At 42.8% G+C, this 1153433-nt stretch overlaps 1 protein-coding gene across 1 annotated transcript; it reads right to left on the minus strand.

The window, feature by feature from the left end:
- Window positions 1-154539: 154539 nt before the first annotated feature.
- On the minus strand, window positions 154540-915660 carry LOC126188388 (hemicentin-2-like). The gene is made up of 15 exons (XM_049929988.1): window positions 915192-915660; window positions 712094-712226; window positions 655509-655717; window positions 549647-549757; window positions 544581-544784; window positions 426614-426765; window positions 413162-413306; window positions 383243-383373; window positions 377707-377866; window positions 299590-299883; window positions 289657-289968; window positions 271813-272175; window positions 256414-256616; window positions 154810-154995; window positions 154540-154686 (listed from the first exon to the last, which is right to left on the minus strand). The coding sequence occupies exons 1-15, from the start codon at window positions 915301-915303 to the stop codon at window positions 154540-154542; spliced, it is 2862 nt and encodes a 953-aa protein (XP_049785945.1). The 5' UTR covers window positions 915304-915660.
- Window positions 915661-1153433: the final 237773 nt, after the last annotated feature.

The following is a 1153433-nucleotide window of genomic DNA, read 5'->3' on the forward strand; positions in this document are numbered from 1 at the left end:
GAGGAACTCCTGGCGGGCCGCATGAAACCTGTCATAAGACTGACGACTCAAAAAAAAAAAGTTCAAGTTATTCCATTAGGAATGTGGAATGCACCCAGAAACTATGATATGACTTTCAAAATGATGGAGCACAGCAATCAGTCGTCCTTGCGTTACAGACTTTATTCAGGAAAATCTGGATTTCGGCTAGTAACTAGCCATGATCAATGGAGTATGTCACAGTTTTAATACATGTCCTTGTACGTAGTTGTCTCTTGGTTGGGCTCCTGTCACAGTTCATTCAAGAATGGTCTTACTATCCGAAATCTAGATATGCTTTAATAAAGCCCGAAAGGAAAGGCGACTGATTGCTAAGCTCCATCATTTTGAAAGCGGGATATTCCTTTTCTACACGTTGACTGCGTATCCATCACTCACCGCACTATTATTAAATCTGAAGATAATTTAATGGTGGAGCAGTTATTTGGTTATGCTGACATTCCATCGTAATATTCTCACTGAAGTTATACAGTGTGTGAAGTACGAGGCTATCTTTCGCATACCGCTGGAGTATTTTTCCATAGTGCTTTAGTTAAATTCTACCTAGTTGTTGTAATAAATTGGGGTTGAGTAACGGTTTCTTCGAGAGTACTCTTTTCCTAGTAGCACAAAAATGCAAGCCACTAATTCGAAAGATTTATTTATTATACCTGCAAGGTACTGTGATACTTAACTGCTTTCTTGGGGTCCCTCAAAGTAGACTGTCATTAAACCTAATACGCTGGTGTGCAAGAATTAATGGCAAATGTAAGTGTCGGATGATATGTCATTTCCAATTAACATAGCTGGAGGCAAGTTTCAACACGCGTACAAAGAAATGCTACGATATAGTATATGAGGCAACTGAAAGAAATACTTTTATACAAACGCATTTATTCACCGCGATTTATGATGGTCCAATCGATATTACAAAAGGTGGGAAATAGTCCTCAATAGAGTGTGTGATCACACAGATGGCAATGCAAGCTCTGACACGTGCTCTGCTCTCATGCTGGCAACATCTACATCTACATCTACATTTATACTCCGCAAGCCACCCAACGGTGTGTGGCGGAGGGCACTTTACGTGCCACTGTCATTACCTCCCTTTCCTGTTCCAGTCGCGTATGGTTCGCGGGAAGAACGACTGTCTGAAAGCCTCCGTGCGCGCTCTAATCTCTCTAATTTTACAATCGTCATCTCCTCGGGAAGTATAAGTAGGGGGAAGCAATATATTCGATACCTCATCCAGAAACGCACCCTCTCGAAACCTGGCGAGCAAGCTACACCGCGATGCAGACCGCCTCTCTTGCAGAGTCTGTCACTTGAGTTTGTTAAACATCTCCGTAACGCTATCACGGTTACCAAATAACCCTGTGACGAAACGCGCCGCTCTTCTTTGGATCTTCTCTATCTCCTCCGTCAACCCGATCTGGTACGGATCCCACACTGATGAGCAATACTTAAGGATAGGTCGAACGAGTGTTTTGTAAGCCACCTCCTTTGTTGATGGACTACATTTTCTAAGGACTCTCCCAATGAATCTCAACCTGGTACCCGCCTTACCAACAATTAATTTTATATGCTCATTCCACTTCAAATCGTTCCGCACGCATACTCCCAGATATTTTACAGAAGTAACTGCTACCAGTGTTTGTTCCGCTATCATATAATCATACAAGGGTGGCAAGGAGTTCTTGTGTTGGGGCATTCCAATTCTCTACCAGTGAAGCTGCCAGTTGGTAAAAGAGGACGTGCTTCTGCAAGTCTTTCCAAAGCTTACCATACGTGTCATACGGGATTTAAGTCGGGATAACGGATAGGCCAGTTCATTCGCTCCAAGAGCACGACCCCTGAGCTGTTCGATATGGTCGCGCATTGTCTTAAAAATGAAATCAGACCCGTGTGCACATCGGGAGGGGGGGAGGGGGCAGTGTAGTGTCACTATAACGTTGACCGATGATTTTTTTTGAGTGGGAGGGGAGAGGGGGAGGAAGGGTCTTCCGGCTTGAATGATGCTGCCAGCCACAATTATCGCTGCTGTGACAACCTCTTCAGCTCAGAGTAGCACTTGAAACCTCCGTTCTCAATTATTTATTGAATGTATTCGAATCTCCTCCGTCTTCAAAAGGTTTTACCCTCCACAGCTCCCTTTAGCACCGTGGAAGTCATTGCCTGCTGTCTTCACACACCTCCTATCGTGCCGCAACTTTTCTTGTCAGTATTTTCAATATACACCTTTCTTCGCCGATACTACGGAAATTCCGCAGTACTTATTTCATCAGTCCACCTAATTTTTAACATCCTTCTGTATCATCACATCTGAGATTCTTAGATTTTCTTCACTTCCAGTTTTCCCTCAGCCCATATTTCACTACCATACAATGCTGTGCTCCAAACGACCTTTCTCAGCAATGTCTTCCTCAAATCCTCTGTTTGATTATAGTAGGCTTTTGAGCAAGAATGCTTATGCTAGTTTACTATTTATGTCTTTCTTGCTTCGTCTCTCAAGGATTATTTTGCTTCTAAGATATTAGAATTCCATAACTTCTTCTATGTAGTGATCGCCGATTTTAATGTGAGGATTTTCACTATTCTCATTTCTGCAACTTCCGGTACTTTTGTATATATTTTGTTTGTCCTCAGTCTATATTCCTTACGCATGAGACTGTTCATTCCACTCAACTGATCGTCTAAATCTTCTTCACTTTCACAGACGTTGTGGTGATATACAGATCTCACGTTTATTTTGATGCCTATGTAGCAGAATTCCTTACTTCATCTACTTCGAGACCACCAGTTTAGATGTTAAGTTTCTCGCTGTTCTCATTTCCGCTCCTTCTCTTTACCTTCGCCTTTCTTCGATTGGCTTTGAATCCATAACCCGTACTCAATAGACTGTTCAGTCCATTAAACAAATTCTGTAATTCTTCTTCAATTTCACACATTGCTATTCTCAGCGAATCGTATCATTGATATCCTTTGACGTTGAATTATAATTCCACTCGTGAACCTTTCTTTTATTTCTGTCATTGCTCCCTCGATATATAGGTTGAAAATTAGCGGCAAGAGACTGCATGACTGTCTTACACGATTTTCAAACCGGGCCCTCGTTCTTGGTCTTCCATTCTTATTAGTGCCTCCTGGCTCCTGTACATATCGCAATTTACCCGTCTTTCTCTACCGCTTACCCCTGTTTTTCTAAGAATGTAGAATATCTTGCACCATTTGACACTGCGAACGCCTTTTCCAGGTAGGCAAATCGTATGAACGTGTCTCGATTTTGCTTTCGTCTTGCTCCCATTATCAACCACACCGTCAAAAATGTCTCTGGGGTGCCTTTATCTTGCCTAAAGGCAAACTGATTGTCATCCAACTGATTCTCAATTTTCTTTTCAGGTCTTCTGTATATTACTCTTGGCAGCAACTTGGATGCATGAGCTGTTTAGTGGATTGTGTGATAATTCTCACCCTTTTTGGATCTTGAATTCTTCTGAATTGTATGCATGATGGTCTTCCATATGTTCGATGGTGTATGCCAACGTCATGAATGTCACAACTCCAACGTGAATAGTCGTTTTGTTGCCACTTGCACCAATGATTTTGGAAATTACGTTTAAATTTTATTTATCCTTTCTAAGTCATTCTATCTTCCAGAGCCCTTTCTACTTCTGATTGTAATACTCTGTCCACTATATCTTCACTATCGACTCGTGTTTCTTCCTCTTTGCCATCAGACAAGTTTTCCCCCTCATAGAGGCCTCCAATGTGCGCTTTACACCTACCCGCTCTCTCCTCTGCATTTAACAATGGAATTATCAGCGCTCTTAATGTTAGCAAGCTTAATTTTAATTTCACCGAAGGCTGTTTTGATTTTTCTATAGGCTGAGCCAGTCCTTTCGTATGAATGTAATGTATGCATGTAATGTGTCTAGAGAATTCAGAATGATGTGAACTGCACACCTCAGATCTAAATTACATGTTCGTTTTTGTCTAGAGTGCTACAGCACACGGCAAATCGTTCAAACCTTCGTGTCGTCTGTTTAAAAGCTACCGGATTCGATGTTCATGAACGTTGTCCTAGCACGGCTCATGTAAGATAAAATGACCTAATCATGGTTTATCGAGCGAAGACATCACAATAACGTAATGTACGGTAAGGATTTTCACAAGATGGAAAAGAGCAGAGTGTAGCAGAAATATGATTCAAAATACTGTATAAGAATCTGCATTAAAAAACTTTCATGGTATTGCTTGTAAGCGACCTTTTTATTTCTGTTTTGTTTCACTGTATGATAACTTATTAATTCTCTTCAAACCTAAGGCTATTCACCGATATTAAAAGAAGTTTCTCCACTGATCAGTCGTTCCCATGATACGCACGTGCCTATGAACTTACTCCAACCGAATGCTCCAGTCACCTCATGCACTATAGCGCAAACAACAAGGAGAGACGGGCTGGTGAGCCAGTTTCATATGGCTGGGAGAGGCTCGTAATTTAACAGTGACAGCGACACCGGAGATTTTGTCATCCAAGGAAGAATAACTGCCGACCTAGGGCCCCTGGACACCCTTAATTAGATTCTGCTGGGGTAAGCTTCTGCAATCCTAGGGGCAGTATGAAGCCAGCACGTTGTTCTGCTAAGAGCGCTCAGTGCGACTGGGAAGAGAGGGATGGGAAAGTTGACACTTTGATTATTGATGACACAGGTAACCTCGAAGCTATTTACACCAGTCTGCAGTTCATTACTGAAAATGAATAATATTTATGATTTTTTTTCAGCGAATGAGATGTAAAGACAAGACATAATAATTTCCGGTCTCCGTTCACGTAAAGCCTATAGTGGTGACGATTGGGAACAATCATTCGTGGTATTTGAAGGAGTCATTCATCATTCATACATTGTTCGGCGCACCTCTTTACAGCCTACTCCTGATTTTATACCGTAAGTAAATTGCAGAGCAGTGCTTAAGGGATTTCACCGATAATCCTGCAAGAGAATCTTCAGAAGAAGAGCTGATTATAATACGATGTACTGAGTTTATTGTAAACCAGTAACTGCAGATGATGGTTCAGAATCTTGAAGGACTATAGCTGTTCTTCCCTATGTATACAAGAAATGCAATACATCATCGAAGAAACTAATAGGTAGGTCGGCTGTTGTTTTCTATCTACATAAATGATCTTTTGGATAGGGTGGATAGCAATGTGTGGCTGTTTGCTGATGATTCTGTGGTTTAAGGGAAAGTGTCGTCGTTGAGTGACTCTAGGAGGATACAAGATGACTTGGACAGGATTTGTGATTGGTGTAAGGAATGGCAGCTAACTCTAAATATAGATAAATGTAAATTAATGCAGATGAATAGGAAAAAGAATCCCGTAATGTTTGATTACTCCATTAGTAGTACAGCGCTTGACACAGTCACGTCGATTAAATATTTGGGCGTAACACTGCAGAGCGATATGAAGGGGTACAAGCATGTAATGGCAGTTGTGGGGAAGGCGGATAGTCGTATTCGGTTCATTGGTAGAATTTTGGGAAGAGGTGGTTCATCTGTGAAGTAGACCGCTTATAAAACACTAATACGACCTATTCTTGAGTACTGCTCGAGCGTTTGGGATCCCTATCATGTCGGATTGAGGGAGGACATAGAAGAAAATCAGAGGCGGGCTGCTAGATTTGTTACTGGTAGGTTCGATCATCACGCGAGTGTTACGGAAATGCTTCAGGAACTTGGGTGGGAGTCTCTAGAGGAAAGGAGGCGTTCTTTTCGTGAATCGCTACTGAGGCTGACTGCAGTACAATTTTACTGCCACCAACTTATATTTCGCGGAAGTACCACAAAGATAAGAGCGATTAGGGCTCGTACAGAGGCATAAAGGCAGTCATTTTTCCCTCGTTCTGTTTGAGAGTGGAACAGGGAAAGAAGATGCTAGTTGTGGTACTAGGTACCCTCCACCACGCACCGTATGGTGGATTGCGGAGTATGTATGTAGATGTAGATGTAATAGAAACCTAGATCATTAATAAGCATAAACACTATCGCCCCAGTTAAGTAAACGAAAGAATTAAAATACCTGGTGTGTTTGTGATTATACAAGGTTTGCGAAGCTGAGTTTCCAGTCTGTCCTAAACTAAAAGTGTACGACCAGCGCTTTCGGTCATTGTTCCTGTTGCTGAGACGTCGACTTTTAATGCTAAAATGTTCCAAAAAATATTGAGTTCTCACAGAGTAATTGAGGATTGAATAATGGAGTTAGGAGAAGAGAGAATAATACAAGAAAATGGACCAGCGAACAGAATATAGCAGTGAATATTGTTATGACTGTAGCGAAAATAATATTCAGTTGGGCAGTCATGTAGCTATTCGAATGGAACAAGGATATTCTGTGTTGGATTCCAAGAAGTGGGAAATGGCTGATCCGAAGGACTATAGAAAGAACAAGGACGTTGGCTGTTGGATTCCTAGATATGGGAAACGACTGAACTAATGGACAGCAGAAAAATGGCGTTAAAAAAAACAAGCAGGAGGTACATGGATGCGAACAGCTGACTGCGGCAATGTATGGGTGTAGAATGGCTAATGAGATGGAGTAAGCTACTCGCACGTACTTTGGCATCACAACTTCCCCTTTTTGTTATGTTAGGACCTCAATCAGCCAACGGCCTGGCCGCAGTGTAGCATCAGTTGCCGCCAGATCACTGAAGTTAAGCGTTGTAGGTCTTGTCTAGCACTTGGATATAGCACTGTCCGGGTCTGACAAGTGCTGTTGGCATGTGGGGTGCACTCAACCCTTGTGAGGCCAATTTAGGAGTTACTTGATTCAGAGGTAGAGGCACCGGTCATGGAAACTGAAAATAGCTGGGAGAGTGGTGTGCCGAGCACATGCCCTTCCGTTTTGTAACGACTGTTCCTGATCCACCTGTTTACTATTAGTTACACTCTGCTGGAGTGTTTCGGAAACGAATCCTAGTTTGATTGTTCTGTTTCCATTAGGTTATCTCACGGTCAACTTTTCAAAAATTCCTCGCAGAGGTATAACGTTTGCATCGACTGTCGTTTAAGGTGGTCGGTGCCACCGTTACAATACCCGCATCTGGTGATGGCTAATGGCTGAGGATGACACAGTGACAGGTCGTTACCATACGGCCTTCAAGGCCTGTTTCGAGCAGTATTTCTTTGTTTTTTGTTTTTAGGAAGTGAATCGATAAAAGGAGGGTAAGCAACAGAAATCCCTGAGATCAAAGGACAAATTTCACACACACTATAAGCCCACAACAGAAATCCTCTGCTACTCATACCGATGTCCTCTAGGCATGTGGACTGTTTTCACCCATATGTAAGAACCTTCTCGTACATTGAAGAAAAAATATAACCTAGTTTATAAAATCCGTGTTCCATGTCGATAAATAACCACACATTAAAACCGGTATAGAGTTAACTGCAGAAAAATCATAGAAATAATGTGAGATTCAAGTGCCCTTTCGGGCCACTTCCGCATTCTACTCACCAGTTCATCAGAGAAGGAATACAGATGTATACATCCTGGAAGGCAACGTGAACCAAATCCTCCACACTGCCTGAATGATTTACAGGCTCCACCATTCAGTGCATTCTGGATATAGTTTGAGGAACCGAATAGGTTACGAAATGAGTGATGTACCACATCGCTGTTTTCGTTTGTGCAGCATTCTGCGTGGACGATGACCTGAAGAAGCTAGAGTGCGATAGAAAAATCTCTTGTCTTACATGTAGCGCATATCATTCTAATTAATAGATGCGCATTGTATCATTATTATGTTGCGCCACAATCACGTCTGGCATAGCGGCAAAATCATGTGAGTGTCCCATCAAAACGATCTGTTTTCAACAGGCTCACATTGCAGAAATTGCCACTTGCAGCTTCGGAAGTAGCCACGCTACTACCAGACAGCTAGGATTATGAAGTTTCTGAAATGACAGAGAAACTCGAGTAATTAAGTCACCTACCGAACTCCGCCGTTTCAAAAATAGTAGCAGACCAGGCTACACAATGAGGGCTATGAAGTTTCTGAAACGACGGAAAAACCAGAGTAGTTCAGTGATGTACTGAAACTCCACCGTTTCTGAAATAGTGGTAGACCTGGCTGGTACATATACCTCCAAATTGAGAGAAGCTTCATTTTTCCAGGCGACGTTGTAACTGTTAGGGCGTGCCATCTTACTATTTTATGCAGGCCTTAGTGTTCCCCATAGACTTCTCAGCCAGTATCCATGGGACACAACGCGCAGCAGAACTGTGCTACGCCCTTGAGATTATGGGCATTGTTGTCCACGCAGCGCCATGTGGAGTTCTTTTGTGTGCTCTTTTGTGTTATCTTTTAATTACTTTCAGCAAGTACACAATTTTTTTAAAGAGAAATACAGGAATTTGGGAGTAGGACATTATAAATTTATGTTATAATTTAAGAAGAGAGTAAAATAAGACAGGAAAGAGTAGATATAGATATCCCATCACCAACATCACCGGGGGAAGGGGACTTGGTATTAAATATCAAGTACAGCGTGTTACCCATTTTAGTAACTGTCCTCCTTGTTTTTGAGCGAAAAGTGCTTCGGAAGATCTTCGGTCCGGTGCTGAATGCAGATACAGGGGAATGGAGGATCAGATACAACCGAGAGCTTGAGGAACTATACCAGCAGCCCAACATAGCAGGAACTGTCAAAGCCAAACGAATGCAGTGGGCCGGCCATGTGTCCCGGATGGAGAATCACAGATGGCCTCGGAAGCTCCTGGATTTCATACCTATAGGAAAGAGACCGCCAGGGAGACCCAAGAAGCGTTGGACGGATTGACTCCATGAAGATTTAAACCAAGTGTCAATAGATGTGGACGGATGGCGGATACCAGCAATGGACAGGTTACAGTGGAGGAGGAAACTTGTAGATGCGTACGGTCCACTGGGCCTGATCACGTAGTAGTAGTAGTAGTAGTTGTTGTTGTGGTAGTAATCCTCATGAACATCCCTCTCTGGGAAAACTTGATTTGTTTAGCCCATATCGATCTAATCTATGTCAGTGTCGTCAAATTTAGGCAGGCATGATCAGTCACTGCCAGACACTGACTATAAGGCGTGTTTCACGATGGTCTCCGATTACAGATAAGTCTACAAGATGCCACAGCTGGACTCTGTCGTCGCAGACCGGTGTGCTAAATGTAAATGTCGTGTATCTACGGCCTCCCGTCGGGTACACCGTTCGCCGGGTGCAAGTCTTTGGATTTGACGCCGCTTCGGCGATGAGGATGAATTGATGATGATTAGGACAAAACAACACCCAGTCCATGAGCGCAGAAAATCTCCGACCCAGCCGGGTATCGAACCCGCGCCCTTAGTATTGACATGCTGTCGCAGTGATCACACAGCTACTGGGGGCGGACACCGGTGTGATGTCGCCTGCAGTACACCTAGTGACTTAGTGCCTTCCGACTCGCGGGCCACCTGCCTACCTTGGTGTGCTAGGTTTCGAGCCTGGGCCATCTACCTGTGCAGCCGCCCCCACCTCAGCGGGCAAACGCTGTTGCTATTCACCATCATCTGCACTGCCATCGTTCATATTGCGGACTGCGGTCCGTTTCCGCCTGCCCTGTCGAGCTCCACACTCAGCAGCATGAAGAAGCAAGCCGCCAAGAGCACTGTGTGCTGTCCATCTGTGCCACCCAGCCCTACACGTGCCACATGCTGTGGCTGACATGCTGACCACTTTGTTTCGCTGGTCACTGCTGCCCGAGCGAGACTGCATGCAATGTCCGTAACAACAGGCTGCTGCTAACATAAGCACGCTTCCATCAGCCAAGAGAGCCTGCATCTTGGAGGGCACTGACCATCACCCAGTATCGTCATCACTATTGTACTTTGTTATGGATTGCTTAAAAATACTGTTTCATGACGGAATGGTGGACAATCATATGACATATACAGCACTTCAGGCACGCTGTTGGTGGTGCACTTGTAACAATAATGTACCTATAATAATTTTTTTCTTTATGAATTTAGATAAATTTTTCTTTTTCTTTTCGTGTCATGTTAAAGAAACTGTACACAACTTTTGAAATGAATGTTATTACTTATGTTAGATTTCAAGCAATTTGATAACCAAAGGAAAGTGTATTTAATGTTAAAACTATTGTATAATGTGAAAATTGTAATTTAAACACTTGGTCCATACGTAGGTAATGCATTAGAATATGTGTAATAGAAAACCTGTGGTGAATACCCTACCTGTAGGGGCGCGGGAAAAGGTGGATGCAGGCGAGCGCGGGAAAACGCACACTGGCGCGGTTCGGCACAACGGGCTCAGTATAACAGTCGGAGTTGGGCATCGGTCAGAGGAACATGTACTGTACCGAGGAGGCTATCTAGGAAGAGTGGATTCCATTGAGCCTCGGATGGGTCGATTCCGACGATTACTTGGCATGGCTATATTCTCAGGCACAAAATTGGAAAGATTACGACGCTAAGAAGAATGGAAGTGCCGATACTGTGAGAGCCTTAGCCGTGCTTGTATGTGTGCTGTGCTGCCCGCTATCTCGCTGCCCGCCATCCGCCGCAACGACGTGCACAGGTCAAACATTTATTTCATCTTTAGAAGTGTATCTGTGTGGACCAGTGTTGAAACTGTTCTTACTGTTCAATAATAACGTGACTTTTACCCGAATTGCCTTAGCCATCACTTATCCTTATCATTGACCTAGACAGGGTCCTTACCACATATTGTGCAACCCGAGTATCCCGAATTGAAAGTTTACAGTTAGTAATAAATCATCTGCAGACTAATCTATGCTATAAAGACGTTTAAATTCATGTTGTTAACGCAGATGTTAGTAAAGAACAACAGTGTGATCAAATTGAAAGATAAATTTTGAATGGAGCTAGTAATGTTATTTAATTAATTTGAGACAGAAAGAAGGATAACTAATTAATTCAAAATTAAGATAAAAGTATAGTTATCCACAGATTGATAATTTTGAGTGTTAATTTACCTCCAGGACTTACTAGTTTCAGTATAACGACCATAACAGTTTCAGGCCCCCCCCTTCTCTTGCCTATTCTTGCACATTTTGAAGTGTACTGATCAGAATTGAACAGTAAAATTAATTTCTATATTAAACCTAAGTGTATCAGTGTTTTTTCCAATTTTAATAGTGACATTGTATGTGTGTTTTCAAAATTGCTGAGTCTAGGGTAATCTATGCCCGATTTCAGTCTGATCAATATACAAAGAGCAGCTCGTAGTAATCATTACTGTGTGGTGTTGTGTAAATTTAGCTCGTACAAATTAGTACAAAAGAAGAAAACCTTAGTTCAGTAGATTCTTTCTGGTTCTAAATTTTGCTATAAAACGCAACATTACTACGTGTCATTATGCTTGTACATGCTACCACTTGTACAGGGAAAAACTCACTCAATGCCTAATTAGGCTGGCGACCGTAATATTAATCATTAGTAGTATCTACTGTGTGTACTTCTTGTCCATGCGAACGCGTAATTGTACTTTACATTTGCTTGACGCATCACTGTAGTTACTGACTGAATATAGGTCCGATCTTGCTTCCATTAGGTACACGCGGTCAATTTATGTACTAAATCCTTGTTTACAAGGTGAAGCCCGTGAACTTATTACAGTACAGGCTTTATTGAGCTACCGCACGTCCGACAGGGCGGTAGTGTTACACACTACACATGTACTGACCACTGGCAGCCAAACTCAATAACTCACGATAGAGGCCCTCTACAGTTGAATAGTAATGCTCGATGCATCCATGGCATTCTATTGGCCAAACGTGGCTACTGTCTCGTGTTATATAGCGAGAAAATCGTGTTTCCTGAGCTGGGAACGGGTGAGTGTCGCCACTCCACTGTAAGCTCTGGTTCTGATTATGTGAGCACCGGTCTCCGTTTAACATGTAGTCTAGCCGTACTAGGGCAGAAAGCGAAAGCTCTTGGGGGATACCCAATTGTTACCAAATTACAGGAAATTCTTGCTCCTAAAAATGGTCCTGTAATGTCTAGAACATAGATGTAAATGAACTGAATGAGAAATGAGAGGAGTTCGGTGTGACAAACGTCAGAAACCAAATTAAGTGAGCGAATATCGAATTAGAGCGACTGCTGCATTTTTTTCGATCAGTTACTTGAGGAAATCACTGCCGGATTCAGCCACCTAGTAGCGAAACCATTTGTCCCTAATCCAACGCTCTGTTTAAAGTGCCAGCACTACTGATACACCACCACAATATGTAATGGACGTGGAACTTCAGGTATCTTTGGCCAAGCTGCACGCGAACGAATGAACCCTTCTGCAGCTCTCGTTTTCTACCTGAACTGCAAAGACAATCGTACTGTTTCGAGCTGTGACTGTCATGTAATCTTTAACGTAGGATAAAGTCAGAAACTGAAAGTCATGATGACAATAGCCTACTTGTTGCAAACACAAATTCAGTTGCTTTGGTGGAGAAAAGTAACGTATTATTTTGCAAAGGTGGAGTTGCTATAAAGGATTGTATATCCTCGTCTAAAATCAACCAGATACGTCCAGTGACAAACTAACTACACTATTGGCCTTTACAATTGCTACAACAAGAAGAAATGCAGACGATAAACGCGTATTCACAGGACAAATATATTATACTAGAACTGACATGTGATTACATTGCCACGCAGTTTGGGTGCATTGATCCTGAGACATCTGTGCCCAGAACAACCACCTCTGGCCGTAATAACGAGCTTGATACGCCTGGGCATTGAGTCAAACAAAGCTTGGATGGCGTGTACAGGTACAGCTGCCCATGCAGCTTCAACACTATACCACAGTTCATCAAGAGTGGTGACTGGCGTATTGTGACGAGCCAATTGCTCGGCCACCATTGACCACACGTTTTCAATTGCTGAGAGATCTGGAGCATGTTCTGGCGAGGGTAGCAGTCGAACATTTTCTGTATCCAGAAAGGCCCGTACAGGACCTGCAACATGCGGTCGTGCATTATCCTGCTGAAATGTAGGGTTTCGCAGGGTTCGAATGACGGATAGAGGCACGGGTCGTAACAAATCTGAAATGTAATGTCCACTGTTCAAAATGCCGTCAATGCGAACAAGAGGTGACCGAGACGTGTAACCAATGGCACCCCATACCACCACGCCGGGTGATACGTTAGTTTGGCGATGACGAATACACGCTTCCAATGTGCGTTCACCGCGATGTCGCCAAACACGGATGCGACCATCGTGATGCTGTAAGGAGATCCTGGATTCATCCGAAAAAATGAGATTTTGCCATTCGTGCACCCAGGATCGTCGTTGAGTACACCACCGCAGGCGCCTCCTGTCTGTGATGCTGCGTGAAGTGTAGCCGCAGCCATGGTCTCCGAGCTGATAGTCCATGTTGCTGCAAACTTCGTCGAACTGTCCATGCAGATGGTTGTTGTCTTGCATCTGTTGACTCAGGGATAAAGAGGTGGCTGCAGATCCGTTGCAGCCATGCGGATGAGATGCGTGTCATCTCGACTGCTAGTGATACGAGGCCGTTGGGATCCAGCACGGCGTTCCGTATTACCCACCTGAACCCACCGATTCCATATTCTGGTAACAGTCATTGGATCTGGACCAACGCGAGCAGCAATGTCGCGATACGATAAACCGCAATCGCGATAGGCTACAATCCGACCTTTATCAAAGTCGGAAACGTGGTGGTACGCTTTTCTCCTCCTTACACGAGGCATCACAACAACGTTTCAGCAGGCAACGCCAGTCAACTGCTGTTTGTGTATGAGAAATCGGTTGGAAACTTTCCTCATGTCAGCACGTTGTAGGTGTCGCCAATGGCGCCAAGATTGTGTGAATGCTCTGAAAAGCTAATCATTTGCAGATCACAGCATTTGCTTCCTGTCGGTTAAATTTCGCGTCTGTAGCACGTCATCTTCGTGGTGTAGCAGTATTAATGGCCAGTATATTTAAAACACAAAATCTCCTCTTCAAACTGATTAGGCGATTCTAAGCAGTACGGTCACAGTGACAGCGACACCACCCTACAAATCTTGAGAGAAAAGCAAGATAAATGATATGCTTCAAGGTAACATTCTAAGGGTAACTCACTTTTTAATGACTGTCAATGGCATTTCGATCATATTGAAGTACTCTATACAATCTCCCTTTTTTATATACGATTTTTTTATTTTCTGTCATTCATCTCGCTTCTCAGTAATCCCACTACTCTTGCAACTAACTATTAAGTGGTTGAAGACGTGAGTGGGCAGTACAAGTCTAATTTTTCTGCAGGTAAATCTTTGTGTACTCATTTCAGCCGCTGTAGAAGTGTTAATTATTTACTAGATACTGGAGTAAATGCAATATAGCAGTACCAATGGGTTTACAGATAAAAATCTTACTCGAAGGTCACGCCCACGTTTCTCGTAAATCACACTTCCCCCCTTTCCCCATCCCCCTCAACTCAACCCACTACCCCACTTTTCCTTTTACAGCTGGAGCAATTGTGCGAACCTCGTCATTTGTGTTTTGTGTACTGTAATAAGAAGATCATCAGCGGTAGAGTTATTCTACTAGAAAAGGGGCTTGTAAATATTACCATAATTTATGATGTAAGAAAGTTTGACATAGCGGTGTGTAACTATGATGTGACTCAATCACTAGAATTTATAACATCCCTGGGTGTTCCTCGATAATTCTGTAAATATGTACATGATTTATTATGTAAAAAATTTTGACATTACATTGTGTGACTGCGGTGCTGCTGCACTAATACAATTTAATGACAACGTGATATTACTTAGGAGAAGAAGAACTTCTTAGCCAAGATTCCTATAAAAACTTTATTGTAGACTACCGGTTTCAGTAAAGCTAAGTTACCATCTTAAGATCTTCATAAAGATTAATACAACAATCTAATATCAGCTACACACAAAACCTTTCGATTGAATTTCCAGGTACATAAACATGAAATGAGCACTGCACTGGTACGCCAAAAAACAAAAAATCAAAAAAATTAGTTATCACTATGAAAATCACAATTCGCGAAAACATCGGTCCCATAACATAAGACGTCATGCCTACCAGGGTGCCGTAAGACTAACTGATTGTTCACTTACTTACAGGCAGTGTACGCCCTCACATTGTTTACATTTCACCACTTCCACTATAAATACGATGCTCCAATAATCGATAATCGATTATCGAATTCTGTGACAATACTGTCCCAGAACTGTACACATAATGCTGAATTAAGAGTAGAATTCTATTAAGAGACAGTAATAGAACCTTTCATGCAAACATACATTATGTAAACTATACTTGTTCACATAGTACCATCGTGTCACGAAAACGACTAACAGTTTTTTGCGTATTATATGAATATAATGTATATACATTCATCAAAGAAGCAAGAAGAGCTACAAGATCTTTTTACATTTATATACTTAAATGGTAGATCTCAGCCATTATGTCGTACATGCATGTTAAAAATATGGTCTCCTATAGTCCAGGTATAATTAGTTTGCGATTGGCCATCAAGTTCTTCCTCGAGCGTCGCATGTTCACTATGTTGCCAGTTTTGTAGGTTAAGTGACTGGTTGGACAACGAACACACTTCCCGCAGCCGATGCAATCATTCAATCACAAAGTAATTTTAATCGGAGTTTAGACATGGGTATTATATGATTATATGCTATATCAACTTTAAAAAGAATTTTAGCTGGCTTCAAACATTTTTAAATGAGTGACTACTTTCTATCACTCTGATTCATCTTCAGGTCTACGAGTTATAGCTGCCTTAGTAACCCGTCATGTCGGTGTCAGAAAATCATATCAGAGTATTTTAGAAAAACTTATTCATCAGCTTTTCATTACTGCTTTTTAAAACATCATTACGTGTAAAATTGTTCAAAACTCTTTCGAATTGTATAAAAACTATTCTGAACTAACAGTGATAGAGTATAAAGCTGTAAAACATTTGCAAAAGAAATAGAGCATAAACAAACATTTACTGATTTCCACATTACACGGAGCCGAAAAGAGATCCAGTATCCTAACCAGTGACTACTAACTACAACATTCGATGGATCACATTAGATTAAATGCACACACAAACGCACGCACGTCGCTGGTTGTATGTATTTGTAGCGCAAATTCTGAAGGAAGTTCTTGTGACTGACACTGCTACTTCGGTTGAATACATGTTCAACCAAAATGAAACATACAAGAGCGTGTGAAAAATGACTAGACAGAGTGACGTTAACTCACCATATTCCGATGTCAGCTGGCTGCTCAGTTGGCTGCCAAATCCTTGATCTCGAGTCATTGAGACCACACAATAAATAATTATTAACTGGTGTTCATTCCACAATAAACTAACCGTCATACTGGACATGTGTTGCGAAACAAGATTTACCACAACTGACAAAATACACTCCTGGAAATTGAAATAAGAACACCGTGAATTCATTGTCCCAGGAAGGGGAAACTTTATTGACACATTCCTGGGGTCAGATACATCACATGATCACACTGACAGAACCACAGGCACATAGACACAGGCAACAGAGCATGCACAATGTCGGCACTAGTACAGTGTATATCCACCTTTCGCAGCAATGCAGGCTGCTATTCTCCCATGGAGACGATCGTAGAGATGCTGGATGTAGTCCTGTGGAACGGCTTGCCATGCCATTTCCACCTGGCGCCTCAGTTGGACCAGCGTTCGTGCTGGACGTGCAGACCGCGTGAGACGACGCTTCATCCAGTCCCAAACATGCTCAATGGGGGACAGATCCGGAGATCTTACTGGCCAGGGTAGTTGACTTACACCTTCTAGAGCACGTTGGGTGGCACGGGATACATGCGGACATGCATTGTCCCGTTGGAACAGCAAGTTCCCTTGCCGGTCTAGGAATGGTAGAACGATGGGTTCGATGACGGTTTGGATGTACCGTGCACTATTCAGTGTCCCCTCGACGATCACCAGTGGTGTACGGCCAGTGTAGGAGATCGCTCCCCACACCATGATGCCGGGTGTTGGCCCTGTGTGCCTCGGTCGTATGCAGTCCTGATTGTGGCGCTCACCTGCACGGCGCCAAACACGCATACGACAATCATTGGCACCAAGGCAGAAGCGACTCTCATCGCTGAAGACGACACGTCTCCATTCGTCCCTCCATTCAAGCCTGTTGCGACACCACTGGAGGCGGGCTGCACGATGTTGGGGCGTGAGCGGAAGACGGCCTAACGGTGTGCGGGACCGTAGCCCAGCTTCATGGAGACGGTTGCGAATGGTCCTCGCCGATACCCCAGGAGCAACAGTGTCCCTAATTTGCTGGGAAGTGGCGGTGCGGTCCCCTACGGCACTGCGTAGGATCCTACGGTCTTGGCGTGCATCCGTGCGTCGCTGCGGTCCGGTCCCAGGTCGACGGGCACGTGCACCTTCCGCCGACCACTGGCGACAACATCGATGTACTGTGGAGACCTCACGCCCCACGTGTTGAGCAATTCGGCGGTACGTCCACCCGGCCTCCCGCATGCCCACTATACGCCCTCGCTCAAAGTCCGTCAACTGCACATACGGTTCACGTCTACGCTGTCGCGGCATGCTACCAGTGTTAAAGACTGCGATGGAGCTCCGTATGCCACGGCAAACTGGCTGACACTGACGGCGGCGGTGCACAAATGCTGCGCAGCTAGCGCCATTCGACGGCCAACACCGCGGTTCCTGGTGTGTCCGCTGTGCCGTGCGTGTGATCATTGCTTGTACAGCCCTCTCGCAGTGTCCGGAGCAAGTATGGTGGGTCTGACACACCGGTGTCAATGTGTTCTTTTTTCCATTTCCAGGAGTGTATATTGCTACACTCCAGGTGTCAACATTCGATGTCAACAAATTTCTCTTCTTCAGAAATGCTTTTATTGCATTGCCAGTCTGCATTTTACATCCTCCCTTCTTTGGTCATCCACATCTATTTTGGTGCACAAACAGCAAAACTCATCTACTACTTTAAGTGTATCGTTACCTAATCTAATTCCCTTGGAATCACTTGCTTAATTTCGACTATATACCGTTATCCTTGATCTGATTTACTTTGTAACTGCTTTTATAGACACTGTACGTTCCGTTCAACCATCTTCCAAGTCCTCTGCTGTCTCTGACAGAATTACAATGTCATCGGCAGACTTCAAAGTAATTATTGCCTCCCGAACTTCAGTTTCTACTTCACATTTTCCTTTGATTTCCTGCTTGTTCATTGTACAGATTGAATAACATGGGAGGTATGCTACAACCCTGTCTCATTCCCTTCTCAACGACTGTTTCCCTTTCATGCCCCCAAATTTTTAAACAGCCGTCTGGTTTCTGTACACGTTGCGAATAGCCTTTCGATCCCTGTATTGCATCCCTTCTACTTTCAGAATTTCTGAGAGAGTATTTCAGTCAACATTTTTAAAAGATTTCTTTAAGTCTCCAAATGCTATGAACGTAGGTTTGCCTTTCCTGAATTTATCTTCTGAGATAAGTTTCAGGGTTAGTACACCCCCTACGTGTGTCCACATTTCTCCGGAATCCAAATTCCCGCGGTCGTCTTCTACCAGTTTTTCAATTTTTTCATTTTTTTACAAGGATTTCGTGTTGGTGTTTTGCAACCATGACTAATTAAACTGATGGTTCGGTAATATTCACAACTGTCAGCATCTGCTTTCCTTGGAGCGGAATTGCTACATTATTTCTGAAGTCTGAAGGTATTGCACAGCAGATGGAAGAGTTTTGTCATGGTTGGCTCTCGCAAAGCTATCAGCAGGTCTTACAGAATGTCGTCGACTCCCGGGGCCGTGTTTCGACTTTGGTCTCCCAGTGGTTTGTCGAATTTTTCTCGCAGTATCATATCTGCCATCTCCTTCTGCGTCCTCTAATATTTCCAACTTCATATCCCTTGTGTAGACTTTTTATATACGCCTTCCACCATTCAGCTGTCTTTTCCTTGCTTGGGAGTGGTTTCCCACCTGAGCTATTGATAGTCATATGGCTGCTTCTATTATTTTCCGAGACCTCTATTATTTTCCTGTGTTTCTATCTTTACCCTAGTGATATATTCTTCTGTATACTTACATTTCTACTGTAGCCACTTCTGCTTAGCCATATTGTACTTCCTGTCAGACTCATTTTGTAGACGTTTCTATTCAAGTTTGTCTACTTCATTTGATGAGTTTTTATATTCTCTCCATTCATCAATTAAATTCAGCACCTGCTGTATCATCCAGTAATTACTACTAGGTCTTGCCGTTTTACCTGTTTGCTTGTCTGCTGCCTTCACTATTTCATCTCTTGAATCTACCCATTCGTATTTTATGCATATTACTGATTCCTTGCATTCCTTTAATATATGATACTTATCTCTACAATATCATTACAGCCTGAGAAATGCATAAGAGTGTTCTCACTTAAAACAAGAAGCTCTGAGAACAGCTGTGTTCAGTATTAACAGTGATGCATGGTACAGGGTTCGAACTAATCCTGTCGACGAGTGCTGCTTAATGTCCAAGTTACACCTTTAGTGGCAATATGTGAGCTATATGTATCTTTTTTACTGCTATAGAAAAATTAAGTTTCTAGCAGTAGCACTACATGTGTGTTTTATACAGGAAATACTATGTATTTTGATAGATAATGCAGACAATTATAATTTTAAGATTAACGGTTCTTTATATCAGAGATCTATAACGATACTTTCTTTTTACAGGAAGCTACAGGCATGTGTTTTGTGCATTCACTGTGTTACTCGATACATCAAAACACCTAATTCGGAGGAAATATCTAACATATGATCACTTTTCATTGGTATTTACAGTAAATCTTGTATTCCCCTGTTGCACCTAAATGTGTCCGTACACTGTGTTTATAGTAATTTGTTAGCCATGCTTGCACATCTGTGCTGGCCTGCTCTTTTTATAGTAGCAGTTTATATTCTCCTCTAATGACAACAGTTTGTGCTATATACTCCAGTTTACCGTCCGGAGGGACCGAGCGGTTCTAGGCACTACAGTCTGGTTCCGCGCGACCGCTACGGTCGCAGGTTCGAATCCTGCCTCGGGCATGGATGTGTGTGATGTCCTTAGGTTAGTTAGGTTTAAGTAGTTCTAAGTTCTAGGGGACTGATGACCTCAGCAGTTAAGTCCCATAGGGCTCAGAGCCATGTATTCCAGTTTTCATTCTTTGACTTCGATCTCTTCCATTTCTAGTTTCTTTTTCTTACAAATAACACATTAACTGTTCATAAAGGACTTTTTTTAAATGGAGGATGGATTAAGTTTTTCTTAAGACCTGTGGACTAACATTATTTTGGGAAACCAATCTGAAATCCTCAATATCTACATTTGACGGTATTCTGGAGAACAACGTCGTGGATTGAGAAACACATGTTCCTCCAACTTAAATATGACACTTCTGTATAATACTTAAAAAACTTTTGTTGGAGAGTCTGTTAACAAAGAGTTACAGGTAAGTAAGTAACACTTGGGCTGCAGAACATAGCTTATATCTTTTCTTGCTATTACTTGTCTCGAAGTCTTACTTGTCAGCTGGCAAACTTTCCATATGTTAAAACTGTGTGCCCTACCGAGACTCGAACTCCGGACCTTTGCCTTTCGCGGGCAAGTGCTCTACCAACTGAGCTACCGAAGCACGACTCACGCCCGGTACTCACAGCTTCACTTCTGCCAGTACCTCGTCTCCTACCTTCCAAACTTTACATTCATGGCTGTGTGCTCCGCCTTAGAGGTGGGTGACCTTGAACGAGTTTCCGCTCGTCGCCACCAGGCCGCGGCGGATCGCCTAGAGTTTTAACTAAAGGCGATCCGCGCTACTGCTCAGTTTTAATCTCCCAGGAAGTTTCATATCAGCGCACACTCCGCTGCAGAGTGAAAATCTCATTCTGGTTTCCATATGTTCTTACTGCCCCAGTAGCCAAAGCGCAGAACACTGGTAAATAAAACACAACAGCTGTTTCGTAAGATACTGGAGAGCACACTGTAGATTCCGTTTTTTGGCATTTAATACACTTGGACATTCCTACACAGCATCAAAAACATATTCAATTCGTTTGTTATAAACATAGTCTGGTAATACCTTTTCTTTAAGCAAGGAAGATGTAAAAGTTTCTCTCAAATGCATATCTGGGCATTTTATGAAATTGATAACATGGTTACTAATAAGTTTGCTCACTCCTGGGAATGTAATTTGACATAGTGATTTTTTATACACTGATCAGCCAGAACATAACAACAACTGACCTGCTATCGATACAAACGCGTCCAGGCGATGGCAAAGTCACCTGGCGAGGAATGGCTGCCAGTAAGCTAGTCATACACAGGCACGGTGCATGTAGTAACAGTGAGTGTGCTGTCAGTGTGTAGAAGGAGGGCGAGCGATCTGTCTGAATCTGAGCGAGGGCAGATGTGATGGCCCGAAGGCTCGGCACGAGCGTTTGGAAAACTTCACGACCCAATGGGTGTTTGAGGAGTGCTGTGGTGACAGTCTTCAACACGTGGCGAAACCATGGTGAAACCACGCGCAAATGTCGTGGGGTTGGGCGGCCACACCTCGTTACAGATGCCTAACGTCGTACGCTGGGCAGATTGAGAAAACTGGACAGACTGCGAACTGTGGTGGAACTGATGTCAGACTTTAAAGCGGGGCAGATCACACGAGTGCCTGAACATGCAATGCAGCTAACACTCCTAACGATGCTCCTCATGCTGTTGCCGTCCGCAGCTCGTGGTCGTGCGGTAGCGTTCTCGCTTCCCACGCCCGGGTTCCTGGGTTCGATTCCCGGCGGGGTCAGGGATTTTCTCTGCCTCGTGATGACTGGGTGTTGTGTGATGTCCTTAGGTTAGTTAGGTTTAAGTAGTTCTAAGTTCTAGGGGACTGATGACCATAGCTGTTAAGTCCCATAGTGCTCAGAGCCATTTGAACCATTTCATGCTGTTGCCAATGTCAACACAACATCGACAACATCGGCAACTACAACAAAAGTGGGCGCGTCATAAGATCCTTGACACCTGTACTGTGGGAAGGAGATAAGCTGGCGGCGGCTCCATTATGCTATGAGGGACATTCATGTGGGCATCCATGGTTCCAGTGGATCACCATGATGGTTGCAGATACATGCCGATCACGTTTCAAGATGGCAGTGTCATATTTCAACAAGATGATGCCATGTCACAAGGCCACGAGTGTGATGGAATGGTTCAAGGAACACAATGGCTGCTTCCAGCTGATGCGCGAGCCCCCTACTCCCCGGATATGAACTCAATCGAACGCTTCTGGGATGTGACTGAATGTGGCGTCAGAACTCATGGCCTTTCCTCCCCAGAATTTAGGAGAATTAGGTGACTTGTGTGTGAAGACGTGGTTTCAACTCCCTTCAGCGACCTGCCAATGCCTCAGTGCTTCCATGCCATGACTTGTCGCCGCTGTTATCCTCGCCAAACGTGTTTAGTCTACAGGCAGTCGTACATCTCTATTTAGTTAAAAAGTAAGCAAACTCTTGTGTTATATGCAGATACGTTAGGTTCTAGCCATCTATGTGAAGTTGTTGATATTAGGTTGGTGTTTAAATGGTTCAAATGGCTCTGAGCACTACGGAACTTAACATCTGAGGTCATCAGTCCCCAAGTACTTAGAACTACTTAAACCCAACTAACCTAAGGACATCACACACATCCATGCCCGAGGCAGGATTCGAACCTGCGACCGTAGCGGTCACGCGGTTCCAGACTGAAGCCCCTAGAACCGCTCGTTCACAGCGGCCGGCAGATAGGTGTTCATAAAGTTTTGGCTGATCAGCGTATATCTTTATTCTGCAGTTAGAGCTCCCTCACATTAAGCAATCTGTTTAAGATGACATGTTGTTGTTTGCAATAACATTGCCATTTCCTTGGTAGTCTTCTTCCATGAAAAGATCGTGGTTTGACAGTAGGTAGACGCACATATCTATTTTGTTAACAGTATCATCTAAATATTATGTTATAAGGGGATGAATAAAGTATTAGACATCTACATGAAGCAATTTCTCAGGAAGCTGTTCCCTTAGCACAGTCATTTTAATATCGACCAGTATCACTTCATCTGGTACAGCCATAGGATTTCTAACTTCCCTCGAAATGGTTTCCAGAGCTTAATTACCAATTATTTTCCCAATATTTCTCTTGTTGCCACTTTATTGCTCCTGTGTAAGTGAAATGATAGTTTTGTCTTGATACAAAGCCTCTAGAATATTTCGTCTTTTCGCTATTAAAGTACGCATTTGTGGCATCATCTCTCTCTTCCATTCAATGTTTACATTAAAAGCCCTACAGCTGCAGTCAAAAATTTAGATAACTTCCCCTGTTCATTTTTTTTTGTAAGTGCATCTATAAATCAGTGTTGTATTACTAAGTGTGAAGTATAAAGGATTCTGAAACACAAGTGTAGGCAATGAATTAAAATTATTGTGTTACTGAGGCTTTCTGTATAACAGAATTGGATAATTTCTATGTTATACGTCTCAATCCAGCCTTGAGACATTAGGGGTTAGCGAAGTGTACAAGTATCTCCATCTGCTAAGCTTTACTTGGTTTCTTAATAGTGTACTATCTCAAAAATTCAAAGTTCTTGTTGGCAGATGATACGGAACATTGCAGCAAAGCCGGACTGTCCTAACGATAGTACTCTGCTGTGGAATGAAACTGTGCTTCTGACGTTGAGGAGCCGGCCAGTGTGGCCGAGATGTTCAAGGCCCTTCAGTCTGGAACTTCGCGACTGCTACCGTCGCAGGTTCGAATCCTGCCTCGGCCATGAATGATTGTGATGTCCTTAGGTTATTTAGGTTTAAGTAGTTCTAAGTTCTAGGGGACTGATGACCTCAGATATTAAGTCCCATAGTGCTCAGAGCCATTTGAACCATTTTGACGTTGTGGAGGTCCGTCCACGTCGACAAACAGCTGTAATGTGCGGACTCGTGTTCAACAGATCTACAGGGTGTTTCAAAAATGACCGGTATATTTGAAACGGCAATACAAACTAAACGAGCAGCGATAGAAATACACCGTTTGTTGCAATATGCTTGGGATAACAGTACATTTTCAGGCAGTCAAACTTTCGAAATTACAGTAGTTACAATTTTCAACAACAGATGGCGCTGCGGTCTGGGAAACTCTATAGTACGATATTTTCCACATATCCACCATGCGTAGCAATAATATGGCATAGTCTCTGAATGAAATTACCCGAAACCTTTGACAACGTGTCTGGCGGAATGGCTTCACATGCAGATGAGATGTACTGCTTCAGCTGTTCAATTGTTTCTGGATTCTGGCGGTACACCTGGTCTTTCAAGTGTCCCCACAGAAAGAAGTCCCAGGGGTTCATGTCTGGCGAATAGGGAGGCCAATCCACGCCGCCTCCTGTATGTTTCGGATAGCCCAAAGCAATCACACGATCATCGAAATATTCATTCAGGAAATTAAAGACGTCGGGCGTGCGATGTGGCCGCGCACCATCTTGCATAAACCACGAGGTGTTCGCAGTGTCGTCTAAGGCAGTTTGTACCGCCACAAATTCACGAAGAATGTCCAGATAGCGTGATGCAGTAATCGTTTCGGATCTGAGAAATTGGCCAATGATTCCTTTGGAAGAAATGGCGGCCCAGACAAGTACTTTTTGAGGATGCACGGACGATGGGCCTGCAACATGGGGCTTTTCGGTTCCCCATATGCGCCAGTTCTGTTTATTGACGAAGCCGTCCAGGTAAAAATAAGCTTCGTCAGTAAACCAAATGCTGCTCACATGCATATCGCCGTCATCAATCCTGTGCACTATATCGTTAGCGAATGTCTCTCGTGCAGCAATGGTAGCGGCGCTGAGGGGTTGCCGCGTTCGAATTTTGTATGGATAGAGGTGTAAACTCTGGCGCATGAGACGATACGTGGACGTTGGCGTCATTTGGACCGCAGCTGCAACACGTCGAACGGAAACCCGAGGCCGCTGTTGGATCACCTGCTGCACTAGCTGCACATTGCCCTCTGTGGTTGCCGTACGCAGTCGCCCTACCTTTCCAGCACGTTCATCCGTCACGTTCCCAGTCCGTTGAATTTTTTAAAGAGATCCTTTATTGTATCGCTTTTCGGTCCTTTGGTTACATTAAACCCCCGTTGAAAACTTCGTCTTGTTGCAACAACACTGTGTTCTAGGCGGTGGAATTCCAACACCAGAAAAATCCTCTTTTTCTAGGGAATAAACCATGTTGTCCACAGCACACTTGCACGTTGTGAACAGCACACGCTTACAGCAGAAAGACGACGTACAGAATGGCGCACCCACAGACTGCGTTGTCTTCTATATCTTTCACATCACTTGCAGCGCCATCTGTTGTTGAAAATTCTAACTACTGTAATTTCGAAAGTTTGTCCGCCTGAAAATGTACTGTTGTCCCAGGCATATTGCAACAAACGGTGTATTTCTATCGCTGCTCGTTTAGTTTTTATTGCCGTTTCAAACATACCGGTCATTTTTGAAACACCCTGTACATTTTGGTCCTAAAATCATGGTTCGACAATGTTGACCATGTTTTTTAAAGGAAGTGTTAAGATCATGAAATAATCATTGCTATCACATTAACAGTTGATCAATGTCGGTATTACCTGTCTCAATATAGCATGGTTATGTGCAGTACCTCAGGTTTTTTTTTTTTTAAATGGAGCTATATACAGAATCTTTTGTTAACTAAACTGTGGTAAATGTGACTGTGTACATCCAATACAATGTAAACTATGACCTTGTCTGGCAACTGCTATAGACTATAATCAGTTTAGATAATGTATAGACATTGAAAGTATTCTCTTTGTACATACGCACATTACAATAAGATTACACTGCAATTCACGAGCAGCTTTTCAGGCTAAAGCAACTGTACAATATTATCCGATGAAGCAGGTTGTCTAGGCTCCTCCATTCACATATGGATTCAAAAATTGTTCCACCCACTGGTGAAGGGTGCAGGATTGAGGTCAGGAGGTAAGGTAGACGAGGTGCTGCTCATGTCTAGTAGCACATAAACATGGCAACAATCGGGAGCACTGCAGAAACTGGCAGCAGACACTGGCTCACATGAACACTGAGGCTGTGTGCTGCGTCCTAGACCAGTGCAAAGTGTCGCCTACCCTGTGGAAATCTCATGTCATGCTGCATGACATGGTACTTATTTGTATAGGTAAACATTCATGTCCAGTGATGTCTTCGGCTGGTGTGGAGCTGTGTCTCGTGGTTTATTACAAGATACACCTTCACACCTGCAGAAGACATCAATTTCTGGCCAACCACTTCCCCTCCTCCCCTAATACCTCAGCCACCCCACCAGAGACGAAGAGTAAACAAAAAAGTCCCATGTTAACTAAGCTTAAGACATTTTACATTTATGTAACTACACTCATACTCATAAATTAAAGATAACTGCAGAATGTGGTGCCACACAACGTGGCACTACACAAAACTGGCGCTAATAGCATAGGCACATAGGGAAGACACACGACATAGATCTGTAAGTCCACGGTATTGATGATAAGTTCGAAAACCGTTCCGAAACACATGTGTTACAAAACGGCACTGTTTCCTGCGCATGTAGCCCGACATCAATATGGGATATGATCACCATGCACACGTGCACAGGTCCCACAGCGGGTTGTCAGACTCTGGATCAGGTAGTCGAGCAGCTGCTGGGGTATAGCCTCCCATTCTTGCAGCAGTGCGTGTCGGAGATCCTGAAATGTCCTAGGAGTTTGACGACGTGCAGCGATACGTCGACCGAGAGCTTCCCAGACGTGCTCGATGGGGTTTAGGTCTGTAGAACAGGCAGGCCACTCCATTCGCCTGGTATCTTCTGTTTCAAGGTACTCCTCCACTATGGCAGCTCGGTGGGGTCGTGCGTTATCATACATCAGGAGGAAGGAGGGACCCACTGCACCCATGAAAAGGTGGACGTACTGGTGGTAAACGACGTCCCGATACACCTGATCTGCTACAGTTCCTCTGTCAAAGACTTGCAGGTGTGTACGTGCACCAATCTTAATCCCACCCCACACCATCAAACCACTACCTCTATACAGGTCCCTTTCAAGGCCACTAAGGGGTTGGTATCTGATTCCTTGTTCACGTCAGATGAAAACCCGGGGTGAATCACTGTTCAGATTATACCTGCACTCGTCCGTGAACATAACGTGTGACAATGTACTGTGTTCTTGACAAGCTTTACGATCTCTCCTGTGACCAGGGGTTAATGGAATGCATCATGAAGGTCTCCGGGCTATTAAACCATGTCTGTTCAGTCTTCTGTAGACTGTGTGTCTGGAGACAACTGTTCCTGTGGCTGCAGTAAGGTCCCGACCGAGGCTACCTGCAGTTCTCCGTGGCCGTCTGCCGGCACTGATGGTGAGATATCGGTCTTGTGTAGTGTTGTACACTGAGGACGTCCAGTACTCTAGCGTCTGGAGACGTTTCCTGTCTGATGGAATCGTTGTCATAATCTTGAGTTCACACTTCGTGGCACACGGAGGGCCTGTGCTACGACCTGCTGTGTTTGACCAATCTCCAGTCGCCCTAGTATTCTACCCCTCAGAACGTCTTCAATAAGCGTTCTTTAAGCCATTTTCGACACACAGCTACCATTTGCAAGTCTGAAAACGTTTAGACGTCTGCACCCGTACTCGCTGCACCGTACTGTGACATGCACCAACACACCTCTGCGTATGTGGACTGCTGCCAGCGCCACCGTGCAACGACAGCAGGTCAAATGCACCGCATGGTCATACCCCGAGGTGGTGGTTCAAATGGCTCTGAGCACTATGGGACTTAACATCTGAGGTCATCAGTGAACTTAGAACTACTTAAACCTAACTAACCTAAGGACATCACACACATCCATGCCCGAGGCAGGATTCGAACCTGCGACCGTAACGGTCGTGCGGGTCCAGACTGTAGCGCCTAGAACCGCTCGGCCAACCCCGACCGGCTCCCGAGGTGATTTAAACCCGCAAACCGCCCACTAGAGCGTTATTTCACCATGTATCTGCATTATCCTTAATTTATGAGCATGAGTGTATTTTCTGCATGTATAAACACCTGGAGATGTGCACATGATGCTCGAAACGCTTTGCATAGTTTTAAATTAAACACAAAACAAACAGAAGTGGTTGGTAGAGGAAATAGAAATAATTAATAAGAAATTAATAGGAACGTAACCTACAGCTGTTGTTGGCAGCACAGCGCAGAACATGGTCTCATAGATTTCCTTCCGTCAGAGCCTCATCTCTTGCACGGATAAGCCGCAGATGAGATAATCCGCATTCTGGTAATCGTGGAATTCTGTATTTTACGCCTACTTAACTGCAACGCACCATTTAATTGTGTTGGCAGGAACAGCGGCAGTCAACACCGTCCAGCCGCTCGTGTCGCCTGCGGACGGGCGTCGCCGACGAGGCGCGGCGCGAGGTGGGACAGAGTTGCGCAGCCGGCGCGCCGGCCCCCCTGCGGCGCTGTTTTGTTTCACGGCTGTTTAAGTTGTGCGCAGTTGGCGACCGCGCCGTGTTTACCCTGGCTGGCTGCCGCGCCAAGCCGCGGCCTAACGCGTTAATTATTCGCCAGCCTAAGAGCCGCCGCCGCCGCCATCGCCGCCGCCAGCCACCGCCGCCCCCGTCGGCGGCGGCGGGCCAGCCGCCAGCCGCACCCCGCCTGACACAGCGGCTACAGCGTCCGCTGCGCAGCCCCCGGCTCACGAGTGATGCTAATGGCAGTATGTCTTGCAGTTAAGCTTCACGAACGAACAACAACCGACTTGACTGGAGCTGGTTACTATCCTTGGCCCGTGGACTAATCACGAGTGAGCAACCACGGAACATTACAGTTTGCGTGTAATGTGCCGTCTGCTGCTCAGTTCTTTACCCGTCGTATAATATGAAGGGAGTGAAATTTGGATTCGACGACCTGTCGACGATGAGGTTGGGTTGGGTTGTTTGGGGGAGGAGACCAGACAGCGAGGTCATAGGTCCCATCGGATTAGGGAAGGACGGGGAAGGAAGTCGGCCGTGCCCTTTCAAAGGAACCATCCCGGCATTTGCTTGGAGCGATTTAGGGAAATCACGGAAAACCTAAATCAGGATGGCCGGACGCGGGATTAAACCGTCGTCTTCCCGAATGCGAGCCCCGTGTGCTAGCCACTGCGCCACCTCGTTCGGTGGCGATGAGGTCATTAGAAATGAAGCAGGACTGGGGAAAAGGCTTTGAACCATCCCGAAATTCATCTTAAGCATTCGTCTTCAGGTTTTCATCCTCCTAAGTCAGACCATAAAAAAATGTTTCCATTAGGTGAGGTTCAAATGCTGTAAAATATTCTATAAAATGCGTTTTAATAATCAGTAGTTTATTTTTCCCATTTGTCATCTAACGGGCTCCAGTGTTGAGCATCATCATGGATGTGGGGCACAAAAGATGAGTTACATAAATGTAAATGTCGTGTGACCAAAGCCTCCCGTCGGGTAGACCGTTCGCCGAGTGCAAGTGTTTCGATTTAACGCCACTTCGGCGACTTGCGCGTCGATGGGGATGAAATGATGATGATGCGGACAACACAATGCCCAGTCTCTGAGAGGAGAAAGTCTCCGACGCAGCCGGGAATCGAACCCGGGCCCTTAGAATTTACACACTGCCGCGCTGACCATTCACCTACCAGGGGCGGAGAAAATATTAGTTAATCTGTTGTACCCTACCTCCCGGACGATGGTAAATAACCGAAACCGGTAGATCACTAATAGGACAAAAAAACATGTGCTAATTGAAATGCGTTTTATAAAATATAAAAACGGAATTTATACGATTCTTTTGGAAATATTAGTAAAGCAATGAACGTAAATCTTTTTGCACGTTATTTACTGATTCTTGGAAAACATTTTTTTAGATCAGTAATCATTAAGCATCCCCCTCCCCCCCGCCACCCCCAACATTCTGAGGACTTAGAGTTGCATTGTCCAAAACGAGGTGCGTCCGTGACGGAAGTTCTGCAGTTCGCAAATCTTATCTGGAATCACAATTCAAGTAATTTTATTAATCACGGAATTGTGCACATAGTTACAAAAAATGGTTCAAATGGCTCTGAGCACTGTGGGACTTAACATCTTTGGTCATCAGTCCCCTAGAACTTAGAACTACTTAAACCTAACTAACCTAAGGACATCACACACATCCATGCCCACGGCAGGATTCGAACCTGCGACCGTAGCGGTCGCGCGGTTCCGGACTGAGCGCCTAGAACCGCTAGACCACCGCGGCCGGCGCACATAGTTACAGCACAGTGTTTTGAAATTTAAGACAATGATAAAATTGCGGAAATTTGAAACAAATATATTGTTTTGTGCATGTTTTCGACCGCGTTTTTCTGCGATAACTAACGTATACATTAAAATAAAAAAGTAGCCCAGTACACTTTTTTACATGCCTGACGAGTAATTATGCCAAATTTGAGGAAGATATTTTTATTAGTGTTACTGCAATCCTCTACGCAAAATTTAGATACAGTGCACTTCATGAAAGCACCTCATTTTGGAAAGGGCAACCTTAACTCCTCGGATGTGGGACTTGATGATGACTGATTCTCTTTAAAAATTCAGATACAGATGGCTAAGAATCAATAAATAATGTGGAAAAAGATTTGTGTTGACTGCTTGATTAATTTTTCCAAAAAGAAATTAAAATTCGCTAATTTTATGGGCTGACCTAGGAGAATGGCCCTTTAATGGGGAACAGCTTGGGCAGGGCAACCACGAATTCAAGACGGGCATAAAGTCTCGGTCCATTTCTAAGGAATAATGGATGCATTTACACAATACCCATGTACGTTTATCATTAGTCCATGTATACATTTGTAAAACATTTCATATCGTAGCACAGTACGTTGGGGAGTAGGCCTGAAAACATTCTAAACCGTACCTTGCGGAGCAAGCGATGCTGCATCTCGGTTTCGAGCTCTTAGATCCTGGTGATGCCTTAACTTTGTTTTGTTCATACTTGACTTTATGCATTCCCAGCCATAGAAATCTAAGGGTGTCAGATCACATGAACGCGATTGCCACAGTCTTGTTGAATCCGTCATCGAATCTTCCAGTTAGGTACATACATACCTACTCACCTTGTACGAGAGAAAACTGAGAGGGTCTTCCATCCTGTAGAAACAAAACAGTGTCAATCATGCCTGGTTGCAGAACGTGTGGTTCCAGAAATTGGTCCAGCGTATAAAAGTAGATACACTGATTAAAACAAAACCGCAACATTAAGGAGGAGTTCTGTGGGATAAACGAAAGTTTGTAGGCGTAGTACACACCTGGAAGATGATGACTGTTCAAATTTCGCGCCAGTCGTGCGAGAGTGGAACTAATAGTGCCGTTGTGAGGTTGCAGATCAGGTTTACCTTAGATACAGGCTGTAACGGTTGTGATCGTTAAATACCTTTCAGACTGGATGGTTGATTTTAGCAAAAACGCCTTTAAGGCGACAAATACGCCGTTATCAACATCTCATTGAATTTGAAATGAGGACCTGTAATTAGGCCACCACAAGCTTGATTTTCATTCTACGATACTACAGAAAGGCTTGGGAGGAATATAGCAACTGCACATGATTGCTGGCAGTGGTGGTCATCAGAATGTACGGTTGCAAGAGGATGGGGCTCCAGATGGCCAAGTGGCACCACGAAGAGGGAAGAGCACAGTTTTTTGTGTACAGCTCCAGCAAATCGTACTACATCGGCAGCAGCAACGGCAACTACGGTGACAACTACGAACTGTTAGAATACGATCAATTGAAGGCTCAAAAAATAAAATTGTTCAAATGGCTCTGAGCACTATGGGACTTAACATCTATGGTCATCAGTCCCCTAGAACTTAGAACTACTTAAACCTAACTAATCTAAGGACATCTCACAACACCCAGTCATCACGAGGCAGAGAAAATCCCTGCCCCGCCGGGAATCGAACCCAGGAACCCGGGCGCGGGAAGTGAGAACGCTACCGCACGACCACGAGCTGCGGACAATTGAAGGCCAAATCCAAGTCAGACTCACCATAGCGTGAATTCCACTGACCCAAAACCGACGCCATTTGGACTTCAAGGCGGTTGATGGAGCCCCTCAGGGAGATAGCAGGCAATGCGGGAAAGAATGCGAGCGTGTACTCGGTTTGTCTGTCATGTGGTCTCGTCCGTGGTGTGGAAGAGACCCCGCCGGCAGCTATCGAGCGCACAAGGTGCAACCGGCTGCACGTAGTAACACTTTTCGGCACGAATGACGCTTGGGTTCTGAGGGCATCCTAGGCTCCTTTCGACAGATGGCTGATTTGGCGAAGGTAACTGGCAGCGCATGATGGGGGCAGGCTAAGCTGTCTATTTGCAGCATCGTTTTCAGAGTTGATGGGGTTCCTCTGGTTTGGAGTACAGTGAAAGGTCTAAACCAGAGGCCCAGACGACTCTGCGACTGTATCGGATGCGAATTTCTCGACCTCCGCTATCGTGTACAGAATTGTAGGGTTCCCCTTAACAGGTCAGGCGTGCACTACACGCACTACTGCTACTGGAGTAAAGGATTACGTGTGGCTTGCACATGGGGCTTTTTTAGGTTAGAGAAACCCTCCCTTGCGATCAAAGACAATTTGCCTGTTAAATTACCCACAACGTTCGTCATTGAAGATCAGAGATATAAAAGGCTAAAGTTATCTAACATTCTGCGTGGTGTCTGTTGTTTTATGTCGTGTCTCCCTACCACTTTCGCGCAACGACGCTCTGAGCGTGTTTTTTAGGGAATTGACTAGTTTGAACCTGGGACCTGTTGATGGTAAGGAGACGCCAGACCACACATGACATGTAGAGTTCAGAAGAGTTCAATGGGACTAGCAATAATATAACCAAATACTTAATGATTTCAGCGTCAGCTCCACTGCACTCCTTGTAAAAGAATCTTAATACTAACTAAACTTAGTGGAAGGGGTTGAAGGCTTTCCTATTTTTAGTTAGCTGGTAAAATAACGTCGAAAAAGCAGTTAAGTTTAACATTGGAAATTTTATTTTACTCACAAAACATTGTTTATAAATTGCACTATTGATAAAATGAAATATTTTAATACAGGATGATAAAAATCAACTGCGTTCAACAAAAATGTGAACGAATATGCCCTGAATGGGTTTCCAAGTTCTATAATGGATCGAAGGATGACTTATGCCATTTCACATCTATAATCTAGGTTTAAATTAAGTTTCATAAAAGAGAAAACTATCAAAATGGTCTACAGTGACCCTCAATTACCTTTAATTACTTATCTAACTTGTCGTAAATTACAGTGGCTGATGTGGCTTCTCAATAACTATATAACAGAAAAACCATCGCGTTTCAGATTTTAACTTATGTAGCAAATGTGAATACCATGAGCTTTAATTGACGATCGACACTAGTATTACGCAAAACGGGGATGTAACAGATGAGACTTCTGCAGTTCTGAGTGAAGCCTTATGCGCTCAAAAATGCGGCATTGCGTGCGATCATTACCTTGTCGGTGTTCGGCAGGGGGCGGCGGCCGGCGCAGCTCCATACAGCTCGCCGTCTCGGAAGCAACTCTCTCCTGACTTCTCCTTACTACAGTTTACCGAAGTTGGTTTAAAAATAACTATCTGGCTGTGTTTTCATCTGCCCAATCAGGGTCTCAATGTTAACCTTAAGCTCCACCTACAAAAATTCTGTCTATTCAATGAGAAACGTTATACTTTTCGTGGTGGGGCAATGTTTTTAAAGTTTGCAACGTAACAGACACGTGAAAAAGTCTCACGCTAAAACTTGCAGCTGGTGTGGCCCTTTTAGTGTTATCGTAAGATATATCCCCCCCCCCTGAGCCACGGACCTTGCCGTTGGTGGGGAGGCTTGCGTGTCTCAACGATATAGATAGCTGTACAGTAGGTGCAAGCACAACAGAGGGGTATCTGTTGAGAGTCGAGACAAACGTATGGTTCCTGATGAGGGGCAGCAGCCTTTTCAGTAGTTGCAGGGGCAACAGTCTGGATGATTGACTGATCTGGCCTTGTAACACTAGCCAAAATAGCCTTGCTGTTCTGGTATTGCGAACGGCTGAAAGCAAGGAGAAACAACAGCTGTAATTTTTCCCGAGGGCATGCAGCTTTAAAGGATGGTGGCGTCCTCTTGGGTAAAATATTCCGGAGGTAAAGTAGTCCCCCATTCGGATCTCCGGGCTGGGACTACTCAGCAGGACGTTGTTATCAGGAGACAGAAAACTGGCGTTCTACGGATCGGAGCGTGGAATGTCAGATCCCTTAATCGGGCAGGAAAGTTAGAAAATTTAAAGAGGGAAATGGACAGGTTACAGTTAGATATAGTGGGAATTAGTGAAGTTCGATGGCAGAAAGAACAAGACTTTTGGTCAGGTGAATACAGGGTTATAAATACAAAATCAAATAGGGGTAATGCAGTTGAAGGTTTGATAATGAATAAAAAATAGGAGTACGGGTAAGCTACTACAAACAACATAGTGAATGCATTATTGTGGCCAAGATAGATACGAAGCCCACGCCTACTACAGTAGTACAAGTTTATATGCCAACTAGCTCTGCAGATGACGAAGAAATTGAAGAAATATATGATGAGATAAAAGAAATTATTCAGGTAGTGAAGGGAGACGTAAATTTAATAGTGATGGGTGACTGGAATTCAAGTGTAGGAAAAGGGAGAGAAGGAAACATAGTAGGTGAATATGGATTGGGACTATGAAATGAAAGAGAACCCTGGAGATACTTAAAGGTATCAGATAGATTATATAATGGTAAGACAGAGATTTAGGAACCAGGTTTTAAATTGTAAGACATTTCCAGGGGCAGATGTGGACTCTGACCACAATCTATTGGTTATGAACTGTAGATTAAAACTGAAGAAACTGCAAAAAGGTGGGAATTAAAGGAGATGGGAACTGGATAAACTGACTAAACCAGAGGTTGTACAGAGTTTCAGGGAGAGCATAAGGGAACAATTGACAGGCATGGGGGAAAGAAATACAGTAGTAGAAGAATGGGTAACTTTGAGGGATGGAATAGTGAAGGCAGCAGAGGATCAAATAGGTAAAAAGACGAGGGCTAGTAGAAATCCTTGGGTAACAGAAGGAATATTGAATTTAATTGATGAAAGGAGAAAATATAAAAATGCAGTAAATGAAGGAGGCAAAAAGGAATACAAACGTCTCAAAAATGAGATCGACAGGAAATGCAAAATGGCTAAGCAGCGATGGCTAGAACACAAATTTAAGGATGTAGAGGCTTATCTCACTAGGAGTGCGATAGATACTGCGTACAGGAAAATTAAAGAGACCTCTGGAGAAAGGAGAACCACTTGCATGAATGTCAAGAGCTTTGATGGAAACCCAGTTCTAAGCAAGGAAGGGAAAGCAGAAAGGTGGAAGGAGAATATAGAGCGTCTATACAAGGGCGATGTACTTGAGGACAATATTATGGAAATGGAAGAGGATGCAGATGAAGATTAATTGGGAGATATGATACTGCGTGAAGAGTTTGACAGAGCACTGAAAGACCTGAGTCGAAACGAGGCCCCGGGAGTAGACAACATTCCATTACAACTACTGACGGCCTTGGGAGAGCCAGACATGACAAAGCTCTACCATCTGGTGAGCAAGATGTATGAGACAGACGAAATACCCTCAGACTTCAAGAAGAATATAATAATTCCAATCCCAAAGAAAGCAGGTGTAGACAGATGTGAAAATTACCGAACTACCAGTTTAATAAGTCACAGCTGCAAAATACTAATGTGAATTCTTTACAAACGATTGGAAAAACATATAGAAGCCGACCTCAGGGATGATCAGTTTGGATTCCGTAAAAATGTTGGAACACGTGAGGCAATACTGACCCTACGACTTATCTTAGAAGAAAGATTAAGGAAAGGCAAACCTACGTTTCTAGCATTTGTAGACTTAGAGGAAGCTTTTGACAGTGTTGATTGGAATACTCTCTTTCAAATTCTGAAGGTGGCAGGGGTAAAATACAGAGAGCGAAAGGCTATTTGCAATTTGTACAGAAAGCAGATGGCAGTTATAAGAGTCGAGGGGTATGAAAGGGAAGCAGTGGTTGGGAAGGGAGTGAGACAGGGTTTTAGCCTATCCCCGATGTTATTCAATCAGTATATTGAGCAAGCAATAAAGGAAACAAAAGAAAAGTTCGGAGTAGGTATCAAAATCCATGGAGAAGAAATAAAAACTATGAGGTTCGCCGATGACATTGTAATTCTATCAGAGACAGCAAACGACTTGGAAGAGCAGTTGAACGGGATGGATAGTGTCTTGAAAGGAGGGTATAAGATGAAGATCAACAAAAGCAAAACGAGGATAATGGAATGTAATCGAATGAAGTCGGGTGATGCTGAGGGAATTAGATTAGGAAATGAGACACTTAAAGTAATAAAGGAGTTTTGCTATTTGGGGAGAAATATAACTGATGATGGCCGAAGTAGAGAGGATATAAAATGTAGACTGGCAATGGCAAGGAAAGCGTTTCTGAAGAAGAGAAATTTGTTAACATCGAGTATAGATTTAAGTGTCAGGAAGTCATTTCTGAAAGTATTTGTATGGAGTGTAGCCATGTACGGAAGTGAAACGTGGACGATAAATAGTTTATACAAGAAGAGAATAGAAGCTTTTGAAATGTGGTGCTACAGAAGAATGCTGAAGATTAGATGGGCAGATCACATAACTAATGAGGAGGTACAGAATAGAATTGGGGAGAAGAGGAGATTGTGGCATTACTTGACTAGAAGAAGGGATCATTTGGTAGGGCATGTTCTGAGACATCCAGGGATCACCAATTTAGTATTGGAGGGCAGCGTGGAGGGTAAAAATCGTAGAGGGAGACCAAGAGATGAAGACACTAAGCAGATTCAGAAGGATGTAGGCTGCAGTAGGTACTGGGAGATGAAGAAGCTTGCACAGGATAGAATAGCATGGAGAGCTGCATCAAACCAGTTTCAGGACTGAAGACCACAACAACAACAAGATCTATACTGTTCTTCTGGAGGGCTCTATCTTTTAACATGGGCTGGGCGGTGGTCCTGGCGATTACTGTTCGTGGTGTTGCAATGTTTTTAACGTTTTCAACGTAACAGAGACGCGAAAAAGTCTCACGTTAAAACTTGCGGCTGGTATGGCCCTTTTAGTGTTATCGTAAGATTTATAGTGTTCTTCTGGAGGGCTCTGGCTTTTAAAATGGGCTTGTGGGTGGTCCTGGTAGTTAGCTGGTGACGTGGGTGTCCGTCCGTTATCGTAGGGCCTTCTAGCTTAACACGGTTCTGCTCTCGGCTTCTCTTCTCGTTTCTCCCCTCGGAACTGCGTCTGTCTCACGGTGGGAAGGTATGACGTGCATTTAGGCATTCTTGTGTTAGTCTGTGGTATTTCATTTGCTCAATCGTTACTCGTATTACTTTGGTTAATTTAATGTCACGATTTATTCGGAGCTATGTGACATACTACTGGATTTGCTTATCATGTCAGGGTTTTCATGGAAGGTGTTGGATTTGCCTGACACCTTACAGTTATTTCAGTAAACTGCCGGAGCATCCAAAGGAAGGTCCCGGTGTTAGTATCGTTTATTGAAGGTTATAAAGCACAGATAGTATAAGGAACAGAAAGTCGGTTGAAACCGGACGTTAATGACAACGAAATGTTAAATTCAGAGTGGAGTATTTATTGTAAGGATAGGATATTCGATAATGGTGGCGTAAAAAATTCGACAAAATCTAGCAAGGTTATCACGGATTCCGATTGTGGATTAATCTTGGTGAAAGTAAGTATTAAAGATTGGGCATAAATGGTACTCGGGTGCTTTAATAGACCGCCTGAGTCAGGAGCTGAGTAGAGCGCTGCAGACAGAACTTGCAGAATATCGTTAGTAATTCTCGTGATCATGCCGTTGTAATAGGGGATGACTTCAACTTCGCAGGTGTAGAGTGGGAGTGTAATGTTATCAAAACTGGTGCCAAAGACCACTTTGAGCTGATAGAGAACCAACTCGTGAGGGTAAGGTCTTAGACCTCCAGGCAACAAACAGACCTGAACTTTTCGAAACAGTTAACGTAGAGGATGGTATCAGTGATCATAAGGCTGTGATAGCATCTATGACAATGGGGCTTACAAATAATTTTAAGAAAGGGAGGAAGATATTTTTGCTTAACTATAGTGACGGGATACCAATATTAGAGTATGTGAGCAGTCAGCATCGAACATTTGGTGATAAGGACAAAGATGCGGAAAACAAATGGAAAAAATTCAAAGAAGTCGTGCAATATGCCCTAGACAAATATGTTCCTAGTAAGGTCTTTAGGGATGGGAAAGACCCTCCATGATATAATGGCAAATTTAGGAAACTGCTACGTAAACGAAGAGAACTTTACCTGAGATTGATGAGAAATACAAGCCTAGCTGACTAGCAAATGCTGAACGAAGCGAAAATGAGCATAAGGACTGCAATGACAGAAGCGTTCAATGACTTTGAAGGTAAAACTCTGTCAGCCGATCTGAGTAAAAGATCTAAAAGGTTCTACTTCAATGTAAAATCCGTAAGTGGCTCAAAATCATCTATTCATTCACTCAGTGACTACACTGGCATCGAAACGGAAGATACCAAGCGGTTAAAGGCGCTACAGTCTGGAACCGTGCGGCCGCTACGGTCGCAGGTTCGAATCCTGCCTCGGGCATGGATGTGTGTGGTGTCCTTAGGTTAGTTAGGTTTAAGTAGTTCTAAATTCTAGGGGACTGATGACCTTAGAAGTTTAGTCCCATAGTGCTCAGAGCCATTTGAACCAAACGGAAGATAAAAAATAGAAGGCCGAACTCGGTCTATCAAAATTGTTTCACCGCGGAAGATCGTAACACTGTCCCTCCTTTCAATCGTCGTACGAACATCAGAAGAGCCAAGGCCTTGTCAAAGAGGACAGAGAAACGGACAGAGGTTCAGGACATTCTCTTGTCCTTGGGGCTGGGAAACTGCCCTAAAGGCGAAAGAATCAGCAATGATCATCGGCGCGAGGATGCAGAAGGCAATGGAAACCACAGCATTAAAAACACATAACGTGTATCCACAGGACATGTGACCTGTAACTGGAAAAATAAGCGTCATGATTATCTCTCCATTGGCAAAAGATTCTGGTATAGTCCCCCATTCGGGTCTCCGGGAGGGGATCGCCAAGGAGGAGGTGACCACGAGAAAAAGATTGAATAATCAACGAAAGGATATCGTTCTATGTGTCGGGGCGTGGAACGTCGGAAACATGGATGTGGTAGGGAAACTAGAAAACCTGAAAAGAAAATGCAAAAGCTGAATCTAGATGTAGTAGGGGACAGTGAAGTGAAATGGAAAGAAGACAAGGATTTCTGATCAGATGAGTATAGAGTAATATCAACAGCAGCATAAGATAGTATAACCGGAGTGCGAGATATTACGAATAGAAAGGTAGGGCAAAGATGTTACACTAACCAGTCCAGTGGTAGTGTTTTTCTTATCAGAACCGATAGCAACCAACACCGACAACCATATTTCAGGTATAGATGCCGACATCTCAAGCTGAAGATGAAGAGAAAGAGAAATAATATGAGGATATTGAAATGGTAATACAGTACATAAAGGGAGATGAAAATCTAAGTCATGGGAAACTGGACTGCAGTTGTAGGGGAAGGTTAAAGGAGGTTGTCGGCTTGGGACAAGGAATGAGAGAGGGGAAAGACTAATTGAATCCTGTAATAAATTTCAGCTAGTAATAGCGAATATTCTGTTCAAGAATCACAAGTGGAGGCGGTATACTTGGAAAGGGAAAGGGTGATACGGGAAGATTTAGCTAGATTACATCATGGTCAGACTGAGATTCCGAAATCAATAATGGATTGTAAGACATACCCAGGTGCGGATATACACTCAGATCACAATATAGTACCGATGAAGAGTAGACTGAAGTTCAAGAATACTTAAAGAAGAGGGATACAAAGTACTAAGAGATGACGAACACGCTTGAAGTTCTCTAAGACTATAGATACAGTTCATACACTCAGCATTAAGGAATAGCTCAGTAGGCATTATCGTTAAAAAAGAATGGAGATCTCTAAAAAGGACAATCACAGAAATTGGGAAGAAAAACGTAGGTATAAAGAAGTTAATTGTGAAGAAACCATGGGTAACTGAAGAAATACTACAATTGATCGATGAAAGAAACAAGTACACAAATATTGAGAGAAATTCAGGAGCGCAGAAATACAAGTCGCTGAGGAACGATATAAATAGGAAGTGCAGGGAAGCTAAGACGATATGGCAGCATGAAAAATGTGAAGAAATCGACATAAAAATTATTGTCGGAAGAGCTGACTCAGCATATAGGAAAGTCAAAATAACCTTCCGTGAGATTAGAAGCAAGGGTGGTAGATTACAGAGTGCAACGGACAACCACTGTTAAATGCAGAGGAGAGGGCAGATAGGTGGAAGGGATACACTGAAAGCCTTTAAGAGGGAGAAGGTCTGTCTGATGCGGTAGAAGAAGAAACTGTAGTCGATTTAGAAGAGATAGGCGATCAAATATTAGAATCAGAATTTAAAAAAGCTTTGGAGGATTTTAGATCAAATAAGGCAGAAGGGATAGATAACATTCCATCACAATTTCTAAAATCATTGAGGGAAGTAGCTACGAAACGACTCTTCAAGTTGGTGTGTAGAATGTATGAATGTGGCGACGTGCTACCTGACTTTTGGAAAAATATCATCCACACAGTTCCGGAGACTGCCACGGCAGACACGTGCGAGAGTTATCGCACAGTCAGCTTAACAGCTCATGCATCCAAGTTGCTAACAAGGATAATATACATAAGAATGGAAAAGAAAATCATGGATGTGCTAAATGAAGATCAGTTTGGCTTTAGAGAAGACAAAGGCGCCCGAGAGGCCATTCTGACGTTTTGGTTGATAATGAAAACAAGACTAAATAAAAATCAAGAAACTTTCATAGGATTTGTCGACCTCAAAATAACTTCAGCAATGTAAAATAGGGGTTAACTATGAGGAGAGACGGGGAATATACAATACGTACAGGAGCCAATAGGGAATAATAAGAGTGGACGACCAAGATGAAGCGCTCGGATTAAGAAGGATGTAAGAGAAGGCCCCCTTCTGTTCAATCTGTAAGTCGAAGAAGAAATGTTGGAAATAAAAGAAAGCTTCAGGAGTGTAATTAAAATTCCAAGTGAAAGGATATCAATAATACGATTCACTAATGACATTTCTTTCCTGAGCGAAAGTGAAGAAGATTTGGGTTGGGTTGATTTGGGGGAGGAGACCAAACTGTGAGGTCATCTGTCTCATTGGATTAGGGAAGGATGGGGACCGAAATCGGGTGTGCCCTTTCAAAAGAACCATCCCGGCATTTGCCGGAAGCGATTTAGGGAAATCATGGAAAAACTTAATTAGGTTCGCTGGACACGGGATTGAACCGTCGTCCTCCCGAATGCGAGTCCCGTGTGCTAGCCACTGCGGCACCTCGTTCGATAAGTGAAGAAGAAGTACATGATCTGCTGAACGGAATGAAAAGTCTAGTGAGTCCAGGCAACAGACTGAGAGTAAATCGAAGAAAGAGGAAAGTAATAAGAAGTAGTAGGAATGAGTACAGTGAGAAACTTAACATCAGGACTGATCGTCACGAAGTAGATGAAGTTAAGGAATGACGGACGGAGCATGAAAGACATAAGAAGCAGACTAGCACTGGCGAAAAAGGCATTCCAGGCCAAGGGAAATCTACTAGTATCAAAAATAGGCCGTAATTTGAGGAAGAAATTTGTGGGAATGCACGTCTGGAGCACGGACAGTGGGAAAACCGGAACAGAAGACAGTATCGGACTTAATATTGAACACTTGGGGACGTGTTTTAGAGCCAGTCTCCATCGCGACTTGGTTGTCCAGTTTCATTTTATCACAATCCCAGATTAGGCTGCTAAGTTTGACAACTAAAATTTCAACGGCAAAAGCCAAAGGCATTGCTAAAATCTGAAAATCACGTCACAGTCACCTCTCGTCTGTCCATGGCTATATGTAGAGTGTCTGTTACTTTTATTAAAGCGGTCTTTGTGATACGATATTTGATATTTTTCAAATAGTGTTGCCTGCTGCTAAGTTTATACTAAACTGGTCGTGGACCGCATCCACTAAAGCCTAGGACAGTTCCTGAGCAATACGAACAGGCAGCGTCTGGTCTTTTTCGGTTATAGCTGGAATCCTGTTTTCAGACCACAAGGAAACTGCTTGCAGTCGTGGAATGACTGAAGTTATACGTTATTTTGCGGAATGGTAGGTCAGTGATACGCTTGATCATTTGAACTGTGATACCACGTTCAGTAATTGGCGATCTAATACACATAGTACTTGTTCGAACAAGTAACAGGAATGCAGTCAGAGGATGTCTGCGACAACCGCTGACAGGTAGTTTTGGCCACCTGTTATCGCCAGTTAGCTTATCACGATTTTGAGGAGGGTGTCTTGGAGACATTGGTGACATTGGTGTCTTGGCGACATTCAAACTTTTGCGTTTTTTTCAGATATGTAGACAACACTCCCGTTAGATCTCATGTAAATGAGACTTTAAAGGTATTGCTGCCTTCCCTTCCTTGATGTGTTGGTGAGCAGGAAGTTTGATAGTACCATGTGACATGTCGTTTATTGGAAGCTAACTGGTACCGATTCGTATTTTCATTTCGACGATTGTCACCATCCTGCTCAAAGTTAGAGGCTATTTCGGACCTCGGTCCATGCGGCTCACATCATTTCAGACGCTGAAACTTTCTCTGCTGAGTTACTCCACCTAAAAGTCACCTTTATCCTGAATAGTTAAAGGAAAAGTTACCCATTGCTCTATCTAAAAAATGTGAATCAACAGAGCGTTGAAAATGGCGAGGTGGCACCGAAGTCTATGGCCGTTTTGTTTTATGCATGTAACTATTCCAACAATTTTGGTCGTATTCTGTACAGATATGATGTGAAGTGCACTTACCGACCACCATCTAAGAGAAGAGATCTTTTAGGATCTGTAAAAGATTACCTTGGTTTGCGTAACGTGTGTACCGTATCCCCTGCAGTTATTGCATGTCATACATATATGTCACACCATACGATGGAGGATCTGCTTTTTGAGGGTGTCAGACACGTTTACAACAACAGAGTAAGTTTGCTATTGCAGAAAATTGCCTTTGTACTGTCACTTACGCGATATAAACAACACTGTGCCTCTGGCATGCGCTTGCGTGTGTTGGGATAGTGTTACTAAGGAAGTCGTAGAGGTACAATAGCAGGTGAACTTATACATAAAGATTGAGGTCTTTCCTTAAATTCTGCTAATGATTCTGCTTGTTCATAGTGAAATGAAAGAGACAACAAGTTACTGCTACATAAAACGTTTGTTATTGCTATTCACTATAAATAACGTCGGAGCTATGAAACTTCCTGGCAGATTAAAAGTGTGTGCCCGACCGAGACTCGAACTCGGGACCTTTGCCTTTCGCGGGCAAGTGCTCTACCATCTGAGCTACCGAAGCACAACTCTCGCCCGGTACTCACAGCTTTACTTCTGCCAGTATCTGGTCTCCTACCTTCCAAACTTTACAGAAGCTCTCCTGCGAACCTTCCAGAACTAGCACTCCTGAAAGAAAGGATACCGCGGAGACATGGCTTAGCCACAGCCTGGGGGATGTTTCCAGAGTGAGATTTTCACTCTGAAGCGGAGTGTGCGCTGATATGAAACTTCTTGGCAGATTAAAACTGTGTGCCCGACCGAGACTCGAACTCGGACCTTTGCCTTTCGCGGAGAAGTGCTCTACCATCTGAGCTACCGAAGCACGACTCACGCCCGGTACTCACAGCTTTACTTCTGCCAGTATCTGGTCTCCTACCTTCCAAACTTTACAGAAGCTCTCCTGCGAACCTTGCAGAACTAGCACTCCTGAAAGAAAGGATACCGCGGAGACATGGCTTAGCCACAGCCTGGGGGATGTTTCCAGAGTGAGATTTTCCCTCTGAAGCGGAGTGTGCGCTGATATGAAACTTCTTGGCAGATTAAAACTGTGTGCCCGACCGAGACTCGAACTCGGACCTTTGCCTTTCGCGGAGAAGTGCTCTACCATCTGAGCTACCGAAGCACGACTCACGCCCGGTACTCACAGCTTTACTTCTGCCAGTATCTGGTCTCCTACCTTCCAAACTTTACAGAAGCTCTCCTGCGAACCTTCCAGAACTAGCACTCCTGAAAGAAAGGTTCCTGCGGAGACAAGGCTTAGCCACAGCCTGAGGGATGTTTCCAGAATGAGGTTTTCACTCTGCAGCGGAGTGTGCGCTGATATGAAACTTCCTGGCAGATTAAAACTGTGTGCCCGACCGAGACTCGAACTCGGACCTTTGCCTTTCGCGGAGAAGTGCTCTACCATCTGAGCTACCGAAGCACGACTCACGTCCGGTACTCACAGCTTTACTTCTGCCAGTATCTGGTCTCCTACCTTCCAAACTTTACAGAAGCTCTCCTGCGAACCTTGCAGAACTAGCACTCCTGAAAGAAAGGATACCGCGGAGACATGGCTTAGCCACAGCCTGGGGGATGTTTCCAGAGTGAGATTTTCCCTCTGAAGCGGAGTGTGCGCTGATATGAAACTTCTTGGCAGATTAAAACTGTGTGCCCGACCGAGACTCGAACTCGGACCTTTGCCTTTCGCGGAGAAGTGCTCTACCATCTGAGCTACCGAAGCACGACTCACGTCCGGTACTCACAGCTTTACTTCTGCCAGTATCTGGTCTCCTACCTTCCAAACTTTACAGAAGCTCTCCTGCGAACCTTCCAGAACTAGCACTCCTGAAAGAAAGGATACCGCGGAGACATGGCTTAGCCACAGCCTGGGGGATGTTTCCAGAGTGAGATTTTCCCTCTGAAGCGGAGTGTGCGCTGATATGAAACTTCTTGGCAGATTAAAACTGTGTGCCCGACCGAGACTCGAACTCGGACCTTTGCCTTTCGCGGAGAAGTGCTCTACCATCTGAGCTACCGAAGCACGACTCACGTCCGGTACTCACAGCTTTACTTCTGCCAGTATCTGGTCTCCTACCTTCCAAACTTTACAGAAGCTCTCCTGCGAACCTTCCAGAACTAGCACTCCTGAAAGAAAGGATACCGCGGAGACATGGCTTAGCCACAGCCTGGGGGATGTTTCCAGAGTGAGATTTTCCCTCTGAAGCGGAGTGTGCGCTGATATGAAACTTCTTGGCAGATTAAAACTGTGTGCCCGACCGAGACTCGAACTCGGACTTTTGCCTTTCGCGGAGAAGTGCTCTACTATCTGAGCTACCGAAGCACGACTCACGTCCGGTACTCACAGCTTTACTTCTGCCAGTATCTGGTCTCCTACCTTCCAAACTTTACAGAAGCTCTCCTGCGACCCTTCCAGAACTAGCACTCCTGAAAGAAAGGATACCGCGGAGACATGGCTTAGCCACAGCCTGGGGGATGTTTCCAGAGTGAGATTTTCCCTCTGAAGCGGAGTGTGCGCTGATATGAAACTTCTTGGCAGATTAAAACTGTGTGCCCGACCGAGACTCGAACTCGGACCTTTGCCTTTCGCGGAGAAGTGCTCTACCATCTGAGCTACCGAAGCACGACTCACGTCCGGTACTCACAGCTTTACTTCTGCCAGTATCTGGTCTCCTACCTTCCAAACTTTACAGAAGCTCTCCTGCGAACCTTGCAGAACTAGCACTCCTGAAAGAAAGGATACCGCGGAGACATGGCTTAGCCACAGCCTGGGGGATGTTTCCAGAGTGAGATTTTCCCTCTGAAGCGGAGTGTGCGCTGATATGAAACTTCTTGGCAGATTAAAACTGTGTGCCCGACCGAGACTCGAACTCGGACCTTTGCCTTTCGCGGAGAAGTGCTCTACCATCTGAGCTACCGAAGCACGACTCACGCCCGGTACTCACAGCTTTACTTCTGCCAGTATCTGGTCTCCTACCTTCCAAACTTTACAGAAGCTCTCCTGCGAACCTTCCAGAACTAGCACTCCTGAAAGAAAGGATACCGCGGAGACATGGCTTAGCCACAGCCTGGGGGATGTTTCCAGAGTGAGATTTTCCCTCTGAAGCGGAGTGTGCGCTGATATGAAACTTCTTGGCAGATTAAAACTGTGTGCCCGACCGAGACTCGAACTCGGACCTTTGCCTTTCGCGGAGAAGTGCTCTACCATCTGAGCTACCGAAGCACGACTCACGTCCGGTACTCACAGCTTTATTTCTGCCAGTGTCTAGTCTCCTACCTTCCAAACTTTACAGAAGCTCTCCTGCGAACCTTGCAGAACTAGCACTCCTGAAAGAAAGGTTCCTGCGGAGACAAGGCTTAGCCACAGCCTGGGGGATGTTTCCAGAATGAGGTTTTCACTCTGCAGCGGAGTGTGCGCTGATATGAAACTTCCTGGCAGATTAAAACTGTGTGCCCGACCGAGACTCGAACTCGGTCCTTTGCCTTTCGCGGAGAAGTGCTCTACCATCTGAGCTACCGAAGCACGACTCACGTCCGGTACTCACAGCTTTACTTCTGCCAGTATCTGGTCTCCTACCTTCCAAACTTTACAGAAGCTCTCCTGCGAACCTTGCAGAACTAGCACTCCTGAAAGAAAGAATACCGCGGAGACATGGCTTAGCCACAGCCTGGGGGATGTTTCCAGAGTGAGATTTTCCCTCTGAAGCGGAGTGTGCGCTGTTATGAAACTTCTTGGCAGATTAAAACTGTGTGCCCGACCGAGACTCGAACTCGGACCTTTGCCTTTCGCGGAGAAGTGCTCTACCATCTGAGCTACCGAAGCACGACTCACGTCCGGTACTCACAGCTTTACTTCTGCCAGTATCTGGTCTCCTACCTTCCAAACTTTACAGAAGCTCTCCTGCGAACCTTCCAGAACTAGCACTCCTGAAAGAAAGGATACCGCGGAGACATGGCTTAGCCACAGCCTGGGGGATGTTTCCAGAGTGAGATTTTCCCTCTGAAGCGGAGTGTGCGCTGATATGAAACTTCTTGGCAGATTAAAATTGTGTGCCCGACCGAGACTCGAACTCGGACCTTTGCCTTTCGCGGAGAAGTGCTCTACTATCTGAGCTACCGAAGCACGACTCACGTCCGGTACTCACAGCTTTACTTCTGCCAGTATCTGGTCTCCTACCTTCCAAACTTTACAGAAGCTCTCCTGCGAACCTTCCAGAACTAGCACTCCTGAAAGAAAGGATACCGCGGAGACATGGCTTAGCCACAGCCTGGGGGATGTTTCCAGAGTGAGATTTTCCCTCTGAAGCGGAGTGTGCGCTGATATGAAACTTCTTGGCAGATTAAAACTGTGTGCCCGACCGAGACTCGAACTCGGACCTTTGCCTTTCGCGGAGAAGTGCTCTACCATCTGAGCTACCGAAGCACGACTCACGTCCGGTACTCACAGCTTTACTTCTGCCAGTATCTGGTCTCCTACCTTCCAAACTTTACAGAAGCTCTCCTGCGAACCTTGCAGAACTAGCACTCCTGAAAGAAAGGATACCGCGGAGACATGGCTTAGCCACAGCCTGGGGGATGTTTCCAGAGTGAGATTTTCCCTCAGAAGCGGAGTGTGCGCTGATGTGAAACTTCTTGGCAGATTAAAACTGTGTGCCCGACCGAGACTCGAACTCGGACCTTTGCCTTTCGCGGAGAAGTGCTCTACCATCTGAGCTACCGAAGCACGACTCACGCCCGGTACTCACAGCTTTACTTCTGCCAGTATCTGGTCTCCTACCTTCCAAACTTTACAGAAGCTCTCCTGCGAACCTTGCAGAACTAGCACTCCTGAAAGAAAGGATACCGCGGAGACATGGCTTAGCCACAGCCTGGGGGATGTTTCCAGAGTGAGATTTTCCCTCTGAAGCGGAGTGTGCGCTGATATGAAACTTCTTGGCAGATTAAAACTGTGTGCCCGACCGAGACTCGAACTCGGACCTTTGCCTTTCGCGGAGAAGTGCTCTACCATCTGAGCTACCGAAGCACGACTCACGCCCGGTACTCACAGCTTTACTTCTGCCAGTATCTGGTCTCCTACCTTCCAAACTTTACAGAAGCTCTCCTGCGAACCTTGCAGAACTAGCACTCCTGAAAGAAAGGATACCGCGGAGACATGGCTTAGCCACAGCCTGGGGGATGTTTCCAGAGTGAGATTTTCCCTCTGAAGCGGAGTGTGCGCTGATATGAAACTTCTTGGCAGATTAAAACTGTGTGCCCGACCGAGACTCGAACTCGGACCTTTGCCTTTCGCGGAGAAGTGCTCTACCATCTGAGCTACCGAAGCACGACTCACGTCCGGTACTCACAGCTTTACTTCTGCCAGTATCTGGTCTCCTACCTTCCAAACTTTACAGAAGCTCTCCTGCGAACCTTGCAGAACTAGCACTCCTGAAAGAAAGGATACCGCGGAGACATGGCTTAGCCACAGCCTGGGGGATGTTTCCAGAGTGAGATTTTCCCTCAGAAGCGGAGTGTGCGCTGATGTGAAACTTCTTGGCAGATTAAAACTGTGTGCCCGACCGAGACTCGAACTCGGACCTTTGCCTTTCGCGGAGAAGTGCTCTACCATCTGAGCTACCGAAGCACGACTCACGTCCGGTACTCACAGCTTTACTTCTGCCAGTATCTGGTCTCCTACCTTCCAAACTTTACAGAAGCTCTCCTGCGAACCTTGCAGAACTAGCACTCCTGAAAGAAAGGATACCGCGGAGACATGGCTTAGCCACAGCCTGGGGGATGTTTCCAGAGTGAGATTTTCCCTCTGAAGCGGAGTGTGCGCTGATATGAAACTTCTTGGCAGATTAAAATTGTGTGCCCGACCGAGACTCGAACTCGGACCTTTGCCTTTCGCGGAGAAGTGCTCTACTATCTGAGCTACCGAAGCACGACTCACGTCCGGTACTCACAGCTTTACTTCTGCCAGTATCTGGTCTCCTACCTTCCAAACTTTACAGAAGCTCTCCTGCGAACCTTCCAGAACTAGCACTCCTGAAAGAAAGGATACCGCGGAGACATGGCTTAGCCACAGCCTGGGGGATGTTTCCAGAGTGAGATTTTCCCTCTGAAGCGGAGTGTGCGCTGATATGAAACTTCTTGGCAGATTAAAACTGTGTGCCCGACCGAGACTCGAACTCGGACCTTTGCCTTTCGCGGAGAAGTGCTCTACCATCTGAGCTACCGAAGCACGACTCACGTCCGGTACTCACAGCTTTACTTCTGCCAGTATCTGGTCTCCTACCTTCCAAACTTTACAGAAGCTCTCCTGCGAACCTTGCAGAACTAGCACTCCTGAAAGAAAGGATACCGCGGAGACATGGCTTAGCCACAGCCTGGGGGATGTTTCCAGAGTGAGATTTTCCCTCAGAAGCGGAGTGTGCGCTGATGTGAAACTTCTTGGCAGATTAAAACTGTGTGCCCGACCGAGACTCGAACTCGGACCTTTGCCTTTCGCGGAGAAGTGCTCTACCATCTGAGCTACCGAAGCACGACTCACGCCCGGTACTCACAGCTTTACTTCTGCCAGTATCTGGTCTCCTACCTTCCAAACTTTACAGAAGCTCTCCTGCGAACCTTGCAGAACTAGCACTCCTGAAAGAAAGGATACCGCGGAGACATGGCTTAGCCACAGCCTGGGGGATGTTTCCAGAGTGAGATTTTCCCTCTGAAGCGGAGTGTGCGCTGATATGAAACTTCTTGGCAGATTAAAACTGTGTGCCCGACCGAGACTCGAACTCGGACCTTTGCCTTTCGCGGAGAAGTGCTCTACCATCTGAGCTACCGAAGCACGACTCACGTCCGGTACTCACAGCTTTACTTCTGCCAGTATCTGGTCTCCTACCTTCCAAACTTTACAGAAGCTCTCCTGCGAACCTTGCAGAACTAGCACTCCTGAAAGAAAGGATACCGCGGAGACATGGCTTAGCCACAGCCTGGGGGATGTTTCCAGAGTGAGATTTTCCCTCAGAAGCGGAGTGTGCGCTGATGTGAAACTTCTTGGCAGATTAAAACTGTGTGCCCGACCGAGACTCGAACTCGGACCTTTGCCTTTCGCGGAGAAGTGCTCTACCATCTGAGCTACCGAAGCACGACTCACGCCCGGTACTCACAGCTTTACTTCTGCCAGTATCTGGTCTCCTACCTTCCAAACTTTACAGAAGCTCTCCTGCGAACCTTCCAGAACTAGCACTCCTGAAAGAAAGGATACCGCGGAGACATGGCTTAGCCACAGCCTGGGGGATGTTTCCAGAGTGAGATTTTCCCTCTGAAGCGGAGTGTGCGCTGATATGAAACTTCTTGGCAGATTAAAACTGTGTGCCCGACCGAGACTCGAACTCGGACCTTTGCCTTTCGCGGAGAAGTGCTCTACCATCTGAGCTACCGAAGCACGACTCACGCCCGGTACTCACAGCTTTACTTCTGCCAGTATCTGGTCTCCTACCTTCCAAACTTTACAGAAGCTCTCCTGCGAACCTTGCAGAACTAGCACTCCTGAAAGAAAGGATACCGCGGAGACATGGCTTAGCCACAGCCTGGGGGATGTTTCCAGAGTGAGATTTTCCCTCTGAAGCGGAGTGTGCGCTGATATGAAACTTCTTGGCAGATTAAAACTGTGTGCCCGACCGAGACTCGAACTCGGACCTTTGCCTTTCGCGGAGAAGTGCTCTACCATCTGAGCTACCGAAGCACGACTCACGCCCGGTACTCACAGCTTTACTTCTGCCAGTATCTGGTCTCCTACCTTCCAAACTTTACAGAAGCTCTCCTGCGAACCTTGCAGAACTAGCACTCCTGAAAGAAAGGATACCGCGGAGACATGGCTTAGCCACAGCCTGGGGGATGTTTCCAGAGTGAGATTTTCCCTCTGAAGCGGAGTGTGCGCTGATGTGAAACTTCTTGGCAGATTAAAACTGTGTGCCCGACCGAGACTCGAACTCGGACCTTTGCCTTTCGCGGAGAAGTGCTCTACCATCTGAGCTACCGAAGCACGACTCACGCCCGGTACTCACAGCTTTACTTCTGCCAGTATCTGGTCTCCTACCTTCCAAACTTTACAGAAGCTCTCCTGCGAACCTTGCAGAACTAGCACTCCTGAAAGAAAGGATACCGCGGAGACATGGCTTAGCCACAGCCTGGGGGATGTTTCCAGAGTGAGATTTTCCCTCTGAAGCGGAGTGTGCGCTGATATGAAACTTCTTGGCAGATTAAAACTGTGTGCCCGACCGAGACTCGAACTCGGACCTTTGCCTTTCGCGGAGAAGTGCTCTACCATCTGAGCTACCGAAGCACGACTCACGCCCGGTACTCACAGCTTTACTTCTGCCAGTATCTGGTCTCCTACCTTCCAAACTTTACAGAAGCTCTCCTGCGAACCTTGCAGAACTAGCACTCCTGAAAGAAAGGATACCGCGGAGACATGGCTTAGCCACAGCCTGGGGGATGTTTCCAGAGTGAGATTTTCCCTCTGAAGCGGAGTGTGCGCTGATATGAAACTTCTTGGCAGATTAAAACTGTGTGCCCGACCGAGACTCGAACTCGGACCTTTGCCTTTCGCGGAGAAGTGCTCTACCATCTGAGCTACCGAAGCACGACTCACGTCCGGTACTCATAGCTTTATTTCTGCCAGTGTCTAGTCTCCTACCTTCCAAATTTTACAGAAGCTCTCCTGCGAACCTTGCAGAACTAGCATTCCTGAAAGGAGTTCTGCAAGGTTCGCAGCAGAGCTTCTGTAAAGTTTGGAAGGTAGGAGACGAGATACTGGCAGAAGTAAAGCTGTGAGTACCGGGCGAGAGTCGTGCTTCGGTAGCTCAGATGGTGCCGGTACGGTAGCTCAGCGTGTTCGGTCAGAGGGTTAGCAGCCCTCTGTAATAAAACAAACTGAGCTAATCAATCAACAACGAACTTAAACGGATGTCTTACGACGTCCGCCCCGAGCAGATGCAACGAACAAATGCTAACAAAATGAGAGAAAAAAATGGTAGAGCACTTGCCCGCGAAGGGCAAAGGTCACGATTTCGAGTCCTGGTCGGGCACACAGTTTTAATCTGCCAGGAAGTTTCATCTCAGCGCACACTCCGCTGCAGAGTAAAGATCTCATTTTGAGCACGTCGGAGCTGTTTCAACATTTTAAGACCTGGGAGAAAATCAGGTTCCATATCGTATAGTGCATAATTTGAAAGTACTGACACTAATAGGTTTAAAACGGAATCTTCCACGACTCTAGTCATTTACCGACAAGAAATAGTCTGTGTACTGGCTCGGTGGTGGGTACTGGTAAAATGAAATAGTGACTTATGACCTTGAGACCGACATTAGACGGATTTTACCTAGATAATGTCGGTTTTCTCCTTGGACATCTAGTATGTTTCTGTTTTCATTTATTGTGTGGGCATGTCTGAGTTTAGCATTTCTGTCAGACTGATTTTTCAGATGATTGTTTTATCGCCCTTGTGACTTTCTAGATGGTTCAGCTGAGCCTCTTCCGGACGCGAGGGTGTGCCCCAGAAAGTTGGTACCCTCCACCTGCGTAAAGTTGCCTGGGAGTGGAAGGACCGGGCAAAATAAGAACTGAACATCAATCGTATCAACGTTTACATTAACGCCCTCCAAGAAAAACAACTTTACCAATTAGGTCAACAGGACTTTGACATACTAAGACTAAATTATGAAATCAGGTTAAACAGTTGAAGAACAATCACTAATAATCGATCAACAATGCTATAAAATATTTAAGTGATGTCAGATAACAGAAAAGTTAGTGTCCACGCAAATATTTGCTCTCAATTCTCCAAATGTCTTTCATGAGATCATAAAGCATGAAAGTTTAAATATACAACCAATGTTATTCTCTTTCCCAAAATATACAAATTTTGTGTGTCACTGTTTACTTTGGTTCAAATATTTACATCAAATTTCAATAATAGAAGTATGATTATATTTCACCAATTGAAGTCACATAACAATGTGTTCAAAAGTTATATGAAAACAGTCTTCAAAACAGGCAAGCCACAATCTTTACAATGTGTTTGACTAAAATACAACATATAACTCAGGTTTACCTAAAAAGGAGCATCAAAAGAAAATAAACAATAAAACTGCTTGATATGAAATCATCACGTGTCGGGCAGTGTGGTCTTGACGCACGGACCGGAAATTACTTCGGCACACCAGATATGCTGCCCACCACACTCCTCCTTTACTAACAAGGGTACCTCCCCATCGTACCCCCCTCAGATTTAGATATAAGTTGGCACAGTGGATAGGCCTTGAAAAACTGAACACAGATCAATCGAGAAAACAGGAAGAAGTTGCGTGGAACTATGAAAAAAATAAGCAAAATGTACAAACTGAGTAGTCCATGTGCAAGATAGGGAACATCAAGGATAGTGTGAGTTCAAGAGCACCGTGGTCCCGTGGTTAGCGTGAGCAGTTGCGGAACGAGAGGTCCTTGATTCAAGTCTTCCCTCGAGTGAAAAGTTTAACTTATTATATAGTCAACTTCGCTCTCCAAAATTCCAGGACATGTTCAGATTTGCTTGGACATATGCAGGATTTGACGGTCTACGCACGGAAAAAATTGAAAACGTTAAAAACATATGTTTTGACAGAGCACGGGGAAAACTGTGCGACTGTGAAACTGTGGCATTCACTTGTTGCAGTTTATGTGACAAAATCTTTATGTTTTCATCACTTTTTTGGCAGTGATTATCACATTCACAAGAAAACCTAAATCGGGCAAGGTAAAGAATCTTTTTACCCATTTACCAAGTGTACAAGTTAGGTGGGTCAACATATTCCTGTCAATACAATGAAATGAACAACCTTAGCTGCTTACAGGCGTTGACATACGTGAACGGGAACAGATGAAAACATATTCCTGTCATGTGAAGCACATGCCGTCACCAGTGCCGTATAGAATATATCAGACGTGTTTTCCTGTGGAGGAATCGGTTGATCTATGACCTTGCGATCAAATATTTTCGGTTCCCATTGGACAGGCAAGTCGTTTCGTCCACTAATCGCACAGTTTTGCGGTGCGGTCGCAAAACACAGACACTAAACTTATTATAGTGAACAGAGACATCAATGAACGAACGGACAGATCATAACTTTGCGAAAATAAAGAAAATAAACTTTTCACTCGCGGGAAGACTTGAACCAAAGACCTCTCATTCCACAGCTGCTCACGCAAACCACGGGACCACGGCGCTCCTGAGCTCAGACTATCCTTGATGTTGCGTATCTTGCGCATGGACTACTCAATTTGTATATTTTGCTTATTTTTTTCATAGTTTCACACAACTTCTTCCTGTTTTCTCGATTGATCTGTGTTCAGTTTTTCAAGGCCTATCCACTGTGCCAACTTATAACTAAATCTGAGGGGGGTGCGATGGGGAGGTTCCCTCGTAAGCAACCAGTAGGAATACGCCCCGAGGCATAAACATACAATGAACAGAGAATTGTTTATGTGAAACGAGTGAAAAATTAAGTTATCAGAATACAATCTGCCAGTATAGACAAAAGAGTTGTGAAAAGTAATGAGATAATAAGGACACTGGCCAGAAAGCAAACCACGAACACCTGACAGTAAGTTTAGCGGCCAACCAAGATTCCACTTCAAATCAGACCACGAGGGGGAAACGGTAGATACTTAACCGTCGCGTGGGGCGGAAGACGCAAACGGTTGGCTGATGAGTGTCACCTACACACTCATCAACATACACGTAACAAGATTTGGCCCAGTACGGCGCATAAGCTTGCGGGCTTCAAGTATCTAAAGAAAGCGACTTGGCGATTTAGGTCACAACGTAACAGGCAAAAAATTAATTTTCGACGTCTTGAATAATAACACGTTGAACATAAAAGAAAAGTACAAGACCGCAATAATTTAAAACACACAATCAAATCAAAACTCTATGACAATTACCAAACGGATGCTATTAAGTTTAATATGAATGACACGCACCTCAAATCGCCTGGCCAGACATAGGAACAAGGAATAACAACAACAGGAGGCTGAAACGAACCCGGTATAGAACCAGCAAGAAACAAACACGAGGAGTCACAATTGTCAAGCTCGCAGCGGGGAAGTACACTGAAGCGCCAAACAAACTAGTATATGCATGCGTGTTCAAATACAGACATACGTAAACAGGCAGGACACGGTGTTGTGGTCGGCAAAGCATATATAAGGCAACAAGTGTCCTGCGCTGTTGTTAGCTCGGTTACTGCTGCTAGAATGGCAGGTTATCGCTAATTATGTGACTTTGAACGTGGTGTTATAGTCGGCCCTCGAGCATCTCCGAGGTAGGGATGAAGTAGGGATTTTCCCGAACGACCATTTCACGAGTGTGCAGGTAATATCAGGAATCCGGTAAAACATCAAATCTCCGACATCGCTACGGCTGGGAAAACATCCTGAAAGAACGGGGACCAACGAAGACTGAAGAGAATCGTTCAACGTGACGGAAGTGCAACCCTTCTGCAAATTTCTGCAGAATTTTTGTTGCGACATCCAACCCCCTTCAAGTGTCAGCGTGCGAACCATTCGCCGAAACATCATCGATACGGGCTTTCGGAGCATCTCTGAGGTAGGGATGAAGTGGGGATTTTCCCGAACGACCATTTCAGGAGTGTACCGTGAATATTAGGAATCCGGTAAAACATCAAATCTCCGACATCGCTACGGCTGGGAAAACATCCTGAAAGAACGGGGACCAAAGAAGACTGAAGAGAATCGTTCAACGTGACGGAAGTGCACCCCTTCTGCAAACTGATGCAGAATTTTTGTTACGACATCCAACCCCCTTCAAGTGTCAGCGTGCGAACCATTCGCCGAAACATCATCGATACGGGCTTTCGGATCCAGTAACACTCTTCATAGTTTAAACACTTCCGGTGGCCACCACACTCCCCAGATATGAACATTACTGAGCGTATGTGGGATGCCTTGCAACGTGCTGTTCAGAAGAGATCTCAACTCCTCGTACTCTTACGGATTTATTGACAGCCTTGCAGGACTGATGGTGTCGATTCCTTCCAGCATTACTTTAGATATTAGTTGAGTCCACGCCACGTCGTTCAGCGGGACTTCAGCGTACTAGCAGGGGCCCTAAATGGTGTTAGGCAGGTGTACCAGTTTCTTTGGTTCTTCATTGTAGATCAGTCATTACGAATGCCGTGTGGTCTCGGCAACGAAGCAACGATGTAAAAGAAGCTCACCGAACATACGTAGAAAGCCGCTGTGTGGTGACGAACAGTGGAAAAGTGGAGTCGCCAGGAGATTCGTGGATGAGGACAGCCCACCGCCCTCTTCCAAACGTGATTGTTGATTGAATAATGTGTCCACTCCCGTTTCTGGTGCACGCTCTCGTGTCCGAAAAAGGCTCAGGCGGACCAGCTTTAAAGTCACACGGGCGGCAGAAAAATCAGCCAGCCCGTTGCCCCACAGACCTTTGCTGACTGTGCTGCATCACTGACTGCCACTCCCTGCAAACGACCTCAACATCACACATGGTAAACGTGCCAAGTCCACTTGACGCAAAAGATTGTGTTCCGCGAGACGCGTGCAATGAAAAAGGCCTGAAATCCGAAGTTGTCTCCTTTTACTTTTACAACGATTTTTGCTGTTCTTTTAAAACGTTAAATGTTTGTTGGGAACAACATACCTATGTAATTGGGAAGAAGAACGGAAAGGACGATTAGTGTTTAAACTATCTATCGGCAATGAGGTCATTACAGACGGAGTACAAGCTTTCATTGTTTATTGAAGGACGAGGAAGGAAATCGACCGTCTCCTTTCATAGTAATCATGCTGGCATTTGCCTAGAGCGACAAGAGAAATCACGGTAAGCTTAAATCTGGAGAGCTGAAGGCGCAATATTTTAGGTTCAGCAGTTAATTTAAGAAAATTAGTAGAAATTAAACACACTGTTTACAGTAATAATTTAATTATTATTTCGCTATAATTAATATGATAATTTGTTGCAGCAGAACTTTACAGAATAACCCACCTCCTCGAACTCTCCATTTATCACGTTCACAGGGACTAGGGAAAGTAGCACTAATTTGCCGCATTTCTACAGCATCCACGTCTTACAAATCGATCCCTTATTAGCTGCAGCAGTCCGTTTTTTTTTTTACCGTTGCACACTCTTTTTTTAGATGGAACGAATCTTTAAAATTCCACTTTTTTGTGGCGAAGACTTATCGGCGAAAAACGCAGTAAGCTATGATTCTAAAATATTAATTAATAATATGCCAACGCCAAAAAGGAAGTGGGCTTTTAATAGTAACTTACGAAAGAAATAGCCATGAAACAAAAAAATAAAAAAATTAAAAAAATCTCACTCAGATGTTCTATGTAAGCCACGGTGGGCGATTGAATTTATTCAACATTTAAATTGCGAAAAGCAGAAAAGAGTGGTGCATGCAAGTGATTTTTCAAGCGTTGTATAGACTCTTTCTTTTATTGAAAGTTTGGATGGTAAAGACATGAAATTAGCAGCTGTAGAAGGAGCATTCGTTCACCATACTGTCCACTACAACCAATCATTAAGATCGATGGACTGTACTGCTAATCTTATACAGTGGGCATTTGAACCGAAATTTGATTGTTGAGCCGGCCGCGGTGGTGTCGCGGTTCTAGGCGCGCAGTCCGGAACCGCGCGACTGCTACGGTCGCAGGTTCGAATCCTGCCTCGGGCATGGATGTGTGTGATGTCCTTAGGTTAGTTAGGTTTAAGTAGTTCTAAGTTCTAGGGGACTGATGACCACAGCTGTTAAGTCCCATAGTGCTCAGAGCCAGCCATTTACTTGTTGACGTATCAGAACCAAGGAAGTTATATGAAATATTGTAATCCCCTTTTGCTATTTCTCGACTAGAATCTGATTTGTAGAAACCTAATTTTATTGCAATAATGACGGAACCTCAAACTGTAAGGACATAAAAATATAGCTCTTCGTTAGGTACCAGTATTTCAAGCCTATTGAGGAGATGTATATTGAAATATTTGATCTGAAATCCTTACCTGGAGAAATCACTGCTACAAATTTTGAGCGAGGGTTTGAAAAATAATAGCTTAAAAAAACAAATAGCGCAGGTCACGGTACTTTTGGAGTTTAATGTTGTGTTCATGGCAACATGGCACAACTTTTGCATTGCTGACAAATGTATTTGCATTGCTGGCATATTTATTCAGGGTGGCGCCAGTAGTGTAGCAATGTCACACTGACGACATCATCTGATGGCATTACCGGATGGCATAATGTGTTCCTCTCCTCCCTCTCCCTGTCTCTCTCCCTCCCACTATCCCTCTCCCTCTCACTCTAACTCTCACTCTCTCACTCTCCCTCTCACTCTCCCTTCCCTTCTCCCTCTCCCTCTCCTTCCACTTCCACATCCCAACCTCCTCCCATATCCACCTCCCGCTCTCACCTTCCCTTTCCCCTCCTTCCCCACCTGGAAAAATTGCAGTAAATGCTCATTCTGGGCTGAGCTGTTGGTGTGGAAGGACATAAGGTGGTTTTTTGTTTATCTCATATTTTTGGAATGTTATCCTGCTGGAAAATGCTTCCTTAATTTTTTTCTTGCATGTGTGTGTTGACCTTCATGTGGAGAATGACTGACGTGGGTGACAAATCACCACCAGAAGGTGGCAAACGCAATCTAAAAATGGCTCTGAGCACTATGGGACTCAACTTCTGAGGTCATTAGTCCCCTAGAACTCAGAACTAGTTAAACCTAACTACTCTAAGAACATCACAAACATCCACGCCCGAGGCAGGATTCGAACCTACGACCGTAGCGGTCTTGCGGTTCCAGACTGCAGCGCCTTTAACCGCATGGCCACTTCGGCCGGCAAACGCAATCTGGCAACATCATATCCAATCACATGGTCGTGATATTATGGGTAAAAAATTGGCAGGGAACACTATGTGTCTCTTCACTTTGACATGTGGGAGCTGATGTGCTCTACTTCACAAATCCGCCACCAAAGGGTGCTTGAAATTGTGACATTATAGATTTTGGCCCAGGAAACTGGCAGTAACCAGTGGCAGTACTACAGGTGATAACAGGACAGCAGACTATCACTTACGTACAGAGGAGTAACCTGCTGCCGATATATAAGTAAACAGCTGCTGCCAAGGACATAAGGACTTTTGATGAAGTGCAGAGGACTAGCCTTCAAATGATCTACAACTAAATAGTGGCTGAGAAGGATGTAAAGATAAATGATAAGGAAAGGAACCCATTATCCCAGTGTTTCTATTTTTTTCTTTATTGATGCCGCTCTGCAGCCTACAGAAGACTTAAAAACATAGTCAGGAGATAACGAAACAATAAAAACAGGCGATTAAACGGTGACTGTTTAAAACTGTAACATGGCTAAAAGTTCCTGAAGTGAAAATACAAAAGGAAAGGGTTGGTGATGCTGATTAAAACACATAGGAAATAGACATGCACATTTAAAAACACGACGACAGTCTGGTTTCTGTTTGCAAGAGTTAAAAAGCACAGCTAACGACAGTATAATGTCTGTTTGCAACACTCAAAAAGGGGACGCACAACACAGAACAATCACATAAACACTGCAGTATAGAGTAGAGACGAAGGCAGTTGGCCGGCCACGGTGGCCGTGCGGTTCTGGCGCTGCAGTCCGGAACCGCGGGACTACTACGGTCGCAGGTTCGAATCCTGCCTCGGGCATGGGTGTGTGTGATGTCCTTAGGTTAGTTAGGTTTAAATAGTTCTAAGTTCTAGGGAACTTATGACCTAAGATGTTGAGTCCCATAGTGCTCAGAGCCATTTGAACCATTTGATGGCAGTTGGGGGGGGGGGGGACCCGGACATATGAGGATGGAGTGCTTCTACTTTTTTTTCTTTATTGAGTTTCGGTTCCCCCGAAGGGGGGCGGGCTGGCTGCAGCTTATTTCGCAGCTCTTCAGCCTGCTGATCTTTTTTTTTTGTGTGAAGATAATAAAAAATAAAAGCAGGAGTTAAAATCGGTGACTTAAACGGTAAAATGGCGGAAAATTGTGGAACTTAAAACATTAAACAAAGGGTTGGTGGTGATAATAAAATACTCTGGAAGCGGACAGGTAAAATAATAGGCAATTTAAAAAAACATGGCCACAGTCTGATTTCTGTTCGCAAGAGATATAAAAATCACACCCAGCGACAGCAAGATTTCTGTTCGCAACACTTTGGGAAGACGCGCAACACTGATCACGCACTTGAACACTGCACTAAAAAGTTGGCACAAATATGACACACCACAGTTGACGGCAGACGGGGGGAACCTGGACAGATGATGGGAAAGAAATGGGGGGGGGGGGTAAGGAGAGGAAAGACGAAGATGGGAGCTATATAGTAACAGCATATGGGAAGGAAACCAACTTATATCTGTTTATGGGTCACAAGTGAACATCCTAACCAACAGAAATGTGAGAAATATAATGTACCACACTTTTTATGAAGGTAATGGGTGGTATACGACCCGGAAACTAGCTATCTATGCGAAAGACTGTATGCGCTACCTGGAACGTCCGCTAGCGCACCCTAAAGCCGTCGGCACACGGACCGTGCATCCGAACGTTTAGCGTTGAGCGTGCCGAGTTTCTGACGTCATAGCGTGGAATAGCACGCTCGGGAGTCTTTCCGAATGTGCAGAGCAATATCTAGCATGTCAGATATTCTGAGCGTGCGTGTGAGCGTTGACCAATGAGATGACACAACGCCACCTACGTCACAAGCACTCCGTCTCCCTTCAGTACAGAGTTGTGAGGCGCCATCATGGCATTCATTTCAAGCCTATTTGTATGTATGCCGTTTCTGAGCACCAGCAAATTGAGAATCACAGGAAAACCCGTAGTTAACTGTGTAATTCGTTACAATAAAATAATGAGAAACATCATATTCGTGGTAAAAGAATTATTGTAACTTGCGTCTTGTGAGAGTAGGCCATTTGAAGGCAGCGACACATTGAAGATCGACTCAAAACGTATTTTTCTTGGTACAATTTGTTATAATTAAATTTCAGTTAGTAACATATCTACGATTAAGTATTTCAGCTGCGGGTAACATAACCTGATTAGGTGATAACGGTGTGATATTTGTTTAGCGTAATGAGTAGAGTCTCTGACCACTAAGGACTTTTATAACAAGGCCGTAGTTCGCGTCTTCACTCTTCCACAATTTTTTTCCTAACATTCGTGTTTTTATTAAGTTCTGATACTTTATTATTAGTTTAATATAAGCATATATTATATTATTTGATGTTATGTAAATATAAGTTCACCTTGTTTTTTAGGGGTGACTTTGTTGGATTGGCTTAATCTACAGGACAGCTTGCGCTACTTCTATGAAGATATTTTGTTCCTTTTTCTTTTACGCCTCGTAGTTCACATGTTGCAAAGTTCCTGCTACTGCGTAGGAACAGTGAACAAGTAAGACTGACCTTGGGGTTTTTACTAAAATGTGGGAATGACGAATTCTTATGCGGAGAAGTATTCCAAATTTGTAATGCACTGTTTGTAATGGAACTTCCATAAGCCTGTGTCCTTATTAATTGGACTTGGTACTTTCCTTTTCGTGGACGATGGAGGAAATGTGCGTTTTAATAGAGCTAGCGTGGGAATTTTACGCGCTCCCGTTGAGTAAACAGTGTGATTACGAACTAGAAGCATCCCTCAACTGCCGCTGGAGTGCGTTGCGATCGCGTATACCACGTTGGGGCCCACGTACCGTATGCACAAGTCGCATCGTTTCTGAGCGTTGAGCAGCACGTTGAACTTGCCACGCTCCACGTTAACGTTCAACAGCACGGTACGTGTGCCGACGGCTTAAGAGTCATCGCGTGTACTACTGCATCACGTAGCACATCGAATGGCCACATATGTGCTCGATCAAGTGACGACTGGTGGAACTACTGGCGGTAGTGTTTTCGTGACTATATGTCTTGGCATGCGAGGCCGCTCATCTCGCGATCCCTGCGGTCCTAGGGCTAGTCATAGTCGCCGCATCAGACTGCATGCTCGACAGATGTCCCCAGGTGCCCAACGCAAGTGAGCAGTTGAACTCGTCATCTCAGATTCCAAGTCACAGACAACATTTCTGAAATCAGTGCTGACATGCATTTTAAGCCACTCCACAAATAGGACCATAAGTCCATAACACAGTTGCTCTGAGAACTGTTGGTACTGTAAAACCTCTCTCTCTAGCAAACAGAACTTGCTACAAAGAGAGAGAGAGAAAGTGTGTGTGTGTGTGTGAGAGAGAGAGGTAATATCTGTCTCAGCTTGTCGAAACCAAACAGTTCATGTCCCCTGTAAGATATTTTCCTTTGTAAACAGATCTCCTGCCTAGTCTGTCTCGCGAAGACCTGCAAACTATTGAGTCTCCTGGCTTGTAGTGATGGCTTCAAAAACATTTCCATAACACCTGCACGCTAAGAGAAATGCCTTTTGCAAACTGAAACATACCACAAATGCTGACCTTGTGAACCACCACATTCCAAACTTGTCTGTACTTGCAGACCTGTAGTTTCACATGTTACCACTACGTACAAGCTTTCCTATTGGCTCCCATCAAATCTGTCACTGAACTCCAGAACTGGAAAATCCCCAGCCCTGCGATTATACCTGTCGTGCTGCACATGTTGAATTATGGGAGCATTTGCAACATGAATATGTCCACTTCCGAAGACATATGACAAACAAGTCTAAATTTTTTTGTTCTTGAAGAAAACCACAGATGCCGTGTCTGACCAAAACTGCCTGTTACGTAGCCATTAGTGAATCAAAGAGGGAGCAGGCTGAAATCAGTAAAAAGTACACATTTTTTGAGATAAAGATTCATTTATTTTTCCTCGAACTTAGAAGTAATTTTACATTTCCAGAAGCAAACAGAACACTATTTTTTTCAGGTCCACACATCTTCTTGAGCTGATGGATGGCAGAGCAACTGTAGAATTCCTGGTCCTGACCAGCTGCATGGCATAGGTTCCACGTATCCTTATGATCTACTCCTTGCTTTTCACCCAAGATGTTGGTATTTGTGTAGTCAAATAATCTTAGCAATGCCACCATATCTTCAAAGGGATGCCAGGATCATACCAGTGTATTCCATGGCAGAAACGTGTTTTAGCACACTTCACATCCTTGAAAGGTGATGCAATGCTCCAGCAATCAGAAAAGCTTCAAATGCTCCTCATTTGCTACAGTGATGTGAAGTATTTTCTGTATTACAGTGGTTAGTCAAAAGTATGTTAACACCGAAATGAACATAATACATACAAGGCACAAATATGATGTGACATGTATTACATTGTAATTATAGTTGCTTCACAGCTGGTCATTGCAATATCTTATGTCTCTTCTGTTTTTAATTGAGGCAATGGCTGAACGATTAACGCTGGAGCAAAGAAGATTTTCAGCGAGTCTGATTGAATTGTATTGCTCGCTGACTCTCTTCCATGTAAAGTTTAGACAGTGAATTGCACATGAGACACCAAGCCGTTTAACAGCATATCACATCTACATGAAGTTTGTGGATACTGGGTCGGTAGCTAATAACTATCGAGGCAATGCAATACGTCCAAGATCAGGAAGATGTGAACAAAACATTGTTGTTGTACAAGAAGCCGTGTTGCACAGTTCTTCAAAATCAAACATACAATGCTGTATGGAAACAGTGATTCCTCAAAAAACATATGACGCGTCATGGAACACGACCTTGGGGTAATACTATACCACATACAAATCGCTCAAGCTTGTAACATTGACACAAAAACATAAGCAGGTGGAATTCCGTCAAATTTTAGCTGAAACGACGAATCTCCCATAAGATATTCTGAATGTAGTGGCATTCAGCTATGAAGCTACTGCCGAACGGGGTGGGCGAGCGGTTCTAGGAGCCACAGTCTGGAATCGCGTGACCGCTATGGTCGCAGGTTCGAATCCCGTCTCGGGCATGGATGTGTGTGATGTCTTTAGGTTACGTAGTTTTAAGTAGTTCTAAGTTCTAGGGTTAAGTCCCATAGTGCTCAGAGTCGTTTGAACCATTTTTGATGAAGCTACTTTTCGTACAGTGAATTTGCGAACTAACATAACTCAATTTTCTCGCCCACCTAAATCCCATGAATCGTTTGGGAGCAAGAACATGACTTCCTCAAAGTGAATGTTTGGTGCACCGTGACTGCTGCTGAAGTAACTGGACCTACTTTTTTGATAAACGAACAGTTGCCTCTGACATCTACTTACAGATGTTGCAGCAGCACACAATTGATGAACTGCCACTAGAAATCCACGCTGCAAGGTTTTTCCAACAAGATGGCGGCCCACTGAACTGGGCTAGTACATATGAGACTCACTTGACTCGAAGTTTCCTGGTCGATGGACTGGTCGTTAAGGACCATCATGCTGGCCTCCACAACACCATGTGATTTCTGGTTATGGGAAATAGTAAAGGAGCTCGTTTTAGCAGTCAAGTTCGCGACATCGGTGATCTAAAGCGCCGTATATGAGATGTGATCTTATCCATTCCCAGTGAAATGTTTCAACTGCCTTTAAATTCTGCTGTTAGTCGTATGTTTTATTTTTTGGAAGTGATGGCGATCAGGCGGAGTTGGTAAATATTTAGCACATTCGATGTATTTCGTTTCTAGATGTATGTAAAGTTAATAAACAGTTTCTGCAATGTGAGTGTTAACATAATTTTGACTAACAGTGTATTTTATTGGTGATAATCTCGTTCTCTTGGGTTCCTTGAATGTACGGGTTGTTATCTGTCAATCTGTACAAGAATAAATTCCTGATTAGCATTCACAATAATTCGCCAAATGCTTTAGAGGTATGCATGCAGTAAATCGCTTGAACACTTCAAACTGTTCTATTCACTGGCACATCTATGAACCATCCTGCATTTTCTAAACTTCTCAAATCCGAGGTCAATGCAGAGATATACATGTTAACGGTTGATGCTATGCTTACATTATATGCACTTTTCAGTCTCAACCCCACTAAGTTTATGACGTATCTCCCTAAACAAGAATGCTAAACCATTATGTGTAAGCTTCTAACCCTGTGTCACAGAACCATCCTTTTTCCTAAATTCTCCATCCAAATGTATGAAACTCTGCAATGGAAGGGTTAAAGCGTCTTGGTGCTGCATGACACTCCTAATTTCATCGTTCTTGTTAAACATGTCTGAACCATAAGGGTTATGTGAGAAGTGCTCCTGGTACATATTTCGCTCAACATTCTCTACTGGTATTGTTATACTAAGCGATGCCATTGCAGGATATCAGGCCTACTGATCTAAAAAACGTATAGTTCTCATGTGTTATCAAAATGGTTCAAATGGCTCTGAGCACTATGGAACTTAACATCTGAAGTCATCAGTCCCCTAGAACTTAGACCTACTTAAACCTAACTAACCTAGGGACATCACACACATCCATGCCCGAGGCAGGATTCGAACCTGCGACCGTAGCACATGTGTTATCAGCTTTCAGCTCTGCTGTGAAGTGCTGTGCTGTGGGATGTGTACACTTGTTTTATGCCTTACGCCCACCCTTTCTTAGAAGTAGTCGTACTATGATTTTCCACAGTGAAAGTCAGCAGGTTGATTATTCTGGTCTACAATACGCAGCTCCAAATAGCCCAATGTCTGAACTGGCGCTGGAAGATAAATAGTGTTAGTGGGGTCTCCGCAATCTCATACTCCTATCCAGATGTTGAAAGAAATGCTAAAATCTTATGACTAACTCCCTTGCTCAGATAGTAGTTAACTGCGGTGTTACACTCGACTCAGATTCTACTGACGGGGATATACCCACAGTCAGTTCAGACGTGAGAAATTTACTACAGTCTTTCTTCGAAACCTGTTCCTTTGTGAAACTCAGTAGTCGTCCAACTGAGTTTTTTGCTACAAGTCAGTTGTCATATTCACCACCTTTATTCCTGAGTTAAATGTGTTGATGATTGCACATTGTTCCTCCCATTTAGCTCGCTGATTTAAAACTATCCAATGCACTGGGTTCTGTTTCAACAATTTCTTTTTTACCGTTAATTTCCAGATGCAGGCTGTTGTTATACTCTGTGGTATTTCGGGTTCTATTGTAAGTCTCCAGTAAAGTCAGCGCAATACTCCAATTTCCAATGCTTAAAGCAACTGGTGCGGAATAATTCGCGTGTAAGACTGACGATCGTTCTGTTAAAGTCGCTGAACCTTAACTGCTGATTGTATGCTTAAGCACCTCCTTATATAATCATCCTCGTAAATTTCAGGAGGAAGATGATGAACAGATGACCACTCAGATACGTGTTAAAGTCTTTACAGCATTGAAAATTGCAAAACACACGTCATCTGCTGGTGAAGTATCGTTGTAATTCCTCCGGAGGTTACAGATCTAGAAAGAGTTTTTGAATCTTTGTTCCGTGTCCACGGTAGTTACATCCACTAAAATGTAATTCAACCGCTAGTTTGTCGAGAATACCATCACCTCCTCTAATGCGTCGCCTATCACGCATGTTGTACTACTGTGGTGGTTGCGGCCTATGCACTCCATTATATAACAAATCGTTGGTATTGATCCAACTGTTTTGTATTGTAGGAAAACCAAGCCATTTAACTAGTGCTCTTTTTCCTCAACGTCTTATGACTCTATTTATGAGAAATCCTTACTGTTCCGAGCTCCTCTACGTTTCCCCTATGTAAAAGCATCCTTCAGATGCAGTACCACCGCTATCCTTCAAGATGTACTGTAGGTTCTAGAATTTATTCTCTGCACTTTGAAAACTGTACATATCTCACTCGACCTGTCTGGTAGGTGCGACTTCTTAAATGCCGTCTTGTGTTTTGAAATACGTACCAAATCACCTACATTAGATTTCTGTTTCCATGGATCCACCATTTTAATATGATTGTAAACTGTATCTCCGTTACACAGTCATCGATTGGCTGATTTACGTTATGCGATGCTTGGTTTGATTATAATGTGCAATTATTTGCGAGAGGATATCTAATCATTTGTACACGCAAAGTGGTAGAGAGCTGATGTTGAGTGGAAGGATACTGGCCAACATGTAAATTAACACATTTAATGAAAACACAAACCATTTTATTAAAACACAGAAAATGATGCAAGACATTCTGAACTTCTACCCCCAGAATTAATTAAATTAATTTCCAACAACACAACTGTTGGTAGATATTACATAATTTTCCCAAATGACCAATTGAAATTTAAAAAAAAAATTGGGAACAACACTAAGTTAAAATTTTTTTGGTAAGTTCTTATCACAGGGGTCTACTCAGATCATAGTTCAATAGAGTTGATTTGCCTATTCCGCATTACAAGATTAAAAAACCGCTGTTAAAATAGCTAACCGGTCATTAATATCAGTCATCCATTATCCCGTAACTGTTCGCAGATAATTAGGAGTAAGACCATTTGTCCCAAGCAAGAGGAATAACCTGACAACATGAAATTACAAGTATGATACAAGTGGGAGTTTCAGAGCCAAACAATTTCCCTTTCTTCATTTAACTGTGGATGGCGATCGCCACTAGGGATAATATTTGGTTTGTGGGGCGCTCAACTGCGCGGTCATCAGCGCCTGTACAAAGTCCCAATTTTCACACAGTCCAATTTGTTACACATAGTCAAATCCAGCCACTGTCACGACTGGTGATGATGACGATGAGATGATGAGGACAGCAAAGAAAACCAGTCCCCGGGCAGAGAAAAACCCCAACCTGTCCGGAAATCGAACCTGGGACCCCGTGATCTAAAGGCAGCAACGCTAACCCCTAGACCACGAGCTTCGGACAAATCGCCACTACAGAGACAGACACAGTAAACACATGTATCCGCATCCAGGCATCTGTAACTGGACCCACAATATAAATAACAGACACATCAAGCTATCGTGTAACATACGAACCACTAATTAACAATTTGCATTTACAACACCAATGGACACTGTAAATACTCCTGAAAAAGGCGAACGTTGCGCATGAAGCATGCGAATCCAAAATAAACAACAAATTTTAATTATATACGCTGCCAAACTGTCAAACAGCTTGAACACCACTAGTTTAGACACAAATTAACACAACGTAACTTGAATGAGATCATTTAGGGTATTTATGAATGACGATGTTTACATGTCACAATGGATAACCAGGACGGCGAGTTAAGACAGCCACTGCCTGACACAACCTAATCATGCACACAGTAATCGGGCAGTCACCATAATTTCTTACAGATCGAAGTGTAAGTTGAGAGCCGCTCGACCAAGGGGTGCCATCACGTAGGTGTTATGATGAGTTTACTTGGAATCAGGAACCAATAGATGCTATTCATCAGATGCCCCCGCATCCGGTTCTTGAAACTGGCAGACAGGAATCCAGTTTGGTAACACAGTTGGCACAGGCTTGTTGAAAATTCAGATACTGAAAACAAGTCAGGTTCCATGCATCGCGCAGCGATAGCTTTTTCAGCGAGCAATCTTCACAGCGCCACCCGCCCAACACGCAACCCCACCAATCTTCCAGTGACCAAAAACGCAACTTTTGGCTGCGGGCCAAGGATACTGTTGACGACGATGTCTCGGCGTTCTCTCCGGCGCTTGCATGCTGGCCGACCGACCTGCTCTCTTCAGGCGACAAACCGAATAACGAGTGGGAACTATCGAAATCAAAACATGCCGGCACAACGCAGCAGAACTGTGAACATTAAAGCGCATCCGCGTTTTAGCTTTCATCTGTTCAGACGTTCCACAGTACGCCTTTTGGTGGGCGAATGTAGAGCAGTGGTGTATTGCATACCGCTCCATCACAGTCCTGAAATATCTGTTTTAAGACTCTTCACCGTGGTCTATTTCGACTTTGTCTGGACATCGATTCGTCCCCGTCTACAGCATTCACTCAAAAGAATGGTTCAAATGGCTCTGAGCACTATGGGACTTGACTTCTGAGGTCATCAGTCCCCTGGAACTTAGAAATACTTAAACCTAACTAACCTAAGGACATCACACACATCCATGCCCGAGGCAGGATTGGAACCTGCGACCGTAGCGGTCGCGTTGTTCCAGACTGAAGCGCCTAGAACCGCTCGGCCACACCAGCCGGCAGCATTCACTCAAACACGTGTGCAGCATACATCCTCGTTTTTTTTATTTTACCATTAATGCCTAGGCAAATTTGTTTATCAATAACCATTAAAATATATTTGAAAACATTATACACTACTCTCTCATATCTAAAAGATTCGCCTGCCGTAAGTCATCCAAGCCTTTCGTTATACCTTGACTGCAAGGGTATGTTTTGCATGCTGATCTGTGTAGTCCTCCAACTACAGCCTCCACATAATTGCGTACCCAGAAAACTTTTATGTCTTACTGTCTCCATACTTATTAGATGGTCTCTCTCTCTCTATCTCTCTAAGCTCGGAAAATACTTAAACTACGTATTTCAAATGAGCTGTATTAGCAATGGATGGTGATTCAATGAGAATTCGTAATTGATCTGTTAGCTCATGTGATCGTCATAATACATATACTGAGGGAATCCACTGTTCACTCTTCTACGCGAAATGTCAATACTGTCACCGCTGCTGTGTTCTGTATCTTATATTGGCGTTATAATGGTTTTGCATTTCACATTGATTTGGATTTTTGGTAGTCAGTTTTCTTTCTTATGTACATCTTTTCATTGCAGTATTTCACCCTACATTTTCAGATCTTTCGATGAAAAATTTACGCTTCTTGCTGGTCTTAGGAAAATTAGATTCAGTAGACAGTGTTCTTTGAAATTGCCAGTCAAGAACATACATTGTGCACTCGGTTAAACTTACAGGCTGCGTGTATGTTTGGTTTTACCATACTAACGTCATACATTCTGTGTGATCTAGCATCGTTGTGACGCGTAATGAAATTGACAATGGCGTCGTGTCATCATGTAATTTCACCGAGCCTTGCCCGAGAGATTCAGTAACTGGTTTAAAGATTTCTCTTAGTGTAAGTACTGCTCCAAAGTTCCTTATCTCCGCAGCCGAAGTTTCTCTCGAATAACTTTCTTTGCCTCGATGACTTTATGCTTAGTTGACATCTTGCTATCCACTAATCAGAGTATTTTGCCGGATGCACCTTTACATATTATTCTCGCTTACTTTTCAGTAGCATTAGTCTTGACTGTTAAGTGTTTACTTTCTTTTCACTTACATTAATTCCATGGATAAGACAAGAAATACTTCAGTAGATCGATTAAAGAGGGAAGTACAAAAATGTTCAGGGAAATTTAGCAATACGGAAATACAAGTCACTAAGGAATGAAGTAACTTGGAAGGGAATTGTGGCAAACCTAAGGCTGTATGGCTGCACAAAAAATTTGAAGAAATCGAAAAAGAAATGTTTGTCGGAAGGGCTGACTCAGCATATATGAAAGTCAAAACAACTTTCGAAGGAATTAAAAGCAAGGGCTGTAACGTTAAGAGTGCAATGGTAATTCCGTTGTTAACTACAAAGGAGACAGCAGCTAGGTGAACAGAGTACATTGAAGGCCTCCATGAGGGGGGAGGACTTATTCGATGACGTAATAGAACAAGAAACAGGAGGCGATGTAGAAAAAATGGGGGATTCAATGTTAGAATCAGAGTTTAAAACAGCCTTGGGAGATTAAATATCAAGTAAGGCTGAAGGAATAGATAACATTCGAAAGGAATTTCTAGTCATTGGGGTAAGTGGCAGCAAACCAATTATTCGCGTTGGTGGTTAGAATGTATGAGGCTGGTAGCGATGTACCGTCTGACTTTCGGGAAAACATCATCCACACATTGGCGAAGATTGGAAGAGTTGACAAGTGCTAGAATTACTGCACAAATAGCTTAACAGCTCATGCATCAAAGATGTTGACGAGAATAATTTACAGAAGAACGCGAAATATAACTGACGATTTGTTAGATGACGATCAGTTTGACTTTGGGAACGGTAAAGGGACCAGAGAGGCAGTTCTGACGTTGTGGTTGATAATGGAAGAAAAACTGAAGAAAAATCAATACACGTTCACAGGATTTTTCGACCTGGAAGGAGCTACCGATATGTAAAATGGTGGAAGGTGTTCTAAATGCTGAGAAAAATTGAGTAAGCTATAGGGAAAGAAGGGTAATGTGAAGTATGTACAAGAACCAAAAGGGAAAAATGTATCACTCAAAACATTAAAAAAATGGAGTGTGGAAAAAGCATCACCTAACAAGTGTTGGGTAGAAGATATTTCACACTGCAATGTGAACAATGTGTATTTTACGAATTTCTTTAAATATTATAATTTCTTTTTTGTTTACCTGCAACTAATGCCCACATTCAGCGAATAGTTTCTCATGTGGATGGTTTGTGGATAAGTAGCAAGAACACTTACTCAGCACAGATTCTGAAAGCTATGATGGTTGGTGACGTGAACTTTGGCCATACTTGTCAAATTAAGAAAAAAAATGTTAAGTGGTAAACTGCAAATATTGAAGAAGGTCCATACAACAGTAGAATATTAATGAAGAATGAGTCCCACACTAACAATTCAAGAGGACTGTTCGGATGGAGTGAATTTAAAGCTATTTTATACGTAAATTACACATTATTTATTTGTTATTAGTCTCTGAACGATCGTATTTATGACGAAACAATTTTACCCTTTCTCTTTTCCGTTGTTTCGTTTAGAAAAATTTTAAATTTCTGTTTTCTTGTCTGAAAAATATGGTCACCTCAGTCTTAACTTCCAGGTGACACTTACTCATATGTTTTTGTTTGTATATTCAGTTTTGAGTGACTCTCAAAAAGGGAATGACTTTGCTCGTCGTTTCAACTCATTACCAAGCTGGCCGAGCCCTATGCGCAGCGGAAACCGGCGGCAACAGTTTTACAGACTGGGTGAGCCATCTAGCGGCCAGGCCTGCAATCAATTACGCTTCGCTGCAGCGCTGCCTCATTTAATATGTGGCAACTAGAGAAGTGCGCTGCCGGCTGATATTGCCTCCGGAGCACTGTAACCAGTACCAAACAAAGAAACGCCCAACTGTGTTGCAGGGAAACTGCTTTGAGTTTATTAAAATGAAGATTACGACGCAGGAATTTCTTATCTCTTCAATATGCGATACATGACGAATCAGCTATACATATTGTATGTATATCGTACATTAGAAAATGAAAGTGAAAAATCTCTGAATATATGCTCTCGTTTTTTTTTAAACGACAAGGAGAATGTACCTGGCAACCCTGACATAGTAGATATGTCGCGAAAAAATATGATGTCTGAGAATGAACATGCAGTTCCAGTTCTAATGTGCTCTCACAATGAAAGCTAGCCAGGAGATTCTATATTGGACACGAAAATACATCATCTTTCTTACTAATAGATATGGCGCCAATATCGTGAATCAAATTCCACACTTTCCCGTAGCGATCCATGGAGACGTGTGAAGTTAGCACGCCTTTTTCGAGATATTTACATTTTTTTCACAGTTCGTGTTTTATGTGCCATAGTTCTGGAGTTCTTTGTACAAAATTTCAATAGTTCTGCAGAATTTAACGAAGAAAACAACAATACTCGAAAGAATTTGCGTATCGAAAACATTCTTTGTGAATTTCCGCAAATTGTAAATAACTACAACAGATCTGAGCACAGTTCTGAACAACTCAAAGAGTTCTATCAAAAATCCAAGTAATATTTTTTTGTGAAGCTAATAGTTAAAGAGATAATTGCAATTTAAGGAGAAAATTTTTTCTCTTATTGTGAAGGTGGCGCCCTTTTCTTCAAAAATGTATTTTATTTCAGAGTTTTTGATCGATATGCCATAGTTCTAGAGTTCTTTGTACAAAATTTGAATAGTTCTGCAGAACATAGCGAAGAAAACAACAATGTACAACAGCTGATTCAGGAACCCTTTCCTTCTGATACAATTCTTAATGTTTCCACAATAAATCACTTGTCCATAGATTCCAACCATACTGATAATTACAAAAATATAACCATTGACCAACGGCGCACATTTCTTGCAGCGTTGTACAAAGCACTCAGCTTATCCGCTGTGAAAATACCACGGTTGACGCTATTGTAAAATTTGCAATGGATGACTTCTGTTTATCTACAGTGTCAGAATCTATCGAATTATCTTCATGCAAACGTGATGCCAGGATCACACACTTCCCCTTTTTAGGTACGGAGGAAACTAGAGTTCAGTCTTGTGGAAGCCAAAAAAGGAACTGTGGGCAGCCCTTCTCTTACTGATAGCAAACTCTAGAGAAATCTCACGCTTGTTTTTCTTCTTCGTGCCAACAAAAGAAAAATGCTCCCTTCGTAGCTCTATTATCATTCCAATACTAGTGAACCAGTTGTCCGCTTTCACATTTAGACCTGACTGATATATAGGTTTACACAGTCACTGAACAACATCAAAATGTTTATTGCTCAGTTGGTAAATCCTTCTGGTTGCAACACAGCGTATATTTCCAGACTGTACAGTTAAAATACTTAAGAATCCACAAATGCATAGATTTTAAATCCATATTTGTTTGTTTTGATAGATACATATTGGCGAAAACTGCACCTTCCACAGAATTCTTCCAGCTTCTTGTCGACTGGAACATTGTCTCCGAGGGTATAAGATTTCTGGTAGTTGCGTACAAACACAGTAAATATTTCCCGAATTGCTGTTTGTCTCCGTTCATCACGAATAGCGCGACTGTAAAATCTAAGGCACCCCACAATAAATTTGAAACTTCTTATGCTCATTTGCGAGGTGAAATTTTTCAATGCCATCCCCATCAGTTCCACACAGATCTTCCAGGCTTTATCTGTTACTTTTTTTAACAACAATTAAAAACAAGAGACTAATGAAGGCTTTCAATTCAATAACGTCTATTGATTTTACCCCTCTCTCACGCTGAAATGAAGCTCTGACGCTCTCAAAATGCTGATTGGAATACAAAACCACAGTAGACAAATACCGTCATCTATGAGGCAATTACAGCATCATAAAGGCTGCTTTGGCTGCGCCTATTGGTCCAGGTAAATTTCGAATAATACTATCCTCTTCGAAAAATATGCTTTGGATCTCTTCAACCTGATCTAGTACATCCCACTTAAAATAATAAAATTCCTATAAAATAACGCAACCAGGCGCAGTGTATTAATTTGATATTTGACGTTCAGACAGGGGATACTAACGATTAAACAGTTCAAACAGAATTTAAGTGCATTTTACCTTCTGGATTAGCTTTGTACTACTTACTACGTTGATAAACAAATAAATTATTTGCTAAAATGATATACGAAAGGGCACAGCGGATAAAAACGAGCAGTCGGCTCATATCTCATCAAGAGAGCATTAGCGTCGATACTGAATCATACAAGCAATGAAAGGCATACAGAGAAAGGAAGCTATAAGGAGAAGGCGCCATTGCTGCTAATTGTTGACAAGTAATTTACAGAATTACACAACAATGAAAAGCATACGGAGAAGGGAAGCTATTAACGAGAAGGCGCCAATACTGCAAATTGTTGAAAAGTAATTTACAGAAAATTTCGACATGTATCAGTCTGAACAGTTGCGCTCGATGGAAGGAAAATAAAAAATATGATACATCCCTGAGACCTCTCAAGACCAAAACATAATAAACAAAGCACAGCAACAATGCAAAAGCCGTGGCACTACATCTGGAAACAATGAACACGTGAACTGCGTCTTTTAAACAATCGGCAAGTGACGTCAGCGTTGCAGTTACTATAGAGGTAGCATCAAAGCTTCTCGCGGTAGTATCCAAACTAACGACAACAACAGCTGCACTTTTTGGGTGGCGCGCGCCGCGTCGTGTGAAGGCGCTGCCAGCACTGCATTTCGCTCCTTGATCTGCCCCTTATGACTAAACATAACAATACTACTCACACTCATGCGAATAATCATTATGCTCGTTCAGTCAGAGTTCTTGTGCAGTCGATTATGTTGTGTAAGTGATATTTATGAACCGTAATACCCATAAAAATGTACAGTCTACCAGAACTGAAACGTCTTCTTAGCATGGAGGAATTTAAAGTAATCGTTGATAGAGGTATTCAATTCACTCCGTCTCATCCGGTCTTCGACAAAATGTCCGATGCCATGGCCAACATCGGCTCGAAAATGTCTTCAAAACATATTTACACAACAATTAAATAAGATCGTCATGATCTGCTTCCTTTTGTTAGGAACACCTTCAGGCTGGAATGTTTCGTTGAAGAAAAAGACGACGAAATCAAAGATGAGTCGTGGAATGTTTTTGATTCTTCGTGCAACAAGGACATGACAAAGCAATTTGACTAACTACTGTCAGCAAAAAAATGTTCTACCATAAAACCAACAAAGAGGAAACTTGGAAAGCCTGGAAATAGGGAAAAGGACCGATTTGATGGCTGATAAAATTTATGAACATCACAAAATTCCATGCGCCTTTTCTTTCAAATACGCGAAAGTGTGTGAAAGTTCAAGTTCAAAGTACTTCTTGAAGATCAAAGGAAGATGTCCAGAATGCGGAGCCACCTTCGAAGGGATTGCTCTGAAGAAGCCAAAAAAGGACAACGATATTATTCTAAACTGCAGACTTTCAAACTTTTCAGACGATAGTAATCACCTGAAAAGAAGACAACTTCGTGGCACGAGAAGACAACAGGTAGCTGCTAAATTGGTTGATAACAGGATGCCTGCAGGTCTTTGGCGAAATGATGAAGCGAAAAATATGTCTTTTGGAGACATGATTCCTCCAAATTTACCAAATGCTGATGTCTTGAGAAAGGATAAAGAAGAGGAAAAGCACAAACGATTTGGTATAACAACTAGTAAGCCTGTTGAAAACATGCAAATCGCAAAACATACAACCACCGGAACAAAATTCACGCAATGGAATTGGACCTATTCTTCTGTATATATTGGCTGAAAGATCAAAGTCAGTTGCACAAATATTGTCATCAAATCAGTAGCAGTGTGTACGATTTAGTAGATGCTTCAGGTGGCATTGCATTTCGAGTTCAAAAAATGGTTCAAATGGCTCTGTGCACTATGGGACTCAACTGCTGAGGTCATTAGTCCCCTAGAACTTAGAACTAGTTAAACCTAACTAACCTAAGAACGTCACAAACATCCATGCCCGAGGCAGGATTCGAACCTGCGACCGTAGCGGTCTTGCTGTTCCAGAGTGCAGCGTCTTTAACCGCACGGCCACTTCGGCCGGCGCATTTCGAGTTATTTCACGATTTGGGGATCTGTCAAACAGGGCTGACTGTGTGGAAATTAAGTCAAAGTACAAATCCCTGTATCAGTACATGTGCATTTGCGAAGCAAACGTCACTAGTAAATATCCAAACATCATCAATCGATCATCAATGAGTTGCCCAACGTATCAGATGACATCCTCTAGGCATGACGCATCATTCTTGCCATTTTTCTTTATTGAAATCGTCAGATCTGGAGCTCCCAAACCAAAAATCATGGTAACTGATTTTGGTAAGGCTTTGTTGGTTGCCATTTCTAGAGCAATAGCCTATTGCTCGGACTTTACAGATTACTTGAATAGGTGTTATAGCCATATTGTTTTGCATGAAAGAGTAATTCTACCCTCGAGTTCTTTGAGAATAGATTTGAACCATTTTATGGTCATGATTTCGAGGTGGAAATGCTTCTCAAAAGGTAAATCACAAGTCAAACAACTTTGCCTTCGAGTTTTGACCCATATTTACATGATGACAGACTTTCGTGATATTGAAAGTGTTTTGAGCTCCCTTTTGGTTGTTGTGTTTAGTGAACGTCTTGGTATTGATGAGTGCCATCAAGAATATTCATCAATGGAACATCAGCGTCATCTTGATAACATTATCGGAGGTGGTCCACGTCATTCATATATTGACGAAAAGAATGATGATGACAAGAAAACAGATGATGTTGAAAACAATGATGACTGTCTTTTGGAATCAATTTTGGACTCTAAGGAATCTACTGCAAACACGTGGATTGATTGGGCAAAACGTATCTACAATGAAGTTGAAGTCATCACGAATTAGACTAAAGATGACAATCTCTTTGATGTGAATCCGTACAACATTCCTAATGCTGCAAAGATGCTGAAAGAGCTGATGTACAATATTCAACTGTGGACAGCTGTGATGTATCCTTCTTTCCATATTCCTTTATCTTATCCTCATCGTCAGCAGCGACTGAAGGACAATTTTCAAAATTAAAGACAATGGGCTTTGACAAGCTGCCTTTACGAGTAGACAAATTCATTTTTCAACATCTGAAGTGGCTGCGTGAGGAAACAAAACTTTTAGCGCCACTTATGATGGAAAAACAAGATTCAACTTATTCTGTGAAGCACAAACCAACTGAAGCATCATTGCCTTACCGCGAAGAAGAAAACTGGAGAGGAGAACATAAGAATCTGAAGATAACAAACCCTAAAAGCAATCATATACTCGATAATTCTGAGAGCACACTAAACAATACCTTACGAAGTGAGACAAAACACGAAGACGGCAATGAGATAGAGTGAAGCAGAATTTTTAATAGTTCTGAATACAGATTTTCTCCTACTTCTAGGTCACTTGTTATGGATGCGGCGAGATAGTGTGTGTTTTCAGCGCTCTTCAGATAAACATTTACTGCCGAATTTGGACTCTAAAGAGAGATTTCATTCCACAAAAGACTATCGAGAATCATACTTCACCAGGGATGTCACTGAAATTTCATCCTGTGGTTCGAAAACAAGAAAACCGAGAGACATGTAACAATGAAATGGAGGAGAGTGCAATGCTTAAAAAGCTTCAAAATGAAATCATTATCACATCGACCATGCAAACTAAGTGCAAAAAAAACTACTTAGATGATTGCCCAAACTGGAATTCGACTAAGAAATTCATAGACATTAATTTGCCACTTTTCCCAAATGGGTCCTCAAGCAAATTCAAATCTGCTACCTACAACTTGAAGGGAACGTGCGGTTTCGAGTCTTTGATGACCTTATTCATGCAAGCAATATCAATCAGTGATGATTTCAAAAGTACCATTCAAATGGTGATCCATCCATTTTTCGATCTGGCTTTGGATGTTTTGGACAAAAAATTATAAACTCCCAGCATTTTGAGCAGAGATTTGATATTTTATATGCGATACCGTTCGTAGAAAAAGGAGTAATCTCTCTAAAAATATTGTGTCTGAATGCAGAGTCGAATGTTGGGGAATTATACGAGACAATATTAAAAGATATCCCGATCTGCAACAAAAAGATATCGTGTGTGACGTGCCTAAATTCACGCCATGTGAAACTACATTATATTTCCGTTTATACGTATGTGCTTTTCAGACTTGGTTATAATTTCATGCAAGAGGCTGTAGATGCAACAAATCGGGGTCTAAAGACTATCATAAAATGCAAGAAATGTAAAGGAGAAGCAGTCAAAGAAGAGAAATTCGGATGCTACTTCATGATGGATACTAGTAAAACAACTTCTCCACTAACTGAAGATCAGTTTCCTCCGAATCAAAGGAAGAAATGTGTGTTGCAAACGATCACGAAAGAAATCGTAGTCAACAATCAAGAGTACATTCTGGTTGTTGCCATTAATTATAATAGCTCCATAAAACACTACACGGCATATGTCTTCGATGGAACCTACTGGAAGCAGTACGATGACCTGTATAAAGATGTACAGAGAGCTTCAAAAGAAACGGTAGTTTCTCCATACCTGTTCATGTATGTCAAGACAGGAAAATTTTCAAATGGCAGCTACAAGATCGACGAGACGAAACAAGTAGTTCCTACATGGGAACTTTGCCTTATGAGGCAAGCAATTGCTAAAACTTCATAACTAAATATTACAAATACAGCTCTTATGCTAATTCTTAGTATCTTTGTTTCTGGAACCACAGCCTTCCTGTTTTAGTTACTAGAATAAGAGCATTTTATGCCCTAAATTTCACGTATATATATTTTGTACTTATTTCTCGTAGTTGTTTCACACCTCATAAAGTCTATACTTATTTATTACTGAAGTCCCTACATATGTATTTCCTTCTGGGTGTAAGTGTATCCTGAAGAAAAGCTGTTAAGGGGACCTGTACATCATGGCCTGTAGTTTTTACTGGTACTTTGAAATTTAATAATGCAAGACTGACAATAGTTTCAGGAATGAAACTTTTATCAAAGAATTGGTATATTGTGAGCTCTAGGTGAAAAAACATTGTAAATCTGTGGAATACATTGGGCAGTGAATATTGATGTTTTTCTTACATACTCAGTTACACGTAATTATTATTTTAGGTTCAATGTACTTATACACTATCCCAAATAAAAGATAAAAAAACAAATTTTATTCTTTGAATTATTACCTTGTTGAAACAGCAAACCAGTAACATTTACCAGTTCCATGTTTCGACTATTTACAAAAATTTTTTTAAGACTCAATTTTTTCTCCTAATAATTTAAGAACATAATATGATATACTGCTGCTTAAAATATTTAATCCATTGTTGAATAATGTGGTTCAGTATGTACGCAAGCGCTTTATTATTATTCATCCATTGCTTTGTTTATGTAGCTTTAATAGTGGATGAGATACCGGTAACAGTATCTTTGTATGCAAACACGCTGATTACAGAAAATTGAATCTAAAGATTTGTATGTCGTTTTCTTCTCAATAACGACATTGCAAACAATTCCTGCTCCATAATCTTGCTGATACCTTTCGCGTCCTTTTCATTTTCTTTAGTTTTACTTCTTTTCTTTGTTATTCTGGCCTCCTTTTTCATGCATTCAGCAGCTTTTTCAGTTTGTGTGACATGTTGCCTGTCTGCCCACACCAGCACAATTATCATGTTGTTTCGAGTTTTGATGCCTGGTCTGCTCATTGTTTTTAATCTTTACTCCATCATTAAAACATATTGTAACTGTTGAAACGCATTCTGATTTTGTTTTATACCATGTAAACTTTTTTCCTGCACATACGACAGTCGACGTTCTTCAAAGACATTACATAAACGAGGTTCTACGGAAAGTGCGGCGCCCAAATTCATCTCCATCTACATCTACATGATTACTCTGCAATTCACATTTAAGTGCTTGGCAGAGGGTTCATCGAATCACAATCGTACTATCTCCCTACCATTCCACTCCCGAACAGAGCGCGGGAAAAACGAACACCTAAACCTTTCTGTTCGAGCTCTGATTTCTCTTATTTTATTTTGATGATAATTCCATCTATGTAGGTTGGGCTCAACAAAATATTTTCGCATTCGGAAGAGAAAGCTGGTGACTGAAATTTCGCAAATAGATCTCACCTCGACGAAAAAGTCTTTGCTTTAATGACTTCCATCCCAACTCGCGTATCATATCTGCCACACTCTCTCCCCTATTACGTGATAATACAAAACGAGCTGCCCTTTTTTGCACCCTTTCGATGTCCTCCGTCAATCCCACCTGGTAAGGATCCCACACCGCGCAGCAATATTCTAACAGAGGACGAACGAGTGTAAGCTGTCTCTTTAGTGGACTTGTTGCATCTTCTAAGTGTCCTGCCAATGAAACGCAACCTTTGGCTCGCCTTCCCCACAGTATTATCTGTGTGGTCTTTCCAACTGAAGTCGTAATTTTTACACCCAGATACTTAGTTGAATTGGCAGCCTTGAGAATTGTACTATTTATCGAGTAATCGAATTCCAACGGATTTCTTTTGGAACTGATGTGGATCACCTCACACTTTTCGTTATTTAGCGTCAACTTCCACCTGCCACACCATACAGCAATCGTTTCTAAATCACTTTGCTACTGATACTAGTCTTCGGATGACCTTACTAGACAGTAAATTACAGCATCATCTGCGAACAACCTAAGAGAACTGCTCAGATTGTCACCCGCGTCATTTATATAGATCAGGAACAGCAGAGGTCCCAGGACGCTTCCCTGGGGAACACCTGATATTACTTCAGTTTTACTCGATGATTTGCCGTCTATTACTACGAACTGCGACCTTCCTGACAGGAAATCTTGAATCCAGTCGCACAACTGAGACGATACACCATAGGTCCGCAGCTTGATTAGAAGTCGCTTGTGAGGAACGGTGTCAAAAGCTTTCCGGAAATCTAGAAATACGGAATCAACTTGAGATCCCGTGTCGATTGCGGCCATTACTTCGTGCGAATAAAGAGCTAGCTGCGTTGCACAAGAACGATGTTTTCTGAAACCATGCTGATTACCTATCAATAGATCTTTTCCTTCGATATGATTCATAATGTTTGAATACAGTATATGTTCCAAAACCCTACTGCAAACCGACGTCAATGATACAGGTCTGTAGTTAGATGGATTACTCCTACTACCCTTCTTAAACACTGGTGCGACCTGCGCAATTTTCCAATCTGTAGGTACAGATCTAACGGTGAGCGAGCGGTTGTATATGATTGCTAAGTAGGAAGCTATTGTATCAACGTAATCTGAAAGGAACCGAATCGGTATACAATCTGGACCTGAAGACTTGCCCGTATCAAGCGATTTGAATTGCTTCGCAACCCCTAAGGTATCTACCTCTAAGAAACTCGTGCTAGCAGCTGTTTGTATTTCAAATTCTGGTGTATTCCATTCGTCTTCCCTGGTGATGGAATTTCGGAAAACTTCGTTCAAAAACTCCGCTTTAGCGGCACAGTCGTCGGTAACAGCACCATCGGCACTGCGCAGCGAAGGTATTGACTGTGTCTTGCCGCTTGTGTACTTTACATACGACCATTAAACACAATGACATTTAAGCACGAGAATGACAAGGTACTGTAAATGAAGTGTATATTTTTAGAATCAGGAAGAACCAGAAGAATTTTATTACGTAAAACAGTAATTGTTTTGAGCTCTCATGACATCCAGGACCCACTAACACCTAAAAATATGCCCAGGACCCTTATGGATGAAAGCTATGTGGCAACATCACCAGACGCTGGGATGCATAAAAACATGTGCTGTGTGTAATGAATAAATTTGAAATTGCTATCCTTAATATTGTTGCAAACATTTGTTCTAGTTAGAAAGAAAGTGTGTAAGTTCGATGAGTTACACCACAGCGAGAGTCAAAAGTCTTTACAATGTATAGAAATGTAAGTATATTTAAATGAATATATTGTACAAACGAACTAAGTAGTATGTCAAAATCATAATACAGTATATGACTGATGGTCCTCACTAATCCGGATTTCCGGTTTATCCGGATTCATATTTTGTGTCCCTTGGTATTGTTCTCTTTTTTTCTTTTAACACGAAGATATGTAGTCGGTGAGGTACATAGGCTGCCAATCACTAGGCCTTTAATTTAGTCTAGTACAGAGTGATTAAAGAGTTCAGAGTGAGCGAATGACATTGTTTCTCAAGTACTGTACATTAATATAACGGTGTATTGGTGCCCATCAAGTAAGTTGCTTAGTAACCACGCCAACAGCACTCCACCACAGCTCATTGTACCTCTGGTGCGCTTCTCGACAGGTGTGACACCATCTGGTTAGTGGCACGTATGAATCTATCTGCTCTCTCAGCCATCTGTTTGTTTTGAACTGACGAGCCTTCTCTCTTTGAATCATCTAAGCGTGCACATCCCACGCTTCCACCTACAGTTACTACAGTCAGTCTTAAGAAGGGGTACCGGCATTTTTACATTGCTGAACATTTACACTTTTTGTATTTAGTAGAATATATATCCGGATTTTCGTTTATCTGGATTACAACCGTTTCCACTTCGTCTGGATAAAAGAGCTTCTTGTGTACTGCACTGCACATTGTAACATTGTTTATGACTCACATAATTCCAAAATAAAAGTGAGATTTTACGATCCGTCCTCATAGCTGTACTTCCAGCAGTACCTCATCTTTTGCGTTCCCAGTTTCGCAGAAGTTGTCCTACGAAAATTGCAGAAGTAGCACTCCTGGAAGAAAGGAAATTGTGACGATATAGCTTCGTCACAGCCTGGGGTTAGAGACCCGGTCCGGCACACAGTTTTTATCTGCCAGCAACTTTCACATCGGTGCACACCCACCGCAGAGTGAACACACAATCTATTTCATAATCTATTGGCACTATCAAAATGTTATGAGGGTTTTTAAAAGAACTCTTTCGGTGCTATCCAGAACTGTCAGCAAAAGGGTTGTGCCCATTTATTATAATGTAGGCCAAGTGGGTCTCTCGTAAATGATATTATCTCATTAACTGTTATCCCCACAAAAAATGTTATCACAGTATTCTGTAGAACTCTTAGGGTCCTATTAAGAAATGCCGTCAGACATTTTGTACGAATTTATTACTTTTACATGACAAAAGTGAGTCCCATATTAATTATCTCATATAATGTCATCGTCAATAAATGTTATTATAGTTTTCGGTAGAACTCTATGGGTGCTATTCAGAGCTGTCATCAGAACTATTATACGAATTTTGTTTTCGTAGAGAAAGATCAAAGCAACTGTCGCATAAACTATTTTAGACACAAAAATTTTCTAATCATTTTCAGTACATCTCTTTGGGTGCTATCAGAACTGCCAACACAACTGTTATATAAATTTATTTTTTTTCAAACTGACAAATAATTTTTTACTATACCAAAATTTTGCCGAGTTATTGTTTTCTTCCCGAAATTCTGCAGAACTGTTCGTGTTTTGAGCAGGGAACTCTAGAACTATTGCATACATATCAAGAACTATGAAAAAAATGTATATTTCTCGTAAAAGGGGTGCAAACTTCACGGAAAATGCTCATAAGCATTCCTTATTAAATGCAGTTAATACGTAAACAATTACCTGCACAGAATATGTTACTAGTATTTCCGATAGAACTCTTACAATGCTATCCAAAGCTGTCATCAGAACGTACGAATAGACATAATTTTTTTGTAGAGTAAATGAGCCCCACAATTAATCAATTATTTTACAAACTATTATAACCACTAAAAATGTTAGTATGATTATCGATAAAAGTCTTGGGATGTTATCCAGGACTGTTCATCGAAACTGTAGTATGAATTTATTTTTTTCCTGTGGAGACAGTGGGTCTAACATCAAAGCAGTTACCGTATAAACTATCATCACCACAAAAAGATGTTATTAGGATATTCGGTAGAACTGTTGGGGTTCTGTTCAGAACTGTCCTCTGAACTGTTGTATGAATTTACTTTTTGCGGAAATTAACAAAGAATGTTTGCTATACGAAAAATTTTTCGAGCATTGTTGTTTTCTTCGCTATATTCTGCAGAACTATTTAAATTTTGTACAAAGAACTCTAGAACTATGGCACATCTATCAAGAACTATGAAAAAAATGTATATTTTTCGTGAAAGAGGTGCTAACTTCACACGAATGATCCATGGGGTCGAGGAAGGACGATAGGCAACACTGTTGACAATGATGTGCTAGTTGGATGGAAACAAGTTCGGTGCCTACGTTGTCTCAATTGAAATGCGTCCGCAATGGGTTTGATGTATTGGTCTGGTCGTCGAAGAAGGAGCAATACTAGTTACAGTAATTTGTCATCACCAATCTTCGTAACGTTCGAGCGAGACACTTAGGGTATTTATGAACAGTTTGCTTCCATTGTGCAATATTTTGGTATATTTCTTGTCTTGATAATGTTTTCCAGTTTTCTCCTCAAGTTTTCTGACCTTTTTTAATCTAGTCCAGCCATCTTTTTTCTGTCCGTGCACAGTTTGGCAGCCTGCTATCCTTCATCTTCTTCACATGTTCCACGCATTGGAGACGTGCAGTAGTGGCTGAGAGGTCGACTTGCATCTCTCCTCTGATGTCTTCCATCCTAATTTTACCTGTTATAGTCTTCTTCAAGTCTGATCTCAGAAACTTCATTTCACATGCCTGTAACTTGCACAGATCTGCCTTGTTCATTGCACAGATCTCCAAGCCTTATGTCATAATAGGCGTGAGATGTGCTTTAAACATAGTCTGTCCGGCTCTCGTAGAAACTCCCTTGTGCGACGAAGGTTACATGGATTTAGATACCTTCCTTACTCTGTTCTGTACCTGTAGTTTGGCAGTTTCATTTCTTGATATTGCACTTCCCAAGTTACTGAAATCTTCCACACGTTCAGTTTTCAGCCCAATTGGCATCAGAATGCCTTGAGTAAGTGTGCTGCTCGTAATCATTGCTTCAGTTTTGCTCTTCCTTGCTGTCAGCTGGCACTCTGGGAACTTGGTCTTCTATTCACCTAACTGTACTTGCGCTTCTGGTTTTGTTTCTTCTCAAAGAGCTACACCATCAGCAAGGACTAAAGCATTTGAATCACTATTTCCTATCTCCTTGATATCCTTTATAATCACGTCCGTAAATGCAACACAAAGTAAAGGGAAAGTACAATGCAGTGTTGCATTCCTCTCTATTCTGAACCAGTCCGATTTGCCACAACCCTCTTGCAAACAACATTTTTAGCCTTCATAACTGCATTTCCACCTTTCATGTAGGCTTGTAGACATGCATGTAGTGTATCTTGCAGCATAATGTACCGCCAGAATGGAAGTACATCGAAAATGTCGGATAACACGTCATTCTCGTAAGAAATGTGTATTGCTGTCATTAGAATCTTACGGGATATTTGGTCTTTCGAAGTCATACACAGTTCTCACAAAATAATTTTCCGTGCCGTAGAATGTGAGAAGTTGAATTTCAGTCCTGAGGATGCAAAATCATCACAAGAGCCGCACACTTCAAAAACACAGCGTAATGAGTTTCCACCTATAGCAGACAATGTCCGCCTGTAACTGCGTCAAATTATTTTCTGTACAGATTCCCGTACGTCAGTGAGTTGCCAAGCGCAGTATTGCAGAGCCAACGTTATGCAGTTTATATGCATCAACGTTCATACGTAGCGGCTTCCGCAATTACAGAAATAGCCGTCTGTGATGTGATGAAATCCTTGAGTCACGCTCTTCTTAGTTTAACAATAGTTCACTGCCAACCCAGTGACTGGAACCTCACCACGGCTTTTTGTTGTTCTTGTTGTGGTCTCCAGTCTGATGCAGCTCTCCATGCTACTCTATCCTGCGCGAGCTTCTTCGTCTCCATGTAACTACTAAAACCTACAACCTTCTGAATCAGCTTACTCTATTCATCTCTCGGTCTCTCTCAACGATTTTTACCCCCACACTTTCCCCCAGTACTGAGTTGGTTATCACTTGATGTCTCAGAAAGCGTCCTATAAGCCGACCCCTTCTTCTGGTCAGGCTGTACAACGAATTTCTTTCCTCCCCATTTCTGTTAAGTACCTACGCGATCCATCCATCTAATCTTCAGCATCCTTCTGTAGCAAGGCACTTCAAAAACTTTTATTCTCCTCTTGTGCAAACAGTTTTTCGTCGGTGTTTCACTTCGATACATGGCCAAACTTCCATATAAATGCTTTCAGAGAAGACATCCAACAGTGCAATCTATGTTCAGTGTTACCAAATTTCTCTTCTTCAGAAACGCTTTCTTGCGATTGCAGTCCACATTTTATATCCTCTCTATTTCCGTCATCATCAGCTACTTTACTGCCCAAATAGTAAATCAATCTACTACTTTAATAGTCTAGTCTCCTAATCTAATTCCCACAGCATCACGTTATTTAATTCAATTACATTCCATTATTCGTATTTTGCTTCTGTTGATATTCGTTTTATATCCTCCCTTCAAGACACTGTCCATTCCGTCCAAATACTCTTCCAAATCCTTTGCTGTCTCGGAGAAAATTACAATGTCATCGGCAAACTTCGAAACTTTTATTTCATCTCCATGAACTTTAATTTCTATCGCAGATTTTTCTTGGGTTTCCTTTACTGCTTGATCAGTATACGTATTGATTAATATCTGGGGCGAGCTACAACCTTCTCTCACTCCCATCTCAACCACTGCTTGCTTTTTCTGCACCTCTTCTCTTCTAACTGCCTTCTAGTTTCTGTACAAATTGGAACTAGTCTTTCACTCCCATTTTACTCCTTCTACCTTCAAAATATCAAAGAAGGTATTCCAGTCAACATCTCCAAAAGCTTTTTCTAAGTCTACAAATACTATAATCCAACGTATACCTTTTCCTTAACTTATCTCCTAAGATAATACTACCTCACATGTTCCCACATTTGTCCGGAGTTCACACTTCTAGCAGTTTTTTCATTCTTCTGCTCTAAAGAAAACGTATTAATATTTTGCTACCATGTCGTATAAAACTCATAGACACAGAATGGTGTGAGTCGCTCATTTAAAGCTTCTAACTCGACTGCAGCTGATCACGAGCGGTTAACGGAACAATGCTGCAAGATTCTAGCTCTGTTTCCACACAGCTCGCGAGTCTGTTTTTGCCAAAGCAGCGAGCCCTCTGTAGGAACCGAGGGTGGCCTCTGAATCCAAGTAGCAGGTATCATTCATACCATCATGAGAGACGATATGCAGTCGGCTGCCATCAGTGTCATTGCCGACAGAACCTCCTCCACACCTCGGACGTGACTCTCGGGAAACCAGAGCGCACATCCGCCTTGCGTCCCTATATGCCCGCTATTTCGTCAAGGGGCTCCATCACCCACCTCCCTACGACAAGCACTTGTCCGATGTTTTCAGGAAGATGGTTTACACTCCTACCAAGCGAAGCGTCCCGTGCTGGTTCAGATATATTTTCAGAGGTGGAAAATACTCCAAACTTGTTTATGGGGCATAATGGGACATCCGTGCCGCCAGTATACACTTCTGTCCTCCGCCCAAAGATTCGCGACCCTGCTACAGTTCATCATTCGCCGCTGTTTATCGGTTGGCCAGGATAAGCGAATAGGAAGGAGCTGCAGAATTAAGGATCACACTGAAGATTTCGTCTCAGATGGCACAAGGGTACCACAGTCCAGGGCAGCAGCTTGAATCCCGTTGACCACAACTAATACAGCTTCCAGCTGTTTAGCACAGAGACGAATTAGTCCTCCGCCTATCCTCCGCCTACACACTAAAGATACAGTCCTTTTGTATCTGTAATTAATGATTGTCTGTATCGTAAGAAATGTAACACTAACCCAAGCATTCGCAGGATGCAATATAAGAACCACTACTAAGCAACTTCGGGCTTTCCTACACACCAGATTCAGCTCACACGATGCAGATAACACTATTCTGGTGTGTTGCTCCGATACGGACATGATGAGTTGTTGCTGCAACTATATACTCGTATATCTGGAGGTGATACAGGGACATCGAAACTAATCATACTGTACACAAAAATGTGCAACTGGGACTAAGAAATAATCCATATACTAAATTCACTTTAAATGCAAAAATTTTGCCTAGAAACATAGAATAAATTACTGAAAACTTCTAGAACAACTTACGGGAATATCAGCGGGCTGACATGTTGGAAACCATCGATATTTGGTCAGGTACTGTAACATCCACGCCTGGAATGTGACTGAACTTTGGTCCTATTCTCATAATACTAATAAAAAGGACTTCATCGTTAATAAAATAATAAATAATTTATGTCAAAGACATTATTTAATTCTTCGTAAAAATTGTATCTCAGACAATATCCGCCTAAAGCTATAACGAAAATCTTAATCTTTTGTTATCTGTGATTCTGTAGAAAAATCCTTCTTCTTCTTGTTCGAACTATTTTACTCATAGCATGTGACTGAAGTCTCGTAACACAGAGTCTGTAAAAAGACTGTACTAAAATACTGTTATGTTGGCAACCGATATTTTAAATCAGAGTTTATGTGTTATTGAAATGAATGTTCTTTGTTTTGAGTTTTATTTCATTTAATTCTCGTCCTATATAAATATTAAGTTTTTTGCTCAGCTACCAAAGAGCGCAGCCATTAGCACTATTGATCTACAGCACAGTTTCATGGTAAATGATGAATATTAATGTGTCTTGTATAATTAGAAAAGTTTTTTCAAATGTTAATGCATATAGTGAAGGTGCAGAAAGATTTAATTATATCATTTATTACGAGTGAAACACAGCCTGAAGCAGACTCGATAAGTGATTTTTTATGTTAGCCGCCATCTTAGAGAAATATTGCAGCAGCAGTTTTCAACTGATTTTTTATGCAGCCTTAAATGTTCATGGTTATAGCTGCAATAATAATTGTGTACTAGTGGCCGAGGATCAACCCTGAGGTAACAAATTCCAGTTAGACTGTGAATACATAGAACCTCTATGAATGCAAACAGCATCTTACGTGATATAAATTGTTATCTGCTGATGTGTGAAGACTGGTAATTTCGTAACAACTTTTATGAAATATTTTGACAGGACAGTACATTAGTGTTGTATACGTGTGGTATTGTGTGACAATACTGTTGATTTTGCTTAAAGAAAAGTGTTGCCAACTCGATATAACAGTAGCGCCCATTTTGATAAACGATGTGTAACTGGCAAAGAGTCTTTTAAATAACAGCACTGAAATTATTAAAAATTATAAATCTTGTTTTGTCAGATTGATTTTGCATTTAGTTTGTTTGTTGGCTATAAATGATTACTTTTGTGAATGAACTTAGTGCTATTTGCGCTGCTTGACAGACAACATTGCTACACGTTCACTCATGGAGATTTCTTTAACCAAATAACGTTCATTAGCCGGGAGAAGCAGTGATTAAATAAAACCTCGTGTTACATTAACAATAATTAGCTAATTTTATTGTAATCTGGCTGAACTTGTAGAACAACACAACACACGCACAATTCCACCATACGTCACAGTGCACACCCTGTTATTTCCAAGGCACAAACGCGACGAGAGCGCTGTGCGAAAAAGAAAAACTCGCTTCGCTGGTCATATGCAGAGAGACAACACACACACACACACACACACACACACACACACACACAACACACACCACACACACGCACACATACACATATACATCTTAAAAATAATGTTGAGCATTGCATTCCACTGCCTTGGCACTGGTCATTCTATGAAACAAGCAAGACGAGATTCTGGCATGCACTTCTGGTTATTGGGCTAATGTTATTAAGGAGGTGGTTGACATTAAGCTAGTAAATGATCTTACAAATGGAGATGTTTGCTTAAATTCTGCCAGGAATACTGCTCTCTCCTTTGTCAAAAAACAGTGAGAGAGAGAATTAATTCTAGCTCATGCGGTTTGGTAATTCATATTCACTATCGATAACTTCTGTTGTTGGTCAACTTTGTTTGTGTGGTGGCGCTAGTGTTGCTGATACACAAAGCGTACGCTTGTGGAAACACTGTTCATGAGATAAGCACTCTGGCGGTCGACTTGACTCTGGCCCAAGAGACTCATTGACGGGTATTCGATTTGATAACTTCACAGTGGTCAGATGCTTGTTTATTTATTTTACGTCGTTAATAAATATTGTTCTCCAGAGTATTCTGAACGTGTGGTTCGTCGTAATCGTCTCCTATACCCTATGGATCTACACGCTACCAAACACAGGATAATGCAGAGATACTACTCGCTGCCTCGCTGAGTCAAGTGAGATCAACCGCTAAGCTAAGTCTTTCTATAAAAAGAAACATCTGCAGTCGCTGGAGCGTCAGCTGGCCTTCCCAGCTGCGGCCACAGTGGCTATGCAAGAACTGTTTCAACGGTCGCGAGATTCAAACTAAATGAGGTGACACTAGCGCTTATGGCAGCTGAGAAAGTCAGTTTTCCTCTCCTGTTTGGCGGATAATATAATGTCTTTAAGTCCGCTTAGTCTTTAGCATATTATTGTAAGGCCTCCATTTTCATCTTTCTCGGTTTTCTCTCAGGCCATGATTCAGTGATTCAGTGTCGCACAATGCTGAACTCCGGACGCACATTCTCAGAAACTGCTTCCTTAAGATAAGGGATATGTTTGATGTCGGCAGACTTCTTTCGATAAGGAATATAATTATGGAATGTGTTTCGTATATGCAAATTGTTTCGTCCTTTATGCATTATTTCACTGCCAAGGCTTCGGAATTTCCTCGATTCCTCTATTCCTTGGCCCCAATTTTTCAGTTCGTACCACGTGCTCAGTTACTTTTCATTTTACTCAGCAGGTCCTGTATTCTTTCTCGGTTCCACAGAGCATAGAAACGTCATCAGTGAAGCTTATCATTGATATTCTTTTGTCATAATCTTATCAAACATTCACTTAGTAAATTATAATGAAACGGATGTATGGAGCAAAACGCTGAATATGTTTAAATCTGTGATTATGGTTAAAGACTAAAAGAAACTATCGGCCAGTTAGATACCTTACCTTGTAATTAGAACTCTTGTTAGAGAATCTTTTTACTGTTGGAATATTCAATGATAAACGGATAAAGCAAGTATTTCGTTGATCTTTTCTGAAGTAGTTCGCTAATTTTTCCATAGAAAATAAGAGTATTTATGTTTTTTATCCAGGATGTTAATTTTTGACACAGAAAACCTCGTTGTAAGTGATCTCTGAAGGAAAATACACCGCGGAACACAATTAAAGGATCGCTGTTTATGGGATGTGGAGCAGATTTGGTTGATTTGGTGGAAGAGACCAAACAGCGAGGTCATCGTTGTCACCGGGCTATGGAAGGAAGTGGGACGTGCCCTTTCAAAGGAACCATCCCGGCATTTGCCTCGACCGATTTGGGGAAATCACGGATAACCTAAATCAGTATGGCCGGACGCGGGATTGAATCGTCGTCCTCCCGAATGCGAGTCCAGTGTGCTAGCCACTGCGCCACCTCGCTCGGTCGCGGACGGAGCCCTCAATGTCCCTAGACAAGGGTTGAAACGATCGAGACTCTCAGACGTGTCAAAGGATGTTGTAATATTACTCGGTTTCGGATGCTCTGCATATAAAATATTTGTCATAAAAGAGAAGAACAACCGTCGAACTGTAGTTGGTAAAATGTTATATATTTTGGTAATGTGCGTCTGCACAAAGACGCGCGTCCGGCATTAACTGCTTCAAACAAACACTATGACCCGCTGGGCATAGATATTTATTGTCGCAGTGCTCAATCCTAATAAGATGCGAAACATATGAACGATAAAAATCTATCTTTTGTAATGTATAGTTCTAGAGATTTGATTACTTTTTACTGTTTCATGCTGACATGTGAGGAAGTGCAGTGTAGCACTGCTACAAGTTATACTACATTTTGTGTACTTAAAAATGTAAATCTTCTATGAAACATTTCGAAATACCGTCTGACGTAGGCTAATGAAATACTCACGCGCACGCAAGGACATCTAATTTCAAGAAAATATTGGACAGACAAACAGCACATTGTTGTAGCACGCAATATGTGAAAGAAATAGCAGATGTAAGTTTTATGTTTCTTAGATATTTCTTCATGTTCAGTGGTATGGATTCTTTTAGAATATATTGATGAGTTATAATGAAATCCTTTTCTTTCTATTATTTCCCTTAAGTAACCTCAGTGTTCTTTTGATGTATGCCAACTGTGTTACATCGGTATCTCGGTTGTTTTCGGGAGGCTAATAGTGTATTCAATCTGAGATTTGATAAACATTACCATAACCCACATTAGTGTATCCATTTCCTCTTTTCTATGTTCAGTTAGGCCCAATTAGGTATTTGTCTCGAAGAATAAGACTGCGTGAAGGCAATCCGGGTTAAGTGTCAGGCTGAAGCTACCTTTTCGTAATCAGACATTATTCATCCTGAACACAATAGTGAACCGACGCAATACAATTCAAAACTCTGCTCCCTCTATCTCTTTCTCTATCCGGCCTGCACCAAAAATCTGCAAATAAATTGGCGTGAGTGCAGAATCTAGTATAAATTGCATTATCATTATTATTTGTTCAAATGGTTCAACTGGCTCTGAGCACTATGAGACTTAACTTCTGAGGTCATCAGTCCCCTAGAAATTAGAACTACTTAAACCTAACTAACCTAAGGACATCACACACATACATGCCCGAGGCAGCATTCGAACCTGCGACCGTAGCGGTCGCACATTTCCAGACTGTAGCGCCTAGAACCGCTCGGCCACTCTGGCCGGCTATTATTTATAATATTATCTATACCACATTACTGTTAATATGTCACGTTACCGCTATTTGACGTCTTTTTTGCGCGATTTATGCTAGAATGTCAAGAACATCTTCCTGACAAACATCGCAGTGCGAACTATTGTTTTCGACGGCGAAATGTGTGTATCAACGCCCCAGGCGAGGGGTGGTTTCAGTAACACCCTTTATGCCACCCGCTGTGGCCTTTTAGCGCCGGTTTTGAGCGGCGGTGTGTCTCGGATATTTTCCTCGCCCACTCATCATAAAATCGAGTAATCTTATTGCTGGGCATTGCGGTTCTGACGTCCTTGGCAGAGGTGTGAAATGATGGTAGGAGATGTCGGAAACAGGGGCTGTGACGACCTACGCATTGAGTGACACGTCCACAGTGGAGCTGGCAGTTATGGTGAAATTTGGTGCCACTGTGTTATTAAGTCACCTTGCATGTCACATGAACTTCTAAGCAGTGGCCTTTCTTCACACATGTGTCGACACATTGCTGTTTGAAGCGTCGGTAAGCCCGAGTCTGCCGACTCGACCATGCTTTTGCACCATTACAGAGAAAGTATTTATGCGCGACTGAGCCAAATTTCTAAGGTGTGTACTGCAACTGGATGAAATTACAGGGTTTCGAAATAGGGATTAGAGGGGAAGTACGCCTTATATCTGACAACTTTGTTCTTTTGTTGTCACCCAAACATGTTTCAGCACTTTTTGGGCTAAATTCACAGAGTTTAGTTTTTTTCCGTCTGTAAAATTGTTTTATTTTAACCTTTAAACAAGCTTTTGGTACAAAATATTTACATTTGTGAAATGAACGATTACTGTCAATTTTTTTTATCGGTTTGCATACAATACAGAACTGAGATTTGTATCACTGAGTTGAGGCAATCTACGTAGTTTATTTACGATACATCAACAGTTTCAAGTTATGTAGTACATTTGGAAACAAACTGGATGTATGCATTTTTTTACATTCCTCACAGGGGGGCAGTGGATAATTAAGCTACTAATGTTAAGACAACTACGCAGTCTACAGCCTAACGTAATTTTATTTTTCTGTTTATTATGCATTTCCAACTGAGAATCACCATGTATCATGTTGTTTGGCATGTTACTTACAGCTTTATTGATAATGTGGTATTTTTACTTTTTTCTGTCGAGATAACATGCTTATTGATTTCGTTTTTGTCGTCACACATGCACTTTAAACTGTTTCTTTCCAAGCACAGAGTTTTCGGCGCCATTACGTATTGTTGTGACTCTGTAGCGCTCATCTGTTTCGTGCCATGTTTGTTTTGGATGTGGCACGCGTATTTGTTGTTGACGTTTGTGGAGTTAAGTTCTTGTGCGCGTGTCCATGTGTGTGTGTGTGTGTGTGTGTGTGTGTGTGTGTGTTTCTCCATGATCGGTAGAAAAAGAGGAAGAGAGACAGAGACAGAGAGAGAGATTCAAATGGTTCAAATGGCTCTTAGCACTATGGGACTCAACTGCTGAGATCATTAGTCCCCTAGAACTTAGAACTAGTTAAACCTAACTAACCTAAGGACATCACAAACATCCATGCCCGAGGCAGGATTCGAACCTGCGACCGTAGCGGTCTTGCGGTTCCAGACTGCAGCGTCTTTAACCGCACGGCCACTTCGGCCGGCAGAGAGAGAGAGAGAGAGAGAGAGAGAGAGTTGTGGATAGACATGTAGAATAAATAGTGTGCAGTGTAGGAATACAGGAATTTAATTTTAGAAGCTATCCATCTGATCATATGCAGATTTTGGTAGCTGTTATGTGTATGGCTCACGTGTTGTGGCAAAAAGAGTTTTACTGCACTGTGACGTGTATTCATTTAGTACTTTACTTCATTGGGCTATTGATTTTGAATGTGATGGTTTTCTTCAATTTTTAATCTTTTATTTAGGCTGTTACTGATTTCTAGGGTTTTTGAGTCGGTTTCTGTGTTGGTTGGTTGGTGGTACCGTGCTGTTAGGTGATCTGGAAATGTGAGCTGATGCTTTTCAGGGCTCTGAGATGTCCTGAACGCCTGGTCTAATAATCCTGCCTGTTTGACCCATATATACAGATTGACAGCAGTTGCCATTAGTAGACTTTTTGTGTTTGTCACTGCTGTTGGTACTTATTCCAAAGTCAAATGTTCAAATGTGTGTGAAATCTTATGGGACTTAACTGCTAAGGTCATGAGTCCCTAAGCTTACACACTACTTAACCTAAATTATCCTATGGACATACACACACACACCCATGCCAGAGGGAGGACTCGAACCTCCGCCGAGACCAGCCGCACAGTCCATGACTGCAGCGCCCGAGACCGCTCTGCTACTCCCGCGCGGCACTTCTTCCAAACCTATTCTGTACTGTGTTGTTGATCCCTTAGGCTATGTTGAGCCCTTGTCTCTTTAGTATATTTCCCACCCAGTGAGTGATTTTGTTGTTGTAGGTCATTATGTGTCATTTGTTGATTACGTCTTCTGATTTGTTGTGGGTTGTAATGTGACTGTGTGTGTGAATGTTTCATGATTATGTGTTACCTGTTTTTGTATTTTCTTGTTTATTCTGTCTACAGTTTTTGTATCATACCCATTCTTTTGTGCAGTTTGTTTTATTCTCTTCAGTACTTCGGTATATTCATGTTTGTTGATGAGTGTTTTGTCAGTCTGTGTAGTAAATATTAGAAAGTGGCTTCTTTTTTGGTTATGGGGTGATTTAATTGGTTGTGAATGATGTTACTGGTGGCTGTAGGGTTCCTACAGATTGTGTTTCTCCCGTATATGGTGACATCTGAGATTTTCATATATGTTTCAATGGTGAACTGTATTGGTGGATGGATGGTGTTTATGACATCATGAAGTTGTTTTATACGAGACTGAGGTTCATCTATTAGAGAATTATATGGTCTACACGTCTGTACCAATATTATATTTTGTAATGCTTTGGTTTTACTATTTTGTCAAACATTTCATATTCTATCCGACTGATGAAAATGTCAGCTCGCAGGCTACTGATTCCATAGGTAGCCCTTCTTGTTGGGAGTAAAATTTGTTGTTAAATATGATGTAGCTTTCCTCTGTGATGAGCCTGAGTGCAGCTAATATTTTTTCTATGTTTGTTGTGCTCATGTTTCCTTGTTGTTGGAGATTTCTTACTGTGGTGTTGATGGTTTCTTCTTTTGGAATGTGCAAGCGCATGGAAATTATGTCAAATAAAATAAAAGTTACTGTGTTTGGTAGGTTTTCAGTGTTAATCTTTTCTGTTGTCACTTGAGTCCTTCAGACATCTGTTTTTGCTGAGTTTGTGTATTGTCTGCAGCAGTGTGTGTGTGTGTGTGTGTGTGTGTGTGTGTGTGTGTGTGTGTGTGTGTGTGTGTGTGGTTGGGTAAGTAGTATGTTGGTGATTTGATAAAGATGATCAATATGTGTATAGGGGTGCCTGGTTTGTAAACTTCAGGCAATGCTTTGGTGTATTTTCAGTGATTATTTTTTTTTATTCTCAATTGAGTTCTTCAGACATCTGTTTTTGCTGAGTTTCTGTATTGTCTGTAGTGGTGTGTGTGTTTGAATGGGTAAGTAGTATGTGGGTGATTTGGTAAAGGCGATCAATATGAGTGTAGTGGTGCCTGGTTTGTGAACTTCAGGCAATACTTTTAGAGTGGGGGCCTTGGAATTTTTCTGTATCATTCTTTTAATCTCTATGTCTGTGTAAATTGGATCTATGTTTCTCAAGGTTTTCCGTAAGTTTCTTTGGTATCGGTTTGTTAGAACACTTGTTAATTCTGTACTATTGCCACTTTTTATGAATTCTAATGTTTTACCAGTGTATTCCTTTTCTTTCATGAGTACAATCGAATTGCCCTGGTCAGATTTTATGATTGTGGCATTTCCTTTTGTTAATATCTTCTGTAGCTTTCTCAAGGTCTTTTCTTCAGCTGTCACTGTGTTTTGTCATTTGGTGCTTTTTTCTCTTTGATTGTATGTTTTATATCCTCAGCGACTAGTTCTCTTACTAAGTTTGCACTGAATTCAGGTGTGTTCCATTCTTCTTGTTGCTTTATAATGTGTTCAGTTTGTGTTACGATATTCTTTTTTTTCCAGTATGAGACTATTGTGTTTAAATTATGTCTGGGATCCTTTCAAGCAGGCTGTTTTCTTATGCAGATAAATGTATGTCTGTTAGACTAATCACTCTTTTGTGAAAGGTGTGTTTCCTGTATTTACGTTGTGATTGATGGATATTTCGTGATTTTTCACTTTTTTGAGTTTCTCTCTTTGAATTGTCTGTTTTATTTTTATCGTGGTATCGTTATATGTTGTCACTCTCTTTACTAATTCATCAAAAAATGGTTTGCTAGTTCTGTCTGCAGGTATAGTTCAATGTTCAGTCTTTGTTTAACTGAAATACTGAGACCGGATTTCTTGCTATACAAATAACATTTGTCCAAAACTGCATATACTCAGATGGTCAGCATCGAAAATTAAATTCTTGTCTTCCCACACTGCACACCATTCACTGTACATGCCTCTCCACAGTCCTTCACTCCTCCCCCATTCTCTCTCTCTCTCTCTCTCTCTCTCTCTCTCTCTCTCTATCTCTGTCTCTTTCTTCTACCCAACGTGGGAAAACACACGTACACACACACATTGACAAGCCAACACCACACACGTCAACAAAACTTCAAATCCACGCGCCACCTACAAAATAAATATGCCACGAAACAAATGAACACTACACTATCACAATAACAAGCAATGACCATGAAAACCCTGTGCTTTCAAGAAATCGTTTCAAATACATGTGTAACGATAGACGAAATAAAATAACCCTGTTATCTCAGCAAAAACAGTAAAAACACCACAGCATACAGGACTGCAAGGAACATGACAAACCACATTATACATAGTGATTTTCAGTTGGAAATGCATAATAAACACAAAAATAAAATTACGTTCTGCGGTTCGCAGGTAACAAGCTGTAGATTGCGTAGTAGGCCTAAGTCTAGTAGAATAATTATCAACTTTCTCCTTATGAGCTATGTATATAAATACATAAATCCACGTTATTTCCAAATGTAGTGCAAAACTTGAAGCTACAGACACATCGTAAATAAACAACATAGACTGCCTCAACTCAGAGATACATGTCTACAATTTTTACTGAATGCAAAAACAATGTAAAACATTTGACAATAATCAGTCATTTAAAAAAAGAACATAATTTGTACCAAAAGTTAATTTAAAGGTTGACGTGTAAAAATTTTGCGGGAGGAAAATTAACAAACTCACTGAATTTAAGAAAAAAAAAAGAAACTGAGACATGTCTGGGTGAAAACAAAAGTGTAAAGGTGTCTTGCATGAGGAAGATTTCGTCTACAATTTTCTTAGTGATCATGAAGGTAAGAAGTGAATCATTCACAAGAATATTAGTGATCCTTTAATACCGTTTAGCAGCGAAGGTACTTCAAACAGTATTACAACATCTTAAATCCAGGTAAACGTCTGCGACGTACCTCCTCTGCGTTCTGATTTTCTTCTGAATTTTCTGTATTTTCGGAGATGATTAAGGGACATCAAATTGTTTTAGGAAGGTAAACCATGTTTCTGGCTGAAAAGGAGCATATCAGTATGCTATACAGTTTATGGTTGCGAACTATATTGTGAACTTGATTGTGTGCCGTACATAAAGATGTAAGATTCTTTGCTTCATTAGCTCATCAAAATTTTATAGCTTACTAACAGAAGGGGGTAAGCGAATACAGGGAGCAAGATCACCTGCAGAAACTGTCAACGGTTGGTGAGTGCTGCTGGAGGAACTACCTCCACCCTGACGATTATCCTGCTTGCTCCTTGCTGGGACCTCGCAGCTCGCTGTTGGCACATCGCACCTCGCTGCTAGCCGGTAATGTCGTTGCAGTTACGATGCCACCTCGCTTATCGCTGTCCGCAGGGAGTAATTCCCCTGCTGGAGTGACACTAAAGCATCCAATTACAGCTCAAGTTTCAGGACGTAGGGCTTTAGCCATAGCCCGAAATACAACCTGATTGTTATGTATGGTGAAGGTAGTAGCGAGTTAACGGACGAGCAGCGGTGATGCAGATTAAATTCAAGAACCATTTCTCAGGCATCCACACTAGGAGCGAAAGGTCAAGCAACCACCAATTCTTTGATGTAGGCCAACAGACCAAATCGCAACCAAGGCTATCTGTTCCTTGGCCGATATTTGATTAGCGTGCACATGCGGCAAATAGGAACCAAAGAAGCGGTCGGCTGTCATTCTTTGGTCTTCGTTGGCCTAGTGTGTACGTGCCTGTACATGTATTTTGTTCTTCAAACAGCCAAATCATGTCGGCGAACAGCGAGCAGCTAGGTGGCAGCATAAACGCTGCCTTACGTACTGGGGCGCATACGCACTTGGTCAAGAAAGCCCGCAAATGCCACACACTGGATTGGTCCAACGTTGGTCACCAAAGCGTTTGAGTTCGACTTCTCATCCTCACCATACTACGGGCTTGGGGCCAAAGGGGTCGATCATGTGGAATTGCAGTTGGCTCTGATAACTTGTCAACTTTGCTTCTGATTCGTTATTGTTGTAAAGCAGTGTTTTAATCACAAATTCACCAACCGATTATGAAGTAAGAAGAGGATTGAGCAGTCGTCGTATGTGCAGCATATATTTTACTGCAAGGAGCTGTTAACTGGAAAAAGAAGAAGAGAAACGACACTGATGGACGACATCCGTTTTAAAAAGTAGGGAGCAGTATGATGGGACAGAATTAATGTCTAACTTGAAGCCGAATTGGCGTAAGGATACCTCATAACTTTTGTCTGAATGAAAGCTACATATTTCAAATGGCTATTGAATTGCGTAAACCCTAAAATTTATTATATTTGCAACTGAGAGATTAATGATCACTCCTAATTATGATTGCTTCTCTCTGTCGTTCTAGGCAAAAAGATATCGATAAAGTCTTCGTTTTGTTATTCACATAGCCGGCCGGGGTGACTTTTTTCAAGTCAGCTCAGAGTGGTCACATGGGAAAGTCCGTCGCCTATGAACTACCACCTCATTTTGGGTCAGAGATCTGACGAACGAATTCGCATGCGCAAAGCAGTACGGTTATATTTGTTCGTGTTGTGATGAAACAAAGCAATCGTCATTACACTGACAGCTATTTTTCACCGAGCAAGATCGCGCAGTGGTTATCACACTGGACTGGCATTCCGGAGGACAACGGTTCAAACGCGCGCCAGACCATCCTGATTTAGTCTTTCCGTGATTTCCCTAAACCGTTTCAGACAAATGACGGGAAGGTTCCTTTGAGAGGGCACGGCCGGCTTCCATCTTCGTCCTTCCGTGTTCCGGTGGGACCGATGACCTAACTCATTGGTCCCCTTTCCCAAATCAACCAACCAACCAACCAATATTTTTTGTATAAAATACTTTTCCCGTCAAATATACTTTCCTCCTTTGTAAACGTAACGGCGTACCAGGAGGTGATTTGGTGTGTTTGAGCACTAAGTCATTCTGAGTACTTTTTACTGTAGCATTTCCGAGTATGTTGTTGTTGTTGTGGTCTTCAGTCCTGAGACTGGTTTGATGCAGCTCTCCATGCTACTCTATCCTGTGCAAGCTTCTTCATGTCCCAGTACCTACTGCAACCTACATCCCTCTGAATCTGCTTAAGGTATTCATCTCTTGGTCTCCCCCTACGATTTTTACCCTCCACGCTGCCCTCCAATACTAAATTGGTGATCCCTTGATGCCTTAGAACATGTCCTACCAACCGATCCCTTCTTCTGGTCAAGTTGTGCCACAAACTTCTCTTCTCCCCAATCCTATTTAATACTTCCTCATTAGTTATGTGATTTACCCATCTAATCTTCAGCATTCTTCTGTAGCACCACATTTCGAAAGCTTCTATTCTCTTCTTGTCCAAACTATTTACCGTCCATGTTTCACTTCCATACATGGCTACACTCCATACAAATACTTTCAGAAATGACTTCCTGACACTTAAATCTATACTCGATGTTAACAAATTTCTCTTCTTCAGACACGCTTTCCTTGCCATTGCCAGTCTACATTTTATATCCTCTCTACTTCGACCATCATCAGTTATTTTGCTCCCCAAATAGCAAAACTCCTTTACTACTTTAAGTGTCTCATTTCCTAATCTAATACCCTCAACATCACCCGACTTAATTCCACTACATTCCATTATCCTCGTTTTGCTTTTGTTGATGTTCATCTTATATCCTCCCTTCAAGACACCATCCATTCCATTCAACTGCTCTTCCAAGTCCTTTGCTGTCTCTGACAGACTTACAATGTCATCAGCGAACCTAAAAGTTTTTATTTCTTCTCCATGGATTTTAATACCCACTCCGAATTTTTCTTTCGTTTCCTTTACTGCTTGCTCAATATACTGATTGAATAACATCGGGGAGAGGCTACAACCCTGTCTTACTCCCTTCCCAACCACTGCTTCCCTTTCATGTCCCTCGACTCTTATAAGTGCCATCTGGTTTCTGTACAAATTGTAAATAGCCTTTCGCTCCCTGTATTTTACCCCTGCCACCTTTAGAATTTGAAAGAGAGTATTCCAGTCAACATTGTCAAAAGCTTTCTCTAAGTCTACAAATGCTAGAAACGTAGGTTTCCGAGTATAGGGTGAGGCCAACAAAAGTGGCCTGGAGAACTGAGTGTCAGGGTACAGAGAAACATAGCAGAGGAAAGGAAATACAGTAATTAACTGACTATAGCAAATGTTGACCATGACCACCATTAATCTCTTAGTACTTTTGAGCCCAGATCAGTGAGTTGTTGAAGACGAATCGAAGCTGGACTGCTGGAATTGCTGTAATCTCATCCGAAATGTTCTGCCACTGTTCTTGAAGACTATGAGGGTTGGTGCAGGGAAGCCTAGGCTTCAGGACTCCCACACAAAGTAATCGCACACTGACGGCCCCGGTGGCCTGGGCGGCTAGGTAAGGCCGCTACCACATTGACGTCTGCTAACAACAGTCAGGCGTGAAGATTGTGTGAATGTGCTCCAAGATTCGTCCTGCTGTATGGACAGTTGCTCACTTACGATGGAAGTAACTGTAGGTCTTTCCCTCCTATGTTAATGCTTCCACAAATGGTTTCAAAATTATGGCAATGTATCGCGCCGAAGTCAGCGTCTGAAGAAAGAAGATGAGGTGCGCAGACAATGGACTCAAAACGCCAACCTTTTGATCATGCTTCGCGCTAATCGTGCTAATTCCCCGATGCCAGAACCTGTGTTTCTGTAATGACTCAGGTGAAACCAGGCTTCATCAAATATTAAGAACAGTCCGTGTCGAAGCGTTTCATTGTTACCTCAGTGAACAGCCACTCAAAAAACAGGAGACGCTGCGGAGCATCTGCTGGTTTTAACCCATGAACAACAGCCACTCGGTAGGGATGCATGTGGTGGTCAGGTGGAGTAGTGGTCCACATGATCGTCGTGATATGCTGGTTTCATGAGCTATGCATTGGGAAATTTGGTAGGAATCTAATGAATTTTGTGGTGAACTGTAGCCACTTTTTGTGGCGTGTGAGCACGTTTTGGAACGTTTTTTTGACTTGTTGAAAACAGATACTATCTGACGTCATTTTCTTACTAAGCGTTGCATGGCACTCTTTGCTCACTCTTTGACACCTTTAAATTTCTCAGAAAGCAGATGAACACACCGCTTCCACGATTTTGTTGACACGTAACTTCCCACAACGAACACTCGCTGCTCCACTGTGAGTACTGTTAAGACGTCGTGGTCTCCTGACCTTCAATGCCTACATATTCTGCCCTCACAATCATATACCTCATATCAAGACGCTTTATTTGAACTCAAACTGGTTAAGATAAAGTCAATGTTGTATGAATTCATATAAACGATATGCAAATAACAAGTAAGCGCACCGTGGTTGAAATACTCGAGGCTGGCGTACACACACAGCTATTGTGAGCCCCATATTTCCTCCACAACAGTACCCTTTACTGCATTTCACACACGACGGCCTCGACCGTACCTAGCAACATTCTAACGGATAATTATTCAGGATCGGTAGGTGCGGCTCTCAGCCCTTCTGTCAAGTCAATAACAATCTTAAACTTCGTATAGAAATTTCATTAGGCAATCCTATCCTTGAGAGGTAACTTCACATTCCGAAAAGAACCAGGATATATTGTTCAATTCATAACTAAAAGTGCCTTTGTAATTTCTCAGAATTTTTGTAAAATAAATAATAATTTTCGTTAGTTTCATGTTTATCTTACACTAACTAGCACTACTCCAGTACCGAAGTACCCCACTAGTTACGTAAGAAATTTTGTGAATTTTTGTGTCATTTCCTTACAGCGGACGACTCCAGAAGACATTTGTTGGTGAAAATTTTTCAGGTATTTCTCTTTAGAACGTTAGGAGCATCTGTCTGACTTCTGTAGTAGTGTGGGGGTGGAAACTGCATCTTGCAGGAGCTACAGGGTAAAGGGTACATCTCAGATTAATGCGTTGCGCAGAATGACAGATTAGAAACCCCACGCTCACAGTACCATCGTACCATTTGCACTTCTCCCTTCACCCTGACGCAGTCCGAACTATACTTCGAACCGATGTGGATCACTTGGCTGGCTAACACGTGGTGTGCTCGTCGCGGGATCACGGGATGTGTTTATATGCATACCTTCACGTCCAGTCGAATCCACTCTTCAGGGCCACTTTTATTTGACCCACCCTGTACGATCAACGACACGCTGCACAAGTTATAGACGTATGCAGTAGGCATTATGCCTATGAATGACTGTTCACGTCACGTAATTTTGTTCCCCGTGAAAATGCACTGGCTTCCTGACGTGTTGCACCACAACCTCGTTATGCGAAATTTTCACTACTGCATTTCCAGATACAATCAACGTCATTCTGCACAAGTAATCAGCGTATGAAGAAGACTTCGTATTGAGTGCTATTAGATTTAACCAAATTAATGCATTTTTGAGCACTAAATTTGTTCAGTTTACTATTTACTTATTCGCTCCTACTGCCCCAATGTATTCTAATGGACTCAGTCAAACAATAGATCAATAAAACGATACAAAGAGTAAAGTCAATAGTGGAGACACCGTGCTACGTATCTAAGTAGAATAACATAAGAGTATATCGCCTACAAAATATTTCAGTCCTGAAGAGACAGTGTGATAGGCGTTTCCTTTGGCGCAATATACTTTTCATGGCGCACATTCTTTCCTGCCGCGATAGTTACTTGTCTGTCCCAGATGACTGTAGTCACCTATCTGCTGGAGCAGTGCATCTCTACACGGAAACAGTAAGGTTTGTATCGGCTCATGCGAGCTTCGAAAAGCCGGACAATTGGACTGCGAGGTGGCAGAAATTCTTTTCAGAAGGCTCTGCTTCCTGCAACTGTGATCCCTGTACGTGCTCATTCATTTGACTTTGTTGTGGATTACGGTGAGACTGTTGCGGGCGTTGAACACTTGTGCTAAATTTACATCGTTGTAAATTATGTAGCTTTTCAGATCAGGGAGGATTAGAGTTCCCTCCGTGATACATTTTGCCGTCTGATCTAACTAGGGCAATGTTCGACTCTTTTTCCCATTTTAAACTCATTTAGAATACGTGCGTATCCAAATCAATTTTTTATTCAGTCCACCAAAATTTGAAATGACTTATCCCAAGTTTGTTTCCGTTGGAATCCACAGCCTCTAAGTGTTTAATGAAACAATACATTCTCCGTTGTACGCTGTATTGTGCTTTATTAAAACAGTGCTATTAGCTCATTTCGGCCGTGAGCCACTATCAAGTACACTTGCAATGCCATGTACTGCATATCGTGCTCATTAACATTCTTTCATGTTACATACATAAAACCAGAAGTCGTACTCCATCTTAACTTGCTATAAGTGTTGCAGCCTGACAGCTTAGACTCCAGCAGTCAGAGAATGTTACGATGGAGATGATAGAAGAAAGCACATAAATGTTGAGGGAAATTAGGGAATACACAAATTCAAGTCGCTGAGGGATGGAATAAACAGGAAGTGCGGTGAGGCTAAGACAAAATGGTTGCATGTGAAACGAAAAGAAACTGAAAAAGAAATGATGATCGAAAGGACTGACAGTATATAGAAAAGTTAAAAGGAAGCATGGTAACATTAGGAGTGAAACGGCAAGTCCGCTGTTCAAAGCACAAGAGAGAGCGTCTAGGTGGAAAGAGTACATTGCAAGCCTCTATAAGATGTAAGATTTGGCTGATGTGATAGAAGAAGAGACAGGAGTAGATTTAGAGGGATAGGAGATCCAATATTAGGATCAGAGTTTAAAAGAGCCCTGGATGACTTAAGATCGAATAATGCAGAAGGGAAAGACAGCATTCCATCCGAATTTCTGAAATCATTGGGGCAAGTGGCAACAAAATTACTGTTCACGTTGGTGTGTATAATGTATGATTCTGGCGATGTACCACATGACTTCCAGAAAAATATCATCCTCACAATTCCGAATACTGTGAGAGCCGACAACGGGAGAATTATCACAAAGTCGTCTTAACAGCTCTCACATCCATGTTGCTGATAAGAATAATACACAGAAGAATGGAAAAGAAAATTGAAATATGTTGGATGACCATCAATTTGGGTTTAGGTAATAACTGCACCAGAGAGGTAGTTTTGATTTTGCGGCTGATAATGGAATCAAGACTACAGAAAAATCAAGACACTGTGATAGGATTTGTAGACTAGGAAAGATGGTGTCAGATGTTTTAAATTCTGAGGTAAACAGTGATAAGCTGTGGTGAGAGACTGGTACAATACAACATGTACAAGAGCCAAGTGGGAATAATGTGAGTGGAAGACCAGGAGCGAAGTACTCAGACTAAAAAGGCAGTAGACAGAGATGTAGTCTTTCGCCCTCACTGTTCAATCTATACTTAGAAGAAGCTATAAAAGTAAGATTCCTGAGTGGAATTAGAATTCAAGGTGAAAGGTTATCAATGATGCGACTTGACGATAACATTGCTGTCCTTAGTGAAAGGTAAGAAGAGTTACATGACCTGCAGAATGGAATGAATAGTCTACAGAGTATAGAGTAAGGACTGAGAGTAAACAGGTGAAAGACGAAACTATTGAGAAGTAGTATGGAAACTAACATATGGACAGATGGTCACGAAGTACATAAAATTAAGAAATTATAGGACGGTAGGCGAAAGGGAACAGAAGTGAATCGAAGGATTTGAGACAAGGTGCTAGAGTCGAATGTTGACAATTAGGTGAGCTGATAAGGTAAGGAATGAGGAAGGTCTGCACAGAATCGGAGAGGAAAGGAATATATGGAAAACACACAAGAAAAAGGGACAGGATGGTACTACATCTCTTAAGACCTCTGAGAATAAGTTCCATGGTACTAGAGGGAGCTATAGAGCGTAAAAATTGTTGAGGAAGACACAGACTGGAATACATCCAGCAACTACCGAGTATTTGAGGAAGCAGGAAGCAAGTGCTACTCTGAGATGAAGACTTTAGCACAGGAGAGGAATTTGTGGCGGGCTGTATTAAGCCAACCAGAAGACTGATGACTCAAAAAAAAAAAAATAATCAGTAAACACGGATCGCTTATAGGATTTGTTGCTCGTCTGTTTGTCTCTCTGTCCGGCTGTTAAATATTCTTTTCCTCAGGATCGAGTGGACATGTAACACCGAAACAGCAGATAAAATACCTCTTGAACCATCCTAAATTTTCACCGTTTAATATCTGTTGATAACTTGCACTGTAATTTTGGTTCTGAAGTTGTAAGCTGTATTACAGAAACTATATTTAATACGTAATGGATCTACTAGTGTATTTGTTTTTGACTGTATATAATTGATTGTAATTATAATGATAAAATTGTAAATTCCTGGGTAATACCTAAGGGAACTTTAGTGAAACGTATCGATAGCAACTACGAAATGGCGGTAGCTGTGCCGCTGTTTATCTTTGCATATGGAGAGTCTGTGTCGCGTTGCGAGCAGAGAAGAAGGAGAGCAGCTTGAGTCACGAAAGATTGCGGAAGTCTTCCTTGGGCGCTCCCACCGCCGCGGTGTGCAGCTATGCTCGTGCCAATGTAGACGCGCCTGATTTTTTAACGCTCGAATATTGAGTGCACGGTAGGAGTGGATAGTCCGAGGAAGCCCAATTCCAACTATTGCCTGTCTCATAATCATCCGTGGCCCTGCAAACGACTCAGGGTTCTCGAACAGCAGCAGCGGCAACAACGGCAGCTCAGCATTGTCGTCACCTACATTCTTCGTTGTCCGCACAGCTACATCGTAAGACTATCAAGTGACAGATACAACAATACAGAAACTTTGGCCAGTTGATTTTCTTTCACAAAGTATCAATAACTTGAATAAAAAGTTGCAGTAGTTAAAACTTGTAGAGCACCTGTGTTGTCACTGTCCTCAGACATTATTACCAAGCAGGATCCCTATCCTTTCCATGCAATCACCGAGTGTCGTAAGAATATGAAAATTGATTAACTATTTACTACTAGTTTTGTGTGTTTGCTAATGACCTGCCTCGGTGACTGTTCGTTCTTGTATTGCATGACACAGGCTACTTAAAGCAAAGTAAAATTTCATCGCCACAACTAAATAACTAAATATACAGCTCTAATTAAGTGTGTGTAGTTTCATTTGTTCTGTATTTAGCTTAACGAGTGACTTCTGCTGCCTTGGTATACATTTTATTTTTGTTATTTTAAAAGTAAAACCAATTGCTCATTTGCTTGAAGTAAATTGAGTTCAGTCTTTCAATAATCAAAAATACGAGTAAATAACTTGCCATTTTCTAAATGTTTGCATTACGTTACACTGAGGTTACTGTTTTTCTTTTTTATACATAACAAAGTTCAAGTTAGGCCAATCATTCATTTAACGAGTAATTTCATTTCATGTTACTTTCAAAACTTAGTATTTCAGAATAAGTAACTGCATACTCAGTGCTTTCTGATTCATTCATTTTCTCGTGAAATGTTGTGCTGTGGAAAAGCATGACAAACTTCTTTTGCCACGCCAGTAATTATTTTCTTCAACTTCTTTGCCATTACCTTCCTCAAGATTCTAGAGATTCATTTCCCTAGAGGGCTGGCGACCATTTAATTTACCTTTTTTTGCTAATAATTGTTTTCTGTATTTTATCAGTGGTTTTTATTGTAAATCTTACGTGGTACACTCCCTCCCCCCCCCCCCCCCCGCCCCACAGTGCGGTTATTGAGCAATTGCGCTATACTCCACCCGTTTCAAAATTATCATCGAAATTTAGCTTAAATTTAGAATAGATTCTTCCTTCAGAAGAGTCTATTGTAAACTTTCCTCCAAGTAACGGATGTTATTTTCCTTCGGTAACCATGGTCTTATTCACTGCAAAATTTCATTAGGCATACGCGATCGCTGTCAGTTAAGTCGCAAACCAGTAGGCCGACCGGAAAAGGAGGAGATTACAGACATATCCATTTGAAATTTATATCACATACTTAAATTAATAGTCCCTTGCCGGTGTCTAAGCTTCTACTTCAATGCAGTCAAAAGATACTCTTATTATGTCACATATTTTGATATCTTGTCAGTATCGATATTGATAACAGGCAAATATCGACGAAATCCCTGTTCTCAGGATGGCTGCACCATCTATATACACAACTAAGCTTGTACGTAACTCTCAGTGCACGATTCCTAGTTGCACTTTCCCGGAATTTTTTTTATTCTGTTGGGCTTTGCCAAAGGCCTTATCGCTCTGAAACTTAAATAATACAGCAAAATTCTGTTACTTTACAAATGCGTCATGTTTGATATTGAAGGAGTAATACTTCAGGGCATAAACCCATTTTCATAGTTAATTAGAAGCTTCCAGGTTAAAGTAAGCAACAGGAAGGCGGAATTACAAGTGTTTGTATCTACAAATGATTCCTTTATTAGATTAAAATCTTTTATAACTTCTAATTTTAGCTTATTCCCATAGAAAGAAGTATTGCTGTTGCTTGAATAACGTAAATAGTAAGGCATTGCTTTTGAATGGCTGATACGTCTTTCCAAACCTTGTCTAGCGATGTAAAAAGAATGTGAAAGACTTATACCCCAGGTCGTTGGAAATTTTCCATTAAATCATGACTGCTATCGCCTTTAAGCCCTCAAGAATATCTCGTCAAAATAATTTGCTTTTTATCCAACTTTTCTTTCCTTCGACAAGTATATAAATAGATGGTAATTTAAGTGATATAGGACGAAGAATATGGCTGATGTAGAATCTCTCCCACTGAGTGCCATTCACAGTATCTCTGCCCTGCACAGCAGTATTATAATCATTTTGCAATTGTGAGCAAGAACAACAAAATGCGATGTAAAATAGTTCCTAAACTAAACATGATGTACCATATTGACACAGGCTGCAGAAGTGAACTAAAATTTGTGCCACAGCCGCTACTTCAACCCAGGTATTTTTGCTTTCTATGCACGTTTGCTAGCCATTACACTACCATAACAATATAACTAATACAGTTGGATGGACCTCCCTAGTCCAAGCCCTTCCTAACACAAACTTCACTTCGCGTCTTCAGCTTATTTGCCTCTTCTTAAATCATCACCTCTGCTGAGGCTCTCCTGTATTGTAATAGCACCCCAATGAGGCTGCCACAACTGTGGTGAAACATGTTTGGATGTTAAAGTGAGACAATAATCTGTGTACTTGCAAGAAGGCTGACCCAGCCTTAACTGATTATCAGCGTAACGGCAGGCGTCGCGCCCATGCTGCACTACTGCTCCATAGCTAACTCAGAACAGCGATATGACAGACATAGCGTTGCTAAGATGGTCGATCGTACATACTTGTTTCGTCCTCTTTCTCCTAAATTCTCATTACACATTCCCTCGGCTATAGGCTTGCAAGACACCAACGTTAGTACAAACGAACAAAATAATCACTCGCATTGAGCGCTCGTGTTCTAAAATAAATGAAGCTAACTTTCGCTGTTAGTGCAGCATCAGATAGAGTTTCGTGTGAATAGTAGGCCGAGTTATCCAATGTGAAAACGGCAGGATAATCTTCAATTAAGGTGACACATTTGAAAACGTATGGCTGTTGGATACGTTGTAAACGACGTTAATCTCAGCTGCTTACTTTCAAGTTACACAGGATGTCTGAAACAAAGAATGTTTCATTGCTTTCCATTTTTGTCATATAAATTGCTTCGCTCTAGGTGTTTTATTATATATCTGAAAACCATCCATTAACCGAGAGTGATGAAATAAATACCCCCAAGATCGCAAACAGCTCGTCTGGGAAATTTTAGAACGTGTTGTGACAATGCTGGTAAGTAGTTGGCGCCGAATAACATAAAGAATACTGCTCTCATCGTCTTGACATTTAGTAAACAGTAAGCATGAAGCAATGGAACATCGTGCAGCGTGGCTTTGTGGTAACAGCTCATTATATGGAGGTGTGGAGGCCACGCGTAGAGGAGTTCGGCGTCATTTCAACATCGGATGCCATGGCCGTGTTCCCTCAGCGAACGCAATTAACGCCTGCGTCCGCACTTTGAAGCAATAGGTTCTGTATTAAAGAAGCTGTCTGCAAGGAAGAATCAAAACTGCTGGTACAGGAGAAAATATCGCGCCTGTGCGAATTGATATCGTGAGAATCCCACAGTGCTCCGTTCGACGTCAAGCAGAGTCATCGTTCGTGTGTTAGACAGATACTGAAAACGAATTTAAAAGATTTTATCCTTACAAGCTGCAGATCGTTCACCAACTCCAACCTAAAGATCTGCCAAAACCTAGACAGTATACTGAACACATGTTAGCAAACGTACAAGACGCCACCATTTCATTAACTACCTGTGGATGTCGGGTGAAGCTCACCTCCTTCAATGGCTTTGTCACTAGACACAATTTCCGCTACTGGTCGCAGCAGAATCCACGTCAGTTGCACGAGTGTCCTTTGTTCAGCAGAAAGGTTACAGTATTGTGCGCCATATCATAAAGTGACATTATAGGCTCCCACTTTTTTGAAGATGATGGGTGTGCAACCGCTGTAACGCTTGTTCGGTATGTTGCCATGATGGAAAGTTTTGTTGCGCATGAACTGCCCCATTCTTCTGCCAACATTTTTAACAGTTTCATTGAAACGTACGGTGATGTTGCGTGGCCCGTAACATCGCCTGACTGGCGGTGTGTGATTTTTTTTTCTCTTGGGGCCACCTTAAGAGCATTGTTTACCGTACTCGATCTACTACCACCGAAGAGCTAAAAACAAGACTACGAAAGGAAACCTCCAGGATTGCTATTGAAATGTTAGGTAGAGATATGCATAAGGTTTCTATCAGGCTGTAGGAATGTGTGCACCGAGGGGAAGCTCATCTATCGGATGTGATATTCAAGAAACAAAAATTCTTATGACGTTCAATAATGACATTCCCTGTACTATACAGTAACGTAAGTAAAATGTGTAAAGTAGTTGTGGTTATGCATCAACATCCATTCCAAAATTTTCCGTAGCTTTGAGTCTCCCTGTATAATAAATCTTCATTTCACAACCGATCACAAATACACTTCACTTTTCAGGAAAGCCGTAGATTTATATGAGGAACATTGATTAAGTATAAAGTTCTGAAATAGTAACTGCTAACTGGTCGCTTTCGCATAGTTTCTAGAGCATTATTCTTAAATATCTTGTTTCAGTGAGTGACGTTTTGGGGAGCGACATAATTTCCAGATACACGAAAGGATGATATTCACTTTCAGAGCCGCGTTTTTAAACGCAAATTGAGTTGTGTTTTCTGTTGTCATGTACCACACGTAAGTTGCTGTTGTCAGCAGTGTAAGCATGGTGCGTTGGTATTCTGATGTTGAAAATAGGTTATCCATCAGATTACTTCATTTTGGCAATGTTGTATGTTTTTTCGTGATATGAAGACCAATATGGAAGCGGTCTTTGGCAACTTAAAGTGTTGCGGACCTAGGTCCACCAATTAAGGACTGATTATAAGTCCATCACAGTAGAAATTACGACTGTCATTTGTTCCTGACGAATTTGATGGAGATTACTGCCAAAAGTTTGATATTTTGATTTAGTTTGACATATCAATAAGACCGAGAATATCTTATACATTTAATGGGAATGCAGAAGTAATTCCTTCCATATTTTAATAAAGAGAGCTTTATCCCCATAATAAGAAGGGCATGTTAAAGAATTTGAAAATTCAAATGTGACATAGACAAGCAATAGTAGACTCAAACAAAGCACTTCTATGAAAAGCAACAATCAGTTCTTAAATCAAACATTAGAATAGGTGAATACCACCTGCCACATGTTCGAGAACATGTAAACACGTTACATTAATTCAGAGTGATGTGAGATAGCATCATAATGATAAAGAGAGTTTTAATTGAAATTACTCAGTCCCATTAGGACTGTATAGACTTTGTAATATTTTATTTAAATTTAAACAAAGCAAATTAAATTATCATTTACATTAACCTCACGAAATGTCACATGCTAAAATATTAAAGTATAAAATTGCATACTAATTCTCATTAAATGTTGCCTCCGTTGACAAATGTAAAAAAAAAAAAAACAACCAAAGAGAATCAACTAATTAATGAAAAGTTACATAGTCCCAACGTACGAGTATATTACATTTTGCTACTGTGCGCGCTACTTTAAAAATAAATCGGAGCAGATTTCATTTAAGGAGTGATCTTACCATGGACCTAGAACTTTCAAGGGCAGCTTTCTTTTAACATTCAAGGCGTTTCAGCTACGAGGAACACTTCATATTCCTACTTGAGAAATTTTTGTTAATTTAAAGAATGTATTCGTACATACAATGAAATATGAGATGTTCTTCGTAAGGGTTGAAGTGCAGAATAGCGTGGCGTGGACATGATACACAAATATGCTGAAAAACACCGGGAAACTGAATACGAGTATATTCCATGTACCTCACAACAGAATTACCTCAGCAATGAAACTACCACTCCCAATAATGCAATAAGACCTATTATTCTTATTTAGTGAAGAAACATGTTGTTAACACCAGCACAATTCTAAAAGGGTTCAGCTCTTGACATCAGTTCATCTCATATCAGTCCCGATAAAATATGAACAAACTGATCTTTGTGTAAGCCATTTGAAACCGTAAATGCTATAAATGATCTGGTGCAAGAGTGGGTGCCCAAATATTTGTACTAAATCATACGACATGCTTTACTTAATGGATATAATTTTATATAAAATCAATAAATCATTCTTGATTTCTGTTGTCAATGAATGAAATCAAGGCCTCTCAAATTCCATTACCTAACTCAAAAAGTTTCATTAGCGCTAGTGTACATAGATATTTGTTGATTGTGTTCAAGTTCAAGTTACATTGTTTCAAGAATAGAGAACTATCGTTTCCTTTAATCCCATTTAGCGAATGTGTGAAGGCTTAAGGGTATTATTTGCCTTACTCTAACACGTTAATTGCTACGTCACTCACAATTTGATAGCATCTATCATCCTCACTTTTCTCACTAGTTATGCTCACGATGGTGTATTCATTTACTTGGAGTACGTGTAACCTTGGCTGACTAATGTTCAAGATAACGCCATGGCTACTGAAGTCAGGGAGAGGTTCAGACCAAGTCACAATCATAGAGATGTAGACTGTTCATGGTTACCTTGCAACTTTGAAGACCAAGCTCGGAATACTTTCATTGAGAAGGACATTGCCGATTTCATCCTACATACTTTACAATTCGTGATTTCTCTCCTTCTGTATAAGATCTCGTCGTCAACTGAATATTGCAACCTAAGTTTCCTTACCCTCTTTTGAAATTGCATTCATTTTTGTTCCATTCTTTGGGAAAGTATTTCGGTGGGAGAGGAGTCTGGCTGGAAGACGTAGAAGCGTGAACTCCTTGTCATCTGTTATTTAATTTTATTGATAGTATGAAACATACACATACCAGAAATGAAAAAAAAACAATGAAATGATTGTATGACATTGTTGGCAGGGAGGCCCGATGCGGGGGACTTTGGAGCGCTTCACAAGACAAAACACACCAAAACTTATTTTCGAAATGACTTAACAAATGGTACACGAGGGGCGTTCAAGACGTAAAGCAAAACATTTTTTTCTCCTTCAGTTTCGGTTGAAACATGCGGAATATGTTGTGGGACGTCGTGGAATATTTCCGCTTCAGCAGATGTACGTAGCTTCATAAACCGCCGATAGATGGCGGCGCTAATCGTTGCGTTCAAAATGGCGTCTGTAACGGGGTGCGACCCGAGCATGGAGCTGTCATTGAGTTCTTGTGGCGGAAAACCAGAGCGTCCAGGTTTTCGTAGAAATTTGCAGAAAGTCTATGGCGATTTGGCAGTGAACAAAACACAGTGAGTTGGTGAGTGAGGTATCTGTCATCATCCCAATAACGTGGACCAAATCTTTCCGATCTCCCGCGTCGCCACCAATCGCACGCAGCTGTGACTCCTGTAATGTTGGAACGTGCGGACAGTCTCGTTCGAGGTAATCGATGGATCACAGTCAAACACCTCACTGCTCAACTGTAGGTCTCTGGTGGTACTGCTGACACACTCGTCCACTAGTTGGGGTGCTCAAAATAATGTGCCCGTAGGGTTCCTCGCCACCTAACCAAGAACCACAATGAGTAACGAAGGACCTTCTGTGAGGGATTGCTTGCGCGTTACGAGGCTGATGGTAACAATTTTTGTCGAACATCGTCAAAGGTGATGAAACATAGGTTCATCAGTTCAAACTGGAAAGAATCGGCAATCAATGGACTAACGTCACGTCACCTCTGCTCCGAATAATGAATTCAAAGCCGCTATCTGAGCCGGTTGAGTCATTGCAGCTGTCTTCTGGGACTCTGAAGTAGTTATAGTATTTGATGTCTCCCCTTATGCTGCGATGATAAATTGTGAAGTGTGTTGTGCTACTCTCAGGAAACTGAAGAAACAAGTTCAGCGTTCGTCATCACAAAAATTCAAACGAACTTTTCCCACTCCATGACAACACAAGGCCTGGCATAAGTCAGATCACCCGAGAGGAGCTCACGAATCTTCATGGTGCAGCAAGACTTAGGCTCCGGCGTCGACCAGTAGAGTGGTACAATGCGGCATGCAGCCCCACCAAGCAAGGTGGTGTAAGGCCTTCGCATTTAACGGAGAAAACGTTGAAAAACAGTCAAATGAAGGGAAATAATATGGTATATTGAAATCCTTAATAAAGCCAACCAGCATACAAGAAAAAATGTATCGCATTACTTATTGAACGCCTCTCGTAATAAGATAAAATTCTGGAACAAGTGCTGTCACTCGTCAATAATAAAAAAAGTCTTAACGAGGAACAAATGAATATACATATTTCATCAACTTAATACTTCACCTCACTGAGATTAATAGTACGCCATATAGCCTACAGCATCATACACTTGTCAATGATGTAGCTCAAGGGTACACCACAACGACCAATACCCTAAGTAATCATGGACAGACAACAAACAGTATCTACATTGGCAATATAAGCAGACGTAAATCCATTACAGTTGCGGGCTAGGGCAGTTCCGCCTCTGCTATCGCAGCGCTTGGTCACAGAGTGCTTTGCAGCCAGTGTTTACGAGTTAAGAGCTGTTCGTACCGTTTGGATGATCGATTATGCCTTAACTTTGTTACATGTTAATTGATATTCTTTACACTATTCTGAGTAAGTGAAACAGTATACACAATGATGGAAACCTAGCCACAGAAAGATGATGTGACAATGTGATCCACCAAGTACAAAGGGCAGCCAACAACTTTCGAAAGTAAGGAAACGATGGCTATCTACAACAAACTAACATGAGATCTAGTCGGCGGTGTGCAACTTAATACTAACAAGTCCACCTATAGTTCCAAACTTCGCTCTAATTTTCTATACTAGCGAATAATGCTTGAGTATAGTGGTACGTTTGAGTTATCATTAGTAACAGACCCTAGCTACAAATTTACAGTTGGTCCAATAGAATGCAAGTTAACAAATATGTGAGTCTCTCACATCAATATGTGAGTCTCTCACATCATGGACGTTCCCAACGAAATAACAAAACAAAAATCGTAGACTTATGGAATAGTTTGTGCGATTCGAAGAATTTTTTATCCATTCAAATTCCATCAGGACAATGCAACCTCTACTAACATAAGAAAATGGCAGGAAGATAGGTCATTGGCTACCTCCACTAACATAAGTCATCTGATCGCTACCTCCTCCTAGGGATTGGAGAGAAATTTGAAATTAGGTGGTAAAGAAAGGCCACTTGGGCTACCTCTACTAATATAAGAAAATGGCGGGAAAAAAGGGCACTTGGGCTACCTCCACTAACCTAAGTCATCCGACTGCCACCTCTTCCTAGGAAATGGTGGAAGAGATCTCAATGTGCGCGGGACATTAGTCTTTAATTCGCATGCAGCATTTATTTAAACAATTAGACGCAGTTTTTCTCTTTCTCCAGACGAGACTTTCAGCCACAAAAAACTATTTTATACAGACAGCTATATTGCACCCACTATTAAACCTTGCAAAGCACCCTACAGATCGTCAAATATGGAAAGACTCTTATTCAATCACACTGCTCTCCCTTGAGAACCGGAGCTTGAATATTAGAGCTTGAAACAGATCTCCAACTAAGCAATATATCACCATGTACTGTGTCGACGTAGTAAACATACAATTCCTATCCTGCACCATACAAAAACAGCCCTTTTACATCACTCATACAGAACTGAGTAGAAGTTGGAGAAAGCTACATCTACCACCTTCTGAAACCTGTGCTGAAACAGGCAAACCTGAGTTTTTGAGACAGAACTGTGTTTTGACCAATCGACTGAATTGACATGATTTGTAGGTAATGCCATACATGGATTTATGAAGTAGGTATAGCTTTTAACATGGGTACTTGCTTGCACATGTAGAACCAAGACCACTTGTGGCAGTAACATACAGTAGTTGTTGGGATCAGGCTTTTTAACATCTGGCTGATTGTAAGACGATTAAACATCTCTTTCTAAGAAATGGTGGTGGCACTTGCCAGATAAACTTATGAGGCATGTGCAACCATAGTTGATTTTCAGTCAGTATTATTCCGAATCGCCAGCGATCGGTTATTGACAAAGTATTATATTTAGTAGTAGCGGGTGTGTGATAGGTTCATCTTGAGCTTCAGGCTAATAGAATATGCGTTTGTGTTCCAACATATGCAAAGGAAATGACTATGTCCATTCGTAAGGTAGGTACGAATTTCACTTCGAGTACTGTGACAGCAAAGGAAAGAGTATGTCAAGTTATAAGAATAGTACTGATATTTCTATTTCCAGAGCTACAGCCATCAACAGCATGTATTTCCGATACCTTGCTCATTGCCGATTGTCGAATGTCATTCAACTGAGACTGCAATCGTAACATTTAGTTGTAAGTACAGGGATAAAATATGTATGTGACCTATTTCTTAGGATGATGATTCTACATTTGCGTGCTCGGCATGATGCGCCGGCGACCTGAGCAGGGATGATTCAGTTTCTCATTAACTGTGGGAGCTGTCCTAATGTAGAGCCCTGTTGGAGTGTAGGAGCGTAGATGACTTAACCGTATTGTCCTCTAGACGACCAAATAGCGAACTAATATTTAGCGTGTGTTGGATAACTTTCGCCATTGTGTGAAAATTTCAGAAGGTTGAATATGGAGGTGTGTTTGTGCTGGACCGTTATTGCCTCCAAAGTAAATTGTCCAGTTGACTGCTTCTGCACATTCGCGCCTTTATTTAGTTGAGAGAAGATCAATTGTTGTGTGTGCATCTAGCATTTGCCGGTTCTATAGACATGAGAAAGACCTTGTAAATTATATGGATGATTTGAAATCTGCTACATCACTGACATTGGTATCTGCAATTGGAAAAATCTGTTTTCTCAATTTTTCCCCAGTTTCCATATGAACATCTTTGCAGGCGTGATAAGTTTCTACTTATTCAGTGGTTTACACCACACCCCACCTAGCTACAGTTTCGGGTTTGGAGAGAAATAATTTCCATTGTATATCTTCATAATTAAGTTGTGTGAGTACTTTGTAGGATACTGCTCTGTGCTTGATATCATGATGCACCGCAAAAATGGTGTAATATTGTGGCAGACCATGCGCAAATACATGTGTTCCTGTAATCGCAGAGTCTGGAGATGGGTGCAGAAAAGCAAGGAAGCGAGCAAGTCCGGACCAGAAACAGTAATGCGCTTGTGCCGAGGGGGAACGAGCCCACATTTTTAGAACGGTTCTGAGAGGGACTTCGGTCCACTGAGTGTGCTCTGGTCACCCATCGGGGGCAGATGACCACTGACCTCGCAGGGAAATACCTAGTGCTGTGAGGAGTGTATACGGTGCTGTCTGTCTTCGAGGTAAATGTACAAATGATACAAAAAGGCTATTTTGTATGGCGCAAGATGCGAATTGTGTGTTTACTACATCGACACGGTACACATTGATATATTGCTGGGTTGGAGATCTGTTTTGAGCTGTAATTTGCAAGCTGCTGTCCACAGTGGGAGAGCAGTGTGACTGAATAAGAATCTTTCTGTATGTGGCGATATGTAGGGTACTTTGCAAGGTTTAATTGTGGGTGCAATATGGCTAGACGTATAAAATAGTTTATTGCGCCTGAAAATCTCGTCTACAGATAGAAAAAAAATCGGTGGACAGTGCCTCCACACCGGCAGCATCAGTAACTTGGTGGGTATATTTGATAAAGCTAATCGTAATGCTCCATTCATTTCACAAGACACCATTTGTGCTGGGATATGGGAGTCTCTATGTAGCAGTTAGAACGTTTGTGTATGTTAAAAGCAGGAAGGGTAACACTGTTTTGGACGGGGTGTCACGTTAAGACCATCAGGAGGAATGCATTCAGCTTTATTCCCCTCTATTTTCGTAAACACGTTCTGTTAGGACAAGAATTTCGTTGCGGACAAGCTGGGACATCACGAAAGCTTCTACAAAATTCTTTCTTGGACAATATACAATTTCCAAGAGGTCGACTTGACTTTATTTTACATAGCCATGTGAAATCAGTAGAACATTAAGAACTTTTTAGGTGTTAAGTCGCCACGCAGACATTTCGTGGCGAAGTGTCAGTCACGCTGGGGTAGGTAAGCATGGCTGGACACAACTCATATGTCCCACTAGGACAGCGATGGCCTATCTGGAACTATCTGTGCTATTCTGGAACAGATCTCTGTAGCACGATTTGTGACGTCAGTTTCCACAGGTATAGAGTCGGCAACGGTAAACACACGCGCTGCCCAGAGGCGTTTTGCGTATGGGTTCAGTGTGAGTGCGCTTTCTAGTCCCAATGACGAGGTGGACAGGGGTGTGTGCTGTACCTCACTTGATCGGCGAGGACTTGATGGCAGAGGAGAGAGAAGACGTTGCGGAAACTGGCCGCTGCTAGCAGCCTGGTTGCTACAGACCTAAACCGGTAGCCTGATGAAGGCGGGCCATGGACGCCAGAGCGATGCTGTGGCTGCTGCGGATGGGGTATGGCCATGGCTGGGGGCAGTGGCGGTGGCGTCGGCGGGTTCAGGAGTGGCGTCGGCCGTGGATTGGTGGGATATGTTTTTTACTAGCAATCTTTTGTTTGAATTGTATTCCATCGTTTTCACCGGCCAATTATGCTACAAATTTAAAAACTACCCCATACATGTGAAAAATTTAGATTTAATTAATTTGCATGCATTTTTTATATCAATGTGCTGTTAGCAGTACAATAGTTAAAGGGAAGGTGTACTAGAGTGGGTGACATGGAGCAGAACAGCAGATTAAGTGCAGAAAACTACGTTAATTAGCATTATTTTTATGTAAAACGCAGTACAGTAGTTCTAGGAGGGTGTGTGACAAAGAAGAATGCGCTAGAAATGGTGTTAAAAAGCATTTGAAAATCGAAAATTGTACCAGAAAATAGGGAGGACATAACTAATTACTTAATTTGGTATCAAAGGCGGTAGAATAGTTTAAGGAAATGAGGGTGCCATAGTAAACCATGTAACAGAACAATAGGTTAACACTTTCGTGGGCAAAATTATTGAGCAGTTCTTTTTAATGAATGGAGAGCAGATAGTAGTTAACAGATAGGTATATTTATCACAAAGAATATCAAATTTGCTCCAACTGTGAAAGTGAGGTCACACAGCAAGGTGGGAAGTATTCTTCCTACTCCCCTTCCTTGGAGTCAAATGACAAAAACAACTTTTTCAATATATGTCATATTTATTTGATAAATTTACTTCTCTTGTTACAATGATTGTTCACAATTACTTGCCATGAAATTTTCTGAAACACGGGTCTACGCAAAGTAGTATTTGACAATATGTTTAAACACAGCGAGTTTTCTTTCCCGCAGATTTGGTACTACAATGACGGCACGTCAAGTAGGTATCTCCTAAGATGGGTTGATGCTCCCCTACAGCCACATGGCAATTGCCAGAAAGACAGGTTTTTGTCCACGCCTTTTTTGGGATGAGAAGCCAGCGATCAATTGTCTGGCTAGATGGATCCTGTATGTGAGTTGATCATGCTGTCCATTTTCTCTTTTACTTATTTTCCACAGGATAAAACTGTTCACTGCAGCAACATCCACCAGGAAATAAAATATTCTGTGCCACCATTTTGCAGAACGTCTGCCAATAGCATACTTTTCTCGTAATTGATCAAACTTATCGACACCACCCATTATTTTGTTGCATTCTGCCATAACATCCGGACAAGAAATCTTTGTACTAATACCATCCTTGTTTTTCCTTTTCATTGTGGTTGTTTCTCATGGGCCATGAATTGAGGACAGGAAAGTGACTGGATGGTTATCCATCCATTTTACTGCAAAAATGGCTCCTTTTGTTTCAAACTGGAATTCTCCTCATTCCAATTTTATGTGCTCCTTCATAAATTTCGGTACATCAAAAGTATTTACCTTATGCTATAGCTTTGAGGAAAAAATCAAAAAATGTCATTCAAACAGCACTGAAAGGCAACTCTACAGAGCAACACTCAGCTATACAATGCCTCTGCGCAAAGGTACGGCAAAAACGGCGGGAAGTTCCGATTGGAAGTAGAACCCTATACTGTTCACTAGATGGTAACATCGTGAAGAGGTGGGAACTGTGAATCCCATGGGACTAGGAGCGAGTTCATTGTAGTGGGAAGCATGTTTCCCACAGCTCACGAAAGGGTTAAGTGCTGACAAGGGCCAAACATTACTTTAAGACACCCTGAGTACAGTGCCAAACATCTAATTATGCAACATGTTTGATCCATGTCATTACTTCTTATAAGACCTACATGTTTCCAAACAGCAGAGAATGATGAACAAGAGAATTCCAACCCTCACAAACTGATTTTTTTTATAAATAAAGAATATAAACTTGAATTTCCTACTATGAGACCCTTCCTCTCCACCACCAGACCTCCATCTTGGATTACGTCATGGAAGGGATGACTGTGCCGTCTGGTGGCAGTACTGTGTACTAGGACAGTTGGACTGCGGACCTCATGGTTAACACACTAGATGGAGGTACTGCATCTAATTGTTTAAATAAATAGTGAATTCAGAGCAAAGACTTATGTCCAGCACAGCTCCTGTCCTCAGTGGGACAGATGTGTGATTCAGTAAGAGTCTTTCCATATTTGATGATATGTAGGGTACTTTGCAAGGTTTAATAGTGGGTGCAACATAACCATGTGTATAAAATAGTTTTCTGTGTCTGAAAGTCTAGTCTGCAGAAAGAAAAATACTGCCTCTATTTATTTAAATAAATACTGCATGCAAATTAAAGACCTATGTCCAGCACAGGTCCCACCATTTCCTAGGAAGAGATGGTGGTCGGATGACTTAAGTTAGTGGAGGTAGCCTAAGTGCCCTTTCTTTCCAGCCATTTTCTTAGGTTAGTAGAGATAGCCCAAGTGGCCTTTCTTTCCCACCAAATTTCAAATCTGTCTCGAATACCTAGGAGGAGGAGGTGGTCAGATGACTTACGTTAGTGGAGGTAACCAAAATGACCTATCTTCCCACCATTTTCTGAGGTTAGTAGAGGTAGCATTGTCCTGATGGAATTTGAACTTCCCCCCAGGGAGAAATGGCGGAGGGGTGGGGCACTTCCCTACCAGAGACGTTAATTAATTGATATATTTTATTAAGTAGTCAATAAAATTGATAAGATTGAGAGGGGGGCCTATTCCAATAACTCAGACTTGAAAGTGAACCTTTAGCAGCGATGGTGAGGTGTTGGAGGAGGGGGAGGGTGGAGGGAACAATAGGTTATGTGCATGTCAGTCAAACGGATGGGGGTGACATGGAAAAGCACTTAAAACGATAGGTTAAGTATCTGTCAATCAGAGCAGAGAAATAAGTTAAGAATCTGTCAATCAAAGGAGAACAATAGGTTTGCCACTGAGTGCATACCTGCCCCTCATGTAGCCAACCCACACTAACAAATTGACCTGCTCCTGCTTTGTCTCCCTACTCACTATCAGTTCATAAGGATGTCATTTGGATTAAAATATACACCTGCAGTGTTTCAGAGATTGTTGGATGGAGTATTAAAAGATCAAAATCATGGCAATACATGGTGAATCTCGATGGCATAATCGTCTGTGTGAATGATTCGAAACAGCATATGCAGTGTTTAAGGGAAGTATTCCTAAGGCTGAAAGCGCAAAGTTAACACTGAGTATAGAAATATATAACTTTGTGATGGGAAAAGGCAGCACACCTAGGTCGTACGCTAAGGTAAACATGGGGTTGAGACAGACCCAAGCCTAATTACAACTCTATGTGAACTTCCTGTACCAGAATTAGAAACAGATTTATAATCGTTCTTAGGAGTCGTGATAATATACACAATAGTTTTAAAGAAAGGTCTACATTGTTTTTTTTTATATATTTCTGGTACGTTTTTATGGGACCAAACAGCTTACCTCATCGGTCCCTAAGTGCGTGTTCAGAAGAGTGCCAGCATACTTTTGAGGAGCTAAAAGAAGATTTCACATCAAGTCCGATATTGGTATTTCCGGGTTTTGATAGAGAATTTGTTTTATTGTATGATGTACCAAATCATGCATTTGGTTGTGTGTTGGCACGAGAGTTAGAAAGTATCAAACATCCAGTAACTGACGCATCAACATAACTAAATACTGCGGAAAGAAATTGTTCCACATCAGAGAAAGAGACGTTAACCCTTATTTATGAAATCTCTTATATCAAATGTTACCTGTGCGGTAAAAAATATAGACTAATAACGGATCATGCTGGTTGTTGAGGCTAAAGCATGCTTCTAGTACGTTGACGCGATGGGCTGTAAGACTGAGTGAATTTGATTTGCAAGTCACAGAAAAACTTGGGAAGAAGCGTGGAAATGCGGACGTCTTAAGAAAAGAAGTAGCGGTTCTATGTACTGGGGCTAATCACCAAAAGAAATGCCAAGGTGCACAGAGAGCGAATGATGAATGTAAGCAGTATTTTAAGCAGTCACAGTTTTGTAGGTGGGACGGGTTGTTACGCAGAGAAACCAAGAAGGGACCGAGGGTAGTGGCACCAGCGAAGCCGAGGAATAAAGTGCTACAGAAAGCAAAAGATAACGTATTAGCGAGTCATGGGGGTTGCAGATCTACCAACAGATGAGTAGCAGAAAGGTATTGGTGGAAGTATATGTGGACGGGCGTAAACCAGTACGTGCGGAATTGTGCAGTGCGCACAGACAGCAGAACTGTGTCGAATAAGACTAGCATTGTAAAGGTTACCTGAAGCATTAGCACCGCTCGAATTTCTGGGGATTGATGTTTTAGATCCATGCGGTAAAACAGCTGCAGTGACTAAGTACGCACTCGCAATCATAGAGCCGGCTGTGTTGGCCGAGCGGTTCTAGGCGCTTTAGTCCAGAACCACTTGACTGCTACGGTCGCAGGTTCAAATCCTGCCTCACGCATGGATGTCTGTGATGTCCTTCGTTTAGTTAGGTTTAAGTAGTTCTAAGTTCTAGGGGACTTACGACCTCAGATGTTAAGTCCCATGGTGCTCAGAGCCATTTGAACCGTTTTTGACCAATCATATATCATTTTTCGAGATACGTAGATATCGTCATGGTGGCAAACCAGTAGGTAGAAACAGTGGCACAAACACTTGTGAATAATGGATAATGAAGTTCGGAGCGCCTGTAACAACAGTAACAGACCAAAGAACGAACTTCATGCCAGATCTATTCAAGGAATTGTGTAAGTTAAGGACGAGTCCTCTCCATGCACATGCCAATGGCAGACTTGAAAGAGTGCTCATGACGATCGGGAAGACACTTGGGTACTATGTTGACTCATATCACACTAACTAGGATGTCTACAGCATACAACAAATACAGAATGACTGTCACATGACGTAGTATGTGGTCATAAAATGAATTCACCGTGCGCCATATTGAAAACGAAACAATGAAAGACTGGAGAGTCTGTAAAGGATTTTGGAGAGTGATAGAGTAAATTTGGAATAGAGTACAGTTGACAAATACAGGAGCACTGGAGAAACAGGAAGAAACAGTGGCCTGTGGCGCAAATATTCCAGAGTGTAAGGTCGGACATTGGGTGATGCTGTCAACTTCGTTTACGTCAACGGCAAAGACAAAGAAGTTTCTGCAAACGTTTAGGTTCCATACGTCGCCAGTAAATGACAAGATTTAGTTGTCGATGGGAACGAGAATTGTGCATGTAGGGTGATTGAATCCTTTTCAAGGGAGTCTGGTAGCCATTCCAGGGATAGGAAATGTGGATCGCAAAAAGGGAGAGTGAGGTGAAAGCTATCGGAAGATAAACGAGAGGTTGTGAATGAAATGGTGACGAGAAATCAGTATGGCTTAAGACTCAGGAGATATTAATATTTTATTAGATTAGGTACAGATTTGGTATAATTATTATAAGCAGCTGCGGGGCAGCAATGAATTTAAGGGGGAGGAAAGTAATAGGATTCCTGCGCATAGGTGAGGTGCAGAGAAGGCGAGAGGGTGCGGTTCATAGCGGGACTACTGATCTATATCGGGAACCAGCATCAGGAAGGTGGTGTGCTGTTCACCAAGCAGGAACATGTAGTGATCACCAGTCAACGCTGGGTAAATTACAGGTGGTATTTAATGCATGGAAATATGTAGCGAGATGATGAGACTGGAAGAAACATTCCACAAATTCCGACAGGGAACGGTATACTCAAAGCAAATGCTGGAGTATATGAGAGAGTACGTGGAGCACAGAATTGTATGATAGTGATATGTGGACATTTGGAAGACCAGAACGAAGCGAAACGTAGCATTTAAGATGTGGTGCTGCAGACGAATGTTGAAAATTAGATCGACTTATCCAATAGAGAATTAGGAGATTCTGCACAGAATACAAGAGGGAAGGAATTTATGGGGGAGCTGAAGAGGGTATAAGCTGTAGAAGTAGAAGCATACTGGAATACATTCAGCAAGTAATGAAGGACACAGGGTGCAAGTGTTACTCTGAAATAAATAACGGCTCAGAAAGGAAAAACTTGAATCACTAAAAACTTATCACTAAATTACAATTGCTGATAAAGTTCATTGTTTTAGAAGAATCAGAGGCCCATAGGGCCTCAGCATGTTTCATCAGCACGCATTGTATCTTGTATCTCTAAGTTCCAGTATATCTTTGGCAGAAGAACAGCTATCAGAAATAGTGCAGATAATAATGCCAATGAAATGATGAAATGCTTGGGCAGTACAGTTTTTTACGGAATTATTCCACAGCCTATCCAGACCGAAAAAGAATGGGCGAAGCGATGGAGAATTTAATAATCCAAGTATAATATTCCTAAATTAGTATTAGCAATTTGATATTCACTGTTGGAATTCTTGGTGGCCGAGCTGTTCTAAGCGCTTCAGTTCGGAACCACAAGGCTGCTTCGGTCGCAGGATCGAATCGTGCCTCGGGCATGGATGTGTGTGATGTCCTCAGGTTAGTTAGGTTTAAGTAGTTCTAAGTCCACGGGACTGATGACCTCAGATGTTAAGTCCCACTGTGCTTAGAGCCATTTGAACCATTTGAATTTTTTGGAATTCTACGGGCATTTTTCAGTAAATACGTCCATGTAGTACCTACTTATTTTACATTGTCATCTATCCACTTTAGATCAAGTCATTGTCTTAATCTGCGATTCAGTCACCCAGCTGCATGTCCCAATTACCTACATTACATTTTAATTGTGTTTGGTATTACTGCAGTTTTTTTACATAATCGGTTAGTAGTTTTCAATTTTCCTGTGTCCTCTATAAATACCCAAAATATATTTCTTCATTATTTTATTTTCATGTCTGAGAGACAGACGTTATTAACGACTCAAAACTGTATATACTAATTCGAAATTTAGTCTCTGCCAGTGAATTCTCGGGCATCAGTTGTACTAGGTATCGATATATTACATTTCAGTGACATGTGAAGATTTACGCTTGATCGGGACTCAAACCCAGATTTCCGAGTTGCCCACTTCGGCTGTCCGTGCTGCTCCCCCGAATGTACCAAACGTCACTTTACATTAGCTACATTCTTATGCGATAGTTCCTTACAGCCCTCATCTAAATTTCGCCAACATTCCACTGAGGCGACAAAAGTCGTTGAGGGTTGTTTTGGCGGAAGAGACCAAACTGCGAAGTTATCGGTCCACAAAAGCCGTGGGATAACTCTTAATATCGTGTCGGACCTCTATTTACCCAGCGTAGAGCAGAAGCTCCACGTGGCGTGAACTCAGGAGGTCGTTGGACGTCCCCTACAGAAATACTGAGCCACACAGTCTCTATAGCCGTCAATAATTGTGAAAATTCTGCCGGTTCAAGGTTTTGTGCACGACATGAGCTCTTGATTGTGTCCCATAAATGCCCCATGGGATGCATGACGGACGATCTGGGTGGCCAAATCACTCGCTCTATTTGTCCAGAATGTTTTTACGTGGCACACTGTCATTAAAAGATCCAATGGTTGTGTGGGAACACGAAGTCCACGAATGGTTGCCAATTGTTTCCAAGTAGACACACATAACCGTTTCACCGTCATTTTTCGGTTCAGGTGAACCAGAGGACCCAGTCCATTCCATGTAAACACAGTTCGCACCATCGTGGAACCGCCACCAGCTAGCACTGTGCCTTGTTGACAACTTGGGTCCATGGCTTAGTAGGGTCTGCGCCAAACTCGAATCCTACTATCAGCTCTTATTAACTGCAATCTGGACTCATCTGACCAGGCCATGGTTTTCCAGTCGTATAGCGTGCATCCGATATTGTGGCGAGCTCAGTAGAGGCGCTACAGGGGATGTTGAGCTTTTAGCAAGGGCACTTGCGTCGATCGTCTGCTGCCACAGCCCATTGACCTCAAATAGCCGCACTGTCCTAACGTTCTTCGTAAGTCCCACAGTCATTTCTGCGGTTATTTCAAGTATTGTTGCTTGTCTGTTAGCAGTGATAACTATGCACACATGCCACTGCACTCGGTCTTTAGTTGAAGCCTGTCGACCACAGCATTATCTGTGGTGAGAAGTAATGCCTGAAATCGGTCATTCCCGTCACTCTCTTGCTACTGTGGAACTCTGAATAATGAATTCCCGAACGATTTACGAAACTAAATGTCCCTTGTGTCTAGCTCCATCTACAACTCAGTGTTCAAAGGCTGTCAGTTCCCTTCTTGTGACCATACTCACGTTGGGAACCTTTTCAAGTGAATCTTTTCAGGACAAAACGACAGCTCTACGAAATATGACATTCCCGTGACTTTCGTCATTTCGTTGTATTAACCGGATTCCTGCAGATGAAAAATGAGACTTCAAGGAATGGAAACCGTTAGTATTACATTCGTTTGCCTGTATAGACTCCTAATATTGTACTTGTATGTCCGAAAGAAGAGAGATTACTGACGACGAATACCTGTACGAAATAATTCGAAATTTATTCGCTGACTTTTGTTACCATTTTTTTCTTTAATGATGAAAAGAAGACTCACATAGACATAAATGCAGAAAGATGTTTCTTTCACTAACAGTCCTTGTACACACATAGTTCTTACACTTACATCGTACATACATATTTACACATCGATACTACTTTTTATGATAATCCTAGAAAAGGAAAATTGTATACACTATGTTTTCCACAGAAATCCTTACAACACTTTAATCATCTTTTTCTTATAGGTGTTTCACATAACAGATTTTCTTTATTCAGGCAAATATTCACTGTAATCATTTTTTCGGATACAGTATCAGCGAAATTTTTTATACCAAAATCTCAATATGTAGAATTTTTTTGTATTTAGTTGGCAAATGAGACAATAATAATACTGCCTACTGTGATTAGCAGTAGCAGCAGGAGGAAACAACCAGCCCTCCCCCCCCCCCCCCCCACACACACACACACAAAACTCGGACATTTGTACAGTATATATATAGCGTTCAGCCAGTCAACTTAGGCACGAATATGCGCACACACCTACTCACGCTACGACAAACAGTCCATACTACTATTCCACATACACTCAAACACCAGCACACTATTTACAAACCAATACCAATCCACTCACAAACACAAAAGTGAAGAGTGTGGTAACAGAAAGGCCTCGATTCCATCTTCACAGAGGAATTGATGGTCATCTTGATGCAACACACCGCCTTTCGGTTGCGATACGGTATGTACCACGTGTTCTCAGGATCAAATGATTATTTGGCACACCATATGTGAAGGTTTAGAAGGATGACTGCTAATTATCGAACAAGCATTCCTTCTAATTATCTGTCATGGGAACCATTGAAGCTGTACAAAATGCATCCTCTGCTAACATTTGGGTGGCATCTGTGAGTGTACAGTATGTGTACATTTTTGATCTGAGATCCACATACTCCACAATACGCAACCCATTCCCCTGGTATTTCATGACGCTGATTATCTATTTGTTCTCAGAAGCCATGCCATAAGGGTTATTGGCAACATACCCGTACATATCGAATTTGTTGGAGTTGCACTCTATTACTCCATATACAGCCATTCATCCAGTAAATGAGATTGTCTATATCCATGAAATGGGGTCACACAAACTCAAAATATTGTTGGTACAAGTATATTTCGGTATGGTATAATTTACATATACCGACATAAACTGTTTTTGTGAATGCTGCTTAAACCTTAGCCGTCTCCAGGGAGACTAATCCTTGACTAAAGACAGTGGCCTGTTTGAAATTCGTCCTGACAATATTATTCTTTGCGTCAAAACTGACATCTCAGAGGTACGACAAGTAAATCTTCCGATCGTTTCCCAAATTCTCCATGGTTTCGCCAAATACTGAATTGCTCATTACGTTCAAAATATCTTTATCAAAATCACCCATCGTGAGGTTCCTCTTTTGAGTGTTGACATCTACATACTCTTTGAGCCAGCATTACTCATCGAATGAGATAGTGTGAACTAAGTTTTATCTCCAAACTGAGACGCTGACAGAAGTTTCTAAAGTGCATTACACATCTCGTTTTACCTCCAGCGTAGGCTTCAGCTTGGAGATGGAACCATTGAATGGAACTATTTGCAACAGACCAGGTGGCAAGTTTCTGTGTGTGTGTGTGGGGGGGGGGGGGGGGGTGGATGGGTGGGTGGGTGGCTTGGTGGGTGTGAGGGTGTGGGTGTGTGCGTGTGTGATGCAAACTACTAGGATATGTCTGTTCTGCCTTCACAAAATAATCCACATAGGGACCCACACTCACATATTAGAAGTTACACCATTTGACAACTCCCTCCGGTCGGCAGAGCTTGTTACAGAGTGTGCCTGTTTAAGTTGTTTACTCAAATCGACAGAAATGATGCTCAACGAGTGAGATTAAAGCATTGATGTTGATATGTACAAAAAAATGAGTCGTTTAGTCAAACTCGTGCTACTAGATATATTATTTTTTAGTGGCCGCCAGGTTTTAAATAGAAATTAACCTATGGAACAGAAGGCGTCGTCCAGGAGAAAGAAGGTTTTTCTTATGTTATTGAGCACATTTTTTTGCTGCATACTTATATCCTTTCTGAGCCACTGACAGTGTTATGAATGAGCGATGATGGTTATTTGATTAGAGAATATATATATATATATATATATATATATATATATATATATATATATATATCCAAAATATGTAATGAGGGTGATTCGTTTGTGTCCAAGATTAGCAGTTATGTGAAGAGCGAAAGTAGATGGAGTCAATAGTTCGAGAATTGTTGGGAATCTTTCTTACAGTTGAAGTGTTCATCAATTTCAAGCATTCTACCCCAATTTCTAATTCCTGCTTGTGTATCTCAGCACCTGTTGAGGCGATTCCATTTGCTGGACAGAACTGAAACAATGTTTTTCTTTTTAAATTGCGACTGCTTCATTTTCTGAGAACCATTTTGTAATTTAATATATGGAATTTTGTGAGTAATATTTTAGGAATGCAAATTTCAAATATTAACTCAAATTTACTATGGGATAAACTGAATTTCACACTAGCATCTTTTGCATATATACCACATCCCTTACCATTTCTTTTAATTTGCTCTTAGAACGTTCCATCCTGTTCTCATTAACAAATCTCACTTTTTGAGTGAACTTTCCTTAAACCTGTAAGGTGTCATCTTGCTTATTTTCATTGTGCATCATGATCAGTTAATGCAGTAACAATCAGGTACACACTAACTGTTCCATCCTCAGCACTGTCTGTAGAGGTTATCTATCAGTGTCACAATATCTTGCTGCTCATGAGTTGGAAATCTGAATACTAAAATTAAAATTGAAACATCCTAATAATGATGCTTGTTCATTTTTCCCATCCTTATATTTTCATAAATCTACACTACAGTCTCAACAAACTGATAAGTATTTCTTCTTTTCTGATACGAAGATCATAAACAGGTGAAAGTTTGCTAGAAGAGATGTACTCTTACAACTGTCAGAGTAGTATTCTGGCACTAAAACTCAAAAGCCATGTTTCTATTTTCTGCTCAACACAAAAGCTATTGTCTCAATATTAATGACTTGGTGCCTACTATTGTATATGTTGAAAATCCTCCTCTTCCCATTTTAGCGCGACACGAAAATGATGCTCACATGTATCTTTTTTAACAACACGTTCTACGAAAGTCCTTGTGAGGTGTTTTAGAAGGCAGGATTCTGAATGTGTATGTCCATGCATACACTCCAGAATGTGTAAAAAAAATATCCTTTTTGCATACTCCCCACATCGAAGATTTTTAATTTCTGCACAATTTTCACCACATGCCCACACTCGACATCCATTTTGGCATTGCCTGTCAGTTTACTGGTAACTGCTATACTGGGCAATATGGTTCGGTCGATTCTTTCCATCGAATCCAGGTATTCGTATGAGAATACCCCATTATTCGTCACACGGTGAAACTTTGGATTACTGGGATGTCTTTGTCCTCCTGAGACATAGTTCCAGCAATTTTCTCTAGCAATGCATGCATAAATCTAAGAGAGTCCAGAAGGAAGGGCCTTTTTATCAGCGAGATACATTTTGAGAAAGAAGTATATTTGAGATAAAACTGTATGTTTCGATACTCACAGTCATGATGCTGCCCTTACAATTACTCAAGCCTAATCACTCAGCTGTTCAATGATAAAGCGAGCACCCCTCCTGCTCAGAGTGTCGAAAAAAAACGTGTATGTATCACGGCAGTTGGTTCTCGAAGTTGCTCCCACCATATGCTGTGCTTTGGAACTCCCCATTAGATGACATGGGACTGTATGTGGAGTTTCAGCTTTTCTTTCCAATGGCAGCCCATAAATATTACCGTCAACTGTATTCTCATATAATGGTGCATTATCTTGAATTTTTGTCATGGGGGGAGGGGTTGGTTTGATAAATAACATACACAAGCCTGGCAAGATGTTGGAGCCCAAAATGAAATATTTCGTAGGATTATCATCGACTTAAGAATGGAAATCGTTAATAGCGCCGTATGAGCATAACACTTCGTAAGTTTCCACATATGGTAAATGTCATTCTGTGAAGATACTATGTGAGGTGGTGGTGTCCCTTGTTCAAACTGTCACATGAGCTAGGGGGCAATTGAAATTTGTGTTAACTACGAAGGTGCATAATTCCTACCGGTTAGCCAATGTTAAATTTTAAGAACCTGTTTGCCTTGGTATTTTCAAACATGCAGGATTACAGAAATATAGTAGCTTGCTGTAAATGAGTAAAGGCGTCTGTGACAAAAAGGTCATTTATGTAATTTTTTTCCCTTTTTGGGGAATTTGGCAGGGCATGTTTGTGATCCAGACATAGCGTACTTTCTGAAACTCAGAGAATTACAACGGATCAGCCTGTCTGATATGCTGACTGACTGATTCTGAAGAGTAGAAGAGACTGACGGCTGTAGCTTTAGGTAGTTCCTGTTCTGCACATTATGCTCTTCTTCTTCTTCTTCTCACTAGCTTTCATCTTCCTCCTCCTTTCTAGTTTTAGGAATGTCCTGGAGCTTGATGGAGTATGTGACGCCACTGAAGTCGTAATGGTCACAGGCAGTAGATGTTTGGTGTATAGTGTCATACAAAGGTATGATAAGAAGTAGTGCCAACGAATTTTCATTTGAAAATTTATAAGGTTTCTTTTAAATAAAGTAAAAGCTGTCTAAGTTCTACGTCTTTATTCTTCATGGCTAGACATTTACAGCCTTCCACCACTGCAGTCATTTTGTTTCAAGTAGCAAGGGTTTTCCCACACTTGGAACACCCTCCCCTTCAGTATCGCAATGCCAGACCCCACATTAGCGAGAACATGATGCTTTCGGTTCACTGTCATCGATCATCCTCCATACACTCAGGACTTGGTCGCATCCAGTTTTCATTTGTTTCTAAAACTTAAGGAACACCTTCGGAGGCTTCGCTTTGACAGTGCAAGCAGAGAACAGGTTGTGGCCCCGTTAATAAAGTTAAAAAGTCTGCAGTGACGATGTGAATAAACTATTCTCTCAAGGGAAGAAATGTGTTCATCGCCAGTGTTCATTACCAGAGTGATTATATTGTGAAATAAATATGTGGACATGCTGAATAAATGTGTATGATGTTAATTGAGCATGATTTATTTAAAAACCTTTGAGTGTATTAACATGGAATTACGGAGGTATTATTTTCCAGCATATTGTCATGTATTCAAGACAAATACTACAATTCTCTCGAAAGCCAAAAACAGCAATACAAAACCAGATCCATCCTCTTCTACATTATCCACCTTAAAAAAGTGTTCAGCAGCAATTTCATCTGCAAGAGTGATAACACTGAAGCACTCCTTTCAATGGTTCAAAGGCAGATGAGTATATGTCGAGGTAGGGTATATGGCTGCGTGGCTTATCAGGCTCTCTTTCCTGCAAATTGGTGAACTTATACTAGGGAAAGGCATCGTAGCCTGCGATGGATAAATCCTAGCATCAATACAAGAGCTTTATGCAGTTGTGAAATGTTAGTGATCATGTCATCCCTACAACATATCTCTGTAATATTATCCAAGTCTCCTACAAACAACAACATTTCATAAACGTCTTATGCTTGCTTAAGTGCCACAATATTCTTAAGTGAATTACCAATACTACATACGCATTCAACTGTCTATAGTTTGAGTGAGGTCATGGGAGCCAACAGTATCTACACAAGGGACCCAGTTAACTCATGATGATTCCATAAAAGCACAACATATGGTGTTTATTTAAATATGATGCATAAATATTCACACAGAGATATGGATCATTAATATTTCTAACCCTCACTGTAGGGAAAAATCCATAGACTGTATGAATTAACCTGTCGTTGAGATATGAACTTGATGCGATATTACGCTCAACATGAATCATATCAACTTGTAGTATATCCACTGGTTGTTGTGGTTGTTTAATCAGTACCATACATCAAAACATGATTTTTTGAGAAACACAGTAATAGTCCTGTAGAACTCTCCTTCATAAAGGCCACACCCAGTTTCATCGGTCTTATCTCAATTTTAAACATTTCAGTATTTGCAAATAACTTAAACCATTTAAAGACTGTTTAGTAGTTTCGCAAAAAAATCCATTATCGTATGAGCTAGAGGGTATTTCCGCAATTTTTGGACTTCCTTGATGTAGCTTTTTGTTTTTCTGAGTCATATTAAGAACGCTGTTGATGTTTTACAAGCCAATCAGTGCCTTATTCCGTTCCATATTGCTTGGATCTGTTGACAGAAAGCAATTTGCGTAAAATACGTGACATCTCATCTAAACATCAAGTGACATATCAATGTGCATGCTGTTTGTTTTAATGTTGTGGTTACGAGGAACATTAGGCAGAAATGTCGACAGGGATATGAATCGATGACTGGGTAGCGTCGAACACTGTGGAACACACGTTTGTTAGTGAAATGATGATTTAATCTTACTGATGTGTGTAAACTGCTATATGAGTAAAAGCAGTATATGTTATTTTGTTCTGTTTTTAACATATGGAATGCAGAGGGATAGAGTTCCTCCTGCAACATCTAAACACACAGTCCGACATTCTTCAGATTTCCAAATAGTTTTTGGAATCATGTTTGACATTCACACGCAACAAAATCTTCGCCTGTTGAATGTTTTAATGGACCTAAGTACTCCTGTATTTGTATGAGGGCTGTGGGTAATATGACAAGGAGGTTTTTTTATGAACAGCTCAATTTCAGTCTTTAATGGTTCTGAATACGGCGCTATCCCGATAGTGACATTTTCTATCAGCCTAATATGCCTTTCCACCGCCTACAGTTGTTCCACTGTACAATGTGCATTCTTCCCTGTTCAGGGAATGGCTTCAGGTTATAGACCCCTGATAAAAAAATCAACAGCTAATAGTCCTGCGAGCACAGAAATTAGAAACTGGGTTACTGTAGCAGATATATTACGTACTGGAAGAACCTTAGACATTTAAACTAGCTTCTTCTTTCCGTTTTGAGGCACTTTTAGTTGCTGACACCCTGCTAGGAGACAATTTTTCCTATATCCAAGTTTTCTCTTCTAATTGTTTAGTGTTGCCAATGATGTATCTCACAATCCAGTGTAATTTTGCCATGAATTGGATTATGAATTTTGATTGCATCAATATGTTGCCCTACACCTACATCTCTTCTTTACATAACTGCTTGGCTTCAACAGCTAAAATTCAATCTGCAACATGATGCTCTGCCAATCTTTCGTTTGTAGCATATGGTAAATCATGTCTTTGCAGGTGTCACCTGGAATTTAACTTTCCTTGTCACCAAGAGTTACACACTTTCTCAGCTTTGTTGTGGGTCCTCAGCAATTGTATCTAAGTATGTGGAATTCTACAGTCAGCTTGCCGAGAATACCACCAACACCTCTGATGTGCTTTGTAGTATTCATGTTATGCTACTGCATTCTCTGTGGTTTGTGCATCACCTTATGTACTAAATGATGAACTTCCACCCAACTGTTGTGCAGTGACCGGAAAGCCAAGCCATTTAACTAAATCCTTATTCTCTTGATATCTTATGATATGCTCCATGAGAGACATGTCCGGTTCTGAGCTTTTCTGTAAGCTTCCGTTCAAGATGTAAATGCTTTGGTTCTTTGTTATGCTTTGGCACATTTGCCAGTTCAGTGGATAAGGTTTGTAACATGCAGTCTTTTATTTTGGTACCAACAATGAATTTGTACTTGAATGGATCGACCGTTTTTGTATGACTGTATACCACATTTTTGTTTATCATGTGCATTAATTTAACTCATTCCTATTGTAAGATCTTTAGTTTTGTTATACTGCTCAGTTATTCATGGGAGAATTTCTAGCCATTAGCATGGTCCTAAAAATAAAAGTGTATCCACATGTGACACTTAACCATTGTGATCAAAATTCCAAAGTACTAGTACCCCTATGGGAAAATGTTAAGTGGTAGTGTATTCAGTATGGCTCTACCACTATCTGTAAATACCTATTATAAAATTGGCTTACGTGCTCTATCTGATAAACAATTCATTCCCATCTTCAGCAATAACTTAAACAGCTATGCAACTTCCTAACTAGCCTCTTCCTTCACAGTTAGGGTCCAGGCGAATTTGGAATACATATGAATAACCATTAAAAACGCTGTCGAATTGACAGCGTTTATATATGTGTGATCGTGTAGTCGAAATTCAGTGGATTTCTTTTTGTAATCATGTGCATGACCTCGCACTTTTCTCAATTCAGAGAAAAATGCTAATTTTCCCACCATTCACATGTTGTGACTAATTCATTTGGCAATTCGTTTTGATCTTTTGCTGACTTTACTAGACGGTAAATGACAGCACCATCTGAAAACAATCTAAGAAAACTGCTCAGATTATCTCCTAAATCTTTTATTTCTACCAGAAACAGCGAAGGGCCTACAACACTTACTTGTGAAACACAAAACTTCACTTATGTCGATTACTACTTGCTGTAACCTTTCTAAGGAGAAATTACGGACCCAGTCGCACAACTGAAGCGATATTCCAAAGGCACGCAATTAGGTCTCTGTAAAGGAACGATTTAATAAGCCTTCTCTAAATCTGAATATGTGGAATTACTTTGAGATCCCCTGTGGAGAGCACTCATTATTTCGTGTAAGGAAGAGCTAATTGTGTTTCACAAGAACGACATCTTCTGAATAGGTGCTGATTGTGTGTCAAATGACCGTTTCCTTCTATGTAATACATAATGTTGAGACATTATTTATGTTCCAAAATCCTACTGCAAATCGAGGTCAGTTATATGGATTAATAATTCAGTGAATTACTCCTATTTCCTTTCTTGACTAATGGTGTGACCTGTGTAACTTTCAAGTCTTTTGGTACTGAGTGAGCTGTAGCGTAAGATTACTAAGTACGAGGCTATTGCATCAACATAATCTGAAAGTAACCTTATTGGTATGCAATCCAGACTAGAAGTCTTTTCTTTATTAATTGTTTTAAGCTGGTTCGCTTCATCCAGGATACCTGCTTCTGAGATACTCATATTGTCAGTTGTTATCGATTCAAATTCTGGAATATCTGCTTCATTTTCCTTGCTGAAGGAATTTTTGAAAGCTGTGTCCAATACCTCCGCTGTCATCGGTCATATTACCATTAGTACTGCACAGTGAAGGTATTGATTGTGTCATGTTGCTGATGTATTTACTCACGACGGGAACTTCTTTCAGATTTTCTGACAGATTTCAGACAGATTTTACTGTGTAAGCTGTTAAAAGCATTGAAGTTTCTGCACATCGTTTCATTGTGCTATTGAATATACGTCTGCGTAATCAACAAATAGTGAGGAATTACGTATCAAACACACCGAATATTATATACGCATTGTATTCGTTACTTTAAACAGTATCATACAACACATGTCAACCGATAAAAGCATATCCACTAGTAACTGATTGATGACTAGGCGCAGTTTTTCGTTTTCAGGCATTTAATGTGAAGTACCGCCGTTTGTATCGACAATTGAATTGCTAAAAGCTTTTGTTTGTTTGTTTGTTTGTTTTGGCTGGAACAGTTCAGCGTCGGTTAGATGGTTTGTGAGTCAGCTCCTTCCCTTCCTACAGCGAAATAGGCGAGTACATCGTTCGTTTGTGTATTACTTACGGTGTCGAAATAGGAGCAATTTATTGTGTTATCTGAGTGGTTAGTCGATTAATTTTTAAATTATTTGCTTGTTTGGATGGTTACTAGGCACAGTCCTTCTTTTTAATATCAGTGTAGTGTAAAGTACAGATATTTGTATCGACATTTGTAAGGCTACATGCTTTTGTTAGCTTCTTTTGGTTAGAACAGTTCAGTGTCGCTTCAATCGTCAGTCAGTCAGGTCTTTCTGTTCCTCCAGCACATTAGGCGAACACAGTGTTCATTTGAGTTAGTTAGTTAATTAGTTAGTTTCCTTCATGTTCCATGGGCGTTGCACGATAAATGGTCATGATGTGGAACGAGTCATTTTACATTCATATTTCAAATTAATTTGTACATCTATTTCTACTTTAAACATCACCATATTATTATTATTGCTACTATTTTCCCCGAAATGAAAACAAGATATACAGATTGAGTTAGCAATTCCTACTCACCACCTTTTACACATTACAAACGTAGAAATTCTTTTACGGAATAGAAGGAGTTGTCAAGGAGAAACTTTATCAATTTATTTTCAAATTTTACCTTGCTGTCTGTTAGACATTAAATATCACTGGGTAAGTGGTCAAAATTTTTTGTGGCAGCGTTGTGTATCCCTTTCCGTGCTAGAGACCACCTTAATGTTGAGTAACAAATGTCATTTTTTCTTCTAGTGTTGTAATTACGTACCTCATTGTCCCATTTGAACTGTAGTGGATTATTTACAACAAACTTCATGAGGGAATAAATATACTGTGAAGCAGTAATCAGAATGCCCAACTCTTTAAACAGATGTCTACAAGACGATCTTGGGTTAGTACCACATATTATTCTTACAGCACGCTTTAGGGCACTAGAGACCTTCTTTCCTAAAGGCGAATTACCCCAGAACATTATTCCATATGGCATTACTGAATCAAAATGGAAAATATGTCAACTTACTGGTTTCTCTCTCCCCAAAATTTGTTATGATTCTAAGTGCAAATGTGGGTGAACTAATTTGTTTTAGGAGTTCCAAAATATGTTTTTTTTTCATTTTAAATTCTCGTCAATATGAAAATCTAAAAATTTGGAGTTTCCACCCTATGTATTATTTTATCACCATGTGTTACACTTATCACTTGTGCAGTACCCGTAGATGTGCAGAGCGGAATATGATGTGTCTTAGTGAAATTTTGGGTGAGGTCATTTGCAGAAAACTAGCCAGTGATACTTCTCAGAACTCTGTTCACCATTTCTTCCATTTCTGTATGTATACTGGGAGTGATTACAATACTGGTGTCTTCTGCAAAAAGAACTGATTCTGCTTGTTGTAAATTATACGGTAGATCATTTATATATATGAGAAACAGCAGTGTACCTAAGATTTAGCCTTGGGGAACCCCATATGTGATTGATATGTTGGTAGACATGTGATAGAACTATGTTCTGACTGTTTAATGTCCCTTATGCGGAAAGCTTATTTAAATAGGGATATGACTTTATCATGGAATATATTAAATTTTATTTTGGCATTTGGTTCTTTATAAATTTCATCAAAGGTTGTTTCTTGTAAACTACTATTAAAAACATTTTCCCTGCAGTCATTAATGATTGTAACTGACTTCCACTGAGGTGTTCCACACTGTCAGGCACTATGTCATTTATCCTGACTAACTGTGCATCATGATCAGAGACAGCATTTGTTACTGGGCAAACAGTTATTTTCTTGCTTTGTGCCTCATCAAAGAAAACATTAGCAATTAGGGACCTACTGTCTTTACCCATCTGTGCAGGAAAGGTACCTACTGAGAGCAAATTGTAGGATCCCAATAAGATTTCCAGATCATTTTTCCTATCAGAACCCTTTAGAAAATTTACATTGAAGTCACCACAGACTATTAACCGCTTACTGATGCCTGACAGACAGCACAGTAAGGACTCCTGGTTCCTCATAAATAATTCAAAATTTCCCTGTGGGGATCTATATACAGTTACAATTGAGAGTGAACTCTTTTTCAGCATTAATAAACAATCACACACTTCTGTGTAGTGATCGCTACAAAATCTACTTGTGTCAATGCTTTTGAACTTGTGTTCTGTCTTAATTTATGCAACAATTCCTCCTTTTCCCATATTAGTTCTGCATGAGTAAGCTGCTAGACTGTTTTTTTTTTATATGTACCTTTTCTAACCCTGTGGTTAGGTTGTGCTCAGATGGCATGGATGTCGATCTTTTCCTCTAAATTTGGCAAACAGGCAAGAAGCTCTTCTGCCTTATTGCTCAGTCCTCTAATATTTTGATGGAATAAACTAAACTTACTTGTCTGTGCATTCTTGTGGGGTTCTTCTGTTATAGTGACTTATTTCAAAACAGAATGGCTGAGACTTGATTCTAATCTAAAAAAAAGGTGGCTCTCTGACACCAGTAACCACAGGGATCTTACATTGTGTGATGGTGGACCACAGTACATTTCCCGCAAGGAGGTCAGCCAACCTATCTTTCCCTCTCCTATCCCGGTGCAGGCCATGTCTAGTATAACCCCATCTCCCAATTGTAGCAACGGGCACTGCACTCATATGAGAATTCATTTCAGTCAGCAGTAACCTGCTCAACTCAGAGTTAGCGCAAATCACAACAGTGTTAACCCGGGGCTGGCCAAGGCGCTCCAGGACCTCCATGAAACTTACATTTGTGTGTGTAGTTGCTACTCCTATTTTATTCAGGTCACCCCTAATGCTGTAATTAGTGGTCTTAGCCAGACTGTTTCTGCTCCACATACTATAATGACCTGATCCTCTTTGTCAAAACCTTTGCACATTTTTCCTATGTCTACTGTCACCTACCTAAACACACGTTAGTCTTACAGTAATTGTGACGTGGCACCCTGCTCCTAACTTTACCTGTACCATGTGGCCTACACCCCTCCCATGGTTACTACCTAGCAGCAAGACTCTTTCATTCCTACTCCCTTTTGGTACCGACCTGGAGTAGGTTTAGTGTTCCTTTATATATAAGTCCTGTGAAATTGTTATTTTGCATTTCCTGCTGTTAGGTGCTTGAAACATTTCTGCCTTCATTAACCTGTAACATCACTTAAAGAGTTAAACATTGTAATGTATGTGATATTCTGCGAGAGAGGCGAACTTTGAAATATTCTGAGAAGTCTCTATGTGAGACGGTAAAAAAGGAGTCTATAGAAAAGTGTAGGAAGACTGCTCCTTGTCGTGAGTGAGTGAGAGAAACAGCTGTTTTCTGTGTTTGTCGTAAATTACCATCTCACAAAGTAACTTGAAAATTATTATAACTTACTTGCTATGTTGACTATTTTCGGTTATTAGAAGGGCACTGAACATAGTGGATGTATAGTTCAAAGTGATTCTCATTATAAACTTTTGTACCAGAGTATAATAATGTGAAAGCTACAAAATCGGAGCACTAAAGAGAAAGGTTCACCAAGTTGACTGATTGCAATGCACAACGCGGACTGTGAAGTTTAGTTACACATATTCCTCTTGTCATGGACTAATATTTTACACTATAATAAATCTAAAAGCTACGATGCTTGAACAGTGAACTGTTTTCGATACATAGCGTGAATTTAGAAATATAAATGTACTAAATTGTTTCTCACTAAAAAAAAATCCGAGAAAGGAATTTGGAAAATTAGGTGTTTGAACAGTGGTGAGAAACGTTTAATAATTATCCGATGTCAGTAAACATCACGTGTTTTCCAGGTGAAGCCCTTTTGGTCGCGACGCCCATTAGAGATAAGTAAATCAACAGACGGTTTGTAAATAACGCAGTTTGTACTGCGTCTATGTACAAGCGGTCATGTTCAAAGGAACCATTACAGCACCATTTCTTAGTAAATGCTTTTACTTTTTGTTTATGGGCCGTCAACGTGAAATAACGGCACGCCACTTTCCACAGCTATGTGTTTCTTTATCGGACGTTATGACTGTTAGGAACCTCTCCTCGGGTAGATTTGTTTCAAGAGCACTCCTGTAGTAAACATATAACATTTTTTTTCAAACTACATTTATTACTCTCCGTTTTAGCAATTTGATTGATAACTTAAATCCAAAGCACTCTAAATCATACTTACTATAACTTAAAATGGATAAAGTAAAACTGATTTCTTTATTATATGCATGTTCATAGCTAGATATATATTTGCGAATACCTGTTCTTCTGATAACGCTATGAATCTTGTAACCTTTACGGGGGACCGCATTCTTCTGAAACGATACAGAATTTTTCATTTTATGTTCTCTTTATGTTTTCAGTACATATTGTGTTGGTGAATAAGTTCTTAGCGCTTTTCCATAAGTTTGATAGAAACAGCAGATATACATAACGGAGACTCTCGTTATCAACAATATATTTTGCTGCACTGTTTACAAGCCAACGGCCTTGCCGCAGTGGTAACACCGGTTCCCCTGAGATCACAGAAGTTAAGCGCTGTCAAGCTGGGCTAGCACTTGGATAGGTGACCATCCGGTCTGCCGAGTGCTGTTGACTAGTGGGGTGCACTCAGCCCTTGTGAGGCAAACTGAGGAGCTACTTAACTGACGATGGCCGGAAGAGCGGTGTGCTGACCACATCCCCCTTCGTATCCTCACCCAGTGACGCAACTGGGCTGAGTGGATGATAGGGCTGCTGGTTGGTACCGTTGGGCCTTCCAAGGCTTGTTCGGACGCAGTTTAGTTTAGTTCACTGCTTACACCAGTCTGCGAACGCTAGAGTAAGTTTTTGATTCCGCGACTGTAGAAATCATGTGGTTTTCAGCTGAGGAACTCGTCAAGCTATGTCCGGAGCGCCTTTTCACCCGGAAAGGAAATTCATTTCAAGGTTTTTCGGTAGAGGGGGGAAAAGGTGAAAATCTGTGGGCGCAATTCGGGCGGATAAGATGGCTGTATGGAATGGCCTCCCAACCCAGCTCCTGTCTAGCGGTTTTTGTTAGTCTGGCAGAATGGGAGCGGACGTTATCATGGAGTAGCATCACTTCACGCAGCCTTCCTGGTCGTTCTTCTCAGACTGGGTCTGAAAGACGTCTCAGTTGCTGAAAACAAATGTCAGCAGTGATGGTTACATCTCGGAAAAGTAATTCGCTATACCACCACTATACAACATTGTCTTTCGTGGATGCGCCCAGGTCTCTGTATGAGTTGCTGAATGGTTTGGGTTCATAGATTCCTTTCTTTTCCTTACACACACATCAAAAACAGTTTTTCATCACCTTGGCTCCGAGAGTTCCGGAACCTGTACAGAAAATTGCAATAGAGATCAACATAAACATCATTTCCGCCCTTTTTATTGCTCATGAAAACTACATATTGCATGTTGTACTAACATAGAGCGAGACCTTCAGAGATGGTCGACCAGAGTGCTGTACACACCGACACCTCTGATACCCACTAGCACGTCCTCTTGCATTGATGCATGCCTGTATTCGTCGTTTCATACTATCCTCAAGTTCATCGAGGCACTGTTGATCCAGATTGTCCCACTCCTCAACGGCGATTCGTCGTAGATCGCTCAGAGTGGTTGGTGGGTCACGTCGTCCAAAAACAGCCCTTTTCAGTCTATCCTAGACATGTTTGATAGGGTTCATGTCTGGAGAATATGAGGGCCACTCTAGTCGAGCGATGTCGCTATCCTGAAGGAAGTCATTCACAAGATGCGCACGATGGAGACGCGATTTGTCGTCCGTGAAGACTAATGCCTCACCATTATGCTGCCGATATGGTTGCACTATCGGTCGACGGGTGGCAGTCACGTATCGTCCAGGCATTTCGACGCCTTCCATGACCACCAGCGGCGTACGTCGGCCCCACAGTGTTAAGGCGTTCAGCCTGACTGGGTTGCCTCCAAACACGTATCCAACGACTGTGTGGTTTAAGGTATATGCGACACTCATCGGTGAAGAGAACGTCGTGCCAATCTTGAGCGGACCGTTGGGCATGTTGTTGGGCCCCCCTGTACCGCACTGCATGGTGTCGTGGTTGTAAATATGGACCTTGCCTTGACATCGGGAGTGAAGCTGTGCATCATGCAGCCTATTGCATACAGTTTCAGTCGTAACACGACGTCCTGAGGCTGCACTAAAAGCATTATTCAACAAGGTGTTGTTGCTGTCAGGCTTCCTCCGAGCCATTATCAGTAGCTAGCGGTCATCCACTGCAGTAGTAGCCCTTGGGCGGCCTGAGCGAGGCGTGTCGTTGACGGTTACTGTCTCTCTGTATCTCCTCCATGTCCAAACAACATCGCTTTGGTTCGCTTGTTGCGAGCCCTTCCTGGCACAAAGTAACAATACGGACGCGATCGAACCGCGATATTAACCGTCCAGGCATGGTTGAATTACAGACAACACGAGCCGTGTACCTCATTCCTGGTGGAATGAATGGAAGTGATCGGCTGTCGGACTCCCTCCGTCTAATATGCGCTGCTCGTGCATTGTTGTTTACATCTTTGGTGGGGAGGGGGGGGGGGGGGTTTAGTGACATGTCTGAACAATCAAAGGGACTGTGTCTGTGATACTAAATCCACAGTTAACGTCTGTCTTCAGGAGTTGTGGGCACCGGGGTGATGCAAAACATTTTTTGATGTATGTATTAACAGACATACACCATTTCCCATCACCAGTGATGACACAGAATCGGAATGGTCGGTGTTCTTCAGTTTATGACGAGCAGGCAGAGATGTACATATAGTCACCCACCGATTTATGTGATTTTGGCTTAGAGCGTGCGGTACCCACAAACCCGGTTTTTTAACCTTCTCCATTGCACCCAAATGTCGCACTGTGGTAGAAAGATCACAGTTCATCACATGTGCCACTTACCGAGTACAGTGATTTTGATAATCGCTTATTAATGCGCTTAAACGATTTTTATCAAACCACGAAGGTCTTCCTGGACGTGGAGAGCCACTGAAGTCAAAACTATACTTCTTACAACGAGATGTTCAAATGTGTGTCCATGTTCCTGAATGCACAATGCAATGCGTCTTCTAAAGGATCTGCGGACGAGATGTAACATCGCCGGTGTCACGGAGCAACATGCATCTTCGATGCGCTGCTTTTGATCATCTAGGGATGTGGGCTCAGTGACATAAACACTGTCCTTTAGATATCCCCGCAAAAAGAAACCTAATGGCGTTAAATCGGGCGACCTTGCTGGCCATGAATGAGGACCATGGCGCCCCAACCGCCTTCCTGCACACCTGTTTAGTTCTTCCACAACAGCACACGCAGAATGGGCTGGGTGACCGTCGTGCTGCATCCACATATGGACTCTCGCGTGTAGACACACATGTTCAAGAAGACCATCCAAACTGTCGACTATATACGCGCGATATAACTCACCTGTCAGTGTACCTGGGAAGTAGTGTGGACCGATGATTTCATCCCCAAAGACACTAAACTTTAAGAGACCACCTACGTCGAAGGTCGACAGTTCGTACCCACCGAGGACTATCTGCGGCCCAGTAGTGCACGTTATGGCGATTCACTGGACCATAGGTTGTGGACGTGTACTCATCGGAGAACATAACACCTTGTAAAGACTCCAGCGTGAAATTACACATGACCCATTCACAGAATGTAACTCTCGCACGGAAATCGTTCCCATGAAGCTCCTGGGTCAATGACAGGCGGCATGGTTTAAACCTGTGGCCGTGTACTACACGCCACACAGATGTGAGATTGACACCACTGACTTCAGCAACGGCAGTAAGCTGACATAAGGATCTTGGTGTACTGCAGCTAAAACAAACACTTCCGCCTCCTCACTTCTCGTAGTTCTTCGTCTTTTACTGCAGCGCATTACCAAGCTGCCTGTTTCCCGAAGTCGTTGTGCGTCACGTAAGAATGCAATGGCTGGCGGAAGTCTTCGCCTAGGATATCTCACAGCGTACGCCATGGCTGCTTCAGTGGCATCATGTCGGAACTCGCCGAGCATCAGCAACATGTCAACGTACTCTCTGTTCGTGTATGCCATCCGATGCCAGTAACTGTGGTATATTGGGTTCCGTTTGTTTGTGTGGCTCGAACTGTCGGGTACACAGCCGGGCGCGGCGACAGTCAGCAGTCTAACAGCGCATCGAGGCAGCTTCTCGCTCCGTGACACCGGCAACGTTACAACTCGGCCGCACCACATTTAGAAGGCGCATTGGGTTACGCCCAGCGTGTGTGGTATCTGCCCCAGAAACTTTTGAAGGGTTGTAGCTTCCGAACTAAAAGTGATGGGAATGTAATGTAAATTGATGTATGCGCAGCTGGTGTTACTGATTCCAGTGCATTATAGAAACAACTATTGTTCCATTTAAGAAATTGCATCTTTTTGCTATAACTCTTTGGATAATAACACAATAAATTACGTTCATATCTCCGCAGACAGTGTAACGTTTCTTATGGCGAGCTACCGCAATAAATATTTCCGTCACCTATTACGTCGTAACTTACAGAGGCAAACACATTTAGTGAAACACACTATATATGTATTTGTTGTTTTCTGTGTGTTTTACTCCTTTACAAAACTGATTCGCATTTTGCGAATCTAGATTTACGTCAGATGTCGTTGAAAGATGGAAATTTGTGCCGAACCGGGACTCGAACACACATTTGCCGCATGTTGTGAGCAGCCGTCTGAAGCACTTCGGCTACCCGAGCACGCCTTCAGGACCTACACTAGCTTCCACCTGTCACAGAGTCCATAAGTCTTCCGTTTCCACGTTTCGTGATTACTGCGCAGCGAGAGACAAATGTTTTATCGTCATTTTGTCCCGTCGAAGCATTGATACATTATTGGCGATTAAAATTACTGTTTATACAGTGTCTGTACATTCACACTTCATATTTTTTTTGTAATGTGTGGATACAGACACTCTGTAAATACAGATACTGTACTCACCAATAATGTTATTCCTTTCTTTTGCATGCATATAGCATGTCGAATTACGTATTGTTTAATGCAATTTGTTATTAAATAGTATGCTTAGCATAATGTCCGCTGCTAAGCCAATTGGCAGAAAATAGTAGGTGGATTTTCATTGGTGAAGCATTTAGACAGGGTGAAACAGATGGATTCATGTTGGCTGGCGTTTGTTTGCATCTCCGAACTAGTCATATTGTAGTAATCCAGAGCCATTTTGGGGCCTTCCTTAACTGTTTTGATGAATATCACTAATTCCAGAATGAGATTTTCACTCTGCAGAGGAGTGTGCGCTGATATGAAACTTCCTTGCAGATTAAAACTGTGTGCCGGACCGAGACTCGAACTCGGGACCTTTGCCTTTCGCGGGCAAGTGCTCTACCAAATGAACTGCCCAAGCACGACTCACGCCCCGTCCTCACAGCTTTACTTCTGCCAGTACCTCGTCTCCTACCTTCCAAACTTTACAGAAGCTCTTCTGCGAACCCTGCAGAACTAGCACTCCTGAAAGAAAGGAGTCTCGGTCCGGCTCACAGTTTTAATCTGACAGGAAGTTTCATATGAGCGCACACTCCGCTGCAGAGTGAAAATCCCATTCTGGAAACATCCCCCAGGCTGCGGCTAAGCCATGTCTCCGCAGTATCCTTTCTCTCAGGAGTGCTAGTTCTGCAGGGTTCGCAGGAGAGCTTCTGTAAAGGTAGGAAGCTAGATACTGGCAGAAGTAAAGCTGTGAGGAGGGGGCGTGAGTCGTGCTTGGGTAGCTCAGTTGGTAGAGCACTTGCCCGCGAAAGGCGAAGGTCCCGAGCGCGAGTCTCGGTCCGGCACACAGTTTTAATTTGCCAGGAAGTTTTGATATCACTAATTGTTTGAGTTTGAATGGCTGTAATACTGTGTCCATAATGTGATGTAGTGTTTGTGACAACAGAATGGAAAGAGCAAATGTGTAGCCAATTCACAACCTATTCATCTTGAGAATCTCCAAGTCAGTCGCAAGCCACGTCACATTGTCTCAATCACTACGCTTACTTATACAAAAAAAAAAAGGTTTCCTCATCTTGTCAACGAGGCACTGGCGAAATTTTTTTCCTCTGCCGCAATCATGTTGCGAACGAACTACTTTCGAGTAGAGGACCAGCTAACAATCCTGTATTGATATGCTCATTTGCAGAAGTAGAAATATAATAAGAAAGTTTCAGACTAATTACACAATTTTTATGATCCTTGTTCTTACCTGATCAGAGCGGCGGTCTGTCACGCCAAGGGGCCGGGGTTCGATTCCCGGCTGGGTCGAAGATTTTCTCCGCTCAAGGACTGGGTGCTGTGTTATCCTCATTATCATTTCATCATCATCGGTGGAAGGCAATGGTAAACCACCATCTGAATCACTTCCCTAGACTCTCATGCGGTGGACCTCTCTGACGAGGCTTCCCCGATGACACGACCTGCCCTAAGGGAGAACACAAAGTTTTCTTACCTAGTATATAGTTGGCCGCTACATCTTCACCTAACAAGGGCGTACAGCTGGTACCAGAACATAAATATCTCTCCATGTCTCGAAGGTGGTTTGCAGCAACACGGAATGTATTCATAGATAGCTTCTAAAGATTTAGAGAATGATTTTGATTCGTTTTCAATTAACCCTGAATAGCTTTTGGGAAACAAAGTTTAAAATGTTATCCCACTCCAATAGCGATAAATTATAAACTGATGGAAGGGGTCACATAAAGAAATTACATATTACCGAAACTATTCTCTGCATTCATACTCGAAGTTCTTAGATTCTTAAACTTGGGTGAGAAAGAAGGGAATTTCTTAATGAAACGTATCTGAACTACCTCAGTCAACCTGATGACGTTACACTGTTTAATCACGCGATGATGAACTCAGTAAACGGATACAAAAATTTAATGTACCATATTTTACAGCAGGATTGAAAGTAAACTGTGAGCGACAAGAAGATGAACAAAGCATTCATCTAAAACAAAATAGTAAAGTTCATTAAGGCATAGAGACGTTAGTGGTTTTTGTATTTTGGACAGTTGGATAGAGCGACTTATAAATGGCTTGGAATCTTTATAGATAACTGAACAATGATTTCTAACAAAAGCTACCGATATTTCAGGAACCAAAAGTTTATAATCAGTAGTTGTGTCTATTTCCTATGTAATAAACAAAGTTTTAATGTGAAGTTAATTATAATTCGATATTTGCTCAAGGGTCTATTGAGAGATGTACTTTGTAACTAAGTAAACGAAATATCAAAGAAAAAAAGATGGATAGAATGAGTAGTTGACGTAATTATGGCAGTAAAGATAACAGGATATTATGTAGAGCATGTTTGGGAAACACCTACGAAATACTGGAATTACATTTAAATAACTTGAAATTAAATAAATATTCCTATGGCTGGACTAGAAACACGTTCTAACACATATTATAAAATACATAAACAAATCAAATAAACATATATCAAAGGAACAGTAGTAACAGTAGGCCAGTAGCCTAATGTCTGGATGCTTTCTGAAAAACAGTAAATATTTAACCAATTTCTTCATGAATAGTATATATCTGATATAAAAAAGACATAGACGAATAAATATATTTCAAGCATGCTGCTACCGTTTTTTCGTGTAACTGTGGAGTACTTACGGCCTGACGCGATCAGTAATAATCGGCCACTTTGACCTCCAATAACTCTTGTAATATTCAAGTTACATGTCTGTAACTCGTACCAATTTAGGTTTACACTAACAGCTTTCTAAAGACACGTCGATCGTCTAAATCGAATGAACCGTTTAGATTTTGGAAATTCGTTGCTGGGTGTTACTTGTATGATTTACAGTCAGATACTAAACTTTAAGCTAATAAAGATATTGAAAATTTGATTGCACCATCAGAATTACCATGCAAATAATGGTGATGTATGAGTATATGTTCCTTTTTAAGATATCGTGACTCCTCTGGCTATTATTAATTTCTACATAACTGTGAAATATCTGCCATTATGGTTTCACGTAGTCCACCCGGCGTACAAATCTCCTTCATCGACACAAAGCCCATTCCTCAACACAGCGTCAACATGGAATTTCCAGCCACGTGGTCGGCCCCGGCCACGCGCTGGGGCCGGCTAGTGTTCGGCACCACGTGGTTGCTGACGAGCCCCGGTTAGCCGAACGACCCGTGCGGCCACGCCAACTCCGAACTTGGAATATTTTCAGGGCGCCACAAGTCGCCTGTTACCTCACACCATACAAGTAAAAGATTTTGTGACGAAACCTAGCACATCTCTTCGTGAAGAGAGTATCGCAGTATACTCCGGAATAGGAACCTAATGTGCTCATGTTTTCGCTTGTTAGCAGTTAATTTCGTTTCTGACAGTACACGTAAGCACTGAAGTTGTATTGGTAGACCTAACGAAATTTCCAGAGGTAGGACACGAAGTCAAGAAATGGGTTCATCATGTAGAACATTTCTCGTTTTCCTCAAGGTCACTGAAGCAGACTGCTGAGGATGAATTAATACAATGATGCAAGACTTCATAATACATCCTTAGGAATAAGTACATTTGAAACTGTTATCAAATACCACTTCAGTTTGAATCTCGTAACTGAATCAAAAATCAAAGTGGTTGTTTGTTTTTCTGAAATATTCAATTCTGAAATTAATTTCCAGTATGCACCTTTAATCAATTGCAGGCACAGTTCCAGAATTATTTTAGATCAGCTACTACGTTGCTCCTCACTAGACTCAGCATTGGTAGACCTATGTTGTTTACAAATGCAAAGAAATTGTGAAATTTATTAACAGTGACTGTAGCCTTCTGCCGATACTCTCTCATCCTGGCGTTCTGCTCTCATCAGCAGTCTGTGATTAAATATTTCACTGGTTTTGATTTTCAGCGTCAGATTAAATCAAGCGACATTTGATGTGTTGGCAAATGTGCCAACACCTTGTAGATAGAGGAGGCTGAAATGCACGCTATCTAAAGCAGACGGGCGTGAAGTCTGGAACAGTATACGTTATGAATGCACTAAAGAAAAGTACGTAGCATCTTTAATACTTAACTTTAATTCCATCATTGTGGTACATCGCTCTTGACTATACAAATGAGACTCTCTCCAGATATGGTTAATGGCGCCTTGCTAGGTCGTAGTCATGGACTTAGCTGAAGGCTGTTCTAACTGTCTCTCGGCAAATGAGAGAAAGGCTTCGTCAGTGTAGTCGCTAGCAAAGTCGTCGTACAACTGGGGCGAGTGCTAGTACGTCTTTCTGGACCTGCCATGTGGTGGCGCTAGGTCTGCAAATACTGACTGTGGCGACACGCGGGTCCGACTTGTACTAATGGACCGCGGCCGATTTAAAGCTACCACCTAGCAAGTGTGGTGTCTGGCGGTGACACCACAACATTTCTCAAAGTTATTTAGATTTTCATGTAAAATTGAAGTTCATTAATGTGAACAAGAGAGCTGCCAAAATGATATTCACTTCATATGGCTACTGGCGAAAGCTGAACATGTGTTCCTGTTACATGCATTTCTGCCTCCTCGTGGTACGAATAATAATTTTCAGTGTAAAAGGTAACAGACAAAATTTTTCAGTTACTGTCTTCATATTACGTCACATATTGGACAGCTCGATTAACATACACTCTTCCGTTTATGTACAGATACCCAGTTTTAAAATAAAATAATTTAACTGCAAAAACTGTTGACATGGGAGAAATACTTCCTCCAAAGTAATCCTTGTTTTAGGCAGATCATTGTTATTGCTTAATTATATTGCTATGGAATGCTTCCTTTCTACATCTTCATCTAGTTTTCTTATGTAACTTATACATGAAGTCTATGGAGAGAAGTGATAACTATCGCTGATGGTGCAACAAAATTCTTCTAGGATGTACTTTGGTAATGAAGCTTATCACTATCTCACATGACCGTTCAGTCCTCACCCGATTCTTAATAATACTGTTAGCCCACTGTGATGCATCTTACCTTACTACTCTTATGTATATGATTTCGGTAGTTGCACAACGGCTATGGCTTACTTTTGAGACTGATTCTGAATAAAAGTACATTGTTATAACAATGCCACTGTAATTTTAGACTTTGTTTGTCACATAATACGCTCCTTATGATTTAAATGCACTTCTTCCTTTTCTCAGCACACGACGACATCTGTCACGACGATCGTAAAGTGATTTTAACAATTTTACTGTGACCAATGGTCTTTAGTTTTGACGTTTTTTGAGTTTAGCACCAAAGTTTAACCAATGCATCTTTCAGTTTACGAAGCGTTTCGTCTGAATAACGTTTAAAGTAACACCATAAGAATCGATCGACCAACGAAATGACGTGCGAATAACTGCTGTGAGAATGAAAAATAAAGGCACGTAGAGGAAAGTTGCTGCGGATATATTACATTTTACTTTTCTCCCTTTACTATGTATATTATCTGTGTATGAGAATAAGGCAGTTCCAGTGCAGTTTTTGAACTTACAAGCAATTTTCCCCTCTGTTCAAAACGTCTCTGAAAGTGTCATAAACTGAACGTTACATCATTGGTCAACACATAACAGTAGCTACGTTAAGAGGATACTTCAAAATTGAATCGGAAAAGTTTGTTAAGAAAACTGCTTAAGAAAATAGAAAACAGTTCTTAAGAAAGTACATCACAACGCTAGAACGCATTCATAATTTCTATAATCCTCATACTTTAATAAAATAATAATAAATGACCAGACAGAGATTCAAATAAAAATTAGATTCTCATTCAGTCTCTTTTCATGGATTTTCTGATCTAAATTGTTTACAGCTTTTGTCATTATAGTATAAAAATCACTATATACCTACTATCATTTATAGACATACCTGTACAAACCTTCTACAAGCTGATTATGACACAAAGAATGAATAAGTTTGGGAATGTTGTAAAATAATTTATTTGAAATCACTGACATTGGAACCACCTTTAGTGTGAGTTACAATTACAATTCACTTGACAAAGTCTCTCCATTATAAGACAAAATGTTGTTAATCCAATGCATATGCGGGTAACAAAAATATGTACAATATCCGTTAGAGCTCATATTTGTACAGTTCATTAGTTCACATGAAGTTATATTCGTTGAGAAGTCTTGAAAAAATTGATTCAATGTATTACTGGACTCTGAGCATTTTGTTGGTGTCTGTCTGGGGGACTTAGCCAATGTTTTTCACAATCAAACAATTGGTGGCAGAAACCTATACACTCGGAATACACGAACAAAGGACACTTGTTTTATACGGAATATTTCAATTCCAAACGGTGCAGTGCCACTGCGGAAAACTATCCTCGATGACTTGCACGCACATGTGTTGAATGTAACTCCAGTTATTAGGCTTACCTGATTTGCATTATAACGTGCTAAAATCTGCTTTAATTTTTTTATACTTTCCACATTCGTAGTTATTAGCGTAAGTCTCATGAAAACATTCCTTTTATCTCGATTCCGATGATTTGATCAATGAACAAATGGTAGCAAATTATGTTGTTGTTCCCTATTTGTCCCTTATAAATCATAAATCCCTATGTTCGAAAATGTTATTACGACAGCTCTATGATACCCTTCTAGTGTGAGACCACAAGCAATGCTGTTCATGAAAAGAAACGTGTTTTAACGTATTTAATTACATACCATGTACGTAATGAGAAAATGCATTATAATTATGGCCTTGAATTACTACTCACATTAATAATTGGATGTAGGCGGTTTACAACATTAATTATAAAAAGTCGACACTGTTTGATACACCTAATGCACATTTGCTCGGTGCTGGTACTGATGACCTGACTAGTGACAGAACCAAGTAATCAGACAGAATATTTCTGGTAACGAGAACGCTTGCTTTTTGATTGCTGTGCGATAAGACCTTTCCAAAATCATAAAAAATTTAATGATTGACGTGTGACAATCTGACATTAATCAAATTTCAACTGACTGAATGTCATGCTCTGGCCCGAAATGGCCAGCTCAACGATGGGAGCACAGTCACCCTCAAAGGTGTGCTAACTATCTGTCATCAAAGCTTGTAGTTACCAGGGCTTCATTATCACATGCCGCTGCTTTGTAATTTACATTCTTCATGGTTTCCACTCATTCTCCGTACCGACATGACCTAAGTAATAAACATTTTTGGGAAGTCCAGCGATTCTTAACATTATCACATGATTTCCTACTTAAATTTATCAGCATCCGTTTTCGACTGAGGACCAAGCACTATGACATAAGTAAAATTTCAGACCAGTAGTCGAGATCGTCAGGTGACTTTAGGGACAGGATCCTTCGTCGAGAATTGCGAAGCACCATCGGCGAAATCGACGTAACGTCCGATAACCTTAGCAATATTTGATACTTGGGTAAAGTCTTGTCCAGAACAGCTTCTGCGCTTACAGTGGGCTGTAATGATAAGTCCTCGACTACAGTGGATGTCAGAGGCGATGCCGCACCCGCCAGAAGGACAGCGTGTGGGGCGGAATGTGAGGCCAGCCTGTGCCTCACATCTCGGCCTCTAGTCAGACGGTGCTCTCACGCTTGTTGGTGACCAGCGGCGACGACTCGGTGTTGGTCTGCTCGTCGACGCCGGTCGAGCCAGTGCTGGAGGCACCCGGTGGGGTCTGGGGGTGCGACTGGTGGGACATGGGCAGCGGCTGCGAATGGTGCTGGTGCAGGCCGAGCAGCATGTGCTGCAGCGGGTGCTGGTGCTGGTGCTGGTGCTGCTGCTGCTGCTGGTGGTGATGGTGGTGGTGCTGGTGGTGGTGCAGCGGTGGCAGGCCCGGTCCGACCGCCGCTCCGGGCATCGGGCCGTAGAGCGTGTGGTGCAGCGCGCCCGCGGCGCTGTAGCCCACGGAGGCGGCGGCGGCGGCGGCGGAGGCGGCGGAGGCGGGCCCCGGCCAGTGGCGAGGCAGCGTCGCCATCCCGCCAGCAGCGGCCCCCGGCAGCGCGCACGCCCGCAGTTCGCCCCCGTGCTTCTGGTAACAAAGCACTTGCTGCACTGAAAGTACCCAAATGCTCCACACAGTGTAAAGCTAAAGTGTTCACCAACAGGAAGGTGGCTGTGACCGTCACACTGTTCCACTAGGAATGAAGGTATTAAAGAGAGAGAGCCCTTCCCTTCTTACGAGGGAAACTCCTCATCGCCCCCCCCCCCCTCAGATTTAGTTATAAATTAGCACAGTGGATAGTCCTTGAAACACTGAACACAGATCACTCGAGAAAACAGGAAGAAGTTGTATGGAACTATGAAAAAAATAAGCAAAATATACAAACTCACTAGTCCATCCGCAAGATAGGCAACAGCAAGGAGAGGTGAGCTCAGGATCGCCGTGGTCCCGTGGTTAGCGTGGGCAGCTGCGGTACGAAAGGTTGTTGGTTCAAGTGTTCCCTCGAGGGAAAATTTTATTTTCGCAGAGCTATGATCTGTCCGTTCGTTCATTGACGTCTCTGTTCACTACAATAAGTTTAGTGTCTGTGTTTTGCGACCGCACCGCAAAACCGTGCGATTAGTAGACGAACGGACGTGCCCATCCAATGGGAACCGAAAACATTTGATCGCAGGGTCATAGGTCAACCGATTCCTCCACAGGAAAACACGTCTTATATATTCTATACGACACTGGTGACGGCATGTGCGTCACATGATAGGAATATGTTGTCGACCCACCTAACTTGTACACTTGGCGAATGGGTAAAAAGATTCTTCTACCTTGCCCGATTTAGGTTTTCTTGTGGATGTGATAATCACTCCCAAAAAAGTGATGAAAACATAAGAGTTTGTCACATGAACTGCAACAAATGAATGCAACAGTTTCACAGTAGCTCAGTTTTCCCTGTGCTCTGTCAAAACATATGTTTTTAACGTTTTCAAATTTTTCCGTGTGTAGACCGTCAAATCATGCATATGTCCAAGCAAATCTGAACATGTCCTGGGATTTTGGAGAGTGAAGTTGATTTTCTGTGAGTGCCTGCACTTTGATAATTGTCTGAAAATAAGAACTTAAAATTTTTCACTCTAGGGAAGACTTAAACCAAGGACCTCTCGTTCCGCAGCTGCTCACGCTAACTACGGGACCACAGCTCTCCTGAGCTCACACTGTCGTTTATGCTGCTTACCTTGCACATGGACTACTCAATTTGTATATTATGCTTATTTTTTTCCTAGTTCCACACAACTTCTTCCTGTTTTCTCTATTGATTTGTGTTCAGTTTTTCAAGGCCTATCCACTGTGCCAACATATAACTAAATCTGACGGGGGTGCGATGGGGAGGTTCCCTCGTTAGGATCTCCGAAGTGACTTACTCAACTATTTGTAGAAAACTTACAGTGTAGTTAGTGCGATCCAACTGTGATGTTTCTGGCTGTGGCCGGCAGTATTTTATCTTGCGAGAAGCTCGCCTTAATGCAACTTGGTGCACATGAAGTAGCATATGGTACAAAAGTGTGATGAGGTACAAGCAACAGATGCCGGCCAGTGTGGCCGAGTGGTTCTAGGCGCTTCAGTCTGCAACCGCGCGACCGCTACGGTCGCAGGTTCGAATCCTTTCTCGGGCATGGATGTGTGTGATGTCCTTAGGTTAGCTAGGTTTATGTAATTCTAAATTCTAGGGCGCTGATGACCTTAGATGTTAAGTCCCATAGTGCTCAGAGCCATTTTTTTGAGCTACAGATGGTACAGTATGTACTATTCCCATGAAAGAGTCGGCCAATTGTACTGAACTTGCTTCTGATTGGTCGGAACATTCGGTTGCTAGGCCCCAAAACGCCTAACTTCTCTTATTAATTATTTATATACTTTCCATTGTATTTAACTCAGTTTTCAGTATGACAATCTCTCATGGTTACCCTACGAGCCTACGATTTTGGTTTATAAAATTTCACTAGTATTGAAAAACATAAGAGTAATGACTTTACAACCGAAGTGCTTCGGGTCACTTTGGCGTGCATAGGAGACAAAGTACTTCGGCTGCGCTGGTGAATCTGTTTCGGGTGTTCTACAGAGCCGGACTTGTATCTCTGTTTCGGACGGACATGTCGTACTGTGTACAGGAAGTTATCAGAAAAGTTACTGTACTAGTAAGAAAGCTATGTCTAATGTTGTAGAAAACAGTGTAAAAAGTGATATTTTAAATTATAAACAAACAAGAGGCATTAATGAGAGGTTTCGCCTACCATCAATGTTAGTACTACAGATCTTGCGCTCTGTAGATACAGAGACTAACCTGGACATATGGGATCCCACAAAGAAAAGCACAAACACAGGTTCAAGTTCGAGGTGACAGCATAGCAGCCTCCGCGAAGAAGGCCCCACGACCGACGAGCTGTCATCTGCTTCAGAAGACGACAGTTGGGTGGAAAGAACGGTTAGGGACTCTTAATCTCTACAGACCCCTCCAGCTTCCAGATCTGACTTACAACACGACAACGTATAATTGGTGCAACTCTGCTCTTTTTACATTCACAAACATTGCCAGAGGTGTCACATAGCAATCCTGAGATTGTGCATCGAACTCCAGACCTTCGTGTCGGCGCATAAGCGGTAAGTCGCCAAGCTATTCGTACACAGTTTATGATACACAAAAAATGTGATGCTTCTTTCTTGTGGTATATATGGGAGAGTCAGGCGAACGATACCAATGAATCAAAATCATTATATGAATGCGTAGTGTCTATTCTTTCCGATTTGTAAGACAGAAAAGACACCGCGCATTCATACAATTGATTCGCCCCCATGGGAAATGGATCCTCGTTCTTCAGTGCGGATGCACAAGTACGCCCAACCTCCCGCGGGAATCTCAGAGAAGAGAGCATGGATAAAATGTAGAGGGACTGTACATAGGTGGCGCGTGGTCGAAATTTGGGTTGGGTGTGAGGCGTGCCGATATAGTGCGCGCAGTTGCGATAGTACTATGCCCCGGATGGCGCAGGAGTTAAGGTGCATGTCTGTAGTAGGAAATCCTGGGTTCGAATCCTTGCCCGGCACACATTACCTCTCTTCGCTGCCTATTCCGCATAATGCCCCGCTGCGGCTGATGCCAGTAATCCCCTTCGTTTTCCTCTCATATCCTTTCCTTTCTCTCCCCCCCCTCTACCTCCAATTTATATATCACAGCTCCGAATTCCACGTGGTGTCTCCTCTTTCGGGTGTGTCCAAAAGAACAGGCACCACGCAATCATGTTACTGAATTGTATCCATGGATGAAGGATCCCCCTTCTTCAGTGCTGATACTCCAGTGCGTCCGACCTCCTGTGCGAATCTCAAAGTAGCGCGCCTGAAGGAAATGGCCAGAAACTGCGGATAGGTAGCGCTAGGTGGGACTGAGGTGCGCCAAGGTAGTCCGCGCAGTTGCGATAACACTGTGTTTTGGATGGTGCAGTGATTAACGCACCTGCTTAGTAAACAGGATATCCCCGTCCGGCATACATTTTCACTCATCGCCGCTGATTCAGCTTAATGTCCCGATGCAGCTGACACCAGTAATCCCTTTCCTTTCCTTTCCTTTCCTTTCACCGCCTCCACCCTCAATTTACATGGGATAATATAAGTAAACTTTTTATTATTGCAATACTAACCGCCATAAGTGTTAATACATTTATCCTATTGTGAGACAAGACGGTCAGAGCCAAATCAAAGAATGTCGGTATGTAGCAGGATTTTGGAACATATATTGTGTTCGAACATTAGGATTAGAAAACATCGTTTCTGTGAAACGCAACTAGCTCTTTATTCACATGAAGTGTTGAGTGCTATTGACAAGGGATTTCAGATCGGTTCCGTATTTATGGATTTCCGGAAGGCTTTCGACACTGTATCACAAAAGCGGCTCGTAGTGAAATTGCGTTCTTATTAAATATCGGATCAATTATGTGACTGGATTTGTGATTTCCTGTCAGAGAGGTCACAGTTCGCCGTAATTGTCTGAAAGTCATCGAGTGCAACAGAAGTTATTTCTAGCGTTCCCCAAGGTAGTGTTACAGGCCTTTTGCTGTTCCTTATCTATATAAACGATTCTGGAGACAATCTGAGCAGCCATCTTCGGTTGTTTGCAGATGACGCTGTCGTTTGTCGACTAATAAAGTCACCATAAGATCAAAACAAAGTGCAAAACGATTTAGAAAAGACATCTGAATGGTGCGAAAAGTGGCAGTTGACCCTAAATAACGAAAAGTGTGAGGTCATCCACATGAGTGCTACAAGGAACTCGTCAAACTTCGGTTACACGATAAATCAGTCTAATCTAAAAGCCGTAAATCCAACTAAATACCTAGGTATTACAATTACGAACAACTTAAATTGGAAGGAACACATAGAAAATGTTGTGGGGAAGCCTAACCAAAGACTCCGTTTTATTGGCAGGACACTTAGAAAATGTAACAGAGCTACTAAGAACACTGCCTACACTACGCTTGTTCGCCCTCTTTTAGAATACTGCTGCGCGGTGTGGTATTCTTACCAGATAGGACTGACGGAGTACATCGAAAAAGTTCTAAGAAAGGCAACACGTGTTATCGCGAAATATGGGAGAGTGTGTCACAGAAATGATACAGGATTTGGGCTGGAAATCATTAAAAGAAAGGCGTTTTTCGTTTGACGGAATCTTCTCACGAAATTCCAATCACCGACTTTCTCCTCCGAGTGCGAAAATATTTTGTTGACACCGAGCTACATAGGGAGGAACGATTACCACGATAAAATAAGGGAAAGCAGGTCTCGTACGGAAAGATATAGGTGTTCATTCTTTCCGCGCGCTATACGAGATTGGAATAATAGAGAATTGTGAATGTGGTTCGATCAACCCTCTGGCAGGCACTTGAATGTTATTTGCAGGGTATCCATGTGGATGTAGATGGTTGACTAAAGAACTTTGATTGTACCCAGGCGTGTGCCTCTCCGTCCGAAGCATGTCGACGGTCACCATCGTCTTTCTTCAGCGCCCCAAAAATATTGCAATCTCACTGGCAGTGATCGAGGTTGTATGGAGGATGTGTAAGGGCTTCCCAGCGAAACATATAAGCAGGTCCACATGTGCAAAGTTTGTTGCAAGTGTGCTGCGTAAGTTTCACTGAGAAGCCCTGATACATACTCCAATAGTCGCGATCTCTCCTCATGCGATTTCAATATGTTTTGAGCCGTGATGAAAGGCATTGGTGGCCGTCGATTTGGTTCTGCCGAACGAATGGACGCCTGGGTTGAATCATTGTTCCGTAGGAAACCGCATTTTTTCGTTAACGTATTGACCGCCTTGTGTCACATTAGGGTAAGTGTATTAGGAGTTATGGCGATTACTTCTGAAATAATAAACATTTTCGGAATGAAATTTTGATTCTGAAGTGGAGTAAGCACTGATACAGAATTTTCTTGCAAAGTAAAACTGTGTGCCAGACGGAGACTTGAACTCGAATAATAAACATTTTACTTACGCTTTACTACGTTTTCTTTTCATTTGCCTGCACCTTGTATGTACTGCACAGCAGATGTGTGCTTCATCCTGGTATTGACGTACCGATTACTATTATTATTATTATTATAAATTGAAATGATAATAACTGTAAAACTAGTAAATTCATAATATTGCAGAAATATTAACGGAAGCAAAGGCCTCTCTCCGAACACTATATCATCAGTTGCTATAGCAACACAGCACGCAATCTACCACATCAGGACATTGTTTTAAGATATCTGAACGACAAAACCACACCTACCGCGACCTTTTATAATCGGTTTGGGGCGTTAAATAAAACTAATGACTTGTACAGTGCAGTAAGTAAGTGGATCACCTCATATTTAAAACCGCGCTGGGCAGGCGTGCGGTCAAGGACGCCTTGCCACGGTTCGCGCGGCTCCCCCCGTCGGAGTTTCGAGTCCTCCCTCGGGCATGGGCGGTGGTGTTGCCTTTAACGTAATTTAGATTGTTAGACTAAGCAGTGTGTAAGCTTAGGGACCGATTAAAAAAAGGTTTAAATGACTCTGAGCACCATGGGACTTAACAGAGCAGACACATCCATGCCCGAGGCAGGATTTGAACCCGCGACCGTAGGGGCCTCGCGGTTCCAGACTGAAGCGCCTAGAACCTCTCGGCCACTCAGGCCGGCAGGGACCGATTACATCTGCAGTTTGGTTCCATAGGAACCATCATACTTAAATTGTAGGAACCAAGGCGGCTTGTTACATACCTCATGAAGTTTTCCTGATGAATCATCTTCTGAGGCAGAACAAATTACCACTGATCTACCACAAGATTCAGTACTGCTACTGTTTCCTAATGACCCTTAGTCTTTCACTGCCAAACTGTAGTAGTGCTTAGTGATGTAGTTAGTGAGATACAAGTGCGACAACAGATAGAACAATAAACGAAATATTGTAATAAAAAATGAATGGGTCTTGTTAAATGACGTATCACTTTACCTAGGAAACTGTCTGTTTGGTGCACGAGACAATACATAGAGTTACCAATTAAGAAAAACTGGAGGAATTTAATTCGTAAAACTGATTTTTCAATATTCATGGGTTGTCGTCTTCATCACAAGTTCAGTTGCAGATAAAATCGTATCCATACTCCGAAATCCTTGAGATGTACCAATACTTACTTGGACTTACCAGTCCGAGCACCTATTCTCCTTCCATACAGTGTCCAATAGCGGCGTTCGTTCTACTATGGAAACGTCTACGTCCCATGATGCTTAATGGTAGGAACTGTTGTTTTAAGGTGACGTTGGCATATCTGAGTGGGAAGATGGCTCTCGATGATGTGAGTAATAGACTTCAGTTCTTTGTCCCTCAGGATTGAACTGAACTTTGATTTTAATAGGTATCCGCCTATGCTCTAATGAAAAATTAGCTAACTTTTTGACATCAGCATCTCCTTAACGTGGCTGACAATATAAAATGAGTCTGGTGTCAATACTTCTACCTATATTATCCGTCTTGAATAACCTTGTCGTCGGCTACCAGTAAATACCTTTTTTTGAAACCTGAATCGATATAATGACAGTGTAAACATGATAGGATGGTCACTGACAATCCAGGTACTTTCATCACCTTATATAAGCGTGTCTAGCTGACACGGGTAGCGATTCAGTGATCTGCTATATCGACACTTGTAAGTTTATGTGCGGCTCCTATTCCACTGGTCGGCAGAACGTCACGTTGCGTTCAAGTGGTACGCTAAACTATGCCTCTCATACGTTTGATGCAAGCGATTCCCTTCCAGAATCAAGTTCATCTGCGAATACGTGCCAACGAAATGGGTAGGACAGCAATTTATTCTTAGACGTAGAGTTCTCGGTAGGGGAATTACTGCTTACTCCAAACCTTTAAGGCATGAACTATGCACCTCTAGCGATATAGGCCTCTACCATATAGCCCCGGAAGAATCCTTTTTTAAATTACCTACGGCGAAAAGCAGAGAAACTACTGAACATCACCGAGTTATCTCAGCGTACAACATGATTACTAGTAGTATCGTATAGTATGCACACTAATGATATTTAAATGAGTTATGCCAGGACGATATCGATCTGCAGACGAGTGCAATAAGAAACGTGCCGGAAGCAATCCAAATGTTTCACTAGCATTTCAGATGGGAGATCATCCAGGACACAGTATGCATTAAATTTCCGACTAACGAAAATATTCTTCCCCAGGAAAAGCCTTTTGGGTCATGTCTGTACTTCAAGTACAGACAGTGCTTCAGTCGTTCTTTGATTTTATCTATATACAACAACGAAGAATTTACTACATTAGGGCGTTTTCCTGCAAAGGAATTTTTACGGTTTGTTGAGTATTGCTACTAGTTTAGTCCCCCCCCCCCCCCTACCGCCTCCGCCCACCGCCGCTCTCTCTCCATCTCTCCGTATGGAAACGTATGTGCTAATATTCTGCACGCAAACCTGTCACTTCCCTACAAAGAAAACATCTCTGTATTGGTATGTAATACAGTTCAGTGTTTCCATGCCTGCTGCGAAAGCATAACGTTGAGCTGGCAGGTAAGTGGTGCATACTTAACTGGTCATCTTGTAGACAAGATCTTGGTAAGGCGAGCAGCACGTTCTATGATGGACACATTTTTTGCTCCACATATTTATATTATGGTTTATGAGGTACGCTAAGCAGATTAGATGTGCCAGATATCATCGTATCGAGAGCAGCAATGCTCCCTAGGTCCATTCAAGACAATGGGACAGTTTGATTCTTGTGGGCAAAGCGTCTACATTGCGCGTATATTCAACGTGAAATAATGGCTGTATGATGATCGGGAAGGAACGGAGATCTTTCACCTTGCGATTTTCGTCATTTCAGATAACTGGAAGAATATCTTGGTGGTTGGAGGGGGGGGGGGAGAAGAGAGATTGAGAGAGAGAGATTCTGCGACGGAAAGGACATTCACACAGCAGTTTTCTAATGGTTCCGTGAACAAGGAGTGGACAGATTTCTATTGTCGGGAAACTGAGCAACTGGTACAGAGTTCAAATGGTTCAAATGGCTCTGAGCACTATGGGACTCAACTGCTGAGGTCATTAGTCCCCTAGAACTTAGAACTAGTTAAACCTAACTACGAGGCAGGATTCGAACCTGCGACCGTAGCGGTCTCGCGGTTCCAGACTGCAGCGCCAGAACCGCGCGGCCACTTCGGCCGGCTGGTACAGAGTTCCGACCGTTGTTTACAGGTTTTCTTGATACAATAATTTACCAACCTCCGTATGTGTTGTACAAATGGTTCAAATGGCTCTGAGCACTATGGGACTTAACATCTATGGTCATCAGTCCCCTAGAACTACTTAAACCTAACTAACCTAAGGACAGCACACAACACCCAGCCATCACGAGGCAGAGAAAATCCCTGACCCCGCCGGGAATCGAACCCGGGAACCCGGGCGTGGGGAGCGAGAACGCTACCGCACGACCACGAGATGCGGGCGTAGTGTGTTGTACAAATTTATTTTATGACCTTCTTATATGCAACCAGTTTCGGCATTACATTGATGCCATCTTCTGGCCCCATACGTCATAGTCGTAAGTTCATAAAATAAATTTCAACAATACATACGGCTATTGGTAGATTATTGTATCAAGAAATACATGTCACCTGTTGTCCCACAGTCCATAATGGATTAACAAAGGTTGTTTACAGTGGCATGGTGACAATGTCAAATAATAGTGTCGTGTGTCTGTGACAGTTTGAAGTGTAGTGCAGTATTCAGTAAATTTGACTTCGCCTGCCACAATAATGTGTATATTAGTGTTTGATGGCCCCCTCGAATCTGTAGGTTAAATTACTTGTTTGTTGACTCATGTCGACGACGATGTGGCCCAGCGGACGGGCAAAGGCTAGCTATAGAATTTAAGACTCAGTGGAAGATTCTTGGATGCTTTCCAACATAACATTTTTTGTCAAGTATGTGTTTCTAATATAGGAGAAATGAGTGTTACTCAACTTGCGCTTTTTCCAAATGACGTTCTGAAAGCCACAAATAAGAGTAGTCTGACTGAAGCATTATTTGGAAATTCTGGAAATTTGTGGTACGGTCTTATGGGATCAAACTGTTGAGGTCATCCGTCCTTAAGCTTACGCCCTACTTAATCGAACTCAAACTAACTTACGGTAAGGACGACACACACACCCCTGCCAGAGGGAGGACTCGAACCTCCGACGGGGGCAGCCCCACGGACCGTCACAGACGCCTTAGACCGCGCGGCGAGCAAGCAAGCAATATTTCTTGACTTCCGTAAAGCGCTGTACTCAGTAACACACCTACGATTATCGCCGAAAGTATGATCTTATAGACAATATTAATAGCAACCTCACACTTTTCGAAGATTGTGCAACCATGTATAATGAAATGCTCTCAGAGAGAATCTCCACAAAGATTGTTAACTTCATTTCAGAAATGTAAAATTTAGGACTTCATAAAGAGAGAAGCAGTAGTTTACATTCGTTACAATGCCTGTGAGTCACGAAAGCCGTCAAAACGTACAAATACCTAGGTGTACCAATTGTAGGGATACGAAATGGTAGAATCACGTAGTCTCAGACGCAAGTCAAGGAGGTGGTAGACTACGGCCCATTGTAGAATACTTGGAAAATATCAGTCTGCAAAAGAGATAGCTTACAATACATTTAACTAACCATACTAGACTACGCCTGAAGTATGTGGGATCTGTACTAAACACGACTATCAAAGAACATTGAACGTGTGCGAAGAATGGTGCACGAATGGTCACAGGTTCTTCTGATAGGTGGGAGAGCGTCACGCAAATTCTGAAAGTACCGAACTCTCAAATGCCATAAGATAGATGCAAGTTATCCCGCAAAAGTCTGCACATTAACTTCAAGAACCAATTTTAACTGTTAACTTCCTTTCAGAAATCTAAAATTTAGGACTGCATAAAATGAGAAGCCGTAGTTTACATACATTACAATACTAGTGAGTACACATACGCTCAAATCGTACAAATACCTAGGTGTACCAATTTACCAGGATACGAATCATGTAGACACAGGCGTAGGTCAACAAGGTGGTACCGAGCGAGGTGGCGCAGTGGTTAGCACACTGGACTCGCATTCGGGAGGACGATGGTTCAATCCCGTCTCCGGCCATCCTGATTTAGGTTTCCCGTGATTTCCCTAAATCGCTTCAGGCAAATGCCTGGATGGTTCCTTTGAAAGGGCACGGCCGATTTCCTTCCCTATCCTTCCCTTACCCGAGCTTGCGATCCGTCTCTAATGACCTCGTTGTCGACGGGACGTTAAACACTTATCTCCTCCTCCTCCTACAAGGTGGTAGACTACGGTTCATTGGTAGAATACTAGTAAAATCTAGTAACATTCTTCAATCTTCTTCGTATCACTGCCATAAGGAGCGCCAAGGGAAGATTAATTATACTGCTGACAGAAGCATTTAAGCAATCATTCATTCCGCATTCCATACCCCAATAGGACGGGATGTGCATGTAGGTCAAAGAGAAAGTTTGAAAGGTATAATTCTACTGGAATGTATATGTTGAAGAAACTAAGCTCCCGATTCAAAAGTACAAAAGTAGGGACGAGGTCGAATTTTCCAGAATGCATCAGGACAATCATATTATACGCTACTACAGCTTGTTTGGATGATTTCTTCTGCTGGAGGATCCCTCGTCTTGAGTCAAGAGTGTAAATGACAATAGAATCACCGCTGCTAAATGCCTGGATCATTCAACATATGTCGCAGCCACGTACGCATCCGTCACCGTCCACAGTCTCGCAGGTGCAGCGTAATAGTCATGAGTCGATTTATGTGGGTATAAATGTGCTACCAGTAATCATTTTAGGATTTCCGACGTGATTAATGGAACAATTAACTAGTTTTCGAGCCACTGCAGACTCGTCATCAGCTGAAGTGTTACAGGAACATTATTTCGTGTAGCAGGCACAGCTAGAAGCTGTGTGGTGGTGCTGGTGACAACGACGGAAATTTAGTAATTCATAACGAACCTTTTATGACATGGAAGTGTTGTTACGTTCTGGGTACTTACACTACACTGTATCGTGGTATCCATAGCAAATCGGTCCCCATAATGAACTTTATCAGGAAATACACACAGATATACACAGTATTTAGCTATACTTGGTTCCAAACTTATTCACAGAATGTAAGCACTGGATATAATTATACAGCATATGACTGTGGGAGAGATCACACTTTGTAACATAATGACGTTTGGCCTGATATACATTGTATTACATACTATGTGTTTACAAAATGTTCAAATGTGTGTGAAATCTTATGGGACTATACTGCTAAAGTCATCAGTCAAAAATGGTTCGAATGGCTCTGAGCACTATGGGACTCAACTGCTGTGGTCATAAGTCCGCTAGAACTTATAACTATTTAAACCTAACTAACCTAAGGACAGCACACAACACCCAGCCATCACGAGGCAGAGAAAATCCCTGACCCCGCCGCGAATCGAACCCGGGAACCCGGGCGTGAAAGTCATCAGTCCCTAAGCTTACACACTACTTAACGTAAAGTTGCCTAAGGACAAACACACACCCATTCCCGACGGAGGACTCGAACCTCCGCCGGGACCAGCCGCACAGTCTATGACTGCAGCGCCTAAGACCGCTGGGCTAATCCCGCGCGGCATGTGTTTACAAGTACAGATAATATACTTAAGTGAATTTTGACAGCTGCCAGTGTGTTCTTATCTTGGCAGTATACACGTAATATGGATTAAGAAGTTACACGAAGTATGAACAAATCGAGTGAAATATTTAGTGTGTAATTAAAGTGCGAATGATGTGCAGCATCCCATAGTTGGTACATGACTAGCACAGTGAAATCTTTGCTATGTAATTAATCAGTGAATGAGTTACAGAATGCTGTAGTTTTTACATGACTAAGAGAATAAAATTTATGCACTAGGGTGAATTAAAGTAACATGTCTTATTATTGACTATTGGTGTTTTGTTACCAGGATGTCTTGAAAATTCTGGAAGAAAATGTTTTGCATTGATTCAGGACTTTTTGGTTATTTTAGCTTGTGAATGTATGTGTCTAATTGGCCAAGGAGATATATTTGTAACCCGTTGTCAGCAATGTGGAGAACAGAGCGATTGATGTTGATATCATCAAAAGAATGGTCAAACAACGAGATATTTTGCAAACCACTGCAAAGAATGTATGGATGTCCTTCGATTCAAAAACTTAAATACGTATAGCTGTGCATCACATATTGCTCACGATGATGGCTCTTTTGATGAAATCAGTGACGATCATTCTCTTTTACCCACTGCTAACCAAGAGCTACAAACTGAATAAATACAGAATTACTTCTTCCAGAAATTCCAAGACAGCCTGGCACCAAAACACCAAAAATGACAATAATAAGACATATTCATCCTCATTCACCATCCTGTATAAATGAGTCACTTAAAAGCTATGGCATTCTGTAACTCGTTCACTCTTTAATTACATAGTAAGTACATTAGTCTCTTAGTCATGTAACAGTTGTGGCACGCTATTACTCATTCACTCTTTGTCTACGTAATAAATATCTTCATCTTCTTGTGCTAATCCAGGATCATGCCTTATAGCCTATTAGGGCCTCGCCATCTCTCGTCGCCCTCCACACACTCCTTCTTCTAATGGGATTGTATTCCATTGCTTGTCGAGGGATTCTCTGAGGTGGCAAACGCAATACACACACTTTCACATTCTGCTTTCGTTGGTTTACTTTTTGAGTTAATGGATGTACCACTAGTTCTTTCCTTATTTCCTCATTTCATATTCTGTCTTCTCTGGTGCAGCTTTCCACTGATCTAAGGAACTTAATTTCTGATCCTGTATTCCAAAACTGAAGGTTTCATAAAACCTAGATCTTGCGAATGAACTGTGTTTCTTTAATGTTGTAATAATTACTATTTTGATCTTAATATCCAACTTTCCGCCACGTATAGTCCCATAGGAAGTGCCATGACCTTAGAATCATTTAGGTTTCTGTTCATTTACTCTTCACTGCTCGACGTATCACACACTGATCGGCCAGAACATTATGACCACCGACGTACTATCGATATAAACCCTTCTCAACAATAGCAGTGTCTCCAGGCGGGACATGACCGCTAGTCAGACGCACCCAAGGGGATCGTAGCACCAGTGAGCGCGTTGTCCGTGTATACAAGGAGTCCGATCGATTTGAGTTTGTGCTAGCTCTGAGGCTCGGCAGGGCCATTTTGAAAACCGCACGACTTCTCGGGTGTTGAAGCAGTGCTGTGGTGAGTGTCCTCAACACGTGGCGAAACCAAGACGAAACCACGTCTAGACGTCTTGGGTTTAGGCGGCCATCCCTCATTAAATACACTCCTGGAAATTGAAATAAGAACACCGTGAATTCATTGTCCCAGGAAGGGGAAACTTTATTGACACATTCCTGGGGTCAGATACATCACATGATCACACTGACAGAACCACAGGCACATAGACACAGGCAACAGAGCATGCACAATGTCGACACTAGTACAGTGTATATCCACCTTTCGCAGCAATGCAGGCGGCTATTCTCCCATGGAGGCGATCGTAGAGATGCTGGATGTAGTCCTGTTGAACGGCTTGCCATGCCATTTCCACCTGGCGCCTCACTTGGACCAGCGTTCGTGCTGGACGTGCAGACCGCGTGAGACGACGCTTCATCCAGTCCCAAACATGCTCAATGGGGGACAGATCCGGAGATCTTGCTGGCCAGGGTAGTTGACTTACACCTTCTAGAGCACGTTGGGTGGCACGGGATACATGCGGACGTGCATTGTCCTGTTGGAACAGCAAGTTCCCTTGCCGGTCTAGGAATGGTAGAACGATGGGTTCGATGACGGTTTGGATGTACCGTGCACTATTCAGTGTCCCCTCGACGATCACCAGTGGTGTACGGCCAGTGTAGAGATCGCTCCCCACACCATGATGCCGGGTGTTGGCCCTGTGTGCCTCGGTCGTATGCAGTCCTGATTGTGGCGCTCACCTGCACGGCGCCAAACACGCATACGACCATTATTGGCACCAAGGCAGAAGCGACTCTCATCGCTGAAGACGACACGTCTCCATTCGTCCCTCCATTCACGCCTGTCGAGACACCACTAGAGGCGGGCTGCACGATGTTGGGGCGTGAGCGGAAGACGGCCTAACGGTGTGTGGGACCGTAGACCAGCTTCATGGAGACGGTTGCGAATGGTCCTCGCCGATACCCCAGGAGCAACAGTGTCCCTAATTTGCTGGGAAGTGGCGGTGCGGTCCCCTACGGCACTGCGTAGGATCCTACGGTCTTGGCGTGCATCCGTGCGTCGCTGCGGTCTGGTCCCAGGTCGACGGGCACGTGCACCTTCCGCCGACCACTGGCGACAACATCGATGTACTGTGGAGACCTCACGCCCCACGTGTTGAGCAATTCGGCGGTACGTCCACCCGGCCTCCCGCATGCCCACTATACGCCCTCGCTCAAAGTCCGTCAACTGCACATACGGTTCACGTCCACGCTGTCGCGGCATGCTACCAGTGTTAAAGACTGCGATGGAGCTCCGTATGCCACGGCAAACTGGCTGACACTGACGGCGGCGGTGCACAAATGCTGCGCAGCTAGCGCCATTCGACGGCCAACACCGCGGTTCCTGGTGTGTCCGCTGTGCCGTGCGTGTGATCATTGCTTGTACAGCCCTCTCGCAGTGTCCGGAGCAAGTATGGTGGGTCTGACACACCGGTGTCAATGTGTTCTTTTTTCCATTTCCAGGAGTGTATGTCAAACGTCGTTTGCTGGGCGCTCTGGAAAAAAGGACAGGCGACGAACTGTGACGGAACTAACATCAGACTTTAATGCTGGGCAGAGTACAAGTATGTCTGAACACACAGTGCACCGAACACAACTAACGATGGACCTCCGTAACCGACGACCCTCGCATGTGGCGATGTAAACACCACGACATCGGCAACTACAACTGAAGTAGGCAAGTGACCATCGGCACTGGATGTCGGTGCAATGGCAGAGCGTTGCATGGTCTGATGAATCCTGATACCTGCTTCATCATGCCGATGGGAGAGCGCGAATCCGTCGTGTTCCAGGGGGAACAGGTCCTTACGGAGACAAGGTGTCGGCGGCTCCATTATGCTCAGGGGAACATTCACGTGAGCATCCATGGGTCCAGTGGAGCTCGTGAAAGGCACCATAACGGCCAAGGAGTTTCGTATACAGGTTTCAGACCACGTACACCTCTTCATGGCGATCATATCTCCGGACGACAGTGCCAGTTTTCAAGAAGATAATGCGCCATGTCACAAAGTCAGGAATGTGATGGAATCGGTTTGAGAAACACAGTGGCGAGTTCCAGTTCATGTGCTGGCCCGTCAACTCCCCAACTCTGAACCCGATCGAACACATTTAGGATGTGACTGGACGTAATGTCCGAGCTGATCGCCCCGCTCCCAGGAATTTTCAGCAATTAGGAGACTTGCGTGTGCAGATGTGGTGCCAACTCCCTCCAGCGATCTTCCAAGGCATCGCTGCTTCCATGCCACGACGCCTCGCTGCTGTCATCCGTACTGCAGGTGGACATTACGGCTGTTAGGTTGGTGGTCGTAATGCTCTGACTGATCAGTGTATGTGTTGGTAAGAGTTCATTTTCTTATTTATGTCTTCCTCTGCTTCAAAAGCAATCTCAAATTCTGCATACTAGACAAGGGACACCTGTTTTATTATTAAGTTATTGATGTTCTTATTCCCTGTCGGGTGCTTTCCTAAAAAAGCCATTGTTTCTGTTTTTGTTGCAGAAATGTTTAGTTAACAATTTTGGCGTATACTTTTTTATCTATGACCCGCTATTTGTTATTTGCTTCACTGTACTGTGTGATTACCTGGTCGTCGGCAAAAATCATTGTATTTAAAAATTTGCTTTCCCTAATACCTGGAGATATGCAGTCCACCATCCACTCTCTCAGCACATCGTCGATGTAGACGTTGAACAATTTTGGTGACGTACTGCAACCTTGCGTTACTCCCAGGTTTATCTCTATTTCTGGTGTCACATCTCTGTCAGTATCTATTCTTATTTATGATTTTTTTTGTAAATCTTGGCATGCTTTCACCATATGTCTGGGGAAACCTCATATCTTCATTATTGACCAGAGATCATCTTTTGTGTAACTTTTCATCCATATTACATGTCTACTGAGAATATGAGAACACACCAGCAGGTAGCAACATGTTATCTGTACTTGTAATAGTTTATGCTGTAATACAATGCGTCTCAGATCAAAGTTTATATTCCGGCAAGGTGCGAGATCTATGACATTAATATATTTATAATTACATTCTGTGATACGTGTAACGCCAAGAGTAAATAAATGCTGCGTAAAATTGTGTGTATTGCCTAATAATGTATATTACAGGGAACGGATTTCTACGGATACTATGATGCTGTGCACTGTAAGTACTCAAACATAACATCTCCAGCCGGCCGATGTGACCGAGCGGTTCTAGGCGCTTCAGTCTGGAACCGCGCGACTGCTACAGTCACAGGTTAGAACCCTGCCTTAGGCATGGATGTGTGTGATGTCCTCAGGTTAATTAGGTTTAAGTAGTTCTACGTTCTAGGGGACTGATGATCTTAGAAGTTAAGTCCCATAACGCTCAGAGCCATTTGAACCATAACATTTCCGGTTTGTAAACGTTTCGTTACCGATTACTGTATTTCCATTATTAACCCCAGCCCCACCACTGCAGCCTCTAGCTACCCTTGGGCTACCATATAATGTTCTGATGATGGGCCAGCAGTGGTTCGAAAACTAGTTTATTGTAAAATAAATCGTATAAAAATGCAAAAAAAAGCGTCAGGCTGCATATATATATAACAAAATAATTTGCCAGTTTAAATCTCACTTGCAGTTCGTATTCCGTAATGGAGATAACTGTGTGGCTTTCGACAGAACCCTGACATTTAGGAAACTTCTGCAACTAACATAAAAGAGGCTTAAATCGAGAAATCAATTATTTAGGAAACTGGCTTGTGCAAGCTGGAGATCTAATGTAAACATCTGAAGATAAACTGAAGAAGCACTTGTGTACCCTGCCGGCCAGGGTGGCCTTGTGGGTCTAGCCGCTACAGTCTGGAAACGCGTGACCGCTACGGTCGCAGGTTCGAATCCTGCCTCGGGCATGGATGTGTGTGATGTCCTTAGGTTTAAGTAGTTCTAAGTTCTAGGGGACTGATGACCTTAGAAGTTAAGTCCCACAGGGCTCAAAGCCATTTGAAACATTTTTTGTGTACCCTGTCGCAGAATGTCGCAGAATACGTTTCCCGCCGGCTGGAGTTGCCGTGCGGTTCTAGGCGCTACAGTCTGGAACCGAACGACCGCTACGGTCGCAGGTTCGAATCCTGCCTCGGGCATGGGTGTGTGTGATGTCCTTAGGTTAGTTAGGTTTAATTAGTTCTAAGTTCTAGGCGACTAATGACCTCAGAAGTTAAGTCGCATAGTGCACAGAGCCATTTTGAACCAATACGTTTTCCTGTTTGGAGTAGAAGCATCCATGTCAACAAAACCGATGTACATCCAAACGATGCAATGAGGATCGTGACAGGAACTCTTAAATTTACATCAACACCATGGCCGTTATTACTCGAGAATACTCCCTGTCCCATTCTCTGGTACATGAAAAACAAGCAGAAATACATGAATGGCTGCCACTCAGTAGATCCATAGACTTACCTATACATGAAACATCGATCACCTTACCACGCACTCGATTAAATTCCAGAGAACCAATCTGGGTAAGCACTGGCCAACTTCCACCAGAAATCTATAATCTAGGAGATGAATGGAAAAATCAGTGCATGTCCTTCCATCGACATCAGAAGTTAGGCAACACAGGTCCAACGATCCAACTCCCAGATGCGAGACTACAAAGAAAAGTATGTAGCTCCCTCTATCGTATAAGAACCGAACACGCAGTGATATAAGAAACGCTACACAAACAGAGAATTGCCGATGAGGAGCAGAGTGACTGCGGCACATCTGAATAAACTCTGGAGCAGATTTTGCATGTCTGCCAAAAAAGAAAATCCATGCGTTCCTGAAAAGAATTTGTAGACGTAACACCTGCAGCAATAAACTGGTTTGAGTCTTAGGACATCCGACTCTGATGAAAAATGGTCTCTTTCGTCTGCTACCAGTGCCCCAGATTTCTTTACTACATGTAGGGATGTAAACAGTGATCAGCCAAAACATTATGACCAACGACCTACATCGATATAAACCTGTCCAGGCGATATCAGCGTCACCTGGCGAGGAATGATGCTAGTCAGACATAAGGACAGTGCATGCAGTATTAGTGAGCGTGCTGTCCATGTGCAGAATGGGGACGGCGCGCTGTCTATCTGAGTATGGCCGAGTCTAGATTGTGATGGCCGGGAGAATGGGCATGAGCGTTTCGGAAACTGCACGACTTGTAGGTGCGTGTTCAACACGTGCCGTAACCGAGCTGAAACTACGACAGGACGTCGTGGGGTTGCACGCCCCTCCACCCCCCCCCCCTCGTAACAGATGTCGGATGTTGTAGGCTGGGCTGACTGATAAAACAGTATGGACAACGAACTGTGGCGTAACTAAAATCACACTTTAATACTGAGCAAAGTAGAGGTATGTCTGAACACCTACTGCACCGAACAGTCCTAATGATGGTCCTGCACAGCCGATGAACTTCGAACCTGCCAATTTTAACACCACGACGTCGGCAACTACAGCGAAAAACTGGGCTCATTCCCATCGCCACTGGACGTTGGCACAGTGGCAGAGCACTGCATGGTCTGATGAATCCCGATACCTCCTTCATCATGCCGAACGGAGGGCGTGCAGAACGGAGATAAGCTAGTGGCGGCTTCATTATGATCTAGCGAACATTCACGTGGGCATTCATGGTTCCAGTGAAGGTCGTAAAGGCACCATGACGGCCAAGGAGCATCGTACACTGGTTGGAGAACACGTACACCCCTTCATGACGATCATGTTTCCCTGTAGCAGCGGCATTATTCAGCAAGGTAGTACGCCATTTCACAAGCTCGGATGTGTGATGGAATTTTTCGTGGAACACAGGGGCGGTTACCAGTCGATGTGTTGGCCTCCAACTCGCCAGATCCAAGCCCGATCGAACGTGTTTGGGATGTGCTTCAATGTGGCGTAGGTGTTCATCGCCTCCCTCCCCAGAATTTACGGGAATTAGGTGACTCACTTGCGCAGATGTGGTACCAATACCCTACAGCGACCTGTCAAGGCCTCATTGCTTCCATTCCATGTCGCATCGCCGTTAGAGATGGGGGATCCACTCCTGAACTGATTCATGGAGTTGAATCTTTCAAAGGAGTGAACAATCAGTGATTCAGAAAAAAAGAACGGTAGCTCCAAACGTTTCCCCACAGCAGAGAGAGAGAGAGAGAGAGAGAGAGAGAGAGAGACGGAGCATATCAACGGGGCCTCTGCTGGTCAGAGCACACTACAAGCCACACAACACAACGCCGGCCTCTGCCCTGCTTCTACCTAGGCTGCCTGCATTGTGCAGTGCCCCAATGGATTTTGTGTTTCACATATGCCGTGCTGTCTCTGTGCTTCCTCTGCCGCGTGCATTGTCTGGCGCAGCGTAACTTAGCATCTCACTCCATCGGCGATCGTTTCAGTCGCACGTCCTGCCCTCTGGGCAGTTGATGCGAGCAATAGGACAGATAGCCTCCTAGCGGAGAACATAAGAACTACTTGCAGCAACCAGCTCGCAAGAGAACGGACGATTTGTCTCGGAGCAGTGTGACTGGTGGCTGTTCACCACTCCCCCCACCCTCACAACTCGCCCGCTCAACGCTCATCCCACCATTCTCGACTCTAGCCAGAGCATTGAGCAAAGCAACTTAGGTGTCACTCTGGTCTTTGCGGTCTTAGCTCATGCAGTTATACAGCTCGCGGCTCTACCTGCTTGACTCAGCGCCTCTGCATCGGAGTTCGTCTCTACTGGATATTGTTCTTCATAGTAATACCTCTATGTATATTACATTATTATTTTATGTATACATAATTTGTTTTTATTTTATTTTTATTTGTTTAAACTGATCAGTTTAGGTTCCTGACAACTCCTCTTACTATAGGATTTTTAATATGGACATTCGAATTTACACTTTAATTACGAGTGAACCGATAAACGTATCGCAAAATGTGGTACACCAATATTTTCCTTGTTTTATTTTGCGTAAGGCTATATGCAACACTTTAGTCTTACAGTCATTTTTATATATATATTTTTTCTTATTCTGGTACGGATTTTGCGATTTTAGGCGTCTTCGGAAGGAAACGTTCACTTTAAAAATATATGGCTTGCGATGTATTTGTACGAGGTTAATGAAATTTTTATACATTATAGCCAAATATATTGTTAATGTAAATCTCAAGTTACAACATTTTCCGATCACCCAAAAACCATGATAGTGCAAAATAAATCAATAATCAAAAAGTTTGTCATATCGTGGAAATTTCAATAAACAATACAAAATTCTTAGTCATTATCTGTGTTACTTCAAAATATGATAAAATAAGGTCAAAATACAGGTATATTACTGGAATAAACCAAGTTTAAAGGGCAATGTGCCTTCCATTTATTTTCTATTGTGAATGAGTGGTGAGTCACGAAAAAGAGCTAGTTCATTTCAGGGAGTGAACAGTTCTGATCTGATCTCTGAAAAGAACAGTTGTGCCCATCTCTAATCGCCGTTGTTATCCGTGCCAAAGGTGAACATACCGGCTGTTATATATATGGTCTTAATGTTCTTGCTGTTCACTATATATAGTGTCCGCCCCTCGTAGGTGAATGGTCAGTGCGACGGAAAGTCATGCCTACCAGTCTGGATCTGATTCCCGGCTGGGTCGAAGATTTTCTCCGCTCATGGTCTGGGTGTTTTGTTGTCCTTATCATCATCATTTCAACCCCATCGACACGCAAGTCGCCACAGTGGCGTCAACTCGAAAGACTTGCACCAGGCGAACAGTCTACACGACGGGAGGCCCTAGCCACACGGCATTTACATTTAGTCAATATAGTTGTATCCGCTTGTACTGGTTCTTATCATCATGTAACATTTTAATTTTACATACCTTTAAAATATACGAGGGTTATTAAATAATTAAAGAGACCATTTGGTCTGACGAAAAAACTGTTAGTAGGACAAGTTTGACACTTTAAGTTGGCATCACTGGGATAAGCCCTGATCAGCTAACGTATCAACATTGTTTTATTTATAACCTCAAAAATACCTTTCAAACAGATGCGTCAGCTTGAAACGTCCACATTAGTTGAACAACCCTCTGTTATTCGTTTTTTACTTGCTGAAGGCGAGAAACCACTGAATATATAATGAAGAATGTCTGAAGTTTATGGTGAAGGTTGTATGAATCGTTAAAATTTTTACAAGTGGGTACAGTAGTTATAAAATTGTAGCGACTCAGTGACTGAAGAACACCGTTGTGGCAGACCAGTTGCAGTTTCAACTCCCTCACATGAAAGTCGAATTGATGACATTGTTCGTGCTGACAGCCGTGTGACTGTGGAAATGATAGTTGATAAGATTCAAGTTAGTAGTGGTAGAGTCCATAAAATTACCTGTAACAAGCTGAAATACCGGAAAACATGTGAAAGATGGGTCCTGAAGTAGTTGACGCTGTTACACAAGGCCGGCCGCTGTGGCCGAGTGGTTCTAGCCCCTTCAGTCTCGAACCACGAGCCCGTTACGGTGGCAGGTTCGAATCCTGCCTCGGGCACTGATGTGTGTGATGTCCTTAGGTTAGTTAGGTTTAAGTAGTTCTAAGTTCTAGTGGACTGATGACCTCAGAAGTTAAGTCCCATAGTGCTCAGAGCCATTTGAACCATTTGAACCATACCAACTCAACTGTCAAGAAAAAGTTCAGAACTCAGCAGAAAGGTTATGTCGACGGTGTTTCAGGATGCCGAACGTCCAGTTTCTTGTGATTATTTCTAAGAGAAGCGTACAATGAATAGCCAATACTACTCGGATTTGCTTTTATATAGGGTGAAGCCAACCATGAGAGAGAGAGAGAGACGTCGTGGATCTCAGAGGAGAGGTGTGATTCTCCAGCAAGACAACGAACGTGCACTTATTGCTCAACTAACGCGAAAAACCATCGACAAAAATGGGCTGGGAAGTGCTGCCTCATCCCCCTTACAGTCCTGATTTATCAGCTAGTGATCTCCATTTGTTTGGTGCACTGAGGGCAACGGCCTTGCCGCAGTGGATACACCTGTTCCCGTGAGATCACCGAAGTTAAGCGACGTCGGGCGTGGTCGGCACTTGGATGGGTGACCATGCAGCCCGCAATGCGCTGTTGCCATTTTTCGGGGTGCCCTGAGCCTCGTGATGCCAATTGAGAAGCTACTCGACCGGACAGTAGCGGCTCCAGTCAAGAGTACCATTATAACGAGTGGGAGGGCGGTGTGCTGACACCACACCCCTAATATCCGCATTTTCCACTGAGGATGACACGGCGGTCGGATGGTCACGGTAGGCCACTCGTGGACTGGAGACGGAGTGCTTTATGGTGCGCTGAAGGAGGCATTACGTACGGACAGGATCCAGGACAACGACGACGTTAAAAAGTTTGTGGGAAATTGGTTCGAACATCAAGAGTTCTTTGCAGCCGGAATAAGAAAGCTTAAAGCCCGTTGGAACAAATGCATAAATGATCAATCGGATTAGGCTGAAAAGTGATCCTCGTACCTTCAAAATATAACACTGTAAGCTATTTGCAAGAAGTATTATAAATAAACTGATATATCGGAAAGATCGTGAATCGCTGACTTACCTTAGAGAATAGATTAAGGAAAGGCAAACTTACGTTTCTAGCATTTGTAGACTTAAAGAAAGCTTTTAACAATGTTGACTGGAATACTCTCTTTCAAATTCTGAAGGTGGCAGGGTTAAAATACAGGGAGCGAAAGGCTATTTACAATTTGCACAGAAACCAGATGGCAGTTATAAGAGTCGAGGGGCATGAAAGGGAAGCAGTGGTTGGGAAGGGAGTGAGTCAGGGTTGTAGCCTCTCCCCGATGTTATTCAATCTGTTTATGGAGCAAGCAGTAAAGGAAACAAAAGAAAAATTCGGAGTAGGTTATTAAAATCCATGGAGAAGAAACTTTGTGGTTTGCCGATGACATTGTAATCCTGTCAGAGACAGCTAAGAACTTGGAAGAGCAGTTGAACGGGATCGACAGTGTCTTCAAAGGAGGGTATAAGATGAACATCAACAAAAGCAAAACGAGGATAATGGAATGTAGTCGAATTAAGTCGGGTGATACTGAGGGAATTAGGTTAGGAAATGAGACACTTAAAGTAGTAAAGGAGTTTTGTTATTTGGGGAGCAAACTAACTGATGATGGTCGAAGTAGAGTGGATATAAAATGTAGACTGGCAATGGCAAGGAAAGCGTTTCTGAAGATGATAAATTTGTTAACATCGAGTATAGCTGTTGTGGCTGAGCACCTGAAGGATAATTTGGACAATATTTCGATTTCCCCACCATGTTATAGTTCTAGGTGGGGATTTTAATTTGCCGGATATAGACTGGGAGACTCAAACGTTCATAACGGGTGGCAGGGACAAAGAATCCAGTGAAATTTTTTTAAGTGCTTTATCTGAAAACTACCTTGAGCAGTTAAACAGAGAACCGACTCGTGGAGATAACATATTAGACCTTCTGGTGACAAACACGCCCGAACTATATGAAACAGTTAACGCAGAACAGGGAATCAGCGATCATAAAGCGCTTACGGCATCGATGATTTCAGCCGTAAATAGAAATATCAAAAAAGGTAGGATGATTTGTCTGTTTAGCAAAAGTGACAAAAAGCAGATTACAGAGTACCTGACGGATCAACACAAAAGTTTTGTCTCAAGTACACACAGTGTTGAGGATCAGTGGACGAAGTTCAAAACCATCGTACAATATGCGTTAGATGATTATGTGCCAAGCAAGATCGTAAGAGATGGAGAAGAGCCACTGGGGTACAACAACCGAGTTAGAAAACTGCTGTGGAAGCAAAGGGAACTTCACAGCAAACATAAACATAGCCAAAGCCTTGCTGACAAACAAAAATTACGCGAAGCGAAATGTAGTGTGAGGAGGGCTACGCGAGAGACGTTCAATGTATTCGAAAGTAAAGTTCTATGTACTGACTTGGCAGAAAATCCTAAGAAATTTTGGTCTTATGTCAAAGCAGTAGGTGGATCAAAACAAAATGTCCAGACACTCAATGACCAAAATGTTACTGAAACAGAGGATGACAGACTAAAGGCCGAAATACGAAATGCCTTTTTCCAAAGCTGTTTCACAGAGGAAGACTGCACTGTAGTTCTTTCTCTAGATCGTCGTACAGATGACAAAATGGTAGATATACAAATAGACGACAGAGGGATAGAGAAACAATTAAAATCGCACAAAAGAGGAAAGGCCGCTGGACCTGATGGGATACCAGTTCGATTTTACACAGAGTACGCGAAGGAACTTGCCCCCCTTCTTGCAGCGGTGTAGCGTAGGTCTCTAGAAGAGCGTAGCGTTCCAAAGGATTGGAAAAGGGCACAGGTCATCCCCACTTTCAAGAAGGGACGTCGAACAGATGTGCAGAACTATAGACCTATATCTCGAACGTCGATCAGTTGTAGAATTTTGGAACACGTATTATGTTGGAGTATAATGACTTTTCTGGAGACTAGAAATCTACTCTGTAGGAATCAGCATGGGTTTCGAAAAAGACGGTCGTGTGAGACCCAGCTCGCGCTATTCGTCCACGAGACTCAGAAGGCCATAGACACGGGTTCACAGGTAGATGCCATGTTCCTTTACTTCCGCAAGGCGTTCGATACAGTTCCCCACAGTCGTTTAATGAACAAAGTAAGAGCATATGGACTATCAGACCAATTGTGTGATTGGATTGAAGAGTTCCTAGATAACAGAACGCAGCATGTCATTCTCAATGGAGAGAAGTCTTCCGAAGTGAGAGTGATTTCAGGTGTGCCGCAGAGGAGTGTCGTTGGACCGTTGCTATTCACAATATACATAAATGACCTTGTGGATGACATCGGTAGTTCACTGAGGCTTTTTGCAGATGATGCTGTGGTGTATCGAGAGGTTGTAACAATGGAAAATTGTACTGAAATGCAGGAGGATCTGCAGTGAATTCACGCATGGTGCAGGGAATGGCAATTGAATCTCAATGTAGACAAGTGTAATGTGCTGCGAATACATAGAAAGATAGATCCTTTATCATTTAGCTACAAAATAGCAGGTCAGCAACTGGAGGCAGTTAATTCCATAAATTATCTGGGAAAACGCATTAGGAGTGATTTAAAATGGAATGATCATATAAAGTTGATCGTCGGTAGAGCAGATGCCAGACTGAGATTGATTGGAAGAAACCTAAGGAAATGCAATCCGAAAACAAAGGAAGTAGGTTACAGTACGCTTGTCCGCGCACTGCTTGAATACTGCTCAGCAGTGTGGGATCCGTACCAGATAGGGTTGATAGAAGAGATAGAGAAGATCCAACAGAGAGCAGCGCGCTTCGTTACAGGATCATTTAGTAATCGCGAAAGCATTACTGAGATGATAGATAAACTCCAGTGGAAGACTCTGCAGGAGAGACGCTCAGTAGCTCGGTACGGGCTTTTGTTAAAGTTTCGAGAACATACCTTCACCGAAGAGTCAAGCAGTATATTGCTCCCTCCTACGTATATCTCGCGAAGAGACCATGAGGATAAAATTAGAGAGATTAGAGCCCACACAGAAGCATACCGACAATCCTTCTTTCCACGAACAATACGCGACTGGAATAGAAGGGAAAACCGATAGAGGTACTCAGGGTACCCTCCGCCACACACCGTCAGGTGGCTTGCGGAGTATGGATGTAGATGTAGATGTAGAAGTGTCAGGAAGTCGTTTCTGAAAGTATTTGTTTGGAGTGTAGCCATGTATGGAAGTGAAATATGGACGATAAATAGTTTGGACAAGAAGAGAATAGAAGCTTTCGAAATATGGTGCTGCAGAAGAATGCTGAAGATTAGACGGGTAGATCAGATAAATAATGAGGAGTTATTGAACAGAATTTGGGAGAAGAGGAGTTTGTCGCACAACTTGACAAGAAGGAGGGACCGGTTGGTTGGACATGTTCTGAGGCATCAATGGATCACAAATTTAGCATTGGACGGGCGCGTGGAGGGTAAAACTCGTAGAGGGAGACCAAGAGATGAAGACACTAGGCAGATGTAGTTTGCTGTAAGTACTGGGAGATGAAGAAGCTTGCACAGGATAGAGAAGCATGGAGAGCTGCATCAAACCAGTCTCAGGACTGAAGACCACAACAACAACAACAAGTGATTCGTGATACGTTGTTTGACTCGCTTGTTAAATTCTACTTGTTTTCTTGGTCAGTGTCTCGTCGCCAACTTGCTCGTCTGTCTCCCGTCCGCATTTGTTACGCAGTTTTCCCCATTTACGGAGTGCTACAAGTGACTGGGCGTTAATGCGGCCGCCTACCGGGATCGTGAATTCATTCTCGTGTTCCCGTAGCCACGCGCGGAAGGGTCCGAGGGACGTTACCGACTGGGAGCTGCAGTCCCGCGGGCTCAGCCGGGCGACAATTACAGCGGCGCTGCGCTCCTCCACCCGGCGGTGCGGCCGGCTGCCGCCGGGGCCGGCGCCGCGGTCGGCTGTAGTGCCGCTGATGCTGCCTCTGCCGCTGCGCGCTGCGCTATTGATTTTTACTGCGCGGCCCGAGGGCGGCGCCGGGGCAGGCAGGGGCGCGTTTGGCAAGTGCGCGCCGCGGGCCGCGGGCCGCGGGCCGCACCGCCTGTTTGTTCCGGCCTCCATAATTCTCGCTCGTCCGCCCCCCGTGTCACCGGCTACTTCCGCCCCGTGCAGTTTGCACGCGCACTCACCGCACCGCTGCGCCACCGAAAATAAGCACTTTTCGTTCACCGGCAAATTTCCCCTGGGAACGGGCACGTTGCCCTCTGTACTTTCACAGTCGCACTATTGTGTAAAATGCGCCGTCGTGAAGCAAACATTAATTCACGAGAGAGGTAATTTAATGTCATCAACACCTGACTTCCTTCCGAACATGGTCTTTTTGTTGTTATTGTTGTTGTCGTCTTAGACCCAAAGAATGATTTGATGCAGTTCTCAATGTTACTCTTTCCTGTGTGACCCTCTTCATCTCCGAATACCTACTGCAACCTACATCTGTTGAATCAGCTACTGTATTCATCTGTTCATCCCCTCTACGATTGTCACCCACCACAGCAGGACGTTGGCTCAGATGTCAACCGGAGGTGGTACTATGCTGGCATACAGGCTCTCCCAGTATGGTGGTATAAGGCCGTCGGATTGAACTGAGACTGTGTTGACAAATAGGATTTTTCTGGGGAATAATACTGTGCACTGAAGTCCTTTATAAAATCAACCTGCTTTCAGAAAAACTGTTGCATATCTTAGTGAACCACCCTCCTACATTACTGTACATTTAAGTCACGTTACCAGTCATTGCATCACCATGGCATCTTGTCAACATCTGACTGAAAATCTATGCATTTTTTTGTGCAGTCAGAGGCAGTTCACACAAAAATGGCACCGAGTCCAAATTTCCGCAATACCAGTTCGAACATCGTATGGGAAAACGTCTCGCTGCATTTTTTATCACCAGAAGTGGAAACACTCCATGTTCAACCCACCGTTATTGAGTAGTGAATTATGGCCTAACAGTTATGTTAGGCCATAACAGTCTGACCGTGTGCAACTGACAAAGGCTGATCGGTTAATATTTGCACGGGAGATGTTTCGTATCAAATCCAACTAAGTTAATTCGGATGTCAGGTAGCAATAATCCGTACATACCTCGTTGTTAATGTCCTATATTTGTCTAAACAGCACGAATGAAGCAGTTACTCCCTTCGTCCGACAAAGTAATAACGATTAACTCATCACACGTGGCCTATTAATGTTGTCACACGCCAATATTGATGTCTCAGAATGTGTCCTATCAACAGATCGCCGGCCGTTGTGGCCGAGCGGTTTTAGGCGCTTCAGTCTGGAACCGTGCGAAGGCTACGGTCGCAGGTTCGAATCCTGCCCCGCGGCATGGATGTGTGTGAAGTCCTTAGGTTAGTTAGTTTTAAGTAGTTCTAAGTTCTAGGGGACTGATGACCACAGATGTTGAGTTCCATAGTGCTCAGAGTCATTTGAACCATCTTATATAGACGTTGCCGACCGCAGGGTCGTATTCTGCTTATTTACATAGCTCCGTATTTGAATATGCATGCCTATACCAGTTTGAGTATAAAAGCAACAGACTTACCTGAAGGGGAGGAATAGTATAGCATTTGTTGCTGGTCGTAAAACTCTATCGACGCTTGAAGCAAGTACACGCTTAGATGCTTTGACTGATAAATATGTTATCTTATTATAACAACCATTTGATTTATTTTAAAATACTTATTACCGGGATAACTTGTGTACAGCATTGTCATAGATAATAATCGTGGAAAGACGACAATTCATTATCCCTACCGGACGTACTAGTTGACTTTTCTGAACGAATATACTTTCCGTAACGACAAACGTATTTGTCATTGTCGCCTTCAATTGTGATGTACGTATTGCTACTATGACGTAACGTGGTTAGTGCAGCTGAAAATGTTTGTCGAGTTGCAGTAATAGGTTAGGGATGTATCATAAATTCATGATTTTAATTCCCGTCGTTCGGTTCATTTTTAAAGGTGTTATCTCTTCATTCCTCAAAACTACCATCATCCCAACGACTACACTTATTCCGGATACTGTTATTATTTAAAACTATAAAAGTGCGAAAGTTTTGAGCGTGTCCACTGGTCCTAATAAACATAGGTCCAGAAAGCAATGGTTCCCCTATACGGTTATACTGCCTATTTGGCCGATGTATTGCCTGCACCCAAGTTAATTGACATCTACAATGGTTTTCCTTATGCAGAAAGAATGTGTATGTCGTACATGCATATTGCTCCGACGGTACATTTTACACGACTTTTCGCAAATACGTAGGATGACTCATAGACAGCACATGTTTCGATCGTAGCTCTCCAATACCATGGCCTTCCATGCCCCCGACTGGAACACGTTGACATTATATATGTGTTACGTTCGTTGTACGGTCATACAGTAGTCATACATAGTGACATACATAATGGCAATGAACTCTGGGAACGCACTGCGGATATTTGCTAATCCATTCGGATTCTTCGAAAATGTACGGAAATCAGCGATTAAAGGATCTAGCATTCCACTCTTCGATTCGTAGAATGCCAGTTTTGATTCTTCTGCTGATACCATTCTCAGTAGTCCCCACCCAGAGACCAGAATTAGAGTCTACTGTATCTCCGGCATACTTACCCAAGAAGATTACCTCGTCATTTAACCATAGAGAAGAGCTTCACGTCCTCGTGAAAAGTGACCGACGTAGTTTTCCCTTGTTTCCAGCCGTTTGCAGTACCAGCACAGCAATGTAAGGTGAGATAATCATCCACGCTGCAGCCCTGTCACGAGCTGAGAAGGCTACTGCAGTACCTCAGGAACCACATGCTTTTCTGGCCTACTCACGTATACCGCTCCCTTGTCGTTGCGCCTACTGGACAGGTATCTATAGCACTAAGGTTTTCAAGCCATCCCACATAGGCATTGTGTGTAGTCTATGGGGTGACCATCAGATATACTGGAAGTTTACTTTCCTTTCATCCGGTAAATTGCGAGGGACTGTACTTAAAGAAAGGGAAAAGCTCTGGTAGTTGAGTGAATAACGCTACAAGGCGATCTGCAATCGCCTGAATACGCCAGTGTTAGGAGGAAATCTGACTTTAAGAAATGGATTTCACGTGAAAATTGCGGCATTCAGGGCATTAGTTACGGAAACAGATTATAATGTTTAGTTGGGAGGTGCTCTATGGTACTGCTGGAGTGTCTGGGGATCGTTATAATGTCGACAGGATGTAAGACGCCAAAGAAAATTAGAGAGTCGCTGCTTCGATCGAAATGACATCATGCTGCACATCCGAAAATAGAGCAGCGGGGTTAGATATTATCAATAGAAATATAAAGGGCGATCAGAAACTTTATGTTCCGTCCGTTATATTTGGAAGAAAGATTGCTCTCGCTAGATCCTGTGGACTGAATTTAGTAAACTGATATATGAAGAGACTGTTAAATACTGCTACTGCATCTGTTGTACAGCCTGATAGAGAAGTCGCACGTATCAGCCTCAGGGAGGGAGATAATTTGTGTAATGGTATCTTGGTACACAACAGTGCTTCCAGTAGTTACAAAGAAATTTGGGCCCTCTGTTCGACAACAAGGAACGGCACCCAAATTTTATGAGAGAGGTAGGCGTATTCGTGAAAGACATGCACATTTTCGGTTGACCAAATTCTTGAATTTGAGTATTCACGTATCCACTAAGATCAATTCATGCACAGTACGAAGATGAGGTTCACGAAATTTTTAAGTTATGCGTCGCTGGCTGAGCACTACCATACGAAATCTGAGACTGGGAAAACAGTGTCTCCAGTCTTTTTGAAGGCGAGCGCATCACTGAACTCAAATGGTTCAAATGGCTCTGAGCACTATGGGACTTAACATCTGAGGTCAGCAGCCCCTAGAACTTAGAACTACTTAAACCAAACTAACCTAACGACATCGCACACATCCATGCCCGAGGCTGGATACGGACCTGCGACCGTAGCAGTTGCGCGGTTCCGGACTGATGCGCCTATAACCGCTTGGTCACAGAGGCCGGCACTGAACCTATTTCGGCCGGTTCATTAAAATGACCTGCCTCCTCGTTTACTCCTTGCCTGTAGCTGACCCGCATTCCCAGAAATGGGCGCTTAATATCGACATTATTCAATTTTTCAGCACTGTGGTATTTTGATACTGCCACAAAACGCGTCTATGGCCAATGCATACGAACAGCTGGCCAAATACTGTTGAAAAATGAAATTTCGTTGCGCTTTGAGAAACGATATGTTTACCACGTAAGGAAATGATTAATAATACAGACCTCATGTGGCCTCTATACGTTACATTGGCGTCTTCGTTTGTTATTGATAATACCTGTTGCAGTCGTCTTATGAATATTAGAGTTGTTCTCATTTTCGTGCTTGTGAAGAAAATTGAAGAGAATCCATCTCCAAATACCTGTATTGTTATCTCACGTTGGATGATCGGAAGTCTGTAGTACAGTTCCCATTTAGAGACACATTTTTGTTTCATGTGCACAACTTCCAATCACACTATGTATTTCTCTTAGGAAATACATGGGTCGAATTAGAGAGTCTAGGACGCAAACAGCCAAACAATTTTCTCTCGCGCAGTTCGATGTCTTCTAGCAAGTAATTAATACATTCCTTGGCTACGCTATAAATTTCTGACAGTGACACAAGAAGTACTCAGAAAATGAATTAATAAATAAATAGCTGCTTGATTTAGGTTTTGTTAGTTAATTTCAGGCAGTAACTCACTGAAATTTTTATACTGCAGACATTTTTAATCGCTAAGTGCCTTTATTGTTACTAGGGACTATATCTTTTCGTTAGTCATTACAATGAAAATATGGCTTGGAATAATCACCCCTACTACATCCATGTTTCTAAGAGGTAGCACACAAATAATTTGCTTACGAAACCATCGCGAAAGGGTTGTGAGTGTGTAAACAAAATAAACAGTGGCTCTCATGAAAATTTAATCTCGTTATCTAGAGTAAGTTCACAGAAATTACTCCTGAACATTTCACGACTGACGGATGTTATTTCATTAACCAGCTTTATTGTATTCGGACACAAGGTTTGGTGCTGCTTGCAGAAAATAATAACGGAAAATGTTTTTGCTCGATTCCTCATCAAACGGCGATGCTCATCCTCCAGTGGCGCAAAGATAACAAGCACGTGTTGGCACAGACATTTATCTGGCTTCCGCGTACATTTACCCAGGCTTTCCGGGAGATGGAGTTTTCAATTAGCGATGTTTGCGAGTGACGTGTTTTTGTGTAAACTTTGCTTGGGCTGGCCTCGGAGCTCGTTTTTATTCCAGATATTCGATCTGAAGTGAACGGAAACGGAGGAATCGTAAACAACTCACGTCCTTCTGAAAACTCTCTTTTGCAAGTGGTTTATTTTTATTCCATGCGATATTTATTTACTGTTTTTGTTAATACGACTAATGACACTACAAAATTATAAATAATGTTAGACAGTAACCATCAAGAATTCGTGTCTCTAGGCTACTATGGAGTTGTCATTGTTGAAACGGTCTGAGTTGTCAGAACGTGCTATGTTCCTCTTCGAAGTCCTTCACTATTAGTCGTTTATATTCCTCTGCTGAAAGTTTCTCTAGCAATCTACAGGTGTCACTGGACAGTAGTGGTTTTCATCCATCGAAGGGCACCAGAAGAATCCTGAAGAAGATTTCAGCAGAGGAGAAGAAAAGTCGAACACTGAAGAAGTTTGAAGAAAAAAAACGAGAAGATTTTACCACCTAACTTTATATGTGTGAGGAAGTCTCTTGAGAGTTTAAAAAAAGTATTAGTTATTACAATTCCGAATAACACAAGACCTTTTGAAATGTTTGACAGTTGTCTATATGCTCTTTATTACCACTAGCGATTCCGGTTAATCATCGTCACAGTACAAAAGTATCTACATACCATGTCACGTCACAACTCTGCAGTTATAACTGTGCTTTGATATGCGACACATCACATCTCGAGTACAGAAACCTGGTCGTTCTCTTTATCTTCAGCAGTTTTGATGGCTCTGTATTAATGACACTGCTATACTAACATCAGATGATTCCCAAATAATATACGAACTTTTACACTGCGAAGATAGTTACTTAAAGAAATCGGCAGTGATAAAACCACATATAGACAGCTGCGTGTCATACATTTAATAAAATGCTTTACAGTTGTACGTAACCAATTTCAAATTAATTTATAAAACAAGAGCATACAGATACGAAAATTATCTCATAACCAGTCAATCACATGCATAGAAAATACGCAGAGGTGTGCTTTATCAGACAATGGAAGGGAAAATTAAAAGTATATTAGGAGACGGTCAGTTTATTTTTAGGAAAAGAACCAGCACTCCAGAAGCAATTTTATCACTGCGGATTTTAACAGGGCAAGTACTTACGAAAGTAAGGAAACTAATAATTTCACTTGTTGATTTAGGGAATGATTTTGGGTTATGTGGAACGGATTATAGTGTTTTCCATTCTTCGGCTCTGTGACACAGAATGGACTAAAATCTAGTTCATTCATGAGAAGCAGAAAAGAATAATGAAAATGACAAACTAATGCAAGAGATCCACATCAGGAAATATGTAAAGCACACTTGCTCATTGCCACCGCTGATATTTAATTTGTATACAGATCATGCAATGAGAGAAGTAAAAATGTCGTTACGGGAATTGTTTGTAAGCGACAGAAGATCACCAGATTATGCTTCATTGGTTTAGCAGTGATTACGAAAGCGAGTCGGAACTGATTCCGAAAAGTAATGCTATGGTCTAGGGGTAGCGACAAAGATTAATAATCAAGACGTTCTCGGTCCCGGGTTCGAACACCGCCTCCGCTTAAATTCTGAATAAAAATCATCAATTATAGTGCAGAGAGTGTGTTACTGCGAACAGTTCAGTGATAGGGATGTTCTCATCAGAAACAACAGCAAACCAACATCGACAGCTACAGGTCAGTTATATATGCCGAAGCTGAAGATGGAGAGAAAAGTATATGAGGGTACTGACTGCAGAATTTGTTGCGTAAAATGAGATGAAAATGTAATCCTCCTGGTGGATTGGAATGCGGAAGGAGTAGGAGAAATGGTTACGGGATAATATGGTCTTGGTACTAGGAATAATAGAGACTAACTGCGTTCTGCAATAGAATTTAGCTAGTAGTAACCACCTTCTTCAACAGTAATAAGAGAAAGAGGAAGGGAGATACACGAAAATCGTGGTCAGCCAGAGGTTTCGGAATCAGATAATGGATTGTAAAGCGTACGCACGAGGAGATGCAGATTCAGACCACAATATAGTAGTAATGAAGAGAAGCCTGAAGGCTAATCGAATAATCAGCAAGAATCAATACGCAAAGAAGTGGAATGCGAAAAACTAAGGAAAGAAGTGATATGCCTGAAGTTCCCCAAGGCTGCAGATGCTACGATAAGGTTCTAATGGCTCTGAGCGCTATGGGACTTAACTTCTGAGGTCATCAGTCCCGTAGAACTTAGAGCTACTTAAACCTAACCAACCTAAGGACATCACACACATCCATGCCCGAGGCAGGATCCGAACCTCCGACCGTAGCGGTCGCTCGGTTCCAGACTGTAGCGCCTAGAACCGCTCGGTCACCCCGGCTGGCAGATGCTACGATAAGGAATAGCTGACTAGGCACGTCTTTGAAGTGGAATGGACATCTCTAAAAAGGGCAGCCACAGAAATTGGAATGGAAAATATTGGTACAAAGAAGGTAATTGCAAAGAGATAATGGGTAATAGATGAAATACTTCAGTTGACCGACGAAAGAAGGAAGCACAAAAATGATCCAGCAAATTCAGAATACAGAAATGCAAGTCACAGTGGTGTGTAGCGAACCTAAGGCGAAATGTCTTCATGAAAAATGTGAAGGAATCGAAAATGAAATGATTGTCGAAAGGAGCAACTCAGCACATAGGGATGTCAGAACAACATTCGGTGAAATTAGAAGCATAGTGGTAGCATAAAGAATACAGCAGGAATGCCACCGTTAAATGGAGACGAGAGCCCGGCTAAGTGGAAATAGTACATTGAAGGCCTCCATAATGTGGAATACATGACTGATGTATTGAAGAGGAAACAGGAGTCAATAGGGAAAAGCAGGAGACCCATTATTAGAATCAGAATTTAAAAGGCCCGTGGAAGACTGAAGACCAAATAAGGCAGAAGGGATGGGTAACATTCCATCATAATTTTTAAAATCGTTGGGGGAAGTGGCAACAAAACGGATATTCACGTTGTTGTGTACAATGTATGAGTTACACAATAAAATCCATCTGGCTATCGAAAAAACATCATCCACACAATTCCGAAGACTTCAAAAGCTCACAAGAGCGAGAATTATCGCACAATCAGCTTAACAGCTCATACAACCAAGATGCTGATAAGAATAATATATAGAAAACTGAAAGACTAAGTTGAGGATGTGTCAGACGTCGCTCAGTTTGGCGTTAGAAAGGGTAAAGGCAACAGGGCGCAGTTCTGACGCTGCGTTTGACAGTGGCATCAAGACACATTGATAGGATTTGTCGACCTGGAAAAGGAGTTCTACACTTTTCAAACGGTGCAAGATTGCAATATGTTAGAAACTCTGAGCAAAATTGGTGTAAGCTGTAGGAGAAACGGGTAAATAATAGAAGTGGAAGACCATGAAGGATGTGCTCAGACTGATGACTCGTAAAAATAAAAAATTCTGTGCAGCTACACATAATGAATGTCTAAGTGTCCGATATCAGATTCTCGTACAGAGGAAAAAATTTAGCAATATAGAAACTAGAATGGACAAAGAAAGAAAATCCACAGGAGATGCAGTAGAAAGAATTGCCGAAGGAAAAAGAGGCTTTTTATTAAAAGAAGCAGATACTAACATTCAAAATTATAATTCTTGAGATCTGTGATAGTGCTCAGCTGGAAATGAGAGTGAAAGTCTTAAATCTTCGAAATGTTGTGTAACAGGTAGTTTGTTAAGCTAGATGAAGAGATCAAGAAATGAAGAAGTAGTGATACGAATCAACTAAAAAATTTCCCATACAGAACATAACGAAAACTAATGAGAGAAATTTCCTCAAGAGAAATCACCAAACAACCGTTTTCAGAAGTAGTTGTTTTATTTACTCGAACAGTTTCGACATCTCATTAATGCCACTTTCAGCTCCGTCCATGTTAAAAGAACGATTATACATGTGGTATATGTCATAATATACCAAATTTTACGTCATGATGATTTTGGCACTCGAGATTTTTTGGCTACATTTTTTACACTGATATGGGGAACTTTAGTGTTTTGACAATTTGTGTCATTTACGAGTTTTATTTTGGTTTGTTTTATACTATCTTACAATATTTTATTGTATTTCCTTTGCTCGTAGGTGTTATCTCGGTTTCCCCATATTTGTGTACTTTTTTAACAACTCAAGTTCTTATGTATTTGCCCACTGAGTTTCCGTTCTTCTCCACTATCTTTATCTGCAGCCTTTTTGTCTTCGATTCTTAGTATGCATGTGCTATGTCACCATTATGGCAGTGCGTTGGTCTCTCTGGCTACGACGTATTGTAGGTTTCCAAATTTCGATTTGTAACGCTCCTTATTATTGGTATGTCGTACGTTTTGGTTACTGACCATTTCTTTTGTCTTTTGCAAGCTTGTACACATCTAGGTTGGGATTTACCTTATGATAGTAATCACTCCTTGACGGTGAGGTTCTTGCTACTACCCTATGGTTTAATTTGTTGTTGCAAGCAATTTGTTTGTGTACCATTTATAGCCTGTCGCAATTTTTAGACTAAAAGTGATAAATTCTCCGGGTCACATGAGGGGCATTCGGTGTTTCTTGATTGCGTTGCATGATCTGGATTTTGGTTGGTATAGTTTAGTTGTAGCTTTGTGACCTTTACTTCACCGTACACCTTAAGGGGAATTTTATGATGATGTTCCCACCTTATTCTTGGAAAACGGAACAAAATAACAATAGGATCCTTTTACCGATCTTCCGAGTCCCATGATACAATTCCTGAAAGGGTCAAAGAAAACTTGAGTTTGATTTCGAACACGTACCCGGCTCATACAATTATAGTTGGTGGTTACTATTTTACCCTCGATATGTCAGCAAAAATACATGTTTAATTCGGGAGGTAAGCACAAAACATCATCCGAAATTTAGATAAATGTATTCTCTGAAAATTTTTAGAGCAGTTAGCTCGTGAGCCCACACGAATAATAAACGATTTAGAAAACACACTTGACCTTTTAACAACTAATGATCCTTAGCTAACAACGAGCATCATAACTGTTACAGGGAATTGTGAACACAGTGTTGTCGTAGAGAGATTGAATATTGTGACCTCCATACCCTCCCAAAATAAACGATAAACATACCTATTCAAAAAATCAGATAAAAATTCTCTTGACGCCTTCCCCACAGACAATCTCCACAAAACTAACAATATAAGTGTAGACCAGATGTGGCTTGAATTCAAAGAAACAGTATGGCCATCAATTAAGAGATATGTACAAAATAAATTAAGAAACAACGGAGGTGAGCCTCCCTGGTACACTAAGCGGGTCAGAAAATTGTTGCAGAAACAACGAAAAAAACATGCTAAATTCAAATGGACGCAAAATCTCCAAGATTGGCGATCTTTTACGGAAGCTCAAAATTTATTGCGGTCTTCAATGTAGGTTGACTATAATAGTTTCCACAACTAAACTTTTACTCGATACCGATCAGAAAATCCAAAGAGACTCTCGTCGTCTGTGAAGTATGCTAGCGGCAAGACACAAACAATGCTTTCTCTGCACGACAGCAATGGAGATACTATCGAAGAGAGTGTAGCCAAAGCAGAGTTACTAAATCAACAACAGCTGCCAACACGAGTAACGTAAAAATAGATATCCTCGGCGTAAGGGAAGCAATCTAATTACTTAACAAAAGGAAGTCTTCTGGTCCAGGTTTTGTACGAATTAGGTTCCGTTTAGAGTACATTTATGCAATAGCTCCATACTTAAAAATCACATACAACCGTTCGCTCGACGAAAGATCCGAACCCAAAGACAAGAATGTTGCACAGATCTTACCAATATTCAAGAAAGGTAGTAGGAATAATTCACTAAATTCCAGACCCATATTATTAACGTCGATATGCAGCAGGATTTTGTAACATGTGTTGTATTCGAACATTATGAATTACCTCGAAGAAAATGGTCTATTTACAAACAGTCAACAAGGATGTAGAAAACATTGTTCGTGTGAAACACAACTATCACTTTACTCGCACGAAGTGTTAAGTGCTGTTGACAAGGGATTTCATATTGATTCAGTATTTCTGGTTATCCGGAAGGCTTTCGACACTGTACCACACAAGCAGTTTCTAGTGAAATTGCGTGCTTATGAAATATCGTCTTCGTTAAGTGACTGGATTCGTGATTTCCTGTCTCAGAGGTCACCGTTCATAGTAACTGACGGAAAGTCGTCGAGTAAAACAAAAGTGATTTGTGTCGTTCCCCAAAGTAGTGTTATAGGCCCTTTGCTGTTCCTTATCTATATAGAGGATTTGGGAGACAATCTGAGCAGCCACCGTAGGTTGTTTGCAAATAACGCTGTCGTTTATCGACTAGTAAAGACGTCAGAAGATAAAAAGAAATTATAATACGGCATAGAAAAAATATTTGTATGACGCGAAAATTGGCATTTAAAAGTGTGAGGTCATCCATATGAGTGCTAAAAGGAAACAGTTACACGAGAAAAGAACCAAAGCTAAGGGCCGTAAATTCAACTACATACCCAGGTATTACAATTACGTACAACTTAAATTGGAAGGAACACAAAGAAAATGTAGTGGGGGAGGCTAATCAAAGACTGTATTTTATTGGCAGGACACTTAGAAAATGTAACAGAGTTACGAAGGAGACTGCCTACACTACGCTTGTCCGTCCTCTTTTAGAATTCTGCTGCCCGTGTGGCATCCTTGCCAGATAGGTCTGACGAAGTACATAGAAAAAGTTCAAACAAGGGCAGCACGTTTTGTACTAACGCGAAACATGGGAAAGAGTGTCACTGAAATGATACAGGATTTGGGGTGGACATCATTAGAGAAAAGGCGTTTTTCGTTGCGGCAGAATCTCCTCACGAAATTTCAATCACCAACATTCTCCTCCGAGTGCTAAAATATTTTGTTGGCGTCGACCTACATAGGGAGAAACGATCACTATAATAAAATAAGATAAATCAGAGCTCGCAAGGGAAGATATAGGTGACCGTTTTTTCCGCGCGCTATACGAAATTGGAATAATAGAGAATTGTGCAGGTGGTTCGATGAACCCCCTGCCAGGCACTTAAATGAAGTTTTGCAGAGTATCGATGTAGATGTAGATGCACGCGAACTAATTAGTTTTAAGGATTTTTGGTCGACGGCGACCAGATGATAGCTGTGTGTTTTGAATATTATATGTGATACTGTTGTGGGTCACAAGTTATATTGTGTGGCTCGAGATTATTGGCATATGTAGGGTTGGCTACATTGATTCTTGCATCGACTTGGTTTACCTCATTATTTAAAGGGCTTTAATTTTGTATAGTTCCGTTCCATGATTGATTAATAGAATGTCAGTTAACAACTTCTTTTTCCTTCCTAAATATTGTTTCTTTTTGCCCCAGTAAGTCCCTTAAGTAGTGGGTTTGTACTTTGTGGTCTTGTTGGTTTCCACACACTCGGTATACTTTTAACATTTTCCGTTCCAACACTACCTTTTGCTATATAGCTTGCTATGTGGGAGTTTATATTTGGATGAATTTCGTCCTTCTATAAATAGGCCGAAAGTATGATATTTTACATTCCAAAAGGAAAAATACGTACCTGGGCAAATGAGATTGTTGAAACTCCTTTTGATTGGTATGGTATTTGGGGTCGCTGTTTGTTCCGCCCTAGTATTTTACCGCCGATTTATTGATATTTATTGACTTCGTATCTATCATTATGCCCTCTACGCATTTCATGAGTTCCTCGTAAGTTCCTTCACTTAGTAATTCTGTCGGTCGTTGGGTTTCGCATTTGCTTGCGCTTTGTGTATATATATATATATATGTGTGTATATATATATATATATATATATATATATATATATATATATATATATATATATATATATATATATATAGTGTCAACTAATTCTGATATAACAGTAGCGCCGATAATACTCAGGCGATAGATTTGCACCCCATTGTGAACTCTTTAGGTTATTTCACATTGTTTTAATTTGAATAAGGATAGTTTTTCCTAATAACTAGGGTCTAGGTTGTTTTTCATCTTTATGAATGTTTCTTATATTACAAAAAGATACAAGTTTTTTCGGTTGGGCTTCTAATTTTGTGCGTCGTGTTGTTTTTGCTTCTTTTCAATATCTGCCATGTTATGTTATAGCTCTCATGTCAAAAAAAAGTTTTGATGCTAATCAGTGTCTGAACATACAAAGATCAGCCAAAATATTATGATCAATATCCACCACGACGTTGGATGCAGCCTGACAACACAAATATGTAAGCAGAGCAGACACGGACGGGAGAACACCCTAGCGAAGGTATGGGCTGCATATGGGGAAATCCTCTGAACGGGCCACGGACATAGGCTGGTGCGAGCAGTACTATGCTACGGGAGACATTCTCCTGCTCTTGCATGGGGGCAGTAAACGAAGACACGATGACATCTGCGAACCACTTGCATTCCTTGATACATGATGTCTTCCCCGACGGTGATGTCATCTTTTAGCATTGTAATTGTCCTTGTCTCGGAGCCATAGCCGTGCCACAATGGTTTGCGGAGCATTATACAAGGTGCATTCAAGTTCTAAGGCCTCCGACTTTTTTTCTAATTAACTAGTCACCCGAAATCGATTAAACTGGCGTTACTACTCGACGTAATCGCCCTGCAGACGCACACATTTTTCACAACGCTGACGCCATGATTCTATGACAGCGGCGAAGGCTTCTTTAGGAGTCTGCTTTGACCACTGGAAAATCGCTGAGGCAATAGCAGCACGGCTGGTGAATGTGCGGCCACGGAGAGTGTCTTTCATTGTTGGAAAAAGCCAAAAGTCACTAGGAGCCAGGTCAGGTGAGCAGGGAGCATGAGGAATCACTTCAAAGTTGTTATCACGAAGAAACTGTTGCGTAACGTTAGCTCGATGTGCGGGTGCGTTGACTTGGTGAAACAGCACACGCGCAGCCCTTCCCGGACGTTTTTGTTGCAGTGCAGGATGGAACTTGTTCTTCAAAACATTTTCGTAGGATGCACCTGTTACCGTAGTGCCATTTGGAACGCAATGGGTAAGGATTACGCCCTCACTGTCCCAGAACATGGACACCATCATTTTTTGAGCACTGGCGATTACCCGAAATTTTTTTGGTGGTGGTGAATCTGTGTGCTTCCATTGAGCTGACTGGCGCTTTATTTCTGGATTGAAAAATGGCATCCACGTCTCATCCATTGTCACAACCGACGAAAAGAAAGTCCCATTCATGCTGTCGTTCCACGGCAACATTGCTTGGCAACATGCCACACGGGCAGCCGTGTGGTCGTCCGTCAGTAATCGTGGCACCCACCTGGATGACACTTTCGCATTTTCAGGTCGTCATGCAGGATTGTGTGCACAGAACCTACAGAAATGTCAACTCTGGAGGCGATCTGTTCAACAGTCATTCGGCGATCTCCCAAAACAATTCTCTCCTCTTTCTCGATCATGTCGTCAGACCGGCTTGTGCGAGCCCGAGGTTGTTTCGGTTTGTTATCACACGATGTTCTGCCTTCATTAAACTGTTGCACCCACGAACGCACATCCATAGCTCCATCACCACATGTCTCCTCCAACTGTCGATGAATTTCAATTGGTTTCACACCACGCAAATTCAGAAAACGAATGATTGTACGCTTTTCAAGTAAGGAAAACGTCGCCATTTTAAGTATTTAAAACAGTTCTCATTCTCGCCGCTGGAGGTAAAATTCCATCTGCCGTATGGTGCTGCCATCTCTGGGACGTATTGACAATGAACGCGGCCTCATTTTAAAACGATGCGCATGTTTCTATATCTTTCCAGTCCGGAGAAAAAAAATCGGAGGCCTTAGAACTTGAATGCACGTCGTAGAGTACTCAGGTTTATGTCTCGGCGACCAAATTCCCATGATGTAAGTTGCTATTGGACGCCATCGCCGCGTACACATATATCAGTCGCTCATTATTTACACGAATTTCATGACCTGTGCGATATAATGCCACTACGTCCACAAGGCTCCCGACAAACTGTCTGATCCCATATGTACATAATCAGTTATGTGTTTCGCTCCAAAGACCAACAAACAAGCTATGAAGTAGGTGATCATAATGTTTTGGCTCATCACTGTATTCTGCGTTCTTGTGCTTTGTGTCCACAGCTATTCTTCTTAACGCTGTACGGTTTGTTCAAAACGTCTTTCCGCAGTGCCGTATGATTGTTAGCCGCGCGTGCCGTATGCCGCAGTGAATATAATGAAATGAAACTCGGTGAAATACAAGTTAATAATTTATAGAATATTCATTTTTACTTACAAATTTTCACATTAAATGTTGAAAGTGTCCCTCCTGTTGTTGAATACACTATTCAATTCGTCTAATCGTGTTTCCAAACACAAGCTGTAACATGTCTTCTGTAACAGAAGTTGTGAAAGTTAATATTGCAGTTTTCAATTCATCGATGGATTTTTCACGGTTTTTATATACAGTTGCATTCGCTGCACCCAAGAAGAAAAAATCTGGTGGTTTTAGGTCAAAAGCGTTCGTGGTGGCCATAGTCCCTCTGAAATTATGCTATCACTTAAAACATCAGCAAGCAGTGACATTGAAACGCGAGCTGTATGTGCGATTGCACCATGTCTTTGAAAATAATCGTTCAGTATTTTACATAGCAAAATATGAATGGGTATAGAATATCACTGCAGTATCGTTGTGCGTTTTTTGTTTCGTTGAGACATATGGGACCCACAAACCGACGTCTAGAAATTGCTACCCAAACTCCTATTTTAACAGAATGAAGTGGTTCCTAATGAATACACAATGGATGTGCAGTAGTCCATGTAGGAAAATTTTGCTAGTTCATGTACCCGGATAAATTAAACCATGCCTCGTAAGTCAAAAAAGTTTAATTAAGAATATCCCTTCCATTTTGTTGAACGAAATTTTTGAACAATTAACAATAATGCAATCTCTTGCCACGATGAGTATTTTTCAGTTCTTGCGCGACTGTCACTTTGTATGGGGGTTGTTCTAATTTTTTCCTTACAGCTGTGTAGGCCGTTCCGACACTAACATTGATTTGCTGAGCGAGTTTTCTTACTGACTTGTTCGGACTCATGGACATTTTATCGGAAATATGAAGTAGTTTATTCTCAGACAAAACGCTAGGGCAACCATTTGTCGGTGCACCTGTCACTGAACCCGTACTTCGAAACTTGTTAACCAAACCTCGCACAGTATCGCGATGTGGGAGTGTTATCTCCGGGAAAACTGAATTAAACGTTTGACGAACTGAAACTGTGTATTTAGCGCCAGCTTTGAAGACCTGTTCGACTAAATACACACGTTCATCAATGGTTAGCACTTTAACAGTGACAAAAACGAACAAAGGAACTAAACTTAAACGTTCACGTCAACACTTAACGACACACACCAACGATACTACTGACGCTGGCTGAGATAAACTAAACAGTGGAATGTTGGAAGATTCCACTTGAAGGGAAGTAACCCAGGCAGGCGAACAGTCATACGGCAAGCGCAGTTAACAATCATACGGAACTGCGGAGAGACTTTTCGAACAATCCGTTTATTACATTTTGTAGGTTTTAAGGACTTAATTGTTACGCTTTATTTTCCGTAACGTGAAATTTGATATAGGGCTCTGAGCACTATGGGACTTAACATCTGTGGTCATCAGTCCCCTAGAACTTAGAACTCTTTAAAACTAACTAACCTAAGGACATCACACACATCCATGCCCGAGGGAACTTTGATATACCTTGATATATATACTACATGAATAGCCGTTGTTTTTAACATACACGGAATGAAGGTGGTATAAATGAGATGCCGAAACTGGTCGTGTAAATAAAATAACTTCCGGAAACATACGGCTGCCTGGCAATTTTTCTTTGGTAAATATCAGACCGGCAGTTGTCCTGAATCCTCGATGGATTAACAAAGATTAAAGCCAGAGAAGTTGGGCAGATATTATGAAGTGAATCGGTGCAACAATGAGTGAAGGAACGTTTCAGGGAAGGAATGACAGAGGTACATTTAGAAATATGACAGACCATCTGTGATGTACGTAATGGGTTGAGTAAGTAGTACACGACATTTTTTCCTGAAATTCTAGTGCACCATAGTTTTCTCCACTCCTTTTGGCTAAGAAATCTTATTTTCCAACATAATCTCCGTTCACTGCGACGGTCTTAAGCCCTTAAGCCATCTCTGTGGCATTGCGTGCATGTCCACATAGTATCACTCTAGTGGTCGACGTTGGAGCCAATGTCTTGCTGCTCAGTAACTTCCACATCATCCATGAACTGCTTATCGCGGAGTGCATTTCTCATTGGGCCAAACAGCTGGAAGTCGGAAGGCGCACGATCCGGGATACAGTGTGGAAAAGAGGGGACATGGCAGTGAAGGTTTGTGAGCTGCTCTCGGGTGCACAGATTTGTGTGAGGCATTGTGTTGTTATTGTGAAGCAAAAGTTCGTTTGCATTTTTGTTACGACGAACACTCCGTAGTTGTTTCTTCAGTTTCTTGAGGATAGCACAATACACTTCAGAGTTTATCGTTGCACCATGAGGGAGAACGTAAAGTAGAATAAGCTGTTCTGAGTCCCGGAAGACTACCGCAATGACTTTACTGGCTGATGGTTCGGCTTTTAACGTTTACTTCGGAGGAGAGGTGGTGAGGCGCCACTATATAAATTGACGTTTCGTTTCCGGTTCCATATGATGACCTCATGTTTCATCGCTTGTAACGGTGATCTACAAAAGAAGTGTCACGAGCAGTCCCGTAATGCTCAAGCAACTCCACACAGGTGGTTCTCCTTTATTCTTGACACTCTTCTGTTAGGTTTCAAGGACCCCAGCGGTCACACATGTTTGAGAACTCCAACAGTGAAAACTGTGTCAGCCTTACCAACAGAGATGTCCAGTTGTACAATGAGATGTTCGACTGTTATCCGTTGATCACCTCGAATGACAGTGTCCAGCTCGTTCCAACAGCGCCCGAGTGACAGCTGTGTACAGCCAGTCGACTTGCGAGAGATCGAATACTTCAGTGCGACCTTGTTGCGGTGATGGCAGACGCCCCGCCCAAGGACTCGTCATGCTTTTGTTCACTAAAACGTCTCCGTAGACATTGAGGAAACGTCTACATATTTCTACAGTGCTCTGGTTTTCCGTCAAAAGGAACTCAGTGACACCTCTGTTCCTGGAACGCATCTCTGTAACAGATGCCACTTTCAAGGCTACGTATAGAGGCATCACCTATCGGAACTTCGTGGAACAACAGAGGATATAGCGGGAAATACTCCGCGATGTCACACAAAAATTCCGCATTTTTGCACCCGAAATTGGGCGAAGAAAATGTGTTTCATTATTTATTGAACGCCCCTCCTACGACTGGAGCAATTACGCTGAAATGAAAGTGATACCTGGAAAATAACGTTAATGGAAAAATGCATCAGTCATCACGTAAGGTGATTGCTAAATCAGAAACACGTTATGCTGTGATAGTAATTAAATAAACTAGAATAAAATCAAATGGTGGTGAATTAGTCGTTTCTCCTCTACTCTGTTGGTAACTGATGATTATTTGAAGGAATTTTTATGTTGCTGACATTGTTTTCTTTAAATCGTTAGGTACTGCTCGCTTGGCGTTTGTGTTGAAATGTACCTTAAAAAAGGAACACAGAGGATCCGGCAGATTTTCTGGTCCTTTACACGTCTGGGGTGCCTAGCTGTTCCTAAAGAGATGGTGATTATCCGAGTTCAGAACTCGGAGAGTCAGCAGGAAATTACGACTCCTGCAACAAACACAGAACGTACCAGAGCAAAGTGGTTCATTTCCGTCGAGACTCCGTGGGCTACCCAGAGGTAAAACACTTCAGACGACTCCAACCAGTAGGATTCAGACTTTAGGTTATGTAAACTGTAGAACGTTGAATGCAGCTGATTTCATGAAAGTAAACCTACAATATTAGTGTTTTGGAGTTGGAGGCAACGTAAAAATGAACAGCACGAAACGGGTTGAATAACTCCTCCTGTTGAGGAACAATGTAGTGAAATGATAAGTGGGTTTCTGTCATCACCGTCCGGATTAACTACGGCACCCTCAGAGAATGACACAACATATGTCGGATAGGTATGTATCACTGCATATGCGCAGAAACGGAGCAGTGAACACATAGGCCTATAATGTAAAGCCTATATGTAAAAATAATAACGTAAAACAATAAATTGAATTGGTGAGACGTCAAGCTAAATATGAAGTCGCAATAGACCGATTTAACGCAAAATTTTAACTGGGAGAATGAAACGAGAGAGGGAAACGAGTTCTGTGACTCGGCAATAGATTTTTATTTGTCTCAGATTGCGCTGGTCTGCTCAGCAGGCCTCATGAGAACAGCAAAGAGTTTAGTTTCAGCAAGTCAAGAGAGAAAGAGGGAGGGCAAAGACGACTCACTTGGGTAGACAAATGTGAAGAGAACTCGTTCACCTCGCGCGGAAAACAGGAGCTGGTGCAAAAAAAAGAAAAAAAAAAGAAAATGGTAATGATAGAATACAGTAAACAAGGTTCAAAACAGAGCTTGAACTGGTACGAGATACCAGTTGTCATTTGCCCTAATGAAGTAGATTTCAGAGTTCACGTACCTTGGAACCAATATACTGACTAAGCAGGATGGGGCGACTTTGAAATATTCAGAGATTATGACCAATGCGGTGTGAATGCCCATGGAGGTTCACATCAAGTAGAGGCAATAATTAAATCAGATTCCAAAAATCAAATAACAACAATATCCATCACTTTTTCAGATCTGTTATCTGTTAGCAAACGGTTTCGGCGCTTCCCTCAGATCATCTACAGGATTTCCCCCCCCCCCCCTTCCCCAATTATGGCTACTAGTGGAGGAAGACGGAGGGATATCTTTATAAGCAGGATCTCGGATCTCGCCACCAGCAGCCATAATGGCAGGGAAGAGCCTGAAGATGGTCTGAGAAAAAGAAGAAAAGGCAGAAACCAGTTGCTAATAAATAAAAAAAAAATGGAAATGAGCGTAGGGCATCTTTGGCCGAACTGCAAGTCTTATTTCAGTCGACGTCACATTGGCCAACTTGCGCGCCAGTGATGAGGATGAAATGATGAAGATAACACAACTCCCAGCCCCCGAGCGGAGAAAATCTCCAACTCGGCCGGGAATCGAACCCGAGCCCGCTTGCATGGGAGGCGAGCACGTTACCACCTAACCAGGCAGGTGGACGCTAATTAACAAAGAATCTGAAAAAGTGATGACTATTTTTATTTGAGTCTTAGCATTTTACACCCATCGCTACGGTCCAACTACAGAATACTTTCAGAAATTTTTAAAAACAGATTATCTGCTAAAAGTGCATGTCTGGTCTCCTAGTCCCTGAACTCTAACCACATTGCGAATAACCTCAATGGTTATTTTCTTTGCAACACTGTTGGAAAGCTAGACCAGACTAGTAGAAGTTACTACAACGATTTCAACGGACCTACACATTATTTGAACAGTTTTAACCCCTGTAACAACTATGAAGACCGGTGTTTCAACTCTACACAGGCTGACGGTAAAATGTTCCGGTACGGATACATAGTAAATCACGAACTAGGAGCAATTTACTAACATTTTATATCGAAACCCCTAGCCGTGCAGGGTAGTCGTGCGGTCTGGGAAGCCTTGTCACGGTTCGCGGGGCTCCCCCCGTCGGTGGTTCGAGTCCTCCCTCGCTCGGGCATGGGTGTGTGTGTGGTCCTTATCGTAAGTAAGTTTAAGTTAGACTAACTAATGTGTTAGCCTAGGGACCGTGACCTCAGCAGTATCGTCCCATAGTCCTTACCGCAAATTTCCAATTTCTAAAGCCTTTCTCACCTGCCAAAGAACACTTTCAGTGTCTGTTAATATTACTTTATTGTGTAGTTTGTGTATGTGGATGAATTTCTTACTCTTGATATAATTCCATCCTTATTTTAAGAAAAATAGAGACATGCTGATTAAAAGTGGAAAACATACTCAACAGCGAAACGAGCTTTCGCATGGAATGTCATTGCTACGTAACACAGCTCGATGAAGCGTGGAACCTAATATAAGGAACTGCTGCAGTATAGAAATAGTACGGTGGACAACTGAAACAACTGCGGAATGAGACTTAGAGAACTGACACTTTTGTTGAAAGACAAGAAAACCACAATCGTAACTTATTTATATCATAAGATGGCATTGTCTTGTATATGTGTACAATCATTTTAAAGAAAACTTTCTTATACTTCGCTTGTGACTTCACTATTTTTTATTACGGTAAAAGTAAAGGTAGCTCAAGATATCTTTGGCTCCCCCTCCTTCAGGTTTTTCTGTATCCGCCACTGGTTTCATATCGAGGAAAGGCTCCATTACGTGCAGTCTGCAGCATCTATGTCGCCGCTGCCAGCGACCACGAGCTGGCCGCTATTACCCTCCGCTATTACCCTCGGGAGAGAGAAGATCCTGTCGGCGCGTGTTGTTGCCTGCGACTTAAATTAATGAATGAAGGTAATTGATGAAATAGTTTTTAATAATAGAGAGCTACGTTGGAAACAGAAAAATGCTATGTTTAAAATCCTATCTTGCTTAGACTTGATACTAAGGACATCTGTGTTAATGTGTAACTTCTGATGTGAAAAAACGCACCAATAACTCCGAAGTTGATGTGTTTCTCAATCAAGAGCACTGATGTATTGGCATATGATGAAGATGTGTAGGAATTCTTTTAGTTTGTCGTTGCCATGTGGTAACTGATTTGAGGATCGAATTTCGTTGATACATTTTTGGAAGGTCATTAAATGTTAAAGTGAAGTACTTAATGTGAGGCACCGATCGATATATTGAGAACTGCCAGCGGAGCTATTAGACAACTGTAGCAATTTGGAAATAGCCAGGAAGTTTTATCAAATTTTGATGTGCACGAAACTGAAACTTCGTCTCTCTCAACCTCCCGTCTTCAGAAGGTTAATCAAAACAATCCTTTGAGTTAATTCAGTTTTGTTTGTGGCGTCCCTCTGTAAAAGTAGGTCAAGATTCAGTACGATCGAAAGTGTTCATTACTGTAGCATATACTGGTGTTGTAACTAAGACGCGGTGTGGCGCAGCATGGGACAGCCCTTATGGTGAATTTCCTTTCGCAACAGGAGCTAGTGCACCTGCCTGGTCAATGCGGTCACGCATTGCCACCGACGAAATTAAGTCAGGGTCGTATGAATCCCTGTAACGACGTACATGGAGGAAGCTCTATAGAAGCTCTATACCAGTACAAATACGTTTACCGGTGTGAGCACAGTGTTAAAAGATTTTGTGGTCAGTAGTCCCATGCTGCGTGAACAACAAAATGGCCAACAGAGAACTACAAGTCTATCTAGATGCCAAATTACTAAATCACAACAAACACCCAAAGTACCTTGGGGTTACCCTAGATAGGACACTAACATTCAAAGAACACCTGACGAAAACTGCAGCGAAACTTAAAACACGCAACAACATATTGCAGAAGCTCTGTGGCACCACTTGGGGCTCCACAGCATCTACCTTAAGAACATCAGCACTTGGCTTGGTGTATCCAGTGGCAGAATACTGTGCCCCAGTGTGGCTCAACAGCAAACACACACACATGGTAGATAGCCAACTTAATGCAACAATGCGCATTATATCAGGCCAACTCCTACAGTGTGGCTGCCCGTTCTCAGTAACATAGCCCCTCCTAACCTGCGCCGTGAACACGCTCTGGTTAGAGAATTTCAAAAAATCATGACCAACCCTCAATTACAAATCCATGAAGATACTCACGACATCCAAGGAAACCGACTCCGGTCCAGGCATCCTCCACTAAAGACCGCACAGGCTCTGCACCAAACCAACTTTAAAATAAATGACCGATGGAAAGATGAATGGGAGAGCAGAACAGCAGTAAACTGCCACAGTATGCCATGCATCTTTAGTAAACCAAAAGGATTTGACTGCCCTCGCAAAGTTTGGTCAACTCTTAATCGCATCAGAACCAACTGTGGGAGATGCGCCGACTCCTTACACAGATGGGGTAAACTTCCTTCGGCCGCTTGCGACTGTGGCGCTGAGAGACAGTCAAACACATCATGCAGGAATGCCCACTAAGGGCATACGATGGTGACTCACAGGATTTCCTAATGGCGACCCACGAGGCAATCGACTATTTATTATCTAAGCTGGAAGTCTGCTTGTGATTGCTCTTCTGTGAGTGTAAATTTACAATTGGCGGTGTCCTTATACACAAACTGTTATTTATTGCTCTGTTTATACATATGTGATTTTTTTAAATCGTGTTGTTTCTGTAATTTTTACTGTGATGTTATGAGCCATACGCTAAATAAATAAATAAATATCCCTATTCTGTAATACCTGAACCACCGAAACCATCATCTTTGAGGTTCTGAGCACTATGGGACTTAACATCGGAGGTCTTGAGTCAATTATCTTTGTCGCTGTTCCAGGACGCATCACGTTTTCCCACCTCTCGTCATATGTGCGAACGTCCAGCATTGTCGAATGTGTTTGTCTTGATGGTCCGGATATTGCGGTCTGCAGGGGCGTAATGTTTCATGGTCGTATTGACTTCCAAATCTCAGAAAACGTTACACTCATTGGTGAAAGTTATTGTGGCACTGCAGTCAGTATGCATGTGCGTCGTCCCAGGGCTGCACTCAGCGCTGATGTCACTTCTATGGACGAGAAAAAGCAAGCGCGTCGAACAGTGGAGGTGGAGGAACTATAGGATTGATGCGGTATTCGTCGCATGCACTGGTCTGCCCGCTGCGCCCGACTGAAATCCCATCCAGCGTGAAACAGATGCGTTGGGGAGATCTACTGCAGCACATATACAAGCACTTACGACCATCTAATAATTGTCAACCGCTCTGCAGGAAGAATCGGAAACTATACCACAAGAACTCCTTACTAAACTTGTGACAAGCATTGGACCGCGTTTCACAGCATTCATTGCCCGTCCATCGTTATTACACACCCTGTTAAGAAGCACGTCCTACTTTCTGTAACGTCCACAGGACCATCATAATTTTGTCTGAGTTCAGTACAATTATTTTCGTTGAATTAAATCGTCATTTCTGGTCGTCTCACGGTGTATTTCCCTCAGTTCCCTGTCGTACTGTGCTGTAGCAGTTCTTTGCGTGTACTAAATGTGATCAAAAGTACCCTCAAAACATACGTTGTTCATATTAGGTGCATTTTGATGCCACCTAATGCCACGTACTCCAAATCAGCGAGCTCAGTAGTCATTAGACTTCGTGAGAAAGCAGAATGGACGCTCCGCGCAACTCACGGACTTCAAACGTGGTCAGATGATTGGGTTTCAAATGGTTCAAATGGCTCTGAGCACTATGGGATTTAACATCTGAGGTCATCACTCCCCTAGAACATAGAACTACTCAAACCTAACTAACTTAAGGACATCACACACATCCATGCCCGAGGTAGGATTCGTACCTGCGACCGTAGAGCGGTCGCGCTGTTCCAGACTGAAGCGCTTAGAACCGCTCGGCCACACCGGCGGACGATTGGGTTTCACTTGAGTCATACGTTTGTACGCGAGATTTCCACACTCCTAAACATTCCTAGGTTCACTGTTTCCGATGTGATAATGATGTGGAAACGTGAAGGGACACGTACAGCACAGAAGCGTACAGGCCGACTTGTCGTTGACTGACAGAGACTCCCGACAGTTGAAGAGGTTCGTAATATGTAATAGGCAGACATCTGTCCAGACCATCACACGGGAATTCCAAACTGCATCAGCATCCACTGCAAGTACTATGAAAGTAGGGCGGGAGTTGATAAAAACTGGATTTCATGGTCAAGCGGCTGCTCATAAGCCACACATCACTCGGGTAAATGTCAAACGATGCCTCGCTTGGTGTAAGGAGCGTAAACACTGGACGACTGAACAGTGGGAAAACGTTGTGTGGACTGACCAATCACGGTACACAATGTGGCGATCCGATGGCAGGGTGTAGGTATGGCGAATGCCCAGTGAACGTCATCTGCCAGCGTGTGTAGTGGCAACAATAAAATTCGGAGGCGGTGGTGTTACGGTGTGGTCGTGTTTTCAATGGAGGTGGCTTGCACCCCTTGTTGTTTTTCGTGGTACTATCGGAGCACCGGCCTACATTGATGGTTTAAGAACCTTCTTGCTTATCACTGTTGAAGAGCAATTAGGGGATGGCGATTACATCTTTCAACACGATCGAGCACCTGTACATAGTGCACTGCCTGTGACGGACTGGTTACACTACAGTAATGTACCTGTAATGGACTGTCCTGCACAGAGTCCTGACCTGAATCCTATAGAACACCTTTGGGATGTTTGGGAAAGCCGACTTCGTGCCAGGCCTCATCGACCGACATCGATACGTCTACTTAGTGCAGCACTCCGTGAAGAACGGGATGCCTTTCTCCAAGAAACTTTCCAGCACCTGATTGAACGTATGACTGCGAGAGAGGAAGCTGGCATCAGGGCTAAGGGTGGGCGAACACTATACTGAATTCCAGCATTAACGATGGTGGGCGTCACGAACTTGTAAATTATTTTCAGTCAGATGTCCAGATACTATTGATCACATAGTGTAAGTTACAAACTTCATCGAACTGTGTTACTTGAGAGTGACACGTATGCGGAAGTTACATCCGTCCGTAATTTTTGCACTCCGGTGTACGATCAGTCTACCTGCCTTCGTCAAATTTCGTCTGTGTTTTCCACTGCCGATCTCCACTACACACATATAAAGATATACATACACTACAAACAACCGGCAATTTAACTGTGTACATCCAACACAACACAAAACAATGTCGACAAAAGAACGCACTGCTGCGATTGGAATCACCAATGAAATTATATTGAGCTGAACAATGTAAAGTGGAAAAAAAATATGCAGCAGGTCACTGACAGTACTTAAAAAGGAAGTGTTACGCTTATGACCCCTAAATCAGAGATACTTTTATTTAATCACGGGGACGGACAACAGATACTAAAAACAATATTCATAATTAATTTTGCACGTTTGTCCGTCACGCATTCTTTATGACACGATACAAAAGTATTTTGTTGACATATATTTGATGTTTATGTTAATAATGGAGACCTCCGTAGCCTTCACAGCACATGATTCACTACAATCTCCTGCGATGTTGTTATATATCACTGTCGAACGTGCCTACAGGCCCGTTTACGTTTTATATATATTCGGTAAAAGACTGCAATTAATTCGATAATTACAATTCTTTTCTGTGTATCATAATCTATCTGTCATGCAGCTCAAGCGTAATAAATTGTAGTAATAATGAACATCAAAAGAACAGATAATAATGTAGCAGAGGCAGTATGGCCGGCCGCAGTGGCCGAGCGGTTCTAGGCGCTCCAGTCCGGAGCCGCGCTGCTGCTACGGTCGCAGGTTCGAATCCTACCTCGGGCATCGATGTGTGTGATGTCCTTAGGTTAGTTAGGTTTAAGTAGTTCTAAGTTCTAGGGGACTGATGACCACAGCAGTTAAGTCCCATAGTGCTCAGAGCCATTTGAACCATTTTGAGCCAGTATGTTATTCGTACTGAAATGCTCAGATATTTGTCTTTCTCCTCGCCATCCTCTCCTTTTCCCAAAGACATTCTGTGTTCGTCGTTGGTATTCTCTTTCTCCCAAATAGATCAGTTTGCGTTTTCTTCGATGGACACAACGAATGCATTGCAACTTTTGGATTTTAAATTTATTTCTCGAAATTAAAACGACATTGTCATTGCCTGCTAGACCACATACATTGCAGGCGCTGAAGTACTCAACTCGCTATAGATGGAGGTACAAGCACTTAAAAGCAATACAGAGCGTGAGTATTTAAATCTGATACATTAATCTCTGGCGGGAATAAATTTAATCGTGTTTTGGTAAATCCCTTCTCTTTCTGTTTGTAAATTATGAAACATTTAACTTCTATCGTTTTTTCTTACGTTTAGTATTACACACTACATCAACCACACCGTTGGAGTTTTAGACAGGAGGAGCCCATGTTAAACGATCGACTTAGGCAGATTTTCAGTCATAGTTAAAGGGAAATTGGTATGACTTAGCTTAGATTCCAGTTTTGAGTCCCTGTCCCGTCACCTATTTTCAAGTGCAGCTGCTGAATGGAAGGAGGAGATTAGTGTTTAACGTCCCGTCGACAACGAGGTCATTAGAGACGGAGCGCAAGCTCGGGTGAGGGAAGGATGGGGAAGGAAAACGGCCGTGCCCTTGCAAAGGAACCATCCCGGCATTTGCCTGAAGTGATTTAGGGAAATCACGGAAAACCTAAATCAGGATGGCCGGAGACGGGATTGAACCGTCGTCCTCCCGAATGCGAGTCCAGTGTGCTAACCACTGCGCCACCTCGCTCGGTAGCTGCTGAATTATTTCACTATAATTAACATTACTTTTGCCATAAATTGTGCCGTCAGTCCTTTCAGCTCTTTGTAGCTCATAATTCTGTTTTCAAAAATATGCCGCATGGTGTAGCCGAGCGGTCTCAGGCGCCTTGTCACGGTCCGTGCGGCTCACCCCCGTCGGAGGCTCGAATCCTCCCTCGGGCATGGGTTTGTGTATTGTCCTTAGTGTACGTTAGATTAAGTAGTGTGTAAGCTTAGGGACCGACGACCCCAGCAGCTTAGTCCCATAAGACCTTACCACAAATTTCCAAATTTTTTTCAAAACTATAACCGAACTTATATCAATGTAGTATGACGTAACGCTAAGAGCAAATATGTTTTATCTTAGTGTTGTAGGAGTTCTTTCCTGCTGGATATAAAGATGCAACTTGACATGAAACACTACGGGTCGTGTGAACACATTATTATGCGATTCCCAAAACTTTAGCTATCAAAATTAGCAAAAGTCTCGAATACTTTTACGGACAGTTTCTACGCCACCATTAACTGGCGTCGTATTCTTCTGTTTTTCTTTGTCATAGTCTTTGAAAACAGATAAAGAAGTATATCTTCACTATTTTATTTTATTGTATTTATTTTTTTTAATATACACTCATCTGTCAGAACACTATGACCACCGACCTACTATTGATACAAGCCCGTCCATGAGGTAGCAGCGTCATCTGACGAGTTGACGCAATGTGCATTTTTATCAGTGAGCGTGCTGTCCGTATATACAATGGGGAAGGCGTGTGATCTGTTTTGTTTGAGTTTGACCGAGGACAGTATGTGATGACCCGGAGGTTCGGCACGAGCATTTGGAAAACTGCACGACTTATCTGGTGTTCGAGGAGTCTTCAACATATGGCGAGACCGAGGGGAAACCACGTCCACATGTCATGACAGGCCTCCGCAGTCGATGAACGACGCATGTGACAATGCTAACACCACGACGTCGGAAACTACGACTGGAATGCTCACGTGACTATCGGAAGTGGTCGTCGGGGATGTGGCAGAGAGCTGCTTGGTCTGATGAAACCCGATTCCTTCATCATCATGCCGTTTGGACGGCGCGAATCCGCCGTCTTCCAGGGAACAGCTCCTTGACACCTGTACTACAAGACGGAGACAAACTGGCGGCGGGTTCATTGTGCTCCGGGCAACATTCACGCGGGCATCCCTGGGCCCAGTGGACTCGTGCAAGGCAGAATGACGGCCAAGGAGTATCATACGCTCGTTACAGACCACACACACCCTTTCATGACGGTCATGTTTCCGCGGTATGGCGCAAGGCCAGGAGTGTGATGGAATGCTTCGAGGAACACAGCGGCGAGTTCCAGTTGATGTGCTGACCAGGCAGATTTGTGCCCGTTCGACTACAGCTAGGATGCGACTGGACTTGACGTCAGAATCATCACCCCCTCCCCGGAATTTAGGTAACTTGTGTGTGCATATGGGTTGCCAGTTCCCTCCAGCGACATAGAAAGGCCTCATTCTTTCCATGCAACGACGGGTCTCTGCTGATATCCGTGTCAGAGCTGGGCATACCGGCTATTAGGTACGTGGTCATAATTTTCTGAGTGATCAGTGTACTTACTTCAGTATCCTGTTGACATGACGGTTAATAGTAGGTGTGTAAAATTAAAATTACGTGTCCTTCTACGTACTATCATTTGCCGAAAATCTCAGTTTCATATCTTGAATAGTTCAAAAAAGAAAGGGAGTTGTATGCCCTCCGTTACTCTCCCAGTGTATCTAGAATAAAAGAAAATTCATCTAAAAAGCAGGCTTAAGCAGGAAAGTGTATTAATTCAAGAAATTTATGGGGACTGTGGAACCATGCATAAGAAAGCTCTTCTGATTTATATACTGAGTGAAAAGAAAATTGTATAATTTGCAAAGAGTGGAAATGTCAATACTGTAAGCTTCAAACCCAAATTTAACATAAGAAACAAAAAGAAACAAAGTACCTCTTTTGTACACAACATATTTGAATATAAAAAGCTGAGAAAGTATCACGAAACCACAGAATTAATGAATTAATCTCATCACTGTTTGTAATGAGAAAAATTAAAAAAATCAATAATTTAGTAATATCAAATTTGGAACTAGCGAAATGACTGGTTCTAAGTGCTAGTAAGAAAGTTTTTCTTTAAATTACCACAAATACTGAGGTACTACTTTATATTTGTGGTTATACAAGTACAGAAATACAACGTCATTATTTTAGTTAGGAGAAATGTAGACAACAAAAAACATTGCTCTTATATTTTAAAAAGTTTACAAGTGAATGACAAAATTCAGTTCAACGAAAAAAATCTCCCAGTGTTGACCTCTATTTCTTACTCTATGCCATTTATGGGATCAGATGTTTAAATCTTTACCGTAGAGCTCCCTGCGGTGTGGAGGAATAAATGGAAATATTATCAACTTATCCTCCGGTTTTGCGACTGAAAACCGTAGTTGGTCTTTCAGATGAGGTACGGCATGGCATACTTATGCCACCGTCTTTCGCCTTTTGAATACGCCAACATTTTTCCATTCTACTGTTTCAGAATAAAATAGAATTTTATAGCTGTTTGAGATGAATGTGTGTAAGGCACATTGATCATACTGTATTTGCAGATGTTGAACGCATGCATTGAAAGCATCGTTTCAGCAGCACGTTTAAAATCTAAGACTTCAGCTGTACGCATTGACATTACGTGTAATGTGTTCATAGCTTTAGTTGACTCAAGAATACTGTGAAAATCGTGCGGAATAAAGGTCTTGGTTACCTTCTTACCTTTCTCTTTAACTGAAAAATCTCTTTTGAATCAATGTAAGCTCTGACTACTCACGAACCTGTGAACCTGCCAGACTCGGCCTGACGTTAGTGGACAGTAATAGCGCAGTCGTAGATCGGCACGAGCACAACAGTTATTAGTGATCCCTGTCCATTGCTTGTTTGGACTTTGTTTATAGTGAAGAACTTTACTCTCTGCATGTCGCCCATCGCTTGCGACACCTATGTAATTCCAAAGTATTGTCAATCTGTTTTATTGAAATAAAACTATTAGTGTTATTTGCTTCAATTGTTGTACAGCGTTCCGCGAACGCAGCATTCTTTAGGCATCCTAAACGAATAAATTTTTCCACTTCAGGAAGCCCCAGGCCAAATGGAGGTCTTGACACGTGCCACTTGGAGCTCCACATGAAAGACCTTTGTCCACAAAGATCATGCATCATCTAGTAATGAAGATTTGAAACGTTATCTCTATGATTTGGCGCATGAAACAAATCTTGGGTCATGCAACACAGTACCGAGAACACAAGAACAGCATGAAATTATTTTGTGCAAAATGGCTCTTACAATGCTTAACATTTCCGCTCTTCATACGCCACTACACATGCTCTGATCACCGTATTCTAACGACCCACATGTGGTGGAGGCAGCAGGATCACCGCTCAGCCGTTCACGGACACCAATACTCTACATTTACGCGACACTGTTTCGTGAGAGAATAATGTGGCTTGTTCTCCAAAGATTTCTGTTTGAGTTTGCTGAAGGCCTTTGAGATACTTTCGTATCGGCCTTACCGGCATATTATGATCCCAGCAGAATGTCTTTGAATTCAGTCAATGTCTGCTGTTGAGATTAACTGCTGTTCAGTCTAACTGCTGTTCATCGGGAATTGCATTTATAACGAAGGTCTCAAATCAACTACTCCGATGGGTATAATTCTTTTGTGGTGGTTGTTCATACATGGTTTCAGATTCACAGGTCCGTCGCTATGTTTGAAGTGATCTAGGTTTTATAACGAACAAACAACTAATTCGCGTAATCTTCAGTACGTCATAAACAACAGGAATGTGATGTACTGACTAACCGCGTAGTATCAGTGCTCTTAGACACACACTAGGCCATAACAGTAGAACCTGTGGTGTCACCGCCAGACACCACACTTGCTAGGTGGTAGCTTTAAATCGACCCGCGTGTCGCCACTGTCAGTAAGTGCAGACCGAGCGCCACCACACGGCAGGTCTAGAGAGACGTACTAGCACTCGCCCCAGTTGTACGACGACTTTGCTAGTGACTACACTGACGAAGCCTTTCTCTCATTTGCTGAGAGATAGTTAGAATAGCCTTCAGCTAAGTCCATGGCTACGACCTAGCAAGGCGCCATTAACCATTTCTATAGAGAGTCTCACTTGTATCATCAAGAATGCTGTATACAAATGATGGATTAAAAGTTAAGTATCCCAGCAGCTACGTACTTTTCTTTATAGCATTCATTACGTATCCTGTTCCAGACGTCACGCCCGTCTGCGTTTGATTATAGCGTGCATTTCGGCCTCCTCTATCTACAAGGTGTTGGCACATTTGCCAACACATCAGAACCCAACACTGAAAACAAGTACATACTTATCAGTCAAAGCATCTAAGCGTGTACTTGCTTCACGCGTCGATATGGTTTTAAGACCACCAACAAATGCTACTATTCCTCAACTTCCGGTAAGTCTGTTGCTTTTATACTCAAAATGGTATAGGCATGCGTTTTCAAATACAGAGCTATGTAAATAGGCAGAATACGACGCTGCGGTCGGCAACGCCGACATAAGATGGTTCAGATGGCTCTGAGCACTATGAGACTTAACATCTGACTAACCTAAGGACATCACACACATCCATGCCCGAGGCAGGATTCGAACCTGCGACCGTAGCAGTCGCGCGGTTCCAGACTGAAGTACCTAGAACCGCTCGGCCACACCGGCCGGCGCCTATATAAGACAATATGTGTCTGGCGCAGTTGTTAGATCGTTACTGTTGCTACAACGGCAGTTTATGAAGATTTAAGTGAGTTTGAACGTGGTGTTATAGTCGGCGCACGGGCAATGGACACATCATCTCCGAGGTTGCGATGAAGTGGGGGTTTTGCCATACGACCATTTCACGAGTTTACAGTGAATATCAAGAATCCGGTAAAACATCATATCTCCGACATCGCTGCTGCCGGACCAAGAGCCTTCAAAATCGGGGCTAACGACTGAAGAGAATCTTTCAGCGTGACAGAAGGGCAACCCTTCCTCAAATTGCTGCAGATTTCAATACTGGGCCACCAACAATTGTGAGCGTGCGAACCATTCAACGAAACATCATCGATATCGACTTCCGGGAACCGAAGGTCCACTCGTATACCCTTGATAACTGCACGACGCAAAGCTTTACGCCTCGCCTGGCCCCGTCAATATCGACGCTGGACTGTTGATGATTGGAAACATGTTGCCTGGTCGGACGAGTCTCGTTTCCAAATGTATTGAGCGGATGGACGTGTACGGGTATGGAGACAAGTTCATGAATCCATGGACCTGCATGTCAGCAGGGGACTGTTCAAGCTGGTTGAGGCTCTGTTACGGTGTGAGGCGTGTGCAGTTGGAGTCATATGGGACCCCTGAAACGTCCAAATACGACTCTGACAGGTGGCACGTACGTACGCTTCCTGTCTGATCACCTGCACCCATTCATGTCCACTGTGCATTCCGAAGGGCTTGGGGAATTCCAACAGGAAAATACGACAGCCTACACGCTACGAATAGCTACAGAGCGGCTCTCCTCTGAGTTTAATCACTTTACCTGGCCACCAAACTCCTCAGACGTGAACGTTTTTGAGAAAATCTGGGATGCCTTGCAACGTGCTGTTCAGCTTACATCTCCACCCCTTCCCAATCTTACGGATTTATGGATAGCCCTGAAGGACTCACGGCGTCAGGCCCCTCCAGCACTACTTCAGACATTAGTCCAGTCCGTGCCAGTTCGTGTTGCTGCACTTCTGCGTGCTTGCGGAGGCCCTAAACGATATTTGACAGGTACACCAGTTTCTTTGGCATTCAGTGTAATTTAGTAGATTGTGGGTTTCATATTGAGTTAAAGTAGTCGTACGCCAGAATTACGACGTATCTCATGACCCGAACTACCCTGGTGCAAAATACTTAACCATGAAAGTAACTTCCACTTGATGTTTCACTTCCAAGTAACACAGCTCAATGATACTCGGAACATACATGGAAAGAACTGCCACAGTATCGTACACAAGGTAACTGAAAGAAATATATAATGGCAGGAGCAGGAAGGACACTTTTATTCACAAACAAAAATCTCTTGCGGCTCTTTGTGATGGTCTCCTAGACGCTGTAAAAGGCGGGACATAGTTATTTTTAAGGTGTGTGATCACTATGAACGGCAATTCATGCTTCACAACGTGCTTCCACGTTGGCCACACAGGGTTGGTAAGGAGTTCTTGTGGCAGAGCGTTTCATTCCTCCACCAGCGCTCTTCACAGCTACTGGATGCCGACGTGCCATCGTGATGTGGTACAATACATCTCCACGACGCAGCCTACACGTGCTAGAGGGGATCAAAATCAGGGCAATGGGCGGGCCGGACCATTCGCCGAATATCGTTTCCTGGTGCATTAAGTGTTCCCACCTCGCGTGATATGAGGGTACGTCCAGCACTGTAGGACATGATCGTTTTAGTGGTTCAGGTCTTATGGCGTGGGTAGGCATGGTCTTGATGAGCTAAAAGATCTTTGTGCACGGTAAAATCACCGGTTAAGGTAATTGAGATACCGTTCTCTGGTCCCATGCGCGGTTTTTCAAAGGTGCATTTGGAAATAAGGAAGATTGGATTTAACGTACCATCGACATCGAGGTCATTAGAGACGGAGCACAAGCTCGGATTGTTTCAAGGATGGGTAAGGAGATCGGCCGTACCCTTCCAAAGAAGACTACCTAGCATTTGCCTGGAGCGATTTAGGGAAATCACGGAAAACCTAAATCAGGGCGGCAGGACATGGGTTTGAACAGTCTTCCTCCCAAAGGAAAGTCCACTGTGCTAACAACAGTGCCACCTCGCTCGATAGTGCATTCGGCCCTTCCTTCACGTTTATGGACGGCAATGAGCGACCGCAGTGAGCAGTAAAAGTGGAGGAGCTCTTGGAAAGAGACGATATTTGCCAATGGCCTGCCCTGTCCATTCCTTCGAAGAAAATCCCATCTAACAGGTGTGGGATGGATTCTGAATACGTACCGCAGTACGTCCACATACACCTATAATCAGCCAGCTGTAGTCAAGGGCGGTGGAGGACGCATGAAACGCCCTACCGTAAGAACTCTTCAGTAACCTTGTGGCCAGCATGGGAGCACATTTCAGAGCGTGCATTTCTGTTCGTCACATAACTTATTAAGAACCAGTTACCGACCTTTGTACAGTTCAGGGGACCATCATAAATCGATGTGACTTAAGTATAATTACTGTCTTCGAATAAAAGTGTAATTCCTGTTCGTGTCATTGGGTGTTTCTTTCAGGCACTTTCTGTTTACTGTAGCAGTTCCTTCCATATGTGGTCCACGTTTCATAGAGCTATGTTATTTGCCAGACACGTCGTGCTAAAGTTACTTTCTTCCTTAAGTTTTGCACCCCGATGTGGGTTTCATTTAATTTTAAGCTATGCTATTGGTCAGTTGTAAAGATTATTCAGTGTATACTTATGACACTGACCATCCCGCACAAATTATCCTGTTCGCATGCGAATCGTATTTATTCCATACTGTTTCAAACGGATACAAGGAGGTGGTAGGGCTAAAAGGACACAAAAACGAAAACCACTAAAATATACCAAAATAGAAATCAGAGAGAATATTATTGTGGTGTACGGATAAGAATAGACGAGGTTCTGCAAAAAACAAGCAAAGAGCGGAACGTGCGGGAAACACCGACAAGAAGAAGTACAGGACATGTGTTATGACATCATGTACCGTGGAAGTGATAATTAATTGTGGCCATACTGGCTGCGTTTGGAAACCACAATTATGTGGAGTTCTTATTTATTTATATTTTCTGCTAGCAATCACTTTCATTTCTTTTATGTTTAATGTAACATAACGCAACTTGTATCGAGTATTTACTGCCCGTCTTTAGGGTTTTGGCATCCAGATAATTGTTATAAAATCAAATTGATATACACTGGATTAACATATAAATTTTTGTTAACTAATCGCTGTTAGAGGGACTGTTGGGGTATTTGGAGGAAAGGGGCAGTGGATGGCCGGGAATTGATCTCCAGTGATGTCTTTGGCTTGTGTGGAGCTACGTTTCGTTTACAATGATCAACACCACAGCGCATGTGCAATGCAGATGGTTTTGTAACAATTATTATATCGTGAAATTCATGTGATACACTTCTCTATATGATGGTTGTTCTCTTACGATTTTCGCCGGCCGCAGTGGTCTAGCGGTTCTGGCGCTGCAGTCCGGAACCGCGGGACTGCTACAGTCGCAGGTTCGAATCCTGCCTCGGGCATGGGTGTGTGTGATGTCCTTAGGTTAGTTAGGTTTAAGTAGTTCTAAGTTCTAGGGGACTTATGACCTAAGATGTTGAGTCCCATAGTGCTCAGAGCCATTTGAACCATTTTTTTCTTACGATTTCGGTGTCCCAGATTTTGTTATATTCTTGGTGCGCTGGTGGAGCTGCTTTGTAACATTAAAGTATGTACTGGTTACTTTGTCACTCATTTCGACGTAATTCACTACACAATTTTTTTCTACATACACGTAAACACTGTAAAATTAATACAATATGCCGGCCTCTGGCATGGATGAGTAGCGATAATCGCATTTTGCACCTTTATTCATGATATTGAGAGTCTGGTATTCGTTTGTATACAGCTGCACTTCTTAAACCTATTGCATTAAAACTGGTTAAGATTACTGAAAAATTTAGAATCCTTGAGATCGGTTATCTCATTAAGAAGATTATCTCTGTATTTTGGATTCTGAATGAATATTCCCATTTTTTCTAAAAATCCATTCTTTACTTTTTCCGATTTTGTGAAAAATATTAATGTTAAAAAGGCTGTCTGTATCTTTAACGTGAGTTTCTACTGCTGATTTGTTACATTTGTCTTGCCAGCAACGGTCTACATGTTATTTAAATCGGGTTCGGAAATTTCTGCATATTCAGCCTATAAATTTTTGTTACATTGGATGTAGGTAATTTGGTAAATGCCAGACGCATTAAAATCTGTACCTGGCGGTTTTATAACTTCCATACTTGGATTGTTGTTAGTGATGAAGCTGATTTTTACATCTCTGATCGTGAAAAACCTTGTTTATTTTTCAGACATTATACCATGCTACGGCATATTTACGCATTTAACTGCTGGAGTGCTGTCAGTTTTGAGTGGAGTTCGTTGATCTTTGTTAAATTTATTTGCAGTCTCTTGTGACGTTATATTAATAATTGTAGGACATTATGCGCTGCTTATTGCAGTACATTTTATGGTTTCTAGTTCGTGTTGGAGTTCTATATGTTGACGTGGAAATTTGTGGGCTCTGTATGGCAGTTATCTGTATGCGCTTTTTTGCGGGAGGCAGAATGTGAAGAGGACTTTTGGTATACTGTTTCTGTACCAATTCGTTTTCTGTAAATACTGACGGACACCTTTTGGTTCTTTTTCGACATCTTCATGTCAAGAAATGGTATGGTGTTGTTTTCTTCACAGCAAGGACGAACTGGATATTTTTATGAAAGCTACTGAATTTATTAAAAAGATTTGTTACCTCATCATCTGTACCGTCAAACAGAATGTGGGTGTCATCTGCATACCTCTTACAGAATTTAATTTCGCTTGTGACGCCGTAGTACGGGATAATATCGGACAGAATTTTAATATTCTTGAAGGCAGTACGGCAAAGAATATTAAATTCACACGACAAAAAACACGAATAATTTCGGATGACGTAGAAGAATAACGTGATCAAAGAACATGAAACAAAAATCTTACTAGATTAATCACATCCTAAATACTAAAACTGTCCGATGTTGCCCAGAATGATAGGCTAATTTTTGGCGCTCATTGAATTTCCATCCAAAGTTCCTTATTTCCCATTAATGAAGTAATTTCAGACGCAAACTATCTTTTTAAAATTTAGGCATGCCTGGAGATTCTTTCTACATGCTTAGAATATATTTTACGCATTATTACAAAATACTTAACACGTGTTCATAAAACGTTTGACACGTGTTAAAAAATTCTGGGAATATGATTTCCTTGCCTCATAATTCAGTTCAGCACACCTACTAATAGATATAACTCACTAATTAAAAAGTCCTTGAAGCAATCTGTTTTCATATATGACGAGAATGATATCAACAGTTGTATTGTTATGTATCGTAGAGCACCCACTCTTAGAGCACAGCCTCAATTAAGAAAAATAACCAGAACTATTCAGTTATTAACGGCTAATTTCTGAGCAAGACGGTGAATTCTATAATTACAGAGTTTTATACTTTTGGAAGTAGTCACGACCATTTATAGTTTCTACTGATCCATTCAACACCATTAATGATATAAGGATCCTGGTTAATGGTAGGTTTGTTTCATTCGACATCGAAAACCTGCGCACCAGCGTCCCATTAGCTGAGACAGTTGAAATTGTCTATGATAATTTTTGTGAGTTTAAGAAAGTTAGTAGGGAGAATCAGATGAAGTAATAGCGTTACTAGGATTAATATTGTCATTCAGTTACATTATCTTCAAAGGAAACGTTTATTCACAGCCTGATGGCCCTGCAGTAGGTAGTTCCTTCTCTGGTACACTATCGGATATTTTAGTAAATTATGCTAAGAACCAGTCTTTTTGAGAAACATAAACAAAGAGAATACATATTACAAACGCTTTGCCGATGACACGCTGGCTTCCCATGGCTCTCTTGAAGAAGTGAATACGATGTTAACACAAGTCAATAACTTGTATCCAAAAATCAGATTCACCTTCAAATTAGACTTACGAATTGTGGAAAGGGATCATGGACACCATTTAAGCTCGTAACATAAACTAAAACCAACAGTCACTCTGATCCATAAAAATTTGTGCTACCCGGAATCACATAGAAAGACCTTCTTCAAATCAAATGGCTCTCAGAACTATAGGACTTAACATCTGAGGTCATCGGTCCCCTAGAACTTAGAATTACTTAAACGTAACTAACCTAAGGACATCACACACATGTATGCCCGAGGCAAGATTCGAACCTGCGACCGTAGCGGTCGTGCGGTTCCGGACTGTAGCGCCAAGAAGCGCTCGGCCAAACCGGCCGGCAGGCCTTCTTCCACTCAATGTCAAACAGACTAGTAAAATGCGTATGACTGAAAAGAAAAAGATGAAGAAAAAAAAATGGTTCAAATAGCTCTGAGCACTATGCGACTTAACTGCTGAGGTCATCAGTCCCCTAGAACTTAGAACTACTTAAACCTAGCTAACCTAAGGACATCACACACATCCATGCCCGAGGCAGGATACGAACCTGCGACCGTAGCGGTCGCGCAGTTCCAGACTGTAGCGCCTAGAACCGCTCGGCCACTCTCGCCGGCGAAGATGAAGAACTATCAGTAATAGAAGAAACAGCAAAAACAACGGATACGATACTGAAATGGTTAGCGAGCTATACGTTAGTAAACGAAAACAAAGTTATACAATTTCGGATGAAATTACAATAGAGAAAGAAGATTTAAACGAGAAATCTGGATATGCAGTGTTACCATATGTAGAGACAATACGAGTATATGAAGACCAGCGAAAATATTCAGGAACACAAGCACTAGATAAGCTTTAGGACCTATAATAATATGTAGAAAATCATCCAGCATACTGGTAACACATTCCCACAAGTCACACAATCAGGAATATATAAAATCAATGGCAGTAACTCCAATAAGTTCTTCATAGGACAAACGGGATGGAACTTCAAGGTACGGTATAAGGAACACACTTTGCCTAGTGAGAAGAACGCACCTGCCTTTAGCGCTCATTTACGCACTGAAAATCATACTTATAGGAGTAGTGGAAGCACACTTGAGGTTCTACGCAAGGTCAGTAAGGGCAGAGTACTGAATATACTTGAAGAAATGAAAATAGAGAGTCATTTACTTAAGCATCGTGAAATGATACTCAATGAACAAACAGAACTAAAAACAGTAGATTTTTAGTAAACATAGAACAAGTTCCCTGAATTCGAGCCATTGGTCATGGACTGTATTTCATATTTACACTATGGTGCCACATGTGATGAGGGCATAATGTTTTATTTTGATCCATCACGCCCTATACTACTGACATGTTCAGAGCCAATATGTGTAACTTGCGTTAATTTATGTCTTCTAAGTTTTGTCCTGCCGCCGTGTTTCATTTTATGCTTTGATTTTATTGATATTATTATTCTGGCACAGTATGTCACTTTATTCTTTCATTTTTATACCAGTACAATTTTGTAACACTGATAGATACGAATTTCACTTTTTTCATATAAAATGTATTCAACAGATGGGTGGATTCCGTACAAAATGTATAAGTTTATGCCATTGTAAGGATTATCTCTGTGAACTAAGTCTTTTGTCTGATTTTTCAAATAATGGTTGTGGTGTACCACCAACAAGCATGAATACTTACACACAAGCCCATAGACACACACTGTCTACTAAAAGATTTATCTCGTGTACAACATCGTATACAGACTGACCTCTTAATGTTATTTTTTTGCACTTTAAGTCAACAAATTACTATTTTATATTAATTATTCTCCCTAAGGGCACAGTTATTTATGATATCTGACTAGTTTTCTTTCCCCACAGTTGATTGTTAACGTCATTTCTCCTTGTTTGTCATATGCTGTAGTTGGTGAACACTTTGTTTTGTATTATAGACGTGGAAATTTTCTTTACTTTATTGTTATTTCATCCCACTCGCCCCATATCGGCGACACTTATTAAGATCGTTTTCTGAACTTTGCTCTTATGTACAAAACATGTTTTTGTACAAAGAGAAAAGTTCAGAATACGTTCTTAAAAGGTGTCACTGTTGTGTGGATGCTTTCGTAGAATCACGGAATATGACAACTTTCACTCATAATTAAGAGTGATTTGAAAGTGACATGAAATACAGATGTTACAAATGTGCTTGACTATGATGCTTAATCAAAATTAGGTAACTGCACAGTTACATCGCATTGCAGCCTACTACGGACCATGTTTATCTTCTAAGCATCTCGAGGCTGTGGATCACACGAACACAAATTTTGTTTTTGAATTTTGTTGGTATTCAGGCACTGCAATATTGGCGTGCATGCACAGTGCTGTGATTGCAGAAAATACTTTGCTATAACGCTGGTCAGCTGTCATGTAGCTTTCTCCTGTATTGTGTAACAGATTGAAATATTGCAGCAGACAGATAAGAATGTGTGAAGCAGCAGAGTAATGTTGTTGGTGTTTGCTTCACAGCAGTGTTGTGTTTTATATTCGATTCTCTTTTGGAAGAATGGTGAGGGTCATTTGTACCAATAAACAATAACATGAACAGCAATCCACAGAAGAAGAGAATACTTAAGTTATTTCCGTACATTATTATTTTTCAGGTAGAATTCCCGAATCTACAACTAAAGAAGGAACAGGAAAGAAGACAGCATACGTTTTTCAAACCCAAATTTTGAATTATTTGAGACGCAATGAGTAGCTAAGGATGACGATATCCTTTTAGGCTTCAGCTGGAAACCATGAACTTGTAGCTCAGGCTGTGGCATGAAACTCTTTGGATGAAGCACAATCTAGCGGTGACGATGACGACGACGGCGATGATGATGATGACGATGATGACGATGGTGCTGATGATGACTATAGAAACGATGTAGTTGATAATCCCTCTCGACAAATAAACAGTGCTAATGTGAACATGTATATTGCTCCAATTGGTGTACTTAGGAATAAAAGCCCCCAGTGCAAAATAAACTGCCTGCATAAAATTTGGTGTAATCTATACCAGGACCAGCAATGGGTATTATTACTCCGAAGGTGTTTGGGATTTATTTATTCCTCTAGCCAATGTTGATGAAACAGTGAGATACACGAATCTAGATGCAAAAAAATTTTGTGTGTCAAGAAAAATAGACTGGAATGATGTAACTAAAGAACAAATGTTAGCCTTCTGTGGAATTTTGCTTCATACTGAAGCAGTTGGAGGATGGGACGTTCCAGTCAGGGTACTTCTTCTGGAGAATTTTTCCAATCTATTATGTACAGCTGCAATGTCTGTGAGTCGGTTTGAAGCAGTAAGAAGATTCATATTTGATGAAAAAAGAACCAGAGAGTTTGGGTTAGAAAGTGATAAGCTTGCTGTTATATCCGACACGTGGAAAATATTAATGGGGCAGTGCAGGAAAGTAATGTTACCTAAAATTAATATTATTGTGGATGAATAACTAGCTTCAATAGTGTCCATTGTGGATCCTTGCAATACTGATGTATGTCAAATAGGCCTGGAAGGAATGTAATGAAAATATTCTGGATGTGTGAAGCTGAGTCTGAGTATGACACCAATGCAACTAACTACTCAGGAAGAGACATAGGTGGGTGAGCCACCCCAGAAAAATTTGGGCCTCGACACAGTAAAGAATGAGGACGAACAAAAAATAAATTCTGAAAGAGAGGAAGCCAAACAGTAACAAACAAGTAAGTTCAAGTCTATTTGTATTTACAAAGTATGTGACACTGGTTAGTTTTTCACCAAAGAAATAAGTGTGTATTCCTCCTAAGAACCACGCATCCTGATAACTCTGTAGATGAGTAACATCCAAAACACGAAGCCTGCGATTGTGATATTTTATAACCAAACGTAGTGAGGTGCGGATGTCATGTTCAGCTATTGCGGATTTCTACATGCAATAGGTAGGTTAAACGCTGGTCCATGGCCCTTTGGTGGAGCACGATGGACATATGCACTCTAAATGCGTTTATCCTTTTATTCTTTACACATATAAAAAGGGCTTTTGCGCTACAGGGCACCTGTCATCAAGGAAATTTCTATGGAGTAGATCTAACTGTTTATGATTAGAAGTTTTCTAACCACTTTCAACAGAAATCCACATACCTAGATACAGATAAGTTAATTAATAGTCCTCAAACACAAAACAGCAGTAGCAACAGCAGCAGTACAGTGGTCGTCAGAAGAGAGCGTGTCCATTGTGTCCTGCTTCAAACGACAGAAAAACAAAGGTATTGTGGTATAAGTGTACAAACCACGTGTGTCGTGACCATAGCAGTGTTGAGTATAAAAATTGTAAAAATTGGTGTTATGCTTTTTTGTTTAGTAATATGTTCTTTGTCAATACCATAATCAGCGATTTGTTAACATTTGGCGATAAATAATAGCTATGGCTTACGTTTGAGTTTTCATAGTGTAATTTTTTCAAAGGAAGTTATTCACGATTACAAACTTAAATAAAACGGTTAAAAAGGATCTCACCTGTCTTACATCATACCGATAAACCTTAAAACAACATGTTCAGGCAGGATAACATCCACAAATTAAATTTTTGCATTTAAAATATCGTATTGGACACAATGTGTCCAGTGGACCGAGGGTATGCGTATCTGGAAACGATATAGGTCATGCTAGAAGCGTTAACTGGGTAGGACGGTTGTAAATGATATAGCAGACATCATGCAGGCAGAAGGTCCAGAAGGTTTGTGCTATAAATATTGCCTGTATTTTGGAGTAGTTCATGTTGAGGAGCAATTGATTGCACCACGAAGTAAACTGATTGAGGTGGATTTGGAGGGAACGTTAGATGTTCTGTAATATAGGGTAAGGGGTGAGGAAAGCAGTGTCATCAGCTTACTGAACGAGGTGGACTAGTGGAGGTGACTTTCACATATAAGGAGTATAGAGGAGATAAAGTTGAAGAGAGTGGACAGATCCTTGGGGCACTCCTCCAGTGTGACAGTAACTACAGAAAAAATAGTGACAAACAATGGGCGAATAGATAGAAGTGATGCAATAAAGCAAACCATAATTAATTGGAGGGGTATATTTCTAGTGTTTGAAAAGGAGATCAGAATGCCACACATGGTTGTAGGTTTCTTCTAGGTCGAGTGAGACAAAGATATGCACACATTTTCACATATTTTTCTACTGTGCGTACTAAGATACTACATTTGGAATTCGACATTACATTACACCATTTAACAATATTACACTGAATAAGTAAGAGGTAAATAGTTTCTGTTCCGTCTATGAAATACGTTTCAGCATACAAAGTATGTACCAAATATCCTGTTATGGTTGTTGTGTGTGACATGGATTTATTTCTATAATATGATTTTCTCATAACTCATACTAAGAGACAGAGACATTTTTGAAATCGTATAGACAATTGTAAGAGCCTTGTGTTTTTATTCTCTAACAGACACTTTAAGTTTCCCACTCAAACTGCACCTGTGACAGTTCTTTGAGTGGATGTATACAGCGTGTTTCATAGGAATTACTACAAGATTCGTTTTCTTAGTGCTTTTAACTGGATGTGCCATTTAAATAAGTGGCGATACTTCCACGTCATGAACATTCACATTTTAGATGAGGACGTTTGACGATTGCGCTTTGCACAGTTGTCCACGGCACACGGTTTTTAAATTAATGACGACGATGTGGACACATTTGTTGCTAGAGGTAAACATTTTGTGTACTGGTACGTCCAATGTAGTTAAAATATTTGCATTTTGCTGTGTTTTGCTATGCGGTGCTCCTATAGTTTCAGACATACTTGAGAAATGTTGTACTCAGTCTTGTGGAATAATGCTGTTATTGAAATTAGCATCAGATAGTCTGTTGCTTAATATATCTAAGTGACGCTGTATTAATGAATACAACCACTGTATTCCTAGCATGTTACAAGAAAAACGTTTTTCTCTTTGTTCACACTTATTGGGATATCTTTTCACTACGTACCATACTTCGTCAGACATAAAAGGAAAAACTCAAAACACAGCCCTTAAAATATCACGGACAAGCTTCTTCTCTTCAATGGTTCTAAAGATAGAAGGTCTTCCAATTTTTCCAGGTTTGTATTTTTAACTTTAGTCTCAATGGTTTAGCGTGGCATGTTAAATTTGTTTAATGCCTTTCTGTGCCACAGTTTTGATGATCATACGGCTGCAGTCGGCTTTTCAAGTTTTCGTGCATCATATTTGCACTTTAGTAGCGGACTAGGCGTTATTTATAAGTCTGCAGCGTTGACTAATATTCCTCTAATATTCGCAGGTATCTGTCAATAGTGTCCCTAGGCATTAGTGCAAGTGTCTTACACGGACAAATGACATTTATATTTCCTCGTTAACATTAAAATAAATAAGTTATAAGGAAATTATGCTTGCCACATTTTCCTCTTCTGGTTGTTGTTGTTGTGGTCTTTAGTCCTGAGACTGGTTTGATGCAGCTCTCCATGCTACTCTATCCCGTGGAAGCTTCTTCATCTCCCGGTACGTACCGCAACCTACATCTTTTACCCTCCACGCTGCCCTCCAATACTAAAATGGTAATCCCTTGATGCCTCAGAACATGTCCTACCAACCGATCCCTTCTTCTAGTCAAGTTGTGCCACAAACTTCTCTTCTCCCCAATCCTATTCAATACTTCCTCATTAGTTATGTGATCTACCCACCTAATCTTCAGCATTCTTCTGTAGCACCAAACTTCTATAGCTTCTATTCTCTTCTTGTCCAAACTATTTATCGTCCATGTTTCACTTCCATACATGGCTACACTCCATGCAAATACTCTCAAAAATCACTTCATGACACTTAAATCTATACTCGATGTTAACAAATTTCTCTTCTTCAGAAACGCTTTCTTTGCCATTGCCAGTCTACATTCTATATCCTCCCTACTTCGACCATGATCAGTTATTTTGCTCCCCAAATAGCAAAACTCCTTTACTACTTTAAGTGTCTCATTTCCTAATCTAATTCCCTCTGCATCACCCGACTTAATTCGACTACATTCCATTATCCTCGTTTTACTTTTGTTGATGTTCATCTTATATCCTCCTTTCAAGACACTATCCATTCCGTTCAACTGCTCTTCCAAGTCCTTTGCTGTCTCTGACAGAATTACAATGTCATAGGCGAACCTCAAAGTTTTTATTTCTTCTCCATGGATTTTAATGCCTACTCCGAATTTTTCTTTTGTTTCCTTCACTGCTTGCTCAATATACAGATTGAATATCATCGGGGAGAGACTACAACCCTGTCTCACTCCCTTCCCAACCACTGCTTCCCTTTCATGTCCCTCGACTCTTATAACTGCCATCTGGTTTCTGTACAAATTGTAAATAGCCTTTCACTCTCTGTATTTTACCCCTGCCACCTTCAGAATTTGAAAGAGAGTATTCCAGTCAACATTGTCAAAAGCTTTCTCTTAGTCTACAAATGCTAGAAACGTAGGTTTGCCCTTCCTTAATCTAGCTTCTAAGATAAGTCGTAGGGTCAGTATTGCCTCACGTCTTCCTGCATTTCTACGGAATCCAAACTGATCTTCCCCAAGGTCGGCTTCTACTAGTTTTTCCATACGCCTGTAAATAGTTCGCGTTAGTATTTTGCAGCTGTGACTTATTAAAGTGATAGTTCGGTAATATTCAACACCTGCTTTCTTTGGGATTGGAATAATTGTATTCTTCTTGAAGTCTGAGGGTATTTCGCCTGTTTCATACATCTTGCTCACCAGATGGTAGAGTTTTGTCGGGACTGGCTCTCCCAAGGCCGTCAGTAGTTCTAATGGAATGTTGTCTACTCCCGGGGCCTTGTTTCGACTAAGGTCTTTCAGTGCTCTGTCAAACTCTTCACGCAGTATTGTATCTCCCATGTCATCTTCATCTACATCCTCTTCCATATCCATAATATTGTCCTCAAGTACATAGCCCTTGTATAGACCCTCTACATACTCCTTCCACCTTTCTGCTTTCCCTTCTTTGCTTATAATTGGGTTTTCATCTGAGCTCTTGATGTTCATGCAAGTGGCTCTCTTTCCTCCAAAGGTCTCTTTAATTTTCCTGTATCTTACCCCTAGTGATACTCGGTTCTACCTCCTTACATTTGTCCTCTAGCCATCCCTGCTTAGCAATTTTGCACTTTCTGTCGATCTCATTTTTGAGACGTTTGTATTCCTTTTTGCCTGCTTCATTTACTGCATTTTTATATTTTCTCCTTTCATCAACTAAATTCAATTTTTCTTCTCTTACCCAAGGATTTCTACTAGCCCTCGTCTTTTTACCTATTTGATCCTCTATTGCCTTCACTACTTCATCCATCAGAGCTACCCATTCTTCTTCTACTGTATTTGTTTCTCCAATTCCTGTCAATTGTGCCCTTATGCCCTCTTCTGGTACAGTGACGAAAGTATTCTCATAATGATAACCAACAATAAATGTACACTGCACTGAAAACTTCCAGTTGCAACTCTGTATGTTCGAATCTTCTTAACAATACTTAAGGTGTAAACAGCAAAACATGAACATGAAAGAACAGCTTGCATCCAGTGATACGAACGTAAGACGAGAAATAACCATTTTCTACCTTAATTTACCCTGTGTCGAATACTTCTTCATATTACGTTCTATCTTTTGGTGTCAGTATTTCGTTTTCAGCATGGTTGATAAATATTTCTTTGAGTAGCCCACTTATCATTGCTGGCCGTAGGTCATGCCTGTAAATTTTGGTGTTGAAAGAAAAGTACTTATGTGATAGTACTAAATTACATTCATCTGTAAGCTGTATTAGGTTCGGTTTGCTCATTGTTTCTCAAAAGGTTCTTTATTATTGTTTCAACTGTTTTCTCTACTGGTATACCGCTGCACAGATATGCAATGTCTATCGATAAAACTTAGTTTGAAGTGATGCAGTCAGGTCATTTACACTGTTAATAGGTTCATAGCTCTTCTTTATGGAATATGATTTTCAAGCGCGTATTTTTCGAGAAGTAAGCCATTTAGTTCTTTTATTAATTTGAAATCTGAGGTATAACTGAGTCCACAATAGGCGTTATTGAAGTGTTGATCTTATGTATTTTTTCCATAATTTGAGTGTAGGAGCTGTAGAATTCTTTACAATAAGGTCTTATATCTCATTCTTCGTGAAGAGGAAGTGACTTTTTTTGAGGTATTTTCTTATTATAGCTCATACGTTTGGTGTTGGATCAATGTGAACTTCATGTAGGTGATTGTTTGTAAAGAATTCAACTGTTTCTGTATATAGTTTTCCTTAAACATACTAACTATTGAGGAACCTTTATCTGGTTTTACTGCCAGAGGGTTATGGTTTTGCAGTTTGTTATTAATTTATTTAAGTAGTTGCTTTAGCAGCTATGTGTTTTTGTAAAATTTTATTACCCGTGTGGCCTAGAATAGTTTGTTCAGTGTTGTTAAATTTTGCAAAATTAGAAACTATCTTTAATGAGCATATGTTGTATTTTACGATATTGTGATTGTCGTTTGGACTTAAATTATGCTTCGTGTCCTTATTGAACAGTACCATTTCAGTCTGATTGAGTCGGATGCCAGACGCCAAAATCGTAAATGGACAACTGTCATACAGAACGGTTTATTACGCTGTTTTCGTAATATGATAACTGATCCAAAACTGTCTGCATCTTACATAGGCTGTGGTGCAAGTCATAACAAACAACAAGACACAGTTCCTTAAAAGAGAAAGACATCACTGGGCATCACTATCTGGCCATCCACTGCCCCTCTTCCCCCACCCTCCAGTACTCCATCAGCCACTCCAGCAGCGAACAATAATCAAAAAGTTCTATGTCAATATATTTTAAGAGAATTTATTTTTAAGTAGGAATTTTCTGTGTGCATAAATGCTTTATGACAATCCGCTCGAAACAAGTTGCACTACTTCGATGAAACGTAAAACAAATAATTGTGACTGGTGGCAGAAAATACAAATAACCATGGAACTTATTGCTTAATCTCTTAATACATGTCCTGTCATCCTGTTACTTATTGTTCTCAAAGTTTTTCTTACGCTCTTCTGCACCGTAAATCGTCGGAGAACCTCCTCATTTTGTACCGCTCTGTCTAATTTTCCACATTCAGCTACAGCATCACATCTCAAACACTTTGATACTCCTATACATTCACAAATGATTTAGAGATAATCATTTTTTAAAAACTGCAAACCAGGGAAACTCCAGAATCGGTCGCATCAATTTGAAGCCGTGTTTTACTATTGCATAGTGATCTGAATCACAAAGTGATCATCTTCAAAATACGCATGGTCGTATGAGTCCACTGAACTAATTCTTGCACTGAAGATGATCACTCAGTGACTGAAATCGATGTGCAAAAATAAAAAAAAAATACGATTTCGAATTTATATGACCATTGTTGAAGTTTCCCCTTATTTGCAAGACTTGTTGTGCGGTCGTGGTGTACAAATTTCCTAATGGAGTCCAGTCTCAGTTTCGAAAGCCCGAAGAAGGTAGCCCTTCAGATTGTATCTTACTTCCTGATCCGCTTAACACCCAACTTTTCTTCAAGATATGGTACCTTTCCGTTATCCCACTCGGATGCAGTTGAGTCTCAATCGCCAGCGACAGTCAGATCGAATCCTGCTATCTTCTTGGTTTGCTTTTGAATGAGGTAGCCTCTCTGGAGTCATTGTTCATTCCAGCGCACTTTCCACTTCATGGGGTCGTCGACTTGCAGACTATTCCAATGTTTCTTTCCTCATTTAAGGTGTATAACTGATGGATTGTGGAAAGCGGTATCTAGAGCTGAATTCGTTTTGGACTCTGTCTTCGTACGAACTTTCGCACAAGCATTCTGGCAGTCATTATCCTCAGATCCGGAGGAGCAATACTGGACAAAACAGGCAGTCACTAATTGGGAGCTGATCTGACAGTTTTAGCTATGATCTTCATAACTTCATTCGGACGAAAACTTACTTAATTTGAATATAGTATAGGGCATAATATCCAGCAGCTGAATAAACAGGTGAAATTGCAGAGGTGCGTAGCACATCACGATTTCGTTCTCAGTTGTTTCCCGCTATTTTTAGAGTATATTTACGCTCTACCTAAGCTTTGTGTAGTGATGCTTACATGACAGCATCCATTCGTGTGTAACAACGAAATGATTACAGAAACAGTACTCAGGTACGAGGTTCTGAATGGACAGGATCCTGACGCTACTACCTAGATCTAAGAACGATCCAGAGTGATATAACCGTGTCATTTAATTTAAAAAATGTGCAGCTGAGACTGAACAATAATTGAGAGTTATTTTAAGTTATGGGTAACTTCGATCCCATACAACAGCACATATAAAATCCTGCACTCCTCTTTATTGTGGAGATAAAATGCTATGATCTCTGTTTTACTGTGCTTTGACTGTAGTGTCGATTTGCAAAAGGACTCATTCATTGTGGTACATTCACTTCAGTGTATACTTTAATAACACTGAGGGATCATTTGCTGACATATACACGGTGAAGCCAACCTCGACTCAAGAAGTTTCGGAATAACATGTACTATGAAAAACGTGCAACCCATTTGTAGTGTTTGCTACTCTACCGGTATACATACATTGAGATAGATCAGCACCTGTATTGAACTGATAGTGAAGCCAAATTAAGTAACAAATAATAATGGAATAAAGTTTTTATTTCTAATAATAGCAAACAAGAGCCCAATGTCAAGATTTGTCTTAACGCATTCTAAACATTTTGATACAAGAAACCCGTGCTTTCCAGTTGCTCATTACAAAATAATACCATAATTATGATTTACTCTTATGATATATTCCGTTTGTTGCCCAGCTACCCTCATATCTGTGAAAATAAATTCTGAACAACGAAACAAACCTGTAATATGCAATTACGAAAAAATACAACATAAAACACAGATTAATACAACAACCCTAAAACAAAAGACTCGTAATTTAATTACATTGCATCAAAGTTTACAAGCCGAGTTGGCTTGACCTGGGATAATTATGCTGGATTAAGTATGACAGTGGCTGAGTGTTGAGGAGTATCGGCGGGCGGCTACAGGCAAAGGAATACTTGGTGCTTCAGCGAAGGATAGATGCATGCCTGAGCTGTCAAAGTGTCGCTTTGTAGCTATGAAATGTTATTCACAAATATTAAGGGGAAAATACTAAAACAGCATCGAATGGGCCTACATCTTAAATTAAGATTTAAAATCGTGTCTGTCTTGACGTCACGAGTTGAACAAAGCAATGCACGACGCTGTGCAAACACAACTTCTCGATTGACGCTGATCTCTATAGCAGTGATCGATGAATCACTTTAAATGGTACAATTGGCTTACCAATTCTGTAACTCTCATTAACGGTATATCAAATTGGAGCTGAAGTAACAGTAAATAAATACTAAATTAGTTTATCTACAATATAACTAGATGTAGATTAGTGGGCTTTTGGATTGGCAATACTTAAATAACCCATAACCGATACGGTGAGATCGTGGGGACCCCAAGAAACTTCGTGATTTGTTTAGTTTGATGTTTTCGGCACTGTTACGCTATAGGTTCAGCAACGTTCAGATATTTGTGCTCTGAGCAGTTGAAGGCAGTGGTTGTATTTACATCAGCTTACGTTGTGACCATAGACCAGTATTTCTTTCAGTTAGGAACTGACTGCGCCATACCGAATACGAGATTTCATCTGATTATGTACTTTCTGCAATCCTATGTAAATGATGTTACCTTCTCGTGCTGAAATGTAAGTAAATTATCTTAAATTCTCTCAAACCTCAGTCAATCTTTAATGACGTAGAGAGTGAGCCCAGCTGCAACATTAGCTCAGATATTGATCAGTATTACATAATATCATAATAAAGTACTAATCCAGCCTTTTGTGTTCGTTTTGATATATTAAAAATTACTACATTGATAATAAGAATTTCTTTTCAGAATGAGATTTTCACACTGCAGCGGAGTGTGCGCTGATATGAAAGTTCCTGGCAGATTGAAACTGTGTGCCGGACCGAGACTCGAACTCGGGACCGAGTTTGAGTCTCGATTCGGCACACAGTTTTAATCTGCCAGAAAGTTCCAGAATTTGCATTATTTTCATTCCTCTAATAGTGGAATAAAATAGCTTGGCTCGTGACAGCACTACCACACCAGCAAAGAGACAAAAATTTCATCATACTGTTTACAGGTAAAATTGACCAGAGCTCAATTTACCCCATAATTATATGTATCGTGAACGAAGCCTGTGTTATTCTATACTTTTACTCTTTTCCTAGATGCGTTCGTGTTTAAATGTGTAACATATTAAAGAGCAAAAAACATATTATCTCATTTCTTTCACTCTGCTCATCAACTAAATGAGTAGCGATTCAAATTTGATGAGTTCTTCTTGAAAACTAAGAGCACCACTTAAAAGAGCTGGAAATTGCGCACTGTGTATATATATATAGGTACATTAATGTTCACTAGAACTTTATTTTGTTTGAAGTTATGCATCATGGCATCGTGTAAGCTGTAAGATGATCAATGCATATTCAGGGATGGTCATTTTAAAGATATTTTAGCACGTCATCAATATGACTACCGTGGTATGCTTTTCGTGGTGTTAAAATAGGCTACGGTATTGAGCCTCGTGGTCTTTTGGCGCCCTGTAGAAGTATCTGGTGAGACCTGTATAGTTCAAATGTTGAAATGTGTGTGAATACCTAAGGGGCCAAACTGCTAAGATCATCGGTCCCTAGACATATATACTAGTTAAACTAACTTGTGCTAAGAACAGCACACACACCCATGCCCGAGGGAGGACACCAACCTCCGCCGGAAGGGGCCGCGTAATCTGTGACATGGCGCCTCTAACCGCGTGATCGCAGCGGGCGGCCTGCGTCGTGTTCGGGCGAGAACTGAGATTGTCTTCTGGGTGGCATCCACGCAGGGCCGATACAACACTTTGAAATTTTTCGGATGGTAGAGTCTGTGCAATACCAGTGGAAGATTTCACGCTGCTTTCGAATCATGTATGCAAGTAGAGAACTATATCGTGGGATGAGTTTTTATTTCGTGATGAGCTTTGGCGGACGGTAAGTCTGCGTTTTACAGCAAAAAGTAGGCAGAACTTGGGCTTAGGTTTCACTATCGAAAGAAGTGAAGGAACGAAGATTAGGGTTTAACGTCCCATCGACAATGAGGTCATTAGCTCGGACTGGTTCGAGGATGGAGAAGGAGTTCGGCTGCACCCTTTCAAAGGAACCACCTAGGCAATTGCCTGGAGTGATTTAGGAAAATTATGGAAAACCTAAATCAGGATAGCGGGACGCGGATTTGAATTTTCGTCCTCCCGTATGCGAGCCCAGTGTGCTATCCACTGCTTCCCATCTCTCTGTCCATTACCTCCTTCTTCTTCTATGTGTTCGCCTCTTCCCCTTCCCTTTCTCTGTCCATCTCCTCCTCTCCTCTCTCTGTCCATCTCCACCTCTTCCATGTCTCTGTTTATTTCCTCCTCTGCCTTTGTCTGTTCTTCTCCTCCTTCCCCACCACTCTGTCCATCTCATCCTCCCCTTCTCTCTGTCAATCGCCTCCTCTTTTCCCTCTTAATACATCTCCTTCTTTCCTCTCTGTGTGTTAATTTCCCCCTCCCCTGCCTCTCTCCATCTCCTCCTCGTCCAGTCTTTGCCTATCTCCTCATTCCCCCTCTCTGTCTACCATCTTTTTTTCCCCATTATCTCTCCAGGTTCTCACACTCACTCCAATAGGAAGCTAACCGTTCTTACCCTTACAGTATTTCTTTCCTGATTGTAACTAATATGTGTACCAAATATTACTGACATTTTTTTTTTCTTCTAATAATTTCCGGGTATGCAGCCGGATCCCGTCGACATTCTGCCACGATATTTCGGCCCAGAGACGTCCGGCCATCATCAGGTGAGTACACAACTACTGAAGAGCCCAGGTGCAGTCGCGGTATTTATGCCGAATCTCGGCATAAATACCGCGACTGCACCTGGGCTCTTCAGTAGTTGTGTACTCACCTGATGATGGCCGGACGTCTCTGGGCCGAAATATCGTGGCAGAATGTCGACGGGATCCGGCTGCATACCCGGAAATTATTAGAAGAAGAAATACGCCGGGAAAATTTCAGAAGTCACATTACTGACATTGTTCCAAAGGCTTAGAATGACAAATTTAACATACTTCACGTGTATTTGTACACATATTTCACCTGGATATCTAGCGAATTTCCTCCTTAAGTTTTCATTTTTATGCAACTCAATGTTTTTGACGTATGTTCTCAACTACCTGCTATACAGTGACAAAATTTTGAGGGTATGTCCATTGGTACATGTGCCTAATTTCTGCGTAATGTTTTGTAAATAGAGTTAGTAGTAAAGAAGAATAAATTAAAACGTCATGCGTGATACAGCACTTTCAGACACATCTGAGTGCTTATCACGTCGCATCTCCGAACTATTGTCGTATAATGATATATTTTTGTAGGTACAGTCAGCAGCAAATGTGGTTACTGCCTGCGAAACATGTCGCGAACTGAGGTAGTTGGAAAGAGGCAATAAAACGTAACGCCCTGCATGATTCGGTACTTTTTCACTCCTTAATTGTTTATGACGTCATGTCTCCTGAACTAAGAGTCTTACAATGATGTAATCTTTATAGCACACTCAGTTCTGTATGTGAATATTGTCTGCAAAATATGTCACGAATGCTATTAGGTGTAAAGAAGTAATTAATTAAAACATCACGCTTCATGTGACAGCGAAAATGTAGTAAGTGACTAACATATTTCCTTACGTCATTTCCTTCGGATTGGTAGCGAGGAAAAGCTTAGTAAAGATTTGACATTATGTATAAAGTCAGTTGCCAGTCTGTAAGTGCTCTCGTTCTCAAATACTAGATGAGTAAAACATTGGGATTCTCGCGTCGTGGGCTACACTGCCTTTTCACCTCCACTCCTACTACTTTGATGGGTAGTTGGTTATAACCCTCACAGAGGATCTATACAAACAGTAAATGACATGATCACCAAACTAAACTAAACTACGTTCGAACAGGCCTCGGAAGGCCCAGAGGTGTCGACTAACAACCGTGTTATCCTCAGCCGATACGCAGCACTGGACACGGCTATGGAGGGGCATGTGGTCAGTACACCGCTCTCCTGGGCGTTGTCACTTTTCGTGACCGGAGCAGCTTCTTCTCATCAGGAAGCTCCTCGCTTTGCCTCACAGGGACCGAGTCCACCCCTCTTGCCAACAGCGCTCGGAACACACGGGTGGTCACCCGCCGGCCGGAATGACCGAGCGGTTCTAGGCGCTTCAGTCTGAAACCGCGCGACCACTATGGTCGCAGGTTCGATTCCTGCCTCGGGCGTGAATGTGTGTGATGTCCTTAGGTTAGTTAGGTTTAAGTAGTTCTAAGTTCTAGGGGGCTGATGACCTCAGATGTTAAGTGCCATAGTGCTCAGAGCCATTTGAGCCATTTTGATTTGATGGTCACTCATCCAAACGCTAGCCAAGCCCGACAACTCTTATCTTCGGTGATCGAACGGGAACTGGTGGTGCCTCTGCAGCAAGGCCGTCGGTGATATGAGTACCAATTTTGTTTGGAATTGCTCCATTGGTTTTGGAGCAGATATGTAAGATACATTCCTACATACACACTTACGTACACCCATTTTCATAATTTGTATGGATTTAATAGTGTTTAATCGATCCTCGCCTGGAGAAGCCTATCATAGACAGCTGGGGACGTTGTTAGGGCAGAAGCACGGCGGTGGACGAACACCACTGGGATTGTTGAGCCTCTTTCACTGGTCTGGAGTCCTAAAATCCTAGTACTCACTTCATAACACATACGAAAATGGCGGCTCTTTTGTCAAATAGGGGATGATGACTTACACTGTTCTGTTTGTGTTCAATAAAACGTAATAAATTCAAAACTGTGACCTTACAGGTATTGTTCAAAATGTCAACCACTATGATCACGGCAGTTTATACAGAGATGCACAATCGAATATGTTATACGCTCAAGTATCCACGACATTTTTGCCCTCTACAGTAAGGTAAAAACAATAGAGGAAAACAGAGACAGAAATACAACCACCAAATAATTGAGGAAGTAATTTGCAGCAGCTACTCTGAGACGAAAAGGTTGACACACGAGAGGAATTCGTGACGGGCAGCATCAAATCAGTCAGAAGACTGATTACTGACAAAATTCCCAAGAAATTAATGGAATTAATTCCGTATTTCCTCTAGGCCCGTAATATCCATAGCAATAAGCTCCAACAGAATATGAAATGGCAACTAGCTACAAGAGTGTATCAATCTATAGTAACCTGATTAGCCACTTCAAATGTTCCCAGAGGGAACCGTCCATTTGTGCCATGTCTGATGACCAAAATGGCCTTATAAGAGGACCTCCGCGAGCTATCCTCTGCTGTCCAAACTGTACATCTATGTCATTCGTAATAGCGGGTGCAATACGTATCAGGACCCTACTGTCTGACTGTCACCTTAGGAACTCGTGTAGGAACTGTAGAAAGGCATGTTGAAGGAATGTTTATTACACGACTTCACTCATTTTATCGGGATGTACGTAAGATTCCATCTCATAATGGTTAATAAAACAGCCTTATATGATCAGATCAAACGTGTATCGACAGGATGGACGTAACAGCGCGTGGGTTTTCTTTATCACAAACACGACTATTCTTACTGCAGAAAGTTCCTTTTCTACTAAACACCGCCGTTTCGTGTACAACACAACTACAGCCATATTGTGGTCATTTGAAAAGTGCTGTGGAAGGCATTCCACTGAACACGGGCTGTTCGTTCGTTGCACAATGTGTCGATGATACGGGCGCAAGTGTTGTGCAAGTTCATGTTTCTCAAAACAGAGGCTACTCTTGTATCAAAGCCCGAGAAATGTGTTGGCTACTAGTTCCACGACTGTCACCAATCATATGCTACTACATTCAGATGACAAAAGTCATGGGATACATCCTTTCCCTGGCGTAGTTCAGCAGCTCGATGTGTCATGGACTCAACAAGTCATTGTAAGTCCTCTGCTGAAATACTGAGCCAAGCTGCCCCTATAACCGTCCATTACGGTGAAAGTTTTACCGCTGTATGTTTTTTTGCACGAACTGACCTCTCTAGTGTGTCCCACATATGGTAGATGAGATTCATTTCGGGTGATCTAGGAGGCTACATCATTCGTTCTAACTGTTCAAAATTCTGTTCAAACCAGTTGCGAGGAATTGTGGCCCGGTAATATGGCGAATTGTCATCTCCAAGAATTCCATAATTATTTCGGAACAGGAAGTCCATGAATGGTGCCAAATGGTCTCCAGGTAGTCGAACATTACAATTTCCTATTATCATTTAATTTCGCCATCAGCCCTGTAATGGAGATGTTATTCTATTTTCACTACCAGATTCGGCATTCCACTATGCCAACTAAGACCCCTGCATAATAAAAAAGTATACATGTGGTGTATATCGGGGTGTCAAAACAAACTCTACAGAAAGTGACAGGTAATCATAAAAGCAGTTAAAGCTACAAAATTAAAGTACTCCCTTAAAACAAATCTCTGTGTACATCCAGCACAATAGAATAAAACGTATGTACATATCTGTTAGTCATGAGAATATTTAACATCACAGATTTACAAGAGAAATTGCAAAAACCCGGAAATGATCAGTACTATGCAGTGTACAATCAGGAGCTCCACCGAAAAAACTTTGTAATTTTTTTTCTTTTATCTCTTTTTTTTATTTTTTCACTTTTTTCATCCTGTATTATACCTATAGATGAGGAAACCCCTAGTTCATGCTCTATGGTGGTTATTGATATGACTAATTGGACAGAGAGGTTACTTTATTAGCTTTGTGCCAACGTTGCCTCACAGGGGTATTATGGTTAGCATGAGATGTCGTGCTTATTTTATTGCTGTATACGTATTAACGCAGAGAGGCTTGCTTCATGAAGCGTAACTTGACATAGCTTTTTGTAGAATGGTTGCTGTATTTTTATTGTCTCAGTTCCCTACCGATTTTATTATATGTGACATAGTAGTTACGTTACGATCACGCATTCTCTTTTGTCTCAGGTCAACACTAGTTCAGCACAGGAAATCCAATATTAACTTTAGATGTGTTACGTGTTAATACGGTTGTCTTAGCTTCTGTTAAATGGAATTGGGTGACAGTTGAGGAGTTAATGTTAGTAGTTATTGGTCCTCATTTACATTTCTCGGTATTAACCGAAGGTGTTGCCATAGTCTGATGATTGTTTACTTTTCATGGATCGATTTCAGTAATGGTGGAGCACTTTTGTGTTTCCTTTATTGCATAATTGACTAATACATTTGGATTAGATTAGAAATATAGGATTTCCTTTGTTGAACTAGTGTTGACCTGAGCTTGAATAGGTTACTGTATTGCATTTTAGTTTATTGGTGAACAGATGACGTCCTCTTTAAGCACACACCTGTTTTTCCTTCACATGATAGTCGTTGTCAGTGGGTGTTCCTATCATTAGTCCAGCGAGACTGTTTTGTGTAAGTGGTTTACATATAAGCTTAAACCGAACCCATCAAAGACCCAAGTGTGTGCTTTTCATTTGAGAAACAAGGACGCCACTCGCAATTTCAAAATGTTATAGTTGGGGGTTGAACTAGAACACTACCAGACTCCAAAATACCTAGAAGTGACACTCGAAAGATCCCTCACTTTCAAAGGGCACTGCATGAAATTCAAGTCGAAAGGTTCCACCAGGAACAATGTCCTACGGAAACTGGTCAGATCACAGTGGAGGTAGTCGACCTGAAACAATCTGAACATCTGCAATGGCTCTATGCTATTCTGCGGCAGAGTATGCCTGTCCTGTATGGTATGATTCAACTCATGCCAAACAGGTGGATGCAGCTCTTAACGAAATCTGTAGAACTATAACAGGTTGCTTTAAATCCACTCCTGTCAAATGGCTTTCGCACCTCGCAGAAATAGCATCACCACCGGTTTGAAGAGAGGTAGCTCCGGACAAGGAAAGAAAGGCAGTGGAACAGGAAACTACCCATCCTCTGCATGTGCATGAACCGCATCAGCAACGATGAAGTCAAGGAGGAGTTTCTTTCGGACATCAAAGTAACTTAGAACCACTGTTGAAAAAGCTAGGTTACAATTATGAAGGGCTACGACCTACCTTCCCCCCGGTTGGAAAAGAGTTGTTGAAGCTTTACCTCCAGATCATGACGAAGAGTGGACAACTCAGAAGTCCCTGAATTCACTGAGATCCGGAGTTGGAAGATCGGAACTTAACTTAACTGATCCAAATGATATTCGGGGTGACTGTGTAGAAGAACAGACAGTTTGGCACAGGCTTCGGTGTCGATTGTACAGAAGATGACCTTCAACAAGCAACAGAAAATGCACTGGAAGTGACCAAGTATTGGTCAAAAGTAATTTAATCAGAACTGTGTAAAATGTATGTACATCTACCTGCATGTTTCTGACACGAGAATAATAATCAAATAAGAGATCGATTTGAACTTTAATTAGGCGCGGTGGTTTTACGATTTTGGTTGCAAATACCTAGCTTCATTTCTTTGACGCTGCATATTTGCAGGCGTTATAGCAGTTTCACCGTGGTACAGTCGGTTCTGTGAGCAAGCTACGTAGTTTGTTAGCTACTCATTACATTATGTATTCCCCTTTGGCGTTCTCTGACATAACAATATTACCGATTTCACTTACCTAAAATAACCTAGTGATGAATTTGTCACATTAGTTTCCAGACATATGTCATTTCTGTGACTTATTTTAAATTTTTTGTCATTTTGGTGTTTTCTTTGGCTTATAGGTGTTACTTTTGTTGACATATATTTATGTAGCTGTGTATTAATTTAAGTTTTTATGTGTTTGAACTTTTTATTTCCGACAATCAACAGTTTTCACCTAAAATTTTATTGTCTACTATTCTTAGTGTGAATATTCTTTTTTTTACTTTTATTGTAACCCACGGACTTGATTGACTGTGGAATGTGAGCTCATACTCCTTGGGTGTTTCTGTCACTCTTTGTATCTCGCTATATAGCAGTCTACGCTGTTCGTATACAGCATGTTTTCATTATTGACCACAGTTTCGGTTTTTTGTTATCTTGCATGTTACTTTTATACTTAAGACAATGAAGTTTTCTGTTGGTTCCTTATGGTATGATTTGGTTTTATCTATTGTCAGCTACCACCTTTTAGCCACTTTAGTTTTTACACCCAAATTGGCACATTCCCCAGTTCACTTGTAGGAAATTCGGTGAATGCGTATGAGTAGGAGTCCGATAGTTTATCAGCCTTCCAGCGTTGTTCTTACTTCTCCTTACAGCTTATGAGAAATACTATGATGTTCTTGCCAGATAAGCGTTTTGGTGTTCGTGGAGTTTTATGTTGACCTGACGTTACTAATGAATTTTTGAGTTTATGGGCTACCATCGTCGGACATAATCGGCTTGTGACTCTATACATTTTTGGACTTGCATTAACACTTTCTTTCATTGCCTTCGGCTAGTCCATTACTGACCATGCTTTGAGTAGTATTGATCACTCTATGAAAACTTTATAATATAATTCTAGTTAATAGACTCTTTTTCGCACACAATTGGTGTCCGTTTGGTGCGCAAATACGCTACTCATTCGGTGGACTTGAACTTGGGTGATATGTTGGTCTTCTCACATTAACCTACCTTTTATCTTTTTCCATACCCACATTATCTATCGTGACACAACATGCTGTGGGTCTGTTATTATTTAGATGGATGCGTCATTTTATAGATAGGTCGTTATATCGCAGGGATATAGTATGACATTGTCGGTTGAGAACTTGGAGGTCTTCCCTTGGATAAGTAGGATTTGACATCCACGTTGATTTGTTGCACTGTTATAGTGGCGAACTGTTACCAGGATACCACATCATATCTTTTTATTTCGATTTGTTGTATATTTAGTGTACTCTTCACATTCTGTTTTTGTCTTAATATGTCGTATGCCGCTGGGTTTTGCGTCAAGTTGCATTTTGGATGCCGTGACAACTAATTATATTATGAGTTCTGATAGCACCTAGACCGCAAATATGCATATTATTGTAATTAACAGATTTCAGTGTGACTTTTTACTTAAAATGAGGATAGGTCCACTTATATGCTGGAGGTTTCCTCATCTATAAGATTTATGTAGGACTTTGTATTAAATAATAAATAAATAGAAAAAGGTAGAGGAGGAAAATGACAAGCGTTTTTCGGCGGAGCTCCTAATTGTGTAGTGTATAGTTCTCATCTATTGAATGTTTTTGTATGTTCTCTTGTTAATCCGGGATGTTAAATAGTTTCATGACTAACAAATATGTACGTATGTTTTATCCTATTGTGCTGGATGTACACAAAGATTTCTTTTAAGGCCACTACTTTCATTTTGTAGCTTTAAGTACTTTTATGATGACGCGTCACTTTCTGTAAAGCGTGCTTTGTACACCCTGATATACACTACAAATATAATTTTTTTTTATTATGCGTGGGCCTGAAGACGGAATAGTTGAATGCCGAAACCGGTAATCAAAATAAAATAACATCCCAATTACATGGCTCTTGGCGAATTTCTTTGATAATTACTTAGCCAGGTGATGTCCCCTGTTCATGATGGATCAACAGCGATTACCATTTCCCATCACTTCAGTTGATCCAGACGACCCAGTCTATTCCGTGTGAACATGACCCACGCCATTATGGAGCAACCACCAGCTTGCACAATGCCATGTGGACAATTTGAACCCATAGCTTCGTGGAGACTGCACTACACTGAAATCTACCATCAGCTCTTACCAACTGAAGTATGGACTCATTCGACCACGCCACCGTTTCCCAATCGTCTACGATTAAACCCACGTGGTGACGAGCCTTGGAGAGACGCTGCATGCGATGTCTTGACGTCTGCTGCTCTAGGCCATTAATTCCAAATTTCGCCGCACTATCTGAAAGGATACGTTCGAGGAACGTCTCACTTCGGTTTCTGCGGTTACTTTACACTCCAAACTAACGCCGCTGTTAACGGTTAAATGAAGGCCGTCGGCCACTACGTTCCCGTGGTGAGAGGTAACGCTTGACGTTTGGTATCCTTGACACATTCTTGATGTTATGGCTCTAGGAATATTGAATTCTCTAACAATTTCCTAAATGTAATCTTCCATGCATCTAGCTGCATTTACTATTCCGCATCCAAAGTCTGTAAATTCTCGTCGTGCGGCCGTAACCATGTCGGAAACCTTTTCACATGAATCACCTGAATACAATTGACAGCTCCACCAATGCACTACCCTTTCATACTATATGTACGCGATACAAGCGCCATGTGTATATGTCACCTCACTGTAATACTGAAAATGTACTGTGGCGTGCATTGCACAGCCTGTATCTTGCATTCGTACTCGGAAGGGCACGAGTGTATACTTGCAAACGTACTGTGGTGTGGTTCCCGTCGTAGAGAGAACAGTTGTGCATGGCGTCATTCTGTCGCCCTTCCACTGTATTCAATGAGATCAAACACGAAGTGCTTACCGGTCAACTCTTCGCCAGCACACTTATCCACACTACTGTGCATCACTGTTAACGTACAACCAAACAACCAATACCGCCGAAAAACACAGAAGAAGGACCGAAAAGAACTGAACGCAGGCTTGAGTGCGTACTGTGCACTATTGCTGTCAACGGCTAGCAAACACCAGGAGTGAATGGAGCAAGTTAGTTTCCAAACACGGCACATCGTATAATGACGACATTTTCACAGCTGTGCAAATAGGTGCAGGTACAAAGAGAACTGGTTGGCGGGCCGAGAGAGGGAGACGGGTGTTAGGAAAGCAAAGGGGTGGAGGGGGGGGCTACGAAAGCAAACGAAACGCAATTATTCGGTAACGAGCCACCGGAGAAGACAGGTCCCTTGTACCAAAATTGATTATTTGCACTAAGTTTGAATTCTTACTCTGGTTTGCCTTATAAGGGACACCATTGACCTCCCAATGCTCGGAACGGCACGAAACCTTGCTTAGACTAACACTCGATTATAAAAACAACAGTGGCCTGTGTCACTTCCACGCAAAACTTGGCACTTGTCTGATAGGGCCATTAGACGGTAGCATGTTGTTGCTGCACTAACAAGTGCTCGAGCTGCGTGAAAGGTATAGCTGTAGTAGGAATGTGTCTCTTGGAAAGTTCGAATGCGGATTACTGTGTTAACTGTGTACAGTGATAACACCAAGAGAATTATTCCTATTAACGTGGTCCGAGTATTAAGGGTAAAGTTGCGACATGTTGAATATGGAAATGTATTTTAGATCGATCATAGATAGTTCACGGTTATGTTATATAACACAATAATTGAGAAATATAATAGGGTTGACACAGAGATACATGATGGTGTGCTGGGCAGATATACTGATTTAAGAGAACAGGAAGAACCTGAACCTTAAGTTGGCTGTCAGAACAGTACACAACGATCTACTCCAGAGAAACGGAAACTGTCCGGTCAAAGTACTACAAACAATATCCACACAAACAGTCTAGGCCCAGTGTATTAGAAGATATTGGTGACAGCATACTAGAGAACATTTATAAAGACTATTACAATCATGGCTTCATTTCCTATAGCAAAATAATGAGGCTCTATAAGTGAATTAAAAGTACATCACATTGCAGAGTAATTCCTCATTATGTGTTTAACAAAAGGTGGACAGGAGGCCGTTACAGAGGAAACAAAATATCACATTTACAAACTATCAAAGAGCATGTAGTATCGTAATTTTATAGGGCAAGGAGCTACATTTCAATATTGGCACTTGTTAATGTTGGCAGTAGGAGCGTCTAAAATTGTTAGCTTGGATAATTTCAAAGTTTCGATTGCGTTTGTAGACAGTTTTTATGCTGAATACGGCATTTCATCCAGGCATATTACTACATTTGTCATGCATAAAGCCAGAGAAGATGATAACAGATACATCAGGAGGCACAAGAGTTTGTGAAAGCAGCGAACTTGTTTACGACTAAGCGTGGTGTGGAGGAAGGAAATGTTTGTAGCAGTGACCAGAGTCACTTCCAGTATGAAATGTCTTCGTCATCAACACTCTCTCGCAGAGGAGATAAAACTGCACATAGTGTGTTGGAGTTTGTAAAGAGCTCTACTACACAATTGATATGGCTTTATCAATGACAGGCAGACTAGTAAACAAGTTTTACTTATATTTTCAAGAGGCACAAGACACAAGGCACTTTCAGCGCCAATATTGCAAAGAGACGTGTAACAACCTGCCCACGAAACATTCATGTGGAGGCAAGCCAAAGTGGAAAATTGACTAAAGTACACGTGACACATTTTCTAAATTTAGTGCTTGGCGAACAGGTAAGAAGTGAAAAGGTCCTGTTGCTAATTGATTCCTGGTCAGGTCATACAGTTTGAACTCTTCTTGATGCAAGTTTTCTAAACAAAGATATTGTCATTGAAAACAACAAATTATTGCCAACCCCTTAATGTTTACTTCTCTTAGCGATCTAACCTCTGTTTGAGAAGGATTGTAGATTTTTGCAAGACTGCAATGTGTGAAAAGCACAAGTGAAGGTAAATGATCATTATTCATCATCACACTTCACTCTGTAATTTACAGTCAGATTCCTGGACCACAGTACACCGCCATGTAGCAATATGCTTGGCGGGTTATGACACTGACATACCCATATCATGATTTGAAACTGTAATTAGAGTGGTTTTTGATATTGGTATGCGAAAGTGATTTTAAATGTCAAAACGTGGCTTTAGTAACGTGTACATATTGTTCTCTTCCATTTTGTTTTAAGCACTTAGTCAAAATCCCGCATCTGCGCTCTGACGAGTAGTACAAGCGCTAAGAAGTGTGTAGGACATTTGTATTCTCCGCCGGCCGGTGCGACCGAGCGGTTCTAGGCGCTACAGTCTGGAACCGCGCGACCGCTGCGGTCGCAGGTTCGAATACTGCCTCGGGCATGGATGTGTGTGATGTCTTTAGGTTAGTTAGGTTTAAGTAGTTCTAAGTTCTAGGGGACTGATGACCTCAGAAGTTAAATCAAATAGTGCTCAGAGCCTTTTGCACCATTTGTATTCTCCGCTATTACACTGCTGGCCATTGAAATTGCTACACCAAGAAGAAATGCAGATGGTAAACGGGTATTCATTGGACAAATATATTATACTACAACTGACACGTGATTACATTTTCACGCAATTTGAGTGCATTCATCCTGAGAAATCAGTACCCAGAACAACCATCTCTGACCGTAATAACGTCCTTGATACGCCTGGGCAATTAGTCGGACAGAACTAGAATGGCGTTTACAGATACAGCTGCCTATGCAGCTTCAACACGATACCACAGTTCATCAAGAGTAGTGACTGGCGTATTGTGGCGAGCTAGTTGCTCGACCATCATTGACCAGACGTTTTCAGTTCGTGAGAGATCTGGAGAATGTGCTGGCCAGGGCAGCAGTCGAACATTTTCTGTGTCCAGAAAAGCCTCTACAGGACCTGCAACATGCGGTCGTGCATTATCCTGCTGAAATGTAGGGTTTCGCAGGGATCGATGAAGGGTAGAGCCACGGGTCGTAACACATCTGAAATGTAACGTCCACTGTTCAAAGTGCCGTCAATACGAACAAGAGGTGACCGAGACGTGTAACCAATGGCACCCCATACCGTCACGCCGGGTGATACGCCAGCATGGCGGTGACGAATAAAAGTTTCCTATGTGCGTTCACCGCGATGCCGCCAAACACGGAGACGACCAGCATGATGCTGTAAACAGAATCTGGATTCATCCGAAAAAATGACGTTTTGCCATTCGTGCACCCAGGTTCGTCGATGAGTACTCCATCGCTGGCGCTCCTGTCTGTGATGCAGCGTCCAGGATAACCGCAGTCATGGTCTCCGAGCTGATAGTCCATGCAGTTGCTAACGTCGTCCAGCTGTTCGTGCAGATCGTTGTTGTCTTCAAAACGTCCCCATCTGTTAGTCAGGGATCGAGACATGGCTGCACGATCCGTTACAGCCATGCGGATTAGATGCCTGTCATATCGACTGCTAGTGATACGAGGCCGTTGAGATCCAGCACGGCGTTCCGTGTTACCCTCCTCAACCTACCGATTCCATATTCTGCTAACAGTCATTGGATATCGACCAACGCGAGCAGCAATGTCGCGATACGATAAACCGCAATCGCGATAGGCTGCAATCAGACCTTTATCAAAGTCGGAAGCGTGATGGTACTCATTTCCCCTCCTTACACGAGGCATCACAACAACGTTTCACCAGGCAACGCCGGTCAACTGCTGTTTGTGTATGAGAAATCGGTTGGAAACTTTCCTCATGTTAGCACGTTATAGGTGTCACCATCGGCGCCAACCTTGTGTGAATGCTCTGAAAAGCTAATCATTTGCATATCACAGCATCCTCTTCCTGTCTGTTAAATTTCGCGTCTGTAGCACGTCACCTTCGTGGTGTAGCAATTTTAATGGCCAGTAGTGTATAATTAGTTGAAACGGAGGGTTTTTGGCGCTGTTAGTAGACAGTGTAATTATACATAGATTTTGAATCCTGTATAATTTCCCTCCTATCCCAGTGATATCTGGTTACTTTGTTTATCTTTGTTAAACTATCATTTGTTGTTGAACGCAGCATTTTGAATGGAAATGACCCACACCACACTTTTTTATGTTTGAGTGTTATTGTAAGCATTATTCTGGGAGTTCGAGGTCAAATGTATCCGTTCTTAGCACCCTCATTTCATTTAAAATTTCAACGTAGCGTCAATGTTGACAGTATCTTTTTCTACTAAATAAACTTGCTTCATTCACTCACGGTACTCTCTATTGACAACCTTAGTCCCCAATTTACACTTCCGCCTCAGCTTTGCATAACACTACTCGGATGTGTGTCGCGTTTATTTTTCAGCGATAGTAGTTGTACTTTAATGGTGATACACAGCAGTGTGGGTGAATGTGACGATGAAGGCACCCTGAATGTATCTCGTGTATGTATTTACTTGAAGCAATCGAGAAACGGCACACGCGCGCCGACATCACGCTATTTGGCCTATGTCCCAGGGTTTGTGCATTAATCTCTGTTTCGAGTTGCACGTCTGCGTGGTTACGTATTAAAGGACTGGAAATTTTGTGGTAAGTTTCTTTGGGAAAAAACTGCTGAGATCATCGGTACCTAGGGTTACAAACTACTTAATCTTACTTAAACTAACTTACGCTAAGGACAACACACACACCCATGTCTGAGTGAGGACTCGAACCTCCGACGGGGACAGCCACGCGAACCGTGGCAAGGCGCCCTAGACCTCATGGCTATCCCGCACGGCTGTTCTCTAAAGATATTTTCGCATAAAGAAAGGAAATATGAAAAAAGGAATAATTGTTATTTGCTTTACTAGCTGATCAAGTCGGCGTTTCCCGGCGTTTATTTATCTACATCTACAGCTACATCCATACTCCGCAAGCCACCTGACGGTGTGTGGCGGAGGGTACCTTCAGTACCTCTATCGGTTCTCCCTTCTATTCCAGTCTCGTATTGTTCGTGGAAAGAAGGATTGTCGGTATGCCTCTGTGTGGGCTCTAATCTCTCCGATTTTATCCTCATGGTCTCTTCGCGAGATATACGTAGGAGGGAGCAATATACTGCTTGACTCTTCGGTGAAGGTATGTTCTCGAAACTTTGACAAAAGCCTGTACCGAGCTACTGAGCGTCTCTCCTGCAGAGTCTTCCACTGGAGTTTATCTATCATCTCCGTAACGCTTTCGCGATTACTAAATGATCCTGTAACGAAGCGCGCTGCTCTCCGTTGGATCTTCTCTATGTCTTGTATCAACCCTATCTGGTACGGATCCCACACTGCTGAGCAGTATTCAAGCAGTGGGCGAACAAGCGTACTGTAACCTACTTCCTTTGTTTTCGGATTGCATTTCCTTAGGATTCTTCCAATGAATCTCAGTGTGGCATCTGCTTTACCGACAATCAACATTATATGATCATTCCATTTTAAATCACTCCTAATGCGTACTCCCAGATAATTTATGGTATTAACTGCTTCCAGTTACTGACCTGCTATTTTGTAGGTCTCACATTAGTTCATTTCTCTCTCCCTCCCCTGTCTGGCCATCTCCTTCTCTCTCCGCCAACTGTCCTTCGCCCATCACCTCACAGAATTCATTTTCACATAGTAAGTTATATGTGTACCAAGTTTGATTTAAATTATCCAGGGGCGCAGGAGTAGATGCTGAACAAATGCATATGTCTTGACAGGAAGACATGGTCCAAATAGGCCGTAATCTGTTTATTATCCGTACAAATGGCCAATTTCAACAGTGAGTATGCTACATAATTAAATGGCTCACATATACGTTGGGTTCTTTGCTATTTTAAACCAAACGACTCCAGAGATATGTTAAATGTCCCTGCAGCATTCAGCTGCGTATCTTGATCTTAGATCCCGGAAAAAATTCTGGCTCGCTGTAGGGCTAATTCTCACTATCTGGTTGACACAAGGAACAGCTGAAATACGAAATAAATTTCAGTCGAAATTTTCAAAAGGGTTCCAAGTCAAATAAAAACGGAAAATGGATACCAACGGGTCGTTTTCTAACTTTTTAATGTCACCACTTCTCATCCATGCTTCCTCCCCTGGTGATAATGAAGAATCTCACTCCAACAGTATTTTTTATACGAATAATAAGTCATCTGCCAAACAAATTTGGGTGAAACTGCTGAAGATGTTCCGCAGTTAGGCTTCGGTGTCGTCATCTTTCTATTCCCACGCATATGAAATATAGGGATTCTTAACCCCATGGTGTCCATTTCCAGTAGTAAACGTAAGTCAAACACCCGGTTCTTCAAAGAATCGACCTCTGCTGTATCAGACTGCTTCAAATTTATGAACATTTTACAACTGGGTTAATGTGTTATAATACGTTAGGCATGTAAGTGAGAAATAGTCTATTAAAGGTTTGAAATTACTCAATAAATGTAGTCCAGCTATTTGCGCGAAGTGCGTTACGCTGTTTTGTCACTCACACATGTTTTGAGAGTTAGGTGGTTCTTACCCCACAGTGCTTCTGAAAAAAACTAAACTCCGTCCGCACAGGCCTTGGAAGGTCCACCTTACCGACCGGCCGCCTTGTCATCCTCAGCCCACAGGGGTCCCCGGATGCAGATATGGCGGGGCATGTGGTCAGCAGACCGCTCTCCCGGCCGTATGTCAGTTTCCGACCCCGGAGCCGCTACTTCTCAATCAAGCAGCTCCTCAGTTTGCCTCACAAGGGCTGGCTGAGTGCTTCCCGCTTACCAACAGCACTCGGCAGACCGGATGGCCACCCATCGAAGTGCTAGCCCAGCCGGACAGCGCTTAACGTCGGTGGTCTGACGGGAACCGGCGTTACCATTGCGGCATGGATACTAGCCCACAGTGCTTCTAAATAGCGAGTAATCTGTGTACCACGTTTGTTTGAAATCGATTCACTAGCTTAAGAGGTGGTGTTGACCGTAAATACATTTATTTAAGAAACAGAGACCAACGGAAACCAACTCCTATCGGAGCACAAAAAAATGCGAATATTGTACTTCTGCATGCCAAAATTTTTTGGAAATAATTTTAAAGGTGCCGAGGAAGATAGAATGAGGCAGCTGGTACCCCACTTTCAAGAAACAAGAAGATATTCGCATTTTCTGTGCTCCGACAAGAGTATTCTTCTACTGGTTCCCTTATTTTTCCTGCTGCAGCAGGGCAGGTAAACTCATATGAAAAGAAGTGTATTCGTCAGTAAAACTTACAAGGGAAGGCCACGACGTTGGTATCATGGATTTACTTCAAACTTTGCACACATTTAGTAGGCCATTAAAACAACGCAATATGCAAGTAGTAAGGTGCACTACCATGAAAATTCCGAGAAATTTGCAAGGGACGTTTTACGCGTGCATTATGTAGCAGATTTACCTGTGCGCAGGTGCTGTATGTTACAGTTAATACTGGTCAAGTGGTTAGCATTCGAGCAACTTAAAACGAAAGTGTACGAGGAACGACTCGACTCCCCTTCAAGCTTTCATTTTTGTGGTACATGTGTAAATTCTATGATACTAATACTGGTCAAGTGGTTAGCATTCGACCTACTTAAAACGAAACTGTACGAGGGACGACTCGACACCCCTTCAAGCTTTCATTTTTGTGGTACATGTGTAAATTCTATGATACTAAAAAAATTTGCACCTAATACTAAAAAAATTTGCACCTATACTATTTTTTCATACCACATTAGCAATGTCTCACCGGTACGCAGTTTAACTGCCAAATGCGGCCTGCCTCTGCGTCTGCAGCTCTTAACGTCGAGGTGCAAAGTAGTTCCGGGTACCTTACCAGATTGTATGTATAAGGGACTTCGTAAATCATGTCAGGTATACACTTTCACGAAAAGTCTATGTATTTCTTCACCTACTTCCCGATAGTTATAAATATGCATCTCCTAATAATTAAATCTCGCTAAAAATAATAAATAGTCAAATAACATGACATACACTAAAACTTCATGTACATACACGTGGCCTTTTTAATTATATTACCTCTCAAATATCATACGAATTAATTAATATGACCACTGATGGGAAAATATAGATTAAAAATCATGTGAGGGCAGGAGTCGAGCCATGGCCTCAGAGACGTTAGTTTTTTGAAGCTCGATAGCTAACCACTTCTACACATGAACTCTCACAGCCAGCACCTACGCACAGATACACCCACTACATAATAGACGCTTAAAGCGTCTCCTGCGATTTTCTCGGAACTGCCAGAGTAATGCACCGTACTACTTCACCATTATGTTGTTTTAATGGCCTACTAAATATGTACAACGTTTGAAGTAAATCTGCGATCCCAATGTTGTGGACTCCCCTTGTTAGACAGTTTACTTTCTGAAACTGTAATAACGTAAAATTAATTTTGCACCTCAGACCGGATTTTACGTGCAAAATAATCCTACATGTGATTCAGTACTTCAACGTGGGGTTCCCCGTTAATGACCGATACATTTTACAGCATATTTCTCCCTGCTACGTCGCTTTATAATCTATATTTCCGCTTCACACAGGATTTAACGGGCGTACTTTGCAAGAGGGATAAGCTTTGTATCTCGGAAAATAAGAAAGATATGAAAAATATTACTAAGGTTATTCGAGATCAGGATCTTAGAAATACACTCCTGGAAATGGAAAAAAGAACGCATTGACACCGGTGTGTCAGACCCACCATACTTGCTCCGGACACTGCGAGAGGGCTGTACAAGCAATAATCACACGCACGGCACAGCGGACACACCAGGAACCGCGGTGTTGGCCGTCGAATGGCGCTAGCTGCGCAGCATTTGTGCACCGCCGCCGTCAGTGTCAGCCAGTTTGCCGTGGCATACGGAGCTCCATCGCAGTCTTTAACACTGGTAGCATGCCGCGACAGCGTGGACGTGAACCGTATGTGCAGTTGACGTACTTTGAGCGAGGGCGTATAGTGGGCATGCGGGAGGCCGGGTGGACGTACAACCGAATTACTCAACACGTGGGGCGTGAGGTCTCCACAGTACATCGATGTTGTCGCCAGTGGAAGGTGTACGTGCCCGTCGACCTGGGACCGGACCGCAGCGACGCACGGATGCATGCCAAGACCGTAGGATCCTACGCAGTGCCGTAGGGGACCGCACCGCCACTTCCCAGCAAATTAGGGACACTGTTGCTCCTGGGGTATCGGCGAGGACCATTCGCAACCGTCTCCATGAAGCTGGGCTACGGTCCCGCACACCGTTAGGCCGTCTTCCGCTCACGCCCCAACATCGTGCAGCCCGCCTCCAGTGGTGTCGCGACAGGCGTGAATGGAGGGACGAATGGAGACGTGTCGTCTTCAGCGATGAGAGTCGCTTCTGCCTTGGTGCCAATGATGGTCGTATGCGTGTTTGGCGCCGTGCAGGTGAGCGCCACAATCAGGACTGCATACGTCCGAGGCACACAGGGCCAACACCCGGCATCATGGTGTGGGGAGCGATCTCCTACACTGGCCGTACACCACTGGTGATCGTCGAGGGGACACTGAATAGTGCACGGTACATCCAAACCGTCATCGAACCCATCGTTCTACTATTCCTAGACCGGCAAGGGAACTTGCTGTTCCAACAGGACAATGCACGTCCGCATGTATCCCGTGCCACCCAGCGTGCTCTAGAAGGTGTAAGTCACATACCCTGGCCAGCAAGATCTCTGGATCTGTCACCCATTGAGCATGTTTGGGACTGGATGAAGCGTCGTCTCACGCGGTCTGCACGTCCAGCACGAACGCTGGTCCAACTGAGGCGCCAGGTGGAAATGGCATGGCAAGCCGTTCCACAGGACTACATCCAGCATCTCTACGATCGTCTCCATGGGAGAATAGCAGCCTGCATTGCTGCGAAAGGTGGATATACACTGTACTAGTGCCGACATTGTGCATGCTCTGTTGCCTGTGTCTATGTGCCTGTGGTTCTGTCAGTGTGATCATGTGATGTATGTGACCCCAGGAATGTGTCAATAAAGTTTCCCCTTCCTGGGACAATGAATTCACGGTGTTCTTACTTCAATTTCCAGGAGTGTACATGGTAAGAATTTCATCTGCTGTGAATAACTGTCTCGGAAACCGTGTATGGGTTTTGGCACCCAAAATCCAAGTTTTTGGTTGTTTCTTGATAACAAATGAAGATTTCTGAAAATAGGAAAAAGTCTTTTCTTGATAATAGCGTGGAGAATATTATCTTAAAAAGCAATACTCTGGCATTATTTATTATTTACGAGGGTTATTCGGAAATTAAAAAACGATCGGTCGCGATATGGTAACCACAGTGAAAATCCGATGACGTTTTGCACAGGTGTGTTTGGCTGGGACACTAATATTCCCCTCGGTCGCGTTGCGTTGTTCATTTTAGTTCTGAGCAAACAGAGAGCACATAAAGATACCTACAACAATGATACCTCACGCCAAGTACGAGGGCACGGTGAGATATTTCGTCTGAAGCAATGCGTATCTGTCGTGCCCTTTCTTCTTCAAGACAACTCTCAGCCACATTCTGCAGTGGCACTGAAGATGCCCCTGCATCGTTGTCAGTTGGAAATGTTTGATTACCCACAATACAACCCGAATTTTCTCCCTCTGAGTCTCATCTCTGATCACGTGAACCGCTGGCTATGAAGACAACATTTTGGCACAGACAAGTAGCTGTAGGCCAGCGCAGAGTATTTGCTGAAATCACTGGCGGCTGCCTTCTGTAACGAGGGTTCAAATTCAAATGGCTCTGAGCTCTATGGGACTTAATGTCTGATGTCATCAGTCCCATAGAACTTAGAACTACTTAAACCCAACTAACCTAAGGACATTACACACATCCATGCCCGAGGCAGGATTGGAACCTGCGACCGTAGTGGTCGCGCGGTTCGTGATTAAATCACCTACAACCGCTTGGCCACCCAGGCCGTCTATAACGTGGATATTGAAAAGTCGGTATAACGCTACGACGAACGTCTAAGTCGGATAGGCAAATAAAACAGTTTTGATTTTCACTGTGGTTTCCATTCCGCGACCTATCGTTCCTTACTTTGCGAATAGCCCTCGCAGATTACTCTTCATATCGGATTTTACGTCTAGGAATAGTGTAATTTGAACCTCTGTATCTTGGAAACGGATAATGACGTCTGGGTAATTCGAGATCAGGATCTTAGGGTTATGTCACCCATATGCTAGGCATAGCCGTCTTGTAATCCTCGGCTGCGTGGTGGTTCGCTAGTGACTGAAAAATACTGTGAAAAACTCTTCTTTTGAGTTTCCCCTAGGAACCGTGCATGAACTAATGGTGCCTATATACGGCACTGAAGCCCACCGTACAACACACCAAATTGCAAAACGAACCATCCGATTTGCTTCATTTATCTAAGCAGGAGGGGAGGATACTAACACTAATACCATCCTTCTGTTAGGTCTACCAATGGCACCTCGCCACAGAGCTATTCCAAACACTGTACCCCACCAGTTTGTCACCATCGGAACCCGAGGTATGAGCATCGGGAAATTCCACTTTTATACGCTGCGTTTTTGAATATATTGGGTATCCATGCTGTCGCATGCATACCGATTAGTCTGCAACGAACTTCCGTAGGCCAGGTGCCCCATTAACCCGAATTACTCAGAAAGTGTCCCGGAGCGACCTCCGCAGCTGGGGTGGTGGCCGTGCAGCTCTGACTCACCATGGCGAGGTCCCGCAGCGGCAGGCCGTTGCGCAGCGTGCAGAAGCCGGAGAAGGCGGCGGCGTCGGCGGCCGCGCAGTGCAGCGCCGGCTGTTGCAGCAGGCCGCACGGCGCCGCCCCCACCGCCGCCGGCGGCCCCGCGTCGATCGTCGACACGTGCTGCCGCCGCCGCGACGCCTCCTCCGCCCGCGCGTCGCACTCGGCTGTTGGCAAAGGCACACCTGTTGTCACAGCTCGCTCCCCGGTGGCGTCCAGTTGGGGATAGAGGGCAACCGGTCAACTGAACAGCAACGAAGGAGGGACGGAAGACCTGAAACTTGCTGGGAGATAAAAACTATCTGCCTAATCAGTATTCGAATCCGGTACCTTGCTTTTCGCCCTCTGTCCCATCTTCCAAACGTCACATATGTTCTTTTGCATACATTACCAGGTGCATTCAAGTTCTAAGGCCTCCGATTTTTTTTCTTATTAACTACTCACCTGAAATCGATGAAACTGGCGTTACTTCTCGACGTAATCGCCCTGCAGACGTACACATTTTTCACAACGATGACGCCATGATTCCATGGCAGCGGCGAAGGCTTCTTTATGAGTCTGTTTTGACCACTGGAAAATCGCTGAGGCAATAGCGGCACGGCTGATGAATGTGCGGCCACGGAAAAAAGCCAAAAGTCACTATGAGCCAGATCAGGTGAATAGGGAGCATGAGGAATCACTTCAAAGTTGTTATCACGAAGAAACTGTTGCGTAATGTTACCCCGATGTGCGGGTGCGTTGTCTTGGTGAAACAACACACGCGCAGCCCTTCCCGGACGTTTTTGTTGCAGTGCAGGAAGGAATTTGTTCTTCAAAACATTTTCGTAGGATGCACCTGTTACCGTAGTGCCATTTGGAACGCAATGGGTAAGGATTACGCCCTCGCTGTCCCAGAGCACGGACACCATCATTTTTTCAGCACTGGCGGTTACCCGAAATTTTTTTGGTGCCTGTGAAGCTGTGTGCTTCCATTGAGTTGACTGGCGCTTTGTTTCTGGATTGAAAAATGGCATCCACGTCTCATCCATTGTCACAACCGAGGAAAAGAAAGTCCGATTCATGGTGTCGTTGCGCGTCAACATTGCTCGGCAACATGCCACACGGGCAGCCATGTGGTCGTCCGTCAGCATTCGTGGCACCCACCTGGATGACTCTTTTCGCATTTTCAGGTCGTCATGCAGGATTGTGTGCACAGAACCCACAGAAATGCCAACTCTGGAGGCGATGTGTTCAAAAGTCATTCGGCGATCCCCCAAAACAATTCTCTCCACTTTCTCGATCATGACGTCAGACTGGCTTGTGCGAGCCCAAGGTTGTTTCGGTTTGTTGTCACACGATGTTCTGCCTTCATTAAACTGTCGCACCCCCGAACGCACTTTCGACACATTCATAATTCCATCACCACATGTCTCCTTCAACTGTCGATGAATTTCAATTGGTTTCACACCACGCAAATTCAGAAAACGAATGATTGCATGCTGTTCAAGTAAGGAAAACGTCGCCATTTTAAGTATTTAAAACAGTTCCCATTCTCGACGCTGGCGGTAAAATTCCATCTGCCGTACGGTGCTGCCATCTCTGGGACGTATTGACAATGATCGCGGCCTCATTTTAAAACCATGCGCATGTTTCTATCTCTTTCCAGTCCGGAGAAAAAAAGTCGGAGGCCTTAGAACTTGAATGCACCTCGTACAGGGGAAACACTTCTGCGAAGATGTTTCAGAACAACGACACTCCATAACAGACTCGAAGTGATACTGGGAACAGTCCCCGAGACCGTGGCTAAGCCATTTCTATGTGGTATTCTGGGTTGCTACACTCACAAATTATGCGGGACAACTTCTTTGAATTGAGATGCGAGAGGTAATGATCAATAAGTGATTTAACTTTTTACTTAGTTATGTAGAAACAAAGCCTCGTGGGATTAGCCGAGCGGTCTGAGGCGCTGCAGTCATGGACTATGCGGCTGATCCCGGTGGAGGTTCGAGTCCTCCCTCGGGCATGGGTGTGTGTGTTTGTCCTTAATATAATTTAGGTTAAGTAGTATGTAAGCTTAGAGACTGATGACCTTAGCAGTTAAGTCCCATAAGATTTCACACACATTTGAACAATTTTTGGAGAAACAAATCCAAAAGATATTGAAATAATTAGTACCGCACTAGGCAGTTTAGCTAATGGACGGCTCTAGAAAGATCCGCCATAGAAGTCAGACAAGCATTGGCAGAAGGAGGGTAACTGCGAAGAAAAAATGTATTACCGAAGTAATACCAGACAATCGAAAGTTGGAATACTTAAATAGTAGCAAAAGATAAGAGTGCTGCTAAATAAGTAACTTAGGTATGAAGTAGATATAAAGTGGAAGAACTTTCTGGAAATGTTTGTTCGGAGCACAGCATTATATAGAAGTAGATCACGCACTGTGGGAAAACAGGAACAGAAAAGCATCGAAGCATTCGAGATGTGGTGCTGTGAAAGGATATTGAAAATTAAATGGACTGATAAGGCAAGAACTGAGGTCGTCCTTCGCAAAAGCGACGTGTATATAAATACGTCGAAAATGCTGACAAGAAGGAAGTGTACGTGGTAGGACTCGTGTTACAATATCATGGCATTATTGCCTCTATGTAGGGGATGACCGAGATTGGAATATTTCCAACAAATAATTGAGTACAGTGCTAGCAAGTGCTAAACTGAGACAAAGAGGTTCATATAAAAGCAGAATTCATGGCGGACCGCCTCAAGTTAGTCAAGAGACTGATGATCTCCAGCTCTCCACGAATAGCCACTTGTAATATGCACATTACCAAAGTCATAACTGCATTAAGTATGAATTACTTAGAGTTGAAGTAACCTTGCGTACGCCACATGACCTGAAATTTTTTTGATGCTTTCAGAACGTTATTCGATTATTCGTTTCAAAGCAAAGATGTGTTTGCAACTCTTTTATTCGCCGTTTTATTTTACAGTCTAATTCTACGTAAATATATAAACTACTATCAACAGGAACGATATTATTGAGAAACGTGAACATAATTATAGTGGAATATGGAATACAGTGTGTGTGTCCTGGGCTCCCGTAATAAAATCAGTGACACATTTATTACGTGAAAGAGGAGATACACATAGACCGGGTTGAAGAATGACAGAAATAAATGAGAAAACAAGTACCAAACAGATTACATAAGGTCAGACAACGAAATGGTAACCAGTTAAGCATGAGCTACCCAGCGAATCTGTGATTGTAATCTCATATTAATAAGAACTCAGATTAAGAAAAGGAGAAGAAAAAGACACCCAACGTTATTGAGACCAAGAACAACTGATGTATCATAGCCGTCAATACGTTGAAAGCAGAAAAAAAATTAAGTTGAGGTATAGAAAATAATAGGACGAAGTCCTCAAGCGATATTTTTAAAGGAATAAGTTTGAAAAAAAAAGTGTTCAAATATTTAACGATGGGTTTTGTAAGCAATAAAAAGTTATATAAATACCACGAATAGCAGAACTCAATTTATTTAATGCCAGAATGCAGAGTAGTAACCATAAACTAGACGAATACAAGAGATTTAAAGAAGTATGAGTAGCGAAAAGTTACGAACGTAAAGGAGGGCTGGATCGAAAACTAGTGCCAATGAATAAATAAATATGTAGTCAATAGCAGTAATTACAATACTTAATTAGAAGTCCTTTAACGTTTTGAGGGCAACGGCCATATAATAATGAGCATCGATGAAACAGCTACAACTGAAGAAAATATACCTGCTCTCATATTACATTATGTACAGAAGAACCACATGTAATACCAACTCACAACTGAATTCACAAATGTGAAAGTACAGTCGCAGAAAATATAATACGAACATCTTCATCAAGAGGGATTTTCATAGGGCCCTGAAACAAATTTAATATCAGGTGCAAATTTAATTACAAGAAACATATTACAATCATTACACCATGAGGCAAGAAACATCCGTACACAGAACAGTAAACCGTGTCCAAATACGTAAAAAACTACCAAAGAACATTAGATTACATTAACAGCAAACGCTAGAAAGAGAGGTGTAAAGAGATGCAAAGACTACGGAACGCTGAAACTGATAGGTACAGTTTTTAAAACATTTACGAGAATAGTGTATAATGGTCAGTGAAAGGAAAACGCGACAGAAGCAAAAAAAGTAAGTAAACTGTTTAGTATTCAAAATTAATCGCCACATCTGCTGTTACACTATCCCCCATGTGAGGCTAGAGAGTCATGGAAAAATGTTAGTGGTTGCCTACTGAACAATGATTTTACTCATGCCGGCCACAACATGACAGTGTTGTTTCGAATAAGCTGTAGAAGGTCCGCTGGAAAGACCTTTCACATCTTCCATATCACTGTATTACTCAATTTTAAAACCCTGTAGAAATACATTCTTGGTCACCGCTTTGTTTCGGACGAAGAGATGCACGGACGCCTAGGTACAATCATGGCTCCGACGGCATCCGCAAGCATTTTTCCATGATGGCTCTGGCTGTTTTGTCTCACAGTAGGATAAATGTATTAACTGCTATGGCGTCCGCTTTTTAAACAATAAATGATTTACTTAATTTTTTCCAAGTGTCTAGATTTAATTTCACTGTCTCTCGTATAACAAATAACAAAAAGCACAGGCAAGTAGCAGAGTTCGACCAGTATTTTCTAATTCAGTCGGTAGAAACAGGAAATTAAGTTGACAACCTCAGAAGGAAAGTAGACTACACGGACAGGAAAATTATTTACCACTGTACGACAGAAAATAAGCTTTAGCAAGAGAAAAATACCAAGTAAGACTATCTAAAGAAGTAAAACAAAAGGTTCCGACTTATCACCACTGACGATTTATTTCTTTTTTGTTTTTGCGTCGTCAATCTTCTGATTGGCTTGATGCGGCCCGCAATAATTTTCTCTCCTGTTGAAGTGGGACTTCAGGTTGCAATAACAAGAAATAGTTATCTCAACCTGAAGAACAAATTATCTACTCAATTCTTCCTTTAATTACTCTTATTTTCTCAGTGATATGTAATTCAACTAAATAATCTGAAATAGTTTGTAGATACACTCCACTTGAGCGTGAGGACGCCAGAGAAAACCATTCTGTGACGGATTAAGAACGAGTTACGAGTAGTCTTTGCATAAGATAGGTATACATCTCATCTGACCTCTTCTTGTTGTTGTTGTTCAGTCCAGGGACACTTCGCGGACTGTCAGTTGTGAGTTGTTTGTTAGCTGGGCCGTAAAAATATGGGGAGGGGAAATGTTGTCTTGTATTACGTGTAATCGCAACTATGCATTCTGTTCTGACGTCATTGTTAAAAGTGTGTACTTCCATCAAATGGAACAATAAGTATTTACAGAAAAGAAAAATGCGTAGCAGAAATTATTTCTACTTGTTTCCCGAAAGAACCTTACTGACGAAGAATTCAGCAACAAGGGAATGAAGTCCATATAATTGCATTGCGACGGACCTTCTAGACAGGATCCGACGAACAGTTCATACGTTATTACCTTTTAGACCATATAAGCCATACAAGGTACTGTCATATCTGATTAGCAAAACTTATAACAATAGTGAAGAGTTCTGAATAAAAAAAGTACCCTGTAGGAAGCCGGTTTAATTACGCAGCGATTGGGAACTAGATGATAGTATTGTACAACTGTATCCACAAATATTACCATTTCCAATTCAACAACTGTTAATTGCACATGTATACCCTCATCTATATAAATGAATAGCATCTAATTTTTATATTAATTACATTTTTTTTATTAGATCCTGCTACACTACGCAAACCTTTTCATCTCAGAGTAAGCCATACATAAGTTTCTGAGTTATATGTTAGAATTTTGCCAACCTCTGTCATACACACAGTTTTTTTCCCTGTACAAGTCCCTCTAGTGCCATGGATGTTATTCTCTGACGTCTTAATACTTGGCCTATAATCATCATCCAACATTTAGTAAATAATTTCTACGCATTTTTTTCCTCACCCGTACTATGGGAACAGCGTATCTCATCATTTCGTTTAATTTTCAGCATCTTTTTGTGGCGCCACATCTCAATAAAGTTTTCGTTCTGTCTCGTTTTCCTATAGCCATGACTTAACTTGTATAGGGTGATGATGCCAGATGTTCATTCTCACATATCTATCTAACATACTTAGTCTTGTATTTGATACAAGTAGACCTCTTTTGGTATAGCCTACTTTCCCATGGTACTTCACATAATATAAGGTGCTATAATAAAGTAATGAGAATGATTTCCTTTGATACCCTGCAGGCTTGTGTAGGCACAATATCTTTGACCTTGGTCCATAAGCTGCTTCTAGTCCAAGCGGCACATCGATACTCAGTCGTGAGTTGTGCTGTAATAAGTTAACACATGTTTGTGTCTCTTGTCATGGAAATCAACCGCATAATATTGCGCAACGGTATGCCATTTCTTTTTGCGTTAAGCTGGGTAAAAACGTGACGACAACTTACGGTAAGCTTCAGAAGGCTTTTGGAGAGGAGGTTATGTCAAGAGCTCAAGTTTTTCGTAGGCATAAAATGTTTAGTAAAGGCAGAACGAATGTTGAAGACAGCAGTGGACGTCCATCAACCTCACGGACGGATGTCAACTTGGCAAGGGTGCGTGAACTCGTATATTACTCGAATATTACTACAAAGAAATTTTAGAAAGACTTCGAAAAAGAGTTCTTCGTGTCCGTGCCAAAATTGCTGATAATTGGATTCTGCATCACGATAATACGCCATCCCATACTGCTCTGTCAGTACAGCAATTTTTAAGCTCAAAACAAAGTTCAGTACTACCACAGCCACCTTATTCACCAGATATTGCTCCGTGCGAATTTTTTCTATTTCCAAGAATCAAAACGGCGGTCAGGGGACACCATTTTCAAACAACACAAGATGTCCAAAAAGTTGTGACGAGGGTCTTGGAGGATATTACAGAAGATGAGTTCCAGAAATGTTACCATCAACGGCAGAAGCGCTGGAAAAAGTGTGTGCAACTAGAAGGTAACTACTCTGAAGGAGACAACACTAAACTTGACTAAAACGGTAAGAAATATTTTTTTTTTCACTTCAGTCTCATTAATTTATTCTATGTCGTTGTTGCTTCGCCTGGCATGTGTTATTTTGCTTCGAAGATTGCAAAACAGTCTTACTGGGAAGCTTTTCACTTGTCAAATTTGTGCTACTACTTATTACTTTCGTCTTCTTTTGATTTACTGGAAGTCTGTATTGAACACTAACTACGCTGCTCATTCTATTCAATAGTTCCTTTACGTTTTCCTTATTTTCCCTAAGGATGGCAATGTCGACAGGGTTTCTTATTGTTATTATCCTTTAAATCTGAACTTTGAATTTTAATACGATCCATGGATCTTTCCTTTGCTTTCTTAATCGTGTTTCTTCAGTATACAGACTGAACGATAGAGAAGGAAGAATAAATCTCTGGCGTGCATCCTTTCAAGTCCGACTACTTCTCTCTTGCTCTTTCAATCCTGTTTCCTCTTGTTTTCCGTGCATGTGTTATGAGTGTCTCACACATCTCTCTCTACAGTGTATACCCATGTTCCTACACATTTCGAATATCTTGCACTGTGTGATTTTGTTGAAAACATATTCTAATTAGAAGAATCCTATGGAAGTAAATATTTAAAATTGTACTTCCGCTACCAATTTGCCTTACTCAGGCCTTTTTCCATTGATAGAGGCAAACTGAGAATCAATTAACAGTCGATGAATCTTTTACTTGCATCTTCTGTACGTAATTTTGGTTGCCGTGTTGGAGACATGAGCTATGGCCCTAACAAAGCGATACTACTGCATTTGTATGCTTTTGATGGGTTCTGGATTGTGTATAGAAAAATTTTTAGATCTCATACATCCTACACATTAATTTGAATAACCTTTCTGTGGCCTCATCCTCAACGACTTCAGAAATTTGAAAGGATTGTTATCTATCCCTTGTAGCTAGTCTGACCTCCCGTCTTTCCAAACTCCTCTCAAACTCCAACATGAAATCCCATATGCCCCTCAAATCAACAGCATATCACGCTATATGAATAGTTACTCTATTTCGTAGAGGCCACCAATGTCCTCCTCTCTTCCTCCTGTACTTAATAGCGGCATTTCTTCCGTATCTCAATGCTGACGCCTTTGCGTTTATTTCACCGTTATTTTGATTTTCCATATGTTTAATATGTCTTTCAGACGATAATATCCTTTTCGATTTCACCACAGTTTCTCTGTGGCTTCAGTGACTACCTACTGATTTATTTCCTAACTGGTTTCTATTCTTGTATCCCTTTCTTTTATTGATCACGTACGTAGGCTATGTCCATAGTTTGTAAATAATTTAATTGCATCCCCCGTTTGATGTGTTTTCTTAGAAGTTGCCATTTTATATGGGAGTATTTGTAAGTTCAAAATCTGGGTTTACCTTTCTTACGGATGTCCATTCAAACGTAAATGAACTACCTACTGCCTACTCACTACCGCAGTATGTACAGCCTCCGAGATCTTCGAATGCACCACCATATTGCATTTTATTTCATTTTGTATCAGTACCTTGTAGGCTAATAGCATCCCACGATTTTCTTAAGCTCCTAGATATTCTTCATCACTACAGCAAGCTACGCATTTGAGATCAATTCCTAATTTTCGTATCTCTGTCTTACAGTGATATAGTCCTCTTGGTTCCTTCCAGTGCCCCCTGGCCATTTACAAGCGTAACTATTCCTCTTATAATTATGAACAGTGTATTTGCAAAGAGTTTAGTCCGATGACATGTGGAAATATTGGCGACTGAGTGAATATAAATATGCAAATAGTCGCTGTTCCGAATTTTTAATACGATTTATTTTCCATACTTGTAACTAGTTTAAGGCTACATCAATAATCTATGCATATAAATATAAATTCTGTAATACAAAGCATCTAACGCCAGAGATAATGATCTGGTAAAGTTTAATATCTATCAGATTAATATTTTTTGAACTTCAGTATTTAGATGCTGTGAGTAAATATATAGCCAAATGCAGCTAAGTTCAATGTAGGTGTGTATATAAATTGTCAAATATACATTATTGTAACAGATTTGTCATGGATACTAGGAGCACTGTAAGTACCCAAACTATAAAAACCTTTTCGTTTCATAAATTATTCTATCTGAGATGAGCCTACAGTTGTTTGAAAACTAGTTAATTGTACGGAATATAAATGGTATCAAACATTTAAAATGCGACTCGTTGCCTATTTAAACCCACATAAATCGTAAATTTCAATAGCAGTTTATCATCCATGAAGGATATACTTAACTGTAGAAAGATCTCAATATAGTAACGAATTATTTCGTGGAAATTGTTAGGAGAGTGGTAATGAAAAGATCAGAAACCTACACCTCACTGAGGAAGAATAAGAAGTATATAGATGCAGAACACATTTCTTTCTGTACACTAGCTTCGGCAAATTTTCATCCCTCATCCATTCTGTATGAGATCTCCAATTGTGACGGAATTCTAAGGTTCTGTCATTTAAGCTGTAAGTGTTGAGTCTCTGCCATATGTCTTGATTTCTCTTCACGTCCCTTTTTTGGGACCCCTGGAAGCGATCAAACGAATCTAATTTCATACCATGGAACTCTAGCTTAGTCTTTACTAATGCAGACCCACGCTACAAGCCTGAATAACCAGCAAATAGAAGGGGAAAGGAAAGATTATCTGAGTAACTGGTAGAAAGTGTAAAAAGGGCCAAAAACACGCAAGCCACAATACTTCTGATTACTAGCGTCAAAGGGGCAACATTTTTTTAGGTTGGAGTCAGCTTGAAGGAAACTACAGCCAAACAGGACATAACAAATGTAACAGTTTCCATAAAAATCAAACTAATTTGTTTCAGCAAAACATTTGAGTGTTGAAAAACTAGATAGATGGGATTTTTACACATCTAGATGATTTGGGAAATCCTGAACTGACAGATATTCTGTGCCTCTCTGAAAACCACATAACTAAAGGGATGGGGAATTTATGTACAAGGGTTAAAGATTGGCGTTATTTTCACGTACAGTGAACTAGAAAATAGGAGGAGTTGCAACATATGTGAAAACTAGACACAAAGTCAAAAATATTGACAAATAGGTTTTGTGTTGATCAGAACCTAGAAGCATATACTTGTGAGCTATTACTGAAGAACACTTCGCTATTTCTGAGAATTCTAAATGCATAATTGAGCTACCTGTCAGACAAGAAGAAACAATAGTTTGTGGATTTTTCAGTGTAGCTTTCCTGAAACATAAAAATAGCAAAAATTAACTACTGTCTTTATTTTGACGTTGCAGTTCAGTTTTAGTAGTTGCTTTCCCAACTCACGAGCAGCAAGATAATAGGTCACCTACTAATAACATTTTTATAGACAGTGCCTAGGCTGAAACAATCAATGTGTAGCCATTTGTTGACGGGCTATCTGATCCTGATGCACGGTTAATGCAATAAACAATATGGCCTTAGAGTCCTGATAGTGTTCATACATAGCAGTTACCCTTATTAATGAGAACAGAATATAATGTTTTAAGAATAAGTTAAAAGATGTGGTTTTGGTTGAGATACACATTGAAGGAGATGCCAGCGTAAAAGTCTTTTTTTCCATAGTAAATTTGTATCAGTATTTCAAGCTTACTTTAGAAAAAGGAGATGATTCACTAGAAAGACAAGTGGCATCGATAACTAAGGCAGTTAAAATCTTACATAACAGGAAGAGGGAAATTTACATAAGCCCAGTAAGGCAAGATACGACATTACATGCATACTACAAAAACTACTGCAGCAGTTTAAGGAAAGACATTAAAATTTCCGTAAGTATGCACAAGTATACGTAGACAAAAACGTATAAAAAAAGATTAAAACTCAATGGGGTATTGTCATATTGGAGACAAGACAGGCTGTCAGTGTACAAGATACCATAAATGTTAAACTAAGAGACAATGTTTAGGCAAATAATTTAGAGGATTCCAAGTATTTTCAACAATCACCTTCTAAATTGCTAAAATTGGATTAAATGGTTCAGTTAAAGAAGCAAGAGAATATAATAAAAACGTAATTGAATGAAACTTTAAGCAAGTAGAAGTAGCTCCAACATCCTTCAGAGAAATTAATAGAATTCTAAAAGTTCTAAATCGCAGTAGCAGACATGGCGTTGATGGAATTCCAAATAGAATTCTGAAAAGTGGTTGCAACTTAATGAGTAGGGCCCTTGGATATATATATCATGCAGCGCTGGAAAGCTCATTTCTCCAAACAAGTTAAAATAAGCAGTTGTTAAGCCTCACCATAAAAAGAGACGACATGAAAGACTGTAACAGTTTTTTCCAGCTTCCTTAATCATACCATTTACAAAAATTTCGAGAAAGCAATGTACTCAAGAGTAGTCTCAAACTTAACTAGAAGCAATTTTAATAGCATATTAAATTTTGGATTTCAGAAAGGTTGCTCGACTAAGAATGCTATTTATACGATCATTCACACAATAGTAGAAGCCTTAAATGATATATCTCCAGCTGGTATTTTTGGTGACCTTTCCAAGATGTTTAATTGTGTAGAACGTGTTATTCCATTAAGAAACTCTGGTTTTATGGAACTGATGGGCTTATGCACAGCTGTTTTAAGTAATAAAGAAAGCAGAAAAGTCGTGATGAGTATGTAGGAATGATAGGAATCTTTACTGACTGGGCAGAAATCACAAATTCTACAAGCCATGAACTTATGTCATGAACTGCACTATTGGAAACAGAGTCAATGTTGCACACAACATCCTTTCCTACCAAGCTAGTGTCATCATCAAACAGAAATATTTTAGAATTACCCGTTATACTGAAGGGCATTTCATTTATATAACTTAGGATCACGAGTGGCCCCCACACTGATCCCTGGGGCACCTCCCATTTGACCATACCCCACTCAGATCCCACTTCATAGCCATTCTCATCACTGTGAATAATGATCTTTTGCTGTGTATTGTTAAAGTACGAGGTGAACCAATTGTGAGCTCCTCCCTGTATTCAGTAATGGTCAAACTTTTCCCGCAATATTTTGGGATCAACACAATCAAACGCCTTAGTTTAATCAAAAAAGGAGCCTAGCATTAGAAATATTTTGTTTAACCCATCCAGTACCTCATAGAGAAAAGAGAATATAGCATTTTCATCTGTTAAACGACTTCTAAATCCGAACTGTACATTTGATAGCAAATCGTGTGTTATGAAACGCTGTTATCCTTGTATACACAGCCTTATATATAACTTTAGCAAACACTGATGGCGTAGAAATAGGTGTAAAATTGTCTACATTATCTCTTTCTCCCTTTTGTAAAGTGGCCTTACTACTGAGTGCTTTAATCTTTCAGGAAACTGACAATTCTTAAAGAAAAAATTACGAATATGGGTAAGTACATGCCTGAGATGTGCAGCACAGTACTTTAATATTCTGCTAGACACTCCATGATATCCATGAGAGTCCTTAGCTTCCTGTGATTTAATTATTGACTCCCCCTTGTCAGTATCACAGAGGAGTACTTCAGACATCAGTCTCGGAAAGGCATTTTCCAAGAGAGTTATATGATTCCCCACAGAAGCTAAATTTTTATTTAATTCACCATACATACTCAGAAAATGATTGTTAAATACTGTATATATATCTTACTTATCAGCAACAAAAATTTTTTTACTACGAGCTGGCTTTATATCGTCGACCTCGTGCCACTGACCAGACTCTTCCTTCATAACTGACCATATGGTTTTAATTTTATCCTGTGAATTTACTATTCAAGCAGCCTTCAATATTGTTTGTAATGTGCTACTGTAGCCTCATTGTGACTACTTCTAAAATTTTAATATTACTCCCGCTTTGTTCTACATGAAATCCTTATCCCCTTTGTCAGCCACCCAGGCTGCCTTTTATTGCTAGTACCCCGTTTAGAACGTTCTAATGAAACTCCAAAAAGAGCATGAGAAATGTGTTAAGGAAAGCATTATATTTATCATGTATGTCACCGGCACTATAAATGATTGTGCTAGTAGCGCCGGAGGGGACTTTGGCATCAATTGGGATTTTTGGTAATTTGCGTTTTTTGTTGCACGTAGTTGTTGCTTGCTTGCGCACTGGAGGGATCTTGTGAGATCGGCTTATGCTTACAATGAGAGTAACATTGGTACGTTTGTTGTGCCAAGAGACGTCATTATTGATTATAGACACTGTGGTGTAATTAAAGAAGTTGATAATCATACTTCACAGCCATTCTCATCACTGTGAATAATGAACTTTCGCTGTGTATTGTTAAAGCCTGTGTGAAGTTTCTCAGTACTTAAATCATCTATTTTTTGGATTAGTAGATTAAAGTTTTTACTGGTTTCTTTCATTTTTACATCAAGGCTTGTTGAACAAACCCCTCTTGATCATCCAATTTCTGCATAATAATAAGAGAGTACACTACTGGCCATTAAAATTTGTACACCACGAAGAAATGCAGATGATAAATTGGACAAATATATTATACTAGAAATGACACGTGATTATATTTTCACGCAATTTGGGTGGATAGATCCTGAGAAATCAGTACCCTGAACAAACACCTCTGGCCGTAATAACGGCCTTGATACGCCTAGGCATTGAGTTAAACAGAGCTTGGATGGCGTGTACCGGTACAGCTGCCCATGCAGCTTCAACACGATACTACAGTTCATCAAGAGTAGTGACTGGCGTATTGTGACGTGCCAGTGGCTCGGCCACCATTGAACAGACGTTTTCACTTGGAGAGAGATCTGGAGAATGTGCTGCCTAGGGCAGCAGTCGAACATTTTTTGTATACAGAAAGGCCCGTACAGGACCTGCAACATGCGGTCGTGCATTATCCTGCTGAAATATAGAGTTTCGCAGGGCTCGAATGAAGGATTGAGCCACGGGTCGTAACACATCTGAAATGTAACGTCTACTGTTCAGTGTCGTCAATGCGAACAAGAGGTGACCGAGACGTGTAATCAGTGGCACCCCATACCATGACGCCGGGTCATACGCCATTTTGGCGATGACGAATACACGCTTCCAATGTGCGTTCATCGCGATGTCGGCAAACACGGATGCGACCATCATGATGCTGTAAACAGAACCTGGATTCATCCAAAAAAATGACGTTTTGCCATTCGTGCACTCAGGTTCATCGTTGAGTACACCATCGCAGGTGCTCCTGTCTGTGATGCAGCGTGAAGGGTAACCGCAGCCATGGTCTCCGAGCTGCTAGTCCATCCTGCTGCAAACGTCGAATCGAACTGTTCGTGGAGATGGTTGCTGTCTCACAAACGTCCCCATCTGTTGACTCAGGGATCGAGACGTGGCTGCACGGTTCGTTACAGCCATGCGGATGAGATGCCTGTCATCTCGATTGCTTTGATACGAGGCCGTTTTGATCCAGCAAGGCGTTCCGTATTACCCTCCAAACCCCACCGATTCCATATTCTGCTAACAGTCATTGGGTCTCGACCAACGCGAGCAGCAATGCCATGATACGATAGACCGCAATCGCCATAGGCTACAATCCGACCTTTATCAAAGTCGGAAACGTGATGGTACGCATTTCTCCTCCTTACACGAGGCATCACAACAACGTTTCACCAAGCAACGCCGGTCAACTGCTGTTTGTGTATGAGAAATCGGTTGGAAACTTTCCTCATGTCAGCACGTTGTATTTGCCGCCACCGGCGCCAAGCTTGTCTGAATGCTCTGAAAAGCTAATTATTTGCGTATCACAGCATCTTCTTCCTGTCGGTTAAATTTCGCGTCTGTAGCACGTCATTTTCGTGGTGTACGAATTTTAATGGCCAGTAGTGTAGTTGTTTCAGTAATTGTGACCGCGCATTGTAGTCTGCATGGATTGCAGTATTTTAGCATGTTGCAGATCACATAGTTGCCGGGGCAAGATGAGGTAGGTTGCCTGTTGCGCACAGGAACATTGAAGTAAAGGTGTAAGGAGACGTTAGAGAATATCTTAAAACTCTCACTCAGATAGCAGACAATTGTTTTCCGTTTGTAAGAAGTGTAATAAATTTCTTTTTTTGAATATAATATTACTAACGTGAGAGAAGGAACATCAAACATTTCCGTACGTCTCTCAGTAGAACAGGCAATAATTACTAATACTGATGTTAAAACCTACAACTTTGAACCTCTGGTACCTATATAGCCTTCTCAGTAAAATTTATTATGTAGTCCTTTCAGCATCGCAGTGTGTATTGTTTTCAGTGAAGAAGTCGTGGATTTCAGCGAGTGGAACGAGAGCGGTTCCGGAGTTACCCTTCTGTGACTGCGGTATGACGTCCGGGTTCTTCTCGTCGCTGTCGGCGCTGTCGACGGTGGCGAGCGTTCCCTTGCTGGAAGGGCTTCCGCAGCCCTTGTAGGGGCCGGAGGCGGCGCCGGCGGAGGCGGCGGGCGCGACGGGGCTGGCGGCCTTGCTGCCGCCCCCCAGCCCCAGGCCGAGGCCCAGGCCCAGGTCGGCGTCGCGCTTGCGGCGCGGCGCGTGCGGCCGGGGGCGGCGCTGCGAGCAGTAGAGGCGCATCAGCAGCGCGATGCCGCCCCCCAGCACCAGCATGGCGGCCAGCACGCCCACCACCAGGCCCAGCGCCGGCGTCAGCACGCTGGCCGGCGCGCGAGGGCGCTCTGCGGGCACCACCCACACACTCTGGTCACCCCTTCAGAGGAGCACTGACAGCACACTGCGAAGACTACCGGACTGACGTTACATTGCACAAGGATGGATAGACTATATATGAAGACCCGTTGGAGTTATTGGTCGTTCGAAATAGATATATGAGAGATACAGGGAAAGATGGGTAGTAAGCAATAATACTGACTACCCAAAGCATAATTACCATCTGCTTCACACCGCATGCTTCTGGTTTTGGAACTCGGCACAGCAACGATTCAGCGTTTCATGGATTCGACAGATTTCCAGAGGAGTGTGGCACAACCTGCCATTTTTTATAGTCGCGTATGTCAGTGGATTTCAACATCCGCGGCCGCATCTTCGCTTGCATTATTCCTATTCGTTTCTGATAAACTTACATCCTTTCCCTAAGGCCAGATGTAAGGCAAAATTTTGAAAAAAATCTAAGTTTTTTATTGCATAATTTATTAGACTGGTTCTTTAAGAATAACATAGCAAACCATACAATGACTGCTTTCACGACCGGATGTTTCAGCTGCCGAGAATTCTTACGGGTTGTATGGCCGTGGTCCATGGAACTCTTCTATCCCTGACGTTTCGTCCAAAGCTACGTTGGACATCTTCGGAGATGCTCCTGGTTGTGCTGAGTCTTGCCAACTGACGAGTCGGACGTCGAAGAACGGTCTAAATAACGTGGAAAGTGGGCGTGGTCTGGATTTCATATGATAGCAGAGATAAACCTTGTAAAGGATAAAATATAACTATCGATCATAGTGCGTCAAAGACAAAAACTTCTGATTCTGTAGCGCCACTGTCCACATATTGATGAGTGTCATGGCTTCCTCTTTTCTGTTAAAATTATCTCCATGTTTATATATTTCGACGGGTTCTCTATAAAAAATGTTCAAATGTGTGTGAAATCTTATGGGACTTAACTGCTAAGATCATCAGTCCCTAAGCTTACAGACTACGTAACCTAAATTGTCCTAAGGACAAACACACACACCCATATCCGAGGGAGGGCTCGAACCTCCGCTGGGACCAGCTTCTCTCTATAGCCGTGGATAATAGTTCGTCATAGTACATAAAACTTCAGTTTCCGAAAACTTCACTACATTGTCACCCGACTGCAGAGTAAGTTCCGCCACAGCTTATGTTTCTGCTTTCCCTGGTTGGCAAAGACTTCTATGTTCCTCCAACCGTGTCCTCACACTTCTCTTTGTAGTTCCAATGTAGACCCTACTACATTTACACGGAATCTTGTATACACCACTTTTAGACAGAGGGGGACGTTCATCCTTCGCGGAACGAAGTGCTTGGCCTATTTTCTTAGTTCGTCTGAAAATCGTTCGAACGTTATGTTTCCTTAAAATATTGCCGATTTTATCCGTTACTTTTTTGATAAATGGTAGGGAAACCGTGTTTTTCCATCGCTGAGTCCTATCGTTGTCCTTAGGCCTTGTGTTATTCGGTCGCAAAACTCTATTTATTTCATAACTAGAGTACCCATTCTTCTCAAAAGCCTGCTTTAGATGTTTTATAAACATGGGGATAATTGAAACAGAAAAGAAGAAGCCATGAAACTCAGCGATACATGGACAGTGGCGCTACAGAATCGATGAGAAATTTTTATCTTACATGTACTATGATCGATAGTTATATTTTATCCTCGACAAGGTTTATCTCTGCTATCATATGAAATCCAGACCACGCCCACTTTCTACGGCATTTAGGCCGTTCTTCGACGTCCGACTCGCCCGTTGGCAAGACTCAGCACAACCAGGAGCACCTCCGAAGATGTCCAACGTAGCTTTGGAAGAAACTTGAGGGATAGAAGAGTTCCATGGACCATGGCCATACAACCCGAAAGAATTCTCGGCAGCTGGAACATCGCAAAGCCGCATAATCGAATTGTGGCTCGACATATGTTTTAAAAAGTTTGCTTGGGCGTTTTTCTATGCTGTGCTCGACACCTTCCCTGCACTAGAAAGATTTTGTGTGTAAATTTTTCGTTCACACAATGAAAACAAGCTGCAGATGAGATTAGAAGGCTGTGAGAAAGATTTTCTTTGCTTGTTCCTTTGTTTACAACGTGTGTGTGTGTTTTTTAATAGCATGTGCTAAAACTTATTTCAGTTTTAGTTCTGCATATATCAACAATTTTGCTCGAAACGGGTAGTAATAGCGGAGAACCTATCAGGCATAAGACACACAGTATGAACCAAATCAGCAAGCCGTGTGGGAAATATTCTTTCACAAACTTTTTACAGATGATAATCCTCAACATTCCTCTTATGATAAGTAGTGGTACAAATATCTTCAGGCAGAAGGCAGCGGAAAACCAAACACCCACAAACATGGTTTGTCACATGCTGTCTTAGATGTTGTAAAACCAACTTTCAGGTATCTAGCCAATCCTGAACTTCCGAAAAAATTTGTACAGGGGAAAATACTGAATACAAATGAGAGCTGTAATCACCTAATATGGATGCGTTGTCCAAAAGGAGGATTTGTGTCCACCGTTGTTGTGAAGATAGCTGCATGTGATGCCTGTCTAGAGTTCAACAGTGGAAATGTAGGTAGGATTAAGTGCTTGCAGAGACTAGGCTACCGTCCAGGTGCATTCACACTGAAGATACTCAGATGCTTCTGTGAAGTGCGACTGGACAAAGCTCAGGCAGCAAAAGAAAAAATGCAAAAATTGGCTTGACGAAGGAGGCAGGGAAGAGATTATTCCACGAAAACGAGAAAGTGAATAAAAATTATGTATATGGACGGTTGTAGTCATTAGAGTTATGGCAATTTTATCAAAAACTTAAATAAAACATTAAATTGGGACTTGCCATAAACTGACTTTTTTGAGCTATAATATACCTTTTCTCACGAGCTACAAAAGCTAACATCGTGAAATTTGGCGTAGTTGTTAGAAATATTAATAATCCTGTTCAGCACTTTTCCGTTATATTTTCTCTGAGAAAAGTTCTCCTTTACAATTTTAGGAAAAAGAGCAGTCTCAGGTAGCACAAAACTGAAAAATTAATTTAAATGCAACTATGAACTTCAACAAAAATCTGTTCCACACGTTTTATTAGCCTCTTATGCTGATGTAAACTGTGAAATTCTACTTTTCTTGCATGATTAGTTTACGAGAAAAGATACACAATAGAAACAATGGTAATTTAAAAATTCACATCCTTAAAAAATATATGTCAATGTGCATTTTCAAACAAGAACTGCTCATAATATCAAGCATTACATCATACACAATAGTCTCAAGTTTTACGTTTAACTGTAACATTTTTGGAAATATATATGTTTAAGTAGAAGAATACATTTTGCCCTAAGTCTGTTCTCAATGTCTCGTGCTCGCAACGCCGTCTGGTGGCAGTCAGTTTTGCTGTCAGAAGCATTCGTAAAGTTTCGATTAATTAGTTTGTACGAAAACCAAGAGAGAACAACAACAAAGGAGGAACAGAGGAGAACCGCTTGGATTAAACTGCGCGTAAGCCAAGGAAAGTGCCTTGCACCACTGTAATCCTAACTGTACCTCGAAAAACCAGTAAAGGAAATAAAAGGTTCAGGAGTGGAATTACAATCCTTTTAGAAGGGATATCTATTATGAGATTCGCTGATGACATTGCTGCTATCTGTGAAAATGAAGAAGGTCCTGTTGAATGGAATTAACAGTACAAATATCTGGAAGTATGGGTTGAGACTAAACCATGTCTTCGTTTGCAATGCGTATGCTGTCAGATCTAGGTGCTACAAATGTAAATACGCTAGCTTAATTTGCTTATTTTCTTTCCATAGTGTTATACAGGAACACGTATTTCGGTAGATCAGTAAACCAAGAGAAAGTTTTTCCGAGTCCAGAAGTATGCTATGAGATTTATTTGTGATGTGAAGACAAGAGTGTTCTGCAGATACCTGTTCAAGTTATTAGATATACTAATTACTGCTTTCCAATAAATTTATTCCTTCGTGAAATTTGTCATAAATAATATTTATTTTTCAAACCGTAACTCGGAACTATGTAATGGATACTAGAAATAAGAAAAATTTTCAAGAAGATTTAAAGTAATTTATTTACCACCTGGAGGGTGTCCAGGATATAAATTTTGAACAACGTGTCAGTAACGGTAAAAACTAGTAAAAATTTCAGAAGAGACTTCAGAATTTCTCACCATCTCTTTGTATTCTATTTACGAATTTCTTAGTAGAATCGCCGGCCGCGGTGGCCAAGCGGTTAAAGGCGCTACAGTCTGGACCCGCGCGGCCGCTACGGTCGCAGGTTCGAATCCTGCCTCGGGCATGGATGTGTGTGATGTCCTTAGGTTAGTTAGGTTTAAGTAGTTCTAAGTTCTAGGGGACTGATGACCTTAGAAGTTAAGTCCCATAGTGCTCAGAGCCATTTGAACCATCTTAGTAGAATCGATTTGTGTACAGGGGCTATCCGGGAAGTAGAATTCTATCGGTCTCGAAATGGAAACTACAGCGCAAATAAAAATTGTTTTGCTTAAACCAGTTAGGTATGCCTTCCAACTACATCTCTACATAGTCAGTGCTCCGACTTAGACATATGTCGTAGCGCTGCACCCTCGTCATAGAATGCAGCCGCTCGTGCTTTTCACCAGTTCTCTGCGCTGGACTAAAGCTCGTCGTCTGGGCCAAAATGTCTCGATAGCCAGAGGTTCACGTGAACGAAGATGAAACTCAGAGGCAGGCACTTTTAGAGCGTATTGCGGGTGATCAAACACTCGTTTTCGAAAAGGCTCCAGGATCATCTTCGGTGCCTCTGCAGAGTACGGCTGAGAATTGTCATGAAGAAGGAATCGCATGACATGATTTAAATAATGAATGACATCTTTGCAGACTTTCTTGAAACATCTAATATGATGGTGGGCTGCATTAAATTAAGCAAAATCTCTCATCAGGACCTCGTAAATGACGGGAGATGTTATTCTTAGGCTCTTTGAGTGATCACTGCAGGATGAGATCTGGGAAGAGCGAAGTGATGCTGTCGATGGGCATGCTAGAGTCGCCGCCCAACACATTTGTGAAAAGCTTCATCAGATTCTCACTGTAGTTTCCATTTCGCAGCCGACTGGACACTCCTTTCCGAATAGCCCTCGTATATATTATTACTAATACAAAATAATGTGATTGTTACGTGTACTCCGAGTTTTGTCCATCTTCAGTGCGACAAAAGATCACTGTAAATAATTATTGTAAACATATTTTCCCTTTCATGAACCTCACCTACAGTAGGCTGAGAATTATCATATGCTCTAAAATGTGGTGTAGATTTACATGATTTTTCGATCCCTCCCAAACGAAAATTTGTGTAAGGTTTATTGACCTATACACATCCAATGGAACGACTTTACTGTTCAAGAGACAGTATCACGTCTATTCTCTCTTGTAAGCATGTTTTATTGATTCTTGTTTTACGATATTTTCTACTACATATTATGGATCAACGAACAAGAATCGTGTTTAATATTATCTAATGGAGTCCAAGCTAATTCAGAGGCTTACGTAATTACGCGTAGAAGAAATAATATGAGCGTTAAACAGCAAAACTAGGGAGCACAAAGTACATGAAGGCAAACAATGTTGATACCGTAGAAGGACAACAGCGCATGACGGACTAAGCAAGTGGTATGCAAGAAGGCGATTGCGAAAGGGCAAGAGGATCTCTCTCGCTAAGAGAAATTCACTAGTACGAAACAGAGGACTTAATTTGACGAACAGAATTCTGAGAATATACGCCTGTAACAAGGCAGTGTGTGGAAGTAGATCATGGAATATTAAAAAGCAGGAAAAGAAAGGAGGTGTTTGAGGTGTGGTACTACACTCCTGGAAATTGAAATAAGAACACCGTGAATTCATTGTCCCAGGAAGGGGAAACTTTATTGACACATTCCTGGGGTCAGATACATCACATGATCACACTGACAGAACCACAGGCACATAGACACAGGCAACAGAGCATGCACAATGTCGGCACTAGTACAGTGTATATCCACCTTTCGCAGCAATGCAGGCTGCTATTCTCCCATGGAGACGATCGTAGAGATGCTGGATGTAGTCCCGTGGAACGGCTTGCCATGCCATTTCCACCTGGCGCCTCAGTTGGACCAGCGTTCGTGCTGGACGTGCAGACCGCGTGAGACGACGCTTCATCCAGTCCCAAACATGCTCAATGGGGGACAGATCCGGAGATCTTGCTGGCCAGGGTAGTTGACTTACACCTTCTAGAGCACGTTGGGTGGCACGGGATACATGCGGACGTGCATTGTCCTGTTGGAACGGCAAGTTCCCTTGCCGGTCTAGGAATGGTAGAACGATGGGTTCGATGACGGTTTGGATGTACCGTGCACTATTCAGTGTCCCCTCGACGATCACCAGTGGTGTACGGCCAGTGTAGGAGATCGCTCCCCACACCATGATGCCGGGTGTTGGCCCTGTGTGCCTCGGTCGTATGCAGTCCTGATTGTGGCGCTCACCTGCACGGCGCCAAACACGCATACGACCATCATTGGCACCAAGGCAGAAGCGACTCTCATCGCTGAAGACGACACGTCTCCATTCGTCCCTTCATTCACGCCTGTCGCGACACCACTGGAGGCGGGCTGCACGATGTTGGGGCGTGAGCGGAAGACGGCCTAACGGTGTGCGGGACCGTAGCCCAGCTTCATGGAGACGGTTGCGAATGGTCCTCGCCGATACCCCAGGAGCAACAGTGTCCCTAATTTGCTGGGAAGTGTCGGTGCGGTCCCCTACGGCACTGCGTAGGATCCTACGGTCTTGGCGTGCATCCGTGCGTCGCTGTGGTCCGGTCCCAGGTCGACGGGCACGTGCACCTTCCGCCGACCACTGGCGACAACATCGATGTACTGTGGAGACCTCACGCCCCACGTGTTGAGCAATTCGGCGGTACGTCCACCCGGCCTCCCGCATGCCCACTATACGCCCTCGCTCAAAGTCCGTCAACTGCACATACGGTTCACGTCCACGCTGTCGCGGCATGCTACCAGTGTTAAAGACTGCGATGGAGCTCCGTATGCCACGGCAAACTGGCTGACACTGACGGCGGCGGTGCACAAATGCTGCGCAGCTAGCGCCATTCGACGGCCAACACCGCGGTTCCTGGCGAGTCCGCTGTGCCGTGCGTGTGATCATTGCTTGTACAGCCCTCTCGCAGTGTCCGGAGCAAGTATGGTGGGTCTGACACACCGGTGTCAATGTGTTCTTTTTTCCATTTCCACGCTCTCAACTCTGACTTCGTGTTAATACGCACAGTATAAAATTCAAGTGTGCATTCATTGACTTCGCTATTTCCCGTAGCACTACGACTGTGGACACACGTTTGCAAACTACGGCTATGGAAGCATGTAAGGCAGGGGACCACTGTTTCTTTCAGTTATTTCCGTTCATATCCGAGAAGTCAGATTTATAGCGTGTTTCCTTATCTGGATTTTCTTTCCTTTCTATTGCTTTACTCAACATCCATCGGCTTCCTGTCTGTTAACACGAGGAACAGCTAACTTGCAAATGAACTCCTGTTTTGGCTTGGATATTCTCTACGAGCCTTAAGGCTGCACACCAATCGACGTGGCCTAGGCCTTACGCAAGCAACTGGAAAGTATTCTTTGTTACCTCTTGTAATGTCTAGGATTTCTTGCCACTTTTCACACACTTAGTTATAATATGAGTGTCATTTGTATTGCTTGTGCATCTGGGGTAAATAAATGGTGAGACGACGTTCTGTTAAGGCTGTAGTGCTGGTATGGCCCACAGAGGACTGCCCTACTTTGCATCGTCTGTGTGGTTGGCGTGGCGGAAGCAGAGCATTGTTCGGTATGTTCCCGCCCTCTGGCTGTTTATGTGGGGTACATAGGATGACTAGCAGAGTCCACTGGAAAATAAATAAGCGAGTCTACTTCCGAAACCAACGTCCGGTAAACTGATGTACGGTGGAGGGGGAGTCATGAATCCCAGACAGGTCCCCCCCCTTGCATCCACGCCTGCATGAACATGACCATCGAAGAGAATGACTCAAAAATGCTACTTCAGGTGTACTTCCTCTTCTTTTGTGTATCTGTCTTATGAGAGATTTCAGCAGGCGGTTATCCACTGCGTCGTGATATAAGCGTCGTCGTGTTTGTATGTTTGTCCCCCTAAAATGAAGTCCATTATTCCAATTCTCATCCTACCTCTTCTTCTTATTCCTTCCATTTTTCCCTCTATAATTTTATGTTGCAGGTATTTTCTACGCAGTATATATCTCACACAATATTTTTTTTCCTCTCTCTGATCACTTCCCAAAATCTTTCTCTTACTCCGTTTTCTTCTTCACTCTTAAGTCTGTCAGTCCACTTCAGTCTGTTCACTTCACATTAAGCTTTGTCCTCCGTAGCCACATTTTAAAAATTTCTTATTATTTTTCTTCTTGCTTTTTAACTGTCCACAAAACTGTAACACAAAACTCATAACATAAGATTTAGCAAATCTTTTCCTCTGCTGCATTGGAATTCTTGTAGACGTTTGTAACTGCTTCAGCCCTTCAAATGCTCCCTTTCCACATACATCTGTGTCATGAAACTTCCCACGTACTGAAAGGATTTTACTTGTGCTGTCTTTTTCCGTCTCAGAATATGTGAAGTGGAGCTTCCTCCTTGCTTATTCTCTTATTTCTGTCCTATATTTATCTTCATTCATCTACATCTACGTCTACGTCTAAATCTACATAGATACACCGCAATCCACCGTACGGCTCATGGCTGAGGGCACCCTTGTTCCCTCGCAAAGAGAGCTAGGGAAAAATGACCTTCTAAACTACTCCGTGTAACTTCTAACACCTCGTATCTTCGTGTTTTTTACGGGCAATGTACGTTGGCGGCCGTGGAATCGTTCTGCAGTCAGCTTCAAACAGCGGTTCTCTAAATTTTCTCAGTGGTTTTCCTCGAAAAGAAAGTCGGCTTCCCTCCACAGATTCCGAGTTCCCAAAGCATGTCCGTAACACTAGCGAGTTGTTCGAACCCGCCAGTAACAAATTTAGCAGCCCGCGTCTGAATTGTGTGGTGTCACAGCCAAACACCACACTTGCTAGGTGGTAGCCTTTACATCGGCCGCGGTCCGTTAGTATACGTCGGACCCGCGTGTCGCCACTATCTGTGATTGCAGACCGAGCGCCGCCACACGGCAGTTCTAGAGAGACTTCCCAGCACTCGCCCCAGTGGTACAACCGACTTTGCTAGCGATGGTTCACTGACAAAAAACGCTCTCATTTGCCGAGACGATAGTTAGCATAGCCTTCAGCTATGTCATTTGCTACGACCTATCAAGGCGCCATTACCAGTTATTATTGATACTGTAAAACATGTACCGTCAAGAGCGATGTTCACCATTTATGGATTAAAGTTAAGTATTCTAGCAGCTACGTACGTTTTTTGCTAAAGTCTAATTTCCTTGTCCTGTTCCAGACCTCACGCCAGCCTGCGTGAGCTAAAACGCGTGCCTTTCGGCTTCCTCTCGTGCCGGTGTTGGCTCTCCTGCCAACCCACAACAAATTGTTTCCATGTTTTCCTTTAATCCGACCTGGTAGGATCCCAAATAATCGAGCAATTCACAAGGATATGTCGCACTAGCGTGCTATGTGCGGTCTCTTTTATAGGCGAACCACACTTTCCTAGTGTCCTCCCAACAAGCTGAAGTCGACCATTCGCCTTCCCTACCGAAATCCTCACATGCTCGTTTGATTTAACATAGGTTTGCAACATTACGCCCAGATATTTAAATGATGAGAATGTGAGAAGCAAGACACTACTAATGCTTTATCCGAACAACACAGGTTTGATCTTCCTACTCATCCGCATAAACTTTCTTCTACGTTTATAGCTAATTGCCATTCATCACACCAACTAAAAATTTGGTCTAACAAGTAAGTCGTGTCGTCCTACGGACACCCAACTTCTACACCTAACGTCTCTCCACTGCAGCATCCGCCAATAATCGCAGGTTGCTGCCCACCGTGTCCGCCAAATCACTTTCGAATATAAAGAATAATTGCACTCCTGACGATACCCTTGTTCTCATTCCTTGCTCCTTCAGCAGTACTCTTCCACATATTCTGTACCTTCTTTTCTGATTCCGCCAGCAGTGCTCGAGCATCCTCATACTTACAATGCTTCTTGCTTTGTCGACAGTCTTAACTATCATTTCTTCTCAATATATAATGAATCGGAATTCAAAAGAGCTTTGAAGGACTTACGGTCAAATAAGGCAGAAGGGATAGATAACATTCCAACAGAATTTCAAAAATCATTGGGGGAAGTGGCAACAAAACGACTATTCACGTTGGTGTATAGAATATCTGAGTCTGGCGATATACCATCTGACTTTCGGAAAAGCATCATCCACACAATTCCGAAGACGGCAAGAGCTGACAAGTGCGAGAATTATCGCACAATCAGCTTAACAGCTCATGCATCGAAGCTGCTTACAAGAATAATATACAGAAGAATGGAAAGGAAATTGAGAATGCGCTAGGTGACGATCAGTTTGGCTTTAGGAAAAGTAAAAGGACGAGAGAGGCAATTCTGACGTTACGGTTAATACTGGAAGCAAGGCTAAAGAAAAATCAAGACACTTTCATAGGATTTGTCGACCTGGAAAAAGCGTTCGACAATATAAAATGGTGCAAGCTGTTCGAGATTCTGAAAGAAGTAGGGGTAAGCTATAGGGAGAGACGGGTCATACACAATATGTACAACAACCAAGAGGGAATAATAAGAGTGGACGATCAAGAACGAAGTGCCTTTATTAAGAAGGGTGTAAGATAAGGCTGTAGCCTTTCGCCCCTACTCTTCAATCTGTACATCGAGGAAGCAATGATGGAAAGAAAAGAAACGTTCAGGAGTGGAATTAAAATACAAGGTGAAAGGATACCAATGATACGATTCGCTAATGACATTGCTATCCTGAGTGGAAGTGAAGAAGAATTAAATGATCTGCTGAACGCAATGAACAGTCTAATGAGTACACAGTATGGTTTGAGAGTAAATCGGAGAAAGACGAAGGTAATGAGAAATAGTAGAAATGGGAACAGCGAGAAACTTAACATCAGGATTGATGGTCACGAAGTCAATGAAGTTAAGGAATTCTGCTACCTAGGCAGTAAAATAACCAATGACGGACGGAGCAAGGAGGACATCAAAAGCAGGCTCGCTATGGCAAAAAAAGGCATTTCTGGCCAAGAGAAGTCTACTAATATCAAATACCGGCCTTAGTTTGAGGAAGAAATTTCTGAGGATGTACGTCTGGAGTACAGCATTGTATGGTAGTGAAACATGGGCTGTGGGAAAACCGGAACAGAAGAGAATCGAAGCATTTGAGATGTGTGCTATAGACGAATGTTGACAATTAGGTGGACTGATAAGGTAAGGAATGAAGAGGTTCTACGCAGAATCGGAGAGGAAAGGAATATGTGGAAAACACCGATAAGGAGAAGGGACAGAATGATAGGAAATCTGCTAAGACATGAGGGAATGACTTCCATGGTACTAGAGGGAGCTGTAGAGGGCAAAAACTGTAGAGGAAGACAGAGATTGGAATACGTCAAGCAAATAATTGAGCACGTAGGTTGCAAGTGCTACTGTGAGATGAAGAGGTTAGCACAGGAAAGGAATTTGTGGCGGGCCGCATCAAACCAGTCAGTAGACCGAAGACAAAAAAAAAAAAAAAACAGCTACGGTGTCAGTGAGCATGCTTGCCATACACCCCTTCGTATGCTCATCTCCTCTGTGTCCTTATTCCCTACTGTGTCACGTTTTGCTTTGAGTACACATCCTTTATTAACCATCTGTCTAATCTATACCAACATACTGTAAAATTTTCTGCCGTATTCTCCACTTAACTCTATCGAAAACCTTTCTTCTAGTCGATAAAACAAATATATAGACCCTTGTTCCATAATGGTTTCTGTTGTCGTCCTGAGACAACCGATAGCATCTCTTGTTTCTTTACCCTTTCTGAACCCAAATTGGTATTCCCCAATACTTTCCTTGATTTTCTGATCAACTCTCCTTACAAGGGAAACTCCCCATTGCTTTACTGGTAAGAGGACCCAGGGGATAGCTCGTCAAAAACTGAACACAGATCAAGCATGAAAACAGGAAGCAGGTGTACTGAACTGTGAAAAAGAAAGAAGCAAAATAGGAACAGTGATCGATCCAAGCTTAAAAAGTGCAACATTGAGCGAAAAGAGAAGCCACGGCGTCGTGGTTAAATGGTCATGGAGTTGGAACGCAAAGCAAGCGAGCCCTTTTCAATGCTGACTCGTATTATTTTACTTTATTTCGCTTTTTTAAAAATTTTATTTCCCTGTTCGCGGTATTCAGATTTGTGTCTGTGTTGTGATGTAACGCCCTTCTGCAGCAGCGAGTTGTAAGGAAGGAACCGATAATGAAAGTTGATTCTGTACAACTTATATACTAATACGCGAAAGGGAGTGACTTTCAGATGGGAACCGCAAACTTTTGATGACAAGGCGACAAATGAACCGAATGCTCCGCAAAATTCATCTGGTGTGTCATACGTGGTATTAGTGACAGTACTCGTGTCATACGACGTAATTTGCACGCCTGGTGAGTGCGTGAGATATGCCACTTTTCCCGGGCCGGCCGCGGTGGCCGAGCGGTTCTAGGCGCCTAGTCCAGAACCGCGTGAGTGCTACGGTCGTAGGTTCGAATCCTGCCTCGGGCATGGATGTGAGTGATGTCCTTAGGTTAGTTAGGTTTAAGTAGTTCTAAGTTCTAGGGGACTGATGACCACAGATGTTAAGTCCCATAGTGCTCAGAGCCATTTGAACTTTGCCCGGCTTCGGTGTTCGTACGAATGTGAATGTGATCACTCCCAAGGAAATGATGAAAACATAATAGTCCGTCACATAACCCGAACAAACTGGGTTGTCACATACGCTACAATAAATCAATGCAACAGTTACAGAATCTGTGAAAACATATGCTTTTAAAGTTTTCGAAGTTGCGTTCCGTTTTGGAAGATTTGAATCTTGAAGTCCTTTGTTGTACCATAGTTCACATCCGTTTATTTGTTTTTTTCATTTCTGTGAGACGTCAGTGTGGTATCTCGACTGCTTTCACTATTCATCACATTTACTTGCGACGGTAACGTATTCTTAACACATGACTTACGAGGGTAAGCCCAAAAGTAAGGTCTTCTATTTTTTTATAAGTACATAGACCTGTTTATTTCTACAAAGGTTTACATCAGTTTACAGCTTGAACATTTAGCTATTTTGTGACATAATCACCATATCTGTCCATGCGTTTTTGTAGACGCTGTGGCAGTCTTTGTATCCCCATGTCATACCAGCTCGCCGCCATGCTGTTCAGAAAGTTATGAACCTCTTCTTTCACGACGTCGTCGGAGCTGAACCGCTTTCCGGCCAAATGTTTTTTAACCTAGGGAACAGATGATAGTTACTGGCACCAAGTCAGGACTGTAGGGTGGCTGGGTGATAATGTTCCACTGAAACGGTTGCTGGAGAGCAACGGTTTGCCGAGCGATGTGTAGGTGAGTGTTGTCATGGAGAATGTGTACGCCCTTGCTCAACATTCCTCTTCTCCGGTTCTGAATTGCCCGTTTGGGTTTTTTCAGAATCTCACAGTATCTGTCAGCGTTAATTGTGGTCCCAGCGATTCAGCTCCGACGACGACGTGGAAGAAGAGTTTCACTACTTTCTGAACAGCATGGCGATGTGTTGGTATGACATGGGCATACAAAAACTGCCACAGCATCTACGAAAATGCATCGACAGAAATGGTGAGTCGAAAAGTAGCTAATTTTTAAGCTGTAAACTGATGTAAGCCCTTGTAGAAATAAACAGGTCTATGTAGTTATAAAAAATAGGAGACCTTACTTTAGGGATTACCCTCGTAAATTCTGTAACCAAGGTACAATATGACAACTGCCAAGACTGCAGAAAGAGGACGAACATTTCAATGACCAGACGGACAGTTCATAAAGTTGTGAAAGTAAACGTATATATAGGGTGTTACAAAAAGGTACGGCCAAACTTTCAGGAAACATTCCTCACACACAAATAAAGAAAAGATGTTATGTGGACATGTGTCCGGAAACGGTTAATTTCCATGTTAGAGCTCATTTTAGTATCGTCAGTATGTACTGTACTTCCTCGATTCACCGCCAGTTGGCCCAATTGAAGGAAGGTAATGTTGACTTCGGTGCTTGTGCGACTCATCGCTCTACAGTACTACCATCAAGCGCATCAGTACGTAGCATCAACAGGTTAATGTTCATCACTAACGTGGTTTTGCAGTCAGTGCAATGTTTGGAAATGCGGAGTTGGCAGATGCCCATTTGATGTATGGATTAGCACGGGGCAATAGCCGTGGCGCGGTACGTTTGTATCGAGACAGATTTCCAGAACGAAGGTGTCCAGCCAGGAAGACGTTCGAAGCAATTGATCGGCGTCTTAGGGAGCACGGAACATTCCAGCTTATAACTCGTGACTGGGGAAGACCACCTAGAACGACGAGGACACCTGCAATGGACGAGGGAATTCTTCGTGCAGTTGACGATAACCCTAATGTCAGAGTCAGAGAACTTGCTGCTGCACAAGGTAACGATGACCACGTCACTTTATGGAGAGTGCTACGGCAGAACCAGTTGTTTCCGTACTAGGTACAGCGTGTGCAGGCACTATCAGCAGCTGATTGGCCTCCACAGGTACACTTCTGCGAATGGTTCATCCAACAATGGGTCAATCCTCATTTCAGTGCAAATGTTCTCTTTACGGATGAGGCTTCATTGCAACGTGATCAAATTGTACATTTTCACAATCAACATGTGTGGGCTAAAGAGAATCCGCACGCAATTGTGCAATCACGTCATCAACACAGATTTTCTGTGAACGCTTGGGCAGGCATTGTTGGTGATGTCTCGATTGGGCCCTACGTCCTTCCACCTACGCTCAATGGAACACGTTATCATGATTTCATACGGGATACTCTACCTGTGCTGCTAGAACATGTGCCTTTAGAAGTACGACACAACGTGTGGTTCATGCACGATGGAGCTCGTGCATATTTCAGTCGAAGTGTTCGTACGCTTGTCAACAACAGATTCGGTGCCCGATGGATTGGTAGAGGCGGACCAATTCCATGGCCTCCACGCTCTCCTGACCTCAACCCTCTTGACTTTCATTTATGGGGGCATTTGAAAGCTCTTGTCTACGCAACCCCGGTACCAAATGTAGAGACTCTTCGTGCTCGTGTTGTGGACGGCTGTGATACAATACGCCATTCTCCAGGGCTGCAAAAGCCCATCAGGGATTCCATGCGACGGAGGGTTGATACATTTATCCTCGCTAACGGAGGACATTTTGAACATTTCCTGTAACAAAGTGTTTAAAGTCACGCTGGTACGTTCTGTTGCTGTGTGTTTCCATTCCATGATTAATGTGATTTGAAGAGAAGTAATAAAATGAGCTCTAACATGGAAAGTAAGCGTTTCCGGACACATGTCCACATAACATATTTTCTTTCTTTGTGTGTGAGGAATGTTTCCTGAATCTTTGGCCGTACCTTTTTGTAACACCCTGTATGTGGCACGAGGGCTTTAGAACCCGGCTCGCCCGCTTTTTAGTCCAATACCATGACCACTTAACCACAGCACCATAGTTACCACACTGTGCTCAATATTGTACCTGTTAATCTTGGATCATTCACAGCTTCTACTCTACATTTTTTCTAGTTCAGTACGCCTTCTTCTTGCTTGATCTGTTTTCAGTTTTTGACGGATTATCCCCTTGGCCATCTTACCAGTAGATCTGAGTGGCGGGGGAGGGGGGAGGGCGGTCGATGGGGAGGCTCCCTTGCTAGTATGACCCTTATTACAGGCTTTGTACCATGAGTGATAAGACCAACTGTCCTACAGTCTTCACGTACGAGGTGCATTCAAGTTCTAAGGCCTCCGATTTTTTTATCTCCGGACTGGAAAGAGATAGAAACATGCGCATTGTTTTAAAATGAGGCCGCGTTCATTGTCAATACGTCCCAGAGATGGGAGCACCGTTCGGCAGATGGAATTTTACCGCCAGAGGCGAGAATGAGAACTGTTTTAAATACTTAAAATGGCGACGTTTTCCTTACTAGAACAGCGTGCAATCATTCGTTTTCTGAATTTGCGTGGTGTGAAACCAATTGAAATTCATCGACAGTTGAAGGAGACATGTGGTGATGGAGTTATGGCTGTGTCGAAAGTGCGTTCGTGGGTGCGACAGTTTAATGAAGGCAGAACATCGTGTGACAACAAACCGAAACTACCTCGGGCTCGCGCAAGCTGGTCTGACGACATGATCGAGAAAGTGGAGAGAATTGTTTTGGGGGATCGCCGAATGACTGTTGAACAGATCACCTCCAGAGTTGGCATTTCTGTGGGTTCTGTGCACACAATCCTGCATGACGACCTGAAAATGCGAAAAGTGTCATCCAGGTGAGTGCTACGAATCCTGACAGACGACCACATGGCTGCCCGTGTGGCATGTTGCCAAGCAATGTTGACGCGCAACGACAGCATGAATGGGACTTTCTTTTCTCAGTTGTGACAATGGATGAGACTTGGATGCCATTTTTCAATCCAGAAACAAAGCGCCAGTCAGCTCAATGGAAGCACACAGATTCACCGCCACCAAAAAAATTTCGGATAACTGCCAGTGCTGAAAAAATGATGGTGTCCATGTTCTGGGACAGCGAGGACGTAATCCTTACCCATTGCGTTCCAAAGGGCACTACGGTAACAGGTGCATCCTACGAAAATGTTTTGAAGAACAAATTCCTTCCTGCACTGCAACAAAAACGTCCGGGAAGGGCTGCGCATGTGCTGTTTCACCAATACAACGCACCCGCACATCGAGCTAACGTTATGTAACAGTTTCTTCGTTGATAACAACTTTTAAGTGATTCCTCATGCTCCCTACTCACCTGACCTGGCTCCTAGTGACTTTTGGCTTTTTCCAGCAATGAAAGACAGTCTCCGTGGCCGCACATTCACCAGCCGTGCTGCTATTGCCTCAGCGATTTTCCAGTGGTCAAAACAGACTCCTAAAGAAGCCTTTGCCGCTGCCATGGAATCATGGCGTCAGCGTTGTGAAAAATGTGTACGTCTGCAGGGCGATTACGTCGAGAAGTAACGCCAGTTTCATCGATTTCGGGTGAGTAGTTAATTAGAAAAGAAATCGGAAGCCTTAGAACTTGAATGCACCTCGTATTTGCGCTGCACATTTTAAGGTGAAAGTCCCAAGAATGGTCTTACGTGTACTGTGGTCTTCATTACACACTCTACTGAAGAACCAATGCAGCGGAAGGAAATGAATAATTTACGAGACACTTGTCTGGTCTGCCGTGTGACGTCAGAGAGTGGATCACCTTGCACGCTGGCGGTGAGCTGCCGCTCGGGCAGGCGGATGGTGGCGGCGGTGAGGACGACGGGCTCGCTGCGGCCCTTCAGGTTGTACGAGTAGACGCAGGCGTGGTAGCGCTCGCCCGGGCTCAGGCTGGACACGGCGAAGGCGGCGACGGGCGCCGACAGGTTGGCGCGCAGCGCCTGCGACTCGGCCTCGCGCACCTCCAGCAGGAAGGACTGCGGCAGGCCGCCGTTGAAGCCCTCCGAGCAGCGCACCGCCAGCGAGTCCGTGGACACGTTCAGCACCGAGCAGTTGTGCACCTGGTCCGGCCGCCCTGCGCACCAAACCGGCAAGTTCAAAGATCACTGAATGCGCAATGGCTATCGTCTGGACCTGGCAACCTTTCATTTTCTCCACAAACTTTAATGACGGATGCTAAAGAAATGAATCAATATTCGTACCACGGCTGGCAATTGAATCCGGGTCTCCTTGCTTGCGAGGGAGGAATGCTAACAATTACACTACCGCAGCAATATAACGAACATTATTTTCCCCTTTGTAATGGTTCTCTATTTACGTGATCATTACGGCACTCCAACCACAGTTCTCGATACCAGTAATATCGTACCACTTTCCTGCGAAGTAACAGACATATTTTTGTGACAATATTCACATTTGGTTTCATTAATGTATAGGTACTCAGATGTATCGATATATTATAGTGATACGGTTCTTTTGTGTATTCAATCACTGTGAGACTGTCATAATCTTTGACTCATTGTAACCGTTTTGGCGCGAATGCGCAGAGAGAAGTCTTGGTAACACTTTGCAGAAGTTAAGTTGTCAAACTTCCTGGCAGATTAAAACTGTGTGCCCGACCGAGACTCAAACTCGGGACCTTTGCCTTTCGCGGGCAAGTACTCTACCATCTGAGCTACCGAAGCACGACTCACGCCTGGTCCTCACAGCTTTACTTCTGCCAGTATCTCGTCTCTTACTTTCCGAGTTCGAGTCTCGGTCGGGCACACAGTTTTAATCTGCCAGGAAGTTTCATATCAGCGCACACTCCGCTGCAGAGTGAAAATCTCATTCAGTTAAGTTGTTATTTCGCTTTCTAAAAGAACAGTCAAGTCTTGTGTTTGGTTAAAGTAGAAATTAAATATATGAAGATTGAGACAAAACTGTTTTCTTGATTACGTGACAATTAAGAAGAAGCATATGTGAATTTACAAGAAGTTTAACAAAAATGTGGATCGTGAATACCAAGTAAAAAATTATTTCTACCGTACCATTGTTCTGATCTGGGATTGTTTGATCATTAAGAACTTCCTGAAAGACGCATTTGTTAGGTCTTCAAATATTGCTAAAATACCGATCTGGGCCTTCTAGCAGTCAAAGTTGAATCACCCTAGAATCAACAAGAGCCATAACAACTTCGACGAAATCTACGTGGGAATCCATTCAAGATAAGTGCCAAAATTAATGACTTTTTTACAGTGACTTCATTATTTCCATTCTAACGATACCATCCACAGTCAATAACTTTGTTCTTGCCCGATAAAGGGAACAAATGCTGCGTGAGCAACATTATTAATCTGACTTATAACCTACTTTCCAAGTGGTGGTACTGTTAGACCTTCCAATGTCTCGAGGAAAATTCTATAAGATCACCTACGCGTAAGGTACAGGATTTCCCCATTACGTCCAAAGCTGGGGTGCTGTTCCAATGCCATAAAGCATCGGCAATAGTGAGCATCTACCTAGGGGAAAGTAAGTTGAAGATATGAGCTGAACTTTGTGTAAGATAGGCCACTGGACTTGGGTAGTCAGTGCAGCAATTTTAGTAATACTGGCGCGGGATTGCAATGCTTAATACTCCTGCGTAATAAGCAGAGAACCCGTATTCAAGTTCCCGACCGTGACACCAATTTTAATTCACTTCTTTAGCTTCCATCCTTATCTCAGATAAAGATGAGACTCAAATGTCTAGACGAAAATTTTATTATGTGATCCCTAAACAGTGCTAAATTTGACCCTCCAGGTCAGCCGAGAGCGCTAATGCGCTGCTTCCTGGACTCTGGTAGGCGCGCCGGCAGCGGATTGTATCCGCCCGGTGGCGTAACGATGGAGGCCGGTGTGCTGGCCAGCCTGGATGTGGTTTTTAGGCGGTTTTCCACATCCCGCTAGGTGAATACCGGGCTGGTCCCCACGTCCCCCATCAGTTACATGGCTCGCAGACATCTGAACATATTCGCACTATTCCATGGATTACACTGGATGCAGACAGTTGGGGGACACTATTTCCGTCCTGGGGAGATACGGGGCGGTGGCAGGAAGGGCATCTGGCCACCCTTTCCATTAGCCTTGCCAAATCCGATTAACCATGCCGACCCTGCGTCATTACAGGAAAAAGGCACTAGCGAAAGAAGAAAAAAAGAAAAGAAACAGTGTTAAAATTATGAGGGTGATTCTAATGATAATGATTTTGACAGTGTGTTTTCGGTATCACGATAATTACAAAATAAATTGTCTCTCCCTGTGCAGGTATCACAAACGGCGAGCATACAGGATAAGAACAATCGACACATGGAAGTTTCGTTCGGTCTGGGAGGCACGCACTGATAGCCGAAGCAGTTAAGACGACCGTTCGCGGTAAGTGGCAAATCCGAGTTCAAGAGCCGCGATCCGGCACAAATTTCCGTGAGATGCTGATGAAATGTACAGCTGATAACAAATCACATTCCCAGATTGTGAATCCATGTGGTAGTCTAATGGTAATGTTAAAAGTGTAATAAAACTCATAAAAGTTGTACTCTCTGTTAAGCAGCTGTGTCTGTGTTTGCACAAATTACAAAAATTTGATAGTCTGCTGTTCCGCCACAGTTCAAAGATGGCTGCCCTACTGTCGACTTACACTAGGGACATGTGACCTTTTTTTCGTGGGGAGAGGGGTGGCGGGTGGGAACGGACGCCAGGACAGAATGTAAGCACGTTACTCGTACTGTAATTTGAGCGTGTCCTTGTAGAAATGGTACTAGCGGCGCACAAATCTGAAATCAGTCGTGATTTCTGTAGAAAACCTATAGCGTCCAGACCAGGCACTCCACGTAGGGACGAACGAAAACATTCACTCAATGGAAGAGCTTATGAAGGTAAACTGGCATGTTTCTGTAAACGATTTAACCATTATTTCGGAATATTTGGTGGTTCAGCACAAAACATTCTCCATGATGAACTGTGATTCCACAAAGAATCCGCAAGATGGCTTCCGCTTTAGTTGAGTGTATAATTGAGAGATCGTCGTGTCGAAGGCTATGCGGGACTTCAGCATCTTTTCCAGTGCAAAGGTAATGGATTTTAAGATGAAATGTTACAGGAGACGAAATCTTGGTGCCCTATCACCAACACGAAACAAAGAGATATAGCAAGTAAAGGTGTTCGTGAAATCCAAATAAATATTATATTCAACCATCAGCAGCAAAAATTATATATTCCTTCGTGATACAAAAGTTTCATAAATCCTACTTCTTTGGTCACATTTCTAGTCAATAGATTTTAAAACGTACGTAAAGCCTTGAGGTTCTATGATAGAAGGACCAAAGGGGATGGAGGCAACATTGGTAATTCGGCATCATTTCACTGCATTTTTGAAACGTAGTAGGAAGCTTCCGACAAGAGACGCAGAGCCACGGAAGTGGTGAACAATGTATTCCATTCAGAGGACGTTGCTACTTTAATTAGTAAATTCCCTGAAAGAGAGGGCAATACAGGGTCAAAATATTTTGTAACCTGCTGGCAGATTAAAACTTTGTGCTGGACAGACTCGATCTACAAGTAGGTCCCTAGCTGGCGTGTTGGTCCGGCACACAGTTTTTACTCTGCCAGGAAGTTTCGCATGAGTACACACTCAGCTGCAGAGTGAAAATTTCAGTTTGTAAATATCTTGGCTTTTTGGTTCTGCAGGGTCATACACCACAGATGCTCAATTTATGAAGTCAAATTTCGTGATCGAACAACGTAAACTAGTGTTCATTCTACTGTCGTATATTAAATACCCCAACAAAGACAATGGGAAGAACTGGAACAAATATGGTTTGACAAATGCTCCTTCGTTCGAAAGCTATTGCAGAATAAGGTTACGTCAGTGGTAATACCGAAACTAAAGAAAAAAAAAGTAAATTCTACGAGAAACGAAGGCTTAGAAGTCCACAGACGTTTAATCATTTGCTTTCATAGACAATTTGATAACTGTAAGTTATATGCCGTGAAAGGAAAAAAATCTTACGTCTGGAGTCTCAGCAGAACAGTGCCGCAGTAGATCAACGACATAAGAGAAATCCCGGAAATATTTTAATTTTCAGTGAAACTAAACCAGGAGCTGATTCTGTTGACTAGATGGCCCTCACACAGTCTTGCAAGGGGAAATCAATAAAACCTTCTATCTTATGAATAAAAGAAGCGGATATAGCAAATATTAGCGTTCTGTCCTTATTTCGCAGCAACCAAATAACTACTAGAAATGCAGATCAGTAAAGAAAAAAATTCCACGATGCAATAAATGGTTCGTCCTCACATAGAATGAGAGTGAACAAAACTATACCTTCAAAGGTACATTTTAAAACCATGGCACGTTGTTTAGTTAATCGCCAGTAGTTGAAGATTATGGAAACTGCAAGATCACCAAGAAGGAGACTCAAAGGAACACCTTACAAAGCATGGCACGTTGTCTGATTACTCGCCAATTGAGGAGACGCTTCACATACCCACGTTTCTCAGACGGAATAACTTATAAACCATGCTGAAATCAGCAAAAAATATTTTACAGACACAAAGTGTAATTACCTGTTAAGTTTGTTATGTAAGTTTGTACTTTAATCTCGGGAAAACTAAACAGAAATATATGATATTATCTTTTATATGCTACTGCAATAAAGTGATTCATGATGTGGGTTCCTGTAGTCATGTCCTAGTTCATGAAGCACAGGCAACGTACGAGTGGCCAAGTAAGTGGTCCCGACAGTCGGGATACCAGTTACTTTGGAATAAGGCTGGGCACCTCGGACATATTCTGAGTCGTGGTCACCTTTGTGCTCATACGGCAAAGACTACCAAATCCAACGGTTAGTCCCTCAACCGTTAGGGGTAAACCCCAATGGGACTCGGGGCAAGTAAGGCTAGGAACCTGCTTCCCTGGGACTTTAAATACGATGCTGGCAACAATCAGAGCAAAATGCCTCGGACCTTTGGAGGTGACGGAGTCCCACCTATAACTGACAAACCAGGGACCCCTAAGATACGACTTGGCAAACAAATAATAATGAGATGGCGAGCTGTAATATCAATGGGGGCTACTCTGGGAAGAGGGTAGAGCTGGCAGAGGCTGCAAGTAAGATGGGACTGGACGTTTTAGCTGTTAGTGACATTCGGGTAAGGGGTGAGAAAGAAGAGGAAGTGGGAGAATACTAGGTCTACCTGTCAGGAGTCAAAGCAGGAATAGCACAATGGGGTGTAGGGCTTTACATCAGGAAAGAAATGGAACCCAGCGTAGTTGCAATAAGGTATGTAATCGAACGACTGATGTGGATAGATTTGACAGTGTCTAGCAAGAAAATTAGGATTGTGTCAGTATATTCGCATTGTGAAGGGACAGATCAAGATAAGATGGATGGTTTTTATAAGGCACTCAGTGATGCAGTTGTTAAAGGACAAGGACAGTGGTCTGCACATGGGTGATTTTAACGCCAGGATTGGAAATCGAACGGAAGGGTATGAAAAGGTTACGGGTAAATTTGGAGAGGATATGGAGGCCAGCAGGAACGGGAAACAACTCTTGGATTTCTGTGCCAGTATGGGCTCAGTAATCACAAACTCCTTTTTTAAACATAAGAACATTCACCAGTATACTTGGGAAGGCAGGGGAACCAGATCTGTCATTGACTATATAATAACAGATCAGGAATTCAGGAAGGCTGTGAGGGACACACGTGTATTCAGGGGATTCTTTGATGACACTGGTCATTATCTAATCTGCAGTGAAATTGGGATTGTGAGGCCGAAAGTACAGGAGGTCAGGTCCATATGTAGGAGGATAAGAGTGGAGAAACTTCAGGATAAGGCACAAGTACATAACAGCGATCTCAGAAAGGTACCAGTTAGTTGAATGTAGTCAATTACAGTCATTGGAAAAGGAATGGACAAGGTACAGGGACACAGTACTAGAAGTGACTAAAGAATGTCTTGGAACAAGTAGTGTGTAAAAGTAGGATGAAGCAAACAGCTTGGTGGAATGACACAGTCAAGGCAGCGTGTAAAAGGAAAAAGAAGGCGTATCAAAAATGGCTACATACTAGAACTCAGGTAGACAGAGAAAGTTATGTTGAAGAAAGAAACAAAGCCAAACAGATAATTGCAGCATCCAAGAAGAAATCTTGGGAAGACTTTGGAAACAGGTTGGAGACTATGGGTCAAGCTGCTGGAAAACCATTCTGGAGTGTAATTAGCAGTCTTCGAAAGGGAGGTAAGAAGGAAATGACAAGTATTTTGGACAGGTCAGGAAAACTGCTGGTGAATCCTGTGGATGCCTTGGGCAGATGGAGGGAATATTTTCAAGAGTTGCTCAATGTAGGTGAAAATACGATCAGTAATGTTTCAGATTTCGAGATAGAATGGGATAGGAATGATGATGGAAATAGCATCACATTTGAGGAAGTGGAGAAAATGGTCAATAGATTTCAGTGCGATAAAGTAACTGGGGTGGATGAAATTAAGTCGGAACTAATCAAATACAGTGGAATGTCAGGTCTTAAATGGCTACACAGGATAATTGAAATGGCCTGGGAGTCGGGACAGGTTCCATCAGACTGGACAAAAGCTGTAATCACACCAATATTTAAACATGGAAACAGAAAAGATTGTAACAACTACAGAGGTATCTCTTTAATCAGCGTTGTGGGTAAAATCTTCTCAGGTATTGTTGAAAGGAAAGTGCGAGTATTGGTTAAGGACCAATTGGATGAAAATCAGTGTGGGTTTAGGCCTCTTAGAGGTTGTCAGGACCAGATATTTAGCTACCAGATATTTAGCTTGCGGAAAATAATGGAGAATTGTTACGAGTGGAACAGGGAATTGTATCTATGCTTTATAGATCTAGAAAAGGCATATGACCGGTTTCCTAGGACGAAGTTATTGTCTGTTCTACGAGATTATGGAATAGGAGGCAAACTTTTGCAAGCAATTAAAGGTCTTTACATGGATAGTCAGGCAGCAGTTAGAGTTGACGGTAAATTGAGTTCATGGTTCAGAGTAGTTTCAGGAGTAAGACAAGGCTGCAACCTGTCTCCACTGTTGTTCATATTATTTATGGATCATATGTAGAAAACTGTAGACTGGCTGGGTGAGATTAAGATATGTGAACACAAAATAAGCAGTCTTGCCTATGCGGATGACTTAGTTGTGATGGCAGATTCGATTGAAAGTTTGCAAAGTAATATGTCTGAGCTAGATCAGAAATGTAAGGAATATGGTATGAAGACTAGCATCTCCAAAACGAAAGTAAAGTCAGTGGGAAAGAAATATAAACGGATTGGGTGCCAAATAGGAGGAAGAAGGTTAGAACAGGTGGACGGTTTCAAGTACTTAGGATGCATATTCTCACAGGATGGCAACATAGTGAAAGAACTGGAAGCGAGGTGTAGCAAAGCTAATGCAGTGAGCGCTCAGCTACGATCTACTCTCTTCTGCAAGAAGGAAGTCAGTACCAAGACTACGTTATCTGTGCACCGTTCAATCTTTCGACCAACTTTGTTGTATGGGAGCGAAAGCTGGGTGGATTCAGGTTACCTTATCAACAAGGTTGAGGTTACGGATATGAAAGTATCTAGGATGATTGCAGGTACTAGTAGATGGGAACAATGGCAGGAGGGTGTCCACAATGAGGAGATCAAAGAAAACCTGGGAATGAACTCTATAGATTTGTGCCCAAGACAAACCTTATTTTATTTTATTTCGTAGTGCTTCAGAGACAAAGTTCACTATTAATTTCAGTCACTAAATTAACTTTCAGTTTTCCGGTTTAATTAATTCTTTTGCTAAATTAAGTCAGAGTGTAGCGAAATTTATTACTTCTGAGTAATATTAAGTTTTCACACAACACGTGTCAACCTTCAGTTGCCACGCTTTTAGTGCTAATTATATGTACATTAACCTTTCTTTTTCAGTTATTATAGTAGTTGTCCATAAGACTGGCGACCTTAATTTTCCCCAAATCTCAAATATCTAATTAACGCCAGGTAATTGTTAACGTAAAGACCGCACATCTACTTTCTTTATTAATTTCACTCTTTTTCAAAATTAATTTCCACCAATTTCATTTGAATTTTCCTTTCATTTACATGTAACCGTTCCTCCCTCTTTACCGACAGATTAACTTCGGTGACGATTGCTTTTCCCAAATTTCCATTAGGTACACGCGATTTAATTTTTCACTGTCATTAACGTCGATAAGTGAGGGGGAGGTTACAAACTGTAGTTTGGAGTTCTCTCTCTCTGTCTGTCGCTCTCTCTCTCTCTCTCTCTCTCTCTCTCTCTCGCTCTCTCTCTCTCTAGCTCTCACTGTCACCCCCTTCTCCCTGGGCGGACAGACAAATCTCTGACACTAACAAGGGAACCTCCCCATCGCACCCCCCTCAGATTTAGTTATAAGTTGGCACAGTGGATAGGCCTTGAAAAACTGAACACAGATCAATCGAGAAAACAGGAAGAAGTTGTGTGGAAGTATGAAAAAAAAGCAAAATATACAAACTGAGTAGTCCATGCGAACATAGGAAACATCAAGGACAGCTTGAGCTCAGGTGCGCCGTGGTTCCGTGGTTAGCGTCAGCAGCTGCGGAAGAAGAGGTCCTTGGTTCAAGTCTTCCTTCGAGCGTAGAATTTAATTTTTTATTTTCAGACAATTATCAATGTTCAGGAACTCAGACATATTCAACTCCGCTCTCCAAAATTCCAGGACATGTTCAGATTTGCTTGGACAAATGCAGGATTTGATGGTTTACACACGGAAAAATTTGAAAACGTTAAAAACATATGTTTTGACAGAGCACAGGGTAATGTGTGCGACTGTGAAACTGTTGGATTCATTTGTTGCAGTTTATGTGGCAAACTCTTATGTTTTCATCACTTTTTTGGGAGTAATTCTCACATCCACAAGAAAACCTAAATCGGGCAATGCAGAATGTTTTTACCCATTCGCCAAGTGTACAAGTTAGGTGGGTCGACAACATATTCCTGTCATGTGACGCACATGCCCTCACCAGTGTCGTATAGAATATATCAGACGTGTTTTCCTGTAGAGGAATCGGTTGACCTATGACCTTGCGATCAAATGTTTTCGGTTCCCATTGGAGAGGCACGTCCTTTCGTCTACTAATCGCACGGTTTTGCGGTGCGGTCGCAAAACACAGACACTAAACTTATTACAGTGAACAGAGACGTCAATGAACGAATGGACAGATCATAACTTTGCGAAAATAAAGAAAAACTTTTCACTTGAGGAGAGATTTGAACCGGGGAACCTCGTTCCACAGCTGCTCACGCTAACCACAGGACCACGGCGCTCCTGAGTTCAGATTATCCTTGATGTTGCCTATCTTCGCATGAACTACTCAGTTTGTATATTTTGCTTATTTTTTCATAGTTCCACATAACTTCTTCCTGTTTTCTCGATTGATTTGTGTTCAGTTTTTCAAGGCCTATCCACTGTGCCAACTTATAACTAAATCTGAGGGGGCTGCGATGGGGAGGTTCCCTTGTAAGTAGCGTAAGGTCTTGCTACAGGGGTTAACGAATGGTTTGGTCACGCGCGTGTGACGTGGATAAGCCCCTTGAGTGCACCAGATTGACAGGCAGGTACTTTCGGCTCGGAGCCTGAGACACGTGGCGCCTGCACACAGGTCCGTACCGGCGGCGATGATGTGGAAGACGCAGGGCGCGCGCTGGCTGCCGATGTGGTTGCTGGCCCAGCAGAGCAGCGTGCCGTAGTCGAGCTCCGTGGCCGGCGTGTAGGCCACGTAGCTGACGGGCCCCGCCCTGGCGACGCGCGACGGCGCCACGTCCAGGCTCTCCGCCGAGTTGTTGAACGTCCAGCGGAAGGTCACGTCCGCCGGGTTTGCCTCCACCTCGCACGAGATGTTGGCGCGCTCGTTCTTCGCCACGCCGATCACCCGGCTCTGGTTCGGCTTACACGTCGGGGCATCTGCGCACAATGAAAACGTACCTTATTTTATGAAAAACAACAGTCTTGATCACGTTTCATCATTTTTCATCATACACTATTGGCCATTAAAATTGCTACACCAAGAACAAACGCAGATGATAAACGGGTGTTCATTGGACAAATATATTACACTAGAACTGACATGTGATTACACTTTCACGCAATTTGTGTGCATATTATATATATTATGCAACTGTGTATCTGCAGTAATGGTGTGTATATTCTTTGTCATTTAAAGCCATTGATTTGTGACAAGAAAATTAAGAGTTTTGTAATTTATATGTGAAACAAGCACAATGATCTGTTAAAATTATAAATTATTATAAGAAGTGTATGTTCATAAAAAAGACAATGTTTATTGAAAGCTGGTTCATGCTTAGGGCGATTGTATTGGTTATATTAAAGACATAGGGAAGTCCCTCCGCAGCGGAAGTGGCATGGCGCGATGTAGAAGGTGGTTTTGGCTGTCGAACTGGGCGGTTCCTTGGTCTGAACGGTATGTAGTATGTGTCTAGTAATAGCACGGTACACTTCGACTGTGCCAAGAGAGACAATTGGAAGCTGCTGTGTAAAGGAATTTTAGCTCGGATGTGGATCTGGCTATTATTTGATATTCTCGGTAGCAAATGAGTGACTCTAATATGTCGAAAATCCGACGCCAAGAAGAGATTTTATAGAGCATTAGAACATCAAGAGCCGTGAGTACAGTTAGCCGCCATGTCGCTTGCCACCAAAACCTCGCCACTGCTTTGCTAAATTTCATACCCGCAGCTTTGCATGTGGGCATGGAGCAGTTAATTTGTGTATGTGGTTTTAATAATAATCCAAATGATATGTTTCTGTATCCGGAACCATATTTTCTACCCTGATCACGAACCTATGCAGTGTCTTCACCTAAGTGGGTATCCTGTTTCAAATGAACAATTATTGCAGTCAAGTGTTTCAAAGTGATTTTTTTGTCAAATGTAAAAAGCATAGTAAAACTTAAAGTTAAAACCACAAAAGTGAAGTTAGATAGGATTTTGCTAGAGTACTGTTAGTTTATTGCATAGTTTTGCAGGAATATAGTACCAGATTGGGTAAATGTTACAGTCCGAAATACCTGCTTCACAGGTGATAAAAAAGGCAATTAAGTTAAACTCATTTTAAAAACAGTGTGGTTTTCATTTCAATCATGAATGATTCCTCTTTCGAAGTTAATTAAGCTCAGTGTTGATTTTTCTTTTGTGTTGGTAAGTGAATTATAAACTACTCCATGTGAAGTGAAGGATTAAAATGGTTCAAATGGCTCTGAGCACTATGGGACTTAACATCTGAGGTCATCAGTCCCCTAGAACTTAGAACTACTTAAACCTAACTAACCTAAGGACATCACACATATCCATGCCCGAGGCAGGATTCGAACCTGCGACCGTAGAGATCGCGCGGTTCCAGACTGAAGCGCCTAAAACTGATCGGCCACACCGGCCGGTTGTAGAGGAGTACAAGCAGTGTATTTATGATATTATTTATTAATATTTGTGTTTACTTCTTCCATGTCAGTTAAGATAGAAGCCCCTTGTGTCCAAATTTAGTTCTGCACTTCATGGAGTAACATTTCAGTATCGATTTAAGTAATGATCTTGAGCGTAGCTGTTGTTAGTATGAGTTTGGTGCAAATTTGCTTTCCATAATTACTGGTGTGTGCGTTGTTGATAACTCCTGCTACACACAGCTCAGAGTGCCCTGAGTCAGTTTGTATCCTGTGCGCTATTCAAAGGGAAATATCAACGAAAGTAACTTTAATAACCAATGCTCAACTTTCTTAAACATATATTTCCAAATTAATGTGCCTAACTGGGCTGGTGAGCGTTAATTTTTTATGCACATCTGATTTTTATCACTTTCATTAACTCTCAAGTTTAAAGTCCGCTTAGATTTTCTACTAATTCCACCATATTGTAGTTCGCTACCTTTACCCATGAGACACACACAAGAGCGGTCAAAATCTGAATTCCTCTCAGAGGGTAACGTTAGTTTGTTTCACAGTACGCTTGTGCAACATACATGGCAAGCTAGTGTCGTACGTTGCTTTTCCCGTGACCGGATTGAAGGTTTGGTTGTTAGGGAAGAGTGACATAAACACTCTAGTGTTGTAAGGTCTGTGACTAAGGAGCGGATCTCTGTCATTGAGGAACTGAACTTTTCATAGAATGTTTCGATCGTTGCTTCCAGTGACTTGAAGACAGTTTTAGAAATAGTGTATCTTATCAGTGTCGCTTTGACGTGTAGTGCATCGTCCAAGAAAAGTTACATGGCCGCCATCACGATAGCGTCTTATTTTTGATGTCCCTTCGTACAATACGAGACTGGAATAGAAGGGAGAACCGATAGAGTTACTCAAGATACCCTCCGCCACACACCGTCAGGTGGCTTGCGGAGTATCGATGTAGATGTAGATGTAGATGTAAATGTAGATGTAGATGTGTCGACGGTCTCTGACAAACTACATACTTTTCCTTGTCCTGTACCTAAAAAAATTCCTCGAGTCAAGCAGACTGCCTTTGAAAGAGATTTCCTTAACAACCAGGTAACATCCTGCAAGCTCACAGCACGAAATTCAACTGTGGTTCATGGGACTTACAACTATATATTGCCTTACACATCTTGTTGATAATACATGTGAGCCAACTAGGGACTCCTAGCCCGTTAGGCTAATGACCGATCTTCTTGCCATGTCCCGACTAGCGGTGTGGGAATGTGTATTGGTCAATGAGACCTCCAACCTCATGCACGTACACTCTAAGAAAGAAGAAACAAAGGCGTACCTCGAAGCAGTTATCCGATTAGGGCCGACATCGGAGACGTGATGTACACGTACACTTACCTGAGGGAAACCGTGCCAAATTTTGTCAGACGGTGCCTTACATAGTCAAACTCCCGAGAGGGTTGCAGGGCCCTGCCCATAATGGTTCAAACGTTCTCAATATTGGAGAAATCCAGTGACCTTGCTGCAGAAGGTAGAGTTTGGCAAGTACGAAGAAAGCGGAATAAACCCTTGAGATGTGCGGTCGGGCTGAAATGTAAACCAATGACGGATTGCCATGAAGGGTAACAAAACGGGGCGTAGAATATCGTTGACGACCGATGTACCACAAGGGTGCCGCAGATGACATCCTAAGGGGGTCGTGCTATAAACAGAAATGTCACCCCTGATCATCACTCCTGGTTGTGAGGCGGTTATTGGAGATGACAATCAGGATGACAGTCCCACCACAGCCTATGGCATCCCAACAAGTCTTCGCTGATCATCGTGGCTCATTTGGCAGCGGGACTCACCACTGAAGACAACTCTACTCTAGTCAATGAGGTTCAAGGCCGAAGACATTTCTGGGGACACTCTGGATAGCGATGTGATACCAACATAACTGTCGCCGCCATATAGCCCGACAGCTAGGAGAGATGGTCTCGGGTGTCGTTTCACTTCAAATCTGGAGCTCTTTGTTTGGCATCCGCAGCACCCTTACAGGACAGCAGTCCGTCCACGATATTCTACGCTCCGGTTTGTTGCCTTTCATAACAATCCATTATTGGTTTACATTTAATCAGGACAACGTCCTCTCGCACACAGTCAGAATTTCTGGTGTTTGTCTTCGTGCGTGCCTAACGCTACCTTGGCCAGCAAGGTCGCCAGATCTCTCCCCATCTGAGAAAATCTCAGAATATTGACAATGTAACGTGCCATTGGACATGATTTGGCACCATGTGTCAAAGGAAGGCTTTCAAAAACTCTATGAAACAATGACAAGCCAAATAATTGCTTGCATAAGGGCCAGAGGTGGACCAACGCGTTACTATGTTGTTCAGTTTGTGAGTCATTGCGATTTAACACCAATTTTAGAAAGTTGCTATGATAGTGTTTCATCAAACGTATATGCAAATCTATAGCATATCTGGGAAACAACAGCTGCAAGTAGACAAAATGAGAGCAATGAGAACAATGTGATAGTAATTGAATGAATATGAGAAATACAGCATACAGTTTACCTACGTTTCAACGTTAGTATTAACGTCTTCTTCGGAACCTGCAAAACGTTAGTATTATAATCTGCTATAAAATTATATTAGATATGGTCATCCTACAGGATGCAACGTGTAGTACTTCCATAAAATATTATTTAAATGTTTGCCTAAAATATCTGCCGTACGGTGCTGCCATCTCTGGGACGTATAAATAGAAGTGACAAAACCTTATGGTTATGCATCAGTTTTATAAAGTTGACTTGGGACATGGCTTGTTTTAGGCAAACATTTAAACAATATTTTATGGAAGTACGAGGTGCATTCAGGTTCTAAGGCCTCCGATTTTTTTCTAATTAACTACTCACCCGAAATCGATGAAACTGGCGTTACTTCTCGACGTAATCGCCCTGCAGACGTACACATTTTTCACAACGCTGACGCCATGATTCCATGGCAGCGGCGAAGGCTTCTTTAAGAGTCAGTTTTGACCACTGGAAAATCGCTGTGAGTAGGGAGCATGAGGAATCACTTCAAAGTTGTTATCACGAAGAAACTGTTGCATAACGTTAGCTCGATGTGCGGGTGCGTTGTCTTGGCGAAACAGCACACGCGCAGCCCTTCCCGGACGTTTTTGTTGCAGTGCAGGAAGCAATTTGTTCTTCAAAACATTTTCGTAGGATGCACCTGTTACCGTAGTGCCCTTTGGAACGCAATAGGTAAGGATTACGCCCTCACTGTCCCAGAACATGGACACCATCATTTTTTCAGCACTGGCAGTTACCCGAAATTTTTTTGGTGGCGGTGAATCTGTGTGCTTCCATTTCTGGATTGAAAAATGGCATCCACGTCTCATCCATTGTCACAACCAACGAAAAGAAAGTCCCATTCATGCTATCATAGCGCGTCAACATTGTTTGGCAACATGCCATACGGGCAGCCATGTGGTTGTCCGTCAGCATTCGTGGCACCCACCTGGATGAAACTTCTCGCATTTTCAGGTCGTCATGCAGGATTGTGTCCACAGAATCCACAGAAATGCCAACTCTGGAGGCGATCTGTTCAACAGTCACTCGGCGATCCGTGAAAACAATTCTCTTTACTTTCTCGATCATGTCGTCAGACCGGCTTGTGCGAGCCCGAGGTAGTTTCGGTTTGTTGTCACATGATGTTCTGCCTTCATTAAACTGTCGCACCCACTAACGGACTTTCGACACATCCATAACTCCATCACGACATGTCTCCTTCAACTGTCGATGAATTTCAATTGGTTTCACACCACGCAAATTCAGAAAACGAATGATTGCACGCTGTTCAAGTAAGGAAAACATCGCCATTTTAAGTATTTAAAAGAGTTCTCATTCTCGCCACTGGCGGTAAAATTCCATCTGCCTTACGGTGCTGCCATCTCTGGGACGTATTGACAATGAACGCGGCCTCATTTTAAAACAATGCGCATGTTTATATCTCTTTCCAGACCGGAGAAAAAAAATCGGAGGCCTTAGAACTTGAATGCACCTCGTAATACACGTTGCATCCTGTAGGATGACCATATCTAAAATAATTTAATAGCACATTATAATAATAACTTTTTGCAGTTTCCGGAAAAGACGTTAATACTAACTTTGAAACCTAGGTAAACGATAAAGTTAACCTGCAACTGTAGGCTATATATTCTCATATAAACAATATCAGTTGCTGTCGCTGCATAAAAGTGTTAAAAAATATGTAACTGAATGAAGTCGAAAGCATAGCTTTGCCTACCGATCTAGCTTAAAATACTAAGAGGTGTGGGTATCAACTTTGGTACGGAGCCTTCTATTCGGTCACTGAGTGGTCTTAACTAGGTCACGCATGGAAGACGACAGAGAGTACACTGGTGTACTAAATTCTACTTCCGTGATTGATTTACTGTAGAATATTATAATACAGACTGTACTTCCTACCAACTTACGAACGTCTAGCTGGCGCTAAGCACTACGGGACTTAACATCTTGAGGTCATCAGTCCTCTAGACTTAGAACTACTAAAATGTAACTAATATAAGGACATCACACACATCCATGCCCGAGACCGGATTTAAACCTGCGACCGTCGCAGCAGCGCGGTTTCGGACTGAAGCGCCTAGAACCGCTCGTCCACATCGGCCGGCGCCTAGCTGGTAGATAGATGACTTCGCAAATCTAACACCAGTCAGCATCTCGTTCGGATGAAATCTCTTGGAGATTCTTCATAGGTTACCCACAAGAGCTTATTCCCCTTCTAACTGCAAGTTATCGTTAAGTCGCTGGAGCACCGAAGGGTACTAAGCTGATGAAAAAGATAAGCATTTACCCCCCATTTCAAGTACGGTATCCGTCATATGCAAATAATTACAGGCTTATATCGGGGACAGTCTGTTGTACAATTATGGAATATGTTTAAACTCCCTTATTATGATGTAATCTCCTCTATAAAAACGAAGAGATGTTTCAAATCTCTGATCACACTGATCGACCATTAAATCCCAGAACCAGTATACAAAAGATCTCTGGTTGATGGTATGTTCCCCAAATTTCGGTAGCCATTCCGCATGGTCGTATAGTACACAAAGTACAAGTTCATAAAGTATAGGACCACATTTGTGTCAGGTCTTCCCCGCAGGCAGAATTCAAAGCTATTTTCTTAAAAGGAGGATATCCGCAGATATAAAGTAACTTCGGGAGTATTCCGCGGATAACGTTAGAAGCTCAGTGAGGTTGTTGGTATACGATGCCATTGTCTATATTATGACTGCCCCGCCATAAAAATGCTGGAATACCTGCCAGTTGAGTATGCAACTAAGTAAATGTACAACAATGTGCTTTAATTAGGCCACCAGAAGGAGCAACTTGCATGGAGTAACCTTCTGAGACGACATAAAACGGAATAATCAGATTAAAGGAATTGTAGGAAAAGCAGATGCCACGCAGAAAGACGACTTCCGACCTACAGCGACAATATCGTACGGTACTGCTAACTTATCGCATCGAAACAGTATTCGCCTCGTTGTTGCGCACTTACGTTGTGTACTGCAATTACATATAATTAGTGTCACTTTTAGACTTGTGTTACTCAACGTGGCTGGTTTGGCAAAAAGACAAAAAGCACAGGACAAGTGGAACACAGATTTTCAACTTTGGTGGACTGAGAAATATGGTATGATTAACAATGACAGTAAGGCGGAGTGTGTTTTCCATAGCGATGATGATGATGATGATGATGATTGGTGTTTGGCACTCAACTGTGTGGTCATCAGCACCCGTACAAAGGCCCATTTTAACACAGTCCAATTTATTTTACACAGTCCAGTCTAGCCACAGTCACGAATGAGTGAGACGAAAACACAAACACCCTGTCCCCGGGGAGAGAAAATCCTCAACTCGGCCGGAAATCGAACCCGGGACCCCGTGATCCAGAGGCAGCAACGCTAGTCACTAGACCACGAGCTGAAGGCATTTTACAGAGTGAGATAGCGGTATGAAGAACATCGTCTGTAAAGCGGCACTATGAAACAAATCACAAATCTCTTTGTCAATAAAACGAACCAGAGCCAAATGAATTCACTGAATGTGCTATTAACGACAGGAATAGACGGTGACATCATGCTTAAGTACGTTGGCAAAGATTGTCGTACCAATGCCGCAAGTTTCTCGGCTGCAGATGTCATTGTTCGACATTATAAACGTTTCATAACAGAGAACAGTATCGAAGCATATGGCCAATGCTTTTCTCAAAAATTTTTAAGGATACTAGTTTATCTAGAAACACAATAAAACGGAGAATCCTAAACTGACGAAAGTGTACAAGAACAAAAAAATAATGAGATCAAGCCCAATCCTTACACTTAGCTGTGCCCCGGTAAAAGTACAGACATAACTAAATCTCCCAGTTTAGCTGTGTTTTCTCGATGTTGTGTTCTAAATGACAAGAAAGGAAGAATTTATTGCGATAATATCGATGCCAGCAATTACTAAGGGCATATTATTTGTACAGGTGTAAAAAATTCGCTGACTGAAAAAAAAATACAGATTGAAGCAAAGTTGTTTCAATAGCCGCTGATGGTGCTCCCAATATGGTGGATAAAAAAATTATTTTTATTTGAAACATACATTGTACATTCTATTCTTTAATTCCACTCCATCTTCCCTTGATAATTTAATGGCCGTAGTCACAAAAATAGTGACCCCTACGTGTAAAGTCAGTTAGGAGTACAATGGCTTAGTGATGTATAACAATGATCGCTGGTTGAGCCGCGGCAATGTAGGTCAAAGATCTATTGAATGGAATCAGACAGTTTATTTTTAAGAAAAGTGGGGAACTCGGTGTAAATTTCACAGATAATGGATGTTACGGTGCTTACAAAACAGATCTTTTTAGGGTCATCTGCCAGCATTTCAATGATTGGACGTAAGGGTTCTAGGAACAAACAAGACGGTTATTGATATAATAGACTTTATTCGCGCTTTTGGTGCTAACTGGAAGTTTTTAACAACGATATTGTTTGCAAAAACTACAAGTATTGCTCAAATTTGTAAAAATCTATCAGTGGTTTCGATTTCCATGATAATTCCGACAAAGAAAATGTCACTGAGGAATTTTCTTCGATAATACACTCATCAGTTCAAGAATTTTCATCGAGATTTTCTCAGTTGGAAGAGTTGTAGGAAACACTAAAATTTATTATGTGACTTATATGTATAAATAAAACTTGGGTGAATTTGATTAGCTGGAAACTAAAGAAATTGAAATTCACCTGTTTAATTTGCGATCTGGTTCAACATTGACCCAAAAATTCATCGAAACAAGAAAGGAAACAGAAGTAAACGAATTAGAAAGACTATACGGCAATTAGAGAAAAAATGCCAACATTATAAGTATGGAAATGTGGAATTCAATTCCAGACAAATATAGCTGTCTAAGAAGCAGGCGTTTTATATCTTGACAATATTTTCATCTGTTTACGCCCGTGACTCATTATATTCTGAAATGAATGAAATAAAGACATACTAAGGAACCGAGTGTCAGACGATACAGCTCGCAGCTCGGCTTACTTCTGTAAATGTTACTAAGTATGCACCTAAATTTAATCATTTGACATGTTTCAGCAGCAGAATTGACGTTAATTTTACTCTTATTATATCAGATAAATTGTTTATTTTATGGTTGCTGCATAAGAGGTGTGTTTCTGGTTGCAAATAAAGGGTATTAATACGAATATCTGTCTCTATATCTGGCAGAAAATCCAAATAAATTCTGGTCGTATGTAAAATACACTGACAAGACTCAATCAATACCTTCACTGTTCGATAACAATGGTGATAATATTGATGACTGTGTCACTAAAGCAGAGTTACCAAATACGGTCTTCGAAAATTCCTTCACAAAAGAAGACGAAGTAAATTCGAACCAAGAGCAATAGCTGAGTGACTTAGAAGTAGACAACCTCGATGTAGAGAAGCAGCTTAAAGAAAGAAAGGCAATGCCTCCGGTTCAAATAGTATACAACTCAGGTTCGTTTTGAGTGTACGCTGATACGATAGATCCATACATAGAAATCGTACACAACAGCTCCCTTTTCGACGTACCGATCAACAAAGACTGGAAAATTGCACAAATCGCACCAGGACCGAAGAAAGGGAATAGGAGTAATATCCTGAATTACAGACAGATGTAACTAACGTCGATTTACAGTGGGATTTTGGAACATATTCTGTGTTCAAACATTATGAATTACCTCGAAGAAAATGATTTGTTGACAAATAGCAAACTCAGCTTTAAAAATATCGTTCTTGTGACATACAATTAGATATTTCTTCTCACGAAGTAATGAGCGCCATCGATAGGGGAATTCAAACTGATTCCTTATTTTTATATTTCCAGAAGGTCTTTGACACCATTCCTCTCAAGTGACTTCTAATTAAACTGCACGCTTGTGGAGTGTCGTCCCAGCTGTGTGACTAGATCCGTAATTTTCTGTCATAAGATCTGACGGAAGGTCATTGAGTAAAACAGAAGTAATATCTGGCGTTCCCCGAGGAAGTATTTTAGACAATCTACACTCCTGGAAATGGAAAAAAGAACACATTGACACCGGTGTGTCAGACCCACCATACTTGCTCCGGACACTGCGAGAGGGCTGTACAAGCAATGATCACACGCACGGCACAGCGGACACACCAGGAACCGCGGCGTTGGCCGTCGAATGGCGCTAGCTGCGCAGCATTTGTGCACCGCCGCCGTCAGTGTCAGCCAGTTTGCCGTGGCATACGGAGCTCCATCGCAGTCTTTAACACTGGTAGCATGCCGCGACAGCGTGGACGTGAACCGTATGTGCAGTTGACGGACTATGAGCGAGGGCGTATAGTGGGCATGTGGGAGGCCGGGTGGACGTACCGCCGAATTGCTCAACACGTGGGGCGTGAGGTCTCCACAGTACATCGATGTTGTCGCCAGTGGTCGGCGGAAGGTGCACATGCCCGTCGACATGGGACCGGACCGCAGCGACGCACGGATGCACGTCAAGACCGTAGGATCCTACGCAGTGCCGTAGGGGACCGCACCGCCACTTCCCAGCAAATTAGGGACACTGTGGCTCCTGGGGTATCGGCGAGGACCATTCGCAACCGTCTCCATGAAGCTGGGCTACGGTCCCGCACACCGTTAGGCCGTCTTCCGCTCACGCCCCAACATCGTTCAGCCCGCCTCCAGTGGTGTCGCGACAGGCGTGAATGGAGGGACGAATGGAGACGTATCGTCTTCAGCGATGAGAGTCGCTTCTGCCTTGGTGCCAATGATGGTCGTATGCGTGTTTGGCGCCGTGCAGGTGAGCGCCACAATCAGGACTGCATACGACCGAGGCACACAGGGCCAACACCCGGCATCATGGTGTGGGGAGCGATCTCCTACACTGGCCGTACACCACTGGTGATCGTCGAGGGGACACTGAATAGTGCACGGTACATCCAAACCGTCATCGAACCCATCGTTCTACCATTCCTAGACCGGCAAGGGAACTTGCTGTTCCAACAGGACAATGCACGTCCACATGTATCCCGTGCCACCCAATGTGCTCTAGAAGGTGTAAGTCAACTACCCTGGCCAGCAAGATCTCCGGATCTGTCCCCCATTGAGCATGTTTGGGACTGGATGAAGCGTCGTCTCACGCGGTCTGCACGTCCAGCACGAACGCTGGTCCAACTGAGGCGCCAGGTGGAAATGGCATGGCAAGCCGTTCCACGGGACTACATCCAGCATCTCTACGATTGTCTCCATGGGAGAATAGCAGCCTGCATTGCTGCAAAAGGTGGATATACACTGTACTAGTGCCGACATTGTGCATGCTCTGTTGCCTGTGTCTATGTGCCTGTGGTTCTGTCAGTGTGATCATGTGATGTATCTGACCCCAGGAATGTGTCAATAAAGTTTCCCCTTCCTGGGACAATGAATTCACGGTGTTCTTATTTCAATTTCCAGGAGTGTATTATTCCTGATCTACATAAACGATTGAAGAGACAAGCTGAGAAGACCTCGTAGAGTTGTCACCGATGATGCTATCATTTACCTTCTTGTAATGTCATCAGATGATTAAAATCAATTGCAAAATGATTTAGACAAGGTATGTGTGTAGTGTAAAAGTGGCAATTGACTCTATATCAAGAAAAGTTTGAAGTCATCCACATGAGTGCTAAAAGGAACCCGCTAAATCTTAGTTACACGATAAATCACACAAAGCTAAAGGCTATAAACGCAACAAAATATTTAGGGATTACAATTACAAATAACTTAAACTGGAACGATCCCGTAGATAATGTTGCGCGGAACGCAAACCAAAGATTGCGATTTATTGCCAGGACGCTTAGTTTATGTAATAAGTCTACTAGAAAGACTGCTTACACTATGGTTGGGGATTGAAGAAGGACATTGAAAAAGTTCAAAGAAGGGCAGCTCGTTCTGTATCATCGTGAAATGAGGGAGCGACTGCCACTTATATTGGGGTGGCAGTCATTAAACCGAAGATGTTTCACGCCGCTGCGGGAGCTTCTCAGGAAATTTCAATCACCGAATTTCTCCTCAGAATGTGAATAATTTTTCTAGCGCCCCCCTCCCCCTTAACAGGGAGAAATGGTCATTACCATAAAATAAGAGAAATCAGAGTTCGCTCGGAAAAATTTTAGTGTTAGTTTTTCCTGCCCGCTGTTTGAGAGTAGAACACAAGAGAAGTAGCTTAAACGTGGTTCGTTGAATCCTTGTACCAGGCACTTAATTGCGCATTGAAGAGTAATCATGTAGATGTAGAGGTAGAGGTAGAAAGATTTAGTAATTTTTGAGAACATTTCCCGTGGAGAAAAGCGGAAGTTCTTCTTAATAGCTTAAAATGAACATAAACAGTCTCGACCGCAAGAAACCTTACATTTGTGGTTGCCGGTTTCGATCAGTTACTGTACATCTTTAGACTTCATACCATGTTGGTAGACGGCGACGGTGGACTGAGCAGGTGTTACGAACTCGACGAGTTGACGTGCGTGGAGTTCGTAACTCCTCCTCCGTTCACCGTCACGGCCTACCAACATGGTAACCTCTTAGATGAAGAGGTATCGCACAGGATATGAGGATGTATTGAGCCACATCTAATCAGTTGGATAACTGACGACCACAAAAACAGTAACATGTTCGTGATGAGCATATGGCATCGTTGGCCGGGAGGCCCCATCCGGTGAAGATCGGTCGCCAAATGCAAGTCTTATTTCAATCGACGCCACATTGGGCGACTTGAGCGCCAGCGATGTGGGTGAAATGATATGAGGACAACACAACACCCAGTCCCAGAGCGGAGAAAATCTCCAATCCTGCCGGGAATCGAACCCGGCCTCGCTTGCATGAGAGGCGAGAACGGTACCACCCAGCTAAGCAGGCGGACAATAACATGTTCAGTCCTATGAAGTAAAAAGGGGAAACTTTTAATAGCCAGGATCGCATTTAATACTATTTCTTCCAGATGATCTGATTCAACAATTAATCTTCCGATCTTCAAAAGAATTTGTTTTTCTACTTACTGTTCCAGTATGACAGTAAGAACAAAACTTTTTTTGAAGATAAGGAATAACAGTCTTAACAGCTGAAGCCGGTAGGAGTAAATAGTAATGAATGCGATCTTGGTATTTAAATGTTTCTTCAAACGAAATACAGGTCGTCCTTCCCATCTCTAATTATGAAAAATTACGATCGAAGTATAATTAATTTATCATTCCTGTACAAAGTTCATTATTGTTATACGTAAAGGTTACGTGGTCATTTTACATTCTTATATAAATGATTAAACATACATAAAAGTGCATAGTAAAAAAACAGACATAATGGAGAAAACTTTATAGCTGATTACCTAGGTCTCTGAACCATTCCACAGATCTACGTGTTACCAAACGCAGTTCATTGAGCCCACGAGGAAATTTTCGTAATAGACACTTTTAACTCAGGTGGAACGTAGTTTCCACAAAGATCCCACAGTCGCGTGTCAGGGCATCCTCGACCTCCCAGTCATACACGAAGGCATCAAACATTCCATGTCCTGCACGGAATCTATTCAGAGCTGTCCACAGTTTCCTGAAAAACCATATCCATTTACATGTTTTGTACGATCAGTAATTCACGAGAATTTCGCGGAGGAAACTTCTGGCAAATATGTCTATTCTTGGCACTTCCAGGGCCGGTTCGAATATGTTTCCACCTAATCGCCCTCCCTCTCTCTCCTTCACCGTGGTACACTTTCTTCCGTGACATTTTTCGTTACTAATTGTCAAACGCTCTGTATAAAAACCTTGCACTAGGGAGCTCCTGGCACCCCTCTAACCTTGGTGCCCCAAGCGACCGCTGTTAATTGCGGTATGCCCTGTACAGAATTTTTACAGTTGTGGATCATCTGCCACTCCTCTTAGTTTGTCGCCGCTAGCGGAGGCTGGCGTTGTTTGTGCCTTAAACCGGCCCTGCATACGTCATACACTGAGGCGACAAAAGTCGCTGGATAGCTACATGCACTTATACCGATGGCAGTAGTATCAAGTACGTGAAGTATAAAAGGGCACTGCATTCGTGGAACTGCCACGAGTACTCAGCTAATGCATGCGCAAAGATTACGACGTGATTTGGTCTGCACGTCAGGAATTAACAGGTTCTGGATACGTATTGCTAGTTGGAGCTACACGCGTGGGACATTCCATTTCGGAAACCGTTAGGAAATTCAGTATTCCGAGATCCGCAGAGGCAAGAGCAGGCTGAGATTATCACGTTCCAAGCTTTACTTCTCACAACAGGCAGTGCAGTAGCAGAGAGCCTACTCTTAACGATCGAGAGCAGTGACGTTTGCGTACAGTTGTCAGCGATGTTGTTGTTGTTGTGGTCTTCAGTCCAGAGACTGGTTTGATGCAGCTCTCCATGCTAATCTATCCTGTGCAAACTTCTTCATCTCCCTGTACCTTCTGCAACCTACATCCTTCTGAATCTCTTTAGCGTATTCATGTATTGGTCTCCGTCTACGATTTTTACCCTCCACGTTGCCCTCCAATACTAAATTGGTGATCCATTGATGCCCCAGAATATGTCCTACCAAGCGATCCCTTCTTCTAGTCATGTTGCTCCACAAATTTACTTCTCCCCAATTCTCATCATTAGTTATGTGATCTGCCCATCTAATCTACAGCATCCTTCTGTAGCGCCACATTTCGAAAGCTTCTATTCTCTTCTTGTCTAATCCTCATTAGTTATGTGATCTACCCATATAATCTTCAGCATTCTTCTGTAGCACCACATTTCGAAAGCTTCTATTCTCTTCTTGTCTGAACTATTTATCGTCCACGTTTCACTTCCACACACGGCTACACTCCATACAAATACTTTCAGAAACGAGTTCCTGACACTTAAATCTATACTCGACGTTAAGAAATTTCTCTTCTTCAAAAATGCTTTCTTTGCCATTGCCAGTCTACATTTTATATCCTCTCTACTTCGACCATCATCAGTTATTTTGCTCCCCAAATAGCAAAACCCATTTACTACTTTAAGCGTCTCATTTCCTAATCTAATTCCATCAGTATCACCCGATTTAATTCGACTACATTCCATTATCCTCGTTTTGCTTTTGTTGATGTTCATGATATATCCTCCTTTCAAGACACTGTCCATTCCGTTCAGCTGCTCTTCTACGGCCTTTGCTGTCTCTGACAGAATTAATGTCAACGGCGAACCTAAAAATTTTTATTTCTTCTCCATGGATTTTAATTCCTACTCCGAATTTTTCCTTTTTTTCCTTTACTGCTTGCTCAATATACAGATTGAGTAACATCGGGGATAGGCTACAACCCTGTCTCACTCCCTTCCCAACCACTGCTTCCGTTTCATGCCCCTCGACTCTTCTAACTGCCATCTGGTTTCTGTACAAATTGTAAACACGTTTTCGCTCCCTGTATTTTACCCCTGCCACCTTCAGAATTTGGAAGAGAGTATTCCAGTCAACATTGTCAAATGTTTTCTCCAAGTCTACAAATGCTAGAAAAGTAGGTTTGCCTTTCCTTAATCTATTTTCTAAGATAAGTCATAGGGTCAGTATTTCCCTCCGTGTTCCAACATTTCTACGGAATCCAAACTGATCTTCCCCGAAGTCGGCTTCTACCAGTTTTTCCATTCGCCCAGTCATAAGAGGCAAAAAACGCTGCGTAAAGAACGCTGCAGAAATCAACGAGGGACGTATGACAAACGTACTAAATTTGGCGTTAATGAGCTATGGCAGCAGAAGCCCACGCGAGTGCCCTTGCTAACAGCACGATATCGCATGCTGCACCCTTCTTCGACTCGTGACCACATCGGTTGGACCCTAAACGACTGGCAAACCGTGGCTTGGTCAGCTGAGCCACGATTTCAGTTTGTAAGAGCTGGTGGTAGGGCTCGAACACGGCGCAGGTGCAAATGGCTCTGAGCACTATGCGACTTAACTTCTGAGGTCATCAGTCGCCTAGAACTTAGAACTAATTAAACCTAACTAACCTAAGGACATCACACACATCCATGCCCGAGGCAGGATTCGAACCTGCGACCGTAGTGGTCGCTCGGCTCGAGACTGTAGCGCCTAGAACCGCACGGCCACTCTAGCTGGCACACGGCGCAGGTGTCACGAATCCATGGACCCAGGTTCTCAAGAAGGCACTGTGCAAGCTGGTGCTGGCTCCGTAAACAAGTGGATGTGTTTACATGGGATGGGTTCCATGGTTGTCCGCCTACTTGGAGACCATTAGCAGCCATTCATGGATGTCGAGTTGCTAATCAATTTTGGAATTTTTAAGGATGACAGTGCACCATGTCACCGGGCCACAATTATTCGTGAGTGGTTTGATAATCATTCTGGACGTTTCGAGGGAATGGTTTGTCCACACAGATCACCCGACGTAAATCCCATCGAACATTTATGAGACATAACCGAGAAGTCAGTTCGTGCACAAAATCCTGTACCGGCAACACTTCCGCTATTATGGGCGACTGCAAGGCTCAGCATGTATGCAGGGGACTTCCCAGGACTTTTTGAGCCCAAGCCACGTAGAGTTGCCAAATGCCGGGCTACACGATTTTAGGAGGAGTCCCATGACTTTTGTCATCTCAGAATACATAGCAGGCGTATCTTGCGTTGGCCACCCTGGTTCTCTGGATTTAAGTCTGCTGGCAGATATATTCTGTAGCTGGTAATGCAGATTAATATAAGCAGTCAGACGCTCCCTGGGCAACAGTGAATCACTGGCGGGCTAAATCTTGCAAATGGTGCAGCCAAATAGCAAACATGGTCACACAGTTCATTGTTGAACGAACGTATAACTAACAATTGTGAGAAAGCGTAAGCGTCCGCAAAGGAGGTAACATGGGGTATTTAGCACCAGTTGAAATATAGGATACAGACTTTTTACTGAATACGGAAACCTGACACATTTCTAGAAATGATTGTGTGTGATTCCACTACACCACGGTATAAAATGTTATGGATTTTGTAAGAGCCGCATAATTCACAGAATTTTATGCGCTTTCCATGATGCGGTGGTGATTTTGATGCTGTCCTTAGACGAGGCAGGTGTGTACCTGAACAGAAAAACACCATTACAAACTTTCTAATCTTCTGCGTACTGTCTGCTCATCGAGCCCGTGTAGAACTGAAAAACTGGACCAGATCGACAGCCTAGCTAGCAGAGGTCGTCGACAATTCTTTGGACATCTGCGCCATTCCTCGTAGGTCTAACATAACGATGACTGTACTATACCTGACGAACACGAATCGCTAAATCTCATCAACACCCCGCACCTCATATTCTGCTACTTAACATTTTTGATTTTCAGTCTCATCTTGATAGCATTAGAGGATGAATAAAAATATTTTTCAAGAATATTTTCTCATTGGATAGTTACTGTATTTAATCATACAAGGATGTAATTTCAGATTATTAGCCGAAAAAGATAGTAAGATTATTAACAGGAAGACAAATAATAATAATGGAAGGATACACACGGTATATATTAATGGAATATTAGGAATTAGCCTTCCAATGGTAGTGACAGAATACAGTAAGTTTTGTGCATTTCACATGTAGCCACGCTTTGACGGTCTTAAGCTGTAATTTTAATAAAAATGAATTTTAATTAGCTTAAATGAAATATTTAAGTATTTACTATAAACATGGAGTACAGTATAACCCTTTGAGAGTAAAGGAGTAAGAATTCTCTAGGTTAGAATTTGTTTGGAACTTCCTGGCAGGTTAAAGCTGTGTGCCGGACCGAGACTCGAACTCGGGACCTTTGCTTTTCGCGGGCAAGTGCTCTACCATCTGAGCTTCCCAAGCACGACTCACGCCCCGTCCTCACTGCCTTACTTCTGCCAGCACCTCGTCTCCAACCTTCCAAACTTGACAGATCTCCTGCGAACCTTGCAGAACTACCACTCCTGAAGGAAAGGAGTCTCGGTCCGGTACACAGTTTTAACCTTCCAGGAAGTTTCATATCAGCGCACACTCCGCTGCAGAGTGAAAATCTCATTCTGGAAACATCCCCCAGGCTGTGGCTAAGCCATGTCTCCGCAATATCCTTTCTTTTAGAGTGATAGTTCTGCAGGGTTCGCAGGAGAGCTTCTGTAAAGTTTGGAAGGTAGGAGACGAGGTGCTGGCAGAAGTACAGCTGTGAGGACGGGGCGTGAGTTGATCAGTTGGTAGAGCACTTGCCCGCGAAAGGCAAAGGTCCCGAGTTCGAGTCTCGGTACGGCACACAGTTTTAACCTGCCAGGAAGTTTCATATCAGCGCACACTCCGCTGCAGAGTGAAAAATCTCATTCTAGAATTCGTTTGTTTGTATTAATTTATATGTAATAGAGACGATATTGTCTCGCTCTCATCATGTTCAGTTCTATTCTGTGAGAACTTCATCTGATAGCACTAATCGCTTTGATGTGATGTGTAATTATTAACTCGAAGTGGAAATAATATAACTGTATTACTAAAACTGTATTTTACCCGATCTGTTAGGAAAAGTCAATTTGCCGTATGGTCATCATTGATTCTGTAGATCGCGAGATTTTCTCACGTGTGATAAATCAGTTAAAGAAAGAGAAAGTCTTATATTCGGACGTAACTAAACAGACTGAAATTATTAACTGATAAAGAATATGGACAGGGCACAGCAGTGAAGTGGTAATACCTGATACTCGTATTGGAAAATTTTAACATAGCGAACATTACGTCAACCGATAGTCCATTATTCGGTAATCGGCCAATATCAACTATCAGCCTAGCATCTCTGGACTGTAGAAAGCAAGCATTGAAATCATTTGTGCTACGAAAAAGTAGTTCGAAAATATAACAGAAGTACATTTCGTTTACTAGGCCCAAGAATATTAAACCAGATAATTAAAGAAACTTTTAATATGTGATTAATTTCTATCAGAGAAGTAAATAGACAACGTTTAGTTCACGATAAAAGTTAACTGTATTTAATCTGCATCCTGTATAGTTTTGTCTCCTTCTTCGTCTCTGAGATACATCGATGTGTGCTTCACAATAAAATCTACTAACTGAACTTAACGAGAAAGAAGCCACGTAAGCACATGGAACTTTTAGTATGAACATTAATAAAAAAAAAGTAGCCAGTAGAACACCAGATTAAATACACATGTCAGATTTAGTTCTGGAGCTTCAGACATCATCACACTCATCTAATCATACAGAATTTTATCTTTCCATGGACTAATTTCTGAGAATACTCATTTGAGAAAGCAAAAACAATTTCTTATTGCATTTTAATGTATGTGCGCTTGTTTGTACTTAAAACAACACAAAAAATGTAACAACCTATGGCGTCACTGCATAGAGGCAATGGCCAGTTCTCTGTATAAATCGATAAATGGTAATTGAAATCCGTGTCCGAGTACCAAACGCCGACATACACCGACGCAGCTATAATATGGCGACGGGTCACTCTGAAAAGTTCTTTTACGTATGTATGTATGTTTATGTTTTGAAGTGTTTTGATTTTATGGTAGTTAGCCACGTCGCAACTATACGTTTCATTAATGAACAGGAGTTTTGGAACGGCTTGTTTAATTAACTGATGCGCTAGAATCCACATCCGACCCTTATCCAGGGTGACAGAGTAATTAGAATGGGACCCAGCGAAGTCCTGTTCAGCTATTCAGTAATCGCAATCTGAGGGTGTGTTGACTTTCGCAGGCGCTCCATTTCATTAGTTTGGCTCTTGCAGTGCCAGTGGTAAAAACCTCTTTCCACTCGAGGTTAGTACGGAACCGTCTTTGGTGTGTGCAGACAATAATGAGATCGTTTGAGACTAATATTCTCGGTAATTGGGGTTGCCCTTTCTGCCTTTGTCTTTACTGTAAGTGGACTGTGGTAATGAAATTGCGAAAGGGAAGTTCGAGTAAATGCTTCTGATGACACTCATTCCCCTAGCAAGCCCCCTTTAGCGGCATGACAAGTTACGTGTATACGAAACTCCAGACGAAGCCCGTAAGAGCCTACGCACTAAGGGTATTAAAATCCTGACTGCGGAACTCACGGCAACGATAGCATCAAATTATGTCTTATTTTCATCCGCCGTACTCGTGCTTGTTATGAATATTTTCGGAGAACATTTTCAACAGTTGGTCTAAATTTTACATCGCTTCCACTTGTTAGGGCAGCACTTATTTTGTTAATAATCGGTATGTTCTGTAAAGAGAACTTTGATGTGTTCCGGAATAAATTTGTTGTGCTCAGAATTAGATTTTCACTCTGCAGCGGAGTGTGCGCTGATATGAAACTTCCTGGCAGATTAAAACTGTGTGCCCGACCGAGACTCGAACTAGGGACCTTTGCCTTTCGCGGGCAAGTGCTCTACCATCTGAGCTACCGAAGCACAACTCACGCCCGGTACTCACAGTCTTACTTCTGCCAGTATCTCGTCTCCTACCTTCCAAACTTTACAGAAGCTCTCCTGCGAACCTTGCAGAACTAGCACTCCTGAAAGAAAGGATATAGCGGAGACATGGCTTAGCCACAGCGTGGGGGATGTTGCCAGAATGATGTTTCCATTCGTCAGTCCACATCGCGTTATTTGTAGAATGTTCGTTATATCCACTCCATGCAAAAGCCTTTCGCAAAACGGTAGTCGTAGAACGTAGCGTTCCAAGCCTTTGAGATATCTGGAACATCCGTGTAATATCACGGCTACTTAACCGAGGTATATGCTGAACGGTTTTATGAATCGCGTTCCCTTTTTGTAGAATATGTCCTCGGACGACTGTACATTACTTGTGGAGGACGATTGCCGGTTTCCCAAGGCGTTGCTTCATGCGACGTAAAACTTCCACGTCGGGATGGCGCGTTTGAGGATACCGTGCATCATACAGTCGAACAGCAGTAGAAGCTTGGTAACTGTATGCATGGAAGGCCAGTAGTATTCATCGTTTCTGTCCTCCATCGAGAAGCCACCCTACATGAACTTGAGAGGATCAGTTATGATTGTGCACTGTGCGGTCAGCAGACACATGCATGCAGTTTAATAGATCTCATAGTCATGTGCCAAAATGATTTCCTGCTCGCCTGCAAGAATAGGAAAGGAACGTGACGAGGATTCGAATCATAGGTGCTTGGTGGATGGAGGTTTGATTTCCCAGCAGACTTGTCAGTGACCTATGACGGTCGGCAGAGGATTTTGGATCTGTCTCCCATAAGTCCAACCCCTCGTCCAAGTCGTGGGAGATGGGCAACGGCACAAAGTAGGGGACTGCCTATAGGGGCGATGTACAGCGGGGACTTCGTGTGCCCCAGGACCGCTACGGTAGCTGAGAAGGCTCTATGGGAACCCTGAAACGTGACGGCTAACGGGGCTCTGGTGAAGCTGCGATAGGCCTAGCAAGCCAGTAGTGGATAAATCAACTGCTTTTAAAAAGGGAACATGCCTCGGATCACGGAACGGATTTAAAGGAAACCGACCAAGCAATGGAAAAGGATTACGAGATGGTTTACGACTGGGCACCTTAAACGTAAGGACTCTAACTGGGAAGTTAGAAGAAATTGTAGAAATGATGGAAAGGAGGAAATTGGACATCTTGGGACTTGCTGAGACTAGGTGGAGAGGAGTTGGTGAAAAACCACTAAGTAAAGGATGTAAACTGTACTGGATAGGGAATGAGAGGGGAAGAAATGGAGTGGCAATAGTGGTCAGAGAGGGTCTGCAGGAGGAGGTGGAAGGTATCAATGATCGAATGATAAAAGCCAGAGTACGAGTGAAAGGAAAAAGCATTGAAATCATCCAAGCATATGCCCCACAGGTGGGGTGTACAAAAAAGGAGAAGGAGGAATTTGAAGATGACATGCAAAAGCAGCTAAATGGAGGTAATCAGATTATAATAGGAGACCTCAATGCACATGTTGGCACAGACAGGAAAGGATTCGAGGAGATAATGGGACCAGAGGGCTGGGGGAACCGAAATAGAGAAGGAAAATTGTTGCTGGAATTCTGCAAGAGGAATGGGCTGACGATCGCAAATTCCTGGTACAAGAAGAGAAGTAGTCACAAAATAACTTGGTACAGTGGGGACTGGTCCCAAACTTCAGTAGTAGACTATGTACTAGTGGATAGGCAGATGATGAGCAGCCTCACAGATGTTAAGGTCGTTCCATCTGAGGCCTTAGACAGTGACCATCGGCTGTTGGTAGCCACCCTGAGAGAGAAAAAAGATAGGAGGGCAACGGATATACAGGAGAAAAGGTTGAAGACATGGATGCTGAAAGAGGATGAACGGAGGACCCAGTACCAGACACTGATCAGGAAGAAGCTGCCAAAGGAAGATCAGAGAACAGTGGAAGAAGAATGGGGAGATTTTAAGAGGGCCCTAGTTGAGGCAGCTGAGATTGTGTGCGGAAGAACTAGCACAAAGAGGAGAAGTAAGGAAACCCCATGGTGGAACAACATATGTAAAGAGGCAGTACTTCGAAAGAACAAAGCCTTCAGAGAATGGTTCCAGACCCGAACAGAGGAAGCTAGGGTAAAATATAAGGAAAGCAAGAAAGCGGCACAGACCATAGTAAGGGCGGAGAAGAAGAAGTGGATGGAAAAATGGACAAGAATGTTAGAAGAGGACAGTGAAGGGAACAAAAAAGTACTTTACACCATGGTAAGAAATAAGAGGAAGGACAGAAGCGAGTGCCTGAGGATCATGGATAATAATGGAAGAGTTGTGGAGGAAATGCATGAGCTCAAAAAGATTTGGAAGGAGTACTTTGAAGATCTGTTGAATGCCGCCAAGCGGGTAACTAACAGCGATGGAGAGCCTAAGGCAGCAGACGATGATAATAGTGGGGAAATTGATGATCTAACTTGGAATGAAGTGGAAGAAGCCATAAAGAGGACGAAAGGGGGCAAGGCACCAGGTTGGGACGAAGTAACAGTGGATATGATACGAGCAGCAGGAGAAGTAGGAACCCAGTGGCTATACAGAGTGCTGAGGGTGGTGTGGAAGGAGAACAGAATTCCTGAGGATTGGAAGAAAGGAATTATAGTCCCGATCTTCAAGAAAGGGGATAAAAGGAGATGTGAGAACTACAGAGGAATCACCCTGCTATGCCACTGTGGAAAAATCTATGAAAAGATCCTGGAGAAGAGAATAAGAAGCAGTATTGAAAGTAGACTGCAAGAGGAGCAGTATGGTTTCAGACCGGGAAGATCAACAAAGGACCTCATATTTGCGGTAAGGCAACTGCAGGAAAGGCACTATGAGTACGGGAAGGACTTAATCATGGCCTTTTTAGATATTGAGAAGGCGTATGACAGTATCTGTAGGGACAAGCTCTGGGATGTGCTGAACGCAAAAGGGATAGATGAAGAGATAACACGAAAAGTCAGAAAAATGTATGAGGGAAGTGAGAGTTGTGTGAAAGTGGGGAGGGAATGTACTGCATGGTTCAAGCTGGAAAATGGGCTGCGACAGGGAAGTGCACTTTCGCCTTTATTGTTTATTATTGTTATGGATGAAATCCTACAGCAAGTGTCAGATGCAATTGGAGATCATAAAATGAAAGCAGTGCTTTTTGCCGATGACCTGATGTTATGGGGAAATTGCGAGAAGGAGGTGCAAGAGCAGTTAGATGCATGGGAGGCAACGGCAGCACAATATGGAATGCATTTCTCTGCAAAGAAAAGTGAAATAATTGTCACAACAAGGAAGACGAATAGGCCAAATGTGGATATAACTTGTGGAGGGGAAAAACTACAAGTGGTAGAGAACTTCAAGTACCTGGGAAGCGTGATTGAAAGTAAGGGGGGAAACGCAATGGAAATAAATGAAAGGTGCAGAAAAGCAGGGCAGTTCTACAAATGCATTAGGGGGCTTATTTGGAGCAAGGAGGTGCCACAAAAATCCAAGGGAATTATATACCGAACCTACTTTGTCCCCATATTGGCATACGGAAGTGAGACATGGGTAATGCACAAAAGCGACAAAAGTAGAATACAGGCTAGCGAAATGAAGTTCCAGAGGAGCAGGTTGGGTGTAACAAGACGAGACAGATTGCAAAATGTGTATGTGAGGGAAAGACTAAAGGAGGAACCAGTACAGGACAGGATAGAAAAATCAAGACTGCAGTGGTATGGACACATGAAGAGAATGGATGAGGGAAGAATTCCAAAGAGGATGTTTGATCTGCAACTGGAGGGGAAGAGGCCCAGAGGAAGACCAAGAGATAGATGGGTGAAGGGAGTGAAGGAATGTGTGACGAGAAGAGGAGAGAACTGGACGAAGGTGGAAGAGGGGGAATGGTGGAAAGACAGAACACGATGGAGAGGCTTGTGTTCCCGACAGACCCAGCCAGTGGCTGGAAACTGTCCAAGATGATGATGATGATGATGATGATGATGATACGTTCATCTGTGCACTCCGATGCGCTGTATAATGTGAGAGTCGTGCCAGCTCATCGCTTTTGTGCATGTTTTTCCAAAATGCCACCGATCTCATTTTGATAGATCAAGTTTTATCTTGAATCTCGGTGACGGATAGCACGCCTACCTGCAATTGCGGTATTTTTTCTTCATGACGTATATGTACCTTGGTCGTCATGGATAACTGATTTATCACTTGAAGGAAGATACGTAACGGGGCATGCAAGCATTATTGTGTAGGGTTTAGAGATAGTTGCAGTTGTAAATAATACAGACACAGCTAGATGTGTTTCCTTAAAATTCTCCACTGCGACATCACTGTAATTGTTAACTCGTAAACAGCCTCCGTAGGAGATGGCTGGAGGCTAAATACGACAGAATCTCTTATTAGCTTTTGATATCTACTGGGAACTTAAGAAAATAAATTACTACGCTAAGACCATTGCTAGAAGACAGTACATGTTCCGGTTGTCCCGCAGAAGTAGTACTGCTGCCGTTCGCATAAGAGGTAGAAGATAGTGTGTGACGGACACGACGGGGCAACTGGGAACGTACTCCAAAGTTTGAGTATGCGGGACATTACGATTACTGTAGGCAGAACGTCTAATTTGCACACAGGTTCACGTGAATTCTGATGGTATGTGGACGAAATGCAGCGTGGCGTCCTGCAAAAATCTTGTGTCCGATTCCACTTGTCGACTTTGAGCAGTGACGTCATACCTTAGGCAAAGAGACTACATATAGGCTATCTATGAAAGCAACTGATCATACCCGTACACAAACGAATGAAGCATACGATAAAAGTAGCATCATATTCACGCAGTTATTTACTTAGTCATGAATTACACGGAAACAAACTGAAGATAACGAAAACAAGAACAAGAATTAAAAACAAATTTTCATGTCTGGTAAGAAGTATTCTCGTAATTTATGCGACTAGAAAAGCACAGAGAACCTTGAAACTGCATTACAGCAAAGCGTATGGTGAAGTCTTTCTGGTATGAAATAACGTTATTGATTCTAACAAGAGAAGCGCAGGAAAGTGGGAGTTTTGGGCAGGGAGAAACTAAAATCTATCAGAAAAACGGGAAAATTAAATGAATGACAACAAATACAAAACAGCAGCAAAAAATGCGGAGAAACCGATACACTTAATTCTGCAAGAAAAGCCAGTACATGACAAACAAATATCTATAAAAGATAAAGAATATTGCAATCGATAATTACAATTAATCTACGTAGGAAAATTCCAGGTACAGATTCCAACCGCCCAGTGATTCATAGGTAAATTATTTTTGAGTTGTATGCACTGAAACGGAGCAGCATTTCTACATTTTATATTGCTTTCTAAAACTACTGCGGTGTACAACAAAAATTGGAATCGGTAACTAGAACTGACCTACATAGGTCAATTCTAGTTACGGTTCCATTAATAGTTACTTTTTGCAGTAGTTTAGAGAGCCCTTATAAGTGCAGAAATCATATTAGCCAACATTTTAGTGCACACACATGCTGAAAAACGATCTAATAAATGAATCATCGAATGGCTGGAATCGGTAACTAGAATTGACCTATATAGGAGTAAATCTTTGGAGTAGGTTTTTGTAGGATATTTCTTATTGATCTCAGAACTTCTACGAATATTGTCGGTACAGCTTCCAAATTTTTCTCTTTTTCATAGTAATGAAGACAGTAATACCATATGTAGAAATCCTGCAGTAGTGGAATGGTTGGAATCGTTAACTAGAATAACCTACATAGGTCAGTTCCAGTTACCGATTCCAATATTCGTTAGACCTTCCTTTTTGTCAGTTTTCGTTACTTGTGTACTAGCCCGTTAGATTTAACCATTAGTATTAAAAATTAACGTTGATTCAGAATATCATGACTTCACCATGCGCTATACTGTACTGGATTTAAAGGTTCTCTGTTCTTTTATTACTTGCAATAAATTACGATAATAGTTTACTTCAGACATGTATAATTCTCTTTATATGTAATTTTTTTATTTCCATTACCTTTAATTCTTGTCGGTATAATTTATGGCTAAATAATTAATCACGTTAACTGTGTTTGTAATTTTATCATATGCTACATACGTTTGTTTACAAATATGAACAGTTGCTTTCAAAGATTGCCTGTATTTGCAAACAATTACACCAAATCCGCGCAGACGTGGGTCACACTGATCGGGAATTCCACATGTTCACCATGCAATTCCAGTCAATTGGGCAAGCTGGAGAAAACATCGTAGCGTTTTGCAACGAGGAGGACTTTAGCGCAAGGGAATCTCAAACTTCTCAGTGAACAAGGACCGATTCTCTATCGTCAACGAAATGAACGATTGGTGGAACGTGCAGACGGTTATTTACAGATCTCTGGTGACGATGCCGAAAACAGTGTCATGTATTTGGGCCACTCTGAGGTGTAGTGCGGCGTTCAATTAATGTGGCTTGGCTAGCCGTAATAACGTGTAAATTACTTTCTGAAGTACCCTAATAACTTACTCTTTCTTTCTACAAGGGTAGCTAACACTTCAAGTATTATAAGGATACTATCACCAGTTGATGCATCTCGGTCGAAATTATTAAGAAACTTTTGATGAAATGTAACGCAATCATTCTCATCTGCGAGAGTCGATATTATTTATTATTAACCAGCTGAGTCCCACGGTGTTACCCGCGCTTAAACAATTAATTTTAAAGAAATTTTAATACCGATTCTCACTATCCACGCACATGCACCAACACCAAAGTCATCTTTTGGAGGTACTGAAGCGCGAGCCACTTGAGGTCCAACAAACCGCGCTACATCGGAAAAATTCTGAGACGATGGGAGATGCGGATAGAATATATGTCACGCACAACTCACTCGTTTACTTATGGAAAAAAACGTTAAGCGATCGAGTAGTGAATTACAGAATTTGGCAATAAAGTGAGTACGACTGTTTGCGACATGCCTAGCACGGAAAAGATCATAATATTCTTGGTGTGTACGGAGAGCCAGAAATCTTCTGTAACACGCCTCTGTAAACAAAGTTCGGTTAGTGCTTATCCCCTGTGTGTATGTACAGATTTATGGCTCTCGATACACGCGAACGGCCAGCATAGAGCTTGTAAGCAGGCTATGTAAGTAGGCTGTTTATGTTTTCCTATTGGCAACGTTACGTAGCGCTCTGTATGAAATTCACTGGCTGTGCTGTGTGCAGTCTGTGGCCAGTTTGCATTGTTGTCAGCCATTGTAGTATTGGGCAGCTGGATGTGAGCAGCGCGTAGCCTTGCGCAGTTGGAGGTGAGCCGCCAGCAGTGGTGGATGTGGGGAGAGAAATGGCGGAGTTTTGAAATTTGTAAGACTGGATGGCATATATATTATGATTATTAAGGTAAATACATTGTTTGTTCTCTATTAAAATCTTTCATTTGCTAACTATGCCTATCAGTAGTTAGTGCCTTCAGTAGTTTGAATCTTTTATTTAGCTGGCAGTAGTGGCGCTCGCTGTATTGCAGTAGTTCGAGTAACGAAGATTTTAGGTGAGGTAAGTGATTTGTGAAAGGTACAGGTTAATGTTAGTCAGGGCCATTCCTTTGTAGGGATTTCTCAGAGTCAGATTGCGTTGCGCTAAAAAATATTGTGTGTCAGTTTAAGGACAGTCATGTACAATTGTTCTAAGGGGACGTTTGAAGCTGTCCGTGCGAAAAACATGTCGTGCCCAGATAAATACCTGCTACTTTTAACGTTTGTCCCTGGTTATTATTTATAGTGATCAGAAAGGCGACTTTGAAAGGGAACTGGTAGAGCATGGACTGGAAACGTAATTTTCTTGGAATGATACGAATTTACGGTATCAATAACTTCATTTGTAAAAATAGTTAAAAATTCATATCTACGCAAACGTAATGTGTAGATTTCATAGTTAACACTCGTAGATGACTTTTTAGTTACGCTACCCATCACACGGACACAGTAGCCACGTTGACCAAACCACGGAAACAGCGACTTTTTTCTGAATGAAAGTTAGCCTATGTTTTATTTCAGCGTATAGGTTACTTTAATTCCAAACTTCTGCCAAATCTGTCCAGCCGCTTCAGCGTCAGGGAGTAACAAACGTACTAACTCGTCGAAGAAAGAAAATAATTTCTGGTTTAGTGTAGCCAACATTTTATAAAGTTTGTACATGCAACAATTTCATGTGTCCTCACATGTGTGCCTGTTACCAGCGGATACGCTCGCACATCATAACCAAATCCAGCCTCACGAAAAGCCTACCATGTTCTACATGTGAAAGAACGACCTCTCTGTGTTGTCAAGTATTTAAATTACACCGTGGCTGTGAGACTTCAAGCGTCTTAGAAGCTATAAGATACTCTGCAGCTCGACGGCTAAAGTGCAACGGGCTTGTGTGGAAATATGGATTAAACAGTTTGAGTACTGTATTAATTACTTTGAATAGTTCTATGTAGGACATATTCGACAATAAAGAAATTTACAAAAATACGATACATTTCAAAAGTAAAAGAGTAAAAAGCTTTTTCTAAAAGTAATTACTGTTCCACATTTTGCTTTATATTCTACAAGTCAGTAAATATCTTGTTCTACACACTCCTGAAAGTAGTCTATATGGTAATTCAGGATATAAGCTAATACTATTTCGAAGTTCTTTCAAACCCGTGCAGCCGTTTGAGCGTGATGGAGTAACCAACATACACAAAATTTTCGCATTTATAATATATATGGGATAATGTACACTCCTGGAAATTGAAATAAGAACACCGTGAATTCATTGTCCCAGGAAGGGGAAACTTTATTGACACATTCCTGGGGTCAGATACATCACATGATCACACTGACAGAACCACAGGCACATAGACACAGGCAACAGATCATGCACAATGTCGGCACTAGTACAGTGTATATCCACCTTTCGCAGCAATGCAGGCTGCTATTCTCCCATGGAGACGATCGTAGAGATGCTGGATGTAGTCCTGTGGAACGGCTTGCCATGCCATTTCCACCTGGCGCCTCAGTTGGACCAGCGTTCGTGCTGGACGTGCATACCGCGTGAGACGACGCTTCATCCAGTCCCAAACATGCTCAATGGGGGACAGATCCGGAGATCTTGCTGGCCAGGGTAGTTGACTTACACCTTCTAGAGCACGTTGGGTGGCACGGGATACATGCGGACGTGCATTGTCCTGTTGGAACAGCAAGTTCCCTTGCCGGTTTGGAATGGTAGAACGATGGGTTCGATGACGGTTTGGATGTACCGTGCACTATTCAGTGTCCCCTCGACGATCACCAGTGGTGTACGGCCAGTGTAGGAGATCGCTCCCCACACCATGATGCCGGGTGTTGGCCCTGTGTGCCTCGGTCGTATGCAGTCCTGATGGTGGCGCTCACCTGCACGGCGCCAAACACGCATACGACCATCATTGGCACCACGGCAGAAGCGACTCTCATCGCTGAAGACGACACGTCTCAATTCGTCCCTCCATTCACGCCTGTCGCGACACCACTGGAGGCGGGCTGCACGATGTTGGGGCGTGAGCGGAAGACGGCCTAACGCTGTGCGGGACCGTAGCCCAGCTTCATGGAGACGGTTGCGAATGGTCCTCGCCGATACCCCAGGAGCAATAGTGTCCCTAATTTGCTGGGAAGTGGCGGTGCGGTCCCCTACGGCACTGCGTAGGATCCTACGGTCTTGGCGTGCATCCGTGCGTCGCTGCGGTCCGGTCCCAGGTCGACGGGCACGTGCACCTTCCGCCGACCACTGGCGACAACATCGATGTACTGTGGAGACCTCACGCCCCACGTGTTGAGCAATTCGGCGGTACGTCCACCCGGCCTCCCGCATGCCCACTATACGCCCTCGCTCAAAGTCCGTCAACTGCACATACGGTTCACGTCCACGCTGTCGCGGCATGCTACCAGTGTTAAAGACTGCGATGGAGCTCCGTATGCCACGGCAAACTGGCTGACACTGACGGCGGCGGTGCACAAATGCTGCGCAGCTAGCGCCATTCGACGGCCAACACCGCGGTTCCTGGTGTGTCCGCTGTGCCGTGCGTGTGATCATTGCTTGTACAGCCCTGTCGCAGTGTCCGGAGCAAGTATGGTGGGTCTGATACACCGGTGTCAATGTGTTCTTCTTTCCATTTCCAGGAGTGAATTTGCTTCAATTTTTGTAGCATAGGCCAACGGCTGGGAAGTTTCCCCAGTGGCCACACATCTTAATGTGACTGCTGGTCATAAGCTAAACACTGAAATTATTCTTTTATTCTGAACTTACAGACGAGGTCTGTTCAAACAAATTCCGAACTTTGTCCACGTCCACAAAATTTTTCTACGCTTGCCTGTTACTTATTATGCATGGTCTCCTTCGACAAACTCTGCTCCACAATAGATACACCGCTCCCAGCATCGTTTCCACTTCCGGGAGCAGTCTGGGTACGCCTCTTGCAGAATCGTGGGAAGCGCCGTCTGCGAATTTTATTTTATCTCGGCTATCGTAGCAAATCATCGTAGTTTCAACGGTGTTTCCAAATTTGGGAGTGAAAGAAAAGTCCTCAGCGACCAGGTCTGAAGAGTACGGAGGATGAGGCGGCACACAGATTTATTTTTTTGTGCAATAGTTACACACCAACAGGGATGAAAAGGGGGTGCATTATTGTGATGCAAGAACCATAAATGATCTCGCCATATTTTACACCATTTCCTTCCCACATTTTCTCGTACGTGTCGTAACACGTTGCTGTAGTACGATCGTTTAACAGTTTGTCTCTGTCGCACGAATTCGTGATGAACTAATCCTTCAAAATCAAAGAAAACTATCAGAATGTCTTTGATGTTTCACCTGACCTGAACAGTGTTTCATTTATTTATATATATTTCTATCTTGGAGAAATTTTCCTCACCCATTTTGAAGATGTAACCTTGGTCGCTACATCATAGCCGTAGATCCACGTCTCACCACCAGTTACGATTCTCTTGAGGAACATCTCTTTGTCATTTGAGCGATCCGAAGCGCTTCACAGATTGCGAGGCGCAGGTCTTTCAGCTCTTGACTCATGAGCTGTGGGGCGAACTAGGCGGCAAAACGATACATTCCAAGACGCTGCGTTAGGATTTAATGACATGATCCAACTGAAATGTTCTACATCTACATCTACATTTATACTCCGCAAGCCACCCAACGGTGTGTGGCGGAGGGCACTTTACGTGCCTCTGTCATTACCTCCCTTTCCTGTTCCATTCGCGTATGGTTCGCGGGAAGAACGACTGCCGGAAAGCCTCCGTGCGCGCTCGAATCTCTCTAATTTTACACTCGTGATCTCCTCGAGAGGTATAAGTAGGGGGGAGCAATATATTCGATACCTCATCCAGAAACGCACCCTCTCGAAACCTGGACAGCAAGCTACACCGCGTTGCAGAGCACCTCTCTTGCAGAGTCTGCCACTTGAGTTTGTTAAACACCTCCGTAACGCTATCACGCTTACCAAAAAACTCTGTGAGGAAACGCGCCGCTCTTCTTTGGATCTTCTCTATCTCCTACGTCAACCCGACCTGGTGCGGATCCCACACTGATGAGCAATAGTCAAGTATAAGTCAGAAGAGTGTTTTGTAAGCCACCTCCTTTGTTGATGGACTACATTTTCTAAGGACTCTCCCAATGAATCTCAACCTGGTACCTGCCTAACCAACAATTAATTTTATATGATCATTCCACTTCAAATCGTTCCGCACGCATACTCCCAGATATTTTACAGAAGTAACTACTACCAGTGTTTGTTCAGCTATCATATAATCATACAGCCTATCCGCTGCAGATCTTCCTGCATTTCGCTGCAATTTTCTAATGCTGCAACTTCTCTGTATACTACAGCATCATCCGCGAAAAGCCGCATGGAACTTCCGACACTATCTACTAGGTCATTTATATATATTGTAAAAAGCAATGGTCCCATAACACTCCCCTGTGGCACGCCAGAGGTTACTTAAAGTCTGTAGACGTCTCTCCATTTAGAATAACATGCTGTGTTCTGGTTGCTAAAAACTCTTCAATCCAGCCACATAGCTGGTCTGATATTCCGTAGGCTCTTACTTTGTGTATCAGGCGACAGTGCGGAACTGTATCGAACGCCTTCCGGAAGTCAAGGAAAATGGAATCTACCTGGGAGCCTGTATCTAATATTTTCTGGGTCTCATGAACAAATAAAGCGAGTTGGGTCTCACACGATCGCTGTTTCCGGAATCCATGTTGATTCCTACAGAGTAGATTCTGGGTTTCCAGAAACGACATGATACGCGGGCAAAAAACATGTTCTAAAATTCTACAACAGATCGACGTCAGAGATATAGGTCTATAGTTTCCAATTTTCTGCAATCTCTCGGACAGTCCGTCTTCGATTGTGACGCATAATTTAGTTGACATTCCTGACATAAGCGTTGTGTGTAAACGTCAATAGGTGTCCTGAACGAGAATCTTCCTTATCTTCCGTCCGGCAATTTTTAAACCGTGTGAATCATTCGTAGCACCGAGTTCCGCTTAAGCACTCATCACTGTAGGCTTCCTGCATCCTTTGGTGTGTATTTGTAAGGATTTTCTTCAGTTCCACGTAAAATTATTGCAGACACGCTGCTCCTTTGACTCGGCCATCACGAAATTCGCAAACTGGGCGACACAACGTTCTACTCAATACAGCACTGAACAATAACTGACAGACATAGATCAGTGAAACTGACAGGTGTAGAATGACATCACATTTATATGTATTTGACGATGGTGGTCCTGATTCCGTATTTAACATTTGACGATGCCACTATGGCTGCAGTACATTAGTACTTTGTTTTTATGAAACAGATCTGATGATGGCCATTAAAGATCGAAACCGGTAATCTGTTAACAAAAAGTTTGTGACCGTAGACGTAAATTAAAGGAAACACTCTTTTAATTTTCTGTCACCTTGAGCTCCACAACGTAAGTTTGTCATAGACTAGTGAGAAAAAACTCCAATGTCAAATTACATGGTCCTCCAGGTGAGGGATTGTGGCAATAGGTTTGGGCACCATGGAAGACGTATCGTGCTGCGAAAAACGGTCGGTATTAACCTCAGATTTAGGACAGTCAGGTACATGAGAAATCCCAAGCTTCACGAACAAGGGAAACTGAAGTATACCATGAAATTGAAGAGGTGGATCAGGATATAATTGTACTCAGTGAAAAGAGAAGAAAAGGGAGTATGTAAAGAAATACTATATAATTGTATCAAATTTTAGTGTGATGCACCAAAACACCTTAGAGCAAAAAGTGGGCTCTCAGCACTGATAAAATTCGAAACGGGCCAAGTAAGTGACTGCAATTGAATATAGAAATGACCGATTTCTGAAGGTTGACAACAAGTTTAATGGACAATCTACAATTTTAATAGGGGTATGTGTGCTTAATTTATTCCTTACTTTAACTTGAAATTTCCATCCTTATTTAATTTTAGTAATTTTATCTTACTTTGTCTTCAATCAGTTGGCTATGCGCCAAAATAGTATTGAACCACACTGATAACTTTGCAGAGATGTATGTATACGATTTCCTCCACAGTTGTACCGTACTTTCCGAGAATCCTTCTAACAATTCTGTCTTTCATTAGCGCTCCAAAATACAGACACTACTGGGCCTCTGATTCCAGCATGAGCCTAAAGCAATTTTGACAGTAACTCCCAGAGTGCCGCTCTTTCCTAAGCTATGTGGAGCGTTGCTCAACGTAATTTAACCTCGGTGAACGCTAATCTTCAAGGATAGAGTAGGGGTAATAACATGTTGCAATTAAAATTAATTGGTTGATTCGAGATCATCGGCCCCATCGGATTAGGTAAGGATTTGGGAGGAAGTCAGTTTCAAAGAAACAATCCTGGCCTGAAGCGATTTGGGGAAATGACGGAAAACCTAAATATGGATGGCCGGATACGTGTTTGAACTGTCGTCCTCCCGAACGAGTGTCCAGTTTGCTAACCACTGTGCCACCTCGCTAGGTCAAATTAAGGGCTATTTCATGAAAAGACCTCGATAATGACACATTCTGGTCAACATACAAAAAACAGCAAATATGAGGAATGAAGTCTATCAATAATAGCTGAATTTTTGATAATAAGTCATTAGGAAATTGAAGCTGGCCTCAACTTGAATGGCCGGCCGCCGTGGCCGAGCGGTTCTAGGCTGTTCCGTCTGGAACCGCGCGACCGTTACGGTCGCAGGTTCGAATCCTGCCTCGGGCATGGATGTGTGTCATGCCATTAGGTTAGGTAGGTTTAAGTAGTTCTAAGTTCTAGGGGACTGATGACCTCAGCAGATAAGTCCCATAGCGCTCAGAGCCTTTTGAACCATCAACTTGAATGGTGGTTTGAACATCTCTTTGCGTTATGATATTGCAATTGCTATGCCCTTCACTCCTCCATTTTTTAAGTGAGTTACTCAGCCAGTTATAGAGCGACCTAGTTTCAGTGGACCTCGAACAACTGTGCACCGTCCCATTGTTCCGTAAGCTCATTGTTGCCATAGATGAAAGAAGCGACAGCTGTTCGAAAATATTCTAGGACTGACTAAGGGTTTAACACTAAATTTGTGCATTTGAAGTCTAACACTTACCTTCTGAGTCTTGTCTTAACCATAAAAAATCTGAATAGCCCTAAAGACAAGTTGCTTAAGGAACAGAAGAGTTCTTATGTTGTGGTTAAAGAGCGAAGCCACGGTAGAAGTCCTCGGAGAATATGCTAGGAATTCTCTTCATGAAACCAGGAAAGGCATTTTGCCAATACCTTGAATTTAATAAGAACAAGAAAGCGGAGGAAAAACAGGTCGTGGAGGACGAGGAGGGGGCATGTCGAATCAGTCGCACTTATCACTGAAGTGTGACAATATGATACAGACTTGCTACCTAACGTTTATTGTATCATATACTTCTTTCATTCCGCAAACTTTTAGATACTCTGTGTTAATTAGGAACGTGATGTGTGCTGCTGCCTGTACGAATTATTTTGTGTCATACCGTATTCATTCAGGTTAATGCTGTTAGGAAAAGTTAGGAAAAGCAGTATCGTTGGCATAGAGTAAAGACTTGTGTATGAGTGCTGTCTCTAGACGCAAGTGTGACGTCAGGGCAAAGTGAGCCTGAGACGCACTTCGTTGTCAGACGGAAGTGTGGTGTCACCGCCAGACACCACACTTGCTAGGTGGTAGCTTTAAATCGGCTGCGGTCCGCAAGTATACGACGGACCCGCGTGTCGCCACTGTCAGTAATTGCAGACCGAGCGCCACCACACGGCAGGTCTAGAGAGACATACTAGCACTCGCCCCAGTTGTACAGCCGACGTTGCTAGCCATAGTTCACTGAGAATTACGCTCTCATTTGCCGAGACGATAGTTAGCATAGCCTTCAACTACAGTTGCTACGACCTAGCAAGGCGCCGTATTCAATTGCTATAATATTTCTGTATCATCAAGAGCAATGTTCTACAAATGTGGATTAAAGTTAAGTATTCCAGAAGCTACGTACTTTTCTTTATAGCATTCATTACGTATCCTGTTTCAGACCTCACGCCAGCCTGCGTGAGCTTATAGCGTGCATTTCGGCCTACTCTAAAAACAGTGTTGGCAATTCTGCCGACACTTCAGGAAGAGTGAACGCCCGTAAGTGGCGGGTACTGTCGGGCCTACGGCAGGCGCAGTTGCTATGAGCGAGGCACCATGAGCATGAAGACTGTATACAGATGTAATACACTCCTGGAAATTGAAATAAGAACACCGTGAATTCATTGTCCCAGGAAGGGGAAACTTTATTGACACATTCCTGGGGTCAGATACATCACATGATCACACTGACAGAACCACAGGCACATAGACACAGCCAACAGAGCATGCACAATGTCGGCACTAGTACAGTGTATATCCACCTTTCGCAGCAATGCAGGCTGCTATTCTCCCATGGAGACGATCGTAGAGATGCTGGATGTAGTCCTGTGGAACGGCTTGCCATGCCATTTCCACCTGGCGCCTCAGTTGGACCAGCGTTCGTGCTGGACGTGCAGACCGCGTGAGACGACGCTTCATCCAGTCCCAAACATGCTCAATGGGGGACAGATCCGGAGATCTTGCTGGCCAGGGTAGTTGACTTACACCTTCTAGAGCACGTTGGGTGGCACGGGATACATGCGGACGTGCATTGTCCTGTTGGAACAGCAAGTTCCCTTGCCGGTTTGGAATGGTAGAACGATGGGTTCGATGACGGTTTGGATGTACCGTGCACTATTCAGTGTCCCCTCGACGATCACCAGTGGTGTACGGCCAGTGTAGGAGATCGCTCCCCACACCATGATGCCGGGTGTTGGCCCTGTGTGCCTCGGTCGTATGCAGTCCTGATTGTGGCGCTCACCTGCACGGCGCCAAACACGCATACGACCATCATTGGCACCAAGGCAGAAGCGACTCTCATCGCTGAAGACGACACGTCTCCATTCGTCCCTCCATTCACGCCTGTCGCGACACCACTGGAGGCGGGCTGCACGATGTTGGGGCGTGAGCGGAAGACGGCCTAACGGTGTGCGGGACCGTAGCCCAGCTTCATGGAGACGGTTGCGAATGGTCCTCGCCGATACCCCAGGAGCAACAGTGTCCCTAATTTGCTGGGAAGTGGCGGTGCGGTCCCCTACGGCACTGCGTAGGATCCTACGGTCTTGGCGTGCATCCGTGCGTCGCTGCGGTCCGGTCCCAGGTCGACGGGCACGTGCAGCTTCCGCCGACCGCTGGCGACAACATCGATGTACTGTGGAGACCTCACTCCCCACGTGTTGAGCAATTCGGCGGTACGTCCACCCGGCCTCCCGCGTGCCCACTATACGCCCTCGCTCAAAGTCCGTCAACTGCACATACGGTTCACGTCCACGCTCTCGCGGCATGCTACCAGTGTTAAAGACGGCGATGGAGCTCCGTATGCCACGGCAAACTGGCTGACACTGACGGCGGCGGTGCACAAATGCTGCGCAGCTAGCGCCATTCGACGGCCAACACCGCGGTTCCTGGTGTGTCCGCTGTGCCGTGCGTGTGATCATTGCTTGTACAGCCCTCTCGCAGTGTCCGGAGCAAGTATGGTGGGTCTGACATACCGGTGTCAATGTGTTCTTTTTTCCATTTCCAGGAGTGTAGATTCCAATAACATCAAGATCGTGCCCCCAATAATTGATCACCGCGATTCAGTGGGTGCCCGCACTATGACATGGAGCAATGGGAGCATTGTAGATGACAACAAAGGCTGAACAGCTGCAGCGAACTGTAAGACTGTTTTATATTTCGATCACTTTAAAAACTTCGTGAGGGATTACCCAATGACATTCACAGTGAAATTTATAGTAGTTAATAAGGATTCTACGCAAATCTCTACGATTAGGTACCTGAATTTGCCATTTTCCTTACTCATTGTCACATACCTAGGGTCTTATTCCATTCCAGTTACTGAATACACGGATATCTTTTTTCTAAATAACTGCAAGAAAAGTATTTAAAATTATTCCCAGTTTTGTTTATTTACTAAAGAATAGTTGAAAGTGAATAATGATACCCCAATAAATTAATAGTGTTGTTCAATTCTTGATAATCGTTCATTCTTGCTATTTGACAGAAGACAAAGTACGATAAAGTAAGTAAAAGAAAGTAGTTATGGAAGACTCAAATTAAAGTACGGAATACGTTAAGTACACGTATTTAAAATCTATGTCTACTGTAATAATGCTGTTGTGTACTGGCGTGGTTCGTATTTTGGTGTTTTACGTAAATTGTTATCGTCACAGAAGAGCTACTTCCTGCCAGTCGTTTACTTATCAATAAAGAGATTAAATACCTTTTTTCCAAATTAACAAAGTTAATTATTAACGATATAAGGCAATTGCCTTCCTCATTCATTATCATCTCGTAACATATCATACTGTCAGAAACGTTTGTCAGCCTTCTGCTGCCATACATACAGTCAAACGGTTACGTATTCACTGCTGCCCGCGTTTTTGATCAGACAGTGGGCAGAAAGTGACCAATTAGATTGGCGACCATATTAATTAATTTTTGCATTATGTCAATTAGTTCTGTTGTGAGTTCTTTGAATCATGCGGTACCCCATTTCGTTTTGTATCTTATTTGAATGATGACACTGTTTTACGTATTAAACAAAACACATGTAAGTAGAAAAAGCTGGAGTAGAATACGTTGCTCGTTACAACGATTTTTTGTACACTTCCCTCCTGTAACCGGTCAATTTTTTTTTCAGATACGATAGCCACATTCGTAATGGAATTCATTAGGCATACGGGATCACGGTCATATTAATAGATTAACCGATTAGTAATTGTGGGAGGAAGGGGGGGGTGGGGTTAGCGAGGTTACAGAAGTTCGAAGCAGTAAAGGAAGAAGTTTGCTAAATATTAATTTCCTTGCGGCCGGGAAGAAGGCAGGAACAGTAACATCCATGACAGAAAGAAATGCTTGTAACTTTGGTTTTTTACTGTAACTGATCAGCAATTATTTTGTTTCTGCAGTGACGTTCCAAACATTTGAGGTGAAGAAGTAGGGATGCGATAGAAATTCTGAAATAATTAAATGTAATATTCTTTGTTACAAAGTAGAACATTACTGAAAATGTAGAGATTAAGAGAACTCGATTTAATTAATATGTTTCGCAATTTAGTTGTATTTAAGACACAACAGTAACTTTGCGGAAATAGTACACAGGATCAGTCCAATCACTCATGCACCGACAAACTATAGCTGTTGAAATATCCATAGTGTGCCGTCAGTATATCGTTCGTTGTAATTCTGAGAACGTTTCTCTTGGAGAAAATCAGCGGTATGGCTAAAATGCTTTAAAAGTCTTGACAACAATAGAATATTTATATGGAATGATTAATGGTTTCAGTCAGAATGTGACTATCATCGGACTATTTATACGATGATGGTAGAGTTAACACGAAATCACTGGTCTGAAGATCGTCCATTTCTGGCCAAAATCTGTAACCACTGGAAAAGGAAATCTGCTGGAGTTATTACTAAAGGTGAACGAATTGAACAGAAAACATGTCCGCATCTTATCCATTCTAGGGGGAAGTCTGAGATATTCGCGATTGTTGTAATAGGCGACCTCATAAAATACATTTTTTCTATGTTCCGCTTAACGCGGTAAGTATTTAGGAAGAAGAGTATCATTTTACTAAATGAACAATTTGATATATTAACCTGATACTTCAATTGATCAAGTTGATGATTCCTTACACAGCAATTTGTGACTCTTTGCTATCGAATTGGTGAGTTCCTTGAAATTTTCCCGACTGATCGAATATTCCATCATTGTACTGGTATTTCGGTTGACAACCTTTCAGCCATTTACATAATGATTCGCCTGCAAGATTTTTAAAGAACTTTACACTGTGGAGCAAACGGATACTCGTCAGACATAATACTGTGGGAATCAAGAGCGCCAGTCATAGATAGAACTCCATACCTCTAAGATGATAACAAAGCAAGTGCAGAGTTAACGAATCCACAGTGCTTACGAAATATTTGGTTGATCATTATGGAAGGAATATGTTGGAACGCCTGTCAGTGAAGAATTAGATCAATATCTCCCTTGAGAGCGCAGACTACAAAAGAGGGTTTTCCATGATTTGCCGACATGAAGCCATCGTCTCGGTTGAGGAAGCTGTTTGCTGATTGAACATCCACGGGTTCCTTGACCACTAAATCCCAGCAGGATGAGGCTGTAGCCATTATCTTAATTTTTCCCGTAATCCACGGAAAGGCCAGAGGAAATACAACAATCACTGCAGGTTTGTTGGGCTCAAGTAACCGGGTGTATTGCTTTTGTTCAACACAAAGTTCTTTTACAGTGCGTGTTGTTTGTCCTGTGTGCCTTCTGCCACACTCACAAGGAATTTCTCTTACACCTGTCTCTCGTAAAGTCAGGTCATTCATGTCAAATTCCAGGAAAGCTGCTATTTTGGCCAGTGGATATTGTTTCTTCATTATTCTTGCCATTTTTGAATAAATGTTTCTCATTTACAGTAGAAAGGCGGTAGACTTTTCATCTCTTTCTTTTCCCCCTCTTTTCGTTGGACTTGTGTTTTCTCTTGGGGAGTTCTCTTCATTTGATGTTTCATATATCCATTCTTAAAAATTATGTCATTCAAGTGTACCAGTTTACTCAGTAAGCTCTCTTCATTCGATGTTTCGTATCTCCATTCTTACAGAATATTTCTTTCAATGTACCTTGTGTACTAATCATGGTGTCGGAAATGACTTAGTTGTAGAATTAGCTACTATCAGGTTATATCATCATTAGATATTAGTTTTCTTTTTCTCTTCCTATGTAATGTAATCCAGTTCAGATTTTGTAATGCATCTGATTAATTCCTTCTTAATTGCAAAAGGTAAAACATGCACTAAAATGTACTTATTTAGTATCCTGGAATGTAGTGGCTTCGTGATAAATATCGTTTCAGTAACATCAGTAATTCTATTCTAAATCCTCGTGGCCTGTTGGATCTCATTGTGGGCTCCACTTCATATACCAGGTGCGTTCAAGTTCTAATGCCTCCAATTTCTTTTTCTCCTGACTGGCCAGAGATAGAAACCTGCGCATTGTTTTAAAATGAGGCCACGTTCATTGTCAATACGTCCCAGAGATGGCAGCACCGTACTGCAGATGGAATTTTAACGCCAGTGGCGAGAATGAGAACTGTTTTAAATACTTAAAATTGCGACGTTTTCCTTACTTGAACAGCGTGCAATCATTCGTTTTCTGAATTTGCGTGGTGTGAAACCAACTGAAATTCATCGACAGTTGAAAGAGACATGTGGTGATGGAGTTATGGATATCTCGAAAGTGCGTTCGTGGGTGCGACAGTTTAATGAAGGCAGAACGTCATGTGACAACAAACCGAAACTACCTCGGGCTCGCACAAGCCGGTCTGACGACATGATCGAGAAAGTGGAGAGAATTGCTTTGGGGGATCGCCGAATGACTGTTGAACAGATCGCCTCCAGAGTTGGCATTTCTGTGGGTTCTGTGCACACAATCCTGCATGACGACCTGAAAATGCGAAAAGTGTCATCCAGGTGGGTGCCACAAATGCTGACGGACGACCACATGGCTGCCCGTGTGGCATGTTGCCAAGCAATGTTGACACGCAACGACAGCATGAATGGGACTTTCTTTTCGTCGGTTGTGACAATGGATGAGACGTGGATGCCATTTTTCAATCCAGAAACAAAGCGCCAGTCAGCTGAATGGAAGCACATAGATTCACCGCCACCAAAAAAATTTCGGGTAACCGCCAGTGCTGAAAAAAAGATGGTGTCCATGTTCTGGGACAGCGAGGGCGTAATCCTTACCCATTGCGTTCCAAAGGGCACTACGGTAATAGGTGCATCCTACGAAAATGTTTTGAAGAAGAAATTCCTTCCTGCACTGCAACAAAAACGTCCGGGAAGGGCTGCGCGTGTTCTGTTTCACCAAGACAACGCACCCGCATATCGAGCTAACGTTACGCAACAGTTTCTTCGTGATAACAACTTTGAAGTGATTCCTCATGCTCCCTACTCACCTGACCTGGCTCCTAGTGACTTTTGGCTTTTTCCAACAATGAAAGACACTCTCCGTGGCCGCACATTCACCAGCCGTGCTGCTATTGCCTCAGCGATTTTCCAGTGGTCAAAACAGATTCCTAAAGAAGCCTTCGCCGCTGCCATGGAATCATGGCGTCAGCGTTGTGAAAAATGTGTACGTCTGCAGCGCGATTACGTCGAGAAGTAACGCCAGTTTCATCGATTTCGGGTGAGTAGTTTATTAGAAAAAAAAATCAGAGGCCTTAGAATTTGAATGCACCTCGTACAGTTCGTAGCCACTTAACAGGAATGTCATAATGCTACTGGTAAGAAAAGTAGTTTGCCAACATTTTTGAACGCGAAACGTGTTAATTATCAGAGCACTCTTACTTGTTACACATCAGAACCATGTTTTCGTTCGTAGCACATAATACTGCATTTAATTATTCCACAATTTCTATGACAAACTTTCTTCTTCAAACCAATTGGTTGCAACGTTTTACGATCGTTATCTTCTAACAAATAAATTATAACCACATATGGCAAGATTAAACAGAGTTTCAGGATAGTGGTTTCGAAATTCTGCACAGTTTGTTACATCAACACATTCAGCTAGTGTAATGATGTCTATGTGTTAAAATAGTCTGTGTCTTTTATTTATAAAAATATGTGACAGTCGTCACAGTTTTAGTTATACCAGTATCTGACGGTGTAATTGAATGACTGGAGAGTATAAGCGAATATCTACTTCCTAAATCATGCCCAGAACGACCCCTCACATTTGTGAGGAAACTGATCTACGTAGCTCCTTCCTGATGTTGCTCTACGCTCCTCTTAAACACGAAATAGCTGAGCGTGCCTTCACGGGGGAGAAGGGCAGGGTGTAGGGCATTGTTAATTCATGGGCAAGCCATGAGGACAAAGATACGGAAATTGCTTACGGAATATTCAGCGAGCTTACAAGTTATTAATTTACACGTGTTTGCGTTCCTCCGTTTGCTGAATCGAAAGGTAAAGCGTATCGCTGTGTGTATGTCTAAGCTCGCAAACAGAGCCTTGAGCAAATACACAGAAACTACTCCAACAGTGATGCGTAATGGAACCTGTTAAATTATTGAATCCGTATGGCGAGATCCTCTCCCGGAAGGAAAAACGTGTGTACTCATTCTTTGCGACTACATTCCACGAAATAACAAGATTAGTGCCTTGAAGGCGTTTCTTTTAAATCGTATCGAAGTTTCGCATTTTAGAAATTGGTTCTGAAAGCAGGATCCCTCTGATACGTACTAAGATGCATAATGTATCACTCAAGAAGCTAATTTCCCATTTAGGCAGGAAAGTTACATTTGACAAAGATAAGGCGAATATGAAAGGAATCGAATAACTTGTGCAGAAAAATTGTCGTCACAGAAAGTGAGAGGAAGACTTAAGATTTTATGCACATATACAGGGTGGTTCATTAATAGTGACCGGGACAAATATCACACAAATTAAGCATCAAACCAAAAAACTACAAAGAACGAAACTCATTTAGCTTGAAGGGGGAAACCACATGGCGCTATTGGTGGCCCTCTAGATGGCGCCGCCATAGGTCAAACGGATATCAGCTGCGTTTTTTTTTTTTTTGAAAAGGGGCCCCCATTTTTAATTACATATTCATGTAGAACGTAAAGAAATATGAATGTTTTAGTTCGACAACCTTTTACGCTTTGTGATAGATGATGCTGTAATAGTCACAAACGTATAAGTACGTGGTATCACGTAACATCCCGCCAGTGCGGACGGTATTTGCATCCTGATATATTACCCGTGTTAAAGTGGACCGTTTACCAATTGCGGAAAAGGTCGATATCGTGTTGATGTATGGCTATTGTGGTCAAAATGCCCAACGGGCGTGTGCTATGTATGCTGCTCGGTATCCTGGACGACATCATCCAAGTGACCGGACCGTTCGCCGGATAGTTACGTTATTTAAGGTAACAGGAAGTGTTCAGCCACATTTGAAACGTCAACCACGACCTGCAACAAATGATGATGCCCAAGTAGGTGCTTCAGCTGCTGTCGCGGCTAATCCGCACATCAGTAGCAGACAAATTGTGCGAGAATCGGAAATCACAAAAACGTCGGTGTTGAGAATGTTACATGAACATCGATGGCATCCGTACTATATTTCTATGCACCAGGAACTGCAAGGCGACGACTTTGAATGTCGTGTACAGTTCTGCCACTGGGCACAAGAGAAATTACGGGACGAGGACAGATTTTTTTACACGCGTTCTATTTAGTGACGAAGCGTCATTCATCAACAGCGGTAACGTAAACTGGCATAATATGGACTATTTGGCAACGGAAAATCCATGATGGGTGTGACAAGTGGAACATCAGCGACCTTGGCTGGATAATGTATGGAGCGGCATTATGGGAGGAAGAACAATTGGCCCTCATTTTATCGATGGCCATCTAAATGGTGCAATGTATGCTCATTTACTACGTAATGTTCTGCCGATGCTATTACAAGATGTTTCACTGCATGACAGAATGGTGATGTACTTCCAACTTGATGCATGTCCGGCACATAACTCGTGTGCGGTTGAAGGGGTACTGAATAGCGTATTTCATGACAGGTGGATTGGTCGTTGAAGCACCGTACCATGGCCCGCACGTTCACCGAATCTGACGTCCCCGGATTTCTTTCTGTGGGGAAAGTTGAAGAATATTTGCTATCGTGATCCCCCGATAACGCCTGACAACATGTGTCAGCGCATGTGCGAACATTACGGAAGGCTAACTACTCGTTGTTGAGAGGAATGTCGTTACACTTTTTGCTAAATGCATTGAGGTTGACGGACGTAATTTTGAGAATTTATTGCATTAATGTGGTATTTACAGGTAATCACGCTTTAACAGCATGCGTTCTCAGGAAATGATAAGTTGACAAAGGTACATGAATCACATTGGAACAAACGAAATAAAATGTTCAAACGTACCTACGTTCTGTATTTTAATTTAAATTACCTATCTTTTACCAACTGTTCGTCTAAAACTGTGAGCCGTATGTTTGTGACCATTACAGCGCCATCTATCACAAAGCGAAGAAAGTGGTCCAGCTAAAACGTTCATATTTCTTTACGTACGACACTAATATGTAATAAAAAAAGGGGGTTCCTATTTAAAAATATTCAGTTGATATCCGTTTGACCTACGGCAGTGCCATCTAGCGGGCCAACCATAGCCCAATCTGGTATCCCCCTTTAAGCTTTCTTTGTAGTTTTTTCGTTTGACGCTTATTTCGTGAGATATTTGGCCCTGCCACTATCAATGGATCAACTTGTATAGATCAGGTAATTCGGTTCATATTCGTAGTTTAAAAATAAATAAAAGATTTATTTGTTTTATTTGACATCAGTATATTACATAGATGTAGAAAATCATTGTCATTTCCAAAAAAATAATCAGCTGCGACGAGTAAAATTGAGGGCCGGACTGGGATCTTCTGCTTATCAGGCAGTTGTTTTAGCCACTCTGTTACTCGGACACAGTGTTTATCGTAATTGTACGGACTACCTTGGCAAGCCACCAGGCCAAACCACATTCACACCTAGCGCCACGCTCGCTACTTTGAAATTTCCCCGTAATTGTGCATTCGCGCTGAAAGTGGTGTCTTCACTGCCCAGCGAAGCGAATTTATTATACTACACTCCTGGAAATTGAAATAAGAACACCGTGAATTCATTGTCCCAGAAAGGGGAAACTTTATTGACACATTCCTGGGGTCAGATACATCACATGATCACACTGACAGAACCACAGGCACATAGACACAGCCAACAACGTATGCACAATGTCAGCACTAGTACAGTGTATATCCACCTTTCGCAGCAATGCAGGCTGCTATTCTCCCATGGAGACGATCGTAGAGATGCTGGATGTAGTCCTGTGGAACGGCTTGCCATGCCATTTCCACCTGGCGCCTCAGTTGGACCAGCGTTCGTGCTGGACGTGCAGACCGCGTGAGACGACGCTTCATCCAGTCCCAAACATGCTCAATGGGGGACAGACCCGCAGATCTTGCTGGCCAGGGTAGTTGACTTACACCTTCTAGAGCACGTTGGGTGGCACGGGATACATGCGGACGTGCATTGTCCTGCTGGAACAGCAAGTTCCCTTGCCGGTCTAGGAATGGTAGAACGATGGGTTCGATGACGGTTTGGATGTACCGTGCACTATTCAGTGTCCCCTCGACGATCACCAGCGGTGTACGGCCAGTGTAGGAGATCGCTCCCCACACCATGATGCCGGGTGTTGGCCCTGTGTGCCTCGGTCGTATGCAGTCCTGATTGTGGCGCTCACCTGCACGGCGCCAAACACGCATACGACCATCATTGGCACCAAGGCAGATGCGACTCTCATCGCTGAAGACGACACGTCTCAATTCGTCCCTCCATTCACGCCTGTCGCGACACCACTGGAGGCGGGCTGCACGATGTTGGGGCGTGAGCGGAAGACGGCCTAACGCTGTGCGGGACCGTAGCCCAGCTTCATGGAGACGGTTGCGAATGGTCCTTGCCGATACCCCAGGAGCAACAGTGTCCCTAATTTGCTGGGAAGTGGCGGTGCGGTCCCCTACGGCACTGCGTAGGATCCTACGGTCTTGGCGTGCATCCGTGCGTCGCTGCGGTTCGGTCCCAGGTCGACGGGCACGTGCACCTTCCGCCGACCATTGGCGACAACATCGATGTACTGTGGAGACCTCACGCCCCACGTGTTGAGCAATTAGGCGGTACGTCCACCCGGCCTCCCGCATGCCCACTATACGCCCTCGCTCAAAGTCCGTCAACTGCACATACGGTTCACGTCCACGCTGTCGCGGCATGCTACCAGTGTTAAAGACTGCGATGGAGCTCCGTATGCCACGGCAAACTGGCTGACACTGACGGCCGCGGTGCACAAATGCTGCGCAGCTAGCGCCATTCGACGGCCAACACCGCGGTTCCTGGTGTGTCCGCTGTGCCGTGCGTGTGATCATTGCTTGTACAGCCCTCTCGCAGTGTCCGGAGCAAGTATGGTGGGTCTGACACACCGGTGTCAATGTGTTCTTTTTTCCATTTCCAGGAGTGTAGTTGGTGTCAGTTCTTTCGTACATATCCGAAAGAACAGATATCACGCGCGATTCACAAGTCTGATAACTATTATAGATTGTCGATATTGTGGATATGGACTGGTACTGCGGATAGGTGGCGCTAGATGGGAGTGTGGCTAGGCTGATGGGCGTTCCGAGATAGTCCTCGCAATTACGATAGACAGTGTGTGCGGGTTTCAGAGTAGGAACGCAAGTTCTTCGTCATCAGAAGGTGCCGGGTTTGAATCCGGTTCGGCAAGCATTTTCAATCGTCGACCATGATTTTATGTGAAGTCGGACATGTCTGAACGACCAGACAACACACATTCATACAAACATGCCATAAGCTTTACGTAGGTATGAAGTGTGATGTTCATTATCCTTAAATTTTCCTTTGTTTCCGCCCAGCTTCTTCGGTTAGTGATTCCTTGATCGAGTGATAATTTGGGCGATTTCTGACTAATTTTCTTGTCACTCAACAAATGGTCGACGTTTCTTGTAGCTACTTGTGGGACAACTTTCTGAGCTACTGACAACACTAGTGCAGAGAAATAAATGTCATTTTTTTCTACTGTTGGATTTGTGGACATTATTCTGTTCAAATAGAAGTGAGCATTTACGAAGGATTTTACTAGGAAATTTCTACTTGGCAAGAGGTGTAAGATGTAGAACAGCATCTGTTTTATAAACCGTTGAAAGTTATCAGAACCAGGTTTTCCGCAAATAATACCCAACAGAGGGGCACGTACTTTAACTTGAGGTTAATACACTTAACTTTTGATATTGAAGTGTTTTTTTACACTGAATGAGATACTTTTTATAACAGAGTCTGAAAGGCCTTGAAAACACAGTCACAGAGATAACACTCTTTTTAAAGTTGTCATCGGAAATTTTTCACAAACATATTTGAGAAATGTGTTAAAAATGTTAGTACGGCCGTAAGTATCTATTGTGGTGTAATCACCCTTAAGCGGGAATCTCATACCATCCATCGTGACATCCAAATCCGCGTGCGACCAACCTGATTCAGGTTTTCCTTGATTCAGCTAATCACTCCAGACAAACGCAGTATTGTTCCCTTCAAAGGGCACAACAGATTTCCTTCCCCATCCTTAGAAGCTTCCGAGCTCCGGCTCCGTCGCCAATGACCTCGATGTCGACGAGACATTAGACCTTAAACTTATTTCCTTTCTTCATTATAACATCATTTCTTGCGGCCTTCCGTAACGGTCACAAAAAGTTGATAGTGGAAAATATTTTGTAACATTTGCAGACGTTGTGCACTATGGCGCCAAGGGACCAAAGATGAAGCTTTAACAGTTTTTGCGTTGAGAAACAAGATAAGGGAGAGAAGAGTGGGTCCTTACGTTGTTAAATGTAAGACCAAAGAAGAGGAAATTGGTAAATATAGATTGATTCTAACGAATAGTACTGGTGATGTGGTATAATCATTAGGATGGAAAATCCTATTTGAAAAACATTTTTTGTTCCTACTGTATCATGACATTCCAACAGCAGTTATAATAAAGATGTGGGCCTAGTTTGAAATAGCTTAAGTCCCTGAACCATCAGAGGAGCAAATCATTATTGCGCTAAAGGTACCAGGAGCTGAGATGCTCCGCTTTGGAGGTGAAAGATTGATGAATGCCTTGAAGATGTTAATGTCTATCATTTTAACTGCAGAAATAATTGCTGAAGTACGGAAAGGAGCAATTACATATGGGGAGATCAAAAATTTCCGTCTGATTGCGTTACTTCAGCGTATATGCAACCTAGATTGATTCAGGTGAGGGTATATAAACACCGTATAGCAAATGTCGTAACGCAGAAGTTGCCCCAACTCAAGTGAGAAACACTCGAGCGCTCATTTTTTTTTCACTATGGGACTTAACATCTGAGGTCATCAGTCCCCTAGACTTAGAACTACGTAAACATCACACACACCCATGCCCGAGGCAGGATTCGAACCTGCGACCGTCGCAGCAGCGCGGTTCCGGACTGAAGCGCCTAGAACCGCACGGCCACAACGGCCGGCGTCCTCATCTATAGGATTACTCGGAAATTCGCTATTAAGTGCCTGGAACAGGGTTAATCGAACCACTTACACGCTATTTCTCTGCCGTTCCACTCTGTAAAAGCGCGCAGGAAGAACGAAAATGAATTTATTTATTTGCTCCAGTCCGTTCTAGCCTGTCACCTAATATTTAAACTTGGGCTGCATTGATTTTTACACAAGTTATGCAACTTAATTGAATACGTAATTTTGTCCACAGTACTAAGCCCCCTCATTACCATAATGATAATAGTAGTAATATGAGAAGAACTGTTTCTAGTATGAATTAAAGCTATACCTGTTGTCAACTATGTGTCTACTACCATTGTAATAACTTCCGATTTTTGTCTGTAACGTTCCACGATGCACTCCACCACTCAGCTGTCCACAGGCATGTCCTGCCAGTTCGCTGGGTTTTGTGAAGGACATTGTGGCTCTATTTGCCTCTTCCATTGTCTGCTGGCTCCGCGCCTGAGCTTGAGGATTCCCCTTTTCCAAAGGAGCAACTTTGCCAGTAACGAGCGCAACCACACTTCGGACCACGTAACCCTGGTTCTGGTTCTCTGGTCGGCGAGACACGGGTCAGGCTGTTTTCTCTCTGGTATTGTTACGATGGCTGTGCATATGGTGCTGGCATTCTTCGCTACTGTTGGCCTCAGCTGCCTTCACTGCTTTACTTCTATATCTTCTGTCGCAACATCTCGTAGCGAAGTCTGATTGATAAGACAAAGCGTCACCCAGGCACTTCTTGAAATTGCGTCAGCAATGTTGTCCAAGATCTGTAATTCTATTTTGCAACGAAGTATCTTTTTGACATCGAGTCTGCCATTCCGATTCAATTGCTACCGATCAGTATCAGCAACATCGGCATACAGGGACATCCCCAGATACACTACTGGCCATTAAAATTGCTACACCAAGGAAAAATGCAGATGATTAACGGGTATTCATTGGGCAAATATATTATACTACAACTGACATGTGATTACATTTTCACGCAATTTGGGTGCATAGATACTGAGAAATCAGTACCCAGAACAACCTCCTCTGGCCATAATAACGGCCTTGATACGCCTGGGCATTGAGTCAAACAGAGCTTGGATGGCGTGTACAGGTACTGCCCATCAGCTTCAACACGATACCACAGTTCATCAAGAGTAGTGACTGGCGTATTGTGACGAGCCAATTGCTCGGCCACCATTGACCAGACGTTTTCAGTTGGTGAGATATCTGGAGAATGTGCTGGCTAGGGCAGCAGTCGAACATTTTCTGTAACCAGAGAGGCCCGTACAGGACCTGCAACATGCGGCCGTGCATTATCCTGCTGAAATGTAGGGTTTCGCAGGGATCGAATGAAGGGTAGAGCCACGGGTCGTAACACATCTGAAATGTAACGTCCACTATTCAAAGTGCCTTCAATGCGAATAAGAGGTGACCGAGACGTATAACCAATGGCACCCCCTACCATCACGCTGGGCGATACGCCAGTATGGCGATGACGAATATACGCTTCCAATGTGCGTTCACCAAGATGTCCCCAAACACGGATGCGACCATCATGATGCTGTAAACAGAACCTGGATTCATCCGAAAAATGACGTTTTGCCATTCGTGCACCCAGGTTCGTCGTTGAGTACACCATCGCATGCACTCCTGTCTGTGATGCAGCGTCAATGGTAACCGCAGGCATGGTCTCATAGCTGATAGTCCATGCTGCTGCAAACGTCGTCGAACTGTTCGTGCAGATGGTTGTTGTCTTGCAAACGTCCCCATCTGTTGACTCAGGGATCGAGACTTGGTTGCACGATCCGTTACAGCCATGCGGATGAGATGCCTGTCATCTCGACTGCTTTGATACGAGGCCGTTTTGATCCAGTAAAGCTTTCCGTATTTTCCTTCAAACCCCACCGATTCCATATTCTGCTAACAGTCATTGGACCTCGACCAACGCGAGCAGCAATGTCGCGATACGATAAACCGCAATCGCGATAGTCTACAAACAGACCTTTATCAAAGTCGGTAACGTGATGATACGCATTTCTCCTCCTTACACGAAGCATCACAACAACGTTTCACCAGGCAACGCCGGTCAGCTGCTGTTTGTGTTTGAGAAATCAGTTGGAAACTTTCCTCATTTCAGTACGTTGTTGGTGTCGCCACCGGCGCCAACCTTGTGTGAATGCCCTGAGAAGCTAATCATTTACATATCACAGGATCTTCTTTCTGTCAGTTAAATTTGGCGTCTGTAGCACGTCATCTTCATGGTGTAGCAATTTTAATGGCCTGTAGTGTAGTATGTTCTGGCATACCTTCTTCGCCACAGGCACACTCGGAGGCCCGTCTTCTACTAATAGCATGCCAGCAGGCGACAGAGAGCCCACCATCAGGCAAGACGTGTGTCAGACCTCGAATACTTACATCTTTGTTTGGATGGCTGGTTCATTCAGGGGAGGGCACAAACCATCGAGGTCATCGGGGCATTTCGGAAGGATGGGGAAGGAAGTCGGCACTGCCGTTTCAATGGAACCATCCCGGCATTTGCCTGAAGCGATTTAGGGAAATCACTGAAAACCAAAATCAGGAAGGCCGGTGGTAGGTGTGGACCGTAATCCTCCCGAATGCGAATTCAGTGTGCTAACCGCTTCACTCGGTTTAAATATTCCGGTGCGAGCTCTGATTTATTTTAATATGTGTATCATTTCTCCCGACATAGTCTTGGTCTCTCCCCACGCGATTATCACACCTTCGGTCCGTAACGAAATCCTTGAAGGGTGCCGGCCGGTGTGGCCGAGCGGTTCTAGGCGCTACAGTCGGGAACCGCGTGACAGCTACGGTCGCAGGTTCGAATCCTGCCTCGGGCATGGATGTGTGTGATGTCCTTAGGTCTGTTAGGTTTAAATAGTTCTAAGTTCTAGGGGACTGATGTCCTCAGAGGTAAAGTCCCATAGTGCTCAGAGCCATTTTTGAACCTTGAAGGGTCGACGTTTCCTGTCGAACGAGGTTGTGCAGCAGGCGCTACGGACTTCACGCAGCTGGACAACGTATTTTACCAAACAACTATCATCGACCTGGTGCGTAAGTGGATATATTGCCTCAATGTTTATGCCGATTTTACCAAATGCCGTACATATTCTGCATCATATGATATTCGAACGGAAGCTCTTTGATAATCTCTTATATTACATTTTAATTAGGGTAAAGATACACAAGTATCGATCTACTCACGCACTTCATTACTTGGAATTGGTTATATGGTCCTTACAACTCTGCTGTTAAAGGCGTGAAACCATTGGCAGAAGGATTTCTTGGCCCCTTTCAATGTGGGTTTTTGCCTGGTCGGTCGACTCTCGTCCGTATATTTCTCTCTTGAAAGAAATCTTTTACTGGTTCGATTGGGAAATACACATCATCGTCATTGATTTTCGACAAGCTTATGATAGCACTCGTTCTCGTAAATTGGCATATAGCCGGAAGAAAGGTATGCTGACCACTTGCCCTCCATATCCACATCTAGTGTCGCCTGAGGATTTAGGATGACGCGGCGGCCGGTCGGTACCGTTGGGCCTTCATGGCCCGTTCGGACGAAATTTAGTTTCTATGAGAGCACTGACTGCTCCATGTTATGGAAAACATCCCGAAGATGCCAGACAAGTGAACGCTATCAGTGCCTACCACCGTAATCATAGTCGTTCGCTTAAACAGCTACATTTCTGTTGTGTGCTGGAGCCACCATTACTCTAAGTAGTATTTTTATTAGCAATAATTGTAGTGGTATGTTGAGTAACAGTTATTATAAATTTTAGGTCATTATGATAAGACACAGTCGCCCGCCGCGGTGGCCGTGCGGTTCTAGGCGCTGCAGTCCGGAACCGCGGGACTGTTACGGTCGCAGGTTCGAATCCTGCGTCGGGCATGGATGTGTGTGATGTCCTTAGGTTAGTTAGGTTTGGTTCAAAATGGTTCAAATGGCTCTGAGCACTGTGGGACTCAACTGCTGAGGTCATTAGTCCCCTAGAACTTAGAACTAGTTAAACCTAACTAACCTAAGGACATCACAAACATCCATGCCCGAGGCAGGATTCGAACCTGCGACCGTAGCGATCTTGTGGTTCCAGACTGCAGCGCCTTTAACCGGACGGCCACTTCGGCCGGCTTAGTTAGGTTTAAGTAGTTCTATGTTCTAGGGGACTGATGGCCCAAGAAGTTAAGTCCCATAGTGCTCAGAGCCATTTGAACCATTTGATAAGAGTCAAATGAACACGAGACAGATGCGAGGAAAAATTAAAGTCATAACAACCATAGAACCATTTAAATTAAAAAGTTCTCATTCAACAAAAACTCTATAATCAATTATTAAATTGTTTATTACAGGGTGCGGTAGAACCGACTAAGCAGTTTTAAGGAGCAATAAAAAGTAAATCTGGATGTATAGAGAAAAAATGCTGCATGCCTAGAGAGCTGCATCAAACCAGTCTCAGGACTGAAGATCACAACAACAACAACAGAGAAAAAATGTTCTTGTTTTCTAAATTAGTACAATATACCACTATACATGCATTTAGTTTTAAAATTAATGTCCCCAAGATGGCGGCCGTTAGCATCAATACATTCTTGTAGATAATCCCTGACGTTTCGAGCTGCCCTTGCGCACATATAACGGGGTATGGCATTCACTTCGTCAATAATCCTCTCTTTCAACGCTGGTACGGTGTGAGGGCAGCTTTTGGAAACCTTTTCGTTCAGATATCCCCGAAGAAAGTAGACACAAATGCTTAAATCTGGTGACCACACAGGCTACCCGACATCACCCCTTAAAGAGACGAGGCGTCCCGGAAACATTTCTCTCAAAACATCAATTCGAGCTGTGTGAGCAGTAGCTCCATCCTGTTCGAACCACAAGTCCCCCCAGGCCATGTTCTTCAACAATCTCGTCCATTCTGGGTTGCAGAAAATTTTGCAACATTGAAACATAACGTGTGGAATTCACTGTCACGGTCACATCTCCCTCACAAAAGTAAGGGCCTACCACGCCAGATCGTGATATGGCACACCACACTGTCACTTTAAGAGAATGTTGCGGTCTTTCATGTATAATTTGGAGTTTATTTTCTGCCCAGTAGCGAAAATGTTTCTTATTCACGCACCCACTGAGATGAAAATGTGCCTCGTCACTAAAGAAGAAAGCTGCATTCGGAGGGATGTGAGCAGGCATTTGCTCACACAGATTTTGACGGTTGGCGTAGTCTGCTGAGCGTAATTCTTGATCAATAATTATTTTGAAAGGATGGAACTTCAATTCGCATTGCAGCATCCTTCTCAAACTGCGGTCTGAAATCCCCAATGCAACAGCATGTCTTCGAGCAGAACATTGCGCCGATTGTTGAACTGCTGTTCTCACTCGCCGCACATTTTCTGGCGTTCTCGTGGATCTGCGTCGGCCATGTGTATCTATTCTTAGTGTGCTACCAGTTTCCTCCAACCGCCGAACCCAGGACAGAATTGTGTTTGCATTAGGAACGGCATTGTTGTGCGAAATGTCGAACTGTCGCCGAAAAGCTCGTTGTGTAGCGATCACAGATCTGTTGTTTTCATAACAAGCGCGAACAGCAAAACCACGATGTGCACCGCTCCAGACCATGTTGGACACTGAAAGGGGGTCAACGACTGAACAAAGGCAGACCACGTGCAACTGCCTACCTCCACCACAACCCCAGCGGTAATCGATAGAAACTGCTTAGTCGGTTCTGATTCACCCTGTATTTCAAAATTAATTGCCATACCTGTTACACCATTAGCTTATTAAGCCGACTCACAGCCGGACGGTGGTTTCAAGTCCGTTTTATACATTGGCTGCTGTGAGACAAGCCGGGAAGCTACAGCTCTCTCTTAGTGTTTCTTCTTCTGTCAGTAGATGGCATGACATGTTATACACCATTGGAAACGATCTATTTAGTGGTCTGTAACACACTCGAGTTCCTTCAATATTGCAAGAAACCGTTTTCAGGTGATGTGAGACTTATCCCCCTCAACCCGACCAAGAAAACAACCTCCCGAAATTGCGTAGTGTGCAAGGTAAGAAAGAGGAAATGTGATTCACGGCAAGAGTGTGAGAAATGTCTACTGACATTGCACTTGCATGTATTTTTGCGGCTCAACAAATAGTAAGGATGGATTTATAAAGAATTCCTGTCAACGAATTATGCAGTTTTGTGAAAAGTGTGTAACAGAAAATATGATGATTTCCGTAAATTTAAATAGTAAATATAGGATCGACCATGGGGTAAAATACTGGTGAGTCAGCGAGTTAATATATATATATATATATATATATATATATCGCCTTGTGCGACAAGACGCTCAGTTCCTTCATAGAAAAAGGTTGCGTTTGGCTGCGGAGCCATGCTGGTACCTAGGCATGCACCTCTTCGTCCGAAGCAAATCTACAACCACGAATACTTCCCTTCAGGGCTCCAAAAATATGTGCGTCGCGATCGGGAATGTATGGAGGATATGTAACGACTTCGCAAAGATATTTGTAGCGTATTCGAAACTACGTTGGCAACAGGTAAGCGGACATTATCCCAAAACAGAATGATGGCTACCGTCAACATTCCTGGGCGTTTGGACCTAGTGGTGCGCTTCAGCGCTGTGCGTTAATTGTGGCGCCGTTTTCCAGAAAGTCAATGAGCAGCGGGCGTTTGTACTCAAAGAGAAAGTTCATCACGACGTTCTCGGAGCTACCGCGAACGGCTTTGAATTTTTCCGGTGGCTATAAATACTTTTCCTTGCAGGTAAGATTTCTTTTATATATTCTGACAGTTATGAGTTTAAGAGGACAGTAGGTAAATTTTTCATACTTTAACGTAAAAATTACCACCAAAGTACTTACAGATGTCCGCGTACTTCTCATGATGGTCATACAGTTTACTAAAGTTAAGCTAATATAACTTCAAGGAAGGAGCAAACTGAAAACCATGTGGACTAAACCATTAGGATGCGCTGGATTAATGGCATACGCTTCATTTTTTGGTTCACATCTTCATTTTCGTCGTTACATTGTATAAAAGAATTTCGTCAGTAAACATTTCATGGATGTCGCTTTACAATGTTTTGCATAAAGACATTTTTTTTACAAAATGATGCGTAACAGATTTTTTCAGTTGTCAAAAATAATACTCTGGAAGCCGGACACTGTGGCTGAGCGGTTCTAGGCGCTTCGTTCTGGAACCGCGCGACCGCTACGGTCGCAGGTTCGAATCCTGCCTCGGGGCGTGGATGTGTGTTATGTCCTTAGGTTAGATAGGTTGAAGTAGTTCTAAGTTCTAGGGAACTGATGACCTCAGATGTTAAGTCCCATAGTGCTCAGAGCCATTTGAACCATTTTTTGAATACTCAGGAAGAGTATAGTGACAAACAATTTTCGACGATTTCTTTTATTATTTTATTTTTTTATATCATCCTGTCATTTCTGCTTGTAAATGTTTCCCACATATCCCTTTCCTCTCCGATTCCGTGCGGAACCTCCTCATTCCTTTTCTTACCATTACAATAAAACTAAACTTAGTCCGAACAGGCTTTGGAAGGCCCATCGGTACCGACCGGCCGCCATGTTATTCCCAGCCCACAGGCGTCCCTGGATGCAGATATGGAGGTGCCTGTGGTCAGCACACTGCTCTCCCGGCCGTATGTCAGCTTACGAGACCGGAGCTGCTACTTCTCAATCAAGTAGCTCCTCAGTTTGCTTCACAAGGGCTGTGTGCACGCTGCTTGCCAACAGCGCTCGGCAAACCGGATGGTCACCCATCCAAGTGCTAACGCAGTCTGACAGCACTTACCACTGCCACAAGGCCGTTGGCTATCATTTCAATACCGAGCAAAAATTAGAACAGAGTTTGGTAACAAACTTTTTCCTCTATACATTACACATACATTTAAATATTTCATGTATTAGAAGAATATATAGCATATGTCGTACCAAATGTTCATAACTATATCGTGTAAGAAATTGAAGTAAATCGGTGAGGTAGTTCGCAAGATTTTGGATAACGTTTTCCGTTCCTATTTTAAATATTCCATATTTGACAACTTACAGATTATGAATTATTAGCATCAGTAGACTTTCATAAATGCCATTTTATTAAACTTTGCAAAGTATAAAACTGCCAGTAGAGGCATTTCCAAAAATGAGAGAAAACGCTATGCATGTTTGTCAGCAGGCTGTTTGTCTCATGTACCTCAGCGGCTTCTAACAATGTATTATTTTCGACAAATGTTCAAATGTGTATGAATTCCTATGGGGCCAAACTGCTGAGGTCATCGGTCCCTAGACTTACACACTATTTAAACTAACTTAACGCTAAGTCAGTGACATGGCGCCTCTAACCGCGCGGCCACTCCGCGCGGCTATTTTCGAGAATTCAAAAGATCTGTTACGCATTGCTTTATATATATATATATATATATATATATATATATATATATATATATATATATATATATATATATATATATAATAACTTTCTGCGAAACATCGTAAAGTGAGTTCCAGCGTGTACCACGTATTCAGCAATGTGTAGCGGTTTAGTTCACTTTGTTTCCAATTTGTCCCGTTGGGAGCAGTTTGCACTTGTCAGTGGGAATGCTCAGGAGGTACACTGTACTTGTATGATTGACATAACGTTGGTAACCTAGGGAACCATATTCTTCTCGTTAAGCAACGCCTCAAATCAGTGGTCAAATGTAACATACTTTCATATCTTTTGATACCAGTTTTGTTTTGTATTTTTGAGCCTTTGAAAATGATGGAATGTCGAAATGCGCAAGGCGATTTTGGACATTAAAAAAAAGTGTAGTCAAGACATCCAAATGGACACTGCGTCTCAAACGATTTTCATCCAAGTTGCCGCTGACGTAAGGCTATATGTGCATACGTTACCTAATATACTTACCTGTCACTCTTACCTGTTGTTTGAAATGGTAAGGATATTTCTGACAAATGCGATGTAAAGATGACTAATATTTTATTGTGCAATGTTGGTGTAGTCATTGGTGTCTTCCCAGCATGTCTGCAGGTAGATCGGTGTATTAATTTTGGATATGTGGAAGCTTAATAATGGGATGATCCAGCCTCTGACAACGTTTTGTTACAGACAGAAATACGAATTTCAATTCTTTTTCGTATTTTACACTACTGGCCGTTAAAATTGCTACACCAAGAAGAAATACAGACGATAAACGGGTATTCATTGGGCAAATATATCATACTAGAATTGACATGTGATTACATTTTCAAGCAATTTGGGTGCATAGATCCTGAGAAATCAGTACCCAGCTACCCATGCAGCTTCAACGCGATACCACAGTTCATCAAGAGTAGTGACTGGCGTATTGTGACGAGCCAGTTGCCCGGCCACCATTGACCAGACGTTTTCAATTGGTGAGAGATCTGGAGAATGTGCTGGCCAGGGCACCAGTGGAACATTTTTCTGTATCCAGACAGGCCCGTACAGGACGTGCAACATGCGGTCGTGCGTTATCATGCTGAAATGTAGGGTTTCGCAGGGATCGAATAAAGGATAGACCCACGGGTCGTAACATATCTGGAATGTATCGTCCACTGCTCAAAGTGCCGTCAATGTGAACAAGAGGTGACCGAGACGTGTAACCAATGGCACCCCATACCAGCACGCCGGGTGATACGCCAGTATGGCGATGACGAATACACCCTTCCAATGTTCTTTCACCGCGATGTCGCCAAACACGGATGTGACCATCATGATGCTGTAAACGTAACCTGGATTCATCCGAAAAAATTACGTTTTGCCATTCGTGCACCCAGGTTCGTCGTTCAGTACACCATCGCAGGCGCTCCTGCCTGTGATGCAGCGTAAAGGGTAACCGCGGGCATGGTCTCCGAGCTGATAGCCCATGCTGCTGCAAACGTTGTCGAACTGTTCGTGCAGATGGTTGTTGTCTTGCAAATGTCCCCATCTGTTGACTCAGGGATCGAGACGTCGCTGCACGATCCGTTACAGCCATACGGATAAGATGCCTGTCATCTCGACTGCTAGTGATACGAGGCCGTTGGGATCCGGCACGGCGTTCCGTATTACCCTCCTGAAGCCTCCGATTCCATATTCTTTTAACAGTCATTGGATCTCGACCAACGCTAGCAGCAATGTCGCGATACTATAAACCGCAATCGCGATAGGCTACAATTCCGACCTTTATCAAAGTCGGAAACGTGATGGTACGCATTACACGAGGCATCACAACGTTTCACCAGGCAACGCCGGTCCACTGCTTTTTGTGTATGAGAAATTGGTTGGAAACATTCCTCATGACAGCATGTTGTAAGTGTCGCCACCGGCGCCAACCTTGTGTGAATGCTCTGAAAAGCTAATCATTTGCATATCACAGCATCTTCTTCCTGTCTGTTAAATTTGGCGTCAGTAGCACGTCATCTTCGTGATGTAGCAATTTTAATGGCCAGTAGTGTACATCGAAACTTTTCAGAGTACTTATACAGTTTAGGACAGCAATTTTTATCTACGACTCGTAAATATATTCAGGTACTTGAATGTTAGTGAATTAAGTTGTTCAGCTTATCACCTGAAGGTATCTGTCACAATGCAGTTCTTGTGTAACTAGAGGCTGGTTGGTGAAAGATACGAGACACAGATCCCCAAAAACCTATCGCCAGTCATCACCCACAAAAACATACACACACGCACATACACACACACACACACACATATACACTCCTGGAAATAGAAATAAGAACACCGTGAATTCATTGTCCCAGGAAGGGGAAACTTTATTGACACATTCCTGGGGTCTGATACATCACATGATCACACTGACAGAACCACAGGCACATAGACACACGCAACAGAGCATGCACAATGTCGGCACTAGTACAGTGTATATCCACCTTTCGCAGCAATGCAGGCTGCTATTCTCCCATGGAGACGATCGTAGAGATGCTGGATGTAGTCCTGTGGAACGGCTTGCCATGCCATTTCCACCTGGCGCCTCAGTTGGACCAGCGTTCGTGCTGGACGTGCAGACCGCGTGAGACGCCGCTTCATCCAGTCCCAAACATGCTCAATGGGGGACAGATCCGGAGATCTTGCTGGCCAGGGTAGTTGACTTACACCTTCTAGAGCATGTTGGGTGGCACGGGATACATGCGGACGTGCATTGTCCTGTTGGAACAGCAAGTTCCCTTGCCGGTCTAGGAATGGTAGAACGATGGGTTCGATGACGGTTTGGATGTACCGTGCACTAATCAGTGTCCCCTCGACGATCACCAGTGGTGTACGGCCAGTGTAGGAGATCGCTCCCCACACCATCATGCTGGGTGTTTGCCCTGTGTGCCTCGGTCGTATGCAGTCCTGATTGTGATGCTCACCTGCACGGCGCCAAACACGCATACGACCATCATTGGCACCAAGGCAGAAGCGACTCTCATCGCTGAAGACGACACGTCTCCATTCGTCCCTCCATTCACGCCTGTCGCGACACCACTGGAGGCGGGCTGCACGATGTTGGGGCGTGAGCGGAAGACGGCCTAACGGTGTGCGGGACCGTAGCCCAGCTTCATGGAGACGGTTGCGAATGGTCCTCGCCGATACCCCAGGAGCAACAGTGTCCCTAATTTGCTGGGAAGTGGCGGTGCGGTCCCCTACGGCACTGCGTAGGATCCTACGGTCTTGGCGTGCATCCGTGCGTCGCTGCGGTCCGGTCCCAGGTCGACGGGCACGTGCACCTTCCGCTGACCACTGGCGACAACATCGATGTACTGTGGAGACCTCACGCCCCACGTGTTGAGCAATTCGTCGGTACGTCCACCCGGCCTCCCGCATGCCCACTATACGCCCTCGCTCAAAGTCCGTCAACTGCACATACGGTTCACGTCCACGCTGTCGCGGCATGCTACCAGTGTTAAAGACTGCGTTGGAGCTCCGTATGCCACGGCAAACTGGCTGACACTGACGGCGGCGGTGCACAAATGCTGCGCAGCTAGCGCCATTCGACGGCCAACACCGCGGTTCCTGGTGTGTCCGCTGTGCCGTGCGTGTGATCATTGCTTGTACAGCCCTCTCGCAGTGTCCGGAGCAAGTATGGTGGGTCTGACACACCGGTGTCAATGTGTTCTTTTTTCCATTTCCAGGAGTGTATATATATAGTAGAAACAACCAGAACTGTCTCTTGTCATCTCTTGGAATACATTTCGTACCTTGTGACCGGAAACAAGCATAGCAATCTTTGAAGCACTCGTAATTCCTTTGTTTAGAAGACACGGTTTATGCAGGTACCACATACAGACGAAAGTAAGAAATATTTCCAAAATATCAGTGTGGAACAGTTTCACAATCTGGAACGCAAGGGATGTGTTTAACGAGCTTTCGTACTTGCGTCGCACGAAAGGCTCTTGTGTACCCCAGAGTGTATGCAGCAGGAAACAAGATTCACGGGAATGGCTGTTCCTCAAACGAAGCTCACCATGCGTAATTAAAGCCTACACGTGGCTCTGTTTTCCATTACGTCAAGCATAGAGCTGTTTCATTATACGAGAGTGCTTTTTAAATCGGATTAGAGTTGCTTGTACTACATTTGCTTTTATGCTCTTAGAGTGTAAACATTAGAAATTTGTGGAAAGTGTAATTGCATTATTTTACAGCTGAGCTAGCGCTCGTTTTAATGAAAAATTAGTACATCATTTATACAGACGCACTTTAGATACAAGCGCTCATTTGTATGTTTTTTTTGCTGCATTACTCTCGGCTAAGGCGGAAAAATATTAATTTTACTAGAGCTGGTGAGATTACGGGGCAAAGAAGAAGTTCTAAAACACAGTTTAGCGTACTCGATAACTGGTTGACATTCTCCTAGTTACTCTGATTGACGAGTCGAGTGCTGTCAGTACCTTCCTGTAAACACTGCGTTCGCTTCGACAACACTCTAAAGCTAAGAGAACGTACTAAAAGATCACTCTCTTGGGCCGAAAAGGGATGGCTCATTCTTTAGAATAAAACGGTTCTATTTAATTATATATCAGCCTGTAAGAGCCGGAGGTCATGGTAAAATTAATCAACCTGCTGTCATTTCTCACCATTTGAATTCAAGTACTAACAATGCATTCTTTGCCTTCTAAGCGGCTAACTGGTAGCTACCACTGGCATATTCGTCTGATGGCACTTCACTAATCGAACCGTTCATAATATCAATGTGTTCGGATCGTAATGTAGAGGCTGCTACCGAGCGAATACTTTTCCCTCTACAGTCTTAATACCTTACTGCTAGTACACTGTTCTACATTTACTCAGAAAATACGTTCAGTGGTGCCATGCTTTCTGAGTAAAAACATCCACGAATGCTAGTGTCGCATTTTTACTAGAAGCGTATGTTAACTGTCAGAGGATTTGGTTTACAAAGAAATGGTTCTAATGTCTCTGAGCACTATGTGTCTTAACTTCTGAGGTCATCAACTTAGAACTAATTAAACCTGACTAACCTAAGGACATCACACACATCCATGCCCGAGACAGGATTCGAACCTGCGACCGTAGCGATCGCTCGGTTCCAGACTGTAGCTCCTAGAACCGCACTGCCACTCCTGCCGGCCTTGCCTTACAAGCTGAAGCATTACTTGAAGACAGTCATCTTTTCTTTAAATGTAAAAAAAAAAAAATTCAAAGTGATTTCATTGCCCGAGTATGCGTTCTTTTGTTAAGGAAATGTTTCATGTAGTCTATGAAAAATGTAAAGAAAAGCTTGTATTAACTGCGAATTTTGATCAACGATACCAGCCTATGGCTGAAACGAATTGGAGGAACTGTATTTTCAAATGTTTCATAACAAAATGTAAAACTGGAGTGAAGTTCCTCTCAGCGAGCTGTACCCTTTTCTCTTGTCTCCATCGAAGGGAGCAGACGTATTTTATGTAATACGAAGACGGTATTGGTGACCATGCAGCGCTCTAGAATGAAATAATTAAATCAAGAAACTTAGCTGCCGACAGGCATTGATATACATCATCGGGGACAGTTGAAATTGTGTGCCCCGACCGGGACTCAAACCCGTGATCTTGTGCTTACATGGCAGACGCTCTAGCCATCTGAGCCACCGAGAGTACAGAGGAGAATATGATTGCAGGGACTTATCCCATGCACGTTCCCAGTGACACCCACATTCACAACTTAACGTCCACACGCTACATTCGTAGTGCCCCTGTCCATAGCTGCCGGCATGGTAGCTCAGCGTGCTCGGTCAGAGGGTTAGCTACACCCTGTAATAAAAAACTGAGAGAACGGATCAACGAAGAACCTGAACGGGAGTCATCGGACGTCCGCCACGAACAAATGCAACGAACAATATAGAACAAAACGAGATCTAAAAAAAAAAAAAAACGAAAGATGGATACAGCGTTTGCCATATAAGCAGCAGATCCCGGGTTCCAGTCACGGTTGTGGCAAATATTTTCAACTTTCCCCGTACAAGCAATGATCACACGCACGGCACAGCGGACACACCAGGAACCGCGGTGTTGGCCGTCGAATGGCGCTAGCTGCGCAGCATTTGTGCACCGCCGCCGTCAGTGTCAGCCAGTTTGCCGTGGCATACGGAGCTCCATCGCAGTCTTTAACACTGGTAGCATGCCGCGACAGCGTGGACGTGAACCGTATGTGCAGTTGACGGACTTTGAGCGAGGGCGTATAGTGGGCATGCGGGAGGCCGGGTGGACGTACCGCCGAATTGCTCAACACGTGGGGCGTGAGGTCTCCACAGTACATCGGTGTTGTCGCCAGTGGTCGGCGGAAGGTGCACGTGCCCGTCGACCTGGGACCGGACCGCAGCGACGCACGGATGCACGCCAAGACCGTAGGATCCTACGCAGTGCCGTAGGGGACCGCACCGCCACTTCCCAGCAAATTAGGGACACTGTTGCTCCTGGGGTATCGGCGAGGACCATTCGCAACCGTGTCCATGAAGCTGGGCTACGGTCCCGCACACCGTTAGGCCGTCTTCCGCTCACGCCCCAACATCGTGCAGCCCGCCTCCAGTGGTGTCGCGACAGGCGTGAATGGAGGGACGAATGGAGACGTGTCGTCTTTAGCGATGAGAGTCGCTTCTGCCTTGGTGCCAATGATGGTCGTATGCGTGTTTGGCGCCGTGCAGGTGAGCGCCACAATCAGGGTGTAAGTCAACTACCCTGGCCAGCAAGATCTCCGGATCTGTCCCCCATTGAGCATGTTTGGGACTGGATGAAGCGTCGTCTCACGCGGTCTGCACGTCCAGCACGAACGCTGGTCCAACTGAGGCGCCAGGTGGAAATGGCATGGCAAGCCGTTCCACAGGACTACATCCAGCATCTCTACGATCGTCTCCATGGGAGAATAGCAGCCTGCATTGCTGCGAAAGGTGGATATACACTGTACTAGTGCCGACATTGTGCATGCTCAGTTGCCTGTGTCTATGTGCCTGTGGATCTGTCAGTGTGATCATGTGATGTATCTGACCCCAGGAATGTGTCAATAAAGTTTCCCCTTCCTGGGACAATGAATTCACGGTGTTCTTATTTCAATTTCCAGGAGTGTATATCAACGCCTGTCGGCAGCTTAGGGTCTTGATTTAAATATCATTTCATTTTACTTTACGTAAGTCTGTCAGCAGCAGAACTACTTTTGATTTATTATTAAACGTGTTAAAAACGGATTACATTTATGTTTTATTTAAAAGGAAATCTTATTATTAAGTGTTACATGACTTACGCCTTTTTGTTTTGTTTGTTTCAGATAAGTTAGCTGGAACTGCGAGCTCAGCAGATCATGGCAAAGAGACGCATTTTGCCGAATGCAACTCGCGTTCCGTCACTGACTTCATTCTGCTGTACGCATAGCCCGTCCCTAAGATTATTTGCGGGTCGTTTAACAGTGACTTGCGATCATTTCGAGCGAGCACAAATTACATGTGATCTGGCCACTGCAACCGAACTGTGAATCTGCTGTTCTCGCTTCTGTCCGATAGAGGCCCCACAGGACTGATGGTTGTGTTAAATTAGAGCGTCTCTTAATTGGTAAAAACTTCAGAAGCGAATTTTATTTTGAAATCGATGCATTCTTTTCAGATGCATATCAGGCGCTAAAGGAAGAATGCGTACCGCCATCAACAATGACCGTTGCACCAATACTCAGTTAAAAGCAAATAATACTACTTTGCTAACTTGATTTTCAGAAAATCTGTCTTTTTATTCAAATACCAGAGCCAATAACGCGTCGAAGCACAATGCTAGCCAATGTTATTGGAACACCATGAAGAGGACACGCATCGAACGTCAAATTAGCATTATTGTACAACCTTGGATGAGTAAATGATTAAATTTTCAGCTGGGTGCAACATCTGCATTTCGTTAATAGTGATAGATTACGCACCGTGTTTCGTATTCAGAAGCCTCAAATGAACGTCGGTTATTTGTAAGAAGATTCTTTTGTGCGTGAAGTAACTGCACTGCATCATTCATAGTGATAGATTACGCACCGTGTTTCGTATTCAGAAGCCTCAAATGAACGTCGGTTATTTGTAAGAAGATCCTATTGTGCATGAAGTAACTGCACTGCATCATTCTACTGGACAGTTGTTCGTCGTGCTCGGCATCCCACAATAGTCATGAGAACACGGTATCTATGGGTTCAGCAGCACCATGCTCATCGCCATACAGGATCTCAGCGCCCGAGAGGAGGACACATCATTTGCCATCGCGTGAAGGATCGATAGTCCAGCCATTCCGACAACACTGGACACGAGTGGTGCTACTTCATTTCTTCAGACGAGTCCTATGAGTCCTGGTTCTCTGGACAGATCGATATATCCTTGGGTGGAGGCACATACGACAACACACAGCGCTTGCAGTGACAGTACAGGGTACCACTGGGTGTTACAATTGATCACCTGTAACTCTGCAGGGAGATGGGTATATCTGTACGTGAAGGCGTGGACGACAACCCACAGAGCCTGCAGTAATGGTATGGGGTACCACTGGACATTACAGCACGGTCGCCTCTAGTTATGCGTATATTCAGGGTGAGTCTCCTAACATTACCGCTGGATATATTTCGTAAACCACATCAAATACTGACGAATCGATTCCACAGACCGAACGTGAGGAGAGGAGCTAGTGTAACTGGTTAAAACAAACCATAAAGAAATGCACGGAAGTATGTTTTTTAACACAATCCTACGTTTTTTTAAAATGGAACCCCGTTAGTTTTGTTAGCACATCTGAACATATAAACAAATACGTAATCAGTGCCGTTTGTTGCATTGTAAAATGTTAATTACATCCGGAGATATTGTAACCTAAAGTTGACGCTTGAGTACCACTCCTGCGCTGTTCGATCGTGTGTATCGGAGAGCACCGAATTACGTAGGGATCCAAAGGGAACGGTGATGGACCTTAGGTACAGAAGAGACTGGAAGAGCACATTACGTCCACATGCTAACACCTCGTTATTGGTCTTTTTCACTGACGCACATGTACATTACCATGAGGGGTGAGGTACACGTACACACGTGGTTTGCGTTTTCAATTACGGAGTGGAATAGAGTGTGTCCCGACATGTCAGGCCAATAGATGTTCAATGTAGTGGCCATCATTTGCTGCACACAACTGCAATCTCTGGCGTAATGAATGTCGTACACGCCGCAGTACATCTGGTGTAATGTCGCCGCAGGCTGCCACAATACGTTGTTTCATATCCTCTGGTGTTGTAGGCACATCACGGTACACATTCTCCTTTCACGTACCCCACAGAAAGAAGTCCCTGCAGATGCTGCTCGCCGACCGTGGCCCGTGTTTGTTACAACACGCAACTGAATGTCGGAGGTTTCAAGCGTCAACTTTAGGTTACAATATCTCCGGATGTAATTAACATTTTACAATGCAACAAACGGCACTGATTACGTATTTGTTGATATGTTCAGATGTGCTAACAAAACTAACGTGATTCCGTTTAAGAAAATGTAGGTTTGTGTTAAAAAACATACTTCCGTGCATTTTCTTATGGTTTGTATTAAACAATTACACTAGCCGCTCTCCTCACGTTCGGTCTGTGGAATCGGTTCGTCAGTATTTGATGCGGTTTACGAAATATATCCAGCGGTAACGTTAGGTGACTCACCCTGTATATGGATATATTTATAGGTGGGAGCACATAGGAGAACACGAAGCACCCGCAGTGATGATATGGGGTACCATTGGATATAGAAACAAACACCGTTCGAAGACGCCTTGAAGGCCCAATGGTACTGGCTGCCCGCGGTGTCATGCAGAGCCCTTTGGCATCACTGGATGCGTCAGCACATCGTACTCCCAGCCGTTGTCAGTTTTCGTGACTGGTGCCTCTACTCAGTCAAGCAGCTCGTCAATTGGTCCCACAAGGGCTGAGTGCACCCTTCTGGCCAACAGCACACGACAGACCAGGACGGTAAGCCATCAAAGTGCTAGCCAAGCCCAACAGTGCTTAACACCATTGTCTATACGACTGGATATTACACCATGATCACCTCTAGTTCTGTAGGCAGATGGGTATATTCGTCAGTGGAGGCATGGAGGAAAACGCACAGCACCTGGAGTAATGGTAGGGGTACCACTCTGGATATTACAGCACTATTGTCTCTAGTTCGCGTAGATGGTGGTTTGGTCTGTGGCCGTCACTATTCGGACGTGTTATGGCCGGCAGCTGTGACTTACCTTCGAGGTCTCCGTGTCATTACCACTCAAGAAGACAGCACAAGGCAATATGTTACCCGTGCTTTTATGGCGTAAAGAGTGTGCTGAAAAGTTATCCAACCCAGCACGTTTTCAAAACTTAAAAATTTGGTTATAATTTGTCGAGGCCACGCCGCCATTCTATTGACGAACTCTTGCAACGTTGAAGCAGCACGGAATGGTGGCTCTATCCTTATCCATTCGACGGTCGCCTTGATGGCCAGCTGTATTATCCCGTGTACTAAATTTTTGTGGACAAGAAAAACACGCTCGAAATGAATCATGTGTTCTACCTAATGTACGGCGTGGTTATAATTACATTTCCACTTCCAAAACGGTGGTAAAAAAGAACCACTGCTCAGTATGACGTCAAATTTGAACGGAATGTTACCGAAGAAGAGCGAAACTTTTGGAAATAAAAACAGTTTAAAGAACACTTTACCAGTACATGAAGCTGTAAGCAAAATAGAAAACGCCTGGCGCACGGCTGAAACTCGGTTTGTGTCTGAGATATCCGGCATGGCTTTCGCAATGCAGGAACGCACGCTGCTGGTAAAGCTCTTTTACAAGAACGGAGCCTGTATTCCAGTAGCTCTACAGAAGTACGAGACACTCAAAAGTAAGAAAAAAGTTTTTGGCCCGACGTCTGCCACGGGCCTGGAGGAAAATTAAGAAATTCTACATCTACATCTACATACATACTCCGCAATCCACCATACGGTGCGTGGCGGAGGGTACCTCGTACAGCAACTAGCACCTTCTCTCCCTGTTCCACCCCCAAACAGAACGAGGGAAAAATGACTGCCTATATGCCTCTGTACGAGCCCTAATCTCTCTTATCATATCTTTGTGGTCTTTCCGCGAAATGTAAGTTGGCGGCAATAAAATTGTACTGCAGTCAGCCTCAAATGTTGGTTCTCTAAATTTCCTCGGTAGCGATTCACGAAAAGAACGCCTCCTTTCCTCTAGAGACTCCCACCCGACTTCCTCAAGCATTTCCGTAACACTCGCGTGATGATCAAACCTACCAGTAACAAATCTAGCAGCCCGCCTCTGAATTGCTTCTATGTCCTCCCTCAATCCGACCTGATAGGGATCCAAAACGCTCGAGCAGTATTCAAGAACAGATCGTATTAGTGTTTTATAAGCGGTCTCCTTTACAGATGAACCACATCTTCCCAAAATTCTACCAATGAACCGAAGACGACTATCCCCCTGCCCCACAATTGCCGTTACATGCTTGTCCCACGTCATATCGCTCTGCAGTGTTACGCCCAAATATTTAATCGACCTGACTGTGTCAAGCGCTACACTACTAATGGAGTATTCAGACATTACAGGATTCTTTTTCTTATTCATCTGCATTAATTTACATTTATCTTTATTTAGAGTTAGCTGCCATTCTTTACACCAATCAGAAATCCTGTCCAAGTCGTCTTGTATCTTCCTACTCAACGACGACACCTTCCCGTACACCACAGTATCATCAGCAAACAGCCACACATTGCTATCCACCCTATCGAAAAGATCATTTATGTAGATAGAAGACAACAGAGGACCTATCACACTTCCCTGGGGCACTCCAGATGATACGCTCACCTCCGATGAACACTCACCGTCGAGGACAACGTACTGGGTTCTATTACTTAAGAAGTCTTCGAGTCTCTCACATACTTGGGAACCAATCCCATATGCTCGTACCTTCGCTAGGAGTCTACAGTGGGGCACCGAGTCAAACGCTTTCCGGAAGTCAAGGAAAATGGCATCCGTCTGATACCCTTCATCCATGGTTCGCAAGATATCATGTGAATAAAAGGGCGAGTTGCCTTTCTCAGGAGCGATGCTTTCTAAAGCCGTGCTGATGCATGGACAGCAACTTCTCTGTCTCAAGGAAATTCAGTATATTCGAACTGAGAATATGTTTCAGAATCCTGCAACAAACCGATGTTAAGGATAAATTCGAAGTGCGATGTGGCGGAGGCAGGAAAACAACTGATTCTATGTCAGCAGAATAGGTAGCCATAGCATTGCGGGAGCGATAGAGCTGTGATGTGCAAACATGCATTGCATGGAGAATTGCCTGAACGTGGGACATGCTTGTGAGCACAATTTATAGATTTCTACAAAACATTCTGCATTGGTACCCACACAAAATTAAGCATGTGCAGTAAGTTATTTCACGCTGACCTACTAGTGAGATAATTTTTTGCTGCATAATTTCTTCGGCGCGTGGAAATAGACAGTGCAAGTCCATGGAAAATTATGTCGGCAGATGAAGTCCGGTTTCATTTCCACGGACGTAGGGATATGACAGAATTGCAGAATATGGCTAACGGAAAATCCAAACGCATATCAACCAGTACCACTTCATTCTGCAAACGTGACTGTGTGTTGCGGCTTGACGGCATCGTTCATCATAGGCCGTTTGTTTTCGAGGAGACGAGTCTTGCGGGTTCTGTTATCTGTACCTTCACCGGTAACCTCTATGAGACTGTTTTGCGCACCAACGTCATTCCACCCCTTCAACAGCGTAAATGCGTCTGTGAGACCATTTGTATGCAAAGGCGGTGGAGCAGCTGCTGTAGAGGCGTTTTCGAAATGCTCTAATTATCATCCATCATTTTCCCACAGCCTTGCTATCCAGAACATCTGTCCTTAACCCGAGTGATTTTTAGCTGTAGTGTTATCTGAAATATGCTGTATCCAGTGTTGCAATTACAATAGCAGCTGAATTGAAAGCACGCATTGTGCAATGCATTACGTGTATCACCTCTGAGACACTCGGAACTGTTGTGGAACATGCTGTTCCTTGATTTCAGATTGAGGCAGAAAACTGTGAATAGCGTACTGAACTGTCTTCCGCCAATCTCCCCAAATTAAAAAAAAAAAAGCTGGACAGTTAAAAACCCATTTCATTGCTGCTTTTTATACGATTTTTGAACTCAGGACAAACGATTTCTTCCATCCGATGTGGTAAGATCTTTCCATGGAGGATGGGATTTACACAACTAGCAGTGCCACAACTGTCGAATGTAAGACTAGTACGGTTAGGCACATTCCACAACATAGTTAGTTTAATCTGCAACTTACACCATAGACATCGTATTGCATTGCATTTCATTTGTCATTTCTAGCCGACCCACTTACATTATGACACTGTTAGCAACATCTATCACTATTTCTTGGAACATGTTTCTAATTATTCCACAATTTTGTATTCAAATTTTAAATGATTGTAAGTAGCGGTTTCTTACGCGTTTTGCAAGTAGAATTTCAGTCATAATCACCCTGTCCTATTTGCAAAGAATAAATAGAGATTCATTGCTTATGTTCTTTTGGCAGTTTGAGTGACTGTTAGCATGTATCATACATTTGAAACGAATACTTTAATTTTTTTTTCAGTTCCGTAACGTCTTAAATGCAGTGATTCAAATTCATAAGCATTTTCCTTTTTGGGTTAGAACACTACCATTATGCAACCTACAGCAGCCTTACAAATCAGTTTCAATGTTTTGTTGGCAGAGCTGAGAAAAAACGGAAGGAAGGGAAATGTCGAAAATATACACTGAAGATCCAAAGAAACTGGTACACCTGCCTAATATCGTGTAGGGCCACCGCGAGCACGCTGAAGTGCTGAAACATGACGTGGCATTGACTCAACTATTGCCTGAAGTAGTACTGGAGGGAATGTAAGCCATGAATCCTACAGGGCTGTTCATAAATCCCTAAGAGTGTGTGAAGGTGGAGATCCCTCCTGAGTAGCACGTTGCAAGGTATCCCACATACGCTCAATAATGTTCTTGTCTGGGTGTTTGGTGGTCATCGGAAGTGTTTAAACTCACAATAGTATTCCTGGAGCAACTCTGAAGCAATTCTGGACGTGTGACGTGTGGCATTGTCTTGCTGGAATGAACAATGGACACGGATGGATTTAGGTGAAGAGGAGGAGATTAGTGTTTAACGTCCCGTCGACAACGAGGTCATTAGAGACGGAGCACAAGCTCGGGTGGGGGAAGGATGGGGAAGGAAATCAGCCGTGCCCTTTCAAAGGAACCATCCCGGCATTTGCCTGAAGCGATTTATGGATTTAGGTGATCAGAATGGATGCTTACGTATGTGTCACCTAACCGAGTCGTATCTAGAAGTACAGAAGTCCCATACCACTCCAACTGCACACGCCCCACACCATTACAGAGCCCCTAGCAGCTTGAACAGTTCCCTGCTGACATGCAGGTTCCATCGATTCATGAGATTTCCTCCGTACTCGTACACGACCATCCGCTCGATACAATCGATACAATTTGAAACGAGATTCGTCCGACCAGGCAACGTGTTTCCATTCATCAACAGTCCAATGTCGGTGTTGACGGGGCCAGGCTAGGTGCAAAGCTTGGTATCGTGCAGTCAAAAGGGTACATGAAAGGGCCTTCGGCTCCGAGAGTCCATATTGTTGATATTTCGTGACTGGTTCGCACGCTAAGAGTTATTGATGGCCCAACTCTGAAATCTACAGCAATTTGCGTAAGGATTGCACTTCATCTACATCTACATCTACATCTATACTCCGCGAGCCACCTTACGGTGTGTGGCGGAGGGTACTTATTGTACCACTATCTGATCCCCCCTTCCCTGTTCCATTCACGAATTGTGCGTGGGAAGAACGACTGCTTGTAAGTCTCCGTATTTGCTCTAATTTCTCGGATCTTTTCGTTGTGATCATTACGCGAGATATATGTGGGCGGTAGTAATATGTTGCCCATCTCTTCCCGGAATGTGCTCTCTCGTAATTTCGATAATAAACCTCTCCGTATTGCGTAACGCCTTTCTTGAAGTGTCCGCCACTGGAGCTTGTTCAGCATCTCCGTAACGCTCTCGCGCTGACTAAATGTCCCCATGACGAATCGCGCTGCTTTTCGCTGGATCATGTCTATCTCTTCTATTAATCCAACCTGGTAAGGGTCCCATACTGATGAGCAATACTCAAGAATCGGACGAACAAGCGTTTTGTAAGCTATTTCTTTCGTCGATGAGTCACATTTTCTTAGAATTCTTCCTATGAATCTCAATCTGGCGCCTGCTTTTCCCACTATTTGTTTTATGTGATCATTCCACTTCAGATCGCTCCGGATAGTAACTCCTAAGTATTTTACGGTCGTTACCGCTTCCAATGATTTACCACCTATGGCATAATCGTACTGGAATGGATTTCTGCCCCTATGTATGCGCATTATATTACATTTATCTACGTTTAGGGAAAGCTGCCAGCTGTCGCACCATGCATTAATCCTCTGCAGGTCTTCCTGGAGTACGTACGAGTCTTCTGATGTTGCTACTTTCTTGTAGACAACCGTGTCATCTGCAAATAGCCTCACGGAGCTACCGATGTTGTCAACTAAGTCATTTATGTATATTGTAAACAATAAAGGTCCTATCACGCTTCCTTGCGGTACTCCCGAAATTACCTCTACATCTGCAGATTTTGAACCGTTAAGAATGACATGTTGTGTTCTTTCTTCTAGGAAATCCTGAATCCAATCACAAACCTGGTCCGATATTCCGTAAGCTCGTATTTTTTTCATTAAACGTAAGTGCGGAACCGTATCAAATGCCTTCCTGAAGTCCAGGAATACGGCATCAATCTGCTCGCCAGTGTCTACGGCACTGTGAATTTCTTGGGCAAATAGGGCGAGCTGAGTTTCACATGATCTCTGTTTGCGGAATCCATGTTGGTTATGATGAAGGAGATTTGTATTATCTAAGAACGTCATAATACGAGAACACAAAACATGTTCCATTATTCTACAACAGATTGACGTAAGCGAAATAGGCCTATAATTATTCGCATCTGATTTATGACCCTTCTTGAAAATGGGAACGACCTGCGCTTTCTTCCAGTCGCTAGGTACTTTACGTTCTTCCAGCGATCTACGATAAATTGCTGATAGAAAGGGGGCAAGTTCTTTAGCATAATCACTGTAGAATCTTAAGGGTATCTCGTCTGGTCCGGATGCTTTTCCGCTACTAAGTGATAGCAGTTGTTTTTCAATTCCGATGTCGTTTATTTCAATATTTTCCATTTTGGCGTCCGTGCGACGGCTGAAGTCAGGGACCGTGTTACGATTTTCCGCAGTGAAACAGTTTCGGAACACTGAATTCAGTATTTCTGCCTTTCTTCGGTCGTCCTCTGTTTCGGTGCCATCGTTGAACGACTCTGTTAAGTCGTCGTTGGCCTCGTTCTTACAGGATCTTTTCCAGCTACAGCCATGTCGGAGATTTGATGTTTTAGCGGATTCGTGATATTCACGGTACGCTCGTGAAACAGTGATACGAGAAAATCGTCATTTCATCACTACGCCGAAGATGCTGTGTCCCATCGCTCGTGCGCCAACTATAACACCACATTCAAACTAACTCAGATCTTGATAACCTGCCATTGTAGTAGCAGTAAACGATCTAACAACTGCGTCAGACACTGTCTTATATAGGCGCTGTCGACCGCAGCGCAGTATTATGCCTGTTCACAATTCTCTATAATTGAATACACGCACCTATACCAGTTTTTTTGGTGCTTCAATATAGAAACCCGAATGGTAAAGAAGAAGGAAGACATTACGTGACTGTTGGCCATTGAAATAAAGCTTTAGCTCTAAGTACTTCAGCTTTATTATCTCGTGACCAGGTGAAATATCTACTGTCAGTCCTCAACTGTGAGTACTTTGATCTGTCTGGGAGAAGGCTCATGAAACTAGAATTCATAAAGTATTAGTTTACTTCGTTACATAAACGAATAAAATATTTGCTTATCTTTGACACACTTCTTTCCCACAGGAGACATTGATTATTTACAGCTGTCATGGACTAGCAAAGTGTCACTTGATGCTCTAATTAACAAAGTTTTCTTTTGACACACATTGTTCAACATTAACATGAGTACAAGTGCTACTGAAGCTTTAACTACTCCTTCGTCCCAGGCGATGATGTTGACTGCTGTATCTGAGGTCTCGAAAGGGCGAATAAGAAAAGGCAGATGAAACAAAAAAATATGGAAAAATCGATGCAGTAGGCTGTCTATTAAATGAGCTAAGACACAATGGCCCTAAAACAAGTTTCTCAATAAGAGATATCAAAAAGAAGACAGCTGCATATAGAGTTACCAACATCCCTACATTGACCTGTGGCTGCGAATTTTAGATATTGAGTAAAAGAGGTAAAACTGAAAAAGCAAGCAACGGAGTGAGATTTTCCCCGAAAAATAGAAACTGCAGTGAGAGCGGTAGAATAGCCATTAATAAAAGTTAGCCATTCAGAAAAAGTAATGGATAGCCTCCAGGGAAGACTATCTGAGAGCAAAACCTATAGCGCTCTCTAAACGTCCAGCGAATATCGGAAGATCGCCTGCCAAGGTTCCTGAGGAAAGTGTAGCTAGATGCAAGAAACGATGAGAACGGCTAAGAAAGACACGAGAAAATGCATCAGAAGGGACACTACCAAGAAGTGGACTGTCCGTGACATATATAGCAGCCAACAGCATCGACAGATATAGTTTAAGATAGCTTGTAATCTCGTAAATGTGAGGTAGAACAATACTAGATTAAGCAAGCAAGGAACGGTATCATTAGTTTGAGTAATAAGTGGTTATAGTAGTTCAAAAATCTTAAATATAATATAATAATTAAAGAATTTTATATGAGCTTAACACTTGATGTGTGTAGCTGGGTATTCGCAGCAATCAGTAATATGTAAGGTAAAAATAGTTGTGTGATGTAGATTTTATTAAAAATTTTATTTGACCAAGATCGCAATGTAGAAAGCTGTGATCACCAGTCGCAGTTTGGAGAGACGAAATTGCAGTTACTGGTCTCCATAGACCAGTAATGTTGGCCACTGATGTATCATGTATACTGTTACGTCTGCCACAGGCGGACCCTGCCAAGCAGACTACACTCAAGACACCCCTGTGTACCATATAACATACACAAGCACTTGCAGGCGCAACCAAGAGGAAAACAATTCTTCAAAACAAACAGAACTTGCGAGAGACTAATGCTAACCTTTTCCTGCAGAGGTCACCTCACAGATACAGGGAAGGTTGGAGTACTCCGCCGGCCTCCGCCGGCTTTATAAGGCCAGTGCAGCAGCAGTACAGCGACCGTCACCTCACCTGGATCCCTCATCTCCGCTCCATCCAATCCAAAGCCCACAACTGCCTCCGACTCCTCAAACTCCTCTCTGGCCGGACGTGGGGGTTGCACCCCTCTACCATCCTCCACACCTACAAATCCTTAATCCGTCCCATCCTCTGTTATGCTAGTCCTGCCTGGATATCTGCCCCCCCCCCAAATTCTATAAGTCCCTCCAAATCCTTGAGCGTCATGCACTCCGCCTCGCCTTCCATATACGCCTCCCGTCCCCCACGCGGATCCTCTATGATCTCATTCCTTTCCCCCATCTGCTCCTATTCCTCGAACATATCTGCATCCTCTACACCTCCCGCCGTCTTGATCCCCCTCACCCCCTGGTTGCTCCTCTCCTCTCCCATCCCCGCCCCCTGCCACGTCTTCACCGTTGTGTCCCCCCTACCCTCCATCTCTACACCCTACATCTCCTTTCCCAAGGTGGCTTCCATCAGCTCCTTCTCCCGGATGATGCCCTCTCTCCCTCCATTTATCCTTCCTATCAACTCTGATCCTCAACCCCCTCTCCTTTCCTCCGTCCTTTCCCTGGGCTCCCTCTTCCTCCCCCGTTCCATCCTGTGTTTTCTCCCCACCTATCATCTCCTTTCTCTCCCCCTCCTCCCCGAGTCCTTTTGTACTCCCCTCCTCTGCCTTCCCCAATCCCTGGCCCGTCTGCTCAGCACCCCCCACCCCTCTTATGGATCTTCTTCTTCCATTGGCTCATTTCCCCCCTCCCCCTTCAATTTTTCTCTCCTTCCCCCCTTTTTTCCCGTCATCTGACCAGTTTCCCCCACCTGCTCTCGGGTGTGGTATGTCGTATTTGTGCCAACTTTTAGCGCAGTGTTTAAGTGAGTGTTCGGTGTTGTGCGTCCTTCCACAGTGTTGCGAACAGAAATCATGCTGTCGCTGGGTGTGCTTTTTATATCTCTTGCGAACAGAACCCAGACTGTCGCCGTGTTTTTTTAATTGTCTGTCTATTGTTTTTCTGCTTCCTGTGTGTTTTATTAGCTTCATCGACCCCGTGTTTTATGTTTTACGCTCCAGAATTTTCTGCCATTTTTACCTTTAAGTCACCGACTTTATCGCGAACTGTTATTATTTTTTATTATCTTCCTCTTTTTAAAAAATTCTGTAGGCTGAAGAGCGGCGTAAGAAGCTGCTGCCAGCCTGCCCCCTTTAGGGGGAATCGGTAAACCCAATAAAGGGGGGAAAAAAAGCAGTACAGCCGGCTCCTCACCGAGCTAGGACCAGCTCCGACAGACCTCACTGACGCTCTACAAGTTATTTGTTTTTGTGTGTATATGGTGATTGTTCGAGAAGTGTAGTTTAGTTTCAATAAACGACATTATACTGAGTGTTCTACAATACTGAGTATTCTCCATATATAGATGGTGTTAAGCCCTTCAGCATCAACTAAGGCCCGAAGATGGCGCATTGAAGCGCCGAAACTGTTAGCCACGCAATAAATAACACCATAAGAACGGCAGTAGATGTTTCATTTTCTTACAATAAAATATGTCTGAGGCATCTTGAGGTACAGAGGCTGAACAGCAGGTTGAGGCGTTGGTGTAGCCTAGAGCTGGTACTCACAGAGCACGTTGAGGTGGAAGGGCTTGCTCTCGCCGGCGCCCTCAGCGTTGACGCCGACGCAGGAGTAGTTGCCGCCGCTGGCGCGGCCCACCGACTGCAGCACCAGGCTCTGGTTGCTAACGATGAGGCCTCGGCCCGCTCCAGGGCCCAGCACCCTGCCCTGCAACAGTCGACGCTAACAGCCTCCGCACTTGCACGGTGGTTGCGTAGCAACGCCTGCAGTACGAGAAAGCGTGCATGCTGTGTGTTGCAGGTGGCAGTGAAGTACTGTACATTTCCTGTAGCTGGACGTATTGAGTAGTTATTTTGGTACATGATATTAAAGGCAGTCTATTTATCTGATGTCCTTACATCAGCTCACACACCCTTTCAGTTCATAAGTAAATGGCAGTAATAGAGTGATACTGTTCTCGTCTCTGAGCTTCGGTCTGACAGTGCCACGCGGTGGTGTAGTAATCGTTGGCGGTCGCTTCCCCCTGCAAAACTGTAAACTGAACGTGTGGCGGTCCTTGTATTCCAGTATCTAGCAGAATCACATCGCACAACGGGCCGAGTCACTGAGTGTGTTGGGGATGGCAAGTATCGTGCAGAGAGCTGATGTTCCTTGTCAATTACTCGTACATTTTTTCGAATGGTTTTGCCGAGATATCAGACACATTAAGAGGAAATTCGTAGTTTCTTCAGTCGAACGACCAGACAAATGTAGGTAGGTTAACTTGGGAACGATTAGGTTCCACTGTTAGAGACGGGGAATCAAGGTGCCTGAATGAATCTTCCACACCGCAATGGATTGCGCGCTGTTTTTAAACTTGCCGGCGTGTGACACAGTAGACAGAATTACCGGCGAAAATTAATCTCCGAAAGTGGATCGTGAATAGTGCCTCGATAGCTCAAAGGGTACGAGTAATGTCCATACCCCGCGAAACAAAGATTCCGTGATCGACTTCCACAATGGTGTAGAATCAATGTGTTTCAGTGTTTTCTATGCCTTATACCTCTCCTGAACATACATCCCGATTTATTTATGTGTAACATAGGCTCTTAAACCATTTTTGCAACATACGTAAGCACCAAATTCAGAATAACTGCTGAAGTATAGTACAGAAGGTAACTAAAAGAAATGGCCATGGAACGAATGGAAATGAAAATTTTATTAAAAGACAATAATTACAGTGAGATCAGCGCAATTTGTGACAGTCCCCTGAACAGTACAATATGCGGGACATGGTTCTTAACAGGGTGTGTGATCACCATGGTCTGCAACAAGCATTCTGCAACGTGCTCCATTGTTGGCCACTACGCTGGTGAGGAGTTCTGCTGGTATGACATTCCATTCCTCCACCAGCATGACTGACAACTGCTGGATGGCCTTTGGTGCATGTGGCCATACTCCAGTACGTCTCCTGAATGCATCTCACTCGGGTTCCATGGGATTTAAGCCAAGATTCGGGCAGGTCACTCCATTCGGCGAACAGTCTACTGCTCCAAGAACTCCTCAACCGGCGCTGTTCGAAGCAGGAGCGCATTATCATTCATAAAAATGAAGTCATAGTCGTATGCTCCCCTGAAACAAGAAGAAGTAGAGTGGCGGTGACCGATGAGTTACCGTGTTCCAAGATTTGGAGGTTGGTACGACCAAGACTGCAATACTCTCTTTCAAATTATGAAGGTGGCAGGGGTAAAATATAGGGGGCGAAAGGCTATTTACAATTTGTACAGAAACCAGATGGCAGTTATAAGAGTCGAGGGCCATGAAAGGGAAGAAGTGGTTGAGAAGGGAGTAAGACAGGGTTGTAGCCTATCTCCGATGTTATTCAATCTGTATATTGAGCTAGTAATAAAGGAAACAAAAGAAAAATTTACAGTAGGAATTAAAATAGATGGAGAAGAAATAAAAACTTTGAGGTTTGCCGTTGACATGGTTATTCTGTCAGAGACAGCAAAGGACCTAGAAGAGCATTTGAACGGAATGGACAGTGTCTTGAAAGGAGTATATAAGAAAACTTCAATAAAAGCAAAACGAGGGTAACGGAATGTAGTCGAATTAAATCAGGGGATGCTGAGGGAATTAGATTAGGATATGAGACACTTGAAGTAGTAAATGAGTTTTGCTATTTTGGGAGTAGAATAACGGATGGTGGTCCAAATAGAGAGGATATAAAATGTAGGCTTGCAATGGCAAGGAAAGCGTATCTGAAGAAGAGAAATTTGTTAACATCGGGTATAGATTTAAGTTAGGTTAGGTTAGTGTGTTTTAACGTCCCGTCGACAACGAGGTCATTAGAGACGGAGCGCAAGCTCAGATTAGGGAAGGATGGGGAAGGAAATAGGCCATGCCCTTTCAAAGGAACCATCCCGGCATTTGCCTGAAACGATTTAGGGAAATCACGGAAAACCTAAATCAGGATGGCTGGAGACGGAATTGAACTAGATTTCAGTGTCAGGAAGTCTTTTTCTGAAAGTATTTGTGTGGAAGTTAGATACGGACGATAAATAGTTTATACTGGTAGAGAATAGAAGTTTTCTAAATGCGATGCTACAAAAGAATGGTGAAGATTAGATGGGTCGATCATGTAACTAATGAGGAGGTACTGGATAGAATTGGGGAGAAGAGGACTTTGTTGCACAAGTTGTCTAGAAGACGGCGTCGGTTGGTATGACACGTTCTGAGGCATCAAGGGATCACCAATTTAGTACTGGAGGGAAGCGTGGAGGGTAAAAATCATAGAGGAAGACCAAGAGATGAGTGCACTAAGCAGATTCAGAAGGATGTAGGTTGTATTAGTTACTCGGAGATGAAGGTGCTTGCACAGGATACGGCAGCATGGAGAGCTGCATCAAACCAGTCTCTTGACGGAAGACCACAACAACAACTACAACGCACATGAAACGTAATGTTGCAAAAATGGCTGCGAAGCCTATTCTCTACGTTTAAGGGGTAGACAAATGAAAACGAGACATATGGAAAATGTAAGCAATCTCTTTATTATTGAAAATATAATAGCCACAACTGTTTGTACACTTATGTCATTGTGACACAAGACGGTCAACACCTTCATGGAAAAATGCTTACAGTTGCCTACGGAACCATGATTGTACCCAGACGTGCACATATCCTTCGGAATGTAAACGATGGACACGAATGTCTCTTTTCGCCGGCCGCGGTGACCGAACGGTTCTAGATGCTTTAGTCCGGAGCCACGAGACTGTTACGGTCGCAGGTTCGAATCCTCCCTCGGGCATGGATGTGTGTGATGTCCTTAGGTTAGTTAGGTTTAAGTAGTTCTAAGTTCTAGGGGACTGATGACCCAGATGTTAAGTCCCATAGTGCTCAGAGCCATTTGAACCTTTTTTGCCTCTCTTCAGAGCTCCAAAATTATGATAATCGCGTGGGGAGTCATCGGGACCATATTGAGGATTGTATGTGCTTATCAGCCAAACTTTTCCAGCGTACTCGAAACAGGTTCCGAACAAAATGCCCAGCCTCATGTTGCCAACGTTGTTTAACTACTCTGTAGAAGTATCGCTGGGAAGTCCTCGCACAACCTTCATAAAGTCTTGAACTGTCCCCAAGCGATTTCCATATTTTTGGAGCCCTGGAGAGACATTCGTAACCCTCGAGTTGAAGCGGGCGAAGAGGTGAAGACCTGGGTACAATCGTGCTTCCGAGCCCAGCCACAAACGTTTTGTCCAAGACGGTATTGACCGTCTTCTCTCAAAATGGGAGACATTTACAGCGATTACTTTCGAAATAATAAATCAGTTTGCTGGTTTTTTTCATTTGATTGCCCTTTATACACATACCTCGAGATATGACCACAAGTCACCTTAGGCCACAGGAAAACCCGAAATACATGGATTCTTCACTTTCGTGGTACCTTAAAGCTGTATGCTGAAATGTTTTATGACCCTACAGTTCTAATTAATCAAATCACACTAAAATCAATATTACTTGAATGTAATGGCAAGGTTCGATTATTTGCCACAATTTGCTATAGAAACCCATTGCTTGCACAATTAGAGTCATTTACAGGGGAAAATTGTGGGTGCTTCTCGTGGGTATGTACCAATTACGTTTTACGTTTTGAATTTTAGGTGTAATAAGAGAAACGAACAGTAACATCATTAAGACAAAGGCGTTTTTCGTTGCGGCTGGATCTTCTCATGAAATTTCAATCGCCAACTTGTCCTCAGACTGCGAAAATATTTTGTTGGCGGCTACCTACACAGCGAGGAAAGATTATCACAATAAAATAAGACAAATAACAGTCCCCACTGTAAGATTTAAGTTTTTTAACTTTTTCTTTCGCGCTGTTCGAAAGTGCGGTGGTAGAGAAATAGTTTTAAGGTGGTTTCATAAACCCTCTTCCACGCGCTTCATCATGAACTTCAGAGTAAATATGTAGATGTAGAAGTAAATGCATACCGCGGTCACTGTAACATTTTATAGTAATGTGATTGAATTTATATAAACCTGAATGGGCTCACCCATTTCAATTTTCGGCACATGTTCTAACGTCCATCTCTTAACTGTATCTCTATCTTCCTCGACGCATACGTTAAGGTTACAAAATTGCAACTAAATTTTGAATCATATGTATTCGATACTTCAAAGAATTTAACTTTTTTGTTTGAAATATTTATTGAACGTTTACTTCGTAAGCAGTACTGATTTTTCGAGTCGCGTGGGGACGAGAGAATAGGATGTAGATGAAAATGACATAAACCTATAGACTCGACCTGAGTCACACGCGAAGGGAAATATGCGGCCAACTAACAGCGAACTGTATAGGTACTGAGATAGATACCCTTACTATGTGTTGAATTTTACCTCTGCCTATTTCTTCTGGACCCGAGGTCACAGGTGGTGCGGGTATATCATGTGACCTAACGATTAGGGGGAGTTTTCGGCGCCTGCTAAAGTGGCCCATGGAGTGAAAGAGTAGGAGATTGGCTTCGTTGGCGCTAGTAGGGAAAAGAAATAGTATATTTTCTTTACGTGAAAATGCCAATAGTAGTCTGGGTGATTATGATATCGGCGTAGGGACATTTTCTAGAGCTGCACTTATGTCTAATTTCATAATTAATTTTTTATCGTAATATGTTCACTGAGTCAGCCATATTGAAGAATGACAGTAACGAATTGAGAAGAAACTTGTGACATTGGCACACGGTTTTGGAAGCTTTTGCTGTGGTAATACCCTGGGAGAATATTGTCCGTAAATACTGTCTACAAAAAGTCGCATAGCGAGTCATGCAACAGGTGAAGCGAATGAACAGTCAATAACATAAAAACGACTCGGCAGCTTATAGTATCAGATTGGTGCTAGAATACACACACACACACACACACACACACACACACACACACACACACACAGACAGAGACACACACACACACACAGGCGTGTGCACGTACGCACAGAGGGAATGTACTGCATAAGAGCTGTAGAGCACAAATGATTGACAACACATGAAGAACTCCACCACACTTATGTGTGGCCAGCTTCCAAGTAAGTCTGGCGATGTGACTCACGTTATGGCGCCACTCGACACGAAAGACGGGTGGCACGGCGATGATGATGCAGTCGAAGTACACGTCGGCGCCTTCCCTGATGTTGTCTGGGTTCAGCGACGTGCCTAGCTGGATTGTCGCCTCGGGAATATCTGTATCGTGGAAAAGCATTTATCGTCAAATGGTAAATTAAAAACAGCAGTTTAACAGGTTTTATTCCCACTGAACTACACAACAGCTACCTCTTCTTATTCAAATAAATTGTACCTTATAAAATAATTTAAAGTTTCATGGTCGAACACTGTAGTTATCACATAAGAAAACATACTTTTCACTATGGTTCACAATTATATGTTTTACATTATCCGAGAATGGGTTGCAAGACCCATTTCTACCGTTATTATTTTGCATTCTTTAGAGCACTTTGCGACAAGGTATCTGTAACTGCTACAGAAACTGATAAAAATTAATACGTCAAAGCCTCGTAATATGAATCTGATAACAAACAGTTAAGTAACGACATGAAGCATTGATGGTGTAATAGGTTACGTGTTAACTATATTTTCTCCACCCAAGTACGAGGGCTGTACAATAAAGAATGATCATAATTCTTTTACTGTCGTAATTTATGTGTTTTACATTATCCGAGAATGGTTTGCAAGACCCATTTCTACCGTTATTATTTTGCATTCTTTAGAGCACTTTGCGACAAGGTATCTGTAACTGCTACAGAAACTGATAAAAATTAATACGTCAAAGCCTCGTAATATGAATCTGATAACAAACAGTTAAGTAACGACATGAGGCATTGATGGTGTAATAGGTTACGTGTTAACTATATTTTCTCCACCCAAGTACGAGGGCTGTACAATAAAGAATGATCATAATTCTTTTACTGTCGTAATTTATACACGATGTACGTATCTCATTGTTGGCACTTGTGGTTTCCGCCCGTGAGAGGCGAGAAAGCAGAGAAATGTTCAGCATCGCCTAACGTAACAATGTATGTGACACGCGATGAACGATTTGAGGCTCTGAAATTCTGCTTTCGTCTCAAAAGATCATCAGCTGAGACCTATGTAATGACGTAGGATGCCTATGGAGACTCTGTCCTTCCCTAAAGCACGCCTCAAAACTATGTAAATTGTTGAAATAAGGGAGACAATTTCAAGGGAAGATTGACCGGCGGCTCTATATACTGCAATTACGGAAGAAAAAAATTCAACACCGCTGCCGTTATTGTGAGAGAGAATCTACGAATAACCTTATGAACATTTTCTGAAATTTTCCGTGAAGTTACGAGATTGCAGCCGGATGACATCGACTTCTTGCCGCGATATTTGACTTCTTGCCATGATACTTCGGCTGACAGCCATTCATCCATCTTTAGGTGAGTCTTTTTCAATGGACATTGCTAGTTTACGTCGCTAACTTTATACCAAAACTTGTCGTGGGCAAGCGCAGTCTCTACATGAGCAACGTCTGTCACGCTTCGCGCCCTCTTCGAATATTGCTCCATATATGAAGCACTGGCGTATGCGCAATGGTGATACTATATTCGCGTTCTCTGTCGGAATCCGGCTCGCACAGATAAAATGTAGATGCCAGATTAATAAAATTAGCTGTTGCTGTACGTGTCATTAGAAATAAAATGTTTTATTTCATAAGTTATTAAAGAAATCACTCGTGACATATGTTGTCCAGTTGAACACCGCCATCACGGTTAATAAGACTTTCTGCCAAACGTATTTCCACCGATCCCATAGTAACTGAACACTAGAAGGGTCTCGTCGAGGCCACGATTTCCGTAGCAGAGTAAACCATGGAATGTATTGTGGAGATACATTGCTGTCGCTGAACTAGAAATTTTTCATTGCAAAACATTCACTTTAAGATGTCTGAATGTTTGTCAGTCTAAATGTTATGGCAAGAAGTCGACGTCATCCGTTTGCAATCCTTGAAACTTCATGGAATACTCTTCACGCTGGGAAAATTTCTAGAATTACTTTCTGAAATATTTCATTGCATGCCATCCACGTGTGACACGCCGCGGTGACACGTGCTTGTGCGTGGTGGATTACAAGGCTGGTGATACCCGAACAAAATGACATCGGCGTTTAGATCCGCATGCAGTTGATATTGGAGAAATGTCTGGAGTTCCTTTCAAAGATAATCACAGCTGATGAAACGTAACAACATCATTTTGATCCTGGGAGCAGACAACACTGTGGAAATCTCCTTCGTCCTCAATTACCAAAAAAGTAAAACTGGTTGTTTTTTTTAGGAAAGATATGGTAATCTGATATTCTTTACACAGTTTATCAGCATGTTGTACTAATAGACACGAAAGTACCTGGACAATGTTACAGGGATGTCCTGAAAACTTTGCAAGTCCATATCAGGCGGAAAAGGCCACTATCCGTGAAACAGGTGGATGGTGCACCATAATGATATCCAGTCGCATATTGCAGATATTAATACTCATTATCCTGCAGAAATCTATGTGAAGTGGATTCGTCATCCTCTCTACAGTCAGGATTAAGCCCCGTGTGATTTTTTTGTATTCCCTAAACTGAAGAAAAACCTTCGTGGGAGGCATTTTCCCAGCATCAGAAGCTGTAGTGAAACCTGCGTCGGTGATTCTGAAGAACCATTGAAAATATGATTTCCAGTATGTCTTTGCAGAATGGCAGGAACACCGGGACAAGCGTATCGCGTCCAAAGGAGAATATTTTGAGAAGTGCCATCGAAATTATGGGGAGGAGTACGTACATTTTGTCAAAAAAAGTATGATAATTCTTTGCTGAACAGCCCTCGTGTATATGAGTTACGGGTTTGCTTACATTTGGTGCAGCAGAGCAGACGTTTTGTGGGACATCGTCTCCTGACGGACGGGCGGTAGTTTTAGGCACCGGTATCTTGTCACTATTTGAACAAGTTAAACACATGTACTTGAAATCATCTTCAAAGGCTCATTCCGGTGCCACAAAGGAAAGTACATAAATCCGTTTTCAACAATCGATGTTATAATTTCGGCAGTCATAAAACTTACTGAAAACCGTTTCTTGATATATTCACTCCCTCTGCATGATCTTAGTACATGCTGAATTAGTCTCCTCTCTGTGTACAGTTAGAATTTTGAGAATGAGTTAATGATACTGAAACAGAAAACTCCTAATATCTGTACAAACATTGGTCAAAGTCTGACAAAGAATTTCTAGTTTGTATGTAGCAGAAGGTGACGGGGTTGCTTCAAGCACATACTAATTATTGTCAGTAGAGAAAGATACGATTTGAGATTTAAAAAAAAAATCCAGAAAGTATCCAGTACTGAATTCCGAATGGTCCAATTTCATCAAGTCATCGCATCGTTTGAACACCAGAAGAAATACTCCGGCGCGTGCCGCCGGAGAAACAAGTATACAGGGTGGTCGATTGATCGCGACCGGGCCAAATATCTCAGGCAAGAAGCGTCAAACGAAAAAACTACAAACAACGATACTCGTCTAGCTTGAAGAGGGAAATCAGATGGCGCTATGGTTGGCCCGCTAGATGGAGCTGTCATACGTCAAACGGATATCAACTGCATTTTTTTGAAATAGGAACCCTCATTTTTATTACGTATTCGTGTAGTACGTAAAGAAATATGAACGTTTTAGTTGGATCCCTATTTCGCTTTGTGATAGATTGCGCTGTAATAGTCACAAACATATGGCTCACAATTTTAGACAAAAAGTTGGTAATAGGTAGGTTTTTTAAATGAAAATAAAGAACTTAGGCTCTGAGCACTATGGGACTCAACATCTTAGTTCATAAGTCCCCTTGAACTTAGAACTACTTAAACCTAACTAACCTAAGGACATCACACACACCCATGCCCGAGGCAGGATTCGAACCTGCGACCGTAGCAGTCCCGCGGTTCCGGACTGCAGCGCCAGAACCGCTAGACCACCGCGGCCGCCCAAAGAACTTAGGTACGTTTGGACGTTTTAATTTGGTTGTTCCAATGTGATACATGTTGTTTTGTGAACTTATCATTTCTGAGAACGCATGCTGTTACAGCGTGATTACCTGTAAATACCACATTAATGCCATAAATGCTGAAAATTATGTCCGTCAGTCTCAATGCATGTGGCAATACGTGTAACGACATTATTCTAAACATGGAGTAGTTCGCCTTCCGTAATGTTCGCACAAGCATCGACAATGCGCTGACGCGTGTTGTCAGGCGTTGTCGATGGATCACGATAGCAAATATCCTTCAACTTTCCCCAGAGAAAGAAATCCGGGGACGTCAGATCTGGTGAACGTGCGGGCCATGGTATGGTGCTTCGACGACCAATCCACCTGTCATGAAATGTGCTATTCAATACCTCTTCAACTGCACGCGAACTATGTGCCGAGCACCCATCATGTTGAAAGTACATCGCCTTACTGTCTAGTAGTAACATCGGTATAACATTACGTAGGAAATTGGCATACATTGCACTATTTAGATTGTCATCGATAAAATGAGGGCCAATTATCCTTCCTCTCATAATGCCGCACCATACATTAAGCCGCCAAGGTCGCTGATGTTCCCCTTGTCGCAGCCATCATGGATTTTTCGTTGCCCAATAGTGCATATTATGCCGGTTTACGTTACCGCTGTTGGTGAATGAGGCTTCGTCGCTAAATAGAACGCGTGCAAAAAATCTGTCATCGTCCCGTAATTTCTCTTGTGCCCAGTGGCAGAACAGTACATGACGTTCAAAGTCGTCGCCATGATATTCCTGGTGCATAGAAATATGGTACGGGTACAAACGATGTTGATGAAGCATTCTCAACACCGACGTTTTGTAGATTCCCGATTCTCGCGGAATTTGTCAGCTGCTGATGTGCGGATTAGCCGCGATAGCAGCTAAAACACCTAGTTGGGCATCATAATTTGTTGCAGGTCGTGGTTGACGTTTCACATATGGTTGAACACTTCCTGTTTTTCCGCAATTCGTAAACGGTCCATTTTAACTCGGGTAATGTATCACGAAGCAAATACCGTACGCACTGGCGGAATGTTACGTGATGCCACCTACATACACTTTTGTGACTATTACAGCGCCACCGATCACAAAGCGAAAAACAGTGGTCCAAATAAAACATTCATATTTCTTTACCTACTACACGAATACGTAATAAGAAATGGGAGTTCCTATGTAAAAAAATGCAGTTGATATCCGTTTGGCCTATGGCAGCGCCATCTAGCGGGCCAACCATAGCGCCATCTGTTTCCCCCTTCAAGCTAGATGAGTTTCGTTCTTTGTAATTTTTTCGTTTGATGCTTATTTCGTGTGATATTTGGCCCGGTCACTATCAATGGACCACCCTGTATATGCTGGCCTCAACTAGCGGGACGGTCCGAGGGTCGCTTTAGGTGACGCGGTTTCCAACCGTTGTCTACCCTCTCGAGGCATCAGAAAGAAAACCTCGTCTACCATCGTACCCATGGTGCGTTGAATTTAGTACCACGTGTCTTAACCTAGCAAGAAATTGGACTAGCCAACTGGATTCGCCGCCGTCATATTATCTCGCTTCGGTAACTGCTCAGTTCAGCTTGTATGAAATGGAGATCAATATTATATCAAATGAGCTGTTGTACTATTGGTTCGCTAGGAACCTGGAGAATTAGGTTACAGTCGTCCAATACAGTTTGTTAAAAGCCGTATTCTGATCTGGCCAATGATGCATCCTTGCGCAAGTGCTATTGTCAAACACAAATGTATTTCTCTTTGTTTAATCTGTACAATGTTTTTCTGTTCATAATTGACTAATAGTCATATCCTCAATGTTACTTGACGTTTACGACTGAACGGCAGTTCCTGCGGCTTTCAGCAAGTGCATCTATGGCAATGGGTGGCCGTCTATGCTGCTAATATTTTGGCTATTGCATGTTTCGTAAGGCCCCATTTAGACTAAACAGTATTTTCTCAGAGCTCTCGTGATTACAGTTTGGGGTTGCAGTTTTGAACGATCGTTGTGGAGCTTTACATTCATAACGGTCTGAGTGCTTAGAGTAACAAAAATTGCATTGTGTTATTAATAGCTGCAGCCATTTTCCTCAGATGCTTCAAATAGGTTTTATCATAAAAATGAGAAAACTTCCATCTTTTCCAAATGAAATTTGTTTTTGAATACCACTCACATTTCGCGTATTCATGTCAGGCATCTGCAGTTGTCTATAAAACGCAAAAAATTATTTTTTATATACGTATATTGCTACAAGACTCGTAGTGATTCTTTGGCAGTTTGTTTAGATGACGCTATTTCTGTTTGCAACTAGCTGGGGTACCCAGCTTCGCTCAGGGACTTGATATGATAGTGTGTGGTAGTTCGAATATTATTGAAAACATATTCACACTCCTTACAATACTTTTTTATAAGCAACGTATTCATTTTGTAATCCGGGATGTATATAGGACGGCCGCGGTGGTCTAGCGGTTCAGGCACTCAGTCCGGAACCGCGCGACTACTACGGTCGCAGGTTCGAATCCTGTCTCGGGCATGGATGTGTGTGATGTCCTTAGGTTAGTTAGGTTTAAGTAGTTCTAAGTTCTAGGGGACTGCTGACCACAGATGTTAAGTCCCATAGTGCTCAGAGCCATTTGAACCGGGATGTATATATACAAAAGTTTCGAATTTCTTACTCGAGAGCAAGCTATGTATAGTGATTGTGAAAAAAGCAGAAGTCTTTGAGGTTGGTGCTGCAATATTTTAAAGTTGGACCTTGCGCTTTGTTAACTGTAAAACTGTGGGCTAATTTGATTGGAAATTACAGTCTTTGAAATTGGAGTGGCAGTTCAGTAGAGTTCAGTGGAATTCTGGGGATAAATTGTATGGGTCCTTTGTACTTTTACAGTCATAAGATCGGCTTCGATGATGTTATTGGCTAGCTGTTTGACGATCACTCTTCTTCCATTACATAGTTTTGGTGAGTTGAGGTTTCTTAGTAGTACGATTGGAGATCCAGTTTTAAGTTGAAAGCAGTGTAGTGGCATTCCTGGTACTTGCAAAGGGCTTAGAAATTCTATAGCGAAGTTCACAATTTCTTCAACGTTTAACATCGTGTTGATCGATTTCTAAACACTCTCTTCACCGGGAATTTTCATTTGAATGTTATAGCTGATATCATCCACAACATTATTTTTTGTTGCCACTCCGGATTGATATAACTGTGAGCAATGTTTGGATCAATTTAGTCGATGAGTTCGTTTTCAGCAGTAGCTATGTTGCAGAAATCACTGTTCAATTTAATGAGGCCGATCATCTAGTCAATAGGGTTTGTGCCTTCGCCTTTTTGTAAAAGTTTTTTGAACAAAATGTGCTGTTGTTTCGTCTTTCGATAGTTCAAGATTCATATTTTTTGTTAGTCGTAGTATTTGCATGTGTGACGAGAGATCTGGTTTTCTAAAGCACGCATTGATATCGTCTGCTGGTGTCGGCCTGGAGGTAACTGGATGTGTTTGTCGAAAATCTCCTTCGAATATGAATAGAGTTTCTGCCATCACTTCAGCGTTTCCGCGCAAGTCTTGTAATTTTCTGTTCAAGGCTTCGAGTGATTTCTTATGTGCCATTGTGCATTCGTCCCAGAAGATAATTCCAGCTTCCTTTAGAAGTTCACCCCGTCCGAATGATCTTGAGAGTTTACGTACCGAGAATTGTACTTCGGCTGTATTCAACGGTAGTTATAGGGCGGAATCGGTAGTTTGTCCACTTTCCACAAGGGTGGCTGCAATGCTGGACGATACCAGTACAAGTGCGATGTTTTGTTCAGCACGTATTTCCGTCAGGAATAGATTTACTAGAAACGTTTTACCGGTGTTCCCTGGTACGTCAACGTGAATAATTGGCTGTGAGCACTATGGGACTTAACATCTGAGGTCATCAGTCCCCTACAACTTAGAACTACTTAAACCTAACTAACCAAAAGACATCACACACATCCATGCCCGAGGCAGGATTTGAACCTGCAACCGTAGCGGACGCGCGGTTCCAGACTGAAGCGCCTAGAGCCGCTCGGACACACCGGCCTGCAGTAAATAATTCCGTCAGTGTTGTTGTCGATCCGGCCCATGATAACGTTGCACATTTCCTTTTGATTGTCACTGAGGAATGGTTTGTTGTGAGAATGTATTGGACTTCTTTGTCTATATAATAAATCATATCAACGTTTTGTTAACAAATACACTAAGTACACTATACAAGCTTTTAAAACCTAATTTTCGACTTGTATTCAGCAGTTGTATTACTTCTACTTCTAACGCTTCACATTTTTTTCTTTATTCACTCACTGCACTACTTTATCTGTTCCTCCCTTCGTCACTGATAAGAAACTGACGTTCGAACCCACGACTAGTCTTGCTTCATATACCGTTACCAATGGGTATCCCCACCAGTGGCGGATTCCAGAGCACACGATAAAGGCTTCGAATGATCCACAATATCTTCCAGAACATTCCACAACATTCGAGATAGTTCTGGAATGTTCCACAATGATCTTGGCTGTTGCAGGATGTTATCGAACATTCTAAGAAAGGAGACGTACACAGCTGACAGTCGCAGTCCCATTACTTTTATTATGCCTGCAGATTTAGATTTCGGCTATAAATAGACATCTTTGGTGCATTTTTGTTACAATTCAACAGACTTGTGGCGTGGCAGTTCACGTCAACGTATGTTTTCCCAGGTGTATAGGGAGAATGACAGTGTGTCCTGTAAGAACATATGGTGACGTGAACTGCCGCGAGTGTGTTGAATTGTAACGAAAATGCACTTAAGATGACTATTTATAGTCGAAATCTAGATTTACAAGAAAAAAAAGCTAATGGAATTGCGACTGACTGCTTTATGTCTCCCCTTTCTTTCAATCTATGGTCGCTGTGCACAACGATTCCTCATGGAATCGAAGTACGCTCGACCATTCTGAAATCTCACTGAATTTTCCAGACTATTAACGAACATTCCAGAACATCCCGGATCATTGTGGAACATTTAGGGACATTCTGGAGCGTTCTAGTATGCTCTAGAACACTCACGAATGTTCTGTAACGTGATACAATACTCTCGAATATGTTGGAATGTTCTACCAATTTCTGTAGGGCTAAACTTCCCAGTCCCTATACCAGCAAAAGCACATCCTTCAGCTGAAAACGGGAACCTTCTTCAAGGGTGGGGGATAATGGGCTCTTCACCTTGTAACTCTGTTGATTGTATTGGGACTCGTTCCTGATTTTTAGCGGCACACATTGTACGCTTACATTTATTATATGTTCCTTACTTACGTTCATTTTTGTGTCTATTTCATGCTGCCATTTGTTGTTCTATACCTGTTAAACGCACATGGTATAGGTTTCAGCCAGTAAATATTTCCTAGCGCACAATATATAGTGTAAGTAATTGCATATACTCGCATTGCTCTTGGTCACATGCTCTAGAGCTGCTCTGCTCTGTAACCCATAACTGAAAGAGATCACAGTACAGTGTAGAGGGTTGTTACGGTAGGGACGGAGGAAGGTTGGGTGAATGGGGTGACGGTGTGTGTGTGTTTGTGAATTTTTATATATTTATTTATTTTTATTTTTAAATATATTTGTATATTGTAGCTGCAACGCTAAGCATATTGGGACGACTCCAAGAATTTTAACATGAAGTACAAAGAACATATACAACCACTAAAGAATGAATCTATACACCCCACATATGCTGATCATTTACTAAAAAGAAACCAGCATCACATTGGGATGAAAAAAACATACAAATCGTAACCCGTAACAACGAAAGAAAGGAGATTCTTATTCTACAGAAAGAATATTTCATACATAAGACCATATATAAAAATTAAAATACCTTCAGTAACCCAAAGAGCAACAACAGAATGTCAATTTTCAAACTAGAAGTCTACTACAAAAATATAATTAAAAAATTAAAAAAGTGTACACCATATACACACAGTGCCCCACCATCCCAACTTCCTCCTTCCTCACTCCAACACCCTCTCCATTGTCCCAGGATCCCTCAGTCAGTTCTCATGATTCCTCAATCAGCTCTAAAGCAAGTGATCAAGAACAATGCACACATGTACAATTCTCTACAGCGTAGGTTATGTGCAAGATACATATATATATATATATATATATATATATATATATATATATATATATACTGGAAGAAACCTATACATATGCGTTTAGCATAAATAGAACCACAAATGGATGTAAGCAAAAGAAGTGCAAACATACAATTGTAATGAGAGATAGTCAGATTCAAACAATATACCAAAGAATTACTACGAATCACACATCGAAACATGTATAATTATATAACTGTACAGGGTGATGTTTCCCACTGAGTACAAACTCTAGTGACTGATCGATGTGAGGATACGGAACAAAAAAATTCCAATGTACTTATGTCCATAAATGCATGGTTTCCATGATAGACACCATTTATTCAACCATACTTTGTTACAGAGACTGCGGTCTCATATGCGCTGTACCAGGCAGCCACACTTACAGTAGGCATGGTTTCCTCCTTGAAGGTGATACCGGTCCTCATATGTCATGTCCTAGCGCCGTCTCCTGCCATAGTAATTGGTAACGTGTCCGATTCACTTCTTTTGCTGACTGACCTTGTATTTGACGTGATACAGCCTTCGTGATATTCGAATCAAGAGCTTGCCGACATGGTGTTTACTTACGGAAAGGCAAACAGCAACGGGCGGCGGGCAGCACGGTTGTTATCAGGAGGTCTATCCCTGCCGACAACGACCACAGCGTTCACTGTTTACATCATTGTTTCGCCGTTTACCTGAGAGAGGGTCGTTTCAGGAAGCATAAAGTCGTTAAGGACACACCGAAAATGTTCAGACACCAGACTAGCAGGAAAATGTGATCAACACTCAGGAAGGCGACCGCCGTGTCAGTACCAGGCTGTTGGCCCCCCGGTATAGCCTGACAACAGCGTGGAACATGCTCCACGACAATTTTTACTACCCTTCTCAATTACAGCGCGTAGGGGCTTACCAGGGACAGACTTTCCGTATCGGGAGCAGTTTTGTCACTGGTTTCTTCACCAGGCTGCCGCGATTCCGGGATTTGTGTCATCCATCCAATTCGCAGATGAGACCACCTCTACGTCGAGTGTTATCTTCAGCTTTCATAACAGTCATCTTTGGGATAGCATGCAGAACCCCCATGGTATGGTGACAGCGGATCATCAGCTGGAATGTGTACGACGGGATAATTGGCGACCGGATTTTGGGACCAGGCTTCCTTCCACGTCTCCTAACAGGGCGGAACTATCGGCGTCCTTGCGGGGGACTTTGCCTCCTCTGCTGATTCACTGGGTCCCGGGTTCGATTCCCTGCCGGGTTGGGGATTTTCTCTGCCCGGGGACTGGGTGTTTGTGTTGCCCTCATCATTTCATCGTCATAATTCGTGACAGTGGCTGCACTGGACTGTGAAAAAATTGGGACTTCATATGGGCACTGATGACCGCGCAGTTGAGCGCCCCACAAACCAAACATCATAATTCCCTGCTGAAAGAAGTGCCACTGATGATTCAAAGGTTTATGTGACTGCTACATAATGGTGCTCCAGCCCACATTGCCGTTAACGTCTAGATACGTCTCAATCGTGTTCGCCCTGGTCGATGGATCGTACGAGGGGGTCCGTTTGCATGGTCTGTTCGTTCACCGGATCTCGACCTGTGCGATTTCTGGTGAGGGGAAAATCTCAAAAGTAGCGTGTATTCAGAGCCCATTCCATATGTCGAGACAATGGAGCAGCCTTTGACACTGTTCGGATCCAGAGTGGCCGATGTGAGCGTGTGCGGCAGAACATGCTACGGCGCGTACACGCATGCGTTTCGGCACATGGAAACCATTTTCAGCACATACTGTAACTGTGGCTGCATGGTACAGCGCGTATTAGACCGCTTACTCCATAACAAAGTATGATTGAATAAATGGTGTCTACCATGGAAACCAAGCTTTTGCCGATATAAGTTCATGAGACCTCTTTCGTTCCTTATCCTCTCACCGATCAGTCCCTAGAACTTGTACACGGTATAAATAATGACCCTGTATGTGTATAATACACCACTGAAGATGCCTTACATAAATAAGCGAAACATGTCTGGTACCAAAGAATAAATTTAACTTGTAAAAGACGGAGGTTTTCTTTCTTTTTTCATGAAACATAAGTGACGTTACTGCATTCTACACTAACAACTGTTGGTAGTTAGCTAACGTACGTACACAAACGTGTGTTACGTGCCTGTTTTAAAGGAAACGTAAATGGAAGCAGAGACCTGAGCTCTACGGATTTTTCTTTTATTCGTGGCATTTGGAGCCCGGTAATGTAAGAGTTAAATTTTGTAAATTTCTGTAGATGTGTTGGTGTCCTGCATTTTATTTCTTTAGTGGTCATACATATAGGTTGTTATTAGTTGTGTTACTGAATTGTAGATGTGAATTGAGGTCCACCTCTTTATTTTGATCTTTAAGATGAAATTTTTTAGTTGTTCAGACTTCATGCTCAAAAATTGGTACAATCAGGCCCGCGTGGCGAACTAAGCTAACAGAGTTAGAGATTCGCAAGATCAGAACGACACATATGAGTCGGAAACAGGTTCAGCAACAATCTGACGAACTCTCGGTAGAATGCAGAGATTAATCAGATGTTCCACTGAATCCGTGGCAGAGGAGGCAGCTTTATCTATGTAACCACTGCGTAGTGTGTGTAGTAACCAGGAATTATGTGGGGGATTTTTCTGGATTTTTTACCACATTGTGTAACCCTCCACCAGGATATCCGTGGGGAGCACTGTCTCTCACGTGTTGTAAGGAGCTTGAACGGTCACTTTGATTTCTCTTGGATTTACAGGATCATGGTGAAGTGGTTGGTCTGATTGACAAGCGGTTTTACCGACTTTTGTTTCTGTTAAGCATTAGGAACTATCTTTGAAGGAGGCGCTACAGAATAAGTTCTTCTTTTTGGAATTTAGGTGATCAGTATGTAGGGATATCTTGTACACGCAGATTTGCCATCAACTGATGGAAAAGGGTTACATTCGTGTTCTGTGACACAGTTAGCCACTGGAGAGGTATGCAAAAGGAGTGAAAGACACTTTTAGATATATGAGCTTAGATTTTAAGGAGCATGAGATTTTTTGTACGAGTAATAATATGAAAGGAATGTGCCGTAGCAATCAGTTTAGAGTCGCTTTTATTGAGTAACGTAGGAGCTTCCAACAACTGTAAAGATAGGTTTTGGCGGCGCAGGCAATGCACCACACCGACGGTCCATGTGTAGAGAGCGAGTTAAGGAGTCGGTAGCCATATGTGAATGGGATGTCAGGTAATGATTATCAGATATGAGCTGTTATGGGCGGCAGGTTAAGGGTCACCTTCACGAGAGACTGCCCCCAGCAAAGAAACCGGTCCTGACTGTGAGAAGAGGTATATGATGTATGGCCTTGATTCCTATTCTGGAGACGGATCTTGATGACGTCCTGTTGAAGGATCCCAATCGTGTGGGAGCATCAATGAAGAGCCCATGTGCACTTGTTTGAGTCGTGGAAGTAATCTCTGCCCTCCCAATAAGGACTGGTATCTGCTACAACGTGCTCTCGCTGGTGGGATAGAAATTTGTACGGAAGCAAATTCTTTGGAGATTCAGCTGGCATGAGGGTGTTTCCATTAATGTGCAGAGCCAACATTACCTCGGTGGTTAAAACCTAGATGGCTTGGAATTTGTCTGTTCTCGCTGTTTTGGGTGCTGATTTTATCCGACATGTGGGCCTCATTATGGATTTGAGGACAGGCAAGTTTTCTTTTGGCTTTGGTAGAGTGCACACATAGACTTCTGTAAGCACTCGTCGTGAAAATGGACGAGAAACCAAACGAGAGTGGTCACGATGAATGCTGCTAAAGCAGACAATTGCAACTTTAGTAATTTATCTCCTGAATTTCGTTGTCGACATATCCAGCCTGCAGACATTTTAGGGATGTCTTGGCTGACAGTTTGATAAACTGGGAGGAGAAGAATACAAAAGCTTACAGACAATATAATTGTAAAGCGCCCAGCATATCCATTGCCGCCACCTCAGATTAAGCAGATTAAGGCTGCTATACGTGATAAGTTGAAAGAGGAAGTTATTAAGCTGTCAAAATCACCCTTTTCCTCCCCCATTGTTGTCGTATCTCAGGGGCTGGAAATAGTGAGTTCAGTTGTAGATTATCGAGCCTTAAACAAAACAAAAATGTTCCTCAGCCATTCCACACAATTTTATCCTGATTTCAGAAGGCAAATATTTTTATTTCTCTCGAACTTAAGCATACATATTGAAGATTCAAATCTTGTTTTGGCTTTTGCCATGAATTGAAATCCTTATCAGTACAACAGAGTCCCATTTGGGATGTCTATTACTGCCATCATCCCTTCTAGAATTTTCAAAGAATTGTGTTTGCATATTACTTTAATGGAATGGTAGCTTTTAACAAACGTCTTAGCACACGTCTTGAGTATATGAGCGTATTAGGAAAGTCCTTCACCATCTCCGCAGTTCTCTGTTCATCCATCAAATCTGATCTCCATGCAACCCGAAAGATCCTCTTCAGGTTACGTAGTCTCTGCTCGGGTGTCAGACTGTACCAAAGCTGCACTGAGGACATCCAGTGATGTCCACCTCAAAATATTACTAAAGGAGTAACGCACTTTATTGGCGTCAGTATTTTCCAGAAATGTAATCCCTACTTTGCTCTGTTCACAGACCCTCTTTACTTCAACAGCGCTGGTTTTTCATGCTGGTTTAGTTAATTTAATTTACTTAACACAATGACGGAAAAGACTGGAAGTTGGATAGATATCAATACCAGCGATAATGGATAGAAACTCGGCTCGCAGAAAAGAAAGCAATGGGAGCACGAACAAACGATATGAATTTAGCTTAGAAATTAACTATGAACATCCACCGTAAGAAGAATATTTCAGTCAATGCAGAATGAGGTATTAGCATAAAGTGGTTCGCCCTGAAGCCTTATACACAGCATAAGTTCTTAACGTAGTAAGAACAGGAGTACTTAAGAAACTAGAACTGGTGGAACGAAATATTCCCAAAAGGATATTGCGTCCTCGAAGAAGAAATGGTGGTCACTTTAGAAGACGAGTGAACGAAGATCTGTAAATCAACATGGAGATAATGTCGGGAATCATCAGGAAAAGAAGGAGTTGGTTCTGCGGACACATCCTTCGAATGGACCAGCGAAGTTTAACACAGAAAACAATAAAATTTCTTATGAACAATAGAACCAAAAGTACGCTGGATCCTGGTGTTACAAAGGGATCTGCAGAAACAGGAATACTGGAGTTGGAGATAAACAACAGGGTGAATTTTTAATCACAAATTTCGGCTTTCACAGATTTCAAGGAGAGATATAGACCCAGAACCAAATCATCATCAAGAGAAGAGAGAAGAAATATGTAAAGTATAAGGATGAAAGAATATTAGACAAGACGAATGACAAGAAAGGAAACGAACGCGAATTAAGGTGGTCCTCACATGGCCAAAAAAAAGAAGAAGGAGGAGGAGAAGAAGTAAGCTGACTCATTTGATGCTGCCCTCCAGAATTCCTCTTCTGGGCTTACCTCTTCATCTACCATCGTAAGTTGTGTTACTGAGACAAGCTCTTGGTTTTGATGTGGCAGGTGAGTTATTTAAGTTATTAGTAAAGACGTGACCTCAGTAGTGTTTCACACCTCTCAATAAAGCACCGCCATTCCTAACTGCTGTCACACACATATCACAAACAGAGAAAAAGAACTCCAGATGATTAGTGTACGAATAAAACTAGCATTTGTAACAGCAGTTAGTAACAACGGCGGAGCCAGTCGAGTTAATGGAAATAGTCCCCGCAGTGAGAGTTTGTTCATTTAAATGCTAATGAGACCGCGTAAGAAGTAAATGGAGACAGGTCACGATAAGTTGTAACTAAATGAGAGTTAAGGTGAACACTCTTCGCAGCATTTTTATCACTCCATTTCCTTTTATATTTTCTATTATGTTGAAATGCGACTAAATACTGTTTTAATTTACTTTGGAGTAGTCCGCCGAAAAACCTAAAGAAATGTAATTTATCCCCGAAAGAACGGGCTCTTAAAACACTTGTCCGTTACTTCGGTAACGATCGTATGTTCGGTACCCTTATGAGGTACAGAGGATCACGAGAGGACTGACAGAAGACCGGTGTGAATCGTCACGGGATAGTTTTGTAAGCTCAAGATAGTCATGGAAATAAACTTCATTGGTAATCCCTAAAAGACAAGCGTTGTGCATCAATGGAAGACTGGTGTCTTAAATAAAGAAGACGTTCGTTTCAGGCAGCGACAGGTAATATATAACTTCTTCCGACATGCCTCTCACGAAATGATAGCCATAATGAAATCAGGGAAACAATAATTCACGTGTATGCGTACCGACAGTCATTCTACCCATGATTCGCAATTGGTAGAACAAGAAACAAGGCATTTGTAGCGGGGGGTTTGCGGGTGACGATAGGGAGTAGTGAGACAAAAAGTTTCCTCTGCCATACAGTGGCTTATGAAGATCAGATATAACCGTAAACTATGGAGAATGAAAACCTACCATTCCCAATACCTTTTCTGAAAATACATTTTTCTTCTGCCGAGAACGACATACGGTGAATGCAGTAACACCTATAGCAAAAAACTGTGTTGTCTTCTTTCAATGTTCGTGGGTTAAAGATTGCGACATCTAATAGACAGTGAGTAAAGATTTTTCTTCAGGTTATTATAAACACGCACTCTGTCGGTATTCCATTACGACAAATCATCCTACTGGCCATTAAAATTGCTACGCCACGAAGATGACGTGCTACAGACGCGAAATTTAACCGACAGGAAGAAGATGCTGTCATATGCAAATGATTATCTTTTCAGAGTATTCACACAAGGTTGGCGCCGGTGGCGACACCTACAACGCGCTGAAATGAGGAAAGGTTCCAACCGTTTTCTCATACACTAACAGCAATTGGCCGGCGTTGCCTGGTGAAACGTTGTTGTGATGCCTCGTGAAAGGAGGAGAAATGCGTACCATCACGTTTCCGACTTTGATGGATTCTCGCGTTGGTCGAGATCCAATAACTGTTGGCAGAATATGGAGGGTAATACGAAACGCCGTGCTGGATCCCAACGGCCTCGTATCACAGGCATCTTATCGTTTGGCTGTAACGGATCGTGCAGCCACGTCTCGATCCATGAGTCAACAGATGGGGACGTTGGCAAGACAACAACCATCTGCACGAACAGTCGACGACGTTTGCAGCAGCAGGGACTATCAGCTCGGAGACCATGGCTGCGAATACCCTTGACGCTGCATCACAGACAGGAGCGCCTGCAATGGTGTACTCAACGACGAACCCGGGTGTACGAATGGGAAAACTGTCATTTTTTCGGATGAATCCAGGTTCGCTATACAGCATCTTGATAGCCGCATCCGTGTTTGGCGACATCGTGGGGAACGCACATTGGAAGCGTGTATTCGTCATCGCCATATTGGCGTATCACCTGGCGTGATGGTACGAGGTGCCATTGGTTACCCGTCTCGGTCACCTCTTGTTCGCATTGACGGCACTTTGAACAGTGGACGTTATATTCCAGATGTGTTACAACCGGCGGCTCTACACTTCATTCGATCCCAGCGAAACCCTACATTTCAGCAGTATAATGCATGATCGCATGTTGCAAGTCCTGTACGGAGCTTTCTGGATACAGAAAATGTTCGGCTGCTGCCCTGGCCAGCACATTCTCCAGATCTCTCAGCAATTGAAATCGTATGGTCAATAGTGGCCGAGCAACTGGCTCGTCACAATACGCCAGTCACTACTCTTGATGAACTGTGGCATCGCGTTGAAGCTGCATGGGCTGCTGTACCTGTACACGCCATCCAAGCTCTGTTTGACTCAAAGCCAAGGCGCATCAAGGCCGTTATTACGGCCAGAGATGGTTGTTCTGTGTACTGACTTCTCAGGATCTATGCACCCAAATTGCGTGAAAATGTAATCACATGCCAATTCTAATTTAATATATTTGCCCAATTAATACCCTTTTATCAACTGCATTTCTTCTTGGTGTAGCAATTTTAATGGCCAGTAGTGTATTTAGCACTGTTGTAACAAAAGACTTGATTCATATCAGTAATTAAGAAGCAAATGATATCGCCGGACAAAGGGACTGATTGCAGAGGTACCATCTGATGAACGGTGGTGTAGGCATGTACCACACAGATTGAAGCGTAATTAAAATTCACACAGGGCCGATTACGAGGAACACGACGGGAAATTAGAAAATTAGATATCGTATGAATGACGACCGATAATCAATCTCCCCATGCACTTTTCTGTGTTAAAAGGAAGTGTGAAATAATAGTGGAGCCAGCCAGGGACTTGCAAAGTATCCAGCCTTCGGTATATGTCGGGGTACCCTTGAGTAATGTGGATTCGACCCACAGATTTCACGAGAGGCGAAACTGCTAGTATAAACTCCAAGTGGAGGTATTGCGTTACCAGTGCAGACGTACTAAAAGCAGAACGAGTGGGTCGGGAGAGCTGTCTTCGAACGTAGACAAGTCATTGGGTGTCACCTGAGTAACAGACCAATGAGACACATTTCATCCCTTCTAAAGCTGCCTAAGAGCAGTGCTGCAGATGTGATTCTGACGTGGAATCGCGAAGGAAGGACTAAAGTTGCATCAAGACCAGTCAGACCTCGTATACTGACGGACAGGGACCGTCGTGCACTGCCAACGACGATTGCAAAAAATCGCAATAAATCAGCGGACAGAATCAGACGTCAGATTGAGTTAAAATGAATAGGGTACAATGGCCGATGTGTACTGAAGATGTGGTGTTATGGCACAGGGTATTTTTCGGGGTTCCTGTGTGGTCTCCTTATTGGGCTTAAGTAAACAGTAAATGCGGAAGAATTGGAACACATGTACAGCACGGCGTGCTACGTACAGCCGCGGAAAACAGCGAGAAAAATAGTTGTTTGTATCAGAATAACAATGCAACCGGTCAAAGCAGTATCAATGAGGCGATGGTCTGTCGACATTCCTGAAATGGATTGGGCTGCCCAGAGTCCCGACCTCAACCCAACTGAAAACCTTTGAAATGAGTTTTTACGCCAGTTCCCCTCCAGAGCCCATCGTCTCTAATCACTGCTTTCTGTGGATACAGTTCTTGAGTGAGAACGGGATGCCACTACTCTACATACATTTATACACCTCACTGAAAGTGTTGTAGGGCAGCCGGATTGAAAGGGAGTGGGCGTGAAAGAACCATTAGGAAGATCTTAACTAATAAGTCATTTATTGGCCACTTTTGCCTTCTAAAGGGTCACATAGTCAGGCCTAGGGAGACTACAGTGAGCCAGAGCGTAGTCAGGGGCGAACCGTAGTTCACATAGTTAAGGAAAAGCGGTGTCTGGAAAGACGAAGTCCGCGGTTCCGCAGCACCAGGAAAGGCAAGAGATGTTGACTGCTACAGGGTGCGCGATCGAGAGAGCGAGGCAAGGTGGCGGGCAGCCGGGTACATCCAACACTTCCACGTGGCTTCCTCCGCCCTGATTGGTCAGAAGCCGAGAAACCCGCGGGGGCGGCATTGAAATTTCCAGAGCGTGGCCTGATCAGCGTCGTATAGGCAGCATTACTTCGTCAGTGCATGAGGGAAGCACTTGATCGAGATGCATGCTGACTTGCTGTTGCCAGACCGTGGGATGGAAAAATTAAAGGCAGCCGACGCTGCCAGCTACGGCTTGAGAAGAAGGTGACTTTTGAATGTGAATATAAAGTAAAATAAAAACCCCCACTATCGGGCTACTTTCTGGCTCATCCTTACAGTGTCACTAGAAGAGTTCAAGCAACCATAAACACTGAGGGTGTTCACACCTCATTTTAATGTCCACTGATAGGTGTCTGTATATTTTTCGACCAAATAGTGTAAATAACAAACTACTTAAAGGTATTAAAGTCAGTTAATTTCGTCTTAAAAGATGTTCACTATCCAGGACCTAATATTTTTAGTAATTTACCAACAGCTACAAAAGTTTTGCTACTAACAAAATTTAGTTAAAGAGGAGCCTAAATTTTTTTATTGATTGTCAGTTCCTTCTGCTGTTTTGATGAAATTGTTATTAATATACTAAATAATGTGTCACTTAGAGTCCGACTTCTGCATATCTTCCGTGAAGTAATATGTTCAATTTAAGTAAGTGTTGTAAAAAGCTTACCGTTTGATGATACGTGACTGTTAATAAGACTTACCTCACTTAGCTTATGCACCTTGATCCTTATACGTTCACATGTTGGCGACAAATTTTTTGTTGATTCTTAAATGAGAATACATTACATATTTTTAAACTTACTCTGTATCAATGAGGGCCACTTCCCTTAAGGTCTGTGGAAGGAAATATGGAACATTATTCTTTTTCTTTAATAATGTAATGCATATTCTTAATTTTAACATGTGCTGCATCGTAGACGAATTTCACTACATGGACCAAGGAAAAAGAAAGTACATCTGATCTCATCTAATTTATTCCTGATCAAAAATCTATCTTTTACTATGGATTGTTGTAGTTGTAGGTGTTTGTGATATAAAATAGTTGTGTAAGAATTTTTCTTCATATAAGTATGTCGCTTTTCCATTTGTTTTAGATGTAATTCCAGTCCAAATACATCAGTTTCTAAACCATTTTCGGTATAGCAAAAAAGTACCCTCTTACATAATTAGTTAAAACGAAATAACATCGTTGCACAAAGCTACTGACTACCGCACTAACCTCTAATTAACACTGGTGTCTAAATGCACGTTCAGCCTGTTCCATCATCTTTTAGCTTTTATCCAGGGGAGCAGTACTTAAAAACTGACAATATTCTAGAGGTAGATTGATGACACATTCATAGTTGGGCTTCACGGCACCGATAAATTAAATCATTTATAAAAAATATGAAGTTTACGACGTAACATAAGTTGAATAATTGCTTACCTTTTTTGGATGTATTACTTACTCTTAGACTCAGAAGGGTGGTTTCTTAGGGCACGCATGTAAGCTCATTCATACCGAATGTGGGACATGTTTTGTCAAAAGTTGCCAGAGTAATGAAGAATTAAAAGTGGATGTGACCTTTAGACCACTGACCAAGACTGCTACTGTTCAGGGAGAATTGGTATTTGTAACGTTTCTATGCAGTGCGGTAAAAATTACATAGGAATAACAGTACGAACCGTACAGAAAAATGAAACTAACACGAGAGACACACCAGCGTTCTGGAGCGCGACGGATCTCCAGTGGATAATCCTTACATTACTATTGGACATTCCATAGATTGCAGGAAACTCAAGATACTGGCCATAACGTAATCCAGTTGGTATTCCGTCGTCAAGGAATCTACAGCATTACAAGCAGTAGACAACCCATTTAACACAGAGGAAAGATTCCAGTTCGATGAATCATGAAAAACACTCCTCTCACGTCTGCCCTCTCTGAGTAATTAGTGTTCTGAGTCTTTACTGGCTGACATCCTAACTTCTACAACGCCTGGCGAAGAAATTTAGCAACCCAAAAGACATGGTCTGATGTCAGTATATAAGGGACAGGCAAAGGGTTTATTATTTCGAAGCCAACAGCCTTGCCGCAGTGGTCCCACCGCTTCCCGCCAGAGCAGCGAAGTGTGAAATGTGAAATGATTTGGGTGAAGGTCGCGGTTAAAGCAGGTTCAGACATGGTAATTGGATGTCTCTATAGGTCCCCTGGCTCAGCAGCTGTTGTGGCTGAGCACCTGAAGGATAATTTGGAAAATATTTCGAGTAGATTTCCCCACCATGTTATAGTTCTGGGTGGAGATTTTAATTTGCCGGATATAGACTGGGAGACACAAATGTTCATAACGACGGGACAAAGAATCCAGTGAAATTTATTTAAGTGCTTTATCTGAAAACTACCTTGAGCAGTTAAACAGAGAACCGACTCGTGGCGATAACATATTAGACCTTCTGGTGACAAACAGACCCGAACTATTTGAAAAAGTTAACGCAGAACAGGGAATCAGCGATCATAAAGCGGTTACGGCATCGATGATTTCAGCCGTAAATAGGAATATTAAAAAGGGTAGGAAGATTTTTCTGTTTAGAAAAAGTGACAAAAAGCAGATTTCAGAGTACCTGTTGGCTCAACACAAAAGTTTTGTCTCAAGTACAGATAGTGTTGAGGATCAGTGGACAAAGTTCAAAACCGTCGTACATTATGCGTTAGATGAGTATGTGCCAAGCAAGATCGTAAGAGATGGAAAAGAGCCACCGTGGTACAACAACCGAGTTAGAAAACTGCTGCGGAAGCAAAGGGAACTTCACAGCAAACATAAACATAGCCAAAGTCTTGCAGACAAACAAAAATTACGCGAAGCGAAATGTAGTGTGAGGAGGGCTATGCGAGAGGCGTTCAATGAATTCGAAAGTAAAGTTCTATGTACTGACTTGGCAGAAAATCCTAAGAAATTTTGGTCTTATGTCAAAGCGGTAGGTGGATCAAAACAAAATGTCCAGACACTCTGTGACCGAGATGGTACTGAAACAGAGGATGACGGACTAAAGGCCGAAATACTAAATGTCTTTTTCCAAAGTTGTTTCACAGAGGAAGATTGCACTGTAGTTCCTTCTCTAGATTGTCGCACAGATGACAAAATGGTAGATATCGAAATAGACGACAGAGGGATAGAGAAACAATTAAAATCGCTCAAAAGAGGAAAGGTCTCTGGACCTGATGGGATACCAGATCAATCTTACACAGAGTACGCGAAGGAACTTGCCCCCCTTCTTGCAGCGGTGTACCGTAGGTCTCTAGAAGAGCGTAGCGTTCCAAAGGATTGGAAAAGGGCACAGGTCATCCCCGTTTTCAAGAAGGGACGTCGAACAGATGTGCAGAACTATAGACCTATATTTCTAACGTCGATCAGTTGTAGAATTTTGGAACACGTATTGTGTTCGAGTATAATGACTTTTCTGGAGACGAGAAATCTCCTCTGTAGGAATCAGCATGGGTTTCGAAAAAGACGGTCATGTGAAACGCAGCTCGCGCTATTCGTCCACGAGACTCACAGGGCCATAGACACGGGTTCACAGGTAGATGCCGTGTTTCTTGACTTCCGCAAGGCGTTCGATACAGTTCCCCACAGTCGTTTAATGAACAAAGTAAGAGCATATGGACTATCAGACCAATTGTGTGATTGGATTGAAGAGTTCCTAGATAACAGGACGCAGAATGTTATTCTCAATGGAGAGAAGTCTTCCGAAGTAAGAGTGATTTCAGGTGTGCCGCAGGGGAGTGTCATAGGACCGTTGCTATTCACAATATACATAAATGACCTGGTGGATGACATCGGAAGTTCACTGAGGCTTTTTGCAGATGATGCTGTGGTGTATCGAGAGGTTGTAACAATGGAAAATTGTACTGAAATGCAGGAGGATCTGCAGCGAATTGACGCATGGTGCAGGGAATGGCAATTGAATCTCAATGTAGACAAGTGTAATGTGCTGCGAATACACAGAAAGATAGATACTTTATCATTTAGCTACAAAATAGCAGGTCAGCAACTGGAAGCAGTTAATACCATAAATTATCTGGGAGTACGCATTAGGAGTGATTTAAAATGGAATGGCCACATAAAATTAATCGTCGGTAAAGCAGATGCCAGACTGAGATTCATTGGAAGAATCCTAAGGAAATGCAATCCGAAAACAAAGGAAGTAGGTTACAGTACGCTTGTTCGCCCACTGCTTGAATACTGCTCAGCAGTGTGGGATCCATACCAGATAGGGTTGATACAAGACATAGAGAAGATCCAACGGAGAGCAGCGCGCTTCGTTACAGGATCATTTAGTAATCGCGAAAGCGTTACGGAGATGATAGATAAACTCCAGTGGAAGACTCTGCAGGAGAGACGCTCAGTAGCTCGGTACGGGCTTTTGTCAAAGTTTCGAGAACATACCTTCACCGAAGAGTCAAGCAGTATATTGCTCCCTCCTACGTATATCTCGCGAAGAGACCATGAGTATAAAATCAGAGAGATTAGAGACCACACAGAGGCATACCGACAATCCTTCTTTCCACGAACAATACGAGACTGGAATAGAAGGGAGAACCGATAGAGGTACTGAAGGTACCCTCCGCCACACACCGTCAGGTGGCTTGCGGAGTATGGATGTAGACGTAGATGTAGATGTTCTTTAGGCTGGGCTAACACTTGGATGGGTGACAATCCGGTCTTCCGAGCGGTGTTGGCAAACGGGGTGCTCTCAGCCCTTGTGAGGCAAACTGAGGAACTGCTTGATTGAGAAGCAGCGGCATCCGCCTCGTAAACTGACATACGGCTGCCAGAGCGGTGTGCTGACCACATGCCCCTTCCATATCCGCATCCAGTGACGCCTGTGGTCTGAGGATGACACGGCGGCCGGTCGGTACCGTTGGAACTTTCAAGGCCTGTTCAGACGGAATTATTATTTCAAAAGTAATTGCCATAACATTTATCCCACTATGAGGTAAGACCGTCAGTGCCATCACTGAACCACTGCCTACGGAACCATGATTATGACCAGGCGTGCACCTCATCGTCCGACGCAAATCAAGGGCCACGAATGACTTCCTTCAGGGCTTTAAAAATATGGAAATTAAATGGGGAAGAAAGAGGGAGTGTATGGAAGATTGTAAGGGCTTGCCAGCGAAACTTCTGCACCCTATTCGAAACAACCTTAGCAAAATGTGGGGTCGGACGAAAAGGTGTACGTCTGAGTAAGATCATGGTTCCGTGGACAACCGAAAACATTTCTGTGCGAAGGCAATGACCATTTTGTCTCACAGTGGGATAATTGTATTAAGAGCTATGGCAATTACTTTTGAAATAATCAGCAGTTTACTTACTTTTTTCTGTAACTCTTGTTATCTTTCGACTTCCCCTTATAGCTGCGTACACTTACACTCCATCGGCGAATATGCAAATTATAAATGTTGAAATTCTCTGCGATAATTGAAATGGCCACCAGTATTAATAAGTGTTTTTACCAGGCCTGGTAGTGATATTTGTGTAGTGAAAGGGATCGTATGCCGACTGCTCACTTTGAACGACACACAGATGACTCGTATTCGTGTGAGACAGCGTTATCAACCTCTGAGAAAGTTTGAAAGCGACCTTATTGAAGTCTCCTTTTCACCAAATGTTCGGATCGTGCAGAATCCAGATTTGTTGGGCATTCGGATGTGATTGTGGCCCATCGTTAGTCTGCAGGCACACTTTTCGTCAAGGTTCCGGCCGACCAAGTCTCACAACCATAACAGAGGGTCGCTATATTGTGCAACAACCACATCGTGACCCATTCGCATCTGCGCCTGCCATCCGAGGACGAGTAATGGATTCCTTGCAACAGTCTGCGTCATTGGTCGGAGACTAGAAGCGATGAATTATGGTCCCTCGCATAGGCAGCCGTTAACACCACGATAGGAACGGTGCGTTTGGAGTGGTGACTGGGAAGTACGGACTACTGACAAACAGCGTCGCATTGTGCACCATTGGCAAATATGAGAGCGACCTGGTTGCCATCTCTGAATGGTTTGGAAAGGAATAGCGGTATTACTCCTGGCATCGTGGTGTGGGGCGGCATCTGGTATGCCTTCAGGTCACGGCTGGTAGTGATTGAGGAAAGTATGACAGAAAAATGGTACGTCACAGACATGTTACGTCATCACAACATACAATTCTTTCGAGAGTATCGTGGTGGCGTTTTTCAACAGGACAATGGTAGACGACACGTACCACATACACTCCTGGAAATTGAAATAAGAACACCGTGAATTCATTGTCCCAGGAAGGGGAAACTTTATTGACACATTCCTGGGGTCAGATACATCACATGATCACACTGACAGAACCACAGGCACATAGACACAGGCAACAGAGCATGCACAATGTCGACACTAGTACAGTGTATATCCACCTTTCGCAGCAATGCAGGCTGCTATTTTCCCATGGAGACGATCGTAGAGATGCTGGATGTAGTCCTGTGGAACGGCTTGCCATGCCATTTCCACCTGGCTCCTCAGTTGGACCAGCGTTCGTGCTGGACGTGCAGACCGCGTGAGACGACGCTTCATCCAGTCCCAAACATGCTCAATGGGGGACAGATCCGGAGATCTTGCTGGCCAGGGTAGTTGACTTACACCTTCTAGAGCACATTGGGTGGCACGGGATACATGCGGACGTGCATTGTCCTGTTGGAACAGCAAGTTCCCTTGCCGGTCTAGGAATGGTAGAACGATGGGTTCGATGACGGTTTGGATGTACCGTGCACTATTCAGTGTCCCCTCGACGATCACCAGTGGTGTACGGCCAGTGTAGGAGATCGCTCCCCACACCATGATGCCGGGTGTTGGCCCTGTGTGCCTCGGTCGTATGCAGTCTTGATTGTGGCGCTCACCTGCACGGCGCCAAACATGCATACGACCATCATTGGCACCAAGGCAGAAGCGACTCTCATCGCTGAAGACGACACGTCTCCATTCGTCCCTCCATTCACGCCTGTCGCGACACCACTGGAGGCGGGCTGCACGATGTTGGGGCGTGAGCGGAAGACGGCCTAACGGTGTGCGGGACCGTAGCCCAGCTTCATGGAGACGGTTGCGAATGGTCCTCGCCGATACCCCAGGAGCAACAGTGTCCCTAATTTGCTGGGAAGTGGCGGTGCGGTCCCCTACGGCACTGCGTAAGATCCTACGGTCTTTGCGTGCATCCGTGCGTCGCTGCGGTCCGGTCCCAGGTTGACGGGCACGTGCACCTTCCGCCGACCACTGGCGACAACATCGATGTACTGTGGAGACCCCACGTGTTGAGCAATTCGGCGGTACGTCCACCCGGCCTTTCGCATGCCCACTATACGCCCTCGCTCAAAGTCCGTCAACTGCACATACGGTTCACGTCCACGCTGTCGCGGCATGCTACCAGTGTTAAAGACTGCGATGGAGCTCCGTATGCCACGGCAAACTGGCTGACACTGACGGCGGCGGTGCACAAATGCTGCGCAGCTAGCGCCATTCGAAGGCCAACACCGCGGTTCCTGGTGTGTCCGCTGTGCCGTGCGTGTGATCATTGCTTGTACAGCCCTCTCGCAGTGTCCGGTGCAAGTATGGTGGGACTGACACACCGGTGTCAATGTGTTCTTTTTTCCATTTCCAGGAGTGTATCTGTATGAAGTATCGGCATGGTGGTCAAGTAGTGTCGTCCTAGATTCAAGCCCAGAAGATGATGAACATGTTGAATATGTTTAGGCGCTCATGTTCATTAGAGGTTAGCACAGTAATAAGTCTCTTTGCGCAGCGATATTATTTCGTTTTAATTAATAAGATACGAGGCTACATTTCGGCTACACCGAAAATGTTTTTATACAGATGCATATGGACTGGAATTAGAGGTAAAACCAATTGGAAATCGACAAATTATGTGAAGAGAAATGTGTACACAGCGATTTTATATCACAAACGGCCACCTACAGACATAAAAAAATCTATGGTAAAAGAGAGAAGTCTGGCCAGAAATAAATTAGACGAGATCAGATGTACATTTTGTACACCTGCGACGAGAACCCCAAATTTCTCCACGACAGAATATGTGTAGGACCGGCTCGAACGCTAACTCTGTCCCAGTGCCAGTATTCATGATGTCAATGAAGCCGCTACAACAATTTTGGGACAGCTTTAATGAGAAGAAAATTCAACGGCCTTATGTGATGCTTCCCAATCAAATCTGTACATTGCAGACCAGTGGGCCGTGGAACATAATTCTGCTAAATGGACTCACACTTCCAAGTCCTCTGTAAATTTAATGCGTCATTATGAACACTGAAATAACACCATATATCCACTCAACCCAAGACGTTTCATTCTGTTTCCTCGTGCCTTTCAGGCAATGCGCTTAAATAATTAAGGGCGTAGTACAAAGGCAATGTAAATACCCTGCATCGATGCTTCCTATATTTTACTCTCGGAAGCATCAAGTTTACCTACGACTGACTCTCTTGTCCCGTCTGAATTGTTTTTCGTACATGCGCATTTACTCATGTACCATTCCATCAATTGGAAATAAGTCACAAATTAACTATCGAAATGGGAGTACGATTACGAGCCGAAATATCGAAAGAGACGATTAAGCAGTCTCGAACGCGCCCAGAAAGAGATGGAACGTTTCCAAGTCCTCTGCAAATTTTATGCGTCATTATGATCACAGAAATAACACCAAATATCCACTCAACCGAAGACGTTTCATTCTGTTTCGTCATGCCCTTCAGGCAATGCGCTTAAATAATTAAGGGCGTAGTACAAAGGCAATGTAAATCCCCTGCGTCGGTGCTTCCTATATTTTACTCTCGGAAGCATCAAGTTGACCTACGACTGACTCTCTTGTCCCGTCTGAATAGTTTTTCGTACATGCGCATTTACTCATGTATCATTCCATCAATTGGAAATGAGTCACAAATTAACTATCGAAATGGGAGTACGATTACGAGCCGAAATATCGAAAGAAACGATTAAGCAGTCTCGAACGCGCCCAGAAAGTGATGGAACGTTTCCAAGTCCTCTGCAAATTTAATGCGTCATTATGAACACTGAAATAACACCATATATCCACTCAACCGAAGACGTTTCATTCTGTTTCGTCATGCCCTTCAGGCGATGCGCTTAAATAATTAAGGGCGTAGTACAAAGGCAATGTAAATCCCCTGCGTCGATGCTTCCTATATTTTACTCTCGGAAGCATCAAGTTGACCTACGACTGACTCTCTTGTCCCGTCTGAATTGTTTTTCGTACATGCGCATTTACTCATGTATCATTCCATCAATTGGAAATGAGTCACAAATTAACTATCGAAATGGGAGTACGATTACGAGCCGAAATATCGAAAGAAACGATTAAGCAGTCTCGAACGCGCCCAGAAAGTGATGGAACGTTTCCAAGTGCTCTGCAAATTTTATGCGTCATTATGAACACTGAAATAACACCATATATCCACTCAACCGAAGACGTATCATTCTGTTTCCTCATGCCCTTCAGGCAATGCGCTTAAATAATTAAGGGCGTAGTACAAAGGCAATGTAAATCCCCTGCGTCGGTGCTTCCTATATTTTACTCTCGGAAGCATCAAGTTTACCTACGACTGACTCTCTTGTCCCGTCTGAATAGTTTTTCGTACATGCGCATTTACTCATGTATCATTCCATCAATTGGAAATAAGTCACAAATTAACTATCGAAATGGGAGTACGATTACGAGCCGAAATATCGAAAGAGACGATTAAGCAGTCTCGAACGCGCCCAGAAAGTGATGGAACGTTTCCAAGTCCTCTGCAAATTTTATGCGTCATTATGAACACTGAAATAACACCAAATATCCACTCAACCCAAGACGTTTCATTCTGTTTCCTCATGCCCTTCAGGCAATGCGCTTAAATAATTAAGGGCGTAGTACAAAGGCAATGTAAATCCCCTGCGTCGGTGCTTCCTATATTTTACTCTCGGAAGCATCAAGTTTACCTACGACTGACTCTCTTGTCCCGTCTGAATTGTTTTTCGTACATGCGCATTTACTCATGTATCATTCCATCAATTGGAAATGAGTCACAAATTAACTATCGAAATGGGAGTACGATTACGAGCCGAAATATCGAAAGAAACGATTAAGCAGTCTCGAACGGCGCTCAGAAAGTGGTGGAACGTTCTGTACGCCGGGAAACGCACGCAGAGCAGCTGGAGCGTGGTCGGGGCGCGCACAGTGCCGGCGCCGGCCGCTTACAGTGTATCCGCAGCTGCGCGCCGTCCTCGAGCGCGTCTCCGCCCACGGCGGTGTTCTCGGCGCGGCACGACAGGTGGCGGCCATCGTCCTCCTTGCTCGCCACCCACGACAGCGTGCTCGTCGTCGTGTTGCCGTCGTTCGACGTCTGCAGCACACACACACACAATGCAGTATCAGCTGGTAGCAGGTAGTAAAGCGCGTGTTTAGCAGTGCAAAGGTAGCGTCACTTACCGAGGCAACCAGACACCATAGCTACAAAGGGATACGTATGTAGGCGATGTGTTGTATCTAGAGCATACTGTACATAGAAAAACTTTATTTTTTTATGCTTGTGCGGAATTTCTACACTACTGGCCATTAAAATTGCTACACCAAGAAGAAATGCAGATCATAAACTGGTATTCATTGGACAAACATATTATACTACAACTGACATGTCATTACATTTCACGCAGTTTGGGTGCATAGATCCTGAGAAATCAGTACCCAGAACAAATACCTCTGGCCGTAATAGCGGCCTTGATACACCTCGGCCGTAAGTCAAACAGAGCTTGGATGGCGCGTACAAGGACAGCTGCCGATGCAACTTCAACACGATACCACAGTTCATCAAGAGTAGTGACTGGCGTATTGTGACGAGCCAGTTTCAATTGGTGAGAGGTCTGGAGAATGTGCTGACCAGGGCAGCAGTCGAACATTTCCTGTATCCAGAAAGGCCCGTACAGGACCTGCAACATGCGGTTGTGCATTATCCTGCTGAAATGTAGGGTTTCGCAGGGATCGAATGAAGGGTACAACCACGCGTCGTAACACATCTGAAATGTAAAGTCCACTATTCAAAGCGCCTTCAATTCGAACAAGAGGTGACCGAGACGTGTAACCAATGGCACCCCATACCATTACGCCGGGTGATACGCCAGTATGGCGATGACGAATACACGCTTCCTATGTGCGTTCACCGCCATGTCGCCAAACACGGATGCGACCATCATGATACTGTAAACAGAACCTGGATTCATCCGAAAAAATGACGTTTTGCGATTCGTGCACCCAGGTTCGTCGTTGAGTACACCATCGCAGGCGCTCCTATCTGTGATGCAGCGCCAAGGGTAACCGCAGCCATGGTCTCCGAGCTGATAGTCCATGATGCTGCAAACGTCGTCGAACTGTTCGTGCAGAAGGTTGTTGTCTTGCAAACGTCCCCATCTGTTGACTCAGGGATCGAGACGTGGCTGCACGAACCGTTACAGCCATGCGGATAAGATGCCTGTCATCTCGACTGATAGTGATACGAGACCGTTGGGATCCAGCACGGAGTTACGTATTGCCCTCCTGAACTCAGCAATTCCATATTCTGCTAACAGTCATTGCATCTCGACCAACGCGAGCAGCAATGTCGCGAAACGATAAACCTGAATCGCGATTGGCTACAATCCCACTTTTATCAAAGTCGTAAACGTGATGGTACGCATTTCTCCTCCTTACACGAGGCATCCCAACAACGTTTCACTAGCCCACGCCGGTAAACTGCTGTTTGTGTATGAGAAATCGGTTTGAAACTTTCCTCATGTCAGCACGTTGCAGGTTTGAATGCTCTGAAAAGCTAATCATTTGCATAACATCATCTTCTTCCTGTCGGTTAAATTTCGCGTCTGTAGCACGTCATCGTCGTGGTGTAGCAATTTTAAGGCCAGTAGTGTATGTACAATATGAGGAAATTATATTTTTTGTTCAAATGGTTCAAATGGCTCTGAGCACTATGGAACTCAACATCTGTGGTCATCAGTCCCCTAGAACTTAGAACTACTTAAACCTAACTAACCTAAGGACATCACACACATTCATGCCCGAGGCAGGATTCGAACCTGTGACCGTAGCAGTCGTGCGGTTCCGGACTGAGCGCCTAGAACCGCTAGAACACCGCGGCCGGCCTATATTTTGTTTTCTTGTTTTTCTCATATAATTTCTTTGGATATTTTTAAAATTGAATATTTTTATTTAAATAATTTTGTGCAGAACTGCCAATATGTGCAAACGATATGTTTTCTTTAAAGTGATTCTTTGCCGTAATGACCTGCATTTAGTTTTCTTAGGTATTTTGTATGTAAAAGGTGGTGTGGTTCCCCTCGGGAACTGAACTTCGTAGCGCGCGCAAAATGTGGTTCGCATGAATGGAAAGGTGGAAGGGAGAGTCAGTCGCGAATGAGCTACTGAACCACCAACAGCTCACGAAAAGGTTGTGAATTGTGCTTTCCAATGTGCCGAAGCCTCAGATGGATGCAGTAACTAGGTGGAGTTACACTGGAATTGATATCTATCATCGCCACCAAGACATTACAGAGTCCAGTAATTCTACCTGCAAATCCACCTACCAACATGCACTCGCCACCAAATTGCGCAATCACTGTAATGGAACAAAAGAGCTATAGTAATGTACAGTGAAGGATTAGCTCATAGGATGTTTTAGTGTACTCAAATATTAGGTAAATTGTTATTGAACTCTTGTACCTACCGTGATATATCCTCAGTCACATATCCACTTAGGGTCCCTCCAACGCTGAAGTGCTTACCGAGTGTCCTTTATTGAAATCACATTAAAATTAATATGGCAATAGAATGTGCTAAAATTAATATTGTTTGTTGAAAGGATCTTACAAATATCTCAATTTTGTGTCTCACTACAGTAAAAGTTCAGAACTGCCACTGTGGATAGTTACATGTTCATGCTTGCTAAGTACCTCTTTCACAAATGTATTGAAAGTGCTTATTAATAGTGTAACAGGACCTACAGTTTGTCTATTGTGCTAAGCTAAATAACTATTGATAGATAGACCACTGTCTATGATAACAGTAACTTCTTTTATTGAAAGGTCACTGATAAATTTTTTGTTAGTGAAATACATTTAACTTTCATTCTAAATAGAAAAGTATTTAGCTGAGAGAAACTTAACCTGTGCCCAGTTCATAAATTTACCATTTTTTGTCAATAGGAAAATGTTTGAAAAGTAATACTGAACCTATGTCCAATTTATGATTCTATAGTGAATATTAACAGTAATGTTACTGAGACCATTCAGTTTGTATAAGCCCTGAAGGTATTAGTGTGTATCACTATCTTTTATATTTATGCACATAGTTTCTTCTGCTCTGTCAGCTCCAACCTTAATGTGAACATATAAATGTGCCAGAGTTCATTGCAATCTCGTGAGACAAAAGTATAGGCTGTGTTCGCCCATTTAAGTTACTTATTTTCAGTTTCTTGAACAAGAATGTTACTCATTCTTATGCCTAATTAGGCTGGCGACCGTTTTGTTATCGTTTGGTCGCTGTGGATAGGTAAATTATTGTTTGTTACTGTTTAAATATTTACGTAATTCCGCCTTTCACTTCCTATAAGCCACCCCATTAGGTTTATCACGGTCAGCACAACTAAATTCCTTTCACAGGGTAACACAGCACAGTTGCTTTCTATCATAATTGCTTTAACAACATAGTACGTTATACGATCCGCCTCCTAGTTTTAGGTCATGGTATAGTAGCAGTGGAAGTGTTATAACGTAACGAGGCAATCAGACACCATAACTGCAAAGAGATGTGTATGTAGACAACGTGTTGTACCTAGAGGATGCTGTACCTAGGAAAACGTGATTGTTTCACGTTTGTGCGGAATTTGTAATTATTTCGCGTTCTCCACTTTTAAATGCAATGTCATATACTATACTAAAGCTATATTGTGGATATTGTTAATTTTTAAGTTAATAATTTTAGAGAATGTCAAATCAATCACCTTTCAGCCGTCTTATTTCCAAACGATTATTTATTGGGCTACCAGTTTCGGCGATACGTTACGCCATCTTCAGCCCCCCTAACGGACTTGTAGGAAAATTCCGACCTCGATTCAGGTCAAAATAGAGGCCGGAACCGAGGTCGGAATCTTCCTACAAGTCCGTTAGGGGGGCTGAAGAGTCCGCTCTGAGAATCAACACGTAAAATTTCGATTTAAAAATCATTTTGTTTGTAGCGGGAAACGGACCGACGCTTTACGACGACACCGGATGCCGCATGAAAGACATGGCGAAAAGAATTTATTTGTGCTGATTCCAGCAGCACATTGAAAGCACGACAACGCAAATACGTATATGCGGAAACAGCAGAGAAAACGCACCTGACGACTCAGAGACACCCGTTGTAGCTTTAGAATTGTTTGTATGAAATGTGGACAGTTAAACGTACTTCGTTGGTCGCGCATCGTCTTGTACCTAGCAGAAGACGGAGGTCTTTTACCAGTGAACATGTTGAACTTGCAAATCAACTGCGTTTATTTAATATCTTGATAATTTTACCTGTCTTGATAATGGAAATTCGTTGCAGTTTTCACAGCTTCTGATTCAAAGTATATTCAACTTACCAGTTGGTTTTGAAAAAGCTCCTGCTTAAATTCATTTCATTTATTGTATAGTGGAATGTAGGTCAGTGATAAAGTAATGAAGAGTCCATTAAATACGTAACTGACAAGACTGCAACGCTTTTAATTTCAATAGAATAATTTTTCCGAGGTAAATGATCGTGTTGTAGCTTGGAACATGTTCTCATTTATGGGAAAACCTTACTTCTGCGGGGTAATTTTTGTAATTTTAGAAAAAGGCTGTGGCACACGAATAGCGGAAGCCGTCATTTAAAAATGGAATAAGAAAGCATATTAAACTCCTATGGGTAGACGCGAAAGTCTGAAAAGTGTAACAAGGTACAACGCTCTCAACTGCTGAGAAAAACAACGCACAGCTCCTAGGCACGCTCATGGATCCTGGAAATGCAAACAAAAATAAATTAGGAAATGCATTTCCCGGTCCCAAAATCATTCCACTCTCCTCTCATTCCAAGGATCCCTCCAAATCGATCTCAACAAATTCAGCACCCTGTGCTGCCAGTGGGACATTTTTATGAATCATGCAAAATCCCTGACAATAACTCTAGGAAAAGGTGCTCGATCGTTCCGTCCCAGCACTCTTTCCTGGCAGTCTGCAGTTGTCTAATCCACATAACTGAAACATGACGTGAGTAGCGGGTGAAACTCGTCACCGGCCAATCTACCTTTCTTGCTGAACTGTTGTATAAAATACGAAACGCTTGTGGCCAAGATTAGCAACTTCAGAAGTTGTAAGGGAGAGTTTCCAAAAAATGGTTCAAATGGTTCTGAGCACTATGGGACGCAACATCTGAGGTCATCAGTCACTTAGAACTACTAAAACCTAACTAACCTAAGGACATCACACACATCCATGCCCGAGGCAAGATTCGAACCTGCGACCGTAGCGGTCGCGTGGTTCCAGAGTGAAGTGCCTAGAACCGCTCGGCCACTCTGGCCGGGCGAGAGTTTCCAACAATGTACCCATTCCTAGTTCGTAGCACAGCTGCAGAATTCTTACTTTGTAAGTAACCTAGATTTAGTGATGTAATAAAATGAAACCTGCAACTGTCCTTTCGATGTTGTTTATTATATAGCAACCAGTGTTGGTGGTTTACTATATGATCTTCAGCCCTTAACTGATGCTGAAGGGGGTGAACTCCAATAGTATACACGATCCCATCAGTGGTCACCATCTACGAGCTTGCTTCCGTAGACTTCTGTAACAGTGATGTGTCTACAGCCATCAACTATCAACTCACCGCTGTTGCAGTAGTCTATGGAGGCCAGCTCGTACATGTTGACCACTGATGCGATCGTGTGTACTATTGGAGTTCACCCGCTTCAGTGTCAGTTAAGGGCTGAAGTTCGTGTACTGATTCGCTGAAACTGGCTGCTACACAAGAAGTAACGTCGGAAGGACAGCTGCAGGTGTTTCATTTTACTACATAGGTGAACGGCTAAGTTCCACAAACATTCATTCAGGATGCACGTACAAAAATTTAGTGAGGTCAGCGAGAGGTACGTGCCTAATGGAGCCATACTCTCACATATGAGAGCTCTGCGTTGAGGTACAGATCATCTGAAGACAGGCTTGATTTTGTTGTAAGTTTGTAGGACGTGTATATTTCTATTGTCTATTGTCAAATCACAATTTATCACAATTTATGAAGGATGTTTATATTTTATTAATAGGATTAAGTAGGAATTATTAATATTTGTCATGTTGGAAATAATTGTGGTAGCAGGGAATGTCTGCACCAAAGTATTGTTGACAAGAGAGACCGAGTATGGATACATTTTAAGAAAAGAGCGGGAAAGACCGCGCATTGATACTTTTTGTAATGGTAGCAGGGATTGTCTGCACCAGAAAGCATTGTTGGCAGGAGAGACCGCACTTACGCGTTCGTAGGAGTCAGTAGTAAGCGAGATGTGAAGCGAGTTGGTAGCAGGTCTGAAGCGACAGGTTGAGAGGAGTAGTGTGCCTGCCAGCCACCAGCTATGATTTACAAGAGATTATAAACGGATGTACAGAGACATCAACTAACTATTATCATATGAGGAACTAATAATATTGAATTATTTTCTTTGCGAAACTCAAGACAACTGAAGTTATGTTTCCGCAATGCTAGTTGTAAGATTATTGTAAAATGTAAGTCCCATTTGAACGTTTGTAAAATCATTTCATCACCAACAGTAAATATTTTAAGCGCTTTCAGAATATAATAAATTTTTGCCAGCAATGTTGCATTACTGATTACAATCCATCCCAAAAACCATCAACATAAAACTTTGCAAAATTTTAATTTTTGTCAAGAAAAAGTGTAACTATGAATTACGTAACCTCAGTCAAATTAATTAAAGAATAACGTCAGCTTTGCTAATAAAGAATAACGTCAGCTTTGGTGATAAATACAGCCACTTATTATGACAGCCCACCATGAGTTAATAGAGTATAGTAAACCAGCGTAAGTATATTCATGTCGCAGTACGATGTAGCAGTCAGATGGCGTTCCAGCAACAGTAAAAAAAGGTAACGAACAGTTTTGGGTTATTGCAGATAACGACTGAGGGCCACGACGACGACACCATTCCATGTTTCGTCAACATAGTCAGAAAATCACTTTTAATAAGCAGCAATTAAATTTGTATACTAAGATTGAGAAAGAGAATAAATTTCAAAAGGAAGATTTCATTTGTTATTATTAAGCAAGAGATAGAAATCCTAAGGGAAGGTTATCATTAACAAAACTGGTACAGAGGAGACGGGAAGGTTTCAAGTTTTCACCTAACTTTTTGTGTACGTGGCGACGAGAATTACCATTATAAGGTAAGCGGCAAAATAAATTTTTATTTATGTGTAAACATACATATAATAATCATAACTGTCAGATATTCATGTATCTACATTTGTTGTGATTTCTTTGTAGAAAACTGATAGACAGAACATCGCGACGTTGTCCCGCTACAAGTTTCCGATTTTGTACCATTACAATCACATGCAAAGAAAAATATCCTGCAGTTGAGGATGGCCTTACTTAAATCATTTTGTAATTTAGTCTTAGACTATAATAAATATAAACCCCAAATTGGTACAACTTAAACATCTGTCCCTTAAAACATAATGAAAGTGTGTATTAAAGAAGATCTTAGCAGTAAAATGGGTACCGGCGTTAAAATGATTGATATCATTTTACCTAAGACCTAATTATATTGTTGTTGTTGTTGTTATGGTCTTCAGTCCTGAGACTGGTTTGATGCAGCTCTCCATGCTACTCTATCCTGTGCAAGCTTCTTCATCTCCCAGTACCTACTGCAACCTACATCCTTCTGAATCTGCTTAGAGTATTCATATCTTGGTCTCCTCCTACGATTTTTACCCTCCACGCTGCCCTCCAATACTAAATTGGTGATCCCTTGATGCCTCAGAACATGTCCTACCAACCGATCCCTTCTTCTGGTCAAGTTGTGCCACAAACTTCTCTTCTCCCCAATCCAATTCAATACTTCCTCATTAGTTATGTGATCTACCCATCTAATCTTCAGCATTCTTCTGTAGCACCACATTTCGAAAGCTTCTATTCTCTTCTTGTCCAAACTATTTACCGTCCATGTTTCACTTCCATACATGGCTACACTCCATACAAATACTTTCAGAAATGACTTCCTGACACTTATATTGTACCAGATCTATTTTAATAATTTTATCAACTCATTTATGTACGAAGGGTTGTACTATCCTGTCATTGCTTTTGTACTAAGCAGCTCTAAACTGTGACTCCCAAGCCGCTTCAGTTGCTTGCGCTGCAGCTGCAAGCATAGTAAGCTAACGGCAGCCTCACACGGCAGGTCATTGTGTTTCTCATAGTTTTCTTGTGTTTTTACATATTTTGACGGCGGCGACATAGGCTATAATTTTTTTGTGATTTCTATTCAAGTTTAACAAGAAAGTAATGTTGTCCTAGTGCAACTATTAGTACAAAGTGTGAAAATACAATAAATTAAGCAAGTGAAAGATAATACAGAATGAGACTGGCAGGAAGTGGAAAATGGCTAAGCGGGAACAGCTAGAAGATAAATACAAAACCGTAGGGACATGCATGACAAGGGAAAACAGATACCTTCATCAGCGCCATAATAATCTATCTGTTAAATTCTTATTCTACTACATACCAATAACCAGTAAAAGAAAAATTAAGCAAAAGTATTATGAAAAGACTGTTACAAGTTAAATAAATTCTGAAACAGAAGCTATTGGAAACTATAACGAATTTCCCTTTTCAAGGCAGGTCAAATCATTACGATATCAAAAAAACACAGTTTATTTGCAAGTATAAAATGATCCATTACCTCCTCCTGTTTCTGAATACAAGATGTTGCATGATAATGACTTAAGTGTTCACAATATTCTAAAAAATTATAGCATTTTGTTCACCATTAAACTGTAGACGTATAGCTTTAATATATCATACAGCACTTGAATGTGCGGAACGTGTTATATTTAAAAATGCTACGCAAAGCACCAAATTATGTCTAATAACAACAGAAACTGTATAAAATGGGGAAAGATCATGCGGCGGTCTGTAGTACGCTTTCCTTCCTCTGTTTCTAAAATCAGTCACTGGACTGAAGTATCGATCAAAAAACACCCTGGACACAAAAGTTACAACACTCTAGGGGGGATATTCACGAAAAGACGGACCTTTGCCTACAACATACTTACTGCTTGTTGCACTGCATTTTAAGCGTTGACACCATCAAAAAAAAATGGTTCAAATGGCTCTGAGCACTATGGGACTCCACATCTTAGGTCATAAGTCCCCTAGAACTTAGAACTACTTAAACCTAACTAACCTAAGGACATCACACACACCCATGCCCGAGGCAGGATTCGAACCAGCGACCGTAGCAGTCCCGCGGTTCCGGACTGCAGCGCCAGAACCGCACGGCCACCGCGGCCGGCGTTGACACCATCAAACCTGTCCACTGGAAATACACCGCTCTCATCGTTTCATCTATCTCTAGAAAGAACTGTCCTGAATCTCCCCCATGGTATGTCATGGTATGTTAACTTCATTTTTTCGACGTGTTTTTATCTTTAGGCAAGGGAAAACTTGTCTGCTGGGACTAGGTCCGGGAAACAGGGTGGATGGAGAACGACGGGAGTCTGATATTTTGGCAGGCAGTGCGGCCGAGGAGCAGTTCATGGCCGGCGCATTCACACGACGCAACATTCAAGTCTAGTTTTTGCACAATTCAGCTCTCCTTCTGGCGCGCTATCCCTCATACGCGTTATAATTCACTGGTAGGTTTTCTTGCTTACGATCTTATCAGGAGGTGAAAACTCCTGATGGAAAGTGCGTTTGCAGTCGAGATAATACGTACACAACACACTGACATCACTTTTATGGACAAGGACATGCTTTGCCCAACCACTGCGACAATTTTTCCCAGATATGTAGAAAATTTCACACACACGCACACATTGTTTTTGAAGCTCTCTCATTAACACTCTGTCTCTAATCTGAGTAACAGCTTTTGCAAGTGCTCCCTTGTGCGACAGTGGCTCGCCAGTGAAACGGGGCTAACGGTAGTTTATTGCCTAAACTTACCGCTGGGATTGCCGTTTAAGGCCCTATTTCAAAAGTTTGGTATCTTTTAAACACCACTCGTACATCTACTTCATCGGCTTCTCTGTGCTCATGCCACCAGGTACTTCACATCAGAGATCAAGCAATTCTCATCGTAACCGCAACTCACGGTCTCGGTTATTTAGTGTCCTGGCTGTGCCTATCGTACAAAATACTCCCAAACTCGTTTTCTGTTGCTTCTCTTTTCCTCTGAAAAAAGCTATCCCACACTCTGACAAGAATTCACTGCCTTGTGGTGTACGAGAAAAAGCTGCAGCGCTTCAGTCAGCCAACTTCGTAACTTCTCTTTACAATATTTAATCAAACAGTAAAGCAAATGCTCCCATCATTTCCAGTTGCCGTACTTTCTCTTTTCGTTTCTCAGTCAGTCAGTACATTTCCTCTGCCTCTCTCTTCAGCACTCGTGTTGTACCACGTACCTCTTTTTTTCTCTTTCAACCCATACTCATAGGCCCATTTCTACCTTTTTTTCATTTTTCTACCTTGTCATAATATCCCTTAACTCGCGAGGTGACTTTTCTGTAACGTATTCCACGATGTGGGGTGTCTGGGACTCCCATGTTTAAATCGATATTTAAGGCAAAAATCATTTGAAATTTTTAATTTGTGCTATACAACACTTATTTTTACAATTTTTTAAGTGTTAAATGTTTCTAGTTTATTTTATTGTACTAAACAAAGCCTGCAGCATTTTACTATTTATCACACCGAAGCACATAATTTTGTGTGGTTCTCGTAAACAGTAGACATAAATTGACTGTTACAGCATTCTACATTCTGAAAATTATACAATCTCTGTAGCAAATAAAGTTCCAAATAAAAACAAAATTCCAGGGTGTAAATTTACGCATAAGATTTCCACCCGGTAGGTACAGAAAGAAAGACTGCCAAACTGACGCTCATTGCTGGCAACTACATTTTTCTTATCAACACCAAGAACAAATTCGATTTTAACAGGCACTTTAACTATTTCTTTGAAGAAATAGACAGATCCCCATCACACTTTTCAAGTTCTTCCTCTGAATGACACTCTTGTTCGACAGCAGAACTGTGACCACTGGCTAATGTAAACTCGTCGTCTTTTTTTTTTGTTTATTTCTTGATCTATATGACTGACACCTTCCTCCGTAGGCCGACTAACAATTTCATCTAACTCGGGAAAGTTGAAACTGACACATTCGTGCGAACACATTTTGATCTATACGGTACCGTAGTGAAGGAAACGGGTACGTTGTTCAGGAGGCGCAGCCTATAAGACTCCAACACCCATCAATAACACGAGTCAACAATAAACACAGAAGGTGATAACGCAACCGACAAAAAACATAGCAGGCTTGACAATTTAAGGAGGGTAGGGAGAGTATAGAAGTATTCTACCGCAACTGGCATTGGAGAGCGAGTTAGAAAATTTTCGCGCCGTCTAAGAGACCACACCTCGGAAGTTGAAGGATGTAAGTCTTTCTTGTTTACTTTTCATTATGTAAATTGTTTCCTTTTATCCGACATGAACTACTGTTATTCACTATTTGTGCTACAATTTTTCAAACTGTTGTATCACATATTAAATGTAAGACTTCTCAAGACATACACTTAATAATTAACGTAACTTACGGGGGCGTGCTGGAAAGTAATGCATCTGAATTACTCATGTGACCACTCGCAAGGCTATTTAAATAAAACAAACGTTATTAACAATTAACATCTTCATTCTTCATGTCTGTGCACTTATTTTTCAACATAGTCACACTGGCGACGAACAACTTTGTCTGAACGAGATAACAGTTTCTTGATAGTGTCACAGTAGAACGTTTGTCTTTGTTGACGAGGCCGCGGGCCGGGCGGAGTGGCCGTGCGGTTCTAGGCGCTACAGTCTGGAACCGAGCGACCGCTACGGTCGCAGGTTCGAATCCTGCCTCCTTAGGTTAGTTAGGTTTTATTAGTTCTAAGTTCTAGGCGACTGATGACCTCGGAAGTTAAGTCGCATAGTGCTCAGAGCCACTTGAACCATTTTTTGACGAAGCCGCAACTTCACCTCTGCTTTCACCGCTTTATCGCTAAGAGAAGCAAGTGCTCGAAGGTGTTCTTTAACTTTTCCCAACAGCTGAAAATCGGATGAAGTCAAGTCGGGACTATATGGAGTATATCGATGACATAAACCCAATGCGTCGGATTGTTGCAAAAAATGTTCAAATGTACGCCAGACTGCTGAGGTCTTCGGTCCCTAGACTTACACACTACTTAAAATAACTTAAGCTAAGAAAAACACAGACACCCACGCCCGAGGGAGGACTCGAACCTCCGGCAGGAGGGGCCGCGCAATCCATGACAGGGCGTCTTAGGCCGCGCGGCGACTCTGCGCGGCAGTTGTTGCACATGCTGCAGTGCTGCAGTTCCCGTATGTGGTTAGAGAGGGTGCTACATGTGTGGACGAACTCTTCGAATTCGAAACTCAACATGCTGTTTCTCATGCACGGTTACACACCTCCCCTACACACTACGGATCGAAGCCCTCTATCGGCAGACACATGCAAACATGTAGGTACAAACAATAAAGACGTACAATGTTAACAACGCTTGTTTCATTTAAAAACCTTTGAGTATTCACATAAAATGTTCGGAGGCTTAGCTTGTCAGGACGCCCTCGTAAAATTTGTAGAATTTTTTGTTAGATGAATGAGACGGCGTGACGGCCCTTCTCTACCCTCGGTAAATAGATCAATGGGTTTAGCTCGAGTGTCGCAAACACAGAACTATTGTGGTTAAGACTGAAGGACATTTTAAACCGCCAAAATGTACTAAATAAATTAGGGAAGACTTTACCTAGACAATAGTGTACCTAGAAGTATGTTTTAAGGGACAGATGTTTAAGTTGTACCAATTTGGGGTTTATATTTATTATAGTCTAAGACTAAATTACAAAATGATTTAAGTAAGGCTATCCTCAACTGCAGGATATTTTTCTTTGCATTTGATTGTAATGGTACAAAATCGGAAACATATAGCGGGACAACGTCGCGATTTTCTGTCTATCAGTTTTCTACAAAGAAATCACAACAAATGTAGATACATGAATATCTGACAATTAAGATTATTATATGTATGTTTACCCATAAATAAAAATTTATTTTGCCACTTACCTTATAATGGTAATTCTCGTCGCCACGTACACAAAAAGTTAGGTGAAAACTTGAAACCTTCCCGTCTCCTCTGTACCAGTTTTGTTAATGATAACCTTCCCTTTTACAATAACCTATGTAACCTTCCCTTAGGATTTCTATCTCTTGCTTAATAATAACAAATGAAACTGGGAATATCAGCCTGGACCAATAGTTGTTCCTACAGAGGTCACTCCTACATTTATACTACTATTTATGCTAGTTGCGGTTTGGCGCTTACCGTCTCTTTGGAGTGTTGGGACCTCTGCCCATTGAACCACCAGGTGATGCGCGCCGGAGGTCTAGAGCCGGAAGACTGGCAGAGCAGGTCGTAGCGGCGGCCCGCAGACAGCGGCTGACTCACCCCCAGCAGCCGCACGTCCAAGGGTTGCACTGCGAACAGAGGGTGTAGTCAACAGTCGTAATTATCTGTGCCAAAGTTTCTCAGCGCTGAACGAAGTGTGTGTGTGTGTGTGTGTGTGTGTGTGTGTGTGTGTGTGTGTCCTGAGTGAGAGTGAAAGTACAGGGCTTAACAACTGGCCGGTTTTGAGCACGAGTACTCGCGTCTGCTCAGGCACGTGCTCGCGAGCAGGTGCAAGGTCGTGGAGTAGGGAGGGAGGGGAGGGATGGGAAATGCGCGCGCACGTTTGAATGTGATTTCGCGTTCTTAGCAGATTTAACTAGCCATCTGAATGCTTTGAACATTTTACTACAAGGTAAAGATCTGCTAATTACTCATTTCATAGATCGAATACGAGCTTTTAAAATGAAATTGACACTTTGGGTGAGTCAGCTGGAAACAGGAAACCTAGCTCATTTTCCTAAATTATCATCCATGCAAGATGTTCACAAAGACTGTGAACGTTATTCACATAGTTTAGTTGATCAGCGCTTTCAAGATCTGACAGCACTAGACAGTGATTTTGATCTGTTCTCTCCATATTCAGCGAATATTTAAGAGATTCGTCCTGAGCAGCAGCAAGAAATTATTGACCTGCAGTGTGACAGAGAATACGGAGACAAATTTCAGAACAAGAAAAACATTTTGGAATTCTGCAGACACTTCCCTCAGGATAGATTTCCTCGTTTGCACAAACTGGCAGCTACAATAATATCAATGTTCGGTTCCACGTATGATTGTGAACAACTGTTCTCTGCAATGAAATGTAACAAGACGCGCCTGAGAAACGCATTGTCTGGTCGAAATTTAAACTGCACGCTGCGCCTAAAATGCACAAGAACAATTACTCCAAACATAGACGCAATTGTAAAGGGCAATAAGTACAAGATAACCGAGAATCCCACACTTCAGTGACACCTTTTATTGTGTAACAGTTCACAAATTAATGCGAATCTAGAGGCATACACTAAGCTAATAAAATTATGTGGCATGTGTACATTCTCCTTTATTTGTTTCATTTGTCGCAGCAATAATTCGTGAGTGATATCCCTGCAGGTGGCCGCGGAATTACATTGACTGGCGGCAGCTGTTGTGTGCCCCACGTGACTTTCCCCACTCTCCGCTCTGGTCTGGTAGTGGGGGTAGCGTGCTCGCGCTGCTCCGTGCTCGCGCCTTGCCGCTCACAGCTCGCTCCGCGAGCACGTATGTTGTGAAGCCCAGTGATAGCAGAAGCAAAATGTTCCGGTGAAGCGCAGCGAGCCATTCGCGTGATAGTTATCATGTACTGTGAATGTATGGCTACAAGCCGCCACTGACTTCAGCGTAAAACATTGTTCTACTTACTACAAATACGTTACAAGTTTCCTTTTTCAGATTAATTACTTATCTAACTCGGCTAAAATATCACCCATTGTCTATCTCACGCTAAAATACAATACCACGTGATATGCTGCAATTTACGCTCGCACCTGTTGAAAGACGGCCGCTTACGCAAGAGCGTTCGTTATGTCGCTCGGTCGCGCGCCACGCTATGTCATTTGTCGACTCTAAGACGAGCCGTCTGTTAGCGAGTTGTATCTTTGCAAGACACTGAGAGGTGTATCTTAATAGGAAGCACAACCTCTGACCGGTGCCGGCCAATATGAGCGCTGGCGGCGCAAATATCGTTTTTGACGCCTCGGGCAGCTATGCACAAAGCACTCTTGTCCCTGGCGGTTCATCAGATGGACGTGTTTTAGACGCTTATCTTTCTCTTTAGTGATATGCTAATTCAGCCAACATCTTACAGGATTACGACAAGGTCGAGATACGGTGAAGTCGCTGACAGCGACGAGTATAACATACATAGATACATACTCCCCGCAAGCCACGTACAGTGCTTGGCAGAGGGTACACTGTACTACTACTAGTCGTGTACTTTGCTATTGCACTTGCAAACAAACTGAAGGGAAAAGACTGCTGTATACATGACTCTGAGCCATAATTCCTCGTTTTTTTGTGGTTTTATGGCTCACAACTACAGTGGTCATTAGCGCCCAGACTAAATTATGAATGCGCTGCGAGGCACAATGTTAAAACAGCAACTAAGAAGGACAACACTATAAAAGGCACATTAACAGGCAAGGGATTAAATGAAAGCAGCATAATGAAATGTCCTTAGACAGGTTTGTCAAGTGGATAAAACGAAGAACGCGAGCAGCTGCTCCTGGGTCATCCGCTAAAATGTCATCCAGATACATGGCAGGCCAAGATCAATGCGCAGTGTATTAAAATTCCGACAGGACGTTAAAATGTGGCGTACCGTCAGCAATTGCACACATGGGCAGAACGGCGCCGGCGCAGCCGTCAGCAGATGGCGGTGGCTGAACCGGCAGTGTCCAATCCGTAACCGGGCCAAAACGACCTCCTCGCACCGAGAAGGGCGTGAAGAGGTCGTCCCAGCCGTGGGGAGCGGTTTCAAGGCCCGAAGCTTGTTTTCAGTAAGTGTAGACCAATCGGCATAATTTCTCGTATCCTATCTTCGTGGTCCCTAGGCGAAATGTATGTTGGCGTCAGCAGAATCGTTCTGCAGTCATCTTCAAATACCGGTTCCCTAAATTTTCTCAACAGTGTTGCTCGAAAGAATGTTGCCTTTTGCCAGGGATACTTATTGAGTTCCCGAATCATCGCCACAACACTTGCATGCTGTTAGAATCTACCTTTAACAAGTGTAGCAATCCGAATATGAACTGCTTCGATGTCATCCCTTAACCCGACCTTTTGAGGATCCCAAACACTCGATCAGTACTCAAGAGTAGGTTACATCGCTGAATTGACGTCTGCTTTCAGGTTCTGCAGAATTATGTTAATTTTCACGTTGCATTTGCATACGAATGGATAACGTCATGTTTTTATTCTCTCTTTCGACCTTATCACCAATTGGCGATCAGTAACCGTCCGTGGCTTAGCCGTGCGATAATGGAAGTGGTTCAAATGCCTCTGAGCACTATGGGACTTAACTTCTGATGTCATCAGTCCCCTAGAACTTAGAATTACTTAAACCTAACTAACCTAAGGACATCACACACATCCATGCCCGAGGCAGGATTCAAACCTGCGACCGTAGCGGTCGCGCGGTTCCAGACTGTAGCGCCTAGAACCGCTCGGCCATCTCTGACGGCAGACTGGAAGTGATTTGCAAACAATTTCTCTCACTTGTAATATCATGTTTTGGAAGCATTAATTTTAATTTTTCTCTTTGTTATGTGGTTCTGTGGGGATGTTAAACAGAGTGATCTGTACTTTTTATTTATCCATGACGGACAACATCAAGCACTGATCAGCCAGAACATTATGACTACCCCCTTAATACCCAATTTGGCAATGCTAACGGCGGCGACACGGCTTAGCATGAAAGCAATGGGGCATTGGTAGGCAGCTGTAGGAGTTGGCACCACATCTGCACACACAAGTCACCTCATTCCCGTAAATTCCGCGGAGGGGCCGAAGAACTCTGACGCTAAGTTAAATCTCATCCCTAATGTGTTCGACCGCGTTGAGATCTGGCGAGTTTGGGGGCCGGCACATCAATTGGAGCTCGCCACTGTGCTCCTCGAACTGCCCCGTCACTCTTCTGGCCTTGTGACATTGCCTTGTTGAAAAATGTCAGTGCCGTCGGTTAACATCATGGTCATGAAGGGATTTCTGTGGCTTGCAACCAGTGTACAATACTCTTTGGCCGTCATGGTGCCTTGCACAAGCTCCACTGCACCCATGGATGCCCATGTGAATGTTCCCCGAAGCCGCCACAAGATTGTCTCCGTGCTGCAGTACAGGCGTCAAGGCGCCGTTCCCCTGGAAGACGACGGATTCACGCCCTCTCATCGGCATGATGGAATGATGGAGAAGATACAGGAATTCATCAGACGCTCTGCTGCTCCACCAACGTCCAGTGCCGATGGTCACATGCCCATTTCAGTCGCTGTTGACGGCAACGAAGTATTAACATTGGCACATGGATGGCTTGTCGGCTGGCGACGCCCATGGTTAGGAGTGTTTGGTGCACTGTGTGCTCAGACACACTTGTATTCTAACTAGCATTAAAGTCTGATGTTAGTTCCACCACAGTTCGTCGTCTGTCCTGTCTTACGAGTCTGCCCAACTTATGACGTTCACATGTGTAATGACTGCTAGCCGCCCAACCCAACGGCGTCTGGACGTTGTTTCATCTTGGCTTCACCACGTCATGAAGAGACTCATCACAGCACTCCTCGAACACCCGACAAGTCGTGCGCTTTCTAAAATGCTCGGGCTGAGCTTCCGTACTATCGCAGTTTGCCCTCGGTCGAACTCGCTCGCATTCTCTGTTCTACACACTGGCAGCACCCTCACATCGACCTAAAAACGACACAAATCTGTCCAGACGATGACATGCTGTAAGTGATAAGGGTAGTAAGAATTGCCATGGAGAACGTTCCACACGGTCGTCTGGGTTACCCTGTACTGGCGGGCCAACTGCCTGGTACTGACACGTCGTTTCACCTTAAACAATGTTAATCGCATTTTCCTCCAACTCTGGTGTCCGAACATTTCGGGTACGTCCTTCACGTTTTCCTGCCTCCTGGAACGACCCTGTCTCAGCTAAATGGCGAAATATTGTTGCAGACACTGAATGTTGTGGTTGTTGTCGGCGGGGATAGGTCTCTTGATACAACGTTGCTTCTCGCCGAAGGTTGCCATTTGCCTTTCCGTACGTAACCACCATGGCAGCAAGCTTTTGATTCGAATATGTGTACAACGCTGTATCACACTTTACAAGATGAGTCAGCAAGAGAAGTGAATCTGACGCAACATTACCTGTTACTATGGCAGGAGAGGGCTTTGGGGCATGATGTATGAGGAACAGTACTACCTTGTAGGAGGAAACTATGCATACTGAACAGAGGCTGCATGGTATAGCACAAATTAGACCGAAGTCTCTGTAACAAAGAATGTTCTCAATCATTGACTGACTAAAACGCCGTATCAGAAAAGCGCCCACTGCATGCAGACGCAGAAACTGAAGCTCTCTACGAAATCTGGAAAGAGCTTTCACGACACCGTATATTAAAGGCGAAAGGGTTCTCATACTGTTCGGGTTCTGTTAAAGTATTAGCGCCGGCCGGTGTGGCTGAGCGGTTCTAGGCGCTTCAGTCCGGAACCGCGCTGCTGCTACAGTGGCAGGTTCGAATCCTGCCTCGGGCGTGGATGTGTGTGGTGTCCTTAGGTTAGTTCGGTTTAAGTAGTCCTAATATCTAGGCGACTGATGACCTCAGATATTAAGTCCCACAGCCATTTGAACCATTATTAGTCAGCCTCGAAAAAATTTGTGTCTCAGTCTCGAACAAGATTTGGAAAGGCCACTATATGTGGTTTGGACCGATCGTATATTCATGTAAGAGTGATTTAGTGGTTAAACGTTCCTCGTTTATATGTGGTTTTATCTCTGTATGACTTCGAATGGTCATTAAACTCTTGTAGATGTAATTTTATGTTCTTGCAGTTGTGCTCGATAAGTGAGTACTAGACTCCGCTGCCTTCGATTCAAGTATTGCAGCCTTCTTTTACTTAATTAATTCTTTTTTTTTCGAGACTTTCATTGAAGTAACGTTCAGTTTCCCCACTTGCCATTTCATCATTCACAGTTGATTGTATGCCCGCTGCAGTCTGCTACCGGCGGAAAATAAAACCAATAGGGACATCAAGATAGGTTTACAAGCTACGAGATAAGGGAACATCCATGTGTTAAGCTAGCGAAATTGCAACAAACTTGCTGGATCTTCTCGCTACGAAATGGTTAACGTAGCCCCCCACGTGCAACAGTTCGTAAGGAAGTATCTGCGCTGTTGTCATGTCCGACACAGTAATCTGTCACTCTAGGATAATTCTTGATTACCCAAGCCAATTTGTTAATTAGTTAGACAGTGGTGTAAGAGAGGACTCGCTTCACATTACTGTGCGTCCATATTTGAAGCGTTTGTAAAACTTCTTTATGGTTTAGTTGCTCATGGCGTCTTCGCCGAAAGCCTGTTGAATCTAACGGATCGTTTCCACTCGGATACAGCAAAGTTTTAACAATATTTTATGCGTTGTGGCTAATCACTTTGTTCCTATATTCTACAACTTACTGGAATCCGACGAGTTCATCGGCCGTCTGCCGGCGACTGATGCTTACCACTGGCGGGAAAAAGACACTACAGCACACTACTGACCCTCACTACATCTCAACTGAGGAAAGTCTCCCTCCATCCATTAGTTTATGAGGGAAAGAATTCGATACTCTTTGAACACACTTCATAGCGTTTCCTTACCTTGTCATGTACACGAAACGCAATCGTGTGGTGCTCTGCCTTGGGATGGCAGTGGACATAACGTCTATGCTCATCATTGCCGGCATCAATGAGCAGATAGGCCAAATGCATTATACTGGCGAACATTTACGTCAATGCTAAAAGATAATTTAGACGTCATCACGTAACTGGTAAATTCAGAACTGAAAGAAGATAAACTAATTAAGATTTGAATGACCTGGCATCCGATGTGTTTAAAAATGGACTTTTAGGACCAGTGTGTATCTCCAGTTTTATTTATAACGGTGACAAATAGACTTTTAATGTGAAAACCATTAAAAAATGAGCGCAGCTCAGTGTAAAATGGAGAAACATGTGCTGTGTATTATTAACATAGGTGAAGCAACAGACTGGTACGGGAGACATGACTATGACAGTAATGAAAAAGAAATTGATGTGGGGAAGACATATATCCATGCGGTAAGTGCTAGGTAGACAGAGAGAGGCAGAGGTGATGGTGGAAACTGTGTACATGAAACCATGACCCGGAGTGACCCGGATGCGAATAGTCGAAGTCTCCTCCCTTGTGCCAACCTCATGATCTCAGAGTTGCACTTTTATGTCTGTACTGAACGGAAAACTCTAAAGGCGGCAGTGAATGCCACATGACATAATGACAATAAATACAGTGTTTTTAAAATCAAACTTTCGCTATTTAAGCCAATGTAGACGATAAACTATGTACCATGTCGGTAACCAACTTTACAGCTGTAATGTTCAGACTGTACGCTGCGAAACTTTCCTTGTTAGTTAGTAGTGTGGTTCGGACCCAGCTGTTCCCATTCACGATGGAGTTCACCTAGCATTGCTCCGTAGCTCACTCGGAACCTCCGTAACAAATATGGAGAGAAACGAATGACTGAACGATCATTCTACCCTGCGTGACAACCAAGAACACTAGATCTGAAACCGTGTGATTTCAGGCTGTGGGGTTACATAAAATTCACGGTTTATCAACGGGACACAAATGGACATTTGAGGCTGAAGATGAGGACAGCCTGAGATGTTTCGGTCCTCCCAAGCTTTCGCGAATGCACATGGTTGTTATGTTGAGATACACTTGTAACATGGAACGTAAACATTTTACGCAAATGTTAATAACAGTAATATCCAAGACATTAATAAAGGTTCAAGAGTGAGATTAAAATCCATCCTCGAAGGATGTCAATTATCAGATTCGCTGATGACCTTACTATCCTCAGAGAAAAAGGTAAAAGTAATGAGAAGTAGTAGAAATGAGAACAGAGAAAAACTTAACATCAAAAAAATGATCACGACCTAGACGAAATTAAGGAATTCTGCTACATTGGAAACAAAATAACCCGTGGCGGCCAAAGCGAGGAAGATATACAGGGTTATTACAAATGATTGAAGCGATTTCACAGCTCTACAATAACTTTATTATTTGAGATATTTTCACAATGCTTTGCACATACATACAAAAACTCAAAAAGTTTTTTTAGGCATTCACAAATGTTCGATATGTGCCCCTTTAGTGATTCGGCAGACATCAAGCCGATAATCTAGTTCCTCCCACACTCGGCGCAGCATGTCTCCATCAATGAGTTCGAAAGCATCGTTGATGCGAGCTCGCAGTTCTGGCACATTTCTTGGTAGAGGAGGTTTAAACACTGAATCTTTCACATAACCCCACAGAAATAAATCACATGGGGTTAAGTCGGGAGAGCATGGAGCTCATGACATGAATTGCTGATCATGATCTCCACCACGACCGATCCATCGGTTTTCCAATCTCCTGTTTAAGAAATGCCGAACATCATGATGGAAGTGCGGTGGAGCACCATCCTGTTGAAAGATGAAGTCGGCGCTGTCGGTCTCCAGTTGTGGCATGAGCCAATTTTCCAGCATGTCCAGATACACGTGTCCTGTAACGTTTTTTTCGCAGAAGAAAAAGGGGCCGTAAACTGTAAACCGTGAGATTGCACAAAACACGTTAACTTTTAGTGAATTGCGAATTTGCTGCACGAATGCGTGAGGATTGTCTACCGCCCAGATTCGCACATTGTGTCTGTTCACTTCACCATTAAGAAAAAATGTTGCTTCATCACTGAAAACAAGTTTCCCACTGAACGCATCCTCTTCCATGAGCTGTTGCAACCGCGCCGAAAATTCAAAGCGTTTGACTTTGTCATCGGGTGTCAGGGGTTGTAGCAATTGTAAACGGTAAGGCTTCTGCTTTAGCCTTTTCCGTAAGATTTTCCAAACCGTCGGCTGTGGTACGTTTAGCTCCCTGCTTGCTTCATTCCTCGACTTCCGCGGGCTACGCGTGAAACTTGCCCGCACGCGTTCAACCGTTTCTTCGCTCACTGCAGGCCGACCCGTTGATTTCCCCTCACAGAGGCATCCAGAAGCTTTAAACTGCGCATACCATCGCCGAATGGAGTTAGCAGTTGGTGGATCTTTGTTGAACTTCGTCCTGAAGTGTCGTTGCACTGTTATGACTGACTGATGTGAGTGCATTTCAAGCACGACATACACTTTCTCGGCTCCTGTCGCCATTTTGTCTCACTGCGCTCTCGAGCGCTCTGGCGGCAGAAACCTGAAGTGGTTTATGAGTTTTTCTACGTATCTGTCGTGTGTCGTGACCATATGTCAATGACTGGAGCTACAGTGAATTTATGAAATCGCTTCAATCATTTGTAATAGCCCTGTATAAAGCAAACTAGTGCAGGAAAAGGGGGCATTCCCGGCAAAGAGAAGTGTACTGGTGTCAAACATAGGCCTTAATTTCAGGAAGAAATTTCTGTGAGGTTACTTTTGGAGCACAGCACTGTATGGTAGCGCATGGACAGAGGGAAAACCGGAACAGATGCGAATCAAAACGTTTAAGATGTGGTGCTGGTGTAGAAGAAGTGCACTGGTAAGCTAAGAAACGAGGAGGTTCTCCGCACAATCGACCAAGAAAGAAACGTATGAGAAACACTGACAAGAAGAAGGGACAGAATGGTAGGACACGTGTTAAAGCATCGGGGATTAACCTCCATGGACCTAAAAGGAAGTGTAGAGGGTAAACACTGTAGGGGCAAGCAAAGATTGGAGTACATCTAGCATATAATTAAGGACGTAGGGTGCGAGTGCTATCCTAAAATGAAGAGGATGGCACAGGAGAAGATCGTCGTGGGCCATATCAGACCAAAGGCAGTCAGTAGACGACTGATTAAACAAAAGAACCCAAAAAATGGTTCAAATGGCTCTGAGCACTATGGGACTTAACATCTATGGTCATCAGTCCCCTAGAACGTAGAACTACTTAAACCAAACTAACCTAAGGACATCACACAACACCCAGTCATCAAGAGGCAGAGAAAATCCCTGACCCCGCCGGGAATCGAACCCGGGAACCCGGGCGTGGGGAGCGAGAACGCTACCGCACGACCACGAGCTGCGGACAAAAGAACCCAATCAGGTGGAAATTAAAATGTTTGTTTCAATGGTTTATTCTTTATTTCTCTCCCAAATGCCCTTACCCAGGTTTCCACAAAGTTTCATCGTCCTGTGACCGCTCATTTTTCTTGAGGACCCTGTGGGGTAGTGGAACCTAAATTGTAAACACGTTGTAGATCAGTCGAAGTACAGGAGTGACATTACACGAATTGTGTGCCGACAGCACTAATGTGTCGGAGTTGTATCCCTACAGGACGTATTAACTCCAGCGCAGACTGTCCAACAAAAAGAGGCCTTTTCGAAATTTGCCGTTGATGACGTTGTCCACGCACGGTGCCTCGACCACTGTATTTACAAACAATATCTGCCCATGCTAGCGGGCCCGTCGCATCGAATCGAGTTCGCTATTGTGCCTCAGGAAATTGAAGCATTAGCCCGAAGGGCAGATCACTTCCATTTATGCAACGGAATGATCGCATGCGGCTTTTCCCACAGGAGTTAAATTTCCATTATAACGGAGGCGATAGACCGAAATTCATGTTGATGATAATGGCGTCGTGCACGCGCGCGCTCAAAGCAACGTGTGATCATGAATATTGCATACAACAATACTTACGGCAGGAGTAATTGCGTTACCACGCCCTGTGGCTCGCGAGCTGCGGGGACTATTAGCTGCACGTGACGGCCACTTAAGGGGAGTATCTGGTCAAAGCAAGGCACGTCAAGCGTCACAGCCGCGTCGCCCCACGACCGATCCATCGATCACGGCCTCGAGAAGCGGTTCTTACATCGATGTTAATAGGAGCGAACCACTTTGGCCAGACAATCTTCTTTCGAAATAAGGACTTAGAGCAATAATTACACTATGCTGCATTCTTTTAAAAAACCTTGGAACGACGTTTTATGACTACAAGATGATGTTTAAAGTATTTTTCGCTCTAATTTAAAATCTGATTTGGGTTTTTCTGCATCACGTCAGATTTTTGTACAGATCATGTCTGAAATTTTAGCTGGAATCAAATCTTCTCCAGGTAGAGAATATTTTAATGACATTACAAATAAATTATTTATTTTGTAACCTTGTATATAATCACTTCTCATTAGCCGAGACAATGGTGCATGTTCGATTAAAATGTTAATAATTGTTACAAAAACGCAACACATGTATAAAAACTTAATTTCCCGTCGGTGATTTCACTGAATTAAGTTCTTTGTGACATGGGACGAAACTTCAGTTCCTTGATTGCCTCCGTATAGCTTAAACCAGTAGTTAGTTATCATTTTTGCGCACCACTTTTTCTGGTATCTCTTTCTCACCGACTTGATGTACTGGTGTAACGGTTCTTCTTGTTCCACACAGACATAGCCAGAAGTTCGCAGGGATAAACTCGATGTGTGAATGTTACGTCCTAAGATCATGAAGCACGAGAACTGCGAAATGCATTGCTTTCATCTTTCCAATTTTCACGTTTTCAATTCCTCAACACATACCTGCCGTACCATGTGTGGTGCCCAGCTATTGTCTTCAGAATGAGATTTTCACTCTGCAGCGGAGTGTGCGCTGATATGAAACTTCCTGGCACATTAAAACTGTGTGCCCGACCGAGACTCGAACTCGGGACCTTTGCCTTTCGCGGGCAAGTGCTCTACCACTGAGCTACCGAAGCCCGACTCACGACCGGTCCGCACAGCTCTACTTCTGCCAGTATCTCGTCTCATACCTTCCACACTTCACAGAAGCTCAGATGGTAGAGCACTTGCCCGCGAAAGGCAAAGGTCCCGAGTTCGAGTCTCGGTCGGGCACACAGTTTTAATCTGCCGGGAAGTTTCTGCTCTTGTCTTGACCGCCAAGCCTTATACCAAAGTATGCGTAGCAGACAGTTTTCACGAAACTGTTAATGCCCTGTATTTATTTAGCAATAACGTAGCTACCACAAACGCAACACGATGCATTTGCGTTATTCAAATGCTCCTGGAAATTAATTTCTAAGAAACTGCAGAACTGCATTTAACAGCACAAATATAACCTCGTAACATTATAGAGCATGTCAACAACAACACCAAACCGGATAGGTGTGAGAATTGGTGACAAGTATGGACAAGTACCCCATGTATCTTTAAACAAAGTTTCTCTTACTTGCAAAAATAAGCAATAAAAGTGAAAATTAGATTTAAATGAGAAACGAGTTTACTCTGTTTGTCGAAAAGCTATTGGTAAGAGAAAGAAGTTAACAATAGATCTGAAATCAGCTCAGAAACGTACTTCAGGAACAGTGACAATTACGCAAATACAGGGTGTTTCAAAAATGACCGGTATATTTGAAACGGCAATAAAAACTAAACGAGCAGCGATAGAAATACACCGTTTGTTGCAATATGCTTGGGCAACAGTACATTTTCAGGCGGACAAACTTTCGAAATTACAGTAGTTACAATTTTCAACAACAGATGGCGCTGCAAGTGATGTGAAAGATATAGAAGACAATGCAGTCTGTGGGTGCGCCATTCTGTACGTCGTCTTTCTGCTGTAAGCGTGTGCTGTTCACAACATGCAAGTGTGCTGTAGACAACATAGTTTATTCCTTAGAACAGAGGATTTTTCTGGTGTTGGAATTCCACCGCCTAGAACACAGTGTCGTTGCAACAAGACGAAGTTTTCAACGGAGGTTTAATGTAGCCAAAGGACCGAAAAGCGATACAATAAAGGATCTGTTTGAAAAATTTCAACGGACTGGGAACGTGACGGATGAACGTGCTGGAAAGGTAGGGCGACCGCGTACGGCAACCACAGAGGGCAACGCGCAGCTAGTGCAGCAGGTGATCCAACAGCGGCCTCGGGTTTCCGTTCGCCGTGTTGCAGCTGCGGTCTAAATGACGCCAACGTCCACGTATCGTCTCATGCGCCAGAGTTTACACCTCTATCCATACAAAATTCAAACGCGGCAACCCCTCAGCGTCGCTACCATTGCTGCACGAGAGACATTCGCTAACGATATAGTGCACAGGATTGATGATGGCGATATGCATGTGGGCAGCATTTGATTTAATGACGAAGTTTATTTTTACCTGGACAGCTTCGTCAATAAACAGAACTGGCGCATATGGGGAACCGAAAAGCCCCATGTTGCAGTTCCATCGTCCCTGCATCCTCAAAAAGTACTGGTCTGGGCTGCCATTTCTTCCAAAGGAATCATTGGCCCATTTTTCAGATCCGAAACGATTACTGCAGCACGCTATCTGGACATTCTTCGTGAATTTTTGGCGGTACAAACTGCCTTAGACGACACTGCGAACACCTCGTGGTTTATGCAAGATGGTGCCCGGCCACATCGCACGGCCGACGTCTTTAATTTCCTGAATGAATATTTCGATGATCGTGTGATTGCTTTGGGCTATCCGAAACATACAGGAGGCGGCGTGGATTGGCCTCCCTATTCGCCAGACATGAACCCCTGTGATTTCTTTCTGTGGGGACACTTGAAAGACCAGGTGTACCGCCAGAATCCAGAAACAATTTAACAGCTGAAGCAGTACATCTCATCTGCATGTGAAGCCATTCCGCCAGACACGTTGTCAAAGGTTTCGGATAATTTCATTCAGAGACTACGCCATATTATTGCTACGCATGGTGGATATGTGGAAAATATCGTACTATAGAGTTTCCCAGACCGCAGCGCCATCTGTTGTTGAAAATTGTAACTACTGTAATTTCGAAAGTTTGTCTGCCTGAAAATGTACTGTTGTCCCAAGCATATTGCAACAAACGGTGTATTTCTATCGCTGCTAGTTTAGTTTTTATTGCCGTTTCAAATATACTGGTCATTTTTGAAACACCCTGTATTAAAAGTCATGTTACATAGTGTTATATTCAATACGGATAGTACCGACCTAATCTTGAGCTATAGTTTCTTGGGTACATAATTATTACTCTCAATTGACGTAGCGCACCTGTAAAATCAATTCTCCGCGTCATTGTAGTGTTGTGACTGCCAGTACTGATTATTTAATCATTTCTGCTGGTATCTGAGCCAATGGCCTTGCCACAGTGGTGACACCGGTTGCCGTCAGGTCACCGAAGTTAAGCGCTGTCGGGCTGGTGTAACATTTGGATGGGTGGCCATCCGGTCTGCCGAGCGCTGTTGGCAAGCGGGGTGCACTCAGCCCTTGTGTGGCAAACTGAAGATCTACTTGATTGAGAAGTAGCGGCTCCGGCCTCATAACCCGACATACGGCCGGGAGAGCGGTGTGTTGACCACATGCCCCTCCATATCCGCATCCAGTGACGCCTGTGGCCTGAGGGTGACACGGCAGCCGGTCGGTACCGTTGGGCCTTCCAAGGCCGGACGGAGATTTTTTTTTTTTTAAGCTGATGTCTGAAGGAAACAGCGATCCTAAATAGAATGCGTAACTTACATAAAGTACGATGAACTTACGGTTAATAAACAACAAAAGCAGAGCCGGCCCACTATTTACCACTAATAATACAACAAAGTCGAGATCTAACAAAAAGCCGCAGAAGAATGAGATACATTTTCTCTTTGGGATCTTGGAGGGAGTAACAACAGACATCCGCTTTAAATGGACGGAGAAATAACCAAATTTTAAAATCTCCGTATCACATCGTCATTGCAAAAGCGTGGGAACAGAGACTGAAACATACATCATGCGCAAAGGTTAAAATATTTGATGGAAACATCATCTTATAAATAAACAAGAGAAATATATGAATTGGCAATAGATGCAAACATCGGACATTCGCTGTTTGATAAATTAAAACTTCATCCCAAAGGGGCTCTAATACGCACTATCGAAGACAATACTTTTATCAATTTAGCTGTGTAACTATGATTCAAATGTTCAACATTCTAGTACCTGTATCTTACACTTTAAGATTCCCACAGGAGTGCTGCAGTGGAATTTAATCTAGCTCGGAGTCTGACATCGAAGAATAGAATGCTTTTATTCAAAGCTATTTCTTCCGTATAGGAAAAAAAATATCATTCTTTCAGATATTACTCTTAGGAAATAAGTTTGTGGAACGGAACCATAATGACATTCAGCATTCAGGACCAGGGAATATGAAGCTCAACCTTGAAAGGGAAAAGAATAGGAATGGAGAATCACCGACTGTTCGCAAAGGAGCCGTTGTTCTAGCCGCGTTAGTTGACTAAGGAAATCACGGCAGTACAAATGAAGATTGACAGAATGCGATTTGAATCCCACTCAGTCTGAAAGTGATTCCTGTGCCTTAACCGCTGTGCCAGCTAACTCTGTTAGCTGTTACAATACTGTAATTTTGTAAAGTGGAGTGTAACTGTGAAACAGATACTATTCAGTTTCATAAAAAGAAATTATTCGTACTCCAGGGGCAGCGCCTTTGAACAGTAATCAAAATTCATTGGTCCAGGGTTCAAACCTAGCCGCTAATTCAGTTTTCAATAAAAACATTTAGCAATGGCGCTTAGGACTTCGTCATACGGAGTCACACTCGTTCTGCGAACGGCCTTGTCGAACAGGATGGTGGCGTAGACAGCGGTTTCAGGCATCCACTTGTCAGCGGTATGGGAAACTGGCCCTAAAGCAGAAGAATAAGCAATGATCAGCAGCTCTAGAATGCAGAAGACAAATGAAACAGCTGCAGTAAAGACACGGATTTCGTATCCACAGGGTATGTGGCATGTGGCTGAAGAAGTGTCGTGATGATCTCTCCATTGCCGAAAGATTCCGGATTATTCATCCATGCTCCTCATGACAGGGGACAGCCAGGGGGGATGTGACCATGGCCAAAGGACTGAAAAACCAGTCACAGCATGACTTATACGTGTTGGAGCATGGAATATCAGAAGTGTGAATGTAATGGGGAAACTAGAAGTCCTGAGAAGGAAACACAGAGTGATAATCGAGGTACACTGCGCGTCACTGAAGTGAAATGGAAAGAAAATAAGTGTTTGTTGTCAGAAAAAAGCGAGGTAATATTAGCTGCTGAAGAAAGTGTTCTAACGGTAGCAGGATTCTTTATGAACAGGAATGTAGGCCTGGTAGTAAGTTGCTGTGTTCAGTGATACGGTTTCTTTCATCAGAATCGGTTGCAGACCAACGACAATAACAATAGCTTAGGTACGAACGCCGACCTCAAAAGTAGAATATGAAGAGGTAGAGATAGTTCATGAGGTAACTAGATGAGTAATTCAGTGTCTAATAATAAAGTGTGATTTGAAAACAGTAGTGAGGGAAGAAAAGAAAGACTGGAGAATATCGGCTTCGTAGGAAGCAACGAAAGGGGAAAGACTGCAGTATATTTCAGCTGGTAATAGTAAATACACTGTTCTGAATTCAAAAGAGAAGGTGGTGTACTGGAAAAGGGCCGGACACACTGAAAGACTGCATTTGCATTACATCGTGGTTAGACAGAGATACTGGATTGTATGTCATATGTTGGAGCAGATAGAGCCTCAGCACACAATTAATAATAGTGAAGACTACACTGGAGTTAAAGAAAATAGTCAAAAAGAATCAATGTAGAATGAAGAAAAATAATGAAGCCTTTATTTGTGATTATAGGCAGATCCGGTAACAAAATTTAACAAAAAAAAAATGGTTCGAATGGCTCTGAGCACTATGGGACTCAACATCTTAGGTCATACGTCCCCTAGAACTTAGAACTACTTAAACCTAACTAACCTAAGGACATCACACACACCCATGCCCGAGGCAGGATTCGAACCTGCGACCGTAGCAGTCCCGCGGTTCCGGACTGCAGCGCCAGAACCGCTAGACCACCGCGGCCGGCCAAAAATTAACATACCTGAAAAAAATCAAATGGCTCTGAGCACTCTGGGACTTAACATCTGTGGTCATCAGTCCCCTAGAACTTAGAACTACTTAAACCTAACTAACCTAAGGACATCACACACATCCATGCCCGAGGCAGGATTCAAACCTGCGACCGTACCGGTCACGCGGTTCCAAACTGAAGCGCCTAGAACCGCATGGCGACACCGGTCGGCCATACCTGAAAAGGGCAATCTCAGGAATTGGGCATATAAACATAGGTAAAAGGGAGGTAAAGACAAAGAAATCATGGGTAGCAGAAGCAATTTTTAAGTTTATCAGCTAAAGGAGGAATTGCAAATATGTATGTTCAGAGGAAGACAGGAATACAGAAATACAAGTCACTCAGGACTAAAATAAATCGGTTGGCGAGATAGTTTCAGAAAAAAATGTGAAGAGTTAGAGAGAGAAATTGTGGTCGGAAGGACATACTCAGCGCACAGGAAATTCAGAACAACCTTCAGTTAAAAGTGAAAGAGTCAATATTTAGAATACAAGATGGATTTCAACCTTAACAATGGAGCAGAGAGTGAATACGTTGAAAAAGTTGATTGAATTCCCGATGTAACTGAAGAAAATTGGGAGCCGATTGGATCAGTACTTTAGGAGGTCCTGTAAGGATGAAACAGCTAGTACAGTACTACAGTCAGTGTTTTACAGAGGTTTAGAAGGCTTGCGATCAAATGAAAGGTAGGAGTAGATGAAATTCTTCAGAATTTTTGAAATTACTGGGGCCCATTCAAGTACTTCATCGAAAAACGTGTGTAAACGAAACAAATACCTGTATGAGGTCAGATCGGTGCTGTTCTTGCAGCAATTTCCACTCGCCAGCTGTTGAAGTGTGAGATGAGGCGAAGCAAATATCCACAGGACTACGACGATACCCTCTCCTGATAATCCTAATCGGTGTGCCATCCCCCAATATTGTGAAGTATATCTTCTCAGGCGGACTGCAACCGAATCTGTCAGTTCGGGTCTTTTCCAAAGACGGCTGATGCTCTGAAATTTATATTACTGCCATCGAGTATATAGCAAATGTCGTTATTATTCTCCTGTAATATGAGGGATTCATGTGGGTGGTATAAAATGAATACTTATGTTCCTTCCTAACCCTTATATTCCTTCATAACATACCAACAGTTTCAGCATATAAATCCAACATATAGGGGCGTGAATTCGATAGTACGTTTCAAATGGTTCAAATGGCTCTGAGCACTATGGGACTCAACTACTGTGGTCGTAAGTCCCCTAGAACTTAGAACTACTTAAACCTAACTAACCTAAGTACATCACACACATCCATGCCCGAGGCAGGATTCGAACCTGCGACCGTAGCGGTCGTGCGGTTCCAGACTGTAGCGCCTTTAACCGCTCGGCCACTCCGGCCAGCGATAGTACGTTTCATCGCGTTAGGGATTCCCTAGTACCCGTCATATAATAATTCCGAAGTACAAATACGCAGTGGCTCAGTCGATCACAGTCAAGTCTCTGTTGTAACAGAGATTCAAATATCTCGTGTGTATAGTGCGATCAATAAACGTAGAGCAACGTAAACAAAGAAAATAAAGCACACGTTCCTCGAAAGTATTCGTCCAGTCGTCTTACCAACTACGGATGGAAAATATATAGCGAAACATACCATATTACTGTACTACTCTACCTTCACCCTGAAAGAAAATCACAGGTTAGATCCTCGAGTAGACTTGTCAAAGTATCTTAAATAGTGTAGAATTTATTTCGATGGATCCATAACAGCTTCAAGTGACATACAGAGCCAATGATATATAAAAGTATGACAATAGTCACTTTGCGGTTTTCTAGGCTTTTATATCTGATACGTATTTTTGAACGAAAACTTCATGTTTGCATGGTCCAAAATCCTCTTGAGGTCTTTGATCATGACTTGGCGAAGTAGTCGAATATTTCTAGAAATATTCTCGTCCAAGTCAAGATTCCTCATAGTTTTCTTTTATTTTTATGTCTGCTCATAAATCGCCAATAAATTCAAATATGAAAATATTGGAAAGAAACATTTATTTTCACTGGTTTCATACTTCAATTTGTTAACGATACATGTTAAATGAAGAACAACGATTAATAATTTAGCCATTGATCACCAGTGAAGCAGATTCTCGCTATAAGGGGATACGTTTGCTCCACCAGTTCATGACAAAAGACGTAAAGCTAATTTAGTAGGCCTTAGCCACGGAGCATTAAGTTAGAAATATGTGTAGAAAATAAAATCTTAAAACCGAGATACAGTCGACACACAACGCAAGGTGTCCTATAATAATGTATACTCTCTTCTAACTGACTATTGTTAATTAAAGCACAGAGAAATGAGAAGCTTTTGGTATCGTATACAGGAAGGTATAATTTAAGACTGTTTTCCATCGCAGTGCATTATCGACAATGACTCTGAACTGGACGTCACACCAACTGTGTTCTTTATAATGGGCTAGAATCGCAAATATCCTCAGCTTGCTGTCTTAGTTCATCCAGTGTCTAAGGATCTGTGGCGTACATTGATCTTTTGACACTGCGCCAAAGATTGAACTCTAAAAGTACTAAAACCAACGATGGAGCTGTATACTCCACAGCACTTAATATTTGTCCCACTCGGCTCGAACGGAATGTGGGATTCAGGAATTCCGTCACAAGTTGAAAGTGAGGCGGCGTCTCACCCTGCTGAAATAAATAATATTCAATGTCAAAAATTTTAAGACATGAGCTGTCATGCGCAGGGAGGAATCACCTGTGACGGTGAGCTCAAAGAAGCAGTGCCCGATTAACAGGCCACACCAACTACTCCTCGTAATTGCCATGCCGTTCTTCAGTTAAGTATGGATTTTTGTTCGCGCTGTACACGCAGGTATAGCAGTTAATGCTTTCGTTAAGTTTAAAGGTAACTTCACTTGACCAATGAATTTGATTCCGGATACGTACGTATTCTCAAATGTTGATGAGTCATTTATAAATTTTGGTTCGCCTTTCCAGTATATCCTATTTCAAAGCATGGAGAAGAGGTGAAAAAAAAAAGACTTCCTTATCTGAGTCCGTAAAATTCTGTGAAAACTGGTTTTGCTTGTCCCAGAGTCACGAGAGCATTATCTCAGAGACGGTTTCGGGGACTCTACGTAGGCCATAATCACTGCGTCAAAACACTTGCGTTGTCTGTCAAAAGTCTCTTTCTCCTGCTAAGGATGAGTGGGTGTCGTGTGATGTCCTTAGGTTAGTTAAGTTTAAGTAGTTCTAAGTTCTAGGGGACTGATGACCATAGATGTTAAGTCCCATAGTGCTCAGAGCCATTTGAACCATTTTTTCTCCTGCTAAGTCCCGCTTCACAGCATACACTATTCCTTCAAATTCAAACTTGTGTCGAATTCTTGTAATGGTTCATGCTGAAGGTGGTGGTGTCCTAAATTCAACCCTCCCATGTCGTAGAAGCTCACGAACATTCTCTGCTTTCCTGTTGAAATTTGGCATCCACTTCCGTGCTTCACACGATAACACCATGTTTATTTCCATTCCTGAAAGAAATGTAATAATTCCTAACTATTCATTGCATTCTGAATTGTTACCCCCAAAATATACTTCTGTCTGCGTTAATTAGAGAGAGACTCAGTTTCAAAAAATGCATACATTGTTTTAGAACTCTGTAATTTATATGAACATGATTGTCTTATGTATTTGTAATGGACACATTATTCAACAGTCTAAGAAACTACACTGTGTCAGATGGCTGTAATATGAGGGTGATATGAAAAGTAACGCCTCCACATTTTTACATGAAAACACCTTCAGATTTTTTAAATAAAATAGATGTTATTAAAAGTCTACATCTTTCTTCATGTGTACGTATTTTCAGCACTCTACCTCTAGAGGGCTCCGAACTGCAGCGCGTAATATGGCGGTGTGTAACTTTGTTGGTGTGTGAGAAATTAATCGAGTTCCTAGTTCGAAGAGTTCGTTCACACATGGAACACCCGGCCCTTTATCATGACAACACCAAACCACACACTGAATGCTGCGACATCTGCAACAAAGCGAAGCCTTGGGTTCACTGTCATCGACCATCCTCCGTAGAGCACCGAAATGGCCACATCTGACTTTTATCTGTTTCGAAAATTTGATGAACATCTTCGAGGACTTCAGTTTGATGCTGTTGAGGTGAGGTGACGGCTCCGTCAACAAAGTCGAACATCCTACAATGACTGTATGAATAAGTTGGTCTCTCATTGCGAGGAATGTGTTCATCGCCAGAGAGACTGTATTTACAAATATGTATATAACCATGAAGAATAAAGATGTAGAATGACAATAACATTTGTTTTATCTAAAAAAACTTTAATAGTTTTAACATAAAAAATTCAGATTCTTTACTTCTCCCGTGAGATCACCGAAGTTAAGCGCTGTTGGGCGTGGTCGGCACTTGGATGGGTGACCATCCAGGCCGCCATCCGCTGTTGCTATTTTGCGTCGTGGGCTCAGCCCCGTGATGCCAATTGAGGAACTACTCGACCGAATAGTAGCGGCTTCGGTGAAAAATACCATCATAACGACCGGGAGAGCGGTGTGCTGACCCAACTCCCCTCCTATCCGCATCCTCCTCTGAGGATGACACGGCGGTCGGATGGTCGCGATGGGCCACTTGTGGCCTGCAGACGAAGTGGTTAATTTTCAGGATGCAGTCGCAATTTTCTCCACTAACGATCGGTCACTGTAGAATGTTTAACTTTGTTAACAGTGTCACAACCTCACCACTGTTTGCACTCCTTCAACACTACGAGCGCAGTGGTTAGACACTGGACTCGCATTCGCGAGGACGACGGTTCAATCCCGCGTCCGGCCATCCTGATTTAGGTTTTCCGTAATTTCCCTAAATCACTCCAGGCAAATGCCGTGATGGTTCCTCTGAAAGGGCACGGCCGACTTCCTTCCCCATTCTTCCCTAATTCGATGAGACCGATGACCACAATGTCTGGTCTCCTTCCCCAAACAACCAACCCACCAATCAACACTACGAATGTATACTCCTTGACGGTGTTCTTTTATGTTTTGAAAAAAAGATGAAAATCGTCTGGTTCCAAGTCGAGACTGAATGGAGGATACTCGATGACAGGAAGCCAAGGCGTCGGATTGTTTCAGATGTCGCAGCCGTCGTGTGTGGTCTGGCATTGTCATACTGAAGGAGGGGATGGTCCATGTGCGGACGAACTCTTCAAATTCGAAACTGAATTACAGCTCGCTGTTTCTCACGCACCTACATAGTTAAGTGACACACCACCACGATACACTCTACAGTTTGGAAGCCTGTAGAGGCAAAGAGCTGCAGATATGTAGATATTTAGTTTAACGACGTTAACTGAATGTTAATGAAGTTTGTGTCTATTTTAAGAAATCTAGGACTCCATCCAAAACTAATTAAAATAATACAACTCACTCTAACCAACAACAAATCAAAAGTGAAGTTTAGAGGAGAAATTTCGGAACCATTCCTCATAAAAACAGGCTTAATACAAGGTGACTGCCTATCACCATTACTGTTCAACTGTGCACTGAACTACATAATGGGAGAATGGTACAAGGACAATCCAAAGATGATAAGAATTGGAAGGGCAAAAGATGAAATTAACTTAAACTGCTTGGGATTCGCTGATGATCTTGCTCTCCTGGTCAACGCCGTTTAAGAAGCCAAGCAACAAGTGAAATCACTACAAGAAATAGCAGAGAAAGTAGGCCTTAGAATATCATTTGAAAGAACGGAGATTATGCTAACTGACCCACCACTCGCAAACAAAATTACAATAGGAGAATAGGAAATCAAAATTGTTGATAAATTTAAATATTTAGGCGAAGTAATAACATACAATCTAATTGACAAGCCATCATGGCAGAATAGAATTAAAAACTGAACTACGCAAATTACATTACTAAAACTACATACAACAAAAAAAGCCTATCTATAGATGCAAAATTAAAACACTATAAGACAGTTACACAACCAGAAATAACGTATGCAGCTGAAACTATCTTCAGAACAACTAATACAGCAGAAATTGACAGAATACTAAAAATAGAAGGAAGAATAATTAATATAGGTATAAATAAACAGTATAAAATAAATGAACATTGGAGAATAGCATCAAATGAAACAGTATATAAGAAAATAGAACCTGTAATGAGCATGATCAGGAAGAAACGCATCTCATTCTTTGGACATCTGATGAGAACTCCAGAAAACAGAATTAGTAAAAAAATAATACAAAAATTGTGGAATAGCAAGAGGGACATTAAACGGATAACAGAAATTACGGAAGATATAAAAGAACTCCAAATTAAAGTAGATGACCTAAAAAGACAAGACAGAGAAAACCAGAATACTGCAAGACCCGCAAACCAGACTACAAATGAAAATCAATAAAAGGAGTACAGGAAGAGTGGTCTCAGATGAAGAAAGAAAGAAAATATCTGAAAGAATGAAGAAATATTGGGCAGACAAAAGAGCAAATCCCCTTTCATATAAGAATAGACTCTAATAATTATAGAACTTAAATATCATATTAAGTTATTGTTGAGCCAAATTGTATCCCTGTGTAACAACTTGTTTACAACTTTGTATTTTTGACTAGAGTGGTCCAATGAAAGTCATAAAATAAATAATGATAATAATAATCATAATAATAATAATAATAAAAGAATTTAGTGTCATTTAAAAAGCATAAAGAGTTTTCACATAAAAAATTCAAAGGCATTACTTTTCAACATGTCCTCGTACTTGCTCGACACCTGAACGTAGTTGACAGAAGTTGCTCATTTTGCACTATGCGGGATTGCTGCATAAGGAATTCCTTCCTCCTAAACTATAGTGCTTTGGTGGTTGTTAAGATTTTCTGTTCAGTATTTGAAGTGTGTAATGGTTCTTTATTTACATGACCATTAGGGCACTCCAACCCCAGGTCTCGATACCAGTAACATCGTACTGCTTTTCTGCGAAGTAACAGACATATTTTTGTGACAATATTCACATTCGGTTTTATTAATGTACAGGTACTCTGATGTATCGATATATTATAGTGATATGGTTCTTGTGTGTATTCGTTTCTGTGAGACTGTCATAATCTTTGACTTACTTGTAACCGTTTTGGCGCGAATGTACACAGAGCAGTCTCTGTTTCACTTTGCAGAAGTTGTTATTTCGCTTTGTAAAAGAACAGTCAAGTCTTGTGTGTGGTTCAAATGCTTCAAATGGCTCTGAGCACTATGCGACTTAACTTCTGAGGTCATCAGTCGCCTAGAACTTAGAACTAATTAAGTCTAAGGACATCACACACATCCATCCACGAGGCAGGATTCGAACCTGCGACCGGAGCGGTCGCCCGGTTCCAGACTATAGCGCCTAGAACCACACGGCCATTCCGGCCGGATGTGTTTGGTTAAAGTGGAAATTAAATATACGAAGATTGATACAAAGCTGTGTTTTTGATCATGTGACAATAAAAAAGAAGTATAAGTGAATTTACAGGAAGTTTTATAAAAATGTGGATCGTGAACACCAAGTCAAAAATTATTTCCACCATACCATTGTTCTGATCTGGAATTGTTTCATCATTAAGAATTTCCTGAAAAACGCATTTGTTAGGTCTTCATATATTGCTAAAATACCGATCTGGACCTTCTAGCAGTCAAAGTGGAATAACCCTACAATCAACAACATGAGCCATAACAACTTCGACGAAATCTATGTGGGAATCCATTCAAGATAAGTGCCAAAGTTAATGACTTTTTGACAGTGGCTTCATTATTTCCATTCTGACGATACCACTCACTGTCAATAACTTTGTTGTTGCCCGATAAAGCGAACATATGCTGCGTGAGTAACATTATTAATCTGATTTCTAAGGTACTTTGCAAGTGGTGGTATTGTTAGAAGTGGAAGACCGTTTTGCTCCGAGAGGCGTTTATTACGATTCTGCCTACCGTAAACTGGGCAATGTCGATACTGTCTGAACAACGGAAACAACTGGTAGGGATGCTTACGCACGTGTTGCAAAAGTGTGAGCTACCGCACTGGTCACAGCATATTTTGTTACGACTTGACTTAAAGGATGATCAAACTGCTAACAGGTAAATTGAGCTAAATGCACAAGCGGAGTAGAGACGAGTGGGGATCATTCTAGCGAAGATAAGTACCATAAACGGGAAGTCTACTGACGTAAGAAACATTGGCAAAGGCAGGTTGTAATGGCTCGTCGCCAAGGAACGGGTATCTCACAAACGGGGAAGCTAGCTGGGCGATCTCGTGCTACTGTCGTTACCATCTCTGGTAAGTGGCTGAAGGAAGGTGAAAGCACGAGTAGGTGGCAAGATTGTAAGCGGTTCACCACCCTGCTGGAGCAAATGTAATCTCGATGTATTGCTCACTTGTTAGAACGACAATTTACAGGCGCTGCCTGAGACATAAATATCTTTACCTCCTGTTAAATGAGAGCTGCAACAGAATCGCAGGTCAGAGCAGTTTCAGCAGCAGTTGCAGTTGCTCGCTGCTACAGTGTAGTTGTATGTCGCTGGTACAGCGCAGTTTACAGTTAGTAGTTGTTAAAGTCACAGTGCAGAACAAATTGTAAAATTTTAATATATGGAACTAAATAGTAATTATGATCAGCCGCAGAGCTAAATGATACCAAGGAATGAGATGATGATGAACAAATGGCTAATTGTTAATATAATGAAAACTCAACAGTGTAATTAAGTCAACCATCTTTTGTAAGGTAAATCTTATTAATTTTCAGAATGAGATTTTCACTCTGCAGCGGAGTGTGCGCTGATATGAAACTTTCTGGCAGATTAAAACTGTGTGCCCGATCGAGACTCGAACTCGGGACCTTTGCCTTTCACGGGCAAGTGCTCTACCGTCTGAGCTACCGAAGCACGACTCACGCCCGCTACTCACAGCTGTACTTCTGCCAGTATACGTCTCCTACCTTCCAAACTTTACAGAAGCTCTCCTGCGAACCTTGCAGAACTAGCACTCCTGAAACAAAGGATACTGCGGAGACATGGCTTAGCCACAGCCTGGGGGATGTTTCCAGAATGAGATTTTCACTCTGCAGCGGAGTGTGCGCTGATATGAAACTTCCTGGCAGATTAAAACTGTGTGCCCGACCGAGACTCGAACTCGGGACCTTTGCCTTTCGCGGGCAAGTGCTCTACCATCTGAGCTACCGAAGCACGACTCACGCCCGGTACTCACAGCTTTACTTCTACCAGTATCCGTCTCCTACCTTCCAAACTTTACAGAAGCTCTCCTGCGAACCTTGCAGGACTATGCGTAGTTAAGTCACTTGTCTGAGATGTTAATATGGATTTGTTTCAATATTTTCTTTTGTGATTCGTCAGCACCTATTGACCCAGATTTGTAATATATTCAATTTTTCAGTGTAATGGTTTGTAGATCTTTATCAATAACGTAAAAAATTTTCATAATATAATTCTTTTTACCAGTCAACTATAAAAGTATAATTCCCCCGTAAATCATTTCCAGTCCCGATCTAGGCATTTATCTAAATTAAAATATTCCATAATTTTTGTCAGATCATAGTCACGTGCTCTTTAGTAATCCGACGACCAGCTGTGCTTCTGTGCCACTAAGTAAAGTCAGTTTTTCTAGTAATTCAGATCTCAGACATATGTTATCCAGTTTTAATAGATAGGCCGTAATTGCACTAAGCTGTGCCATTTACGAGCAGATATATGGACAGCACCATCACGAGGTAAGAATTTTTCACTTTGTGTCTCACGGACAGATTCACATTGATTTCACAGGGCCGTGGCGTACCGCTGCTTACGTCAAGATTTATCAGGTTTTCATGAGTCAAGATTTATCAGTTTTTATGTGTCAGAATTTAATTATCCTAATTTAATTATTTTTATTTTCTGTTCGGGAAGGTTACACACAATTATTATATATTTTTTTCTTTATTCAGGAAGGTTACAAGATGGTGGGCGTTCACGCCTCATCACATTATGTGGTGCAATGGAGGCGTGTCTGTTCTTTAACGTCGGTCTTGTTTCAGTATTCCGTCCTTTCACCCACTCAGCCCTCAGATCCGAATGCAGGGAATGTTTTAACAAATTCCTGCTGCTTCGAATAACACTATACTACAAAGTGCTGGTTCCTGCTAAGTACTGGAAAATAGCTTTCTTCATGAGAAATTCAACAGCCCACAAACCAGCCTTGAATGTTTAGCTCAGTAGGAGTTTAGAGGTATCATGGAGAGACAGATCCATTTTCTCCAGACAGGACAAATCCCCTTCTTTGAACATACTGGGACACAGTTCTGGAGTTCATAACAGCCAAGACAGCGAGGCAACAGTTTCGGCCCTGAGTGGTGAACTCTTCCATTTTGTGTAGCACTAGGACACTATTACAGACAAATTCATGCTTTATTGTTCCCAGTATGAGGGGCGTTCGATAAGCAATGCAACACTTTCTTTCTGAAAGCATGTTGGTTTTATTTGGGATTCTTCCCACTTTTGGCTACAAAGCCCCTTTTTTCAATATTATCTCTGTTCAATGCGACGGCCGCAAGCCGCCTTAACTGACAGGGTCTCTTTGCCCGCATGCTGCCACTCTACTTGACAACATCGGAGCCAACGTCTTACTGCATCAATAACCTCCCGATCGTCCACGTACCGCTTCTCCCGTAGTGCATCTTCCATTTGCCGAAACACAAGGTGTGACATCCGGGATGCAGGGTGGATGAGGAAGAACAGTCCAATGAAGTGTTGTGAGCTGCTCTCGGATGCGCAGACTTGTGTGAGGCCTTTCGTTTTCATGCAGAAGAAGTGGTTTCTTGAGTTTCCTGTGGGTAGCACAATGCACTTCAGAGTTGACTATTGCACCAAGACTGATATCAAACAGAACAACCTCTCAGAGTCCCTGAAGGCCGTCGCCATAACTTTACCGGCTAAGGGTGCTATTTTGAACTTTTTCTTCGGAGTAGAGGTGGAATGGCGCCACTCCATTGATTGTCGTTTTGTTTCTGGTTCGAAATGGTGGACCCATGTTTCATCGCCTGTGACGCTGTTCGACAAAAAAGTCACGATCAGCCTCTTAACCCGCAAGCAAACCCGCACTGGTGGTTCATCGTTGCTCTTTATGGTCTCCTGTTAGGCGGCGGGGAAACCAGCGGGCACACACCTTTGAGTAGCTCAACTGGTGGGCAAGCGTGTCAGCGCTACAAAGTTCTTCAGGGAGGTGTTTAACCCTAACAATACCCAGTGGGGGTGGAGGGGAGAGTGACTTTATGCCGACCCTAAAAACGTATTCAGCAACACATTTTTAAGGACATAATGATGTGTAAGTAGTATCCACAACCCGGAAATACTTTTAGCACGCTCGTTACAATATCAACAAAGCTTCAGTAACATATATTGCCTACAGGGAGGGAGGGGTAGGGTACCTTATGCCCACCGTTACAAAACTTATATCACTTTGTAAAGATATAATGATGAGTAAGTAGGGTCCAGAACCCGAAAATATCTTTTAGCACACTCGTAACAATATCAACAAATTTTCAGTAACATATACTGCCAATGGGAGAGAGAGAGAGAGAGAGAGAGAGAGAGAGAGAGAGACAGAGGGGGCGGGGGGGGGGGGTGTACTTCAGGTCCAACTAAAAAAATTAATAAACCCAAATTTCGTTAATTATTGTTGACTAATACTCACACTATACCATTTAAAGGGATACTGAAGTGTAAGTGAGGTCCTGAGCCTGAATATATTGAATATGACATTCGTCAAGGAAGTGACATCTACAATTAAGAATTAAATTTTTGGGTTAACTTGAGCTGAAAATTGTTAAAACACTTATGTCATCTGGTAGAGAAATACGTTAAAAATAAATATTTTTTCAACAGTTTAAAATAAAGTAACTGACTACATTACAATGTTTGAAAAAGGTGGGCATAAAGTACCCCCACCGGTCATTGGTATTGTGAGAGTTACTGGTGATCCTTCGATCGTCAATGAGAGTGGTGCAGGCTTCAACTTTGCAGGAGTCACACTTTTGTGCGGCGGACTGGCCGCTGGAGATCGGACAAGTTTGCGTGATATTGGTGCAATGATTACAGACGCATCGCCCAACGATTCACCGTGCTCCTTTTCACTGCCAGGTCTCTGTAGACATTCTGCAAGCGCCTATGAATGTATACGATGCTCTGGTTTTCCGCCAAAACAGACTCAATGATAGCTCTCCTCTTGGAACGCACCTACGTCACAGACGCCATCTTGAAGATTACGTGTAGTGCTGCCACCTATCGGAATTTCCGTGGAACTATAGGAGCTGAAGCCAGTATATTTCACAATGTCCTAAGTGTATTCTACATTTTTTTCAAGGGGAAACTTACTGAACATAGTGAACATCCCTCGTATGTCCACAAGACTGTCACTCGGAATGAGTTACTATCAGAACAAAAATGAGGTGCACAAAAATAATGTGCACCCGACAGAGACTTGATACACTGAGCTAACACTTCTAAAGCATACCTGACCATTTAAAGTTCCTATGGATGAATATCTTAGGCTGAGAGTTGTAAAGTACTGTGAGCGAATGATCCTGTCAATACGCATCAACATTGGAAAAAAGAAACCGTCATCTGTCCACTCCTAACCGACAGGCAAACGCGGAGTTCGACTTCTGAGATAAACTAGCAGTTCGTTAGTCATAAACCGTTGTTATTGCGATAGACTTCAAGAATTTCGTATGTTTTTTGAGGCCACTGACAAACATTTCTAACTTTCTTCGGATCTAAGAGACTCCGTAATGGAGCGAATGCTAATATCTGAGTCGAATAGGTATTTCAAACCAAAGTTTTAAGACCGTATGGAATTATGAGCATATCTTAGAAGTAACCAGTAAATAATCTTGATAACTGAGACAATTTGAGTTGTTGGTATACAGGCAGGCACTGTACATGAGGCCAATACCTCTGAAAACAGCAGAACGTACTCCTTAGTTATGTTATTCTGGTGGATAACTTTGTTTTACAGCAATTGGAATGGTAAGAATATCTAGCTAATGCCTTAAGGGGAGCCGGAGGTGGTCAAATCCTAAAAATTACGATTTTTTTTGCTACCGAAAATTAATTGGAACATTCCTCTTTAATATATACACTCCAGGAAATGGAAAAAAGAACACATTGACACCGGTGTGTCTGACCCACCATACTTGCTCCGGACACTGCGAGAGGGCTGTACAAGCAATGATCACACGCACGGCACAGCGGACACACCAGGAACCGCGGTGTTGGCCGTCGAATGGCGCTAGCTGCGCAGCATTTGTGCACCGCCGCCGTCAGTGTCAGCCAGTTTGCCGCGGCATACGGAGCTCCATCGCAGTCTTTAACACTGGTAGCATGCCGCGACAGCGTGGACGTGAACCGTATGTGCAGTTGACGGACTTTGAGCGAGGGCGTATAGTGGGCATGCGGGAGGCCGGGTGGACGTACCGCCGAATTGCTCAACACGTGGGGCGTGAGGTCTCCACAGTACATCGATGTTGTCGCCAGTGGTCGGCGGAAGGTGCACGTGCCCGTCGACCTGGGACCGGACCGCAGCGACGCACGGATGCACGCCAAGACCGTAGGATCCTACGCAGTGCCGTAGGGGACCGCACCGCCACTTCCCAGCAAATTAGGGACACTGTTGCTCCTGGGGTATCGGCGAGGGCCATTCGCAACCGTCTCCATGAAGCTGGGCTACGGTCCCGCACACCGTTAGGCCACCTTCCGCTCACGCCACAACATCGTGCAGCCCGCCTCCAGTGGTGTCGCGACAGGCGTGAATGGAGGGACGAATGGAGACGTGTTGTCTTCAGCGATGAGAGTCGCTTCTGCCTTGGTGCCAATGATGGTCGTATGCGTGTTTGGCGCCGTGCATACGACCGAGGCACACAGGGCCAACACCCGGCATCATCGTGTGGGGAGCGATCTCCTACACTGGCCGTACACCACTGGTGATCGTCGAGGGGACACTGAATAGTGCACGGTACATCCAAACCGTCATCGAACCCATCGTTCTACCATTCCTAGACCGGCAAGGGAACTTGCTGTTCCAACAGGACAATGCACGTCCGCATGTATCCCGTGCCACCCAACGTGCTCTAGAAGGTGTAAGTCAACTACCCTGGCCAGCAAGATCTCCGGATCTGTCCCCCATTGAGCATGTTTGGGACTGGATGAAGCGTCGTCTCACGCGGTCTGCACGTCCAGCACGAACGCTGGTCCAACTGAGGCGCCAGGTGGAAATGGCATGGCAAGCCGTTCCACAGGACTACATCCAGCATCTCTACGATCGTCTCCATGGGAGAATAGCAGCCTGCATTGCTGCGAAAGGTGGATATACACTGTACTAGTGCCGACATTTTACATGCTCTGTTGCCTGTGTCTATGTGCCTGTGGTTCTGTCAGTGTGATCGTGTGATGTATCTGACCCCAGGAATGTGTCAATAAAGTTTCCCCTTCCTGGGACAATGAATTCACGGTGTTCTTATTTCAATTTCCAGGAGTGTAGATATAGACTGGGACACTCAGATGTTTAGGACGGGTGGTAGGGACAGAGCATCGAGTGACATTATACTGAGTGCACTATACGAAAATTACCTCGAGCAATTAAACAGAGAACCGACTCGTGGAGATAACATCTTGGACCTACTGATAACAAACAGACCCGAACTTTTCGACTCTGTATGTGCAGAACAGGGAATCAGTGATCATAAGGCCGTTGCAGCATCCCTGAATATGGAAGTTAATAGGAATATAAAAAAGGGAGGAAGATTTATCTGTTTAGCAAGAGTAATAGAAGGCAGATTTCAGACTATCTAACAGATCAAAGCGAAAATTTCTGCTCCGACACTGACAATGTTGAGTGTTTATGGAAAAAGTTCAAGGCAATCGTAAAATGCGTTTTAGACAGGTACGTGCCGAGTAAAACTGTGAGGGACGGGAAAAACCCACCGTGGTATAACAACAAAGTTAGGAAACTACTGCGAAAGCAAAGAGAGCTTCACTCCAAGTTTAAACGCAACCAAAACCTCTCAGACAAACAGAAGCTAAACGATGTCAAAGTTAGCGTAAGGAGGGCTATGCGTGAAGCGTTCAGTAAATTCGAAAGTAAAATTCTATGTACCGACTTGACAGAAAATCCTAGGAATTTCTGGTCTTACGTTAAATCAGTAAGTGGCTCGAAACAGCATATCCAGACACTCCAGGATGATGAAGGCATTGAAACAGAGGATGACACGCGTAAAGCTGAAATACTAAACACCTTTTTCCAAGGCTGTTTCACAGAGGAAGACTGCACTGCAGTTCCTTCTCTAAATCCTCGCACAAACGAAAAAATGGCTGACATCGAAATAAGTGTCCAAGGTATAGAAAAGCAACTGGAATCACTCAACAGAGGAAAGTCCACTGGACCTGACGGGAAACCAATTCGATTCTACACAGAGTACGCGAAAGAACTTGCCCACCTTCTAACAGCCGTGTACCGCAAGTCTCTAGAGGAACGGAAGGTTCCAAATGATTAGAAAAGAGCACAGGTAGTCCCAGTCTTCAAGAAGGGTCGTCGATCAGATGCGCAGAACTATAGACCCATATCTCTGACGTCGATCTGTTGTAGAATTTTAGAACATGTTTTTTGCTCGAGTATCATGTACTTTTTGGAAACCCAGAATCTACTATGTAGGAATCAACATGGATTCCGGAAACAGCGATCGTGTGAGACCCAACTCGCTTTATTTGTTCATGAGACCCAGAAAATGTTAAATACAGGCTCCCAGGTAGATGCTATTTTTCTTGACTTCCGGAAGGCGTTCGATACAGTTCCGCACTTTCGCCTGATAAACAAAATAAGAGCCTACGGAATATCAGACCATCTGTGTGGCTGGATTGAAGAGATTTTAGCAAACAGAACACAGCATGTTGTTATTAATGGAGAGACGTCTACAGACGTTAAAGTAAGCTCTGGCGTGCCACAGGGGAGTGTTATGGGACCATTACTTTTCACAATATATATAAAAGACCTAGTAGATAGTGTCGGAAGTTCCATGCGGCTTTTCGCGGATGATGCTGTAGTATACAGAGAAGTTGCAGCATTAGAAAATTGTAGCGAAATGCAGGAAGATCTGCAGCGGATAGGCACTTGGTGCAGGGAGTGGCATCTTACCCTTAACATAGACAAATGTAATGTATTGAGAATACATAGAAAGAAGGATCCTTTATTGTATGATTATATGATAGCGGAACAAACACTGGTAGCAGTTACTTCTGTAAAATATCTGGGAGTATGCGTGCGGAACGATTTGAAGTGGAATGATCATATAAAATTAATTGTTGGTAAGGCGGGTACCAGGTTGAGATTTATTGGGAGAGTCCTTAGAAAATGTAGTCCATCAACAAAGGAGGTGGCTTACAAAACACTCGTTCGACCTATACTTGAGTATTGCTCATCAATGTGGGATCCCTACCAGATCGGGTTGACGGAGAAGATAGAGAAGATCCAAAAAAGAGCGGCGCGTTTCGTCACAGGGTTATTTGGTAACCGTGATAGCGTTAAGGAGATGTTTAACAAACTCAAGTGGCATACTCTGCAAGAGAGGCGCTCTGCATCGCGGTGTAGCTTGCTCGTCAGGTTTCGAGAGGGTGCGTTTCTGGATGAGGTATCGAATATATTGCTTCCCCCTACTTATACCTCCCGAGGAGATCACGAATGTAAAATTAGAGAGATTAGAGCGCGCACGGAGGCTTTCAGACAGTCGTTCTTCCCGCGAACCATACGCGACTGGAACAGGAAAGGGAGGTAATGACAGTGGCACGTAAAGTGCCCTCCGCCACACACCGTTGGGTGGCTTGCGGAGTATAAATGTAGATGTAGATGTAAATGTAAACTTTGAATTATTGTTCTACTCGCCCTAGAAGTGTAGTTATTACCGTTTTACCCCACGCCAGCAGAGGAAATGGGCGGCCGCTGAATGCATCTAACACTCTCTCGTGACTTCCTGGCGAACTGCTTGGGATTTTCTCGGCCTGTTACGCATACAGCGCCTTATGTTACGCATACAGCGAGTGTGAAAGGGTTGGCTACATTGTTTTCTGTTACAAATGAAGTGCTCACAGCGCGGAACATCGTCTCTTTGCTGTTTACCGTTTCGAATTAGCTCAGTGTTGCGCCTGTTGTTGGTAGTATTATACTTCTTGTGTAAAGCGTTGTTCTGGTTACGATGCCACGTTTTAGTAACCGTGTATATAAGAAGAGGAAGTACGTAGGGAAAAGAAAATTAACACTATTGCCAAGTTGCAATACCACAATTACTGAAACAGTGCGTTCTTCTGCTAAGCAACACATGGCCGGCCATAGCCCGGTGACATCTTATAGCAAGAAGCTGACTGGTGAAAGTGACAGATTTCGTGAATATGTTAGTGACAGTGATGATATTAACGAAGTACTGAATATTGGATTATTATCTTCTGTGCTAAAAGAAAGTGTTCTGTGCAAAATATGTTCAAGTGTAGGAGTGGGACTAGAGATAACAAAGCACTTTGGTTTAGCTTGTGAGATGAAGATAATCTGTGCATGTTGCAAGTATCAAGTGACTTTCTACAATTCACATGCCAGTCTCTTTGATGATAATGGATAATCTAGAGTGTTTGATGTGAATGTTAGACTTGTGTATGGTCTTTGATCCATTGGAAAAGGGTCTGCTGCTGGTAAACTGTTTTGTGGTATTATGAACTTGCCGTCGCCTCCAAGCAAATTTGGGTACTACTGTGAACTGGTAGGATCCTCTGTTGAAGATGTGGCTTTGAAAACCATGAAGGAAGCAGTGGATAAATCTGTAGAAATGAACGGTGGTTCTAGGGATTTGGTAGTGGCATTAGACGGTTCCTGGCAAAAGAGGGGTCATAAATCCCTGAATGGGGTTGTAACTGCTATTTGTGTTGGTTGGTTGTTGGTTGGTTTGGGGAAGGAGACCAGACAGCGTGGTCATCGGTCTCATCGGATTAGGGAAGGATTGGGAAGGAAGTCGGCCGTGCCCTTTCAGAGGAACCATCCCGGCATTTGCCTGGAGCGATTTAGGGAAATCACGGAAAACCTAAATCAGGATGGCCGGACGCGGGATTGAACCGTCGTCCTCCCGAATGCGAGTCCAGTGTCTAACCACTGCGCCACCCCGCTCGGTCTGCTATTTGTGGTGATAATGCAAAAGTGATAGATGTTGTAATATTATCAAAACATTGTAGGTGCAAAAATAAATTCAAAGGAGAGCACAGTGGAACCTGTGAGGCAAATTTTAGTGGATCAAGTGGAGCAATGGAAGTGGATGGAGTGAAACAAACTTTTGAACGTTCAGTTCCCAGATACTACGTTAGGTACAAATACTACCGTGGGGATGGTGACTCCAAAGGTTTAAAGACTATAGAAGAACTGAAACCATATGGAAATGAATTTGTAGTTGAAAAGTTGGGATGCATTGGGCATGTGCAAAAGCGTATGGGTGCACGGCTTCGAAGGCTCAAACAAACTTTGGGTTCAAGTAAGCTCAGTGATGGAACGACAATAGGAGGGGGAGGCAGGCTTACTGATTGAATGTCTACAGAGATACTATGGGTATGCTATAAGGCAAAATACTAGTAATGTTAGCGACATGCGAAAAGCAGTGTGGGCATTGTTCCTTCATACTGCCTCTTCCAATGAATACCCTCAACACAGCCTGTGCCCAAAAGATTGCTGGTGCAAATATAATGCAAAAAAGGACTATGATCACAAATATGGTTTGCCAGCAGCTGTGATAAATGCTATAAAACCAATTTTTCATGACTTAGCACAGCCAGAATTGTTACACAAATGTCTACACGGAAAGACGCAGAATCCTAATGAGAGCGTAAACAATTTGATTTGGAAAGTGATTCCTAAAAGGGTGTTTGTAAGCATAAAAACACTGCACTTTGGCATTTATGATGCAATAGCAACGTACAACCAAGGGAACAGTGTGAAATGTGAAGTTCTGAAGGCATTAGGATTTACAGCTGGGGTGAACACTGTACGAGCACTAAGAAATATTGACAGAGAAAGGATAATAGGAGCAGAAAGAAGAGAAAGGCATATGAAGTATGATGGAACAACAGGCCAGAAAAGAAGACAGAAGAGGAAGCTTTTGGATGATGAAGAACAAGACCCTGATAATCCATCCTATAGTGCAGGAATGTATTAAGAAACTTTGATAGCCATTTCCCGTAAATTAGAATTTTTCGAATATAAGGAACATTTTCTGAAAATCCACTCAAGCTAGAGAGATGAAATTTTTATGCAGCACTCCTAGTGGTCAAACTTACATTGTAACACAGCCATTTGGCAATATGTTCAGTAGTTTCATTTCAGTATAATTATAAAGCAATTATTTGTAAAGAAAAATTTGGGTCATTAATAAAAAAATAATTGGAAGGAAACTAGAAAAGATACTCCAAAATCCCTCTGTCATAACTGCAATACTAAACCACTATATATGTAAAAAAAATTCAAATTTTTCTATTTGGTAGTTTATTCATAAATGTTCCTCAAACTTAGTGATTTTAACATGGGCAGCATAGGCACCTCCGGCTCCCCTTAACAGCCATTTTGTGTCACATAACATAATATTGAACGACTGCAATGCCAGAAAGCCAGGTGAGCGTAACCAAATGTAGGAGGATCTGCAAAGAATTGACTGTCGCTTCAGGGACTGGCAGTTGGCCCTGAACGTAATTAATGTAAAGTATTGCACAAGTATAGTGTTCTACTACATTATTGGCACGAATCACTGGAAATATAAACTGTTATAAAATACCTACGAGTAACGAGTCAGAGCTACCTAAATTCGGCTGATCTCCTAAAACAAAAGGAAAGGCACACTGAGATTCATTAGGAGACTGTTAAAGAAATTTATTCATCGACGAGAGACCTGAAGAGACTCATTCGCCCGATTCTTGACTTTGTTCATCTGGGACCCTTGCAAAGTAGTATAAATAGGATAGACAGAAAGAGAGAGAGAGAGAGAGAGAGAGAGAGAAACAGAGAGAGAGAGAGAGAGGTGTCCAATAAAGAGCAGCGCTTTTGTTTATCGATCGTTTACTCAGTGGGAGAGCTTTGTTGATAGATTCCAGTGGCAGACGTTTGAAGAGAGTCGTTGCGAATCGGAGTCATGTTTTCTGTTCAGATTCCAATAGCGTGGTTTCTAAAAAGAGTCGGGCAACATATTACTTCCTCCTTAACAGGTATCGCGAAATGATCACGACAGGAAAATCAGAGAACTGAGCTTTACTGACAATCATTCTTCCCACGTGCCGTCCATGAATGTAATAGGAATGGGGGAAGGGAGGGGGTGTAGAATAATAGTGGTATGTGACGTACACTCCTCCACAAATAGTAAGGGGGCTTGCGCAGTGTAATTGTGCAAGGTTTCACTTTTACTGTACAGACGTAAGCCTGTCTATATAGGCATTGACAGCATGTATTAAGCATATTTAAGGTTTAGTTCGTTTTGCTTCATTACGTTTTCGGCTTGTTGAACACGACGTGCAATTAATAGATCGAGACAATAAAGTGCCAGCGACGTTACCGCAGCAATACGTAGTAATATCAAAACACTTTGAAATATGAGGTCATTAGCGAATAGCTAGAACAAGCTGAAGCCTCCGCCGTAATGTGCTTCACGTTATTGAACAATGACAGTAAAAGCCGCTTAACTATTTGACAAACGACCATTAACGTGGGTAATTATTTCACAGTCTCTCTCTGCCCGCCTATTTGTCTCTGTCTCTCGCTCGCTGTCTGTGTGGGTGTCTGTGTGTGTGTGTGTGTGTGTGTGTATGAGGACAGAATATTCATGAGGACGTTGTATTAAGTGTGTTTCAGGACATATGCAACAAACTTTAAGGGACGTTGTATCTAAATACAGAGGATCTCTTTTTTGCTGAGGAACATTTCGTTTCACACTTATTGAAATATTCGGGGTTATTATGCGATGGCGAATGTATTTCTTGAAAATATGCATGTTTAGTTCAATTTGCGCACAATGATGGATTTTCCTTGGTTTCCATGGAAACCTAGTCACATCCGATATACAGATCCAGTGTACACCTAGGAGAAAGTAATTATTATAAAAATGACAGGTCATGACAGCAACGATGTTACGTGTAATAGCACCTCAGCCGGCCGTTGTGGCTGAGCGGTTCTAGGCGCTTCAGTCTGGAACCACGCGACCGCTACGGTCGCAGGTTCGATTCCTGCCTCGGGCATGGATGTGTTTAAGTAGTTCTAAGTTCTAGGGGACTGATGACCTCAGATTTCAACTCCCATAGTGCTCAGAGCCATTTCAGCCAAGAGTACCTGACGATGGCAGTATGCCGAAATGAGCTTGTCGTGAATGATGTAAAATATAAACAATTTACATAGCAGTGTAGCTGGCTATTATTCATAATAAGTACACTATATTGTTGATATGCACTCAAAGAAAAACAAATCCTGAGGAATAACGTGACTGACAGCTCTAAAGCGTTGAAGCTCCATTTTACTTGACGTAACACAGAACCAGTTAACACCTTAAGTGAGGTAAGACTTTCTCCAATAGCGCAATGAATACATGTCTGTATGTCCTCTTCGGGAATAGCAATAAATAAACCTGCACAATTTATCACGTATTTTTTGTGTATCTTCCTTGAGGTGTGGATTGGTGAATATTAATGTTAATGAATCAAAAGGAAAAACAAACACACATGGTAATTGTATTCGTTTGTGAGTGTTACTTATATTTACAAACGTTACTTCAACGGTTCAGCTTGCTGTCCAAATCATAGGTCCCAGATAACGATTACCAATTTTTTCCAGCCGAAAATATTTACGAGAAACCTTTTCTGGTAAAATCTTAAGTCAACAGCACTTGCATTTTCAAAGACTAGGAAGGGACGATTTTCGCGACACTACAGAAGTGGGCCTCGTCTGTGAATGAGCTGATAAAGGAACTACAGAGCAAATTCATTACAGGGCGGAGTACATGCATAGGTGTCCACGGCCAGCGTCAATTTAAATAAAATGCTCTAGGGTGTTGGGCCGCTTTACGATGAAGCACTAAAACAACTGAAAAACCGACGTTTTGACCGTTTTTGCAGCAGTCCCCTTCTGGGCAACAGAAATGTCAAAGAAAGCAGAGCGAGATGTACCGTATAGAGCAGACATGTACGGTAGAACTCGAATTAATGGTGGTTCATTAATACTGATATATGGCCAGCAAGCTTTGTTGAAACGTCTTTTTTTTAATGTTTCACAATGACGATGCACAACACACAAAAAGTTTTACTCATATCAGTAGGAAGTCACTTCCTAGTCAATGCGAAGCTTGAATTGGGTACAATTTTCCCCAAACAACTACATGACCCGAGTCCGATGGAAACGCAACACATTTTTTTCAGAACCACTTCGCGTTAGTTTAATTTTTTTTGCTGGTCCTTGAGCTCATCCGTTATTCTAACATGCCAATACTTTGTGTCATAGAAATGAGAATAATGTGTAGCTTTTCCTGGCCTTTCAGCTTGTCCAATATTTTTACAGCATTGAACATTTGAGAACCACATTACTTCGTGTTAGCTTAACTCGTCCAGTACTCTGACATCCAGTACCTTGTGTCATAGAGAAGACCAAGGTTAAAGGTTTATTACTGAACCACACTTTCTTACGGTAATCTCAACATCGAGTGTTTTCAAGCTCATTTCATTGACTACATGCTCAGGATAAAACTTCATTGTTCCACAAATGCGTACTCAAAGAGCAGTGAAGATAATGAGGAGTGTGTGTCTTCTATTCAAAATTGATCTTCACATATCATTAGTACGTCCTGTTTCGTAGTTGGAAGCAGACAGCATGTACTGCAATCATTCCTTGTGAACCATCGAGGTCAACGTTCCTGGACGGAAATCAACTTTTTGTGAGTGTGGTGTACTTGCCAAGGTTCTGACGTCAGTCGGAGTAAGTAAATGGCGGGCAGTGTTATTACAATCAAATGTCAATAGTGGTTTACCTCACGTCTGATCTGCTGATGGGCCTCGATGTTCAAAGAATTTCACGGGAATTGTGAAATCTCGGTGTCGATCGGTAACACTCTCGTGTGGAGAGGGAGCCATAGGCTATCGAAGGAAAATTATAAATTAACAATGTTTCGGGCTCTGAGGTCATAAATTATACCGACAAAGTTCCTCCACCCGAAGGGGATGATTAGAAAAATTCTTTCCTTCTCTTACGCCGTTATGGAACTGTAATTCCCTATAACTTGTGCACGCAATAACCCAGTGCAGGACTCATATGAGATCGCGGAGCTATTAGTTCCCTGCAGGCCGACATGACTGAATAGGCGGACATGACGAGTTTTACAGTTAATAATTATGATCTAGTGTATAGCATTGGAGGATATGTGAGTACAGACATTCACAACGCTTTCACCTATAAGAAGGTGACAACTCTGGCAGACTGTAGCTAAATGCAGGACTGCTGATGCAGAGAAAAAAACGTCAACAAACGTAACGTATTGCGCATAAAAAGGCGAAGACATGTACAGTTTATCCATACATATTACAAAAATATTTATATGTATGTGTGTAAGTGTGTATGTATGTTGCACAGCCACTCCTAAATTGTTGTTGTTGTTGTTGTTGTGGTCTTCAGTCCTGAGACTGGTTTGATGCAGCTCTCCATGCTACTCTATCCTATGCAAGCTTCTTCATCTCCCAGTAACTACTGCAACCTACATCCTTCAGTCCTGAGACTGGTTTGATGCAGCTCTCCATGCTACTCTATGCTATGCAAGCTTCGTCATCTCCCAGTAACTACTGCAACCTACATCCTTCTGAATCTGCTTAGTGTATCCATCTCTTGGTCTCCTTCTACGATTTTTACCTTCCACGCTGCCTTCCAATACTAAATTGGTGAACCCTCGATGCCTCAGAACATGTCCTACCAACCGATCCCTTCTTCTAGTCACGTTGTGCCACAAACTTCTCTTCTCCCCAATCCTATTCAATACCTCTTCATTAGTTATGTGATCCACGCATCTAATCTTCAGCATTCTTCTGTACGACCGCATTTCAAAAGTTCTATTCTTTTCTTATCCAAACTATTTATCCTCCATGTTTCACTTCCATACATGGCTACGCTTCATACAAATACTTTCAGAAACGACTTCCTGAAACTTAAATCTATACTCGATCTTAACAAATTTCTCTTCTTCAGACACACTTTCCTTGCCATTGCCAGACTACATTTTACTTCCTCTCTACTTCGAACATCATCAGTTATTTTGCTCCCCAAATAGCAAAACTCCTTTACTGGTTTAAGTGTCTCATTTCCTAATCTAATTCTCTCGGAATCACCCGACTTAATTCGACTACATTCTATTATCCTCGTTTTGCTTTTGTTGATGTTCATTTTATATCATCCCTTCAAGGCACTATCTATTCCGTTCAACCGTTCTTCCAAGTCCTTTGCTGTCTGTGACAGAATTACAATGTCATCGGCGAACCTCCAAGTTTTTACTTCTTCTCCATGGATTTTAATACCTACTCCCAATTTTTCTTTTCTTTCCTTCACTGCTTTCTCAATATACAGATTGAATAACATTGGGGAGAGGCTACAACCATGTCTCACTCCCTTCCCTTTCGTGTCCCGCGACTCTTATAACTGCCATCTGGTTTCTGTACAAATTGTAAATAGCCCTTCGATCCCTGTATTTTACCCCTGCCACCTTCAGAAATTGAAAGAGAGTATGCCAGTCAACATTGTCAAAAGCTTTCTCTAAGTCTACAAATGCTAGAAACGTAGGTTTGCCTTTCCTTAATCTTTCTTCTAAGATAAGTCGTAAGGTCAGTATTGCTTCTCGTGTTCCAACATTTCTACCCAATCCTAACTGATCTTCCCCGAGATCGGCTTCTACTAGTTTTTCCATTCGTCTGTAAAGAATTCGCGTTAGTATTTTGCAGCTGTGACTTATTAAACTGATAGTTCTGTAATTTTCAAATCTGTCAACACATGCTTTCTTTGGGATTGGAGTTATTATATTCCTCGTGAAGTCTGAGGGTATTTCGCCTGTCTCATACACCTTGCTCACCAGATGGTAGAATTTTGTCAGGACTGGCTCTCCCAAGGCTGCCAGTAGTTCTAATGGGATGTTGTCAACTCCGGGGGCCTTGTTTCGACTCAGGTCTTTCAGTGCTCTGTCAAACTCTTCACGCAGTATCGTATCTCCCATTTCATCTTCACCTACATCCTCTTCCATTTCCATAATATTGCCCTCAAATACATCGCCCTTGTATAGATCCTCTAGATACTCCTTCCACCTTTCTGCTTTCTCTTCTTTCTTATAACTGGTTTCCATCTGAGCTCTTGATATTCGTACAAGTGGTTCTCTTTTCTCCAAAGGTCTCTTTAATTTTCCTGTGAGCAATATCTATCTTGTCCCTGGTGAGATAAGCCTCTACATCCTTACATTTGTCCTAAAGTACTAAATCGATCACAGCCAAACCTGGAACATGTATCCCATATCGTCAGGCAACAATCGCTCGAGGAGTAACAACCACCTACCTGTCATAGTTCAAGATATATGACGTGATAAACACTGAGATGGGCAAATAACTGTCGCATTGTGCATGATGTTTGAAATTATTTCTTCTTCGATACTAAGTGTATTAGCAACACATATTGTAGAGAGTATCCATGAACCCCACTGACTGTACTTCCAAAATTTTATTATTTTATGACCCATACATGAGGAGCAAACTGCTGCATCATGAAGGACTTTTAAATTTATTACTTCTTTACTATTAACTCTATTTGCAGCATACTTCGCATACAATATCCATTATGATGTTGAACATACTTACACAAATGTATTAAAACACAACACAGACTTCAGAGAACACTGAGCTGCGTGAAAATATGCCATGTCATGCATGAAGTTCTAATACATTAATTCTGTACTACTAAGAAACACCTAGTAGAGTCAGGAAAATCTCTAATACCTGGCAGCGCTTTTGACAGCTTTCAACTACGAAGCGCAAACTGCTGTAGGCGGAAACAGAAGCCGTCTATAGAACTATGAAGACGCGTTGCGACAGAGAAGGTCACAAAATCGCGTCGCAAACACGCGAAGCAGCTGCGCCCAGTATAATGAAATTTTTTCGATATTAGACTACGAAGACAGTTAATTTTTTTTGTTTTGTTTGTAACAGAATATTGGCAAAATGAATACCGAGGCAATGCCGATTTTGACAGCTAGTTTGTATAGCCAATGACCAGGGAGCTTGTTTTTTAATTTTTTTTTTAATTTAGCGGGTCGGTACCGAGCTTCTGCTCATCAACATCGGTCCTACAGGAGATACGTGAAAATAGTATATAATAAATGCTGTTGGAATGTGTTTATAATTACAAGTACTATGTACTTAATTCCTCAGTATGTAATTTATTCAATATATATTTTTACATATCTCCTGCAGGGCAGCTGGTGATGAGAATGTGCTCGATACCAGTTCGGTAAATTAGATAATATAAAAAACAGCCTTGTCATTTGTTGTGTACATAGTTCTGCGTAGTCAGTGCGTACACAACTTTCCCACTAGAGCACGACCCGCTAAGCACAACAGCGCAGGCGCAGCGCTCGTCCGTCTCCGCACTAGGAGATGGCACTGTCTTAGAGACGGACCAAATTCTGCTTCCGCCGGTCCGCGTATTAATATGTAACGCAGCCAATGAGATTGTTGTTAACGTACAACCTTCTCTCTTCGCGGATCACACTCACGCAGTGATACCTGAACGCTCGAGGTATTATAACGAGTGTACAGACCTCCGATTAGTCAGTCTGCATCAGTCTGCATTTGTCTGTACCAGTCTATAGTCAAGTTTCAGTCTGCGCCTAATAAGATTATCATATTCCTGTACATAGCCATGAAGAGAAATGTATAGACACTCTGTCAAGTATCAGAGAATGTGAGAATAAGATTAACGTACCAAGACCAAAGGAACCTCAGACTGTCAATTGTAAACACCATCCAGAATCAAGTTACGTAGTGTCTATGTTATTTATTATTTTAATAAATGTGTGTGAAAATTAATCAAGTTCTGTTTAAAGTTGGTCACCGTCAATTTGCTACTCTATGCGTGCAAGTGGCATTTCTATCATCTGACATAACGGCAGAAGATAAACACGCCAAAATAAGACCACGAGACATATTGCTGACACTCGCCTATGTCGTTAGAGCGACCAGTCAATAATCTGATGGTGTGTGTACCGAAGGTCTTACAGTACGCACAACACATCATTATATATAAAAATAAAAATGTTCGGTAAGGATATAAGCTGAAGTTATGAATTAAAATTTGTGGCATGGCCAGGACTGGAACACAAGTCAATTCACGCCCTTAGCACATGCTGTGCTGAAGGTGTGAATTGAAGTTGGTGTTATGTAGGGCACAGGATCAGGGTAGTCCATGTCTCTCTGGCAGGCACACTGCTGGCGTAGTGGTTACTTCATCTGCCCAGTAAACAGGAGAACTGGATTCAACTTCCGGCCTTGGTACAAATTTTAATTCATTCCTTCAACTTATATCCTTATCGAAGATAAAGTTGAGACTCATATATCTGCAGGAAAATATAATTCCAAATAAAAATGTCTTTCACTAACTATATGAAGGCTGCATGACACCTTGAATAAAAAATTCCTAGGAGTAACCCATGCGGTGCGACATACAGTAGGATGAGCACATAACATATACAGTAGGAAAAGCAGATAGTAGGCTTTATGGGAAGAATCTTAAGGAAATGTAATTCATGCACGAAGCGGCTTACAAACTACTCGTTTGACCAATTCTTGAGTATTGTTCATTGGTCTAGTACCCAAGTAGGTCTAACAGCAGAGATTGACAATTTCTAACGAAGAACGAGGAGTTTTGTTACGTGATCATCTACTCGGCGCCAGAGCGTTCCGGGCTGTTCCACAGAGTCTAGTGGCAGGGAACACAAAAGAGGCGTGTTGAATCACGGAAAGATATACTTTGAAAGATCGAGAGCGTTCGTTCGAAGTCGTGGGAGGACATATTACTTCCTCCAACATACATCTCGCGAAATCAGCATTTCGAGAAAATTGAAGAAAATAGAGGTCGTACGAACGTGTACCGAAAATCGTTCTTCCTATGCGCCATTGCAGTATGGTGCAGAGTAGAGGGGAAAACATAGTGGTTCAAGAAGTGCCCGCCGTATCGCGTCTTCAAGTATTTTGCGGAGCATATACGTGAATGTTAACTTTCAGCTTATATACGGCATTTGTCCTTATGGAAACAAGACGTGTTTGTGTTTTGGTGGCGCTCTTGCTTATGTAGCTTAAAACTGTCGCTGGAAATTTCTGCGGACGTTGTAGGCAACCAATTGCATACATTTTACTTACCGTTGCTACGAAAAATCCCAAGGCCATGCAATAGCGGTGACTAATTTACTCCGAAGGAGAGAGAGCGTGAGAAGATGGCGCCCCATATGAATCCATTATCTCCCAGTGATATATTTTTAGACTCTATTATTTCTTTATTTTATTACAGACAGTGCGGTAACTCCTACTGAATTCCAGTTGTTACATTATAAAACTACATTAATGGCATTAATTGTAACTTTTTATTAGTGACCGTACAAAAAATTGGATTTTTCTTTTCTTTTGCAATGAAACCACAATCGCCGTAAATGCAGAACGTTACTTTGTATATTCTCTGTATATCAACTACTTCGTAGTGTCTGTCGACCCTGGTTGTGTAGGAAAAGTTTCATACAATAACACTGCATGTAAATAATTTGTTATTATTGGTCTACATTGCTGTTTAGCAAGTGTAAAAACAAACGATACCTTTTTAGGTCAATGGGACGTAACAGAATCGTCTGCTAATGCATCTGTAATAAAAGCAAAGCAGTAGTAGCATTCAGTTCATGTGGAGTTGATGAGTGAAGTTTACTGTATTCAACGTAATACAATAGCATATAGAAAATGGGAGCAAACTGTGACGCCTAGTTCAAAGTCGTTACAATGGATAGATTATAAAGAAATGATAGTTTTGATGTGCTAATAGATGAAGACAATGAAAATGTTGACGTGGTTGTTGTTCCTCCGGATACTGATGATTTTATAGAGGAGGATGAGGCCGATGATGGTGCAACAGGTACTGTGAATCTCCTCGATGATCCTGGATCGGTGGAAGTTCATTTTGAAAATATTGAAAGTACGCGTTTGGGGACAGTGGCTGATGAAGTAATGGGTACTGAAGATAGAGTACAATCAATAAAACGGAAGAAACTTCGCGGCAAAGTGCCGATCTACGTATTATAAAAATATATTCTGCAGTTCCTAAAAATGAGATTTCAGCTGAGGCAGTTCTGAAAGAAATGAAACAAACAAAATGAGGGATTACACACAATTTAAGGGCGGAGAAAAAAAAACTTGAATTTCAATAACGGAACTGATTATGCCGTTGGAGGATACGAGCGATTTGCAAGTTGTTCTAGAAACGTCTACACTTATCTTCCGACGCGGAAAACCTGTGAGTATTCCTAGGTTTACTACTTATCTCAGAGTACCACAGACTTCCATCACAAACACGATATTGGTCTGAAGGGGGTGACTTAGGAATGGATATAGTCAAGAAAGCTACGTCGCGAAATTGATATCAGAAGGTAAAATCTCTAATTCACTTCAATGATAATGATCAGGCTCATGACAACAATCATGATGGAGGCTCAAGGTTAGACAACTATTTACAAAGATGAGCGGGTCATTCCAGCAGTTTGATATATTTTCGGAAAACCTGGGTGTCGATGAAATGATTATGAAAAATTAAGGCCATCACACACTAAAAAACACAAAGTAATCATAAAAATTGCCTCTCGGCAAATAAGGTTCGTTGGTTGATTTGTGGGAGTGGACCAAACAGCAAGATGATTAGTCCCAGAAGATTGGGGGAGAATGGGGAAGAAGTCGGCAGTGTCCTTCCAAAGGAACCATTCCGGCATTTGTCTGAAGTGATTTAGGGAAATCACGGAAAACCTAAATCAGGATAACCACGCGCGGAGTTTGGACCATAGTCGTCCAGAATGCGAGTCCAGTGGGCTAACCACTGCGCCACCCCTCTCGGTACGGCACATGAGACTTTGTCTTTGATACAAGTGGTGAAATCCTGTTTATCAGATTGAATGATAATAAATCCATCTGTATTAACACCAATTTTGATACTGTGGGGCCACTCACTTCTGCAAGTAGGTTAAACAGAATAGCTACGCAGAAAAACCAACATTCGACAACCACAATTTGTAAAAAATTGCAATATAAATATAAAAGGAGTAGACTGTCATGACTGGCTTGTTGGGAAATATGCCACTTCTTAAGGTGGCAAAAAACCGTACTGGAGTCTCTTTACAATGATAATTGATATGATTGTAGTGAACATTTGCATCATATACCACATGGTTCATGGAGCAAGATCTCTGGATTTATTGGATGCCGTCTTGTCCTGTATCTGAATGGCTGCCAGTCACAGAGAGGGACGCCTCCTATCTACACCAAGAAGAGCATTCCTTTAAGTGAGATACGATGAAAAGGACAACTTTATGTCAACACGTAATCCGCAAAGACCCTGTCAGTTTGCTCGTTGGAAAGGCAGAGCAATGATATTTTGTAAGAAATGTAACATTACCCTTCGTTGCAACTGCTTTGAGCCTTACCACACAAAATACGATGTAATAATGTACAAGCAAAAATAGGTGGTTAGAACTTAAAAGTAATTGATTTTTACAATGGTGGATGTATGTAAAGTAAATTTTAAAAGTAATAAAGGTTTTTCTTCTAAAACTGAAAATTGTAATACAAAAGTATAATAACAGCGAATAATGTGATGCACGTATATAATTCTGTTTAGCACTTGTTGAGAGGGGTCTACTGGGACAAATTTGTATGTGAAACCCGAATATGATTTTATAAACGATGTATGTCTTCGATAGGCATTATATCGCTGATTGTGTAAGATCGCAGACCCAGAGATACAGCTTCTGATCTGAGATTATTATAGCGTTGGAGTAAAAGAGCGTTTGGCACTCATTTGTAAGTAGCTGTCCGTTAGCGACAGACGATGGAGTAGGCAGTTTTTGTGGTGTACTGTGTGAAGGTCCGCCCCGGTAACTGAGTATCTTGAGCTAAGTTATCTCAGCAAAAAGATTTTAAACTCCAAAAACGTTACAGGAAAGGCGATTTTAGCTGAAAGACGGAAACATGAAAGGAAAAATAACATAGAAACCAAATATGCTGGAATAGCATGGGATGTGGTCTGGAAAAACATCAGTAGTGATGTTCTTTCGTCTGACGTGAGAACAGCGTGGTACAAGGTAGTCAATAACATCATCAACACTAATGAGCGTCTCTTTGCCATCGGTTTAAGTGACACAAACCTCTGCAGCAAATGCAACCTCGTTGATAGTGTGCCTCATCGTTACACTTGTGGAGATCGGATTATCAACTGGAGGTGGACCAGGGAAAAAATTGCTCAAATAACAAGAACATCAGCAAACAATGTAACGACTAACATTTTCTTCAGACCAGAGGAAAGTTACTACCCTCAGGCAAAAAATAACGCAGTGATTTGAATAATGGGCAAATATACAAGTTATGTTTTTAACAATATTGGGAGCGATGATCATATTGAATACAAGATGTATATGGAAAATGAATTCGAGAAAATACTCAAATATCAGAATCACAATAAGAAATATGGTAACATGCTCCGAATTGTCTTCAACCGAATGGGTATAGGATAGGAACTGTATCCTTAGTAGAGAGGGAATGGACTGGGGCACGTTCCCGACCCTATCCTCACCTGCAAGTCACACATGAAAAATAAATCAGCAGTACAGCAGATACAAGAATATGGCGAGAAACATCTGGTGTCTGATATAAAGGAAGACCTTGAACTCCCTATAGATGCGTTTAGAAGGCCGGAACTGACAAAAATAACAAAGCAGTGAAATATTTTGCGATGTCGCTGTTCGAGACTTATCTTCTGTCCAAGTAATTTACCCTGGAAGGAACACGCATCAAGGATTTACTGAATGATTAATTTCGGTCGGGGAAATGATGATGCTGATCTGCCACCTGTTGAAGGTGACAGTGAAGGTGCTAAATTGTGCTACTGCTAAAGACTCATTTTTTGAATGCTGTAATTTATGACTGCAATTATCTGTCACCATATTTATGTCATTTCATTTTAGCCATTTTTGTTACTGTTTTTGGTGGTCTGTCACGCCAAGGGGCCCGGGTTCGATTCCCGGCTGATTCGGAGATTTTCTCCGCTCAGGGACTGGGTGTTGTGTTGTCCTCACTATCACTTCATCATCACCAGTGGAAGGCAACAGGAACCCACCACTGGAATCACTTCCCTAGACGCTCATGCAGTGGACCTCTCTGATGAGGTTTCCCCCATGACGAGACCTGCCGTAAGGCAGAACACAAATTCAAGTTAGTTTTCCTGGGTGAAGCCACCAAGTGTTAGATTAATGTACGTATGTAAGTATTGTTGAACATGGAAGCAGCAGTCTTCACCCAAGCAAGGTAAAGATGTTAAATATTTATCATTTCTTTTGTTTTTGCCACATCGTTAGTACAGACGAGTTGGCTCATGATTTGTAATTGTTGAGTAACCCCAGAATGTACGTAAACGGTTTTTGTAAAGAGGCTAGTTAGATATTTCCCTTTTGTAATGTTTTTAAGATTTGTTAACAGAGCTATAAGTAATTTATTGGCAGTTATGTAGGATTAGTGAAGTTAGATAATACTTGCTGATTAAATCTCATTGTTTAACACAGATTAAGCACGCCACTTGCAGTTACAACACGCTACAAGACAATTAGATTCTGTACCCATTTCACAGACCGACATTCTTTCAACGTAATCGTAAAGTTTTCTTTCTAAGGAACGTTACCATGTAATTTACATTAATAAATAATAAAGCTATAATAACTGACTTATGAAAATGAACATTCAACATAAATACGAGAATCTAAATATTTGTATAAATATCAGATAGTCCCAGTGATACATAGATCAGGCAATTCTGTTCATCTGAGTACTTTAGAAATAAATAAAAGATTTATTTGTGTTATTTGAAATCAGTATATTATATAAATGTAGAAAAACATTGTCATTTCCAAAAAAAAAAAAAGTCTGCCGATATTATGGCTCTGCAAGTTCATACACACCAGATTTATCATTTTTTCATGGGACACACAGTCACACGAATTTAATTACGATTGTTCTCATCGTCATGGTTCTGGTAAAGCTTCCCAGTGGGTGTCCCTTATTTGTGAAGCATCTTCCGCAACTGGAACTTCCGAATGTATTTGTCCCAATACAACTCGCCTGGTATTTGGCCTGAAAGCCCCTCATTTGTCGTTACTCTATCAGCCGATCTACCTAGTTAATGAAAAGAAAAGGGAAATGTGTAGTAATTCCGCGGGATCCGCAGGATATCTTCTTCTTGCTAACCGGTGATGCAATTCGTGGCGAAATTAACCTCGTATGGCTCAAAAAATGGCTCTGAGCACCATGGGACTTAACATCGGAGGTCATCAGTCCCCTAGAGCTTAGAACTTCTTAAACCTACCTATTCCAAGGACATCACACACATCCATGCCCAAGGCAGGATTCGAACCTGCGACCGTAGTGGTCGCGCGGTTCCAGACTGAAGCGCGTAGGGCTCACATCGCTTATTTTGGTTCCGGACGCGCATGAGTTATGACGGGATGCAAAGTCATAATGGACTATAAGATCGAGGAACGTTTCAGTATGTGCTCGATATGTGCCAAAAGAATGTTATTGACAGAACAGGCTTAACGTTCTCTTTAATGAAAGCTGTCCAATGCTTTTGATTTAAATAATTGAAACACAGGACATTTTTATTCGCTGTAATTTAGGCGGTGTAGTGGAGGTGTGATTCAAGCTATTAACGCTATCACCGTTACGATTTCTCATTGTTGAAGATATTACAATAGCTGTTTACTATTAATACTCAACAGTGAACAGCTTTTCGAAAAAGAGGAGCACGTCACACAACTGTTTTCAAATTATGCTATGCAGGTGTCACCTTTGAATGGAGAGGATGTAACATAATTTAACGTAGCCTCTGCCTCGTTCACGTTACAGAGATGACATACCTTTACCCTTTAGTTTGTATGACGCGAATAGCGGGTCACTGCGCTCGTAAAACTATGATGTGGATTGATGTTCGAGTCAACACCTTCAAGTCTTCAGCATTGTTCACTGTCAGGCACAGTATGTTAAAGATTCAAACCGTGCCATCTCATTAATGAAAATATTACGGAGAGCGGAAATATCCTTCGCATGAATAAACATCGTTTGCGTACAGAACGATGTTTTGAAACTCAACTCGAAGAACGAGAGGGGAAAATATAACAGCTCTTATTCTGATAACGTGCTCCTTGCTTTTTAAGACACATGTAGTTCCACACTCTTGACTAGCGAATAAAATACTTGCTTAGGAGTACTGGGAAATTTATTTTACTAGCTTCAGGATTTTCTAGGAAATAAAAATTCAAATCTTGTCCTTGACGGGGGAAAGCCGTTGTATCAGAAGTTTCGCGTCACTGTTGCTCGCAAATTTTATAAACGGATGGTTGGATAACATTGTTGAACGTAAGGTGTCTGTTGCACCAAGGAAAATAGAAACGCCAGGAAATAGTAGCTAAATGTCTGAGAGTAACTTTACAGAGCGATAACGTAACATTAGCTGTAGGAAAAGCAACTGGTTGACAAATAAAATGGAAGAATGTTAAGGAAATTATTATGAATAAAAACAAAGACAACACTGGTACAATATTCTATAATATTTATTATTAATTTCACAAACCAGTTTTCGGCTGTTACGCCATCGTCAGGTACAACGATAAGTACGTGGTGCAGTGAAATTTTGTTGGATCAAAGGTTTCAAACCAGTGCATCTGCGTAATATCTCCGAGATGAAAAATGTTAATGCTATATCTAGGAATGAAGAAGGGTCGTGTGACTAGGGCCTCCCGTGGGGTAGACCGTTCGCAGGGTACAAGTGTTCACGTTTGACGCCACTTGGGCGATTTGCGCGTCGATGGGAATCTACATCTACATCTACATATATACTCCGCTAGCCACGAAGCGGATCGCACGAGGGAAAAAGGACTTTCTGAACGCCTCAGTACGAGCTCTTATTTCCCTTATCTTTGAATGATGATCATTACGCGATTTCAAAGTTGGTTGTAATAATATATGCTCTACATCCTCTATGAAGATTGGATTTGGGAATTTAGTGAGCAGCCTTCTGTTTAGCGCGTCGTCTATCTGCAAGTGTGTCCCACTTCAAACTTTCTATGAGATTTGTAACGCTCTCGCGATGGCTAAATGTACCAGTCACGAATCTCGCCGTTCTTCTTTGGACCTTCTCAATTTCTTGAATCAGACCCAACTGGTAAGGGTCCCATCCAGACGAACAATACTCTAAGACTGAATGAACTAACGTATTCTAAGCTATTTCCTTTGTTGAAGGACTGCATCGCTTCAGGATTCTACCAATAAACCGCAATCTAGAGTTCGCCTTACCCGTTATTTGTGTAATCTGATCATTCCATTTTAGATCATTTCGAATAGTCACACCCAGATACTTGACTGATGTTACCGCTTCCAAAGAGTGACCATCTAATTTTGTACTCATACATTAATGGGGATTTTCGCCGTTATGCGCAGTAGGTTAAACTTACTAATATTGAGAGATAACTGCCAGTCATTACACCACACATTTATTTTCTGCAAATCCTCATCGATCTGTTCACAACTTTCGTGTCATTCTACTTTCCCGTAAACTACAACATCATCGGCAAACAGCCTAAGGCCGCTGTCAATACCATCAACCAGATCGTTCGTGGTTAAGTTGGACCAGAGGAGACAGTCCATTACAGATAAACACAGTCCACACCAGTATGGAGTGTGTAAATCGTAAAATGCAGTGGACCTATTACGCTGCCCTGGGGCACACCTGAAGTTACTCTTGTTTCTGTTGAAGTTACCCCGTTCAGGACGACATACTGCTCCCTGTCTGTTAGAAAACTTTCTATGCAACCGCATATGTCACTGGATAGACCGTAAACGCGCACTTTTTGTAGCAAGCGACAGTGCGGAACTGAGTCGAACGCCATTCGAAAGTCGAGAAAGATAGCATTGACCTCGGAGCCGGTATTTAGAGCCTGTTGTATATCATGCACAAAGAGGGCCAGCTGTGTTTCGCATGACCGCTGTTTCCTAAAACCGTGCTGGTTTCTGCAGGTGAGCTTCTTAGAGTCTGGAAAGGTCATTATATCTGAACACAAAATATGTTCCATGATTCCACAACGAATCGCTGTCACTGAAACTGGTCGGTAATTATGTGCATCCGATTTTCTACCCTTTTTGTAGATTGCTATGACCTAGGCCTTCTTCCAGTCTCGTGGAACTTTCCGAAGTTCCAGTGACGTCTGATAGATGACGGATAAGAATGGTGCTATATTTGTAGCATAGTCAACATAAAATCTTACGGGGATACCGTCTGGGCCAGATGCCTTTCTGGTGTCTAAGGATCTTAACTGTTTTACAATCCCACTAAACACTATGTCAGCCATCCTCTCGTTTGTTCGATAGTTGAAAGGGGGAATGGTGCTGCAGTCCTCTATCATAAACGAGTTTTTGAAAACTAGGTTTTGGATTTCGGCCTTCTGTTTATCATCATCAGTTACATTACCCGTACTGTCAGCAAGAGAAGGTATTGAATTATTCGTAGCGTTCATAGATTTTACGTAAGACCAAAATGATGATGATTAGGACAACGCAACACCCAGTCCCTGAGCGGAGAAAATTTTCGACCCAGCCTTAGGATTGACATTCTGTCGCGCTGACCACTCAGCTACCGGGGGCGGTCTATCTAGGAATAAAACAAGAGGGATTATTTCCATTTTCCGCGCTGCAGCTTTAAGTGATACTGTGAGCAGTACCGAATGGAGCGGTACCCTAATCAAAAAGTTCATTGCACTCAGATCACTCGCAAAGTATGCTTTAGTAGTGGTTGAAACGGACCTGCCTTCATGGGCTGCAACAATTTCTATCGGCTTCGATATTGATTGTTGCTGACCGTGCGTGACACTTATATGGCTGCGAGTGGTACGCAGTTCCTCGCGAACACGCTGGACACTTCGCCTCGATGCCCCAATAAATCGAGTTGACATGGGCGCCTCCAAATACGTTGGCTCCTTTGTGGAAATCTGTAACGTTTCCACCTCGGACCCATCCTACCTGACTATCTGATGAAAATTACATTTATACCTATCAGCGCATATTGATATGGGAGATGCCCACCCTTCGCCTCTAAGACAGCAAGAATTCTGCTGGGGAAACTGTCGATGAGGTGTCTGATTGTTTGTGGAGGAATGGCTGCCCATTCTTCCTACACGACCGAAACCGGACAAGGTAGTTATCCAGGATCCAGGTGTCTGAAGCGAAGATGACGTACTAGCTATTACTGTTTTTTCTATGACAAACCATCGTCTCACAGATGCTGCTATACGATGTGGTGCATGCTTACAATCACTGTCTCCGAGCTGTTCCTCCACTGTGTGCCGTACACAGCGCTGTAAAATGACGTCAACTTCCGCATTTGGTCAACTTCCGCATGGAGTATTACCTAAAAGTTTTTTATGAAGTTTGTGTGTCTCAGTGACCGACAGAGTAGTGCTGGCGGGAGCTATATTCGAGGTATCATGACCCACGCCAGAATGGTCTGCTGGTGAGAGATCAGATAAAGAGTTGTCCCCCTAGTAGATTATCGGCCTCCCTTGGTCACCTCCTTTTTCAACATCGATGTGTTAGGTTTCGAGGCCCGAGGGTGTTTCTCACTTTCCTCTTCATTTTCTACTTCTCCGCGTTGTACTGGGAAAGAATCCCTTGCCCAGCGTCAAGGGTGAAATCTTAACGATATGCGAAGTACGACTGAGCGACCACTTCTGCGGCTTAAGGACCGGAAATAGCAGCCCTTCGCATAGCGTTTTATACATGGGAGGAGAAGGAAACTCCGGAAATAGCCCGGGAAGACGGCTTCCGTACGCCCGAAGAAGGCAGCACACAACTACATAACCATTTCGTTGACGTCTATCTGTTATAGACTTGTGGATATGCACTATGCTCAACAGCTGTGAGGTTTTATGAGAACGTAAATCTCCTCCGTAAAAATCAGTATGGTTCTTCCAAACAGAGAACCTACGAACCTGCGAAACTAAGCTCGGTGTGTGCCTGCATGAGATCCACAGTGGCGTAGAGAACGGCGCACAGGTTGATTCTGAGATCCTTGACCTGAGGAAGGCATCTGACACCGCCCCTCACAGCTTCTTAGTGAAAAAACAAAACACGAGCTTACCGAGATTTGGAGCAGGTTTGTGACTGGTTTCAAGAACTCATTGCAGATAGAACTCAACAGGTCGCTCTTAACAGAACAAAATCGACAAACGTAATTTCCGGAATACCTCGAGGAAGTGTAACAGGACGGTTACAAAAGACTCGAACTCGGGATCTTTGCCTTGCGCGACCAAGTGCTCTACCATCTAAGCTACCCAAGCACGACTCACGACCCGTCTTCATAACTTCAATTCTGCCAGTACCTCGTCTCCTACCTTCCAAATGTCAGAGAAGCTATTCTGCGAACCTTACAGAACTAGCACTCCAGGAAGAAAGGATATTGCAGAGACATGGCTTAGTCACAGTGTGGGGGATGTTTCCTGAATGAGAATTTCACTCTGGAGCGGAGTGTGCACTGTTATGAAACTTCCTGGCGGATTAAAACTGTTGGAAGAGTACTTGCCGCGAAAGGCAAAGGTCCCGAGTTCGAGTCTCGGTCCGGCACAAAGATTTAATCCACCAGGAAGTTTCGTGTCAGAGCACACTCCACTGCAGAGTGTAAATCTCATTCTAGAACCGTTACAGTTTACCATATACACTCAAGAACCAAAGAAACTGGTACATCTGCCTAATATCGTGTAGGGCCCCTGCGAGCACATAGAAGGTCGCATCAAGACATGGCATCGACTCGAATAATGTTTGAAGCAGTGCTGGAGGGAACTGACACCATGAATCCTACATGGCTGTCCTACATCCGTAAGAGTACAGTGGGTGGAGATCTCTTCTGATCAGCACGTTGCAAAGCATCCCACATATGCTCAGTGATACTCATGTCTGGGGAATTAGGAACTTTTTATGCAGAGGAAAGTGATCCTGGAGCCACGCTGTGACAATTTTCGATGTTTGGGGTGTCGCATAATCCTGCTGGAATTGCCGAAGTCCGCCGGAATGCACAATTCACATGAATGGATGCAGTTTATCAAATAGCAGGCTTAGGTCCGTGTCAGCTTTCACAGGCGTATCTAGACATATCAGGGGTCTCATATCACCCCAACTGCACACTCCTCACGCCATTACAGAGCCTCTACCAGCTTGAGGAGTCCACTGATTCATGAGGTTGTCTCCAAACCAGTACACGTCCATCAACTCGATTCAATTTGAAACGAGATTCGCCCGACCAGGTCACAAGCTTCCAGTCATCAACAGTCATACGGGACCAGACGAGGCGTAAAGCTCTGTGTCGGGCAGTCATCAAGGGTACAGGAGTGGGCCTTCGGCTCCGAAAGCCCATATCGATGATGTTTCGTTGAATGGTTCGCTCGCTGGCTCTTGTTGATGGTCCAGCATTGAAATCTGCAGCAATCTGCGGGTGGGCTGCACTTCTGTCACGTTGAACGATTCTCTTCAGTCGTCGTTGGTCCCATTCTTACAGGACCTTTTTCCGGTCGCATCGATGTCAGCGATTTGATGTTTTATCGGATTCCTGATATTCACGGTATGCTCGTGAAATGGTTGTACGGTAAAATCCCCATTTCATCGCTACCTCGGAGGTTTTGTGTTGCATCGCTCGAGGGCCGACTGGAACACTGAGTCCAAACTCACTTGAACGTTGATAATCTGCCGTTGTAGCAGCAGTAACCGATCCAACAACTGCGCCAGACACTTGTGTCTTATATAGGCGTTGCCGACGGCAGCGCCGTATTCTGCCCGTTTACGTATCTCTAAATTTGAATACGCAGGCGTATACCAGTTTCTTTGGCGCTTCACTGTACATATATGTGATGTAGTAGAAAGCGCTGGATGCTTTTTAAGGCTGTTCGCAGATGATGCAGTTGTCTATAACAAAGTAGCAACGCTAGAAGATAGTAACGATTTGCAGAATTGGTGAATGGTACAGGCTCTGGCAGTTGACCGTGAACGGTAATAAATGTAATATATTGCGCATACGTAGGACAAGAAGTCAACCAGCATACAGCTACACTGTTGGTGACAAACGGCTTGAAACAGTACGCCGTAAAGGAGAAGCTACCGAAAGCGACCTCGAGTGGTGGCTCTGAGCACTATGGGACTTCACTTCTGAGGTCATCAGTCCCCTAGAACTTAGAACTACTTAAACCTAACTAACCTAAGGACATCACATACATCCATGCCCGAGGCAGGATTCTAATCTGCGATCGTAGCGGTCACGCGGTTCCATACTGTAGCCCCTAGAACCGCTCGGCCACCCCGGCCGGCCGACCTCGAGTGGAATGACCACATAAAACAAAGAGTGGGAAAAGAGGATGCCAGACTCAGATTCATAGGATGAATCCTAAGGAAATGTAACTCATCCACGAAAGATGTGGCTTATAAGGTGCTTGTTCGATCGATGTAAAGTATTATTCATCTATGTGTGTTTCCCACCACATAGAACCAATAGAAATAGAGAAGATCCAACGAAGAGTTGCGTGTTTCGTCACAGGATTGTTTAGCCGGCGCGATTTCGTTACCGAGGTGCTCAACAAGCTCCATAGTCAGACGTTAGAAGAGGGTCGTTGAGCATCCTGGGGAGATTTACTGCTGAAATTTCGAGAGAGCTTTCCGGGAAGAGTCGGACAACATATTGCTTTGCCCAGCACATATGTCTCACGTAATGACCATCACCACTCCGTGTACAGGCCACAAGTGGCTCATCGGGACCATCCGACCGCCGTGTCATTCTCAGGGGAGGATGCGGATAGGAAGGGCATGCGGTGAGCTCACCGCTCTCCCGGTCGTTATGATGGTATTCTTGACCGAAGCCGCTACTATTCGGTCGAGTAGCTCCTCAATTGGCATCACGAGGCGGAGTGCACCCCGCAGAATTGCAACAGCACATGGCGGCCTGGAAGGTCACCCATCAAAGTGCCGACCACGACCGACAGCGCTTAACTTCGGTGATCTCACGGGAACCGGTGTATCCACTGCGACAAGGCCGTTGCCTTCACGTAATGACCACGAGAAGAAAATTCGAGACATTAGAGCCAATACGGTGGATTACCGAAAATTATTCTTCCCACGCGATATTCGCTAGTGGAAGAAGGTTGGAAGGCTCAGTTAGTGGTGCAAAAGTACCCTCCGCCAGAGACCATTAGGCGGCTTGCAGAGTATGATGTAGAAGTATGCAGTGATCATACAGTGTGGGCTTTCACGGCCGGTGTTGTCTTCAGTTGAAACATCCGGGCTGAGAGGCTGTGGTCGATGTATAAAATTTCCACCTAACGTTTCGTCTCCATCTGCGGGAGACACCTTCATAGGTCGTCCGGCTACTGCCACTGAGGCTCCAGGTACTCTAGCATTTATAGAGCGCATAGAGGGCAACACCATTCGTCACGTGATGCTGACGGTGTGCCTATCTTTGGAAGGCGTCATCATTCTCGATTAAGAGTAATGGATTGTCATTCTGATGGCGCAACGTCGACATCCATATATTGTCCAATTTCAAAACTTCCTCTTTTCTATTGAAATTGTTGTGGTGTTTGTGAATTTCTATTGCTTTTCTATACATGCTCGCATGATAATGGAATCTTCGTGCTAGAACGCTTGTCTCATTAAATTTAATTTCATGATTCCCATCTCGAAAAACATGTTCAGCTACGGCCGATTTTTCGATGTGTCCTAAGCGACAGTTTCTTTTATGTTCGGCTAAGCGGGTGTTTACACTTCTTTTCGTTGTTCCAATATATACTTGTCCCCAACTGCATGGAATTTTGTATACCCGAGGTGTTGCTAGGGGATTTCGGGCGTCTTCTGCAATTCTTAAATATTCCTTAATCATCTTGGTGGGTGTGAAGATTGTTTCGATCCCATACTTGGCCAGAACTTTTCCGACACGGTTCGTAACCTTATTAATAAACGGTAGGAAAACTTTTCCAGTAGATGACCGTTGTTGCTCTGGACTTCTGGCTTCTTATCTTCTTTGATGGAGGGCTCGATCAATTTCCTTGCTGGTATATCCGTTTTTGATGAAGGCTGACACTAGGTGATTCAATTCATCTTGTAAGTAAGCCGGCTCACAGATTTTGTTGGCTCTCTCCACCAAGGTTTTCATGACACCTCTTTTTTGCCTAGGATGATGGTCTGATTCCTTGTGGAGGTATGGATCCGTTGAGTGTTCTTTCTATATACCTTGTGGCGCAGCGTCACATCCACCCATTTAATTACCGACACATCCAGGAAACTGAGTTGACTGTTGCTCTCTTTCTCCATCGTAAACTGTATCTTAGGGTTAATATTGTTTAGATCCACCAAGAAGACATCCAGCTCTTCTTCACCACGAGTCCACACTACAAATGTGTCATCAACATCACGGTACCATATAGTTGGCTTTTTACTGGCAGTCTGCAGCGCTCGCTGTTCCAAGATCTCCATATATAAATTGGTAACAGCTGGGCTGAGAGGGCTTCCCATCGCCACCCCGTCGATCTGTTCGTGAAACTCGTTGTTGTACTGGAAATAAGTTGTAATCAGGCAGTGTTTAAGTAAAGCCACTATGTCTGTCGGAAAAATATCTGATATATAAGAAATAGCTTCGTTTACAGGCATCATGGTAAACAATGACACTACATCGAAATTCACAAGAAAATCACTTGGACTGACGTTAATCTCCCTCAGTTTTTCAATAAATTGCGCCGAGTTTTTAATATAACTGTCCGTTCTGCCATTGTATGGTTGGAGCAAGCAGGCGAGATATCTGGGCACCTCTTGTGTTGGAGATCCTATAGCACTCACAATCGGTCTCAACGGGACCTGTGGTTTATGTACCTTTGGGAGTCCATATAGTCTGGGTGGTAAGCTTCCGTTTTGCAGAGTTGTTTTTTATCATCCGAAGAAAGAGAGGATTGTTTTACCAGTTGATTTTTATTTCTCACAATGTTGGTTGTAGGATCCTTCTGAAGCTTTTTATACGTAGTGGGATCCAAAAGGTCACTAATCTTCTGGTGATAATCTTCGGTGTTCAGCAAAACCATAGTATTTCCATTACCAGCTGCAAGTACAATAATGCTGTTATCCGCATTGATCTCCCTCAGTGGCCTCCTTTCCGCTTGAGACAAATTGCTGGTAGGTGGTTTCGCTTCGCATGATATTATGGCTGTTTCAGTCCTTATTTCATTAGCGGAATGGGATACAACTAACGGATTCCTGCGTCCACATTCGCTATAATGTCCTCGGTGGGAACCTTTAGTAGAATAGAGGAAGTTTTAAAGTTAGACAAAATATGGACGTCGACGTTGCGCGAGCAGAATGACAATCGATTACTCTTGATCGAGAATGATGACGCCTTCCAAAGATAGGCACAACGTCGGCATCACGTGCCGAATGGTGGTGCCCTCTATGCGCTCTATAAATGCGAGAGTACCTGGAACCTCAGTGGCAGTACCCGAACGACCTTAGAAGATGTCTCCCGCAGATGGAGACGAAACGTCAGGTGGAAATTTTATACATCGACCACGGCCTCTCAGCCCGGAAGTTTTAACTGTATGCAGTGCTCCTTGTCAACAGGGAGAAGAGTAAGAAGCAGCAGCAACGCCTAGGAGGGGCTGCGCTGACCACATGCCCCTCCAAGGACGACACGACGTCGGCACAGTGCTGGACAGGCCGTCAAAGCCGGCATTCGGAGCTGGTAAGCCTCTTTTTGTTGGGTGTGGCCTAAACCCAGTTACGCGAAGGAGTACCCCGTCCCCCTCCATTAGCCGCCCGCGGCCGTAGGATGCACAGTGGCGGTCCGTGTGTGGACGGCGGCGACTGGCCGGTGGGACGGCGGCGGCTGCGTGGCGCTCGCTCGGCTCTGCTCGCCGCTGCCTGGCCGTTGCCCCGCGCTGGGCCGGCTATTGATCCGCCGCCGCCGCCGCCGCCGCCGCCGCCGCCCAGCCCAGTGCCTCTGTGCCACCAGCCGCGCCGCCCGAGCGCAGTCAAGCCGTGCCGCACCGCACCGCCGCTGTCCCTACCTGCCACGGGCGCCGTGCCGGCCTCGTCCGTCTGTGGCTGCGAAGCGGCGCTCCTGGTCGTATTGCCAGCTCGGACGTATCCTACCCACTACCGGAGAACTTGTGCCTCCCTACATCCGCCTATGAAAAACAGGTGCGCTCCCCCTCTTCTTATATTCTGGAGCTCCCATCAGTCGCGCATCTTCACTTCACAACATTTTCGGTAACGACCTCATACACTACTGGCCATTAAAATGGCTACACCAAGAAGAAATGCATTGATAAACGGGTATTCATTGGACAAATATATTGTACAGGAACTGACATGTGATTACATTATCACGCAAACTGAGTGCATAGATCCTGAGAAATCAGTACCCAGAACAACCACCTCTGGCCGTAATAACGCCCGTGATACGCCTCGGAATTGAGTCAAACAGAGCTTGGATGGCGTGTACAGTTACAGCGGCCCATGCAGCTTCAACGCGATACCACAGTTAACTAAGAGTAGTGACTGGCGTATTCTGACGAGCCAGTTGCACGGCCACCCTTGAACAGTCGGTTTCAGTTGGAGAGAGATTCGGAGAATGTGCCGGCCAGGGCAGTAGTCGAACATTTTCTGTATCCAGAAAGGCCCGTACAGGACCTGCAACATGCTGTCGCGCATTATCCCGCTGAAATGTAGGGTTTCGCAGGGATCGAATGAAGGGTAGAGCCACGGGTCGCAACACATCTGAAATGTAACGTCCACTGTTCAAAGCGCCGTCAATGCTAACAAGAGGTGACCGAGACGTGTAACCAGAGGCACCTCATACTATCACGCCGGGCGATACGTCAGTATGGCGATGACGAATACACGCTTCCAGTGTGCGTTCGCTGCGATGTCGCCAAACACGGATGCGACAATCATGATGCTGTGAACAGAACCTGGGTTCCTTCGGAAATATGACGTTTTGGCATTCGTGCACCCTGGTTCGTCGTTGAGTACACCATCGCTGGCGCTCTTGTCTGTGACGTAGCGTGAAGGGTAACCGCAGCCATGGTCTCCGAGCTGATAGTCCACGCTGCTGCAAACGTCATGGAACTGTACGTGCAGATGGTTCTTGTCTTGCAAACGTCCCCATCTGCTGACTCAGGGATCGAGACGTGGCTGCACGATCCGTTACAGCCATGCGGATAAGATGCCTGTCATCTCGACTGCTAGTGATACGAGGTTGTTGGGATCCAGCAAGGCGTTCCGTATTACCCTCCTGAACCCACCGATTCCATATTCTCCTAACACTCATTGCATCTCGACCAATGCGAGCAGCAATGTCGCGATACGATAAACCGCAATCGCGAATGGCTATAATCCGACCTTTATCAAAGTCGGAAACATGATGGTAAGCAATTCTCCTTCTTACACGAGGCACCACAACAACGTTTCACCAGGCAACGCCGGTCAACTGCTGTTTGTGTATGAGAAATGGGTGGAAACTTTCCTCATGTCAGCACGTTGTAGGTGTCGCCACCGGCGCCAACCTCCTGACAATGTTCTGAAAAGCTAATCATTTGCGTATCACAGCATCTTCTTCCTGTCGGTTAAATTTCGCGTCGGTAGCACGTCATCGTCGTGGTGTAGCAATTTTAATGGTCTGTAGTGTATATCATTTTACGAATTTTCAGCTGTCTATCGGTTAACATAGTGAGGTGACAAACGTCGTGAGATACATCCTAATATCGCGTCAGAGCTCCTCTTGCCCAGATAGTGCAGCAATTCGACGTCGCATGGACTCAACAAGACGTTGGAAGTCTCCTGCAGAAATTCTGAGCCATGCTGCCTACAGTCATCCATAATTGCGCAAGTGCTGTCGGTGCAGCATTTTGTGCACACTATGCTCTCGATTAATCCCATTAATGTTCGATCGGATTGATGTCGGGCGACATGGGTGACGAAACCATTCGCTCGAATTGTCCAGAGTGCTGTTTAATCCAGTCGCTAACAATTGTGCCTGAGACGTGCTCCGGCTCGCCTTGGTGTCATTGACAGGTTGGCGTCGTGTGTTGGGATTGTCACTGAACCGCGAATTTACGTTCAAAATCTTTTCTTAAAGAATTTACTTTATTTACTAGCGACTAATCAAGAACATTAACACATTTAATCACACTAGGTGAGCGTGGAAGGAGTTGCCAGGAAGTAATTGATGGAAAATGCCACTACTTTTAACAAATGTGAATTTTATTCCTAAAAGCCTTTTCAAACACAGATTTAAAATTATAAGCAGAAAAACACCCTCGAAATATCAAGTTACAATTTTATTTAGAGGCAGAACGAACAATATTGACAACAGGAGCCTTCGGGCTGAGAAGCTTGCCTGCTCCCTTTCAACAACGCCGTAGTCATGACCGCTCACAACAACCTCTGAAAGACTACACTGGTACAAAGCTGCAACACACCAGATTACTTTAAACTAAAAATTTTTTAACAACTCACAGAAACATATAAACTATGCACCCCGTAAGATGGATGGAAATGTTACAACACTCAAATTATTTGCCACCGAAAGCGCAATTTCTTTAAGGACTCTTACGGTGGAAGGGTGGCAACCTTATAACCTAAACTGACTATTTAAATAAAACCCATAAAATGCAGACTTACATAATATGTACAACATGCTCTACATTCCACATATACCACCTCGCAAGATGATAGGCAAGATAAACACATATTTCAAGAATTCGGCCCGCAGCTCGTGGTCGTGCGGTAGCGTTCTCGCTTCCAACGCCCGGGTTCCCGGGTTCGATTCCCGGCGGGGTCAGGGATTTTCTCTGCCTCGTGATGGCTTGGTGTTGTGTGATGTCCTTAGGTTAGTTAGGTTTAAGTAGTTCTAAGTTCTAGGGGACTGATGACCATAGATGTTCAGTCCCATAGTGCTCAGAGCGATTTTTCAAGAATTCGGTCTTTAAGCAATAAATGCATTGACACGGAATCCGACAAACACGACAGGGGCAGCTATTAACGTACGGCAGACCGACTCACAGACAGACAGACACTAACTGCCCAACAAATGCGGACAGGAGACAGACGAGCAAGTTGGGGACGACAGACTTACCAAGAAAACCAGTAGAATTTAACAATTAAACGAAACAACATATCACTAATCACTTATCTTCTAATAAACTGCGATGTCTGGCGAAGACCTGGCGCAGCACCCCCAAATCGCTCTCCCGAACCGTCCGCTGCCAGCCGCTTCAACGGACGCAGGAAGGCGCGCCGATTCCCCGTCTCACGGCGTCGCAGGTCACGCTGGCCGGACCGATATCGTGGGTTGGCTCCTGTTGCTCTCGTGTCGACCGCTAAGTCACTACCCCTCGCTAGACGGCGCGGCCCACTGGACTGACGTGGCGACCTCACATGCGCCGACGCTCAAGACGGACAAGTCATCTTGTGTCCCAGTGCGCGACCGACCAACCGATCGATCCAACCGCCAATGCCCATTGCCTACACAAACTCGAGCAGATTGGCGTCGTAACACATACTAGCACTCCGAGCGACCGAGAAACACTGACTGCCCCACACTGAGCCGTCTGACCAACTGACCAGACTCGCCCAGACTGCCACACTCAGACTGATTTGGCTTACCAACTGCCTCCGACTGACTAACCGTCGCCTGCGAGCTCCTAGCCCCCTTAAATTCAAGTTAACAGGCAAACTTTTCCCTTTCCAACCAGAAGGACACACCAAAGCTGGGAATGCCACAGCGGCGGCACCACCAGAAACGGAGTGCGACTGCCTCACACAACGCGCTGCGGCGCGATCTTCGAAACAGCAGTTTTTACCACGCCCGCATCTCGTGGTCGTGCGGTAGCGTTCTCGCTTCCCACGCCCGGGTTCCCGGGTTCGATTCCCGGCGGGGTCAGGGATTTTCTCTGCCTCGTGATGGCTGGGTGTTGTGTGCTGTCCTTAGGTTAGTTAGGTTTAAGTAGCTCTAAGTTCTAGGGGACTGATGACCATAGATGTTAAGTCCCATAGTACTCAGAGCCATTTGAACCATTTTTAGTTTTTACCACGGCTCAGTCACCTCTCGTTTTCTTAGTCTGTTCACTAGCGCCACTGAGTTTGCTCGCTTTGTCTGTCCATCAGTGGCAGCAGCAGCGCTTATCGATAGCAAGTACTGTGGTACTATCTTTGGAGCGATCTCTAGTATTTCCGGGTCGTCGTGTATCAGGGATTTCGCTTAGGACGGAGGAACAATGAGGCCCGGACAGCTCCATTATTCGCTGGTGCAGCTGGCGATACATGCACTGCCCGATGGAAGGGTGTGGTCGCGAGAGTGCACGACCACGTCGAGGTCCGGATTCAGCGAGGTTAAGTTGAAAGGATCGCTATATTCGAGTAGTGCAACCTTCACATGTGTGTGTGTGTGTGTGTGTGTCGGTGGAAGTGACCTCATGGCAATGACCTGTCAGTCGACCAATTCATACTAGCACGTTCCCTTGCCTGACTTGAGCGAGGACGACCGTTGGTTGGTCGGTTGGTCAGTCGTCTCATCGGATGACGTGTATTTGGTCCTCCGACCGCTTCTGGGCCCTCTGTGTTTGTGTCGGTTTGTGGTTCGTGCTTGTTGTTTCACAGTGTTTTTAGCATTGTTTAAGTTGTCGGTGGAATTGTTTTCGCGGCTCCGTGTGTATCTACTGTGTTTGAATGAGCAGACATTTTAACGCTGTCTGCGTACTGGATTCGTGGAGACAAATTGTTACGATTACTTCTGATTATTCTTGCGTTTGAACATGTTCTCTTGCATAATGCTTGTCGTTTTACGATGTCTAGAGTGTAGTCCACCATCTGCCTGGCTCTCGCAAGGGAACCTCCCCATCGCACCCCCCTCAGATTTAGTTATAAGTTGGCATAGTGGATAGGCCTTGAAAAACTGAACACAGATCAATCGAGAAAACAGGAAGAAGTTGTGTGGAACCGTGAAAAACATTAGTAAAATATACAAACTGAGTAGTCCATGCGCAAGATAAGCAACATCAAGGCGACTGTGACCTCAGGAGCGCCATGGTCCCGTGGTTAGCGTGAGTAGCTGCGGAAGGAGAGGTCCTTGGTTCAAGTCTTCCCTCGACTGAAAATTTTACTTTCTTTATTTTCGCAAAGTTATGATCTGTCCGTTCGTTCACTGACGTGTCTGTTCACTGCAATAAGTTTAGTGTCTGTGTTTTGCGACGGCACCGCAAAACCATGTGATTAGTAGACGAAAGGACGTGCCTCTCCAATGGGAACCGAAAACATTTGATCGCAAGGTCATAGGTCACCCGATTCCCCCACAGGAAAACACGTCTGATATATTCTATACGACACTGGTGACGGCATGTGTGTCACATGACAGGAATATGTTGTCGACCCACCTAACTTATACACTTGGCGAATGGGTGAAAAGATTCTACTACCTTGTCCGATTTAGGTCTCACCCCCCATGAACCATGGACCTTGCCGTTGGTGGGGAGGCTTGCGTGCCTCAGCGATACAGATAGCCGTACCGTAGGTACAACCACAACGGAGGGGTATCTGTTGAGAGGCCAGACAAACGTGTGGTTCCTGAAGAGGGGCAGCAGCCTTTTCAGTAGTTGCAGGGGCAACAGTCTGGATGATTGACTGATCTGGCCTTGTAACAATAACCAAAACGGCCTTGCTGTGCTGGTACTGCGAACGGCTGAAAGCAAGGGGAAACTACGGCCGTAATTTTTCCCGAGGACATGCAGCTTTACTGTAATGAGGAAGTATTGAATAGGATTGGGGAGAAGAGAAGTTTGTGGCACAACTTGACCAGAAGAAGGGATCGGTTGGTAGGACATGTTCTGAGGCATCAAGGGATCACCAATTTAGTATTGGAAGGCAGCGTGGAAGGTAAAAATCATAGGGGGAGACCAAGAGATGAATACACTAAGCAGATTCAGAAGGATGTAGGTTGCAGTAGGTACTGGGAGATGAAGAAGCTTGCACAGGATAGAGTAGCATGGAGAGCTGCATCAAACCAGTCTCAGGACTGAAGACAACAACAACAACAACAACAACAACAGTGGATGTGATAATCACTCCCAAAAAAGTGATGAAAACATAAGAGCTTGTCACATAAACTGAAAATAAAAAATTTAACTTTTCACTCTAGAGAGGTCTTGAACCTAGGATCTCTCGTTCCGTAGCTGCTCTCGCAAACCACGGGACTACGGCGCTCCTTGCCTGCCAGTGTCCTTGATGTTGCATATCTGCGCATGGAGTACTCAGTTTGTATATTTTACTAATTTTGTTCATAGTTCCACACAACTTCTTCCTGTTTTCTCGATTGATCAGTGTTCGGTTTTTCAAGGCCTATCCACTGTGCCAACTTATAACTAAATCTGAGGGGGGGTGCGATGGGGAGGTTCCCTTGTGACTACTATGGGACTTAGCTTCTGGGGTCATCAGTCCCCTAGAACTTAGAACTACTTGAACCTAACTAACCGAAAGACATCACACACATCAATGTCCGAGGCATGGTTTGTCATGAATAATGTAGCTGTACACTAGTTCATATGTATGTGCAGATATGTAACAATTATTTACGTTCAGGGACAACTGCGAGGGCCCGCACCATTCATTAATTCTCTGGATATCATTCCGCAAAATGTTGCTATCTTCTGGCCTTCCTACTTTGCTATAGACAACCGCATCATCTGCGCACAGCCTTAAAGGGCATCCGACGCTTGCTATTATATCATTTATATATACTGTTAAAAGTAATGTTCGTATCAGACTTCCTAGGGGTACTCCCGAAATTACCTTTACATCTGTCGATTTTCTCCCGTTAAGAGCGACGTGTTTAATTCTGTCTGTAAGGAAATCTTGTACACAGTCGCAAATCTGTCCTGATGCTCGATATACTCGTAGTTTTTTCACTAAACGGCAGTGTGGGACGTGAAATGCCTTCGTGAAGGTAAGGAAGACGGCTTCGATCTTATTTCCGTTGACTATGGCGCTGTGGATCTCGTCGAGGAGGAGAGCGAGCCAAGTTTCGCAGAATCCCTGTTTGCGGTATCCATGTTGATTCTTATAGAGGAGATTTCCGTTTTCCAAAATCCGTCCCAATTCTTGAGCCTAAAAGATTTTCCATAATTCTACAACACATTGACGTCAATGATATACACTCCTAGAAACTGATTAAAGAACACCATGAATTCGTCGACCCAGCAGAGGGAAATTTTATTGCCACACTCTTGGGGACGTATGCAACACACGATCACAAAGACAGAGCCATGCCCACGTGAGTAAAGTCAACAGAGCGAGCGCAATGTCGGCGCTAGTACTGTGCATACCCTCCTTTTGCAGCAATGCAGGCTGCAATTCTACGTTGAAGACGGTCGTAGAGGTGCCGAATGTAGTCTTGAGGAACGGCCTGCCATGCATTGTCCACCTGGTGCGTCAGCTGGGCCAGATTCTGTGCCGGTCGTGCTGACCGCGTAAGATGACGTTCCATCCGGTCCCAAACATGCTCAGTGGGGGACAGATCTGTGGATCGTGCTGGCCAGGATAGTTGGCGTACACCTTCAAGAGCACATTTGGTCGTACCGGAGACATGTGGACGTGCATTGTCCTGTTGGAAAAGCATGTCCCCTTGTTGGTGCAGGAACGGTAGCAAAACCGGTTGAATAATGGATTCAATGTACCGTTCACTGTTCAACGTTCCCATATCACCAGTGGAGAACGGTCAGTGTAGGATATGGCTATCCTAACCATGATTCCAAGTGTTGGTCTAGTGTGCCTCTGTCGTACACATTCCAGACTTTGGCGCTCGCCTGCGCGACGCCAAACACGCGTTCGACCGCCATTGGCACCAAGGCAGACGCGACTCTCATCACTGAAGGCGACACGTCTTCTTCATTCGTCCTTCCATAAACGCCTATCGTGACACCACTGGAGGCGGGCTGAGCGAGTTTGGGGCGTGAGCGGAAGACGCCCTAACGGCACGCGGGATTGCAGCCCTGCTTCACGGAGACGGTTGCGAATGGTTCTCGATGATACTACCGGAGCAACAGTGTCCCTAATTTGTTGTGAAGTGGCGGTGCGGTCGTGTACGGCACTTCGTAAAATGCGACTGTCTTGGCGTGTATCTGTGTGTCGCCGCTGTCTGGACCCAGGTGACAAGGTCGATGCACTGTGTAGACCTCTCGCCCCACGTGTTGCGCAATTCTGCGGTATGTCCATCCCGCAGGCCCACTATACGCCCTCGCTCAAACTCCCTTAGTTGCACAAACGGTTCACATACACGCTGTCGCGGCGTGCTGTCAATGTTGAAGACACACAAGGAGCTCCGTATACCACGGCAACCTGGGTGCCACTGGCTCTGGCGGTGAACAACCGCTGAGCAGCTTTCAACATTCCAAAGCTGATAACACAGTTCCTGGTGTGTCCGCAGTGTGGCGCGTTTGATCATCGTATGCACTGCCCTCTCATAGTGTCCCGTAGCAGGTATAACAGGTCTTAGTGACTTGCGTCAGTGTGTTCTTTTGGCATTTTCCAGGAGTGTAAGTGCATCTGCCCCACGGTCCTTCTTAAAAACGGGAATGACCAGCGTTTTCTCCCAGTCGCTAGGTAGCCTCCGTTGTTCAAGCGACCTACGATAAATTATTACAAGAAAAGGAGCAAGTTCATTCACATAATCTTTGTAGAATCTCATATGTATCATCTGGTCCTGGCGCCTTTCCACAATTAAGCAATTGTTGCTGTTTTTCTATTCCACCATCTACTATCTCAATAGCTGCCGATTCGACGTTCGTATGACAATTGAAAGGACGGATCGTGTTACGATCTATCGCACTGAAACAATTCCGGAAAACTGAATTCAGTATTTCGGCCCTCTATCCGTTATCTTCCGTTGCGATGGCAGTACGGTCACTGAGTAAATGAACAGATGCTTTTTGCCCACTTACTAATCATACGACCTAAGCGTCTCAGGGTTTTTTACTCAGACACTTTTGAAGCCATTGAACGTGTCTGTCATTGCTCTCCTTACACTCATTTTCGCTTCGTCCAGCTTTTGTTTCTCAGCTAGGTTTTTACTTATTTTGAATCTGAGATGAAGTTCTCGTTGTTCACTTAGCAGTTTCCTAACATGGCTCTTAAACCATTGTGGGTCTTTCCCCTCCCTTAATACCTTACTAGGAACTTATTGCTTGATTACTTTGTATTTTTTCCATTTGTTCTCCACATCTTCGTTCTGATGCTGACTGCTCAGACATTCAGAAAGTAATGTCCTATCACTTGTACTAAGCAAAGATCTCTTCCTGCCTTTTTTAAGATTCGTGGTAAGACCAATTGTCATAGATGCTAGAATGAGATTTTCACTCTGCAGCGGAGTGTGCGCTGATATGAAACTTCTTGCCACGTGCTTCGGTAGCTCAGATGGTAGAGCACTTGCCCGCGAAAGGCAAAGGTCCCGAGTTCGAGTCTCGGTCGGGCACACAGTTTTAATCTGCCAGAAAGTGTCATAGATGCTGTCACAGCCTTATGATCACTGATACCTTCCCCTGTGTTAACTAATCCAATAAGTTCAGGTCCATTTTTTGCCAGGAGGTCTAAGATGTTACCCTCACGAGTTGGTTCTTTAACTATCTGTTCAAAGTAATTTTCTACAAGACATCCTGAACAACGTCACACGATTCTCTGTCCCTGGCCCCAGTTTTGATAGTGTGACACTCCCAATATATAACTGGCAAACTGAAGTGACTCCCTACTACAACTGCACGATCAGGAAAATTATTAGCCATGTTCCGCAAGTTCTGCCTGAAACGCTGTACCACTAGAGCTCCTGACCCAGGTGGTCTATAAAAGCATCTGATTGCCATTTCTGACCGACCTTTGATACTTAACTTCATTCAGATTATTTCACAATCGGAATATGTGATAATCTCGCTAGATTTTATTGACTTCTTTACTCGAATAAATACCCCACCACTTTCTGTTCCTAATACTAACTGTGAATCATAACTTTTAGTAAGTGATACCAATTTTGGGACGTTTATTTGCTTACTCGTGCAGCTCACTAAAATCTTATTAACCTTTTCTATCTCTGACCTTCGATGACAAATGTTCTCTGAGGACGTTTTGACTAATTTATCGGGCAAATAGTCTTTGATCTCAGGGGATGGTTTCCCTAACCTAAAACAGATAGTGTAATCTTTAACGAAAATACCTCAAGGTCTTGCTTTATAATACTGTAACAAGCACGTAAAATTTAAGAAAAGACTACATCCTTGTGTTGTTCTAAATACTTTTCATAATTTTTTTATCTAGTATAAAAACTGGTCTTTATTTATTAGCAACACAGACACATGCCAGAGACACAACATTTCTAAACGAAATTATGGTCGTTTGTGCTGCAAGCACGTCGATATATACTTTACTAGGTCTAAGTGATGGTATATGTTACTCACAGGCAAGAATGAATGGGGTCAGATGGTAAATACATCTGGCCGAGCGGTTCTAGGCGCTACAGTCTGGAACCGCGTGACCGCTACGGTCGCAGGTTCGAATCCTGCCTCAGGCTTGCATGTGTGTGAATTCCTTAGGCTAGTTAGGTTTAAGTAGTTCGCAGTTCTAGGGGACTGATGACCTCAAGTTAAGTCCCATAGTGCTGAGAGCCATTTGAACCATTTTGGTAAATACATTAACATAGTTTTATTTTCATAAAATTAACACAAAAATGGTTCTAATGGCTCTGAGCACTATGGGACTTAACATCTATGGTCATCAATCCCCTAGAACTTAGAACTACTTAAACCTAACTAACCTAAGGACATCACACAACACCCAGTCATCACGAGGCAGGTAATGTCCCTGACACCGCCGGGAATCGAACCCTGGAGACATTAACACAACTTGGACATGTCCACCAGCAGTGTCGTTGTGCGTTGTAGTTAAGTGCTGTAACCATAAATAGGTGTTAAAGTGGGGCCCTAAGCTTTTTCACTTTTAAAAGCAGCTTCATCGAGTCGATGACCCTTTACGAGAATAATGATTGTTTGATAGCACGTTTGTCTCACGTTTTATGCTGTCGATTTAATGCTACAATCAGTAACGCAACATCATTCAGAAACACGTTTACGCACACATTTCATTTCCATTTGTACCGCGTGTGCAGTTGTTTACTGACGGTGAAGTAACAAACCAGAAACTCGCAAACATGGCCAATCGAATGTTTTAATTTGTTGACGTGACCAGCAAAGCTGCGTCAGAAATTGCATTACATTGCAATGATCATTCCATCCAGTAACGAGATGTGCAACGCCAACATTTGATATCGGATTTTGTCTCCGGTAAGTACTGGGACCAGTAATAACTAGAAGGGTGAAGTCGATACCATATGTTACGCACGTGTACACGAGATATGAATGTGACACTGAAAGAGAGACTCATTTATTAGCTTTTACGATTAATAGAATATCAAAATGAAATGTAAGATTCCAACATTGCAGTTCCGTTACGAATTGAGAAATCAGCATCCGTTGTTCTACACGTCAAATAAATCTATCTCTTTTCTATGCTACACACTCTAAGGTACACACAGATGCACTACTAAACGGCTAGAACGGTCACACGGTCAACAATCCCCAGGTGCATTTGTTAGTCTAACGATTTCCAGGGGCAACATGAATTTGATTTTCAGTATTTCAAATCGGTACGCATACAACTATCGTGACCATGCGACTATTGGTAATAGAAAGGATTGGTCAAGAGTTTTGGATAGCCCGTGGCCTATGGACCGTTTGTATACCCAACAGAAGAATCGTCTTAGTGTCACTATGATCCAGTACGGTGTTAAAGTATGTATATTACACACTTCCTCCTGCTTAGGGAAATCGAACAAATCAGTTGGTTCTTATTGGATTTGATGTCTACTGTGGGGATTAAGGGTCATGAGACGACACTATTAGTTGAAGAGCGATTTATTGTAAAACCCGCACCAAAACCGAGCTGCGAATTGCAAGACGGCTATGCATAGCAAATGGCTAAAATTTTTACGATTTATTCCTGAGACCCAGATCTCGAAAACCTTTAAAAATTTATTGATATCTCAACTTTTCTCTGGTTTACAGAAGTCATAGTTTTAGTTCATTGGCAGTTCCTTAGCAAGCCGTAAATAGACTGATTTTTAATATGTCTTTTTTTAATCGTGTAGGTTTCCGCTGCCAGAATCAGTCAACATAAAAGTTTTCTGGGTATGGTATCGCGTCATAATGCATAAAACTACTGCTGCAGGAGAAAAAAAAACCAACGTTTTGGCCACGGTTGCAGTGGCCCTCTTCTGGGTCTACTGGTGCGTTCTAGCTATGCAGTGTCCCTTATATTTAGTTGTTACTGTTCACTGCGCATGCCATTTCGTAATAATTTTAAGAATGTAGTTCGTTTCAATGGTCACTTAAGGAAAACGAGAGGGAATTTGATTTAATAGGTTATTGCGGTGGAGGGAGAACGCCAGCTCTGTTGTCTATTGGCTCTTGTGTTTTGTGAATGATTGGGGGTCACCGCCGAATGAGAAATTGGATGCTGTTTAACTAATGCTGGACGTTAGCCGCGCGGCGGCATTTACTCGCCGGTAGTACTCGTGTCTCGTGTTGACAGTGCGGTATGTTGGGCTCTGCTGGCAGCGAACATGGGGCAAGCCTGAGTCCTTCCTATCTCTGTTCATGTTATTAGGATGTTTAGGTATTTCGATAGCCGCTCTGATTTAGCGTTACGTCAGAACCAGCTGCTAGGCCAACACACCCGAATACGCGTTGCTATTGGCCCACCAGACCCGCCGATGTATGTCTCTCCAAATTTGCATTCCATCTTGTACACACTTGCAGTGTGTAATGCATCCACCTTGTCTTTAGTGGGGCCTAGCACGTCCTGGATCGTGCAATCACTATAGAAGACAGGCTGCACCCCAACCCGGCGGTGTTTGCTTACTCAGTCAGTAACATTTTTCACGTAAGGTAAGCGCAATGTTGGCTGCAATTTGCTGTTGGATGTAGTTTATCTACTTCTTGCTTATTTTGCTCACTTGTGTTCGTCGACAAGGCTGTGTAGATCGCCTTACGGCTGTAGCCATTGGCTAGAAAAGTTTTGCCTAGCGTTTTAAGCTCAGGTGTTATGTTTTGAGCACCACTTAGGCGGTGGATACGAATTGCCAAAGAACGGATGACCGAGTTCTTCTGCGCTGGGTGGTGGTATGACTGGGCGTGCAGACACCTTTCTGTATGTGTAGGCTTGCGATGTACTCTGTGCCCCAGTGTGCCCTCCGTTGTTCTGAACACTTCGACGTCTAGAAATTGAATTGCACCTTTCTTCTCTACTTCGGGCGTGAACTGTATCTTCCCGTGCATATTGTTTAAATATTCGTGAAACGTGATTAGCTTCTTTTCACCATGAGGCCATATAGCGAATGTGTCGTCCACGTATCTGAATCAGCAACATGGGCATAAAGGAGCTGAACCAAGGGCCGTTGCTTCAAACGCTTTCATGAATATGTCGGCTGCCAGTGGAGATGGGGGATACCCCAATGCTACGCCGTCTGTCTGCCCGTAGTACAGGGCTATTACAAACTATTGAAGCGATTTCATAAATTCACTGTAGCTCCATTCATTGACATATGGTCACGACACACTACAGATACGTAGAAAAACTCATAAAGTTTTGTTCGGCTGAAGCCGCACTTCAGGTTTCTGCCGCCAGAGCGCTCGAGAGCGCAGTGAGACAAAATAGCGACAGGAGCCGAGAAAGCGTATGTCGTGCTTGAAATGCACTCACATCAGTCAGTCATAACAGTGCAACGACACTTCAGGACGAAGTTCAACAAAGATCCACCAACTGCTAACTCCATTCGGCGATGGTATGCGCAGTTTAAAGCTTCTGGATGCCTCTGTAAGGGGAAATCAACGGGTCGGCCTGCAGTGAGCGAAGAAACGGTTGAACGCGTGCGGGCAAGTTTCACGCGTAGCCTGCGGAAGTCGACGAATAAAGCAAGCAGGGAGCTAAACGTACCACAGCCGACGGTTTGGAAAATCTTACGGAAAAGGCTAAAGCAGAAGCCTTACCGTTTACAATTGCTACAACCCCTGACACCCGATGACAAAGTCAAACGCTTTGAATTTTCGGCGCGGTTGCAACAGCTCATGGAAGAGGATGCGTTCAGTGCGAAACTTGTTTTCAGAGATGAAGCAACATTTTTTCTTAATGGTGAAGTGAACAGACACAATGTGCGAATCTGGGTGGTAGAGAATCCTCACGCATTCGTGCAGCAAATTCGCAATTCACCAAAAGTTAACATGTTTTGTGCAATCTCACGGTTTAAAGTTTACGGCCCCTTTTTCTTCTGCGAAAAAAACGTTACAGGACACGTGTATCGGGACATGCTGGAAAATTGGCTCATGCCACAACTGGAGACCGACAGCGCCGACTTCATCTTTCAACAGGATGGTGCTCCACCGCACTTCCATCATGATGTTCGGCATTTCTTAAATAGGAGATTGGAAAACCGATGGATCGGTCGTGGTGGAGATCATGATCAGCAATTCATGTCATGGCCTCCACGCTCTCCCGACTTAACCCCATGCGATTTCTTTCTGTGGGGTTATGTGAAAGATTCAGTGTTTAAACCTCCTCTACCAAGAAACGTGACAGAACTGCGAGCTCGCATCAACGATGCTTTCGAACTCATTGATGGGGACATGCTGCGCCGAGTGTAGGAGGTACTTGATTATCGGCTTGATGTCTCCCGAATCACTAAAGGGGCACATATCGAACATTTGTGAATGCCTAAAAAAACTGTTTGAGTTTTTGTATGTGTGTGCAAAGTATTGTGAAAATATCTCAAATAATAAAGTTATTGTAGAGCTGTGAAATCGCTTCAATCATTTGGAATAACCCTGTATTTTCCTTGGCATTTGAAGTACGTTGAAGTCAGGCATAACTCAACCAGGTCGCCTACGCCTGGCGGGACATGCTCCTGGAGGATGCAGATAGTCTCATCTACTGGCACGTTTGTAAATAGTGACTTCAGGTCAAAGCTGACCATGTTGTCCGCAGGTAAAATCGTTTCTCCCTCTAGGCGTTCTATAAAGTGTGTCCAGTTCTTGACATAAGAGTCCGTATTGCCTATTATACGCCTTAATTTGCAGGCTAAATACTTTGCCAAATTGTAAGTAGGCGAATTGATCTCATTCACTATAGACCTCAAAGAGTAACTTACCTTATGTATCTTTGAAAGACCGTAAATTTTGGAAGCGACTGCTACTCTGGCTTGGCTGTGTCAGAGTCAACTCTCGAGTCCTTAATCAAGGCCTGCGTCTTTCAAATTATCTTCGCCGTACGTTCCACCCTTAGTTATTTGTAGATGGGATCATTTAATAATTCTTTCATCTTGTCTTTGTACTGCTCGGTGTTTAAGATGACAGTAGCATTGCCATTGTCTGCTGATAATATCACAATTTCGTCGTTGTTCTTCAGTTCCTTGACAGCTGCCCTTTCCTCTCTGCTGAAGTTGTGTTTCGGTGTCTGGGCACGTCGTAGAACTCGAACGGTTTCCTGCCTTATTTTCTCAGCTTCTATCGCATGTCTGTGCCGGAGTGCCGTTTCCACGGATTCGATAATTTCCTCCGTGGGACTCAGGTGTGAGTGCAAAGTTTAGTCCTTTAGCTAGTGCTTCCGCGGCTGCGTTACTGATGGGATGAGGTGAAAGGTTCACCACTGTTCGAGATGTATCCAGTCGAGGCTTAGTGTTCGTGTTGTCTTTGTTAGCTGCTCAAATTTCTTCTTCTGGCGAATGGCGGCGGTCTCACTAGTTGCAAACGCTTGCAGGTGAGTGATTCTTTCGACGTTATTCCAGTCGGTAGCGCCTTTGAAAATTTTCCCAGAAATTCTGGCTTGCGAACATATCGTGCAGTTTTTAAAATGAAACTCTTCTCTCACTCCCACAACTCTAACTCGTCGACACTCACTACTCTACCGTTGTAAGTTGTTCACAGCCATCCACTTCCACTTTCCAGTTCACATTCGCTCATTCAGTCCAACTCATTGTCATTATCTCTTTGTGTATCTCTAAATGTTACGGTTTTTGAAGGTGCTGAGGAAGGTAGAATGAAGCAACCGGTATTACACTTTTCAGTCAGAGCTTTTTAATAAACAGGAGCACATTCGCATTTTTTGCGCTCCGATGGTAGCATTTTTTCGCTGGTTTGACAATGAGAGCACTTAGCAGCTTCCAACAAACTTATGATTTAGTTTCAAACCTTTCCGAAACTTTTTCTCGCTTAAACCGCCCCTTCCCCAGCCAAAAAAACAATGAAGCGAGAAGAGTTATCGCTCACTACATTTTGGTCTTTACGCAGTAAAATTTCAGCTTCAGCGTGACGTTTCAATTTATTACTTCTTTACTACTAACGCTAGTAGCTACTTATTTTACTACCTATGAGTGAATGAAAACTACAAAATCGACGTATTAAGCGTTTTGCGTCTCAGTCATAACAGTTTTACACGGTTAACGTCAAATACTTAGTACGTTGTAAAGTAATCACGCATTTGAAGCTGCTTTATAAATGGAAATTCAGTTGTTTAAGAAATCGGATGTGGGAAGAGGATACTGGTATACACTAGACAATCGTATCATTAATTAAAAATTAATCGAAATTGGTTCTAATCTACTAATTTCAATTAAGGTTTTCAGGGTACCTTTAAACTGTTTTCGCTTCTGTTGAAACCTCCCCTTAGACAAATTTATTAATGACTGTGCTGATAAACCTCTTACATTATTTGATTTTCAAGCAGCTGAGCAGAACTGAATGTACTCAAACATTTCGCATTTCGCTCTTTACCTATTCTGATCAACACTAAATTGACACACAATATTTTTAACACAACGCAATCTAACCTTCAAAAATCCCTACAAAAGAATGGCCCTGACTAACAAAAACCTATACCTTTCATGAATCACTTACCTCACAAAAATCTTCATTACTCGAACTACTGCAATACAGCGAGCGCCAATACTGCCAGCTAAATAAAAGATTCTAACTACTGAAGGCACTAACTACTGATAGGCATAGTTAGCAAATGAAAGATTTTTTTTAGAGAACAAACAATGTATTTATCTTAATAGTGTTCAAAAGTCATAATATATATATGAGTTCATGACATCCAGTCTTACAAATTTACTGTCTCTGATGGACACACATCCAGATCATCCGCTCTCAAAACTCCGCCATCTCTCTCACCACATCCACCGGCGGTTCACTTTCAACTGCGCAATACTACGCGCTGTTAACAGCCAACTGCCCAACACTACAATAGCAGATTTCAACACTGCAAACCAGCCACAGACTGCACACAGCACAGTCAGTGATTTTCATATAGAGCGCTACATGGCGTTACCATCATAAAAACCTCAACAGCCTACTTACACTGCTTTGCTAGAAAGTGCGCCCTGTCCACTGCACCCACGTACCTGGTAATGCTGCGGCGGTGGTACTGTTCTGTTCCACACTGTCGCTGGCTTGCCTAAAATTATCTATCGAATTATGCAAGTGGGTTTAGGGGAGCCCCTCAACGTTAAAACACTGTTTGACGTCTGGTATGAACAACTATATCCTGAGATGATTAAAGGAAACCGCAGGTTGCACTGTTTACATTCCAATTCATAAGTGTTTATCCCAATTAATAGATGATTACCAGTCCATAACATCACTCAGACGAGCGTACGCGTAACCGCCACGACGCGGGTTGATGATGCGGAAGCCGAATGATCGCACGAAAGTTCTTACGCTCGTCACACAGATACAGATATTTGGTACGAGTCCTCCTCGACACTAATAATGATATGGCACTGTTCGTAAAGTTAATTTTTCAGTTCTCATTTGTACGAGCGTGAGCGTAACCGTCGCGGCGCGGTTGATTGTTGATAATGTGGAACGCGATGACCCAAAGCACGTCCTCACGCTCGCAACAAGACACTGGCACCTGACTGCACTCTTTTGTGGTAACTATTTTTTTTCTGATTACATTAGTTCGTTCTGGGAGACCGAACACGGCGCGTATGAATGATACTGTAGGCTGCGACATGCAACGAGAGGATACACAAACACTTTATTTTCAGCACTGCTCATTTTTAAATTAGTTCTTGACACACTTGCCTCTGAATCATTTACTTATTTTACCACTTTACTGTAATAGCACTTGTAGCAACACTTCAATTTCCATACTAACAATGCCTCTCACATGCAGAGCTACACACAACACAGCACAACAGTTCCGTGTCCCGCGCTCGACTCTGCAGACGCGCTGCCCGCAAAGATACTCCACAACCAAGCCAGCGATATGACAATATACTTACAGCGGTAGCAGGTGATTGCTACAGCTGGTTATTTACACAGAGGGGATGTATTTCCTTGGGAGACAAATTTGACCGCCTTCTTAAGCGATATAATTTTATCACTCTTGTTGACACCAATGGAACTGGGGCGTTTAAAATACAAACACACATACACAAAAATGAGAAGGACTATTAACACGACGATAAATGTAAAATACCTGCGCGAGAATAAATACTCTGTGAAATTTAAACATCTCCGTGCGAACTCGATGACAAAGATATACAGACTGTATTAAGCTACGGCAAAGAGATAATCATCCCATGTTGGCCATCGGAAGAGAGATGACAAAGATATACAGACTGTATTAAGCTACGGCAAAGAGATAATCATCCCATGTTGGCCATCGGAAGAGAGATGTTCTATATCGGATTGAAAGGAGATTGTTGGAAGCCGCCATTAAGGCAGTAATCTATGTTTTATGCTACTGAAGAAAATAAATACATATAAAAGCAGAAAAGAAGTATCAGGTGTGTAGAGTTCATAACCATTAATCATTTCAAAAGAGATATTCGGTTATTATAAAGATGCAAATCGTTCGGAGGTGTTGTGTAGTATGATGATGCGAACCTGCAGTTTTACGCGGTTTTGGGATTCGTCGGGAACATTTCTCCGAAGACCGAAATAATTTCACGAACTAAAGTTGGAGCCACATTCCATACACATGACACAGCATAGCACTTGGCTGTACCGATCAATTTCCACAGAGCGATAAATTATCTTTAGCGATTTCAGGCGCAGAAGCTCCAGCAAGCAGACTCAACGACATGTCCTGCTGCGAAACGCATATGGTATTACTATATGCTTTAACTTACGGAGAACAGTAAGCAGTAGAGACTTCGTAACCACCGCAAACTTAATTAAACGCACTCAACGTAAATAAAAGGAGCAAACAGTTAAAAGGAATCGCTGAACGCCCACATCTCGTGGTCGTGCGGTAGCGTTCTCCCTTCCCACGCCCGGGTTCCCGGGTTCGATTCCCGGCGGGGTCAGGGATTTTTTCTGCCTCGTGATGGCTGGGTATTGTGTACTTTCCTTAGGTTAGTTAGGTTTAAGAAGTTCTAAGTTCTAGGGGACTGATGACCATAGCTGTTACGTCCCATAGTGCTCAGAGCCATTTGAATCATTTTGTTGAATCGCTGAACCAAACCATAAATAAAAATCAATTAATAATAATACTAAAACACATTAATGAAACAGTCATTAAATAATAGACAGAATATAAATAAGAACAGTAAAGTATTACAACCTGTTCCGATTTATAAGTGGGTTACCATCAGATAATTGGTTAGGAAAAAAAAAAGAAACAAGAAAAAGAATGACAGAATACTAGGAAAGTATACTACCAAATGAGTAAGGTACGCACACAATTACACATATTATGTGCAGTTGAGAAACTCAGTGAGATTTCGCAGTCGTTAGCATAATCGACTCGCATTCGAGAGGTCGATGGTTCACATTTCCGTCCTATGAAACAGGTTCACGTTTCACGTGATTTCCGTTATGCTCCGTCTCTAACGACCGCGCTGTCCACAGGAAGTTCTGTTCTAACCTTCCTTCTTTTTTTATACTTGATACAGAAGAAATATGACTTATTACATCTACGTCCACACTAGGTGAGGTAACGGGCGAGTTGTGGCGCCCTGGAAATATTTTAAGTTCGGAGCTGGCGGCCACCGCTCGGGCCGCTTGGCAAGCCGCGCCTCGTTAGCGCCCGCTTGATGCCGCACAACGGTCGGACCACGTGGTCCAGCTGACCCGTGGCCGGGAATTCCATGGTGACGCTGTGTCGATGTAGGAGACATACCGAGAGTGCCAAAGATGGTGGACTTGTGAAACCTTAATGGGAGACATTTCACAGTTCATATAGCAATTAATAGTAGCCAGATGAATCATGATACCTCAAAAAGAAACATGTACATTACCATTATTTGCACGATGATTCTGATGGTGTAATCCGATTTTCAATATCTTTATTAGTTTGAAGCTTAGTATCTGATGATAAATTATACAAGAACACCCAGCAACGAATTTCCAAAATCTAAACGCTTCATCCGATTTTGTCGATCGACGTGACTTTAGAAAGCCATTGGTGTAAACCTAAATTGGTGTATATTACAGGCATGTTACTTGAATAGTACACGAGATATTGGAGGTCAAAGAGGCCCGTTACTATCGATCACGTCAGGCCATAAGTACTCCACAGTTACACGAATAAACAGCAGCAGCATGCTTATAAATATATTTATTCATCTATGTCTTTGTTAATATCCGATATATACTATTCATGAAGAAATTGATAGATTATCTACTGTGTTTTAGAAAGCACAGAGACATTAGGCTACTGGCTTACTTCTGTTCTATTTCTTTGATATATGTTTATTTAATTTGTTTATGTATTTATTAATGTGTGTTAGAGCATGTTTATGATCCAGCCATACGAATATTTATTTAATTTCTAGTTATTTAAATGTAAATCCAGTATTTCGAATGTGTTTCGTTATGTTTGTCAGTGTGAGTTGGGCCCGCATCTCGTGGTCGTGCGGTAGCGTTCTCGCTTCCCACGCCCGGGTTCCCGGGTTCTATTCCCGGCGGGGTCAGGGATTGTCTCTGCCTCGTGATGGCTGGGTGTTGTGTGCTGTCCTTAGGTTGGTTAGGTTTAAGTAGTTCTAAGTTCTAGGGGACTTATGACCACAGCAGTTGAGTCCCATAGTGCTCAGAGCCATTTGAACCAGTGTGCGTTGGCTTGGAAACAGGGCGGGAGTGCTCTAGCCAATCACAGCGATCGTTCCAAAAAGGACTTGTGGAGAGACTGTATGGAAGTGGGGGAGGAGCATCGTTTCGAGAGAGGGCAGGGGAGTTCTGGACAGTAGCGAAGGGAAAGACTTGGTGAGCGGAGTAGTTTGCACGTGGTCACGGGAGATAGAATATTTCGTAGTGCAGACTTGTGCACTAGCGAGATTTCAGTGGCTACTGCAGTGAAGACATAGTACGCGTTTGGAAGTGAATATCTCGCGAGTTATGTTGTTGTTCATAAGTAATTACCTGAAGTAGGAATCTATTAATTCCCTGTTACTCAACTTATATTTCATTTAATTGGTAGACCATCGTCACCAATAAGTGTTTTATAGTAATAAAGGGCATTCTTAAAGGCACTTCTGCTATCGTACCCATCATTCAAAGTCGTTAAAACAGTACCTGCAAAGTTACTTAGCTGCAATCTTTCATTTATAAATTTCTATATAAGAGGTATACAACTTTGCTTCTGCCGTTTGCCGATAGGTGCGACAACGGTAAGTAGCGGTAGATCGCAGGCGTCACGCAGTTAGCTAGGACCTCGGTCAACACAAACTCATTCAAACATTAATCGATTACTGTCTCTATCATAAAGTAGTCTTTGATTGAAAATGTCAGTTTACGAGCCTCATTGTCGTCATTTGCGGGAGGTGTTCCTGCTTTGTTTCAATATGAAGGAAACAGCGGCTGAGTCACATCGAATGCTCTCAAGTACGTATGGTAAGGACGCTGTTAGTGAAAGAACGTGTCGTGAGTGGTTCCAATGCTTCAAGAACGGTGATTTTAACGTCGTAGACCGGAATAGTGGTGGAAGAGAGAACGTTTTCGAAGATACAGAATTGGAGACATTTACGAGTGAAGATTCGTGTCAAACTCAAGAAGAATTGGCATGATTAGTGGAAGTGACACAGCAAGCCATTTCAAAACGTCTCAAGGCTATGGGCATGATTCTGAAAGAACTAAATTGGGTCCCCTGTGAGCTGAAACAAATAGACGTTGAACAGTGTTCCTGTATTTGTGAACAGTTGCTTCAGAGACAAAAACGGAAGGGATTTCTGCATCGCACTGTGACCAGGGACGAAGAATGGGTTCATTACGATAACCCTAAACGCAAAAAATCATGGGGATATCCCGGTCATGCTTCCACGTCGACGGCTAAACCGAATATTCACGGCTCAAAGATCATGCTCTGAATTTGGTGGGACCAGCTCGGCGTCATGTACTATGAGGTGTTAAAACTAAGTGAAACACTCACAGGTGCTCGTAATAGAACGCAATTAATGCGTTTGAGCAGAGCATTTAAAGACAAACGGTCTCAATACAGCGAGAGGCACGATCAAGTGATTTTGCAGCATGAAAACGCTCGATCCGACGTTGCAAAAGAGGTCTAAACGTACTTGGAAACGTTAAAATGGGAAGTCCTACCCCACTCGCCGTATTCTCCAGACATTGCTCCCTCTGACTATCACCTGTTTAGATCAAAGGCGCATGGCCTGGCTGACCAACACTTCCGATCTCATGAAGAAGTCACAAATTGGATCGATCCGTGGGTAGCTTCAAAAGATTAACAATTTTTTCGACGCGAGATACGTACACTACCCGAGAGATGGGAGAAAGTAGTGGCCAGGGATGGAAAATACTTTGAATGATACATGTGTAACCAATTTGTTTCAATAAGGCCGCAAATGTTTGGGGAAAACGGCGGAAGCAAAGTTGTACACCTTGTAACATCAAAACTGCCGAGTGATAGGAACCTTCGACCATTCGATTCATGTGTATATTCATATTGTATTTGGCTTGTAATGAGGCAACTACGTATTCCAGCCCCTAGACAACGAAACCAGCCAAAACTTTTAATATTTGAACCCTGAGACTGAGGGTACGTAGGTGAGGGCCACATCACATTTTTATTTGAAAGCCCGCAGGTCTAAATCGGACCACTTCCTCTTTCCTATTCCATTCGCTTATTGCACGGGGATAAATCGAGTGTTGATATGTCTGCAAGTGCACTAATCTGTCTTGTCTTATTGTCATGACAGCTACTCGAGATGTACTTTCCTCGTAACGTAATAGTCAAACGGTCTGTTTCGTATAAAGCTTTCCGATGTTTACCCATGGAGTTACGATTGGACTAGGTCGTCTTTATTCCAAACGTTCACACTTGTGTGCGCCACCTGTGTATGAATTGTGTGAACTTTTGAGCGGTGTGTGATCGTATGTAAGGTGTTTGTCTACCGTATTAAGAGAAGCGGAAATTAGAAGCCAGCCAAGTATTTATCTAATTAGTGTGCAATCTTTCTGAAAGCCGGAATCACAAGGGATCTCTTGAGTGTGAGGTTGTAAAAGACGAATGATATTTAAGGCATTCGAAGCCGCACCTATTGTCTGCTGTGCAAGCACAGTGTAGACTGCTAAAGGCAACAGGGGGCGGTACTGGAGATGTCCAACGATGAGCACTCCATGAGGCGTAGTTGAACTGCTTAGGCGACGACTAACTCACAACAGCGCTGCAGTGCTAGTGGCTCTGACGCAAAGTGTAGCAATGGCAACGATAAACGAAGCAAACACTGCGTTACATCGACAACAACAGTTGTCGAAGTTGAAGTTTCGTCAGAAATGACCCCAAGAAATTTCGCAGAGGGGGAAAGAAGTGGCAGATGAAATATCTGCTGATGCTTTTTTTGTAGTCGATTAAGTACACTGAGCAACAAAATTAAAGAACCACTTTTTAAAACGTCATTTGGTTGCAGTGTGCCTACACGCTCCCGACTCCGCCTCCTCAAGCTCCTTTCTGGCGACACATGGGGTCTGGACCCCTCCACAATCCTCCACACCTATAAATTTCTCATCCACCCCATCATCTGTTATGCCCATCCTGCCTGGATCTCTGCACCTCCTACCTTCTATAAGTCCCTACAAACCCTGGAACGTCATGAGCCCCGCCTCGCCTATCACAGCTGCCTCCCTTCCCCCACGCGGATCCTCTCCGAATTAATCCCTTTCCCACACCTCGTCCTCTTCCTTGAACGAATACAGATCCTCTTGTCTCTCCCATCCTATCCCACCCCTGCCCACTGCCGCGCCTGTATATCTGTATCCCACCTGCTCTCCATCTTACAACGCTCCATACCCTTGCCCAAGGTGGCTTCTATCAACTCCCCCTCCCGTACAATGCGCTCATCCCCTCCAGCTACCCCTCCCACCAGCTTTGACCCTCCCTTCTTCTGTGTTTTTCCTTCACCCTCTTTCCCTTCTCTCACTCCTCCCTTCCTCCCAACTCCTCCCTCCCTCCCCTTCCTCCAACCTTGGGATTCCACACACCCCCTACCCTTATCCCTCCCCCCTTCTTCTCTCCCACTGGCATCTTCCCCCCTCTCCCTCCTCCCCTCATCGCTCTGGCAGGGCCCCATCTTTTTCGTGTGCACATTAAGTTTTAGTGCGCTGGAGATCGTCGCCACTGTGATAGTGTTCGTCTACCCATCCGTTACTCAGTGTCTCTCATTCACTGCTCTTACATTCACCTGTGAAACTCTGTGTCTCCGTTGTGTACCGTGCTGAACGTTTTTATACAAACAGCGCAACCGTGAACGCCTTCATTTATTTAAATGTCTGTCTCCTGCTTTTATCCTCCATGTATGCTTGTTTATGTGTCTTCTTGTTTTCTGTATGGTTTTTCCTGTGGCAGATGAGCGGCATAGATAGACCGCTGCCCGCCTACCTTTTTGTAAAGGTGTTAAAATTACAATAAAGAAAAAAAATACAGTGTGCCTACTATATTACCCTGCATTGATGAAAAAGCATGATATCCTGCGACATCACTCTCGCCTATTCTTTAAACCGAAACGTGTCGACACATCGCGTTCGGGAGGACGACGGTTCATACCCGCATCCGGCCACCCTGATTTAGATTGTTCATGCGAGATTGTTCATGGAAGCTGTATAAATACTCAAACATGTCAACAGTTTCAACAACAAAGACGAAAGCGTGAGGGTGAACGAATTCTGGATTCCCGTGCAGTAGAGAACGGCCTTTGCTCTTAGCAACAGGAGAGCCGCAGTGGAAATGAACATGGAATATCCCTTGGACGTTGGCGCGCCAGGTAAATGTGATCTGCAGCAGCGAACTCCACTGCAGTCCATCACTAGCAATGGAGAGCTAAGCTTTGACAATGGCAGCCATTCGTGCTGACATAACGTCGGAAAAATCACCAAACGTCGGCCGAAGAACCCGTGACAGAAGCCAATAGGCAGTTTTCCTAAGATAAAATAATCGACAGTTTGTCAATAATCTGCTCCGTCCTCTGCCTTAGGAATGAAAGATGGAAATGGAAATGTGCGTTTGGCGTCATTGGTCGGGAGGCCCCGTACAGTGAAGGTCCGGCCGCCTTTGTGCAGGTCTTATTACATTCGACGCCACATTGGGCGACCTGCGCGCCGGATGGGGATAAAATTACGATGAAGACAACACAACACTCAGTCCCAGAGCGGAGAAAAATCCCCCGACACAGCCGGGAATCGAACCCGGGCCCGTAGGATGGCAATCCAACACGCTAACCACTTTTTATTATTGTTCTAATTTTTTTCGATTTTTGTTCTTTGCATTTTTTGGTGCAGATGTCCCATGACACCCGTTCAAGTTTAGTGTTGAGCAGTTGACTCGGTTTTTTATTACAGACGGCAGCTATGCCTCTGACCGAACTCGCTGAGCTACCGTGACAGCAGTACTCATCTACCGGGGCGGACAGGAATGAAAGATACAAAGTATTTATAAATAAATAAAAATACATTTGATGGAAGCCATTTGTTATTTCTCTACGTGGATACACTAGTTGTATGATGAATCCTTTGATTGCCAAAAGCAACTTTCCAAACGCCGTTCACTATAAATTATTTATTAAACGTCCGGTGAGTGTTAGTAAGAATAGACTTAGAAGTTTAATCTGGTAATCTATCAGTTTGTATATTAAATATATTATGAAGCGTGTAGCATGAAGCTTGTAGGGGTTTCGTTAAGACCTCGTGACTGACTCAAAGCTCAAAAGTTTGTCTCCATGCCCCGCGCAATACTGTCCGCAATTCCTGTGAAAGGCAATCACTCGAGTTCACAATTTTTGGTGGGTCTTTTAGCTGTCAGAAATGTGCTAGTTACAGGATAGAATTTTTCAAAAATTTTGACAACTTTAGGTTGCGGGAGACGGTGCCATACACAAGGAACACAACCCTTTTGCTACTGCGTTGCCTGATTTTTTATCCTGAAATTGCAGTAAAATACTGTCTTCTACGAAACCACTATTCCTTTATATATATATATATATATATATATATATATATATATATATATATATATATATATTTATTTTTTATTTTTATTTTTTTTTTTTTTTTTTGGCGTGGAATGAGTTTGAGACTGTCACCTTCATTGTAACTTCAGATTCCGTAAGAGGACCTGATAAAGTTCTTTAAACTTTTAAAGTATGGGTAATTCTCTGCCACTATGATTTCGAGAGTGGCAGAAAATAAATAAGCTTTATCTGTAGCAGTTGTAGCAATTAAGAATCTATAGCCCAATAAATTTTGCAATATAGTGGGTTACTCTCAGATCACTCACCTTAATAAGAGTATATTGTTGTTGTTGTGGTCTTCAGTCCTGAGACTGGTTTGATGCAGCTCTCCATGCTACTCTATCCTGTGCAAGCTTCTTCATCTCCCAGTACCTACTGCAGCCTACATCCTTCTGAATCTGCTTAGTGTATTCATCTCTTGGTCTCCCTCTACGATTTTTACCCTCCACGCTGACCTCCAATACTAAATTGGTGATCCCTCGATGTCTCAGAACATGTTCTACCAACCGATTCCTTCTTCTCGTCAAGTTGTGCCAGAAGCTCCTCTTCTCCCAAATTCTATTCAATACCTCCTCATTAGTTATGTGATCTACCCATCTAATCTTCGGCATTCTTCTGTCAAAACTATTTATCGTCCACATTTCACTTCCATACATGGCTACACTCCACACAAATACTTTCAGAAACGACTTCCTGACATTTAAATCTATACTCGAAGTTAACAAATTTTTCTTCTTCAGAAACGCTTTCCTTACCATTGCCAGTCTACATTTTATATCCTCTCTGCTTCGACCATCATCAGTTATTTTGCTCCCCAAATAGCAAAACTCCTTTACTACTACCGACTTAATTCGACTACATTCCATTATCCTCGTTTTGCTTTTGTTGATGTTCATCTTATATCCTCCTTTCAAGACACTGTCCATTTCGTTCAACTGCTTTTCCAAGTCCTTTGTTGTCTATGACAGAATTACAATGTCATCGGCGAACCTCAAAGTTTTTTTTTCTTCTCCATGGATTTTAATACCTACTCAAAATTTTTCTTTTGTTTCCTTTACTGCTTGCTCAATATACAGATTGAATAACATCGGGGATAGGTTACAACCCTGTCTCACTTCCTGCCCAACTACGGCTTCCCTTTCATACCCCTCCATTCATATAACTGCCATGTGCTTTCCGTACAAATTGTAAATAGCCTTTCGCTCCCTGTATTTTACCCCTGCCACCTTCAGAATTTGAAAGAGAGTATTCCAATCAACATTGTCAACGGCTTTCTTTGCGTCTGCAGATGCTAGAAACGTAGGTTTGCCTTTCCTCAATCGTTCTTCTAAGATAAGTCGTAGGGTCAGTATTGCCTCACGTGTTCCAACATTTCTACGGAAACCAAACTGATCTTCCCCGAGGTCGGCTTCTGTCAGTTTTTCCATTCGTCTGTAAAGAATTCGTGTTAGTACTTTGTAGCTGTGACTTATTAAACTGATAGTTCGGTAATTTTCACATCTGTAAACACGTGCTTTCTTTGGGATTGGAATTATAACATTCTTCTTGAAGTCTGAGGGTATTTCGCCTTTCTCATACATCTTGCTCACCAGATGGTAGAGTTTTGTCAGAACTGGCTCTCCCAAGGCTGTCAGTAGTTCTAATGGAATGTTGTCTACTCCGGGGGCCTTGTTTCGACTCAGGTCTTTCAGTGCTCTGTCAAACTCTTCACGCAGTATAATATTTCCCATTTTATCTTCATCTACATCTCCTTCCATTTCCATAATACTGTCCTCAAGTACATCGCCCTTGTACAGACCCTCTATACACTCCTTTAACCTTTCTGCTTTCCCTTCTTTGCTTAGAACTGGGTTTCCATCAAAGCTCTTGATAAGAGTATATTGGAATTCATAGAATGTTCACAGGACACCGATTATTTTTATTGGTGTAATGATGGCTTTATCCACACTAAAGTTTATGTTTTACGTTTTCACGACAATTTCTATGAAATGTGGTATGGAGACAACTGGAACCCTGAGGGAGAACATTGGAGACATTAGGAAGTCAAAAAGAAAATCGATCACCATGAGGTTAAAGTATGGAACAGAACCTCTTTTTTACATCACTGACCATAAACCATGTCAAATTAGTTTTTAAATTGTAGTCTAATGCAGACGTTGTATAATGTGTAGCTACGTTAACAGCAGAATGCACAGACGCAACTCCTGCCTACGCCCAACTGCACGCACTACTGTGCATACTGCATCGTCGTGCATTTGGTCAGTTGGCGGGGTGAGACGGGGAGGGTTGCGCTCGACAAACTACGCTTATCTGAATAGGCAGACACACGAGGGCAGCTGACATTATTGCACTTGCAGCAGCTTACTTAATCGTCACTATTCATCGTAGCAAAACTAGTGATCTGCGAGTACCGCTGTTAGTAACAACTAATTACGTATACTAACGAGCAAATGTTGCTATCACGATATGTACATCTACATGATTGCTCTGCAGTTAAAATGTAACTTTTTTCTTAATGATTACTAGAACGAGTTTGTCTAATTTTCTATCATTCCACTCTAGGATAAAATAAAGGGAAAAGTTACTCTACATCCGCCCCTGTGACATCCGACATCTGGTAACTCTGATATTATCATATGTAACATTTATCTATATGTAACAGGGTATCAGCAATATACTTCGGCATTTCAAGGGGGAACTTGGTGGTTGTAACTTCATTAAATAAGCTAATCGAAACGAAAGCAGCATTTATTTTTATGATTGTCACCTCGACGCAGTTACCATATTTTCGTGGCGCTTTCTCCTCTATTTCATGATAATACAAAAAGACCATTCTAGTTTGAACTTTCTCTTTGTCATCCGTCAATCCAAGCTGGTAAGAATCAGATACAGTACGCCAGGAAAATGGTGATGTAGGCACTCTCTTACTCTTTTTAAGTGTCTTGCTGATAAAAAGCAGTTTTCGACACGTCTCCCCTACATCTTTTTGATGATTCCACTTTAATACGTTTGTGATAGTAATATCTAGGTCCTTTCTTGAATCGACAGCATTTAAATTTGTGTGGTTTATTGTTTCACCGAAATTTAACCGAATCTCTTTTTTAGTATTTATGTGGACGATCTCACACTTTCTACAATCCTTGGTCAGTTGCCACGTCTCGCACCACGCAGATTCCTGTCCAAATCATGTTGTGGAAGGAACATCAATGTCAGAAAATGTTCAGGCAGCTAAAATGCTAGGTGGAGTATAGAAAGTGAAATTGATGAGGCTCGTTTAGAGGAACGATGATGAAGGAAACTGACCTAGCCCTGTCAAAGGAACCTGACCTGGTATTCGTGTAAAGCGCTTTACGGAAATCAAGGAACTCCATGACTTGGATAGCCGGACGGGATTTCAATCCAAGTACATCTGAATAACGGTCCTGTATTTTACCAGTGAGCCAACTCGCAGACAGTGAGGCTGTCACAGTTCTAAATGATATTTATTAGCGCAGTCATACACGGTCCAGACATATTAACGTAACCATAGTCTATGTGCTACGTCAACGTGAAGTAACAGACGGCAGGTGGCAGCACTAGCAGGCAGGATACATAAAGCGTTTAAGGGGGACGCGGTAAACAGTGCACTCGTTGTATGGCGGAAACGGAGCAATTTGTCTGACATCCAAAAGGGCGTGACCATTGGCTATAAGCCAATGGAAGCGTTCGTGTGCTACTGTGGTTGAAGGATACCGTGCATGGCGAAATGGCGCTGTCCAAAACCGTGGCCGAGGCTTCTTTTGTGCACCACGAGCCATAAATGACAGGGGTGAACGACAGCTTCAGAAATCTGTAAGAGCGAACGGACATGGAACTTGAGAAACCTACCGCCCTGATGAACCAATGGGTTTCCCACAGTGACATCTCAATGGCCGCTCAGCGAATGTTGCTTCGTTTGGGTCTCCATAGCAGACACCTTGTCCTCGCTCCCATGCTGAACGCCATTCATCGGCGTCGAAGGCTGGAATTTGCACCCCAATAGTGCGACTGGACGTACATTGCGTGGCGAGACGTGACTTTTTCAGATGAAACACCTTTCATGTTCCACTGGCATGAAACGTCTGAAAGCAAACACCGCGTATCAATCGTCAGAAGAGTCCTGGTCGGAGGAGGAAGTATTATTGTTAAGCAAATGTTTTCGTGGCATTCCCTGAGTGAATTCTGAAATGCACAATGGATCAACAGAAGTATGCATCTATTCCTGGATATCACGTCCATGCCTACACGCAGTTTATTTTTCTTCACATGATGTCTAATGCAGGACAATGCAATGAGTCACGTAGCTCGAAGTATATGTGATTGGTTCAAAGAGCACGAGGATGGGTCTACATCTACATCTACATCCATACTCCGCAAGCCATCTGACGGTGTGTGGCGGAGGGTACCTTGAGTACCGCTATCGGTTCTCCCTTCTATTCCAGTCTCATATTGTTCGTAGAAAGAAGGATTGTCGGTATGCCTCTGTGTGGGCTCTAATCTCTCTGATTTTATCCTCATGGTCTCTTCGCGAGATATACGTAGGAGGGACCAATATACTGCTTGACTTTTGGGTGAAGGTATGTTCTCGAAACTTTAACAAAAGCCCGTACCGAGCTACTGAACGTCTCTACTGCAGAGTCTTCCACTGGAGTTTATCTATCATCTCCGTAACGCTTTCGCGATTACTAAATGATCCTGTAACGAAGCGCGCTGCTCTCCGTTGGATCTTCTCTATCTCTTCTATCAACCCTGCCTGGTACGGATCCCACACTGCTGAGCAGTATTCAAGCAGCGGACGAACATGAGTACTGCAATAGACTTCCTTCGTTTTCGGATTGCATTTCCTTAGGATTCTTCCAATGAATCTCAGTCTGGCATCTGCTTTACCGACGATCAACTTTATATGATCATTCCATTTTAAATCACTCCTAATACGTAATCCCAGATAATTTATGGAATTAACTGCTTCCAGTTGCTGACCTGCTATATTGTAGCTAAATGATAAGGGATCTTTCTTTCTATGTATTGGCAGCACATTACACTTGTCTACATTGAGATTCAATTGCCATTCCCTGCACCATGCGTCAATTCGCTGCAGATCCTCCTGCATTTCAGTACAATTTTCCATTGTTACATTCTCTCGATATACCACAGCATCATCCGCAAAAAGCCTCAGTGAACTTCCGATGTTATCCACAAGGTTATTTATATATATTGTGAATAGCAACGGTCCAACGAAACTCCCCTGCGGTACACCTGAAATCGCTCTTACTTCTGAAGACTTCTCTCCATTGAGAAGGACATGCTGCGTTCTCTTATCTAGGAACTCTTCAGTCCAAACACACAATTGGTCTGATAGTCCATATACTCTTACTTTGTTCATTAAACGACTGTGGGGAACTGTATCGAAGCCGGCCGCGGTGGTCTAGCGGTTCTAGGCGCGCAGTCCGGAACCGCGCGACTGCTATGGTCGCAGGTTCGAATCCTTCCTCGGGCATGGATGTGTGTGATGTCCTTAGTTTAGTTAGGTTTAAGTGGTTCTAAGTTCTAGGGGACTGATGACCACAGTAGTTAAGTCCCATAGTGCTCAGAGCCATTTGAACTGTATTGAACGCCTTGCGGAAGTCAAGAAACACGGTATCTACCTGTGAACCCGTGTCTATGGCCCTCTGAGTCTCGTGGACGAATAGCGCGAGCTTGGTTTCACACTACCGTTTCCTTCGAAACCCATGCTGATTCCTACAGAGTAGATTTCTAGTTCCAGAAAAGTCATTATACTGGAATATAACACGTGTTCAGAAATACTGCAACTGATCGACGTTAGAGATATAGGTCTATAGTTCTGCACATCTGTGACGGTCCTTCTTGAAAACGGGGATGACCTGTGCCCTTTTCCAATCCTTTGGAACGCTACGCTCTTCTAGAGACCTGCGGTACACCGCTGCAAGAATGGGGGCAAGTTCCTTCGCGTACTCTGTGTAAAATCGAACTGGTATCTCATCAGGTCCAGCGGCTTTTCCTCTTTTGTACTCCTCTGGCCTTGAAACTTACCATATTTAAACCGAATCGAGAATCCATGAGACCACCTCCACCCGGCTGTACCTTGTGAGGTAACGGGTGATCTCTGGCGCCCTGGAAATATTCTAAGTTCAGAGTTGGCGTGGCCACACAGGGGCCTCTTGGCGGGCCGCCACCTGGTAGCAACCACGTGGTGCCGAACGTTAGCTGAGCATGAGGGGGAGCCCCAGCTTATGGTCCACCCATGTGGCTGGGAATTCCATGGTGACCCTGCGTCGATGAAGGAAACACGCCAGGAGTGCCAAAGAAGGCGGACTTTGTGAAACCTTCATGGCAGACATTTCACAGTTCGTATAGAAATTAATAGTAGCCAGATGAATCATGGTACCTCAAAAAGAAACATGCAAATTACCATAATTTGCACGACGGTTCTGTTGGTGTAATCACATTTTCAGTATCTTTATTAGTTGAGAGTTTAGTATCTGACTGTAAATTATGCAATTAACACTCAGCAACGATTTTCCAAAATCTAACGGTTCATCCGATTTCTTCGATTAATGTGTCTTTAGAAAGCTATTAGCGTAAACCTAAAATGACATGAATTAGAGGCATGTAACTTGAATAGTACATGACTTATTGGAGGTCAAAGTATCCGATTACTACTAGTTGTGTCAGGCCATAAGTACTCCACAGTGACACGAAGAAACGGTAGTAGCATGCTTATAAATATATTTATTCCTCTATGTCTTTGTTTATATCCGATGTACACCATTCATGAAGAAATTCGTTAAATATTTACTGTGTTTTAGAAAGCACAGAGACATTAGGCTACTGGCTTACTTCTGTTATATTCCTTTGATATATGTTAATTTAATTTGTTTATGTATTTAATAATGTGTGTCAGAGCATGTTTATGGTCCAGCCATACGAATATTTATTTAGTTTCTGTTTATTTAAATGTAAATCCAGTATTTCGAATGTGTTTCATTATGTTTCTGTGGGTGTGTTGGCTTGAAGACATGGCGCGAGCGCTCTAACCAGTCACAGCGCACGTGAATGGGGAGATTGGATGGAAGCGGGAGAAAAGTCTGATGCAGTATGGTACAGGACACGGGAAGTGCTGGAGGCGACGGCGCGAGAGAGACTTGGGGTGTGGAGAGGTTTGTGCGTGGTCGCAAGAGACAGAAATACTTGGGAGTGTGGACTTGTGAACCGGTGAGATTTCCGTGGCTTCTACAGTGAACACGTAATGTGCGTTTAGAAGTGAATACCTCGTGAGCTATAATGTTGTTCATAACTAATTACGTGCAGTAGGAATCTATTCTTTCCCTGTTATTCAACTTATATTTCATGTAATTGCTGGACCATCGACACCAATAAGTGTTTTGCAGAAATACACCGTATCCTCAAAAGTACTTCTACTATCGTACTCATCATTAAAAGTCGTTAAGATAGTACTGCATATATTATTTATTGCAATCTTTAATTTATTAATTTATGTGTTACGTTCATAATTCGCAATTGCCGAGTGATAGAAACCTTCGAACACTCGGTTCATGTGTGTATTCTTGTAGTACGCTGTAGACTCAGAAGTATTTGGCCTGTAGTGCGGCAACTACGCATCCCAACCCTTAGACAACGAAACCAGCCAAAACTTTTAATATTCCAACTCTGAGTCCGAGGGTACGTAGTTGAGGCCACATCTCATTTGAAAGCCCGCAACGTGCCATTAATTCTCTACCAAGAAACCTAGTGCAGCTAGTCAGGGCACTGCAGTCAGCATGGCTCCATCCTCCTTTTGGTACGTTTCACAACTTTAATGATCCTCTTCCTGCACACGTGGCAGCGGTCCGCATCGCAATAGGTGGTTAGTCACGCTTTTGACAGGTGGTCACCTTCATGTGATTGGAGAGTGTAGTAATAGCATCAAGTGTTTTCATAAATTCTCAACCCACATTCACCTGCACGCTGATAACGCTAATGTGAGAAATTTCCCATAGGTTCTTCGCTGTGTGCTGGCTTCTGATTCTATTTATTCTGAAGACCTCCAGTTGCAATGTCTTCGACGGGAGAGCAGTCGCACGAAATCAATAAGGTCTCGTGCCACATTTACTCACACCGTAACTTTCGTCACAGGGAGATGCGGGACAACAGAGTTCCTCTCAAAATATAAAACTAAAAGTCCTAATTACGCCGGCAGAAAAAGTTTGGCTGACGCCGCGACAGAACAGATGCACCGCGCAATACACAAATGAGGTCGCGCTCGAGCGCTGAGGGGAGAGGAAAACCTGTTCCGCTAGAGCAGTGAGCCGGCTGCAGTCACCGTACCGACAACCGACTGCGAAAGGCTTCATTTGTTTTATGATACGAAATATCATTCCACACGCTTCAGAAATAAAGGAAATTCGAGGGTATTTTTGGGCCTGAAATACACTCCTGGAAATTGAAATAAGAACACCGTGAATTCATTGTCCCAGGAAGGGGAAACTTTATTGACACATTCCTGGGGTCAGATACATCACATGATCACACTGACAGAACCACAGGCACATAGCCACAGGCAACAGAGCATGCACAATGTCGGCACTAGTACAGTGTATATCCACCTTTCGCAGCAATGCAGGCTGCTATTCTCCCATGGAGACGATCGTAGAGATGCTGGATGTAGTCCTGTGGAACGGCTTGCCATGCCATTTCCACCTGGCGCCTCAGTTGGACCAGGTTCGTGCTGGACGTGCAGACGGCGTGAGACGACGCTTCATCCAGTCCCAAACATGCTCAATGGGGGACAGATCCGGAGATCTTGCTGGCCAGGGTAGTTGACTTACACCTTCTAGAGCACGTTGGGTGGCACGGGATACATGCGGACGTGCATTGTCCTGTTGGAACAGCAAGTTCCCTTGCCGGTCTAGGAATGGTAGAACGATGGGTTCGATGACGGTTTGGATGTACCGTGCACTATTCAGTGTCCCCTCGACGATCACCAGTGGTGTACGGCCAGTGTAGGAGATCGCTCCCCACACCATGATGCCGGGTGTTGGCCCTGTGTGCCTCGGTCGCATGCAGTCCTGATTGTGGCGCTCACCTGCACGGCGCCAAACACGCATACGACCATCATTGGCACCAAGGCAGAAGCGACTCTCATCGCTGAAGACGACACGTCTCCATTCATCCCTCCATTCACGGCTGTCGCGACACCACTGGAGGCGGGCTGCACGATGTTGGGGCGTGAGCGGAAGACGGCATAACGGTGTGCGGGACCGTAGCCCAGCTTCGTGGAGACGGTTGCGAATGGTCCTCGCCGATACCCCAGGAGCAACAGTATCCCTAATTTGCTGGGAAGTGGCGGTGCGGTCCCCTACGGCACTGCGTAGGATCCTACGGTCTTGGCGTGCATCCGTGCGTCGCTGCGGTCCGGTCCCAGGTCGACGGGCACGTGCACCTTCCGCCGACCACTGGCGACAACATCGATGTACTGTGGAGACCTCACGCCCCACGTGTTGAGCAATTCGGCGGTACGTCCACCCGGCCTCCCGCATGCCCACTATACGCCCTCGCTCAAAGTCCGTCAACTGCACATACGGTTCACGTCCACGCTGTCGCGACATGCTACCAGTGTTAAAGACTGCGATGGAGCTCCGTATGCCACGGCAAACTGGCTGACACTGACGGCGGCGGTGCACAAATGCTGCGCAGCTAGCGCCATTCGACGGCCAACACCGCGGTTCCTGGTGTGTCCGCTGTGCCGTGCGTGTGATCATTGCTTGTACAGCCCTCCCGCAGTGTCCGGAGCAAGTATGGTGGGTCTGACACACCGGTGTCAATGTGTTCTGTTTTCCATTTCCAGGAGTGTACATTTTTACGGTTTTTTATATCTTTGTTTGGAAGATGTTCTGAAATGTTTTAATTTAATTAAAAAATGTTAAAATGTGTGTGAAATCTTATGGGACTTACTGCTAAGGTCATCAGTCCCTAAGCTTACACACTACTTAACCTAAATTATCCTAAGGACAACACACACACCCATGCCCGAGGGAGGACTCGAACCTCCGTCGGGACCAGTCACACAGTCCATGACTGCAGCGCCTTAGACCTAATATAATCGGAAATGTTATCATACAGCAAATCAAAATGTAGACCATCTAAGTGGACCTTTTTCAGCTAGTGCATAAATGTAATCCAACTGAAGAGCAATGTAAATTACACAGATGCAAATGCGCTTCATTGTAATATGCTATTTGACAGAATACTCCCAACCACACAGAGGGAGATGGGGCAGTACCAATGCGGATTTCTTCCTGGGAAGTCAACTGTAGATCAAATATTCACCTTAAGACACATTCTGGAAAAAAAACAAACGAATGCGGGGTTGGCACGCATCACCTCTTTATCGATGTCAAAGCTGCTTATGACAGCATTAATAGAGAGCAGTTATATCAAGCTCTATATGAACTGGGAATCTCGAGAAAGTTAGTAAGAATGGTGAGAATGACAATGAGCGGAACACAAGGTAGTGTGAGAATAGGAGGAATGGTGTCCAATACATTGAGTATTAAAAACGGAGTGCGACGAGGGGATGCAATGGCATGTCTTCTCTTTAATGCCGCCCTGGAGAAGGTGATGAGAAACGCATACCTTCTGAAAATGGGAACGATCTTCTATAAATCAGAGCAGATACTGGCCTACGCGGATGACATGGATATAATAGCAAGAACCAAAAAAGAGATGGAAGAGATGTTTACAGCTCCCGAAAAGGCTAGTAGGAACATGGGGTTAAATATTAATGAACAAAAAAACAAAATATATGGCTGGAAAAGCACACAGAGAAATATGCCAAATGCAATAACAATGGGCAATTATTCGTTTGAGAGAGCTGAACATTTCAAGTACCTGGGTTCTACAGTTACGCATCTAAATGATAACTCCTATGAAATTAAGCAGAGATTAATACTAGCCAATAGAGCCTATTTTACCCTAACAAGACTGGTATCCTGACTCGTACCACTAAATTAACTATATATAAATCACTTATACGACCAATGCTTACATATGCCGCTGAAGCCAGGACATTAACAACTATAGATATTGAATCACTGGATGCATTTTAAAGAAAGGTACTTAGACGAATTATCGGCCCAATCTGTGAAAGAGGAAGATGGAGGCGGAGATACAACCATGAGTTGTATAGCATATATAAAGACCAACCCAACAGGAGGATAGTGAAATCAACCAGACTAAGGTGGGCGGAACATGTGGCTCGCATGAATGATACAGAAGTACCAAAAAGAATATTACAAGGAAAGGCAGAGAGGACGTGGTCGACGAAGAGCCAGATGGGAAGATGGAGTAATTGAAGATATTAGGAAGAAGGGCTATAGAAACTGGAGTGTATTGGCAAAGGACCGAGAGAGATGGAAGGAAATTGTAGAAGAGGCGAAGGCTCATCATGAGCTGTAGAGCCAAGAGAAGAAAGGCGCTTCACACAGTCTTAAGTCCTAGAAAGCATTATAACTATATGGATACCTAACTAGTTTTTTATCACTATAGTTTGACGTATACATTCAGAACTTAGTGCTGCATTAGACTGGATTCTAATATTTGCAGTTACAAATTTCTTTTGAAAGCAAGCACTATTTCTTAAATTCCATATGTCAACTAGTGCACAAATGTTTAAATTGTAGTCTATTCTATTACTTGTATGGTTTGTCAACAGTTCCCCGGCGCACTAAATGTTTGTCGTGGATGAAAGATCTGAAGTTAGTACTCCACATTCGCACCGATGTTGTGCTTCACTTTTCAATGTGTGACGATGTTTTCCAGATATAGTATGCAGCTGAATATTGAATGCTTTCCGTAAAACTAAGGTTACATCAATTGGTCTGCACGCCCTCTTTTATTGCAGTCAACAAAATCGAGATTAGGATATATATAAATGAATGGAGGTGTTAATACATCAATCCGGATTCAAAATTACGCAGAGTTATCTAACGGAGAATGGTGCCCAATAATGACGTTTAAAGATAATGGAAAAAGACAAATTAAAAACAACAATATCAGAAATTGAGTCCGCTTTGATACAAAACACCTTGTTATTCGTTTATTTTTTTATTCTCCAGACTAGTTTCGGCGACAAATATCACCATCGTCAGTGGGTTTTTAATCTTATTTATTGTACGTTACAGCATTTTTTGAGAATTACTGTCGCTGCTTGCGACATACTTTCTGTGCGCTTTTTTTGTTGCCGTTTTTATTCAGCGAACATCATGTCATCTGCAAGATCGTTGGATGGTATGTAGCTGATTCTATACACAGAACAACAAAACTTTCGCACTTTGCTTCTGATCCGGAATATTACGCAATCAACAAATTAATTGGTGTTGATTTGCTAGTGTGGATAGAATAGCGAAACTTCTTTCCTTAGTGCTCGAGGGAACGATAGGTTTCAACGGCATAAAGTACAGGCCACATCTCCGGTTTTCCAGAAGTGCAATTGGTTCACATTTCAGGGACGATGAAGACCATCCCTGAGGAGCTGCTATTCACGACGGCTATCTCCACGCTGAATGTATGAACATGTACTTAACATCTATATCTCCGAACTGAATACTGGCGAAGGATTTCCTTAATTGCTAGGCGATTGCTGGAAGTAATCGCTTTTCACACACATTCTCTATAGGGAACTATGTCGCCACAGTTCCTGCTTGCTGAAATTCGGTGAAGTTAACAAACTACAACTACAGCACTACTTTTCACAATGTTTTACAATGGATACCTATAAAGAAGTAATATGATGAATGAAGTTTGTACATCATATCTAAGATGAAATCTGAGGACCAGCTGCAGCTCTCAGCCATCATCAAGCTCTCTTACATTTCCATGCCAGGAATAAGAACCACCAAACAGACGCCATCTGATGTAACTGATAGAAATTTTCTTAATTACACTGAAGCGTCAAAGAAACTGGTATAGGTACGCGTATCAAATACAGAGATATGTAAACAGGTAGAATAGGCGCTGCGTTCGGCAACAACTCAATAAGACAACAAGTGTCTGGCGCAGTTGATGATCAGTTACTGCGACTACAATGGCAGTTTATCAAGATTTAAGTGAGTCTGAACTTGGTGTTACAGTCGGCGCACGAGCGATGGATTACAGCATTTTCGAGGTAGCAGTGGTGTGGGCATTTTCCCGTACGACCATTTCACGAGTGTACAGTGAATATCAGGATTGCGGTAAAACATCAAATCTCCGAAATCTCTGCGGCCGGAAAAAGGTCCTGCAAGAACGGGACCAACGACGACTGGAGAAAATAATTCAATTCCTTCCGCAAATTGCTGGAGATTTCAATTCTGGGCCATCAACAAGTGTCAGCGTACGAACCATTCAACGAAACATCATCGATATGGGCTTTCGAAGCCAAAGGTGCACTCGTGTACCCTTGATGACTGCACACCACAAAGCTTTACGCCCTTTGCCTTGGCCCGTCGACCTCGACATTAGACTGTAGATGAGTGGAAACATGTTCCCTGGTTGGACGAGTGTCGTTTCAAATTATATCAAGCGGATGAACGTGTATGGCTATGGAGATGACCTCATGAATCCATGGACCCTGCATGTCACCAGGGGACTGTTAAAGCTCGTGGAGGCCCTGAAATGGTGTGGCATATGCATTTAGAGTAATATAGGACCTCCTGATACATCTACATACGCCTCTGACAGGTGACAAATACGTAAGCATCCTGACTGATCACCTGCATCCAGTCATGTCCACTGTGCATTCAGACAGAGTTGGGCAATTCCAGCAGGACAATGCGACATCCTATAAGTCCAGAGTTGCTACAGAGTGGCTCCAGGAAAACTCAACTGTGTTTAAACAGTTGCCTGGCCACCAAACTCCCCAGACATGAACATTATTGAGCATATCTGGGATGCCTTGCAACGTGCTGTTCACAAGAGCTCTTCACCCCCTCGTACTCTTACGGATTTATGAACAGCCCTGCACAATTATGTACTAATGAGACATTAGTCGAGTCCATGCCACGTCGTACTGCGGCACTTCAGCGTGCTCGATGGGGCCCTACATGACTTTAGGCAAGAGTAGCAGTTTCTTTGGCTCTTCGATCCATATGGTTAGTGTTATGGCTTGAGTCAAATGCTGGCAAGCCAGTCGCGAACGAAAGAGAAAAGACGGCCGTGAGAAGAAGTCACCCAATAGCACCTGACTGACCCCTCTCCAGGATGACAACGCGGCAGCAGCGGCTTCTGTATGAAGAGCACATAAACGTCACGGCCCTACTCGACGCGCCCAGTAGAGTAGCTTCAAGATTAGCGAGTTTTATAGCAGCAGCGGCACTAGTTACTTTGCATGTACAATCCATGTAACCCAGACTTAGGACTGTTATACTGAATAACATTGCTTATTTTGCATGTGGGCCTTTGCCTGCGAGCTTTCTGTGTAATCGGCAAAGTTAAGAATTATCATTTAATTTTTTGTTGTAAAACTCATTAAAACGATTTGTTTGAATGTTGTCTAGCGATCCGAGAAAGCGGGTTTCCTAGTTTCCTAGACATCCCATACTTGACGACTAGATTGGATTTAACTGTTAGGAATCAGATACATTGCGTATTTGATCGTGATTGAGCTTTACCTTGAAGAATCGCGGTTCCATTGTTAATTAATTCTTTAAAATTTTATTGATTCGTTGAGACTTGGACGCTGTTACATTAATAGAAGAACACTGCCTCGCACTATTAGATACGGAACCAAGACAAAGTGTCAAATCTCACGAAGTTAACATACACTTCCAATGAATGGACATGCTATATGCAGTTCACGGGAGAGCATGTAATGTGAATAAAATAGAATCAGAACTCGAGAGTACACCCGAAATCACAACATTAATCAGTAGCATATAATTTCGCTATTACTGTAATGATTATGCAGGTTGGAAGCAATAGCGAAATAAAAAATCGCTGCTCTGCACGGCACACGAGAAGATAACAAATGAACTCATTAGTTCAATTTCTAAACACACAGAAATCAGAAAAGTATTCGGAAAGATGTCGTTCAAATGGTTCAAATGACTCAGAGGATTATGGGATTTTACATCTGCCGGCCGGGTTGGCCGAGCGGTTCTAGGCGCTACGGTCTGGAACCACGCGACCGCTACGGTCGCAGGTTCGAATCCTGCCTCGGGCATGTATGTGTGTGATATCCTTAGGTTAGTTAGGTTTAAGTAGTTCTAAGTTCTAGGGGACTGATGACCTTAGAAGTTAAGTCCCTTAGTGCTCAGAGCCATTTGAACCATTTGAACTTAACATCTGAGGTCATCAGTCCCCTAGAACTTAGAACTATTTAAACCTAGCTATCCTAAGGACATCACTCACATCCATTCCCGAGGCAGGATTCGAACCTGTGACCGTAGCGGTCGCGCGGTTCCAGACTGAAGCGCCTAGAACCGCTCGGCCACTCCGGCCGGCGGAAAGATGTCGTGGTATTTTGTATTACACACATGACAAAAGACCGACTAATAAAAATCAAATTCGATTTCTTATTCCGGATTCTTCTGAAACTTAATACGCGAAATGCGCAGATCAGCCCTTGTGTAAGCTTCATGTCTCCCCACCACTCTCTCAGTGTGTGTTAGATGAATTCAGTTGTAGTTTTCCACTTTATCACTGATTAGACATTTCCCATATGCTTGTACAGTGTCACTGAAGCTAGTAGACGTGCTTTGGTGCTTTCATTTGAATGGATGATAGCGGGTGACACGTTTGATAGCGTCTAGAGCCTCAACAAACGCTGCGGGCAATTGCGTTTTACAATGTGAAATGGGCTCGTGGTCGACGTAGAATAAATGAGTGCCACTGCAATTTATGACTCATAAACGTCATGGGGCGCTGTAACTGTTTACCAAGGATCAACTCGGTAATACCTACGTTACGTTTGCATGCGCCCGAGACAAGGGACTGTCATCGACAACGCATTTTATATTCTACTCCTAAATTCAAACAATTTGCCACTTGCATCTTCACTGCAGCACTCTTATTCAAAATCAAATACGGTTGCGTGTTCAGATGTGTCTTTTTAAGATATAATAGTGAATTTATGAAATTATATGGAAGGGAAATTACGAACAAGATTTACTTTGGAAATTGTGACATGCTGACACCAGAGAGTAATCGACATTCCTGGTGCGCACGTAATATTTTCGTTGACGCTGTCACAGGAAATATTTCATGCTCTTAACTTCTGAGCTTAATCAGAGCGTTTAAAACCATTCACAGACGCTCACCAAGTAACGCTTCGTCAGCCACTTCTTTAATGGAAACTTAATAATTTCTTCGACACAGTCACGGAAAATAGTTTCTTCTGTTGAACATTGTTGGCCATAACTAGCCGGCCGCTGTGGCCGTGCGGTTCTAAGCGCTTCAGTCTGGAACCGCGTGACCGCTACGGTCGCAGGTTCGAATCCTGCATCGGGCATGGATGTGTGTGATGTCCTTAGGTTAGTTAGGTTTAATTAGTTCTAAGTTTTACGCGACTGATGACCTCAGAAGTTAAGTCGCATAGTGCTCAGAGCCATTTGTTGGCCATAACTGATCTTCAACAGCAGCATTAAGTGCAGTCAGACGGAATTTTTCTGGTCCGTTTATTTATAAACTGACGGAAAGCAGAAACGCAACACCAAAAAGGAGTTATGCTACACAAACGAAAGTTGATATGGGTGTTTCTACAGCTGAAAGTTCATGTCTATTCAAATTTCCCGCCAGTCACGTAAGAGCGGCGCTAGTAGTGCTGCTATGAGGATGTAAATCACGTTTTCTTTAAATACACGATTACATTTGAAACTGGACGTAGTGAGCTGACGTTAGTCACGAATGCCTTTAAGGCGACGAAGACGCCATTGTTTACAGCTCATTGAGTTTGAACGAGGTCGCGATACAGGGGTACGAGAAACTGGGTGTTATTTCTGCGATATTGCAGGGAAACACTTGGCATGACTGTGGCCCCTGCATATAATTGCTGGCAGCGATGGACACAAGATTGTACGGTCGCAGGAAGGCTGGGGTCCAGACGGCCACTTGGCCATACCGAGAGGAAATATCATCACGTTCGGCACTGGCACCTCGGACAGCATCTGCAGCCACAATTTGAGTAGCAGTTGGCACCACAGTGACCCATCAAGTTATTACAAATCAGTTACTTCAAGGACAGCTCGGAAGCAGAGCCCTGTAGCGCACATTCCATTGACACTAAACCACTGCCATTTACGACTTCAGTGGTGTAAAACGAGAGCTCATTTCAAGGCAAGGGAGATCTGAGGAATCCTGATTCTGCTCAGTGCCACTGATGGCCGTGTGTTGGTTAGATGGAGGCCAGTTGAGGGCGTGCAACCGCAGCCTACCTGCGTGCTTGACACACATGACCTACGCCTGGAGTTATGTTCTGGGAAGCGAGTTCGTTCAAATTCAGGAGGACTCTCGCGGCCATCCCACCCACCCTGACTACAAACTGCATGTCAATGTGATGCTTCAACCTGATGTGTTGCCATTTATGAGTAGTATTCCTGGGGGTATTTTTCAACACGATAACACTCATCCAACTTACAGCTGTCGTAACTCAACATACTCTACAGAGTGTACACATGTTTGTTGCCTTGACTTGACCCATCTCAATATCTGTCTCCAATAGAGCACATGTAGGACATGAAACTTCGTGGCAAATTAAAACTGTGTGCCGGACCGAGACTCGAACTCGGGAACTTTGCCTTTCGTGGGCAAATGCTCTACCAACTGAGCTACCCAAGCACGACTCACGCCCCGTCCTTACAGCTTTACTTCTTCCAGTACCTCGTCTCCTACCTTCCAAACTTTACAGAACCTCTCCTGCGAACCTTGCAGAACTAGCACTCCTAAAGGAAAGGATACTGCGGACACATGGCTTAGCCATAGCCTTGGGGATGTTTCCAGAATGACATTTTCATTCTGCAGCGGAGTGTGCGCTGATATGAAACTTCCCGGCACATTAAAACTGTGTGCCGGACCGAGCATACAGTTACAACTGTGAGGTTGGGGCGTAAGTCGTGCTTGGGTAGCTCAGTTGGTAGAGCACTTGGCCGCCAAAGGCAAAGTTCCAGAGTTCGAGACTCGGTCTGGCACACAGTTTTAATCTGCCAGGATGGTTCATATCGGCGCACACTCCGCTGCAGAGTGAAAATCTCATTCTGTAAACATCCCCCAGGCTGTGGCTAAGCCATGTCTCCGCAATATCCTTTCTTTCAGTAGTGCTAGATCTGCAAGGTTTGCAGGAGAGCTTCCGTAAAGTTTGGAAGGCAGGAGACTTGGTACTGGCAGAAATAAAGCTGTGATGACTGGGCGTGAGACGTGCTTGGGTAGCTCAGTTGGTAGAGCACTTGCCCACAAAACGCAAAGGTCCCGAGTTCGAGTCTCGGTCCAGCATATAGTTTTAATGTGCCAGGAAGCTTCATATTAGCGCACCCGCCGCTGCAGAGTGAAAATCTCATTCTGGAAACTAATGGGATATCATCGAATAACAATTGCACCGTCATCCGCAAACAGCATTAACTATCCCTGTAACGTCCGACGAGGAGCAACAGGCATCGAACTCCATCCCACAAACTGACTTCCAGCTCCTACACAACACACATGCTTGTTTCTATGCCTGAATGTAACATTATGGCGATAACATAGGTCATTATAAGTATTATTTGGTGTTGCGATTTTCTCTGTCAGTGTATTTTCTCTTTTTTCTTTAATCAATGTCTTCTGTGCTATCTGAAACACGTAAGTTTGCACGTATTAAAACATCACATTTTTTGCTGAGCAAAGTATAAGTCCACTGGGCAGAAAGCTGGTCATCCCATTGCACATGCACATACAGATCGGTAGGCCTTTAAGGATGACGCGGCGATCGAGTCACGAGCTCAACCACACACACATTTCTTTTGCGCAACCACATGACAGTGGTGATCAGTGACACATTTGTATTTGAAGCGGCTTATGTAAACAGGGGTAAATGTAAGTACGTGACAGAGTGACACTAAGAGGCAATCGTGGTTGGCAGTGTACATGGGCGTACGGTGTGTGAAGTTGTTAGATTTGTTCATGTTACGTGGTGGACTGTTCAGCAGGTCTACAAGCTGTGGTGTAACACGTGTGGCTACGAAACAAGACGTTAGTATTGTGGTCGGAAATAGCTCCGAACTGGGAGGTGACCGGAGACGCTTTTCGCTGCATGTGAATCGAAATCACTTCCAAATATGACAGTAATTGCTGCAGACAGCGAATGAAGATCCATTCCCACCTATTAGCTATAGAACATTACGAGAGGAGTCGCATCCAATGAATATTTGGTGTCGTCACGCCACTAGAGGCCTTTGCTCACACAGGCAGATAAAAGACAACAACAAAGTTCGCCGGGCTGGAGGAATATGTAACTGGTTTTCTGAACACTCCCTCTTGGCCGGCCGCTGTGGCCGAGCGGTTCTAGGCGCTTCAGTACGGAACCGCGCAACAGCTGCGGTCGCAGGTTCCAATTCTGCCTCGGGCATGGATGTGTGTGATGACCTTAGGTTAGTTAGGTTTAAGGGGCTCCGGAACGCCCTATACTTGCTATGTTAAAATAACGCTTATAAATTACATCTTTCCTCACAAAGTATTTGAGATAGGAAGTTGAACTTTTTACAGATTATTTATTGGAATATGGGCTACAACTTAACACAGGGATTTTACAAAATTTTAGTTCAGTTATTAAAGATGATTTTTTTCAATTGTAATGAAAATTCACAACTTTTTTTGCAATTTTTTATTTATATATTCAAAAATATACAGTTTTTTGGAAAAAGGCTGTGTTAAATTATGCAGAAGGTGCTGTGTAACATTTACTGAAAGTTTGAAACAAATATGTTTGGAAGATCCTTAGAAAACATGTAATTAGTATGAGAAAATAAAAGTTATGGGAATCGAGCGACAAAGATTGGATTAACTTTTTAGTGCATTCCAGGTCCATAGGATGGATTATCTTCATCCTCTGCAAACTCCTCCTCCAGCTTCCTCTTGTTCCTCCTCCTGTTTACTCTTGCTTGTATTTCTAGACTCTTTACAGCCCTGTCTGCAGCCCGAAGGCATTACTTGTCTAAAGCAAGCATCGCTCGTACCATGTTAGAACCTATCTTCATTCCCATATTTCTAAATACCTTTGGCTTTCCAACATTTCTCCTTTTCTTAAAAGCCTTCAGAGGATTTCTAATAACTTTACATTTACTCATTATTATACTTCAATAAACAGAGACTCAAGAAACAGAATTAATTACGAATATTTTCGAGATAACGACAGAGTAAATAAACATGAAGCAATCGACAATCACACCAGTGATATATATTGAACCATCAAAGGTTAGCCACAACACATACTTTATCTCACATCACTAAAATGTACCTGATGAACACGGACGTTAATAATAACACCATTTGACAGCAGTTTAACAGCGCCACAGTGGGTCACGCCCATGTAGAACACATTTAAAAAAAAATTTAAAAATAGTTGTAGTCTTCGGAATTGAATAAATTATATATCTATTAAAAGGTAATAGTCTGCAGATTCAGAAAACGCAAAAAAGTAAAAATTGAACTTTTAATGATTTTGAGCCTTTCCGGAGCCCCTTAAGTAGTTCTAAGTTCTAGGGGACTGATGGCCTCAGATGTTAAGTCCCATAGTGCTCAGAGCCATTTGAACCATTTGAGCTCCCCGTTTCTATTACACCTCTAGTACCTGCAAAATCACCAGATTCGATCCCCGGAGAAAATCTGTGGGACATGTTTGAACAGCAGGTAAAAAGCCGACTCAGCATCCCAGCAATCTCGTGGAATTGCGCGATTATACCCTCAGTGAGTGGCTTGTCTTCAATGCGACGTACCTGCACAAACTTGTGGACTCACTTAGTAACCGAATAGAGGCCGTTAGCAAATCCAGGGGCGAAATTTTACGGTATTAAATAATGCTTGTAATGATTTCTCTGGAGGTGAGTACTTTTTTCCAGTGAGCTTACATTTTAAGCACTCGAATATCCGTATGTTACTGTACATTTATTTCCATTGTATTTTTTATTTTTACATCTTAAGAAATAATCTAAATAGAGTAATTTCTGTATCATATACTGGTCACAGACTATAACTATCGAGGCACACCATTAGAAGCATTGAAAAGTCGTGCTATCAATTTTGTTGAAGTGAGAAATTTGCTTTTCTTCTTCCACATATCAGGGACCTTTTCTGTCTGATATGAGACTATCAACCTGTAAGTAGCATTGTCCTGTACTTGGCAGAAAATAATTATATTGAAATCTTGATACTAATTAGATTTACACTGCCGGGAAAAAAAGTTACACACCTGGGCAGACGACGTCGATTGTGATCCAACGGCTGCATGTGCCACCTTGGGGATAGTAGATGTACTGATAATGATTCTAAAGTCGTCCGTCCCGGCCATTGTGGCCGAGCGGTTCTAGGCGCTTCAGTCCGGAACCGCGCTGCTGCTACGGTCACAGATTCGAATCCTGCCCCGGGCATGGAAATGTGTGATGTCCTTAGGTTGGGTGGGTTTAAGAAGTTCTAAGTCTAGGGTACTGATGACCTCATATGTCGAGTCCCATAGCGGTTGGAGCCATTTGAACGATTTTTGAAAGTCGTCCGCCAGATAGTGCAGTGGCGTAGCTATCAGAATGACATCTTTGTCTGCCCTTTAGTACAGAATGCTCACAGCCAATAGCTCAGTGTGATTGAAACATCAGAAGGAAGAAGGCAACATGCCGCAGAGATGCACTCGTGCATCCTGCGTCCAAGTGAGCGAGTTTGAAAGCAGTCAAATTCTGAGCTTTCCAAATGGAAGGATGGTCCTTTCGGAGAATTTCCACAGAGGTTAGACGTGCTGCGTCAGCTGTGCAACTACACTTGCACCAGTGGTCAAGTGAACAATCTCGCACCAGTATACGAAGTTGAGGACGTCCACACAGCACATACGTCCTCCAGGACCGTTGTATTGTTAACTGCAGCAGTGGCAAATCGTACAGCTGCCACAGCACAGATGAGAGGGCTGGGTGGCCCATAAGTTTCAAGAAAAATTGTTGCGAACCGATTACTAGCAGTGGGACTACAGGCACGACCACCTCTAACCCGTCTTCACCTTTGGTGTTTCTGGAGGTGACACTAGCCAGAGCTCAGTGTGAGTGTCTATTCTATTGTACACTCCTGGAAATGGAAAAAAGAACACATTGACACCGGTGTATCAGACCCACCATACTTGCTCCGGACACTGCGAGAGGGCTGTACAAGCAATGATCACACGCACGGCACAGCGGACACACCAGGAACCGCGGTGTTGGCCGTCGAATGGCGCTAGCTGCGCAGCATTTGTGCACCGCCGCCGTCAGTGTCAGCCAGTTTGCCGTGGCATACGGAGCTCCATCGCAGTCTTTAACACTGGTAGCATGCCGCGACAGCGTGGACGTGAACCGTATGTGCAGTTGACGGACTTTGAGCGAGGGCGTATAGTGTGCATGCGGGAGGCCGGGTGGACGTACCGCCGAATTGCTCAACACGTGGGGCGTGAGGTCTCCACAGTACATCGATGTTGTCGCCAGTGGTCGGCGGAAGGTGCACGTGCCCGTCGACCTGGGACCGGACCGCAGCGATGCACGGATGCACGCCAAGACCGTAGGATCCTACGCAGTGCCGTAGGGGACCGCACCGCCACTTCCCAGCAAATTAGGGACACTGTTGCTCCTGGGGTATCGGCGAGGACCATTCGCAACCGTCTCCATGAAGCTGGGCTACGGTCCCGCACACCGTTAGGCCGTCTTCCGCTCACGCCCCAACATCGTGCAGCCCGCCTCCAGTGGTGTCGCGACAGGCGTGAATGGAGGGACGAATGGAGGCGTGTCGTCTTCAGCGATGAGAGTCGCTTCTGCCTTGGTGCCAATGATGGTCGTATGCGTGTTTGGCGCCGTGCAGGTGAGCGCCACAATCAGGACTGCGTACGACCGAGGCACACAGGGCCAACACCCGGCATCATGGTGTGGGGAGCGATCTCCTACACTGGCCGTACACCACTGGTGATCGTCGAGGGGACACTGAATAGTGCACGGTACATCCAAACCGTCATCGAACCCATCGTTCTACCATTCCTAGACCGGCAAGGGAACTTGCTGTTCCAACACGACAATGCTCGTCCGCATGTATCCCGTGCCACCCAACGTGCTCTAGAAGGTGTAAGTCAACTACCCTGGCCAGCAAGATCTCCGTATCTGTCCCCCATTGAGCATTTTTGTGACTGGATGAAGCGTCGTCTCACGCGGTCTGCACGTCCAGCACGAACGCTGGTCCAACTGAGGCGCCAGGTGGAAATGGCATGGCAAGCCGTTCCACAGGACTACATCCAGCATCTCTACGATCGTCTCCATGGGAGAATAGCAGCCTGCATTGCTGCGAAAGGTGGATATACACTGTACTAGTGCCGACATTGTGCATGCTCTGTTGCCTGTGTCTATGTGCCTGTGGTTCTGTCAGTGTGATCATGTGATGTATCTGACCCCAGGAATGTGTCAATAAAGTTTCCCCTTCCTGGGACAATGAATTCACGGTGTTCTTATTTCAATTTCCAGGAATGTATATGCACTGTTGCCACAATAGATCTTGAGTGAAAGAAAACCTCTGAAAGGGGATATATATTAGTCCAGTACTGTATTTAAAAATTCCGTACCTTCTTCGTTTGCCGTGACTATAATTTTTATATATATATCTCTACTCTTTCACTAGCCACAAAAAATGGTTCAAATGGCTCTGAGCACTATGGAACTCAACTGCTGAGGTCATAAGTTCCCTAGAACTTAGAACTACTTAAACCTAACTAACCTAAGGACAACACACACATCCATGCCCGAGGCAGGATTCGAACCTGCGACCGTAACGGTCACGCAGTTCCAGACTGTAGCGCCTAGAACCGCACGGCCACTCCGACAGGCCCACTAGCCACATCGAAAGGACTGAGGGCGGGTTGTTTGGTAGGGTAACGACCGGACTCTTAGCATGATCTTTAGTTATTGATTCCATATTACAAAGCAGGACCAACCTGAGATTTATATGTCGATCGTTTCCTCATTCTCGCGTACATTTCGTAAGAGTGATCGGACGTCTGTTACCGAATAATGGATAAAAAATGACCTTCTTTTAATCATCAACGAACTGAGCTCTCCTTCTCGCCGCGGTATTCAAGTTATGCATAATTTCGTAGTATCCATAGTCTTTTCATACCGTGACTTACAGTGAAAAACTTTTATTAAATATTTCACCGCTGAGAGAGAGGAGGAGAACCGTTTCAGTACCTAAATTTTTGTTCCTGTTCATTTTTTGTAGCGTAAGTGCTATCCCTGAGATATTAATACCCGTACAATATCAAAGGAACGGAGTGTGGAAGGAAAGCGGAAGAAGAAAAGAACGAAAAAGGAATGATGTGTTATTTTCTGGACATCGAGAGTGTGAAAATAAGGATTTGAACTATTTAAGGACTAACAGCCGTGAAAGGTCTATAAAAGTAAATAATGTACTATTTTAAGTGATTAAAGTAGTTAAAATGAGCGTAGAGGAACTGGTGTGTGGACTCTAAACGTCGAAAAATTATGTTTTCTACTGTATAACGAAGAGAAATTAACAATTGCTAAATAATGTTTTTGGGGCGGCATAGCTCACCTCATTGACATGTCTGTCTTCTGACTAATAAATGACAGTACACTTACAATTATGTAACATGCGTTGCGATCAAATATGACTGTAAGTTGAACGTATTAGTCCCACCTAGATATTGCTTCACATAGTGCTGGGAATTTATCCGCAGTTTTGACAAAATCAGTGGGATTCAAACCAATCTGTCGCTCTCCGCCAATGTAGTGCCATAATGTATGCCGGAGTACGTCTGTGAGTGTTTGGAGGTAGGGGAAGATGTGCTGGCGGTTGCAGAGCTGTTGGTGCAGCTCGTGAGTAATACTGGACACTTATGTACTTGATCGTACAATGTTAAGGGCGCAGGTTCGAGTCCCGGCACACAGTTTGAATCAGCCAAGAAAGGTTAGAATAAAATTTAGAACCGTAATTCACAAACACAAATTTTCTGTGAGGCCTACATGATAAAACGCACGATGGACAGAAGAACATAAAAAGAAACACTGTGAGGTAATAAAGGATACTGGATGGAAAAGAAGAAGCGCAATAATAAAGTTTCCATACGCTCAGTAGTTGAGCACAACGAATTAAAGTAATCTTAAACTACCTAAGTGAATTCTTCCGCTACAAATTGAGGACGCAGAACAAGCTTTCCAATAGGGAATTAAGGGCAAATAAACCGGCCGTTTCTTTTCCAGACAAACCACTCACAAATCGTCATCAACAATTTTGAGAAATCACTGAAAACCTACGTGTATGTGGCTGGATTTTGGTTGAAACCACAGACGTATAGACCCATGCCACTTTTCTCGGCACTATTAACAACGAACCAGTGAGCACATAGACAGGAGCATGAATTGTCCACGACACGGCTGGTGAGGCTCGGTATAGCTTCTACTTGCTGTTTATGTCTACAATAATAGGAGAATTGTCGACAATAAATTAACTATAGTCCAGTCCGAACCAAAAATGCCTTTGCGCAGAGAATGAGAGGTTAAAATGGTTCAAAAGGCTCTGAGCACTATGGGACTTAACATCTGAGGTCATCAGTCCCCGAGAACTTAGTACTACTTGTACGTAACTAACCTAAGGACATCACACACATCCATGCCCGAGGCAGGATTCGAACCTGCGACCTTAGTGGTCCCACGGTTCCAGACTGAAGCGCCTAGAACCACTCGGCCACAGCGGCCGGCTGAGAACGAGAGCGAGAGAGAGAGAAAGAGAGAGAGAGAGAGAGAGAGAGAGAGAGAGAGCATTAGTAAGTAATACGTAGACGAGAGGTGGCAGGCAGGAGATAAAACACCGTCCACGTCGGCGAGTGTTACATAGTGTTACAGCAGGTAACAATAAATAAAACTGAATCACCACTGAAATATGGCTACGTTGCAGTCTGGCCGAGAGCGCTTATAGCTCTCCATAGATATTCACGACACAACGTCAGAGCAGGCCTAAGTCTTATTGTACGTCTTGTTTTTGTAGTGGGTGATGCGCCGTGCGATTCAAAGCTATCTTTCGATATGACGTGCAGTTTAGACAGGTGTGCAGCATAATTACTAATACAGCTCTTGTAGAGCAATGCAGCGATTAGTCGGCTGAGCAGCTCATTAGACCGTACTCACAATTCATATCAAGCAGCACGGAAACAACGTCCATGACACAATGACTATGCAGGCGAGCAGCTTCTTAGCTGGTACTCCCGATTGATGAAGAACAGGGGTCCGCTGTCGATGACTTAGTGACTAGGCAATTGAGCAGCGCCATACCTTGTACACACAGTTCAAGTCTAGCATCACGGAAGCATTGTCGATGACACAGTGACTCAGCAAGCGAGCAGCACCATAGTAGCTACAATTGATATCGAGACACACGGATGCATTATACATGACACAGTGACTAGGAAACTGAGCTATACAGTAACTGGTACTCAGAGCTCGTGTCGAGCAAGATGTACGCAATGTCCATGAGACAATGACAACTGGGCAGCGCAGCTACTGGTACACTTGGTTGGTGCCATGCAATATAGATGCAATGTCCATTGCACAATGACTAGATCGTATTTCATAGTTGATGAGCAACACGTGTGCATTGCCCATGACTCGGTGACTAGACAGGTGTGCAGTCTCATAGTTAGTACTCACAACTGATGTCTGGGAACATGGGTGCATTGTCTGTAACTAGGCAAGTGATCAGTACCATACCTCCTACACACGGCTCATGTCGAGCAACATGGATGTATCACTCATTTTTTAAGTGCATTATCTGAAAACTACCTTGAGCAGTTAAACAGAGAACCGACTCGTGGCGATAACATACTAGACCTTCTGGTGCCAAACAGACCCGAACTATTTGAAACAGTTAACGTAGAACAGGGAATCAGCGATCATAATGCGTTTACAGCATCGGTGATTTCAGCCGTAAATAGAAATATTAGAAAAGGTAGGAGGACTTTTCTGTTTAGCAGAATTGACAAAAAGATGATTTCAGAGTACTTGACGGCTCAACACAAAAGTTTTGTCTCAAGTGCACATAGTGTTCAGGATCAGTGGACAAAGTTCAAAACCATCGTAGAATATGCATTAGATGAGTATGTGCCAAGCAAGATCGTAATAGATGGAAAAGAGCCACCGTGGTTCAACAACCGAGTTAGAAAACTGCTGCGGAAGCAAAGGGAACTTCACAGCAAAAATAAACATAGCCGAAGATTTGCAGACAAACAAAAATTATACGAAGCGAAATGTAGTGTGAGAAGGGCTATGCGAGAGGCGTTCAACGAATTCGAAAACAAAGTTCTCTGTACTGACTTGGCAGAAAATCCTAAGAAATTTTGGTCTTATGTCGAAGCGGTAGGTCCATCAAAACAAAATTCCAGACACTCAGTGACCAAAATGGTACTGAAACAGAGGATGACAGCCTTAAGGCCGAAATATGTCTCTGAGCACTAAGAGACTTAACATCTGAGGTCACCAGTCCCCTAGAACTTAGAACTACTTAAACCTAAGGACATCACACACATTCATGCCGGAGGCAGGATTCGAACCTGCGACCGTAGCGGTCGCGCGGTTCCAGACTGTAGCGCCTAGAACCGCTCGGCCACACCGGCCGGCACTAGGAAGGTAATCAGCGACACAGTTGGTAATCTGGCTAATGTCGGGCAACATGGATGCGCGGCTCAAAACGCAGTGATTCGCTAAGTGAGTAGCGCCATAGCTGTTTCTCCCTGCTGATGACGAGCAACACAGATGCATTGCCCATCAAACAATGACAAAGGAGGCGAGCAGCATCGCAGCTGGTACTCACGGTTGATATCGAGCGTTCAGTGTCCACGGCATAGTGAGAAGGTCAACAGTGCAGTGGCTGGTACTCAAGGCTGATGTTGATTAACGTGGAGCAATGTCCATGACACAAGACTACGTGTATCAGCCGCATCGTAGCTGGTACTCACAGTTGATGTCAGGCTACGCATGTGCATCCTCTATCTGACAATGGCAAGGCAAATGAGCAGCGCCAGAGCTGGTAAAGCTGGTACCAGTGTGCGATTTGCAGGGGGGGATGGGGGGGATTTCCCCCCCTCTGCATCAGACCATCCCCTCCTCTGGTTTTAGTTTATGCATCCCAACCTGGGATGTTTATTTCCCACGCACTGGAGTAAAACTTAACATATAATTTAAATTTGTGGTGCAAAACACTGAACATTTTTTAATACAGTCTTACTATTAATATGTAAGCATTTCAGAACATGTAGAACTAAATCATCTTCGTCATGTTGACATTGTTGCTTCCGTCTAAGGTGCGTCATCCCTTTACTTGCGCGCTTGTGAGGGAAGTAGTGTGGCAGTCATACCGCAGCAGTCGTACCGCGGAGTTGGGTGAGCTGGGGGCTGAAATTCTCAACCCGGGCCCTAAGACAGGGTGGTGACCGGCCCGGTACCTGTGCGAACATTTACCGTTAGGCCACCTTTTGGCAACGGTATGGCGCAGAATAACGCGCCTGGGACGAAAGCACACATTACTAAATAACGCACCATCGTCTGCTTCTGGTGCCTAGGATACTATTTCGTGGACGTTCTTTAAATACTCTTCTCTTCCACCATCGTTTTCTTTTCCTTTGGTTTTCATTTCCGTTATTAGCTACATTTGCAAGTACCAATTAGGCCGCGGCTGCGATACTTTATCATCATTTATACTGCAAGACCGACACACGTGTGTCACAAATTCTGTTGCTTTGGTATAAATTAACCTGCCGCATGCAACATACGCCGCAAGATGTTGCCTGTTGTAGCATGCTGCAAGACGACGCACGCCACATTTCCGTAGCATGCCACAAAGTTGCAAGACGTCGCCCCAGCGTAAACGAGGCTCTTGAGCCAGGTCTGTGTTGCATGGTGGATGTGATGTGTTGCGTACGAAACTAAAACCTGGAACCAGATCCAAACGTCGTGGGAAACTGTGAAGAAGTGTCATCCTGCAGCAAGATAACGCTCGCCCACATTCTGCCAAACGGACAGCCGACGCAATAAAGGAGTAGAGATTCGAGGTGCTGGAACATCCACCATACAGTACAGACCTGGCTCCAAGTGATTTTCACATGGTTGGACCCTTAACGGAAGCACTACAGGGAAGAAGATTTGAAAGTGATGAAGACGTCATTGCTGCGGTGCAAAACTGGTTACAGATGCAACCGAAAAACCTATCTTCTGATGACATAAATAAAAACTCGTAAAACGTCGTGAAAACTGCATTGAAGTCCAGGGAGGTTACGTAGAAAAATAACGCATGTTTCAATTTTCTATCATCAGAATAAGTACAGCTTTCACAAATGTGCCTTTACTTTTTGAATTCCCGTCGTGTACCTGTATGTAGATGATTTTGTAAATAAGCTTTACCTATAATGTACTTTTAAAGATATAACAAGGGATGGCTTTTCTGATAGTGCATACGCGTGAATAGTGAGTTTCGGCATTAACATGTATTTATAAATAACTGTTTCACCATGGGTAACACCACGGTCCAAGCTAGTAACATATGTAATTATACTAACCCCCTAAGACATCCCCCCCCCCCCCCCCCAATGGTAAAAACACAAATCGCACACTGGCTGGTACCAACGGTTATTGCCGAGCTAGAGGGATACATTACCCATGACACAGTAGCAGGTAGGCGAGCTGTGTTGTAGCTGCTACTCACAGTTGATGTCGAGCAACACAGATGCATTACCCATCACACAACGTCTAGGCAGGTGAACAGGAAAATGGCACAGTGCCGAAAAAAGTCAACAGCGCAGTAGATGGTACTCGAGAAGGATATCGAGTACCACGGATGCAATGTTCACAAGACAGCGTCTAGACAGGCCATCAGTGCCGTAGCTGATACTCACGGTTCATGTCGAGCAGCACTGCGGCCTCCTTGGGCGGGCGGCGGTCGTTGTTGGAGGCCCTGCAGCGCAGGCTCGTGAGCAGGTCGGCCCTCGCGAGGCCGTGCATAGTCAGCTGCGCGCGCACCCGGCCCTGCCCCACCGCCGACGACTGGTTGCTTACCAGTCGCTCTTCCCGGTACCACTCCACAGTAGGTGCTGGTTTGCCTGCACATCACATATCTCTTGTGATCAAAGCTCATAAGTAGGCTAAGTTCAACAGCAACCTCCCAGAGACCAAAATTAGAATAGATGGAAATCATTGTATTTCTACTATACGAGGTGCATTCAAGTTCTAAGGCCTCCGATTTTTTTTTCTCCGGACTGGAAAGAGATAGAAACATGCGCATTGTTTTAAAATGAGGCCGCGTCCATTGTCAATACGTCCCAGAGATGGCAGCACCGTACGGCAGATGGAATTTTACCGCCAGCGTCGAGAATGAGAACTGTTTTAAATACTTAAAATGGCGACGTTTTCCTTACTTGAACAGCGTGTAATCATTCGTTTTCTGAATTTGCGTGGTGTGAAACCAATTGAAATTCATCGACAGTTGAAGGAGACATGTGGTGATGGAGTTACGGTTGTGTCGAAAGTGCGTTCGTGGGTGCGACAGTTTAATGAAGGCAGAACATCGTGTGACAGCAAACCGAAACAACCTCGGGCTCGCACAAGCCGGTCTGACGACATGATCGAGAAAGTGGAGAGAATTGTTTTGGGGTATCGCCGAATGACTGTTGAACAGATCGCCTCCAGAGTTGCCATTTCTGTGGGTTCTGTGCACAAAATCCTGCATGATGACCTGAAAATGCGAAAAGTGTCATCCAGGTGGGTGCTACGAATCCTGACGGACGACCACATGGCTGCCCATGTGGAATGTTGCCAAGCAATGTTGACGCGCAACGACAGCATGAATGGGACTTTCCTTTCGTCGGTTGTGACAATGGATGAGACGTGGATGCCATTTTTCAATCCAGAAACAAAGCACCAGTCAACTCAGTGGAAGCACACAGATTCACCGCCACCAAAAAAATTTCGGGTAACCGCCAGTGTTGAAAAAATGATGGTGGCCATGTTCTGGGACAGCGAGGGCGTAATCCTTACCCATTGCGTTCTAAAGGGCACTATGGTAACAGGTGCTTCCTACGAAAATGTTTTGAAGAACAAATTCCTTCCTGCAATGCAACAAAAACGTCCGGGAAGGGCTGTGTGTGTGCTGTTTCACCAAGACAACGCACCTGCAAATCGAGCTAATGTTACGCAACAGTTTCTTCGTGATAACAACTTTGAAGTGATTCCTCATGCTCCCTACTCACCTGACCTGGCTCTTAATGACTTTTGGCTTTTTCCAACAATGAAAGACACTCTCCGTGGCCGCACATTCCCCAGCCGTGCTGCTATTGCCTCAGCGATTTTCCAATGGCCAAAACAGACTCCTAAAGAAGCCTTCGCCGCTGCCATGGAATCATGGCGTCAGCGTTGTGAAAATGTGTACGTCTGCAGGGCGATTACGTCGAGTAGTAACGCCAGTTTCATCGATTTCGGGTGAGTAGTTAATTAGAAAAAAAAATCGGAGACCTTAGAACTTGAATGCACCTCGTATGGGGTGAATGAGCAGTCACATTGATTACTGACAGGTGCAGGATGTCATGTCACCAGGTAACGGACTGTCAGTGGGTCAAATGTATCTAGTGATGGCGAGTCTTCGAATGGTCATACCGTTTCTCATCCATCTGTGGGTAAGACACTTGGAATGGCCCATGAGTCCCTAATGATGGTGAATCTTTGACGATAACGTGCACCACCCAACTACAGCGACGTATCCTTGCTAGGTATAGTTTTGAGAGGACTAGGTAAAGTCACTGAGTTGTTCCCAAAATATTGTCCTCCATGTATCAGTGTTATGCTGTGAGACCTTATACATTTCCCGCTGAAAGGTTAAACCATTATCTACCGATTATTTCACGGACGCTTCTACCCTGACTACAGGATGCGTGCATCTCTTTGTCCAAAAAAATCTAATAGTCCAGCAGTTACAGTGGGTATGTCCAAAGGGGAAATATTGTAGCGACGGGCAAATAATCTTACTTCCTCCTGTATTAGCGATCATTTTTGACGTTACTGGAAATGAGCCACGCTGGACATTATGTAAAATCCTGCATTCCATTTTTCAGTGAAGGAAGAAGATGGTGACCAATTAGCCAATACGGTCAATCCAGTCTTCTCCAGGCTGTGGGTAATGTGGAAAGTATTTGCTCCAGTAGAGAGCTAATGAGCTCCTATGAGGTAGTGCATGTATTCTAAAGATTTCAAAAGTCATTTGTATATAGTATTTGTTCTTAATTTGATTAAAAAGTCTGTCGCCCTTACAACTAGTCTGAAATTTAGCCTTCCGATTAGCTGATACGTCACCAACGGCAATTTAAGATCATGTTCTCAAATGCCGTAGAGATATAATGTATTTCATTTGGTCAGTGTGTCAGGTATAGCTAGCCATTTCACAAATTTAGTTCATCGGGACAGGTTTAGTTGTTTATATGACTTAAGCAGACAACAAAATTAGTGAGGCGAAGGTTATAGTTTAATGATGAGATCACCAGAAACGTATGACGCAGAAAATCAGTCGTAATATTTATATACTTAATTGTCATAGAATTTTGAAATGGCACCTAGCGTCTGTATGTCGTCATCATGAAGTCTGCAACTCTCTTCTGATCTTGGGAACATACCCCCGTTGCGTTTCTTGAAGCAGTTGGTTCTGTGATAATGGAATATCATTACGAGAGACGAACGCAGTTTCTATCGATCATTCCGCAGGCAACACGCTGTCTTTTAGATATGGCATACAATTTGTAAAACACATTTAGTTCTTAACTATGAGGAATCCTTATGCGACACCACAGAATACCGCACAAGAGTTCAAAAAGGCACCGTTATTTCCGTCACAGCACTATCGATTCTGTGAAGATATGAAGATTGTGGTTGAGAAGCCTCTAAAGTGTAACAGAGTATTTTATAAAGGGATAATAGCCATTGAACAGTAAGCCGCTGTAATTTTCTACTTAAAAGATTCAGCCTTAGTACAATATTAAGAGTGAGAATTAGTTCCTTCTAGCGACTGCTACGATCAAAGTTTATAGTGTACTCATTTTCTCGTATTGTATGAGAAACTATAAAATAAAGTAAAAATCTTCGTAACAGCATTGCGCCTCTTAGGGGCTATTCCGGTGAACCATGGAAGATGCCATGATTGCAGCACTAACGAAAAATATCATTTCTGTCTTTTAGAGAATAAATAAATAATGCGTTACCTGTATTTCTTACATATGCTAACTTATCTTGTATACAGAACATTGTCATTAAAAACAATCTCAATGATTGTGAAATCTGGCTGCCCAAAATTTATCCAAAGTGAATGATTACTTTTTGGGACGTAGAACTTCACTGACAAACAAAAGATTTGTTTTTGTACACTCCGAAGAATAGAATGGGAGATTAGATTTTAGTCATTCAGAAGCGGGAAGAAATGCATATCAAGGACACTGCAAAATATTTCACATTGTTATCACTTCCCAGCGTGTTACTGTGAGAGGTTTTAATTTTCTAATAGGAGACTCTGATGTGGGCACTGAATTTACCAGTCGCTATAATTCGTACCGCGTTCCCTACAGCAATGGAAATTCATTTCTATGATTACACCATGAAGTTACTAGGTACTCATTAATCGTAATTTTTAATGTGTTTTCTTAAAGATGGGTTGGACGCTATGCAAAAAATGATGAAGAGCTTTCACACTGCCACCAGGATGGAAACCCAGGAGTTTTTCATCAAACGTGTATGCTGGAAGGTCTACATTCCTAGATATGCAAAAAATGTCTTACTGAGTGGAAGGACAGCAAAGAACGCTATCGGAATATTGAGAATGACGTGAGATTGGTGTCTGAAGGAGAACAGAGAAGTCCATATGAAATGAATTACATGCACTGTTTGGCACGATGAAGATGAAATCAATGCAAGTCATTGATACACAATGACATAATTTTAAAACGTTCAGGTATGCTAAACACTCGGTAGCAAGTACTTGGTAAATGCGATACTACCTCACTGATTTTCAGGGGCTAGAGAGTGAACGGAAAGAGCACAGAATCGGGAGAATGAGAGAACAACTGACAAAAACGGAAAACATATTGAGCTAACGAGCCTGTAATAGATGCTGTCTTTCTTGTGTTTCGTTAAGTAAGTACTGGGATGAGGTTGTAAAACAATTTTTATGATAAGTGAAGAATTTATCAGAAGGTGAAAGTTAAAAACGCCATAAAATTTTTGATGAACAGATTACGAAAATTATGGTACAAAATGTGAATGCTAATGCTGAAGAGTATCACAGGTACTCTAATGACAAGGTAACCAACAATGTGATTACTAGGTCATAGGAATGGAAGGTAAATACAACAACACTACTGGAAAAATGGAACAAGTAAATCGAATCAAACACCTCTATGTATCTTAAAACAAGAACGGGATGACTTGCAGTAAATAAATAAAATCTAGAATATCAATTTCGAAGCAAGCAGTAAAGTGGAAGAAATAAGTAATATGTGAAAAGCTGATCTAAAGATCGAAAGAAAATCTTAGATAAATGGAGTGTGATTTAGTACGGATCAGAATCATAGACGACAGAGAAGAAAAGTGGAAAGAGACAGAGTACAGAGGAAGTCAGAAAAAGATACGCTGGAATTAAAAAGCCTAGGTGTTAATATGTGACTCTGAGGGGTTATAGTAGCAGATAGCTTATAAAGCGGAACTACGAAGTTGTTATGTATTGACAAAAAGAACAGCAGAATGTAGAGAAAGATGGACAGTCAATATAGTGTAAAGAAAGAGAGCCAACAAAAAAAAAAAATGCTGTTCAGTGGTTCGCAATGCGGACGAAAGACCGCACAAAAGATAATCTGAAGTAAGATCACGCAACTACTCGCCTTGTGCAGATACAAGATTCCAGCCGGCGCAGCACAGGCCGCGGTGTACTGACCTCCAAAGACGTCGCAGCTGAGGGAGAGACTGGAGCCCTCGGTGTAGGGCCCCACGACCGATGTCCGGTTGTTGCCCTTCTCGTCCACAATCACCAGGTCTTCCGGGGGCTCTGGGACAGAAGCAGAACTGCATTTCTTTGCTGTGTTTCCTCTGTAACGGCACATTAGAGTTCAGTAACAGTAGCATAATTAATGAACTTAAATTCTCGAAAATAATGGGATGTCAGGGCGTGCTATGAAAGGTTAGACTGAAATTACACGTCATCATAAAAGGAAGCGTAAAAATAAATTCTGAAAACTTAATAACCTGTTTTCGAGCATACAGGGTATTACATAGTGCAATCGTTGTATAAGTCTCAGCAGCGGAAAAGTAATTTATTTATTACTAGTGTTCTCTAACAGATACAGATAACTAAAGAAGTTATCAGTAATATATCATATTTATGACACATTATTACAGATTTATGACACAGTATTAACACATGCTTAATCTTTCATATCGGTTCCGACATACTGTTCGATTTAAATTCACATCTTGTGGACATGTTCTCCGTTTGTTTTGTTTCTAGTGTACATTCATTTTATGTTTGTAGGCATTTTTTCAGTTGCATATAAATTGTTCATACATATTTCTTTTACGTAAAATTTTTATAATGTAAAATTATAGCAAATTCACTTACGTGCTATACCCAGTCAGGAGTAAGCATTATCTGAGCTTTTAAGCGAAGGGGAGATAGATAGAATGTAGGTTCGTTAATGTGGATAGTTATAAAATACCGTTAGATAATGTATTGGGTTGAGGTATTTGCACTGCGATTTGTGGGAAAGCAAGTCAAAAGAGGTACTTTAACTTGCAAGTGCAAAGTGAATTCGGATCGGAGAGCTACAGTAGAGCAATAAAGTTTACTGTTACGTCCGCCTGAAGCATGTCAAGTTTGTTGGCTGCTGGACCCTGATTTAAAAAGTATGGTTGGAAGGGGTATTAAGAGACACTTACTACTAAGAATTAATAATAATGCTAATGAGGGAGCAACGTGTATACTAACTGTTGCCTGTGAATGAGCGGTGCAGATGAAGATATACCAACTTTCTGTGAGCATTTTAATTTGAGAAGTATATTAAAAGTGTTAATACTGCATGGTTAAATGATGATGGAATCCTCTTGGGTAAAATATTCCGGAGGTAAAATAGTCCCCCATTAGGATCTCCGGGCGGGGACTACTCAAGAGGACGTTGTTTCAGGAGAAAGAAAACTGGCGTTCTACGGATCGGAGCGTGGAATGTCAGATCCCTTAATCGAGCAGATAGGTTGGAAAATTTAAAAAGGGAAATGGATAGGTTAAAGTTAGATATAATGGCAATTGGTGAAGTTCGGTGGCAGGAGGAACAAGACTTTTGGTCAGGTGAATACAGGGTTATAAATACAAAATTAAATAGGGGTAATGCAGGAGTAGGTTTAATAATGAATAAAAAAAGTAGGAGTGCAGGTAAGCTACTACAAACAGCATAGTGAACGCATTATTGTGGCCAAGATAGACACGAATCCCCTCTCCTACTACAGTAGTACAAGTTTATATGCCAACTAGCTCTGCAGATGATGAAGAAAATGATGAAATGTATGATGAGATAAAAGAAATTATTCAGGTAGTGAAGGGAGACGAATTTAATAGTCATGGGTGACTGGAATTCGAGTATAGGAAAAGGGAGAGAAGGAAACGTAGTAGGTGAATATGGATTGGGGGTAAGAAATGAAAGAGGAAGACGTCTGTTAGAATTTTGCACAAAGCATAACTTAATCATAGCTAACACCTGGTTCAAGAATCATAAAAGAAGGTTGTATACATGGAAGCATCCCGGAGATACTAAAAGGTATCAGATAGATTATATAATGGTAAGACAGAGATTTAGGAACCAGGTTGTAAATTGTAAGATATTTCCAGGGGCAGATATGTGGACTCTGACCACAATCTATTGGTTATGAACTGCAGATTAAAATTGAAGAAACTGCAAAAAGGTGGGAATTTAAGGAGATGGGACCTGGATAAACTGACTAAACCAGAGGTTGTGCAGAGTTTCAGGAAGAGCATAAGGGAACAGTTGACAGCAGTGAGGGAAAGAAGTGCAGTAGAAGAAGAATGGGTAGCTCTGAGGGATGAAGTAGTGAAGGCAGTAGAGGATCAAGTAGGTAAAAATACGAGGGCTAGTAGAAATCCTTGGGTAAAAGAAGAAGTATTGAATTTAATTGATGAAAGAAAGAAGCATAAAAACGCAGTAAATGAAGCAGCCAAAACGGAATACAAACGTCTCAAAAACGAGATCGACAGGAAGTGCAAAATGGCTAAGCCGGCATGGCTAGAGGACAAATGTAAGGATGTAGAGGCTTATCTCACCAGGGACAAGATAGATATTGCCCACAGGCAAATTGAAGAGACCTTTGGAGAAAAGAGAACCACTTGTATGAATATCAAGAGCTCAGATGGAAACCCAGTTCTAAGCAAAGAAGGGAAAGCAGAAAGGGGGAAGGAGTATATAGAGGGTCTATACAAGGGCGATTTACTTGAGGGCAATGTTATAGAAATGGAAGAGGATGTAGATGAAGATGAAATGGGAGATACGATACCGCGTGAAGAGTTTGATAGAGCACTGAAAGATCTAAGTCGAAATAAGGCCCCGGGAGTAGACAACATTCCATTACAACTACTGACAGCCTTGGGAGAGCCAGTTCTGACAAAACTCTACCATCTGGTGAGCAAGATGTATGAGACAGGCGAAATACCGTCAGACTTCAAGAGCATATAACAATTCCAATCTTAAAGAGAGCAGGTGTTGACAGATGTGAAAATTACCGAACTATCAGTTTAATAAGTCACAGCTGCAAAATACTAACGCGAATTCTTTACAGACAAATGGAAAAACTGGTATAAGCCGATCTCGGGTCAGATCAGTTTGGATTCCGTAGAAATCTTGGAACACGTTAGGCAATACTGACCTTACGACTTATCTTAGAAGAAAGATTAAGGAAAGGCTAACCTACCTAGAATTTGTAGACTTATAGAAAGCTTTTGACAATGTTGAGTGGAATACTCTCTTTCAAACTCTAAAGGTGGCAGGGATAAAATACAGGGAGCGAAAGGCTATTTACAATTTGTACAGAAACCAGATGGCAGTTATAAGAGTAGAGGGACATGAAAGGGAAGCAGTGGTTGGGAAGGGAGTGAGACAGGGTTGTAGCTTCTCCCCAATGTTATTCAATCTGTATATTGAGCAAGCAGTAAAGGAAACAAAAGAAAAATTCGGAGTAGGTATTAAAATCCATGGAGAAGAAATAAAAACTTTGAGGTCCACTGATAACATTGTAATTCTGTCAGAGACAGCAAAGGACTCGAAAGAGCAGTTGAACGGAATAGACAGTGTCTTGAAGGGAAGATATACGATGAACATCAACAAAAGCAAAAGGAGGATAATGGAATGTGGTCGAATTTAGTCGCGTGATGCTGAGGGAATCACGTTAGGAAATGAGACACTTAAAGTAGTAAAGGTATTTTGCTATTTGGGGAGCTAAATAACTGATAATTGTCGAAGTGGAGAAGATATAAAATGTAGACTGGCAATGGTAAGGATAGCGTTTCTGAAGAAGAGAAATTTATTAACATCGAGTATAAATTTAAGTGTGAGGAAGTCGTTTCTGAGAGTTATTGTATGTATTGTAGCCATGTATGGAAGTGAAACATGGACGATAAATAGTTTGGACAGGAAGAGAATAGAAGCTTTCGAAATGTGGTACTACAGAAGAATGCTGAAGATTATATGGGTAGATCATATAGCTAATGAGGGGGTATTGAACAGAATTGGGGAGAAGAGTAGTTTGTGGCACAACTTGACCAGAAGAAGGGACCGGTTTGTAGGACATGTTCTGAGGCATCAAGGGGTCACAAATTTAGCATTGGAGGGCAGCGTGGATGGTAAAAATCGTAGAGGGAAACCAAGAGATGAATACACTAAGCAGATTCAGAAGGATGAAGGCTGCAGTAGGTACTGGACGATGAAGAAGCTTGCACAGGATAGGGTAGCATGGAGAGCTGCATCAAACCAGTCTCAGGACTGAAGACCACAACAACAAGAACAACAACAACAACATTAAAAGTGTTAAATAATTGGGAGGGCATAGCACAGATGTTGTGAGGAGTGGAATAATAAAGAAAAATTCCCAAATTGTTTTAGCAAATAAATTTAACCAAGCGTTTACTCTTTACTAGTGCAAGATACTGTCTTCTCTAAAATCACACGAAAAATTATATCTATATGTAATCTCTCATTTGTTCATCTGATGGCCTTCTTCTACGATTTTAACCCTCCAGGCTTCCCTCCAGTACTAAATTGGAGATCCCTTGATGCGTCAGAACGTGTCCTACCAATCCATCCCTTCTTCTAGTCCAGTTGTGCCACAAATGCCTCTTCTCCCCGATTCTCGTAGGTACCTCTTGATTAGTTACGTGATCTACCCATCTAACCTTCAGCATTATTCTATTCTCTTCTTGTCTAAACTATTTATCATCCATGTTTCACTTCCATACATAGCTACACTCCGTGCCAATACTTTCAGAAAAGACGCCCTGACCCTTAAATCTATACTCGATGTTAACAAATTTCCTTTCTTCAGAAACGCTTTCCTTGCCATTTGCAGACTACATTTTATATCGTCCCTACTTCGATAGTTATCAGTTATTTTACTTCCAAAAAAGCAAAACTCATTTACAAACATTAGTGTCTCATTTCCTAATCTAATTCCCTCATCATCACCTGATTTAATTCGACTACATTCCATTACTTTTGTTTTGCTTTTATTGATGTCCATCTTATATCCTCTTTTGAAGACACTGCCCATTCCGTTCAACTGCTCTTCCATGTTCTTTGCTGTCTCTGACATAATTACATTGTCGTCGGCAAACCTCAGAGTTTTTATTTCTTCTCCCAGAGTTTTAATTCCTGATTCAAATTTATCTTTGGTTTCCTTTAGTGCTTGTTCAACGCACAGATTGAACAACATCGGCCGGCACTTGCCTTTCCGCCTTAACATCATCGACAAACCTAAAGGTTTTTTTCTTCTTCCTGTATTTAATTCCTATTCCAAATTTTTCTTTTGTTTCCTTTACTGCTTTCTCAGTATTCAGATTGAATAATATTGCTGAGTGAGACACTGGTGTCCCTGTCTCACTCACTTCTCAACTGTTGCCTCCCTTTCGTGCCCCTCGACTCTTGTAACAGCCATCTGGTTTCTGTACAAATTGTGAATAGTCTTTCGCTCACTGTATTTTACCCCTGCTACCTTCAAAATTTGAAAAAGAGTAGCCCAGTTTACACTGTCAATAGCTTCCTCTAAGTCTACAAATGCTATAAACATAGGTATGACTTTCCTTAATCTAGCTTCCAAGATACGTCGTACGGTCCGTATTGCCTCGCGTGTTCCCACATTTCTACTGAATCCAAACTGATCTCCCCAAAGGTCGTCTTCTACCAGTTTTTCCATTCGTCTGAAAAGAACTTTGCAGGCGTGATTTATGAAATTGATAGCTCGATAATTTTCACACCTGTCAGCACTTGCTTTCTTTGGAACTGGAATTATTATATTCTTCTTGATGTCTGAGGGTATTTCGCCTGTCTCATACATCTTGCATCCCATACATCTGCTTATGATATCGTATAGTTAATATCCATTCGTATATCTGGTTTCTGTAATGCACTTGTGGTGTGCTTGATGGCATATGAGTGCGAATATGTGCACGCAAGCTGTGTATGATAACGTGAAACAAGGTTTAAGAAGCGAGTTGCTCAACTATTACATGTTGAGTTAATTAGCTTCCAATGTGTTGAGCAACAGTTGAACTACGTCGACCCAGACAGAATTCGGGGAAAGTTTTGAAGAATATCCTTATTTGAGTACCATACAGCAGTTTACAGAAGAGAATAGCTATAGATTATCAAGGAACATTCGACATTATAATCGCTACACAATCACTTGTCAGACTGGAGAAACAATGACCACCTTGTTGCTGTGTTAAGCTTCCAATAGTCGGGTCTGTTTTCAAATTTTTGTATTGTTTTGAAAGATTCTCCACATTCATCTTCTCGAAATCTTGCTCTGGTTTGATACACAAGTCCATTTTGAGAGTTATAAGATTTAAAAATAATGCAATGAAGCCATTAACATGATCAGATGGGAGCAATAAGTGTGATATAGGCAACAACCCAGTAGAACAAGTAATGCTTGATATCTGTATTACTTCCTTCCACTTCGAATACAAATCCTAATAAATTTCCATAATCGATCTGATTTTCGTCTACTAGAGATTTTTAACTTCAAATGTTAATCTATCTTTGGCATAAATATAAGAGTATTTGTTGCGAGTTTTGTGCAATTTTATTTTCTATCTTGTGTTACACGACGTATTTAATTATATGAGAAAGTAATTTCAGATCGTTAAATCAATAACGAGCATATTAATAAAATAAAAACTTGTACTTTGCACCTGCTGTTGAATTATTATTACCTTTTTGGCTTCAAAGTAATTTACCTTCAAGACATATTGAGTGTATAACTACCAAACAATTGAGACAAAGTAAGTTTGATGTACTTGTGGGTTGTTAAAGTTCACTAGGTAAGAAACTACTAGTACAACACATTATCTGTTGCACGAAAATTTGCAAATTTAGAATCTTCCCCCTTGGGACCGAATTTCTGCGGCCCCCATTATGACAATAGGAACCCTTAGTGACATGTGAAAGTCTCGTCAGCTTTCTGTTCTAACACTTTCGGTGTTTCCTCTCTAAGTGTACCATTTTTGTCAGACGTGTTGAAACACCCTAACGAGTTCAAATCTGAAAGAAAACTGTTAATGTAAACGTGACAACTCAGGCTAAGCTTATCTTGCACATGCAGGTAGATTTGAGTGCTACTTGAAGCTTTGTGAGCAAGCTGTTTTACAGTTTAATTATTCTGGACTCTACAATTGTTCCGTGATTACATGGTCCTTACTCCCTTCTAGCAGCGTCTAATTAGCCTGCGCCAACGGACCTTTGAATTCACAACACTCTGTGGCTGACAGAAGACTAATCTGTATTCAATGGAGCTTAGGCAAAGGAACCACTGACAAATGTTAGCAGACAAGAGAACGATAATCCAGCAACTGTTTAGACAAAATATCTGCTCTGACTTATTTTAATATTTCCGGGAAGACTTGAGTGTATTACGATGTAGTTTAAATTAATATTCAAGTCTGAATCTCAACTGTGTGTAAGAGTGTTGCAAATCTTATGAATGTCTTATTCTTTTGTCTTAATTTTTTTGGAAAGTGTTTTAGTTTAGGCTTCTACAACAACAATCGCAGAAAAATATCTTGATATGCTATTGTTTACGTAATACATTTTGAATCCTCTTGGCCATTTACAAGGTGCTAACAAGTACATAACTGGAAGTGGTATCTTAATATTAACAAAACAGGAAGGCGGTATTCAAGGGACAATTTCAATGTTGGTGCATCTTTAATGTTTTTTTCCAGTAATCATGGTCATGACCGCAAGGAAATTGACACATCGCTCCCTGAACGATGGGAATCTTTTCCACTTATGCAGAGTGAATCAGAATTCCACCGACACTCTCTCTGAAGTTGTTCACGGATATTTTCCGAATATTTTGTTGTAAGGGAATCATGGTCTCTGGAAGTTCATTACAGGACAATTTCATTTCTTTTGGACAGCAATGGGTATATCGCAGTGATCCTGTTTCGCAGCTAGCACTGTCACCAGACTTGAAACCAATGGTCTTCCTCTTCTGAGAGCATTTGAACAATCTAGATTCCCAGACTCTGGTAGTCATTCATTTGGTTGTAGGATTGTCGTAGCCGCGGAAGTACTGCACTGAACTCTCGGGATTCTTGAACGTGTGAGACAGTCGATGTTGCGTCGCTGTAGACTCTGACATGATCAATGTGGTAGAAATTTCAATAATACCTGTAAAGCAACAGTTTTGCATTTCTTACGTGTTGTACTGTACGCTGACATAACACTGTAATAAAAATGTGCGTGTTTCGTGTGAGGGTTGTTGCATTACTCTGTGTTGTGTGTCGTACATATTGGTTTTTGAATATTATAATCTTATTCTCTGGTGTGAAGGTATTTTCTCAGAAATAGGGGAGATTGCGGTAACAGACCGAACCGAATAACTAATAATTACATTAGTATTCCGTAACGAGCCACCAGAGGCTGTTGGTCCTTAATACAAAGATATCCAAAATATATCCATGCACAATCTTTAAAAGTTTGTCGGTGGAGTTTTGGTTCACTTTGTATCACTGAAACGAACACATTAAGTGCTTTGTACCTATCGGAGAAAAACATTAAGCAGACGTTGGTTCACTTTCAAGAAACTCAAGTAACAGATTGTCTCGATTCCTCGTTCCTATTCGACTACAACAGTCTCGGAACTTAGTATGTCTTTTCTCCATATTGAAGGGAAGTCTCTCACTCCACCGTCCTATCCGGAAAACACGGCATTATATTCAGGGTAAATCGTCATGGTGCCAGGCTTTCGTGTCTCATTTCTGGAAGAGCTCCTGAGGGCCCTAGTCATGAGCGACTACTCTAACAGCCCCTCTTAAGCGTCATCATCGCAATAGTGTACATTAGAGTGATGTTCTATAGCAATCAGTGCCTGAAGTAAGTATGATTTAAAAAGGCACATTGGCTTGGGAAAACTCGAAACTGAGGAAGTAGCTGTAAAGAAGCCCAGTAGAACATGAAACAGCTTCTTTACGCAATATATTTTGGTTACAAAAGTTTAATATCCAAATTTTCACAAAATTACATATGTACCCAATACTCTGTGGTTGAATCGTGTCACAACCTCTTACTCAAGGCACAATACTGTTTACTGTAAGTGATTATCCTAGCTGAGCTTTCCAAGCATGACATAGGCACTACCTGTAGCCCTCCGCTGGTCCACATCTCTGTTGCTATCTACCGATGCTCACCTGTCAACCGGAACGGCCTAACGTCAGCGACAAACAACGTTATGAAACTAATTACGGAGCAAACAGTCGTGTTTCTTGTCAGCTTCCTGATTGGCTTAATGCGGCCCGCCACTAATATCTATCCAGCGGCAACCTTTTCATCTCATAGTAGCAATTGCAACCTACAACCTGGATGTAATAGAATCTGTGACTTCTACAGCTTTTACTCTCTGCATCTCCCACTAGTACCACAGAAGTTATCCCTGGCGTCTTAGCAGATGTACTATCATCCTGCCCCTTCTTGTTGTCAGTTTTATCCACGTTCCTTTCCTCGTCGATTCTGCGGTGAACCACCTCGTTCCTTACATGAACAGCCCACCTAATTTTCAACATTATTCTGCAGTACCACATCTCAAAGGCTGCTGTTCTCTCTGTTCCATTTTTCCCACCGTCCATGTCTCACTACCATATAATGCTGTGCTTCAAACGTACATTCTCAGAAATCTCTTCCCCAAATTAAGACATACGGTTGCTATTAGCAGGCTTTTCCAGGCCGGGACCGCCCATTTCGCTACTGTTAGTCTCTTTTTTATATCCTCTTTGCTCCATCTGTCATGGTTTATTTTGCTGCCTAGGTAGTAGAATTCCTTAACTTCGTCTATTTCGGGGTCCACAATTCTGATGTTAAGTTTCTCGATATTCTCATTTCTGCTGCTTCTCATTACTTTCGTACTTCTTCAGTTTACTCTCAGTTCATTTTCTGCACTCATCAGCCTGTTCATTCCAGTCAGTACATCCTGTAAGTCTTCTTCACTTTCACCGAGAATTGCAATGTCATCAGTGAATCTTATGGTAGATGTCCTTTCACCATGCATTATAGTGCCATTTCTGAACGTTTCTTTTATTTCCGTCATTGCTTCTTCTATATATAATCTGAGTAGAGGGGCGAAAGACTATACCATAGCCTTACACCCTTTTTAATCGGAGAACCTCGTTCTTGTTCATCCAGTCTTATTTCGCCCTCTTGGTTCTTGTACATAGTGTACATTACCTTCTTGTCATATACCTTACATCTACATTGAACGTCTGGCAATGTGTTACTTTGTGAATTGCTTTTTCCAACTTGACAAACTCAATGAACGTGTCTTGATTTTTCTTGTCTTGCTTTCATTATCAACCGCAACATCATAACTGCCTCCCTGGTGTCTTTACTGCGCCTAAAGCCAAACGTATCGTCATCTAACACATTCTCAAGTATATTTTCCATTCTTCTGAAGATTGTTCTTATCAAAAACTTGGATGCATGAGCTGGTAAGCGGACTGTGCGACAATTGTCTCCCCTTGTTGGCTCTTTCTATCTTCAGAATTGTTTGGATGATGGTTTTCCTAAATTCCAATAATGTATCGCCTCTCTCACATATACTACTCACCAACGTGAATAGCCGTTTTGTTGCCACTTCCCCCAATAATTTTAGAAATTCATATGACATGTTATCTACCCCTTCTGTCATATTAAGTCGTTCAAAGCTCTTTTAAATTCTGATTGTATGAGTGGATCCCCTGTCGATTTCTGTTTCATCACGTCATCCGACAAGTCTTCACTCTCGTAGAGGCCTTTAATGTACGCATTCCACCTGGTCACTCTCTCCTTTGCATTAATTCGCATTGTATTCTTGTTCCTGCCCTTTCAATTTCTGCCTAAGTTGTTTAGCCTTCCTATTAGCTGCATCTCTCCTTTCGACTATCATTTATTTTTTGATTTCTTCATATTTTTCATTTGTTTTAGCTTCCCTGTACTTCCTGTTTTTTTCGTTGCTAAGTGACTTTTACTTCTGTATTGCTGAACTTCCCAGAACATTTTTGTACTTCCTTCTTTCATCGATCAACTGAAGTATTTCATCTATTATCCATGGCTTCTCGCCGTCACCTTACTAGTACCTACGGTTTTCTTTCCATCTGTGATTACCCTTTTTGGAAACGTCCATTCCTCTTCAACTGAACTGCCTACTGGGATATTCATTATCGCAGTATCAAAGCCTCAGAGACTTTTAAGAGTACTTCGTTAATACTTCTGCATCCCACTTCCCTTGCGCTTTGATTCTTCCTGACTAGTCTCTTAAACTTCAGCCTACTCCTCATCATTACTAAATTGTAATTTGTATCTGATCCTGGATAAGCCTTACAATGCAGTATCTGACTTCAGATTACTTACCTGACCGCGATGTGGTCTAACTGGATTCTTTCCGTATCTCTCGGTCTTTTCCAAGTATTCCTCCTCCTCTTCAACAGAGTATTCGCTATTACCGAATGATATTTGTTGTAGAACTCAATCAGTATTTCTCATTTCTTGTTCCTACTACTAAGCCACCATTCTCCCGTGACTCTCTTTTCTCTTCCCTCACCTACAACTACATACCAGTTCCCAATGACTGTTAGATTTTCATCTCCTTTTACGCACTGAAATACCCATTCAGCATTCTGATATACTTTCTCCATCTCTTCATCTTCTGCTGGATACGTTGTCATTCATAACTGTATTATTTTTATAGCTATTAGTTTCCAGTCTTTTGATGACAACACCTCTATCACTCAGCTGTTCACAGTATTTCATCCGTTACCCTATGCAGATCTAGACCAAGCCGCACGCTGTTCGATGTAGTGAAATCACCCAATGTTCTTCTATATAGAAAGGCATAGCTATTTTAGTTTTTTGCATTAACTTACAAGATGTCACTCTCCTTCCTGCGTTTCTTTCCCTATGGTAAATACATCGTTTTATTCATATGCCCCGTGAACCAGGACTCGGTGGTTGGTGAATGGTTGTGCATGACGCCGATTTGGCCACTGATATTGATACAACCATTTATCATCTTTCCTTGTATGGTGATCACGTATCTCGCTCTGTTGTGAAAGCAAGTCAAGTAATTTAGTAACATCATGTTACTGAAAAATTTTGTTTGACTATCACATTTTTGTGAAACTGAAAATCACGTGTGTAGATAGTGGGTACAATTATTGCGTTCCCCTTGTAGTGATGTTTCGTAAAATATGTACACTGCTACCCTCATATCTCTCCAATGATTGTGGACTTCCCATTCACTTAAAGAATTATTTATTCTGCTACTCAGCTAGTCAACTTTACGCGTCAGTTTTGATATATTCCACGGTATCGGTTGAGTCCAGGGTGAACAAGAACCCCCCTTCCCCAGAAAAAATTTTAGAGGGTGTTCATGGATATTTTAGCTCTTTTAGTGTTCCATAATGACACAGCCTAATGTCCAAAAATGATTTTATTTAGAAGAAAAAATGTTTCTACTAGCAAGATATGAACCAGAGTCATCATTATAATTTTACGCTACAAACTAACATACATATCATTCAGTTGAAGTACTTCCCACTTTACTATGCCTGTAAATATTCTGATGATCTAACATAATTTTATTAATTAATTTATTTAAGAAATTCGTCACGATCGTTTAGGAAGTTGATGTCAGACCATTGACCTTAAAATCTTATGAATGCGAAGAAAATCGAAGACGGCCAGTCAGTAAGTTTCCTTTTATGACTCATTATGTTCCGTTTTAGGCATATTTCTGTCGTTAACTCGTGGTAGAATGGTATTCCTTACTGAAACTCCCATTTACAACAGCCCCCTGTAACACCACATAAAAAGAACGTCTCTTCGTTACATCTCCGTGTTCCATTCATCGATGTAGTTCATCCACTCAGAGATAAGATGATTTCTCTTTTGCTTCTGAAATAGTAAGATTGTTCGCCTCTCGTCCGAGTTTAAAATGTAGCTATCCATCACATCCACTTACCGAGAATACAGTATCTTAAGTTCCATTTTTTTCTTGGGCATATTATAGCCGCAGCTAGCACTGTTCCATTTTACGAGTATTAAGCATTTTCGTCTTTTATCTCTTCAGCGGACTCGTTCATGGTGATTTTCTGTTCCTCATAACTCCCACTTACGAGACTGTCTTTCACTTTCCTCATCAGCAAACGAATTAAATATCAGAAGTGATCATGAACAGTTATTTCTCAAGTCTTTCCTATTTTAATCTCTTGTGCCATTCCACTAGTGCTGAGTGCATCGCACGAAGGGAATGCATTAATGCTCATTCCATACAGAAACTACGCCGCCTAAGACTGTAAGACGTGGTAACAGTTTATAAAATCGTCTTTCCTTGTTTTTCCTAAAACACACGTCTGTTAATAGCTGCATTGCTAAAATACTACTAATAAGCACCTAATTCGGTGTATAGGCAATCGTGGCATACAGATTTCTCTGTGAAACGATATTTTGATTTGTTTAACATAGTCGTGAGCCCAAGCATTATTGCCAGCTGCTTAAAAGCGTAGTGGTCCATCTTAGGAATGCTATACAACAGCGATTTGCATGTCATGGGTCTATAAGTCCTTGGTAGTCTGCCAGAGGTATGTTGCAGAAGATTACTGCACACAGGTAACGCAGTTACCGTTAATAATGGGCCGATGGTCGAGGGCGCGAAGCTTGCAGACAATAGAGTCACAGATGTGACTCATTCGGTTCAAGTCAGGCTGTTTGGTGACCGAGATATCAAAGTTAGTTCAATACCGTGATCCTAAAATAAATTTAGCACGATTCCGGCTTGTAACACGTGAAGTTCTCCTGCAAGAAGATGGTATTGCCGTCGGGGACAACATGAACCGTAAAACGATGCAAATGATCTGCAATAATCTTCACGTATTCTATAGCTGTCCTGGTGCCTTCCATTACTACCAAAATTCTCAAGGAAGCGCAGATCAATGTTCCCCGTAGCGTCTCACTTCCCCTACCGGTTACCGTCCCTGTGATGTACGTTTCGAGCAGTTGTACACCTGGATGATGGCGTATTCATTCGTGACCTTCCATCTGATATAGCAACGAATGTGATTCGTCCGACCACCTGATATGATTCCGTGGATCTACGGTCCAATACCGATGATCCAGACATCACCGAAGTCGTAATTGATGATGACGTTGAGCCAACATTTGAAGACGTATTTGATGTCACCTTGTTGCCCAACCGTATTCTCTTATGTCCGCGTATTTCTCCACTTCTAGCGTAAATCGTCTCTAGATCGATCCCTATTCTTGTCTCCACCGCAGTCTGCTTCTTAGGCAGAGGTCATAATCCATGAATTTTCACCCAGTAGCGGAATGTACACCGAATAGAAATTTCATCACAAACTGTGGCAACAGCAGGACTCGAACCTGTGACCCTTGGCTTTCGCGGCAAGTGCTCTACTGACTTAGGTATCCAAGCGGGACGTATGTCCTGCCGTGACGGCATTACTTCTGGCAACACCTTACTCCACCCTTCCACAGTTCACAGAAGCTCTTGTTAAGGTGCAGGCTGTCTTGGAAGGAAGGATACTGCGAAGATCTGGCTTAGTCACAAGTTAGGAAATTGTTTCCTGAATGAATTTTCACTCTGCAGCAGATTGTGCTCTGAATTGAAACGACCTGGCTGATTAAAACTGTGTGACGGACTGGGATTCGGATCTGATATTTTCACCTTTCTCGGGCAAGTACTGTATCAACTGAGCTAACAAAGTATGTTTCACGACACGCCCTCACGGCCTTACTTCCTTCAATACCTTGTTTCTCATGCAAGGTCCTACGTTTGAGTCCCGATCTGATGTTTTAATCTGCCAGGAAGTTCCTGTAGTGATAATGTTTCGGCTCATCAGTGAAAACTGAATAATTGTTGTGGTAATCATTGTGTACAGAAAATGATTACCCAATAGATGAATTACATTTCTGTGATACAGGTAGAGATCCTCTTATCACTTCTCCCAAAGCTAAGTCGTTCTACCCCAAGAGATTTTCCTTCTTTTTCTTACATAACATGCCACTGTTAATAAATACTCTTACTGGAAGTAAAATTAGATTGACTGAGCCGTAATTTCCACTTCTACTCTTGATATCACTGTAAGCGAGATAATTACATTTTTTGCAAAGTCTGATGGATGTTCTAATGTTGTACAGACGGCTAGAGGTATAATTGCAAGTATTGTCATCATTGGTATCTTAATATGCACCCACTTCAGTGTGTTAGTTGCTTTTTCTCTGCGTCTAACAGGCTTTCCGCACACATGTCACATAATTTACTACCTGATGTTTTCTGCATAGTAGTAACTGATCCAGTAAGTGGAATACATCTGTCGGTATAGACTTCAACACCTGACCGGCTACCCAGAGGGAAGTAAGAATTATTGGCATGTTCTTGCCACACGTACTTGGAAGCACTAACCAACCTAAAATCGTAGAACTCCTAAAAGCTATCATTATTAGTCTACAAATTAAGTAAATAGTGATATAATTTTCGTCAGTACAAGTCCTCAGTTACCAAAAAGAAATAACTGCATTCACACCCCTAACACCCCGTATATATTTCATTCGACAACTTGTGTTTGTAAGTATTCATAACGCACTACATCAACACCTAGTCATCTTATTCTTCCGAATTCGTCCAAAGGTGTTTGAAATTAATGATTTAGCACTACATCTTTTCTTTCCTTCCATCGTAACGTAACCTTAATTTCATTTGGATGGTATGAGGATCCGTAAATTGATAAGTGGAATTCACGTCACTGTCTAAGAACTGTTTTGATTTCGTGCAATAATATTAAAGTAGATATTAAACGTGACCAGAGTACTTGTAACACTCCTTACACCTTTCGTGGAACTATACTAACTGTATGACGTTACGATTTCTTGTGTCGCTCACAATTTTGAAAAAGAACTCGGAATGGTATGTCGCACTAAAATCTGACAAACAATTGTTAGTCGTGCTTCCAAAGGCACGTGGTCTGAAATCTTTTATAGCCGTCCACATGTGAAGAAAACGAAACTTCCAAAGCGGTCGTAAGAAGCACAAAGCTGTATTCACATTGAGGGAGCCACAACAACATGTGGCGGAGTGCACCTATTGTGCCTAATGCACCTTTCAGTGCGCCAAAATCAGTACAAGAGAATTTGATATGGGGGAAGCCAGAGAGTAACAAAAGATCCTCGTAGGCCGCGCTATTGAGAAGTGTTGTCGAAGCGGCCGTCCGGCTAACTGCAGGACACAATAGAACCATACACGTTGTCGGCTTTCGCTCTCTGCGGCGCAGCGGGGACTCTTTCATTGTTCGGGCAAGACGCATGCCTCATGCTGTCCATTGTTGTAATGTCGTTGTGAAGAGAGAGAGTCAGTGTTCTACGAGTAAGCGATACATTTCATAAAATGAACATTTACGTAATTTGACTGTAAAACGATACTTTGACTACAAAGTATATACGTAAAAGAGAATCCGGATCAAATTTCACCAGAACACACATCATTATCATGTACATTTTCCAGTTAGATTTTTCCTCTGCAGTGAAATCAAGCAATTTAAAGCTGATCACTCCACCTTCTTCGTGTTCGTTAAATACATTTTCCGCCCTTGGATCTGCAGTCATAGATCTTCATCAGCATCTAGTACCGATCCGTACGTAGTAGATGGTTGTAACACAGAAAATGCAGATAAAATACCTTTTGCACCATCCAAAAAATTTCGTCGTTGAATATCCGTTGATAACTTGCGCTGTACTGCTAATTCTGAATCTTTAAGCTTTACCGCAGAAACTATATTTAATACATATTGGCTGTAGTACTGTATTTAGTTCTGACTGTATATAATTTATTGTAAATACAATGTAAATATTGAAAATTGCGTGGTAATAACTAAGGTAACTTTATTTAAATGTATCGATAGCAACGACGAAATGGTAGTAGCTGTGCCCTTGTTTATCTTTGCATATGGAGAGTCTGTGGCGCTGCGAGCAGAGGGACAGCAGAGTAGTGATGGGCTAAACTGCGATTTTCCGATATCAGTGATTTCTGTGAATGCTACTTTTGAGTATCTGTGATTCTTAACTGTGATTTGTCGCAGTTAAGAGTCGCAGTTAAGGAACACAGGTCGTGTATCCCTCCGCCACAGCTATTTCTGCGATTTCTGCTACTTCCGCGATTTCTGCTACTTCTGCGATTTCTGTGACTTCTGCTACTTCTGCGATTTCTGCTACTTCTGCGATTTCTGTGACTTCTGCTACTTCTGCGATTTCTGTGATTCCTGCGATTTCTGCGACTTACCACCGTATGAGAAAGTTACATCTGTCAACACAGAAAATTGCATCTCAACAAACCTGTCTTTGGCAAGTATGTTTTACGTTTTTTCTTGCGTTGGCTTTAATTTTGTATTAAAGAAACAACTGTGAAAATATTAATAGTGTAATTAATATGTAAGTAGCCGTACAGTACCGTAATAGTTCGTATTTAGAAAATGAATTGTAACATATTGTTATGTTCACAGGTACCTGAACTACATTCCAGTCATTCAGTAAAGTGATAACTCAAAATATCATTGTCAACAGATCTGAAGAAATTGCCACTGCGTCTTTAGACCGTTTTCGTCAGACGAGAGGTTAGTTTCTAAGCGTTTCGATGGACTTAATTACTTCAGTGTGATCGTTCTTGCAAATGTGATATTCATTATAGCAAATATTAGCAATCTACTCTGTCAATTATATTGCTAGTAATTAATGACAGCAAAAATTGTCTAATAATCCTTGTGTTTTTGCAGACACAGTTCTGACTCTGATTACTGGTTGCTGTACGTATCTATCCACATCAAGGCTGTTTTTGAGAGAGACTCGTGAAGATTCAAGACAGTTCTTAGAGGATTTGCAGTTTAAAAGTGAAGTAATTGTGAAATAAGTGTGCGAATGATTAAACTGTGTTTTATTGAAGTTGTTGTGCGATTTTAAAGGAATAATAAATGTCAAATACAGTGAGTGAATAATAAAAATCTCATTTTCCACATGTTTAAGCCGCCCTATACCCATAATTTTCCGCCACTTACTTATTGGTAAACACTTGTTGGAGAGTGACATGCCGCCCCCCCCCCCCCCCCCTTTCTCCTAAATCTTGGTGTGACACTGACCTGTAACTTATCCCGAAGTCTACAATATGCATTTTGAGGCTGTTGATATGAAAGTGGGAAGTACAGATCTTCCAGTTAAATCAGGAATAGCTTAAGTGCATTACTTGAAAGTAACACAGGAAAAGCTTACTTATGTAGGTGGTAGTAGTGTCGGCAAAAAGTTCTTGTGTGTGAAGTTGCCATGTAGAACACCAGGTGTAAAACTTTTCTCCCGAGTCTTGAACTGTGTCGGAACAAAAGTGAGGCATTCATATGACTGTTTTCATTTCTCTACACTTATACAGATGTCTGAGTTCTGCTGTGTTAACACTACAAAGTCCTGTAGGCATGTGGAGTATTAACCAAAACTGTCATATTGGAAGCAGAATCAAACACATTTGTTACGTTACTTGATATTTTCAGGAGAAAAAGGCAATGTTGTTTCTTATTAATATAATACATTCAGAGTCACAGCAGTATTTGACCAACCATAACTCATGCTGAATGTGCATGTCGTCATATAATATGAAGGGCTTATTTCAATAGTGGTACAAGTCCATTACCTCCACTTTTCTGTCTATAATGCGTCTGAAATTAGTGATCCAAACAAACATAAATAAAGGTTCATCTCTAGCAAGAAGCCATATGCTTGAATATTTCTGGTATCTCAAATGCAGATTTGTCAGCGCTCATTAACTTTACGACTCTGTATCTCAAAATGAACAAAAATGGACTTGTACCAATATTGAAATAAGCCCATCATATGCACACACAGCACATCGAACTCGTGAGGTACAAGGCTCTCATAACGAAGTACGTACGTCGGTCAACAGATGACACTAGGAAAAGTATGTTAACTGCGCTTTTTAGTTGCTACTTGCGACTCTTACTTGCGATTTGTCACAGAAATCGCAGTTTGACTCGGTAGCGAATAGCGTAGTATGAACTTTGCTCAACAGATGGCAGTGCTAACTGCGCTTTTTAGTTGCTACTTGCGACTCTTAGTTGCGACTTGTCACGGAAATCGCAGTTACACTTGATACCGCATAGCAGAGATGGACGTAGTGCGAACTTTGGCCAAAAGATGGCACTGTTAACCGCGCTTTCTAGTTGCTACTTGCGACTCTTAGTTGCGATTTGTCACGGAAATCGCAGTTAGACCCGATACCGTATCGGAGAGATGGACGTAGTACGAACTTTGGCCAACAGATGCCACTGTTAACCGCGCTTTTTAGTTGCTACTTGCGACTCTTAGTTGCGACTTGTCACTGAAATCGCAGAAAGCAGTGCTAAATTCGAGCAATAGATGGCTCACGTCTTTGAATATGAAATACTACTTGCGACTGCTAACTGTGACTGAAATCGCAGTTAGATTCTGTAAAGTTGCTACTGTGATAACTGTGACTTCTCAGTCACTGTGATTTCTAAAAGATACGCGATTTCCTGCCCACCACTACAGCAGAGAAGCTTGAGTATTGAAAGAGAGTGGTGGTGGTTATTGGGCGTTCCAGCAGATGCGGTGTGCAGCTATGATCGGGCCAGCGTAGGCCTACCTACTTTGTTAACCCGCCAGTATTCAGAGTGGACAGGTGGAGGAAGGTGTAATTCTAATTATTGCCTGTCTCACGATTATCCGTGATTCGCAACGAGCAGCAGCTCAGCGTTGTCGTTGGCTACATTCTTCGTCGTCTGCACAGCTACAACATCGCAAGACTCCTAACTGATCAAGTGTAACTAATTTTTTACAGGCATTACCCAGTAACATTCCTTTCAAAACTTTCTTGAACAATAACCTCCAGTATTTAAAACTTGTGGGGCAACTGTGCTGTCATTGTGCTATGACATTATTACCTGGCAGGCCCCCTTTCCATTCCATGAAATCACCGAGTGTCTTAAAAATATGAAAATTAACTATTTACTTCTAGTTTTGTTTGTTTGGTAATGACCAGTTTCTGCCTCTTGTATTCCATAACAGAGGCTTAACTAATTTACAAATTTCAGAGTTAATTTCATGTACTTGAAGTAACGTAAAATTTCGCTGGCAAAACTAATAACTAAAGATGCGGCACAAATTAAGAGTTTGCAACTTTATTTATTCTTTATTTGGCTTAGCGAATTACTTCTCTGGCTTAGTACGTATATTATTGTTTTTATGCCAAAGGTAAAGTAGTTGCTCATTTGCTTTCAGTAAATTCAATTCAGTCTTTCAATTAATAATTGGCAACCAATGCTGTACACTCGCAATAAAGTCATGAGATGTTGAATTGACTCTTTGATTAGAAAATGTTACGCGTTTCGGGATTACACCCATCTTCAGGCATCACAAACTTCAACTCCTTCCTTACTGTTATATGTTATTCGCCACTTTCTTTTAGATGTCAAGGCTGTACGCCTCGTTGGTTGGGAAGGAGTTGAAGCTTGTGATGTCTGAAGATGGGTGTCATCCTGAAGCACGTAACATGTTCTGATAAAAGAGTCAATTGAACATCTCATGACTTTATTGCGATTGTACGGCATTGGTGGCCAATTATTAACATAAAAATGATCGCAGGCCTCAGAAGGGATTTTATGTCCTGTATATCAATCTTTCAGTAATCAAAATGTAGATAATACCTTCTCCACAATCCAAATTTTTCGTCGTTTAATAACTTGCACTGTACTGCTAATTCTGAATCTTCAAGCTTTACTAAGGAAACTACACTCCTGGAAATGGAAAAAAGAACACATTGACACCGGTGTGTCAGACCCACCATACTTGCTCCGGACACTGCGAGAGGGCTGTACAAGCAATGATCACACGCACGGCACAGCGGACACACCAGGAACCGCGGTGTTGGCCGTCGAATGGCGCTAGCTGCGCAGCATTTGTGCACCGCCGCCGTCAGTGTCAGCCAGTTTGCCGTGGCATACGGAGCTCCATCGCAGTCTTTAACACTGGTAGCATGCCGCGACAGCGTGGACGTGAACCGTATGTGCAGTTGACGGACTTTGAGCGAGGGCGTATAGTGGGCATGCGGGAGGCCGGGTGGACGTACCGCCGAATTGCTCAACACGTGGGGCGTGAGGTCTCCTCAGTACATCGATGTTGTCGCCAGTGGTCGGCGGAAGGTGCACGTGCCCGTCGACCTGGGACCGGACCGCAGTGACGCACGGATGCACGCCAAGACCGTAGGATCCTACGCAGTGCCGTAGGGGACCGCACCGCCACTTCCCAGCAAATTAGGGACACTGTTGCTCCTGGGGTATCGGCGAGGACCATTCGCAACCGTCTCCATGAAGCTGGGCTACGGTCCCGCACACCGTTAGGCCGTCTTCCGCTCACGCCCCAACATCGTGCAGCCCGCCTCCAGTGGTGTCGCGACAGGCGTGAATGGAGGGACGAATGGAGACGTGTCGTCTTCAGCGATGAGAGTCGCTTCTGCCTTGGTGCCAATGATGGTCGTATGCGTGTTTGGCGCCATGCAGGTGAGCGCCCCAATCAGGACTGCATACGACCGAGGCACACAGGGCCAACACCCGGCATCATGGTGTGGGGAGCGATCTCCTACACTGGCCGTACACCACTGGTGATCGTCGAGGGGACACTGAATAGTGCACGGTACATCCAAACCGTCATCGAACCCATTGTTCTACAATTCCTAGACCGGCAAGGGAACTTGCTGTTCCAACAGGACAATGCACGTCCGCATGTATCCCGTGCCACCCAACGTGCTCTAGAAGGTGTAAGTCAACTACCCTTGCCAGCAAGATCTCCGGATCTGTCCCCCATTGAGCATGTTTGGGACTGGATGAAGCGTCGTCTCACGCGGTCTGCACGTCCAGCACGAACGCTGGTCCAACTGAGGCGCCAGGTGGAAATGGCATGGCAAGCCGTTCCACAGGACTACATCCAGCATCTCTACGATCGTCTCCATGGGAGAATAGCAGCCTGCATTGCTGCGAAAGGTGGATATACACTGTACTAGTGCCGACATTGTGCATGCTCTGTTGCCTGTGCCTATGTGCCTGTGGTTCTGTCAGTGTGATCATGTGATGTATCTGACCCCAGGAATGTGTCAATAAAGTTTCCCCTTCCTGGGACAATGAATTCACGGTGTTCTTATTTCAATTTCCAGGAGTGTATATTTAATACTTAACGGATGTAATATTTTATTTGTATTTAGTTCTGAATGTATATAATTTATCATAATTGTAATGTAAATATTGTAAACTGCTGGGTAATAGCCAAGGGAACTTTATTTAAATACTTCGATAGCAACGACGAAATGGCAGTAACTGAGCCCTTGTTTATTGTTGCGTATGGTGTCTCTGTCGCGCTGCGAGCAGAGAGGCAGCAGAGAAGCTTGAGTCTTGAAAGAGTGTGGCAGCGTTTGTTGGGCACTTCCCTAGAAGCGGTGTACAGCGTGTCCCACCGCAGATCGCCTCTACGTAAACATTTAGAAACCGTTCTCACTCTTACGCGTGAGATTTGTTTTAGACGCAGACACGTTACACTAAGGTTACTGAAAGTCGTTTTTTACGTAACAAAGTTTCAGTTACAGCCAGTCATTTTTTGTACCAGCAACTTCATTTAACTTTGCTTTCGAAATTTAGTATTTCAGAAAAAGTAACTGCGAATTCAGTGCTTTCTGATTAATTTATTTCTTAGTGAACTGTTGTGTTGTGGGAAAGCATGACAACCTTCCCTTGTCACGCTAGTGAATATTTGCCTGCTTTACTTTGCCATCACCTTTCGTACGGTTCTAGATATTCATTGCCTAGTGGACTGGCGGCCGCTTAAGCCGTTTAATTATCCTTTTTTTGCTAATCAGTATTTTTTGTGCCGGCCGCGGTGGTCTAGCGGTTCTAGGCGCTCAGTCCGGAACCGCGGGACTGCTACGGGCGCAGGTTCGAATCCTGCCTCGGGCATGGATGTGTGTGATGTCCTTAGGTTAGTTAGGTTTAAGTAGTTCTAAGTTCTAGAGGACTGATGACCACAGATGTTAAGTCCCATAGTGCTCAGAGCCATTTGAACCAAGTATTTTTTGTAATAAATATTACGTGGTACCCTTTTCCCCTCAGTGTGTTTAGTGAGCGACAGCACTATATACCACCATGTCAAAATTATTAGTATTTAGATTAAGTTTAAAATAGAATCTTCCTTCAGAGGGGTCTATTGTACACTGTCCTCCAGCTAACCGGCATTATTTTCCTTCGGTAGCAATAGCCTTACCCGCTGTCAAATGTCAGTAGGCGTACACTATCACGGTCATATATTTCGCAGTCGAAAAGGCCGATTAAGAAGGGGGAGATACATGGTCATACTATCCTTTTCTATACAATTGGATCACACTAATATTCCTAGAACATGGAGTTCTTATCTCTCTGTTCCATTTATGATCTTCTACTTTGTATCGAACAAACGATCCCAGATGTTTCATTTCAGCCGCCTCAGTTCTCTACAACTTCGTAACATATAACAGTAAAGAGGACTGACCTCTATCGAGTCCGCGTTGTTGCTTGACGATGAGGTCTTGTGAGTCGGCTACCCCTGGTGTGGTTTCTAAGCGGATTCACATACCCAGCTTGGTAAACACCAGTTTGGTACCCATGTCCCGCCTCAGACTGACCCTTCGTAAACATTTAAAAACCGTTCTCATTCTTAGACATGAGACTTTCTCTAGACGCAGACACGTGGAGCACATAGATTCCACCCTGGGGAGTGAACTAGAGTCCCATAGTTCAGTCGCTTTAAAATGATAACTCCCACCGTCATTATCATTACAATCAGAGATATCACTGTCCCGGTATTGCCATGTCACCAAACCGTTCGCTTCCAGCGGTTTACGTAGCTGAAAACATGAAGATGGAACACAGTTAATACGACAGGTTCGTGGTGATTAGAAAACGAATGAAATAAACACGTTTCTAATTATTAAGTGCATTACAGAAAATCAAATTAGTGACCTCTTGCTCTGCACGTCCATTCGAGAGAACCTACAAGGACCAAAAGACAAGTGATGATCCCTGATTAAACCATACATAACTTTCTTTAAAAAACACCAATTGTTTTTTACAAACATTTTCATATACTATAGTGATTAACTCTCAGGAAAATTATTATGTTTTTCTTTAAATAAAGATGCTTTATACTTGACATATTTTATACCCCCAGTTGAATACACCGGCTGCCCAAAAAGTTCGGGACTGATTTATTCCCTGTGTACGAGAGACGTCAGCGTAGGAACTACGGTGGCAGCTTCAGCTGGCAACTAAACAACAGATGTGCATTCGAACAGTTTGTTGTCAGCAGGTATGGTTCAGTAGTTGACATGTCGCCTTACCGTGGCAACGTTAATATGCTACAAACTGCAAGTGTTTAAGGGATCCTCCGGCATATTTTATGGAAAAGCCTGTGCAAAGTTTGGACGGCAATACCTTGCCTGCCGAACAAGAATAACGACGCATAGACGTCTGCCGCGACTTCATGGAAAGTCGAATCAGTTAATGTGGAGGAAGGTATCAGTGATCATAAGGCTGTGACAGCATCTGTGACGACGGGTCCTACAAGAAATATTAAGAAAGGTAGGAAGATATGTTTGCTCAGCAAGGGTGACAGGATACCAATTTCTGAATACACTCCTGGAAATTGAAATAAGAACACCGTGAATTCATTGTCCCAGGAAGGGGAAACTTTATTGACCCATTCCTGGGGTCAGATACATTACATGATCACACTGACAGAACCATAGGCACATAGACACAGGCAACAGAGCATGCACAATGTCGGCACTAGTACAGTGTATATCCACCTTTCGCAGCAATGCAGGCTGCTATTCTCCCATGGAGACGATCGTAGAGATGCTGTATGTAAACCTGTGGAACGGCTTGCCATGCCATTTCCACCTGGCGCCTCAGTTGGACCAGCGTTCGTGCTGGACGTGCATACCGCGTGAGACGACGCTTCATCCAGTCCCAAACATGCTCAATGGGGGACAGATCCGGAGATCTTGCTGGCCAGGGTAGTTGACTTACACCTTCTAGAACACGTTGGGTGGCACAAGATACATGAAGACGTGCATTGTCCTGTTGGAACAGCAAGTTCCCTTGCCGGTCTAGGAATGGTAAAACGATGGGTTCGATGACGGTTTGGATGTACCGTGCACTATTCAGTGTCCCCTCGACGATCACCAGTGGTGTACGGCCAGTGTAGGTGATCGCTCCCCACACCATGATGCCGGGTGTTGGCCCTGTGTGCCTCGGTCGTATGCAGTCCTGATTGTGGCGCTCACCTGCACGGCGCCAAACACGCATACGACCATCATTGGCACCAAGGCAGAAGCGACTCTCATCGCTGAAGACGACACGTCTCCATTCGTCCCTCTATTCACGCCTGTCGCGACACCACTGGAGGCGGGCTGCACGATGTTGGGGCGTGAGCGGAAGACGGCCTAACGGTGTGCGGGACCGTAGCCCAGCTTCATGGAGACGGTTGCGAATGGTCCTCGCCGATACCCCAGGAGCAACAGTGTCCCTAATTTGCTGGGAAGTGGCGGTGCGGTCCCCTACGGCACTGCGTAGGATCCTACGGTCTTGGCGTGCATCCGTGCGTCGCTGCGGTCCGGTCCCAGGTCGACGGGCACGTGCACCTTCCGCCGACCACTGGCGACAACATCGATGTACTGTGGAGACCTCACGCCCCACGTGTTGAGCAATTCGGCGGTACGTCCACCCGGCCTCCCGCATGCCCACTATACGCCCTCGCTCAAAGTCCGTCAACTGCACATACGGTTCACGTCCACGCTGTCGCGGCATGCTACCAGTGTTAAAGACTGCGATGGAGCTCCGTATGCCACGGCAAACTGGCTGACACTGACGGCGGCGGTGCACAAATGCTGCGCAGCTAGCGCCATTCGACGGCCAACACCGCGGTTCCTGGTGTGTCCGCTGTGCCGTGCGTGTGATCATTGCTTGTACAGCCCTCTCGCAGTGTCCGGAGCAAGTATGGTGGGTCTGACACACCGGTGTCAATGTGTTCTTTTTTCCATTTCCAGGAGTGTATCTCAGCAGTCAGCATCACGTTATCGGTGATGAGGACGAAGATGTGGAGAACAAATGGAAAAAATTCAGATGCATCCTTCAATATGCACTAGACAAGTACGTTCCGAGTAAGGTGTTAAGGGATGGGAAAGAGTCCACCATGGTTTAATAGCCGTTTTAGAAAAGCGCTACGTAAACCAAGAGCACTTCCTCTCAGATTGAAGAGCAGTAAAAACCTAGCCGACAAACAAAAGCAAGAACGAAGCGAAAATGAGCATATGAAGAGCAATGAGAGAAGCACTCAATGATTTCGAAAGTAAGACGTTGTCAACCGACCTGAGTAAAAACCCTAAGAGATTTTGATCGTAAGTAAAATCAGTAAGTGGGTCAAAACCATCTATTCATTCTCTCAGCGACCACACCGGCACCGAAACGGAAGATAACAGAGAGATGGCCAAAATACTGAATTCAGTCTTCCGAAGTTGTTTCACCGCAGAAGATCGTAACACTGTCCCTCCTTTCAATCGTCGTGCGAACGTCGAAATGGCAGATATTGAGATAACCGGTCGCGGAATTGAAAAGCAGCTACAATCACTTAGAAGTGGAGTGGCTACAAGACCAGATGAGATACCTATAAGATTCTATAAAGATTATGCGAAATAACTTGCTCCCCTTCTAGCAGCAAATTATCGTAAGTCGCTTGAGCAACGAAAGGTACCTAACGACTGGAAAAAAGCGCAAGTCAGTCCCGTTTTAAAGAAAGGCCGTAGGACAGATCCACGCAATTATAGACCTATATCGTTAACTTCAATCTGTTGTAGAATTATGGAACATTTTTTACGCTCAAGAATTATGACGGTCTTGGAAAATGAACAGCTCCTCTACAAAAATCAACATGGATTCCGCAAACAGAGATCTTGCGAAACTCTGCTCGCCATGTTCCTCCATGAGACCCACAACGCAGTGGACAACGGCTCTCAGGTTGATGCCGTGTTCCTTGATTTCAGTAAGGCATTTGACACCTTCCCGCATTGCCGTTTAATGAAAAAAATACAAGCTAACGGAGTATCAGAGCAGTCCTCGATTGGATTCAAGACTCTTGCAGACAGATCTCAACTCGTCGCTCTTAACGAAACTAAATTGACAGATGTAAAGCTAATATCCGGAGTATCACAGAAAAGTGTGATAGAACCGTTGCTGTGCACAATATATAGAAATGATCTAGTAGAAAGCGTCTGATGCTCTTTAAGGCTATTCGCAAATGATGCAGTTGTTTATACCAGTGTAGCAACGCCAGAAGATAGTAAGAATTTGCACAACGACCTGAAGAGAATTGATGAATGGTGCAGACTCTAGCAGTTGACTCTGAATGTAAATAAATGTAACACATTGCGCATACATAGGTAAAAGAAATCCACTACTGTACAGCTACACTATTGATGACATTCAGATGGAGACAGCGTCAGCCGTAAAATATCTAGGCCTAACTATCCAGAGCGACCTGAAGTGGAATGACCATGTAAAGCAGATAGTGGGAAAAGCACACACAACACTCAGATTCAACGGAAGGATCTTAAGGAAATGTAACTCATCAACGAAAGTAGTGGCTTGTAAGGTGCTTGCTGTCCCGATTCTTGAGTATTGTTCATCTATCTGAGATCCCCAACGGGTGTGACTGATAGAGGAGATAGGGAAGATGCAACGAAGAGCGGCGCGTTTCGTCACGGGATCGTTTAGTTGGCGACAGAGCGTTACGGAGATGCTAAACAGACTCCACTGGCAGAAGTTATAAGAGAGACGTTGTGCATCACGGAGAGATTTAGGCCTACTACTGAAATTTCGGGACAGCAATTTTCAGGAGGAGTCATACAACATGTAACCCCCCCCCCCCCACACACACACATATACACATACCTCACGTATTGACCACAAGGAGAAAATTCGAGAAATTAGAGCCAATAAAGAGCACAATCATTCTTCCCACGCACTACTCGCGAGTGGAACAGGTTTGGAGGGATCAGATGGTGGTAGCGAAAATATCCTCCGCCACACACCAATAGGGGGCTTGCGGAGTATGATGTAGATGTAGAATGCAAAACTGGAGAAACTCATGACGCGTGTCAAGACTTCGTGTCATCAATGCGAATCTACCACAAAACGACAAAGTGTAAATATTCACACGAAGGGTCAACGCTTAGGCGACAGCTAATTTGACCCGCGAGTTGAATAATAAGTCAAAGGAGGACTTTTCTGACGGTTCCACATGGATGTATGAACATTTTGTGTGTTGTACGAGAGTGGAGGGCACAATGTAGAACCCCTGGAGCACTGATATCAGCGCCATCATTTTTCTCTAGTTTTCATTAATCCAGTCTCGAAGGTTTTTTCGACTGACGGTGTAGTCTTGCACCTCCATAGCTACTGCAGGTCAACCTGTTCTCCTTTTTTTAATTTTAGGTAAGACTACTGAGCTCTGCCAATCTTCCTCAGTGTGATAGTTCTTCCATCACAGATTCGTGAAATTTTGAAACCTAATTTCAATATTATCATGGCCATATTTAATACGCTCCGAATTTATTTTCTCTTCCCCTGTATACTTAATATTTCTCACAGACCCAACTGCATCTTCCAGTTCTTCCAAGGAGATAGGATCTGCATTCACATCCGATTCATCTATAACAGATCGCCATAGATAATGGCAGCATTCTAGCCATATTCCATCGGAGATACTACTTTAGCATAGGGTAGCTTCTCCTCTTTATTGAAAGCTTTGATTATAAGCCCTTATGTTTTTCTAAGGATATCGTATTTTTAATTTCCAAGCAAAAACTCGCAACTCTACCTTTCCTTTCTTCTCGTTTCTCCTTTAACTAATACTACCTGCCTTTTATGTTCAGTGTAATATTGTATTCTTCTTGTGCTGAAATATTTCAAATAATCCTCCTTTTCTTCTCTTAATCACCTTTGCTAGGTCTTCATTCCAGACTGGGAGCCACCTATGGTTCGCAGATTTCTTCCGGTTTCCCTGTAGCCACTTCAACTGATTTTTTTATTATTCGATAATTTCTCCTCATACTTCGTTAATGTTTAGGTTTATTTTCGAATCTTTCAACAATTCATTCATTCTATGTAGACATAAATGCCTTACGCTGCAATCTTGCAGAAAACGTATTTTGAAAACTTCCTCTCTCGGTGTATAAATTTTAAAATTTGTATGTTATGTACCCCCAGAAAGTGGTCCGAATGTATATCCTATCTTGTTTGTAATCTAGTTTCTTGTACTGAAGGTATGGATAGCTAAAATATGAAACATGTCTCAACTACTAGATGATACCATAGACAATTCATTTGAGTTCTAAACTTTAGGATGAAGCAGCTTTGTATCAATTACACGTTGGTAGAGAGATTTGGGATCGGCATGCTTCAGGGTTGCCAAGTACCCCGATTTAGGCGGAATTCTTCCGATTTTGCTATTGAAATCCCACAATCTGGGTAAATTTTATAATAATGCGCTTAATTTCCGATTACACCAAAGGGCGTATTATATGAGTGTTTCAACTGAAAAACATTTTAATAAATTTACTTGAAATTAAAACGTCACCTTTTATTCCAAAGAGAGCTAAGTAGTTAAACCTGTCATCAGCAAGCGTTATATCGACCATATTCGCGTCCTCTAGCATGTTACATGTCGATAAAAATAATTGAATGTTGGTACCGTCCTTTTTATATCTCGTGATGTATATTTGGAGTTCTGTACCTTAATCAGGAGAAACGGAACTCTTATAGGATAACTTTTTAGTTCGTTTGTATGTTAAGAAGTTGACCAGGGTGATACTCGATTTTGGAACTGATACTGACGATTTTTTTGCATGTAAATAACATACATGTTGAAACTTCCTGGCAGATTAAAACTGTGTGCCCGACCGAGACTCGAACTCGGGACCTTTGCCTTTCGCGGGCAAGTGCTCTACCATCTGAGCTACCGAAGCACGACTCACGCCCGGTACTCACAGCTTTACTTCTGCCAGTATCTCGTCTCCTGTGCTGTGAGTACCGGGCGTGAGTCGTGCTTCGGTAGCTCAGATGGTAGAGCACTTGCCCGCGAAAGGCAAAGGTCCCGAGTTCGAGTCTCGGTCGGGCACACAGTTTTAATCTGCCAGGAAGTTTCATATCAGCGCACACTCCGCTGCAGAGTGAAAATCTCATTCTGGAAACATCCTCCAGGCTGTGGCTAAGCCATGTCTCCGCTATATCCTTTCTTTCAGGAGTGCTAGTTCTGCAAGGTTCGCAGGAGAGCTTCCGTAAAGTTTGGAAGGTAGGAGACGAGATACTGGCAGAAGTGAAGCTGTGAGTAGCGGGCGTGAGTCGTGCTTCGGTAGCTCAGATGGTAGAGCACTTGCCCGCGAAAGGCAAAGGTCCCGAGTTCGAGTCTCGGTCGGGCACACAGTTTTAATCTGCCAGGAAGTTTCATATCAGCGCACACTCCGCTGCAGAGTGAAAATCTCATTCTGGTTACACACATGTTACAAAACTGCCTTTAGATCTCAATGGTACACCTTTAAGTTCGTATTTCGAATTTTTTTAAGTAAAAATACTTGCTCCCACAGGACACTACACGTCATCGACTATCGGCCTTCGCGAAGTGCGACAGCTCTGAACGCCACAATTTTCCACTTGGAACAAAATTTCTAAAGCTAATGATATTGTCTAACGTGGTACATAGGTATATTTAGATAAACTGATTATAACAAAGCGGCGGCACTGAAATAAAAATCAATTCTTTTTTACAAGAATGTCAGTACAAAAACGTGCACGAAAAATCTACTAAAATACGTCGCAAATATCCTACGTACTACAGTGGGACAAACGCCTACACACAAGTTACAAAACGGCGTTACGTAATTGAGTGGGCATTTCATGAGTTGCAGCTCCCGCCTACTTAAAAAATTTTGTTTTGAAAATAATAAGCGTTTAAAATATCAACTTTTTTTTTTTTTTTTTTTTTTTTTTTTTTTTTTTTTTTTTTTTTTTACTGACGTTGAACAAACCTTTAATCGCCAATGACAGCACTGTACAGCTGACCTTTTCACCGATGTCGAAACACTCTCATTTCGATGAAATTTTATCGATCAACTGGCTTCCACCTCAAAATCTATGCGTCTTATGCAATATTTTGATTACTTTTTCAACCTTTTCTATCCGTATAAACGCGTTTGTTTGTTATTTTCAAGCACTCACATTTTACTTCTTATACAAAAACAAGCGACATGACATGTTAAGCATACGCGAAACAGGCACGTGCTTCCGGATTGTTCATCATAAACGAATCATGCTACGAAGAGAAATCTTGATGAGAACAATAGTGATTTAATTGATCCTAAAACCTTCTGTAGTACTATCCGAAACTAACAGGATACATACTCCGTCTGTAGCTATTACAGTATTACATAGATTCTATTCGACTGCTCGGATGTGCCAGACCCCTATGCAGTAAATCGCTATTTTAACATATTTTGACAACTGGCTTCTTCCTATGAATGAATCTTACAGACTCTCTAAGGGACATTTTAAGCCAATAAAAAAATAGGCCAAACAAATTTCTATCTAGGTGTACTCCCTTTAAGGACCCTTCTTCTCAGGAGCGGTTAGATGTCATCATCATCATCATCATCATCATCATCATCATCATCATTTAAGACTGATTATTCCTTTCAGCGTTCAGTCTGGAGCATAGTCCTCCCTTATAAAATTACTCCATGATCCCCTATTCAGTGATAACATTGGTGCCTCTTCTGATGTTAAGCCTTTTACTTCAAAATCATTCTTAACCGAATCCAGGTACCTTCTCCTTGGTCTACCCCGACTCCTACCCTGTACTGCTGAACCCATGAGTCTCTTGGGTAAGCTTACTTCTCCCATACGTGTAACGTGACCCTACCATCTAAGCCTGTTCGCCCTGAGTGCTACATCTATAGAGTTCATTCCCAGTTCTTCATTGATTTCCTCAATGTGGACACCCTCCTGCCATTGTTCCCATCTACTAGTACCTGCAATCATCCTAGATACTTTCATATCCGTAACCTCAACGATATTGATAAGGTAACCTGAATCTACCCAGCTTTCGCTCCCATACAACGAAGTTGGTCGAAAGATTGAACGGTGCACAGATAACTTAGTCTTGTTACTGACTTCCTTCTTGCAGAAGATAGTACATCTTAGCTGAGCGCTCACTGCATTAGCTTTGCTACACCTGGCCTCCAGTTCTTTCACTATGTTGCCATCCTGTATGAATATGCATCCAAAGTAATTGAAACCGTCCACCTGTTCAAACTTTGTTCCTCCTATTTGGCGCTCAATCCGTTTATATCTCTTTCCCACTGACATTACTTTCGTTTTGGAGACGCTAATCTTCAAACCATAGACCTTACATTTGTGATCTACCTCTGAAATATTACTTTGCAAACTTTCAATCGAATCTGCCATCACAACTAAGTCATCCGCATATGCGAGACTGCTTATTTTGTGTTCACATATCTTAATCTCACCCAGCCAGTCTATTGTTTTCAACATATGATCCATAAATAATATAAACAACAGTGGAGACAGGTTGCAGCCTTGTCTTACCCCTGAAAGTACTCTGATCCATGAACTCAATTTACCATCAACTCTAACTGCTGCCTGACTATCTATGTAAAGACCTTTAATTGCTTGCAAAAGTTGGCCTCCCATTCCATAATCTCGTATAACAGACAATAACTTCCTCCTAGGAACCTGGTCATATGCCTTTTCTAGATATATAAAGCGTAGATACAATTCCCTGTTCCACTCGTAACACTTCTCTATTATTTGCCGCAAGCTAAAGATCTGGTCCTGACAACCTCTAAGAGGCCTAAACCCACACTGATTTCCATCCAATTTCTCCTCAACTAATACTCGCACTTTCCTTTCAACAATACCTGAGAAGATTTTACCCACAACGCTGATTAAAGAGATACCTCTGTAGTTGTTACAATCTTTTCTGTTTCCATGTTTAAAGATTGGTGTGATTACTGCTTTTGTCCAGTCTGATGGAACCTGTCCCGACTCCCACGGCATTTCAATTATCCTGTGTAGCCGTTTAAGACCTCACATTCCATTTGATTAATTCTGACTTAATTCCATCCACCCCAGCCGTTTTTTGCACTGCAATCTGTTGACCATTTTCTCCACTTCCTCAAATGTGATCCTATTTTCATCATCATTCCTACCCCATTGTACATCGAAATCTGAAACATTACTGATCGTATTTTCACCTACATTGAGCAACTCTTCAAAATATTCCCTCCATCTGCCCACGGCATCCATAGGATTCACAAGCAGTTTTCCTGACCTGTCCAAAATACTTGTCATTTCCCTCTTACCTTCCTTTCGAAGACTGCTAATTACACTCCAGAATGGTTTTCCAGCATCTTGACCCAAAGTCTCCAACCTGTTTCCAAAGTCTTCCCAAGATTTCTTCTTGGATGCTGCAATTATCTGTTTGGCTTTGTTTCTTTCTTCACCATAACTTTCTCTGTCTACCTGGGTTCTGGTATGTAGCCATTTTTGATACGCCTTCTTTTTCCTTTTACGGGCTGCCTTGACTGTGTCATTCCACCAAGCTGTTTGCTTCATCCTACCTTGACACACTACTGTTCCAAGACATTCTCTAGCCACTTCTAGTACTGTGTCCCTGTACCTTGTCCATTCCTTTTCCAATGACTGTAATTGACTACATTCTACTAACAGGTACCTTTCTGAGATCCCTGTTATGTACTTGTGCCTGATTTTCTTACCTGGAGTTTCTCCACTCTTATCCTCCAACATTTGGACCTGACCTCCTGCACTTTCGGCTTCAAAATACCAACTTCACTGCAGATTAAATAGTGATGAGTGTCATCAAAGAATCCCCTGAATACACGTGTGTCCCTCACAGCCTTCCTGAATTCCTGATCTGTTATTATATAGTCAATGACAGATCTGGTTCCCCTGCCTCCCTAAGTATACCAGTGAATGTTTTTATGTTTAAAAAAGGAGTTTGCGATTACTAAGCCCATACTGGCATAGAAATCCAAGAGTTGTTTCCCGTTCCTGATGGCCTCCATATCCTCTCCAAATTTACTCATAACCTTTTCATACCCTTCTGTTCGATTTCCAATCCTGGCATTAAAATCACCCATGAGCAGAACACTGCCCTTGTCCTTTACTCTAACAACCACATAACTGAGTGCGTCATAAAAACTATCCATCTTATCTTGATCTGTCCCTTCACAATGCGAATATACTGATGCAATCCTAATTTTCTTGCTAGACACTGTCAAATCTATCCACATCAGTCGTTCGTTTACATACCTTACTGCAACTACGCTGGGTTCCATTTCTTTCCTGATGTAAAGCTCTACACCCCATTGTGCTATACCTGCTTAGACGCCTGACAGGTAGACCTTGTTTGTATTCTCTCACTTCCTCTTCTTTCTAACCCCTTACCCGAATGTCACTAACAGCTAAATCGTCCAACCCCATCTTACTTGCAGCCTCTGCCAGCTCTACCTTCTTCCCAGTGCAGCCCCCATTGATATTAATAGCTCCCCATCTTGTTACAATTCGTTTGACGGGTCCTATCTTAGGAGTCCCTGGTTTGTTAATTAGAGGTGGGACTCCGTCACCTCCAAAGGTCCGAGGCATTTTGCTCTGATTGTTGCCAGCATCATATTTAAAGTACCAGGGAAGCAGGTTGCTAGCCTTACTTGTCTCGGGTCCCATTGAGTTTTACCCCTAACGGTTGAGGGACTAACCGGTGGATTTGGTAGTCGTTGCCGTCTGAGCACAAAGGTGACCACGACTCAGAATATGTCCGAGATGCCCAGCCTTATTCCAAAGTAACTGGTATCCCGACTCTCAGGACCACATACTTGGCCACTCATACGTTGCCCATGGTTCATGAACTAGGACATGACAACAGGAACCCACACCATGAACCATGAACGGTTAGATGTGTCAAGTTGAAATTTACGTCAAATACTAAGATCTACTTTGCCTTATAAATTAATGAAAGCAAAATGATATGATCATTTATGGCACATATTTTGACACCCGAAAACTTAATTACCGTCAAAAGCTATAGGAGTACTTTTTTTGACCTAGAATAATGAAATTTGAAAAGTAGTTTTATGAGTAGAGGTAGAAAGAAAATAATCAGCAAGTTGTTAATTTGTAGTTACATTACATGTAACTTCTTTGCCGCTTTGAATTTACATTTCATTCTTCTTCCGTCAAAAGTATAATAGAAAAATATAGCTGCTTGTAAACATAAAATGTAAGTTGTAGTCATGTTGTAGAAAGTAAATAATAGTTTTTTATTAAATAAATAATAAATGACATAACGAGTGGCGTGCTGTGGCAGACGCGTTTTTGACAGATCGCAGGTATTATCTGACCACGATGTTACAGCACTTGGCCTCCCGTGGCCGTTACCGTATACATCTAATGAACAGGTATGCTGATGAAGGGAACGCATTGCATTGTGAATGATTTCGCGACAGTTGGGCATATACTATCAAGTGGTCCAGCGTATTCTAGTGAAATATTACAATAAAAAGTCACGATGAGCGACCGAAGCGCACCCACTCCCAAGTGGTCGGCTAATAGATACGTAGAACGCGAGGTCCGAGTCAAAAAGGACTCCGGCGATCTGTTAACTGAGGGGGTTATCACAGTATGAGGCTCGCGGTAAAGCAAGCGGCAACCATGGGCTACAATTTTCCGATTCAGTGTACCCTGGATGTACAGAACGTGCGTCTTTTTATTCAGCGTCACTATGATGTTGGCATAGACAGTAAATTTATTGACGATGAGGGGAAGTAGGGATGGACTTAGCTGACGGAAATGGTGACGGAACGCACAAGCTAAATAAAGCTGAGTTACGTAAGTAAAACGTGATCTATGACGTTGTATCTGAGCATTGAATACTAAGCTCCCTCTTTCCTCCGCAGATGATGCTTGCATCATAGTGCGTTTCTTTTATCAATTAATTCTTTATTAACCGGTGACGTTGTGTATCCTGAAGGGAGAGAAAATGCACGAGGGTGTCGAAAGCAGATCTGACAAGGGGAAATTAAGTTCGAGATGGGATTTCGCTGGTTAGTGGTGGTATACCTCGAGGGTGTCCACACATAAACGTTGTAAAGCGTTCTAGCTAAAAGCTTCCGAGAAATACGACTTTAAAATTTTACGCGTAACTTGTTAACCAGTCAGTTTAGACGCTACAGCAAAATGGCTGTGCTTGCAGCAAACCCGGCTGCCATTAGAGCGATACCGGTTCGACCCTACCTTCAGGTAATTTTTATTTTGTTTGCTTTTGTTTTAAAAATTATAACAACCTTTAAATAAAGTTAATGACTTAAAATATTATCAATTAAATGATACAATATTATTTTATTGACAACGTTAGTGTTACACTAATTACATAATCTGTGAATAACAATTAATATTTTCTTTTTTAAAAGTTGAATAAATTCAGATGCATTTATAATGGAGGTAAACTGGATTTATAAAGGAGGTAAATTAAAGTTTAATTACCACTGTAACAAAATTTCAAGCAGGGTTTTATCTGTGGGAAAATGTTTACCATATCGTCTTTATTTGTGAATTTCGTGTCTGACATACAAGCAATAGAAAGATAATTGTCATGGAAACATTGAAAACTAAAAGTATTTTGACGTCTCGCACAATTCATGGAGGACGGTAAAATGGAAATGAGTGTCTAACGTCATTGGCCGGGAGGCCACTTGCGCGACAGGTCCGTCCACCTTGGTGCAGGTCGTATTACATTGGAAGCCACATTGGACGACCTGTGCGCCGGATGGGGATGAATTGATGATGAACACAACACGACACTCAGTCCCTGAGCGGAGGAAATCCCCGATCCAGCCGGGAATCGAACCCGGGCCCGTAGGACGAAAATCCGTCACGCTGACCACTATTCTTTTTTCGGTTCGATATAGTTCGTTGCGTTTTGCTCTGGGCGGACGTCACAAGACATCCGTTCAAGTTAATTGTTGATTCATCATCACGCGATCAGGCCCAGAGGACCGCGCGCCACCACAGTTAGAGCTCTCCGTCCGTCTCTGTCTTCTGCTATCTGTCTCCAGTTTTCCGTGACTCCCAGCTGCAACAGGTCTTCTCTCACTCCATCGATCCGCCTCTTTCTAGGTCTTCCCACTGGTCTGCTGCCTGACGGGATCCAGTCCATTGTGATTTTGGGCCATCTTGTTGCCTCCATTCTAACAACATGTCCAGCCCATTGCATTCTTTTGCTTCTCATCACTCTCAAGATGTTAGGCTCCTTGTACAGCTCTTCTAATTCAGTGTTATGGCGTCTTCTCCATTCTCCAGTAGTCTGATATCTGACTGGTCCAAATATTTTCCTGAGGACTTTCCTTTCAAATGTTAGCAGTCGCTTAAGGTCTTGTTTTCGAGTGCTCCAGATTTGAGAACCATAAAGTACTACTGGCATTATTAATGTCTTATACAACCGTAGCTTTAGTTGTTGCGAGACACTTCTACATTTTAATATAGGGTCTAGAGAGTGATAGTATCTGTTCCCCGCCTGCAGTCGTGCTTTTATCTCTGCTTCAGTTGATGTTACTTCTGTAAAAAATGATCCAAGGTATTTGAACTCTTTCACATGTTTATACCTGGTGTTGTTCACAATTAAATCTTGAGAGTTCTGGATCTTTCTTCCTGTGGTCATATACTTTGTCTTTTCAGAGCTAATTTGTAGACCGATCCTAGCTGCCAATATCTCCAACGTCTGGATACTTCTGTTCAGATCTTCTTGTGTGCATGCTAATAGTGCGGTGTCGTCTGCATAGCCCAGATATGTAATGTGTTCATTACCAATTTGAATGCCCTTGATGTTTTCTTTGTTGAAATCCCGCATTACATTCTCAAGTGCCAGGTTGAAGAGGACAGGTGATAGCCCATCTCCTTGGCGTAATCCTGTTACAACTTGGAAGCTTTCTGTCATTTGATTGCCTACCTTAACCTTAAGTTTTGTGTCATTTAGGTATACCTCTACCAGTTTGACCAACTTCTTTGGTATACCAAACTCTGTCATAGTTCTAATCAGGCTAGGTCTATGTATACTGTCGTAAGCCTTCTTGAAGACTACAAACAGGAGATGTATCTCTCGTCCGTATTCGTACATTTTTTCACAGACCTGTTTTAGGACAAAAATCTGGTCCGTGGTTGATCGCCCTGCCTGGAAACCTCCTTGGTATTCTTCAATTATGTCTGTTGCTATAAGTTTTATTCGTTCTAATAGGCAGTTGGAGAAGATCTTATAACAGGTGTTGAGTAGCGCTATGCCCCTGTAGTTGTCACATACGGATTTGTCTTTCTTTTTATATATGGTCCATATCACAGCTACCTTCCATTCCTCTGGTATTTCATGTTTCACCCAAATTTGTTCGATTAGCTTGTGGATTTTGAAACAGAGGATTTCGTCTCCAGCCTTGAGAAGTTCAGCAGGAATACCGTCCTCACCTGGACTTTTACCATTCTTAAGGTTTTTAATCTGGTTCCTTATCTCTTCAATGGTGGGTGGAGGATATTCTGGGTCTACTGTTACTGGTTCATCAAACTCAAGTAGTTCGGTTGGTTCATCAGAGTTTAGTAATTCTCTGAAGTATTCCATCCATTTTCTTCCAAATTTTTGATCTTGTGTTAACATTCGTCCATTCGCATCTTTTATGAATCTGTGTTGATGGTATCTCGCTCCTTTAAAACTTTTCATTTTTCTATAAAGTTCTTTATACCTATTTCCATGAAAGTCTTGTTCAGCTTCCTCCATGATACTTTGAACATATTTTCTCTTTGCTTTCCTCAATGTGGCTTGGGTCTGCCGTCGTGTTTCTTCAAACATCGATTTTTCTTCTTCTTGCATATTGCTTTGTATCCACAGTAGTTTGGCCCGTTGTCTCTCCCTGATAGCTCCCTCACACTCCTCATTGAACCACACTCTTTTTCCCCTAGTTCGCTTTGGGATTACTTCTTGGGCTGTTTCTTTAAGGGTCTCTGCCATCGCCTTCCAGTTCTGATCTACCACAGTATCTCCTACCTCTTCATTCAAAACGGTTTGTTAGTGCTATCTTGAAAGTTCTTCTTATATTATCTTCAGTCAGACTCTCATGGTCATATCGAGTGACTATTTGCATTCTTTTGTGCTTCCTGGTTCTCCATATTGTATTCATCCTTCCTCTGACAAGGAAGTGGTCTGATCTACATTCCGCACCTCTTGCCGTTCTAACATTTTGTATCCACTTCTTTATTCTCTTCTCTACAATTAGGTGGTCAATTTGGTTCACTGTTTTCCCATATACATTCTCTTCCTGTCGAAATCAGTACTACTTATAAACAAGCCTTTTGCAGTCGCAAAGCTTAGCAGCCTAGTGCCGTTATCACTGCTCACATCATGTAAACTGTGCTTTCCGATGGTCCCCATGAAGGCTGCTTCTTTCCCTATTTTCGCATTAAAATCTCCAAGGATAATTTTGTAATGTTTACTTGGTACATTGTCTAAAACCGTTTATAATTCCTCGTAGAAAATATCTTTTTTGATGTCATCGCTTTCTTCGGTTGGGGCATGGCAATTTATATATGTGAGTTTGTGTTTTCCCATGTCTATGGTTAGGAGTGAGATTCTGGGGTTGATTGATTTAAAATCTATGAGAGTGGTAAAGAGTGATTTCTTCACTGCAAAACCAGTTCCTAGTGAGTGTTTTGTTTTTGAGGCTCCATGGAATATGACATAGTTTTCCATTTCTGTAGCTCCGGTTTTTGTCCACCTTGTTTCTTGCAGGACCAATAGATCAATTTTATACTTATCTGCCTCCCTTACTACACATTTTGCTGCCCCAGGTTGGTATAGGCTTCTGACATTCCAGGTCCCTAGTTGTATTTCCTTCCGTAGTCCTTGTTTTTGCTTAGGTCGTTTTACAGAGATCAGTCCTATCCGAGGCTCTTGTGTGATGCTAGTACCGGTGATTATTTTTTCCAGGACGGGTTGGTAGCCCGTCGCCAACCCCCAACCTGGAGGACCAGGATTTTTCATTCGGGGTTTTCTCCCGTAGAAAGATTGGCTTCTCCACGCCTATAGAGGTCTTTCTGCCCTTTTGTACATATACCAGGGAATGACAGGAAAAGGAAATGGTGAGGACAGGTTTGGGATAGGAAAGGGGGAGTGATAGGCTGTTGTGGGACACACTTTGTCTGGCTCCTCCACTTTGGACTGTCCGGCATGGGTGACCCTGCTGGTAGCTACGCTACCACCGGCATTGCCATCCGGATCCAGAGCACGCAAACCTCCTCGCCCGCACGGACAGTGCTACGTTAAGGCGGTGTCCCCTGAGGAGCTGATTGTTGATTCCTTGACTCAATTTTTTTATTACAGAGAGCACGCAGCCCTCTGGCCGCACACGCTGAGCTACTGTGCTGGCATCACTCAGCTATCGGGTTGCGAAACATACTCCGTTAACATTCATGAAAACGTCTCTGTCATAAGACAACCTGGAAACGTACCAGGCATACCGGATCATTTCATCAAAAACTGGCGAAAACATTTGATGGTGCGGGTGCACTGTTGATTCTATTTCTCCACGGCCTTCACGGGGATTTACTACTCTATTATTTTTAATCAGATCAGCGCAATTTGTATATGCTCTACTAGATTTTTTACCTGTCAAAAAATTAGACTTCGCAGGGTTGAATAAATGGAGCACGTTTTGAAGGTGTCACTTTAATTGTACGTTTCGGTGATTTATCGTCACGCTGAAAGATTTATTCGTGTTATTTAGACGTCGTGTGTCCTCCCCAAGAGTCAATAATTAATACAAACTGTTCTTTCCTGACATAGGACTTTAAACAACGGTTTATAACGTAGTATACAGTACTGTCGTTAGCTTCCGAGATTTCGAAGATTATATATGAGGGGATGCATTTCATTTAAAACCGATTATAATTTTCAAAACAATTCAAAAATAAAACAAAAATTATCCTAAGGTAGGATCGAACATGGATAACGCGTGTGGCGAGCGAGTACTCTACAGGTGTAGCTGTTTCCTTGTGCTGCCATAGCGTAAAAATTGATCGGCATATGAGCTGCGTGCAAAACATTAGAGCCTTTTTTCTCTCGGTTTCTTCTGGCTACTGAGTTTTACAAAAAAAATGGCTCTGAGCACTATGGGACTTAACATCTGAGGTCATCAGTCCCCTGGAACTTAGAACTACTTAAACCTAACTAACCTAAGGACATTACATACATCCTCGCCCGAGGCAGGATTCGAACCTGCGACCGTAGTGGTCGCACGATTCCAGATTGAAGCGCCTAGAACCGCTCGGCCACACCGGCCGGCCTGAGCTTTAAAGATTTGTAAAGAGTTTTCTGTTTATTTATAGACGCAATCACATTCTTACGACACAGTCATAACCGGTTTCGGCCATACAATGACCATCTTCAGATTATAAAGGCGGCTTACACTGAACACAGGTTCATGCGTTGTATTTTTGAGACCAAAGGCCCCCTTGTGAGACGCATAAGAGTTGAGAGCGGCGCGCATGCGTCCAGGCGGCGCTGCGCTGCTCCATTAACTTGTCAGCTCAGCCGGCCCGCTGTCAAGGTACACGCCCGCGGCTCGTGACGTAGCCCCGCCGCGCCGGAGAGCCGGCAGACGCTCTGAGTGACAAGTGGCTTTTGTAGGCTCCCCGCCTGCCGGCGGCGGAGTTTGCCGGCGGATAATCTCTCGCGATCGGAAGCTGTCCGGGAGGGAGCGCAGCGGATCCTGAGATCCTTGCCCTGCCTAGCCGCCTGTCGCGCCGCCCTGTACTGCGGCAGTTGGCGCGCCGGCCCGGCACTCGCTGACGTCACGGCGAGGACCGACCCGCGCGCGGCCTTTGGAGAACGGCCAGCCCTGCGGCGCTCCCGGAGGTTCTCTTCGAGTGCGGACAAAAAAGGAGGAAGTGCTTAAATCTCTCGAGACCCTATTTACGAAGGAATTACTCAGAAGAGATCGCCTTAGGGAGTTCGTGGCGACTAGGAAGTGTCGCGATTCGTGCTGCTGAAGTACTCTACACGAGGTGTGATCAAAAAGTAACGGGACTTTCTTAAATTCGCGGGCTTTATACATCCGATTTTAAATCTTTTTATCTCGTTGATACATATGTTTCTAATGTACGTTTGCGATTTTGGCTGTTTTGAATATTTACAGTTGTAAGTAGGCTGTTTAGGTTTTTATGTTGGTAACGTCACGTAGCGCTCTGTATGAAAATCACTGGCTGTGCTGTGTGCAGTCTGTGGTTGGTTTGCATTGTTGGAATATTGTATTGTTGGGCAGTTGGCTGTTAACAGCGCGTAGCGTTGCGCAGTTGGATGTGAGCCGCCAGCAGTGGTGGATGTGGGGAGAGAGATGGTGGAGTTTTGAGAGCGGACGACCTGGACGTGTGTCCATCAGAGACAGTACATTTGTAAGACTGGATGTCATGAACTGCTATGTATATTATGTCTTTTGAACACTATTAAGATAAATACATTGTTTGTTCTCTATCAAAATTTTTCATTTGCTAACTATGCCTATCAGTAGTTTAAATCCTTTATTTAGCTGGCAGTAGTGGCGCTCGCTTTATTGCAGTAGTTCGAGTAACGAAGATTTTTGTGAGGTAAGTGATTTGTGAAAGGTATAGGTTATTGTTAGTCAGGGCCATTCCTTTGTAGGGATTATTGAAAGTCAGATTGCGTTGCGCTACAAATATTGTGTGTCAGTTTAGTGTTGATCAGAATAGGTAAAGAGCGAAATGTCTGAGTACGTTCAGTTCTGCTCAGCTGTTTGAAAAACAAATAACGTAAGGGGTTTACCAGCACAATAATTCATAAATTTTTCTAAGGGGTCGTTTCACATTATGTGATTAAAAGTATCCGGATGCTCCCAAAAACATACGTTTTCGTCAAAAATGGTTCAAATGGCTCTGAGCACTATAGGACTTAACATCTATGGTCATCAGTCCCCTAGAACGTAGAACTACTTAAACCTTACTAACCTAAGGACAGCACACAACACCCAGTCATCACGAGGCAGAGAAAATCCCTGACCCCGCCGGGAATCGAACCCGGGAAACCGGGCGCGGGAAGCGAGAACGCTACCGCACGACCACGAGCTGCGGACTACTTTTTTCTATTAGGTGCGTTGTGTTGCCACCTGCTACTAGCTACTCTATATCAGCGACCTCAATAGTCATCAGAGAACGTGAGAGAGCAGAATGGTGCGCTCCGCGGAAGTCACGGACTTCGAACGCGGTCAGGTGATATGGTGTACCTGTGTCATACGTCTGTATGCGAGATTTCCACACTCCTAAACATCCCTACGTACACTGTTTCCGAAGTGATAGTGAAGTGGAAACGTGAAGGGACACACACACGGAACGAAAGCGTAAAGGCCGACCTCGTGTGTTGACTGACAGAGACCGCCGACAGCTGAAGAGGGTCGTAATGTGTAATAGGCACAAATCTATCCAGACCATCACACAGGAATTCCACTGCAAGTACTATGACAGTTAGGCGTGTGGAGAGAAAACTTGGATTTTATGGTCGAGCGGCCGCTCATAAGCCACACCTCACGACGGTGAATGCCAAACGACGCCTCGCTTGGTAGAAGGAGCGTAAACATTTGCACGATTGAACAGTGTAAAACCGTTGAGGGGAGTGACGAATCCTATGACAGGGTGTGGATACGGCTAATGCCCGATGAACGTCATCTGCTAGAGCGTGTAGTGCCAACAGTAAAATTCGGAGACTGTGGTGTTATGGTTCAAATTGTTCAAATGGCTCTGAACACAATGGGACTTAACATCTGTGGTCATCAGTCCCCTAGAACTTAGAATTACTTAAACCTAAGTAACCTAAGGACATCACACACATCCATGCCCGAGGCAGGATTCGAACCTGCTACCGTAGGGTTCACGCGGTTCCAGACTGAAGCGTCTAGAACCGCACGGCCACACAGGGCGGCTGTGGTGTTATGGTGTGGTCGTGTTTTTCATGGAGAGGGTTTGAACCCTTAGTTGTTTGCATGGCACTATGGTTCAAATGGCTCTGAGCACTATGAGACTTAACTTCTGAGGTCATCAGTCGCCTAGAACTTAGAACTAATTAAACCTAACGAACCTATCACACACATCCATGCCCGAGGCAGGATTAGAAACTGCGACCGTAGTGGTGCATGGCACTATCACAGAACAGGCCTACACTGATATTTTAAGCATTCTTTTGCTTCCCTCTATTGAAGAACAATTCGGGGATACGATTGCATCTTTCAACACGATCGAACACCTGTTCATAATGCACGGCGTGTGGCTGAGTGGTTATACGACAATAACATCCCTGTAATGGACTGGCCTGCACAGAGTCCTGACCTGAGTCTTATAGAACACCCTTGTGATGTCTTGGAACGCCGACTTCGTGGCAGGCCTCACCGACCGACATCGATACCTTTCCGGAGTGCAGCACTCCGTGAAAAACCGGCTGCCATTCCCCAGGAAACCCTCCAGCACCTGACTGAACGTTTGCCAGCGAGAGTGGAAGCTGTCATCAAGGCTAAGGATGGGTCAACACCATACTGAATTCGAGCATTACCAATGGAGGGTGCTACGAACTTGGAAGTCAGTTTCAGCCATGAATCCGGGTACTTCTGATCACGTAGCACAATTTGTTGTTGACAGTCGAAGAAGTTACACATTATTTCGGTTGCTCGGCGAATTTCTGCTTTCGGGAAAGATGTATCAAAGAATTTGTATTAAATTTTGCATCAAAAATGGAATTATTGCAGCACCGCATTCGAAATCTTGACTACGGGTTTCGGCGACTTTACTATGAGTCAGACAAGAGTTTAGAAGTGTTATTAACGCTCCAAAGGGGAGCGAGAAGACGAAGACAACGATGACCGCCCTGAACGCCCTAGCACCTCAGGTAGTGACGACAATGTGGAAGAAGTAAAGAAAGTGGCACTGGAAAACCACTGAAACACCATCAGTGAAAATGCTGATGATGTCAGCTCAAGCTAAGCAGTTTTTTCAGATGTTTTGGACATGAAAAGACATGAAAAGTGTAGCAGTAATTTTTTTTCCGAAACTGTCGATTTTAGTTTAAAACCGACGACGCTTAGTCTTCGCTCAGGAATTGCTAAGTGATGTCGACAGCGATCGTGAACTGCTAAATACGTTTAGAACACATAGCGAAACATGGGTATGTGTGTACGTCGAAAACAAGACACAATCGTCACGATGGAAATTTGCCTGAAGAGCCATTCGACATGTTCGATCAACTGTGAAGCTTCTTCTCAGTGCTTTCTTCGATTAAAATGGGACATTGCATCATGAGCTCCTAGCTTATGGGCGCACGGTCAGTAAGGAATGCTACATGGACCTCATGTGCCTTTTGCGTGAAGCAATACGTAGATAACGGCCAGAATTGTATCAAAAACACCCGTGGAAGTTGCATCATGGTAATGCTCCTACACGACGTGACCGATAGACATCGGCGGTGAGGTGGACTCAGGCAGGACGATCTTAAGCGAGCTGAGTGTTAGAGATGTGCCCTGTCCAGTCCACTGTCTTCTCTTTGTACTCATGAACAAGGCCGTAGGTTGCATACAGACGATGACGAACCCGAGGCCAACATCCCGTGTTGGCATGGTAAGTGTCTGGCAACTGACCTTAAACATGGAACCTGCCGTGTGATAATAGCCAAAGACCATCAGAAGATTGCGCCCAGTCACCGTCGGCAGAGGGAGTACCTGGGCAAAGTGGACCAAATTTGATGCCAGATATCGATTAAAAAACTCAACAAGATGAATTGTGTACTGGCGGCGCATGAGGTCCTGACGGACGTCGTTACTATGACTTTTAACAGGCGACGGAAATTCGTTACCGCTGTGCGTGTGACGGTGGGGAATAGGTAATGCCCAGGTACCGGAACGTCCCCACGAGCGGCAGGCTGCCACTTCACCTTCCTGGAGGCCTCGTCTAGCATACATTGCAGAATATTTGGCGACATTCGTGGCACTGCCAGCGACAGCCCCATAACGTGTTAAAAATTGGCAACCAGAGCTGTACGAGGTGCATTCAGGTTCTAAGCCCTCAGATATTTTTTCTAATTAACTACTCACCCGAAATCGATGAAACTGGCGTTACTTCTCGACGTAATCGCCCTGCAGACGTACACATTTTTCACAACGCTGACGCCATGATTCCATGGCAACGGCGAAGGCTTCTTTAGGAGTCTGTTTTGACCACTGGAAAATCGCTGAGGCAATAGCAGCACGGCTGGTGAATGTGCGGCCACGGAGAGTGTCTTTCATTGTTGGAAAAAGCCAAAAGTCACTAGGAGCCACGTCAGGTGAGTAGGGAGCATGAGGAATCACTTCAAAGCTGTTATCACGAAGAAGCTGTTGCGTAACGTTAGCTCGATGTGCGGGTGCGTTGTCTTGGTGAAACAGCACACGGGCAGCCCTTCCCGGACGTTTTTGTATCAGTGCAGGAAGGAATTTGTTCTTCAAAACATTTTCGTAGGATGCACCTGTTACCGTAGTGCCCTTTGGAACGCAATGGGTAAGAATTACGCCCTCGCTCTCCCAGACACCATAATTTTTTCAGCACTGGCGGTTACCCGAAATTTTTTGGGTGGCAGTGAATATGTGTGCTTCCATTGAGCTGACTGGCGCTTTGTTTCTGGATTGAAAAATGGCATCCACGTCTCATCCATTGTCACAACCGACGAAAAGAAAGTCTCATTCAAGCTGTCGTTGCGCGTCAACATTGCTTGGCAACATGCCACACGGGCAGCCATGTGGTCGTCCGTCAGCATTCGTGGCACCCACCTGGATAACACTTTTCGCATTTTCAGGTCGTCATGCAGGATTGTGTGCACAGAACCCACAGAAATGCCAACTCTGGAGGCGATCTGTTCAAGAGTCATTCGGCGATCCCCCAAAACAATTCTCTCCACTTTCTCGATCATGTCGTCAGACCGGCTTGTGCGAGCCTGAGGTTGTTTCAGTTTGTTGTCAAGTGATGTTCTGTCTTCATTAAACTGTCGCACCCACGAACGCACTTTCAACACATCCATAACTCCATCACCACATGTCTCCTTCAACTGTCGATGAATTTCAATTCGTTTCACACCACGCAAATCCAGAAAACGAATGATTGCACGCTGTTCAAGTAAGGTAAACGTCGCCATTTTAAGTATTTAAAACAGTTCTCATTCTCGCCGCTGGCTGTAAAATTCCATCTGCCGTACGGTGCTGCCATCTCTGGGACGTATTGACAATGGACGCGGCCTCCTTTTAAAACAATGCGCATGTTTCTATCTCTTTCCAGTCCGGAGAAAAAAAATCGGAGGCTTTAGAACTTGAATGCACCTCGTACAATCGCAATAATGTCATGAGATGTTCAACTGACTCTTTTATTAGAACATGTTAGCTAGGTGTACAGCCTTGACCACTCAAAGAAAGTGTCCAGTAACAGAACGTGTAATCAATTCGAGGACTGCTGAAATCATTAAACCGGAGTGGATGAGAAGGAGGAGGTCATCAGCATATGCGCAACAGCGAAACGTGTGTTGGCGTAGGGTGAGGCCGGAGGGATCGATCGTCAGGACCCCAATGAGAAACTCTGGGGCAAACGCATACAGGAGTGTAGAGAGGAAGCACCGTTGCCGAATTGAACGGCGGATGGGTACCAGCCCTGCTAAACGTCTGTTGACTTGGACTCATGATCTGGCACTGCAGTTAAGTCGCCGGAGGACGTCGATGAACGGAGAGGGATGCCCAAGCGGGCTGCCACAGAAAACAGGTAACGGTGGCGCCCTTTATCGAAGGAGGTATCGAAAGCTATAGCGACGACTGCTGTACGGAGTCTGCAGGCCGCCGCCATCACAATTTAGTACCGGCATTCCCTCTTATCAGTCTGTATGTTAACCGGTCTAGTCGTTTCCTTTCGGGAGACGACATGAGGGAGTATTGTCCGGAGACGCATTGCCAGTAAGCAGGCGAAAATCTTGTAATCGGCGCTGAGTAGGGTGAGCGGTCTGTATCTCATGACCGTCGAACCACACGCTGGTTTGTGGATGATGCCCTCAAGAAAGGCAGGTTGGAGTGCTTCGTCAGATGTCATCAGAATTTGAGAAACACAGTCGCCCACCGCGTTGCCATGAATTCCCGGAAGCCTCTGTAAAGCTCAGTGAACCATCAACGATGGGCGATCTATTGACTGCACCCTTACCGACTGCGTTGTCGACTTAGTGTCACGTGATCGGCACTGTCAAAGTATTCGCCTCTGTGTGGTGGACGATGCGCGTGACGTAATGCAAAACGGAGTCGTCAACTTCAGTATTGGCATCTTCTTATCTGTAAGTAAGACGGTAGTGTTCGACGAGTGCGTGAACGATGTCATTCTCATTGGTCAGATGCGGGCCGTGAGAAGTTACCAGTATGTCGATGAGCTGCCGACGACGCCATCATTCGCCGGACACTATATGATGTATGGATGGAATTTCCAAACCCGCATGATCGTGGCGCCGCGTCGGTATAACCACTCCCTGCAACGTGCGGCGTGCCAGCACAGTTATCCTCGTCTTAGCTCTTTGCCGTTCCAACTAGTTGTCTGGGGTTGGCGGCTGAGTAACCCGATCTCGAGGAATCAACGGTGTTGCGATACCAGTCAGCCAGGTCCTTCCCGAATCTCATCAGTGTCCTCCGGATCGCTGGTTTGGCGAAGTCCAGCCACCATGTCAAAGTCGAGTGGTAACTGGGAAGGTGTCGTTCGCAAGCTGCCCATGTCTCGGTGTCTTGCAGACGACAAGTCAGGTCATGCAGATGAGAAGTATTTAGTTTCTATGGCGCACGGCTGCGCCATTCAGATTGGTGTGAAAGGAGTACCGTGCAGATGTAAATGATGAAACTTCCCCTTAAAAAAAATTATACATGACTGTGCTTACACTGACACACAATATTTTTAGCGCAACGCAATCTGACTTTCAAAAATCCCTACAAAAGAATGGCCCTGACTAACAATAACCTATACCTTTTACAAATTACTTACCTCACCAAAAATCTTCGTTACTCGAACTACTGCAATACAGCGACCGCCATTACTGCCAGCGACGATCACCAGTGGTGTACGGCCAGTGTAGGAGATCGCTCCCCACACCATGAGGCCGGGTGTTGGCCCTGTGTGCCTCGGTCGCATGCAGTCCTGATTGTGGCGCTCACCTGCACGGCGCCAAACACGCATACGACCATCATTGGCACCAAGGCAGAAGCGACTCTCATCGCTGAAGACGACACGTCTCCATTCGTCCCTCCATTCACGCCTGTCGCGACACCACTGGAGGCGGGCTGCACGATGTTGGGGCGTGAGCGGAAGACGGCCTAACGGTGTGCGGGACCGTAGCCCAGCTTCACGGAGACGGTTGCGAATGGTCCTCGCCGATACCCCAGGAGCAACAGTATCCCTAATTTGCTGGGAAGTGGCGGTGCGGTCCCCTACGGCACTGCGTAGGATCCTACGGTCTTGGCGTGCATCCGTGGGTCGCTGCGGTCTGGTCCCAGGTCGACGGGCACGTGCACCTTCCGCCGACCACTGGCGACAACATCGATGTACTGTGGAGACCTCACGCCCCACGTGTTGAGCAATTCGGCGGTACGTCCACCCGGCCTCCCGCATGCACACTATACGCCCTCGCTCAAAGTCCGTCAACTGCACATACGGTTCACGTCCACGCTGTCGCGGCATGCTACCAGTGTTAAAGACTGCGATGGAGCTCCGTATGCCACGGCAAACTGGCTGACACTGACGGCGGCGGTGCACAAATGCTGCGCAGCTAGCGCCATTCGACGGCCAACACCGCGGTTCCTGGTGTGTCCGCTGTGCCGTGCGTGTGATCATCGCTTGTACAGCCCTCTCGCAGTGTCCGGAGCAAGTGTGGTGGGTCTGACACACCGGTGTCAATGTGTTCTTTTTTCCATTTCCAGGAGTGTATATAGCAGTTCATGACATCCAGTCTTACAAATTTCAAAACTCCGCCATTTCTCTCCCCACATCCACCACTGCTGACGGCTCACCTCCAACTGCGCAACGCTACGCGCTGTTAACATCCAGCTGCCCAACACTACAATGGCAGACAACAATGCAAACTAGCCACAGACTGCACACAGCACAGCCAGTGATTTTCATACAGAGCGCTACGTGGCGTTACCAATATAAGAACCTAAACAGCCTACTTACAGTGAAATGGTTGGAAAACGACAGTGGCCAGCATTCGGTGCCTCGTATCGCAGGTATAAAATTCTGTGTGACATATATCCTGTCTAGACGGGTTGCGGAATGCCTGGTAGGAAGGGGCGCCGTGCTGGACTTCTCAGGTATCGTGTAGCGCAGCAGGACACGCACCGCTATACGTAGCTCCTGGCATGTAGTACAGTGTGGAATATGATCTTCTTGGTGCGAAACGCAGTTAAAATCACCCCCGACCACGCAGTCTTCGTATCGCCATAAAAACAGAATAAAACTGGGCCCGTTCGTGTCACTGGTGGGTGCCCAAAGGGAAATTGACATTAATGAATTTTGTCCCCACTGCAGGGAATGCCATGCCCCTAGCTGATGGGAGGAAGGCGACATCGGTGACAGAAATCTCGCCGCGGACGTAGATGGCCACTCCACGGTGGGATCACTCACAGAGGCGTGAGTGGTATAGTCATTGATAAGTAGGATATTGACCAAGTGAATTTCCTGTAGGAGGGCAAAATCAATAACAGAAGTCCAGAATATTTCCTGCATACGGTGGATTTTCACCCTGGAACGTATATTGTTGGTACTGATCGTTGCTGTCCGATAGATGTGGTGGCGGACTGTTGGAGGCTGATGCGCTCTGGCGTCAGCGGAAGAGCGTGAGAGCCGCAGTGGAACGTTATACCGTTCGTCCTCGGGGAAGGGGACGGGGATTTAGGGGAAACTATGATTAGTGGAGTGGCAGCGATGCCGCAAGGTCCCATAGCGAGTGCTGCTCCTCGACCTGCTCGTCGTGTCAGGCGGGCACTGGAGTGTCGTCCATTTTTTCTTCACAGGATGTGGCAGTTCGTGGTGTAGTTTCGGTTATACTTTGTCTATTAAAAAGTTCAGCGTTGGGGGTACGGGCACAAGCACACTGGTGTATGGCGCGGCGCTCACATCGTCTCCCTCCGCATTGGAGGGCGTCGCTCGCATCGACGGCGGATGAAAGTAATAACAGATAAAAATAAAATGTTTATGAACTCAAAAGAAGTCAATCCATAAGTTTATGTACACCCAATTATCAATATAACATAAGAATCAGCTTAATTTTTCAAGGAACTCCTCAGCAGGATAGAAGAAGTGACCCATGAGGAAACAACGCAGTTTCGATTTGAAGGCGCGTGGATTACGGCTAAGATTTTTGAATTATTGTGGTAGAGTATTGAAAATGGATGCAGCAGTGTATGCACACCTTTCTGTACATTTATATCTGCTATCCTTCAGCATGGCCTCCAAATGCAGGTAGGATTTCTACCGAATATTAACTGTGTAAATGCTACTTATTCTTGGGAATAAGCTCATATTGTTAACAAGCTACGACAGTAAAGAATATACACACATAAATAAAAATTTTGCCTCACCTCGGCTCCGTGAGTTCCGGAACCTGTACAGAAAATTGCAACAGAGATCAACATAAACATCATTTTCGCCCATTTTATTGCTCATGAAAACCACAATTACGTGTTGCCCCACCATACATCGAGACCTTCAGAGGTGGTGGTCCAGACTGTTCTGCACACCGGTACCTCTAGTACCCAGTAGCACGTCCTCTTGCATTGATGCCTGCCTTTATTCGCTTAACAGCAGTTTTCAATCTACCCCAGGCATGTTCGATAGGGCTCATGTCTGGAGAACATGCTGGCCACTCCAGTCGAGCGATGTTCCTATCCTGAAGGAATTCATTCACAAGACATGCACGATGGGGTACGAGTTGTCGTCCATGAAGAAGAATGCCTCGCCAATATGCTACCGATATGTTTGCACTATCGATTGGAGGATGGCATTGACGTATCGCACAGCCATAACGGCTCCTTCCATGGCCACCAGCGGCGTACGTCGGTCCCACATAATGCCACCCCAAAACATCAGGGAACCTCCACTTTGCTTCACTCGCTAGACAGTGTGTCTAAGGTGTTCAGCCTGACCGTGGTGTCTCTTGACACGTCTCCGAAGAATTTCTGGTTGAACGCAAATGCTAGACTCATCGGTGAAGAGAACGTGATGCCAATCCTGAGCTGTCAATTCGGCACATTGTTAGGCCCATCTGTACCGCACTGCATGGTGTCGTGGTTGCAAAGATGGACCTCGCCATGGACATCGGGAGTGAAGTTTCCCATCATGCAGCCTATTGCGCACAGTTTGAGTCGTAAACGACGTCCTGTGGCTGCACGAAAAGCATTAAAGCATTATTTAACATGGTGGCGCTGCTGTCAGGGTTTCTCCGAGGCATAATCTGTAGGTAGCGATCATCCACTCTCTGTTTCTCCTCCATGACCGAACAACACCGCTTTGGTTCACTCCGAGACGCCTTTACACTTCCCTTGTTGAGAGCCCTTACTGGCACAAGGTAACAATGTGGACGCGATCGAACAGCGGTACTGACCGTCTAGGCATGATTGAACTACAGGGGACACAAGCTGTGTACCACCTTCCTGGTGGAATGACTGAAACTGATGGGCTGTCGGACCCCCTCCGTCTAGTAGGCGCTGTTCATGCATGGCTGTTTACATCTTTGGGCGGGTTTAGTGACATCTCTGAACAGTCAAAGGAACTGTGTCTGTGATACAATATCCACAGTCAACGTCTATCATCAGGAGTTCTGGGAACCGGGGTGATGCAAAACGGATTTTGATGTGTGTATATATTGAGAGGCTAATGTCAAAATACCCAGATTAGTGAACATTGGTCCACAAGAGGTTCGCGAACTTATACCACTTATTGATCGAAACGCCCGTTTCTGAGTGAAAAGTATCCGTTTAGACTGGGAAGAGTTACCCCAAAATATAATATCATTCGACTTAAGAGAATGAAAATAAGCAAAGTAGACTACTTTTCGTGTCGAACGGTTACTTGCTTCAGATACCTTTTGAATAGTAAAAATGGCAACATTAGGTCTTTGAACACGATCCTGGATGTGGGCTTTCCACCACAGTTTGATATCTATCTGAACACCTAGAAATTTGAACTGTTCAGTTTCACAAATCACATGCCTTTCTGTGAAATTAAAACTTTGGGTTTTGTTGAACTGTGTGTGAGGAACTGTAAAAATTGAGTCTTATTGTGATATAGCTTTACTTTATTTTCTGCAATCCATGAACTTATGTCATAACTGCACTATTTGAAACCGAGGCAATGTTGCACACAACACCCTTTAGTACCAAGCTAGTGTCATCAGCAGACAGAAATATCTTAGAGTTACCCGTAATACTAGAGAGTATATAATTTATATAAATAAGGCACAGGAGTGGCTCCAACACTGATCCCTGGGGCACCCCTCCCCGCCACCATATGACCATACCACACTCAGAGCCCACATAACAGACATTCTTAACATTGTGAATAATATCCTTTCGCTATCTGTTCTTAAAGTAAGAGGTGAATCAATTGTGAGCTACTCCCCGTGTTCTGTAATGGTCCAACTTCTGTAACAATAGTTTGTTAGCAACACAATCAAACGCCTTAGTTAAATCAAAAACTTTGGATAGCGTTCGAAATCTTTTGCTTAACCCATCCAGTAATTCAAAGAGAAAAGTGAATATACCATTTTCAGTTGTTAAACGTTTTCCAAAGCAGAACTGTACATTTGATAGTAGCGAAATGATCAATTATCTTTACATACATACCCTTTTCAATAACCTTAGCAAACACTGTTGGCATAGGAATAGCTCCATAACTGTCTGCCTTATCTCTTCCTGCCTTTTTATAAAGCGGCTTTACTACTGAGTACTTTAATCGTTGAGGAAACTGATAATTTCTAAAGGAAAAATTACAAATATGGCTAAGCACAGGGCTAACATGTGGAGCACAGTACTTTAATATTCCGTTAGGCACCCTATCACATCCATGAGAGTCCCTAGTCTTCAGTGATTTAATTATTGACTCAATCTCCCCTTATCTGTAACACAGAGGAGTATTTCAGACATCAATCTCGGAAATGCATTTGGCAAGGGAGCTATATGATCCCTGTAGAAAGTAAATTTTTATTTAATTCACCAGGAATGCTAATAAAATACTGTAGTTATGTCTGACTTATCGTTAACAGAAATATTTTTATTGAGAACTGACTTTGTATCGTCCACCTTGTGCTGCTGACCAGACACTTCCTTCACAACTGACCATATGGTTTTAATTTTACCCTGTCCGAAACAATGTTCACTTCTCCGAAATATGGTCGTGGACTGTGCCATATGATCGGACTGCCGCGACGTCTTCCTCCGCAAGAAGTAGGAAGTTGTAATGGTAGTTCGAAAATGCGTATCGTACGCATATCTAAGCCCGCGTGGTCGGCGGTTACCGTCTCGATCTTGCCGTCAGCATGACAGAAGCGTAGCCCATGTTTAGTCTCGCGCACGATGCGTTCGCACGCCGCATCGTTAATGATTTTAATATAGACGGTGCTGCCCACGATCGACAAATGTATTCTGATGATATCAGTTGCCGGGATCTTCACTCCCTCTCGCAGAAAACGTTCCACCTCAAGTGCTTTTTGACTGGCATAATAGTTGCGGAAATTGAAACGGACTGTACGTTTACGGTAACAGTTCGCCATGTAGACGGTAATTGCCCTGCACAAAACAATAAAAACAGGCGATAAAACGGTTACTGTTTGAAACTGTAACATGGCGAAAAGCTGCGGATTGAAAATATAACAAGGGGTTGGTGATGCTGATTAAAACACATAGTAATTAGAAAGGCACAATTAAAAAACGTGTCGACAGGATGGTTTCTGTTTCAAGAATTTAAAAAACACACCTAGCGACAGTATGGTGTCTGTTCGCAACACTTAAAAAGGGGATGCACAACACTGAACACTAATGGAAACACTGCACCATAGAGCAGACACGATGGCAGATGGGGCGGGGGGGGGGGGGACCCAGACAGACGAGGGGGAAAAAGAGGAAGAGCCGACGGAGGAAGAGGACAGAAAAGGAGGAGGGGGGTCAGGGCGGACGCAAGAAGGAGGCAGTGGAGGAGAACGCAAAAGGATGGGGGGGGGGGGGGAGAGAAAGGAGTCGAAGCGAGGGTAGTTGGAGAAAAAACAAGATGGAAGGGTAGGGGAGAGGTAGCCCAGGAAAGGGACAGAAGGAGAGAGGGGGAGGTGAGGATCCGAGTTGATAGGAGAGATAAATGGAGGAGAGAGGGCATCATCTGGGAGGGAAAAAATTACGGAAGCCACCTTGGGACAGGAGGTGAAGGGTGTAGAGGTGGAGGGTAGGGCCACAACGGTGATGGCGCGGCACCGGGTGGGGGCTGGAGAGGAAGTAGACTACGCCCTAGACTACAGGCTTATATGGCATTTGAAGGATAGTGTGGTGAAGGGAAGTGAGTGTTTGCATGTGCTTCAGTTAGATTTCTGGAGTTGTTTGGGAAACAACAGATGGTCCAGAGGTAAAGTGTGCGCCAAGAACCTGTTAATAAAAGATAGCTGTAAGGTGGGTGGGAAAAGAAGCCGGTAGAGAACTAGTGTCAATCCCTGGAGATCCCAGGTTCAATATTGCTTAGGGACAGGAACTTTTCCTCGTTAGAGTTCCTCCAGCATGGTCACATGTCCACTCAGTCTATAGTAAAATTCGGTGTCGTGATCTGTCCCGGAGGTAAAAGGCTGGAAGGGCAATGAACTTCGACTCCCAGTGACATGGGGAACGAAGGGCTGGACTCACTCTGCAGGCAGGTCGAAAGCCCATTTGGTCTTCTGGGGCACGTCATAGCAGAAGTGGAAGCGGCTTGGCCTGTGGCTACCGAGCTGCAGGTTGCAGTCGTCTGGAAGTTGTGGCTCACGTCGGCACCATCGACGCCTTTCGCTTGAGTTCTGACGCCATCCTCAATTCATAAACGTGGCTGGCGGAGGTGGTGAAGGCTGTTGGCCTCATGCGTGGGGTGCCAGCAGAGCTCGCAATTTGCAGCGTTATTCCCAGAGTTGATCAGGGTCATTTGTTATCAAGCCGAGTGTAGCGTCTCACCCAAAGACTTCGTCGACTCTGTGACAGTCTTGGCTGTAGATTTTTAGACCTGCATTACCTGATGCGGATTTGTAGGACCCCCCCTGGAAGGGTCACAGGTGCATTAGAAAAAGGAAGCAGCTACTCAGAAAGCAGAATATTAGTGGAGTGCACACGGGGGCTTTAATCGGTACTTTGAGTTACTCTGATGGATACTTGCCAGTCGATACGCAGACAGGGAATTCAGACCACGTTCAGAGTAAGGACTCTTCGACTGTCAAAAATGTATCAGTAAATTGTTGAAATATTCGTAAGATAGTTCCCAAATTTACTGCGCTCTAGAAAAGTTCTAGCGCCAAAGTTATTCTTGAGACGGAGAGATGGCTCAAACCTGAAGTAGAAAGCTCTGAGGTATTTAACGAGTCATGTAACGTATACCGGGAAGATAGGTTAGCCGCCATAGGCAGCTAAGTGTTCATTGCAGTTGACAAAAATATTGTCCCTATTGAGGACGATGTTGACTGTGACAGTGAAGGTAACTCATAGAGTACATCAGGTCCACCTGAAACAAATTTAATTGCTGTATGTTTTTACTGTTCACCCAATTGTATTGTGACAGTTCTGGAGTCATTCGAAGAAAGTCCTAGATCATGAATACGCAATCATAGTTGGAGGCGAGCTTAACCTACCGAGTATAGACTGGGACGCCTATGGATTCATTGCGAGGGGCGGAGGGGTTAGAGAAAACAGTTCAGTCTTGCGAAGTACTTTTTAACACTACAAACAGGGTCGGACCTTATACACGGTGTCAGAATAGACACGGGTATTAGTGATCATGATGTCATCATAGCGACTATGTATACAGAAGTTAATAAATGAGTTAAGAAGGCTAAGAGAGTGTTTCTGCTAGAAAAGAGAAATATTCAGTAGGCGGCATCACACTTAGATAGTGAATTACAATTATATTATTCCAGTATGACAGACAGAGGAATTATGGGCAAAGCTTAAACAGATTGTAAATCGTGGTCTGGATAAGTACTGTACGTGTCTAGTAAGTGTATTAAGGACGGAAAAGACCCACCGTTGTTTAACAACAAAATGTGGGAAATACTGAGAAATGAAAGGCTGTTGCATTCTCGATTCAAAAGAGAACGCGAAAATGACGCTGCGGAAAGGCTGGCAGACATTCGTTCGTTTGCGAAAACTTGGGAAAAGATCTGGCCAAGAACCAGACAAATTCTGCTCCCATGTAGAATCGATAAGCAGATCTAAGGTATCCTGTCGCATATAAAACTGTCTGTTGTGGCCGTTGAAGACAGGAAAACGAAAGTCGACTTTTTAAATTTCGCGTTTATGAAATCCTTCAGGAGGGGGGTAGCAGAAACATACCGTCGTCTGACTATCAAGTAGACTCCCGTATGGACGACATAGTAATAAGCGTGCCTAGCGTAGAGAAACAACGGAAACAGTTGATAACAAGTAAGTCGCCAAGTCCGGATGGAATCCCAACTGAGTTTTACATAGACTACTCTGTGGCATTGAACCCTTGCTTAGCTTTCATTTATCGTTAATCGCTGTCCCAGTGGAAAGTCCCAAGCAACTGGAAAGGAGCGCAAATAACTCCCGTATATAAGATGGGTAAAGGAACGAAGTAAATGAATGGACCAGAAAAATTACAGACCAGTATCTCTATCGCTGCAATATTCTTGAACATATTCTCAGTTGGAAAACAAAAAATCAGTACAATCGCTGGTATGAAACTCAGTTTACCCTTTTTTCACTTGGCACTAGTGAACTGCGAGCTATGAACGAAGGGCAACAGACAGATATGATATTTCTAGATTTACGATAAGCGTTTGACACGGTGCCCCACAGAGACACTGTTAACAAAGCTACAGGCATGTAAAATAGGTTCACAGATATGGTAACGGCTTCTTAAGTAATAGAATCCAGCTTATTTCCCTCAACGGGTGGTCTTGATCACAGATAAGGATTTCGTCAGGAGTGCCCCAGGGTAATGTAATAGGACCATTTTCTTTTCTGTATACATAAATTATCTGGCGGACTGCGTGGGCAGAAATTCGCGGTTGTTTGCTGACTGTGCTGCGGTGTAAGGTTAGGTGTCGAAGTTGATTGACTGTAGGAGGGTGCAAGATAACTTAGACAAAATTTCTAGTTGGTGTAATGAATGTGGAAAAATATAAGTCAGTGGGGATGAGGGAAAAAGCCTTTTAATATACGGATACAGCAGTAGTAGTGTCCTGCTTGTCAGAGTCACATCGTTTAAATCTCTGGGCGTAACGCTGAAAGACGATATGAAATGGAACGACCATGTGAGGTTTGTGGTAGGGAAGGCGAATTGTCGAATTGTGTTTATTGGTAGGATTTTGGGAAAGTGTGTTTCATATGTAAAGAAATCGCAAATATGACGCTGGTGCGACATGGTACTTTTCGAGTGTTTGGGATTCTTACTAGATCGGATTAAAGGAAGACATCTAAGCAGTTCAAGGGCAAGGTAATAGATTTGTTACCGTTAGATTAGAACAACCGGCAGATGTTATGAAGATGCTTGGGGAACTTAAAAGGGAATCCCTAGATAGCAGGTGCCGTAGTTTCCGAAAAACACTAGTGACAAAATTTAGGGACCCGGAATTTCAAGCTGACAGCAGAAAGATTCAAAACTTTGAGTAAGGACTGCACAGAGAAAATATGAGAAATTAGGACTCAGGGCTTGTAGACAGTTATTTTTCCCTCGCTCTACGCCGGCCGGGGTGGCCGAGCGGATCTAGGCGCTACAGTCTGGAATCGCGCGACCGCTACGGTCGCTGGTTCGAATCCTGCCTCGGGCATGGATGTGTGTGATGTCCTTAGGTTAGTCAGGTTTAAGTAGTTCTAAGTTCTAGAGGACTGATGACCTCAGAAGTTAAGTCCCATAGTGCTCAGAGCCATTTGAACCCTCGCTCTACACACCATATTGCGGCTTCCGCAGTTTGTATGAAGGTATAGATGTAGACGTGACGAGCGCCATGTTTTTATGGAATAACGTTATGTTTGCGTGAATGATACACTATTATATACTCTCGAACAGGTATTATGACATGAAATGGATTAACGAATAAGAAATGTAAGATACTATTTAAGAAGACGAATTGTTGTTCACATTTTTGTTACGAATGAAGTTACCATAAAGTGAATCATGTTGGTTAATGTACCCCTAGTAGCAAAACATTAATTGCTTGATCCATTTTTTAGTTTGATTCTGAACAATAATTTGGTTGCTTTGCTCAAGATAACTGTGACGCCGTCTATATTACACTCTGGGTATATAATTAGTTTTACTATAACTAATTTTCAGTCATATATTCAATTTTTCCTTGTTAAGTTCTTGTGATAGTTGTTGAAGTTTTCTTGTATTAGAGGCATACAGCTTCATACCTATCTGTAACGCATAACATTAGCAGGAATATTTAGGAATGTATACACTACTTGCCATTAAAATTGCTACACCACGATGATGACGTGTTACACACGCTAAATTTCACCGCCAGGAGGAAGATGCTGTGATATGCAAATGATTAGCTTTTCAGTGCGTTGACAGAAGGTTGGCGCCGGTGGCGACACCTACAACGTGCTGAAATGACGAAAGTTTCCAATCGATTTCTCATACACAAACAGCAGTTGACCGGCGTTGCGTGGTGAAACGTTGATGTGATGCCTCGTGTAAGGAGGAGAAATGCGTACAATCACGTTTCCGAATTTGATAAAGGTCGGATTGTAGCCTATCGCGATAGCGGATTATCATATCGCGACATTGCTGCTCGCGGTGGTCGAGATCCATGACTGTTAGCAGACTATGGAATCGGTGGATTCAAGTGGGTAATACGGAACGCCGTGCTGGATCCCAACGGCTTCGTATCACTAGCAGTTGAGATGACAGGCATCTTATCCGCATGGCTGTAACGGATCGTGCAGCCACGTCTCGATCCCTGAGTCAACAGGGACCTTTGCAAGACAACAACCATCTGCACGAACAATTCGACGACGTTGGCTGCAGCATCAGCTCGTAGACCATGGCTGCGGTTACTCTTGACGCTGCATCACAGACAAGAGTGCCTGCGATGGTGTACACGTATGGCAAAACGTCATTTTTTCGGATGAATCCAGGTTCTGTTTAGAGCATCATGATGGTCGCATACGTGTTTGGCGAAATCGCGGTGACGCACATTGGAAGCGTGTATTCGTCATCGCCATACTGGCGTATCACCCAGTGTGATGGTATGGGGTGCCATTGGTTACACGTCTCGGTCACGTATTGTTCGCATTGACGGCACTTTGAACACTAGACGTTACATTTCAGATTTGTTGCGACCTGTGGCTCTACCCTTCATTCGATCTCAGCGAAACGCTACATTTCAGCAGGATAATGCACGACCGCATGTTGAAGGAACTGTACGGGCCTTTCTGGATACAGAAAATGTTCGACTGCTGCCCTGGCCAGCACATTCTCCAGATCTCACACCAATTGAAAACGTCTGGCCAATGGTGGCTCGTCATAATGGGCCAGTCACTACACTTGATGAACTGTGGTATCGCGTTGACGCTGCATCGGTACCTGTACACGCCATCCAAGCTCTGTTTGACTCAATGCCCAGGCGTATCAAGGCCGTTATTACGGCCAGAGGTGGTTGTTCTGGGTACTGATTTATCAAGATCTATGCACCCAAATTGCGTGAATATGTTATCACATGTCATCTCTAGATTAATATATTTGTCCAATGAATACCCGTTTGTCATCTGCATTTCTTCTTCGTGCAGCAATTTTAATGGCCAGTAGTGTAACTGTACATTCGATGCGGAACCGAAGAACCTTTACTTTTTGTTGGATTCGGTGTTTCATGCTAATATTCAGACAGGTAATAATGTGGAATAACATTAAAAATGATAACGTAACGGAACAGCCATCAACAATCTAGACCAATCGCACTGGAACTTGATGTGTAATCCTTGAATCGGCGAAGGTGAGTAAAATGCGTTCTCGTCAGTTGTCGAATATTTGCGCGTAAGCACGTCGACACAGACAGACAGGACCTCGAATCTCGATGCGTCTAGACGAAATCTCGTCCCGCCAGTGACGGCCCTTGGTGAGGGGTGCAGGGCAGGCGGCGAGAGCGGACGTCGTAATACCGGCGGCCGCTTCCTCGCCGCGACGCGCCCGTCTGCGGGCGCGGAAGTCGTTCACGTAATTGCAAACGCCGCTGTCGAGGAGGGGTCTGAGCTCCCCTTACCGCGCCGCGTCACCTGAGAAATGGCGTGAGGTGGAGTGCAGTGGAGGACGGGTTAAGTGCCGTTCAGCTGAGCTCCGCAAACTCAAGAGGGCTCTGCACGGCTACACCCTCTTAACGAATTTTCGATTTAATGTTCGCTGGACAGCTAGACACTTCCTGACCTGCTTTGTTATGTACTAAGTAAATTTTTTAATGGGGTTTCACGTTAGGAATAACGTTTTAAGACGTGTAACATGCCAGTTATTTGGTACTATGCTTAATTAACTCTGTGCGCATCGCTCCTTGTACGTTATAGGAGACTCGAGACTAATGTACGAGGGTCACTCCAAAAGAAATGCACGCTATTTTTTTTTTAAATCCATCTTTTATTCTACATGTTTGAAAGTTTTACAGTGTGTAGATACATCCCTTAGGAACAATATTTTCATTTCTCCGCATAATTTCCATCCCTCTCAAATGCCTTATGCCATCTTGGAACCAGCGCCTGTATACCAGCACGGTAAAATTCTGAACCAACCTGTTGGAGCCACTGCCGGCCGGGGTGGCCGAGCGGTTCTAGGTGCTACAGTCTGGAACCGCGCTACCGCTACGGTCGCAGGTTCGAATCCTGCCTCGGGCATGGATGTGTTTGATGTCCTTCGGTTAGTTAAGTTTAAGTAGTTCTAAGTTCTAGGGGACTTATGACCTCAGCAGTTAAGTCCCATAGTGCTCAGAGCCATTTTTTGTTGGAGCCACTGTTTGGCAGCGTGCACAAGAGAGTCATCATCTTCAAACCTTGTTCCACATGGCGTGACAATTCGTTCACTGTGATGTGTCTGTCAGCACTCACTAATTCGTTAACTCTCTGCACATAGTCTGGAGTGTGTGCAGTACGAGGCCTGCCGTTGCGAGGGCAATCCTAAATATTGCAGTGCCCGCTTCCATCACGTAACCTGCTTGCCCAACGACTAACTGTACTGCGATCGACAGCAGCATCTCCATATACCTTTTTCAACCTCTTGTGGATGATGCCCACCGTCTCGTTGTCACAACACAGAAATTCTGTGACAGCACGTTGCTTCTCACGAACGTCAAGTGTAGCAGCCATCTTGAAGACTTGCTGTGATGGTGCCACTCACGGGAACTGGTTGAACTAAGTTTAAAAACAAGTGGGAAGGATGTATCTACACACTGTAAAACTTTCACGCATGCAGAATGTATTCACACAATCAAAAGCCAGTGAGAGGTCACAAAAATCCAAATGGGTGATATTCTGTTATTCAGTGCATTTAATATTTGATCAGTGAAAGCTTTTTTGTAGAAATGCCTTTCTAAAAAACAAAGTGATATTTTGTTAGTATTTAATTTTTTAATTAATTAATTTTTAATTAATTTTTAATTTATTTAATTTTTACAAATATGTGATGCTACTCTTGAATACTTTAACTTTTACATCTTGCTCATGGGCTGTGTCTCGGTTAATTTCTTTGACGCAAGGGCCGAAAGTTGAATTACAGCACACTGTATTTACACAATATTATACTTAATAATCGCAACACTATATTTAAGGTCTAAAATCGCAAGTGATTATTGCTCTAACTCACTTCAGCAGTGCTGAGTTTACATCCATACATCCATTTTTCTCTGGATTGTATTTACCAGAATACGAAATAATCTACTTCCTACTTCCTAAGTCCAAAGACACATATTTGGCATCTTCTGAATAAAGTACCAGTATTTTCCCTGAATGACAGTCAGGGAACCACATGAAAGAGAAAGAAGGAAAGATATAAGCAAGGGAGGAATAAGATGAAAGGCGAGTAAAGAAATTAGGAACCAGCAGTTACATACGAGTATATAGAGGCCATGTTGAAAACACTGTGCTACAATTAATTCAGGGGTGTGTGCACTGATGAGAAATTGAATTGTGAGAAATACATCGATGATCTGCTGAAAGGGTTAGGTTCAGCTTTGCAAATTTTGGTGATAAACATATCAGTAAATTAGCCTAACATGCCTGTTTTTATTCACAACTTTGAAATGGCATCATATTTTGGGGCGCTCTGCATCGCGGTGTAGCTTGCTGTCCAGGTTTCGAGAGGGTGCGTTTCTGGATGAGGTATCGAATATATTGCTTCCCCCTACTTATACCTCCCGAGGAGATCACGAATGTAAAATCAGAGAGATTCGAGCGCGCACGGAGGCTTTCAGTCAGTCGTGCTTCCCGCGAACCATACGCGACTGGAACACAAAAGGGAGGTAATGACAGTGGCACGTAAAGTGCCCTCCGCACACACCGTTGGGTGGCTTGCAGAGTATAAATGTAGATGTAGATGTAGATTTTGTAAATAATAAACTAATTACGGTACATCCAAATGCCGCTTGCTCTATGACGCATTTTCATAAAGATTGTAGTGAAAAGATAATCTCAGTAAAAATAAAAGGAGAAAAGGAATGGAGTATACCACAATACTTATGTACTTACACCCAGAGATTCTAAATATTCTGCCTTAGCAACAGACTTTTGTTTATAGTCTATATTTACCAATGGTGTTATGCCATTTACTCTACACAATTGTCTAAACTGTGTTTCCTCAAAATTAAGAGAGAGTCCATTTTCTGAAAGACATTATTTCCTCAGCTGATTCATGTTTGTTGGGTGTGATTACTATAGTTGTATCAACAGCAAAAATAACTAGCTTTGCATCTTCATGAACATAAAGTGGCAAGTTCTTAATATATATTACGAACAATAAGGGGCCCAGGACTGAACCCTGTAGGACGCCATTCTTGATACCTCCCCAGCCAGAGGACTGCTGATTTTTGCAGAGTGTCTCTACTGTTAATTTATACCTTCTCTATTCTTCCATTTAAATACGAATTAAACTATTTGTGAACTGTCCCGCTCATACCACTGCACTGCATTTAATTAAATAAATACCACATACCTGCAGGTAGGAAAATAACAGTTATTGTCCCTAGGTATATTGAAAAAATGTGTTAAAAATTGTAGAGGAATAGTATTACTTGATGTTACTTACGAAACCTTATCTGTTTTCTTTTTATAAGAAACAGTTCTAACGGACAAATAAATGCGATCTGGGTGAAGCCGGCCAGTGTGGCCGAGCGTTTCTAGGCTCTACAGTCTGGAACCGAGCGACCGCTACGGTCGCAGGTTCGAATCCTGCCTCGGGAATGGATGTGTGTGATGTCCTTAGGTTAGTTAGGTTTAAGTAGTTCTAAGTTCTAGGGGACTGGCGACCTCAGCAGTTCAGTCCCATAGTGCTCAGAGCCGTTTGAACCATTTGATCTGGGTGATGCGTAACTACTATGCGATTGCTGAGAAGCAGAAGTTCTAGGTAATGAGGGGAAGACACAGTATTTGTCAATAGGCAAGAAAACCTAGTTAATGGACTCTCGGTTGCGTAGTGATTAACTTTTAAGAGAGTTGACCACATCAAGCAGTTAGTATCTTCAGTTACGGCAACTGGACAGATACAGAAATAGATTCATACCCAGAATCAGCTGACAACTATTTACGCTGAAACGAACATGCAGCATCAGTTGCAAAACCCACTTGCGTCTTGAGAACGAATTTTCGCTCTGCAGCGGAGTGTGCACTTATTACAAATTTCGTGGGAGTCTAAAACAGTGTGCCACATGATACTCGAATCTGGTACTTCTGCTTTTCGTGGGAATGTGCTCTACAGAGTGAGCTATCCAAGCACGACTCACTATTCGTTCTCACAGCAGTACTTCCGGGAGTGCCTCTTCCACTCTCCTCCTTTCCCGAGAATTGTTAAATCCACGATGAATGCAGGAGATGTTCTGTGAAATCTGGAAGGTAGGAGAAGAACTATTGGCGGAAGTAGAGCTGTGGGTGTCGGTCGTTAGTCGTGCTTGCAGAGCAGTCCATATTTGAACGCGGTGGCGTGCGGAGATTTTACCTGACCACAATATTATTGCACTTTGCCTTGGGGGCCGTTATCACAAACGCGCGGGTCATTTACTGTAGACAAGTGCAGTGTGAGTAACGGAAACGAGTAGCCCTATGAAATGTTCCAAGACAGTTGTGTATACACCATCAATCGTTCAAGCACGTCATCATGAAACACCACAACAAAAGTTCACGATAAGGCGACCCAAGCGCTCTCACTGCCAGGTGCAATATTGTTGTAGCCTACAAATGCGCTGTGTTTGTGTGCCCATATGCCACGCGGGATTAGCCGAGCGGTCTTAGGCGCTGCAGTCATGGACTGCGCGGCTGGTCCCGGCGGAGGTTCGAGTCCTCCCTCGGGCATGCGTGTGTGTGTGTGTTTGGCGTTAGGACAATTTAGGTTAACTAGTGTGTAAGCTTAGGGACTGATGACCTTAGCAGTTAAGTCCCATAAGATTTAACATACATTTGAACATTTTGTGTGCCCAGAGGAGCGCTTGTTTACGGAGGAGTGACGTCGGTACTCAAGGAGTGAGTGACTTTCATTTACCTAAATGGTGCTAGAAAAATCTCTCCAGAATAAAGTAAGAACATAGATTTATCTTAAATGTTATGAAGTTAATATCTGTTCCTGGCCATGCGTTGCTACTGCTCAGTCTTGTTAAATGAAAAAGAATGGGATTTTTATATACATCTCAACCACCTTCTACTCTTTCTCTGCCCATTTCCTCCTTCTTCTCTTTATTCACATCCTCCTTTTTCCTCATGTCTCTGTCCATCTCCTCCTTTCCACTTTCTGTGTCAATATGCTCTCACACCTCTTCTTATCTCTGGCCTTCTGCATTGTTTATGTCCGCCCCCGGTAGATGAGTAGTCAGCGCGGCAGAATGTCAATCCTAAGGGCCCGGGTTCGATTCCCGACTGTGTCGCAGATTTTCTCCGCTCAGGGACTGTGTGTTATGTTGTCCTAATCATCATCAATTCATCCCCATCGACGCGCAAGTCGCCGAAGTGGCTTCAAATCGAAAGACTTGCACCCGGCGAACGGTCTACCCGACGGGAGGCCATGGTCACATGACGACCGACGTGCCTTGTTTACTGTTACTGCAAATTCATATTCTATAGTGGTTCTAATAATAAGCTGATAAACCGTAAACACAACTTTTCTGTTAACTAACAAAGTTTCACTAGTATATATTCACTGAAGAGCCAAGAAAACTGGTACGCCTGGCTAATATCGTGCAGGGCCCCCGCTAGCACGCAGAAATGCCGCAGCACAGCGTGACACGGACTCGACTAACACGTGAAGTAGTGCTGGAGGGGACACCATGAATCCTGCAGTGCTGTCAATATATCCACAAGAGTACGAGGGGGTGGAGATATCTTCGGAACAGCACGTTTCAAGGCATCTCAGATATGCTGAATAATGTTCATGTCTGGGGAGTTTGGTGGCCAGTGGAAGTGTTTAACTCAAAAGAGTGTTCCTCTAGCCGTTCTGTAGCAATTCTGGACGTATGGAGTGTTGCATTATCCTGCTCGAATTGTTCAAGCCCGTCGGAATGCGCAACGGGCATTAATGGATGCAGCTGATCAGACAGGATACTTACGTACGTGTCCCCGGTCAGAGACGTATCCAGATGTATCAGGGGTCCCATATCACAAACTGTACACGCTCCACACAATTACAGAGCCTCCACCAGCTTGAACATCCTCCATTGATGTGGAGGGTCCACGCCTTCATGAGGTCCTCTCCTTACCCGTACAGGTCCATCTACTTGATACAATTCAAACTGCAGCGAAACTCGTCCGACCAGGCAACATGTTCCCAATCACCAACAGTCTAGTATCAGTGTTGATGGGCACAGGCGAGGTGTAAGGCTTTGTTCTAAATGGTTCAAATGGGTCTGCGCACTATGGGACTAAACATCTGAAGTCATCAGTCTACTAGACTTAGAACTGCTTAAACCTAACTAACCTAAGGACATCACACACATCCATGCCTGAGGCAGGATTCGAACCTGTGACCGTAGCAGCAGCGCGGTTCCGGACTGAAGCGCCTAGAACCACTCGGCCACAACGGCCAGCTAAGGCTTTGTGTTGTGCAGTCATCAAGGGTATACGAGTTGGTCTTCAGCACCGAAAGCTAATATCGCTAATGTTTCGCTGAATGGTTCGCACACTGACACTTGTTAATGGCCCAGCACTAAAATCTGCAGCAATTTGCGGAAGGGTTGCACTTCTGTCACGCTGAATGGGTCTCTTTAGTCGTCGTTGGTCCCGTTCTTGCAGGATCTTTTTCCGTGCTCAGCGATGTCCGAGATTTGATGTTACACCGGATTCGTGACATTCACGATACAGTAGCGATATGATCGTACAGGAAAATCCCCACTTCATTGTTTCCTCGGAGATGCTGTGTCCCAACGATCGTGCGCCGACTGTGACACCACGTTCAGACTCACATAAATCTTGATGACTTGCCATTGCAGCAGCAGTAACTGACCGAAATTTTAGTCTGCAGCGGAGAGTGTGCTGACATGAAACTTCCTGGCAGATTAAAACTGTGTACGCCGATCCGAGACTGCAACAAGTGACCTTTGCCTTTTACGGGTAAGTGCTCTACCGACTGAGCTACCCGCGTACGTCTAAGGCCCCTCCCTCACAGCGAGTTCGGGTCTCGGTGCAGCACACAGTTTTAGTCTGCAAGGACGTTTTATACATTTATATATTACACAGTCAAAAGACATATGTGCTATATGAAGGGCTTATTTCAATAATGGTACATTTCCATTACCTCCACTATTCTGTCTATAGTGCTTCTCACATTAATGGTCCAAACAAACAGAAAGAAAGGTTCATCTCTAGCAAGAAGCCGTATGCTTGAGTATTTCTGGTATCTCAATTGAAGATTTTTCAGCGCTCATTTAACTTTAGGACTCTGTATCTCAAAATGAACAAAAGTGGACTTGTACCACTATTGAAATTAGCCCTTCATGTGTGCCCATAAGTTTGTTATAGGAGCATGTAAAATTTGAAGTAAGTCGTTATAGAACTGTTTCAGATTTTTGGTAACACTGTTTCTCCTTTGCGTATTAATATATATTTATATATTATATATATTGAAATATATCTATATTAAAAAATACATTACTTGTACCACTCCAAATCTTCATGATGATCTGTCCGAGACTTTTCGGAAGTACCGTTTCCATTTCATATGTTATATTCCCATTTATGGATTATGTATATTTAAAAATTGGTGTGTATAATACGAATGTATTCGAATGCCACATTGCGTCAAAATTTCGAAACAGTCATTGAAGAACATTCGGAGATATGAGATTTACATTTTTATTTACATCAATATAAATTTTGCTTTGTTTCAAATCAAATATCCGAAAGTTCTGTTAAAAAATATTGTCTTTAGATACATGTCGGCTGTTGTCCTACCATTTAGCAAAGCAAAATAAATGCAGCTAAGATCATTAATGTCGTCAGCATTATCGGGTATTTGACGAGTAATAGTGTTGTCTGACTAGGCACACTTTCAGTGTCTTGACAGCTGACTCATCTATAACAGTACATACCAATTCCTGAGTAGGTGGTACAATAAGGTCTTCCTTTAAGGTAAGAGGTTTTCTAGACCCTTCCACATAAAGAACTTTGTAAGGTGGCACAACAGCCTTTGTAGGAATCGTAGCTTTTTCAGTGAATATCTTTTTTCCAGTCACTCCTTTATGTATTCTGGAGATTTATTAACCAAACTACCGTAAAAAAGGAAGGAAGTTCAGAATATAACTTCCGTCTACAGCGCGGTCATTAGAGATGGTAAACTACAGTGATTTGACTCCATATGTCGTTTCGTTTAGTTATGTGGCATGCTTTCAGTTGCAAAGGACTGTAATACGTTCCCAGCGCAGTAGACCTATAACTGAAATTCGAGTAATTGTTGTCCTACTTTCATTTTCATCTATTCATGCCTTTAGAACTGCATAATTTGCTGGAAAATCAGGGTTCGTATTTACATTTAAATATTTGTCCATGTCAACAGAGAAAATCATATCGCGAACAGAAACAACAATAACAACCAATCTGTATCCGACAAAATACCGACATTCAAACAGATGTTTACTTAACAAAAACAGATGAGTCATGTAGTACGAGTCCATTGTCACAGTAATAACACTATCTTGCCGTCCTGCTAGATTCCACTACTAGAGCAATAATTGTTACTTTACTAAAGAAGCAATTAAAGCATGTTTTTAACAGGAACCACATTTTCCCAAAGTATTTTCCGCAAAATATTCCACTGAAACGCATTTTTTTTGTTTGACTCATTGTTTACCGATTAGTAGTATTAGAAGACGGCTCCAGATGTTTACCTGTCTTCCTGTGATCAAAAACTATTGAGTTCTTTATCTGACTTGTAACATCGTACACTTATCGACAACGAAATACACGTTCCATTCGTTAAACCTTGATCATGGGCATTATGTTTTTCGCTTCCTTACGGAGGAATGTGATGCGGGAAAACAATAACCGTGAAACTCATTTACAAAGAGCTACATTTTGTTGATTACAGTAGCCACCACCAAGTAACACGACTTTAGAAAAGAGGATAGATGAGTGAATTGTAACAAAACATCCAGCAGCTTCTCTGCTGAACATCAACCGGTCAGCAGTCATGGTATCCTAATTTTACAGCAATCATAACAACCACACGGGGTTTATTGTTGAAAGTGAATTATTTTTTAATTCGTCTGGCATTAATTTCTTGTCGCTACTCCTAACACAATCTGTGCGCCAATGGTACACTATTTCTTGGGATCTGCTATTAAGTGAGAGGATTAGAAGATGTTGTTTTTATCGACAGTTCAGAAATTGGATAGTGCGTTTTTTGGAATTTTCTTCGATTCCATTAGACGCTGAAAATAATTTACATTCTGATAGGAGTAGGAAGCATGTTTCACATATAAAATACTTTAATATTTTTGTAGTTTTCAGCCTTTCGTTCGTCTAGCATTCATTATAAATCAATCTCAGAGGTTTGTCTTCCGTAGTTGAGTAAACAGAAAGAAATTCACACAGAAGAGACGTTTCATACTATTAGCTTTTGTTAGGTGCGAAGGTGCCACGGTTGCAGTTTTGTCAGTCTTAACAAACGATTCAAAGCTGGAAGATCCCGGTATTTCGTGACTGTAGCTTCAGCATTGGTCTTTAATAGAGTTAATCAGTTATCCACTGACAGGTAGTAACTCAGCACAAGTTATTCGATCGTTTCTGACTTTGTACACGTAAGCACTGGACGTTGTCATTTGGTTTGTTATATCGTGAACTTATCTTCCCGAGAAACAGTTTGACCAGAAGCGAGAAACTTGTTACACCAACGGACGCAACAATTCTCAGATTATTATTAACTACTAAAAGTACGAGGCTGTGTACCTGTTCTAGTCCTCCCACCAAGGAAAAGTCCCTGGCAGTTCCATGAATCGAACCCGTGCCCTGCATAGCTGTCGAGCATGCTGACCTCCGACTTAGGGAGATGGACTTTGGATTCTTCGAACGTAAACACGTCTAGGTGGCTGTCGCTATTCTTGGAAACTGACGCAAATTCCTCGAAAGACAGCAGTTAAACCTAGACCGAGATAGACACAACACTGTGGCCAGACGTCAGCGCAATCGAATTTGAACATTTGTAATTACTAACGGCTGTTCTCGGAAACTGACTGAAATTCCTCGAACGACGGCAGTTACCGTCGGGCCGATAAAGAGACAAGAATGTGACCACACGCCAAGGCAATCGTCTTTGAACATTTGTAAATACTAACGGTTGTTTTTGCAATAAAATACGAACAAGAACGTGACAGGTGTCTGTAACCGGAGAATGGTTAGTGTTCTTCATTCATCACAGCACAACAAATGATGTTAACACTGTTGTGGCAAGTGGAGCATAACGTTACAAGTTAGAAAGAACAGTTTTTTTTTCATTAGAGAACATACAAAAAAATTTCAGGCTCATGGCCAGGGATTCGCGACCCCACACGAGATACCCGTATAAAGGTTTACATAGAAGTGTCCAAAGATGGCGCGACAGTTCTGAAAAACCAAATACGCGCCACGTTCAACTGGTTCCGTTATTGGTTCCACAAAGCTGCTCTCCAAAGTAAGTTAGAGTGTTCATACCAAGCGAATTCGCCGTCTGGCCCGCCCGTTTGGGGAGACAAACATTTGCGCTTTCGAAACTTTGCGAGAGAGCTCGGCTCCGAGTGACCATGACGAATAGTAAGAGGGCAAACGAGTGGAAGAACTGATCGATGGGAAGAAGGGCAGCCTCGAAAGCAGGACAGGGGAGTGGCTGGCCATTTCAGCGCCGAGAAGGGCGACGGCCGGCGGGAAGGGGGACATTTACCCGGCCAAACTAAACCGAACGGCCGAATCTCGTCCGCGCTGTTTATCCCGGGAGTTGGAACTGCGGCTGCGGCCGGCATTGTGTCGATGGGATGCAGAGAAAAGAAGCGGAGGAAAAGGGCCAAGGGCGGCGGCGGCGGCGAGGGATGGCGCGGACGGAGAAAGATTGCCTCGCTCCTCGCTGCGCGGAATAACGCGGGTCCCGGCGACGACGTCGCAGGCGCCTTTATCTGCCCCGCGGGGGTGCCGGCTCAGCAAAGCGCGGGATTACGTGCGGCGCTGCATATTCCATTGCGACACGCGCCGTACAGCAGGTAGGACAGCCGGTGGCTACCTGTCATTCGGGCGGCGAGCGTGTCTGCCGCGTTGACGTACAACCTGCATTTACATAACGTCAACAGACGGCTATTCTTGCTGCCGGCGCCGACGCGCAGTTGACAACGCTACTGTTCTGTTTCGTTGTTTCCCCATCCTCTCAGCACTGAAAGCGTATGAGACAGATCTACACACGAGCTACATACCTGCTCACTGATCCAGTACGCCGTTTTATACTATGTACTAAAACTAAAAAGTCCGTCGTAAATATATGGTTAATCCTTTTTTGGCCAAAGAACCACACTTTTCTTCTTGTAAAATGTCTAAATATCTGCCAAATTTTTGAAGTACAGGATGACCCTAAAGTCCCTTAACCCATTACTGGCCATTGTCCCTTTCTTGGGTCGCGTATATTTTACTTATTTTTACGTAAGCAATGGAGCTTTTAGCCTTTATTGTTGCACCTGTAGGTTCTACTAACTGCTATAATGCCTGTAAATGTAAAATGAATAACTTTTTTTCGGTACTTCACGTCAGAAAAATTATAAACTTGCAGATTTTTTTGTTCTCGCACTTGGCGCACTGTATGTCTGCTGGTAGTTCCTGGACGACAAAGAGCAGTGATTTAGTTGTCTTTTAGTGTTTGTTATGAACATATGGATGTCCGTGCAAGATTAAGTATACTTCAGATTTTTTCAAGTAAGTGCAATATCGATATATTTTGTGTGTCCCAATAATGGGACAATGGCATGGTACACTATCATTTATTGTTTATGTGCCCTATTCTTGTATACACGTATTATACAGAGAAGAATTGCATTTTACGTTCTTCATATCTGCTTTTTTCATATTCTATTCGAATTTTACGATTCCGACGGGATAAAAACATGCCGCCTGGACTTACACTTGAAGAAATTCTATCAGAACTAGAGAACCGTCAAGAGAGTGACGATGAAAATGATGACGTAGAATTGACGATTATTCCACCCGATGCAGATGTAATAACAGATGAACAAGACATTGACGAAAATGTACTGAACAGTGAATCTGTTGTAGAAGATGTACTATTACTCCCCTGAGTTCTACTAAAAGATACTCACGGGCAAAGAGAAAGGAAATATCTGTTACAATGCCACATATCATTGAACAATACAATGCCCATATGGGTGGCGTAGATCTGCTGGACAAGCAGATATCACTTTATAGGACGAGGATAAGGTCAAAGAAATCGTAGTGGCCATTATTCACACAGATGATAGATATCTGAGTAGTAAACACCTGGCGTGCATATCAAATTGCTAACTCTAATGAGAAGCTCTCACTTTTGGATGTCCGACGGGGAATAGTGATGTTTTACCTATCAAAGAAAACAGGATCAGTACCAAAACGCAGAGGACCACAAGGAAGCAGATTGATGGGAGGACGGGAGAGCGCAGACGTACGACTAGATCCAGGAAATCATTTCATTGTGCCAAGTAAAACACAGAGGAGATGTGCTTATTGCAGGAAAAAAACAACAAAAATTTGTGATAGGTGCAATGTTGGTGTACACGACAAGTGTTTTGCCTCATTTCATACTTAATAGACATTCAATAATATTATAACATTCTTTATTTATTGTTTGTGTTGTTTCTTACAATATTATGCATGGAGAATAAGGTTGTGAATTTGGATAGCGCATTTGGCCAATGTCCCAAAAATGGGACGGTCTGTAGTTTTTGTTCTAATAAAATGAAAATTTTCAAAACAACTTTTTATTCAATTAATCACCCAATGTAACGTATTTATGTATAAAAGTTTGCAAAGAATGATCCGATAGAGTTTTGGCCAGTAATGGGTTAACATCTGACAGATCCATGATTTACGCAATAATGTAGGTAGAGAGGTAAAAACTGGCACACATGACTGAAATGAAATGGGGTTCTATTGAAACCAAATACACTAATGAGCCAAAACATAATCACTATCTGCTTAATACTTGTTTGACTCTCTTTGGTTCGAAATATATGACCGATTCCGCGTATGAGGCATCCGACAGTTGGTTGGTAGTTTCGTGGAGGTTATGACATCATTCGTCTACACAGGTCATGTAATTCGCGTATACTACTGGCCATTATAATTGCTACACCACGAAGATGACGTGCTACAGACGCGAAATTTAACCGACAGGAGGAAGATGCTGTGATATGCAAATGATCAGCTTTTCAGAGCATTCACACAAAGTTAGCGCCGGTGGTGACACCTGCAACGTGCTGCCATGAGGAAAATTTCCAACCGATTTCTCACACACAAACAGCTGTTGACCGGCGTTGCGTGGTGAAACGTTGTTGTGATGCCTCGTGTAAAGAGGAGTAATGCGTACCATCACGTTTCCGTCTTTGATAAAGGTCGGATTGTAGCCTATCGCGATTGCGGTTTATCGTATCGCGACATTGCTGCTCGAGATCAAATGTCTGTTAGTAGAATATGGAATCGGTGGGTTCAGGAGGGTAATACGGAACGCAGTGCTGGATCCCAACAGCGTCGAATCACTAGCAGTCGAGATGACAGGCATTTTATCCGCATGGCTGTAACGGATCGTGCAGCCACGTCTCCAAAAAAAATGGTTCAAATGGTTCTGAGCACTATGGGACTCAACTTCTGAGGTCATTAGTCCCCTAGAACTTAGAACTAGTTAAACCCAACTAACCTAAGGACATCACACACACATCCATGCCCGAGGCAGGATTCAAACCTGCGACCGTAACGGTCCCGCGGTTCCAGACTGCCGCGCCTAGAACCGCACGGCCACTTCGGCCGGCTCACGTCTCCAACCCTAACTCAACAGATGGGGACGTTTGCTAGACAACAACCATCTGCACGAACAGTACGACTACGTTTGCAGCAGAGTGGAGTATCAGCTCGGAGACCATGGCTGCGGTTACCCTTGACGCTGCATCACAGACAGGTGCACCTGCGATGGTGTACTCAACGACGAAACTGGGTGCACGAATGGCAACACGTCTTTTTTTCGGGTGAATACAGGTTCTGTTTACAGCACCATGATGGTCGCATCCGTGTTTGGCGACATTGCGGTGAATGCACATTGGAAACGTGTATTCTTCATCGCCACCCGGCGTGATGGTATGGGGTGCCATTGGTTACACGTCTCAGTCACCTCTTGTTCGCATTGACGGCACTTTGAACAGTGGACGTTACTTTTCAGATGTGTTACGACCCGTGACTCTACCCTTTATTCGATCCATGCAAAACCCTACATTTCAGCAGAATAATGCAAGACCACATGTTGCAGGTCCTGTACGGGCCTTTCTGGATACAGAAAAAGTTCGACTGCTGCCCTGACCAGCACATTCGCCAGATCTCTCACCAGTTGAAAACGTGTGGTCAATAGTGGCCGAGCAACTGGCTCGTCACAATACGCCAGTCACTACTCTTGATGAACTGTGGTATCGTGTTGAAGCTGCATGGGCAGCTGTACCTGTACACGCCATCCAAGCTCTGTTTGACTCAATGCCTAGGCGTATCAAGGCCGTTATTACGGCCATAGGTGATTGTTCTGGGTACTGATTTCTCAGGATCTACGCACCCAAATTGCGTGAAAATGTAATTACATGTCAGTTCTAGTATAATATATTTGTCCAATTAATATCCGATTATCATCTGCATTTCTTTTTGGTGTAGCAATTTTAATGGCCAGTAGTGTAAATAATGAGTGTCTTATTTGCGTACGCGGCGATAGCACCAATAGCAACACAGATGGCTTTCATAGGGATCACAACAGGCAAATTTGGTCGCCGAGACATCAACGTGTGTTAACTATAATGCTCCTCAAACCACTGTAGCAATTTCTGGCACCGAGACACGGCCTGTTATACTGCTGAAAGATGACGTCGCCGCAGGGGAAGAAACAGGACGCCAGTGTTTCACAGCTGTGAGCGTGTCTTCCATTATTACCACATCTCCCATACAAACGCAGGGGAATGTCTCCCCTAGCTTACTAGACTGTGTGCGTGGCACGCTGCACGTTTTGAGCGGTCGTTCATCTCTATGACGGTGTTTGTAGGGACTACCATAGATATATTGTAGCAAAAATGTCATTCCAGCCGAATAGCCCATACGTTTCCATTGATCGACGGTCGAATCCCGATGGTCCCTTGCCCGCTGCAGTTGGTCAACGTGTGAATATGTAGGCGTGGCCTGCTGCGAAGCTCCAGCAATGTACGTACGGTGTGCTCCGGAACACCTGCGAGTCCAGCTGCATTGTGCTCTTCCAGCAGAGATGCCACAGAATACCATCTATCCTACGCTACAGAGGAGACAGGCCTTTGAACTGCACGTTCTGTGAAGAATCGCGGACATTCAACCATCTAGCACCTAGTGGTAGTTTCACTGTCCTACCTGTTTCCGTAGACGCTCACGTTGGTAGCACATGAAAATTCGACCAGCTTCGCCATTTTCGAGATACTTGTTGACAGTTTTGTGTTTTAATAATCTGCCCTGTGTCAGAGTCACTTATCTGAATGGTTTTCCCTATTTGCAGATCTCCGCTAGGTTGATCGCCCTCTGTGTCTGCTCCGCTTAAATACTTTTGTTAACGCGTCACGTGCCCGCAATGTCACCAGCCGCCATCCAACGTCGCGGTGGGCAGTGGTCATAATGTTTTGGCTTATCAGTGTACAGTGTCCATAATGATCAACAGATGGCCCTTCATATAAAAGAAAAGCAATAATCAGCATAACAACTTGAGCCGTGGCGGCTCATATCGATAGTGCCACTCTGGTGGTTTATCTTCCCTGCGAGGGTCAGGGCGGTAAGCAGCGCCCTCTGGGGCCTACGCGAGGAGTAACGGGGCGAGGTCCTGTGGGGGGTGTGCTCCGGGACGTGGTGGAAGACGGTTGTCGGGTTGACGCAGCGAGCGTGAGACCGGACCTATCGCATGGAAATTTACAAGTTGGCTCTGAACGGAAGACGCGGGAAGCGGGCGTCCTGTAATTTGTGTAAAGGACTAACGGTTTTTGCACTGGATGTCCCAGTGGTTCCCTAGAGTTGCGGTTTCGGAGAAGAGATTTGTTAAGAGCTTTCGGAGAAGAGATTTGTTAAGAGCTTGTGTCTACGCTCTTTTCCGTACGATGTTGCTGCCTGCCGATATAAACGGGAGAAAATCAGGCGCTTGTATTGACTATACGGGAACTGGTGATGTAAAATTGCATTTGTGATTGAGTCTCACTTTTACTGTGGCAATTTAGAGGCGAAAACTGTGGTGGTTTCATTAGGTCTGGTTCTTTGCTGTGAAACTAAGGGAGTCAGTTATTTTGGGGTAACTGAGGGAGCACCATTATATTGGTCTAAGTGATACTTTCTCCACGTTTTGTCTATAGCTTTGCGAATCGAAATCGTAGAGGAGTACACGTGCGAGTAATTTGCTGTTGTATTGATGGTTATGTTGTAAAGACTGTTCTCTGGTGTGTGATATCACGCGCTGATTTATAGCCAATCTAAGCAGAAGTTACCATTGCTACTTGCTTATGTGCTACTATCCTTATGATTGGCGTTGTTTCTCTTTTGATTTTGGGTGTGCTTATTTTAAAAAAAATTACGGCTACTATTCATAAGGGTTGTCTAGTAAGGAAATTGCTTAGGCTTTTATCATATGCTGGTCTGTTTGCCTATCACATTGGCTTTCTCTGCAGTAACTGAAGGAATGTGTATAGTAGTTCAAGATTGTAGGCTGACTAGTATTTGAACTGGTGTTGAGGTTAAGGGCGACATCAGCATCCCGAAAACCTACACGCTGTGAGTGGTTAAATGTTCTGCTATTGGCGAGCCGGCTCTCTGTTGGATTTTGTAAGGATACGTGATGAGTGCATCGCTGTAGTTTTTCGCGTGCTAAATTGCGGGGTGTCGGTGCCGTCCTAGGGCTAGGCTTGTGATGTATCTTATGTTGAAAGGGAATTAACTGTACCAAACTTAAGAGAGCTTTTAGTTTGTTTTAGGTCTGAACATGGACTGATGTTGATATCTTGTCGATTGCGGCAATAACTTCCTGTTTGGGGAGATCCTCTGCGGCACTTGATTTGTACTGTTGCAGTGCAGTCCATCTGAAACGTGCTGGATAAAACTTGGGACTGCAGCTCTCTGATGTTATATATTACTGTTTAACCTTAAATGTCTTGGATGTAATATGGTTGTTGAGGATTATGTAATTAATTCCGATCGATGGTTCCTTAAAAGAAGCATTTCGTTTTAAAATATGTGCTCTGTCAGAGCATATATAAATATGATTTTAACTCATCATTCAAATTTTCTAGTCTTTCTTTCTTAAAAAGTTTTCAGTTACATGATTGCTATTTGCCTGTTTAAATGTTTGAGTGACTTAGAGGAAAAGAACATTATTTTGTAATTTGTACTGAATGTTCCTTTAGGGTAATACCTGACTTATGTGTTCAATAAATGAGTGTCTAGTCAATGGTGATGCACTGTTCTTTTGCTGGCCTACCCCTTCCACCCCGCAGCCTATTGAGGTGATTTGTGTCGAAATTGTGTTCAGAACATCCCTCTGACATGATACCACATTGGTAGCAGACCATTTTCATTATAACAAATACTCAGCAATTCTGCCGTCATTTATGAGTTGGGTTGGGTTGATTTGAGGGGAGGAGACCGAACTGCGAGGTCATCGGTCTTATCGGATTAGGGAAGGAAGTCGGCCGTGCCCTTTCAGAGGCATTTCCCTGAGGCCAGCCGCTGTGGCTGAGCGGTTCTAGGCGCTTCAGTATGGAACCGCGTGACCGCTACGGTCGCAGGTTCGAATCCTGCCTCGGGCATGGATGTGTGTGATGTCCTTAGGTTAGTTAGGTTTAAGTAGTTCTAAGTTCTAGGGGACTGATGACCTCAGATGTTAAGTCACATAGTGCTCAGAGCCGTTTGAACCATTTGAGCACTTGCCTGAGGCGATTTAGGGAGATCATGGAAAGCCTAAATCAGGATGGCCGGACGCGGGTTTGAACCTACGTCCTCCCGGATGCTAGTCACAGCGCCACCTAGCTCGTTGTCATTTATGAACAGGACCTGTAGTGAGCGACTTCGTTGTGTACAGCAATGTACAGGGTATCAGTAGCTATGGCGGGAAGTAGCTCTCGGTCGTTGCGTCTTAGCTTCAGGTTACCCTACAACCAATATCCACATAGACTCAGGTCTGGAAACCTGGGAGGCCAAGGATGAATTGGTTGGTTGTTTGGGGAAGGAGACCAGACAGCGAGGTCATCGGTCTCATCGGATTAGGGAAGGACGGGGAAGGAAGTCGGCCGTGCCCTTTCAGAGGAACCATCCCGGCATTTGCCTGGAGTGATTTTAGGGAAATCACGGAAAACCTAAATCAGGATGGCCGGACGCGGGATTGAACCGTCGTCCTCCCGAATGCGAGTCCAGTGTCTAACCACTGCGCCACCTCGCTCGGTGCCAAGGATGAAGGAAATGGCGGCTCGGTATGTGACCCTCCCCAAACTATGTGTGGAAGAGATCATTCACAAGTGTGGCGATACGGAGTGGAGCTCCATACTACATAAAGTACGCAGATATTTATGACCCATGTTGCTATTCTGTGGCGTATCGTCTTACCCCGCTCCGTTGACGCAGACAGATTGAAAAGCAGCACCCAGCATTTCCTCGAAGGAAAAGTCTCCGGATTTAAGTGGTAAATCCACACCGCATCGTGATTTTTTCGTCATGCAGTGGGGTTTCCACGACAATTATTGGATTCTCGGTAGTCTAGATTCCGCAGTGGTGAGTGTTGTTGAAAGCCCCTAAGAGTAATATATGGGCTTCGTCGGTCCACAACCTGTCAGACAACCAATCCACCCTAGCTGTTAGAAGTTCCCGCACCGCAAATGCTCCCCGCGTTACAAAACTATGTCTAAAAGTTCATGATGATAATAGAAACTGAAGAAACGATTACACTGGATTTTTGTATGGATAGTATTAAGTGTACGTCTTTATGCTCCCCAAAGAGTAGTTCGTGCGGAGTGCTGGTGCGTCGTACGACTTAACGAGCACTGCCTTCACCATGCGGTCCGCAGCTCGTGGTCCTGTTGTTAGCGTTACTGCCTCTGAACGAGGGGTCTCGCGTTCGTTTCCTTGCCGTATCGGGGATTTTCTCCGCCTGGAGACTGGGTGTTTTGTGTTGTCCTCATCATATTCATCAGTCAGGAAAATGACGTGACTGGACACTGAAAAAATTGGGAAACTCTACGGACGCTGATGACCACGTCTCCTTCTCTACCTGATCCGTCCGAGCAGAGTAGCACTTGTGTCTGGTCATCCACTGCGGGGTCGATCGTCTGAATAACCCGGGGTTTCAAACTTTGTGGTCTTTTTCTTCGCAGCTACGCTTGTCACAGAATCTTTACCCTGCAGTTCCATTTGTAAAAATAGAATGGGACTGCAGCTGATTAAAGACTTGCGGAAAAATAAATACCTACAACCGTAAATTTATAAATTTTAGAGATCACTAATTTTAGTTGGATTCCGTAGCTTTCTGACGTGGTATTTATTTTCCTTGAGCACCATTACCTGTTCGAATGCCCTTCTTATTGCGCAAGGATCGTAAATCTGCAGTAGCGGACTCTCCATTCTGATAGCAAAGGTTCACTAATAGTGCCTTTTCTGACAAAGTTAACTTGCTGTGATTGATGGCTCATCAGACTCCCTCTCTCACGACATTTCATTTTATACACGATTCTCTTGCGGCGTCACTGGGGCGTGTTGCTGTCCAGCGTCATCTGTTGGTCAGTTTTTGCACTCGTTTTCGGGTTCAAGAAGTCTTCACGTCATTTCAGGCACGTTTGTCAATTTTTATCCCCCTACCTACATTATTCCTTGAATTAGTATATTTTCAAATGTTACCGGACTTTTGCGTCTTCCTGTATGTAATTAACCAAATACTTTTTGTTCGGTTACTGAAATTCTGTCGTCACGCCATTGTCAAAGATATCTTACTTTTTTTGTTTATATTATGCAACACTTCAATATGTAAAGCTCTTAATATTTACAAAAGCTGACAAAACACATCCTCATGACAGTGTGTCAGAAACCACATTTGGAGGTTTCTAGTGCGCTTTCCTTTACGTGATTCTGAAATCAATCACTAGATTGAAACAACGACGCAGAAACATTGTGCGTTCCTAAGAACACTGTCCACCGTATGTGTGCAACAAACATAATATTTCATAATTACTTTTATATTTATAACAAAAGTTCCACCTTTTGGGAATGAATTTATCTGTGTGTACCAAATGTGTTTCATTGAGTGTGACATATCAGTTGGAAAAAATCTCTACTATGTACGTTTAGCACATGTGGAAAAGAAATGGATTCATGAAGAGGACATAATGATGAATACGACTGAAGTAAAATAGAAGTGATATCTAGCGTTCCCCTGAATAGTATTACAGGCCGTTTGCTGTTCCTTATGAATCAGGTGATCAAAAAGTTTGTATAAATTTGAAAAATGAATAAATCACGGAATAATCTAGATAGAGAGGTACAAATTGGCATACATGCTTGGAATGACATGGGGTTTTATTAGAAGCAAAAAAATACAAAAGCTCAAATGTCCGACAGATGGCGCTTCATCTGACCAGAATAGCAATAATTATCACAACAAAGTAAGACAAAGCTAAAATGATGTTCTTTGCAGGAAATGCTCAATATGTCGACCATCATTCCTCAACAATAGCTGTAGTCGAGGAATAATGTTGTGAACAGCACTGTAAAGCATGTCCGGAGTTATGGTGAGGCATTGGCGTCGGTTGTTGTCTTTCAGCACCCCTAGAGATGTCGGTCGATCACGATACACTTGCGACGTCAGGTAAGCGCAAAGCCAATAATCGCACGGACTGAGGTCTGGGGACCTGGGAGGCCAAGCATGACGAAAGTGGCGGCTGAGCACACGATCATCACCAAACGACGCGCGCAAGAAATCTTTCACGCGTCTAGCAATACTTTGTTGATTTTTCTTGTTCCAATAAAACCCCATGTCATTCCAAGCATGTGAGTAAATTTTTACCTCTCTATCTACATTATTCGGTGGTTTATTAAGTTTTCAAATTTATACTGACTTCTTGATCACCCGGTATATAAACGGTTTGGGAGACAATATGAGCAGTCGCCTTGAGTTGTTTGCAGATGTCGTGTCGTTTATCGACTAGTGAAGTCATCAGAAGAGCAAAACAAATCGAAAACGATTTAGAAAACATATCTGTATGGTGCGAGAATTGGTAATTGACCCTAAATGACGAAAAGTGTGAGATCATCCGCATGAGTGCTGAACGGAATCCGTTAAACGTCGGTTACACAATGAATCAGTCAAATCTAAAGGCCGTAAATTAAACTAAATACCTAGGAATTTCAATTACGAACAATTTAAATAGGAAAGAACGCATAGTACATGCGGCGAGGAAGGCTAACCAAAGACTGTGTTTTATTGCCAGGATACTTAGAGAATGTAACAAATCTACTAAAGAGGTTACCTACAATACGCTTGTCCGTTCTCTGCGCTGCTCGGTGTGGGATCCTTATCAGTTAGGATTGACGGAGTACATACAAAAGTTCAAAGAAGAGCAGGACGTTTTGTATTATTGCTAAATTGGGGCGAGAATGTCACTGAAATTATACAGGATTTGGGGTACACATCGCTGAAACAAAGGCGGAATCTTCTCACGGAATTTCATTCGTGAGCTTTCTCCTCCAAAAGTGAAAACATTTTGTTGACACCAAACTACGTAGGCAGAAACGATCATCATGACAAAATAAGGGAAATCAGAGCTCGCACGGAAAGATATACGTGTTCATTTTTGCCACGAGCTGTACGAGATTGGAATGATAGAGAATTGTGATGGTGATTTGATGAACACTCTACCAGGCACTTAAATATGACTTTTTTAGAGTATCGATGTAGATGTAGATGAGGAGGTGCTCATTGCTCTTAAGGTCTGCGTTTCAGTGCCCACAGGAGCTACACTTTTTCTGTCCTTGTTACATGGAGAATCCAATCCTGAAGCTTTTGCGGTCTCGTTTTGAGACCACCTGTATAATAACCACACGTCTATAATTAAAACCACTCACAATATGAAACTTACTCTCTAGCTCATCATTGCAGTTACTATTGTTGATCCTCATGCCCAACCTCTACCTTTCGACCATAACCACTGAAGTCAAAACGGACATAATTGACATAGCATTCCCGGCGCTGCGATCACGACAGGCCACACCCTCATGCAATCGTCATCTGGCACAGTAAACAAGCAATGATGCTGAGTAAGCATCGTCGGTCCCTTACACATCGAACAAAGCTACCTTTTAGTAGACAAACGACGACGTAACAGAGATCTTCGTCGTATTCTGGAAGAAATGCGACAAATTCTGCCACATGAAATTAGACAATTATTGTGAACATGTAATTATGAAAGACCCGGCAAAAATGCCTCCCTCTTTCTAGTATATCTTGAAGAGGGAGAAAAATAACATAGCAGAGGTTAGGACACACGCAAAAATTTTCTTCTCTCTTCGAAGATAATGGTATGTGCCACAGTGTCACAGACATCATGCACTGTTCAGTGAGTTGTTGATATATGTGCCGGCCGGGGTGGCCGAGCGGTTCTAGGCGCTACAGTCTGGAACCGCATGACCGCTACGGTCGCAGGTTCGAATCCTGCCTCGAGCATGGATGTGTGTGATGTCCTTAGGTTAGTTAGGTTTAAGTAGTTCTAAGTTCTATGGCGCTGATGACCTCAGAAATTAAGTCCCATAGTGCTCAGAGCCATTTGAACCATTTCTACCTAACGTCCGATGCCAAATACACGATAGAATAACCCATGTCAGGCAGACGGGTAGACTACACTCTCGACTTTATACAACAGAACATGTTCAAACGCAAGAGTAGTCCGAGGTAATCACAACAAGTTGCCTCCACGAATCCAATAGGCAGGAAGCGTTAAAATGACTGCTCATTCAAAACCACACTAGATACACACGGATCCGCGAAAACAATACCGCAAAAAACTGAAACAATACTAAAAACAGTCACTGTGGAACAACAAGGACAAATTACAAGTCGACACAAACACAGAGAACCCAGAAGCGGTTGGAAGACCAAATACACGTCGTCCGTTGAGACGAGCGACCGAACGAAAACCAACGGTCTTTCCCGCTGAAGTCAGGCGCGGAAAGGTCCCATTATGAATCGTCGACTAACAACTTATTCCCATGAGGTCACTTCGATGGACGGAAACACACACACAAATACACGCACACACACAAGTGAGGGTTGCACCCCTGGAATATAACGATCAATTCAACTTTAACTCTCTGAATTCGGTCCTTGACGTGGTCGTGCACTCTCACGACCACATCCTTCGGTCGGGCAGTGTATGTACGTTGCCAGCGGTCGGACGAGCACTGGCTGTGCGGACCTCACTGCTGCTCCGTCCCCAACTGAACTCCGACACACGACCACCCGGAGATACTAGAGGTTGCTCCAAGGATAGTACCACAGTACTCGCTATCGATAAACGCCGCTGCTACCACTCACGGACAGTCAAAGCGAGAAAACGCAGTGACGCCAGTGAAAGCACTAAGAAAACGAGAGGTCATAATCCGAACACACGACGCCAACCTGTCAAAGTCACTAACGCGAGCTGGAGCACGGCGCAATAAATGTCGTGATTTTTCCCACACTGTCACTTTTATTTCTGTGCTATACATTGTACGAGGGATGAGTTCATAATATATACCTGTTCAAGGAAAACCGTAGACGGGTATTCGTCAGACTGATGACCTCAGATGTTAAGTCACATAGTGCTCAGAGCCATTTGAACCATTTTTGTAAGTTTCTGGTTGTAGATAAAAACTGATTTAGACGCTTCCTGTCAGCAGCAGGTGTAGAATTTTTCAAAACAAATATTTGTTGGGAGAAAGTTTCAGCTATTCTGACAGGTCGCACTGCCGCAGTTTGACAGAGTTCTGAGAATGCCTCATGCATCATATGTCGGGTAATGTCGTTACGCTGCTACTTGACTTACGTTGACGTGCCATACCAATGGAAGCCATGGTGATACAGCGTCATAAAATCTTTAGGTTATGATAAAAGTGTTCTTACGTTCACCACTAAAGAAAAGCTATACAGAATGGTTTTACTGCATCTAGCTTCGACTACTTCATAATTTATCACTTTGTATTTATAGATAAGCCGTTCTCAGCTGTTTCGTCTCACAGATGATAACGAAGTAGCTGCAACAAAAAGGGTTTACAGCAGCTTTTACCTAGTACTGTATACGTCAAATACTTCTACAGAAGGCTCCCCATATTTTAGACAGTTCACAAAATTTCTAATACAGGAATTACGAACAAGTCTCTTTATGAAATCATTATGCTAATTATTTCACATAATGTGTCAAAAATGGCGGCTGTTTCCGCGATCGAATGCAAAGATACCACAACAGCTGTTTAGGAAAAGATGTACATGAAAATTATGAAACCAAACATGTTGTGGGACACCGCTACCAGTGGGGTACCATTAATGGTCGTTAGTAAGACGTAACGATTTTATAACTATGCGTGCAGTGGGTATTATTGTACATATTCACTGATAAGATAGGAAGAGCAGGTCATACTTTATGCACAGTTTATGTTCAAATCCGCCCCACTTATGAAAATATTGTGGGGACACATAAATAATTTTGTGCACGAGATGTAGTAGAACCTAGAGAGAATATCTTCTTGAAAGGATTTTCGATGCCTGTTATCTTGTTCAGACAACACACGGATTGTTGGGACAGTTACTACAGAATTTTGTTGGTCAATATGTTTCTAGCATAAGCACCCGGAACAAATGCTGAATGGACTAACAGAACTGCGCAGCAAATTAGTCATAGGGAGTTTCCATAGCACCTTAATCATCATATGAAAGACACTCACTCCCGCGTTAATCACCGAACATACCACTACAAACGATTCATGAAGAAACCTTCAAAAGTACCGTAATCAGCACATAAATAGCACTCCGTCCTACGTTAATCACGTACCAAATACGAGACTAGAAGCTGTGGGTCTATACAGAAAATTATAACAGCGTAACAGTAAAGTTGAATGTGGATACCATTGAGATACGAATGGGAAAAAATACGAATGGGAAACATACGAGTGCTCTTAAATAGTGCTAAAAATGAAAAAAAATTGTAAAAATGTGATATGGGACACTGTGGCTCACGCTAAATATATTGATAGTTACTGATATTAACACAGTTCTGAAGTGAATTGTATGTATCGAGATTGTATTGGACCTTATAATAAAATTCTTTGCAGCAACTTTCGTCAAAGTTACGATAATTTCTGCGACAAATTAGCCAACGTTTCACACTGTGTATCCAGCCAGAATCAGTTGTAAATATCGTTTTCACGCTGATCACTTCACGCTCGATAATAAAGGTACCACAATAAATAGGTTACACACATAACTAATATAATACTGTAAGGTGTTGCTATTGACATAGATCTGGAGGAAACCATTTCCAACAATGATTTTAATGTGGTAACTTGATAAATTAAGCCGATAGAGAAAACATAACAAAAGTAGATCTTGTTGGATATTTCTTGTTGTCAGCAGAACAACGGCAACTTGGAATAGATTCTCATTTTATCTTACGGCTTTCAGCTCTGCCCTTTCCCGATCAGGGAAACCAGGATACTTTCGCTAGGCTCCATTATTTACTTATTGATTTATTTATTTAACCTGGGCAACAGAGCCTCTCTTGTATCAGACCGGGATTTCACACATAGATTACGTTTTTTACAGACAGATATTAATTAAGATGATCTGAGCTTCAATACAGAAAATGTGAGTAAATAATAATGACTATGAAGTAATATAGTTAATTCTGGCAGAATTTCTACTACTATTGCTGGCCCCACAAACACTGATAAAAAAATGATACTGAGATACACAATGAACTTATAGTTGTACAAAACAATGGTTTGATGATATAGCGGGGTCTGAGGAAAGGAAATTTAGGTGGACCACACCAGCTAAGATTACTGGGAAATGAGAGAGATTTCTTTGGAAAGAAGGATGTACAGTAGTGACGAGTGCTTACATGTATAACTACAGTCATTCATTATTGTTGCTTAAGTAGATACGTCATTATCTGAAGCTAGAGACGTTATTCAGTTCTCTTATATAATGCGGGAGGTTACTCCAGAGACGGGTTCCAATTGCTGAGAAGCACTTCGAGAAAGTGGCTGAATGACGGGCTCGGACCAAAGGGATTTTGCTCTGATGGGACGGGTATTCCGGGCATTTTGTCCAGACAAGGGCGTTACCGCCGAGGAGAGATAGAAGGGAGAGTGTGTGTTCATAAGACAGTACAGATGGCAGATGGTATGGAAATCTCTGCACTTGTCTGCACGTTGGGCGGATAGAGGGTGAAATATGATGAAAAAATCCAATATCACAGATATATCTATTGTAGGCATTTAGAACTAGTTTCAGGCGCCGTGAGTTTTCTTGAGAAAGGTCTTGCAGGATAACGTCGCTATAATTAATGATTTTGTACAAGTTTCTTTTTCAGGTCAAGAGGAAAACGCTTCTTGTAGTTTCGTCTGGCGTGGAGAGATGCTGACGCATTCTGGCAGTGTGCATTTACGTGATCGGTTCAATTTAGATTATCGACCATTATTACTCGTAGACTCCTTGCTGAAGGAGAGAAGTTGATAGTTGTCCCATTTAGGATTAGCGATTGCAGGGATTTCTGATATTCCGCGCTAATTAGCCTAGAATGACCAACCAGTACAGCTTGTGGTTTTGTTAGGCTGAAGTTTGACCTTACATTCTGCACCGATCGTGATAGGGCACAAAGGTCAGAACAGAGATTCTCGATAGAAGTCTTCAGGTTTATTTGCCTGGGTCACCTGACTGAGATTTTGATTGTAGAAGCATGCATTTCAGCTCTTCAGGATGTATTCCATCTTGAAAATCACACCATTACTCTGTAAATACCTGCCAAGGAATGGTTACTTCCTCAGAAGAACGAGGAAGAAGTCACGGTGTGATACGTCATGAAATTACGGGGTAAGGTGGAGGAAAAGCTGTAAGCAGCAGCATGTGAACTGTGTCCTGTGAATAAAGAGCTGGCTCTTGTCATGGCATTAAGGCACCCTTTTAGACTTCTTCCTGAGAGCCTTGTCTTGAAAATCTCCCGCAGAGTCAATGATTTCAGCATTGTGGTTCCATACCAACATAGTCTCTTAAAGCCATACCAGCCCCAAAAAGACTCAGCATAAACTTCCCCACGTCTTAGGTCTTCATAGTAGTACACCATACATTTGCTCATGCTGATTAGGTGGACAAAGGAGTCGTATGGAATGACTCCTGGCGGAGCTTCAGTATTTCATTTGTTGCCTAGATTCGGCGCGAATTTTTAATTTGTGTGAGCAATTGCCTAAACCGATGGGCAGTGATCTTTATCATGTTCAAAATGTCGTCCAAGATGCTGAAGAATGACCTATGACAGATTTACATTTTCTCCGTTATCGCTTGGATGGTGACACGCCACTTTTCGAACGTCAGTGCTTCCAGTTCTCTGGCGATTCCTAGTTATTCACAAAGATATGGTTTCCCACTTTGTTCTTCGTCATAAGGAATTGTTTGACCACTAAGAAAGTGTCTGCAGCCTCTGACCTATAAATCGAATGATGATACATCGCTCCGAACACTTCCACCAACTCATCGTGGATTGTTGCAGCGTTGTTTCCAGAAAACAGCTTACTGCGCGATGCTACACCTTATCGATGACCTGTCACTTTTTATATTGGACAGTTTAAGAGAGTGCTACGTTGTTGTGAAGTGGTTTTTTAATATATAACAGGACTGCAGACATTTGCCTGCAAGGAAACAAACAATCAATTGTTGAGCTTTACTCTTCAAAGTCATAGCTGAACCTTTAGCCAGTTGCAGAAACAACGCAAAAAGCACGTCAAATTTAAGAGAACCCAAAATCCCTAAGACTGACAAAGGTTTGTAGAAGCCCTAAATTCAGCGCGATCATCATTGCGAGATGTTTTTTAACAGTTTTCACAACACAACCCCGTCTCGAAATCTGGCAGAAGATCCAAAGAGATTCTGCTCGTATGTAATGTACACCAGCAGCAATATGCAAATGTATATCTTCAGTCCACGATAGCAATGGTAGTGTCACTAACGAGAGTACCACAAAGCAGTGTTAACTAAACATGGATCTTCAGAATTTCTTCACCAGTGAAGACGATGTAAATGTTATCGAATTCGATTCAAGAACAACAGCCAACATGAGTAACATAGATATCCTCGGTGTACCAAAGCAGCTAAAGTCATGTAACAAAGGCAGGCGGGGCCTCTAGTCCTGATTGTATACCAGATAGGTTCCTTTCAGGTAATGCTGATACAGTAAATCTATACTTAACTATCATATTCAATCGCTAGCTCCTCGAAAGATCCGTACCTAAAACACTAGAACCGCTGATCGCACCAATACTTATGAAAGGAAATACGAGTAATTCGATGAATTACGCACCCATATCACTGACGTCGATTTGTAGTAATATTTTGAAACATACACTGCGTTAGAATACTAAGAAAAAACTGAAAAGAATGGTCTATGACTCGTAGAACGGATTCAGAAAATATCTTTCTCGTGAAACTCAACTAGCTGTTTATTCTCAGATTCTCATGAATTAATGAGGGCTATTGGCAAGGAATGTCAAATTGATTCCATACTTTTAGATATTCAGAAGGCTGCTTACAACGTTCCTCAACAGCGACTTGTAATCAAATTATCTACGTTGGAGCATCGCCCCAGCTTGCGACTGAGCTTGTGATTTCCTGTCAAAAAAGGTCAAAGTTCAGAGTAGCTAACGGGAGGTCGTCGAGAAAAACAGCAGCAATATCCAGTAATATCTGATGTTCCTCAAGGATAATTTACTGGGCCTCTGCTGTTCTTGAACATTTGGGTACTTTATTTTTGTTTTGCTCGATATATTTCAATTCTCCTCTACAATTTTAACCCACCATAAAGTCTTAACAGATGTCGTACCACACTGTCCCTTTTTCTTATCAGTGTTTCCCATGTATTCCAACCCCCTCACTATTTACCTTATCAATCCACACGATTTTCAACATCCTTCCGTAGCACCATTTCTCGAATGATTCGATTCTCTTCTTTTCCGGTTTTCCCACAGTCCATGTTTTTCACTACCATACAGTGCTCTACTCCAAACCTACATTCTCGTGTATTCTCAGAAATTTCTACTCAAATTGAAACTTGTGTTTGATACTAGTAGATTTCTCTTGCCTACTAAAGCGATTTTTGTCAGTGCCAATCTGCTTTTGGTCCTCCATATTCCGTCCTTCATGGGTTACTTTGCTCCAGAGTTAGCCGAGTTCCTTAACTATATCTACTTCGTGATTACCAACCCTGATGTTAAGTTCTCGCTGATTCCATTACTTTCGTCTTCCTTCCATTTATTTTCAGTCCATATTCTGTACTCATCAGACTGTTCATTCCATTCAGTGGAGCCTGTCATTCTTCTTCAGTTTCACTGAGGGTAGCAACGTCATCAGCGATTCTTAGCATTGATTTTCTTTCACCTTGAATTTTAATTCCGTTCTTTAATCTTCCTTTCATATCTGTCATGGATTATTCGTGTTTTGGATTAAACAGTAAGGGCAAAAGGTTACATACGCGTCTTACACCCTTCTCAATCCTAGTATGTCGCTCTTGGTTTTCCACTATTATTATTCCCTCTTGTCTCTTGTCCATATTACCTATCTCCTTGCTCAGTTTGTCAGGGGTTATTTTTCTGCCCAAATAGCAGAATCCCTTCACTTCATGCATATCGTGATCACCTATTCTGACGTTAACTTCTTCGCTGTTCTCGTTTCTGGTACTTCTCATTACTCTCATCTTTCTTCAATTTACTCTCAGTCCATATTCTGTACTCACTAGACTGTTCACATTGTTCAACAGATCCCGTAATTCTTCTTCACTTTCATTCAGAATAGCAATGTCATCAACGAATCTTAGAACTGACATGCTTTCACCTTATATTTTAATGTCACTCTTCAGTCTTCGTTTTATTTCCGTCATAGCTTCTTCGAAATACAGCTTGAACAGCAGCGGCGAGAGACTCCATCCTTTCCTTCACGACATATAATCCTAGCACTTCTTTCTAAATCTTGCACTCTTATTGTTCTCTCTTGACTATTGCACGTATTGTATATTACTTGTCTTTCCCTGCAGCTTACCCGATTTTTCTCTGAATTTAGAAAATCTTGCACGATTTTACATACGCTTTTTCCAGGTCGGGAAGTCCAATGAAGTTGTCTCGATTTTTCTTTAGTCTTGCTTACACGACGAACCACAACTTTAGAATTGCCTCTCTCAAGCCTTTACCGTTCCTGAAGCCAAACTGATCGTCATCCAACCCTGCCTAAATTTTCATTTCCATTCATCTGCGATTTAATTTTGTCAGCAACCATAATCCATGGGCTGTTAAGCTGATTGTGCGATTTGCTGGCAATTTTCAGCTCTTGTATTCTTCGGAATTGTGTGGCTGATGTTCTTCCGAAAGTCAGATAGTATATCGCCAGACTACTCAGACGGGAGTAGTTATTTTATTGACGGTTTTCCCAATGATTTTACAAATTCTGGTGGAATGCTATCTATTTCCTTTGCCTTATTCGATTCTAAGCCTTGCAAGGCTCTTTTTAGTTCTGACTCAAGTACAGGATCCCCTATCTCTTCTATGTTGATATGTGTTTCCTGTTCTGTCACCTCATCAAAGAAGTTTCCCCCTTCAATGAATTCTTTCCACCTATCTGCTCTCCATTCAACAGCGGAATTCCCGTTGCACTGTTAACGTTACCATCCTAGCTCTTAATTTCACCGGGCGTTGTTTCTAGTTTTCTATAGGCTGAGTTAGTCCTTCCGACTATCATTTCTTTTAGACTTCTGCACATTTTCTATGGAGCCATTTCAACTTAGCTCCACTGAACTCCATATCTATTTCATTACTAAAGCACTTAAATTTCTGTATTCCTGAATTTCACTGAACATTTTTGTGCTTTCTTCTTTCATCGATCAATTGAAGTATTCCTTCTGTTTCCCATTGTTTCATCGCAGTTACTTTGTTTATACCCATGTGTTTCTTTCCAGTGTATGTGACTGCTCTTTTTAAAGTATTTTGCTTGAGATAAAATGTGGCGGTTCAGGCGTAGCGTCGTATAACGACCCTGCCTTGGATTCAGTTAAGTGGGAGATGTGTCTCAGAGCTGGATAGTGACAGGTGGTGATGCGAGACTGGACGCGCACGTAATTTATGTACCAGCCGATAGAGGACAGTACTGGATAGGGGGACTGTGATTTTAGTTTCGATTGTGCCCACTAGAGTGCACTAAAGTAATTGAATGTTTTTCATAAACTGTTCTAGTATTTTCATAAAGTGTTATATGTCTTCTTATGTATGTAAAATGTTCTAAATGTGTTTCAGCAGTATGAATGATGCGTGAGTGTGGTTTAAGGTTAATATGAATATAATTGCTTAACGAATTATGTAGTGGGATTTAGTGTGGGAACATTTCGAAGAAGTATGGATATGGACAAAGGGGATTTTTGTAGAATAGATTTGTAAAGTAAGTTGATGGTAAAGGGAAAGTTAAGTCAGGTATAAATAACAATAGTAAATAACTTCATGCAGAGACAAAACTTCAGCATATTAGATAATTACATCGGTAAAAAGAGCAGTCCTTAGGTTTACTGTTTTGCGATTGGTTACGGATGAAAAGCACGGACTGACGCGGGAGAATGTTGTTTTGCTATTGGCTGTTGAGTACACTGACCAATGGTAAAGCAATACTCTTTGCGCGCCTTTTCTCTGCTGGTAGAGAAGACTTACAGTATTCTAGAGGGGAGTCGAAGCCTAGCCATGAAAGAGATCGGATGTGTGCAGTAGTAGTTCCGATGGAAATGATAAGTTGCCGGATCTAGCAGTGTTTCATACATCCAAGGTGTTGGAAAGTGACAGCATAATTATTCCGATGTGTGTGTAGAAATTTCTTATTATTTAAGTGAATTTTGTGGCGAGATAAGACATATATTCCGCGTGGCATATTGAGCAGGTCGGTGGCTAAGAACTGTGACTGCATTTGGTACCGACAAACTTAATATTTAGCGAGCAATATCAATGAAAAACAATCAATATTTTTGTAGCTATTACGTTTTCAGGAAATGCAACACCATAAACTTGCTAACGTGAGTGAATGGAATTATGAGTGACTGTGTTAAGACTAGCACGGGCTTGGCAGTGATACTTGTTCACCTAAGTTTCAGAATATATTAATTGAGGAAAAAATTTCCAAACTTTCATTTCGTGTTTATCCCGAAACGTAGATTAGTGACTTAAATTGCAGCCTGGTTCACGTCGAAGTACAGTAGGTTTCACTCGGCTTTCCTACTGATGATCTGCTGAGGCAATGTTCACTGGTAGGTGCAGGTTCGTCGTAAAGGGACGGAAAGAACCGCGCCGCCGCACGGTATTGTGTTTGGTTCAGAATTCGGCGGGTGGAACAGTACCGAGTGGGACACGTATTCGTATGTCCTATATATGCTGTCTGCAGTTTTCCAACTGAAATGCTGATATATTCGACGGATCGCGTGAAAGTTTAAAATAGTCACTGACTTCAAGCTATAACTTCTCCATCTTGACAGATAGGAACAAAGTCAAAATGAATGGTTCACTAACTTTTCGTCGCCATGTGTCGGTATTACACAAATTCCAGACTGGATTTGGCTTTATTAACTGCCCCGAATGTCTGATGCAGCAGAGGACAAAATACATTTTTAATATCGCTGTGCGAAGAGTACGTTTGTGCTACACTGAGATGGGTTACTCCCCTCATGCTTCGAATTCACGGTCTCTGCGGCAGAATTCACGAAAGGGGTGAACGGACACAGTCCCAGTTTATCTCTGGCCGTGCCGTCACACGAGACCAGGGCTAACTTTGTCGTAATTGGCTGCACGGAAACTCTCACCGGCAATCACAGCGACATCGCCCTCATTAGCTAACTTCCTGGGCCACAGACGCAACTTACCGCTACCAAAAGCACGCCGAAACAAAATGCGGAAATGTTGATTACTTCTCTTGTGGCCGCGCTCGCTGCGCGAGGTTTCTAGGAGAAGGGGGGCTCTTGGCAGAGTTCGCTACCTGTTTGGGAACCCTCCGAACTATAACGTGATTAGAAAATTTGCTTTACAAACTAAAAACAAATTTATTTCATTTAAAAAAGCTATTGACACAATATTAAATATACTTTGTCAGTTTAGGAAGTAATTTGGAGGACCTAGTACAGATTAACACAACTTATTTTATAAAGATGTCAAGTGCGCTACTTTCAGCTGAAGATACTTATTTCAGTGGTCAAGATATTAAAGTAATGTAACGTATTTTTCTTTTTTGTACTATTTATTGTGTTACCATTTGTAGGCGTGTCCACTGATGAGAGATTAAATTGGAAGAAACACATTGATGATCTGCTGAAACGTTTGAGTTCTGCTACTTATGCAATAAGGGTCATTGCAAATTTTGCTGATAAACATCTTAGTAAATTAGCTTACTACGCCTATTTTCACTCATTGCTTGCATATGGCATCATATTTTGGGGTAACTCATCACTGAGGAATAAAGTATTTATTGCACAAAAGCGTGTAATCAGAATAATAGCTGGAGTCCACCCAAGATCATCCTGCAGACATCTGTTTCAGGATGTAGGGATATTCACAGTAGCTTCTCAGTATATATACTCTCCTATGAAATTTGTTATTAACGACCAAACCCAATTCAAAAGTAATAGCAGTGTGCATAACTACAATACTACGACAAAGAATGATCTTCACTAATCAAGATTAAATCTAACTTTGGCACAGAAAGGGGTGAATTATACTGCCACTACAGACTCTGGCCACTTACCAAATAGTATCAAAAGTCTGACAGATAACCAACAAGTATTTACGAAGAAATTAAAAGTATTTCTGAATGACAACTCCTTCTACTCCATAGAGGAACTTTTAGATATAAATTGAGAAAAAAAGAAAAAAAATTATAAAAAAAAAATAAAAAATTAAAAAGTTGTTATATTAACTTAATTATGTTGTTAATTTAACTTAATTGTGTCATGTATTGGAAAATTTGAATCGTTCCACATCATTACAAAATATCGTATTCATGATCCATCGAACTTGTATTAATCTAATATAATCTAATCTAATCAGGAGTGAGATCAAAATTTGGGATGAAAGATATCAATGATAAGATTCGCCAATGTTGTTATCCTTATTAAAAGTGAAGAAGACTCACAGCACCTGTTGAATGTCTAACGAGTACACAGTATGGGCTAAAAGAGAAAACTGGAGCGAGAAGAAATGAATAGTAGTAGTAATGAGACCAGCGATAAAGTAAAGACTTCAAAATAGGTGAAGTGGAGCAATTCCGATAGCTAAGAAGCAAAATACACACTACGGAAGAAACAAGCTGGACATAGAAAAACGGACTAGGACAGGCAAAGAGAAATTAATTTCTATTAAACATCTTCGGCAACGGCCTTGCCGCAGTGGATCCACTGATTCCCGTGAGATCACCGAAGTTAAGCGCTGTCGGATGTGGCCGGCACTTGGATGGGTCACTATCCATGCCGCCATGTGCTGTTGCCATTTTCCGGGGTGCACTCGGCCTCGTGATGCCAATTGAGGAGCTACTCGACCGAGTAGTAGCGACTTCGGTCAAGAATACCATCATAACGGCCGGGAGTGCGGTGTGCTGACCCCACGCCCCTCCTATCCGCGTCCTCCAATGCGGATGACGTGGCGGTCGGATGGCCCCGATGGGCCACTTCTGGCCTATAGACGGAGTGTTTTTTATTTTTTTTCAAACATCTTCCTTAAATGAAATATGAAATTTCTGAGAACGTACCATCGGGAAGAGGTAAAGTGGGACCACTTAACTTTTCCTTATATTGTACTGCAACGTTTCACTGTCTGTTGCAGACAGTTGAGAAAGAGGGCTACCAACATTCTGTCAAGTCACTTGTACTACTAGTGTGCTCAACTGGAAACGAAGCCAGAGATTCACCAAAAAAAATTAAGCGAAGTGTTTTACCAAAAGGGTCAATTTTCTCTAAGGTGAATGTGGAAGAAAGCTAGTCACCTACGGATGTCACAACCAACAATAACACTGGTTTTTTGTGAGACTTGTTGCAGATCTTGTAAACCCATTCACTAACTCGTTTATAATTTTACATTTCTAACAGTGCATTAAGCTCTTCGTGTTGACGCGTGTCTTTTACATCCTGGTCATCGTAGATTCGTTGATGAAGACAACATAAAGATTGACAGTTGGGGCTTATTAATCAGATATTTATGACCCATTTGAATGAATCGGTGCTTATATTACTTAGAATTCCGTGAAGTTAATGATGGGGATCTAGCTATTCATAATAGGTTACTACTACAAGTTTTGGTCAAATTAATCACACCAGATCGAGAACGTGGACGTTCGGTGCGCCTCGAAGCAACCGATAATGATAAATCCAGAGAAGGCTGAAATGCAACATATATGTACATTGCTTTATGGGTGTTAAAATGGTTTTATATCTATATGCAAACTATTATACGTCTAAAGGTAGTCTTCGTACTAGCAGCAAGCTGCAAACTAATTTTTCCTGTTGCCATAGTAACTAACCTGAAAACCGTTAACAAACATACCGGGATGAGTATGAGCTAACAAATTCATACTCGGGTCTGCTGTCATTTAGGAACCGAATGTACTGGGTTGAATCCAACGGAGTTACACGTTTCCAGCCCAAAGGACTGTGACGTCAAATTATGCGGCACACCAGCATATGTCCATAGTCACAGTTCTCGATTTTTAAGGAATCGCAACACTAGCCACAAAGGATCCAGTTAAGCTGTAAGTGCTGCACTAGCAGGCTTGCTTAACCAGTACTAACTACACTTTATCGAAAGCGAGACACTAAACATCTCAAGCCATAATTAAAAAAATACAGCCAGATGGGAGTTTTTTGTGATCTTTACATGCGGTTAGAATGAAATGCATTGAATCATACGTAAAACAGAACGAAAAATTTCATACTAAATAATTGAAACACTGTTTGTAGGAGAGAAAGTTCTAATGATTGGTCAGAGATCACAAAGGGAGTCCAACAAGGTTCCATTTTGCGTCCACTGCTATTCTTTCTTCATGTGTAACATTCATCAAGCAGAACTGTTACTTTTTGCAAACGATACTAGTGTTATAAAACGTCCCATCAAAGAGGATGCAACAGATCGTTTTCGGAGAACAGTTTCTCCGTAAATTTAGAGAAAACACACTGTATTCAATTTTCTACTAAAAATAGAGCGATAAGAACAATTTGTGTAGCACCTGGATATAAGTCAGTAACAGTATGGAATGCTCCATATGGTATTGACATAAACTTGAACTGGAAGAAGCATATTACTGTGATGCCGAAACAATTAATTTCAGGTAGTTTTGCTCTGCGTATAACTGCCCGCCTTGGATGCAATCGAATCGACCACCTGACGTATTCGGAATATTTCCACTTAATAATGCCTTATGGAATAAGACCTTTCGTCATTTGACTGCACAGTATAGCTAACTGATGTACATAAACACAAGTTTTGGAGGAGAACACAGTGCCATTCCTTACTTTACTGCAAAGAATGAGATTAACAATTTATCTCTTTTTGTTAACCACGAAGGTCTATGTGCTCCTGCTGTTTTCTTACTTTCATAATTCCCCGATACATGTAAGAGACTAACGTGGTTCGCATAAAAATGCATTTGATCGATATAAAAAAATTTCTTCAAATTTACATTTAGCCCTAAAAAGGAATAGGAAAAGAATAAGTTAAACTATCCAGTGATGCTCCATTCCTGAAACAATACTGTGGTCTGGCTACAAACTGTGTGATCTGAGACGTGTATGCTACGCATTTATACGAAGGGAAGGTACTGAATGGCACGATGCTGTCGCTGTTGTGCACCAAAATTAGGGTTTTCTGTTACTAGCTGAAACTGTGAAATATTTGACACTCCGTTTGACTTTGTTTTCACGAATATTACGTTTCGCAGTAATGCAAAATGGCGATGTGCTCATCCCAGTGAGATCAAAAAAATGGTTCAAATGGCTCTGAGCACTATGGGACTCAACTGCTGTGGTCATAAGTCCCCTAGAACTTAGAACTACTTAAACCTAACTAACCTAAGGACATCACACAACACCCAGCCATCACGGGGCAGAGAAAATCCCTGACCCCGCCGGGAATCGAACCCGGGAACCCGGGCGTGGGAAGCGAGAATGCTACCGCACGACCACGAGATGCGAGCCCAATGAGATCGAATAATCTAAAGTGATACAATATTTAATACATTTTAGCTGGAATGTGTGTGCATGTAGCAGATGTTGTACTACAATACGTAATGATGGAGTAACAATTTTATTACATGCGGAAATGAAACAAAAGTTAGCGTGAATAGCTTCAGCGTGTCGTTACATCCGCATTTACTTCGTTTTCCAGAATTACAAAGAAACTTCTGACTATGGAAAGAGAATCGAAATGCCCACAGTAACGGAAAGGATTGGCGCATCTGAAGATTTGCCGTGAATGACGCCGAGATGTAGCTAGCTTCACTATATGGTGCGAGTGCAGACAAGATATTAGAGACTGGTGTACAGTGAAGATAGCAGAAGTTAACTGACTGTTCACGTGGGATGACGATAATCGGTGCAAGACGTATGTGATATAGCCTGTCAGGGATGACACAAGAATTTACCTTTCTAAAGTCAACGGTTTGTAGAGTGTACCTTAGATATCACAGAGACAACATTTCCACACGTGCAAACCGCCGAAGAAGGCTACCAGAAGGTTATGACAATGGATGGTGACAGCTCCAAGCATAAAGGGCGATGGCCAGTATACTGTGATTCAAATCACTGACGGGTTGAATATTAGGTATTTGAAACCCATTTCGGGCACGACTGTACGGAGATAAATGCACTGCATAGTTTTCAGCAGGTGACGACTGATCGTGTCCCTTTCCTGACAGTTCGACACAGAGCTAATCGTTTAATGTGGACTAACATCACTGGCTCAACGAGCGGGGTAGCGCAGTGGTTCACACGCTGGAGTCGCATTCGGGAGGACGACGGTTCGAACTCAGTTCCAGATCGCGTAAGGAAAATACCAGGATGGTTCCTTAAAGACAGCATAGCCGCTATGCTTCTGCATCCATCCCTAATCCGAGCTTGTGCTCCGTTACTAATCAACTCGTTGTTGACGTGACGTTAAACACTAATCTCCTGCTCGTCCTTCGCCACTGGATAAGTGCCGGCCGCGGTGGTCTCGCGGTTAAGGCGCTCAGTCCGGAATCGCGCGACTGCTACGGTCGCAGGTTCGAATCCTGCCTCGGGCATGGATGTGTGTGATGTCCTTAGGTTAGTTAGGTTTAAGTAGTTCTAAGTTCTAGGGGACTGACGACCACAGATGTTAAGTCCCATAGTGCTCAGAGCCATTTGAACTGGATAAGTGTACAGAGGTGGCGTGTTGCATGGTCGCGTAAATGCCGATTTCACTTACACTGAGGGGACGGCCACGTGATAGTGGGGCGTAAGCCCTATGAAGCTATTTCTGCCTGTCAAAAAGGATGCGTCCATGTAGGATGTGGCACAGTTATGGTACGCTCCGTACCCACACTGTCGCATTGAGGTACCATTGTCCGAATGCAAACATCACTGACAGTGGCACATTATATGGACAGTCCATCAGTAACCCATTCTGCTAATAGAGTATCCTGTGGGAATGGTAGCACTTTTGTACAAACGATTCCCTTGATGAATAGTTCAGCGAATTCGCGACTATGGCGATCCACCCAACCCCACTTTTCCTGATCTTAACCAATTCGAGTATTTATGGGATTTTGTAGGCACCGAGTACCAACTGCACAAGAAAAATTGCCGGTGTCGTTGCAAGATAGGTGGGGACCCTCTCTCCTGTACGATTTCAACACTTCGTGATGTGCATGACTCTGTGTTGTTACTAATTAGGGGGGCTCATTGGGATCGACACGTTAGTTACATCACATTCAGTGCCTTCCCGTGACTTCTGGCCACTTGGTGTAAGTTTAGTACAGTAGGTAAATTGTTTACATTCGAGCCGCATCCACATAGGAGCACATTATATTTACGTGTACGCGGACTTGTGACTGAGTCATTCAGTGTCTGAAGCTAAATTCTTCTGTGTTATTACACCGTCCTATGTTCCTCTTCAGACTACGAGGAAGTGTTGAAAAGTAACGCCTCCGAGTATTTAACGTGAAAATTCTTTAGGCTATTTAGATGAAAGACAACTTCATTAACATTGTACTTTACTCTTCGTGTCTACGTATTTATTTCTCAACGTAGTCACACTGGCGACGAACACATTTCTCACAACAAGAGAACAGTTATTTGATACCGCCACTGTAGAAAGTTTGGCTTAGTTGACGTAGTACAGACTCACCATTGGTTGCATTGCTTCACCACTATTAAGGTGAAGTCCTCGAAGGGGTTCTTTAAGTTGTGGAAACACGGAAAGCGGATGGGGCGAAGTCAAAACTGTATGGAGGATGATTAGTGATAGTGAATCGAAGGCGACGGATTGCTGCAGACGTCTGCGGATGTCTCATCGCACGTGTGTGCTCTGGCATTGTCATGCTCAAGGAGAGTGTGGGCAGCATCTGGACGAACTCTTCGTGTTCGAAACTCGATTGATGTTGTTCCTGAGACACAGACATAGTTACATTACGCACCGCCATGTTACACGCAACAATCTGGACCCCTCTAGCAGCAGAGGGCAGTAAATACGTAGACATCAAAAGTGAAGACGTAGACTCTCAATAACGTATGTTTTATTAAAAAGCTTAAAGAATTTTCACATAAAAATTTGGAGGCATTATTTTCCAGCACGCCCCAGCACGTTTCAAGACCTTCTACTGGGATTGTCTCCAGGAATCTTCAAGCGTTTACAGTCACGATATTCATGCGGTTTTAATCTTCACTTCCCAAATTAAAATTTTGTTTGTCGGCAGTCGTGGTAGACACGTAAATTCCTATGCCACAGTATGGCATCGCGTCTCCAGAAGACCCAAAGGAAAATGGCGGTTATTGCTGTGGCCGAGAACGAAATGGCTGTGCTATTTTTGTTTCAATCCCCTAGCGGAGTGCTGAGTTACTGTGACCCTCCGTACTAATTTGTAGCATGACTGCAGACGCACGCTAGCAAGAAAACAAAGGCACTGTCACGTTACATTTATTTTTCTGAGGTTTCTATTACAGAAACCTTAGAGTTGGTTAATAATAATCTTATTTTCAGTCACAGAGCAGGTTTATCATTTGTAAATGAACTGATTGGCCTATTAGCCCAATCGCTTTCGTTTGATTATTTTTCCATGAATGAGCGTATTTTTCGTGAAAATGGCGGCTTAGCAATGGGCTCAAGCCTTTCTGGCATTCTACCCGAGATTTTTATAAATAGTCTTGAACGTGAACTCTTGGCGAAGCAGAATGAGCTAGTTAATAAAATTGTACTCTACAAACGTTGTGTTGATATAGCGTTCGTTTTACGGGAAGTAAGGACGAGGCACTCAGGCTACAAGAACTTTTAACGTTTTACACCGTTATTTAAATTTCGCTATTGAGTTTGAAGCTGAGATTTCTCTTAACTTTTTGGATTTACGTATGAGTCGGAATGACCAGTGCTTAGAATACGAGGTTTTCCGTATGCCGACAACAACATATAACATTATTGCTGAGAATTCTAATCATCCCTCATCACAGAAGAAAGCATTTTTTAGTTCAGTGTTCCAAAGGTTAAAACAATTTGTACTTGACCAACAGACCACCGTTAGGAAACGCAAATGTATTTAGAGAAAAGTGATATTAGGAAAATGGGTGAAAAAAATTTACACAGACGCACTAAAGGACCGGAGTAAAGAATAAGTAGTAGGATATGCTGCTGTGACATATGGTGGCCAACCCTCTGTGAAGATTAGTAATGAGTATAAGAATCATTACATGGAGGTAGGTTTTAACGCTATTAACAAATTGGAGAACTCCTACGCCATAGTATAGAGCAGCTTGTTAATAAGTTTTGCAATGGGGAGGTCAGTAAGATTAGGTCCAGAGCCTGTGCCAGGGTTTTTATCGGACGGCCTGGGAGTCAACACGACATGGGGACCACGGTTACCCCAGCTTTGACAGTCTACTAGGACCTCATTTACGTCAGTGTAACCAGCAGTTTCGTGACATTGAAAACAATCTACAGATTCTTCACCATGAGAATAAAGGGGTTTGTTTGGATATTTTAGAAGATCTAGAAATTTTCGTACGTAGACGATGCTTCAATTACCAAGCAGTTAATGAGCAAAACAGTGAAACATAAAAGTGTTTGTTTTTTATTTTTTATAATTTCTTCAACAGTCATTGAAAATAAAAATTGTGTTCTCTTTGCGGCCGCTGTTTATAACACCAAATGTTCGTTGACGTTTGCCGAAATTCTGAGTTTATTTTTTTATATGCTGTCATTTCCTCATATGTAATACTGTATTTACTGTCGAATCTTATACGATTTTATGTGTTTGAGCTTCACTCCTGTCATTGTTAGTAATCTTGATGTACGACTTTTATTAAGTTTCCTTGTGATACTGACGATTCTGCCACATAACACACCACTTTGCGTGTTACCTGCCGCTGTCGCGCTAGTACATTTGGTTTCTGTATGTGCGAATTAAAGGTTATTGCACCTGATATACCACACGTGTTTCTTGATGTACGGCGTTTACAGCTGCCTTTTGAGATTATGTAATTTGAGATGTATTTTCACACCGCCACATCTCGTTTCATAAAACAGTGATTTGAGGAATGAAAGAGGCCAAGAGCCATTTATTTGCCAATGTATAAAATTTAACTACGTATTATAATGATGTATTTTGACGATTTACAAGAAGAAATTAATCCAGCGCTATTGACGCGCCAAAGAAATTATAGACTAATTCAGCGCGCATGTAGAAACATCGATATTAAAGACAGACTCTGAAGACATTTGAATATTACAAAAAAACCAAGCGCACAACCCTTCGTCCACTGCCGGACGATATCACTCTCTTTTTATCTCCTGTGTAATACGGACGCACAATTACATAGGTGTCATTATAAGATTTGTAATTTGTTTAAATCTACAGAGATATACTGTTGTTTTATTGAATGTGAGACTACTATGTGTGAAAAACGCAGAGTGGTTAATGAATGAACATTTCTGCATGATTTCTAAACTTTTCAAGCCGCTCAGACTCTGTCATTTTTATTGACGCAAGTGTTAACATGTTATATGTGTTTTGAATCCAGGTTCGTGACTACAGTGTCAATTACTCTACTTTGTGTTTGCTTTGGTAGTTGGACAACCTGAATCATTTAATTTCTATGTGTCAATTTTTTTTTTCACAGAGCTAACCGTGTCCGACGTGTCATTGTGTGGACAGAACAGTCGAGGCCGACGTTAATATACTAATTATATTCCCCCCTCGTAATATTCTTCAAACTCAGTTTTAAACTGGCCCTTAGGTACATTTTCAGTGCGAGTGACGTCAGGGAATTTCTTAGCAAACTTCACTTCTCAAATCGCACCTCGCTCGCACAAAGCCTCGCTGTTCCACAATGGTACGGGGCATTGTCTAGTCGGGAAAGGGAGCCACGCAGGTATATGTTGCTTCCCATTCTCAATGCATTGCTTGGTAATAATAATATTTCCTTAAATCAGAAATAGCATATGGTGCTTGCATCTTCCATTTTTTATTATTTTGTGCATTTTACAACCTCGTAATTATACAGGGTGTCCGAAAAGTCATTGCCTGATTACATAAATTGATAACTCAGGCTAGAAGTAAGATACAAATATGAAACTTGTGTCGAATTGTTTACAAACTATCAATTTTTTGTTTTTTTTTTGTTTTGGGTTCGCAGTACGTAAGAGCAGTTGAACACGATCACCAACCACAGTGCAGAGACACTTCCAGACAACATTTGGAAGGAATCCACCTGATGTCAAGAGCATTAAAGCCTGGTATGGGAGGTTCAAGAACACAGGATCGGTTGCTGACCTTCCGAGGTCTGGTCGACCAAGAACCTCAGCAGACAGGGTGGAAGCTGTAAGGCAGTCTTTTCTGCGAAGTCCGAAGGAATCGGTGCGCATGGCCTTACGGGAATTACAGATTCCAAAAAGCTCTCTCCATGACATTTTACACAAACGTTTATTGTTTCGTGTATACCAAGTGCAAATCGTTCAGGCCTTGTTGCCCAATGACAGTACAGGTCGATATGACTTTGCGGTCGAAATGCTATCACGTTTCGAGGACGATGATGGTTATCACAGACGAATTGCCTTTTCCGATGAAGCGACCTTTTTTGTCAGTGGGGTAGTAAATCGCCATAATGTGCGCATTTCGGATTCAAAACCCACTGGCGAGGTCATGGAGTGCACCAGAGGCAGTCCAAAGGTGAATGTTTGGTGCGCGCTATTGCACGATCGAATTATCGGGCCATTCTTCTTCGCTGACGCTACCATCACATCTGCAGTGTATCTGGACATGTTACAACTGTATGCTGTTCCTCAGCTGCTTCAGTATCACCCCGATGTCTGGTTTCAGCAAGACGGTGCACCGCCTCATTGGGGTCTGGACGTCCGTGCCTATCTCGATATGACCTTTGCTGGGCAATGGATTGATCGTGATGGGCCAACGGTTTGGCCTCCATGCTCTCCTGACGTAACCCCATTAGACTTCTTTTTATGGGGTTATGTCAAGTACGAGGTCGACCGAACACGTGTACCAGATCTTGAAACCCTGCGGCAACGGATAACCACAGTCGTTGAATCGATCCCTCCTGTGATGTTGTCTAATGTGTGGACGGAAATTGAATATCGCCTACATGTGCTACGTGCTACCAATGGTGTTCATGTGGAGTTTAACTGATGTGTGAAAAAAACTTTGATAGTCTGTAAACAATTAGACACCAGTTTCATATTTGTATCTTACTTCTAGCCTGATTTATCAATTTATGTAATCACGGAAAGACTTTTCGGACACGCTGTATATACTTGCATTTGTAATATTGGAAAATATTGTAATCCCAAATTTTAATTACTGACAAGTGACCAATCGAGAGCTGGGAGCGAAACATGTTGTGAATGTGGGAAAAAAAAACCTCCAAAAATAGCTACGAGATATTTTCATCGACCAACATTTTAGTCACTTTTATTAAGGTTAAAACTCGTTAACTCATGGAACAACGGATTGTATCTTCGGTTACAACGGTGATTGAAACATGCAAATTTGTTCAGTGTTCATTCGAATCCACTGTTCTAGCCGGCGCGCTGCACTCAGAAGCTGCGGTCGCGGACGTGGTGGCACTCACCTATGACCGTGAAGTTGACCTTGGAGTTGCGCGTCTGCGCGAAGCGGAAGTCGACGCGGCAGCGGTAGGTGGCCTGGTCTCGCGGCCGCACGCTCTCCACGGCGAGTGCGGCGGGTGGCCGGTCGGTGACGAAGTAGGCGCGGCTGCCGAACACCGTCTCGTTGGACCAGCGCTCCGCCTGCGAGAAGTCGCGCTCGCGCGCGTCCACGCTGCGGGCAGACGGGAGCGAGCCGGTCTCAGTACACTGTGTGCTGTTTGGCCGCCGCAGAGGCGAGTCAGCCATCTCTTACAATAAATAACTATCGCATGCTTGAGCTTTGCACAAAAACAAACTTATCAACAGACACTTCGTCGAGGGTTTTCCAAGATTTAACTTGCAGCTTAGTAACATACAGTTGTTGTTGTTGTGGTCCTCAGTCCTGAGACTGGTTTGATGCAGCTCTCCATGCTACTCTATCCTGTGCAAGTTTCTTCATCTCACAGTACCTACTGCAGCCTACATCTTTCTGAATCTGCTTAGTGTATTCATCTCTTGGTCTCGCTCTACGATTTGTACCCTCCAGTACTAAATTGGTGATCTCTTGATGTCCCAGAACATGTCGTAACAACCGATCCCTTCTCCTAGTCAAGTTCTGCCACAAGCTCCTCTTCTCCCCAACTCTATTCAATACCTCCTCATTGGTTATGTGACCTACCAATCTAATCTTCAGCATTCTTCTGTAGCACCACATTTCGAAAGCTTCTATTCTCTTCCTGTCTAAACTATTTATCGTCCACGTTTCACTTCCATACATGGCTACACTTCACACAAATACTTTCAGAAACGACTTCCTGACATTTAAAGCTATACTTGATGTTAACAAATTTTTCTTCTTCTGAAACGCTTTCCTTGCCATTGCCATTGCCAGTCTACAACGACCTACCGTCCTTTCCTCCCTTTCCCTTCCAGTCCCTTCCCTTTCCTTCTTCCCTTCTGTCAGTCTCTTCATCGGTGTAGGAGGCGGGTAATATCGATAGGTAAACACTCACGGCTTCTGTACCGACGAAGCAAGGCACCTGTGATGTGCCTTAAGGGCGTATGTCAGGATACTTCCAGTGGCATATGGCCATTCACTGCATCCCCTGCCTCTTGCCAGTAGTATCGGCCCTACGATCCACTGCCAACCAGAGGCAGAGGACGAGAGAGTGGATCTGCATCTCCGCAACTGCTTGTCCACTTTAAGTAGCTTCACGCGCAGATGACTCCGGCAAAGTTTCAATGGACTATGAGCATTGAAAGTCCTGCGGCGATGGAGTACTGATGGTGAGGCAAGGGTTTGGTGTACCTGAACCTTAGTTGGTGCTCTGCACGTTAGGCGGTCAGACGGTGATGGTCGTTCTGGTACTCGTGAGAGACGGGAGGACTGGTTCGGCAGCTCGTCAGACGACAAAGCAGCCCTATTTAGGATCGCTCTGCTTTCCCTAATCCAGGGAGGGGCGTAGAAAAGGTGGCCTAAACATAGCCCGTCTCAACCCAGCACAAGTGGCAAACTGCGGTCACTTGTTCACTAACATATGCGGTCAAAAAAATAATAAAATAAACAGTTACCTTAAATATCTAATAATTGGAGTCTGGGACGTCCGTACTTTACAGGATAACGACCATAATCAGTGCCCAGAGAGAAAGACAGGACTTATCGCAAGGGAATTGGCTAGATATAACATCGACATTACCGCCATAAGTGAAACACATCTTAGTGACTCTGGACAGTTATGTGAACCGCTCGGAGGTTATACCTACTACTGGAGTGGGAAATCATCCACTGAAAGGGCGGAAAGTGGGGTAGGCTTTGCCATACGCAATAAATTGGCATGTTCACTAACAGAACTCCCAAAAGGTATCAATGACAGAATAATAACACTCAGACTTCACCTGGCATCCAAGAAATATCTTCACTTGATCAATGTATACGCACCTACATTGCCATCTCCGGATGAAGAGAAGAACAAGTTCTACCAAGACCTCCGACATGTCCTTAGGGATATTCCTTCTGCAGATAAACTTCTGTTACTTGGTGATTTTAATGCTCTTGTTGGGAATGATTTCAGTGCTTGGAATGGAGTCCTCGGTCGCCATGGGATTGGAAAATGCAACTCGAATGCTTTGGATCTTCTAACTCTATGTGCCGAGTTTGAACTCTGTCTGACAAATACATATTTTCGTCTGCCTGAAAAATATAAAACGACATGGATGCATCCGCGATCTAAACACTGGCACCTTCTGGATTATGTGATAGTACGGAAAAAAGATCTTGGTGACGTACTGGTCACACGTGCAATGAGAGGCGCTCAGGGATGGACAGACCATCGACTCGTGAGGTCCAAATTAAAGATAACTTTGAAGGCACCACGCCGAGCTTCACACAAAATACCAACAACATTGTCCTGCAAAATCTTGGCCAATGATCAAAATATGAGAGCAAAACTGGATGAAAAATTTGGTGTCGATGGCCTTTTGATATCTGAATCTGCCCCTGTAGATGAACAGTGGAGTGCATACGCTAGCAGACTGCGTGGCTGTGCTTCAGAAGTCTTGGGAAAGCCTCAGAGGAAGCACCAGGACTGGTTTGACGACTCAGATCCAGGGATCAGAAAACTAATTAATGATTTCAGAACCTCTCTTCGCACCCCTGATGACAACAAGCGTAGAGCAGCGCATTACAATCTGAAAGTGAAGGTACGTGCTCTCAAATACAGTTGGTGGGCAAATAAAGCAAATGAAATACAGCTATATGCCGACACACACCAAACGGGCAGATCCTTTGAGTCCCTGGAAACTATCTTTGGTCCAAGAGTTGGGAAGATAGCACCAGTCTATAACAAAGAAGAAAGTTGTCGGCTGACGCAACAGAGTGACATCCTGTCTCGATGGGCGGAACATTTTAATGACGTTCTTAATCCCGACCATCAGACAACCGAGATTCCATACATAGAAGCACTTGAAGACCTGCCAGTTGAGGAACAACTTGCGGATGCCCCTTCCTACAATGAATTCATTTCAGCACTGGCTAAGCTGAAAAATGACAAAACAGCAGGATTAGATAACTTGCCATCAGAGCTATATAAATATGGGGGGCCAAACATCAAGAAACCATTGTTTGCTCTGATCTTAAGGATTTGGAAGTATGAAATGATTCCACAAGTCTGGAAAGATGCTTGTATCTCCAAGATCTATAAGGGCAAGGGTGACATATCAGAATGCAGCTCCCACAGGGGCATTTCTCTTCTCTCAGCAGCGGGAAAAGCCCTTGCCCACATAATTAACACCCGGTTAACACACTTTGCAGAAAAACTGCTACCAGAGACCCAGTGTGGCTTTCGCCCAAACAGAGGCACAATGGATGCCATATTTGGTGTCAAACAAATGCAAGAGAAAAGCTTAGAGCAACATCGGCCTTTGTTCATGTGCTTTGTAGACCTGGAAAAAGCTTTTTATCGTGTCCCACGGGAAGCTCTCTGGATCATACTAAAGAAAACTGGCTGCCCTGACAAAATTGTCAGTTTGATTCGGCAGTTTCATGAAAACATGATGGCAAAAATCCGCCATGAGGACAAGCTCTCAGAACAGTTTCCCGTGACATGTGGTGTAAAACAAGGCTGTGTTCTGGCTCCCACACTCTTCTCACTTTACTTCGCAGTTGTTATGAGAGACGCGACCAAAGCCTGTAGTAATCAAATTAGTCTCGACACAAGGACAGACAAAAGTGTCTTCAACATCTCTCGCCTCAGAACAAAAAGTCGCGTAACCAAACTATCCATCTTAGAGATTCTCTACGCGGATGAAGTATGCATGATGGCTAATTCTTGCGAAACTCTTCAGACTTACATAAACCTGCTAAATGCCTCCTGCAGAAGATTTGGCTTAGCCATTAGCATCACTAAGACGCAAGTTCTCAAACAGCCACTTAGAGGTCTTAATGCAGATGACTCTAGTATTGAGATAAATAACAAACCCCTTGCAAAATGTGTCAAAGTTCAAATACCTGGGAAGTCAAATTAGAAGTGACAACAGCCTGACAACGGAAATCGCAGCGCGTATAGCCAGCGCAGCCTCAGCCTTCGGTAAGCTTAATGACCGAGTATGGAAATCACATGATCTCAAACTACAAACAAAAATTGCAGTCTACAAAGCAGTAGTATTATCCACCTTACTCTATGCCTCGGAAATCTGGTGCTGTTACAAAGCTGACATTAAGAAGCTAGATAAATTTCATCTTCGATGTCTGAGATCAATTCTGCGCATCAAATGGGAAGACCGTGTCCCAAACACGGAGATTTTGCGCCGCGTGAAACTGGCTGGTATTGAAGCTTTAATAATGAAACATCAACTTAGATGGAGTGGTCACATAGTACGCATGGATGACAGTAGGCTACCTAAAGCGGTGTTCTACTCGCAGCTCTCGTGCGGGAAGAGGAGGAAAGGTGGTCAACACCTGCGATATAAAGACACCATTAAACGCCACCTTGCAGCCTGTGGCATCCCAAGCAACCGTTGGGAGAAGCTAGCATTGCGCCGATCGGAGTGGCGATCAACTGTACATAAGAGCATCGAACAATTCGAGCAAAAGCGTCTAATGGACCTGGATGCTAAAAGAGAGCTCCGAAAATCTCAGCTCAAGCCTGTCTACACGTATACTTACAACTCTGCTGGTCAACTTCACTGCTCCATGCAACAGGATATTCAAAGCGAAATTCGGATTCGCGAGCCACATCCGAGCCTACCACAACAAGGACAGAGAATACTGACGGAGTCGCTGTCGCCGGACACGGCGAGGAGGACATCATCATCATCACATTTTATATCCTCTCTACTTCGACCATCATCAGTCATTTTGCTCCCCAAACAGCAAAACTCCTTTACTACTTTAAGTGTTTCATTTCCTAATCTAATTCCCTCAGCATCACCCGAGTTAACTCGACTAAATTCCGTTATCCTCGTTTTGCTTTTGTTGATGTTCATCTTATACCCTCCTTTCGAGACACTGTCCATTCCCTTCAACTGTTCTTCCAAGTCCTTTGTTGTCTTTGAGAGAATTACAATGTGATCGGCCAACCTCAAAGTTTTTATTTCTTCTCCATGGATTTTAATACCTACTCCGAACTTTTCTTTTGTTTCCTTTATTGCTTGCTCAATATACAGATTGAATAACATCGAGTAGAGGCTATAACTGCCATCTGTTTTCTGTACAAATTGTAAATAGCCTTTCGCTCCGTGTATTTTACCCCTGCCACCTTCAGAATTGAAAGAGAGTATTCCAGTCAACATTGTCAAAAGCTTTCTCTAAGTCTACAAATGCTAGAAACGTAGGTTTGCCTTTACTTCGTCTTTCTTGTAAGATAAGTCGTAGGGTCAGTATTGCCTCACGTGTTCCAACATTTCTACGGAATCAAAAAGAATCATGCGATATAAAAAAGTAACTATTATGTCATTTGAGGTATGTGCGTGAACAAAGCACTGCTGCAAAGAGCAAACTCTCGAGTTTAACACGGTTCTCGTCGGGTAGTAGCAGTGTGCACCCACTTCAGTTCTAGTAAAAATGCTGCCGGGATAACAGAAGACGTTTTGCGCAGTGCGGGTCAGTAATAACTGTTCAGCGTCACTTTCGTACCACGTCTGGTGTGGATCCTCGCACAGCAAAGAGAAAGAGGCGATGGCATGAATAACTCCGAGGAACGGGTTGTTTGTTCCAAGGCAAATCGCCGCCCAGCCCCTGAGTGTCTGACACAGACGTCGAACGCATCCGCCATGGTTTCACAACGAGTCCGCAGAAATCCGTTCGCCGTGCTGCTCGACAGCTCAATATGCCAACCGATGTTCGTGTGTGAAATCTTATGGGACTTAACTGCTAAGTTCGTCAGTCCCTAAGCTTACACACTACTTAACCTATCCTAAGGACAAACCCATGCCCGAGGGAGGACTCGAACGTCCGCCGGGACCAGCCGCACAGTCCATGACTGCAGCGCCTAAGACCGCTCTGCTAATCCCGCGCGGCCCCGATATTCATCTGACGTCTGTTGCGTCGAGTTTTCACATCAAACCATACAAAAGCTCTTCGTGAAGGTGACAAACAACAACGTGTGGAGTTCTGTAAGATGGAGGATCACAGTTTTCTTCCACGCTTAGTGTTTTGCTATGAGGCAACATTCCATTTACATATATGGGGTACGGAATAACCTTATGAATTTGTACAAGATAGGGACTCTCCAAAATGTAATGTCTTTTCTGCAGTTTCACGGGAAATGGCATATGGTACATTTTTCTTTACCGAGAACACTGTTACAGGAAGCACAAATCACGATATCCTTCAGAACTTTTTTTTCCCACAGTTGTAGACTGATTCGAACGACTTCATTTACCAACAGGATGGGGAACCGCCACACTGTCACCAGGAAGTGCGGGACTTTTTAAATCGAAGGATTACTGAACGATTGATCGGTCATCGGTCGAACTGGACCTAATGATTCACCTTACATTACCAACCTCCAACGTCACCGGACCTGACTGTATGTGATTACTTCTTTGAAGGTGAGGTGTCATGTTTATAAAGGGCTCTGTTTATGTGCCTCCGTTACCGACAACAGTGAATGAACTGAGACATCGCATAACACCAGCTGTGGAAGTTGTAACTCAAGACATGCTCGCTGCAGTGTGCGAACAATTTGAATACCACACTGACATATGCTGCGCATCTCAGCAAGTGTATATTGAACACCTACTAAAAATATGGAAAAAACACCTTTTTGAGTTTGCCGTCCATCAAAAAACTAAATTAATTGTATATGTTTATCGGATGATTCTTTTTTGATACACCCTGTATCTTGTAAGCAATAAGGTGTCTTCAGTAAAGCTATTATGCATTCCTGTTTTAGCGCCACGTGTGTCGAGTTCATAACTCCATTTTCAAAGATTATAGAGTGTGTTTCAGGGGGGAATCTCTATATAAGGGTATTAGGAGTATAAGGCTAGAGATTGTCATAATTGGTACCTCAATATGTACACACTTCAGTGAATTAGTTGTTTTTTTTTCTGTCTCTGCCATTCTTCCCGCGAACATGTCGCATAACCCTACATGATTTTTTCTGCACGGTCGTAACTGCTCCACTAATTGCAAAAGAACCACGCCTGTCGCTACAGGCTAATCGTTTTGGTTCCATGTGTCCGCATTTGAACAGCTGATCGACTTGCCAGGAGAAAATATGCATTAACGGTTTGCTCTCTGCACATGTACTTGGATGTACTAACCAACCAAGAAAAATACTGTAATTATTAGACTGCAAACGAAGTAAACCCTGATGTAGTGTTCTTCAGTACACTTTTCTCAGTCACGAGTAAAAATATCTGCACTTATACCTCTAACAACATGTGTAATGGGTAGTCAAATGAAAACAATGTACATGGAAAAAAATGAGTAAACTGCTCATTATTTCAAAAGTAATCACCGTAACTGTTAATAGATTTATCTCACTGTGAGACAAGATGGTCAATGCCTTCATGGAGAAAAGACTGCGGTTGCCTACCGAACCATGACTGTACGCAACGTGCACCTCTTCGTCAGAATCAAATCGACAACTACGAATAATTACCTCCTGTGCTCTAAAAATGTAGAAATCGCATATGGAGGCTTCGGGACAATACGGATGACGATGACGTGTAAGGGCTTTCAAGCGAAACTTCTGCAGCATAGTCGATACAACCTTGATAACATGTGGGCCCGTCCACATCCTCTATACAATCCTGGTCTGTGCACATGTGATTTCCATATCTTTGGTGCCGTGAAGGTAGACATTCGAGGCCGTCGATTTGCTTCGATCGAAATGTACGGCTGCGTTCAGTCATGGTCCAGTAGGCAACGAAAAACATTTTTCAACCTTACAGCGCAATAGGCCTATATGTATTAAAAGTTACCGTTGTTACTTCTGAAGTACTCAATAAATTCCTTACTTTTCTCGATTTTTCTCGCATTTATTTCAGTGCCTCTTGTAACAGGGTGAGTCAGGAGGAACGTTACATGCTTTGACGAGTGTTAATGATTTTTGACACGAAACTTCATATGGACATATGCCCTATACCGAAAGATTTCCGAGATAGAGCAATATTTAATGTCCATCGTTATTTTATCTCCTGTGTAATTCAATTATTGTCACTGTTTACAAAGTACCATAATAGGGTAGAGGAAATAGAGACGAACAGTTTGATATGGCACACTTGTGGTCTATCAAGTCGGGAAACTACCTCAAGATGGCCTACAAAAACTAAACCCAAGTTACAGTGTATGTGAGTAGTTAGAGATTTTCGATATTCTCCCGCTCTCTTCACACGAACTGTTAGTCCTAGAGAAAAAATGAATAGGGCGTTTATGTAGGATATTTAAAGTCGTTTCATATTGTACTGTGACTCATTCCCGCTGGATGGTGCCGTTTTCGGGTTAATCAAGAAAAATGTATAAAGTTGATAATTAGAGGTGTTTGACCTCAGAAACCATTCGGAATAGGCGTATGTCCATATAACGTTTTTGTTGCGTGCGACTAACGCTATTATTCGTCGAAACATGTATCTTTCCTTCTGACCCAATCGTTTGTTACTAAAATTGAAACGATTGAAACGTCTTCACTCACAGTGGATACATGTATTAAGAGTTAGGGCTACCTTTGAAATATTAAACAGTTTATTTACTTACATCGATCGATCTCGATTCTATTTGACTGCTCCTTGTATTATAAAAATGTGTGTATATATATACATTTGTGTGTACACTAAGTCCTCCTAATGTGCTGAACAAGTTTTTACAAAATATGCTACTCATACCGATTGCTGTCCGGGAAAGCACTGAGGGTAGGTACCACCTACTACCCAGCGTGGTGGGAGTGGAGGTAAAAAAGTAGCGTAACGCACTTTGCGCAAATATCCAACATTGATACATCTAGTATTTGAGAATCAGGGCACTTAACGACTTCTGAACAACTTTAAACATAATTTCCAATCTTTCTTAAATTTTTTCTTGCGTCACGTATAACGTCGTCTGTATAACATGACCTGCAAGGTAAGCAGACGCTTGAAGCTATTTTCTACATGGGAATTTGACAGTTTACAGAATCGGTGATTTACAGGCTGATTATTATATGGAAAGAAGCACTGTGGGGTAAGCACCAGCCGCATCCGACAGGTGTGACAGCAAAAAGGGGGTGACATTGACGTGTAACTCTGGAATACCTAGAGCAACTGTGGAAATAAATCCTTGGGTAGCGTTTATTGCACATTCCAAACACCAACAGCCGATTTTCATAAATTCCAAATACTGCCTCAGTGCACTTTTCAATTCTGTTGAGAACAACAAAATCATGCAGCTCAAGTGAGGCCATTTTGGCGTTATTTTATGAAAGCAGCAATATTCGTAATCTGAAAGATCAGTTAGCATCATGTGTTTACTTTTTATTTGTATAGCTCGCGTTCCAACCGTTCACACGGGATAAAATCATAGCTGGCAACGGCAAGAAACATACCCATTTCTGTCGATCCATTAATCCGAGAAAGGTTTGGTTATTACCTGACAACTAGACGATGAGGGGGTTCCGCAATGCCACAGCAATCTCTTCCCGCAACAGTACAACAAAAAATTCAAAATATTTTTTAAATCGTAATACTGCGGAAAAGATCAGAGTGGAGGAGGCGAAACATATGGAAAAGTCGATTCTTATTTTCCGGTCGTGTAAGCTCTCTCAAGGTTTGCGGAAATTTGCAAACATTCACATTGCTACGACAAGGTGCAATATTTTTCAACTTGTCAATACCCCAATACGATAGACGAAACTGGTGTACATTAGAACGCCTGAAAATGCCGTTGAAGCTGTTATTTATATTTGTCAATGTCCTTTCATCGACACTGCCTGCAAAGCTCTTGGAAAAAACAGAAAAATTAAAAAAACTTAGATCATGGGTCAATGATAAAACTATTAACACCTCACGAGAATTTTTCTCGTTTATTTCACTTAAACAAGTTGAAATACTTCTAAACAATTTAATATTATCTTTAACCAACAATTGCTTTTAGGTAATGAAGAAAACTGCGTTTTTTGTTTAACAGAAGTATCCTGGAAAACAATGAGTAGGTTTCCCGTTTTATTACTTATTTCCAGTTTGAGGTATTTGAAAATCTGATTTCTTGTGGATGTTAGGCATGGCCGATCTTGACATCGGAATGGTACTCATGAAATATTTTGCAAAATTAACACTGCATACAGCTGTATTATAATCTTTAGTGGGACACGACCGGTTACATGGCCCATAGCCACATCTACAGCTGAACCGGTACCTCTAAACATAAAAAGGATACTTTAAGTCATTAAAGTCATCGATATAAAAAAAAGGGAGACCCAACATTTACTGGCAAAACTGCACTATCCGCCAAATGCAGATAGTTATAAAATTAGCCAAATGATGCGTACACCGAGGAGGAATAGATTATCCAACACATCCTAGTGGTGGCCCCTAGGAACAGTAACCACCTACCAGCGACATTAGGTCATGAACATCCACGAAAAAAATGGCTTACAAAACACTTGTGCGACCGATTATCGAGTACTGGTCATCCGTTTGGGATCTTTTACCTATATAGATTACTAGAAGAGCCGGAAAAGATCCAACGAAAAGCAACACTTTCCGTCACGAGTTGATTCAGTAGGGGCGAGAGGATTATGGAAGCGATCAAGCAACTACAGTCTCAAATACTGCAAGAGTGACACAGAGGTTTCCTAGCCCTATTCCAAGAGCACATATCCCAAAACGATTTGGGAAACACATTACGACCTACGAAATACACAGCGCTGAATGACAACGTTAAGATGATCATGGAAATTAGAACTTCCGTCGTGTTCCATTGACGTTCTCCACCCACATAATTTGAGAGTGGAACAGGAAAGGAGCGACATTCTAGTGGAACCAGACGCACCCTCCGTCACACATAGAAACATACATTGCCTGATAAAAAAATGAGGCACTCTGAAGCTATGGTCGGATGTCAATGTAACTTAGACGTAAAACCCTTCAGCGAGTAAGTAAATAATTCGAGTCCTTAAAGCCTTTATTAATTGTTCTGTCAACAGTTGCAGTTATTTATTAGGCGCCTGGTTTCGAACCCTTACAGGTTAATTTTCGAACCTGGCTCACTGAGGCTGCACTGACAGTTGCTGATCTTAATAATAAACATTGAGTGGCAACGCATGCTCTATAAATGTTAGCAAGATAAATGCCACAATCCACACATGCTCTTTTTACAAGTCAAAATCAAACTCAAATAACTGCAACTGTTGACAGAACCGTTAATAAAAGCTCTAAGGATTTTAAATAAAATTGTTGTTCCCTGTCAAAGAAATATTGAAAATTAAGAATAAACAATTAGAGTAGAAATTCTGACAGGTAAACAGCCTCCAGGGTGCAACAATTTGTTGGAGTTCAGTATTGTTACCAAGCCTGGTACGTGTATAAGGGGCGTTAACGATATCAACTGTTGAGTGATCACTCTAACAGACACTTAGTTGCCACGTCATCGTGCGAGAAAGCATTATCAGCACCTGCCACAGTTTGAAAGAGTCTCATTGTGGGTTTCCACTTTGCCAGGTGGTCGAATTGTACAGCATCCAGTTTTGTGGAGCATTCGGGTGTGACAGCGGCTCTGTGATATACCTCATGGCAACACACTTTGTCATCCAGTACCACTGGTCCGAAATTAGATGCAGCCGGACCAAGGAATTACCGTCCGATGCGTAGGCTGCCCTTAAGCACACAACACAAACGGCTGTGATTGGAGTGGTGCTGCGACCAGTAAGCGTATACTGCTGATGGATGGCGATTAATTGCAGCTTGGCACTACCGAGATGACCGTCGTCGGCGAATATAACGGCGACCTGGGGAATCGTCCCATTCGTCCATTGTTTCCGAGAGCCACAGTAGTGTTAATCCAGGTGTGATGACGTTCGCAGCCATCAGGTAAGAGTTCATATCATGACTGCTAGCGATTACGCAGCTCTGACGCCACAGTTGTACGTGACGGACGCCCTTTGACCTCTTGAGTCAGCTCTCTTGCGACAGCATCATTATGCTATTTAAACAAGAACAATGCTCGTGCTCGAATGCAACGTGCCTCTATGAACCGTGTGCATGAGGTTTAGGTGTTCTTGTGGGTAACAAGATTCCCAGTTCTGTCCCTAAACGAGCATGTGTGATACTTGCCTAGACGTATAATCCTTACCAGGGCCAGTATCGAGGATATCAACGACCATATGTAACACTTGTGGTCCAGTTTGCTAAAGAAAGGATAAAACGGCTGTTTGACACCCCACTAAATCGAATCAATGCTGGCATCCGGGCCACAGAGTGTGTAACGTTACACTAATAAGTGGTCTTATATTGCCGAATTCTTTGTAAATTTGATCCGACAGTCAAGTCGCTGAAATGACATCATTTTCTATCTCAACCCGTGGAGTTCCATTCCATTTCTTCCTCCCTTTCTGGGTGCTTCACTGCTATGTCAGCTTTAGCTGGTAGGCGTAGCAGCCACTTTCACCGGAGCCGATCGGTGTGGGCGAGCGGTTATAGGCACTTCAGTCTGGGACTGCACCGAGCGGGGTGGCGCAGTGGGTAGACACTGGACTCGCATTCGGGAGGACGACGGTTCAATCCCGCGTCCGGCCATCATGATTTAGGTTTTCCGTGATTTCCCTAAATCGGTCCAGGCAAATGCCGAAATGGTTCCTTTCAAAGGGCACGGCCGACTTCCTTCCCCGTCCTTCCCTAATCTGATGAGACCGATGACCTCGCTGTCTGGTCTTCTTCCCCAAAAACAACCCAACCCCTCTGGGACTGCGCGACCGCTACCGTCGCAGGTTCGAATCCTGCCTCGGGCTTGGATGTGTGTGATGTCCTTAGGTTAGTTAGGTTTGAGTAGTTCTAAGTTCTAGGGGACAGATGTTAAGTCCCATAGTGCTCAGAGCTATTTGAACCATTTTTGAACTTTCGCCAGTAGCTGGGATACTGTGTGGATTTATCGGCCTGCTGCTCCCAGAAGACTGTAACTCTCACGTTGACTGACACCCCGCGAATTGCTTCGGCCACACCACCGTGTTCTCGACCACTATCGACCAAGCAGCGGGCTTCATCTTACCACTTGTCGGTACTGCTATGATATTACGCTTCACTATAGTAAGTAAGTTATTTCCGACTCACAAGTCAGATGCGTTCCGCAAATTACGCGGCATTTATATTAAAAATAATGCTATCACCCGCGGAAATATCTCATGGAGTTTCAACACGAGTTGTGTCTTCATGATAAATTTTCCTGACTTTACTAAAGACAACGAAAATGGTTAGACGAAAACTGCCCTTTCTTACACTTTACTAGTAACCCATTCTTACAGATTTTTTTTAAATTTATTGCCTACCATCTGATTTTTCCTTGATTTCCTATTGTCTTCCATAGCTTATATTCGTCGCCAATAAGTTGATAAACTATCTTGTTTTGTTGAAATGAACCTCTGCTCGTCTTATCTGCCACAGAGCAGCCCAGTGCGAATATTTGTGAGAGTGTTTTATATATCCAGATATGTCATAAATCGGTAAAGTACCGATTTATCGTTCTAAAATTAAATGTTAGTCGAAATGTTTTCGAACGTTATACATCTTCCTTCGAGGTCAGTGTGTGATTCCACATCACCGTTGCTTGTCATTTGATAACAAACTCTTAGTAACAAGCACGCCGTTTGTGTCGAAATGGCGTGAATCGTGTCACTTATCTGTGTATACATAATTTGTTTATTTAGACTGCTCTTCCTTGCGAGTAACAAAATTCTAAATACACAGTGGCTCATGTTTAGTAAAAAATGAACATATTAATCTTTGTCACTAATCATATTCTATGTGAAACAAACAGTTAACAACAACATGAACACATTTTTAATTTAAACGGCAACGGTACCAGTGATTCATGAAATATTCGTCTACAGATCCGAAGTATTTGTCCTGAAGAAATGGTCTGGTTTACATGAAACGTCTGCATTGCTTCAAGTTAGAACTGTTTTGAAATTGGACTCAGGAAAGAGTACAGAATGCAGACACAGTAATCTTCAATCATTTGCCCAATCACATAAAACGTCTGACAGGTAGAAATTAATTTTAAATCGAGTCAAATTTTTCTTCTGCGCAGCTCCTTAGCCACCCACGAATATTCAGTTAACAACTCGTATCAGGTGCAGTGTAGTAGTAAAATACACTGAAACCTCAAAGAAACTGGTACAGGCTCACATATTCAAATACAGAGATATGTAAACAGGCAGGATAGGGCGCTGCGGTCGTCAACGCCTATATAAGAATAAAAGTGTCTGGCGCAGTTGTTACATCGGTTACTGCTGCTACAAAGGCAGGTTATCAAGATTTAAGTCAGTTTCAATGTGGCGTTAAAGACGGCGCCTGAGCAATGGGACACAGCATCTCGATGAAGTGGAGGTTTTCCAGTGCGACCATTCCACAAGTGCACCGTGAATATCAGAAATACAGTGAAACATCAAATCTTCGACATCGCTGTAGCCGGAGAAAGGTCCTGCAAGAATGGGACCAACGACGACTGAAGACAATCGTTCAAGGTGACAAAGTTCAACCGTCCTTAGATTGCTGCAGGTTTCAACGCTGGGCCATCAATAAGTGTCAACGTGTGGACCATTCAATGAAACATCGTCGATATGGGCTTTCGGAGCAGAAGGCCAACTAGTCTAACCTTTATGACTGCACGGCGCAAAGCATTACGCCTCGCCCGGGCCCGTCAACATCGACAATGAACTGTTGATGACTGAAAGCATGTTGCCTGGTCGGACGAGTCTCGTTTCAAATTGTTTCGAGCGGATGGACGTGTACGGGTGTTGAGACAACTTAATGAAACCATGCCCCTGCCTGTCAGCAGGGGACTGTTGAAGCTGGTGGAGGCTCTGTAATGGTGCGGGACGTGTGCAGTTGAAGTGATATGCGACCCTTGATACGTCTACATACATCTCTGGCAGGTGACACGTAAGTAAGCATCTTGTCTGATCACCTGCATTCATACATGTCCATTGTGTATTCCAACGGACTTCGGTAATTCCAGCAGAACAATGCGGCACCCCACACGTCCAGAATTGCTACAGAGTGGCTCCAGGAACACTCATCTGTGTTTAAACACTTCCGCCACCCACCAAACTACGCAGACATGAAAATTATTGAGCATATCTGGGATATTTTGCAACTTGCTGTTCAGAAGAGATCTCCACCACCCTTGATACGTCTACATACATCTCTGGCAGGTGACACGTAAGTAAGCATCTTGTCTGATCACCTGCATTCATACATGTCCATTGTGTATTCCAACGGACTTCGGTAATTCCAGCAGAACAATGCGGCACCCCACACGTCCAGAATTGCTACAGAGTGGCTCCAGGAACACTCATCTGTGTTTAAACACTTCCGCCACCCACCAAACTACGCAGACATGAAAATTATTGAGCATATCTGGGATATTTTGCAACTTGCTGTTCAGAAGAGATCTCCACCCCCTCGTACTCTTATGAATTTATAGAGAGCCCTGCATGATTCATGGTGTCAACTCCCTTCAGCACTATTTCAGACATTAGTCGAGGCCATGACACGTCGTGGTGCGGTACTTCAGCGTTCTCTACACTATATTATGCAGGTGTGCCAGTTTCTTCAGTGTATCCTTCCTCCGCTGCTGAATATGTGTTCCTCTTGTAGCATGGCTCGTTACGGTTGCTGGTGTAAGACTAAAGTACAAATTGTTGAGGGGAAAAATGGAAGTGGAATTCGGTTGTGGTCGCCTGAATAGCCAGCAAACTATTCAAGTTACTGCGTTACATCTTCAGGAGAGATGCCGTTTCTACCGCTGAGTCCTTGTAATGTCCCCACAGAAAATACCCTTTACCACGCACCAATTAATCATTTTCAATCAAACCATCCACATTCATTCACTTTAGAAAAGTTATCTGATCTGATTTTCTCGTAATATATGCGGCGACAGCTCGACGACGCCAAAGTGTTTTCTAGTGCGTTTATTCTTTGAAGTAACAGAGATGCATATATGCATTCTCGATGGTTGTTAGAGTGGTAACTAGGACAGCTTCTGGAGTATCTGTTGAGGGATTGACGTGTTTCTGAGAGATACATATTCTGTTTTTCTTCTCCCTAAAGTGAGCCAATTAACATTTGTGCCGCTAGCGGTTTGTTTGAGGAGAAAGAGACTGCAAAAGGAAAATAATTAATGCTTGGAATCACCGGAGATCTGGATATGTAACGGAGATGGATTTAATACACAATTTCCTCCATAAATAAGAATTGTGACTTTTTTGTTCTGGAATGAATGAACGAATGAGCTTTTTCTGAATCATTTGATGATCACGTTGGCCCTGTAATTAGTGGGGAAGTTTCAGCTGTGTCGAAGAGAGCCTGCAATCACTGAGTCTGTGTTAAATCGTCCAAAAAGGCTTCGTATACATCTGGAATTCGCAATCTTTCGTAAAAGGAACAAATTGTCTAAATGATTGATTCTCCCGACTGACTGCAGTGTTTAACAGTAATAATAAATGTAAAGATCTCTTACAGCAAGCCAGCCGCTGATTACCAAGACGAAGGACTCCACCAAAGATCCTATTTGGCTGATTTTACGTAATGAAATATTATATCCTGCTGAAAGCTGTTGCCAAGAGTAGAAATCAATATCATAATACGGTACTTGGCCAGTGCCTTGCGCAGCACCGTTACTACGTCCAAGACGGCGCTCAAAGCTTCGCATGTAGTAGACATTGGCGCAGACGATATAGCTATCGCAATCATAGACTACCCTCAGACCGAGGGCGCCCATAACCGGGAGCTATGGGGAACCGCGCCTCCTACCCCCCCCCCCCCCCCCTAATCACTCAAGGAAAGGGTAAACTACAGTGTTTCAAGTCATCGTTCCTATCCCATAATACTCAAAACTACTCCGAACTCCAAGTTGGAAATTCCATGTAAGCTCAGCCCACACCATTATGAAGCCACCACCAGCTTGCAACTTAAGGGGAGCCGGAGGTGCCTATGCTGCCCATGTTAAAATCACTAAGTTTGAGGAACATTTATGAATAAACTACCAAATAGAAAAATTTGAATATTTTTTACGTATAGAGTGGTTTAGTATTGCAGTTATGACAGAGGGATTTTGGAGTAGGTTTTCTAGTTTCCTTCCGATAATTTTTTTTATTAATGACCCAATTTTTTTTTACAAATAATTGCTTTATAGTTAAACTGAAATGAAACTACTGAACATATTGCCAAATGGCTGTGTTATAATGTAAGTTTGACCACTAGGAGTGCTGTATAAAAATTTCATCTCTCTAGCTTGAGTGGATTTTGAGAAAATGTTCCTTATATTCGAAAAATTCTAATTTACGGGAAATGGCTATCAAAGTTTCTCAATACATTCCTGCACTATAGGATGGATTAGCAGGGTCTTCTTCTTCATCCTCCAAAAGCTTCCTCTTCCGTCTTCTTTTCTGGCCTGTTGTTCCATCATACTTCATATGCCTTTCTCTTCTTTCTGCTCCTCTTATCCCTTCTCTGTCAATATTTCTTAGTGCTCGTACAGTGTTCGCCCCAGCTGTAAATCCTAATGCCTTCAGAACTTCACACTTCACACTGTTCCCTTGGTTATAGGTTGCTATTGCATCATAAATGCCAAAGTGCAGTGTTTTTATGCTTAGAAACACCCTTTTAGGAATCACTTTCCAAATCAAATTGTTTACGCTCTCATTAGGATTCTGCGTCTTTCCGTGTAGACATTTGTGTAACAATTCTGGCTGTGCTAAGTCATGAAAAATTGGTTTTATTTCATTTATCACAGCTGCTGGCAAACCATGTTTGTGATCGTAGTCCTTTTTTGCGTTATATTTGCACCAGGAATCTTTTGGGCACAGGCTGTATTGAGGGTATTCATTGGAAGAGGCAGTATGAAGGATCAATGCCCACACTGCTTTTCGCATGTCACTAACATTACTAGTATTTTGCCTTATAGCACACCCATAGCATCTCTGTAGACGTTCAATCACCTCATCAGTAAGCCTGCCTCTCCCTCCTATTGTCTTTCCATCACTGAGCTTACTTGAACCCAAAGTTTGTTTGAGCCTTCGAAGCCGAAACGGTAAACAGCAAAGAGACGATGTTCCGCGCTCTTAGCGCTTCATTTGTCACAGAAAACAATGTAGCCAACCCTTGCACACTCGCGGTATGCGTAACATAAGGCGCTGTATGCGTAACAGGCCGAGAAAATCCCAAGCTGTTCGCCAGGAAATCACGAGAGTGTGTTAGATGCATTCAGCGGCCGCCCATTTCCTCTGCAGGCGTGGGGGTAAAATGGTAATAACTCCACTTCTAGGGCGAGTAGAACAATAATTCAAAGTTTACGTTAAAGAGGAATGTTCCAATTAATTTTCGGTAGGAAAAAAAAATCATAATTTTTAGGATTTGACCACCTCCGGCTCCCCTTAAGACCAGGGCTTGGTGGTCTCTGCTCTATACTCGAACGCTACCATCAGCTCTTACCAATTGAAATCGAGACTCATCTGACTAGGCCACGGATTTAGAGTAGCGTAGGGTCCGAACGATACGGTCGCGAACCCAGGAGAGGCACTGCAGGCGATGTCATGCAAAGGCACTCTCGTCGGTCGTCTGCTGCCAAAACCCATTAACGGCAGATTTCGCCGCACTGTCCTTAAGTATACGTTCGTCGTATCCCTTGCATTGGTCTCGGCGGTTTCTTCATGCAGGGTTGCCTGTCTGTTAGCACTGACAACTCTACACAAACGCCGTTGCTCTCGATCGTTAAGTGAAAGCCACCGGCCAATCTCTTGTCAGTGGTAGGAGGTAATGCCTGAAACTTGATTTCTCGGCTCACTTTTGGCACAATGGGTGTCGCAATATTGAATTTCCCTACAATTTCCGAGACAGAATGTGCCATGCGTCTAGCTCCAGCTATTATTCCATGACCAAAATCTGTTAATTCCTGTCGTTGAGGTCATTATCACGTAGGAAACATTTGCACGTGAATCACCTGAGTGAAAATGGCAGCTCCGCTAATGCACTGCCTTTTATACTTTCTGCACGCGATGCTACCACCATTTGTATATGTGCACTTCGCTATCTCGTGCATTTAGATTCCACTATGCTATGCACAAGTAGTTTCTAGTTTACGGCCGACCGCAGTGGCCGAGCGGTTCTAAGCGCTTCAGTCTGGAACCGCACGACCGCTATACGGTCGCAGGTTCGAATCCTGCCTCGGGCATGGATGTGTGTGATGTACTTAGGTTAGTTAGGTTTAAGTAGTTCGAAGTTCTAGGTATTTGATGATCTGAGATGTTAAGTCCTATAGCGCTCAGACCCATTTGAAGCATTTTTTTCCAATTTATGCAAGGAACGATTACACTCCAAGGGGAAACACGTTGCTATCCTTTGGAACTGTCTGCTACCGACACTACATACACAAATGTATCAGATACATGCGCCTCGCGGTTGTGTGTATCTGACGGCCTGGACGATTACCTCCCTGTCGGTTCATCCTAGCAGAGGGCCATGGGATTGACTCCCTCTGCGCTACGTGTCGCTCACGCATCACTCGCGGGCTGTGTTTCAATGCCGTGACGTCGACCTCGCCCTTGTGTGGGCGAGCGGTTATAGGCACTTCAGTCTGGGACTGCACCGAGCGAGGTGGCGCAGTGGGTAGACACTGGACTCGCATTCGGGAGGACTACGGTTCAATCACGCGTCCGGCCATACTGATTTAGGTTTTCCGTGATTTCCTTAAATCGCTCCAGGCAAATGCCGGAATGGTTCCTTTCAAAGGGCACGACCGACTTCCTTCCCCGTCCTTCCCTAATCTGATGAGACCGATGACCTCGCTGTCTGGACTTCTTCCCCAAAAACAACCCAACCCATCTGGGACTGCCGGACCGCTACAGTCGCAGGTTCGAATCCTGCCTCGGGCATGGATGTGTGTGATGTCCTTAGGTTTGAGTAGTTCTAAGTTTTAGGGGACAGATGTTAAGTCCCATAGTGCTCAGAGCTATTTGAACCATTATTGAACTTTCGCCGGTGGATGGGATACTGTGTGGATTTATCGGCCTGCTGCTCCCGTAAGACTGTAATTCTCACGTTGACTGCTTCGGCCACACCACCGTGTTCTCGACCACTATCGACCAAGCAGTGGGCCTCATCTTACCACTTGTCGGTACTGCTATGATATTACGCTTCATTATAGTAAGTAACTTATTTCCGACTCACAAGTCAGATGCGTTCCGCAAATTACTTTTGGCACAATGGATGTCGCAACATTGAATTTCCCAACAATTTCCGAGACAGAATGTGCCATGCGTCTAGCTCCATCTATTATTCCTTGACCAAAATCTGTTAATTGCTGTCGTTGAGGTCATTATCACTTAGGAAACATTTGCACGTAAATCACCTGAGTGAAAATGACAGCTCCGCTAATGCACTGCCTTTTATACTTTCTGCACGCGATGCTCCCGCCATTTGTATACGTGCATTTCACTATGCTATGCACAAGTAGTTTCTAGTTTACGGCCGGCCGCTTTGGCCGAGCGGTTCTAGGCGCTTCAGTCTGGAACCGCACGACCGCTATACGGTCGCAGGTTCGAATCCTGCCTCGGGCATGGATGTGTGTGATGTACTTAGGTTAGTTAGGTTTAAGTAGTTCGACGTTCTAGATATTTGATGATCTGAGATGTTAAGTCCTATAGCTCTCAGACCCGTTTGAAGCATTTTTTTCTAGTTTATGCAAGGAACGATTACACTCCAAGGGGAAACAAGTTGCTATCCTTTGGAACTGTCTGCTGCCGACACTACATACAAAAATGTATCAGATATATGCGGCTCGCGGTTGTGTGTATCTGACGACCTGGACGATTACCTCCCTGTCCGTTCATCCTAGCAGAGGGCCATGGGATTGACTCCCTCTGCGCTACGTGTCGCTCACGCATCACTACCGGGCTGTGTTTCAATGCGGTCGCCGTGACGTCGACCTCGCCCTTGCTTGAAGACGCCGACTGTGTGATGGCCACTGTGGCGGAAAAGGGAACCAGATCCGAGAATTAGCAATTTGAAACATAACTTTATTTACAGCTTAACAGAGTCACGAAGTGATGTTTGTGTAATCCCAGGTTTTTTGAAGAAGTATTTGCTTGACAATATTTGTCCATTGGTATTCATTTATTGCTTTGGTTTACTGAAATGTGACACTATGCTAATTATTACTTTACTCCTCGTGTTAACGTTGGGAACCTTTTTAAAACGTTGGCTGAGAAAAATATGGTTGAGACTAGAGCCCAAGGAAAGACGCGTGTAGTGAAGGTGCTTCAGCTTTGTAGAAAGTATTGATGGTAAGCGTGTTGTTGATCATGTAAAGGATCCATTACAGCAGCAACTCGAAGCTTCCAGTCTTTAGAATCAACAATTACACAGTAATATAAATCAGGTAGTTGCAGCTGTAACAGTGTCAAGCAGGGACGAAAAGGTACAAACAAACTCATCTGTAGCCAACACTTCAACTTCACCAGCCCCTGCGGGTTTACCATCAGTGACAATGGCAACTGTCTCGGTAGTAGACGTATCGTTGAGAAATTTTATACCTTTTATGTGAGGAAGTCGAATGAGAATATGCAAACATTCCAACAGAATATTAGATACTTTGGTCGTATGTGCGCATTGTCGTATCAGTTTCAATAGATTATTCCTGGACATAATTTGTGTGGTAATGCCAGGAGCTGCACTGAGCCAGTAAATTCATTTAGAAATGACTCCTTTTTTTTAACGCTTGCACTCGTGTTGGCGCAACGTTTCACAGGCAACAAAGGGTGTTTTCAGCGTAATCTGTCTACCTAGAAAAAACTCTAGCGAAGATTACGAGTTATTTACAGATACTTCGAGCTGTTTAAAGTGGTTCAAGTGGCTGTCAGCATTATGGGTCATCAGTCACCTAGAACTTGGAACTACTTAAACCTAACTAACCTAAGGACATCACACGCATCCAGGCCCGAGGCAGGATTCTAACCTGCGACCGTAGTGGTCACGCGGTTCCAGACTGAAGCGCCTAGAACCGCTCGGCCACACCGGCCGGCCGAGCTGTTTGTTGCAGCACATGCTTTCACAGAATGACGAGAACATAAGGATATGATGTTTCATGAGATGGATGTTCGCGCTTTATGCGTCTTTGAGTTTTAACGTCCCGTCTACAGTGAATATAAGAAAATCGGCCGAGCAGTTTGCTAGGTAGCCATCCCTCTGTTTCCCTGGAGCTATTTAGCGAAACCTAGATCAGAACGTCCGGACGCAGATTTGAACTCTCATCCTCCAAAAAGCGATTCCAGTGTGCTAACCACAAGCTGTGTTAAAGAAATTAATAGTAGAATAGTAGAATCTGAAGTGAGATCTAGTTCGCATTCCCTGGTACCATTCAAGAAACGGTACGAATAGCTCTATTCGACGAAGAGGCAGGTCAGTTAGGTTTAGTCCTACATGAGCGAACTGTTGCCAAAGCGTGACAGCAAGCCGACGGCTATAAAATATCCAACAGTGGCCTGCGCACGGCATCGTGCTACGCAGACGTGTTCAGCGCGTTTGATACTTTCGCATGAAGTGGACGCGGTTTGCTGTTTGTGTTCCAACTTACAATGTCTGAATTTTTGGGATCAGTACTCTTCAAGAATATTGTGTACATCTACATCTATATCGTTCAGACCACTGCGATCTGCGTGGCAGAGATACGTCCCATTCTATCAGATATTAGCGATTTTCCTAGATCCACTCACGCATTTTGTGCAGGACAGATTTTTCTTCTGAAAACAAATAACACGCGACCGTAAGCAGGCCGATGAAATGGGGCAATAATTTCGTATCAAACTATTTTTAATTAATTTCTGCCTTGGGCGTGGAACTTAATGACAAGTATATTCGGTATTTTAGATAATCAAGTGGCTAATCCAGCATTGTACCATTATAGCTGAAGGAGATAAGTTAAAGAAATATGTGGCCTTACATAACTATAAATCAGTCTTTGATCAGTGTGAACGCTAGTATAGTACACTCCTGGAAATTGAAATAAGAACACCGTGAATTCATTGTCCCAGGAAGGGGAAACTTTATTGACACATTCCTGGGGTCAGATACATCACATGATCACACTGACAGAACCACAGGCACATAGACACAGGCAACAGAGCATGCACAATGTCGGCACTAGTACAGTGTATATCCACCTTTCGCAGCAATGCAGGCTGCTATTCTCCCATGGAGACGATCGTAGAGATGCTGGATGTAGTCCTGTGGAACGGCTTGCCATGCCATTTATACCTGGCGCCTCAGTTGGACCAGCGTTCGTGCTGGACGTGCAGACCGCGTGAGACGACGCTTCATCCAGTCCCAAACATGCTCAATGGGGGACAGATCCGGAGATCTTGCTGGCCAGGGTAGTTGACTTACACCTTCTAGAGCACGTTGGGTGGCACGGGATACATGCGGACGTGCATTGTCCTGTTGGAACAGCAAGTTCCCTTGCCGGTCTAGGAATGGTAGAACGATGGGTTCGATGACGGTTTGGATGTACCGTGCACTATTCAGTGTCCCCTCGACGATCACCAGTGGTGTACGGCCAGTGTAGGAGATCGCTCCCCACACCATGATGCCGGGTGTTGGCCCTGTGTGCCTCGGTCGTATGCAGTCCTGATTGTGGCGCTCACCTGCACGGCGCAAACACGCATACGACCATCATTGGCACCAAGGCAGAAGCGACTCTCATCGCTGAAGACGACACGTCTCCATTCGTCCCTCCATTCACGCCTGTCGTGACACCACTGGAGGCGGGCTGCACGATGTTGGGGCGTGAGCGGAAGACGGCCTAACGGTGTGCGGGACCGTAGCCCAGCTTCATGGAGACGGTTGCGAATGGTCCTCGCCGATACCCCAGGAGCAACAGTGTCCCTAATTTGCTGGGAAGTGGCGGTGCGATCCCCTACGGCACTGCGTAGGATCCTACGGTCTTGGCGTGCATCCGTGCGTCGCTGCGGTCCGGTCCCAGGTCGACGGGCACGTGCACCTTCCGCCGACCACTGGCGACAACATCGATGTACTGTGGAGACCTCACGCCCCACGTGTTGAGCAATTCGGCGGTACGTCCACCCGGCCTCCCGCATGCCCACTATACGCCTTCGCTCAAAGTCCGTCAACTGCACATACGGTTCACGTCCACGCTGTCGCGGCATGCCACCAGTGTTGAAGACTGCGATGGAGCTCCGTATGCCACGGCAAACTGGCTGACACTGACGGCGGCGGTGCACAAATGCTGCGCAGCTAGCGCCATTCGACGGCCAACACCGCGGTTCCTGGTGTGTCCGCTGTGTCGTGCGTGTGATCATTGCTTGTACAGCCCTCTCGCAGTGTCCGGAGCAAGTATGGTGGGTCTGACACACCGGTGTCAATGTGTTCTTTTTTCCATTTCCAGGAGTGTATAAATCAGTCTTTGATCAGTGTGAACGCTAGTATAGAATTATGTAATGTTCTGTTGGGACAGCCAGCCATGTCAAAACCATTCCATCTGATGTCCAAGATGTATGAAAAAAACAGACCCCGAGCAGCCCATGAAGGCCCAACCGCACCGACCGGCCACCGGTGCAATCCTCAGCCCAGAAGCGTCAATGGATTCGGATATGGAGGGCCATGTGGTCAGCACGCCGCTCTCCTGGCCGTATGTCTGTTTAAGAGACCAGAGCCGCTATTTCTCAATCAAGTAGCTCCTCAATTTACCTCACAACAGCTGAGTGCATCCCGCTACCCAAAACTGCTCGGGAGACCAGATGGTCACCTATCCAAATTCTAGACCAGCCCGACAGTGCTTTACTGCGGTGAACCAGTGTTACCACTGCGGCAAGTCCGTTGGCCCCAGATGTTTGAGCCGGGCGAAATATCCTCAGACTTCAGGAAGAACGTCAGAATTCCAATCCCAGAGAGATCAGATGCTGACAGTTGTGAATATCACCGAACTGTCAGTTTAATAAACAATGGTTGCAAAATACTAACACTAATTCCTTACGCAGGAATGGAAAAATCTAATAGAAGTCGACCTCGAGGAAGATCAATTTGGATTCCAGAAATATGTAGCAAATCTCAAGACAATACTGATCCTACGACTTTTCTTAGATAGGTTAAGGACAGGCAAACCTAGGTTTATAATATTTGTAGAGTGGGAGAAAGCTTATGACCATGTTGCCCAGAATACTCGCTTGGAAATTTTGAAGATAGCAGGGAGGGAAAGCTTATTTGCAACTTATATAGAAAAAAGATACCAGTTAGTAGAGACCAGGGGCTTGAAACGGAAGCTGTGGTTGACAAAGGCGTGCGACACGGTTGTAGCCTATCGCTGATGTTACTAAATCTGTACATTGACAAGCAGTAAAGTTGAGGAAAAATAAATAAAAAGTTTAAGGTTTGCCGATGACATCGTAATTCTGTCAGACACAGCTAAGGAATTGGAAGATCAACTGAACTGGAAGTAGACAGCGTCTTGAAAGGAGGATGAGAGAAGGAAAGCAAGAAAATCAAAACAAGGATAGTGCAATGCAGTCGAATTACATCAGGTGATGCCGAGAAAATTAGATTGGGAAACAAAGCACTAAAAGTAAAACATGGGTTTTGCTATTTGGGCTGCAAAGTAGCTGATGATAGCCGAAGTACAGAGCACATACTATGTGAACCGGCAATGGCGAGGAAAGCATTTCTGGTGATGTGAAATTTTTAACGTCGAATACATTTTTACCTGTTAGGAAGTCCTTTCTAAAGGCATCTATTTGTAGTGTGGCTATGTATGAAAGTGAGACATACACGATAGACAGTATACACAAGAAAGTAATAAAGGCTTTTGAAATATGGTGCTACAGAAGAATGTAGCAGATTAGATGGATAGACTATTTAATTAATGAAGAGGAACTGAACAGAACTGGGAAGAGAAGAAATTCGTTGCACACCATGACTAGAAGAAAAGATCGGTTGGTAGGATACATTGAGAGACATCACGGGATCACAAATTTGTTATTGGAGGGAAGTGTGGCAGGTAAAAATTGTAGAGAGACTAAGATATGAATACAGCAAGCAGATTCAGAAGGATGTAGGTTGCAGTAAGTATTGGAGATGAAGAGGCTTGTACGTGATAGAGTATCATAGACAGCTGTATTATATCAGTCGTCGGACTGAAGACTACAACAAAATTGATCTACAGGACCTGATTTCTGAAGATAATGACAGGAAATTATATTTGAAACCTAGGGTAGAGCACAGTAGAGTACAGTATCACATGCACTATTCAAATAACATTTCAATAGAATTTCTGGAAAGATTAGCTGGCAAGATGATGTCATTATGTGTAGCTATAAATCATTCTGAAGGTTGAAAATTAATAAGAAGTGTCTATGGAAACTGAAATCTACACCTACATCTACATCTACATCTACATTTATACTCCGCAAACCACCCAATGGTGTGTGGCGGAGGACACTTTATGTGACACTGTCATTACCTCCCTTTCCTGTTCCAGTCGCGTATGGTTCGCGGGAAGAACGACTGCCGGAAAGCCTCCAGGCGCGCTCGAATCTCTCTATTTTTACATTCGTGATCTCCTCGGGAGGTATAAGTAGGGGGAAGCAATATATTCGATACCTCATCCAGAAACGCACCCTCTCGAAACCTGGACAGCAAGCTACACCGCGATGCAGAGCGCCTCTCTTGCAGAGTCTGCCACTTGAGTTTGCTAAACATCTCCGTAACGCTATCACCCTGCGACGAAACGCACAGCTCTTCTTTGGATCTCTACCTCCTCTGTCGATCCGATCTCGTACGGATCCTACACTGATGAGCAATACTCAAGTACAGGTCGTAAGAGTGTTTTGTAAGCCATCTCCTTTGTTGATGGACTACATTTTCTAAGGACTCTCCCAATGAATCTCAACCTGGTACCCACCTTACCAACAATTAATTTTATATGATCATTCCACTTCAAATCGTTCCGCACGCATACTCCCAGATATTTTACAGAAGTAACTGCTACCAGGGTTTGTTCGGCTATCATATAATCATACAATAAAGGATCCTTCTTTCTATGTATTCGCAACACATTACATTTGTCTATGTTAATGGTCAGTTGTGACTCCCTGCACCAAGTGCCTATCCGCTGGAGATCTTCCTGCATTTCGCTACAATGTTCTAATCCTGCAACTTCTCTGTATACTACAGCATCATCCGCGAAAAGCCGCATTGAACTTCCGACACTATCTACTAGGTCATTTATATATATATTGTGAAAAGCAATGGTCTCATAACACTCCCCTGTGGCACGCCAGAGGTTGCTTTAACGTATGTAGAGGTCTCTCCATTCAGAACAACATGCTGTGTTCTGTTTGCTAAAAACTCTTCAATCCAGCCACACAGCTGGTCTGATATTCCGTAGGCTCTAACTTTGTTTATCAGGCGACAGTGCGGAACTGTATCAAAAGCCTTCCGTACGTCAAGGAAAATAGCATCTACCTGGGAGCCTGCATCTAATATTTTCTGGGTCTCATGAACAAATAAAGTGAGTTGGGTCTCACACGATCGCTGTTTCCGGAATCCATGTTGATTCCTACAGAGTAGATTCTGGGTTTCCAGAAACGACATAATACGCGAGCAAAAAACATGTTCTAAAACTGTACAGCAGATCGACGTCAGAGATATGGGTCTATAGTTTGCGCATCTGCTCGAAGGCCCTCTTTGAAGACTACGACTACCTGTGCTCTTTTCCAATGATTTGGAACCTTCCGTTCCTCTAGAGACTTGCGTTACACGGCTGTTAGAAGGGGGGCAAGTTCTTTCGCGTACTCTGTGTAGAATCGAATTGGTATCCCGTCAGGTCCAGTGGACTTTCCTCTGTTGAGTTATTCCAGCTGCTTTTCTATCCCTTGGACACTTATTTCGATGTCAGCCATATTTTCGTTTGTGCGAGGATTTAGAGACGGAACTGCAGTGCGGTCTTCCTCTGTGAAACAGCTTTGGAAGAAGCTGTTTAGTATTTCAGCTTTACGCGTGTCATCCTCTTTTTCAATGCCATCATCATCCCGGAGTGTCTGGATATGCTGGTTCGAGCCACTTACTGATTTAACGTAAGACCAGAACTTCCTAGGATTTTCTGTCAAGTCGGTACATAGAATTTTAATTTCGAATTCACTGAATGCTTCACGCATAGCCCTCCTTACGCTAACTTTGACATCGTTTAGCTTCTGTTTGTCTGACAGGTTTTGGCTGCGTTTAAACTTGCAGTGAAGTGAAAGAGGGTAATTACCCAGAGAGTATATCTTGTGACATAATAAAGAGATATCGATTAAATCTAGCGACTCCACATAGAATACCGTAAATATTAACGTGAGCGATGCCCCTGTACACCTCTTTCACGAGATATTAAATGCTTCGAAAGAAACCTATCGTGCAGTAGGCTATGATACTAGCAGAATACAAATTTTTCAAATGTTAGATGTGCTGGTAGAGGCAACAATTGGGGAAGTACTTTGTTCCAGAGCAGCCACCTCCACAAGCCCCATGTAAGATACATTACTCCAGCAACAAGTCAAACAGACTAATGTGATGCTCATCACAGAATTCGATAAGAGTTAACAGAACATAATTTTTGATACCAGAGTGCAGGTGACTTTAAATTTCCCCCAGTCTTAGCAAGTAGCATGCATGAACTTTGGCACCCTTATTATTGACTGAGTGGTTTAGGAAATGTGGTCATCTGCCCTATAGTTTAAGAGGAGATTAATTTGATATTTGGTAAGGAAGTATTTGCAGTTAAAGTAGAGGAGAAAAGTCCTGCTTTGATGTACTACTCAGGAGAGATATGCTACATTACGTTCATATCGCAGATGACTTTTGGTCATGCAGTGTCCAAATAGATGACCAAGAGTTCCTATTTGGCAGTGATAGTAGCTTAGAGGCGTCTAATCAGGACAAGAAAGGATCCTTCCTAGCATTCTCAGATGACTGAGGCACTTCAGTATAACTCTTACGAAACAGCACTCGTTGAAATGGGAAAGAATCTACAGGAGAAGTTCAAATGTAAGTTCCCATTGCACTTATCTATTCTGGTGGATTGGAGCGTAAGGAATGAGTTGATAGATGAGTTTCAAAAACGCATAAGAATGTAGATGTCAACCGGTTTTAATGAATGATGAAACATTTTTGCCGTACTGGGAATAAAATTCCACAATACCCAAGCAGACATTTTTAGGGAGTACCCAAGAGTTTCCGAAAAATATAACTGCATAATGATTTGGGAGAACGGAGGGGTATGAGAAAATTAAGATGTAGAAGTTTATACATAAATGATGAAATTATCACAATCACTTTCCTCCCCCCACCCCTCCAACGTATCTGAGAAACACTGAGATTTGTTGGTTTCAGTATTTGAATAAATTAATACAATTTTTAAGGAATGGTAGGATTTGCATACTACACATCTGACACATCATGAAATACCCCCTTGAGATGTGAGGCCTGTCAGTCGAACACCATAAAGGTCCTTATCATACGCTACCCGTTTTAAGAGCATTTGGGAGTAGCTGGAAGCGAGAATAATTAAACTGTGATACAGTCCTAGGGCTTCACTTATTGTGATCCTCTAACAAATACAAAATGGAGGAAAACCATACCAACTATGCATCAACTTGAGAGATTTGATCAAACTAACTTCACTAGACCCTTATCCACTCCAAATAATGGAAAAAAAACATTGGACCATTTGCCAAACTGCCAACATTTAGCAACTTTAGTTATAGGAGCAGCAGGTTGTGAAAAACCGCATTTGTTGTTCTGACGATACAATGAGTATCTGAGGATGGCTTTTGGATTACGAACACTCCAAATTACTGTTTGCAGATACATTGCTGAGGAGGCCAAATCATTCTATAGGTTTAGTTTATTTAGAAATCATCAATGTATTAAACGTTACCTGGAGGAATATGCACAATGACAAAGAGGAGTCTTTTCACATAAGTGGAACGCAAATGTTGGTCTGAAATGAAGCGTAGTTAGACCTGATCCATGGTTAACTGAAACAATAACAGACCTTCCTTCCCCTCTTTACAATAAAATATTTTAATTCTTTCTGTGCCTGGCAAGTTATTGTCGACATTTTGTACCACAATACGCTGCTATGGCCATACCTCTCATTATCTGCTGCAGAAGGGACAGTGGGTGCTGCTTAGAAACCTGACTGTAAAAAAGGAAAGTCTAAAGTCACCCTTCTTTATGAAGGCCATTATGAAAGGTTATGACTGACCTCGTGAATCAATGCAGAATTACAGTTGCCAGACTGAGTGGTAGTGGTACACTTTAACTGCCTGCCACTTTACCAGAGATGACATGATAGTTATAGGGAGAAATCAGCTGGCACAGCACAAGCGACCCGAGAAATCCAGATACATGTCCCAAATCTGCATGTAACTCCGCAGTGTGATGTTACGTTTAGGTATATTCAATGTTCGTCATCCCAGTTTTATTTCAAGGACTAACCAAGCTGTGAGGTTTCAGGGTATCTGGAATAATACATTTATTACTAGCTACCAGAATGGCTACTGTTATTAATTTTACTTAATCAGTAGTTAAAATGTTGTTTGTTGTTGTGGTCTTCAGTCCTGAGACTGGTTTGATGCAGCTCTCCATGCTACTCTATCCTGTGCAAGCTTCTTCATCTCCCAGTATCTACTGCAACCTACATCCTTCTGAATCTGCTTAGTGTATCCATCTCTTGGTCTCCCTCTACGATTTTTACCCTCCACACTGCCCTCCAATGCTAAATTCGTGATCCCTTGATGCCTCAAAACATGTCCTACCAACCGATCCCTTCTTCTAGTCAAGTTGTGCCACAAACTTCTCTTCTCCCCAATCCTATTCAATACCTCCCCATTAGTTACGTGATCTACCCACCTTATCTTCAGCATTCTTCTGTAGCACCACATTTCGAAAGCTTCTATTCTCTTCTTGTCCAAACTAGTTATCGTCCATGTTTCACTTCCATACATGGCTACACTCCATACAAATACTTTCAGAAACGACTTCCTGACACTTAAATCTATACTCGATGTTAACAAATTCCTCTTCTTGAGAAACGCTTTCCTTGCCATTGCCAGTCTACATTTTATATCCTCTCTACTTCGACCATCATCGGTTATTTTACTCCCTAAATAGCGAAACTCCTTTACTACTTTAAGTGTCTCATTTCCTAATCTAATTCCCTCAGCATCACCCGACTTAATTTGACTACATTCCATTATCCTCGTTTTGCTTTTGTTGATGTTCATCTTATATCCTCCTTTCAAGACACTGTCCATTCCGTTCAACTGCTCTTCCAAGTCCTTTGCTGTCTCTGACAGAATTACAATGTCATCGGCGAACCTCAAAGTTTTTACTTCTTCTCCATGAATTTTAATACCTACTCCGAATTTTTCTTTTGTTTCCTTTACTGCTTGGTCAATATACAGATTGAATAACATCGGGGAGAGGCTACAACCCTGTATTACTCCTTTCCCAACCACTGCTTCCCTTTCATGCCCCTCGACTCTTATAACTGCCATCTGGTCTCTGTACAAACTGTAAATAGCCTTTCGCTCCCTGTATTTTACCCCTGTCACCTTCAGAATTTGAAAGAGAGTATTCCAGTTAACATTGTCAAAAGCTTTCTCTAAGTCTACAAATGCTAGAAACGTAGGTTTGCCTTTTCTTAATCTTTCTTCTAAGATAAGTAGTAAGGTCAGTAGTGCCTCACGTGTTCCAACATTTGTACGGAATCCAAACTGATCTTCCCCGAGTTCGGCTTCTACCAGTTTTTCCATTCGTCTGTAAATATAAATAGTTAAATTCATACATAAAGCACTTGGTTCCTTACACAAAAGGCAACTTTTCATTACAGTCTACAGTATTTCTATGTGTATTCCATTAAACGTTGTTAGTCTAGCTAACGATATAATAAGTATTATAATGTCTCCCAATTGTTTATGTTTGATAATATGTGAAACATTGTTAACTTTAGTTTATAATGGTCGATATAGTGAATGCATTTATCTCAGTACATCTATCAGTACAGAGTTCAACAGCACTTGGCACAGATGTGTGACATCAGACACACATCAATGGCTGTGCTGGCAGAAGGACCTGGAGCTATGCAGCGCTTGTGTAGTGGCAGGCCTGACAAATGAGAATCGGATTGAACTTTCCTTCATCTGTTTTTTTGTAAAAAGAGGAGAAACCTAGTTTCGGTTTTGATGTGTTAGCAGGAATAACCCTGAATAGGACAGTTGCTTATTGTGTTCTAATGATGTTCATAAACTTTCTGTTTAGAAAGACGAAGTCGTGTGTACTCGTAGTACAGTACATTTCAATGCAGCCACTTCTTTCCATTTACTCTGAAAAGGTACATAGCCCTCTATGAGATTTTTGTATAATATCAACACCCTACAGGTATAATAAACAATCTAGTTCCATGTATTTAAATACGCACTTGATTCTTGACTCACTGTTGTCTAGTATACCCAGACCGCCTCATTTGGACGACGGGTCATTAATGTCAATACTAAAATTAAGTCTACAACCACAGAAAACACATGGTCCGTCGACAACTGCCGTACCGGTGACACTCTTAACTGGTATGCGGTTCTCCTTGTCTCCAGCTGTCGTGGCGAACTCGATGTTCTCGATGATTTTATAGACTGTCTGTTTAGAACGGCGATGAATTCTCCTGTAAGGCATCGTGGCGGCGTTCAATGCAGTTGCCTGTGCAGCAGCAGCAGCAGCGCTAATAAGCCTCTGCGCGGCCCTCGCTCGCTTATACAGGGTGAGTCACCTAACGTTACCGCTGGATATATTTCGTAAACCACATAAAATACTGACGAATCGATTCCACAGACCGAACGTGAGGAGAGGGGCTAATGTAATTGTTTAATACAAACCATACAAAAATGCACGGAAATATGTTTTGAAACACAAACCTAGGTTTTTTTAAATGGAACCCCGTTAGTTTTGTTATCACATCTGAACATATAAACAACTACGTAATCAGTGCCGTTTGTTGCATTGTAAAATGTTAATTACATCCGGAGATATTGTAACCTAAAGTTGACGCTTGAATGCCACTCCTCGGCTGTTCGATCGTCTGTATCGGAGAGCACTGAATTACGTAGGGATCCAAAGGGAACTGTGATGGACCTTAGGTACAGAAGAGACTGGAACCGCACATTACGTCCACATGCTAACACCTTTTTATTGGTCTTTTCACTGACGCACATGTACATTACCATGAGGGGTGAGATACACGTGGTTTCCGTTTTCAATTACTGAGTGGAATAGAGTGTGTCCCGACATGTCAGGCCAATAGATGTTCAATGTGGTGGCCATCATTTGCTGCACACAATTGCAATCTCTGGCGTAATGAATGTCGTACATGCCGCAGTACATCTGGTGTAATGTCTCCGCAGGCTGCCACAATACGTTGTTTCATATCTTCTGGGGTTGTAGGCACATCACGGTACACATTCTCCTGTAACGTACCCCACAGAAAGAAGTTCAGAGGTGTAAGATCAGGAGAACGGGCTGGCCAATTTATGCGATCGAACAGCGGAGGAGTGGTACTCAAGCGTCAACTTTAGGTTACAGTATCTCCGGATGTAATTAACATTTTAGAATGCAACAAACGGCACTGATTACGTATTTGTTTATATGTTGAGATCTGCTAACAAAACTAACGTGGTTCCATTTAAAAAAAAACGTAGGTTTGTGTTAAAAAACATACTTCCGTGCATTTTTGAATGGTTTCTATTAAACAATTACACTAGCCCCTCTCCTCACGTTCGGTCTGTGGAATCGGTTCGTCAGTATTTGATCTGGTTTACGAAATATATCCAGCGGTAACGTTAGGTGACTCACCCTGTATAGTACATGCAGTAGCTTGGACTTAGAAAATTTTCACAGTGCCAGCGGAACGTTATCCGGGACGCGCACATTGGGTGTTTTCGATGTGCGCGTCCGCTGGCGCGCCGCCACGATTGCGTCAGCAGGCCGCAGCTGCGAGACGTCAACAGGGTCAAGCGATAAGTCTATTAATAGAACACAGCTGTTGCATCCTTGAGCCCCCCCCCCCCCCCCCCCCCGGTTCGTGATGTACCCGTGTCCGGTTGATGGCTGACGCTACAGATAAGTTTGCATTGGATGAATTTATTTATGAAAATAAAACCATCGAGAACATCGCGTTCGCCACGACAGCTGGACACAAGAAGAACCGCATACCAGTTAAGAGTGTCGCCGCTACTGCACTTGTCGACGGACCATGTGTTTTCTGTGGTTGTAGACTTAATTTTAGTATTGACATTAATGATACACTCTCACATGGTAATGGTTGGCTCACTGTAGCCATTGTACGTGGAGGTACAGGTGAACCTACTGTTCCTGGACTTGAAAGTTTCTTTGATAGAGACATTATTGCCTATCGTACCTACCATATGGCAGAACTTGCAAATAAAGTCTTTGGTAAATCAGCTTATATGTCTACTTCAGCATTATCGTTGTATACTCGTAATAAGAGAAAAATATCTATAAATGAGTTTGTATTCATTTGGGTTAAAGGTAAAGGAGTATGTGAATATGTAAAGTTTGTTGGTGACTGTACTTTGTATTTTCATAAATAAATTCATCCCATGCAAACTGATCTGTAGCGTCAGCCATTAACCGGACACGGGTACATCACGAACTGGGGGGCTCAAGGATGCAACAGCTTTGTCCAATTGGTTAAGGAGATAATTTCCATCACTATTTTACATATGCGGTGAGTGCATTCCAAATCCGTGCACTAACACACTTCTCTATTACATTATTTCTAAAATAGACAGAAAAGTTTTGCATCACCTCGTTTTCGTGAGTTCCGTAACCTGTACAGAAAATTGTAATAGAGATCAACGTAAACATCATTTCCGCCCTTTCTATTGGTCATAAAAACCATACGTTGTCGTTGTACCTCCATACGGCGAGACCTTCAGAGGTGGCGGTCCAGATTGCTGTACACACCGGTACCTATAATACCCAGTAGTAAATCCTCTTGCATTGATGCATGCCTGTATTCGTCGTTGCATACTATCCTCAAGTACATCAAGGCACTGTTGATCCAGATTGTCCAACTCCTCACCGCTATTCGGCGTATATACCCTTTTCAATCTATCCCAGGCATGGTCGATAGGGTTCATGTCTGGAGAACGTGCTGGCCGCTCTAGTCAAGCAATGTCGTTATCCTGAAAGAAGTCGTTCACAAGATGTGCACGATGGGGGCGCGAATTGTCATCCATGAAGACGAATGCCTCGCCAGTATGCTGCCGATATGGGTGCACTATCGGTCGGAGGATGGCATCCACGTATCGTACAGCCGTTACGCTGCCTTCCATGACCACCAGCGGCATACGTCGGCCCCACATAACGCCACCCCAAAACATCAGGGAAGCTCCACCTAGCTGCACTCACAGGACAGTGTGTATAAGACATTCAACCTGACCGGGTTGCCTGCAACCACGTCTTCGTCAAATGGTTCAAATGTCTCTGAGCACTATGGGACTTAACATCCGTGGTCATCAGTCCCCTAGAACTACTTAAACCTAACTAACCTAAGGACATCACACACATCCATGCCCGAGGCAGGATTCGAACCTGCGACCGTAGCAGACGTCTTCGTCGATTGTCTGACTGAAGGCATATGCGACACTCATCGGTGAAGAGAACTTGATGCCTATCCTGAGCGGTCCATTCGGCATGCTGTTGGGCCCATCTGTATCGCGCTGCATGGTGTCGTGGTTGCAAAGATTGACGTCGCCATGGACGTCGGGAGTGAAGTTTTGCATTATCAGCCTATTTCGCACAATTTGAGTCGTAACACAATGTCCTGTGGCTGTACGAAAAGCATTGTTCAACATAGTGGCGTTGCTGTCAGGGTTCCCCCGAGCCATACTCCGTTGGTAGCGGTCATCCACTGTAGTAATAGCCCTTGGGCGGCCTGAGCGAGGCATGTCACGACATTTCCTGTGTCTGTATATCTCCTCCATGTCCCAATAACATCGCTTTGGTTACTTCGAGAGGCCTGGACATTGCCCTTGTTGAGAACCCTTCCTGGCACAAAGCAACAATGCAGCGGTATTGGCCGTCTATGCATGGTTAAACTACAGACAACACGAGCAATGTACCTCCCTTCTGGTAGAATGACTGGATTTGTTTGGCTGTCGGACCCCTCCGTCTAATAGGCGCTGCTCATGCATGGTTGTTTACATCTTTGGGTAGGTTTAGTGACGTCTCTGACCAGTCAGAGGGACGGTGTCTGTAATACAATATCCACAGTAAACGTCTATTTTTTGATATATAGTCGCGAAAAGAAATTTATATTTTGTTAGTCACATTTGAATTGTCGGACCTATACTTAGGCTGTCTGAACAACTATCATTCGGAATTTTCCGACGAACGCAATAAAACACCCAAGGCTTACTATATCTATTAATAAGTGTACCACAATATTATTCGTTATTTTACACTGAAGATCAGTTACAGAAATTAGTAGACATTACTGAGAATATTCGTTAACTGTTTCATACTGGAATTTACAACAGTGAATTCAGTTGCAGTACATATGCTGCTCGGCGCCATTAGCTCGGAGCTGTTGCGCAATTCAGCTGAAGACCACCGCAGCGTTGATGCAAGCAGATGTAGCGTCTCAATGTCAAGCAACAAAATCTCGTTCCAGCGCAGTTTTTCAGTTTTTGTTACGCGCTGCTGTGCTATGACTAGAAGCCACCTCTTTTAGTTTTTCGTGGCTTCTTTCTGCTATTTTAACATTCCTGAAACATTGTAATGACATTATTAACGAAGGTATCATTTTCCTTCGAAACGCATAGTTATGAAGACGAGATAATAACTGAATTAATATCCGTGAGTCGAAATGATGAACCCTTACACGCGACGTTGTTAAAGCAATTGTTTTCGTTAATTAACTGTACTAAAATTCTCACTGATTATTCATATCATTTTAGGAATTTTAATTTCTTTGGTACCCAAATGCGTACTATTGTGTGGTGTCTCTCACATTACACTGAAGCGCCAAAGAAACTGGTATAGACATGCGTGTTCATATACCAAGATACGTAAACAGGCAGAGTATGGAACTGCGGTCGCCAACGCCTATATAAGACAACAAGGGTCTGGCGCAGTTGTTAGATCGGTCACTGCTGCTACAATGGCAAGTGATCAAGATTCAAGTCAGTTTGAACGTGGCGCAAGAGCGATGGGCCACAGACTCTCCGAGCTGGCGATGAAGTGGGAATTTTCCCGTACGACCATTTCACGAATATACCATGAATATCAGAATTGTGGTAAAACATCAAATGTTTGATATCGCTGTGGCCGGACAAAGATCCTGTGAGAATGGGACCAATGACGACGAAAGAGATTTGTTCAACGTGACAGAAGTGCAAACTTTCCGCAAATTGCTGCAGATTTCAACGCTGGGCCATCAACAAATGTCAGCTGGGCAACCATTCAACGAAACATCATCGATATTTGCATTCGAAGCCGAAGACCCACTTGTATACCCTTGACGACTGTAAGAGACACAAAGCTTTACGCCTTGTCTGAGCCTGTCAACACCGACATTGGACTGTTGGTGACTGGAAACATGTTGCCTGGTGGGAAGAGCCTCGTTTCAAATAGTATCGAGCGGATGGACATGTACGTGTATGGACACAACCTCATGAATCCATGCACCCTGCATGTCAGCAGCGGAGTGTTAAGCCGGTGAAGGTTCTGTAATGGCGTGGGGTGTGTGCAGTTGGTGTGATGTGGGATCCCTGATACGTGTAGATACGACCCTGACAGGTAACATTTACGTAAGCATCCTGTCTGATCACCTGCATCCATTCATATCCATTATGTATTCCGACCGACTTGGGCAACTCCAGCAGGACAATGCGACGTCCCACACGTCCCAAATTGCTACATAGTGGCTCCAGGAACACTCTTCTGAGTTTAAACACTTCCGCTGGCCGCCAAACTCCCCAAACACGAACATTATTGATCATATCTGGGATGCCGTGCAACGTGCTGTTCGAAAGAGATCTCCACCCCATCGTACTCTTACGGATTTATGGACAGCCTTGCAGGACTCATTTTGTCAATTCCCTCCCGCACTACTTTAGACGTTTCTCGAATCCATGCCACGTCATGTTGAGGCACTTCCGCTAGTTCGCGGGGGGTCTACACGATATCACGCAGTTGTACCCGTTTCATCGGCTCTTCAGTGTAGTGTGCCATTAATTAGTAGTTTTGAGATGATATGATAGACGATTAAGGACTGAGATAGATTTTTAATAGTGATTAGGATCAGGCTCCTCCCCCCATGAACCATATACCTTGCCGTTGGTGGGGAGGCTTGCGTGCCTCAGCGATACAGATAGCCGTACCGTAGGTGCTACCACAACGGAGGGGTATCTGTTGAGAGGCCAGAAAAACGTATGGTTCCTGAAGAGGGGCAGCAGCCTTTTCAGTAGTTGCAGGGGCAACAGTCTGGATGATTGATTGATCTGGCCTTCTAACTCTAACCAAAACGGCCTTGCTGTGCTGGTACTGCGAACGGCTGAAAGCAAGGGGAAACTACGGCAGTAATTTTTTCCGAGGGCATGCAGCTCTACTGTATAGATATATGAAGATGGCGTCTTCTTGGGTGAAATATTTCGGTGGTAAAATAATCCCCCATTCGGATCTCCGGGCGGGGAATACTCAGGAGGACGTCGTTATCAGGGGAAAGAAAACTGGCGCTCTACGGATCGGAGCCTGGAATGTCAGATCCCTTAATCGGGCAGGTAGGTTAGCAAATTTAAAAAGGGAAATGGATAGGTTAAAGTTCGATATAGTGGGAATTAGTGAAGTTCGGTGGCAGGAGGAACAAGACTTTTGGTCAAGTGAATACAGGGCTATAAATACAAAATCAAATAGGTGTAATGCAGGAGTAGGTTTAATATTGAATAAAAAATAGGAGTACGGGTAAGCTACTACAAACAGCATAGTGAACGCATTATTGTGGCCAAGATAGACACGAAGCCCACGCCTACTACAGTACTACAAGTTTATATGCCAACTAGCTCTGCAGATGACGAAGAAATTGATGAAATGTGTGATGAGATAAAAGAAATTATTCAGGTAGTGAAGGGAGACGAAAATTTAATTGTCATGGGTGACTGGAATTCAAGAGTAGGAAAATAGAGAGAAGGAAACATAGTAGGTGAATATGGATTGGGACTAAGAAATGAAAGAGGAAGCCGCCTGTTAGAATTTTGCGCAGAGCATAACTTAATCATAGCTAACACTGGGTTTAAGAATCATGAAAGAAGTTTGTATACATGGAAGAACCCTGGAGATACTCTAAGGTTTCAGATAGATTATATCACGGTAAGACAGAGATATAGGAACCAGGTTTTAAATTGTAAGACATTTCCAGGGGCAGATGTGGACTCTGACCACACTATATTGGTTGTGAACTGTAGATTAAAACTGAAGAAACAGCAAAAAGGTGGGAATTTAAGGAGATGGGACCTGGATAAACTGACTAAACCAGAGGTTGTACAGAGTTTCAGGGAGAGCATAAGGGAACAATTGACAGGAATGGGGGAAAGAAATACAGTAGAAGAAGAATGGGTAGCTTTGAGGGATGAAATAGTGAAGGCAGCAGACGATCAAGTAGGTAAAAAGACGAGGGCTAGTAGAAATCCTTGGGTGACAGAAGAAATATTGAATTTAATTGAAGAAAGGAGAAAGTATAAAAATGCAGTAAATGAAGCAGGCAAAATGGAATACAAACGTCTCAAAAATGAGATCGACAGGAAGTGCAAAATGGCTAAGCAGGGATGGCTAGAGGACAAATGTAAGGATGTAGAGGTTTATCTCACTAGGGGTAAAATAGATACTGCCTATAGGAAAATGAAAAAGACCTCTGGAGAAAAGAGAACCACTTGTATGAATATCAAGAGCTCTGATGGAAACCCAGTTCTAAGAAAAGAAGGGAAAGCAGAAAGGTGGAAGGAGTATATAGAGGGTCTATACAAAGGCGATTTACTTGAGGGCAATGTTATAGAAATGGAAGAGGATGTAGATGAAGATGAAATGGGAGGTACGATACTGCGTGAAGAGTTTGATAGAGCACTGAAAGACCTAAGTCGGAACAAGGCCCCGGGAGTAGACAACATTCCATTAGAATTACTGACAGCTTTGGGAGAGCCAGTTCTGACAGAACTCTACCATCTGGTGAGCAAGATGTATGAGACAGGCGAAATACCCTCAGACTTCAAGAAGAATATAATAATACCAATCCCAAAGAAAGCAGACGTCGACAGATGTCAAAATTACCGAACAATCAGTTTAATGAGTCACGGCTGCAAAATACTAACGCGTATTCTTTACAGACGAATGGAAAAACTGGTAGAAGCTGACCTCGGGGAAGATCAGTTTGGAATCCGTATAAATATGGGAACACGTGAGGCAATACTGACTCTACGATTTATTTTAGAAGCTAGATTAAGAAAAGGCAAACCTACGTTTCTATCATTTGTAACTTAGAGAAGGCTTTTGACAATGTTGACTGGAATACTCTCTTTCAAATTCTGAAGGTGGCAGGGATAAAATACAGAGAGCGAAAGGCTATTTACAATTTGTACGGAAAGCAGATGGCAGTTATAAGGGTCGAGGGACATGAAAGGGAAGCAGTGGTTGGGAAGGGAGTGAGATAGGGTTGTAGCCTCTCCCCGATATTGTTCAATCTGTATATTGAGCAAGCAGTAAAGGAAACAAAAGAAATATTTGGAGTAGGTATTAAAATCCATGGAGAAAAAATAAAAACTGTAAGGTTCGCCGTTAACATTGTAATTCTGTCGGAGACAGCAAAGGACTTGGAAGAGCAGTTAACGGAATGGACAGTGTCTTGAAAGGAGGATATAAGATGAACATCAACAAAAGCAAAACGAGGATAATGGAATGTAGTCAAATTAAATCAGGTGATGCTGAGGGAATTTAATTAGGAAATGAGACACTTAAAGTAGTAAAGGAGTTTTCCTATTTGGGGAGCAAAATAACTGATGATGGTCGAAGTGGAGAGGATATAAAATGTAGACTGGCAATGCCAAGGAAAACGTTTCTGAAGAAGAGAAATTTGTTAACATCGAGTATAGATTTAAGTGCCAGGAAGTCGTTTCTGAAAGTTTTTGTATGGAGTGTGGCCTTGTATGGAAGTGAAACACGGACGATAAATAGTTTGGACAAGAAGAGAATAGAAGGTTTCGAAATGTGGTGCTACAAAAGAATGCTGAAGATTAGATGGGTAGAACACATAACTAATGAGGAGGTACTGAATAGGATTGGGGAGAAGAGGAGTTTGTGGCACAACTTGACTAGAAGAAGGGATTGGTTGGTAGGACATGTTCTGAGGCATCAAGGGATCACCAATTTAGTATTGGAGGGCAGCGTGTAGGGTAAAAATCGTAGAGGGAGACCAAGAGATGAATACACTAAACCGATTCAGAAGGATGTAGGCTGCAGGAGGTACTGGGAGATGAAGAATCTTGCACAGGATAGAGTAGCATGGAGAGCTGCATCAAACCAGTCTCAGGACTGAAGACCGCAAGAACAACAGGATCAGGCTGTGTATAGGAAGTCCTTTACACTTGAAGTTAAGACTGACGAATACGTTTTTCTCTGTTGAGAAAATTTAGATATAAACCGTACAAATTATTTTGTACTGTAGACGACAGGTATGCCTTTAATGAAGAACTATTCCTACACCATTGATAAAAGCCGGCTTGAAACCGCAGTTCGGTTAGCAGAAGTTGCAAACTACCTTTGTCAGCCTCTAGTCACACTTCAATTCAGCCGCTCTTTACTAAGTTTACTAACAGTTGGCCATAGTCCAGTCCATATCATCTATGAATTCTAATTATATGAATCATGATTAAGTTTCATTCGCGCGTACTTATCGCTTGGCCTTAGGTGACACTCGATTATTTTTCAACAGTTCAGAATGTGATATTGTAGGTTGCAGCTTCTAGTAGTCTGCCAAGATGGTATGGTTTTTGAATATCACTCTGCAGGCATTCTTGTTATATCTACCCACTTTAACGCCCAGGTGAGAACTTCATGACCTGTCGTCAGAATTACTTACTTTTACTAATGATGACCTGATTACTTCCTTAGAACAGTTGTTATAGAAAGGGAAAGAGTGAATCTCTTAGGAATTGGCAATTATGCAGTCTGCGGATTTACATTATCACAAAAAGTTCTCAAACCAGTGTTATATGACACATCACTTATAATTGCAATTTTATTGACCATAGGAACATTTGGATATTCTTGGTATACAATGGGATATTGTAGACAGACACACATTATCTCCTGATGCTGCCTTGCCATTTTTACTTACTGAAGGAGGTTAGCAGATACTGATAGATATATCTCATTAATCAAATATTATTTATGCAATGTGTATATTATTTCATCGGTAGTGTGTGTTTTACAAGATGTAGGGCCAGTCTGCATCTCGTGCCATATATATAAATTTCATACCATTTGCACTTAAGTCGTAAATTTTCTCCGAATAATTAATTTTGTACTTATTATCCCAAAGGGATTGGTCCCTCTTCAGGAACAGAGTGGTCCTCATTACTTTTGATGCACCTATCGTTATCTCCATGGCGTACGTACGTGCGTTACGGATATACTTAAAAGTGCACACATGGTTCGTAAAAACTAGGTTAGCATCATATTAACCGCTTATACCTAGTATCCTATTCTAAGGCATGATTATTTTTTTCCTTGTGTGTAATATTTACCGATGTTGAATGCATGTAATGTTCCAGTACAGGCACCTAGGCACCTAGGAGTATTCTGCTAGTTTAATGTTGTCATTAACATTGGTGTAACTGAAGCCTTATTTCTGAATAGTTTCGCTTTCTTACAACGCCTCATCGCTGAAAATGTAATTTCAGTATATTGTGCCCCACAATCAAGACTGATTTATTGTAGGTTGTTAATGATTATCTTATACTATGAATTTGAATGTGTGGGTCACTAGATGAAAGTATTTTGTCTACTTTGATACCAACAGTAGCTGTTATAAATTAAGACATGTAGATAAAACTGATCGTTTTTGCTATGCTTAACCCATACTTAGATATGTAAAGAGATTTGTCAGGTTGCTGTTTACCTTACTAGACTAGTTGGGAGGAATTCATTTTCAACATAATAAGAAACAAGGAATGTCTAGATAGTTAGATGACCTAACGTGGCACTTTTTCTTTATTGCAGAGTTAGGCCCGTTGTTGACCGTTGGAACCTAAGACAAAGGTATTGTTTTCCTTGTTATATTCCAAGAAGTCTTTCACACATGTACCAAACACTTGTAAACTCTACAACAATCTCTTGTGGTACTCTTCAAAGTATCTCTACACCTTTCGATACTTTATTCCGTTAAGAATGAAACTGTGTATTCTCTCTGAAAGGAAATCTGGATTGCAGTCACAAACTCCGTTCGATACTTTGTAAGCTTGTGCATAACAGTATCGACTAATGGAAAAGTTAACAATAAGTCTATGACACACAGGGCTTCCGATGCTTCCCAGAACGGAAGATGTAGCTTAAAAAATGTCGGACTAGGTTTGTGATTGGATTCCAGATTTCCTGTCAGACAGAAGACAGTGTTTCAATCTTAACGGAACAAAATATCAAGAGTAATTTCAAGAGTACCTAAAGAGACTGTTAGAGCGTTTTCAAGTGTTTGTTACAGGGCCGTCACTGTTTACATATTGCATTGTGGAACGTATTGGAAGGCGTTTCAGGCTGTTCAAAAATTGTGAGACTAGTGCAGATGCAGATTGTAGCAAAATAGTACAAGAAGAACAACTGAACTTCGACAATTGACTCAGGGGCAGGCAGCTCGAACGGAGATATACGTACGAAGAAGCCAGTGCTATTGCAGTACACAGTTCACGGGGAACATCCGGACTACCGAAAGTGCAATGACCACATAAACGAAAGTTTAGAGGAAGCAGATGCTGGACTGAGATTTAGGTGTTGTGCAACAGGGGCAGGTGCAATGTGTACATTCGCTGAAGGGAGAGACCGGCAAAATATCACTGCCTCCCACGTACACTGATCAGACAAAACATTATAATCACCTGCTTAATAGCGTGTTTGTCCGCCTTTGGGACGAAATACATTACCGATTCTTCGTATCAGGGATCCGACAGTTTGTTGGTAGGTTCGTGGAGGTATGTGGCATTAGATGCCCACGCACTGGTTACATAATTAGCGCAAATAACGGGTCGCTTATTTGCCTAGGCGGTTATAGCGCCCGTCAGTGACCCAAATGGGTTCCGTAGGAATCACATCAGGCGATTTTCGTCGGCGAGATATCAGCGTGAGTTCAGTATAATGCTCCTCAGACCACTGTAGCACAGTTCTGGCTGCGAGACACGGACGACTACACTAGTAAAAGATGACATCGCTATCGGGGAAGATAGCAGGCATGAACGGATGCAGGTTGTACGCAGCTGTCAATGTGTCTTGATTGCTACCAGAGGCCACATACAAGTGCAGGAGAATGTATCCCGTAGTACAATACTGCTCCCAACAACCTGCATCCAAGGCGCGCTGCACGTGGCGAGCTGCCGTTCACCTCCAAACGGCGTCTGTGGAGACGACCGTCGTTGTGTAGCAAAAATGTAAGTCAGCCGAAGAGCCCACACGTTTCCACTGACCGACGGTCGAAGCTCGATGGTCCCCTGCCCACTGCAGTCGTAACTGACCATGTCGTTTGGTCAACATGTCGACAAAAAAAATGGTTCAAATGGCTCTGAGCACTATGGGACTTAACATCTACGGTCATCAGTCCCCTAGAACTTAGAACTACTTAAACCTAACTAACCTAAGGACAGCACACAACACCCAGTCATCGCGAGGCAGAGAAAATCCCTGACCCCGCCGGGAATCGAACCCGGGAACCCGGACGTGGGAAGCGAGAACGCTACCGCAAACATGTCGACATGTACAGGTGGCATGCTGCGGAGCTCTTTGTTCAACAATGCATGATGAACGGTGTGCTGCGAAACTCTTGCAAGTGCACCAGCATTGTGCTCTTTCGGCAGAGATGCCACAGATCACCATGTAAAGTATTTTTGTACTTTCAACATTGCAGCACAGTCAGCAATCGTGATAATCTAATATATGAGAAACTGTCAGCCTCGATTGCGCTAATGAAACCAACCTTTACCTAGGTTTTAGCCCAAATAATTGAGCCTTCTTCAGAGGATATACCTCAATCTATAATTTGTCTAAGGGGGCATGGTCTGGAAATAAAACTAAAATAGCCTGAATAGACGTAGTCACGTTTTAAGAAAGCGGTACATAACTACTAAGCAAACACCAAGACTTAACTTAAGCTCTGGCGTGCACCTCTTCTCCATGCACGCCGTGCGGTTGGCCTCGGGAGTTCACGTGAAACTAAGTAGGACTAGATAACGAGCTGCAAACCAACATGGCGGGGAACATTGCGCATGTCTAACTGAGACCATGACTGTCAATGATAAAAGACCAAAGCAGTTATATCTTAAAACAAATAACTTATAGAAAGGTTGAAAATCTTATACATAAATTCTCTGCGCCAGGTTATGACTAAAATGTAACAAACCGTGCATGCATTTATGCAAGTCCGAACACACTATACCGACTTACACTATTAGAATATATCGGCCCTTTCACAACGAATGCTGCATAACGCACCCGTCGTTATTAATGAAAGATGACACAGGGCATAAAACAGCGAAACTGTAGTATGTAAACGCCATAATGCAATAATCTCGGTTAACCTGTACACAGATAGTCGAAAGGGTGTTTTTATCAGTTGATGTAGATATACACTACTGGCCATTACAATTGCTACGCCAAGAAGTAATGCAGATGATAAATGCGTATTCATTGGACAAATATACTATACTAGAACTGGCATGTGATTACATTTTCACGCAATTTGGCTGAATAGATCCTGAGAAATCAGCACCCACAACAACCACCTCTGGCCGTAATAACGGTCTTGATATGCCTGGGCACTGAGTCAAACAGAGCTTGGATGGCGTGTACAGGTACAGCTGCCCATGCAGCTTCAAGACGATACCACAGTTCATCAAGAGTAGTGACTGGCGTATTGTGACGAGCCAGTTGCTCGGCCACCATTGACCAGACGTTTTCAATTGGTGAGAGATCTGGAGAATGTGCTGGCCAGGGCAGCAGTCGAACATTTTCTGTATCCAGAAAGACCCGTACAGTACCTGCAACATGCGGTCGTGCATTATCCTGCTGAAATGTAGGGTTTCGCAGGGATCGAATAAGTGGTAGTGCCACGGGTTGTAACACATCTGAAATGTAACGTCCACTGTTCAAAGTGCCGTCAATGCGAACAATACGTGACCGAGACGTGTAACCAATAGCACCCCATACCATCACTCCGGGTGATACGCCAGTATGGCAATGACGAACACACGCTTCCAATGTGTGTTCACCGCGATGTCGCCAAACACGGATGCGACCATCATGATGCTGTAAACAGAACCTGTATTCATCCGAGAAAATGACGTTTTGCCATTCGTGCACACAGGTTCGTCGTTGAGTACACCATAGCAGGCGCTCCTGTCTGTGATGCAGCGTCAAGGGTAACCGCAGCCACGGTCTCCGAGCTGGTAGTCCATGCTGCTGCAAACGTCGTCGGAACCGTGCGTGCAAATGGTTGTCGTCTTGCAAACGTCCCTGTCGGTTGACTCAGGGATCGAGACGTTGCTGCACGATCCGTTACAGCCATGCGGATAAGATGCCTGTCATCTCGACAGCTAGTGATACGAGGCCGTTGGGATGCAGCACGGCGTTCCATATTACCCTCCTGAACTCACCGATTCCGTATTCTGCTAACAGTCATTGGATCTCGACCAACGCGAGCATCGACGTCGCGATACGATAAACCGCAATCGCGATAGGCTACAATCCGACCTTTATGAAAGTCGAAAACGTGATCGTACGCATTTCTGTTCCTTACACGAGGCATCAGAACAACGTTTCACCAGGCAACACCGGTCAACTGCTGTTTGTGTATGAGAAATCGGTTGGAAACTTTCTTCATGTAAGCACGTTGTAAGTGTCGCCACCGACGCCAACCTTGTGTGAATGCTCTGAAAAGCTAATCATTTGCATACTACAACATCTTCTTTCTGTCGATTAAATTTCGCGTCTGTAGCACGTCATCTTCGGGGTGTGGCAGTTTTACTGGCCAGTAGTGTACTTCTTATTGCTGACACGCACTGAATGAAGAAAATTATCAAGACTAATTTTTTATCTTATTACTAAAAATAACGCGTGAGTGAACGGACAACGCCACTCCATCGCCATGTAATAGCAAATGACCAGCATAGGTCAAATTATGTTTTACGTGTAAAAAATATGGTAACTACGTAAGCGGACGTGCAACGGCCTTTCGTCGCCCTTATACTCTATCGACCGACAGAGGTCAATTTCGCTACGCGCTACAGAGGTACATCTTCTGAAGAAGGCTCAATTATTTGGGCTGAAACGTAGGTAAAGGTTGGTTTCACTGCCGCAAACGAGGCTGATAGTTTCTTCAATACCACGGAACGTACTTTACAGAGCAGACAAGCCTCCAAACCCCACGTTCTGCAAATAGTCGTGGACGTCCAACCATTCAGCGCTCAGTGGTTGGTTCACTGTCCTATCTCTTTCCGTCTTGGAGATACTCGTTCAGAGACGCTGCGTAGTAATAATCCTGTGCGGCTGGTCCCGGCGGAGGTTCGAGTCCTCCCTCGGGCATGGGTGTGTGTGTTTGTCCTTAGGACACTTTAGGTTAAGTAGTGTGTAAGCTTAGGGACTGATGACCTTAGCAGTTAAGTCCCATAAGGTTTCAGACACATTTGAACATTTAATAGTAATCTGCCTTTTGTCAAAGTCGCTTATCTCAATGTTTTTCTCCATTTGTTGCCCATCTTTTCGCTAGGGTGATCACCCGTTCGTGACTGCTCCAATTACATGATTCTGTTACTGCGACGTGTGCCACCGCGCCACTAGCGGCATCAAATTTCACAGTGGGTAGTGGTCAAAAAATGGTTCAAATAGCTCTGAGCACTATGGGACTTAACTTCAGAGGTTATCAGTCCCCTAGAACTTAGAAATACTTAAACCCAACTAACCTAAGGACATCAAACATATTCATGCCCGAGGCAGGATTCGGACCTGCGACCTTAGCGGTCGCGCGGTTTCAGACTGTAGTGCCTAGAACCGCTCTGCCACTCCGGCCGGCGGGCAGTGGTCATAATGCTTTAGATCAGGCTCATCCAGGAACTGCGCCAGGCGGGCGCGCCCGCGCCCCGCGGGCGCAACGCAGTGTAGTTCAGCGCCCCGTCCGTGACCGTGTGTCGCTAAAGTGCGCGTCATCTATGTTGGCGGCCGAGTTTAGGTTCGTTCTGCGCATCTGACGTCACAAAACACAGTCAGCCAATGAACAGAGAACGACGTTGCCACATCTCGACTGCAGTGCAGAGCATGGACGAGTGTCTTCAGTTTTAGAAACGTTCAGTCATAAATAAAGTAATAGAACAAAAGCAATGTCTTGATAGCAGACATTCTTTTATAGAAAGTTTGGAAAAAGCATTCTTTATACCAATTGCTTCATATTCTATTAATTAATTAAACCAAACAAGCAATAAGACTCCTAATTCAGGCGATAGCAAGGAAAGTGTTTGTATCACTCTCACGAACTGCTTTTTCGCAATAAAGAATAGCGGTAATTGTTTATTTCCTATTGTACTTCGACGAAGCGTGATTATTCATAGTCATACCAACAGTGTTTGTCAGTATTTTGCGTGACGTGTTATTATCCTCATGGCGCAATATAATCAGACGAGGTGCGTTAGCGTAACGGTTAAGGTGTTGGCCTGCTGCGCGAAAGGTTATGAGTTCAAGACTTGTGCTGTGCTTAATATTTTCATTATTTAAAAACAATATCGAAGTGCCTTACTTTACGAATTATATTCGTTTGAATGCAATTTTTTGAAATTTCTAGTGCTTTGTCTCTTCATTAACCCTTTCGCTGCTGCAGACACGTGCTCGCCGTATTCCGCGCTGTGCGCGATTTTGTCATCATTGCACTGCTCGCCTGTGCAGACACATGGTGTTTCCACTGCTTTGACACACTTATCATTCGATTTCACAAAAACTATTTGGCCCAAAAATTTGATTTTTACACGTCTTCTTGACTGATACCTTCCACCCATAAATGACTTAATTTTGTTTCGATGTTCAACGCAGTTATTATGCAGCATTAAATGTAGTAAGCCATTGCACGAAATTTTGAAGAGTTTGCAGGGGTAGAAGTCCATAGCGTATACTTTCCGTATGGTCGATTTTAGTTGCCACAATATTGAGAATGAAATGTGGACAAGATACCTAAATTTCATATAAAATTTACTGTATAACCATATCTCATTTAATTTAAGTATGACATAGGTGTCGTATGTAATATTGAGAAATATTCCGTCTTTCGCGACTGTAATAAAAGTATTATTTACACCGGACGCGTTTGGCTTTATTTTAAAGCACTTCAATCAAGGAAAGGTATGGTACATACACAATGGTACTCATGTTCTCTTTCTTGTTTTTGTTCCACAGTCCCAGTTTTACCAATGGTACTGAAATATATTCCTCTTCAGCAACTGTAATAAGGGGCTTATTTAGACCAGACGCGTTTCTCTCTTTTGAAGCATCTTCAGTGGACAGTATTTTGTCTCCTCCATTGCCAAGTCACCTTTCGTAGTTTTGTGCTGCGGTAACACAATATTCAACGTTTGTGTTCGCAGATCAGTGTTTTAGCAAATAAATGATGTTTGTGTGTGCCACGCGCAAAAATTATATTTGACATAGCTCAGAGCACTTCACTGATAGACGGTATATTCAAGTCCTAATGTTTTTGTAAGTCCACAGGTTTTTAATGTATTTTGTCTACTTCCTTTTGATTGATTGAAGTGCTTTAAAATAAAGCCAAACGTGCTCAGTGCAAATAAAACTTTTGTTACAGTCGCGAAAGACGGAATATTTCTCAATATTACATACGACACCTATGTGGTACTTAGATGAGCTATTGTTATACAGTAAATTTTATATGAAATTTAGGTATCTTGTCCACATTTCATTCTCAACATTGTGGCAACTAAAATCGACCATACGGAAAGTATACTCTATGGACTTTTACCTCTGCAAGCTCTTCAAAATTTCGTGCAATGGCTTACTATATTTAATGCTGTATAATAACCTGCGTTGAACATCGAAACAAAATTAAGTCATTTATGGGGGGAAGGTATCAGTCAAGAAGATGTGTAAAAATCAAATTTTTGGGCCAAATAGTTTTTGTGGAATCGATTGATAAGAGTGTCAAAGCAGTCGGAACACGATGTGTCTGCACAGGCGAGCAGTGTAGGGACAAAATCGCGCACAGCGCGGAATGCAGGAGCACGTCTTTTTTAGCAGCAAAAGGGTTAATGCGGCCGTGGTGGCTTTACATCATGAACTGCGCGCTCCCCCCTAAACGTAAGCTTGCGAACTATGCTATACTATGGCGCTGCTTCTATTGGCGCGTGCGTCGTGTGCAACTGGCAACGCAGCAATCTCCCGCGTTTGGGCGGGCATGCACGAGCCGCCAAGATAAAAGAATTGAACTATAGTGTCGCCATAGGAGCAAGCGAGAAAGAGAGAGAGAGAGAGAGAGAGAGAGAGAGAGAGAGAGAGCTGCGGAGAGAGTGAGACCGCACAGCACTGCTCTGCGCTGGACTTCCCGCGGTCTGATCCAACGTAAACAATATATTCTATTTTAGAAATAGTTTTATGTAAGGGATATAGTGTCTCATTCTTACTGTTAGTAGTTACAAGTAAATATTTTTTGTTATACTTCGTGCTACAGTTTTTTGTATCCCTTTCCAGAGATTAGAAATCGGATCCTTAGTTTCCTGTTTTATACGTAATAATTGTAACTGATCAAGTTTGAAAACTTATTAAAAATAGAATTAAGGTTATAAAGCTCTTTAATTCTTACAGTCAACATTGTTAAAGAAGACAATTAACATTTTACACGTCTTTCTTTATCGAGGAAATTATTTTGTCTGGGTTTGGTACAATATTTCGAGAGACTGCTAACCTCAAAGAATTAGTCAAATTTTTATCGCCAAGTAATGAACGGTTCTTAGTTTTAGGAAGCTTTAAAAGAGAGAAAAAGCGCTCAGAAATATACGTAGAACCAAACATTGAGAGAAATTTGGCCGCGTGCTTGTGCAAAAGAGGATATTTCTCTCGTGGAAGACATCTGGAAAAGTCATCCAAAGTTTTACCCATAAGAAAGCGGTTCTTCAGGCGGATATCGCACTGCAGGTCAATCAGCTCTAGTTGAAGCACTTGTGAGACGTCCTCTGTCCGAAGGGAGAACGGGCGAACAAATATATATATATAAGGCCCGTTGAAAAATCCGCCAAAGCCGGTCCCAAGCCCGGTTGAAAAAGGAGGAGGGGGAGGAGTAACACCTCGTTAAAAAACCTTGGTTCACCTGGCCCGGGTGATAGTACCTCGTGAGGGTCCCTAGCCAGGGAAACGGTGAAGACCTCAACGGCAGTGAAGGCGGCGATGAAGATCATCAGAACGGCGGAACTGGCGGAAGAGGCAGGCTTTTATATAAAAGCACCAGACTGTAGCGTCTGTTCCCACAGTGGGCGGCTGCAAAAGGCGTCTGTCCCACATGTTAGTGGCGGCCTCACTTATAATTCTAAGCTAAATGCTTGAATTTTTATCATCGAAAGGTTCAACTACCTTTCCCCAAACCAAACTTTAACCTAAGACATGATGGTAAATTTCAAAATGGAAACTACTCCAGGAAGTAACCAATCTTCCATCGCTATTCATGGCGGTGCAACTAGGCCTTTGGATTCTGGAGAGCCTAGAACATCATGTAAGGAAGAGTCGGAGCTTCCGAGTACTTCTTCAAAGATAAGACCCAAGAAAAAACATCTACTGGGGACTCTGAATATCAACACACTTATGAAAGTTGGAAAACTAAAACACCTAACGGACGCTCTCAATCAACGCAACATACTTATATTAGCTCTTCAAGAAACAAGGTATCTGGATGAAAATGCATTTGAATCAGGTGGATACAGGATCTACAAAGGAAAACCAGCCATTAAAAATTCAAATAATACGACTATATTAGGGACCGCATTTATGGTCAAACAGCAACTTACGGAATCAATAACTAATTTTAGCTCCCCATCAGAACGAATTTCATTTCTGACGTTCAAGTCAGGCAATAAACGCTACACTATTATAAATGCACATGCACCTATTAACCAACATAACAGAACAAATGTTGACAAAGTGGAAGATTTCTGGGAAATGCTTGAACACGAAACATCCATATTACCAAAAGAACATATAAAAATTTTAGTGGGAGACTTTAATGCACAAGTTGGCAAAGAAATAAAATTTAAATCAGTAGTTGGAGATTATCCAGCACATCCAAGAACCAATAGAAATGGGGAAAGACTCATAGATTTTTGTAGACAGTTTAATCTAAAATTAATGTCGACATGTTTCAGGAAACTTGCAAGAAAGAAAAAAACGTGGGTATCACCTAATCCAAATCAAGGTGAATATCAGTTGGACCATGTGGCAATAACGACTCGCAACTACAAGGAAATCTTGGATGTCAGAGTGAGGAAGGGCCTAAACATAGACTCAGATCATTATCTGACAGAAATAAAGACCATGTTCCAACCAAACAAACCTAAACCAAAACCAAGAAGATTTCCAAGAGTAAACACTAAATTTCTCCTGCAAAAGCAGGACAAATTCTGTCATATACTAAACACAAGAAAAATGGATAATTGGGAAGAAATTAAAGAAACAATTATAGAGTCAGTTAAAGAAATGGGACAGCCACGAAGAATACCAAAACACAGATGGTGGAATGAGCTGTGTGATGAAGCAATTGACAATCGACTAAAGGCATGGAAAAAATGGAATAGCAATAAGAAACACGAATACTGGGAAGAGTTTAAAGAAGAAAGGAAAAAGACAGCAAAAATCATCAGATCAGTGAAAAGAAAATATGACAAAGACAGATTAGAAGAAATGGATTCTGACTTCAAAAGGAACAACACTAGAGACTTCTATAAGACTTTCAGAGAAGTTTTAACAGGATTCCAGTCACCAAGTTTACATTTTAAAGATAAAAATGGAAAAATGGTTTTAAGCAATAAAGAGAACTGCCAAATCTTAGCTGAATACTTTGAAAATCTATTAAATTGTGAGGAGCCTAATGACAGGTTACAATTTCAAAAACCACAACATGAAAATCCACCGTCTGAACCACCTGCAGTAGAAGAAATAGAAAAGATTATCAAAGCATTGAAGAATAACAAAGCACCAGGTGAGGATGGGATAGTGGCAGAAATGTGGAAACTAGGGGGCTTATCCGCATGTCAGAAAATTCACAAAGTAATTAAAGACATTTGGACAAAAGGAATCACACCCAGTGACTGGAAACAAGCATTGATCCGCCCTCTCCATAAAAAAGGAGATAAAACAGATACCAACAACTACAGGGGCATATCCTTGTTACCAGTGACATACAAAATACTTTCTAAAGCACTTTTAAATAGAATAGAGGAACTAGCAGGACCTAATATAGGAGATTATCAAGCAGGATTTAGAAAAGGTAGATCACGTGCAGAACAGATTCTTAATTTAAAAACAATTTTGAGAGTGAGAGCTATACAAAATAAAAATACAGTAGTAACTTTCGTAGACTTCAAGAAGGCCTACGACTCAGTTGACAGACAAACACTATTCCAGATACTTTATGAATCAGGGATAGATGAAAACACCAGAAGACTTGTTGAACAAACGCTCACAGATACAACATCAAGAATTAAGTTTCAAGGCGAAATTTCTGAACCATTCAAAATCAAAACAGGAGTTCGACAAGGTGACGGACTGTCCCCAATTCTCTTTAACTTGGTTTTAGATAAAGTAGTAAAAACATGGGAAAACGCATTAAAAAACAGAGGCACAAAGGGTATAAGCATGGGCCAAGGAAAGAACAAATTTGAAGTAAAATGTTTAGCCTTTGCGGATGATATGGCATTGATAACTGAAAACCGAACAGACGCAACAGTTATGCTTGATATGTTACACGAGATTGCTGAAAAGACTGGGCTAAAAATATCCAACGAAAAAACCGAGTATATAGAACACAAACATAATACAGAAAAGTTTATGAAAACAAAGTATGGAAAAATTAAAAGAGTTGATAGATTCAAATACCTGGGGGAGTGGATCCAAGCCAATGGACTGGATAACACAACAAATAAAGAAAGAATAAAAAAAGTTGGAATTTGCATATAAATTAACACAAAACTACTACAATAAGAAATCAATATCCATACAAGCAAAGATTAAACATTATAATTCAGTTATTAGGACACAAGCAACATATGGATCAGAGTGCCTAACATTGAATAAGAAAGGCGAATTAAGAGAACTAGAAAAAAGAGAGAGAAAAATATTAAGAAAAATTCTAGGTCCTGAGAAAAACAAGGAAAACAGGTGGATTAAAAGGAGAAATGAAGACCTATACAAAAATACAGAAAAGATCATAGATACAATGAGGAAGAGACGTCTAAAATTTTATGGACATTTAAAAAGAATGGAAGAAACACGAATTACAAAGAAAATTTTTAATTACGTTAGTAAGCTGAAGAACACCGTAGGATGGATAGAAGCAGTAAAGAAAGACGCCAACAAAATAGGTGTTACAGAAGAAATAATACGTGACAGGAATAACTTTAGGCTACTTATAGAAAACGCAAACTATGAAGAAGATGCGCCAAAACCTCGACCCAAGAGAGTGTGGACAGATGAGCAGAGACGAGCAGTTGGCGAGAAAATGAAGAAGTACTGGGAAGAACGGAAGGAAAAGAAACACCAGAAGTCTTAAGTTGTATGCGGTCCATAGCTGGCCAAATTCATAATTAAAAAAAAAAAGGCCCGTTGAAGCTCACTTATGCCCAAAAATCTGTTTTCAAGCTGTACTTGTAATTCGCAAATGATTTGAAAATAATCTGAAAAATCCACATTGTCTTCAACACTGTCTAGTGCAGGAAAGTGTCCACAATTCTTCTCGCGCAACTGTTTTCCCCACAAAATAAGTTTTTATTTTTTTTATTTTTTTTTCAAAGTGCTTGAATCGCCTGCACTAAATCAGCAACAGAGAGATTTTCGCCTTGGAGTGAAATGTTCGAAGTATTTAAATGACCAGTAAGGTCACTCAAAAAATCCAAATTCGCCACCCGCTTTGGATCACAAAGTAATTCTTCTGGACGTCCTTTCATTTCAATAAGGTATTTATTTTACCCTTCAAGGAGAAAAAACGATGAAGCTCCTTTCCTCTGCTCAGCCATCTTACTTCGGTGTGGTAGGGGATGTCCGGGTATTCCGCTTCGATATCAGCCAGAAATTCTTTAAATTGGAGATGTTTGGGCCCATGCTATCGAAGATAATTAACCGTTCGAAGAACTGTGTCGATAACATATTTTATGTTGACAAACTTCGCACAAAGTGCCTCCTGGTATATCAGACAATGGACTGCCGCGAATAAGGAACAGCCGACTTCAGCCATTTTTGACCTGACGTAACCCAGGAATCCAGTGCGTATCCCTCGTAGCGCAGGGGCTCCACCCGTTGTTACACTGGTCAGGCGTTCCTATTTTAAATCCATTGACTCTACCACGTTCCCCACGGCTAGCAAAATATCCAAAACTGTGGTTGTATCCTATAATGGTATAAGGTTGAGAGGCGCGGCGGGCGGTCGGGCGGTCCGTACGGCCAGCTCCAGAGACACGGCTCGGCCACTGAGACAACACACAAATTCGCCCGAGGCGATGGCCGCGGGCGATCGCGGGCGCTAGCGCCCCACGGGCACAGTTTGGACGAGCCTGCTTTAGATTATCAGCGTGTCTCGCGAAATGACGACGTCAAAAAGCATCACAGCCCACACTGAACTTTGACGGCAGTCAATTTTCTTACACACAATCAGTGAATGGGCAGGGAAGGAGGGAGAAGTTGGCAAGTTACTGGTATCCGAAGTCGGATGAAGGTAAGTGGGCGAGTGTAGAGGTGACTGTAGGTGATTGTAACTTCTGCAAATGCTCTGTGAGCGTGGTACCGTGTTGTCGTAGTGAGGTGAGTGGCGGCCGCCTACCTGTAGACGGGCGTTCCCAGGTCCTCGCGGTACCAGAGCACCAGCAGCACGGCGTCGCCCAGCTCCGGCGTCGAGATGTCGCAGGGCAGCCGCGCCGACTCGCCCGCCACCGCCGTCACGTTGAACAGCGGCACTGCGTCCCGGGAACAGCAACAGAGGCGCCTTGCGTTACGGTCGGCTCGATGCGGGTATACGTAGTTACAGTTTAGAAACACTGTAAGGATGAACTCCAGAATGAGATTTTCACTCTGCAGCGGAGTGTGCGCTCATATGAAACTTCCTGCCAGATTAAAACTATGTGCCGGACCGAGACTCGAACTCGGGCCCTTTGCCTTTCGCGGGCAAGTGGCTAAGCCATGTCTCCGCAATATCCTTTCTCTCAGGACTGCTAGTTCTGCAAGGTTCGCAGGAGACCTTCTGTAAAGTTTGGAAGGTAGTAGACGAGATACTGGCAGAAGTAAAGCTGTGAGGACGGGGCGTGAGTCGTGCTTAGGTAGCTCAGACGGTAGAGCACTCGCCCGCGAAAGGCAAAGGACCCGACTTCGAGTGTCGGTCCGGCACATAGTTTTAATCTGCCACGAAGTTTCATATCAGCTCACACTCCACTGCAAAGTGCGGCTTTTCGCGGATGATGCTGTAGTATACAGAGAAGTTGCAGCATTAGAAAATTGCAGTGAAATGCAGGAAGATCTGCAGCGGAAAGGCACTTGGTGCAGGGGGTGGCAACTGACCCTTAACATAGACAAACGTAATGTATTGCGAATACATAGGAAGGAGGATCCTTTATTGTATGATCATATGATAGCGGAGCAAACACTGGTAGCAGTTACTTCTGTAAAATATCTGCGAATATGCGTGCGGAACGATTTGAAGTGGAATGATCATATAAAATTAATTGTTGGTAAGGCGGGTGCCAGGTTGAGATTCATTGGGAGAGTCCTTAGAAAATATAGCGCATCAACACAGGAGATGGCTTACAAAACACACTTTTCGCGGATGATGCTGTAGTATACAGAGAAGTTGCAGCATTAGAAAATTGCAGTGAAATGCAGGAAGATCTCCAGCGGATAGGCACTTGGTGCAGGGGGTGGCAACTGACCCTAAACATAGACAAATGTAATGTATTGCGAATACATAGGAAGGAGGATCCTTTATTGTATGATCATATGATAGCGGAACAAACACTGGTAGCAGTTACTTCTGTAAAATATCTGGGAATATGCGTGCGGAACGATTTGAAGTGGAATGATCATATAAAATTAATTGTTGGTAAGGCGGGTGCCAGGTTGAGATTCATTGGGAGAGTCCTTAGAAAATACAGCGCATCAACACAGGAGATGGCTTACAAAACACTCATTCGACCTATACTTGAGTATTATTCATCAGTGTGGGATTCGTACCAGGTCGTCTTGACAGAGGACGTAGAGAAGATCCAAAGAAGAGCGGCGCGTTTCGTCACAGCGTTATTTGGTAAGCGTGATAGCGTTACGGAGATGTTTAGCAAACTCAAGTGGCACACTCTGCAAGAGATGCGCTCTGCATCGCGGTGTAGCTTGCTGTCCAGTTTTCGAGAGGATGCGTTTCTGGATTAGGTATGGAATCTCCGCCACACATCGTTGGGTGGCTTGCGGAGTATAAATGTAGATGCAGATGTGGATATAAAATCTCATTCTGGAAACATCCCCCAGGCTTTGGCTGAGCCATGTCTCCGCAATATCCTTTCTCTCAGGTGTGCTATTTCTGCAAGGTTCGCAGGAGAGCTAATGTAAAGTTTGGAAGGTAGGAGACGAGGTACTGAGATGAACTGTCGGTTTTTGCAGGAATGCTTCTTTTTATACATATGTGGTGCAATTGCGAACATTTCGGACAAATGTTATTGTAACTGGAAATATATTGAGAAAAGAAATTAATTTAACCATGGCATTTGTTCTTGGATGTTTAATGAATATCTAACACAAATATCATGCAATTACAAATGTTAGTATAAACACAAAAAAAGGTTACAGAAGTGGGAGAAATCGATCAAAAATGTACCACACCAGCTACAATTGTGAGCACTTCCTGGTACAGTTTTGATCACTGGCATCTTCCACATAAAAAGCACTTTTTCCCTCGGGCACCAACGCATACTTCGTGGTACCAAACACTGCATTTCTGGCTGCCAATCCAGTCATCCTTGGCTACTGATTCTGCACTATAATAATTCAATAAAAAAATCCACAATTATTATCGTTGTGTGCTAGAGAATTGAAGATTGGTACACTTCTTTTATCATTACTAACAGACGCACATTTATGTTCATTTTTCTTACTGGATTTGATCGTTGCTTTCATTGTGCCCTGTTGACAAAGTTTTCTCTTGCTGCGGAGGTTTTCCAGGTTTTCATCTGAAGTGAGTCTAGCTAATGTCTCTGTTTTCCTCTTCCGAGACGATAATTTTTTTCTCTGGACTTGGCAAAATGTCCTTGAGAGCGTCATGCTGAGAAATGGTACTGGGCCCTGGCGTTACGGATTTGCAGTGTTCTTTAGCTACATCTTTTGAAGATAAGGGTTCTTCTCCCACAATGCTGTTAGGAGCTTGACTAGTGGAGATGAAGGAGCAGGAGCCTCGAATAACGCTGAAGGTGCAAATTTCTCCTGTGTGTTAGAGGCCCTGCTGTTGTAATTATGACGACGTTATGTGAAATTTGGGATACGTGGATGCAGGCTGCACAGGGAAGCTGATGGCTGGTTGATTTGGGAGAGGGGGCCAAACAACGAGGACATCGGTCTCATCGGATGAGGGAAGGATGGGGAAGGAATTCGGCCGTACCCTTTCAAAGGGACCATCCCGGCATTTTCCTGAAGCAAATTTAGGGAAATCACGGAAAACCTAAATCAGAATGCCCGGACGTGGATTTGAACCGCCATCCTCCCGAATGCGAGTCCACACAGGGAAGCGAATGTTGCCACAAGACAATATGTGAAGTACCATACACCCAGAACCACGCCCTTGCCATCGTTTTCAGTCTTTTGCGCTATATGCTGTCACTTCCTTTAAATACCAGCAGAGTTATCAACTGACACAACATTTCGTGAATGACTGCTAATTCCATAATCATTCCCACCTTATTATATGGGTACTGACGCCGGTAATTCTGCTAGAAGAGATGAATCGCATTACATCCTCATAGCTGCCATTTTCTGACCTGCTTCGTCATCATAGTCCAGCTTTTATCAAAGTCAATTATATCTCCAATTTCTATTCACGGAACAGAATGTGTACTCTGCGTCGCTGGAATCTTCCACATACGTACTGATGTTACACTGTCACATGCCATTCTCATTATTTAGCTGTGACTATTCTCAAGGAAAATGTGTGCTCATAATCTGTTTATGGAGCATCACCCAAATTAGATAATCAAAGACAATGGCATACAGACAAAGTGGAATGTGACTGATACAATGCTTCAACGAACTGTACTGCCAGATTTCATCACTTCTATCTGTTCATCACTTATTATTTCTAATTTATGGCCATTAGGCCTGAAGATGGTATGAGAGGTTGTTGTTTTTGAGTACATTGATTTCCTTGCTAGGTACGCGATTTCTAATACATCCTACACTTTCCCCTCGAGTATACCTCACGAGAAGGCATACAACACTAGTAGTGATCCAAAAACGAGGACAAAAGTAAAGGATCTACAAAAGCTTGCAGAACAAATTTCTGCACGATGCAGTAACTTTTATGAAACACTTTTCAAATGTCCTATAACTCTCACAGAGGAACACAATTAATTAGAAGAAAAACTGCCCAGTTCCCGCATTTGTGTGTTTCTTTGAAGATACTTTTTATTTTTGCTCACTCTCTAATTCCATCATATGAAGCAATATTGTAAAATATCTTTTTGACAGTTTATTGGCAATTTCATTAAAATTTTAAAAATTCCTACGATTGCAAATTCGTACTTCCCAAGTAGGGCATTTCTAAGATATACATGGTGGTCACAAACAGTCTAGAAATTTGTAAGGTTGCTACAGCGTAGATTGTGCTAAGAAATAACAATTAAACAAAAAAAATTCGATATGTTGGACCATTTCTGTGTTAATTAGCATCCAGATTAGCCAGTCAGGCAGTCGCTCGCAGATTGAAGTGGCCCCCCAGAAATGGTGTCGCCAACACATTCTTCGTTTGGTTTCATAAAAGCAAAAACGACAGCGAAACAAAATTGGATATGTGAGGGTAATTTATCATCTTACTATGGGAACAACTAACACTATTTGTATGTGCAGCCGCTTGAATTTGCACGCGCCTAATGCTAATTAACTCGGAAACGACGCAATTATTCCAGCGTTTTTCTTCACAAGTATTTCTTGCAGAACCTACCTTGCAACCTCCTTGAATGTTATTCAGACTATGTCTGACAACCCTGTATGTACGAGGGGGAATCCAAAATTTTCGTGACTGGTGCTGCCATCTGGAAAGTAGGAGTAGTAGATCTTTGCACTGCTAGGTGGCGAGAGCTTCGTATCTGATGAGTCAGTGTGCGGAGTGACACTCAGCTGGGAGGACGTGTTGCGTGTCCACAGTGATTTCTGTAATACTCTGTGTTTGGTGTGTGGCGATTTTACAATGGATCCATGAACAGAACAGCGCAAGTGTATCAAATTCTGTTCGGATCTCTATAAAAGTGCTATGGAGACCCTTGCAATGATTCAACAAGTGTTTGGGGGACAGAGAATGAACCATACGCGTGTGTTTGACTGGCATGCTCGGTTCAGGTCCGGCCTTACAGACGTCGAAGATGATGCTCACACTGGAAGGCCTGGTAGTTGCATAACGCCAGACATTGTAGCTGAACTTCAACAACTGGTTCGTGCAGATCGACATCGAACTATTCAAGACCATGCAGATGAAGTGGATGTTGATTATGGGACATGTCAATGAATGTTGACTGATGAATTTGGCATGCATCGTGTCACGGCAAAATTTGTGCCAAGGATCTTAACTGCTGATCAGAAGGCGCAGCATGATGAATGTGCACAGACCTTCGTCAGAACGCATCTGATGATCCAACCTTCTTGTCACAGTTAAACACGAGGAACAGGTGGAGAGCAAGGTGAAGAGCATGACCCTCGTTTTCTTTGATACCAAGGGAATTGTGCACGAAGAATTCGTCCCACCCAATCAAACAGGGAATTCTACATACTACTGTGACGTTTTGCGACAGCTCCGTGAAAAGGTGCGGCGACGATAGCCCGAACTTTGGCATCAAGGGAACTGGCTGCTGCATCACGACAATGCGCCCTGTCACACGCCCTTGCTCACCAGGACCTTTTTGGCCAAAAACAACATTGCGGTTGTACCCCGCCCACCGTACTCGCCAGATTTGTCACCTTGCAACTTCGTGCTATTCCCAAAACTGAAACTCAATTTGAAAGGCCGTCGGTTCGACACTGTAGAGAGGATTCAAGAAGCATCGCTGGCGGTGATAAACACCCTCAAATAACAGGACTTCCCGAAAACGTTTCACCAGTGGCAGAAGCGCTGGAACCGGTGTGTACGTGCAGATTAGATCTACTTCGAGGGTGATGGTGACGATAAGTCCAAAGATGAGGTTTTCAACAGATGGCAGCACCAGTCTCGAAAATTTTGGATAGAACCTCGTACTGCATAATAATTGGCTGACTTGTCAGATGCCCTCAGGCATGTGTGTGTGTGTGTTTTGTCTTTAGCGTAAGTTAGTTTAAGTTAGATTAAGTAGTGCGTAAGCCTAGGTACCGATGAACTCAGCAATTTATTCCCATAGAAACTTACCACAAAGTAAAAAAAAAAAGAAAAAAAGAAAAATCTTGTCAGGTGTAGTACTAGTTTTCCTTTTAGAACTATGAGAAAACATGACTGCAAAGCTGCTGAAAACACTGTGTTTGAAACGATCTATGACGTCTTTTATGTCCATTGATCATTTTAACTTTTGTTATAAAAGTTCTTCCTGCATCTAGTAGTTCAGGCAATGGTGCGGTTCAGTACCCTAGCAGTCACCTGCTTCCCTGAGTGAGTGGCCAGACGTCACAGGCAGGATTGCCTCAGTTGAAAATCTGCACTAGTAGTTACATGTACAGCTTATGATCATGTGGTACAGGGAAAATCATAAAATAATGAGCCGAGCGGCTTCTGCGAGGCTGCGAGCGCGATCCTACTGGCGCAAATTTTGCGCGCGTCCCATCGACAATGGCCCTCGTGTATCATCGATTGTTTGTTCCCTCTGGGGCTGTGTTGTGAGTGGTGTGTGGGACACGGAGCTGGACGGGTGTGCCTGAGTCCTCGGTGTCCTGGCGATTGCAGCGAGTTGAAACTGTTGACCGTTGGGCAATGGTGCCTGCGTGTTCCAAGAGCGTTGACCGTTGCTACCGATGAATTTAAGGGGCAAGCAGCGGCTCTCGTCGCGTGCAAAGTGGTTACAGGGTGCATCAGTCAGTTGTGATGTGCTAAATACGCCGAGATGTATTGGACAAATCGTTAGCAGCTTTGAGCAGGAGGGCAGTATTACCCGGCGCCTACCTGGAGTGCTGAAACTATTGGCCTCCTTGGAATTTATTTGAAATTGTGTATGAAGTCCGTTCAGTAATTACTGTACTTAAGGATTTTTAATTCTGACCCGGTGTGAGCTTTCCAGGAATCTGGTTCCTTTATGCCTTCCAGTGACCACTTTTTGACCAATGTGCGTCAATCTGGCGGGTTTTCTGCAAGCGGCAAGGTATTACTTTTTAATATTATTCTGGTACTTGAAATCTTTGTTTGTTATCATTGAGTACTTGATACTACTGATTGTAATTTCTGTTTGTTGTAGAACTTAAGGCCCTTCCTGGGAAGACTAATTGGATTATGCCTGTAACCAAAGTTCTGTGCGCTCAGCCGAAAGGTAAGTACCTTTGGGACATGTGAGCGTGCGTGTTTGTATTTGCACACACTCTTACTCACTGTTGATGAGCCCTTCATGTTATAGGTGTATATTTTAACCAGCCATCTGCCATTTGGTGAATACCCAAATCACAGTGTACCTTGATTTACTTAATCTTGTTTGAATTGTAATGTAATTATTTTTTATATGAGTTTGTACATTGTTTCTTGTTCTTGCTAGGAAGGTTGACTTGCTATGTTTATGAGCGGGCGCTCCTATACTGAAGTATTAATAGTTGGTTTCCTTCAAAGTAATCTTTAATTGGCCACTTAAGTACTGCTGTGATTGTTAATTTCTGTAAAACTTGTTTGCTGTTTGTTGTTTGGTATATGGTGACATCTTTGTATCGGCAGCGGTTGACGCATTCAGTTCTGCTGGTCCGGGGCAAGGACCCGTTTCCCTTCTGCTTTGGCGGCTCTCCCATCATCTCGCGAGGCCTAGGTGTTGGCGGGTCACACGCGCTTCTGCGGATCTCCGTTCCAGCCTCAAGTTGAGTAGTGCATTGTCATTCTTTTGGTATATCGTGTTGCGGCGGGGATGTCGCCCGACTAGGAAGTAACTTACTCAATGTTTCTATTATTGTAAGACGCTTGTGGGCGTGCGATGAAATCCTTTCGACAAACTAAGCACCGAGTCTCCTGATTTCTTAAAAAAAAAAAAACAAAGGCTTTAATTGTCATTATCATTAATAGTATTTTAGGGGCCCGTAAATTATTTCAATACTTAGCTACATTTATGTGTAACAGGCTTAAGGCCAATCTGTAAAGTACTACTGTTTTCGGCAAGACCGCTACGGTCGCAGGTTCGAATCCTGCCTCGGGCATGGATGTTTGTGATGTCCTCAGGTTAGTTAGGTTTAACTAGTTCTAAGTTCTAGGGGACTAATGACCTCAGAAGTTGAGTCCCATAGTGCTCAGAGCCATTTGAACCATTTTGAACCACTGTTTTCTTCGGGTTTTTCACGTGGGTAGCGTTTGCTCATCTTGGCCGTATCTTCTCTTTACGAGAGCAGAATTGTTCTGGTGTAAAATTGGCGACAAAGAGATGCACAGAGTCCATTGCGTCACCCTGTGTCTAGCTGCCAGAACTTTTCTTTTATATTGTTGGCGCCTTTATTCTGCATTTGCTTCTCTTGCAGGGGTATTTACTTGCTTTAACAATCTGTTGCCGGCCGGGGTGGCCGAGCGGTTCTAGGCGCTATAGTTTGGAACCGCGCGACCACTACGGTCACCGGTTCGAATCCTGCCTCGGGCATGCATGTGTGTGATGTCCTTAGGTTAGTTAGGTTTAAGTAGTTCTAAGTTCTAGGGGACTAATGACCTCAGTCCCATAGTGCTCAGAGCAATTTGAACCATTTGAACAATCTGTTAAATTGTTTATGATAATCAGTGTTTTCAGTTGGGCGTTGCAGACCTTTTCTTTGCTTTTGTGTTTATTTTTCTTGCTTATCTTGTCTGTTTATTGCCTTTGCATCTTCCGATATACCAACCTTACCTATCCCACGCCCTGCTCAGGCGCGACAGCTGCCAGCGTTAGATGTGATGCGGCTAATTCAGGTGTTTCAGTTTCAGACGCAACAGATTTCATTTCCACTCAATACGGTACAACAGGTGCTGGCGAATCAAACGAATGCAGTACTGCAGGCACCTACAGCAGCTCCGAGTGGTATACCACCTTTCCGCCAGTTTAATGAACAAGAAGAGGAATGGCTCGAGTGGTTGCAACAATTAGAAGCTCACGTAATTGCTCTCATGTACCAGGTACTGTGAAATTTCCCTATTTCTTACCCAAGGTAGGAAGAGCAGTGTTCAGACTCAATCTATTTCTTGACGCTACTCGTAGTGAACTTCCGTATGATCGAGTTGTTGATTCGCTAACTATTATGACCACCAAGTTCTAGCTGTAGAGAACCACTATCACACGCGCTCGTTCAGAGAAGCTGTAGAAATACAAAAACACGCGAACAGTTTCAACAAGAAAGAGGAAAGCCTTAAGGTAAACGGATCCTGGCTTCCCGTACTGCAGCGAACGACCGTCGCAGGTAGCAAGAGGAGAACCGCACCGGAAATGACCGCGGAGAAGCCCTCGGACGTTGGCGCGCCAGGTACATATAGTCTGCGGCCGCGAGCTCGCCTCCAGTTCACCACCGGCAATGGCGGGTGAAGCTTTGACAATGCCAGCCACTCGTGCTGGCGAAACGTCAGAAAAATCATTAGATGAACGTCGGCCGAAGAACCTGAGACAGAAGCCAATAGGCAGTTTGTCAACAAGTGGCCACGAAAGCCTTAACAACCTTTGATTGCTTCCACTGTTCCTACGAAACCTATGTGAATGACACCACTCCTCCCCCATAACATAATGCTGCCCACAATACCCTGAGACTACTGCCCGTACAGGTCGCCAGACTTTCTACTCGGCTTATACAGGGTGAGACGCCCTGCTAAATCCTCAGGAGAGGACAGGGAGTTTAAGTTGTGGAAAGGGGCCGAAATAAGCGGCTGTCAGTTACACTCGAAAACACAACCTTTTATTTGATCAAACGTTACAAGAGCCAAGAATGAAAAAAAAAATCACACCTTCAGTTTTGGAACTTAATTAGCGGCTGACTGCACCGTACAATCTCATGCCTTGAGGGCAAGACCACGTTAATTTAAAAACGGCTGAAAGCTCAACCAAAATCAGAAATATCAAAAGGCGAAGCCTCTTTTAAAACAGTTCCTTAATTAGGCTGAAGGCCCAAAGAATATGACTCTTAAAGAACAAACAACTTAAATTCAAAATCGGCTGAAAGCTCATCAGGGTATCTACCAGTATGGTCCATCCAGAACTGCGAGACCCCTGAACAACGAACAACACTAATTTACACAGATGATACGTCTGACTGCCATATACTGCAAATAAAGTATATGTTCGATCGAACGAACGCCATTTTCATCCCGCAGCCATTTTGAATTAAGACACAAAGGAATAACAGACATTGGCAGCGAGCGCGCACTGAATGGGTGCACAAAACTGCTCATTATTTAATGTCAATAGAGATAACAGAGTGAAAACAATCAAAGGAAACAAACCTGCTCGTTTAATTATCAGAGGCGGTGACTATTATGCTTTTAGTTAAGAATGCATCATTAAGTTTCTGTACAAGGGCTTGAATTTGATTCTTCCAATAAGTAACAGACTTTGATCGAGAGATGACAATCGATGCAACACGTATGTGTCACAGTTAGGGACAGGAAAATTTCGTTCAAATGATAATGCGACGAGCAACGTGAGATTGGCTGTTTTTAACGAAATAACATGGAGTCTACATGATATTCAGTGACGTAACGCAAAATCAATGGTTTTTAACGAAATGTTACGGGAAGTAATATTTATTCCCGTTCCAGACTAATTAATGTTGTCAATCTGATGAAAACAGCAGTGGCAACTGATATCTATCTAATGCTGAAATTAGATATTGACATTTTTGGTCGGCGCTGATTGTGGCGTATAATCCTAGTGTAAGGTAATGGTTCATTTACGTAGTTAAGAAATGAGATAGGACGTAAGCTGTGTCCGCACGCTGACAACATTAGGAGTTAAACAATAATTAGTTCGATAGCATTGGAGAGTTATGGTCGAATGCTGTGTTTCATTGTCAGTAATGGGTAATTTTAGCACAAAAGTATCATTATTGAACCTAACAGCGTGATGTGGCACAGTCGTTACCACACTGGACTCCCATTCGTGAGGAACGACTGTTTAAATCCCCGTCCGGCAGACCAGATTTAGGTTCTTCCATTAAGTTTCGGGTGTGCAGCCGCAAGAAGAAGGAGAATTCTTGCGGCTGCACACCCGAAACTAAATGGGTCTTTGCGCCGCCAAAACCTGAAGATTCAGATTTAGGTTTTCCGTGTTTCACTAAATCGCTTCAGGCAAATGCCAGGGTGGTCCCTTGAAAAAGACACGGCCTATTTCCTCCCAGATCCTTTCGTAATCCAAGCTTTTGCTCTGTCTCTAATAACCACGTTGTCTAACGGATGTTAAACTTTAATATTCCTTCTTTCAACGTTGCTGACGTGTAAATATATTACGCAATTTCATTTTCGATTATACGAAACATTTCAGCATTCTTCGTATGGGTGGTGGAACAACTGTATCTGTCAAAATGTTCGACCGCTACGGTTGCAGGTTCGAATCCTGCCTCGCGCATGGATGTGTGTGATGTCCTTAGGTTAGTTAGGTTTAAGTAATTCTAATTTCTAGGGGACAGATGACCACAGCAGTTGAGTCCCATAGTGCTCAGAGCCATTTGAACCATTTTTGTCAAAATGTAAACTCAGCTTGTTTTACATACGGCCTTACGAAAACACTATTTAATATCGTCAAATTTGTTTAAACATTGTTTAAAAAAGTCATTGTAATACTTTTTACACTAAGAGGAAAAATATATGAACCTATTAACCGAGTCGCAATTCGGGGCGCTGCACCTTTTCTGACAGCACTTTGAAACGAATGTGCGATGTTTTCAGCAGTATAGCGCTGTCGATGTTTTCTCCGTACTTCTCAGGTGTTTTCGAGTGTTTCCTTTATCCATCTATCGTCAACTCTATGACTAACACGAGCGCTAAAGTAATTCACGACTGTTAAATGAAAATACCGACTTTCTACAGTGACTGACGACGACAGGCTTGTAGGCCGAAGGGTGTCACGTTCTCGATAGCCCAGTGTTTTTTTCTTATAAATACTGCAAAATAAGAAATTCATGGGACGGAAATGGCACGATTTTGAAATACGTTCGAAGAATAAGATCCACATAGTGAATCAGTCCATTTTGCCAAAGAAGCGGCACTCTTCAATGAGAAGCAGCTTTTAAGTCGAGAAAAACAAGAAAAGCAGCTATGGACATCTGCTTATGAAGCATTTTTTTAAAACCTATATTCCAATCTACAAACTAGAAGACAAAGATTTTAGCAGTAGTTCAGTGAACGTAAGCAGCGTTTTGTTACCAGTAAAAGTATACCCTGTGCATCACAATTACAGGGTCACTTATTTTAAACCACGTTATTGTCATCCATTGCGACATAAAAGCTTGAAATTTGGCTCAAACTTACCTAAAACCTTAATCTGTGATGGTGGAAAAGAGTGGCTCTTGCCTCGTTACCCCCGAGCTCTGCGATCACTCAGACAGCAAGATATCGACACATGCGAAAAAATGGGCGTAGCTTAGTTCATGTGCGGTTTCAGCTGGTTTAATGCTGTCACATTGGCAACAAGTTTCACTAAATTTATTCCGAACACAATCGTTGACGTGTCACACGATGGAGAGGTCGTTGCACCGCCTTTTACCAACATTTCACCACTTCGTTTGATGCCTCTGCGATACATGTCAGATTCAAGATTCCTAGCGTTGAAATCACGCGGGTTCCTTAATGGTGGCCGAGGAAAACATTTCAGGCACGTAGCGCCAGTGTGGAGCTGGTTGCCTGTCTCGTCCATAGGTAGGGATAGGAGGAAGAGTATTTTTATTCAACTCCATTGCATGATGTAATTTTAGATTTTTTACTTCTGATGAAGGTATATTTATATATGCCGAAACCTTGGTCAAGAATTTTAATAAATTTTTATCCTGCAGCTGTTTTGGCTGTCATCCTCTATCGTGAAGTTATAGAGAGACGTTTTCAAAGTTCCCAAACTTGACACAGAGGTGCGTTGTTGACAGGAGTGAGGGGGTGAGGGAAGTGGGGAGCCCAGCGGGACCCCAGAATCGACATAAAGAGGTCTCTGGAGCTTACGCAGATGGCGTTAATGAAACCACCCCTTCTCTACGGGCATTCATTTCCGCAAATTTCGGTCTCGGAAACGACAGTCAGTAGTGTAATGTACAACAGGACGACGTTCTTGACTAATTGGGCCACTGCTGACACCAAGACGATTCAACCCTTTCTGAAGCACATCCTTGGGACCTAACGCAATTGAACGTAATCTGATCCAGAATCTTAGACATCACTGTGAATCAGCAACTGAATAAATCTGAAGAGGTTGAAAAATCAGCGAAACAGTTTCAAACTAAAGGTTTCATTAGCCACTGCCCTGTTGTTCGATATTTCTAAAAATATCTTCTTCAGAAGGAGTGGACCTTGTTACATCACATTAAGCAAATGTAATTTATCACAGTGTAACGCAACAAAGCTCACTCTTTCTGAAGAAGATTTTTTTAGAAATATCGGAACCTAGTTCAAGGACTAAATAAACTTTTCTGTGCTGGTCCATCATGGTGAGGTGACATCACCTTGTAAGCACTTTTCAGTGTCAAACTTCACCAACAGCCGTATACTTTAAGATATTTTATTTTATTCTGAAAGCAATCAGTTTCGGCAAGTCATTTTGCCATCCTCAGGCTCCATACGCTTTTAGCCAAATAAACGATCTTATCGTATAGCGCCATAATACAGTGGATATCGTGTATTCCAATACGAAGACATGAGAGCGTCTGTTGCCTAAAGACGTCAAAATGAATTGCTGTTGGTGAAGTATGAGACTGAAACTTAAACCTTTGGTTTGCAACTAATTGCCTGATATTCCAACCTGTTGTAATCTCATCCCTCTGGAGTGTAGCCTGCCACAAGTTTTGCTTTGTATACAGGCTGGAACCACTAGGAAGCGTTCAAAACCATCCGACGAAATTGGAGCGTGATCCGAAGCAGGAGTAGTGTTTATGCTTTCTCATCCCTCCTATTTGGGCCCTCCTACGGCGTGTGTACAGGGGGAAGCAGCAGTGAAATGCGTGTGAATAAAACGGCTAACGGTCCTTCTAAAACCAACCATCCCAACTTCGGCAACACCCTCGGTACCACTTGTGCAGAGACATCCGTTTCCCGAACTCCGCCCACAATCCGGTTAACAGAACTTTCGACACTTCTCCGACTTCGCATGCGGCCAGCAGGTGTTAGCGTGGAGTGAGTTGCCTAACTAACCCATGGATAGGGATGAGTGAAAGAGTATTTCTAAACAGGGACATTTTCAAAGTACCTAACGTGGTACTGGTGTGATAGCAAGTGTGTTGCCGACATGGATGGGAGGGAGGATTAGAGGGAACCTTCACCGTTTCATTCATGTCTGTTTCAATGTCGCATTCGTTCATAAACACGACACAGGAGGAGAAAAAAAGGATGGATGAAAAAGCGTAAACAGCCTTTTCCGCTCCGGATCACTTTCTAATTTCGTTCAATGGTTTTCAACGCCTCTAGAGGTTCTACCCTGTACACCAAAAGAAAACTTTCTGTCACACTACACTCCAAAACTGTGAGATCCCGTGTAACGAGGTGTGTCTGATAAGAACCCCACATTGTCTCAAGTCTAGGCGTCGCAGGTCTCACCGGCATCCTAGTGGCGTGAAACGAAGGGGTGAAATGCAGGCGACAACGGGTGTGGTGACCTTACCGTCTTGAGGCAGGTACACGATGACGTTGGGCAGAATTTTGGTGAATTTTGGTTCCAATGAGATATCAGTAACCAACCTTACACCTCACATGAAGGGACCAGTGACCTTTCATTTCTCATTTGTCTACACCTTGCTTTTTGAAAGATTTCCGATGTGGCAGGGCGCTAGACTTTCGCACCATTACAGAGAGAGGTTTTAGGCTTCCTTGACTCAAATTTCAAGCTTCTGATTCACAATGGTAGATATTTACGGGGTTTCTAATCACTGATCCTTTAATTGTGTTGCACAGTGCAGTTTGACCTTCTCGCTATTATTGAAGTACTAGTTTTTGCTCTTGCATAAGTAATAGGATAACTGATACAATAAATTTTGAGTTTTAGGTGTTGGTAACGTCTCATCTATAAAAAATATTGGGGTTACAATCGTCAACAAAAAGGAGAAAATATGTAATGCCACAGCTTACGGCTAAAGATGTTACATTAGCCGATGATACTCCTGACAGCAAATGCCGTTGTGTCTTCGCTGTGTTCTTATGAACGATTGACGAGCTCAACGAGCAGAACCTTTTAGTTACAACAATACGCAATGTGTTCCTGCTATTTTTTTTTTGCTCTTCAGTAATAATGTGACGGAAAAAGTCCCAACTCCAATGAGGAGTTGCACGAGTTAAACGAAATTTAGTAGTAGAACTTCTGCATCTGCGGGGTGGCGTCTATTCTAATTTCACGCCCTTCGCATAAGAGGAGGCTGCTACCTCCACCATGTGGATACAAATCAGGCTTGCTTTAAATTCACGCTTTAACGATCGTGATCATTAGTTACCTTTGAGATTGGACGTAGCAAGCTGATGTTACTCAAGAATGCCTTTAAGACGAAGAAGGCGCCATCATCAACAGCTACCTGAGTCTGAGCGAGGTCGTATAATATTGCTACGAGAAGCTGTCTGTTCCTTCTGGGATATTGCAGGAAACATGGCAGATATGCAGCCACTGTACAAGATCCTTGGCAGCGGTGGTGGAGGGAAGGGTACCATCATACGAAGACAAACCTCCCAAACCATCACCGTTTGCGACTTCAGTGGTGTCATTGTAGGGCAAAGTGGTTGTCTTTTGTGTTTCCTGGTGAAAGCCAGTTCTGCCTCGGAGCCAGTGATGGCCGTGTGTTGTTTAGGAGGAGGCTCATGGGGGGGGGGGGGGGGGGGGCGCCTACACCCGACCTCTCTGCGGCCTAGAAACACTAGAGTTATCGCCTGAGGTACGAGTTCGTAAGATAGCAGGAGCGCTCACGTTGTTATCCGAAGCACCCTGATTGCAAATGCGTACGTCTGCTGAGTTTTATGATTTTGAGAAGACAGATGGATGTAAAGAGACAAATGTCACATTCAGTTGTTGATGAAGAACTGAAGCGCACTCGTCTACAGGCGAGGTTGTCAACTCTCAGGGTCACTGATACAAACTACTGAGTCTTGAAAGCCCTAGATTCAAGTTTTAGCCCGCGAACAATTAGCTTGAACCCATTATTAAAGACATGGTAAGTTGCTGACACTATGTTACCTGGAATTACTGGTCTAAGTAATGTATTTTGCTAAAAAGAAAATGTCCATGCAATCAGAAAATGTTAATACAGTCAGATTATTGCCGGCTACTGGAGTTGAAAATCAGAAGACTGCAATTCTAGCACTGAAACCTATTTGGATTCTGTGTTCCAGATTTGTCAATGAGTGGTTATTTTCAAACTATCGAGGTGTCATTTGACTATCTGTCTGCAATACTTGCTTTATATCTTTCATCACCAGTTTTTTAGAGTGAAAGTCATTTCAGTTAATGACATAGTCACAAATAACAACAGGACAAAAATGTTTCCCACAATTTCATTTTCCCATGTTGGAGTGGTCGGACGTACGGTGTTATTCATAACAATATGGAGCAGTCAAATGCAAACGAGAAATAAGGGAAAAAAAGTAAGCAAACCGTTAATATTTCAAAAGTAATCGCCATAACTATTAATATATTTACCCCACTGTGAGAGCAAACTGTCAACGCCTTCATGGAAAAAGTGTTTGAGGTTTTCTTAGGAACTATGATTATACCATGTATTGTACCTCAAAAAATATGGAAATCGCATGGGAAGACTTGGGGACTATATGAAGGATGTGCGAAAGTTCAGCAGCGAACTCAATGTGGCAACGTGTGGGCACACCCAAACACTTCGCTGGAAGGCCTTTCACATTTTCCATACTGTCCAGATCTCTCTCAATGCACATTCCATATTTTTGGAACGTAGGAGGAAGACTTTCGTGTCCGTCCGTTTGATTCGGACGACGAGGTGGAATGAGTCTATTAACTTATTGCTTTGGACATAATATGCAGTTTACTTACTTTACGTTATGTCGACGATTATTACTTTAGTACCGTCTAATCACAACTGAGTAAAACACAGTTTTTGTGTTGTACACGTTTCGTTCGTATTGTTCGCAAGGCATCTTCAGTGGCAGATTTCGTGGGCGCTAATCTACCTCTGTAGACGGCTTGCATACAGTAGAAGGAGAAACGTGTATGGTATAAAAATTGTATTTCATTCACTTGTGATCAAATAGTCACAAATTAATAATTATCAACATACCGTAACATACAGGGTGGTCCATTGATCGTCACCGGGCCTAATATCTCACGAAAAAAGCGTCAAACGAAAAAACTATAAAGGGCGAAAATTTGTCTAGCTTGAAGGGGGAAACCAGATGGCGCTATGGTTGGCCCGCTAGATGGCGCTGTCATAGGTCAAACGGATATCAACCGCATTTTTTTTAATAGGAAACCCCATTTTTATTACATATTCGTGTAGCACGTAAAGAAATATGAATGTTTTAGTTGGACCACTTTCTTCGCTTTGTGATAGATGGCGCTGTAATAGTCACAAACATATGGCTCACAATTTTAGACAAAAAGTTGGTAACAGGTAGGTTTTTTGAATGAAAATATAGAACGTAGGTACGTTTGAACATTTTATTTCGGATGTTCCAATGTGATACATGTACCTCTGTGAACTTATCATTTCTGAGAACGCATGCTGCTACAGCGTGATTACCTGTAAATACCACATCAATGCAATAAATGCTCAAAATGATGTCCGTCAACCTCAATGCGTTTGGCAATACGTGTAACGACATTCCTCTCAACAGCGAGCAGTGCGCCTTCCGTAATGTTTGCACATGCATTGTCAGGCATGTTGCCAGGCGTTGTCGGTGGATCACGATAGCAAATATCCTTCAACTTTCCCCACAGAAAGAAATCCGAGGACGTCAGATCCGGTTAACGTGCGGGCCACGGTGTGGTGCTTCGACGACCAATCCACCTGTCATGAAATATGCTATTCATTACCGCTCCAACCACACGCAAGGTATGTGCCGGACATCCATCAAGTTGGAAGTACATCGTCATTCTGTCAAGCAGTGAAACATCTTGTAGTAACATCGGTAGAAAATTACGTAGGAAATCAGCATACATTGCACCATTTAGATTGCCATCGATAAAATGGGGGCCAATTATCCTTCCTCCCTTATTGCTGCACCATACATTAACCCACAAAGGTCGCTGATGTTCCACTTGTCGCAGCCATCGTGGATTTTCCGTTGCCCAATAGTTCATATTATGCCGGTTTACGTTACCGCTGTTGGTGAATGACGCTTCGTCGCTAAATAGAACGCATGCAAAAAATCTGTCATCGTCCCGTATTTTCTCTTGTACCCAGTGCTACGCTACAGATCACTTTATTTATGAAAATACAAAGTACAATCACCAACAAACTTTACAAATTCACATACTCCTTTACCTTTAATCCAAATAAATACAGACTCATTTACAGATATTTTTCGTTTGTTACGAGTATACAATGACAATGCAGAGGTGGACATCTATGCAGATTTACCAAAGTCTTTATTTGCAAGTTCAGCAATATGATAGGTACGGTAGGCAATAATGTCTCTATCTACAAAGCTTTCAAGTCCAGGAACATTAGGTACTCCTGTACCTCCACGTACTATGGCGACAGTAAGCCAACCATTAGCATGAGTAAAAGAATCGTTAATGTCAATGCCAAAGTTCAGTCTACATCCACAGAAAACACAAGGGCCGTCGACTAGTGCAGTGGCAGCAGTATTCTTCAGAGCATTCTTCTTCTTGTCAGCAGCAGATGTGGAGAATTCAATATTTTCGATGGTTTTATAGACTGTTTGCTTAGAGCGACAGGCAACTGCATTGAACGCTGCCAAGATGCCATACAGACGCTACCGTCGTCGAATCCTGCCTCGGGCATGGATGTGTGTGATGTCCTTAGGTGAGTTAGGTTTAAGTAGTTCTAAGTTCTAGGGGATTGATGACCACAGATGTTAAGTCCCATATTGCTCAGAGCCATTTTGAACCATTTGAGATCCGGCATTAACAATTTTTTAATATAACCAACTCCTTAAGTGCGGGTAGCACCGACAGGTCGCAGTTGGTGGTGTCATAAAGATAACGTAAATGATAGTCCAAGTCCCTGGTATTTTCGACGAGTATTCTGTTATTTTGGTTCAATGAACGAATCAGGTGGTCACTGTGCAAGATGTTGTAATTATTGATTGCCATCCCCAATACAGACTTCAATTCATATATTCTGCTTATTTTCCCTTACATTGACACTACTGCCAGGGCTCACCGGCAAGAGGAATAGAACCCTAGCGTTGGACGTATTGGGAAGTTCTGTACCATAGGTGCTTGCCTAGCAAACAAGAAGACCCGGGTTCAAGTCACGGCCGCAGCAAAAATTTTAAATCATTTCTTCTGCTCCATTCATTATGTTAGATAAAGAAGAGACTTAAATGTCTCAGGATAAAATATAATTATACGGTCTATAAGATGAACTATAGTACAGGACTTCCCCGTTACGTCCAACGCTGCGGTGCTATTCCACTGCCAGAGAGCCCTGGCAGTAGTGAAAATGCAAGGGAAAATAAGCAAAATATATGAAATGAAGTTTGTGTTGGGGAGGACACTCAACTTGTGTAGTTCGAGCAGGAATGTTAAACATAGTGCTGTGGTTGTGTAATGGTTAGCGTTTCTGCCTAGCAAGCAAGTAGTACACTACTGGCCATTAAAATTGCTAGACCAACGAAGATGACGTGCTACAGACGCGAAATTTAAACGACAAGAAGAAGATGTTGTGATATGCAAATGATTAACTTTCACAGCATTCACATAAGGTTGGCGTCGGTGCCGACACCTACAACGTATTGAAATGAGGAAAGTTTCCAACCGATTCCTCATACACAAACAGCAGTTGACCGGCGCTGCCTGGTGAAACGTTGCTGTGATGCCTCGTGTAAGGAGGAGAAATGCGTACCATCACGTTTCCGACTTTGATAAAGGTCGGATTGTGGTTTATCGCGATTGCGGTTTATCGCATCGCGACATTGCTGATCGCGTTGGTCGAGAAAATGACTGTTAGCAGTATATGGAATCGGTGGGTTCAGGAGCGTGATAAGGAACGCCGTGCTGGATCTCAACGGCCTCGTATCACTAGCAGTCGAGACGACAGGCATCTTATCCGCATGGCTGTAACGGATCGTGCAGCCACGTCTCGATCCCTGAGTCTACAGATGGGGACGTTTGCAAGACAACAACCATCTGCGCGAACAGTTCGACGACGTTTTCAGCAGCATGGACTATCAGCTCGGAGACCATGGCTGCGGTTACCCTCGATGCTGCACCACAGACAGGAGCGCCTGTGATGGTGTACTCATCGACGAACTGGGTGCACGAATGGCAAAACGTCATTTTTTCGGGTTTAATCCAGGTTCTTTTTACATCATCATGATGGTCGCATTCGTGTTTGGCGACATCGCGGTGAACGCACATTGGAACCGTGTATTTGTCATCCCCATACTGGCGTATCACGCGACGTGATGGTACGGGGTTCCATTGGTTACACGTCTAGGTGTCGTCTTGTTGGCATTGACGGCACTTTGAACAGTGGACATTACATTTCAGATGTGTTGCGAACCATGTCTCTACCCTTCATTCGATCCCTTGCGAAACCCTACATTTCAGCAGGATAATGCACGACCGCATGTTGCAGGTCCTGTACGGCCTTTCTGGGTACGGAAAATGTTCGACTGCTGCCCTGGCCAGCACATTCTCCAGATGTCTCACCGACAGAAAACGTCTGGGCAATGGTGGCCGAGCAACTGGCTCGTCACAATACGCCAAGTCACTACTCTTGATGAACTGTGGTATCGTGTTGAAGCTGTATGGGCAGTTGTACCTGTGCACGCCATCCAAGCTCTGTTTGACTCAATGCCCAGGCGAATCAAGGCCGTTGTTACGGCTAGAGGTGGTTGTTCTGGATACTGATTTCTCAGGATTTATGCACCCAAATTGCGTGAAAATGTAATCTCACGTCAGTTCTAGTATCATATATTTGTCCAATGAATACCCGTTTATCATCTGCATTTCTTCTTGGTGTAGCAATTTTAATGGCCAGTAGAGTATATCAAATGAAGTTTGTGTTGGGGACAGCACTCAACCTTGATAGTTCGTGCTTGAATGTTAACCATAGTGTTGTGGTGGTGTAATAGTCAGCATTTCTCCCTAGCAAGCAAGAAGTAATTATTGATGTCCAGATCCCCTATGCACGCTATTATTAATTTATGAATAGTTTTCATGCGCCTCATTGCTATATTGGATCCGCCATTTTGTTCTGACAATTTTGAACTTCAGATTCGTAATCAGCGACAGCAAAAACCCTCGTGTGATGCGTTTTGTCTGAATTAAACGTCTTCTTGTGGTTTCGGCCACGTTTTGGGGATTCGGCCCCACTAGGCGTCGGTGCCGCAGCGTCGTGCTTTGACGTCGCGGATCACGGAGTGACGGCTGGCCTCTGGCGTGGCGCAAGGAGGGAGCGGCGATCTCCGTCGGGTCCCCAGGGAGGCGGCGCGCGTGTAGGAGCGGATGGGACAGGCCGGCCTGCAAACAGCCCTAATGATTACAGGCACCGGCGCTGTGGCGCGCCGATATGCGAGCGCGGCGCCCGCTGGGAGCCAACCGTCCGTCCTCGCTGCCGCCCCCTGGGTCTGCCCTGGACACGTAATCGTCCCACGGGGTTTCTCTTTAGAATCGCCGCCGCAGTGCCTCACAGTCAATAGCTACTGTGAGCGTCATTTCCTAGCAGAGTTCCGGTGACACTGGATAGCTAATTACTGCGAATCGCGTTTACTAATTATGGAAGCTACTCTTTATTGTGCTGTTTGTTTTTAACAACACCTAAGCTGGACCATCTGCAAAAAAAAAAAAAAAAAAACTCCGGAAGCCGAAATATGGTGTGTAGAGCGAGGGTTTAAATGGCTCTGAGAACTATGGGACTTAACTTCTGAGGTCATGAGTCCCCTAGAACTTAGAACTACTTAAACCTAACTAACCTAAGGACATCAAACACATCTGCGCACGAGGCAGGATTCGAACCCGCGACCGTAGCAGTCGCGTGGACCATCTGCCGAAACACAGAGTGCACTACAGTACTCTTATTTCCTCAAAGTAGAGTGGGAAATAGCTTAAACAGATCAGCCAAAATACAGTTTTTGTGTTGAGACAACGAAATATCTGAAAACCACGCATCAGATAAAAAACCCGAAAAGCAGGTGTTCAGTATTTTTAAAAGTGATATCCAGCGGTTCCACTATTGACTCCCAGCCCCACTCCCAAGGGGTGAAATCTTAAATAGGAATAAAAACTTTCGAATGACAAGCTCGCATATATATTTCTTTATTTAAAACAACCGGTTACGGCAGACTTGGCTGTCATCTTCAGGTCTTAAAAAATCTTCCTGTTATGAAACTTGCTCATTTTAAGTGAGACCTCACGCAAGTTGTCGTAAGAAAAACATTTTTAGAGACCTGAAGGTGACAGTAAAGTCTATCGAAACCGGTTCATTTAAATAAACAAACATTTACGCCTTCATGTCGTAACAATGTTTTTAGCCATTCAAACAGATCTTTCTTTGTGTCTTCCCAGAATGAGAAAATTATATTAAATAGGAATATCCCACTCTTGTTGCAGATTCGCACTGTATGGGAAACAATACGTGTGTAAAATTTTCCATTTGCGCAATAGATACGCGCTGTAATAGACAAATAACGCTACTGAGTTTCAAAATGGTTTTATCCCGAGGTAACTGGATTGGATCAAAATAAGAAAATGGTTCAAACGGCTCTGACCACTATGGGACTTAACATCTGAGGTCATCAGTCCCCTAGAACTTAGAACTACTTAAACCTAGCTAACCTAAGGACGTCACACACATCCATGCCCAAGGCAGGATTCGAACCTGCAACTGTAGCAGTCGCGCGGTTCCGGACTGCAGCGCCTAGAACCGCTCGGCCACCGCGGCTGGCTCAAACTCAGAGAAAAAGTCATGTTTGTAATTGTGGAAAGAAGCTTTCTATAGGTGTGTCCTCTCCCCTTTTCTGCAAAGGTTTGTCCGCAGCTCCTGGTCGTGCGGTAGCGTTCTCGCTTCCCACGCCCGGGTTCGATTCCCGGCGGGGTCAGGGATTTTCTCTGCCTCGTGATGACTGGGTGTTGAGTGATGTTCTTAGGTTAGTTAGGTTTAAGTAGTTCTAAGTTCTAGGGGACTGATGAGCATAGATGTTAAGTCCCATAGTGCTCAGAGCCATTTTTTTGCAAAGGTTTACTTGTTTGTAAGAATTATTCCCCATGGAGTGCTTAAAAAAATGCCGCAGCGGATACACCAGTTCCCGTCGGATCACCGCAGTTAGGCGCTGTCGGACGTGGCCGGCACTTGGATGGGTAACCATCCGGGCCGCCACGGACTGTTGCAATTTTTCGGGGTGCACTCAGCCTCGTGATGCCAATTGAGGAGTTACTCGACCGAATAGTAGAGGCTCCGGTCAGAGAAACCCATCATAAGGACCGGGAGAGCCGTGTTCTGACCACGTGCGCCTCCTATCAGCATCCTCAGCTGAGGATGACACGGCGATCGCATGGTCCCGATGGGCCACTTGTGGCCTGAAGACGGAGTGAGTGCTTAAAAAAAGTTGCTGCTCACTTCGATTCATTCATTTACCCCCACATGGCACGATCGACACAACGGAGGAGTTTTAGCGATGTAATCAGCTGACTTGCGTTGCTGATTAGCTGAATCGCTTTATTAGCCATTTTTGGCATTTCATTATGAGCTTCACTCTTCAAGTAACCTCACAAACAAAAGACAGGCCATGTATGATTTAATGATCTGGTAGGCAAAGGCACTGGATGGCCTCTTCTGACGATTGTACATGCGATCTATTACTAAAAATGGTTCAAATGGCTCTAAGCACCAGGGGACTTAACATCTGAGGCCATCAGTACCCTAGAACGTAGAGCTACTTAAAACTAACCAACCTAAGGACATCACACACATCCATACCCCAGGCAGGATTCGAACCTGCGACCGTAGCAGCAGCGCGGTTCCGGACGGAAGTGCCTAGAACCGCTCGGCCACAGCGGCCTGCTGATCTATTACGGCTATAAAGGGTGTTCGGAAACTCTCGTCAAAAACTTGTAGTATTTATAGCAGGGAGTGTGTACACAGTATCTTAAACAGGAACCCATGACGGAAACTCACCCTTTTAATTCAAACATTTAACTCGTGCACTTCTGCTTGAGGAACTGAATTAGGCGTGAGGCAGTACAATTATTAGGTAAAAATTCGAAACATAACGAAACATACATTTATCACTTAGACACATTTGTTCGTATTAAATGTTTGCAAAAAAAACAGCATTCTGTATGTGCAGAACAGTACTGAAACATTACAACAGCGGCCGGATGTAGCGACCAACAACGTTTTGCAGATACTATATTTACTAAGCGTGTTCTGGTGCACTCTCTCCATCCCACCTGGTATCTGGAAATTTGGAACTTTGTGGTAAGGACTATGGGACCAAACTGCTTAGGTCATTGTTCCCTAGGCTTACGCACTACTTAATCTGACTTTAACTTACGCTAACAACAACACATATACCCATGCCCGAGGGAGGACTCGAACCTCCGGCGGGGGCAGCCGCGCGAACCGTGACAAGACGCCCTACACCGCGCGGCCTCTGGTATCTCTTTTATTTTTAGTGCAGAAGCCACAACGTGTGCCAGTAGATCTTCCTTTGTTTCTACAAGAGTCTCGTACATCAAACTTTTCGTACAACCCCGCAAGAAGTAGTGCACGCCATCATGTTTACCTTACTGCATACCAGGATGAGCTCCTCTTGTCGCTTCCATTTTGCCCTCAGCAGACATGGACGCGTTACACATCCGCATTGAAATCGTTGTAGAACGGAAACAGTAGGTTTCTGGACGTAGGTTTCTGTTCGAAATATTATACAATCACTCACCTCGGCAAGTCCTAGAAGTCTGTAACGGGAATTTCCGAACACCCTGTAGAATAATTTGCTGGAAATGTACAGTGCACACTGCATGTCGGAAGTCTAAGACGAGGTATGCAAGAATTACTGGAAGAAGAACATTCTATATTTATCAGCATGTACGGTGCCCCTCATAAAGAACTGCCCAACGAGTTTGTCAACAGTACTTCCACACGAAACATTCACACTGCACTGACGCTGATTTTCTACTTGGCGTAACTAATCCATATCCAAGTTATGCATGTTTTGTCGATTAATCATAACGTCGCTCTTGAAGGTCGATTTGCCAGAGCACAATACTCCAGCACAGAAACTGTAGTCTCTCTGTATTTGCTGAAGCGTCCATTCGCACCAAGTTACTCGTTTCTGGAAATCTTTGCCATGGAGTTCCTGATGGAGAGATATTTCAGATGGATGATATTTTCTATGGCTCAGAATTGGACAAACAGTAGTCTGACTAATGCCCGTGTCACAACTTAATTGCCGAGTGCTAATGTGGAGGTTATGACTCACTTCAGCCAATATCGGAGTTTCATTATTCTCCCCAGAAACTGTTTTTCGATGGTTCCTTTTTCGTGGTCGAATAACCAAAAGAAAAAAAAAGCGTGCGATCGCACCCTATTTAGAAAACGTTCAGCACGAAGGGTTACAGCATTGTCGCCATTCCTGCTACCTCCTCCGTAACTGTAAGCCATTTCAATTTTCTGTTCTATCGTAATAGCCTGTATTCTAACCAATAAAGCAGTCAGGTTGTGAAGGGACATATTTTAGAGGTGAGGGACGACATGCACATACAGTGATCAGCTCAAATAAGGAGTGAATGAATGTAAGTATCAAAAGAGCTATACGGAGAAAACTGAAAATACTGAGTCGTTTGTTGCACTCGTCTGTCTTTATGTTCTTGATTCAATGCAATTTTCTCGGGATAATACTATTTTGAAATTCAATTTTGTCATTTGTCAATTACAGTGCAACGACAAAATGGTTACATGCAAAGTTTACATATTTTTCTCCCGTTGAATTCAGTTCTACAATAAAAATGAGATATTCTACAATAAAAATGGGATATTCCTATTTAAGATTTAGAAGGTCCCATTACACTCCTGGGTATCGCTGTCAATATTCAAAACGGCAGATAGCATTTATAAAAATACTGAACAAGTTTTTTCTTCCGTATTTTAATCCGACGCTTCGTTTTGATATATGCCATTGCCTCATGGTACAAAGCTCATCCAGAGTATCCAAAACGAGTAAGTAGAATGCGTTTCAATTTACGTTATACTGGACATCCTGTGATTTCTTTTGGCATGCAAAAGTAATTTTAAGATTTATAGCTGCCGAATTATGGCACCAACTTCTGTTTAATGAAACTATATACCGTGTGACCAACTGACTAATAGCGTGTAGGTCCACCTTTGGAATGCAGTACAGCAGTGGTTCATGTGACATGAATTCGACAAGTGTTTCGAAAGTTTCCGGTGATGTGTGACACTAGATCGCTACACACATGACACGCAATTTTCACGAATTACGGGCCGCTGAATTGTCAGCGCAGTCTGGGCGCCTGATAGCTTCCCAGATGCGTTCCATTGGGTTCAGATCAGACGAATTTTCGTAGCCAAGACATCAAAGAGCCTTAACTGTCATGCACCTGAAACCACTGTACCACGATTCTGACCTTATAACACGGGAAGCTGTTCTGCTGGAAGATGCCATCGGCGTTAGGGAAAAGTAAGGCATGAAGGGATGCAAGTGCTTCGCAGTAATGTTCAAGTAGTCCACAGATCCTCTGGTAGCCCAACTGAATCACCCCCCATATCCTAATACTGCCACAACTAGTCAGTGTAGGTGCTGTGAAGAATGGTTTGAGCAACCACTCGCCTGGATCATTCACGTTCTGTAATAAGAAACGTAATTCACCCGAAAAAAGTGACGAGTCTCCTTGATCCACTGTCCATTGTCTGTGATCCCGTTTCCACTGCAATGATTGACGATGTTCTTGGTTCAACAAGAGAACACACAGGAGTCGCATATTGCGGAGCCACGAATTCAACAGTGTACGCCAAAACACTTCTGCCTCCGCCAGCATTGTACTCTGTCATTTGCCACATGTCGCCGTCTGAAAATTCGTGGGCGTCCAACACTTTGTTGCCTCTTTGTGGTTACACCGTCATTCAATCACTTTCCGTAGACGTTCACGACAGAAGTACGTGAACAACCGACCAGCTTGGCCGTTTCTAAGACCCTCGTCGCGTATGCCTGGCATCGACAGTCTGCCGTTTGCCACGTGTCAGTGCATTTTCCCTTTGGCTGCCCGCGTCGTCACAAGAATGACTTCCCATTGGTCTCACGTTGCCATATTTACTGTCCTTAGCGTTTCACGTACCCACAACGCCGCCACCAGTTTTGAGTCTCGCGGTGGGCGCGGCATTCACAATGTTCGTTCTGGGCAGTGTGTGTGTGGAACTGTATCATGTACTAACAAAATAACAGCGCCGCAAAGGCACCGTCCAGTGGTCTGGAAATCAGATCACACAAACGTCTCCCATGGTGTACCAAATCCAGTCAAACAAATGAGTTATATTGAGCCGTGGTAAACATTGCTGTTTTGAAGATAGCGCCGCAGCGCGTAGCGTAAAGCAATCGCCTTTCTTTTCTGGCGGTGGCGCCGCTGTGGCAATCGCAGCTTTGGTGTCTCCCTCTGCGGGGATAGGGGAAAAGTTGCCTGTTCACGTGAATTTAAGGGTCGCTAAGAGCTCGGCAGTCTTGCTCCTCTCCTCTCCCATCCCCACCCCCTGCCACGTCTTCACTGTTGTGTCCCCCCTACCCTCCATCTCTACACCCTCCATCTCCTTTCCCAAGGTGGCTTCCATCAACTCCCCCTCCCGGATGATGCCCTCTCTACCTCCATTCATCCCTCCTATCAACTCTGATCCTCACTCCCCCTCCTTTCCTCTGTCCTTTTCCCGGGCTCCCTCTCCCCCCCTTCCATCCTCTTGCTTCCCCAACTCCCCTCTCTTTGCCCCCTTCTCTCCCCCGAGTCCTTTTACATTTCCCTCCTCTGCCTCCTCTCATTCCCTCTCGTGTCTGCCCTTCTCCCCCTTTATTAGTCCTCTCCCTCCTTGGTTCCCCCCCCCCTTTTCGTTTTTTCCTCTCCTCCCTCCTTGTTTTTCCCCCTCCTCCAGGTTCCCCCCCCCCCATCTGCCTTTGGCTTGGGAGTGCCATATTTATGCCGCCATTTTCATGCAGTGTTTTACCGTGTGTGTTTTTCCAGTGAATGTTCCGTGTTGGGTCTTTTGGGAAGTGTAGCGAACAGCCATCATACTGTCGCTGGGTGTGATTTTTTATCTCTTGCGAACAGAAACCAGACTGTCACCCTGTTTTTTAATTGTGTGTCTACTATGTTACTTGTCTGATTCCTGTGTATTTTATCAACATTGCCAACCCCTTTTGCTTTCTGTTTTAACTTTCCACATTTTTACGCCATTTTACACTTTAAGTCACCATTTTATCGCCTGTTTTTCCTTGTTTCTTTCTTCTTCCTTTTTTTAAAAAAAACGTCTGTAGGCTGTAGAGCAGCGTACCAAGCTGCTGCCAGCCCGTCCCCTTCGGGGGGAATTGAAAATCAATAAAGAAAAAAAAAAAAACTCGGCAGTCGGTCAGTCTGTCAGTCTCGGCGAGTCGATCAGTTGGTCAGCCGGATCAGTGTGGGCCAGTCAGTGTCTGTCTGTCTTCCGGAGTGCTAGTAAGTGTTCGGCCGCCAGTCTGTTCGAGTTTGTTAAGGCAATGGTCTTTGGCGGTTGGATCGATCGGTTGATCGGTCGCGCACTGAGACACCAGATGAGTTGTCCGCCTGGAGCGTCGGCTCATGTGAGGTCGCCACGTGAGTCTAGTGAGCCAAACCGTATAGCGAGGGGTAGTGGCTTCGCGGCCGACACGGGAGCAACAGGAGTCAACCCACCACATCGGTCTGGCAGGTGCGAGCTGCGATGCCGTGAGACGGGAGATCGACGCGCCTTCCTGTGTCCGTTGAAGCGGCTGGCAGCGGACGGTTCGGGAGAGCGTTTTGGGGGTGATGCGCCAGTCTTCGCCAGAAATCGCAGTTTATTACAAGTTAAGTGAATCGTGATATGTTGTTTCATTTACTTGTTAAATTCTACTTGTTTTCTTGGTCAGTCTCTCGTCCCCAGGTTGCTCGTCTGTCTCCCGTCCGCATTTGTTATGTTCGTCGGATTCGGTGTTAACGAAATTATTCCTTTTAGTGTGAAGGCCGTATTCCTCAAGTATGTTTTTATCTTGCCTATCATCTTGAGAGGCGGTATATGTGTAATGTAGAGCATGTTTGTACATTTTATGTAACACTGCATTTCATGGGTTTTTATTTAAATCGTCATTTTAGTATATAAAGTTGCCACCCGTCCACCGTAAGAGTTTTCTTTTAAAAACAAGTTGCACTTTCGGTGGCAAGTAATTTTTTGTAATGTGAGAGTTTTGTACCATTTCCATCCCTCCTACGGGGTGCATAGTTTATGTGTTTGTGTGAGTTGTTACAATTTTCAGTTTAAAGTAGTCTGGTGTGTTGCAGATTTGCACCAGTGTAGTCTTTCAGAGGTTGTTGTGAGCGGTCGTGACTACGGCCGTGTTAAAAGGGAGCTCATATTGTCAATAAAGAAAAAAAAATTGTTATTTTTGCCTATGAATAAACTGTAACGTAATATTTAGAGGGTGCTTTCTGATTATAATTCCAAATCTGTTTTTCTTTTTTTAAAAAATGGAAAGGTTTTTTAGTAATAAATTTTCCATTTGTTGAAATAAATTTGTTTTCATCAGTTACCCATTGGCAACTACTTCCACGCTCACATAGTGTGATTAAATGAGTTAATGTTCATGATGAATCGCTAGTAAATAAAGTTAATTCTTTAAGAAAAGATTTTGAATGTAACTCCACGGTTCACATATAATGATAGTATGTTTGTTAATTATGACTCTTATATCAAGTGATATGGCGCTGATCTTGACTAGTACTCCAGCAGCGACTGAGCAGCACTGCTACATGGCTATAGAAGTCAACGCGGGACAGGGTGGCACGCGAGTCACTGCTGTAGTTCAGGTTATTCTTCGTGTTATACTGTCCATGATCATTTCCTTGAGTCATCAGTCTCCTGACGGCCCACCAGGAATTCCTCTCCTGTGCCAGCCTCTTCGTCTCAGAGTTGCACTGCAACCTATATCCTCAATTCTTTGCTGGATGTATTACAATCTCTCCCTTCCTGTATAGCTTTTGTCCTCTACAGCTCCTTTAGGTGCCTTGAAAGCCATTAACTGATGTCTTAACAGATGTCCTATCATCTTGTCCCTTCTCCTCACCAATGTTTTCTACATATTCCTTTCCTCTCCCAGTCTGCGCAGATCTCCTCATTATTTACCTTCTCAGTCCACCTAATTCAGCATTCATCTGTAGCACTACACTTCAAATGATTCGATTCTATTTTGTTCCAGTTTTTCCACAGTCCATGTCTACACACTGTGGATCTGCATCCCAACACCGCTTCGTAGATTGTGCTCGGCGGATCCACCTTCGAACGCTAACTCCACTCCGGCTCCTGGGAGTCTTCCGGGACACATGCGTATACACAGACATACAGAAAACAGAGCTAACTCTCTCAAAATGTCGAGGTGACTGGACACACTCGAGTACAGTGCTGTACTACACCTCCCGGTGTGCACATTTGGGCTGGGTGTTGGCAGCTCTGCTACATTTACAAGCAATTTTAGAACATAGAAGTTATGTCGGGTTCGCGTGGAGCGATCTGACATAGCAAAATTGCGAAAAATGATGGGGGAATGGATATAAATTGACTGAATGTACACCGAAATGCGGGGAACTTGAGGAAGCACTTGCGTATCTTCTGGTTCGCACAGAACAGTTTGTACGTAGGATCGAGTATGGGGCAGCAAGAGAAATCCGAGAAAATGTCGACATGGAAGCGAAGGGAATCGGGGAAGCAGTCGATTTTTTCTCAGTTGAGGCAGCTTTATACTGTATGTCTACTGATGTACCAGTGATACTCACGAGTTGACTACTGTGTTTGACGCTTCTCAGGAAGACCGAGAACCGTCCACCTCTAAACTTACATGCATCTGTGTTAAAGGATAACGGAGAGTGCATGGGTGATCGATTGAGATGGTGCTGTAGCGAAGTAGGATTTAATGGTAGGCTGATGATGCATTCTAAAGATGTGTGAAGTTGCTGCAGGTCAATTTTTCCACTGTTCTGTCAGGATGCATCAGTCGCGTGACATAGCATGCGTTCGATTCTTATACAACCATGTATTCTGTATGTGCTTTAAAGCACTGTGTACTTGCGATCGTTAACGGTAAACCTGCCGGTCATCAGAGGACTTCCATCTCATGTGTGATGAAACGTGGCACATTCCTCTAAACGAACTATGACTTACGTACTCCATCCCCCTGTCGCATCTTGGGTGTAAACTTAAGACTTCAAGCTTCATAACAAAGTTAGCGATAGGAGCTTGTGAGGCGCTGTAATCTCCGTGTATACATTTGTCTGACAGATGTACTGTTTACAAAGTTAGTGGTTCAAATGGCTCTGAGCACTATGGGACTTAACAGCTGAGGCCATCACTCCCCTAGAACTTAGAACTACTTAAACCTAACTAACCTAAGGACAGCACACACACCCATGCCCGAGGCAGGATTCGAACCGGCGACCATAGCGGTCGCGCGGTGCAAGACTGATGAGCCTAGAACCACTCGGCCAATCTGGCCGGCAGAGTCAGTGACGGAATGACTTGTAATTTTCACATGTCGGACGCTGCTGCTATGCGTTTATCTGTTTCCTTGTAAGAGGAATTCGCCGTTACTAACGTTCATTTTATAAAGGGCTGATGCAGGCATAGTATAATTTCCGAACCGTGATAGGATGTGAATAGTGTGCACTGGACATCTCCGGAAAGCTAAATTGTACTCGTGTCACACAGAGCCAATGTTTTACGGACGTAGTTTTTTCGTATTACGGTTCGATAACATAGTATATCGTAAAGAAACCGAGAAGAAGGATGTATGTCATACGCTTGAAATATATTTCTTACATTGGAATATTAACAGAGCTACATTCCATATACTGATAGGTTGGAAATGCAAGCGATCTAGCGTTATAGACCGTTTTAAGTGCGGGACGTTGTAGCCTTAGAAGTGCATGTGTTTACGTTCTCTCTTTTCAATACCTTCCAGGTACCGATCCTAGACTCGAGAACACTACTTCAGAGTTGATAGCTTGGTTGATTTATGTAAAAATTCGTCGAACTACATCTGTTTGGAGTTCCATCGCGCATAAAAATCATTCGTTTCTTGTTTTCCTTCTGTTACTACATCACTACGCTTTGAAATCTGTTACTATACATCGATAAGGAGTGCTAACCTCCTCGACATGGGCGCTTGTTTGAGTTGGAGAAAGAGTTTTGCCGGCTGGACTGCACCTTCTGGGGTGGATAGTACCGAAACAGTGATCGCGTACATGACTGCAATATGATGAATCAGTCGAAACAGAACGTACGGTCATCAGCTCTTCCATGACTATGACAGAAGAGTTTAAATGTGGAGCTCGTGAATCACTCTTGGACTGTAGTTTGGAAACTCTCCACAATGCCACAAAAACTCCCCCAATTTGCTCCTGTTGTAACTCTCTTTTATTTAAAACCATCCAGAGTGTGTGGCGTGTTATGGTATCAGCAGTAACAATATGATTTACACTGTGCAACGTCTAGTTTTCTACGAGAGGCCGTGGATTAGAACATTTTAATGTCAGTTTAGAATCCGACACAGACCTCGAAGTCGTGACAGAAAAACATAATGTATAAAAGTGTACAAAGTGTGCTACAGCAGATGAAAATAATGTTTCAAACAATGAAACAAGGCTACAGGGAGCGTCTCTTGCGATTTACAGCATAGTCCATGGAATACGATCATCCCCCTACAGTACAGGTGATGAAACTTTAAACTGGCCTCTGGAGTGGACCAATATCTGTATATTTAATAGGATCGTTCCACACCACCACCAGCAGCACCAGCACCTACAGTAGCAGTTTGAGGTGTAAATTCAGTGAGGGGCAGGGTGTTCTGTTAGAAATGCTAAGAGGGATGCATGCTGTGCTATTCTGGGAAACATTGCGAAATCTCTCTCTTCGTGCTGGCCCGCAACACAGCTGTGCGTCATCGCGCGAGAAATGGTGCCTAGGTGAGTTCTATATTGGATGAAGCTAGAGGAGCATCTATAGATCTTAATTTTTCTCTGTTGGGGGGGGGACTAGATAATAAAGATGATATCACGTTGGGCTGATGGGTCTGAATGGATGCAGATCTGCTTCGGACTGTAGTATCTGTATCTAGTTTTGAGGTGCACCACAATGCACGTATTTCCACCAAATGGTCAAAAAACGGTCCTGTTGCACTAACTCAGGTCATTCTGTTTCTACACGGGTTGCAGGAGGTGGTGTATATGTCTTTCTCCAACTTCTTCTCACAAGGGAACATCCGTATCGCACCCCCCTCAGATTTAGTTATAAGTTGGAACAGTGGATAGGCCTTGAAAAACTGAACACAGATAAATCGAGAAAACAGGAAGAAGTTGTGTGGAACTATGAAAAAATAAACAGAATATACAAACTAAGTAGTCCATGTGCAAGATAGGCAATATTAAGGACATAGTGAGCTCGGGGGCGCCGTGGTCCCGTGGTTATCGAGAGCAACTGCGGAACGAGAGGTCTTTCGTTCAAATCTTCCCTCGACTGAAAATTTTACTTTCTTTATTTTCGCAAAGATATGATCTGTCCGTTCGTTCATTGACGTCTCTGTTCACTGTAATAAGTTTAGTGTCTGTGTTTTGCGACCGCACCGCAAAACCGTGCGATTAGTTGACGAAAGGACGTGCCTCTCCAATGGGAACCGAAAACATTTGATCGCAAGGTCATAGGTCAACCGATTCCTCCACAGGAAAACGCGTCTGATATATTCTATACGACACTGGTGACAGCATATGCGTTGAATATGTTAAAGACCCACCTAACTAGTACACTTGGCGAATGGGTAAAAAGATTCTTCTATCTTGCCCGATTTACGTTTTCTTGTGGATGTGATAATCACTCCCAAAAAAGTATTGAAAACATAAGAGTTTGTCACATTAACTGAAAATAAAAAGTTAAACTCTTCGCTCAACGGGAGACTTGAACCGAGGACCTTGCGTTCTGCGGCTGCTCACGCTAACCACGGGACCACGGCACTCTTGAGCTTAAATTGTCCTTCATATTGCCTATCTTGTACATGGACTACTCAGTTTGTACATTTTGCTTATTTTTTCATAGTTCCACACAACTTCTTCCTGTTTTCTCGATCGATCTGTGTTCAGTTTTTCAAGGCCTATCCACTGTGCCAACGTATAACTAAATCTGAGGGGGGTGCGATGGGGAGGTTCCCTTGTCAGTTCCAGCTTAAATTGGAATGATCACATGTACAAAGCTATAGAAATGGGAGCAGTTGCCAGACGTGTAGGGGCTGGCTAAAACCAGATTGGAATTTTACTCTAGTAGACAGGTTCGAGAAACGTGATTCATTTCGAGATATGGCTGTGCAAGAAATATGATTGAGTAGTGGTTGTAATCATTAAAGGAATTTTCAGTAGGATCGAATGCAGGTATGTGCTTGAATGGAAAGACCAGATTCCAAATCACAGACATCATTTCTAGAGGATAGCACAGCACCATAAATCTGAAAATTTAGTGTACATTTTCTTACGACCTCAACCAGCACACTACCTGCTACTGTTTGTGATTCTTCTCAGTCAATCATTGCCTGTAGCCCAGTGGATATATCACCAAACCTCCGAAATGGGATCGAGACAGAATGCACTACAAATACTGCAGAAATATCTAGCTGCGGTGGCGTGAAAGATTCGCAAATACTGCTTTCATACCATGTTCCTTAGCCGAATCACTTTCTAAATTGGGTAATTTTATTACGAGGTTGCACCGTCGACCACGTGTAAGCGCACTGTTGCTCTTATCCTATATACTCCGCGATTGCCATCACAGTATTTGTCTGGACAAAAAACCGGCTCATTCAGAGGTAATGTCACAGCTCGATTCGTAAAGTGGGTATAGCTTCTAACATGGATACTTGTATGCACCTGAAGAACCAAGACCGTATGTGACAGTAACATGTAGTAGTTGTTGGGACCTGTTTTTTTTTTTTTTTTAGCATCTGGCAGTTTGAGAGACTGTGAAACCTCTCTTTATAAGACACGGTGGTAGCAGTTGCAAGAAAAACTAATGAAGTACGTCCACCCATGTTTGTTTTCTCTCAGTATTATTTCGTATCGCCAGCAATTAGTTATTGATGAAGTATTATACTTAGCAGTAGTATGGGATGTGTGATATGTTCGCATCTGAACATCAGGCTTACAAAGTATGTGTTTGTGTTTCGACATGTGCAGAGGAAATGACTATGTCCAGTCGTAAGGAAGGTATGGATTTGATGTGGAGTACAGTGATAGCATGGGAAGAGTACGTCAGGTAGTATGGATTTGATGTGGAGTACAGTGATAGCATGGGAAGAGTACGTCAGGTAATAAGAATGCATACTGATATTTCTATTTCCAGAGCCATAGCCATCAGCAGAATGTAATTTAGTAACTTCGCTCATTGTTGAGTGTCATTCAACTGAGACGGAAATGGTAACATTTGGTTGTAAGTACGGGGATAAAATATATATGTGAACGATTTCATAGGATCGTTCTGTCTATGCATGCTTGGCCTGCAGCGCTGGTGACCTGTGCGGGAACGATTCACGTCTCCCATTAACAGCAGCAGCTGTCCAAATGCAAATACCTGTTAGAATACAGGAATGTAGCTGAGTTAACTTTTCCGTCTTCTAGACGGCAGAATAGCGAACTAATACTTAGTATGTGTTCGGCAGCTTTCGTGATCACGTGGAAATTTGAGAAGATTGAATATGGAGGTTTCTTTGCACTGGACCGTTATTCCCTTCCATATAAATTGAGATCACGTGCAAACTTGACAAGATTGAATATGGAGGTGTGTGTGCACTGGACCGTTATTCCCTCCCACGTAAATTGTTCGGTTGACTGCTTCTGCACATTGCGCGCCTTTATTTAGTTGAGAGAACATCGATTGTGGTGTGTGCATCCAGCAGGTGAAAGAGACATTTACTTGCTCTCTAGACACGAGAAACACCTTAGTTTACTTTGTAAATTATGGAAATAATTTGGAATCTGTTACAACGCCGACATCGGTATCCGCGAGTGGAAATATCATTTTCCTCTTTTTGTTTCAAGTTTTGATGTAAAGGGTTTCACAGACAGGATAAGCACTAAAGTTTTGGGTTTGTAGAGAAAGAATTTACAGTCTATATCTTCGCAATTATGTAGTGCGAGTAAATGGTAAGCAACTGCCATGTGCAAACCATGTGAAAATTCATGTGTACTTGTAATCCCAGAGTCTGGGGATGTTTGTAGAAAAAAGCAAGCAAGCAAGCTGGTCTGGGCCAGAAAGAGTAATGGGTTTGTGCCAAGGGAAACGAGCCCATGTTTGTATAACAGTTCTGAGAGTGACTTCGATCCACTGAGGGTGCTCTGGTAACCCATCGGTGATGAATGATCACAAACCCTGCAGGGGGATATCTAGTGCTGCGATGTGTATATACGGTGCTGTTTGTCTTCATGATATATGTACGAATGATGTAAAAGGGGCAATTTTGTATGTTTACTATATCGATACGATATATGGTGATATATTGCTGAGTTGGAGCTCGGTTTCACGCTCTAATATTCAAACTCCCGTCCACAGTGGGAGAGCAGTGTAATTGAATAAGAGTCTTTCCATATTTGACGATATGTGGGGGCACTTTGCAGGGTTTATTTGCACATTCAATATGCCTAACAGTGAAAATAGTTTCCTTCCTGTTGAAAGTCTCATCTGCAGAAAGAAAGAAAAAGCAGGTGGTGCTCCCACACCGGTTGCATCAATAATTCGGAAGATAGACTCGATAAGAGCCAATCATAATGCTCGATTCATTCACAAGACAATCATTTGTGCTGGGATATAGGAATCTACATTGCAGTGGGAACGTTTGTGTGTGTTGAAAGCAGGAAGGGTAACACGTGATGGACGGGGTACCACGCTAGGACCACAAGGATGACTGCATTCGATGTTATTCTGCACTATTTTCTTAAACAGGTTCTGTTGGGGGAAGAATTTCCGTGCATACAAGCTGAGACATAAAAAAAGCGAGCGTTAACTATTTCTGGGATGCTGTACAATTTCAGAGAGGTCGACTCAGCTCAGATTTTACACAGCCATGTGACATCAGTATAAGATTGAGAACCTTCTTAGAAGTGTTTCCGAAGGTACCTTCCTTACAATTCGCTATTACAAACGGACGTTACACTAAGACACAAGCACAAATTTTAATGCAGCGAACTGATATGTCAATGACTGGTCGGACTGTTTATAATTTTGTAAAAACAGGTCGAGCAGGATGCATATTTGAACACACGGATCTTTCTCAGTCCAAGACCACGAGCACATAACTACAATGACGTGGTTATTCAAACTCGCTTTATGTTGCACATCTTGAGCTTGTATCGTTCACTGTTTCTATTTTGCTTCCTTTTCGCCGTTTCGTACACCTTCTTCCTGTTTTCATGCTTGATCTGTGTTCAGTTTTGGACGTTGTAAGAAGTCCATGACTAAGGAATTTATTGCTAGCGTACTCGAGCAGATGCAATTTCAATGGATTGCTCACGAGCTGCCTGCGATATGTAAGCTATAAGAGAATCTCAGACCAAAGAGCAATGTTGACTGCAGTAGGAACTGTGTGGCAGTAGGAGTAAGAAGTAGCTAGCAGTCGTGTGTATTGAGTTGTCAGGGCCGGTCATGTGGAGCGATGGCGGTGCCTGAGCGTTGTAGTAAAGGCAGCCTCGCGCATATGTACTATTGTTATATCAAGTCCCATGTAGAATGTTTTAAAAGAAATCTCTTAATAATAATCTTTCTTGTAAAAATTAACTTTTGACAATCATTCATCTCAGTTTAAAGAATTTCTCCAATTCATGGTCATCCTGATTATTGTAAACAAAAATCAGTTGTTTCCTTTTATACATGTCAAATCTATCGGCCAGAATTTCACTGGGCTGTGCCAGAAACATTTCATATAGGAGCAGATATATCCGCGTTTTCCGGCGACTTCACTGAGGTAATAATTTTGAATTTATTCAGTATAGTCTTTCAGGGCCATGACGCAGCCCTGCTGACGTCCAAAATTACCAGTTTAAATTCACAGTCAATTATTGAAAGGTTATAAGTGAGCCACAATTTTATTGAGAGATTAGTCACATTTTGTTATTGGTAGATTACGGATCTTATGTGTTGCGAGGTTACACTAAATGTGAATCTTATATTTATTTTTTATCTGTTGGGAGGTTACGCTAAATGTGAATGATATAACTACATATTTTTTTACTGTTGGGAGGTTACAACGGGCTATCTACAGGGTCACATAACCAGTAAATCTGACGGGGGTAGTGACGGGGAGGTTCCCTTGCTAGTAACAAATTGATTTTATCAAAAGTTTTCGTCGGCTATTGCGCAAGAGAATGGCAACACGCCCAGACAGTAGTTCGCTTGCTTGGCATAGTGGCGAAGTACAAGGAAAGGTATGAGTAGTGCCGCTCTCTCCTGGGCTTAACTCGCGCCTGCTAAATGTATTCAAACGTACTTGCATCTTCACATACACTCCTGGAAATGGAAAAAAGAACACATTGACACCGGTGTGTCAGACCCACCATACTTGCTCCGGACACTGCGAGAGAGCTGTACAAGCAATGATCACACGCACGGCACAGTGGACACACCAGGAACCGTGGTGTTGGCCGTCGAATGGCGCTAGCTGCGCAGCATTTGTGCACCGCCGCCGTCAGTGTCAGCCAGTTTGCCGTGCCATACGGAGCTCCATCGCAGTCTTTAACACTGGTAGCATGCCGCGACAGCGTGGACGTGAACCGTATGTGCAGTTGACGGACTTTGAGCGAGGGCGTATAGTGGGCATGCGGGAGGCCGGGTGGACGTACCGCCGAATTGCTCAACACGTGGGGCGTGAGGTCTCCACAGTACATCGATGTTGTCGCCAGTGGTCGGCGGAAGGTGCACGTGCCCGTCGACCTGGGACCGGACCGCAGCGACGCACGGATGCACGCCAAGACCGTAGGATCCTACGCAGTGCCGTAGGGGACCGCACCGCCACTTCCCAGCAAATTAGGGACACTGTTGCTCCTGGGGTATCGGCGAGGACCATTCGCAACCGTCTCCATGAAGCTGGGCTACCGTCCCGCACACCGTTAGGCCGTCTTCCGCTCACGCCCCAACATCGTGCAGCCCGCCTCCAGTGGTGTCGCGACAGGCGTGAATGGAGGGACGAATGGAGACGTGTCGTCTTCAGCGATGAGAGTCGCTTCTGCCTTGGTGCCAATGATGGTCGTATGCGTGTTTGGCGCCGTGCAGGTGCGCGCCACAATCAGGACTGCATACGACCGAGGCACACAGGGCCAACACCCGGCATCATGGTGTGGGGAGCGATCTCCTACACTGGCCGTACACCACTGGTGATCGTCGAGGGGACACTGAATAGTGCACGGTACATCCAAACCGTCATCGAACCCATCGTTCTACCAGTCCTAGACCGGCAAGGGAACTTGCTGTTCCAACAGGACAATGCACGTCCGCATGTATCCCGTGCCACCCAACGTGCTCTAGAAGGTGTAAGTCAACTACCTTGGCCAGCAAGATCTCCGGATCTGTCCCCCATTGAGCATGTTTGGGACTGGATAAAGCGTCGTCTCACGCGGTCTGCACGTCCAGCACGAACGCTGGTCCAACTGAGGCGCCAGGTGGAAATGGCATGGCAAGCCGTTCCACAGGACTACATCCAGCATCTCTACGATCGTCTCCATGGGAGAATAGCAGCCTGCATTGCTGCGAAAGGTGGATATACACTATACTAGTGCCGACATTGTGCATGCTCTGTTGCCTGTGTCTATGTGCCTGTGGTTCTGTCAGTGTGATCATGTGATGTATCTGACCCCAGGAATGTGTCAATAAAGTTTCCCCTTCCTGGGACAATGAATTCACGGTGTTCTTATTTCAATTTCCAGGAGTGTATTTTCGGTCGCGTGTTGATCTTCGAGGTAGCACTGCCAACACTGAAGCGGCAGGGGGATATATGTCATAAATTGAAATCAGTTTAAAAAAAAGTGTCCCACTGTGGATTGTTCCTCTCTTACCCCTGAAACATACATATCTGACAGTTGGTTGTTTCTCTTAAAATAATTTTACTTCCAGACGTATGAGTCAAACAATACGTATTGGCATGCCGTCAAGATAAAAAGACGTGTTCAAGGCTGGATACTGTATATTACTGCTGACACTAACCCTCTACTGTGCTTTAACCTCTTTTTCTGAAACAGTATAGTTCTGATAGACTCCCAACGCTGACGAAAAAAGTCGCACTCTATCTCGCAGTACCACCATCTTGTATGTTTAATGATTTAGCGCGTAGTAGTTCGTAGCAAACGATTTTTTATGACAGAAATATGAAATGAACTTTGACAGAAATATGAAATGCACTTCAAATATCTACGTTTGCTCATATAACATCCGTTCTAATGCGCACATTTACTCTTCTGAGGGTATTATTCCAAAGCAGAAAGAGAATTAGGGAGGCACAAAGCATTTCAGTGACAGGGCGTGATTTAAAGTAGGTTTTATTCGCAGCTCTAACATTAACCATGAAATGCTGTACGCTGGAACAGGAAATTGTCTGCTCTTTGGCAACGTCAACGACCTGCGAAGAATAGACGCTATTGTTCTGCACGCCGCCATTTGCTGAGAGTATTGTGGCGTCGAGCACCGAGTACAGAAAATGTAAGAAGCATTTCCTGTGGCATCGAACTTTTGAGTGCGTATTCATCAACAGCCCAAAGGAGAAATAGATTTATGGTTTGCGGTGCGGATTCGAAGAAGTTTTGGAAAGTGGTGTTTTTTTATGCTGGCCGTGTGGAGACACAATCACACACATGACGTTGAAAGAGTTTTGTAACGGAAAAACGTACAGTATAAACAGTCGATGACCGTTTGTATTCACGCCAGTAGACGTACAGGGGAATAATGAAACATATTAGTAAAATTACGTATACCGTTTTTGATAAATTGAATTCATTTTCAAAATTATGGAAAATAATATTTGAAACCATTATGTGTTTCTAATTCTCTTACTACGAGTATACAAAGACAGTGCAGATGGCGAGGTATAAGAAGATTTACCAAAGTCTTTATTAGCAAGTTCAGCTACATGATAGGTGCGATAGGTAATAATGTCTCTATCAACAAAACTTTCAAGGCCACCAACACTAGGTACACCACTACCACCACGGACAACAGCTACTGTGAGCCAACCATTCCCGTGTGAGAATGTATCATTAAGATCAATACTAAAATTAAGTCTACAACCACAGAAAACACAAGGTCCGTCGACAAGTTGAAAGTTTTGTTGATAGAGACATTATTACGTATCGCACCTATCATGTAGCTGAACTTGCTAATAAAGACTTTGGTAAATCTCCTTATACCTCGCCATCTGCACTCTCTTTGTATACTCGTTGTATGAGAAAAGTATCTGTAAATGTATCTGTGTTCATTTGGGTTAAAGGTAAAGGTGTATGTGAATATGTAAAGTTTGTTGGTGACTGTACTTTGTATTTTCATAAATAAAGTTTTTGTCTAAACTTATTTGTAGTTTTAACGTCATTTCTAAGAGTACATCGAGAACCGCGGGCTCAAGGATGCAACAGTTTGTTTTTATGTATCGTTATCATTTGACCTTGTTGACCTCGCTTCGCGGCCTGCTTACGCAATCGTGGCAGTGCGCACCTAAAGAGACTAGTGCGCGCGTCCGGGATCACGCTACTACACGCTTCCGGGATAAGGACTTAGAAATTTTTTGCCACTGCACCATACTATATAAGCGAGCGAGTGACGGCGTAGTGCTCAGCGAGCAATGAAGATAATCACAGTTAGGATTACTATAAGATAACAGCAAAATAAACAAATTTATCCCGCAACAGACTGAAGTCGGTTGGAAAAATTCATTCAGGTGAATGGAGAATAGATACTTTCATTATGTTTCTTTAAGTTTGGTTTTAATTGTGATGTTTTTTAATTCCACCAGCTATAATTTGGTAACACAACTATATCTGAGATTTTTCTATGTTACGTAAGACTTATTGTTAGACGTTCAAGTACAAATTTGTATACAAGTACGTTTTTGTAATGATAATAATTGGTGGATTGTAATGCAATGGCCCTTTGCTAAGCCGTGTGTTATTTTCTACATAGCAATGTGGAATATTTATTTATTTATTTATTTTACCTGATCAGATTAGGGCAATCAGGCCCTCTCTTACATCGGACCAGTGTTTCACACATGCAGCATTTCACATCAGAGTTACATCATGACAACACTTTAAATAAGAAAATTAGATTACTCTAGTCACAATATGAATAAAGAATAATGACTAAGACCTAATAAAGTAAGTACTGGCAGTATTTTTACGACAGGTAATGACTAAGACCTAATAAAGTAAGTACTGGCAGTATTTTTACGACAGGTGCTATACATACAAATTATGATAAAAGTAATACTAGTAACAGTAAAAAAATTAAATAATAATGATAAAAATGAGAAAAATTGGCAATAGTAATGAAGATTTGTGCAGATGTACATTAATATCTTGGTGTGTAAGGTAGATGTTTACTAGTATAGCGAGTTTTTGGGGAGGGAGACTTAAGGAGGGGGAAAGAGGGAAGTAATGAGGTGAAGTGCATTTGTGTACAAAGGAAAGCATTACTGTTGCTTAAGTAGATACGTCATTAACTGTTTTTTGAAGCTGGACATGTTTTTAAGTTCTCTAACATACCGAGGGAGATTATTCCAGAGTCGGGTTCCCGCTAGTGTAAAGGACTTGGAGAAGGCGACTGAGCGATGCAGTGGAACACAGAGGATTTTATTATGATGGGAACGTGTGTTTCTGTCATGTTGTTCAGACATAAGCGTTAAGGACGAGGAGAGATATGAGGGACAGTGCACATTTATAAGGCAGTAGATGAGACAGAGTGTATGGAAATCTCTGCGTTTGTCTGCACGCAACCAGGACAATTTCTGCACGCAACCAGGAATATATCAACAGGTAACGAAGACCGATGTAGCCATGAAATGGAGCAGTCTCTTACATTCTCAGGTATTTTGCTCAACAACCAGAGTGAATAAGCACAAACCACAGTGAGTGCCAGCAGACACTGTAATTCTGAAGGTAGGTCAACACGTATCTCAACATATTACGATTGGTGGCACAGAAGACACCGGAAATAAAATTACTAATGACTGCCATCAAAAAGATGGTCCATGTAACTGTAAAGTATGTACAGAAGTGTTCGTATACGTCAGAAACAGCTTCTTGTAGACACAATGATTTCACACACCGAGTGATGTTCGCGTCCCATCGTAAGCAGCTGATAGGGTGTCGTCGATGTAAAATTCTGATGTAAAATATTCAAGTTTTCAGTCTTATTAAAGAGATTCAGGTCAACTACCTCCGGCCTCCGAACAACTCCAGAGAAACATTATCCTCTGGCAATTAGTTCTGGACCAAATCGGTCCATATCTTTCCAGAGTCCGTCGAGTGCACAAGTCGTTTAAAAAGCTATCCTCCTTAACGCTGATGACTTTTACGGTGTACCAACTAATTCTCAACCAGTGTGCGGTGAGTGTGAGTTGTTATAACCTATTTTTCAAGACCGACTAGTTACTAATAATTCAGACAGCTCACTCAAAAATGCTCCACACTTACCCCTGTCTTACACTATTGGCTCTGAACAGCTCATTAGTGGCATACGTTGTGTTACGCAGCGTTCTCGTATGGTAAACATTGTCCAAGCAAGAAACGGAAATTGGTTCCAATGCCTCGTTTCTAAACAAGTTTTTCTGGGGCAAGAAGGGGGAGGGGGTGGAAGGGAGAGGTTTGTCGCTTACTTACATTGTATAGGTGGAGTCTAAATAGTAAAAGGGTTCGCAAAGGGCTGAATGTCAATTAATCCACTCTAACCCATGGAACATAGAATGAGAAGTTCTCGCGAAGAATTTAGTTTCTAGTGGAACGTTAGCAATACGTCGTGAATTTACATGTCAAGAGGAGAGTGAACAGTTCAACTAACAATACAGTGCATTACCACGTGAAATTTACAATTACGTCCTTGTGCTTACCATCTTAATTTATACAAACTTATATTTCAAGATACTGTGCCATTTGAAGTCATATTTTGAAGCGTCCTTCGCTTACTCTGTCTTGCTTCCATTGTATTCCTTAGATCAGCTGCAACGTTCAATTTTGTGGCCATGACTATTGTCGAAACCGCAGTTAACTTTAAAATCCTCTGCTATAACTGCTAAATCTTTGCCACTGTCACTATTGCTGAAATTACTTTTCTCTAAGACCTCTGTTACGACCTCTTTAGTAAACTACTATACTCGAAATAGTTTCTTCTTCAGTAAGTTCTCCTTGAACTTCATAGACTGAAACGTTCATAGGCTCATTTTGTTTTTCAAACGCACCGCAATGACAATGGACAAACATATGTTAAAAATTTATCGTATGGCAATGTTGGCGGTAAACGCTTCTATAAACGAAGAATCAAAATTGTTGTTCCAAGAGTTAATCATACGTGAAGTACTCTAATAATATTTCAATAGGTTTATTGTTATGAATTTCTTGCAAAATAGGTTCAAATGGCTCTGAGCACTATGGGACTTAACATCTATGGTCATCAGTCCCCTAGAACTTAGAACTACTTAAACCTAATTAACCTAAGGACAGCACACAACACCCATCCATCACGAGGCAGAGAAAATCCCTGACCCCGCCGCGAATCGAACCCGGGAACCCGGGCGTGGGAAGCGAGAACGCTACCGCACGACCACGAGATGCGGGCTGCAAAATAGGCGGCAAAAGCTTATATACATGAGAATTAAAATTTTTGTTTCTAGAGTATATCATACATGAAGTATTCTAATAAAACTTCTGTAGGACACCTCCGGTTTGGCCAAATTTATTGATCAAATAAAAACGTTAACTCTATCTTGATGTAATCTCTTCTTAGGATTGCTCAGAGCGAATATGGGTTTAACTACTCGTATATAACGGTTTGACTAATTTTTCCTGTGGGAAAGCTTTTTGTTCTTGCTGTATGGAACTAACATTTCGGCTAGTTAGAGCTGTAACAGGTTCAAATGGCTCTGAGCACTATGGACTTAACTTCTGAGGTCATCAGTCCCCTAGAACTCAGAAGTATTTAAACCTAACTAACCTAAGGACATCACACACATCCATGCCCGAGGCATGATTCGAACCTGCGACCGTAGCCGTTGCGCGGTTCCAGACTGTAGCGCCTAGAACCGCTCGGTCACTCCAGCCGGCGCTGTAACAGGGTTCACTATTAAATCTCTCTTTAAAATAGCTAGGCAGTTATACTAAAATATTTCCTGTAGCATAAAGTCAGTTCATAATTTTTAATAAATTACTAGTGACTCTTGTTGGAGTAACTAATAGCAGTGCTCGTGTCAGTACAGCGACATTTCGCTCGCCATCCGCCGTGGGTTAGTCACAAGCTATAATTTTCCTTCGGTGACCAGCAATGCATTTCATTTGGTTGGTACTTTATTGACGTCGCCCCGGCTGCACTGCTGGAAGCTACATGATCTCTGCTCTTCTCCCTAGTAACTGAATGTCGATATTTATACAAATGGCTGCCTTTGGCAACCATTTACGAACTAATTTCGTAAGAAATTATGATGTAAAAATTTTTTCTTTCAGGATGCGTCAGAGACAAAACAGAAGATTAAATAATCCAAAGGGTACCAGTGTATGGGATTTGAGGTGATTATCCACGAAAAACCAAGCACACACTTCCGTCAGAATTTGTTTAAAGGCGTGTACCTGTATTTGGAAATTAACTTCGCTAGAGTTCATTCTATGTTATGACAGTTAATAAAGTCTTTACTTCTGACCAGAAACTCTAAAGTGCAAGTAATGCTTTTATCCTTTTAACAACACAGTTCATTCAAAGCTCACAGTAAATCCACCCGATGTTCTTTCCTTGATAGTATTATTAAGTTTTGACATCAATAACTGAACTCGTCTTTTCTTGTTCGTGAACCTACACTATGAAAACATTCAGCCCACTCTTCAGTTTCTCAGTCCTCTAGTCTGTCTTCACTATCTTCGTGTATTTTTAAATAAAAGACAGCAAACAGTTCTAACACCTCGCCGTGTTGCTCCCGCCCCACGATCGACATTTCATCTCGTGACAGTCTGTCTCAAATAAAGCTTCACATTTAACTACATCGATGAACAGTCCGTTTAATACCCTTTTACCGACCCAGTACAAATTAGTCCTCCATTTTTACATTTTACTGAACATAAATACCGCGAACTCTTGCGTACCTTCATTCTAATCCAACATTCCATTATCAGCTGTCTTCGTCTTCCTATTTTGTTTAAAATGCTGATTACGTCATTTAATCACAACACGGCATAGCACGTGAAACGACATGAATTAAATTATTAGTTCGTACAGTATTTCGTAATAAGAACGTCTTCACAAGCAACAATTACACAACAAAGTACATTCACAAATAGTGGACATCTGTACGAATACAAATATTGCAATATAATATAATATATCCAAGAAACGAGAGGGTTTAATAAGAGCCGGGCGAATTGGCCGTGCGGTTGTAGGCGCTACAGTCTGGAACCGCGTAGCCGCTACGGTCGCAGGTTCGAATCTTGCCTCGGGCATGGGTGTGTGTGATGTCCTTAGGTTACTTAGGTTTAAGTAGTTCTAAGTTCTAGGGTACTGATAACCACAGCAGTTAAGTCTCATAGTGCTCAGAGCCATTTGAACCATTTTTTCGGAGTAATAAGAGTGGACGACCAAGAGCGAAGCGCTCGGATTAAAATGGGCGAAAGACGAGGATGTAGTCTTTCGACCCTACTCTCCAATCTGTACATCGAAGAAACAATAAAAGAGATGTTCAGGAGTGGAATTAAAAATCAAGATGAAAGGATATCAGTGATACGATTCGCTGATGACATTGCTATCGTGAGTGAAAGTGAAGAAGAATTACATTATCTGCTGAATGGAGTGAACAGTATATGACTACAGAATATGGAATAAGAGTAAACAGAAGAAAGACGGAAGTGATGAGAAGTAGCAGAAGTGAGAACAGCAAGAAACTTAACATCAGGATTGATGGTCACGAAGTAGATGAAGTTACGGAATTCTGCTACCTAGGCAACAAAATAACCAATGACGGACCGAGCAAGGAGGACATCAAAAACAGATTAGCTCTGGAAAAAGGGCATTACTGGCCAAGAGAAATTTACTAGTGTCAAAAATACGCTTTAATTTGAGGAACAAATTTAAGAATGTACGTTTGGCTCACAGCATTTTATGTAATGAAACATGGACTGTGGGACTACCGGAACGCAAGAGAATCGAAGCAGTTGATATGTGGTGCTATGGGTGAATGTTGAAAATTATATGGAGTAACAGGGTAAGGAACGAGGAGGTTCTGCGCAGAATCGGAGAGGAAAGGAAAATGTTGAAAACACTGACAAGGTGAAGGGACAAGATGAAAGGGCATCTGTTAAGACGTCATGCAATGACTGCCATTGTACCAGAGGGACCCGTAGAGGGCACAAGCTGTAGAGGAAGAGAGAGATTGGAATACATCCAGCAAATAGTTCAGGTAAAGAGGTTGGCATAGGAGAGGAATTCGAGGCGGGCCGCATCAAACCAGTCAGACTGATGATCTAGAAAAAAAAAAAAAAAAAAAAAAAAAAAAAAATTAATACAAATTACAAGAAAATTACACTGAAAACAACAGACAGTTAAATAGTTATAGCATTTCACCTAATCAGAACTGATAGTAGCCTGTTAATAATGCTTTCGCTACGTGCCTATAAAGACATCTCAACACTAGAATTATGATTCTTCATTTTATTATGACAACGCTCTGTATGCATTAGTTCAAGTCATACCCTGGTACGTCTGATGTGTTGTTCCATATATGAGAGTGCTGTCCCCGGTTTCAATAATTTGTTATTCTTTCACTTCTTTTTAATCACTATCATTGTAGTTTTTACTATGATTTTACGGATTTTCTGTGCTTAAAGAGCTGTGCATGCAATTGAGTGGTTTCAGGCCTCCCTTTCGGTCGATAAGAATTTTTGTATCAATCAAATTTTTGGCAACATAGTTCCCAATTAACTTACAGCGTCAAATTCGAATAAAAATACATCGGTGGTTATTTCTTCCACTTGTAAACCTGGCGCCAATGACCTTACTGCAGTGGTAACACCGGTTCCCGTAAGATCACCGAAGTTAAGCGCTGTCGGGCTGGGCTAGCACTTGGATGGGTGACCATCCTGTTTTCCTGCCGCAGTTGGCAAGCGGGGTGCGCTCAGCCCTTGTGAGGCAAACTGAGGAGCTACTTGATGGAGAAGTAGCGGCTCCGGTCTCGTAAACTGACATAAGTTCGGAAGAGCGGTGTGCTGACCACATGCCCCTCCGTATCCGCATCCAGTGACGCATGTGGTCTGCGGATGACACGGCGGCCGGTCGGTACCGTTGGACGTTCATGGCGTGTTCGGGGGGAGTTTTAGTTTTTGTAATCCTGCTGAGGCTGCCACTTGCACACCCTGAAAACGGCAGTCTTACATGACTTTATGATAAGGCAAGCCAAATTATAACCCCTGCAACTGCAACTACGTCTATACCCCACAAGCCAACTTAGGAAGAGAGTACTTCTGGTATCGCTGTCATTCTCCACCTTAACTGGTCCATTCGCGAATACTGTGCGGGAAGTGCGATTGTCGACAAGCTTTCGTGTGAGCTCTTATTTTGACGTCGTGACCATTCCGCGAGATGTATGTTGGGGGGAAGTAATACGTTGCCCGATTGTTTTTCTGACGGCATCACACAGTTTCCATATTCATAAATTCCAGAAATCGTTTGACACTGAGCTGCATTGCAGACTGCCATGGAGGTCGGAGCAAAGGGATAAATAGCTTTTCAAAGATGTGAGTACCTTGAAACTCTCTGTGTAAGAGATGGTACAAATGGCTCTGAGCACTATAGCACTTAACAACTGAGGTCATCATTCCCATAGACTTAGAACTACTCAAACGTAACTAACCTAGGGACATCACACACAGCCATGCCCGAGGCAGGATTCGAACCTGCGACCGTAGCAGCAGCGCGGTTCCGGACTGAAGCACCTAGACCCGCTGGGTAACAGAACCCAGTACGTTGTTCTGGACGGAAGTAAAATCACCAAACGGAACCTAGTCACTCCTAGGGAAATCATTACAAGCGTAATTTAATACCGTGTAATTTCGCCGATGGACTTGATAACTACCTGGATTCCTTTAAGAAGAGAGTCCGCAAGATTGTGCAGGTACGCCACATCTAAGTTAAGCAGCTCACTGAAAATTTGGCTGCGAGTTTCCACCAGATTGCGAGTGAAACGATGTCAGCGTTTTACTCGCTGTTCCAACATGTCCCACAGTTTTTCTCTGTTGTTCAAGTCAGGTGATTTTGCAAGCAAATCGAGACGTAATAGGATGGAGGGGTGTTCACAAAACCGATCATATATTCTTCCAGACCGATGAACTTAGCTGTTGCCATCTTGAAAAACTGGGGTATCAACAGCATGCTGTTCATGCAGATGTTTACTGAAAGGAAACATTTAATCGTCCAGAATGTTTATGTCAACATGCTGGTTCATGTTAGCGTCATGTCGATGAGTGGGTCCAGTTCATGATAAGGAAAACACCCTCAAAACCTCAGGCTAGCACTTCATCTTTCATTGAATCTGGATGAAAGACTTCATTTGACCTTAAGCGTACTCGAAGTCATTTGAAATACAGGAAAGACCGTGATTACGTTCCGTCAGTCAGCTACTTTCAATGTTCCATGACTTCTAGCCCACTGAAGACTCGCAGGTCTACTTGCAGGTGTGAGCAATGGCGTTTTGCAAGGTGACCGACCCCAAACGTTCATTGAAAGCAGTTCCCGTCGCAGTGTCCTCTTGCTAACTAGTTGGGACAGACCATTCACTGCCTGCAGCAATTCTGTCGTGGTTGGGAGTGACTTTGAATCACGAGCCGTGAATCGCGTCTCGATCTTGCTCAGTCAGATTCTTTTCCGACGAAAATTCTGACGTTGAATAGTCTGCCGCGAAACGACAACAAAGCCAGCAACTTCACACATGGCCGTTGGCACGGCCAAACACGATTGCCCCTTCTTGTCACTCTGTCACGACCTTACTTTTATCCATGATTACGAACAATGTACGCTTGAAACACCCACAAAGGTGGCAGAAGTCATGGGATAGCTAACTGCACATTTACAGATGGCCGTAGTATCGCTACACTAGTCCTAAAAGGGCAGTGCATTGATAAAGCTTTCGTTTGTACTCAGGTGTTTCATGTGAAAAGATTTCCGACGTGATTATGACTGCACAATGGGAACTAAAAGATTTTTAAAGTGGAATGGCAGTTGGGGCTTGACACATGGGACATGTCATTTGGGAAACAGGTAATTCAATATGCTAGGATCTGTGGTGTCACCGCCAGACACCACACTTGCTAGGTGGTAGCCTTTAAATCGGCCGCGGTCCGTTAGTATACGACGGACCCGCATGTCGCCACTATCAGTGATTGCAGACCGAGCGCCCCCACACGGCAGGTCTACAGAGTCTTCCTAGCATTAAGCCCCAGTTGTACAGCCAACTTTGCTAGCGACGGTTCACTGACAAATTACGCTCTCATTTGCCGAGACGATAGTTAGCATAGCCTTCAGCTACGTCATTTGCTACGATCTAGCAAGGCGCCATTACCAGTTACTATTGATGCTGTAAAACATGTACCGTCAAGAGCGATGTTCACCAATTATGGATTAAAGTTAAGTATTCCAGCAGCTACGTACTTTACTTGCTAGTCTCAATTACTTTACCTGTTCCACACCTCACGCCAACCTGTGTGAGCTTAAACGCGTGCCTTTCGGCTTCCTCATAGTGGATTGGCTGTCTTGCCAATCCACAACAGGATCCACGGTATCAAGAGTGTGCCAGCAATACCAAATTCCAGGCATTACCTCTCACGACGGACAACGCAGTGACCGACGGCTTTCACTTGAAACGTCCCCTTTGAACAATTTTACATGTGAAACGTCCACTTAGAACAATTATACAAGCCTGTGCTTAACCTGACACACAATATTATTTAGCGCAACGCAATCTGACTTTCAATAACCCCTACAAAACAATGGCCCTGACTAACTTTAACCTATACCTTTTACAAATCACTTACCTCACAAAAATCTTCGCTACTCAAGCTACTGCAAAACAGCGAGCGCCACTATTGCCAGCTAAATAAAAGATTCAAACCACTGAAGGTACTAACTACTGGTAGGGATAGTTAGCAAATGAAAGATATTAATAGAGAACAAACAATGTATTTACCTTAATATTCATAATTGACATTCAGTCTTACAGATTATCAAAACTCCGCCATCTCTCTCCCCACGTCCACCACTGCTGGCGGCTCACCTCCAACTGCCCAACGCTATCTGCTGTTCACATCCAGCTATAGCAGTTCATGACAACAATGGCAGGCAACAATGCAAACTAGCCACATACTGCACACCGCACAGCCAGTGATTTTCATACAGAGAGCGCTACGTAACGTTGCCAATAAGAAAACATAAACAGCAAACTTACATAAAGAAAACATAAACAGCCTACTTACACACTTAACGAGCGAGAGCAGCGGCGTTTGCGACAGTTGTCAATGCTGACAGACAAGCAGCACTACGTGAAATAAGCGCAGTTATCAATGTCGGACGTGAGACGAACGTAACTGTTAGGAAGTGTGGCGAAATCTGACGTTTATGGGCTATGGCAGCAGGCGACCGCTAACAGCACGGCGTCGGCTGATTTTTCTTATTTTATTATGAGGATCATTTCTTCCTACGTAGGTTGACGACATAAGTACTTTCACGCTCAAAGGAGAAAGATGGTGACAGAAATTTCATTGAAAAGATCCCACCTCAACGAAAAGCGCCTTTGTTTTAATGATTGTCATCGCAATCGCTTATCATACCCGCAATACTCTCTCCCCAATTTCGCGGTAACTTTTTCAATGTCCTCCGTCAACCCCATCTGTTACGGATCCCACACGGCACAGGAGTGCTCTAGTAGAGGACGAACGAACTTGGTGCAGGCAATCTATCTAGTGGACCTAGTGATTGTCTTAGTGTTCTACGAATAAAACGCAGTCTTTGGTTTGCCTTCACCCTAGTATCGTCTACGTGATCGTTCCAACTTAAGTTATTTATAATTGTAATTCCTAGGTATTTAGTCGAACCGACAGCATTAATCTGTGTGGTTTATAGTGTTATCGAAATTGAACTGATTTCTTTTTGCACTCAAGTGGATGACCTAACACTCTTACTTACTGAGAGAGAATTGCCAGTTTTCACATAACTGATATCGTCTCTAGGTCATTATTCTGTTAGTTTGGATCTCATAACGACTTTACGATGATGATGATGATGATGTTTGGTTTGTGGGGCGCTCAACAGCGCGGTTATCAGCGCCCGTACAATTTCCCAACCTTTGCTCAGTCCAATTTCGCCACTTTCCTGGATGATGATGAAATGATGAGGACAACACAAACACCCAGTCATCTCGAGGCAGGTGAAAATCCCTGACCCCGCCGGGAATCGAACCCGGGACCCCGTGCTACGACTTTACGAGATGGTAAATCAGTGCAACAGGGCTTCTCAGATTATGTCCTATATCGTTTATGTAGATTTGAAACTGCAGAGAGCCTGTTACACTTGCTTGGGGAACATTGGATATTAATTCTGCTTTACAATGATTCTCTGTCGATTACTACCTACTGTGACTTCTGTGAGAGGAAATCACGAACCCAGCCGAACAACTATAGCAGAACTCCACAGACACGAGATCTGATTAGTAGTATCTAGTGGGGAACGTTGGCCAAAGCCTACTCGATGTCTAAAAATATTAAATCAATTTGAGATTCCCCGCCGTTAGCGCTCATTACTTTGCGCGAATAAAGAGCGTCTCACAAGAAGGATATGTTCCGAATCTATGCTGATACTGTGTTAATAAACGGTTACCCTCGAGCTAATTCATAATTCTCGAACACAGTATATGTTCCAAAGTCCTACATAGAGCAAATCGACGTTAGGGATATGGATCTGTAATTTAGCGAATTACTCCTGTTTCATTTCTTGACTGTTGGTGTGAACTACGTAAATTTCTACTCGAGCGAGTGGTTTACTCCTATATGACTGCTAAGTATGCGAATATTCTATCAGCATGCTCTGAAAGGAATCTTAGTATTGTGTTCTCTGCAACAGGAAACTGACGTTGTTAAATGTTTTAAACTGTTTCGCTGCACCGAGGATATCTACTTTTTAGTTACTCATGTTGGTAATGTTCTAGATTCGAATTCTGGATTATTTACGTCGTATTAGTTGTTGAAGGTCTTTCGGGAAAACGTGCTTAATAACACGGTTTCAGTGATGATGTCATTGGTAATATTACCGTTGGCATGGTGCACTGAAAGGTGTTGATTGTGTCTTGCCGTTGGTGTACTTTACATACGACCAGACTCTTCCTGGATTTTGTATCAGACTTCGAGACAGAGTGTTATTGTGAAAGCTATTATAAGCATCTTGCATTGAAGTCCGAGCTAAGTTTCGAGCTTCAGCAAAATATCCCCAATCTTGGAGATTTAGTGTCCTTTCAAATTTGGCACGCTTTCTTCGTTGCTTATGCGACGGAGTTCTGACCTGTTTTGTGTACCACGGAGGATCAGCACCATGTTCTACTAATTCATTTGGTTTAGACCTTTCAGCTGCCTCAACTTGAATTTTAAGCCACATCTCGTCCCCACTGGCATAGTTAATTGGGAACGAGTGCAGGCTGTCTCTCAGGGAGGCGTCAAGCAAATTTATATCCAATTTTAAAACAGGTAATCTTTACGTTCACTTGGATGTTACTGTCGTCAGACTCTCTACAACAATCTTGTTTTCACTAATCGCTGTATCTGGCATGATGCTCCCTGTTTGCTCAGGATTTGTTTTAGCAACAAATGCTGAGCTAAACAAATCCTGAGGAAACAATGAGCATCATATGTTTTCGGAGCCGTTTACACTTCAACTTGTCTGCTGAACTAATTGCCACAGTAATTTTCGTATTTCGAATGTTCTACCCGAATTTTCGAATTTGCCGCCAGATCATATAGCGTAAATCTCACAATATTTCATCCAGACAACTATCACCATCTGAAGATGTCGAGCACTTGCATCGATGAAATGTTGGGGGGAAGGGGGGGGGGGGGGGGGCGGTTACAGAATACGATACGGCGGCAAACCCTACAAGCGTACTATAGATCCGTCGGGAAAGGTTGAAAAGTCACGATTTTCGGATTATTTCGGAGTATTTCGGCCTTCACCCTTCCATCTTCCATTTCAGTCGCTGATCGGCTAAATAGACGATTTCGGTCAATTTATTGATTTTATGTAAGATCGAAATTTCTTAGGGTTTGAGTCAGGTAGGTTGTACACTTCTCACACAGCTCTCCCTACGCTCTTTGTGTCTTCGTTCAGCTTCAGTTTGTCAACTATACCCCATGATTTCACATAAATCGTTGTCGAAAGTACCGTTGCTTTCCTAGCAACTTTCTAACGTAGCGGTTGTAGCCCCTTACCCTGGTAGGTCTTCATCATCCCTCAGAACCATGCTGGGCACAAACTTGTCGAAGGTGTATTGCACAATTCTTGCACCACGCCTTCGTCTACAGGCCTGAGTATTTGATGTTAGGTACTCAGATACTTTGCAGGTAGTTTCCTCCGACAGTAAGTGACGAGAAGGCAGTAAGAATTGAATCTCTGAAGGAGTTCACCAACAGAGACCGCGCCTTTGCGAGATTAGCCGTCCTTCTGCGCATACACACACACACACACACACACACACACACACACACACACACACATAGGGCAGTGTGTGGACTCTGCGAATAGAGGCGAGGCGGCCAGTGTGATGGGAGCCTTGTTGGTTGGCAGTAGCACCACAGGACTAGATTACGGTGCATGAATGTGGGATACACCCCTACCATGAATGATGAACGCTCATGCTGGTGATCGACTATATTGCGTAAGCAAACGGGACGTGAACCTTGGGGATCTTCAAAAGGCATTGTGAAAATTTAAAGCGAGGGGTTCGATTTTATTGGTTCAAATGGCTCTGAGCACTATGGGACTCAACATCTTAGGTCATAATTCCCCTAGAAATTAGAACTACTTAAACCTAACTAACCTAAAGACATCACACACACCCATGCCCGAGGCAGGGTCGAACCTGCGACCGTAGCAGTCCCGCGGTTCCGGACTGCAGCGCCAGAACCGCTAGACCACCGCGGCCGGCGATCGATTTTATGTCATACTAGTAGGAAGTGCGCTGATAACCTCGCCGTTGAGCACTCGTAATGTCTTAGTAGGAAGGGTTTGTGTTCGAGAACGTAATTTAATTGTATTACAGACGTGTCTTCGCACGAGTGTAGCTATCTGAAACGCCCGCTAAACCCGCTGGACAGAACAGGTGAATAGGATAGTGGAAAGGACCAAATAAGGTGTCGGTCAGTTTAACTTCAAAATTGTGATTTATTGTAATTTAATAACACCTTTGAACCAAAACGGCACATAACCGAACCTTTACAAGTTTCAAAATCCAATTCTTTCACTGCTGAAGGCTTCCAAACAAGAAATCTTAAAAAGCAACAAGGTAAATTTCAAGTGTCTGAAGACATGCAGTTAACATTGCAAATAAAAATATCACAGCTAGGCGCAAAGCCTCAAGGGAAAGTGGATGTAACAAACATATACAAGGTGCAATACAAATGGCTGAAGGCCACAATTAAATTTTAAAATTTTAAAATATATTACCATAATCTTTTAACGCAGAAGGCCGCAATGTCTTCGCTTAAGGGGAAATTTTGAGAGCAAGGCTTCAAGCGGCTGAAGCCCCACAGTCGATTTTCCAAAAATTCAAAAATACGTTAACCTTTAAGTTTTCAATGGCCGAACGCACACTAAATGAGAAAAGTAACGCAAAGACAATAACTAAACTTAAGAATAAGGTTTTAAGCAACTGAAGGTTCACAGTTGATTTACATAAAACACAATAAAACATTTTTTCTTTTAATTGGCTGTAACAAATTACCAACAGACCATTAAACACCCATGAAAAGAACAATATAGACAACCGAGGGGGTGGGGAGGGGGGGGGGGCTGCCCTCGAAACATTAACGTTCACTTAGCTGAGACACAGGTGGTGTCCCAACTACACTACTTGATCTGTCGGTAACCCAACCGAGAGACCGTCACGGACCGACGGACCAAACGACTTGCTAGCCACCAATCGGCACATAAAAACTCAAAGACCAAACTGTTACGGACGTCATTATCGACAATGAAATATGTATTAAGCTGTCAAAACTACACACGTTGTTGGACAGCGGCGACGGGTGAGGAAAGGACACTGCCTGAAATTACGTTAGTGCCCACGGCAGATAACCGGAACACTAACGGCCACAAGGCCGAAAATTGCGCTGGTGCACTTAAATTGTAATGAACCAATATAGTTAATTCAACCGCACGGAGGCTCGATTTCACCACTACAAACACTCAGTGATGGTCACAGGAAAAGTTTCCCAACAGCGAACCACCGAAACGAGCGACACAATATGAACGGACGTGGATTGGGTACTTAAGACACCACTCAACTTTGACTTCCTGGGTCTGTGAGCCACGAAGCTCGTAGCGATCGGACAGCTCCACGCACGCTCCGACACTGCGCACGGACCGGCAGCGGACCCAGCCGACTACGCCGCACGGAGATATCCTCTCTGGTCCGCACCAACCAACCGACTACCCTTAGAACGCCGACAACATCTAAAATAGTCGTCAGTGGAAATAACGCCAACTGCACACACAACCTGACAAACACTTGCCGGAGACCTGAACGATACCAAACAGTAACTAAGCACGTACGAAGACAAATCGGGAGTCGATGCTCGCGCGCGCACACACACACACACACACACACACACACACACACGCACACACACACACACACACAGCCGACTCACTAACGGTCGGCGAGCCAAAAAGCGTCCTCAGGTAGGACGACCGACCGACGATCAACCAAGACCGTGGCTCGGCTCAAGTGATGCGTGGCGGCAATGGTCGGGCGAGCCATGTTGATGCAGACCCCACAGCTCCAACTCGACTGCACTAGTGCCGCATTGCATTACAACTTCCCAACTGGCAGGTTCGGACTGCGGTCTAGACGCGCAGACGCGTTCCAACTGACCGGCAGCCCGAACTCGGGACCCGAACTGGCTTACGACAGACAACGACCGGGAAGTAATAGCAGTCGAGCAAAGATACTACGAGAGGTTTATATATATATATATATATATATAGGGTGAGTCACCTAACGTTACCGCTGGATATATTTCGTAAACCACATCAAATACTGACGAATCGATTCCACAGACCGAACGTGAGGAGAGGGGCTAGTGGAATTGGTTAATACAAACCATAAAAAAATGCACGGAAGTATGTTTTTAACAAAAACCTACGTTATTTTAAATGGAACCCCGTTAGTTCTGTTAGCACATCTGAACATATAAACAAATACGTAATCAGTGCCGTTTGTTACATTGTAAAATGTTAATTACATCCGGAGATATTGTAACCTAAAGTTGACGCTTGAGTACCACTCCGCTGTTCGATCGTGTGTATCGGAGAGCACCGAATTGCGTTGGGATCCAAAGGGAACGGTGATGGACTTTAGGTACAGAAGAGACTGGAACAGCACATTACGTCCACATGCTAACACCTTTTTATTGGTCTTTTTCACTGACGCACATGTACATTACCATGAGGGGTGAGGTGCACGTACACACGTGGTTTCCGTTTTCAATTATGGAGTGGAATAGAGTGTGTCCCGATATGTCAGGCGAATAGATGTTCAATGTGGTGGCCATCATTTGCTGCACACAATTGCAATCTCTGGCGTAATGAATGTCGTACACGCCGCAGTACATCTGGTGTAATGTCGCCGCAGGCTGCCACAATACATTGTTTCATATCCACTAGGGTTGTAGGAACATCACGGTACACATTCTCCTTTAACGTACCCCACAGAAAGAAGTCAAGAGGTATAAGATGAGGAGAACGGGCTGGCCAATTTATGCGTCCTCCACGTCCTTTCAAACGCCCGTCGTACGTGTACCTCACCCCTCATGGTAATGTACATGTGCGTCAGTGAAAAAGACCAATAAAAGGTGTTAGCATGTGGACGTAATGTGCTGTTCCAGTCTCTTCTGTACCTAAGGTCCACCACCGTTGTCTTTGGATCCCTAAGTAATTCGGTGCTCTCTGATACACACGATCGAACAGCGGAGGAGTGATACTCAAGCGTCAACTTTAGGTTACAATATCTCCGGATGTAATTAACATTTTATAATGCAACAAACGGCACTGATTACGTATTTGTTTATATGTGATAACAAAACTAACGGGGTTCCGTTTAAAAAAACGTAGGTTTGTGTTAAGAAACATACTTCCGTGCATTTTTTTATAGTTTGTATTAACCAATTACACTAGCCCCTCTCGTCACGTTCTGTCTGTGGAATCGATTCGTCAGTATTTGGTGTGGTTTACGAAATATATCCAGCGGGAACATGAGCCACGCACGGCTCACTATTGGCCAAATAATTAATGCCTTCGGTCTAATAATAACAGTAGTTGAAACTGGTAGTAAGACAAGCTCCTACGAACTTTGGGTCTAACTCAATAATAAATCTCGTTAAGGTTAAAACCAGAGGAAGACTATACTAAAACTTTAGGGAGCCTGGCCGCTGAAAAAAGGGTTTAGGCTAAAAGGCAGAATGTAAATATAAATGAAAACATGGCACGAACTGACATACATCCAGATAAACAGCCAAGAGGACCAGGAAGAAGCCAACTATTAAATGTATGTGCAAGCGCTTGTAAAACCGTGATCATAACTGATGTGACATGGTTTTGCCTGCATTTAAGTGGAAAAACGTATCTAATGTGAAATAACAAGTCGCCAAGTAAGCCTGTTTGAAACCAGATGGTGGATGAATTTTTCCTTCCAGTATTTGGCCTACAAGGAGAGGTGAGGTGGTGACTTAACGCTCCGGATCATCGGTGTTTTCGTCATTCTTCTGGATTAAATTCCATATCGTCCGCACAGTATCTCATTAAGTGTGACACTATAACACTGTTTGTGATCCACCCGTAGGATGGGAACTTTAAGCTCGGCCGGCATCTTGGTGTTTTTCGAGAGGAGTTGGCTATGTGGCAGCACCGGGTTTCAGCTCCCCCTTCCTTCATCATAATCGTACAATACAGATGTAACACTACACTGTGTACGCATCCACTACACTCACATACGTTCCACACGGACATATACGACACAACTCCCACGCAACCGCAAGGAAAGAGGCCAATGTGGGCGGAGGAAGAACACACTCTCCAGTAGGCCATTGAACACATCCTTTGGGATATTCCAGCTCACAATGTCATACAACATTTAATTTCATTTTAACCACCTATCTACGTTACATTAATTCGTAAGGTTTTGTGTTCTGGCTGGAACGGTGTGTCTCCCATTACGAAGTCCCTCGCATGTTTCTTCTGTGCTGCTGATTTTCTGTGTATATTTGGTGACTTTCCTTAGACACAATAATACTGCCGTTCCCTTGTAGACTTCATTGCCCTGTCAACAACATTCCGTGTGTATTTAATGAGGGCATCAGCATTCCTGCTACCTTGTTGAACTTCAAAAGTGAGCAAGAGAAAATTATTTCGGACTCTCTGTGGCGGCGCGTTTCTTTCCGTCCCTTTACGACGAACCTGCACCTACCTGTGAACATTGTCTCTGCAGACCATCAGTAGGGAAGCCGATTGAAACCTACTGTATTTCGACGTGAACCAGGCTGCAATTTAAGTCACTAAGCTACGTTTCGGGAGAAAGTTTTCACATAAATGAAAGGTTGGAAATGTGGTCCTCAATTAATATATTCTGAAACTTAGGTGAACAAATATCACTGCCAAGCACTTACTAGTCTTACCACAGTCACTCACAATCCCTTTCACTCACGTTAGCAAGTTTATGGTGTTGCATTTCCCGAAAACGTAATAGCTACAAAGGTACTGATTGTTTTTGACAGGGAATGCTCGCCAAATATTAAGTCTGTCGGTACCAAATGCAGTCACAGTTTTTTAGCCACCGACCTGCTCAGTACGCCACGCGGAATCTATGTCTTTGCTCTTCACAAAATTCACTTAAAAATTTCGAAATTTCTACACGCCAAACGGAATAATTATGCCGTCACTTTACAACACTTTTGATGTATGTAACTCTGCTAGATCCGGCAACTTATCGTTTCCATCGGAACTACTACTACACACGTCCGAACTGTTTCGTGACTAGGCTCCGACTCCTCTCTAGAATATTCTAAGTCTTCTCTACCACCAGAGAAGGGCGCACGAAGAATATTGCTTTACCATTGGTCAGTTTACTCAACAGCAAGCAGCAAAACAACATTCTCTCGCGTCAGTCGGCGCTTTTCATCAATAACCAATCGCAAAATAGTAAATCTAACGACTGCACTTTTTACCGAAGTAATTATCTAATATGCTAAAGTTTTGTTTATGCATAAAGTTATTTACTATTGGTATCTATACCTGAATTAACTTTCCCTTTACCATCAACTTACTTCACAAATCTATTCTAAAAAATCCCCTTTTTTCATATCCATACTTCTTCGAAATGTTCCCACACTAAATCCTACAACACAATTCGTTAAACAATTATCTTCATATTAACCTTAAACCACACGCATCATTCATACTGCTAAAACACATTTATAACATTTCACACACACAAAAAGACATAATAACACTTTATGAAGATACTATAACAGTTTATGAAAAACATTCTATTACTTTAGTGCACTCTAGTGCGCACAATCGAAACTAAAATCACAGTCCCCCTATCCAATACTGTCCTCTATCGGCTGATTAAACTACGTGCGCGTCCAGTCTCGCATCACCATCTGTCACTGTCCAGCTCTGAGAAACATCTCCCCCTTAACCGCCTCCAAGGCAGGATCGTTATACGGCGCTACGCCTCATCTCGAAGTCTGCTAATGGATAGTGCACGGAAATCGGGTTACACCGCTTTCTATTTACGTATTTCGATGAAATGTGGCTATTAACATTCCGGTTATGAAATCTGAGAAAGGTATCAGGGGCATTTGTTTACACGAGAGACAGGCACAAATAAACTGTCACCCACACAGAAGAAAATTTTAATGCAACATCGCGTTCAATGAGACATTATTATGTCTGAAGTTGGCATTCACGTCTTCGGTTACGGCTATGATGAAAATAACTGCTGCGGCAACAGTCTGTGATCCAAGCTATTACTTCAAATTAGAGGGTGTACAATAAAAGAGCTCTGGAGTTAAGGCAGAGAATGTTGCTTCGCAGAAGGCAGAGCACGCTTCCGTCGCGTTGTAGAATATTCACGCAGGGAGACAGCTACAGAATCTTGTTAACGAAATTTGTAATTATGTGGAGCCCATAATGAATTGCATCCCGGTCCGCCATTCCCCCTCCCCTCCCCGCCCCGTCCCTCCCGCGTCTTCATCATCTTAACAACCCTCCAGACGTATTCAGAGAGACATAGTACCGTTGTCACTTCTAGAGAAGGAGATTTCTCTTTTAATCTTCTTTGTGGGTTTTTAGAGTTTTTCTGCTATGAGTCTGTACATTTTGCTTACGTCAGTACTCCTCATTAGCGAACGAATATTTTGAATGAGTGAAAGTGCGCCTTCATTCCAGATTTACCGAATGACGCTTAATGGTATCGAACGTAGTCAAGTCAAAGAGAATCCATGTCTGAATGCATTCGCCAGAACGCTCTAACGAAGAACCATGTCATTATCTGTTTCCGCTTCTGGACTTTACACAGTCATTTCTCATTTAATAAAAATATTTTCATTTTCGTAATGTATTTTGTCAAGTGCTCTGTGCTGAAATAAGACTAAATAAAATTGTGCTTGTAAAATACTGCTTGTATCAACTGTTCGTAAAGTTTAGTTTCGCTGAAGTGAGGGTCGTCAACAAAGGAAGAAGCACATTATGGATGTAGCGCTTAGTAGTGGGTTTCCTTAAGTGTCTAAAACGGTGCTGTGTGTAGCAGTCTTTTACTCTGTAAAAGTATGATTTACCCTTACGTGAAAAACTATTCCAAGATACAACACGATTATGTACCTAAGATATTAGGTCAGATTTTAGAATGATGCAATCGAGAAAATCTTGTGAATCCTGTATTCACTAGTCTCCATGTTACATTAATACTCTTCTACATACCAATAATCAGTAAGTGAAATCAAATTAAGAAAAAGTATAACCAAAAATCACTTAAAACTTCAAAAGTTTGAAACAACAGTTATTTGCAACTATCAAAAATATAAATTTTCAAGTCAGGGGGAATGGGTAAGACATGAAAGAAACTCAGTTTATCTGCAAATATCACGTGCTCCATGTCATATAACCTATTTCCGTTTAAGGGGACCACACGACCACACCGTGGTTCAGGCCAAAAAAAATCGATTTTCGGTTTTCATCATATTTCGATGGATTAAGGTTTTATTTAAGTCCTCTGAAAAGCATTTTCCTCAAAAAATTTTTTCGAGCATTTAAAGAGCATTTTCGTACCACGTGTGTTTATGTGCCACAACCACTTTCCTGTCACCCTCATTTCTACATAAATTTTAGATCTTTATATCCCCTACATTGCACGTTAGGGATTTTGTTTACTCTCGAGTGTGTTGGCTATTCTTGCAATGCAACGGTCGATATTCTTTTGTTTCTGCTGTTTGTAAACAACGTGCTTTCAAACATGCAGTTAGTTTTGTTCAAGTGTGATTGCGAGTAGTTGTTATACTTACGTTTGCAGTGCTTGTTTACTTGTGTTTTGTTGTGTTTATTGAAGATGACGAAACGTAAAGGCATTTTCAAGAAACGAAAATTTAGAAGAAACAAGTTTAGAAAGTTTTCTGTACAAGGGGTCATTTCGCCTGGCAACGATGTTTCTAATTGTAATTCTTCAACAAGTGCATCATCAAAGGATCTCTCGCCGTTTGAAGTGACAAGGGGTGCAGTAACATTATTATAAATTTGAGAATATTATCGGATGTAATTTCTAAATTCTTACAATGTAGACAGTGTGGTGAGTCACAGAGTGTGAAAATTTGTAAGAGTGACAGTGAGAGAAAAGGCCTAGCAATTGCTTTGGATTTAATTTGCATTAGATGATCAGCTGTAATATCATTTATGAGTTCTTCAAAACCAGATGCAAGTGGCCCTTATGAAATCAATACTAGATTAGTTTATGCCTTACGATCCATTGGCAAGGGCATGGCTGCAGGGAGAACATTTTGTTCAGTGATGAAGTTACATCAACCACCAAATAAATTTGAAAAACTGGCTGCAATATTATAGAAAGCTGTATGTGAGGCCAGTGAGGAAAGCATGAAACTGGCTGCTAGGGAAGCAGTGAAAGCAAATGATGGATGTTCTTATATTGCAGTTGTACTTGATGGAAGTTGGCATAAAAGAGGACACACTTCTCTGAATGGAGTAGTGACTGCCACGAGTGCAGACACCGGCAAAGTGTTAGATGTGGAGATAATGTCTAAATATTGCAAATATTGTTAAGTCAATGAACATAAAGAACACAACTGTGTGCCTACTTTTAGAGGAACAAGTGGTGGTATGGAAGTTCATGGAGTACAACAAATATATCATCACTCCGTAGAAACGGTACACCAAATATTTTGGCGATGGTGACAGTAAGGCATACAACAATGTGGTAAACTTTAAGCTATATGGAGATGCCATTATTAGCAAAATTGAATGTGTAGGCCATGTTAAAAACTTTTGGGAACAAGGCTGAGAAAACTAACTGTTGATATGAGAGGAAAAGAAATAGAAGATGGAAAATTGTTGACCAGACAGGGTCGGTTAACTAAATCTGAAATAGAAAACTTGCAGGTATACTATGGGCAGGCAATTAGGAGAAATAAAGAAAATCTGGAGGCAATCAAGAGAGATGTTTGGGCCATATTCTTACATAAGTTCTCTACTGATGATAAGCCATGTCATGGATTGTGTCCATCAGGAGAAAATTCGTGATGCAAATATAATACGGCCCAGGTTACGAGAGAATATTATTCTCATCAGCATTCTCTTCCTGCTGCTGTTATTACAGTAATTAAACCTATTTTCAGAGACTGCATGGGCAGACACAGAACCCAAATGAATGTTTCAACAGCATAATTTGGAACCGCCTTCCTAAACCTGTATTTGTAGGCATGCATACAATGAAACTAGGAGTTCATGATGCTGTTATTACATTAAATTGTGGTAATACTGGAAAGTGTTGGGTACTGAAAAAGCTGGGAATTAATCCTGGTGAAATTATGATCACTGGGCTGCAACATTGCGATAAAATGAGGATAGCCGATGCAGACAGGTCTGAATCTAATGTGGCCAAGAAAGCAAGAAAAACATCCAGGAAGGTGGAAAAGAAGCTAGAATTCCTGCTAGAGGCCAAAGACGGCCTATCATATACAGCAGGACAGTTTTAATTAACTGTAAGTAACATATTTCACATGTTTTTTTCTTTAAAGTCAATTTCCCGCAAACTAAAATTTTCAGTACATATGCCCCATTATATCAGAAACTGTCATAGATAAACAAATGAAATTTTCAGAAACTCTGCATAACATAAAAAGCCACCTCTGGTACTACATTCATTAATCTTCAATAAAATTCTTCAGGGTATCAGACCGCATCGTCATAATTTAAAATGCGGCAACGTTTCGGCCAGCGTTGCAGCTAGCCTTCATCAGGGCCTTACGTTAACTGCTAAATGAAACACACTTGGTTCCTTAAATAGCTGCACGAGAAAACCGTGTCGTTACTCGATTGGCTGTAAAAGGAGGAGGAGGAGGGGTGAAAGGTGTGCTTTATTGGTGTTTCCTTTATTATCTGTCATTGGCTGAAATAGCTGTTTTCTATTGGTTTTGGTTTGACGTCAAATCCCTATTCACGAATGTCCCAGTGTCAGATACTGTGAACATCCTAGAAGAACGCGTGGCACCTGATATATGTGAGCTTGTGCGCCACTGTCTGACGACCACCTATTTCAAGTGGAGAGGTCAATTTTATGAACAAACTGACGGTGTAGCTATGGGCTCACCCCTATCGCCTATCGCAGCAGAAATCTTCATGGAGGCATTTGAGGAAACAGCTCTCCAGTCCGCACCATTACGTCCAAATTGTTGGCTTCGCTATGTCGATGATACTTTCGTCATCTGGCCCCACGGAGAAGAGGAGTTACAGAACTTCCACAAGCACCTTAACCAACAGCATAGGAAAATTCAGTTTACAATGGAAACAGAGAAGAATGGGGTGCTGCCTTTTCTCGACGTGGAAGTTTATCGAAAACCTGATGGTAAACTTGGCCACAAAGTGTACAGGAAACCAACCAATACGGACAGGTACCTTCACGCCTCCTTCCACCATCACCCCACGCAGAAGAAGTCCGCCCTGCACACGCTAACGAAGAGAGCGTACAGGATAAGCGACGAAGAACATCTGAAGACAGAACTTGAACGCCTCAGGTCCATCTTCGGAACTAATGGCTATGGGAAGCAGGTGATAGACAGCACCATGTCGACAAGGGAGAAGACTAATAGGGAAGAGGAGAAGGAGGCACAGAGCATTGCTGTGTTACCATATGTACAAGGGGTCACCGAACGTATTGGCAAAATTCTACGAAAAGCCGACATCAAACCAATTTTCCGAAGCAGAAACAAAATATCAGACATGCTCGGTTCTACCAAGGATGCAGTTGACAAACTACACACAGCTGGCGTGTATGAAATTGGTTGTGCGTGTGGATTAGTCTACATAGGTGAGACGGGACGTCCGATTAGCACAAGGCTCTCGGAACATGAAAGATATATCCGCCTGAAACAACACACTAAGTCAGCAGTGGCGGAACACCGAGACGAGTGCGGGAAACCAATATTTTTTCAAGAAGCCCGCGTCCTGGCGAAACAGCCTCTCACTTTCAAAAGAAAGATTAGAGAGGCGATAGAAATAGCCAAAAGACCCGCCAACATGAATAGAGAGGACGGGTACAAGCTTCCGAGGTCTTGGCTGCCTGCAATAGCAGGGCTACGGAGCGGCGGCAGAGCCGTGGCGGCCCATGCAGACACGCGGAGAGCCGCAGTAGTGGTCGCGAGCACACAGAGCAATGGCACGCCGCAGCCGGCTTCTGGACAGCATGTAAACAGTGTGACGTCACAGCCATCACCTGTTCGCTATTCGTCCGTCTCCTCCAATGGGGTGGATTAATATAAAGACCAATAGAAAAGAGCTATTTCAGCCAATGACAGATAATAAAGGAAACACCAATAAAGCATACCTTTCACCCGTCCTCCTCCTCCTTTTACAGCCAATCGAGTAACGACACGGTTTTCTCGTGCAGCTATTTAAGGAACCAAGTGTGTTTCATTTAGGTAAGGCCCTGATGAAGGCTAGCTGCAACGCTGGCCGAAACGTTGGCGCATTTTAAATTATGACGATGCGGTCTGATACCCTGAAGAATTTTATTGAAGAAGACAACGGCCGCGGAAGCCTACGCTTACATACATTCATTAATATTCCCCCATTAAGAAGTTCACAAAAAATATTTTCTGCAGAAAAACTTAATATTTTTGTTAATAAATTTAAAAAAGTATTTCTTAAAATCTATAAAATGGAAATTAGATTTTAATACAGTTGACTCTATTAGCAACATGAAACATACAGCAAAAATATTAAGGTCTTGCATCAAATAGTTTTTTCAGAAATGGGTCAAATACTTGATTAAATTAACATTGGTTAGACAGGTATGATGTGAACCCCTTGAAAGCAGAACAGAGTGCACGGTCGATGAAGTATAGTTCAAGCTTTCACATGTTGTATAATCAGTTTTAAAAATATACATAATTTTACTGACCATAAATTTCTGTAACTGGAGAATTGGTAATATCCTCCAATACAGAATTTTACTGACGATAAATTTCTGTAACTGGAGAATTGATAATATCCTCAAAAAAGTGTTGATTTGTTATACGACACTTAAAAACACAGAACTCGTAATATTTACGAACGTTGTACAAAACACGACCTCATATCTCGCTACGACCAAAACAGTAGAAAATGCCAGTAACTACTTATGGTGGTTTCTAGTGCGCATTCCTTCACGTGATCAATCACTAGATTGGAAGAACGACCAGAAAACATCATGTGTTCCTCGGTACGCTATTCCCCAGGTGCAACACACTACACTGCTGCTCAGACACTTCCGGCAGCATTACGTCGCGCACTGCTTACATGTGAATGGATCTCACTGTCTTATACTTCAGTGTTTTGACATATGTTTTTAAAATGGTTTGTGTCACATCATCGATGTCCAACATGGCTAAATAGAGTTGTTATAAAGATGTCTTAATGAGATACAACCCCTCCAGAATCCCGCAACGAGTATACAAAAAGACATAATGATACGAGGTAGTGAATCTGTATTTCTCAGTGTTAGGGCATATTACAGTGAAAATTACTAGCTTCGGCGACTTCGGTGCCATTTGAATAGCTTGTGTCAAGTATGACTCTGTATTTCGTTGATTAGATCAAGAGTACGCTAGAGTTTACTGTAAAACCATTGGAAACATTTTGCATGCACACTAAGTATTCAGACGTCCCAATTTCTAGTTGTATTTGTTTACATTTACGACAACAGCCCAGAGATTTCTTAAACTTTTCTCCTGACTGCTGGACAATCAACTGCGGTGATGTTGCCTTTTAATATTTTATCGAGTACTACAAACCTACTACGATGCGACTCTCGAATGCTACGGAAAAACCCATGTAGTTCTGTAAAACGACGAGGTCGGTGTGATAATGCCGCAGCTGCAAACGCTAAAAATTACTTGAGTGTATCAGAAACTTCATCACATTGCTCTTTGTAGGCGAAAATCACAGCGTGCAGATGGAAGATCACTTTTTCGGAACACTGTAATTGTCTCACGTTACAACGTAGAAATTTAAAATTTAGCTCAAAGTGCCTTAAGCCCTCCTCTGCAATGCTGCAAAAACTTGACAGCTTGTGACGTCACCTGAAGGCTAAACGGTGTTTCAAACAGCAAGGCATCGACGCATGCGAAAAAAAAAGGCCGGAGTTGAAAAATTCACATCGGAAGTAAGGTGTAATCATGTGGTTTTCTTATGGAAGCGCACACTGAAAGTGATCACGCAACTTTGGAATGCAAGTGTGACCACAGCTTCTGCTCCGATGGAACTGCTAGGGACACATTTTAAGGCTATTCAAAGTAACAAAGGGTGATTACGCTTTTCAGCCCGAGAGTGACGGAGCAGAGCGCCATGCTTTTGCACCAGAAAATAGTAATGAAATTACAATGAAATCCCGACCATTAGCTGCTTACAGACGTTGATAAATGTCAACGGGGACAGTTGAAAATCTGTGCCCCGACCAGGAGTCGAACCCGTGATCTACATCTACATCTACATTTATACTCCGCAAGCCACCCAACGGTGTGTGGCGGAGGGCACTTTACGTGCCACTGTCATTACCTCCTTTTTCTGTTCCAGTCGCGTATGGTTCGCGGGAAGAACGACTGCCTGAAAGCCTCCGTGCGTGCTCGAATCTCTCTAATTTTATATTAGTGATCTCCTCGGGAGGTATAAGTGGGGAAGCCAATACTCAAGTATAGGTCGAACGAGTGTTTTGTATGCCACCTCCTTTGTTGATGGACTACATTTTCTAACGACTCTCCCAATAAAAACCTGGTACCCGCCTTACCAACAATTAATTTTATATGATCATTCCACTTAAAATCGCTCCGCACGCATACAACCAGAAAATTTACAGAAGTAACTGCTACCATTGTTTGTTCCGCTATCATATAATCATACAATAAAGGATCCTTCTTTCTATGTATTCGCAATACGTAACATTTGTCTATGATAAGGGTCAGGTGCCACTCCCTGCACCAAGTGCCTATCCGCTGCAGATCTTCCTGCATTTCGCTACTATTTTCTAATGCTGCTACTTCTGTGCATACTACAGCATCATCCGCGAAAAGCCTAGTAGATAGTGCCGGAAGTGCCATGCGGCTTTTCGCGGATGATGCTGTAGTATACAGAGAAGTTGCAGCATTAGAAAATAGTAGCGAAATGCTGGAAGATCTGCAGTGGATAGGCTCTTGGTGCAGGGAGTGGCAATTGACCCTTAACATAGACAAATGTAAAGTATTGCAAATACAAAGAAAGAAGGATCCTTTATTGTATGATAATATGATAGGGGAACAAACACTGGTAGCAGTTACTTCTGTAAAATATCTGGGAGTAGGCATACGGAACGATTTGAAGTGGAATGATCATATAAAATTAATTGTTGGTAAGGCGGGTGCCAGGTTGAGATTCATTGGGAGAGTCGTTAGAAAATGTAGTCCATCAACAGAGGATGTGGCTTACAAAACACTCGTTCGACCTATACTTGAGTATTGCTCATCAGTGTGGGATCCGTACCAGGTCGGGTTGACAGAGGAGATAGAGAAGATCCAAAGAAGAGCGGCGCGTTTCGTCTCAGGGTTATTTAGTAAGCGTGATAGCGTTACGGAGATGTTTAGCAAACTCAAGTGGCAGACTCTGCAAGAGAGGCGCTCTGCATCGCGTTGTAGCTTGCTCGCCAGTTTTCGAGAGGGTGCGTTTCTCGATGAGGTATCGAATATGTTGCTTCCCCCTACGTATACCTCCCGAGGAGATCACGAATGTAAAATTAGAGAGATTCGAGCGCGCACGGAGGCTTTCTGGCAGTCGTCGTTCCCTCGAACCATACGCGACTGGAACACAAAGGGAGGTAATGACAGTGGCACGTAAAGTGCCATCCGCCATACACCGTTGGGTGGCTTGCGGAGTATGAATGTAGATGTAGGTGTAGAATTCTAAGTCCTCCGTTTTGCCTCTTCAAAGACGCCGTTTGGAAGGATACTTTGAAGATATTTTGTTTCCACCCATACCAACACTCTGCAGCTAGTATTTTATGGGCGGTGACCTGCGGTATCGGTAAGACTGCTGCGACATCATATATTTTGCTAAGTAAAAATGTATTTATGAACCGAACTTTCTGCAATCGGTCTAACGATCACATGTCATGTTATTTCAACAACGCTCTGATGACATTAAGTTCATGTTCCCAATTGTACGCAGCCATGAGCTTGGGATTCGCCCTTAACCACAATCCGAGTTGGAGTCTCTCTTCAGTAACATCTAACCAGAGCCATCGAGGACACAGATGATTGTGCGACTGCAGGGACTTATCTCTTGCACTTTCCCCGTGAGACCGACTCTTCCAACTTATTGTCGTTACACTACATTTGTAGCGACCATGCCCACTATACTCATTACTTGCGACAGTCAATCTACCGATTGCCGTAAAAGTTCGGGTAATGTTAGTGCATCTGCACTGAAGAACATTATTGACCTGTAAGCCTTAAGTATATTAAAATGGTATCTGTTCTTTCGGCCATGTCCAAAAGAACAGATACAATATTCATATAGAAAAGATTAAGGTTATACACACCTTGGAATCGCATTTCTGACTTCTACATCGTAGTGGGAGGCAATTATGGCTTTTTCGAAAACTGATCCTTCATTTGTGGTGCACAGTGTATGTCCTTGCTCTGGATGTATTTGGCGTGGCGGGTCTAGCAGGCTCAGCGCGAAATTTAAAATTGAAAATTTACGTGGAATTGTGATGGCCTCCTAAATAATTACTAATATTTGCAGAAATGAGCTGCGTATTTTTAGATGTATCACTAACTGCAACGCCCCATACCAGCGTTGTAAGTCGTGTTTCATCTTCAGGCAAGTTAACTCCGCCGGCCGTTGTGGCCGAGCGGTTCTAGCGCTTCAGTCCGGAACCGCGCGACCGGTACGGCCGCACGTTCGAATCCTGCCTCGGGCATGGCTGTATGTGATGTCCCTAGGTTAGTTAGGTTTAAGTAGTTCTAAGTTCTAGGGGACTGATGACCTCAGATGTTAAGTCCCATAGTGCTCAGAGCCATTTGAACCATTTGAAATTAACTCCTGAGACGTTAAATAATCATATAGTGCCGGAAAAAAGCAACTCCCTCAAGGAAAAAGTCACTGACGAGCGATGTTACAGGTAGTAAATCATTGTAGGAGTGCAGGATAACAAAATTAGACCAAATAAATCACTCATGTGGAAGTGAACGGCGCCCTGAGAGTCGCATAAATACCGGGTTCTCGCGGCAACACAGGCGCGTATTCTCGCATGCAAATGATCATAAAGTTGCCGAATGGCATCCTGCGAGAGATTACCCCTAGCATCTTGCACATTCTCGTGAACGAAAAAGTTACAGCTTCACAATGTGCCATACATGTTCAGTTGGTGAGGCATCTGGTGATCTTGCTAGTCACGGTAGTTGATGTACATCACGGTGAACGCGTTGTGTCGCAGCAGCCGTATGTTGACGTACAATGCCGAGCTGTAAAAGCACACAACCATCCAGTCGAGGAAATGGCAGTAGTGCAGAGATAACAACTTATAAAATGTACCGAGCACTGGTTTCTCTACCCTGTCGAACTACAAAGCGTGACCACGAGTATTAACTAGGGGACACCCATAGAATGAAACATAGGGCAGGACCTATGTGTCGTAGGCGAATGCTCTCCAGAACATATCGCTCATTAGGTATACGGCGTCCATCACTCGCATGTAGACAAGACCTACTCTTATCACTGAAAAGAGCGCTATCCACTCTTCAGCCTACTCGTTCACGATACCATAGCTATGTTATGATTGATGGTGTCGTTGTATATGTGGTAGTCCGCCAGAGGCACATGGGATCGTAGACTTGTTCCACGCACACGGTTCCCAACAATCCTTGGCGACGTAGCAGGTGCAAACATGCCCGAATACGTTCACTGGATGGTGTTCCATCGACCACCACTGCTCACACAATGCGTCGATCGTGACGTGCCCCCGTACTACTCGAATACCCACATCGTTGTGTACGGTTTTGGGAATGTTCCACAGGCCATTATTGAAAGCAGCGGCGTATCACGGCAACATTGTGTCCAACATGCGAAGGAATCCGTCGATACTTCCCGCAGGTCCACACTGTGACCCCGTTCAAATGGATGAAGTTGTTCAACAGGAGGCGGCGAGACATGGTTGAACCCTAGAAAGAATGTTGCAAACATTGTTCACCTCCAATCATACTTACTGCCAGCAGAGTCAATACAGCGCGTGCCCGGACAGGCTTCCTGAGCGCCATCTGATCGGCGATAACGATGACAGATTAATCACCAACACTACTAACCCGCAGTAAGCACATATTATGCTCTGTTGCTACTGTACTCAGTCCTTGAAGTTGCTGCATTTTCCTCCGGCAGTGCAGTAAAATACCTCCCAAATACACTGCATAGCAGACTTCGATCGTAGGACATTCCGGTTTTCCTCCATCGTGGGCGCTGAATCTGGCAAAACATGGAATCTCCCATTCATGTATTGACTATGGTAAATCCGTGGGATTATTTCCAGATGGACGAGTCCGTTAACCAGAGATAACACATAAATTATCTTTTAAAAGTACATACAAAGCGATGAACTTCTACGCAGCTTAGTCGGCACCACAGACCAAAAAGCTGGTCATTTGCAAAACAAGATCAACTCATGCATATGAAACACTCTATTAAAACTTCAGCGTCTCTCTTGTAGCGGTATGACCTGAGAAAAAAAAGCAAAATTGACAGACAGAAAAAGAATATATTAGTAGTCTTTTCATATTCATATCTTTTGACAGAGTAAATACAGGAGTTTCTTTTCAATAAAAGAGAATAATCAGGAGAAGCCATCGGAAGGTACGCTAACATAATTGATGATTTTAACGGATTGCTATGAAAATGACGGATGCAAAGACATGAAAATTAGGATGTACAGTGGAACCTTATTTATCCGCCCACCGTTAATCCGGTCTACGGTTCATTCGGATCAATTTACTTTACTTGTTTGTTATTACAGCAACTATATAGTATGTAAGTCTACGACTGCAATAGTGGTAAAAGTTGTAACCTTCCCGCAAAATTTCAAAGGACAATTATTTAATATAAATGGAGCCAAGTGTAACCTCCCCGGAGAATTTTGAAAGACAATTATTTAAATGTTAATGAGAATAGAACCTAGTGTAACCTACCAGCAAATAAAATAATTTATTGACAATGACAGTTAAATGAGAACTAGCAATCTGACCCATGTGTAAGCTCCCACAGAAATGAAAGTCAATTCAATAAAAAAAATGAAATCTCAGTGACAATGAAAACGCAAATAGACCGAAATATCCATCTTAGGCCCTGTTCTTACCTCAGTAAAATTGCATCTGCTCTTATTTTTTCGCAATAGCTTGGAGGAAATGCATCGCAAAAATTCTTTGAACTTAAGTAATTTTTTTAAAGGAAATGCATGGGAAATTTTCTTTCAATAAAATGTTTGTTTTGTTAAAATGCTTGGTTTGAAAACAAAATTGTTATTGGGGCATTTCTTGAACAAATTAATTACAAATACTATACATTATTAGCTGAGCGCAATGCTGCTTCATTACCTTATTTAACAATATACCTCGTCCTGAATCGTGACCAGAGACCCATGTCGACCCCCGCCGACTCCTCACACGCTACTGTTCCTGCCGGCTCGCTACACGCTACTGAACTCTCGCACGGTCAAGCGCAGACTAGCAACGATGAGTAACTCTCTGGTCAGAGATTCTCTCATGGCTCGCCATCGCTGTACTGAATACATACGCGTTTCAAAGTTTAAGGTGACAATCATTAAATTTAAATTAAGACAACTTCCATACACAGATACTGCCCAGGAGCCAGCTGACAACATTGATCTGTTAAGTACTGAATTACCCCCTTTTGTTTCGAGTGTAAAATGTCACAAAAGAAGGTGGTACACTGCTCATCAACTAAAAGATGCACTGCGTAGTACGGATAAAAGAGAACTACTATAAACTGTTGCTAGTGAGTTTGGAGCTGAAGCACTTACAAGGATTACCGGATGGTCCGACACTGGCGTTAATGAGTTAAATGACTGGTTGAGAAATAACCATGATATTGGCTGTGGTATGATTTTTGATGACTAAATTGTTGCCATGTATTCGACTACGGATACTGACGGTAATGATGATGAAGTAATTCAGGAAACTGGTGCTTAATCTGAAGACAGTGTAGCGCCAACAGACAACACTGCACCTGGACCAAGTAATGGTTCACTTGCAACTCCAGCCAGATATAATTTCGGTGGAACTCGCGCCAACAGTCTCAGGCAGACGACAGCAGCCAGTTTAACAATGGATATGAAGGCCAGCCATCTGCATAACTCAACACCATGGCTTCACAGTCAAAATGATGAAGGTTATTATTAGCAGATACCTTCAACACTCCTTAATGACAAGTGTTTCCAGTGGGCTCTGTAAATTGGGGCTACTTAATCCATTACCTAAACAGGAAGTAGCACACAACTCCCTGATTACCGATCTGTTTGCATTCTTCTTGCACTCTGCAAGGCCTTGGAATATATAGCCCACGACCAGCTAACAAACTACTTAACTGAAAACGACGTACTAGAGGAGTACCAACCAGGCTTCCGTAAACACTGCAGCATAACATCTGTCTTAATAAAGATAACAGATGTCGTGAAGCTTGCCATGGGTGCTCAGAAGATACCTATCATGTGCTTCTTAGAGTTGAGCAAAGCCTTTGACACTGTCGACGATGACATATTACATGCCAAATATAGCAACCTAAATTCTCGTCAAGTGCAGTGTAATGGTTTCGCTTATGCATGACGTCTCGCCAGCAAAGCGTCATGTCCGGCATCGTAAACATCCCCCAGCGTTCACTATTAGGTTCTAAACTCTTTTCATTGTACGTAAATGATGTGCGCTACTGCAGGCCTACTGCCGACATCACATGTACGCTGATGACCTCCATTTGTATATAAGTGCAGAATCAATATACTTGAAGACAGTTTTCGAGAATCTCAATACCGACTTGTCTGCCAAAATAGGCGCACCGTGTAGAGTCTAAGCTCAACCCATCCAAAACCCAAGCGGTACTGGTTGGTTATTCTAGGTTCATGAGCCAGAAATATCAGGAATCCATATCATGTTTGACCCCAGATGGGCAGATATCTACTTCTCTCCTTCAGGAATGAATCTAGAAATAATAACAGCTGAAAATCTAAATTTGACTAAGAACATAATTGCAATGTGCAAGAAGGCATCAGCATCTCTCCATGCTCTAAAAAAGTATTAAGAGCTCTTCCGTCTTGACCTGAAAAAGGAACTTATGTAATTATAATCGATGTTATCCTGCAACGCCTTTCTCAGGAAATGAGTAACTGTCATCGTTATATTTACGATGTTCGATTATTTGGTCACATTTAGCCATCGTAAGTACCGCTATCCTGGGAGCGTACAGACAAGAGCAGAGATTTCCATACTCTTTGTCTTCTCTACTGTGTTGCCAACGAACGTTGTCCCTCACATCTCACCTCGACCGTAACACAATAAGGCAGAAACATCTACTCTGATCAGAGCAAAATCCTTTCTTTCCCACGCCATCGTTCAGCCAATTACTCCAAATCTTTCTCAGAGACCGAAACCTGACTCTGGAATAACCTCCCGTATTGTATTGGAGAACTTAGTAACATCTCCAGCTTCAGAAGACAGTTAATGACATGTTTACTGAAGGGACAAAGAGGATTACTGTTGTCCCCGTTAACACTCATTACCCTTGTACATCCTTCTTTCCAATCTAATCTTCCTCATATCCTAGTACTCTTAGCCGATGCAGTCTCCTTAAATTTCCTTTCCCCAGAACTCGCTGTATCAGAAAACACCTATTTTCTACACCTATAAATTACTCTTATACAGGGTGAGTCACCTATTCTTACCGCTGGATATATTTCGTAAACCACATCAAATACTGACGAACCGATTCCACAGACCGAACGTGAGGAGAGGGGCTAGTGTAACTGTTTAATACAAACCATAAAAAGATGCACGGAAGTATGTTTTTTAACACAAACCTACGTTTTTTTAAATGGAACCCCGTTAGTTTTGTTAGCACATCTGAACATATAAACAAATAAGTAATCAGTGCCGTTTGCTGCATTGTAAAATGTTAATTACATCCGGAGATATTGTAACCTAAAGTTGACGCTTGAAACCTCCGACGTTCAGTTGCGTGTGGCAACAAACAGTTGCAACATACATCGCGTTTCTACAGAATGATCTGCCAACGTTGCTCGAAAATGTCCCACTGGAAATGCGTCGACGTATGTGGTATCAGCATGATGGTGCACTTGCACATTCCGCAATTAACACTAGGCTGACCCTTGACAGGAAGTTCGACGGGCGTTTCATAGGACGTGGAGGACGCATAAATTGGCCAGCCCGTTCTCCTGATCTTACACCTCTGGACTTCTTTCTGTGGGGTACGTTAAAGGAGAATGTGTACCGTGATGTGCCTATAACCCCAGAGGATATGAAACAACGTATTGTGGCAGCCTGCGGCGACATTACACCAGATGTACTGCGGCGTGTACGACATCCATTATCCCAGAGATTGCAATTGTGTGCAGCAAATGATGGCCGCCACATTGAACACTATTGGCCTGACATGTCGGGACACACTCTATTCCACTCCGTAATTGAAAACGGAAACCACGTGTGTACGTGTACCTCATCCCTCATGGTAATGTACATGTGCGTCAGTGAAAAAGACCAATAAAAAGGTGTTAGCATGTGGACGTAATGTGCTGTTCCAGTCTCTTCTGTACCTAAGGTCCATCACCGTTCCCTTTGGATCCCTACGTAATTCGGTGCTCTCCGATACACACGATCGAACAGCGGAGGAGTGGTACTCAAGCGTCAAATTTAGGTTACAATATCTCCGGATGTAAGTAACATTTTACAATGCAACAAACGGCACTGATTACGTGTTTGTTTATATGTTCAGGTGTTCTGATGTGCTAACAAAATTAACGGGGTTCCATTTAAAAAAACGTAGGTTTGTGTTAAAAAACATACTTCCGTGCATTTTTTATGGTTTGTATTAACCAATTACACTAGCCCCTCTCCTCACGTTCTGTCTGTGGAATCGATTCGTCAGTATTTGATGTGGTTTACGAAATATATCCAGCGGTAATGTTAGGTGACTCACCCAATATTTGCCACTATAAACAATGTCATTACTGTCACTATTATTGCCATATTTTTATTATTACTGTGATCAATATTAGTGGAAGTAGCTGAAGTAGTACAACATATTTCCAGTATTAACTTTATTAGTTCATGGTCAGTATAATTTACTTACAGTGACAATTAAGACACTCAGATCAATTCAATATTAATTGGCATGTTAAAATTGTGATTTATTAGGCAGCTATAATGTAAAAATGTACTCTATGTTCTGATGTAAGAGAGGGCCTGATAGCCCTAATAAGATCAAGTTAAATAAAGAAATAAACACATACATAAATAATTTTTGTAGCTGAGTGCTGCCGACTACGTGAAAGGTCCCGATCTACGTGCACATCACCCGGTCACGGGAAATGCACAGAAGAGCGAAAGAAACTGGTACACCTGCCAAAAATCGTGTATGGCTCGCGGGAGCACGCAGAAGTGCCGCAGTACGATGTGGCATGGACGACTAATGTCTGAAGTAGTGCTGAAAGAAATTGACACCGTGAATCGTCCAGGGCTGACCATAAATCCGTAATAGTACGATAGGGTTGAGATCTCTTCTGAACAGCACATTGCAAGGCATCCCAGATATGCTCAATAAAGTTCACGTCGGCGAAGTTTGTTGGCTAGTGGAAGTATTTAAACTCAGAAAAGTATTCGTGGAACAATTCTATAGCAATTCTGGATAGTAGGGCGTCACAGGACCGTCGGAATGCACACTGAGTATGAATGTATGCAGGTGATCAGACAGTTTGCTTACGTACGTGTCGCCTGTCTGAGTCATATCTTGCCGTATCAGAGGTCCCTTATCACTCCAACCGCACCTGCCCCACACCGTTACAGACCCTCTACCAGCTTAAACAGCCTCCTGCTGACATGTAGGGTCCATAGATTCATGTGGTTGTCTCAAGAAACGTACATGTATGCAGGTGATCAGACAGTTTGCTTACGTACGTGTCGCCTGTCTGAGTCATATCTTGCCGTATCAGAGGTCCCTTATCACTCCAACCGCACCTGCCCCACACCGTTTCAGACCCTCCACCAGCTTAAACAGCCCCCTGCTGACATGTAGGTTCCACAGATTCATGTGGTTGTCTCAAGAATCGTACACGTCCATCCGCTCGATACAATTTGAAACGAGACTCTTCCGACCAGGCAACATGTTTCCAGTCATCAACAGTCCAATGTCGTGTTGACAGGCCCAGGCGAGGCATAAAGCTTTGTGTTCTGCAGTCATCAAGGGTACACGAGTGGGCCTTCGGCTCCGAGAGCCCATATCGATGATGTTTCGTTGAAGAGTTCACACGCTGACACTTGTTGATGGCCTTGCACTGAAATCTGCAGCAATTTGCCGAAGGGTTGCACTTCTGTGACTTTGAACGATTCTCTTCAGTCGTCGTTGGTCTCGTTCGTTTTCTGGCCTCAGTGATGTCGGAGATGTGGTGTGTCACCGGATTCCTGATATTCATGGTACGCTCGTGAAACGGTCGTACGGGTAAAGCCCCACTCCACAGCTACCTCGGAGATGCTGTGTCCAATCGCTCGTGGGCCGACGACAACGCCACGTTCAAACTCATTTAAATCTTGATAACCTGCCATTGTAGCAGCAGTAACCGCACCAACAACTGCGCCAGATACTTGTCGTCTTATATAAGAGTTCCTGACCGCAGCGCAGTATTCTGCCTGCTTACATATCTCCGAATTTTAATATGCATACCTGAACCATTTTCTTTGGCGCTTCAGTGTATATGCCCTCATTTCAGTTGGTAGCTACATTGCATCTGGGCTGTGCACTCGCAACGGATTAGTCTTCATGCCATTTATCAGTCATACATACAGTATGGCAGTTATAAGAGTCGAGGGGCATGAAAGGGAAGCAGTGGTTGGGAAAGGAGTAAGACAGGGTTGTAGCCTCTCCCCGATGTTATTCAATCTGTATATTGAGCAAGCAGTAAAGGAAACAAAAGAAAAATTCGGAGTAGGTATTAATATTCATGGAGAAGAAGTAAAAACGTTGAGGTTCGCCGATGACATTGTAATTCTGTCAGAGACAGCAAAGGACTTGGAAGAGCAGTTGAATGGAATGGACAGTGTCTTGAAAGGAGGATATAAGATGAACATCAACAAAAGCAAAACGAGGATAATGGAATGTAGTCAAATTAAGTCGGGTGATGCTGAGGGAATTAGATTAGGAAATGAGACACTTAAAGTAGTAAAGGAGTTTTGCTATTTAGGGAGTAAAATAACCGATGATGGTCGAAGTAGAGAGGATATAAAATGTAGACTGGCAATGGCAAGGAAAGCGTTTCTCAAGAAGAGGAATTTGTTAACATCGAGTATAGATTTAAGTGTCAGGAAGTCGTTTCTGAAATTATTTGTATGGAGTGTAGCCATGTATGGAAGTGAAACATGGACGATAACTAGTTTGGATAAGAAGAGAATAGAAGCTTTCGAAATGTGGTGCTACAGAAGAATGCTGAAGATAAAGTGGGTAGATCACGTAACTAATGAGGAGGTACTGAATAGAATTGGGGAGAAGAGGAGTTTGTGGCACAACTTGACTAGAAGAAGGGATCGGTTGGTAGGACATGTTTTGAGGCATCAAGGGATCACAAATCTAGCATTGGAGGGCAGTGTGGAGGGTAAAAATCGTAGAGGGAGACCAAGAGATGAATACACTAAGCAGATTCAGAAGGATGTAGGTTGCAGTAGATACTGGGAGATGAAGAAGCTTGCACAGGATAGAGTAGCATGGAGAGCTGCATCAAACCAGTCTCAGGACTGAAGACCACAACAACAACAACAACATACAGTATGCTACAGCTTTACCGGGCAGCATCATGAACCAGAACAGTTGTCGATCTAGAAGACTTCAGTTAGCCCTGATGGTTCCAGGCTTCAAATTGGTACCACCAAGACGAGGTCTCTCAATGAATGTCACCACCTGACCCTCCAACCAGCCGTTCAGGGTTCTGGGTTCGAGACGGGGCGTCTGCATGTCTCCCTAATCTGCCTTCTGCTACAGACAGAGCACGTCAGTCTAGCCGTAAGCACGCTGTGCTGTGGATTGGGGACACTTGTTACGTCAACAAGACTGTCATGCTGCCAAGCACTGTTAGGTGTGCCAGAAAGAAAGTGGGTTGCCGATGTAACGAAGAACAGCACGAGATGGCTCGAACCAGCATGGAATATAACCCCTTGTTCTCTAATGGGGTCAGGACTAGATTTGTAAGACTACTGTAGGCCTACCGAGCGAGGTGGCGCAGTGGTTAGACACTGGACTCGCATTCGGGAGGACGACGGTTCAATCCCGCGTCCGGCCATCCTGATTTAGGTTTTCCATGATTTCCCTAAATCACTCCAGGCCAATGCCGGTATGGTTCCTCTGAAAGGGCACGGCCGACTTCCTTCCCCATCCTTCCCTAATCCGATGAGACCGATGACCACGCTGTCTGGTCTCCTTCCCCAAACCAACCAACCAACCAACTACTGTAGGCTACCGTAGACTATCAAAAGTAAGCGAAGACTACAGTCGTTTTCCCAGTCACTTTGGTCATTTCAGGTCGTACTTGTGCTACATGTATGTTAGCTGGTTGCATAACTATCGGGCTTTACTTCATAACGATCGAGTGCTTTAGGTATGCGATTAGTGTCTTACTAGGTTCCCTCAGAAACCAGCAGCGCTGAACCGTCTACAATGTGAGTCACGATATGTAGAGGGCCATATAACCCATAGAACATTTTTGTTGTACATATTTATCCTCCTCACTTCTACGTAAAAATAAACAGAATTTAAAGCAAAGCTGAAAGTGTCAGTGTTTATTTCAGATTTTATTGGAAAATTGTTGATTTGTAAAGTGAAACAAAGGTGTGTAGTAGTAAAAATAAAGAAAGCAGCACAAATTCAATAAATAGTGTTTGAAAAGACCAATTCCTCAAAATACGTGACATAAAAAAGCACGAAACGAAAATATATGAAATATCGTTTTAACACTTCGTCCAACTTATGTAAAATATGTTTCTACTACTCATAAACAACTGCCACATTTATGAACAATAACAGGAAACTCTTGCCTTTAATCATGATGAAGAAGGTTGTGTTCAGTACAAAATAATAATAATAACACGTACTTCGCATGTTCGTGTATGTAAACTTGAAACGTCCCCTTTCAACAATTATACATGACTGTGCTTAAACTGACACACAATATTTTTAGCGCAACGCAATCTGACTTTCAGAAATCCCTACAAAAGAATGGCCCTGACTAACATTAACCTACGCGTTTCACAAATCGCTTACCTCACAAAAATCTTGGTTACTCGAACTACTGCAATACAGCGAGCGCCACTACTGCCAGCTAAATAAAAGATTCAAACTACGGAAGGCACTAACTACTGATAGGCATAGTTAGCAAATGAAAGATTTTGATAGAGAACAAACAATGTATTTACCTTAATATTGTTGAAAAATCATAATATACATAGCAGTTCATAATATCCAGTATTACAAATTTCAAAACTCCGCCATCTCTCTCCCCACATCCACCACTGCTGGCGGCTCACCTCCAACTGCCCAACGCTGCGCGCTGTTGACATCCAGCTGCCCAACACTACAATGGCAGACAACAATGCAAACTAGCCACAGACTGCACACAGCACAGCCAGTGATTTTCATACAGAGTGCTACGTAAAATTGCCAATATAAAAACCTAAACAGCCTACTTACAAACTGTACTCACAACAAAATTAATTGCTTTGGTTACAAGAAACTGCAGAAGTTACACGAGCAACTAATTTTTATTACTTATGAAATGCAATATGTAGTGTAACGACATGAAATAAACAGTAGGCTGACACTGAATTATGTATGGTTCTAATTGTGTGCAAAACAAACAACTCAACAAACGAGAAACAAAGAGAATTCATAGGCTCCCAGTTTCTCTTTTATGCATTCTTTCATATTTCTTTCTCTAACATTGCTACCAACACACCCTGTAATCCTACCAGTTACTAAGTCATTTACGTATTGTACCACAACTATAGAACCAAATTTTTGGTAGAATGCAAATCTAGGCGGGAATGTATGTGATATTGGTTTCCGACTTTGGGGGCCACCGATCGACCACAGGCTGCGCTAAGAGGAGCGAAATGTGCTCCTGGAAATTGAAATAAGAACACCGTGAATTCATTGTCCCAGGAAGGGGAAACTTTATTGACACATTCCTGGGGTCAGATACATCACATGATCACACTGACAGAACCACAGGCACATAGACACAGGCAACAGGGCATGCACAATGTCGGCACTAGTACAGTGTATATCCACCTTTCGCAGCAATGCAGGCTGCTATTCTCCCATGGAGACGATCGTAGAGATGCTGGATGTAGTCCTGTGGAACGGCTTGCCATGCCATTTCCACCTGGCGCCTCAGTTGGACCAGCGTTCGTGCTGGACGTGCAGACCGCGTGAGACGACGCTTCATCCAGTCCCAAACATGCTCAATGGGGGACAGATCCGGAGATCTTGCTGGCCAGGGTAGTTGACTTACACCTTCTAGAGCACGTTGGGTGGCACGGGATACATGCGGACGTGCATTGTCCTGTTGGAACAGCAAGTTCCCTTGCCGGTCTAGGAATGGTAGAACGATGGGTTCGATGACGGTTTGGATGTACCGTGCACTATTCAGTGTCCCCTCGACGATCACCAGTGGTGTACGGCCAGTGTAGGAGATCGCTCCCCACACCATGATGCCGGGTGTTGGCCCTGTGTGCCTCGGTCGTATGCAGTCCTGATTGTGGCGCTCACCTGCACGGCGCCAAACACGCATACGACCATCATTGGCACCAAGGCAGAAGCGACTCTCATCGCTGAAGACGACACGTCTCCATTCGTCCCTCCATTCACGCCTGTTGCGACACCACTGGAGGCGGGCTGCACGATGTTGGGGCGTGAGCGGAAGACGGCCTAACGGTGTGCGGGACCGTAGCCCAGCTTCATGGAGACGGTTGCGAATGGTCCTCGCCGATACCCCAGGAGCAACAGTGTCCCTAATTTGCTGGGAAGTGGCGGTGCGGTCCCCTACGGCACTGCGTAGGATCCTACGGTCTTGGCGTGCATCCGTGCGTCGCTGCGGTCCGGTCCCAGGTCGACGGGCACGTGCACCTTCCGCCGACCACTGGCGCTAACATCGATGTACTGTGGAGACCTCACGCCCCACGTGTTGAGCAATTCGGCGGTACGTCCACCCGGCCTCCCGCATGCCCACTATACGCCCTCGCTCAAAGTCCGTCAACTGCACATACGGTTCACGTCCACGCTGTCGCGGCATGCTACCAGTGTTAAAGACTGCGATGGAGCTCCGTATGCCACGGCAAACTGGCTGACACTGACGGCGGCGGTGCACAAATGCTGCGCAGCTAGCGCCATTCGACGGCCAACACCGCGTTTCCTGGTGTGTCCGCTGTGCCGTGCGTGTGATCATTGCTTGTACAGCCCTCTCGCAGTGTCCGGAGCAAGTATGGTGGGTCTGACACACCGGTGTCAATGTGTTCTTTTTTCCATTTCCAGGAGTGTATATCAGCTTCGATGCAAAGTGCTCTTCTTTTCGTTAATGGAAAATGGAAATGAGCGTTTGGCGTCTCTGGCCGGGAGGCCCCTTACGGGGCAGGTCCGGCCGCCTTGGTGCAGGTCTTACTACATTCGACGCCACATTGGGCGACCTGCGCGCCGGATGGGGATGAAATGATGATGAAGACAGCACACCACCCAGTCCAAGATCTGAAAAATCCTCGATCCAGCTGGGAATCGAACCCGGGCCGCCTCGGACGGCAGTCCGACATGCTGACCTTTCTTTCCCCCTTTCTTCTTAATCTCATTTTGTTCGTTTCAGTTCGTTGCATCCGCTCGGAGTGGACGTCGCAAGACACCCGTTTCATTTTGACGTTGATCCATTAACTCAGTTTTTTTTATTACAGGGGGCAGCTAACCCTCTGACCGAACAGCATTCAGCTATCGGAGCGGATATTTCGTTAATTGTCGTAGTTAATGTGATATTTTGCATTTAAGTGATACTTTGAGCGGAATTCGATAACTTTGCCGTGAAAAATAGAGGCCGCTATGATTTTCGGTTTGGTGCTTATTACACCATATATGATGCTGCTTTGAAATTTAGCTAACATGTTCTTTAGGGACTTAGGAGGTCTCGATCTCCAGTCTCGAGAATGTGAATTTTATTTAGCGCGCTCTGTCCCGATAGGCGTGTCAGCGATAAAAACAGGATGAAACATTCATAAAATCCAGCGTACATCCTAAACGGTTTGATATATCGAAACGAGATTTTGGAAAATGATAGCACTTGAAGAGGAAAGTGTGTTGCCATATGTTTAATATGCGAAACTTCATATCTATCGCGCTATTCAGCTACAAACGGAATTTTTCAATGGAACTATGTAAATCTTTGGGGTCATCGATAGCTGATGAAACGAGCATTGCTGTGGGGGGGGGGGGGGGGGGGAACAATGTAAATGAAGAACTTCCACTCTTATTTTTATACCAATAATGGGTTTTACTATAAACTCTGTCTGCCCCTGGTAGCTGAGTGGTCAGCGCGACGGAATGTCATGCCTAACGGCCCGGGTTCGATTCCCAGCTGAGCCGGAGATTTTCTCTGCTCAGGGACTGGGTGTTGTGTGGTCCTTATCATCATCATTTCATCCCGATTCACACGCAAGTCACCGAAGTGGCGTCAACTCGAAATACAGTACTTGCACCAGGCGAACGGTCTACCCGACGAAAGGCACTAGCCACACGGTGTTATAAACTATGACTTGTCATGCCCTTAGCTTCCGGATTCTCTCAAAATTTCAACCACTTTAGAATGTTAGTGAGATGAAACTTTGTTGCAGAAACTCTTTGCCTAGCGTTGCGAAGCTACCATTTCCTTTGCGTCTCGAGTGGTGGCGCCTTGGCAACGCGCCAAGATATGTAACAGTACTCACTGTTTTCGTGGAGCCTCGCGTTGTATCACGGTTTCACGAGAGCTGTGGAGGTCGCTCATTGTGTCAGCACGTCTGGGCAGAGCCTTCAACGACTGGAGAGTTGCAACACAGTCCTGCCCGTGCGGTGACAGATTGAGCGTTAAGTATCGGTCATAATTCACGAGATAGCGCCCCCCACGTGCAGTCACTTCTGACTGACTGATGTGCTGCATGTTTGGTCAGTGTCTTTATATGAAACAGCAACGTAGCGACGAGAAACTGTCTATATCTAATAATTATTTGATTGTAAGAGGGTATCAGTTTTAGTTTCAGTGCCTGTCATGTCCTGTATTTAAGTGCCTTTTGACATATTATTTGTTCTAGGAGGCCAATTGGGCACATTGTATGCCCTCATATTTTTGTTGTGACTGGGGCATCCGTGTACTGTCTGCCACTCACTTGCTGTGTAGATTTACTTTGTACTCTTTGTATGTGTTTTAAACTCTGTCGAATAATTGTCTGGGAGGTCGGCCGGTACTGAGTCATTACTGCAATTAACTAATTAGTGTGCCCCAGGCCGTATGGTTGCTTGGGACTGTATTGCTCATAAAAGTGATTCCTAATGGCTTCAGTCTGCTATACAGGTGTGTACATTACTTTAAATGTCCCATTTTCTACGATTACGCGTATTAATGAAATAGCTTTGGCTACTTCACATCATACTTGTTTAATATTTGCTTCACAGGCATGGACATTTCAAATTTTCATTTTTCCATGACTGTGCAACTTAGTGAGTCAGCAATCTGCTTAGGTTGTCTTACCGCCGTGCATATAATTCTATTTAATTTTTACTAGTAATTCTGTCTACACGGTTTGATAATTATTGATATCACATTCTGCCATGTGTACTTCCTGGATGTGTATACTACTACAAGTTTCGAGAACCTGCTAATGCATATCACAAAAACTGTGGTTAAAAGGAATAAATAATCTCTTTGAATGTTCTAGGGCACATGTTAGTGGGATGACATCTCCACCGGCTGCTTCGTCGCAACGCATGTAAATTTATTGCTATTAATTATTTCACCTATGTGTTTTGATATTTGTTGTTGCTGCAATCTATTCTCTCTGTATATATTGTTTCCTTTGTCAGCTGTCTTCTGAAGTGTATTTCAGAGACTGACGTTTGAGAAATTTTTTGAAAATAATTGGTATGAACAAGTATTATTTGATTTTGTAAATAAAAAACTGGCCTTTGTGGTAAATAAATGAACAATTTTCTTTCAGACATGATTTTATTTTCGCTTAGCACCTTACTGCTCCAAGATGCTACCTCTCTACCTTTCAGATCGTCTATGTTGCACATACATTGTAGTGCAAGATACTTGTAGACGAGTGTTAACATGAGGAGGTGGGAGGAGTGTGCATCATCTAGGAAGATGGTTACTTCTCTCCCCACTCATCTTGTTCTTTCTGTGTAGGCTATAACAACCCGGTGACCGTGTGTCAGTTAGAGCCCAATTTAAATTCTGTTATGTGTCTGTATACGGTTTAGTATAGAATGGGAGCTATCTCATCGGTGAGGTTTTATGTTTGCATTCCCATGTCTTTCCATTATGGTAAATATGTTGCCATTATTTAATATTAATGTCCACAGCCTGTAACAGCCTCTTTTTAGTGCCATTGTCCAATTTACAATATAATATTTTGGTTTGCAATATACAGAGAGAAAAATCCATAATCAGTGCAGAATTACCAGTTGAAGTAAAATACTATATACAAAAACACAGGTAATATATTTATAAAGAAGTGAAAATTACAGCATGCACGTATTCGTAAAATACGTTAAAGGTTGCCTCTCGTCGGAACAACGAGTAAAACCAGAATTAGTTTGCTGCTGGTATCTCTAGAGGAAACGGGTTCGCACTGTGGCGTAGTCAACAGATCATTCTTGTTACCATATGTGCAACTTGAGTTAACTTTATATTTATAATGAACTTGTGCTGAAACATTATGGTGAGTGTCGTTAACATCTAATTTTCTACTGGCATACGGATATTTCTTTTATTGGTGGTAGTGGGGTGGGGGTGGGGGGGTGGAGGTTGAGGGACTAATGTGACCTAAAGTGATTATTAATCTAAGCCTTACCTTAAAATTTCTTTTCATTTACCGTTCTCTCATGAAAGTTTTCCCCTAACGTCACAGCATATATCCCATCGGTTTGTGCTGTGTTTGTGCTTAGTGTTTTCCACATATTTATTTCCTCATCGATTTTTGATAGGATCTCATTTAATTTTCAGTATCCCTCATCCAGCTCAAACACTTTGAATTTCTTTCTTCATAATTAACCCAAAGTCGATGATTCAATTTCAGATAATACTGTGATCCATAGGTACATTCTCAGAAATATCTTTCACAGATTAAAGTCTTTGTTTGGCAGTAGTAAACATTACTGATGAATTCCCTTCTTGTCTGTCGTAGTCGTCTTTTTATAACCGCCTTGCTTCGTCCGACTTATTTTTCTTCCAGTTCAAAAATGTCTCTGGATACTATGGGACTTAACAGCAGTGGTCGTCAGTCCCCTAGAACTTAGAACTACTTAAACCTAACTAACCTAAGGACATCACACACATCCATGCCCGAGGCAGGATTCGAACCTGCGACCGTAGCAGTCGCGCGGTTCCGGACTGAGCGCCTAGAACCGCTAGACTACCGCGGCCGGCTTTCTTCTAGTAGACATGAACCTTCTGCCTTGGCACTTAAGTGTGATTTGTAGAGTATCAATGTAGATGAAGATGTAGATAAGGCCAAGTCGTTTGCAATGCGACTGTACTGCCATTTAAATGCGGCGCCTTCGCTGTTTTTCCCCTCTTCCCCCTCCTACCACTCATTGTCAGTCAGCGGGGCGTGGCGGTGTTGGAAATGTGAAGCTTTGTCGCTTGTATCCTTGACCTGTGACTCGCGAGGCAAAATCTTGGCCGCATCTGACTTGTTACTGAACAGAAACACTCGAGTAGTACTCAAGAATACATCGCTCTAGCGTCCTATATGTGGTCTCCTTTACAGATAAACCACACTTCCCTAGAATTCTCCCGATACGCTGAAGCATACTTACTCGCGTTCCCTACCACAATTCTCACATCGTCTCCACTTCATACCGCTTTGCCACGATGCACCCAGATATTTAAACGACGTGGCTGTGTCAATCAGGACACTACTAATGTTGTATCCAAATACTATGTGTTTGTTCTTTCTACTCGTCCGCATTAACTCAAATTTTTCTACACCATCTCTAAGAGGTCCGGCCACGGCGTGCCAAACTTCACGTGTGCACCCAAGACTTGGCCCGTCACTCGGCCCTTCTCGGAAGTACCCGGAACAGCGCCACATTTCATTTAGCATTGTGATGCGGCGTTTTTCGTTCGGCATAACTCACTGTGTTCGCCAGAACTGTGGTATCAGCGCTGTTTACCTTTCGCTACTTACTAGTGGCGTGAAGAGCGTTCACAGGTCCAGTGGCTGTTTGCTCAAAAGAGGCAGTCTAGCGACCTATCGTCACAGTCCTTTAAAGTGAGTGGGAGTGAAAAAAAGAGAGGTATGGTAATTCTCAATTCACCTGAGAGACAGGTACGTTACAGCAGGAGGACTAAATATTTAGACGACAATGAAAGAGCGTTGATTACAAAGATCGACAGATGAGACTCATTGTTCTTTACCTCAAAAAGGCCGTTATGCTAAATTTTCAGACGTGGAGTACTCGAAGAAACTGGTGGTACGAGGAGTAAAACTTGTAGCACGCATTATTGCATTGTCAATTGCAGCAGATTTCAGGGAAAATGAACGAAGCGTATGGAGACCTTATACATTACTGCAAAGTACGTTGGTTAAATCAAATAGCATGACTGGAACGATTGTTCGATTTAAAACTCGCTTCCCTGTATAATGTCACTCGGAGTCTTCTAGATTGCGGTAACTTGCATTAGCGCCAGTTTGCTTAAACAGCAGTGCTGCGTACACATGGCTGTACTGGGCTACGCCAAATTTTACTGGTATTGTCCTACAAGAATAGCCTTCGTGATACAGAGCTACAATTACAGTACGTTTTTTAATGCCAGTCGCCTGCTTCCATTCCATTAGGAGATAATATAGTACGAACCTGATCAGGTATACAAACACGCAGCTAGATGCACACAGTGTACTGCAAACTAATGCATACTGATTGCTACACAAGAAGCTGCAGGAATGAGGCCCATTCGAATGTAACCAAATAACGCGAGGGCGCGTCAGTGCTGCAGTGCATACTCATCAGCAGCCCTCTATGCGAGCATCCAATCAAATACACGGTAGAGGCATTCACTCCTTACAAGTTTGTATTTGTTTTATTATCAGAATGAGGATGTGATGGAATATTGAAAACAAAATTTCTGCAACTTTCTGGCAGATTAAAACTATCTGTTGCCCTGGAAATTGAATTCAGGGCAAGTGCTCTACCTGCTTAGTTTCCGAAGCATGACACACGACCCCCCATCACAGCTGTACATCCACCAGCGCTTCATCTCCTACCTTCCAAACTACGCAGAAATATTCCGCAAAACTTCTAGGACTAGCAGTCCTGGAAGACAGAGAATTGTGAAATTTGGAAGGTAAAAGATCAGTAGAGCCGGAAGTAAGGCTGTAATGACGGATCATTGGTCGTGTTTGGATTGGTCTGCCGGTGGCGCACCGTAAAACGAGACGGTACTGATTTTGAGTCTCGGTAAAGCACACAGTTTTGATTTGCCAGTAAGCTTCATACCATCGCATACTCAAGAGAGAAAATTTTATTCAGGAAAGCCCTCTTCTAACGATAAGTTCGTAGTTGGGATACCTGTTCGAAATCTTTTGACTTGTAGTATACATTTCTTTTAAATTTCGTCTATTTATTTTATAGTTTTATGTGTGTGATCATCTAATGAGAAATATTGTTACGTTCTTAACCAATGTTATTTGAGCTGTAATGCTATTTAAAATGCACAAACAAACATCCTCAGTGTATTTTGGAAGCTTCAAAACAGTAGGGAAAATTTTGTCTCTATAATAAAAAATTTCGAGCTAAGGAGAGACAGTTGATGAGTGGGGCGAGTCTAACGGCAGAACTCGGATGTGAGTAAGGAGAAAATTTTGGGAAAAATTAATTAGTTTGTGTAAGGAAGAACAGCTTTAGCAATGGTGGAAAGAGAAGAAGAATGAAGTATACTAAAGAGAAGGAGAACACTTTAATTTTCGAAGGAAAGGTACGTAGAGCATAAAACATACAGGCAGATATTGCTGCATCGAAGATGGACGTAGAAGAGGAAAGCGCAAGTGGTGAAGATATTGGACGAGAATAAAGAAGTGCAGGAAAAAGATTTATGTTCCAGGTCATCACAGAATATGCCAGGAAGAAAAAGAAACCAGAGCTACAGAACATTCCAGAACCATCAGAAACCAAACTACACGGTTACAAAGTAATTTATTTGAGGAACAGAATCGAAATATTTTTCCTGATATTCAAGACAAAATGGGTACTGTGAATATTACTTGGTTCAAATGGCTCTGAGCACTTTGGGACTTAACATATGAGGTCATCAGTCCCCTAGAACTTCGAACTACTTAAACCTAACTAACCTAAGGGTATCACACGCATCCATGCCCGAGGCAGGATTCGAACCTGCGACCGTAGCGGTCGCGCGGTTCCAGACCGAAGCGCCTAGAACCTCTCGGCCACACTGGCCGGCTGCGAATATTTCTTCTCTATGAAATTCCTGAGTACAACTCACATGGTTTTCTGTCATAAGAGTGTTTGTCAGTGTGAGGGGATAGACTTACACTTAATTAATTCTGAGTGGAATAGTGAAGGAACTATATGCCATTTAAAACATTGTTGTGTAGACGTCATTGTTGGAAGTGCTAAATCAGTGTCTGCTAATCAGGATAACACGTTTTCCGTCTGTCGAGCTAGTCAGAAACAGTTCGAAGTTTCATTTACAGTGTAGTCTACTGCAGAATTGCATACCTGTGCTCCACGAAGTTTTACTTCAGTTTTGGGTTATTAATATTTTTCTAATTAGTGGGGTTGCTACGGTCATCTTGCAATAGATCAGCGATCTTCAAGAAGAGCAGAGAGTCGGTTACATAAAATTTCCTTCATGACAGTGACGACGCTGGGTTAGACAAGTGAATGTATCAATGATTTTAAACTCACCACTGTCTTTGTTTTATATAGTATAATAACATCAAATAAATAATAAATAAATGTGGACAAATTACATGAGCAGATAGGATTTTCTTTGAGAAATAATTAAAGTGTTATACCAAGTATCAACCACGTTAGTTATACAGGAAGCTCTCACGCCGTGAGAATTTTGCAATTAACGTAGTATAAAACAGCTGCGTTATCTACTGCTGCCCATACACTCTTAGTCCTTTAATTACCATTAAACATTAATGAAAAGTAAGCCGATGTGCCAGAAATACATCCCTGTAGTTCCATCCACTGTTATGTGGGAGGCGTCTGCTGGCTGCAAACCGAAAGCAGTGACAGGTGACAGGTGGCAGATAGGAGCCCTCTGCTGGCTGCAAGGCGAATACAGTTATCGCTGAAAACACGTCGATATGGCTTCATTCCCCGTTGGGAGGCTTCTCGTGGATGGAAGACGAATACAGTAATTGGTAAGACGCCTTCATCTGCCCCGTCATCAGCTTGTCTGATAACTGGCTGAAGAGAACCACGAATCTCTAATGTACTACAACGCCAACAGTCCGCTCCACACGTCGAACAATGAAATGAATAATAATAAAAACCATTACTGTTTGTTAATAGAGTATCACAGTCTTCCCTTCTTTTAGCACTGTTTTTCATTACAAAAATAGTAAATACTGTAGACAAGATTACACAGTCAGCAATTTTTACTTAGACGAATCGTATTACAGTCAGGACTTCTTGTGAAATATCACCGAAGCTGACGTTTAGCTGACAGCCACACAGAACTTAGAATTAATACCGAAGTGATAATTTCATTCGCAGTATTTAAGTGCCAATCCGTTTTACAATAAATTAACTGTATCTAGAATTCACACCGCTGAATGCAACTAATATCTACAATAGCCAATGTCTGTTAGTAAGTTCTATGTGTATGTATTATGCTACACCGGTCTGCGAACACACGTTGGGAAAGTATTTCTGTTCACATACGCTTTGCATAGCCGCCACATAAAAACATTATTGAGATATTTGCCCACATAGTAACGCACAGTAACAAACAGTTTCTCACTAATTATTGTTACAGCTGACTTTAGTAGCATTTGTGTACGTGTGCTTTTATTTGTACTCATTGTTTTGTAAAAGTGAATGCAATTGAACAAATGTGTTACTTTGCTCATCTCAGTCAGGTACAAATGGAGACCTAGACATAAAATAATTTCGTGGAGACCTAGACATAAAATAATTTCGGAAGTTTGTCTAGTTGGTATCGAAGCATCTTGTATTGAGCCTAATCGACCAGAGGTGCGTAATACTTCGAGTTGAGTTCTGTCAGTAACGTGTTGTGAACAACATGTCGTATAACTAGGGTATTTAGTGGCGGTGACGTTATGTTGAACTCTAGTTACCAGTGCTTTATATACAGCGTGGGAAGCATAAAGATTTTCTTTATACTTGTTAGTTACACCTGAAGCTATCGTTGAACTCGGCAACGGTTTACGAGGTCCAGGAACTTGTTTAAAAATGCCTTAGCCAAATCTAAAGCAGGAGTCATATTGAGAACGCAAATAGAGTAGTTAGGGCCGTTATGATGTTGTACTCCAATGTTTCTTTGGCCGTTTACCTGTCACTGAGTGGCCAGTGACAGAGTGTCACAGATCTCAGGATATACTTCGTTCTATGAATCAATTTCCGTTTAGCGAATGGCGCAGAAAAACACACAGATATAGGTTCCCAGCTAGAGTCTGTGACGGAAAAATACTACTTGGCAGATCAGCTACGTCGTCCCGCGTGTGGTTATGGACACGATCAGTGTTATACTCACAATAAAACAGCTCAGACTGAAATCTGTGAACTGCATTATCGTTTGGATTTTATAGAGGTAGCATTTTGTTGTCTCGGAAGATATGTTTTCTTTCAATTTCCTGCGACCTAGCAGTAAGCCACAGCACAACATTGTGTTTCTACTTTACCCATACACCCTCCACTATATCAAAACAGGGCGATCGGCTACCTACTGATACCACGACTCTCAATACTTCTGCTGCGCGCCACACCACTGGACAGAAGAGTTGCGTAGCGTTTTATGCACCTCTCCGTAATGGTTTTCTGTCTCTGGACGACACGCGAACTTTATACCAACGTTCAGCGCGGTGGCGAATAAGAAAAATAACGCAGTCGTATTCTGTACAATTACAAATACACTGGTGTCCAAAATTAAAGTAACAATCCGTTATTTCCCCGTCCTGAGTCTAATTCACGATATAATCATACAGACTGTGAACCACATAACCGCAGGAACTTGTTCTGCTCGGAAGATGGCATTCCAATCAACGGACAATCATGCCAGCGATGACGTCACGGCACCTATGAAACGAGGTAGTATTTGCCGGGCAGTTCCACATTCACAAACGCTGTGTACACAGTCACAGTGTGGCACGGTTGTAACGCCAGAAATGCATATCCTGCTATTTCCATCTATTGTACTATAATTTTTTTCCTTAATTTTGTTACCTGAATATATGACAGTCTTTACATATTGTAATTGTTTTACTATTTGTATATATATATATATATATATATATATATATATATATATATATATATATATGCATTTATGTCGATGTATAATTGGTTGTTTCGTAAATATTATTTGTATTTTTACGCTGGGTCTTGCCTAGGGAAAACTGCTATCGAACGATTACATCGATAGGTCGTGTGAAGAATCAAAGTGTGTAGGATCTTTGGTAGTGTTAACTCTGCCGCGTGGAGCGCGGGCTGAGCAGAGGAAGTCTGGCTGGGGTAGCGAGTGGAGCAGGTGTGTTGTATGAAGCTCCCGCGAGTTGCCGCGCTTTCGGGGTTTGGCAGCATGTAATTGCGCTCTACTTGCGATGATAGTTTCTGACACGGTGTCGCGGACGGGAAGCATTAGCTGGCGCACATCAAGAGCCCGTTTCGTCTGGTGACCGTGTCGAGAAGAAGGCGCGCCAACATCCAGCTTCTGCAACAGCGACGGCCGACAATGAGTGACTGTCGCCACCTCCTCGATCGACGGCTTCAAACCTTCAATCAACCAACAAGGAAGACTGGAAGCACGTAAAGTTTTAGAACTGTATGGTAGACCTCAACTTTTCAAACTTTTAAAACTGTTGCATCACAAAATTACAGCAACTTAGCATGAACGTTTGTTGCTCATTGTCCCAATTGCATTACCAAGCAGGGTCCCTTCCTTTTCCGAAATGAACCCGAGTGTCGTTGAAATTCAGACGCCAGCATTAAAGTACAATCATTCGATGTCACTGCTTTAATTTCAAAGTTCAGTTAAGGTATTCATAGCTGGCCACAATATTTAGATTACACAAGCACAAATTAAGAGTGCGAGTTTTGTTACCGTTTTTTATCTTACCTGTGACTGCAGCTCAGCTTGGTACGTACTAAATTTTACTATTGTTAATTGTTCAGAATCATTTAATTCAAGTTTAAAGTTAAATCTCTTATTTCTAAATTGCGTAGATTCAAGTAGCTTCTGAAATGATTGTTGAGGTAGTCCAAGACTAACCGTATTTTACTGAATTTCGATGTGATTCAGAAAGAAAGCTCACTATTAACTTCAGTCACTAAATTAACTTTCGATTTTCCAGTTTTATTAAATCTTTTGCTAAATTAAGTCAGAGTGTAGCGAAATTTATTACTTCTGACAAACTTTCAGTTTTCACACAACACGTGTCAACCTTCAGTTGCCACGCTTCTAGTGCTAATTATATGTGTAATAACCTTTCTTTTTCAGTTACTATAGTAATTGTCCTTAGGACTGGCGACCATAATTTTCCCCAAATCTCAAATATCTAATTACCGCTAGTTAATTGTTAACGTAACGGCCGCACATTTACTTTCTTTATTAACTTTACCCCTTTTCAAAATTAATTTCCACCTGTTTCATTAGCATTTTTCCTTTCATTTAGATGTAACCCTTTCCTCCCTCTTTACCGACAGATTAACTTCGGTGACGATTGCTTTTCCCAAATTTCATTAGGTACACGCGGTTTAATTTTTCACTGTCATTAAGGTCGATAAGTGAGGGGGAGGTTACACGGTGCAGTATGGCACAGAGAAGATGCCTTCCTGACCCTCTGCAGTGGAGGGCCATAGAAAGAACGGAAGCAGGACAGTCGCAAACTGATGTGTCCAGATGGAATAGTGTGGATCGCTCTGTTGTTTCTTGGACGTGTCGACAGTTTATAGAGACCGAAAATGCATCCCAAAGTCCAGGGCGGGGCCGATCACGTGTGACTTCAGAAGAGAGAACCGTCATTTGGCTGAAACTTCCTGGCAGATTAAAACTGTGTGCCGGACCGAGACTCCAACTCGGGACCTTTGCCTTTCGCGGGCAAGTGCTCTATCAACTGAGCTACCCAAGCACGACTCCTGCCCCGTCCTCACAGCTTTACTTCTGCCAGTATCTCGTCTCCTACCTTCCAAACTTTGCAGAAGCTCTCCTGCGAACCCTGCAGAACTAGCACGCCTGAATGACAGGATATTGCGTCACTGTACCGGTCAACGAAATGCATGACAGACATAGCAAAGACTACATTCGTTGTACGTAATTACAGATGTAAGAGATTTCCTATTACATAGCAATTACTTACAACCATAGACACAAGTTTCAGCAATTTACTTTCATTTGTTGAAGTTTAAAGTACGTTAGTCCTAGTCGGGTCTTAATGCTCTTAATTGTAATCCCGTAAATTTTCTGTATTCAGTATCTGATGAGTCGGGTGAACATGTCAGTTTCCAGCAAAGAGCATAGTTTCATACCTTCTTCAGTGGCTGAAGAAGCTCTCGATTGATCCTGTAGCCATAACGACGCAAAGAGTCTCGCGTTTAACTTAAAATGTGGTTTGTAGAGTAAAACTCCGATTGGATTAGATAGTGCTAATCGCACGTACTGCGAGTTAAATTCCGTACCCGACAGGTTGTTTAACAAGTCATTACGGTCGGAGGGGATAATGCGAAAGTACTGATGGTTTCAGCGTACACCAAAGAGCCCGCTACACTGTAAATCAGATGGTTGCTGCACCCCTCCGTGCGTTTACGAGATTCAAGCGGAGCCTCCATAAAGTAATAATAGTGGACTGATGTGAACAATAGTCCGTGAGGGTAGCAATTATTAACGCCAGCGCGGCGCTGTTTGCCGGCGGACTCGCCGTGAATAATGCAGAGCGAACATGCAAAAAGTGATAAACGGCGGTTGCGCCGACCAAGCGCCGAGATGGTCTGGCGAAGTGTAGCGCGTGCGACAACCAGATAGTTTACCTCGCCTGAGATACATCAGCTGCGTCCTACGCTGAATGACAAAGTTAGCGAAATGTTGGCTTAGATGGAATGAAATTTTTCACCTTTTGCGCATAAAATATCACCTGAAATAGCTGTTGGAAAAATCAAAGCATATTGTTGTGAACAAAGGACCGCTGTAAATTCGATGGCAAACGCAATTAAATATCTTTACTCAACAAACTAAATTCGGTCCCTATTGGTAATGGCGCAGACTAACGGATATCTGATGTAACAGTTCATAACAGGGCATCAATTCACTGCAATTAAAAACCATCTAAATTGAAACCATCACTTAGGAAATGTTATGGGGAAGGTAAATAGAATGTTTTTATTGGCAGAACACATTAGAAGGCCAACAAATATACTAAAAAGGCCCGTATATCACGCCTGTCCACCCTCTTTTGGAATAGTGCTGTCATCCTTATCGGACAGGATTGACGGAAGACTTAGAGAAAGTTCACAGAAACTCAGCTTTTTTTTAACACTTCCGGAAAGAAAAATTAGTACAACGCGAAAGACAACATCGATTTTGATACCATCATGGAACATTGAACGTGGGGTATAGGAGATGTACTGATAATGGTTCCAACTTTCCCATTATTAGGGAATGCTCACACCTCATTGTGGTAAAAATGACGTGTGACTAGGACCTCCCGTGGGGTAGACCGTTCGCCGGCTGCAAGTTTTTCGAATTGACGTCACTTCGGCGACTTGGGCGTCGATGGGAATGAAATGATGATGATTAGGACAACACCCAGTCACTGAGCGAAAAACAAAATCTACGGCCCAGGCGATTGCCATTCTATCGCGCTGACCACTTTATTTCCCATTTCGTTCGTTATTGATCGTTGTGTTTGGTCGTTGCGGACGTCGCAAGACATCCTGTTCAAGCTCGGTGGTTGATCCTTTCACTCAGTTTTTTATTACAGAGGCCAACCGACTCTCTGACCGAACACGCTGAGCTACCGTGCCGGCTAAAACTGTTCATTTTGCTTAAGGAAAAGTGCTGCCATTTCGAATAACAGCAGCTAAACGCTACGACAAACGATCTGCAGTTTAGTGACATTTAAACTGCTTGACAAATGAAATTATATGATCGTATGACATTGTTGGTTGGGAGACCCCATGCGGGGAAGTTCGGCCGCCGTATGGCAAGTCCTTTTTAGTTGACGCCACTTCGGCGACTTGCGACACCACTCAGCTACCGGTGGCGGACCTCAGAGTAGGGCAACGTGTGAATAAAACACACCACAATGCCATGGAGACGCACTCATGCTTCCTACAGCCATAAGAGCGAGTTTCAAAGAGGTCATATTGCGGCCTTCCGAGTGGCAGGATGGTCCTTTCGGAGAATTGCCACACAGGTTGGACGTACCGCGTCACTTGCGCCACGATCTGGTATCAGTGGTTACGTGAACATCCTCACATCTGTAGTTGGGGGTTCTGGTCGTCCATGCAGCGCTGACGCCAGCCAGGATCGTCGTATCGTAAGGGCTCCAGTGGCACATCGATGCAGCTACCACAGCAAAGATAAGAGAGCTTGTGACCCCAGATGTGTCTACACGAGCTGTTGCGAATCGGTTATTAGCTGTAGGAGCACGGGCAAGCCCACCTCCAGTCCGTCTTCCATTCACGCCACAGCATCGACGAGCACGTCTCGATTGCTGCCATCAAAGGTTGGAATGACCTACCGTGGTCTTCAGCCGTAAAAACAGACTCTATCTGCACACAGATGATAGTCGTTTGCTCGTACGACGTGGATATGGTGAGCGCTGTCTCACCGAATGCATTCGTTTCAGACACAATGGCCTCAACCCAGCCCTCATGGTCTCAGATGCGATAAACTACAACTCTCGTTCACCTTTGTCATTTCTGGAGGGAACGTTAACCATCGCTTGGTACGCGCAGAATGTTTTCAGACCCATTCTTTTGCCGGTCCTGCAACAGCAAGGTGATGTGTTGTTCCAACAGGGTAATTCTCGCCCAGACACTGCCCGTGAAAGCCAATGTGTTCTGAAAGACGTCTACTCACTTCCCTGGCCAGCACGACCTCAGGACTTGTCTCCAGTCGAGCAACGATGGGATACGATGGGACGAGAAGAACCTCGTGCGACTCTTCAGCCAGTAGCTCTCACAGGGTTACGTGAAATGGTGGAGCAGGTGTGGGATGAAGTACACAACGACAAAATTCGCCATCTGTACGACCGGCTTGATGCCAGAATCGGACCCCGTGAAGGCTACAGCACGTATTAATATGGGTGCTCCAGCACCGGTCAATAACAGGTATCTCGGAACCGGTTGTGCTGTTGATCTTTACAAGTAATCATTTCTTGTACTGCACGTGGCCGGCCTGAGTGGCCGAGCGGTTCTAGGCTCTACAGTCTGGAACTGCGCGACCGCTACGGTCGCAGGTTCGAATCCTGCCTCGGGCATGGATGTGTGTGGTGTCCTTAGGTTAGTTAGGTTTAAGTAGTTCTAAGTTCTAGGGAACTGATGACCACAGCAGTTAAGACCCATAGTGCTCAGAGCCATTTGAACCATTTTTATTGCACATGCATTGTTGCAACAATAAATCTTGAGCGAAACGGAGACCTCTAAGAGGGTGTACTAGTTTTTTTCTCCGGCTGTGTATTATCACGGCATAGAGGTAAGTGTTACTATATAGGGTGGACTAGAATTTCACCGACACAATTTCAGACTGCTAGGGAACATTTTCTGCGCAGTTTGATATGAGAGATCTGTGGTTTCCGGCTTCTCGTCACAGAGTAATAATGTGATTAAGATTTATCCAGTTTGTCACCCCATTTACCTTTATTTTTAGTCAAATACCTTCACAACAGTGAAAAAGTGTACAAAACGACAACACAAAACACACAGTAATGCAACAATCCTCAAGGAGTTGCAAAAGTGATGTAATGGGGTTGCTGACGACGGGTGAGTCGTAGTGTCACTCTTTCATTGCGTCCACTGAACGCATACACGAGGTGCATTTCGGCGAACTCGCCATCAGGAAATCCAGGCGTAATACTGCTGTGTATCACCTTCAATGAACAACTAACACAGCGGGAAAAAAGGAACAGAACAGTGCAGTCGTGAATGAAATCTTCAAGTCAAAGTACAAAATGGTTTTTTCTGTTATCAAAAATAAGCACCGTGAGTGAATCGAGCAGTGTTTCCAAACGAGACACAAATTGCGTGGCGTCGACATTTGCAGTGTTATGTACACTCCTGGATATTGAAATAAGAACACCGTGAATTCATTGTCCCAGGAAGGGGAAACTTTATTGACACATTCCTGGGGTCAGATACATCACATGATCACACTGACAGAACCACAGGCACATAGACACAGGCAACAGAGCATGCACAATGTCGGCACTAGTACAGTGTATATCCACCTTTCGCAGCAATGCAGGCTGCTATTCTCCCATGGAGACGATCGTAGAGATGCTGGATGTAGTCCTGTGGAACGGCTTGCCATGCCATTTCCACCTGGCGCCTCAGTTGGACCAGCGTTCATGCTGGACGTGCAGACCGCGTGAGACGACGCTTCATCCAGTCCCAAACATGCTCAATGGGGGACAGATCCGGAGATCTTGCTGGCCAGGGTAGTTGACTTACACCTTCTAGAGCACGTTGGGTGGCACGGAATACATGCGGACGTGCATTGTGCTGTTGGAACAGCAAGTTCCCTTGCCTGTCTAGGAATGGTAGAACGATGGGTTCGATGACGGTTTGGATGTACCGTGCACTATTCAGTGTCCCCTCGACGATCACCAGTGGTGTACGGCCAGTGTAGGAGATCGCTCCCCACACCATGATGCCGGGTGTAGGCCCTGTGTGCCTCGGTCGTATGCAGTCCTGATTGTGGCGCTCACCTGCACGGCGCCAAACACGCATACGACCATCATTGGCACCAAGGCAGAAGCGACTCTCATCGCTGAAGACGACACGTCTCCATTCGTCCCTCCATTCACGTCTGTCGCGACACCACTGGAGGCGGGCTGCACGATGTTGGGGCGTGAGCGGAAGACGGCCTAACGGTGTGCGGGACCGTAGCCCAGCTTCATGGAGACGGTTGCGAATGGTCCTCGCCGATACCCCAGGAGCAACAGTGTCCCTAATTTGCTGGGAAGTGGCGGTGCGGTCCCCTACGGCACTGCGTAGGATCCTACGGCCTTGGCGTGCATCCGTGCGTCGCTGCGGTCCGGTCCCAGGTCGACGGGCACGTGCACCTTCCGCCGACCACTGGCGACGACATCGATGTACTGTGGAGACCTCACGCCCCACGTGTTGAGCAATTCGGCGGTACGTCCACCCGGCCTCCAGCATGCCCACTATACGCCCTCGCTCAAAGTCCGTCAACTGCACATACGGTTCACGTCCACGCTGTCGCGGCATGCTACCGGTGTTAAAGACTGCGATGGAGCTCCGTATGCCACGGCAAACTGGCTGACACTGACGGCGGCGGTGCACAAATGCTGCGCAGCTAGCGCCATTCGACGGCCAACACCGCGGTTCCTGGTGTGTCCGCTGTGCCGTGCGTGTGATCATTGCTTGTACAGCCCTCTCGCAGTGTCCGGAGCAAGTATGGTGGGTCTGACACAACGGTGTCAATGTGTTCTTTTTTCCATTTCCAGGAGTGTAGATATTTTTACTGTAGTGCAAACAGCTAAATGAGGACCAGAAATCAAACGAAATGCAATTACTCTCTAACGAGTCACCGTAGGCTACAGGTCCAGTATACCAAAACACTCAGAATATATCACTGAACAACCTCCGAAGTTTTGTCGATGGGGCTATACTATAAGAAAAATTAGTGTAGTAACAATTAAACTGAAGGTATTTTCGTCGCGCCCAGGTCTTTTCACGGAATTTCTGTCATAAATTTTCTCCTCCAAGTCCAAAAATATTTTGTTAACCCCTACCTACGTAGGGAGAAATCAGCATAGTAATAACATGAGGGTCATCAGAAATGGTATGGAAATACTTAAGTGTTCATTTCGATCACGTGCTATTTGAGAGAGAATGGCTGATAAATTGTGTGACAGGGTTTCTATGAACACTGCTCGAAACACACAGATGTGAATTGCTGTGTAACCATGTAGCTATAGATAAGGTAACGGCGATACTCCACTCTCAGAGTGTCGTGTAAAGTCACTGACATAAGACCTGGCATCCAGCTGGGCGCTGCAGAGACTAAGCCCGGGCCGTTCACTTCAACTGCCAATAAACTGTCCACTCCTTCAGATTTCTAAGTCTGCTCGTCTGCACAGTCTGGCAATATTGCAGTGCGCGGGAGTTCCCGCTTGAGCTGCAGTATTTCCTTATCTGCTAGCTGTCTAGCGGTAAACGACATCCGCGGTAGACACAAAGTCGCCAGGTCGAGTCCACTTCTTTCTTTAATTTTTTTAAACCACCTTACTTTCTTGCGCTAAAATTTCCGTCATCAAATTTAATTTGTTTCACTTCGTAACATATCAGTGAAGTAAATCCTTTGACGAACATTTCCGCAAAGGAGATTGTAGGGTGTGAGGGTCGGAAGAATTTATGGTCGTGATTTTCCTTGCCACCGAGCAGCAACCAACGGCCGTCGGTCATTGGCCGACGTCTGTCTGATGCTAGGTGCGACCACTCATGAGATCGCGATGTCGTGCACGCTGGACGCGTTTCTACTCTCGCATTGAGAAACATGAAATTGTTATTGTTGTAGTCTGATTTTCCACGAGAAATAACTTCGGTCTGGGTAAACACCGTTTGGTAACATAATAGTGGTGCTATTACTAATGCAGCATACTGCATAAGCTATATTTAAGTATGGACACTACCACCACAATTAAATGTTACCTAAGGCCAACTTAGATTAGTATTAGCTATATTTAAGTATGGACACTACCACCACAATTAAATGTTACCTAAGGCCAACTTAGATTAGTATTTTACTTATGAATGCCTATGTGTGTCATGTTCGTGAGTAGGATAGTGTGAGTATTTTTATCAACTGTCATTTTTTACTTGCCTTATATGTACTTGGCTTGCAGTTATTTGAATCCTACAAATCTTAATTAAGAGTCTCAAATGGAAAGAACTCTAACTGTTGCGGTATACTGTTTGCTGGGGGGCTAAGGAAATGGCTGAAACCAAGAGACTCTGCCCCAAAAATCTGTTGTTCCGCTGGGGGGAGGGGGGGATGTTATCAGAAATATCACATCAGAAGATAATTTTCCAGTTTCAACAAAGATAGTTCTGACATGATCTTTTTTTTTCGCAATCCGAAGACCCCAATATTGCAACAGTGTGAGATTTAACTTTTAAGTGGGATTTGCATTCAGTTGGCCAGGGCTCAGAAGTCAGGTGCATGAACAATGTATAATTTGAAGCAACAAAACTCCTAAGACGGCTATATCTGACTTATTGAATGAACGGTATTCGGCCTCTGCTGTTCCTGAAAGGTATTCGCTTTACACACTGTGGTTGTTGTATGCTGAGATGATCAACCTGTTTCCCCAGTACACCCACAGACATGCTTTATGGAATTCAAAACTGGAAGAGCGAGCAGGCCACGCCATGCGTGCAATATCTTCCGTTTCCGAGAAAACATCAACCACTTGTGCTCTACGAGATCGATCATTATCGTTCATCAGCACGAAGTCTCGCTCTACACCACCTTGCAACAAACGGACATGAGGTCCCAAGATCTCGCCACAACACTTCACAGCAGTTAAACCTTGCCGATTCACCCTACCATTTCAGGAAGAGGAGCTCGAGTGATCAGCATAATACCTGGCATCACCATCAGGGACTCTCCTCGATATCGGTCTCTTACCATGTAAAGTTTGGGTCCCGAGAACGTAGTCCACGTTCCCTCCACATGTGAATGCGTTGAGAATCAATCTTCAGACCTGATCGGAACTCGTCTGTGAAAAGAACATTGGCCCACTGTTCGCCACCCCCCAACCCCACCCCCCAGGGGGCATGTTGACGACTCTACTCTAGACGTTCTATTCTGTGCTGAGGTGTCAGAGGTACACACACAGCAGGTACCTGCCGAAGCCTTCTGTACACCGCTTGTTGTCACCGCTACAGTGGATGCTGCGAGGTCAGATGTCAGGTGCCGTGCATTACTAAGGCGGTACTGCCGTTCACTTATATCCAAATAATGTTCTTCTCTTTCTGATATCACATGTAGTCTGCCCTCCACAAATCTCTGTCCGCAGCTCGTGGTCGTGCGGTAGCGTTCTCGCTTCCAGCGCCCGGGTTGCCGGGTTCGATTCCCGGCGGGGTCAGGGATTTTCTCTGCCTCGTGATGACTGGGTGTGTTGTGTGATGTTCTTAGGTTAGTTACGCTTAAGTAGTTCTAAGTTCTAGGGGACTGATGACCATAGACGTTAAGTCCCATAGCGCTCAGAGCCATTTGAACCACAAATCTCTGAACTGTTGTTTCGGTCTCTGTAAATTGTTGCCACATCCGAGAAACAACAGAAAGATTCACTTTACGCCATCAGGCCTCACTAGTTGGCGGCTGTCCTGCTTCCATTATTGATACGGTCCTCCACCGCAGAGTGTCTAGTAGGCATCTTCTTTGGGTCACACTGCACCAGCGGTGACTGTATACACAGCGATTGTGGATGTGGGACTATCCGGCAACACGCCGCCATGTTTGGTATGTGCTCTGACGTCATCGTACACGTGGTTGTCCGTTTACCGAAATGCCGTTTGCCGTGTAGAACACAACTGTACGGACATGTGTTGACAGTTTGTATGATTATATCGTGAATTAAACACTAGATGAGCAAATAGCGGTTCGTTGTTTTAGTTTTCGACCCCAGTGTGTATAATACGCAGAAAAATGATATGTAGATAAAATATCGAAATTTTATATAAAACTAAGGGTAGAAGAATATATCATTCCGGTCTCGGGTAATTCGGTTTTGTATCTTTGCATATCGCAAATCATGTGGTCGTAACAATCGTCATATCGTGGTCTGAAAACGTGTTACTTAAATTGCTACTGGTGGATAAAAATGGCGCAGTATTACTTCGACTAACAAACGTAGTAGGCTGTCACTCATTTTTGCTGTAGCAAACTACCTGAGTTCGCAATTTAATTATTGACAATGAAGGAACAACAGTCCTTTCGTATTTTTAAATGAACACACCGTCATTCGAATGTATTCCGTTTCGGCTTTTTCTCCCAGTTTCAAGTAATTGGGTTTATGTCACTAACATATATTGCATATATATTAACACGTATTTTACATCTGGCTTTCATGGGGAGCGATTATTTTTCTTTATTTATGCCACATTTTGAGCTTGATGTCCTGCAAACATGTGTTACTGACAAATTCAATCACTTGAAAATGACACAAAAGGCCGAAACATGGGTCGTAATTAAATAAACAACTATACCGTCAAATGGCTGTGTGTTCATTTAAAAATTATTGCGTGACTGTTGCTCAGCATCACCAAAAGCTTTTTTAAAACTTTTGTAACTTTTGTTGTTGTGCCAGAGACCTGTCACTATAATACCTTATAGTGTAACACTTAACCCTTTCAGTACTATAGATTTGCTCTTTTCATTCCATGTTGAGGTGGTTTTTGTTATGGCTATACTGCTCGCCAAATTCTGGAGCCTGTGGTAAGAGAGGGCGTTCCGGTCGATTTGAAATACTTATCATCCGATTTTTCGAAATCTGGCACTTCTTGCATACTGATAACTTCGCTTGATAAAGGACCGAATTTCTTTCCGTCGTATGCCATAGTTACTGTTTTGCCTCAAGTTAAGTAAAACATTGCGCAAAATTTTTTAGATTTTGCAGAAGTAAACACGCGTTGCCTTTAATTTTCGTATTATTCATTTCAGCTCATACTTTATAGTGAGTGATATGTAAATAAAGTATCGAAATTTTATGTAAAACTAAGGGCAGAAGAATATATCATTCCGGTCTCGGGTAATTCGGTTTTGTATCTTTGCATATCGCAAATCATGTGGTCGTAACAATCGTCATATCTCACAAACGATTCTAGATATCGAAACGAGATTTTTTGCAAATGATAGAATGCAATGAGGCACATACGTTGTATGATAAGTACTTGAACCTTTTTTATTCGCTGAAATGTGAAAATAAGTCGTGCGTTGCAGTGAGAGGTCTGTGGCTCAGCACGCATTCAGACGTCCATAGCACTGTAGGAAAACCCAAGCGGGGCATATACAGGGTGGGTCACCTAACATTACCGCTGGATATATTTCGTAAACCACATCAAACACTGACGAACTGATTCCACAGACCGAACGTGAGGAGAGGGGCTAGTGTAATTGTTTAATACAAACCATACAAAAATGCACGCAAGTATGTTTTTTAACACAAACCTAGGTTTTTTAAATGGAACCACGTTAGTTTTGTTAGCACATCTGAACATATAAACAAATACGTAATCAGTGCCGCTTGTTGCACTGTGAAATGTTAATTACATCCGGAGATATTGTAACCTAAAGGTGACGCTTGAGTACCACTCCTCCGCTCTTCTTTTTTTCGTTGACTTTGTTCGTGGTGGACGTCCAATGAAACTTGTTCTGGTTGTTCGTTGATCCGTTCGCTCAGTTTTTTATTACAGAGGATAGGTAAACCCTCTGACGGAACAAGCTGAGCTACCGTGCCGTCATCCGTTCGCAGCCTAACACCGTGACCGCATAGCCACAATGCTGTGGCCGGGGAATGTAGCTCGATATTGAACATGTTAAACTTGGACTCTTCGCTGTTTGTATTTTGCTTCTCCTTTCACAGATCAGTTCACCTTCTTCCTCATTTCATGCTTGATCTGTGTTCAGTTTCTTTACACGCCATCTTACCACTAAATCTGAGAGGGGGTTGCGCTGGCGAGTTTCCCTCGTTAGTAACACCAGTGGTGCTGCACCTGTTCGGAATTCGCGTTGTATGTGAGTGGGTGGTGTGTGTGTGTGTGTGTGTGTGTGTGTGTGTGTGTGTGTGCGCGTGTGTTCTAGTGTTCTTGCTGTGCACCGCTTGCCGCTCGCCTTTGTGTCTCGGAGACAACAGTGTGGGAGCGGCTCAGGTTGCCTTGTTGCGGTCACTTCCAAACACTGTGCATTTCCTCCGTCCGCCACCCTCCCACAGTCTCATTCATTGATCAGTGGCCGGGTGGGGAGTGAGGTGGGTTGAGACGGGCCGACCGCCTACCTAGGGGCACGCCCTTTGCGGGAACCATTGTCGGCTGAGAGCATTCGGACGCGGTTCCTCTGCGGTGTTGTGCGGTGCGGTGTAGGAATTGCGGCGGTTACGGTTTAGCCTTTGCAGGGCGCCACTGTAGCTGCCCCGGCCGGGAGCGGGCGGGTGCAAACTGCGCACAGGGCCGCGAATCAGGGGCTTCTGTAGGTTGACCCGCAGGCTATCCTGTGCGAGGGTGCATGCGTGTGTGTGTGTGTGTGTGTGTGTGTGTGTCTGTATGTGTGTGTGAGAGAGAGAGAGAGAGAGAGAGAGATAGAGGGAGTGCGTGTTCCGACAGCTCCCTGCACCGGTGAAGCGTGAACGCGGATTGTCCGACAGTCGGGGAGGCAATTAGCACGTCTGCCTCGATCCCGCTCACATAAATGGTTAATTGCCTGCTGGGTACCGCGCCTGCCGTGGCAGGCAATAGCGGTACAGCTGCTGCGCCAAAGCGAGGATCCATGAGAGAACTTACGGCGAAGTGACACCTACGTCACAGGCACTGTACGTCTGCTCGCACTGTCTATGGTGAAGCAAAGTTGGTGACTAATAACGTAGTATCTGACACAAATCATTGGAAAATATTTGAGATAGATGTTTACATGTAATTACTGGAAACAGCATATAGCAAATTGGATAATACTGTAAATATTTTTGCCAGAACAAATTTTCGGCTAATATCTATAATGCCGTTGCTTCCACTTGTACACTGTCGAGCATAACTTGAGACAAAAATATCTTTCGTATGGTGTGTGTCACTGCCAACCTACGTAATTCGCAGAGGTTGAAAATAACGCTTCAGTTGTAAATTTCTTTATTTTAATTTACAACTGAAGTGGTATTTTCAACCTCTACTATAATGCTCAGTTGCGGATGTTCTCCCAACAAGATTGTTTCTACGTAACTCGATCATGCTTGGACCGTACATAAATAGAACTGCTACAGGTAGTACAAGCAGCAACAAAGAAATACGAAATATGAATAACAGAAATGACACTGTCATTGAAAGAACCAGTATTAGAAGAGATAGGGGATCCAGTATTAGAATCATAATGTAAGAGAGCTTCGGAGGATTTACGATCAAATACGGCAGAAGGGATAGATAACATTGTATTAGGATTTCTAAAATCATTGGGGGAAGTGCCGACAAAATGACTGTTCACGTTAATGCGTAGACTGTATGAGTCTGGGGACATACCATCGGAGTCTAGGAGAAATGTCAGCCACACAATTCTGAAGACTGCGAGAGCCTGACAAGTGTGAGGATTATCGGACAGTCAGGTTAACAGCTCATGCATGCAAGTTACTTACAAAAATAAAATACTGAAAAATTGTAAGAAAACTGAGGCTGTGTTAGATGACACTCAGTTTGGCTTTAGGAAAGATAGAGGCACCCGAGAGGCAATTCTGTCGTTGCGGTTGATAACGGAAGCAAGACTAAAGAAAAGTCAGGGAACGTTCGTAGGATTTGTCGAACTGGAAAAAGCGTTCGACAATGTAAAAATGGTGCAATATGTTGGAAATTCTGAGAAAAATAGGGTTGAGCTATTTAGAGAGACGGGTAATATACAGTATGTACAAGAGCCGAAAGAAAACAGTAAGAATGGACGACCAACAAGGAAGTGCTCGGATTAGAAAGGGTATGGGACAAGGACGGTCTTTCGCCCCTACGGTTCTGTCTGTACATCGGAGCAGCAATGATGGAAATAAAAGAAAGGTTCAGGTGTGGAATTAAAATGCAAGGTGAAAGGATATCAATGATACGATTCGCTGATGATATTGCTATCCGGAGTAAAAGTGAAGGAGAATTATAGGATCTTCTGAATGGAATGAACGGTCTTATGAGTACAGAATATGGACTGAGAGTAGCTCGAAGAAAGAGGGAAATAATGAGAAGTACCAGAAATGAGAACAGTGAGAAACTTAACATTAGGATTTACGGTCACTAAGTAGATTAAGTTATGGAATTCTGCTACCTAGAGAACAAAGTAATCAATGACGGACGGAGCAAGGAGGACATCAAAAGGAAACTAACACTGGCAAAAAGGGCATTCCTGGCCAAAGAAGAGCACTAGTATCAAACAAATGGTTCAAATTGCTCTGACTAGTATGGGACTTAACATCTGAGATCATCAGTGCCCTAGACTTAGAACTACTTAAACCTAACTAACCTAAGGACATCACACACATCCATGCCCGAGGCAGGATTCGAACCTGCAACCGTAGCAGCAGCGGGATTCCGGACTGAAGCACCTGGAACCTCTCCGCCACAGCGGCCGGCTACTGTACGTATAACACAAGAAGTTAATAAACAATTATAGAAACGGGGGATGTCTGGAAATTATATTAGACAGTAAACGTACATTACATGCCAATAAGCCATGCACTTATTATAATGTAGACCTTGGGCTACAGTTGACATGAAACTAAGAACTCGGTCTACCAGTAACATAGGACTAGGCTACAGATGAAACTTATACTGGATGTAACTGATGATAAATTCAAATTAGAATATTTACATTCGATTAATGATGTCAACGGAAACATCTAGGTGACAATACATACAGAAATACCATGTGTACAGGATTGTGTCAATTATATAAACAAGTCATACCTATAGAGTAACAATGTTGTAACTGAGTACAAATAGAAAGGCGTTCTGGTCAATAACGAATATCTAAATCTAAGTGTCATGGGGCACGACTTACACTTGCCTTGAAGTATAGCAAACTCCATTACTGGTTCATACTATAACATAAATGTATTCCATTTACAGGTATTTTTATTTTTTCGTCTTTGTATACTGCATATACTTTTTTTCCGTTTGTTCAATGTTCCAGCTGGTAATGATTGAAATAACCGAAACCAGTCAAGAATAAAGTTGAATATCTACAGCTGAAGGCCAAAAGGTTGCTTTTCTTATAAATATCTTACATCTACAGTTACTTACTTACACAAACCACTCCCATTTCGATTAAATATCTTTTCATTAATCATACAATCGGCTCACCTGACTTCAGCGTCGCTCTGTAGCACCACATTTCAAAAGCTTCTATTACCGTCTTGTTAGCATCGTTTCTCGTCCACCTGGCTTTAACTTACATTTAATTTTATGTTCGGTATCTCTTTATCACCAACGTTTAGCTTGGTATTGTCAGACTGCGTTTAATACCCACTCTCCTTCAGTCATCGGAACTTATTTTGCTGCCCAAATTGCAAAATCCAGCTGATGTTGTTAGCGCCTGATTTCTTAATCCAATTCCTTCACCATAGCCGGATTTGGTTCGACTAACTTCTGGTGATACTCATCCTGTAACCACTGTTCAAGATACTGTTCATACTGTTCAACTAAACTACCAAGTCGTTTGTCGTTTCGCACGGAATATCAGTGACATCCGTATCGCTCTTTAGCAGCTATATTATTCAAATTTTATTTTTATGGCCATTATGCGACATGTATGCCAGAGGAAACAGTCTGTCTTAACACATTGCCTGACTAGTAAAGTGAAGCACGCAGAAGTTTGGTCAAATTTCAAAATAACTTGGTACACGTAAATATCATCGACTACTAGGTAAATAATCAGATTGGCAATTGTATCTTTGATAGGCTTTCCCGGTGTAATGATTCTGGGTATTCTCCTTGGGTTCGCTGCCGGATCCTAAATCAATACGACTCGGTATTTCAGTGATCCATCAGTCCATCATCTTCAGGAGAACGCAGCAGTCTTCTCCTTCTCCGAAATATTGAGTCGTGTCGATTTTAGGATCGGGCAGCAAATCCTAGGCCAGTGTCAAGAGTTGCAGTTCTCCTTGACTGGCAGAAGGGCCATTTGAATGCATTAGTATTATTCCTGTTTAGCGCTGTTAGCAGACTTGTTACGGTGTATGGTAAGCGTCAGATGTTCCCGATCACTGAGAAGGACACAGAGATGTGTGGGACAGCGGTACCAGCATCTGAGAGAGTTTGACAGAGGCCTCAGTGTGGGTCTACAAACGGGCAGCTGGTCGAATTGAGCAATATCCAAATTTGTAAAGTAACCGGATGTGATAGTGATCCAGTGGATCAAAAATGGTTCAAATGGCTCTGAGCACTATGCGACTTAACTTCTGAGGTCATCAGTCGCCTAGAACTTAGAACTAATTAAACCTAACTAACCTAAGGACATCACACACATCCATGCCCGAGGTAGGATTCGAACCTGCGACCGTAGCGGTCGCTCGGCTCCAGACTGTAGCGCCTAGAACCGCACGGCCACTCCGGCCGGCAGGAAGGATCACTAAGTACATTATAACACGTTCGTATTTCCACCTACCATGCGCGAACATGTAAAGGACCTCCCCTACAACATTCTGCTTCATCCTAAACCATTGGTCAGAGACCAGCACAACCAGACTCGGGAATTATGGCCCCAAGCGTAGGCTACTGTGAGCACTACAAGAAAGATGGCTGCGTTTGTAGTGCTAAAGCGTCAGGGAAGGACGAACGGCTGATGAAGCGTATCGCATTTTGTTGAACGATGAAGCGATGAATCGTGGACCTACGCTACTACGGTGAGCTTCGTCGGCGAATATGGCGGCGACCTTGAAGGGGTTCCAGTATTGCAACGTATTCGAGAGGCGCATATGTGTTACTCTTGGCGTCATAGTACGGGGATCGATCGAGTATGAGTTCAGGTAATGGCTCATAGTGAATGAACAAGCTCTGACGGCACAACGGGACGTCACAGGTATCTTGCGTCCTCAGGTGCTACCTCTAAAGCTACAGCATTGTGGTGCTATGTCTCAACAGCTAATACTCGTCCGCACATTGCACCGGGAATCTCTGCGTCACGTTGTGGTACTCTCCTGCCTTCAAGAGCTCAAGATCCTTTCCTGATAGAATATGTTTGGGAGTAGCTCAGCCGTCAAATCCGTTTGAGATCCAGTATCCATGATCTCAAGGGCCAGTTACCACAGTTGTAGGTCCCTCGCCTCAGGAGACTGTAAAACTGCTTAATGGCACTTTTCTCAACCAAAGCAGTGCATGCAACAAGGTCAAAGGGGATGTAGCTTCATACAGATAGGTGGGCTTATACTGCAGAGGTCGTCGTAAATTTGACACGACTTTATTATCACTCGAATAACATCCAGTACTTTCTCAAACCGTAATATGTCATATAGATTCCTCCCCCTTTTGTGGACGCTTTATTTATTTATTTATTTGTTGTTACACAGTGAAACCTATATTTTGTGCCGCTGGTGCCCCACAGCTTGAAAGTATTTGAAAGAAATATTTCAGAATCGCTAAGAGCTGCTGCTAAATAAATATTTATTAATAATTCACTTCGAACAACTGATATTATTAACGGCAGTGACAACAAAGGATGATTATGTTTTGCCTGATGTCACAGTTCCACACTGGCTGTTGTAAATTTTATGACACCAGAAGTTGATCAAGTGGTCAAAGCCAGTAGTCGATTAATATTTATGCGTCAGCAACTCTTGTTAGAGTGTGATGTTTTTATAGTTTGTTACATAACGTTAACTCATGAATCTTTGTAAGTCTCTCAGAAACGTACGAACTCCTTCTCGTAGCATTTCTTCAGGATCTTTGGAACATCATCACACTCACTAAAGAAACCCATCAAAAAATCTGCCCCGAAAATATTCTATATTGCCTGTTAAAATGATTCAAAACTGTATTCTGTAACCTGTCTTCTTCGTTCATGACTGAACTTCGTTAGTATTCTTGGTTTTTACCTGGTATTTCTGTTGTTTGTAAATGTGATTGAAGTGTGTTTCTTGTCCTGTAAGCTATTTGTAATCCCGGTTTCTTTAGTATATTTGCTATCTTTTGTGTTGCTTTGTGTTTGTATGCAGTAGTGTACCATTTTTTCTGTTTTATGTCTATATGTCATGAGTGTTACTGATTGGTGTTTCTGTGTGTGCTGTAGTGTCTGTGGGGTTCTGTGCCCTCTGCTTGTTTTGATATTTCTTTAGTTGTGTTTTAATTTTTAATTGAGTTTTTGTACTATATGGGTGCTGTAACATTTGTTAGTAGCTATGAGTTGTATTGTTTGTAACTCTTTTTCAAGATTTTCTTTGCAGAGTGACATATTATTTAGCCTGTGTAACATGTGTCATGGGGCTGTTAATTTTTTATTTTGTGAGTGGTTGGATGAAGCATGTATGATTATGTCTGTGGCTGTTGGCTTTCTGAAGATGTCGAATGCGTGTTTATCGATCTCTCTCTTTATTGTTACATCCAAGAAATGTATTTACTTTTGTCTTTCTTTGTCCAAGGAAAATTCAATATTTTTGTGTGTGTTGTTATATCTGTATGAAGTTTATCAATTTATTCTGTTGGATCATCAACTATACAGATTATGTCGTCCACTTACGGTATCTGTACCAGTAAACAATTTTGTATGCTTTCTTAGTGATGACCATATCAAAGATTGTGTTTTCTATGTGGTTGATGAATATGTTTGCCAGTGTTCCTGACATTGGGGATCCCATTGGGAGCCCATCTTCTTGTAAGTGAAATTCCTTTTCAAATTGGAAATAATTTTGGGATGTGATTGCTTTGAGGGTTTCTGTAATTTAATTAATATTGTTTGCAGGTAGTTTGTTGCATGTCAATAAGTTTTCCTTAATTATTTTTATTGTGTCTGCAATGGGTTCTGAGGTGTACATGTTCTCTAAGTCGAAAGACATGAGTGATGCTGTTTGTGGGATGTGTAAGTCTTTTATTTGTGTTATGAGTTCATGTGTTTTTTTCACTATTCTGCTATTTTTCATTTCATAATGTAGCATTATGATTTTGTTCATGTGTTTTACCACATGGTATGATGGTGCTTTCATGAAATTAATAACAGGCCATGTGTTTTTAACAGTTCATGTGTTTTTTCACTATTCTGCTATTTTTCATTTCATAATGTAGCATTATGATTTTGTTCATGTGTTTTACCACATGGTATGATGGTGCTTTCATGAAATTAATAACAGGCCTCAATGGAATGTGGGGTTTGTGAACCTTGGGTTGGCTTCTGGGTGTTGGTGTTTTGGGTTCTTCTGTGTGATGTGAGTATGTGTCTAGTCTCTTTGGGGTTGTTTTTTATGTTTGTCGTGAAGTGTGCTGTTGGATCAGATTTTAGTTTTGTGATGTTGTCAGAAAAGATGAAATCTTTAGTTCTCTCTACATATTTTTCTTTGTTCATCAGTACTGTGCTGTTCCCTTTATCAGCTCTTCTGACTACGATGTTATTAGCTTGTAGGTTTTTTTTTTAATTTCTTACTAGTGTTTTTTCTGTTTGAAGTTTACTGATTTGCTTTTTCTTTGAGATGGTGATTATGTTATTTTTTTTCTTCACTAGTTCTTGTGTTAGTCCAATATTTATAGTGTTATTTTGTTCTTTCTTTTCCTCTGTCAGGATGTTTTCTGCTTCTACAATCAAGTTTCCTATGTAGTGGTTATCCATATTTGTACTGGTGTTGTGTTTGAGCGCTTTCTCTAATAGCTGTGTTTTTTTCTCTGTTAATTCTGTATCTGTGAGATTTATTAATTTTGGCTGAAATTTGTGGTTATCAGTGTGTTGTACTTTGTCATGCTTCTTTTATGGTTGTTTTCGTTAGTGAGTGTACTGATTTTTCGTTAGTGTTTTTTTGTGTGTATTGCAGAGTTCTTGCTCAGATGTGTTCAGTTTTTTGTATTGTGTTGATCATCACTGTTGGATTGTTAATAAGCGCTGATAACTCGAGATGTACATCATATAACATCATATTAAGTATGAATTTCTTAATATAAAGCATTTTGATTTCATTTTTTAACCAAGTCTTTTCTGTAAATTATTTCGTTCCTTGTGCTACCAAAGAGTTGTTTCTCACTTTTACATTAATATAACTCGGAATTACATTATTTATTTTACAGGACTGATTGAATTTAATGTGTTGGTTGTGGAGTCTGAGATGGATATTCTTGAAACTGTTGTATAATTTCACCGGAAATGCCTGACATGGCTGTATTATCGTCATTTTATCTGTTTTCTGTCTTTTCATTTAGTTGTTCTAAATTCGTGGAGGTATGTATTGTCTATGCAACTTAAGGAAGGCAGTTTGTTTGTTGCCTTACGCGTTTCGCTTCATTTATTTCGGAAGCATCATCAGTGGCCTGAAATGCTTGTTTCTTTTTACACATACTATAAACGTATTATGTGATACATATAATATGCTGATATATTACATTTTGTCGTGTTTTTCTCTTGCTTTTTTAGGTTAGAAGCAACTTTTGTAGCACATGTCCCGTATTTTTAAAGTATGGTTCGGTATTACTTAAGAGTTCCAACTATCTTGACACATGTATGTGTTCAGGAAGATGAATTTCTTGGTCTTCAAACCCCAGCTGGCCAATTTATGGCGTTGTTTATACACGTCTGTCACATCCCATGTTTCACTTTCACTTCCGTTTGGTGATCAACGTAAGTGTTTTCGGTGTGTAGCGTTGCCAACTGTTTTTGTGTGTTTGTCTTTTGTTTCTGTTGTGTTTGATTTTTTCACATGGTTTGTGGGTATGTGTGTGGTGTGTGTATTTTTCTGTGTGCTAATCTATTATTAATATTATTAAAATTTGTTTTTATAAGATTAAATTCAATCAGATCTGCAAAATAAATAATGTAAATCCGAGTTATATTAACGTAAAGGTCAGAAACAACTCTTTGGTGTCACAAAGAACGAAATCATTTGCGGAAATGACTTTGTTAAGAAACGAAATCAAATCGCTTTATACTAAAAAAATCATACTTCATAGGATGTACATCTCGCGTTATCATCATTTATTAACAAACCAACAGTGATGATCAACATAAGACAAAAAACAGAACACATCACAGCAAGAACACTGCATTACACACAAAACAAACACAAACGAAAAATCAGAACAATTACGAACAAAAACAACCATAAAGCAAAGCATGACAATGTACAACACATTGATAACCACAAATTTCACCCAGAATTCATAAACCTCACAGATACAGAATTAACGGAGAAAGAAACACAGCTATTAGAGAAAGGGCTCAAACACAAGATCAGTAGAAATAAGGATAACTACTTTTAATGCAAAACATACTAAATTCTTTGAACCAGTCACCCTTTGTAGTTAAGCCTTCATACTCAACATCTCCCTTTCACTGTCATTGTCTACATGTCTCCCTCTAACCGTCTGCTTTATCTCCTACTGATTCATAGTACATCAGTGTCACCTCTAACAAGTTGTTTCCTTTTGTTTTTCTTTCCCCCTGCCACTGTTTTCACCACATTTCGGTACTCAAAAATTCAGGAGTCCAACTATTTTGTCCACTGTACCAAAGTGTTTAAAATTTCGGTCGAAAATGCACCGTCCCCTGTACCTACATGTTGAAGTTTGCCAATCTGGGAGCGTTCTGACCCACCAAGCCTATGTATGGTCTCCACTACATCTACATCTACATAGATACTCTGCAAATCACATTGAATTTACGGCCACTCATCCGGATTTTTCATTTTCACCGACTCCTTTTTTTTTTTTTGCTGTCTCTGGTAATGACTCAAATCTCTTCTACTGTCACTCTCTCTTTGCTACTCTTTTTCAGTACAAAAAGTGCGAATTTGTTCGCTTGCAAAAACTTTTGATGAGGAAGGCGGGATGAGGCAGCTGTTTTCTCAATTTTCTGTCATAGTCTTTTAAAAACGAACGTATTCGCCTTTTCTTCGCTTCGGGAGAAGCACTTTTCCACTGGTTCCCTTCTTTTCCCTCCCACAGAAGAGTGTCCTCCTCACATCAAACGAATTCTATAGGTCAGCTGAGTTTTGACTGTTTATTTATACACTTCGACACATTTGTATACCTTGATGTATATAAACAACAAATAAGTACTCATAATAGTTTGCTTTACATTTTTTTCTCAACACTTTGCTCACAAATCGTAGTACATCGAAAATACCCAGATTGTGATTGATGTCTTAAAATAGTAAATAAGCTATTACAGATATCTGACCGTATTTTCAGTCTTTCCTTTTTTTACTTAATTGTTAAAAGCCATTTTAAAGTCTTTGGCTTTTTTATCACTTCAGTACCGCATGGGGCGTAGTGTGAATTGCCCATGAAGTGCCCACTACACAGAGAAAGCTAGTCATAAAATTTTATTCGTGAAAAACTGTTGACTAAAAACATATCTTGGTGACCCCAGAACTCTCGCGATGGCACTAGAATCCTTTCGGTGTGTTCACAAAGTCAATTAAAGCACATTTATGACTCATACCGGATATTACAAGCATTTTCTACGTGCATGACTATAGTATATTGCTTACTACTCTCGCGTGTCAATTTGTAGATCTCTGGTAAGAGCAACGTTAACACAACGAAAAGACAGTTTGAGACAAAAAGGCAACGTTACTAAGTATACGACGCTGTAGCGTTGCAAGCCAAACGGTAGATATGTAATGAAATACATAATCACAGCTGACATGTACTGGGAATATAAGGGAAAGGAAATAAGCTAAACACCAGCTGTTTTTATCGCGCTTTGAGGCACATAGGTCAATAAACGCGAGATCTGATTGCTAGCGGTAGCCTCTGTATCGAATACACGGCACGTTCAAGTCATAACGTTTCCACGCTGGTGACAAGATTTGAAATGACAAGAAATTGCCAGGGAGCCTTTGATGTGACAGGTTTTGGAGGTGGAAACAAACACACTGTCTCTGTCGACGGCTAGCATCGGATTCTAATGCTGCTCGTCTGCTGTAGCTATGTTAATAAATATTCTTTGAAACTGAATCGGATTTTCCAAGAAATGGTCGCAAAATAATGTGCAAATAAAGAAGCCACAGAACCGCATTTCACAGCCGGAATAGTAAAGAATGTTGTTTCCTTCTGTTATTTAAAAACACTGAATAACTACGTAACCATTCAGAGACAAAAACGGATGTTATTGTTAATCATTGTCCGTGCAATTTTACGCAAATATTTCAGATAACTGTGCGTAATACCGTGTTGTTTTCATTGGTACATACCTAATAGGGTTCACACAGCCACGACTAGTTTTCTATAACGCATGAAATTCCATTTTCAATTCACTATAGGTAAACAGATAGTAATGGTACTTTTAAAACCCACACAGTCACATATTACGAGATTGTTTTGTGCTCGATACATCTTTTAAACATTCCTGCTTGATGCGATAGTTTTGTGTAGCGAAAATAATTTCAATAGAGAAGGACGAATCCCACAGAGCAGTAAATAACGTTGAACCATTTGATGTACTGCAAACGATAATGTCTATAATAGAAACCTATCATCTTCGAAAGCTGCAATCATACTGAGAAGCATATGCAGAAGCACAATCCAAGAGATATCACAACACTACCCCGACACATGGATTTCACATATGGGTATCGAACTGGTCACCCTACATGCTGATTCGTTTCCTAATGTAAATATCTTAGCTTGATCCCATTATGAATACGTGTTGTCGTCTTGGAGGATGACCCAGAGTAAGGTCACACATTGTAGACGAAGTGAATTATACTGGCAGACAAAAATAGCCACTTAACCTTAAGTTCGTGTGTGTACGTATAATTAGCGATATGTGACGACTAGAATGGCGACTGGACAAAGCTGACAGGTTTCAGAGGATACTCACTGGATGTAGAGTGCCTAAGATTCACTGGCTGTTCACGGCACCGTAACCTTTCCGGATTGTAAAATCAGACCTACCTCTGATACTCAACGCCTTCTTGTATCACATGTCGTTGCAGTTTAATTGGCAACTCTGTCGTTCTCGGGATTAATAAATCAGCCTGTGCTGTAAAGTAACAATAAACTTCCGATTTTATCTGTCTGCTAATCAAAGACGGCCTGGCAAGTCTCCCAGTCTGAGAAATACTCAAGGACCAGTCGAAAGGTTTTGTAACTCACCTCTTTCGTGGGAGAATTACCTTTCTTTAGGATTCCTCCTATTGGTCTCTGTCAGGAAATTATTGTCCATACCGCTGGATTCATGAAGTCGTTTCAATTTAGGTCTCTCCGGACGGTTACCCTCACTTTTTCACGTTTGTTACCATTTTCAGAGGTTTATTGATAACAGTGTAACCGAAAAGTAGTGGAAAATGAATCACCTAATCAGTCCTTATGATGTCATTTGTTGTATAGCTACCAGTTTCGGTGCTTCAATGCACCATCTTCAGGCCTTAGCTGATACTGAAGTGGTTAACACCATCTGTATACACGATGTATCAATGGCCATCATCAATAGCTGGTTTACGCAGACTACCTGTAACCGCGATGTTGTCCAACCATCAAGCTAGGTGATTCGGGTTCTCCAGACAGTGTGGAGTCAGAGGTTAAACGTTATGGTCCAGTCAGTTGATTGTTGATGATTGAGAGACAACACCGTGGTTACAGGAACTACGCGTAAACCAGTTGTAAATGTGGTCTGAAGCACCAAAATGGTAGCCATACAATGAATGGCACCATAAGACGGCTGAGAGTGTTTCATTTTCTTACATCAATCAACGGGCGAAACCCCCAGACCTTAAATCGCAAGGACAAAAAATGGTTCAAATGGCTCTGAGCACTATGGGACTCAACTGCTGAGGTCATTAGTCCCCTAGAACTTAGAACTAGTTAAACCTAACTAACCTAAGGACATCACAAACATCCATGCCCGAGGCAGGAGTCGAACCTGCGGCCGTAGCGGTCTTGCGGTTCCAGGCTGCAGCGCCTTTAACCGCACGGCCACTTCGGCCGGCTCGCAAGGACAGATATACAAAATATTGAATATTAGTGGTTCTTTCTGCCTATTTACGCCCAGTGTGATATTTCTGGCTTTCGATCCATAAGATTATTTGGCAAGATTCATTCCATGGTCTGGCTGAGATCACAGTGACGAAGTGTGACGTAATAGATGTATGTGAGAGGAAGACGACAAATGGTACAGTGAATAGCAGTTCGGTGAGAAATTGCTGCAGTTTAGCAGGAAGATAATCTGATTGGCTGCCGAATCAGGACACAACGTTCCAAATCTCTAGATTAATTTATTAAAATTTGATAAATCGTAATTCACATTTAATTGTCTATCAAGCTGACTATACTCTCAATAGCAAGCTGTACTCCACTTATTGCAGATCTCGTTTATATAACAATGTTCATTAAGATTATAATAACGATACTCAGAGAAACACTTCGTGTATCTTCTGCTGCCACCAAAAGTGCGCAAAGAAGCCAAGTGATTCGGACTGCCTAGACAGTGTGGAGCGAGGAGCTTGACAGTAAGGTTTGCGTTACTGGCTGCACAATTAAGATCTCGGACGCGAGCTACAGAATATCGTATTCAAATAACACGACTCTGAGTGCAGAGCAGAGAAGAACTGAATAACTGTGGGTACAATTTTTGTAAACATGTTGTCTGCAACAATTAATGTAATAGAATTGTGATTGTTTCTAATATGATGTCATACGTGTGAGTATGTAATCAGATATATGCGAAAGGTCTCATAATCAGTTTGTAGCGTTATCTGCGTTGTGTGTTGTTAATAAACAAAAGCTGTGACATTCCTAATTTGGAACTTATCAGGCCATGTAGTAGAATCGAGAACCTTAGACATCTCACCAGTTCTTTTACAGCCTCATTTCAAGAACAAAGAACTCATCACCTGAGCTCTACATCTACACTAGAAGAAGGTCATCTAAAGAGGGTATCACGTAGGTGAAGTGTAACAGAATCTTTGCGTTCTACTTTGAAGTGGCAGAACACGAAAATGCGCCTCGAATGTCGTGCATTTCCAACAAAAATGTTCCTGAATTTAGATTAGTTTTTGTGACACTATTATTTTACACAAATTAGCTGCGGGATTATAGTCTACCTGAATTGTTAAATATAATATTCGCCATCGACCATTATTAAATGCACTACTTGTACGCAAATTGTTTACAGACGAATGGAAAAACTGGTAGAAGCCGACCTCGGGGAAGATCAGTTTGGTTTCCGTAGAAATGTTGGAACACGTGAGGCAATATTGGCCTTACGACTTATCTTAGAAGAAAGATTAAGGAAAGGCAAACCTACGTTTCTAGCATTTGTAGACTAAGAGAAAGCTTTTGACAATGTTGACTGGAATACTCTCTTTCAAATTCTAAAGGTGGCAGGGGTAAAATACAGGGAGCGAAAGGCTATTTACAATTTGTACAGAAACCAGATGGCAGTTATAAGAGTCGAGGGGCAGGAAAGGAAAGCAGTGTTTGGGAAGGGAGTAAGACAGGGTTGTAGCCTCTCCCCGACGTTATTCAATCTGTAAATTGAGCAAGCAGTAAAGGAAACAAAAGAAAAGTTTGGAGTAGGTATTAAAATCCAGGGAGAAGAAATAAAAACTTTGAGGATCGCAGATGACATTGTAATTCTGTCAGAGACAGCAAAGGACTTGGAAGAGCAGTTGAACGGAATGGACAGTGTCTTGAATGGAGGATATAAGTTGAACATCAACAAAAGCAAAACGAGGATAATGGAATGTAGCCCAATTAAGTCGGGTGATGCTGAGGGAGTTAGATTAGGAAATGAGACACTTAAAGTAGAAAAGGAGTTTTGCTATTTGGGGAGCAAAATAACTAATGATGGTCGAAGTAGAGAGGATATAAAATGTAGACTGGCAATCGCAAGGAAAGCGTTTCCGAAGAAGAGAAATTTGTTAACATCGAGTATAGATTTAAGTGTCAGGAAGTCATTTCTGAAAGTATTTGTATGGAGTGTAGCCATGTATGGAAGTGAAACATGGACAATAAATAGTTTGGACAAGAAGAGAATAGAAGCTTTCGAAATGTGGTGCTACAGAAGAATGTTGAAGATTAGGTGGGTAGATTACGTAACTAATGAGGAGGTATTGAATAGGATTGGGGAGAAGAGAAGTCTGTGGCACAACTTGACTAGACGAAGGGATCGGTTGGTAGGACATGTCCTGAGGCATCAAGGGATCACAAATTTAGCATTGGAGGGCAGCGTGTAGGGTAAAAATCGTAGAGGGAGACCAAGAGATGAATACACTAAGCAGATTGAGAAGGATGTAGGTTGCAGTAGGTACTGGGAGATGAAGGAGCTTGCACAGGATAGATTAGCATGGAGAGCTGCATCAAACCAGTCTCAGGACTGAGGACCACAACAAGAACAACAACTTGGAACCGACGTAAAACAGTAGAAGCTGATTCCGATCCATTATTTTTTAGCACTACGATGTTCGTTATTGACAAATGGAGTAAGTATAATTCCAGTTTCAAGAGTTTTAACCCCACCTGTTAGCCGCAGAGGGTAGCCACGCCATCTAAAACGCCTTGCCACCGTTCGCGCGGCATCCCCCGTCGGAGGTTCGAGTCCTCCCTCGGGCATGTGTTTGTGTGTGCATTGTTCTTAGCGTACGTTACTTTAAGTTGGATTAAGTAGTGTGTAAGACAAGGGACCGATGATCTCAGCAGTCTGGTCCCATAGGAACTTGCCACAAACACCCAGACTTACCCATCTGTCACACGTTGTCGAAATGTGTTAATAGTGCTGCATTTATCTGCTTGTTTTGTACGTTCTCATGAAGAGGCATCTTTTTCATTTTTTAATACATTGTGCAGATGATGTACGTGGCGATTGACATGAGGCACAGAAACTCATATCTTCTTCATGCTGTTAATTTTGACAAAGGGAAGGAAGGATGAGTGCCGTCCCGTCCACAGCCCGGTCATTAGAGTCATAGGATAAGCGCAGTTTACGAATGGATGGGGAAGGAAATCGGCCGTGCCCTTTTCAAAGGAACCATCCCGATATTTGCCGCAGCCATTTATAGTAATCACGGAAAGTCTAAATCTGGGTGGCAGGTATTTGAGCCTTCGTCCTCCCGAATGCCAGTCCACTGTGCTAACCACTGAGTCACCTTCGTCGCTTTATAATGGAAACTACTGTGTTCTCAGCACGTGAGTGATTTCTGGTAAATTCTTTACCCAGCTTTTTCATGTATATGTCATGAAAAACGTATGTACACTCCTGGAAATGGAAAAAAGAACACATTGACACCGGTGTGTCAGACCCACCATACTTGCTCCGGACACTGCGAGAGGGCTGTACAAGCAATGATCACACGCACGGCACAGCGGACACACCAGGAACCGCGGTGTTGGCCGTCGAATGGCGCTAGCTGCGCAGCATTTGTGCACCGCCGCCGTCAGTGTCAGCCAGTTTGCCGTGGCATACGGAGCTCCATCGCAGTCTTTAACACTGGTAGTATGCCGCGACAGCGTGGACGTGAACCGTATGTGCAGTTGACGGACTTTGAGCGAGGGCGTATAGTGGGCATGCGGGAGGCCGGGTGGACGTACCGCCGAATTGCTCAACACGTGGGGCGTGACGTCTCCACAGTACATCGATGTTGTCGACAGTGGTCGGCGGAAGGTGCACGTGCCCGTCGACCTGGGACCGGACCGCAGCGACGCACGGATGCACGCCAAGACCGTAGGATCCTACGCAGTGCCGTAGGGGACCGCACCGCCACTTCCCAGCAAATTAGGGACACTGTTGCTCCTGGGGTATCGGCGAGGACCATTCGCAACCGTCTCCATGAAGCTGGGCTACGGTCCCGCACACCGTTAGGCCGTCTTCCGCTCACGCCCCAACATCGTGCAGCCCGCCTCCAGTGGTGTCGCGACAGGCGTGAATGGAGGGACGAATGGAGACGTGTTGTCTTCAGCGATGAGAGTCGCTTCTGCCTTGGTGCCAATGATGGTCGTATGCGTGTTTGGCGCCGTGCAGGTGAGCGCCACAATCAGGACTGCATACGACCGAGGCACACAGGGCCAACACCCGGCATCATGGTGTGGGGAGCGATCTCCTACACTGGCCGTACACCACTGGTGATCGTCGAGGGGACACTGAATAGTGCACGGTACATCCAAACCGTCATCGAACCCATCGTTCTACCATTCCTAGACCGGCAAGGGAACTTGCTGTTCCAACAGGACAATGCACGTCCGCATGTATCCCGTGCCACCCAACGTGCTCTAGAAGGTGTAAGTCAACTACCCTGGCCAGCAAGATCTCCGGATGTGTCCCCCATTGAGCATGTTTGGGACTGGATGAAGCGTCGTCTCACGCGGTCTGCACGTCCAGCACGAACGCTGGTCCAACTGAGGCGCCAGGTGGAAATGGCATGGCAAGCCGTTCCACAGGACTACATCCAGCATCTCTACGATCGTCTCCATGGGAGAATAGCAGCCTGCATTGCTGCGAAAGGTGGATATACACTGTACTAGTGCCGACATTGTGCATGCTCTGTTGCCTGTGTCTATGTGCCTGTGGTTCTGTCAGTGTGATCATGTGATGTATCTGACCCCAGGAATGTGTCAATAAAGTTTCCCCTTCCTGGGACAATGAATTCACGGTGTTCTTATTTCAATTTCCAGGAGTGTATTTCTGACAGTGCTATTTCGAATGTTGGTGTATACATTGACCGCAGCGTTAGCCATATAAAAACGACGTAAGGTCGGAATAGCAGTCGCAGAAATTGTAATAAATGTTACAGTCGACGGCGAATAGATAGGCATTTAAAAACATTTCGGGCTTCGCGACTTCCCTGTGTACGACAGAATTATCTGGTAATTTCCACTCCGTGCTTCCGAGGTCTCATTTGTGCCATGAACAGAAAAGGTTCCTGGACCCTCCTTGGCGGTATTTTAGAAACAATTTTACATCGCGATTTCGTCCCTGATGAGTGCTATGTACTCTTAACTCGAGAATCCAGTAACGAAGCTGGTCGGGTATTCCGTAAACTCGTATTTTGTTCTTTAGCCGACTCTGTCTCATGCCTTCTGAAAAGTGAATGAAGAGAGCGATAGCCCAGGCCCCATTGTGTACTGTCCTCTGCATGTCTTAGGCGAAGAGAGAAAATTGAGTTTCGCTTTTCGTATAAAGTATACTGATTTTGTAAGGATGAGGTTCTCATTCTCCAAAAAAGTTATAACGCGCTAGCTTGGAACGTCCATTATTCTAGAAGAGATTGACGTCAGCGAAGCATGCCAGTAGACACGTGCATTTGCCGAGCTACCCTTATTGAAAACGGGAATGAGTTTCATCTTTTTTCCTGTCTCTTTGAACCTTCCTTCCTCTGGCATCTCTCATAAATTGCTACTAAACGGAAAGCAGGTTGTCTCAGACAGCCTTTATAGAACTGTATCTCATATCATGGTTCTTATAGTCATATCCCCTTCTCATTATTCGAGAATTTATAATTGTTTTTCTATTCCAAGATATCGCAATCCCTTTTTATTTCAGCCTCCACGTGACGACTGAAAGGAGAATTGATGTTATGGTATTCTGTAGTGAAACAACCAGGGAATATGTTAAAGCGTATTTTTCCTGATCTTGTTGTGTTGGGATATAGGAACAATTATCGGATTCAGGTATTAATGAAAGCTGAATTTTTTATTTAATTTTGCGTCTGATCCGAATGTTGTGACGTCCTCTGTGTTGTTAAGAGACGCTAGCGTTGACGTCCAGCAGCTAGCAGTATATGCCTTTCAATTCAATTGCAGCCAAATTGGAACACGCTAGAGACTTTTCAAATACCTTTTACCGCTATTGGTTTGATCACATTTGGTGGAACTTCAACAGTTTCCAAGTTTCAACCCTTATGTGTCATCATCAAAACCAGTATCTTATTACGCAAGTAATATGTTAGATGGTCATCTAGTGATGGGTAATAAATTACCATATCTCTCAGAATTGTACACCCTTGCGGAACACCAGGATGTTGGCGGGCCTGCACGTCAGTGGGGTGTCGCCACACGACACGTTCATGATGTGCTTAGAAGAGACCATAAGAGAGCTCAGTCTTGTTGTTGTTGTCGTCGTCGTCGGCGTCTTCATCCTCTACACTGGTTTCACGGAGATCTACTTCCTACTCTGTCCTGAGCAAGCATCTTCATCGCAGAATATGTGCTGCAACGTACATCCTTCTGAATCTGCTTGCTGTGTTCATCTCTTGGTCAACCTCCACAATTTTTACCCGCCACATTTGCCTTTAGTATTAAACTGGCGATCCCTTAATGTCTCATAATGACTCCTATTAACCGATCTCTTCTTATAGTCAATTGTGCCACAAATTTCTTTTCTGCCGAATTCTATTCACTACCTCCTCATTATTTATTTTATCTACCCATCTGATTTTCAACATTTGTCTGACTGTAAATTACCGTCCATTTATTTCACAGAATCACGATTTCTGCAGGTTTCGTAATATTATACTTTATTACGGAAATAACTGTATCAGAGTGGGTGCTGTGTGGAGGAGCCAAAGACGTTAATCCTAGCATAGGAAAAGTGAACATTATCATTGAATTTCTCCTATTTTTTATTATTTCTGTTGTTGAATGTAATGTTAAAACTCTGCTTTCGTTCGTGCGTTGATAAGGACGAAGGAAATTACAACTGTGAATATTACGTGTCGCAATTAGATAGTAAGAGTAAAAGTTGTATACAAGGAAGAAATATATGAGTGCTATTCTCTGATAAATAATTATATGAGACACGAACATATGTATTATTCTTTCTAATCATTCTAATTACTATACAAAGTTTAAGCTACACTACATCGACATGGTGCTGGAAAGACGCTGAGAATATTGGTGAACGAACCTGAAAATAAAACGCGGTGAATTTCAACGGACTTGGAGCACGCGACAAGCTTTTTAACAGCATAATTCGACGCGCAAGTCGCCGAAGTGGCGTCAAATCGAAAGACTTGCACCCTGCGAACGATCTAAACGGTGGGAGGCCCTAGTCACACGACGTTTATTACCAACATAATACGACACGACAAAACAGACGCAAGGAGAGTTTAGTTTCAATGGAAATTTCAATACACCATTTTAAAACCAAGAATACATGCTAATCTTGTCTATATAACTATAAAATACAATAAAAGTAACAATATAGCTTAAATGTCACAAAGGTGTGACCTACCCAAATACCATAAGCAGCCACGGAGCACCACAATTATTAATATACCAACTAGTTAGCAGTCAATATTGTTCTATATAACTTTTTCGAAGACTGCTGTAAATCTATTTCAATATTTTATGGCTATGGAGACGATGTCTAAGAATTACGTTATTATGTTGACGTATACACACATTCGAGGCGTCTGTAATTACAGTAAGAGAAAACATAACCCGAGGAGGAAGTGTTGTCTCTAAATAGTGATTAATAATTAAAATAAATTAATAACAGCTTTTGAAAAAATTATAGTAATGAAAAGCTGCTTATCTCCCTGCTAACCCATAAAGGCAAGTTGCCAGGATCAAAAGTAGCGCGCTTTTTGATAGCGATATATAACTTAAAATGGTTTAAATGGCTCTGAGCACTATGGGACTTAACATCTGAGGTCATCAGTCCCCTAGAACTTAGAACTACTTAAACCGAACTAACCTAAGGACATCGCACACATCCATTCCCGAGGCAGGATTCGAACCTGCGACCGTAACAGTCGCGCGGTTCCGGAGTGAAGCGCCTAGAACCGCTCGGCCACCGGGCCGGCCGATATATAACTGTGACGTTGCTCTGTTTTCGTCTGACGCAGCACATGTTATCTCATGGTTGAGCTCCAAGAAACAGGAACACTAACTAAAGTGGTTCAAATGGCTCTGAGCACTATGCGACTTAACACCTGAGATCATCAGTCCCCTACAACTTTGAACTACTTAAACCGAACTAACCTAAGGACATCGCACACATCCATCCCCGAGGCAGGATTCGAGCCTGCGACCGTAACAGTCACGCGGTTCCGCAGTGAAGCGCCTAGAACCGCTCGGCCACCGGGCCGGCCGATATATAACTGTGACGTTGCTCTGTTTTCGTCTGACGCAGCACATGTTATGGTTGAGCTCCAATAAACAGGAACACTAACTAAAGTGGTTCAAATGGCTCTGAGCACTATGCGACTTAACACCTGACGTCTTCAGTCCCCTAGAACTTAGAACTACTTAAACCGAACTAACCTAAGGACATCGCACACATCCATGCACGAGGCAGGATACGAACCTGCGACCGTAGGGGTCGCGCGGTTCCAGACTGAAGCGCCTACTATATTCTCCAATTAGCCAGGCAATTACTGCTACACTCATTCACTCGTTCGTTTATTTGGTGCAGTATCACTGCGTTGTTTATTCTTCACATTCCCAAACTTCAAACAATATTATACTTCTTTTCGTTCATAATAAAGTGGAAGAACGGGAAAAATACCATAGGTATACCTAATTGCCTCTTGTTGCTTACCAGTTACGCACTAAAATTAAGTCAATGGAAAACAGCAAATTTAATCCGGCTAAGAAGTTAGCTGCCTTTAGATACCGATTACGTGGAATACGTTACCAAAATTACACAACAGTGCAATAATTACGACATACCATTCTGTCTGTGGCTAACGCAATTAGAGAAAAAGTTTACCACAATTTCTACAAAAAAATTTCTGACAGTCGTTCAGATAGAATCAGTTGATTCGATACATGTTAGGATAACAAAGAAGATATGTTAACTGCAGCCACTCGACCTCACGTGGATTGACAGAAATTCAAAAATAGGAGGAGGAGATTGGAAACAAGAATATACAAGATGAATCACCAAAACTTGTACCGCAGATATTGCGGAGGTGGCAGTTGCAATTGATGTGCGATTTTCACAGAATGGATTGGTTGTCAGAGACTCGGATTGTTAGCAAATACACAGATTATAATAATACTTAGAAATTATGTTTTTGTGCAAATATACGCTTTTTTAAATGGAACCGTCCCTATTAACATTGACAAATTAAACGTAGGGTAAATAAGAATGTCAGTGGTGTTTGTTGCAGGAGAATAATGCGAGTCGTTATGAGATATAGTATTGAGGAAAGTTTCCTCATCGACACTTATCTGTCCCATTCAACCTGCGTAGTTACTGCATACAATTTTGCTCTGTTTGCCTATAGTGTGTTTGAGTGTTCCATGAGTGCAGTGCGACTTGCTCTTCAGTGTGACAGCCAAAGCGTGAGTGGACGGTGGGATTTACCAATGCGGAAAGAGCCGACATCGTCATGGTGTACGGAGAGCATAGGAAGAAAGCATTTCGTTCTTGTACAGTATACGCGGAAGGATATTCCAACAGAAGTCAACCATCTCGGCAGTTATTCATCAACATCTTCAACCATCCGGGAAGCCCCATCCGGTGAAGTTCGGCCGCCTGGTTGCAATCTTATTTCAGGTGACGCCACATTGGGCGATATGCGTGGCGCTGATGAGGGAATGATGATGAGGACAACACGACACCCAGACCATGACCGGAGAAATTCTCCAACCCGACCGGGAATTTAACCCGGGCCTGCTGCGTGGTAGGCAAGCACGCAACCACTCACCAAAGCAGGCACACAAAATGAAGGAAATTAATGTTCTCGTCGCTGTCGTAGTTGATCCGTACGTTAGGTCCCTCGAAATCGCACGAGGAAGTGGCATGAATCAGGGGCAAGTTCCCCATCGGCATAGTTTCCATCCCCATCACATATCTCTCCACCAAGAGCTACCTGGAAACGATTATGAGAATCGTGTTAACTTCTGTTTTCGGGCATTACGATAAGATATTCCAAAAGTATCATGTATCTTGTTCAGTGACGAAGGCACATTTACCAATCACTGCCAGGTAAACCGCCGAAACATGCCTACTGGTTTCTCGACAATCCCCCTTGGCTGCATCAGTTGGAACGTTTAGCGTCCATGGTACGCAGGCATGTGATGTAGGATACTGAACCATCTGCTCATAGGCCCATTTTTCATAGACGTAACAGTAAACGCGCTCAAGTATCGCAGCCCCTAACAATCTACCACGAATGCTTGAAGATGCTCTTCTGCAAACTATGAAAAACCTATGATGGCTGTGTAGCCTGTAATGCCCGAAGTATTACTGGATACGTTCACAAATTTTTTCCAAGTCGTTGGATTGGACGCAGGAACCCGTACCTTGGCTGACTCGTTCCCCTGATTTGACGCCTGTAGACTTTTTTTCTGTTGGGAGAGCTGAAAGACGCTTTCTACAACGACATACCAACTACACCCGATGATGTTCAACGATGCATTACTGCAGCCTGCTCGGAAATCTCCTCTGAAATGCTAGTACGTGTGCAGCAGTCGCGCATATCGTATTGGACGCGTATTTTGCCGTTGCCGGTGGTCATTTTGTACACAACCTGTGATGGTCAGATGTCTCGTTACTGGTCACAGTCCACATAACTAGTGCGTGACTTGTGTCGTTCTTTAGTGTGTATTACGACAGGCACTGTAGAAGTGTCGGTGTGGTAACGTTACAGAATACCATGTGTAACGCCGGAAATGCATATCCTCCTGTTTCCATCTATTGTACTATAATTCTTTTCCTTGTTTTGTTACCTCAAGATGTGACATTTCTGTCTCTTTATATATTGTTATTGTTTTACTGTATATATATATATATATATATATATATATATATATATATATATATATATATATATATTTATGTCGATGTATAATTGGTTTGTTTTGTAAATACTACTTGTATTTTTACGCTGGGTCTTGCCTAGGGAAAACTATACTATCGAACGAATACATCGATAGGTCGTGTGGAGAACGAAAGTGTTTAGGATCTTTGGTAGTGTTAACTCTGCCGCGTGAAGCGCGGGCTAAGCAGAAGGAGTCTGGCTGGGGTGGTGCAGTGGAGCAGGTGTATTGTGTGAAGCTCCCACGAGTTGCCGCGCTTTCGGGGTTTGGCAGCATGTAATTGCGCTCGACTTGCGATGATAGTTTCCGACATGGTGTCGCGGACGGGAAGCATTAGCTGGCGCACATCAAGAGCCCGTTTCGCCTGGTGACCGTGTCGAGAAGAAGGCGCGCCAACATCCAGCTTCAGCAACAGCGACGGCCGACAATGAGCCACCTCCTCGATCGACGGCTTCAAACCTTCAATCAACCAACAAGGAAGACTGGAAGCACGTAAAGTTTAAGAACTGTATGGCAGACCTCAGCTTTTCAAACTTTTAAAATTGTTGCATCACAAAATTACAGCAACTTAGCATGAACCTTTGTTGCTCATTGTCCCAATTACATTACCTAGCAGGGTCCCTTCCTTTTCCGGAATGAACCCGATTGTCGTTGAAATTCAGACGCCAGCATTAAAGTACAATCATTCCATTTCACTACTTTAATTTCAAAGTTCAGTTAAAGTATTCATAGTAGTATACTTAGATTACACAAGCACAAATTAAGAGTGCGAGTTTTGTTACCACATTTTAGCTTACCTGTGACTGCAGCTCAGCTTGGTACGTACTAAATTTTACTATTGTTAATTATTCAGAATCATTTAATTCAAGTTCAAAGTTAAATCTCTTATTTCTACATTGCGTAGATTCAAGTAGCTTTTGAAATGATTGTTGAGGTAGTCCAAGACTAACCGTATTTTACTGAATTTCGATGTGCTTCAGAAAGAAAGCTCACTATTAACTTCAGTCACTAAACTAACTTTCGATTTTCCGGTTTTATTAATCCTTTTGCTAAATTAAGTCAGAGTGTAGCGAAATTTATTACTTCTGACAAACTTTCAATTTTCACACTACATGTGTCAACCTTCAGTTGCCACGCTTCTAGTGCTAATTATATGTGTAATAACCTTTCTTTTTCAGTTACTATAGTAATTGTCCTTAGGACTGGCGACCGTAATTTCTTCCAAATCTCAATATCTAATTACCGCTAGTTAATTGTTAACGTAACAGCCGCACATTTACTTTCTTTATTAACTTTACCCTTTTTCAAAATTAATTTCCACCAGTTTCATTAGCATTTTTCCTTTCATTTAGATGTAACCCTTTCCTCCCTCTTTACCGACAAATTAACTTCGGTGACGATTGCTTTTCCCAAATTTCCGTTAGGTACACGCGGTTTAATTTTTCACTGTCATTAAGGTCGATAAGTGAGGGGGAGGTTACACATGTCTCGGAGATGACAGGCATTAGAATCTTGCTACAAACTCCACTGACATTCTAATTTATCCTGCTTTTAGTTTGTTAAAGTCAATAAGCTTTGTACCATTAAAAACAGTATGTGTTTGCACAAAAATAAATTTTTAAGTATTGTTACACTATGCTGATTGGCTAACAATATGAGCCCTTGATTACCAACTCTTTCTGTGGAATTAGCACATCAATAACACTTTCCGTTTCCGCAATAATTGCGGTGCAAGTTTTAGGCAATTCTTTTATTTATTATGGGACCTGCAGCATATTTTATGCCACAGTAGGACATTACGCAGAGAACTGGTAGACATCATGCTGCTTGGCTTTCATTTTAGTATATAGGCTTATATCAGCTTTGTTGTCCTCATTAGTACATCTGCACACTACCTAATTTATTTATAATGCACGTAATATATAATTTGATGCTGTACTCCTGTCCTGTATATCTTGTTCCCAAACTCCTCCTTCAGTTTTTGAATTTCCCTCAATCCAGGTGAGGTCGAGGAGCTTCAGCTACACTGACGCATCTTCTTTGATGTACTAAGATATATGGAATCAACTGCTTTTATCTGACTGGCTACCAGAACAAATTTGTTGACGCTGAGGTGAAAATTTTCTCAAAATCTGCAAGTCCCAGACAAAACGCTGTGTCGTAATTATTGCATGTTAATGTCTTCCACTTAATCCATATCTGAAGGCAGCTTGCTTCTTTGCCGGACTGAATTTGCTGTCTGCCATGTACTTAATGCTGGTGGATAGCTGGTAAACAACAAGAGACAGTAGGTATGCCTATGATATTTTCTCCGTCTGCCTACTTCATTCTGAACGAAACTAACTGTAGTATTGTCTTAGTTTTGCAGGTGGGAAGAACAAAGAATGCAAGTTTTAGGTGATCCACCCTGTGCAGCACCGAAACAATTATTATCATTCGTTCTGCAGAAAGTATTCATATGTTTCAACCATGGTGGAGGAGAAGGAATACTTGTTAATATCCAAAGTACGTTCGTTTTGCAGAGCATATTTTCCCGCTTTGTCTTTAGACCGAATAAATTACAACATTTAATTTAGAGAGAAATATTGGAAGTAGGTTTGAAAATTAATAGCGGCACAACTAAAATAGTGTCTGAGAAACATAATGGGAAGAAAATAATAGAAATACACGTGAAACTGTGGAATGAGTTAACTGAATGGACAGCATAACTGATGAATAAAATAGAATAGGTGGTCTGGAAGACTTTTGGTGAAATAAATTGTTTTCAGAAGAAAGTTTGTAAGTTGTTAGAAATGAAAATCTGACAGTCTGATGTTATTACCAGTGCTGGAATGGCAGTCAGATGTACATTTCAGTTGTGGAAACTATTCTGAATTAGGTCTAATTAGAGAATGTGGGATTTTCTAGGAGACAGGGGATAAAAATTATTGTCACAGAACGGACTACAGATGTGTGTATAATCATGGAGTTAATGAAAATGTTATGGAGTAGGGAGGCCTACATGGCCTCGAAAAGAGGCAGACGAAAAAAGTACTTTACCAGTGTTTCCGAAATAAACCATTTTCAGCTGTATGTGAACTTCTACAGGACACGGCAGGTTTCCGGATTTCAGATAACATCTTCAGGTGCATATACGTCAGTAAAACATTTACACACAGATACGGGAAGGAGGAGTACTCAGCCGTCTCAAAATAAAATAGGCTCACCCGCAACAAGCAATGCGTCATAGTTCAAATTGACCACCTGAAAAAATGAAATGTTAAAAGTGCGTTTATTTCATACCAGAAAGCGGCAGACGCTAACTCTCCAAGCGCCCCCCCCCCCAGCATCTATATCTACATCTACATCTACATCCATACTCCGCAAGCCACCTGATCGTGTGTGGCGGAGGGTACCTTGATTGCCTCTATCGGTTCTCCCTTCTATTCTAGTCTCGTATTGTTCGTGGAAAGAAAGATTGTCGGTATGCCTCTGTGTGGGCTCTAATGTCTCTGATTTTATCTTCATGGTCTCTTCGTGAGATATACGTAGGAGGGAGCAATATACTGCCTGACTTCTCGGTGAAGGTATGTTCTCGAAACTTCAACAAAAGCCCGTACCGAGCTACTGAGAGTGTCTCTTGCAGAGTCTTCCACTGGGGTTTACCTATCAACTCCGTAACGCTTGCGCGATTACTAAATGATCCTGTAACGAAGTGCGCTGCTTTCCGTTGGATCTTCTCTATCTCTTCTATCAACATTATCTGTTACAGATCTCACTCCGGAGAGCAGTATTCAAGCAGTGGGCGAACAAGTGTACTGTAACCTACTTTCTTTCTTTTCGGACTATATTTCCTTAAGATTCTTCCAGTGAATCTCATTCTGGCATCTGCTTTACCGACGATTAATTTTATGTGGTCATCCATTTTAAATCACTCCTGATTCCTACTCCCTGATAATTTATAGAGTTAACTGCTTCCAGTTTCTGACCTGTTAAATTGTAGCTAAATGATAAAGGATCTTTCTTTCTATATATTAGCAGCACATTACACTTGTCTACATTGAGATTTAGTTGCCATTCCCTGCACCATGCGTCAGTTCGTTGCAGATCCTCCTGCATTTCAGTACAATTTTCCATTGTTACAACCTCTCGATATGCTACAGCATCATCCGCAGAAAGCCCCAGTGAACTTCTGATGTTATCCACAAGGTCATTTACATATATTGTGAATAGCAACGGTCCTACGACACTCCCCTGCGGCACACCTGAAATCACTCTTACTTCGGAAGACTTCTCTCCATTGAGAATGACATGCTGCGTTCTGTTATCTAGGAACCAATCACACAATTGGACTGATAGTCCATATGCTCTTACTTTTTTTCATTAAACGACTGTGAGGAACTGTATAAAACGCCTTGCGGAAGTCAAGAAACACGGCATCTACCTGTGGGCCACACTGTTATACTGATTAAAGTGGTTTATTTCAGAAACATGGGTCACTTCAGCTGCGTTTACCCTCAACAGAAAAACTATTTGTAACTTTAAGGCAGTGATCCGTCCTCTGGTAAATGTAACGTGATGAAAAGTAAACGCCCACTGATCCTGCATCGAACAAGGCGACCATCACTGGCGACAGGTATTTCAAAGGGAGCGGCAGTGTGTCCTCACCGGCTAAGCAGCGGAGCGGCCCGGGGCGAACGAAGCGACCGCCAGATATCAAGGGGGCTGTGAGGAGAAAGCTACGGCAGCGCGTGAAATACGGCCGGGACGGGTGTGGGCTGATCCACACAACAGGTGGACAGGCGTCGTGGCGCTCCATTATTGTGGCTGACGTCCGCGTGAATGATTACCGCGGCGCCACGCAGCCAGCGGTCACGTCGCTAATTAACCGTCCTCCATTGCGCGCTGCCGCGGGGTCATCTGCATACGCGCGTGTTGCAAGCTGCACGCAATGTTCTGCTTGATGGGCGACGCGTCCCTGCATCATTTCGAGGCTCACATGAAAAGCTAATGTGGCCTTTCCTTCAAATTTAACGAAGGGTGCATGCAAAAGCTTCGACAACAGGAGGTGCAAGTGTTTACAGCTTTGAGGACTGAGATTTATAGCTGAAAACGGGACGGGATTTGGATGATGCACGGTGCGACTTGGTTACCGCACATTGGAAACGAATGAAAAAATTGAATATCTGTATGTAACAAAGTTGTCATCAACGAGACGTGAAGCCCTACACTAGTTTCCATCCATTCTCCAACATTGTATTCTTGTGATAATTTGTGGAGCAGATGGAGCACCAGAAGGTATTATATATTGGGAGCCTCGTAGCTTGTAATGGAGAGTTGGGTAGTTGCGCATAGTGGATAATCGTATACATTAAATATTTCGAGCTCGTGAAAAACATAATGGCTTATGACTACACTGCCATCTTCTGATTCTTGTAAATAACAAATAGGGACGAGAAGACATTCATCATTTGCTTTCTAGAACTGTGAGTGTGAGGCAAATAAAACACGGTAGTTTCTTGTTATTTTCAGCCTTCAGAAAATAAGATCGTATGCTTACAGCTCTAACTGATTTACTTTTAGTTGCATATGTTACTAAAACCCGTCATTCGGCGCATTACTGTATGGATTTTATTTCTGAATATAACTATCATTCATACAGAATTTGATCGTGTTAGAATGTGACGGCAGACTGGGGTAGTGGTGATCTAAAATACAGCAGACGTGCAACTCTGTGAATAAAAAGCTGAAATAGAGGAGAACAGAACAGTAAAACAGAATCGTGGATGCTTTGCTGGGTTGCCAGTAAAGCAAGAAAAGGAAACTAGAAATCAGGAGGAAACGCGAAAGTTATCGGTAGTGTTGTGTTTCCAGCATTTGCGATGACGTCGATGACGATGATTACGATAACCAGTTTACGGACGCATTGAAATCATTACCTACAAGTAGTAGAGAACCTAATGAGTTACGATACATCTGTTGAGACGTAGGTAAACACATAGACTTTTCACAAAGAGTGTCAGTAAAGTGTGTTGGGTGGTCGGCTTGGAATCATATTGCACGTACTGGAGAAGAAGCTCCGCGATAAATCTGGAATGACTGCTTATCAAAAAAAGTGGTTGATATGTGAAAATGAAAGTGGTTACATATTCCTTATTATTGTTTAAACATATTTCAATACTCAAATTTCCGAATAGAAATTTGCAGATGATATAGGTGGCGATTATTTGCACTCATGTGCATCTAGTACAAGTTTCCCCTCTTTAGCATACAATTCCCCAACTAATAGAAACAATAATTATTACCCCATTGGATGGTGAATCGTGCAGAATCGCATCTATGTGATATTCGCATTTAATGTTCATTTACTGTTCTTTATATTTAAACTGGTTAAGTATAGTAAAAATAGCGAAACCACAGCTGTCATATAGAGAGTCGGTTTCAGGCTACTTGTTATAGAAGTGCAAAATGATAATTTTTGTTCACGTGTACTTCTCTTTAATACTGTTAGAAAGATATATGATTAGTAAACCTTAATCTGGATCAATAATTACACTGCATATACCAAACTTATATATAGTATGGGCCATCTTCGGTGGTACATTTACGTCACCAATATCAAAGTGTCATTAAAATGGTCTATTTAAGAACTGTCAAGAGATACCCATGAAGTAATTCTTTACTAACCTGAAAGTTGACTGTTTAATAAGCACTTTCGATTTATTAGAACATTAATGAAAAAAAGAGTATGTTCCATTATCGAATATAGACAGCCACTATCTTAAAAGTTTGCTCTCTGTGAGGTTTGGCGGAAGCCTGGTCACATTTTTCCAGGAGCGATAGCCAATGAGCGCTTAGCTGGTACTTGCACATTCCGTATTGTACCTTCTCAAACCAATTCTCTTGTTCTTGGTGCTTAGCAATGTACGGACTCCTGACTGGTGTTATACGCGGCTGTCGCCGGTTTCCAGTTTGGGTGACGTAGTTCTTATAATTGCGATTGTCCGAATGGATTCTTCATATGCATGGTTATTCTGTTAAATCAGTTGTGAGTTACTCGAATTCGACAGTTAAATTTTTCACTAATGCATGTGGCTGAAATTATTACGAACTGCGGAAATGAAGATGCACTTTGCGTGCTATTGCAGAAATGTCTGAGTCTTTGTGAAGTGAGTAGACAAGAAGCTCGTTATGGAATCAGACTTCATGCACTTAATCTGAGAACTTGTGCGGTCAGTTCCATCACTCTTCCCTTCAGTTTAGAATATTAAAATGTGCTGGCTGCGAGCGTGAACGTGGAGAGAGGAGCGTGCGGGTGGTTTCACTGGACTAATAGTCATTCACCTTTTATTAATAAAAGAACAATCTGAACACTACAGTTCTTTGTAAGAGCTCTTCGATCATAGCTGACCAGATACATATCTGGAGAATATACTGCGTTATGGTCAGTTAGATCAAAGAGCTCTTACAAAGAAGTAGTAGTAAAAGAAATATTTTGCTGTAATCGTGCAGGCACGTTAGAGGAAAAAAATACTCAACCGTACATACACCCAAAGAATAAAATCCCGCCAAAAAGGAATTATCCGAATGTAACCGAGATCGATAGATGTTATTTACATATACAGGCAAGCAGATGATTACAACTTCAGAAAAATTGCATGATTTACTCAGTAGAAACAACTTTAAAAATTGAGCAAGCAAATAATGCGTTCATCCACATCTGGCCCTTCTGCAAGTACTTACTCGGCTTGTTATTGTTTGATGGAGCTGTTGGATGTTCTTCTAGGGAATATCGTGCCACATTCCGTCCAACTGGCGCGTTAGAGAGTCAAAATGACCAGCTCGATGGAGGGCCCTGCCCGTAATGCTCCAAGCGTTCTCGATTGGGGAGAGATCTGTCGACCTTGCTGGCCAAAGTAGTGGCTGACAAGCACGAAGAGAAGCATTTGAAACTCTCGTCATGTCCGGTCGGCCATTATCTTGCTGTAATGTAAGCCCAGGATGGCTTGTCATGAAGGGAAACAAAACGGAGGTTAGCATATCGTCGAAGTACAACTGTGCTGTAAGGGTGCCGCAGATGAAAACCAAAAGGGTCCTCCTATGAAAATAAACGGCACCCCTGACTCCTCATCGAGGGGCGGTATGGAGTGGCGACAGTCAATCTGATATCCCACCTCCGTCTGTGGCGTCTGCTGACTCGTCTTCGCTGGTCACTCGAAGCGGAACTCATCATTGAAGAACTGAAGAAAATCTACTCCAGTCCATGAGATTCCAGGCCTTATCTAGAGACTTCTCAATCAGCAGTGGGATACCAATTTGACAGTCGCCAGCCATACGGATTGACAATCAAGAGTGATATTCGGGGTGCCATCTTCCCTCTCTTTGGTTGTTATCCGAGGCACCCTTACAGACATCGACTTGTCAACGATTTTCTACGCCCCGTTTTATTACCCTTCGTGGCAAGCCATCCTTATCTTATATGTCAACAAGATAAAATTCGCCCACACCCGTGGAGAGTTTCTAAAGCTTGCCTTCGTGGCTGCCTAACCAAACCTTGGCCAGAAAAACCTCCTGATCTCTCCCCGATTTGTGAAACTCAATCCTTCTGAAATTGTTGTGATTTCTTTTGTAAGTAGGCTGTTTAGGTTTTCTTATTGGTAACGCCACGTAGCGCTCTGTATGAAAATCACTGGTTGTGCTGTGTGCAGTCTGTGGCTAGTTTGCATTGTTGTCTGGCATTGTAGTGTTGGACAGCTGGATGTTAACAGCGCGTAGCGTTGCACAGTTGGAGGTGAGCCGCCAGCAGTGGTGGATGTGGGGAAGTGAGATGGCGGGTTCTTGAGAGTGGATAATATGGACGTGTGTCCATCAGAAACAGTACATTTGTAAGAATGGATGTCATGAACTGCTATATATATTATGACTACTAAGGTAAATACATTGTTTGTTCTCTATTAAAATCGTTTATTTGCTAACTATGCCTATCAGTAGTTAGTGCCTTCCGTAGTCTGAATCTTTTATTTAGCTGGTAGTAGTGGCGCTCGCTGTATTGCAGTAGTTCGAGTAACGAAGATTTTTGTGAGGTAAGTGATTTGTGAAATGTGATCGCACGGTTCCTGACTGTAGCACCTAGAACCGCTCGGCCAACCCGTCCGGCTACATCACAACAACCGATTTCTCTCCGATTAGTATAAGTCCAGCGTTGTGCGTCTTTTTTTTTTTTTTTTTCTTCCTTCGAGTGTACTATTAAGGCATAGTCGTTACTCACAGGTGATAATAAAACTGAATGCAGATGAACAACTTCAAAATAAAGAATATTATGATAAATACTCGAAGTTATATTCACGCCAGCTTCTTAACCAGTGGTACTTTCTGCTCACGAATCACAAAATATATTTACAAGCAGTTTCCAGTTTCTTTAAAAATAAACCTTCGACACAAAAGTCGCTAAACATATACATGACCAATAGTGATGAATAATCTAGGCTCACATTAAACTCTTGACATAGACTTGGCGCATATAGTGCGCTATATTTAAAACATTTAATTGGGGGCAACCTTAGATGAGTAAGTTTCGTATATATCGAACCATCCGTTACACAGTCTCAATGCTAGTAGCGCAGTAACTACTTAAAAGCAATAAAATGGTGGCGAGCTTCATAAATTAAAATCTCAGTGAAACATCATAGCCCTTTGCATCACTTAAGAGACACACAGTTACAGGCGTGTGTAAGCAACATACAAACCAAACCGAACACTAATTTAAAACAGGAGTCGAACAAGAAAGACCCTTGGCATGCGAAACAATCCCATCGTTTACGCTAGAGACCAATGCACTACTACATACAGTTTAACAAGGACACAAACTCACACGAAGAGGTAGCATTAACTCATTGCAACGAATGACACAAAGATGACGGTAGAGGCACAATCGAAACGACCAAGCTTTAAGGAACCACAATGACACCTCAAAACAACGTCACTCATACACATGATCAGCCACACTGTCTGCCGAGCTACGTTACTCAATTACTGATCAATGATAGTGTTTGCCAAACAATGTTTCTTAAACAGATGGGAAGTACACTTTAAATTCCCATCAGGTGTGTTAAACCATCAGTTCCCCAAAACTCGAAGTCTTCTAAGAGGGAAACATGATCTACGAAATCAAACACCTTAGAAAGATCACAAGAAAACTCCAAATGGCGATATTTTATCATATAAGGCTTCTAACATTTGTTGAGTGAATGTAAAAACAGCATCCATCTGGAAGCCAAAGTGCTATGCGCTTAGTAAACTGTTTCCACTTAAATCTGAGACTATTCTTGAGTATATTACCTCGTTGAATATTTTGGAAAATTACATTGCAAGGAAATTGTTGCTATTGAATAACCGAAATACTTTCCAATTGAATTAGAAGGCAATTTTCTAGTTTATAAAAAACGAGCGCTGTGACAGAAGTGCGAATAACAGATCAGATATGGATCCAGTGCGAAAACATTAGATTGAGCAACAAGCTAACAAAAAGGAATTAGCCTAAAAATATTTGTTCTTGGCCCTGAATATTTGACGATTTATTAGTCGGCGCTCGTCTAACCGGATAGTCACCCATCCAATTGCTAGCCCAGCCCGACAGCGCTTACCACTGCGGCCATGCCGTTGGGTCTCTTATAGTCGCCGGGACGAAATTGCATTCCTGCAGCGATTGCAGCTTATAAGTCTTCATAAGCAGGCGTCGTTTCAGAAGACGCCACACCGTCGTTTGAGGAAGCTGAAGTTCCTAGCCTGTCGCTTCGTGGACTTCCAAGGGCTCCCTATGAACGCATCTCGTATACGCTCGACATTTTGATGAGACGTGCGTGGCCGATCACTGCCCTTCCCTTCACATCTGCAACCAACTTCCAAGATCAGTCTAGGCGAGTCACAAATCTGCCTTTGTAGAGGCGGCTTCTTGCTGAATCAGCGTCGCAACGCACGCTGCTCTCGAACAATGGATTGACTTCACGGAAGTTCAGAAACACAAAATGATTTCTCTGATGTTATATTCGCCATACACAAAAACGACGGCATACCTGTGTCAAAACTTTGAACCATCCTCTTACCAGTGATATACGCAATGTGTTTCTGTCTTTTATAGCTTGCCTGTAATAAACAAAGGAAATTTATCCTTTATTTTTGAATCCCCCGATATATAATTAAGTTTCTACGGAACTCTCAGTGTTCGAGTCCTACTCGTTCTTTCCCTGCTTTCTTTTTTTATCTGAAACTGAATTTGTGGCTGAAAATGTTTGTCCCGCAAGGTATGCAGAAGAACTTCTGCGAAGTTAGACGGTGGCAGAGAGGCATGTACTGTCGAAATTAAAGCTGTGATGGCGTGTTGTGATTAGTGTTTGGATAGATCAGTCAGTAGAGCAATTACACGCTACAGTCAAACGTCCCATGTTCAAATTCTGCTCTGGGACACAGTTTTCATCTAGCAGGAAGTTTCAGATTAGCGGAACACGCCGCTGCAGAATGGAAATTCATTCTGGGAACAATACCACACGCTGTACATAAGCCTTTTCCCCGTAATATCCTTTGTTCCAGGGAGTGTTAGACATGCTAGGTACGCCGGAAAACGTTTGTGAAGTGGGAGAAAGGTTCCGTTTGATGAAGTAAGGCTGTGATGGCGGGTCGTGGATTGTACTTTGAGAGGTCAGTCAGTAGAGCATTTTCACGTGAAAAAGCAAAGTTTCCAGTTTTCTATCTCCCAGGAAGTTTCAAATCAATCCGTATTACGCTGCAGAGGGAAAATTCATTCTGGTGTGTGTGCAGCAGTTCGGTAGAATTCTTCGTGCTTCTCTCCCACATCAAAATTTTTGCGCATCAGTTCTCCAATTCTGTACCACAACCACTTACAGTATTTATTAATTTTTCGTATATTTCCCAGTTCCGTTGTCCCCTTCTCTTTTCGTATAAAAAAGGGCGAATGTGTTCTCAAACCAACATTTTCAGGAAAATTTTTAAAGTTGCTGAAGAAGGTGGAATGAGGCAGTTAGTACTTCACTTTTCAGTCAGAGTCAGTTAAACAGAAGAACAGTCGCCTTTTTTGTGTTCCCACGTGAGCGTTTTTCCGCTGGTTCCGTTCTTTTCCTTATCATAACAGGTCATTTCACTTCTATGAAAAGAACTTTACGGGCAACTAAAATTTTGATAATGTACTTAACTGAAATTGAAATAACTTAATATTACACCTCAGACCATATTTCACATTCACAAAAACTGTGCTTCAGTATTACAACGTAGGGTTCCCAAAACCCAGTTGATGATAACGGAGACGCTTGACAGCATATTTCTCCGTGTTAGTCACTATATAAACTACGTTTTCGGCTTATAACCCATTTGCCGTGCATGAACGTCTTGGTAACTACGGCTCGATTTTCCAAGCCGAACACTATGTTTTTGGTGTGTTTCTCGGTACAGGAAGACAGTACTTCTCGATAAGTACTAGAGAATTTATCATTAATTTTCGAGCAATTAGCTGGCGCTGCTTTTTATCGAGATTTCGCCTCACAGAGGAGTTTACACGCGTATTTCACATGTAAATTTAAGAGAACTCTGTACCTCTGTGCCTCTGAAACGGATAAAGATATCAAGAAAATTTTCAAAGCTTTTCGAGACCGGAATGTAAGGAATATATTGTAAAAATTTAAGTTATAGGGAAAAGATCAGGAGTGGTTAGGTGCTGCACGCTTGTACCACAGAATACGGGCTGCGTGGACCTTATTTCCGCACCAGAATGTATTTAAACGGATTCTCAGTGCGTTGTCGCTCGTTCTAATAGAGTGATTTTTCAACTTGTCGTGACTGTCAAGCACTATGATGAAGAGCCGTGATTCTGAAAGAGACTATGTACCTTTTGATCAGAGGCCCTCGTAATGTTCAGTGTTCTTAAAAAACCGAGCGAGGTGGCCGATTGGTTAGCATACTGGACTCGCATTCTGGAGGACAACGGATCAAACCCGCGTCTGACCATCCTTATTTTGGTTTTTCGTAATTTACCTAAATCGCTTCAGGCAAATGACGGAATGGTTCCTTTGAAATGGCACGGCCGACTTCCTTACCAATCGTTCCCCTATCTGATAGGACCGATGACCTCGCAATTTGGTACCCCCCCCTCCCTTCTCCCCCCCCCCCCCCCCCCAAAATCAACCCACCAACCAACCTTAAGTAAAACAGTGTTATTTCTGTGTGCCACAACTTGCGATTCAGAAAGATGCTACTTTCATACCTTTAGTATGGGTCTATTTGTTTCTTTGAAATGTCACATAGTGTTAGGCGCACAAGGTAAGATATTCCACGGGGCACATTTGTTGCTGTGGACATAGAGTACTGAGGATGAGAAAGGTCGTTTCTCGTGTAAGTACCCTTTAATTCTTGTTGTGCACATTAGGCTTTCAGATGCACAAGTACTCAACGGCACAGTTTCAAACTATATTGGACGACCGATTGCAACATGCATACATCGCTGTCATCTCACGACCAAGGTATCTGGCAATTGGTAGGAAGACGCAGTACCCTGGCATACCCATAGAGCGATCTCAGAGTAGTTCAGTTAAATGTAGGAGTTGTTCTCCTCGACACAGCTCAGACACGTGCACAATGTTGAATTACCCATTCTGACGCCCAAACACACAGGCCATTTGTTCTGCAAATTGGGTACTGTGGCCATGGAATCAGTAAATGGTCTCTCTTATCCACAGCAAAGAGCTTAGAAGTGGTTCTGAAAACTGCCATGATAGATATATGCGCATAGTATATAAGTGGGAAGATGAAAAATTAGAGGCCTACGAACGTAGAATATAAGTACAGACAGACTTTAGCTCTTACCTTTTGCTGTAGAGAAACAACGCCCAAGTGATAGAACTATACGTCAGGTGGATTTAAAATGTTACGAGTCCAATGATGTGCTAGCCAGGTTCTCAACTACAATTCGAGCGGTATATCTTTCATTCAGCAAACAGTTGCGATATCAGCGTATGGCACTAATAACAGTTGGTTTTGCTTCTCAGAGTAAGTGCTCTGTGCAGTTATTGCGTTACTATGTAACATTTTTACAGCTGTCCGCTTATCAATTACTACTGTTGGTGTCACTGCATGTAATAAATTTATTTTCTCTACTGCAACATGTATACACGGCAGTCTCTGTTTTTATTTACATTGGAAAAGAACAAGCAGTACCAAGCTATAGTTCGCGTTGCATTTAAAACTTCTGTCCGGGCTTGTACAAATAACTACATCCGTTTCCCTCCCTCGAACAATATGAACCAATACTACACTCATCACGGAACACACAATTCAGACATACTATACATAGGTGAATAGTCACATATATTGGGGAAACAATGCTCTTGTAAAGCTAAAGGTGTCTTTGATAGCAATGTACTATGTGTACACACGGCTAAATAATGACTTCTATATTTATGTAATGTCTTCTATGTTTATGTAAAATGGTATCACAGAAACCATGAAAAGCTAATGAAATGTGTTTTCTTCATGCACAACTAGTTTTGACGAAGCTGCCATCCTAGAGTACAGATTAGGTTTACATAATTATTTATTTTACACCAAGGAATCATTCTATAGAATGGTGTAGTGTTAAGAAGTTTGTTTGCGTGACCATGCTCCGCAGAGAGCACAGATATAATTGTTTTGTAAATAAAACCACTTTTACTTGCTTCAAATTAATTTACTTTTCGCAGGCGCGTTTCGCCTTTTTCTTGCTCTAAGGCACGTTGAGTGGGATGGTCTGCTGTAACCTGCGTTTCCTCTTATCTGGTCTGGAGGTCGCTCTACCCTCTATTTCCAAAACATAAGCACAATTTTGTATTCCGAACTTTTTACACTGTTCACCATGTTTTTCCTTCTTTTTGTTGTGTGCTATTATTCTTTTGCGACTAGATATAGCTATTTGTTCGAATACGGTGCTTTTAACAACGTGAATATTGTAAAGAAAAGGCGGTTTTATTTACAAAACAAATATTGATGTAGCGTTAATTCGTAACTTGAAAATGCTCACTAGACCAAAGCTGGTCGTCGGTGAGTAAATAAACGTTACAAAAACTTGTGTTGGTTCACTTCGTACCATTCTGTAAATAACAATATCTCCCAAGGAATCGAGAAATTTAAATAGCATCGTTTTAATAGGGCAGACCAGGACTAGCTGTTACAATTTGTTTCAATGATTTTTCTACAACACGTTTTATAGCTGTTATAAGGATAAAAAGTCTCAGATTGAATTACCATTATTGCAGATTAACCGCCTAGTTTTTCCCTTACGCTCAGCTATCAGGAATATCACTGTATTGGCATGTTTCCTGTCTTCCTTACTGTAACAATTTGCCTCAAAACGGGGCATTTCGTCACAGTGTGTAGCATAAGTTGTTAAACAAAGTGTTGCCTATTAAGTATTGATCAAAAATGTTATAATTTTGCATCATTTATTGTTTTTTTTCTCTTACATACAATTTCTCAGTTTTGTTTTTACCAATATCTCATAATCTGACATTAGCGCTTTTCCTGCTTCGGAATTGGTTTCTTTTGGCGTTGTACCTCTGTATTCTTTCTGTAAGCACAGGGCAGGTTGTTACAGCATAGCAACTAGCCCCAACGAAATAGGCATAAATTGTCCCACACATTGCCACTACATCATATCAACACTCCGCAAGCCACCTGACGGTGTGTGGCAGAGGACATTTCTGGTAACACAAACTGGCTCCCTCTTCAGGTGTAATAGAGAGTCAACCAGTTGCAATAAATGGTGGTTTTCATTTAACATTTACCATGGTTCCAACGGATTTAAACCCGTCTTCGTCAGAAGGACAGTAAACTAACTTCACATTATCCATCATTCAGTAAAGCAATCCCTACATTAAATGTGTCAGCAACTGTCTGTACGTCGCCCGTATGTAAAAGTTAAGGCCTCTAGAATCAAGGGCTTGTCGCGTCAGAAAAACCAATGTCATAAAATACCAGATCATTTTAGCAGCTACATGCCGACATGAGCTGCTGTTGTGCTACCACGTTCGAATGTTGATCCCCTTTCCCTGTTCCACTCGCGAATGGCACGTTGGAGGAATCATCATCGGTAAGCCTTTTTATTAGCTGTAATTTCTAGAATTTTCTCACCGTGGTCATTTCGCGAGATGTATGTGGGAGGAGATTAAATGTTGTCCGGCTTTTCCCGGAAAGTACTCTCTCGAACTTTCAATAGTAAGCCGTCCCTCAAATCACAATGCCTTTCTTGCAGCGTGTGCCACTGGAGTTCGTTGATAATCTCAATAAAGTTGTCATGCCGATTAAATGATCCCTTGAATAAAGGCGTCGCTCATGTTGGATCTCATCTACCTCTTATATCAGTTGCACTTGAAAAGGGTCCACATGACGAACAACAGTCAATAATCGATGAACAAGCGCTTTGTAAGCCACTTTTTAGTGTATGAGTTATATTTCCTTAAGATTATTGCTATGAATCTCAGTAGGGCACCTGTTTTTCCCACTGTTTCTTGTATGTGGTCATTTCACTTACGCTCTGGATATCTGCGCAGTATGCTACGTTCATTTATGTTGCATTCAACTGTCAGTGCCTGCAAGTCCATACCGTCTTCTGGCGTTGCTACCTTCTTAACAGACAACCGCATCATCTGTGAACAGTCTTTAAGAGTATTCAACGCTGATCATTAATACACATAATAAAGAGAAACGGTCCTATCACCACTCTTTGGGATACTCCGGAAATGAGCTTTACATTTGCCCATTTTGTTCTGTTAAGAGCGACATGTTGCGTTCTGTCTGCAAGTAAGCCTTGAATCCAGTTGCAAATGTGGTCAGACACTAGATAATATCGTTTTTGATTCGCTAAACGGTAGTGAAGGACGATGCCAGATGCCTTCCTGAAGTCAAGGCACACGGCATATACCTGAGCGCATTGAGCATAAAACATGTTCCATAATTCAACAACAGATTGACGTCAACGACATTGGCCTATAATTATGAGAATCGGTGCTACGGCTCTTCTTGTAAATAGCAGTGATCTGTGAGTTTTTTCCATTCGCTGATACCCTTCGTTGCTCCAACGAACTACGATAAACTGCTGCTAGAAGGGGACCAAGTTCTTTCACATAGTCTTTGTAGAATCTTACATGTATCACACCTCGTCCTGATGCCTTTCCACTACTAAGGGATCGTATCTGCCTTTCTATTCCGCAATCGCCTTCTCAGTATCTGCCATTTCTACACTCCTGGAAATTGAAATAAGAACACCGTGAATTCATTGTCCCAGGAAGCGGAAACTTTATTGACACATTCCTGGGGTCAGATACGTCACATGATCACACTGACAGAACCACAGGCACATAGACACAGGCAACAGAGCATGCACAATGTCGCACTAGTACAGTGTATATCCACCTTTCGCAGCAATGCAGGCTGCTATTCTCCCATGGAGACGATCGTAGAGATGCTGGATGTAGTCCTGTGGAACGGCTTGCCATGCCATTTCCACCTGGCGCCTCAGTTGGACCAGCGTTCGTGCTGGACGTGCAGACCGCGTGAGACGACGCTTCATCCAGTCCCAAACATGCTCAATGGGGGACAGATCCGGAGATCTTGCTGGCCAGGGTAGTTGACTTACACCTTCTAGAGCACGTTGGGTGGCACGGGATACATGCGGACGTGCATTGTCCTGTTGGAACAGCAAGTTCCCTTGCCGGTCTAGGAATGGTAGAACGATGGGTTCGATGACGGTTTGGATGTACCGTGCACTATTCAGTGTCCCCTCGACGATCACCAGTAGTCTACGGCCAGTGTAGGAGATCGCTCCCCACACCATGATGCCGGGTGTTGGCCCTGTGTGCCTCGGTCGTATGCAGTCCTAATTGTGGCGATCACCTGCACTGCGCCAAACACGCATACGACCATCATTGGCACCAAGGCAGAAGCGACTCTCATCGCTGAAGACGACACGTCTCCATTCGTCCCTCCATTCACGCCTGTCGCGACACCACTGGAGGCGGGCTGCACGATGTTGGGGCGCGAGCGGAAGACGGCCTAACGGTGTGCGGGACCGTAGCCCAGCTTCATGGAGACGGTTGCGAATGGTCCTCGCCGATACCCCAGGAGCAACAGTGTCCCTAATTTGCTGGGAAGTGGCGGTGCGGTCCCCTACGGCACTGCGTAGGATCCTACGGTCTTGGCGTGCATCCGTGCGTCGCTGCGGTCCGGTCCCAGGTCGACGAGCACGTGCACCTTCCGCCGACCACTGGCGACAACATCGATGTACTGTGGAGACCTCACGCCCCACGTGTTGAGCAATTCGGCGGTACGTCCACCCGGCCTCCCGCATGCCCACTACACGCCCTCGCTCCAAGTCCGTCAACTGCACATACGGTTCACGTCCACGCTGTCGCGGCATGCTACCAGTGTTAAAGACTGCGATGGAGCTCCGTATGCCACGGCAAACTGGCTGACACTGACGGCGGCAGTGCTCAAATGCTGCGCAGCTAGCGCCATTCGACGGCCAACACCGCGGTTCCTGGTGTGTCCGCTGTGCCGTGCGTGTGATCATTGCTTGTACAGCCCTCTCGCAGTGTCCGGAGCAAGTATGGTGGGTCTGACACACCGGTGTCAATGTGTTCTTTTTTCCATTTCCAGGAGTGTATGTTCTCAGGATGATTGCCGTAATTTTTCCCGAGGGCATACAGCCTTACTGTATAAGAGCTGCATCAAACCAGTCTCAGGACTGAAGACCACAACAACAACAACAGGATGACTGAAAGGAGGAACAGCTGGCAGGAGGGACTCATTACGGTCTTCTGCGCTGAAACGATTTCGGAAGACGGAATTCAGTATTTCGGCGTTCTCCCTGTTACAATCCGTTTCGGTGCTTATGTAGTCACTGAGTTATTGTATAAACGATTTTGGACCGTCCACTGATTTTACGTAAGGACTCTTACGGCTTAGCAGGCCGTTGTGGCCGAGCGGTTCTAGGTGCTTCAGTCCGGAACCACGCTGCTGCTACGGTCGCAGGCTCGAATCCTGCCTCGGGCATGGATGTGTGTGATGTCCTTAGGTTAGTTAAGTTTAAGTAGTTCTAAGTTCTAGGGGGCTGATGACCTCAGATGTTAAGTCCCATAGTGCTCAGAGCCATTTGAACCATTTCCTACGGTTTCTAATCAGTTAGACTGACAGCATTTTCTGTGCGTCTTGTTTAAAAATAAGCTATTTCCTTCACTTATTACGCAGCAACTCCCATTCTGCTCTTCGTCCCCAAGCTTCCGTACAGTATTTCTGCATCTGCGTTGGGGCGTTTTTTCCACGATTCCCATTCGTATGTTAATACTGCTAAACAACAGTATGGATAGGCTAACTGATGTAGAGTTGGGCAATATCCACTTCCTGTATGTTTTCAAATGAATGCATTTGGAAAGAGGCACAACAATTTTATGCTTAGTTGCTTCCACAGCGATGGCAACCACACCACAGCAGTTTTACATCTGACGATTTTTACATTACTTTATATTCCGTATTGTACGTTTGGGTAATTTTATATCACTGGCACATTTACACTGTTGTGACGGTATTTTTGGAGAAATAAATGTAAGTGTGGTGATGAATTGAATAAATCGTAATTTCATTATTTTTTTCGAGGCACCAGAGGCCAAAATAATGAGAAAATATCTTCCTAACAACCACCAAAATTTCTTTTGTGTAAGCAAGTATCATCTTGTATGGCTGTTTCAGTTATATGTACAAAAGCCATCATAACCAATGCCTCATCTAGGCTGCTACATCATTTTTTTGTTAGCGTGTTCTTTGAATAACAAGACATTCACATTCATGGAGTCAAATGTATGTCACGTTCTTTCGACGTTCCCATTTGCGTTGCTTGTTGTTCAGACAGAAACTGGCGGCAAGTAGCAATATGCCTTTTAGCAGCTCATAGTATTCTATAAAAATGATTTTTTTTAATATTTAGGGGCTGTGGATCACCGTCTTCCCAAAATATATGCTAACAATGTTCAACTCAACGCCAACCCCTTACATTATTGACAACTGCATTTTTCCGACGTTCTCCCAATGTTCGAGGGCTCCATCTAAAGCAATTTCGATATCGATGGGACATTAATCCCATCAATATCAAGGCGTATGCCACAATGCGCATTGTCAGGTACGGTTATCCTACGCCCACCCAGAAAAAAATTAAAACGAGAAACATTAATAGTTGTTGAATTACGTTAATAACATACTTTTTAAAGAAGACCTGATGTGTAAGTGGGATCCAGAACCTAACAACACCTTTTAACACTCAGCAACGTCAACGCACTTTCAGTACAATGTACTATCGACTTTATGACCACCAGAAACACTTCAAATTTCGTTCACTGGTGCTCACTTTTACTCTGAAAGTACTTTTGAAAGGAACATTGATGTATAAGTGAGGTCCTGAACCTCGAAATATTGAATGTGACGGTCACTGGGGAAAGTGAAATGTGCCACTGAGACTGAAATTTTTGGGTTAAGTGTAACAGATAAATTGGAAACGGCTGTTATGGAATCTGGCAGATTAATTCATTAAAACAGTAAACATATTTTTTTCAAAATTTTAAAATGAAAAGTAACTGATTAGATTCCAATATTTTCAAATGGTCGGCGAAAAAATACCCCCTCTCCAACCCCCCCTCTTGGCATTGCGAGCGTTAAAGATCCTTCCCTGATTTCCTGCTCATAAAACGCGTTGAATAGCTCTGTCTTCTGAGAAACGAAGTAAACCGATTTAATCAGTCGAAATATTATCTACAAGAGGCGATAATCTACACTATTGAGATACCATTTCGCGAATAGCTACAGTAAACCACACATGCTGATACGGGATAGCAAACGTTTGGGTGAAAATTATACAGGCTGTAGACCGGCATTATCCTGAGATACAGAAACAAACCTCAGTAGACTGTTTCTGGGCTTTCGATCGCAATACCATGTTCTATAGAACATTTAGGTTACTGCTCCAAGGAGACCTCATCATCGTGGGATGCTTACCTATGATAGCTCACTATGAAACATGAATCGATCAGGTGTTCCAATTTCTTGAAGCGAAATGTGTAGGATACATACTTGTAAACAGCTTATATTTCGTAACCAATTGCCTGCCATGCCAAGGCGGGTGCTGCTGCTTTGAAAAACTATTAACCGTCGTCAATAATGCGCCCATGGTCCGGTTGACCACCGTTTACAGACCACGATCGGCAGTCGAAGATGGACCATCACTCCTCAAAGGATTCTGCCGATATGCAGCTGACATTAATATATCCATGTTAATGGCGGTTCAGCGATGAAGTTACTGATTAAATTATTTGAACAAATACAACAACTAGCCAACTTTTGTATAGTTTTATTTATGTCAGGACGTGTTTTTCTGCTTTCACTGATGTTCTGCCTCTACATCTACATAAATATTGCGCAGTCCACCATGCGTGGAGGGTACCATGTATCACTCATTTCCTTTCCTGTTCCACTCGCAAATAGAGTGAGGGAGAAACGACTGTTTATATGCGTCCATATGAGCCCAACTTTCACGTATCTTACGTTAGTGGTCGTTACGCGCAGTGTATGTTGGAGGCAGTAGAATCATTCTGCTGTCAGCTTCGAAAGGCACTTCTTTAAATATTCTCAACAGTGTTTTTCGAAAAGAGTGCCGCCTAATCTCCTGGGATTCCAATTTGAGTTCCTGAAGCATATCCGTAACACTTGCGTGTTGTTGGAACGTACTGGTAACAAATCTAGCAGCCCGTCTCTGAACTGCTTCGATGTCTTCCTTCAATCCGACCTCGTACTGATCCCAAACATTCGAGCAGTGCTCAAGAATAGACCCCACTAACGTCCTACATGCGGTCTCCTTTACAGATGGCCCACGCTTTCTGCCAATAAACCGAAGTCGACGATTCGCCTTCTCTGCCACAATCATCAGAAGTGTAAGTAGGCTGTTTAGGTTTTTATGTTGGTAACGCCACGTAGCGCTCTGTATGAATATCACTGACTGTTCTGTGTGCTGTCTGTGGCTGGTTGGACTCATTGTTGGAATATTCGCTTGTGTAGTGTTGGGCAGTTGGATGAGAACGGCACATAGCATTGCGCAGTTGGAGGTGAGCCGCCAGCAGTGGTGGATGTGGAGAAAGAAATGTCAGAGTATTGACAGGTTACTATAAGCGGACGATCTGGACGTGTGTCCGCCAGAAAAAGGAAATTTGTAAAGATGGAGGTCAAGACTTTTGAACATTATTAACGAAAATACACTGTTTGTTCTCCATCAAAATCTCTGATTTGCTAACTGTGGCTATCAATAGTTAGTTCCTTCTGTAGTTACAATCGCAGTATTGGCGCTCGCTCTATTGCAATAGTTCGAGTAACGGAGATTTTTGTAAGGTAAGTGATTCATGAAAGGTATAGGTTATTGTTATTCAGGGCCATTCTTTTGTAGGGATTATTGAAAGTCAGATTGTGTTGCGCTAAAAAATATTGTGTGTCAGTTTAGTTATGATCAGAATAAGTAGAGAGAGAACTGTCTAAGTACGTTCAGTTTCACTCAACTGTCTTTTTTACTAGCACAGTCATTCATAATTTTTCTAAGGGGAAGTTTCACAATCTCGTACCATTTCATACCGTTTTGCAACGTTACGCCCAAATATTTAAACGACGTGACTGTGTCAAGTAGGACTCTACTAATGATCTATCCGAACATTACGGGTTTGTTTTTCCTACTCATTCACATTAACTTACATTTTGCTACATCAAAGGTAGCCTACCATTGTTCATACCAACCATAAATTTTGCCTAAGTCATCTTGTATCCTGCAACAGGCAGTCATCATCGACACCTTACCATACATACCGTACACCACAGCATCATCAACAGATTGCTGCGCAGCCTCTCCCCCAAATCATTTACGCGTACACAGAATAAAAGCGGTAATCTTCAGCTGACATGCCACACTTATATAGTAGTCAGTACAACGTTATTGTCGACTGCATTTTGAATGGTGCAAAAAAATGGTTCAAATGGCTCTAAGCACTATGGGACTTAACATCTGAGGTCATCAGTCCCCTGGACTTAGAACTACTTAACCTAAGGACATCACACACATCCATGCCCGAGGCAGGGTTCGAACCTGCGACCGTAGCAGCAGCGTGGTTCCGGACTGAAGTAAATGATGCAGTTGGCTTTTGGCGTTCAAACTGAAATCAACAAAAACACTGCACTGATGAAGACTGTGCCATATAGAGAGCCACGTTTGTCTTGCTTATGGAAAGGCTGTCATGGTTGGAGGACTCACGTGCTTGTATCTCGAAAAGGGGGCCACACGTGCACTTGAATGTTGCAAGCACTGCGAAGTCCAAGTTCGAGGATGACGAAGGAGTGAGTGGAGTCAGTTGCAGCAAGTGAAACCAAAAATACTTTCTGGAAACCGCCGCCGCCACCGCGGTAGAATCAGCGGACAAGACCGTTGCGCGTCACTTGTCGCTGGATTGGCGTGACGTCTGAGGTAAATAACGAAAGTCTGGGCCTCAAGGTGCTCATGTTGAAGCCAATTGGTACACGGCCAAGGATAAGACGCTTTCTCCGAGACGGTACGCCAAGGAGGTGTCTACGGAACACCGCCATTGTCAGTATGGGACGTAGCTGTTGTGTGGAGCCGCGCGGCATTAGCCGAGCGGTCTTGGGCGCGGCAGTCATAGACTGTGTGGCTGCTCCCAGGGGAGGTTCGAGTCCTCCCTTGGGCATGGGTGTGTGTGTTTGTCCTTAGGCTAATTTAGGTTAGTAGTGTGTAAGCTTAGGGACTGATGACCTTAGCAATTAAGCCCCATAAGATTTCACACACATTAGAATATTTTTTTGTTGTGTGGCTACAAACAATCTTCTGGAGCAGTCTTTTCCCGGCCTACTGGGTAGCGATTCGACGGCAGTGATTACAATCCAGGCGGTGAGAAGGGGTCCTACATTTCAAGACGAGCACAACATGTGTGTTTTATCAGCCGACTGCTGCGTCTTGGTGGTTAAGTGATCCAATATAGTGTACAGTCATTAGTTTAGGTAACTAGCTACAGCTGTTAAATATTTTAAGAAACGCATTTTTATAGCTATCAGTTGTGCACATCCAACGTTATTCTTCACCGGTTTCGGTTATTACAGCTGTCATCATCATTTTCTTCTTCTTCTGCCCCACCTGTATCTGCACAGGATCGGCATGCTTATTAGCGGATTTGACGTGATTAATTTGAGGGGTGACTAGATTCTCTTCCTTTCCCCACACCGTTTACCCTCTGGTACAGAATTTGTATACGCCTCCTGTCTGCATATAGTGTGATTCATGTGGAAGTGTGGGAAAGTTTCTAAATGCTTAGCAATCATGTAGCTGAGGCGGTCTCCGTTACCAGCACGGTATTCACCTAGTGGGGTGTGGAGAACCGCCTAAAAGCCATATCCAGCACGCTGACGCCCGCCGTTAATCGGGCAGGCGGTTTCGAACCAGTGGCAGTGTACGTCCTCTTCCGAGAAGCGGCACTTTAACATACGCACAGCTTCTCGGGCAGGTTTTTACAGCTATCATTACTGAAAGGAAAATACTACATCTGATGAATCAAAATCGCATTCCACTCATACAAGACTCATTAGCATACCAAACAAAACGTTGTCTTATGTATGTTTGACATACCACTATAAGACGTATTGTGGCCCAAATTATGTGTGTTTCACATCCCACAGTGTGACATTGATCTATTTGGTATGTTAATGAGTCCTGCCTGAGTAGTATGCATTTTTGATCCGTCAGATCTACTCCTATTCTTCCAGTGATAATGGTTGTAAAACCCGAAATCTGTATTGATAAAGTTGAATGTGTACAGCAGATGACTGTATACATGCTTTTCTTCGAATAACGTACAGTGATGAGAACAAGGCGTGCTTGGAGTGTATTGGTTAACAAATAATATTACACATGGAAAGTCCATGGTATTGTGTGACGTGCTATTGTTGTTGTGTAGAGACATATGAAAACCATTTTTATATTGCTAATTGCACACCCTGAGTGCGACTGTTTTGTTTGTTAAATTGTAAGCAAGATGTTCTTGTCCGTTTTCTGCATAGACATAAAGATCAGACCGTTTACCGACTCTGGAGCATGCGACGTATAATCGCTCGTGTGAGAACCAATTGTTATCTAAATACAAAGCGCACACTTACAAAGATTACAGTTGCGCTTTATTGATAATCGTAGCGAACGCTAGGCGTATTGAAAATCAAAGACGTTTCAACTCGAACGCCATGTCGGTCGGAATCAGTGGTATTCGTGGAAGATTACATTTTCACCTTTATGATGTTGCATCAGAATTGTTATTTCAGTTAAATTGTTCATAAATTTGTTTATCACTAATCAAGTGCCATTGTATAGCTTTGGCTGATTGGTGTTTCGGAGTAATACAATTAGCACTCCAACTTTCAGTTTCAGAATGTGTGGCTATTCGTTTTAAGATGAGGACGTGCGTATCGTGCTCGTAGACATATGTAGCCTCCAGAAAGTCTCTTCCACTCAACCATGAATGGCATCGATAATTTGTTTCGATTCTTTGGAAAATCTTCTCTACTATTTCATATTTTGGATTCACGATGTTGCAGAAGTTAGATGGGAAGGTGAATTAGCCAGTTTTTTGATTTATTGGTACAGTACCGGTACAGATCTCGAATAATCGTCTCCAAAATATGTCAGATGTTGGATCGGTTTGAAGCTGAACTTTCGTACTTGTTGTTAAATGCAGTTTTTGTCTGTGCTTCCTAGAGCTGAATATGCAATGCTAGCATGCGGTTCATAACATAGTTTTGAGTGACGTGTAACTGCAGGCGTTTGCATGAAGTCGCCGGATACTAATTCCAGTCCAGTCACATTATTGTGCAAGTTTTTCAGTGTATGGTCTAATGCTTCCTGTGAGCCATTGTACTTCCATCTCATAGAAAGATTTTGCATGTCTGAAGAACGTTCCCTGTTTCCAATGTTTTTGAACAATTACACATTGTTTTCTGTGAATTACATGTTTAGTGACAGCTTAAGAAGTGAAAACGTTTTAGTGAGGGTTTAAAAGCTTAATGCTCCCTCCTTCCATCAACACGGCAGCTATGCCTGAAGAAGCAAGAGCTAATGGCCGTTTGCATGGATTTCAGCCGGGACCAAGGAAATTAAGAACGTTTCTTTAGTTCCACTTGGTACGACCAAAAAGTGCACTCCAGCAGCTTCATTGGCCACGGATTGTAAGATGCTATCAAATGCTATCTTTTGTTCAGGGAGGCGTTTTGGAGCATTTTCTTAGGCAGCAAAGTGGACAGACCCGATTTTCGAAAACGGGTTAATGGTTCAAATGGCTCTGAGCACTATGGGACTCAACTTCTGAGGTCATTAGTCCCCTAGAACTTAGAACTAGTTAAACCTAACTAACCTAAGGACATCACAAACATCCATGCCCGAGGCAGGATTCGAACCTGCGACCGTACGGTCTTGCGGTTCCAGACTGCAGCGCCTTTAACCGCACGGCCACTTCGGCCGGCTGAAAGCGGGTAAATCACACTCCAAACACAAGAGATAAATTGAACTGAAATGCAACAATGCGAATCAAAGCAACTCTCATTTCGAGTTTCTAAAACAGATAAATCACTTCCGAGATTAAATAAGAAAAAGAAACGCAGGTGTTCGAAAGCAATGTTGTGTAAAAATTTGAGGTCAATCGCCCGACAACTTTTCGAGTTTTACGAGCATAAATATACGCAGGCTGAAATTTTATGTATCACGATGTACGCCTATAGCGTATTTCAAACATTAATACCGTTATGTGGTTAACAATACAGCAAGTCGTTTGCGGCAGTGTTGTTATCATACGGGCCATATAGCAAAGTGTCGTAGGAGCTTATCACTTGCCATGAAGAATTTATACAGGGTGCTCTAAAATTGCCCGCATCTCGTGGTCGTGCGGTAGCGTTCTCACTTCCCACGCCCGGGTTCCCGGGCTCGATTCCCGGCGGGGTCAGGGATTTTCTCTGCCTCGTGATGGCTGGGTGTTGTGTGCTGTCCTTAGGTTAGTTAGGTTTCAATAGTTCTAGGTTCTATGGGACTGATGACCATAGATGTTAAGTCCCATAGTGCTCAGAGCCATTTGAACCATTTACTCTAAAATTCGCCTCACAAATTTGTAGGACTTGTGGAGGGAACTGAGTGGACATGTTCGGAAAAGTACCATTTCTGTGCTACATCCTTTTTAAAATATGTTTTCTAGTTAAATATGCAACTGGCTGGTCGTAGTGGGGGATACTTAAAATCGGCTCGCCCAGTGACCTGGTCCAGGCTCATTCACGTGGAAATGAGTATTGGGGCAACACGGTTGAGTACACGTTTGCAGAATACACCTACATGATCCTTCTGTACGGCGAAGGTCCCGGTAATGGTAGGACTGTTCGTGGCCTATGTGTTCCGCAACACCCTTGGTAGGTACAATGTGTGCACCAAACTTGGTGGTCGCGACATAGAACCTTACTTGAAGTGGGAAAAGTACGTTCCCAGTTACGGGTTCCATTTCAAAATATTATCTACCCAGTCCTCTCCACATGTCCTACAAGTTTGTAAGGGGAATATCAGCACAATGTATATGGTCAAATGGTACGGTTTTGCGGGACGGAGTGGCCGAGCGGTTCTAGGTGCTACAGTCTGGAACCGCGCGGCCGCTACTGTTGCAGGTTCGAATCCTGCCTCGGGCATTGATGTGTGTGATGTCCTTAGGTTAGATAGGCAGTTGTGGGGAAAGGCGGATAGTCGTCTTCGGTTCATTGGTAGAATTTTGGGAAGATGTCGTTCATCTGTAAAGGAGACCGCTTATAAACACTAATACGACCTATTTTTGAGTACTGCTCGAGCGTTTGGGGTACCTATCAGGTCGGATTGAGGGAGGACATAGAAGCAATTCAGAGGCGGGCTGCTAGATTTGTTACTAGTAGGTCTGATCATCACGCGAGTGTTACGCAAATGCTTCAGGAACTAGGGTGGGAGTCTCTAGAGGAAAGGAGGCGTTCTTTTCGTGAATCGTTTCTGAGGAAATTTAGAGAACCAGCATTTGAGACTGACCGCAGTACAATTTTGCTGCCCCCATCTTACATTTCGCGGAAAGACCACAAAAATAAGATAAGAGAGATTAGGGCTCGTACAGAGGCATATAGGCAGTCATTTTTCCCTCGTTCTGTTTGGGAGTGGAACAGGGAGAGAAGATGCTAGTTGTGGTACGAGGTACCCTCCGCCACGCACCGTATGGTGGATTGCGGAGTATGTATGTAGATGTAGATGTAGTTCTAAGTTCTAGGGAACTGATGACCTCAGAAGTCCCACAGTGCTCAGATCCATTTGAACCATTTTTTTTTTTTTGGTACGGTTTAATTTTTAAGTCTTTGTCGCTGGTAGTGGTCTGTAATTAAAATGAAATTTATTGTAGTACTAATCATTATGAATTTACATCTGTTTCCAATGTAGTGGCCAGATATTTTAGAATTATCATAATTTATAATGTAATTACGTACTCCACTTTTTTGCAGGAAAAGATGATCTAGTACCTCTAATGTCACGCATTTTCTTCCCTAGAAGCAACAACGCTATACAACTGGTCCCACAAAACCTAAGCTTCCGTGTTACAGAACAATGTGCTTCGCAGCGGCGACCTCTGCATTATCAAATAAGTTGCAAACTAGCCGGCTCTTGCGCGTGTGTTACGCACACCTGTGTTTGTGTTCGCGTTTGTTGGAGGAAGGAGATTGGTGCAGAAAGCACAAGGCAGCGAATGCCCCGCCGCGGCGCTCTGTTGACCTTAGGCGCCACATGTGGTTATTTATCCAACGCAAAGCGACGCGCTCCTCTTTGAAGTCGGCCGCGGAGGTCCGCCGTGTTTGCTGTCTGCCCCCCTGCCCTCTCCTGCGGAAAATGGATTCTGTAACTGAAAGAAACCCCCACGTTATCCATTAACGTCCTATCCTCGAGACTGTTCTCTGCTCCGTACTTTCGAGAAAATTATCAGCCTGGAGAGGAGAATTACGGAACTTGAGCGTAAATGCGCACTGCAGACCTGGCCTTTCGCTGCAGTTACGATGACGACCCAGTAATTTGCTGAGGTAAGTGCTGGGTTTAGAAACCTCGACAGCTAACGAAGAAAGAAAATAAAGCAGGAATTATGAAATGCGTTCCTTCTAGTTGAGCACGGGTGAAAGTAATTAGAGCGTCAATGGTGATATCTTGGCATGACCCGGTAAAATTATTTTTAGGGTTTCCTAACACAGTCTTCAAAAACAGAACCCTTATAGCATCGCTTTGTTGTCGATCTCTCTGACTGTTAAGGGGAGTTAAAACGGAAAAAAAATTATTCACATTTTCGGATTTTTATCTCATTATCATCATCATCATCATCATCATCATCATCATTTAAGACTGATTATGCCTTTCAGCGTTCAGTCTGGAGCATAGTCCCCCTTATACAGTTCCTCCATGATCACCTATTCAGTGCTAACATTGGTGCCTCTTCTGATGTTAAACCTATTACTTCAAAATCATTCTTAACCGAATCCAGGTACCTTCTCCTCGGTCTGCCCCGACTCCTCCTACCCTCTACTGCTGAATCCATGAGTCTCTTGGGTAACCTTGCTTCTCCCATGCGTGTAACATGACCCCACCATCTAAGCCTGTTCGCCCTGACTGCTACATCTATAGAGTTCATTCCCAGTTTGTCTTTGATTTCCTCATTGTGGACACCCTCCTGCCATTGTTCCCATCTACTAGTACCTGCAATCATCCTAGCAACTTTCATATCGGTAACCTCAACCTTGTTGATAAGGTAACCTGAATCCACCCAGCTTTCGCTCCCATACAACAAAGTTGGTCGAAAGATTGAACGGTGCACAGATAACTTAGTCTTGGTACAGACTTCCTTCTTGCAGAAGAGAGTAGATCGTAGCGGAGCGCTCACTGCATTAGCTTTGCTACACCTCGCTTCCAGTTCCTTCACTATGTTGCCATCCTGTGAGAATATGCATCCTAAGTACTTGAAACCGTCCACCTGTTCTAACTTTGTTCCTCCTATTTGGCACTCAATCCGTTTATATTTCTTTCCCACTTACATTACTTTCGTTTTGGAGATGCTAATCTTCATACAATAGTCCTTACATTTCTGATCTAGCTCTGAAATATTACTTTGCAAACTTTCAATCGAATCTGCCATCACAACTAAGTCATCCGCATATGCAAGACTGCTTATTTTGTGTTCACATATCTTAATCTCACCCAGCCTGTCTATTGTTTTCAACATATGATCCATAAATAATATGAACAACAGTGGAGACAGGTTGCAGCCTTGTTTTACCCCTGAAACTACTCTCAACCATGAACTCAATTTACCGTCAACTCTAACTGCTGCCTGACTATCCATGTAAAGACCTTTAATTGCTTGCAAAAGTTTGCCTCCTATTCCATAATCTTGTAGAACAGACAATAACTTCCTCTTAGGAACCCGGTAATATGCCTTTTCTAGAGCTATAAAGCATTGATACAATTCCCTGTTCCACTCATAACACTTCTCCATTATTTGCCGTAAGCTAAAGATCTGGTCCTGACAACCTCTAAGAGGCCTAAACCCACACTGATTTTCATCCAATTGGTCCTCAACTAATACTCGCACTTTCCTTTCAACAATACCTGCGAAGATTTTACCCACAACGCTGATTAAAGAGATACCTCTGTAGTTGTTACAATCTATTCTGTTTCCATATTTAAAGATTGGTGTGATTACTGCTTTTGTCCAGTCTGATGGAACCTGTCCCGACTCCCAGGCCATTTCAATTATCCTGTGTAACCATTTAAGACCTGACATTCCACTGTATTTGATGAGTTCCGACTTAATTTCATCCACCCCAGCCGCTTTATTGCACTGCAATCTATTGACCATTTTTTCCTCTTCCTCAAATGTGATCCTATTTCCATCATCATTCCTATCCCATTCTACCTCCAAATCTGAAACATTACTGATCGCATTTTCACCTACATTGAGCAACTCTTCAAAATATTCCCTCCATCTGCCCAAGGCATCCACAGGATTCACCAGCAGTTTTCCTGACCTGTCCAAAATACTTGTCATTTCCTTCTTCCTCCCTTTCGAAGACTGCTAATTACACTCCAGATCTCATTATAAAATTTTCAATTTTCCGAATAAAACGATATATATATATATTACTTATAAACTCACATGGGAAGTTTTTTTTTTTTTAAATAAGCTACACTGGTTGAAAATGTTAAAATTTTACTTGCGTAACTTCAAGACCAAATAAAATCGGTAATTTTTTATATAGAATGTTGTGTACTGCTGTGTTGTAATGGTTAAATTACATTTTTGTATTGGTTATGTCCTGAAGAGGATGGGCACCAGGTTGAGGAAGTTGAAACAAAGTTTGAGACACAAGAATTTTTCTGATGGTAAAATCATAAGAGGCAAGCTGACAGACAAAATGATTGATGAAGTAGAGCAGTATTATGAGATGGCCATTAGAAATAATACTCAGTATTTGATGAAAATGAAGCAAGCAGTATGTGCTACCTTCTTCCACAGACTGTCAACTGATGAAAAGCCGGTCCACCCCCTTTGCCCTCCAGGACCTGATTCATGGTACAATTACCGCAATCCCCAGTACTGAGACAGTTCATACATCCATAACATTCCAGCCAGCAGCAGGCATGGATACATAAAACCTGTTTACAGAGACCTAGCAAATCCTATATTACTGAAAAAGTGTCTCCATGGTCAGACCCAAAATCCCAATGATTCCTTCATCAATCTTATATGGACTCGCTTAGCAAAAAATGATTTTGTTTTAATGGAGACGTACCGGACGGAGTGGCCGATCGGTTCTAGGCGCTTCAGTCTGGAACCGCACGACCGCTACGGCCGCAGGTTCGAATCCTGCCTAGGGCATGTATGTGTGTGATGTTCTTAGGTTAGTTAGGTTTAAGTAGCTCTAAGTTCTAGGGGACTGATGACCTCAGATGTTAAGTCCCATAGTGCTCAGAGCCATTTGAACCATTTAATGGAGACGCCAGAAGGGGGGCGACAGTGATGCTGTTATTGCTTTTAATGATGGCAAAAGTGGTAGGGTGGAAGTGCTACAGCATAAGGGAATTAATCCTGGAGCAAACTGCATCAGAGAACTTGAACGGATGGACAAGGTTCGCATTGATAAAGCAGAGTATGCAGCACTTGGCCAGTAAGGAGTCCATAAGGAAGAAAACAAGAAAAAACTTTGAAAAAGATCAAGAGGATAATGTGCAGTATGTTGTAGGGTACTTCTGAGTGACTTAAAATAAAAAAAATTAGAATATATTGAGTTACAGTCTTTTGAAACTTCAGAAGCCGTTCCTGAAAGTTTACGTTTTACATTGCATTTCTCCCTAAAACTGAGAAACCACTTCGAGTAGAGTATTCAAATTTTCCAGGAGTAATAACATACATATCCTGAGTCTGCTGAACTAAAAGAAGAACATTATGTTATGTATCATTAAAATTATTCAGGATAACGTACAAAAAACGTACACAAAATTTTAACCGTGTAATTAACAAAAATGACTCTGAGCACTATGGGACTTAACAGCTTAGGTCATCAGTTCCCTAGAACTTAGAACTAATTAAACCTAACTAACGTAAGGACATCACACACAGCCATGCCCGAGGCAGCATTCGAACCTGTAACCGCAGCGGTCACGCGGTTCCAGACTGAAGCGCCTAGAACCGCTCGGACACTCCGGCCGACAGTAATTAAAAAGTTGAATTTCCGAAAGCAGTGGCTGAAATATAATCCTTGGAGTTCAGTGGACTCAGAACATACAGTTCAATGTCCTGTAAAAGTTTCATGTCAATGGCTACAGTGGTTCCTGAAATACAGGGAAGCCAAGTCACTAAATTTAACATGGTCCGGATAGGGCGTTCCAACTACCCTTAAGAAGCTTCCTTCTGAGGAACGAGTGGATGTATCAAGTTAAAATGTACGTCACATAATAAGGTCTATGGTCTCTCGAAGCTGCAAACATTTTAAGCTTCTAAGTCAATTCAGTAACACTATACGGCCATTTATGTCCCACATTTTCATACACGAAAACTTGCTCATCAAAACCTATAGGGTACTTCCCATTTACACAGAATCATACAAGAAGTAAGGTTTCACAGTAAAGTAAACGAAAAAAATCTGAAACTTGGTAAAATGTAATTAAATTACAACATGTATTTAGATATTTGAACATATACTGCATTTATCCTCCGTCAAAGCCATAATAGACGAACATTACTGCATGCAAGCATAAATATCAGTTGTAGTCATGTTTTAGTAAGTAAATAATAAAATATTTCGTTAAATCTTCTCTCACTACATATGTATATTACAGTCCCCTACTCACTTCTTGTTGTGTGTCCGGGCTAGTCTGAGAAACTATTGTAGAGATTTTGACATAGTCTTGGAATCCCTGGGACCAATATCTTGCCAGTATCAGTATCAATAACGAGTAAAAGCAATTGAAATTCTCGATTCCCAGGATGGGTGAACTGTATACTTACATAATTAAGTGCGGATCCTACTCGCGCTTGGACAACTTCTCTTTTTTTATCTTTGACAGTTACGACTGCAAACACTATCATAAATTCTATACTGCGCAAAACTGCTGCTATATGCGAGTAACATGATTTCTGCAAATCTGCTGCGTGACGAATCGTTGGTGGTGCAGAAGCTTCTACTAGGCTTTGTGAAGTAATACACACAAGGACAGTCGTCTCAAAGCAGGAGCAGATTTCCACGCGAAACTGAGGGCAGACAGGATAAGATGGACATATAAAACTTAGTTGACTCTCGTAAACGACCACAGAAGATACCGCCATTCAGTTGTTTTACTAGTTCACAGTAACGTGGACCTATATCCATAAATACTACATCCAAAATGACACCTGCCTTGGCAGCCTACGAACTTACATGACAGAAGACACGTTTTACTAGCCCACACTGCCCGCAGTCAGTTTTGTGAACGTGGTGACTAGGTACGTATGCTCATGTCACATTCTCAAGCTCTATGAAGCAGTGTGGGTTTGCTATCTCAAGTGGCACAATTGAGTAAGATTGCCACTGACTCGCTTTCAATCGGCAACTAAGCACTCCTGAGGAAAATTTCTAAAGCCGGCCGTTTTAAATTACTAAAGTATATATGAAGATGGTATCTGTTCTTTCGGACATGTCCAAAAGAACAGATACCATCGGTGACCGTGCAGCTTGTTAGAATGAAATTACAATTAAATGAATTCCCCTATCTGCATACAGGCGTTGATATAAGTCAATGGAGACAGTTGAAAAACGTGCCCCGACAGGAACTCGAACCCGGGATCTCCTGCTTACATGGCAGACGCTCTATCCATCTCTTTTCTTTTCTTTTTTTTTAAATCTCATTTTCTTCTATATTGTTCGTGGAATTTGTTCGAGGCGGACGTCCGATGACGCCAGTTCAGGTTCCTCGTTAATCCGTTCACTCAGTTTTTTCATACAGAGAGTAGCTAACCCTCTGGCCGAGCACGGTCAATCTGGGGCACCGGGCCGGCCGCTGTGGGCGAGCGGTTCTAGGCGCTTCAGTCCGGAACCGTGCTGTTGCTACGGTCGCAGTTTCGAATCCTGACTCGGGCATGGATGTGTGTGATGTCCTTGGATTAGTTAGGTTTAAGTAGTTCTAAGTCTAGGGGACTGATGACCTCAGATGTTAAGTCCCATAGTGCTCAGAGACATTTGAACCACCGAGGACACAGAGGATAGTGTTACTGCAGTGAGTTATCTCTGGCACACCCCCTGTGACATCCACATTCCCAACTTATTATCCCACACTATATTCATACTGCCCCTGCCCATTATAGTCATTACTCGCGGCTTGTTGCCGATTGCCGTAAGAGTTCGGGCACTGTTTGTGCATCCTCAGGGGCACTATGAATATAGTGCGGGACAATAAGTTGGGAACGTGGATCTCACGAAAGGCGTGCCGGAGATAAGTCCCTGCAGTCGTGTCCTCAGTGTCTCGGATGGATAGAGCGTCTGCCATGTAAGCAAGAGATCCCGGGTTCGAGTCCCAGTCGCCGCACACATTTTCAACTCTTCCCATTGACTTATATCAAGGCCGGTATGCAGTGGGGTTTTCATTTCATTGTAATGACTAAAGTGTTTGAAAACTGTCGTACTATAGGGCTCTAGTAAAGTGAGTTAGTTATTTTGTTATCTCATTTGCATTATTAGAATTAAAATTTGTTTTGCGATGTATCAGACATCTGATGTATTGGGCAAATGATCATTTCTTTATTAATTTGTTTTAAGAGCTGTCACACTTATTATGTTATCGGGAAAATGATCGTATATTTACGTGGCATGATAAACATATCTCTGAGTCACTGACAGCTTTAGGAATCGTTAAAGACAGCACCTAGTGTATCAGATGTCAACATCACTTTTCTTCTTAAATTTTATTTATGAATATATTATATAAATACCGAAAATGCAGCTAAAATGGGTTGTTTCCGTTCGAAGGCCGTACAATCAAGAATCGTAAGCCGATCAGGCAATTCCGCCGTGATCATTGAGGCTAGTGGCATTTTGACGCACAAGCTTGAAGATACCCATTTGGTAGAACAGCTTGTTTTGCTGCGTGAAGAAGTCAGTAACTGCCTAATGCACATCCTCGTCCGACAGAATCGCCAACACTTGAAGACCTTTCTTAAGGGGATCCAGGTGTGATAATCGCGTGGGGAGTGATCAGGACTAGATGGTCCAGTCTCCAATTTGAGTTGACATAACTTCTGCGTTACGACATTTGTGATATGGGGACGTGGGTCCAACACAGAACTTGGCTCGTCATACCGCAACAGTGATTCTCGGCAGACATGCCGCCCCATACGCATTCTTCATTTTCCGATGGATGTCTACCTGTGTAGAAACGACTGGAAATAGAAATTAGCGTTTGGCGTCATTGGCCGGGAAGCCCCTTGCGGGGCAGGTCCGGCCGCCTTGGTGCAGGTCTTATTACATTCGACGCCACACTGGGCAACCTGCGCGCCGGATGGGAATGAAATGATAATGCAGACAACACAACACCCAGTTCCTGAACGGAGAAAATCTCCGACCCAGCCGGGATTCTAACCCGGGCCCGTAGGACGGCAATCCGTCACGCTGACCTCTCAGCTATCGGGAGCAGACCGAGATATGAATAACAGCACGTTGGCCTTCTTCGGACGCATTTGGTGGTAACGTCGCCATAGTTCACTTTTCCGTAGTTACCGCACGCACGCCGTAAAGACACGAATGCCACATTAATCCCTTAGCAACTTGTCGGTGCTTACATGTCCGCATCGGTATCGCGCTAAGTTGCATTTAGGCAGGAATAACGCCCTGAAACGAGACCTCTTTGATCGTCTCTTAAAAATGCCTCCTCACTATTTAACATGTTCTTTAATTTTTGAATTTAAATCTTCTTGAATATGTACACCTAAACTTTTTAAACAACAAACTGACTCTTCTTCACGTGCTGCATGTACCTTCTATTGTACAGAGCTGGCTGAATATACCGTGATTTTTGAAAATTGGAGGAGAAACCATTCACTGAAATCAAACTATTATACATGTGAAAGTATTATCGATAACTTTTCCGTAGCTGTCTCTCTCTTTGGGCTCATTATAACACATTCATTATCTGCAAGGTGCTTGAAATGTGGTAAGAGGAAGATCAGTTACATAACAAAGAAGAGGAATGGTCCAAAATGGAACCCTGCGGGACACCATGTGTGATTTCGCCCTATCTTGAATATACATTCTATACACAGCAGCAATACTAACACATTCAGTACTAAGTTGAAATTCAGGCTAAATCCACTAATTGGACACACACAACGTGGAGCAGCAATGACTCCGAGCGTCGTTTATAGATTCAAATACCGAGGAGTTTGCAGCAGGATTCTGTTCGGTACCAATCCTTGTGGCGTTCGCGGCATCTCGTGCAGTGTTTCCATTTCGTCGCTCAGTCAATGCACACTAATACCTGTGTACCCCAGTGCTAATTAAGCAGTAACAAATACAGCTTGCTACACGGGCGAGAACTTCTTTACGGGTGATGAGATAGTTGTGCGTGCGTGCTGCCAACGGGTAGGCGTGCGATCATGATATTTCTTAGCGATTGCAGGGCAAAGTGGTTGTGTCACAAGAAAATCTGCTGACACCAGAACGAAGTACGGACCTCGTCAGCCAGAAAAAAATGCAGTTCATAGATTTTCATAGGTCGTTCTTCTCTTTTGTAAATTTTCTCAGTTCGCTAGCAACGGTATGTTTTTTTCCTGGTAAGAATATCTACTTTCTTTTAACATCGAACAACACCATGAGATTTATAACCACCAGAAATAAGAAATGTGTCATGTGCATACTCACTGCAAATGGACGAAATGATTAGAGCTGTAGTGAATTTTACTGCCAATGTGACAGCACGAACCAACCCCACACCTCATATCAACTTCTGAGGTCTGGCCTTCTCTTCGCATGTGTCGACACCTTGCTGAGTGAAGCGACACCGAACCCGAGGGTGACGTCGCTTGGCGTAACGTTTTTGCATCATTAAGTAGGAAGCTTTTAGGCATGTATGAGCCACATTTCAAACTTCTGCGTCGCTACGGGAGACAACTGTGGAGTTTAGAAAAAGTGTCCCTTTAATTTTGTTGCGCATTCTACTTTCGCTGGTAGAGGTTTATCCTCCTGCCACTTTTACTTGTTGGTCGCCAAGGATATTTGGTGAACAACTCATTCATGAACACAAGGCTTGTGAATGAAAAAAAAGTATGTTTTGTTGGAACGACCATGAAGCTTCCCGTGTTATGTCCTCTTCATCAATCATCTCAGCGCAACCAACTTTTGATCATAGTTTTAAGAGAGATGACCAACATCTGACCACGATTTTAAGGGAGTTTTAAGGACGATTCAGTCGAAATAGATTTCAACTACACAATTTGTAGTGCCGGACGAAAAACGAACTTGAGATATTTGCGTCGGTACTGTAGCAGGTATTAAAATCCATGGAGAAGAAATAAAAATTTTGAGGTTCGCCGATGACATTGTAATTCTGTCAGAGACAGCAAAGGACTTGGAAGAGCAGTTGAACGGAATGGATGGTGTCTTGAAGGGAGGATATAAGATGAACATCAACAAAAACAAAACGAGGATAATGGAATGTAGTCAAATTAAGTCGGGTGATGTTGAGGGTATTAGATTAGGAAATGAGACACTTAAAGTAGTAAAGGAGTTTTGCTATTTGGGGAGCAAAATAACTGAAGATGGTCGAAGTAGAGAGGATATAAAATGTAGACTGGCAATGGCAAGGAAAGCGTCTCTGAGGAAGAGAAATTTGTTAACATCGAGTATAGATTTAAGTGTCAGGAAGTCATTTCTGAAAGTATTTGTATGGAGTGTAGCCACGTATGGAAGTGAAACATGGACGGTAAATAGTTTGGACAAGAAGAGAATAGAAGCTTTCGAAATGTGGTGCTACAGAAGAATGCTGAAGATTAGATGGGTAGATCACATAACTAATGAGGAAGTATTGAATAGGATTGGGGAGAAGAGAAGTTTGTGGCACAACTTGACCAGACGAAGGGATCGGTTCGTAAGACATGTTCTGAGGCATCAAGGGATCACCAATTTAGTATTGGAGGGCAGCGTGGAGGGTAAAAATCGTAGGGGGAGACCAAGCTTGCACTGGATAGAGTAGCATGGAGAGCTGCATCAAACCAGTCTCAGGACTGAAGACCACAACAACAACAACTGTAGTGGGCTCTAGTAAGCCTACATTTACTTCTGGAGGAGGTCAATTGGATACTACGCCACACACAAAATGTTAGATCGTTTGTTTTAAAGCTTGAACAACACGAAATACTTATGTCATGATACAAAAGCACGAACACCGAAAAATTCTACGACAGACCGACGTCAGAGGTCTAGTCCTACAGTTTTGTGCGTCTGTTCGATAATCCTTTCTGAAAACAATCCATGTCCATAGCAATGCCTACGTATTTGTTGATTTCGCTAAACTCTATAAGTTAGCACTTGACAAAATACGGAATGGTAGTCTCATGTGAGTTTACCACTGTCTATAAGCTTCGATACAGTATTGAATTCTAATACAAGTGGCGCTGCTGGATGTGAAGTAAGACGATGCCGTGGTCGTAAGAGATGACAGCAGACTAACGCTGAGCGGCACTGCTCTCTGACGTATGTAATCTTCCGGCAACGGTGGCGTGTCCAACACCTTGAGGGCGTGTCTGCGCCGACGACTCGCAGGCAGCGGCTGTCCTCACGTGTTGTTCCGTCGTGAGGTACCAACTTTAACAAGGTGTAAGTGGGCTGCTGCTGTGTTGGCAGCGATGTGTAGCGCTTTGCATTGGATCTCTGACTGCACTTTCTTCTTAAGAGATTCTGTGGCTGGTCGGGCTCGTTGTTGGAAGTTAATAGCCGGTACTGTTGGGCAATTTGAAGTTAGTTACCAGCAGTGATCGAAGTGCTGTTGGGCAGTTGGAGGTGAACAGCCAGCAGTGATGGATGTTAAGTGTGAGAAGTTAGCATTGATGGAGGGTAGAGGTCTGAAGTGTTAGCGTAGGCTAACGATCTGGAAGTATCCGACTTGGAGATTGGAAATTAATCATGATTATATATATTTGTACTGGATGTCAATGACGATTTACACTCCTGGAAATTGAAATAAGAACACCGTGAATTCATTGTCCCAGGAAGGGGAAACTTTATTGACACATTCCTGGGGTCAGATACATCACATGATCACACTGACAGAACCACAGGCACATAGACACAGGCAACAGAGCATGCACAATGTCGGCACTAGTACAGTGTATATTCCACCTTTCGCAGCAATGCAGGCTGCTATTCTCCCATGGAGACGATCGTAGAGATGCTGGATGTAGTCCTGTGGAACGGCTTGCCATGCCATTTCCACCTGGCGCCTCAGTTGGACCAGCGTTCGTGCTGGACGTGCAGACCGCGTGAGACGACGCTTCATCCAGTCCCAAACATGCTCAATGGGGGACAGATCCGGAGATCTTGCTGGCCAGGGTAGTTGACGTACACCTTCTAGAGCACGTTAGGTGGCACGGGATACATGCGGACGTGCATTGTCCTGTTGGAACAGCACGTTCCCTTGCCGGTCTAGGAATGGTAGAACGATGGGTTCGATGACGGTTTGGATGTACCGTGCACTATTCAGTGTCCCCTCGACGATCACCAGTAGTGTACGGCCAGTGTAGGAGATCGCTCCCCACACCATGATGCCGGGTGTTGGCCCTGTGTGCCTCGGTCGTATGCAGTCCTGATTGTGGCGCTCACCTGCACGGCGCCAAACACGCATACGACCATCAATGGCACCAAGGCAGAAGCGACTCTCATCGCTGAAGACGACACGTCTCCATTCGTCCCTCCATTCACGCCTGTCGCGACACCACTGGAGGCGGGCTGCACGATGTTGGGGCGTGAGCGGAAGACGGCCTAACGGTGTGCGGGACCGTAGCCCAGCTTCATGGAGACGGTTGCGAATGGTCCTCGCCGATACCCCAGGAGCAACAGTGTCCCTAATTTGCTGGGAAGTGGCGGTGCGGTCCCCTACGGCACTGCGTAGGATCCTACGGTCTTGGCGTGCATCCGTGCGTCGCTGCGGTCCGGTCCCAGGTCGACGGGCACGTGCACCTTCCGCCGACCACTGGCGACAACATCGATGTACTGTGGAGACCTCACGCCCCACGTGTTGAGCAATTCGGGGGTACGTCCATCCGGCCTCCCGCATGCCCACTATACGCCCTCGCTCAAAGTCCGTCAACTGCACATACGGTTCACGTCCACGCTGTCGCGGCATGCTACCAGTGTTAAAGACTGCGATGGAGCTCCGTATGCCACGGCAAACTGGCTGACACTGACGGCGGCGGTGCACAAATGCTGCGCAGCTAGCGCCATTCGACGGCCAACACCGCGGTTCCTGGTGTGTCCGCTGTGCCGTGCGTGTGATCATTGCTTGTACAGCCCTTTCGCAGTGTCCGGAGCAAGTATGGTGGGTCTGACACACCGGTGTCAGTGTGTTCTTTTTTCCATTTCCAGGAGTGTATATCTTTGTACTGGATGTCAATGACAATTTATATTCGTTTTTGAACTGGATGTAACATTATTAAGGTAAAAAATACATTATTTGGTTTGCAACAAAATCTTTTCTTTGCTAACGACATGCCTATTAGTAGTTAGAATCTTTTATTTAGCTACCAGTATTGCCGTTCGCTGTATTGCAGTAGTTCGTGTAATGGAGATGTTTGTGAGGTAATTGCTTAATGAAATGTATAGATTATTGTCATGATTGCTTGTTATTCAGAGCCATTCTTTTGTATTAATTATTTGAAGTCAGGTTGTAATTTCTTTTGGAGCATTGAGCTTGCGTTGCTCTAGAATATTGTGGGTCAGTGCTGACATGATGAGAAAAAGTACAGGGCTATTACAAATGATTGAAGCGATTTCATAAATTCACTGTAGCTCCATTCATTGACATATGCTCACGACACACTACAGATACGTAGAAAAACTCATAAAGTTTTGTTAGGCTGAAGCCGCACTTCAGGTTTCTGCCGCCGGAGCGCTCGAGAGCGCAGTGAGACAAAATGGCGACAGGAGCCGAGAAAGCGTATGTCGTGCTTGAAAAGCACTCACATCAGTCAGTCATAACAGTGCAACGACACTTCAGGACGAAGTTCAACAAAGATCCACCAACTGCTAACTCCATTCGGCGATGGTATGCGCAGTTTAGAGCTTCTGGATGCCTCTGTAAGGGGAAATCAAAGGGTCGGCCTGCAGTGAGCGAAGAAACGGTTGAACGCGTGCGGGAAATTCTCACGCGTAGCCCGCGGAAGTCGACGAATAAAGCAAGCAGGGAGCTAAACGTATCACAGCCGACAGTTTGGAAAATCTTACGGAAAAGGCTAAAGCAGAAGCCTTACCGTTTACAATTGCTACAAGCCCTGACACCCGATGACAAAGTCAAACGCTTTGAATTTTCGGCGCGGTTGCAACAGCTCATGGAAGAGGATGCGTTCAGTGCGAAACTTGTTTTCAGTGATGAAGCAACATTTTTTCTTAATGGTGAAGTGAACAGACACAATGTGCGAATCTGGGCGGTAGAGAATCCTCACGCATTCGTGCAGCAAATTCGCAATTCACCAAAAGTTAACGTGTTTTGTGCAATCTCACGTTTTAAAGTTTACGGCCCCTTTTTCTTCTGCGAAAGAAACGTTACAGAACACGTGTATCTGGACATGCTGGAAAATTGGCTCATGCCACAACTGGAGACCGATAGCGCCGACTTCATCTTTCAACAAGATGGTGCTCCACAGCATTTCCATCGTGATGTTCGGCATTTCTTAAACAGGAGACTGGAAAACCGATGGATCGGTCGTGGTGGAGATCATGATCAGCAATTCATGTCATGGCCTCCACGCTCTCCCGACATAACCCCATGCGATTTCTTTCTGTGGGGTTATGTGAAAGATTCATTGTTTAAACCTCCTCTACCAAGAAACGTGCCAGAACTGCGAGCTCGCATCAACGATGCTTTCGAACTCATTGATGGGGACATGCTGCGCCGAGGAACTTGATTATCGGCTTGATGTTTGCCGAATCACTAAAGTGGCACATATCTAACATTTGTGAATGCCTAAAAAACCTTTTTGAGTTTCTGTATGTGTGTGCAAAGCATTGTGAAAATATCTCAAATAATAAAGTTATTGTAGAGCTGTGAAATCGCTTCAATCATTTGTAATAACCCTGTATAGAGAAAATTCGCTCAGTACGTTCAGTTTTACTCAGCTGTTTCAGAATCAAATAACGTAGTTTTATCTTCTCAGTCATTCAGCAATTTAAGTACAGACACACTCATTTAAGTGAAGAAGTTTCAAAGGGACGCCGTTCTTTGGACGACACCACAGAACTGCATATAATTTTGTTGGAATGAGTAACAACGGATATATAACTATTCAAAAAAATCACATTTTGCTCGCTTTAACTGTACTATGTCATATGGGATCATATATTGGAGTAACGTCACCAAGCCCGCCAGGTTGGCCGCGCGGTATAACGCATGGCTTTCTGGAGTGGGAAGGAGCGCCTGGTCCCCGGCACGAAGCCGCCCGGCGGACTTGTGTCGAGGTCCGGTGATCCGGCCAGTCTGTGGATGGTTTTTAAGCAGTTTTTCATCTGCCTCGGCGAATGCGGGTGGTTCCCCTTATTCCACCTCAGCTACACTATGTCGGCGATTGCTGTGCCAACAAGTTCTCCACGTACGCCTACACCAACATTACTCTACCACGCCAACATAGGGGTTACACTCGTCTGGTGTGAGACGTTCCCTGGGGGGTCCACCGGGGGCCGAACCGCAGAATAACCCTGGTTTCGGTGTGGGACGGCTGAAGTGGACTGCGGTTGCCGTCGAGGGGTTGTGGACCACTGCGGCTGCGGCTGCGGCTGGAACGGAGCCTCTCCGTCGTTTCTAGGTCCCCGGTTAGCATACAATACAAAGTCACCAACCCAGTGACAGTTTTTAGAGGTATAAGTATGTACTAAGATCCTGTGTATTAGAGGATAGAAGACTATATAAATCGGAAAATTTCGTGCTGATTGCCCTCTGTTTTCGATTTCTGACAACTTTAGCGATGTATCAGCACAGTGCTCTTTCGAAGTGTTTCAGAATGTTTATGTTTTGTGTCAGTAAACTGAGAAAAAGATAGGGCGACGAGAGTATTTAAACATGAATGCCTCTATAACCCGCTTCCCCGAGTCGTCGTTACTTCCGCATCTCATTTATGTCATAGCTGCTGGTCGGTAAGAAGCGAGCGCATCCATGTGCTGCCAGTATTGACTGGGAAACAAGCAAACATTCTTCTACCACACTATTCCTCTAGCCGCGAAGGCTAAGCCATTCTTTCTTCACTCCTCGCATTCAGTTGCGCCAAACAGTCTTCTTTCCGTAGAAAGCCAAACACGAAGAAACACTATGTCGACAGTAGTATGAATTAATATACAAAAACTTCTACATCTACATCTACATTTATACACTGCAAGCCACCCAACGGTGTGTGGCGGAGGGCACTTTACGTGCCACCGTCATTACCCCCCCCCCCCCCCTCTCCTGTTCCAGTCGCGTATGGTTCGCGGGAAGAACGACTGTCTGAAAGCCTCCGTGCGCGCTCTAATCTCTCTAATTTTACATTCGTGATCTTCTCTGGAGGTAAGTAGAGGGAAGCAATATATTCGATATCTCATCCAGAAACGCACCCTCTCGAAACCTGGACAGCAAGCTACTCCGCGATGCAGAGCGCCTCTCTTGCAGAGTCTGCCACTTGAGTTTGCTGAACATCTCCGTAACGCTATCACGGTTACCAAATAACCCTGTGACGAAACGCGCCGCTCTTCTTTGGATCTTCTCTATCTCCTCCGTCAACCCGATCTGGTACGGATCCCACACTGATGAGCAATACTCAAGTATAGGTCGAACTAGTGTTTTGTGAGCCACCTCCTTTGTTGTGGACTACATTTTCTATGGACTCTCCCAATGAATCTCAATCTGGCACCCACCTTACCAACAATTAATTTTTTATGATGGAAATGGAAATGAGCGTTTGGCGTCATTGGCCGGGAGGCCCCTCGCGGGGCAGGTCCGGCCGCCTTGGCGCAGGTCTTATTACATTCGGCGCCACATTGGGCGACCTGCACGCCGGATGGGGATGAAATGATGATGAACACAACACAACACCCAGTCCCTGAGCGGAGAAAATCTCCGACCCAGCCGGGAATCGAACCCGGGCCCGGAGGACGGCAATCCGTCACGCTGACCGCGCAGCTACTGGGGCGGACAATTTTTTTTTTATGATCATTCCACTTCAAATCGTTCAGTGCCGATACTCCCAGATATTTTACGGAAGTAACTGCTACCAATGTTTGTTCTGCTATCATATAATCATACAATAAAGGATCGTTCTATATATGTATTCGCAATACATTACATTTGTCTACGTTAAGGGTCAGTTGCCAATCCCTGCACCAAGTGCCTATCCGCTGAAGATCTTCCTGCATTTCGCTACAATTTTCTAATGCTGCAGCTTCTCTGTAGACTACAGCATCATCCGCGAAAAGCCGCATGGAACTTCCGACACTATCTACTGGGGCATTTATATATATTGTGAAAGGTAATGGTCCCATAACACTCCCCTGTGGCACGCCAGAGGTTACTTTAACGTCTGTAGACGTCTCTCCATTGAGAACAACATGCTGTGTTCTGTTTGCTAAAAACTCTTCAATCCAGCCACACAGCTGGTCTGATATTCCGTAGTCTCTTACTTTGCTTATCAGGCTACAGTGTGGAACTGTATCGAACGCCTTCCGGAAGTCAAGGAAAATGGCATCTACCTGGAATGCTGTATCTAATATTTTCTGGGTCTCATGAACAAATAAATCGAGTTTGGTCTCTCACGATCGCTGTTTCCGGAATCCAAGTTGATTCCTACAGAGTAGATTCTGGGTTTCCAGAAATTACGTGATAGTGAGCAAAAAACATGTTCTAAAATTCTGCAACAGACCGATGTCAGAATATGGGCCTATAGTTTTGCGCATCTGATCGACGACCCTTCTTGAAAATAGGAACTACCTGTGCTCTTTTCCAATCATTTGGAACCTTCCGTTCCCCTAGAGACTTGCGGTAGACTGCTGTTAGAAGAGGGGCAAGTGCTTCTCGAGACCCGTCGGTCAGAGAATTTTAACTATCGATAGTACTTAGAGGGATTAATGTTTATAACCATGTTCGCTGCCAAAACGATCTGGGGAAAAGGCGGTCAGTAAGGCAGCTCGGGGATTTTGAAAAAAGATTGCTATAATACGGTTCCCGGTCGAACAACCCTACCACAACAAAGGCCAAAATTTAATAATGATTGTGGTGTTGCTCACGCTGCTAAATACTGCATTTTCGGGCAACAACACAGTTATTACGTGTCAGGTGTCATTACAGCGCAGTTAATAAAGTCATTTCATGTAATAATGAATAAACTAGACACTCATCTTTTCATGTTACCCACGCTGGTCTCGTTGTAAAATCATGGCTCAATCGTCGAAAATCTAGGTGGTGATGATTCCAAGCTCGGATGCAAAGAGGCCTAGGCTTTATTCTACTATATTCAAAAGTTTCGTAGATGCGCTTCGCAAACCATTCTTGAAGATGAAACCTTTCAAAGTTCGGACAATAGTGATGTACAAAAAATAATCAGCACTCCGAATTTAAGTTACACTTCCTTTTTATTGCTTTTGTTGTAATATCAAGTGACACACAAACATCACTTCACAATACAAAACACACTTGAAAACATCTTCCTCACAGTCACTGTTTAAGTTCACATTTTATAAACTGACTACAATATGCGTTTTTCCAACATGACGTCCAAGACTTGACTTTTTCAAGGTCCGACTCTCTAACAACCAACCAATAATCGCTTATGCGCCCAAAAATCAGAGTTACAAGTACGTCAAAGATCAGAGTGACAAAAGAAAGAATACACTTAAGAATAATATCAATGCAACATAAACATATCGATGAATCAAAGTACCTCTACATTAATGAAATCATATCTGAATGTTGTCTCAGAAATATGGTAACTACTTCTACAGAAACACAGTAGAATATTACTGGTATCGAGAGGTTCAGGTGAGGTGCCGTAATGGTTACGTAATTCAAGTACCATTACACCGGGAAACACGGATGATTTGGTCATCCCAAATGATCCCTAACACGGTTTCGTCCCCCCTTTTGCTTGTCCCCCATCTATGCTTCACTGAGGACCACAAAAGCTGATAAAGGTAATTTCTTTTGTACTACTGCACGGGCAAAAGTCATTTACCTCCCTCCCCCCCCCCCCCCCCTTTCAGAAGAGTCAGGCGCACAGTCGAACAAACTTAAGGCGAAACGTGCTCCGAGTGACAAGGAATTTAGTTACAGAGTGTAGCTCTGGAACGGTGCACGACGGCAGTTAAGCGGGACTGTGCTCATGTAGAAACGAGAAGCGTCCGAGCTGGTAGGCACGGAAGTAATTTTTCGGTCATCTGTCAGTCTTGCCACGAGAATCACGTGCCGCTGAGGCACGTCCGGCAGCGCGTGAGCGTGCTGAGGGCAGGCAGGGGCGCAGCGCAAGACAGGGGGCGCGGCGGCCGCCTCTGGCCGGCTCTCCGCAGCGACGTGACTGGGGCCGCAAGCGGCGGCGGCGGGGGGCGGCAGGGGTTGGCGGGGGGCGGCAGGAGGCGCCAGCTGTCACCGCTCTGGCCGCCCCCTACAACCCGCCACCATGGGTGCCTCCAGCCGGCCCAGTCTCTCTGCAGCTCTGAAAACTACGCTCTCGAACATTAATCGTAATCGCATGGAGTTGTATATGATGACGGCTGAACGTAGCTTTCCCATCTGCTCCTATTCCTCGAACATATCCGCATCCTCTACACCTTCCGCCGTCTTGAACCCCCTCACTCCCTGGTTGCTCCTCTCCTCTCCCATCCCCGACCCCTGCCACGTCTTCACCGTTGTGTCCCCCCTACCCTCCATCTATACACCCTACATCTCCTTTCCCAAGGTGACTTCCATCAACTCCCCCTCCCGGATGATGCCCTCTCTCCCACCATTTATCCCTCCTATCAAATCTCATCCTCACTCCCCCTCCTTTCCTCTGTCCTTTCCCTGGGCTCTCTCTTCCCTCCCTTCCGTCCTGTTTTCTCCCCACTAAACCTCTCCCTACCTCCCTCCTCCTCTCCCCCCCAAGTCCTTTTGGATTCCCCTCCTCTGCCTACCCCACTCCCTGTCGCGTCTGCCCAGCGCCTCCCACCCATCTTATGGGTCCTCATCCTCCATCAGCTCCTTTCCCGGCTCCCCTCCTTCGCTTTCACTCTCCTTTCCCCCCTTTTTTATTTTCCCATCATCTGTCCAGTTTCCCCCCACCTGCTCTCGGCTGTGGTATGTCAAAAATGCCAACTTTTTAGTGCAGTGTTCCAGTGACTATTCGGTGTTGTTCGTCTTTCTCGTGTTGCGAACAGCAACCATGCTGTCACTAGGTGCGAATTTTATGTCTAATGCGAACAGAAACCAGACTGTCGCCGTGTTTTTTTAATTGTCTGTCTATTGCTTTACCTGTCTGCTTCGTATGTATTTTATTAGCATCATCATCCCTCTGTTCTTTGTTTTAAGTTCCACGATTTCTTTTCGCCATGTTACCATTTAAGTCTCCGATTTTATCGCCTGTTTTTATTATTTAGTTATTTATTCTCGTCATCTTTCTAACAACGTCTGTAGGCTGAAGAGCGGCATACTAAGCTGCTGCCAGCCCGCCCCCTTCGGGGGGAATTGAAATTCAATAAAGAAAAAAAAAGTAGCTTCCCACTCTGCAGCAGAATGCCGAGTGCCCTCAAATTGCATTGCCTGTTAAATCGGTAAGCCCGATACGAACTCGAACTCGATACCTCTGCCGGCCAGTGTGGCCGAGCGGTTCTAGGCGCTGCAGTCTGGAACCGCGCGACCGCTCCGGTGGCGGGTTCGAATCCTGCCTCGAGCTTGGATGTGTGTGATGTCTTTAGGTTAGTTAGGTTTAAGTAGTTCTAAGTTCTAGGGGACTGATGACCTCAGAAGTGAAGTCCCATAGTGCTCAGAGCCATTTGAACCATTTTTCCGATACCTTTCTCCTAGGGATAACACTCTTACCGCTAAGGGTAACAACCATCGACTAGCAACTAGAAATCACATATGAGTTCTGTATTCTCTCTTGAAACTCAGCGACGTATCCTATCACGTCACCTCCGAACTAGGTGTCCCGGAACGGTCGCACGCTTGACTCGCCAATCTCTGCCGCTGATAATTTAATGAAATACTCGTCACCTGAGTCTGTTGGGTACAAGTTGACTGCTCTCGCATACAGAGGAGAGTGAGTATCGAGGACTCCTTGCATTGCTGCTACATACCCAACCGTTTATTATGCAGCAATACAATAACTAATCAGTTAGAAGTGAATATTGTTCTGTTTATAGATATATTTATATAGGTGCATTGTACACCTGTATATATATATATATATATATATATATATATATATAATGGACATCACAGAAACGCTTAAGAAAGAAGAATTTCAAAAATTATTCGTTTTTTGTACTGAAGAAATAGTTACGCAGAAAATCTTAGGCAATGCCAATAACAAATTACAATTTTAGTGAAGGTTAAGTAACTGATACTGAAGAATTACTGTCGAAGGAAGTTGGATACTGAAGTACTTAAATACTGCGATAAGGAAAAACACAGTACTCAGTTCAGTTGAAGAGGAGTGAACATCTTTAGAAAGAGCACTCATAGACATTGAAAAGGAAAACTTAATTATTGGGTGAGTAACTCTGCAGGAATCTTAGGTAACAGAAAAAACAGTTCGATGAAAGAATGAAGTAAATAAATGTTCAGAGAATGACAGGAATCATGCAGTATAAATCACTTAGGAAGTGCAGAGAAGACGAGGAGATATGGCTCCAGGAAAAATGTGAAGAAGTAGGAAAAGAAGTAATCGTCAGAAGGACTGATTCAGCGTACTGAAAAGTCAAAGCAACCTTTGTTGAAAGTAAAAGCAAGAGAGACAACATTAATGACGTAAAGAAAATTCAGCCGTCAAACATAGAAAAGAGGGTTGACAAGTGAGAGGAGTGCAAGAATCAATATGGAATAGAAGGGGAACCCACTGCTAGAATTTAAAAGAGGTTGCTTTGAAACATTTAAGATCAAATAAGGCCGAGGGACAGAAAACATTTCACTGACAGAAAACACCTTCCTGGAATGTCTAAAATCTTTGTGGTGCATGAGGGTGCAGGGTAGTGGCAACCAAATGACCATTCAGGTTAGTCTGTAGGATCTATGAGACTGGTGACGTACCATCAGACTTTAGGAAAAACATCATCCACAAAATTACGAAGATAACAAGAGTTGTTACACGAAAGAGCTATCGCACAAACAGCTTAATAGCACATGCATCCAAGCTACGGCCAAAAATGGAGGATGTGTTAGATGATGATCAGTTTGGCTTTAAGAAAGGCGAAGGTACCAAATTGACTGTCCTCACTTTGTGCTTCATAATGGACTGAGGAAAAATCAAGACATGTCCAGGATTAGTCTACCTGGTAAAGCATTCGAAAATTAGGAGTAAGCGTAGCGAAAGACCGATATACAATGTGTGTAAGCACAAATACGTAACAACAAACTGGAATACGAAGAACAAAATGCCTGGATTAAAAAGTGTGTAAGACAGGGAAGCAGTCTTTCACATCTGTATTCAGTCTAGAAGTCGAAGAACCAGTGGCGGATATCAAAGAAAGGTAGAGTGGGATTAAAATTCAAGTTGATATGGTATGTTGAATGGAATGAACAAACTAATGAGTGCAGAATATGTGTCGAGAGTAAACCGAAGACAAGAGGAAAGTAATGAGAAGTATCCGATATGAGAGTAGCAGACAAGATAAACAATTGTGTTACCCTGGAGGCAAAATGTCCTGTGACTAACATAAAAAGTAGAGTAGCATAGGCGAAAAGACATTCCCGGCCAAGAGAAGTCTACTAATATCAAACAATGGTCGTATTATGAGGAAGAAGTTTCTGAGAAAGTAGTTTGAAGCACTGAATTGTGTGGTACTCAATTATGTATAGTGGGACAATTTGAACAGATAGTAATCGATGCATTTTAAGGGTAGTGCTTTAGAACAATGTTGAAAATTATGTACGGTGATGAGGTATGGACCTAAGAGGTTCTCCGCAGAATCGGGGAGGAAACGAAAGTATGGAAAACATTAAAAAGAAGAGGGGGAGGGATGGTTGGACACCTGTTAACACATCAGGGAATAACTTTTATGGTACTGGAGACAGCTGTATAGGATAAAACCTGTACAGGAAGTCAGAGATTCAGAAGAGAAGACATCGCAACGAAGATTTTATAAATCCCGAGCCTGGCTATGTCATTGAGACCAATGTGGTATAAGATATTTATAAATGTGTGTAAAAGGAACAAAACCCAGCAGGGAACATCAGCTCATGTATTAAATTCTGTAACAAAATGCGTAAATTTGTCGCTCCCGTACTTCCATATTTGCCTAAGGAATGATTTAGATCAGTTGGACAAAAAATGTCTCGTGTACAATGGGATTTTTGGCTCGTATTACTTTGTAAATAAAGGCAAACAGTTCAAAAAGTAGGTAGAACGAAATTGCTGTGGACACATTTGAAAGTAAGTTTTGTGTTGAACTACAAAATAATCAATTAATAGCATTGTGCGAGAGAAAAAAAGTTCTGTCTTACAGCCCCAGTGTGTCACAGGAAGTTTCAAGGCATCGCACAACCCGCTGCAAAGATTCACTCTGCGAAATATACTTAGGCCGAGGCTTCCCCATTCGTCGACGATTTTCATTCTTTCAATGAGTGTTAGTATCGAAAGGTACGCTGGATACCTTCTGTGAAATCTGTAAAATGGAAGAGAGATAATGTCATTACTGAATTTCTCAAAACAAGTTATGGGTACAGTTTGGTTGGCTCTCTTGTGGGAATTAGTACCAACCAGCCACCGTGTCGTTCTCTGCCAATTGTGTCACTCAGATGCGGTTTGGAGTAGCGTGGGGTTAGCACACTGTACACCGACTGTTGTCAGCATCCCAGGCCCTGGAAACGTTACTGCTCATTCAAGAATCTCCTCAGTTGCCGCCACGAGGTAGGAGCACACCGTTCATGTTCTAACCAAGAAAAACATCACTGGCAGTACCAAGAATCGAACCCAAGTTAGCTAGCATGTCGAATTAAACTGTCTGGATGGCACATAGATTACGCATTTCGGAGAATGCCGTCATCTGATCAAAACTGAAGGAGAAAATCGATACAGAATATCACCTCCAATAGCACATAAACATACCGCACACACTCGTATAAGTACATAATACGCATTAGTTTATGGAACATTTCAGTACTATTTGACGTACAAACTATATTGAATTTTCCCTTGCATTTTTGACAGACGATGGCATCTCTAGAAACGTGTAACTGTGTGGATAAGTAAAGTGCCATCCAGACAGTTAACTTGCCATGAGATTTTCGTCATGGTCGCCAACCTCCAAAATGACCTTCTGTCCTGATTTCTTGGTTAGCTATGTTACATTTGGGAGCCAGGATCCGCGTTCGTGCTCCAGTTTTAGAAAGTTTTAATTGTGACGATTACTTTCCCTCATGGTTTCCTTTCTTCCTGCAATAATGTCCTTAGAAGGAAGGAAACCATGAGGGAATGTATTCGTCACAATTAAAGATATGTGAGAGAATTTTTGTGAACTTTATGAATTGGAAAAGAGGCACGGTCGGTACGGTATGTGTGTGTGTGTGTGTGTGTGTGTTGGAGGGAAGGGGGGAGGTGCCTAGCCTGGCTAGCACACTTGGTGAAGAGCATAGCCCTCGATAGCCATGGGGTACAGGGACCAAGTATCGACCAGTTACAGTTCTGATCGGCAAGGGAGATTCAAAAGCACACAGTTCGCTGTGGAGTGGAAGTTTCATCCTGGAGACAATCCGAAGGACCTGCAACATCCTTACTTCCAGGAGAGCTTGGCCTTCGAGGTGTACAGAACTGATTCTTTGAAAAGTGGAAAGCGGTTAATGTCAGAAAAAAAGCTGTAATGCCAAAAGGCATAATTCATGGTTGCATACCTCGGCCGGTAATAACAAAGTCCTGATAAGCTAAGTGCTGGTTTCGAATCCATGTTCAGCACCCAGGCTTTACCTGTCAGGAAATTTCACATGTGAAGATGGCGTGATGGATGATATTTTGCGTAAGATGGCTAAAATAAGTCGGATCGAATCTCCTTTATCCCCGACGCCGCCTGCTATTACTTCCACTTGCTATGATAGGAGGTACGCCCTCGGAGTACGTGGGGGCAGCAGCAAAGTGTAACACATTTGCCGAACGATCGAACGTCAGACGCTGAGTATCCACTGTGAAGCACACGGAGAGGCCGCGTTATCGCGGGGACCGGGGTTGTCAGCACCTGACAGACTTCAAAGGGGTCTCCATTCACTCCATTTATCTGAATCGTACAATATGCAGATTTAGAAGTCGCAGTAGCCTGTTGATGAACTGCATATGCGTTTGAGGACAGGCACGCTTCCAGTCGACCACGTCTAACCTAACCAGAGAGTATCGCAGTGTTCTGCACCAATCACATCGAAACGTCGTCAGATCTGTGCCCGTCATCCGAGAACAAATAATGAACTCCCTGCACCATCGTAATTCTGCACCACTACTCGGAGGCTAACCGTAGCCGGACTATGGAATTTCTGTCTCATGTGTAGACTGCCATTAACACCGTAACATAAACGGCTGCGTTTGGTGGTGCCATCTACATCTACATCTACATCTACATCCATACTCCGCAAGCCACCTGACGGTGTGTGGCGGAGGGTACCTTGAGTACCTCTATCGGTTCTCTCTTCTATTCCAGTCTCGTATTGTTCGTGGAAAGGAGGATTGTCAGTATGCCTCTGTGTGGGCTCTAATCTCTCTGATTTTATCCTCATGGTCTCTTCGCGAGATATACGTAGGAGGGAGCAATATACTGCTTGACTCTTCGGTGAAGGTATCTTCTCGAAACTTTGACAAAAGCCCGTACCGAGCTACTGAGCGTCTCTCCTGCAGAGTCTTCCACTGGAGTTTATCTATCATCTCCGTAACGCTTTCGCAATTACTAAATGATCCTGTAACGAAGCGCGCTGCTCTCCGTTGGATCTTCTCTATATCTTCTATCAACCCTATCTGGTACGGATCCCACAATGCTGAGCAGTATTCAAGCAGTGGGCGAACAAGCGTACTGTAACCTACTTCCTTTGTTTTCGGATTGCATTTCCTTAGGATTCTTCCAATGAATCTCAGTCTGGCATCTGCTTTACCGACGATCAACATTATATGATCATTCCATTTTAAATCACTCCTAATGCGTACTCCCAGTTAATTTATGGCATTAACTGCTTCCAGTTGCTGACCTGCTATTTTGTAGCTAAATGATAAAGGATCTGTCTTTCTGTGTATTCGCAGCACATTACACTTGTCTACATTGAGGTTCAATTGCCATTCCCTGCACCATGCGTCAATTCGCTGCAGATCCTCCTGCATTTCAGTACAATTTTCCGTTGTTACAACCTCTCGATACACCACAGCATCATCTGCAAAAAGCCTCAGTGAACTTCCGATGTCATCCACCAGGTCATTTATGTGTGTTGTGAATAGCAACGGTCCTATGACATTGCCGCGAACCATGGGTTGCGGTGTATGGTGTCACTTAGTGCTCAGCGATGACTTACGGTTGTGCACTACACCGGGTAACTATCTTCGGCGCATATGGCGGTAATTGGAATGAAGTCTCATTCTCCCTGTGTTTTGGACAGGCACAATAGTGTTACTTCTGGCCCCATCCTGTGGAGGGTTATCAGTTGTGACTTGGGTCACGTCTGACAGCGACTGGAGAAGTCTGAGTTCGCAACGGTACGTCACGGACATACTGACGTTACCTCCAGATGTTATGTGTCATGCTACTGTTTGTGGTGGCATGCTTTTCCACATATGGCACGTTTACCTATAAATTATCTGTGTGACGTTGAGGTACTCCTCTCGGCAGCAAGATCCCCAAAACTGCCTGCAGTAGAACATGTGTGGGTCTAGCTCGGACGTCAACTCCATCCTAGTGCCAGTATCCAGTATATCAAGGACCAGTTACAACAGTTTCTGGACAGCGTGCGTCAGGAAAGGGTACGATGACTTTAAAACAACCTTCCCAACGGAATCAGTGCGTGAATCCAGGCTAAACGTTTGGAGCGTCGTTTACAGTGCTGAAATATTCACGCACCTTGGCATAAGCACTGAATCAATACGAAGTTGTAGTTCCTGAGGGGTATTCCGAATGAGATGCAAAGTTCCTTTGGACATGCATGCATGTTCAAAAACTTTGCATCTTAATTCAGAATAACACAGACATTGCAATATCGTATTTATCAGACTGGACAAGCGACTTTCAACTAAAATGTCACATCTATACGGGATGATACATAACGTACGTAGGAGTACAGGTTGTAGACGCATGGTTGACGGCATGTGAAAGTCTAGGTATGGCCGTGAGTCGTGAACGGACAGACAAACCATCAAGCGCTCGCGATAAGAGGGAAATCTTGGTTCGGGACCCGTCCAGCTCAAATTTTCACTGTCGTCACTCCATGCTACAGCTGAGGGTTGTCCATATTCGCCATTGCTACTACATTTAATGTACTGAATCCATATGTCCGTGCGACTCCATAATCCTAGAAACCGCTGTGATGACGTCACGAACGGGCCGCTGCGTGGATACATACACTGAAGCGCCAAAGAAACTGGTATAGGCATGCGTATTCAAATAAAGAGATACGTTAAAGGACACTGCGGTCGGCAACGACTAATATAACACAACAAGTGCCTGGCACAGTTGTTAGAGCGGTTACTGCCACTACAATGGCAGGTTATCAACATTTAAGTGAGTTTGAACGTGGTTTTATAGTCGGCGCATGAGCGATGGGGCACAGCATCTCCGAGGTAGCGATGAAGTGGGGATTTTCTCGTACGACTATTTCCAGAACGTACCGTGAATATCAGGAATCCGGTAAAACATCAAATCTCCGACATCGCTGCGCCTGGAAAAAGATTCTGCAAGTACGGGACCAACGACGACTGAAGAGAATCGTTCAACGTGATGGGAATGCAACCCGTCCTCAAACTGCTGCAGATTTCAATGCGGGACCATCAAGAACTGTCAGCATGCGAAGCGCTCAACGAAACATCATCAATATGGGCTTCCGGAGCTGAGGGCCCACTAGTGTGCCTTTGATGACTTCACAACACAAAGCTTTACACCTCGCCTGGGTCCGTCAACACAGACATTGGACTGTTGATGAATGGTGTCATGTTGGCTAGTCGGACGAGTCTCGTTTCAAACTGAATCCAGCGGATGGACGTGTACGGGTACGGAGACAACGTCATGAATCGATGGACCCTGCATGTCAGCAGGGGATTGGCAAGCAGGTGGAGGTTTCGTACTGGTGTGGGGCTTGAGCAGTTGGAGTGATACGGAAACTCTAAAAAATCGCTCTAAACATTATGGGACTTAACTTCTGAGGTCATCAGTCCCCTAGACCTAGAACTACTTAAACCTAACTAACCTAAGGACATCACACACATCCATGCCCGAGGCAGGATTCGAACCAGCGACCGTAGCAGGGGCACGGTTCCGGACTGAAGCGCCTAGAACCGCTCGGTCATAGCGGCCGGTACGGAACCTCTGATTCGTCTAGATCGACTCTGAAAGGTGACACGTATGTAAGCAACATATCTGTTCACCTACATCCATGTGCATTCCGACGGACTTGGGCAATTCCAGCAGGACAACATATGTAGAATCGCTACAGAATAGCTCCAGGAATCTTCTTCTGAGTTTAAACACTTCTGCCGACCACCGAACTCCCCAGACATGAACATTATTGTGCATACCTTGGATGCCTAGCAACATATTGTTGAGAAGAGATCCCCACCCCCTCGTACTCTTATGGATTTATGGTGTCAGTTCCCTCCAGCACTACTTCAGACATTAGTCGAGTCCATGCCACGTCGTGTTGCAGCATTTCTGCGTGCTCGTTGGGGGCCCTGCACGATATTAGGCAGGTGTACCAGTTTCTTTGGCTCTTCAGTGTATAAACAGTTCGGTTTGCTGTGGTTGTTCGAGTTTGTAGCTGCTTTCTGAGAAGTTAAAGCTTCCATTGATATCTACAGAATTGTAAGACGAAAGATTAAGCAGAATTATTCTGCCTTGGACCGCCCCTTTATGCCCATAAAACAAATTTCGACAGTTATTACGCAAATACCGGCCTTGGAGGCCGGCATTCCATTATTAGACACTAAATAGTTCTATTTAGAACCAACCTTTGGTCTTTCCCACAGTTTGTCAACATCTGACTGCTACTCAGGTGACACATTCAGAATGAAGTTACCGCATTCTGACTGACGAATGAGATACAAGCAGTAGCTCCCTACGGAAGTGTTCTCCTCGGCCTGAATGGCATTAACAGCAGAAGGAAGAAGACTGTAGCAGGCAACCTCTGTCTACGAGGCGTTCTACCGTGAGGTGAATTCCAACTTCCTGGGCACAAAGGCTGCAGGCCTCATAAAGGCAGCCGAGAGGGGGAGTGCTACTCAGCTAATGCGCTCCCGGAGGCCGAAGAATATGACCTTCCGAGGAAAAAGATAACGGCAGAAGTTTGCGGCCTGTGGACTTCGACAGTATCCGCGAGAAATACAAGATTTACAAATGCAGAAGTCTCTCACCACGGCCTATGCTCCAAACAAGCATTTAAATAGAAACAGAATTCAGAAACTTAGGCATTTATGTTGTCATCCTCCACTTCTCCTTTTCTACTTTTTGGTCTCCTTCATTCGTCTGTAGTATTATTACACTTACTTACTTACTTAACAATCAGTCATGGCGTGCTTTTATGGAAAAGCTGCTGGCTGTAAATATAGCTTCACACTGTTGGGCTTTAGCTTTGGAGAAAAAAGCAAATTGTATTCTGTAGTGATGGATCAGCAGTCTGCCGACAGATGATGGAAATGTTATCGGGTAAAGCCAGCGCCGGCACTCCGGTCGGGAACGAAAGAGAAGAAACGGCTGCGAGAAGGAATCAGCCAATCGCAAGATGACCGACCTCCCTCCAGGAAGACAACGCGACAACAGCGGCCCCTATGTGAAGCTCCGCGCGCGAATGATGGCAGCCCACTTCGATAGCAGTCAGCGTCAACGTTAGCCACTCCGTTAGGAATCTCTATGTAGCACAGACTTGTTTTTGTCTATTATGAAGAAGCTTGATTGTTTTGTACGTCGCCCATTGCTTGCGACATATATCAAAGTCAAGTATTGTACCTGACTTATTGTAAGAAAACTCGCCGGCCGCGGTGGTCTAGCGGTTCTAGGCGCTTAGTCCGGAGCCGCGCGACTGCTACGGTCACAGGTTCGAATCCTGCCTCGGGCATGGATGTGTGTGATGTCCTTAGGTTAGTTAGGTTTAATTAGTTCTAAGTTCTAGGGGACTGATAACCATAGATGTTAAGTCCCATAGTGCTCAGAGCCATTTGAACCGTTTTTTTGAATAAAACTCATTAATACGAGTTTTTTGATTGTTTGCCTAGCGAACCGAGTATGCAGAATTCCTAGACAGACAGAAAATGTATTTATTTACTGCTTATGTAGCTTGACCGTATTAAAGCCTTAAAGTCCTCCATTACATGTGAACAGGAACAATACATACATACGAAATTACTAAACATTCCCAATAACAATAACAATAAAACTAGGATGATAGTGGTAGTAATAATTGATGCTAATAATAACAGCAATAATAATTATTATAATAATTATTATTATAAGCAGTAATCCTTTACTAATTTCCATGCTCCTATTAATTATGAGAATAAGAAAAATTCGAGTAAAGTAGAAGCATACTGGGAACTTTTGGAAGACGAAACATAAATATTCCAAAATCAAATGTTGTGATACTGCTGGCGGCTTTTAAGGCACAAATAGGGAGCGAAAAAAACTTTTCGAAAAATAGGAGGGGAATATTCAGCGTATAAAAGAAGGAACAAAACTGGTACAAGACTAATTAATCTATGTAAAAAGAGTTCATTTGAGATTAAGGCCCAAGTCCTTCAAAAAAATTGCCAAAGAAGCAAAAACATGTATATCTCCAAATATAATACTATGGGAGATTCAGTTAGATCACGTGGCTATCTCTCAAACCTATATTAAAGAAATCATGAATATAAAAGTAACAAGAAGCAGGGAATTTCCCTCTGACTATTGCCTGACTAAAATTAAAATGAAGCTTCTCCCAAATAAAAACAAAAAGATACAGCAAAAATTGATTAAATGTTACACAGACAGGGTCAAAATCACAAAACAGGCAATAAAACATTTTCAAGAAGAACTTAAAATCGCTAAATCGGGGAAATGAGAAGAATTATTCAAAGAAATCAGCAGGCAGTGACGAATGTTTTTGGATCAACAAATGGAGAAGGAAGTCTGGTGGAATGAAACCTATGAAAAAGCAGTTGCAGAAAGAACAACACAGTGGAATAAATGGCTATATTCTGGGAAGACTGAGCACCTTCATAAATTTAAAATCCAGGGGAAAGAACAGCAAGAATAATAAATAGTGGTAAACGATCATCTGGGGAGTCACAACTTCTTGACGTACAAAACAATAAAAATGGTTCAAATGGCTCTGTGCACTAAGGGACTTAACATTTGAGGTCATCAGTCCCCTAGACTTAGAACTACTTAAACCTAACTAACGTAAGGACATCACACACGTCCATGTCCGAGGCAGGATTCGAACCTGTAGCCGTAGCAGCAGCGCGGTCCTGGACTGAAGCGCCTATAACCGCTTGGCCACAGCGGCCGGCGTACAAAAAAGATTTGTTAGAAGTAGCTCCAGGAATTTCTGTCAGCTGTTTGAACTTGTAAAGGGCTACTAAGCTCCAAGTATTTGCTACAGAGATGAAACAGGCTTAATCAATACCCAGAACTGTGAATCATAAAATAAGTACTTTGAACAACTCTTGAACTGTGGAGAACTGACGTGTAAGCTAGAATTTTCAGACCTTCATGAAAACCCAGAAACAAATCCACCACCTACAGCTGAAGAAATTAGAAAATCAATAAATATACTCAAAAAAAAACATAGCCACAGGAGAAGACTGTGTTGCAGCTGAACTTATTAAGTGGTCTGAACAAAAAATTGTGACTAACCTTCAGATCAAGTTTGAAGAAATAAGGGGATAAAGAAAAACAAGAGACTGGAAATGGCTCTTATCCATCCTTTGCGTAAGAAAAGTGATAATCGTGATGTAAATAACTACAGAGGTATATATCTTTTGCCAGTTGGTTGTAAAATATTTTCAACAATATTAGGAAACACCGCAGAAGCAACACAGCCATTTGGGAGAATATCAGAGGGGATTCAGAAAGGACAAATCTTGCTCAGAACATATTTTCGACCTAAAGTCTATAAATTTGGCGTTAAATCTAAACCAACATATATTATATGTGAAACGCTCACAGACACAAAATAAAATGTAAAGTTTCGTGGTGAAATATCTCAGGCATTCAAAATAAAAACTGGTCTAAGGCAAGGTGACGGCCTGTCTCCACTCCTCTTCAGCTGTGTCCTAGAGAAAATGCTAAGAGAATAGAAACGAAAACTAAAAGAACGTAAGCTATCACCAATAAGACTTGGGACTAAGAACAAAGGTACTGAAATCCACTGTCTAGCATTTGATGATGATTTTCCCATTCCTTCTGGAAACCTAACAAATGCAGAAACACAAATCAATCTTTTAAAAGTAAAACGTCCCCTTAGAACATTTTCTGAATTACTGTGCTGATAAACCTCTTACACTATTTGCTTTTCAAACAGCTGAGCAAAACTGAACGTACTCAAACATTCACTAAAGTGACACACAATATTTTTACCGCAACGCAATCTGACTTTCAAAAATCCCTACAAAAGAATGGCCCTGACTAACATTAACCTATACCTTTCGCTAGCCAGGGCCATTCTTTTGTAGGGATTTTTGAAAGTCAGATTGCGTTGCGCTAAAAATATTGTGTGTCAGTTTAAGCACAGTCATGTATAATTTTTCAAAGGCGACGTTTCAAAAGGAATAGCCTACAAGACAGGTTTAATAATTTCTGTAGTAAAAACAACATTTATGAGAAACGTAAAAAACCCTAGTAACAGAATTGGACAGATAAACATTTAAATATTTCGTAGAAATAATTAATGAAAATGGCCTAGAAAAATTCGCTCTAGATGGAAGAGTACGCGAAATGGAGAGAGCATGTGGTGTAACCGCGAACATTTGCAACAAAAAATATCTCTGTCTAAAAACTGGAAAATGTAGCACTACAACAAAGTAATGAAACCAGAATTGTTCCGAGGCCAGGTCCTGATAAAAGAGATAGTTAAAAAAATATCGTAGTGTAGTGTGATAGTACGGAGAGAATTTTACTATATTGAGAACGAATTTTTCTGCTGTACTGTACATACAGCAGTCTAAGAGTTGAAAACAAATAAGAGGGAACGCAGTGATTGAGAACAATATAGAGCAAACCTATATAACGATAGTCTCTACGCTTATGTGGACGTAGTCATGATAATTGTACGTAGGTTGGAGTGATATGGTCTACAAGGGCGTGCTGAAATTTGTATGTGAAAATTCCTAAAGCTTTTCAGATGGAACTAACTTTATTATTATTTTACATCTTTATTCTTTATGCCTACTCATATATTTCCCAAAATATTCACCCTGGCGACGAACACGTTTCTCCCAAAGAGAGATCAGTTTCTCGATACTGTCGCTGTAGAACGTTTGATTTTGTTTACGGAGCCACAGTCCCACCTCTCAGAGTGGTCCTAGAAGCGTTCTATAAGCTCCGAAAACAGGTGAAAATCAGATTGGGCAAAGTCTGGACTGTACTGAGGATGATCGGTGGCAGTGAAACGCAGACGTCGGGTTGTTAGAGACGACACAGCACTCGTGGGTGGTCTGGCATTGTCGTACTGATGAAATGGGTGATCTACGTGTGGACGAACTACCGAATTCGTGCTTTCAGTTTTGTGAGTGACATAATCACGTCGTTCCACACGCACCGACGTAGTTACCCTACACACTGCCACGTTACACGAACAATTCTGGGTCCTCAAGCGGCAGAAGTTTGCAGCTTGCGTCAACGAAGCACGGAAGTCGACCACGTTACTTGCATGACGTGTAATACCTCGATCGACATTGAGAGCAGAATAACAAACGAGTGAGCTCACTCCGTACAGTACTTGCCGTCCGCCCCGATAGTTGAGTGGTTTGATCTACATGTTCCTTTTCGCAAAAAGCACACGTCCAAGATGAGTGGTATACAAGCACTCATAGTCGGTTCCAGCCTGCGTGAGCGAAATGACGCTGACACATTATTACAGACCGCAGTTGTGTCTTCATTCCAGTCTAAGTAATGGTCCGGAATTATCCCAAAGTTCTTTCCAGAAGAAGAAAAAGCTATTTCTGCGCCGTTTAGGATTAGTGCTGCAACAATTTCTGTGAACTGAGGGGTAATAAGTCTCTTGTGAGCAACTAAGGTTGCTTACGTCTTAGATTTGTTAAATTTCAAACCTACTTTCTGCGCCCGTTCTGACAAGACGGTAAATCGGCATTTATACGCTGGAAGGCTGTTTACAGGTTTCTTGGACTTGACTCAGATGTAACTGAAGGTAGCCAGCGAGTAGTAATATAGTAAGCAAGTACGAAAAGATTAAAACTGCGTGCCGGACCGAGACTCGAACTCATGACCTTTTCTTTTCGCAAACAAGTGCTCTGTTGATTGAGCTACCCAAGGACGACTCAAGACCCGCTCTAACAGCGTCACTTCCGCCTGCACCTCGTCTCCGATCTTCCAAACTTCACAGAAGCTCTCCTGCAAATCTTACAAAACTAGTACTCCTGGAAAAAAGAGTAGGGCGGAGACACAGCCACAGCTTGGGGGATGTTTCCGGAATAAACTGTCACTCTACAGCTTTTCTTCCAGGAGTGCTAGTCTCGAAAGCTTCGCAGGGGCGCTTCTGTGATGTTTGGAAGGTAGAAGACGAAATACTGGCGGAAGTAAAACTGTGAGGAGAGATTCTGAGTCATGTGTTGGTAGCTCACTCCGTACAGTACTTGCCGTCCGCCCCGATAGCTGAGTGGTTTGATCTACATGTTCCTTTTCACAGAGTGATCGTTATGGAAAATAAATAAATAAAAACAGCATCCCTGTATCCCTGTTCCTTTATGTAGTGTTGGCAGAAGAGCCAACACTGTGTTGCAAGAGGAGGCCGAAATGCACGCGTCAACTCACGCAGGTGGGCGGTAGGTCTGAAACAGGATACGTAATGAATGCTATAAAGAAAAGTACGTAGCTGCTGGAATACTTAACTTTAATCCATCATTTGTATACAGCATTCTTGATGATACAAGTGAAACTCTCTCTAGAAATGGTTATTGGCGCCTTGCTAGGTCGTAGCCATGGACTTAGCTGAAGGCTATTCTAACTATCTCTCGGCAAATGAGAGAAAGGCTTCGTCAGTGTAGTCGCTAGCAAAGTCGTCGTACAACTGGGGCGAGTGCTAGTAAGTCTCTCTAGACCTGCCGTGTGGTGGCGCTCGGTCTGCAATTACTGACAGTGGCGACACGCGGGTCCGACATGTACTAATGGACCGCGGCCGATTTAAAGCTACCACCTAGCAAGTGTGGTGTCTGGCGGTGACACCACACTTTACATTTGTGATTTGTTTTACAATGATTTTTTTTGTTTTCTTTGTTTTTGTAGAGAAAAAAAGTAAAAAAAAGTGGTTAGCGAGACGGACTGCCGTCTTACGGGCCCGGGTTCGATTCCCGGCTGGGCCGGAGATTTTCTCCGCTCAGGGACTGGGTGCAGTGTTGTTTTCATCATCATTTCTTCCCCTAGCAAAATAACTGATGATGGTCGAAGTAGAGAGGATATAAAATGTAGACTGGCAATGGCAAGGAAAGCGTTTCTGAAGAAGAGAAATTTGCTAACATCGAGTATAGATTTAAGTGTTAGGAAGTCATTTCTGAAATTATTTGTATGGAGTGTAGCCATGTATGGAAGTGAAACATGGACGATAAATAGTTTGAACAAGAAGAGAGTAGAAGCTTTCGAAATGTGGTGCTACAGAAGAATGCTGAAGATTAGATGGGTAGATCACATAACTAATGAGGAAGTACTGAATAGGATTGGGGAGAAGAGAAGTTTGTGGCACAACTTGACAAGAAGACGGGATCGGTTGGTAGGACATGTTCTGAGGCATCAAGGGATCACTAATTTAGTATTGGAGGGCAGTGTGGAGGGTAAAAATCGTAGAGGGAGACCAAGAGATGAATACACTAAGCAGATTCAGAAGGATGTAGGTTGCAGTAGGTACTGGGAGATGAAGAAGCTTGCACAGGATAGAGTAGCATGGAGAGCTGCATCAAACCAGTCTCAGGACTGAAGACCACAACAACAACATTATTCCCCCTCCGGCGCGCAGGTCGCCAAATGTGGCGTCGAATGTAATAAGACCTGCACGAAGGCGGCCGGAACTGCCCCGCATGGGGCCTCCGGGCCAATGGTGCCAAACGCTGATTTCATTTCCTCAGTACTTGCCCACGAAAGTCAAAGTTCCCGAGTTCGAGTCTCGGTCCTCCAAAAGGTTTTAATCCACCAGGGAGCTTCATGTCAACGCACACTTCGCTGCAGACTGAAAATTTTATTATGATGAAGTCGGTCCCTTAAAAAAGTCTTTGAACGGACTACGAGGACGAGGTTGTACAGTAGGCATGTTGCGACCTTTTTCACTCAGCAGGAACAGTGTGTTTCCACACAAGGGTCTTCAAGATGGGGTGTCGGTGGGGTGTTATGTCTGATTGGCATACCGATTCAGGACTGTACGGCTTTTGACCGGAAACTCTTTGATCGCTCCTTGTATACCAGTCTCCTGCCTTTCAATGGTCAGCATGAGCACAGCTCTTTACATCGCAATTGTGAGATTTCTGTACTTTCTAAGAACTTTTAACTTTTTTTCCTTACCTACCATAAATGTTTCCTTCAGTACATTACATTTTTGTTTCCAAACAATATGGTGTAGAAAAATGGTTTAATATATTTTGTAGTTATTTGTCTCTGTGTTCTGAGTCGATACTTCCGGTTTTCTATTCTTTGATGTTTATTTTGTCTCTATCGGAATCATCCTGTTCCACTACTGTAGACTTCAACGGGTTGTTGTTGTAGTCTTCAGTTCGATCACTGCTTTGGTGCAGTTTTTCACTTTCGTCTATCTTGATAATTTTTTCGTCTAATCATAATCGGAGCGACATCGAGGTATTTAAATTTGTTTACTGTATTCAGAGTCAGAACTCTCTTTACAGTTTTCACCATCCACACATGCCTCCCTCCACATGTCTCCCCATGTTTAGTCAAGTTGCGTCGCAAAGCTCTTATCTTCCTAAATGAAATCGCTATCTCTTCATTAGTTATCCCATGTTGCCATATAACATTCAGCATGTACTGGTAACAGCGCCTTACAAAATATTTTACTTTCTGCATGTCTGCACTGTTTATGGTAAACGTTTCACAAACGTACAAGACTATGAGGAAAAAAAATACTTAACACTTAAATTAATATTCGAAGGTATCACACGTGTCTTTTTCAGATGGTTTAGATTGCTCTGAGCACTACGGGACTTAACATCTGAGGTCATCAGTCCCCTAGAACTTAGAACTACTTAAACCTAACGAAGCTAAGGACATCACACACATCCATGCCCGAGGCAGGATTCGAAACTGCGGCCGAAGCGGTCGCGCGGTTCCAGACTGAAGCGCCTAGAACCGCTCGGCCACTCTGGCCGGCGCCTGAATTTTACGTCCTTATTTTTTACCGCCTTTAGTTATCTCGTTGTCTAAATTTCTTAAGTCTTCAACTACTTTCTGCTTCTAATTTGCTAACATCGTTCCCCCAGAATCACCTCTCTTAAAACTGATACCTTACACCCGATGCTCTTATACGTACCTTTCAACTATCTTCAAGGTCATTTACTACCTCTGGCTGAATTACAATGTCACTGGGAAATCTTTATTTTTTCTGTTACATCTGTAATGGGTGATGGCATTTCACGAAGTATCTTCAGTGTTGATGCACACTAGGTCCGACCTCCGGCGAGAATTGTGCTAAATGCTGCGGGTAATTAGGGTGGTGGTGCGCTACAAAAGTAGCGTGCGACAAGTTGAGACCTTGGGCTGCACGTGAGGCGTGCTGGGATAGCCGAAGCAGTTAAGGCGTTCGCTCGCGTAAAGCGGGATATCTGGGTTCGACTTCCGGTCCGCCATTGAATTATTTCAGTGCCCCCATATGACCGACATCGGTATTTCTATTTCATTACAAATACTTTCCGTTTGTTTTGCCTGTACTGTCATTTCTTATACAAATTTCTCGGTAATTTAAAGCGTGAAATATCGAGTCTGGGTAAATGAACACACAGGTCGAACACTGTAGTCAATTGTTCTCAAACGAAATTCTGAAAAAAATGTAAACGTAATAAGAAGTGAAATCAATTTTATGGACAACGAGAGTGAAATAGCTGTAATTGCTGCTTCTCCAAAACGTACAGCATAAAGTAAAATGTTCCAGACGGTTAAATTGGTAAAGCTATGGTTCATACTACGTCCTTTGCTCGCAGAAACAGAAAATACATTAGAAGTTACATCACCGGCACACTAATAGTCTACCGTAGAACGGAAATATGTACTTGTAACACTTGAACAGAAGAAGCGCTACGTTAGGAAGAGATTACGCTGCTACTAGAGGATGCACCAATCTGGGACTTGGTCGAGCCACTAATGCATGTAAGAATAATTACATGACATGAGGAACTAGCAGAAAGCTTTCTGGCAATATCCCAAATGCGCGCCAACATTTCGTGTGTCCGTTCCGCCAGCCGGATTTATAACATACGTAGCTCCCGCATTAGTGAAGCGCCTTAGGGAAATGGCACAGCGATTCAGACTCTGTACTTGCGTTTAGGAAGCGCCCACTTCAAATGCCCGTCCTACGACTCACTTGGTTTTCCATGGTGCAGGAAAATCATTTCTGGGTATTGTTGAGATCAGTAACACACGCACATTTCTCTAACCATTCTTTTTAAAATCAAATGATCTAGACATCCAAGAGACGCTAGGTTCCACCCTTTCTTTCATATTACGTAGTGCAGAAAACGGCTGCTGCTAACTGCCGTGCCTCAGTCTTTTGACACTTGCACGACCGCTGTATTTGCTGGCCTTAAAACCACTTAACTCTACTGACAAGTTAATACAGCTTGTGCGACAGGTAATCGACTGGAAGTGAGGCCTCTTGCAGGCAGTACCTGCCACGGGAGATGATTTTAAGTTTCGGAGAACCCCCGCCCCGCCTTCTCCTTACTTCCCATCACTCCGTTCCGGACGCCTTTTAACGCAATTTGTGTGATATAATGGACAACGTTGTCTCATAAACAGATTAAAACTAGTTCCTATCCCGTGGTTAGGCCTTAATTTGTCAACCAGTTTAACTTAATAACGAAGCGAATGCAACAGTTAGTTTCCTCTCAAATATTCCATGTTGGGACACATTCTAGCACCTCGTTGATAAGAGCGAGGTTTCCTCCCTGCTTCAGATATACTAATGGATACAATACATAGAAGTATAATGTGTCTGATCCATCCTCTCTCATCTTTTGTGAAGACTTATGTACAGATGTCTCGACGGCGTAGTTTATATGAGACAAATACACGGTTTTTAGCCTTGTAACAAGGTATAGTTTCCTGTTGTGTCATTAATTCGTTCCACACATGTGGAAGGTTGGATGCGTGTACATTACTTCGATGGGCTACAACATATATTTTTGGCATGAGCACAAATCCCGCATTCTGAAACGAACTGTGATAAATCACACGTAGACCTCCTATTGCACGTAACGTTGCCCAGTCAGTGGGTCGAATGCACAATAAAGCACACTGGCCATCTCTCTTGCCTGCGTGAAATTAAAGAAAGAAAAGAAAATCCTACGTCGTTATTTTGACCTAAAGCACAACAATCTAATTCAGTCTTTTGTTTCAAATTTCTACAAACTGATGTTCTTCCAAATGTCGCAAATATATTGGAAACGACTTGCGCTACCCATTAATGACGGCTTAAGATATGTATATATAACCTAGTTTTTTTTTTCATTCTATCCTTCTTGTGCTCAACGAGGGCAGATGCAACCAGATATGCAATACGACTTTCATGCGATATGTAATTTTCATCACTTTTATTCTGCCGCAGGACTTTTTCAGTATCTCTGTTAACATACATATTTCTACCATCTGCATAAAAATGACGTGTGTTACGGTTTGGTTGTATTTGTGTATGGGAATGTATCTTCAATTGCTTCTTCATTTGAGCTGTAAGTTAATGGGGCAAACTACCTAGCGCCCTGTTATCGATCCAAAACCACGCTACCTCCAAGAGGAGATAAAAGCTGTTCCAGCTTTCATTTCCATAGCTTATATTATTTCAGTATCTAATAGCTCATTTAAGCCCTCCCAACAATGCACCGGTGTACTGCCAACATCTTTCAAGCTTTCTTAATCCCCAATTTTCTCTTTCTTCCGGCTCAATTGCTTTTCCATTCATTGTCTTTTATAGTTCCTCTCCCGTATTATTGCCACTGTTGATTCGATTAATTCGGTACCGCTGTCACGATATTTTTATCTTGTATCGTTACTCCCATTTCACAGCAAGATCATTTTAAAAACAACTCAAGAATCCTATTCATCTTCTTGTAGAAACAGTAAACAGCCAATCAGTTATAAAATGGAAGATTTATTAAAACGCCTTTACCATGGTTTCAACGTTTATGAAAACTTCTTCTTCAGGAGGAAATAGTGACAACTGGATTACATGTTGTTGCATGGGTACTTTAAAATATAGCTGAAAGGCGTCATTAAGATATAAAATTTCACCTCCATAATAATTGAAACATGCACAACATAGTTGTTGTCATTTGGTATTTCCTCACCAATGAAGTGGACCAGCTGTACATTAATGAGGAAATACCAAATGAAAACAACCGTGTTGTTCATGTTTCAATTATTATGGAGGTGAAATTTTATATCTGACTGACGTCTTTAGGCTATATTTCAAAGCACCTCAGCCAAAACGTGTAACCCAGTTGTCAGTCTTTTCCTTCTGTAGAGGATATTTTTATAAACGTTTGAAACCAAAGTAAACGAGTTTTGATAAACCTTCGATTTTTCAACTGGGCAGCTGTTTTCAATTTCTACGAGACGATTTCGTCGCGACGATTCCTGCTTCAGCCATGTCCTAAGTTTAAAACAGTAACGTCATTATTGTAACAGTGTCGTTCATCGCTACAGTAATTTTCATTATTATTATTAGCCCCATATATGTAATTCTGTAATTAAGTTTCGTTAGGCTCAAGTTACGATCTGAAGACGCTAACCTTGCAAGTAAAGAAAGAAGGATAAATTAAATGGCATCACTGTCAGATAAATATATTCGTAGTATTTTGAGTGTGTATGTAACAGCTATATGACTTTTGCATATTAAATCAATTAATATATTATGTACTTACACTCAGTGCCGAGTGCACTAGTCAAACGTTTATTAAACAAACATTGTATTCATATTAATCATCGTGTGTATGCAGCATGATTAAGACGATACAAATAAACGTTTCATACAACACATCTACAAAAGAATGATGATGGTCGCGAAAGCTGTTTCAGCATTGTTTATTAATGATTGAATTCTAATCTCCTTGGAGGTAGGTTGAGATGGAGCATCAATTGTTTTGGGAAAGAGAGAGAAAAACGACTGCCCACGATCTTGAGGAAAGCATCACAGTAACTGTTTGAAATGATAACCCAGCACACGTCAATATAAAAAAAGAAACTCGACTGACACGGGCTGCAAATGACTGCCCTCCTGAAAAGGAACCTAGTACCATATACACTGCATATACACGTATATTAAAAATGCATGTGAGATCAATTTGGAGATATCTCTTAGTTGCATGGGACCAATCTCAGTGGCAAAATTAATCACCTCCTTTCTGATAGTAAATATCTGGTAAGAATAGATGTTTATAAATTGAAATACTTCTAATACTGCTGAAAATGCACCACACACTGACCACTTCATCTTCATCTGAGTGAAATAATCTTCAGCGTTTTATTGATGTAGTTTCGTAAACCTGTTACTATTTCGCAAATGCAATACCGGTGTTCATATTTACGACTGTGCATTCGTTTCCTCAGAGACGTACTAGAGACAGGATCAAAAATTTCCTTCAGACCACTAATATTACAGAGAGAACTATAATCAACCGTAGTAAGAAACTTTCGATATATCGTAGATAAAATTCCAGCATCAGGAATGAAAAGAGTTGCAATCGTTTCCACATTGTTTTTACCACTATTTACGTCGTCAATTGGAAACTAAATGATGGTTGTAATACGTTGTCACATTATTTTTACTACTATTTACGTCCTAAATTGGAAGCGGAATGATCTAGAGAGTTTCTGGATGTTTCAGTACTTGAAGTATGTAATAGCTTAAGTGCCACTAAAAATTTGTGAGTATACGTCCAAAATTGTCTCTTTCAATTCTCTTCACATTATTGCCGGCTTCACTCCACTGAAATGTGCATCACGTACACAGCTGAAGTCATAACTCAAATTTTCTATTTCCTCCAGAAACGCTGTTTCCTTTTAATGCGTATGTTTCTAATTAATTTTTTTCACTCTAAGTAAATGTTTTTCCAAAGAATGTTTGTTAAAGCCCTGATATTTAAGTAATTATGTGAGTGGAGCTGCACCGTCTAATGCACGGATTGTACATAACTACTTTCTTTTCCTATATAGCATTTCATTCATTAGTAAAATCAGATTTCCTCTACATCACTTGCAAGTATTTAACAGACTGCATGATTTCAGTGTATCTGTTACATGAATTATTACGGTCAAAACTTAAAAGGTAAAATTCAAGTTTAGGTTCCAAGTAGCACTAGATGCGCATGTGTAATGCTTTAGTCAATATAGCATGGGTCATTTTATGACACTGGGGAACAACACCGTAACTTTTGATAACTGACAAATCGCGTGCTTTCTGTTGTAATGTATGTTTTAGGAACGTCATAAATCGTAAAAGGAGGTCGTTATGAAACACTGTTACCCCACTCATGGTAAACCATAGATCAGTACTAAAGCAGTGTACAATATATGACGTAAATGAAATTTGCTCCGTGCTCTTATAAGTATACCTTTCACTTTCTATCGTATATGGATGTTGGTAACAAAATTTCAGCGGCTGGTCCCGGCGGAGGTTCGAGTCCTCCCTCGGGCATGGGTGTGTGTGTTTGTCCTTAGGATAATTTAGGTTAAGTAGTGTGTAAGCTTAGGGACTGGTGACCTTAGGAGTTAAGTCCCGTAAGATTTCACACACATTTGAACAACAAAATTTCAGCCTTTGTTTCTTTATAGAGCACAGAATTCGTTCGTCTCAATGACATCGAATTACATTATTACTTCGTTTCGAATAGCTCACACTTTCATTAACTTAATCATTGTGATATTTCTACTTAGTTTCGATGTATACGTAAGAGATACACGAACTTTTTAAAGTATATACATTTAACAAAAAAAACTATATTGTCATACTTCCATCAGACTTCACTCATTCAAAAGATCGCTGCGAATAGCCTGCGATACAGCAGTAATGTTTACATTGAGTTTTTATGAATAGTCATCGTTCTCCATACTCAGTTTGAATCAGGGGTTCGTTAGCGTTGTCCACAGCAATGTGAAACAGTACAATGGAAGTGAGATATTGTCAATAAGAGGCAGAGTGGGTAGTAGCAATCCAAATCCCACAGTTCCATAATGGGTAATAAGCAGAAGCTGCTATGCTTCCATCTCTACTTCCCTTCCGCAGACATTTCCTTATCTACAGTTGCATTTCACGAACTTTCGAAACAATTGTTTTTCAGGCAAATTTATTGCCACTCAACAAAAGGGTAACTTAATAGGTGAAAGGTAAATTGTGACAATTCAACATACATGGAATTTTAAAGTGGATAGACGATAAACGGACGACCTAAAGATCCACTTCCGGGAACAAATTAACAAGCGTCGAAACGCCCTCTATTTGCGCCGCACGTCCGCATATACTAAACAGTGGCAGCGAATGTGGTACTCACTGTCTTTAGCCGCTCGCGCTTCGCCCGTGGCCAGCAGCAGAGCTATGGCGCCAGCCAGCACTGTCCACAGCTCCGACGACGCGGACGCCGACGACGCGTGTACAACGCCCATCGTCTTCTACTCCACGTCCCACTCCGCCGCTAGCGACTATCCGGATCTGGCGAATCCACTCACCAGGACCGTAGCAATAACAGAAACACACGGTGGGTGGGAGAAGGCGCGTCGGCGGGGACACAGTCCCAGTGGACCTTCTCCGCCGTCCTACACATCGCGCTGCTGATTTGACGGTAGACGTGAGGAACGGCGCACACGCGATTCGAGCAGCGGTCGCAAAGTAGCGCCTCGCACGCCGCTGCCGTTTTTTGTCCTTTTATTTTTTTGTGTTGTGCCCCCGTGAGGCGACCACGGCCGGCTGCTGGGCGCCCTCTGGGGTGGAGGCGGCGGCTCGGATGGAACTGACGCCTACCGCCACGGCGCGCGCCCCGCTCAACGCAGTCGCCCGCGAGCCAGCCGGAAGGAGTGGCGCAGCGCGCATGCGCGGAGCTGGGGGCCCCGCAACTCTGCTGCGCCTGCCGGCGGAAGCGTGCGTGCGCGCAGGGGGGACCACCCCGGACGACGCCTCGCCGAGGGGGGCGGAGGGCGCGTGCCGCGATGAAATGACGCGGGCCTCGCGGCGGCTGGATCTCCCGGCTCGTGTTGCACCTGCAAGCAGATCCTCTGTGCGCAAAAACAAAAACGAACGTTGCCTCAGGAAGAGCTTACCACGAAATCTGGCACTCGCTTGAGCAAAGGTTCGTGCAATATGGCCCAACTGAACCTAGCGATACCTGACATTGGTTTGGAGGGTCATTGGGGAGTATGCTGTCACATGCGCACAAACAAAGGTGAAACAGAGAGGTGACGGTGTGGTAGTGAGTTGGAGCAGATCCTCTCTGCGCAAAAAAACAACGTTGACTCAGGAAGAGCTTACTACGAAATTTTGCACTCACTTGAGGAAAGGTTCGTACAATATGGGCCAACTGAACCTAGCGATACCTGACATTGGCTTGGAGCGTCCTTGGGGAGTGTGCTGTCACATTGAAAGGTGGCTAAACTGAGCCACAGCGCCAGAAATCGCGCCAGAGAGTATTGTTCCGCCGCCTCCACTGGCAGTGATTATTGAGACGTAGCGGCAAGCAGTGCTTGCCGAGAAGTTGTGGTGGACACTGCTTGTAGCTGAAGTTGGAGTGAGATGTGGTAGTGGAGAGTGTTGTTCCATGTTTTATGCAGTGGTTTGATGGGAGAGATAGCAGATGTTGTTCTAATGGAGATATTGTAATGGTCAGAGTGCATTTCGTCAATATATATAGAGGTATTTTCTTTTATTGTTTTATTCTTTCAGTGACCTGAATAATGTGTCATTACAGGTTCAGTCAACAAAGCATCTGGCGTGTGTTCTTGTATTAGAGTGTAATTCTGATTTTCTTGCGCAATTGTAGTATTTCTAATTTTCTTTTATCACGTCAGTATAATTGGTATTAAAAAATTCTTGTCTTGTTGAAGAAGAACCGTGCCAGATGTGCGTTGAGTCATACTACCACATACAGAACAGCTACACTTGTGTTTGTTGTTTCGTAGGTTTTATAGTTGCTGGGGACTTAATTAATTAACTGTGTTAATGAAAATTTTCTTTCATTGTTTGTTGTCATTCTAAGCAGTCAGATTGCGTACTAATACTAGTCAGGGCCAGCCGTTTACGAGACTTGCGTAATCGGACAGACAGCTACTAAAAATATTTGCATTTTTTCATTAATATTTAACTAAGCCCCCATGCACGTGGCGACCGCTGCTTCGGATCGTCCCTTGGAATTCTTCTGATTGTAATAATAGTAGACAGTAGTATCGTTGTAGTAAATTGTAGTTTAGTAATTGTAGTCTATATTGCATGTGTAGATTTGGTAATTGTCATTCTTCTAATGGTATTTTTCAAAATTTATTTTTTTTGTTGTCTTGTATACGCGTTTGACAATTTAGTGCAATTATTTCAATTGTTCGTTAATCGTGTTTGAGGGAAACATTTCATGTGAATGATATTGTTGATGATAAAGTGTCATTGTGTGTAATTTTCATATAGTGACGAGTTTTGTATATTTTGTAAATGATTACGCGATCAATGAAAAAGGCAAAAATGATGAATAGTGAGAATGACGAAATTGTTGATATGGCGAACTCGCCAACACAGGAGAACAGTGTGATGAATAATGAAGTTGAAAACAATTTAATAAGTCGGGAAAATAGTCCGGAACCATTTCAAAATTTTTCTCATTCAGAAAATTCACAGAATACGAGATTGACGATAGAAGATTCTGGAATAGTATCGAACACAGATAGCTTTACAGCTATGCAGAAGGAAGTTAGTTTTGTGGGAAATGTTAGGGGCGAAAAGAATTTCGAACCGGCTGATATGGAGCAGTTGATGAGTGCAATATTAAATTTGGGATCACAGTTACGATCTGAATTAAAAACAGATAGGGAAACAATGGAAATACGGTTAGACTCACTGGGATCACAGTTACGGTCTGAATTAAAAACAGATAGGGAAACAATGGAAAAACGGTTAGACTCACTGGGATCACAAATGGGAACAATGGAAACACGGTTAGACTCACGAATAGGGACATGTTACAAAATTTGAAAGATGAGTTAAAGAAAGAAATCAGAGAAGAAGTACAACCGATTTTGAACTCTCACAATAATAGATTAATTGCAGTAGAGATTAGACAAAGGGAACAGGATAGAGAACAGGAAGAAAGAGATCGCGTGATAGTACAAAAATTTTCAGAGTTAAATTTACAACGTGCACACGATAAGAAAGAAATATTTGAGAGAATCGAGGAATCCGTACCAAATGACAGAATAAATAACTTAACGCAACAGTGTGAACAGTTAACTACTAAATGTGACAATACCGAAACCCGAGTCGTGACACTTACGGAAGACGTAAACTTATCGGAAAGAGTAGAGGAGATTTCAGATAAATTGTCAAATCTTAGTTTAAATGGGGACACAGATTCAGATGATACAACTCCATTGCCATTTTCAGAAACCGAAGAGTACCAGAACATAAATAAACATGTTGAAAATCAGGGAGAATTTAATGAACGCGTTAAAAGGGAAGTTGAGGCATTACGAAAGCAAGTCAAACAAATCGAAGGCGAAATTGTAGGAAAACATAGCAAAAGAAATTTGGAATCACAGATAGCAGAGGGGTTTGAAGAAAGTAATTTATTTCATTTACGGGATGCAACAAGAGAGCGCCAGGCGCGCGAACTTGACAATAATCGACATTCGGACTGGGACAGACGCGGTAGGTCTTTGTCGTCACGAGGCGAAAACTTTGACTATAAACACTTTTTGACTGTTCGGAAATTTAAGATCTTCCGCAATTCTAAGAATGACATACATCCATGTGCATGGTTAGATCAATTTATGTACGCACTTCCGCTAAATTTGCCACTAAGTCACAAACTGAAATTTATGTGCAGCTATTAATGTCCTCAGGGGATTCACTACTCTTAAGTGAATATGTGCCGTAGCGAGCATAGGGCCCCGAGCTGTAGTGGTGCTATTTCTCTTTTAGTTTTCTGTACCGCTGCCTACTCTTTCACTATTCTTTGCATCTATCGAAACAACTCTTCGACTATCAATCTATCTAGAGAGCGTGTAAAAAATAACCGGATATGACTATTTTACCTAAAAGTGATTTCGGAAATTACCGTTTGGACTTCCTGTACCTTCAGCAGCATTCATTCCTAGTTTAAATGAAATTTTACCTGTTTATCTTCGTAATAATATTACTTCATATGTTGACGACATTCTTATTGCTAAACGTTCTTGGAGTGAACACAACAAAATTTTGGATTCATTATTACGTATTTTTGCAGGAGTTGGCATTACAGTGAACTTAGAAAAATCTGAATTTGGTCGTTCTCAGGTGAAATTTCTCGGTCACATTATTTCTACAGAAGGTATTCTTCCTGATCCAGAAAAATTAGACGCTATTCGTAATTATGCTGTTCCTACCACAAAACGTGATGTTCGTAGTTTTCTTGGTGTCTGTAATTTTCTTAGACGCTTTGTTAAATTGGACAATTTGGTCACACCTCATTTTTGCGATCTATCTGGAAAGTTCTTTTTAAACGAAAATCGGTCGACAACTCTGTTTGGTTAGTTTGTATTCCTGATGAGTGGGTTAATAAGCTGATTTGGTATACGCATTTCAGTTATGCACACTTTGGTCCCAGAAAATGCTTTCATAAATTACGAGAAAATTGCTACTTCAATAATATGGAAAAACGTATTCGATTTGTTCTTGCCAAATGCAAATTATGTCAAAAGGCTAAGCCGCCGACAGTTTCTCACAGAGCACCGTTGTTTCCTATCATTCCAGCAAAATTAAAGGACATGGCTGCAGTCGATTTGTTCGGTCCAGTGGTTCGATCTACTAATGGTTTTGCGTACATTTTCGTAGCAGTGGAGTTGACATCAAAATATGTGTGTTTTACATCGTTACGCAAAGCAACAGCTCGTTCAGTATCTAATGCTTTCATCAAACATTTTCTTAAAGAAGTGGGTCATGTTGATAAGGTTATATCAGATAATGGATCACAGTTTCGTTCTAAAATTTGGCTTTGTACTCTACAGCGTCGTAAAATTAAACCAATCTTCATTTCACTTTTTCACCCTCAATCTAACGCTTCAGAGAGATGGATGAAGGAAATCAATAAATTGTGTCGTCTTTATTGTCATCAGAATCACAGAACTTGGGATCAGTATCTTCATATTTTTCAAAACATTCTGAATGAACTTCCTAACGACTCAACTTCTTTACCGCCTATACTGATATTAAAAAACAAAGCACCGACAAATCGCATATCTGAAATCGTTCCTTTTCCGCCTACACGGAAACTGCGGCATTCTGAAGTTGTCAACCTGGCTCTACAAAATATTGCATCTGCGGCTGCTAGAAGAGAGAAATCAGCTAAGCGTCCTGGTCGTTTAAAAATCTTGTCAGTTGGTCAGAAAGTGTTAATTAAGTCTCATCGTCTGTCTCACAAAGGAAAAGGCTTGTGTCGCAAATTTTTTCTGCTTTATAACGGCCTATATAGAATTCGCAAAATTATTCATGATAACACTGTCGAAGTAGAAACTCTTAAATCACGACGCTCTAAGGGAATACATCATACATCTAACGTTAAAATTTTTGTGGAATGATATACTTTTGAAAAATTTTTGTAGAATGACATACTTTTGAGAAACTAACAGTTGTATGTAAACACACGGAGAGTACAAGGATACCGCGCTGTGTTTTGGCGGCGGCATATACTCAAAGCAACAGTCAAGTCTGCGCGCCGCACAAGGCAGTCGTTGACCGCAAACAATCACTTCCTACGTCACGCGCCTACAGCTGATCGAGCGCTCAGTGCGAATGCACTGACAGCCGTAAATAAATACACAGTCTAATTTCTCCGACTAAATTCAGTATAAAGCTATAGTGACTTGATGAATTCTGTTATTAACATTCAGTATTTTCCAGGATACGGTTCTATAAAATATTTAAGAACTTCAGGTAAATTCTGTGCGTGTCCGACGTTAAGACGACTTGCTATCGAGAAAATTTCAGGAAAAATGTCATTTCGAAGAAGAAAGTAATAAACTAAAAAGGTAATTATTAATTGAGTTTATTTTTCAGGTAACATATTTCCACTTAGGTACGTACTTTAGACGTAATTTGCTGCTCGCGATTACGTGATTCATACTTTGTGCTAATTACATGTTCAATGAAATTACTTGTGAAGCGACGTGCTTGCGTACGTTAACTGATTTTGACAATGATTATTAATGAACTGGATTGTTACTTGTGTACATTATGCATCGCTTGGCTGCACTGCTTTTTCACTGATGTCATATTTTTAATTATGTGCCTGCTGTGCCTATTTATTTAAATTATAATTGTCACCTGATTAATTGTGCTGATGTGGTTAGGTATGTAAGTTATACTTTGTGATTTACCTGCTTGCGCCTTCATGTTTACTTATTAAGATTACATATGAACATTTATTTGCTTACGCTGACCTGTTTAGTACGTAAGATATATGTTTACTGCTATGCGTATGGATTGCATATTTATACATCTCTGTTTGTCGTCACAACTACTCTTTAATTTGGTATATAGAAATGCTGATATACTGTGAATGAACATAGAGTTTAGGTTACACTATGGTATTAGGTATAGATTGTTCGCTTGGCAGAGCCTCGTTGTAAGAATTGTGCTGCATCCACTTGTTGACATTCTGTTCACTACTGGTATATTTACTCGCTATTGCTTGTTTTGTTTATGCTCAGTGCTTTATATTTTTAAGATAAGAAAATGAACTGCTATAATTCGACGAATGACATTAGTACAAGAAACATCATAGAAGTCACATGAGCTGGAGGTTTTATGAAAGCTGTATAAATGTATGCCAATAGGAAGGAAGCTAACGACATGACATACCAACACAGTTATTACACTGCATTTTTCGTGAGCAATGGAAATAGGAAGTGACACTTGACACAAGAAATACTCCACATGTCTGCTTCTGTTTGCCATAATTCTTGAAGTGGTGTACACACTGTGAAATATTAGGATCATTCACACTCCGTAATCGTACTTAACTACTGAGAGTTATTCGAACTAAGTCTGTTAGAGGTCATGTATGCATTCTTTGTTTATAATTCATAATGAGTAGAAGATTTTGGTCAGATGGATTACACAGAGGTTGTGTGTTGACAGTGTGTCTTCGGATTGTATGGGATGAGGAGGTTTGCATTAGGATTTTAACTGTACTCGATCGAGGAGACTGATTAGAGGAAAGAGTTGTTATGGAAGTGAAATGATACTGGCAATAAGGTTTATATGTATCGACGTATTGAAGAGGTATTATGGAGGTATTGAGATTATATGAAGTTGATTGGAGTTATGGTGTATAAGAGGTAAAATAAGTGAGGTGCATATTTTTTTTTTTTTTTTTTGTTGGTCTATATGGAACAAGGAGGATGAAGATAGCAGACTAGAACGCTAAAATGGAAGGAAGATTGTCTACACACACTTTGTTAAATCACTAAGCAGTATGTACTTTTTTTTGGAGAGAGGAAGTTGCAAATCTTGGCACACTGACAGTTGTTCAGCAAACGTACATTTTTATTTGGCTTGGCAAACATTGGTCTTGACATGATGACTATGACGCTGACTTAACTATTATTGACTGTTATACATTGCTGTCACTACTACTTGATACACATGATGAACATGAAATTTTGACAGAAGTGGATTCACACAGTTAACACTATTCAATTACACAGTAGTACTTAATGTGGATGAAAGATGAGTGTGTGTGTTTTGTGTGTTTTCCTTTCCTAATCCTACCCACCTATCTCCTAAATATTATTTTATTTGTTTGTAGTGGCTTGCACTGACACCCATAAATATTATAGGTTTACTGATGTTTGTGTATTTGTAATAGTTAATATGACAATTATCTGACATCATTTGTGTGTTTGTTATGATTTGTATGTTTAGTGTAAAAGCATTTGTATGTGTATTCAAACTATTGTTCATGCTTGAACTGTCTGATCAGTGATAGTAAATATTATGGACTGTTACTTGTACTTTTTCTACATGAATGGTGCCACTAGGACATGTTTAATTTCTGCAGAGGAACAGTGTGATCAGTGATAGTGAATATGATGGACTGCTCTCTGCACCTGCTCATCATTGCTGGGTGTAACTGATGGAACTGCTTTTATTGAAATGATGTCACTTGTTGCTCTCTGCACCTACTCAACAATACCAGGTGCACAGATGGAGCTACTTCTATGGAAATGATGTCACCTGTCGGTGTCTGCACCTACTCAACATTGCTGGGTGCCACTGATGAACTGCTTCTACTGAGAAATGTGAGTTGTTGCTGTGTGTACCTCTTCAACATTGCTGGGTACCACAGATGGAACTGCTTCTACTGAAATGATGTTACTTCTTGCTGTCTGCACCTACTCAACATTGCTGGGTGCCACTGATGGACTGATTCTACTGAGATGATGTCACCTGTTGCTGTTTGCACCTACTCAACATTGCTGGGTGCCATTGATGAACTGCTTCTACTGAGAAATGTGACTTGTTGCTGTGTGTACCTCTTCAACATTGCTGGGTACCACAAATGGAACTGCTTCTACTGAAATGATGTTACTTCTTGCTGTCTGCACCTACTCAACATTGCTGGGTGCCACTGATGGACTGCTTCTACTGAAATGATATCACCTGTTGGAGTCTGCACCTACTCGACATTGCTGGATGCCACTGATGAACTGCTTCTACTGAGATGATGTCACTTGTTGCTGCAGCACCTATTCAACAGTGCTGGGTGCTACTGCTGGAACTGTCAACTACTTGTTGTGAATATTTGTATAAACTGATTTTTTGTGTATTACTGTTTGTGAAAAGTTATAAGACTCTTACCTGCTCATATTCGTCATTGCTGACGCTATTGATTGAACTGTTTAACCACATGATATTTGTGTAAACTATTATGTAAAGTCACATGTATGAAAGAATTTGTATTGCTTAGTGTATTTTATATATTAGGCTATTGTAAGGTCAGTGCAAAGCCAAAATTTTATCTAGTTATATGATATTTACGTATTAATATTATCTTTTATTTTTGTCTGTATTTTTTTTACGAATTTGGCGGTATTTTCACCACCAATGCTGGCAAAAATACCATCAAATTCTAGCCCGTGGAGGAAGGGCATATGAAAGGTGGCTACACTGAGCCACAGCGCCAGAAATCGCGCCAGAGAGTATTGTTCCGCCGCCTCCACTGGCAGTGATTATTGAGACGCAGCGACAGGCAGTTCTTACCGAGAAGTTGTGGTGGAGACTGCATGTCGTGAAGTCAGAGTGAGATGTGGTAGTGGAGAGTGTTGTTCCATGTTTTATGCAGTGGTTTGATGGGAGAGATAGCAGATGTTATTCCAATGGAGATATTGTAATGATCTGAGTGCTTTTCGTCAATATATATGAAGGTAATAAATATTATGTTGTTTATTTATTTGTGTGTCCTGAATAATGTGTCATGACAGGTTCAGTCAACAAAGCATCTGACTTGTGTTCTTGTATTAGAGTGTAATTTTGGTTTTCTTGCACAATTATAGTATTTGTAATTTCCTTTTATCACGTCAGTATAATTGCTATTTAAAATTTCTTGTCTTGTTGAAAAAGAACCGTGCCAGATGTGTACGTTGAGTCATACTACCACACACAGAACAGCTACACTTGTGCTATGTTGGCTTCGTAGATTTTATAGTTGCTGGGGACTTAATTAATTTATTGTGCTAACAGAAATTTTCATTTCATTCTTTGTTGTTGTTCTATGCAGTCAGATTGCGTACTAATACTAGTCAGGGCCAGCCGTTTACGAGACTTGCGTAATCGGACATACAGCGACAGAAAATTAAAAAGTATTTGCATTGCATTCTTATATCTTTAGTATAATTACGCCCCCATGCAACATGCGCACAAACAAAGGTAAAACAGAGAGGTGACGGTGTGGTAGTTAGTTGGAGCAGATCCTCTCTGTGCAAAAAAACGAACGTTGCCTCAGGAAGAGCTTACCACGAAATTTTGCACTCACTTGAGGAAAGATTTGTACAATATGGCCCAACTGAACCTAGCGATACCTGACATTGGTTTGGAGCGTCATTGAGGAGTGTGCTGTCACATGCGCACAAACAAAGGTAAAACAGAGAGGTGACGGTGTGGTAGTGAGTTGGAGCAGATCCTCTCTGCGCAAAAAAAACGAACGTTGGCCAAGGAAGAGCTTATCACGAAATTTGGCACTCGCTTGAGGAAAGATTCGTGCAATATGGCCCAACTGAACCTAGCGGTACCTGACTGGCTTGGAGCGTCATTGGGGAGTGTGCTGTCATATGCGCACAAACAAAGGTAAAACAGAGAGGTGACGGTGTGGTAGTGAGTTGGAGCAGATTCTCTCTGCGCAAAAAAACAACGAACGTTGCCTCAGGAAGGGCTTACCACGAAATTTTGCACTCGCTTGAGGAAAGGTTCGTATAATATGGCCCAACTGAACCTAGCGATACCTGACATTGGCTTGGAGTGTCATTGGGGAGTGAGCTGTCACATGCGCACAAACAAAGGTAAAACAGGGAGGTCACGGTGTGGTAGTCAGTTGGAGCAGATCCTCTCTGCGCAAAAAAAAAAAAAAACGAACGTTGCCTCAGGAAGGGCTTATCACGAAATTTTGCACTCGCATGAGGAAAGGTACGTACGAAATGGCCCAACTGAACCTAGCGATACCTGACATTGGCTTGGAGCGTAATTGGGGAGTGTGCTGTCACATGCGCACAAACAAAGGTAAAACACAGAGGTGACGGTGTGGTAGTTAGTTGGTGATGTCTACGAATGTGTTGTTCTGATGACTGCTATTATTACTTGCATGTCTGCCCCCGGTAGCTGAATGGTCAGCGTGACGGATTGTCAGTCCTCTGGGCCAGGGTTTGATTCCCCGGTGGGTTGGGGAATATTCTCCGCCCAGGGACTGAGTGTTGTTCTGTGTACCTGATAATAAGGCAGCACGCAGCCTTCTACTGGCTGCACAAACCGAACATCGACAAGGTGCAAAATATAATGGGCAGTCCTCTGGTAAGCGTTAAAGTTATCCGAGAAAAAATGATTGACATTTGGCAGGACGAATGGGATGGGTCCAGTACAGGCCGTAGAGTCCACGGGTTTCTACCCACAGTAAGGGAAAGACTACAGAACAAGATAATGATGCCCTCACAGGGCCTAGTTCACTTCCTTAGAGGTCACGGTCCCTATCCCACGTACCTGCATAATATAGGGAAAAGGCCAACACCGGAGTGTGACTGTGGTGCCCACGAAGGATCGCCAGAACACACAGTGTTTGTGTGTCCAATATACGAACAGGCTGTCTCAGTTGAGAGACAGCTTCTGCAAACAAGGATTGTAAATGAAATATTGACAAATGGCGAATTGTTCAGCAATTTCGCATAATTGGTAAATAAAATCTCAAGGGATGTCCAGCGAGCCTATCTTGGGAGAGGGTAAATGCGCTTCAGATCTAATGAGCAATTGTAAATATGTAAATACTATGGTTGTTTAAGTCTTTGACTTGTAGTAGCTAGTAGTTGTAGTTAGCTCAGTATGGTGGTGGGGAGAATAAAAGATTTGTATAAATGGAGTGGTTTCTTCTAGTAGTGACGGCCCGCCTCCACGTGGCTAGGAACGGGCAACTCTCTGGGAGGATTCCAGAGAGGCTAAGTGGCCGATAATTCACATATAGCACAATGTTGCTTACTTAATAGATAGTGTGCATGTATTAATAAACCACTTCTGTAGAACTAATAGCAGAGTTAGTTAGTCTTAATACACCCAATCAAAAGAGTCAGACAGTGGGTTATATATGTTTCATAAAATTGGGGAAAAAAAATTGTCCTCGTCATCACCCTATCATCCTCATCGACTGCAGGTCGCCGAAGTGGCGTCAGATTGAAAGACCGGCACCCGGCGAATAGCCTGCCCGTCGGGGAGCCCTAGCCATACGATGAAATAAATAAAATTATTAGCATGCCACGTAAGGAAAGCGTATTCCACATTTTTATCTCTGCTGTTTTCGGGACTGGTGACGTACCATCGTAGCCGGCCGGTGTGGCCGTGCAGTTCTAGGCGCTTCAATCCGGAACTGCACGACCGTTACGGTCGCAGGTTCGCATCCTGCCTCGGGCATGGATGTGTGTGATGTCCTTAGGTTATTTAGGTTTCAGTACCTTCCTGGTAGATTAAAACTGTGTGCCGAACCGAGACTCGAACTCGGGACCTTTGCCTTTCGCGGGAAAGTGCTCTACCAACTAAGCTACCCAAGCACGATTCACGCCCCGTCCTCAGTATCTCGTCTCCTACCTTCCAAACATCACATAAGCTCTTCTGCGAAGCTGTGGCTAAGCCATGTCTCCGCAGTATCCTTTCTTTCAGGAGTGCTGTTTCTGCAAGGTTAGAAGAAGAGCTTCTGTGAAGTTTGGAAGGTAGGAGACAAGATACTGGCAGAAGTAAAGCTGTGATGACGGGGCATGAGTCGTGCTTGGGTAGCTCAGATGGTAGAGCACTTGCTCGCGAAAGGCAAAGGTCCCGAGTTCGAGTCTCGGTCTGGCACACAGTTTTAATCTGCCAGGAAGTTTCATACTTGCGCATACTCCATTGCAGAGTGAAAATCTCATTCTGGAGGTTTAAGTACTTGTAAGTTCTAGGGGACTGTTGACCTAAGATGTTAAGTCCCATAGTACTCAGAGCCATTTTTTACCATCGCACTTGCGGAAAAACATCATCCACAAAATTCAGGAGATAGCATGGGCAGTTAAGCGTCAGAGCTATAGCACACTCAACCTCACAGCTCATGTAGCCATTTTCCTGACAAGGGTAATATACAGAAGAATGGAAAACTGAAGACAAGTTAGATGACGATCATTTTAGCTTTAGTGAAGGTAACGGTACCGCAGAGGCATTTCTCATACTGCGCTTGATAATGGAAGCAAGGTTGTAGAAAAATAAAGACAAGTTCATAGGATTGGTCTACGTGGGAAAATTGTTCTAAAAATAGCAGTAAGTTATAGGGAGAGACGGCTGATGTACAGGGTGAGTCACAAGCTATTGCCACCAAGAATAACTCCGAAAGTATGATAGGAGCTGAAAAAAATGCCGGATTCCCTTGCGATTTGACGCGAACTAACGTAAGGATCTGGAACCGCAGTGGCAAGAGTACCAATTTCCATTTCCTCGTTAGTAACTTTCCTTCACCGGATATGTTTCCGATGCGTTAGAGATTCAGTTGTTCTCAATTTTATCATACACATATTTAAATGTACGACGTGTAGGGTGAATACGTTGAGGGTATCTTTCAGCCTCTAGCTCTCACTGAATTTCGTTGGCGTTCTCCGTAACTGAGAATCATATCGACTTGTTCTTCGAAGGTATACATCATTCACATTCGCTTGATTTGACGATACTAATCTTACCGTTCCTTTTAGTGTTGTATTGCGGAACCGTCGAATGGTGTTTACATGTCAATGGCACTTTAGATGGATACGCCGTAATCGGCGAATATGTACTATTTGCAATCTATAAGAAGAAGATCGCAGCACTGCATTGATGCCAATGGTCATCACTTCGGACACCTTCTGTAAATGGACGTTCTTGCCACCTTTTTGACCTTCGTTGACCTTCAAAGGCTTTACTGTTTCACATCATTGGATTCATCTCGATAGCTTCTATTAGACAGTAAGTACCAAACGATAGCATCCCATTAAAGAAGAAAACAAAGTTGACCTTCATATCTCTGACGCGACCCCACATATCAACAAAAAACCAACGTCATTTTATGGCCCCCCTTGTCCCATGCAACACTTGTCCCACAAACTTTTCAGCAGCTATCATACTTTCGGAGTTATTATAGGTGTCAGTAGTTAGTGACTCACTTTGTATAATATGGGCGAGAACCAAGAAGGGTCAATAAGATAGGAAGACCAGTGATGAAGTGCTCGGATTGGGAAGGGTGTAAGACAGAAATCAGTCTCTCGTCCCCACTGTTCAGTCTACACATTAAAGAAGCAATGACGGAAGCGAAAGAGAGGTTCAAGAGCGTGATTAAAATTGAGGCTGTAGGGATATTAGTATGATTCGCTAATGTCATAGCTAATCTCAGGGGAAGTCAAGGATCGTTACGGGATCTGTTGAATGGAGTGAACAGCCAAATGAGTACTGAATGCGTATTGAGAATGAACCGGAGAAAGACAAAAGTAATTAGAAGTTGCAGAAATGAGAATAGCAAGAAATATCAAAATTAGTGACATGAAGTAGGCGAAGTGAGGTTCTGCTTGCTATCTTGGAAGCAAAATAACCAATAAGGGACTAAGCAACGAGAACATAAGAAGCAGACTAGCACAAACAAAGAGGGAAGAGAAGTTTACTTGTAACAAATAGAGGACTTCATCTGAAGAAAAAATTCCGTAGAATGTACATTTGGAGCGCAGGATTGTATGATAGCGAATCACAGACAGTGGAAAACCGGAACAGAGGAGAATCGAAGCGTTTGGGATGCGGTTCTACAAAAGGATGTTGAAAAGTAGATGAACTGATAAGAGAAGGAACGAGGAGGTATGCAAAATCGACGAAGATTAGAACATGTGAAAAAATCTGAGAAGAAGAGACAGGATGATAGGATATCTGTTAAGGTAAGGGGGAATAACCTCCATAGTACTAAAGGGACATGCAAAGCGTAAAAAGAGTAGGGGAAGACAGAGTCTGCAATATATCCAATATATATTTGAGGACGTAGGGTGCAGTTGCTACTCTGAGATGAAAAGGTTGGCTCAGGGGGGAAATTCGTGGCGATCCGCATGAACCCTCTCCGAAGACTGATAATGCCAAAAATATTCTGGACATTTTGGATCAAGTCAAACAAGTGGAAAACCGAAACAGAGGAGAATCGAAGCGTTTGGGATGTGGTTCTACAAAAGAATGTTGAAAAGTAGATGAAATGATACGAGAAGGAACGAGGAGGTATGCAAAATCGACGAAGATTAGAACATATGAAAAAATCTGAGAAGAAGAGACAGGATGATAGGATATCTGTTAGTCAATATTTAGGCTTATTAAAAGTAGTCGATATTACGCAAGTAGTAGACATCCAGACGACTCAAGCTATTTTGCATGTCTGCTTATCATTTTGTTGTTTGATTACGGCCGCCTTCCTATCATGTAATGAAGGCTTGCACGACCGGATGTCTCAGCAGCTGATAGTGAATCTTGTGGGTTGTATGGTCGTGCTCCATGAAACATTTTCACAGTGTTTAAATCGCTCTCCAACGTCCGCCGCTTCCGTTAGCAGAACTCAGTGGAGTCAGCAGTACTGCAGACATCCAGCGCAACTCAAGACGTAACGTCAGGAACGAAAAAGTTTCTTAGACCACAGTCACATCTACATCTACATCTACATGGATACTCTGCAAATCACATTTAAGTGCCTGGCAGAGGGTTCATCGAACAACATTCAATATTTTCTATTATTCAAAAAAATGGCTCTGAGCACTATGGGACTTAATTACTGAGGTCATCAGTCCCCTAGAACTTAGAACTACTTAAACCTAACTAACCTAAGGACATCACACACATCCATGCCCGAGGCAGGATTCGAACCTGCGACCGTAGCGGTCACGCGGTTCCAAACTGACGCGCTTAGAACCGCACGGCCACACCGGCCGGCTTTCTATTATTCCAATCTCGTATAGCGCGCGAAAAGAACGAGCACCTATATCTTTCCGTATGAGCTCTGATTTCCCTTATTTTATCGTGGTGGTCGTTTCTCTCTGTGTAGGTCGGTGTCAACAAAATATTTTTGCGTTCGGAAGAGAAAGTTGGTAATTGGAATTTCGTGAAAAGGTTCCGTCGCAACGAAAAACGCCTTTTTTTTAATGATGTCCAGCCCAAATCCTGTTTCATTTCAATGACACACTCTCCCATATTTCGCGATAAAACAAACAGTGCTGCCATTCTTTGAACATTTTCGATGTACTCCGTCAATCCTATCTGGTAAGGATCCCACACGGCGAAGCAATATACTGAAAAAGGACGGACAAGCGTAGTGTAGGCAGTCTCCTTAGTAGATGTGTTACATTTTCTAAGTGTCCTACCAATAAAACGCAGTCTTTGGATAGCCTTCGCCACAACATTTTCTATGTGTTCCTTCCAATTAAAGTTGTTCGTAATCGTAATTTCTGCGTATTTAGTTGAATTTGTGGCCATTAGATTAGACTGATTTTTCATGTAACCGCAGTTTAACGGATTCCTGTTAACACTCATGTGGATCACCTCACACTTCTAGTTATTTAGGTCAACTGCCAATATTCGCAACATTCAGATATCTTTTCTAAGTCGTTTTGCAATTTGTTTTGATCTTCTGAAGACTTTATTAGTCGATAAACGACAGCGTCATCTGCAAACAACCGAAGACGGCTGGTCAGATTGTCTCCCAAATCGTTCATATCGATAAGGAACAGCAAAGGGCCTATAAAACTACCTTGAGGAACGCCAGAAATCACTTCCGTTTCAATCGATGACTTTCCGCCACTTACTACGAACTGTGACCTCTCTTACAAGAAATCACAAATCCAGTCACATAATTGGACGATATTCCATGAGCACACAATTTCACTACAAGCTGCTTGTGTGTTACAGTGTCAAAAGCATTCCGGAAATCCAGAAATTTCGGAATCAGTCTGAAATCCCTTGTCAATAGTACTCAACACTTCTTGCGCATAAAGAGCTAGTTGTGTTTCACAAGAGCAATATTTTCTAAATCCATGTTGACTGTGTATCAATAGACCGCTTCATTCGAGGTAACTCATGATTTTCGATCACAATATGTGCTCCAAAATACTGCTGCATATCGACGTTAATAATATGGGCCTGTAATTTACTGTATTACTCCTAATACCTTTCTTGATTATTGGTGTGACCTGAGTAACTTTCCTGCCTTTCGGTATGGATCTTTCGTCGAGCGAACGGTTGTATATGATTCTTAACCATGGAGCTAATGCATCAGCATACTCTGAAATTAACATAATTGATATTGGTATACTGTCTGGGCCAGAAGACTTGCTTTTATTAATTGATTTAAGTTGCTTCACTACTCCGAGAAAATTTGCTTGTACATTACTCATCTTGGCAACTGTTCTTGGTTCTAATTCTGAAATATTTACTTCGTCCTCATTTGTGAAGGTACCCAGAACATCCAGCAGCGGCTAAGTCGTTCCTATGCCCACATAGGCTTGATGCGAGCGAGTAAGCTACGTGATTTTCACGTGCTCTCTTTTCTTCATCAGTGTTTAGTAACCGCCTTCCTCAAAGCTCTCCTAACAATACAAAATACTTGTCGTCTTCCTGTAACTGAAATTACAGGTCGTACGTTTTCAGATACCGAACCTATAAAAGTCAACATGGAGAGAGATGTGTATCGCCATACACAAAGTGTGACGTTAGCCGCACTGGGAGTCATATCGTGCACCTTCTATACCTCACTTTCAGTCGAGAGGGCGTAAGTATATCCCGGACAATCAAATGGTTCAAATGGCTCTGAGCACTATGGGACTCAACTGCTGTGGTCATAAGTCCCCTAGAACTTAGACCTACTTAAACCTAACTAACCTAAGGACAGCACACAACACCCAGCCATCACGAGGCAGAGAAAATCCCTGACCCCGCCGGGAATCGAACCCGGGAACCCGGGCGTGGGAAGCGAGAACGCTACCGCACGACCACGAGATGCGGGCTATCCCGGACAATCCGCAGCGCTATTGTCAGCCTTCAACTGCGAAGTGCTAACAGCCGCAGACGAAAACAGTAGCTGTCTACAGAGATATAACAACAATGAGGCGTTGCCAGAGAGACGTTTACAAAATGGCGTTACGTTATTGGTTAAGGTAGAGCCGCGAAGCAGCCGCAACCTACCCACTGCAGCTGTCAGGGATCAACTTACGCCGACTCAACTACAATACTTGGGAAGGCTAATTTTGGTTTATATTACGTAAGTGTGGTGTGAGGTACAGACAATCATTGTAGCAAATAACCTCAACGGTTGGAGGTCTTACACAATATTCATATTCTTTTCACTGCATTATTATTTTATTCTTTGTGTTATGACACAGTACAGACGAAGTACTTAGTGCACCTTCGGTGCGCAAACAATGAGAGCCGAACGAAGAGTTTCCGGGTGTGATAACCAGATCTGAGCGTAGAACGTGAAGGACTGAGCACGTGTTAGCAGCAGCTATGCATTTCGGTGCGGACTGATAAGATGTTATTTCATCAACAAATAAGTAACTATCAATGCACCGCGACTATGTGCACAATGCAGAGCAGATTGTGTAAATGGGACTTATTGAAACATCCACGTGATAAATTTTTGGCTACAGTGCGACGAGAGGAAATTATGCCTGTAACAGTTATAAACATTATCTATTCGGCATATGAAAAAATAGTGAATTAATTATTTATATAATAATCTATGATGTAATTAGACATATCGATGTGTATCATACAAAGACAATTATAATTGTAAATTCCTTTTATGATCTGCGTTTGTCTTCCTTTGTTTTTTTACCTTTTGTCGGTTGGCTTTTGTAGGTTCAGCACGCAAGACGCATACCAAACTGAGGTCTGTTAAGAAATTGTAATTATTTGTTAATTATTACTTGAAAATAGAGTTCATTGTTATTGTAAACATGAGAGAATAATCATTTGTAACTGTAATTCCTCTCTCAGTAAGCATTATCTGTGTTAATTATTTCTTTACGCTGCAAGGAGCGCAGCCATTGATGATAGCGATATGTATCACGTTCTTGTCTGTGTTTTCCTTAGAAACAAATCAAATGTTTGCTTGATGAGGTCTAAATAGTGCACAATATGAAAGTATAGTTTATAGAATTTAATAATCATTTCAAATACTTACTTATTTAATCTAACAATAGGAAGTCTCTATCAATTGTCTGCCGCCATCTTAACAATTATCTCAGCGGCAAATTCAAATTACGCAACTCTGCAGACATAAATGCCAAACGCAATACAAATGTGTAAAAATAAATGTGCACCGGTGGCCCCGAACTCATTTTAATGAAAATAATTCGAATCAGATTGGTTCTTTAAAAACAGTGCTCATAGCACGATCGTTATAACAAACTTTTCTAGCTGATGTGTGGAGCCGAAATTAATTACGCACGAGTTGCGAAGAATATTGTTTCAGGGAACATACGTCAGTGTTGTGCGCGGCTGATATTCGGTGGTTTTAATGATCATTTTGCTTAAGATAACTGTTTCCATCATAATCCATAGTTGTATAGAATCTGTAGTATGAACTGTGATTTAGAGACACTTACACAACTTACAGACAACACTTTAACACGACGTTAACTTGGAGTTCCTTAGCAACTTGATCAAAATTATTTAGTAATTACTCAATGTAATAAAATAAGATTATCATTTCCATTTACAAATTAGTTAAATACCAAACCACCGAATAACACAGCGGACGCCACATTATGTTATTATGTGTTGTATATGAAGTTTTGTCAATCGCTAAGAGGGCGTAAGGATTCTATCCAGTCACTTGTTGACCAGTCTAGTATGGCATTAGGAGACAGTAAAAGGAAAGTAGATGTTTCAAATGTCACCGGTAAGAAAACGTTCACGCAGGAGAATCGTACTAAGATACCGAGGTGTGCCCACACAGTCCTGTATGGGCTGCATAGTAATAAGCATTCCTGGCACAGACGAACAACTGAAAGAGTTGGCCGGCCGGTGGGGCCGAACGGTTCTCGGCACTTCAGTCTGGAACCGCGCTACCGCTATGGTCGCAGGTTCGAATCCTGCCTGAGGCATGGATGTGTGTGATGTCCTTAGGTTAGTTAGGTTTAAGTAGTTCTGAGTTCTAGGGGACTGATGACCTCAGATGTTAAGTCGCATGGTGCTCAGAGCCATTTGAAAGAGCTGAAAACAAATAGGTCATATCCAGATGGAACCCGAATTCAGTTTTGCATAGAGTGGCCTGCTCTACGGCATTAGGCCCTTACCTTAGCTTGACTACATCGTGAAGCTCTCGCTCAGGGCCAGATCGCAAGCAACTGGAATAAAGTACAGGTGACTTCAGTGTATAAAAAGTGGGGAAGATGGGATCCGCAAAACTACAGAATAATATCCGTAACAACGGTCTGCTGTAGAATTCTTGAGCATATTCTCACTTCGAATACAATAAATTTCCTTCAGACGGAAAAGCTTCTATTCACAAATCATTACGGCTTTAGAAAGCATTGCTCGTGCGAAACTCCGCTTACCGTTTTCTAAGAAGACGTCCTGCGAACTATGGATGAAAGGCAACACGTAGATTTCATATTCCCAGATTTCTGAAAAGCATTTGACACCTTTTCACACTGCTAACTGTTAACGAAGGTACGAGCTTACAAAATACGTTCCCAGAATAGGTTACCAGATACGTGAGTGGCTCGAAGACTTCTTAAATAACACAACTCATTGCGTAGTCCTGGACTGCGAGTGTTCATCAGAGACAAGGGTGTCGTCGTGATTGCTCCATGGAATAGTGAATATTCCGCTGTTATTTTCTGTACACATAAATTATCTGGCGGTCAGGGTGGACACCAGCCCCCGGTTGTTTGCTGATGATGCTCTAGTGTCCGGGAAGGTACCGTCGCTGAGTGACTGTAGGAAGATACAAGATGACTTACACAAAATTTCTAGTTGGTGCGATGAATGTTAGCCAGTTATAAATGTAGAAAAACATAGATTAATGAGGATCAGGAGGAAAAACACTTGTACAGTACATACAGAGCATTAGTAGTGCCATTCTTGATACAGTCACGTCGTTTCAATATCTGAGTGTAACGTTGCGAAGCTATATGAATTGGAAGGAGCGTTTGAGGATTGTAGTAGGAAAGGCGAATGTTCGACTGCGGTTTATTCGGGAAATCTTATGAGAGTATGGTTTATCAGTAGAGGAGACCGCGTGTAGGACACTAGTACGACTAATTTTTGGGTAGTGCTGGACTGTTACTTAAAATCCGTCTTGATTGCAATTTTTTTTTTTATTATTCATATGACCGGTTTCGGTTAATTCAGAACCATCTTCAGATCTGATATTTCAGTTACAGGAGTAACCCGTCCAAATCCAGCAACTTTCACATGCTACGTCAAATATCAGATCTGAAGATGGTTCTGAATGAACCGAAACCGGTCATATGAATAAAAAAAAAAAAAATGCAATCAAGACGGATTTTAAGTAACATTATAAAATCACTGATTGCTGTTATCCCATAAGACATTATGTCTGTTTTTGCATAGTGCTGGACTGTTTGGGGTCTGCACTACGTCGTATTAAAGGGAGATGTCGCAGCAGTTCAGAGGCGGGCGACTAGTTCTCTTACCGCTTCGGGAACTTAAACAGGAGTCCATGGAGGGAACAGACTGTTTTTTCCAATAATAATGCTGAAAATATATAGAGAATTAGGAGCTCACTGCAGAATAATTCTACTGCCCTCAAAGTATATATCTCGTAACTAATATGAATATAAGGTAAGAGAAATCAGAACTGGTACAGAGCATTCAGAGAGGTATTTTCCTCACTCTATTTGCGAGGGGAACAGGAAAAGAAATGATTATTCGTGATACAGAATACCCTCCACCACGCATCGTATGGTGCCTTGCCAAGCATGTATGTAGATGCAGATGTAGGTGTAAGGGGTTTACAGCTTTGACCGCTAATCTGTTCCGTTCAGGCAAAGCTTTTGGCATTCTTGAACTGTAAACTGGACTTCATATGCGGCAGTTAGAGCCTTAGCCCACTTGCTAGTAACATTCATTACACACTCACATCAAGAGACCGGACAGCACGACGTGTGGGCTTTGTCTGCAGCGGAGCTTCAACAAGACACCAGGTTGGTGCACTATTAGAGCTTCTGCGTGTTCTACACTGATTCGGTGGAATATAGCTATCCCACTCGAACGCTCAGCTTTCAAAGGACCAATCTGGGCAGACGCGTCTAATGGATAGTTACAGAGAGAAGGAATACCCGGGAAGCACACTACGTCATTGATTGTGAATGGCATAGCCACTTGCTTGTAATTTTCTACCGTTAGATTAGTCCGCCACGGTAGCTGAGTGGAGCCAGCACGGTAGCTCAGCGTGTTCGGTCAGAGAGCCGGTTGGCCTCTGTAATAAAAAACTGAGTGGAAGGATCAACCACCGAACTTGAACAGGATGTCCTCCGACGTCCGCAACGACCAAACACAACGATCAATAATGAACAATAAAAAAAAAGTGGTCAGCGTGACAGACTGTCAATCCTAAGGGCCTGGGTTCGATTCCCGGCTGGGTCGGAGATTTTCTCCGCTCAGGGACTGGGTGTTGTGTTGTCCTAATCATCATCATTTCATCCCCATCGACGCGCAGGTCGCCGAAATGGCGTCAAATCGAAAGACCTGCACCAGGCGAACGGTCTACCCAACGGGAGGCCGTAGCCACACGACATTTCCATTTTTTTACCTTTAGATTGCAGAGGTTGAGTAGTTTCCGAAACAGATGGTCTTCAGATGACTAAAGTAAAGGTGAGATATTTTAGGGCCAAAAACGTACTTTCGAACATTTTTTTTGTGATAAACACATATACATGTGCTTCAGTTGCGCACTACACGTTAATGAACTTTTTTTGTGAACAAACTGTTTTAAATGTAAATGTATAATATGTATTATGAACGATCACAAAAGCCTTAAGTAAATGACACAAAAATTCCAGTATTGTACAGTACTTTTATCTGTCGGCAGCTACGAAAGTGGATAAAAAACAAGATAAGTAGACATGTCGTAACAACAAAACAATGAAGTAAAGGTAATTTACAAGCATGGTAAGAAAGAGTACTACACTGGTCTCATGACCAGGATAAAATGAACTGCGTTTATCGCCAAAGGCTTTGCCGCAATGGCAATACCGGTTCCCGTCAGATCACCGAAGTTAAGCGCTGTCGGACTGGGCCAGCACTTGGATGGGTGACCATCCGGTCTGCAGAACGCTGTTGGCGAGAGGGGTGCACTCTGTCCTTGTGAGGCAAACTGAGGAGCTACTTGATTGAGGAGTTGCGGCATATGGCCGGGAGGGCGGTGGGCTGACCACATGCCACCCCGTATCCGCACCCAGTGATTCCTGTGGTCTGAGAGTGGACGTACGGTTCTAGGAGCTGTAGTCCAGGGCCGAGCGACCGCTACGCTCGTAGGTTCGAATCCTGCATCGGGCGTGGATGTGTGTGATGTCCTTAGGTTAGTTAGGTTTAAGTAGTTCTAAGATCTAGGGGACTGATGACCTCAGATGTTAAGTCCCATAGTGCTCACAGCCATCTGAACCATTTTGAACCATTTTCGCCCCTGTGTGTAGAGTTGTAATTAATGGAGATGGAGGGGTTGAGGTACAAGGAATGTGGCTTCTGCTGTAGGATAGGGAAGTATAGGGTTGCAGATATACAGGGTGATTCAAAAAGAATACCACAACTTTAAAAATGTGTTTTTAATGAAAGAAACATAATATAACCTTCTGTTATACATCATTACAAAGAGTATTTAAAAAGGTTTTTTCACTCAAAAACAAGTTCAGAGATGTTCAATATGGCCCCCTCCAGACACTCGAGCAATATCAACCCGACACTCCAACTCGTTCCACACTCTCTGTAGCATATCAGGCGTAACATTCAAATCATCAATGGTGGCTGGGAGAGGTGGCCGAAACACCATATCCTTAACATACCCCCATAAGAAAAAATCGCAGGGGGTAAGATCAGGGCTTCTTGGAGGCCAGTGATGAAGTGCTCTGTCACGGGCTGCCTGGCGGCCCATCCATCGCCTCGGGTAGTTGACGTTCAGGTAGTTACGGACAGATAAGTGCCAATGTGGTGGCGCTTCATCCTGCTCAAATATGAATTGTTGTGCTCCTTGTTCGAGCTGAGGGAACAGCCAATTCTCTAACATCTCCAGATACTGTAGTCCAGTTACAGTAGCACCATCGAAGAAAAAGGGACCAAAAACTTTATTGGCTCAAATGGCACAGAAAACGTTCACCTTAGGCGAGTCACGTTCATACTGAGTTGTTTCCCGCGGATTTTCAGTGCCCCATATACAGACATTGTGACGGTTGACTTTCCAGTTAGTGTGGAAAGTTGCTTCATCACTAAACACAATCTTTGAAACGAAAGATTCATCTGTTTCCATTTGAGCAAGGATAAAATCACAGAAATCGATTCTTTTAATCCTATCAGGTGCAGACAGTGCTTGAACCAATTTCAGACGATAAGGTTTCATAACTAACCTTTTTCGTAGGACTCTCCATACAGTTGATTGTGGAATTTTCAGCTCTCTGCTAGCTCTGCGAGTTGATTTTCCTGGGCTGCGAACAAATGCTTGCTGGATGCGTGCTACATTTTCATCACTCGTTCTCGGCCGTCCAGAACTTTTCCCTTTGCACAAACACCCATTCTCTGTAAACTGTTTATACCAACGTTTAATACACCACCTATCAGGAGGTTTAACACCATACTTCGTTCGAAATGCACGCTGAACAACTGTCGTCGATTCACTTCTGCCGTACTCAATAACACAAAAAGCTTTCTGTTGAGCGGTCGCCATCTTAGCATCAACTGACGCTGACGCATAGTCAACAGCGCCTCAAGCGAACAAATGTACAACTAAATGAAACTTTATAGCTCCCTTAATTCGCCGACAGATAGTGCTTAGCTCTGCCTTTTGTCGTTGCAGAGTTTTAAATTCCTAAAGTTGTGGTATTCTTTTTGAATCACCCTGTATAGTTGGTGGGTACAGTAACCAGAATTAGTGATACGAAAGCCACATCACACGAAATTGTACGGAAAACTCTCAAAAAATGGTTCAGATGGCTGTGAGCACTGTGGGACTTAACATCTGAGGTCATCAGTCCCCTAGGCTTAGAACTACTTAAACCTAACTAACCTAAGGACATCACACACATCCATGCCCGAGGCGGGATTTGAACGTGCGACCGAAGCAGCAGCGCGGTTCAGGACTGAAGCACCTAGAACTAGTCGGCCACAACGGCCGGCCGGAAAAGTTGCAAGAGTGTTACCACAACGACATGCTGATATCAGCTAAACTAAATGAAACTTTATAGCTCCCTTAATTCGCCGACAGATAGTGCTTAGCTCTGCCTTTTGTCGTTGCAGGCAGAGTGGTTCTAGGCGCTTCAGTCTGGAACCGTGCGACCACTACGGTCGCAGGTTCGAATCCTGCCTCGGGCACGGTTGTGTGTGATGTCCTTAGGTTAGTTAAGTTTTAGTAGGTCTAAGTTCTAGGGGACTGATGACCTCAGATGTTAAGTTCCATAGTTCTCAGAGCCATTTCATGTTGATATCAAGAGATGTCATGCCCTTGAGGTAAAATATTTTACGTCAAGCGAAGCACGATATCACATCCATGTAGCCTCATGATACGTAATATGCTTTACATACGAACATATTTTATTGCATCTAAAGCACCATACATATGTTGGATGTTTTGAAACAATGATCACCACGTTTAATTCGCAGACAGCGTTCCACACTTTTGAAAGAAACACATCACCACAATTACATTGAAGGTCTGAGTTAATCATACTGAACAAATAAAAACACAACAAAAAGGAATCTACTACAGATTTTGTGGTGAAGCAACGATATTTTTTGTCTGTTTTTTGCCTATTTTTGTCTATTTTTTCACTAATGTTGGTTACTGACAGATGCTATTTGACCTTTCGACCTACGTGTTTTCTGAATGGTATAAATCACTTTTTTTGCATGTACATAGTTCGTATGGGAAGCTATGACTCTGAAAGCAAAACATATACAGACTACGTATCAGAATTTCTGTAAGATTATGTGATTTACTGACGTAATCCTATGACATTATGTAATAGAGCACACATATGTGGATATGCTGACAAAATGTGAATAATTACAATTTGTGGTACAGTGTTTACGATTAGGATTGACGTATCATGCAGATATCGTAACATGTTTGTGAACATATGGAAAATTATAGAATGTTGTTAGCGTGTATTACAGTTTATTTCAATTATTGATTAGTGCAATTTTTTTGTATTTTCATGCAAATAGTTAACTGCACTATGTGGGAATTTCGCGCGCGAACTCCCTACTTATGAACGGTAATAGTCACCAGAAGCCAGGACACTTCGTGCCGTGGTGATATGCAGCTGTGTCTTGCCACCTGCGCACCGTTAACCGTCGTTGACTGCATTGTCGCCTACTTTGTTGTTTAAGAGCTGTGCAGTCGATGTCTTCGTTTTGTTGCGCTTTTCCATTGTGATTTTTTCGAAAATGAGTGATGACGCTGTGACTGACCAATATCGGCGATTACCTTTAACTCCAGATCGGGATAGTGGTTAACGCTGAAACAGTCCTTTTCCGTTATATCGTTTTTCTCCACGCCAGTTTAACATGACTCTTAGAAACACAATAACCGATTCTCGGTTTGTAATTCCTGTTATTTCTCGCAATAAACGTAGAAACTTAACAAAGATTGAAAAATTTTGAACCCAATTTCAAGATACATAGAATAAAAATACTGAATAAAATAAGCACGTAAAGAAAAACTTAATCCCTCCACCTTCGCTGCTTTTCTCGACCAGTACTACATGGTTGACACACATTTCAAAAAAGTCTCCCGTATTCTCGTACTGACTCAAATTTTATTAAACTATGCTGAAAAATGATGTTGTAATTGGGGATCGTAACACAATTTGGGCATTACGAATAATTAATGCTAAAGGGTGAAAACTGAGCTTGAAGTCCCTGTTTTCGGATGAATTTGTCCGTTTTCAAGGACTACAAACACATAACCTCGTATTATGTAGGCACAGGGAGCAGATAAGCTACTTTCTATTTTTATAGTATACTGAGAATGAATTGTTAATTTTTTAATTTATTCTTAGTAGGTACCACAATTCCTTCCTCTTTTATTATTTCGTAGAAATGGCAAACAAATCTTTGATCTTTTAAAGCAGATGAAGCCTTGTCATTTCGTAAAAATATTTCTTGACTAGGGTTGGTGTTTTCTGCTAAACGACGGATTTTCGGCGGTGACAGTGAGAAACTAACGTATAGACCAGGTGGGGAAAAGTCTTGCATACTGCATGTACATACGTTTCTTAGGCCACGAGACAAGGCAACAGGGATGCTATTGTCTCAGAATTACCGTACCAATTCTTGCATATTGTGTTTGTTGCCCGTACCTGTCGGCACTGTCACTAAACATTTTACGAATAAAAATTACTCCTTTTCTAAAAACGTTTTATTTTAAAAGGAAAAAAGTTACCAATGCTCCTATGGTCAATTGACATTTCGGTTTTTAAGGGGTTATTGGTAAAAATAATAAGCCCCTCTTATAACCGAGACGATACAAATGCCGGAAAATACCGGTTATTCAGAACCACATTATCGGTATCGGTTTTAACCGGTCACTTTTTCGTACCCCTAACACTAGTCCGGAAAAGGGAGCCGATTATGACGAGCTCATGGAAGCTCAAATCATAGGGTTTGTCCCCTCTCTGCCTCTCATACCACCTCTCCGTCCAATATACCCTTTCCACTCTTCCGCGTCCTCTACCCCGCTGCAAATACTAAGTTATAGTTGGAGACTAGTACTCTGTCCATGGAGATGGGAGGCGGTAAGACCAAGATTTACTCATATCACTGCTCGGGGAAGTCTAACATCTCGCGATGCAACGTCGTCCTACAGTTGGTTGACTAACGTCCGGAAGCCACTGGTTGATCTTCGCCATGCCCCAGTTCAAGGGCAGTTCATCAAGTTAAGTCGAATTAAAGCTGTTTATGTGTAGTGTCGTATATTCTGACAAGGAAACAGTCAATGTGACGTCTAAAAAAGCACATTTCAATTAATTAAGTGCAGACATTAACAAAGGAAAATGTCAGTGCGACGATAGTAGCACTCTAAAAGATTAAATGATTTGTGTGATAGGCTGGTACCATGTCGATAAACGTTTGTTTTGAAAGCCTCTGCCTGTGTTAGCACTTGTAAAATTCCAGTGGAATCGTTTTGTTGTAGAAGATTAGTTAAGAACAATTATAGTGCATATGAGCTGCCTCATGAAGCATTCCAGTATTAAAAGTTTTTCATGCAAATAATGATTAATTTCTATTACAATGCTCAAAACAGAATGTAAATTTAAAAAAGTTTAACTTTAGAGCTAGCCGTAATAAGAGATTTACTGTTTGAATTGCTTCTCCGTCGACAACGGTTAAAGAAGAAGAGATAAAACAGGCAGTTTAAAAATATATAAGCTTTAGCAGTATTTTATGAACTGCTTCTTCGTTGACCATGTTTAAAGAAGAAGCTCCATCTATATATTATTTACGATTAATAAATTAACTATAATTAGTAATTTTCCTTCGCATTTGTATTTTATTTAACTATTTGATAATTGAGCTCAGCATTGTAATTTTGTCTTTGTACATTCATTAATTGTTTCTGTACGTTTTTCTAAATGCTTTACATTTCGATTGAAATATTTTACAAATTAGTCTTGGGATCAGTCAGCAACAGTTTTACTATGATAACAGTGCTATTCATAGGTCCTTGTCCGTTCTCTTTTCGTTCATATATTCTCTGAGCGTACTTATTTTCAGAATTGCCTGTTGTGTGAGGACATAACCAATTGTGGAAATCTCATACTGTGAAGGCATGTCCGATGTTACTGGCTCTGGGAACGATAGCGTTCATTTTCATGCTTCTCTTAGTTATTAGAAAGGATAATTTTTATTTATGTGAGGTAAGTGAGAGAGTGAGGTATAGACAGCCATTATAGCCGATACCCTAAGTAGTAAGAGAGCATACACAATATTCAAATGCTTTTTATGACATTATTTTAATAAAACTAGTATAAAGCAATGCAGATGATACGTCTTCTGTGTGTCAACAGTTAGGACCAAGTGAAGTGTTTCTGGCTGTGTTACTTGGAGCTGAGCGTGGGGCGAGAGCGTCTGATCATGTACTTAGCAGTGGCTACGCAATTCGGTATAGGCAATGCCGCTCTGGTAAGATCTTATTCGCTTACTGAGTATCTAAATATCAATGTACAGTGACTCAGAGCCTAATGAAGAGCAGTTTGCGGGCACTGGAATTAACATTGTTATCTATATAATGTGTGAGTCTGTAGTCGAAAATTTATTATGTCGCTTGCAAGCTGTGTTCGCTGACATGTTCCGTTCAGCTGTTGCAAAACCTGTACTCAAAACTAGAGTTCTCGTTCAGTCCTCAGAGAGACTCAAGATACTAGCTAGCAACTTTCATTACAGCTTCACTTCAAGACAGCCAAGCATGTCAACCACTGTACTGTGCCTGCGCTGGGATGTGAATCATAATACTAGATTGGTGGACAATTAGAACTTTCTTACATTTTACGTTTATGTGGTAGAATACAGCTAACCCCTCACACGCTCAGCTCTCGAAGTACAGTTTGGGATAGGCGTATGTAATAGATAGGGAGTATGCAGGAAGAATGCTGGAACACAGATTGTGGAGAGAATTACCACTTGTTTCTCTTAGGCGGCAAAAGTTAATTAGTTTCCGAAGCAATTAGTGCACACCAATATTGTGAATAGCTGTCAGTATATTTTTAGCCTTAAAAGGCTCTCAAGTTAGTGCCAAGTCGATCTCTAGAAAGAATTCATTGTAGTTCCACATTGTCTTTTGGTGAACAAACTTTTTGCTTATTGGACTAGATTTGTGTTTCTATTCAGGAATTTCTTGCAGACATAACTCAGCTCATCATTCTCAGTAGAATAAAATGGACAGACCTAAAGGTAGCGAAGATAAACAGTAATTCTAGATCGCAGTTGGTGTTTATTTTTCAGGTAAACAGTTTCAGTCATACAAAGACAATCTTCAGACCAGTGTGTGACGTCTCTGATGATGCGCGGGGGCAGTACACGGAGCAGTAGTCGACTTTTGTCTTTTAGCACATACAGCAGTTCCGTGCGCGAGCTCCGAGCGTCACCAATAGAGTTACATGTTGGTCTTTGTAAGGCGGAAAACAGTTACCAGAAGTATAAACACCTGCTTCGAACAAGGCTCACTGCTATTTTTTTAGGTTACGACAGAAGATTTCTTTTGCCAAGTTATGACTTCCGATGTAGAGATAATTTTGGTTTTTGTGAAAATTTACAAGGCCATTCTTCTTAATCTTTTTTTATTTTGCAATTTAGAGCTTAGGCATCTTCTTATATCTCTTTTTCCATGTTGGCTGGTATAGCATGACCAGAAATGTCATTCTCCCTGCACCCACTCTTTGTACGTGATGTTTCCATAATGTTTAAGTTTCTTCAATCTTTTCATTAATATTTCTAGTTCATTCCCAATATCATCATTTCATGTACCGTCTTTCTTCTCACTTTCCTAAGAAATCTCATTTCTGCTGCTGGTAGTTTGCCTTTATCGCGATTTTTAGGAGTCCGTGACTCACTTTCACAGGGCTATAGCAATACAAATGTAGGCATGGTTTTATAGAATTTTAATTTAGTTTCCATCCGTATTTAGTTCTAAAATGTTCCGTTTAATACTCCCTATATTGACATATATTTGTTAATCTTATTTTCTACACTCCTGGAAATTGAAATAAGAACACCGTGAATTCATTGTCCCAGGAAGGGGAAACTTTATTGACACATTCCTGGGGTCAGATACATCACATGATCACACTGACAGAACCACAGGCACATAGACACAGGCAACAGAGCATGCACAATGTCGGCACTAGTACAGTGTATATCCACCTTTCTCAGCAATGCAGGCTGCTATTCTACCATGGAGACGATCGTAGAGATGCTGGATGTAGTCCTGTGGAACGGCTTGCCATGCCATTTCCACCTGGCGCCTCAGTTGGACCAGCGTTCGTGCGGGACGTGCAGACCGCGTAAGACGACGCTTCATCCAGTCCCAAACATGCTCAATGGGGGACAGATCCGGAGATCTTGCTGGCCAGGGTAGTTGACTTACACCTTCTAGAGCACGTTGGGTGGCACGGGATACATGCGGACGTGCATTGTCCTGTTGGAACAGCAAGTTCCCTTGCCGGTCTAGGAATGGTAGAACGATGGGTTCGATGACGGTTTGGATGTACCGTGCACTATTCAGTGTCCCCTCGACGATCACCAGTGGTGTACGGCCAGTGTAGGAGATCGCTCCCCACACCATGATGCCGGGTGTTGGCCCTGTGTGTCTCGGTCGTATGCAGTCCTGATTGTGGCGCTCACCTGCACGGCGCCAAACACGCATACGACCATCATTGGCACCAAGGCAGAAGCGACTCTCATCGCTGAAGACGACACGTCTCCATTCGTCCCTCCATTCACGCCTGTCGCGACACCACTGGAGGCGGGCTGCACGATGTTGGGGCGTGAGCGGAAGACGGCCTAACGGTGTGCGGGACCGTAGCCCAGCTTCATGGAGACGGTTGCGAATGGTCCTCGCCGATACCCCAGGAGCAACAGTGTCCCTAATTTGCTGGGAAGTGGCGGTGCGGTCCCCTACGGCACTGCGTAGGATCCTACGGTCTTGGCGTGCATCCGTGCGTCGCTGCGGTCCGGTCCCAGGTCGACGGGCACGTGCACCTTCCGCTGACCACTGGCGACAACATCGATGTACTGTGGAGACCTCACGCCCCACGTGTTGAGCAATTCGGCGTTACGTCTTGTGACAGCGAGAGCGAGAGCACCAGCAGCAGCACAGTACTGTTTGTATAAAGCGTTTATTTTGCATTTTGTTTACGACCTTCCACTAAGGAAGGGATTCTATTTGTGTTTATCTGCTCTGCATAGTAACTAACAGTTCTTGATGAAACTTTACGTAGTTTTCGTGTTAGATTTCTTAGTGTTTTCTTGATCGTTAAGAACAGAAAGCGCCCTAAAACCGTCATTTGTTTGTTTCGCGGCCGTTAGCCACTAGTCACTTGAATCAGCAGTTGTCTTGTGACAGCCAGAGCGAGAGCACCAGCAGCAGCGAGTACTGTTTGTATAAAGCGTTTTTGTACTTATTTGCTGCGCTTAGCTTTTAAGTAGTTTTTCTGGGAAAACCTAGCGTAGTTTTCGCGTCTCGTATTTCAGTGAGTGTTTCTTGATTATCAGAGTAGCTCATCAGAAGATTATCTTGGGAATTTGTCACCGTATAGGGTAGGGTAAACATAGTCATGTGTAGGGACTGTGGTTGTTGTGAGCGGACGCAAGGAGAATTGGCCACTCTTCGGGGGCAGGTGGAGGCTTTGTCTGTTAGGCTCATCGAGCTCGAGGCGCAGGCGTCGGCTCGTAGTGGCGTTGGGGCAACTGTGGTGAGACCTATGCCTACTTCGGTGGCCTTGGAATCACATGGAACCCCTGATGTCGCTGCGTCTTCCGGCAGTGAGCATCTTACCGGTCAGCCATCACTCCAGGGTGAATGGCGGACAGTGGTGGGCTCTCGCGTGCCTGGCCGAAAGGCGAAGGTGGGATCTGGCCGCGTGGCAGCTGCCTTACCCCTTTCCAACAGGTACGGGGTGCTTCCTAGTGGTGATGACATCGTTTCCGAGCCACCACAGGATGCCTCGCCTGTTGGGCCAGTGGCCGATTCTCCGGCAAGGTCCCGACAGTCACAGAGGGCGGGCCTATTAGTTATAGGGAGCTCCAACGTTAGGCGGGTTATGGAGCCCCTCAGGAAAATAGCGGGTAGGTCGGGGAAGAATGCCAGTGTGCACTCGGTGTGCTTGCCGGGGGGTCTCGTCCGTAATGTGGAGGAGGCCCTTCCGGCAGCTATTGAACTCACTGGGTGTGACCGGCTGCAGATAGTAGCACATGTCGGAACGAGGCCATCCTTGGTTCCTTCCGGCGGCTGGCTGATTTGGTGAAGACAACCAGCATCGCACGCGGAGTGCAAGCTGAGCTTAATATCTGCAGCATAGTGCCCAGAGTCGATCGCGGTCCTCTGGTTTGGAGCCGTGTGGAGGGTCTAAACCAGAGGCTCAGACGACTCTGCGACTATAATGGTTGCAAATTCATCGACCTCCGTTATTGGGTGGAGAACTGTAGGGCCCCCCTAGACAGGTCAGGCGTGCACTACACACCGGAAGCAGCTACTAGGGTAGCAGAGTACGTGTGGCGTGCACACGGGGGTTTTTTAGGTTAGAGGGACCCCCCCTTGGGCGAAACGATAAAATACCTGACGGCTTACCAGAGAGGACATTATCATCGTTGATAAAGAACGTCCGTCCTCAGAGACCAAAAACAGGAAAAGTTAACGTAATGTTGGTAAACTGCAGGAGTATCCAGGGCAAGGTTCCTGAATTAGTATCTCTTATTGAAGGAAATAGTGCGCATATAGTATTAGGAACGGAAAGTTGGTTAAAACCGGAAGTGAACAGTAACGAAATCCTAGACACAGAATGGAATATATACCGCAAGGATAGGATAAACGCCAATGGTGGAGGAGTATTTATAGCAGTAAAGAATTCAATAATATCCAGTGAAGTTATTAGCGAATGCGAATGTGAAATAATCTGGGTTAAGCTAAGTATCAAAGGTGGGTCAGATATGATAGTCGGATGCTTCTATAGACCACCTGCATCAGCAACCGTAGTAGTTGAGCGCCTCAGAGAGAACCTGCAGAACGTCGTGAAGAAGTTTCGTGATCATACTATTGTAATAGGGGGAGACTTCAATCTACCAGGAATAGAATGGGATAGTCACACAATCAGAACTGGAGCCAGGGACAGAGACTCTTGTGACATTATCCTGACTGCCTTATCCGAGAATTACTTCGAGCAGATAGTTAGAGAACCAACTCGTGAAGCTAACGTTTTAGACCTCATAGCAACAAATAGACCGGAACATTTCGACTCCGTGAATGTAGAAGAGGGTATCAGTGATCATAAGTCAGTGGTTGCATCAATGACTACAAGTGTAATAAGAAATGCCAAGAAAGGAAGGAAAATATATTTGCTTAACAAGAGTGATAGGGCACAAATCGCAGAATATCTGAGTGACCACCATCAAACGTTCATTTCTGAGGAAGAGGATGTGGAACAAAAATGGAAAAAATTCAGAAACATCGTCCAGTACGCCTTAGATAAGTTCGTACCGACTAAGGTCCAAAGCGAGGGGAAAGATCCACCGTGGTATAACAATCATGTACGAAAGGTACTACGGAAACAAAGAAAGCTTCATCATAGGTTTAAGAGTAGTCGAATCATAGCTGATAAGGAAAAGCTGAACGAAGCGAAAAAGAGCGTAAAGAGAGCAATGAGAGAAGCATTCAACGAATTCGAACATAAAACATTGGCAAACAATCTAAACAAGAACCCTAAAAAGTTTTGGTCATATGTAAAATCGGTAAGCGGATCTAAATCCCCTATTCAGTCACTCGTTGACCACGATGGCACCGAAACAGAGGACGACCGAAGAAAGGCAGAAATACTGAATTCAGTGTTCCGAAACTGTTTCACTGCGGAAAATCGTAACACGGTCCCTGACTTCAGCCGTCGCACGGACGCCAAAATGGAAAATATTGAAATAAACGATATCGGAATTGAAAAACAACTGCTATCACTTAGTAGCGGAAAAGCATCCGGACCTGACGAGATACCCTTAAGATTCTACAGTGATTATGCTAAAGAACTTGCCCCCTTTCTATCAGCAATTTATCGTAGATCGCTGGAAGAACGTAAAGTACCTAGCGACTGGAAGAAAGCGCAGGTCGTTCCCATTTTCAAGAAGGGTCATAAATCAGATGCGAATAATTATAGGCCTATTTCGCTTACGTCAATCTGTTGTAGAATAATGGAACATGTTTTGTGTTCTCGTATTATGACGTTCTTAGATAATACAAATCTCCTTCATCATAACCAACATGGATTCCGCAAACAGAGATCATGTGAAACTCAGCTCGCCCTATTTGCCCAAGAAATTCACAGTGCCGTAGACACTGGCGAGCAGATTGATGCCGTATTCCTGGACTTCAGGAAGGCATTTGATACGGTTCCGCACTTACGTTTAATGAAAAAAATACGAGCTTACGGAATATCGGACCAGGTTTGTGATTGGATTCAGGATTTCCTAGAAGAAAGAACTCAACATGTCATTCTTAACGGTTCAAAATCTGCAGATGTAGAGGTAATTTCGGGAGTGCCGCAAGGAAGCGTGATAGGACCTTTATTGTTTACAATATACATAAATGACTTAGTTGACAACATCGGTAGCTCCGTGAGGCTATTTGCAGATGACACGGTTGTCTACAAGAAAGTAGCAACATCAGAAGACTCGTACGTACTCCAGGAAGACCTGCAGAGGATTAATGCATGGTGCGACAGCTGGCAGCTTTCCCTAAACGTAGATAAATGTAATATAATGCGCATACATAGGGGCAGAAATCCATTCCAGTACGATTATGCCATAGGTGGTAAATCATTGGAAGCGGTAACGACCGTAAAATACTTAGGAGTTACTATCCGGAGCGATCTGAAGTGGAATGATCACATAAAACAAATAGTGGGAAAAGCAGGCGCCAGGTTGAGATTCATAGGAAGAATTCTAAGAAAATGTGACTCATCGACGAAAGAAGTAGCTTACAAAACGCTTGTTCGTCCGATTCTTGAGTATTGCTCATCAGTATGGGACCCTTACCAGGTTGGATTAATAGAAGAGATAGACATGATCCAGCGAAAAGCAGCGCGATTCGTCATGGGGACATTTAGTCAGCGCGAGAGCGTTACGGAGATGCTGAACAAGCTCCAGTGGCGGACACTTCAAGAAAGGCGTTACGCAATACGGAGAGGTTTATTATCGAAATTACGAGAGAGCACATTCCGGGAAGAGATGGGCAACATATTACTACCGCCCACATATATCTCGCGTAATGATCACAACGAAAAGATCCGAGAAATTAGAGCAAATACGGAGACTTACAAGCAGTCGTTCTTCCCACGCACAATTCGTGAATGGAACAGGGAAGGGGGGATCAGATAGTGGTACAATAAGTACCCTCCGCCACACACCGTAAGGTGGTAGATGTAGATGTAGATGTAGACGTCCACCCGGCCTCCCGCATGCCCACTATACGCCCTCGCTCAAAGTCCGTCAACTGCACATACGGTTCACGTCCACGCTGTCGCGGCATGCTACCAGTGTTAAAGACTGCGATGGAGCTCCGTATGCCACGGCAAACTGGCTGACACTGACGGCGGCGGTGCACAAATGCTGCGCAGCTAGCGCCATTCGACGGCCAACACCGCGGTTCCTGGTGTGTCCGCTGTGCCGTGCGTGTGATCATTGCTTGTACAGCCCTCTCGCAGTGTCCGGAGCAAGTATGGTGGGTCTGACACACCGGTGTCAATGTGTTCTTTTTTCCATTTCCAGGAGTGTATGTCCTTGTCAATGTCATAGCTTACGTCGTATCCTAAAAAATTAAAGTTATAGACTTCCTCAATTGGTGTATTATCTTTTATGACTTTTGAATTTTTGGGGTGTTTCCCAAGATAAGGCGTGATTTTAGATTTCTTTGTTGATATCCCTTTGCCTAATTGATGATATCTGTACACCTTTTTTTGTAGCTCATCTTCACTTTCTTGGCAACATCACTGCCTAAATATGGATATTAACATATTTATTTCTGCGTATTAATCTCTACACGCGGATTTACTTCTTGTCTCCAGTGTTTGGTAAGGTTTCAAACGATTATTGATTATGGTTCATTGGTTCACAGTCGTCGTGTCGGATAATGTGGAAGCTGCACAATATTTCGACGAGACAGCTGCTCGCCATCTTCACGTGCTTCGTGATTACGTTTGCAAATATTTTATAGATTAATTCTTCTATAATTTTCAAATCTGATTATTTGACGTATTTTAAAAAACTGATATCATTTCCGATAGCCCGCCTGCTTAGCTGAGTGGTAACGTGCTTACCTCCTAACCAGCAGGCCCGGGTTCGATTCCCGGCCGGATTGGAGATTTTCTCCGCTCGTGGACTGGATGTTGTGTTGTCCTCATCATCATTTCATCATGCTCATCACCGGCACACGAGTCGCCCAATGTGGCGTCGAATGAAATAAGACTTTCGCTCGGAGGCCGAACTTCCCCCGATGGGGCCTCCTGGTCAACAATGCCAACGCTCACTTCACTTCGATGTTTTACAAGACCTTAATAATTTGTATGAACGAAGTAGCGCATATTGTTGGAGACTCCGTGACTGTTCGTGGACAATGGTGTTGTCAATAGCAAGGTTTCGACGCCAGGCTGAGATTTATTTGGAGAATCTTAAAGAAATGTAACTCATCCACGACTGTATCGGCTGACATTTTCCACTGATTACTGAGTCTTCTTTCTACGAGGTGCATTTAAGTTCTAAGGCCTCTGATTTTTTTTCTAATTAACTACTCACCCGAAATCGATGAAACTGACGTTACTTCTCGACGTAATTGCCCTGCAGACTTACACATTTCTCACAACGCTGACGCCATGATTCCATGGCAGCGGCGAAGGCTTCTTTAGGAGTCTGTTTTGACCACTGGAAAATCACTGAGGCAATAGCAGCACGGCTGGTGAATGTGCGGCCACGGAGAGTGTCTTTCATTGTTGGAAAAAGCCAAAAGCCACTAGGAGCCAGGTCAGGTGAGTAGGGAGCATGAGGAATCACTTCAAAGTTGTTATCACGAAGAAACTGTTGCGTAACGTTAGCTCGATGTGCGGGTGCGTTGTCTTGGTGAAACAGCACACGCGCAGCCCTTCCCGGACGTTTTTGTTGCAGTGCAGGAAGGAATTTGTTCTTCAAAACATTCTCGTAGGATGCACCTGTTACCGTAGTGCCCTTTGGAACGCAATGGGTAAGGATTACGACCCCGCTGTCCCAGAACATGGACATCATCATTTTTTCAGCACTGGCGGTTACCGGAAATTTTTTTCGTGGCGGTGAATCTGTGTGCTTCCATTGAGCTAACTGGCGCTTTGTTTCTGGATTGAAAAATGGCTTCCACGTCTCATCCATTGTCACAACCGACGAAAAGAAAGTCCCATTCATGCTGTCGTTCTGCTACGGTTGCAGGTTCAAATCCTGTCTCGGGCACGGATGTGTGTGATATCCTTAGGTTAGTTAGGTTTAAGTAGTTCTAAATTCTAGGGGACTGATGACCTCAGATGTTAAGTCTCATAGTGCTCAAAGCCATTTGAACCATTTGAACCATGCAGTCGTTGCGCGTCAACATTGCTTGGCAACATGCCACACGGGCAGCCATGTGGTCGTCCGTCAGCATTCATGGCACCCACCTGGATGACACTTTGCGCATTTTCAGGTCGTCATCCAGGATTGTGTGCACAGAACCCACAGAAATGACAACTCTGGAGGCGATCGGCTCAACAGTCATTCGGCGATCCCCCAAAACAATTCTCTCCACTTTCTCGATCATGTCGTCAGTCCGGCTTGTGCGAGCCCGAGGTTGTTTTGGTTTGTTGTCACACGATGTTCTGTCTTCTTAAACTGTCGCGCCTACGAACGCACTTTCAACACATCCATAACTCCATCACCACATGTCTCCTTCAATTGTCGATGAATTTCAATTGGTTTCACACCACGCAAATTCAGAAAACGAATGATGGCACGCTGTTCAAGTAAGGAAAACGTCGCCATTTTAAGTGTTTAAAACCGTTCTCATTCTCGCCGCTGGCGGTAAAATTCCATCTGCCGTACGGTTTTGCCATGTCTGGGACGTAATGACAATGAACGCGGCCTCATTTTAAAACAATACGCATGTTTCTATCTCTTTTCAGTCCGGAGAGAAAAAATCGGAGGCCTTAGAACTTGAATGCACCTCGTATGGGACCCTTGATAAACCAGATACAGAAGATCCACCAGTGAGACGTGCATTTCGTCTAGGGTTCGCTTAGTAAGAGTGAGAATGTTAAGGGGACGGCCAACATACTACTGTGGGCGAACAAAAGAGGGTTTTGTGCTACACAGGGACCTACAGTTAAAATTCCCTCAGAGAGGTCCAGTGTTGAAATTTACAGATTGTATGTTCCAGGAAGATTTGACCCTTCTATTTTTCCTCGCAAAATGACTATGCGGAGTCAATCAGACAAAATACAACTCATGGTGAAGGTTATCGGTAGTAGCTCTTCCTAAGTTTTTCCTTCCGGGTAAAAGGTACAAGAAGTAACCCTCAATAAACTCCGTAAGGTGGCTTGCAGAGCGTCTTTGCAGATGTAGATATAGACCAATCTGTAGGGTAGCTCGAAGTCTGGGTTGAATTTGAAATTGGCAGTGTGAGTTAATGAGCATTTAGCTCTCATTTGAGTATATTACCGAAAGAGACAGCCTTCAAGAACTGTGAAACGAAGCCTATCGTTCAGGACCATGTGCCACAAACAGCGCAGGTTCGCCACGGGATGGGGAAATTTACCGGCATCTATTGTGCTGAATGAGGCCTAGGCGCTGTAGTGTGCGAGTGAGACAGACGAGAACCTACATCATAGGGAAACCCCGTAGAAGCTGTTTGTGGCCAGGGAGTCGTAGCAGTGTTAAATATGGCGGACCTAAGATTGCCATAAAGAGAAACATTTATGAAAACTACTTAATTCTGTAGTAATTCAGGGAATGAAGCCACAGTAATTTTAATCTACCATACTTCATAAATTTTCATGGTGATCCGCATAAAACTTGAATATTTATCATATCTATAATAGTTTAGGATTTACTGTTAAAGTGAAATTAACAAGTTTCATAACAAAAACCTGAATGCTAAAATCTGAACACTTTGGTCGATCTTAGCGATCGATATTTCATATAGAAGTGCATCATTAAAATGACAAACGGTTTAAATGGCTCTGAGCACTATGGGACTTAACTTCAGTGGTCATTGGTCCCCTAGAACTTAGAACTACTTAAACCTAACTAACCTAAGGACATCACACACATCCATGCCCGAGGCAGGATTCGAACCTTCGACCGTATCAGTCGCGCGGTTCCGGACTGAGCGCCTTAACCGCGAGACCACCGCGGCCGGCATTAAAATGACAGATGTTGTAAATATCAACTGTGTAACTTTATTTTTGAAAAGATATAGTGAATTTAAATTATGGGTATTTTCAGTTAAACATCCGATCATCATTTGCGCAACACAAAACACATTGAAATATGACAGCGTGACACTTTATTGAATCATTAGGTAATAGAATACTTGCCATGTTGATAAATGTGGTTTTTGCCTGTTATTCGCGGCTTTCCTGTACGAAATTTCAATTGCGTGACTCGTAGTTTTCTTCAGGTGCTGTCTGATACTGATTCCAATGTCGAACGAGTCCGGTATTTAAGCCGACTTTGTGCTAGGCGTTCCCTCTGCGGTTGTGGCAATCGCTGACTTGCCGTGCATTGTTTGGAATTCAATCACTCTATGAAGTATATGATGCCAAGATTTTAACACAAACATCGAGATACTGGGACAGCGTCATCAAAGAATCTATTGAGATTAAGGTTGTGGAGAATCTCATTAACCGGAACACCTGCTTCCAGCTGATCTCGGCTTGGAACCCACCACTCGACCTTCTGAAGACGCAACGTAGGCAATATCCAGACCGCGACACAAGTATAAAGATGGAATTGGAGATAACATCCCAGTACATGTAACAAAGGACGTACGTGAAATGGTACCTCAGTCAACTCAAACAGTATCTGAGGACGTTCTTCCGAGTCTCTAGCGACAATTTGAACATAATCGGCCTGAAAATAACACTGCAGCCGCTTCTGGAGAGAAAGAACTTTCGGCTGGTCCCGGCGGAGGTTCGAGTCCTCCCTCGGGCATGGTTGTGTGTGTTTGTCCTTAGGATACTTTAGGTTTCGTAGTGTGTAAGCTTAGGGACTGATGACCTTAGCAGTTAAGTTCCATTAGATTTCACACACATTTGAACATTTGATAGAACTTTGGACGGAACGCTTAACACGACACAGCATGGTAACGGAAAGTCCTAACTCACAGAAGGACTCAAATTGGCGACAATAGGAAGATAAAACATCTAGCACAGCTTGGAAGCCATTCAGAACTCAATTCAGCTATATTGACAACGGATAATAACCCCAAAGTACGCGCACAGCATTTGGAACAGCCGCGGCTAGAAGGAAGCGCTACAGCCGTTGCTATTGGTCAGTGCACAACACGGACAGAGCGCCAAACGCGGCGCGCACCGCAAAGAGAACACCCAGCACAACATAGGCATAAATATCGGACTTGTTCCACACTGGATTCAGTATCAGACGTCACCCTCTCAGGGGGACACCACCTTGATGCAGTACTGTCCGTGCGGGTGGAGAGGGTTGCGTATCCACATGAAGCAGAGGGCTATGCCAAATGTAGGGGACCTACTGCCGGAAAGGCCTCAGCCGATGGATCAGACTAAGAGTGTCCCACAACGTCCCATCTTCCCTATCCACTCCTAGTCCAACCCAGTTCCCTGACCCAACCCAAGGTGTGATGCGAACCATGCCGAGAGGTGCATGGCACATGGGAAGACGTGTTGCAAACGGAGCCTCAGGGATAATGGGCGACCAAAGTGAGTAATTAGCCTTACAGTGTACGGAGTATTCATGGTAGGGACCCTGTAGATCCTCAAATCTCGTGGGACTAATATGGACACGATTAAAGAAAACAGAAAAACAAACTGAGGGACAAAATGAGGCCTCATATATCTAAATATCGAGGTTAGTAATGATGGAAGGCACTCCCACTGCCGAATCAGGGTCTAGGCCTGGGCCAGAAGTGGGAACTGTAACCGAGAAGCTAGACCAGATTAAGATCAAAGGCTTGTCTGGAGCCCAGAGGAGGAAACTGCTCAGGGAACAGAGGAAAAAGGAAGGGAAAGAATGGCTTTCTAAAGACAAGTGGAGGGAATTAAAGGGACTTGAACCTAAAACCCCCAGGAAGAAACTGTCTCAGGTTTAACGGGATAAGCGGGACAGGTAGTAAGCTGATAAGGGAGGAACCTATGACTCCCTCCTCCCTGGAGAAGCGAGTCCAGAAAAAACCGAGGCAAGATTTTGCGAAACAGACCTACAGCACTCCAGTCTCGGTTTTTAGGATAGCAGTTATCCAGGAAGGCTATCCACTGGTGGCCTTCACCTCTCAGCAGGAGGAATTGGTACAGATGAATCTCTCTGAAAAGATTAGGGGGACGCTGGCACATGATCCAATTTCAGGAGGGTCTATCTAGATCGTGGTGCCCCAATTTTTGTCTGTGAGGGGGTGCACATGGTGGAATGGCTCAAGGAAGATGCGAAGCTGCTGGTTAAGACGTCAGCGGAGCTTCATAAGACCGCAAAGACATCAATATGGGTACCAAAGATACTTAAGGAAGTCTCTCCTAAGACACTGTTCCAGAAAATAGGGCCCCAGAACCCAAAAGTCTCGACAGAAGATTGGAGAGTGATCAACCAGAAGGTTGCACCAGAAGGACAAACCCTAGTAGTGGAGGTCGGAGAGAAGTCCCTGAAGGCGATGGGGGAACAGCACCTGAAATTGTTTTTAGGGTTCTCGCATGTCACCATCGGGGTTCTCAAAGACCTCAAAGATGGCAGCAAGATGGAGACAGGAGGTGCTGCAGAATAATCTGCAGCACAGTAAAGGGCCTACCATGAGTCGCAGCCTGGGGAGGTAGGAAGTGGACATGGCTCTGATACAAGAACCCTATTTATATAAACGGGGTGTACTGGGCCTCGGTGGCACTGGAGGTAAGGTGATTTCTGCTAGAAATCTAAGAAACTCCAGAACATGCATCTGTGTGAGAAACGGAATATCTTTTAAGCCTATGATAGATTTCTGCTCTAGGGACTTAGTTACCATTAAAATGCGGCAATGTGAGGAACATATAACGAGGGAAATTGTTTTGGCCTCAGAATACCTTCCTTACGAAGAAAGCTCTGCTCCTCCCTTGGAGGTGAGAAGACTGGTAGAGACTTGCTGGTGGGATGCGACGCCAATGCCCACAACCTAGTGTGGGGCAGCAAGGATACCAACAGTAGAGGTAAGTACTTTCTTGAATTCCTTTTAGCTAACAACTTAGAGGTCCTGAATAGGGGCAATGAACCTACATTCAGGAATAGCAGAACGGAAGAAGTAATTGACATAACCTTTAGTTCCATGATGATCGGCAGCTATGTCAAACAATGGCATGTCATGTTTGAGCCATCCGCATTGGACCACATGTACATTAACTTCAAGGTTGAAATGGGAATTAGACTAACCATGACCTATAGCGAACCCCGGAAAACAGACTTGGAGACATATAGGAGGGACCTTGATTTAGGCTTATTGAAAATTAAAACCTCGATAAAGCATACAGTGGAATTTGAGGAAGTATCAGAGGCTTTTACCTCTGTCACAGTGATCTCATATTAAGACAACTGCACAATCACCAAGAAGTGCACAAATAGGAGTGTGCCTTGGTGGAATAACAACTTAAAAATACAAAGAAAACAGGTACAGAGACTTTAATATTGCGAGATGTAAAGGACAATGGGCTAAATATCGTGAGGCCCTTGCCAACTACAATCTTGCAACCAGAGAAGCAAAGAAGGCATTCTATGAGGAAGTGAAGAGCACGGGTGCACAAGCCAAACTTCACAAGATTGTCACTTGAGTACCAGCCAATCCAGGAGGTACATTGAGGAAGAAGGATGGGGAATATACAAAGACAGCACATGAGACTGGAACTGCTCCTCGAAACTCACTTTCCTCAATGTTCTGCCAGACAACACAGTCCAGAATGTGATCCGGGAGATACAATGGTTCTCAGGCACTCGAAGAGAGGACTGAGAATCGGCCAAGGAGTGTGTGAACTTTAATAAAATCCAGTGGGCGGTGGGAACACTCCAATCGTTCAAGTCACGTGGCCCAGATGGAATTTTTCCAAAAATGGTTCAAAGGGCTCTAAGCACTATGGGACTTAAAATCTGAGGTCACCGGTCCCCTAGACTTACAAACTACTTAAACCTAACCAACCTAAGGATGTCACACACATCCATGCCCGAAGCAGGATTCGAACCTGCGACCGTAGCAGGCGCGAGTTTCGACCACAGTGGCCGGCGGACTTTTTCCAGCTCTCCTGCAACAGGAAAGAGAGAAGCTCATAGCCTAGCAGTAGGGATCATTCCCAATGCTTGGAGGGCACTGAAGGTTGTCTTCATTCCAAAGCCAGGATGAATTGATCATAGCAAGGCTAAGGATATGAGACCAGTCAGTCTGTCCTCCTTCATTCTCAAAACATTGGAAAAAATGGTTAATGTATGTGTTGGGCAGAGGAGGCTAAGTAGAGACCCTCTACATTCCAACCAACGTGCATATCAACCAGGCAAATCATGCAAGTCAGCTCTCTACCAACTCGTTGGGAAGGTGGAGAAAGCACTTGACTTGCAATAAATAGCACTCTGCATCCTCCCGGATATCGTGGGGGCCGTCAGTAACACGACCTTCGATTCCATGGTAACGGCAGGAGCAGAGGTGGATGACCTGGGGACCACTATATGCAGGTGGACCAGGGCTATGCTTAGTGGAAGGAAAGAAGAGGCTACCATGATGAATGAAAAAATGGAAATTAACACCACAAGAGGCTTCCCAAAAGGAGGAGTTTTGTCCCCTTTATTATGGAGTCTAGTGGGGAACGAACTCATTGAGGAATTAAATTCCGTCCGCAGCTCGTGGTCGTGCGGTAGCGTTCTCGCTTCCCGCGCCCGGGTTCCCGGGTTCGATTCCCGGCGGGGTCAGGGAATTTCTCTGCCTCGTCATGACTGGGTGTTGTGTGATGTCCTTAGGTTAGTTTGGTTTAAGTAGTTCTAAGTTGCAGGGGACTGATGACCATAGCTGTTAAGTCCCATAGTGCTCAGAGCCATTTGAGCCAATTAAATTCCAGACAATGCTTCTGCCAAGGATACGCAGATGACCTTGTCATAGTAATACTTGGCAAAATTACTGACACAGTTAGATATATGGCACAAGTAAGTTTGGACATTGTGCAAAATTGGTGTATCAAACAGGATTGCCCGCATCTCGTGGTCGTGCGGTAGCGTTCTCGCTTCCCACGCCCGGGTTCCCGGGTTCGATTCCCGGCGGGGTCAGGGATTTTCTCTGCCTCGTGATGGCTGGGTGTTGTGTGCCGTCCTTAGGTTAGTTAGGTTTAAGTAGTTCTAAGTTCTAGGGGACTGATGACCATAGATGTTAAGTCCCATAGTGCCGAGAGCCATTTGAACCATTTGAACCAAACAGGATCTGAGGGTTAATCCTAAGAAGTTTGCTGTGGTACCATTTACTAAGAGACATATTCAACACTCAAGTTGAAATCTAAAGGTCTTCGGTAAACTCTACCTGTGAAGAGGATAGTGAAATATCTAGGAGTAACCTTAGATGAGAAGCTAACATGGACCCCTCATATTAAGAATATCTGCTCCAAGGCAAAAAGTACTCTAGTGAGTATTAGAAGGGCTTGTGGTAAACACTGGGGCCTAAGCCCCAGGGGTATATATTGGATATACACCACAATGGTCAGACCTAGGATTTCCCACAGCGCCGTAGTATGGTGGAAGAAGGTAGAACAGCGGGTCGCAGCTAAGGAGCTTGCTGAGGTGGAGAGATTGGCCTACTTAGCCACAACAGGCGGAATTAGCAGCACACCAGCCGCTGGAATGGAAGCCATGCTGGACTGCCTCCACTACTCCTTTGGGTCAAGATGGAGGCAGCAGCTGGGGCACACAGACTTACAACTGGCAAAAATTGGGTCTTATTCGCATATCCAGAATCACACACTACATAGTGAGTGAGGTAAATATAGGAATGGCTCGAGAAACACCTGCTCACCTGCTGACTGTATAATAACTCCCAACTGCTTCGACAAGCCTTACAGTATAATAACAGGAAGTAGGGGGCAGCGGGAAAAAACAATCCGACACGTTACGGGGGACATAGTTTTGTTCACTGATTGGTCGAAAATAGACCAAGGCGTTGGGGTAGGTGTGTACACGGTTCAGCCAAGACTGGAGGGCATCATCTCTCTAGGAAAACTGGCCTCTGTATTCCAACCTGAAATTACTGCAATCAGGGTATGTGTGAAGGAGAATATGCATAGGTGCTACAAGGACCGTAGCATCTGCATCTATTCAGACAGCCAGGCAGCCCTGAAATCATTGGCATCTCCTGCAACAAGATCTAAGATTGTTGCAGAATGCCGCAGGGCTCTGTTGGAGCTAGGGGGAAGCAATAGGATGCACCTAGTGTGGGTCCCTGGCCAATCAGGCATCTGTGGCAATGAACAAGCCGACCGATTGGCGAGGATGGGGGCAACAACTCCATTTATTGGACGGGAACCTATCCTGACAATCACCAAGGCTATAATAAAATTAGAACTACGGAACTGGCTTAGGAAACAACACGAAGGATATTGGACCAAGGTCCTTAAGCAAAAACATACTAAGGTAATGATGCCCAAGCCATGTTTTAAAAGAATCTCTGTAATCCGGGAATTGAACAGGAAAGAGATCAAACTCATAACTGGACTGATGACCGGCCATGGGAATTTCAAAAAACACCTACACACATTGGGTATAACGGAAGAAGACCCTAAATGTAGGATCTGTGATGAGGGTGAAGAAACTGCATCACACCTAATCTTCGAATGCATGTCATTGGAGAGTAAAAGATACAGAATCTTCGGGACAACTAGACCTGTGTAAAACAAAAAACTGGTAGAGGAGCTCCTTGCACTATTTAAGGGTATTGGTTGGTTTTACTAGATATACTGTATAGGGAGCGATGCCGCACAATAAACTTAGTTTCGGTGCGGGCAGTGGCGGGTTAGACCTAAGCTGGTTTAGCTTCCCTGTTAAAATCAAATCAAATCAAATCAGACAGCACCTGAAGAAGACTACAAGTCAATCAGTTGAAATATCGTGCAGCAAAGCCGCGAATAACCTGCAGAAACCCGATTTATCAACATGAAAATGCCTCGCCGGGAGAGCTTGAAGATTTGGAACAGAATATTTGTTGTAAAGCTTAGTTCATAATAGTTACTTTTGTACTTTATTTATTTATCAGAAAGTACATTGGTGCAAGGCTACTGGCTGTGACATTCAAAGTTAAGAAAGGAATTGTATTAGTTTTACGTGAAAGAATTTAACATTTGAACCATGGACCTTGCCGTTGGTGGGGAGGCTTGCGTGCCTCAGCGATACAGATGGCCGTACCGTAGGTGCAACCACAACGGAGGGGTATCTGTTGAGAGGCCAGACAAACATGTGGTTCCTGAAGAGGGGCAGCAGCCTTTTCAGTAGTTGCAGGGGCAACAGTCTGGATGATTGACTGATCTGGCCTTGTAACATTAACCAAAACGGCCTTGCTGTGCTGGTACTGCGAACGGCTGAAAGCAAGGGGAAACTACAGCCGTAATTTTTCCCGAGGACATGCAGCTCTACTGTATGATTAAATGATGATGGCGTCCTCTTGGGTAAAATACTCCGGAGGTAAAATAGTCCCCCATTCGGATCTCCGGGCGGGGACTACTCAGGAGGACGTCGTTATCAGGAGAAAGAAAACGGGCGTTCTACGGATCGGAGCGTGGAATGTCAGATCCCTTAATCGGGCAGGTAGGTTAGAAAATTTAAAAAGGGAAATGGATAGGTTAAAGTTAGATATAGTGGGAATTAGTGAAGTTCGGTGGCAGGAGGAACAAGACTTTTGGTCAGGTGATTACAGGGTTATAAATACAAAATCAAATAGGGGTAATGCAGGAGTAGGTTTAATAATGAATAAAAAATTAGGAGTGCGGGTTAGCTACTACAAACAGCATAGTGAACGCATTATTGTGGCCAAGATAGACACAAAGCCCATGTCTACTACAGTAGTACAAGTTTATATGCCAACTACCTCTGCAGATGATGATGAAATAGATGAAATGTATGACGAGATAAAAGAAATTATTCAGGTAGTGAAGGGAGACGAAAATTTAATAGTCATGGGTGACTGGAATTCGTCAGTAGGAAAAGGGAGAGAAGGAAACATAGTAGGTGAATATGGATTGGGGGGAAGGAATGAAAGAGGAAGCCGCCTTGTAGAATTTTGCACAGAGCATAACTTAATCATAGCCAACACTTGGTTCAAGAATCATAAAAGAAGGTTGTATACCTGGAAGAATCCTGGAGATACTAAAAGGTATCAGATAGATTATATAATGGTAAGACAGAGATTTAGGAACCAGGTTTTAAATTGTAAGATATTTCCTGGGGCAGATGTGGATTCTGACCACAATCTATTGGTTATGAACTGCAGATTGAAACTAAAGAAACTGCAAAAAGGTGGGAATTTAAGGAGATGGGACCTGGATAAACTGAAAGAACCAGAGGTTGTACAGAGTTTCAGGGAGAGCATAAGGGAACAATTGACAGGAATGGGGGAAAGAAATACAGTAGAAGAAGAATGGGTATCTCTGAGGGATGAAGTAGTGAAGGCAGCAGAGGATCAAGTAGGTAAAAAGACGAGGGCTAATAGAAATCCTTGGGTAACAGAAGAAATATTGAATTTAATTGATGAAAGGAGAAAATATAAAAATGCAGTAAATGAAGCAGGCAAAAAGGAATACAAACGTCTCAAAAATGATATCGACAGGAAGTGCAAAATGGCTAAGCAGGGATGGCTAGAGGACAAATGTAAGGATGTAGAGGCTTGTCTCAGTAGGGGTAAGATAGATACTGCCTACAGGAAAATTAAAGAGACCTTTGGAGAAAAGAGAACCATTTGTATGAATATCAAGAGCTCAGATGGCAACCCAGTTCTAAGCAAAGAAGGGAAGGCAGAAAGGTGGAAGGAGTATATAGAGGGTTTATACAAGGGCGATGTACTTGAGGACAATATTATGGAAATGGAAGAGGATGTAGATGAAGACGAAATGGGAGATAAGATACTGCGTGAAGAGTTTGACAGAGCACTGAAAGACCTGAGTCGAAACAAGGCCCCGGGAGTAGACAACATTCCATTTGAACTACTGATGGCCTCGGGAGAACCAGTCATGACAAAACTCTACCATCTGGTGAGCACGATGTATGAGACAGGCGAAATACCCTCAGACTTCAAGAAGAATATAATAATTCCAATCCCAAAGAAAGCAGGTGTTGACAGACGTGAAAATTACCGAACTATCAGTTTAATAAGTCACAGCTGCAAAATACTAACGCGAATTCTTTACAGGCGAATGGAAAAACTGGTAGAAGCCGACCTCGGGGAAGATCAGTTTGGATTCCGTAGAAATGTTGGAACACGTGAGGCAATACTGACCTTACGACTTATCTTAGAAGAAAGATTAAGAAAAGGCAAACCTACGTTTCTAGCATTTGTAGACTTAGAGAAAGCTTTTGACAATGTTAACTGGAATACTCTCTTTCAAATTCTGAAGGTGGCAGGGGTAAAATACAGGGAGCGAAAGGCTATTTACAGTTTGTACAGAAACCAGATGGCAATTATAAGAGTCGAGGGGCATGAAAGAGAAGCAGTGGTTGGGAAAGGAGTAAGACAGGGTTGTAGCCTCTCCCCGATGTTATTCAATCTGTATATTGAGCAAGCAGTAAAGGAAACAAAAGAAAAATTCGGCGTAGGTATTAAAATTCATGGAGAAGAAGTAAAAACTTTGAGGTTCGCCGATGACATTGTAATTCTGTCAGAGACAGCAAAGGACTTGGAAGAGCAGCTGAACGGAATGGACAGTGTCTTGAAAGGAGGATATAAGATTAACATCAACAAAAGCAAAACGAGGATAATGGAATGTAGTCAAATTAAGTCTGGTGATGCTGAGGGAATTAGATTAGGAAATGAGACACTTAAAGTAGTAAAGGAGTTTTGCTATTTAGGGAGTAAAATAACCGATGATGGTCGAAGTAGAGAGGATATAAAATGTAGAATGGCAATGGCAAGGAAAGCGTTTCTCAAGAAGAGGAATTTGTTAACATCGAGTATAGATTTAAGTGTCAGGAAGTCGTTTCTGAAAGTATTTGTATGGAGTGTAGCCATGTATGGAAGTGAAACATGGACGATAACCAGTTTGGACAAGAAGAGAATAGAAGCTTTCGAAATGTGGTGCTACAGAAGAATGCTGAAGATAAGGTGGGTAGATCACGTAACTAATGAGGAGGTATTGAATAGGATTGGGGAGAAGAGAAGTTTGTGGCACAACTTAACTAGAAGAAGGGATCGGTTGGTAGGACATGCTTTGAGGCATCAAGGGATCACAAATTTAGCATTGGAGGGCAGTGTGGAGGGTAAAAATCGTAGAGGGAGACCAAGAGATGAATACACTAAGCAGATTCAGAAGGATGTAGGTTGCAGTAGATACTGGGAGATGAAGAAGCTTGCACAGGATAGAGTAGCATGGAGAGCTGCATCAAACCAGTCTCAGGACTGAAGACCACAACAACAACAACATGTAATGGATATTATTTTTACTTTATTTAGAACGTGAAAGTGGTCAAGCTTTGATTATGTAGATATGTTAAAACGTAAACTGATGTAGAATAAGCTGTAGCCAATCAGATAGACGGCTTCATGAAAGGGAACTGCCCAAGTCAGCTGAGCGACGATGTTCGGCACGCGGTGGACGCGGCCGGAGGTGAGCAGAGATAGGGCTGGTCTAGACACCAAAGGGTACAATTCAGATTGTAACAGTAACTCTAAATACGACCACTTTTGCTATTTGTTTGCTTTCTGAATAAACATTATTCTAACCAAATTGCAACTCTGTGGCCAGCATCATTTATGGCTCATTAAGTTAGTTCCCGATATTATTATTACTGTCATTATATGTTATATTAACTACGTATCTCGCAAACTTGCCATCAGCCAGACAATTTAACCAAAGGGTCAAAAGTGTGTAATTTAGGGCGTGTAACGCGATACGTGCGGTTCAACCGCTAGACGAGCTTGAGCCAAGACATTTCGAACGAAGTGGAACCGCATGTGAGCCTAAACTTCTTTGGGATGTCAGCTCGCAACAGCTTTGTTGTAAACTGAACAAACTAAGAAAAGTGAGTAGGTGTTCTTAGTTTTGTGATGAATTGATCTGTAGCGTAGCTCAAGTTCTAGGTTACATTAAAAGATGACGGTCGGATAGTAAGTTGGCAATGACAACGTATGTTCCGATATGAGAATAATTACTGTTATTATTGTTGCACGTAATTTTCGCCGGCGCTATTTTCTGATGTGCAACGCTTAGGTGACATCATGGGTCAAACCAGACTGCTAGTATCGGCAAATCCAATAGTATCGCTCTAGTCTATTAAAGCGTAAGATGTTGACAGAAATACTCTTCAGATGACTCTGTCTAGCAGTGAATGCTTGCATAAGAATGTGTGCAACATTAATTTGTTTGGACACTTCGCGCCTTTTCATACTCATTACGGATGCGACTGGCTAGGAGACTTGATTTTCATATGTTCAGTTTTCTCCTGAGTCACTGTTGTCATCAGTGGCTCTTCTACTCAACAAATACGTACCATTGTTCAACTGCTTAAAGACCAGTTTGGAAACATTCAGCATCTTGTGTGTACCTTTGATAACACCAAACCTTCCTCCGTCACCTTCATCATTTCTGCCATATGACAGTGGAAGACACTAATCAATAACCTGCATGTTATCGAAAACTGCAATCGAAAGAATGTTATTTATCATCGGCGTATCTTCGTCAGGGCGTAGCCCAGCTGTTTCCCTTCCGTGTAACACTGAACCAGGATATCTGTCACACTGTAAATTGCACATTATTTTCTCATCCCTTTCTATTTCTCTTTTCTTCTTAGAGTCTAGTCTGCTAATCTTCCCCTATGATAATCATGTGTCGCTCTCCCTATGACCAGTCAATCTCTTCTCCACATACGATTCCTCCTGTATTACTAGCACAGATTTCCGTTATATGTAATTATTCGCATTTGACAGCAAAGTGATGAAGCTCACAATGTTAATAAACAAGATATATTGCTAATGATGGAGAGAAGGAATGAAGTTTTAGAGACTCGTCAGGAAGAATCAGTGTCCAACGAGGTAGGAAACTGAATTATAGGGGAATAATGAGAGGTATTTGAAGGTATATAAGGTGATAGATACTGCGATATAGATTACTACAGTATGCAGTTCTGTTGACGAGGAAAGATCAAAATTAAATAGGGTAAAAGCAGATGCTGGACACACAGATGTAGGTACAAGGAAGGTAACTGCCACGAAACCTTGTGTAATAGGAAAATTATTTCAATTGATCGACGAAAGAAGGAATGTTCAATGAAATTCAAGAGTACGAAAATATAGGTCATTAGGGATTATTTTAGGAGAAAGCTCAGAAAAGTCAAGGCAAAATTTCAGAAAATATGTAAAGAATTCGAATAATAAATAAAGGGTTTTTCATTACAAGGCATCATCAAAATATAGGAAGAGGAAAAGAAAACACGATGTCAGGAAGAACCGTGCTAACAGGTGGATAAAACTGTTGTTTATTAAAACAGCCTGTTTCGCAGCCTATAGCCGCATCACCACGTGCAACCTACATGGTAAAGAGTAAATTACAGTGTCACCACATTTTGTGGATATTGAAATCAATAAAGTAATAGCTAAAATATACCCACAACGTTAAAAGCTCACAGGCATACCCATCGCTCCTTGTAAAAAATTATTATTCGGTGTATATCGTCAGTATTATGGTGAGCGAAAGTTAACGAAGACGTGCTTGATTCTTTAAAATATCCTTGACGTTCAAAAGAAACATATTTTATAGTGAGCGGTCGCTCAAAGTTTTTTTAAAAGGGCGTGTATTGGCGATAAAAGCTATCACTGCTAACATGACTAGTCGCGGTACTATGAAAATTACTACGTGGAATGTATCAGGCAGCAGTATCTTACCGGTGCGACGGAAGGGCAGCTCGATGCAGGGCAGAGTAAAAGCAGCCCGCACGAACGACAAAGAGAGACTAGCTGGCTGGCGGAAGGGAAACCATCCATGTGGACAGTTTGATGCCATATACTCATGACTAGGAGCGCTGGCTCACTGACTTAACAAGTGATAATAGTGCGGAATTTCATTATGTACCAACACCTAACAGTATAAACAATCGGAATTAACCAGAAGCTATTACGCTTTTATTCCAATTTGATGTTCAACATGAACTGTGCGTTTTCGCTTCTATATCTAGAAGTTTCTAGTTCCTCTAATATCGTCAAAATGAGGTTTTTCTCTTTCTCATTAACTGTTGATACGGGATTGAAAAGAATATACCGCTGACTAACGAAAACTACACAGGCGCTGTCACTAAATGAGGTAGTGTTGTTAGTTAAAGGGAATTAATACCGCATTGAAAATTATTAACAGCTGACTGACAAACAGCATCCTGTGCAGGTACACCAGAAGTGGGTTCTGCTTGGTGATTACAAGTGGGGGATTAAGGACGTTGTGAGGTGACGGTTGAGCTGATTAGTATACTCCTAAGATGCTACAAGTCTGATCTCTGGACACTCACAGTGAAGGGAAGAACCGAATAAGAACATGCAAATTGAAGAGTAATTGTGCTACACCATTAATAATGTCTTATTGAATGAGAATTATTAAGTGCGGCCCTGTTAAGCATAAAAATAAAGCTACCACACCCGATATGGATAGCCGACCGAAGTGGCCGAGCGGTTCTAGGCGCTACAGTCTGGAACCGCGCGACTGCTACGGTCGCAGGTTCGAATCCTGCCTCGGGCGTGGATGTGTATGATATCCTTAGGTTAGTTAGGTTTAAATAGTTCTAAGTTCTAGGGGACTGGTGGCCTTAGAAGTTAAGTCCCATAGTGCTCAGAGCCATTTGAACCATTTGAACCCGATATGGATATATTAATAAAGGGACACATCTAAAATAAGCATTCAATATAAAAAATTTGTTTATTGTCACCACACATCAAATAGAGTGATTTACCCACTGAATTACACTTACAACCATAAAACAAGTGGACATAAGTTTAGATATATTATTTATAGCCTTGCCACTTGTAGGTGGACACGTGACTACTGTGACAAAGGATAGTGCTCTGAAGAAAGATCCCCAGTAAACCAAGAAAGAAAACAAACAGATTCGCCAAAGTACATGATGGATGCAATTAGCTAGCTGCAAATGATAAAACTGAGCAAGGAAACCCAGATGTAAATTAACTAGATTTATGTCACTCGCCTTGGTTGCATTGATGGCTCATGGTTACCTTTCTTAAATGCGCTGAATTTGGTAGACTGGCATATCAATGGCTGGCAATAATAAGTCATCCTTAAATGCAAACTGAAGAAATCTTTCTCTGTGATTCTCTGCAGATACCTGGGACAAGTTTTCTCTTCGACCTCTCTACTGCAGGTGTATTATGACAATTACTCTGTGGCGTTCGCTGTGTTATTCAGTGGTTTGGTATTTAACTAATTTGTAAATGGAAATGATAATCTTATTTTATTACATTGAGTAATTAGTAAATAATTTTTCTCCCGGCTAAAGAATTGGTCAAGTTGCTAAAGAACTCCAAGTTAACGTCGTGTTAAAGTGTTGTCTGTAAGTTGAGTAAGTGTCACTAAATCACAGTTCATACAACAGATTCAATACAACTATGGATTATGATGGAAACAGTTATCTTCAGCAAAATGATCATTAAAACCACAGAATATCAGCCGTGCACAACACTGACGTATGTTACCTGAGACAATATTCTTCGCAACTCGTGCGTAATTAATTTCGGCTCCATACATCAGCTAGAAAAGTTTGTTATAACGATCGTGCTATGAGAACTGTTTTTAAAGAACCAATCTGATTCGAATTATTTTCATTAAAATGAGTTCAGGACTACCGGTGCATATTTATTTTTACTCATTTGTATTACGTTCAGCATTTATGTCTGCAGAGTTGCGTAATTTGAATTTGCCGCTGAGACAATTGTTAAAATGGCGGTAGACAATTGATAGAGACTTTCTATTGTTATACGAAATAAGTAAGTATTTGAAATGATTATTAAATTCTATAGACTATGCTTTCATATTGTGCACTATTTAGACCTCATCAAGCAAACATTTGAATTGTTTCTAAGGAAAACACTGACAAGAACGTGATACAAATCGGTATCATCAATGGCAGCGCTCCTTGCAGTGGAAAGAAATAATTAACACAGATAATGCTTACTGAGAGAGGAATACAGTTGCAAATAATTATTCACTCATGTTTACAATAACAATGAACTCTATTTTCAAGTAATAATTAACATATAATTACAATTTCTTAACAGACCTCAGTTTGATATGCGTCTTGCGTGCTGAACCTACAAAAGCCAACCAACAAAAAGTAGAAGCAAAGGAAGACAAGCGCAGATCATAAAAGGAATTTACAATTATCATTGTCTTTGTATGATACACATCGATATGTCCAATTACATTTTGTCATATATCGAATAGAAAATGTTTATAACTGTTACAGGCATAATTTCCTCTCGTCGCACTGTAGCCAAAAATTTATCACGTGGATGTTACGACTCTTTGAAACCTGACTGGTTCTTCCAGCGCAGGAATCTTATCAGACAGTTGCAGCAGACATTTTGAGTTCTGATGAATAACAATTATCTAAACAAGTTTAACGAATTTTAATTGGCACAGATTCTGTCATGATTAATCAATAATGGTCTGGCAAAGCAAGGAAGGCAGAGAATCTCTCCCATTACATGAAAGATGTGCAAACTCGAGTTGAAACCTTTGCACGCAGTAAAATGCTGGAAAACACACCATATAACGAAATAGTTTCACCCACTCCGTTATTCTCTGACTCAGACTGAAACGAACATTCCTGCACAGCCACAACCAATAGACAGTCACATGGTCTCAAGCTCTTAGTTTTCCACCTGGCTTTCAGATTTTATCTCGCGAAAAGTATTTCTTGTAGTGTATAACATAATGCAGCTTTCACAGTATGCAGCTCTCTGATGTGCAGACATCGGACACTGTGACTTCCTTATCTGTACCTGCTTGGGGGCAGCTTTCAGTGCCGAACAAGTCTGTGGTACTCCTGCCCTTCTAAAGCAACTTCCCTGCCACGAGCCAGCTGAAGAATGCACCAAGGCTGCAGAAAATATCATGTCTCCCTCACAGTAATAAAAGAAAAGGAAAGGAGGAAGTATTTAGCAGTGCAATCATTGGCCGTAGTGAATGTATTGTCTGCTGTTTTAATACAGCATTAAATACTCTCCTATACTGGCTATTTTACAATATGACATTATAAAATAGGTAAAAATGACGTTTTGGCCATAAACTGAAACGTAAAATAACATTCTCCTCATTTCAAAACGGATGCCAATGAATTTGTGCTGAGATTAAACTGCAGAAAAATCTGTATTTGTTTTTCATGCTCATCATCTGATGATGTGGAAAGCATTAATTTGATGCCTACGTGACAATGCGAAATTACACATACATACTAATTAGTCCTACAATATTTATGAATCAAGGAAATGCCTTGATAATCTCATACACACATGGATGGCTTGTATTTAAAATACACACATACTTGAAATGAAATTGTCGATTACGTACTACATCCACACTTACTGTATCACAATCATTCATTTCGTCATAAACATACCGTACTATATAGTTTATTACACTGAGAAACAAGACTGATAAAATGCATTGACATATATGGAAGCATATGTACAGGATAAACGAAACATAGTAAAAGGAAACAGTACCACGCTTGTGTTACTGTAGGGTTATGCAAGCACAAATTTGTAAAGCGGTCTGGCCGCTGCAGTCGTGGACTATGCGGCTGGTCCCGGCGGAAGTACGAGTCCTCCCTCGGGCATGAGTGTGTGTGTTTGTCCTTAGGATAATTTAGGTTAAGTAGTGTGTAAGCTTAGGGACTGATGACCTTAGCAGTTAAGTCCCATAAGATTTCACATACATTTGAAGTTTTTTTTTTTTTTTTTTTTTTTTGTGAAGTCCCAAAACATGTAATCGAGACTACATACGAAATGTGTATGTACGACGATAATACCATGAATACTAAAAACAATAGGCGTACTCTCGTATACGAACACCTGTGTCTCCATATAAACAGTTTGAAGTATATATTGGTAACACGTATTGGTGACGCTAAACGTTGACAACTACATACCAAATAGTATCACAGTCATAGCATATCTTCATCACAAAGTCACGTAAGTTTACAAATACATACAAATTACAATCCTACTGATGGTGCACTTCAAAGTTGTTGTGTAAGTGTTGTCTCTGAACAATAAAATAACATCAAAGTACAAATGCAGACAATTTACCACTCCACTGATGATGTGCCACAATATTACTGCGTTAATCAGTTATTACTGGCCGGGCTTACAGGCCAGTCTTTGATTTGGTCCCTGAAAGATTACATAAAAGCCACAAGAGAACCTAATATATACTTCAGTGTTCTCTGTAAAAAAAACTCTGTTTCTTACGAAAAGCTCGACACAAAATAACATGTAAAGAAAAATATTAATCAGTAATTATTGGTTTTTCCTTCTTAAGATTACCGCTCTTTAATTAAAGAGAGTTTGACACCGGATGTGTTCCGCTTTTATTTATAAAGGACCTTCTGTAGTTATTCTGTAAATTGGATACATATGTTTGTATATTTTTGGTTGTTTTAGATTAAAAATCGCGTTTCTGTTGACGAAGTTGCTGCAGATTTTACATACTGTGTAATACTCTTTTTTTACATATTCTCCAGACCACTGCTTCTTACCACTTTTTAGTAGAGTTTGAATTCGTTTCAAATATACACTTGCCTTTCTGGACTTTTTCTTATGCTGTTTTTGCGTTATTAACACTTTATTTCACTTAAGTTTTGGAGATAGAACTGAAGTGATGAGGATTCTCACACAGCACAATATTACAGTGCTTATGGCTGTTCGTTTGCTTTTCCGTAGGTTGAGAGCATCGTCGACCTGTGAAACTACTTTCCCTAATATATATAAAATTCTAAAATTCTTGTGTGCGTGCGTGTGTGTGCGTGTGTGTGTGTGTGTGTGGAAGAGGGGCGCTGTGGCAGTGTGAATGTATCTGTATCAATATACTCAAGGTTTAAGTGTGTAACCAAGTAAGAGTTCAAAGCAGCTGCCAGATGAGAATTGTTCATAGGTTTAGAACGGTCTTCTGGGTGCCACCGTAATATGTTCATAAGCAGTTCGTGATGTAACCCCCACAAACAGGTTCACTAATGCCTCACGTTGACTTACACAGTCCCTGATAATAAAATGAATCAATAATGAAATACTGTAGCGCTTTAACCGCCAAAAAATTTCAAAATATCCATGACATAAGGTTCCTATAATACCATGTATCTGGATTCCAAGGCCTCTAAAATTATGAAAAAAGTTGTCTCTGCCCCCTTGTCCCTTTAAAAAATGAGCTCTTAAGTCAACAATTAATATACAAAATCGACAACCTCCTATTAATAAAATTTTTAAATATTATATCTCTAGACATGAAAGTTTTTTTGAGTACAGTGCCCTGCTATAATGTAAAAAACTGTACTAGAGAAACCAAGCCCGCATCTCGTGGTCGTGCGGTAGCGTTCTCGCTTCCCACGCCCGGGTTCCCGGGTTCGATTCCCGGCGGGGTCAGGGATTTTCTCTGCCTCGTGATGGCTGGGTGTTGTGTGCTGTCCTTAGGTTAGTTAGGTTTAAGTAGTTCTAAGTTCTAGGGGACTGATGACCATAGATGTTAAGTCCCATAGTGCTCAGAGCCATTTGAACCATTTGAAGAGAAACCAGTCTTTTGGCCATGGTCCACTGTGTAGACCCAGAAGAAGGCTCCTGTAATCGTAGCGGAAATGTTGGTTTCTCCAGTACAGTTTTTTACGTTATGGTTCAAATGGCTCTGAGCACTATGGGACTCAACATCTTAGGTCATAAGTCCCCTAGAACTTAGAACTACTTAAACCTAACCAACCTAAGGACATCACACACACCCATGCCCGAGGCAGGATTCGAACCTGCGACCGTAGCAGTCCCGCGGTTCCGGACTGCAGCGCCAGAACCGCTAGACCACCGCGGCCGGCTTTTACGTTATGATATGGCACCATACTCTACAAACTTTTACGTCAACTGACTCTATCCATGTAAGCCTATGCAATTATTTTGTCTGTAGTTCCTCAATGGAAGACAATGTTAATTTCTCAATTAACATTTTTTTTAGTAGTTGGTGGACTTATAGTTAACGCAGTACATGCAATTGAGGTTAATTCTCGAAGTGTCCGCAAAAGCTAAACGTAATCCTCTCACCTTGGCCTTGCACATGACCTTAATTATTGGAGTGCCCTACAGTTAACAATAGTGCTCGCAACATGTGCAGACATCCTCCCTTATGTTTGACGTAGGGGGTTCTTCTCACTCACAAATACTTTCATCTCTTTATGCTTCTGGAATTCTGAAAACAATTGGTTATTCTACATCTCGGATGACTATTCTGATACACACGTAATGCACACATGCATAATATACCGCAAAACACAAAACTGTCTATTATGGTACTCGTTCCAACATTAATGTATTCATATAACCTGATTCCTCTTCCTAATTTTGTGATCTCTCCTTACATCTATTTTATTATTATTATTATTATTATTATTCAGAATATTCTTCACCAAATCATTATAGTCATGGCTGGTACTTTTCGTTCCCCATTTCCCCATTACCTTCAACATTACAATAACGGACTTCTTCCAGATGACAGTCCCTTCCCCTGCGACTAGTACAAACATTTCCTGCACCTACGGTTGATGAGATTCACGTAGTTGTTCGTGAATTGATCTGTTAGTAATCTCTCCCTCCACACATCATCGATCAGCGCCCCAAGCTACTGGCTTACTTAAACACATACTTCTAGACTCTAGAGGCACACTTGGGTGTATATTCCCAGGGACAAAATGTTACCTGTGAAAAACGCATTGTACTCGAGGGGATTGTTTAAATACAGCGGAAAATGCGACTGCAAATAATTAATGGAATTTCGTTCAAAATAAAAACTGATTTCAGGCTTCTGCATGCCAAATATCAAGTCAGTGCCTAACTCCAAACCATTTCATTAACCTCAGTGACGATACTATTCTAATATTACGAGACATCGACAGGAAGTAAAGAGATACACGTTTTCAATTTTTCGTGGGCTCGTTACCACCAAGTGGTGGGGAAGTAGTACCGTTACTTACTGTTAACCTCTGGGTAGAGCAGTTGGAAAGGAAAGGAACTTCGTTTAAACACCCTGCGTTTACCTCTAGCCCAAAAACTACCAGAAAACAGTAACGCTGGCATTGCTTAGGTACGCAGATGTCGATTCTCTTGAACCCCATGGAACTTTCAGAACTGTCTGATTGAACCTAGTCATGAAGGATGGTTTACACGATGGAAGATAGTTCAAAAAACATATGACTGTATAATAAATAAATACATTTTAAAAAAATAACTGGACTGTTTCCTCCAGCTTTCTATGTAGGTTGTTATATATTCACAGCAATCAAAATAGTTTCTACTCTTCACGAAGTAGTTTTCCTTCCGTATTTGTAATACAAGAAAGAAATTTAACATAAGGTTTTCGACATTAGGGACAATAGCAGTAGCGTTTCTAGAACATATGCAACAATTTATCAATTAGGGGAAAGTCTGGAAAGAGTATGAACTTACTATATAAAAGCACATTTGTAGTAGACGAGCAGGTTACAACAAACTGTTGTGATGACGTGTTGATTTAGGAACTATATATATCAGTTATAGTTCCCTAGCTTTTAACATACAACTCAAATGTCAGCATATGTAAGACACTGCTGGTTCGTACTCTTAGCGATATCGGCTTTTAAGAGTTTGCGATACGTAGTGAAACAGTACGCACTGACATAAATCACAAGACCATTCATCATGTCCTTCATAAACTGTCAATTCGTCATGTCACCATTAGGAGCAGTTACACCATTTAAACCAATCTTCCTTGATAGGCTCCTTGTAGACCTCACCACATTTTGGGCAATTCAAAGACGCGCGGGAATAGCCGAGCGGTCTCAGGCACTGCAGTCATGGGCTGTGCCTCTGGTCGCGGCGGCGGCTCGAATCCTCCCTCGGGCATGGGTGTGTGTGTTTGTCCTTAGGATAATTTAGGTTAAGTAGTGTGTAAGCTTAGGGACTGATGACCTTAGCAGTTAAGTCCCATAAGATTTCACACCCATTTGCACATTTGAGCAATTCAAAACACCTGATAGCTCCTTCGATTTGGACTTGGTTGTTCCTAAACATTCTGGCGTCCAGAGTTGCTCCAGAGATTCTGTATTGTTCGGTCCTGGTTTCTTCTGGTTTAGCTTTTTTTTCAACAATGCACTTTTTTTACGGAGAACGACAGATAATCTCGAATTTTTTACCATGTTCTTCTTTGTTGTGGGTCGTTTGTTTCGGCAGTGAATAAATACTGGGTAGGGCTACACCTATTCATACATCAGCACTGTGAAATTCATTTGTGTCACTTCCTTGTTTTTTTTTCTAGTGACTGCACAGACAGATCATCTGAGGAGAAGCATTTATTCATAGACTCCTGTTGAAGTCCTTGGCCTTCTTGAGTTGATGGAAATTCGGTTCCCTCAGTGATTTCTGATGGAGCAAAGTGCTCTGCTGTGAAGACATGCAGACTGAACGGGAATATTCCCGTTGACTCGAAGAATTTCTCGGGTGCTAGGATTGCGGCTGCTCTAGAGTATGCAGCTTTAAATGAAGCACCCACATCTGTCTGCCTAATGGGCCTTCCTGGTTCAAATTGTTCAAATGGATTTGAGCACTATGGGACTTAGCTTCTGAGGTCATCAGTCCGCTAGAACTTAGAACTACTTAAACCTAACTGACCTAAGGACATCCCACACATCCATGCCCGAGGTAGGATTCGAGCCTGCGACCGTAGCGGTCGCGCGGTTCCAGAATGTAGCGCCTAGAACCACTCGGCCACTCCGGCCGGCGGCCTTCCTGGATTAGTAACCGTTAGAAACGATGGGTGAGGGGGTGGGGGGTAAGAGTACCAGCGTAGTGTTTTCCACTCTCTTACAGCTCCACACAATTAAAAAAATATCACATATGGCAGTCACTGCTTGGTTGTGCTTTTTGTCATGCAGTGGTTTGTTACACACAGGACGGCGATTCTTTTGGCAAATAATTTTATTTTCCAGTGCGTACATATTCCTGACAATAGACGATTTAAAGATTACATAATTTGAAACAAAAACATACGTTTACCTCCTATAAAACATAAATCTGGCGACCCTATAGAAGAAACAACTGAATGTGGATTTCCGTTGACGGTCAGTGTTGCCAACGTATAGAAAATGCCACTGTGATCTCTTACTAGACGCGTACTCTTACCCGACCTTAGCCTATATGTAAATGGTATGTGTAGGGGGTGATCAAGTAGTTTCAGTTTGAGGGCGTAGTTGCAGCTTATATGAAACAGTTCGAGTCCGATGCCGGTGTATAAGCACCGACGTGTAGGCAAGGGACTGATGTAGCATTTGTCTCTTTCCAGCGTGCGTTGAGTGAATGCAGATACGTGAACTATGACGAAGTTATTACCACATTTGTCCAAATTGGATCAATGTGCTCTTATTCATTTCTTGACTGCTGAAGGACAGAGACCAGTAGATACCCATCGGAGAATGTATACAGGACAGCATGTCTGCGATAAGGGGTACTGTTGATTATGGTGACGCACGTCCCCACATCGCAAATGTCGTAACACAGCAGTTACGCCAACTCCAGTGGAAGAAACAGGAGCACTCACCCTACATTCCTGATCTCTCCCCACGCTGTTATCACTCCTTCGGACCCTTAACCCTTGCAATACCATGGCAGGCATAGGGGGGTGGGCGGAGGCGGGGTACTCTGTGCCCACTTTCTGAAAGTATCGTAATCAAGTCGGTACCTTTTATTTTAAAATTTTTAGAATAATATCTAGTGTTCCTTATGATTTCTTATATCAGCGTTCAGACGTTTTCTTTTTTCAGTAAAACTTAAACTAAAAATTTAAGTCTTAGTAGTGAATGTGACCTTTCGCAACAAATGCCGTATTCATATTTCCAGGTTCAAGATCCTTCTTACACATCTGTAAAACTTTAAAAGGTTCGTTATGAAAGACAATCAATGTTAATTAACGTATTTTGTATTTTTTTAATTTTGTGTGGTAACCATAACGTACCCATTCCACTCGGTGTAAAAATTATGGGGACACTTTGGTGTTCCTAAGGTTGGGCTAAAAGACATTTTCAAGTGATGTGCTCTATTTACACATCAGCACATAAAAAGTATATTGTTAATAAAAATGAAACAGATGTAATAAAATTTGTTTTTTAGGGTTTTTTGGTGATCGGCGCAAAGTAGACACCCATTGGCATTACGCGTTAGTACTGCTATAGTTAAAAACGGCCTTGAAGGGTCAACGACCCGTTGGATAAGCAGCTGCAGCAGCAAGTCGTATACTCCTAGCTCACTCATTTGTTACATAGTTTAATTCTTAATTTCTTTGCGTGTTTTTGGTACTTGCATTGTTTAATTCATAAATTTCGGGCGTATTATAGTATTTGAGAGTTGTAGCATCGCGTTTTAGTACCTGAATAGTGTAAATTCGCGTAGTCGTCTGTCATCTGTTTTTGTTTTGAACGGCCAGTGTCGGTTGTTCACAGTCAGTGTGCTCCCTGCCGCCGTTGGATAAGCAGCTGCAGCAGCAAGTCGTATACTCCTAGCTCACTCATTTGTTACATAGTTTAATTCTTAATTTCTTTGCGTGTTTTTGGTACTTGCATTGTTTAATTCATAAATTTCGGGCGTATTATAGTATTTGAGAGTTGTAGCATCACGTTTTAGTACTCGAATAGTGTTAAATCGCGTAGTCTCCTTCCGCCGCCGAGCAGTGTGTCAGCAGTGCACAAGTGGCAGCATTAGTGCATTTACTAGGCAGTCTTGTATTTTAATAACCGCTTCAATTTTGTGTCATTTTGTTTGCGCTCTCTGTAGATTAGTTCAGACGTTCTTTGCACAATTTTTAGCATGGATAGGGACTGCAACTGCTGTGTTCGGATGCAGGCTGAGTTGGCATCCCTTCGCTCCCAGCTTCAGGCAGTGTTGGCTTCGGTCACACAGCTTGAGGCTGTTGCCAATGGGCATCACTGTGGGGGTCCGGATGGGGGTTTGTCGGGGACGGCCAGCTCGTCCCACGCATCCCTCGATCGGACTACGACTGTGGTTGCCCGGGATACTGCCCGCATTGAGGCTGATCCCTCACCTGTGGTAGAGTGGGAGGTCGTCTCAAGGTGTGGCAGGGGGCGAAAGACATTCCGGAGGGCTGAACGGAAGGCCTCTCCAGTTTGTCTGACGAACCGGTTTCAGGCTCTGTCTCAGGCTGATACTGATCTTCAGCCTGACATGGCTGCTTGTCCTGTTCCAGAGGTTGCCCCTCAGTCTGCAAGATCTGGGCAGTCGCAGAGGGTGGGCTTACTGGTAGTTGGGAGCTCCAACGTCAGGCGCGTAATGGGGTCCCTTAGGGATATGGCAGCAAGGGAGGGGAAGAAAACCAAAGTGCACTCCGTGTGCATACCGGGGGGAGTCATTCCAGATGTGGAAAGGGTCCTTCCGGATGCCATGAAGGGTACAGGGTGCACCCATCTGCAGGTGGTCGCTCATGTCGGCACCAATGATGTGTGTCGCTATGGATCAGAGGAAATCCTCTCTGGCTTCCGGCGGCTATCTGATTTGGTGAAGACTGCCAGTCTCGCTAGCGGGATGAAAGCAGAGCTCACCATCTGCAGCATCGTCGACAGGACTGACTGCGGACCTTTGGTACAGAGCCGAGTGGAGGGTCTGAATCAGAGGTTGAGACGGTTCTGCGACCATGTGGGCTGCAGATTCCTCGACTTGCGCCATAGGGTGGTGGGGTTTCAGGTTCCGCTGGATAGGTCAGGAGTCCACTACACGCAACAAGCGACTACACGGGTAGCAGGGGTTGTGTGGCGTGGGCTGGGCGGTTTTTTAGGTTAGATGGCCTCGGGCAAGTGCAGAAAGGGCAACAGCCTCAACGGGTGCGGGGCAAAGTCACGACATGCGGGGACCAAGCAGCAATCGGTATTGTAATTGTAAACTGTCGAAGCTGCGTTGGTAAAGTACCGGAACTTCAAGCGCTGATAGAAAGCACCGAAGCTGAAATCGTTATAGGTACAGAAAGCTGGCTGAAGCCAGAGATAAATTCTGCCGAAATTTTTACAAAGGCACAGACGGTGTTTAGAAAGGATAGATTGCATGCAACCGGTGGTGGAGTGTTCGTCGCTGTTAGTAGTAGTTTATCCTGTAGTGAAGTAGAAGTGGATAGTTCCTGTGAATTATTATGGGTGGAGGTTACACTCAACAACCGAGCTAGGTTAATAATTGGCTCCTTTTACCGACCCCCCGACTCAGCAGCATTAGTGGCAGAACAACTGAGAGAAAATTTGGAATACATTTCACATAAATTTTCTCAGCATGTTATGGTCTTAGGTGGAGATTTCAATTTACCAGATATAGACTGGGACACTCAGACGTTTAGGACGGGTGGTAGGGACAGAGCATCGAGTGACATTATACTGAGTGCACTATCCGAAAATTACCTCGAGCAATTAAACAGAGAACCGACTCGTGGAGATAACATCTTGGACCTACTGATAACAAACAGACCCGAACTTTTCGACTCTGTAAGTGCAGAACAGGGAATCAGTGATCATAAGGCCGTTGCAGCATCCCTGAATATGGAAGTAAATAGGAATATAAAAAAAGGGAGGAAGGTTTATCTGTTTAGCAAGAGTAATAGAAGGCAGATTTCAGACTACCTAACAGATCAAAACGAAAATTTCTGTTCCGACACTGACAATGTTGAGTGTTTATGGAAAAAGTTCAAGGCAATCGTAAAATGCGTTTTAGACAGGTACGTGCCGAGCAAAACTGTGAGGGACGGGAAAAACCCACCATGGTACAACAACAAAGTTAGGAAGCTACTGCGAAAGCAAAGAGAGCTTCACTCCAAGTTTAAACGCAGCCAAAACCTCTCAGACAAACAGAAGCTAAACGATGTCAAAGTTAGCGTAAGGAGGGCTATGCGTGAAGCGTTCAGTGAATTCGAAAGTAAAATACTAGGTACCGACTTGACAGAAAATCCTAGGAAGTTCTGGTCTTACGTTAAATCAGTAAGTGGCTCGAAACATCATGTCCAGACACTCCGGGATGATGATGGCATTGAAACAGAGGATGACAAGCGTAAAGCTGAAATACTAAACACCTTTTTCCAAAGCTGTTTCACAGAGGAAGACCGCACTGCAGTTCCTTCTCTAAATCCTCGCACCAACGAAAAAATGGCTGACATTGAAATAAGTGTCCAAGGAATAGAAAAGCAACTGGAATCACTCAACAGAGGAAAGTCCACTGGACCTGACGGGATACCAATTCGATTCTACACAGAGTACGCGAAAGAACTTGCCCCCCTTCTAACAGCCGTGTACCGTAAGTCTCTAGAGGAACAGAAGGTTCCAAATGATTGGAAAAGAGCACAGGTAGTCCCAGTCTTCAAGAAGGGTCGTCGAGCAGATGCGCAAAACTATAGACCTATCTCTTTGACGTCGATCTGTTGTAGAATTTTAGAACATGTCTTTTGCTCGAGTATCATGTCGTTTTTGGAAACTCAGAATCTACTATGTAGGAATCAACATGGATTCCGGAAACAGCGATCGTGTGAAACCCAACTCGCTTTATTTGTTCATGAAACCCAGAAAATATTAGATACAGGCTCCCAGGTAGATGCCATTTTCCTTGACTTCCGGAAGGCGTTCGATACAGTTCCGCACTGTCGCCTGATAAACAAAGTAAGAGCCTACGGAATATCAGACCAGCTGTGTGGCTGGATTGAAGAGTTTTTAGCAAACAGAACACAGCATGTTGTTCTCAATGGAGAGACATCTACAGACGTTAAAGTAACCTCTGGCGTGCCACAGGGGAGTGTTATGGGACCATTGCTTTTCACAATATATATAAATGACCTAGTAGATAGTGTCGGAAGTTCCATGCGGCTTTTCGCGGATGATGCTGTAGTATACAGAGAAGTTGCAGCATTAGAAAATTGTAGCGAAATGCAGGAAAATCTGCAGCGGATAGGCACTTGGTGCAGGGAGTGGCAACTGACCCTTAACATAGACAAATATAATGTATTGCGAATACATAGAAAGAAGGATCCTTTATGGTATGATTATATGATAGCGGAACAAACACTGGTAGCAGTTACTTCTGTAAAATATCTGGGAGTATGCGTGCGGAACGATTTGAAGTGGAATGATCATATAAAATTAATTGTTGGTAAGGCGGGTACCAGGTTGAGATTCATTGGGAGAGTCCTTAGAAAATGTAGTCCATCAACAAAGGAGGTGGCTTACAAAACACTCGTTCGACCTATACTTGAGTATTGCTCATCAGTGTGGGATCCGTACCAGATCGGGTTGACGGAGGAGATAGAGAAGATCCAAAGAAGAGCGGCGCGTTTCGTCACAGGGTTATTTGGTAACCGTGATAGCGTTACGGAGATGTTTAACAAACTCAAGTGGCAGACTCTGCAAGAGAGGCGCTCTGCATCGCGGTGTAGCTTGCTCGCCAGGTTTCGAGAGGGTACGTTTCTGGATGAGGTATCGAATATATTGCTTCCCCCTACTTATACCTCCCGAGGAGATCACGAATGTAAAATTAGAGAGATTAGAGCGCGCACAGAGGCTTTCAGACAGTCGTTCTTCCCGCGAACCATACGCGACTGGAACAGGAAAGGGAGATAATGACAGTGGCACGTAAAGTGCCCTCCGCCACACACCGTTGGGTGGCTTGCGGAGTATGGATGTAGATGTAGATGTAGATGAACGATACCCGTCGGACGTCGATGTGGAGCCGGCAGTTATAGATTTCTTCAAATACCAGGATACGATGGTTTACCAGACTGGTATCTGCAACCTTGTATGTTGGTGGGACGATTGCCGCATTGCTCACGGTTGTTTTGTGTTGTAAGTAGGATGTTCAGGTTTTTATGTTGGTAACGTCACGTAGCGCTCTGTATGAAAATCACTGACTGTTGCTGTGTGCAGTCTCTGGCTGGTTGGCATTGTTGGAATATTCGGTGTTGTAGTGTTGGGCAGCTGGATGTGAACGGCCCGTAGTGTTGCGCAGTTGGAGGTGAGCCGCAAGCAGTTGTGGATGTGGGGAGAGAGATGGCGGAATTTTGAGAGCGGACGATCTGGACGTGTGTCCATCAGAAAGAGTAAATTTGTAACACTGGATATCATGAACTGATATATATACGATGCCTTTTGAACATTATTAAGGTAAATACATTGTTTGTTCTCTATCAAGATCTTTCATTTGCTAACTATGCCTATCAGTAGTTAGTGCCTTCAGTAGTTAGAATCTTTTATTTAGCTGGCAGTATTGGCGCTCGCTGTATTGCACTAATTCGAGTAACGAAGATTTTTGTGAGGTACGTGATTCATGAAATGTATAGGTTATTGTTAGTCAGGGCCATTCTTTTCTTGGGATTTTTGAAAGTCAGATTGCGTTGCGCTAAAAAATATTGTGTCAGTGTAGTGATTATCAGAATAAGTAAAGAGAGAAATGCTCAGCTGTTTGAAAATCAAATAACGCAAGAGGTTTATCAGCACAGTAATTCATTAATGTTTCTAAGGGGATGTTACAGTGTCCTTTGTATACCGATTCTGAACTGTACGTCCATCGAATGGCAACCTTTTGGTCGCCTCGTATACGTTATTTTTTCCTTGTTAATGCTCCAGAACTTCTTTATTTATCATCATCATCATCATCATCATTTAAGACTGATTATGCCTTTCAGCGTTCAGTCTGGAGTATAGCCCCCCTTATACAGTTCCTCCATGATCCCCTATTCAGTGCTAACATTGGTGCCTCTTCTAATGTTAAACCTATTACTTCAAAATCATTCTTAACCGAATCCAGGTACCTTCTCCTCGGTCTGCCCCGACTCCTCCTACCCTCTACTGCTGAATCCATGAGTCTCTTGGGTAACCTTGCTTCTCCCATGCGTGTAACAACACCCCACCATCTAAGACTGTTCGCCCTGACTGCTACATCTATAGAGTTCATTCCCAGTATTTCTTTGATTTCCTCATTGTGGACAGCCTCCTGAAATTGTTCCCATCTACCAGTACCTGCAATCATCCTAGCTACTTTCATATACGTAACCTCAACCTTGTTGATAAGGTAACCTGAATCCACCTAGCTTTCGCTCCCATACAACAAAGTTGGTCGAAAGATTGAACGGTGCACACATAACTTAGTCTTGGTACTGACTTCCTCCTTGCAGAAGAGAGTAGATCGTAGCTGAGCGCTCACTGCATTAGCTTTGCTACACCTCGCTTCCAGTTCTTTTGCCATCCTGTGAGAATATGCATCCTAAGTACTTGAAACCGTCCACCTGTTCTAACTTTGTTCCTCCTATTTGGCACTCAGTCCGTTTATATTTCTTTCCCACTGACATTACTTTCGTTTTGGAGATGCTAATCTTCATACCATTTCTGATCTAGCTCTGAAATATTACTTTGCGAACTTTCAATCGAATCTGCCATCACATCCGCATATGCAAGACTGCATATTTTGTGTTCACATATCTTAATCTCACCCAGCCAGTCTATTGTTTTCAACATATGATCCATAAATAATATGAACAACAGTGGAGACCGGTTCCAGCCTTGTCTTACCCCTGAAACTACTCTGAACCATGAACTCAATTTACTGTCAACTCTAACTGCTGCCTGACTATCCATGTAAAGACCTTTAATTGCTTGCAAAAGTTTGCCTTCTATTCCATAATCTTGTAGAACAGACAATAACTTCCTCCTAGGAACCCAGTCATATGCCTTTTCTAGATCTATAAAGCATAGATACAATTCCCTGTTCCACTCATAACACTTCTCCATTATTTGCCGTAAGCTAAAGATCTGGTCCTGACAACCTCTAAGAGGCCTAAACCCACACTGATTTTCATCCAATTGGTCCTCAACTAATACTCGCACTTTCCTTTCAACAATACCTGCGAAGATTTTACACACAATGCTGATTAAAGAGAAACCTCTGTAGTTGTTACTATCTTTTCTGTTTCCATGTTTAAAGATTGGTGTGATTACTGCTTTTGTCCAGTCTGATGTAACCTGTCCCGACTCCCAGGCCATTTCAATTATCCTGTGTAGCCATGTAAGACCTGACATTCCACTGTATTTGATGAGTTCCAACTTAATTTCATCCACCCTAGCCGCTTTATTGCACTGCAATCTATTGACCATTTTTTCCACTTCCTCAAATGTGATCCTATTTCCATCATCATTCCTATCCCATTCTACCTCGAAATCTGAAACATTACTGATCGCATTTTCACCTACATTGAGCAACTCTTCAAAATATTCCCTCCATCTGCCCAAGGCACCCACAGGATTCACCAGCATTTTTCCTGACCTGTCCAAAATACTTGTCATTTCCTTCTTACCTCCCTTTCGAAGACTGCTAATTACACTCCAGAATGGTTTTCCAGCAGCTTGACCCATAGTCTCCAGCCTGTTTCCAAAGTCTTCCCACGATTTCTTCTTGGATGCTGCAATTATCTGTTCGGCTTTGTTTCTTTCTTCAACATAACTTTCTCTGTCTACCTGGGTTCTGATATGTAGCCATTTTTGATACGCCTTCTTTTTCCTTTTACAGGCTGCCTCGACTGTATCATTCCACCAAGCTGTTTGCTTCATCCTACTTTTATACACTACCGTTCCAAGACATTCTTTAGCTACTTCTAGTACTGTGTCCCTGTACCGTGTCCATTCCTTTTCCAATGACTGTAATTGACTACATTCAACAAACTGGTACCTTTCTGAGATCGCTGTTATGTACTTGTGCCTGATTTCCTTATCCTGAAGTTTCTCCACTCTTATCCTCCTACATATGGACCTGACCTCCTGCACTTTCGGCCTCACAATCCCAATTTAACTGCAGATTAAATAATGATCAGTGCCATCAAAGAATCCCCTGAATACACGTGTGTCCCTCACAGCTTTCCTGAATTCCTGATCTGTTTTTATATAGTCAATGACAGATCTGATTCCCCTGCCTTCCCAAGTATAACGGTGAATTTTCTTATGTTTAAAAAAGGAGTTTGTGATTACTAAGCCCATACTGGCACAGAAATCCAAGAGTTGTTTCCCGTTCCTGTTGGCCTCCATATCCTCTCCAAATTTACCCATAACCTTTTCATACTCTTCTGTTCTTTATTTATTCGTCACAAAATTTTTTAATTACTAAGCCTTTAGGTTTTTGCAGGAGATGCTATAAGAATTTTCAGTTTGGTTATCATTACAGGTTTTCGAAGAATTAAGTTATGCGACCAACAAAAAATTATGTAATGGATAAACATCTTGCATTTTGTTTGTTAGTAAAGAAGAAATTCCAAGTTCGGTGACTTATGTTTGTAGAAATTTACTTCACAATCAAATGACTTTGGTGTCTACTTGGTTCAAATAGTTCAAATGGCTCTGAGCTCTATGGGACTTAACATCTGAGGTCATCCGTCCCCTAGACTTAGAACTACTTAAACCGAACTAACCTAAGGACATCACACACATCAATTCCCGAGGCAGGGTTCGAAACTGCGACCGTAGCAGCAGCGCGGTTCCGGGCTAAAGCGCCTAGAACCGCTCGGCCACAGCGGCCGGCTGGTGCCTACTATCCGACTTAAATAAATCAGAAAATAAACGTAAAACGAAAGAAAAGGTCTTTCGCAAGGAAGTCAAAGTTCCTTCTGCGTTAAAACCATACTTTTGCCATCAGCGGAGCAATTTTATGTTTATTCTCTACCGGTTTCGATGGTTCAAAATGGTTCAAATGGCTCTGAGCACTGTGGTACTTAACATCTGTGGTCATCAGTCCCCTAGAACTTAGAACTACTTAAACCTAACTAAGGACATCACACACATCCATGCCCGAGGCAGGATTCGAACCTGCGACCGTAGCAGTCGCGCGGTTCCGAACTGAGCGCCTAGAACCGCTAGCCGGTTTCGATGGTTACAATCATCTTCAAGGGGAAAAGCATAGTACGTCAGTGGGTCAACCATAAATTTCCGTAATATATGACCTAATGTATGATTGACCCATTGTCGTCAAATGTCTTTCTCCTTGGAGATGATTGTAACATTCGAAACCGGTGGAGAATATAATAAAATTGTACCACTGATGGCACAAATTTGCTTTTTCCTAAAGTATTTAACAGCTGTGGATAATCAGCTACGAAATGCTGTAAAGCTCGTTTTGTTATGCACAACTGCGTGTAATTATTGTTCGTGGAGTGTTATCGAGTGTCATCCATGCATCAGAAGAATGTGAGATTACTGATCCAAACAGGTGGATAGTACGAGTAGACTATGTGTTGCCGTGTGGTCTCATTCGTTTCGGGCCGTCTCGTAACTGAACTCCCGTAAAGTTTACTCAGCCACTTGGCATGTTTGCCAACACGTCTGAAGTAAGTGAGACGATACCACGAGAACAGACTGTGGGAACACTTCCAGCCACTGCCGCAACCGCGGAGAGAGTGGTGGAGCTGTGAGATCAGCGTCTCCTTGTGGAACGCGTAACACGCTACCCTCGCTTCCGCCCTGGGCTGGGGTGCCCGGTACAGTAAACACGACGCAGCTGCGATCGCCTGTGGCTCAGTTCGGGCCAATGACCTCACCTGTCGCCACTCCGCTACACGGTGAACAACTCACGGAATACCGGACCAGTTAACTGACTACGTTCAAGACTTCGTCACACACAGAACTTGGCAAGCCCTTATTATCGGGAACAAACAGATTTAAACCAACTTCATATGTGCGCCAAGGAGTGATTAAGGGGACCATACCATGCCTATCTAACCCATGTTAATTTAGGTAAGCATTTGACCCATTTCTGAAAAAAAACTATTTGATGCAGGACCTTAATATTTTTACTGTATGTTACATGATGCTAACAGAATGAACTGTACTAAAATCTACTTTATCCATTTTATAGTTTTGAAAAAATACTTTTTTAAATTTATTAACCAAAAATATTAAGTTTTTCTCAGAAAATATGTTTTTGAGCTTCCTAATGGGGGAATATTAATTAACGTAGTACCAGAGCTGGCTTTTTATGTTATGCAGAGTGTCTGAAAATTTCATTCATTTATCTGTGATAGTTTCTGATATAATGGGGCATAAGTACTGAAAATTTTAGATTGCGGGAAATTGACTTTAACGAAAAATCTTTTGAAATCGTTGCTTACAGTTAATTAAAACTGTCCTGCCGCATATGATGGCCCTTCTTTGGCCTCTAGATGGTCTTCCAGCTTCTTTTTCACCTTCCTGGATATTTGTCTTGCTTTCTTGGCCATATTAGTCCGTCTGCTTCGGCTATCTTCATTATATCGCGATGTTGCAGCCCTGTGATCATATTTTCATCAGGATTAATTCCCATATTTTTCAGTACCCAACGCTTTCCAATATTACCACAATTGAATGTAATAACAGCATCATGAACTCCTAGTTTCATTGTATGCATACCTACAAAAGCAGTTTTAGGGAGGCGGTTCCACGTTATGCTGTTGAAACATTCAGTTGGGCTCTGTGTCTGCCTATGCAGACATTTCCTTATAAGGTCAGGATGAGCCAAGTTTCTGTAAACAGGTTTAATTGCTATAATAACAGCAGCAGGAAGAGAAGGCTGGTGAGAATAAGAGTCTCCAGTGGCCTGAGCGCTATTGTATTTGCACCACGAATTTTCTCCTGATGGACACAGTCCATGACATGGCTTATCATCAGTAGAGGAATTATGGAAGAATATGGCCCAAACATCTCTCTTCATTGCCTCCAGATTTTCTTTATTTCTCCTAATTGCCTGCACATAGTATACCTGCAAGTTTTCTATTTCGGTTTTAGTTGACCGACCCTGTCTGGGCAACAATTTTCCATCTAATTTTTGCCTCTCATATCAACAGTTAGTTTTCTAAGCCTTGTTCCCAAACGTTTTTGAACATGGCTTACACATTCTATTTTGCTTATAATGGCATCTCCATACGGCTTAGAGTTGACAGTGAGTGGATTGAGAGTGGGTGACAGAAAGTGGGCGTGGCACATAAACACATATGGTCGGAAAATGCTCTTGAAATGCTTGAAAAAAATTTTTTCAGCAAAATCCTTTTCAGAGTACTTAAATAAAACCTTTATCTATCGAAATATGATGAAAACTGAAAATCGATTTTTTTCGAGGTGAACCACGGTGTGGTCCCCTTAAGGCCGTTATTGATCACAGAGCGGAGGAAGTCGCTAAAATGTTTATTTAAAAAAGTGTGCCCAAGTTTTAGACGTGTGTCGTCTCCAATACCTCTATCCGCCTGCTTAGCTGAGTGGTACCGTGCTCGCCTCCCATGCAAGCGGCCCCGGGTTCGATTCCAAGCCGGGTTGGAGATTTTCTCCTCTCGGGGACTGGGTGTTGTGTGGTCCTCATCATCATTTCATCCTCATCACCGCCGCGCAAGTCGCCCAATGTGGCGTCGACTGAAATAAGGCTTACACTTGGCGACCTAACTTCCCCGGATGGGGACTGCCGGCAAACGATGCCATACGCTCATTTCCGTTTCCACGGCCTCTACAATATCAACGGCCGCTATTGTCTGAACTATCGTACAACTGATGCATCATACACTGACCGAAAAAAAAAATTGCAGCGTCAAGAAATAGCTGTGCGACGTAAATTAAAGTTAATAGGCGTGTTTCAACGTCTGAAAGATGTCGTCCATTCACGTTTCACGACAGTAGCGCCAGTAAGAGGATGCAAATCCGGTTTGATTTAAATACACTCTTTAACGGTCGTGAGCACTAGTTACTAAGAGTTATGAACACCTCACTGAGATGAACAAGGTCGTGTAATATGGCTACGAGAAGCGGGATGTTCCTTCTCCGATGGTGCAAGAAGACTTGGCGAGAATATAGCCACCGAACATGATGAAAGGTGGCTACACTGAGCCACAGCGCCAGAGAGAGTATTGTTCCGCCGCCTCCACTGGCAGTGCTCATTGAGAGGTAGCGGCAGGCAGTTCTTGCCGAGCAGTTGTGGTGGACACTGCTTGTATCTGAAGTTGGAATGAGATGGGGTAGTAGTGAGTGTTGTTCCATGTTATGCAGCTATGTGATGGGAGAGATAGCAGATGTTATTCTAATGGAGATATTGTAATGATCTGAGTGCTTTTCGTCAATATAAATTAAGGTAACTAACTACTGTTCTTTATTTTCTTATTATTTGTGTGTCCTGAATAATGCTTCATTACAGGTTCAGTCAACAAAGCATCTGGCTTGTGTTCTTGTATTGTATTAGAGTGTAATTCTGGGTTTCTTGAGCAATTATAGTATTTCTAATTTTTTTCTATCACGTCAGTATAAATGGTATTTGAAATTTCTTGTCTTGTTGAAGAAGAACCATGCCAGATGTGTACGTTGAGTCACACTCCCACACACAGAACAGTTATACTTGTGCTTTGGTTTCGTAGGTTTTATAGTTGCTGGGGACTTAATTAATTAATTGTGTTAACGAAAATTTTCATTTCATTCTTTGTTGTCATTCTATGCAGTCAGATAGCGTAACAATTAGTTGTCAGGGCCAGCCGTTTACGAGACTTGCGTAATCGGACATACAGCTACTAAAATTATTGGCATTTTAATTTTTTTATTTAATTAAGCCCCCATGCAATGATTGCTGGCAGCGGTTGTCACTAGAATGTACGGCTGGTAGAAAACGAGGCTCCGCACGAGATGGAAAACAGTCGTGTTCGGCGTATGGCTCTGGCACATCGTACTCAATCTGCAGCGGCATCGTTAGCAGCAGTTGGCACCACAAACAAACTGTGTTAAAGTTACAAATCGGTTACTTCATGGACAGTTCCGAGCCAGACACCCTGTAGCGTGCATTCCACTGACCCCCTAACAACGTCATTGAGACTTCACTGGTATCAAGCGAGAGCTCATTGAATGGGAGGGCGAACATTTGTTGTGTTTTGTAATGAAAGCTAGTTCTGCCTCGAGGGCAGTTAGAATGACACCAGATGAAGACTTGCTGCTAATCTGTCTGCCTGCTAGACGCACTGAACCCACACCTCGATTTATGTCTGATGTACAATTTCGTATGACAGCAGGAACACACTCGCGGTTAACCCACACACCTGACTGCAAATTTGTACCTGAGTCTCGTCATTTCACCTCTTGTGCTACAATCAATAGTATTCCAGCGGGTGTTTCCCAACACGATAACGCTCGCCTACGTACCACTGTTGCAACTCAGCATGCTCTACACAGTGTCAAAATGTTGCCTTGGTCCGCTCGATCACCAGATCTGTCTTCAGTCGAACACATATGGTACATTATCGAACGACACCTGAGCGTCATCCAAAAAAAAAAAAAAAAACAAAAAAAATAATGATTCAAATGGCTCTGAGCACTATGGGACTTAACATCTGAGGTCATCAGTCCCCTAGAACTTAGAACTACTTAAACGTAACTAAACTAAGGACATCACACACATCCATGCCCGAGGTAGTATTCGAGCCTGCGACTGAAGCACCTATAACCGCTCGGCCACCCCGGCCGGCCCATGAGCTTTCCTGAGAAAAGCCTTACAGGATAAAATCTCTGTAATCAATAATAGGAAGTATATTTGTAAATGTTTCCTTTTCAGGTCAAGAGGGAATAGCTATTCATATTTTTGTAGGGTATTGAGAGATGCCCGATGCCTTCCTGCACATCGTAGTTACGTGCTCATTTCAACTTAGATTTTCATGTATTATAACTCCTAGACTCTTTGCTGAAGGTAGGAAGTTTATATTTGTTCCATTTAGGTTTAAAGGAGGAAGGGTAGATACTTGAGGCTAATAAGCTTGACCATGCAGTACCGCTTGGGTTTTGAGTGGGCTGATCATAATCCTACATCTTGTGCCTATCTTGATAGCGCACACAAGTCGGTATTGAGATCCGCAATATTTGTATTTAGTTTTATTGGTTAAGCACTTTGATAGAACCGAAGGTCATCAGCGTACATGTGTGGTATTTGCAGTACGACAAAACTCAACTTTATGGTGCCGGACATAACGCATTGTTGGCGAGATGTCAGGAATGAGTGAAATCACTGCAGTGAAGTTGGCGAGGAATTTAGGCAGCTAAGTCTGGCAAGTAAAATATGGAAGTCGACAATGTGAAAAGCATTGCAAAGTCTAAGAAGCACATGATAGTTTCCTCTTGTGCGCCCATGGCAAGCTTCATGTCATCCGTTTCCTATATTAAGGCAGAAGTTGTGCTCCGATGATTACGGAAACCCGATTGGTATTGGTCTAGTAGGTTCCTTGTAGTTAGGCATCTTGTTCGCTGATCGTGGACTATATATTCTAAGGCCTTGGACATTACAGGAAGAACGCAAATAGTCGGTCATCAGGAAGTGCCACGGCAACGTTCTTTTTGGGTTGTGGCTTAACCGTGAGTCAGTAGTAAGCTTCATTGTTTGGACTGTGGTGCCGTCATGTAAAGTGGATGCTGGTCTCAACTGCATGATGGTATAGTTGACGGTATTGCAAGTAACTTGCTTTAAATAGAATTTTTCGTGGGTACAGCACTTGAAGTAATCAATGAGTCTATGTTTACAGAATGTGGGCTGATATGAAACTTTTCTGGCAGATTAAAACTATGTGGCGGACCGAGACTCGAACTCCGGACCTTTGCCTTTCACGGGCCAGAGCTCTACCATCTGAGATACCCAACCACGACTCACGACCCGTCCTCACAGCTTCAGTTTATGTTTAGTTTGTAGTTCACCTGCGGTTGTAGGTAATGTCAAGCACGGATTCAATGCTTCGGCTGAGACAAGGGGATTAGCTACAGCTTTGCCAACACCAAGACCGCGAAGGTTTGTCCACAGGACAGCACATTCACCTGTGTTGTCAGTTAATGTATGGGCATGCCTGAGTTTTGCATTTATCATAGCTTTACAGACTCTGTTCCGGTTCTGCTTATAACAAATATGATTTTCAAGTGTGGGGCATAAGTTGTGTGGCAGACGTGCAGCATCTGACATTCATGAATTCCTTTAGTTCTTCAGTTAGCCAAGGTGCACGTTTCCTACTTACTTTTCTGGTCTTGGTTCAAATGGCTCTGAGCACTATGGGACTTAACATCTGTGGTCATCAGTCCCCTAGAACTTAGACCTACTTAAACCTAACTAACCTAAGGACATCACGCACACCCATGCCCGAGGCAGGAGTCGAACCTGCGACCGTAGCAGTCGCGCGGTTCCGGACTGAGCGCCTAGAACCGCTAGACCACCGCGGCCGGCTTTTCTGGTCTTGTTAATAAACCCATGAAGTTCGCAGTTTATGGCTGAGAAAGGAATAGAAGACGTCCTCCAAACTATTTATTGTATCTGAGCTACAAGTTCAGATCAATTAATACATTTTATGTCTCGGTATGTAGTTAGCAGCGGTTTCCTTCTGGAACATTCTAGTGAGTACATCATGAAAATTTAGTCATGGGCGCACATGCGAGGTACAGATATTTGAGAGATACGAATTACTCTATTTGAGGATTACGTCAAACATGTATGAGAGTGAGACTGCTGTTCGTATGATAGGTAGGAGAAAGCTTAAGCAGCCAAACGTTTGAAGAAGAAAGCATCCGCTTAAATTTCACTATGGAAGGAATACATTGTAGAAGATTTATGTTAGTGTCATCTGTTATACTTAAATGCCCGTATGCCAATTCGACACTTCAAGAGCACTTTAGAACCCGGCAAACATGTCTATTTTCGGAAGTAATACGCATTATGCACTAGGTTAGAGGAGGAATAGAAAGAGTGAAGCTCTTGAGATTAAAAGGGCTTAAGGCAAGGATACGGCGTGTCTCTCTTGCTGATTCATCTGTACACCGAAGAAGCAATGACCAAAATAATAGACTCAGGAGTGGAATTAAAATTCATTTTGAAAGAATATCAAAGGCAAGATTCATAGAAGACTTTATTAGAAGTGTGGAAGAATTGCAGCCCTTATTGAATGCAACAAACAGTGCAATGATCACTTAATAAAGAATGAAAGTAAACAAAATAAAGGCAAAAGTAATGTGGTGCAGCGGGAAATATTAAAACTGGGAACCGTGTGTTACAGGAAGTGAAGGAATGTTGTTGACTTGGAGCCTAACAAGATGATGATGTTTGGTTTGTGGGGCGCTCAACTGCGTGGTTATCAGCGCCCGTGCAATTATCCAATCTTTGCTCAGCCCAATTTCGCCACTTTCCTGGATGATGATGAAACGATGAGGACAACACAAACACCCAGTCATCTCGAGGCAGGTGAAAATCCCTGACCCCGCCGGGAATCGAACCCAGGACCCCGTGCTCGGGAAGCGAGAACGCTACCGCGAGACCACGAGCGGCGGACTGGAGCCTAACAATCGCACGACATACGAAGAGAGGGGGATGTAAGAAACAGCGTAAGACAGGCGTTAAGAACATTGTTCGCTAAAAGAGGGCTACCAGCATGGAATACAGGTTGAGGAAGATACACTCCTTGAAATTGAAATAAGAACACCGTGAATTCATTGTCCCAGGAAGGGCAAACTTAATTGACACATTCCTGGGGTCAGATACATCACATGATCACACTGAAAGAACCACAGGCACATAGACACAGGCAACAGAGCATGCACAATGTCGGCACTAGTACAGTGTATATCCACATTTCGCAGCAATGCAGGCTGCTATTCTCCCATGGAGACGATCGTAGAGATGCTGGATGTAGTCCTGTGGAACGGCTTGCCATGCCATTTCCACCTGGCGCCTCAGTTGGACCAGCGTTCGTGCTGGACGTGCAGACCGCGTGAGACGACGCTTCATCCAGTCCCAAACATGCTCAATGGGGGACAGATCCGGAGATCTTGCTGGCCAGGGTAGTTGACTTACACCTTCTAGAGCACGTTGGGTGGCACGGGATACATGCGGACGTGCATTGTCCTGTTGGAACAGCAAGTTCCCTTGCCGGTCTAGGAATGGTAGAACGATGGGTTCGATGACGGTTTGGATGTACCGTGCACTATTCAGTGTCCCCTCGACGATCACCAGTGGTGTACGGCCAGTGTAGGAGATCGCTCCCCACACCATGATGCCGGGTGTTGGCCCTGTGTGCCTCGGTCGTATGCAGTCCTGATTGTGGCGCTCACCTGAACGGCGCCAAACACGCATACGACCATCATTGGCACCAAGGCGGAAGCGACTCTCATCGCTGAAGACGACACGTCTCCATTCGTCCCTCCATTCACGCCTGTCGCGACACCACTGGAGGCGGGCTGCACGATGTTGGGGCGTGAGCGGAAGACGGCCTAACGGTGTGCGGGACCGTAGCCCAGCTTCATGGAGACGGTTGCGAATGGTCCTCGCCGATACCCCAGGAGCAACAGTGTCCCTAATTTGCTGGGAAGTGGCGGTGTGGTCCCCTACGGCACTGCGTAGGATCCTACGATCTTGGCGTGCATCCATGCGTCGCTTCGGTCCGGTCCCAGGTCGACGGGCACGTGCACCTTCCGCCGACCACTGGCGGCAACATCGATGTACTGTGGAGACCTCACGCCCCACGTGTTGAGCAATTCGGCGGTACGTCCACCCGGCCTCCCGCATGCCCACTATACGCCCTCGCTCAAAGTCCGTCAACTGCACATACGGTTCACGTCCACGCTGTCGCGGCATGCTACCAGTGTTAAAGACTGCGATGGAGCTCCGTATGCCACGGCAAACTGGCTGACACTGACGGCGGCGGTGCACAAATGCTGCGCAGCTAGCGCCATTCGACGGCCAACACCGCGGTTCCTGGTGTGTCCGCTGTGCCGTGCGTGTGATCATTGCTTGTACAGCCCTCTCGCAGTGTCCGGAGCAAGTATGGTGGGTCTGACACACCGGTGTCAATGTGTTCTTTTTTCCATTTCCAGGAGTGTATATCTGAGACTGAACGTCTGGTGCACACAATTGTATGTATCTGAACCTGGAACTGTGGGAAAATAGAAAAGACGAGTATTGCAGCTTTAGAGGTGTGTTGTTACGGAAGTATGCTGTAAATTATACTATTATATCAGGTACACTTTCTGCACTGCTTCCCATTTGTTTAGTGATAGCCTTGCCCAAAATAATATGCAACAGCTTTAGTACTCTACTCGGCGTAGATATTAGATGCTGAGTATCTTCCGGCGCTTGGTGGCGCTTTGACTGGTAACACCATTGGCACATATGACTCGTCGGTAATGACTAAGTTCACGTACAGAAACGTTGGCAAGAAACAGAACCCTAAACACAGCAAGATGGTCGTAAGCGTAATAGATCCGTCTATAGAGAATACCTAAAGACAGAAACTGTACAACACATAATAGCCCAACGCTGTATCAAGCGGAGCATTTCGAAGTCTTCAGGAAATTGGCAGAACGGAATCGAGCACTTATTTAAGAGCAGAAGTTCACAACAGGGCGCTCCTGTTGTCCTCTGGTTTCGCCGTCAAAGAAACCACGAGGAACGGTAATTACTTGCTAACTGCTGTATCTCAGGCTTCACATAGATACTGCGGTTCAGTGGATAATCTGAAGTAATGTCGGATGACCCATTCCACACATTTCCTCTTTGGTCTCACCCATATTCTCTTGTTCAGTACAGAAAGCGCGCTTCTCGCAGATAGGACCCATTAACCATCAAGACGACGTAGACAAAAAGTTTGTTTGGGTCTACTTAAATTATTTTCCAAGTATGATTTCGATATGTCGTGAATGAACATTCTTGTTCTAAATATCATTTCAGATTACCAATTTCCTTTTCCTTAACGTTCATTTTCAACCGAAAATATGCGCGAGAGGGAAAAATGTTACACATTTACATACAATACAGAAACTCGCGCTGTATTCTACAAGTACGTGAATTTTTCTTTAGTCTGCATGCAGATGGTCTAGTAAATAATTCAGAAACTCAATGAGGCGGTTCGAAGAGGGAGCTTTAAGACAGTCAGCAGGATAAAACTTTAATTAGTAGTAATGGAAAACCTTTAGAGCTACCTTACTCAGGAACAGGCTGTTGACCCTCAGAGTACATAAATGTGCAATATCGAAGTGAACATTTTGACAGCCAAGATAGCTAGCTATTATTTTATTTTTGATGACCGGTTTCGGCAAATCGGATCTCATGTAAATACATCTCAATACATCTACATCATATGTGCAATATATCGTGTAGACTCTTGACACGTTATTTCAGGAACATGCAGAAAATGATGCATCAGCATGCCAATAATAAAATAAGATTTACAGAAAATATTATGCTTATTGCACCGACTGCATGAGCTCATGTTCACATGTGGTGTGAATATGAGCTTGTGCAATCGGTGCAATATGCATGAAAGCTATGTACATTTTGTTTTATTGTTGACATCCAATGCATCTGTTTTTCCATGTTTCTGAAATAACGTGCCACAACTGTACACGATGCAAGGTGTGTGTCATTACTCTCCGTCCCTTTGAAAACAATATAGTCAACTTAACGCTAATCTTTGCGTTTTTAAGCACTCAGATATCGATAGTAACAATCTGAGGGCGAAACATGGGAGCGCGATTCTAAGCATTGTTGGGAGACGAGGTCTGTCTGTGAGAGTGGAAGTAGTAGTGTCGGTCGAGAGTTCGTTGACAGAAAACGTGTCACGCTGTCCTCACTTCGGTGATGGCATATCTACCGCACTCAAGGTCTGACTTCATTCATATAGCCAGGAGAGATTTAGATGGCTTAACTACACTTGAAGATGGAATTCGAGGTAAAATTCGCAAGAATAGCGCAAAAACAACTACAGGCTTAGGCTCGAGATTGTTAGTACGATTTTGCAATTAGAGATGGGCAAACTGAAACGCGTAACTGTTTCGAAGCAATTGAAACAGTACAATGTAATGTTTCGATACGCTGTTTCGAAACAGTGAAACAGTTTGTGTTTTGTAATCGAATACACCTACACATTTTATCATCTTGAATGGCTACTGTATAAGTATGTCCATATAAACACAAATGAGGTGCGAGAGCGCTAATCATATTGCAGAAAGTATGAAACTTTCACTTAGATGTCTTGGCAGTTTCGTATTTCCTGCAGCAAGTGCACTGCTTTCGTGTCGTGTGACTTCCATATTTTTCAATTGGCTGAGGACAGATTTTGTATGTTTGACATAATAGATTTTGCCAAACTCGTTTCCCTGTATTCTAGCTCTTAATTTTGATAGGTTGCATGAGTGAAAATCCGTATGTGCTCTTGAAAAGGCATATCATGAGATGTAATTTATTGAGATAGCGTTCTGGGAAGGGAGGCACTGAATTAACATTCATGAGTGTGCCACTCACACTTTTCTTAGTCAAATTTTCCGTTTTTTGTCTCATAGAGCAGGCCTGCAGAGTGACTGATGCACGCAGATAAAAAAATTATCATAACAGACTCGAGCATATAACGCAATGGTAAAGTATGGCAGTTTTTCATCAAACATTCACAAGTCAGCTGAATACAGCTCTTAATATGTACACTTGATAGAAGAGGAAAACATGTTAAAATATTTCAAGGTAACTGAAATGCAGAGATCGGTATGTTGCCTTGTAGTATAAAATCCAGATTAAAATTTAAAACAATTCATACAGTGCAATGCCCTTGTGATACCTACATCATGGCAGATCTGGCGCTACACCACTTACAATTCTTGTTAAAGAAGTTTGTCTGATGTACAGTCATATGGAGATCACTCAAGTACTCACAGCAACCAGGTATATTTTCATTTTATTGTAAACTTCGTCAGGAAATCAGAGATGAAGTTAAGTTGCTGTTGGAATGCAATTTTTATCACAGTATCCGAAGGACAAAAACAAAAGTATCAGAGTACCAATATTGAACTGCCTGAGAATTATTTATGATACACAAGTATTAAGACGCCTATATACATAGTGTATTTATAAAAATAAACACACAAACAGGTACATACATAAATCAGATGATTGTTCTCAAACACACAAATAAACGTACTGGGGAACAAAAACGTGTCTCCTGTGTGCAACAAATTTCAGAAGTATGTTCCTGTAAGGTAGCTACATGCAGGATTTAGTGGACTAAACAAAATACAGTCGGATAAAATTCAGTGCACATTCTCCAGAGAAAAACAATATTAATTGAAATTTTACTGTTTAATATCTGAGTAGATCTACTGTACCTATTCTCAGTTTTAGTTTAGAAATATCATTTTTGATACTTTTCCACTTGAAGGACGGGATCGTCTGTCTTTTATTGTTTGCTCTTGCTTTTAAAATATGCGCTCACATAAAACAGAGGTGGCCATAATACAAAGACATCGTTTCATTATTTCAAACAGCGGAGGAAACAACACATGGTGTTCTTTCCACGACAGCAATGGATAATGTGATCTGACATCTTCATATATTTATCAAGCTATACTTGCAGCACGTGGATTGTCTACACTTTGGATCAACTCTCCTACAGCTTGGTGAAACTCTTGCCAAATGTTGCCAGTGCTAGAGTTGAATGACCTCACCTTAAATGGTTTTGCCGGTGGTGGATTGTCTGTAGAACACCTTGAGGGTTTCTGTCGTATTAAACAGCACTTGTTAATTATGGCATCTTTTGTTTCTTTTAATCGATGCCCAGTTTTTATGAACCCATGCTCCGTGAAGCGAGGATCCAGTAATGTTGCTCCGCAAGCAATTGCTTTATCTGCAAACTTTTGAACGAGGAGGTTACAGATTCCATTATCAAGTTTAGCAGTTACTATATTAATGGCTTCATTGCTGTAATCTGAGTTTTCAGTCTCAGACATTGACTTTGTATACGCCACTGGGATTCCCACATTCCATTAGTATGGGTAAGATACCCAGCCTGCTAATTTCCATGCACACAAAAGGAATCTTTGTGGATAATAAACTCACAAATAAATAACAAAATATAACAAAATGGTTCAAATGGCTCTGAGTACTATGGAACTTAAGATCTTAGGTCATCAGTCCCCTAGAACTTAGAACTACTTAAACCTACCTAACCTAAGGACATCACACACATCCGTGCCCGAGGCAGGATTCGAACCTGCGACCGTAGCAGTCGCGCGGTTCCGGACTGAGCGCCTAGAACCGCGAGACCACCGCGGCCGGCTAAAATATAACAGAAAAAATTTTTGTCTTTCAAGATGTTTCGAACGATTACTGTAAATTCACCATGCTTCCTAGACCATCCCGTTCACCATTATACTATCAGTGACACGTCAAAAAGATTGCGTGCAATCATACTTACATCAATTTTATGTATGTGTTTAATAACTGTCACTCTACGCCTTTTTTTTTTAATTCAAAATGTTGTAGGCTTATTTGCGTTTCTTAATATGATTACTGTACATGAACAGAGAAGCGTATGTTTTAAAAAATGTCTAATTTAACTGAATGATTTTCAGACATTTATTATTTTGAATGTGAATAGTGTGCGTTATTTTATTGTTTGGTTAATGTTTATAAAGCAGATGTTACGCCATTTCGGAATAGGGCAGTCAGCTAGAAACGAAGCTGTATTTTCGTAAACCTTAAGCTTCATGCTATTGCTTGCCAAAAAGATTTCGACAGTCTGGAAAGTGTTTCATGAAGTGGTATGTTAAATGTGTTTCAGTACCTGAGCCGAGCCCGAATCTCGTCCGACACAGAGCGGAATGAAACATCACTGTTTCGATACAGTTAGTCCGCCTCCTTATCCTCCAAATAATAATCATTATTCTCCACATCTCATTAGTAAATGTGCTGTGATTATTAAATGTTAATGTAACTTTGAAATTGAAATAACTTGTTAACCTGGCACTCGACCATTATTGATACCTATGTCATTGTAATTGCCATTGTCTATTATTGGTTATGGGTGATGATGATACTGAAGTTTTTAATAGACTATCTATGAAATCCCTTCTCACAAGTTATTTAGCAGTTAACAGGACCGAAGCAAACTCCTTTTTATTAAATTCATTCTTAGTAAAAATAAGCTTTGGCTGCTGCTACTGCATGGTGCTGCGAATTGCTGTAAACCACATGGAAAAGGACAGTCATCTAAAGAGGTGAGTGCAAAACGTAGGACGCAAACGGAGACACTGACACACCACAACATGTCATGGAGTCTAATCCAGTAAATTCCGTAGCTCAAACTAGATTCTGTATCACTTGTAAATTCTTGTTCAAAAACATAATCGTATAGCTTAGGTCTTCATTGTTACAGGTTCATATGTTCCTGTAGTTTTTCATACTTAAATACGCAGTCATCCAAATGTTAGTTTTAAGTTTTTCGTGTAATGACCTGCTGAAGGCTCAAATGACAGTGAAACTGACACTCATATAACACGGACTCAGTGTTATCAGTGTTATGCAGGTTAGATTCCGTTTACCGATAGCTCATATTGCTTATCGAGTCCATTTTCACTGACGAACATAGACATATTTGTTGGAGTTTCGTTACATATGGTTGCATATACGTTACAACGGTATATTGTACGTATGATGGATGTGTACTGGGACGTATTTTCACAACATCTGGTGATAGAAACTTAGATTGGCCGATACGGGTCATCAAGAATAAAAAATATAGTGATCTTGGTTATTTAAGTTTCTGCTACTTTATTTCACATTTCTCAAGATCGCCCACACACATGAACGACGTCAAGCATATGTATTAAACAAATGTAACGTTCGACGCATTAATACGCGGAGAGGCCTATTTCTGTTGATGATACACCACTTGAAACACTAATGGCCGTAAAGACCTAGAAATGGCCTTCCAGAGCGACCTAAAGTGCAACAGCCTCATAAAAGTACTTCCAAGAAAAGCAAATGCCAGACTGAAATTCATTTGAAGAATCCTTAACAGTTGTAATCGATTGTGGAAGAATAAACTTATAAAATTCTCTTTCAGCAGATTGCTGGATATTGTTCTTCGGTCTGAGACACATTAGCCTATATATTATAAGTGACAGAGAAGATCTAAACAGGGTGGGTGCCTGAGAGTTTCCTCATGGTTCCTTTTGATGAGTGAGAGAGTAGAACGAAGATGGTCGCCATACTAGCAAAGGTTAGAAAAGTTGTTTTGTGCAGTATGTATAACTTTACTGCAGAGATTCCGAGAACGTCCATTCCGAGTAAGTAAGGATATTAGTTCCTCCCACGTATGTTCCGTGAACTGTCTACCGGAGGAAAATCAGAAGAAATTCAAGCTCATACGGAGTGTGTTATTTTCCCATGCGCCTTTCATTATTGGAACAGGAAAGTAATACTGGTAATTCTAGACTCTCCGAAAAGTGGCTTCCGGAGTCCAGATGGGGATGCAGCGCCACCCACCTGCGTGTTATTCAGCGTTGGCTCTGAGACAGACACCTACCGCAAATCAGGTTCGGACAAAATTAAAGCAGTTTATAACAGGACCACTGCTATTGTTATACCATAACTTCAAAGACTGGGGGCAATACATGTTACCAAATGCGGTATTATTAACTATTACGTTTACTGCTCTGTGCAACACAACATACATGCATTATGGTTCCAGAAAACAAAACTACATATGACACACGTGATACCTTTTATTTACGCAATGAAACTATTTTGTTAATCAAATATGGTATAAAGCAGCAGTGCAATGTTATCCCCTGAAAGGAATTTTGTTGTTTTAACCGTGATGTACCTAAAGGAGGTTGCCTATCGGACATGAAAGTCAGAATTACGTAATTACACAACAAGTAACAGGTTATGTTTTACCTATTCAAACTGCTCAAACAATAAAGAAAAAACAGTCGCCAGCCTAATAAGGCATAGGAATATAGTAACAGGTTATGTTTTACCTATTCAAACTGCTCAAATAATAAAGAAAAAACGGTCGCCAGACTAATAAGGCATAGGAATGTATAACATCCCGGTTAAAAGAATATTGGTATAAGTAACTTCAGTGGAAATACATAGCCTGTACTTTCTAATACGAGAGTGCAATGAACCCAGTCACAAGCATATGATAACGTTAAAGAAAGGACTGACAGTCATAGCAGAACAAACCTATCTGCATGGACACAACAGATATTGACACATTTTAGTATTCAAGGCTTAGTCAAACTAAATAGCTTTAATAACATTACTGTTGACATATACTGCTGAATTGTAAATTTGGGCATAGGTTTGGTCTTACTTTAACAGGTGCTTTTCTACTTGACATAAAAATTAAATAGAGTTCACTAGTAAACACGTTCGCACTGTCCTTTAAAGACACGAAGTTACTATTTTCACAGGTAACGTTCTTTCTGTTGATAAATTTCTATCAGTGAGCACAAAAGACAAAATATGGATCCCCTTAAACTGGAAATACTTTCTTTAACACACATGTAAAAAATAAATTTAGCAAGTCTGAGTAGTTAACTTTCAACAGTGAAAGTGTTTGGGCTTTACTGTTGTAAGACACAAACTGTCATAACATTAAAAAAAAAAAAACCACTGACTCACCCTCTTGTGCTTTTCACCAGGCTGTACAATAACTGTTTACTACGAAAAACACTGTAACCAATACTTTTGAAATTAATTATTTTTAAAGTAACAGCTAATTGATATAATGCCTGTTTTTGCTACTTCAGTCTTTTACTTTTGAATCAATTATTAAATTTGTACTTTTGAACGCCCATATAAACTTTAAAATGAGCAGATTCAATTACTGATATACTCTCACAAGACTGCATTTACTATCCGACACTACTTTGCAAAAGTTATTTTGAATTATCGTCCTTTCTTTTGACGGAATTTAAGTGGCATTATTCAGTTAAAAGTGGGGCTTTAATAACTTCTCTTTCACAACACGGACACTCGGAAGTTATAGTTGACAAGGATAGGACCCTGAGTGGTTATGTGATTAGGGATAAATCAAGGTAATATTTCAAAGTATTGGTTTTGGTTTACCTTATTATTGGAACCAAACAAAACATCCAAATAAGCTGATCCTTCACTTTGCATTTCTACATTTCCTTCATCCCGTTGCAGTGACTGCGCAATGTGGTGGCGAGTACATCTTGGCAGGTGGATTTGCAGTTGGTCATGTTGAGCTCTGTCATTTCTTGGTGGCAATGATCGCCAAATTATTAAATACCATTTCCAAAATAGAGCTGGTTACTTAATCCATCCATCCAAGTCTTTGGCACAGTGGAAACCAGCACAAAAAGCCTGTTAGGACATAAGCTGTTGGCAGTTCGGTGGCTCGTCTCCGACTAATTCGTTGTCCCACCTCTTCCTTCATGCCAAGCATATTTTGCGCGCGCTGCAGGATTCCGTTCCCGAGGGGAACCACCACATCTTTTATACATATAAAGAGCTAAGAACCCAAAGCGATTATCAGTATATACAAAGTAGCAACAAGACATTTTGAACAAAACATATCGTTTGCACATATTGACATTTCTACAAAAAATATTGAAACAAAATTATTCAATCTTAAAAATAACCAAAGAGATTATGTGAGAAAGACAAAACCTATTGAAACAATATTGAAACAAAATTATTCAATCTTAAAAATAACCAAAGAGATTATGTGAGAAAGACAAAACATATCATTTGCTCATATTGTACACAGATTACACTTCCTACAATCTAAAAGACATCAAAGTTTTTAACAGAGAAAGGAGTATACATTTTTATACAGTGTTGAATTAATCATTCCATAATTACAGAAGCTCAACAATGGGATGTTGAACAAAACAGAAAGCAAAATAAATCAGCAGAGCATTAGACTTATGGTGTTACAAGCTGAAAAGAAATTTTGGAGAGTCATGAAAAGTACAGTCTCTCACATTACATTTGAAACACTGGAATTGTAAAACCATTGCCACAATAGGTTTAAGAAAATGAGACACTTTGTACAAGACGTATTCAAGTAAAGATGAAGGACATTCAGATGATTAAGATCTTACCGGCCATCTGAGTCATCGCAACTAAAAAAAATATTTAAGGTTTCATACCCTTAATGTGTATCGTCAGCTCACAAAAAAGTGTTATAATTCAAATGCTAAGGATGAATTGGGTACTGAAATGAGACATTGTCCTTTTCCGACAGATCCAAAATGTACATACGCAGAATTAGCATGGAGATGAAATCACAAAAAAAAACATGAAACAAAATACACTGTTGCAGATGATGTTGATGGCTGTCAAAGTTACGAAAGGGGAGAGGGTTCAAGCTAAAACACTGCCTCCCTCAATAGATTAGCAACAACGCTTTCCGGCAATTTGTGAGGCACTGACTGACTTTGTGAATCACTAGCTGAACATCAATACGACCTAGGCTGCTTGAAATACAGGGCTGCAGGTCAGATGGACTCGCTGGAGTGAAAACAAAGTCCTGAGACCAGAGCAGCTAGTAGGCCTGGGCTACCGATACGCTCACCACTGAACTGCCCAGCTGGACTTAGGTGGAGAACTACAAGGGTTTCGACCGGCGTACCCTCGCGCTGGGATATGCAGAGAATCATGGCTGGCGCGCGGAAAAAACTAATACTGTCCTCTGTGGCAGCTCTCCACCCATTTGCTGAACGTAGAGCACACCTCAGCTGAACTGCCCAGGCCGCCCTATGTGGAGGGCATCCACCGAATGCCACGAAAATCTCTCCCCTGTTCCCTACTCGACAACAAATGCAATGGCAAAGCTGCATGCCAAAATTGCACCAATGGCGTACTTGTAACATCACGCCAGAGCTCCCACCTAGACACAGCATAGCGATATTCCCCAAATGAGAAATTTTGCCGTCAAAAATGTATACTCACCCCCGCTAAACTTAACACCAGAGAAATGTTTGTGCATTTTACACCTGCACCTGCGTTTCTTCCCAGAGAAAATCATAGAGCTTGGTACCCGTCTGGCGGTCGCACACCTGAGGTTGACAATACGCCTCTAGAATGCAGGCCACTGGCTATTGTCCTACTGAAGACCAGGTCGCCCTCGTGGGTCTACTTTATGGCGAGATGTCAGAAGCCTGAACTCACAAGCAAAGCTGTCACGCTTCTGTAGAGGCCCAAATGCTTTCCACGAAAAGCGTGCGGCAGTTTCTTTGACTTCTGCCAAACTAGCCACGTCTCTCTGTCGTCGTCACCGACACAGAAAAAAATGTAATGGCACAAGTATTACTGCTAGCGGCAAACTAACTCTGTCATTCCCTACCATATCAGTAATTACTCGGCCCGATGGCTCGCTATGTAGCTGAGGTGGCTCCAACATCTCTACAGCGACCAAATAATTAACAAGTGGTGAAAGATGGTGTGCCCGAAAGGGTAGCCATCTGTCAAATGCAGAACGGAAACTAGAACAACGTTCTTGGGTTCTCTCACTCAGGTTTTGCACTTGTAGTGGCATCTAGGGCAGTCTATGAAGTTCAAATGGTTCAAATGGCTCTGAGCACTATGGGACTTAACATCTATAGTCATCATTCCCCTAGAACTTAGAACTACTTAAACCTAACCAACCTAAGGGCAGCACACAACACCCAGCCATCACGAGGCAGAGAAAATCCCCGACCCCGCCGGGAATCGAACCCGGGACCCCGGGCGTGGGAAGCGAGAACGCTACCGCACGACCACGATCTGCGGACCAGTCTATGAAGGGGAGGCTGCTTCTTATCAGGATCTTGTATGCACCTACTTCGCTCTTTGTTCAGAGCCGTCATTCTCAGCCAGGCTAGGTAAGGAAATAAGTAGAGGACAGTGAGTCCTGTTGAACTATACACTCAGAGCTTAAGTGTAGGAACACAGGAACCAGAGGCCTGCAACTCATTAGTTGTACAAATTGTTTGGTCTCTAGGCTAGAAAAAAGGAACACGCAGAATAGTTGCGTACGTGCGTGTCCCTTTTTCGGAGAAACGAAGCACATTTGAGTTGATTTCGGCAATAACAGCCTAATCACCAGTGGCGTGTTCTACTAATTAAGTGCTAGTTGACGTGCATTGACAAAATCTCCCCACGAGAAGTACTGTCTGATGGCGTCACCGTTGCCTTCAATGACGTCACCTCCTGTAACCGCTGAAGCTTCACCACCAAACATGCACGACGGACAGCACCAACTGTCGGCGTCACTCCGGATCTAGTCTGTAGGCTGCGTCGCACCAGATAAAATCTGCTTATCGCTATTTTAGCTTCATGGCTTCTACCCATATCCATTTTTTTCTAGTGAGAAGACAAATATTTTATACGGGGATGTTGCAAAGGTCACTTACGTGTTCGTACGGAGTTTCGTACAAGTTGTAGAAAGTCCTGGGAGCGAAATGCTAGAAGCGAGATTGAGTATACTGATGCGAATTCAGGCTGATTTTGCGACAGCACGAGATGAGTTGGAAATTGAGAAATAGCAACGATTCAGAGACGAGGGTTTCTGGAACCTTCTGGAATGTGCTATAAATGGTGCAATGAGGAGGCATGCTCGTCTATAACAACCTATGAACCGTCGAATCAGTCAGGGCACGTCACTTATTTGATGTTACGTCTATTAACTTACCAACCATTGAAGCGAACCACCTTAAGTGTTCATCTAACAGGGTTGATCTATTCAGTTTATAAACATCAAAACTGATACAGAATTTTCATTGCCAAAGTTCTATTTCTTGAGGAGAAACAAAGAATGTTTTGGCACATGTATCTCCCACACCAGCAAACCTAAACTAAAAAATGGTTCAAATGACTCTAAGCACTATGGGACTTAACATCTGAGGTCATCAGTCCCCTAGAATGAGAACTACTTAAACCTAACTAACCTAAGAACATCACACACATCCATGCCCGAGGCAGGATTCTAAACTGTGACCGTAGCAGCAGCGCGGTTCCGGACTGAAGCGCCTAGAACCGCTTGGCCACACTTAACACAAAATAATTGCAGCCAGCCATTCATAAGCCTTTTCTTTTGGTCTTGCCTACGTCGAACTTGACACTTCCACCACTTGAAAGCAATACTGGCTAGTTTACGACGCTCGTGACGTCGTCAGTGGGAGGTTAAAACGCCTGAATCTATATTCACCATAATGAATTGCTTGACGAAATTTTGGGAGACAAACTATCAAGCCTTGTGATTAAGGAACATCCTTACAGAAAATCTGAATGGCAATGACAATACCGTAAGTAAAATGAAACACGTGAGGAAGGCACATTAGGCTTATGCTGATGCGTTGTTGTTGTTGTTGTGGTCTTCAGTCCAGAGACTGGTTTTATGCAGCTCTCCATGCTACTCTATGCGGTGCAAGCTACTTCATCTCCAGTAGCTACAACAACCTACATCCTTCTGAATCTGTTTGGTGTATTCATCTCTCGGTCTCCCTCTACGATTCTTACCCTCCACGCTGCCCTCAAATACTAAATTGGTGACCCCTTACCTCAGAATATGTCCCATCAACCGATCCCTTCTTCTTGTCAAATTGTGCCACAAATTTCTCTTCTCCCCAATTCTATTCAATACCTCTTGATTAGTTACGTGATCTACCCATCTAATCTTCAGCAACACATTTCGAAAGCTTCTATTCTCTTCTCGTCTAAACTTTCTATCGTCCACGTTTCACTTCCATACATGGCTACACTCCTTACAAATACTTTCAGAAACGACTTCCAGACACTTAAATCTATACTCGATGTCAACAAATTTCTCTTCTTCAGAAACGCTTTCCTTGCCATTGATAGTCTACATTTTATATCCTCTCTACTTCGACCATCATTAGTTATTTTTCTCCCCAAATAGCAAAACTGATTTACTACTTTAAGCGCTCATTTCCTAATCTAATTCCCTCAGCATCACCCGATTTAATTCGACTACATTCTATTATCCTCGTTTTGCTTTTGTTGATGTTCACCTTATTTCCTCCTTTCAAGACACTGTCCATTCCGTTCAGCTGCTCTTCTAGGTCCTGTGCTGTCGTCATCAGAGAACCTCAAAGTTTTTATTTCTTCACCATGGATATTAATTCCTACTCCGAATTTTTCTTTTCTTTCCTTTACTGCTTGCTCAATATACAGATGGAATAACATCGGGGGTAGGCTACAACCCTGTCTCACTCCCTTCCCAACCACTGCTTCCCTTTCATGCTCCCCAATTCTTATAACTGCCATCTGGTTTCTGTACAAATGATAAACAGCCTTTCGCTCTCTGTATTTTACCCCTCCCACCTTTAATATTTGAAAGAGAGTATTCCAGTCAACATTGTCAAAAGCTTTCTCTAAGTCTAAAAATGCTAGAAACGTAGGTTAGCCTTTCCTTAATCTATTTTCTAAGATAAGTCGTATAGTCAGTATTGCCTCACGTGTTCTAATATTTCTACGGAATCCAAACTGATCTTCCGCGAGGTGGGCTTCAAACAGTTTTTCCATTCGTCTGTAAGGAATTCGTTTTAGTATTTTGCAGTCGGCCGAAGTGGCCGAGCGGTTCTGGGCGCTACAGTCTGGAACCGCGTGAGCGCTATGGTCGTAGGTTCGAATCCTGCCTCGGGCATGGATGTTTGTGATGTCAATAGGTTAGTTAGGTTTAAGTAGTTCTAATTTATAGGGGACTAATGACCTCAGAAGTTAAGTCCCATAGTACTCAAAGCCATTTGAACCAGTATTTTGCAGCCGTGGTTTATTAAACTGATAGTTCGGTAATTTTCACATCTGTCAACACCTGCTTTCTTTGGGATTGGAATTATTGTATTCTTCTTGAAGTCTGAGGTCATGTTGCCTGTCTCATACATCTTTATCACCAGCTGGTAGAGTTTTGTCGGGGCTGGCTCTCCCAAGGCTATCAGTAGTTCTAATGGAATGTAGTCTATTCCCGGGGCCTTGTTTCGACTTAGGTCTTTCCGTGCTCTGTCAAACTCTTAAGGCAGTATCATATCTTCCATTTCATCTTCATCTACATTCTCTTCCATTTCCATAATATTGTCCTCAAGAACACCGCCCTTGTATAGACCCTCTATTTACTCCTTCCACCTTTCTGCTTATGTTGATAGAAAAGACAATTACAAATTTTATAACGTACCTCATACCTGAACGGAATGCAATGGGTTTCAACCACTAAGTAATTTTGATCGACGGTAATTTATCTCGAGAAATAAGCTGTATTTCTTCCGCTTCTGCCCTGCTGTTTTTGCTAGCAAGTACGAGGCTCCTACTTCTAATATGTTGCCCTATAAATCAGCTGATACAAAGTTTAGTCAGACTCTAGAAGTTGATCCTAGTCCCATTGTGCTACTAAGGGGAGCCCAGATGGAAGTTGTAATGCATAATCGACAACAACTGTTGTAATTCAAAAATGGTTCAAGTGGCCCTGAGCACTATGGGACTTAACATCTGTGGTCATCAGTCCCCTAGAACCTAGATCTACTTAAACCTAACTAACCTAAGGACATCACACACACCCATGCCCGAGGCAGGATTCGAACCTGCGACCACAGTGGTCACGCGGTTCCAGACTGAAGCGCCTAGAACCGCTGTTGTCATTCAAGTTAAATCCTGTAGTCTGTTAAGCTATGTCCCCTTCCACTTCTGTTTCTTTTATACGATCGATGTCTAGACGCAGCTGTTGCAATCTTCTTTAGAGTCTTCCAGCCCCGTCAAAAATGAGTTTTTTTCCTTTATTGTTATTTCAGTTCTCCACTAATGGTATGGCTCTTCAGCCAAAGTTTACACATACGGAAAAGTAGTTTCGAAAGACATGTAAAACAGACAACAATAAATTGATTAAAAGTAACAAACATTGGCGAATAATTTTATTATGTGTAATACTTTGTCGATGATTTGGAATTACAGTTGAACCCGCTATGGTATAATGATTATGCTGGTGGTAATGGTTATGGTCATAATGACTGGCGTTCCAGCAGAGGAGAATGGATAATGCATAAAACTGTATAGTGGATGTAATATGGATGTACTGGTGCAGTAGGATAGCAGGTTTTGTGATCACTATGTTGGATATTGGGTGATGAGACTGACTTTTGAAATATCAGATTCGCTCTGGGAACAGAAGAAGATGTTGGAAGTGGGTAATATGTAGGAGCGGGTTAGTGAAGATAGGTGGTTGCAAGGTGACGCACTCTGGGTACCTATCCAGGTTTTCAAGGGAGCCGTAGAATTTCGTGCAGTCGGAGACATTGGAGGTGTGTAAGTTAGGATGGGGCGATGAGTGATTTAAAGATTAGGAAAATTGTGAAGGATTTAGACCCCAGGTGCGTCCTATTAGTGAGTTTAGTAATTTTAATCGGTTTCAGGATTAGTGCCCGCACTCCATGTTATTTTTTGTCTCGGGGTAGCACTTAAGTACTTTATTTGCGTTGCAGGAATAGGCTGGCTGTAGAGGCAGATGTGGAACTCTGGACTTCGGAAACACCGACTGGTGCGACTACATATACTGGCTTGGCTTTCCAAGTATTATACGCGCAAGAGTTTATTACCCGCAGCTACTCACTCAAGCGCACGGTAAGACGCGAATTGAGCGTATGGAGATATACAGTTTACAAATTAATACGACAGATGCAACTGCGTTAAGAGGTTTATAAAAGACGTGCAGAATTCATTTTAAAAGTGAATAGATGGAGGAGGTGCTCTTCCTATTTAGTTAGTTAGATATGTGTTTTATGGACCATTATCACATATAACGGATCAGTTTACAACCTACATATATACAGTTTGTATGTGTGTGTTGTTACGTGCTGAATGTTTACAAGATTTTAAATAGCTCACTGGCTGACATTTAATAGGAATGAATACATTAATATACACCTACATCGATACTCCGCAATCCACTTGACGCTGCGTGGCGGAGAGTACTTTCAGTACCTCTGTGGGTTCTCCCTTCTATTCCAGTCTCGTATTGTTCGTGGAAAGAAAGATATTCAGTATGCCTCTGTGTGGGCTCTGATCTCTCTGATTTTATCCTCATGGTCTCTTTGCGAGATATAAGTAGGAGGGAGCAATATACTGCTTGACTCCTCGGTGAAGGCATGTTCTCGGAACTTCAACAAAAGCCCGTACCGAGCTACTGAGTGTCTCTCTTGCAGAGTCTTCCACTGGAATTTATCTATCATCTCCGTAACGCTTTCGCTATTACTAAATGATCCTGTAACGAAGCGCGCTGCTCTCCGTTGGATCTTCTCTATCTCTTCTATCAATCTTATCTGGTACGGATCCCACACCAGTGAGCAGTGTTTGTTTTCGGACTGCACTTCCTTAGCATTCTTCCAATGAATCTCAGTGTGGTATCTGTTTTTTTTTTTTTTTTTTTTTTTTTTTTGATGGACGGTCTTCAATACACATGAAACTAGTGACTTTGTTACCTGTAGGTTTTAATCAAGGTGTGCGTATATACTAATAAAACAAAATTTTTAATACGTCTTTCCTGAATCATCTAAAATTTCTTTTAATCACATTGTAAGTACACTACTTTATCCATCGTAATTATATCGTATGTTATTTTATCTGTTACTTGATTAGTTACAACGCTTGTATCATTTACGAAAAGTATTAAATGTGACGTTCGTTAAGGGTAGGGTCATTCAAATTAACACTGAATTGAACTGGACCGAAAATTGAACCCTGTGGGAATCGAATCATAGTTTCTCCTCAGTCGCTAAAATTTACTTTCCTTGGGGCATTATTTTCTTTAATCGGTGAAGCATTTTGCATTAGTTTATGGTGTGCGTATATACTAATAAAACAAAATTTCGCCTTTTTAAGACGTCTTTTCTGAATCACCTAAAATTTCTTTTAATCATATTGTAAGTACATTACTTTATCCATCGTAATTATATCGTATGTTATTTTATCTGTTACTAGATTAGTTACAACGCTTGTATCATTTACGAAAAGTATTAAATTTGACGTTCGTTAAGGGTAGGGTCATTCAAATTAACACTGAATTGAACTGGACCGAAAATTGAACCCTGTGGGAATCGAATCATAGTTTCTCCTCAGTCGCTAAAATTTACTTTCCTTGGGGCATTATTTTCTTTAATCGGTAAAGCATTTTGCATTAGTTTTTTTGAGCATGCTGCTCATTGAATGTTTGTAAAAGGATCAGTTTTTATTTTAAATACCGGTAAGAATCACAGGATAGTTCAGCGAAACCTTTGTCAGAAAAATGTTTCTCAGTACCATCAAGTAGAAGGGCTACGGCGCTGAGCAGTTGTGTGTGGCTATGCTGGTTACGGCATGTGCAACAGCAATTCACTTCAGCGCCCACCTCACGGGATAACGCGTCTAGTAACGCCGTATAATCCCGTATCGACAGGCGGGACGGCGCAGCGATCGCCAGCAAAGCCGTTTACGCGGCCAGCGCCGGTGTTGCCCGCGGCGTGTGGCGGCAGCGCGTCGAGCGGGGGGGTTAGCCGCTTACGCCACCGCCGCTCCGGCGGAGGAAGGGCGGGCGGGCGAGGAGTGTGTTTTTTAAGTAACAAACACGTCGCGTCGCGCTGGCGGGGCGGTCGCCGGCGGCTGAGTGCCCGCCTGTGTGCGGTAAGGGGATGCGGCTGGCTGAGGGCGCCATGTTTGCCGCCGCGGTAAATATTGACAGTGACTCGGCGCTGAACACGGTTCCCAGCTGCCGGTGCGACGCGCCGGGTCACCAGGGTCTGCCACAGGTCTCCGTGGAGCAATCGGCCGCCCATTCACGTTTCGCTGTCAGCGATGCTACGGATAGACCTAGGGCATTCTATCGTCCGAAGATACCGTAACAAAGTCAGCACCCAGAGTTTTAGACAGAGTTAAATAAGAATAATGAAATCTGAAATAAAATGGAGATCTTCATAGTTTTTTTTACTTGGTTACTTGCATCGTAGGTAGAAGTGGAGAGAAATCTCATGGCATACTCGCCCGCAGATGGTTCAAATGGCTCTGAGTGTGGTGTCACCGCCAGACACCACACTTGCTAGGTGGTAGCTTTAAATCGGCCGCGGTCCGCTAGTATACGTCGGACCCGCGTGTCGCCACTGTCAGTGATTGCAGACCGAGCGCCGCCACACGGCAGGTCTAGAGACAGATCCTAGCACTCGCCCCAGTTGTACAGCCGACTTTGCTAGAGATGGAACTGACAAATAGCGCTCTCATTTGCCGAGACGATAGTTAGCGTAGCCTTCAGCTACGTCATTTGCTAGGACCTAGCAAGGCGCCATTACCAGTGTATATTGAGATTGCACTTATGTGATATCAAGAGCGATGTACACCAATTATGGAATAAAGTTAAGTATTACTTCAACTACTTTGCTACTATAATTTCCCTTAACTGTACCAGACCTCACGCTAGTCTGCGTGAGCTTTAACGCGTGCCTTTCGGCTACCCGTCACTGTGGATTGGCTGTCTTGCCAGTCCACAACACTGAGCACTATGGGACTCAACATCTTAGGTCATATGTCCCCTAGAACTTAGAACTACTTAAACCTAACTAACCTAAGGACATCACACACACCCATGCCCGAGGCAGGATTCGAACCTGCGACCGTAGCAGTCCCGCGGTTCCGGACTGCAGCGCCAGAACCGCCGGGCACCGCGGCCGGCGCAGATGGTTCAAGGGAAGGCACTAGTCTCTTCTGAAATCTGTAAACTTAACTGTTATTACAAAATTATCGAGTATTTCTAGCAATGGTTGTCTACGATTTTGCAATGCCGATTGCAATGGTAAATGTTTTCAATTTTTACGCTACATCGAAAACGGCATTCTTTGAATCTTCCTGTCTATACCGGAAATCCTGAGCCTTATCTCATCTGTCACGGGCCTCAGGAACTGCAGCATTTTTGCTGCGGGTCTGAAAAAATAATTTTGGTGTGTCTCTTCAGCAGCAAGCGAATCTTCCTATCATTGGGCTACAGAAAGGTAAAAACCTGAGCGTCCTCCCAGGTGTTCTGCTTGTGCAGCCTTTGGAAGCCAACTTTTATTGAAGCCAGTTTTTGCGAAATACTAAGTAGGTGGCATATTCTCGTGGCATTTCTCGGCGTCCGAGATGGCTTTCGCTCGATGCAGTAAGGTCTTCGGAACACTGCACTTCTGTGACAGACAACTACGGTTGGATGGGCGGATGCTGGTTGTTGTTGTAGTTGTTGTGGTCTTGTTGTGGTCCTTAGTCCGAAGACTGGTTTGATGCAGCTCTCTACGCTACTCTACCCTATGCAAGCAGCCTCATCTCTGAATAACAAGTGCCACCTACATCCTTCTGAATCTGCTTACTGTATTCATCGTTAGTCTCCCTCTACGATTTTATTCCCCACACTTCCCTCCAGTAATACATTGGTGATTCCTTCCTGTCTTAGAATGTGTCCCATCAACCGGTCCCTTCTTTATAGTCAAGTTGTACCATAAATTTCTTCCCTTCCCAATTCTTTTATATTCTCGCTAGTTACGTGATCTGTTCAACTGACCTTCAACATTCTTCTGTAGTATCACATTTCAAAAGCTTCCATTCCCTTCTCGTCTAAACTGTTTAACGTCCATATTTCGCTTGCATACACGGCTATACTCCAAATACTCTCAGAAGATATTTCCTAACACACGAATCATTATTCGAATTTAACAGATTTCTCTTCTTCAGAAACGTTTTCCTTCCCATTGCTAGTCCACATTTTATGCCTCCTCTACTTCGGCCACCATCAGTTATTTTGCTGCCCAAATAACACATCTACTGTTTTAAGTGAACTATATCCTAACCTAATACCTTCAGCATCACCTGTTTTAATTCTACTACATTCTGTTAGCTTTGTTTGGCTTTTGTTGATGTTCATCTTACATCAACCTTTCAAGACACTGTCCGTTACGTTGAACTGAACTTTCAAGTCCTTAGATGTCTCTGACAGAATTACAGTATCATCGGAAAGCCTCAAAGCTTTTATTTATTGTCCCTGCACTTTAATTCCTACTCCAATTTTTTTCTTTTGTTCCCTTTACTGCTTGCTCAGTGTACACAATGAATAAAATCAGAGACAGACCGCAACCCTGTCTGACTCCCTTCTCGACCACACCTTCCTTATCATGACCTTCGAGTCTCATAACTGCCGCCTGGTTACTGTAAAAGCTGTAAATAGCATTTCGCTCCCTGTATTTTACCCGTTCTTTCTTCAGAATTTAAAGAGGAGTTTTCCATTCCACACCGTCAAGAACATTCTGTAATTCTGCGAATGCTATAAACGTAGGTTTTCCTTTCGTTAGCCTATCTTCTAAGAAAAGTCGTAGGGTCAGTAACCTCGCGTGTTCCCACATTTCTCCGGATTCCAAAGTGATCTTCTCCAGCGATAGTCTCCACCAGTTTTTTCATTCTTCTGTAAAGAGTTTGTATTCGTATTTTGCAACCAAGACTTATTAAACTGATAGACAGATAATTTTCGCACCTGTCAGCACCTGATTTCATTGGAATTTGGATTATTAAATTCTTCTTGAGTTCTGAAGGTATTGCGCCTGTCTCTCACATCTTGAACACCAGTTGGAAGAGTTTTGTCACCGGTGTCTCTCCCAGGGCTATCAGACGTTCTGACGGAATGTCGTCTACTCCTGGGGCCTTGTTTCGACACAGATCTTTCAGTGCTCTGTCAAGTTCTTGCAGTATCATATCTTCCATCTCATGTTCGTCTGGGTCCTCTTCCATTACTGTAATACTACTTTCAAGGTTGTCTTCTTTGAATAGACGCACTATATACTCATTCCACCTTTCAACTTTTCCCTCTTTGCTTAGGACTGGTTTTCCGTCTGAGTTCTTGATATTCATAAAGTTGCTTTTCTTTTCTCCAAAGGCCTCTTTAACTTTCCAGTGGGTGGTATCTATCTTCCCCCTAGTGAAACGCGCGTGCTTCTAAATCCAAACATTTCTCTCTTAGCCAATTCTACTAAGCCGTTTTGCATTTCCTGTCAATCTCTTTTACTTAGACGTTCGTATTTCACCTGCTTCATTTGCCGCAATTTTTGTTATTTTCCCCTTCCATCAATTAAATTCAGTATCTTATTTTTTATCGAAAGTTTTCTACTAGGGCTTCTCTTCTTACCTATGTGATCCTCTGCAGCTTTCACTATTTCGTCTCTCAAAGCTACCCATTCTTCTTCTACTGTATTCTTTTCCTCTGCTCCAGTCAACCTTTGCCTAATGCTCCCTCTGAAACTCCCAATAACCTCTACCTCTTTTTACTTATCCAAATCCCATCTCCTTAATTTCATAACTTTTTGCAGTTTCTTTGGTTTCCGCCTAAAGTTCATAGCCAATAAAGTGGGCCAAAGTTCACATTTGCTTCTGGAAATTTGTTGCAATTTAAAATCTGGTTCCGATATCTCCGTCTTATAATTATATGATCAATCTGAAACCTTCCAGCGTCACCAGGTCTCTCCCACATATACAACCTTATTTCTTGGTTCTTAAACCACGTGTAACCTATTATAAATTAATTATGATCTGGCAAAATTCAACCTGGCGGTCTTCTTTCATTCCTTTCCCCCAGTCCATATTCTCCTATCATTTTTCGTTCTCTTACGTATCGAATTCCAGTTCCGCATGACAGCTAAATTTTCGTCTCTCTTAACTGTCTGAATAATTTCTTTCATCCCATCATCCATTTCTTCAATTTTTTCAACATCTGAGGAGCTACACTCCTGCAAATGGAAAAAAGAACACATTGACACCGGTGTGTCAGACCCACCATACTTGCTCCGGACACTGCGAGAGGGCTGTACAAGCAATGATCACACGCACGGCACAGCGGACACACCAGGAACCGCGGTGTTGGCCGTCGAATGGCGCTAGCTGCGCAGCATTTGTGCACCGCTGCCGTCAGTGTCAGCCAGTTTGCCGTGGCATACGGAGCTCCATCGCAGTCTTTAACACTGGTAGCATGCCGCGACAGCGTGGACGTGAACCGTATGTGCAGTTGACGGACTTTGAGCGAGGGCGTATAGTGGGCATGCGGGAGGCCGGGTGGACGTACCGCCGAATTGCTCAACACGTGGGGCGTGAGGTCTCCACAGTACATCGATGTTGTCGCCAGTGGTCGGCGGAAGGTGCACGTGCCCGTCGACCTGGGACCGGACCGCAGCGACGCACGGATGCACGCCAAGACCGTAGGATCCTACGCAGTGCCGTAGGGGACCGCACCGCCACTTCCCAGCAAATTAGGGACACTGTTGCTCCTGGGGTATCGGCGAGGACCATTCGCAACCGTCTCCATGAAGCTGGGCTACGGTCCCGCACACCGTTAGGCCGTATTCCGCTCACGCCCCAACATCGTGCAGCCCGCCTCCAGTGGTGTCGCGACAGGCGTGAATGGAGGGACGAATGGAGACGTGTCGTCTTCAGCGATGAGAGTCGCTTCTGCCTTGGTGCCAATGATGGTCGTATGCGTGTTTGGCGCCGTGCAGGTGAGCGCCACAATCAGGACTGCATACGAACGAGGCACACAGGGCCAACACCCGGCATCATGGTGTGGGGAGCGATCTCCTACACTGGCCGCACACCACTGGTGATCGTCGAGGGGACACTGAATAGTGCACGGTACATCCAAACCGTCATCGAACCCATCGTTCTACCATTCCTAGACCGGCAAGGGAACTTGCTGTTCCAACAGGACAATGCACGTCCGCATGTATCCCGTGCCACCCAATGTGCTCTAGAAGGTGTAAGTCAAGTACCCTGGCCAGCAAGATCTCCGGATCTGTCCCCCATTGAGCATGTTTGGGACTGGATGAAGCGTCGTCTCACGCGGTCTGCACGTCCAGCACGAACGCTGGTCCAACTGCGGCGCCAGGTGGAAATGGCATGGCAAGCCGTTCCACAGGACTACATCCAGCATCTCTACGATCGTCTCCATGGGAGAATAGCAGCCTGCATTGCTGCGAAAGGTGGATATACACTGTACAAGTGCCGACATTGTGCATGCTCTGTTGCCTGTGTCTATGTGCTTGTGGTTCTGTCACTGTGATCATGTGATGTATCTGACCCCAGGAATGTGTCAATAAAGTTTCCCCTTCCTGGGACAATGAATTCACGGTGTTCTTATTTCAATTTCCAGGAGTGTAGTTGTATATAGACTTGACTACTGTGGTATCTGTGGGATTCGTGACTTTCTTGTCTGAGACAGTACTTTTGGTATGGTGCTCATAGTAATTTACCTGCATTCCTGTTTTCTTATTCATTGTTAAGTTAACCCCTGCATTACCTCTACTTGAATTCGTATTTATACCCATGTATTCACCTGACCAGAAATCCGGTTCCTCCTTCCACCGAACCTCATTAATTCTTATTATATCTAACTTCAACCTATACATTGTCCTTTTTAAATTTTCTGACCTACTTGAGCGATTAAGGGATCTAACATTCCATGCTGCTTTCCGTAGAAAGCCAGTTTTGTTTTTGCTTATGGTGACGCCCTCTTTAGTAGTCCCCGACCGAAGATACGAATGGGGGACTATTTTAAATCCGGAATATATTACCCAAGAGGATGCCATAATGATTTAGCCATGTAGCAGAGCTGCATGCCCTCGAGCAAATTAAGATTGAAGTTTCCCCTTGTCTTCAGCCGTTCGCAGTACAAGCACAGCAAAGCTGTTTCTGTAGACGCTTCATGGCCATATCAGTCAGTCATCCAGACTGTTGCCCTTGCAACTGCTGCAAATGCTGCTGCCCTTGTTCTGCAACCACACGTTTGTCTGGTCTCTCAACAGACACCCCTGTGTCGTGTTTGCACCTGTTGTACAGTTTTCTGTATCGCAGAGACACGCAAGCCTCTGCACCGACAGTAATGTCCATTTTACATTGTTGTTATGTCCCGACTTTTTAAACACAGTGTGGCTGAGGCCTGCCATCTGAAGCAACAGTAACCCAGAGGATTATCATTCATTTCTATCGCTGCGAAACCTTGCAATAGTACAGTGTACCATTTCCTGAGGTCTTTATATTTGTAAAGCTGCTTCTCTTTTTCGCAAAGTCCTTTTTAAGTTTCCTGTGAGTGTATCAATCTTTCCCTTAGTAAAATATGCTACTAAATCCTTACATTTGTCCTCTAGACATTCCTGCTTAGCCATTTTGTACTTTCTATGTGTCTCATTTTTTAGATATTTGTATTCCATCTCACCTGCTTTATTTGCCGCATTTTTGTTTTTGCTTCTTTCTTCAATTAAGTTCACTCTCTCTTATGTTCTCCAGCTCATCTATAACGTAAGTGATTAATAATCTTTCAATAAATTCATTTTCATTTCATGAAAACCTAAGTATTTCAGATATGTCACATATATTTGTACCTCTCGGTCTATATAAAAGCTGAACAACTGTCCAGCAGCATCAGTTCTTACACTACCTCAAGCATGGTTAGTACTGACTATAGACGTTTGTGGCTTGTGAACGGGTGCTTGACCATTGTACCCCTTCCTTCTTAACTTCCTACACGCACTCATTGTACTACATCGACTGATAGTAGTAGTTTAGAACTTATAAGTAATTGCTTCCGCTGATCATATGCAATTTTTTCACAACCACCATCAACAGTGGCCGCTGCTCTCTGTCAGTGGTTCTGGCTGCTCTTGGTTTAACTATGGTTGTTCCTTCGAATTTCCGCTTCCCATTCACATCACCAACAGTCTACTTGGGCGTCTTTCCAAGGGCTGAAATGGCCCTGATGGTTTTGTTACTCAGGTAATATCCAATAAGTAGTCCACATTTGAAGTGAATGGGGACTCCTGGCAGAATCATTTTGTTGTTGCTGCTTCTCTACTGAACAACACCCTATACCTCCTTTCATACTAGTGGTTACGCTATACGTGTTTAGTCGCAGATTCCGCATTATATTGTGGTTTCTGGATACTTTTGATCCTGTACTGCATTTACAATTATCAGTTATGATACACCCACTCGAACGTCACCATACAACTAGACCTGTGCAATACAGATTACCACAAAAGAAAATTATGTTATAATTTAAACAACGAAACCCAGAATGACAAATTGAGGAGATTCAGAAAGCTGTTGTCTCTATGGGCACAAGAGACCAAGCTCAGTGGGTGTGAGTGTGCTCCCGGTAAATGTCTGGCAGTGTGAGTGATACAGTTTTGGCTGTAAACATATTTATTTTCAGCATTCATACAACGCAAATAGCTTCCCAGAGCCGTTAACCGAAGGCAGTTGATCGGTGCACGGGGTCAGAAATTACTGAATCGTCCAGCTCAGCAGTGTCTATGGTGTATGCCGGTGGTTGTAAACAGTGTGGTGCCACGCATAATGCCGACCTGGTAGTCTGCAGAAGTCGCCTGCCTAGCCAGAACACTGGTAGAGTGGTACACTGCTTTACTGAGGTGCCTTCAATGATCTCAGAATTCATGCCCAATCCACAACGGATAACAGTAGCCATGCTGAAGTACGCCCTGACCTCCCATCCAGAGACAGCCTAGGCACTGGTAACTGCTCACAGGTACAGCCAGGGCAGCAGCATTAATACAACACTCCTGCACACTATGTGTGCCCAGTAGATAGCAGAGCACCCTCGACTGACCCCTGTAAGACGCTGGTTGAAGGCACTCAGTGCTAAGACCACATTTTTTTTTAAATTTCACCCTCATACTTAACCAGCAATGGTCAACGACATGAGGATGCAGAAGGCAATGGAAACCACTGCATTAAAGACACGTAACGTGTATCCACAGGACATGTGACCTGTAATTGAAGAAGTGTCATGATGATCTCTCCATTGGCAAAAGATTCCGGAATAGTCCCCCATTCGGATATCCGGGAGGGGACTGCCAAGGGGGAGGTTACCATGAGAAAAAGATTGAATAATCTACGAAAGGATAACGTTCTACGAGCCGGGGCGTGGAATGTCAGAAGCTTGAACGTGGTAGGGAAACTAGAAAATCTGAAAAGGGAAATGCAAAGGCTCAATCTAGATATAGTAGGGGTCAGTAAAGTGAAGTGGAACGAAGACAAGGATTTCTGGTCAGATGAGTATCGGGTAATATCAACAGCAGCAGAAAATGGTATAATAGGTGTAGGATTCGTTATGAATAGGAAGGTAGGGCAGAGGGTGTGTTACTGTGAACAGTTCAGTGACCGGGTTGTTCTAATCAGAATCGACAGCAGACCAACACCGACAACGATAGTTCAGGTATACATGCCGACGTCGCAAACTGAAGATGAACAGATAGAGAAAGTGTATGAGGATATTGAAAGGGTAATGCAGTATTTAAAGGGGGACTAAAATCTAATAGTCATGGGCGACTGGAATCCAGTTGTAGGGGAAGGAGTAGAAGAAAAGGTTACAGGAGAATATGGGCTTGGGACAAGGAATGAAAGAGGAGAAAGACTAATTGAGTTTTGTAACACGTTACAGCTAGTAATAGCGAATACCCTGTTCAAGAATCACAAGAGAAGGAGGTATACTTGGAAAATGCCGGGAGATACGGGAAGATTTCAATTAGATTACACCAAGGTCAGACAGAGATTCCGAAATCTGATACTGGATTGTAAGGCGTACCCAGGAGCAGATATAGACTCAGATCACAATATAGTAGTGATGAAGAGTAGGCTGAAGTTCAAGACATTAGTCAGGAAGAATCAATACGCAAAGAAGTGGGATACGGAAGTACTAAGGAATGATGAGATACGTTTGAAGTTATCTAACGCTATAGATACAGCAATAAGGAATAGCGCAGTAGGCAGTACAGTTGAAGAGGAATGGCCGTCTCTAAAAAAGGGCCATCACAGAAGTTGGGAAGGAAAACATAGGTACAAAGAAGATAGCTGCGAAGAAACCATGGGTAACAGAAGAAATACTTCAGTTGATTGATGAAAGGAGGAAGTAGATACACGTTCCGGGAAAATCAGGAATACAGAAATACAAGTCGCTGAGGAATGAAATAAATAGGAAGTGCAGGGAAGCTAAGACGAAATGGCTGCAGGAAAAATGTGAAGACATCGAAAAAGATATGATTGTCGGAAGGACACACTCAGCATACAGGAAAGTCAAAACAACCTTTGGTGACATTAAAAGCAACGGTGGTAACATTAAGAGTGCAAAGGGAATTCCACTGTTTTTTAAATGCAGAGGAGAGAGCAGAGAGGTTGAAAGAATACATTGAAAGCCTCTATGAGGGTGAAGATTTGTCTGGTGTGATAGAAGAAGAAACAGGAGTCGATTTAGAAGAGATAGGGGATCCAGTATTAGAATCGGAATTTAAAAGAGCTTTGGAGGACTTACGGTCAAATAAGGCAGAAGGGATAGATAACATTCCATCAGAATTTCTAAAATCATTGGGGGAAGTGGCAACAAAACGACTATTCACGTTGGTGTGTAGAATATATGGGTCTGGCGATATACCATCTGACTTTCGGTAAAGCTTCATCCACACAATTCCGAAGACGGCAAGAGCTGACAAGTGCCAGAATTATCGCACAATCAACTTAACAGCTCATGCATCGAAGCTGCTTACAAGAGTAATATATAGAAGAATGGAAAAGAAAATTGAGAATGCTCTAGGTGACGATCAGTTTGGCTTTAGGAAAAGTAAAGGGACGAGAGAGGCAATTCTGACGTTACGGCTAATAATGGAAGCAAGGCTAAAGAAAAATCAAGACACTTTCATAGGATTTGTCGACCTGGAAAATGCGTTCGACAATATAAAATGGTGCAAGCTGTTCGAGATTCTGAAGAAAGTATGGGTAAGCTATAGGGAGAGACGGGTCATATACAATATGTACAACAACCAAGAGTGGACGATCAAGAACGAAGTGCTCGTATTAAGAATGGTGTAAGACAAGGCTGAGCCTTTCGCCCCTCTCTTCAATCTGTACATCGAGGAAGCAATGATGGAAATAAAAGAAAGGTTCAGGAGTGGAACTAAAATACAAGGTGAAAGGATATCAATGATATGATTCGCTGATGACATTGCTATCCTGAGTGAAAGTGAAGAAGAATTAAATGATCTGCTGAACGGAATGAACAGTCTAATGAGTACACAGTATGGTTTGAGAGTAAATCGGAGAAAGACGAAGGTAATGAGATGTAGTAGAAATGAGAACAGCGAGAAACTTAACATCAGGATTGATGGTCACGAAGTCAATGAAGTTAACGAATTCTGCTACCTAGGCAGTAAAATAACCAATGACTGACGGAGCAAGGAGGACATCAAAAGCAGACTCGCTATGGCAAAAAAGGCATTTCTGGCCAAGAGAAGCCTACTAATATCAAATACCGGCCTTAATTTGAGGAAGAAATTTCTCAGGATGTACGTCTGGAGTACAGCATTGTATGGTAGTGAAACATGGACTGTGGGAAAACCGTAACAGAAGAGACTCGAAGCAGTTGAGATGTGGTGCTATAGACGAATATGGAAAATTAGGTGGACTGATAAGGTAAGGAATGAGGAGGTTCTACGCAGAATCGGAGAGGAAAGGAATATGTGTAAAACACTGATTAAGGAGAAGGGACAGGATGATAGGACATCTGCTAAGACATGAGGGAATGACTTCCATGGTACTAGAGGGAGCTGTAGAGGGCAAAAACTGTGTAGGAAGACAGAGATTGGAATACGTCAAGCAAATAATTGAGGACGTAAGTTGCAAGTGCTACTCTGAGATGAAGAGGTTGTAAGTGGGCTGTTTACGTTTTCTTATTGGCAACGTTACGTGGCGCTCTGTATGAAAATCACTGGCTGTGCTGTGTGCAGTCTGTGGCTAGTTTGCATTGTTGTCTGCCATTGTAGTGTTGGGTAGCTGGATGTGAACAGCGCGTAACGTTGCGCAGTTGGAGGTGAGCCGCCAGCAGTGGTGTATGTGGGGAGAGAAATGGCGGAGATTTGAAACTTGTAAGATTGGATGGCATATATATTATGATTATTAAGGTAAATATATTGTTTGTTCTCTATTAAAATCTTTCATTTGCTAACTACGCCTACTAGTAGTTAGTGCCTTCCGTAGTTTGAATCTTTTATTTAGCTGGCAGTAGTGGCACTCGCTGTATTGGAGTAGTTCGAGTAACGAAGATTTTTGGTGAGGTAAGTGATTTGTGAAAGGTATAGGTTAATGTTAGTCAGGGCCATTCTTTTGTAGGGATTTCCGAAAGTCAGATTGCGTTGCGCTAAAAGTAATGTGTGTCACTTTAGTGAATATTTGAGTACGTTCAGTTTTGCTCAGCTGTTTGAAAAGCAAATAGTGTAAGAGGTTTATCAGCACAGTCGTGTATAATTGTTCAGAAGGGACGTTTCATATGTCGACCCTTAGCTGAGGATACCTCACTGGAATCTTCTGATTTTTTCTTGTAGTTTGTGTAATTAGTGTAGATTTTGTTTATTGCTAGCGCATAATTGTAGAGAGAATTTCCTTTGTAGTTGTAGTTTTCATTCTTGTACAGTAAAACACTTGTGGCATGCATGTAGATTTGCACCAATTATTTCGCAGCTGCGCTTGTAATTAACTAGATATTATTTTCAGTGCTATGTTTATGTGTTCCCCTATTTTTGTTCTTCAAATTGTGTTTTTCTGTGTTGTCGTGTGAAATATTATGACAATAATGGCGTGTGAAAAACGTAACACTAGGCTCCAAAGTAAATTGAGAAGTAATGGTGACAACGAGCGTAGCTTATCAACACCACTGTGTAGTGAATTAACAGACATTCGAAGTAGTAACTTGGTAATTATGCATAGGGAAATGGAGCGGGCGGCAAACAATGGCGTAGGCAGTGAAACAATTAGTGAACAGGGAAGCATTATCGATCGATCGGTCAGCAACAGCTCGCCTCAGGATTCCGAAATGACAGGACATAATCTTGCAAATACTGTAGATTCATGTTTTGCGTCCTCACCGTTTTCTCAAATAAATCAAGACACATTTTCTGCTTTTCAAAATGCGAATATTGCTGGTTCAAATGCACTGCCGAATAGCACTGAGGAACATGTTTCAGACACCAGTGCACTGTTATTACAGTCAATGCAACAAATGGGACAAAGGCTACAAAAGTTAGACACAATGCTTGAACAAAATCAGAAACAAATGGGACAAAATCTTCAAAAGTTAGACACAATGGAACAAAATCTTCAAAAGTTAGACACAATGGAACAAAATCAGAGACAAACACAGCAAAAGCTTCAAAAGTTAGACACAATGGAACAACACCAGAGACAAACACTGCAACAGTTAGACGCAATGGAACAAAATCTTCACACCACGCTTGAACAAACACGTGAAGATTTAACTACTGAGTTACATAACATTGAATCGAAATGTCAAAAAGTCTGTAATGACGTAAAAACACAAATTTGTGAGCATTTTCAACCTATTTTTTCGCGGCATGAAAATGCATTACAGAATCACGAAGCAGCCATAAAAGAACTGCAAACCATTGTTCATGAAAATCGTGAGACCTTGTGGGCTAAAATTTACTCAGTTGCATCTACCGATTCGGTTACGCAACTTGCAAAAGCTCAGGAAAACTTAAAGGACACAGTAGATTCGATTTCAGCACAAATGGACACTCTGAAACTTGGTTCAGAAAAACACACTGAGGAAATGTGTTCACTATCGGAGAAAGTAGCCGAACTTTCGGATCAGATCACTAACGTATCTACTAAGGTAGATGATGATCTGAATGACACAAGACCCGTAGCCTTCACTGACACAGAAGAGTATGACAAATTAGAAAATTCAAACAAAATCAACATCAAATCAGTACACAGTACAATAGAGAAATCCCGGAAGTACAAGATCAGTTGATGCAGGTAATACAAAAATTTCATATTTCAGAGGACACTCGTGCTCCAACACGGGAAGAGGAACTTAGAAATACGGAAAAGCCACAAAATAATAACACAGGGCATTTCGGTAATTATGAAAGGAATTGGCAAGGTGCACCGAATTTTGAGATGGAACCGCCGACACGACGTAACAATGACCGATATGCTACTCGCCGACACGATGATTTTGACTATAAGCTGTTCATTACTACACGTAAATTCAAAACGTTTAAGAATTCTGCCAACGACATTCATCCACAAGCGTGGCTCCATCAATTCTCTCATTGTTTCCCTCCCAACTGGTCATTGGAGCACAGGTTAGAATTTATGTGTGGCTACTTAGAGAATGAACCAGCTGTAAGAATGCGATCGGTCATTCACGATTGCCACAGTGAAGGAGAATTTTACCATGCGTTCCTCTCAGCATATTGGTCTCAAGCCACACAAGACCGAGTAAAACATGGCATCATAATGATGAAATATTTCGAACAATCTGAATTTTCCAGTCATGTGAAATATTTTGAAGACATGTTGCACAAGAATCAGTACCTGTCAAACCCATACAGCCCCTCAGAACTCATCCGCATTTGCTTAATAAAATTACCTGAACGTTTACGACATATTATTTTGGCAGGACGTTGCAAAGACGACACTGAAGCTTATCAGGGGCTCTTACAAGAATTAGAAATTGACACTGACAATCGCGTAATGCGAAAACAGGAACACAACAATTACAGGTCACATCTGTCGCAATTCCGCGATGAAAGAAATAATAACTGGACACGACAAGACTATTCTCACAACACAAATCGTGACCAAAACAGACACCACCCGTATGACAACCGTTGGCAGAGCAGTAATAATTACAGGGAAAGATCACCTCTCCGCGGTAGTGACTATCACAGAGACAATCAGAGAAACAGACAATACGGGAACCAAAATAATTATTATCACGGGAGACAGAATAACTTCAGATGCAACGGTCCACAGTGCAGTCACAATTCAGGGAGAAATTCTCCACCACATAACCGACAAGAAAGAAACTATGGAATCTACCGACATGACGACAGACGATGTGATCGTAACGACAGACGTGAATTTCATCAGAACTGGCGGGATTTAAACAGGGCTGGGCCCTCTCGGCAAGGCGAATTTGTAGAAGTTAGGTCTCCTAATCCCAATAACGACACGCGCCAACAAAGAGGCAGACAATGACTCGCACCGCAGGCAGCCACTTGCGCCCGCTGGCTCAGGGAAAAATAACATTGACGCTAACCTTGAGCAAAATTCCAGTATTCTTTACGGACGAATACCGCATGATAATTGCATTCAAGTTGAAACTCTGCGTACTGAGAAGAGCAAAGTGTTACACCACATCTCACATATAAAACCGTTTATTGAGAGATGAACTGTTTTTTAATTTAGTCTTTGCTATAAAATTTTTCACTTCACGTTACTAGTACTCTTTGTCACACTTTCAAACTGTTATCATGCAACTATGTTTTAACGCTAACTAACTGTCCAGTCAAGAACATAGGTGACTTAGACAAGTAATTGCGAATGCATTGTTATTGCGAACTGACGACACAGTGTTGTTATTTATATATTCTTCCTTGTTAGTTGCACGATTATGTAACGAATATACGGCTTACATACTTAGAACATATACTGCTAATGAGATTTTATTGCAACATTTTGGTTTACTTGAAAATACATTCTGGATTTAAAGTACTTTCTGTGAGATACCAGATGACACAGTGGTTAGTTTATGTGACAGCTACACGATTTTATCATGACACTACTAATGAGTGACAATTTACAATGTTGCTTTTGCGGTGTATCTGTTTTATATCTGCACTGTTTTTCTGAATTTTTCTGGAAAGTAAAACATGTTTTAGTAGTAACTTTTGTGGTATAGCTACAATGAGACAGCCTTTTCTGTAGGACAACAATACGTTACAGCACAGTAATTTCTTCATCACGGCAATAAGCGTAATAACTAAGATATCTATACGCAAAGCATTTCACTTTTGTTTATCATGAGGTAAGTACATTGGCTTCTGCAGAACTTATCTTTCGGAGGACAATAACTACGACACTTCCACAGAGATTATCTTACAACAAGACGCACATTTAGCGCTCAGGACACGCATTTCAGTGATTAATTTTGTACTTAAATCATTTATTTTTAAAGATATTTGAAGTACAATGATACAAAGGTTATTCGTAGTACATTTCATTCCATTCTTGTGATCTGTAACACCTGAGGGTATAATTACATTAATCCTCAGGGGGGTACATGCTTACTTTGTGTACCATGTGTTTGGCAAGCACAAGGAGCCCTAGCTAATATGGTATTTGCTTACACAACTTTACACATCGGTACCATATTTCTCTAACACATAATTACACAGCTATCTGATCATTTAACTGAGAGAGACAAACTTTTTACTACATCAGTGACACATGTTTATGTAATTACACCATTGGATAACACTTCACACTTACGAAATTGTATTTTGTCTGTACTGTGTGAACCCTTCATATTTTTCGGAACCATTGTGATACTATGAGAGCTTTGAATGATGTATTTGGTAAGGGAGAATGATTTTTAAAGTACGTTTGAGGTAGATGACACTACTGAAATGAGCAGAGAATTTTTTTTTTAGGTTTTGAAATTATTGCAGAAAGCTACGACATTTTTGAGATTTGACTGAGGCGCTGAGAGACAGACGGTCAAACACATCATGCAGGAATGCCCACTAAGGGCATACGAGGGTGACCCACAAGATTTGCTAATGGCGACCCAAGAGGCAATCGACTATTTACTATCTAAGCTGGACGTCTGCTTGTGACTGGTCTTCTGTGAGTGTAACTTTACAATTGGCGGTGTCCTTATATACAAACTGTTATTTATTGCTCTGTTTATACATATGTGATTTTTTTTAAATCATGTTCTTTCTGTAATTTTTACTGTGATGTTATGAGCCATACGCTAAATAAATAAATAAATACGACGACGATGTGTATTATGCTGATGAGGTATGTTTATGATCAATAAGATGATGCTACATATTTCTTATGATGAAATATTGAAGAAGTGTCGACGAATATGTATATGTATAATAAGGTAAGGAGTAATGAATATTGGTTAGGGACTCTGACTCGTAAAAAAGGATGTTGGAAACCAAGAATCGTACTTTAAGAGTTATGTAATGTGTGTAAATGCGTGAATGTATCACAATGCAGGCGAAAATGTTTTGGACACTGTTATATTCATAAGATTTTGTTTCTACATGTTTGCAACGCAAATTCTCGACCTGTGAAATTTTGTATTTGAGACTGTCACTGTAGCGGAAACTGCTGTCGTAAATATTTCAGGAAGAAAGGTAGGTCTCTGTAAGCACCCAGCTGCGCAACAGATGCCTGGAAAAAATATCCATTAGTGTGTGTGTGTCAGAGGCGCAGGTAAAAAAAAAAGGGAGGCCATTATCCTCGCTATTGACATTCCTTTGTAGAAAGCATCGTAAATACGACACGCTCAAACTTGAAAACATGATTACACTGTAGAACTCTTAAATTTTCATATTTACTGAAATTAAATGATGAGAAACATTTTATGTCTATTGTCTTGCTAGTTGAAAGATTGTTTACTGCATTGTGAAATGTCATATGGCTAGTGAATGACGTTTCACGCCTTGCTTCACCTATTTTGTTTAATATCTAGTTTCTAGCTGCACTGCAGCATTGGTTAAAATAAAATTTTATAGTTGTACTAATATAAATATTTTCTGTCTACAGATCGAGTAAATAATAATTTTTTTCGAACAAATGAAGGAGCATAAAAAGACATTTCCCTTCACAGGAACTGGATACATAATTTTCTTTTCAAGTACTTGGTAATTTCTTTTGTAGAAATAGTTGTGGTGCACCACTTTAATTACATAGACATTAAGATGTGAATATACATTTTCCTTGTCTGCATTGTTGTCTTTAGTGTAATGTTTTTTTCTGCTTGAGCTATGTCATGTTTAGATATAAGTTATTTCATTTGCTGCTGCTGTTTGCCAGGCATAGTGTTACTGAATTTGACTTTGTGTTACTCTTGTTAGCCAGTTTACTACTGATTTATTTTTCTTGTTTGCTTCACATTGCCTTATATTAGTTGTAATATTGCAATTGCTGCTTGCTTCGCAAATCTGCATTTGTTTTATTGCTGTTTGCGTTAGTTGTTTTGTGCTGCTGCATTGCCTCATCCCTTAGTTTAGCATCTGAGCTCAGTAGATTTAAGTCAGCTTAAGAGGGGGTAGCCTATAAGAGAATGAGTGGCGATGAATTTGAAGAAATGCACTGAGAGGTTATACGAGAAAAATACAGAAAGCATGCTTGGATAGGATATTTTTGGCTGGAGAAAATATCGAAATAAGACGAAAGATGTATGGAATGAAGTTTTGGGTTGGACTGCAGTACCAAATGTTACACTGAAACTGAACCCTGTCCTTTCCTTTTATGTTATCCCACTATGTGTTTGTGTACCCTTGTGTATTTGTTTTCTTCCTGTCTTTGTGTAGTTTCACAGAATTTTTTCTTCTTCTAATACTAAGCTACATTCACTATGATGAGGAATACTGTTATCCTCAAATATAACTGGCATTAATAACATGTTATTTACCTTGTAAATATGTTTATACATTATTTATTCTGTTTTGTTTTAATGCTCATGTGTCAAGTTGATGTTTCGAAAGTTATTCTGATCTTTTATGTATGTACTCATGTCATAATTCCTGTAACACTGATGTATATGTTATTTCTATTCTTTTGTAAAGCCTGTATTACTACAAATGTTATCTGTATTGTTATGTTTTTAATGATGTATTTTGTACCTTTGTAATTGTATTCTCATGTTATAATATTGTAATTGTCACCAGTTCATCAAATTAAGTAACTTGTAAGCATTAATTTCACTGCTCACATTTCTGTTGGTCATAGTAATGCACAATATGAGAGAAGTTGGGACTGTTAGTGTTTGCACGTGTGTTACTGATTCAGCAAGGGACTGGATAACAGCATTGCTGGTTCTAAAGACAGTTCCAAAAACTTCTTGAGTGTACAAGTGGTGGTTTATGGACTTGCTATATTGTCCGCAAGACTCTTCGATGATGATTGTGCACCTGCACAGTCGCAACAGATGGTTGCTGGCCGTCCCTACATGGACTAGAGTGGATCTGCATCTTTGATGGCCCACCAATACCATTATTTCGACAAGGTCTACAGTGGGTCTACACCTTTGATGACCCACCAATACCATTCTTTCTGCAAGGACTACAGTGGGTCTACACCTGTGCTGACTCACCAGTACCATTATTTCTACAAGGACTGCAGTGGGTCTGCACCTCTGGTGGCCCACCAATACCGTAATCTCTACCAGGACTACAGTGGGTCTACTCTGTGATGACCTACCTACCAATATTCTTCAAAACTTCGACTGACTATGCGGTGGGATTGCTCTGTTGGCCGGCCGAAGTGGCCGTGCGGTTAAAGGCGCTGCAGTCTGGAACCGCAAGACCGCTACGGTCGCAGGTTCGAATCCTGCCTTGGGCATGGATGTTTGTGATGTCCTTAGGTTAGTTAGGTTTAACTAGTTCTAAGTTCTAGGGGACTAATGACCTCAGCAGTTGAGTCCCATAGTGCTCAGAGCCATTTGAACCATTTTTTTTGCTCTGTTGTGGCCCATTGCCTATCTGCATGTCAAGAGTCAGCACTGTCTTTCCGTTGGAAGGACAACACTACTTCTTCAAGACTGCATGGAAATCCACTACTTTTGTGTGCAATTTCTTTTACTAATGAGACTTTGTGAAAAAACTGTAATTACTATTATGATGAATAATCAAGACTATCTTTATGGACTGTGAGAAAATTTTAGCTTTTGACCAACATTGTATCAATACGTGTGTGCATTTGATATCTTTGTTACTGTAATTATGAAAAATTTTATCAAATCATTATTGGCCACTGCCCAAAACAATTTGTAAACTTTTTTGTGGGGAGCATGGGGGCTATGTAAGTAGGCTGTTTACGTTTTCTTATTGGCAACGTTACGTAGCGCTCTGTATGAAAATCACTGGCTGTGCTGTGTGCAGTCTGTGGCTAGTTTGCATTGTTGTCTGCCATTGTAGTGTTGGGTAGCTGGATGTGAACAGCGCGTAGCGTTGCGCAGTTGGAGGTGAGCCGCCAGCAGTGGTGGATGTGGGGAGAGAAAACGCGGAGATTTGAAATTTGTAAGACTGGATGGCATATATATTATGATTATTAAGGTAAATACATTGTTTGTTCTCTATTAAAATCTTTCATTTGCTAACTATGCCTACTAGTAGTTAGTGCCTTCCGTAGTTTGAATCTTTTATTTAGCTGGCTGTAGTGGCACTCGCTGTATTGCAGTAGTTCGAGTAACGAAGATTTTTGGTGAGGTAAGTGATTTGTGAAAGGTATAGGTTAATGTTAGTCAGGGCCATTCTTTTGTAGGGATTTCTGAAAGTCAGATTGCGTTGCGCTAAAAATATTGTGTGTCACTTTAGTGAATGTTTGAGTACGTTCAGTTTTGCTCAGCTGTTTGAAAAGCAAATAGTGTATGAGGTTTATCAGCACAGTCGTGTATAATTGTTCAGAGGGGACGTTTCAAGGTTACACAGGAAAGGAATTCGTGGCGGGCCGCATCAAACCAGTCAGTAGACTGATGACCAAAAAAAAAAAAAAAAAAGAAACTTAACCATAATCCTCCACACAATTGTACGTATTTGCTGGTGTCAGCGTAATCTTTTATTTGCTTGCATGTAAATAATGAGCACCGGCTCACCAAATTCAACTGAGACTTACTTCATCATAGGAAAAACTGTGGAAAAGGCATTGACTTGTAATTGTGAGTCATATGTTGATGGCTTATTAATCGTAAGTCTGTGACACTTCTCATAGAGGAAACGAATACTTAATAAACATTCAGTCTTTCTATGTTACAATGACCAATCACACAGAGTTTCAATCAAGATAAATACAGTTAACAACAGAATACACTTAAATTGATCGATATCTGAAACAAAATTTTCAAACAAAACAGAAAGTCACATGAAGACATAACGTAATCATTTGAAACATGATAAAGTTCCAGATTACCTCGGCACATGTCGCTATATGATATAGTTATGTTCAATTTGGTAAATATTTTATGCAAGTAGTGTCTTAGTTACACTACATTATCCGATATAATTAAATAGCCCCACAAGGCAAGCAATGTTTTTCAAGTCAGAACTATATATACAAAAGCGAAAAAGCACCACAAGTTTATGAATGTTTATGAAACTGAACACATGTAATGGGTACTTAAATGTTTTACCATTATAGTTTTACCATTATGTTCACAAGAGCAGTTAAATTCTAAGTTAAAATTGACCAACAGACCAGTCGCTGAGAATACACTGTCATTAAAGTACACATACTGCATTAAAATTACATTTTCCCTTAAAATAAAATTTTGAAGGATTAAATTTAAAATATATGTATTGTCTGTGAAGATACCATGTTGAAAGTTCACATTAAAAAAATACAATGTTGAAAGGACAAACACACATCGCTGGCTTGGGCAAAAGAGTCTTTTCATCACACAAAACGTTCTGTTTATTTGTTCGCCATGACAAATGAAAAAGTACGATAAAGTCAATGTTTGCTGACACGTTAAAGATCAGTTAGCTGAAGCGCGGTACAGTCTGAGAGCTTGATTTTAGAGTTTGCACATGTAACTTCTCCACACATCAATGTTTGGCCGTCAAGGTCTAGTCGTGATGATTGTGCATGTTCGGAGCTGGTCTGACATACACAACCACACTGTTAAGAACTGTCACTTCTCTCGATATGTTGTGCACTATCGTTCGTGTTCATTTATGCACTACAATGCTCATATTTCTGCAGCTCGTGCTCTTGCGGTAGCGTTCTCGCTTCCCGCTCACGGGGCCCCGGGTTCGATTCCCGGCAGGGTCAGGGATTTTCTCTGCCTCTAATAACTGGGTGTTGTGTGTCCTTTATCACCATTTCATCATCATTGACTCACAAGTCGCCGAAGTGGCGTCAACTAAAAGGGACTTGCAATACGGCGGCCGAACTCCCCCGCATACGATCATTTCATATCAATGTTCATATGATTATGATGCATGGAAATGTCTCACATCTAGGGAAATTCTATGCTAATAATAAATCTGTGAAACCGTCGAACCTTTCCGTCTTTGAACCAGCTAATCTGCAAAACTACTAGGCGAATTCTCATGGGGATCTCGCAGGTTGCTTGGGAGTGCCGTTAAGGCTTTAGTGCAACAAAATCGGATCACGGAAAGAGTTGCCGTGATTAAAAGTATTGCTAAAACTTTCTTGTCTGTTTGTCTGCCTGTCTGAACACGCTATTCTACAAAACTACAACACTGATTTTTAAGGGCTTTCCCTTGTAACTCAAGTGCAGCAACGGGCACCGTATAGGCAATATTTAATCAAACCTTGGAACGGAAGAAAGATATTCGTACATAATATGAAAATGTATGTAGGTATATTTCATATCTTCTTCGAAACCACTGAACCGATTTCAACCAAATACGGTACACGTATCACTTACTGTTTGGAGAGAATAGCGGTGTCGATAAGCAGCACGTACCTATCAAAGGGATAAGGGCTGGGGTGAAAAAGACGCGTAGGCCACGACATGCAAATACCCAGATTTTATTCATCCAGTAGTAGAGATCGAGAGCACTTAGTGACTGGCTGCAAACTTTACTCGTAACTGAAACCATTTTTGTCCCTTATATACCCCCCCCCTTCGCCACCCCTTACACACACACACACACACACACACACACACACACACTAAATGATGAAAGAAAAACAGTCGATCACTTAGTACATTTTCGCTGTTCTTTTTTGCATAAGGTATGACGTTTTACTTTATTACTTCTTTACTACTAACAATATTTGCGATACGTTTTGCAGTCAGTGTTCACATTCAATCATTGTTCTACACACTGTTCAGAATATATGACATAATATACATTGACACGCGTGCAAAACTGGAGCATCACGCGTAGTTTTTAAATTTATTATTACTAACCCGCTGAACCGATTTCTACATCTGCATCTACATCTACGTGAATAAAGTGCCTGGCAGAGGGTACAATAAACCACCTTCAAGCTGTCTCTCTACCGTTCAACTCTCGAACGGCGAGCGAGAAAATCGGGTATATATATTTTTCTGTGGGAGCCCTGGTTTCTCTTATTTTATCGTAATCATTTCTCCCTACGTAGGTGGATGCCAACAGAATGTTTTCGCGATCGGAGGAGAAATCTGGTGATTGAATTTTCATAAGAAGATCCCGTCGCAACGAAAACCGCCTTTGTTTTAATGGTTGCCACTCCAATTCAAGTATCATGTCTGTGGCACTGTCTCTCTTACTTTGCAATAATACAAAACGAGCTGTCGTTCTTTGTACTTTTTCGATGTCATTCGTCTGTCCCACCTGATACGGATCCCAAACCGCACAGCAATACTCCAGAATAGGGAAGATAAGAGTGGTTTATACCACCCTTTGGTAGACATGTTTCACCTTCTAAGTGTTCTGCTAATCAATCGCAGGCTTTGTTTTTTCTACCCACAACATTATCCATGTGATCGTTCCAATTTAGGTTGAAATTCCAGCCTTCAGATTTGTGTGACTTATCTCCTAATCGAAATTTAGCGGATTTCTTTTAGTACTCATGTGAATAACTTCACAATTTTCCTTACTCAGCGTCAATTTCCACTATTCGCAACATACAGACGTCTTATCTAAATCATTTTGCAATTCGTTTTCGTCATCTGATAACATTACAAGACGGTAAATGACAGCATCCTCTGCAAACAATCTAAGACGGCTACTCAATTTGTCTCCTATGTCGTTAATATAGATCAGGAACAATAGAGGGCCTATAACACTTCCTTGGGGAACACCGGATCTTACTTCCGTTCTACTCGACGACTTTCCGTCTATTACTACCAACTGTGACCTTTCTGACAGGAAATTACGAATCCAGTCGACCGGATCTTACTTCCGTTCTACTCGACGACTTTCCGTCTATTACTACCAACTGTGACCTTTCTGACAGGAAATTACGAATCCAGTCGCCCAACTGAGGCGATACTCCGTAGGCACGCAGTTTGGTTAGAACACGATTGTGAGGAACAGTGTCGAAAGCCTTCTGGAAATCTAAAAATATCAATTAATGTGACATCCCCTGTGGATAGCACTCATTTCTTCATGAGAATAAAGAGCTAGTTGTGTTTTACAAGAACGATATTTTCTGAATCGGTGCTGACTATGTGTAAAAAAATCGTTTTCTTCGAGGTACGTCATAATGTTCGAACACAGTATATGTTCCAAGACCGTACTGCAAATCGACGTTAGTGATATGGGACTGTAATTCAGCGGATTACTCCTATATCCCTTTTTATATCTTGAGCAATTTTCCATTCTTTAAGTACTGATCTTTCTATGAGCGAGCGGTTGTATATAACTGTTAAATATTGGGCTGTTGTATCAGCATACTCTGAAAGGAACCTGACTGGTATACAACCTGGACCGGAGGCCTACTTTTATTAGGCGATTTAAGCTGCTTTGCTACACCGAGGACATCTACTTCTATGTTTCTAATCTTCTCAGTTGCTCTTGATTGGAACTGAGGAATATTTACTTCGTCTTCTTAGGTGAAGGAGTTTCGGAAAACCGTGTTTAATAACTCTGCTTTAGTGACACTGTCATCAGTGACGTCACCGTTGTTATCGCGAATTGAAGATATTGATTGCGTCTTGCCACTGACGTGCTTTATGTATAACCGGAATATCTTTGGGTTTTATGCCAGATTCCGAGGCAGAGTTTCTCTGTGGAAATTATTGAAAGCATCTCGCATTTAAGCATGCACTATATTTCGAGCTTAATGCAAAACACTGCCAATCTAGGGGATTTCAAATTTCGCATGCTTTTTGGTTGCTTCTGAAACAGCAATCTGACTCGTTTTGTGTACCATTACTTATTAATTTACGTGATATATATCTCAAAACTACCGTCGATATTCTCTCTCTGAAGTCATTCTACACATTTTTTACGCTTACATGATCAGATCGGAAGGAGTGGAGACTGTCTCTTAAAAAAGCGTTAAGAGCATTTTATCAGCCATTTTTTAAAATAGGTGAACTTTGCGTTTCTTTTCGGTTATTGTGGATGTCGCGGTATTCAGCCTAGCAGAAACTGCCTTGTGGTCGCTAATCCCTATAACGGCATGATACTCTCTATTATTTGTTGCTAAGATGTCAAGTACTCTTTCGCAACCATGTACGCTTCGAGAGGGGTCATGAACTAATTGCTCAAAATAATTTTCTGAGAAAGCATTCAGTAGAATTTCGGTTAGAACTTGGTAAGGATATATCTTGAACCCTGAAGAAGAACGTAGGCTACTGGAGAAAATGTGTAGTTCGAGATTCCGAAATCAAATATTGGATTGTAAACATCACACAGAAGCAGATATAAACTCAGATGACAGTTTAGTAATGATAAATAGTAGACTGAAGTTTAAGAGAATCTACCAGAAGACTCAATTTGGAAGGAAGTGGGACACTGAAGGACAGAGAAACGATGAGACGAATTTGAATTTCGCTAAAGGATTTGGAAACTGTGATAAGGAGTAGCAAAGTATGCATTTCAGCCGAAAAGGAGTGGACACCTAAAAGGGCAACCACAGATACTGGGCAGAGAAACATAAGTGCAAACCTTGGGTAACAAGAAATGCTGCAACTGATCGACAAAAAGAGGAAGTATAAAATCGATCAGGGTAATACAGGTATACAGCAATGTGAACTTCTTAGGAATGAAATAGACGGGAAATAGCGTAGGGAAGCCAATGGCTGCAGGAAAAATTTCAAGCAATGGATAAAGATATGATCATCAGAAGGTCCGAATCAGTGCATAGAAAAGTCAAAACAATCTTCGGTGAAATTAAAAGTAAGAGCATTAACATTAAGAATACAATGGGAGTTCAGTTGTTAAATGCTGAGGAGAGAGCAGATAGGCGGAGAGAGTCAATTGAAAGCCTCTATTAAGGGGAAGAATTCACTGATTATGCTGAGCAGGGTATCTTTCCTTTTCGCACTACATCGATAGGTGCCTGACGTTGGCAACACCGCTGATTGGGGCAGTGGAACGAGTAAGGTATTTAAGGGCAGTCACAGTGTTCAGCGAACTCAGTAAGTTAATGGACAGGCAAGAGCCACAAGGAAGACCAGTGTTATATGAATGCACGGTGTCTGCTCTTTCGCCTTGATGGGCAATGAATCTACAACCTTCAGTGTGCCTGTATTTACGTTGGTCCATGAGCGGTAATCTGCCATTAACAAGCGTCGAAGATACGCACGGGGACTGCTAGTAGCTAGCGCCAGGTGGGAGTGTGGGTCAGTCAGGGAGCGTGCTGCATTTGCCATAAACGCTCTGTCCCGGTGGCGCAGTGGTTCACGCTGCTGTCTAGAAAGCAAGAGATCCGGGGTTCGAGTCTTGTTCTGGCACACATTTTCACTCTCCACCGCTGATTCCACATAAGGTTCCTCCTATACAGCTGTTAATTTTTCTTCCTTCCCATTCCCTTCTTCCCCATCCAACTAAAGTTCACATAAGAAGAGCAGCGTGTTTGTCGTTAGCGTGACGCAAGGCGTGGGGAGCTGTTCCGCTTCAAAACGCGAGTCCGTGCTGACCTGATGTGGTCGCTGTTGCCGTGTGGTCAGCTAATATCGTTGCGGAAGAACCCGCTTGCTAGCATTCTGAGACTGCTTTTGATTCTCGCGACATTCCTCAGAAACTACAGCGAGCATTTCGTTTTATGACTGTTGTACCGTATGGCGATCTGCCCATCTATATGGCTCTGAGCACTATGGGACTCAACATCTTAGGTCATAAGTTCCCTAGAACTTAGAAGTACTTAAACCTAACTAACCTAAGGACATCACACACATCCATGACCGAGGCAGGATTCGAACCTGCGACCGTAGCAGTCCCGCGGTTCCGGACTGCAGCGCCAGAACCGCTACCCATCTATATGTTCGCCGACCCTGGTTGCCCATAAATTTGTCAGAGCATACTGAACTCAGTGTATAGTTATGTCAGGGCGCCAATCAAATCCTTTCCTACTTATTGTTTGATATTAGCGACAATGATGGAAGGAGAAGAAATGAATTGAAATTTTGCGACACGGTCAGGACTCGAACACGGGTTTTCTTGCTTACTAGGCCGAAACACTAACCATTACACCGCCGCAGCATTATGGTCAGCATTGCTGCATGAACTACGCAAGCCGAGTGCCCTCCCCATCACAAACGTTAATTCATGTCATCAGCTTGTTTTCCACGTACATTGTTGCTATTGCCAGGGCTCTCCGGCCCTGGTGTAGCACCCCAGCATTGGACGTAATAGCAAATTCCTGTATCATAGGTGATCTTATAGACCTCGTAATTAAAGTTTTCACTGAGACGTTTAAGGCTCATCGTTATCTGTGATAATGATGGAAGCAGTGGAAATGAATTACTAAGGGGGAAAATAAGCTGAAGACGTGTATCGGAGTTTGTGTTGGGGAGGACACTAGACTTGGGTAGTTCGTGCAGCAGTGTTGACCATAGTGCTGCGATTGTGTAATGATTAGCATTTCTGCCCAGTAAGGAAGAAGCCCCGGGTTTGAGTCCCGGTTGTAGCACAAATTTTACTTCATTTCTTCTTAAATGTCTCAGGGAAAACCTTAATTACAAGACCTATAAGGTTTGCCAACGGCCTTGTCGTAGTGGTAACACTGGTTCCCGTCAGATCATCGAAGTTAAGGGGAGCCGGAGGTGGTCAAATCCAAAAAATTACGATTTTGTTTTTTATGCTACCGAAAATTAATTGGAACATTCCTCTTTAATGCAAACTTTGAATTATTGTTCTACTCGCCCTAGAAGTGGAGTTATTACCATTTTGCCCCACGCCTGCAGAGGAAATGGGCGGCCGGTGAATGCATCTAACACCGTCTCGTGACTTCCTGGCTAACTGCTTGGGATTTTCTCGGCCTGTTACGCATACAGCGCTTTATGTTACGCATACAGCGAGTGTGCAAGGGTTGCCTACATTGTTTTCTGTGACAAAAGAAGCGCTAAGAGCGCGGAACATCGTCTCTTTGCTGTTTACCGTTTCGAATTTGTTCAGTGTTGCGCCTGTTGTTGGTTACTTCTTGTGTAAAGCGTTGTTCTGGTTACGATGCCACGTTTTAGTAACCGTGTTTATAAGAAGAGGAAGAACGTAAGGAAAAGAAAATTAATACTAATACAAAGTTGCGATACTTCTGCTAAGCAACACATGGCCGGCCATAGCCCTGTGACATCATCTAGCAAGAAGCTGACTGGTGGAAGTGACAGATTTCGTGAATATGTTAGTGACACTGTACGAGCACTAAGAAATATATGCAATGAAACCAATTTCTCATGACTTAGAACAGCCAGAATTGTTACACAAATGTCTACACGGAATGACGCAGAATCCTAAAGAGAGCGTAAACTGATTTGGAAAGTGATTCCTAAAAGGGTGTTTGTAAGCATAAAAACACTGCACTTTGGCATTTATGATGCAATAGCAACCTACAACCAAGGGAACAGTGTGAAGTGTGAAGTTCTGAAGGCATTAGGATATACAGCTGGGGTGAACACTGTACCAGCACTAAGAAATATTGACAGGGAAAGGATAAGAGGAGCAGAAAAAAGAGAAAGGCATATGAAGTATGATGGAACAACAGGCCAGAAAAGAAGACAGAAGAGGAAGCTTTTGGAGGATGAAGAAGAAGACCCTGACAATCCATCCTATAGTGCAGGAATGTATTGAGAAACTTTGATAGCCATTGCCCGTAAATTAGAATTTTTCGAATATAAGGAACATTTTCTCAAAATCCACTCAAGCTAGAGAGATGAAATTTTTATACAGCACTCCTAGTGGTCAAACTTACATTGTGACACAGCCATTTGGCAATATGTTCAGTAGTTTCATTTCAGTTTAATTATAAAGCAATTATTTGTAAAAAAAATTGGGTCATTAATAAAAAAATAATTGGAAGGAAACTAGAAAAGATACTCCAAAATCCCTCTGTCATAACTGCAATACTAAACCACTCTATATGTAAAAAAAATTCAAATTTTTCTATTTGGTAGATTATTCATAAATGTTCCTCAAACTTAGTGATTTTAACATGGGCAGCATAGGCACCTCCGGCTCCCCTTAAGCACTGTCGGGATGGGCTAGCACTTGGATGGGTGTCCATCCAGTCTGTCGAGCGCTGTTGGCAAGCTGGGTGCACTCAGCTTTTGTGAGGCAAACTGAGGAGCTGTTTGATTGAGAAGTAGCGGCTCCGGTCTCGGAAAGTGACATACGGCCGGGAGAGCGGTGTGCTGACTACATGCCCCTTCATATCCGCATCCAGTGACTCCTGTGGGGAGAGGATGACACGGCAGCCAGTCGGTAACTTTGGACCTTCATGGCCTGTGCGGGAGGAGTTTAGTTTATAAGGTTTGGTGTTAACCTTACGGCTTCAGAGGAGCCGGTAGGACGAGACGAGTCGTATTAAGTGTGGGTCCTGTTCAAAATGGCAATGTCTCGTGTAATTTAACTCACGACTGTTACGTCTTACGTACTGTTGTAGCTTGTGTGTACGTATAGCTGGTAAATTTGTTTTGATTTGTGTCTCGTATGTTACAGGAAAGGTACCTAGTAATTCTGCTATTCATTATGTGTATTCACGAATACCAGAACTAGGGCCACTGTGTAACTAGTTTAGCCTCTACTGAAAGAGAGGGATCACAAGCTGCTACAGCCTTTCTTATCCGCGAGCAGAGTTGGGGGAAGTGAAGTAAGAATCTAGTGAGGTTGGTCGGCCTTTTAGCCTGGAGATCCTAGGCCAGACTTGTATTCTGGTCTTGATTCCTTCATAACCTGAGTATTCCACTCTTATGGAATTTGCTAGTCTCCAAACGAAGAGGTGTACTGTTTTTCATTAGGTAAAAAAGGCCGTCCTGGAGCGGTACTAGTATAAATATTTGCTCCGACACTTTGGGTAAGTGTATACTCTGAATAAGATTTACGTCTCTGTTTGCCTGTATTATACTAAATGACGTTTTCACCAGAGCTTTCTTCCTTTAAAATGGTTGTCTGGTTGTCACGTTTTAAAAAGAATCATTGGATTGTTATTATTTTTAATGCTGTGGCCAGTCACTTTCAGTAAATGATACTACTCATTTGCGTGGGCAGCTGCTCTTTTGCTTACTGCATTGACTATTATTGTAAATTCTACCACCAGTTGTCTCCCGTAAATGATAATACAAACTCTGGTGAGCAGTTGGTCCTTTACTTACTCCATTTATTGTTATTGTTATTATCATCATTTTGAAGTCTCCCTCTAACTGCTTACTGTAAGTGATGGTACTGAACTTGGTGAGCAGTTGCCCTTTTACTTACTGCCTTCATTATTCGTTTAAATACGACGGCAGATAACCTGGTGGCCAGATGGTGCTTGGTTCATTATATCCTTCCATTAAATTCTGCAACCAGTTGCTTCCAGTAAGTCATAACAGTAATACTGTTAACAGCTGCTGTTGTGATGTTTTGTTATTTAAATTCTGTCAGTAGTTCCTTTACTTTAATTAAAATAACATGGCTGAGAGTGTTACTTAAAATGGAAGTTTTTTTAAATTGATGTGTTGTACTTTGGTGAGTTTTGCCTTCAGTATCTCTTGATAAAGTAGTACTATAAACGCCGCGCGGTATTAGCCAAGTGGTCTAGGGCGCTACAGTCATGGACTGGTGCGGCTGGTCCCGGCGTACGTTCGAGTCCTCCCTCACGCATGGGTGTGAGTGTTGTCCTTAGGATAATTTAGGTTAAGTAGTGTGTAAGCTTAGGGACTGATGACCTTAGCAGTTAAGTCCCATAGGAATTCACACACATTTGAACAACAGTACTATAAACGTGTGAGGTCTGTGTTACGCTTCTGATATTCTTTTTGTTTACATGAAGTGGGTTCCTTAAATTTGAATTTCTTATAATGCTTCAGCACCTTACCAATCAATATCACCTCCCTACCGCGTTTAGTGGAGACTTGCTAGAAGAAGAAATTGGAGTCATTGTGGAAGACATAGGGGATCTAGTATTGGAGTCGAATTGAAAACTGCTCTGGAAGACTTTTGGTGAAATAATGCAGAAAGGATACATAAAATTCCATTGGAAATCTTAAAATCGTTGTGAGAAGTGGCAACGAAAGAACTTTTCAAGTTGGTGCTAGTTTTTAGCAAACAGAACACAGCATGTTGTTATCAATGGAGAGACGTCTACAGACGTTAAAGTAACCTCTGGCGTGCCACAGGGGAATGTTATGGGACCATTGCTTTTCACAATATATATAAATGACCTAGTAGATAGTGTGGGAAGTTCCATGCGGCTTTTTGCGGATGATGCTGTAATATACAGAGAGGTTGCAGCATTAGAAAATTGTAGCGAAATGCAGGAAGATCTGCAGCGGATAGGCACTTGGTGCAGGGAGTGGCAACTGACCCTTAACATAGACAAATGTAATGTATTGCGAATACATAGAAATAAGGATCCTTTATTGTATGATTATATGATAGCAGAACAAACACTGGTAGCAGTTACTTCTGTAAAATATCTGGGAGTATGCGTGCGGAAAGATTTGAAGTGGAATGATCATATAAAATTAATTGTTGGTAAGGCGGGTACCAGGTTGAGATTCATTGGGAGAGTCCTTAGAAAATGTAGTCCATCAACAAAGGAGGTGGCTTACAAAACACTCGTTCGACGTATACTTGAGTATTGCGCATCAGTGTGGGATCCGTACCAGATCGTGTTGACGGAGGAGATAGAGAAGATCCAAAGAAGAGCGGCGCGTTTCGTCACAGGGTTATTTGGTTACCGTGATAGCGTTACGGAGATGTTTAACAAACTCAAGTGGCAGACTCTGCAAGAGAGGCGCTCTGCATTGCGGTGTAGCTTGCTCGCCAGGTTTCGAGAGGGTGCGTTTCTGGATGAGGTATCGAATATATTGCTTCCCCCTACTTATACCTCCCGCGGAGATCACGAATGTAAAATTAGAAAGCTTAGAGCGCGCACGGAGGCTTTCAGACAGTCGTTCTTCCCTCGAACCATACGCGACTGGAACAGGAAAGGGAGGTAATGACAGTGGCACGTAAAGTGCCCTCCGCCACACACCGTTGGGTGGCTTGAGGAGTATAGATGTAGATGTAGATGTAGAATAAATGGGCTAGTGTGATACTATCAGATTTTCAGAAAAATATCATCCAGACAATTCCGAAGATAGCAAGGGCAGATAAGTGGGAGACTTATCACACAATCAGCTAAACATCTCATGCACCGAAGTTCTTGATAAGAATTATCTACAGAAGAATGAAAAAAGAATTAGGATTTTGTGACTGAGACTTACCAGGATCAAGAAAATACCATGGAAAGACTAGGCCCCTTTAACTAACGTCATTTATTAATTTGACGACAAACATCTATTTTTCAAGGTAACAACAGCTCATCTTTAAGAAAAAGGAGTAAAAAAATTTGCCACGTTAAATTTACACAATTGAAAAGAATTCAAAACAGTTAATAACCCAGTTACTGAATTACAATAATTTCCTTTGGATGGCCTTAAACAAGATGCTAGAAGATAAGACTTTAACAACACTGACCTTAAAAAATTTAATGTTTTAAAATTAGATAAACCAGTAAAATAATTAAAACCAAGCAATGACAAATAAGCTCAAAACGAAGACATGAGACAGACCCCCAAAAGATAAATGTTAGCTGGTTAACAAGACGTAAAGTTTCATCTTTATTGCTTACTCAAAGGGCTTACACCGATTAACTTAAAATAAAATTTAGAACGAAATTACAAATTGTATTAAAAGCAACAATAATGTTAAAGCGAAAATTCCTGTGTGAAGCCAACTAAGCAGGTAAACGGCTCTCGATAGACAGCAAAACTTCGTTTACAGTGCAAGTCAGATAACATGAGGTACTCACCGTGACCACAGTTAGTCAGGACACACGACTGCAAAAAAAAATAGCAATCCGTGCTCGGAAATACTCGAGAGGTGTCCACACGGCCCACTCAGCAAAAAGCTGCAGCCACGGACCGCTCTCCCAGCAATTTAGTTCGTGCTGTCCACAAACATCGAACATAAGTGTCTCATTGTATCACACTACAACTGAAATTGTTTAACCACGACTGCGCTTATAGAACATTTCTAATAAGTTCATACGCCTTGGAAATAAGCATCGCAAAAATGTAATGTGTAAAAGAGAACTACTCAAAGAGAGCTGTGAATTCTTCCAGGAAGGAATATAAATAACATCTCGCTAAGGTCTTACCTTTAGCTGGAGGTCATAACATACTAAACTTAAAGCGTTGGATAATAAAAATACCAGAAAGCACACCAGCTTCTAAAAACACAGTTAAAACGAATATTAAAGTTAAAAAACAGTTTGTTGTCTCGCATAAAACAATTTAAAAACGAAAAAAGGAATTAAAAAAAAGAACTAGATAATTCTTAGGCCCCTGATATCATTATGCGTGAAAGCTGGGCACATTACACAGCAACACAAACCGCCATTACTACCAGATAAGATACAAAGCACCAATTTTAGTACATCACAAGGGAAACGCTGTAGCTTTGAGCTAGCATTCCCGCCAATCAGGGCATACACATTACGTCCTAACCGAGCGAGGTGGCGCAGCGGTTAGCACACTGGACTCGCATTCGGGAGGACGACCGTTCAATCCTGTTTCCGGCCATCCTGATTTAGGTTTTCCGTGATTTCCCTAAATCGCTTCGGGCAAATGCCGGGATGGTTCCTTTGAAAGGGCAGGGCCGATTTCCTTCCCCATCCTTCCCTCACCCGAGCTTGCGCTCCGTCTCTAATGACCTCGTTGTCATCGGGACGTTAAACACTAATCTCCTCCTCCACATTACGTCCTAGAAACTACATAGAGTCAAATAACAAATGCGTGCCAGAATGAGATTTACACTCTGCAGCGCAGTGTGCGCTGATATGAAACTTCCTGGCAGATTAAAACTGTGTGCCCGACCGAGACTCGAACTCGGGACCTTTGCCTTTCGCGGGCAAGTGCTCTACCATCTGAGCTACCGAAGCACGACTCACGCCCGGTACTCACAGCTTTACTTCTGCCATACCTCGTCTCCTACCTTCCAAACTTTACAGAAGCTCTTCTGCGAACCTTGCAGAACTAGCACTCCTGAAAGAAAGGATTCTGCGGATCTGCCAGGAAGTTTCATATCAGCGCACACTACGCTGCAGAGTGAAAATCTCATTCTGGAAACATCCCCCAAGCTGTGGCTAAGCCATGTCTCCGCAGTATCCTTTCTTTCAGGAGTGCTAGTTCTGCAAGGTTCGCAGAAGAGCTTCTGTAAAGTTTGGAAGGTAGGAGACGAGATACTGGCAGAAGTAAAGCTGTGAGTAGCGGGCGTGAGTCCTGCTTCGGTAGCTCAGATGGTAGAGCACTGGCCCGCGAAAGGCAAAGGTCCCGAGTTCGAGTCTCGGTCGGGTACACAGTTTTAATCTGCCAGGAAGTTTCATATCAGCGCACACTCCGCTACAGAGTGAAAATCTCATTCTGGAAACATCCTCCAGGCTGTGGCTAAGCCATGTCTCCGCAACAAATGCGTGCATTACGAATCAATACACACGCGAAACTTCAGCTCAAACAGCTTGCAGAGAGAGAGAAGCCAGTACACAGAGCCGTACAACCAGCATAGGTGAACCTATGGTTTTGCCTTCTGGCCAGTCCTGGTGAAGAAGAGTGAACCACGCCCCGGAAAAGACGTCGTACCAATCTGCGCCGCGTGTCCGTTGCCCCACCGAGCGGGGTGGCGCAGTGGTTAGACACTGGACTCGCATTCGGGAGGACGACGGTTCAATCCCGCATCCGGCCATCCAGATTTAGGTTTTCCGTGATTTCCCTAAATCACTCCAGGCAAATGCCGGGATGGTTCCTCTGAAAGGGCACCGCCGACTTCCTTCTCAATCCTTTCCTAATCCGATGAGAACGATGACCACGCTGTCTGGTCTCCTTCCCGAAACCAACCAACCAACCAATCCGTTGCCCCAAGCAGTGCCGTTGGTCCCCGCTCCTCACTATGCGAAGACTACACATAAACTGACAGCACTACGATGTTCGAAGGCCCCTCCCGACGCCGCTGTAGTGGCCACCCTTAGAGCCCAGCCTGGGCAGCGATAATCGCACAAGGGTGTAATACGCACTACCTGGTAAGAGGCCAGCTAGAAGTATCGGTAGTGGGAAAGTGAAATAAGCCGCTTCGGCTCAGATATGTTAGATCACGATAAGTTTGGCTTTTGGGAAGGGAATGGCACCGCACAGACAGATCTGACGTTGCATTTCGAAAGGGAAGCAAGACTGTCGGAAATAAAGACATGCTCTTAAGATCTGTAGACCTAGGAAAAACGTTCGACAATGTAAAGTGGGAAGATGTTCGAAAATCAGAGAAAAATGTTAGTCAGCGGAAAGGAAAGATGTACAAGAACCACTAGAGAAGAGTACGACAGGATGAAAAAGAACGAAGTGGTTTAAACAAGGCATAAGACAGGGACGCAGCCTTTCGCCACTGCTGTTAAATCCGAACATCGAACAAGCAATGACGGATAGAAAAGAGTGGGATTAAAGAAAAAAAAGGTGAAAGAATATTAAGATTTACTGATGACATCGCTATCCACAGTGAAAGTGAAAAAGAATTAACAAATCTGTTGAATGGAGTGGTCTAATGAGTGCAGAAGATGGACTGAGAGTAAACCGGAAAAAGACCAAAGTCATGAGAAGAACCAGTGATGAGAGTAGCGAGAAACTTAACATCAAAATTGGTGATCACGAGGTGAACGAAATTAAGAAATTACGCTACCTGGGACGCAAGGACGACATAAAGGCAGACTAGCACAGGCAAACAAGTTTTCATGGTCAGGATAAGTCCACTCGTATCAACCATAGACCTTATTTTGACGAATAAATTTCTGAGAATGTATGTTTGGAGCACAACATTTTATGGTTGTGAATCATGGGCTGTAGGAAAACCGGGACAGAAGAGAATCGAAGGATCTGAAATGTGGTGCTATAGAAGAGTGTTGACAATTAGTTGGATCCGTAAGATGAGGAATGAGGTTCTCCCCAAAATCGGTGAAAAGAGGAAGACATGGAAAACATTGACAAGAAGGATGGTAGGACTGTAGAACATGTGTTACGACTTAATGGAATAGCCACCATGGCACTAGAGGGAGCTTTAGAGGGCAGAAACTGTAGGGGAAGGCAGAGATTGGAAGAAATCCAACAAATAATTTAGTACGTAGATTGCAAGTGCTATTGTGTGATGAAGGCGTTTGCTCAAGAGGGGAATTTGTGGCAGGCTCCATCAAACTAGTCAGGAGAGCGATGATTCAAGGAACAAGCACAGGATACTTAGTGATTTGAAGAACATTAGGGGAACTGGGTAAAAATTTTTACTCTTTGAAAGTGCTTTTTGCTCATTTAGTCTTTGATGTATGAACTTACAAATCATATTTACTAAAATGCTTTTCTTGGTCAACGTGTGCAATTCCCTGCAACTGAAAGTAATCAATACAACGTTTATAAAGTCTACAGTTCCACGCTAGTGTTGCACAATGTACAAACATTTTTTTTTCTTTTTCTAATGCGATCTTCTACGAGTTCCTCCCCTGTGCCAAACTCTTCATCTCAGAGTATCACTTGCAACCTACGTCTTCAATCATTTGCTAGATGTATTCCAATCTCTGTCTTCTTCTACAGTTTTTACCGTCTACAGCACCCTCGAGCACCGTGAAAGTTATCACTGACACCTTAACAGATGTCCTATCATCCTGTCCCTTTTTAATGTCGATTCTCTTCTTTTCAGATTTTCCCATAGTCCATGTTTCGCTACCATACACAGCGTTGTTCCAAACGTACATTCTCAGGATTTTTTTTCCTCAAATTAAGGCCAATGTTTAATACTAGTAGACTTCTCCTGATCAGGAATGCCAGTTTTGCCATTACTAGTCCTTTCTCCTTTCGTCAAGGGCTACTTTGATTCCTATGTAGCAGAACTCGTTAAATTGACGTACTTTGCGATCGCGAAACATGATGTTAAGTTTCAAATGGTTCAAATGGCTCTGAGCACTATGGGACTTAACTGCTGTGGTCATCAGTCCCCTTGAACTTAGAACTACTTAAGCCTAACGAACCTAAGGACATCACACACATCCATGTCCGAGGCAGGATTCGAACCTGCGACCGTAACGGTCACGCGGTTCCAGACTGTAGCGCCTAGAACCGCACGGCCACTCCAGCCGGCAGATGTTAAGTTTCTCGTTGTTCTGATTTCTGCTACTGCTCATTACTTTCGCCTTTCTTCTCTTAATCCATATTCTGTACTCATTAGATTGTTCACTTCATTTAGTGAATTCAGTAATTATTCTTGCCTTTCACTGAGAATAGCAATGTCATCAGTGAGAGTTGTCATTGATGTCCTTTCACTTCGAATTCAAATTCCGATCTTGAACCATTCTTTTATTTTTGTTATTGCTCCTTCGATGTACACAATGAAGAGTAGGGCGAGAAACTATATCATTGTCTTACAACATTTTTAATACGAGTTCTTCGTTCTTGGCCTTAAACTCTTGCTGTTTCTTCTTGGCTCTTGTACATATTGCATGTTGCCTATCTATCCCTTTACGTTACCTTTTTTCTCAGAATTTCCAACATCTTGCAGCATTTGGCTTTGTGGAACGCTTTTTTCAGGTTGACAAAATCTATGAACGTGCTTCGATTTTACTGCTGGCTTGCTTCCATTATCAGCCGCAACGTCAGAATTTTCTCTGGTGTCTTTTCGTTTCATAAAGCAAAAAGAATGGTTACCTAAGACATCCTCGGTTTTCTTTTCCATTCTTCTATGTGTCATTCTTTTCTGCATGAGCAGTGCAGTTGATTGTGCTATAATACTCGCATTTCTAGGCTCTTGCCGTCTCCGTAATTGTGTGGATGATGTTTCTCCGAAAGTCAAATTATATTGCCAGATTCATACATTCTCCACACCAACATGAACAGTCGTTTAGTTGCCACTTCCCCAATGACTTTACATATGCTAACGTAATGTTAGCAATCCCTTCCGCCTTATTTAATCTCAAGTAGTTCAAACCGCTCATAAATTCTAATTCTAATACTAGTCCCCTGTCTCTTATATAATACTTGTACCGACTTATGTTTCTTCTTGTATCACATCATCAGGCAAATCTTCGCCTTCGTATATGCCTTCAGTGTGATCTTTTCACCTCCCAGCGCTCTCCTCTGCATTTAACATTCAAATTTCCGTTGTCCTCTTCATTTAAGACCGCAGCTCGTGGTCTCGCGGTAGCATTCTCGTTTCCCGAGCACGGGGTCTCGGGTTCGATTCCCGGAGGGGTCAGGTATTTTCACCTATATCGAGATGACTGGGTGTTGCTGTGTCGTCTTCATCATCATCATTCATCCCCATTACGGTCAGAGGAAGGCAATGGCAAACCATCTCTGCCAGGACCTTGCCTAGTACAGCGGTGCAGGTCTCCCGCATCGTTACCCTACGCTGTCAACAAGTATGGGTCTTCATCATCTTAATCTAAACATCCTTGTTTTTAATTCCACCGAGAGCTATTTCTACTTTTCCATACGCTGAGCCAGTCCTTGCGGCAATCACTTCTTTTGAGAATTTTTTACATTTTTCATGCAGCAATTTCGCCTTTGCTTCCCTGCGCTTCCAGTTTAGTTCATTATTAAGAGACCAGTATTTCTGTATACCTGAATTTCCCTGAACATTTTTGTATTTCCTATTTTCATCGATTATCTGTAGTATTTCTTCTGCCACCAATGGTTTCTTCGCAGTTACCTTCTTTACACCAACGTTTTTATTTCTAATTTCTGTGATTGCCCTTTTCAGAGATGTCCATTCCTCTCCAACTGAAATGACAATTAAGCTATTCCTTATTATAGCATACAGAGCTTCAGAGAACTTCGAGCGTATTTCTTCATTCCGTAGTACTTCCGTTACATAATTCTCTTGCGCACTGAGTCTTCCTGACTAGTCTCTGGAACTTTAGTCTACTCTTTATTACTACTAAATTGAGATCTGCTCGTGCGTACGCCTTACAATCCAATATCCGACTTCTGGATGCTTGCCTGACCATGATATAATCTAACGAAACCTTTCCGTCTTTCCCGGCCTTTTGCAACTATACCTCCTCATCTAGTGATTGTTGTAGAGAGTATTCGCTGTTATTAGCTGAAATTTATTGCGGAACACAGTCTTTCACCTCTCTCGTTCCAAGTATCAACCCCATAATCTCCCGTAACCATTTCTTCTGCTCATTCACCCACAACCGTATTGTCATCCCCCATGAGTGTTAGATTTTTATGTGCCATACGTGCTGAATTATGCGTTGAGTATCCTCATATACTTTCTCTATCACTTCATCTTCTGCTTGCGATGTAGGTATGTAGACCTTAACAGTTGTTGATTTTGGTTTGCTGTTAATTCTAATGAGAGCAACCATATCACTTCACAACGAATCCTATTTCCTTTATACCGTTTTATGCTACTGGTGATATTGCCCTACATTCATTTTACCAGAAATATTTATTTCCATTTGACTTCACTGACCTCCGCTGTATCTAGACAAAGAGTTATCATTTCTTTTCTCAGATTTCCTAGCTTCTCTGCCAGGTTCAGATTTCTGGCATTCCACAGCCCGACTAGTAGAACATTATACTTTCGTTGGTTATTCAATCTTTTTCTGACGTTCACTTTCCCCTTGACAGCCCCTCCCAGCGATCAGAATGGGGGACTAGTACGGAATCTTTCGCAATCGAGAAAGCATCACCATCTCTATCATATCAGAACTCTCTTCTCATAACCAAACAGAATATAATTTTTGGTGCGCGAAGTTTAATGTTATTATGTTACATTCGTGTTATTTGCTGGTCTCGCTATGTAAGAAATAAACGGTTAAATATTTTAAATTTTCTGTCACAGCATACCAGAAAATGACAACAGTCCAAAAAATTTTAGCCCCTGGGTGGCAAAAACCTTAATTTGATTAGCCACAAGGCGATTACTGAAATCAGAAAAAACTGTAGCCGAGGGTCATCAAATTCTTATTTCAGAGTATGGCTGTGCATTTAGCCTGAAAACAGTGACCTATACCGTGAACAGATTGCTCTACAGTGAAGAGATTGCTCCCCATTATATCATGTGAAACGTTGAGACACTGCTAACCACTGGAAACTAATAAAGTTCAAGATTTCAACATGAGTGCCCAATGAAACATGAAACTTTGGTACCACAGCTCACATAGGTAGAATAAGAAACATTTCGTCAAACTGTTGAATGAATCTTTGTGCCACAATAAAGTCATGACGCGTTAACGTGTTCCCCGTCATTAACAGGCAACACGAATAGTTATAAAGTGTATAAAGGTTCTAATGAATTGCTAATTTTGTATGATTATACCTTGGGCCAGGAGGGTAGATTGGGAAATGGAAAGATACAGTTAGCTAATTCCACATAAACCGCCAATAATAGCTGAATGATTCAAAACAGATTAAAGGAAAGACCCACAAAAGTACATAAAAGCCTCAAAAGTTTCTATGACTAAGAAAAAGTTGAGTACAACTTGGTGACTGCGTGAATAAATTCTGAAAAGCAAAATTGTAACGTGAAACAAATTACTTTACGGTCCTGTCGTCATAATGTGCAGAAATGCGGTTCATGCTTACCATCGTACTAAAACTCCGGTGCAGATGATGGCAGCAATGACAGCTGAGAGTTGTTAAGTTCAGCCCCAGCATCAATGACCAGCTGTAGGGCCAAGTCCTCCATCTCTGTAGATGCAAGGAGACACATCTCTTCCTCTGATGTCCAGGACGAAATGTTTATGTTATGTCCTTCTCAAAATCTTGCTGGTCCCACTAGCACCGATTTTCATTTGTCAATCAATGAAGACCTTAGCTCCAACCAATGATATTTGTATAAAATAGCAACAATCTCGCTTCTCCATAAGAATCGGCTGTGATTAACCATGAATACACATTTCTCTCTCTTAGAGTGGGGCAGAAAACAGAAATTCTGTACCACAGTGAGAGAGGTTTTATGTTTCCGCCAATATTATGCAGTCACAAATCTTCATCCCCACCATAAAAAGTGATTTTGTGAACGAATCCAGGGCTCCCTTTTTTGTATTTTTTGTTTTTGTTTTTGATTTTTGAGTCAGCAGTCTTCTGATTAGTTTTATGAGGCCCGCCACGAATTCCTCTGCTGTGCCGACCTCTTCACCTCAGAGTAGCACTTGAAACCTATGTCCTCAATTCTTTGGTGGATGTATTGCAACTTCTGTCTTCCTCTGCAGTTTTTGTTCTCAATAGCTCCCTCTACTACAGTGGAAGTCATTCCCTGATTTCTTAACAGAGGTCGTACCATCCTGTGCCTTCTACTTGTCAGTGTTTTCCACATATTCCTTTCGTCTCCGATTTTGCGCGCATCCTCCTCATTCCTTGCCTTTTCAGTCCAATTAATTTTCAACATTTGTCTGTAACACTACACTTCAAATGCTTCGATTCTCCTCTGATCCTGTTTTTCCACAGTACATGTTTCACTGCCGGCCGCTGTGGCCGAGCGGTTCTAGGCTTTTCAGTCCGGAACCGCGCTGCTGCTGCAGTCGCAGGTTCGAATCCTCCCTTGGGCATGGATGTGTGTGATGTCCTTAATTAGTTAGGTTTAATTAGTTCTAAGTCTAGGGGACTGATGACCTCAGTTGTTAAGTCACATAGTGCTTCGAGGCATTTGAATAAATGTTTCACTACCATGTAATGCTGTGCTCCAGAAGCACGTTCTCAGAAATTTATTCCTCAAATTAAGGCCTGTGTTTAATATAGTACACTTCTGTTGGAAAGGAATGATCGTATTGGCCGTGCTAGTCTGCTACTGATGTCCTCCTTGCTCCGCCCGTAATTAGTTATTTTGCTGCCTAGGTATCAGAAGTCCTTAACTTCATCCGTTACGTGACCGTCAATCGTACTGTCAAGTTGCTCGCAGTTCTCATTTCTATTACTTCTCATTACTTTCTTCTTCCTTCGATTTACTCTCACTCCATACTGTGTACTCATTAGGCCGTTTATTCCATTCTGTAGATCATGTAATTCTTTTTCGCTTTCACTCAGGGTAGCATTGTCAGCAGCGAATCGTATCATTTATATCCTTTCACGTTGAATTTTAATCGCACTCCTGAACTTATTTCCATCATTGTTTCTTCAATATACAGATTGAACACTAAGGGCGAAAGTCTACATTCCTGTCTTACACCCTTTTTAATCTGAGCAATTCGTCTTCGGACATCCGCTTTTATTGTTCCCTCTTGGCTCTTATACATATTATATATTATCCGTGTTTCCCTGCAGCTTACCGCTGTTTTTCTCAGAATTTCGAACATCTTGTGCCATTTTACATTGTCGAACGCTTTTTCCTATGCACGTGTCCTGATTTTTCTTAGTTTCGCTTCCAGTACCAACCGCAACTTCATAATTGCCTCTCGGGGTGCCATTACCTTACCTAAAGCCAAACCGATCGTCATCTAACACATCTCCGATTTCCTTTTTCATTCTCCTGTATATTGGTCTTGTAAGCAACTTGGTTGCATGATCTGTTATGCTGATTGTGCGATAATTCTCACCATTCTCAGCTCTTGCAGCCTTTGGAATTATGTGGAAGATATTTTTCCGAAAGTCAGATGTCATATCGCCAGACCCACACATTCTACACACCAACGTAAACTGTCGTTTCCACTTCCCCCAATGATTTTAGAAATTCTGATGGAATGTTATCTATCCCGTCTGTCTTATTTGATCTTAAGTCCTCCAAAACTCTCTTAAATTCTGATTCTAATACTGGATCGCCTATCTTCTAAATCGACTCTATTTCTTCTTCTATCACATCAGACAAATCTTCCCCCTCACAGAGGCCTTAAATGGGGTCTCTTCACCTATCCGCTCTCTCCACTGTATTTAACAGCGTAATTCCCGTTGCCCGCTTAATATTATCACTCTTGCTTTTCGTATCAACGATAGTTGTTTTGACTTTCCTATATGTTGAGTCAGTCCTTTCGACAACCATTTCTTTTTCGATTTCTTCACATTTGTCTTGCAGCCATTTCGTCTTAGCTTCCCTGCATTTCCCATTTATTTCATTCCTCAGCGAATTGTACTTCTGTATTCCTGAATGTCCCTGAACATTTTTGTTCTTCTTTCATCGACCAAATGCAGTTTTTCTTCTGTTACCTGTGGCTTCTTCCCAGTTACCTTCTCTGTACCTATGTTTTTGTTTCAAGCTTCTGTGACTGCCCCTTTTTGAGATGTCTATTTCTGTTCAACTACTCTGCCTACTGAGCTGTTTCTTATTGGTGTATCTATAGCTTTAGAGAACTAAACGTATATCTCACCATTCCTTAGTACTTGCGTACCCCATTTCTTTGCTTATTGATTCTTCCTGGCTAATCTAAACTTCAGCCTAGTCTTCATCACTATTACATTGTGATCTGAGTCTGTATCTGCTCCTGGGTACCCCTTGCAATCTAGAATCTGATTTCGGAATCTCTGTCTGGCTAAGATGTAATCTAACTGAAATCTTCCCGTTTCATCCGCCCTTTTTCAACTCTATCTTCTTCTCTTGTGATTCTTGAATATAGTAATCGCTATTACTAGCTAGAATTTATTACAGAACTCAGTCTTTCTCCTCTCTCATTCCTTGTCCGAAGCCCACGTTCTCCTGTAACCTTTTCTTCTACTCCTTCCCCTACAAGTAGATATGTAAGTGAAAAATACACCAACGACTGCGAATGTAATGAGAAATTTTCCATTCCGTTTCCATACTGTGTACGTGTAGTGTTTTCCTGTAAGCTAAGTCCGTTGGTTGGGAGTGGGAGGGTGAGGACTGCAAGGCAGTCATAAAACTGTTTCTTGCTCCCTTATAATATGTTAACATGAATTACTGCTGTCATCCTTAGGCTCTAACGTACTGTTCTCGCTCTGAGAGCCTGTTGTTTCCCCATCCCTTTGCAGATATCTGTCTTTTTAGAAAGGAGGTTTTACGGTGCTTCTCGCAATGACTGTTTGCTGTCTGCTGAATGTCGCCAGCTGCGGTCCGTAAAGCTCTTATCGAAACGTAGGACACTTTCGCCAGCACCACCCATCAGTTCAAAGTGAACCTGACCCGGAAACTGCCTTTCAGCAAGGAACAGTTTTATGACCCTCTTGTAGTGCTCAACCTCCCACCCTCCACCAGCGGACCCATCTCACACGAAAACACTACACAGACACAGTATGGCAATGAAATGGAAAATTTCTTATTACATTCGTAATCACTGTTGTATTTTTCGGTCACATTTCCACTACCATGCATCGCTATTAATATATTTGGTAGTCTAATTTGAATAGGAGGTTATTAATTACGTTGTGGAGAAGATTTTTGGGAAAAGCTGTTCCGTAGCTGTGTGATCCCCTTTCCGCAACGAAGAAAACGCAAAACATGGAAGCATATGGAGCCCTCCAGCAGCAGTGTGTGCTATGTACAACAGAGGAACAGTTCAGAGATGTTGATCGTTTACATCACCATGACAGCACATCCTGTCATAAAGCACCATTTGTCAGGCAGTGCTTTGTGGATATTAAGGGAGTCCAGAAATGAAACGAATGGAACTCCCTGGAGACCAGTTACAGAGTCGACCTCTCTCCAGACCTGTGTCCAAAATCAATATCTACTCTCTTTTTGGCCCTTCAGGAAAAATGGGCTGGCATTCCTCCCCACTCATTCAGATGTCTTACCGATATTGTCCTGAGTTTTTCTCCAGCAGTCATAAAGGTGATGGGTGGACACACTCCACATTAATGTGCAGAAATAAGTGTGCTGATCTTTTTAATCAGACTGTATTCTTGGGGTTTAGGCTAGACACTCGCCAGTTTATACTTTTTTAAAATATAGTGGCTTTAACGAACTTTAAAATTATAAACTTGACATCAATTGTTTCCAATACTCTTCCTACACCTCTTGAATTAAGAAAATAACTTCAGTTATACCGACAAAAAAGCTGAAAAAGTGTAACTGCCCCTACATCGTCATTTACAACATGGTGTTACAGAGCAACTGCTTGAATTAGCGCCGCTACTAAAATCTCTAATATTGCCGCACCTGCTTTAATGCTACATGGAGACTGCTATTTCATATATTAAAACTGGCCCTGTATACACACCGAAAATGTGTAGAGCGGGTAATCATCTCTGGTTTGACAACAAAGCACGTTGGTGAAACATGTATAATACATTAAGCGCACAATTTAATATTTTAGGGAAGAAAACTCTAAAATACACAATCAAAATAATGTACGCGCTTCAGGTAGGCCAGACGCCTCGATGACGTCATTCAGAGCTGTGTATTGGTCCGCTAGCACCCCAAAACGACGCATGACGCCACACTTGTAACTTCGATTACACAATAATAGATAAAATGCAATTCCTGTATCTGAATACCTGTGATACAGATCACTGACTTTGTGTCTAGTGAAAAGAGCGTTTCATGAAGACAAAATGATTGTTATTTTGTTCATTTCATCTGAGATGTTAACAGAAACAGATATTTTCGCTATTTCAACTGGTTAAGAAATTTGCTTAGCTTTGGCTAAGTGTTCCTGATTTCGCCGTATTTGTGCACCTCGCAAGCAGCCCACAAGGCAATCGGGTTTTTGTAATATTTTATATTTGTGGTAAGTGAGGTTCAGAACTCAAGGAACAATGCGCAAAGCAGTTCTTTGTATTTCTAAAAAGTTCTGCAGAAAAATCGACTTAAATTTCCCGAGTGTCTTTATGTCCTAAATAAAGGTCGGCGGGGAACCGTGACATTGTGGTAAAATACTCATCTGCCATATGTTGATGCGTGGGTTCGATCCCAAGCATACACAAGTTTTTTTTTTAAAAAAAAGGTGTATGTCTACGAGAACTTCCTTGAAGCGTAAAACACTTAAAGATGGGGAAAAATCAGTAGTGCTGGAGACTGGTAATCGCTGGGTTCGAATCTTGCATCATCTATTTTTTTTTCAGTTCGCATACCAGTTAATGTTGTGTAGTCTTTAGTCCAAAGACTGGCTTCATTCAGTATTCCGTGCTACTCTGTTGTGTGAAAGCCTCTTCATCTCCGAATAACTACTGCAACCTACATCGTTTCGAATCTGCTTACTGTATTCATCTCTTTGTCGCCCTCTACGATTCTTTTCGCCACACTTCCCTCTAATACTAAACAGGTGATCCCTGTCATCCGATCTCTCATTCTAATCAGGTTGTGTCACAAATTTATTTTCTCTCCAGTTCTATTCAGTACCTCCTCCTCAGCTACGTGATCTACCTATCTAATCTTCGGCAGTCTTCTGTAGCACCACATTTCAAAATCTGCTATTTTCCTCTTGTCTCAACTCTTTATCGCCCACGTTTCACTTCTATACATGGCTACACTCCATACAAATATTTTCGGGAAAGACTTCCGAAACTTAAATCAATGTTCGGTGGTAAAAAATTCCTCTTATTCAGAATTACTTTCCTTTCCATTACCAGTCTACATTTTACATCCTTTCTTATTCGGCCATCATCATTTGTTTTGCTGTCCAAATAACAAAGCCCATCTATACTTTAAGTGCCTTGTTTCCTAAACTAGTTCACTCACCATTACCGTATTTTGTTCGACTACATTCCATTATCGCCGTTTTGCTTTTGTAGATGTTCGTCTTAGTTGTCCAGGTTTTTATTTCTTCTCCCTGAACTTCAGTTCATACTCCAGCTTTTCCTTTGCTTTCCTTTACTGCTTTTTCAATGAGCAGACTGAATATTATCAGGGATACGCCGTAACAGTGACTCCCTTCTCAACCATTGCTTCGAACACCTATTTTATTTAAATACAATATTCAGCAAATATATTTAAACAGACACTTGTTAATTTTATGAAAAATGAACATCGCCTTATTTCTAATTATATATGGCACTGAAAAAATTCATTTTCATTGTTAATATAACTTCTTGTTTACCGATTTTACGAGAGATTGTTCACAAAGATTGTTTCCATTAAAAATATATAAATTAAACTTACTTTCTTCTCTATGTGTTTTACACATAACGGAAATGCTCTTGGAACACACACTTATACACACACACACACACACACACACACACACACGTGTGTGTGTGTGTATGTATAAGAGTGTGTTCCCAGAGCATTTCTGTTAAGTGTAAAACACATAAAGAAGAAAATAAGTTTAATTTATATATTTTTAAAGGAAACAATCTTTGTGAACAATATATATATATATATATATATATATATATATATATATATATATATACTCCTGGAAATGGAAAAAAGAACACATTGACACCGGTGTGTCAGACCCACCATACTTGCTCCGGACACTGCGAGAGGGCGGTAAAAGCAATGATCACACGCACGGCACAGCGGACACACCAGGAACCGCGGTGTTGGCCGTCGAATGGCGCTAGCTGCGCAGCATTTGTGCACCGCCGCTGTTAGTGTCAGCCAGTTTGCCGTGGCATACGGAGCTCCATCGCAGTCTTTAACACTGGTAGCATGCCGCGACAGCGTGGACGTGAACCGTATGTGCAGTTGACGGACTTTGAGCGAGGGCGTATAGTGGGCATGCGGGAGGCCGGGTGAACGTACCGCCGAATTGCTCAACACGTGGGGCGTGAGGTCTCCACAGTACATCGATGTTGTCGCCAGTGGTCAGCGGAAGGTGCACGTGCCCGTCGACCGGGGACCGGACCGCAGCGACGCACGGTTGCACGCCAAGACCGTAGGATCCTACGCAGTGCCGTAGGGGACCGCACCGCCACTTCCCAGCAAATTAGGGACACTGTTGCTCCTGGGGTATCGGCGAGGACCATTCGCAACCGTCTCCATGAAGCTGGGCTACGGTCCCGCACACCGTTAGGCCGTCTTCCGCTCACGCCTCAACATCGTGCAGCCCGCCTCCAGTGGTGTCGCGACAGGCGTGAATGGAGGGACGAATGGAGACGTGTCGTCTTCAGCGATGAGAGTCGCTTCTGCCTTGGTGCCAATGATGGTCGTATGCGTGTTTGGCGCCGTGCAGGTGAGCGCCACAATCAGGACTGCATACGACCGAGGCACACAGGGCCAACACCCGGCATCATGGTGTGGGGAGCGATCTCCTACACTGGCCATACACCACTGGTGATCGTCGAGGGGACACTGAATAGTGCACGGTACATCCAAACCGTCATCGAACCCATCGTTCTACCATTCCTAGACCGGCAAGGGAACTTGCTGTTCCAACAGGACAATGCACGTGCGCATGTATCCCGTGCCACCCAACGTGCTCTAGAAGGTGTAAGTCAACTACCCTGGCCAGCAAGATCTCCGGATCTGTCCCCCATTAAGCATGTTTGGGACTGGATGAAGCGTCGTCTCACGCGGTCTGCACGTCCAGCACGAACGCTGGTCCAACTGAGGCGCCAGGTAGAAATGGCATGGCAAGCCGTTCCACAGGACTACATCCAGCATCTCTACGATCGTCTCCATGGGAGAATAGCAGCCTGAATTGCTGCGAAAGGTGGATATACACTGTACTAGTGCCGACATTGTGCATGCTCTGTTGCCTGTGTCTATGTGCCTGTGGTTCTGTCAGCGTGATCATGTGATTTATCTGACCCCAGGGATGTGTCAATAAAGTTTCCCCTTCCTGGGACAATGAATTCACGGTGTTCTTATTTCAATTTCCAGCAGTGTGTGCATATATATATATATAAATATAAATATATATATATATATATATATATATATATATATATATATATAGTAGTAATTTAAATTAACGTAGTGAGATGGAAGTATGTTAAAAACATGTTGTAAAATACATGATGGCGGGAACACGAGCCACGCATGGCTCACGATGCAACTCTGAATCATTCTCGATAGAATGGACTTTGAATTTTTATGAGCGTCTTTAATGCCCTAAAGGTTTCTCAACGGGCAGCATGGCACTGTTGTAGAATGTTCGCCTGCTGCATAAGTGTTTGAGGTCGGATTCCGGCTGCATTATATACACTCCTGGAAATTGAAATAAGAACACCGTGAATTCATTGTCCCAGGAAGGAGAAACTTTATTGACACATTCCTGGGGTCAGATACGTCACATGATCACACTGACAGAACCACAGGCACATAGACACAGGCAACAGAGCATGCACAATGTCGGCACTAGTACAGTGTATATCCACCTTTCGCAGCAATGCAGGCTGCTATTCTCCCATGGAGACGATCGTAGAGATGCTGGATGTAGTCCTGTGGAACGGCTTGCCATGCCATTTCCACCTGGCGCCTCAGTTGGACCAGCGTTCGTGCTGGACGTGCAGACCGCGTGAGACGACGCTTCATCCAGTCCCAAACATGCTCAATGGGGGACAGATCCGGAGATCTTGCTGGCCAGGGTAGTTGACTTACACCTTCTAGAGCACGTTGGGTGGCACGGGATACATGCGCACGTGCATTGTCCTGTTGGAACAGCAAGTTCCCTTCCGGTCTAGGAATGGTAGAACGATGGGTTCGATGACGGTTTGGATGTACCGTGCACTATTCAGTGTCCCCTCGACGATCACCAGAGGTGTACAGCCAGTGTAGGAGATCGCTCCCCACACCATGATGCCGGGTGTTGGCCCTGTGTGCCTAGGTCGTATGCAGTCCTGATTGTGGCGCTCACCTGCACGGCGCCAAACACGCATACGATCATCATTGGCACCAAGGCAGAAGCGACTCTCATCGCTGAAGACGACACGTCTCCATTCGTCCCTCCATTCACGCCTGTCGCGACACCACTGGAGGCGGGCTGCACGATGTTGGGGCGTGAGCGGAAGACGGCCTAACGGTGTGCGGGACCGTAGCCCAGCTTCATGGAGACGGTTGCGAATGGTCCTCGCCGATACCCCAGGAGCAACAGTGTCCCTAATTTGCTGGGAAGTGGCGGTGCGGTCCCCTACGGCACTGCGTAGGATCCTACGGTCTTGGCGTGCATCCGTGCGTCGCTGCGGTCCGGTCCCAGGTCGACGGGCACGTGCACCTTCCGCTGACCACTGGCGACAAAATCGATGTATTGTGGAGACCTCACGCCCCACGTGTTGAGCAATTCGGCGGTACGTCCACCCCGCCTCCCGCATGCCCACTATACGCCCTCGCTCGAAGTCCGTCAACTGCACATACGGTTCACGTCCACGCTGTCGCGGCATGCTACCAGTGTTAAAGACTGCGATGGAACTCCGTATGCCACGGCAAACTGGCTGACACTGACGGCGGCGGTGCACAAATGCTGCGCAGCTAGCGCCATTCGACGGCCAACACCGCGGTTCCTGGTGTGTCCGCTGTGCCGTGCGTGTGATCATTGCTTGTACAGCCCTCTCGCAGTGTCCGGAGCAAGTATGGTGGGTCTGACACACCGGTGTCAATGTGTTCTTTTTTCCATTTCCAGGAGTGTGTATATATATATATATATATATATATATATATATATATATATAATGCAGCTCTGAATCATTCTCGATAGAATGGACTTTGAATTTTTATGAGTGTCTTTAATGCCCTAAAGGTTTCTCAACGGGCAGCATGGCACTGTGGTAGAATGCTCGCCCGCTGCATAAGTGTTTGAGATCGGATTCCGGCTGCATTATATATATAATATATATATATATATATATATATATATATATATATATATATATTATGCAGCCGGAATCCGACCTCAAACACTTATGCAGCAGGCGAACATTCAACCACAGTGTCATGCTGCCCGTCGAGAACCCTTGAGGGCATTACAGACGCTCATAAAAATTCAAAGTCCATTCTATCGAGAATGATTCAGAGTTGCATCGTGAGCCATGCGTGGCTCGTGTTCCCGCCATCATGTATTTTATACCATGTTTTTAACATACTTCCATCTCACTACGTTAATTTAAATTACTACTGTCACTGAGTTGCTGCTTTGCCTGAATGTGAGCGGCGTTAGCAGCGGGTATCGATATATCCCCTCTCCCAATATCTTTGCTTGACTGCTATTACTTCCCGCTCGTTGTCTGTTGTAAGTTAGTTGGTCGCAGTTCGGATCTGGGGTTCGTGTCGCTAGTTCGAATAGGCTAGTCAGTTGGAACACGTCTGGAGGGCAGTCCGGACTTGCCAATCAGGAAGTTGCAAAGTGGCACCTGTGCGGTTGGGTTGGAGCGGCAGTGGGGGCCTGCGTCGACATGGCTCGCCCGACCACTGCCGCCTTGCATCACTGGAGCCGGGCCACGGTCTTGGAGGATCGTCGGTCGGTCGTCCAAACAGACGACGCGTTTTGGCTCGCCAATCGTTCATGAGTCAGCTGTGTGTATGTGCATCGACTTCCGTTTTGTTTTCGTGTGTGCTTAGTTACTATTGCGTTCGTTCAGGTCTTCGTGCAAGAGTTTGTCGGGTTGTGTGTGTAGTTGGCCTTAGTTCCTTGACAAGTTATTTTAAACGTGGCCAACGTACTGCCTCTGAGAGGTCGATCGTCTCATCAGCCGACCTGTAACTGGTTCTCCGAGCGCTTCTAGGCCCCTTCAATTATCATCTTGTGGAACATGGATCGGTCCTTTCCTGGTGCAGGGATGTCGTTTAGCCAGTGGGCGTGTTTCCTCTGCATGTTTGGGTCCGAGCCAGTATATCCGCCGTCGTGTGTCTGGAAGTGAGTTTGAGACGCACCAGCAGTGCAGTCGCGATGGAGCAGCAGTTGCGGACGGACCAACAGTTACTCACTCGGTCGGTAGTGGAGGACGTGGGAAGTTCTCCACGCGGTGCAGTCGCCTGGGGACGCTGGTAGTCCCTGCGCAGTGTCGGAGCGTGTGTGTAGCTGTGCGATCGCTATGAGCTTTGTGGTTCACCGATCCAGGACGTCAAGGTTGAGTAATGGTTTCAAGTACCCAAGTCACGTCTATTCATGCTGTGGTGATTCGCTTCGGTGGTTTGCTGTTGGGGAGGTTTTCCAGTGAGCAACACCGAGTGGTTCTACTGCTGAGAGTTAGCCGCCATGAGGTGCAATTAACTTTTTTGGTCGACTACGATTTGAGAGCACCAGTGGAATTTTCTGTCTTGTGGCCGTTAGTGTTCTGGTTACCTGCCCTGACCACTAACGTAATTTCAGGCAGCATCCTTTCCTCACCTGTTGTCGCCGTCCAACATGGTGTGTAATTTTGACAGCTAATACATATTCCATTGTGGATTATCGCATTTGTAACATTGCTGGTTTGGGTTCTCATATACTGATTGACGGGAAGCAAGTCATTGTGTCGGTCAGTCTGTGGCTGCCCCTGGTTGGGTTCCGACGGATCAGGTATAGTTGGGCTCACCACCTGTCTCACCTAAGTGGACGAGGGCAGACCGACCTCCCTGGAGGCGTTCTGAGTGCCACCAGTGTTTAATTATCTGTTGTCAGCTATTTTAAATTTTAGGCTTGTGGTTATTGTTTTGTTCCTTAAAATTTTGCAAAATTAATTTTTAATTGTATCTTTCAAGCTTAAACACTGCGGCCTTCTGCCTTTAAAGGTCTATGGTAATATATTCTGAAGTTTTGAAATTGAATTATGGCCCTCAGCCTTTTGTGTTGCACCTCGTATATGTTCCCTTTTCCGTTTTAAATTATTTTAAAGCTATCTTAATTGAATTTTTGATTTTTTTATGATATCTTGTTGGCCTTCTGCCTTCAAAGGTCTTTGGTAATATATTCTAAAATTTTGGAAATTAATTGTGGTCCTCAGTCGTTTGTATTGCACTTTCCGTATGTTGTTTTTTGAATTATTTTATTGCTATCTTAATTGGATTTTCATCTTGTTAAGATTTCTTGTTGGAGGCCTTCAGCCGAGAAGGAGCTGCTAAATTACAATAAATGACAATTAGAAGCAGAAACTGACTTCAGCCCTTGGCCCTTTCCACAATCCTATTACCCGTTCTGCCCAACTGGTTTATCGGGCGCCTCACATCGAGCTACTTTGAGCAGATGAACTTTGAGTGCTGGACTCCTCATACCATAAATATCAAAAAGAAAACTACAAAAATCTAGTCTCCGAGTGGTCTTCTTGTCCACTGCTGCGGGAATGGAGCACTTTCTAATGTCTCATTGACAGCGCAGAGAACGTAAAGGTCACATCTTACGGTGTTTCACAATTCATTACACTCACACACGTAGAAGTTTCCAAATCAGCGACATATAAACTCTTTGTTATGGCTGATGCGACGGTATGAATCTCTAGTAATCCCTCTATCTCTCATGATTACCTCCATTTTATCCTAATCTTCTTTATTGGTGATTTATCATGTTCCTTTCTCTCACCCTCAAAAGTAATAAGAAATGGAATAACCCCTCATTTTAGAAGGATTAAGATGTGATAATTTTTTATGCCTTCATATGATATTACGATTTTTGATAGTCCATCGTCTCCAAGGGCGTGCGCGATCTGTCTTGGCGACAGATTGATTGAGGCATCTAAAATTCTTCATTTCATCAATTTAGCGTTTCCTGCAGTTTTTTTATTCTAAAATTTTCTTTTATAAAGAGCACAGGAAATTCCTGCCGTATATCTTCGTTATGTCGAGCTAAAGTTCTTCCTAGATGAATAGATCCTTGATTGAATATTTACAGAGAGTGTTTACACATCCGTTTCTTGGACAGGAGCATCAAAACGTTTTAGTTTCTGCCTTGTCATGAACTATGTTATATAAAATTAGAACAGTGTTTTTTACCGTTCGTGTACACAGAGCTACACACGCTTCAACCTTAGATAAGAAAGAGAGACAGAGGCATAGAGAGAGAGAGAGAGAGAGAGAGAGAGGGGGGGGGGGGAGGGAGAGAACCAGTAAACTGTAAGGCCCTAATTTGTGAAAAATTGTAATTCTAAAGGCTACAGAGCCTGTGATCATGGCAAAGATCATTCTTAGTTCTGCGTGTTGGGCAGCGACCATTGGTTTTTTAACAGGGCATGCAAGGTTTTGCTTTCAGTTGAAATAAGCTGGCGGGAAATGGCGCTTTGTAGAGCAGCTGTTTTCTCAGTAAACAGTAATACACCTTCTACTCACAGTGTTAAATTTCTGAACATACCGAATCAACATCGCTGGGAAAACGTTTTCCAAGATACATCTCTAACGTTATGGACGAAGACAGTTCTTAAAACAAATAACTAGTTCCCATTTCGCTCGTCTCCGTCAATAAAAGGTATATTTCTTTACATGATGACGTACCATTGACACAGCAAGTTAAATTTATAAAACAAATATTCCGATTTCTTTCGTGGCAACTGTGCCACCACGTCCTATTGCGTCTGCGTACTGTCTGTGGAATATTTTGACGGTGCGAAGTGATTAGCCTCACATTGAGGAGGAAGTACTTCAGTTCCTATTCCGTTGGCTGCATTAAGGTTTTGTATTATGTTAGCAAACTAATAAACAAATGCCTATGTGGATATTTCGAAAACGATGCGACCAGTTTCTTACCCTACTCTTGTCAAATGCCTTTACGATGCCGATGGTGACGTCTTAGTCCACAGCACTAAAGCCGTACAGTTCCGTTCGTTATTTGAGTACTTAACGGGCATTCATAAACACATCAGGCAATTAGGTTAGCAACAAAACGTTTCAGTGAAAGTCTGTAAATGGTCTCAACACGAATGCAAGAACCTAGTAGTCAATCAGCAGTTCAACGAGAAGATTTAACCGAGGCAAACTTCACAGTTCTTGTGTAAAAAAGTTACTTAAATACTTTCTACACGATACTGTAACACAAAGAAACAGTGTAAATCCAAGTATTGTTACTCATAGGTACTGTGCACATACAAAACAGATGAAAGAATGGTACAGCAGTATCTAAAAAAAACTTCAGTACCGAATATAAAAAGTGATTCCCGCTTAGTATTCAAACGTACATGAAGTGTTCGTATAAATGTATCCGGTGATCTGATAGCAGCTTTTAATAATTTTCTTGTTCCTTAGAAGCTGTGAGAAGTCTGTAGTTCACTGGCAAATGCACTCGGGAAGGAGTCACGATCCTGTCGAAAGCATGTGATGAAATCTAGCAAGAATAACGGAATCGGACAGTTTCTTATATTTGTCTCAGTTGTGTGACTGGATTCGTGTTTTCCTCTCAGAGATGTCACAGTTCGTAGTGACAGACGGTAAATCATCGAGTAGAAAAGACGTGTTATCTGGCGTTCCGCAAGGTTGTGTCATAGGCCCCCTGCTGTTCCTAATTTACGTAAATGATCTAGGTCATAACCTTAGGAGCCCCCTTAGATTGTCTGCAGATGACGTTGTAGTTTACCGTCTAGTAAAAAATCAGGCGATCAATTCCAATTACAAAATGATCTAGAGAGTACTTCTGTATGGTGGGAAAAGTGGTAATTGGCAGTAAACAAAGAAAAGTGTGAGGTCATCCACATGGGTACGAAAGGAAATCCGATAAATTTGGAATATACGACAAATCGCACCATCTAAAGGCTGTCAATTCGACTAAATACCTAGGAATTACAATTGCGAGCAGCTTAGATTGGAAAGATCAGATAGATAATATTGTGAGGAAGGCGAAACAAAGACTGCGCTTTGTTGGCAGAACACTTAGAAGATGCGACAGACCCACTAAGGAGACAGCCTACACCGCACTTGTCCGTCGTCTGCTGGAATATTGCTGCGAGTGGTGGGATCCTTACCGGGTAGGATTGACGGAGGACATCGGAAAAGTGCAAAAAAGGGCAGCTCATTTCGTGTTATCGCGCAATTGGGGTGAGAGTGTGACTGATATGATAACATGAGTTGGGATGGCAGTCACTGAAACAAAGGCGGTTTTCTTTTCGGCAAGATCTATTTACAAAATTTCAATCACCAACTTTCTCTTCCAAATGCGAAAATATTTCGTTGACCCCTACCTACGTAGGGAGAAATGAACATCATAATAAAATAAGAGAAACCAGAGCTCGAACGGAAAAGATTAAGGTGTTTCTTTTTCCCATGCGCCAGTCGAGAGTGGAATGGTAGAGAAGTAGCATGAAAATGGTTAGATTAACCCTCTGCCAGGCACCTAAGTGTGAATTACAGAGTAACCATCTAGAGTAGATGTAGATGTTCAGAACTCAAACATCAATCTCACGAAGCAAGTAAATGTATTTCTCAAAGACTCTTGAGAAAATCGACTCCGAAGTTTTGAAGTTTTCCTAGTGTTCTTAGTGGACTAAAACAAGCTCGATTTTTTCATAAGAGGGTGACCTAGCTTTGCATCCCTGTCAATCCAAATTTTTAAACAAAAGTACATGTTCTAAGAGCATTTTGGTGAAGCGTAAAATGCATAAAGATGGAAAATAGTAGACAGCGCCGGTTCTTGTCTCGTTACGTCCATTACTTTTTTCTTTTTCTTCTTTCAGTTCAGTTTAAATATAAACTTCATCAAATATATGTTAATTAATACATTTCTGATTATCATTTTTATAAAATGCCCGTCTTCTTATTTCCAGTTATGTATCACACACGGATGTCCAGTTTTTGTTGCAAATATAGATTCTTGATTATGGATATTTTGTAAGAGATTTGCAATAAAATTTGTTTCAGCATTAAGGCATCAAAAATATTTTTTTCATCTTCATGTATTTTACTCTTCACGGAAGTGCACGTAGAATATGCACCATTGCTTAAAAATTTACCAAGGCTGGGATCGGAACCCAGGCCGCCCACGTGATGGGCGCTGCAGACAGAAAAAAAGACTATCTAACTTTAGAGTGTTAAAGATGCTTGGAAAACCTTCAAACCCGATTTACTCAAGAATTTTTTTCCCAATTGTGTCTACTCAGCTTCGTGAGATTGGTAATAAAGTTCTGAATCTCATGTACCATAAATATAAAAAGTTGGCTAGGTGTGAGTAGGTTTCACTCACTTAGGATTTTGTACAGACTTAATTATGAATATAGAAAATTCGTTAACTTCAGGTTACGAGAATCTCTACAGCTTTTGGCTGTTATCAACGCTGATTCTGGCAAGATATCGCTCTTTATGATTGCAAGACAATCGACAATATTTTATGTTCAAAATAGGACAATAAATGAGAAAAGAATATTTTTCCGAGAGATATGATTACAAATTAACAGTTTTCTGAACTTGTCTACTTGTACAGTGAAACCTTTTCACCTACCAAATTTTATGATTCTACGTCAAGGGGAAGTACCCAGCAACTCTTGATGAATGAGTTTGCGAGAAGCAAAACACATGACACAAATGGCTGAATCTTTTGATTCCATCGACTTAAAAGCTTCATTCTTCTACATCGCTAAGGGACCGTAGACTTTAATATGTGGCACAGATGTCGACTTGACACAACTACCCGTTCCTGAGGAATAGAAGACTTAACAGACTGATGGACAGACAGATTGTCTGACAACAAATGACGAAAAACGTTTTTCCAGTGATATAATTACAAATTAATAATTCTCGGATTTTTTCTGTGTTTGTGGTGTGGAACCTTCCTCCTTGGCAAATTTCATTATTCTAGACTGACGGGAAGTATCCTATAAGTTTAGGTGAGTAACTTTCCGAGTACCAAAATATGTGACATAAACGGCTGTATCTTTTGATTGAACTCACTTAGAAACTTCATGTTTTTACATCGCCAAGAGACCACAGACCTTAACACGTGACATAAAGTTCAACTTGATATAACTACTCTGTTCTGATAAGCGGGTTTCGAAAATACAGACAGACAGACGGGCGGACAGACAACAAAGTGTTCCACTAACGGTTCTGTTTTTACCGGCTGAGGTACAGAACCCTAAAAATTACAGTAATCCAATTGTCGTGTGGTCTCCTACCAAGCAGAACGGCCCAGCAACAAACATTTATTCATAACTATAAAGCAGTACCAGTCGTGTAGAATTTGTTTATTCACGATTAGTTTCGGCAGACTACGATCGCAATCACCATTATTGAAATCTAGTTGTCGCAGGACAGAGCGGATCTGGCTGTGGAAAGGGGCCAAGATCAGTTACTGTTGGTTACACAAGAACACACAGCTTTATTCCTCGAAAATAGAATGCACAGTTTTCTCTTTAAACAGCAAGGATCTTTTCACGGCTGAGGGCCGAAGTAACTTCTCAATAATAAGGTTTAAATAATTCTTTTTAATAAGACAAGGATTTAGAGAAACGGGTGAAGGCCATACTTAAGTAAAATTAAAATATCTTCTCGGCTAAAGGCCTAAATAATATTTCAGATCAGCAAAGCAAATTATTTCAAGGTAAACATTTACCAATTTCCGCTAAAAGCCATATTAAGGACAATTTAAATTAATTCCTCAGCTGAAAGTCCAATAATATTTCAACGTAATAAAGGACAACCTTTCAAGACAAACATGTAGACAGAACAACAGAAATCCATCTTAAGAAAACTTCAAATATGTTGACTGCTGAAGACCCAAACAATTATTCAAAATAATTAAAGACAAACCTTAAGAAAAGCATTTACACAGTATGGCTGAAGGCCATTTTAAGAATTCAAGATAATTAAAGAGAAACCTTACAGACAGGAATTTACACATTACGACTGAAAGCCACCAATTTTAAAACAAACACGTCTAAAGGCCTAAATACAGAGCAAACAAGAATTTTAAATAAAACACGGCTGAAGGCCTAATCTTAAAATACTTCACATAAGGTTCAGCTGAAGGCCATATACTGAACATAGAACAGACAAAATTAATACACGGCAGAAGGCCTGGCACAGTACTTGCGACAAAAGGCAATCACAAACAACCGAACAGTGGTGCTGTTCCGATGAGACGACGGACCGAACGACCAACCAAGGTCGTGCTACTTAGCTCACTGCAGCTCCAACCCGACTCAACTCGATGTCCGTTCGGAACTCGGAGACACGGCGACCCGAGCACACTGGCTCGGACCCAACCATGAACAGGTAACACTTGCCCATTGGCTACCCGACATCTCTGCACAAGGAAGGAATCGTCCTGCGTCCGACGAGATGACCAACTGACGAGGCCCAGGAACGGTCAAAAGACCAAATACACGTCGCCCGTTGAGACGACCGACCGAACGACCAACCAGCGGTCATTCCCGCTCCAATCTCCTTCCGCAGGCCGGTGTGGCTGAGCGGTTCTAGACACTTCAATCTGGAACCGCGCGACCGCTACGGTCGCAGGTTTGAATCCTGCCTCGTGCATGGACGTGTGTGATGTCCTTAGGTCAGTTAGGTTTAAGTAGTTCTAAGTTCTAGAGGACTGATGACCTAGGATGTTAAGTCCCATAGTGCTCAGAGCCAATTTGGACATGTGTGTCTCCAGCGGTCGGCAAGTATTAGCTGTCCGCGCCTCACTGGCGCTCCGTCCCGACTTAAGTCCCGACTGAACTCCCGACACACCACAACCCGGAAATGTGGCCACTTCAAAGATATTACGACAGTGCCCTTATTGATAAACGCCGCTGATGCAACTCACGGGACAGGTAAGACAGGAACTTAGTGACGCCAGTAAACTGAATAAGAAAACGAGGCGGCAGTACCGCAACGAGAAGATGACAAACAACAAACGGCATGAACACGAGCCGTGCACGGCTCAATTATTATTTGGAGATACTTGCTTAATCGCTCTAGTCGACCGGAACCAGTGTTAGGTGAATGAATTCTGCCCAGCTACCGTCGTCTAATGGTTACCTATATGGGAGCCCCATTTGTCTTGATCACTTCAAATAACTTTCGTTCCAGAAAGAAAAATTATGAGGCAAATGTTGTTTACGTACCAGGAGGACTGTCGTGACCATTTTTTCCTTTGTAGTACACTGACTGAAAAAAAATCAAACCAATAAGACGCTGTGTCAGACATAAACGAAATCTGAAGAGCTTGTATCTGCCTAAGAAAGATTATTTCCATCCAGATTTCGCACCAGTCGCATAAGGGTGGTGCTAGGAGCGCCACTATGGGGATACAAATCAGAGGTTGGGGTTATGTTCTTTGGGAGAAGAGACCAAACAGCGAGGTCATCGGTCTCAGATAAATTATTTAGCTGATCCGAAAGTTCAACTATTTTCTCTGATAATCAACAAATTTCCTCCATGTGTCTTTCTGAACCAATTTTCAGAGTATCTACTGTGTCCTTTAAGTTTTCCTGAGATTTTGCAAGTTGCGTAACCGAATCGGTAGATGCAACTGAGTCAATTTTATTTTGCAAGGTCTCATGATTTTCATGAACAATAGTTTGTAATTCTTTTATGGCTGCTTCATGATTCTGTAATGCATTTTCATGACGCGAAAAAGTAGGTTGGAAATGCTCACAAATTTGTGTTTTTACGTCATTACAGACTTTTTGACATTTCGATTCAATGTTATGTAACTCAGCAGTTAAATCTTCACGTGTTTGTTCGAGAGTTTGTTCCAATGATTCTAACTTTTGAAGCTTTTGCTGTGTTTGTCTCTGATTTTGTTCCATTGTGTGTTACTGTTGCTGTGTTTGTCTCTGGTGTTGTTCCATTGTGTCTAACTGTTGCTGTGTTTGTCTCTGGTGTTGTTCCATTGTGTCTAACTTTTGAAGATTTTGTTCCATTGTGTCTAACTTTTGAAGCTTTTGTCCCATATGTTGCATTAATTGTAATAACAATGCACTGGTGTCTGAAACATGTTCCTCAGTGCTATTCGGCAATGCATTTGAACCGCCAATATTCGCATTTTGAAAAGCAGAAAAAGTGTCTTGACTAATTTGAGAAAACGGCGAGGACGCAAAACTTGAATCTACAGTATTTGCAAGATTGTGTCCTGTCATTTCGGATTCCTGAGGCAAGCTGTTGCCAACCGATCGATCGATAATGCTTCCCTGTTCACTTAGTGTTCCACTGCCTACACCATTATTTGCAGCCCGCTCCATTTCCCTATGTACAATTACCAAATTACTACTTTGAACATTAGTTAATTCATTACACAGTGGCGCTAACACACTGCTTTCATCTTCACTGTCATTTCTCAGTTTACTTTGGAGCCTAGTATTACGTTTTTCACACGCCATTACTGTCACAATATTTCACACGATAACACAGAAAAGCACAATTTGAAGATTAAAAATAAGAGAACACATTAACATAGCACTGAAAATAATTTCTAGTTAATTGCAGCTGCTAAATACTTGGTGCAAATCTACATGCACGCCACAACTGTTTTACTGTACAACAACGAAAGACTGCAACTACAAAGGAGATTTTCTCTACAATTACGCGCTAGCACTATACAAAAGCTACACTAATTACACAAACTACAAGAAAAAATCAGAAGATTCCAGTGAGGTATCCTCGGCTAAGGGTCGACATATGAAACGTCCCCTTATGAAAAATTGTACATGACTGTGCTTAAACTGACACACAATATTTGTTTAGCGCAACGCAATCTGACTTTCAATAATCCCTACAAGAGAATCGCCCTGACTAATTTAACCTATACGTTTCACAAATCACTTACCTCACATAAATCTTCGTTACTCAAACTACTGCAATACAGCGAGTGCCAATACTGCTAGCTAAATAAAAGATTCAAACTACTGAAGGCACTAACTACTGATAGGCATAGTTAGCAAATGAAAGATTTTGATAGAGAACAAACAATGTATTTACCTTAATAGTCATCAAAAGTCATAATATATGTAGCAGTTCATGACATCCAGTCTTACAAATTTCAAAACTCCGCCATTTCTCACCCCACATCCACCACTGCTGGCGGCTCACCTCCAACTGCGCAACGCTACGCGCTGTTCACATCCAGCTGCCGCTGCCCAACACTACAATGGCAGACAACAATGCAAACTAGTCACAGACTGCACACAGCACTGCCAGTGATTTTCATACAGAGCGCTACGTAACGTTGCCAATAAGAAAACATAAACAGCCTACTTACAGTTGGGGTTGGGTTCTTTGGGAGAAGAGACCAATCAGCAAGGTCATCGGTCTCATCGGATTAGGGAAGGACGAGGAAGGAAGTCGGGCGTTCCCTTCCAAAGGAACCATCCTGGCATTTGCCTGGAGCGATTTAGGGAAATCACGGAAAACCTAAATCAGGATGGCCGGACGCGGGATTGAACCGTCGTCCTCCTGAATGCGAGTCCAGTGTGCTAACAACTGTGCCACCTCGCTCGATTGCAAATCAGGTTTGCTTTAAATGCACGTCGTAATGGCTGTGAGCGTTAGTTACTTTGAGATTGTACGTGGTGAGTCGACGTTAGTCAAGAATGCCTTTAAGGCGGCAATGCGCCATCATCAACAAAAAATGGCTCTGTGCACTATGGGACTTAACTTCTGAGGTCATCAGTCCCCTATAACTTAGAACTACTTAAACCTAACTAACCTAAGGACATCACCCACATCCATGCCCGGGGCAGGATTCGAACCTGCGACCGTAGCGGTCCCGCGGTTCTAGACTGTAGCGCCTAGAACCGCTCGGCCATCCAACATCAACACCTCACAAAATTTTGGCGAGGTCATTTAATAGGGCCACGAGAAGCTGGATGTCCATTCTGCTACACTGCAGAGAGACTTGGCAGAAATGAAGCCTTTGTACATGATTGCTGGCAGCGGAGATCACGAGTACAAGGGTGGTTTGAAAATTTCTCGGAACGGAAATAGAAAAAAAGTACTTACATCACAAAACCTTTTTTTTTAGTTTTCAATGTAGTCTCCTTCTAGATTAACGCTCTTGGTCTAACGATGTTCCACTGCCTTGATCCCATCTCGAAAATGAGTTTCCGCAAGGCCAGCAAAAATAGTTTTCGTCTCCGGCTATCAATTTTCGTTTGAAGTGAATCTTCGTCCACCAAGAAAGTTTTGTTTTGGGAAGAGATGGAAGTCTGACGGAGGCATATCAAGTGAATACGGCGGGTGTGGACACAATACACACCTCATTTCGCGTAATTTTGCCACGGCGATGGCACATGTGTGCGGGCGCGCATTGTCCTGATGGAAAATGACTTTCTTCACTGCTAAACCTGGCCTTTTTTCGGGTATCTTTTGTTGCAATTTATCCAGGAGATTAGGACAGTACTCTCCAGTAATTTGTTGCCCAGTAGAAAGATAATCTACAAATAGAATCCCCTTCGAATCCCAGAATACCGATGTCGTGACCTTTCCCGCCGAAGAAATTGTCTTTGCTTTCTTTGGTGTCGGGGAATCAGTATGTTTCCACTGCTTTAACTGTTGTTTTGTCTCTGTGGTAAAGTAGTGCACCCAATTTTCATCTGTGGTCACAAACCAGCACCGATAATCTTGTTCGTTTCTCCTAAAACGGGCCAAACATTGTTCCTATATGTCCATTCTCATACATTTTTGATTCAACGTCAAGAGTCGCGGCAATCGCCTTGAGGATAATTTTTTCATTTCTAATTCTTCCATTAAAATGTTATATACCCTTTCAGATGACTTCTGACAAGCGTGAGCAGTTTCAATTGGCGATCCTTCATGGCCATTTGGTGCGGTTTTGCAATGATTTCTGGAGTAGTGACATCTTTACCGAGCACTACGCTCGGATCATCATCTAAGCTCTCCCGATGAAATTTAAATTCATCTGTCCACTTGGCAACAGTTGAATAAGAAGGAACATAGTCCCCCAGTGTATTCTCGTAATCGGCATGAATGTCCTTTGCTTTCAAGCCTTTCTTTACGATGTACTTAATCACCGCTCGAATCTCGATTAACATCTTCGCAAAGCACTACGCTGGAACAACAACAGAATAACGTCACCTTCCAAGAATACTGACGTGGCACGTGTTTACAGGCAACACGCCGATGAATATCACGTGAACAGCTCGTTGCGCCAGCGCTGACCTCTCGTGATGATTCCGAGAACTTTTCAAACCACCCTCGTATGTTTGGTAGCAAGACGACCGGGTTCCGGACAGCCACGTAGCACTACCGAGAGGGAGGACCGTCGCGTTCAGGGTATTTGTCTGGTGCAACATACTGCATCTGCAGAAGCAATTAGAGCAGCAGCTTGACACCACATTTACCAACAAAGTGTTCCAAATCATGGACAGCTCCTAGCCAGACGCCCTGTAGCGTCCATTCCACTGACCCAAAACCAACGCCGTTTGCGACTTAAGTGGTGTCAAGCCAGAGCTCGTTGTAGGTCTGTTGTGCGTTCCTGATGAAAGCTGGCTCTGCCACGAAGCTAGTGATGGCCGTGTGTTTCTTAGAAGTAGGCCAGTTGCGAGCCTGCAACAAGCCTGTCTGAATGCTAGACATACTGGACGTACGAGGTGCGACAATAAAGTAATGAGACTGATGTGAAAAAAAAAATGTTGCTTACAGTTTTAATCAAGTTTAGTGTTGTCTCCTTCAAAGTAGTTTCCTTCTGATTGAACACACTTTTTCCAGCGCTTCTGCCATTGATGGCAACATTTCTGGAACTCATCTTCTGTAATATCCTCCAAGACCCTCGTGACAGTTCTTTGGACATCTTGTGTTGTTTGAAAATGGTGTCCCTTGACCGCCACTTTGACTCTTGGAAATAGAAAAAAAGTCGCACAGAGCGATATCTGGTGAATACGGTGGCTGTGGTAGTGCTGAAATTTGGTTTGAGGTTAAAAATTCCTATGCTGACAGAACAGTATGGGATGGTGCATTATCGTGGTGCAGAATCCGCAATGTTGGCACGGACACGAAGAACTCTTTTTACGAAGTCTTTCTAAATTTTTTTTGTAGTAGTATTAGTTAACTGTTTGTCCAGCAGGCACCCACTCTTTATGAACAATTCCTTTGGAATCAAAGAAGCACACAAGCATGCATTTCACTTTTGACTTTGACATGCGAGCTATTTTTGGTCTGGGTGATCCCTCTGAGCAGAATTGCGAACTTTGGCGTTTTGTCTCTGGTTCGTAGTGAAAAAACCAACTTTCATCACCAGTGATAACACAGCTCAACAATTCTGGATTGATTTCCGCTTGCTCTAACAGATCGGCTGCCACATTCTTCTGTGTTTCGTTCTGTGTTTCTAACTGTTTTGGTGTGAGATTTTTGGGGACCATTTTTGCATAAATCTTTCTCATACCAAGATCTTCAGTTATTATTTGACGAACCGTTTCTAGATTGATGTTCAGTTCTTCTACAATCATTTTCACTGATAATCTTCGATCAGATCGTACGAGTTCACACACCCTGGCCAAGTTGACATCCGTCTGTGAGGTTGATGGTAGTCCACAGTGGTCTTTATCTTCAACACTCGTTCTCCCTTCACTAAACATTTTATGCCAACGAAAAACTTGAGCTCTTTACATAACATCATCTCCAAAAGCCTTCTGAAGCTTACTGTAAGTTGTCGTCGCGTTTTCATGTAATTTAACGCAAAAAGAAATGACATACCGTTGCGCAATGTTATGCGGTTCCATTTCTGTGACAAGAGACACAAACATGTGTTAACTTATTACAGTACAACTCATGACTGAGCAGTTGCATCGATGTGCCGCTTGGACTAGAAGCAGCTTATAGACCAAGGTCATAGATATTGTGCCTATGCAAGCCTGCAGGGATGCCACATCTTCCAAAGAAAATCAGTGTCATTACTTTATTGTCGCACCTCGTATACCTGGAGCTATGGTCTATGGTACGATTTTGTTTCACAGCAGCAGCACACTAGTGGTTATCCCATGCACCCTGACTACAAATTTGTAGGTCAGTCTGATGGTTACACCTTCTGAGCTGCCATTCACAAACAGCATTTACTGCCCAACACATGGTACTGTAGTGGGAAAAGCCAAATACAGCACTATACTGCGCTGTTTGTTATACCGGCGTGATGCTGAAACGTCCCCTTAGGAAAATTGTACGAGACTGTGCTTAAACTGACACACAATATTTTTAGCGCAACGCAATCTGACTTTCAAAAATCCCTGCAAAAGAATGGCCCTGACTAACATTAATCTATACCTTTCACAAATCACTTACCTCACAAAAAATCTCCGTTACTCGAACTACTGCAATACAGCGAGCGCCACTACTGCCAGCTAAATGAAAGATTCAAACTACAGAAGGCACTAACTACTGATAGGGATAGTTAGCAAATGAAAGATTTTAATAGAGAACAAACAATGTATTTACCTTAATAGTCATAATATATATAGCAGTTCATAATATCCAGTATAACAAATTTCAAAACTCCGCCATCTCTCTCCCCACATCCACCACTGCTGGCGGCTCACCTCCAACTGCGCAACGCTACGCGCTGTTCACATCCAGCTGCCGCTGTCCAACACTACAATGGCAGACAACAATGCAAACTAGCCACAGACTGCACACAGCACAGCCAGTGATTTTCATACAGAGCGCTACTTAACATTGCCAATAAGAAAACATAAACAGCCTACTTACATAAAGAAAACATAAACAGCCTACTTACATAGACCCCATGCTCCCCACAAAAAATTTTACAAATTGTTTTGGGCAGTGGCCAATACAGATTTGAAAAAAGAATTTATAATTACAATTACAAAGAAATCAAATGCACACACTTATTAATACAATGTTGGTCAATAGCAAAAATTTTCTCACATTCCATAAAGACAGTCCAGATTGTTCATCACAGTAAAATTGCAGTGTTTGTCTCAAAGTCTGAGCAGTAAAAGACAATGCACACAGAAGTAGTGGATTTCCATGCAGTCTTGAAGAAGTAGTGTTGTCCTTCCAACTGAAAGACAGTGCTGACTCTTGACATGCTGACAGGTAATGGGCCACAACAGAGGAAACCCACAGCAGAGTCATTCGACGTTTTGAAGAATATTGGTAGGTAGGTCATAACAGAGTAGACCAACTGTAGTCCTGGTAGAGATTACGGTATTGGTGGATCATCAAAGATGCAGACCCACTGTAGTCCTTGTAGAAATAATGGTACTGGTGAGTCAGCAAAAGTGTAGACCCACTGTAGTCCTTGTAGAAATAATGGTATTGGTGAGTCAGCAAAGGTGTAGACCCACTGTAGTCCTTGTAGAAATAATGGTATTCGTGGGTCATCAAAGGTGTAGACCCAATGTAGTCCTGGTAGAGACGGCCAGCAGCCATCTGTTGCGACTGTGCAGGTGCACAATCACCATCGAAGAGTCTTGCAGAGAATATAGCAAGTCCATAAAGCACCACTTGTGCACACACAAAGTTTTTGGAATTGTCCTTAGAACCAGCAATGCTGTTATCCAGTCCCTTGCTGAATTATTAACATTCGTGCAAACAATAACAGTCCCAACTTCTCACATATTGTGCATTACTATGACCAACAGAAATGTGTGCAGTGAAATGAATGCTTACAAGTTACTTAATTTGATGAACTGGTGTCAATTACAATATTATAACATGAGAATACAATTACAAAGGTACAAAATACATCATTAAAAACATAACAATACAGATAACATTTGTAGTACAGGCTTTACAGAAGAATTGAAATAAGGTATACATCAGTGTTACAGGAATTATGACATAAGTAAATAAATAAAATAATGAGAATAGTTTCGAAACATTAATTTCACATATGAGCATTGAAACAGAACAGAATAAATAATGTCTAAACATCTTTACAAAGAAAATAACATAGTATTTGAAAAATTCTACAACATAGCTCTCATCAGCTAAACACATAAAGACAGGAAAAAGACAAATAAACAAGGGTACATAAACACATAGTGGGATAACACAAGGAAAGGACAGGTTTTGTTTTATTGCAGTATTTTGCAAACAAAACTTTCTTTGCTTCTTGGAGATCTCCCTTCATTCATCATTATTCCCAAAAAGTCCTATCTATACCTCCTTCCTGTATTCTATTCCTATTTCTTTCAAAATAATTATTTCTGATCGTACAATACTCATCTCGGCCCAAATCTTTTTCATATAACTTCGCAATGCATTCTTTACCTATTCTCCATAGTCAGTTTCTTATATAGTCTACCCCTCTTAAGCTAACTTAAATCTACTGAGCTCAGATGCTAAACTAAGGGACGAGGCAATGCAGCAGCACAAATCAATTAACACAACCATCAATGACAAAAATTTAAATAGGCAAAGCAATTGCAATATTACAACTAATATAAGGCACTGTGCAGCAAACAAGAAAAATAAATCGGTAGTAAACTGGCTTAGCAGAGTAACACAACGTCAAATTCAGTAACACTTTGCCTGGCAAACAACAGCAGTAACTGCTATAACTTATACCTAAGCATAACAAAGCTCAAGCAAAAAAATAGTACACTAAAGACAAAAATGCAGATAAAGGAAATGTATAATCACATCTTAATGTCTATGTAATTAAAGTGGTGCACCACAAAAACTAATTCTACAAAAAATTACCAAATACTTGAAAAGAAAATTATATATGCAGTTACTGTTATTAGTCCCTTCTTATTGTTCTTTCCATTCCAAGAGTTCCTTTTTCGAAGAATGTGGATCAGAAAATAATTATTTAATAGATCTGTTGACAGAAAGTGTTCACATCAGCAGATGCATTTAAGTTTATTTTATAAAACCAATGCTGCAACACAGCTGGAAAACAGATATCAAATGAAATAAGCAACTATGTACAAAATAAAGCGTAAGAACATCATTCAGTAGTCGTGAGGCATTTCATAAGTTAGTAGAAAAATCTCTCAACTAGAGAGACAGTAGTCATAATCAGGTGTATAGACATAAAAATATTTCTCTTCATTTCATTAGGCATTTCAGTAAATATCATAAATTAAGAGCTCCACAGTGTAATCATATGTTTTCAAGTTCGACCATGTCGTTTTTGCGAATCTTTCTACAAAGGAACTTCAATAGCGAGGATAATGGCCTCCCTTTTTTTTTCTCCACCTGTACCTCTGAAAGGGGCACACGCAAATGGCTTTTTTCCAGGTGACTGTCGCCCAGCTGGGTGCCCACGATGCATTACGTGCAGCTGGTCACTTAACTTTCTTACGGAAATACTTACGACACCAGTTTCTGCTACAGTGACAGTCTCATATACAAAATTTCACGGGTCGAGAATTTCCATTGCAAATGTGTAGAAACAAAATCTTATGAACATAACAGTGTCCAAAAAATTTTCGCCGGCATTGTGATACATTCACGCATTTACACACATTTCATAACTCTTAAAGTACGATTCTTGGTTTCCAACATCCTTTTCCACAAATCAGAGTCCTTAACACTACTCATTATTCCATACCTTATTATACATATACATATTCGTCAACACGTCTTCAACAACTGATCATAATAAATACATATCATAATCAAATAACTCATATAGCTTAAGCTTATTGATCATAAACATACCAAAACAGCATAATACACATCGTCATCGTAATAATAACAACATAACACCTCAGTCAAATCTCAAAAACGTTGTAGCTTTCTGCAATAATTTCAAAACCTAGCCGGCCGCAGTAGCCAAGCGTTTCTAGGCACGTCAGTCCGGAACCACGCGGCTGCTACGGTCGCAGGTTCGAATCCTGCCTCGGGCATGGATGTGTGTAATGTCGTTAGGTTAGTTAGGTTTAAGTAGTTCTAAGTTTAGGGGACTGATGACCTCAGCTGTTCAGTCCCATAGTGCTTAGAGCCATTTTTCAAAACCTATAGAAAATTCTCTGCTCATTTCAGCAGTGTCATCTACCTCAAACACACTTTAAAAATCATGATCTCATACCAAATACATCATTCAAAGCTCTCATAGTATCACAATGGTTCCAAAAAAATATGAACAGTTCACTAAGTACAGACAAAATACAATTTCACAAGTATGAAGTTATCCAGCTGTGTAATTGCGTAAACACGTGTCACTGACGTAGTAAAAAGATGTTTGTTTCTCTGTTAAATGATCGGATAGCTGTGTAATTTGTGTGTTAGAGGAATATGGTACCGATGTGTAAAGTTGTATAAGCAAATACCATATTAGCTAGGGCTCCTTGTGCTTGCCAAACACATGATACACAAAGTAAGCGTGTACCCCCCCTGAGGATTAATGTAATTATACCCTCAGGTGTTACAGATTACAAGAATGGAATGAAATGTATTACGGAAAACCTTTCTATCATTGTACTTCAAATATCTTTAAAAATAAATGTTGTAAGTACAAAATTAATCACTCAAATACGTGTCCTGTAGCGCTAAATGTGCGTCTTGCTGTAAGATAATCTCTCTGGAAGTGTCGTAGTTATCGTCCTCTGAAAGCTAAGTTCTGCAGAAGTCAATGTACTTACCTCATGATAAACAAAAGTGAAATGCTTTTCGTATAGATATCTTAGTTATTACGCTTATTGTTGTGATGAAGAAATTACTGTGCTGTAACGTATTGTTGTGCAACGGAAAAAGGCTGTCTCATTGTAGCTATACCACAAAAGTTACTACTAAAACATGTTTTCCTTTCCAGATGAATTCAGAAAAACTGTGCAGATGTAAAACAGATACAGCACAAAAGCAACAATGTAAATTGTGTCACACATTAGTAGCATCATGATAAAATCGTGTAGCTGTCACATAAACTAACCACTGTCTCATCTGGTATCTCAGAGAAAGTACTTTAAATAAAGAATGGCTTTTCAAGTAAACCAAAATGTTGCATTAAAATCTCATTTGCAGTATATGTTCTAAGTATGTGAGCCTTATAGTCGTCATGTAATCGTGCAACGCAACTAACAAGCAAGAATGCACACACACACAATAACACTGTGTCATCTGTTCACAATAACAATGCATTCGTAATTTCTGTTTAAATAAGTTCTCTTGGTTCTTGACTGGATATTTAACTTCAAACATTGTTGCATGGTAACAGTTTCTAAGTCTGATAATGCATACATGAAATGTGAAGTGATACTTTTTATGGTGAAGACAAAGTTAAAAAGCAGATTATCTCTCATCAAACGGTTTTACAAGTGCAATGTGGTGTAAACCTTTACTCTTCCTATTATGCACAGTTTCAACTCTAACGCAACTATCATGTGGTATCCGTCGGTAAAGAATTCTGGAATTTTTCTCAAGGTTAGTGTCTATGTTATTTTTCTCTGAGCCAGCCGGCGCACGCGGCAGCCTGTGGTGTGAGTCATTGTCTGTTCCTTTGTTGGCGCGCGTCGTTATTGGGATTAGCAGACCTAGCTTCTACAAATTCACATTGTCGGAAGTGCCCTGCTCTGTTTGAATCCCGCCACTTCTGATGAAATTCAGGTCTGTCGTTATGATTATATCGTCTGTCGTCATGTTGGTAGTTCCTGTCCTTTCTTTCTTGTCGGTTAAGTGGTGGAGAATTTCTCCCTGAATTATCACTGGACGGTGGACTGTTGCGTCTGAAGTTATTCTGTCTCCCTTGATTATAATTGTTTTTGTTCCCATATTGTCTGTTTCTATGATTGTCTCTGTGATAGTCATTACCGCGGAGAGGTGATCTCTCCCTGTAATTATTACTACTCTGCCAACGGATGTCATACGGGTGGTGTCTGTTTTGGTCACGATTTACATTGAAAGAATAGCCTTGTCATATCCATTTATTGTTTCTGTCGTCACGGAATTGTGACGGATGTGACCTGTAGTAATTGTTTTCCCGTTTTCGCATCCCACGACTGTCTGTGTCAAATTCTAATTCTTGTAAGAGTCCCTGAAAAGCTTCAATGTCGTCTTTACAACGCCCTGCTAAAATACTATTTCTTAAATGTTCAGGTAATTTGATTAAGCAAATGCGTATGAGTTCTGACGGGCTGTATGGGTTTGAGAGGTACTGATTCTTGTGCAACATGTCTTCAAAATATTTCACAAGACTGGAAAATTCAGATTGTTCGAAATGTTTCATCATTATGATGCTATGTTTTACTCGGTCTTGTGTAGCTTGAGACCAATATGCTGAGAGGAACGCATGGTAAAATTCTCCTTCACTGTGACAATCGTGAATGACCAATCGCATTCTTACAGCTGGTTCATTCTCCAAGTAGCCACACATAAATTCTAACTTGTGCTCCAATGACCAGTTGGGAGGAAAACAATGAGAGAATTGATGGAGACACGCTTGTGGATGAATGTCGTTGGCAGAATTCTTAAACGTTTTGAATTTGCGTGTAGTAATCAACAGCTTATAGTCAATATCATCGTGTCGGCGAGTAGCATATCGGTCATTGTTACGTCGTGTCGGCGGTTCCACCCCAAAATTTGGTGTACCTTGCCAATTTCTTTCATAATTTCCGAAGTGCCCTGTCTTATTATTTTGTGGCTGTTCCATATTACTATGTCCCTCTTCCTGTATTGGGGCACGAGTGTCCTCTGAAGTACGTAATTCTTGTATTACCAGTGTCAGCCGATCTTGTACTTCCCGGATTTCTCTTTGGTGTTGCGTATCAATTTGATTCTGATTTTGTTTGAATTTCCTAATTTGTTCGCACTCTTCTGTGTCAGTGATGGCTACAGGTCTTGTGTCATTCAGATCATCATCTACCTTTGCAGATAAGTTAGTGAACTGATCCGAAAGTTCGGCTACTTTCTCCGATAGTGTACTTATTTCCTCAGTGTGTTTTTCTGAACCAAGTTTCACAGTGTCCATTTGTGTTGAAATCGTATCTACTGTGTCCTTTAAGTTTTCTTGAGTTTTTGCAAGTTGCGTAACCGAATCGGTAGATGCAACTGAGTCAGTTTTAGCTTGCAAGGTGTCGTGATTTTCATGAACAATAGTTTGCAGTTCTTTTATGGCTGCTTCATGATTCTGTAATGCATTTTCATGACGCGAAAAAATGGTTGGAAATGCTCACAAATTTGTGTTTTTACGTCATTACAGACTTTTTGACATGTTATGTAACTCAGTAGTCAAATCTTCACGTGTTTGTTCAAGCGTGGTGTGAAGATTTTGTTCCATTGCGTCTAACTGTTGCTGTGTTTGTCTCTGGTGTTGTTCCATTGTGTCTAACTTTTGAAGCTTTTGCTGTGTTTCTCTCTGATTTTGTTCCATTGTGTCTAACTTTTGAAGATTTTGTTCCATTGCGTCTAACTTTTGAAGATTTTGTCCCATTTGTTGCATTAATTGTAATAACAATGCACTGGTGTCTGAAACATGTTCCTCAGTGCTTTTCGGCAGTGAAATTGCACCAGCAACATTCACATTTTGACAAGCAGAAAATGTGTCTTGACTCATTTGAGAAAACGGTGAGAACCCAAAACCTGAGTCAACAGTATTTGCAATATCGTGTTCTGTCATTCCTAATTCCTGAGGCGAGCTGTTGCCGACCAATCGATCGATAATGCTTCCCTGTTTACTACCTGTTTCACTGTCTACACCATTATTTGACGCCCGCTCCATTTCCCTATGCACAGTTACCAAATTACTACTTTGAATATTAGTTAATTCATTACATGGTGGCGTTAACACACTGCTTTCGTCTTCACAGTCATTTCTCAGTTTACTTTGGAGCCTAGTGTTACGTTTTTCACACGCCATGATTTGATGAACAAAAATAGGAGAACACATTAACATAGCACTGAAAATAATATCTAGTTAATTGCAAGCGTAGCTGCGAAATACTTGGTGCAAATCTACATGCATGCCACAACTGTTTTACTGTACAACAATGAAAGGCTGCAACTACAAAGGGGATTCTCTCTACAATTACGGGCTAGCAATAAACAATAGCTACACTAATTACACAACCACAAGAAAAAAATCAGAAGATTCCAGTGAGGTATCCTAGGCTAAGGGTCGACATATGTAACGTCCCCTTAGAAAAATTTATACAAGACTGCTTAAACTGACACACAATATTTTTAGCGCAACGCAATCTGACTTTAAAAAATCCCTGCAAAAGAATGGCCCTGACTAACTTTAATCTATACCTTTCACAAATCACTTACCTCACCAAAAATCTCCGTTACTCGAACAACTGCAATACAGCGAGCGCCACTACTGCCAGCTAAATGAAAGATTCAAACTACAGAAGGCACTAACTACTGATAGGGATAGTTAGCAAATGAAAGATTTTAATAGAGAACAAACAATGTATTTACCTTAATAGTCATAATATATATAGCAGTTTATAATATCCAGTATAACAAATTTCAAAACTACAATGGCAGACAACAATGCAAACTAGCCACAGACTGCACACAGCACAGCCAGTGATTTTCATCCAGAGCGCTACGTAACGTTGCCAATAAGAAAACATAAACAGCCTACTTACATAAAGAAAACATAAACAGCCTACTTACAATGCATATTACCAAATATGGTAATACGGTGCAGCAAATGTTACCCTCTGGGAAGATTCGAGTAAACTGACAGTGAGTTACCTAATGTGTTTGGATTATCGAACCTGAATTTAATATAATAGTAAAACCGGAAAGCTAAAGACTGAAATTTGGAAAATATCGTAAGTAACCAAGTTTACTTAAATTAAAAGAAAATTGTCAGCACTTTAATTAGGCATAGTAATATGTACATTACTTTTAAAGAATCTGTACTGAATTTTGGTAAAGGGAAGCTACCATTACTTCTTTCCCAGAGAAGTGCAGTGAAACTAAACTATAATCAGATAAGTGATACAGTGAATACCAGTAGTTATAAATAGTATGTGCAAGCTCTCACAAGAACAATTGACTCTTTATCTCTTCTCAACAGTAATACTTTGCCATTTACAAGTTATCATCAAACGTTGTGAAAGACACTACTAAAGCAAAATTGGACGTGTACATAGTCCTGTTTCAATAGTTACTTTTCATATAGTACAAAGGTAATTATAAGATACTTGCAATAGGATTTTTACACTCTGCATGAAGCAATCTTATTTCTATTTTTAAAAATAAAAGCAATTACAGTAACTTTATCTTTCAAAGGCAAAGACTTAGGTGGGGGCCCTCAAACTGTCTTTCCAATTTTTATTACACAAATAACACAAAATGCTAGAAATGCTTCATAATGCAGTTAGTAAATTCGTTGTTCAAGAATGATGCTTCATATTAAGCAACACTAAAGTAAGGATTCTCAACTAGCCATTACACTAAAGCAGACTAAACACACTTTTCTGAGACGATTTGTAAGATGCAAATTTAGGTACTACTCTTTCACAAATTTCACTCACCTTGCAGGACTTTTAAAACAGTTAATACCGGTGATCTTTTATACAGATTCTCAAGTATGAATTTAAATGCATTTTAATCTAACTAACCTCAAAATAACGCGCTTCCGTTTGTCATTAGCACAACTAGTAATTTTCACTGACAAAATCAAATGCAGTTGATCTTTGAAGCACAAATACTTTGTATTAAAACAAATTAAACATATTTCATAGATGCAATACTAACTACCTCCCTTGATTACAATGAAACCCACAGAATTTCTATATATGTTGTTGCATTCAGAATTATGCAACATCAACAATCTCTTATTTTCAAAACTTTTTCATATACGGGATACTTGTATGTTAGTAATTATATGGTATGGATCCTAAGAGGTGTGACGAGAGGAACCAATTCAAGGGTCGGACACAAAGATTAACATAATTTGCCTTATTATTGCAATTAAACGACACTTAAATTTACTGGTTCATACTTTGACATAAATCTGACCCCTTTGATTTTGCTCAAGTGGTGGCGCGTTATTGGTGGCGAGTACACGATGGCTACCTGGTCTTTCCTCTGGATGTAATTTGCTCTATTACTGTCTTGTTAGCGACAAAATTACCAACTTCAGAGCCTTTTCTAATAATAGAGCACCATTTTAGAGTCGTACACACATCCGAGACGTTTCCATATTAATCCAGGTACTGGATGCCTCACTCGGCACTTGCACTGTTCACTCACTTGTTGCTGAGACCAGACTGCCTAGAAGATAGCAGTCGACTGACTGGGCTTTCTCACTTGGCGCCCAGACTGAGCGCCACATCCACCTTTTAGCCCACGCCGACCACTTTTGGCGCGCGCCTACTCACTTCCGTTGCAAATGGGATATACTGTTGCTTTTCATTTTATACAATGCAAGTCCCTAGGTATGAACCAGCTTGTACATAGTTGTAAACAAACATTTTTTTAAAAAGTCATAATTTTTAATTTAACATGTCAACACAAAAGCCACATACAGGGCTATTACAAATGATTGAAGCGATTTCATAAATTCACTGTAGCTCCATTCATTGACATATGGTCGCGACACACTGCAGATACGTAGAAAAACTCATAAAGTTTTGTTCGGCTGAAGCCGCACTTCAGGTTTCTGCCGCCAGAGCGATCGAGAGCGCAGTGAGACAAAATGGCGACTGGAGCCGAGAAAGCGTATGTCGTGCTTGAAACGCCCTCACATCAGTCAGTCATAACAGTGCAACGACACTTCAGGACGAAGTTCAACAAAGATCCACCAACTGCTAACTCCATTCGGCGATGGTATGCGCAGTTTAAAACTTCTGGATGCCTCTGTAAAGGGAAATCAACGGGTCGGCCTGCAGTGAGCGAAGAAACGGTTGAACGCGTGCGGGCAAGTTTCACTTGTATCTGGACATGCTGGAAAATTGGCTCATGCCACAACTTGAGACCGACAGCGCCGACATCATCTTTCAACAGGATGGTGCTCCACCGCACTTCCATCATGATGTTCGGCATTTCTTAAACAGGAGATTGGAAAACCGATGGATCGGTCGTGGTGGAGATCATGATCAGCAATTCATGTCATGGCCTCCACGCTCTCCCGACTTAACCCCATGCGATTTCTTTCTGTGGGGTTATGTGAAAGATTCAGTGTTTAAACCTCCTCTACCAAGAAACGTGCCAGAACTGCGAGCTCGCATCAACGATGCTTTCGAACTCATTGATGGGGACGTGCTGCGCCGAGTGTGGGAGGAACTTGATTATCGGCTTGATGTCTGTCGAATCACTAAAGGGGCACATTCGAACATTTGTGAATGCCTAAAAAAACTTTTTGAGTTTTTGTATGTGTGTGCAAAGCATTGTGAAAACATCTCTAATAATAAAGTTATTGTAGAGCTGTGAAATCGCTTCAATCATTTGTAATAACCCTGTATTTATATAACATTTGCCACCAATTAATACAAATAATTTAAATAGTAGAGAGAAAACATTTTACACAACTTTCCGCTTCATTAAAATAGGTCAAAGACATTACACATTACACAGTGAAAATTGCATACTTGACCCTGAACAGAATTAATCAGTACAAAATATTTACAGTATTAATTATGGTGTTACACATTCCAGGAGACGTTTTCCAACGTGGTAACGTTCACTTACATACCGCTGTTGTAATACAACATATCTTACTTAGTTTCGACATGTTGCCATGTCCTACTCGATCACCTGATCTCCCTTCATTTAAGCACATTTGAGACATCATCGGCCGACAACTCCAGCGTCATCCACAAACCGCATTAAGCGACCCTGTACTGACCGATCAGGTACAACAGGTGTCGAACTCCATCCCCCAAACTGACATCCAGCACCTGTTCAACGCAAAGAACTCGCATTTTTATGCTTGTATTCGACATTTTGGCGGCTGCACGGTTATTAATGAAGCAGTATTTCACATTTGCAATGGATCATTTCACTCTTACATTAGCTTGCTATCTTGCAATGTTAAGCAGTTAAATATGTAACTTATACAAATGTATTACCAAAATTTCTTTACATTAGTTATTTTCCGGTGTAGCGAATTTTTTTTCCATCAGTGCAGTTTCGTTCGAAACGAAGACATTAACGGCAGTACGTCTTCTCTGAATAGCCCCCCATAAATTTTTTATCCGATACTCCACTTACTCTGATTAAGACCTGCTCAAAAATATATCAGACTGAATATTTCACGTAAAGGTAACGTTTTTCCAATTGTGATACTGACTTGATGTTAACTCACCAGTAGTAGCGCACAGATCACATAACCAGCCAGGGTAACGTAACTCATCCACTTGCTGCAGCTGACAGCGAACAAGAAGTCCAAAGTGGTCACTCAGTCAACCACCTTCAGTCGATGGTGCGTGTGAATGCAAGGTTACAGATTTTACCCTCACGCAGTTCTTGCTGTAAGTGTATATAATAAGAAGTAAATTAATTGTAACGATTATTCACGACTCAGTAATTATTTTCTGTTTGAGACATGTTCAGAAAGTAAGTCTACTGTGACAATAATAGGCCGGACTTTTTAGTTTTTTGGGGATTGGCAACGCTAAGTGGTAGTGGGGGGTCCCCTTATAACCACCTCATACACTTTCGGTTAATTGGAGCTTAAACGTATACCCTGTTGTGCGGGAAACGCATCTACTCCGAAGAATAAATGAAGTCCGTGAAATTTTGATGCAGTTTAAACGAATCGCCAATGCTCAATTCTTGCGCCAATAACAACAAGAAGGAAAATTCGGTTAAAGTAAAAGAATATAAAATTGGGCTGGATTGAATTACATTAGTTAAATATAGAAGATGTTATAAATTTACTCAAGAATCAATGAAAATTAAGGGTCCGCAGCTCATTACGTAAACAAAACTATCGTATCAAAAATTACGATCTGTTGTTAACACTTGGAAACTTTTGTAAGAATGCTTGGTTTTGTTGCAAGGCGAAAACAGCACAAAACTGTTAAAATTGCCTTGACGTGGTTTAATATCGCTAAATCACAGTGAACAAATACCTTTCAGTAAAGTAGCAACTCGTGAAAATCAATTACTAATAATGAAAACAACAACAAAATCACATCATTAGCAAACAATTACGTAGTAACTGAAAAAATTCTTTATGTCATTCATTGGCTTACTGTCTTCAATTTCACTCAAAAAGTTATTTATGTTCATACATTACTGAATATAGCTTAAAATCTATCGTAATTATATAGCGCCAATCAATAACCACTTTCCTGTGAGATACAGTTACATAATCTGCAATGTCAAAATTTCGGTTGTAAAAGAACGACAGATTTCGTGATATGATATCATTGACTTGTTGGTTTTATGCAACTTCAACTCGTATTATTATTCGTTAAATATTAATTCTTACTTACAAACTTTGATTCTTAGAAAAAATACATCGAAAAGTAAAATTGTCAGAAAAAAAATGGTAGCCTATAGAGTTCTATCGCACCCTGACCAGAGGGATCAACACAGGTACACAGTAGTACGTAATCTCACGTTGTACTGTACATATGTGTAGCAGATGTCGGTAAGAAATCCCACCAAGCGCGAGACACGTGCTGTGATCCGACTCTTATTTGCGCAAGAAATAATGCCTAACGACATTTTTTCGCAAGTCAACACGGTTTAGGGCGATGGCGTTATGAACATAACGAATGCACCTAAGTGATTTAGGGAGTTTAGTGCAGATAGAATAAATGTTCATCACGAACGTGGAATGTAAGACCGCCTTTCTTTGACTAATGAGTTGGTGCCAAAAGTTGAGAAAACTGTTCTCCAAGACAGCTGACTGACAGTGTATGAGAGTTCTACCCTGTTTCCATAACTCTCCAGAGCTCTTTACGCGAAACGCTAATAGAAGCTTTGGGATACCGGAAACTATGCGCAAAATGGGTCGCAAAACACCTGACAGAGCAACTCAAGAAATGTCGGGTAAATGGGGCCTCGAGTGTCTTGAGCGACTTGAACTGGAAGTGAGGATCTGCTGAGCTCTGTTGTGACTGGATATGAAACGTGGGTTCATTGCACGCCTGAGACAAAATGATAGTCGTCCCAGTGCCGTCACAACAATTATCCATTCAAAAAATCATTCAAAAACACTAATTCGGGTAAAAAATTATGTCATCAGTGTTTTGGGACGGAAAATGCATCATTCTGGTCGAATTTCTACCTCAGGGGAAGACCGCCAACGAACAACGAGACCCTAATAGGAAAAGAAAAAAAATAGCTCAGTGTTCAAAGCAAAAGGAGAGAGTACTGAGGAGAGGAGTGTGCTAGTTGCAATACGAGGTGCATTCAAGTTCTAAGGCCTCCGATTTTTTTTCTCCGGACTGGAAAGAGATAGAAACATGCGCATTGTTTTAAAATGAGGCCGCGTTCATTGTCAATACGTCCCAGAGATGGCAGCACCGTACGGCACATGGAATTTTACCGCCAGCGGCGAGAATGGGAACTGCTTTAAAGAATTAAAATGGCGACGTTTTCCTTACTTGAACAGCGTGCAATCATTCGTTTTCTGAATTTGCGTGGTGTGAAACCAATTGAAATTCATCGACAGTTGAAGGAGACATTTGGTGATGGAGTTATGGATGTGTCGAAAGTGCGTTCGAGGGTGCGACAGTTTAATCGTGTGACAACAAACCGAAACAACCTCGGGCTCGTACAAGCCGGTCTGACGACATGATCGAGAAAGTGGAGAGAATTGTTTTGGGGGATCGCCGAATGACTGTTGAACAGATCGCATCCAGAGTTGGCATTTCTGTGGGTTCTGTGCACACAATCCTGCATGACGACCTGAAAATGCGAAAAGTGTCATCCTGGTGGGTGCCACGAATGCTGACGGACGACCACATGGCTGCCCGTGTTGCATGTTGCCAAGCAATGTTGACGTGCAGCGACAGCATGAATGGGACTTTCTTTTCGTCGGTTGTGACAATAGATGAGACGTGGATGCCATTTTTCAATCCAGAAACAAAGCGCCAGTCAGCTCAATGGAAGCACACAGATTCACTGCGACCAAAAAAATTTCGTGTAACCGCCAGTGCTGAAAAAATGATGGTGTCCATGTTCTGCGACAGCGAGGGCGTAATCTTTACCCATTGCGTTCCAAAGGGCACTACAGTAACAGGTGCATCCTACGAAAATGTTTTGAAGAACAAATTCCTTCCTGCACTGCAACAAAAACGTCTGGGAAGGGCTGCGCGTGTGCTGATTCACCAAGACAACGCACCCGCACATCGAGCTAACGTTACGCAACACTTTCTTCGTGATAACAACTTTGAAGTGATTCCTCATGCTCCCTACTCACCTGACCTGGCTCCTAGTGACTTTTGGCTTTTTCCAACAATGAAAGACACTCTCCGTGGCCGCACATTCACCAGCCGTGCTGCTATTGCCTCAGCGATTTTCCAGTGGTCAAAACAGACTCCTAAAGAAGCCTTCGCCGCTGCCATGGAATCATGGCGTCAGCGTTGTGAAAAATGTGTACGTCTGCAGGGCGATTACGTCGAGAAGTAACGAAAGTTTCATCGATTTCGGGTGAGTAGTTAATTAGACAAGAAATCGGAGGCCTTAGAACTTGAATGCACCTCGTACAACGCCCGTCTTCACACAGCCTAAAACCGTCGGCACACGGACCGTGCTCTCGAACGTTAACGTTGAGCGTGCCAAGTTCAACGTGCTGCTGAACGCTCAGGAACGATGCGACTTGTGCGTACGGTACGTGGGTCCCAACGTGGTATACGCGATCGCAACGCACTCCAGCGACAGTTGGGGATACTTCTAGTTCGTAAATCACACTGTTTACTCGACAGGTGCGCTTAAAATTCCCACGCTAGCTCTATTAGAACGCACATTTCCTCCATCGTCCACGGAAAGGAAAGTACCATGTCCAATCAATAAGGACACAGGCTTACAAAAGTTCCATTACAAACAGCGCGGTACAAATTTGGAATACTTCTCTGCATACGATAAACATTATTTCATCATTCCCACATTTTAGTAAAACCCCAAGGTCAGGCTTACTTGATCACTGTTCCTACCCAGTAGCAGAATCTTTGCAACATGTGAATTACGAAGCGTAAAAGAAAAAGGAGCAAAATAACTTTATACAAGTAGCGCAAGCTGTCCTGTAGATTAAGCCAATCGATCAAAGTCACCCCTCAAAGAAAGGTGTACTTATATTTACATAACATCAAATATTATAGCATATACTTATATTAAACTAATAATAAAGTATCAGAACCTAAAAAACGCGAATGTTTGGAAAAAAAATTGTAAGTGTTAAGACGCGAACCACCGCCCCAACAAAAAGTTCTTCATGGACAGGGACGCTACGCATTACGCTTTTTTTTTATTTTTGTTCGTCGTTGATCGTTGTGTTTGGTCGTTGCGGACGTCACATGACATCCGTCCAAGTTTGTTGTTGATCGTTTCACTCAGTTTTTTATTACAACGGCCAACCAGCTCTCTGACCGAACACGCAGAGTTACCGTACCTGCAAAAACCATCCACAGACTGGCCGGTTCACCGGACCTCGACACAAATCCGCCGGGCGGATTCGTGCCGGGGACCAGGCGCTCCTTCCCGCCCGGAAAGCCGTGAGTTTTATTTATTTTTTTTATTTTTATTTTTTAAGCACTGCACGAGGTTTGAACTCTTCACCTTTCGCTTATTAACCCCTACGCCTTTTTTTTTAATTGAACAAACGGAGAGTATATATATATATATATATATATATATATATATATATATATATATATATATATATATAGCAACAATTCTTCAAGGTACCAGTTAAACATATACAAATGAGTGGTAGGTAAACAAATTATTAGAATAACATTAAATACAACAAAATATAACACATCCTGTCTTCTTTGTTTTTTTTAATTATTTGTATTGAACAAAATAAAAGTACATATATATTTACTATGCAGAGATCTTCAAGGTACCATTTAAACATATACAAATGACTGTTAGTTAAACAAAAAAAAATATTAAAAAGAAAAACATTAAATACAACAAAATATAACATATTCTGTCTTCTTCCCTTTTTTTGTGGTCGATGCTTCAGAGCGTGGATAAGGGTGTTGCATCATGTGACAGGTATGCATGGTACACCCCAACTTTGAGGGGTGTCAAGGAAGACGCTGCGGAGATAACCGGCGGTTTGTCGGTGAGATGGTTTTCGGGTGAGAGTGCTATGCGCAGTCACAACTTTGTACCCGAAGTCAAGGACTGTATGCGGACCGCTCTGAAAGAGGTATTCTAAAGCCTGTCCTCGAAACCAGATGAGGGCATGGTGCTTAGCAAGAGGGTAGTGAAATGTCTGGGGCAACAACAGGAAATCCGGGGTTACCGTCGTTGGCGGGGCACGGAGGTAAAGGCCCACGATTCGTTGGATGAGGAGCCATACGTTTTGTTTCAGGGTGCACGTAAGACGGTGCTCGTCGGTATCTTCGGGCTGACAGTCAGGACAGAGTGGGGAGGTGGCCAGTCTTATGGATAAAGTCGACTATTAGTCGGGAATTTTCCATAGACTAAAATATACCAGAGTGCAGACACAGACGACGGTAAAATGGGTGCATGCACACATCCCCAAACCGTGCGCCAGTGGATGTCAGGATGCTGTAGCACCATGGGGTCGCAAGGGTTGGACAGCATAAACAAACGATAGTAATCTTTTGTACGGGGAGGACGGGTGACTGGAAGATCGGCCCGAACGTAGCTGAGTTCTATGAAACAATTGGCGACGTGGTACAATAATGGAGAAATAGGTGCCACATTGATCGGTGGATCGAGAGAAGCTGGTCGGAGGATATCTAAGAAACTGCGTGTTAAGGACGGGACCGGCCCCTGCCAGTGTCGCAAGATAGTATGGACTAAGAGTGCAGAAGATCGTGCCCGCACGTTGACGAGTCCGAGGCCACCTTTTGCAGGAGGCAGTGTTAGTGCGTTAGACCGCACGGCCAACCGGTCGGGCCATGCTAAACCTCAAACTCGGCATGTCTATTTAATAATTTTGTATTACCACTTGCTAAAAACGCTAATCGTAGATAATTATGTTACTAATTGAAATTTAATTATAACAAATTGTACCAAGAACAATGCGTTTTTGGTGGATCTTCAGCGTGTCGCTGCCTTCAAATAGCCTACTCTCATAATACGCAGGTTACAATAATTCTTTTGCCACGAATGTGATGTTTCTCATAATTTTATTGGAACGAATCACACAACTAACAACGGGTTTTCCAGTGATTCTCAATTTGCTGGTGTTCTGAAACGGCATATATACATATAGGCTTGAAATGAACGCCAATATGGCGCTTCACAACTCTGTACTGAAGGGAGACGGCGTGCGTGTGACGTAGGTGGCGTTGTGCCATCTCATTGGTCAACGCTCAGACGCACGCTCAGAACATCTGACATGCCAGATATTGCTCTGCACGTTCGGAAAGACTCCCGAACGTGCTATTCCACGCTATGACGTCAGAAACTCGGCACGCTCAACGCTCAACGTTCGGATGCACGGTCCGTGTGCCGACGGCTTTAGCCATCAAGGTGCTCTTGGACAGAGTTGGGGAGGTGTTTTGAAACACGCACCGTACTCCCATTACTCGCCTTCACATTATAATACTTTCACCCCCTCCCCTCTAAAGGCAAACATGAATGGAATTAAATTTTCCATCGACGAGCAGGTACAGAAAGAGATTCTGAAGTGGGGGAAAGAAGCTCCGAGAGAGTTCTTCGAGGAGGGAGTAAAGAAGTTAATGCTGGGGCTCACCACATGCTTTGAATGGATGACGATTATGTGGAAAAACGGTCAACAAGTGTATCAGCAATAGCCTTCAGTTTTTTCGAATATAATTTTTCTGCGGAACTAAAAAATCTAGTATAACAAAAGGAAGAGATCTAAAAGGTAAATTAGAGATTTACGGTATAGGTATATAAATCAATTGGATATGAGAAAGAGTGCAGCTACTAGCCAGAGGTGGAGTAGCTGTCTTGGATGGCGAGACAATTTGTAGCGAGCGCGAGTGCATTGGCGTCGTAGTACAAACTTCTTAGAGACACTGTACCTGTCATAAATCGAGCATGCATGCTGAGATTCAACTATGTGCAGATTCCGAGTCCATACATTACTCGGACCGTTCTCAAAGAGAATGGTGTTTACGCACCTGTTAAGCAAAGGTGTGAATTAACTAATGGCCATAGCATGAGTCCTTTAATACGCTCAGGAATTCCGTGAAAATAACGAACTGTTGGGTTTCAATAGGTATTGCCTAACCACGGTTGGCTGTTCAAATGAGTTATTGCAATGCCCATTCAGTAAATAACCGGAAATGATGTGTAAAACTGCTTCGACAATGTTTGTGCTTCTTTGGTATTTTTAGTGGTGTCCTAGATCTACAATCATATGTGATTAGCACGCCTGCCTCTCGCCCGGGGGTTGGCAGTGCCATTGCAGGTTGGCACCACGTGGAGCTGCGGAGTGTCATTTGATTTCTGTTAGCTGAAGAGCTAAAACGAATCGAAATTCACCGTCGGACGACAGTGTAATTCCGTGAAACTTGTTTCGAATGTAAGTGTACGAGCGGACAGATATGTTCACAGGCTATGTTCAAACAAGTGTTAAAAGATTCGTTGCGTCCAGGACGCTCTGTTTGTGCAGTCACGGAAGACAACAACATTACGAGGGTTGATGGGTTGATACGAGAAAACGAGCATTTGCGGTGACTGCTATTCCAGCGACGATGAACATTACTGTCGGATAAGCCCATCACATTATTCATAACGTACCGATGTCCAAGAAAGCGTTAGCGAGGTGGGTTCTAAAACATTTCACATCAGAAATGAAAGAAAGGCTCTTAGAGATGAGCCGGGTGATTTTGCAACAGAACTGGACTGAGGAGGAGATATTTCTTCACCGTAATGTGAAGGGACATGAAAATTGCCGGCCTGTCCTCTATTTTAAGAGACAAAGACTCATAAACCTTCAATATTTTAATTCTGTGTTATATCTGGTCTGCTCACAAGGGAACCTCCCCATCGCACCCCCCTCAGATTTAGTTATAAGTTGGCACAGTGGATAGGCCTAGAAAAACTGAACACAGATCAATCGAGAAATCAGAAAGAAGTTGTGTGGAACTATGAAATAAATAAGTTAAATACACAAACTGAGTAGTCCATGTGCAAGATAGGCAACATCAAGGATAACGGAAGCTCAGAATCACCGTGGTCCCGTGGTTAGCGTGAGCAGCTGCGGAACGAGAGATCCTTGGTTCAAGTCCTCCCTCGAGTGATAAGTTTACTTTCTTTATTTTCGCAAAGTTATGATCTGTCCGTTCGTTCATTGACGTCTCTGTTCACTGTAATAAGTTTAGTGTCTGTGTTTTGCGACCGCACCGCAAAACCGTGCGATTAGTAGACGAAAGGACGTGCCTCTCCAATGGGACTCGAAAAAATTTGATCGCAAGATCATTGGTTAATCGATTCCTCCACAGGAAAACACGTCTGATATATTCTATACGACACTGGTGACGGAATATGCGTCACATGACAGGAATATGTTGTCGACCCACCTTACTTGTACACTTGGCGAATGGGTAAAAAGATTCTTCTACCTTGCCCGATTTAGGTTTTCTTGGGGATGTGATAATTACTCCCAAAAAAGTGATGAAAACATAAGAGTTTGTCACATAAAATGAAAATAAAATATTAAACTTTTCACTCGAGGGACGACTTCAACCAAGGATCTCTCGTTCCGCAGCTGCTCACGCTAACCACGGAACCACGCCGCTCCTGAGCTCATCCTATCCTTGATGTTGCTTATCGGAGGCATGGGTTACTCAGTTTGCATTTTTGCTTATTTTTTTCATTGTTCCACACAACTTCTTCTTGTTTTCTCGATTGATCTGTGTTCAGTTTTTCAAGGTCTACCCACTGTGCCAACTTATAACTAAATCTGAGGGGGGTGCGATGAGGAGGTTCCCTTGTCAGTGTTACCTTAGGCAAAATATTTTAATGTGTTTCAAGGGTGATTCCCTCATTGTCAATTTTCCAATCACTGAACCTGACACTCTCCTCTGTTAAACTGCACTGAAGCTCCAAAGAAACTGGTATAGGCATGTGTATTCAAATAAAGAGATATTCAAACAAGCAGAATATGGCGCTGCGGTCGGCTACGCCTATATAAGACAAGAAGTCTCTGCTGCAGCCGTTAGATCGGTTACTGCTGTTTCAATGTTAAGTTATCAAGAGTTAAGTGTGTTTGAACGTGGTGTTATACTTGGCGCACGGCGATGGGATACATTCGAGGTAGCAATGGAGTAGAGATTTTCTCGTACGACCATTTCACGACTGTATCCTGAATGTTAGGAAACAGGTAAAACATAAAATCTCCGACATCGTTGCGGCCGGAAAAAAGATGCTGCAAAAACGGGTCCAACGAAGACTGAAGAGAATCGTTCAAAGCGACAGAAGTGCAATTCTTCCGCAAATTCTTGTAGATTTGAATGCTGAGCCATCAACAAGTGTCAGTGCGCGAACCATTCAACGAAACATCATCGATATGAGCTTCCGTAGCTGAAGGCCCACTCGTGTACCCTTGATAACTGCACCACAAAAAGCTTTCCGCCACGCATGGGCCCATCAACATCGACATAGAATTGTAGATGACTGGAAACATGTTACCTGGTCGGACGAGTTTCGTTTCAAATTGATCGAGGAGATGGACGTGTACAGGTACAGAGATAACCCCATGAATCCATGGACCCTGCATGTCAGCAGGAGACTGTTGAAGCTGGTGGAGGCTCTGTAATTGTGAGGGGCGCAAGCAGTTGGAGTGATATGGGACCCCTGATTCGTCTAGATACCTATGACAGGTTACACGTACTTAAGCATCCTTTCTGATCACCTGCATTCATTCATGTCCATTGTGCATTCCGACGTACTTGGGTAGTTCCAGCAGGACAACGCGACACCCCAAACGCCACGAATTGCTACACAGTGGCTCCAGGAACACTGTTCTGAGTTTAAACACTTCCGCTGGCCACCAAACTCCCCGGACATGAACAATATTGAGCATATCTGGAATGGTTTGGAACGTGCTGTTCAGAAGAGATCTCCCTCGTACTCTTGCGGATTTATGGTTCAAAAATGGTTCAAATGGCTCTGAGCACCATGGGACTCAACTGCTGTGGTCATAAGTCCCCTAGAACTTAGAACTACTTAAACCTAACTAACCTAAGGACAGCACACAACACCCAGCCATCACGAGGCAGAGAAAATCCCTGACCCCGCCGGGAATCGAACCCGGGAACCCGGGCGTGGGAAGCGAGAACGCTACCGCACGACCACGAGATGCGGGCGAGCGGATTTATGGGCAATTATGGAGGATTCATGATGCTTGCTCCTCCAGCGCTAGTTCAGACATTAGTCGAGTCCATGCCATGTCGTGTTGATGCGCTTCTCACGGGGACCCAACACGAAATTAGGCAGGTGTACCAGTTTCTTTGGCTCTTCAGAGTGTTTTAGATGTTGCGGAGCTACAGACTGTGCATTTTAATCACTAACTGCCCTTAGGTATACATCTTTTGGTGTTCTGTGCGAAAGTGTCGGTGTGTATGAGGGAGAGGTTGCCCTGTGGTGGCATCCGATGTCATTTTGTATTTTACGATCTGTTGCATACTTTTCACAAAACAAAATTACATTCGTCTCCCATCGGGTAAGTACAGATGCTGATGACCTCGCTGTTGAGCGCCCGGTATACACCACCACCACCACACCACCACTTGTACACTCCTGGAAATTGAAATAAGAACACCGTGAATTCATTGTACCAGGAAGGGGAAACTTTATTGACACATTCCTGGGGTCAGATACATCACATGATCACACTGACAGAACCACAGGCACATTGCCACAGGCAACAGAGCATGCACAATGTCGGCACTAGTACAGTGTATATCCACCTTTCGCAGCAATGCAGGCTGCTATTCTCCCATGGAGACGATCGTAGAGATGCTGGATGTAGTCCTGTGGAACGGCTTGCCATGCCATTTCCACCTGGCGCCTCAGTTGGACCAGCGTTCGAGCTGGACGTGCAGACCGCGAGAGACGACGCTTCATCCAGTCCCAAACATGCTCAATGGGGGACAGATCCGGAGATCTTGCTGGCCAGGGTAGTTGACTTACACCTTCTAGAGCACGTTAGGTGGCACGGGATACATGCGGACGTGCAATGTCCTGTTGGAACAGCAAGTTCCCTTGCCGGTCTAGGAATGGTAGAACGATGGGTTCGATTACGGTTTGGATGTACCGTGCACTATTCAGTGTCCCGTCGACGATCACCAGTGGTGTACGGCCAGTGTAGGAGATCGCTCCCCACACCATGATGCCGGGTTTTGGCCCTGTGTGCCTCGGTCGTATGCAGTCCTGATTGTGGCGCTCACCTGCACGGCGCCAAACACGCATACGACCATCATTGGCACCAAGGCAGAAGCGACTCTCATCGCTGAAGACGACACGTCTCCATTCGTCCCTCCATTCACGCCTGTCGCGACGCCACTGGAGGCGGGCTGCACGATGTTGGGGCGTGAGCGGAAGACGGCCTAACGGTGTGCAGGACCGTAGCCCAGCTTCATGGAGACGGTTGCGAATGGTCCTCGCCGATACCCCAGGAGCAACAGTGTCCCTAATTTGCTGGGAAGTGACGGTGCGGTCCCCTACGGCACTGCGTAGGATCCTACGGTCTTGGCGTGCATCCGTGCGTCGCTGCGGTCCGGTCCCAGGTCGACGGGCCCGTGCACCTTCCGCCGACCACTGGCGACAACATCGATGTACTGTGGAGACCTCACGCCCCACGTGTTGAGCAATTCGGCGGTACGTCCACCCGGCCTCCCGCATGCCCACTATACGCCCTCGCTCAAAGTCCGTCAACTGCACATACGGTTCACGTCCACGCTGTCGCGGCATGCTACCAGTGTTAAAGACTGCGATGGAGCTCCGTATGCCACGGCAAACTGGCTGACACTGACGGCGGCGGTGCACAAATGCTGCGCAGCTAGCGCCATTCGACGGCCAACACCGCGGTTCCTGGTGTGTCCGCTGTGCCGTGCGTGTGATCATTGCTTGTACAGCCCTCTCGCAGTGTCCGGAGCAAGTATGGTGGGTCTGACACACCGGTGTCAATGTGTTCTTTTTTCCATTTCCATGAGTGTATTCGAACAGGTTTTGAGAAGATAAAGGGAATTACTGGATAACGAATACAGAGTGCAGTTTAAAATAGATCTTTGTAACGCACTAAGCTACAACAAGATAAATCATCCTGGTAGCCAAACGACATTTGTTTGGTACGTAGCCGGCCGCGGTGGCCGAGCGGTTCTAGGCGCTCAGTCCGGAACCGCGCGACTGCTACGGTCGCAGGTTCGAATCCTCCCTCGGGCATGGATGTGTGTGATGTCCTCTGGTTGGTTAGGTTTAAGTAGTTCTCAGATCTAGGGGACTGATGACCACAGCAGTTAAGTCCCATAGTGCTCAGAGCCATTTGAACCATTTTTTTTTTGTTTGGTACTTGTTTCAAATGGCTCTGGGCACTATGGGACTTAACATCTGAGCTCATCAGTCCCCTAGAACTTAGAAATACGTAAACCTAACTAACCTAAAGACATCACACACATCCATGCCCGAGGCAGGATTTGAAACTGCGACCGTAGCAGTCTCGCGGTTCAGGACTGAAGCGCCTAGAACCGCTCGGCCACCGCGACGGCTGGTACGTGTTTTATTTTGCATCCAGACTGTAAGATATTTCGAATGATCAAGAACTAATATGACGCCCTACATGCACAACCGTCGTGATGGATGTGGTAGTTAAGACGCCCTTCATGTAGTTCTGTCAAACCTGACTGATAAAACAATGTGTCAAATTTGTTTTAAACCTTCAGCATTGTGTAAATGGTTGTAGCGCAGATGTGTAGTGTAGTGGTTTGTGGTAGTAAATGCAGTGTTAATTAGTAGTAGATATAGCTGCTGTGAAAACATGTAGTATTATACAATTATGGCAGTGCGTGTAGTTTCATTAGTGGGTGATTTACAGAAAATAGTTCTAAGAATTTTAATGACGATGTTTACAACCTGTGGTTAGGTTGTAAGTGACAAGCGACAGTATAAGCGTTCAGACCCAGTGCTTAGTGGTACCACACAGGCCACGTCCTACATATTTACTTTCTTTAGCTTCCTTTACATTCTGCATTCCGTGCTCTTCAAGAAAAGAAATTCTTCTCTTAGCAAAAGTTGATGCATTTTACATATTTGTCCTTTATATTCTTATTTGTGTGATGTGAAGAGAAAATAGGAGAAAGTTTAGTATAACGTACGGGCAAAATAGTAAAGATGGTAACTGAGATACCAACAGCGTTGAAACGTTAGTGACCGATGAAGTATTTCCAAGATGGTACTTTATTCTTATGTTATTTCCAGTAAATATCAAAAACAAAAAGAACGTGTAAATGAAACTGTTTTTGCTTTGTTTCATACCTTTAGGTGAATATTCATTTCAGTGCATTTACTAGAGACAGATTGGGTACTCTATGTTTTCCGCATGGTTGCCCGAATAAAATCTGTGTGTTCGATGAACGTTATCTCGATATTCGAGCCACATGATTTCGAATATAGTTGTTGGAATTTCAGTAGCTGTCCACGCCATTGTCTTTAGGAATGAAACCAGCGACTGCCAACAAAGCTTATAGAGTCGGGGCAGCAATGTCTGGACCATCCAGAGGGTGACCGAAGTAGGACGAGTTGGGAAGACAAGTTGCGCAGCCTCTAGAACCACCAGTCCACAAGAGACCGGAGGGCATCGCGTGAAAATACGAGCCGCCGTATTTCAATCTGTCACTCCAATTCTCTTATAAGCGTCAAGAATCACCAGGATCTGGGCTCAAACCAGGTTTAACTCTCACGCGCCAGTGAGAATGGCGCTCGACCTATCCATGAATGGTTCACAGCTTCAGTACCACTCTTCCTCTCCCTGCTTCTCTCTCTCTCTCTCTCTCTCTCTCTCTCTCTCTCTCTCACACACACACACACACACACACACACACACACACATTATCGATATGTGTTTTTCACAGACTGGAATTGAAGGCAAGGCCGCATATTTGCAGCAAATATACAAACTTTGAGAAGCAGACGTAAGTGCAGCTCTTACGCTATAAAGTTATAAACAGTACAGTGCCTAGTGATAGTAAAATCCTAAAAGTAAATGAGAACGTAGTGCTTGTTGCAGGAAGGTAGTGCAAGTGGTCTACGAGTTAACGTGTTGTGAACATATTGTAAACACCGACAGCTGCTGGTTTTAGCCATGTTGAACCTGCTGGATATGACACCATATATTTTTTCCGCGAGTGGTAAATCCATCTGTAGAAACAGTTCGTTCATTATAACGCTCTTCCAGTACTTTTGGCGTTTAAAGACGGTGCGTTACCTACTACGCTCTGTCTGTAGTTTTGTCACTGCGACCGTCATCTGCTCAATCGTATATTTAGAATTACATCGTAGAAACGTGTGTCATTTAGTTCTATTCCATGATCTTCATAAGCCAGCGAACTTAATTACTACTGTCTTTCTTAGAATTTTCACGGCATTGCAGGTAAAGACGTGTGGTGCAGTTACTACGATTCGCGCTGTTGCGGAAGCAGCATAAACTTCTTTCAAAATCCCCATCACACCAGATCATAGAGTAATAGCTTCTTTCTGTGTATTAGAAGTCAGTCTTAAATACTCACCCGCACAAGGTGAGTTTAAAAGACAAGGCTTAATACACGACTGAATGGTTAGTCCATAAGTGACGCAGAAACTGTTTTATTTGTATTAATACACGGTGGTAGCCTGCTGTGTAGTTTTGTCGTCGGGGTTCAAACTTGAAACTTTTCTTTTATGCTTGGTGCCCGCAGCTTTTGGATATGTATTAAAGGACATCTTCAAGACATCATGAAATGTATTTCAGTATAGGCCCTGTAAGAAAGGGAAGTATGTCCACCGAAGTATTATAGTTAACTTCATGACGTTCGAGACGCCAACTGCTTTTGTTGTAAGAAGTTTTGTGACAGACTTTGTCACATCTGAAGATGGCGCCTGTTTGACGAAACCCTTAATGTGAATGTTTTATATATATTTAAGCGGTCTTTGACATAATATATTATTTATTAAAAATTGACTACCATACTACAGAAGAAGTTTCGTACTGAACAACGGTTTCGTACAACGCAACTGAAACTCATATTGATCGAATTATTTACTTTATTTTTTAAAACATAAGTCTTATACGGAATGTAGATATTTAGATCTTGCTGTTTGCAGAGTACACCGACGATCGCTTTAACAAGCCATTCCGCACTATAAGGAACTTCTTGTGAAGCGAGTATTATGGTGCTGCGGTAACTGCCTATTTCCAAGCGTTAATGACAATAACGAAAGCCTAATTGAATTCTTCGAGCGAAATGGATTACGAGCGGCCGCCGGCTGTTTCAAAAATTCAAATTCCGCTATAAATATACATGAGTAAAAACATAGCGACTCTCAGACTGCTAATCACGTATGTGATGAAAAAATTCCATCCGCTGCAGGCAGAGCCCGTGCGAGCTTAAACGCATATTTTACTGCAGCACGTGTGACAAATAACTGCGGCACCGTGTGTACTTTCTTCAGAACCTTCGTCCCCCAAATTAAATGATAGCTAACAATGTAGAAAAAACACGCTGAGTGAGAAAACTGTTACAGAATGTAGCCTTTTTTATGCTTGGGTCAACATCCACTTTAAGGAAGTTGAAGCAAGTAATATTACTATGTAAGACTGTCTTCTATTCAAAAGAAACTCGTTTAATTCATTAGTTATCGATAACACCAAGAGGATGTAATCAGTTAACTGCCAGTGTTGTAAAGCTGTTGACATAAAAGCCCACGTTTAGCATAAAATGACCTCTATCTACATACTTCAAAATATGTTACGCATTTTTCTTGCTTAAAATAGGGTAGATGCTCATTCTGCAGCCAAAACGTGATATGGAGAAGGAAAACTGGTGGATTGGTATTCGTTGTATAGTAACTGTTGTGCTATTCTTCTATATACAGACACCGGCAATTACTTGTTTCATACTACAGGAGTGTGAAGACAACACTCTACTATATCACGTAATACAAATTCACAATGGAGAATACGTTAAAGAGATGGGAATCAGTAACAAAATCAAGTAGACTGCTGAACAAAATCGAGTACACTGGTCTTATTGCAGGGGTTTATCTTCGTGTGGAGACTGAAGCAGTGCCACTCATATTACAGTAGAAGAATAGAATGTATATGTAGAGACACAGGTAATATCGACTCGTGTAAGTGATACAAAAAATAGTGTAATGGGTAATAGAATATGTTTTGTGAAATTCACGATTGGTCGAAACGTAGAGATGAGTTCGATTGTTTGGGTAATAACTGATGGGATTATATCAATAGTGGTACAAGTCCATTACCTCCACTTTTCTGTCTATGATGCTTCTGATATTAATGGCCGAAACAAACAGAAAAAAAGGTTCATCTCTTGCAAAAAGCCATATGTTTGAATATTTCTGGTATCTTAACTGCAGATTTTTCAGCGCTCATTTAACTTTAGGACCCTGTATCTCAGAATGAACAAAAATGGGCATGTATCACTACTGAAATAAGCCCTTCAATTGTACTTGCCATGTTGCGTACCAAATGTGTTCTACATTTAGAACTTAGCAACTTAGCAAGTACCTAACAAATGAAGAATTTACACGTTTAAGCATCAGTTTTTTCGTCAGTTTCACGATCATATGCCAGATGCACATGTTGCAAAAAGGTTTGAAGTGCACCGTTAATGTTGTCAACAGAAGCTAGCACATTTTAGCTACCAAGATCATCCCTCTGGAAACGTGATGGTTCGTCTTCATCATCTACAATATGTGAGATTCCCCATGGTGAGAATTCAGCGCAGGGCAGAACGTAGGCGATTCTAGAGGCAAGCAGAAATCTGCAGAGTGTAAATATTGTGACGTGTGGTGGTAACTGTGTGGTGTAACTGTGTGGTGTAACTGTGCGTGTGTTGTGTTGTACAAGTTCCGCAGGATCACAATAAAATTAGTTACTTATTATTAATATAACATGAGATTTTATTTAATCACTGCTTTTCCTGGCTAATGAATGTTATTTTTTTAAAGAAATCTCCACCCGGGAAACGTGTAGCAATGTTGTCTGTCAAGCAGTGTAAATGTCACTAAGTTCATTCACAAAAGTAATCATTTATAACCAACAAACAAGCTAAATGTATGATAAGTAATCTAAACTAAACAAAATTAATGATTTTTAGTAATTTCAGTTCTGTTACTCTTTGCTAGTTGCAGATCGTTTATCAGAATTAATTTTCCTTTTATCTTGAGGTGGTAACACTTTCCTTTAAGAAAAATGAACATTTCTGTCACACGATACCAAACGTACACAACACTAATGTATTTTCTTGTCAAATAGTTCATAAAAGTTGTTACGAAACGACCAGGCTTCATACAACAGCAGGTAAGAATTTATATCACGTAAGATGCTGTTTGCATTCACAGAAGTTCGATGTATTGACAGACTAACTAGAATTAATTACCTCAGTGTTGGTCCTCGGCCACTAGTACACAATTGTAATTATAACCAAAAACATTTAAGTCAGTATAGAAAATCAATTTAAAACTGCCGCGGCAATATTTCACTTTGATGGCGGCTAACATAAGACAGTCACTTATCGTTTCTGGTTCAGGCTGTGCTTTACTTGTCATAAATAACATACATTAAATCTTTTCTCACCTTCACTGTATGCGTTAACATTTGAAAATATTTATCAATGTTACAAAACACATTAATATTCACCATTTTCCAGTAAACTGCGCTGTAGATGAATAGCGCATATGGCTGCGCTCTCTGGTGGATGAGCATAAAACTTAACATTTATATATGACGAGAATTACAATGAAATAAAACTCAAAACAAAAAAGATGTATTTCAATAACACGTAATCTCTATTTTCAAATATAGGCTAACAACATAACAAAATTTTAGTACAGTTTTTACAGACCTCTTTCGAAACGTCGAGACATCAATCACATCCTATGAGTACAGCAGTTCGAACAAGAAGGATTTTTCAGCAAAATCATAGATAACAAAAGATTCAGAATTTAATTATCTTTTTACTTGGGTATTGTCTGAGATATAGTTTTGTACAAAATACTATATTATGTCGTTGACGATAATTATTTGTTACTTTTACTAACGATGGAGTCCTTTTTATTAGTATTACGAGAGCAGGATAAAAGTTCAGTCACATTCCATATACAATGCTGTCGTGAATATTATTTTGAATAAAATATAGTCGTGGATATTACAATCTGTTGGCTGGTAGTATAAATAAACATTTTCTGACGAAGAGAAATATTGTTACGTTTAATAAAAATTCATACGCCAGGAAGTCTTGGTCCGAAGTGTAGGTTAATACGGAAGCGAACCCCTAACTATAAACATGACAGAGAAGAGAAGCTTCTGAAACGTGTTGCTACAGGAGAATGCTGAGGATTAGAAGGGTTGATCGAATAGCTACAGGTATTGTACCTAGAGGATAGTGTATTTAGGAACACGTGATGTTTTGGTAGGTATTTCGGTGTCGCCCAGAGAAGGAGGTTCCATGGGAAGGTTGGTTCCTAGCAATGGAACGACAAGGAGGTACAGTCGCTGCCAGACTCGACAAAGAACAAGAGATGGCGTAGACATGCCCTGTAGAGATCCATACGCCACGGCTGCAGAATACAGTACTTACTAACTGCAGAGCCGACTGCCACACAGCGAAGTCTGACATCATCGCGGAAGACAATAGCATCGCCTCGCTACAGCCAGCAGATCGAGAATTGTATTAGACAGAACCATGTAGCAAAGTTTGCACCCTATTGTAATTTGAGAGAAATAATTATTATCTTGTGCTGCAACAAACTATACGTAAGTGTTCAGTGACAGTAACAAATTCACTTATATGTAATTATTTTTCCTGTAACTTAGCAATTCCTTTGCCGTTTCAATGAGTTTTAATTAACGTATTGTAATAAGGGTTCTTACACAACCCGTGTGTACGTATCTCATAACTGCATTGCAACATTTTTATTATATTAACATTGTTCTTAACTACAAGGTAATACCTGTGAATCAGATGGCTGAACCGCATTACCAACACTTTTCACTAGCCAACATATTTTAATGTACAGCAATTATTGAGGTTCTTTATAGAGATTGTTAATTGGCTTGTACTTTTAGCACCGGTTTTGTAATAACCTCTGACAGCTGGTTGTCAGGCGACATAACTGACAGTCATAATTGGCCTTTAACAAAATCCATGCACACTACATATTAAGTGTTCGTTTATGAAAATTTTATATCTTCTCCCAATAGACAAGAAATTTAAATCCTCATAACTTTCATGTGATTATTTCATGTTGCTAGTTTGTCACTAAATGTTAGTTGCTTTAGTAAGTAATTGTGGAAAAATTTGTATAATCTCGTTCTAATTTGTCTATAGTACGATGTATATTTTGGTAATAATTTGTACTGTTACCTTTCCTAAGTTATGACGGTTTTTCTGGATGTACGATGTCTATTACTACTTATCCACACCTTGCATTTTAGATTAATTTTTATGGCCTACTTTGGATATATGGGTATTTTCAAAATCAGCTTTTATATTATACGGGGTCCCATTGATGCAATAAGATATGTAATAAAATTAGCTCCTTAATATGAGCATTCAAAACCGTTTGCTTGACAGGTTTCATTTCTGTTGTCTCAATTGCAAATGTGTGTGTGATGGGTTCTGACCCAGTGGTTGTGCAAAAGTGTATAACCAGAGCGAAATGTATTTTTTGGGACAAAGCTTACACTGTTTCCTTATACCCAAGTTCTGTTTGATCATATGAGGAATTTTTTCTATATAATAGGTGTTGTTGGTAGTGGAGGTTTCTACTAGGCTAGCGTATTTCGTACACTTGTGTCTGTAGCAAAAATATTACTAATTCTTTGCAATTTGTAACAGTAGTTCTTACTGATGAGTGCACTAAACGATATCTGCATCCACAATGTGTTTTTATATCAGTCTGCTTTTCATAATTATAATGGTTTCTTGTAATTAAGCATCAGAAACAGTTATAATGTGTTAACATGTCCAAAGGGGACGAAGAGAATTGTGTATCATCATGTCGTTAAACACTATAAAAATTGTTTGTCTGCACACTAAAAATTTGCATAAAGAATTTTGTGTTTCATGACATTTTCACCTGTTAAATCGTGGCATATTGTACAATCACCACTATTTATGTATTTGACTTCTTGGTTTCAACGTAATATTTTACGTAAATTAAGAACTTTGCACCTCTGACTTCCCACGCCAGATGGCGGTTACTGTGCTATAACAAATGCTGCTATATTTGATGTCATGTTATTTGTATATTTTTTCTTGTTATTAGCCCTGTAATCTGACACCTTATAATTTACCTGTTGAATTTTATTGTTGCATGTTTTTAAAGCTGTTTTGAAAACAACACGCCAGTGTATGTTGGCAAGATGTGCATTTCCCCCTTCCTTTTTGCTATACGTTTTCAATGTACAATTTTAAATTTGAAATAATCAATTAATGATTTGCAAGTGCATATTTGGTACTTTGTGGTGATCTCTTGTCAAATACAGTAACGTTAAGTCTTCACGGGGCATATGTCCCATAGACCGCGTTTCAAACCCCTGTCACACCGAGGTCTGCTGTGTAGGTGAATGTAAACAGCGGCTTTACTTATTGTGATCGTTTCATAGCTTCTGTTACTGCTAATAACTATACACTAGTCCTACCAGCTTTAATTTGTACGCTAAAGGTATGTTCTTACCAAAATGGTTCAGATGGCTCTGAGCACTATGGACATCTGTGGTCATCAGTACCCTAGAACTTAGAACTACACTCCTGGAAATGGAAAAAAGAACACATTGACACCGGTGTGTCAGACCCACCATACTTGCTCCGGACACTGCGAGAGGGCTGTACAAGCAATGATCACACGCACGGCACAGCGGACACACCAGGAACCGCGGTGTTGGCCGTCGAATGGCGCTAGCTGCGCAGCATTTGTGCACCGCCGCCGTTAGGGTCAGCCAGTTTGCCGTGGTATACGGAGCTCCATCGCAGTCTTTAACACTGGTAGCATGCCGCGACAGCGTGGACGTGAACCGTATGTGCAGTTGACGGACTTTGAGCGAGGGCGTATAGTGGGCATGCGGGAGGCCGGGTGGACGTACCGCCGAATTGCTCAACACGTGGGGCGTGAGGTCTCCACAGTACATCGATGTTGTCGCCAGTGGTCGGCGGAAGGTGCACTTGCCCGTCGACCTGGGACCGGACCGCAGCGACGCACGGATGCACGCCAAGACCGTAGGATCCTACGCAGTGCCGTAGGGGACCGCACCGCCACTTCCCAGCAAATTAGGGACACTGTTGCTCCTGGGGTATCGGCGAGGACCATTCGCAACCGTCTCCATGAAGCTGGGCTACGGTCCCGCACACCGTTAGGCCGTCTTCCGCTCACGCCCCAACATCGTGCAGCCCGCCTCCAGTGGTGTCGCGACAGGCGTGAATGGAGGGACGAATGGAGACGTGTCGTCTTCAGCGATGAGAGTCGCTTCTGCCTTGGTGCCAATGATGGTCGTATGCGTGTTTGGCGCCGTGCAGGTGAGCGCCACAATCAGGACTGCATACGACCGAGGCACACAGGGCCAACACCCGGCATCATGGTGTGGGGAGCGATCTCCTACACTGGCCGTACACCACTGGTGATCGTCGAGGGGACACTGAATAGTGCACGGTACATCCAAACCGTCATCGAACCCATCGTTCTACCATTCCTAGACCGGCAAGGGAACTTGTTGTTCCAACAGGACAATGCACGTCCGCATGTATCCCGTGCCACCCAACGTGCTCTAGAAGGTGTAAGTCAACTACCCTGGCCAGCAAGATCTCCGGATCTGTCCCCCATTGAGCATGTTTGGGACTGGATGAAGCGGCGTCTCACGCGGTCTGCACGTCCAGCACGAACGCTGGTCCAACTGAGGCGCCAGGTGGAAATGGCATGGCAAGCCGTTCCACAGGACTACAACCAGCATCTCTACGATCGTCTCCATGGGAGAATAGCAGCCTGCATTGCTGCGAAAGGTGGATATACACTGTACTAGTGCCGACATTGTGCATGCTCTGTTGCCTGTGTCTATGTGCCTGTGGTTCTGTCAGTGTGATCATGTGATGTATCTGACCCCAGGAATGTGTCAATAAAGTTTCCCCTTCCTGGGACAATGAATTCACGGTGTTCTTATTTCAATTTCCAGGAGTGTACTTAAACCTAACTAACCTAACGACAGCACACACATCCATTCCCGAGGCAGGATTCGAACCTGCGACCGTAGCAGTCGCGCGGCTCCGGACTGAGCGCCTAGAACCGCTCGGCCACCGCGGCCGGCTGTTATTACCAACTGTTGGTTTATATTCAGGTGTATTGATGGTCTTTTGTTTCTTATTACTGATCGCTATGTGGAATATTTAACTTCCAGCACTGAAGATGATCATTGTGTGATCTAAAATCGATTTTGCTGTTAATAAATCATCAAAATTACGGCCAATGCTGACCTTCCTGCTAATTTTATTTATCGTATGGTCGTTGTGCACTCAGCACTCTTTGGAGTCGCCAGTCAAATTCACATGACATTTTTGTTGCTAAGGAGCACTCTTTGGAGTCGCCAGTCAAATTCACATGACATTTTTGTTGCTAAGGATTGATACAGAGATAAGTATTTCATCTTGTTCCAGTTATGATAATGTGGTCTAATATTTTTTGTGTGTTGTAGTATCGACGCGAGGTCCACAACATGTAAATTTAGGAACTGTGCGAACCAACGTTATTTCGTCAGGACTAACAAATGTCGACGAGCCTGGTTTCTTGCACTGAATTTAAATTGCCTGCTAACAAAGTCGGTGAATATTTGTGCATGTTGCTCCTGTACCTAGTCAACTCAGGTATTCCTTGTGGTTATTTGTGGAATTCCACTAGTCAGTGACCAAACTACTGATAGTGTATTCTTTTTCTTACGCGTATAAGGCGTTTAACCGTGCCTCAGCTGCCAAGGGAGATGTTTCTAAGCTAAGCTGTTCAGTTTCAGGCGCGGCGTTTTGAACGATTGCTGCTCAGCAGCCAACAGATGACTCCGTGGCTATCACAACAAGCAGCAACACAGTCGGTTGCTGCTTTGAAGTTTCGCCCGTGTAACAATAACACAGAGGATTGGTGAGAATATCGCGCGCAGACGGAAGGTAACTGCACCACACGGCTTTTCTCTCTCTCTCAACGGTCGGAGTTGATATGTAGCGCCTCTGTTTAAAAGTGTGCCCAGATTCTCTTCTAGAAGATGTTAGTTACGACGAGTTTGTTCTAGTGCTAGAAGAGTGCTTTGATGCTCATGTTAACGTCGCAGCAGCGAGGTTTAAATTCTTCCAGCTGCACAAACCAGAAAACAGTGGATTGCCAAACGTAAGGGGCTAACAAGACATTATAGGTTTAAGGGTTCTTGTGGAATGCGCTGTAACGATGTTACCTCACGGGAAGCAATCACGCAAAATGTCTCAGAAGCATGCTGGTTTTACGAATCTGCCAGATCGTGGTCTGAAAACACATGTGTCTGTCGTGATATCTCAAAGCGTTGTCGACACAACTGAAGTTGAATTTGAGGTTCGGTCTGCATCTTTTGTTAGAAGACACACAGTTTAAAGTTCATTCTAATGTTAAAGTGAATAAAAACAGATCTGAGATTAACAGTATACTTAAAAGTAAAAATTTACAGTCACATAGTACACGAGGTGTATTACAGAGTGGAGTGAGGAAGTGTTGTACTCAGTGCTTCTTTAAATCATCACAGAAGAGATTGTTCTTGTTATGATACACAATGTTTGAAGTGTGGTAGGCAAGGTACAAATAAGGTAATTGCTAAGAAACCAAGGACAACAGAATAAATAAGTCAGTTGATCAGTGAAAGAAGGAAGTGAAAAACTGTTCAGAGAAATTCAGGAATACAGAAGTACAAGTAACGCAGGAATGAAATAAACAGAAAATGCAAGGAAGCTAAGGTAAAATGGATGCATGAAAAGTGTGAAGAAATTGAAAAAGAAATGATTGTCGGAAAGACTGACTCAGAATAGAGGGAAGTCAAAACACCCTTCTTTTGAAACTAAAAGTAAAGGGGGTAACATAACGACTGCAATAGGAATTCCGCTGTTAAATGCAGAGGGAAAGAGTGCACTGAAGACCTCTACCAGAGGAAAGTCTTGTCTCATGACATGATAGAATAAGAAACAGTACTCGATAAAGAAGAGATAGGGGATCTAATGTTTAAAAGAGGTTTGGAGGGTAGATAGCATTCCATGAGAATTTCCAGAATCTGGGGCTAAGCGGCAACAAATGACTATTCACGTTGGTGTGCAGAATGTATGAGTCTGACACTAGACCATCTGACTTTCAGAAAACGAAACAAACGAAAAAAAATCATCCACACAATTCCGAAGATACCATGAGTCGAAAAGTTCGAGAACTGTCGCAAAGTCACCTTAACAGCTCATGCGTCCAAGCTCCTGTCAAGAATAATATACAGAAGAATGGAAAAGAAAATTGAGGATATGTTACATGATGATCAGTTTGGCCTTAGAAAAGGTCAAGGGCACCAGACAGGCAGTTCGGACGTTGCGGTTGACAATGGAAACAAGACTGAAGAAAAATCAACACACTTTTATATGATTTGTCGACCTAGAAAAAGCCTTAGAGATTCTCAGGAAAACAGAGTAAGCTAGAGGGAAGATGGGTATTATACAATTGCACAAGAAGCAAGAGGGAACAATAAGAGCGGAAGACTTAGAACGAAGTGCTCGGATTGAAAAGGGAGTGAGACAAGAATGTAGTCTTCCGCCTCTACTGTTTATTCCATACAATGCAGAAGCAATGACGGAAATAAAAGAAAGGGTCCAGATTGGAACTGAAATTCAGGGTGAAAGAGTACCAAAGATAAGAGTTGCTAATGACATTGCAATCTTCAGTGAAAGTGATGTACAATAACAGAATCTGTTGAAGGAATGGGCAGCGTAATGGGTCCAGAATATGGACTGAGAGTAAATCGGAAAAGACGAAAGTAATGAGAATCAGCAAAAGTGAGATCAGCGAGAAACTTAACATGAGGGTTGATGGTCACAAAGCAGACGAATTCTAGGCAGTAAAATATGACGAAGCAGGTAGGACATAAAAAGCAGACTAGCACTGACAAAATGGCCATTTTTGCCCCAGAGAGGTCTACTAGTATCGAATATAGGCCTTAATTTGAGAAAGAAATTTCTGGAAATGTTCGTTTTGAGCACAGCACTGTATGTCATTCATCATGAACAGTGGGAAAACTGGAATAAAAGAGAATCGAAGCATTTGAGATGTGATACTAGAGAAGAATGTTGAAAAGTACGTGGACTGATGAGATAAGGAACGAGGGAGTTCTCCGCAGCATCGGCGAAGAAAGGAATATGCCGAAAACATTGACAAGAAGGAGGAAGAGCATGGTAGGGCATTTATTAAGACATCAAGTATTATTTTCAGAATGAGTTCACTCTGTAGCGGAATGTGCGGAGGTATGAAACTTTCTGGCACATTAAAAATGTAAGCCCGACCGAGACTCAAACTCGGGACCCTTGCCTTTCGCAGGCAACTGATCCACCAACTTCTTTCCTTTTTTTTGTTGATTTCGTTTTTTCGTTATTGTTCGTTCTATTTGTTCGGGGCGGACGTCCCATGACGCCTGTTCAAGTTCAGTGTTGATCCATTAACTCAGTTTCTTTATTACAGAGGGCAACTAACCCTCTGACCGAACGCCCTGAGTTACCGTGCCGGCAACTGAGCAACCCCAGCACGACTCAAGAGCCTTCCTCACAGCTTCAATTCTGCCAGTACCTCGTCTCCTCCCTTCCAAACTTCTCAGAAGCTTTTCTGCGATCCTTGCAGAACTAGCAATCCTGCAAGAAAGGATATTGTGGAGACATGGCTTAGCCACAGCCTGGGGGGTGTTTCTAGAATGAGATTTTCACTCTGCTGCGGAATGTGCACTGATATGAAGGTAGGAGACGACGTACTGGCAGAATTGGAGCTGTGAGGACGGGCCGTGAGTTCTGCTTGGGTAGCTTAGTGGATCGAGCACATGCGCATGAACGGCAAAGGTCCCGAGTTCGAGTCTCAGTCTGGCACACAGTCTTAATCTGCAGGAAGTTTCCTCTCGCATTAACTTCCATGGTACTAGAAGAGCAGTAGAAGGTAAAATCTGTAGAGAAAGACCGAGATGGGAATACATACAGCAAATAACTCTGAGATGAAGAGGTTCGCACAGGGGAGGAATTCGTGGAGGGCTGCACAAAACCAGTGAGAAGAGAGATGACTAAAAAGTATAGGCGAGGTCGTATTCAAACATTGTGTTTAGAAGGCAGAGCAAGCGGAGGTCTGGCATACGGCTTCAGCGATGCTTTCAGGAAGTGCATGTTGTGTCGGCAGCGCCATTAGAGATGGCACAAGCGAAGGCTCACAGTTCCGCCTCGGGAAAATATCCTGCGGTAATAGAAGGACAAACTTTTCGTCGAATTGAAAGTGGCTCACAAGAATTAAATTTCAGTTAGACACAGGTGCATCCGCTTCCCTCCTACCTTCTCCTGTTTCGTCTGCAGATGATGAACATGAGATACCAACGCTTGCTATCCACAGTTTACCAGGAACTTTTCGTCACATTACAGAATGTGTTTTATTTTTTGTACTCAGTTCTACGAGCAGTGCAAACATTTTTAGTTTATACTGTGCATACTACACAGTATTTTACAAATCCGTCTTTCCATGCCTCACGCTAATGATTCTGACTTGTATAATAAGTACAGTGAACTGTCTGAACCAGGTTTAGGAAAGACTAAAGATTTTAAAGCGCACATTACCGTTAAAGACAAAACGCAAATGTGAACTTTTCAGACAAGGCCTGTCCTCTTTGAAATACGTAGGCTTGTTGCTCAGGAACTGGAAAGATGGAAATACAAAGGTTGGTGGGCATTATCGTCGGACATTCTCAAAGAGACACGAGGAGATATGAGTCTGTGTGCTGGTTGTAAAGCATCAGTAAAGCCACGAAACGTTCTGTATTCCTTCCCACGACCAGACTGGGATAGGGCAGACTCTTTTCCAAGGTTGATTTACGTGAGGTATACTTGCAGTAAGCACTGGACGAGCAGTCCAAGAAATATTTTGTGATCAACATGAACCCTGGACTGTTCCAGTTTCAAAGACTACCTTTTGGAGGTGCTTTGGCTCCTAGAAGAATTAACAGCAAAATTTCCTCCATCAACAAACTATTTGTCCATTATCGTTGTCACACGTCATACTTCTGGTGAAAATTTGTCAAATTTAGGCTATTTGTTCCAAGTTCTGTCTGCAGCTGGCGTAGAGTGCAACAAGGAAAAGCGCTCTATTTTCCACGAAGAACCTGAACATTTATGACATGGAATAAATGTCCAGGTTACTCATTGAGCCAATCCACACTTGTCTGTTATTAAAGATATCCCGGCGCGTCATAATATTAGGGAGCTCCAAGGTGTCACGGGTTTATATGATATATTACGTTAAAGTCGTCACAAACGCTGTGCAAATTGCTGCCCCATAGAACCACTTGCGCCGGAAGGGTATTCCTTTTGTGTAGTTCAGCATCCATTTTAGCAATTAAAGGACACCATATGACCACCATTGCCGGCCAGTGTGGCCACGCGGTTAAAGGCGCTTCAGTCTGGAACCGCGCGACCGCTACGGTCGCAGGTTCGAACCCTGCCTCGGGCATGGATGTGTGTGATGTCCTTAGGTTAGTTAGGTTTAAGTAGTTCTAAGTTCTAGGGACTCATGACCTCAGATGTTCAGTCCCATAGTGCTCAGCGCCATTTGAACCATTTTTTTGACCACCATTACGTCGTCGTTGTCCGAATGGCAGAAAGCTCCAAATTTGGAAAAATGTAAGTTAATGCCGATGAATACGAAGAACAAACTTGTGATGTTCGGATACATTATTATTAGTGTCCTGCTTGACACAGTCAAGCCAGGTGTAATACTGCAAAGTAATATGAAATGGAATGAGCACGTGAGAACGCTGGTTGGGAAGGGTAATGGTCGACTTCGATTTATTGGGAGGATTTAAGGAAAGAGTGGCTCACCTGTAAAGGACACGATATGTAGGACACTGGTGCGACCTGTTCTTGAGTGCTGATCAAGTGTTTGGGATTCGTAACAGGTCAGAGTCGAGTAAGACATCGAAGCAATTCTGAGGTGAGCGGCTAGATTTCTTACCGGTAGGTTTGAACAACGCTTAAGTGTTACAGAGGCACTTCGGGAATTCCAAGCGACGGTATTTTCGAGAAACTCCGTTAAGAAAATTTAAAGAACCAGCATTTGAGGATGACTGCCAAACGATTCTACTGCCGCTAAGATACAGGGCGCAGTAGGACCATGGCGTAAAGATAGTCGTTATTCTCTCGCTCTATGTGCCAGTAGAACAGAAAAGGAAATGACTAGTAGTAGTACAGGACCCTCCTCAACCCACCGTGTGGTGGTTTGCGGAGTGTCTATGTAAATGTAGATTCAGCTAAGCCTGCTGTGTCAGATGAGGATGCACAGTGTTGCGGAGTTTGGGCTGGGCTCTCCCAAGGAATTGGTTCATCTGATAGGCAAATTGCTTTTGCCTCGAAATGTCTCTACAAATCACAGTGCACTTATAGTCAGTTTGGAAGAGAAGTGCTCACCATGCTATATGGTGTTAAAAAAGTTCTGCAACACTTGTACAAATGGAGGCTCCGATGTTAGGTGCGTTATTGGGGCCGTTAGGGACATTGTTGCCGTGGAGGGGAATAGAGCCACTATTCACACCCTGTGCATAGTGGATGAAGTCATTCCAGACGTGGAAGTGGTCCTTACAGATGCCATGAACAGCACAGCGTGCCATCACCTGCAGGTGGTGGCTCACGTCGGTACCACTGATGTGTATAGCTTTGCATTGGAAGAGGTTCTCTCCAGTTTCGAGTGGCTATGTCAAGTGGTAAGGGCTGCTAGTCTTGCTGAAGGTGAAAACACAGCTCACCATTTGTAGCGTAGTCGACAGAACTGATTATGGTTCTCTGGTACAGAACCAAGTGGAGGGTTTAAATCTGGCGGTTCTTCGACGTGTAGGTTGCGGGTTTCTCGACTTGCGCCATGGGGAGGTGCGGTTTCCGGTTCCATTAAATAGGTCAGGAGTCCATTATACGCAGGAGGCGGCTGCACGGGTAGCAGGGGCTGTGTGGCGTGGAATGGGCGGATTTTTAGGTTAGAGGGTCTCAGGGAAACACAGAAAGGACTTCAGTCTGAAAGGGTGCAAGTCGAACACAGGAAGAGTGTAGATCTAGGGACCATCGGTACAGTAGATGTAAATTGTAGTATCTGTGTTAGGGAAGTACCAGAGCTCCAAGACCCAATATAAAGCACTGATGATGAAATGTTTGTAGGCGCTGAAAGCTGGCTAACGTCGAAGATAAAATCAGTTGAAATTTTTGTGCAGAGCCTAACGGTGTTCAGAAACGATAGGCTAAATACTGTTGGCTGTGGCGTGTTTGTTGCAGTCGGAAATAATTTATCTCGTAGCGAAACTGAAGTTGATAGTTCGTATGAGTTACTACAGCTAGTGGTCATTCTTGGCATCTGAAATAAAATGACGATTGGATCCATTTACGGAGCTCCCAACTCAGACGATACAATTGCTGAAATGTTCAAAGGAAACTTGAGTCTAATTTGAGACATGTACCTAACTCATACAATTGTAATTAGTGCTGATCTCAATTTACTCTCGGTGTGTTAGTGAAGTGGTTAAATCTGGAGGTATGCATAAAAAATAATCCGAAAATTTGCTAAACCACTCGAATAGTAAACTGCTGTGAAAACACGCTTGGTCTCTTAGCAACAAATAATACTGGGCTAATCACGATCGTCAAAATGGATACAGGGATTTGTGAACACAGGGCTGTCATAGCGAGACTGAATATCGCGTAACTCCCAAATCCATCAAAAATAAACGAATAATATACCTATCCTAGAAAGCAGATAAAAATTCACTTGCCTTCCTGAGAGACAATCTGCACTCCTTCCAAATTAACAATTTAAGTGTGCACCAGATGGGCTTGATTTCAGGGAAATACTATCGACGGCAACTGAGAGATTTATAACAAATAAATTAACAAACGACGGACCGAGCGAGGTGGCGCAGTCGTTAGCACTCTGGACTCGCATTGGGGAGGACGGCGGTCGAATGCCGCGTCCTGCCATTCCGATTTAGGTTTTCCGTGATTTCCCTAAATCGCTCCAGGCAAGTGCCGGGATGGTTCCTTTGACAGGACACGGCCGACTTCGTTCCCCATCCTTCCCTAATCGCCGTTTGATATCTTCCCCCAAATCAACCCAACCCAACCAACAACGACGGAGCTGATTCTCCATGGTACAAAAAACTGCCCAGAAAACTGTTGCAAGAAACAACCAAAAAGCATGTCAAATTTAAACGCAGGCAAATTCGCCAAGATTTGTGGTCTTTTACGAAAGCTCGAAATTTAGCGCGGACTTTAATGCTAGATGCTTATAATAGTTTCCATAAGGAAACTTTGAACCAACCCTATACCGATTAGATTCCTTTCAGAGTACGCTGGTGGAATAGTTTTGTACTTAACAATGGTATACAACCGCTCCCTCGACAAGAGATTCTTTCCCAAAAACTGGAGAGTTGCAAGTAATGTACTAAGTTACAAGTCCATCTCTATGGTGCGAAAATTGGCTATTGACCGTAAATAATGAAAAGTCTGAGGTCATTCACATCAGTGTTTAAAGGAAGCCGTTAAAGTTCGTGTAAGTAGGCTGTCTAGGTTTTTATGTTGGTAACGCCTCGTAGCGCTCTATATGAAAATCACTGACTGTGCTGTGTGCAGTCTGTGGCTGGTTGGACTCATTGTTGGAATATTCGCTTGTGTAGTGTTGGGCAGTTGGATGTGAACAGCGCGTACCGTTACGCAAATGGAGGTGAGCCGCCAGCAATGGTGGGTGGGGGGGAGAGATGCCAGAGCTTTGAGAGGTCTCTATAAGCGGACGATCTGGACGTGTACCAGCCAGAAAAACGAAATTTATAAAGATGGATATCATGAATTGGTAGATACATATATGATGACTTTTGAAGTTATTGATGTAAATACATTGTTTGTTCTCTATCAGAATCTCTCATTTTCTAACTATGCCTATCAATAGTTAGTGCCTTCAGTAGTTAGAATCTTTTATTTAGCTGGAAGTATTGACGCTCACTGTACTGCAGCAGTTCGAGTAAAGAAGATTTTTGTGAGGTAAGTGATTCATGAAAAGTACAGGTTGTTGTTAGTCTGGGCCATTCTTTTGTAGAGATTATTGAAAGTCAGATTGCATTGCGCTAAAAATATTGTCTGTCATTTTAGTGATGATCAGAATAAGTAAAGAGAGAAATGTCTGAGCACGTTCAGTTTTACTCAGCTGGCTTTGTATCAAACAACGTAGAAGTTTACCAGCACAGTCCTATCGAAATTTTTCAAAGGGGGCGTTTCATTCGGATGCACGATAAATCAATCAAATCTAGGAATCATAATTACGAACAACGTAGAACATCTTAGAAAATGTTATGGGGAAAGCGAACGAGAGACTGCGTTTTATTGCCAGAACACCTATAAGATGTACCATTTCTACTAAGGATACTGCCTACACTCCACTTCTCCATCCGTTTTTGGAGTAATGCTGCGCGGTGTGGAATCCTTACCAGATAGGATTAAGGAGTACATCGAGATAGATAAGAAAAGGGAGCACATTTTGTTTTATCAAGAAATATGGGAGCGAGAGTGTCACGGACGTGGTAGAAGATTTGGTGTAGACATCAATAAGAAGCGCTTCTAGTTGTGGCGGGATCTTCTCAAGAACCTTCAATCAGCAACTTTCTTCTCCGAACGCGAAAATATTTCGCTGTCGGCGACCTACTTAAGGAAAACGATCATCACAATAAAATAAGAGAAGTCAGAGCCCACCCGGAAAGATATAGCTGTTCTTTTTTTCTGCGCTCTGTTCAAGATTGGAATACCAGAGAATTATTGTGTAGGTGGTTCGATGAAACCTCTATCCGACATTTAACTGTGAGTTGCAGAGTAGCCAAGTAGATGTGGAAGTTCTACTTGATTGTAGATCATTGTCCTTTAATGGCCTCGTTCAATACGTCCAAGCCTGTCGCACCACGGACACCTAATAATTGTTACGTTGGGCTTTGAGTTGTCTAATTATAGCTATGAATTGTTGTACAAGCCAACTAACAACATTAGAATGTTGTATTGTTGTCTCGGTTACTGGCTGCCTATGACAGGGCGTCGGATTCGTCTGAGGATCGATACTCGAGCTTTTGAAAGTCTCCAAAATTTTGCTCTCGAATTTCAGCATATCGTCTCAGCAACTGCTTTCGGCCCATGAAGGACCACGTAGTTTCGAAAGAAATTCGTCATCCAGTGGGCGTCCCCATTTTTCGCGTTGTCACGCACAGTCAGGTGGTCTGCTGTTGCATACAGAAAATGACGATGCATGGGTTCTGATTTCATTCCCTCCACCGGGAAGTATTGTTTTCCTTGCATGAAGGTGAGTGAGGTGTAGTTCTAAAAAACCAACTCGCCAGCTTCAGTGTAGTTGGCAGGTTATGGATGCCCAGACTGAGCAAATGACCTGTTGTTGCATTTCTGTACGGAACATCATCGCCTCAACGCTTTTCTCAGTGGCCACTTTCGTCCGGAACATGACAACGCACCCATATCGATTTTGAAGGTTCATTCAGGAACACGCCATGGTTTTCGCTAGTAGACACACAGCAAATTTCTCCATAACATCCACCACTCCTGCTACTACGGCATTGACTTTGTCTTCTATTTTATGTCTTGATCTTCCTGAGATCCTCGTCTCAGGCAACGCACGACAATTCACTACATCCGATTTTCAACAGTTTTATGCACACCATAGTATACATAATGTAACTAGTGCACCTTTCCACACAGTCTAACGATGAAACATAATGGTTCGTCCGAACGTTCATATGGAGGAACGCCATTCCTTCGCATACGGGAGCAAGTCTTGAAATTTTTTCTTTCCTCCTACCGCTCCTTACCATGCGACGGTAAGTCGCCGGCAGAATTATTACATAGTCGTCATCACCATACCGTGTTGCACCTTCTGCTGCCGCCGCGGAAAGTATTCTATCCGGAGGATCAGACCAAGACGCAATAAGAGGTCACTTTTGGAGTTTTCGGTAAGAAACAGAGTCACCAGCACGGTGTCGACACAAAAGTTTCGGGATGTTCTTTTTATATCGTTCAAGATTTCTCCGGCTCCATCGTGTCATTAGAACCAGATGCGGCGCTCTTACGTCAGTGATTTTGGCGCAAAATGTTAGCCCACAGACCCAGAACAGCGCTGGTGTTCACAACAACAGTCATCTCCATCTCTCCGCCAGTCATCACCGGCGCGGCGCCATCCAGAGTGGTGCTCATGGAGATCGACGTCGCGCAGGTCGATGTCGGCACCCGTCCTGAAAGTCTGAATTGACGTCCGCGGAAAACTATCAGGCTGCCTCAGGAGGTTCACCTGTTGCCACTCCGACCACAGCATCTGTGCCACACTTGCCGTAGTCAAGCGCCCACCTCCCTCTACGAGGTGCATTCAAGTTCTAAGGCCTCCGATATTTTTTTCTAATTAACTACTCACCCGAAATCGATGAAACTGGCGTTACTTCTCGATGTAATCGCCCTGCAGACGTACACATTTTTCACAACGCTGACGCCATGATTCCATGGCAGCGTCGAAGGCTTCTTTAGGAGTCTGTTTTGACCACTGGAAAATCGCTGAGGCAATAGCAGCACGGCTGGTGAATGTGCGGCCACGGAGAGTGTCTTTCATTGTTGGAAAAAGCCAAAAGTCACTAGGAGCCAGGTCAGGTAAGTAGGGAGCATGAGGAATCACTTCAAAGTTGTTATCACGAAGAAACTGTTGCATAACGTTAGCTCGATGTGCGGGTGCGTTGTCTTGGTGAAACAGCACACGCACAGCCCTTCCCAGACGTTTTTGTTGCAGTGAAGGAAGGAATTTGTTCTTCAAAACATTTTCGTAGGATGCACCTGTTACCGTAGTGCCCTTTGGAACGCAGTGGGTAAGGATTACACCCTCGCTGTCCCAGAACATGGACACAATCATTTTTTCAGCACTGGCGGTTACCCGATTTTTTTTTTTTTTTTTTTTTGGTGGCGGTGAATCTGTGTGCTTCCATTGAGCTGACTGGCGCTTTGTTTCTGGATTGAAAAATGGCATCCACGTCTCATCCATTGTCACAACCGACGAAAAGAAAGTCCCATTCATGCTGTCATTGCGCATCAACATTGCTTGGCAACATGCCGCACGGGCAGCCATGCGGTCGTCCGTCAGCATTCGTGGCACCCACCTGGATGACACTTTTCGCATTTTCAGGTTGTCATGCAGGATTGTGTGCACAGAACCCACAGAAATGCCAACTCTGGAGGCGACCTATTCAACAGTCATTCGGCGATCCCCCAAAACAATTCTCTCCACTTTCTCGATCATGCCGTCAGACCGGCTTGTGCGAGCCCGAGGTTGTTTCGGTTCGTTGTCACATGATGTTCTGCCTTCATTAATCTGTCGCACCCATGAACGCATTTTTGACACATCCATAACTCCATCACCACTTGTCTCCTTCAACTGTCGATGAATTTCAATTGGTTTCACACCACGCAGATTCAGAAAACGAATGATTGCGCGCCGTTCAAGTAAGGAAAACGCCACCATTTTAAGTATTTAAAACAGTTCTCATTCTCGCCACTGGCGGTAAAATTCCATCTGTCGTACGGTGCTGCCATCTCTGGGACGTATTGACAATGAACGCGGCCTTATTTTAAAACATTGCGCATGTTTCTATCTCTTTCCAGTCCGGAGAAAAAAATTCGGAGGACTTACAACTTGAATGCACCTCGTACAATTCCCTACACCCCTCTTCCTCCGTCTCTGGAGTATGTGTTTCATGATGCTTCAAAATGTGTCGTATCAAACGAGCACTCTATTTATGTTGTGCCACGTTTCCCTCTAGCCAGGAATGTAATAGAAATCTAATACACATCTTATTCCACTTTTAAATGATAGTATCCACATTTTATGTGCTACAGTATATTTTCCGAGGTTACAACAATTACTCCACAAAATCGAAGCCTTTTCTTTTCTTTTTCAAACGTGGGAACATGTTTCAAGGGACGACTTGGTCACCTGCGTAGGAACAAATATTGTACTGAAGTATGAAAGTGTTGAAATCGAGAAAATCTTGTCAATAATGTATTTAATCATCTGTGCTTCACATTATTACTCTGCTACACAGCAATAATTCGTAAGCGAAATCAAATTAGTAGAAGTATTATCAAAAAGCAGTTGAGAGTTAAATACTTGTTGAAACGGAACCTACTCGCACATACCATAAATTTCCATTTTCAAGGAAATTGTTAGGACATTAAGGAAACTGAGTTCAGTTGCAAATTAGCTGTGTTATTCAAATATTTTTCATATAATATGCAGCGGTTGAATTTGTAGAAATCGAAATATCTACAAAGCTTCATGTCTGACAACAACAAATACTGTAAAAATTGGTGAAAACTGCTTATATCGGTCGCTAGTGCTCATACCTTCATCTCTGTCTTTATTCAGTCACTAGGCTGAAGTGTTCTTCTGGACTAAATACCAATCGTTGCTACAGTGGTGTGTTCTTAAATTTGCTTGTCGAGTTGGCCAAGTTGATACTACAACACACGCGCAACACTAGACCACTTTACCATACCTTTAACAAGATGAAATACTTAACTTTGGAACAATCCAGAGTCACAGAAATCTGTCACTGACCACTTACGTATTAGTTGACGGAGTACAAGATAGTGGTCTCTTCTTTCAAAGTACAATTGACTACAACTTTGCTTCTTCGGCGATGGGCTGAGCAGCACTCCGGTCTGCAGTAAGTCACCTTTCTGAATCTGTGGCGTACGGACCTCTTGACGCCGTGTCTACGCCGAGATCTCTCATTCGTCGTTGTGTCTGGCTATGACTGTACTTACTTGTGGTTCCATCGCGAGTTACCACCCTTGCCATGGAACCTTGTTCTCCTGACGACAAAAAGAGGTTTTCGGGAGGTTTCGGGTTGATCACGCCAATCCTAAAAATGTTAACAGTCCGAAAGTATACCCAAATGGGAATACCCCTTACACAACACTACCAGCTTGTTGAGATCTAACAGAGAAGATACGAGCTCCTCCAGATTGGGCTATAATATTAAACAGTCCAACAAGGCAATTTTTTCAGGTAAATCTGTCATCAACCCGAAGGTAGGTTTGAACGCAACAGTAGTATCTATGCATGGTCCTTTTGGTAAGCTGTTACCGTCACCCATCCATTCAGCTGACTTACCATTTAACGAGGATTCCTAACCAAGGTTCAAATACGCATTTTTCACATAACCAAATTCTGCTAGAGGTTAAAAGACGTGAACAGTAACAGTTAGCAATCATAGGAGCAATCGAGGATCGAACTTCAGACCTATTGTTCCATAGTTTGAGACTTCACCACTGAGTAAGATATCAAGAGAGAGCAAGTTACCTCATGATATTAAAGGACTTCAAGCATGGCAGGTAACTGAACTTAAATAGGAAATTAAGGAGTAGGAAATAAAAGAAACACAAGAAATCTCTAGTCAGGAGGAATAAATTTAAGGGACTTTTGCTGTTGCTCGTAGAAACAGGTAACACGGATAGAGAAGGAACAGTTGAATATGGATTACCAAAGATTTATGATGTAGTCTAAATGCATAGAGTTTCATAGTTAGCTCAATATACCTATGTGGAGTCTGAAGACGACTTGGAAAAGAAGGTAAAAAGTACTTATGACACGATTAGGAATACACTGAAGGAAAAAATCATAACACCAAAAATTAATTAATGTAGACTAATGAAATTTTGGGATCACATTTGTGTAGTAACACACTTACGTGATAACACATTTACGTGACTAACATTGCAGGGCCACATGAGAAAAGCCATTGCTAATGCGAAATGCTGGTGCATATATAGTCGGCGTAACAGCCAGATTGTTGCATGGAAGCATGCAAACGTGCAAAAATGTACTGTTCAGGTGCCGGATGTCAGTTCGGGGGATGGAGTTCCACACCTGTTGCACTTGGTCGGTCGGTACAGGGACGGTTAATGATGTTTGTGGTTGACGCTGGAGCTGTCGTCCAGTGATGTCCCAGATGTCCTTAATTAAAGACAGATCTGGTGATCGAGCAGGAAAAGGCTCCATGTCGACAATCTGTAGATCACGCTGGGTTGTAACACCAGTTTGTCGACAGGCGTTATCCTGTTGGAAAACACCTCCTGGAATGCTGCTTATGACCGGCAGTACAACAGATCGAATCAACACATTTATGTACAGATTCGCAGTCGATGTGCGTGGGATAACCAAGAGAGTGCTCCTGCTGTCATACGAAATCAAACCTCAGGTTTACGGTCAGGTGTCTAGCACGTAAACAGGTTGGCTGCGGGCCTTCAGCTGGCTTCCTCCTAACCAAGACACCACCAGTACTGTCACGGATACAGAACCAAACACAACAGACCTCCCCCGTGTCCTGCAATGGGCTCTCGCTTGATACCATTCAGGCCGCAAATGGCGGTGGTTTGGGGTCACGATACAGGGAGTTTGGCTGGAAGCTATCCTTGAAGTAATCAATTTACAACAGTTTGTTGTGTCACTCTGGGGTCAAGTGTGGGTAAACCTGCCACTGCAGACGCAGTACGATACACCAGATGGTCCTCCCTCTCGCTATTTCCACGTGGCCATCCGGAGTTCACCCTTCTTGCGACAGTCGATTCTCGAGACCACTCCTGCCACCAATCATTTACAGTGGCTGCATTCGTGCCAAGTCATTCTACAATATCGCAGAAGAAACATTCTGTTTTTCACAGCCCTATTTCCCGAACTCGTTCAAACTCAACGAGGTGTTGGTAATGGCGCTTGTCACGTTTTTGGCTAAAATCAGCTCACTACGTCCATTCCCAAAGGTAACTAACGCTCAAGACTCAGCACGTATTTAAAGTCAACCGGAGTTGCATCATCATAGTGGCGAAATGTAAACAGACGTCATCTTTCAGATGCAGAAACACGCCTACCAACATTCATCTATGTCGTACAACTCCTGCATGGTTTTGCTATTCTTTTCCGTCAGCGCACTTTTAGTCTGTAATTTTGTAATTTTGCAAACATCACAAGTGTAACTGTGACAGATGAGGAATGTAATGCAAAGGGGAGTGGATATTCCCAACTCGAGATTTACACAGAACATGCTGTCGATGTCAGTCATCCAATACACTGCTTACGATATGTTTGTTTTCATGGCAATAGCATCATCATTGTTAAACACAACACGCATAATTACGCCAAACTGGCAAACCACATACTTTCTACTGTGCGTAATGTTACGTATAGACGTTTCACTCCACCTCACCCCATCTCATCCACCCTATGGTCGTTTACCATCGACTACCCCCATTGCCCGCAATACCTCTCTCCCTATGTCCAATGTCCCCCCTACCTCTATCCAAACTCTAACAACAACCGCAATTTCTCGCATTTTCATGCTACTCATCTCTGGTTTATTTTCTGTCTCCCACTTTCACTCTCTCTTTCTCTTTCTGTCTCTCGCACACACACACACACACACACACACACACACAAATATATATATATATATATATATATATATATATATATATATATATATATATATATATATATATACTGGGTGTTACAAAACGGTACGGCCAAACTTTCAGGAAACGTTCCTCACACACAAAGAAAGAAAATATGTTATGTGGACATGTGTCCGGAAACGCTTACTTTCCATGTTAGAGCTCATTTTATTACTTCTCTTCAAATCACATTCATCATGGAATGGAAACACACCGCAGCAGAACGTACCAGCGTGACTTCAAACACTTTGTTACGGGAAATGTTCAAAATGTCCTCCGTTAGCGAGGATACATGCATCCACCCTCCGTCGCTTGGAATCCCTGATGCGCTGATGCACCCCTGGAGAATGGCGTATTGTATCACAGCCGTCCACAATACGAGCACGTAGAGTCTCTACATTTGGTACCGGGGTTGCGTAGACAAGAGCTTTCAAATGCCCCCACAAATGAAAGTCAAGAGGGTTGAAGTCAGGAGAGCGTGGAGGTCATGGAATTGGTCCGCCTCTACCAATCCATCGGTCACCGAATCTGTTGTTGAGAAGCGTACGAACACTTCGACTGAAATGTGCAGGAGCTCCATCGTGCATGAACCACATGTTGTGTCGTACTTGTAAAGGCACATGTTCTAGCAGGACAGGTAGAGTATCCCGTATGAAATAAAGTCGGTGAAACGAGGAATTACAGTACATACTGACGAAACTAAAATGAGCTCTAACATTGAAATTAAGCGTTTCCGGACACATGTCCACATAACATTTTTTCTTTATTTATGTGTGAGGAATGTTTACTGAAAGTTTGGCCGTGCCTTTTTGTAACACCCTATGTGTGTGTGTGTGTGTGTGTGTGTGTGTGTGTATGTGTGTGTGTGTGTGTGTGTGTGTGCGAGAGACAGAGAGAACAGAGAGAGAAAGAGAGAGTGAAAGTGGGAGACAGAAAATAAACCAGAGATGAGTAGCATGGAAATGCGATAGATTGCGATTAGTGGTTAGAGTTTGGATAGAGGTATATAGGAATTCGAAAGCGTACTGAAACACAGGAAAACGAATTTGAGGTCCTAAAAATTCGTGGAACCACGGTAGAAATTCTGTGAGTTTTCTGATGTTTTGAAAAAATGAAGAGCAAAAAATGTAAATGCAACAAAGTAAAAAACGGGTACCTAAAAACCGGAGAATCGCGAACGGTGAAAGTGCAGCCCAGTTTCCTCCGTTGAAGCGTCTGCTAATAACGGGAGAAAAACATGTTGACTCAGAACATGCAAAAATGAGCAATAAACTCCGTAAGTAGACTCTACACAAAATTTATAAGCAAATTTTGTTTTATGTCTATAAATAGCAAAATGTAGAATCGTCTTTTGTGTACTGTATTTAAAGTATGGCCACCGATGACGCTTTGGAAATAATCAAACTGCACCTCACGTAAACCTTCCTAAAAACGCAGTATGCTTAAGAATGGAAAATAAAAATTGTAATTCATACATTGTGTGAGATATATTGTTCCTCAGATGTCCCAGTTTTGAGTCAGTTTACTGACAGATATATCTCTGTGTTTGTGCGTATTCGATAAGTTTTCTGATTTGTTTTGTGAATGTGGAAGTGCATCGCTCTTTGTTTCTCGCTGAACAATGGGCCTGGTTTGGCGTGCAAAAGCGTGCAGCGAGTATTGGGGATATTATGCGCGACAATGAGTGTCTGTGTGGAGGCGTGTCGAGCAGGCCGCACTGGTCTGACGCTTTTATTTAGTAGCGTCATTTGGATTACGCGTAGCACTGTAGCAGTTGTAGTATACATAGTCATTAGTGAATAACCTAAAAATGTTCGCATTTAAAGTTAATCTGCCCAGTCAGGCAATCAAGGCTATTTTCCAGTACAAAAACAGTGCAGAAAAGGTCGCAATGACACAACACATACACTTCAATAGGAATTGTCTCAAGAATAACGTCGTCCCAAATTATGTCAAGATTGACATGAAAACAAACACAACAACTGCGAAGAAAACACTGGAAATCGCACGAAAACTCTGGGTGAAAAATGAACTGAAAGAATTTTATATTAAAAAACAAATGTTCAATACACAGCTTTATAATGCAGAATTACAGTTGGGAAAGTTGCTTCATAGATTAGAATATGATTCCATAACCAAAAAAGTCAAAGAGTACACCGAGTTCATCGTACAGAAAACGAAAACTACACAGAAGAAAAAACTAGCCAATCTTACAAAGCAACAATTACCTCCAAAACCGAACCAAAACAGCCAAAAGAAACACACATTCTACACACCTTTCCTCAACAACACGAACATAACATTCACTGCAGAAGAAGAGGCACTACTCTGCAAAGGCTTAAAACATAATGTTCAAGCTCCGCTGGATCAAAAGAACCAAGAAAAGCTCATCACTTGTGCAACACAGATCTCGACCATCGCCTTTAAGAAGCAAACTGACAGATTATCAGCCTGCCACAAAATTAACGAAATCATTGAAAAGGAAATTGCAAAACCATTCCCAGCATACAAGAAAAGAGAAGAAGCCCTTACACGTACCATTAAGACTAAACTAAACGTGAATAATGCAATAATTGTAAAAGCTGACAAGGGCAACACAACTGTTGTTATGGACAGAACAACATACATAGAAAAAACTTTAGACTTCTTCCAGACCAGCAACATAACTGAAATACATAAAGATCCAACAGCCAGAATACAAAAGGAGATTAAACACATTTCAAACAACATTAACTTTCTACTCACCAACCAAGAACCAAGAAACATTGTAACAATGAGCCCACAGGCACCTTACCTTAGATCACAACCAAAGATCCACAAATATGGGACCCCCATGAGGCCCATAGTGAACTGTAGGAACAGCCCAACATTCAAGCTCAATAAAATACTCTTTAGAATTCTCAAACAAGCATACACATTCAATAATGAGAGAACACTTAAAAACACAACAGAATTCACAGAATATGTCAAAAACATACAAGTACCAGATGGAGCCACACTTGCCTCATTTGACATACAAAACCTATATTCCTCTGTGCCAATAGATCCCACACTACAGATAATTAATGTCAACCTACATAAACACAAAAAAATCCCTTTAACTCACATTAATGAACTAATGGACCTGCTTGAATTCACACTTTCACACAACTATTTTAAATTTAACAATAAAGTCTACAAACAAACAGATGGTCTGGCAATGGGCTCAAATCTTTCCAGATTGCTAGCAGAAATATTTATAAATAACCTAGAAGACAAAATCCTGAATTCCAATCACCACCTCCTCAAAAATATCATCTACTAATACAGATATGTAGATGATACCATCATGGGAAGCCTACCACAACACATACCACAATTCACAACTCCTCTTGCCACCCCGCAGCACACAAAATGGCAGCATTCCGGTACATGATTGATAGAGCTATCAAACTTCCACTCTCAGAAGATAAATGTGATCAAAAAATTGAAATAATAAAACAAACAGCTATTGAAAATGGTTATAACAGCTCCATAATAGACACCCTAAAACACTCAATAATGGCAAAAGAATCACAACACAAAAAACAAAAATAAAATAACATCTTTCATACAATCCGCTTTCTGGGTAACATTTCACACCAGATTGCCAATGTCTTCAAACGAAAAGGCATAAGCATATCCTTTACAACTGACAACAAGATTGGACAGAAGTTACCCCACAACATCGGCACACGAAACTCACTTCATCACACAGGTGTGTACAAAATTGAATGTTTGGACTGTGACTGCTTCTACATAGGCCAGACAGGCAGATCATTTCAGATTAGGTTCACTAATGGCAGCACTAAAAAACAAAAAATATCACATATCAGCAATAGCTACCCACCTGCATGAAACAAAACACCATGTTAACAACACAAGTATTAGCATCCTACACATCCAACCAAAAGACAGAAAACTAGACATCCTTGAAACACTCCAAATATACAAACATCAAATGAAACAACCAGAGTCCATCTTAAATGACAAAAATGACAATATTTACAATAGTATCATCTCCGTTTTCAACAACTGCCTACACTCTTAAAAATGCACACACACACGCACACACACTCACACACACACACACACACACACACACACACACACACACAACATTTATCATAAACATTGACAGCTACAAAGAGTACAAGAGATTGACCTCATTCACAGATAATTCATCACAGCAACAGCTTGTACCCCTTGTCAGCTTGAAACTGTATGTACATCAACTACTGGCACAAATGTATATCTATCTGCATATTTTATAGCACTGACCAATGTAATAACCGAACCTTTAGGCAGCTAATATATGCAACATGCATTCTTAAGACTCCTTGCCATGTAAATGTTTGCTCTCGTATAATCACTCTTCCCTCTCTCTCTCTCTCTCTCTCTCTCTCTCTCTCTCTCTCTCTTTCACTCACACACACACACACACACACACTTTTTCCCCCTCTCTCTACCTCTCCTTCTCCCTCCAGCCCCTCACCTCACATCTGTTTATTAATCCCAATCAAAGAGTGCAATGTATGTATGATTTTACCGTTGTAGCCAATATGATCATTGTAATTAAAGTCTGTAACATTTCACCTAATTGTTATCAATAAGTTTGAAGTTTAAGACATTTTAACATTTCACCTGATTGTATAAACGAGTACGAATGTTTAGCTGTTTTAACTTGTCAGAATTGGATTTATATACCACCTGAAGTACACGCACATATATATTTGACACCTCAAAACAAACACCGCCAAATGCTTAAAACAATTATTCTACAATAATGTTGTTACAATGTATATTCTTTGCACTTAGTGATTATGTCTTCTCTTCTGCTATACGAACCTTGGACCCAGCTGATTCCAGACGCCATATTTGTTTACAAATGTGGCAGTATACATGTGATGTGTTACGACAGCAAAAGGAACCTGTGATCACTGAAGGTACTGTAGTTTACTTATTTAACGTTTACCATTAGATATCAGTTAATTTTTTGTCAAAAGTAATCCTAAACCGTTTTCTGCAATAGTGTCTTGTTTCTCCACTAGGCAGTGCCACAAGTTCCTCCAAAAATCGTAACACAACACACACACAAATGTAATACTTACTAATGTAAATCCACCCGATGATGGAGGTTTAAACCTTCGAAACGCGTCGTGGAAATAAATAAAACAGTGACTGGTAACAGTGAATTTGTTGTTTCATTTAATGCCAGTAACAGTCACGGCAAAGTCTAACGTAAAAATGTTCGCATTTAAAGTCATTAGAGAAATTAATAACTTAGTTATTGTTGGTTTTTCCGTCACATACTAAGTGCAGTTGGAATATTTTTCATCAGATGCGTTTCACTTTGTTTACAAAACATCTGCTGTGGTCATTACAGGAATATGAAATAAATAAAACACTTTGGTATTTATAGTATAAATTTTAACTTTGACATACAACTGACATGAACTGTTTTTGCGTCTTGTTTGCATATTCTGGAATCCGATGCTTCTTTCTTCACTTATAGCGGTGTTTGAGATCGAAAACTTTGTTGCACAGTCACTTACCACAATTTTTTGTCTTCTTCGAATACGCTTTTCCTTGTACTCCTTGTGTCTGTTTTTCTATTTCACCCCACCGTCGTAAACTTCACTGAAAACTCTACAGTAGTTTGTTTTAGATGTTCAGCAAATTTGTGATGAGTGGATATTTTCGTAGGAGGGAGGTGGGGGTTGTGAAGGCCGGCCCAGAGATGGTTACAGGTGGCGAAGGGGGTAGTGATTGTAGGGAGAGCAACAGGAAGGAGATGGCCCTGGTGGATGGAAACTGACTATAGAGGGGAGAGGGTGGGTTCAAAGTGCTTCAGTGACGTTGGTAGCGGTTTGGTCTTATATCCGTATTCTGTTTTACGCTAAGTGGTTTACTGATTTAGAAGGTGTGTGTTGACCTAAGTTTGTCGGATCATTTATGAATTTTTTGACCATTTTATAAATAATGTAGTTTTCTTGTAGGTGTTTTTTACGTTTAACCATATGATTTCCTTGTCTGTGCCTTTGGTGACAATTTTGTGTTGGTTTCGGTTTAAGTATATAGCAAAAAGTATATAGCAAAAAGTGATTGCTATATCCAGTACTTGTACCTGGTGTCAAATATTCTGCTGATTCTATCTTTGTGTCTTTCATGACATAAATTACGTTTTAGTTGGTAATTCCTGATTTCTGGTATGCAGGTGGGCCAAATGTCATTAGCGATCGCAACCTAATTGAATATGAAACAAACGATTGGAATTCTGACATAACTGAACACTTTGAGGCTAGAGGATTATTTACAACATTGTTTCTCGAATCGTTTTCCATCATAGATGGCACAATAGTCAGACTTGTCAACAAAGTTGTAATTCGAATCAGTGTCTTTAAAAGCGTTGTAAATAGCTTCTTTCGAGTCCTCAATTGCGTGCGATTTTGTATCACTCACTTTATCTTTAACATAATCCTAAAAGAAGGAAGCCGTGTCAGGAGATATGGGTGGCATTTCCACTGCCCCTCGTCGTACAATAACTATCCACCAAATACCTCATGGACGTAGTTCCGCACAGCTGTTGCTTAACGCTGTGGGGCTTCATCATTTTAAAATAAAGTGAGCTGAAGTCGTCGTAGTTTATTTGTAGTCCTGGAATATATAGCTTGTCAACATATCGAGGTAGTTCTCTCCGGTTACAGTTCCACCAAATAACGAAGGCTATTACTCCACGTCATATGATACCACCCCAAACGGTAACACCAGGCTGATTTAACTACCTCTCGTAAACACTTCGATGGATCTCTTTATACTAATTGGTACTGTTCTGTCTGTATCACTAATTATCTGAAAACAATATACCATTGCACTCTGGAGTTTGTATCCATAATTATCACAAACAAAATTATCTTAATGTTTCCATGCGTAGTAGCTTTTGGCCAGCCTATAGATCAGTTTATTTTCGTTTGTTTTCAGATAGCATTTTTGAACAGAACTGCTGAATTGAAACACTGTTTCTATGTCTTGTTTTCTGAAAGTAATAGATATAGTGTCTACGTATTTGCAGTTGTATGCAGATGTATGTCGTCTTGCGTTTTCTTTTTGTTTATCACTCTGTATTGTTCCGTTTCTTGGTGGATGTTTTGGAGAACAGGTAAAACAAAAGTCTGCTGTTACCTATTTAGTAACTATGTGTAAAGCTGTGACCGCCACAGAGCTTTCCTAAACATGACGACACTGGATCCTACCTAAAATGTTTGTGAGCTCGCTCCCTATGCTGCCCATAGCGAGATGATGATAGGGAATGAACTAATAAATGAATAAAGTTTGTCTAAAATTCATGCAAACCCCAAGTACTTCCATCACAAAATAACCTAGTAATTAGAGAAGCAGAAAAATTCATAAAACTGGAGGTAGTAGAAAATATTTCTTGCATACATTGAATTCACTGGCTCGTGTAGATACTGAGCTACTGTACGTTCAAATCAGAATTATTTCTTCCATTATTGATACTAAATTGCAGAAGCTTGTTTAACTATCACGTTCACTTTACTACTCTCAAAGATACTTTGTGTATTCACAAAGAATATCTTAGTCCATAAATGGTCGAAGAGCATGATTTGTGTTGTGAGTTCGCAAACTTCTTGCAAACATTTCATAACAACGAATATTGCAATCTCTGAACAGATGCTCTCAAGTATTTATGATTAGTAGTGCGGCTGACAACAACAAAATACAGAAGAACGGGAAAGGGAATAGAGGGCCTATAAGATGACGACCTGTTTGGGTTTGGAAGAGGTAAAGATACCATACTAGCAGTTCTGACCATGCATTTGATATTGGAGGCCAGAGCTAAAATATATCGAGATACTTCCGACGATGCAATTGATGTTGCAGGCCAGAGTTAAGAAATAACGAGTCACTTTCATTGTACATATCGACCCAGAAGAAACTTCCGACATCTAAAATGGTACAAGAAATGTGAAATTCACAGTAAAACCAATATTCGTCATATGAAATAGTGAGGAATATACCGTTCGTACAAAACCCAAGAAGAAATAATAAGAATAGAGGAGAAAAAGAGGAGTACTCGTATTACAAAAGGCATAATACAAGCAAACAGTCTGCCTTCCTGTGTACTGACGAAGCAATTATGGAAAGAAAAGAGCTGTTATAGAGTGGCACCCAATTTTAGGGTGTAATGCTGTCAATTATAAGACTCATTGACGATATTATTGTCCTTAGTTCAAGACAAGAAGAATTACAAAACGTATCGAATGGAGTACGCAGTCTAATGAACACAGATTACGGACTGATTGTGCATGAAAGAAAACCGAAAGTAACGAGGAGCAGCGAAAAACTTCATATAAAATTTCGGGACCAAGTCCTAGGTAACGTGAAGGAATTTTACTACGTTGGAATACAGAAAACACACGATGGGTGAAGTGAGACTTGAGCAACAAAGAGGTCACTCTTCCCTAACAGAAGTCTACTAAAATCAAAGATAGAATAATCAATGAGGAGAAGGAAATCGAAGGTTTAGGATCTAGTGCTATAGAAGAATGTTGAGAGGGAAGTGGACTAATAATGAGGAAATACGGCTTCCGCACCCACAACCAGAAAAGAAATATGCTATAAATGCTGATACGATGACAAGGATTTGTTAATCCATTAAAGAATAACTTCCAGAGGGCAAAATTTATTGGTGAAGATAGAGAGTGGAATACATTCCACAAATAAAAGAGGATATCACGTGACGTTTCTCTGACAGAAAGAGGTCGTCACGTGTGCGAAAGTTGTAGTGGGCTGCATCAACCAATCAGAAAACTCATGAAACATAAACAAAATGGCGTCATTCTTTCAAAATATACGCCAGAATTTACTCAGTGATCTCTCCATAGAATAACAATTGCCTTGAGATAACATTTCTTTCACTGCTGTTGAGAAGAAAGCGCACTGCTTTGCATGTTACCATTTCATCAGGCTCCTGTAGAACTGAAAAGTTTGAAACGTATAATATAAAATTTCTGTTGTACGTTTAGAGGTTTACTTGTGGCATAGGCGTTTTATTCCACTATGGCATACCTCGAAATAGTTAGATACTTTTGTTGTAGTGTGTTATTCTTGTAGTAGTGATTCGTTCCTCCACAGGAAGCTGTACAAGAATTTTCCAGAGAATCATGCGAGAAATGAATAAACGTTAGGATACTACACCCGACCCACCGAATCCCTGTAAATTGAATTAAAATCTTGTTTTCTCATCTCAACGCGATACGTTTACAACGTGTAGTAATAACTGTTCGACTTCAGTTGGCAGTTATGTTTCAGGACATTCTACGAAATCCAGACGTCCCTCTCCAGCCATTATGACGCTATAATTACAACTACGGTAAACTGTGTTTTATATGAAAACAGCCAGCACGGGTTCAGAAAATATCATTCTTGTGAAGCATAACTAGCTTTTCCTTCTTACGAAATAATGAGCAACATCGACAGGGGTTGTGAAGTTGATCTCATGGTGTTAGATTTACAGAAGCCTTTTAACACCGTTCCTCAGAAGTAGAGTCTAATCAAATTGGGTGTCTATGGGGTATCGTCTCAGTTGTGAGACTGGTTTCGTGATTATCTGTCAGAAAGGTCACAGTTCCTAGTATCTGACAGAAAGTGATCGAGTAAAACAGATGTAATATCTGCTGTTCCCCAAGGCCTCTGCTGTTCCTAATCTGTATAAACTATTTAGGATACAATCTGAGCAGTCCTCTTAGATTCTTTGCAGACGATGCCGTCCATTACCGTCTTTTTACGTCAACATGCGTCAAAACCAATTGCTAAATGATATTTGTTTGGTGGGGAAATTGTTAATTGCCTATAAATAACGGAAAGGGTGTAGACATCCACATGGTTAGAAAAAGGAATTCGCTAAATTTCGTTTACGTTATAAATGACACAAATATAAAGGCTGTAAATTCAACTAAATATTAAGGGTTTACACTTACGAGTAACCAGAATGAGATTTCAACTATGCAGCGGAGTGTGCGCTGAAACTAAATTTCCTGGCAGACTAAAACTGTGGGCCGGACCGAGACTCGAACTCGAGACTTTTGCCTTTCGCTGGCTAGTGTTCAACCAACTGAGCTACCAAAGCGCGACTCACGGCCCACGCTCACAGCTTTAATTCCGCCAGTACCTCGTCTCCTACCTTCCAGACTTCACAGAAGTTCTCCTGCTGACGTTGAAGAACTAGCACTCCTGGAAGAAAGGATATTGCGGCGAAATGGCTTCGCCACAGACTGGTGTATGTTTCCGGAATGAGACTTTGACTCTGCAGCGGAGTGTACGGTGATGTGAAACTTTCTGGGAGAGGCAGATTAAACTTGTGTGCTGGACTGAGACTCGAACTCGGGAACTTTGCCTTTCGCGAGCAAGTGCTCTACCGTCTGAGCTACCTAAGAACGACGCACGATCCACGCTCACAGTTTTACTTCTCGCAGTACCTAGTCTTTTTCCCTCCAAACTTCAAAGAAGCTGCCCTGCGTAACTTCCTGGCTGAATGGATATTGTGGAGACATAGCTTAGCAACAGCCTGGGGGATGTTTCCAGAATGAGATTTTCACTCTGCAGCGGAGTGTGCTGTGCTGTGGCTGAATCATGTCCCCGCAATATCCTTTCTTTCAGGAGTTCTGGTTCTGCAAGTATCGCAGGAGAGCTTCCGTGAAGTTTGTAACGTACGATACAAGGTACTGGGAGAAGTAAAGCTCTGAGGACAGGGCGTGAGTCGTCCTTGGCTACCTCAGACGGTAGAGCATTTGCCCGCGAAACGGAAAGTTCCTGAGTTCGAGTGTCGGTCTGCGAAACAGTTTTAATCTGCCAGGTAATTTTAGTTACGAGTAACTTAAACTTGAATGATCACACGGACGTGTTGTGGTGAAAGGCAAACTAAAGGCTGCGCATTATTAGCGGAACACTTTGAAAAAGCAACAGGTCTAGTCAAGAGGCTGCTTTCCCTACGGTTGTCCGCCCTCTTCAGGTGTACTGCTGTGCGCCGTTGGTTCCGCAACAGGTATGTTTGATGGGGGACATCGAAAAAATTCAGAGAAGGGCATAGTGTTGTGTATTATCGCGAGATGGAAGAGAGTGCGATGGATATGATACGTGAACTGGGGTGGCAATCGTTAAAACAATAGCGTTTTTCGTTGCGGTGAGGTCCTGTCGACAAATTTCAATCAGCAACTTCCCCCTCAGAGTTGCGAGAGAGTGGAAGTACAAAGAAATAGCTCGAAGGTGCTTCGACGAACCATTCGCCGGGCATTCCATTGTGGATTGCGGAGTAATCTTGTAGATGTAGACACAGATTGGTTCCAACATGTGTTCCATCGGGTTCACATCAGACTAATTTAGTGACCATGAGACTTGCACCTACTTGCATTTGTCTGCGGCGCGGTCGATGTTTGAAGCGGACGTCGGTCTTCATGACGGCGTATCGGGTAACAACTATCGACCTTGAATAAGAAGAAACTTTATTCATCTGACCGGGCACGACGTGTTCTCTCATCTCGGTTATCCCGTGCCCATCGCATTCATAAGTGATGGTGTCCTTCGCTCAAGATGGGAAACGTAGTGGTCGTCTGCTGTGGACTCCGTGTTGTAGAATGTGCGCTCAACGTTGTGCTCTGGAACACTTGCGCCTGCACCATCACAGTATGTCGTCAGATACGACACAGGGCGCCGTCTTTGCAGCTCTACAGAGCGGGCCAGCCTCCGACTTCTACGTGCTGTAATGGGGTATGGACACCAGAGAATTTGTCGCCTACGTGCGGTTTCGTCGCCCTTCGACCAATTCCATTGATGCTCAAGACGGTAGCACTCCAACGCCCCACCGTTTCAGACATGCCACTTCTCGACTTTGCCGGGAACAGTCTGTCCTTTGTCAAAATCGCTCATGTCAGTGCATTTCGTCATTTGCACCCCTGTACCATTGGTAAACTGACGCTTCCCGTATCTACAATGATGTGCAAAATTTAAACGAAACTGACGTTCTCATGTGCCACTGCCAAGTAACACAGTTCGATGAAACATGCACCATTCATAGAAACAACTACTGTAGTAAAGTGTAGCTGGTAACTGAAAGAAATACGCAATGAGACGAACAGAAGAGACACTTTTAATTAAAGGTAATAATAATCACACTGAAGAATCCAGAATAAAATTTTCACTCTGAAGCGGAGTGCGCGCTGATATGAAACTCCCTTGTGATGATGATGATGATGATGTTTGGTTCGTGGGGCGCTCAACTGCGTGGTTATCAGCGCCCGTACAATTACCCAATCTTTGCTCAGTCCAATTTCGCCACTTTCCTGGATGATGATGAAAATGATGAGGACAACACAAACACCCAGTCATCTCGAGGCAGGTGAAAATCCCTGACCCCGCCGGGAATCGAACCCGGGACCCCGTGCTCGGGAAGCGAGAACGCTACCGCGAGACCACGAGCGGCGGACAAAACTCCCTTGTGAAAGGCGAAGATCCCGAGTTCGAGTCTCGGTCCGGCACACAGTTTTAATCTGCCAGAAAGATTCACATCAGCTCGCACTCCGATGCAGAGTGAAAATTTCATAATGGAATCTTCCCCCAGTCTGTGTCAAAGCCATGTCTCCGAAATATCCTTTCTTCCAGGAGTTCTACTTCTGGAAAGTTAACAGGAGAGTTTCTGTGAAGTTTGTAAGGTAGGAGGCGAGGTACTGGCGGAATTAAATTTATTAGGACAGCGAGTGAGTCGTGCTTGGGTAGCTCAGTCGGTAGAGCACTTGCCCGCGAAAGGCAAATGTAGTGATTTCGAGTCTCGGTGTGGCACACAGTATTAATCGGACAACCACACCGAAGTCAACGCGATTTATGATGGTCCTCTGGACATTACAGGAGGCAGTAGATTCTTATTAATTGGGTGTGCGACCACCACGGGCAACAGTGCATGATCTGCAATGTGCTTCCATGCCGGGCACAAGTTAGGTAAGAAGCCTTTGTGGTAGGTGGTTCCATTCCTTCACCAGAGTGGTGGACAACTGCTGGAGAGGCATTGTACATGTGGACGTATTGCAGTACGCCTCACCAACTAATCCCACACGCACTCGACGGAACTCAAATCTGGGGCAGGGCAGTCCATTCCCCTAATAGCCTCTCGTTCCAAGAGCTACTAAACCTCCACTGCTCGAAGCGATCGCACATTGTCATCCATAAGAATAAAGTCAAGGATGAGTGTACCCCTGAAAAGGCGGAAGTACAGTGTCATAGTAACGTTGTTTGATGACTGTACCGTATTGAAAGCTTTGGAGATCAGCATATTGAACCTCCTCACACCATAACACTTGGATCAACAAAACTATAATGTTCTATAGTGTTCCTGCGAGCATTAAGTCTTCACATACAGTAGTTCGTTGTATGAGGGTCACGAAACACCGTTCAGCCTGAATCTGCTCTCATCCCAGACTAGCAGGCCACTCCTGTTCCAATCCCTGTACTCTTAGCACTATTTCAAACCATGCTGCTCATGTGCGGATGTGAATCGAACACAACGTACTGCTTGTCGGTCGAAGAGACAACTGTCACGCAGTCGCAGGTCCACTGTGGACCGTAAAATTATATGCCTTGGTCTCTTGTTAAATGTTGCTGTTTGACAGCGCTCCTTCTTGTCTATTGCACATATGTAGTCATTGCTACTGTGGTTGACTGTGATCGGCCAGCCCTTACCCCTTCGGGTAGCAGTATCTGTGGTTCGGAATGCACGTTGTGCACGTGAAACAATGTTGTGCGCAGTGGTAAACTCCTGGGCTTCACTCGTCACACTTCGTCCTTCTTACCGTCTCCCGGTAAGTCTTTCTCGTGTTAAGTTCAAATGATTCATATTGCTCAGAGCACTATGCTACTTAACATCTGAGGTCATCAGTCCCCTAGAACTTAGACCTACTTAAACCTAACTAACCTAACGACATCACACACATCCGTGCCAGAGGCAGGATTCGAACCTGCGACCGTAGCGGTCGCGCGGTTCCAGACTGAAGCTCATCTCAAGTCATCCACTTCTTGTCTCCTGGGCATGTTGTAATGTACACTCCTGGAAATGGAAAAAAGAACACATTGACACCGGTGTGTCAGACCCACCATACTTGCTCCGGACACTGCGAGAGGGCTGTACAAGCAATGATCACACGCACGGCACAGCGGACACACCAGGAACCGCGGTGTTGGCCGTCGAATGGCGCTAGCTGCGCAGCATTTGTGCACCGCCGCCGTCAGTGTCAGCCAGTTTGCCGTGGCATACGGAGCTCCATCGCAGTCTTTAACACTGGTAGCATGCCGCGACAGCGTGGACGTGAACCGTATGTGCAGTTGACGGACTTTGAGCGAGGGCGTATAGTGGGCATGCGGGAGGCCGGGTGGACGTACCGCCGAATTGCTCAACACGTGGGGCGTGAGGTCTCCACAGTACATCGATGTTGTCGCCAGTGGTCGGCGGAAGGTGCACGTGCCCGTCGACCTGGGACCGGACCGCAGCGACGCACGGATGTACGCCAAGACCGTAGGATCCTACGCAGTGCCGTAGGGGACCGCACCGCCACTTCCCAGCAAATTAGGGACACTGTTGCTCCTGGGGTATCGGCGAGGACCATTCGCAACCGTCTCCATGAAGCTGGGCTACGGTCCCGCACACCGTTAGGCCGTCTTCCGCTCACGTCCCAACATCGTGCAGCCCGCCTCCAGTGGTGTCGCGACAGGCGTGAATGGAGGGACGAATGGAGACGTGTCGTCTTCAGCGATGAGAGTCGCTTCTGCCTTGGTGCCAATGATGGTCGTATGCGTGTTTGGCGCCGTGCAGGTGAGCGCCACAATCAGGACTGCATACGACCGAGGCACACAGGGCCAACACCCGGCATCATGGTGTGGGGAGCGATCTCCTACACTGGCCGTACACCACTGGTGATCGTCGAGGGGACACTGAATAGTGCACGGTACATCCAAACCGTCATCGAACCCATCGTTCTACCATTCCTAGACCGGCAAGGGAACTTGCTGTTCCAACAGGACAATGCACGTCCGCATGTATCCCGTGCCACCCAACGTGCTCTAGAAGGTGTAAGTCAACTACCCTGGCCAGCAAGATCTCCGGATCTGTCCCCCATTGAGCATGTTTGGGGCTGGATGAAGCGTCGTCTCACGCGGTCTGCACGTCCAGCACGAACGCTGGTCCAACTGAGACGCCAGGTGGAAATGGCATGGCAAGCCGTTCCACAGGACTACATCCAGCATCTCTACGATCGTCTCCATGGGAGAATAGCAGCCTGCATTGCTGCGAAAGGTAGATATACACTGTACTAGTGCCGACATTGTGCATGCTCTGTTGCCTGTGGCAATGTGCCTGTGGTTCTGTCAGTGTGATCATGTGATGTATCTGACCCCAGGAATGTGTCAATAAAGTTTCCCCTTCCTGGAACAATGAATTCACGGTGTTCTTATTTCAATTTCCAGGAGTGTAGAACGATATCAGAGTACACCGCGTCCGCAGCTCGTGGTCTAGTGGCTAGCATTGCTGCCTCTTGATCACGGGGTCCCTGGTTCGATTCCTTGCCGGGTTGGGGATTTTCTCTGCCCGGGGACTGGGTGTTTGCGTTGTTCTCGCCGTTTCATCATCATCATCATCATCATTTGTGACAGTGGGTAGACTGGATTGTGAAAAAAGTGTACTGAGTACGGGCGCTGATGACCGCACATCTGAGCGCCTCTCAAACCAAACATCATCAACAAACACTACACCGTAACTCCTCGGTGATTCACATACACAGGCTTTTCCCGTTACTTCAAATATCTCGTGTTGCCGGGTCAGCTCCATTTGGTGCTATAGTCAGGCAGTCATCAAACCACTGACTTCCAACTTTCTGTGCACTACTGCAGACCTCTGGCAACACATTGCCACGCTTTCACCCATTTCCGCCTAATAGTTAATGTTACTTTACCTATCTCAGATTCCTGGACACATGAGGTGTACATGAAAAATATGTCGGTTTGGTAGATAGTGTCACCGAAAAAATTAGAGTTAGCACTGTGGTGACAAAAGTCATGGGACACCTCCTCGTATGGCGTCGGAAATCCTTCTGCCCGCCTAGTGCAACAGCTCGACGTGGCATGACTCTACAAGTCGCTGGAAGTCCCCTCAGAAAAACGGAGTCATGGTGCCTCTGTAACCGTCTGCAACAGCGAAATTGGTGCTTGTGCAGGATTTTTTGCACGAACTGACCTCTCGCTTATGTCCCGTAAGTGTTCGATGGGATTCGTGTCGGTCGATATAGGTGGTCGAATAATTCGCTCGAACTGTTCAGAAAGTTCTTCAAACCAGTCACGAACAGTTGTGACCCAGTGACATGGCACATTGACATCCATAAAAATTCAGTCGGTGATTGGGAACATGAAGTCCATGAATGGTTGGAAATGTTCTCCAAGTAATCGAACATAACCATTTCCAGTCAATGATTGGTTCTTTTGGACCAGAGGACCTAGTCCATTCCAAGCAAACCCATTCTACAGCTTTACGGAGCCGCAACCAATTTACTCAGTGCCTTGCTGACTACTTGGGTCCATGGCTTCGTGGGGTCTGCGCCACACCTGAACCCTGCCATTAACTCTTACCAACTACAATCTGGACTCATCTGACCTGGCCAAGATTTTCCAGCCCTGTAGGGTCCAACCAAAATGGTCACGAGCTCAGCAGGCGCGCTGGAGGCGATGTCGTGCTGTTAACAAAGGCACTCGCCTTGGTCGTCTGGTGCCACAGCACATGAACGCAAAATTTAGCCGTGCTGTTTTAACGAATACGTTCCTGGTACGTCCCACATTGATATCTCTGGTTATTTCACGCAGTGTTGCTTGTCTATTGCCAGTGACACGGTCATTGTGTTGTTCATGGAGAGAAATAATGCGTGAAATACACTGCTGGCCACCGTAAATGCAACACCAAGAAAGACAAGAGGTAGCACAACAAAATTTATTTTGTAGATAACATGTTGACCAAGTATCAAATGATTACGTTTACAGACGTCTGTGAGATGTGGTTCCTGCCAGAATCAGTAGCCAGAGTAGCCGCCATTGTTGGAGATCACCGCTGCCACACGTCTCGGCATTGAGTCAAAGAGACGTAGGATGTGTTCCTGGGGTACAGCAGCCCAAGCAGCTTCCACACGTTGCCAAAGATCATCTGGTGTGGCAGCTGGGGATGTGATCTGGGTCACTCGTTGAGCAACCATGGACCACATCTTTTCTATCGGCGAAAGATCCGGAGAGCGAGCCGGCCAGGGAAGCAATTCAATCTGGTTATTGACGAAGAACCTTTGGACAATGCGTGCCACGTGTGGTCGCGCATTATCCTGTTGAAATATGGCTGTGGACGAGCCCTGAAGGTAAGGAAGGACAACTGGCTCCAGCACCTCGGATATGTAGCGCCGGCTATTTAAAGTACCGGCAATGCGTACTAGAGGCATGCGAGAGTAATATCCAATACCGCCCCATACCATAATACCCGGTGCAAGACCAGTGTGGCGGCGCATAATGCAGCTGTCCAGCATCCTCTCTCCACGGTGTCTCCACACTCGAAACCGACCATTGGTGCTGCAGACAGAAGCGTGCCTCGTCAGTAAAGACAACGTCATTCCATTCTGCCGTCCACATCCGTCTGTCATCACACCATTGGCGACGGAGACGTCTGTGGTTCTGCGTCAATGGTAGACGAATCAATGGACGTCTTGCGGACAGACCACCCTGCTGTAAACGGCGTCGAATGGTACGCGCAGACACTGGATGATGCGTTACAGATGCAATGTGCTGTGCTATGGTTCGGGATGTCACTGAGCGATCCGTCACTGCCATGCGCACAATTTTCCTATCAGCATGTGCAGTGGTGCACCGAGGTGAATGCGATCGACCACGTCGGTCCGTCGTACCCTCCTGCATCCAACGGTCACATATCCGCATTACAGTTGTTTGGTTTCTTCCAACACGACTAGCGATTTCTCTGTATGATAATCCACAATCTCGGTAAGCCACTATCCTTGCTCTGTCGAACTCGGATACTTGATCAAAAGATGTTCGCTGTTGTCTACGAGGCATAACTGATCGTCTTGTGAAACAACCACAAGGTAAACACACGTGCCGAACGTACACTCGTCGAAATCGCCAAGCCTTAAATGGCGCTATGAGGTGGCGCCACAGGCGCGCGTGATGTGCGTCTGCGCTGAAATTCTAATCAGTTGCATATCTCATCGCTGCAAACTCATGGTGCAAATTTCACTTGATTCGGATGCTTCCTTCAGGGTGTTGCATTTACGGTGGCCAGCAGTGTATATTCTCGGCACACTCTTCACATCGTGCGTCTCAGAATACAGAACGCCGTAACGAGTTTCGAAATGAAACGTCCCATCCATCTAGCTCCAACCAACATTTCACCTTCAAAGTCTGTTAATTGCCGTCTTGCAGCCATAATAACTTCGGAAACAGTTTCACATGAATCACCTGAGTACAAATGAGAATTCTGCCAATGCACTGGTCGTTTATACGTTGTGTACTCGATACTACCCGCCGTCTGTATACGTGCGTATGGCTACCCATTACTTTTGTCACCTCAGTCTAAGCCAACGTAGCGCTTACCAACTTTTACCAGGTCTTTTAGGAGCATTTTGATGTGTAAAACACTGATTCTCGTCTCACACGTTTTTATGAATTGTATTTTGTGTTGGAAGTGAAATAACGCACGGTAATTATTTATGTACAGTATACTAATACTTCTCTCGAAATAAAAACAAAGTAGAAGCCTGCTATTTTTCTGGAAGTTTTTTGCGCTATTATCTTTAAAGTAGACTTTTAAAAAGCCGTTGCAGTCATAAATTATAGTTCAGAAGATTTTGTAATAGTGATGACCAAGAATCTCAATAATTAGCTCAACATCGTTCTTTGTTGTTGTTGTTGGTTGTTTTTGGGGAAGGAGACCAGACAGCGTGGTCATCGGTCTCATCGGATTACGGAGTCGGCCGTGCCCTTTCAGAGGAACCATCCCGTCATTTGCCGGGAGTGATTTAGGGAAATCACGGAAAACCTACATCAGGATGGCCGGACCCGGGATTGAACCGTCGTCCTCCCGAATGCGAGTCCAGTGTCTAACCACTGCGCCACCTCGCTCGGTCATCGTTCTTCAAAATGTATTTAATTTACAGATCTGAGTCATAAGAATAGCCTAAGTTTTGGTTACCTATGTTTCAAGACAGTATTGAAGAATTCATCCTTCTGACCTCAACAGTTTTCAATCAATGTGTAGTAGAACATAAAAAAAACTGGAGTTTCGTGACGATAAAGTTAAATTTAAAACCTCTTTGTCTGTCTAACCGCATAATACTAAAGCATCCCAGGTCCATTTTCATTTTTTTTTCGGTGTTGTTCTTTCTCCATTTCCTTTTTCATACTTCTTACTCCCCCCCATGAACCATGGACCTTGCCGTTGGTGGGGAGGCTTGCGTGCCTCAGCGATACAGATGGCCGTACCGTAGGTGCAACCACAACGGAGGGGTATCTGTTGAGAGGCCAGACAAACATGTGGTTCCTGAAGAGGGGCAGCAGCCTTTTCAATAGTTGCAGGGGCAACAGTCTGGATGATTGACTGATCTGGCCTTGTAACGTTAACCAAAACGGCCTTGCTGTGCTGGTACTGCGAACGGCTGAAAGCAAGGGGAAACTACAGCCGTAATTTTTCCCGAGGACATGCAGCTCTACTGTATGATTAAATGATGATGGCGTCCTCTTGGGTAAAATATTCCGGAGGTAAAATAGTCCCCCATTCGGATCTCCGGGCGGGGACTACTCAAGAGGACGTCGTTATCAGGAGAAAGAAAACTGGCGTTCTACGGATCGGAGCGTGGAATGTCAGATCACTTAATCGGGCATGTAGGTTAGAAAATTTAAAAAGGGAGATGGATAGGTTAAAGTTAGATATAGTGGGAATTAGTGAAGTTCGGTGGCAGGAGGAACTAGACTTTTGGTCAGGTGATTACAGGGTTATAAATACAAAATCAAATAGGGGTAATGCAGGAGTAGGTTTAATAATGAATAAAAAATAGGAGTGCGGGTTAGCTACTACAAACAGCATAGTGAACGCATTATTGTGGCCAAGATAGACACAAAGCCCATGCCTACTACAGTAGTACAAGTTTATATGCCAACTAGCTCTGCAGATGATGAAGAAATAGATGAAATGTATGACGAGATAAAAGAAATTATTCAGGTAGTGAAGGGAGACGAAAATTTAATAGTGATGGGTGACTGGAATTCGTCAGTAGGAAAAGGGAGAGAAGGAAACATAGTAGGTGAATATGGATTGGGGGGAAGGAATGAAAGAGGAAGCCGCCTTGTAGAATTTTGCACAGAGCATAAGTTAATCATAGCTAACACTTGGTTCAAGAATCATGAAAGGAGGCTGTATACATGGAAGAAGCCTGGAGATACTGACAGGTTTCAGATAGATTATATAATGGTAAGACAGAGATTTAGGAACCAGGTTTTAAATTGTAAGACATTTCCTGGGGCAGATGTAGATTCTGACCACAATCTATTGGTTATGAACTGCAGATTGAAACTGAAGAAACTGCAAAAAGGTGGGAATTTAAGGAGATGGGACTTGGATAAACTGAAAGAACCAGGGGTTGTAGAGAGTTTCAGGGAGAGCATTAGGGAACAATTGACAGGAATGGGGGAAAGAAATACAGTAGAAGAAGAATGGGTAGCTCTGAGGGATGGAGTGGTGAAGGCAGCAGACGATCAAGTAGGTAAAAAGACGCGGGCTAATAGAAATCCTTGGGTTACAGAAGAAATATTGAATTTAATTGATGAAAGGAGAAAATATAAAAATGCAGTAAATGAAGCAGGCAAAAAGGAATACAAACGTCTCAAAAATGAAATCGACAGGAAATGCAAAATGGCTAAGCATGGATGGCTAGAGGACAAATGTAAGGATGTAGAGGCTTGTCTCACTAGGGGTAAGATAGATACTGCCTACAGGAAAATTAAAGAGACCTTTGGAGAGAAGAGAACCACTTGTATGAATATCAAGAGCTCAGATGGCAACCCAGTTCTAAGCAAAGAAGGGAAAGCAGAAAGGTGGAAGGAGTATATAGAGGGTTTATACAAGGGCGATGTACTTGAGGACAATATTATGGAAATGGAAGAGAATCTAGATGAAGATGAAATGGGAGATAAGATGCTGCGTGAAGAGTTTGACAGAGCACTGAAAGACCTGAGTCAAAACAAGGCCCCGGGAGTAGACAACATTCCATTAGAACTACTGATGGCCTCAGGAGAGCCAGTCATGACAAAACTCTACCATCTGGTGAGCACGATGTATGAGACAGGCGAAATACCCTCAGACTTTAAGAAGAATATAATAATTCCAATCCCAAAGAAAGCAGGTGTTGACAGATGTGAACGTTACCGAACTATCAGTTTAATAAGTCACAGCTGCAAAATACTAACGCGAATTCTTTACAGACGAATGGAAAAACTGGTAGAAGCCGACCTCGGGGAAGATCAGTTTGGATTCCGTAGAAATGTTGGAACACGTGAGGCAATACTGACCTTACGACTTATCTTGGAAGAAAGATTAAGAAAAGGCAAACCTACGTTTCTAGCATTTGTAGACTTAGAGAAAGCTTTTGACAATGTTGACTGGAATACTCTCTTTCAAATTCTGAAGGTGGCAGGGGTAAAATACAGGGAGCGAATGGCTATTTACAATTTGTACAGAAACCAGATGGCAGTTATAAGAGTCGAGGGGCATGAAAGGGAAGCAGTGGTTGGGAAAGGAGTGAGACAGGGTTGTAGCCTCTCCCCGATGTTATTCAATCTGTATATTGAGCAAGCAGTAAAGGAAACAAAAGAAAAATTCGGAGTAGGTATTAAAATTCATGGAGAAGAAGTAAAAACTTTGAGGTTCGCCGATGACATTGTAATTCTGTCAGAGACAGCAAAGGACTTGGAAGAGCAGTTGAACGGAATGGACAGTGTCTTGAAAGGAGGATATAAGATGAACATCAACGAAAGCAAAACAAGGGTAATGGAAGGTAGTCAAATTAAGTCGGGTGATGCTGAGGGAATTAGATTAGGAAATGAGACACTTAAAGTAGTAAAGGAGTTTTGCTATTTAGGGAGTAAAATAACCGATGATGGTCGAAGTAGAGAGGATATAAAATGTAGACTGGCAATAGCAAGGAAAGCGTATCTCAAGAAGAGAAATTTGTTAACATCGAATATAGATTTAGGTGTCAGGAAGTCGTTTCTGAAAGTATTTGTATGGAGTGTAGCCATGTATGGAAGTGAGACATGGACGATAACTAGTTTGGACAAGAAGAGAATAGAAGCTTTCGAAATGTGGTGCTACAGAAGAATGCTGAAGATAAGGTGGGTATATCACGTAACTAATGAGGAGGCATTGAATAGGATTGGGGAGAAGAGATGTTTGTGGCACAACTTGACTAGAAGAAGGGATCGGTTGGTAGGACATGTTCTGAGACATCGAGGGATCACAAATTTAGCATTGGAGGGCTGCGTGGAGGGTAAAAATCGTAGAGGGAGACCAAGAGATGAATACACTAAGCAGATTCAGAAGGATGTAGGTTGCAGTAGGTACTGGGAGATGAAGAAGCTTGCACAGGATAGAGTAGCATGGAGAGCTGCATCAAACCAGTCTCAGGACTGAAGACCACAACAACAACAACTTCTTACTCTTGTTTTTTATCGGGAAATTTGAAGATTCCTTGAATTAGGCGAAACGCGCATCATTGATAAAAAAATTATATAAAGCAGTAGTTTCAACATCGTAATCAAGACAGGTCTCTTCTCCTCACTGATTTCTCTGCCTCGAAGAGTCCCTGCGATCAATGGCAATTAAAGCTCTTTGCGCACTAAGTTCACCAGTCACTTCCATCGATTCTATAACCTTGAACATTGACACAGCGTTGAAACATATCAGATAACCCCTCATGCCTATTTTCAAAGTACTCAGTCCTATTAGAACAGTTTTTGGTATCCGTTCTCATAGGGGTTGTCAAAATTCTCATTTAGATTTTGCATCCTACCATGTAAACACTTCTCTGATAATCTTGTGTCATTATGATACCTATAAATAGGCTTCACAGCTTCCGTTACAGAAAATATCAAAGAATCCTCTGTTTTTAACGGTACTTTCTGCATAACATTGGGACTTCATCACGTCTTAGGCACTTTTAAGTTCCTCTAACTTAGGGGCTTCCTCGATACAATTTCCTCGAAGCAAACTTTTTTTCGTTCAGCAAACTAAAGAGAATATTTTAGAACAAAAGTAAAAATAATGAGTTTTATGACACTATAATTTGATAAAGTTCCGATTGGTAGCGGCGCTATACATACCCTCCAACATGGGTCTGTAACAGAGGTGCGTTTCAATCAGTGAGCTGCTATCGAGTTTCATTTAGCGGAAAATCATCTCAGATACTAATACGCGCTTGCAGAAC

The sequence above is a fragment of the Schistocerca cancellata genome, chromosome 5 (assembly GCF_023864275.1).
Source record: "Schistocerca cancellata isolate TAMUIC-IGC-003103 chromosome 5, iqSchCanc2.1, whole genome shotgun sequence".
Taxonomy (NCBI): domain Eukaryota; kingdom Metazoa; phylum Arthropoda; class Insecta; order Orthoptera; family Acrididae; genus Schistocerca; species Schistocerca cancellata.

Coding starts and splice junctions, on each gene's coding strand:
- LOC126188388 (XM_049929988.1), bottom strand. CDS start 915,303: ATGGGCGTTGTACACGCGTCGTCGGCGTCCGCGTCGTCGGAGCTGTGG. Junction 655,718..712,093: donor CTGGGAACGCCCGTCTACAG/GTAGGCGGCCGC, acceptor GTCTGCCCGCAG/CGTGGACGCGCGCGAGCGCG. Junction 377,867..383,242: donor GTGTCGAGTGGCGCCATAAC/GTGAGTCACATC, acceptor CGACTGTTGCAG/GGCAGGGTGCTGGGCCCTGG.